This window comes from Cordyceps javanica, chromosome 2 (genome assembly GCF_051103115.1).
Source record: "Cordyceps javanica chromosome 2, complete sequence".
Classification (NCBI taxonomy): Eukaryota; Fungi; Ascomycota; class Sordariomycetes; order Hypocreales; family Cordycipitaceae; genus Cordyceps; species Cordyceps javanica.
In genome coordinates, this window is record NC_139296.1 from 1,757,738 (window position 1) to 2,646,196 (window position 888,459).

At 53.5% G+C, this 888,459-nt stretch overlaps 267 protein-coding genes and 7 non-coding genes across 274 annotated transcripts; 143 read left to right on the plus strand and 131 right to left on the minus strand.

Moving 5' to 3' along the window:
- Positions 1 to 933: 933 nt before the first annotated feature.
- On the plus strand, positions 934 to 5,137 carry V2A60_003030 (mono-functional DNA-alkylating methyl methanesulfonate N-term-domain-containing protein; the record flags this gene model as incomplete). The annotated part of the gene is made up of 4 exons (XM_083254373.1): positions 934 to 1,164; positions 1,270 to 2,409; positions 2,472 to 2,968; positions 3,028 to 5,137. The coding sequence occupies 4 exons, from the start codon at positions 934 to 936 to the stop codon at positions 5,135 to 5,137; spliced, it is 3,978 nt and encodes a 1,325-aa protein (XP_083110499.1).
- Positions 5,138 to 6,238: 1,101 nt separating this feature from the next.
- V2A60_003031 (translation initiation factor eIF5B) lies at positions 6,239 to 9,430 on the plus strand (the record flags this gene model as incomplete). Its single annotated transcript, XM_083254374.1, has 1 exon — positions 6,239 to 9,430. The coding sequence occupies one exon, from the start codon at positions 6,239 to 6,241 to the stop codon at positions 9,428 to 9,430; it is 3,192 nt and encodes a 1,063-aa protein (XP_083110500.1).
- An 825-nt stretch (positions 9,431 to 10,255) lies between these two features.
- V2A60_003032 (heat shock protein 70 family) lies at positions 10,256 to 12,841 on the minus strand (the record flags this gene model as incomplete). The annotated part of the gene is made up of 6 exons (XM_083254375.1): positions 10,256 to 10,546; positions 10,605 to 10,910; positions 10,972 to 12,409; positions 12,480 to 12,511; positions 12,599 to 12,660; positions 12,829 to 12,841. The coding sequence occupies 6 exons, from the start codon at positions 12,839 to 12,841 to the stop codon at positions 10,256 to 10,258; spliced, it is 2,142 nt and encodes a 713-aa protein (XP_083110501.1).
- A 1,770-nt stretch (positions 12,842 to 14,611) lies between these two features.
- V2A60_003033 (chitin synthase D) lies at positions 14,612 to 16,878 on the minus strand (the record flags this gene model as incomplete). Its single annotated transcript, XM_083254376.1, has 3 exons — positions 14,612 to 16,508; positions 16,566 to 16,732; positions 16,843 to 16,878. 3 exons carry the CDS (start codon positions 16,876 to 16,878, stop codon positions 14,612 to 14,614), a joined length of 2,100 nt encoding a protein of 699 aa, XP_083110502.1.
- An 806-nt stretch (positions 16,879 to 17,684) lies between these two features.
- Positions 17,685 to 21,309, minus strand: V2A60_003034 (armadillo-type protein; the record flags this gene model as incomplete). Its single annotated transcript, XM_083254377.1, has 5 exons — positions 17,685 to 17,788; positions 17,851 to 17,989; positions 18,038 to 19,102; positions 19,156 to 21,227; positions 21,291 to 21,309. 5 exons carry the CDS (start codon positions 21,307 to 21,309, stop codon positions 17,685 to 17,687), a joined length of 3,399 nt encoding a protein of 1,132 aa, XP_083110503.1.
- Positions 21,310 to 27,280: 5,971 nt separating this feature from the next.
- On the plus strand, positions 27,281 to 30,023 carry V2A60_003035 (uncharacterized protein; the record flags this gene model as incomplete). The annotated part of the gene is made up of 2 exons (XM_083254378.1): positions 27,281 to 29,057; positions 29,116 to 30,023. 2 exons carry the CDS (start codon positions 27,281 to 27,283, stop codon positions 30,021 to 30,023), a joined length of 2,685 nt encoding a protein of 894 aa, XP_083110504.1.
- A 1,228-nt stretch (positions 30,024 to 31,251) lies between these two features.
- On the plus strand, positions 31,252 to 32,740 carry V2A60_003036 (Sodium/calcium exchanger protein-domain-containing protein; the record flags this gene model as incomplete). Its single annotated transcript, XM_083254379.1, has 3 exons — positions 31,252 to 31,501; positions 31,577 to 31,931; positions 31,984 to 32,740. The coding sequence occupies 3 exons, from the start codon at positions 31,252 to 31,254 to the stop codon at positions 32,738 to 32,740; spliced, it is 1,362 nt and encodes a 453-aa protein (XP_083110505.1).
- Positions 32,741 to 36,052: 3,312 nt separating this feature from the next.
- On the plus strand, positions 36,053 to 39,358 carry V2A60_003037 (uncharacterized protein; the record flags this gene model as incomplete). Its single annotated transcript, XM_083254380.1, has 4 exons — positions 36,053 to 36,251; positions 36,296 to 37,127; positions 37,177 to 37,388; positions 38,100 to 39,358. The coding sequence occupies 4 exons, from the start codon at positions 36,053 to 36,055 to the stop codon at positions 39,356 to 39,358; spliced, it is 2,502 nt and encodes an 833-aa protein (XP_083110506.1).
- A 940-nt stretch (positions 39,359 to 40,298) lies between these two features.
- V2A60_003038 (adenylate cyclase-binding protein) lies at positions 40,299 to 42,111 on the minus strand (the record flags this gene model as incomplete). Its single annotated transcript, XM_083254381.1, has 4 exons — positions 40,299 to 40,742; positions 40,797 to 41,310; positions 41,367 to 41,951; positions 42,065 to 42,111. 4 exons carry the CDS (start codon positions 42,109 to 42,111, stop codon positions 40,299 to 40,301), a joined length of 1,590 nt encoding a protein of 529 aa, XP_083110507.1.
- A 1,602-nt stretch (positions 42,112 to 43,713) lies between these two features.
- Positions 43,714 to 45,061, plus strand: V2A60_003039 (Ribokinase-like protein; the record flags this gene model as incomplete). Its single annotated transcript, XM_083254382.1, has 2 exons — positions 43,714 to 43,804; positions 43,923 to 45,061. 2 exons carry the CDS (start codon positions 43,714 to 43,716, stop codon positions 45,059 to 45,061), a joined length of 1,230 nt encoding a protein of 409 aa, XP_083110508.1.
- A 1,058-nt stretch (positions 45,062 to 46,119) lies between these two features.
- Positions 46,120 to 48,937, plus strand: V2A60_003040 (uncharacterized protein; the record flags this gene model as incomplete). The annotated part of the gene is made up of 4 exons (XM_083254383.1): positions 46,120 to 46,238; positions 46,294 to 46,321; positions 46,392 to 48,591; positions 48,723 to 48,937. 4 exons carry the CDS (start codon positions 46,120 to 46,122, stop codon positions 48,935 to 48,937), a joined length of 2,562 nt encoding a protein of 853 aa, XP_083110509.1.
- Positions 48,938 to 49,657: 720 nt separating this feature from the next.
- V2A60_003041 (uncharacterized protein) lies at positions 49,658 to 50,650 on the plus strand (the record flags this gene model as incomplete). Its single annotated transcript, XM_083254384.1, has 1 exon — positions 49,658 to 50,650. One exon carries the CDS (start codon positions 49,658 to 49,660, stop codon positions 50,648 to 50,650), a length of 993 nt encoding a protein of 330 aa, XP_083110510.1.
- A 2,616-nt stretch (positions 50,651 to 53,266) lies between these two features.
- On the plus strand, positions 53,267 to 56,340 carry V2A60_003042 (BRO1-like domain-containing protein; the record flags this gene model as incomplete). Its single annotated transcript, XM_083254385.1, has 3 exons — positions 53,267 to 53,544; positions 53,605 to 55,186; positions 55,240 to 56,340. 3 exons carry the CDS (start codon positions 53,267 to 53,269, stop codon positions 56,338 to 56,340), a joined length of 2,961 nt encoding a protein of 986 aa, XP_083110511.1.
- A 908-nt stretch (positions 56,341 to 57,248) lies between these two features.
- On the plus strand, positions 57,249 to 59,046 carry V2A60_003043 (L-lactate dehydrogenase (cytochrome); the record flags this gene model as incomplete). The annotated part of the gene is made up of 5 exons (XM_083254386.1): positions 57,249 to 57,314; positions 57,393 to 57,426; positions 57,492 to 57,529; positions 57,599 to 57,877; positions 57,979 to 59,046. 5 exons carry the CDS (start codon positions 57,249 to 57,251, stop codon positions 59,044 to 59,046), a joined length of 1,485 nt encoding a protein of 494 aa, XP_083110512.1.
- A 393-nt stretch (positions 59,047 to 59,439) lies between these two features.
- Positions 59,440 to 62,469, minus strand: V2A60_003044 (uncharacterized protein; the record flags this gene model as incomplete). Its single annotated transcript, XM_083254387.1, has 2 exons — positions 59,440 to 59,908; positions 59,975 to 62,469. The coding sequence occupies 2 exons, from the start codon at positions 62,467 to 62,469 to the stop codon at positions 59,440 to 59,442; spliced, it is 2,964 nt and encodes a 987-aa protein (XP_083110513.1).
- A 901-nt stretch (positions 62,470 to 63,370) lies between these two features.
- V2A60_003045 (uncharacterized protein) lies at positions 63,371 to 69,081 on the plus strand (the record flags this gene model as incomplete). The annotated part of the gene is made up of 6 exons (XM_083254388.1): positions 63,371 to 63,409; positions 63,513 to 64,028; positions 64,083 to 65,029; positions 66,147 to 66,856; positions 67,223 to 67,901; positions 67,959 to 69,081. The coding sequence occupies 6 exons, from the start codon at positions 63,371 to 63,373 to the stop codon at positions 69,079 to 69,081; spliced, it is 4,014 nt and encodes a 1,337-aa protein (XP_083110514.1).
- A 1,864-nt stretch (positions 69,082 to 70,945) lies between these two features.
- Positions 70,946 to 72,583, plus strand: V2A60_003046 (uncharacterized protein; the record flags this gene model as incomplete). Its single annotated transcript, XM_083254389.1, has 1 exon — positions 70,946 to 72,583. The coding sequence occupies one exon, from the start codon at positions 70,946 to 70,948 to the stop codon at positions 72,581 to 72,583; it is 1,638 nt and encodes a 545-aa protein (XP_083110515.1).
- A 793-nt stretch (positions 72,584 to 73,376) lies between these two features.
- V2A60_003047 (guanine deaminase) lies at positions 73,377 to 74,953 on the minus strand (the record flags this gene model as incomplete). The annotated part of the gene is made up of 2 exons (XM_083254390.1): positions 73,377 to 74,620; positions 74,701 to 74,953. 2 exons carry the CDS (start codon positions 74,951 to 74,953, stop codon positions 73,377 to 73,379), a joined length of 1,497 nt encoding a protein of 498 aa, XP_083110516.1.
- Positions 74,954 to 76,822: 1,869 nt separating this feature from the next.
- Positions 76,823 to 83,134, minus strand: V2A60_003048 (acyl transferase domain-containing protein; the record flags this gene model as incomplete). The annotated part of the gene is made up of 1 exon (XM_083254391.1): positions 76,823 to 83,134. One exon carries the CDS (start codon positions 83,132 to 83,134, stop codon positions 76,823 to 76,825), a length of 6,312 nt encoding a protein of 2,103 aa, XP_083110517.1.
- Positions 83,135 to 85,898: 2,764 nt separating this feature from the next.
- On the plus strand, positions 85,899 to 91,587 carry V2A60_003049 (trifunctional fatty acid synthase subunit FAS2; the record flags this gene model as incomplete). The annotated part of the gene is made up of 3 exons (XM_083254392.1): positions 85,899 to 86,415; positions 86,468 to 91,416; positions 91,477 to 91,587. 3 exons carry the CDS (start codon positions 85,899 to 85,901, stop codon positions 91,585 to 91,587), a joined length of 5,577 nt encoding a protein of 1,858 aa, XP_083110518.1.
- A 575-nt stretch (positions 91,588 to 92,162) lies between these two features.
- V2A60_003050 (U6 snRNA-associated Sm-like protein LSm4) lies at positions 92,163 to 92,823 on the minus strand (the record flags this gene model as incomplete). Its single annotated transcript, XM_083254393.1, has 3 exons — positions 92,163 to 92,354; positions 92,443 to 92,493; positions 92,614 to 92,823. The coding sequence occupies 3 exons, from the start codon at positions 92,821 to 92,823 to the stop codon at positions 92,163 to 92,165; spliced, it is 453 nt and encodes a 150-aa protein (XP_083110519.1).
- A 414-nt stretch (positions 92,824 to 93,237) lies between these two features.
- On the plus strand, positions 93,238 to 94,821 carry V2A60_003051 (uncharacterized protein; the record flags this gene model as incomplete). Its single annotated transcript, XM_083254394.1, has 1 exon — positions 93,238 to 94,821. The coding sequence occupies one exon, from the start codon at positions 93,238 to 93,240 to the stop codon at positions 94,819 to 94,821; it is 1,584 nt and encodes a 527-aa protein (XP_083110520.1).
- Positions 94,822 to 96,899: 2,078 nt separating this feature from the next.
- Positions 96,900 to 98,809, plus strand: V2A60_003052 (major facilitator superfamily domain-containing protein; the record flags this gene model as incomplete). Its single annotated transcript, XM_083254395.1, has 3 exons — positions 96,900 to 97,752; positions 97,829 to 98,170; positions 98,235 to 98,809. The coding sequence occupies 3 exons, from the start codon at positions 96,900 to 96,902 to the stop codon at positions 98,807 to 98,809; spliced, it is 1,770 nt and encodes a 589-aa protein (XP_083110521.1).
- A 387-nt stretch (positions 98,810 to 99,196) lies between these two features.
- V2A60_003053 (Zn(II)2Cys6 transcription factor domain-containing protein) lies at positions 99,197 to 101,911 on the minus strand (the record flags this gene model as incomplete). The annotated part of the gene is made up of 3 exons (XM_083254396.1): positions 99,197 to 100,417; positions 100,468 to 101,369; positions 101,419 to 101,911. The coding sequence occupies 3 exons, from the start codon at positions 101,909 to 101,911 to the stop codon at positions 99,197 to 99,199; spliced, it is 2,616 nt and encodes an 871-aa protein (XP_083110522.1).
- A 662-nt stretch (positions 101,912 to 102,573) lies between these two features.
- V2A60_003054 (KU70 family ATP-dependent DNA helicase II subunit) lies at positions 102,574 to 104,618 on the minus strand (the record flags this gene model as incomplete). The annotated part of the gene is made up of 3 exons (XM_083254397.1): positions 102,574 to 103,830; positions 103,884 to 104,492; positions 104,553 to 104,618. The coding sequence occupies 3 exons, from the start codon at positions 104,616 to 104,618 to the stop codon at positions 102,574 to 102,576; spliced, it is 1,932 nt and encodes a 643-aa protein (XP_083110523.1).
- A 462-nt stretch (positions 104,619 to 105,080) lies between these two features.
- On the plus strand, positions 105,081 to 106,442 carry V2A60_003055 (ferrochelatase HEM15; the record flags this gene model as incomplete). Its single annotated transcript, XM_083254398.1, has 3 exons — positions 105,081 to 105,302; positions 105,359 to 105,932; positions 105,988 to 106,442. 3 exons carry the CDS (start codon positions 105,081 to 105,083, stop codon positions 106,440 to 106,442), a joined length of 1,251 nt encoding a protein of 416 aa, XP_083110524.1.
- A 3,115-nt stretch (positions 106,443 to 109,557) lies between these two features.
- On the plus strand, positions 109,558 to 111,254 carry V2A60_003056 (Septin-domain-containing protein; the record flags this gene model as incomplete). Its single annotated transcript, XM_083254399.1, has 4 exons — positions 109,558 to 109,729; positions 109,781 to 110,041; positions 110,093 to 110,559; positions 110,619 to 111,254. 4 exons carry the CDS (start codon positions 109,558 to 109,560, stop codon positions 111,252 to 111,254), a joined length of 1,536 nt encoding a protein of 511 aa, XP_083110525.1.
- Positions 111,255 to 112,402: 1,148 nt separating this feature from the next.
- Positions 112,403 to 113,189, minus strand: V2A60_003057 (mitochondria fission 1 protein; the record flags this gene model as incomplete). The annotated part of the gene is made up of 4 exons (XM_083254400.1): positions 112,403 to 112,732; positions 112,908 to 112,968; positions 113,072 to 113,090; positions 113,171 to 113,189. 4 exons carry the CDS (start codon positions 113,187 to 113,189, stop codon positions 112,403 to 112,405), a joined length of 429 nt encoding a protein of 142 aa, XP_083110526.1.
- An 839-nt stretch (positions 113,190 to 114,028) lies between these two features.
- V2A60_003058 (kinetochore-associated Ndc80 complex subunit SPC24) lies at positions 114,029 to 114,794 on the plus strand (the record flags this gene model as incomplete). Its single annotated transcript, XM_083254401.1, has 2 exons — positions 114,029 to 114,055; positions 114,210 to 114,794. 2 exons carry the CDS (start codon positions 114,029 to 114,031, stop codon positions 114,792 to 114,794), a joined length of 612 nt encoding a protein of 203 aa, XP_083110527.1.
- A 401-nt stretch (positions 114,795 to 115,195) lies between these two features.
- On the minus strand, positions 115,196 to 115,933 carry V2A60_003059 (uncharacterized protein; the record flags this gene model as incomplete). Its single annotated transcript, XM_083254402.1, has 1 exon — positions 115,196 to 115,933. The coding sequence occupies one exon, from the start codon at positions 115,931 to 115,933 to the stop codon at positions 115,196 to 115,198; it is 738 nt and encodes a 245-aa protein (XP_083110528.1).
- A 1,944-nt stretch (positions 115,934 to 117,877) lies between these two features.
- Positions 117,878 to 120,423, plus strand: V2A60_003060 (TatD family; the record flags this gene model as incomplete). The annotated part of the gene is made up of 2 exons (XM_083254403.1): positions 117,878 to 118,035; positions 119,127 to 120,423. The coding sequence occupies 2 exons, from the start codon at positions 117,878 to 117,880 to the stop codon at positions 120,421 to 120,423; spliced, it is 1,455 nt and encodes a 484-aa protein (XP_083110529.1).
- A 178-nt stretch (positions 120,424 to 120,601) lies between these two features.
- V2A60_003061 (uncharacterized protein) lies at positions 120,602 to 122,385 on the minus strand (the record flags this gene model as incomplete). Its single annotated transcript, XM_083254404.1, has 4 exons — positions 120,602 to 121,099; positions 121,234 to 122,058; positions 122,136 to 122,200; positions 122,292 to 122,385. 4 exons carry the CDS (start codon positions 122,383 to 122,385, stop codon positions 120,602 to 120,604), a joined length of 1,482 nt encoding a protein of 493 aa, XP_083110530.1.
- Positions 122,386 to 125,864: 3,479 nt separating this feature from the next.
- V2A60_003062 (Zn(II)2Cys6 transcription factor) lies at positions 125,865 to 128,187 on the minus strand (the record flags this gene model as incomplete). Its single annotated transcript, XM_083254405.1, has 6 exons — positions 125,865 to 125,959; positions 126,013 to 126,714; positions 126,774 to 127,486; positions 127,541 to 127,592; positions 127,652 to 127,682; positions 127,738 to 128,187. The coding sequence occupies 6 exons, from the start codon at positions 128,185 to 128,187 to the stop codon at positions 125,865 to 125,867; spliced, it is 2,043 nt and encodes a 680-aa protein (XP_083110531.1).
- A 3,311-nt stretch (positions 128,188 to 131,498) lies between these two features.
- On the plus strand, positions 131,499 to 132,356 carry V2A60_003063 (uncharacterized protein; the record flags this gene model as incomplete). Its single annotated transcript, XM_083254406.1, has 1 exon — positions 131,499 to 132,356. The coding sequence occupies one exon, from the start codon at positions 131,499 to 131,501 to the stop codon at positions 132,354 to 132,356; it is 858 nt and encodes a 285-aa protein (XP_083110532.1).
- A 3,192-nt stretch (positions 132,357 to 135,548) lies between these two features.
- V2A60_003064 (uncharacterized protein) lies at positions 135,549 to 136,529 on the plus strand (the record flags this gene model as incomplete). Its single annotated transcript, XM_083254407.1, has 1 exon — positions 135,549 to 136,529. One exon carries the CDS (start codon positions 135,549 to 135,551, stop codon positions 136,527 to 136,529), a length of 981 nt encoding a protein of 326 aa, XP_083110533.1.
- Positions 136,530 to 137,161: 632 nt separating this feature from the next.
- On the plus strand, positions 137,162 to 141,810 carry V2A60_003065 (ubiquitin-binding serine/threonine protein kinase VPS15; the record flags this gene model as incomplete). The annotated part of the gene is made up of 3 exons (XM_083254408.1): positions 137,162 to 137,375; positions 137,438 to 140,683; positions 140,759 to 141,810. The coding sequence occupies 3 exons, from the start codon at positions 137,162 to 137,164 to the stop codon at positions 141,808 to 141,810; spliced, it is 4,512 nt and encodes a 1,503-aa protein (XP_083110534.1).
- Positions 141,811 to 142,300: 490 nt separating this feature from the next.
- Positions 142,301 to 143,167, plus strand: V2A60_003066 (uncharacterized protein; the record flags this gene model as incomplete). The annotated part of the gene is made up of 1 exon (XM_083254409.1): positions 142,301 to 143,167. The coding sequence occupies one exon, from the start codon at positions 142,301 to 142,303 to the stop codon at positions 143,165 to 143,167; it is 867 nt and encodes a 288-aa protein (XP_083110535.1).
- An 80-nt stretch (positions 143,168 to 143,247) lies between these two features.
- Positions 143,248 to 148,117, minus strand: V2A60_003067 (amino acid permease; the record flags this gene model as incomplete). The annotated part of the gene is made up of 6 exons (XM_083254410.1): positions 143,248 to 144,316; positions 144,391 to 144,600; positions 144,667 to 144,874; positions 144,950 to 145,411; positions 147,015 to 147,733; positions 147,786 to 148,117. 6 exons carry the CDS (start codon positions 148,115 to 148,117, stop codon positions 143,248 to 143,250), a joined length of 3,000 nt encoding a protein of 999 aa, XP_083110536.1.
- Positions 148,118 to 151,534: 3,417 nt separating this feature from the next.
- Positions 151,535 to 156,412, minus strand: V2A60_003068 (inositol polyphosphate kinase domain-containing protein; the record flags this gene model as incomplete). Its single annotated transcript, XM_083254411.1, has 5 exons — positions 151,535 to 151,760; positions 151,814 to 155,119; positions 155,224 to 155,245; positions 155,302 to 155,448; positions 155,500 to 156,412. 5 exons carry the CDS (start codon positions 156,410 to 156,412, stop codon positions 151,535 to 151,537), a joined length of 4,614 nt encoding a protein of 1,537 aa, XP_083110537.1.
- Positions 156,413 to 157,458: 1,046 nt separating this feature from the next.
- Positions 157,459 to 160,701, plus strand: V2A60_003069 (rRNA-processing protein UTP21; the record flags this gene model as incomplete). Its single annotated transcript, XM_083254412.1, has 3 exons — positions 157,459 to 157,569; positions 157,633 to 160,306; positions 160,361 to 160,701. 3 exons carry the CDS (start codon positions 157,459 to 157,461, stop codon positions 160,699 to 160,701), a joined length of 3,126 nt encoding a protein of 1,041 aa, XP_083110538.1.
- Positions 160,702 to 161,028: 327 nt separating this feature from the next.
- Positions 161,029 to 163,701, plus strand: V2A60_003070 (tRNA (cytosine-C5-)-methyltransferase; the record flags this gene model as incomplete). The annotated part of the gene is made up of 3 exons (XM_083254413.1): positions 161,029 to 161,043; positions 161,108 to 161,319; positions 161,409 to 163,701. 3 exons carry the CDS (start codon positions 161,029 to 161,031, stop codon positions 163,699 to 163,701), a joined length of 2,520 nt encoding a protein of 839 aa, XP_083110539.1.
- Positions 163,702 to 164,158: 457 nt separating this feature from the next.
- Positions 164,159 to 166,219, minus strand: V2A60_003071 (protein MTG2; the record flags this gene model as incomplete). Its single annotated transcript, XM_083254414.1, has 1 exon — positions 164,159 to 166,219. The coding sequence occupies one exon, from the start codon at positions 166,217 to 166,219 to the stop codon at positions 164,159 to 164,161; it is 2,061 nt and encodes a 686-aa protein (XP_083110540.1).
- A 247-nt stretch (positions 166,220 to 166,466) lies between these two features.
- V2A60_003072 (uncharacterized protein) lies at positions 166,467 to 166,826 on the plus strand (the record flags this gene model as incomplete). Its single annotated transcript, XM_083254415.1, has 1 exon — positions 166,467 to 166,826. The coding sequence occupies one exon, from the start codon at positions 166,467 to 166,469 to the stop codon at positions 166,824 to 166,826; it is 360 nt and encodes a 119-aa protein (XP_083110541.1).
- Positions 166,827 to 171,510: 4,684 nt separating this feature from the next.
- Positions 171,511 to 172,278, plus strand: V2A60_003073 (uncharacterized protein; the record flags this gene model as incomplete). The annotated part of the gene is made up of 2 exons (XM_083254416.1): positions 171,511 to 171,580; positions 171,764 to 172,278. 2 exons carry the CDS (start codon positions 171,511 to 171,513, stop codon positions 172,276 to 172,278), a joined length of 585 nt encoding a protein of 194 aa, XP_083110542.1.
- Positions 172,279 to 173,020: 742 nt separating this feature from the next.
- V2A60_003074 (uncharacterized protein) lies at positions 173,021 to 174,644 on the minus strand (the record flags this gene model as incomplete). The annotated part of the gene is made up of 3 exons (XM_083254417.1): positions 173,021 to 173,149; positions 173,206 to 174,363; positions 174,507 to 174,644. The coding sequence occupies 3 exons, from the start codon at positions 174,642 to 174,644 to the stop codon at positions 173,021 to 173,023; spliced, it is 1,425 nt and encodes a 474-aa protein (XP_083110543.1).
- Positions 174,645 to 175,850: 1,206 nt separating this feature from the next.
- V2A60_003075 (DNA-directed RNA polymerase core subunit RPB5) lies at positions 175,851 to 176,731 on the plus strand (the record flags this gene model as incomplete). The annotated part of the gene is made up of 3 exons (XM_083254418.1): positions 175,851 to 175,940; positions 176,042 to 176,124; positions 176,206 to 176,731. 3 exons carry the CDS (start codon positions 175,851 to 175,853, stop codon positions 176,729 to 176,731), a joined length of 699 nt encoding a protein of 232 aa, XP_083110544.1.
- A 761-nt stretch (positions 176,732 to 177,492) lies between these two features.
- V2A60_003076 (uncharacterized protein) lies at positions 177,493 to 179,050 on the minus strand (the record flags this gene model as incomplete). The annotated part of the gene is made up of 2 exons (XM_083254419.1): positions 177,493 to 178,627; positions 178,716 to 179,050. 2 exons carry the CDS (start codon positions 179,048 to 179,050, stop codon positions 177,493 to 177,495), a joined length of 1,470 nt encoding a protein of 489 aa, XP_083110545.1.
- Positions 179,051 to 184,161: 5,111 nt separating this feature from the next.
- On the minus strand, positions 184,162 to 188,034 carry V2A60_003077 (tubulin folding cofactor D C terminal-domain-containing protein; the record flags this gene model as incomplete). Its single annotated transcript, XM_083254420.1, has 3 exons — positions 184,162 to 184,852; positions 184,914 to 187,774; positions 187,864 to 188,034. The coding sequence occupies 3 exons, from the start codon at positions 188,032 to 188,034 to the stop codon at positions 184,162 to 184,164; spliced, it is 3,723 nt and encodes a 1,240-aa protein (XP_083110546.1).
- Positions 188,035 to 188,690: 656 nt separating this feature from the next.
- V2A60_003078 (glycoside hydrolase) lies at positions 188,691 to 189,836 on the minus strand (the record flags this gene model as incomplete). Its single annotated transcript, XM_083254421.1, has 1 exon — positions 188,691 to 189,836. The coding sequence occupies one exon, from the start codon at positions 189,834 to 189,836 to the stop codon at positions 188,691 to 188,693; it is 1,146 nt and encodes a 381-aa protein (XP_083110547.1).
- Positions 189,837 to 193,186: 3,350 nt separating this feature from the next.
- On the plus strand, positions 193,187 to 194,266 carry V2A60_003079 (uncharacterized protein; the record flags this gene model as incomplete). Its single annotated transcript, XM_083254422.1, has 1 exon — positions 193,187 to 194,266. One exon carries the CDS (start codon positions 193,187 to 193,189, stop codon positions 194,264 to 194,266), a length of 1,080 nt encoding a protein of 359 aa, XP_083110548.1.
- Positions 194,267 to 194,890: 624 nt separating this feature from the next.
- On the minus strand, positions 194,891 to 197,535 carry V2A60_003080 (uncharacterized protein; the record flags this gene model as incomplete). The annotated part of the gene is made up of 4 exons (XM_083254423.1): positions 194,891 to 195,117; positions 195,191 to 196,930; positions 196,979 to 197,248; positions 197,316 to 197,535. The coding sequence occupies 4 exons, from the start codon at positions 197,533 to 197,535 to the stop codon at positions 194,891 to 194,893; spliced, it is 2,457 nt and encodes an 818-aa protein (XP_083110549.1).
- Positions 197,536 to 199,472: 1,937 nt separating this feature from the next.
- Positions 199,473 to 201,957, minus strand: V2A60_003081 (calcium-activated chloride channel-domain-containing protein; the record flags this gene model as incomplete). Its single annotated transcript, XM_083254424.1, has 6 exons — positions 199,473 to 199,526; positions 199,580 to 199,646; positions 199,699 to 200,242; positions 200,296 to 201,741; positions 201,806 to 201,843; positions 201,914 to 201,957. 6 exons carry the CDS (start codon positions 201,955 to 201,957, stop codon positions 199,473 to 199,475), a joined length of 2,193 nt encoding a protein of 730 aa, XP_083110550.1.
- Positions 201,958 to 204,322: 2,365 nt separating this feature from the next.
- Positions 204,323 to 206,154, plus strand: V2A60_003082 (S53 family peptidase; the record flags this gene model as incomplete). The annotated part of the gene is made up of 3 exons (XM_083254425.1): positions 204,323 to 205,167; positions 205,225 to 205,583; positions 205,643 to 206,154. 3 exons carry the CDS (start codon positions 204,323 to 204,325, stop codon positions 206,152 to 206,154), a joined length of 1,716 nt encoding a protein of 571 aa, XP_083110551.1.
- Positions 206,155 to 207,417: 1,263 nt separating this feature from the next.
- On the plus strand, positions 207,418 to 208,500 carry V2A60_003083 (Metallo-dependent phosphatase-like protein; the record flags this gene model as incomplete). Its single annotated transcript, XM_083254426.1, has 3 exons — positions 207,418 to 207,938; positions 208,000 to 208,081; positions 208,132 to 208,500. The coding sequence occupies 3 exons, from the start codon at positions 207,418 to 207,420 to the stop codon at positions 208,498 to 208,500; spliced, it is 972 nt and encodes a 323-aa protein (XP_083110552.1).
- Positions 208,501 to 208,556: 56 nt separating this feature from the next.
- On the minus strand, positions 208,557 to 209,225 carry V2A60_003084 (YhhN-like protein; the record flags this gene model as incomplete). Its single annotated transcript, XM_083254427.1, has 1 exon — positions 208,557 to 209,225. The coding sequence occupies one exon, from the start codon at positions 209,223 to 209,225 to the stop codon at positions 208,557 to 208,559; it is 669 nt and encodes a 222-aa protein (XP_083110553.1).
- A 644-nt stretch (positions 209,226 to 209,869) lies between these two features.
- Positions 209,870 to 213,452, minus strand: V2A60_003085 (uncharacterized protein; the record flags this gene model as incomplete). Its single annotated transcript, XM_083254428.1, has 2 exons — positions 209,870 to 213,069; positions 213,143 to 213,452. The coding sequence occupies 2 exons, from the start codon at positions 213,450 to 213,452 to the stop codon at positions 209,870 to 209,872; spliced, it is 3,510 nt and encodes a 1,169-aa protein (XP_083110554.1).
- Positions 213,453 to 214,730: 1,278 nt separating this feature from the next.
- Positions 214,731 to 216,032, minus strand: V2A60_003086 (pex2/pex10/pex12 family protein; the record flags this gene model as incomplete). The annotated part of the gene is made up of 1 exon (XM_083254429.1): positions 214,731 to 216,032. One exon carries the CDS (start codon positions 216,030 to 216,032, stop codon positions 214,731 to 214,733), a length of 1,302 nt encoding a protein of 433 aa, XP_083110555.1.
- A 961-nt stretch (positions 216,033 to 216,993) lies between these two features.
- V2A60_003087 (HotDog domain-containing protein) lies at positions 216,994 to 217,577 on the plus strand (the record flags this gene model as incomplete). The annotated part of the gene is made up of 2 exons (XM_083254430.1): positions 216,994 to 217,062; positions 217,176 to 217,577. 2 exons carry the CDS (start codon positions 216,994 to 216,996, stop codon positions 217,575 to 217,577), a joined length of 471 nt encoding a protein of 156 aa, XP_083110556.1.
- A 194-nt stretch (positions 217,578 to 217,771) lies between these two features.
- Positions 217,772 to 219,680, minus strand: V2A60_003088 (F-box protein; the record flags this gene model as incomplete). Its single annotated transcript, XM_083254431.1, has 5 exons — positions 217,772 to 218,211; positions 218,287 to 218,539; positions 218,601 to 219,263; positions 219,355 to 219,453; positions 219,522 to 219,680. The coding sequence occupies 5 exons, from the start codon at positions 219,678 to 219,680 to the stop codon at positions 217,772 to 217,774; spliced, it is 1,614 nt and encodes a 537-aa protein (XP_083110557.1).
- Positions 219,681 to 220,458: 778 nt separating this feature from the next.
- Positions 220,459 to 223,257, minus strand: V2A60_003089 (transcription factor domain-containing protein; the record flags this gene model as incomplete). Its single annotated transcript, XM_083254432.1, has 3 exons — positions 220,459 to 222,334; positions 222,389 to 223,042; positions 223,103 to 223,257. The coding sequence occupies 3 exons, from the start codon at positions 223,255 to 223,257 to the stop codon at positions 220,459 to 220,461; spliced, it is 2,685 nt and encodes an 894-aa protein (XP_083110558.1).
- Positions 223,258 to 225,341: 2,084 nt separating this feature from the next.
- On the plus strand, positions 225,342 to 225,985 carry V2A60_003090 (uncharacterized protein; the record flags this gene model as incomplete). Its single annotated transcript, XM_083254433.1, has 2 exons — positions 225,342 to 225,533; positions 225,659 to 225,985. 2 exons carry the CDS (start codon positions 225,342 to 225,344, stop codon positions 225,983 to 225,985), a joined length of 519 nt encoding a protein of 172 aa, XP_083110559.1.
- A 649-nt stretch (positions 225,986 to 226,634) lies between these two features.
- V2A60_003091 (uncharacterized protein) lies at positions 226,635 to 228,371 on the plus strand (the record flags this gene model as incomplete). The annotated part of the gene is made up of 3 exons (XM_083254434.1): positions 226,635 to 226,826; positions 226,889 to 228,123; positions 228,182 to 228,371. The coding sequence occupies 3 exons, from the start codon at positions 226,635 to 226,637 to the stop codon at positions 228,369 to 228,371; spliced, it is 1,617 nt and encodes a 538-aa protein (XP_083110560.1).
- Positions 228,372 to 228,955: 584 nt separating this feature from the next.
- On the minus strand, positions 228,956 to 229,839 carry V2A60_003092 (uncharacterized protein; the record flags this gene model as incomplete). Its single annotated transcript, XM_083254435.1, has 3 exons — positions 228,956 to 229,532; positions 229,648 to 229,691; positions 229,765 to 229,839. The coding sequence occupies 3 exons, from the start codon at positions 229,837 to 229,839 to the stop codon at positions 228,956 to 228,958; spliced, it is 696 nt and encodes a 231-aa protein (XP_083110561.1).
- Positions 229,840 to 231,979: 2,140 nt separating this feature from the next.
- Positions 231,980 to 235,555, minus strand: V2A60_003093 (folliculin-interacting protein N-terminus-domain-containing protein; the record flags this gene model as incomplete). Its single annotated transcript, XM_083254436.1, has 1 exon — positions 231,980 to 235,555. One exon carries the CDS (start codon positions 235,553 to 235,555, stop codon positions 231,980 to 231,982), a length of 3,576 nt encoding a protein of 1,191 aa, XP_083110562.1.
- Positions 235,556 to 241,610: 6,055 nt separating this feature from the next.
- Positions 241,611 to 248,044, plus strand: V2A60_003094 (GTPase-activating protein IML1; the record flags this gene model as incomplete). Its single annotated transcript, XM_083254437.1, has 2 exons — positions 241,611 to 241,694; positions 242,270 to 248,044. The coding sequence occupies 2 exons, from the start codon at positions 241,611 to 241,613 to the stop codon at positions 248,042 to 248,044; spliced, it is 5,859 nt and encodes a 1,952-aa protein (XP_083110563.1).
- Positions 248,045 to 248,824: 780 nt separating this feature from the next.
- On the minus strand, positions 248,825 to 250,619 carry V2A60_003095 (Sodium/calcium exchanger protein-domain-containing protein; the record flags this gene model as incomplete). The annotated part of the gene is made up of 2 exons (XM_083254438.1): positions 248,825 to 248,862; positions 248,921 to 250,619. The coding sequence occupies 2 exons, from the start codon at positions 250,617 to 250,619 to the stop codon at positions 248,825 to 248,827; spliced, it is 1,737 nt and encodes a 578-aa protein (XP_083110564.1).
- Positions 250,620 to 253,214: 2,595 nt separating this feature from the next.
- V2A60_003096 (cohesin-loading factor complex subunit SCC2 domain-containing protein) lies at positions 253,215 to 258,865 on the minus strand (the record flags this gene model as incomplete). Its single annotated transcript, XM_083254439.1, has 3 exons — positions 253,215 to 258,426; positions 258,502 to 258,667; positions 258,721 to 258,865. The coding sequence occupies 3 exons, from the start codon at positions 258,863 to 258,865 to the stop codon at positions 253,215 to 253,217; spliced, it is 5,523 nt and encodes a 1,840-aa protein (XP_083110565.1).
- Positions 258,866 to 259,988: 1,123 nt separating this feature from the next.
- On the minus strand, positions 259,989 to 261,016 carry V2A60_003097 (deoxyhypusine monooxygenase; the record flags this gene model as incomplete). The annotated part of the gene is made up of 2 exons (XM_083254440.1): positions 259,989 to 260,499; positions 260,562 to 261,016. The coding sequence occupies 2 exons, from the start codon at positions 261,014 to 261,016 to the stop codon at positions 259,989 to 259,991; spliced, it is 966 nt and encodes a 321-aa protein (XP_083110566.1).
- A 214-nt stretch (positions 261,017 to 261,230) lies between these two features.
- On the plus strand, positions 261,231 to 261,302 carry V2A60_003098. Its single transcript has one exon. It is a non-coding gene; the product is annotated as a tRNA-Gln (tRNA).
- Positions 261,303 to 261,851: 549 nt separating this feature from the next.
- V2A60_003099 (Fe-S cluster-binding ATPase) lies at positions 261,852 to 262,877 on the plus strand (the record flags this gene model as incomplete). Its single annotated transcript, XM_083254441.1, has 1 exon — positions 261,852 to 262,877. One exon carries the CDS (start codon positions 261,852 to 261,854, stop codon positions 262,875 to 262,877), a length of 1,026 nt encoding a protein of 341 aa, XP_083110567.1.
- A 100-nt stretch (positions 262,878 to 262,977) lies between these two features.
- V2A60_003100 (glia maturation factor) lies at positions 262,978 to 263,589 on the minus strand (the record flags this gene model as incomplete). The annotated part of the gene is made up of 4 exons (XM_083254442.1): positions 262,978 to 263,166; positions 263,230 to 263,363; positions 263,427 to 263,529; positions 263,587 to 263,589. The coding sequence occupies 4 exons, from the start codon at positions 263,587 to 263,589 to the stop codon at positions 262,978 to 262,980; spliced, it is 429 nt and encodes a 142-aa protein (XP_083110568.1).
- A 487-nt stretch (positions 263,590 to 264,076) lies between these two features.
- Positions 264,077 to 266,414, minus strand: V2A60_003101 (uncharacterized protein; the record flags this gene model as incomplete). The annotated part of the gene is made up of 2 exons (XM_083254443.1): positions 264,077 to 266,152; positions 266,340 to 266,414. 2 exons carry the CDS (start codon positions 266,412 to 266,414, stop codon positions 264,077 to 264,079), a joined length of 2,151 nt encoding a protein of 716 aa, XP_083110569.1.
- Positions 266,415 to 269,580: 3,166 nt separating this feature from the next.
- V2A60_003102 (uncharacterized protein) lies at positions 269,581 to 271,398 on the minus strand (the record flags this gene model as incomplete). The annotated part of the gene is made up of 1 exon (XM_083254444.1): positions 269,581 to 271,398. The coding sequence occupies one exon, from the start codon at positions 271,396 to 271,398 to the stop codon at positions 269,581 to 269,583; it is 1,818 nt and encodes a 605-aa protein (XP_083110570.1).
- Positions 271,399 to 272,993: 1,595 nt separating this feature from the next.
- On the minus strand, positions 272,994 to 273,091 carry V2A60_003103. Its single transcript has one exon. It is a non-coding gene; the product is annotated as a tRNA-Leu (tRNA).
- A 723-nt stretch (positions 273,092 to 273,814) lies between these two features.
- Positions 273,815 to 276,551, minus strand: V2A60_003104 (ATP-dependent RNA helicase DBP10; the record flags this gene model as incomplete). The annotated part of the gene is made up of 2 exons (XM_083254445.1): positions 273,815 to 276,225; positions 276,281 to 276,551. 2 exons carry the CDS (start codon positions 276,549 to 276,551, stop codon positions 273,815 to 273,817), a joined length of 2,682 nt encoding a protein of 893 aa, XP_083110571.1.
- A 751-nt stretch (positions 276,552 to 277,302) lies between these two features.
- On the plus strand, positions 277,303 to 278,199 carry V2A60_003105 (SDR family NAD(P)-dependent oxidoreductase; the record flags this gene model as incomplete). The annotated part of the gene is made up of 2 exons (XM_083254446.1): positions 277,303 to 277,927; positions 277,976 to 278,199. 2 exons carry the CDS (start codon positions 277,303 to 277,305, stop codon positions 278,197 to 278,199), a joined length of 849 nt encoding a protein of 282 aa, XP_083110572.1.
- Positions 278,200 to 278,635: 436 nt separating this feature from the next.
- V2A60_003106 (transcription factor domain-containing protein) lies at positions 278,636 to 280,141 on the plus strand (the record flags this gene model as incomplete). The annotated part of the gene is made up of 2 exons (XM_083254447.1): positions 278,636 to 278,669; positions 278,724 to 280,141. The coding sequence occupies 2 exons, from the start codon at positions 278,636 to 278,638 to the stop codon at positions 280,139 to 280,141; spliced, it is 1,452 nt and encodes a 483-aa protein (XP_083110573.1).
- Positions 280,142 to 280,194: 53 nt separating this feature from the next.
- On the minus strand, positions 280,195 to 281,173 carry V2A60_003107 (phytanoyl-CoA dioxygenase family protein; the record flags this gene model as incomplete). Its single annotated transcript, XM_083254448.1, has 2 exons — positions 280,195 to 280,602; positions 280,655 to 281,173. 2 exons carry the CDS (start codon positions 281,171 to 281,173, stop codon positions 280,195 to 280,197), a joined length of 927 nt encoding a protein of 308 aa, XP_083110574.1.
- Positions 281,174 to 283,114: 1,941 nt separating this feature from the next.
- On the plus strand, positions 283,115 to 284,725 carry V2A60_003108 (uncharacterized protein; the record flags this gene model as incomplete). Its single annotated transcript, XM_083254449.1, has 3 exons — positions 283,115 to 283,717; positions 283,770 to 284,102; positions 284,156 to 284,725. The coding sequence occupies 3 exons, from the start codon at positions 283,115 to 283,117 to the stop codon at positions 284,723 to 284,725; spliced, it is 1,506 nt and encodes a 501-aa protein (XP_083110575.1).
- A 2,009-nt stretch (positions 284,726 to 286,734) lies between these two features.
- On the plus strand, positions 286,735 to 287,400 carry V2A60_003109 (uncharacterized protein; the record flags this gene model as incomplete). The annotated part of the gene is made up of 2 exons (XM_083254450.1): positions 286,735 to 286,990; positions 287,090 to 287,400. The coding sequence occupies 2 exons, from the start codon at positions 286,735 to 286,737 to the stop codon at positions 287,398 to 287,400; spliced, it is 567 nt and encodes a 188-aa protein (XP_083110576.1).
- Positions 287,401 to 287,719: 319 nt separating this feature from the next.
- Positions 287,720 to 288,429, minus strand: V2A60_003110 (NUDIX hydrolase domain-like protein; the record flags this gene model as incomplete). Its single annotated transcript, XM_083254451.1, has 3 exons — positions 287,720 to 287,920; positions 287,997 to 288,202; positions 288,270 to 288,429. The coding sequence occupies 3 exons, from the start codon at positions 288,427 to 288,429 to the stop codon at positions 287,720 to 287,722; spliced, it is 567 nt and encodes a 188-aa protein (XP_083110577.1).
- Positions 288,430 to 292,743: 4,314 nt separating this feature from the next.
- V2A60_003111 (uncharacterized protein) lies at positions 292,744 to 294,610 on the plus strand (the record flags this gene model as incomplete). Its single annotated transcript, XM_083254452.1, has 4 exons — positions 292,744 to 293,253; positions 293,306 to 293,473; positions 293,524 to 293,609; positions 293,659 to 294,610. The coding sequence occupies 4 exons, from the start codon at positions 292,744 to 292,746 to the stop codon at positions 294,608 to 294,610; spliced, it is 1,716 nt and encodes a 571-aa protein (XP_083110578.1).
- Positions 294,611 to 295,041: 431 nt separating this feature from the next.
- On the plus strand, positions 295,042 to 295,417 carry V2A60_003112 (40S ribosomal protein eS30; the record flags this gene model as incomplete). The annotated part of the gene is made up of 4 exons (XM_083254453.1): positions 295,042 to 295,075; positions 295,133 to 295,158; positions 295,220 to 295,324; positions 295,394 to 295,417. 4 exons carry the CDS (start codon positions 295,042 to 295,044, stop codon positions 295,415 to 295,417), a joined length of 189 nt encoding a protein of 62 aa, XP_083110579.1.
- Positions 295,418 to 296,111: 694 nt separating this feature from the next.
- Positions 296,112 to 296,642, plus strand: V2A60_003113 (uncharacterized protein; the record flags this gene model as incomplete). Its single annotated transcript, XM_083254454.1, has 2 exons — positions 296,112 to 296,297; positions 296,406 to 296,642. The coding sequence occupies 2 exons, from the start codon at positions 296,112 to 296,114 to the stop codon at positions 296,640 to 296,642; spliced, it is 423 nt and encodes a 140-aa protein (XP_083110580.1).
- A 1,580-nt stretch (positions 296,643 to 298,222) lies between these two features.
- Positions 298,223 to 301,273, plus strand: V2A60_003114 (uncharacterized protein; the record flags this gene model as incomplete). Its single annotated transcript, XM_083254455.1, has 2 exons — positions 298,223 to 298,940; positions 299,643 to 301,273. The coding sequence occupies 2 exons, from the start codon at positions 298,223 to 298,225 to the stop codon at positions 301,271 to 301,273; spliced, it is 2,349 nt and encodes a 782-aa protein (XP_083110581.1).
- Positions 301,274 to 301,589: 316 nt separating this feature from the next.
- V2A60_003115 (uncharacterized protein) lies at positions 301,590 to 303,889 on the minus strand (the record flags this gene model as incomplete). The annotated part of the gene is made up of 2 exons (XM_083254456.1): positions 301,590 to 303,209; positions 303,326 to 303,889. The coding sequence occupies 2 exons, from the start codon at positions 303,887 to 303,889 to the stop codon at positions 301,590 to 301,592; spliced, it is 2,184 nt and encodes a 727-aa protein (XP_083110582.1).
- A 1,338-nt stretch (positions 303,890 to 305,227) lies between these two features.
- On the minus strand, positions 305,228 to 307,175 carry V2A60_003116 (ER oxidoreductin; the record flags this gene model as incomplete). The annotated part of the gene is made up of 3 exons (XM_083254457.1): positions 305,228 to 305,342; positions 305,400 to 306,994; positions 307,083 to 307,175. The coding sequence occupies 3 exons, from the start codon at positions 307,173 to 307,175 to the stop codon at positions 305,228 to 305,230; spliced, it is 1,803 nt and encodes a 600-aa protein (XP_083110583.1).
- A 2,160-nt stretch (positions 307,176 to 309,335) lies between these two features.
- Positions 309,336 to 309,875, minus strand: V2A60_003117 (cyclin-dependent protein kinase regulatory subunit CKS1; the record flags this gene model as incomplete). Its single annotated transcript, XM_083254458.1, has 4 exons — positions 309,336 to 309,366; positions 309,430 to 309,488; positions 309,560 to 309,704; positions 309,772 to 309,875. The coding sequence occupies 4 exons, from the start codon at positions 309,873 to 309,875 to the stop codon at positions 309,336 to 309,338; spliced, it is 339 nt and encodes a 112-aa protein (XP_083110584.1).
- Positions 309,876 to 311,875: 2,000 nt separating this feature from the next.
- V2A60_003118 (phosphoric diester hydrolase) lies at positions 311,876 to 312,972 on the minus strand (the record flags this gene model as incomplete). Its single annotated transcript, XM_083254459.1, has 2 exons — positions 311,876 to 312,561; positions 312,645 to 312,972. 2 exons carry the CDS (start codon positions 312,970 to 312,972, stop codon positions 311,876 to 311,878), a joined length of 1,014 nt encoding a protein of 337 aa, XP_083110585.1.
- Positions 312,973 to 313,445: 473 nt separating this feature from the next.
- On the minus strand, positions 313,446 to 314,188 carry V2A60_003119 (GNAT family N-acetyltransferase; the record flags this gene model as incomplete). The annotated part of the gene is made up of 2 exons (XM_083254460.1): positions 313,446 to 313,904; positions 313,979 to 314,188. The coding sequence occupies 2 exons, from the start codon at positions 314,186 to 314,188 to the stop codon at positions 313,446 to 313,448; spliced, it is 669 nt and encodes a 222-aa protein (XP_083110586.1).
- A 2,607-nt stretch (positions 314,189 to 316,795) lies between these two features.
- On the plus strand, positions 316,796 to 319,019 carry V2A60_003120 (uncharacterized protein; the record flags this gene model as incomplete). The annotated part of the gene is made up of 2 exons (XM_083254461.1): positions 316,796 to 316,828; positions 317,613 to 319,019. The coding sequence occupies 2 exons, from the start codon at positions 316,796 to 316,798 to the stop codon at positions 319,017 to 319,019; spliced, it is 1,440 nt and encodes a 479-aa protein (XP_083110587.1).
- A 583-nt stretch (positions 319,020 to 319,602) lies between these two features.
- On the minus strand, positions 319,603 to 323,995 carry V2A60_003121 (cleavage/polyadenylation factor CFT1; the record flags this gene model as incomplete). Its single annotated transcript, XM_083254462.1, has 2 exons — positions 319,603 to 320,117; positions 320,176 to 323,995. The coding sequence occupies 2 exons, from the start codon at positions 323,993 to 323,995 to the stop codon at positions 319,603 to 319,605; spliced, it is 4,335 nt and encodes a 1,444-aa protein (XP_083110588.1).
- A 629-nt stretch (positions 323,996 to 324,624) lies between these two features.
- V2A60_003122 (uncharacterized protein) lies at positions 324,625 to 326,412 on the plus strand (the record flags this gene model as incomplete). Its single annotated transcript, XM_083254463.1, has 1 exon — positions 324,625 to 326,412. One exon carries the CDS (start codon positions 324,625 to 324,627, stop codon positions 326,410 to 326,412), a length of 1,788 nt encoding a protein of 595 aa, XP_083110589.1.
- Positions 326,413 to 327,433: 1,021 nt separating this feature from the next.
- On the minus strand, positions 327,434 to 329,477 carry V2A60_003123 (MEF2 family transcription factor; the record flags this gene model as incomplete). The annotated part of the gene is made up of 3 exons (XM_083254464.1): positions 327,434 to 329,116; positions 329,182 to 329,338; positions 329,422 to 329,477. The coding sequence occupies 3 exons, from the start codon at positions 329,475 to 329,477 to the stop codon at positions 327,434 to 327,436; spliced, it is 1,896 nt and encodes a 631-aa protein (XP_083110590.1).
- A 7,307-nt stretch (positions 329,478 to 336,784) lies between these two features.
- On the minus strand, positions 336,785 to 340,336 carry V2A60_003124 (histone acetyltransferase; the record flags this gene model as incomplete). Its single annotated transcript, XM_083254465.1, has 3 exons — positions 336,785 to 337,019; positions 337,075 to 337,131; positions 337,344 to 340,336. 3 exons carry the CDS (start codon positions 340,334 to 340,336, stop codon positions 336,785 to 336,787), a joined length of 3,285 nt encoding a protein of 1,094 aa, XP_083110591.1.
- A 995-nt stretch (positions 340,337 to 341,331) lies between these two features.
- Positions 341,332 to 342,318, minus strand: V2A60_003125 (uncharacterized protein; the record flags this gene model as incomplete). The annotated part of the gene is made up of 1 exon (XM_083254466.1): positions 341,332 to 342,318. The coding sequence occupies one exon, from the start codon at positions 342,316 to 342,318 to the stop codon at positions 341,332 to 341,334; it is 987 nt and encodes a 328-aa protein (XP_083110592.1).
- A 2,583-nt stretch (positions 342,319 to 344,901) lies between these two features.
- On the plus strand, positions 344,902 to 347,032 carry V2A60_003126 (fungal specific transcription factor domain-containing protein; the record flags this gene model as incomplete). The annotated part of the gene is made up of 3 exons (XM_083254467.1): positions 344,902 to 344,961; positions 345,069 to 345,900; positions 345,978 to 347,032. The coding sequence occupies 3 exons, from the start codon at positions 344,902 to 344,904 to the stop codon at positions 347,030 to 347,032; spliced, it is 1,947 nt and encodes a 648-aa protein (XP_083110593.1).
- Positions 347,033 to 347,376: 344 nt separating this feature from the next.
- Positions 347,377 to 348,581, plus strand: V2A60_003127 (B-box zinc finger protein; the record flags this gene model as incomplete). The annotated part of the gene is made up of 2 exons (XM_083254468.1): positions 347,377 to 347,468; positions 347,534 to 348,581. The coding sequence occupies 2 exons, from the start codon at positions 347,377 to 347,379 to the stop codon at positions 348,579 to 348,581; spliced, it is 1,140 nt and encodes a 379-aa protein (XP_083110594.1).
- Positions 348,582 to 348,735: 154 nt separating this feature from the next.
- V2A60_003128 (uncharacterized protein) lies at positions 348,736 to 349,450 on the minus strand (the record flags this gene model as incomplete). The annotated part of the gene is made up of 2 exons (XM_083254469.1): positions 348,736 to 348,768; positions 348,836 to 349,450. The coding sequence occupies 2 exons, from the start codon at positions 349,448 to 349,450 to the stop codon at positions 348,736 to 348,738; spliced, it is 648 nt and encodes a 215-aa protein (XP_083110595.1).
- A 2,393-nt stretch (positions 349,451 to 351,843) lies between these two features.
- Positions 351,844 to 354,011, plus strand: V2A60_003129 (FAD binding domain-containing protein; the record flags this gene model as incomplete). The annotated part of the gene is made up of 4 exons (XM_083254470.1): positions 351,844 to 351,877; positions 352,008 to 352,076; positions 352,143 to 352,380; positions 352,463 to 354,011. The coding sequence occupies 4 exons, from the start codon at positions 351,844 to 351,846 to the stop codon at positions 354,009 to 354,011; spliced, it is 1,890 nt and encodes a 629-aa protein (XP_083110596.1).
- Positions 354,012 to 358,569: 4,558 nt separating this feature from the next.
- V2A60_003130 (and other transporter-domain-containing protein) lies at positions 358,570 to 360,563 on the plus strand (the record flags this gene model as incomplete). The annotated part of the gene is made up of 3 exons (XM_083254471.1): positions 358,570 to 358,685; positions 358,919 to 359,191; positions 359,243 to 360,563. 3 exons carry the CDS (start codon positions 358,570 to 358,572, stop codon positions 360,561 to 360,563), a joined length of 1,710 nt encoding a protein of 569 aa, XP_083110597.1.
- Positions 360,564 to 361,221: 658 nt separating this feature from the next.
- On the minus strand, positions 361,222 to 361,309 carry V2A60_003131. The gene has a single exon. It is a non-coding gene; the product is annotated as a tRNA-Tyr (tRNA).
- Positions 361,310 to 362,405: 1,096 nt separating this feature from the next.
- Positions 362,406 to 364,430, plus strand: V2A60_003132 (MBOAT, membrane-bound O-acyltransferase family-domain-containing protein; the record flags this gene model as incomplete). The annotated part of the gene is made up of 4 exons (XM_083254472.1): positions 362,406 to 362,661; positions 362,721 to 363,352; positions 363,409 to 364,270; positions 364,324 to 364,430. The coding sequence occupies 4 exons, from the start codon at positions 362,406 to 362,408 to the stop codon at positions 364,428 to 364,430; spliced, it is 1,857 nt and encodes a 618-aa protein (XP_083110598.1).
- A 180-nt stretch (positions 364,431 to 364,610) lies between these two features.
- V2A60_003133 (uncharacterized protein) lies at positions 364,611 to 365,649 on the minus strand (the record flags this gene model as incomplete). Its single annotated transcript, XM_083254473.1, has 2 exons — positions 364,611 to 365,351; positions 365,536 to 365,649. The coding sequence occupies 2 exons, from the start codon at positions 365,647 to 365,649 to the stop codon at positions 364,611 to 364,613; spliced, it is 855 nt and encodes a 284-aa protein (XP_083110599.1).
- A 5,743-nt stretch (positions 365,650 to 371,392) lies between these two features.
- V2A60_003134 (uncharacterized protein) lies at positions 371,393 to 373,870 on the plus strand (the record flags this gene model as incomplete). Its single annotated transcript, XM_083254474.1, has 2 exons — positions 371,393 to 372,679; positions 372,740 to 373,870. The coding sequence occupies 2 exons, from the start codon at positions 371,393 to 371,395 to the stop codon at positions 373,868 to 373,870; spliced, it is 2,418 nt and encodes an 805-aa protein (XP_083110600.1).
- Positions 373,871 to 374,541: 671 nt separating this feature from the next.
- On the minus strand, positions 374,542 to 376,425 carry V2A60_003135 (SCF ubiquitin ligase complex subunit HRT3; the record flags this gene model as incomplete). The annotated part of the gene is made up of 2 exons (XM_083254475.1): positions 374,542 to 375,873; positions 375,931 to 376,425. 2 exons carry the CDS (start codon positions 376,423 to 376,425, stop codon positions 374,542 to 374,544), a joined length of 1,827 nt encoding a protein of 608 aa, XP_083110601.1.
- A 1,142-nt stretch (positions 376,426 to 377,567) lies between these two features.
- Positions 377,568 to 378,948, plus strand: V2A60_003136 (mitochondrial carrier domain-containing protein; the record flags this gene model as incomplete). Its single annotated transcript, XM_083254476.1, has 2 exons — positions 377,568 to 377,724; positions 377,789 to 378,948. The coding sequence occupies 2 exons, from the start codon at positions 377,568 to 377,570 to the stop codon at positions 378,946 to 378,948; spliced, it is 1,317 nt and encodes a 438-aa protein (XP_083110602.1).
- Positions 378,949 to 380,158: 1,210 nt separating this feature from the next.
- On the plus strand, positions 380,159 to 381,616 carry V2A60_003137 (uncharacterized protein; the record flags this gene model as incomplete). Its single annotated transcript, XM_083254477.1, has 1 exon — positions 380,159 to 381,616. The coding sequence occupies one exon, from the start codon at positions 380,159 to 380,161 to the stop codon at positions 381,614 to 381,616; it is 1,458 nt and encodes a 485-aa protein (XP_083110603.1).
- Positions 381,617 to 382,248: 632 nt separating this feature from the next.
- On the plus strand, positions 382,249 to 383,547 carry V2A60_003138 (WD40-repeat-containing domain protein; the record flags this gene model as incomplete). The annotated part of the gene is made up of 4 exons (XM_083254478.1): positions 382,249 to 382,546; positions 382,612 to 382,711; positions 382,836 to 383,246; positions 383,355 to 383,547. The coding sequence occupies 4 exons, from the start codon at positions 382,249 to 382,251 to the stop codon at positions 383,545 to 383,547; spliced, it is 1,002 nt and encodes a 333-aa protein (XP_083110604.1).
- A 253-nt stretch (positions 383,548 to 383,800) lies between these two features.
- On the minus strand, positions 383,801 to 384,727 carry V2A60_003139 (FRG1-like family-domain-containing protein; the record flags this gene model as incomplete). Its single annotated transcript, XM_083254479.1, has 2 exons — positions 383,801 to 384,245; positions 384,330 to 384,727. 2 exons carry the CDS (start codon positions 384,725 to 384,727, stop codon positions 383,801 to 383,803), a joined length of 843 nt encoding a protein of 280 aa, XP_083110605.1.
- A 659-nt stretch (positions 384,728 to 385,386) lies between these two features.
- On the plus strand, positions 385,387 to 386,683 carry V2A60_003140 (uncharacterized protein; the record flags this gene model as incomplete). The annotated part of the gene is made up of 3 exons (XM_083254480.1): positions 385,387 to 385,438; positions 385,570 to 385,722; positions 385,803 to 386,683. 3 exons carry the CDS (start codon positions 385,387 to 385,389, stop codon positions 386,681 to 386,683), a joined length of 1,086 nt encoding a protein of 361 aa, XP_083110606.1.
- A 414-nt stretch (positions 386,684 to 387,097) lies between these two features.
- V2A60_003141 (ZIP zinc transporter-domain-containing protein) lies at positions 387,098 to 389,036 on the minus strand (the record flags this gene model as incomplete). The annotated part of the gene is made up of 4 exons (XM_083254481.1): positions 387,098 to 387,356; positions 387,415 to 387,514; positions 387,567 to 388,670; positions 388,769 to 389,036. 4 exons carry the CDS (start codon positions 389,034 to 389,036, stop codon positions 387,098 to 387,100), a joined length of 1,731 nt encoding a protein of 576 aa, XP_083110607.1.
- A 1,173-nt stretch (positions 389,037 to 390,209) lies between these two features.
- On the plus strand, positions 390,210 to 391,004 carry V2A60_003142 (thioredoxin-like protein; the record flags this gene model as incomplete). The annotated part of the gene is made up of 1 exon (XM_083254482.1): positions 390,210 to 391,004. One exon carries the CDS (start codon positions 390,210 to 390,212, stop codon positions 391,002 to 391,004), a length of 795 nt encoding a protein of 264 aa, XP_083110608.1.
- A 253-nt stretch (positions 391,005 to 391,257) lies between these two features.
- On the plus strand, positions 391,258 to 392,377 carry V2A60_003143 (uncharacterized protein; the record flags this gene model as incomplete). Its single annotated transcript, XM_083254483.1, has 3 exons — positions 391,258 to 391,513; positions 391,626 to 391,784; positions 391,884 to 392,377. 3 exons carry the CDS (start codon positions 391,258 to 391,260, stop codon positions 392,375 to 392,377), a joined length of 909 nt encoding a protein of 302 aa, XP_083110609.1.
- A 2,030-nt stretch (positions 392,378 to 394,407) lies between these two features.
- Positions 394,408 to 397,260, minus strand: V2A60_003144 (uncharacterized protein; the record flags this gene model as incomplete). The annotated part of the gene is made up of 6 exons (XM_083254484.1): positions 394,408 to 394,666; positions 394,719 to 395,206; positions 395,255 to 396,435; positions 396,495 to 397,001; positions 397,058 to 397,123; positions 397,191 to 397,260. 6 exons carry the CDS (start codon positions 397,258 to 397,260, stop codon positions 394,408 to 394,410), a joined length of 2,571 nt encoding a protein of 856 aa, XP_083110610.1.
- An 8,933-nt stretch (positions 397,261 to 406,193) lies between these two features.
- Positions 406,194 to 406,933, plus strand: V2A60_003145 (iron-sulfur cluster assembly protein CIA2; the record flags this gene model as incomplete). The annotated part of the gene is made up of 2 exons (XM_083254485.1): positions 406,194 to 406,449; positions 406,548 to 406,933. The coding sequence occupies 2 exons, from the start codon at positions 406,194 to 406,196 to the stop codon at positions 406,931 to 406,933; spliced, it is 642 nt and encodes a 213-aa protein (XP_083110611.1).
- Positions 406,934 to 407,584: 651 nt separating this feature from the next.
- Positions 407,585 to 410,658, minus strand: V2A60_003146 (P-loop containing nucleoside triphosphate hydrolase protein; the record flags this gene model as incomplete). Its single annotated transcript, XM_083254486.1, has 3 exons — positions 407,585 to 410,379; positions 410,451 to 410,581; positions 410,639 to 410,658. The coding sequence occupies 3 exons, from the start codon at positions 410,656 to 410,658 to the stop codon at positions 407,585 to 407,587; spliced, it is 2,946 nt and encodes a 981-aa protein (XP_083110612.1).
- A 905-nt stretch (positions 410,659 to 411,563) lies between these two features.
- On the plus strand, positions 411,564 to 412,969 carry V2A60_003147 (acetyl-CoA C-acetyltransferase; the record flags this gene model as incomplete). Its single annotated transcript, XM_083254487.1, has 4 exons — positions 411,564 to 411,628; positions 411,721 to 411,770; positions 411,838 to 411,910; positions 411,967 to 412,969. 4 exons carry the CDS (start codon positions 411,564 to 411,566, stop codon positions 412,967 to 412,969), a joined length of 1,191 nt encoding a protein of 396 aa, XP_083110613.1.
- A 740-nt stretch (positions 412,970 to 413,709) lies between these two features.
- On the minus strand, positions 413,710 to 418,245 carry V2A60_003148 (transcriptional regulator SIN3; the record flags this gene model as incomplete). Its single annotated transcript, XM_083254488.1, has 4 exons — positions 413,710 to 414,249; positions 414,299 to 417,332; positions 417,386 to 417,486; positions 417,616 to 418,245. The coding sequence occupies 4 exons, from the start codon at positions 418,243 to 418,245 to the stop codon at positions 413,710 to 413,712; spliced, it is 4,305 nt and encodes a 1,434-aa protein (XP_083110614.1).
- Positions 418,246 to 419,121: 876 nt separating this feature from the next.
- V2A60_003149 (transcription initiation factor TFIID subunit TAF2) lies at positions 419,122 to 423,495 on the minus strand (the record flags this gene model as incomplete). Its single annotated transcript, XM_083254489.1, has 1 exon — positions 419,122 to 423,495. The coding sequence occupies one exon, from the start codon at positions 423,493 to 423,495 to the stop codon at positions 419,122 to 419,124; it is 4,374 nt and encodes a 1,457-aa protein (XP_083110615.1).
- An 841-nt stretch (positions 423,496 to 424,336) lies between these two features.
- V2A60_003150 (something about silencing, SAS, complex subunit 4-domain-containing protein) lies at positions 424,337 to 426,021 on the minus strand (the record flags this gene model as incomplete). Its single annotated transcript, XM_083254490.1, has 2 exons — positions 424,337 to 425,352; positions 425,427 to 426,021. 2 exons carry the CDS (start codon positions 426,019 to 426,021, stop codon positions 424,337 to 424,339), a joined length of 1,611 nt encoding a protein of 536 aa, XP_083110616.1.
- Positions 426,022 to 426,667: 646 nt separating this feature from the next.
- V2A60_003151 (IQ calmodulin-binding motif-containing protein) lies at positions 426,668 to 428,203 on the minus strand (the record flags this gene model as incomplete). The annotated part of the gene is made up of 1 exon (XM_083254491.1): positions 426,668 to 428,203. The coding sequence occupies one exon, from the start codon at positions 428,201 to 428,203 to the stop codon at positions 426,668 to 426,670; it is 1,536 nt and encodes a 511-aa protein (XP_083110617.1).
- A 1,004-nt stretch (positions 428,204 to 429,207) lies between these two features.
- V2A60_003152 (Phox homologous domain-containing protein) lies at positions 429,208 to 429,976 on the minus strand (the record flags this gene model as incomplete). The annotated part of the gene is made up of 2 exons (XM_083254492.1): positions 429,208 to 429,390; positions 429,479 to 429,976. The coding sequence occupies 2 exons, from the start codon at positions 429,974 to 429,976 to the stop codon at positions 429,208 to 429,210; spliced, it is 681 nt and encodes a 226-aa protein (XP_083110618.1).
- A 2,677-nt stretch (positions 429,977 to 432,653) lies between these two features.
- On the plus strand, positions 432,654 to 433,367 carry V2A60_003153 (uncharacterized protein; the record flags this gene model as incomplete). The annotated part of the gene is made up of 3 exons (XM_083254493.1): positions 432,654 to 432,759; positions 432,817 to 432,905; positions 432,978 to 433,367. 3 exons carry the CDS (start codon positions 432,654 to 432,656, stop codon positions 433,365 to 433,367), a joined length of 585 nt encoding a protein of 194 aa, XP_083110619.1.
- Positions 433,368 to 435,989: 2,622 nt separating this feature from the next.
- On the plus strand, positions 435,990 to 437,713 carry V2A60_003154 (CDP-alcohol phosphatidyltransferase-domain-containing protein; the record flags this gene model as incomplete). The annotated part of the gene is made up of 4 exons (XM_083254494.1): positions 435,990 to 436,071; positions 436,241 to 436,350; positions 436,530 to 436,655; positions 436,721 to 437,713. The coding sequence occupies 4 exons, from the start codon at positions 435,990 to 435,992 to the stop codon at positions 437,711 to 437,713; spliced, it is 1,311 nt and encodes a 436-aa protein (XP_083110620.1).
- Positions 437,714 to 438,488: 775 nt separating this feature from the next.
- On the plus strand, positions 438,489 to 439,652 carry V2A60_003155 (glutaminyl-peptide cyclotransferase family protein; the record flags this gene model as incomplete). Its single annotated transcript, XM_083254495.1, has 1 exon — positions 438,489 to 439,652. The coding sequence occupies one exon, from the start codon at positions 438,489 to 438,491 to the stop codon at positions 439,650 to 439,652; it is 1,164 nt and encodes a 387-aa protein (XP_083110621.1).
- Positions 439,653 to 440,111: 459 nt separating this feature from the next.
- Positions 440,112 to 441,263, plus strand: V2A60_003156 (Oligosaccharyltransferase subunit Ribophorin II-domain-containing protein; the record flags this gene model as incomplete). Its single annotated transcript, XM_083254496.1, has 4 exons — positions 440,112 to 440,236; positions 440,364 to 440,562; positions 440,661 to 440,945; positions 441,024 to 441,263. 4 exons carry the CDS (start codon positions 440,112 to 440,114, stop codon positions 441,261 to 441,263), a joined length of 849 nt encoding a protein of 282 aa, XP_083110622.1.
- A 1,708-nt stretch (positions 441,264 to 442,971) lies between these two features.
- On the plus strand, positions 442,972 to 444,833 carry V2A60_003157 (Alpha/Beta hydrolase protein; the record flags this gene model as incomplete). The annotated part of the gene is made up of 3 exons (XM_083254497.1): positions 442,972 to 442,982; positions 443,326 to 443,494; positions 443,772 to 444,833. The coding sequence occupies 3 exons, from the start codon at positions 442,972 to 442,974 to the stop codon at positions 444,831 to 444,833; spliced, it is 1,242 nt and encodes a 413-aa protein (XP_083110623.1).
- A 504-nt stretch (positions 444,834 to 445,337) lies between these two features.
- V2A60_003158 (glycylpeptide N-tetradecanoyltransferase NMT1) lies at positions 445,338 to 446,906 on the minus strand (the record flags this gene model as incomplete). Its single annotated transcript, XM_083254498.1, has 2 exons — positions 445,338 to 446,322; positions 446,371 to 446,906. The coding sequence occupies 2 exons, from the start codon at positions 446,904 to 446,906 to the stop codon at positions 445,338 to 445,340; spliced, it is 1,521 nt and encodes a 506-aa protein (XP_083110624.1).
- Positions 446,907 to 447,620: 714 nt separating this feature from the next.
- Positions 447,621 to 449,053, minus strand: V2A60_003159 (Alpha/Beta hydrolase protein; the record flags this gene model as incomplete). The annotated part of the gene is made up of 6 exons (XM_083254499.1): positions 447,621 to 447,685; positions 447,732 to 448,431; positions 448,494 to 448,501; positions 448,555 to 448,752; positions 448,809 to 448,882; positions 448,950 to 449,053. 6 exons carry the CDS (start codon positions 449,051 to 449,053, stop codon positions 447,621 to 447,623), a joined length of 1,149 nt encoding a protein of 382 aa, XP_083110625.1.
- A 1,190-nt stretch (positions 449,054 to 450,243) lies between these two features.
- On the plus strand, positions 450,244 to 452,498 carry V2A60_003160 (uncharacterized protein; the record flags this gene model as incomplete). The annotated part of the gene is made up of 2 exons (XM_083254500.1): positions 450,244 to 450,509; positions 450,587 to 452,498. 2 exons carry the CDS (start codon positions 450,244 to 450,246, stop codon positions 452,496 to 452,498), a joined length of 2,178 nt encoding a protein of 725 aa, XP_083110626.1.
- Positions 452,499 to 453,204: 706 nt separating this feature from the next.
- V2A60_003161 (TLD-domain-containing protein) lies at positions 453,205 to 455,070 on the plus strand (the record flags this gene model as incomplete). The annotated part of the gene is made up of 2 exons (XM_083254501.1): positions 453,205 to 453,258; positions 453,322 to 455,070. 2 exons carry the CDS (start codon positions 453,205 to 453,207, stop codon positions 455,068 to 455,070), a joined length of 1,803 nt encoding a protein of 600 aa, XP_083110627.1.
- Positions 455,071 to 455,281: 211 nt separating this feature from the next.
- V2A60_003162 (respiratory supercomplex assembly factor RCF1) lies at positions 455,282 to 456,074 on the minus strand (the record flags this gene model as incomplete). The annotated part of the gene is made up of 3 exons (XM_083254502.1): positions 455,282 to 455,820; positions 455,886 to 455,956; positions 456,016 to 456,074. 3 exons carry the CDS (start codon positions 456,072 to 456,074, stop codon positions 455,282 to 455,284), a joined length of 669 nt encoding a protein of 222 aa, XP_083110628.1.
- A 407-nt stretch (positions 456,075 to 456,481) lies between these two features.
- V2A60_003163 (uncharacterized protein) lies at positions 456,482 to 459,139 on the plus strand (the record flags this gene model as incomplete). The annotated part of the gene is made up of 1 exon (XM_083254503.1): positions 456,482 to 459,139. The coding sequence occupies one exon, from the start codon at positions 456,482 to 456,484 to the stop codon at positions 459,137 to 459,139; it is 2,658 nt and encodes an 885-aa protein (XP_083110629.1).
- A 1,543-nt stretch (positions 459,140 to 460,682) lies between these two features.
- On the plus strand, positions 460,683 to 461,953 carry V2A60_003164 (uncharacterized protein; the record flags this gene model as incomplete). The annotated part of the gene is made up of 3 exons (XM_083254504.1): positions 460,683 to 461,024; positions 461,108 to 461,245; positions 461,300 to 461,953. 3 exons carry the CDS (start codon positions 460,683 to 460,685, stop codon positions 461,951 to 461,953), a joined length of 1,134 nt encoding a protein of 377 aa, XP_083110630.1.
- A 388-nt stretch (positions 461,954 to 462,341) lies between these two features.
- On the minus strand, positions 462,342 to 463,127 carry V2A60_003165 (VIT family-domain-containing protein; the record flags this gene model as incomplete). The annotated part of the gene is made up of 1 exon (XM_083254505.1): positions 462,342 to 463,127. The coding sequence occupies one exon, from the start codon at positions 463,125 to 463,127 to the stop codon at positions 462,342 to 462,344; it is 786 nt and encodes a 261-aa protein (XP_083110631.1).
- A 666-nt stretch (positions 463,128 to 463,793) lies between these two features.
- On the minus strand, positions 463,794 to 464,588 carry V2A60_003166 (metal binding domain of Ada-domain-containing protein; the record flags this gene model as incomplete). Its single annotated transcript, XM_083254506.1, has 1 exon — positions 463,794 to 464,588. One exon carries the CDS (start codon positions 464,586 to 464,588, stop codon positions 463,794 to 463,796), a length of 795 nt encoding a protein of 264 aa, XP_083110632.1.
- A 660-nt stretch (positions 464,589 to 465,248) lies between these two features.
- Positions 465,249 to 466,782, plus strand: V2A60_003167 (uncharacterized protein; the record flags this gene model as incomplete). The annotated part of the gene is made up of 5 exons (XM_083254507.1): positions 465,249 to 465,347; positions 465,424 to 465,513; positions 465,599 to 465,884; positions 465,918 to 466,002; positions 466,077 to 466,782. 5 exons carry the CDS (start codon positions 465,249 to 465,251, stop codon positions 466,780 to 466,782), a joined length of 1,266 nt encoding a protein of 421 aa, XP_083110633.1.
- A 359-nt stretch (positions 466,783 to 467,141) lies between these two features.
- V2A60_003168 (alpha/beta hydrolase) lies at positions 467,142 to 469,784 on the minus strand (the record flags this gene model as incomplete). Its single annotated transcript, XM_083254508.1, has 3 exons — positions 467,142 to 469,202; positions 469,260 to 469,511; positions 469,566 to 469,784. 3 exons carry the CDS (start codon positions 469,782 to 469,784, stop codon positions 467,142 to 467,144), a joined length of 2,532 nt encoding a protein of 843 aa, XP_083110634.1.
- A 376-nt stretch (positions 469,785 to 470,160) lies between these two features.
- On the minus strand, positions 470,161 to 471,102 carry V2A60_003169 (Translin; the record flags this gene model as incomplete). The annotated part of the gene is made up of 3 exons (XM_083254509.1): positions 470,161 to 470,758; positions 470,835 to 470,852; positions 470,891 to 471,102. The coding sequence occupies 3 exons, from the start codon at positions 471,100 to 471,102 to the stop codon at positions 470,161 to 470,163; spliced, it is 828 nt and encodes a 275-aa protein (XP_083110635.1).
- A 550-nt stretch (positions 471,103 to 471,652) lies between these two features.
- Positions 471,653 to 473,194, plus strand: V2A60_003170 (glycosylphosphatidylinositol-alpha 1,4 mannosyltransferase I; the record flags this gene model as incomplete). Its single annotated transcript, XM_083254510.1, has 3 exons — positions 471,653 to 472,446; positions 472,522 to 472,804; positions 472,913 to 473,194. The coding sequence occupies 3 exons, from the start codon at positions 471,653 to 471,655 to the stop codon at positions 473,192 to 473,194; spliced, it is 1,359 nt and encodes a 452-aa protein (XP_083110636.1).
- A 409-nt stretch (positions 473,195 to 473,603) lies between these two features.
- On the minus strand, positions 473,604 to 475,459 carry V2A60_003171 (uncharacterized protein; the record flags this gene model as incomplete). The annotated part of the gene is made up of 2 exons (XM_083254511.1): positions 473,604 to 473,863; positions 473,914 to 475,459. 2 exons carry the CDS (start codon positions 475,457 to 475,459, stop codon positions 473,604 to 473,606), a joined length of 1,806 nt encoding a protein of 601 aa, XP_083110637.1.
- A 5,495-nt stretch (positions 475,460 to 480,954) lies between these two features.
- Positions 480,955 to 482,457, plus strand: V2A60_003172 (peptidase S8/S53 domain-containing protein; the record flags this gene model as incomplete). The annotated part of the gene is made up of 4 exons (XM_083254512.1): positions 480,955 to 481,560; positions 481,620 to 481,922; positions 481,989 to 482,184; positions 482,246 to 482,457. 4 exons carry the CDS (start codon positions 480,955 to 480,957, stop codon positions 482,455 to 482,457), a joined length of 1,317 nt encoding a protein of 438 aa, XP_083110638.1.
- Positions 482,458 to 483,178: 721 nt separating this feature from the next.
- V2A60_003173 (bifunctional farnesyl-diphosphate farnesyltransferase/squalene synthase) lies at positions 483,179 to 484,758 on the minus strand (the record flags this gene model as incomplete). Its single annotated transcript, XM_083254513.1, has 4 exons — positions 483,179 to 483,307; positions 483,364 to 483,525; positions 483,587 to 484,640; positions 484,703 to 484,758. 4 exons carry the CDS (start codon positions 484,756 to 484,758, stop codon positions 483,179 to 483,181), a joined length of 1,401 nt encoding a protein of 466 aa, XP_083110639.1.
- Positions 484,759 to 486,237: 1,479 nt separating this feature from the next.
- V2A60_003174 (X-domain of DnaJ-containing-domain-containing protein) lies at positions 486,238 to 487,981 on the plus strand (the record flags this gene model as incomplete). The annotated part of the gene is made up of 3 exons (XM_083254514.1): positions 486,238 to 486,343; positions 486,447 to 487,729; positions 487,811 to 487,981. The coding sequence occupies 3 exons, from the start codon at positions 486,238 to 486,240 to the stop codon at positions 487,979 to 487,981; spliced, it is 1,560 nt and encodes a 519-aa protein (XP_083110640.1).
- A 398-nt stretch (positions 487,982 to 488,379) lies between these two features.
- On the minus strand, positions 488,380 to 489,498 carry V2A60_003175 (uncharacterized protein; the record flags this gene model as incomplete). The annotated part of the gene is made up of 3 exons (XM_083254515.1): positions 488,380 to 489,067; positions 489,151 to 489,281; positions 489,364 to 489,498. The coding sequence occupies 3 exons, from the start codon at positions 489,496 to 489,498 to the stop codon at positions 488,380 to 488,382; spliced, it is 954 nt and encodes a 317-aa protein (XP_083110641.1).
- Positions 489,499 to 491,275: 1,777 nt separating this feature from the next.
- On the minus strand, positions 491,276 to 493,570 carry V2A60_003176 (uncharacterized protein; the record flags this gene model as incomplete). Its single annotated transcript, XM_083254516.1, has 1 exon — positions 491,276 to 493,570. One exon carries the CDS (start codon positions 493,568 to 493,570, stop codon positions 491,276 to 491,278), a length of 2,295 nt encoding a protein of 764 aa, XP_083110642.1.
- A 1,789-nt stretch (positions 493,571 to 495,359) lies between these two features.
- Positions 495,360 to 498,502, plus strand: V2A60_003177 (Fusaric acid resistance protein-like-domain-containing protein; the record flags this gene model as incomplete). The annotated part of the gene is made up of 2 exons (XM_083254517.1): positions 495,360 to 497,208; positions 497,262 to 498,502. The coding sequence occupies 2 exons, from the start codon at positions 495,360 to 495,362 to the stop codon at positions 498,500 to 498,502; spliced, it is 3,090 nt and encodes a 1,029-aa protein (XP_083110643.1).
- Positions 498,503 to 498,671: 169 nt separating this feature from the next.
- Positions 498,672 to 500,795, minus strand: V2A60_003178 (uncharacterized protein; the record flags this gene model as incomplete). Its single annotated transcript, XM_083254518.1, has 3 exons — positions 498,672 to 499,820; positions 499,900 to 500,657; positions 500,789 to 500,795. 3 exons carry the CDS (start codon positions 500,793 to 500,795, stop codon positions 498,672 to 498,674), a joined length of 1,914 nt encoding a protein of 637 aa, XP_083110644.1.
- Positions 500,796 to 503,745: 2,950 nt separating this feature from the next.
- On the plus strand, positions 503,746 to 504,816 carry V2A60_003179 (cytochrome b5-like heme/steroid binding domain-containing protein; the record flags this gene model as incomplete). Its single annotated transcript, XM_083254519.1, has 1 exon — positions 503,746 to 504,816. The coding sequence occupies one exon, from the start codon at positions 503,746 to 503,748 to the stop codon at positions 504,814 to 504,816; it is 1,071 nt and encodes a 356-aa protein (XP_083110645.1).
- Positions 504,817 to 505,031: 215 nt separating this feature from the next.
- Positions 505,032 to 507,525, minus strand: V2A60_003180 (uncharacterized protein; the record flags this gene model as incomplete). Its single annotated transcript, XM_083254520.1, has 4 exons — positions 505,032 to 507,018; positions 507,070 to 507,307; positions 507,364 to 507,423; positions 507,492 to 507,525. 4 exons carry the CDS (start codon positions 507,523 to 507,525, stop codon positions 505,032 to 505,034), a joined length of 2,319 nt encoding a protein of 772 aa, XP_083110646.1.
- Positions 507,526 to 508,642: 1,117 nt separating this feature from the next.
- Positions 508,643 to 509,723, minus strand: V2A60_003181 (EGFR-like transmembrane domain-containing protein; the record flags this gene model as incomplete). The annotated part of the gene is made up of 3 exons (XM_083254521.1): positions 508,643 to 509,065; positions 509,126 to 509,318; positions 509,377 to 509,723. 3 exons carry the CDS (start codon positions 509,721 to 509,723, stop codon positions 508,643 to 508,645), a joined length of 963 nt encoding a protein of 320 aa, XP_083110647.1.
- A 1,483-nt stretch (positions 509,724 to 511,206) lies between these two features.
- Positions 511,207 to 511,713, minus strand: V2A60_003182 (uncharacterized protein; the record flags this gene model as incomplete). The annotated part of the gene is made up of 1 exon (XM_083254522.1): positions 511,207 to 511,713. The coding sequence occupies one exon, from the start codon at positions 511,711 to 511,713 to the stop codon at positions 511,207 to 511,209; it is 507 nt and encodes a 168-aa protein (XP_083110648.1).
- Positions 511,714 to 513,471: 1,758 nt separating this feature from the next.
- V2A60_003183 (gamma-glutamylcyclotransferase family protein) lies at positions 513,472 to 514,467 on the plus strand (the record flags this gene model as incomplete). The annotated part of the gene is made up of 1 exon (XM_083254523.1): positions 513,472 to 514,467. One exon carries the CDS (start codon positions 513,472 to 513,474, stop codon positions 514,465 to 514,467), a length of 996 nt encoding a protein of 331 aa, XP_083110649.1.
- A 446-nt stretch (positions 514,468 to 514,913) lies between these two features.
- V2A60_003184 (GPR1/FUN34/yaaH family-domain-containing protein) lies at positions 514,914 to 515,895 on the minus strand (the record flags this gene model as incomplete). The annotated part of the gene is made up of 3 exons (XM_083254524.1): positions 514,914 to 515,007; positions 515,067 to 515,456; positions 515,558 to 515,895. 3 exons carry the CDS (start codon positions 515,893 to 515,895, stop codon positions 514,914 to 514,916), a joined length of 822 nt encoding a protein of 273 aa, XP_083110650.1.
- An 8,441-nt stretch (positions 515,896 to 524,336) lies between these two features.
- Positions 524,337 to 525,845, minus strand: V2A60_003185 (nicotinate phosphoribosyltransferase; the record flags this gene model as incomplete). Its single annotated transcript, XM_083254525.1, has 3 exons — positions 524,337 to 524,469; positions 524,538 to 525,597; positions 525,650 to 525,845. 3 exons carry the CDS (start codon positions 525,843 to 525,845, stop codon positions 524,337 to 524,339), a joined length of 1,389 nt encoding a protein of 462 aa, XP_083110651.1.
- An 894-nt stretch (positions 525,846 to 526,739) lies between these two features.
- V2A60_003186 (small subunit rRNA maturation protein UTP4) lies at positions 526,740 to 529,370 on the plus strand (the record flags this gene model as incomplete). The annotated part of the gene is made up of 1 exon (XM_083254526.1): positions 526,740 to 529,370. One exon carries the CDS (start codon positions 526,740 to 526,742, stop codon positions 529,368 to 529,370), a length of 2,631 nt encoding a protein of 876 aa, XP_083110652.1.
- Positions 529,371 to 533,985: 4,615 nt separating this feature from the next.
- Positions 533,986 to 535,368, plus strand: V2A60_003187 (peptide-N4-(N-acetyl-beta-glucosaminyl)asparagine amidase; the record flags this gene model as incomplete). The annotated part of the gene is made up of 1 exon (XM_083254527.1): positions 533,986 to 535,368. The coding sequence occupies one exon, from the start codon at positions 533,986 to 533,988 to the stop codon at positions 535,366 to 535,368; it is 1,383 nt and encodes a 460-aa protein (XP_083110653.1).
- Positions 535,369 to 536,565: 1,197 nt separating this feature from the next.
- V2A60_003188 (uncharacterized protein) lies at positions 536,566 to 537,159 on the minus strand (the record flags this gene model as incomplete). The annotated part of the gene is made up of 2 exons (XM_083254528.1): positions 536,566 to 536,892; positions 536,956 to 537,159. 2 exons carry the CDS (start codon positions 537,157 to 537,159, stop codon positions 536,566 to 536,568), a joined length of 531 nt encoding a protein of 176 aa, XP_083110654.1.
- Positions 537,160 to 537,332: 173 nt separating this feature from the next.
- V2A60_003189 (uncharacterized protein) lies at positions 537,333 to 538,320 on the minus strand (the record flags this gene model as incomplete). The annotated part of the gene is made up of 3 exons (XM_083254529.1): positions 537,333 to 537,629; positions 537,727 to 537,943; positions 538,085 to 538,320. 3 exons carry the CDS (start codon positions 538,318 to 538,320, stop codon positions 537,333 to 537,335), a joined length of 750 nt encoding a protein of 249 aa, XP_083110655.1.
- A 578-nt stretch (positions 538,321 to 538,898) lies between these two features.
- Positions 538,899 to 540,826, minus strand: V2A60_003190 (protein-arginine deiminase domain-containing protein; the record flags this gene model as incomplete). Its single annotated transcript, XM_083254530.1, has 2 exons — positions 538,899 to 540,730; positions 540,787 to 540,826. 2 exons carry the CDS (start codon positions 540,824 to 540,826, stop codon positions 538,899 to 538,901), a joined length of 1,872 nt encoding a protein of 623 aa, XP_083110656.1.
- Positions 540,827 to 543,821: 2,995 nt separating this feature from the next.
- On the plus strand, positions 543,822 to 544,338 carry V2A60_003191 (uncharacterized protein; the record flags this gene model as incomplete). Its single annotated transcript, XM_083254531.1, has 2 exons — positions 543,822 to 544,023; positions 544,121 to 544,338. The coding sequence occupies 2 exons, from the start codon at positions 543,822 to 543,824 to the stop codon at positions 544,336 to 544,338; spliced, it is 420 nt and encodes a 139-aa protein (XP_083110657.1).
- A 1,327-nt stretch (positions 544,339 to 545,665) lies between these two features.
- Positions 545,666 to 546,599, minus strand: V2A60_003192 (PQ loop repeat-domain-containing protein; the record flags this gene model as incomplete). Its single annotated transcript, XM_083254532.1, has 2 exons — positions 545,666 to 545,926; positions 546,003 to 546,599. The coding sequence occupies 2 exons, from the start codon at positions 546,597 to 546,599 to the stop codon at positions 545,666 to 545,668; spliced, it is 858 nt and encodes a 285-aa protein (XP_083110658.1).
- A 2,361-nt stretch (positions 546,600 to 548,960) lies between these two features.
- On the plus strand, positions 548,961 to 550,881 carry V2A60_003193 (uncharacterized protein; the record flags this gene model as incomplete). The annotated part of the gene is made up of 3 exons (XM_083254533.1): positions 548,961 to 549,086; positions 549,239 to 549,326; positions 549,398 to 550,881. 3 exons carry the CDS (start codon positions 548,961 to 548,963, stop codon positions 550,879 to 550,881), a joined length of 1,698 nt encoding a protein of 565 aa, XP_083110659.1.
- Positions 550,882 to 556,422: 5,541 nt separating this feature from the next.
- Positions 556,423 to 557,499, plus strand: V2A60_003194 (uncharacterized protein; the record flags this gene model as incomplete). Its single annotated transcript, XM_083254534.1, has 1 exon — positions 556,423 to 557,499. One exon carries the CDS (start codon positions 556,423 to 556,425, stop codon positions 557,497 to 557,499), a length of 1,077 nt encoding a protein of 358 aa, XP_083110660.1.
- Positions 557,500 to 558,602: 1,103 nt separating this feature from the next.
- Positions 558,603 to 560,168, minus strand: V2A60_003195 (Bromodomain-containing protein; the record flags this gene model as incomplete). Its single annotated transcript, XM_083254535.1, has 3 exons — positions 558,603 to 559,655; positions 559,721 to 560,091; positions 560,147 to 560,168. The coding sequence occupies 3 exons, from the start codon at positions 560,166 to 560,168 to the stop codon at positions 558,603 to 558,605; spliced, it is 1,446 nt and encodes a 481-aa protein (XP_083110661.1).
- An 892-nt stretch (positions 560,169 to 561,060) lies between these two features.
- Positions 561,061 to 562,084, plus strand: V2A60_003196 (repair protein Rad1/Rec1/Rad17-domain-containing protein; the record flags this gene model as incomplete). Its single annotated transcript, XM_083254536.1, has 2 exons — positions 561,061 to 561,214; positions 561,264 to 562,084. The coding sequence occupies 2 exons, from the start codon at positions 561,061 to 561,063 to the stop codon at positions 562,082 to 562,084; spliced, it is 975 nt and encodes a 324-aa protein (XP_083110662.1).
- Positions 562,085 to 563,471: 1,387 nt separating this feature from the next.
- Positions 563,472 to 564,608, minus strand: V2A60_003197 (uncharacterized protein; the record flags this gene model as incomplete). Its single annotated transcript, XM_083254537.1, has 5 exons — positions 563,472 to 563,639; positions 563,711 to 563,886; positions 563,952 to 564,077; positions 564,143 to 564,333; positions 564,433 to 564,608. 5 exons carry the CDS (start codon positions 564,606 to 564,608, stop codon positions 563,472 to 563,474), a joined length of 837 nt encoding a protein of 278 aa, XP_083110663.1.
- Positions 564,609 to 572,252: 7,644 nt separating this feature from the next.
- On the plus strand, positions 572,253 to 574,451 carry V2A60_003198 (uncharacterized protein; the record flags this gene model as incomplete). The annotated part of the gene is made up of 1 exon (XM_083254538.1): positions 572,253 to 574,451. The coding sequence occupies one exon, from the start codon at positions 572,253 to 572,255 to the stop codon at positions 574,449 to 574,451; it is 2,199 nt and encodes a 732-aa protein (XP_083110664.1).
- Positions 574,452 to 575,104: 653 nt separating this feature from the next.
- On the plus strand, positions 575,105 to 575,416 carry V2A60_003199 (CDC26 family anaphase-promoting complex subunit; the record flags this gene model as incomplete). The annotated part of the gene is made up of 1 exon (XM_083254539.1): positions 575,105 to 575,416. One exon carries the CDS (start codon positions 575,105 to 575,107, stop codon positions 575,414 to 575,416), a length of 312 nt encoding a protein of 103 aa, XP_083110665.1.
- Positions 575,417 to 577,736: 2,320 nt separating this feature from the next.
- V2A60_003200 (uncharacterized protein) lies at positions 577,737 to 585,199 on the minus strand (the record flags this gene model as incomplete). The annotated part of the gene is made up of 3 exons (XM_083254540.1): positions 577,737 to 579,506; positions 579,578 to 579,721; positions 580,505 to 585,199. 3 exons carry the CDS (start codon positions 585,197 to 585,199, stop codon positions 577,737 to 577,739), a joined length of 6,609 nt encoding a protein of 2,202 aa, XP_083110666.1.
- A 1,273-nt stretch (positions 585,200 to 586,472) lies between these two features.
- V2A60_003201 lies at positions 586,473 to 586,573 on the plus strand. The gene has a single exon. It is a non-coding gene; the product is annotated as a tRNA-Ile (tRNA).
- Positions 586,574 to 587,611: 1,038 nt separating this feature from the next.
- Positions 587,612 to 588,495, plus strand: V2A60_003202 (translation initiation factor eIF 4e-like domain-containing protein; the record flags this gene model as incomplete). Its single annotated transcript, XM_083254541.1, has 3 exons — positions 587,612 to 587,818; positions 587,884 to 587,955; positions 588,007 to 588,495. 3 exons carry the CDS (start codon positions 587,612 to 587,614, stop codon positions 588,493 to 588,495), a joined length of 768 nt encoding a protein of 255 aa, XP_083110667.1.
- A 534-nt stretch (positions 588,496 to 589,029) lies between these two features.
- Positions 589,030 to 591,247, minus strand: V2A60_003203 (acyl-CoA synthetase; the record flags this gene model as incomplete). Its single annotated transcript, XM_083254542.1, has 3 exons — positions 589,030 to 590,268; positions 590,336 to 590,634; positions 590,821 to 591,247. The coding sequence occupies 3 exons, from the start codon at positions 591,245 to 591,247 to the stop codon at positions 589,030 to 589,032; spliced, it is 1,965 nt and encodes a 654-aa protein (XP_083110668.1).
- A 4,017-nt stretch (positions 591,248 to 595,264) lies between these two features.
- V2A60_003204 (bola protein) lies at positions 595,265 to 595,955 on the plus strand (the record flags this gene model as incomplete). The annotated part of the gene is made up of 3 exons (XM_083254543.1): positions 595,265 to 595,306; positions 595,429 to 595,535; positions 595,721 to 595,955. The coding sequence occupies 3 exons, from the start codon at positions 595,265 to 595,267 to the stop codon at positions 595,953 to 595,955; spliced, it is 384 nt and encodes a 127-aa protein (XP_083110669.1).
- Positions 595,956 to 596,558: 603 nt separating this feature from the next.
- On the minus strand, positions 596,559 to 597,982 carry V2A60_003205 (uncharacterized protein; the record flags this gene model as incomplete). Its single annotated transcript, XM_083254544.1, has 2 exons — positions 596,559 to 596,824; positions 596,875 to 597,982. 2 exons carry the CDS (start codon positions 597,980 to 597,982, stop codon positions 596,559 to 596,561), a joined length of 1,374 nt encoding a protein of 457 aa, XP_083110670.1.
- Positions 597,983 to 599,097: 1,115 nt separating this feature from the next.
- On the plus strand, positions 599,098 to 606,496 carry V2A60_003206 (1-phosphatidylinositol-3-phosphate 5-kinase; the record flags this gene model as incomplete). Its single annotated transcript, XM_083254545.1, has 4 exons — positions 599,098 to 600,340; positions 601,010 to 605,673; positions 605,733 to 606,337; positions 606,391 to 606,496. The coding sequence occupies 4 exons, from the start codon at positions 599,098 to 599,100 to the stop codon at positions 606,494 to 606,496; spliced, it is 6,618 nt and encodes a 2,205-aa protein (XP_083110671.1).
- A 427-nt stretch (positions 606,497 to 606,923) lies between these two features.
- On the plus strand, positions 606,924 to 608,486 carry V2A60_003207 (ERMES complex subunit MDM12; the record flags this gene model as incomplete). The annotated part of the gene is made up of 1 exon (XM_083254546.1): positions 606,924 to 608,486. The coding sequence occupies one exon, from the start codon at positions 606,924 to 606,926 to the stop codon at positions 608,484 to 608,486; it is 1,563 nt and encodes a 520-aa protein (XP_083110672.1).
- A 163-nt stretch (positions 608,487 to 608,649) lies between these two features.
- On the minus strand, positions 608,650 to 609,518 carry V2A60_003208 (ESCRT-I subunit protein VPS28; the record flags this gene model as incomplete). Its single annotated transcript, XM_083254547.1, has 3 exons — positions 608,650 to 609,039; positions 609,130 to 609,366; positions 609,435 to 609,518. The coding sequence occupies 3 exons, from the start codon at positions 609,516 to 609,518 to the stop codon at positions 608,650 to 608,652; spliced, it is 711 nt and encodes a 236-aa protein (XP_083110673.1).
- A 380-nt stretch (positions 609,519 to 609,898) lies between these two features.
- Positions 609,899 to 612,268, plus strand: V2A60_003209 (mRNA-binding ribosome synthesis protein NOC2; the record flags this gene model as incomplete). The annotated part of the gene is made up of 1 exon (XM_083254548.1): positions 609,899 to 612,268. One exon carries the CDS (start codon positions 609,899 to 609,901, stop codon positions 612,266 to 612,268), a length of 2,370 nt encoding a protein of 789 aa, XP_083110674.1.
- A 625-nt stretch (positions 612,269 to 612,893) lies between these two features.
- V2A60_003210 (uncharacterized protein) lies at positions 612,894 to 615,911 on the minus strand (the record flags this gene model as incomplete). Its single annotated transcript, XM_083254549.1, has 2 exons — positions 612,894 to 614,749; positions 614,801 to 615,911. The coding sequence occupies 2 exons, from the start codon at positions 615,909 to 615,911 to the stop codon at positions 612,894 to 612,896; spliced, it is 2,967 nt and encodes a 988-aa protein (XP_083110675.1).
- Positions 615,912 to 617,921: 2,010 nt separating this feature from the next.
- On the plus strand, positions 617,922 to 619,769 carry V2A60_003211 (glycosyl hydrolase family 76-domain-containing protein; the record flags this gene model as incomplete). The annotated part of the gene is made up of 2 exons (XM_083254550.1): positions 617,922 to 618,395; positions 618,504 to 619,769. 2 exons carry the CDS (start codon positions 617,922 to 617,924, stop codon positions 619,767 to 619,769), a joined length of 1,740 nt encoding a protein of 579 aa, XP_083110676.1.
- A 799-nt stretch (positions 619,770 to 620,568) lies between these two features.
- On the plus strand, positions 620,569 to 621,024 carry V2A60_003212 (uncharacterized protein; the record flags this gene model as incomplete). Its single annotated transcript, XM_083254551.1, has 1 exon — positions 620,569 to 621,024. One exon carries the CDS (start codon positions 620,569 to 620,571, stop codon positions 621,022 to 621,024), a length of 456 nt encoding a protein of 151 aa, XP_083110677.1.
- A 1,930-nt stretch (positions 621,025 to 622,954) lies between these two features.
- On the plus strand, positions 622,955 to 625,161 carry V2A60_003213 (tryptophan synthase beta subunit-like PLP-dependent enzyme; the record flags this gene model as incomplete). The annotated part of the gene is made up of 2 exons (XM_083254552.1): positions 622,955 to 623,536; positions 623,629 to 625,161. The coding sequence occupies 2 exons, from the start codon at positions 622,955 to 622,957 to the stop codon at positions 625,159 to 625,161; spliced, it is 2,115 nt and encodes a 704-aa protein (XP_083110678.1).
- A 4,833-nt stretch (positions 625,162 to 629,994) lies between these two features.
- On the plus strand, positions 629,995 to 632,937 carry V2A60_003214 (uncharacterized protein; the record flags this gene model as incomplete). The annotated part of the gene is made up of 1 exon (XM_083254553.1): positions 629,995 to 632,937. One exon carries the CDS (start codon positions 629,995 to 629,997, stop codon positions 632,935 to 632,937), a length of 2,943 nt encoding a protein of 980 aa, XP_083110679.1.
- Positions 632,938 to 635,834: 2,897 nt separating this feature from the next.
- V2A60_003215 (uncharacterized protein) lies at positions 635,835 to 636,969 on the plus strand (the record flags this gene model as incomplete). Its single annotated transcript, XM_083254554.1, has 2 exons — positions 635,835 to 636,415; positions 636,486 to 636,969. 2 exons carry the CDS (start codon positions 635,835 to 635,837, stop codon positions 636,967 to 636,969), a joined length of 1,065 nt encoding a protein of 354 aa, XP_083110680.1.
- A 647-nt stretch (positions 636,970 to 637,616) lies between these two features.
- On the minus strand, positions 637,617 to 638,399 carry V2A60_003216 (peptide-methionine-S-sulfoxide reductase; the record flags this gene model as incomplete). Its single annotated transcript, XM_083254555.1, has 2 exons — positions 637,617 to 637,966; positions 638,111 to 638,399. The coding sequence occupies 2 exons, from the start codon at positions 638,397 to 638,399 to the stop codon at positions 637,617 to 637,619; spliced, it is 639 nt and encodes a 212-aa protein (XP_083110681.1).
- A 1,304-nt stretch (positions 638,400 to 639,703) lies between these two features.
- V2A60_003217 (chloride channel) lies at positions 639,704 to 642,112 on the plus strand (the record flags this gene model as incomplete). Its single annotated transcript, XM_083254556.1, has 2 exons — positions 639,704 to 639,760; positions 639,881 to 642,112. 2 exons carry the CDS (start codon positions 639,704 to 639,706, stop codon positions 642,110 to 642,112), a joined length of 2,289 nt encoding a protein of 762 aa, XP_083110682.1.
- A 724-nt stretch (positions 642,113 to 642,836) lies between these two features.
- Positions 642,837 to 643,636, plus strand: V2A60_003218 (EXPERA domain-containing protein; the record flags this gene model as incomplete). Its single annotated transcript, XM_083254557.1, has 2 exons — positions 642,837 to 643,065; positions 643,182 to 643,636. 2 exons carry the CDS (start codon positions 642,837 to 642,839, stop codon positions 643,634 to 643,636), a joined length of 684 nt encoding a protein of 227 aa, XP_083110683.1.
- Positions 643,637 to 644,315: 679 nt separating this feature from the next.
- On the plus strand, positions 644,316 to 646,554 carry V2A60_003219 (M3 family metallopeptidase; the record flags this gene model as incomplete). Its single annotated transcript, XM_083254558.1, has 4 exons — positions 644,316 to 644,701; positions 644,777 to 645,563; positions 645,648 to 646,297; positions 646,365 to 646,554. The coding sequence occupies 4 exons, from the start codon at positions 644,316 to 644,318 to the stop codon at positions 646,552 to 646,554; spliced, it is 2,013 nt and encodes a 670-aa protein (XP_083110684.1).
- A 3,749-nt stretch (positions 646,555 to 650,303) lies between these two features.
- Positions 650,304 to 651,956, plus strand: V2A60_003220 (general substrate transporter; the record flags this gene model as incomplete). Its single annotated transcript, XM_083254559.1, has 2 exons — positions 650,304 to 650,488; positions 650,582 to 651,956. The coding sequence occupies 2 exons, from the start codon at positions 650,304 to 650,306 to the stop codon at positions 651,954 to 651,956; spliced, it is 1,560 nt and encodes a 519-aa protein (XP_083110685.1).
- A 2,988-nt stretch (positions 651,957 to 654,944) lies between these two features.
- Positions 654,945 to 657,342, minus strand: V2A60_003221 (transcription factor domain-containing protein; the record flags this gene model as incomplete). The annotated part of the gene is made up of 7 exons (XM_083254560.1): positions 654,945 to 655,246; positions 655,305 to 655,624; positions 655,723 to 656,038; positions 656,102 to 656,578; positions 656,645 to 656,726; positions 656,788 to 657,172; positions 657,296 to 657,342. The coding sequence occupies 7 exons, from the start codon at positions 657,340 to 657,342 to the stop codon at positions 654,945 to 654,947; spliced, it is 1,929 nt and encodes a 642-aa protein (XP_083110686.1).
- Positions 657,343 to 660,331: 2,989 nt separating this feature from the next.
- On the minus strand, positions 660,332 to 660,618 carry V2A60_003222 (uncharacterized protein; the record flags this gene model as incomplete). The annotated part of the gene is made up of 2 exons (XM_083254561.1): positions 660,332 to 660,378; positions 660,456 to 660,618. 2 exons carry the CDS (start codon positions 660,616 to 660,618, stop codon positions 660,332 to 660,334), a joined length of 210 nt encoding a protein of 69 aa, XP_083110687.1.
- Positions 660,619 to 660,692: 74 nt separating this feature from the next.
- Positions 660,693 to 661,079, plus strand: V2A60_003223 (uncharacterized protein; the record flags this gene model as incomplete). The annotated part of the gene is made up of 2 exons (XM_083254562.1): positions 660,693 to 660,868; positions 660,923 to 661,079. 2 exons carry the CDS (start codon positions 660,693 to 660,695, stop codon positions 661,077 to 661,079), a joined length of 333 nt encoding a protein of 110 aa, XP_083110688.1.
- A 710-nt stretch (positions 661,080 to 661,789) lies between these two features.
- V2A60_003224 (uncharacterized protein) lies at positions 661,790 to 663,384 on the minus strand (the record flags this gene model as incomplete). The annotated part of the gene is made up of 6 exons (XM_083254563.1): positions 661,790 to 662,117; positions 662,185 to 662,237; positions 662,346 to 662,494; positions 662,911 to 663,097; positions 663,153 to 663,218; positions 663,379 to 663,384. 6 exons carry the CDS (start codon positions 663,382 to 663,384, stop codon positions 661,790 to 661,792), a joined length of 789 nt encoding a protein of 262 aa, XP_083110689.1.
- A 922-nt stretch (positions 663,385 to 664,306) lies between these two features.
- On the minus strand, positions 664,307 to 665,492 carry V2A60_003225 (uncharacterized protein; the record flags this gene model as incomplete). The annotated part of the gene is made up of 4 exons (XM_083254564.1): positions 664,307 to 664,449; positions 664,517 to 664,630; positions 664,723 to 664,897; positions 664,953 to 665,492. 4 exons carry the CDS (start codon positions 665,490 to 665,492, stop codon positions 664,307 to 664,309), a joined length of 972 nt encoding a protein of 323 aa, XP_083110690.1.
- Positions 665,493 to 665,962: 470 nt separating this feature from the next.
- On the plus strand, positions 665,963 to 666,250 carry V2A60_003226 (uncharacterized protein; the record flags this gene model as incomplete). The annotated part of the gene is made up of 1 exon (XM_083254565.1): positions 665,963 to 666,250. The coding sequence occupies one exon, from the start codon at positions 665,963 to 665,965 to the stop codon at positions 666,248 to 666,250; it is 288 nt and encodes a 95-aa protein (XP_083110691.1).
- Positions 666,251 to 666,460: 210 nt separating this feature from the next.
- On the minus strand, positions 666,461 to 670,547 carry V2A60_003227 (uncharacterized protein; the record flags this gene model as incomplete). Its single annotated transcript, XM_083254566.1, has 5 exons — positions 666,461 to 666,587; positions 668,888 to 669,042; positions 669,119 to 669,767; positions 669,856 to 670,088; positions 670,146 to 670,547. 5 exons carry the CDS (start codon positions 670,545 to 670,547, stop codon positions 666,461 to 666,463), a joined length of 1,566 nt encoding a protein of 521 aa, XP_083110692.1.
- Positions 670,548 to 673,112: 2,565 nt separating this feature from the next.
- Positions 673,113 to 680,769, plus strand: V2A60_003228 (uncharacterized protein; the record flags this gene model as incomplete). Its single annotated transcript, XM_083254567.1, has 9 exons — positions 673,113 to 673,185; positions 673,313 to 673,618; positions 673,679 to 673,790; positions 673,884 to 674,192; positions 674,246 to 674,468; positions 675,312 to 676,862; positions 677,184 to 679,080; positions 679,675 to 679,829; positions 679,888 to 680,769. The coding sequence occupies 9 exons, from the start codon at positions 673,113 to 673,115 to the stop codon at positions 680,767 to 680,769; spliced, it is 5,508 nt and encodes a 1,835-aa protein (XP_083110693.1).
- A 539-nt stretch (positions 680,770 to 681,308) lies between these two features.
- On the minus strand, positions 681,309 to 682,533 carry V2A60_003229 (uncharacterized protein; the record flags this gene model as incomplete). The annotated part of the gene is made up of 4 exons (XM_083254568.1): positions 681,309 to 681,424; positions 681,491 to 681,566; positions 681,643 to 681,883; positions 682,076 to 682,533. The coding sequence occupies 4 exons, from the start codon at positions 682,531 to 682,533 to the stop codon at positions 681,309 to 681,311; spliced, it is 891 nt and encodes a 296-aa protein (XP_083110694.1).
- Positions 682,534 to 683,354: 821 nt separating this feature from the next.
- Positions 683,355 to 684,745, minus strand: V2A60_003230 (Zinc/iron permease; the record flags this gene model as incomplete). Its single annotated transcript, XM_083254569.1, has 5 exons — positions 683,355 to 683,389; positions 683,457 to 684,348; positions 684,401 to 684,516; positions 684,578 to 684,604; positions 684,664 to 684,745. 5 exons carry the CDS (start codon positions 684,743 to 684,745, stop codon positions 683,355 to 683,357), a joined length of 1,152 nt encoding a protein of 383 aa, XP_083110695.1.
- A 2,313-nt stretch (positions 684,746 to 687,058) lies between these two features.
- Positions 687,059 to 688,279, minus strand: V2A60_003231 (D-2-hydroxyacid dehydrogenase family protein; the record flags this gene model as incomplete). The annotated part of the gene is made up of 2 exons (XM_083254570.1): positions 687,059 to 687,948; positions 688,096 to 688,279. The coding sequence occupies 2 exons, from the start codon at positions 688,277 to 688,279 to the stop codon at positions 687,059 to 687,061; spliced, it is 1,074 nt and encodes a 357-aa protein (XP_083110696.1).
- A 427-nt stretch (positions 688,280 to 688,706) lies between these two features.
- On the minus strand, positions 688,707 to 689,688 carry V2A60_003232 (uncharacterized protein; the record flags this gene model as incomplete). The annotated part of the gene is made up of 3 exons (XM_083254571.1): positions 688,707 to 689,198; positions 689,326 to 689,581; positions 689,651 to 689,688. 3 exons carry the CDS (start codon positions 689,686 to 689,688, stop codon positions 688,707 to 688,709), a joined length of 786 nt encoding a protein of 261 aa, XP_083110697.1.
- A 768-nt stretch (positions 689,689 to 690,456) lies between these two features.
- V2A60_003233 (P-loop containing nucleoside triphosphate hydrolase protein) lies at positions 690,457 to 691,684 on the plus strand (the record flags this gene model as incomplete). The annotated part of the gene is made up of 4 exons (XM_083254572.1): positions 690,457 to 690,519; positions 690,584 to 690,648; positions 690,711 to 690,840; positions 690,905 to 691,684. The coding sequence occupies 4 exons, from the start codon at positions 690,457 to 690,459 to the stop codon at positions 691,682 to 691,684; spliced, it is 1,038 nt and encodes a 345-aa protein (XP_083110698.1).
- A 1,041-nt stretch (positions 691,685 to 692,725) lies between these two features.
- Positions 692,726 to 695,352, plus strand: V2A60_003234 (glycoside hydrolase superfamily; the record flags this gene model as incomplete). Its single annotated transcript, XM_083254573.1, has 2 exons — positions 692,726 to 693,238; positions 693,301 to 695,352. 2 exons carry the CDS (start codon positions 692,726 to 692,728, stop codon positions 695,350 to 695,352), a joined length of 2,565 nt encoding a protein of 854 aa, XP_083110699.1.
- Positions 695,353 to 695,608: 256 nt separating this feature from the next.
- On the minus strand, positions 695,609 to 697,494 carry V2A60_003235 (general substrate transporter; the record flags this gene model as incomplete). Its single annotated transcript, XM_083254574.1, has 3 exons — positions 695,609 to 695,722; positions 695,784 to 697,280; positions 697,417 to 697,494. The coding sequence occupies 3 exons, from the start codon at positions 697,492 to 697,494 to the stop codon at positions 695,609 to 695,611; spliced, it is 1,689 nt and encodes a 562-aa protein (XP_083110700.1).
- Positions 697,495 to 700,230: 2,736 nt separating this feature from the next.
- On the minus strand, positions 700,231 to 701,803 carry V2A60_003236 (protein MTC1; the record flags this gene model as incomplete). The annotated part of the gene is made up of 2 exons (XM_083254575.1): positions 700,231 to 701,183; positions 701,248 to 701,803. 2 exons carry the CDS (start codon positions 701,801 to 701,803, stop codon positions 700,231 to 700,233), a joined length of 1,509 nt encoding a protein of 502 aa, XP_083110701.1.
- Positions 701,804 to 704,128: 2,325 nt separating this feature from the next.
- On the plus strand, positions 704,129 to 707,598 carry V2A60_003237 (uncharacterized protein; the record flags this gene model as incomplete). The annotated part of the gene is made up of 2 exons (XM_083254576.1): positions 704,129 to 707,297; positions 707,381 to 707,598. 2 exons carry the CDS (start codon positions 704,129 to 704,131, stop codon positions 707,596 to 707,598), a joined length of 3,387 nt encoding a protein of 1,128 aa, XP_083110702.1.
- Positions 707,599 to 709,143: 1,545 nt separating this feature from the next.
- On the minus strand, positions 709,144 to 710,109 carry V2A60_003238 (60S ribosomal protein uL14; the record flags this gene model as incomplete). Its single annotated transcript, XM_083254577.1, has 3 exons — positions 709,144 to 709,501; positions 709,616 to 709,663; positions 710,096 to 710,109. The coding sequence occupies 3 exons, from the start codon at positions 710,107 to 710,109 to the stop codon at positions 709,144 to 709,146; spliced, it is 420 nt and encodes a 139-aa protein (XP_083110703.1).
- A 1,008-nt stretch (positions 710,110 to 711,117) lies between these two features.
- On the plus strand, positions 711,118 to 711,203 carry V2A60_003239. Its single transcript has one exon. It is a non-coding gene; the product is annotated as a tRNA-Lys (tRNA).
- A 934-nt stretch (positions 711,204 to 712,137) lies between these two features.
- V2A60_003240 (GDP-mannose transporter) lies at positions 712,138 to 713,470 on the plus strand (the record flags this gene model as incomplete). Its single annotated transcript, XM_083254578.1, has 4 exons — positions 712,138 to 712,392; positions 712,458 to 712,548; positions 712,611 to 712,973; positions 713,028 to 713,470. 4 exons carry the CDS (start codon positions 712,138 to 712,140, stop codon positions 713,468 to 713,470), a joined length of 1,152 nt encoding a protein of 383 aa, XP_083110704.1.
- A 1,348-nt stretch (positions 713,471 to 714,818) lies between these two features.
- V2A60_003241 (transcription factor domain-containing protein) lies at positions 714,819 to 717,626 on the plus strand (the record flags this gene model as incomplete). Its single annotated transcript, XM_083254579.1, has 1 exon — positions 714,819 to 717,626. One exon carries the CDS (start codon positions 714,819 to 714,821, stop codon positions 717,624 to 717,626), a length of 2,808 nt encoding a protein of 935 aa, XP_083110705.1.
- Positions 717,627 to 718,042: 416 nt separating this feature from the next.
- Positions 718,043 to 719,697, plus strand: V2A60_003242 (mid region of cactin-domain-containing protein; the record flags this gene model as incomplete). Its single annotated transcript, XM_083254580.1, has 3 exons — positions 718,043 to 719,413; positions 719,570 to 719,602; positions 719,680 to 719,697. The coding sequence occupies 3 exons, from the start codon at positions 718,043 to 718,045 to the stop codon at positions 719,695 to 719,697; spliced, it is 1,422 nt and encodes a 473-aa protein (XP_083110706.1).
- A 2,772-nt stretch (positions 719,698 to 722,469) lies between these two features.
- V2A60_003243 (uncharacterized protein) lies at positions 722,470 to 724,156 on the plus strand (the record flags this gene model as incomplete). The annotated part of the gene is made up of 2 exons (XM_083254581.1): positions 722,470 to 723,393; positions 723,464 to 724,156. The coding sequence occupies 2 exons, from the start codon at positions 722,470 to 722,472 to the stop codon at positions 724,154 to 724,156; spliced, it is 1,617 nt and encodes a 538-aa protein (XP_083110707.1).
- Positions 724,157 to 729,408: 5,252 nt separating this feature from the next.
- V2A60_003244 (XRCC4-like factor-domain-containing protein) lies at positions 729,409 to 731,061 on the minus strand (the record flags this gene model as incomplete). Its single annotated transcript, XM_083254582.1, has 1 exon — positions 729,409 to 731,061. One exon carries the CDS (start codon positions 731,059 to 731,061, stop codon positions 729,409 to 729,411), a length of 1,653 nt encoding a protein of 550 aa, XP_083110708.1.
- A 583-nt stretch (positions 731,062 to 731,644) lies between these two features.
- On the minus strand, positions 731,645 to 732,190 carry V2A60_003245 (GNAT family N-acetyltransferase; the record flags this gene model as incomplete). The annotated part of the gene is made up of 1 exon (XM_083254583.1): positions 731,645 to 732,190. One exon carries the CDS (start codon positions 732,188 to 732,190, stop codon positions 731,645 to 731,647), a length of 546 nt encoding a protein of 181 aa, XP_083110709.1.
- Positions 732,191 to 732,905: 715 nt separating this feature from the next.
- Positions 732,906 to 733,044, plus strand: V2A60_003246. The gene has a single exon. It is a non-coding gene; the product is annotated as a tRNA-Arg (tRNA).
- Positions 733,045 to 733,583: 539 nt separating this feature from the next.
- Positions 733,584 to 735,401, plus strand: V2A60_003247 (deoxyribodipyrimidine photo-lyase PHR1; the record flags this gene model as incomplete). Its single annotated transcript, XM_083254584.1, has 2 exons — positions 733,584 to 734,809; positions 734,864 to 735,401. 2 exons carry the CDS (start codon positions 733,584 to 733,586, stop codon positions 735,399 to 735,401), a joined length of 1,764 nt encoding a protein of 587 aa, XP_083110710.1.
- A 558-nt stretch (positions 735,402 to 735,959) lies between these two features.
- On the minus strand, positions 735,960 to 736,328 carry V2A60_003248 (40S ribosomal protein eS21; the record flags this gene model as incomplete). The annotated part of the gene is made up of 2 exons (XM_083254585.1): positions 735,960 to 736,191; positions 736,297 to 736,328. 2 exons carry the CDS (start codon positions 736,326 to 736,328, stop codon positions 735,960 to 735,962), a joined length of 264 nt encoding a protein of 87 aa, XP_083110711.1.
- Positions 736,329 to 739,861: 3,533 nt separating this feature from the next.
- On the plus strand, positions 739,862 to 740,973 carry V2A60_003249 (NUDIX hydrolase; the record flags this gene model as incomplete). Its single annotated transcript, XM_083254586.1, has 2 exons — positions 739,862 to 740,249; positions 740,336 to 740,973. The coding sequence occupies 2 exons, from the start codon at positions 739,862 to 739,864 to the stop codon at positions 740,971 to 740,973; spliced, it is 1,026 nt and encodes a 341-aa protein (XP_083110712.1).
- Positions 740,974 to 742,520: 1,547 nt separating this feature from the next.
- Positions 742,521 to 743,262, plus strand: V2A60_003250 (copper acquisition factor BIM1-like domain-containing protein; the record flags this gene model as incomplete). Its single annotated transcript, XM_083254587.1, has 2 exons — positions 742,521 to 742,656; positions 742,721 to 743,262. 2 exons carry the CDS (start codon positions 742,521 to 742,523, stop codon positions 743,260 to 743,262), a joined length of 678 nt encoding a protein of 225 aa, XP_083110713.1.
- A 570-nt stretch (positions 743,263 to 743,832) lies between these two features.
- Positions 743,833 to 745,728, minus strand: V2A60_003251 (kinase-like domain-containing protein; the record flags this gene model as incomplete). Its single annotated transcript, XM_083254588.1, has 1 exon — positions 743,833 to 745,728. One exon carries the CDS (start codon positions 745,726 to 745,728, stop codon positions 743,833 to 743,835), a length of 1,896 nt encoding a protein of 631 aa, XP_083110714.1.
- Positions 745,729 to 748,734: 3,006 nt separating this feature from the next.
- Positions 748,735 to 749,913, plus strand: V2A60_003252 (uncharacterized protein; the record flags this gene model as incomplete). The annotated part of the gene is made up of 1 exon (XM_083254589.1): positions 748,735 to 749,913. The coding sequence occupies one exon, from the start codon at positions 748,735 to 748,737 to the stop codon at positions 749,911 to 749,913; it is 1,179 nt and encodes a 392-aa protein (XP_083110715.1).
- Positions 749,914 to 753,034: 3,121 nt separating this feature from the next.
- Positions 753,035 to 753,958, plus strand: V2A60_003253 (DUF3129 domain-containing protein; the record flags this gene model as incomplete). The annotated part of the gene is made up of 1 exon (XM_083254590.1): positions 753,035 to 753,958. The coding sequence occupies one exon, from the start codon at positions 753,035 to 753,037 to the stop codon at positions 753,956 to 753,958; it is 924 nt and encodes a 307-aa protein (XP_083110716.1).
- Positions 753,959 to 754,924: 966 nt separating this feature from the next.
- V2A60_003254 lies at positions 754,925 to 755,025 on the plus strand. The gene has a single exon. It is a non-coding gene; the product is annotated as a tRNA-Ile (tRNA).
- A 689-nt stretch (positions 755,026 to 755,714) lies between these two features.
- V2A60_003255 (Alpha/Beta hydrolase protein) lies at positions 755,715 to 757,568 on the plus strand (the record flags this gene model as incomplete). Its single annotated transcript, XM_083254591.1, has 2 exons — positions 755,715 to 756,403; positions 756,461 to 757,568. 2 exons carry the CDS (start codon positions 755,715 to 755,717, stop codon positions 757,566 to 757,568), a joined length of 1,797 nt encoding a protein of 598 aa, XP_083110717.1.
- Positions 757,569 to 758,403: 835 nt separating this feature from the next.
- V2A60_003256 (flavin monoamine oxidase family protein) lies at positions 758,404 to 759,853 on the plus strand (the record flags this gene model as incomplete). Its single annotated transcript, XM_083254592.1, has 2 exons — positions 758,404 to 758,709; positions 758,786 to 759,853. 2 exons carry the CDS (start codon positions 758,404 to 758,406, stop codon positions 759,851 to 759,853), a joined length of 1,374 nt encoding a protein of 457 aa, XP_083110718.1.
- A 776-nt stretch (positions 759,854 to 760,629) lies between these two features.
- Positions 760,630 to 762,405, plus strand: V2A60_003257 (major facilitator superfamily domain-containing protein; the record flags this gene model as incomplete). The annotated part of the gene is made up of 4 exons (XM_083254593.1): positions 760,630 to 760,898; positions 760,971 to 761,347; positions 761,426 to 761,969; positions 762,024 to 762,405. 4 exons carry the CDS (start codon positions 760,630 to 760,632, stop codon positions 762,403 to 762,405), a joined length of 1,572 nt encoding a protein of 523 aa, XP_083110719.1.
- A 95-nt stretch (positions 762,406 to 762,500) lies between these two features.
- On the minus strand, positions 762,501 to 763,625 carry V2A60_003258 (class II aldolase/adducin N-terminal; the record flags this gene model as incomplete). Its single annotated transcript, XM_083254594.1, has 3 exons — positions 762,501 to 762,596; positions 762,646 to 763,162; positions 763,219 to 763,625. 3 exons carry the CDS (start codon positions 763,623 to 763,625, stop codon positions 762,501 to 762,503), a joined length of 1,020 nt encoding a protein of 339 aa, XP_083110720.1.
- A 1,130-nt stretch (positions 763,626 to 764,755) lies between these two features.
- On the minus strand, positions 764,756 to 766,899 carry V2A60_003259 (sulfate transporter family-domain-containing protein; the record flags this gene model as incomplete). Its single annotated transcript, XM_083254595.1, has 3 exons — positions 764,756 to 765,559; positions 765,607 to 766,502; positions 766,566 to 766,899. 3 exons carry the CDS (start codon positions 766,897 to 766,899, stop codon positions 764,756 to 764,758), a joined length of 2,034 nt encoding a protein of 677 aa, XP_083110721.1.
- Positions 766,900 to 771,389: 4,490 nt separating this feature from the next.
- V2A60_003260 (RmlC-like cupin domain-containing protein) lies at positions 771,390 to 773,062 on the minus strand (the record flags this gene model as incomplete). The annotated part of the gene is made up of 3 exons (XM_083254596.1): positions 771,390 to 772,093; positions 772,241 to 772,580; positions 772,694 to 773,062. 3 exons carry the CDS (start codon positions 773,060 to 773,062, stop codon positions 771,390 to 771,392), a joined length of 1,413 nt encoding a protein of 470 aa, XP_083110722.1.
- A 2,116-nt stretch (positions 773,063 to 775,178) lies between these two features.
- Positions 775,179 to 776,285, plus strand: V2A60_003261 (YoaK family protein; the record flags this gene model as incomplete). The annotated part of the gene is made up of 2 exons (XM_083254597.1): positions 775,179 to 775,464; positions 775,651 to 776,285. 2 exons carry the CDS (start codon positions 775,179 to 775,181, stop codon positions 776,283 to 776,285), a joined length of 921 nt encoding a protein of 306 aa, XP_083110723.1.
- Positions 776,286 to 777,269: 984 nt separating this feature from the next.
- On the plus strand, positions 777,270 to 779,173 carry V2A60_003262 (major facilitator superfamily domain-containing protein; the record flags this gene model as incomplete). Its single annotated transcript, XM_083254598.1, has 5 exons — positions 777,270 to 777,338; positions 777,534 to 778,018; positions 778,101 to 778,140; positions 778,216 to 778,630; positions 778,701 to 779,173. 5 exons carry the CDS (start codon positions 777,270 to 777,272, stop codon positions 779,171 to 779,173), a joined length of 1,482 nt encoding a protein of 493 aa, XP_083110724.1.
- Positions 779,174 to 783,127: 3,954 nt separating this feature from the next.
- On the plus strand, positions 783,128 to 785,545 carry V2A60_003263 (kinase-like domain-containing protein; the record flags this gene model as incomplete). The annotated part of the gene is made up of 4 exons (XM_083254599.1): positions 783,128 to 783,167; positions 783,425 to 783,831; positions 784,223 to 784,467; positions 784,522 to 785,545. 4 exons carry the CDS (start codon positions 783,128 to 783,130, stop codon positions 785,543 to 785,545), a joined length of 1,716 nt encoding a protein of 571 aa, XP_083110725.1.
- Positions 785,546 to 787,194: 1,649 nt separating this feature from the next.
- Positions 787,195 to 788,106, minus strand: V2A60_003264 (uncharacterized protein; the record flags this gene model as incomplete). The annotated part of the gene is made up of 1 exon (XM_083254600.1): positions 787,195 to 788,106. The coding sequence occupies one exon, from the start codon at positions 788,104 to 788,106 to the stop codon at positions 787,195 to 787,197; it is 912 nt and encodes a 303-aa protein (XP_083110726.1).
- A 707-nt stretch (positions 788,107 to 788,813) lies between these two features.
- On the minus strand, positions 788,814 to 789,961 carry V2A60_003265 (proteasome regulatory particle lid subunit RPN11; the record flags this gene model as incomplete). Its single annotated transcript, XM_083254601.1, has 3 exons — positions 788,814 to 789,516; positions 789,575 to 789,828; positions 789,896 to 789,961. The coding sequence occupies 3 exons, from the start codon at positions 789,959 to 789,961 to the stop codon at positions 788,814 to 788,816; spliced, it is 1,023 nt and encodes a 340-aa protein (XP_083110727.1).
- A 608-nt stretch (positions 789,962 to 790,569) lies between these two features.
- Positions 790,570 to 792,645, plus strand: V2A60_003266 (histone deacetylase RPD3; the record flags this gene model as incomplete). The annotated part of the gene is made up of 4 exons (XM_083254602.1): positions 790,570 to 790,770; positions 790,824 to 791,124; positions 791,178 to 791,719; positions 791,770 to 792,645. The coding sequence occupies 4 exons, from the start codon at positions 790,570 to 790,572 to the stop codon at positions 792,643 to 792,645; spliced, it is 1,920 nt and encodes a 639-aa protein (XP_083110728.1).
- A 621-nt stretch (positions 792,646 to 793,266) lies between these two features.
- On the plus strand, positions 793,267 to 794,491 carry V2A60_003267 (DNA-directed RNA polymerase III subunit C34; the record flags this gene model as incomplete). The annotated part of the gene is made up of 2 exons (XM_083254603.1): positions 793,267 to 793,532; positions 793,606 to 794,491. 2 exons carry the CDS (start codon positions 793,267 to 793,269, stop codon positions 794,489 to 794,491), a joined length of 1,152 nt encoding a protein of 383 aa, XP_083110729.1.
- Positions 794,492 to 795,842: 1,351 nt separating this feature from the next.
- V2A60_003268 (peptidylprolyl isomerase) lies at positions 795,843 to 796,750 on the minus strand (the record flags this gene model as incomplete). The annotated part of the gene is made up of 5 exons (XM_083254604.1): positions 795,843 to 796,044; positions 796,102 to 796,208; positions 796,270 to 796,439; positions 796,598 to 796,662; positions 796,734 to 796,750. 5 exons carry the CDS (start codon positions 796,748 to 796,750, stop codon positions 795,843 to 795,845), a joined length of 561 nt encoding a protein of 186 aa, XP_083110730.1.
- Positions 796,751 to 798,281: 1,531 nt separating this feature from the next.
- Positions 798,282 to 799,988, plus strand: V2A60_003269 (ENTH domain-containing protein; the record flags this gene model as incomplete). Its single annotated transcript, XM_083254605.1, has 4 exons — positions 798,282 to 798,363; positions 798,417 to 798,448; positions 798,496 to 798,575; positions 798,626 to 799,988. The coding sequence occupies 4 exons, from the start codon at positions 798,282 to 798,284 to the stop codon at positions 799,986 to 799,988; spliced, it is 1,557 nt and encodes a 518-aa protein (XP_083110731.1).
- A 1,533-nt stretch (positions 799,989 to 801,521) lies between these two features.
- Positions 801,522 to 802,210, plus strand: V2A60_003270 (uncharacterized protein; the record flags this gene model as incomplete). The annotated part of the gene is made up of 2 exons (XM_083254606.1): positions 801,522 to 801,689; positions 801,809 to 802,210. 2 exons carry the CDS (start codon positions 801,522 to 801,524, stop codon positions 802,208 to 802,210), a joined length of 570 nt encoding a protein of 189 aa, XP_083110732.1.
- Positions 802,211 to 802,438: 228 nt separating this feature from the next.
- On the plus strand, positions 802,439 to 802,951 carry V2A60_003271 (uncharacterized protein; the record flags this gene model as incomplete). Its single annotated transcript, XM_083254607.1, has 1 exon — positions 802,439 to 802,951. The coding sequence occupies one exon, from the start codon at positions 802,439 to 802,441 to the stop codon at positions 802,949 to 802,951; it is 513 nt and encodes a 170-aa protein (XP_083110733.1).
- Positions 802,952 to 804,675: 1,724 nt separating this feature from the next.
- On the plus strand, positions 804,676 to 806,757 carry V2A60_003272 (transcription factor domain-containing protein; the record flags this gene model as incomplete). Its single annotated transcript, XM_083254608.1, has 1 exon — positions 804,676 to 806,757. One exon carries the CDS (start codon positions 804,676 to 804,678, stop codon positions 806,755 to 806,757), a length of 2,082 nt encoding a protein of 693 aa, XP_083110734.1.
- A 2,212-nt stretch (positions 806,758 to 808,969) lies between these two features.
- Positions 808,970 to 809,904, plus strand: V2A60_003273 (Ctr copper transporter family-domain-containing protein; the record flags this gene model as incomplete). The annotated part of the gene is made up of 4 exons (XM_083254609.1): positions 808,970 to 809,062; positions 809,238 to 809,581; positions 809,692 to 809,787; positions 809,859 to 809,904. The coding sequence occupies 4 exons, from the start codon at positions 808,970 to 808,972 to the stop codon at positions 809,902 to 809,904; spliced, it is 579 nt and encodes a 192-aa protein (XP_083110735.1).
- A 176-nt stretch (positions 809,905 to 810,080) lies between these two features.
- V2A60_003274 (hemerythrin domain-containing protein) lies at positions 810,081 to 811,177 on the minus strand (the record flags this gene model as incomplete). The annotated part of the gene is made up of 2 exons (XM_083254610.1): positions 810,081 to 810,908; positions 811,019 to 811,177. 2 exons carry the CDS (start codon positions 811,175 to 811,177, stop codon positions 810,081 to 810,083), a joined length of 987 nt encoding a protein of 328 aa, XP_083110736.1.
- An 883-nt stretch (positions 811,178 to 812,060) lies between these two features.
- V2A60_003275 (uncharacterized protein) lies at positions 812,061 to 813,373 on the minus strand (the record flags this gene model as incomplete). Its single annotated transcript, XM_083254611.1, has 4 exons — positions 812,061 to 812,172; positions 812,293 to 812,981; positions 813,065 to 813,183; positions 813,253 to 813,373. The coding sequence occupies 4 exons, from the start codon at positions 813,371 to 813,373 to the stop codon at positions 812,061 to 812,063; spliced, it is 1,041 nt and encodes a 346-aa protein (XP_083110737.1).
- Positions 813,374 to 813,986: 613 nt separating this feature from the next.
- V2A60_003276 (P-loop containing nucleoside triphosphate hydrolase protein) lies at positions 813,987 to 816,621 on the minus strand (the record flags this gene model as incomplete). Its single annotated transcript, XM_083254612.1, has 6 exons — positions 813,987 to 814,241; positions 814,321 to 815,493; positions 815,543 to 815,669; positions 815,721 to 815,944; positions 815,995 to 816,273; positions 816,325 to 816,621. 6 exons carry the CDS (start codon positions 816,619 to 816,621, stop codon positions 813,987 to 813,989), a joined length of 2,355 nt encoding a protein of 784 aa, XP_083110738.1.
- Positions 816,622 to 818,105: 1,484 nt separating this feature from the next.
- Positions 818,106 to 819,576, minus strand: V2A60_003277 (WD40 repeat domain-containing protein; the record flags this gene model as incomplete). The annotated part of the gene is made up of 3 exons (XM_083254613.1): positions 818,106 to 819,257; positions 819,320 to 819,488; positions 819,539 to 819,576. 3 exons carry the CDS (start codon positions 819,574 to 819,576, stop codon positions 818,106 to 818,108), a joined length of 1,359 nt encoding a protein of 452 aa, XP_083110739.1.
- Positions 819,577 to 819,978: 402 nt separating this feature from the next.
- On the minus strand, positions 819,979 to 820,653 carry V2A60_003278 (uncharacterized protein; the record flags this gene model as incomplete). The annotated part of the gene is made up of 1 exon (XM_083254614.1): positions 819,979 to 820,653. The coding sequence occupies one exon, from the start codon at positions 820,651 to 820,653 to the stop codon at positions 819,979 to 819,981; it is 675 nt and encodes a 224-aa protein (XP_083110740.1).
- Positions 820,654 to 821,697: 1,044 nt separating this feature from the next.
- On the plus strand, positions 821,698 to 823,883 carry V2A60_003279 (uncharacterized protein; the record flags this gene model as incomplete). Its single annotated transcript, XM_083254615.1, has 12 exons — positions 821,698 to 821,827; positions 821,902 to 821,908; positions 821,971 to 822,054; positions 822,121 to 822,344; positions 822,405 to 822,546; positions 822,595 to 822,786; positions 822,851 to 823,041; positions 823,092 to 823,154; positions 823,208 to 823,355; positions 823,412 to 823,527; positions 823,583 to 823,673; positions 823,739 to 823,883. The coding sequence occupies 12 exons, from the start codon at positions 821,698 to 821,700 to the stop codon at positions 823,881 to 823,883; spliced, it is 1,533 nt and encodes a 510-aa protein (XP_083110741.1).
- A 139-nt stretch (positions 823,884 to 824,022) lies between these two features.
- Positions 824,023 to 825,557, minus strand: V2A60_003280 (Zinc/iron permease; the record flags this gene model as incomplete). Its single annotated transcript, XM_083254616.1, has 3 exons — positions 824,023 to 825,179; positions 825,266 to 825,421; positions 825,530 to 825,557. The coding sequence occupies 3 exons, from the start codon at positions 825,555 to 825,557 to the stop codon at positions 824,023 to 824,025; spliced, it is 1,341 nt and encodes a 446-aa protein (XP_083110742.1).
- Positions 825,558 to 826,217: 660 nt separating this feature from the next.
- V2A60_003281 (Hsp90 cochaperone STI1) lies at positions 826,218 to 828,097 on the minus strand (the record flags this gene model as incomplete). The annotated part of the gene is made up of 3 exons (XM_083254617.1): positions 826,218 to 826,370; positions 826,429 to 827,956; positions 828,027 to 828,097. The coding sequence occupies 3 exons, from the start codon at positions 828,095 to 828,097 to the stop codon at positions 826,218 to 826,220; spliced, it is 1,752 nt and encodes a 583-aa protein (XP_083110743.1).
- Positions 828,098 to 832,242: 4,145 nt separating this feature from the next.
- V2A60_003282 (cytochrome P450) lies at positions 832,243 to 833,723 on the plus strand (the record flags this gene model as incomplete). Its single annotated transcript, XM_083254618.1, has 6 exons — positions 832,243 to 832,377; positions 832,428 to 832,792; positions 832,847 to 832,972; positions 833,047 to 833,533; positions 833,587 to 833,655; positions 833,721 to 833,723. The coding sequence occupies 6 exons, from the start codon at positions 832,243 to 832,245 to the stop codon at positions 833,721 to 833,723; spliced, it is 1,185 nt and encodes a 394-aa protein (XP_083110744.1).
- Positions 833,724 to 834,059: 336 nt separating this feature from the next.
- Positions 834,060 to 835,490, minus strand: V2A60_003283 (nineteen complex-related protein 2-domain-containing protein; the record flags this gene model as incomplete). The annotated part of the gene is made up of 2 exons (XM_083254619.1): positions 834,060 to 835,312; positions 835,382 to 835,490. The coding sequence occupies 2 exons, from the start codon at positions 835,488 to 835,490 to the stop codon at positions 834,060 to 834,062; spliced, it is 1,362 nt and encodes a 453-aa protein (XP_083110745.1).
- A 193-nt stretch (positions 835,491 to 835,683) lies between these two features.
- Positions 835,684 to 836,173, plus strand: V2A60_003284 (uncharacterized protein; the record flags this gene model as incomplete). The annotated part of the gene is made up of 4 exons (XM_083254620.1): positions 835,684 to 835,713; positions 835,824 to 835,895; positions 835,956 to 836,030; positions 836,099 to 836,173. 4 exons carry the CDS (start codon positions 835,684 to 835,686, stop codon positions 836,171 to 836,173), a joined length of 252 nt encoding a protein of 83 aa, XP_083110746.1.
- A 165-nt stretch (positions 836,174 to 836,338) lies between these two features.
- On the minus strand, positions 836,339 to 836,870 carry V2A60_003285 (uncharacterized protein; the record flags this gene model as incomplete). The annotated part of the gene is made up of 2 exons (XM_083254621.1): positions 836,339 to 836,517; positions 836,564 to 836,870. The coding sequence occupies 2 exons, from the start codon at positions 836,868 to 836,870 to the stop codon at positions 836,339 to 836,341; spliced, it is 486 nt and encodes a 161-aa protein (XP_083110747.1).
- Positions 836,871 to 837,644: 774 nt separating this feature from the next.
- On the plus strand, positions 837,645 to 839,669 carry V2A60_003286 (uncharacterized protein; the record flags this gene model as incomplete). The annotated part of the gene is made up of 1 exon (XM_083254622.1): positions 837,645 to 839,669. One exon carries the CDS (start codon positions 837,645 to 837,647, stop codon positions 839,667 to 839,669), a length of 2,025 nt encoding a protein of 674 aa, XP_083110748.1.
- Positions 839,670 to 840,058: 389 nt separating this feature from the next.
- On the minus strand, positions 840,059 to 842,260 carry V2A60_003287 (uncharacterized protein; the record flags this gene model as incomplete). Its single annotated transcript, XM_083254623.1, has 3 exons — positions 840,059 to 841,041; positions 841,098 to 841,384; positions 841,440 to 842,260. The coding sequence occupies 3 exons, from the start codon at positions 842,258 to 842,260 to the stop codon at positions 840,059 to 840,061; spliced, it is 2,091 nt and encodes a 696-aa protein (XP_083110749.1).
- Positions 842,261 to 843,354: 1,094 nt separating this feature from the next.
- Positions 843,355 to 844,542, minus strand: V2A60_003288 (DUF3844 domain-containing protein; the record flags this gene model as incomplete). Its single annotated transcript, XM_083254624.1, has 2 exons — positions 843,355 to 843,957; positions 844,009 to 844,542. 2 exons carry the CDS (start codon positions 844,540 to 844,542, stop codon positions 843,355 to 843,357), a joined length of 1,137 nt encoding a protein of 378 aa, XP_083110750.1.
- Positions 844,543 to 844,873: 331 nt separating this feature from the next.
- On the plus strand, positions 844,874 to 846,268 carry V2A60_003289 (uncharacterized protein; the record flags this gene model as incomplete). Its single annotated transcript, XM_083254625.1, has 4 exons — positions 844,874 to 845,085; positions 845,149 to 845,435; positions 845,496 to 845,640; positions 845,707 to 846,268. 4 exons carry the CDS (start codon positions 844,874 to 844,876, stop codon positions 846,266 to 846,268), a joined length of 1,206 nt encoding a protein of 401 aa, XP_083110751.1.
- Positions 846,269 to 846,827: 559 nt separating this feature from the next.
- V2A60_003290 (Bromodomain-containing protein) lies at positions 846,828 to 849,086 on the minus strand (the record flags this gene model as incomplete). The annotated part of the gene is made up of 5 exons (XM_083254626.1): positions 846,828 to 847,243; positions 847,297 to 847,690; positions 847,741 to 848,725; positions 848,777 to 848,868; positions 849,009 to 849,086. The coding sequence occupies 5 exons, from the start codon at positions 849,084 to 849,086 to the stop codon at positions 846,828 to 846,830; spliced, it is 1,965 nt and encodes a 654-aa protein (XP_083110752.1).
- Positions 849,087 to 850,020: 934 nt separating this feature from the next.
- V2A60_003291 (nucleotide diphosphatase) lies at positions 850,021 to 850,907 on the plus strand (the record flags this gene model as incomplete). The annotated part of the gene is made up of 2 exons (XM_083254627.1): positions 850,021 to 850,224; positions 850,278 to 850,907. 2 exons carry the CDS (start codon positions 850,021 to 850,023, stop codon positions 850,905 to 850,907), a joined length of 834 nt encoding a protein of 277 aa, XP_083110753.1.
- A 733-nt stretch (positions 850,908 to 851,640) lies between these two features.
- Positions 851,641 to 852,162, plus strand: V2A60_003292 (uncharacterized protein; the record flags this gene model as incomplete). The annotated part of the gene is made up of 3 exons (XM_083254628.1): positions 851,641 to 851,746; positions 851,861 to 852,059; positions 852,117 to 852,162. The coding sequence occupies 3 exons, from the start codon at positions 851,641 to 851,643 to the stop codon at positions 852,160 to 852,162; spliced, it is 351 nt and encodes a 116-aa protein (XP_083110754.1).
- A 303-nt stretch (positions 852,163 to 852,465) lies between these two features.
- On the minus strand, positions 852,466 to 853,968 carry V2A60_003293 (threonine--tRNA ligase MST1; the record flags this gene model as incomplete). The annotated part of the gene is made up of 1 exon (XM_083254629.1): positions 852,466 to 853,968. One exon carries the CDS (start codon positions 853,966 to 853,968, stop codon positions 852,466 to 852,468), a length of 1,503 nt encoding a protein of 500 aa, XP_083110755.1.
- Positions 853,969 to 854,525: 557 nt separating this feature from the next.
- Positions 854,526 to 857,707, plus strand: V2A60_003294 (karyopherin KAP120; the record flags this gene model as incomplete). The annotated part of the gene is made up of 2 exons (XM_083254630.1): positions 854,526 to 854,696; positions 854,765 to 857,707. The coding sequence occupies 2 exons, from the start codon at positions 854,526 to 854,528 to the stop codon at positions 857,705 to 857,707; spliced, it is 3,114 nt and encodes a 1,037-aa protein (XP_083110756.1).
- A 194-nt stretch (positions 857,708 to 857,901) lies between these two features.
- V2A60_003295 (NADPH:quinone oxidoreductase family protein) lies at positions 857,902 to 859,224 on the minus strand (the record flags this gene model as incomplete). The annotated part of the gene is made up of 4 exons (XM_083254631.1): positions 857,902 to 858,431; positions 858,524 to 858,838; positions 858,916 to 859,051; positions 859,162 to 859,224. The coding sequence occupies 4 exons, from the start codon at positions 859,222 to 859,224 to the stop codon at positions 857,902 to 857,904; spliced, it is 1,044 nt and encodes a 347-aa protein (XP_083110757.1).
- An 878-nt stretch (positions 859,225 to 860,102) lies between these two features.
- Positions 860,103 to 861,487, minus strand: V2A60_003296 (ubiquitin domain-containing protein DSK2; the record flags this gene model as incomplete). The annotated part of the gene is made up of 2 exons (XM_083254632.1): positions 860,103 to 860,966; positions 861,053 to 861,487. 2 exons carry the CDS (start codon positions 861,485 to 861,487, stop codon positions 860,103 to 860,105), a joined length of 1,299 nt encoding a protein of 432 aa, XP_083110758.1.
- Positions 861,488 to 863,294: 1,807 nt separating this feature from the next.
- On the plus strand, positions 863,295 to 864,743 carry V2A60_003297 (nitrogen permease regulating protein NPR2; the record flags this gene model as incomplete). Its single annotated transcript, XM_083254633.1, has 3 exons — positions 863,295 to 863,337; positions 863,408 to 863,917; positions 863,983 to 864,743. The coding sequence occupies 3 exons, from the start codon at positions 863,295 to 863,297 to the stop codon at positions 864,741 to 864,743; spliced, it is 1,314 nt and encodes a 437-aa protein (XP_083110759.1).
- A 230-nt stretch (positions 864,744 to 864,973) lies between these two features.
- Positions 864,974 to 866,948, minus strand: V2A60_003298 (tyrosine--tRNA ligase MSY1; the record flags this gene model as incomplete). Its single annotated transcript, XM_083254634.1, has 2 exons — positions 864,974 to 866,621; positions 866,698 to 866,948. 2 exons carry the CDS (start codon positions 866,946 to 866,948, stop codon positions 864,974 to 864,976), a joined length of 1,899 nt encoding a protein of 632 aa, XP_083110760.1.
- A 616-nt stretch (positions 866,949 to 867,564) lies between these two features.
- Positions 867,565 to 868,268, plus strand: V2A60_003299 (CybS-domain-containing protein; the record flags this gene model as incomplete). Its single annotated transcript, XM_083254635.1, has 3 exons — positions 867,565 to 867,712; positions 867,785 to 867,802; positions 867,901 to 868,268. The coding sequence occupies 3 exons, from the start codon at positions 867,565 to 867,567 to the stop codon at positions 868,266 to 868,268; spliced, it is 534 nt and encodes a 177-aa protein (XP_083110761.1).
- A 588-nt stretch (positions 868,269 to 868,856) lies between these two features.
- V2A60_003300 (class I SAM-dependent methyltransferase) lies at positions 868,857 to 871,606 on the minus strand (the record flags this gene model as incomplete). Its single annotated transcript, XM_083254636.1, has 4 exons — positions 868,857 to 870,671; positions 870,734 to 871,051; positions 871,112 to 871,516; positions 871,595 to 871,606. 4 exons carry the CDS (start codon positions 871,604 to 871,606, stop codon positions 868,857 to 868,859), a joined length of 2,550 nt encoding a protein of 849 aa, XP_083110762.1.
- A 2,185-nt stretch (positions 871,607 to 873,791) lies between these two features.
- V2A60_003301 (histone acetyltransferase NGG1) lies at positions 873,792 to 875,767 on the plus strand (the record flags this gene model as incomplete). The annotated part of the gene is made up of 2 exons (XM_083254637.1): positions 873,792 to 874,212; positions 874,299 to 875,767. The coding sequence occupies 2 exons, from the start codon at positions 873,792 to 873,794 to the stop codon at positions 875,765 to 875,767; spliced, it is 1,890 nt and encodes a 629-aa protein (XP_083110763.1).
- Positions 875,768 to 877,941: 2,174 nt separating this feature from the next.
- On the plus strand, positions 877,942 to 881,139 carry V2A60_003302 (uncharacterized protein; the record flags this gene model as incomplete). Its single annotated transcript, XM_083254638.1, has 5 exons — positions 877,942 to 877,962; positions 878,046 to 878,132; positions 878,355 to 879,616; positions 879,768 to 880,659; positions 880,819 to 881,139. The coding sequence occupies 5 exons, from the start codon at positions 877,942 to 877,944 to the stop codon at positions 881,137 to 881,139; spliced, it is 2,583 nt and encodes an 860-aa protein (XP_083110764.1).
- Positions 881,140 to 882,144: 1,005 nt separating this feature from the next.
- Positions 882,145 to 883,810, minus strand: V2A60_003303 (uncharacterized protein; the record flags this gene model as incomplete). The annotated part of the gene is made up of 2 exons (XM_083254639.1): positions 882,145 to 882,912; positions 883,649 to 883,810. The coding sequence occupies 2 exons, from the start codon at positions 883,808 to 883,810 to the stop codon at positions 882,145 to 882,147; spliced, it is 930 nt and encodes a 309-aa protein (XP_083110765.1).
- Between the last annotated feature and the right edge of the window lie 4,649 nt (positions 883,811 to 888,459).

The following is an 888,459-nucleotide window of genomic DNA, read 5'->3' on the forward strand; positions in this document are numbered from 1 at the left end:
CTGTACCTGAGAAAATGCTGGTTGCGCCACGCACAGTACTTAGAGGTAGGCATTGGCAGGTTAGTACTGGGTAGGCTAACGGTACCTCTACCTTAGTATGCAGTACATTTTATTCAGCACCCAAGCACCCAGGTACCTATCAGGTGCCTAGGAACTAAACTTAGTGTAGCGTTCAACGTAGCACCTTCGGCACCCTCGGCCAGGCAGTAAGTAGGTAGAAAACTACCTACCTACCGCATTGGCACGTAATCCGCGGTACTAAGGTAGCCAAGCAGGCAGGCAAGGCTTGCCTTTCGCTGCCGCCCTACCACCACCTACCTACCTTCTCACCTCTTCCACTCTTACCTACCTGCCTGCCCTACTTCCTCTTCTCTCCGACATCTTTTTCAGACTTTTTGTCTGGTGTGACGTTGGCCAGCCACTTATTAGAGTCCGGCTTTTGTTGTCCTACTCTTTTCATACTTGCTTTGCTCCCACCAGCTAATCTGCCTGTCGGCCGCGGTTTCATACACAACAGAGCCCTCGTCTGGGACTGCGTCAACCTCCCAGGCCGTGCTTGGTACCTGGTTACCCAGGTACCTTGCCTACCTACCTACCTACCTGCCTGTCTACCTGTCTACGTACGAACTTTGTCTTGCTCACCAATTGCTTACCACCACCGCCGCCTTATTTCCTATACTGCCTGCTTCTCTTTCCCCTTCCTCTTTTAGCATCCATTGTTCCATTTCAGTCTCTCATACCTACTCTAGCTGGAAGATGCAGCTGCTTCTTGTTCTGCCACTCTCCTTTTGGTTGGCGGCCGTATAACGTTTACTTCACACAGTACCTCTTCCACAGCAAACACGTCTGCTGCACAAAACCACCAGCTTCGCTCGCTCCTTGTTAGCCACTTGTCGAGACGCTTGCTTGCCAACCGGCAATGACGTCAAGGTCATGGCCTTTCAAACCAACGTGCTCCGTGACGGCCAGTGGGTAACCCAGACGGTCAATTTGCAAGATGCCCTTGACGCCTCTGCTACCGAAAAGCCACGTTCTGACCCCAGGCTCCCAGAGCCCCCAACACTCGGTGTTCTCACAAGAACCGTGGTCGAGAGCCCGGTAACTAGATGGATCCTTCCATTGTCAATCCGCTCTAGCAAGCAGCAGGACATTGCTTTCATCGGGGTACGTCGCCGCAACTTGCGCTTTATACCCGTCTAGCCCTTCAAACCTGCCCCAAAGCTTGAATGCTGATTGTTCCTTGTCTCTTTTTTCTAAATCGTGCAACAGGATCACTTTGTCCAAATCAGTGAGCTCGGAAAAGATGGCCAAATTCACGAAGTCGTCAGGAAGAGCGGCTTCGGCCCTAGAATTCGCAATGCCGTCGTTCTCGGCGTGGGTCCAGACTCTGGCATGATCAATGGAGCTTTGGCAGTCCAAATCAAATCAGAGAATGGCAGTCCCCAATCACACCAGTCCACTGGCGAGCCTCACGACTCTTCACGGCCTCATCGTGGCATCCCTCCCCAAGTGCTAGTTCTCATGCTCGAGAATGGCGACGCAGTCTTCCTATTTATTCGGGAGCGTCCTGACTCGACGGTAGAATTCGTTGTCAGCAAGCACCAGCTACCAAGATTAATTCCATACATCGGCTATCATTTAGCCGTAGACCCGTCCTCTCGATACATGGCTGCTTCCACTCCTGAGGGCATATTGGTTGTCTACGAGTTGCAGTCCTGGACGGACCTCAATGCGCGCTACATTAAAGACGGCAGTTTTTCTCCCATCCGCCGTATTCATTTCCGCACAGTTCAAGGTCTCATACACAACATGGATTTTCTCTTTCCGCGCCCAGAGGACGACTATCACATAATACTATTGCTCATCGTCATTCGCAGGGAAAGACAGAACGCAGAGCCCATTTCCAGAATGGTAACATACGACTGGGAGCTAAGTGATAATCTCAAGACCGTCTTCGAAGAAGAGAAAATCGGAAATCGTCTGCCAGCGGAGCATAAAATGCCGATACTATTAATACCGCTCAAATTCAAGACAGCCTTCTTCGCCGTGTCAAAAAACAGTATCGGCGTCGTTAAGCATGCCCTATCTGGCTCTCCAGAATACGAACGGCTGAGGACCGATATGCCGAAGCAAACAAAATTTCATAATGGTAGGGGTGAACCTCTATGGACTGCGTGGACGCGCCCAGCCCGACTGCGGACATATTTTCAGCGGACAGACATAATTTTTCTGGCCCGCGAGGACGGTGCTTTCATCTTTGTGGATATCGACCAGAAAGAAATGGTACCATCCGTCATCAATGTCGGCTGCTTGGAAACTAACATCAACACCGCCTTTGCAACATCATACGACCTCTTCTCGGACGTCTTGATTGTTGGTGGAGACTCGGGCCCAGGCGGAGTATGGAAGGTACACACCCGCTCGTTACAAGCCGTCGATTACCTATGCTGACAATAGTACTTCCCGGATAGCTGGCACCTCGAACTGATCTTGATCAAGTGAACATCACACCAAACTGGTCACCCGTTGTCGATGTTGCAACGACTTACGAGCCGCTGGCAGCCAAAAATACTGCGACACGACAGAGAAGCGGTCACAACGTGACTGGTCGAAAGCCTGACAGCATCTTCACAGCTTCAGGAAGAGGCTGCAAAGGAAGCGTGACGCAATGGCGGTCTGGTATTCAAGCGAAAATTGGATTAGATATCGAATCAGGCGAACCAAACAAGCAAGCCTGGGTCTTTCCCGTCAATGAGCAGGGGAGCTTCTCTCTTTTTGGAATCCTCACATTGCCGCACTCATCTAGGGTTTTGCAATTTGCAAAAGATTTCAGCCAGGTTCAGGAAATAGAATCAGAGGATACTTCGCTGGACCTCTCGAGCCGGACGCTGTTTGCCACACAACAACCCGACAACAGTATTATGCAGATTACCGAGGCGTTCATCTGCATCGCTGGCTCTGCTACAAAGTATGGTTTCCGTGTAAATACAAGAATCTTCTTAGCGAGAATGTTAACACTTGTGCTAGATCACGGACACTGCTCGAAGAGGTACTCGGCATACCAGATATCCGAATCGATAAGGCTCACGGTTTGGCGACCGCCATTCTTCTATCTGTGCAAAAACGAGACGGAGCTGAGGTATTTGTGGTGAAGCAACAAGACACCAGTTTTGACCTCGTCAAAAGCTGGAGAGTCGAGGGTGAAGTAACGGCCTTGACCATTTTTCGTGTTCTAGGAGAGCCGCTGGCAGGTATCGCGTCTATCAATGAAGGGCGACCAAGTTTTTCTCTCTACACATTGGATGGTCTGCCTACCGCCGAAACGCTCCTCAGTGTGGACGGAAACGCGGCGAGTTCTATCGGTCTTGAGGCTGTAACGAGCATCTGCGCCGTGGACAATGAGTCAAACGCACCGATACTCGTACTTGGCACCAGATGTGGCCACCTGATAACGATGCCTGTCTGCATAGACGAGCTGGGGCAACTCAACTGGACGACCGAGACTGTGGGAATCTCTCCGGTGGAAATATTTCCTGCGCCGCGGTCACCACAATCTAGGCATTTGGCTTTTGCGAGTTGCGATGGCAATTTGATGATGCTGTCCAATTACTCGACTCGAAAACGATGCTTTTCTACTAAAAGTGTCGTCGTGCCAACTGATTCGAACGACTTGGCAATGCCCTCACCACCAATACATTCCATATACAGCCTCGATGAAAACCTGTCAGAGCACGCTGGCCACATGTCATTGCTTATGCTGGCGGGGTCTAGAATCTTGATGACAGACATCTGGCCGCAGGCTGGACTTGTTCCGCGCTCGATGACTCTGAACGGGTCGCCCTCGCGGGTCATTCACTCGCGAACATGGAAGTGTCTCATCGTTGCTTTACTCAAGAATGACCGACCAACACTGGAATTCTTAGATGCCGAAACAGGTACCATCATATCCGACCCGTCAGACAAGGAGAAGAACTCGTCAGAATTCATTTCGGGATTGGGCCATGAAGGAGACCGAATTTATGGCTTACACGAGTGGTTCTATGTCAAAGATGGGCGAACGTTTTCCTTTATTCTCGTGACGACCAAGGATGGCCGTCTGTTAATCGTGTCATTAAAAGAGACTGAAGTGATGACTGAGGAGGGGCCAATGCGTCGTCTCAAATATTGGACACGATACAAGAAGTGGCTTCCTGGGCCTATTAGCTCCGTCATTGGCGACGCTGATGGGCTGATATTTTGTGTAGACCGTACATTGCACTGGGAGGTTCTGGATCTCGCCGATAAGAAGCTGAAGCCAATGAAGGAGTATCAACTGGACTCGCCGGCGGTGCAGCTGAGAATTGTGGATGGCAAGATCCATGCCTTGACTTTGACCAACTCGCTGGAAATAATCGACCATCGCGCAGGCACTGGCAGTTCCATGGCCCTGCTTCACACGGATCAGGTGGCGAGGCGAACAATCCACATGCTAGATATTGGATGCAACGTTGAGAGCTCAGAGGCAGGCCCCATCACGCTGCTCGCAGATTACAAAAATGGCTTTGCGGGTGTATGGGTTCCCAAGGGGCGGGAGAACCAGGAGCTGCAAGCGGTCTTTGAAGGTCTCCTCCCCAGCTCCGTGCGTCGTTTTGTCAGAACATGGAGTCGGCCGCCGTGGGTGGCTGCGAACCGAAGCCTTCGCTATGGTGCACTCCGCAGCAGTAATGATGGGGCAGAGATATTGGGTGTGGGATTGGACGGGGCATTGTATCAGTTCACGTTGATCGAGGTCGAACTTTGGCGGCTTCTGTGTCTGATCCAGACGCTGGCACATCGCAGCCCTCTATTGTATCCACTGTACAACCCAGCGATATGTAGCGACGGCGGTGACGACGACGCGGAGCTAGAGCCTCAGTTGCACCCTAGGCTGATGCATATCGACGGAGACATTCTGGCGAAATGCAAAGATGACCGAATACTGGAGAGGATAGTAGGGGACGGTGACGGGCTCGACTTGTTTTGCGAATACCTTGATGGTATCGAGGGTGGGCTATGCACGAGCAGCTTCCGGGACAGCATGGAAGAGGAGGCACGTTACAACAAGTACTTTGAAGTGGCGTATGAAATCTTGGAATATCTCATGACGCCAGCTATATGATGTCATGTTGGGCAAGGCAATACGGTCGACTGCTTGGTGCTGTCTTGAAATGCATCAAGGCGTGGGATGGCCTGTGGAAGAGTAGAAGGAATGATTTAGAATTTGCATAGAGACACGCTATATACTGCTACTCTAACGAGTCTCGGTTGGAAGCAATCGGTCGAGTTGTCCGATCCGACGTATCGATTACTAGACGAGTTGACGAGGTCATGTGTGTGCCGAGTGATGCCTGCTCATGTCGGGGCCACTGGTGAGTCGAGCGATATGACTCAGAGCATGTATGCATGCTTGCATCAACACCGAAAACGGGTGTGAAATCTTCGTGACAGGAGAATAGAAGTGATAAAATAGGATCCAACAATGTAAAAAATATGAGTCAGAGGTTCGGGCGAGGCAGCTTCTGGACATGTTTTGTAAGTAGTGGCAGACCATGGAACCTGACGACTGGTTGATTCGAGTAGAGTTAGCTACCAGGTAGGCTTATACCTGCCTAAGCTAATGAGAGAAAGGTACCTCCTCAACCCCCTTAACAGGTAGTAATAGTAGGCACCTCGCGGAGGTTGGTGGTGATCCTTGATGGCTGAGGGTAAGTAGTGCGGTAGTGACGACGGCGGGGCAGCAAAGCCCCGCCATCCATTGCCCCTCCACAGGTTGCGATAGACCGATGAGCAACAGCAGGCTGGAAGAATCAGGTAGACTCGCGGAGCGTAAATATTAAGAGGGGCACTCGCACCCTTGGTCCTTTTGCCACGGGAAGGTTGGCCAAATCTGGGTGACATCTCGGCTGCTGTTCGCTCCTGAATAGGCACACTTGCAGTGGTCTCTGTAACAGTACGTTCCGCCAGCCTCAGCCAGTGGTTTCAACCCCACATCGGCACGCCCTTTTGGCCAGACAATTCGGAGGCGAAAAGAAAAAAAAAAAAGACAGGCCATTATCATCCGCCGGCACTCACTACAACCCCCCCCGTTGCTTTCTTCCCCCCTCCATCCTCTATAGCCCCCGCAACATCGCCGAACCGCGGGAGGAACCAAATTTCGGAAAGGCCAGACAGAGCCTGCAGCATCGATAACGGCACCTTTTCTTTCAACCATCGATCAAACATGGCGCCCAAGAAGAAGGGAAACAAGAAGGGTCAGGACGACTGGGAAGCCGACCTGGGCGAGAGCATCGCCACGCGGGATGCTAACGGCCAACCCAACGCCGACGACGCCAATGCCAACGGCGATGACGAAGCCGCCTCGGGAGGTGGTGGAGGTCTCATGGCTCAGCTCCGCAAGAATAAGGAAAAACGCAAGAAGAAGGGTGGCCAGGATAATGACTTTGTCGACGGCGAAGATGCCCCCGGTGCCGCCCCTACGGCCGACGATGCCGACAAAGCCCCCGAGGAGGCTGCCATGGACGACGAGTTTGCCCTGCCCACCAAGAAGGGCAAGGGTGGCAAATCCAAGCCTGAGCCTGCCAAGCCCGCCGGTGCCGGTGCCAGTGCTAATGATGATGTCGACGACGGCGGCCGTATGCTGACAAAGGCCGAGAAGGAGAAACTCAAGAAGGAGCGTGAGAAGCAAAGAAAGAAGGAGCAAGCTGCCAAGAAGAAGACGACGGCACCCGCAAAGGCCGAGCCAGCGAAGCCCGCGGCCAAGGAGACAGCTGCTACCGCTCCCCAGGCTCCCACGCCTGCTCCAGCTGCTGATGCGGGAGGCAAGAAGAAGAAGCTTCCTGCTCACATTGCCAAGATCCAACAGCAACAGGAAGAGCTTCGACGCAGGCAGGAGGAAGAAGAGCGCATCAAAAATGAGCTCGCAGCCAAGGAGGCCGAAGCTGATCGTCTCGCCGAAGAGGAAGAGAAGCGCAGAGAAGAGGCCAAGGCTGCGAAGAAGCAAAAAGAAAAGGAGCGCATTGAGCAGCTCAAGAAGGAAGGAAAGTTCCTGACCAAAGCCCAAAAGGAAGAGAAGGCCCGCAATGAGCGCAAGCTCCAGCAAATGTTGGCCGCCGGAATCAAGGTTGGTCCCGCGGAAGAGGAAGCCGCTCCTAGGAAGAAGGCTGCCCCTGAGAAGAAGCGCAAGGGAAAAATGGAGCAAAAAGCTGAGGAAGAGGCTGCCCTTGCTGCCGCTGCTGAGAGGGCTAGGATACAGGCTGAGGAGGCTTTGAAGAAGGCCGAAGAGGAGAAGAAGGCCAAGGAGAAGGAAGAGGCCGCCAAAAAGGCGGCCGAGGGGAGCGATATCGATGAGGACTGGGAGATGGCTGCCGCCGATGAAGATGACGTCAAAGACAGCTGGGATGCGGACAGCGACGAGGAGGCCGAGAAGAAGGCCGCAGCTAAAAAGAAGGCCGCAGAAGAGGAGGAATCCGACGAGGAGTCCGAAGAAGACTCTGACGATGACAGCGAAGATGACGAGGAAGTCTCTAGAGCTCAAGCTGCCGAGGCCCAGCGCAAGAAGGAGGCCGCCGCGCGCCGTGCCGCCGCGCACAAGGCTGCCATGGACGCACGCTCCAAAGACAACCTGCGTTCCCCGATTTGCTGCATTTTAGGCCACGTCGATACTGGCAAGACTAAGCTTCTAGACAAGGTCAGACAAACTAACGTCCAAGAAGGCGAAGCTGGTGGTATTACCCAGCAAATTGGCGCTACGTACTTCCCCGTGGAGGCTATCAAACAGAAGACCCATGTCATCAACAAGGACGGCTCTTTCGAGTTCAAGGTTCCTGGTCTCCTCGTCATCGACACGCCTGGTCACGAGTCTTTCTCAAACCTCCGATCTCGTGGCTCATCACTCTGTAACATTGCCATTCTGGTCGTCGATATCATGCACGGTCTTGAGCCCCAGACCCTCGAGTCGATGCGTCTGCTTCGTGAACGCAAGACTCCTTTTATTGTTGCACTGAACAAAATTGACAGATTGTTTGGCTGGAAAAAAATTGACAACAACGGCTTCCAGGAAAGTTTGGCGCTTCAAAATAAGGCTGTCCACAATGAGTTTGACAAGCGTCTGGCCGAGACTAAGCTCGCTTTCAACGAGCAAGGGTTCAACGCCGAGCTCTACTACGAGAATCCCTCCATGTCTAAGAACGTCTCGCTGGTGCCCACTTCCGCTCACACCGGAGAGGGTATTCCTGATATGCTGAAGCTAATTATCCAGCTTACACAAGAGCGCATGACCAACGCTCTCATGTACTTGTCAGAGGTGCAAGCCACTGTTCTTGAAGTCAAGGCTATCGAAGGTTTCGGCATGACCATTGATGTCATTCTCTCCAACGGTATTCTCAAGGAGGGCGACCGCATCGTGGTATGTGGCACAGAGGGTGCGATCAAGACAAATATCAGAGCGTTGCTCACACCAGCTCCTCTGAAGGAGCTGCGTCTCAAGTCTCAATATGTACACAATAAAGAAGTCAAAGCTGCTCTTGGTATCAAGATCAGCGCACCCGGACTGGAGGGTGCCATTGCTGGTTCCCGCCTGATGGTTGTCGGCCCTGACGATGACGAAGATGACATCGAGGACGAGGTTCTGTCTGATCTGGATAACCTCCTGAGCCGAGTCGAAAAGTCAGGCCGCGGTGTGAGCGTTCAAGCCTCCACCCTTGGTTCCCTGGAGGCGCTCTTGGACTTCCTCAAGGACTGCAAGATTCCCGTCGCCAACGTTGGCATTGGCCCCGTGTACAAGCGCGACGTAATGCAATGCGGAATCATGCTGGAGAAGGCCCCCGACCTGGCTATCATGATGTGTTTCGATGTTAAAGTCGACAAGGAGGCGCAGCAGTACGCCGACGAGCAGGGCATCCGTATCTTTACTGCCGATATCATCTACCATCTGTTTGATGCCTTCAACGCACACATGAAAGAGATGCTGGAGAAGAAACGTGAGGAGTCGAAGCTGCTCGCCGTTTTCCCCTGCGTGCTTAAGCCGGTGGCCATTTTCAATAAGACCGGCCCTATTGTCATTGGTGTCGATGTCATTGACGGTCAACTCAAGATTAACACGCCGATTGCTGCCGTCAAGACAAATCCTATCACCAACGTCAAAGAGATCATCAAGCTTGGCCGAGTCACGTCCATTGAACGCGAGCACAAGCAGATCCCTGTCTGCAAGAAAGGCCAGCCATCTGTCGCCATCAAAATTGAGATGGGCGGCACCCAGCCTACCTACGGCCGCCAGCTCGAAGAGTCAGACCAGCTCTACAGTCACATTTCTCGCGCCAGTATCAATTGCCTCAAGGAGTTTTACCGTGAAGAGGTCACGAATCCCGAGTGGAACCTTATTGTCAAGCTCAAACCACTTCTGGATATCCAGTGAAAGAAAAAGGTGGATGCGTTACAGAGCAATTGAAGAGAGGCCTTGCGGAGGCGAAATTGCACGAGTATGAATGTAATAACGGGAGGGAGTAAACAAAAAGAACAACATCATTTGTTTGTGCAGATGGGACGTGATTTTGAATGCGTTTGATGTTTGTCCAGCCCTGCCTGTCTGAAAGGTCTCCAAAATCAAAATGATGACTGGTGGTATTTTTTGTTAAAAAAAAAACATGCGGTGCCAGGAAAGCCAAAAAAACCAAAAACGAGACAAGTACTGATTTACTCGCTTATTTCTTCATACTTCTCCATTCCCTCCTCCATCTCTTTTACAATCAAATATCAAGACATTTCAAAAGAAGAAAAGTAAAGACAAATTTTTCAAATCTTTTAAAACAGTACAATTTTTCATTATGGTTGACTATAACATGAAGTCATTTTGTTTTACCCAGTTTGCAGCGAATATACAACGAAAGAAATAAGGCGACTTGGTGAATTTTCTTGTTTGCGATAGCATTGCAAGTATTCTATAGACCATTGTTGCCATATCTAGGCTCACTATCATTCGCATATTCCGAGCACATCGTCTTTCGCGCACAAGACGCTTCTATATAGCATTTTATTGTGTCATTTCTAAAACATTAAGAAAAAAAGAAACAAAAAAAAATAACCCATTTCCTCATGCCTTCTTTTGTTTATATTGCGTCCCAATAAAAAAGAGATTGTTCCTAAATCAAAGTCTCTGTTTGCTTTTCTCTTTCTTTCTTTAGACCTTCATAAAACATATCATTTCAAAAAAACATCAACGTGCCCCGTCATTTTTGGGAATTTATTTTGGGTCGGCGGCGGCATCATCAACCTGGGTGCCATCGGCATCCTTCATCTCGGCGTCAGCGCTGCCCTCGGCTGCTTTCTCGGCCTCAGCAGCCTTGCGAGCCTCTTCCTCAGCGGCTCTTTTGGCAGCCTGCTCGGCATCGATGCGCTCTTGGACGGCCTGACGTTCAGCTTCGACCTTCTCGAAATGGCGCTGGACGACGGGACCGGCCATGGCGCGGATCTCGTCAATCTTGGCGACGTAGACGCCCTTTGAGGCGTCCTCGCCCTCGTCGTAGAGCCAGTCCTGCAACATGGGTTAGCTTGAGAGACTCTATGTTTAATGGAGCATAGGATCGACATACCTCAGAAGCCTCGAGCTTGGCGCGGATCTTCTCCTTCTCTTCATCGCTTGCAAGGTCAGCATATTGCTCCTCAAGCTTGGCGCGAAGGTCATAGATGTAAGCCTCGAGCTCGTTCTTCTTCTCGTCAGTGTCGGCGACGAGCTTGTCCTCCATAACCATGGCGGCTTCCTTCTCGGCCAGAGCGATGCGGGTGGCATCATCAAGAGACGAAGTGCCGCTAGAAATTGGGAGGTCACCAGCGCGAATCTGCTTCTTGACCTTGCGAGTCTTCTTGGGAGCGTCGTCCTTCTTGTCAGTGTCCATAGCCTGAGAGAATGTTAGCACACTTCTCAACTGTATAATGAAGGGAGAGAGAGACGGGGCTTACTTCGGAATCACCTTCCTCCTTAATCTCCTCCTCAACCTCCTGCTCGACAACGTGGTAGCCAGTCTCGACGTTCAGGATACCGTGGATGTTAACACGGGCCTTGAGGCGGCAGACCATAAAGTCGTCAGCTTCGGTGGGCTTGACGCCCTTGACGGAAAAGCGACCGATCCAGGGGTTCTGCTTGCCGGGAAGATCCTCGGGCTTGGCGTACCGAGCCTCGAGGTCATAGGGCTGCTTGCGGTAAAAGGTAAGAATCTTGGTCGAAGGCAGAACGCCACCCTTGTTGAAGACGGTGAGGCTTGTGTCCTCGTCGGGGATATCAGCAGCCTTCTCCCAGGTGAACTCGATGGGATAGCTGACAATGTCTTGGACGGCAAAGTCGCGGACACGGAAGACGGGGGACAGAATGGCGCAGCTGAAAGCACAGCCACGAGCAATGGCCTCATCAGCGTTCATGGTGAAGGAAAGGGGCTTCCCGAAGAAGGACTGGAGGCGCTCCTTGAGGGCAGGGACTCGGGAACCACCACCGACAACTTCGATGATGTCAATGTCGTCCTTGGTGAGCTTAGCCTGTGCCAGAGCAGACTCAAGGGGCTCAAAGGTGCGGTTGAGCAGGGGCTGAATCATCTCCTCAAACTCCTGGCGGGTGACCATGGCGGAGACGTCGATGTCGTTCATGAGAGACTCGATATTGACGACGGACTGCTGGTTGGCGGAAAGGACCTTCTTGCACTTCTCAGCAGCGGCAATGGTTCGGGCCATGGCACGACCGTGAGTGTAGATGTCGGCGTTGTACTTGGTCTTGAATTCCTTGGCGAGGTAGTCAACGAGAGCCTTGTCAAAGTCACGGCCACCAAAGTTGCGGTCCCACGCAGTAGCCTTGACGGCGAGCTCGCCCTTGCGGAACTCAACGATGGAGCAGGTATAATTCGAGTGGCCAATGTCGACAAAGAAGACACGCTTGGGGGGCTCTTCGGGGCCGGGGAGGTCAAGCTTGGTGATGCCCCAGCCGAGAGCAGCGGCCGTGTTGTCATTGATGAGGCGGAGGAGCTTGAGGCCGGCGAGCTCGGAAGCGTCGAGGAGGGCGCGGCGCTGGGCGTCGGTGAACCATGGGGGCACGCTCATGCAGAGGTCGGAGACGGGGAGCTTAAGCTCGGCGGCAGCGGTCTGCTTGATCTTGCTCAGATACATACCGACGAGCTGAGTAGCAGTAAACTTTTCTTTGTTGCCCAGGTAGCTGACCTCGGCGCCGACCTGGCCATTGACGTCGACGAGGGGAGCAGTAATAAACTGCTGCTCAATCTGGACATCGGGGTCGTTGAAGGCACGGCCGGCAAGGCGCTTGAGACAGTTGACAGTGTTCTTGAGGTTGGAAATTTCCTGAGTCTTGGCCGTCTCACCAAGGTAGCGAGACTTGGGACCGAATCCGACGAGAGAGCTGAAGAGCGCCGGCTAGTTAGCGAGGGACGAGCTGACAGAGGGGTTTGTAAGAACCCGGGGATACGTACGGAGTAGAACGGTTGGACACCTCGTTAGTCACCTATTGAGTAATCTGTGGTTAGCAAGAGGGCATGTCACGAAAAGTGGCCAAGGTAGGAAGAAGCTGGTCCAGGTTGGGCAAACGTACGACATCGACACCGCGGTTTCTGGCGACGGCAATGACCGTCTTGAGGGTACCGAAATCGACACCTGTAGAGAGAAGAGGGAATAGGGTTAGCTAGCTGCAAGCGACAGAAATCGATAAAAACAGAAAGAAATAAGAGTCCCCGAGGCCCCGACCGCGCTTTCCCAATGATTGTTGGCATTTGTGCGCGCCGGGGCACAGAGGTGGGTGAGGCTCGGCGAAAAACGACTTACCGACGACACTCATGGCTGCTGGATGGATGCGAATGTGTAAAGGACGGGATTTTTTTTTTCGAAAGAAAAAAAGAAGGATGTCAAAAAGGATCTTCCCCAATCAGCCGCGATTTGATGCACAAAATCAGGACGCAGAAGTCTATTCAGAGGGTGGTTTCTGGGTGTTGTTTGGAGGTTCGAGGTGAGAGGAGGGGGACTGATGGCGGGAGAGAAAGGTTTGGTTCGCAAGGCGGGGCAGCCGGACGGTTGGTGGATGGGTGGTGGCGTTTGGCGGGTGAGGTAGGAAGAAAAACGTCTTCAGAGCAGGACGTTGAATAGCGTAGCCTTTTTATCTTTATTAATTTTGGCCAGAAAGGGCTGTTTTGTATGACGATGCCGAGTATTTGGAGGTGATTTCTATTTTCTTTTTCACAAGGAAGCAAACGCAGAGTGGCACAGATTTGACGGGAGATATATAGAAAACACAGGTGAGCAACCTTTTTTTTTTTTTTTTTTGCCTCGTTTTGCCCTCAGGTACCTCCAGCCAGGTACCGGCTTTCCACCTACGTACTTATGCGGTTGCTAATTACAGTGGTGCAGCCACCAGCGGCTGTGCAGACAGACAGGCGTCCCTGCCCAGTCCATGCCCGGCCGATACTTAATTCTTCAGTCTTTAGTGGTTGCTGGGCGGTGAGTCGCAGTCGCTGTTCGTGATTAGCAAAAAAAAAAATAAGTACTGTACGACACACGCACAAAAAAAAAGGTACTTGATGTGCTAGCGCGGGGCTGTTATGTGCTGGGTAGCTCTGACACTTTATTTCGCCTACGCCGGTACAAGCTTTCGGCTGCCCCGCCATCCTCAGAGCATGTACACGTCCTCGGGCTTCCGCCAAGACGGGAGCAGCATCTTGTAGAAACGCGAAGAATTTTCCCGAGCAGTCGCTGCGTTTCCAGCATCGACAACCATTAAGCAGCCAGGCAAGCAGGGCAGCACTACTTACATGGTCAGCTCAACATAGATACCTAGGTAGCTAGTACTTGGGTGGCTACCTAGGTAGAGGTACACACGTACTTGGACAACGAAACATGCATCTATGCAAGCACCTACTTACCTCTGCCTGCCGGCTTGATCACTGAGCTACTTACAGCACTCACCCTCACTCCTTAGGTAGGTGCTTTAAGTAGTACCTAAGTATGTGCTTCTTGCTTCTACTTACTTAGGTACTTACCTACTAAAGTACCTACCTAGATCTCCCCACTGTACGGAGTACGGAGCACTTACTTGAGGTACTACTGTACCTAGGTAGGTATTGGGTGCCTGTCTTCTATAGGTAGATTTTCCCTTGCCGCCCAACAATATCCGTATGACCAATTCCTCCCTGTAGCCACAATGACGCCTAATTCGCAACAACTCCAACGTCCAACATTGCATTCCCATTATACCACCCAGTCTCAATTCTCAATCTCATTATTATCTCTTCTCGATCCCTCAACACCTCAACACCATCCTAAATCACCCCTTCCTCCTCCGCCCTGACCCGTTGCCCCGCCACCCACTCATCCACCCATTCATCCACCGAGCTGTTCTTCACTTATACCCGGCTGACCTATAAACTGCCTGCCAAGACAACGCCTTCCAATATCATCAAACATCCATCCCAACACATGACTTAAAGAAATTTATTATCAAAACATCTTCACAAGCAAATTATTCTTCCAAATGCCCCAGCAAGTTTGTCTCACCTTCTCTTCCATGGCCGGCACCATGCCAATTAGCGCTACCATTGCGGCCACCACCACAGCCCTAGCCACCACGCTCGCCTCCTCCAGCACCAAGCCTCGCTCCTTTTACCCGTTGTGCAGCCATGTATTTTCTTTTGTCCTCTTCACCCATAAAGCTCTCCATGAACCGACTCTGTAACACATTGCTCCCACCTTGCAACGCCTCGCCTTGCAGAAAGACGCTTTCCACCGAATCATGAGGGCTGTGCCTTGTCCACTGCGGTAGCACTGATCCACCTCCAGCTACCATGGAATCGTCGACGTGCTCATAAGTACCTTCTTTCGTCCGCTGCCTAGCTGAGAAGATCCCATCTACCTTGTCCGGTGGCCGCACAGTGCTCTTTGTCCTTCCAAGCCCCTGCTGTTGGCCCACCGAAGCTCCAGGAGATTGCAGCAGCCTCGCTTCTCGAGCTGGGATGAATGTTTCTGGAACAACGTTCAGCTCGTCCCCCTGCTCCTCTGCCTTCTCCACAGCTTCTCGTGCTGTCGTCGTCGTGTCTGCTGCTGCCGCATCTGCTCTCGGTCCGCCCCACGTCCTCTGTCCAGCCGTAAAGATCCCATACACAATGTAATACCAGTTGAAGAATGGATTCAATATGAACATGAGAGGGTACAGCCAAGCCTTGAACCGTCGAAGCTTGAGCCCAAAATATAGCATCAGTGCCCAGTTCAGGCCCAGCGACACCGCAATAAAGCCCACGGGGAGGTCGTGAATCGTTGCCGTAGTAGATAGCAGCGCAATTACCATGATGAAAAATAGCAGTGACGTCGTTCGAATCGTATTCTGCATGAACCGAACCAGCACCAGGATAGGGTACCGCTGCCACAATCTCCAGTCTGTCAGCATGCACACCTCGTTCGTCATGAACCCCAAAAACCATCGACGCCGCTGCTTAACTAGTGATCGATATGTCTGTACGGCTTCCGTTTTGCAAAAAGCAGACGTGCACATTTGAATTTGGTACTTTTTCTTGGCTCCAATCATGAATAAATGCGTCAGCCAGCGATCTTCTCCCAAGTGACACTTGGCAAAGTCAAACAAGTCCTCGCATTGCTCTGCTTTATCTGCAAAGTAGTATTTTGCCATCCGCCGGAAAGCTGATAGCCGAAGCATTGTTAAAGCACCAGGAAGGCACGTCACTGAGCCACATCCAGATTCTACCGTCCGCTCAAACAATTGGCCATGAATATACTCGATATCCTGCAATAGCGTGATTATGCTGTGTTTTTTTGTCGTCGATGTGATCACACCAGTCATGGCCAGCATGTCCTTGGTATTGCCCGGGCTGAGCTCCATGTCGTAGACAAAATTCTGTAGGCAGACTCGATCCAAGATGCAGTCGGAGTCGATAAACAGAATGAACAAGTTGTCGTTACGCTTCAAGTAGCGCTCATAGACCTTGTTGATTAACCGAAATGTCATCTTTTGACAGTGTCGCTTGCCGCCATGAGGAAAACGTGAAACTGTTACCCTCGAAGACTTGTACATGACATCGATGCTGCGCGGATACGACTCCATTTCCTCCGGTACACCAAGCTTTGCAATCGTGTTGAGATATAACTCGTCTTGCTGATCACCGTCAAATGACAGGAATACGTGGATGCATGCCGGCGGATAATCACAGTCTACCACCGAGTTGATCGCGGTGACGAGAACGTCTGGCTCTTCTCGATAGCAAGGCATGACGATTACCACCTTGGGCGCCGTCACATCGTCTAGCACCAATTTTATTCGCTTCGTTCGGCCGAGTTGATTCGTCACAAGTTGGTAGATGCAGAAAAGCCATGGCACAGTCAGCAGCACAGAGAAACTCCAAAATGCAAACGATTGCAGTGCGCCAACCACTCCCTCCGGCCAGTAGTGGGTGACTTGGTGCGGTAGTGGAAGTGTCACGACCATGATGGGCAAGAAGATCAGTCTGCAAGGCTGTTAGCAAACGCGCGTGGCATGCAGGACTCACAAGGGCCATACATACCTCATCAACACAAAGCCGACTCCTACAATGACGCAGAGCACATTGATCGACCAATGCTCCGCCTTTTTGAACGCCTTGAAGATGCAATAGAGAAATGCCGCCAACCAAAGAAACCACTCCAAGAACGCCATCAACATAATCACGCCGACCACTGACGTATAAACAATCTAAAGCACGTCAATCAGTCCTTATTCCAGCCCAAATTCCATATTGTGTTTTCTTCTTCATTCTTTCGTTCCATATTTTTGGCAAAACAAAGGCTGGTCAGTCTACTTACATCTTTGATGGGCCATGATGCAGATATTGAGGCCATGGCCAAAGTCGAGTGCAAACGGCGAAGGAGTTTCCAAGTCGTCTGTTTGTCTTGGCTAACTTCGCCAGCGTGCTTGCCATCGCCATGTTAGACGCCGGCTGGCAGAAGCAACGATTCAGGGCATTATCGAAACGAAAATTTGTCGTGACACCGCCTCATGCAGTCAGCCGTGTGCAACTTCTACCTGAGCGCACCTCTCTGCGCGGTTACAACTGGCAGGGACCGCCGCCACCAAGCCATGTTTGCTATTGCTATTTCAGCCATCTCACGTTTCACAGCCTCGGAAAGAACGCAGCCATTTCTTTGTTTCACACGTGTCAAGAACACGGGATTGACGTGTTTTGTCATTTGGAGTACGTGATTCGGCTCTCGAATATGGCTTTTAGAGACATATGACCTGAGATTTATGCTAGTCTCAGAATGACTGTACAACACGACAAAGAAGTATGATGGGGGCTAGGTTTGGCAGAGAGAAACATTTAATATTTAGCGGATATGCGCTTTGTGAGCTGGTTACACGTGCTCTAAGCCTGCTCTTTCGGCACGGCCAAAGAACTTGGCCCGGCTTCGTTTAGGCAAGCAATTGCGACCGCCCGGTTAATAACAGCCATGATGCACATGAAAATTCAATTACCGGCAAGAATGTAAATTCAGCTACAGGAAAGACGTTTAGATCTAGCTTCAATTGCAAGCGCTCAACGTATCTATGGCGAGTCTTGCGGATTTGGCATCGTTGCCCGTGATTTGACCCTCTGCAGCTTTTTGGGACGGCGCAATTTTGATTTTCCTCGCGATCGTCCTTTGTTCTACCAGTCCACATCGCTGAGCTGCAATTTTCGTACTCTCTGGCCTCGGTCCTTGCCAGAGCGCTCGACCCGATTGTGGTAGAATGTTGTTTGCTTCTCGCCACCTAGAAATTCATAAGTTTCTATTGTTGTCAAGTACTTGTACGTCGCATTGGTGTATGCTTACTGTCTTGGTCATCGCTTTGCTGCAGGTCGTAGTTTAAAACTAAATTCTTGATGCGTTGCTGTTCTTCCCGCTCGGCTTGCTGCGACGATTTCATGGCAAGAGCAAACGCAGAATTGGACGGCAACTCGACCGTACGCGTCTATAAGTCATTAGTAAATGCGCACATATAGGGCTACCTATAACTTGCCTGTTGCCGGTTGCCCTTCTTCGTTAGGAGGGAAAATGCCATCTTGTTCGCCGGAACAGCTGAGCTTTCCGGCAAGATTTGTCCTTCCCCAGCACTAGGCTCTCGGGCCTTGGGGCGAACTGGTAGAGGAACATCGAATTGTTGCTTGCGCTCGAATTTACGCGATTCAAGGCTCTCTGCCATCATCTTGGCATACTCTCGCTCAAAATCGGCTTCGTCTTCCGGGTCAATTGCTTCTTCTTGCCTCGTCACAACAATTGCCTCATCATAATCTTCACTATCAGCATCCGAATCTTCAGCAGGATCGTTCATTTCCTCTTCGTCTTCAGAAAGACTGTCGTCGTCTTCATCCACATCGGCATCACCCTCGATCTCGTCCAGATCACCATGCTCGTCGTCAGACGAAGCGCCACTAGTCGCATCGTCAGCGTCAGCGTCAGCATCGTTTGCCTTATCTGCGCCGCTGGACTTCTGATCTAGGGCCACAGCTTCTTGGAAGGCCTTCGTTGCTTCCTCCAAATTGGAGGCGAACTTCCATTGCGGGCGGGTCAGACCAAACGTGTCTTGCACGATGAAATCAATGTCCATTGGCAGCGCAACCTTTGTATGAACATAATACTGGAAGAAGGAAAGAAAGTAGTCTAGCTTCTTGCCTGCAGCCCCACGATTGAAGAAGACGCCACATGTTTCCAGCATAGTTGAGACGAGTCGTATACGAAAGAAGTCATCCGGCGGATCAAAGGGATTGAGTCGGCCAGGTACAGGAGCGCCACCATAGCCAAATGTGAGAATTTTGTACATGGTATCGAAAATGACGGGGTGCTCCAACATGCGGTAGTTGTAGAGCTCGCTTAGGTACTTCACTTCAGCCACTCTGCGCTGAAATGTTCTGAAGTCATTTTGCTCGAGGCCGAACGTAATGGACTCGATGACATTGTCAATCGACTTGACAACAAAGGCAGGGTGATAGCGATAGAGCGCACTGAGCAGAATGGCGAGCAAATGCACGTTGCCGTACTTAACTTTGCCAGGCTTGGAAAAGACTTTTTCAAGCATGGCGACAACCTATGAAATATCGGTTAGCATGTTGATGAAGTAATCGACGCCATGCAGCTTACATCGCTTTCCTCCCAATGCAGCCGCCTGATCTGCTTCAAAATTTTACTGTAATTTCGCTTTGTCATATCGTTATACACTAGCTTTCGAATAAAGAGATCCATTGGTGTTCGCTCTTTCTGTTCAATAGCAGGGCGTTCAGGTGGATCGACATAGTATACGGCATTATCAATCAGCATTCGTTCCGGCTGGCCGATATGTTGAACGGACTTTTTGCGCTGAAGGGTTTCCAAAAAGGTAACCATCCTAGGTGCAGTGTCCGGCGTCTTAAGCAGGTATCGACCACAGTTTTCCAAGAGATTGCAAAGGATCTCAATGTTCATCCGAGAGAAGTCATCTAGGCTGACTTTGAGGCAGTGGAAGACGACATGCTCCGGCACCACGCCGAATTTGGTGAGTTCAGCAAGATAGCGGATATTGGCAAGCCGAACCTGACCCAGAAAGTCCTTCTCCTTCCTGCGCTGCAAACTGCGGAATTCCGCATCCAAGTAGTCGACGAGGCCTTTGGGGACATCCGACATGTAGCGACCCAGTGTGGCGACAAGGCGGGACCAGGATGGAAGAAGGTCTCCTCTACCCTTTGGGACTTCGGTGAGCGCCTTGACGAGTCGATTGCGGGAAGCTTTGGAGTTGAGATAGCAAAAGTCGATCGCCATCTGATCAATGGTCTCTTTACTAGTGAGATCTGGCAGCCGTGCGAGCAGCGCGTCGACTTGGGCACCGATCGTCTTGTTCGCAATAGCCATGGATTGATCTTCGGCCGGATCTACCGGGGCTGTAGCTTCAGCGTCATCGACCTTTTTGCCGACTTGATCTTCCCCATCTGCCTTCTTCTTCTTGCCGTCTTCCAATAGCATAGACGGAACTTTACCCTTCAGGTCGACCAAGTTTTCGTAGAAGCGTCTTTCTTCATCATCGTCCCAGATGCCGGATCCATCAGCAGATGAACGCAGGTATTCCCCTGTCTTGACAAGGCCAATTCCAGCACCGGAGGCGTTCAGTGGGTCATCCGAGTCTTTCAGATCAGGCATTTCGGCACCGATGGCATCGGCAATGACCTGGGCGTTTGAGACAAGACGGTCTTGGGCCTTGACCTGTTTTTCGTAGTTTGCTTGCCGGTCTTCAAAGACCTCGCCACTCTTGACATATGCCTCGGCGTTTCGGCGAGCCTGTGAGTGGATAGACTTTTGGTCGCGAGCAATGTGACTTTTGACATCTTCGAAATATTTTTTGAGAACATTTTTGAACTTTTCGGATAGCTCTGGCGGCGTAAATGGCTGGTCGAATCCGTCATCTTCCGTATCTCCAGCAGTGGATTGTGCAACATCTGCTGCTGCAGCCCCGTCCTCCTCAATGGTTTTCCTGCCGTCGGCGTTTGTAGGTTTGACACCTAGAATATCCCAGCTAAAGGCCTTGACGAAGATGACGAGCAGAGGAAGGTTGATGTGCTCGCGGTCGTAGCCAAGGAGATCCTTCAAAACCTCGAGTGGAAATGGCTCGGCAGATGTACCATTCTTTGCGCTCGCACGTGGTTTGGCTTCCACGGCTTTTGAAGCCACAGCCTTAGTCGCGTCGTCGGGCTTGACAGCATCATCCAGAGTTCGCAGGACGCCGAGCAGCCAAAGTTCAGTGACGACCCGGAGCAGTGCTCTTTGCCTGATCAGACGTTCCTTTTCCTCCTTTTCACGGAGCTCTTGGGAGAGAGCCTTGAGTGCACTCTTTTCGGGCGTGGCCATACCGCGGCCAAGAAGCCAGCTAAGGTGCTCGGTAAACTCGGCAGGACCAAAACGCTGGTGTAGAGCGCTGGCAATTTCAGCGCCGGCATCGACCTCGCCGGGGGTTTTGAGCTTGCAGAGGCCCTCGTAGAAAGCAGATATGATCTCGGAGAGGTACTTGTGAAGGCTGAGAGTGCGGATTTCTTGAAGAAAGGTGCTCAGGGTAGCAGAGGTGATTGCAGTACGGAGTCGCTTGATGAAAGCGGTGTTTTTCTTGAGAGACGAGTCGAGGGAGCTGTTGACCTGGAAGAGGTTGGTTTCGCCGGCCCATGCTTGCTCGTTTGCAGCGCGCAGTTCGCCTGCATGAGAGATTTAGCCACCATAGACGTCTGGGATGAGGAACTTCCGGGGACGGGACGAACGCTTCTTTGCGCGATCCATTTCGAACCGCGGCTTGAATCAGTGATATTAAAGCAACAAGGTAGTGAGTGGCTACATCCGGGCGCCGGGTGCGCTAAGGAATAAGCTGCGCCGACAAAGGGTGCAGCAACCGGGCAAGAATCGTCGGCATCGGTGCGTGCAAAAGGGCGAGGCTGGACAGCAGCCAGCAGAAGCGCAGTAACGGGGCGAAATGCTTGCGATGTCTAGATATCAATGTCAAGATGGCGGTTACGTTTACGTGCGGCGAGATTGTGACTACGATGGATAGGTAAATTTGGAGTGGGTTTTTTTTCTGGAGGGGAGGTGCCCGTGTTGGTTTAGCGTGGTTTGCGAAGATGGGCGGAGGGGCGGCGAGCAGGCGGACAAGTATAGCAAGCCGGCAAGCAGGTAAGTAGACTATTTCTATCACACCGCTAGCCCATAGGGTTTTGGTTATTGCTAGGTAACGTCGGCCACCCACTTCTCGGCACCACCCACATCTCGGCAGGTAAATCCACCCTCAACTAGCACCACAGGCATCTCACAAAATCCACGTTTTCTCGTATAAATATTATTATTTTAGCGTTAATTTTTTTATAGTATATATATTATGCCTAGATATACTGAATAAGACCTTTAAAATACCCTCTAGGACGTTATTAGTAGCATAAGCTAGGCACGCATATCGTAGTAATAGGGTATACGAAGATTAACCTTATAGGAAAGAATTAGAGGTAGAGCATTACGTAGAGTAGCTTTTAAGTAGCTTTAAAGGCTAGCTCTAGCTTAGGAATGTTAGAGGTTAACGAGCGATAGGCTTGGTAAATGGAAGTGGAAGGATCGGAAACACGGGTTATCGTTCGGTAAGAAGGATGGTCGAAGCAAAATCGATAAAATCGTTCTTCTATTCATACGTGCGTCGTAAAGAAGCTTACTTGTTTCTATGGCAAAAGGTATAGGGAATTACTGGATCTATATAGACGAAAAATGTGGGTCTATTCCAGTCTATGACTCGAACGAATTCAAGTGGTTCGTCATGACCTTATATAAGGTTTAAAGTGGCTGGGGTGGCTGGTAAGGTACCAGGTATAGCTAGTGTAATTCTGTATAACTTTAATTCTGAGCCTAGGTTAAAATAGGTAAGAGTATATGCGTTATAACGAGAAAAATTAGCTTATTTTTATTATAATTATTACATAATATAATATTCAGTTTATACCCCTATAAGGAATTATAGCTTATTTCTTAGATCCTAATTTAGGATTCCCTTAGTAACCCTCTAACCTATATATAGGTTAGGAAAATCGTATCTTCGATAGCTATCTAAAACGGTAATTAATAGCCTATTAGTAGGAACTAGCTATATAGTTTTTTATATAGAAATCTAGAGGTTAGGACCTTAAGAGGTAGGAGACTTAATTTTTAAAGGATAAATAGCGCTTTAACTTATATTATCTAGGCCTTCTTTAAACTTCTAATAATCTAAGCTATTAAAGAGATACCCCCTAAGAATTAATATAATATAGACGAAATAGGCCTAGTAATAGGACTTTACGAGAATAGCCTAGTACTAGGATTATCCTAGAAGTAAATTACCTTAAAGAAGTAGTCTAGTTAATACTTTTAGACTATAATTTTCGAGTATATCTTAGTAAATAGGAAGAGCCTTCTATTATTAGTTATTTTTAATAGAAAGAGTATATAATAGTAGTAGTTTCCTAATAAACTAGCCTCCTTTAAAGGCTAGTTTTTCTAGGTAACCTCTTAAGGCTAGACTAATAATTAAATTACTATATACTAGCTATAAGCTATCTTTATTCCTTAAATTAAGGCTTAATCTAACTAGTAATTCCTTCTAATTCTAGATAGTTATAGAAGTTATTATATAGCTAAATTCCTATATAAATACTATTTAAATAATATATACTTACTTTTTCTTCTATCTTATAGCTCCTATATTCTTTAGCCTCTTAATATAGCTATCTTTAGCTTAGTTAAGGCTAGCTATCGTAAGGAGCTTAGAAAATAGTTATAGGATATAGATTCCTTACCTATTAGTAAGAGAATTTTTCTTAAATATTATACTATTATAAGAGAAGTAGGATTATCATAAAAAAATATACTTTCTAGCTAGTAGAAGGCTAGCCTTTAGCTAGTTAATATAGTAAAGCTATTAATAAGTAATCTATTACTTAACCCTATTAAAATAATACTAAAAACGCTATCTTTAGGTACTAAAAGGATTCCTATAGAAGGTCTATAGGGGTATAAACTGAATATTATATTATATAATAATTATAATAAAAATAAGCTAATTTTTCTCGTTATAACACATATACTCTTACCTATTTTAACCTAGGTTCAGAATTAAAGTTATACAGAATTACACTAGCTATACCAGGTACCTGTGACAAACGAACAAAGGATAGCAAGGCGGCCTGTTATGCAGCCACGGGGGAGGACCAGTGGCGCAGGAAGAGGCTGAGAAAGCACCTAGGGTACGAAGGTACAAGCAGACATAGTCACGTGATGGATCAGGAAGGATCGAACTGATCCAAACAGACTCATCGGACGAGCTCAGTCTGATCCAGTGCGACAGGATCAGAAGGGATCAGTATGATCCAAGTCTACAATAGAGAGATAGACGAGTACTTAAGAAGGAAGTATTCCCATAGCCAAGTAGTCTAGATCTCTATTGATCAATCTAAGCAATAGTTCTACTATTGAGAGTTAATCTCTTAACGACCGTTTAACGATACTGCTCAACGTGCTACCCTATAGCTTCAGCCTGACTCACTTCCTAAGAAACAGACTTACTGTGACTTAGATTTAAGCCATCGTTACAGTACCTTACCAGCCACCCCAGCCACTTTAAACCTTATATAAGGTCATGACGAACCACTTGAATTCGTTCGAGTCATAGACTGGAATAGACCCACATTTTTCGTCTATATAGATCCAGTAATTCCCTATACCTTTTGCTATAGAAATAAGCAAGCTTCTTTACGACGCACGCATGAATAGAAGAACGATTTTATCGATTTTGCTTCGACCATCCTTCTTACCGAACGATAACCCGTGTTTCCGATCCTTCCACTTCCATTTACCAAGCCTATCGCTCGTTAACCTCTAACAAGGTCTACTAGAGGTTAATATATTAGCTAGTAAATTATAACTTCGCTACCTTTTTCTTAATAGTATATAATAGTTAGGTAATATACGTACTATTAGGTAAATATAAGGAAAAATAGAGAAGTAATTTAATATATAATAAGCCTAAATTACTCTCTTAAAGTAGAAGATCTTAGAACTTAAAGTAAAAATAACTCTTATATAACCTAAAAAATGCTAAATAGTTACTACTAATCCTAACTAGTTATTCGTTAAAGTAATAGACGTTAAAAATACCTACTAATAGCTTAAAGCGTAATTAAACGGGACTAACTACGAATTTCCTATTAATCTATCTTAATTCTTATTCTCTATCTAATTCTCTATTAATTAGTATATATATTATGTTATTTGGATTTTTTTTGGCTTTATTATGCTATATTAAAATTCGTGCTGTTATTCTGCTTAACCTGCCGAGAAGTGGGTGGTGCCGAGAAGTGGGTGGCCGACGTTAGTCGTTGTAGCCCGCTTCGATGCCACTATAGACTTGGCAGGGCCAGGGCTATCAAACGGCAGCCTGCAGGTCAAAGCAGCTGTATGGGGGCCAAGCAAGGTGACTAACTACCTGTAATCTGTGCTAGGAGGAGAGGGGGCAGAGAACATGACGAAACCTTCCTCTTCATTATAATTATACTATTTCATTCTTTCAACTGAAATACCGGATGGAACATGCTTGAAATTTGTTCGTAGTTTAACGAGAAGTCGGTTGAAAGAATATCTGATTTCACTACTCCCTATTTCGATTCCTCCACTATGTTATCAGCTCGTTTTTATCCTGATTTCAAAAATATGCCAAGTCAACGTTGTTATCGATAAAAACGATGCGAATATCTTGACCATCCAGTCAGTTAGAAAACGTTGCTCCTCCATTCGAAGAATCTATTCTCAAAAAGATCCCCCGCAACCTATGTCAGCCAAAATACCAACATAGCGATTGAGCAGCCGTGAACACATGAATTTTGCCACGACTTTGGGTGAGGGTACTATTAAGTTGCATACTGCCTATACTTCTGTTCTACATTCCAAAAGTTACACTTGATCTCTCGCTGCCATTGTCCCGGGCTCACGGATTCGTTCCCATTCTGGACGCGCCATTTGGTAGCTACCTAGTGTGTACTGCGTTATTAGTCTGTGGTGCTACTCCGTGCAGTGGACGAAATCTGGAGATGGGGCCAAGTTGTATTTTGCGGCGTGCAGAAAAGAAACTTATAAAAACCGCATTAGCAGATTTTCTCACATTGTTTTTCGTTCTAGTATTCTCTTGCATGGTTTCCCCTTTACTTGGTTCATCTTTCGCAGCCACTCAAAACCTTCGACGGCCCGGCACGCTACTGCAAACTGCTTACCCACCACTCGTCATGGATCGCTGGTGCATACAAATTCCATTCCTCTCCATCAATCACTTCCTGTTATTAACCACCAGTTGCCCAGCTTGCCAATTGCCAGCCTACCAGCCCAGGCTTCGAACCAATGCCATTAGCGCGGCTCTCACCCGAATCCACTGAACATTTCCCTCCAAAGAGACTTCCCTTCCACGACGCTGCAGAGTCCCAGCTATCGGCACTACTGTGCCGGCTACTACCTTGCCATTAGTTAGCTCAGCCCAGAAAGCAGAGTGTCAAAATCCCCCAAATCAGCTAGAGCACTTGTACCGTGACGCAAAGACTTTATTTCAAATTCTCGGTGCTCCATACGGAAGCCCTCTAACTAATTCGTAGATTTGCCACCTTTCGGTTGGTCGCACGGCCTCCCACTCCGGAGATGCATCCCGGAGATGCTCAATCCACACCACACGACCGCGATAAGGGAGAGACTCAAACGCTCCGAGGCAACCCTAGCCCAGTCAATATCTGACCAGCCTGACTTGGGCCGGTTTTTCGCTGCAGCCGCGCCACCAACAGCTGTGAGTGAGAACTTTCCCAATCCTCACCGGTACAATAAGCTTTGCCTCGTGCCGGCCACACCATGCCCACGTCCCAGACCTCTGTTGCTGCCTCAATGCCATATTTCTGGAGTGTGAACATCCATAGCTCTATTATGCGACTTCATTCTTGCGCAGTGACATATCAATAGCTTAGATACCGCCTGTATCACTTGCCTCTAGTTGTTGCGGCAACCCACCTTGACCATTTGCTCAAACTAGGGCTACCTGTCACGGTTTCAGCGAGATAACTCCGCGCACTATAATAGGGGGCTCCAAAGATGATAGCATGATCGCCCTGTGCCAATCTACCCTATGCCAGATAAAAGGTGCGGTTATCTGTTGTGGTGCGGGTTGATAACCAAGGTTATCGCAGATAGGCTTGAGAGAGAGTCTATGGGGTGAGCGCCACAAAGATGCCGCCAACAGCGGCACTTCCCACCAACCACCAATCGTTGACTTGATAAAAGTAAATAAAAAGTTCTCCGCGGAAATCCTCCCGACTTTACGCTTTATCATTGCATACACTAGACATGACCACTGTGTATGCCGTCTCGCTCAACGCTTTCAAGGCATGGCCCGCTCGCGGCAGAGACGTGCCGTAGTGAGTTGCACTGTGCCTTGGATTTATATGCCCTAGGTTGCCGCTACTGGAATCCCATACGTCGTGTGAGACCTACTGCAAGTCAAGGCTACTAGTTTCGGATATTCGGCCATATTGGCGTCTGGAGAATAGTGTTCCCACGCTGGCATAGAGTGTACTTGAGCACTACGACTATCTACGACACGAGAGTCTGGAGGATATCATTCAATTCACCACAAATTCGAGCTGCCAGCCATATTGTCCCTTTTATCATATCATTTGGTGTTTACTGGAGTTTCCTCTCTACTACTGTCAAAATGGGAGTCAAAAGCCACATCGATGCAACCCACGCCGCCAACAGCTTTCCTCCTAGCCCGCCATTGACTGTCGGCAATTCTCATGCTGGCAGTGATGATGAACGAGACGCAGCTGACAACAAACCGCAAAATCGGACGGCAGAGGACCTAGGTCAAAACCTCAAAACATATACCCTCCCGCCCCAGAATACCCCTACGCAAGTGCTCTCGGACGACTTGAGAACTCCAGACAGCCGCGTCAATCGCGATGCCAGGCTAATACGGCTTACGGGAGTCCATCCCTTCAACGTCGAGCCGCCCCTGACCGATCTTTATGACGAGGGATTCTTAACCAGTGAGAACTTGCACTACGTTCGCAATCATGGCCCAGTACCACACTGCCCGGATGATGAATCCCTGGATTGGACCTTCACTGTCGATGGACTGGTGGAAAAGCCCTTCACAATTACTGTCCGGGATCTGATCAAGACATACGACCAGCTAACATATCCTGTCACGCTGGTGTGCGCTGGTAATCGTCGCAAGGAACAAAATGTTGTTCGCAAGTCCAAGGGCTTCTCTTGGGGAGCAGCGGGTCTTTCAACAGCTCTATGGACTGGTGTGCCTATTGGAGCTCTACTGAGGATGGCCAAGCCAAAGAGATTGGCCAAATATGTCTGCTTCGAAGGAGCCGACAAGCTACCTAACGGATACTACGGCACGTCTGTCAAGCTCAACTGGTGCATGGACGAGAACCGAGGCATCATGGTAGCCCACAAGATGAACGGCCAGTCCTTGCATCCAGACCATGGCAAGCCCGTTCGTATCATCATACCGGGACAGATTGGCGGGCGTAGTGTCAAGTGGCTCAAGAAGATCACAATCACGTCGGGGCCTAGCGACAATTGGTACCACATATACGATAACCGAGTGCTCCCCACTACAATATCGCCAGATGAGAGCGCAAACTTGCCAGATATTTGGAAAGACGAAAAGTACGCCATATACGACCTCAATGTCAACAGCGCCATATGTTATCCCCGACACGACGAGAGGCTCACATTGGACACGGCACCAGAAACGTACAAGGTCAGAGGATATGCATATGGCGGTGGCGGGAAGAGAATAACTCGACTGGAAGTCACGTTGAACAAAGGCCAGTCATGGAAGCTAGCAGGCATCCACTATCCTGAAGACGACTATCGTCATGCACCTGATGGCGACACGCTATACGGCGGCAGCACCGACATGTGGTGGCGCGAGACTTGTTTCTGCTGGTGCTTCTGGGAAATCGACATACCCGTCACCGACCTCGGCGCCGCCGACGACATCATGATCCGCGCCATGGACGAGGGCATGATGGTTCAACCACGCGATATGTACTGGAGCGTGCTCGGCATGATGAACAATCCCTGGTTCCGCGTCGTGATCCACAGAGAGAACGGCACCCTGCGTTTCGAGCATCCCACACAGCCGGCGCTAATGCCCGGCGGGTGGATGGAGCGCGTCAAGGCCGCCGGCGGCAACCTCACTAACGGCTTCTGGGGCGAGAGGACATCAGACGAGGAGGTACAGTCACCCAGGGAACCGGAGAAGGAGATTTGCATGACGAATCCCAAGGTGAACCGCACCATCTCGCTGGATGAATTGAAGGCACACGAGGGGGAGGCCAAACCTTGGTTTGTCGTCAATGGGCAAGTATATGATGGCACACCGTATCTGGAGGACCACCCAGGCGGAGCGACGTCCATAATAAACGCAGCCGCCCAAGATGCAACCGAAGAATTCATGACAATCCGTAAGTACTCCAACTATTTGACTGTTAACCAAGGCGGATAGCACTGACGCGCAGACAGACAGCGAGAATGCCAAGGCAATGATGCCGCAGTATCACATCGGCACCCTCGACGATGCTGCACGGAAAGCTCTTGAGGGGGGCACTGGCGAGGACTTGGCCAGCGATCCAGCACGCGCCATATTTCTTCAACCCAAGACTTGGAGCAAAGCTATTCTCGAAGCGAAAATGGACGTGTCCTCCGACAGCAAGATCTTCTCATTCTGCCTCGACCATGCTGGCCAGTCCATCGGCTTACCGACGGGGCAGCACCTACTCATACGACTTCGAGACCCGGCCACTCGCGAAGCCATCATCCGGGCTTACACGCCGTTGTCAGAAACCCGCAGTAAGGGCCGGCTCGATATCCTGATCAAGATTTACCGAGACGCGCCCGGCCAGCCGGGTGGTAGGATGACGCAGGCGCTCGACTCCCTCCCGCTCGGCCATTTCGTTGACTTCAAAGGGCCGGTGGGCAAGTTTGAGTACCTCGGCAAGGGACAGTGCACTGTGTCAGGCGCGGCGAGGCATGTGCGCCGCTTCGTGATGATATGCGCCGGCTCGGGCGTGACGCCTATTTTTCAAGTGCTGCGGGCCGTGACTGGTGACGCCGAAGACGAGACGACGTGCCTGGTCCTGGACGGCAACCGGTGCGAGGAGGACATTCTCTGCAGGGCCGAGCTGGACAGGATGGTGGCCATGGCCCCGGGGAGGACGACGCTGGTGCACAAACTATCCAGGCCAGGTGCGTCATGGCAAGGCCTGCGAGGACGCATGGACAAAGCGTTCTTACAGGATAGCCTGAGAAGCTTTAGAAAGTTGGATGGACGGGAAATGGTGCTGGTGTGCGGGCCGGAAGCGCTCGAAGAGGCTGTGCGGTGTGTCTTGGGTGACCTGGGATGGAAGCCTGAAGACTCGGTCTTTTTTTAGCAGAATGCGTTACGAAGGATAGCAAACATGTGTGTAGACTTTGGATAGACAAGCTGTCCCATTATGATGCATACATGAATGTTTATGATATTGGATTGAAGGAGAACAAAAAAAAAGCTGGGTGTAATGACAAGGGATTGGGAAATGAAGCATACATAAGATAAGATGCGGAAGACACATATGCAGAAATTCGAAACAGAATTAGATCAACGTTTTTATGCGCCTCCGTTTTTTTCTTTTTTTTTCAGCCAGCTCAAAGTGATTAGAGTTGATCGGAAAATAAAGCGCGCAGAGAAGGGGTACCCTGTGGCTTGCCATGATGGGCTGGCTTTGCTGATCGGTGATGAGACACTAAGCACGGCACAGTAACTATCCAATAACAAACAAAGGATGATTAGCATCTTGCCAGCCTTGCCATATTCGTACGAGGCATAGGGCAGCACTTCTCAGAGTCATAGGCTAGTCACGCAAGGCTTGTAGCCGCCCATTTTGTCAACCAGATTGGAAGCTGGTCTGTCACTGATACAGGGCGTTGAGCCTATTTTCCATACCAGAAACTGATCTCTGAAACGTGAAGCAGAAAGACTGGATTTTTTACCACTTGCTATATTGAATGATAAAAGTTGTCTTTACTCTTGTTCTGCTCCCGCTTTGAGTTGGTGTTCAGCTGCCTGGGCACTTCCGGGCTTCAGGCAAGGACCCTTGCTGATTTGACCAGTCGCGATCTGGCCGGTGTGGCAGTAAGCATGCGCAGAAGTCTGGATTGGGCATCTGTTGTTGTTGTTGTTTTTTTGTGACCCTGTCAGCATAGGTCTTTAAATAGATATGGCTGCCCAGAGATTTAGATATGAGCCATTGATCCCCAGTACCATCGCCTCATCGCTTCTCCAAGGTCCCTGCCAGAGACTGCTGACAGCTGCCGTGCACGTTTTGGGCAGTCGGAAGGCTGGCAAACAACCTGCTACGGAGCTCTCCATTCTTCATTTCTGGCATGTGGCCTGCATTTCATCAAATTTTTCCAAGAGCGATAGTGTCTGCATTTCCTCCGATTTGATCAGCTTCCGGAACCGCCTGTCACCTCGACCGAGCTCTACACTTGCTTCTTCACACTTCCACTAGCATACGAGAACCACTGCGTGGTGCTGGCCTGACTCGTCCACGAAACAAGTACTTCAAACCGGTTCAGTACACTCGAGTATACCATTAAACGAACCGAAAAAAATCCATCATGAGCAACGAGATGGCCGAGAAAACGAATGCGTCTGGATTACCCACGCCGTCCACCCACATCGACGATAAACGCGGCAACCCGCATTGCAAGAAGAGTCGGATGCTCAAAATCAGGCCCCAGGGCGAAAGCGGCCGCAGCGGCGTGCACCCTTGGCATTTCTTTCGCATTTCCTTCAAGTCTGCCTGCAGAGCTAGTACCCTGTGCAGCATGCTCTGGCCAGTCGTCCCTGCGGCGCTTGCTGTACGATGTAAGTCAGCAGAGCCGGCCGGCGGCCGATCTGCCCGGCACCGACACTATATCGCTGATGCGTAGTATACGACAGATGCCCTGAGAGAGCGCCACACATTAGTATTCATCCTTTCCTACATCGCCATGGTGCCATGCGCTAGTCTTGTCGGCTTCGCTGGCCAGGAGCTCGCCCGCAAGCTGCCCCATGTCGCCGGTGTCTTGGTAGAGACGACATGCGAGTCCGTTGTTGAAATCGTCTTGTTTCTGGTTTTTCTGAAGAGCGACAACCCGAACAACTTTTACATTATCAAAGCTGCCATTCTAGGCTCCATACTAGCAACTATGCTGCTATGTCTCGGCGTCGTCTTCTTCGTCGGTGGCCTCATACGCGAGGAACAGACGTTTAGTGATGCCATCAGCGAGGCAGGGAGTGGTCTCCTGCTAATGGCGTAAGCTAACTCGTACAAACTCATCGCTCAAAAGATATTCTGACATGGTTAGTGGCGTGGTGCTCGCGGTTCCAACCGTGTTTCGGCAAGGTTTGCTCAGCCTGGGCATCCCAGACCAAGAACTCCGGTCGGGCACTCTCCACATCTCACGCATCATCTCTGTACTTCTCGTTGTCGCTTACCTCGTCTACACTTACTTCCAAGCGCGAACGCATCACGGCATCTACGACGCTGTGTTCGAAGGGGACGAGCACCGTGTGGGCAACAAACGCAAAACGGACACCAAGGATATGCTCACCATGACGGAATGTGTCATTGCGCTGGCCGTCTCCATCTCCCTGGTCACGCTCCTAGCCATCGGCCTCGTGGACCAGATCGAGCACGTGATTGAGAACTCGCACGTATCGGACGCATTCATGGGCCTGATCCTCGTTCCGCTCGTGGAGAAGTTTGCGGAGCACCTCACGGCGATAGATGAAGCCTGGGACAACCAGATGAACTTTGCCCTCTCCCATGTCCTTGGCGCCACGCTGCAAACGGCGCTCCTCACGGCACCACTGACGGTCCTTGTCGGATGGGGTCTACGAAAACCCATGGATCTTGATTTTGAAATCTTCAACATTGTCATGCTCATCCTGTCCATCTTGACGGTGGGCAAGGTTCTCCAGGACCAGAAAAGCAACTATCTGGAGGGCACACTCCTACTCACTTTGTACCTCTCAATCGCTGTTTCGGCATTCTATTACCCTTTTACTGGTGTTGCCGGTGGGGAAACTGGCAGCGCGGCGCATACATCGGTTCCTGAATGACACCAAACTAAAGAAAAGTTTCTAAAAATATTCGCATCATACCCCGGGCTGACGAGCCTCTGCAACAACTTCTGCCCATATCATTATTATCTCCGGTAGAAAAATGACCAGAGAGACTAATTAGTTGGCATTTTGAAGACAAGTTTGTACCTGTCTTGGTGTTGAGCCAAATAGATTGGTAAAACACATGAGATACCCTTCCCTCATTGCATCTTGTTTTTATTGATAGACTCTAAATCTATGTGTCCAGACATAACTCGTAGATAAGCCGACGAATATGTGGCCTAGATGGACGTGGCACGCAAGTTTTTGTGATAACCAGTGGCAGTAGTTGGCTTCTAGGACATATAAGTACATTGTGTCACCAAGGCTCTTCTTCGTTCGGATTCCTCCAAGTGGCTATTATTATAACCGTACGATCCGGCTAGACCCCCTCCGGTGTCGATTATGACTGACTCCGCGGCCACGAGTGGCTTGCCTTAGACCTTGCCGGCTGAAACCAGCAATGACTGGGACCTTGCTCTTTGCTGCGTCGTGAAATGCACTCAATTTTAGCTCATCCAGGCTGAATAAATCAAACAGGATGAATCCACAGCTGTCGCATTTCGACGAGGCAACCCCTTATCAGGCTCTATAGACTGTTTCTTTATGCTCGTTGACTCAACTGGTGGCTAAGCTATAAAAGCTACTCAGCGTGGCATTCATGGACTAGTTATCTCTAGGTTCTCTAGGCCGGGGTACGATTTCCCAGCATACACACAAGTTCCCGCCAGGTGCTTAAGAAGCTGGCTTACGAACTCATCGATTGACGCACCTCATTCTTCCGGGACAAAAGATCCGTATACCTTGACTTCAAGACCGAATCCATGAGTGGTCAGTTATCATTGTCGACACCTCTCTAGCTGCAGGAGATAGTCCCGCATATTTTCCAGCTAGCTGTGTTGAGTGAAAAGGCAACGTAGTGCGACAAAGGCAGAAATGGGAAGCCGAATATCGTGGTGGAGACTGGAGACCCTTGACCCTCCCTATTTCATGACCGTCGTGAGACTTTATTAGTATAATCGATCCTCAACCGGCCTAGTCGTCCGTCCTTACACGGCTGCAAGAACGCGAAATACGTGAAAAGGGGGGTGGGGGGTTCATGCAATAGCGGTTTGTATCTGTCTATATTCGTAAATAGAAAATTTATAATCAAAGAGCGCTTGCGGCCAAGAATGGCACGGCCCGGTCTCGAATATACTTGGTGTCTGAATAGGCCATTGCCCTGTCCAGAGACGCCATTGATACCCAAAGTATCTGCCGGCATTTGAGGCAGACCACCCGCGAGCCTGAATGGAAGCCTTTTGTCTCATTTCTTTTGTCAATGCTAATTAATACCTTGCTTGGGCTAGTAGCTTGCGTCGGGCATCCCTCGCTATAGTACATTAGTTCAAGCATTTGGCTGCACATCATGCCGTTATGTTACATTCAGATGCATATGCAGGCGACTCGAGGCAGTGCATCGTGGCACATGACTATTGGAAGATGAAAAGCTCGGCTGCGACCCCGTCATCAACTGGTGGTAACTAGATTGCGGACATTTCAGCCGGGGTTGGACCGGGCCGAACCGCTGCAACCTGCATAATAAAAGCAGCCACTAACACGGCATTAATCGTATTTTGGGACTTCTGTGAGCTCGAGGCCTGCCAAGGAGGGCTCAAGCTGCGCATTGCAGCGGCAGGAGTTGTAGTCTCTCGCTCATTTAGGAAAAGATCATGCATGGCCACGTAGCACGTGGCCCTCGGCGCAGCATTGGACGAGACACGACCGAGAGTCTTGAACGCGAATCGATTCCGCATTGTGCTTCGAAGAGATGAGAAGAAGGCAGAAAAGGCATGACTACGCGATGAGCGGCTGGCTGCATGCATGCAAAAAAAGCTCAACATGACGGGTACATGTGACCTTGTCCAGGATTCTACTACTATGCATTTACAGCCATAGTCATTCAGAGCTCGAGGATGGCTGATTTTGGGCCATGTACTTTAGATGTCTGAGACTAGAGTATTTGGTTGATCTGAAGCACGCAATATGCACATCAAGCACTTCGGACTGGCGGTGCGTGCTGTGTTCAGGCAAGTTATAGGGTCTGTATATAAGGCGTGATTTTGCCCAGTATTCCTTGCACGATGTCAGTACATATTTGGGAATTGTTTCATTTCCAAGCTAAACCTCACGAAAATCGTTGCAATTTACTTGCCGTTCTTTCAGTAAAGCGTTGTTAAAGATAAACACGGCATCCAAAGCCCAGACAGATACCTAATAAGGTGGATGGACTTTCTAAACATACTGCCTCTGCTCTAATCATTTCAATACTAAGAAAGAGTGTTTGTGTCCTTTTTGTCTTACTTCTTCGACTTCATTAAATTGCCACTGACCAAAGGTACCGTTACATCCACAGTTCATTTCCCCTTGCCATTCTGCTACTACGATTTCCCCGCGAATATGGACCGTAACCATTATACAATTGGGTTTATATGTGCACTGCCGTTAGAAATGCATGCAGCTACTATGATGCTGGACAATAGGCATTCTAAATTGGAAATCAATGACGGCAACGCATATCGGTTTGGATCCATAGGCAAGCACAACATTGTTATTGCATGCCTACCAATCGGCCAGACTGGCACTATTCCGGCAGCGATCGTGGCGGAGAAGACGGCCAGAGCTTTTCCAAATCTTCGATTTTGTCTCATGGTAGGAATTGGTGGCGGTGTATCGCGCGAGGTACGGCTCGGCGACGTCGTGGTCGGGATACCAAAGGACGGGTTTCCTGGCGTCGTTCAGTGGGACATGGGCAAAATGTTGTCCGACCACACATTTATCAGAACAGGCTCACTCGACAATCCCCCCCGGGTAGTACTGACCGCTATGAGCAACCTCGTTGCAGAACGCATGACGCCGTCTGCGGATAAATTAGGCCAAAATATCCGCAACTTGACTGCCAGGGGTCAGGAGGTGTCTCCAGACTTCCTCTGGTCGGATACGCGACAAGATATTCTATTCAAAGCTGATTATGAGCATTGCGAAAAACCGAAGTCGGCCAAACATTCTGGACTCGGCTGTCCTGGCGAGTGGCCTAACCAGTATTCATACACAATCGGGGATAATGCTTGTCAGTTTTGCGACCCCAACCAAGCGGTTTGGAGAGCTCCGAGGCCTCCTGGTAAGGTAGAATTACACTGCGGTCTCATTGCTTCTGGGAACAAACTCGTCAAAGACAGCAAAGTGCGTGATCTACTTAGTAGGTCATTTGATAATTTGTTATGTGTAGAAATGGAGGCTGCAGGGGTGGCTCAAGCATTTCCATGTCTCGTTATTCGTGGTATTTCTGACTATTGTGACTCTCACAAGAACGATAGTTGGCAAAAGTATGCGGCGACAGTGGCGGCCGCTTTTGCAAAAGAGCTATTGGACTACATTGACCCGGCGCATGTGGAGAAGCTCGGAGGAATTATGGACGTACTCAAGAATGGTCAGTGAGTCCCGATTGGAATGGGTAGATTCTAACTCAGATAGTTGGTGAAAATGTCATCGAAATACGAGACGAAGTTCAAAACATGAGCTCCCAGAGGGTCGAAGAAAAAAACGAAGAGCAGAAAAAGAAGCTTCTAGATTGGTTAACCAGTGACGAATACAGATCGAAGCAGATTCAAGTGTTTGAAAAGGCATCTGAATACACAGGACGTTGGTTTCTGGAGTCGCCTGAATTTCAGTATTGGCTGAAAACGGCTGGAACAGCACTTTTCTGTCACGGTATCCCCGGTGCAGGAAAGACGGTCATGACTTCGATCGTGGTTGAACATCTCAGAGCCTGGAAGCGGGAAACCCCGGGAATCTGCATCGCCTACATCTATTTTGATTGTAATTCGCGTGACAATCAGACACTCAGGCAGCTCATGGAAAGCCTACTCCACCAAATCTTATCCCAGTCGACTGGGCTGCCTACTGAGAGTGATCAATTCTTGGATGGGCACATGCGTCAAGATTCGCGCCCCTCCAGTGGCGAAATCCGAAACCACATTGGGCTACTGATAAGGAAATTTTCCCGGACCTTCGTGGTTGTTGACGCACTCGACGAGTGCTCCGATGTTTTATGCCGCGATAGCTTCTTAGAAATACTACTGTCAGGCTTTCAAAACGGGCTTATGGTAAATATCTTGGCGACATCGCTGTGGATGCCCGAGATTAAAAGTCACTTCAACGGACAACCGACAATTGAAATACGTGCTCTCAAGGATGATGTGGAGCAATTCGTGTCTGAAAAAATCATGGCCTCGAGGTTCATCAAGGAGAACGAAGCCCTTCGGAGTGAGATTGCCAAAGAAATTGTTACAGCTGTCGACGGAGTGTAAGTTGTTGACAATTCCAAAGTCAAAATAACTGCTGACGGCATCCAGTTTTCTGTTGGCACATCTTTATATCGGTCTCCTGGTTGGTCAAACAACAGAGAATGAAATTCGAAACACAATGAAGAGCTTTCATACAGTTTCTCCAGGCACGCAATCAAATGAGATTGATGATCAATCAAATGAGATTGATGATCAATCAATTGAGATTGATGATCAATCAAATGAGATTGATGACCCTCTCGACAAAGTGTACGAGAAATGTAGGAAGAGGATCGTCGCATATTCAGGGCCACAAAACCGGCTGGTCATGAAGGTTCTAAGATGGGTCATGTGCGCGAAGAGAACCCTGACTGCACAAGAGTTGATCCATGCTCTCGCAACCAGAGATCGGCGGCCTTATATACATCCCGGTGATCAGACAACTACGGAAGTCATACTGTCTACTTGCGTCGGGCTAGTGACGATAGATACACTTGGCTACGTTCACTTAGCCCATCGCTCAACGCAAAAGTACCTAGAACGAACAAGGAAACGGTGGTGGGACCAAGACGCAGATGCAGATGCAGCAATAACGACAACTTGCATCACCTATCTTTCCTTCCTTGCCTTCAAAAGCGGTATTTCGCAAACAGAAGGAGACTTTTCGAAACGGCTGAGTTTATATCCGTTTTATGACTATGCTGCACTCAATTGGGGATTCCATGCCTGCACTTCAGCCTCGCTTGAGGTAGTGAGGAACTTTCTCAAAGAAGAAGAAGCAAAATTTGAAGCGGCAAGCCAGCCCTTGATCTGGCAATGGGAAGAAAATTACAAATGGGTCTTGCCGCTACAAGCAGAAAAATGGACATGGCGGTATTCAGCAGTCTTTTTTGATCTTTACCTAGCAATAACTTCGATTCGTGATGCCGCACTACTCCCAAGCACAGAGCCTGAAGAGAATTGGACGCTATTTTTGATGGCGAGTTTCCTAGGTCGCGAGGCGACTGTCGAACTATTGCTGAAAACGGATGCCTCGGTGAATCGCAGGTATGATGTCGCAGGGACACCGCTGCTGCTGGCTGTTCACAACGGTCACCTAGCCATAGTCGACCTATTGCTGAAGAAAAATGGTTCTCACGTCGACTACCAGTCTGATAATACCGGGTGGACGCCGTTGCGGCTGGCTGCCGACAAGGGCCATACAGCCATAGTCGACCTCTTGCTGGAAAAAGGTGCTCATGTCAATCGCAAGTTTAACGGAATGTTTCCGTTGCTGCATGCTGCCAAAAATGGTCATGTAGCCATAGTCAAACTATTGCTGAGAAAAGGTGCTCTTGTCAACGTCGGCGATGATGACGGATGGACGCCGCTGAATTGGGCTGCCACAGTAGGCAGTCTTGAAGTGATGCGGCAACTATTGTCGGCGCCGGATGTCAACGTTGACCACAGAGATACGGATGGCCGCACTGCTTTGTCAGTGTTGGTTGAAGAGTGTAATATTGCCAAGGTGAAGCTGCTGCTAGAACATCACGCCAATCCTAATATCTGCAGCTATCTACCGCACGAATTGGATGCTGATTCAGACATCATGATGTATAGAGATGAAGAGCACACGTGGGGTCGGTCACCGTTATCGTACGCCGCTGAGTTTTTCGACTCGGGTATTGTCGAGCTCTTGTTGGATTACGGCGCAGAAGTTGATTCTACTGATGAGCACGGTCGTACGCCGCTGATTTGGGCCGCCGAGCTGGGCCATAGTGCCTCTGTCCGGCTCTTGTTGGACAACGGCGCTCAAGTTTCCTCGAAGGACGTTGAAGGAGTCACAGCGTTGTCATTTGCGGCTCAGCATGGCAATGCAGATGTGATAGAGATGCTGCTAGAAAAGGGCGCCGAAGTTAATTCCAGAGATAACAAAGGCCGAACAGCGCTGTCCTGGGCTGCTAAAGGTGAACAACAACGATCTCGGAGCGACACCAGGAAGTCATTCGAGTTACTTTTCAACAATGGCGCGAAGGTGGATATTTGGGATTACGATGGCCTTACGCCCCTTTCATACGCTGTCAAAAGCGGCGACCTTGAGATTGCGGAACTACTACTTAGATGGGGCGCTGATCCCCACAGGAGCGATAAATTTGGAAAGTCGCCATATAGGTACGCTGGCGAGTATAGGGACGAGGACTTTCTCGAGCTTTTTCGTGCACGGGATGCTTGTTTCGCCGCATGCTTTACACAGCCGATGGTATTGGACTGAACACTTCAAGTACCGCCGCCTTTTCTCCACAAGGGCTTGTCTTCGTGAGCCTGCCAAGGTTATGGAAGGATCTTCTCGAGTGGTCGTGGAGAAGACTAAATGTACAACGGCGATGTTGTTCCAAAGGGCTAGGCTCCAAGCCCGACTGAGCTAAAGAAGAACAAAAAAGAAGAAAAAGAAAAGGGGAAAAAAAAAGATTACATTGCCGTTCCTCACTGCGTCAAGCCGCCCGCGACCTTTGCTGCTTGCCGGGCAGAGGCTATAGGCATGGGATACCGAGAAAGAGGTCCTAATGCGTCTACTAGGAGGGGCTGGCTCGCATGTCCGCCAGCACTACGACGCATTCTCAAACATTAGTCAATGTTGTGTTTTTATCAATGTTCAAGTCATGCGCTGAATCGAAAGTTTGTCACGAGCAGGCTTTCTCGGTCTTGGGGACTGCCAAATGAGAGAGTACCTACCGCAAGACTCTAACACAGGTCGGGCGAAAGGTGCGTGCGCTGCAGAGGTGAGCCGCCAGGGCTGCAGGACGATGGAGCAGTACAAAGAGAGGACGATGGAATAGTGAAATTGATACAAGTCTGCGGGTGTCGCAAGGTGGTCTCGCTGCAGTTTGCAGGTCCGCAAGATGTGCGTGCTGCACACTTGGGGGGGTTACTGGAGGCGCACCGGCCCGCGATCAAGTCCCGGGGCATTCTGATATGACGCACAGAGATTGCAAATGCTTTATTCCTATTGTCTATAGCGTTTAGTACGTATTGGCTTTTGTAAAAGAAAAGATTGTTTCCGAGTAATGCATATCGTGGCCAAAGATGTTGAAATTTGTATCTTGTAAGATTCATCGCATGCTTCTCATCCTCTCTGTCTACCTACATACTCTTACACGGCTCGTTCCGCCCTTCCGGCACAGACAAGTCCTACGCATCTGTCGCTCAAAGCATTAGCCGGCATGGGCCACAATCTCATTGACCAAGTCACCCTTTTTCGCGTCATAGTAAGTGCACATTTGCGACGGCAACGGCACCTCCTTGTAGTCGTCATCGGGCCCTGCAATGACGTTTAGATTAATGCCGTCCGACTTGCTGTGGAATATCTGCGTGCCGGTGCTCTCCTTGCTAAAGTAAATCTGAGCGCTGTCGACCTGGTCCATCATGACCGTCGGAATCGTGCCCAGAACCTGGAGAGCAAAATTCTGCGCCTTGACGACGTCGACTGTCGACACGAGGGTTTCGACAACGAGCGACAGGCGGCTCGAGTTTTCCACCGTCACCTGGTTGGCTTTGCCGCGAACAATCACGGTTGTATTGTTGCAGCGGCTAATGAGGATGGAGTGATTCAGCTCGGCCTGAATCTCAATGGGTTGGGGTTCCTTATCGTAGTTTTCCTGCGGCGACTGGTGTTAGTGTGGAGTGAATTTCTGCAGAGGCAAAGCACATACGATAGTCCACTTATTGCCTTCGAGCTCCTTCTTAGGGGGCTTTTTCATGCGCATGCTCTCGGGTTTGGGCTTCTTGCCCGGGGCAGGGCTCCTCGGGCGATCGTTGCCACTGGGTACCGTGGTATTGGTACGCAATGAGGGGTTCTTGTGTGTCATCTGAGACTTGTCGACCTTGCGCAGACCCTTGGTGACGGCATCGCCCTTGTTGAGCTCTGAAAAGACAGCTCCGAGACCGCCGGTCGCAGAAGGTGCGGCTGGTGCAGCATCCTCAGTCTTGATATCAAGGACTGGAGCAGGGCCTGGCGGAGGGGGAGGGGGAGGGGGAGGACCGCCGGCGGACGGCGCTGCAGGGGTGCCGTTACTGGGAGCCGATTCAAGGGCCTTGACCACCGCAGCGGCTGGTTCGCCCTTGGGGTTCCACGGAATACCATTGGCGAAGTACTGCTTGACGTAGTCGCGGAGTTGTTTGAATATCAGGTAAAAGGACTGAATCCATTCAACCTGCTTGGAATCCCTAGGCGCATTTGTTAGCATCTTCGCCGCAAGTGGCAAGACGGCAAAACCACATACTTGTCCTTGTATTCTTTGATAACACGGTTGCCAAAGAATTGAGCGGATCCAAGAAACTCTTCGACGTGGGTAAAGGGCTTGTGGCTGACAGTGACCCAAGCGAGAACCATGATACCGTCGGCGACGGCACTTAATTGCGTGTACATGGGATCGGAACGGTTGCCTTCCTTGAGCTCGGTAACGGCCATGAGTGAGTCATTGATAGGCTTGAGGAGGTCCTGGTAGAGGGCCATGTCAGCGCCCTGGAGGTCGGGCTTCACGGACTTTGTGGTGATGAGCAGGAATTTGCGCTGGGCCTTGAAGCCAGCCAGGACGTCAGCGGCCTGCTTGGCGACGAGGCCACCAATATCGTTGCTCCGCTTGACGTAGTCGGCGACGGTGGAGTCGACAAAGGCGTCGAAGTCTTCGATGGACTCGGGCAGCTCCTCGGGGGCGGGCTGGGGAGCGGACCGGGGGATGGCGGCGGCCGAAGCATCGGGGGTCAGCGCCGTGGAGGAGGACGGTGGCCCAGCGAGGGGCCCTACATCTTTGGGGAGCTCGGTCGATGTGGCAATGTCTTCGAGGCGCGAGGTGGCGGCTTCGAGTCTGTGGAGGGGCTGTTGGTGGACGAACTAGATTGGCGATCGTGCAGCTGGCAGGGAGAGACGTCTACCCGCGATCGTGCTGCAATCCAGCCTTGAAAGGGAGTGCGTGCTTACCGCTTGATCAGCGTCGTGAGGTTATGCATATGATTTGCGGCGGCCATGATTGCGCGGGTGCCGTGGTCGTCACCGCAGTTGGTCAACGGAATGTGAGATCCAGGGGCCGAGGGATCGGGTGCAAAAGTGCGACTTTGTCGGGCGGGCTAGAGGGGTGGGAAGAAGCTAGAAAAGTCCCAATGCTGAGATGGTGGCGGAACCCGAGGAAAACAAGATATAATCGCAAGCGCGAGGAAAAGGCTAGTTTGCTAGAGGTGGAAAAGCAATGGGCAGGTGAGTATTTAGACAAGCTCCTTGGGATGACGACAGGTCAGCAACCAGCAGGTCGCCATCAGCTTTGGAGCAGTAGCTGCGACAGGAAGGATGGGCCCCCGCAGTTTGGTGTGGCGTGCCAACCAATGATCGAAAATGCTGGTGCCTGGCTCTTGCTAGGGTCAACAAGGAGCTGTCTGAAAAATGTCAACTCCAGCGCGCACGCAACAACGGCCAAGATGCCTGAGTACTAACCTAGGTAGGTATTACTTTAGTAGTTAGGTAACTAGAAAGTAGTAAGTAGGTAGCCTGCGACTTATAGGGCAGTCTCTACGACAAACGTGGGTTATCAAGGCGTTCAGCACGCAAGTGGTAGCATGGCAGTTTTCATTGTGGCCAGGCAGTCATTTACAAAAAAAACGGGGGAACAGAAGCTCAGAATTTATCAGTGCAAGGTTATCTAGGACGCCGTTTGTTTGTTTTTTTTTTTCCCTGCTCTCAATCGAGACGGAGCGCAATATTCGATCCTTGTCCACCGCATCCAGAACAAAAACCTTGGAAACAACAACATCCCTGACTTTGAACAATTCTCGCTCGTATCGCGCCCATACCATTCCAAAACTTATACGTACTGTGTCACAGGCGTAATCCTTGATATTGTTGGTGCAACATTGATTTCACGGAAACCGACCAACTCGCCTTACTGCTCATCCGCAGCCCTTCAGAAACACTATACCTACCCTAAAGGCAGACCTCGAGTCCTTGTCAACATTTTGTAGCTCTGTGCCTGTGATGCTTACTACTGACATGGCCATTTTCATCGACAAAGCATAGCTGGTGGCCGTTATCTACTAAACACCATAGCATGAGGTACGTAGTGGGCAATATTCTGCCCGACCTGGCATGACCTAACCTGTCCCGACCCATAGGTTGATGCCAATCGCATGATCAGGCAGCCATGAGAGTTTCCAAATAATGTGAAACAAGGAAAAGTAGTCCTATCGAGCGGATGGGCATCAAATTCGAAATCAACTAAAATCAAGAAACATGTGTTGAATAGAAGCATGAACAAGCAAAAAAAGCCTCCCTGCGGAAGCCCCTCGTCTTGTAGCTTGCCGTATTGCACCAGTTAGGCGGCTATTTTCTGCGGTCCTCCCTTCTGGCTGCCACGCACGCCAGTCTTTCACCGCCGCTCCCAGGCATTCAAACTTTCACGCATCCATAAAAGCCCCAACCGAGCTCATCTGAGACCACACGTCAATCGTGCATGCAGGATACCCTCTCCTCTGTAACCTTGGCTCGAACCTGGCGGCGACGTTGCACCGCCAGAGCCACATAGCATCGCGCGCCGCCGCTTCAGACGACGTGAAGTGACGGTACTATCCCACAAGCCCAACATGGCGCCTCACGCGGATGCCACCGATGGCGGCGACACCGACCTCAAATCAGCACCCATAGATTTTGTCACTTTGGGCATGTTTATTATAGGTGAGATACCTTACGCTTCCTGCCATACATTGCCCAACCCAGCCTACGCCCCCCCCTTCTGCGGTGTAACAAGCTTCCCTGTCGAAATGGCAAAACCCCGCTGACCAGTCTCTCACAGATGACATCGACTTCCTCCCGCCAACGCCTCCGGTCAAGGACATTCTCGGCGGCGCGGGAACATACTCGGCGCTGGGCGCCCGCCTGTTGTCGCCGCCGCCGCTGTCTACCACCGTAGGCTGGGTCGTTGACCAGGGTTCCGACTTCCCGCAGGCACTCGGCGAGCTCATTGATTCGTGGGACACGCACGCCGTGCGCCGCCTCGATGTCGAGCGTCTGACCACGCGCGGCTGGAACGGCTACGAGGCTGGCGCGGACCAGAAGCGCGCCTTCCGGTACACGACCCCCAAGCGTCGCCTCACCGCTGCCGACCTGGACCCTGCCCTGCTGCAATCCAAGTCGTTTCATCTCATATGTTCTCCTCTGCGCTGCCAAGAGCTCGTCCGTGAAATCACTGCGCGCCGGCGCGCTGTCATGCCAGCTGCCGTCTACACAAAACCCATCTTCGTCTGGGAACCAGTCCCGGACCTCTGCCACCCCAATGAGCTGCTCAACTGCACGAATTGCCTGCCCCTCGTCGATGTCTGCAGCCCCAACCACGCCGAGCTTGCCGCTTTCCTCGGTGGGGACGGTCTGGACCCGGATACAGGCGCGATATCCCCGGAGGCTGTCGAACAGGCCTGTGAGCAGCTTCTCGCCAGCATGCCCCTCCAGTCTTACACGTTCGTCGTCCGTGCCGGCGAGAGGGGCTGCTACGTCGCCCGCAACGGTGGCCGAAAGCGCAAGCGACCCCAAGGCGCAAAAACTGCCCGGCGCAAGGCTCTTATTCATGGCTCCCTGCAGCCCGACACCGACATGGAGTCGCTACTTGCCGGCTTGCTGCAGGGCGATGACGGCGTCATCGACGCTGAAGAGATCGAGGTCGACCCCGGCGTTCAGAAATGGATCCCGGCATATCACCAGGACGCTTCCAGCGTAGTTGATCCGACAGGCGGTGGTAACACCTTCCTCGGGGGCCTCTCTGTAGCCCTGGCTCGTGATGAAGACATAGAAACGGCGGCTGTATGGGGCACCGTCGCTGCAAGTTTTGCCATTGAGCAGGTCGGTCCTCCAAGTTTAGGCAAGGATGATAGTGGCGAGGAGACTTGGAATGGTGTGCGCCCACTTGCGCGATTGCAGGAATTTCAAGAGCGCTTATAGAGGTTGCATATAATAGGAACTAGGTTTTCGGGCTTCATGTTTGTCTCCCGCGTTGGAAACGCAGTCGTGTTGGGAAACGAAAAGGGTCATAAAAAGCATTCGATATATCACAGTCGGCATCTAATTGGAAAGCTTTGATTATACAATTGATCAGCCCAACACGAGTTTTTGTCACCTTTCTCTTAACCATGTTATATCAATAAGCCGTAGCCTTAAGGTGGCGAAGTTTCGGAAATCGATACGCTTTCACACGCTTTTGAGTTATACAACGCTTGCTGACTTAATGAGATTGTGATCTTCTATCTATGTGACCTCCCCTTGCCTCCAGGACAGAGGGAGACTTTTTGCAGGCATCCATTTACACATCCCGGGAAAAGACCAAGGCAAGGATCTTTATCCCTCAAAGCTAGCAGGCGACTTTGCTAGCTCGTAAATCTGGTCCTGAGTTAACGACCTGTTGGATCGGTACATCAAGCGCTGCTGGCCGCGCATTCATAGTGCGACCGATGAGGCAGGAGTTGGGCGGGGGTATACATGTTGGGCTGTGACGTCAGCGCAAGGAGTGTCTCGCAGAATGGAATATTTGGACTCTATATCAGCCCGTGGGTGGCTGGGCATGGCTTGACACCACTTATAGCCCGACCTAGCTATAAAATCCTTCTCAGCCATCGCCTCGTATTGTTATTGGTCTGCTAAAAGTATTGCAGCTGAAAATGATGCCATTGCTGGTACATTTCGGTGTCGATCGCGCTGAGCTACTTTCCACCTTGGCTCCGCCCTGGATTTTCTGTGACGTCTAAGCATACCCAGGTGTGATGAACCCCGCTGTCTAGGACGAAAATAAAGTTTCATGCAGCTGGACCTTGTCAAACTTTCCCGGCTACATCTCAATCATTGCGACCAGGCACCACAGCGTTGGATTTCTCTATTCTGCGTGCCACCAGGCCCTTCGCGCAGTAACATTACCCCGCCATTTGCTCCTCTTCGTCGCCGACTTCAACCTCTCCCAGTGCGCAGAGCAGAGGCATCTTGTCGCGTTATAACCACCCGCCGCCGCCATGACGGACTCTGGCGAAAAGTCTGGAGGGAATGCCTTCACTAGTTTTGTGGGCGACATGAGGGAGAAGCTTCATGATTCGAAGCTCCACGATGTCAAGGTGGCACTCCACCACAAGAGGTACGCGCGGACAGCGCCGGCAGGCTGCGCACTGCTCAACTAACTGCTTCTTTAGGAATCAGATCGGAAAAATTGGCAATATCGTACGGTTCTTCATCATTAATTGGCCGCCGAGGCTCAGACACACAGGGACGCTGACTAGCTCCAACATAGTTCAACTCAAACCATCGCCATGACGAGGCTCACGAACAGGCCTGCGACGACAAACGAACCGCCGCTTGCGAATCTCACCGCTTCCAATCATACTTTCCTGAACGAGATGGAAACCTCATCAAGTGGTATGTCGACGGACGTGACTACTTCTGGGCCGTCTCCGTCGCCCTGGAACAGGCCACAGAGTCCATCTACATCGCCGACTGGTGGCTGTCGCCGGAGCTGTTTCTGCGCCGACCCCCGCACTACAAGCAAGAGTACCGCCTGGACCAGATTCTGAAGCGCAAGGCCGAATCCGGCGTCAAAATCTTCGTCATGGTATACAAGGAGGTTGAGGCCGCCTTGACTTGCAACTCCATACATACCAAGCATGCCCTGCAAGCGCTGTGTCCTGAAGGCAGCCCTGGTCACGGTAATATCCGCATCTTGCGCCATCCTGACCACAACCCATTCGAGAATGTCGCAGATACCACCATGTACTGGGCGCATCACGAGAAATTCATCGTCATTGACTACGCAATCGCCTTCATCGGAGGCCTTGATCTCTGCTTCGGTCGTTGGGACGCCCGCCACCACCCGCTCGCTGATGTCCACCCAGAAGGTGTCACCGAGGAAATCTGGCCGGGGCAAGACTTCAATAACAACCGCGTCAAGGACTTCCAGAATGTTCAGGACTGGCAGCAAAATGAACTGAGCAAAGCAGAATACGGTCGTATGCCGTGGCATGACGTCGCTATGGGCGTCATCGGGCCATGCGTGTATGACATTGCTGAGCATTTCGTCCTGCGGTGGAACTTCACCAAGCGTGACAAGTACAAACGCGATGAGCGCTACGACTGGATCGTTCTGGAAGGTCGTGAAGGTGACGACGAAGACCTGGTTGGCGTGCAGCGGCCCAAGCATTCCTGCGGTGATCATGTTACACATCCTCTGACACCCCTTGCTACCAAAAATCTAGATAATAGAGGCACAGTTCATGCCCAAATCGTTCGTTCCAGCGCGGATTGGTCGAGCGGCATTCTGACTGAGCACTCTATCCAGAATGCGTACAGCGAGATTATTCGCAAGGCTGAGCATTATGTATACCTAGAGAACCAATTCTTCATCACTGCTACTGGTGAACACCAGAGCCCAATACACAATACGATTGGTCGGGCAATGGTCGATGCTGTGCTCAGGGCCGCCAAAGAGGAACGCAAGTTTCGCATCATCATCATCATCCCGGCCATACCCGGGTTTGCCGGCGATCTTCGCGAAAATGCTGCGTCCGGAACTCGGGCCATTATGGACTATCAATACAAGTCCATCTGCCGCGGTGAGCACTCAATCTTCGAACAGATCAAGGCGCAGGGCGTCGACCCGAAACAGTACATCTTCTTTTTCAACCTGCGATCCTACGATCGCCTTAATAGAACCAAGGCACTAGTGGAAGCCGAGAAAAAGTCTGGTGTCAAGTATCAGGACGTGCAGCGAGCCGAGGCTGAGGAGATTATGAAAGAGGGCATCCACGGCACCAACGATCCCGGGCACAACGAGAGAGACGAACACATGGGCACTCTTGAACAACAGAAGTCCAAGGAGAAGGCCGCTGTGGTCGAAAATGCCATGGAGGCAAAACGCAGATTTGAAGCTGCGATGCCAGAAGAAAGAGACACGAAGTTGCCTTCACTGGCACATCATGCCATGGCCGGCCAGACTCCTCTGACCGACGAACCATGGGATGAGGAAGGTGGTTCGGAGCTGGAGATTCAAAACTGGATCCAGGAGGAATTGTACATCCACTCGAAACTCCTCATTGCCGATGATCAAATTGTCCTTTGCGGCTCCAGTAACCTGAACGACCGCAGCCAACTCGGCTACCACGACAGCGAGCTGAGCATCGTCATGGAGGACACGCGCAAGATCCCGAGCACCATGGATGGCAAGACATTCGAGGCTGGCTATCATGCCGCCACCCTACGCCGTTACCTGTGGCGCGAACACCTGGGCCTGCTGCCTCCTCAAAACTTTGATGCGGGCGACGACATCAACGCTCAGCCTCCCAGCGTCAACCCCGAAAACGACATTTATGACAAGGATGAGAGCTACAAGTTTGTCGAGGATCCGCTGAGCGATGAGCTTTGGGACCTATGGACCGGCCGCGCGGACAGAAACACAGAACTCTTCCGTCATTTGTTTCATTGCGACCCAGACGACCACAGTAAGTTGTAACTCCGCCCCACCACTGTCCACGGAGCACCCGTCTCTGGAACGAGACATTTCGGGTCGGGACCTGTGAACGCGGGGCGCTGTCCTGTTTGCGTGACCGCTGGACTAATCTTTGCCGTGCAGTCAAAACATTTGAGGATTATGACCGCTACCTACCGCCGCGGGGTGTCAAGGCCGGCCACATCTTTGACCAGTTTATGCCTGCCGCAGACGCACGAGCCAAGCTGAACGAGATCAAAGGGCACCTGGTGTGGATGCCTATGGACTTTTTGCAAGATGCCGAAATGGCTGAGAGGGGTCTGCAAGTCAATTCATGGACCGAGAGCGTGTACACGTAGGCAAGAGAGGAGGGCTACAGCCTGGCGTTACATAATTAGCGGCCAGTGTGAATCAAGAATGGAACACGGAAAATACTACGGCAGCAGGGAGAGTGCAGATCCTTTCCATAGCCCAACGAACCGTTGATTTATTTTTTGCTTTTGCCATCGAAACTTTGTGAAAAGAAGGCTGTCAGCTGTCAACTATGTGGGAGTGAAACCGTCAGATGATGGTGGGTGGGTGAGTTAGTTTCCTGCCCATAATAATAGTGTACACATGCTGTGCGACACTTGGCTGAGCGGGCAAATTCACTTCGTTCGGGATATATACCCAAGTACGGACTCGGTATAGTGCGGGCGTTGTCATCCACCATTGCCAGCTTGCTAGGGGACTTATAATGAGACGCCGCAACCAGGGCTGCTGCAGTGACACCGTTTCGCTCGCCCTCGTTGATGTCTCTTTTGCTCTGCTGGTCGTGGCTTGTCTTGGCCCTAGACCGTCTTAGACCATGTTTGAGTGGGCGATTGGTTTGGTGGTGGTGGTGGTGGTGGTGGTGGTAATGTATAAGCTTTGAGCGCTATTACAGAGAGAAAGAGAGGGAGGGGGGCCTGCCACATGCGTAATTTAAGAGACCCTCGGACTCTTTCTTGTTTCCGTTGGAATTTCCATTGACAAAAGGCCGTAAATCTCCCTTGATCAACTTGCTCCCTCTATAGATTGAGTGACCGAATTTGCTTGTCATGCCTCGCTCATCGCCCCTCGCGCCGCTGCGATGCATCGGGGACGACGTCTACCTCTACGAGCCGTCAGGCCCGCCAGACCCGAGCTACCGCGGCCCTTCGCTGATAGTCTTGTCGACGTGGCTCGGAGGGGCTACGGCCAAGAACGTCGGGCATTACGTTGCCGGACACCGGGCGCTGTTCCGCGACGCGGCCGTGCTGCTCATCACGGCGCGCCTGTCCGAGATTACCGTAACGCCCTTTACGCGGATGCACGCACGACTGCAACCCGCGCGCGATGTCATCGTACGACATGTCCTGGCGGGTAGCGCGTCCTCGCCGTCGCCGCCGTCCATAATGTGGCACATTTTCTCGAACGGCGGGCTCAACATGGCGATCCAGCTAGCGCGCATCACGCGCAGCGCACTCGAGGCGACGGGCCGCGCCGCCGACCTCGACAGGGCCACGCGCGCCGTCGTCATGGACTGCTGTCCGGGCGACGGCTCGCTGGGGCGGACCTTTCGGGCGGCGGCGTACTCGCTGCCCAACACGTGGGTGGCGCAGACGGTCGGCCGGCTGCTGCTCTTCCCAACAATTGCGGTGCTGCTGGGCGTGCAGAACTCGGGCGTGCTGGGCCGCGGCGGCTCGCTCGCCGACCTCTACCGCGGGGCGCACGACCCGGCTGTCTTTGGCCGCGGCGCCCGCCGCATGTACCTGTACTCGGTCTCCGACAGGCTGGTGCCGTGGCGGGTCGTCCACCGGCACATGGCCGAGGCGCGGGACAAGGGCTTCGTCGTGGACGGCGAGGCGATCCCCGGTGGGAGCCACTGCGCGCTGCTGCGGGCCGACGCGGCCAGGTACTGGCGCGCCGTGGAGAGGTGCTGGGACGAGCTGGAAGAGCGACGCGGCGCGGCGCGGCCGAGTGACGCTGCTGGTGCAAGAGGACGAAGGAAGGGGGATGAGGAGGTAGAAGGAAGATCTCCGGTTAGTCTGATGCTGCGCAGCCATCTGTAGTAGTCGATTGCTCGATCGCTCGAATGATTGATCGTTTCATGATCTAAGAGGCGTTCTGGGGCAGATACATTTGTGTGCACATGTGTTGTTGATGAAGCGGTCCATCACGGTGTTAATACGATTGCAGAAGGTCACGGGAACCTTTGTGTAAGCCGCAAGTGCCGTGGTCTCGGCAGCTGAGGTCCGCTCCTTTTCTCTTGGGGAACCGATTGAATGCGGCGCTAATGCGTAGTTTATGAGAAAACGGTTGGAGATCACTCCCCGGGCCGAATCTAACTAAACAGGGGATCCCAGCCGAGCGACGATGAGTGGTCTTGGGTGGGAGTTAATAACTGGTAGGTTAATAAGGGTGGTGGTAGTGGTGGAGAGCGGCTTCACGCTAAGCAGCTGGCGCTTGCAGCGTGATGAGCCACCAGGCCGATGAGTCGTCTCATTCGCTGGAGGTTTTGTCAGGTGAAATGAGGACAAAAGTTTTGGCCATGGTCGGCACCGACAGACAGGCCTCATGGTAATCTTTGAGTAGAGTATTGTGCCCGAGAGGGGTTGTTGAGGGGCAGGGGCCAGTCTGAACCTCAAGAGGATAGGACAATGCGGCGCGTGCAGATCTAGTTTGTGGCACTTGATGTCATGGCTGTACTACCAACGAGCTTGGAGCAGAGTACGTGTAAAGGATGAATCTATATATCCGGCATGCACATCAAGCCAACTGCCGAACTGTTGAACGTTGCGTCTGTTTACGGTGCCAGAGAACCACACTCAGAACCTGTGGTCTTGCCGGCCGAAAAAAAAGACAAGGGTGAGCTTGCATGGAAACCCCCACTCAAAAACACCGAGAGCACTCTTCATCCACCTGGACAAGAGTTGATACGAGAAGAGCAATGGAAGCCGACTGTGAGAGGCGGCAACCTAGCAAGACACTAGCGCCGGCGGCTACAGCAAAAGGGCTGTGAGGGGCGGCGGCGGGCGCGTAGAGGTGAAAATAGTATGGAGGGGTGTCGAGGATTTTCGATGCAGACAGAGACGAGAGACATGGAGTTTTTGATTCGTCTTGATTGATGCTGATTACGCAGAATGGTGAGACAAGAGAGGCGTGGTAAGCGCTGGTGAGGGAGGAAAGAAAAAGGCGACTGGGGATATCTAGGTACCGACCTTTTCGAGGCAACGGGGCGATGGAAGCTGACTCGGCGATAAGGCGTACACTTGAATACACTTTAATTTCTTACATTTTATTTCATCTTTGAAATAAATGAAGAAGAAGGGGGATCAATGATGGGCTACTCAAACTTTTCTCTCCTTTTCCAAGCAAACAAATTTCCATACATCTTTATGATGGAGCCTGTCGAAACAAGTACTTAGTTGGCTGCCGCGTGGTGGTTTGGTTCTCAGTAAGTAGATTCGCTAAGTAAGTAAGTAATAAGCAAGACTTACCTACTTACCAGTAAGTTAAGTAGTAGCTTGTACTTACTCCGTACTCCGTAGTGGGACGCCGGCAAGTACATGGCACCTACCTTAACAAGGCTAGTGACGGAGGGCATTTGCACATATAGACTTAGAACTTCTGTTATAAGCCAGGAGAACGAAGTCGAGTACACACAGTCAGTACCACCAGAAACCTGGCCAAGAAGAAGAAAGAAATGCCGCATTTCTGCGTGTCATGTTCTCTGCAAGAAATGACTCACAAATTGTATTTCCTGCCCACCAGAAAAAGCACCATTCTGTCGTATCTGTGATAAGTAAGTTGGGCTACGGTATAACAGGGAGGTCGGTGCCTGTGGACCTATTGGGTATAGTGCCACCCAAAGCTGCGTCATTACCCGCTGCCTCCCACCAGTCCCGGGAGCTAGGTAAGTACTCCGTACCTGCCACTGACCAGAGGTACCTGTAATGCGTACCTCTAGGTGCCCATCTACTTGACCTTGCCGGGCAGCCCTAGAAGCGCGGGGACTCGTAAGTAGTACTGACTACCAGGAGGCTCGCGGCCTGGCGGCCAGCAATGAATGGCATCCCACCCCGCTTCTGCCCTGCTCACAAGTCGTTCCATGAGAGATACATCTACCCTGAAATCCGAGGCGTCTCTCGCACAACGCGCTGTTCTCTCCCTCCTGTCTCATTCGGCCTCTCATTCTCCCCTTTACCACTCACTCGACACTTTGCCACCGAGGTTCCGTTGTCCCAGCACTTGTCAAGAACCGTCCGCTACCGACCGACCTGCTTGGCCATCTCCGAATCCCCAACCGCCCACTCAAAGCTTCGTCACCGAACTACCTGACCGGCCGCAGGTCCTCCACCACCACACCACCACCGCCACCAGCAGGAGCCGCATCGAGACCAGGCCGCATCATATGCGACCGCCTGTGCGCTACCCATCCCTCGTCACAATACTGCAGGAACCCGGAATTTAAATCTCTCTGCCCTGTCCCCCGATCGCCGTCGCGCCGTCGCGCCGTCTCGCTGACGAAGCCTCAAGTCCCTCCCCGGGCGGCTTCGTCTCCCTTGGTGCCAAATCCCCCGACGACGGCCGTGATCCCCTGACTTGCCTGCGGTTTCTCGACAATTCTCAAGCAAGCAATCAAGCACGCATCCTTCGTGCCGCGGCTCGGCGATTCACTCTACAAAATGTCACAGTCACCCATGATCTCGGTCCCTGTAAAGGCCACCAACGAAATTGACTGGGTCACGCCCCTCAAGAGCTACATTCGCAACACCTACGGTGACGATCCGGAGCGCTATGTCGAAGAGTGCGAGACCCTCAACCGCCTCCGCCAAGACATGCGCGGCGCTGGCAAGGAAAGCACGTCAGGTCGGGACATGCTCTACCGCTACTATGGCCAGCTCGAGCTGCTTGACTTGCGCTTTCCCATTGACGAGCAGCACATCAAGATCTCCTTCACATGGTACCTTGACCCAAGCTTATGAAAAGCGCCGCTGGGCATACATACTGACACAGCCCACAGGTTTGACGCATTCACCCATAAGCCCACGACGCAGTACTCGCTCGCCTTCGAAAAGGCCTCCGTCATTTTCAACATTTCTGCTATTCTCTCCGCCCACGCCGCCCTCCAGAACCGCGCCGATGACTCGACCCTCAAGGTCGCATACCACTCCTTCCAAGCCTCTGCCGGCATGTTCACATACATCAACGAAAACTTTCTTCACGCGCCCTCCTTCGATTTGAGCAGGGACACTGTCAAGGCATTGATCAACGTCATGCTCGCCCAGGCGCAGGAGATTTTTATCGAGAAGCAGTCCAAAGACAACACCAAGATCGCCCTCCGCGCCAAGCTAGCCGCGCAGGCAGCGTACCTCTACAGCCAAGCTCTGGAAGGGGTCCAGGAGAATGTCACAAAGGCCCTTTTTGAAAAGGTGTGGCTTACAATGGTCACTATCAAGACTAGTCACTTTGCATCCATGGCACAGTACTACCAAGGCTTAGCAGACGAGTTAGCCGGGCATCACGGAGTGGCCGTGGCGCGCTTCGTGGCTGCAGAGGCTCTTGCCAAGGAGGCCGACCGACTCGCCAGAAACTTCCCCAGCAATGTGCCTTCAAGCTCCAACCTCGGCGCAGAAACTGGCGCGCAACTCCAAGAGCTTTGCAAGCGCCATTATTCTACAGTTCAAGATAAACAAAAAGAAGCACTCAAAGACAACGATTACATCTATCATCAAACTGTTCCAGCCGAGGCGAGCCTCTCGACGATCGCCAAGCTTCCCGCCGCGAAGCCGATCCCTGTCAGTGAGCTCTATGCTGGTCAAGATATTCAGCGCATAACCGGGCCGGACTTGTTCGCCAAAATTGTACCCATGGCAGTAACAGAGTCGGCTAGCCTGTACGATGAGGAAAAGGCCAAACTTGTTCGGGCTGAAACCGAAAAGGTCGATACTGCGAACGGCGAGATGGCGGCCAGCCTGGATTATCTGCGGCTTCCCGGCGCACTGCAGGTGCTAAAGGGCGGCTTTGATCGAGACATTCCACCAGACGAGAATTTCCGCCAGTGGTGTGAAGACATCGCCACGCACGACGACCCAACCTCGATATTTGAATTTTTGGGCTCTGAAAAGCGGGCCATTATTAAGAAACTGGAGGAATGCTCAACCTCCTTAGATAGGGAGGAAGGCGTATGCGAAAAGATGCGGTCCAAGTATAATGCCGAGTGGTCTCAACAGCCCAGCGCCCGCCTCACAACAACTCTGCGAAGCGATATCCGAGGATACCGTGAGGCGCTCGACGAGGCCTCGCGAAGCGACGGCCAGCTCGCAAGTAAGCTGCAGCAAAACGAGGCCGATTTCAATGAAATGCGTGATGCTGTCAATGCCGGCCAAGTTGACCAAATGTTCCAAGAGGCCATCTCGCGGGCACGAGGTCGCAGCAGTCAGGCCAATAGCCCAGCAGGGATCGAACCAAACCTGCTGGACACCGACTTTGGCGAGAGTGGACCAAGTGTAATGGATCAAATAGCCATCATTGAAGATATTCTGAAGAAGCTCAACTTGATCAAGCGCGAGCGAAATCAGGTGCTCAAGGACTTGAAAGACAAGGTAAGCGGCGCAGTGCGAGCAATGCAGAAGTTTGGTACTAATTGCTCCGCTAGGCTCACAAAGACGATATTTCTCAAGTCCTGATTCTCAACAAGAAGTCGATCTCTAATTACGAGAACCAGCTCTTCCAGCAGGAGTTGGAAAAGTTTCGCCCTCATCAGAACCGCCTGTTGCAAGCCAATCACAAGCAATCAACTCTCATGAAGGAGCTGACTTCGGCATTCAATATCCTCCTGCAAGACAAGAGGGTACGCTCAGAGCAGAGCAAGTATGAGACTGTCCAACGTCAACGCTCGTCTGTCATCAACCGATACAAGCGTACATACCAGGAATTTCTCGACCTTTATGCTGGCCTACAAAGTGCCAAAAACTGGTATGGGGAAATGAGAGACACGATCCAGAGCCTAGAGAAGAACGTCGAGACTTTTGTCAACAATCGCAGAGCAGAGGGCGCGCAGCTTCTGGATCAAATTGAGAGAGAAAAATCGTCAAGTCGCAGCAACCAAGCCGCGCTTGAACAAGAGCGTCTTCGCGGGCTTATGGAGCGCATGACAGTGGAGGGCACAAAATCGCCACCACAAAAGTCAAGGCCAACTCCTGCTCCTCTCTTTCAGTCTGGACAGGCGCCGCGTTTCCAGCAGCCCAGCAATTTCCAGGGACAATACAATATGCCAAACTCGCCGCCAGCTCACCAGCAGACGTATGGAGGCTACTCAAGCCCGGCCCCGCCAGCCAGCACATTCTCGCAGCCGACTTACAATCCCAGCCAGTACGGAGTGACCCCGGGGCCGACCTCGCCTCCTCCAAACCAGACTTCATTCGGGATGAACGCTATGCGTCAAGGCCCCCAGTCGCCGCCGGCGACGCAAACGTCGTTTGGACACACGCAGCAGCAGCCGTACCAGAGCTACCACCAACGGTCGTACTCATCGCAGTCACAACAACCCATATCGCAACACTCACAACCGGGCTACGTGCCACCCGGATTTGTCCCGCCGCCACCGCCGCCCGGGCCTCCGCCACTGGGACCGCAGCAGACTGTGCACTACGGAAATCAGGATTATGACCCTACCGGTGGCCGTCCGCCGAGCTCGCAGGCTAGGCATGGCCAACAGCCACACGATCCATGGGCAGGTCTTAGTGCGTGGAAGTAGGGGGGATCTGACTGAGACTAGAGAGCAGTTTATGCGTACATGTTGAGATGTTGGATACATCGTTTCTTCCCCATCTTTTACCTTGTGTCATTGCCTTGATCTTCTTCTTTGCTGTGGTTTGGTAGTTCTATGCGGCTTTGCATATGCATGGGGGTAATTAGTTGCATGGATTAGAAAAAGTCAAATCAACACATTTTATCGTTGTATTGGCTAGTTTTGTGATGTAGACGACTTACGTCATGAGATATCAAGTGCCAGTCTAGCCTGCCGATGGTCTGGAGCGATTCATTCAATGTAGACGATGAGCGACGGCCGGGAGAACGGAAGACTAAGGTGCCGTCGGGTCGCTGATGTTTATCCAGGTCGTGATTGGCAAAGGACCGGGCAATAGCGGTAATAGCGGGACGCTTTATCCGACAGCGGGGGAGCCACTAGCTGGGAGACTGCTGATAGGTGCCTAGTCCGCCCGTCCATGCAACTCAATGCCTACCTACCGCCCAGAACCAGCCTTCAAGTACCAGTAGAGGGCTGGTTGGGGGCAAATAATCTGTTCTTCTCCTCATCTGGCTAATTAGCTTGGGTGTAATCTGTAGTAATGCTGCCGTCTGTCTACCCCACACCAGCCCGCTGCCCCGGCTTTCCCCCCTCCCATCTCTCAGGCTTCCCCAAGGTCTGCTCGGACGCTTGCGATTGCGAAGTCCCCCCTCAACTCTTTTTTTTTTCCACGTCCAACCCATGATATTCTCTTTTTCTCCTTGAATGCTGTCGAAACCTCTTTCTCCAAGTCTTTGAGTCTACTTATATATATTTGTCTATCTTCGCCTTTAGCAGCAACAACTTTGATCTACATTGGCATTACCATACGGCCTTGATTCACGGACGACGTTACACCGAGCTCTCCCGCCACTATGTCGCTGAAAGGTGGTGACGTCGCGCAGCACAACAGTGCCGACTCGTGCTGGGTCATTGTTCATGTACAGTTCCCCGATCCGCATTCTGCTCATGATTGAATGCATTCCCGAGTGACCAATAGTCTAATTCGTCATCTACAGGGCAAAGCCTACGATGTGACAGAATTCTTACCTGGTTTGCCTTACCCACCGCCCTCCAATTGCCGAGGAACAGGGCATCTAACACCTGCTCATCAACAGAACATCCCGGCGGCTCAAAAATCATTCTCAAATACGCTGTATGATATGCTAAACAGGGCGTCTCAAGCCACTGGGAACATGCTGCTGACGTTTTATCTCGTATCCAGGGCAAAGATGCGACGGAGGAATTCGAGCCCATCCACCCCCCCGACACCCTCGACAAGTATCTCGACCACTCCAAGCACCTCGGCCCCGTCGACATGAGCACCGTCGAAAAGGCAGCCGACAAGGCCGACGACCCGGAGGAGGTTGAGCGCAAGGAGCGCGAGAACCTCAAGCCCCTGCTGTCGCAATGCTACAACCTGCTCGACTTTGAAGCCGTCGCCCGTCGCGTCATGAAGAAGACGGCCTGGGGCTACTACTCGAGCGCTTCCGACGACGAAATCGTAAGCCAAACCCTCCGCCTCCCATCCAATCACACCACAATTTACAGCTGCAACAAACACACGCTTACCCTTCTTTCTTCTCTAATTCACCGCCTCCGTAGACACTCCGAGAAAACCACAGCGCGTTCCACCGCATCTGGTTCCGCCCGCAGGTCCTCGTCGACGTCGAGCACATTGACTTCTCCACCACGATGCTGGGCGACAAGACGTCGGTGCCCTTTTACATCTCGGCGACGGCGCTGGGCAAGCTGGGCCACCCCGAGGGCGAGGTGGTGCTGACGCGCGCGGCCAAGACGCACGACGTGATCCAGATGATCCCGACGCTGGCGTCGTGCTCGTTTGACGAGATTGTCGACGCCCGCCGCGGCGACCAGGTGCAGTGGCTGCAGCTCTACGTCAACAAGGACCGCGAGATCACGCGCAGGATCGTGCAGCACGCCGAGGCGCGCGGCTGCCGGGGCCTCTTCATCACCGTCGACGCGCCCATGCTCGGCCGCCGCGAAAAGGACATGCGCAGCAAGTTTGAGGAGCAAGGGTCCAGCGTGCAGTCGGGCACCAAGACGGACACGAGCCAGGGCGCCGCCCGCGCCATCTCGTCCTTCATCGACCCCTCGCTCAGCTGGAAGGACATTCCCTGGTTCCAGGGCATCACCAAGATGCCCATCATCCTCAAGGGCGTGCAGCGCGTCGAGGACGTGCTGCGCGCCGCGCAGCTCGGCGTCGCCGGCGTCGTCCTCTCCAACCACGGCGGCCGCCAGCTCGACTTTGCGCCCTCGGGCGTCGAGGTCCTCGCCGAGGCCATGCCCCTGCTGCGCCGCCACGGCCTCGCCGACAAGCTCGAGGTCTTTGTCGACGGCGGCGTCCGCCGCGCCAGCGACATCCTCAAGTGCCTCTGCCTCGGCGCCGCCGGCGTCGGCATCGGCCGCCCCTTTCTCTACGCCATGAGCGGCTACGGCCAGGACGGCGTCGAGCGCGCCATGGATCTGCTCAAGGACGAGCTCGAGATGAACATGCGCCTCATCGGCGCCGCCTCCATCAAGGACCTCAACCCCAGCATGGTCGACACCCGCAGCCTGTTCGTCCACACGGCCACCCCGGTTGACAACCTGTCACATACGGTGTACGACCCGCTCATCTCGCCGCCGCAGCGGCCAAAGTCGAAGCTGTAGGGTCCTGGGGCGGTGCGGTGCGGTGCGGCTCGCTTTGCGGGAAAATGGTAACGGTTCTACCCGTTTTTTAACTCTGCTGGGACGTCATTCTTTGTCATTTCTGCCATCTACATTATTTGCGTTGTGCAATTTTTATTCAGGCGCGAGCCGTTACAAGTTGTCATATATAGGAACGATGTATATCTATTATGTGTGTACATATAGCCGGTTTTGGAAATAGAGCTTGGTCGAAAAAAAACATGCCAATCCCAGACTATGCCACATCTCCGCCTCCATGAAAAGCGTACGCAGCTTACCAAATAATGTGCATTCTAGACGCCTATCTAACAGCACGCGATAGTACTGAAACAAAAACAAAACCCGTCATCATGTGCACGTAAAGCGCGCTCTCATTCATAGCGGCTTCAGGAACTCGGCCAAGGAGATGGGCTTGCGCACCGCGTTGTTCAGGCCTTCATGGTACGTCACCCAGACCTTTCGCTTCTTCCTGCCCGCTGGTTCTTCACCGTTCTGTGAGCTCAGCGCCGCCAGCGGCCGCACTTCGACAACGCGCCCGAAAAAGTCCCTCCGCACGAGCGCCTCTGGCTTCCCGCCGCCATTCTCCTTGTCGTCGTGCGGGTGCAGACGAGCTGCCACATCCGCTGCCGTCTTCGCCGCTGCGGCGGCGGCGGCTGCCGCCGAGGATGGCGCGCCAGTCGAGTCGGCGCCGGCCTGGAAGCGCGCCTGCCGGGCGTGGCTCTCGCGCAGGGCCACGGTGCGGCGCAGTTCTTGGTCAAGGACCTGACGGACGGCGTAGCGTGTGGGTGCCTGCGCAGAAAGAAGTGTCGCGCCCGTCTCAAAGCTGGAGAGAGCGTCAATGTCACTGTGGGAAGAATCCAGGTCAGCAGTTTAATCTTTGACTATTGATGTGAGGATTCCGGAAACGTACGGCTCCATGCGGTAGACCCATTGCGGCGCGCGGCTTGACATGGTATCACCTTCAATTTTGCCCTTGAGCAGCTCGATGCCGACCTCCGCCAGGATCTCGGAAGCGCGCTTTACCATGAGCCGTTCGCTCTCCTTGCGCACACTCGCGGTGGTGCCCTCGCTGCCGCCGACCAGTACAGGCTTGACGTCCGGCGAGATCATGCGCACCAAATACGGCAGAAAATCTGTGGCCATGTCCTCGGCGCAGCGGAACGAGCGCATCAGCGACGGCGGCAGCTGGCTCTGCATGCTCTGCAGCGCGGCACGGTTGTGCTTCTCGGCCTCGTTGGCTTGATAATCGGCGCGGGGTCCCGAGAACGGCACTGGGGGACCACCATCCTCGTTGGTCGCGTCAGCACCCCAGCGGCCACCGCTGGCGTTATTGTTGTAGTGGCGTTTAGGAGACGCAAATAGGTGGTGGCATGCGAGGACTGGCTGAGACAGGTAAGGCGACAGCTCCCACTCCTGACTGGCGAAGAGCCGCGACTGGCAAGCATCATGAAAAAACATCCAGTCGTACGCCGCGTTTGGTTTGCTGAGGTACAGGTCATCGTTGTACTCGCGGTTAGGATACTCTGCCATGACTTCTGTCATAATGTAGCTGATCTCGCCGCTGGTCTCGACCATCTGCCTAAGACGATCCATAGCGTACTTCTTGACCTGCTCATTGAATCCCAGCTCTGTTTTCGGCTGTTCGTGCTGTGTCGTTTTGGATATTGACAAGTCCATGGCCTGCTTAGGAAACCCGCCGCCTTCTTGAAACAAGCGGCTCACAATATCCTTGACGTTTCCACGCCCAAGTCCTCTTGCTCCGGCTGCACCGCTAGAAAGATCACTGAGGATATGTGATTCGATCCATTGTTTCGTCAAGCGCTGAGTCGACGTTAGCAGAGCGGTAGATCGGAACCTCGCTGCCACCCATTCGCCTACTACCATGACACCACGAAGGTCCCCCTCAACAGTACTTTCCGCGCCGCGTTTTGCATCAATGCCACTTGTCATACCCCACGCTGCTTCACAGAGCTTCCTAGAAGCGTCTTTGTCGCAGGGGATACCCTCCTTTTCAAAGACAGCCTTGAGTCTTCCCACAACAGCGTCAATCGACGGACGCCCCACGTGGATAATTTCCGCGAGGTTGGACTGCCGAAGTGGTCGCAGCGAGGGATGGTATACATCGTTGCAGATGAGAACCAATGGCCGCATCAGGCGGAAATCATCCCCCTTTTTCTTCTTCCGTGAATTGTCGTGTGAGGTGCCCCCTGGTGCGCTGTTCTTTTGGTCTATTAGTACAAGGTCAATCAATGCCTTGATAAAACCACCCTCGCCAGAACTCCCAGAGCCCGACACGACGCCGTCCACTTCGTCCACTATGACACAGACCGGCTTGGCCACCTTTGTGTTGCCCTCGCCGTCCTTTCGATTTGCAACATTCTTGACGTTTTCGGTGCCCAAACTTGTACGAATTCGGTTCTTTACCACATCCCGACTGCGATCATCGCTCGCATTGACCTCAAGGACTTCGTAGCCGGCCTGCCTTGCACATACGTGAGCGAGTGTGGTCTTGCCCAAACCAGGTGGCCCGGTGAGAAGAAGGATTTTTCGATGAGGTTTCTCCTCTTCCGCTTGTAATCTAGAACCTGGCCGTTTTGCCATGCCTGTACTCGACCTTGTCGCGCCAGGGAACACGACAGGGTCCCAACGCTTCAGCCAGCGGAGTACGACACGATTGGTACCGTCGTCTCCGCAAAGATCCATGAAGCTTCTCGCGCGATACTTTTCAGTCCACAGAAGGGTCTTTTTGATCTTCTTCCCGGCTCGTGCGGGTTCGGGTTGTTCGATAGTCCGCCGCGGCACATCCGACGTAGCTTGTGTCTCGACTTTGCGTTCAGCAAGCTCTTTCTGAGCATTATTCATGAGTTCGTGGATGTCGATACCGTAATAGCTTCGCTTTGCGCGCCCTTCCTTTGTTTTAGATCGTGCAGCGACTATCTGATCGTAGGAGACGGCAGTATCGACTTGGCGTTGCTTGATCGAATACGCCCTGCCATCGCACGTCTTGATATCGTAGTTGGTTGGCCGCAGGTTGGCCAAAAGAGATCCTGAAAATACAGGCAATGGCGCTCTGTTCAAATGTGTATTATTGGGGGTAGGATCCGCGGACGCTCCTGTCTCGGCAGTCTCGGTCGTCTCGATTACTTGAGAAGTCAATTCAGTCGGCGCCTTAAACTGAGGCTCACTGTCGTCATTGGACTGCTCCAACATGGGCCGCTTTGCAGGAGATTCTGATGCCGGGTTGTCTCCATTCTCGGAAGAATCCTCATCATCATCCACAAAAGGGCCTTGCATGCGCGTTTTCGAACTGCGGATAGGTTCCGGTTCCGCATCATGAGGCTGACCGCGTTTTAATGAAGGGTGCACCACGCTTTGGAGAACGGGCGCCGAAGATGTTGAAATCATGGTTGAGGGCAAGGAGGTTCATTTGACCAGGTTTGGATGTATACAATGTGCCTTTGACTCTAGTCCAGTCAAACACCAAAATATGGTGTGTCAAGCTTGCAGTGCTGAGCTCCAAGGTTGGGGGACCCGTGGACCGCGTCGGTGGGACGCGTCGTTTCGGCAGACTCGCGTTTAGTGGTGGCGCCCCACCACTCACAGAGCAAGGGATCAAGATAGAAACAGGCTACTCCGTACTTGCTCCGTATCCGTACAAATTACCTATATCCATATCTTTGCCAGAATGGCTTACATAACTTCATTTCTAATTTCTTCCTCCTATTTTTTTGATGTTATCTATTTCTCGGAGGGGCTGACCTCCTCATTTCGACTGTAGGAATTGTCTCTTTAATGTTACAGCCATAAGTACACTTTGTAAAATTAATTAAATGAAAAGCCGAGGAGGATCGTTTCTCCTGGATCACTCTTACCTCTCCGCAGAGTGGCCAATTGGCTGTCTACTTTTCTTGCTTCCTTGCTTTCTGACTTCCTGGATAATAAGTCAGTTATTCTTACTTAGACGCAGTGCAACTGTACAAAAGTGGGGACATCGCCATCTACATAGCAAACTTGGTGACGGAACGATTTATCAGGCCGACAATGGCTTTGGACAGTTTTTTTTCAACAACAATTTGCATGAATGATTGCGTTCTTTGATTGATAATTCCTTTTCTATTCACAAATTTCTTAGCCTAAGTAGCGTATTGCCGGCCATATTCTCCAAAGTCTGATTGCGCCAAATCGGAAAAACTACGGCTGAATGCCGTAACTGTCTAAAAATTGGCCATGCCGGGCTCCTGAACACACGACACACAGCTTCAACAAGTAGCCAAACAAGACGCCGCGCAGGGCACTCACAAGCAAAATGCGCAAACCGGCCAGGTTCTTCAGCCTGGCGAAGCCTGTGAGTATTCTTGTAGCACACGCTGGCGTCCTACGTGACGCCGCACGCTCCAATTGACGCGGCGCTGCCTGCGAGACCTCGCTGACCTACTTTTGCCTGTCAGAAACTGCGACAGTCATGGAACAAGTATAACATGTACAACATCTACCGCAACGCTGCCAGAGAGCCGATCATCAGGGGCACACCAACATTTTTCCAGCAGAAATGGGGCGCGAAATCGAGAGCTCGTGCGTATCATGGCGAGCACATCCCCGAGAAGAAATGGGTACGCCTGTTTTCGCCGCGCCTTATGTCGGCAGTCGACATGCCCCCCGAATACCTAGCCGCACACGATGGCTCTGAGCAGGCAGCCGGACGTGGCTCAGGCTTAAGCACTTCAAATGTCAACGCACAGAGCTATTCAAGGGTGCCGGTACCTGTTGTCAGACAAGACAAGGCGGCCTCGCCAAATGAACTCATCTCCAGGCAGTATCAGGAAATGACTCCCTACATGCAAATGACGTTCGCCCCTCTTGAGAGAAGACTGGACACAGCCATCTTCCGCGCCATGTTTGCAACTAGCGTGCGGCAAGCACGCCAGTTCGTACTGCACGGCGCAGTCAAAGTCAATGGCAAAAAGGTAGAGTTCTCCGGTCTGAGATCCGATTGCGAAGTGTGTTGACGCAATTATTAGCTTCTGCATCCTTCATACCAGTTGAATCCCGGCGATATGTTTCAGGTCGACATCGAAAAGGTCATGTACGCCACAGGTGTGCAGAAGTCCAGCAAGAATAGTTTGCCTGGACTGGAACAAAAGCTCGCGTCCAGGAAGAAAATTTCAGACCGCGATCACATTTCCAGTGCAGAAAAGTATGCAGCTCCTGCAGAAGGCCAAGGCGAAGGCGAGGCGGCTGCCAACGCAAGCGTTGAAGCTGTTTCTGAGGGATCAGAAGCAGCTCAAGGCGACGCCGCGCTGCCAGAATTGTCTGAGGAAGCTCAACAGAGATGGCAACGAAACGAATTGAAGGCATTCTTGCGACGCTGCAAGGCTCTGTTAGCGTTGGAGGCGAAACATCTTACGGCCAAAGAAAAGCAAAGCCTACGCCTGCTTCGGTCGGATGCGAAGAGACTCCTATCGCGCCCCCAGGATAGCGAGCTGGATGTCTCTGAGCTCATGCAGGAGCTCCAACTTGTCATAAAAAACCAGGAAGTTCTGGCTAAGCTAAACGCCGAGCACACCCCTGGAGACCAAGCGACGGCCATGGAAGGCGGTGAGACGGCCGGCGAGCAACAGTTCAGTCGGGAAAAGCAGTATCGCCAGACTCTGGATGGTTTGTCGGAGGAGCAAAAGGAGCGAGCAAAAGAGATTGTGGGCAGCGCGCGGCTATCTAACGAGGACATGCGCAGACTCAAAGCGCTGTTGCTAGCCGATGAGGAAAATCCCGTGGATGAGACGAAGCCGTACGCGACGCCGTGGGCACCCCGGCCATTTATGGCGGCCTTCGCATTCATCCCTAGATACCTCGAGGTCAACCACGATATTTGCGCGGCCGTCTACCTTCGCCATCCTGTAGCGAGAAAGGGACGAGCTGAGGTGCCGACACCGTTCAGCTACCTAACGAATCAGCTGGCTCACAACTGGTATCTGCAACGTGGATAAGCGGGAGCGCTGGAGGTGAGCCGACGCTCAGAGGACGATCTTCATGTAGACTAGATTGGCCGATCTATGGCGGTAGCCTTGTATTAGATTGGCGATTGTACTATATACACATACAGCACTGTAATTCAATCACCTGAATATGCTAAATTTGGTGTTTCATATATGCATACCCTTTGTGAACAAGTCGTAGGACGGCTAACAGTGAGACAAATCCATACAACGTTTGCTCGCACATTAGTACCTTTACTGTTCAGCGAGGAAGAAATTTTTTCTGTCGGCAGATACTCGCATTTTCGGCATCTGGCCGGAACTGGGACGGCGAGTTTGCATTAATGACTAGCGCAGATGGAAAAGAGGAGAATGAGTCCCTGGCTTAGTAGCATCGCGATCACCGCCGCGCCGAATCAGACCCGGCCGCAATGAATAGCTAGACAACAACTCCTCTTGGTACGCAGGGTCGAATACGGCGTGAACGGTGGCTGAACAGACGGAATGGGTCGCCGCGAAACCAAGTGACAAGGTGTCTTGACGACTCGTACAAATTTTTAGCTTTTGCAATACTCAACCCCGTCCGTACCCCTCCAAGACGGTGGCGGTCATGCCCGCTCGCTCCACATGTGCCAGTCCTCTCTCTCTTGCATACATCGCCGCCCTGAATCCTTTCCACACTCTGCGCGGGGCTCGTCCACCCGCCTCGCCTTATACATTGCTTGGCGCTTTTCTCTCTTCCTTCTCCCTTTTCTCTCCCGTTCTCACCAACACTTAAGTACTTACTGGTACCCCTGGGAGTCCTGCACACCGTATGGCGTGTGGCGCATACTTGGACGAGTCCGAGTCAGTGACATAGTTGAGTGCCTTTCTGCACCCTTTCCACGCCACCCGACTGTCCCGTGGGCGAGACACCACTCTACTCAGCAGCCTCGTCGTTGTACTGCTGTTCGGAAGCAATTCATGCTCTCCCAGTCTCCCGCAACGAGACAGCGCCGAGCCCGTGCTTGACCCTCGTTCGACTATCGTCCCCCACATTGGCGAGTCCGTGGTATAGAGTGGGCCCCCGCCGTTCGCCCTCACGACCAATTATAGTATTGATCACACCAGCGAGGCTTTTCGCAGCAACTCTGCTGCCATCGAGCCAGGCTGCGGAAAGTCTGACGATTGCTATAACAATATCAACCTTGGACCGCCGACGCACGCCTCGAGGCGCCTCAACGTTGCCCCATCGCTGCCGCCACATCCCACTATCCGGCCCCCGCCGACGCTCTCTCCCCCGAACCAGGCCGATCGGTTGCATGCCGCGATCATGCACAAGACTCCAGGCCCCTACACCGAGCGGCGCGACAGTTCCATTGCAGACGATCCTGGCCCTGCTCTTAAGAAGAAGAAATCACGCCGCGGGGCCGAATCCTCCAACCAGAAGCGGAAATGCATCAGCACCGCTTGTATAGCCTGTCGGAAGCGCAAGTCCAAGTGCGACGGCGCCGTTCCCAGCTGTGCGGCTTGTGCCAGTGTCTACGGAACCGAATGCATATATGACCCCAACTCCGATCATCGCCGGAAAGGCGTCTACCGTGAAAAGACGGACGGCATGAAGGCCGACGACGCCACCCTCAAGATCCTTGTTGAGGCCATTCTGAATGCCGATGAAGATGACGTCGACGACGTGGTGCGCCGGATACGCAACTGCGACAGCCTCGACAACCTAGCGCAGCAATTACTCAAAGATGGCCCCGGTGGTCCCGGCTCAAGTGCTGAGCACAGTAGCGACGAACACTGGCCCGCGCAGATGGACGGAGAACGGGAGCTCGCTGGTAAGATGGGCGAGCTGCGAGTGGAAAACGGTACAATACGTTTCATCGGCGGCACATCCCATCTCATCTACCTAAGTAGTTATTCTCCTGGGCATGACGCTGGCCCCATCGCAGAAAGCTTCCCCCCTTCCGTGAACCCCGTCACCAGTTGGACAGATGTCACCAGTGATGTCGGGTTGATCACACACCTCCTCAACATGTATTTTACCTACCATTACCCATACTTTACTACTCTCTCTCGCAAGTTGTTCTGGCGCGATTTCTCCAAAGGTCGAGGCGCGATTGGCCAAAGCTCCTCCCATTGTTCGTCGTTGCTTGTCAACGCCATGTTAGCTCTGGGGTGTCACTTTTCTGACGTCGCCGGAGCTTACAGTGACGCCAGTGATACAAGAACAAAGGGTGATCATTTTTTTGCGGAAGCCAAACGCCTCATCATGGAAGGTGACGAATTTGAGCGACCTCGCCTCGTCACTGTTCAAGCGCTAGCCCTCATGTCTGTGCGTGAGGCAGGCTGTGCGCGGGAAGCCACGGGGTGGGTTTACAGCGGCATGAGCTTTAGAATGGCTCAGGATATCGGCCTTAATCTCGAGATCAGCCCCAACGACAAAAAGGTCATGACCGATGAAGAGATTGACGCCCGCCGAATCACCTTTTGGGGCTGCTTCAACTTTGACAAGTGCTGGTCAAATTACCTCGGCCGTCTGCCTCAACTACCGAAGTCCACGTTCACCGTTGCCAAATTTGACGTATTCCCCGACGAAGACGCCTCGCCATGGGTACCACTTACCGACAAGGGTTTCGACGAATCAGCCAAACAACCCTCGCGGACTCGTGCTGCTGCCCTCCTTCTGTCGAGCCTCTGCGAAATCAGCAGTGATCTGTTACTATTCTTCTATCATCCGAACCACATCCATCGGTCATCAGGCAAGACCATCGAATTAAAGAAACTAAGTGAGCTTCATAAGCGACTAGAAGAGTGGCGGAAGAATTTGCCGAAAGAATTTGAGGCTGGGGATGGACAGCTTCCCAACGTCATCCTCATGCAGTACGTATTAACGTGTGCCCACCCTGATTCAGACCTTGATTACTGACAATGTACTAGTATGTTCTTCCATCTGCAATTTATCCATCTTTTCCGACCATTTTTAAAGTACTCCCCTAGCTCGTCACCCTTGCCGTCACATATATCCCCTAGAAGAATATGTACGTCCAACGCTGGTGCCATCTCCAAACTGATGCGACTTTATAAGAAGCACTGGAATTTGCGGCAAATATGTAATATTGCCGTATACATGACACACAGTGCCTGTACAATACACCTGCTCAACCTCCCCGAGAAAACCGCAAAGCGGGACTTTACTCATGGCATAAAGCACCTCGAGGAGATTTCTGAGGACTGGCTGTGTGCCCGACGCACCCTCAGCATACTGAGTGTGCTTGCTAGGAAGTGGAACTGTGTTATACCTGAGGATGCGGCACAAATCCTGCAGCGAACCGACGAGCTATATGGGCACTACAGTACCTCTGAAGTCCCGTCGCCCAAGTCGAGCACCGGGCTGTCGCCACAGGCCCCTACCGAGGAAACTACTGCTGCGCAAGCGCATATGCAAGCGTCACACTTCAAGCAGCACCCCAGCCCCGGACGAGTGCAATTTGCTCAGTCTGCCATGGCACAAGCCGCTGCACCGCAGGCCTCTATCAGTGCGAGGCTCGATATGAACAACACACCTGTCACGCCTCAACAACAACCGAGCCAGCCTCAACAAGATTTGGGAGTGACCTCACAGCATATCGCCTACGCGCCGGAGACGTTGGACAGCTGGGGCCAGGCCATTATGACAACCTCTCCCGCAGCGAGCGGGTACCCGACCACCTCCGCTGCTGGCTTGAGCTCGAATGCGGAAGCGATTCGGGGATTCACTGGATCCCGGATCGCACCTAGTGGAGTTCTCACCGGACAGGGTGCTGGCCTGGACAACAACCAGTGGATCCTGAACGACAGTGCCAAATGGCAGCACAACTTCAATGGTTGGGATCTGGGCCAGTCTCTTCCCGGCGCTATGCAGTTTGCGTTCCCGCCGCAGGGCTCCCTCCCACTGAACACAAACCCTGCTGTCACCGCAGCGGCGGCTGCCAACATGCAAACTATGGGTCACCCGCCTTCCAATCTGGAGGCATTTGATGCATCCATGCACGATACGAGATGGCTGCCGGACCTCGAATAACGGCTGGCCGTTTTAAGGAGCGAGGGGGAGGGCCCGAACGTAGAACAAGGTTGGGTGGAAAAGCGGCAATCTTTGTGCAGTTCTTTCGATCTGTCCTTTGTTTCTGTCCTTTGCTTCTTTCAGGAAGCGGGGGGCATGTATATTGTATGTAATAGAAGCGTTTATAACACAACGTAGCTTTGGCCCCCACGGACCTCTGATACCATCATGATAGAATTATAATCCTCGCTAAACTAGCGTTGAGATGCGATCTCGGGTGTCATGCGGCTGCATCTGTTTTTTTCCTTCTTTCCTATACTCTGCCGCTGGGCTACATGAGGCAGTACAAATCCGCAGCCGTCCGGGAGCTTTGTCGTTTTACAACGTTCTTCCCGTAGTTGCACCTGACGTCCGGTGACAGGTATCACAATGGAGTCTCAGAAAGCAAAGGTCTTTGCGAGCTGTTCTTTTTGCCTTCCCTGCCCATCTTTTTGTTTTTGTTTCGAAGTTTTCCATCTTCTTTCTATCCTTGTGCCCCCGGTGTTGTCGGACGTTATGACTCCTGTTGACGATAGGAATCGAGAACGCGGTTGGGGCGGGGGGGGGTAAGGGGGGCGGAGGAAGGGAGGGCGGTTTCTTCCTCGTCACGGTACCACATCATTTTGCCCGACTTTTTCTTTTTTTTTTTTTTTTGTTTCTTGTGCTTCCTCCCCAAGCTTCTGATATGAGGTAGGGATTAGGTGGGTTGTCAGTGTCGTGTCGCCTTTGCGCGACCTGGACTATATGAGAGGGGACGAGGAATAAAAAACAATGGCGCGGTAACCCTTGGTATGGGCACAACTATCAAGTTTTGGCTTGGGCACTCGTCCCCCTCCTTCCACATGGAGACTACACTTGAAACTCTTTTGCATGTTTGTTTTTCTTCTGCTTACTTTTCTTTCTTCGAAATAGACCTGGCCGTGACGATGTGTGTGTGTGTGTGTATGAGCATGTTTGCGTCATGATAGGTGAAAGGAAGAGTGGCCTATAGTTTTGAAAGTCTCTTTTTCAATCATTATTTCTCTATCAAGCCTTGAAGAGAGGTCCACTTGTCACTTGTAGCATAAAGGCAAATGCGTACGTGTGTCTGTGTGTCTGTGTGTTTCGACAGATCCCCCAGTCTTGTCGACGCACATGCTGCTTCGAAATGCAATTCAGGGATACGCTCAACAATACCGCTTCATGTAGAGAAACGTACGTAGGAAACACTACATCTCACACTCCCTTGCTCTTCTAATTCTGATTCCGGACGACGTCATGTTGTGTCCCTGCATCCACACATCTCCACGCCTCCTTCGCGTTTCTCTGAATCACCAACACTTTTTTTAGCTGAGCACACGCGCACCAAGATGCACACCGGTCTTTGCATAGGCCAGCTCTGTGTTTCCCCATCACCGGACCAAATATTGGGCTCCTCTGTCGGTGAAAGCCGTCGTTGTTGTTGCTTTTCTCCGTTTTCTCCTTATTACTATTTTTCTCATTCGCCAATCCCAGAGCTCGGCCCATGACCGGAGAGACGTGTCGTGAATCATAAAATCGCATCGTTGCACCAACCTGTCCAGGAGGCTGGGTATATATTCAGCGACAAGGGCGGCGTCTTGACGAACTTTCTGATTCAAGGCTACCTCGATCTCAAGCGAACAAAGAAACCCTTCATCCTTGACAGCGAGATACACACACTGGTCTCCACGCCACTCCTATAAGCTTCGAAAGCGTATCACGCTGTGCTTCACTTGTGGCCGAATAGTTTGTGTGATTCTTTGCTACACATTGCTTTCTTCTTGACGTTTGTCTCTTCTCTTCCATCATCTGCTTTTCCAGTACGTCCCTTGAATCATAAATAAGAATGGCTCCCCGGTCGCAGTCTTCCACCGACCACATCACGACTCCCATCTACACTCCCGTCTACACTCCCGTCTACACTCCCATCACGCCAGTGCAAACCAACGACACGAGTGTGCACACCAATACCCAGAAGCCATACCTCATCGATAACGACACTGATTACCTCGAGATTATACAGCAAACACCGCCGTATGAGGCTAGTTTCGGCACTGAGACGCAGATAGAATACAGCGTGGGAGAGCAACGGCCAGACTGGGAGCAGCTGCAGTCCCAGCTACAGCTACAACAATTCCAACAACAGTTTCAGCAGCCTCAACAGTTCAAGCAGTACGAAGAAGGCTTTCCAGCCGGAGAAACGTTTACACACCAGTTTCTCGAGGACCTGCCGCAGGAAGGAGAACAGTTCACGTCTCCCTTTGTCACCAACCACCAGCTCTACTTCCAGCAGCCGGAACACGCGTCAGTCAGTCAAACGCCGCCATCCAACGTTAGTCCTGTCGACTTTAACGAGATACCTTATACTCCACTCGCCATCTCGAATCCTCAACCTTTCTTGAACTATCCTATTTCGATGTCATTCCCCCCACCGCGGACACCCTTACCATCCTCGGCAAGCTCTCCCGAGCTGTACCAGCAACCGGCAATCCAACAGTCCGTCTGCACCCACAGAACCGCTCCCCGACCCGCCATGACAAGTACCACGGCCACGGCAGCAGCCGTCTTCTCCAAGTCGTCCTCGGCTGCCGCCGCGGCCTTTGCCTCGGGGGGTTCCTTGGAGCTGTCGCTCGGCATGCTCCGGATCGGGGGCTACACGCTCGAGGAGGCGGGCGTCAAGCTGCCGGAACACATTGACAGCGAGGAGCGGCAGCGGCGCCTGCTGCTGCTGGCGCAAGAGCTGCACTACGAGGCGACGCACCCGCCCGTGCTCCCGCCGTCGCAGGTGCCAGACCTGCCCGACAAGCCGCCGCCTCTGGTGATGCCGCGCGTGCAGCCCGGCATGAGCCCCGCGCAGCGTGACGCGGTCGCCGCCGAGGTCGCGGTGCGGGCGAAGGAGCAGCGCAAGAACGACCAGGTGCGCAACAACCTGGCGGCCAAGAAGTCGCGCCTGCTGCGCATCGAGTGCCTCAAGAACACGCGCCTGCAGCTCAACGCCAAGGCGGCCGAGTGCGCCTGGCTGCGCCTGCAGATCGTGGCCCTGTCGGGCGAGGCGCTGCCGCACCGCCCCAGCGAGGCCTGGGGCGGCTCGGGCTTCGTCTACCGCAACAAGAGGAAGCGGGCGCCGTTGGAAGACGCCGCGGCAGAGCTGGAGGCGGTGGCGGCGGAGCTGGAGGCGGAGTGGGGGACGGGGGCCGGGCCGGATGACGAGGAGGAGGAGGAGCAAGCGCCGGATGTCGAGGGCGTCGTGCCGAAAAGGATCAAGCTGGCCATCACGGAAGAGGTGCGCGCGCGCGTCATGGCGCACAAGGGGGTGCTCACCGAGCAGAAGAAGGGCAAGACGCGCAGCCCGGTGCGCCGATCCCAGGGGCCAGCCAAGGCTGCCGAAGAGCGAGCCAGTGTTGACGAGGCGCTGGCCGGCACCGGTTCACGTGTGAGGGGCCAGCGTCAGCGTCGCCGCTCGCACAACGGTAATAAGCCGTGATTTGCTTGCCTGGAATCGCCCGGTGTGATGTCTGTTACTTCCTCCTCTTTCCCCCAAATCTCCCGGCTACTCCCTTCCTTTGGGTTTTCTCCTTGTTTGCTTATAATACTGTCCTGTACAATGGTGGAGAGAGATTGTTTCATTAGTTGTCATTGTTTCGGCAGTCTTTGCCGTATGGGCAGCATGGCGTTTAAGACGGCGTGGGAAGGCCGCGTTCCGAACCGTTCCTGGTCCACAACGTGGTGAACATGTTGGGAGACTTGATTGGAAAGGTTTTCTCTGTCATGTTCTATTATTTTGGTTTTTTCCTTTTCTGGAATTCTTTTCCATCATTGTTTTTTTTTGTATTGGATCTAATTTGGCAGCATTTCTTTTTCTTTCATTGGAGCCGCACTTTATTTATATTTTTTCTTCTTCTACCGTGTTTGTCTCTCACGAGGGCATGATTGTTCTGTTGCTTCTCTAATCGCCCTTGTCTGATCGTAGTAGAACTTCGATTGTCTCTGATTTCTTTTCGCATCTTTTAGCTCTCTATCAATATGAATCGTACTTGTCACCAGATAGCACCCGTGTCAATTATAGTGATGGTTCATGTGTGAGAAATACACTGCTCAAGCTGCTATGCAAATGATAGGTTATTGTAGAACGAAATATCATAGAAATTTCATTTCAGTTCGCTCAACTCCTCTCTCGCCGAGCTCGTGGTCATCTCAGGCTATGCTTTTTATGCTACATACAAAATTGAGGTCTGATCGCACGCCAACGCACACACATGACGTGATGGGTGGCTCGCTCACCGTCTCGCGTGGACGAGACGGCCCTTAACCCAGACCTTCTTCGTGTTGCGGTCGTCGCCGTTGTACAGCCACTTGGCTATGATTTCGTCCCACGACTCCCAGCCAAAGATGTCGACGTTGCCCTCGTCGGAGCCATTAAGCGCAGGGACCGCGCCGGCGGCCGGAACGGCGGCGCCGGAGCCGTGGCCATTAGCCGTGTACTCCTCGCCGTCGCGCAGGCCCGAATCGGCGACGCGGCCGAGGCCGACGAGCTGAGCGTCCCAGTCCTTGCCGACCTCGAAGCCGCCGACGCGGTCCTCTAGGCCGAGGCAGAGGGCGCCGCCGCGGGTAGCCAGGTGCAAGACCTCTTCGACGGTCAGCTTGAGGCGCTCACGCTCATTTTCATCGTCACCAGTGTAGGCAGCGGCGACGTGGCGGCTGACGAGCGCGGCCTGGCGGGCGGCCTCGAGAATGGACGGCGAATAGCCGCCCGAGACGTCGGTGCCGAGGCCAACCTCAATACCCTTTCGCCACATCCAGCGTACGCGGGCGGCGCCGCTGGTCAGCGACGAGTTGCTGCACGGGCAGTGCGAGATCTTGCTTCCGCGGGTGGCGATGAGGCTGCCCTCCTCCTCGGTCAGGTGGACGGCATGCGCGAGCACCATGCGAGGCGTAAGCAGCCCATGGTCGTCGTAGACCTGGGCGTATGAGCGCGCCTCTGGGAACAGCTCACGGACGAGCTTAATTTCGTTGGTGTTCTCGGAGATGTGCGTCTGGGCAAGGTAGCCGCCTTCCGCTTGTAGGCGGGAGAGGGCCTTCATACCCTCGGACGTGCAGGACGGGGCAAAGCGCGGAGTAAGGATGGGTGCGACGAGGTCAAACTTGGGGTCGACAGCACGAATGTGGTCAATAGTCTGCTGAGTGGCGCCAAGAGCAGCTGCGGTGGACGCATCGCGGTAGTAGTCAGGGTTGATGCCCGGGCGGTCCATGCAGACGCGGCCAATAAAGGCGCGCTGACCGATAGCACGGCACAGGTCGGTCAGCAGGTTGGTGGCGGCGACGTCAATGGTGGCGTAGTAGGCGGCTGTGGTGGTGCCGTGGGAGAGGGTGCGGCGAACGACGGCGGTGTAAACCTTGTGTGCCTTGGCAAGGTCCTTGAGACTGGCTTCCATGGGGAAGGTGTGCTTCTCGAGCCAGTCGAGGAGCGTCGTTTTGCCAAAGATGCCGGCATTGGGATATTGAGGTGCATGGATGTGGGTGTCTTGGGGGTCAAGGTGAGTAAAGAGACTGTGTGTAGGTCAAAGTTCGGAAGGAGGGGTGGGACGTGGGCTGTTTTCTTACCAATGAAACCGGGAAAGAAAAATTGGGATTCTTTGGTGGTGTAAATGTCAATGTCGTCAACATGCCAGCCCAACGTAGCCAGAGTCTGTGTCTTGGCGACGTCCAGGCTGGCACAGTCACGTTGCACGGCGGCGATTTTGCCGTTGGCATCGACGGCAACGGCAGCATTGTGAAAGATCTCAAGCTCCTTCTGGGACTTACTGTGGACAAATGTGCCGAGCAGCAGCTGATTGCGTCGCTTGTCAAGATGCATGTTGTAGTAAATTGTGTGTGGGTGTGTGTGTTGGTTCTCAAGCCCGAGACGCAGAGAGTCGGTTCTTGGTCTGGATCTGGCGATGGAAAGATAGTTGCAGCGTTGTGGCAAGCCTAGAAGTAGCGGGGAAATTTCCAGATAGATAAAGACGGGTTCTCAAAAAATGCAGGCTGATTTCGTGTCACCAAAGACTGCGTTTGTTGTTCGCAGTATCGTCGGTGACTGTGAGAGGGGTTATGGAGGATGATGTATTATAAACCATGCATTCACTTGGTGAGGGCCGACGACGGAGAAGCAACTGGCAAACGCCAACAAGATGGATGATAGAAGACCAAAAATTGAGGCGATTGGCAAGGCGTTGGTGAGACGCCGCGAATCGATGCAGAAAAACAAAAGACGGACGAGGAGGTGGATGAAGGCGCGTGAGGTGGACAAGAGGAAGGAAAATAAGACAAAAAGTCACAAGGTGGTCTTGTCCGACGCTGTGTCGCCGCCGCCCAAGTTACAGGTCGAGAGGGGAGGAGGGGCGGAGCAGCGCTGACGGCTGGCAAACGGAGGATTGAGGGTTGACAGCTGCAAACAAGACGCCCACGTAATGACCATGGAAATAGATGAGATGGTAAGACGATGTATGCAGCATGCAGGTGGCCAGGCAAAGACCAACAAGAGAGGGTGACAAGTGCAGGGGTTTCAAAGCAGAGGGGCGGGGGCGATACCAGTATGTAGCAGTAGCCTGCCTGGGTACAAGACGGTCGGTGGTCGGTCGAGAGGGCCGAAACTTCAAATCTCCGTTCGAACCGGACTGGCCGGACGGGGAGGCGGCCACGTTTTTATAGACCGGTCATCTCGGCCGGACGAGGCGCAGCTCCTCTCCCAGCAGCTGGAGAGCCGGCTGGCCAACCTGTGAAAAAGTTGGGTTCGGCATAAGTAGCCTGCGGCCTGCCAACGATAAAGTTCCTGGATGAGCGGGCCTCGGACGGGGGCCAGAGATAGGTAACCGACTAACTAGTTGGCAGCAGTATAGTACTATCGCAAGAGCCACATAATCAATTGCCTAGGTAGGTATAAACTTGCATACAGGCGCCGGCATGCACGTCAATTTCAACCTTAGTTTTTTTTTTTTTTTTTTTCCTTTTTTTTTGAAAAGAAAAATAAGGCAACCCCACCCCCCCTCCGCCCCCCGTTAGTGACCCAGCCAGCCAGCTCCCAAAAACACCGCCATCGCCCGGAGCCGTCCGTGCCGCACTCGCCGCACCCGCCGCCGCCATGGCCCGAATGACGACGAATCCCAAAAGGCACCCGTCATCAAATCACTTCCACTCTCCGTCCTTGCGCCAGCCTCACCAGCCCGCCACTGCCGCCAGCCACTTTCAATCTGCATCTTGGTCATACATCGGATTTCTCCCTCATCCATTCCCCGCCCCTCTTACTGTCCTCCATCGTCCTACCCCGCGTTACCTCTCAGCAACACTTTAATCTCCACCCCTGGCCATGTGAACAACTTGATGCACACTCACGTCACCGTTGCTTATGCTCCCCAGATAACATATCACATTCTACTATTGCAGTTACACGACATAAACAATCATGAAATCTATAGACTATATACCGATACTAAAAATAATTATGTGCCAGACACAACCCTCAACGTGCTGCCTTGGCTTCCTCCTCCCATCGTCATTCCTGCTACTGTACCGCCAGCCAGGCGCTTCCCGCGTTACAGCTTTTCAAACAATTCAATTAAACAAACAATCGGCTCGGGCCATCACAAGTTTGCTCTCCGTCGCCAGAATCAACACAATCGGCCGACAGGGCAAATTGTCCTTGTCCCAAATCGCCAATCCGCTCCCTACTATTCACTCATCTCGCCTAAGCAGCTGCTCCCGGTCCCTCGTACTCGGCGCTCGTGCCGCTGTCGCTCCCAGGCTTGCCCTCGCCTCCGTCTTGCGTGATCTTGTCCCAGTTGGCCAGCACTGCTCCGATCTTGGGCGAGTTGGTCAGCTTGTACACGTCTTCAAAATACTCCTTGGTCAACGCGAAAGGCTTGGCCGTCACGTTGGGAATGTATTTTCCAACCAGCTTCGAAGGATCAATCGTCGTCTTGTTGATCTTCTTCAGCAGGAACGATCGGAATGGCTTCACACCCGACCGCAGGAAAGTCGAGTGGAAAGGCACGTCAATCCCCCGCAGAGGAATCGTCGCGAATCCTCGCTCCAGCTCCAGCGGGACTGGCTTCTTCAGCGTCGCCTCCGCGCAGCCCCGGATAATCTCCCGCAGCGCTCCCTTGGCTTCTTCAATGTTGCTGCGCATCTCCTCAATGTCAATCTTCTGCATCTTTAGGAAGTTGGTCACTCCCGCCAGCGTGTCCAGCGCCCGCAGGTCACCAGCGCACACATACTGCATATTGGCGATGTTGTAGTTGACAATCTCCAGCAGCCAGCCCGTCTCCTCCGCGATGTTATTTACCACAAACTGCAGAGCCTCTTCGTTGAAAGTCTTGGAGATGCGACTAGGGTTGACAGCGCACATGGAGTAGTTGGATCGGCCCGCAGCGTCGCGTTCCACCGCAACCTGCATCGTGAGGCCACGGTAGAAGACAACCGATACCAAACTCTCGATAGGCATCACGTCTGCCAGGGCTGCCAGGGCAGAGTATTCACCCAGAGAGTGGCCAGCAAACGTGCTGTCGCGGGGGACAAGGCCCTTCGATTTCATATCCTCAAAACTCGCCTTCTCCATAAGAGTCAGCGCAGGCTGCGTGAACTGCGTCGCCGACAAAAGGCCGGTGGGCGAGCGGTACGTGTATGACGTCGTCTTCTCATCGACATCTTTGAAGATTCTCTCCGACTTGATCGAGCCATCCGCAGCCACAGTCTCGAAAGTCATCGCCATGTAGTTTTGACGGATAGCCTTGCCTCGAGGACCACCAAAGTGGATCGTAAGCTCCTTGGGGTTGTTTCGGACAATGTTGGTAATCGAGAAGCCGTAGTTGTCCAGCAAGTACTTGTCCGCACGATCCCAGACTTCCTTGGCTACGGGGCTACTGTCGTACAATTCCATACCCATGCCCTGCTCCTGTGATCCCTGACCGGTAAAAACGTAAGCCGTCACGGGCTGCTCAACCTCTGCCTCACCCAGAAGAACCTTCTCTTCAGTCTCCTTGTTGCTGACCTCGACCTTGATGATCTTGCGGCCAGCAACCATGCCAACGTGCTGCAGCTGGACCTGAATGTCGTCATTGGGAAGAACCATGCCAACGAGAGAGGCGTGGAAGCTGCGGACGCGACCAACGTTGTTCTCAGCAGCCCACGTCTCGACCAGGCTGCGGACAGCGGCGCTCGAGTACATGCCATGTGTGATAGTACCGGGAAGGCTTGCATACGACGAAAAGACACGAGAAACGTGGATAGGGTTGTAGTCACCAGAAACGCGAGCATATGTTTCGTTCGACGCAGGAGCACGCAACTGCAGAGGAGTGCGGCCGCTGAGGGGAATTGGGTTCTCGAAATTGATGGGCTGGTCAAGAGGAGAACCGTTGCGCTCCAGGTAGTCAATGACAGGGTTACCATGAGACTCACCAGCGTCGTAGTCAACGCTGGCCACCTGGATAATCTCCTTGGTGGGCAGTTCAAGAAGAACCTGGCCACGCGTCTCGACGCTGCTGAAAATGTCCTTGTTCTTGTAGCGCATCAGACTCTGCAGACGAAATGTGAGTGTCTTGCCTAGCAGGTCGAAGTCGTTGGGCATCTCATCCGTAGAGAACCACTCCTTTGAGCGAAGGACAGCAACATCCTTGCTGGTGGCGAGGTGAACCTCAACAGGAGTTTCGACCTTGCGCTGGAATGTGTTCTCGAAATCGGTGTAAGTACCGCGATAGAGGAATTGAGAAGTAACCTCCATGACGGGCTGACCATCACGGGTAATAGTACCACAGACCTCAACCATCTTGCCAGAATCCTGGTTAATGACAGCATTGATCTGGGCTGTGGTGGAGATTTCGTCTCCTTTCTTCAGAGGCTCAGCGCCAGGAAGCATGCGGAAGCCGTTGGAAAGGTGTACAAGCTTCAGCAGGTCACCGTCAATCTTGCGAGGAAAGATGGGTTTGGTGATGGCCTTCCAACCGACAACGATGGCGAAGTCCATGGGAGCATAGACAACCTTGCCAGGGCGGTCAACGAATGCCTCACCAGTGTTGCCAACAGCATGCACAAAGTCGTTGATGGCCTCTGCAGTAATGGTAGCCTTGCCGCCATCAAACTTGCCAGTAACCAAAGCATCGAGATCCATCGGATCCTCGCCGAACCACGCCTTCCAGTAAAACTCCTTGATGCGGTCATTTCGGTCTCCCATGACCTCACGAATGGGGGCATAACCAGCCTCAGGATGGTATGTAAAGCGTAGGGGAAGGCCAAGAGGGCGTCCAAGAGCAGTAGTGTCCTTGATCATGTTGACGAGAATCTCATTCTTACCAGCTAGCTTGACTTCAATAACGGTAACGTACTGGTTGTAGCGGGGCTGCTCTTTGACGATAATCTCAGTCTTGGAAGGATCGTTAGGGTAGTTGATCTCAACGAACAAGCCACGCGAAGGGGCAAAGATGCGACGTAGAGGATTTGTTTGGAACTTCTGGCCTTGAACGACAACGTCGGACATAAGCAGGGCATGGCGCCAGTTTCGGTTGGGGCCTGCGAGCAGTGACAGCCAAGCATCAAGCGGGGGAAGGGTAGCACTCGCGCCGGAGGCGAGGCGGTAGGTATTCTTATGCTCATCATAGCTAACGGTAAGACCTTCGATATCCAGAGGAATTTCGGTCTCGACCAGCTCTCCACCGAAATACTCAATAGTAGGGACAGAGCTCTCCTTGCCGTTGTAGTAGTCGCGGATAAGATACTCAATGTGAGAGTTGTGAATGCCGTCCAGGATAGACTTGATAGGCTCATCCAAAACGGTAGAAAATTTGACGGCCGTAGGACCTTGAAGAATGCAAGTGCGACCAACATCTTGGCCAATGACAGCATCAAGGTCCTCGGACTGCCAAAGTGAGTCCTTCTTGAAGAAGAACTCGAAGTTATCGTCAAGGGCAGGTATGAAAGTAACAGGCTTTTGACCAGGACGCATGCAGAGAAGCAGGAAATGCTGGACGTCCTGAGCGTTTACAATCTGCTTGTCAGCCTCGGGGTAGAAGGACAGAATACGTTTAACAGTGGTGTAGGGTTCATCGAGCTCGGCATAACTCTGCAGAAGAGAGGGTTTCCCGGGGGACGTGGTAAAACGCTCCTCAACACGGTGAATAAAGTCGCCAGTGAGCCTGGCAAAGGAGGCGTCGATCCAGCGCTCCTGGTGCCTGACGTAGAGCAGATCGACAAGTCGGCGGACAATTTCGGCATAAGTCATGTCTTCCAGGTCTACAGCTTTGCCGTACTTGTTGCATCCGAACCAGACCTTCTGGAAGTCATCGTTGAGCTTCTTGATGATATATTCACGGTTCTTCTTGAGCTCGGCAACACGCTTTTCCTTGGGCAGGGCGAAGATCTTCTGATCCATTTCGGCCCAGAAGCGAACACCACGGGTAGCGAGCTTGTGGATAGGCTCACCCATCTCAGATCGAACCGTGATGACACCACCGGCCGGTCCCTTGTAGGTCTGCTCCCACTGACCATCTTCCAGACCAGGGGCGTCAATGATGGCCTGTTTCGCGTTCTTGCTGGTATGTGCCTCCTTCGCAACCATCATGCGGCTACCGAAAAGACAGCCGTCGAAGGGCATGGGGGGATAGCCGTATTTCTTGGACCAATCACCTGTGACATAGGGGTAGGTATCATCGGCGCCACCAAAACCACTACCCGCCACAAGAATAATATTCTCCTGGCGACGGATCCGGCCGTACATTTGGAGAATAGGCTGGTGGAAGTCCTCGAACGAGTGGTGGCCGCCGCCGCGGCCGCCAGTCCACTGAAGAAGCACCGGAAAGGTCGGGTTGGCCTTGGCAATGTTGATGACAGCCTGGACAGCCTCAACCGAGCCAGGCTTGAAAGCAATGTGCTTGAGGCCTAGGGTTTCAATGTATTCTTGTGCTACTTCAATGGATGGAACACCAGCACCGATAGTAAGACCTTCGATAGGAACACCTTCAGCGCGCAGACGACCCAGGAGGGGAATTTGCCATGCCATGGCGCGAGGATTGACATAAATCAGGTTGACGGTTATACCACGACCAGCGGGGATCGCCTTTTCAATCTTCTCGAGGGCCTGTGTCATTGTCTTGGCGTTGAAATAGCCGCCACCAGCAAGCTCAATGTGGTAGCCAGAGTTCATGGTGGCAGCGACGAAGTCCCAGGGAACGGTTGCGGGAGTCATACCGGCAACCATGACAGGCGGCAGACCAAGAAGACGAGACATCTTGGTATCGACATACTTCTCGCCCTTAGAATTTTTGACCACCTTGGGGCCAAATTCCTTGACCCAATCAATGGCATATCTGATGGCATTCTCTTCGTCCCTATCGAAGAGCTCAGGCTTGTATCCGACGGCTTCGAGCGAACCTTCAACAGCACCGGCGATAATGACGCGAACACCAGTGCCCTCCTTGTTGCGGCTAGTCAAGTTACCCAGACCAGAAGCACCACCGGGGCCAAAGTCAAGGACATGGCTGGCGTTGGGGAAAACGGTGGCAGACTCCCAGTTGACAGGATCGCGGGTAATGAGGCGAACAAGAGTCGGGATAATGTTACCGCTGACCTCAGTTCGCAGATCTTTGCCAGTATTCGTGTCGAAAACAGGAATTCCCAGAGCGCTGCTGTCGATGGAAATGTTCTTGAGGTCCTCGTCGATCAAGGCGGCGGCCTCAGTGAGGTATTGACTGTGGAAAGGAGCGGTAATGGGCAGGAATCGGTTGACGAAGCGCACCTTTCGCTCAGTGTAGGGAACACGAGTCTGGTCGAGACCAGTGGGGGCCTTGACCTTGCGCAGCTGCGAGTTTAGACCATAGAGCGAGGTAGGAGGACCAGTAACAACCAAATTTCTGGGGCTATTGATGAGAGAAATGTTGATGTGGCGGTTGGCCGGGAGGTACTGATTGGTGGCATCGATATGTTTCTGAACCTCTTGCTGGGAGAGATCACGGATGCTAAGCATGGGCGTGGGCGTGCCTTCGCCGTGGTCCATAGACTCTCTCAACATGGTGGGAGTCATGGAGGTAACCGGAAAAGCTTGCTGGCTTCTGGTACCAATCCAGAAGAGAATGGTGAGAGTAGAAGCGGTGATTTCGCGCCAGGACTCCCACGAGTCGGCGGCAGCAGTGGCGGCAGCCATGACAATGCCCTGCGAGTGACCGGTAGAGCCGCGAAGACGCTCGCGAAGGTGGCCAGGACTAATTCCGAGCACTTTGCAGGTGACCTCGTAGTGTGCAAGCTGGACAAGGCCAATGAGAGGGAAACTGACAGGTGCCGAAATGAGATAGTCGATGTCGGGAGTCGCTTCAGGGTGCTGCAGCCAGTTCATAATATCCAGACCCTTGGCAAAAGACTTTTCGGCGCTGGGGTCATTGGAAAGTGTCTGTAGCAGCTCAGCAGCGCTTGTAATGAGCTCGGAAACGAAGCCGGAATATGTGGTGAAGACCTGGCGAAGTTCCTCGAAGTACTCTTCTATGTTGCCCTGGCCGCCGAAAATGGTGTAAATGTCGGCCGCGTTGTCGTCAGCAGCGCGCAGGAGAGCAGATTCGTGCGGCTTGATAGTTCTGTTGGAAACGCTGCGGGCAGCATAGTAACTCTTGATAACCTCGAGCTTTTTGGACTCGATGCCGGGGAGTGTGGCAGCGAGGGCGTGGACCTCGTTGCCGTGAAGAAATGCGCGCTCGAATTCGTTGAGAACAAGCCTCAGTACCTCCTCGTAAGAGCCCTGAGCGTCGTCTTCGCCGTTTTCGAGCTGGTCGGCAACATACCCAAGGTATCTGGCAACAAGCTCGGCGACTGACGAAGGCTCGTCATCCTGAGCGAGCTCATCGGTGGGGGGTGGAAGATTCGCAGTGAAGCGCTCTTTCAACTGTGATGCGTGGAAGTGAAGGCTTGTAGGTACAAGGAAAGATGTTTCGAGAACGCCGTGAGAGAGCGTCAATGGTCGTAGAGAGGAGCTGGATCGTGGGGTGTTGATGCCCGTTTGGGGCCCGGTTCCTGCTCCGTACATGGTGATGAATCGTAGGTGACGGAATTAAAGGGTATCGTGTAAAAATCTGGAAGGCAAGGGAGGTTAGTTCGGTGAGGCTGCGCAAATTGAGTTCAATGGTGCAAACCTATTAAGGAACCCGTTTGCTGAAGTCGTGATGGGAGTCGTGATGCCTCCTTGCCAGACGGTTGGTGTCGGGGCTGTTGGAATACACAGGGTTGAGAAACGAAGGAGCTTGGTCGCCAGTTAGAAGTATTACGGCGATCGAAGCTGTGAGCTCGACAGCAAACGAGCTTGGCACGAAATTGAAGATATGGAGGGTAAGGATTCAGGTAGAAATGGAAGAGGAGGATTGGAGAGAGACGATGGGTGGGACAGAAATGGTACTCGAGGAGGAGTCTCTCAACGTCCAGTCAATGTCGGACAGGTCGGGAAAAAAATCAGGGCCACCATGGAAGCTAAGCTGGACTTTTTGGCTGGAGAGGCGAGATGTAGCAAAGGCGCCCCAGAGGTGGGCTAACTAACTTACAGGTAGGTACTAAGCTGAGGTACTCACCCGCCTATGTTACAGACGACAGCGACTGGTTACAGCATTATTAGCAAGCCTGTTACGGGGAAGCGCGTGTGGCCTCACTCAAGAAAAAATTAGTTCTGTTGGGGATGGCCCAGGCCTTGGTCCCTTTTTTCGGGGGAGCTTTGGAGACGGAGGGGCAGATTTAGGTACCGGTACTTGGTACTTGCGCCACAAGCTGCAGTTGGGGGCAGATTGGAGCAGCCACCATAAGTAAGTAGGGGCAGGGGCCGAGTCAGCCTATTGGTAGGTGTTGGGCCAATGGGCCATGCAACGTTCTACTGGAGACGCAGCCTCTCGTCGCCCTATCAGATACATTCGATTTGGCCAGACTCCAAAACCAGTGGCCAGAGAATGTTGAAGAGGGTGCGGGTGAAAGCCGCCCCAATGGTGCTGATGAAGCGTTTACTGATAACTTGTGGCTTGCTCGCTGGCTACGCTGGCTGGCTTCTCATTGTTGGCTGCGGCCAGCAGCCTGCCCAAGACGGCAGGCGGTGAGGCATCCAGAAGAAGCTCCGACAGCCTTGATAATGGTCTGATTGGGGCGGGATAAGTAATACGGACAAATGGAAGAATGAGTTATTTATCACTTGTCATTGATGTGTTGTTATCTTGGCTATCGTTTGCGGAATCTGGGGAGGGGGGTTGAGATACGGGGTGAAAGCGGGTGGGATAGTGCAGGGTATGGCCCATGGGTTGGGCGGCGTTGATGAGGAAAGTTGGCCATAACCGGTCAATCTTGTAGGAATTTATCTTGTCCCTGAGTCGAAGACTGGCATGCAGCTATTTGTATTTGAAGGAACAAGCATGAGATTCTCGTGATATTGAAGAACAAAGCGAAACAATGGCCACCCGAGTCACTTTTAAGATCCCACCATTTACAACTTGTTGGCCGTCGTAAATAGCGTATTAGTTGTGAAACTTAACGGACCGGCATCTCGCCTCGTCTGCCCTGCAATCAACTGCAAATATGCCCTGCATCAAACAAGAGCCGTCCGGCAGTGATCGCGTAAACCCGCCCGTTAATAAAAGCTCAGAGCCTGTCTGGACACTGCCATGTACCTAACTTGAGTATGACGCTGTTGCCTGAGCTGCCCACCCCTTTCGCGATACCGTGTACCAGTACATCCCAGCGAAATTACGTAGCCCGCCCTCCATCAATCGCCCTGTCAGTGCTTGCAGGGGCCAACGGGGGGTTACCTTGGTGGGGCAGTACTCCGTTGTGCCGGGCAGAAAAATTGAAGCCAATTTTTTTTTTCTTGAAAACTTCGCCCAGGAACGAGCGTTTTGCGTTAACTGACCAGGGGTCATGATTGAAGAAGGCAAATGCAGTCATGTGTACGGATACGGAGTAGAGAGGTAGTACATTGGCCTGCAATCCTCCATCATCTATATGTGACCTCACATATTTGCACTAGTACGGATTATAAACTGTTGAATGGCAGGTCGTCCTACCTACTCAGTAACCAGTTTGGCAGTTGTTTACTACGACGGGACCACCGCTTGCAAACTCCCCTTTCCCACAACTAACAAAGTGAGTGGCCCGACTTTTGACATTAGTGTCTCCAATGGGGAATTGGCTGTCTGCTCCCGAAAGAGCGCGCCTTGCCTCATCGGGATTAGCCTGATATTCTGGTTGAGGCGCCTTGCTGCAGGTGCGCTGCGCCAGTTGCTGCAGCATTCCCCAATTCTTTTTACAGCAGAGCTCTCCTTTGGGGACTTTAATGTGGGCCTCGCAGTTCAACAATCCAAGCCCGCTGCAATCCGCACCGCCACCAGCCAGCCAGCTACGGTAGCCGGACAACCCAGGCCTGCCTCTGCTGCACTCAAACTCCGTTTGGTCCCATCTCGTCCCTCCCAAATTTCTGCCCATCGCGTCGTATCCTGACTGGGAGACTCGGACACCTTCTTGCTCTCTTGTGATTCTCTCGTCCTACATCCTAATACTTGCATCTAAATTCCTCTTCGTTTTCCTCCCTCTTTGTCCATATCTCAGTCTCCCACCAGCCTTGGAATCGCCTCTCCAAAGCTGCCGCTCCAAGCTGGGTTGCGCGGGACCCTTAATTTCTACTCCTCGAAAAGCTCTACATTATCGCAGCATTGGCGCGTGCTGCTCTCTGCGATTGATAACAGTATCCCACTGTCTTTGCAAAGCATCTCTATATACATTCTTGATTCCGCGTTCGACTCCTTCTTTTCAGCTCTCTCCTCAACATGCGTCCCGAAGTCGAACAAGAACTCTCCCACACCCTGCTCATCGAGCTTCTGGCCTACCAGTTTGCCTCACCTGTCAGATGGATTGAAACACAGGACGTGTTCCTCGCCGAGAGGACGGCTGAGCGTGTCGTCGAGGTCGGTCCTGCCGACACTCTCGGTGTCATGGCCAAGCGTACCCTCGCCTCCAAGTACGAAGCCTACGATGCCGCCAAATCCGTTCAGAGACAGATTCTTTGCTACAACAAGGACGCAAAGGAAATTTACTACGACGTTGATCCGGTAGAGGACGAGCCGGAACCCGCCACCCCGGCTGCCGGAGCGTCTGAGAGCGCTGCGCCGGCCGCTGCTGCTCCCGCCGTCGCGGCGCCTCCACCCCCCGGCGCTGGCCCGGCAGCACAGATTCCCGATCAGCCCGTCCAGGCCGTGGATATCGTTCGCGCTCTCATTGCGCAAAAACTCAAGAAGCCTCTGCTTGATGTTCCCTTGAGCAAGGCAATCAAAGATTTGGTTGGCGGTAGGTTTCCCTGCTCTGCGCGGCTCACTCGCATATTGACAGTTCCATCTAGGCAAATCGACGCTACAAAACGAGATTCTTGGTGATCTTGGAAAAGAATTTGGCTCTACCCCCGAAAAGCCTGAAGACACTCCCTTGGATGAGCTCGGCGCATCCATTCAGCCCACTTTCGACGGGAACCTGGGCAAGGTGTCGCAGTCCCTTATCGCTCGTCTCATTTCCTCCAAGATGCCTGGTGGCTTCAACATCACAGCTGCTCGGAAGTATCTTGAGACAAGATGGGGTTTAGGCCCCGGTCGCCAGGATGGTGCTCTGCTCCTAGCTCTCACCATGGAACCCCCTGCCCGCCTCGGTGCGGAAGGCGATGCCAAGGCTTTTCTCGACGATGTTACCCAGAAATACGCTGCTAATGCCGGCGTCAGTCTTACCAGTACTGCCGCTGCCGATGCGGGCGGCGGTGGTGGCGGCGGTATGATGATGGACCCTGCCGCTATCGATGCCCTCACCAAAGATCAGCGCGCTCTCTTCAAGCAGCAGCTCGAACTCTTCGCTCGTTACCTCAAGATGGATCTCCGTTCTGGTGATAAGGCTTTCATCGACTCACAAAAATCCGAAAAGGTCCTACAGGCACAGCTTGATCTTTGGACTGCTGAGCACGGCGACTTTTACGCCTCGGGCATCGAACCTGTTTTCAGCCCCCTCAAGGCCCGCACGTATGACTCGTCGTGGAACTGGGCTCGCCAGGATGGCCTCAGCATGTACTTTGAGATCATTTTCGGTAGACTCCAGACTGTTGACCGTGAAATCGTCAGCCAGTGCATCCGCATCATGAACAAGTCCAACCCCAAGCTGCTCGACTTCATGCAGTACCACATCGACAACTGTCCAGCTGAGCGAGGCGAAACATATCAGCTTGCGAAAGAGCTTGGGTTGCAGCTCATTGACAACTGCAAGGATGTTTTGAACGTCGCGCCTCATTACAAGGATGTCGCTGTTCCTACTGGTCCTCGCACTACCGTTGATGCTCGCGGTAATCTCAACTACGAGGAAGTCCCCCGCGCCAGCTGCAGAAAGCTTGAGCACTATGTCCAACAAATGGCGGAGGGCGGCAAGATTTCCGAGTATGGCAACCGTACCAAAGTTCAGAGCGATCTCCAGCGCATCTACAAGCTCATCAAGCAGCAGCACAAGATGTCCAAGACATCGCAGCTTGAAATCAAGAGCCTGTACGGCGATGTGCTCCGTTCTCTTGGCATGAACGAAAGTCAAATTATCCCCAAGGAGTACGGCAAGGGTCGAAAGGCTACCACCCTCAAAGGCAGTAGCAACAACAAGGGCCGCGTAGAGACGATCCCTTTCCTGCATCTCAAGAAGAAGTCTCTTCATGGCTGGGACTACAGCAAAAAGCTTACTTCTGTCTACCTGGACTGCCTCGAGGAGGCTGCCCGTGCTGGTGTCACCTACACTGGCAAGCACGTTCTCATGACTGGCGCTGGCGCTGGCTCCATTGGCGCTGAAGTCCTTCAGGGTCTCATTAGCGGTGGTGCTCGTGTGGTTGTGACCACCAGCCGCTTTTCCAAAGAAGTCACCGAGTACTACCAATCAATGTACACTCGCTATGGCTCTCGAGGATCGCAGGTTGTCGTTGTTCCCTTCAACCAGGGCAGCAAGCAAGATGTCGAAGCTCTTATTGATTACATCTACGACCCCAAAAATGGCCTAGGCTGGGATTTGGACTATATTGTGCCATTTGCCGCCATATCCGAGAATGGCCGCCAAATCGACAGCATTGACTCGCGCTCGGAGCTCGCTCACCGTATCATGCTCACCAACCTTGTCCGTCTACTTGGATGCGTCAAGGCTCAGAAGGCTGAGCGCGGTTTCGAGACCCGTCCTGCTCAGGTTGTTCTTCCCCTGTCACCCAACCACGGCACCTTTGGCAATGACGGTCTCTACTCCGAGTCCAAGCTTGCTCTTGAGACCCTGTTCAACAGATGGTACTCTGAAAGCTGGGCCAACTATCTCACCATTTGCGGTGCTGTCATCGGTTGGACTCGTGGCACGGGCCTCATGTCCGGCAACAACATTGTTGCTGAGGGCGTTGAGGCATTCGGTGTCCGCACCTTTTCGCAGCAGGAGATGGCTTTCAACCTTCTTGGACTCATGTCTCCTACCATCGTGGACCTTTGCCAATCCGAGCCCGTCTTTGCTGATCTCAACGGTGGCTTGCAGTTCATCCCTAACCTGAACGAAGCCATGACCAAGCTGCGCAAGGACATTATGGAGACTAGCGAGATTCGCAAGGCTGTTACCAAGGAGAGTGCCATTGAAAACACAATTGTCAATGGAGCTGACTCGGAGGTTCTGTACAAGAAGAAGACCATCGAACCGCGTGCCAACATCAAGTTTGACTTCCCCACCTTGCCTGACTGGGACGAAGAGGTTGCCCCCCTCAACAATAAGCTCAAGGGTATGGTGGATCTCGAAAAAGTCGTCGTTGTCACCGGTTTCGCTGAAGTTGGACCATGGGGTAACTCTCGTACTCGATGGGAGATGGAAGCTTTCGGCGAATTCTCACTCGAGGGCTGTGTCGAAATGGCTTGGATCATGGGTATTATCAAGAACCATAATGGCCCTATCAAGGGTAAACCTTACGCTGGCTGGGTCGATGCCAAGACTGGTGATCCAGTTGACGACAAAGATATCAAGGCCAAGTATGAGAAGTTCATCTTGGAACACTCTGGTATCCGTTTAATCGAACCTGAGCTTTTCGCTGGCTACGACCCCAACAAGAAGCAGCTTCTCCACGAGGTTGTTATTGAGGAGGACCTTGAGCCGTTTGAGTCCTCCAAGGAGACTGCGGAGGAGTTTAAGCGTGAGCATGGCGACAAGGTTGAGGTGTTCGAGATTCCCGAGAGCGGCGAGTATCTCATTCGTCTAAAGAAGGGAGCTTCTCTCTGGATCCCGAAGGCACTTCGTTTTGATCGCCTTGTTGCTGGGCAGATCCCTACTGGCTGGGATGCCAAACGATATGGCATTCCTGACGACATCATCGATCAGGTTGACCCTGTCACCCTCTTCCTACTTGTCTCTACTGCTGAGGCTCTACTGTCCAGCGGTATCACTGATCCATACGAGTTCTACAAGTATGTCCACGTCTCCGAGGTTGGTAACTGTGTTGGCTCCGGCATGGGTGGTGCTACTGCACTTCGTGGTATGCACAAGGACCGCTACCTTGACCAGCCCCTGCAGAATGACATTCTCCAAGAATCTTTCATCAACACCATGGCCGCTTGGGTTAACATGTTGCTCATCTCCTCGTCTGGTCCCATCAAGACCCCCGTCGGTGCTTGCGCTACCTCTGTTGAGTCTGTCGACATTGGTTATGAGACTATCATGGAAGGAAAGGCTCGTGTCTGCTTCGTTGGTGGTTTTGATGACTTTGGTGAGGAGGGCTCGTATGAGTTTGCCAATATGAAGGCCACCAGCAATACGGTGGATGAGATGGCCCATGGCCGCACACCAAAGGAGATGTCCCGTCCCACCACTACTACCAGAAACGGGTTCATGGAGTCTCAGGGCTGTGGTGTCCAAGTCATTATGACTGCCAAGCTTGCCCTTGATATGGGTGTTCCCATCCATGGTATCCTCGCACTTACTACTACTGCCTCTGACAAGATTGGCCGCTCTGTTCCTGCTCCTGGTCAAGGTGTTCTTACGACCGCTCGTGAGAACGCCGGCAAGTTCCCCTCACCTCTTCTGGACATTGACTACCGCCGTCGCCAGATCGAACGCCGCAAGAAGCAGATCAAGCAGTGGCAGGAATCCGAGCTTGAGTTTATTCATGATGAGATCAGCGCCATGAAGGCTCAGCAAGGTGACTTTGACGAAAAGGAGTATGCCTACGAACGTGTTCAGCATATCGAGAAGGAGGCGGCTCGCCAGGAAAAGGAGCTTTTGCGCAGTATGGGCAACAATTTCTGGAAGAGCGACCCAAGCATTGCCCCTCTCCGTGGTGCCCTCGCTACCTGGGGCCTCACCATCGATGATCTCGGTGTTGCTTCTTTCCACGGTACCTCCACCAAGGCCAATGATAAAAATGAGTCTTCTGTCATTTGCCAGCAGTTGCGTCATCTCGGCCGTTCCGAGGGCAACGCGGTCTTGGGTATTTTCCAGAAGTATCTCACCGGTCACCCCAAGGGTGCTGCTGGTGCCTGGATGATGAATGGCTGCTTGCAGGTCCTCAACACTGGCCTGGTACCTGGTAACCGCAATGCTGACAATGTTGACCCCATTATGGAAGACTTCGACATGATTCTTTACCCCAGCCGAAGTATTCAGACTGACGGCATTAAGGCATTCTCTGTCACCTCGTTTGGTTTCGGTCAGAAGGGTGCTCAGGCTATTGGTGTCCATCCTAAGTACCTTTTTGCCACTCTTGACGAACGCACGTATGACGACTACTGTGCCAAGGTGGAGGCTCGTCAGAAGAAGGCATACCGCTTCTTCCATAACGGCCTCATCAACAATAGCCTATTTGTTGCCAAGTCCAAAGCTCCCTATACCGACGAGCAGCTTAGCTCTGTTCTCCTCAACCCTGATGCTCGTGTCTCGACTGAGAAGAAGACTTCAGACCTCACTTTTGCTGCCAACTTTATGAAGCAATCTGAGAAAGTAGTCTCCTCTACTCAGGCCAAGGAGACGCAACAGGTCATGGAGACACTTGCGCGCAAGGTCGCAAGCCAGAATAGCAAGGTTGGCGTTGACGTTGAGGATATCACTGCCATCAACATTGAGAATGATACTTTTATCGAGCGTAACTTCACTGCTGGTGAAATTGCATATTGCAGCAAGGCCCCGAGCCCTCAGAGCTCCTTCGCTGGCCGCTGGAGCGCTAAAGAGGCTGTTTTCAAATCTCTTGGTGTCACTAGCAAGGGCGCCGGTGCCGCCATGAAGGAGATTGAAATCTCTCGGGACGAGACTGGCGCACCCAAGGTCTCGGTATGCTTACCAAAATCTCAAAGCCCCGTTTCAAGAATAGCCGGCTAACATATGTCACAGCTTCATGGCGACGCCGCTTCCGCTGCCAAACAGGCTGGCGTTAAGGATATCTCCTTGTCCATCTCGCACTCGGACAACCAGGCTATTGCTGTTGCCGTCGCAAGTTTTTAAAGGGAGATTGTAAATGGATGTCTTGAGGACTTTTTTTTTTTTGCATGATGAAAAGAGCGGTCTGCATGTCCCCCGGGCTAGAAGTTTGAGAGTGGCAAAGAACTTATGAGCAAATTGATTTTAATAGAACTTGTTAATACATACATACTTTCAACTGTTCATTTCTGACTATTGGGCATGTGGCTCGAATCTTATTGCTCCGCGAACCACCTACGAGAATCCTATCTGCAGTCCAAGCGTAGCAGCACTATCATGGTGACTTTGGCACTATTTTAAAATTTGAAGCATTAGTTGTTTTTGTTGCTTTGCCTCGGCTGCCCAAGGCTGTGCCACGCAATCCTGCACGGGTCTGGCCAGGAAAATGGCACCCCCAAATATCTTTCACAACTCTTGCCTGGCTATTCATTTTCTCTTTTCTAGAGGAGGGTATAAACGCGGGCGGCATGTTCATCATAACATAAGCGTCGGACAATTTATCCGTCGAGATATCCCAGAAACGCAGCCTCGCGAGGCTTTTCTTGTTAGATTCGTTGACGGAGCGACTTGTGTTGCAGAAAACAATCTTCCGGTCACGTTCACTGTCCGCGACCGCGACCTCTCCCACCACGGCCACCGCCTCGGCCTCCACGTCCTCTGTCACCGCCTCCCCGACCACCATGGTCTCCTCTTGACTGGCCGCCGCGGCCGCCGCGGAAGTTGCCCTGCTGGCTCTTTTGTGCCTCGGTGGCGAGCTCGATAATTTCTTCAGGAACTCGTAGGTACTTGATCTGCAACGAAGAGAAGGGAAATTGTCAGTACTGTGAGTTTAAAAAGCGTAGAGCAGAATTGGGCAGGAATAGATAGAATGTGCCGTACATTATTGCCCTTCACGTAGACCTCTGGTAGACGCACAAACTTGTCTCCCTCCTGCAACTAAAGTCAGCAACCAACTCTTCAGGACGGCAGGGCATGCTCTCGCGCTGTGAATTCGAGCGTATGTGCATCGCCTCTCTATGCTCGCGCCGCGCTGTGGAGAGTGAATCGTACAGGACTTGTTTGGACAACTTCTTTCAGAGTCAGATTCATCCACGTATCGCAATTGACAAGGTGTCCGTTGAGGGTCTCGCCGTTCTTGAGCTCGACAAGCATCGGGTGGCCCTGGGCGGCATTGAGAAGGCCGAGGGGAAGCTTCAGGGTAACGAAAAGGTCAGCAAAGGTCAGGATTATTCGAGGGAGAGCAAGAGGCGGCCACAGCATGCGCGCGGCGATCGCGTGCGCCGGCCCGCCGTCCTATCAAGTCCGTACCATTGTGTTATTATTTCTGTATACAGCCGCGACAAATATTACAACAGTAAAATGCAGGGTCAATGGCTTGCGGGCGGGCGCAGTTGGACGTTGGGATGGGGAGCTTTCCAGTGTTGAGGTCACTCTTGAACGGAACCTTGGAGATGGTGGTGGACTGGCTAGTCCAGGACAGAACCTCGCCAGTTGCATTGCCCCGGTTGTTAATTGCGGAACCCTTCTGGTGTACAACCGTCTCTCCAAGTACACCCTCACATTTTTTGACAGCTTCGGAAGCCGGATAGGAGCAGGGAAAAGGGAGGAATAAAAATGCAGCGCAGCTCGATAATTTACGATGGCCTTTGGCGCTGTCTTTGCCCCTCGTTCGACATGACATTTGTACGGCATGCGGCACGACTTTCTGCTGGTACGCCTGCACACACGCTGCGCCGCGAGCTTGTACGAGGAGCTTCGAATACGACGAGGATACAGCGTAAGGCGTACAGCGCCGAAGCATCAACCTCGATCGACGCGTATATACGGGACATGCTGAGGGCGGGGCCAGTACCGACGACGCCAGCGCCGAGGCAGATCAGTATTCTTACGAGCAAAGCGCCGCCGAGCGATGCATCACTGTTTGCGGCGTCGATTGACGAGCTGATCGGCCATCTGCATACACTGCGCGGCCGCGAAACGCCATGGATATCTACAACGTCTTCCGTGGATAGGCATAAACGAATCATGCATCTCGTCAGGCACCTGGTTGTGCAGCGCAAGCACCGCCTGACGGCGTTTCTGTACGAATGCATCGCGGACACTATGGGAAACCCGGAGAGCAGCGGCGTTACGCTCGTCGCCCTCATGAAGGATATGGCACAACAGGGTATCGAGCCGACGCAGAGATTCTATGCCGGGGCTCTCGAGTCTCTCATGGTACACCCCAACTACGCCGTCATGCTTGAGATCCTGGAGCACTCACGCGCCAATGACTGGCCAGAGAACAAACCAACTCTGGCTGTCGCCTTGCTCCGGGACGAGCAATACGAGCTGGCCTACGATACACTCATGGAGCTGCATGCGAGTAACAAACTTGTCGAGCCATGGATCTATGACGTCTTTGTATTTGTTTTTGGTAGGATGGGGTTTGTCGATGAAATGATGGAGATTCTGGTGGCCCGTCTGTCTCTTGCATCGACCCAAGGCCTGGATACGCTACAATATTTTGCCCTAGACATATGCAGCGCCTCCTTCCACTACCCAGGCACTCTCGCCGGATGGAACACCATGGTGCGTAGCGGCAAGGTTAACCCGCCCGACGGCCTTGTGGAAAATGTGCTTAACACGGCTGCGCGACAAGCGGACACGGTGCTGGCCAGTGAAGCGCTGGACATGCTAGCGCAGCGGACCAAACTTCAGGACTACCATTACGATAGCCTCATAGACGCCTTCATCCTGGACGGCGACCTGGCGTCTGCGGCGCGACTGCACTGCATCATGTACACCAACGGTATTCCTGTCAGCAAGGCCGCGGCGAAGCGGTTCGTCACCAGCGCCGTGCGGAGGGGGCCAGAGGTCAATGAGTGGCTGCACAGCGCCTCCCGGGAGAACCTACTGGCGCCGCCGCGCCTCGTCAACGCCGCCATCACCAGCCACTTGCTAGCCGCTGACGCGACGCTGGCCATCGACCTGTACACTTGCTACGAACAGCTGTGCGGCGACAAATGGCCGCCACTCGAAGTCATGCTACAGCTCCTTCCCCACTGCAGCGACGAGGCCACAGCGGCCGAGCTGTGCGATCGGCTCCTGGAGGAGCTGCGCGCACAGAAGAGCGAGGAGCCGCGCCAGATGATTGTGCAGAAGCTCAACGCCGCGATTGAAAAACTTGTCCAGAATGGCAGGGCAGCGGAAGGTCGTCTCTTTGCAGAAAAGCTTGGCAAGCTGCTGCAGCGTCCTCAACTAGAAACATCATCCTAGTCGTTGCACATGTACCCGATCAGCTCGGGATATCAATGTGCGAAAGACAGGCCGAGGGTCATCGGCATACCGAACTTCATGGCCCCAGCTATCGGCTCACTGCAGAGATGACTACGATCAACAGCGAGCTTCTCAAGGCGACAGAAAGCATAAGCACCGCAGCAACGCGGTTCATATATTCTCCCCCCACATAATTACTTAAATATAATATTCTCCAATACCTCTCCTATATCCGTCCTGCTCGGATATTGTGCTGGGAGTCAACGGCGACTGCCTACCATGCGTCGGCGCTTTGTGGTACCGACTTGTCCGATTCTTCCGACTATGTCCGCGCTTTTGGACTTGGTATGGAAGAAGCGATTGCAGGACCGGCAGAGCGCACACGAGCTGGGCATTGTTCGATCCTTTCATCCCGGACATCTACCATTTTCCTTCAGTAGGTGCTCTAAGTTGAAACGGAGCGCCTGACGGTGGTGGTACGATGTGTGGCTGGCTATTGTGTGTAAGTCGCAGTTCAGTGGATGCCACTCTGGCAACTCAGTTCTGACGAGAGCATGACTATGCCACAATTGCACCCTTCTGGTAGCATTCTGGGCCAAGCCCCGCAATATATATACTGAGACTGCCACTGGCTCGATCAAAGTACGCATACAGTCGCTGCATTTCTGAGCATAATCTCTCCCCTTCCTGGGCCAGCCGGTTCACAACACTAGATTGCCCCGTTGAACATGGTTGCGTGTGCGGGCGCGTGAATCGCGATCAGTCAGTGTGTCGAGGTTCTTCCATTTGTTCGCACGCCATCATCACCGGCGTACTGTGACACATGGACTATTACGGATTACTACTAATAGGCTTCGCCGCAGCCTCGTTCATTGTTCGTTCTGGGTTTGTAATCCATGCTCTGCGTGGCTTGCGCTAGCCGCTGTGATTGGACCGCGGTTTTTGTGAGTTTCTGAGCTAGGCTGAACTTGGGGGCCTGAACAAGGCTTGTTACCAGTAACTCGATAAAATCATGGGAGTCTGAAGTGTAATTAACAGACATCTGCATGAATGACGATTAGGTCAGTTGTTTTGCTGTATGAATCCGAGACAGTTTCAGTCTTTCGTTTACATCGATCGAACAAACAATACCATACAACAACAACAACAACCCAAACACCACTGCAAAGTGGAAGGACTACAAGAAATAACCCGTATCGAGACTCGCCAGAAACTCAGACTGGGGAGCTAATTACCAAACATTTGAGATGGGCGACCAGTAAGTACGGGCTGACGCCATACGCAGGGTCCCACATCAACCTTAATACTTTGACTCAACCTGCTCTCTCCACCGCTTGGTTGGTAATCCGAAACCCGATGGTGACGAGCTTTTCTTAGCACCGACTTGCCGCGACTTTGAGCTTTGCCCCATCATAGCCCACAGTTTCTCCTTCTATGGACGGCGTCGTTGGTCCGTCCCAGTTCCGGGGTTGCACCTTTGGCAGGCAGGCCGGCGGCCACACAACGCTGCTCACGCTAGCGAAGCATCGCTGGCTTTGCTTTCATATGTCTTTTTTTCCCCATGGTTGGATTAATAAGGTGTAAAACAAGTGAGATTTTCACGCCTAACACCGCCAGTCACTTTAACGCCGTTGCAGCTCGGATCTTAGTTTCCATGGCTCCGACACCCTTCTGGCCTGCCCTTCCATTTTAGGCGACGAGTTTCGGCTCTTGATTAATCAGGCTGGAGTGACATACCAGAACCTAGATTTTTAATACCTGGTTCTTTGGGGAGCTCCATACTCAGGAGTTTGGTTTCCACTGCCGAAGCAAGATGAGGTCCCGGGATGTATAAGTATGTCGGTTTCCCCTCCTGTCGATAGATCCTGACAGAAGTTCATCCCAGGAATCATATCTGCTCTGGATAAAACAGATACCCCGCTTCAGCAGCCTTCTAATTTCATACCCTTGAATAACAGTCAATAGTGCGCTGCAGTTAATCTTCAGCTCGGAAGTACCCCAGCCATTTGGATTTGTTCCTATACCGAGACCAACGGTTCACCCTGGCAAAAGAGTTCTTTCGCTTTCGAAACTAAAGAATGGCGGACATTATCCGCGATGCCGCCATCGGCCAGATCATCCGATGGGTCACGGGCAACCGCTACCTCCAGTTCCCTGAAGAGAAGCCCGACTTTAAGCTGCCAGAAGCCTATGCCAACATACTCAACGGAGGCGGTGCGGAACATAGACCGGCCACGGCCTGGTCCGCCAAGAGCCTCGAGGATGACGGCAGCGCGACTGACAGCGACGACGCGACGACGTTGCCGGCACCGCTGGCCCACGTCCAGTCTCACCGCTCAGGCATCAACAACATCACCGAGGCAGCTCTCGAGGCCGACGAGATTCACAACGTCGAGAAGACGCAGTCCATAGCCATTGCACCGCAACAGACTAAAGACGGCGCTATTCTCGTCGACTGGTACTACACCGACGACCAGGAGGACCCTCACAACTGGTCCAACAACAAGCGCAACGCCATTGCCTTGGTCATCTGCCTGTACACCTTTGTCGTCTACACCACCTCGGCCATCTACACGGCCTCGACCCAGGGCGTCATGGAGGAGTTCAGCGTCAGCACCCTCGAGGCGTCGCTCGGCCTGTCCCTCTACGTCCTGGGCTACGGAGTCGGGCCCCTGATCTTCTCGCCCCTCAGCGAGATCCCACGCATCGGCCGCAACCCAGTCTACATTGCCACCATGTTCCTCTTCGTCATCATCTCCATCCCCACGGCGCTCGTGCACAGCTTTGCGGGCCTCATGGTCCTGCGCTTCCTCCAGGGCTTCTTCGGCTCCCCTTGCCTGGCGTCCGGCGGCGCCTCGATGGGCGACATGTACAGCTTGATGGCGATTCCCTACGCCATGATGGCATGGGTTTCCGCCGCCTACTGCGGACGTGAGTCTTCCCAAGAAAATCCCCCCCCCCCTCCACCGAAGTTACACGTTTCCATGCTAACACTATTACGCCGCAGCGGCTCTTGGTCCTCTCCTCAGTGGCTATGCCGTGCCTGTCATGGGATGGCGTTGGTCCCTGTACGAGTCCATTTGGGCCTCGTCTCCCATCTTCATTATCATGCTCCTGTTTCTCCCTGAGACAAGCAGCGCAACGATCCTACTGCATCGCGCACAGCGCCTTCGCAAGGTTACCGGGGACGCCCGCTTCATGTCCCAGAGCGAGATCGACCAGCGCAGCCAAAAAATGTCCACCATTTTCGTCGAAGCGCTCATCAAGCCCCTCGAAATCACCCTCAAAGACCCTGCCGTCTTATTTGTCCAAATCTATAGTGCAATCATATACGGCATCTACTACTCTTGTAAGTCGAGAATCTCTGCGGAGATCTTGTTCGTTGACCGCCATGAAACTAACTATTTGGGTAGTCTTTGAAGTATTCCCTCTCGTGTATCCCGTCGATTACCACATGAACCTCGGTCAGATCGGTCTCGTCTTCTTGTGTATCTTGATCGCATGCCTCATCGGTGTCGCGGCTTACTTCTGCTACCTGTACTTTTACATGAATCCCCGCATCGTCAAATTCGGATTCGGCGCTCAGGAAGAGCGTCTGGTTCCTGCACTTGGCGCTGCCTTTGGCCCGACCATTGGCCTGTTCCTGTTTGCCTGGACGGCGCGCGCCTCGGTCCACTGGATCGTGCCCACCATCGGCATCACCATCTACGGGTCCACCGTCTTCGTGGTCATGCAATGCATCTTCGTTTACATTCCCCTCAGCTACCCCATGTACGCGGCCAGCCTGTTTGCCGCCAATGATTTCTTCCGCAGCGCTCTCGCCTGTGGCAGTGTCCTGTTTGCGCACCCTCTCTTTGGCAACCTGGGAGTCGCCCGGGGCACGAGCCTTCTTGGCGGTCTCAGTGTCATTGGTATTATTGGCATCTGGCTTCTGTACTTTTACGGTGCCAGACTGCGCGCCATGAGCAAGTTTGCGCTCGCGGATTAAATAATGAATTTGGGAGAGGCCGTACTCGACGGGACAGACTTTTGGTTATATCATAATTGGCTACTCGCATACTCGATAGACAGCGTTGCATTTCATGAATTTCTCAAAAATAAAATTCGTTTATTCTTTTGAGCTATCCTCACTAGAGTCAAGTGTTTCGTCGTCATATTTGAAAAATAAAAAACAGTACTACAGGTCTTAAGCGAAGAAAGAATAAAGTAATGGGTATCCCTTGTGTCACAACACCTTGCAAGTCAAACGCCAGACCAGGATTGTGCGCACCAAATACCCGATATCGCCATTCCTGCCATGAACATTTCGCTCATAGTTTTTTTTACATAAATTGCACAGGGGATGAGCTCGGCAAATCCAATCCAACTACCAATATCAGTTCCAAGCACCGCCGCCAGATCCCCCCCAGCTGTAGTTCGGATGTGTACTGGTCGTTGAGCTGCCATGAACACCATTAAATCCATACCAAGATGAATGACCGTTCTGGGGTTGGTTTGGTGCACCAGACGCATGCTGCTGCGTAGGTTGCGACGAATACGGCTTTCGTGAGGCGCTACGCTCAGATACGCCCATCAGGGTATGCGCTCCGTCGCCACGCTCGCCACTGCTGCGGCGCTGATCTGGCGGGTGCACAGGCAGCATCGCAGTACCCAGGGTTCTGTCACCTCTGTAGCCGTGAGTGTTCTGAGTAGTGTCCACCGCCGCAGCGTCTGATCTCCGATTTGGCCACGTAGTCTTAGCAGCAGTAGTACGTACAGTGCTAGCGGGTTCTTGTTGGTTGAACATTCGAGAGGGGGCATGATCACGGTACGCGTTAGGGTCATACGCAACCCTATCAGATGTAGTGTCATGCAGCTGTGGATAGGCTCCCTGACTTTGACCATAGCCGGAGTCTTGTTGATACGGGTCACTTGCGTACTGCGACCGAGTTGCTGATTGGCCGTACGGGTCGTGCGGCAACCGGTCGAAAGCAAGCGGGTTACGTGGTGGTGCTTCATGCCTTCTCGGATTGTGACGCTCGAGCGGGCTCTCATGTCTTTGGCGAGGTGGTGAAGTGATGAGAGCTTGAACTGGTGTCGGCACACGACCCTTAACCTTTGCTGTGGGTTTCGGGGCTCGCTGTGATTTCCTCGTAGCAGTAGAATCCACAACGGTGCTGGCATTAGCAGGCAGGGGTTCACTCGTTGTAGCACTCGTGTCCACAGGATAATAGACCCGTCCTTGTGGTAGCGCCAGGCCACCAGAACTCCAGTTCAGCGAGCTTGTCGAAGCACGATTTTCATGTGAAGATTGAAGGCTAGCTTCTCCGATCGGGTGAGAGCCATTGCCCTGATCATCCGGGGCGATTTGCATCATGTTTGCGATAGGAGCTTGGCCGTGGATTGGCGGTTGGCGTTGGACCTCAGATTGTGCGACAACAACCTCTTCTGTTCTATCCTCCTCAATCTCGCCCTCAGCATCTACATTCTCTGACATGGCGGTATCATCCTCTATAATGATGGCAGCAGACTTTCTGTGCCTAGGTTTAGGCGCTGGATACTCGCAAGTCAATCCAGAGTCTCGACAAACGGAGCAAGTAGGCTTCTCTTTCGAGCACTAAACAGAGAGTCAGCAACGCATCTGACATATGAATCTATGTGACTGACCTTGGATTTGGAAAGCTTGCAGTTGAAGCAAAAGACTCGCGATGTCGTTCCGGCTTTAGACTTCTTCGGTGTCTTTGACGTTCCATTTGTTTCTACGGCAGAGACATTTGCTACAGCATTGTCCTTCGCAGAATTATTCGCGCCAACATCGGCATCGACTGAGCTGGCCGCCATTGATTCCGTAGCCGGCTGGCTCGGCGCTGGCCGTGGGCTATCTTTCTTCGCTGGGTGAACGATATGTAGCCTCTCTGCGCCGTACTGAACAAGCATATTAAGTGACTCAGTCTGTACTTCTGGTGATTGATTAGAGAAAATGCTGAACTGATCCGCATTGAGCGTGGCTGGATCGATACCAGCTTCGGTAAGCTTCTTGGTAGCGGTTTCGCGCCGTCGCGCAGCCTCTGCGGGCGACACGTTCAGCGACGCTGTATTATTCAACGTTGTTTCCGCTGAGCTATTGTTTGATATTGATTCTGTGGCTGTCGCTGCCGAAAGAGCTGCAAGAGCAACATGATCTGCAGCATCCATTGCAGTCACCGTCGTACCATTAGCATGAGTCGTCGCAAATCCCTCTGTCATTGGCAGCAACTCGGCCCGTGAAAGTTGATTTTTGGCACCTTTCTTTGGCCGTGATCTCGGTTTCTTGGGAGCCAATTCTCCGTCTGCCCCAGTCACAGCCCGTTTTCTGCGCGGTGTATCGCGTGGTGTGTCACCCCTCTTGGCCGAGCCAAGCGCCTTCTTCTTAGTAACGGCTCTCGGCGGTGGAGGTGGTGGTTTGAACGAGTCATAGAGTTCGCCAACTGTTCGATGAAATGGAATGTGTGAATAGTTGACTGTTATGGCACTATTGCCCTTGGAAAAGGTAATCGTCACGGTTCCTCGACAGTCGAATGCAGGACGCGCTACGCAGGTCAGAGGATACTCCATCGTTGGATTTCAGGGGTAAATTACCTCGAGATGCGAAATCCAGCTCCTTTTTGCTATAGTCGAGAATCGCATGCGTCTGCGCTGCCTTGCCGTGCCGAGCCCACTGCTGCCATGAGTGGTTGCAGGCAAACGTCAAGATCCAGCCCTGAGTTTTGCGCAATTCATCGGTCATCGACCATGTGTTTCCATCGATGTTTCCGAGCGCATTGAGTATTTCCTGCGATACAGCACGTTGCGTAATCGGGCTCTGCTGCGGCTGCGACACAAGAGCCTCGCGAGCGGAAACTCTGCTGAGGCTGGGGTCAACATTGTCGCCCTGGCCGCCGAAGATAGTAAACTGTGTCGAGGGACCGATGTCGACGCTTGCTTTTATTCGTTCCGCGCGCGTGTCGGTCACTTTTCCCTCGAATACATCGCGGAAGCGTGATTGCAGCTCGTCGAGGCTAGAGCAAGCTTCATCTCGCACCGGCTCGTCCTCGGCTGCACCAAAGTTAAACGAAGCGAGAAAGTCCGCCATTGAGAACCGACTTGGAGCGGGTCAGACTCGCCAGCGGGCTCTCGAAAATGGATTGAGTCTCTTCGGCGGCGAAGAAGGCCCGCGGTGTTGTCCGGCGCAATAATGTTGACGCCGTCGTTGGCGCTCCGAGACTTATGGGGCGCGTTGTTTCTCTACGGGCACAGTGGCGATCAGGATCCACGTAGACGGCCTACGTGCATAACTCCTTGCCCAACTAATCAGATGAGTAATGGAATACGTTGATTTGGAGGGCTATGTATAAATGAGTCCTCTGCTGAATACCTTTGATGAAAGTTGATTTCTGCTGTATTAATTTTGTTCACTCCTAGCAAACGTATTCCTTGCATACTACAAATTACTAATAGCGCAAGTCGAGTGATGCGTTTCCTTGTAGTGGGGCAGAGCTAAGTAGTGAGTGAATGAAGGCAGACATCAATTACGCGGGCAATTAGAGAGACGAAAGTGCACAACAAGCTGATAACTGTTTTATATTCTTGGAATGGGAAAAATCAACAAAATCAATTGTGATCTATTTATTCATGTGTTTCCAGCCACATTGACATCTCATTTCCCGACAGCGTCATTATAGGGACAATACTTGTAGCCTTGCTTGTGAGGTTGCTGGCAGCGAAGCAAGCTATATAATGGCCCTCCTCCGCCTATCAGTTCTCTTCCACCCATTGCTCTATTCTCTCTATTATATCGGCCTTTCTTCCGCTAGTGCTGAGACCCTTAGCTCCTGCAATATCTTTAAGTTGGGTGACTGTCATTTTCGAAATTGATCCGTCGTCTACGATAACTTTCAGTTGTGCAGATGTCAGGCCGGACACAGCCGTTTGCGCAGCAGTCGTCCTTCCACGCTTTGCAGGCCGTTCAGGCAGCTCATCATCAATTTCTCTCTTGACCGCTCTTGTATCAGTGGCTAATTTCGCCTCATTTGACAGAGTCTCTGACCAGTCTTCAAGATAACCACCAGCGCGTTTACTAATGGCTTTAAACTTGGGCAGGGTAGCATCCTCGGCTGTTTCTGGCACTTCTTCTTCAAGGGCAAGCGCTTGTAGAATTGTGTAATGCCATTGCAGCGATGGGTTGGGGTACTTGGTTGGGTTATACATAGCCTTTGGCAGCTGTAGCTGCTGAATGATGGTACGCATCTGCGTTTTAAGATCATCTGACGCCTGTGCCAGCTTGCCGGGAGCTTTAATATCTCTGAGGTCATCTGCAAAGGGAAGGGGGTATAACCAGAGCCCGGCGGGTAGAAATGGTGTTCCGGAGTCTTCATCGGATTGGGGTCTTGAGGGCATTATGGCGGCCAGCATCGGGTTCGCGTTGGTCCGCACAATACACCATGCAATTGCCACCTTATCCTTTTTCAATAGTGTTTCCCAGAGAGCCGTGAAAACGCGTGTAGAGCCAACATAGTCCTCTTCGCTCGGATAGATAAATGTCGATTTCTTGACGCTGCTCCACACCGGAATCGAGTGGCGCGCTTTAAAGCCAATAATGCGGATGACAGGACTGCCAAAATCCTTGAGACTTTTCTGCTCCTCGGGGGAAAAGTACACATACTCGCCACCAAACTTGTAGGCTTTCTTGATCTCACCCTTCTCGACGGTGCGCGTGCTGTCTTCCGCGATTCGTGTTGTCTCACCCACTGCCAGCTGCGGCTTTTCGCCATCTAGCCATATGTAGCAGGTTCTTGCGGGGACTTGTCTGTGAGTAATATTGTAACCTTTGACAGAGATTCGTAGGCTGGGTGCAATCTCAAATGGTAGGTTAGAGAATAGCGCTCGTTTGGGGGCTTGTTTTGAATTGATGTTTGAGATTAGCGACGCAAGCAGGCTCAGTCCATCCCCTGACTTTGAAACTGCGATATCCTCTGAGTTTGCTTCTGCCGACGGGTCTCGATATAGAATATCCTAAGCCAACGTTAGTGCAACGAAATTGTCTGGGAACAGACATAAGGGCATACATCGTAGAACTTGGCGAGGTCAAATTTTGTGCCGCAATGCGAAATAGGAAAGAGATCTATTGACACACCCAAATCATACAAGTCTTTGGCGCGCACGGCGGCAGCTGATCTGGCGGCTTTGTCTGCAGAGTGCGGGTTATCATTATCTGTGACCAGAAACAGACGTCGACTCCCAAAGTTGGCGGCACGTGTTGTGAAGATCTGGTTGGCACAGAATAATACGTTTGACATTGAAACAGTTTCAGAAGTCGGTTTGAGGATGTCATCTTCGATCTCTTCGTCTTCGACAAGAGACTTAAGGGCTTTGACATCGTCGGCAGACGGCACGTCCAGATCGGTAAACAGGTAACAATGAGGGTATCCCAGGCCGCTTCTCCCATTCTCGTCAAGCTGGAACCTCGTCTTCTCGGTACCAAACAGCAAAATCCCAATCATGTCCTTGGGGTTAGATATGATGCGCTGCTCCATGAAGTTATATGCGCACTTTAGAGCAGCTTGGATGGGACTATCTCGGTCCGCTTTCTTAGAATCAGAGGGTGGAGGCGCTTTCAACATTGACTCGCTGACCTCAATCGCAAGTAATACGGCATCTTTTTGCGTTTTGAATGACTGTGCTTGTTAGCATGTTGCCCGGTTGGCAGTAGTGAATAGATAGTGAAAGGTACCCACGGTGTCGTCGATCTCCTGATCACCTTCGTCTTCCTCGTCTCGTCGCCAGTCTTTATTGTCAGCCATTCTTTGCGATTATTTTGGGCCCAGAGGAGGTCAAACTTGAAAGCACTACGGCATGGACTTGTGGCGAAGGATCGGTTGTCTTTATAAGAAGCTCAACATGCAGCAGCTTGCCAGGTAGCGAGTGGGTCCCTCGATGCTGCCTGGAGGTCGCTCTCGGCACGGACGCGCTGGTGCAGGCTCAGATATCATCGCGATTTACACGAAGTCACGTGGTTTTGATTATTAGCTGTTCAGTGATTGGCTGTCTTGCGCGTTAGCAGCTACCTCGACTTGCAGTTATATAGCCGCTTTGGAGGAAGTACTTGGTAACAGCCCGACAAGCTCGGCACTAGGCATCGGCGTGTTTGATCTCCGGACCACCAGCGCAAGCTCTGAATCGACAGACGGGCTCTACACACCTTGTTTCGCAGCTCACATTCGGAATTGCAACTTGCCTCTCTCTACAGTTGCAGTTGCGACAAAATGGCGCTCCGCACAACGACGAGGCAGCTGTGCCAGACCCTCCCCAGGAGCAGCACAGGCTTGCGACAGATCGCCGTCCAGAGACGGCACCTGGCGACTACGTCGGGGCATCCAGTCACGCAAAATGCGGCCGGCTCCAAAGGCCCAACGGCCATGGTCTTTCTCAACATGGGCGGCCCATCCACCACGGCTGAAGTTGGCGACTTCTTGAGCCGTCTATTCGTAAGCATCTGTTTATATAGCTACTACCACCATATTCTAATCCGATGTGTCCGCAGTCCGACGGTGATCTCATCCCGCTTGGGCGGCTACAAAGCTACATAGGTCCACTGCTTTCCGCGCGCCGTACACCCAAGATTCAGAAGCAATATGATGCCATTGGAGGAGGCTCACCCATCCGAGAATGGTCCGAACATCAATGTGCCGAGATGTGCAAAATTCTTGACAAGACTTCCCCCGAAACGGCCCCTCACAAGCCATACGTGGCTTTCCGATATGCGAACCCTCTCACCGAAGATATGTATAAACAGATGCTCAAAGATGGTTTTGGCGGCGGAAAGGGCGGTCGAGCCGTGGCATTCACTCAGTATCCCCAGTATTCTTGCTCGACAACCGGCAGTAGCATTAACGAGCTATGGAAGTGGCGCCATAGGTTGGAAGGCAACACAAGGGCAGAGACTGAGGGTGCGATTAGTTGGAGTGTCATAGACCGCTGGCCGGTACATCCCGGTCTTGCCAAGGCCTTTGCGCTAAACATCCAGGCGAAGCTTGCTGAATATCCCGAAGAACGCAGGAAGGACGTAGTTCTGCTTTTCTCAGCCCACAGTCTGCCTATGTCTGTTGTCAACCGAGGTTTGTGTACACCAGCGACGGTGCAATGGCGGCCCTGTTCTAATAATGTTGATAGGTGACCCATACCCTGGTGAAGTTGCTGCCACGGTCTATGCCGTGATGCAACAGCTAAACTTTTCCAACCCCTACCGCATTTGCTGGCAGTCGCAGGTGGGCCCCAGTGCTTGGCTGGGCCCTCAGACTTCGGATACCGTGTCGAACTACATTGCCCGTGGCCAGACGGACATGATACTTGTGCCGATCGCATTTACGTCGGACCACATTGAGACTTTATATGAGCTTGATGAGGAAGTCATTGGCGAGAGCGGGCATAAGGATACTGTTAAACGAGCAGAGAGTTTGAATGGCAGCCGAGTATTTATCGAGGCCCTCGCCGATATCGCGAAGCAGCATCTTCACAGCGGTGACGCCTGCTCGAAGCAAATGCTACTGCGCTGCCCCGGATGTAAGAGCGAGCGGTGTGGGGAGTCAAAGAGATTCTTCTCTCAAGGCCAAGGCCCTGTACTCTAGGGCAATTGTAAAATTCAGTGTATTATCTAGCCACTTCATGTACAGCATTTAGCTTCACTCAAAAATTACTTGGTAATGAACTCTCCGCCTAAGTAATGTTACGGCGGCTCGAGCTTCTATGATGTTTTGTAGACGAATGTATACAAGCCCAGCCTCTCTGGATGTCTCTCCTGGCTCTGCACGCAAGACATTACGAATCACGTCAGACCGCTTGGCACATGTTGACTTCTTCCACGGAAGCGCAGAGCAAGGAGTGGCGTCCGAATTATCACACCAGCCAGCTACTCGGAACAGAACAAATGGGCGAGTCGACAACCACGACCCTACCCTGTATTTTTAGTGGTTCCCTTTTCACTTCTTCCGGTGCCGTGTCCAGCTTTTGTCGATGTTGTGCCATTGTTGATTGGGTTCTGAGTAATTCGCCTGCTTGTTTACGGGGTTCTTCGTCGTGGTGATGGGATTGCAGTTGGACTATGTCAGGCTCTGTGATGAGACTTTGGACCAGCAGCTCGCATGATGCAGGTTGTGGAAACAGTCCAGCGCCCAAAGGTCATTGGCCATTGGTCAGGTGCCCCCAGCAAAGGCGTCCCAAATACGAAGCCGCTTCGCATTAATATGCACGGCTCTATCAGTTCCGACTTATTATTACAATAGTTGCAGCTCCTGGATGCGGGACGATGACGGTTCGCATGCTGCCTCGCTACCGTATTAAGAAAGCACTGGATAATGGTGGTACGGCGCTGGTGGTGAGTAATACTCAAGTACAGCGGCCAAAACGGACATGTCATACATTAGTACCTAGGTACCTACTCAGTAGGTAGGTAGCCAGGCAAATGTAACCAGAGCGCCAGCACGAGAGCCCGCCAACCCACCCAACTACTTAATTCCTTACTAGGTACTAAGGTAGCTAGGTCGGATACCTTAGTAGGCACCTAGGTAGGTATATTGGGTAAGTACGGAGTAGAAGGCACTGCTTAATTAAGCAGCACGCCTACTTACTTATCGGTATGTAGCAGTCCGGGGCAGGCCGTTGGCAAAGAACTTGAACTACTCCGTACTCAGTAGGTCTTTGATCAGAAATGGAACTGTAGGTGTCGGATCCGCGGACTGAGAATATGAGATGGAGTAGCAAAAAAAAGATTCCAGTGCGTTACTCAGTATTTTTGCTTTTGCATGTCCCAGTAGGGTACTGTGCTTGCCCCTTTCCCTCGAAAAGGTGCATGCTTTGTCCCACTGTGCAAATCCGTACCGGTAAAACATCAAAAGAAAACCAAAGACACCAACACATCACCGCCTTTGATATTTTTTTGTGCTCTTCAGAGCGAATGAGTAGCCACGACCGAGGGGGCTGGGGAAAAATGCGTAATAGAGATGGCGAGCTGTCAGAGACAGTCAAATACCCAAGGTAGGTAGGTATCCGCAAGAGATTACCTATCAGTAAGTGTGAACTGGCACTGGCATGTATTGAGCCGTCTCAATTGCAGTTACCCGGACCAAGATAGTGGGTCACATTTTGACCTCGCACGTCAGATTACAGCGAGGCGCCACAGACATGAACTTGAGCCAAAGCCACAAAGAACACTCTGTACTGAGTAAGTAGGGCCAAGAAAGAAAGGAGCCGGCACAGTGATTGAGATGGCAACGTTTCCAACAGAGCAGCACCAGAGCTCCAGCTACGAAGCTACTCAGCAAATATTACTGATATATACGGATACTAGCATCGACCAACCATGTCAAGTACAGTGTACCTTCATTCCCCATATGATCACGCGCAACTTAGCAGGAATTCAGTACCTGTCCAGGTACTTGGTACCTGGGATTGCCGTTGAGCTTGCAAAGAGCATGTCGCCCCCTGAGAACACTAAGCCAATCAGGGCTAGCGCCGCACAAACCCCTTTTGCCAGGTGCCACTCAACCACTCTAGCCGGGCCCCCAATGGGCATTGGCCCCAGCGGGACAGCACCAGCATCCAGCACAAGCCTAGAAGTTGCAGGGCCAAGGCCAGCAAGGCGCAAATTCCACCTCCTTTCCCCCCAAACTCATCACTAAAGGCCCCCCCTCAAAAAAAGTCCCCCTTCTCCTCCTGTGCACAGGCCGAACTTGCGATCCTCACGTCAGTCAGCTCCTTTCGTCGTTCTTCCGCCATCATCGCTACTGCCCTCTCTCGTTACTCAGTTGCGTGTTTACCAGTTCTCTTGACGCCTCGCATCTTGGAGTCTGTCGATCCGGGTCTTCTTCACTTCGCTTTTGCCTTCATTTAGGGTTCCTCCCTCATCCTTTGATAGGTAGGTAGCTTGCCCCCCCAAAACGATCCGTCTCATCATGCCCCTTCTACCGGAGCCATCGCGCTCCAGAATCTGGTCCCATGTTTCGGGTTGAAGTCTGGCTGCTATCCAGATGGAAACACGTTTGGAGAACCAAGTCTGGCGGATTATGCACGCGGTGACCTCGTCCCTGAAGCACCCAGATGACGCATGTGCACTCGTGATCCAGGAGCACTGCTAACCACTTCACTAGAAGCCGTACTTTCCCACCATTCATTAAGCACCGGTCGACCGTTCCTTATACATAATTATGGGTAAGATTACTCTTTCTTCACTTGATTCCCTGCTTCGCGCCGAATGGCAGTCGCAAAGGCAAAAGGGGCTGTTCCTGGTTCATACCCGCCAACCTGTCGTCCGACCTGCACAACATCGGCAACTTGCCTGGTATTTCTCTCATCACTCGTTTTCACTCGTCTGCATTCTGCCCCACGAACCCTTGGTCCGGCATCAATTTTCGCAATATACGCTTTCTTGGCTTCGAATTTTTGGACGTCCGCCCCATCACACCACCGCGGATTAGCAGTACTTTCCCTATCATGCCATTTGATTTTGTCCAACAAGTCAGGCATCGCGCTCGAAGCGTTCAACTGGACCAGGCATCCCTTCCGGCGGCCAAACTCGACTATCGGAGCCCCAGAACTCAGCAGTCGCAAACTAAGCGAATCTCAAGCCTCTCAGTCGCCGCTCCGCGTTCTAGCTCTAGCCCCCCAGTCGCACAACCAGCAAACGCTACCGATTCCTACCGGAGCATGCTTGACGTGGATGACCCACCAAAGCTACCTTGCAGTTCAATGTCCCTCGACGAGCTACATCCTGGGTCAATGGCTTCGACCAAGTCCGATTCCGACGGAGGCAGATCAGACCTCACCGCAGTAGCCACTTCAGCCTCAATAAACCAGGACCAAATCAGCACCCAGATCTGTCAGGAACTCCCGATTGCCAATGCACACACCCTTTCCTACTGTAGATATTTTTGCAACTTGGCTGCAACCCCTCGCTAACACCTCCTTGCAGCTACCAACGGCAGCGGCTCCCCGCCCTCGATGGCGCCCGCTTCTCCCGCTAACGGCAAGCTTGATCTTCCGGCAGACTTCGGCAAAGGGGACAACCGTTCTAACCCTGTATCCGTAGATGTGCCCATCTCTGCTCCTGTACAGGATACCAGGAACATTGTCAGACGCAAGTTGACCGGCTACGTTGGATTTGCCAACCTTCCTAATCAGTGGCACCGTAAGAGTGTCCGCAAGGGGTTCAACTTCAACGTTATGGTTGTTGGTAAGTTTCTTGGTCTATTGTCTTCGTTTACCAGCCCTAAGTAGTATACAGGTGAATCCGGTCTCGGCAAGTCGACCCTGGTCAACACGCTCTTCAATACCTCTCTCTACCCTCCCAAGGAGCGCAAGGGACCTAGCCTCGACATCATCCCCAAGACTGTCACCATCCAGTCCATCAGCGCTGATATCGAGGAAGCTGGTGTCCGCCTTCGCTTAACTGTCGTTGACACTCCTGGATTCGGTGACTTTGTCAACAACGACGAGTCTTGGCGTCCCATTACCGACAACATTGACCAGCGCTACGATGCCTATCTCGATGCTGAGAACAAGGTCAACCGTATGAACATCGTTGACAACAGAATCCATGCTTGCGTCTTCTTCATTCAGCCGACCGGCCACTCCCTCAAGCCTCTCGACATTGAAGTCATGCGCCGCCTTCACACCAAAGTGAACCTGATTCCTGTCATTGCCAAGTCTGACACCCTTACCGACGAGGAAATCGCCAGCTTCAAGGCCAGAGTAAGTCCCCGCCCGACTATATTGTTTCGGCAGGCATACTCAATGCTCACACCTCTTAGATCCTATCCGACATCAAGCATCATGGTATCCAGATCTTTGAGGGTCCCCGCTACGAGCTTGATGACGAGGAGACCATTGCCGAGAACAATGAGATCATGTCCAAGGTCCCCTTCGCCGTTGTTGGTGCCACTAACGAAATCAAGACCCCTGATGGACGTGCCGTCCGTGGTCGTCAGTACCCTTGGGGCATTATTGAGGTCGACAACGAGGAGCACTGCGACTTTGTTAAGCTCCGCCAGATGCTCATCCGCACCCACATGGAGGAACTCAAGGAGCACACCAACAACACCCTCTACGAAAACTACCGTACCGACAAGCTTATCGCTATGGGTGTTTCCCAAGATCCCAGCGTTTTCAAAGAGGTCAACCCCGCCGTCAAGCAAGAAGAAGAACGCGCTCTGCACGAGCAGAAGCTCGCCAAGATGGAGGCCGAGATGAAGATGGTCTTCCAGCAAAAGGTACAAGAAAAAGAGAGCAAGCTCAAGCAATCAGAGGAGGAGCTTTACGCCCGTCACCGCGAGATGAAGGAGCAGCTCGACCGCCAACGTCTGGAGCTCGAGGACAAGAAGCAGCGCATCGAGAGTGGTCGTCCTCTCGAGAAGGAGGGCAAGCGCAAGGGCTTCTCTCTGCGATAAACTGGTGGTACTCGAACACTGCTTCAGCGATGCCTTGCTCTCTGTACGACCAATGTCTAAGTACCATGATGCGTTTTACAGCACAGGCTCTACGCCATACACTTTCTTATCTGCTTAGTCTTTTCATTACCTCTTCGGACCCGCTTCCATTTTAATCACGACTCCGTATCTAATTTGTCAGCCAAAATACCATTTTTGCGGGAATGGCTAGAAGGGGAAAAAGTGTTTATACAGAATAGTCATGCAATGCCAAACATGCGCAGGCAGACCAGGACAACAATGGTGGAAAGCCATGAGATGTTGGGCAATATTTGCCTGGGGAGGGCAATCGGCTGTCCTCTGCTGCATCTTTTGCGCGGGAAATCTGTTGCTTTGAGCTGTTGCCAAAGGTTCACTAAATCTTGGAGGACAGGTTTGCTTTCATTCGAGGGTTGTCTTCTTGGCGAATTGGTTTTGTCCCCAACGTTGCGCACTTACGGTTTCCTTTTTTATAATCTAGTACAACGAAATTGACTGTTTTATCAACACGGCCTGACGCATCAGCCGGAAGCTTGTGCTAGAGAAGATGGGAGTCGAGTCAATGTATTTTTTTTTAGTTTGCCTTTTCTTTTTGTTTCTTTTTGTGGCAGGATCGGATACAGTATTGCTTTCTGCGAACACTCGTTTGTTATTCAGCCTTTTTCATTGTCTTGAATTCTTTTTTGCCATTGAGAAGTGAGGTGAACCTGTGTTGTACCAAGGCTGAAAAAAGTAGCCAACCTTCTTATAAGCTTGAACATTCGGAGAAGTGCAAGGCATTGCGTGTACGATGCAATCTTTGTTTCAATTTTCTACGGCAGACAGTAGATTCCACCAGATTACTGGCTACAACATTTGCTAGTATATGTTGAAAGAGAATTGAAAAAAAAGAAAGCAACCGACAACAAGGAGAGGAGGTAGTCTGTTTCCCATGTAGCGCCTGCACTGCTTGTAGATATCTATAAAGACTAGTATTCGCCGAAATGATGTGAAATAGGAAAGAAAATAACAATGTACAAAATGAACATTTTGCCGTTGATGGGCGATGCATCCCACCCCGGCTACCCCTTTTGCGGGTAGCTCATAACAATATCCTGCCCGTCCTGCTTCTCTCAAACCTTGCGCCTCTGTTACCTTTTGCGAGCGTTCTTCATAATGAAGGCGCCCACGACGCCGGCGGCAAGGCCGACGCCGCTGAGGATGGCGACGCCGAGAAGCCCCTCCTTGGCAACCCTGTCGTCGATGAGCTGGCGCAGGTTGGAGGCCTGAAGGTTGGCGGGCTCCTTGTCGAGGAGCAGGTCGTTATAGCGGCGGGCCTCGCCGTAGTTGCCGAGCTTGTAGTTGCCGAGGGCGAGGTAGTAGAGGCACTCGCGGCGGCGCTCGGGGGCGATGCGGAAAATCTCCGACAGCAGCCGGACGCCAAGCTGCTGGTCGCCGCGGTTGGTGGACTTGACGAGACCCTGCAGGTGAGGAGTAAGTTTAGCTCTCTAGAGAACAAATGCTGGTGGAGTGTGTGTGTTTGTATTTGTGTTTGCGTGTGCGTGCTGGCTCTTCGCCAGCACGAGAGTACAAAAGCTAGGGGGCGGGGATGCAGAAACCTACCCAGGCATAGTTGAATTTTGTTTGTACGCCTACCATATCACCCTCCTTTTCATACTGCGCGCGCAGAACCTTGAGCTCCGCAGCGTTGAGCGGTCTGTAGAGGACATCGCAATTTATAGTCAGCGGACTGATGCTATATCGGGATCGGCCGGGTCCTGGGAGGGGAGTTGCGGGAAGTGCTGGCTAGTCAGACTCACGTTTCTGCGTCCAGAGCATCTGCCAGATGTTGTTAGCAAAGAAGGTTCGAATAGCGGTCGAGGTCTGGGAGCGCCCTCTCCGGGGATAAACAAACTCACAAGGAAGCTCGGTAACCATAGTGGCGGCGGTGGCGGGGAGAAGCGACTATCTCTCTTGAGGGTTGAAAGGGGACACTGGAAGGGTCGACGGGGTCGTTGTTGAAAGGAGTCGTATAGCTTGGCTGAATGAGGTCACAGTATATGTATCGGGAAGGCGGAGGAAAAGCTATAGAGTTGCGCAAACAGATAGATGGTTCGTGGACAAGACAAGCTGCGGGAGAACGGGACAGCATTTGGACGAGGCACAGGCCTGCCTGGGGAAGAAGTGTGGCGGATGCTGGACCTGGCTGTGGCGCAAATGACGTTGGCTCTGATCCACAAGCTAACTACCTACTTGCTGGTAGGCTACTGGCAGGCTACTGGCCTGAACAGTAAAGGGATCTAGGCAACGATGCATACAGTTGACGGTGGGATGTATTCTATGTACAGAAAGAAACAAAAATTTAAAAAGGCTCGTCCCGTGTTTTTCGATGATTTTCGCCTTAATGTCTCCCACCTACCAGTTTCTTTCTTCTCCTGAGCTACAGGCCTTCACAGTGCTCAATATATGTACATATCAGTAGGCGATGTGCCAAAGTTGGTGGGGCAGCGCCATAATGTCGCCTGGCCGACGCGACCTACCTATGTTTAGTTTACAGCTGCACGCAATAAAGTCCCCACACTGTAGACGGCCTTCTCGAACTCGACCTAGCGAGAACCAAAAGCCCTTGCTTCATTGACAAAAAGAGAAACAAGAACGATACCAAAGCAGCCGACGCGACTGTCACCGATCGGGTCGACATTTCTATCCGCGATATCATACATAATAACCATACGACCAGCGTGCGCGACCGTTTCGTCGCGCGACAACAACACAATATGCTTCTCGCAGAGGATCCCGCAACTGTACGCAAGCCTCCCCGCCTCTCCCCCCTTGGCCTCTCAAGGTTGGATGCGAGCACTCTCTACCCAGACCTTGTTGCGCTCAAGGTTATTATTGTTTTTTCTTCTTCTTTCCGCTAACACAGTTCTCTGATCGTCTCGCTCTCTCTCTCCGCAGCTCATCCGACACACGATTGACAACTTCAACATCCAGCCCGACAAGCTCGCCGTCTCGCGCGTCGGGGAGTCGCTCTCGACGCTGAGCCAGGCGCGGGAGCTGCGGCTCCGCGAGGCCTCGTCGTCGCTGTCCCGCCTGGCGCGGCAGCTGGGCACGCTGTCGCAGCGGCACGCCGAGATGGTGGCGGCGCGCGCGTCGGCCGACCACGCCGGCGCCATCACGACGCTCGACAGCGAAAAGTTCCGCACGGCCAAGGCCGCGAGCGACGCCGAGGCCGAGGCCGAGCGCGTCGCCCTCCAGGCCGCCGACCTCGCCGCCCGCCTGCAGGAGCTGGACCTGCAAGGCGTCGAGGGGGACGGCGGCAGCGCGGGCGGGCGGCGCGGGCGGGATCCGGTCGACGACGAGGTGCTGCTGAGGCTCAAGGTGTACCGCAGCCTGGGCATCGACATTGAGCGCGACGACAAGGACGGCGAGTGGGCGCGCGCGGTCATCAGAAACGACCGCAAGGGCGATGTGCATGTGGTGAATATGGAAAAAAAGTTTTCGCGTTATTTTTATGCCAATTACTTTTGGAAGACGTTGTGAAGGGGATGGAGGAGATGGGAGGCGGAGTGTAGAAGAATGTCTACAGGAGGCGCATCTGGTTCTTTTACTTTTGGCTTTGAAGCGTTGGACACTGTTTTCTTTATATCAAGGTTCTGAAATACCCCCAAATGAATGATGAAACATCCACTCTCTACAACATCTTGCATTGTTGAAACTGGCCAGTGAATAATGTGTACAGTTGTGTAAGACTATTGAAAAAGACAAAAACTTCGACCTGTTCCTTTCCGTTCGACCCGCTAATAATGTACAAATAGACAAAAATATATTCATAAGAAACGTGAAGCGGTCATCAGCGTTTTTGCATTTTTCCTTTTCTCTCTCTCAAAAGGCAGAGACTCGTTTCATTCAAGTCATGGCGTCATTATAATTCATGGCGTTCATCAATAGTACTGTGTCGCAGGTTTCTTGGACGCCATCTTGGAAGCCATTTTGGGCGACATGACGAGCGAGAAATAACCCTCCTGCGTGAGGGACGGACCAAAGCCAACACGAGAGGTAGACTGGGTTCTGATTCTCGAGCTGTTGGGGGAGGCCGGCCCTGCGGACACGGGCATCTTGCTGGTCTTTGTCTCCGGGCTGCGGGTACGGCGCTTCATCATGAGGAAGCCGCCTTCGCCGGGCGTCGAGGCACCGCCACCAGAAGGAGAGCGGTGGTGGTGGCGGCAGTGCTGCCTGTCGGGCAGCTCAAGCCTGGAGTTGATGGTGGTCCAGATCTCGTCGTCGCCGACGCGCCAGCCGCCGAGGCCCTCGTAGTCGCGCTCAGCGCCAATGCTGGGCGTCAGGCCGAGGCCGACGTCGTTGACGGGCGTGACGGTGCCGCCAGAGAGTATGCTCGTGGAGCTGGGCCGGCGGCGACGACGACGAAGGGCCAGGTACGAGGGCGTGGGCGAGGGCGGATCGCTGCGGGCGGCAGCCTGGTGCAGGCGAGAGGGTACCTTGAGGCCGTGGATGGAGCGGTTGACATAGGACAAGGCTAGGTCGAGGTAAACGAGGATGCCTCGGCAGATGAGCACAGAAAAGGCGAGCGTGGTGGTGATGCCGGCAAAGAGGGCCATGGGGACGGTGACGAGAAACAGAAAGGGTACGAAGAGAGCGTAGATGGGATTGAGGAGCGCCATGACGGAGAGCAAAGGCTGGAGGGGGACCAGGCGATGAGAAGAGGATCGAGGCATGGACGGCGCGATCAAGATCAACGTTTGGTGACGGTATAAGCGAGCTCCTATCCGGTCGGGGAGCTGCTTGCCCGATGAAGCTGCTTGCCCGATACAGCGCTGCGTCACACGACTCTGAGACAATGGAGATGCACGAGCAAGGGTATATCGAGGGAGCTGCGGGGTGCGACCCTAGAAAGTGAAGTTGCCTATCTGCCGGAGATTGGGGGGCAAAAGGGTGGTAGTAGTATGTAGACGAGCACTGAGTAGGAAAAAGGATGAAGCTGACTCGGGTGAGTGTTGAAGCTATGCGCCCAGAACACGCACAGACAGACAGACAGACAGACAGAGAGACAGGCAGAGAGAGTGCGGAATTATGGAAAAGAGAAACAAAAGAGGAAGAGGGTGGTGGTGAGAGGGCAGGATAACACAGCCGCGGCAGCTTTTGCTTTTTCTACCACCTCGGACTGCTTGTTATCAGCGGGAGCGTTTCGATCCCCCGCTTCGGTCGATTGGCAGGAGGCTTGCTGTATTAGTGCTGGTTGGTGTCGTGGAGGAGGAGGTGGTGGTGGTGTGTTGTGCTGCGAATGTGGCGTGCACGGGCTGTGGAGGATGAACTGGCGAGGGCTTCAAACGGAGGGCAGGATCGGCAAGAGATTGGATGGTATGAGACGGGAGATCGCGGAATCGTCTGCAGCCGTTTGACGTGCGTAAGTAGCGAATAATTTTTTTTGGACATGATTTTTCAAGGGTCTGGTCCAAGATGTGGCGAGATATGGGCATGAAAGGGTAGGAGACAATCACATGCTTCCAAGTTGACCAGAAACAGGGAAAACCAGCCTGCAAGGCAAGCAAGGCAAGCAAGGTCGCAAGGTCGCAGCGACGCAGCGACCAACGCTAGCATATCACCCCAAATTAGTGGCTGGTGGCTGATGATGGGCCTGAATCAAAAGCTGGCAGATCCCAGCCTCGTGTTTTATTAGGTGCGCTTGGTAGTTGTGCTTCTTTATTAAAACTATTATAGCACAGTTCAATCGCCAAACAAGGCGACGGCGGGGTTTGTTGGCGGGCGGCGCGGCGGGCAGCCGGGGTTTACTTGATACCTTGCCTGTTACCTGCCTACTGGGTAGGTATGCAGGCCGGCGGATCACTCGGCCTGTCAGTGACATACCTCGGGCATATTAGGAGAATTTTGCGTTGCATCACGGAGTCTTGTTCATGTTGCGCTCTGAAATTGCCTGCCAGTTTTATTCACGTCGTCTAAAGTCATGGTATGCACGATCTCTTGCCAGCATCATGTACTTGTGCAGTGGTGGCGGAATGAGGCATCGTTACCTCCAACTAGAACAACAACGACAATAATAATGAATAAATTAAACCTAAAAAATAAATGATAATAACCAAACATTGATTCAGAAAATCGGAGCATTGAGGCTTTTTTTTTATTTCCATCTACAAGAAACTCTCTTAAATATACACCACAAGATTTTGCCCATAGACTACTATCATTACCTTCAGAAGAGACACAGATCTGTCTAATCTGCCGCGGCCGAGGTTTCGCGGGCATCAGGCATTGGCATCTCTTCACCAGTCAATTGCATGTAACAGTCCAAATGTAGAGCGCTTATGTGCAGCGCAACTGCTTTGTGTCGCGATAATTTGTGTGTCATATCTCTCACAACGGCTTATGTTCTTTTCAATTGCTCACCGACACCTCTTACACGCACCATTTACATCAAGCACCAACAAACGCCGGCTGTGTGCGATATGCACCTCTGTTTGCTCAGACGTCAACAAGGTAGTAGCCATGCAAATAAAGTTGTGTGAGATATCTAAAGCAATCTATTGGTATAAATACTCTCTCATCAAAAGCAGAGCTTGCCTCTTTTCTCGTCAACACCAACAATTGCCATGCCTCCTGCTCCCGTCTTCAGCGAGGAGCTCATCAGCAAGCTCACCGTCGAGGTACCAGACCATGTTCACCGTATAGCCTCATTCGTGCCCAGAATTGGTACACAGATTGGTCTCACGGGAAAGCTGCCCGGAGAAATTCTCCTACAAGTTCTGGAGTACCTCGACTTGCAATCACTCTGCCATCTCTCCCAAACCTGCTTACTGGCCAGGCTCTTGGTCCTAGACTTTCGACCTTATAGAGAGATACTCAAGCATGCCCCGACCCTTTCATACATTCTCGCAAGGACAAAACTCCTCCAGACACACTCTGCTCAGCACATATTTCGCCAAGTTTTCCTCTTCGACAGGTGCTCATCGTGCTCCGGCTTTGGTGCATACGTTTTTCTCCTCACATGCGAACGGGTATGCAGGCCTTGCCTTGACTCCAAGCCCAATTTTCGTGCTGTCGAAACATCCCTTGCAAAGTCTATATTTCAATTAAATGACGAGCAGCTTGTTGGAGTCCCCTCGTACTACTGCTCGCGGCGGAAAATGACCTTTGTCCGCACCTGCCAAGTCGAAGAAATCGCTACGGCTGCAAATGCTCCCAGTTCGCTCTTTGTGGCCCTGGGACTAGACAAACTCTTTATTGCTCACTGTTCATACATCATCATGTCTATGGCTGTGTTCGTCCCGTTCCCGTCAGAAGCAGGGCCAGACAGTGGCCGCCACTGCCTTGGCTGCTGCAGAGACATTCAAGCCGGTTTGATCCAAGCTTACCAAGCCAATTCTGACCACTCAGCCTTCCAGAAATTTGTTTTAGAGGCTAAAATCAAGATTTACTCTAGAACTGAGTTTCTGGGCCACGTTAAGCATTGTCCGGGAGTCCGCAAATTGCTCCAGGAATGGGAATGAGAGTTATATTCGCACCCTTCATACCACCAGCATGATGGCTGGGTTTGCTCGGGAAGAAATCTATAGCCCTGAGCTTTGCTATTATAAATTTATGACTCTAGAAACATGAATCATGACATTGCTTCCATTGTACAGACCGCCCGACTTAGACAGCTAAATACAGGTATCCAGGCAGGGGTAGGTGCGTTGGTGCGCCCACTAGAACGGCAGGTCAACTGCACCCCGACTTCAGCCTTGCACGCATCTGGAAGCTTCCTGGCTTGCTTCAAAGGACTGACATAAACCTCACCAAATTAGCCGCCGCAACATCCGAATCACAATTGAGAATTCCCTGGACTGACTGCATAGACAGAATGTGCCAGGGTCACCATGAAAACGATGCAGGCAACCGCTTCTCCGCACAGCCCTCGGACAGCTTTCCCTGGCATCTCGGTGCGTATGACGCACACTGCCACCCAACGGACACTATGGCCTCGATAGACAATCTCGCCGGCATGCGTGCATCCGTATTGACAATCATGGCCACAAGATCGCAAGACCAAGATCTGGTTGCCCAGGTTGCCGCCTCGCATGGCCTCGAGGGAAACGTAGACCGCCTCGATGCTCGCGGCTCGTGTAAAGTCGTCCCGGCCTTTGGCTGGCATCCTTGGTTCTCGCACCAGCTCTACGACGACACCGTCGCGGAGCCGACATACAACACAGCCGGAGGCGTACTCCCCTCTGAAGCCAAAAGAGCGCACTACCACGCGGTGCTGCAGCCATCGCCTGGGGACGCCTTCATCGACGGCCTGCCGGACCCGGTACCTATCTCGTCCTTCATCAACACCACCAGCGCACGGCTCGAGGCGCACCCCTTGGCCCTTGTCGGGGAAATGGGCCTCGACAAAGCATTTCGTCTACCTGAGCAGTGGGCAGCGGCGGCGGCGGAAATTTTCGACGCCCGGGACGATGCCGTCACGCCTGGCGGCCGCGAGGGCCGTCGTCTCAGCCCGCATCGCGTGCGCATGCCGCACCAGCAGGCTGTCCTCGCCGCGCAGCTCGCGCTGGCTGGCCACCTCGGACGCGCGGTCAGCCTCCACGGCGTGCAGGCGCACGGCGTTCTGTACGATACGGTGTCGCGGTGCTGGGCCGGCCACGAGCTGCCGTCGCGGCGGGAGCAGAAGCTGGTCGCCCCTGGCGCCGAGGACTTTTCCAGCAGCAGTGGTGGCAGCAGCGACGAGGAGACCGATGTTCAGGGGCAAGAGTCGCTGCCACAGAAGATGAGGGCACTGCACCTGAAAAGAAATCAGGCGAAGAAGAAGCAGCAGGCTGGTAAGCCGTATCCGCCGCGCATCTGTCTGCACTCCTTCTCCGGCAGCGCCGCCACGCTGAAGCAGTGGCTGCGGCCCAACATCCCGGCCAAGGTCTACGTGTCGTTCTCCACAGCTGTCAATATGTCGACGGAAGCGAGCAGAGCCAAGATTGATGAGGTTATCAGAGCGGTGCCCGATGATCGTGTGCTTGTCGAGAGTGACCTGCCCGCAGCCGGGACGGATATGGACGGCCTGCTCGAGGCCATGTATCGGCACGTGTGCAAAGTTAAAGGTTGGGAGCTGGAAGAAGGCGTAGATAGGATACGGAGAAACTACCAAACTTTTATATTTGGTTGATGGATGGGGTTCATATGCCATGGCCAAACTCATACATGGTATATAGTTGTATATATTGATACATTCATGCATTATGACCAGTTGATGCTACACTGTATGAAACGAATGAAAAAAAGACTGTGGCAAGACAAAAGAAGAAAATGCAACGGAATAAAGTGAATGATCAAGGCTTCCTCATTTATAACGAGTGCTCCCTCTCGTCGACGCGCTCATACGCCGGCGGCGCCTCGTCGTCGTAGTCGCCGCCGGTCCTGCGCTGGGCCGCATCCACGGCCACCAGGTCGCTCACGACGGCCGCGGCGGCGCGCAGCTCGGCAAAGTCGTCGGCCACGGTGCTGGTCTCCCTCGCCGCCGCCGCCGCCTTTTCGTCCGCGGCGCGCAGGATGGCCTTTTCGTCGTCGTCGCCTTGGCGGTGCTGGCGGCCGGCCTTGCGCGGCCCCCCATCGCGCTCGTCGTGGTCGTTGTCGCCGACGAAGCCGAGCGAGATGAGCGTCTTGGGCTCGTCAAAGTAGCGGGCGTCGTCCCGGTAGATGGGAAGCTCGCTGGGGCCGCGCCGCCGGCGGAGGCGCAGGCGGCGGCCGGTGGTGAGGCGTCGGAGGAAGGCCGTGATGAGAAAGACGGCGGAGCCAAAGATGATGGCGGACTCGGCGACGAGCAATAGCATGCGGGTGCGGGTCTGTGGTTGTTTTTTCTTGGTTAGTCGCGAGAAGATCTTCTTTTCTCATCTCCAGGGATTCTCGGCGCGTGTTGCCAACATCGAAATGAAGGAAAGGGGGGAGGGGTTTCTCGAAAAAGAGGACAGAAACTTACAGATTCGTACTGTGCCGCCATCATCTCCTCCTCATAGGAGATGTACTCGCTCTCCCAGCTACCGTCGTCGTCATCCAGCCACTCTAGATCGTCGGCGTATCCCATACCGGCGACATCATCCTCTTCCTCTTCCCACAACGGTTCCCGGGGCGCACAGCCAAAGGCGGCGCGCCAGCCGCTCGCGCTCTCGCAGACCTCCTCGTGGCTGTGGCGGAAGCGGTACGCCAGCGCCTTGAACGCGCAGCGCACGTCGCGGCACTCGGCGAGCGGCGTGGGGACGGGCTCGCGCGCGAGCTGGGCGCGCAGCTTGCGGTCCAGCCGGTCCATGACGGCGGCCTCTTGGTCGCGGATGCGCGCCGCCAGCTCGCGGGCCTGGGTGCGGAGCTCCCTGAGGCGCGACACCTCGTCCTTGAAGCTGCCGCTGGTGAGCGAGGCGATGCCGCCGTCATCACCGCCGACGTCCGAGTGCTCCTCGCCGCTGTCGGCCAGGGACTCGGTGACGGTGGTGTGCAGGTGCAGGTACCGCACGGTGGCGGCGTCGTCGACGCTGGCAATCTGCACGGGGGTGGTCTGGTAAAAGTTGGCGGTAAAGGACGCGGGCCCGGCGACCGAGCTGCCGTTGACGGTGTGCACATGGACGGTGAGGGCCTGCTTAAGTGATGACTGGCAGGCAAAGGTCCAGTTGGATGTGATGGTGATGCCCTCGTCGAGGGTCAGGCTCCCCTGGCCGAAGCCGTGCGCGTCCTGCGCCAGGCGCTGGCCGTTGACGCTGAACTGGGCCGGCGAGCAGGGCTCTTCGGCTTCGACAAGATCAAGACGAAGGGGCTGGCAGAGACGGTGTTAGTTTGGTCCAAGACGAAAACACCCGAGCGAGCGAGCGTTGTCGGGTTTCTTTGACTCACGACAACTTGTGTCTCGGCGCCGTCCACCGCAACGTCCAAGGTGATGTATGCAGTAGGGATAGTTTCTACCCATGATTAGGAACATGTTTGATGGCTTGGGGTTTTTTTTCCCGCCTCTTGCTTGGGTTTTATTTCCGAGCCGGAAGATGCACCTACCAGTCGCAGACACCCTACGGACGGGTGCAGGCATGGACTCGCCCACGACGGACTGCACGAGCAGCAAAGCTGCTGCCTGGGTAAAGGCCCGCATTTTCCGATTTGATTTAAAGGGGCGCTCTAGAAAACGAAAAGAAAGAAAACTCGTCGACGAAGACTCGCAGGATATTCGCTGCGTTGAACGGAGTTAGTCGCCGGCAGGAACACGTTGACTCCAGGCAGCTGCCAAATAACCGCCCCCCCGGTGCCACCGACGGATGGGCTGTGATGATCGTAATAGGTAAGCAACAAGGAGGAAGGGGGTCGGGTGCGAAAGCCGAGCTTGATAGTTCAACAACCCGAAAGAACAAACATGCAGATAAGCGGTTGATTTGGGAAAAGGAAGAAAGAAAAAAAAGAAATATAACACAGTGCCTGCCACTTGTCTGGTACAAGGGGAGTATTGTAAAAAGAGCTGGGGGGAACAGAGAGAGTGGACGAGACGGCACCTATACGGCAAAGCAAGTCAGCACCATACACACAGCCCGCGCGGCGCGGGCGACCACGTTGCAGGGCGGGAGGGCCCAGATCCATCAAGCCGTACTCAAAAGCGGTCTCTCGCTCTCGCCCTCTCACTTACACATTGGCCCTTTTGACCAGTTAGGGTCTGGTCTGGAACTGGCTGGGGCGGGCAGCGACAAGGCTGTGCCGGGGCCGAAACCACATCGGCCTATTGAGTTGCCGCTTCAGTCCCGCGAAGGCCTGCACTGGCAGGGGTTTGCTTATAGGGCGCCGCAGCGCATGAGCTACAAAAATTTGCCGTTGAGTAATGTACACTTGCCCCTCGTCGTCGCTTCAATCTACTTGGCCATGAGCTGCTCAATCCGAGGCAGTCGCTTGTGGTCATTATTCATTTATCAAAGCAAGAGAAGAAGAATAGACGGAAAAGAAAGACGAGAAGGGGGAAGAGAGAGGGGTGGAGGAGATGCAGCCATTGAATGAAGCTCGATCGGCCTCCCACTCCTCCTTGGAAGCCATCGCCATTGTGTAGCTCGGCCAACTGGGAAAGAAGGAAGCAAAGCTGTGGCGGTGGGCGATGAGCAGAAACGAGCCCGATAGCACGTAAATTCACTAGTTCGATTTACAACTAAAAAAAAGCCCACTCTAGGTGTTATAACTGTGCAGAGGCTGACGCAAGTCTCTGTGCCCAATACGGATTGGGATCGTCCCACTCTCGCTCAGCCTACCAGAAGGAGACGTATCAGACAAGGGGAGGGGGAGGAGGAAGAGGAGGAAGAGGAGGAAGAGGAGGAAGAGGAGGAAGAGGAGGAAGAGGAGACAAGTACCAGGGGCGATCTCGCTCTCTTTTTTTTTCCGTCTATCTTGTGCTTGAAGTCATGATGGCCTGATGGCCGGGGCAGTCAACAAGCGAGAAAACCACAGACCTCGAGTGGACGGCGTTCCTCGGGTGCCGGGAACGCGCCTCGTAAGGCGGCGCAGCAACAGCAGGAAGCAACAAGAGAAATTATTCCCACTCCGGCCCCTCCGCCGCTTGTACCAGTAAGTTGTTACGGCCAAAGCAGAACAAGCAAAATGGGGGGTCCCGCCGAGTTCCTACACACCCCTGTCAGCTGCGTTTTGTCATGATTCTCGTTTCCTCTTTTTTTTTTCCCCTTTCCCTTTCGTATTCGTCCGGCCGCCCCCCCTCCTCCCCCCAAGAGAAATAAAAAAGCTTGTCTTGCATCCCTGTCGCCGATTTTCGAGCTGCACTGCAGACAGAAGTGGAGGGTAAAGGCAAGTTATGTACTGGTGCTGTTAGATCGCCCAGGGTTTTTTCAACATACGCGTGGCCATTCTCTTGGCATTGATTATCGCCATGATCTCCCCCCTCCCCTCCACCCCTTTTGCCCCCGTCCCCTTTCAATTTTCATCTTCTTGGCTGTCCGTCATGTCAGGCTGCTCGGTTCGGAAGCGAACCGACATGTGCCAAGAACTGGCGAGGCCCTCATTCGAAATGAGCATAACAAGATTGGAGGGAATGAAAGAAGGAATGAATGAATGAACGAAGAAAAGAATTTTTTTTTTTGAAGAATTCAATAAAAGCTGCCGCGCCGTCCCTCGCTTCCTCCCGGGCGTTTCGAGATTTAACTGCGGCTACCTCGTTTCTATACCCCCCACGGCCACTATCAGTAGACACACTTGGTTGCTGGTGCTGGCTAGGCTGGCTTCGGCTTATTGACAGAGTTGAATATTCCCGCGATAACCGTTTTGGCCTTGTGAATTATAGGGCCCTGACTTGGCTCCGCGTAGCATACGCCGCACCTGGTAGTTAGTTATTGCAATCCCACCCCCTTGCTTCCGCTGGAAATCCCGCAAGCGGCGCCGGCCCCCCGGTCGACCTCGTACCGGCGTACGTACGTGGTAATATATTTCGGATGTGGTCAAAGCCGCTAGCGAAACAATCATCGTGCTTGGGACGTGAGCTCCCCCCCCCTCCAGCATCATTCATGTTACACCCGCTCTCCATACATCGTACTGGTACGTCACCGGGAGCTTTTGTCGTGTGTCGTGTGCTTTGCTTCTTAAATTAGATGCGACAAGAGCATCCAGCATCCCCGCACAAGAAGCTCGTTCCTTCTCTTCTTTTCGAGGACACGGTGTGCCGTACTCACGTATGGTGTTATGTGTGAACCAGCCGGTTTCACTCCCCCATCGTTAGCTCACACATGCCCAATTTCGCTTCAGAAACAAGCCTCGGCGGCCTCTTCACCACGCCAAAACCCCCCCTTTCTTGGTCATCGGTGATTCCATTGTCGCCTTGACTGGTTTGGATGGCTGTAGCCGTGCGCAGGAGGCGCTTCGATGATTGAGGCGTTGGATATGTGTAAATTATTGATAGTATCCGACAGGACAACTCGGTGGCGGATTAAGCTCCCTTACAGCCTCTGAGATTACCTCTTCTGCCGGCTCTAACTGGAAAGAGCCCGGCGGGGTTCGAGGCGCTCAGCTGAAGACTTCCTACTCAGTACTGCCAATAATGAAGACGGAGTCGAAAGGCAAAAAAAAAAAAAAAAAAAAGGCCTAGCTGCATGGCCGGGGTACGCCGTTGTGGCCAGAACTATCGTGCCTATATCGTTTTTTTGGTGTTGCATGCAGCGCCTCCGGCCGTTCTAGACTCTTAGAAAGACAGGCCCAGGTTTACATGCCCACCCACGTGTTCCTTTTTCTTGCCGTTGAACGCGTGATGGTTGGCGAGCCAAATTCCGTGTCTATGGGGGGAAAAGGCATTAAGATAAGACTCTTCCCATAAGAGGAAATAATATTCCGATAAAAAAAATGCTTCCATTTCAAGTGAGGAAAGTAATATTGGCCAGAATATGCGGTTGCCCAATGGCTTACACGAAATGGCAGGCTGCAAAAGCGTCGGCTACACCCAGCCCGCCAACAAACCACCCACCAAGTAGAGCGCCAACGCTGAAAGATGCAGAAATCGTGATGCAAAACCAGAAACATCGCAAGGTTATGAACAAAAACAAATTTATAACACAATAATCATGTAATTCAAACGTTGGGGTTTGTACAAAGTACAGGCGTTTACTCAAGCGTCAAGTAGCTGCTGAGAACCTCTATGCGGGTGTGAGCCACTTCAGAGTCCTCAATCATGAGCTGCAGGATCTCAATCATGCGAGCTGAGATATTGTTAGTACGCGTTTTGACTCTGAATGTATGACGTGATACATACTGATGTCGGCTCTGGCTCGTACAAAGAGCGGGTCCCTTGCGAGTGTCTCTTTGCCGCCCGGTTCACGGAGCGCCTCACGTAGCACATTGCCAATGCATACAGCTTCGAGGAAGGCCCTGTGGTTGAAGACCCACCAGACACGAGCTTCAGCTTCGAGGAGTGAAAAGAGCATGAAGAATGCGCTGATGGCGTCGTGCGCTGCTTCAAGTGTGCCGCGGATGTTGACCGGGACATCGGGACTCTCGGATGCATGCACCAGCATGAGGTTATGGAAGTAGTTGCTGGTGAGGAAGAGCGTTTGGCGCACAACGCGCTTGTTCGTCTGCGCCATAGCCGTCAGGCTGTCAGCGTCCCAAGATCGGAATACGTCGGGAAAGGAACGGTACACGGCACGAAAGTCGGCAACCAATTTGGACTTGTGGCGGCCAGTGCTGCAAATCGGGAGGTCGAGAGAGCGTGGTGAGCAAATTGTTTCCTGAACAAGATTCGCCAACGTCCACGAGCCCCTAATGTAGGCAGTATCGGTTGGATCGCTGCTCGCGATAGAGCTACCATGGTCGTTCAGATCGTCCACTGATACATCCGTGTGTGTGGCCGAAGGCGGCAGGGAAAGGAGCACAGTTAAGAAGGTATCTTGAAGCAACACGGCTTGCCATACTTTGCGCCGTTGCTGTTTTTCGAAAGGGCTTGCATCAGGCGTAACTAGCGAAATTGATTAGAGATAGCACGGCTACAACTGAAGAAGAACTGTTGCGTCTTACCGATGTTAGGGTCGCGGTGCAGCCCCATGGCGTAAGCTTGGCGGATGAGAATGCCGGCAAAAGCCCAACCATCAGATGCATGGTTGTCATTGATGAGAAAATACGTCATCAGGACCATGGCCTGGATAGAGCGCAGGGACGCAATGCTGAGATATGAGGACATGCGCAACGCCTGATTGCTGGCCGAGGCGTAAAATTCGGCCTGCTGTTTGCGCTCTTTGGGAGTGGTCGAGGTGACGAACTGCGTTCCTAGTGCAATCATGACGAAGATCTGCGCAATATATGCGGCATCCATGTCCTGTTTTTGCTGCTCACTCATGCGCCAGAATTCCTCGTAGTCGGCGTAGAACGTAAGGCGATGAATCATTGGATACACGGGATCGACACATTCGAAATACCGGTTGATGAGGAGGTCGGCTTGCTGCTTTTCGGGAAGCACCGAAATCACCTCCTTAAGACCACCTTCGCAAGTCCAGTAATTGGCGAATGGGTGTTCGGAACCAATGCCGAAAACATTGCTAGAGGATGACTTGGAATAAGGGACGTTCGACATGAGTCCTGTGGAGAGAGCCAGAGCGCCGCGCGAAGTGCTGTCGCCAGTGGCGGCGTATCGGTCTGCAATATTAGGAATATTGGTTCTGCCCTCGGCACCCGGCTTCTTTTTGGGTGCCTTGGTCATGCGCCGGCCAGTAGAAGCGGATCGAGTAGTCTCTCTGCGTCTGAGTTAGAAACAATCGCCAGATGATTTGCGAAGATATCAGGCGTACTCTAGCAAGTTGGCAACATGTGCATATCTGCATTCAGTTTGTCTCTTGATGCCTACGGTGTGGGTTAGCACTTGTTGCAAAGGCAAGCGTGTCTTTTCGTGTGCCACCTACAAGCTAGGCAGTGAGGACGACCACGGTCACACTGGTAACATGATTAGCTCTTGATTGAATCAAGAATTGGCCGTCGGAGAACATACTTTGGTCTTTCGTTCAACGCATTCGTGACACGAAAGTGTAGGCTTGTTGCGCTTCTGTTTCTTCTTGGGAGGACCATCGCCGGTGAAGTTTTCAGTCTCGTCATGAAACTCTCTTCTGTCATCATGATAGTCTCTCCTCTCGTCGGAGTAGTCTCGCATGTCGTGCGGGGACTGCATTGGAGGCGGCGCATGGCCATGGTAGGATGCCGCGTGGTGATGCAGCGAAGAATGGTGACGAGTGGGTGGTGACGCTGTGGATTGGGTCTGATTACCGCTGCTGAGCCTGTCATGGCCAGGACTGCGCATAATCGGCGCAGGTGGCGGGGGAGGAGGAGGGTGCTGGGTGCGCGCACGATGATCCGCGGAGCCGAGGAAGGATAGCGGTGCCAGACGACCTGCCTGCTGCGCAATGGCAATGGGCGGTGGCAGATGACGCGGGGGAGCATTCATTGCGGGCGTGCGAAGATGTGGTAAAGCTGTGCGACGGGAAGTTGAATAAAAGGGCACTGAACCCAGTTGCACGGTCGCGAGACAGTCCACCTATTGGGGGCCGAAGATGGATGAGAGTCGAGCTGCCTGTGAAGCTGGGTTGAAAGGTTCGCCAGATGAGGCGGGTGTTGGAGGGCAATTCGGCCAAGGCACCGATGATCAAGGAGATATCAGGAACGGCGCAGACAATGGCCGAAAGGCACGGCTGGACGTGCAGAGCGTCGCAGCAGACGAGGGATCTGTGGGTGGTGACCGCGTGTGAAGCCGTTGAGGATGCTGGAGCCGTTTGCTATCTCGCCACGTCTGTGCCGCCACCCCGGCTGCTGTATATTTGGGGGCCGCGAGACGAAGACGGGTAGGAAAATATTATGAAGCAGAGGAAGGGCTGACGGAGAAGGAGAAAAGGAAATAGGAGTCAGCGCCGAGGAAAAAAAAAACAAGCCGGGAATAAAAAGGGCTTGGAAGGTAACGCGCGATGGGCAGAAACGGGCGAGTAATATTAGCATCGAGAGGAGCTGGAAATAAATAAGATGGGTGACGAGGCGGGTGGGAATAAGCAGAGAGACGTAAGGTGTGGGAAGAGGAAGGGGGGGGGCGTGGAGGGTTGGCAGAAGGGTCCTTTAGTGGCCTAGCGGGTGGCGTACAGTGGATTTTTTGGAGGCTGAGGCGCTGGAACGAGGCCCGGTAATGGGCTGCTGCAACTGTAAATTGGGGTGTGATGGCTTGCAGGCAGTGCTCCGTGCTCCGGGGCTGGCTTGGAGGTTGCAGGTAGAAATGAACTCGGCTTGTCGGGGGGGGGGGGGGGGGGGGGGGGGGGGGGGGGCAAGGTTGTTGTCTGGTCTACACCGATCTAGGAAGAGTGAAAGGGAAATACGGACAGGCATACTGGGTGATATTTTGTTGATGTGGAAAGGAGAAATAAAATCGTTGAAGAAGAAAATAAAGTTAAAAAAAGAAAGGAAAGGTACTTGCTTTACTTGCCTACTGGTAGGTACTCATCCTAATCCGTAACTACCTACCTCACCTACTTAGGAACCTACCTATTAGTAAGTAGCTACCTTCACCTAGGTAGGTCGCTCTGCACTGGAACAGATTGCATATACACTGAATACCTACTACTTGGCACAGACTTACTGTTGGTGTCCATCGTATGGGGTACTGCGGTTGGGTGTCTCGGTACCTGCTCTCTGGAAACAAATCATCACGGTTTGATGGGTTAGAGGTCCCTGCAGTGCTGGCACCCCCCTGCTGGACACGACGATGGAACCCCAAGAGGGAGCCCAAAAAAAGCTTGGCAATGTTCTTGTCTTGTTTGGCGGCCACCTAGCCGCTTGATAGGCTGGAGGATGCCGTTCCATGCAGGCCAGTTGCAGGCAGATTGCATCCAAAAGCCAGGCTAGACAAGGGTCTGGGAAATGGCGCGAGGCCTTTTTTGTCGTCCTGTCCGTGCCTAGCGTTGCTCGCATCTGATGACGCCTTGGTGCCGGAGCTGTCGACGGGGCTAGGCCTGCCTGGTACTGAGTACTGGTAGCCTGGGCTGGGTCGTCTTGGGCGGGGCATGTCTGGCAGGTAGGTAATATCTGTAGACTGCACCTCTCTCTTGTCGCGCTAACAAAAGACGCCTTGGTATTTTAGCTCGATGATATTAGGTACTGGATATTCAACGCAGGTGTTTAAAAGCCTCTTCATCATGATGAGAGTATGAAATATGCTCGGTAGTACCTACTTCCCCATCACACGTCGCTTCTAATGCCTGGACATGCCTAGGTAGGTGCCCAGACCCTACCTTATCAGCCGTTCATCCATCCATCCATCCATCCATCCACCCACCTAGGTATGCACCAGGCAGGTAAAGAAGCCCCATTCTCCCCCAGCTCCTAGCCCTCAACTACCGCCCACTCCACAGCCTCCACAGCCCATGCCGCCCTCGCCAGCGGCTGCTTTTTTTTTTCCCCTCTCCCTCTCGTTTGCATACACCATCAATCGGCCCTTTCATCTCTCACTTCATCTCATCGACCTTCAACGATCCCAGTCCCATCCAACTTATGCCTGTTCGTTATCGTCTCCTCTTTCGATCCCGCTTTACTCCTTTTCTCGTGCCTTTCTCACCCTCCTTACCCCCGGCATCACTTACCCGTCGCCACGACTCGCCTCAGCTGCTTTGGGTTAAGATGGGCAACGATAATAAACACGGTCTAGAACCTCAGCCCAAAAAAAAAAGTCCAATACTTGGAACCGTTTCGCCAGCCCCCTGCGCCTCCGTCGGTCATGTACCGCATCGTCCCGACTTGTAATCTGTGCTCCATACAGATTACAGCACAATGACAGACACGGACATGGCGATGCTCGTCGCCGCCCACTCCAGATGGACTCTCGCGATCCGTCCACGCTCACCCACCCCGTCTCTTCTTCCACAGCCCAGCCCGTCCGCCTCGTAGCAGTCATAACGGCGCCCACCCATAATTTGGTCATCCCGCGATAGCCGAGACCAGGCGTTGCGACACCACTTATTACTATTTTCTTGCGTCACATTTCAGCTGACCCAGGCACGCCGTAAAGCAGTTCTGCACCCCTCTGTCGCATCGTCCATGCGACCTTCAACAACCCATTCGTTTACTACAGTCTACCTTGACCTATTCAGCACCGCACCACACAAATGGGACGTCTTTCATTACTCTCTCTCTCTCTCGCATGTCGATCCATCGCTTCCCAGGCTTCCCAGGTTGCCAGGTTGCCAAGATACCAGGCTATCCCTCCCTCCCTCCTCGTCAGCCAGATGCTCCCCAAGTTTGCCACATTTTATAACTCTGAATCCCGCCCGCCCACACGCGGAACCTCCCCGATCCGTGCCCTGCCCTATCAAATTGCTCGCGACAACCGACTCGTGCCCAGGTCTGTACCCTGTAGTCGGTACAGCTCCGACACGTACCCGGCCTAGGCCCGCAAGCCTGGCATAATAATTCTTGACAGGCGACCGAAGCCAGCCTAGAAAGGAAAAAAAAAATTAACTATGTGTTGGGTGGAAGCGTCATGTACTGGTAGCCTGTCACTGTGCGTAGTTGGCCTGGCCAAAGAATACCTTCGTAGTTGCACGCGATGCATTCTCCATGACGCCATCACCCAAGCTCCGCCATCTCTCCTCTTTCGCTGCTGCTCCAGTGTGCCCATGCATTTCGTATTTCGACTCACAGCGTTCGCTCATCACCATTTCACTCATGCCAACCCCTGCGCGACGCACCCAACAGATTGTGCGCCATCTCACAGCCTCTAGAATGAGCCGATTACCCGTTCCGCTCGCGCCATGGCGCGCCGCGCTCGTCTCTCACCTAGAAGCTATGGACTCTCCTACGTTTGTCCTCAGCTCACTTCATCACGAACTCGACGACGCCGCCACGGCCTCGACGGCGCAATGGAAAGGAGAGACAGCTGCCTATTCTCCGAGAGCCCGCACTGTTGTGTACCGTGGCATGTGGGCAGGCCTAACCTCAAATCCGCGCAACCCTGCCCCGCGAAACCCTAATACCTACCAGACAGATCTACTGACCATCACCACGGACGTGCGCATGGAGAAGGTGTCGGAAATGTTCACTGGGCCTCGCGCATTCGCCAGCCCGCCCGAAACACTGGCATCTTGCGCCGGAGGACCCGTCGAGGGTGTCATCTGGGCAGCGCATGCAACAACTCAGTGGCGCATCCGCGGCCGCGTGTACATGGTTGGACCGGATATCAACTCAGACGCTGCGCAGCCTGTGCGACAGGCTCTGGAGCCGTACATGCGTCGGCAACATGCCGGAAATATACAGGCAGGTGCCGAGGCAAATACATGGGAATGGGCCAGGGAACTCACAGCGCATTTTGGCAATCTCAGTCCCGTCATGCGAGGAAGCTTTCGCAACCCGCCGCCCGGCACCCCCATCTCGCAGCCGCCAGGTCCTGGGCTCGGCCTTGGTCAGAAGGTGGAGAATTTGCACGACGAGGTTGCGCGGAGAAATTTTAGGGTTCTCGTAATCGTCCCCGAGCAAGTAGACCAGGTTGACCTATCCGACCCGGACCGTGGCAGGCGGTGGAGGTATGACCTGGTCACCACCGGGAACGAGGCAACCTGGACGATAACAGAGCTCTGGCCGTAGACGATAGAACCACGTCGCACCATTACGTACACGTATCGGCATTTGGACATGCCATTGAGTCGGTCGTGTAACCCTGGCTATACAATATTGTATATAGCGAGCAGCTAGAACTGAAAATGTACGGCTATCTGACATCCAGCTCGACCTAGCCTTATTGAACCAAGCCACCAGCTCCGGGCGCGCCAAGAACATTGCTTGCATGCCCTCGTGGCGTCTGATGAGTGACTTGGCACACCTGTGCAAGCCACAAAGCTGGACATGAGCGGACGATTTGGCTAGAACCCGGCCTTGCATATCCGCGTTCAGAAGGTGCATCCAAAGCGTTGCAACCGGAGCCTAATCTCCATAGCCCACCATTGCAGCCATGCAGAGGATCATTCTGCCTGGCCCATGTCAGGTTACACATCGATCCGGAGCGTGCAAGGATTGCGCTCCAATTGTTTCAACAGTCGCCGAGTAATGCCGGCTCGTAATTCAATCCTTTGAGAGGGATATATTACGTACACTTAGCTGAGATAACGGCCGGGTATCAACATTAGCATACGAGCCGGAGAAACGGTAAAGTATACTCAGTAGTTGTCTAGGTAGCTGCGATGATGGTGGTCTACCAACCCGGACATCCCGTCCCGTGTTATATATTAGTTATACCGCAACGATATTAATTTTGGAGTCAGCCCTGATAGCTGTGACGATGCCCAGGCCGCATGATCAGCGACTAACCAAATAATCAGCTCAGGCGACGGAGGGAGGTGGAGGCTCATGCGCAACGGCCAGCTTCAACAAAATGCATGTACATACATTTGATCTTTAATCAAATTGGAAATGGGCGCACCTCTCGGCACAGCCGAGTCGGAAGACGGGGCTCAGCTCAACTCGGTCATTAGTTGCGGTTTGATATTAACAAGTTGACGCCTCGCCCCGTTGAAGAAGCTTTTCCCTCATCCCTTATTCACCGGGGCAGAACTATTACGAGATACCGGCGTGGAGAATTTTTAAGATGAAGAAGATAGAGAACATTATGGCGTGAGGCGACATGCCAAACACGAGGAGAAAGGGAACCCCTTGGCTTGGCGATCGCCACCGTTGCCTTTTACTACTGAGATCTGTCGTGGCAGGATGCCATTTCCTGGTGCCCTAACAAGTTGGGGGCAGTTTCGACATTCAGAACGCTGAACGCCAAGCCTCCAAGTGGCGGCGGCAAGGTGGGCGTTCAGCTCCAGCTTGCAACGCGGCCTTGTGCGTTTATTATGGATCTAGTCATGACAAGAGGAAGACGAGGCAGCCTAGCCAGGCTGTTGAAAAGCGTTCGATCGGGCGGGTATCGAGGTCGAGGAAGGAGAGTTGTTCGGGAGAGCAAAAGAGCTAGCGTGGGCGAATTGGAGGGCTAATTTGTGGCTATCGCCGCTGTTCTTTGCTTCTGAGTGGCGGATATACGGTAGACCCGAAAGACGTCGGAAGAGCTACAGAGTACAGATGGCCGTCAGCCGCCTACAGGCAGGCCCTTGCCTCCACGCGGTCTCGATAAAAACACATGGTGGGTTGGCTGAAATAGGATTCATTTCCAAGGACCAACCATCGAGTGGGAGGCGCTAATAAGTTGGGTGGGATTGTCTGATTCCATTCCAGCCGTGAGGAGACTTAGATTGACAGGTGGGCGTATCATCGCATACTCGGCCACGCCTGTCTTGGGGACCTTTATTCACCTTGAACAACATATGACGGCAAGTACCGCGAATTAATAATGGCCCGCTTGGCAATTGGTTTGGCAGTATCCGTAACTACCCACTACCTACCGAGTACATGGGACAGCTTACAAGTGGGCATGGGACAGGATCGGCATAGGGCAGACGCCAACCGGCGTGGTGGATCGCCCGGTAGTATCAGTAGCGAGAGGTTGGGGAATGACATTGCAAGCCCACCATTGGAGCTTGAGGGTAGTAGGGTGGCAGCGAGCTATTAACACGTCACTTCACATATGGGAGTTTCCTAGCGGCTCGTGGGTTGAGTGCTGAATTTTCAGAAACCCAGGCAAGATGTCATGCCGGGTTGGAGGCTATCGATCCGTACACACCGCAAGTTTGATGGACGTGCTTCTGGTGGCAAGCATAGTATATAGGTGGCCGATGAAACGGGTCAAGTGTCACGTTCATTCGTCTCTATGAATTCCCGATGAGCGTGAGAAGACTTCTTGGAGCGTGACAAATTCTGGCCGCGCGAAACTGGCGAGTTGTTGTATTATTATGAGTTGGCACCGGGGAGCCAAAAAGCAAAGATGAGTGTTTTGGCGTGACGCTAAAATATTCTAGGTACCTGCTGGCAGCCTGTAGGTACTTAGGTGGTAGGTTGGTACCAGGTAGCTTGATCCGTTGGTGCTTGGCACGTCCATGCCCACTTGATGTCTAGTGAAACCCGCTGCAGGCCGGCCGGCCACTGCCCGGGAGCAGCCACCCAAACAAGCGCTAAGTACCTACGACTAGTAAAGCTGGAGGGGGGATGAAGCACCAGATGCAACATCACGCACTGTGCAGCTGAAGCAGACGCCGAAGGAACTGCTCCTAATATTTTTATATCTATTTTTTTATTCTGAAATCCGTATCGCTTTGCTTCACCAAATTGTAACCTATCTTGTTTGCACGAAACCGAGTGGCCTTGGCGCGTTGGTATGTCCGGTCGCCTCGCCTATCACACACACATACACAGGCACTCAGTGCACACGCAACGCAAGCGTACATACCTTGTCCGTCGACCCCCCCCAAAAAAATCTCTGTGCCTCCTCCTGAGGAAACAACCCTTCAACGGGGTCGGGCTGCTGACTCCATCTTCATCGACTGCCTCTTTCAGAAATAACAGCACGAGTGTTAAATCCTTGCCTTGCTCGAACTGCCATAGTTCCCCCCCTCCGACTCTACCTACCTGTACCTGTCGACGACGCGTTGGTTCTGCCCACGCCTCCACTTCCCATACACTACAGCGCCGTCATCGGCTACCACCACATGTTGCCTACAGCCTCCTGATACTGCACAAGGAAGCGGCAACAACGATTCTTGCACCACATCTGTCAAAATCTCCCATCATAGATTTGCCATACATAATTTTGTGTGCCCTTGGCTTGCAACACGTAGGTGCTTGACCTACTGCCCGATCTGAAGCTCCTTGGGCAGCTTCTCTAGCCACCAGCCAAACCCGCAGATCATGGCCATCGCTTCATTGCGAACGCTGGTCGCTCAAGTCCCCAGCTGGCAGGACCGCCTCGATGAGCTGGTGGCCGACATCAACGCACGACAGACCGAATTATCCAAAGTCGAAGATCGTGCCGCCCAAGAGTCCATCGCCCCGACATCAGAACACGATGCAAAGCCCCCGGCTACCAACTCGATGTCCAGATTGCAGCCCGCCGATACCATGAACATTGACCCTGCACCTTCGGCTGTCAGCAACCAGCAAACGACACATTCTATCGGTAATGGCCTGGCAGCCAAGAAGAGACGGCTCGAGCCCGTCTACTTTGACGGCAGCATGCAAAAGTTCTTCGAGGAGCTGGTCCACTTCATCGCCGTCAGCAGGAATATGATGCGCAAGGCCAAGATGGCTGCTCGTGTGGCCCAGATTAAGAAAATGGCAGAGGTTGAAGTTGGTGATGATTTCAGCGATGACATAGCTGAACGACCCACGTTACGCTACGTCAGTGCTCGAAGACTGGACTCACTCGGCCCTGCAAGCCCCAACAGTGCGCGACCGGGACGCGAACCAGACGTTTTTGACGCCCTCGATAAAAATCTCGACACTCTTCAGTCCACCAGCGAGCTGGCCGCTTTTCAATTCCTGCGGGAAGCATCCAACAGCAAGCATATGAAGAGTATTAGGAAGATTCTAGGCGACGTCTTCGATGCTGCTACGACTGAGTTGGCTCGCCTCGCGCGAGACGAGCCCGATATGGTCCGAGATGCTGACGCTGCGGCTGCTCGCACCAAGCGACCGTTGAGCGTGCGTAAGGAGCTATCAGCCGGCACCAAGCCTGCTGATTCACCCAATAAGCGACAGAACACAGGCCATATCAGCCCGTCTGCGAGTTTGCCCTCAATTGGGCATATGGAGGTAGACCTTGCCGCTTTGCAGAGCGACGAGACTATTGCACCGCGAGTAACTCACCTGCCCACAAACGTGCGTGCCTAGTGTTGCGCCTGTGTGTAGGGCTCCTATGTGTCTTGTCTCTTGATGAGAAATATGTGTACAAAACCAAAAGATATACCACGGTGGCGTTTTTCCATTTCGCCCAACGAAAGAGGCAGAACAAGGTCCTGTCCTTGTGACCATTTTTTGTATGACTTGACGACAGTTATGACTATTGCTACGCTGCGAAGCACTAGAATCTACATGAAATAAATCGACCTATTGGACATGAACGTGATAGGATACATTTGGGAATCAACAGACTACTTCCTTTGCTATCGATATATTCAAGTATTGTTCTTGTATGTAGTTTGTGGGGTCTTGAGTTGCAGCTTGATCCCATTGTAGGTTTTTTGGCCAATGGGCTCACACTACCACAGGGCCTTCTCCACACAAGCAAGTGGCGCGTGAACCAGTAGTCTTCCAAATGACATCGCACAGCTTCCACATCTGAGCTGTAGTCCTACGACACCGTTGATGCGGCGATTTTGTTCTGCCGAAATCGATCGACTCCAGGTTTCAACTTGGCCACGTCGGAAAAATGACGTGATCGATCTTTCTCGCGCCCACAACTAGAAGCTACCTGTCTGCTCTTTCTTCTTCCCTGACAGCCCCTCCATTCGTCACTCGCTGCCATGGGCCAGGGCTTCTCGCTGGCAACGCCCTCGGCGGGTTCGGCCGGTATCGACATACCACAGCTGCAGGACATCCAGTATGAAAGAAGCATAGGCGATGCACGATTCATGAAAAGCATCCGGGCCCGTGACGAGAATACCGTCGTCCTCGTCAAGGTGCTCGTCAAGCCTTTCCCGGATGTTAAGCTGGACAAGTACAAGAAGCAAATCATAGGTATGCTCGTGTCGACGTCGCGAATGGATACAGGAAATAGAGCTGACACTTTTACGTTACAGAACAGCGAAAAGCGCTTGCCGCCATCCCCAACGCCCTCGGCTTCCAGCGCGTCATCGAAACAGAGACCAACGGGTACCTCGTCCGCCAGTTCATGTACAGCTCGCTCTACGACCGCCTCAGCAACAGACCCTTCCTAGAAGATATCGAAAAGAAGTGGCTGGCTTTCCAGCTGCTCTGTGCCCTGAGGGACTGCCATGCGCGCGACATCTACCACGGCGACATCAAGGCCCAGAATGTGCTCGTGACCTCGTGGAACTGGCTATACCTAACAGACTTCTCTTCTGCCTTCAAGCCCGTCATGCTGCCCGATGATAACCCCGGCGACTTCTCCTACTTTTTCGACACATCGGGCCGGCGAACCTGCTACATAGCCCCCGAGCGGTTCTATGCGGCGGGCGCTGCCCCGCCCGAGACTCCCAAGATGACTTGGGCCATGGACATATTCAGTGCTGGCTGTGTCATTGCTCAAATGTTTCTTGAGTCAGAGATCTTCAGCCTGGCTCAGCTATACAAGTATAGAAGAGGAGAGTACGATCCCGTCATCACCCATCTCAGCGTCATCTCCGACAAAGATGTACGCGAAATGATCGCAAACATGATCCACCTAGACCCCGAGAAGCGATATTCAGCAGACCAGTGTCTGGATTTCTGGAAAGGGAAGGTCTTTCCGCACTACTTTTACAACTTCCTGCACCAATACATGGAGCTTGTCACGGACCCATCTTCAGGCAACAGCCCCATGTCTGGAGCCCAAAAAAATGAAGGCGAATCTGATTACCGCATTGACCGCGTCTACTACGATTTCGATAAGATTTCATACTTTCTAGGCTACCACCAGTCTGATAAGAGGACACAACCAAACGAGCCTCGTCTCCAGTCTAAGCTAGGATTATCGCATTTTCCTGTCCAGCTTAGCATCCCGAATAATGAACATACTGTCTCGGCCGACCTGGAACCGCCGGAAGATGACGGTACTCTCATATTCCTGACCTTGGTCGTTTCTGCTATGAGAACTACTGCAAGAGCCTCATCGAGAATACGAGCCTGCGACATTCTTCTAGCTTTTGCTGAGAGATTGACAGATGAAGCAAAGCTAGACCGTGTGTTGCCATATTTGATGACGTTGCTAAGAAGAGATGAGACAGAGCTGGTGGTGGTGTCCGTCATCCGAACTATTACCCAGCTTCTGCAGATGGTGCACATGGTCACACCGATTAATTCGCATGTCATTGGTGACTATGTGCTTCCTCGCATGGAAATCGCGCTCGGATCAAAGACTCATACTGTGAGCCCCCTCGTGCGTGCTACATTTGCGTCGTGCGTAGGTAGCCTGGCCTCCAGTGCTCAAAGATATCTCGAGCTGGCTTCCAGCATACGGCCTGATGGTTCCATGTCTATTGCAGACCCGGAAATTGAGCCGGGCGCAGAGGCAGATACCAATTTCGAAAGCATATTCGACAACGCTGGAAGGCAACTTTTCGAAAAGATTGAAGGTTTTACAAAACAGCTCGTTGAAGACCCTGATGTATACGTGAGACGAGCATTTCTATCGTCAGTACCAGAGCTGTGCATGTTTTTCAAAGAGCAGTCCAATGATGTATTACTGGCGCACTTGAATACGTATCTCAATGACCGAGACTGGACCTTGAAGTGCGCGTTCTTCGATACGGTCGTCGGTATCGCCGCTTTTATTGGAAGCGTGAGCCTTGAAGAGTTTATGCTACCTCTCATGCTTCAAGCACTGACCGACCCCGAAGAATTCGTCGTGCAGGCTGCTATACATTCGCTGGCACAACTTGCCGGTCTTGGCCTACTGTCGAAGGCAAAGCTCTGGGAGTTGTTGGATCTTATTGGGCGCTTCACCATGCATCCGAATATTTGGATTCGGGAGTCGGCTGCTGAATTCATCTCCATGTCGGCGAGCTTTCTCGAGCCTGCTGACATACGCTGCTTCTTGCTGCCATTGATCAAGCCATACCTGAAGATTACCCATCTTCCCGACTATAACGAACTGAGTGTTCTTGATGCTTTAAAAACATCGCTTACCCGACCCGTATTTGATCAAGCAATTACCTGGGCTACTCAGACCGATCGTGGTCTGTTCTGGAAGTCTTTGCAACATGTTCGCTCTTTGGCGTTTGGGTCCTCATCAACCTTAACGGCTCGATCCAAAGATTTGATCTCGAGCCCACTGAGCAAATCAGACCGCAATGACGAAGACAACCAGTGGTTAGATAAATTACGAAATTTAGGGCTTAAACCAGACGACGAGATTAAATTACTGGCTTTGCGAGAATTTATCTGGCGACTCAGCACCATGCGAAGCCGAGACTCTTCCCCGGCAGAACCTAGTGTTTCAGTTGGGCTGATTTCGCTGAAGGATCTGGGCGTCACCCCACAAACGGTATTCTTCAATGATGCGCCGCTGAAGGATCCTTCGTTAACGCCAGATCTCGAGCTGCCGTCAGCGCAATACACAATCGCAGACGCATTGTTGGATGCCTCCATGACTATTGATGACTCTGTTAGCAAGAGGAGAAAGGCCACAAATTTGCACAAGAATAGAGTTCAAAGTGTTGGACCTCGGGATGGCCGAATTCTCTCTCCCAATGGAAGTGGTCGCGCCAGCTCTCGCGACTCCCGTGTACCATCAACAGGTTCCCGAGACGACGCCTCTGTCAACGAAGGACCCTATGCACTAAGACGTGCCATGCGTCACCAGACTAGTGCTTTGAGCCTTCTTGACCGGAAAGATGGCGGAAAGTCAATACCAGAAACTGGGACCAGTGACGCCAATGCCTTTGGTGAGATGGAGGGCCCATTTACACAAATGGCTGTTACGCAACCGCCGCCCTCCACGAAGAACACATTGCAGCCGGTAAAGCAACCGAAGCACAGTTATGCGGGCAATGACCCGAGCATCCAATTCATGCTTGATAACATGTATGTCGACAATTTTCCTCGCGATGTACTTGAATTCGGCCCAATGGTCGAGCCAATATCCAGAAGAAAGAATAGAGCCGTTCGCACGCCGACTACCGAGGAGCGCTGGAAACCACAGGGCCACCTAGTGGCCACTTTTGGCGAACATAGGGGAGCAATTAATCGCGTTGTTGTCTCTCCAGACCACATGTTCTTTGTAACCGGTGGTGATGACGGGGCCGTCAAGGTCTGGGACACGGCCCGGCTGGAACGAAACATTACTCACCGATCACGACAGACACACAGGCATGCTGACGGGGCACGTGTGATGGCGTTATGCTTCATTGAAAACTCACACTGCTTTGTTAGCTGTGCTAATGATGGCATTGTCCATGTAGTCAAAGTCGACACTGCATTAACCAGTGGAGTCATTAGATATGGCAAACTGAGAGTTCTACGTGAATATCGTTTACCAGAAGGAGAATATGCTGTCTGGTGCGAGCATTTCAGGCAAGAGACCAACTCTGTTCTTATTTTGGCAACAAATAAGTCAAGAGTGCTAGGTATTGAGTTGCGCACCATGACGCTGCTCTATGTGTTGGAAAACCCAGTCCACCATGGCGCACCGACCTGCTTTTGTGTTGATAAGAAGCGATACTGGCTATGTCTTGGAACGTCACATGGAATAATAGACCTTTGGGACTTGCGTTTCAAGACCCGACTGAAGGCTATGGGCGTTCCCGGGAAGAGTGCCATCTATCGCATCTGCATACATCCGTCAAAGGGCCGTGGCAAATGGGTGTGCGTCTCCGGTGGCGCCGAACATGGCGAGATCACGACTTGGGACCTAGAGAAGACAACTTGCCGCGAAATTTATAGAACCGGCGCCGTTAAGGACGGCCCTAAAGGATACGCGGCGTGGGACGTGGACAAAGAAAAGCCCGAGGGAGTTCTATCGCGCTTTGCCGCTAACCTCGACCTGGCCGATTCCGCCAATGTCGACCGTGGAGTCCGCGCCATTGCAACAGGCATCTCCACCGGAGAGGATTCGCGTGATATTCGCCATGCTTTCTTCGTGAGTGGTGGCTCTGATAGAAAGATGCGTTTCTGGGACATCTCTCGCGTCGAGAACTCGAGCGTCTTTAGCGGACTGCAGCCTGATGAGGCACAGCCGACTTACTCTGCCGCGCACCCGACAACATCAACAACGCTCAACACAGAGCGCTTTGCAAGACAGAGCAGCACGATGGCGGCGGGAACAGGAGGAGCCAGCGGCCGGCCAAAGACAACCGCAAATGGCCGTCCGGCGAGGTCTACGGTGATTTCTCTGCAGCAGCAGCAACTCTTGCAGTCGCACTTGGACTCGATTCAGGATGTGGCGTTGCTCGAGTACCCATATACGATGAGCATATCTGTTGATAGATCGGGAATGGTCCTCGTGTTTCATTAGTATCGAGAGCTACATACAGATAAGAGGTCGCTACATGAATAATAGAATATAGAATCAACAATGTTAAATCTGATACGATCGGGGTCTCCTCAGCGAGGTGTTTGGTTGCGAGCTTGCTGAGTAGCCAAGACCGCCGCGACGCCATGATGCAGCTTTCGCGTTCTCTTCAAACAGGTCTAGGGCCAGTAAGCATCCAGATGTATAAACCAGGACTAGCGGGAACAAGAAAATCGCTCCTTGCAATAGTTCCAACGAACACCAGTGTCAATCCCTTTCAGCTGAAAGAGTTGGCGCAGTTCGCTGCCCCACTGCCAACGCGAATCGTATTTCGCAATGCTATCCAATCTCAGAATGCCTCCCTCTCCCTTCTTCTTATATCTAGAGCTTTTTGAGATTTCCCAAGCGAGAGAATTGGCAGTTAATCGGTATCCAAAAGGTTTGGCGCCAAAAAAAAAAAAGAAAAGGTCGTTGAGCGGCCGCCGTCCGTGCCATGGACCGTATGAGCTTCATCCCCGGCCCCAAGGCCAAGGCTGAGATTCACGAGGCTGAGGGCCGTGTCTTCTTCAACCGCGCGGCGGCGCTCGACTACGCCGACGAGTTCATCTGGAACGCGGCCGGCAGCGCGGGGCTCGCGCACAACCCGCACACGAGGCTGCTGTACGCGCTCGTCGGCGCGTGCCTGAGTGAGGGCGACCTGGTGGACGTGTACTTCGGCCTTCGAGGGCCCGATGCAGCAGCCGGGGAGAAGACGGTGGAGTCGGAGGAAGAGGAGGAGCGCGCGCGCCGCGGCGGCGAGGATATCGGACACACTTGGGCGGTGCTCACGCACGCAGACGGGCGCACGCAGACCGTATGGGAGGTAGGTCGGGATACACCGTATCCGCGCGAGGTGTTCGCGCGGAGAGCGTTCAACGGCTACCGGCAGGCCCTGGCCGAGTACAAGCAGACGGCCGCGCCGCAGGCGGTTCCGGTGGTGGCAGAGGAGGCGGGGAACGAAAGGGCCGGAGAGGGAGGCGAAGCCTGGCCGAGAGTGTTTCGAGACAAGCCGGTGGCTTCGCGCGCACTGGCACCGGCGAACCTGTACCGCGCGAGCGCGCGGATGTGGTACTTTGTGGACTTTGCGCCGCCGGGGCAGGTTGACGAGGCGGCCGTGCTGTCGCGACCCGTTCGGGCGTTTGACGCACTCATCTTGTCGACGCTCGTGACGCTGGCTTACGGGGCCCCCGCGCAGGTCTTTGGCGTGCGCTACAGGCTCGAGAACATTGGCCAGATGCCGTCGGCGTATCTGCGGACGCAGTACGAAGCGAATGAGGACCTGAGGGAGCAGACGGACGAGGAGATACTGCTGGTCATGTAATGGTGCGATGCAGGTAGTAGAATTGTCACATCGATGGTTCTCAAATGGGGTCGACGATGATTTACTGATAACGTTGCGGCCTAGCATAATGTTCTATAAATCTTTTTCCACAGCGGCCACTGGCGGTAGCTGTCTTTGCTGTGAACGCTCATGGCTTCGTGCCGCGAGAAGCTGCGGCCTGTGTCGATATCCATGCCCAAAATTGTAATGATTCTGGTCCTGAACCACAACTTGTGGCCAACGTAAAAGATAAAGATGACCGGCACTGTCAATACCTTTTGGAAGAAGTTGTTGGTCATCTGCGTTGCGCTCATGGGCACCGTGGAAACGCGCACCGGTGACACGGCCATCCAGAACTGGGCGGCGAGGACAAACGCATTGGCAATGATGGCGACCCAGGAGCCAATTACACCAACTTGTGATCTGTACGGCAGTTGATTCAGGGTATTGCCCGCGGCGGCCCACGCCTTGCGGAAGCGGATATGGCTTAGACAGATGCTTGTCCAGGTGAATAAGCTAGAGAGCCCACATATGCTGAGGAGCCAATCGAAAATGGCGGCGTGTACTTTGATGTTGACCAAATAAGCGAGAAGTCCAAGGCTTAAAGCAAAAACAATCGACACAAGCGGCCTGCCTTTGCGATCGACATAGCTGAATATTCTCGGCGCGTGCGACTGCTCGGCTAGCGCTGCCAGAACGCGCGACGAGCCAAACACGGCCGAGTTGCCAACGCTCAGAACGGCGAGGAGGATAACAGCGTTCATGACGCTCGGGAGAATGGTGGAACCGAGGCTCTCGACGGCGATGACAAAAGGGCTCGCCGTGGCATCGACGGAGCTGGTACCACCGAGCAAACGCGGATCGTCGTACGGCACGAGAAGGCTGACAAGGAAGAGGGCGACAATGTAGAAGACTGCGATGCGCCAAAAGACCTGTTTGATGGCGCTGGGGAGGGTCTTGCGGGGATTGGCAGCCTCGGCAGCGGCGAGGCCGACGAGCTCGGTGCCGACAAACGAAAAGGACGACGTGACGAGTACGCTGCAGAAGCCCTTGAAGCCGTGATTAGTCGGACCGGGATTGACCCAGTACTGACCGCCTATGTAGCCGGACTGCGGGGTGCCGCCGATGTTGATGACGATGCCTAACAGACTGTGAAGGATAGGTGCGTTGGCGACGAGTACTTGAGATAAAAAGGCAAGTGGAGAGGCGGACAGGCGACTTACATGAAACCAACAATGGCAGTCACCTTGACGATAGAAAGTATGAATTCAGTCTCGCCATACCCCTTGATCCCGAGGAGGTTAATGACGGCGATGAGGACGAGAAAGATGGTCACAAATACGGCTTTGCTCAGTTGATCATTCCAGTACTGAATTGTCAGTGCACCGGCAATAATTTCTAGCGGGAGGCCGAACAGCCATTGAAAGGCGTAACTAGTTTCACAAGGCGTCAGATTGCCCTGCTTGTCAAGTAATAAGGAAAGGGAAGAGGAGACGTACTTCCAGCCCATGGCAAACCCCCATGACGGGTCCAAGAAACGCGTGGAGAAGACAGAGAAGGACCCAGCGACGGGAAAAGCAACGGCCAATTCACCGAGACTTTGCATGATGCAGAACTGTATCATGCCGACAAAGAAGTAGGCGAGAATCATGGACGCAGGGCCGCTTTGGAAGAGGGCGATGCCAGAAGCCACAAAGAGACCAGTACCTAACAAGTATTAGACGAGTCAATAACCAAGACACGAGACGAATACAGAACGTGTCGAGGAAAGCAGAAAGTTACCTATAGAGCCTCCAATGGCAATCATCTGCAAGTGTCGCCCTTTGAGCTCCTTTGACAGGCCCGTTGAGACAGTCCTGGCGTTGGCCGCCCGCACGTCGTAGTAGCGCTCGCGCTCGTGATGCGCGCTGGGCATGGCATCGTGGACATGGTATCCCTTTTGGCTGGCCAGCTTCGCACCGGGCGCACGCTTGAAGCTGTCGACCATTCTCTGGGGGATGTTGTCTTCGCCTTGGGCGGCCTGCGGCGGGTTGGCCGAGACCGCAAACGCCGTCGTCATGGCGAGAGGACCTGCACCAGCACGCCGGCTCGACTCGGTCATGTCGCTCATCTCGAGGATTTCAAAGTCTCTCGTCATGGTGATGCCATTTTTGAGAGACTTTGATTCGTCCGAGTCGGTGCTTGGCATGATGTCGGTCGAGATGTTGACGGAGACCAAACGGCGGAAAGCAAGGTTGATGTGTCCTGCCACACCATATAAGAGAAGAAAACAATCTAATAAGAGACCAACTAGCCAAAGAAAAGAAAAAAAGACAGAAAGTAGATCCGAGAATACTACCACATGAGTACGACGCAGTATCAGTCGGCCGATTCTAGTGCTAACCCTGTGACAGACGAGGTCGTTGGACAAGAAACAATCACCAACAATGGGCGGAGGAGCAGGAAGAAAAAGAAAAGACTGGGTACTTGCAAGAGTGCATTAAGTCTGGCAAATTCAAGAGAAGAAGCCAGCTTTTCTTCAACCTACCAGCAAGTCCGAGTCAGCTTTCCGGCCTGGCTTTCCGGCCTGGTTGCGCATTTGTTCGACGTGTTTGAGGATTCAAAAGCCCATAGCGCAATTTCCACTAACAAGACAATGCACAGAAGAAGACCCCGAAACCGGGCGACTCAGGCCAGGATCATACTCCGCTTCCACCCACCCCCAAGTTTATGGGGATGGGCCATTTTTTCCCTGATAATCCTTCCTCGTTACGTGAACAGGCTATGATCTTCGCCTCGCAGCTGAAGAAGCGCACGGGGCAAGGGACAGCATTTGCCGGGTCGCCGACATATGGCTACGTAAGTATCGTTAGGCTGCCACTTTCGTAGATACTTGCTTAGTTAAGCGCTTCGTGACTAGCTTCACGCCGATTAAACAATTGCTGGCTGTAATAAACCAGACGAAATTTGGTAATTGGTAGTGTGAAGAGAGTTGCAATGTGTGGAGATGGCGGCGCGGGCGGGAACCTGCCCACCTGTTCCGCCACACTCGAGAAAAGAAAGGCCGGTGCTCTCTGATCCCGAGAGGGTAGCAAAGAAGGACCGTGTGTACTGAGTATTTCTGGAAGGTCTTTTTGGCTGGCGCGGTGGCTTGCTGATATGAACAAGACCCAGGAGGCTGCTGGGCTGTTGCCGGCGGAGTCGTCGTCGCTCTTGTTCCCCCAATTCCCCACAGAGGCGATTTGTGGATTCGATAATCATCAGGTTTGGTTGGTGGCTTTCGTCTCCTTGCTCTTGTTGTCTGCAAGTGGCTTGTGCACTAATAATCTACGGGTAGCGACACTGGACGCGACGCCTCGGTCGTGGTTGGTCCGGAGTAGGCATTCACAAGGTGCGCCACCTTGCCGTTCCGTAACATGAGACATGCCCAGGTGGAACATGGCGTCCAACCAGGATGCCCGTGTCGCCATGCCAGGTGCTCTCAAATCTGTGTAAGAGAATTGTGTAACGCAAGAGCGCTGAACTATATACAGTGTATCATGGAGATGTGTGCTAAAAGAGAACGCGAGTTCAACCTCGGCTTGGAATACCACGGCTTTGAGTCTATTCATGAAACGAATCAAATGGTATATTCTTGAGTAGCAATAAAAGGTGGTAAAAAGACAAGGGCTACAGAATTATCATTTTTAGAATCTGCGGGAGCCAGCCACGATTGCTGCAGGAGGTTGCTTTGGAGCAGGTGCGTCCAATGCAGCTATAGTACCCCGGGAATATGACCTCTCTTGCCTAATGAGAGAGTCATGACTCGCCGTGGGGCTGGGTCCCCGGATATTCCCAGAGGAATGTGATGAATGTCGGTTCATCTTACGCATGGATTCTCGCCGCGGACGCGGGCCGAGGTCATCGAGCCACTCGTCGCTCTCCGTTCCACGCGGTTGCTGCTGCTGCTGCTGCTGCCGCTGCTGCTGTTGCGATTTTCCGTGCTCCTGGTCATCCCAAGTAGCGCCCGTGGTCACGCCGTGGCCGCCACGAGACGTGGTACCGCTGCTGTGATAGCCTGGCCGGAACTTGGTCTTTTTGACGCCGCTATCGCGGAGGAACGACCCCAAGGCAACAATGTTGGCCACGACTGTGGCTGCCAGTATTTCGATGGAAGCCCACATGGAGCGGAACGTCTGGTCGCCCCGAAGCTGGATGATCTTGGGGACCCGGTACAGCGTGATGCCGACCGTCAAGAAGCCGAAGCAAAAGAGCATGACCAGAAGCACCTTGCGCTTGGTCGGAATGCGCGTAGATAGAATAATGGGCACCGGAAAGACGATTAGAATGACATCAATTGCGGCACTGGCTGTTCCCATGGCGATGAGCTGTACAAAGCCTTGTCGACATTGGCCGCCTGGGTCAGGCGTTACTTGCCAAGCTTTGGCAACGGGTTGGCACACGGCGAGATCGGTAATTAAGACAACAATAAAAGATACGCCCAAAGCATATCGAAGGAACATGGTGAGGCGTAAATAGATCTTTTTCATGGAAGCACCGGCTAGGCGAGTGAGGAATTCCAGCGTCGTGAGCTTAAGCGTCCATAATCTAGACCGTGTTAGTCGGAGAACAGGTAGCGATCTCGTTCAGAGATACTCACGTGGCCGCATAAAACACTCTGCCAGCAAGAACAATTCGACTGCCTGTTTCTCGATGCGAGAGCTCTGCGTCTGAAAGTGTGGTGCCGCTGAGATCGACATTGTTGGTCCCCCATAGTAACACAATGTGTGCGCAGGCGATGCGCAAGAACAGCGGCAGCAGGGCCAGAGCGACAATTTTGTCTTCACGAAAGAGTTTCTCGACCCGAATATATCGACCAGCCAAGCGCAACAGAATGATGCATGTGCAGAACAGCGTAATCCACCATGAAACCAGCAAAGTTGGCTTTGCCTCGCTAAAGGGCCGCAGAGGCGGCGGGTCGGAGTATAACATTACTGTGGTGAGAATAGCGAACCCGGAAGAGAGAAGATGGAAAGGAAGAAGAAAATAATCAAGACATTATTCGGACGCCAGGAGCCGGTGCATATGACAAGGGGAGCTCATCCCATGCGGTGAAAGTGAAGGAAATAACCTCGAGGACGTCGAGCACACTGATTAGTGAGGGCAAGTATGTATTTGTTGGAAAAGGACAACATGAGCGCCACAAGAACTTCTTCCAGGAATACATGTGTCCCCATGGAGCCATTGATACACCAGCGCCGCAAAGTACCGAACCATGCAGCCCCATTACTTACCCAACTGCAACGCCGCTTGGCAGAGTCAGTAACCAGGAATTCCGACTTGCGCGCTGCAGGGGAGGCGGTGGTCGTCAGGCAGTTAGCCACACACATACATCCATCATCCGTCTACGGGTAGGGTGTGGTCCTTCGTCCTCTTCAGCACACCGGCTGGGGCAACGTGGTTTGACAGGGATCATGACAGAGCATCCTCTCACGGCCATGTCTTGTGATGGCATGTGTGAATGGGGAACTCGTTAGTTACTGGTAGCACGCAAGCTCGGTTCAGCAGTGGCGTCCTTGGCCACCCCTTGTCGGTTATTAGGCTGCGTCAGGACGCCACCCTCCTCTCTATACAAAAGAGCGACCCCTCTCGCCTCGCCCCTCTTCCCTTCAAGGCAAGGCTTCGGTGGCTTGCATGCGCGGAAATTTGGTCCAGACGGAATGGCCCAACAAGTTACTGGTACTGATTAGCCAGACGATTTTCCTGGTTGTAGTAGAAGCTGGAATCCCTCGATGGCCTGTTTGGGTGCGACAGCGATGGGAAGGAGGGCAAACGGAGGTACAGGTTTGCCTAGCATATCTCTCAGCTTCGTAGGAAGGGACTTGTTCATGTCGCACCCCGAAACAACCACCCCTCCTCCCTTGCTCTCTGCGGCTTCTTTCTCAGTCCAGTCGAATCGCTGCACGGCTCGAAGTAGTGAGCGTAGTATCAATGCCGAAAACCTCGAACATGGCCTGGGTTTTCAACTCCGGGCCCGGTAGGGGAGCAAAGCGGCAACAGAAATCCGTACAAGATCAAAGAACAAGCAACCTAGCTGCTAGACATGTTGAAGGAATATACAATCGATCTGCGGAGGCGGGGCGAGTGGTGCGCAAATGGCCAGGTACGCCGCAGGGCTAAGTACTGGAGAAAACAGGTACTAACACTCAGTACGGATAAGTACTGGTAAGTAGGAAACACTGAGTGGACAAGAGGCTAGAGCTGCTGCCTAGTGGGCCTGCTGATCCCTTCAGTCTCTACTTACGGACTGCGGAGTACGGAGTACTTACTTTATTTGAATTGGGGGGCTGTGGTTCTCTTATCTCTGTACGGAGCCAAGAAGTACGGATACTTCGTACGGATACTTCGTACGAATTATCTTACTGGGGCATCAACAAAGTAGGTGGAATCGCCCGCTGCTCTGCTCCGCTGCTCCGCTGTTCACTCATTCATCCATGCAAAGGCTGGCGGATTGACTGGTTTCTCTATAAGAGAAATTGTCAATTTCCGTGTGCTCTCAGGATTATCCGAATTTGACTTTGAAAACCTTTGAAACGTACTGGGAACCACTCTCGGCCGCGGAATAGCACGTACAGCAACCACGATGTTGATTATTACTTCCAGCCTTCTCAAACCCTTTGACCCCTGAACTGCAGGCGATAGATTTTGGTATGATAGGCATCGATTGCCCCCCCAGCTCAGTGTGGTGGAGAACAATGGCGATAAATGAACATGGCCGAGACTAGAATGACTCGAAGGAACAAAGGAAGAAAACGGCGGCGGGATCTCCCTCCCTGGTCTGGTCTAATTGCTTTTTTAGTTTTGCAAAGCCTCTTGATGGGAGGAGAGCTAGCATTCTGCGAACCAGCTGGGGTGCGCCACGGTTCAGGTGAGGGCGAGCCCGCATATTTGAGTCAGTCTGCAAGCTTTATCAGTACTCCCTGTTAGCCTGGATGACGCAAAACTAGCCTTCTTACTCCCTGTTCTGGTCGAGAAAACTAAACAAAACGTGATACGACTCTGATGAGAGACTTTCTGTACAGAGTTGCTGTGGCAGCCCTGGATTGTTTCGCAATGACTTGAAGTAGCCATAACTACTGCCTCCGGCGATGAGAGGAGCTGGACACTGACTCTTGCGGAACTGCGGAGTAGCACCACCAGCAATCAGGATATGACGTTCGAACCAGCAATGGAAACCCCATTGCGTATCCAGCAATACAGCCTTCTATTATTTGAGAGAATCGACAGCCCAAGACTTGAACCCGATCGTATAGGGCAGACGCTCGGAATTCTGAAACTGACAAGAGACGCGGCTGAAGCCGACTTCGAGCATCTCCCCGCCACCTGCAACAGAACCATCCGCCTTCCTCAGCAGACGTGGTTTGAAGCATCCCCTCGGCAGCGCTGGCTCTTGGCAACCTGCATTTGCATGGGATCAACTGCTAAAGTACCGAGTACCACTGGCGCCGATGTTGCATTTCACAAGCATCGGGAAACCTCGAGAAAAAATGGTTGTAGACCTATCATCGTAGCCAAATGACAAGCAACCCCTGCGCTCATGAAACCGTCAACTTCTTTGCGGCGGCGCCGATTTCGCAGCCTTGGCGGGCCAGTGTTCCAAATTCTTCAAGGCATTGTTTTATGGTTCGTCATCGCATTGAGGCTGGTAGGGGCGTGCTGGTATACACGTATGCCTTCTTTACTTCCATCTGTGTGATGCTGATGTGGTTGCTGATGTGGTTAGACTGGCAAGCTGCCGTGGTTTCCCTCCCCAAGTCAGGCCATGCGAATCTTCTGCCATTTCGAGGCACGTTATCCCGGACCACTCCGTATTGCTACCAGTATTATCGCACGATTTTCGCAGTGCATAACTTACTTTCACAATGCCCCTGATTCGAACGCTGTCCTCGTGTACAGGGGCACTTGTCAGCATAAAACCGCATGAAACTCGTCGACGCTAATCATGATTGGATACAAGCACATGAGCTAGTTTCGATTCTCAGACCCGTTTTCTCTATACAGGTGTATCTGGTAAGCTCTTTGCATTCAACCGTATTCGTTACCTTGCTGCGGTTGCTCTTGAATCTACAAACAAACAAAGACCTGCATAACAGCAACGATAGCCCTTTCTAACCATGTCAATTGTATTTCTCCCTGTTCAGTTAAGCAGACACTGCGTCTCCCTGTATCTCGCTGCTTGCGTGCCAGCCCCTTTTCTATAGCCTCTTCTATCCAAGCAAGCACAAATAATCAAACAGAAAAAAAAATACAGAAAAAAGTGCGTGATACACATGATTTTGCGACAATTGGACTTAGGTGTAAGCTACGCTGCAAGACTTGCCAGGTAGCTGTTGAAGAACCTTGTCACAGTTACTGCGAGGCTTCTGGTCTTGGTGTAGGTGTTTCGTCGCCATCTCCAACTTCGGTTTGGCTAGAGATGTGAGGAGCCACGTCCGTCATTTCGAGGACGATGGGTTCCTTGGGAGCTGGAGCTTTCATTTCGAGTGGAGCATCATCAGCAAAGAGCTTGTCATTCTCTTCAAAGTCGAACGCCTCTGACAGATTTACAGCCAGGAATGTCTTTGGCAGTTTGACCCTGCAGAACATGGTTAGTAGATAGCATTTGCACTGTTTTCATTATGCACTTACTGAGTAAACTTGGCTCGCAAAGTCTTAATTACTTGCAACCAGTCTTGATGCGCAGTCAAGCTACGTCTTGGGGCACATCCAATGCAGTGTCGGCTGTCAAGCTGCACGTGCAGAGGGTCAAAGACATGGCATCCGGGACTAATGGTAATTCGAATGCTGTAAGTGAATGCGGGCTCGTCGTTCGGCGCACTCCCAACAGGTGGTGCTACTTCCGACTCGTACAGCTCAAAGCAAATCTGCGAGAGATAGTCTAGCTCTGGAATCGTGCTGCGCTCGATCTTCGTCTCAATACCACCTTCAATGATGCAATTGAGAAGTGTATATATGTGCGATTCTTTTGTGAAATAGAAAAAAGATTTGGCGTCGTTAGAGGCTTGCATCTCTTCCAGATCGTGAACAATCTCCTTTAAGAGTGGCAGCGAGGTCAAAAGGCCAATCTCAAGCTTCTCGCTGTCTGAAATCCCGTATTCTTGAGGGCAAATGAAATCGAAAAGAATCTTTGCCAGCCTGTAAAGCTCCTGGAGAGGTTCGTGGCGAGGATCAGGTTTTGCTGCCGTTTGGTTGGTCCCCTTGTACAAACGGAAGTACTGCTCGGGCTGCAATTCATCATTGGATCCGCGAATATTATTGATGAAGGAGCGTCTTCTGAAAAGCTTTCGAACGGAGCGATTGTTCTGATCCGACTTATCGGAATTATCAGAGTTGGCACCCTTGGCGTCCTCAGAAACTTTGTTTTCTTTGCCTTCCTTGCCATTTTCGCCCTCCTTTGATCGCTCTTTGGTGCCATATTCTTCTTCCAGCATACCCTTAGGAGGTGTAAAAACCCATTCAAGAAATTGCCTGTTGTGCAAGGCATCAAACTTCATAGTGTCGTAGAGCTCAGAGATTTTGCTGGGGTCTACTTTTTCTCCGTCACAGAATTCGGAGAACAGTTTCTCCCAGCGCTCCCGGAAAAGCTCGGCATCTTCACCCGAACACCACCTGGACTGGATGCTGGTCACAGCATTTGCATGCGAAAGGGCGGAAGAAATGGAAGTGCTGGAGCTTTCGCCGTTGAGTTTCTCGGTGCTGGGATTCGAAATAGCACCGAGAGAGCTGGCTGCACCACTGTAGATCTTGCCATAGTTGTATTGCATAACACGGCGATGGAAGTTCATTAGCTGCACCACCCTTGTTTGAACTTCAGAGGGCTCGGGCATGTTCTCAGGCCAAGCGAACTGCTCGGGTCGTTCATTGCCCTTTCGTAACAGCCCTTTGAGTTTCTTCTTCACCTTGTCGGTTTCGTCCTTGGCGGCATTAGAGTCATCCAACAAGTCTTTACGAACAGTGATAAAATCCTCGGGTATTTCCTTTTGGCCAAGGAAGGACGCTGCCCAGATCTGGGCACTCGCGGTTACACGTCTTTCCGAGCTGCTGAAAACGTGTACCTCATCCAATATATCCCTGTTCATAAGCATAAGGTCATTACGCATGTTTTCTCCCAGCTCCTGGGCCTGATATCGAGCCGAATGGGTAGGCTCACCGCCCCATTTGATGATAAGTTGAAGTTTGTCAAGCACCAAGCTCTCCTCAGCAGCTGTAAATTTGGACATGGTAACCCCGGAGAGGGAATCGTGTCTTCGAGGTGATACACGGTGGGCTCTATCGTCAGCCACATTATCAGAGTCACCTTGGACTGTACCCTCTTCTTCTTCCTTGACATTCGGAAGTCCTTTGACAGATTGATCCGTCTTCTTTTTACGGAACATGGGCTTGATCTGGACCTTCGTTCCGGCCCAACTGCCTTTCTTGACGAGGACGTTTCGCAGAGATTTGAGTTTTCCGCGATCTTCAACACCTTGTTCAAATGCTAGATCGACCGCTTGCATGACACTCGCCAATGCAGCCTCACCGATGAGTAAAACCTCTTCTTGGTGACCTTTCAAGAGAGCAATAAATGGCTCGGTGTGAAATGTGAACTTGTATTTTTGTTTAGGAGTTCTGTCAGCATGTCGAATGACAGAAACCATTCCCTTGAGCTTCCACGAGTGTTTTGGTGGAGGCACAGAATGGGGACTCTCGTCATTGGGAGCCTGGTGGCTAGGAGTCGCGGTAGTCGCTGTGGATTTGATGGATCCTGGCGCCGAGGAGGCAGCGGCCGGGAGGGCCAGATCTGGCGCAGGTGGAGGAAGATACAGACTTGCTGCAGTGCTATGTAATGCCGAAACTAACGCACTGTCGGATATTGGAAGTGTGTTAGAGGGTGTCGAATGTGATGCAGTGGTATCCGAGGGATCTGGCTCGCCGGTCGGAGTCGGAGAAGCAGTTGTGACTTGCGATGTGTCGACAGTCTGAAACTCTTTTTCCTTAGGCGACGCTGCTGTCCTTGACATGGGATCAAAATCGGAAGCGGCAGGTGACGGTAAAGGAGGTGTGAGAGATACTCGTCGGAGCTTTTCCTTGATGAACATCTCCTTCAAAATGCTGGCACAATGCTCATAGTAGTCTTCATTGTCTTTTACAAAACTCCAACCATTGACATCTATGACATAGCTTTTGCCTGCGGCGCGAAGGAGATCGAATCCGCAAACACGCTGGCCGAAAGCAGTTGAGATTTTGCCTGCCATGTCTCTTTCTTCGGTGCTCAATGCAGTGACATATCTCAATTCCTTTCCGTGGGTGTTGCGTCGAACAATGCCGTCCACAACAGGCGACTTGCGCGTCTCAGCGTGGCAGAAATTCGGGCCCACTGTGTATGCTTTCACGTCTTCAGCGTTGTCAACTTGCATAAAGCTTTCATAAACGTAACTGTTGTCCGGTTCGCTGATACAACGAGGCGTAGTCAGATCAGCCACAAAATCAGAGCTCTTGTTGCCAATTTTGCGAAACAATTTTCTTGCACCGCCACCTGCGCTCTTTGGGAAGTAGATGATTACGTTGTGGTCTTCTGCACTTGTCGGTTTTTCAACAAATGGCTTCCGAAGCAGGATACCATCAACACTAAGGGCGTCGCCGTCCTCGACTAGCTCAACCTTTCTTGGAATCTGTGCCTTTGCCGAATCAACAGGATCAAGAGTGACCCCGGACACTTCCTTGATGTATTTCGCCACGTCCGATGTAAGCAGGCTAGGACCACCGTCGCGGCTAACCTCTAGGCGTTTGGGTGTGCGGACATTGATTTTATCGAGCAGGCGCAGGCAAATGCGCCTGTCCCACAGAATCTGCTGCATTGGAACATCGTTGACGCAGAATGGCTTTCTAGCCTTGACATAGGCAATTGCCTTTTCGAGTGGGAATCCATCGGAATAAAACGAGATCAAATAGTCGCTAACTGTTGTTAGCAATCATTGTCTTAGGTTGGTGGGTGCGAGACGAGTAGCTAGGCCAGATAGGCTGACCGAGGTGAGCGGCGCCGCATCGCGTAGACTTACCAAATCGGCCAGTTTTCAACCTCTGTCTTGTATGTTAATATAAAAGCCCCAATGCACCCTGATGTGGTTTACACTGACCTTCATCAAGTATGACCTTGTCACCAAATACCACGACATCGAATTCTCGGTTGGCAATGATACGATTTAAAATATTGCGGCTCGGCTTGCTGCGGGCCTTAATGTCCAGGGCGCAGATACCAATGACACCCCACTGCGCGGGTTTGGCTAAATTTCGAGTTGGCAAAGGCTGATTGGCAGTTTTTGCGGTGTACTGACCTTCTTCTCTGTAGTGATGGTTACCCCTGTCACTACTAGGACTGTGGCTACTGTTGGCAGTGCTGCCGCTGAAGCGTCGCTTCACTCTGCTGCGGGACCGGTCTGGCTGCGACCGCATTGTCTCGGTTCGCTGATTGCGCCGCATGAGGTCCAGCGGCTGCGAGTGAGGGTCGCGAGGTGTCAGCTGAGGACCGGAAGGACCAGTGGCTTGCGTGTTGGAGGTTGTTGTGACGGTGACATTGGAGACACCGCTTTCTGACTGGCCGGAGCCGGAGGCCTTGGCGGTCGACATCAGACTTGTGGCAACGGAGCGTGTAGTGACTCCCTTGTCAGGGCAGTGCGGAGCAGAGTTTATGATGCCTCGGGCAGAAGCAAGCGAGTATATCGAGCTGTTGGAAAGTCGACGTGAATCCGATTCAGACCAAGAAGACCTGAGAGCGGAAGCCAAAGCAGTGGCGAGGGTAGTGTTGGGGCTACCTGGGCTGTCGACGGTGGCGAGTCGGTTTCGCTGGGCATCCGAGTCGTGGTCGGATCCGGGCACAGGACTCTCTTCTGTGGAAGTGCTAGAAGTAGTAGATTGGCGGCGAGAATGTGCCAGAAGCGCTCGTGTGCTCCTTAGCTGAATTGAGCCGTGAGTGTTTGTGGGCAGGCTGGCTCTGGCAGGATGGATGTCGGAAGTGCCTGGCTCTGCATGCCGGCTTCTGGTATTAGTGACTGAGCCAATGACAGCCGGGATGGAGATGCTGCGTGTGTGGCCGCGCTTGGAAGGTTTCTTGTAGTCAAGTGAAGCCACCGATGCGGACGAGTCAGAGCTGTTCTTGTTGACAGAGGCGGACGAAGGAAGTGTCGTCGAGGATGGTAGAGGCTTGGACCCGTTTACGGATCCCGTGGTGGTAAAATTCAGAGGCTCCATGGTGAAGCGGTCCGGTTTGGGAGGTCACGCTAACAAGGCCAAATCTGGAGCCACCACTGGTTACTGGCCAGGCCGGCCGCAGCAGAAAAAAAAACAACCTAAAGTAGGTACCTACCTGCTCGCCTCGGACCAGCGCTGTACTTAGAGGAGTAGTCGGCGACCGTGCTCGTGGCCTCGTGGCATGTGCAGATTGCAAGGGCAGAAAACCGACACCCAAGTAGTCTGGTTTGCTACCACGTTGTTGGCGTCGGGAAGCAGGCCCGGTTCGTCCTGCTGCAGTAGTCAGAGTCTGGTTCTCGAGGTATTTCTAGGCTGGGCAGAATGGTCAGGCATCGGAAAGTGCCACCTGCAGCATCAGATGGACCCCCGGTACAGTGCCATTCAGCCCTTTAAGATCGACTCGGCGTGATGCGCGATGGGCTCTCGAATGCAGCACACCTGCGGGGAAGCTTGGGCAGAAACGGGGACGACGGCGCTATTATAGGTTCATAGCGGTGTGGTGTTGAGCAAGCGCCTGCCAAGGCAGTATTGGATCGATGAAGCCTGAGGCCGTCTGCTATGCGCACTGGCATCACCATTGGCACGCATCAGGGCCACGGCGTCGCTTACATTTCTGTTGATGTCGCAGGATCACAAGTAGAACTGCAAACGGGGAAAAGGCATTGCACCTGGCGGACGGCGGCCGAGGCCGGCATGAGTAATTGTTGGCAAACTGGCAGCACACTCTCCAGGAACTGTGTTGTATTTTGAAGTACAACATCAGGTCGTGATGCTATTTTTAACACAATACCTGATCTCATTTTAATATCTACTTACATTGTGCCACGAAATTGATCTGTCACCGCGTCCAGCCATGCTTCACTAGTTAGCCTTCAGCTCGAACCCCTGTCATCATACCAGTGGAACCAAGGCGGTCTAGGTGGGGCAGGACCGGCAGAAAATGGCAATTCTCAACACCGCCAAAATTTTCTAGACGATGCTCCGGCGCCAGCAAAAATCGGATCGACGAGGGACGACATTTCAGCGACACAGAATTCCATAGCACCATGGCGCAGTCCAACGCAGATGGGCCGCTGGCAAAACGACAAAAAGTCGCTGCCTCTGCTTCGGCCGTCAAGGCGCAAACAAACGCTTCGCGCATATTTGCCCCATTCAGAGTACGCGCCTTTCTCTGCGACTGGACTGCCTGAGTACAATACTAATTGATCCATTGTGTCTAGACTGTCGGCTTGGTTTCCCCAACTCGTGTGCCATTCACCTCGATTCCGCTCGGGAAAACGACTTTCCAGATTACAACCTCGGTCGGCAAAGCTCTGCAAACCTATGACTTGAAGCGTGGACTCAACCTCGTCTTCGTCACCCGACCCGAAACTCCCGCCATTATTACCGCTACCTTCGCCTGGAAAGAGAAAGTTTTTGCCGCATGGGGTGGAAGAGGCAATGAAGAATCCCGGGGCATCTGGGTCTTCCAAAGAGGCAAAAAGATCAATGAACTTGACCTCCCGGACGACCTCGACGAGCCGATTCAGCAGATCCTGATCTTTGGAACATGGATCGTCGCTTGTGCCTCAACAAGAATCGAAATTTTCAAGTCAGCAACCCTTGAGCATTATACTACCATCCACACTATGGCGGCTTCCAACGACGATAACGAAATCACTGGTGGGGTGACCATGATGCCAACTCTCCTGAACAAGATTTTTGTTGGTCGCAAGGATGGCTGGGTTGAAATCTGGAACGTTAGCACGGGCAAGCTCATTTACACTATTTTGCCGCGAGTCCCAGAAGCCGGCTCTGTTACTTGCCTCGAGCCCAGTCCGGCGCTTTCTCTTCTTGCCATTGCTTACTCGTCGGGCGCTTTAGTGGTTACCAATGTACTGACTGATAAGGCGCTTCTACAAATTGAAGCCGGGAATTCTGATGCGCCTATCACTTGTATCTCTTTTCGTACCGATGGTATCGGTGCTGGAACCGATGGGCGCAAGGACGGTGTCATGGCAACCGCAACCACAGCTACGGGTGATGTCACATTTTGGGATCTTAATGGAGGCGGCCGCGTTATGAGTGTCCTACGAAGTGCGCACAACCCTCCCACAGATAACGGATCAGCTGTTAGGGGAGGTATCAGCAAAGTCGAATTTCTCTCTGGTCAGCCAGTCATTATCACGAGTGGCCTGGACAACTCCTTGAAATCATGGATTTTTGACGCCAGCCCATTCTCAGCTGTCCCTAGAGTCTTGCACTCTCGCAGTGGGCATTCCGGGCCTGTGAACTGTCTCACCTTCCTGCCATCAGATTTCGACGGTGCTGAAGCTGGCAACAAATGGTTGCTCAGCGGTGGTCGTGATAGAAGCCTTTGGGGCTGGAGTCTGCGTCGTGACGGTCAGAGTGCAGAGCTCAGTCAAGGCAACATCCGCAAGAAGGCCAAAAAGGTTGGTATTCTTGCCACAAATGCTACCGCACACGGCATGAACACGACACTTGAAGACCTCAAGGCACCTGAGATTACGTGCATCGCGACTTCTATAAATCGTGACGGCGGAATTGGGGCTTTGCCTGGCAAGCAGCCGATTTGGCAGAAAGGCGCCCAGAGAAAGAATCTTGACGCTGAAATTAGTGGCATGACTGGCTGGGAAAGTGTCGTCACAGCCCACAAGGGAGACGCATACGCCAGGACCTGGTTCTGGGGCCGGCGTCGGGCCGGAAGATGGGCTCTTCCCACTGGGGACGGGTCAAATGTCTCGACCGTTACTATTAGCCCTTGTGGCACATTTGCCGTCGTTGGGTCGGAGGAGGGTGGTCTGGACATGTATAATCTCCAGTCCGGTACTCACCGCCAGCGTTATCCCTCCAAATTAACACCCGCACAAGCTCGTCAAATGAAGGCCCAACAATTACGACAAGGCGATGAATCTGTATTATCACACACGGACGGTGGCAATCGATTTTTGCCAGGCACCGGAAAACACACAAAGCGCATCACCGGCCTGGTTGTCGATTCAATGAACAAATTTGTGATATCCTGTGGAATGGACGGCAAAATCAAATTTTGGGACTTTCTCACTGGAACGCTCCTAGACCAGCTGGACTGGGCACCCATGACTTTCCCCACGCGTTGCCGCTACCACACAGGTAGTAACCTACTGGCATTCTCCTGCGACGACAACTCCGTCCGCGTGGTAGATATTGAGACAAAGCGGACCATCAGAGAGTTCTGGGGCCCCCAAGATACGATTAACGATATATGTTTCTCGACTGATGGGAGATGGGTTATTGCTGCCTCTAAGGATTGCCTCATTCGAATCTGGGATCTTCCAACAAGCCATCTGATTGATGCCATACGACTAATTAAGCCATGCAACGCTATTGCCATGTCAGTCACGGGTGAATATTTGGCAGCAAGTGTCGATGAAGAACCAGGTGTCGCACTATGGACCAACAAGGCACTGTTCAAACATGTCCCGACACGGCAAATATCGGAAACGGAAATTAGTGTTCTGCGTGGACCTACCGTGTCTGGTGAGGGTAACGAAGGGATTTTGGAAGGTGCTTTCGAAGACGAAGAGGAGGATGTCGACGCGGACCTAGTGGCCCCTACGATTGACCAGCTAAGCTCAGAAATGACAACGCTGAGTCTGGTACCCAAAAGCAGATGGCAGACACTCCTACATTTGGATCTCATAAAAGAGCGAAATAAGCCGAAGGAGGCGCCAAAGGCGCCGGAAAAGGCACCTTTCTTCTTGCCGTCTGCTGGCAGTAACCAAGTGCTTACTGAAAAAGCTTCACAACCTGAGAATGATGACGGGTCACGGTCTCGGATCACCAAACTCGAACAGGCTCGGCTGGAGGAAGCATTTAGCTCGAAGCTTCAAGTAGGAGCAGAGAGCGGCAATTGTGAGTTTTTCACTTGGCAAGCCGTCATAAGACCTAGTCCTAACACGTTTGCAGATGAAGAGTTTATTGAATACTTGAAAGGACTGTCGCCGTCGAGCGCCGACCTGGAACTGCGATCACTGTCCATTGGACGTGGCAGCGATGACACTAATGAGCTTTTGCACTTCATCCGCGCCTTGACCTGTAGACTCAAGGCACGACGCGATTATGAGCTAAACCAAGCCTGGATGACTGTATTTTTACGACTTCATTTCGATCTTGTCCTGGGCAGCGCATCTTTGCTCTCTGCCCTTCAGGAGTGGAAGACACAGCAAGAACTTGAGGGTACTCGTTTGAATGAGTTGGTTGGATATTGCGGTGGCGTTGTGACTTTCCTGCGAAGTCCAAGAACATGAGATGGGCAATACATAAGCATTTTACTCCTCCTGCATATACAAGATATCTTTAAAGACAAAGGGCATTCAGAAACTGTTTCTTCCGTGGTCGGAATGCCGAGGTGTATAAGTGAAGAGTACCTAGGTACCTACCAGGCTACCACCTACCTTACCTGTGGGGCATCAGGTTTGCCATCTGGCAGCGCTAAGCCCCTCCCAGACGGCCGCTAAAACGGACATGTTGCAGGGCACCCTTCGCGGGGCAGGACCTTTTTTTCTCTGGTCTGGAAATTTTCTTAGCGTAGCCGGACTGTCGTTCTTAAAACACAACAACAACAAACAAGAAAAATGGGCAAGTTTAGAGTACGAAACATCACCATAACTCATTTCAATTGGTATCATACTGACTAAGTTTCTTCAAATATAGGGCAAGAACCGTCGCGGCGGCGGTGGTGGCCGCGGTGGTGGCCAAGGCGGCGGCAACACCTGGCGTGACTATCCTCCTCTGAAGAAGGAGAACGAAAAGCTCGAGAACTTTTATAACACGTTGTTGCAGCTCCCTGATGAGGAAAAACAGAAATTTTGGGATGCTCTCAAGCGCGAGCTTCCCAATAGTTTCCGCTTCTGCGGCTCCAAGGGGTATGTAGTCGCAAGCAATCGCAGTGACTTTTGCGCCGTATCGTAGAGCCTGTCGCATATTATTTGGTGGCTGACAAGCGACTCAACAGACATGCCCTCGCCGTCAAAAGACTTCTTCGAACGAGATATATTCCTGAAATTACCAAGATCGAGCACCAAGATGGCCGACCCGTCGAACCGCCTATGCCTGTTCCTTGGTACCCCGACGAGCTCGCCTGGTGGATGACGACGCCCAAGAATGTCGTGCGCAAGTTTCCCCCCTTTGCTGCTTTCCAGAAATTCCTCGTATCTGAGACCAGTGTCGGAAACATTAGCCGTCAGGAGGTTGTTTCCATGATCCCCCCAATGCTCATGGATCTGAAGCCTGGCATGACTGTTCTCGACATGTGTGCTGCGCCCGGAAGCAAGTCAGCTCAACTGCTTGAGATGATCCATGTTGGCGAAGAATCACGTGTGCGCAAAGTTCTGCGCCAGTTCGCGCAGGAAGATGGACTTGTTCTTGGTGACGAAACCAAAGAGGAGATTGAGGCTAACCTCGAGGCCGACCCTTCTGATCAAGGCCGCGCCACCGGTCTGCTGATTGCCAACGATGCCGACTACAAGCGTGGTCACATGCTTGTGCACCAGCTGAAGCGCTTGTCTTCGCCTAATCTCTTAGTGACGAATCACGATGCCACGCAGTTCCCATCTATCAAGCTCCCTCCTTCACCGAACACACCGAACAAGCCCAACTACCTGAAGTTTGATCGCATCCTAGCCGACGTGCCCTGCTCTGGCGACGGAACGCTCCGCAAAAACGCAAACTTATGGAAGGATTGGCAGCCAGGCAGTGCTCTCGGTCTGCACGCCACGCAAATTCGCATCCTTGTCCGCGCTCTTCAGCTCCTCAAGGTCGGCGGCCGCGTGGTCTACTCTACGTGCAGCATGAACCCTGTCGAGAACGAATCCGTTATTGCGTCTGCTATTGAGCGATGTGGTGGGCCTGATAGCGTCGAAATTGTTGACTGCAGCAGCCAGCTTCCGGGTCTTAAGCGCGTTCCCGGTATGAAGGAGTGGAAGATTATGGACAAGGGTAACCGAATCTGGAGCACATGGGAGGAAGTCGAGCAGTTTGCCAAGGAGAGCAACGACGGCGTTATTCCAGGCCGCGTCTCCCAGACCATGTTTCCCAAGGGTGAAGGCTCTGATGTCCACGGGCTTCCTCTGGAGCGTTGCATGAGAGTTTATTCTCACTTGCAAGATACAGGTGGCTTCTTCATCACAGTGCTCGAGAAGAAGACTGACTTCAAGGCCAAGAATGAGAACGAGCGCAAGGCCCCCGTGACGGCCGCCAATGGTAGCGACAAGGCCCCTGCTGATGAGGCTGAGAAGCCTACAGAGCCCGAGCAGCACACTGAGGTTGAGAAGCCTGCTGAACCGGCTGCTGAACCGGCCACAGAGGATGTCAAGATGGAAGACGCTAATGGAACCTCCAACAAGCGTTCTCTCGAGGAGGAGCCTACTGATGCCGAAGCTGCTAATAAGAAGGTCAAGACCGAGGCCGACTCATCTGCAGCTGCCACACCTATTGCTCTCAAACCGGACGCTACGCACAAGCAGAAGAAGCACGGGCCCGTTGAGGAGCCTTTCAAATACCTGGATCCCTCTCACCCAACTATTCAAAACATCATCGACTTTTACAAGCTATCGCCTCGTTTTCCGACCAACCGGTACATGGTGCGCAACGAGATGGGCGAGCCGGCTAAGGCCATCTACTACACCACGGAGCTCACGCGCGACATCCTGACAGAGAACGAGGGCCGCGGCATCAAGGTGATCCACGGCGGCGTACGCATGTTCATGAAGCAGGACGCGCCGTCGGCCGAGGTGTGCCGCTGGCGCATCCAGTCGGAGGGCATGCCGATCCTGCAGGGCTACGTGGGCGAGCCGCGCGTGATCCGCCTGCGCAACAAGGAGACGTTGCGCAAGCTGCTCATCGAGATGTTCCCCAAGATCAACGAGGACGCCTGGCAAGCCTTTGATGAGATTGGCCCGCGCGTCCGCGACGTTGGCATGGGCTGCTGCGTGCTCCGTGTCGAGCCCGACGGTACCGACCCGGACTTTGCCGAGGCCATGGCCCTACCTCTCTGGAAGAGCATCCACTCCCTTAACCTCATGCTGCCCAAGGAAGACCGCGCCGCCATGCTCCTCCGCATCTTCAACGACACCACCCCGCTCATCAACGTCGCCCAGCAGCTGCAGCAGAAGAGTGAGGCCACCAAGGAAGAGGGCGGCGAGAAGGAGCAGCAGAAGCAGGACGAGGGGGCCAACAAAGACGGCGGCGATGATGTCCAGCAGGTGCTGGATAATGCCGACGTGGAAGACCTGCCTAGCCCGGAATAGAAGTCGAAGGAGGGTTTTCCAGTTAGCCCTCGGATCACTGACCGTGTGGTTTGGGGGAGACAAAAACGAGGAAAGAGACGAAAGGAGGGAAAACAAATTCAGGTGAAAGGGATCGTGAGCTCTTTCCTCTAGTGTGCATGTTATGATTTAAATGGGATCTTGCTGCAATTTTTTGGAAACTTGGGTTTCCGCGCAGACGGCTAAACAGACGGCTGATTTGTTGTATAAAAAAAGTATTATCGACCATCACTACCTAAATAAAAGATTGGCCTTTCTACAATGACAGAAGAAAAAGAAAATTCAACTTTTGCGCGAGAAAGAGAGCATTAAATAGCTTTTGGTAATATGGCAATTGTTGTACATGAATGTTACAAAGAGTTCTATACAAGGATCCGGAGGCAGGCACTACCCCCGGGTTTATCCAATACAGTGACAGCAGGCCAAGGGAATGTTCCCTCTATTGGTCGTCGCTGAGGAGACCGACCATCCAGTGGACGACGCGATCCACGCCTTGGCCGTTGATGGCGCTGACAGGAACGGCGGCGCAGCGCTTTGTCCAAGCGGCCTCGACACCGCTGGGGTGTGGCTCAGAGCCAGCGGTGATGGCGTCGAGGTAGGCCTTGAGTGCCTTGAAGTTGTCGTGTGTGGCGGGCCTGTCGGCCTTGGTCGCGACGACGAACCACGGCTTGCCGGCGGTGTGCATGGTGGGCGTGGCCGCCGCGGCGTCGCTACTACCGTGGCCATCGTTATGCTCGGCGTTGTGAAGGAAGGTGGCGGTGAGGTTGACGGGGCCAGCAAAGGGGTCCGGGGTGCTCTCGTCCCAGTTGATGGCGGCGCGCGCGCGCTCCTCCTCGTCACGCATGGCGGCGTAGAGGGCGACCTCGCGCCAGAGAGCCTGGAGGGCAGCAACGGCGTCGCCGGCGGAGAGGTCGACAACGAAGGCGAGGACGCCGGCACGCTCGACGTGGCGCAAAAAGGCGATACCGAGACCGCGATCGAGGTGCGCGCCCTCGATGAGACCCGGGATGTCGGCGACGGTGAAGCGCGTGCGCGGGTCTGCGGGGCCGTCCTCGGGGTCTGGGACGCCGCCACTGTGACCCGGGGTGACGGCCGGTAAGGGCCGGGCGGCTACGGCGGGGCGGCCCGAGTACTTGTCGAGGACGACGGTGCCAATGTTGGGCTGGAGGGTGGTAAAGGCCCAGCTGCCAACGCGGGTGCGGCTGTTGGTGATGGCGCGCAGCAGCGTGCTCTTACCGGCGTTGGGGAGGCCAACAAGACCGACGTCAGCGAGGAGCTTGAGCTCGAGGGCGATGCGCATGGTGACGGCCTCGTCGCCCTTGGTGGCGAAGACGGGCCGTGGGTGCTCGCGCGAGCTAAAGTGCGTGTTGCCCAGGCCGCCAACGCCGCCGGTGGCCAGCAGGATGGGCTGCGGCGTGGGCCGCGTGAGGTCGAGATAGACGGGGGCCGGGGGCTGCTGCAGGAGGCGCGTGCGGCGCGGCAGGCTGGGGAACTCTGCAGACCTCATATCGTTCTTGGTCATGCCGGGGTAGAGGAGCCACTTGTGACGCTGAGGGTCCTCGATCTCGTCTTGTTCTAATTCTTCCTGTTCCATGCGCTGGTCGTGCTTGGCCATTCGGGCGTGCGCGCGACGGCTCATGTCCTCTTCCCACTCGTCGGTCTCGGTAAGGCGGCCGTTGTCAGCCTCCTCGGCCTCTCGGGCGGCGTCGCTGCGGCCGCCTTCCTGCTCCAGCTTCTCTTGGCGTTGCCTCTCGAGTTTCCTCTGACGGCGCTCCTCCTCCTCAATCTCTAGTTCGCGGCGACGTCTGGCCTTCATCTCGGCTCGGTACAGCTTGATGCTGAGGGCCTCCTCGGCGGTAGGATCCTGGCGCTCGAGCTCTCGCACGATGGTGCCGACGGGCACGGTGATGATGACGTCCTCGCCGCGCGTGCCGCTCTTTGCGCTGCCCTGGCCGTGCTTGCCACGACCGGCGCGGACGAAGCGCCGGCGGGAAATCTTGTGCAGCGACGTCTCGCCATGAGCAGCCTGGATATAGATGTTGCCGCCAGCGCCGCCGTCGCCACCGTTGGGGGGGCCGTCTGGCAGGTAGGCCTCGCGCAGGAAGGAGACGCAGCCGTTGCCTCCGCGGCCGGCGTAAAGGGTGAGCTCGGCGCTGTCGGCGAAGCTGGGGGCGGCGTAGTCATCGGGGGCGGGATTGAGACGTGATTCGGGGAGGTTGTTGACGGTCGATACTGTATCACCGGGGGTTCCGGCAGTGGTTGTAGTGGTGGTGGTGCTTGCCCAACGGCGCCGTGAATGGCTGCCACTGGCAGCTGCGGCGGGACATGAGGGTGGTGACACTGCCGACACTGCTGCCTGCGCCAGATTCAGCAAGGCAGCGGGACGGGCAGGGCTGTTCAGAAGGAGGGAGGGATAGAGAAACGGCGCGAGAGTCGCAGTGGCAGTCACCAAGGCAGCACCAGCAGGCATGCGATGGCGAGCAGCAACAACGGCGGCCATCCGGGCCGGGAAGGGAAGGTGGGAGAGGGCTGGATAAGCAGTGAGTACGGTGAAGAAATGAATGTGCTTGCGGGCCGATCAAAGCATGATATTGATCCGAGAGTGAAATTATGTCTGGGGGAGGCGGGCCAGGCTGGGTGAGGCAGTGATGTGTCTTTGTGATGCAATGAAGACGCTTTTTTTTTAACCCCCACCGTCAGGCAACCGCTCCGATCTCCACCGATTCCTGCAACAGATTCACGCAAAAATGAACGCTAACGCCGACCGATTCCCCACTGCTACCAGTCGACTTACCTATGTCGCTGGACGGCTGGCCGGGAAAGCTTACGAACTGATACTGCCTCGAACTGTTTTCGGTGTTCCCCAGTTCGACGATTACCCGAAACTGCTAGCCTATCTGGAAGACGCCTTCGGCGATCCTGACCGTGTCCAAAACGCCCAAAACGATCTCTATCGACTCCGCCAAAAGAACCAGGACTTCAGCGCCTACTTCTCCGAGTTTCAACGCCTTGCCCTGGAAGGAGAAATGCCTAACGGCGCCTTAACGCCCCTACTATTTCAAGGAATCTCTCGGGAACTACAGGATATACTATTATACAACCACTAGACAACCGCTACCGCCAGCACCAGCAGCAGATCCAACGCCACCGAGCCCCTACGCGAGCCACCTATGCGAACGATAGGAGGCCGTCCCCTCGTAGAGGGAGGAGTCCTCCACGTCAAAGCCCCCAGCGCCGTCCCGCCGCGGTCCCAGACCCTATGGACCTTAGCAACCAGCGCCGCTTCAGAGGACCGAACAGGCGAGAGAACAACCTGTGCTACCAGTGCGGCTCTAGTAACCACCTTGTGCGTGACTGCTCTAGACCCGATACCCGAGGTACCCAATTCCGCTCTGCTGTTGTCAACCGCCCTGACTCGCCTGCCACCACGACATCCCTCCCAAATAGCCGCCGATCGACCCCCTCGCCTGCCCAGATGGAAAACGGGGTAAGCCTGGCCTAAGTCACCGTCAGGTGTCACCCCAACGTGCAACCACTGCCCCCAAGAAAACCGCCTTGAGAACCCTACGACTTTCCTCCGCCGCCGGGCATGGTGTACCGGTGGAGGAGGAATACAACCAACGATCGATAAATTTTAGTGATAATGATACCACGCTTTCTCTAATTTACCACTCTGGGCATCCATTGCCTAAGAGCAGAGAGTTAGTTATTAGTAAAAGCTAGCCTCCAAGTCAGGCGGAAAGTCGCAAACATTGACATACTAATACTTTCGCAAAAGATACCATTTCTTCTGCTTCATCTTCGAATTCGGATTCCCATCTCTCCCGTTTATCAGGTTTTTCTATATCCACTACCTCTGAATTATCAAAGTCTAGCCAGAAAACTCTATCTTTAGGCGTTTCCTGAACGACCATCATATTTCTCGGGTATGGGTCGCCATGAAGGAGGCCAACCTCATGAAACTTGGCAAGTATTGTAGATAGCCTATCAATATTGTCTTGTGAAAAGTTATCGAGGCTGATCATTTTAGCATTAGGTATATATTCGATCAAAATAGCGCTAGGCGGCCGCTTATGATGTTGAAATTCGTATAACTCTGGCCAGAGCCCTACATTTATTTTCTGAATAGTTCCGTAGAAGTCTGGCACAAAACGTTGCCTGCAAAAGCCCTTTTCTTTGAGTAGTCGATATGCGCTAGATTCCAACTTATAATGCGGCAGGTATTCATCGCGCTTGAACTAAGCAAGTGTTAGCGTGCTGTGAACAGGTGCTTCGTATGGTAGTCTTCCTGACCACTTTCATGACGCAAGGCTTTCCACGAAATTCAACTTGAAACGTAATCACAAGGTTATTGCCGTTTTTTTTGTTTATTTTTGTCGACAGAGTCTTGAGAAACTTGACTTCGGAAGGCTGCACGTTGACTAATTCATATTTCGAATCGTCGTCGGGCGACACAGAAGATAATGGAGAGGACGGCGGAATGGACGGCGCAGACGCCGTAGGTGAAGACAACATCCTGGAGTCAGATGCTGTAGCCTGTTATTGCGCAATAGGGCAATAATATTGGGATGCGTGGCGATGGTGAAGGAAGGAAGCTTGGTGGAGATCGAGCGAAGCATTTGCCCGCCACACCAGCCGGTGGGTACTTCCCTGATATAGCAGCCATCACATCCCGCTTGGCTAGCGTTGACGATATACATGTCTTCCACCACCACTATATAAAAATTACTACTGTGCACGTATTATTAAAGCTATCGCCAACGCCGACGAGGCCGTGGCTTGATTGACATCACTACTGATGACCTAGATGACCTGTACGAAAGATACGGGGCTTGAGGTCATCGAGGAAGCCGCTGAGCCATGCCTCTTCTGACGCCTCTGGCGGCAGCAGCTCTGGCGGCAGCAGCTCTGCTGGCGCCACCTCTGACGGCACCTCTGCTGGCGATGCCTCTGCTGGCTGCGCTCTGGAGGAGGGCTCGAGAGAAGATCCTGATAGTGTTTATTTTATTATTATTTAGCACCAACGGGGGCTTCCTCGTCGGCTCAATCGCTGGGAGGCTGGCTTGTTTATGGGCTTGTTTATGGGCTTGTTGATGAAGATGGGATAACTGTCGTGTGCCGAATCAAAGAGGCGAGGGCATCATGAGCCGGGCATTTCTTCCCAACGTACGGCCTCGCTGGGGCTGCCCTATGGGTGGTTGGCTGAACCATACCTGCGCACCACCCAACCCCTGTTCACAGCTGACAGCCTTCCCCTTACTGAGTACTCTACACTGGTACCCACCTTTGTAGAGTAAAATTTCGCCACGCAGACGCACGCCCTACTTGGCACGCCCAGTAGAAAGCAGCACATAGCGAACCGTACAGCGCTCTTGCGCCGCCGTAGGCAACGGCGATTGGGTGAGGCAGTGATGTGTCTTTGTGATGCGATGATGAAGACGCTTTTTTTTTAACCCCCACCGTCTCCCGTTATGGTCCTTACGGATAGGTACCTCGTAAGCTACAGATCTATCTACCAGTAACTAACTTAAGTACCTTGGCTTAATGCATTGGTGCCCGATAAGATTAGCGGGACAATCAGCAAAGGTCGCGGCGGGGCTGTACAGGGCAGGTTCTCAGTAACTACTCGTACTGAGCTGTGCCCGGCATTTACTTGTAGCAGAGTCCCGGCTGGTTTGGTTAATAGTATCAGAACATCAAAGTAATCAGCTAGTTGACTGCTGAAAACCTGCGGTAAAACCATTGTGGCGTGCTTCTGTCATTGATCATCACGCTTTCCACGGCTCGTCACTACCTACCAAGTACCCGTCACTGCCTGTCCAGCATCAGACGGCCCTCTCTTTTTGGCTCAAGCTGGCAGCCTTCACTGTCTGCCTGCGTTACACAGCAGCTGAGCAAGACGACGCAAACCAGCCATACATTCTACATCTCAGGCACCAGTCGCATAAAAGGCCGACTTGCTGCTATTTATATAGCTGCAGAGGCGATCAAGGTAAAGAGACCTGGGTAGGAAAGTTTATAGTCTGGAAGAACTCTTATTCTGCAAGACATGCTCATCTATAGATTGGTTCACCCTGACGCCTACCTAGTAATTAATTACCAGTTGACAACCTACCTACTAACCTATTGAGTAGGTACCTCATAATGACTACCACTCCCTTGCCTTTCATCATTACCTAGTTATAGCTCTGGCATGGCCATATTCACACACGCACACAGTCTCACTCATACACACAACACACGTTCTCTCCTTTTCGTATTTCACGAAACTGGAGACCGTGCACCCATATTCCCATTCAGCATCACATCACCCAGCACAACTTGCATCACCACACGCCTGTACAGACACACACCCTCGCATACAACCGCCGCCCAAGATTGGGAGGGAGGGAAAAAACCCCCCTCCCCCATCGTGGAATAAACACCAGATGAATCGTAGAGCATCACCCCGCCACCCACCACTACCAGCCATCTGGGCATCGTTGGTGGGCCGTCCTGGTGCGTTGGCAAGTCAGCTGCCCTGAAGCCCATTCGTCCGTTCCCTTCTCCTGCATGGGCGAAAGCACCGTCCGTTCATTCTCCGGCCCGCCTTCGTTATAAGGGCACGTCGTGACGACGGCTTTTGCCTATCCAGCCGGAATGGCGTGAGCTCGTTCGTCTCGGCACCTTTGACCACTTATCCAGCAGACACCATACTTTCCCCCCGATACTGAGCATCTGCCCGCTGCCTGCTGCCCACTCACCACTGCCTGCTTAGACTTGTCTACACCGAGCTTCCACTCGCCGCAATAACATGCCTTGACCACCTTGATGGAGGGAAGAAAAGAGACAAGAACACATGTCATTCTCGCGCCCTCTCACTCAGGCACTGGCTCTCTCACTCGCTCATTCACTCACTCACCCACCCTTCCCTCCTACTCCCCCTCTCCTGTATCGTCCTGTCTGTCGAGCCAGCCGTTTGTGTCAGGGTTTCTTCCCAGCATCTGTCCTGTCCCTTCTTCCCCGTCGTCGTACTACACCCGCCGAGCCCGGCCATTGTAGCCACACCTTCACCACCCACCACTTGCTACCTTGGTTAATAAGCTCTGCACGTAGTGATTCAGTCTATAGACCCCAACACGTCTGTCCATTCACAGTCTCCCCAGCCCTCCACCCGCGCTGCTGCAAGCCATGCCTCTTCACTGATAGATCAGCTTTCTTCCCGTCTGTCTGCCTTTTTTCACCACACTTATGGACCTTGACATGCGCTCTGTGCATGGCTCGCCATATATATTCCCAGATTTCCCCACCACCTTGCTACCTCTCACCCCCTTCTTCATCCTCCTCGTTTTTTGGCCTTCTTTCCCATTCTAGTCGACTATATTCCTTAGTCTCGGATCACTTCTCTCTGCCTCTTTTGTACAGCACCACTCTTGCAGCTTTTTTGTCCAGGCTGGGCGCACTGCCGCTTCGGCTTGCCTTGCTGTTGCACAAGACGTCAAAAAGCTACGACCCCAATAAACCTCCGACACGCGGTGTTAACAGGTCAACTTGGAAAGAACTTTATCTGTTCCAGACTGCTTCATCTCTGCCTGTGTCTTTTGTGATTTGATTTGTTCCAGTTTTTTTTCCCCAAGGAAGAACAAAAATTCTGCCCACCCCTCCTGCAGACTGGCTGGTAATATTGAGTTGTCGTTTGACCACTTATACCTGGTTCTACGCTTCTGAGGGTGATACCCTTCCATACGCAGGGCAAACAAAAAAAAAACGAGAAAGAAGAAGGAAAAGCAAAGGAGTATACGGGTAGACGTCATGGTGATTCCGGGCAGCGCCAAAGTTGATCCGGCATGTGCCATCTGCTCGGCGCCAGCGGTTCAACGGTGTGGGTGTGAGGCTCATGCTCTCGAAATAGCCGTTGCTCAGGCCGAGGAGAGATATTTTAAACCAACATACATGGACGTCCGGTAGGTTTTCCTCCGGGACCCCAGACACCAAGACTCCTCCAGGCGCTCTCTGCATGTCCCCTTCTCTCTCTATATCCTTTCCCCCTCTCCCCACCCCCCAGCATGCCACTCCCAGATTCAGACGGCTGACCTGACCCCCGTCCTCTCGCTCTACAGCTCCTGGGTACGCCGCCGCGCCCGAGACTACATCCTCGCCTACTTCCATCTCATATCGGAACCTTGCAAGGATGCCTATTCGATGCACCTCGACACCATCAAGGCGACCTGCTTCGCGCACTACAACGCTCCGCCCACGGCCGCCCACTACGCCAGTGCCGAGCGGGACTACCGCACCAGCATCGATCTCGCGTGGACCCTCGCCGTCAAGCGCTATCCAGAGGTCCTCAACTACTTCTATTCCCTCGTCCAGGTTTCACTCCCCGACGACGACGACCCGGCCGTCAAATGTCCTCCCATGGACCGCCTCGGCGACCTCCGCCACTCCCGGCGCCGCGTCGTCGGCCCCAGAAACGAGGCTCCCACCCCGAACTTCCCCTTCCCCCCACTGCCGCCGCACGCAGGTCACTGGCAGACGCCGCCGTCATCACCCCGCACGTATGGCCCGGGGCACATGTAGGTTAATCTGTCTCTCCGTCTCCGTCTCCGTCCCGGCCTCTGCTTCCCCTGCTGGGACTTTGATACGGAGAAAAGACGAGAACGGACGGCAAGGTCAAGTATATACACTATCGCAACGAACGCACGCATCGCGAGGGAGAACATCCTGAGAGCATGAAACGGAGTTATTTTTGATGTCCAGCCGGAAAGGCAGATTCGGGTGCACACATTTATATTTATATAATTACATATACATAAAGGCGTTATGCTTCGGAGAGCCTGGTAGGCCAGATTGGATCTCGGCGTGTATGTCACACATGTTTTCTACTCGCACCTCCATGCCGTTTTCATGATTGATAGCCGATTGTATTGTTTTTGTAAGTTCACTTTCTTTATCTTCTTTTTAACATTAATAATCACCTTTCTTATCTTTTCCATTTGTTCGTTCTCTGTGGAATTTGTAACTCGGAACCCAAATCAAAACGCTCCCCATGACAATTTAGTTTTCGCCTTCGTATTCGTACACAACTAAGCTTCAGCTTTGGTATATCCCAAGCATGCGCCAAAAGAGTATATCGGAGAAGGAGAAACGATGAAATTCTTTGATACTGAAAAAAAAAAGGGTGAATAGAGGGAAACCAGGTCTCCAGGGCGATGAACGGAGTGTTTATGCTGTGTTGTCGAACATGTATCAAGGACGCCATGCGAGTGAGCGAAACCCCACTCCGGTAAAGGGGTTTCTATTCGACTTATACTCGAGCGGTTTAAGCATCTTGCTTCTCGGAAATCGAGGCCTTGCTGAGATCTTCGGCAACCTTGTCAGTCTTGTCGCCGTTGGTGTCCTCGTCAGCCTTGTCAAGCTCCTCGATTCTCTTCTTGGCAGCATCGACGTTCTGAAACTTGTTAGAATCCTAATTCGCAACGTGAAACTATGCCATGTTCTTCTTACCTTTTGGGTCTGGGCCGCCTGGTCAGCCTTCCAGCTGTTGAGCTTGGCCTGGACCTTCTCAACGACGGTAGGGACGTCGTCAGCGCTCATCGGGGGGTCAATACCCATAAAGGCGCAGTCCTCAACGACAGAGGGGGGGCAGTTGTAGCCCTTGGTGGTAGCGCTGGCACCACCCTTCTTGCCCTTCTTGCCCTTCTTAGCGGCGGGGAGATAGTCCTCCTCACGGTCCTCCTTCTTCTTAAGGGCGGTGCCCTTGAGGCCGGAAGCATCGACGGTGCGCTGGGCCTGGGCAGTCATGCCGCTGGCAGCGAGAAGAGGGGTCTTTTCAGCCGTCTTCTGGCTGGGATCGAGGAAAACGAGTAGGTTGTTTGCACGACGAATCTCCTCGAGGTAAGCAGGGTCGCTGGCCTCGGAGAGCAGGCGCTCAGCCTCGGCCTTCTTGCGCTCAAGGTGATAGCGCTTGTTCTCAGCCTCGCGACGCTCGCGGGCCTTTTCACGGGCCTCGCGCTCGTAAGCCATGGCGGCCTTCTTCTGCGAGTAGTAGTCATCCTTCAGCTTACGAATGGCGGTAAAGGTCTCCTGCTGCTCGGCGTGGAGCTTGGTGCGCTCATCACGCAGGCTGGACAGGCCCTTGTAGGCGGTATCCTGCTCGGCCTTGATTTGGTCGAGCTCGGCCTGAATCTTGTTGTACTGCTCGGACATGGCCTTTTGCTCGGGGTCCTCCATGCTGTCTTTGATCTCCTTGATCTTGGCGCGGAGCTCGTCAATCTGTTTTTGAGAATCATCGAATTGGCCAAAGTTTTTGCGAATCTTGCGCAGAGACGAGATGTCAGCGAGGGCCTTGCGCTCGTCGACGAGCTTCATGGTGCCAGAGTTGACCTGGGCATCGAGGTTGGCGATCTGGCGATCAACATCCTCAACGCCCTTGTAGGGAATCTTGGCCTTGGCATTCTTCTGTTCGGAAATGCGGCTGCGGACCTGCTCGTCAAGACGTTTGATCTGGTCGAGCTTGGAGGTGCGGGCGTTCTTGCCACCGGCCTGCTTCTGGCGGATTTCGTTGGCCTGAGCAATAAGTTCCTGGCGACGCTTCTGGGTGGGGCTGGGCTGGTCCTTGTTCTTGTTGGGCATGGCAACATCGATCTTGGCCTTGACAGCGTTCTAGATGAGAGTCAGCAGGTAGTAAAGTGGAAAAGCAACGGCGCACACGGTCTGGCATTCAGGCTACCATGCATCTACCAGTAGTTTCCGCATTGTGGTGTCCTGGAATGCTCTCCGGGTCTTGTATCGAGCGCGGCACATACCAAACGGTCCATAGCAGCCTTGTGTGCCTTCTCAGCTTTTTCGAGCTCAGCCTTGAAGACATTCTCGTCAGGCTTCTGCGGACGACCGCCAGCAGGGGTAGGAGCGGGAGCGGAAGCAATAGCAGTCTCGGCGGCCATTGTGTCGGCAGGGGGCAAGTTCAGAAAGATCCCAAAGCAAGCAGGGTCCAATCCGAGGTTACAGGAGAGTCCTCTTGCACAAGAAGACAAGAACAAGGGGAAAGTGGCTGGAGAAATCGTCGGGTGGAGGAAGATTGACAATGGTGGTGGACAGAATGGGGGAAAAAAAGTGCCAGCTGGGCTTGAAAAAAGTGGTGGTGGATGTGCAACGCTGTCTGGTCTCGGCCCTTCCCCCACCAGTAGTGGCGCGCGAACAAGCACTCGGTCCCCGTTCTCAATCGGGGCGAACAAAGGGTCTTTTTGGGGCCAGGTTGATTCACATGGAAGTTTGCGTTGAAAGTTTTCAACTGCTCTCTACTTGCAGGTTAATTCCTCATGGCGGCGAGTCCTTGAGGTGGTTGGTGGCAACTGTGAATCGTGGCCGAATTATGGTTTCAATTTGCGCTTTTGTGCGTGGGTGCACAGCGTCGATGGCGTCGCAACAGGCGAGGGGAGCCTGGAATGGTTGTTCTGTCAATGAGAGAAGCCTTCCACTTATACCGAGTAGCAGGGTGCCGAAACCCCGGGGTTACCTGGGTATTTGTTCCTCGATTTGACCTTATTTTGGCGTGGTAACTAATACGAGGAAAGGTACCCAGTACCAGTAGTCACGGAGTACTCAGTACGTGACTGACAGGCAGCCCATCCTGCTCATCCTACATGGGTATCCAGTCACTAATTCTGCCGATAAGAAGAAACTAGAAAGTACAAGATGGAAACCATTAACAAGTATTATATTGGCCTATTCTATTATGATTCTTCTCTCCATGTAAACTTTCATCGAGGAGAACCTCGCTCCTCATATAAGAACGCCCAGCCCAGGCCCTCCACGGACCACGGCCCAACCGCTACTTAAACCTGGTGGGGACGTTCCGAAGGTAGGAGCAAACCAGCCAGCGAATCACATGACCCGGGTGGCCAGGAAATTCTCAGCGTTGCGCGAACCTCGACGACTTTGGCGATAATGTGATAGCAACTTTTTTTTTCCCTTGCCCGCGTTTTCGAAGGACGTCTGTATAACAAACCTGCAGCATTCTCACTGGCCCATTCTGTCGCCGCTACTGCACAGGATCTCATTACCCCTCGCCTGGATTTGTTCTTCTTTTCTTAATTCTTGGCTCTGGGTTCTTCTGCCAATTCCATTTTTTTTCCTATACGTTAGCCACGATGGATGACCTCCCCAACGACGCGCGTTCCAAGGAAGTTGTGAGGCTCTGGAGAGCATGGAGGACAGTGCATGAGATGGTTGCCGACCGAGTACGACCCCGTTTTGACCCTGCCCGGCGCAAGCAAGCAGCTCGATTGCGGCCGTCAGGCTGAGAGCGCGCGATTGGGCTAACACTCTGCTTCTGCAATAGGAATACGAGCTGGCCGAGGACGAAATCAGCATCTCCCTCGACCGTTTCCGCAACGAATTCTGCAATCCCGACGGCACCGTCAAGTACGTCCTCCCCCAACATCATACTACACCCAACGCTTGTTACGAGTCTCGTTCCGTCTAACATTGCGTTCCTTTTTCCAGCCGTGGCAAGCTTCAGTTCTCGGCGCGTCCCTCGGACGCGATGCTGCGCAAGCATACCCCTCCTGCGACCGACGCAAACCCAGATCCGGTCCCCGATTGCGGTCCCATCTGGGTCGAGTTCCTGGCCGACAAGCAGTTCGGCGTCGCCCAGATCCGCCAGTTCGCAAAGTACACCATCACCAACAATTACAAGACCGGCATCATGGTCACCCACGTGGCCCTGTCGCCTGCTGCCCGCAAGTCCCTCGCCTCGGTCGAGAACCTCGCCAAGATTGAGTGCTTTCTCGAGGACGACCTGCTCGTCAACATCACCCACCACGAGCTCGTGCCCCGTCACGTCCTCCTCTCCCGCGAAGAGAAGATTGCCCTGCTCAAGCGCTACCGCCTAAAGGAGACGCAGCTACCGCGCATCCTCGCCAAGGACCCCGTGGCGCGTTATCTGGGTCTGAAGCGCGGGCAAGTGGTCAAGATTATCCGCGTGAGTGAGACGGCGGGTCGCTATGCCAGTTACAGACTCTGCGTCTAGAACTGAGAAGCCTTGACTGGCCGTGATGATGCGGCAGCAGTGGAGAGGCAAAAGACGAAAAAAAAAATAGCGGTAGAGACAGGGACCAAAGCTGGAGGCGACTCAATGTACAGTTTGAGAAGGGTGAATTTTGCGATATTACGTTCGGGTCGGCGTTCTAACGGGGAAACACATCATTGACTTTTTTTTTCTTTTTCTCGACATTTAATTCCCAAGCGCAAATGTCTAGGTACCTAGCATGAACAGATAGAAAAGAAAACCTTCACCAAGAACATGAGAGCCATCACACGTAAAAGAATATTAGCTAAACGAGCATGGCACAAGAATGGCCAAAGTCAGCCGTAGTGTATAATATCAACAAGTGCAACTTGGCATGTGAGCGAAAACGTAATGATGAATCGAGTCGCGCCCCATGCGAATAAAGGGCTATGTGTATGTGCGTGTATGTATGTATAGAAAAAATCGTCCATCATAACAGACCCCGTATCCGAGGAGAAAACAGGGAGAAAGGGGATCATGTCCCCAGGGTATATATGCGCCAGAATATCACCAAACCGCTGTATCCAAACCCAATGTAAGCGCCAATCACTAACCATTCATAGTAATAACCCCCGTTCACCGTCCACCGTCATAGTATACAAGAATAAAAAGGAAATTCGTTGCGAGGCATGCTGTTGGTTGATTGCCGGCCAGTCTGTTAGCTGGTTCAGTCACGGTGGGCATGCATATACGCTGCTCTTTGTTGCAGCTGCTTTTTGCCTTTATAAAGCCCCGGATGGCTTCCCGGAGCGGTCTTGCAGCTCAAAGGTTGACTGTGGAATGGGGTGCAGCTCGGTGACGGCGCTCGATTTGGAGTGGCCGGTGCGGGCAGACCGGTTGTTCAACGGGCCGAGCAGTACGCCGAGGTCTTGCAATAGCGCCGAAGATCCGCGCCGTAAACCAGTCGAGCTAGCAGGGACAGCGTTGACCGGGACGCCGTGCGAGGAGCCGGGCCCAATGGTCGACGAAGTGTGACTATCGCGCCGGTAGCTGCCGCTGCTTGTTCCCACAGAGCTGTCGAGTAAGCCTCCGACATCAAAAAAGGTCATCTTCTTCCCCCCTTGGTGGGAGTCTGTTTTCGAAAGACGGTCATCGGGCAGGATGGCGTCGTCGCTGGCAGCCTCGCCGCTCGGAGCGACATTTTGGCGGGGCCAGTCGCCTTTCATGTCAGCCGGCTTAGCCACGATGGCGTGGGTACGAATCTCTCGCAACTCTGGGTCGACAGCCAGGCCGACGTCTCGAACCAAATCCTCGTCGCTGCCCCAGTGGTGGTGCAGGGCGGGCCGTCTCGGGGCGCTGCCGCGGTCAAACGAGTCGGCGGCCGAGTTGCGGCGAAACTTTTGCTTCTTCAAACCGCGGTCGCGGACGAAGGAGCCGAGGACGAGGGCGTTGGCCGAGGCGGTAGCAAACAAGATTTCGACCGAGGCGAGGAGCGATCGATACTGCTGGCGACCATCGCTCCATATAATGTGGGGGACTCGATATAGTGTAACGCAAACAATGGAGAGACTCAGAGAGAAGAGTAGGACAAGCTGGATCTTGCGCTTGACCTGCATGTGGCTGTGCAGGATGATGGGGATGGGAAAGATGACGAGCAGGAGGTCGGTCAAGACGTTGCAGGTGGCCATGGTGAGGAGCTGGACGTAGCCCTGGCGACATTGACCACCCGGGTCGGGCAGAACTTGCCAGTAATGGCTGAAAGGGCGGCATTCGACCAGGTCGCTAACGATTACGGCGATAAAGGTTACGAGTAGAGTCCATCGCAGGGCAACCATGGTGGTTTGGTAGGATCGCTGCCAGGTGATGCCGGTGATTCGACGGAGAAATTCGAGAATGGCGCATTTCAGAATCCATAACCTGTATGCATGCACATCGTGGTCAGCACGGGGAGGTAAGAAGCGCCAGGTGGCGGGAGAGAGGAAGCAGGCTGGCTGCGAGAGCTTACGTGGCGGCATAGAAGAATCGGCTGAGCAGGACGAGGCCGCTGGCTATCGTTTTCTTGCGCAACTGGTCCGTGGACAAGACGACGCCGGTGAAGTCTGCATTATTGGTGCCGTGCAGCAGGATGTAGTGGACGCAAGCCATACGCAAGGCGAGTGGAATGACGGCCAGAGCGGCAATCTTGTCTTCGAGGAAGAGGCGTTCGGTGCGAATGAAGCGGCCGGCGACGCGCAGGCAGATCATGACGGCGCAAAAAGACGTCATCCACCAGCAGACGAGCAGCGTAGGCTTGTCATGCCGAAAAGGCAGCAGGCTGGGCGGGTCCGAGTAGAGCGTCATCGCGTCGGGGAGGGAGCCGCGCCCGGCGTCCCTCCGGGGAGGACGGGACGAGCGAGGTAGAAGGGCGAAGGGGCGGGCGGAAATAGAACAGAGCAGAGTCGCGGCACGGAGCAATCAAGCCTCAGGATATCGTCGTCGCGCGTTGTGTTGCGAAGCGGGATTGATGGTGGCGTAGTGGCCGGGGTGTCATGGGCATGCAGGCGGAGAACGGGCATTCAGATGGCGGCGGGATGGCGATGGTATAAGAGAGGCGGGCGGTGCAGGTTGGAATCTTGACAATCTGAGCCGAAAAGAGACCATGTACGTTGGTGGTGGAGAGTGTGAGAAAAACGAGAGAGCTGGAGCAGGGCGGCGGAGGGTATATTTGCGGTTGAGTGTGGGTGTGGCGAGGTCTGGGTGATGCAGTGCAGGTCAGGTTGACTCGTACAGCGAAGAGGCAGTAAGTACTCCGTAGGTAGGTAGGTCAGGTTGGGTGCATATAGGTGAGAACGTGGCCGGCGGGTGGGCGGCGACGGGGTTTGAGCGTCGTTGTGTTCTGTTGCGGCTGAGGCCGGGCGGGTTGGCGGCGGAGAGGTAAGAATAAAAGAAGGAAAAAGCAAAAGAAGAGAACAACCGACGGGTGCTACATCCGGCAGTGTACACGGGACAGGTGGAGGAGGAGGAGGAACAGTGGGAGCAGAGGAGACCAGAGGCGAGGGTAGGGGGATTTTGGAGATATGACGTTGGTCGGATGCTTTTGCAAGGTGCAGATGCAGAAAAACAAAGGGAGAGATTGAGAAGGTGCTCTTTTTGCGGAGGCGGAGTCGTTGTCGAGTTGAGTGGATAACTACGAGTGACAATGGACGACGAGGCCCTGCACAATCGACGTGGGGAGTGAAGAATGACGGCGGACGGGCTGCGTGGGCTGGGCTTGGGTTTGGGCTTGGGCTTGGCTTGCAAGTTTTGGTATCAAGGAGACGCTAAGAAGAATGGAAGAGAAGTGGGAAAAAACGAAAAGCGAGAAAACGAAAAGCGAGAAAACGAAAAGGCGGCTGCAGCCTATGACAGGGTTGGTTTTTACAAAGGGAATTAAAACCGTATGTAGGCAAGTTACCTAGGTACCTAGGTAAGCAGGCTGGCTGCAGGTTACCTATGGCAGCCTACCTATGCAGGCTTGCAGCAGGCTACGCAGGCTGAATGAGTGTGCCTCTGAGAGGCGCAAAAGCGCTGGCTGGGGTGTTTTAGGAAAGAGGGAGGTGGGGGATGGTTGGTGTGGTACGGAGTACTCGGTAAGGACGTGGTAATGCAAGCCTGTGATGTGTGACCGTTTGAATGCCCGTTCGTTCGGTGGGCGTGTGTGTACGGAGTTGTAGTAAAAGGCTACCCAGGTGGGTATGCAGGATGTTGGTCATGGTTGAGAAAAGGTTGAGAGTTGAGGTTTGAGAATGAGCGCCGCGCCGTTCCGTGCACTGAAAAAGGCAGCTGATGGACGTTTATGTTAATTAGCCACATATTTACTGGTACCGTTGTCGGTTGTAGTGCAGGCCAAGACTAGTAGGTACCTAAGTACCTACCTTAGTAGACAGGTACGGAGTACGTACCTAGGTAGTAGGTAAGATACCTTGGCTAGGTACCTAAGTAAACGGCGTTTGTTTGTAGTACTGGGGTGGGTGCCCATTTTTGCATTACAAAAGGCGTCGTGGCGAGCCAACTCGACCAGACCAGGGCGGCTGGTTCTGCGGTTGATGCTGGAAGAGGCTGGTCATTGTTTGTAAAATGTTTTTCTTCTTTCTCTCCCTCCGATAAGTACTTAACATGGAAACCGGCAAGGTCGGCTGGCAGGTTTTGGTTGGCAAGTTTGGAGGTACCCATAAGTGGGTGGACACTGGATGGTGGATGGTGGATGGTGGGGAAAGATTGGCATTGCTTTGGTGCCTCTTGTCCGCGAGGAACATGTCCACCGGAGCTTTTCCACTTACTGCCACAAGTACCTAAGTATTTACTTAACTATCTACTCCGTAATTAGGCCCCTAAATAACTTACCCACCGAACGGCGAAGATAAGTATGTAAGTACAGCGGCTCTCCACCAACTGCAGCCCAGCCCGCCCGATTGACATGTCAGCATGCTTGCAGTGTTGCAATGCTTAGATCACAGGTACCTACTTACTCAAGTACCTCAGGTACGTAATTAGGCAATATAAGTACTCCCAATTACCTCCCAATTACCTGCCTACTCAGTACTCTGTACGTCCTGTTATGTCGTTGTGATTGCTTCATTTACAATTCCCGTCTTGCCCGAGTCATCCATCCACTAAGTAACCATGGCCCATGAGCACCGGCCATCTCCAGCACTAGAAAGTAAGTAGCCTCGGGCCTCCCTCCCTCCCTCCCCCTCTCTCTCTCAAAACACTGACCAAAAGCTTAAAAAAAAAAAGAAAAAAACTTTGCATCCCCATTAGCCCAACAACACGTTTCCTCGCTACCACGCAAACCACGTTTTCTAACCTGTTAGCTCTGGCTAGCTGCCAACGTCCAGGGTGGGAACCCCGTTGGCGCTACTTTTAGACTTCTTTCGTCCTTTTTTTATGTGCATAATGATTTGCCTTTCAACTCTCTAACAAGCCCACTTCCACTCACACACAGTTGTCCCGCATCTATCCTTGGAGCGCAACCTTGTGCCCTGTCGGACCAAAACCCTGACTGCTTATCAGTCACTGGAGAGTACTGCGGTACGGAGTATAGATGGACTTTCCATAGTATGGACAACCCAGTAATGCCTAGCGGCGACCTCTCTTTTCCCGCGTTATCCAGCCAAATAAGCCACGGCATAACAAGAACATTTTTTGACAAAATACAACACAACACAACACAACACAACACAACACAACCCAGTAAAATTAGGTTTCTCTCATCATCTACACGAGTGCAAAAGTGTTACCTCCATTTAACTTTTGCCGCACTGATACTTACTGAGTTACTCTGTACTTGATCTGTACTTCCATGTCACGACATGATGCAGACCAGACTAAATACATTATGACTCGGCTTCAGCATCACGCTTATCCTCATCCTCATCCTCCTCACTCCTTTGTGGTGCCACCAATTTCCCGACCCTGAAAAGCCCCCTTCCCTTTTCCTGTGCCACTCCCGTTCTCTCCATTTCTTCACTCTCACTCACGCTCACCCAACTTCCCTTGCCTTGAAAAATGAGATACGCCCGTCCCCGCCCAACATCGCTTGTTCGCGAGTCAGCTGCAACTCGCCCATCCCATCATCTCACCTCACTCAACATGCACATTAACACACATGTACTTGGTAAATCCCTCTCTGACCCCTCCTCCTCCTCCTCCACTCTCTTTTCTCGCCATCCCGCTCTTTTCCAGTCCATCTCAAGCCTAGCCCAGCCAAATGTGGCGGCGCACCATTCTCCCCGTGCACCATGCGCAGGAAAAACTTGATGCGCCACTTTCTTCGTCGTTATCCGCCCCCCCGAGTGGCTTGGCCTACTTACATACAAACCACTTTCAACTGATAGCATGGACCATTCAATGACCAACTAGCACTAATTCGACGCCGAGCGCTGGGGTGCATGACACTAGCTGGTTTAGCAGCTTCCCCTTCTCCAAACTCATCAGGCCATGGCCACCAGGGCCCAAATTTCCCTCTTCCCCAGAGTCCAGACAATCACCCAGTCTGCGGCATTGCTCCTGTGACACGCATTGTGTAGATTACACAGGGGATTACCCGTCCGAATCCCATGTTCATGCCCCCAAAACTTGTAATACCCCGCGCCCGTATCACACTATCGTCCATGCCATCAGCGAGCGCCTGCCACGTTGCCTCTCCATCTCTCTGCACTGCCTCGGCTGCAATGGCTGGCCATCGTGTCAGTGAACTGTTCTGTGGAATCGGCTTGATATCAAAAGCTCCATCGGGGTTGGCCAAAAGTGTGGATGAGCGCCTGTCCGGTCACACAGCCTTCTCAATGTTCATTGGTACGCTTGCGCTTCTCTCGAGCTCTCTTACCGCCTCGTTTTTTTTTCCCCATCTCTCACATGTCCCTTTCTTCTCCCTTCGCTCCATTAATTATACAATGCAGAGCCTCCTGTCGGTGTGGGCATGCGTGTCTTGGACTGCAGCCCAGCCTCTGATTCAGACTTCACTCTCAAAATAGATTTCCGAGCATAAACAAGGTCATTCCGAGAGGCCCAGAGGCCCTTCCACCCTCCCTTGTTCGTAAGGTGAGACACCATGTCATTACCCATCATCTGTGTTCATCAGCGCCACTCGGCACTACAAGCTAGCGACAGGTACTCCCAATCAAACCGCTCGCCCTTCATGCGGTTGCAGACCAGGTCAAGAAATGCATTCGTCCTTGAACCCTGGCATTTGCGTACTTGTAAACATTCCCTTGCTGGACAGTTTCCTGTCCCTTCTGCTAAAAATTCCAGCTAGATCCTGCAGCGTTTCCGCTTTTTGCCCACTTTGACTGCCCACCTGATCTGTAATGCGAATCGCTTCGCAACTGGGCCGCAAAGCGAGGCGGTCAACATGTACTGGTAAAGAACTTCCAACAAACAAGACAAAAAAACGACTATTAAATACATGTGCAACAAGATAAACCTTAAAAATTGAACAATTTATCTTTATGACGGAAACGCAAAGCCGCCGTTTCCGTACCCTAGTCCGGCATATTAATGGTTCAAGCAAGATACGGCTGACGTTACAACGCTAACAAGCAAGGCTGTAGCAACTTACCTGCCGAATGTACCAGTACTAGCCCTGAAAATGGATGGCGGGTGTCGTTTCGCAAGCGGTTTTCAACGAGCATACAAGTGACGGGGAGTGATGAAAAGGAAATGATAATAAAAACGAGCCAGGCTGTCATTTGCCAAGCCGAGAATAAGCATGGTCGCCTCGCCTCGCCTCTAGGCAAGCATTTCTAGGCGTCCAAGACCAAGCGTCTATAGCTGGGGGCAGTAAGAAATCGCGCCGCACCTTCCAGACGCAACATCAACGGTACCGATATTGTGTTTGGATGCGTTGTACAGTTCTTGTCACATCGGTATTTAAAGCATAAGAAAGCATTAGTGAAAGCCTCCAATCACCAATTTCATCGCTTTGTATTCCACTATCCCAACTGCAGTCTCTCCACCATAGCCTTGACGCTGCCCTTGTCCGCCTTGCCCCAATCCACGCCCAGCAACACGTCCGCGACGCCATCCTCGCTGCCGCCCATCAGTCCCCAGAGTTCATCGACCACAGCCATACGCACTCTTGGCCACGGATGGAACATGAGCGCGCCCAATCTCTTCCTCGCCTCGGGCGGACCCTGCTCATCGCCCTTCACCGCCGCCACGCAGCCGTATACCTTGATGCAGGCGATGATCTTGCGCACGTTGCCTGTCTTGTACCCAGCCTTTTGCGTCTGTAGGCACAGCCCGCGCAAGCTGGTCGTATTTGGTAGCAGTAGCCCCGTGTGAAAGAGGTACGCAATCACTTCGAGTGTCGGAACTACGACGCGGTCCTCGGCCCGGTAAGCCGCGAGGTTGTGGACGAGCGCGCCGCAAACCTGCTGCAAGTTGGCGGGATTCGACTGGCAGAAGGCAGTGATGGCGGCGCGGCTCGTGATGACGAGCTCTTCCTGGCCCGTGTCGGCTGAGGTGACGAGCCCAGCCATCAGCTGCGAGGTCCACGACACAGGGTCCGATGTGGCGGCTGCGGCGACAGACTTGAGCAGTTTTCCGTACGATAGTAGCTCGAGAAGCGTCTTAAAGTACTGCTTTGAGGATGTTGACAACTGACCAAAGTTATACGTCTCGCTGTGGCAGCCGTGGTCAGCAGATTAGTAGCTGTGATGGGTAGCATACAGAGCTAACATACCTCTTTTGTATAATCAAAGACAATGCCGACTGCGCTTCCGGCCGGACCTTGTCTAACTTCTCCACCGATAAGCGTAGAGTGCTATAGAATAGCTTTTGCACTGATTGCACCAGCCACTCCTCCTCTCCGGTTGCATCGCCAATCTCAGCCCACAGCACCTGGACGGCCTTGAGCGCTTGCACACGGACATGCGAGCCTATGTCGCCGCGCGCATTTGTTGTGTAATCATTCAGTCCATCAGCCAGGAGCGGAAGGAAAGCGTGCGGTTTACTACGCAGCACATGCGTGCGCGTCAGGCTCTGCAGCAGAGACACGCGCGTTTCAATCTGTCGGTCGGCAATCCAGCGCGCGACAAAAGCCTCGCTCACCACGTCGTCCCACTCGGCGTGATGGAAAGTCGCCTCCGCCAGCGGCTGGGCCATGGCCAGCACGTGAAAGTAGCCCTGGCCGATTACGGTTGCGCGGCTCGCCGGTCGGTATTGCACGAACTTGGCCCATTCGAGCAGGAGCTTGGTGCGGTCCTCGTCAGTCGAGATCACCAAGAGAAGCAAGGCCGCTGTGGATGCCACCTCTACGGTTTCCGCATCAGGAAATTCAAGCCAAGTAGCAATGAGATTCGCAAGCTTTTCTGCAAATTGTACGAAATGGGGGCCCCGCGCCTCGTGCCCGCGGACTGCTCTGAGAAAGTCAACGATGTATATGCCAGGGCGCTTAGCAGACAGGAACTTTGCCCCGGGTTCGAGTTTATTATCAAATCCTTTGTAGCCCATTGATATCTGCAAGAGAGGGGTAGTAGACACAGCAACTTGGCTTCCCGCCTCGGCGATGAGCTCTGGCCGTCTATAAGCTGTATCGTGACAATCTTGTAGAACATGACAGATCGATGCGATGGCGTCTGTCGTCGTTTTTATATCTGCTGCACCAGAGCTTTCAAATTCTGGAAATTGGTCTAGAACTGAGGAGAGACACAGCAGCAGACCATGACGCTCTTCGACTCTTCGTATGGCCAGTCCCTGAAGTCTGTCTAGTACCATGTTGAAAGACGTCTCGAAGCGGCTAATACCTAGCGTCGAGTGTTGTCGCATTACTGAAGTTAAAACACCAAAGGCAGAACCAGAGTCTCGTCGAGACGGAGCATCCATGTCACCAACGCCACGCCAGCCTAGGATCCCGTGGAAGAGAGAATCTCCATACTGGCTTGCAAGTCGCGTTGCATTAGGCGCTACCTGTTGGATAGCTCTAGAGCGTCTCGCTACAGCGTGGTAGTCTACGCTCTGCACAACCGATATGCCTTGCTCGACAGTGTCTGGATGGCGGCCAATGAGTTCTTGCAGAGCGGCTGAGGAGCCGCGGCGGATGTTTCCAAAGGGGTCGAGGCAGGCTGCGGTAACGAGTTCTGTAGCGAGGACTTGTATGATGGAACTATCTGGCGGGTGCGCCTTGGCTGCAAATACAGATTGGGTAGAGACGGCCAGCAATTCGGCAGTCGTATAGCGACGAGCAATGGCCCAAACGCCAAAGCATGCAGCGTCACGGACGTTGGCACCAACGCTAGTGCCAGCCAAAGATCGCTGCTCAAAAGAAAGTCCAAGTAGTAAGGCATGTATAATGTCGGACAGCTGCTTCGCCGGTGGTGATCGCCGGTACAGAAGGTGGGAGAGCGTCAGGACGAGGCCATGCCACTCTAGGTGGTTGACAGCCGATAAGTCACGGATCGGTCGTTCGCCTTTCTTGATTTCTTCTTTGTTCCAAAGCACATTGCGGTTGAGCGACTCAAGCACAGCCTCGACAACCTGCGAGGCCATGTCAGGGTCAAGTTTGAGAGTGATGACACTGAGCGACTTGCTAGCCGACATGCGCACGGGGGTGTCATTATCAGACAGGTTTTCCAACAGATACCCGATCGCGGTTTCGGTGATTTCCATGCTCTGCATATCCTGACTACCTCTGCGCAGGCATGTAACCACCACCGAGCGGATGACCTTGATAATCATTTTTCGCGCCAAGGCCAGGCCATTGACGGCCTTGGATACATCATTATCGCTGAGAGTCAGGGCATGCACGGTATTGAAGATGGAAGAAAGATGCGCGTCCAAGTCCGATGTTTCAGATGATGATCGCAGAACGCCAGCGAGAAAGGAGAGGACGCCGAGGTAAAAGTAGGCCGCATGCGGCTCAACGCCCTTTTGCGGATGGAGCGAGGTCATGGCCCAACCAATGAGGCTATTCAGTACCCCGAGTGCCTGCATGTCCTTGCGCATCGCCATTCTCACAAGCAGTGCTTTGGCGGCATCGCGTTCTTTGCTCGCAGTGGCCAGGTACTTGATGGCTAACGGCAAGATCCGCAGTGTGATACCAGGCAGGTTCTCCTGCAGCTGCAGTCCGTCGATCCGCGGCACCGCGTCCTCTTCAAGCTCGACCGAAGAAATGGTCGCCAAGTCAAACGGTGCAAAAAGCAGGTGCGACAACCAAAGCAACACGATGTACCTCTGCTCCCAAGCCCATCCCCTGGCGGGTGTGGACAACACATCGTTTGGATCTGCGTCAGGCGAGCTGGCTGCCGCCGCCGCTCGAGCTTCTGCCTCTTCGATGGACGAGAGCAGAAGCTCGAGATACTTGGCCTCTGCATTCAAGAAGCGCACAATGACCTTTTCACCACGCACCTTGCAAAAGGTGTACAGGATCTTGGCAATGGCGAAGGAGACTGGGACCAGAGCCTTGGACTTTGTGCTGTTCTCGCGCTTTGCGACGGTGCGGCGCGGGGTGATCAGGTCCTCCAGGTAAGACTGTGCCAGAAACGGGATCCATTTGGGCAGATGCGGGTCGAGCAGCTGAGGGAGCTCCTGGAAGTTGTCGATGACCTGGTGGGAGGAGAGTCAGCGTGACGGGGGCGGCTGAAAGTTTTCACCCCGGAGATGCAAGGTGACCGGGTCGGGTTGGTACAACTCACATCACAAGTCGCCGCAAATGCCTCTCTTGCACGGACGAGGGACCTCACTCTGCTGCCACCGCGGCCATCAGGCCTATGCAGATGTGTAACGAGCGCCTTGTCGAGATCAGCAAGAAGATCGGTAGAGATCTTCTGGAGCTTGTTGTCCAGCTCCTCATCGGCGGCGTTCATTTTGCGTCTTGGCCTGGATTATATGGGAAATGAAAATAATATCGACTTTGGCCTTGATAGCCAAGGTCTTTTGGAGGCGAATCTTGCGTGCTAACGAGCTAGAGCAACGAACGCGGTGAGGAACAGGCAGCAGAATTAATAGCGACCCTTGGTCCAAAATGCGGCCCCAATGCCCATCTATGGCAGCCTATTGTCGAGCAGGCCTCCAACGCCTAGAGTTGTTCGACACCGAAGAATAGCCACAGTTTTACGCCTTGTCCTCGATAGATGGGTGCTTGAGTGACGACTTGCTGTAGAGTTGAGGCGCGGCATGGTTGTGATCCACTTTACCTGTGATGCAGGGTAGCCGTAACGACTGGTATGAGAATCGCGCAATGGACGCCGTCCTGCTGCAAAGTCAAGTATTCTCGGTCTTGATCTTGTGAATTCTGAAGTTTCTTTCTATTGGTATTGCACTCTGTCTCCAGGGTACAGTATATGAACCCTTTTATTGGTTTGCTCCGTGTTACCAATGCCGGGATGATAATTCAGGCATACACAAGGGGCATAGCGAGCAGTGGAGGTTGTCATTTAGCTGCGTATCATTTTTGTAAATAGACATTATAACTTGACATAAGACATTATAACCTGATATAGCATCATCCTTTCTCCCAACTTTATGCTACAGTAATCGCCGCAACCAACGCATCCAAGGCGCTGCTCTGTGACGGACTCGTAGCATCAAAATACGGACCAGCCCAGGCAACGCCAAGCTTAGTGGATCTGACCTCGCGATCATTCCTCCAAATAGACCTTGCGTTTGTGAGAATAAAAGACCGAAATTGGGCATCGGGAGCGACCTTCTGCAAGTAACCCAAGTTGCGAATGAAGACTCCCTTGAATTGCTGACCGTCTTGGCCACACCGACCCGGTTGGTATTCACAAGCTCCATACTCCTCAAGAACGCCGTCCTTGTTGGAAAGTTTGCCAATAGCTGCCTTGGCAATTTTGGAGGCTTCGTCAAGCAAAGTTTTGTCGCCAGTGGCTTGGAACAGCTCGACGAGGCCACCGAGGATGACGCCCTGATTATAACTCCAAGTCGCCTGGCCGTTGTTCTTGCAACTGCCGTCCAATCCATCATTAATGAGATTGTCCGAATTAATCATGCCGCTATTTGAGAACCATTCCCACTGGTCCGTGGCCGTCTGAAGATACGTCGAGTCGTTTGGAATGCGGTTTGCGAGCGATGCGGCGACTGAGAGATAGAGTTCGTTTGCAATCGCGTTGACGTAATTTCGTTCTTTGCTCCAGTAGATTCCACCATTGCAAGGGCCGCCCTGACCGGTCTGCATATCCTCAAATACAGTCACGGCAGCCTCCAAGTACTTATTGTCGTGGGTGACGTCGTAGGCACGGATAAGGCCAAGAGCCCACCAGCCTTCGTCATCGTAAAATGTGTTGAGGAAATCCGAGAATCCTCGCTTTGTGAGGGAGCCGCCTCGCTTTGTGGGAGAGCCGTCTCGCTTTAGAGCACATATGCCGGTGCCGTTGATGCAGTAGTGAGACTCCATGATGCCGCCTCTGTCAAAATTCATAAACTTTTCAGTCTGGACGTCGACATGCTGAGCTTCATTGAAAGTGTTTTCAATGATATAGTAGGGGTTGGTTGGCAGTGCGAAGATGGGGCTAACTTTGACAAAGTCGCCAATGGTGGTGAGGGCATTGCCACTGTTCCACCAGAGTTCGCCCCATAGACCACTCTTCTGATTGTACCAGTTCTTGTTCAAACTGTTTACACCTGTTGTTGTATGGGGGCCAAACATGATTGAGCCAGGAATTGAATTAGCGGAGGCTGGAGCACCGTCAGCAGAAGCGTGCGTTGCAAGAGCCAAGTAGAGGCTTGCGGCCCATAATGATGAGGACGGCATCGTGAGTTTGGTTGTGACGGAGAAAAGCGACACAGGAGTTCTGGGCGGCGAAGAGCTATTCAGATAAATAAATAATACACACACTGACACACACACGCATTCACATATATATAGAGTTGACCTGGTATGGGTTAGGGAGGCATAAGTGGGTGTGTGAGACACGAGGGAGATCTTAATCGAACTTGGGAACATGGCCGTATACTGAGTACTTGTACAGAGTACATTTTGACAGCTGCATGAGTACATAAAGCTATGGGTGGAGTAGTAGTCATGCTATTGATGGAGCGACGATGAATATCGGTGACGGACGAGAGTAATCAGTCTGCTGACCCTAAGACGTGGCCAATGGTGCCAAGCTCTCGGTCTTGAGGAGCATCGCAAAATGGGCGCAGAGCATGGAGTGCATGATCAAGTGCCCTTTGCATGCAGGTCGAAAAAGAGCCGGTGCAACGCTACAATTGCACAAACCGTGCTAGAAAGGGTTTGGGAGATAAGCCTTGGGGAATGGCGAGAAAAACAGGGAGGTTGTGGTGGGTGGGCGAGGCTCTGAGACCATTTCGAAGCAAGCCTGGGCGAGTGAGTGAGTACATACATTGATAGGTTAGGAATGTTCCTAGACAAACCTGACGTGTTGACATTAAATTTGGCAGATGTCAACACACTACCATTATGGTATTGTCGTTTTGACTTGCAGGAGGGCTAACCGTTGCCTGCCACCTGCTTGGCAAGAGGAATGAATGTCTGGGGTGCTGGATGCGTTGTCACTTCATGCCCGGTACAATAATAAGGCTCACATAAATACAGGGATAAATACGGAGTACTCCGGATAGTTAAACAGGGTGGTGACCATGCATTGCAAGCCAGCGGCGCATTGTATTGGTGGTGTGCAAGCTGCAGTTACGGCCGGACCCAACGCGGGGACCCAACGCGGGGACCCAACGCGGGCGTCGTTTAACTTGAGCTAACGGTGGGAGGGACATACGCTCCAGTCCAAGAGGAGCGGGCGCCATCCTGAAGAGCTGGAGGGCCGAGCGGGACGCATCACGGTCGTCTTGGTGGCCTTGCGAGGCGCAAGAGTTGGATGGCCTGCGTGGGGGTGGAGGTGAGGAGCAAGGTTCCATCGGCGATGCGGTGCGGAGGTTGTTGAGCTAGAGACTGTGAGGATGGGAGTCATGTGCTGGTCTAGCGGGCAGGCAAGCGAGCAAGCAAGCAAGCAAGCAATCAGACCCCTCACAGCTGCTCACGACTGGCCCGTCGTGTACCGGAAAACTTCCAAGAAACCAAAAACGGCTGCCATCAACAGAAAGAAACACTTCCTACAGTGACTGTCTTCGCTCCTTTCTTTTTCCCTATCCCTCTTGTCTCGCACTAATCACGGCATCGTTTTTGTTTACACCCATGCCATCGCACCCGCACCAACGTCTTCTACGTATGTGCCCCATTACGGATGGCACTTATTTTGCATCAATTTTCCCTGATTAGGGCCGTGGTACGCCTTAGTCCATCCAAAGCAACTTGAGTCATGTCTCTGTCGACTTGCTAAAAATCGCAACACAGCAATTTGGGAGAATAAAAAGAAAACACGCCCGGCGACGTGAAATCCTCGCGCGCGTTCTACCACCAAGATGCTCCCGCCCCAATCGCTGCAAGTCTGTATGTAGCATGGTGCATCGGGGCTATGTATGTGTTGATTAATCTAGCTGCGGATACCAAGTGCAATGCGCCTATTCGTACATGTCGAGAAAGAAATCAGATGATCATAGCCTCGTCTGTTTGATCGACGCTGTCTGAGTTGCGAGCAACCGTGATCGGCAGAGGAAACATGGCCGGCCATATGGCATTACCAGTATAATCACAAAGGCAGCAAAACGCTTGGTCGAACTTCGCATCCCATCTGCCCACTCAATCATGCCACTGCTTAATTCCGCTATATGCCCGACGGCTGCGCTTGGGGCTGGCTGCCTGCACCGGCCGTGCGGCCAGCAGAAGCCAGGCACAGCCTATTCGCAACCCTCTCTTCGCAGGCCTAGCCCCCGGGCCTCAGATCAAGGGTCCTCACAAAACAATCGCTCTCGAATTTTGCGCTAGCCTCGCAAGGCTGAAAGGAAAGCAGTCGAACGATAACTATTCAGATCCCCCGACCCGTGACTCTAATGCATCTAGGCCTTCTTCCAGTGCTTGGTAGTAGTGCATTGAGGCACTGGCATCGTCATTTGGCCTCGGCGAAGCAGTATAGCGCTTTATTAGGCTCACTTTACAAGCCACAAGGCTATGACGCGTCCCCTGAGATGGAAAAGCGCCTTACTCCGTCCACTCCACTTGGCTTGGGCTAGTAGATCAAGAAGTGGCTTGTTGGCGCTCTGCCTTTGTTTCGATTGCATTCAATTTCTAGGGCGAGATGGAAATTCACCACCAAATCACGAAGCCAGCCGAGACTTATCGACTACCAAGACCTGTCTTTAAATACGTTCCTTGTATAGTGTGGACTGATAGTCTTCGATACGACTACTTCAAGTGGCCTCCGCCATCACGATAGCGAGGCTGCGCTACCGGATAATGCGGATGCAGTTGATCGATTTAGGATACCCACTACTCCGTACAGCTCAACTAATTCTGGCCGGGCACAGTTGCTTCCCCTGAAGAGTAGCCGTGCTTATTATTCGCTATATCAGCTGCACACGCTTTGTGTTGCTCTCGGTTGGTCTCGCAGAAAGCGGGCTCCAAATCACAAGTACTGTATTACCAGTTTACCGACGCACGTCTCGACCTTTCCCATACAAACCTGCATGGTATGGTTGTAGGCTTGGTCTACTTTCAGGCCCAAACAGCCACACGCGCAGGCAGTGCAATTCGTCTACCAGCCTCGCTCCGTGAAATCCGCAAAGCTGCTCCGGCCGGCCCTTATTAGCTGTACTATTTTCGCCTCGGCTGCTGGACGCGAGAGTCTCTCACGTAACTAGCTTTCATTTGGGCCCAGGTAGCCGCCAACACGCACGTGGACACAACGGTGACATTGGCTGGCCCGAAATTACCCTTCGGAGCCTTGCGCCCGCCAGGCCAACTGGCAATATTTCCACCAAAAGGGGGAAATGGCTGCATGACCAGGCACCACTTCACAGCCTAACCTCGCAGCTTGGAAAAGTCTTAATTTTCCCAACCGCCTGTCATACTGTCTCGCCTTTTCCCCATTGCTTCTCGACACGCGCCACGTGAATTCGACTACGGCAGCGGAAAACCTTTACATCATGACCATATCGCTGCGGGCGCTGCCCTCCAAGCAGCCTTACAGATCATTGCTCTACCTCATCGCTTTCGTAAGCGTTGCTTTCGTCTTGTCGAGGCTGTATTTCGGCTCCGACGAGGACTTGCTTGCACTCGGCACAATCCAAGACTCACCAGAGATACACGAGCTCTGCGCCGCCCATGGCTTCACTGCCTATCCCGCGACTGCCTCTGGCTCCCGCCGAAAGATTTACGATCTCACCATGATCAACACCGAACTTGATTGGCTGGAGATTCGCCTCAATGCTCTCTACGACGAAGTGGATCTCTTCATCGTGGTAGAATCGCCAAAGACATTCCACGGCCACTCGAAACCAATGCTAGCCAAGGAGAACTGGGACCGCTTCAGCAAGTACCACGCAAAGATGCTCTACCACGAGCTGGAATTCCCGAGCAGCTTCCATCCCCATCGGACGTGGGACTTCGAATATCTACAACGCGACGCTAGCTACGAGCAAGTCTTTCCCAAACTGACTGGCGACCGCGCCCCGCGCCTCGGCGATGTGCTCGTTGTTGCCGATGTGGATGAGATTCCGCGTCCCGATACGTTACGTACACTACGCGCCTGCAACTTTCCCCGACGCCTCACGCTCTACTCGCGCTTCTACTACTACTCGTTCCAGTTCCAGAGCATTGGACCTGAATGGCATCACCCGCAGGCCACGTTTTATGACGGCCAGCGCACGCTCACGCCCAACAACCTGCGTGCCGGCAGGGGCGGCAACTTCATCTCGCGGTGGCGCGAGTCTGGCAAGTACACAAACTCCAGCTGGCACTGCAGCAGCTGTTTCGACTCGATGGAGATGTTTTTGAACAAAATGGCCAGCTTCTCCCACAAATGGATGAACGGCGCCGAGTACCGCGACCCCGACCGCATCGCAAACGCCGTTCGCGACGGCGTCGACATCTGGGGCCGCAAGTCGTCGACGTTTGAGAGGCTCGACAATAACCAGGACTTGCCACCGCTGGTGAGAGACGACCCGAGGTATGGCTACCTGAAGGACCGCAGCGGCAAGTCGGCCGGTATGAAGGACTATCCATGACGAACACCCTGGTCGCCGACAGAAAAAATGTAATGATAGGAAAGGGGGAAGAGGAGGAGAGGAGGAGGGGGGGCGCACGACCGGAACCTGGGCGTTATCTGCTTTTTGAAAGGGGAGCATGCATGAGAAGACTGATTCGGCGCGAGCGACTGGAATTGGAAATAAGGCGTACAAGGATAAAAAGCTCCGAATATTACAGTGTCATACCCTAATTTGAATAATTTCAAAAGCCATAGTTGGTTAGTTAAGTTTCACAGCTGTAACGCATGCCTAAATCGAATGATACGGCCATTGAAAGGCAGTCACTGCCAAGTGAAAGAAAGCGTGATTCAAGAATATGTGTTTTCATTGTAACAGGGCAAATGGGAAAAGGTATCGAACAAGTCAAAACGAGTTTGCACGTTTCTAAAAACTGACAAAAGAAACATCCGGTCTAGGTGTTGCGTTCATATGTGGGCTTGCCATTATCCCCAACTATGGGATCACGCCCATGGCCACGAAAATAATATACAGTAGAAAACAAGGAAACAAGTTCGAAGATTTTGTTTAGAAGAATCGATGAAACTTCAAAGGCTATACCCGCTTTTCCGGGTAGGCTAACTCGTGTCCCGCCGCGATCGATGATCAGGATCGGCTGGAAGCAATGCTCGGCGGGCCTTGTGCTTTGCGGACAGAAAATCGGGGTAGAATGGATGACGACTTGTTCTTCTCGCTGCTCAAACTGCTCGCTCTCTGTGAGCCGACGGCCGACAACTCCTGGACTGTGTTGGTGTCCAGAAATGCCTGGGGGAAGATGCCCCATTTGCCTTTGGAGTTGGTACCTGACCAGCACCAATGTTCAGGATACACCCCTTTTGTCTGCGTGTTAGTGTGTATTCTCTCCCTATTTATTTTTTTCTCGGTCAAGTACATAGATCCACTTACAACTGATGTTGGTAATGATTTCGTCCTTGTCAAACTTGAGCCAGTCTGTCTTGTCCTTGTCCTTGTGTGCAAACTTCCATTTCGCCTTGGCGCGGACGTGGCTCGTGCCATCCATTCGAATATCGCGTGACGGCGGAGGATCCAGTCTCAGTGTCTCCAAGGGAACCGAGGCGTGTACGCCGTCATACCAGCCCATACACCACTCTCCATTGTACTTTGATGGCCACGATAGCCCAGTAACTTTAGAGCCAACCACAAGTTCGAGAGCAGGTGTACGATCTGCTAGTAGTCTCTGACCGTACATTCTGCGTGCGGGTTCTTTGGCAACGCCTGTAGGCATCATGGCGGTTTCTTGTTCATGTTCCAGTGCGGGATGCGGCACTGGTGGCTTCGTGAAATGCAAGTCGTAATCGTTATGATACTGTTCAGGTACTTCTGGTTGATCAATGACGACGATGCCGGGGACGTCAGGCAGAGGTCTAGAGTGGCGGGCAAGATGGTTGAATAGTGACTTGACATTGAAGAAAACGGTGGCATCGCTAGGGTCAATAGTGCGTCCAAGGCGGATGCAAAATACACAGCCGTATAGGATGTCGTCCGGGCGTTTGGTGTGAATATGGCTCTTCTGAAGGAATCGCAAACGATATCCGACATTACTGTGCCGTAGATTGCCACAGTTCTGTTTCCCCAAGTCGTTCTCAATGTCTTGAAAAGACAACTCAAAGACACAGCCGGTGCAGCGCGCCACAGTCGCTGTTCCAGTAAACCCAACTGGCTTTCGTGTCTTTTTGACGCCTAGACCGCCGACCACAACCTCTTCAGCTCCACTGCAAAAGCCTTTACATAGGTAGAAGGATGAGTTGCCTCCGATTGAGCAATCTTTTTGAGACACCATCCGCACCGGCTCCGAGGGTCGACGGTCAGATTCTACCACGATGAGGCCATCGTCCACGCTCTGAGTGGGTATGATCGGTGGGCGGCCAGGCGCGCCAGAAGATTCTTGCGAATGATCTGATATGCGCACGTTGTTCAAGTACGGATCTAGGATACTCTCTGCCACGGATTCTGTTCTCGAGCGACGCTGCGGAAGGCCTCCAAACGTATCGCGCTGCGGGTCGTGGTCACGACTGACGGAGCCAGATTCTAGTGACACCTGATGTGTATGATACGCCTGACCAGCTCCTCGGATAGGTTGATCAGCGTCGGCTCCATTGTGGTAACTAGGTTCCTCCGGGAAGGGCTCTAGTTTTGTGTTAAGTTGCAGTGGACTCGGCATCGGACTGTGCGTTCGGTAGCCATGGTGCTGACTGGTGAGACGACCCCACTCTGCTTCATCATAAGGATATGTATCGGGATGCCCTTGTTGTAGTCCGGAAGATGACCCCATTGCACGGCGCTGAATCGTAGGGCTGAGCCGGTACTGGCCAGGGCTGACTGGCGATGCCGCCGAGTGGGAAGGAGCGCGAGGTGAGGGGGGTGCCACGAGCGGTCGCCTTGGAAGTGGCTCACCTCCTATTGCAACTGCGATCTCGTCACTTGGTTCAACCACGGTAGTATCCCATGGGTTGGCCGAAGGGGGCCGAGGTGGCAATGGCGTCTGTTGAGGAGGTGGAACCAGCTGGGACGGGCTGAGGACTGGCTCATCTTCTGAAGCTAACACGCTGCTGGGGTGTCTGTTGCGATAATTTTCAAGCTCTTCGTTGGCGTAGTGAACACTCTGAAATGTGCGAAATGGTGCGCCTGGTGGTGTATTAGATGGCCCGCCCGTCGCGCTTTGCACCGACGAACGAGGTGGTGTCGGTGGTATAGGAAAGTTTGGCGGAGGTAAAGGCGACGAAGGTGGCGAGAACTCGCTGAGAAATGATTGTGGCGGGTTGTCCTTGGGTGGCATTGCCTCGACTTTCATGCTGATTAAAACTTCGTAGATTTTCAAGGCGACCTCTCTTGTTAAGGCTTGGAGTTCGGTATATTTGTCGGCCTCGAATTCGTCCTCCTCAACATATTCGTCAAAGCCGTATACTAAGCGTCCTAGTTTGGTTCGTGGCTCTTTAATTTCTTCTGGGAGAAGCATTAGCGACCCAATTTTCGATCTAATATACTGCCGAGAGCCCGGGAAGCCACGTACCGTTCTCGCGAAGGGCATTTAAGAAGCTATCTCCATATTCGGCGTGCCGCTTGATGCACTGTGGCTCGATGAGCTTTACTGCCTTTTCGCCTTCTCTGAGAAGTTTCTTTGCAGCTTTTCGCATGACCTCATTCTCGCCAGCATTTTCCAACGCCGTATTGGCTTCTTGAACGACATCACGAAAGGGTTTGAGGGTGAGGACGTTCACTTCGTCATCCATATTGGCAGCGACGGCAGCAAGAGCGGGCTGCAGAGCGCACAATGAGAGGGGTGCGCTCCTTTTGTGCAATCTTAAAGTTGAATGCAGATGTGTAGTCAGGGCGAAAAGGGGAACGGTTCTTCGGTGACGCTGAGTCAAGGTCGCGGGGTCACAATTGCCTGGATGTTTAGCCGTTCGTTATGCTGCGAGTCTGAGACAACGACTGCACGACATGCGGCATGCTAGTATAAGGCAAAAGAAACCAGTCGCCTAGCGTTGAGTGTGTATAGTCTAGAAAAGCAGACTTGGGTTCTGCAAGAGAAAGGTACAAGACAAGAAGGGCGGCATGTGCGAGCTTGTGGTCCTCGGCCGCCGCCCAGTATTTGGGGCAGGGCGAACCTGGCACAGGTTATCATTAGGCAGTGAGCGGCATGATGCAGTGTCTGTCCATGGTGCCCGCCCCGGGCGACGCCTCGTGGACACGCTAACCCAGCCGCACCCAAGAAAGCATCCCCGGATAGGACACTGGTTGACTGGCAAACTGGTTGGGGCCAGTGGGCTGAAAGATACCTGCCATCCACGAAGAAAATTGCGGAGCAGCGAGCAAGGGTCTGGCTTCCTGGGCGGAAACGCAGAACACGGCGCCCACCATCACGCGCAGATCCATTGGTGGTGAGCCGCTGACGGGCTCCCGACGGTGCATTGTGAGGCAGACCGAAGGAGTGAAGGAAGCAGCTACCACTACCTTTTTCAACAAGCCACCAGTTAGGGAGCCATGCCCAAGGCCTGCAGCTGATGTAGCAACCAACGCCATCTCAGTCTATCTGAATCCCGACACCGTGACGTATATAGTGCCGCTGAGACAATAACGGGCGATCGGAAAGCGAGCAGGTTGCTACCAGTACGGCCCGCCGTGTCGCGTGTGCATTGTGCGCACCCTGCCCGGCCGGGACTGAGAACAGACAGTGGCACGTAGCTCGCGCTAACGAACGGTGGATTCGTCCATCTGTTGTTTTTTTTTGGTCTACTCCGTACGCTATTGCCAAATACGTCCTGTCAATGTTGGAAAGAGGCCGCAGCTCGCTTTGAGACTATTAGAACGTGCCTGTAGGGATTCTTTGGGGACGGGGCGCCGCGACGGGAAGCAGCAAAGAGGACAGAACAGAAAAATCGGGGAATGGAGGAAGGGTCGCTGTTCGGTATCTGAATCAATGCTAGTCTGGTGGCAGAGTAATGCAACGGCCAACCTGAAGCAGCTGGCCACCTTGTGAAGGTCGAGTGTTTGTAGTCTCTCAAACGAAGCGGCACAAAGTGCGGCGGGGTGTGACAACGTTGGGGCATGGCTAGCGGGCTCTGGCCCGCCAGAACTGGTACCGACCTGCCCCTCCTGGCACACTCTGTCCATCACTTACAGCTTCATGCTTCGCCACGTGCGTCTTTCGTCTTGAGCTTTCTCCCAATTGCGACCGACCAAGATGGCGCGACGCTTTGCGCATTCCATTGACGATTCATCAAGTCCACTGCCATTGTTCCCTTGCAGGGGTCCCTGCCCCTTGCCTACCCCCCTGGCAGCTTGCAGATTGTGCAAGCCACCCATGCCCTTCCGTATACGAGTCGCCACACTACTCCCTAACTTAGAGATGCATTTCATTTCATCGACTCGATAGTGTTTTTTGAGCATGCGACCCGGATCCTCGATTCCTGTGCCTTCCCGTTTTCAGAACCGGCAGCCTGGTCCTCGGTCGTTGTCCTACATTTTATGAGGGGCACCACGAGCGACACGTTTTCTGCAAGGGTTTATTCTCGGTTTTCGCGGAGCACATGTTAATGCAAGTAAATTGTAGTAGTCATTGGCAATTTCCCCCTATTCAACTCAAATACGCAACACTCATCACCGCGTAGCTAGGTCAACAGCCCTTCCCAGAACCATAGCTTGTTTCATGGCCCCCAATCGACCTTCAAGCCCTGGGACTTGGCTGCGCAGTATTGTCTGGCTTGCCATTTTTGACATCCTGGTTTCGTCAGTCTATACAATGTTTCCTCGTGCTCGCTACTTTCTACTTACCATTTGTGTAATGAACATGCGGCCAACATCAATAGTCTCTTGCATACCATGCTGGCGCTGCCAAAAGCTGATCTTCACATTAGCCATGCTGTGCATCGTCTGTAGGAACGATGACTCACATCTCTGATGGCAGACCCTTGCCCCGAATTGAAGTACGCCGCGCCTCTTCCTCGAGAGCAGCTCGAGTGATCTTTTCCGAATTTTCAATGCCAGGAGCAGCGGCTCGGTCAGCCACGTCTTGTCCGAGGTGGTCTTGAAGCAGACGACGCTTCATTTGGAAGCGCTCTTTGCGTTCCTTTTGCAGACCAGGGCTTTCCAACTTATCCAAAACAGTGCGTACAACAATCTGCGCTAAAAAGTAAAAGTGCTCTACGAGCAAAATGCTGAGTAGCAGCCCCCATGCCGTAAAGTTGGAGGCGCCGCCACGCTCGCCGTCCCTGTCTCGGCTACACAAGAAGACAATTGCGGAGCTGGTTACACTACCAAGCCACGATAGGACACCGAGAGTCTGCAACCACGGCCCAATAGAATCTGCTCTCCATGGAACGGGCCGGCGGCAACTCATAGCGATTTTGAGAGCATCAGAGCGAAGTTCAACCCAGTTATTAACCAGAAAGCAGCATGGCGCAAGTGGCCAAGCAACAGAGAACAGATTTAGGTAGCCTCCGTATCGTTAGCTTTCAGTGCATGAGACTTGGGCGCTGGCGGTCACTCACCAAACTGCATTACCATCTCGCGATAGTCTTCAGTGACATCATAGACGTCCATTTCATATTCGTTGCGAACTCGTTTCATGAACTCGGCCTCTTCTGGGTTGTCTTGGACAGTCTCCTCGCTGCGCTTTGCTTGAATCTCCTTCGCCTTGGCAAACGCTCTCTGCTTGATATATGGAACTACTAGCTCGGTGGCAAAGTTGACAATTTGTGCCGTGACTGTGAAGTAGAACATTTGAGCCGAAATGCGCTGAGGGTTGATTTGAAATTCACGCGTTGCGAGTGGCGCTTTGCTAAAGGTGATTGCTTGTGCAGTTCTTCTCCAAAAGTCCAGCGCGGGAATAAGAACATGACCAAAAGGCAGGTAGACGAAGGTGGTGAAGAGTAGAGGCATGTAAGACGTCATGAAGTTCAGGACAAACTGCTTTTGAATGAGGGCCGCATGATAGGCGTCGACCGTAGCGTAGTTTTCGCGATCTGTCAGAGCTTTCGCGGCAGTCATCAAGATGCTGGAGATGATGGGCGTGCAAACGACGAGAATCACGGTAGGGACAAAGGTGAGGTACTGTTTCCCGGGGCCATTGTAAACTTCGTTGATGAAAATCTCGAGGGAGATAGCCGTAAGGGAGAGACTGCCGAGGGCAATAACACAAGCCAAAGCAAAGGGTACTTGGAGGATCTGGGTCTGGAGCCGCTTCATGGGAGGATAGACGCGGAGAGCTTCGCCAGTGACGGGGTCTTCTTGTTCATATTCCCATTGATATTCGGGACGCGGCTGTTGGATTTCTGAAACGCGTCGTACACCCCATTGAACAGCAAGATCGAGCTCCTTCTTCTTCCAATACTCGAAGAAAACGACGGACCAGAGACAGGTAGCAACGGCATAAATCATGGAAAATTGACCCAGACACAGCCAAGCGCTGAAGCCAATCGCCGATGGAATGACCAGGAAGCGTAGGTATGACCGCAAGAAGACAAAGTACATGGTGATGTTCTCACCAAATCTTTCGCGAATGTTGTGGATCTCTGCCTCTTCAAGTAGATATTTGCCGCTCCAGGTGGAAATCCACTCCTTGTTGAAGGCGCGATTCTGGAGTGGGAAGATGGCGTCAACATGCTTCCATTTTCCCACTTTTTCAGTGATACCAGCGCCACCCTCGTTTTCCGGCTTAATTATCATAAGGTATACGAGTCGGAGACGCTCAGCCTCTGTCACGGGTTCGTTCTCGAGGGTCTTGGCCACGTCTTGGTTGGGGCCCGCGGATCGCACGCCATGCAGCCAATCTTGCAGCCTAGATCTATAAACCTGTTTCTGGAGCAATTCATTCGAGGCGATCTTGACGAAGACGTAGAGCGAATCTTTGCTGGCGCGCCGAACCTCGCTGGCGAGCCCGACGGTGGTCAGGGCCTTGATGAGCTCGATGTAGCCAGCTTCAGCCTGCGCCTTCTCTACGAGATTGTTAGCGACCCTGCTCTTTTTCAGGGACTTGGCTAGAATGTATGGAGACGACACCTTTGACGGGAATTTTATAATGGACGACATAGTCGACACTGGTGTACAGAAGCAATAGTTAGCGCAGCTGCCAGCGAGTGGCTGAGCGGTGTTTGACCGGTACGATACCCGTTATTATCGTCGACACTGCCGTCATTCTTTGGTGAGGCCATTGTATTCGTGTTGATTTCCATCATGAGCCACCATGCATGTGCATAGTAGAGGAGTGGTGATGAGGGGGGGAGAAAGTTAATTATCTACGGAGTAGACTCCAAGCGAAATGACGTGGTGGAGGGGAGCTGGGAACGGGGGGGGGGGGGGGGGGGGGGGGGGCGGTAACAGGAGCTATGGTGGAGCTTTGGTTCCAGCTGAACGGATCGATCAGTCGCGTAGGTACTTACTGGTAGGTAGAGATTTGTAGAGTATCTAACGGCTGATGTGCAATTTAGGAAGAAAAGGGTCGAGACAGTAGCACAGATCAATTATGAGCGTGTGCAAGTGATTTTACCCCCGCCCCCATAAAGCGGATTTGAGAAATGATGGACGCCTTCTACGATCTTTCGCTGGTACAATATTTCGGCAGCAGAGGATGGCTGACTGGCAGCACTGGCTCTACTCAAACAGGGAAATGGTGCTCGTGTGGGGCGCCAATACAGCTGAGATGGGAGGTACGAGATGGGCAGGCTACAACCCAGCGCGACAGGGTATGTGGCCATGTCGCTGTTGAAGCTCACTTTCATATGATTGGTGGTTGAAAAGAATTTGTTAAAATGAGTGAGATGTTTTCACAAAACGAAACAAAACAAAAATCCCTGACCTGGGCGTAAGAAAATGGTACCTCTTAGACCGCAGATGTGGCGGTGCTAGACTGTCGAGTTTCTCATGTAGGATCACCACACCAGGGCAGCCGCCACACTTGCCAGACAGTGCGCCACACTTCGTCATTGAAATAAGTCGTACTCAGCAGGGCTGGGCATCACGGTGATTTAAATCGAGACAGAAGCTAGCAGTTATTGAGAAAGAGACGGCAACGTGGTGGTCATCTATGTGTGTCATAGATATGTAAACCTGTGATGAGTAAATAGCTCGGACGATCACCTCGCTCAAAGAAGAAGCTGCCTCGGCACTTGGACTCACTGGCCTCCTGATGAGTAGAGAGCCCATAATACTGGGGGCCATGTGCGAAACCATAGCCATCGCTACAGTTTTGCGATCACGAGATGTTAGAGTCACAAGTGACTTGCTGCAAACCTTTACTTATTGGGTGGAGGATCCGGGGTTAACATCCAAGTATCTGGTGCCTGCAGCACACGTAGGATCATCTCTCTTTGGCATACCACTGAGCGATCGGTGTTACCCGCCACTTAAATTACATAGCATCCGTGATCCCCCTTTAGGAAATGGGAACTAGTTGCTGGTGATACCCCGCTTCAAGGCGGCCCTAGACCTAGTCTGTGAATCGAACCTTTTTGATGATTAAGGAAGTCATAGATCTATACGGACGGTAATTTGACGGGAGTGCCAGTCTACCAAAAGTTCCTGTTCTAAACGAAAGAACCTCCAGCGACGTGTCATAGAACTCGCGCTATATGGCAAGAGCTATGCATTTGCTCACAAGCATTCGTCCTCGCAGTATAGTCTGAACCTATGCTAGAGACAAATTTGGTATCTTGTACTGCTAGAGTCCCGCAAATCATCCATACCTTATCTTTTAGGAAGGAGCTCGTCGTTCTTAAAGTAAAGGATACCACATAAAAATAGTACCAAGGTCGTATCAGCCAATGACAGGCCGGCGCATGATATGGGTGCCAATGTTGGCGTCAAAAAGTCCCTCGGGATAGAAATAGTATTATGGCCATTTTAAACTGATGAGATTTCGAGGATACGGCTCGTCCGGGCTACATATCTGCGACTAGCCATCCGTAGTACCACCTTCCTATCTGATGTAAAGCCAGTACGGCTTCCCTACCGAGCCACGCTACTTGGACAAGCACAATTCTTTCAATTAATAATTTCAACTTGTCACTTGATTACTATAGCCAGCTAACAATGCCGCATCCCTCTCGATCCCGCCAATTGCCACCATCGTCCCGGAGCTGTTTATCCTAGTAGGCAAGCGCCCATCTGTGTTGTTTTCACCGATGCCAAGTCCTCTATCGACGGTGCCGCCTTGGCGTGGGGTAACAAAAACTGGACCATTCGTGCCGGTAGCCGTTCCCTCTGCCACCTTCTTGTTAGAGATGCTAGAATACATGTTGTGGGCATGGTATTGGCTCCCTTGTGATCTTCCTCCACCCCTACCCGGTTACATTACACTACAACCCACCATGTCGAGCTCCTCCATTACACGTAAACGGCATCTCTTCAGTTCTCGTCATAGCGGTGGGCGGGTCATTCATTCATATTATGAGATCATTCACACTATGAGATTAGAAGTCGCTCAACTATAAAAGCCCTTCATGCCCTGCCTCCGCTTCGTCTGTAGATTTGCCCACAATATTGTCACTCTCACCAGTACGTTTTCTGACAGCCGTGGCAATGTATGCTACTCTTCTGCCTCTTCTTGCCGCTCTTGCGGCCGCTTCTCCGGCCAACCTTCAGATGACTCTCAAGCAGTCGCTTCAAATGGTCCCTCAAGGCTGGCAAGTCCATTCTGATGCTCCAGGCGATCAAAAGATCAACATGCACATTGGTCTCAAGGAGCAGAACCTGGACCAACTTCAGAAGCGCCTTTTGGAAATGAGCACCCCCGATCATGCCGACTACGGCAAGCACATGACCAAGAAGGAGATTGATGCCTTAACCGCCCCCACCAAGGAGACCGTCGAGTCCATTTCCTCGTGGCTTTCTTCCCACGGAATCGAGGCTGGCGAAATTTCCAACGGCCTAATGCCCATCACCGTCACCATCTCTCAGGCGGAGAAGATGCTTGGCACCAAGTACAAGGTCTACCATCACGCTGCCGACGACAAGTACACCATCCGTACTACTGAGTATAGTCTGCCTCAGTCTGTGCATTCTGATGTGACCATGATCCAGCCCACTACCATGTTCAGTGATATGGGTATGATCAACCGTCAACTCACCGCTTCGAAGACTCCTGGTGCCAAGTCCGACAAGGCTACAATCTCCAAGAGAGCTGGTTGCGGTAGCACCGTCAACCCTGCCTGTCTCCGCAGCTTGTATAACATCAACTATACTCCCAGCAGCAGCCAGTCTCTTCTTGGTGTTTGCGGATACCTTGGCGAAGTGGCCAGTCAGGACGACTTGAGCAGTTTTCTCCAAGAGCAAAACATTTCCAACGCCGGTGATCTCTCGGTTGAGCTCGTTAATGGCGGTACGAACAATGGCGCCGGCACTGTCGAAGCTGGTCTTGATATTGAGTATGTAAAGATGCCCTGATTCATTCGGAGGAGCCCCTTTCTAATGGCGATTAAAAGGTACACTGTTGGTCTGAGCGCTGGCATCAATAATGTCTTCTATTCGACTGGTGGCAGCCCCCCTTGGAAGCCGGACTCTGGCAGCAACCCCAACAACAACACCAACGAACCCTACCTCGACTGGCTCAAGTATATGCTAGACAAATCGGACCTTCCCCAAACCATCACTTCTTCCTACGGAGATGACGAACAGACCGTACCCAAGGACTATGCTGACAACGTCTGCAACTTGTTCATGAAACTGGGCGCTCGTGGTGTCAGCTTCCTGTGCAGCTCCGGCGACGGTGGTGTTTCCGGTGGTCAGCCTACTAACTGTCAGGCCAACGATGGATCTGGCAAGACAAAGTTCCTTCCCACATGTACGAAAACACTGATGTATCGTTCCATTATCCATGCTTTATTAACATGCTTGCAATAGTCCCTGCCAGTTGCCCTTGGGTCACCGCGGTCGGTGGAACCCACAACACTCCCGAAACAGCCGCCAGCCTTTCCTCGGGCGGCTTCTCCGAGTACTACCCTGCTCCTGACTACCAATCCTCTGCCACCTCCGGCTACGTCTCTCACATTGGCAACCAGTACGCTGGACTATACAACCCCAAGGGGCGTGGTATCCCTGACGTTGCCGCGCAAGCTATCGACTTCGAAACTGTCATCAGCGGCTACGACCAATACGTTAGCGGTACCAGCGCATCTTCTCCCACCTTTGCCGCTATTATCTCGCTGCTTAATGACTACCGCCTATCTCAAGGCAAGGCTCCTCTTGGTTTCCTCAACCCTTGGCTGTACAGCAAGGCTGCTTCCGGCCTCAACGACATTACCTCTGGAAGCAACCCTGGCTGCAACACCAACGGATTTTCTGCTGCCCGTGGCTGGGACCCTGTCACTGGTCTCGGAACCCCTAACTTGGGCAAACTTCAACAGACTGTTTAAGATAATCAGTCGCCTTTCTTGCATATATATGCCTTCTTCAAAATTCTGTGTAATGCATAGAAGAGTGCCCGGATAGCAACTATAGTACATACTCCAACACATTTATATATTCAGATGTATTTTGACATATCATCACTATGACAGCTTACCATCCCATTCCTCAGTCATGTCATCAATTTAAGTACACAAGTCTAATAAACTAAATGTTTCTCTATATCCATAGGATTCGACTATTCGACATATCCACCGCAGCGGCTGGGGCTTCTAACTTTGGGCAAACTTGGACTTCCGTCTCTCGAATGAGGTCGAGCATTGCGAGGTGACAACTTTCCAAGGCAATAATAATGCATTGAGACGTTGAGGCTCTTATCCCAATCGGGGGTTTGAATCCCTGCTAGTATGCTGTAAAGCGATGTAGCACAGTGATTGATGATGGTCCAAGTCTGACATGAACGATGGCGATTCAACCGCTTAAAATAGTCAAAAAATCATTTGGATGTTTTCACGCCGCTGTATTCCGCTAAATTATCAATATCCAGATCTAGACAAATCAACCACTCTTCGACAACGGATCTGGTGCCAGATCTAGAGCAGACACATCGCTGCCCCACCCCCCATTACCAAGGCGCTGGTAGACAGCCAAGACAAATTGTCAGGCTACAGTAAACAGCCCGGCAAGCTCAGAGGGCATACTATTAAAGCGTGAAACGGGACCCAACTCATGACTATCAATCAATGGACTTTGTCTTGTGAGAGATCGGAGATGGCAAGATTCCCCGATGTGCATCTCAATGGGCTTCAGTCAGCAGTTGTAAGCGCGACAATCTTCTGCTGGGGTACTCAAGTTCAATGACGAGCTGCAAATTTCTTAAAGAATAGGTATATCGCGAATCAAGATTTCGTATAATTATTGGTCAGCTAGTTACCAAGTATGATGTCGACAAATGAATTGGTGCTATAGCTGTGACAGGGAGTGGCCAACGTGGGTGACGCCACTGGATGACCATCTCCGATCTACAGGGCGCGGTACGCTTTTGGACCACTGTAATGACTGCTGAAGAAGGTACATTTGTTCACACAGCAATTCTGTGTCAAACTATGTACCGCCATTCCAATCTGCCCCCTTCCCACCAGAAAGCTCAGCATCTATCAACAATACTTGACCATTTTACACTGCCAATACACCAACAGTCTCAGAGAGCTCTTTGCTCCTTTTATTTGCGCCCGAGCTTCTCGGAGGACGAGAGAATCAACCGCCCCCAGATGGGTCTGCTACAGGCCCTCGGCCTGCGACGCGCATCGCAGTGGCAGCGCCTTACCTTGCTCGACCACCTCCTCCTCTCGCCGCTGACCTTTCTCACCATCCAGCTCTACCACGTCCTCGTCTGGCTGCGCGGCCGGCCCTTTCGCCCGCCGCGCGACAAGGAGCCCGTCCGTGTGGTGTGCATCTCCGACACGCACGACCTCACCGTCGAGGTACCCGACGGCGACATCCTCGTCCACGCAGGCGATCTCACAAATGAGGGCACCGCCGCCGACATCCAGAAGCAGCTCGACTGGCTCGGCAGCTTCGCCCACCCCGTCAAGATTGTGGTCTCCGGCAACCACGACAGCTACTTTGATCGCCGGTCGCGCCGGGACGAGGACGTGCGCAGCAAGGCCAAGCTGCAGCTGGGGGACATCTTGTTCCTCCAGGGCGACATGACGGTGCAGGAGGTCAATGGCCGAAAGATTAGCATCTTTGGTGCCGGCGATGTGCCCGAATGCGGGCCAAAAGAGTTTGCGTATGTTCAGTCGAATTAGCATGCTGGTACGCTCCATTGTTCTGACCTGAACTCCGTATAGCTTCCAATATACCCCCATCACGCAGCCTTGGTATAATAGGGTACCACCCCAAACAGATATCTTGGTCACCCATACTCCGCCTGTAAGTGTCGTCATCTAACACAGCTTGGCGCATTTTCTCACAAACCACAGAAACACCACCTTGACCTTGGCCTTGGATGCCCGCATCTGCTACGTGAAGTATGGCGCGTAAAGCCACGACTGCACATCTTTGGTCATTGTCACTGGGCCTACGGACAGGAATCCGCTTACTTCGACGAAATGCAGGTTGCGTACGAGACTCTTCTCTCGCGCCCTCGTCGTGGCCCGCTACTAGATTTCATCCCCAACCGATCTTGGATCTACATGTGGAAGGTCATCTACTACGGCCTACAAGGCGTGGCTTGGACATGGTTCATGGGCGGTCCACGCGGCAACCAGGGCAGCATCATGGTCAACGCCGCCCAGATGTACGGTGATACTGGCCGGATCAAGTCGCGTGCGTTTGTGGTGGACATTTAACGCACGCACCTGTACCATGCACACATTGACTTTCGACAAGTAAATTTAGCTATCTGTTAGAAGCCAGCTGCAATCAGAAACTGGCCTGAATAATATAAGATCCAAACCGCGTGTTGCATCCACGGCCGGTGGCCCGACTCCCGCGCCACCACAAACTCCTCAGTCGCCAAAATCGAGTCCGACAGCGCAAAGAGCACGCCGCCAAGCACGATCGTCTCACTCCGCACCGTCAGCACTGCCAGCACCATGGTCAGAATGGTCGCGGTATAAACAAGGATCGGGACCCGCAGCGCTCCCGCCACACGCGGCATCAGGACGGCCGCCATGCCCGGTGCCAGCAGCATCATGATGCCAGCCACGGCCTTGCGCCACGCCTCGACCCCGAGCTGCGCGCGACCGGCACCCACGCCGGCAAAGAGCGCCACGTAGAACAGGTGCGCGACCAGGAAGCTGCCCAGGCCACACAGGAAGTTGGCTTCGCCGGGCCACGCCAGAAATGCGTCGCCCAGGGAACCAAGTGCCAGCGCGGGCACGAGCAGCGACCCGCTGCCGGCGCGCAGCGCGGCGAAGCACGCCAGCAGTGCCGTCGAGAGCGTCTTGTACGCCATGCGCGTCCGGCTCGGCGCGGCGCGGACGTGGGCCAGATACAGCACGGACGAGGCGAGGGAGGCGGCGACCACGGCCGTCTCCGTTGCGTCGTTGCCCTGCAAGCGTTTCCAGTCCATGATTGCTCGGCAATGCTTGTCGAAGAGGTGGCGCTAGATCGGTGTCAGCTCTTGCTACGGAGTACACAGCAGCGATGTGGTGCAGTGTAGGTGGGTAGCAGTACTTGCCAGCTGAGTCAAGAATTAGGGCCCAACGGGACGTCGGATTTCAAGCGAGGACAAGTGGTTTGCTAGAGTGGTCCAGGAAGATGACAGACTTCAGACGACAGCTATATAATTAGAAACGGGTGCCGGGCCATTTCGCACTCCGCACTCTCCAGGGGCTGAGGTTCAAAAAGTGGTGCCTCGGTATAAGTCGAAGTGGAGGTCTATGTAAGGTATATAGTTAGGGCACATGCCAGGATATGATGAGGAAAACTGCACATATTTTTAATGAGTTCTATATCTAGTTTAAAGCTAGCAGTGTTATTCTATCTACGATCTAGTCTAAATAAAGGTAGCAAATTAACAAATTCCCGTACGCTGTCGTACCACTATTCTCGACTTATTTAAAAGTCTCCCAAAAGACAAAGAATAATAATAAATCGCTGATGCTGTGGCTTTGCAGTGTTTCTGTAGACTTCTCTAGCCGGTAAATATATCAATCTGTTTTGTTTCTCCCCGATAAGAATACCTCAAAAATTTTTCTTGCTTTTGTGTCAACTTCACAGAAGAAGAACCATGGCCAGCATGGTAGTAATAAACAGCGAAGTCACCCTCGATCCCGAGGCACCAGAAACGGTGATAGGGCTCGATGGGGGGTCAAAAGACACATTGCTGGAAGAAGGGGGAGGGACGCGGACGCTGGAGGCAGCGGGCTTATCGTCGTTCGGCACTGGAGGTGCATTGCTATTGGGCGCGGGAGGGACGCCACTGTTGGTCGCGGGCGGTGTTTTGTTGCTTGGGGAAGGAGGCGGCATCTCGTTGTTGGGAGCTGGGGGCTCATTGCCACCGTTCGTGGGAGGGACGCTGTTGTCGGACTTGGGAGGCGCATTATAACTAGGCGGAGGAGGCACATTCTCATCGGATGCGGGAGGGATGCTGCTGCCGGGGGTCGGAGGCTCATCATGGCCAGATGTCGGCGGTACACTCTGATCAGATGCCGGGGGTACGCTGCTGCCGGGGGTCGGAGGCTCATAATGGCCAGACGTCGGCGGTACATTCTTGTTAGATGCAGGGGGGACGCTGCTGCCGGGTGTCGGAGGCTCATCAGAGCTAGGAGGAGGTGCATTTCCGTTGGGCGCAGGGGGTTCATTGCTGCCGGGCACAGTGTGCACGTACTTGCTAGGTGGCTGAGGTATGATGGTAGGAGGAGAACTACCGTTGGGCGTGGGGGTAGGCGTGGCAATTGGGTCCTCGCAAGGCACGACGATGGTCACGGTGCTCTCACCATGACGGCCGCAAGCTGAGCAAGAAACAACCTTTGTCGACATGGATACAGTCATGACGGGGGGAGGGGTCTCAGTGCAGCCGCAGTGAGCCTTGACGATGGTCGTGACATAAAATGCGGTGACAATCTCGGTGGGATTCGAGGGGTATACAGTCTGGTACGTGACTGTGGTCACGACGGTGCTGGTGGTACTGGTAATAAGGGTGGGGGTCTCGATGCCCGTAGCAGAAGCCACGTTGGCGGGAGCACTGGATGTCTGGCTGACCACCGCGGGAGGCTGCTGGCCAGGATGGCTAGGGACAGCAGGATATTTCTGGCCAGGGGCGTAAGATGTCTGAGCATTAATGACGGAAGACTCTTGGCCAGGAGCGTTGGGTGTCTGACTATTTGTGGCGGAGGGTTCCTGAACAAGTGTGTTGAGTGTCTGACTATTTGTGGCGGAAGGTTCCTGGACAGGTTTGTTGGGTGTCTGTTTACCCATTCCAGGAACCGGCTTGGGTGGCTCTTCCTGAGCAACCGCGGCGTAAACTGTGAGCAGGAAATCGGCGGCCTCGCGGCGATCAAGCATGCCAGAGCGGGTGGTCTTTGACTTTCTAGCCAGGGGAACGGCCTTGCGGCGACCAAGAAAGTTCGAGCGGCGGGCCATCCGAAGGGCAGTACCACCTGCAGCAGTCGGACCTGCAGGCACAGTTTCATTCATCTTGGGAATGGGGTAAACGGGGATGACGACCTCGGGAACATCGTCAAGGCTGGCCGCGGAGTCGCTAGCAGAGGTAGCCGTAACCTTGGGGATAGTCGCGGCAGTGCTGCGAGAGGCACTTGTGCTGGAGACAGGAACTTTGGCCGTGGCATCGCTTGCCGTGGTGGCAGAGGATGCTGTGGTATTGAGATTAATGCTGAGCGAGCTAGACAAGCTGGAAATACTCGAAGGGACCTCGAGGCTAGTGGAGCTGTTCAACTTCCCTGTCGGAGTGGCAGAGCTGTGTGCAGAGTTTAGAATCATGCTGCGAGAGGCAGACAAGCTGGAACCATCGGAAGGAATCTCGGGGCTGGTGGAGTTCACAAACTTGGCTGCAGCAATGCTTGTCGGGGTAGCAGAGGCGGGTGCAGAGCTGAGAATCATGCTGCTATAGCCAGACAAGGTGGAAACAGAGCTTCTGGAGCTATTGAAGGGGCCCTCAGGGTCGACTGAGCTGAACTTGGCAGCAGGCCTGAACGAATTTGCGATGGAGCTTCCGGTGCCAACAGGGCTACCAGCGCCTCCTGATGCGAAGCTGGTAGTCTGCGGTACAGTAACATTGGCCGTGGCGCCGATAGTGTCCTTGTCCACAACGCCGCCGTTCTTGACGCGACCGCCGCAGAACTGGCTGCTGTCACCAGGACAGGCGGTGTCGCAGGCGTCAACGCTGACGCGGGTATCGGCATCGAGCTCCGAGGCGCAGTAGCAGGTGGTGTCGTAGACGCCGGCGTACTTTTTCCCCTTGCAGAGCTCCGTGCATTTGCGAAGGTTCATGTCGGCGCTGTCAGCCACCTTTTCAAACGACGCGAAGTCACTGCTGGAACCGAAGCAGCCGAGGTAAGAAAAGTCGTTCAAGCTGGCCGGGTTGAGGTGCGCCACACCGTTGGGTGATGGCAGGCTGGTGGTGGGAATGGAACTCTGGCTTTCGGGAGCGATGGGTGTGTTGACGACGGAAGAGGAGGTGGTGGTGGCCGGGTCGGTAAAATTGAGCGCAGAGGAGCTGCCAGCCACGGGGGGGCGCGTGTTGGTCTCATTGTTGACGCCTGTGATGCTAACGGCGCTGCTAGACGGCCCGCTGGGGAGGCTGCTTGTCTCGGCGCTGCGACTGGCGATGGCGCTGCTGGACAAGCTGCCGTTGGACGCTTCCTGGACGTAAGCGTCGATGTAGTTGACGTCCCAGTAGGCGCTGGCAAAGGCGGTCGGGTTCTTGGCCACCCACTCGGAGCAGGTCGGCGCGTAGGCGGTGCAGCCGTCGCTCGCCCACACAGCGTTGCCGTAGTCGCCGCAGAAGTTGATGTTGAGCACGATGCTCATGTCGCGGAAGTGCGACTTGACGTCACACTTGCTGCCGCCGTACACGGCCTGCGGCTTGCCCCAACCCTCGGGACGGGGCTGCTTGGCCGTGATATCGGCCGGCACGGATGCACGGTTGAAGTGCCAGACCTTGATGTACTCGTCGTCCCATTGCATGGCGTAGATGCCGCCGCCCAGGGCGTTGAAGGTATCGCCGTACGACGACACGTCGTCGGCCGCCGCCGCGTAGCCGCATCCAATGTTCTGCTGGCCGACGTCGCAGTTCTTAGTCTGCGCCTCGCCCGTGGCCATGCTCAAGACGTCCTCGCCGAGCTCGCAGCCTGGGCTGGTGTGCGCCGAGATGATGTTGCGGTGGGCCGTGTTGGCGCCCTCGATGATGTCAATTTCGCCGCCGGCAGGCCAGTTGGGCCCATAAGCCCAAACTACAAACTGCGTGTTAGTCAAAAAGAAAAGGGCTGTTCGCCAACATCGCGACGGGCGTGTTTTTCCACTTACAAGCTGGCCACACACCGCACTGAGACGGGGGCATATGGAGAAAGTCGCCGATGAAGAGGCCCTTATTATAGGCCTCCTTGCTTTCGATGCGGATACTTGGGCGGCCCTGCGTGATATCGTATGGGTTGGTGTGGTCGACGCCGATGCGCACGACGCCTGTTTGCTGGTCGACGGCGAAGAGGCCCTGGGCAGCGGCGTTGACTTGGCTCTGGTACCTGACATAGCCGTTGGAATAGTCGCGCGTGTCCACCCAGTTGAAGCCGTTGACGAGGGCGTTGCCGGCATACGAAGTGGCCAGGGAGTAAGCCATGCTGGGCGGTGTCGCGAAAAGACAAGTGCAACAGCACGAGTTTGTCCGTGAGGTATCTCCGCAGATACTAGAGACCTATTCTGAGAAGATTCCAGGAATCAAGAAAAATCTCTTCAAAGCTCCTATAATGATAGATGGTGCTTCGAGTCTAGTGATGGAGGGAGCAATTTCGAAAAGATGAGAGTCGCGGATTGTCAAGACATGCGTGGGACTATATACGCAAGCTCGAGGACCATCACCACGTCACAAGCCGGGCAAGGTTGGCCTCCAGCATCGTACTGGAATGAGGCTCTTAGCCAGGTGCAGCATGGTCGGTGCTGGAAGAATTGCTATATTTGAAGATCAATAGGGTCCAAAGGGAGACAGGCTCCGTAAACGAAGCGGCGAGCCACGCCACTGTCGAGGTTGGAGCGACAAGGGAGCATTCCAGTGCGAGGCTATTCGCACTCTGTAAAGTGTGCCTGGGCAACGCTACGGTCGCCGGACAATAGGCCATCTGGCTCAGGAACAATGACCCGGCGGCACTTTGTTAGGTGATTAGGGCCCTTCCCAGTCAAGTGTCTCGCCCGGAAGGGGGGATATTGGGTTCCTAGCTCCCTCGCCCCTCATTGTCCGCGAGGGATGACGTGGGTAGTGGGCTCACGTCGAGGAGCCGCAGGGCGACCCTGCACGAATGCGGCCATGTCAGGACACGTTGAAGAATTTTCCGAGACAACTAACTAAGTAGGGTGGTGTTCGCTAGCCGGGCAGGCGGCTCTGCGGCGGTCGTAGCAGCGCAGCAGTGGTCGTGTCGGCGACCAACGGTCGTGGGCTGGGGCGGCAACCGGCCCCTCATGCCCGTGACTGGCCGGGATACCATCACCAGCATTCCAGACAACTCGTAGCGATTCCTCACTCGTGCCACCTGATTGGCTCGCGACGCCTTTTGCATGCCTCAGCCAGGTTGACGTAGCAGCACACTATGGAATTCTGTGCCGATTCTTTTATTGTACATACTATGGGTATAGAGCTCAAAACGCCGCGTCATATGCAATCGTCCTCCAACAAAGAAACCGCCAAACGTAACGTACATTGTGTCTTCCCTTCCCATGTTCCTTAGCTCGGTGAAACAGCACCATAAAAAGAAAGAAAACGAGTTCAATATGACCTGCGCCCGGATTTGAAGCGAGGGACATAATAAGGCTGACATTCCTCCCTTTTTGTCAGCCCACGTGTTGTCTGCTGGTCACTATTCTTGGAACACCACGGCTTCCAATCTTCCCCTTTTGTGCAACACATTTAGACCATGATGCGTCGCAGACCCTCTGTGCCTCCCAAGACACGCCTGCCGGTAACTGCGCAGCGACCCTGTCCACTCTCCCATTCGCCATCTTTGCCCTCCATAAATGTCTCCTGCCTAGGATGCATGCCCTCGATCCATCTGTGGATGCATGTGTAGCAGTAAACTACGCCGGTCTGGCAAGCTGTCGGTGTCACAATGTCCTCAAGGCAAATGGGGCAGCGGGAGGAGTCTTTGGGGAATGAGACAACATGGATTGGAAGCCGTGACAGTTTGGCGAGGGGGGCGTCTTTGGCACTAATCTCCGTCTCGAGCGGGTCTGCGGCTTCGCTGTCCGCCTCGGCAAGTTTCTTTTCGTCTGCCGTCGTCGCATTTGGTTTTTTCAGGTGCTTGGCGAGGAGGCCGGAAATTATGGGAGGTGGCAGTTCGATGTTTTCGGTGGCCTTCCGCGAGAGCTGCTTGGCAAAGTCGGACTGGTACCACCACTCGAGGAATTTGAGGGCAAATATGCTCATGGGTAGTGCAATGGACAGGCTCGAGAGCACCGTGGATCCTAGGTAGCGGGGCGAGAAGAAAGACTGCCCGGGTCGACCGTCCGCCTTGGACTTGGCCGACAAGGCATCGATGGCCTGGTAGTCGGCGGCCGTCATGCGGCGTACGCGGGTGCCAATGAGCCACATGAGCGGGTTGTGGTACTTTGTGCGGTCAAAGAGATAGCCGAGATTAAAGGCCAGCATGGCAAAGTAGTAGGCCGCATTGACGGAGGGGTATATGTTGGTGAGGAACCATCGGTAGTAGTGGACGACTCGGTCGCGCAGAGTCGGGTTGTCAGGCATGCGGGTGTAGGCGGCGCCGAGGAGGGCGCGGGGCGCGTTGACCTCGTAGCCCTCGTCGAGCTTACGGCGGAGATACGGGACGCCGACGAGCACCGCGAGGTTCATCCAGACGTCCCTGGTGGTCAGGCGGAGCGTGTCGCGGACAAGGTGCGGCGCGGCCATGCTGGCGCGGGGCACCTCGCCGCGGAGCGCCTTTTCGCGCTTGAGGCCGTAAAAGTGTTCGGTGAAGGAGCCGCCGCGGGTGCGCAGGTAGTGCCGCTCGACGAGCAGCATGAGCAAGGCGTAGAGCTCGTCGAACGAGTTGCAGACGCGCAGCAGGTACCGCGGGTAGCGGTGCGTGGCGACGGTCAGCATGTAGCGCAGCGTGGGCGGCAGCAGGCTGCTGAGCTGCTGCTCGGACAGCACCTCGAAGAGCGAGGGCTTCTGGTCGTCAAAGGTGCCCCGGAGGGCCGTGACGAACTCCATGGCAGCGTCGTCGGGAGCGAGAGGAGGAGCTCGGTGCGATGGCGGCGGTTATGACCGGACGTTGACGCTTGTGTCGGCGTGGGCCGATGCGCAGCCGGCAAAAAGGGCGCTGGGGAAACCGCGACGAGAGCGGCGCAGCAAGGCAGAGTCGTGAGAGGAAGCTGTAAAAGGAGGTAGACAGTTTGTAGTCAATTGGTATCAAGACATGGTGGCTGAGGAAGCTTCCAGGGATGGTGATGAGGACAGAGTTGATCAAATGTGGTGTGGTTCTCCATGTGAAGATTGCCTCGGCAGTCCTAGGCGGCCGAAGAAAAGCAGCCTACCCTAGAGGCCGGATAGCGCCGGAAATCAGTGACAGTCCGGGGTAGCCACTGCATATCGCTAGAGTGAAAACTCGAGTGATTTTAGCACTTCCTTTTACAATTGATCTTCTTCGACTCTTGATACTCTCGTAGGTAGGCACCAAGACATTGAAATATCTATCGAAACCGACGGCCCTGGCAGCTCGTCCTGGAGCTTGATTTTGATTCATCTCCACCAAAACGGCCGTAACAGGGCGCCATTCTCTCCCCGCAAAAGCCAGCGCCGCTCCCGCTTGACAGGCTGCGCACGGAGCTTTGCCTAATAAAGAGGCGCCGCCGTGGAAAGACGCCGGAAACTCCGCGTCCCGAGGTCATCGAGGCCAGTCCGGCTCAAGGCTCATGCACTCCCTCATTGAGCCGCACATCTTTATCGCCAATCGATCTAGATTACGCCGTAGCGTCATCAGCACGAAGCAACCATATTTTTTTCTTCTAAATCATTGCTCTCCTCTCGAGTCTTTTATCTGAAGCCAACTATCTACCTCGGCTGTCACCATTGAGAGAGCTCGGCTATATACCCTCACCCATCCCACCACCACGACCCTTCCATTCAACCAGCAGCTTTGTCTCACCACCTATACATTAAATCAATAGCCAAGATGGATGTCACCGGTACTCCAGAGGAGCGCATCCAGATGTTCCTCGACTTTACATCCAAGAGCGATACAGTAAGAATAAAATCATCCGGAGCCAGCTAGCCCTAGCTCGTCGTCCCTTCACCACGCCACGATGCAGTATAGACTGACCCGCGTCCCCCCCCCCTCCCCTGCAGAATTGGCAGAGCCGCATCGGGCCGTACGTCAAGCTCGAGTCCGTTCGAGCCGACGGGCCGCACCCGGGCGTGACCTTTTCCTTCACCGTGGACGAGTGCCACAACAACTCGAGCAACAACATGCACGGCGGCGCCATCGCCACCCTCTTCGACTGGGCCACCTCGATGCCCCTGGCCCTCGTCTGCAAGCCGGGCTTCTGGAGCTTCATGGGTGTCAGCCGCAACCTCGACGTCTCCTACCTGCGGCCCGCCCCCGTCGGCACCGAGTGCCTGGTCGAGGCCGAGATCGTCTCCGTCGGCCGGAACATGGCCATGCTGCGCGGCATCCTGCGCCGCAAGTCGGACGGCGCCATCCTCGCCACCTGCAACCACGACAAAGTCCAGACCGATCCGCCAGCCTCGAAAATCTAGAGAGGAAACTTTTTTCGCAAGAATAGTTACGCGAAATCCAATTCGGCCCGTTTTTTTCCCCTTGTCGCTTGGCACAACATGGCGTTTAATAGATATGTGTACACTCCACCTTACATAGTGGCATATTACCGACTCATTATAGAAGCTGTTGATACATGGCTCCCGCTCATTCCAACTGACCTGCATACCGAACCTCATGACTCGTCCTCTCCAGGAGGCGCGGTCAGTATTTCCATATTCGCGTCCAACAACAGTGCAGGCAGCTCGCCCCGCAGCGTTTCGTAGTCAATTTCCAGCTCTTCCTCCTCCTCGTCGTCTTCCTCCGCCGTGTAGTCCATCTCGCTCTCGGGGTCCGAGTCGTCAACTGACACCAGAGCGCTGTAGGCCAAGAACCCCGTCGGCAGGATATCCGCAATCTTGCCATACGGCGCCTCGGAGTCGCTGGCCTTCCAGATGGCCGTGGGGCCCACGGGACCATGCGCATCGTACTCGCTGTCGAACCAGAAGCCCAGGACGCCGCGCGCGGACCGCACGCCGCCGACCTGAATTCCCTCGCTCTTCCACCGCTCCTGGCCGTTGTAGACGGACGACGACGTCCAGCGCACCTCGCCCTCTCTTGTCAGCCGCACGGTGCCTGTGGCTATTGTCAGTCACTAACGTGTTCTTGTAATCTGGCCAGTCAAGGACTGGCGCGGCGAATGGCTCTCACCCCGTAATTCGGACGACGCGTTGGCATCCCAACCATCGTCCAGCAACCTGGAGTCGCCCGTGAAATGTACGACGGGAAGCTCTTGTCCATCATCAGGGCCGGGTGGCTCTATATGCGTGACGCGCAGTTTTAGAATAATGAGGCGTGTGGCCTCGCCTACGCTGATGCCTGGTCGTGGCATATTGGCGGGAAACGGATCTCCCATGGGAAAATTATATGTAAAGAAGTCATTATAGTCGAGGAAGCAAACCACCTAAGACTCATTAGCACGGACCACCCAGTTCGAACCAGAACACTGTTGGACAGTCACCTACTCGGTACCACGTGCCCGTGACGCCGTACGGATCACTGAGCTCGAGCGATGACAGGTCCTGTGCCGGCGACAGAGGCGGGGTCTGCAGGTAACTCTGGGACCACGAGCCCGAAAAGGGCGTGCTCCAGACATCGCTGAACAGCTTGGAGACGAATCGTTTCGACTGGATATTGTAGCCCAGCACCACCATGACGGCCTCGACCTTTTCCCAGTCTACGCGGTCGGAGCCGTCGTCACGGAAGGGCCCCCATCGGGTGCGCGTCGTGTGGCCCCGCATGTCGTAGACGGTCGAGCAGGCAAAGGGGTAGGTACGGGTGGACCGGAGACGGCCGACGTTGAGGATGGGCGTCCCATAGAGGCAGTGTAGGCGCGCGCTGCGTTGGTGCGTCTCAGCCCGCGCGGCGGCGGCGGCGGCGGCGTCTTGGCCGTCGTCGCCGTCGGTCGACGGGAACGGGAGCGGCCGCTCGCACCGCACGCGCTCGAACAGGAAGGACCGCTCGAGAAAGGCGGCGCGCGTCGAGTCGCTGCCGGCAAAGAGCTGCCGCAGGAAGTCGGCGTTGCGCGAGGCGCTGTGCGTGTTGGAGTTGTCGTTGGTGTAGCCGCGAGACGAGGCGCGGTCGAGGAGGTCCGTCACCGTCCGGTGGACGAATGCCAGCTCCGGCTCCTGCGCGGGCGTTCCCAGTTAGCGAAATTATACAATGACAAGGACAATCTCGTTTCAGGAGGGGAGGGGAAAGGTGGAAGCGGCAGCGTACTTTGTCCGATGCCACCGGGCGTTCACATATAAGCCTGAGCCGTACAAAGTCATGCAAGGCCTGCTCCCAGTCTATATTCGTGTTATTTGGGGGGTTGTCCTCAACAGCAGTTAGCTTCCCATCTGATGAAGTTTCGGGATCGAGCTCCGGTTGTCACAGTAACTTACTAAATGATTAAGGTACACATCCTGGCACAGCTTCCAGTTGCCCTTGACATAATCGTTGAGTGCCGGGCAGACGCGGGGTAGGGCTCCTAGATCTCTGGGTTCGAGCCAGCTGAAGATGTGATGCAATAGCTCTGCGGGCAGCGCAGTGAGCTGCGGCATCGTGTCTTGAAGTCTTGTACTTCCAAACTTCCAGGCAGATCCTATTCAAGACGAAAGGCAAGAAGCAGGCGTGAATGCGAATCGAGGCAGCTTTTGGATGGGGCCGCCCGTGTCATGACGATGGTTTTGGGGGTACAAGCTTCGGACTTAATGCTGCCCCACCCAACTTCAACGGATCGAGGCGAATGGCGCAATGGATTTAAGCCTTGGAAAATGCCGTCACGCTTCGATGTCCATATCACCGGGAAAAGTATCGAGAGTGATATTTTTCGATTTCAGCGCAATTGCCTGCGCACCGTGACTGCTGCTCGCCGTTCTGCACAGTTCGTTTCAGCCGGTACTCCGTACCTCTACCAGATCCGGCTCCACCCCCACGACGCTCTACTTCACTAGTACGATGTTGCTGGAGGTTGATCTTCTTATGCAGTTAGCACATTTATTTGTCTTGGTGAACAGGAAAATCGATGCATGCTCCTGAATAGATCGAATGAGGTCACGAGCACTAATTAATTTGTATAGACTAGAAATATGAATTCTTTAGACAAGAAGGATACGTAGAAAAAAATTGAAACATATATGGATTAACACATCTTTGATTACCAACTTTGTAAACGTTGTATACGATCCTCCAATACCAAAATGTGGCAACAGAGTGTCTTGTGATGGGGCGATTCTTCTGTCCGCCTCATGTCTTTGTGAGTATATATACAGGATTTATCCAGAAACCGCGTATCGAGACCTCGAATGGAGATCCCTCCACGTCGCTACGCTATTGCACTTAAGCTACTGCATGGCCCTGACCCCTCCATATGCAGTTCTGGATGAGTTTACCCGCCTCATGCAGCAGCTCCCACCGCGACTGTCCCAACGAGTCTCGCAGCACCATGAGCAGCGAGACATTCCCGTTGAAGCCCCTCATGTCTTGCAGCTCGCTCGGCTCGCTCAGTCCGGCATGCACAGACAGGTACCCGCGCATCTGCGCCCACCGATCACGGGGCGTCGTCGGCTCCACGTAGCGCGAGCACGGTCCTTCCAGGGCGTACCCGTAAGACCAGATGATGAGCGCCGCAAAGTAGAGCACCCATGGTCGGTTGAGCAGAATGTCGTTTCGGACCTCGTATGGCCGGCCCGGCTGCGGTCGCACCGGCACGTCTTCCTTGTTCCCGATCTGATCCGGTGCGAGCACGAAGCGGAGGAGCTTCAGCGCATAAAAGGTAGCGTCGCGGGCCCTCGCCGAGGGCGCCCAATCTTCCTTTATGCGTCGCTGTGCCGCTGTAGATTCGTTTGCGCTGACTGGCCGGCCTAAAAGTCGCTTAGCTCCTGCAAAGATTTGGCAGTCGACAATATCGGCGTGCATGGCCATGTGGGCAAGGTGATGCAGCACAGTGCGGCTCTCAAACAAGGTATAGGTCTCGATATCGACATCATCAGTGCCGTATGGATCCTGCTGTGGCTGCTTTTCCCTCAGGAAGTCGTCAAAATCAGACTTCCAGAAGTCATATGCTCGTGTCAACGCAACTCGCCACTTGTCTCGGCCACCACCAGGTGCATGCGCCATACCGCTTCCAAGTACATTGGCTTGTAGGTCGCGCTGGTTCAAATGATACGTGACGTTAAGTAGCCCTGCCATGAGCACAGCTCGCACAAAACAGGTTGTGTATACTGGCTGCTTGTTGAGCGTTCTCTTGAGCCCTTCAAGAAATGAGACAGGTGTCGCGCCCTGTACCATGAGTTTGCTTTGCGCCCTGCTGAACTCGGAGCTGCTCGTGGCTGTCCATAGCGACTCATCACAGGGCAGGGGGAGGCGCATTTCATGAGCAGCCATAACAATCGAGTGGCCAAACATTGTTGCATGGAGCGAGTCAACAATGAAAGCTGCGCTGGCAACTCGCCTCGTTGACTCGTTAATTATCCATTGCTCCCACTGCTCATCTGCAGTCTTCCCAGCTGTAGTTGTGCCTGCATTCGTTGGTGAATCAAGGGATGGCTTTCCTATCAGGCTGCGACCGCGTCTCATGAGGGTGATGGTGGTTGCATGGTGGATATGCGCTCGTTCGTGCAATTCTCTCGTCGAGCACATCTTCTCATACAGTTCTAGAAAGATGAGCGTTTGAAATACCCACAACTTCGCCGGTGGGCGAAAACCCGGGTCCATGAATACTTCCCACCGCAGATGCGTGACGAGGAAGTTTGAAAGACGCACTCCTGCCATTGTCACTTCAGTTCCGCGCTTCTTATCCAGACATGCAGCTCCGGTGGCCATGATTGCTAATAGAAGGATCGTCGGTGTCTTGTCAGCGACAAAGGTTGGCTGGTGCAGGATTGGCATTTGCGCATTAAAGTGCTTCCAAAAAGACCCGATATAAGCTTGCATCATTCGCTTGCTCAGCATGTGGTCGCTTGAGGTCCTGTCACCGGAAAGAATAGACTCTCTCGCATATCGCAAGTCTTCACTTTCATTGCCATGAAACCGATCTCTGATGTAATCGAACAACTCTTGGCTCTTGGCATCAGACATACTGGCTTCTGGCATATGTGGCTCCAGCAGATTGTATACGGACATAATTTGCTGCGGCCCTATTTGCTGGATCGGGCCGGGTCTGTTTGCAAGATAGGCGTTATTCGGGTACTGAGTGTGATTGAGATCCCCATAGCTACATCACTGGTCAGCTCCAATCATAGCAATGGCAAAAGGGCGGACTCTTTACTTCATTGATGTGTGCGGTAGCATGCCGTTTTCGTGTGCAAGATTATTTGACGCCGAATCAAACAAGTAGACCATGAAGTCTTCAGGCATCCCGCCGGTGGGGGATTTGTGAAGGCCAGCATCGGCACTAAACACTGGGCCGGCGTCTCCCATGGGCATTGGATCATAGATGGCCATCTGCTGTGTTGCCGGCAAGGTTTCGAGAGATAAGCCATGCGCGCCTGGCGCCTGGGTATATTTTGTTGGTGATATGTCGTAGCCGAGGTCAACTTGGGGTGGGTTGTGATTGGCAAGATCTTGGTGTGGGACTTGCCCTCCGGATACTCTGGCGGCGGTACTGACGGGGGGCACGCTGGAGTTTGTGATGCTGCTGATAATTCGACTCGGGTTATCGGCGCTCGCTCCATATGTACCATTGATGGGAAGCGCATGAGGCTGATGGGCGTACCCCTGCCGGTGCATGCCTGTTTCTGGTGTCTGTGGCGAGAGTGAGCGAGCTGCAGGGCCGCTCATGTCACCCTGCGGATGAGTGTCCTTGGCGACATGTCTGTCTAGATGGCGCTTGAGCAAGTCAGGGCGGACAAAGGTACGGCTACAGTCACGGTACTCGCAACGGAATGTCTGAGGTGAGTTGTGGTTGAGCTGATGTCGCTGGCTGTGAGACGATGGTTAACTAGTGGGAGAGGAAGACGAGCGAGACGATTGACAGACTTACAGGTGTTCTGCACGTGAATACACCTTGCCACATGCATCGATTTCGCATGTAAATTTCTTCTCCAGACCTTTGCGGCTCTTTCTCTTGCGTTTCTTCGTAGGAGTAGGGCTGGCTACGCCATTGTGGGGGCTTACTGAGGCAGCAGGGTCAGACATGGTCGGCAACAGCGATGCCAGATTTGCGCATCATCATCTGCAGTGTCTCATTGCGCATCATTTGATGGCGACGGATCAATTGCTAGCAGGACGGAACGGCACCGGGCAGGACGGTTCAGCAATGGCTTGGCCAGACGCGGTCAAATGAGGTGGGAACAGCGAATCCACCCTGCGCCAATGTTATCGCAGGAGATGTAAGATTTGCTCCGAAGCCTCGCGGCGCTGTTGAGCAATGCGAATTGCCCCAAAACAGGGCTGCGTGCAGGTTTGGCAATGGCGGCGGCTGGTTGGTCGTAGCTGGTTGGTGTTGAGGAGGGGGAGGGGGGGTTGCCCGAGGAGCATGGGAAGGTTCGATTGCGAGGCAGGCGAGGCGGTCTTGTGCCGTGAAAATGAATATATGCTTTCGGAGAATTGGACCCAAAGCTGTTTGCCCACGCATCTATGTCGACTACAGAGTAGAGAGGTAAGAGCAAGGAAAAGGCCAAGACCACATCCGGCCGGGCTTGAAAAGTCACGGATGGGGGGCGCACACACGCTAAGTAGTTAGGTGGTTAGTGAGTGTGGAGACGGCGAATGGACTTGGTCGGTGTTGAGGGTAGCCCAGGCCGCGCCACGAGGGTCCCGATAGCACCTGGTTATCGGGGAAGAGCGAGGCAAGATCCGTAAGCCTTTCATCTGTACGGAGTACGGAGTATTGAGGCAAGATTGCGCCATTGGCAGCGTGCATCCGCTGGGTACTGATAACAAGTGAAATATTTTAAGGAACTCGGGACCACCAAATCTTGCGGTCCCACTTTACCTAGGACCACAAAGATGGTGAAGACTTGAAGCAACTGAGCGGCTTGGCGAATTAAAGGTACCTAGGCCAGGTAACTGTAGGTAGTTTGCGGGCTGCTGTTTGGAGAAGAGTAGGTACCTTTTGTTGGAGAAGGCTGATGACAGGTGCGGGGTAGTTATAAATACCTAGGTAAGTAGTCATGGCTCTACTTACTCATCTAACCATTGACAGCCAGCCATTGTCTTGGGAGTTTTTATTTTAGAAAGGGCTACGTATAGCCGTCCTGATACCCCCATGACCCCTCTTTTACTTCTTTCCTTACCAAAAGAAAGAAAGAAGAAGAAGAAAACCCCAGCAAACCTAGTTGCGTTTTTGCAAATACCATTGCTCAGTATACAATGAATGGACAGGCGTCATTGCGTCCAGTCGATCACGGCTTGTCTCAACAGCAAAGTCTCCCCATACATCACTACCAGGCAAGTATATGTTTTATTGGACACATGCTATTCAGCTTTTTGACCGTTGATATTTTCTGTCTCTTTTTCCTAGATTGAATACCAATGTACAGCTCTTCTCTCCACCCGCCCTCAATATATTTGTATATCTGCATGCGCCAAATCCAGGCACGCTACGGCTACCTTTCCAAGCTACAGTACACACGAGTCTAGCTCACAACAAATTCATTCATTTCGAGTTAAATTCGAGACATCTTAGAAAATCGTATCCTCTGAAAAGCTGTCTTGGTAGCAGCCGGCCGTCACCAACAAGACCAGGAGCAAGTGACATGTGTGCCCACACGATGCGGGGCAACAGCTGATGCACTTGTGAATAAATCACCAAGACGTGTGGACAAGCAGCTGTCACAAATGTGTCGCCAACAGCTATTACAAGCCATCTGCAATGTTAAAAACTCCATGGGTATCGTGACTTTGCTTTCTTTTCTCGACCCCTCCTCCGTGGAGATCAACGGCTTACACCACCGCCCCCACCACTAGGTACAAACTACTAGTAGTACCCATGCCATGCCATGGTGACGCCCCCAAGTCCCCGAGCGCCCCCCCACAGCGAGTCACAAGCCCACATAAAAATGCATACAGCAAGCCGGTCCTCGTTAATTTCAGTCATTTATTAGCGTGCAATTTTTGGCCGTCTGTCCTACCAGTCCAGCCCAGCCCAGCCAGTCCCTGCAGCCTGCCCGCGTCACAAGCGCACAAGCCGTTCTCGTCTTCCTCCTCCTCTTCTTCTTCTCTGCTCTTCCGCCTCCTCCTCAACACCTCCACCACCACCTAACATTACCGCTCCAATCATGCCTCCCAAAACGTCTGCCCGAGCGCAGGATGACAAGCCCGATGGCCCTGCCACCAAAGAACGTCCTTCGGCATCCTCCGCAAAGATGCGCCGCAACGCCAGCCAGACGAGCAACAACCAAACTCGCGAGCTGCCAACTGTACCAACCTCTGCTCCCGCACCAAGCCTCTCCGAGCCCGCGCCTCCTACCGTAAGCTCTTTCGATTTCCCCTTGAGCCCGAATCCTCTGTATCCTACCATCGACCGCTATCCTCCCCAAGTCCTCTCTCACCGTCACCGTCACCGATGCTGACCATGCCTCCCCCGCGTCCACAGATCCCCTGGGCCTCTTTCGAGCGAGACGCCCTGCACGCTTACCGACGAGAACACACCCTCCCTTCCTCGACATCTTTTGTGAGCACGTTTCACCAATACATTCTCTCAGAGAAAGCCGGCGTTGGTCTGTACTCGCCAACCATGGCGCGAAAGCGCAAGGCCCGCCGTCAGAACAAGGAACAGCTGGCCCTTGCTGTGCGCAAACACTTCAATGGCGTCGGCATCCAAGAAAACGACGTCATTGTCGACTTCATAAGTAAAATTCGCCACAGCAAGTCTGTCAAGGTAGTCGGGCCAAGCAAGAACGAGACTCTGTTTGCCGACTAGCCGCCCGAGCCCAGCTTAGCTGCGAAACGATTCATGACAACGGCGTTAAACAATCCTTTTCTTTTCTGTTCTTTTTTGATACCTGGCATTGGGAATGGCAACAACTTTACTCGGAAATATGGCAGCAATGATACTGATTTTTTTCTCTGGTGGCTGTATTACCATTTGTTTGGCCAGAGGCGTCGTCGCTTCTGTTGCGCAAAGCCTCTGTTACGCAAACCACTTATTTTGGCGCCTGGATATTTTATTTTCTTGCATTAGATTATTAGCGTGGACGCGCCAACTTGGTTGCACGTCACTACTGCATATTTCACCTCGGCGTAATAAACTGGCTGAGATGGCCAGCTGCTGTATTCTTCAGCGAACGCTGGCTTGACTCTTTTTTTATTTTATTGATCTTTAATCATCCCGCTTCGTCTTCATCCCGACCAATAGCATGCATGCCAATTCAGGGCGGTATCGGTCGGCTTATGACGGCATTTCCGCCTGAGGCAGCTTGACCCGGTTTAAGACCGGCTAAAAAAGTTGAGTCCCTCCAACCAGCGAGAACCTCCTAGAACCACATCCAGGTCGCTATCCTCAACCTCACGCCTTCAAACACTCTTTCGATCCGGAAGTTGGTAAATTCAATGAATCGCGACTCTTCGATATGAACTCAAGCGTTTTGCTGAAATCTGCAGCGCCTGCGCGCGCCCTCGCGCACAACCACGCGGCGTCCACCCGCAAGATTGCTTTCCCCTTGACGAAATGCGCCCGAATTCACACCGCGCCGTCTCGCACCACCTCGCCAATAGCCAGGTCACCTAGCGCCAAGAATTCCAAGATACCTTCCTTTTCGCGCGTATGTACTCGCCAGCAAAGTACTTGAATTGAGCAGGGTCGGGTACTAATTTATGTCTGTAGAGCTTCCACACGACGAACAAGCTCTCCTCCAAGGACCCATACAAGGCCCTTGGCGTCGACAAGAGCGCATCCGCTTCTGAAATAAAAAAAGCATATTACGGCCTCGCTAAAAAGTTTCATCCTGATACCAACAAAGACGCTTCTGCCAAGGACCGATTCGCCGACATCCAATCCGCCTACGAAATTCTATCCGACCCCAAGAAGAAGGAGCAATTCGACCAGTTCGGCGCCGCCGGCTTCGACCCCAACGGCAATCCTGCTGGCGGCGATCCGTTTGGCGGAGCAGGCAACCCCTTCCATGGTTTCGGTGGCGGCGGCCAGGGCGGCTTCGGCGGCGGCTTCAACTTTGACGACATTTTCTCCGCCTTCACGGGTGGTCAAGGCGGCCCGTTTGGCGGCGGTCGACGTGGGGGGCGCGCAAACCCTTTTCAGCAGGAGATTCTTGTCGGAGAAAATATTGAAGTACAGGCCAGCATCACATTCATGGAAGCCGCCAAAGGCACAAGCAAATCCATCTCGATAACGCCAACCGTCGAGTGCGGCACCTGCACGGGAAGCGGCCTCAAAACCGGATCCCAGCGCGCACCGTGCAAGGCTTGCAATGGCACAGGGACTCGTCTCCATTTTATGCAAGGTGGTTTCCAGATGGCTTCCACGTGCGGGACTTGTGAAGGCTCCGGGTCGACAATTCCCAAGGGCTCCGAATGCAAGAGCTGCTCTGGACATGGCGTGGTCCGCGAGCGCAAGACGATCACCGTCGATATACCCGCTGGTATCGAGGATGGCATGCGACTTCGCGTGGACGGCGCGGGTGATGCGCCTGCGACCGGCAGATCTGCCGAACCCAACGCTAGGACACAGCGCGGCGATCTCTACGTCTTTGTTCGTGTTGCTAAGGACCCCAAGTTCACAAGAGAAGGCTCCAATATCCTTCACACTGCTAGCATACCCTTGACGACGGCCCTTTTGGGTGGCCAGGTTTCCATTCCTACACTGGACGGCACCGTCAATGTGAAGGTAGCTACAGGCACCAACACTGGCGACAAGATTACGCTCTCCGGAATGGGAATGAAACGTCTCGGCTCCCGACGGGGCGGCTCTGGCGATCTGCGTGTCGAGTTTAGAGTAAACATGCCCAAATATCTGAGTGCCAACCAACGCACCATCGTTGAGATGCTTGCCGACGAAATGGATGACAAGACCGCGCGACGAGTCATGAATGTTTCGCCGTCCCGGTAAGCTTCGCCTACCTCGCAATAGTTCAAAATGGGATCCTCTTCTAACGGCAAATAGAAATGCCACAGCTAGTGACGATCCCGCCTCCCACGAAAACGAAGGCTTCTTAAAGTCGGTATGGCACAAGATGACGCACCACCCGGCCCATCAAAAGAAGCCTGATGGCGAGACGACCACGTCTACCGAAGAGTCGTCAACGAAAAAGAGTGACGGGGCGGAGACAAATAAAAAGCCCGACTCTGCCTGATCCCAAAATGACGGCGACGAGCCTTGTACCATATTTGAGCAGACTGATGCTCGTGCAGATTCTATACCTCGGTCACCGGACCTGCAGTCTTTCTTGCATTCACAAAGGTGTTTTTCTACAAAATCGGCATTTATTTCTATACAAAGAGGGGCAAAGGACAGGGGCAGCCCAGGAGATGTATAAAAAGGCGTTTTGTTTCCACTGGCGGGCATACAACATGTCAGCCTCGTAACGCAAAACGCTACGAGGCAGGGCTGTCGGATGTGTTCAAGGGGGGGCCCGCGCAGGAGTTCGTGCCGTGTATGCTAATAGAGCAAATTTTCAATTGTATATGGAGAGACCATTCTATCTAGTCGGAGACAAATCCCCCCCTTTTATGATAAAAAAAAAGCTTGTCTAGTATTTCACATTCTTGCCTCGGGCCATCAGTCGTTTCCTGTCGCATCCCAGCGAGGATACTACGAGCCTCTGGTTCTGTAATTGGGTATCTCACGTCATAATTTTAGCTGTATCCATGCCGCTTGCCTCTAGCACTATGCTAGTTCCTGTCCGGAGCGCATCAGGCGTCGCCCGACAAATGCTTCCTAACCGATCGGCTTCAACTTCTTCTTCTTCTTCTTCTTGTCCGGCTCCCCACCGCCGCCGCCGCCACCGCTGGCGCTGGCGCTGGCGCTTCCCGCCTTGCCCTTGTGGAACTGGCGCCAGTTGGTGATGCGCTCCTCGCGGGTGGCCTCCCAGTCCTGGTCGTGCTGGCGCTTGCGCTTGCGCTCCTCGGCCTCCTCGTCGGCGCGGCGCTGCTCGCGGCCCTCCTCCTGCATCTGCGCGCGGGCCTGGCGCTGGCGGCGGCGCTCGTTGTCGACGAGCACCTCGACGGCCTTGTCGCGCCAGCGCCGCGCAAAGTCGTCCGTCTTGAGCTCCTCGCTGTCGACCGTCAGCTTGAGCTCGCGGAGGAGCAGCATGCGCGCGTCGGCAATGGCCTCGTCCAGCCGCGCCCGGTGCTTCTCGTCCATGAGCTCCACCTGCGCCTTCTTCAGCCGGTCAAAGGCCTCGGGCGCCTGCGGGTTCTTGCACTTGTCCGGGTGGATCAGCAGCGACTTCTTGCGGTACGTGATTTTGATGTCGGATTCCGGGACGCCGGGCTGGAGGTCGAGGACCGCGTACCTGTAGCGTCACCTGGGCGGTTAGAATGCTTTGCTGTATGCTCTGTAGAGGAAGGAAGGGGGGAAAGGGGGTAAGAAGAGCAAGAAAAGGGTCGGAACGTGGGAGGAGGTCTTACGCATTGAGCTTGAACGCCTTCAAGATCCTGTCGATTTCCGCATCCTGGACATCGCCTGGTTAGTGACTCTGGAGACAGCGCGAGACTGGCGGATGGCAAGCCGGCCAGGAATCTTACCTTGTCCCATTCCTTGGCCTCCGACTCGAGCGCATCAAGCGCGGCCTTGTCTTCTTTGTCCTGATCGGTCGACATGGTCTACTTTCCTGCGACAGACTGTCAAAGCGCACGGCCCAGCCGAGTTGTCAACGTTGGTTGAGTTTAGCAAACAACGAGACGGCGGGTCTGTGACAGCGGGTCAAGTTCCGGTAGCGGTTTTTATGCTTAGCGTCTCCAAGATGTACACCAAAGCAAAAACTGATTCGAGACCATTACATACTTAACGGGGGTATCCAAAGGAGAAAAAAACCTTTGTTTATTTGATCTTGACCAAAGATGAACATAACAGTTATATGGTATAGGAACAGTTTGAGAAATCTTTTCTTTTGCAGCCGTTAGCCAAGCCTAGGGCGGCGGAGTTGCGCCTCTATCAAAGTCTATATGGGTAGGCAATCGTCGACTTGTAATTTTGTCCCAATCTCGGGCAAATCAGTGACACCTAAAGGCTTGGCCTGGGAACACAGTGGCCTTCCCGCTCGTTTCTTGGGTATTGATTCATCGAGAAGATAACAAATTGCACGTCTCGATGACGAGCTGTAGCCCATGCTAACCGTACTAGTGTCCCAGCTCTTGCCTCTCTGAAGGTTCCGCGCACATGACATTGCATTTCAGCTCACGACGACAACTTCAAGCTGGCGGTGGTATTGCTCCTTCAAACTACGGAAGATCAAAAGAAATTAGGAGTATTTTTCCACATACAGACCCCAATGAGGAAGCAAAGCATCTTAAAGCTGCCCAGTTCCAACTATTAGATGGGCGCTTGCCTATAGTTGTTAGACATATCCTGCTTCTGATGAACAATGTGAGGCAAATACTACTGCCCGATATCGGGCTATAAGATGGAACCACAAGCTGGCTTGCCGTGGCTTGTGATATCAGCCAGCATGGGGTCGGCGATGTCATGCAATGCGGTGCGCCATGCCTATACTGCAGAATCCAAGGCGGGCTCGTTGTTTTGTCGGCACTACGCAACGGGACGTGCCTCAATGGGGTGGCCAAGTCCACCTGCCATCTGACTATGACGCAGGTACAGCAATGTGCCCGCGCCTGAACTCAATCATCGCCTGGACGGTCAAGCTGATGTGGCCTCCAACACTCCATGTCTCGGCCCCGGGCTTGACGAGGCTGGGACTGTGGCGGTACTCGAGGCTTCTAGGATGTCACCGCAGGTGCACCCCAGCAGACGCCATGGCCATGCTTCGAACCACCCATTTAAATTCCTGTAGTATACTGTCAATCGCTGCCAGATGCTCGCCCGAGCCTTGCGACGTTATCTCACTCTTTCTTGACTCTCTACTGTTCGCTGACTTTCCAACGAGACGCATCCCGCCTCTCGTGGGTGTCTCGTAAACTTGCTCAAACCACAAGCTAAACCCATTACTCATGGCTGCAATGGGTTGAAGTAGTGGAAGGATGGTGACGACGTAAGAAGGAAGAGGTTACAAATGTGAGAAGGCTGCGAGCTCGGTTTGATGGTCTAGTTTGAGGGAGAAATGCAAAGGGCAGAAGTACAGTGACTATGGCGAGCCGCCAGTTGATGAGTCCGACGCGTGCCCACTATCAGACGTCAGTTATCACTTAATTCACTGCATGACATGTCAGTCAGGCGAATTGGGTTAAATTGATTCCTGACAATGCTTTAAATCGCTTCTGTCTCATAATTCTGGCCAAAAGCGGCCACCGCGGCATAGTGCTCTGAGAAGCTCATACCCGCTCTATAACACGTGAAGAACATGCAGAACAGCAGACAAGATGAGGCAGATATAGAATAGGGAATAAAAAACCTTGTTAAACTCGGGGTCATCAGAAGGAGATACTTTGAGGCCTCAGCCGTGAAAAAAAAAATCCAAACGGGTTTCCCCAAGCAAACACCAGGCACCCGTGAAAAGATGCACCCGAAACGTGTAGGTTCATCGAACCAAATTGCTAGAACAAGGAAATAACTGCAAATGCTCTGACGAAATGTGGCGTACAGCCAAAGCGTCTGTGGAAGCCGATAGCGTCTCACCTATGACGCCTAGACGGTACCCGTTGAAGAGGAGCGCGAGTGATGATATGGGTATCAATGATATTATAGTGATGTAAGAAATATATGCGCGGAACATAGGCGTAAGATGCTAAGAAATAATGTTGTGAATCGAGTGGAAGGGGGAAAGGATGTGATAAGTGGAAATAGTTACTCCATTTCGAGTCTCGACACCCACGATCTCACTGCATCGCGCAGCAGGTTGGGTCGTCTTTTCGGGCCGGTGCCAACTGGCACACCGCTATCATCGTCTCGCTGGTCAATGACATCTCGAATGATATCTTCCAGCGCAGACAGCATGACGGTCTTGCATTGCACACGAGGTACCTCGAAAGAAGGGTTCGCCGTTTCTGTTGTCTCTGAGAGCGAATCTGGAGTAATGTCAGAGCTGTCGCCGAAATCACTGGCCCCTCGCATAAGCGCAGCCGAAGCTATGTCTTTGACGACTTCGGGGTTGGCGCTGACGACCCTTTCAACAGCCTCAACTAGAGACTTGTCGGCATCCAGAATCACTTCCTCGACCCATTCTTCGTCCAGTTGGGTTTCGTAGGGCAAAACAGACGGTGTATGAGCGCTGATTGGCTGTGAAGCAGGTAGATCAAGTCCTGCTCTAATCCTCACTAGCCTGCGATACACGAGGCGAGAGACGGTGTTCGTCGTAGTGTCGGCCATGATTGTGGAGCTTATGTCTACCCAACGCTCATCCGTCTCTCCATCTTGTGATGAAAGTGGTGCCGGGGTGGGCTCAGCTCGCATTGCAGCCTTGACCTTGTCAACGAGATTATCTTGTGGGGGGATGGCTTGTAGTGAAAAATCAGGATGAAAGCGACTCAGCCAACCTGCAGCGTTCAATGGCGTGTCCCCATCGATGGTGATTCGCGCGGATTGCTCAAAAAAGTCCAAGTTGCTAGGCAGTCCCGGTGTGGATAGATAACCGCTACTTGATGGCGAACTGATCGCAGATTCGAATGACGCAATATAATCTGGAAAGGGAACATCAACGTCGATAATCCCGTCCTCAGGGTTGATTGAGGTCTTCACTGGGGAGTCAAAGACTCCGGTAGGGTCAGGAGTACGATCCACCAGCGAAAAAGATGCGCGTTGTTTGACGTTGGCGGCGGTGTTTTGTCTTGGCATTGGGGGTGGCGCATCTACAGCCGCCCGCGGAGATGGCGCGCTTCGTAAATCGCTAGTCTCCTCGAGCACCACGGCCTCTTGTACCATTTCAGCTAGTCTATCGGTCTTTGAGAAGGCAGACTTGACGGGTGACCGAAGCTCGCTAGTCTGGCTGGCAGTATTACTGTCGGAGGAGTCCCTTCGTCGTGCTGTCCAGAAGCCACTCATAAGGTTTCCCCATTTCAGCCCGGAGCTAGGAGGGCGGGAACTTGTCGTGCTCACGCTTGCGTTGCTCTCGCCCCGTTTGAGTGATCGTTTCAAGTCGTCAGCTGCGAAGCTGCTACTGCTTCCCGGTCGATGGCGTAGGTGGGTTTCACTTCGCTGAAGGCTTGTGAAATGTGGCATGGTCGGCTCTTGCGTAATGGTTGCGGTCGTGGCAGCGCTGCTCTTCCTACTAACTAGGTCACTACCAGCCATGGGCAGATTCGTGGTGCGTATTGACGCTGCATCGGATGCACGTCTCTGGTGATTCCTATCCGGACCAAATTGGGCAAGCTGGGGAATGGCGGTCGAGTTCCTGGCGCTCTGGCTTCCAACACGCGAATGCGATGCTCGTCTAAGTCCGGTTCGACGGTTGATTTTCCGTCGAAGAGACTCTTCTCTCAGAACCGGAACAACAAACGTTGGCGGGGAGTTTGAGAGAGGGCCAAAAGAGGTCGATGTGCTTGCGCGGTGTACCCGAGGAGGATTCATCTGCTGGTTAGCAGGCAGAAAACCCGCAAGAAGAAATATCAGTCTTCGGGCCGCCATCTTATCATCGGAGATGATGATTGTTCTTGCCGGTAGAGACATATCCTCCTCATGTTTATGCCGCGCTTGTAGGGCCGCCTTTCTGCGGTAAGAAGGGCTGGATAGAGCAGAGAGCCAGTCCACATGAGTAGCGAGGAATCCCGTGAGAACATTGTAGAGAAATGGTCCCTTGTTGAGCGACGACGCCCATTTTGCGGTCCAGATGGCCTCATCGCGCCAGATGCCCCATCGGCCCTGTCCGGTGAAGACGCGAGCAGCACCTATGCCCATTACAATCCTGCTCCTTGCAAGTCCAACTTCCAAAGCAATGTCGATATCACCTGCGAGGCTGTTGGGCATAAGAGAAACCAACTTTGTAGTGCTTTTAGCAGGCTTGATTCTCGGGGGCTGTTTGTCAGTCATGTTTACATTTCTAGAAGCATGGCTCTGGTGTGCTACCATGGGCGCTTGCTGACCGGGAGACGCTGAATCAGCGTGCTTCAGTAATTGATGTATCCTTGTAGCTGAGAGGGACTGGAGGTGCGTCAATGTTCGCATGATGATGTCCCAGTGTTGGGTCAAGGAGTCAATTCTGTCTTCGACATCCAGCGCAAAAGGTGATTCGTTTGGGTCCGTAGGCATACCGGAGCCAAACATATTCCAACCGCCGCCACCAGCACGTACGGAGTTATAGGAAGACGAGTAGACCTCCTGATCATTATACGAGCCAGGCTCGCGGAACGCTGATTTAGTAGGCACGGCAGAAGAAAGTCGTGACGTCGCAGGTGGAAGCTGAACAACGAGGACAACTGCATACATAGGAGTACGCCTTTGCTTCGGCTGCTTCTTCTTTTTCCGTGTAGCCGCCTCGTCCACAGTCGCTGGAAAAGGGAAGCCAGCATTCTCATCTGCAAAACGAGGCTGAGGTGTGACACAGGGCTCGGCTTCTTCGGTGGCCAAGTTGACAGGAAAGAGGCGGGTGATCAAGACTTTCTTGCGATCATTTTGACGGGGTGTAGCGCTCGCCGTGGGAGGCATTGAGCCAAAGGTTGGAGACATGGCTTGCGAAGAGAATGATTGCGAAAGCTTGCTTGAGCGCATGCTAGAACGACCGATGGAACTGCGACCATCTCCCATACCGGTGGCAGTTTCACTCGTGCGGGTATCGCTAGGGACAACATGTACTTTAGTCGATGTCCCTTTATAGGCCATGAGTTCAGAGCTGCCGAAAATGCAACTCGAAAAGGTGGCCAGCTCTTCCCGATATTCGCGGTAGGCTCTCTGGGTATCGGTCTCGGCCTGGCTTTGGTTGCGGCTGTGTATAGAGCCACGACGGTCAAACGCGCCTTGGCGGAAAGGGGTTTGAGTGCTCTCCGTGTGGATCGAGACTGGGCGCGAATGGCTCATGCTGCCCTTGCGAGGGGACAATGGGTTCCTTCGGCCATCGTTGTTGGGCGCTGTGCGGTCGGCCTCAGCAACAGGATGGCTGTCAAATAAAAGAGACGCAGATGTCGCCCCGAGATTATCTTGCATGATCAGGATACGGACATCGCGAACATCGATATCAATCTCTTCGTTGAAGTCATATGTGCTGGCTGGGGCGGCGGATGGCGTGGGAGGGGCTGTTGAAAACGGGAATACTTGGTCATTGCGATGTTGATAAAGAGTATGAGCATCAGGGAAGAGAAGATTTCGCGTGTGTATGTCTTCCTGCACCGAGTCCAGCGAGAGCAGAGGACGAGGGCCGCCATTCGAAGCTTGCTCGTGGGTATTGGCTGCGCCGCTATTGCCAGTGCCGAGATTTAGTAGCCGGCCGATCATGGTTATATTGAAGTGCGACGACCGGTCGCTTCAGAAGGTCTCTCCTTTTAATTTAGGTCAATGAACTGCCGTCCATTACCGAGCAACGCGATGAAGTTTTGCCGGAGTGGACGCATAGTCGGAAGACGGCGGGTGTCTGCTCTCGAGTTGTGCAGCTTCAATACAGCACGCCAGATATCCTGGTATTCTTGAAAGGAATCGCAGCTGAGGAGTGGCGGCCGACTTTGATTGCGCGGCCTCGGCCTGAGCAAGAGCAAGCGCGTTGTCACAAAATCGGGATATAGCGGCCTTCGGTGGTGTGCGCTCTGCCGTCGACGAACTTGTTATATTGAAGAGAGTGCGACTGAAAAAGAAGAGTGTGAAAATGCGAGACAAAGTCGTACAGAGGTCAGGTGAGGTGGGAGCGAAGAAGCGAGTCGGTCAGAGACGTCGTGGTTGTCGAGGGATGCACATGCCCGGGCGGCCGGCCGGGAATGGGGTCGCAAGAGCCAGCGTTCGGCTCTTTGTTTGGTGGCAGGATGATTCGGCTCGTCGGGATGGCGTGCGAGTCGCAGGCAATATGGCGCACCGCAGGCGGAGGGAGGGCTGCGACAAGAGAAGGTGCTGACCGGAGAGGCGGTGATGGAGGCAAAAGACGAGAGAGTTGAGCGGAGGCGATTCAAACCAGTGGCCCGATATGGCGGTGGTGTGGGCGGCCGAGCCTTCACGACCGACCCAGAAAGCTGGGACGAGAGACTGATTCCACAGCGAGTGAGGGTGATTCGGAGCGAATTCACAAGCCCACCTTCAGGGCGCGGGCCTAGCACAAGCTATCCTAGCACTCTGGTGGCGTTGTAATTAGCTTAAGGGCTGGTACTGGTAGGGATTAGCGCCCTGTGTACTTTGATCCCTAGTCTCGCTGTCGAAAGGTCTCGCCCACAAAACTTGGCTGGATGTGGTGCTAAGTAGCCTGGGCTGGCGGTCGCGGCCCTCTCTTGGGATACTGCAGAAGACGTCGACGGAACAACAGGGCTCACAAGCTCGGCGAGGAATGTCGAGTGCTACTAGTGACGACTGGCGTTGCCAACTAACACAAAGCCTAGAAGGCTGGCTAGCGTGCGAATCTGGTGATGAGAAAAAGTCGGCAAGGCATCCGGAGCCCTGATTTCTCTCGATGTCGTTGCGTGACCAGGCAACAATGGGCTGGCAAGCTGGCAAGAAAAGCTGGCAAGGATGACGATACTGATACTGCGGGTAAAGGATCCTGTCAACCTGACTTTGCGGTCTTTGGTGCTGCTGATCATCCGCATTGTTGGCAGGAGGCAGTCCGATCTACACAAAACGGGGGCCGCGGAGACTAGAATGAGTTGAAGCATCACCGCGACTCGCCACCAGTAGAACGGGTACTGTACAAGCGGGCAGAGGAGATGGTTGAGGGGCTGCCAGCTGGCAAGCTTCTTTTGCGTCTTTTGCCTGCCAGCCGCCAGCTGTCAGCTGTCCCTACTGCATATCTGGAACAGTCGTCTGTGTGCGTACTTTAATTGCCACTCGCTACTTAGTAGCTAGTAACTATCTACGTTGCCTACCTAAGTACTGGTAGTCTTCCACTACTAAAGTAAGTACTTACTTACACAGTTGTCTGCAAGCCGTACTCGTCCATGTCTCTTCTCCGCACATGCATAATGGCTGGCTGCATCTTCCAACGTCCGGAAGTCAAGGGGGCAAGGAAGGATCTTCGTCTCTAATTCGTAAGTACGGATACCAGCTCGTTCATTATGCTCATCAATCCTTACCCCATGCCAATGACGCATCGCAGGCCTGCCGACGCCCAGGCATGCCCGTCCAGTCGTCACAAGCTGTTCCGTGCGCCTGCCATTTCCAAGGTTGTCCAGGCTCGCGCACCAGGAACCCCCACGGGAACCTAATAAATGGCGCCATGTCTGGGGAAGAAAAGGGACGTGTGATGGTGACTTCTGTCGCCCTCCATTTCGCTCGCTTCATTGGCCAAGGCATCCCCATCCGACATGGCCAAAGTCGAAATTGCGGTGAATGACGCATGTTCCCCAGACAAGCACAATCCCAGCATCAGCAGGGCACGCCCGCAATAACCGACACACGACACGGCATGGCTCAGCGACATCCAACCAACCCATGTAGGTACTCATTTATTAGTACCAACTCTGGAGCGTCCGTCAGCACTTCCAGTTGGTGCCCAATCGAAAGGTACGCATTAATGACAGCCCCGCTGTCTGTTGCCTGTGGATCATGAGACTCCCGGTACTGTCCCACCTGAGTATGCCGCACAGGCTTGACAAGCATTGCATTTCTGTCTTGTTAGATTACCACTGGCGCCACTGATGCGGCGAAATATTGCCTACTGGTACGGATACATGGACTGGGTTGAAGATGCACAGTTTTCGTTGACTGGCCGATAATCGCAAAGTTACTCAGTACTTAGGACTTTCTGCCCTTCCGTTGAACACGAGGCCAGCCTCGCCTTTACTCACCCGTCTCAGTGCCTGGATATCACACCAGTGGCTTGAACCTGCCTTTGATTGACCGCTCAGATTGATTCAACGCATCGGTGTGCGTCTTTCAACTTTGCATGGCGGCTGCCGCTCAGCTTTCGGCAACTAGGGGCAGTAGCGCCGGGCCATGTATGCAAATGCAACAGTACGTGTGTACAGCGCTCGTGTTCTTATTAGCGTCCTCACCAGATTTAACCCAATTCTTCCGCAAAGCTCAGCTTGTTCAGCGTGCTTGAACAAGACAGCGGTAAAATTTATCATTCAACTAGGTGAGCATGATGCAACCGCATGCAACCGTCAGATCTATATGAGATGAAAGCAGGTGCTTGGCACGGCGTCATCATAATGCTCAAACGGACTGCAATAAGAGCAGCACTATAGCCACTGTCAGGGTACTGAGTACTACTGACTCGGCCAATGCCGAGGAGTACTCCGTACTCAGTACACGCCCGTTATACACAAACACCAGAGGTAGTATGGACTTTAGATCTAAGTACAAAAGATTAAGGCGCAAAAGGTGAAGAATTGCTAGGGAATTATGAGAGGGCAAAATAACGGGAAAACGAAGTAAAGATCAGTAGCTTTTCACACTGCGCAGTATAGTGGTTGTTGTTATACCTACTCTGAGGCTACACTGCTACAGTATGTATGACCCATTTGTTTACGTCGCTGCGCCATCAGAACATCATCCGTCATCCACATTTAATAAAATCTCAGCGAGCACTTGCCGACAATTGGCGTCCTTGATGATTTCCCGCCTGGTTATGGCCCTTCTCACCTCGATGGGACCGAGAGCCCGAGCGCGCCACCGGCCGGGCTTGTTGAATCCACAGCTCGGCAACAGCACGGGACTTTCGGCCTACGTAACCTGGCCGCTGCAGACCGAGTATTTCGTCTTCCTTTGTCCATCGCCTGGCGACTGTCCTATCCTGTTCTATGCACGAGTCTGTCGGTAAGTACCTTACCGACCAAATTACGGAGATTCTCCCACTATCTAAATGCTTCGAAAAATAGGGCTGCCCCGCAGAGACCCTGATCACCTTCGCCACGTACTCCGTGCTCCGTACGGATACATCCTTGAGCGCTATCACATCCTGCCCCACCCTATTCATACGGGACGTTTGCCCTGCTGTCTTGGACAGGGCTCTTAGATGACACCAAATGGTCTCATGACGCCCATTCCATGCCTGCGCCTGGCTTTTGTTCTTGGGCTCAGCACATTTTCAACACCAATTTCATCAAGCCATATTCAATATATTGATCTGTGCTCGAATTGCCGGCCTATAAGGCTTCAACTCTCGACTTACACGAGAGTCACGCCAGCTCTCGAGCATTTTATATTTGACCGACTCTCCGCGTCTTTGCAGACACGTAGCCCTCATCTATATGAGTTCCCTTTTGTAAAACTTCCTATATCTTGACTTCGTCGTACATGACCGTTCTTCTGGCAAGCGCCACGTACCCACGTCCGTTCTCAGCCCCCAGCAGCGTTCAAGGCATGCTCATCAACAACATCGCTTTTCTCTGCAGGAACTATTGCACAAGAGCTGGCAGCCTCGACTTTCTTTATCTTCAACTGGAGGCCTCTCTGGATTGACTGTAGTACTGTCCACCGGTGGCTGAGCTTCTGGTGCGGTCTCTGGCTGCAGTGTAACCGAATGGATGCCATAAGCGTGGAAGCACTCTAAAATAATCTTGGCGGTTGCAGCCCAGTTTCCACTAGAACCGTCGTCCACCACGATATGTGCCGATGCAATCGACTTCTTCTGATCCAACTTCCAGATATGCAGCTCATGGACAGAGTCGACGCCGGGTATCTGAGTTCATGACACGTTATTAACACTCTCTGTCGTTTCTGCGGCTGGAGCCTTACCATTTCGATGTCTTCTTTGACGTCTCTAATATCGATCTCCTCGGGTGCGGTTTGCATCAAAATACGCCCAGCTTTCTTCGTCAATGGTATGGCAGTGAAGAATATCATAATGGCAATGAAAACTCCGATGGCAGGATCGACGTAGTATTTCTTTTCTCCTTCCACTCTCCAAATTACCAGTGCCGAAACTATAACGCCAACATTATTGATCGCATCGCCGACAACGTGAAGGAATGCACCCATCATGCCGAGGTCTTTGTGGCTGTGAGATGAAACGGCAACTCTGTGTTTGTGCTCCATATGGCTCGTGATTGACTAATACGATAGATTAGTATGCTGCTTCTAACTGATATAATTGTGGCACTTGCTCTAAGTTCTGAGCTCTCCTTGTCGCTATCGGCGGTAGCGGTATTGGACTCGATGGTTTCTTCGGAAATTTGAGTCTGGTTTTGTTTGATATCATGATTATCGCTGTGGCTGTGACTGTGGCTGTGACTGTGATCATGTGCGTTTCCATGATCATGCCCATGGTCATGGTCGTGCTCTATTTTATGTTAGGAAGTGTCTTGCTAAGGCAAAGTCTGTCACTGACCGTGCAAAAATGACATTACTAGCACATTTAAGGTGAGTCCAACGCATCCAATGATCAGGACGAGCTTTGGGTTTTCAATCGCTATGAATCAATCAGCATATAACGGTAAGGTGGGCAGGAAGATGCTGACGGGAGACGTTGATGAAGCGCTCAATGGCTTGAAACAGAATACTAATGCCGAGCGCTAGAAGGAAAATACCGTTGAAGAAGGCACCCAATAGGGTAGCCCGCTGCCATCCAAAAGTATAACCTGGTGGTGCCGGAGTTGAGCCTTCGGAAACCTGGGCGAATGTAAGAATGGTCGCTTCGAGTGGGCTTGCTCTACACCTACCTGGAGTGCCGTCAGAGCAACAACAAAACCCAAGAGGTCACTCAACTGTCCTCATGTCAGCAAGGGTTGCAATGATTGTGTATGAGACACGTACATAATGAAAGGCATCAGCAACCAGAGCAAGGGAATGCGTATAGAATCCAGCTAGGCGAGGTCAGCTATCAGGCCGCTGATACATTGGTTTCGTAACTAACCTGAAATTTCGGCCGCAAAGAATAGCAAGGAAATTGCAATTGTTGCAATGAGTCGATTGCGGCGATCGAAACGAAACTTGCCCATGATCCCGAGGTGGAAACGAACGATGTGTCGACTTTATAAAGCTGAGCTTCAATTTACTGAATTGGCTTCAGAGCATGCAGCCGAGATATAAACAGAATGCGGGAGATTGGCAAGAATTTATGACTGGATTGTCTCAGAGAGTTGGGGAGGACGTGAGAATATATGGCCATTGGGACTCAATGCGCTCATTGATCATCTTGTGGAACAGAGCTTTGGATACTACGTCTCCTTCCCGAGTGAGACGTCAATCTTTCACAGGTTCCAGCCTTGAAAGGTAAGTGGCACTTCGCCTAGGAAGCACCAAACTCCGATGAATGGAACGCAAAAAGGTCGCTAGCTCTGACAGCGAACGGCCCGCCACCCGTGGCACTGGAGTCGCGAGCTGCCCCGGCATTCTTTTCGCAGCGTTGGTAGTGGAAGCAAGACAATTGTGTCACACATGATATGGTCATTTTAATTAGTCTCTTGATAGTATGGCTGCAAAGTTCGGTCAACTTCAAGTCTTCCGTGAGCTGGCGATGATGCCTGGAGGCGCAAACGAGATCATCATCATCACGGTGCGTGTTTGCGCTGTCACTTGGGTTGTGGAACACACAGCAGGTAGCGTGGTTTGTCACGGAATATCAAATTCTGCAGTGTTACCCTCAAATAATTTGGCGTTGCTTGGCTTTGGGACGGTGAATCCGGAAGCGCGAGGTGACATCGCCAACTTTTTACCTTTGACGCTATGCTAAAGGCGAAGCAGAGACACAAAGTCGTGATATGTCGGCTGAAACAGTTTGCAATGACTGCTATTGAGACTCGTCGCCGTTCTGGAATCCGGTATGTCCGATGTTCCACACGCGCTTTGGACGACGCTTGGAGGTTGGTGTTTGTGACGCTAAACTGCATCACTCGATGTAATGGATGCGCGCAAGAGCATTTTATGTGATGGCGGGTTGGGCAGCCTTGTGAGACCTGAAACGGAAGGCGGTGTGGTCGTCTATCCACTGTAGCTCTGGTTTCTGCCAGGACAGTCAATCCGATCCATCAACCAAACATTCGTCGGTCGCCGCTGTACGCAAAGCGCTTTATTGTTGGAATCATGCTCCAGTCATCGCCCCCATATGACATTGATCTCACAAAGCGCTAGCCGGTCCTCATGTCCCGCAATGTCGGTGCCGCGCCCTCGGGCTCGCGCAAAGGACCGCCATGGTCTCACTTGCGCGAACCTGTGACGCATGGCATTGATCGCAAAGCCACGGCATCTCCTAGCTCCATCACCAGCACTTCGACTCGGTCCACTCTACGAGAGGACAGGTCACGCCGACTCGAGCGCATCTGCACGGTCGTGGTTGCGGATGGCTATTTGCGTGACGAGGTCCTCCTCAATCTGGACGTGGTGGGGCCGGAGGTCCGGCCCGGGATGCTGATGGCCATATCAGCGATCAAATCCGAGTCTGCAAAAGCTTCCGGCGGTCACGGCAGCTTGAATCGACAGCCCCTCGATGGAATTGAGGCGGCAAAAGCGGCTGCGGTACTGGCTAAGGATCGGGCCGCGCTTGGCCATCGTTACATTTTCATTGTTAAGGATATGCCTAGGGAAATGAAAGCTCGCAACCAAGATGCGGAAGTCTGCATCGCTCGACATATCTCAGACGCCTTTAGCATGAAAAGAGGCACTCAAGTCCTTCTCACGCCTGTTGACGAAGATCATCGTGCCATGGAAGCATCACATGTTGAGCTTTGTTTTAGAGACGAATATCTATCTCGATCAGACATGTGGCGCTTAGCTGTTGACGAGCTCACGGAGCGCACAGTATATAAAGGCCAATCTGTGTTGTTTATGGGTACCATCAAAGCTCAAGTCACTGCCGTGTTTGTTGAGGGCGAGAGTGTGCACTCCGGTCTATTCGTTCGCGATACGAGACCTATCTTCCGAAGCGAATCCGCCAGATATGTCTTATTCATCCAAATGGCAAGGGAGATGTGGGACTTTGACACCGAGACATCTGGGGAGATTATGTTCAATCGCGTCGTAAACGGCTTCCTGCCTGCTTTATTCAAGCGCTGGGCTTCACTAAAGGTGAAGCATTTAGTCAGCATTGTGTTATTTGCACGCGTGGAATACGATACTGGACTTGCATCTGACCTAGCAAGCAATAGTCTTCTGGATGACTATTTCACCGGAGTACAGCCTTTCGGCAACAAGCGGCCATACAAAGATTTTTACCGTGTCGTTGTAAGCGACATGTCTAGTGGGGAATGGACCAAGATTTTATACCAGCTCAAGAGAGAATTTAATTTCTTCCGCAGAGACATTAGCCTTCACCACCAGAGTGTCCCCCTTGGTCGGGAAACCAAGACTAGCCTTACGGAGAATGAAGAGGCTTTGACGGCCTTGACACGCATCAAAGCTGACCCCTCTCTGGCCATTCATGGCAATGTTTTGGAAGCCATCCATCTTGCCTCATCCCAGTATGCCCATGATTACATCGATCGAGATCTCAATAGAACCGGCATCTCGATTGCTGTTATCACGCCGGGCCCCGGCATCTTTGAAGTTGAATATGAGACGTTGCGACGCACAACGGAGGCACTCGTTGGTAATGGCATAGGTATCGACTTGATTTGTTTGCCAGGGATGCCTCTTCACTCCGTTCCTCTCTTTAAATACCGAAACCCTCACTTCTCGGATGAGAACACCAAGCATCGACAGGCTCTGTCTAGGTCATTTCACAGCCACCACAGCACAGGCTGTCAGCCAACACCCATCATTGGCAGCTATCAGTCTCATTCCGAATCGTTTTCTCCCAGCAAAATACCACAGAATATGATGAAGCACGTTGAGTCACTGTCGTCATTGCGAAACCCAGAAGAATGGAGTTGTGCTCTGCCTCAGTGGCTTCATGTTTCGTTCTGGACGGGCTCCGACGAGTCTTTAGCTTATGAAGGCATAGCTCTGTCCGTATCAACTGCCAAAGACAAGAACGAGGACGATTTTGAGATGCGCTGCCGCATGTATGGGCTTCAGATGCGAAGTGCGTTGGATACAAATGAGATTGAAACAGCGGCCTTGAGCTCGGATCCTACCTTTCCCTTAAACACATCGCTCTCATCCAAGAAACAGCGAGACGATGCGTCAGAAACCCTATACGTGCCCTGCCGCCGGGCCCAGGAAACCCTTGGCGACACTATACATGGCTTTCAAAAGTTCGTGCCAGAGAAGTTAGCACGTACCGGGGATTTAACACTTTGGAAGAAGCTACAGGCGTTTGATGATTCTCGGGCCAAGCTCTCGTCGGCCCCCAAACGTCGCCCACAGCATCACAGACCAACCAATGACAGCGACGAGGTGCCCCGGAAATACCAGGCTGATGACAGTACTGTGCTTGGCACATCTGTCCCAGACCGAATGACGCTTCAACCTCCGCAGCATTCGACTGCGCGCAAATTTTCTATGGCTGAACCTGAACGCCCTCCGACTGCATCCGTTCAAAAGTCTCCCGAGCCGCCCAAGAACGGTCTTCCCAAGGCTCCTTCAACATCTTCGTTCACTGCCAGGCAGCCCAAACTGATGCGGCACATTAGCCTTGGGCAGCGCGGCTTCGGCATTGCTGCACCAAAAGCAGCCATAGCAGAGCTCAAAGTCGAGACCGTCAATGCATCTCCGGCATTTTCCTCCGATCCACGACCCGCTTCTAATTCCCGATCTCTTTCAGACATCAGACCGTCAACACCACATAGCATACGAAGCCAGTCGTCAACACTCACTGCCAAGAAAGTCAAGTCATCAAAGTCAGAGCTAAGTGAGCTCGCGTCGGAGACAGCTCCTTCGCCAAGCATTCCGATTGCTCATAAAGAGGGGTCTTCCCAAGATGGTCAAGCCAACAACACTTTGAAGCCCCCAGCACCCACTTTGATGCCGTCTAAATCACGCGACAGACTACGGGAAGATCCAGAGCTACGTTATTCAAATTTTATTCGCGCGGAAGATGTACAAAAAATGTACAACAGCAAATTGAGAGCCGGTGTGGCTCCTGGGCTACAATTACAACCTGAACTACCAGTGACACTGTCTCCAACAGCAGCAATCACTCCGTGGCTTACATTGCTGAACCCCTCTCACCCAGAGAAATATCGCATTGACGATGCGATTTTATATAGCCGATGGCAGCATGTGTTCCCAAAACCCTCCGAAATGAGAACGCAAAAGTGGAAAACTCTTTGCTGCCCTGCCTCGGTACCGTTAACAACGGAGTACTTTCCTTCCAAGGCACAATTTGATGCCGAGTACCAACGGCATCCTTATATTGTGGATCAAAATACCGACGATGACGACGAGCCCATGTCCCGAAAAGACTTCATGAAGGAATTGATTGGTCTCCGCTTCTCACAAGGCTTTCAGGTTGTCGTAGGCTCTGCTGTTGCCAAAGCTTTTGGGCAGAAAACAATCAAAATCGCAGACATCTTCTCACGGGATCAAACATATGAAGACGGAAATAGCGTCTTCATGTCAGTCGGCAACACCATCCATCAGCTTTCTTGTGTCAGTAGCAGCGAGATCGAGGTCAACATCTTCCTGCGAAAGCCTGCGCGGACAGCGTCCTCTGAGTTTTCGACCATGTACAAGCCTGCCATTCAAACGCTACTGGATTCCGGTTATGAAACAAGACCAATTGAGATCCTCAGCCCCAAACCAGAAAGAAACTGGAACACTATAGATTCATACTTGGCCGGCCACCACGAAGAACTTATGGAAAGCTTGCGGTTCTGGCGAACTAGATATGTTCTTATACCTCTGAGCATGAGATACTCTGCTTCAACTAAGAGCCATCTCGAAGACAATCCCGAAGAGATTCGCATTGAAGGAATTCAGAGACTGGCTCAATTGTGGAAGAAGCATCGATACGTTTCACCATCGGAACGGAAATTCCAAGGGCAAGATCGGAGCCGTATATTGGATCGTAGCCCCCTCAATATTATCTACAAAACTGACGATCCTTCATTGGTCGTTGCAGCGGAACTTGGAAACCTGCCGACGCTCGAGAGCGCCGAGTATTCTTCAAGCAAGGGAAATCTGATTGTTCGCAAAGAATTGTTTCGACGAGCAAATTTGAATCTGACAGCCTTGGCCGACGCTCTGCAGCAGCCAATCGAGAATGGCGGTGTCCCTTTGCGAAATAGACGTTGGCATCTCCGAACGCACAACAATGCCTTCATTGGATCGGACATGACGACCTGGCTATTGAAAAATTTTCAGGATCTTGACAGCCGCGAAGAGGCGGAAGACTTGGGCAACGCATTGATGGTCAAAGAGAAAGAGAAGAGCAAAGAAGAGGACGCTGAGAAAGGCAGCGATGGCAAGAACGAGAAACCTCGCGGTCTCTTCATCCACGTTGAAAAGAGACACCAATTCCGTGATGGAAACTACTATTACCAGATCGCGCCAGAATTTGCCAAGCCTCAGCCTGGCTGGTTCGGTAGTAGAAAGAAGGATGCTCTGTCGTCACTATCCGATAACAACAGTCGTGACTCGCCACGAGCCTCCGTTCCTCGCTCTATTCCCACTACCGACGAGCCCTCTTCCGGGGCGCCTTCTCCGGGCGGCGGGATCCCGCTGCTTGGCGCCGCCAATAAGGCTGCAGCTCTCAACCTACCAATCGTCCAGCTCAGCAAGGTCCTGAAGTACGACGTGGATCATCGGAAAAGATCATATCGTCCTGAGCGGATTGATCTACATTACGATCGCCTACACAATCCGGACAATTGTTTTCATGTCCGCATCGATTGGATGAACACAACTGCAAAGCTGGTGTCAGACTGCGTGGAGGGATGGGAGCGTGAGGCAAGCCAGTATGGCCTGCGTCTTGTGGAAGTGCCCATCAACGAAGCGTGTCGAATCACGGAGGCTAATCCCTTCCGCAAACCACACGAAATCGAACTTGTCGTGCCACCGCCAGATCAGATGCCAGAGACGTACCTGGATCCCAATGCTCTCGGTCCGGTAAGAGTGCATAGTAAGCACTTTTACCAGACCGCTATCCTCAAGCATTTCGACTTTGTGCTGGACATGGAGGCAGCCTCGAGCTTCCCCAGCAACGTGGACATTCGCTACTCGTGGGGCAAGCCGGACTTCAAATACACGCAGTATATTCACCGGTCCGGTCTGTTGCTGGCGCAAATCACCGACGAGGGTCACTTCATTGTCCTGGCCAACAGGCTTTACAGTAAACGGGTGTCTCTGGCCAGGGAGAAGGAGCTTCGGGTGCAGTCAAATGTGGAGATTGCACCTTCAAACGCAGACAGGAGTGCTCGTCTCTTGTCGTTGGGCGGCTTCGCGTCGTCAATGGCAATGGCCATGGCTGACCCGACGCCCATCTCCTCTCCGGTGGCGCGTCCAACGTTCGGCCATCTTTCTCCGGCCCTGGGGCCCAGCGATAGCCATTCTTTAGGTACCTCACAGCCAAGACCATCGTATCCACACCGTGAAATCAGCAGCCAACAGCAGCAACCGCTTCACCACTACCACCGTTACCTTCATCCTCTGCAGCAGCTCATGGAACCGGAGGCCATCAAAGACATGCTGGAAGCATTCTGCAAGGACCCGGAGGCTCTTGAGTCATTCTATCGCGACATTTTGGAGCGTGGGCAGCGCGTCCCCGGCACACCCATGACGGTGTCCACCGTGTTGTCGGTCCCGACTCTGGACCCCGTGCCAGAGTCCAGCATTCCTTCGCTGGGCCTGCCACCGGGCGTGCTCGCTGCCCACCACCAAGATCACCTGCACGGCGCGGACGGCAACGGGGGTGCCGGCGGTGGGCTGCCGGCCAACATGCGCAACAGCATCGGTAGCCCAATGTCAAACTTGCGTCGAGGGAGTGTTCAGTATGACGGGATGGGGCTCGGCTCAAAGAGTACCAAGTAATCAGTGCATAGTGGAAGTGGCCTGGGAATCTCGTAGCCAGCTAGTTCTCCTTGACCCCTAGCAAGTTCAGCGTCCGCAAAGGATTTAGCGGGAAAAACTAATATAGCTCTAATAATATACTCGTGTTCCATCGCGACGTCCGACATGACTGCAGTAAGTCGTTCAAACAGAAAATCAGCTTCGAGGCACGTTTGACTTGACCTCTCCGTTCCTCTTTCCTCGGGCCTATTCACACTTGGCGGAGCGGGCGCGGCAGATAACATTGGTATCTGTGTCGGACGGCAGCCGCTTCTCATCGCCATCACGAAACCGCCTGCGTTACAGCGCATGGTCCTCGGCGGCGCCGGCCTCTGCAGAGGTCTTGATACACATTCGGCAGCATTCACTCAATATGGAGAGAACACTTGGCTTTGGAATTCGAAATTCGAGGCTAAAGTTGGTGGCAACGGGAAATTACGTACCTTCCAACAGGCCAGCCAGCAGCAAGGCTGGCGCAAGGCAAATTCGGGTTGGGCACGTCAAGGATATTTAAAAGCAAGAGATTTCGAACAATGAGCTTTTTTTCATGAAGTAAATAGATACAGGTATATGCGAAGGTATTGTTTGTATTACACAAAAAAATTTCAGTTTGCGCCCTGCCAGCGTAAGCCAATGTGAGCAGCTGCAGCAAGAATGGTACTGTGCTCTAGGAATATGATAACGGTTCGCCAGACGTTGCCTGGGGCAAAAGAGAGTGAGCGATTCGTAAATTTGCGGTCAAATACAGTAGCTTGAAGCATCTTAACCAGCACGGCCATCGCTATTGTCGTCAGGATAAACTGCGCAGATATGTTAGTTTCGAAAGACTTGGACCGTTTAAGCCGAGGCAGAACATACAGAATGAGCAAGTGGCGATAATGGCGTAGAGGCATATCAGGAGAAAGCCTTCCAACCAGTGACTCTTGCCATCGCCAATGAGGTAATTTGTGAGGAGGACGGCAACAAACATGACGGCCACCTGAAACTCGTCCAAGCTCAGGTCCATGTATTCGTTGCCAAGACCCCAACCGATGATCACGAGAAGAGGGATGAGGAAGAGAGCGACTTGCATGCTAGAGCCAACGGCGACACCAATTGCAAGATCCATCTTATCCTTGACAGCGACTGTTACCGCAGTGGCGTGCTCGGCAGCATTGCCAACAATAGGTAGCAGAATGAGGCCGACAAACTCTTTGCGCAAAGCCGTGGTTTTTGTCAGACTATCAATGGAGTCGACCATGAATTCAGCGCAAAGGGCAATAATGACAGTGGAAATGAGAAGAGTGCCGATGGCAACAAAGAAGTGCAGTTGAGGATCATCTTCGCCATCCTCCTCATCTTCCTCGAAGGGTTTCTGGTCTTCAGTCGCTACCGGGCCGAGGTTCTGTTCTTGGCTGGAACTGCCAGGACTGTGACGCATGAGGGCACTGGCACCAGGCATGTGAGAAAATCCCTCTTTAAGGCTGTGTCCATGAGTCCACGGTCTAGCAGCAACCTTTTGGCTTTCTTCGTTGAACACGTCGAGATGGGTGTGAAGCTGGAAGAAGAGATAGGCGAAGTAGACCAGAAGTAGAATGACAGCGGTGCCGCGAGAAAGCTTGGCGATCTCCTTTTGATCCGCCTGAGTCTTGAGCTCAAATACCGTGGGCACAATGACCGAGGCGACAGCAAGGGCGAGGAGTGATGCCGCGGTTTGCGCGACTGTGGTGTTGAAATGCTGCTCTCTACGACGCAGACCACCAAAAAAGAAGCAAAAGCCCATGACTAGCAAAAGATTGGAAAGGATGGAACCGATGAGCGATGTCTGCACGACGACAATCTCGCCCTTGATAAGAGCAATAATGGCGACAATGAGCTCGACAGCGTTGCCAAAGGTGGCGTTGATGAGACCACCCAGTGTTTCACCGGTGCGTAGGGCGATTTCCTCGGTAGCAAAGCTCAACATGGCAGCGAGAGGAATGATGGCGATGAAATTGACGACGAAGACGACGGTTGGGCTAACGCTATGGACGTAGTTGAGGGCAATGCCGACAGGAGCGGCAAAGAGCAACACGTTGATCCATGAGCTGAGGAATGTGCGCTGTAGCTGATTGGCCACCGTGAATGGATGTTTGGGATGGACAGGACGGTATAGTGCATTCGACTTGACCTTCTTCGACTTGTCGTCGTCTTCTTTATCCTGGTTGTTGCTTGCGACTTTGGAGGCTTCGTCCTCGGGTTTGCGGTTTCTGATGCCGGCGGTATTGGCGGTGGCCAGGCCGTTCGAGGAGGTATGATCATCGCCAACAGACCTCTCCTCGGCAAGTTGAGTGAGCTCGGGATCGCGGTTCGTGCCGGTCGTAGACGAATGTGTTTTTTGCTGAGGCGCAGTCGCGGCGTGGCTGAGACGAGATCCTTCACCATCTGCTTCTAGATCGCGCTCGTTGCGATCGGGCGCCCAAGTGCCCCGTCGGTTCTGGTTCCAGGCGACATGGCGAAACGGATTCCAGGTCTGATCGGTACTGGAGCGACTGAGGTTGTGCGCTAGGCGCTTGATGTTGTAGGTGTTGACTGGCATTTGGCGTGAGCAGGGTCAGCGTCCGGGATAATGATGATAATATGCGTAGACGGTGTGGAAGACCATGAGGACGCCGAGGTTGAAGAGAGACTGTCTCTGCTATGAGGGCATTGGAAAGGGCATATGAACGTATAATATGTGTCGTTTCTAGTGTGGTTATGCCCCGGAAGGTATGGGACGGTGAGAGGTGATGTGAGGATGACGGCGCGAAGCAAGCAAGTGTCAAGCAAGGGCGAGTCGCTCTGGCTAGTTGGCTAGCCAAGCCTCGTTGCGTTGCGTATGTAGCGTCAGCTCCCCAAGAAGTGTTGGGTGAGACGAAGAATAGAGGAGATGCAGGCGCAGGGCTAGCAGAGCGGCATCAAAGGAATTGGCATGGGGCAGATGATGGGAGGACGGATGGCGATGCAACCTGTTTGTGTGGCATTGCTGGCTGGCTTGCTGGCATAGCGGCTTTCTGGAACCGGGCGGGTGTAGTGTAGGTGGATCAGGTAGGGAAGGAAAGGTAGTTCGTGATTAGTTGGCAGACTAGATCCTCACCTCACAGGATCCTCACTCATATAGCCCAAGGTACCTACTTTGGTACTAGGATATGTACAGTACTGAGTAGTGAGTGAGTGTGTGGGCCACTAAAGATAAAAGCCGGACAACCATCAATGCCGCACTTGCGTTTGCACTGCCATGGGGAATTCGACGCAGAGAACATTGTGCAACGCCCAGGGAAACAGGCTAACAGGGAGCTCGGGCAAAATGTTTGTGCATGGTGTGGTGTGCAGAAGCAGTTCATGAGGCAATGGTGGGACAACATTGATGAAACATTCAACTCACAGCTCATGGTTTGGCTCGCTGGGGTGCTCCACAATAACTGCAGAGCAGGCAGGGGTGGATGAGTGAGTTTGGTTTGGCACTTGAGCCCTCTGCGCCTCTGCGTGAGTGCTGGGCCGCGAAAGGGGTATGTAGCCAAGAAATTTCCAAGAGATCGATCACCGGTAGCTGAGACCGGCAGCTTGGCGCAGCAGACGACTCGAATGGAGAATCCGAAAAAGAACTGCCTCGCAAAATCTCGTCAGCAATGAGAATACCGTTCCGTGTAAATACGACACAGCCAGCTGGCGGCCTCACAGCCCGTTCCGTCCCTCACGTCCCTCACGCTCCCCCAGATTGAGTTTGTTATGATGGCGCCGTGTCGTTTTGCGGAGGCGCAGCACCAGCACCAGCACCAGCATCGCTGGCTGGCACAGGACAAAAACAAAAGATCGTAACCGGCTGACTCTAGCCCACGGAGCGTGACATTTGGCATATGCGGACTGGCTTGGCGAAAGACTTACTCTTTTCAGCAAAATGTTGCCTGGCCGTTTGAAAGACTGTCAGCTTAGCACAGCACACAGCCGGGGCTGGAAGAAAGATGGATTGCGAGAGTGAGAGCAAGATAACCGGAGATGTTGATGATGAAGATGCTTCAAGCGTCACTACCCAAACTTTTCAATCGCTGCTCCTTCGGGACGGCGAAGGGGGGATGGGGCGGTCTCTGCTTCTTCTTATTGTTTTTATTCTGTGTCGCGTAGCTGTGGCCGTTCTGCGCCCATGCGAGAAGAGTAGCGCGTGAAAGAAAGTTTATTAGTAGTCCGGCTGAATCCTCCCGTCGAGGGCGAGCAACGTCAAGGTTGAGCAGTCAACGAAATCAGCAAAGAATGGCGAGACGGCAGGAATATGAAGGGAGGGCAGCCTCTGACATTTGAGAGGTTTGCGCACACAAACTCAGCCAGGTAACATCACACAAATTCCTGGTTTCTCCCTGTCTCTCATTCACATCTCATTTATTTTAGCTATGACTAGCCTGGCGCCAGTCAACACCGGGGCGGTCCAAGCCCGAGGTTACGTGAAACCGACGGCTCTGTCAAATTAGGTCTCTCCACGCGTTGGGCACCAGGCGGCCTCCTTGGTGCCTCTAATTTCACTTCACCGACTCCCCGTTGTGCAATCCTGGAAATCGTCCGGTCTGCGGGTGCCCATTCCACTAGCGAGCACATACTTAACCAACAATCTTCATATGGCAGTTGTGTAAACGATCTCGGTGGCTGAGACCTTCGCTGGTTAAGCTTTCCCTGTTACAGTGACACCAACGTGGCTTCTGCATGGACAGCTGTGTGGCGCTTCACATTCCCTGTTCCAGCTGTGCACGACGAATCCTGTCGTCATAGCCATCCATCTTCTGCCAACACCACGCAAGCATACTATAAGGCTGCTGCTCTTCTCTATTAGTTAGCTACCCAAATCAGCCACGTAACTGCATCACTACAAGTCATTGCGGAAAGAAAAGAAAGTAAACTGCTGTATTACTCATAGCCATCATAGATATCTTGTCTCGTTTCAGCCAGATGCGTCTTAAATCAACTCGTGGGTATGTATCCGCCAGAATGTAAACGCCATTTTTCCCCAGCTTTGTTTCCACACCAGTCTCCTCCCACTGCACCAAAAAGCTTGCATTTGTTCTGCATTGGCCCAGGAAAGATCCTCCGGAAAAATATTTCTTGAAAAGAAAAAAAAAGAAAGGCGCCGATCCCGTATAAATAACACAAGAATACATCACCCATAACATTACAGCCACGATGCATCACCTTCCTCCTCATCTGGTTCCATGCTTGACAGGCGTGGCCGCCCGCGCTTTCGCGGCTGAGAGTCTGACCGAGGACGCTTCTTTCGCCCGCCAGGTGTAGATCCTCCTTTCCTCTTCCGACCTCTCTCACCACCTTCTCCGTCGTCATCTCCTTCGCTCGCACTGCCCGCCGCATCCATTTCCGCCTGGTCGTCGTCTTCCGCAACCTTGAATTCCTTATCCACGTTCATCAGCTCAATCAAGGCCTTGCACTTCACGCCCATGCCTTGCAGTGTATCATAGCCTGTTTCGTGTGTGGCCAACTCTTCCCAAACCTTGTCCCCGTGTACACCCTGGACTTTCGTCGGCGTCTTGTTAAGATCCTTTGCCAGAAGCTTTGCTTTGCTGTCGTGTCGGCTGGTTCCCATGTTGTAAAGCTTTCGCAAATATGTTCGTGCCTCCCAGAGCATGAGCAGTATTACCGATGCTGATGCCAGTTGGCGGAAACGCGCTGGATCTACATCTGCACCGGCCACCGGGGCTTCCGCAATATCGGCGGGCTCACCTTCAGCATCGCCTGAAGCTTCTTCCGCTGCATTCGGCGCATCCAAGTCCATGCGCATGTTGAATATTTCTGACTCGATTGCCTGAGCAACCGTAGCTCCTGTTGTAGTCACAATCTTCTCAAGGCTTTTAACCGTCGTGTGCACTTCACCCATAGTCTGATAATCGAAAAAAGCAAGGTTGTCCACCACAAATCGAGCAAAGCCTACGTGTTGCGGGACGCCGCTCCTGGCATTTAGTTTGTTGAGATCGAAGTCGACCTGATAACAAAGCTTCTCCAGGAACCTTTGCTTGTTCTTCATTTTGCTGATTTTCAAGACCTCCATCAGCAAATGCAGCTTGGCTTGGAAAGGATCTGTCGTGGCGCCATGAGCGTCTTTCACAATGTCTCGCTGATAGTAAAAGGCCGACTGTACCGCTTTAACGTATTCTCGCTCCAGCACAGTCTCATGCTTCTCATGCAGCGATCTGTGCTCCATAAATGCCAGTTCTGCGATCTTTTTATTGGCAGAGGTCTCCAATGTAATCAAAGTGACTCCAGTCTCTTTGGGATGTGTCAAGCCTTGGCGATTGATGCTACCCAAGACCTCCATGGCCAGAAATGCGTACTCATCCTGGCTGGAAAGCGCAATGCGGGTAAAATCCTTCAAAAATCGTTGCGTCGTAGCGCTGGCAACATCATCGAAACTCGTCCCGCCCATTACCGTGAGATCTCCATTGCCACCAGCGGCAGCGGCTTGAGAAGAAGCCTCGGAGCGTCGTTCTTCCCCCATGAGAAATTCTTTGAAGGATCTGAGAATCATAGTCTCCAGCATAGGTATTTGGTCCTGGAATACTTGCTGGAATGCTGTATAGACCTTGGCAAGTACATAGTTTCGTGGCCACGACTGGCAAACCAACCCAATGGCCTCAAGTGCTGCCTTCCTGGCCTCAAGTGGCTGCGCGGGATTGGTGAAAGGGGACATGATATCCACAATCAATCGCGGCACTGAATCACCCTGCCACCTCTGGAATTTTGCTTTGAAGATTTCGATTTGCTGGTCCAAATCGCAGTGCTTCGCCACGTTGCCAACGATGATCGCGTACGCGCAGAGAATATTAAGCCGTTTGGTATCTAGGGGTGCAGCTGCAATTTTCTGGATGCCGACGAGGCTGGAAGCAACCAAATTAGCCATCGGGCTGAAGTCGTTGAGCAAGTCACAAACGACCTTAGCACAGCCAATCAAGTCATCAAGAGCACCTCTGGACGAGATTTTTCCAACTCCTTGAAGCAGTTGTTTGCGAACCTCTCCCAGAAATTGTGAGTGTACAGTAGAGAGCTGCGGAAGCACCCTTCTATAGATAACTGTGACTGCACGAAACGCAGCTAGCTCTTCTTGTCCAGAAAAACTCGCCAGCTGCGGCTTTAAGAGACGGATCTGCTCGAAATTAAAGAGTTTCGGGTCCGCATTTGCAAAAATTGTAAGAACCTGAAGCGCATCTCTACCAGAGGGTCCTGAGGAGTCTTCAGAATCCGGGTTGTCGAGAAGCCCAAACATGTCGCTGACCAATTTTGAGCAGACTTGAAATGGTCCCTCCAGCGACTTGTTATTAGGTCGAAGAATAGTCTGGAAAACTTTGTCAAGGACTTCTGTAGCCGTTCCTGTTTTGACAGTTTGGATTATCAGAGCCACATGCTCCGTAATCGCGGTCTGGTACGCAGTAGTTCCATCGTTAGAGTAGAAGGGAGCGAACCATACCTCCTCGATCATTTGACGAGCAAGATCTCGCACACCTTCATCTGGGTCTTGGACACGTCGAAGCAAGCCATTCGCAATGGCGCAGCGTATGCCCTTGTATCTGTTTCGCAAATAAATATCTCGGGCTAGCTTCATAGCACGTTTTCGTACACCAACTCCAGCATCCTGAAAGCGGTCAATGATTTTCGGTGTCAATGATGGTTCGAGAGCGGGACGCATGGTGATACAACTGCCAAGCAATCCCAGAGCAGAGTCTCTGACTTGAGTCGAAGAGTCGCTAGAGCATTCCAGAATTAGTTGAATTACGCTGGAATCTCCGTCCAAGATGGATGGATCTGTTTCCAGGACTTGGTTGATGCTTTTGAGACTCTTGCTTCGGACAGTCGCTTGATCGCTTGCCATGGAGCCCAACAAAATATTAAGGATTTTGCCAAAGGACTCGCAGAGCGGCGACCGTAGTAAAATAATGGTGAAAGCGAGTTTTGCTTGGTTAGCGCTTATTGCTTTGAAAGTATACTCGCTAGCAAGCCATTTGCGATCCGAAATCATCTTTCGAAGTCGGTACGCCAGTCGGCCAAGCTCACTGTCGCGCTCGATCTCTTCATCTTTTATCGAATCATATGCCATATGTGTTCTGTTTGCCCAGCCCGTTATAACAAAGGCTACAGCACTAGCCAGATGCCGATCTTCTGTACTGCGACTTTGCAAGTACTCGAGGACGGCACGAAATGGCCCTGCCCAAGCAACTAAATGCTCTGGCTGGCTCTTCTGCTCCAAAATATGGATGGCAAGATCAGCGAGGTAGCGTGACATTTCGTCAGCATCGGCACCTTCAAAATTGGTGGCAGTACGTTTGACGTGTGACCGCAGACGCGAGATGGCTGCACTCATAGATCCTAACAGCTCCAGCGCCATATTCTTGGCAGGCACAGCTGTCTTTTGACCTTCAAACAACTGCACCATCCGAAGCATGAGGAGACGCAGAAGCAGCTCGGCACAAGGCCAATCAGGTGAGTCCAGGCATACAGTGAAATCATCAACGAACAGATCCAACAGGTTGCGATACGGCGTGTCTCCCGATTTCGTAGATCCAATAGCCCGCTTCACAATGAAGTTAATCACGTAGGAAGCGTTCCGCGTGGCCGTGTCGTACAGAGGACTGGATATTGTGTCCAACTCTTGAATAGCAATTGCGTGCTGTTGCGAAGCATGGTCATCGCTGGTTAACGACGATACCGCCTGTCCCTGCCTGGATACTACTTCGGTGCTAGCGGGTTCGTCGTCCGCATCTCCGCCCAGGTCCTTCAGAAGCGCGGCTCGGCGGCCTTCGCCACTTTGGTCGACTTTCCCAGAACTGGACTGGACTAGCCTCATGATCAGGGCAGATACAGGCTGAATACTGCCACCATCGGCCAGTTTGAACTGCCTTGAACTCTGTTTACCAACAGGAAGCTTCTCTAACGATGTGAGAATATCGTCAATGATACCCTGACGTTGTTCAGGCTTATTAACGAATATCTGGCAGAGAATGTCCATTGCGACTGATCGAATGCCATCGAATTTCTGAACCCCCACGACAGACTCGCGCTCAACGTGTGCATTCTCGACAAAGATGAGCTTCGAGGCTGTATACTCTAGCGTATTGATTGCAGTTTCCGAAAGCTCAATCTTGGCAATTAATTCGGCCATCAATGCGAAAAGCTTTTGGCACGTAACAAACACTGTTGAGAGTGTCTTTTTATGCTTGAACATGAGCTTGAAGATAGTTGCACCGGTACCGCCGCTTCCCAGTTCCACAAGGGGCATGATAATATCTTCGGTGACAGACTTGCAGAGGTTGACGCATCTTAGTATCATAGCTTCTGCGTATAATTGTTTGTCCTCTCGGCCACCGGACAAAATTCGAAGACATGTTCTCGCGGCCTTCATGGCCGTTTCGACTTCTGAGAGTTGTGTGACCCAAGAATCAGCAGCTTCCTCGCTCCAATTTTCGTCAATGTGAATATCAATGGTATCCATATATTTGAGACTGGGTACGCTAAGTTTGATGATTTGAAGGAGGATTTCAACAGCAACTTTGTCGAATGTTCGCAAGTCAATGACCTTCTGTAGTGCGCCTTGCAATTTTTGATGGGTTCCTGCCGTCATGGCTACTTCTTGGTCAGGCAAGAGCCTCACGATATGATCGTAGCCTGGTTCCATCACGAGAGCAAGTCCAGCAGCTGAGTTAATGGTGCGAAACTGAGACTCCAGAGCGTCGAGCGCGGCTTCTCCACGTTGGCGCTGGTCGAGACTAGAACCGATAAGGTCTTGTCCCTCTTGCGTATTGCCATATTTACGCGCTGATAGATTACTGGGTGCATCGGGGGCAATTGCCAGATCGGCATACTCATCTCTCCCACTCACAGTAGTAGGAAACTCTATGCGCAGACCCCCAGCCGGCTCCAACGCAGCAACGATTATTTCATCCGCTTCTGTGGCAGGTGGCGATGGGACGTCCTTCGCTGGTATTGAGCCCGTATCTACGGGTTGCATGAAAGAGTCGCCATCTTCGTAGGCAGACGGGTCAAATCCCTTCGAGGCTGTAATCGCTATCTCAACTTTAGCGGAGTTTGGCTGAGTTGCTTCCACATTGTTCGTGTTCGCATTGTGCGTCGTGCTTGGTTGTTTTTTCTCGGAAGTGATCCTGAAAGCATTCTCGGGTGTCTTTTCGAGGGGCTGGTTCGCATCGTGAGACGCCTTGCGGGCGTGTGAGCCATTGACAGCTTTGTCAGCCTTGACAGTGTTCTTGCTGGCCTTGAACCATGTATCGACTCGATCATGTATAGCCTGTGTTACGGGAGTGAGGCCACCAGTTGGCGATTTCTTCGACGCAGGTCTCATGCGGCCTTGTGGGACAGATCGAAAGTTGCTGTTGGGAGCAGTTAGACGCAAGCTCGGTCACACGACTGACTACAAAACATACTATTGGGTGCGTTGTGCGGGCTTCATATCGTGCAGCACAAAGTCAACCGCTTGCTTAATGCTCTTTGATTGTTGGTCTTTGCCGGCTGTAGCCTCGTTGTTCAGACTGTCAAACTCGTGTCGGGGAAACAGGCCAGAGATGGGTTCAGCTGGCGAGCCTGAGCCGATGGAAGGGTCGGGGATGATATCTGCCAGCATGTTAGTTAAGCACGAGTTCAGGTGTAGCATTTCAGCTTCTTACACGGAATGAAGGGGACCGTCGAGGTCTGCGGAGAATATGGGAGGGCTTGTTGCAGAGTTAACGGTCGGGAGATTGTAGCAGCTATGTTAGCCTCCTCGCGTCGGCCACCTAGGCCGTTCTGAGGGCCATTCTGAGGGCCATTCATTGTGCAGAAGTAACTCTCTGCTGTTGATCGACGTCTTTACAACTGTTTTCCAGCTGACATTGCGCGCCGGAGGAGCTAGCAGGCAACGGCGCATCGAAGTTGCAAACGCAGGGGCGGCCTCGGAAAGCGAACGAGGCTCGGAAAACGCCGCGGCCAGGAGAATACAGCCAGTAATAATTGGTCGGCCGTCCTTCTAGTTGTATGTGTAGATGTTGTATGGCGTCGGCTGATGCGACGAGAGCTAGCAATGGGATCGCATCGCCGCGAGATGTTCTTGGGTTATTCTGAGCAGCCAAGCAACAGTTGAAGCCGCCTAGCGACGTGCTACTCAGTAGCCATGGAACAAGCCACAGGCAGGACCCCCGATCCGTTTTGGTTAGCGGCCTGCCCCTTGCCAAGCCAATCAGTCTGCATCTCCTACCACCAGTCCACAGTTCTACTCCACCAATCAAAGACCGTGACAGAGCCACATTCTCCATAAATATTTTTCCTTTGGTTCAAGTACGCCGAGCTTCCTGAGCCAAAGAGAAAAAAAGCCTTGCACGACAGAGAGCACTTTCCGCAACGACACTTCCAAAAGACGAAACGCGTTCATAATGGCAGCGATTGGCTCCCTTGTTTTTTGCACTGACTGTGGTAACCTTCTGCCCTCTACTAAAGGCACAGATCGAAACGTCTTGAAATGCGAGTGCTGTGGTGCCGAAAACCAAGGTTCGTTCTCGTTCAGTATTGAGTAGAAGCAAAGATCTGACAATTCGACCTTGGAATAGATACTGGAGCAAAGGCGACTCTGACTCAATCGAAACCCTCTGATTTTCCCTCATTTCTCAGACAAAAGCTACAATCTAGCGTCCAGGCCGTCGAACGACACAATATCCAGACTGATAGCACTACTCATGAGACTTGCTCCAAGTGCGGTCGTGAAGAAGTTCGATATACAAACGTGCAGCTACGCGGTGCAGACGAGGGCTCAACCATTTTCTACATGTGCGACTGTGGCTACTCGTAAGTTGCAGTCCTTGGCCACGCAAGCACAACAGTACACTGATATCCGTTACAGGTGGCAGCAAGACAATTAAAGCATTACTCGAACAAACTTTTTATTCTATATGTCATCTTCATCTTAAGCCGAAGCGCCAACAACTTCTGGAATCAGCGCATATTCAGCCTCGCCACTCTGCTCATAGTCGACCATGTCGAGCGCGACAATTATACTTTCGCGCACCACCTTTTCTTTATCATGGAGGAAAGGTCGCAGAATATCCTCAACACCCTCCTCTTCTCCAAGGCTACCAAGGGCCTCTGCGGCCTCGTGGCGTACCATGCTTGCTTCATTCACGTTGCTGAGCGCCTCTGTCAGGGCTGGGATGGAGGCAGGGTGCGAGAGCTGACCAAAGACAAAGGCAATCTCGTGTCGGAAGAGAGCAGATGGGTCAGCGAACCCCTTGGCAAGCGCAAGGACGGCGGGGACGGCGGTGGGCAGGTCGGGCGGTGACGCCAGATCACGGAGTGAAAACATGGCGCGATAACGCAGGAAGAGCGGTAGCTTCTCATCCATGAGTTGCTTGCCAAGTTCTTCGACATTTTGTTCAGTCTCGTCTGCCGGAGGCGCAGGATCGATCGACGCAAAGTCACTATGTAGGCGTTAGTTAGGGAACCAAACATCACGATTTCTTCACCTCCAGATTAGACACACCTTTGTTTGAGTTTTTCTTGTTGCCTATCTTGGGAGTTGGACCATGCAATACGATCGATCGCGATTTCACAGGTCTCCACGACGGAGATATCCTCGCCCTCACGATCGCGGAACTGCTTGAGCAGCTCCAGGCTCTCAGCATGGCCCAGAGCGCCCAGGGCTTCGGCAGCCTCGTGACGCACCATGGGATCCTCGTCTAGGTTACACAAAACTCCGCGCAGAGGCTGAACGGCGGCATCGTTGGCGGTCTGTCCCAGGCAGTAGGCGAGCTCGTGCTTCAGAAGAGCAGAGGGCGACGCAAAAGCCGCCGCGATGCTCTCGATGGCGGGGCCCGCCGCGCTCTTGTCCGTGACGGCCAGGTGCTTCAGGGAGAAGAGGGCGCGGAAGCGCACAGGCAGGGGTGTGGCCTCGGATACCAGGCTCTCACGGAGCTTTTCCACAGTGACTGTAGCCATGGCTTATATGTATTGTCTCGATCACACAACAAAAATTCGCATAAACGCGACGAGCCCGCACCTGAAGGATCTGATTAAAGAAAAATTTAGGTGGGGTGGTGCGCCGATAACACCGACCCCACCATGTGCTTGAGCCGAGGATTGGCTATCCTTTATAGTTTAAAGTAAGAGCCAAAATGACATCCAACCATGGGAAGTGGCTAACCACTTTAACGGTTCCATGGTCTAACGGTTATGACTGCGGATTCTGATTCCGCCAGCGAGGGTTCGACTCCCTCTGGAACCTTTCTTTTTGCTTTGCATCCGATTTTCGCTTGCGCCTTTTTGCATACTGTGCAGGTCTGTTGCATACTACGCAAGTTTCAATGATCATATTCTGTCTCTTTTTTTTGCTCGATTGATATTCTTTGTTAATGCGGTTGCATATTTTTCGCGCGTTGCCCATCTGCTCCATAGGCGATTGCGCGTAAAGTGCTAGCACCACCATGTGCAGCTACCCTGCACCAGCACGATGACATGGACTTATTGCGTTTGACACGAATGTTGGCAGTATAGGTAGTAAAATTGTAAAGGTACGGTTTGGGGAAGGAAGGCCGCGCCGATTTTCGATTTCGCATTATCTTTTTTTGCCCTGTGCATTGTTTTTGTTATCGGGGCTCGCCGTTGTCGGCTTACATATCGAGCAATCACAAATGGGCATTATTAAGCTGGCGCTAACCACATGCCTGATTGCCACTTTCGACATCGACGAGTGACCTCGATTACTACTTTCGCGAACAACTCAGTACCAACGCGAAGCACACACCGAAAAAAAAAATCGCGCAACCCGCCGAGCATGGCGCCGTCCCTCGAACAGACCGAGTCGGTAGACGACGTGCTCGCCAACCCCCTCAAGCAGAAGCCGCAGCTCGTGGCCCCGGAGCCGGCGCACTGCCCCGGCCCGGAGTCTGAGCAGGCCGGTGCGGCGGACTCGTGCGCGGGGTGCCCGAACCAGGCCATCTGCGCGTCGGCGCCCAAGGGTCCGGACCCAGACATCCCCGTCATCTCGTCGCGGCTCGCCAACGTACGGCATAAGATCCTCGTGCTCAGCGGCAAGGGCGGCGTCGGCAAGAGCACCTTCACGTCGCTGCTGGCGCACGCGTTCGCGACCAATCCGGACAGCAACGTTGGCATCATGGACACGGATATCTGCGGCCCGAGCATCCCCAAAATGATGGGCGTCGAGGACGAGACGATCCACGTCAGCGGCTCTGGCTGGACACCCGTCTGGGTCATGGACAACTTGGCTGTCATGAGCATCCAGTTCATGCTGCCCAGTCGCGACGAGGCCGTCATCTGGCGCGGGCCCAAGAAGAACGGCCTCATTAAACAGTTTCTCAAGGACGTCGAGTGGGGCGACCTCGACTTTCTGCTCGTTGACACGCCCCCGGGTACCTCTGACGAGCATCTCAGTGTCAACTCGTTTCTCAAGGAGAGCGGCATCGACGGCGCTGTCGTCGTCACGACGCCGCAGGAGGTCTCTCTACTCGACGTACGCAAGGAGCTTGACTTTTGCCGCAAGGCTGGCATCCGCATCCTCGGCTTGGCTGAGAACATGAGTGGCTTTGTCTGCCCCAACTGCAAGAATGAAAGCCAAATATTCAAGGCCAGTACTGGCGGTGGGCGCGCCCTCGCTGATGAGATGGGCATCCCGTTCCTTGGTGCTGTCCCGTTGGATCCTCGCATTCGAATGGCATGCGACTATGGGGAGAGCTACTTTGATTCGTTCCCAGATAGCCCGGCGTGCAGAGCATTCCAAGGGGTGGTGCGCAATTTATCAGAGCAATTAGGGCTGGATACGCAGGACATACTACCGGAATGATCACCATCGAAACAACATAGTAAAAATAATATTGATACAGCGGCATTGCCATGCTACCATGCTAGCCAACCTGTGTCTTTTCTTCCGCCTGTCCGCAAAGTCAATCAGACACTAGTCTCTTGGGTATGTCTTCGAGATCTTCGATGGATTCGAGGTCAATAACGCGACCCGCCTCGCTAGTACTTCGCATAAGCTCCTTAGCGCCAGCATATATCATTCGCATTTCGGCATTGCAGGTATCAGGGAGGTAGTACAGCAGAACGTAGGGCACCGAGGCTCGGCCGTCGCTCTGAACGAAAATCGATCAGTTTCGCCGCCATCTCGCAAGAACGGGCAGGTTATATGGACTCACAAGTGTCAACGGGTAGCTTAGGAGCACAAAGCGAGGCGAGTGGTCCGGAAGATCATCACCGACTTCTTCTAGTGTACTGTATACGGTCTTGTCGTCGTCCTGCCGAATTTCGTGCGTGTTCTTGTCGACCAAATCTGATCGATGAGAGCTATTAGAAAGTGCATGGCTGCAGCTGAAGCGACAGTGCCGAGACATACATATGACGGCCTGAGGGTCCTTGGCGCGGGAAGTTGACAGGCGGAATTTGCGCAGGTGCTCCTTGGTCTCACCGGAGAATGTATATAGTCTAGATTCGGACGCCTTAAAAGCTTCAAGTTAGTAGATGTATACTTTCAGATATAGCTTCAAGCCGCGTACCATCTTGCGACTTGTTCGACGAGCACGGTGATTTAGGGATCAGCAGTGGTAGCTGGAGGTGAGCAGGGACTAGTAGGTAGGTTCGCTGGTGTCGTCATGCCCCGCGTGGCTGAGTTGGGTGGGAGCAGAGTGGCTGATGGAGGGGAAGTAGTGGCTTATGGTCACTACCTATCCAAGGAAGGTACGGATACAGGCGGCAAAATGGACATTTAAATGATAAATTGATTTGCAGTGTATAATAATACTCGGGATCATGGCCCTGATTAGTTCACTTGCTAATTTGTGAAAATACGGTAAGGGTACTTGTATGCGAGCCATCTTGTCCGAATTTTCCCACATATTTGTGCGCTTCTCGTTACTGTGGTTCGAGTTGCAGAAAACGTTGAATTTGAAATCAGATAAGAAATTTAAATCTCCTTAGAATGACAAAGAAAACTCGTCTCATAGGTCGTTATATATGCGTTGTGCTGTTGTTGTGTATATTCAAATATTAGTGCAGTCGTTCCTTGACGTAGACCATGGCGGCCAATCCAGCACAACAGCTTGTGCTCATTGCGTGTTTGCACCATGGGCATTTCACCGTCATCGAGATGGCGCCACCAAAGTCGGATCTGTCTTTGGGGCTCAAAACGATGTTGGGATTCACCATTGCGTCGTATAATTTGCTGGGCATATCGTGATAATACTTGCAGCCGCAGCATTCGACAAAGACCTTGGCGATGGTGTCGGCGTTGCTACGCTTGGCAGGTTGAACTTTATGGTTCCTGAGAGCAAGCTTCGGTACATCCCTCAATGATATATCGGAGACGCTGGAAGTATCAGCAAACTTTGAACATATATTCAAAGGCTCATGCTCGGTGGCAGGGTTTGAAGATGGCATTGGAGGCAAAGCAGCCATGACCTTTCTTGCCGCCGCCTGGATAGGATCGACTTCGCGATTACTATCATAGGCGCCGGTAAATGAGCTGACGGAAACAAAGGAGCAAGCCTCGCTTGGGTAAGCGTTATCGTGCAATTGAATCCTGGGTAATGTAAAACGCTCTGACTCTCCTGAGATACGCGGGAGTCCCTTCTCTGACTGGGGCCTCGATGTGTTCGGTGTGCTCGGCATTGAGACAGTGTTGAAGCAATCGGAGGCAGAGTCTTCCGAGGAGCTGGATGTCATCTGAGGGAGGTCAGAGCGCTGAACAGTCCACTCTTGGCTGTTCCAGAATGCCTTTTCGCTCTCTTCCTTCTCAACGTCGGCCATTGGCTTGATGGTATGTTCGATCGTGTTCATAACGGAGGATTTAAGATTCTCCCAGGAGGGGCTCGCGCTGGGTAGTTTCGTATCGCCATCGACAGCTGTGGATGGCAAATCGTAGAGTGAAGAAGCAGCTGTTTCGAGGGGCACACGCCGAAGAGCAGCATGAAGAAGCGGCATTGACGGACTTCCGCTCAGAATGGAGTTGCGTTTCGAACTTCGACGCGGAGGCTCTGGAGGAGGCGACATCTTTCGCACTGGTTCCTGACTGGGTGTTGTCGTTTCCGTTGCCTGCTTGGCGCTGGTTTCTTGGCTTTTATCGGTTTCTTCGCCCGAGCTGACATCTGCATTGTCTGAGCCCTGAGTTCCCGCGGATGGGGCGGCCTCTTGTGTGATAGGGCTCCGCGATGAGGAAGACCTGCTTGAAGACCTGAGACCAACACGCGCACGCCATTTCTCAATGGTACTAAGGTCCGGAACTGGCGGGGCAGTAGGGGAAACCAAGAACATCGACTTTGACTTTGCTGTCTTGAAGGTATTGGGGGGATAAGCCCGTGAGTTCGTATTCTTCGTGCCTGTGGCGCGAGGGGGCGGAGGCGGAGATTTGAGAGCTGTCTTGCTCATTCGCAGGGCAGGATGAACTTCGGTGGGTTCGATTACACTCTGCTGCTCCATATTCCTTTCGTTGGCAAGATGTTGCTCGTATTCAAGTTTAATGCCCCCAATAAATGGGCGCTCTTGAGACTGATCAATCGAAGAACGTCGGAAGTCGAAAGTGGATTTGATAAGAGAAGAAAATGACCCAGCGCGGGAACGGGGCTGCTTATAGAATGGCGCATCCTTAGAAGGACTATCGGAAATCACCATACTTGCGGGACGAGATTTTCTGCCATTGTCCATTTTCACAGGCTCGGATTGGTTCGGGTTGGTTTGGATAATCGCCTGGGGAGACGACGCTGGCGGGGGCTTGCTCAGGCGGCGAGGCTTTCTCGCACCTTTTGCTTCATCCTTGGATTTCTTCTCCTCTTTCTTCTCTTGCTTTCGCCGATCGTAAGCTTCCCAGCTGGGAGACTGGCAGACGGAGTTGTCGGTGCCAGAGGACGGTGTTGGGGAAGCTTCAACAGTGGAGCTGTATGGTATGGACAGAGGCTCTGCAGACACATTTTTGCTACTTCGACGAATCTTCATGTTGCTGGCGGGTGCGTGAAAGGCGGAGGCAGAGGGCTTAGGCGAAGCGGTGTTGACATCTATTACCAGCTGGGGCTTCGGTGGTTGAGTCTGCAAGGGAAAACTTCTCTGGCGTTGCTCGCTTCTGCGACGGTCCTGGACTGTTTGCGGTTCAGTTTGGCGACCTCGCGTTATAGGGCGTTGCCCTGATAATGATGGGAGGCTGTTGAGTGTGGTAGAAGAAAAGCTGCACTGGTTTGAGCTGACTCGCAGTCTCTCATTCTGAACACTAGTTTTAGCGAAAGAGCAGGAAGTGGTGTTGGTAAGAGGCAGCGTGGCTTACCATGTACTGCTTTTCAAGATCCAGCATGCGCTGCAAGCTGTTTGAGCGAGTTTGGCGGGACGTTATTTCGGCCATGATGCAGGTGACTGATATAAAAGATAAAAAGAAGAAGAAAGATTTCACGCTTCGAGATGAAGGTCGTGCAACGTGAATTGAGCAGGCGCAGTGGACCAGCCCAGTCACACACGGCAGTGGTTCTGACACAACAAAGAACGGTCAACGGGACGCACTGCAGGTCGTATGCGAGAAAGCGAGATTGCACCAGAAAGACCGTGAATGTGTAAATCTCAATGCGCTGCGATAGGAAGAATCGAGGGGGACGCAGCCAGCCGGTGCCAAATGCAATGTAGCGAGACCACGCGCGTGTAAGTGAGCCCCACGGCAGGGAACTTGGTAGGTTAGGTAGTCAAGAAATCAGGTAGAAAGCTACCCAACTACTTTAATCGTAGAAGCAAGGTTCGAAGTAAAACAAAGCTCTATTGTAGCACAGCAAATGCTCAGCTGGAAGAAAAAAAGGCAGGGGTTGACGAGTATATAGCTCTACCAAGCTACCAGTACAGCTCGGCCGGGGAGCCGAGTACGGGATTTGAAAAAAAAAAAGAAAAAAAAAAGAAACGAAATGTGTGGTGTGGTCGGACACTGTAGGTCCAAGGCTGGACGGCGATCTAGTAGACTGAAAATACGAGGAGGCTTGGGATGTGTGGTTGGTTGTGGAGCTGGGCTGATGGCGGGGGTTTCCCTGCTGAGCGCTATCGCCGCAGCGCCGTTATGCGAGACGCTGAGACAGCTGGGATACTGAGTACCTATCAGTACCAGTAGTCGATGTTGCAGGGCTTGCTTGGGAGCGTGGCCCGCAACTGGTGCAGGACGCAGGGCAGGAGGGGTAGGTCGTGTTGCTGGCCAGCCCCGCGACGTGCCCGGAGCCAGTTTTTTCGCATGTGGCGCAAATGGTGACGATATTGAAGAAGAGAAAGCGGAGGATGAGAGCGGCTGATTGCGGCGAGATTATGTATCTATTTTGCAGCACAAAGGCGATTTGTTTGTACCTGAGGCATGTATTTACACTCAACGAGCTTGCAACTGGCAGAACGTTTGGCAGCTGGCAAGCATATTTAGCTGACTGGACCCGTACATGTCAGAGGTTTGAGGCACCTGTAAGCGCCTTTGCCTCCTTTATCCCCTCCCACCTGCGACTGCAACATCGGGAACACAAGCAAATACTGCATAGCACGCTACGGCTCTCTCGATGGACGGCGCGGCGCCGCAGCGCAATGACATGCTCCTGTGTAATCTGTACAGATGACGGAGCACTCAGTACGGAGCACCCACACCCACATTGCCACAGTTGCAGGGATCTTCGCTGCCCACACCTCGTGTCTTTCAGCACACGCCGCACTTTCAGCACCCAGCACCTGCAGCCAAGACGTCAAAGAATACGAAGTACAAAGCCGGTGCCCGCCAATACATGACGGGGGCAGCCCGATCTATCACGACAGCGCCCCCCCGGCCAGCCGCCGTAAAAATAGACACATGTTGGAGCCACTGCTCTAAGTACTCACGACTCGACTGCCCGGTCGCGTGTTTTATTCAGTAGGCTCGGGTTTCAACCCTTGCATTCATCGCGCGACAAGCAACCTTTGCTGGCGCATCCGGGTGGCCCACGTCGCCTAATAGTAATAACAGGGCAGCCCTACCTGCCCAGCTTCAATCATCATGGACGGCTTAAAGGCCTGAAACTTACTCTTCTCTATTCATTAGAATTGATACACAGAAGAATTAGTGAAAGACATTGGCCTGTCTCTCTTTCCCCCATGCCGTCTTCTCCGGCGTGTATAACCCGTTGAGGCCGAGACAGAGGGTTGGACTATGCATGCGTTAATCACTCTAATACGACCTACTTTGCAGGGCTGGACCGGTAATAATAAAAAGAAAGGCGGGCGGGAACGGCTGCCCAAAAAACCCAAAAATACGAAGATGCACCGTTGATCCACATAGCCAGCTCGTAACCTTGATCAGGCCCTTTGCCTGAATGGGCTCAGTACGGAGTACTCAGTATTCGTTTTAACTCGTACAAATTATACAATATTTACCCGAAGGGTTCTACGTGGACAACGAACCCAAAAACGCGCCATTCCATCTTCTTTTTATGTACTCCGTATGACAACCGGCTTTGACGATGCTGTTCCTTGAAAGGCCGGTAGTTTCAGACAAGCTTGGGAGAGATCCGGGGCGGTTGGTCGCATACTTCTCATACTCTAAAGTAGACGCGCTGAATATGCTCTTTTTTCTTGTCATGCACGGCGTAAGCTCAAAGGAAAGAAAAGAGTTGCTCAGCGCACCTAGATAAGCCTTCCTTCCTGCCTGGTGACATTCATTAGTGACATTCATTGATGACATGAATGGCATCGTACAAAGTGTTAGGTGAACGAAGCATTTTACAGGACGCCTGTGGCATGATAAATGATAAATCTGGACATGAGTTTCCGCAGCAGTTTTCCTTTGACTTCATTTAAGTTTTCATTTTTATTTTTCACTAGCTTTGTGCTTGGAGAGTTTTTGCCAGTTCACTCTGTCTACCAGCCACCAGTGCAGCCACGTACATTTCCCAGCCCCGTACCGGCAGTAACTGGCGGTAAGCTGCTGTTTTGACACCAGCCACGCCGTGCCTGATCTCGACGTGCACTAAGCCAGGATTGGCGGCACATATACAAGAAAACAATTTATCTTGGTTCGATAAAAAATTGGCTCGAGTCTTTCTGTATTTGCAGTATTGTATTTTTCAACATGGTAGTATAGAAAACCTCTCTGAAAGCCTACTATTCTTGCGCAAGAACGTGTCCGAATAATGGAGATGCTACAGAGGATGGCGAACCTACTGGCCTACTTTTCCAACCTTTGGGCTCCTTATAGATATTCACTAATGCTCGCAAGGTGGAACTCGGACAAAGAAAAACCTTTTCGAAGAGGGAACAAAAAAGAAGAATAGAAATAATGTGGCCCAAGAACATGAGCCCTGCTTGCTAAATATTCTTACAGCGCTCAAGACTCCGCGCTACTGCTAAATGCATATGACTCTAAACAAAGACAATAACTGGTTGACTGGTTGACGGTAAAGATTGCAAAAAGTAGGATGCCGGGGAAAGTGTGCAAAAAAAGAAAAAAGACCCAATGCTGTAAAAGTAGACATTTTAGGAAAATCAAACAACAGGACACAGGCAACAAGACCCAAATATGACCTCAACTAGGCTTTGAGGAATCGCCGGCGGTGCGCTTGGACATCAGACTCTGCCGGGCTAAAGTGCATCCAGATTTCTGGGCTCGCAGCAAGATTGCCAATGCCCCTTTCCGTCTCCGACAGGTCGTCTCGGACCATGCACAAGATGGCCCTCCGGATCTTGCGCCATAGGCTCTTCATCCTCGTCGAAAATTCGTTGGGAATCTTGAGCCGTACCGCCACCCACTTGTCGTCGGGGGCGTGGTCCGTCTTGAGCGCCTCGTCCGGGTCGCTGACGGGCTCTTGCGTGCAGAGAAGGCGCTCGTTGCTCCACGTGCGGAACTTGGTCTGCTCCGGTGGCAGCGTCGCCTCCAGGAACTCGAGCGACGCGACAATGGTGAGGTAGAATGCTCGACTGGGGCTCACGAGAGACTTCATGAAGAGACTCATCCAGACAGGGTACAGGACCGCAAAGTCTGTCATTGCGAGGTGTGTTGAGCCCGCAATTGTGAGCATCCAACAGAGAGCGCCAGAATCACGCGCCTCGTTGCAGAACGACACGACGCGGTCGTAGTTCTCTTTCCAGTGCATGAAAGCCTCGGATGAGATTGCAATGATGGGCTTGCCAACGCTATTCGACGGTTTGTCGCCACCGGGAGGCGTGGCCTGACCCCAAGCATCCAGAATCAACCCCGAGGCAAGCCAAGTAAGCGAGTCATCCCGACATAGCTGCACCGTCGTCGCTCCGCCGAATGAATGCCCCATCATGGAGACAGTATTGAGAAACATGCTGTCCTTCCAGTCCTCCCACTGAATCCCAGTGAGGCCCATAGAGCTGGACCCAATGTTTCCCTTTTTACGCAGGTTCATCTTGGCAACCAGTTCTCCCTTTCCGTCATTGATGAGACTGATAATGTGGTACGCTTCCTTGATCTCTTCTTGGCGAAGCTCAATCTGGGCGGATCTCAAGACATGATCCACGCCCTGCGGGTTGTGCGGCGACGTATCCTGGGCGTTGTCTTTGGGTAGGATGTAATCGACGACGTAGTATGGGTTCACGCCTTTTTTGCCGCGGCCACGCACCTTTTTGCCGCCAGTGTCTTTATCCGTATCATCATTGCTATAGATTTTGGCTGTCGACGACTCGATCTCCGCAGGGTCGATATCTTCTGGCAAGCTGACATGAGTTCTGGCACCGCTTCCATCTCTGTGTTCTAGAGCGACAACGATGAATCCAAAGCTTGCAAGCTCTCCGCAGATGGCGCTGTAGCAAAGACGAGAACCGCCCAAGCCATGGCTGAAGATGATGACTGGAAATTTAGGCCGCTTGTGGCCACCCTGATCTTGTCTTGCTCGCTCTCCATCGGGCCCGGGCTCTTGAAGGACTGTGTCAGGCCAAAAAGATGCCAGCTTGGCGTTTCGAAAGGCTGGCAGCTTGGTGAAGAGGGTTGTGCAAGCCAGGTAGCCAGTGACGGGCATCTCGGGTATGTTTAGGAACTTGGCGTATCCCTTGGCGGTGGCCAGTCTGGGCCGCGGCATCCAGTCTACGCGGTGCATGCCCTTGAGACCATCTTTGCTTTGAGCCTCCTTTCGTAAATCACCCGGGTAGTAAACACCCATGAGGACTGTGTCCATGCGTAAAACGGGCTTTCCATTTCTTTTTAAGCTAGATATTGGCCGCGGATTCCGAGCAGGTACTTCGATATCCATGTATCCGACGCTATAAGGGCCTGTATAGTGTGGTAGACGGTGTAAGAATCGTTCTCGCAACGTCTTGTTTGGCTTCACGGCAGAATCGCGGAGTTCTTGCGTGTCGCCTCTCGGTTTCGGGGTTTCGGGTGCCATTTTCCCAGAGTTTGGATCTATTTCCTATACAGAGAGTCGGTCACGCGACTGCGCGAAGCAGCCGGCGGCGGATGTCGCCAACTTAATAGTCGCGATGGGTTGCGTGGTGTCGTCACCGAAATTTTCGTCTTACAAGTGTAATGGTGACGTCACTGGGTCGTGCGGCCGTTTACTTGCATGTGAAGTAGAAAGGGTCCACCAGTGAACAACTCCGCGGATGCTGAAAGTGACGCTGAGAGTAGAGGAGATGATGCCAATGAGCTATGTTATGCATACTGATACTTTGCTGTGCTGTGTTTTATCAGAGGAGGTTGTTGGAGGATTTTTTGGACACTGGCGATGCCATGTGTATCTGGCCACATCATTGACAATGGACTGAGACTGTCCGGGACAACGCGCCCCACTGGCGACAGAAATACTCTTCAGCATCGAACCATGGCGCGGCGTGGCCGAACTCACTGGCAGAAATCACTTGCAGCACAATGTTTCGTAATCTGTACTGAGTAGGATGTGCACAGGAAAAATCTGCTACGAGTCGTTGGTCGGCCCGGGTGGATTAGCTCGTACATTGACGACGGACCGACCTACCCTTGACGAGGGACCGGTTACTGTGGAGTATCAATTTGTCTGTATGCGGTTGCATAGTATTCAATAAGTAAGTAGAAACATGTGCCGCAACTGCCGCCAAGGGCTATTGAACTCATTGATGTCCATGCAAGTTGAGGCGTTTGTTTCACAGAAGCACGTGGGTTGGAGCAGAACCTGCCCCCCGACTGGTTGTAAGAAAGGTGGGTTGAACGCCGCGCATCTCGTTGAGAAGCTGAAGTAGGTTTCGCTTCTCATGAGGTTAGCCCTCACCATGATCTATTTAACTATGTGTTGTGCTGCCGGCACGTCTAGCTCCGAACCGAACGTCGGCAACGACAGGGTATCTATCGGCCGCTGAAAAGTGGTGGGCAGAGACGGTACTTGACGTTGCCATCTCCTTGGTCTATACTGTGTTAAAGCAAGCGGGAATTATCGAGAGAAAAAGAAGTTTACCTCTACCCAGCATGATGCCTTTGCTGCCTTCCTACCAAACAATGTCAAGGACCTTATCATTCTCAGGCGCCTGTATTATGGTGTGCACGGCACATCGAGACCACGGTCGTCGGTAAATTGGTAATGTACCCTTGAAACGCACTAGAAAGTTATATATAGAATGAAGGGGCGAATAATGTACGGATAAAGAATCCTCAAACAGGAATGCGAGACTGCTCTGTAATTTGGGGCACGGGTGTTAAACATCTTGGGACCGGGTCTTTAAGAACGTTTGCACATTGAAATCGAGTGCTCATGGAAGACGAACAAAAAGAGATGGTCCTGGACATGGAAATTCTAAGGAATTCAGCGAAAGGGAAAAGGTAGCAATTTTCGATGAATGATATAGATGGACAATAATTGGATGATCAAAATAAGAACGAAAAGATATCTGAGAAAAGAGGGAATGCGGAGGCTTACTTGCAATAATTGCAACATTTGCTTGAACCACTCTTTATTATAAGCTAGCCTTCTCGCACCCACAATGACGGGCAAAAAAGAAAACAGGCAAAAAATGACACCTGTGGGACTCGAACCCACGCGGATTGCTCCACTGCGAAACGTTGAACAGGTCTTCCTGAACGCAGCGCCATAACCACTCGGCCAAAGTGCCTTTGATTGATGAAAGTGGTGGAGATATTGTAAACTATATCTTGAACACCAGGTCAGTGATGATCTTCAGCCCCCGCTATCAGTCACTAGAACCCCCCCATGCTGCCGTCTCCATCCGTGGCGGTAACAATAACATCGATGGCGACAATGGCGACAATCTAGACGAACACATTTTCTTTCCTTTGGAAATAGTACTACGTAATGCTACAGTAACTCCTCGGGTCGACTAGCCTTGTAGAACGAGGATGCCATGTTCACACGCCAATGTTGCGCTTTAGTTGTTGTCGATAATCTCGGCAGCACCAACAACGTCAGAAAAAAACTGACTACCTTCAACGCCGTATACACACGCCTATGGTTACCAGTAGACATTCTCTCTCATTGCAGACCGTCGTTTCGCTACTGGTTTCGAGTTTTTCTCTAATTCTATTGATCAATCTTTTGTCTTCTTTTTTTTTTTCAATATCTTGATTTCTCATGATTCTCATAATTGTCATTATTCTTGTATTTCTCGGTCCTCGGTTTTGTGACCAGTACCCATGATTATTCCACGGCGAAAGTGGTACAATATTCGTAGCTTGACCCGTTTCAGCTCATAATAGTTCCTGAGCGTACACTTCGGACATGGGATGAAGTAAATTTGAGCAGAGCTGGTGGTATTCAAAATAATGGGACATATGCTTTTATTAACGCCAGTCTTTTATGAAGGGATGGAATATTACACCTAAGATCGCTTTCGCATCGGCCGGGCATTCTTCTCCTTTCGCTTCTGCTTCTCCTCGCGGGCCTTGCGGATGTCGTGCACGCCCTTGAGCTCCTTCTTGCTCCCGGCGCCGTCCCGGAAGCGGCCAACCCGCTTCTCGCGGGCCTCGTCGACGCGCTTCTTGCGAACCTTGAAGTCGTCGCGGTACTTGTCGGCGGCCTTGGGTGCCTTCTCCTGCTTGTGCTTGTAGCGCACGCCCTGGGGCAGCAGGGACGCGGCGCTAGCCTTCTCATCCTCGCCGACGCGCTGCGTGCGGCCCATGCGGTGCGCTTTGCGCCACCTATCGTAGCGGCCGCTCTGGAACGACGCCGCGATCTTGACGCCGCTCTCGCCCGTCACCATCTTGGCGCCCTTGGAGCCGTCCTCATCGTTCTGCCGCGCCACGTACTTCTTAGACTTCTTGTCCCACCGTAGACGCTGCTTGTTGGCCTCGCCAAACGACTTGGCCGACTCGTCATTGCCAAGATCCATGGTCACGTCACGGGCGGCCTCGACGAAGCTGGATCCGGCACCCCCAGAGTGGACGCCGTACCCGCGCTCCTCGGCCACGTTTGTCGTACGTGGCGTGTAAGACATGAATATGTCAGAGTCGCGCCAGTCATCCCTGTCCTTTTTGGATTTGCCGGCATTCGAAACGGTGACCTCCAGACCGTCATCTGAGTCGGACTCTGGAACATCGAGGCCAGCGTCGTCGTCGTCCATGACATCGTCAGAGTCATCCATTGCTGGTGCGCCCAATTCATCGTCATCAACTTCTTCCTCGGTCTCGGCTTCTTGTCTCCTACGGGGGGTAATCCTCTTGCGTAATTGTTTCATTACATCTGCAGCTTCGTTGGAAGCCTTGTCGCTGCGGCTAATTTCGAAAATAGTTTCGTTAGGTCTGAAGCCGCTAATTTTTGCCATCATTTCTGCTCGTGCCTTTTCGTCATGATCAATGTCATTGCCGAATAATGGATGCAGCTGGACCCAAGCCCCAGAAGCAACAACCTCACGGGCTCTCTTGGCGCTTTGGCTAGATGCAGAGTTTCTTGTCTTCAAGTACAGTCTCTCTGCCTTGACAGAGACCTTCTGAAGGGCACTGATATCGTCGTTGTCGTGTATTACTCGATTGAACCATTCGACATGCTCTTCCAGCGTGTTTCTTTCCAAGGAGCCGACGACCACATCGTCGGCGTAAGACGGCTTCTCCTTCTCCTGTCCAATTACAAGCTGCTTGCCGAGAAATAGTTGTAGGTCGAGCAAGTAAGGGGCGTCCGTATCACGAACCAGACTATAACTCCAACCACGTTGACCTGCGCGAGCAGTACGGCCGACGCGGTGAACAAAGACCTTGGGTTGTGAGGGGAAGTCGTAGTTGATGACGTTGGCCAGGACGGGAATATCGATACCTCTGGCAGCAACATCGGTGACTACTAGAATATTAGTCTTGCCATGACGAAAGTCCTCAACTTGAATGCGCCTGGCGGTTTGATCGAGAGATCCGTAGACGTGAGAGACGGCAAAACCGGCCCATTGCAGCAGATTGGCCAGATATTCGACGTGATGTTTTGTGGCTGTAAAGACAATGGTAGAGTGTTCGGTTGGTCGAGCGGGACCATCAGGTCCTCTCTTGCGCTTTTTTGAACCCTGTTCAGAGCCGTCAGGGCCTTCCGGTTTGCCAACAGGTACTTTGATGACATCATGCAAGATGTGTAGCAGCGAACCCTCCTTTTCGTCTCCTTTGATACTGAAGTATGCGCTCTCCAGATCTGGTGAGACCTTGGTGTCGGCATCGAGACGCACAAGGCTCGGGTCCTGAAGACCAGCTCGAGCAAATTCGACGAGGGACGTTGGTAGCGTGGCGGAGAAGAGTAGTGTTTGTCTTGAGAGCGGGAGGGCGTGAAGAATTTCGGTGAGCTGGGCAGCGAAGCCCATTTCGAAGAGGCGATCGGCTTCATCGAAGACGACGTACTTGATAGAAGATAGATCAAGATTCATCTCGACCTTCAAGTGCAAGAACCGACCGGGCGTAGCAATGACAATATCGGGGTTTGCCGCCATGAAGCCAAATTGCTCTTCCAGGCTGTCACCACCAACAAGAAGGACGGCCTTTAGGTCGGTGCCTTTGGAGAGTTCCTTGACGACTTTGAGTGTCTGGATGGCCAGCTCACGCGAAGGTGACATGATGAGGGCGCGCGATCCAAACTTTGCGCTGTGCGCGCGCAGACGCTCAATCATGGGAATGACGAAGGCGGCCGTCTTTCCAGAACCCGTTCTGGCCATGCCAACGACATCTTTTCTGTCGAGGACTAGCGGGATTGTTTTTCGCTGAATAGGCGTCGGGACCGAGAAACCTTTTCTAGCAATCGCTTTAAGAAGATTCGCGTTCAGTCCTGCAAGGCGGTCTGGTCAGTTGAGAGTTCAGAGGAAGACGGTACGGCGTCTTACCCATGGCTTGGAAACCACCACCCTTCTTGACGGTGCGACCCTTTAGATTCGAAGCTTTTCTAAAGGAAGCAGCTTGCTTCAGCGCGATAAATGCTTCGTCGTCGTCATCACCGTCTTGGTCATGGCCGTTCATCAGACCGTCAAAGTCGAAGTCGGCGTCGGCATCGGCAGCTCCATTTTGCTTGCCGTTGGTTTCATCACCTGGGTAAATGGACCCAAAAATGTCCAACTCAGGCTCAGAGGCCGCTGGAGATACTGCACGTCTAGACATGACGGCCAATCTTGCATATAAACGACGACGTATAGAAGAGATGACCGTCGCTGTCTGATGGACTTTTTCCAACTTTGGCGCAACCGATTTTTTTATGGGGCCACTGCGTTATCTTATCGCCCCGCGCCGCTGGTCGTGCGTGGTCGATATGTACCTTGGGTATTTTACTGCTGTACCACGTTTTTATGTAGAATTGACACTACATAATGCTTGAATGGTGCTCGGGATGCAAAAAAGAACCTCAATCTTATTTTGCGAATAATACCCTGTTTAATCCTTTTGGTCACGCAACCCCGTAAGATTCCAAAGATTGCGCGATTGAGCTCACGCTAGTAGTGGAAAGTGAGCTAACATAAGACTGCTAAAAGCAGCTCGAAGCCTGCTAAAGCTTTGGGCTAGGTCATGTAAGTCGGGACGCTGTTCAATAACTTGCAACACCTGATCTTAGTCTTTCCCCGTGGCCGATCATCTTGAAGATAGCAGATTCTAATATCCGTCGCTCGGCTATTCCTCATTAGGAATCTGGGCGATGGAATTGGGAACCACGAGTTGCTGCCAACGTCAGAGAGTCCGGCTCGCACCATTGGTTTGGAATGAAAAATGTCGGTCGTTGGAGTGCCCGGCGGCACCCCCGCCGAACTGAGACACCCCGCATGCTTGCACCAAGCAACTTCATACAGTGCTCATCAAGCTCATAAGTATACATCAGCTTTACATCCGTCTGTTTCACGCACACACAATACCCTTTGAGATGTCGCTCTCAAACTTGCCACCTAGACCGGTTCGAACTCTTGCCGGGAAAGTCGCCATAGTCACCGGTGCCGGAGCCGCGGGCGATGATCTAGGCAACGGCAGAGCGATTGCCTTGCTCCTCGCCGAGGACGGAGCCTCTGTAATATGTGTCGAACGTGATGTAAGTCTGGCTCAAAAAACCGTTGAGATGATACAGGAGCAAGGAGGCGGCTCCGCAATCGCTTTCCGGGCAGATGTCGCTTTGGATGCAGACTGCTCCCAGTGTGTCTCCAAGGCCGTTGCAGAATACGGCCGTCTTGACATTTTGGTGAACAATGTTGGAATACTGGGACCGTCCGGGACCGCGGAGATTGTCGACGTATCAGCATGGTCTGAAGGTCTAGAAGTCAATGTGACGAGCATGATGCTAATGGCCAAGCATGCGATTCCTGTCATGCTGAAGAATGCGCCCGGCGACGGCAGCATCAGAGGAAGCATCGTCAACATGGGCTCTGTTGCTGGCCTACAGGGTGGAACACCGAGTTTACTGTATCCCACAAGCAAGGGCGCTGTAGTCAATATGACGCGGGCGATGGCAGCCCATCATGGCCAAGATGGCATAAGAGTCAACTGTGTATGCCCAGGTAAGTCGTCCTCCACGCACGCCGCTACATTCACTTATCAAGTTTCAGGAATGGTATACACTCCCATGGTGTACAATGCAGGCAGCGGCATGTCGCAAGAAATGCGAGAGGCACGACGTAACCGCAGCATACTGCGGACCGAAGGCAACGCTTGGGATGTTGCCAGTGCTGTTCGATTTCTTGCCGGAAACGAAGCGCGGTGGATCACTGGCACCATTCTTACAGTTGATGCCGGAGCAACATGTGCAGGGTTTGTTCCAATGAACACTTAGGTAGTTTGTAAACTCCAATTACCGCTTGCAGCGGCTAAGAGGCACTGAGGATGGCTCATGACTCGTCGATTACAGGGGAACTGCTGGCACGAAACCCCGGTCAGTCATCGAATCAGGCGTGATGACCTTCTGCACATGGTAGAAGATTGAAACTAATTCAATGCAAGAATCGAAGACCATGAAATCACTTTCCGAACCCGCTTCACTTCAACCAATCGGCTTGATAACCTGACTGTATTGGGGCCTCATAGTGTGGTGGTGGTAACGGTGGGTGGCCAAGAAGCAACGGCGCTAACGATGGCGCATGCGAGTTTCAACCTTTCATCAGGGTCTGAACTCTAACACGGCTATGCAACAAATATCTCTACGTTGATCTCCCAGCTGCAATATCGCCGCGACGTGCAAGCCGGTTCTTTCCTTCTGGCATCTATGAAGCATGGATAAGAACGATGCCCTAGCGCCAGTCAAGAGTATGATGCCCTCAACTCCCACTTCCTCTGACACCCCGCTAACAGCCGTCCCAGGTTGCAGCACATGCACCAAACGGCGCATCCGCTGTGATGGTAGCCGCCCAACTTGCTTCAAGTGTGAGAAAAAGGGTCTTGAGTGCCCAGGCTATGGACCACGACTGCGATGGGCTGATGGCGCGGCGTTTCGAGGCAAGCTCAAAGGCCGATCGCCGTTCGCCAAGCAAAAGTCGAACACGGCGCAAGCAGGCTCGGCTACAGTACCACCGGAGAGGGTGCAGTTGCTGCCTGTTTCTGCGCCTGATATGCTCCAGACGACTCTGAGAAATTCGCTGCCTCAGTTGATCGAATACTACGACAAGAACCTGGCTGGTCTGATGGTTTGGGTTGACTCTGCAGAAAACGCCTACAGGCGGACAGTGCTGCCGCGAGTGAAGAACACACCTGGCCTCAGGCTTGCGGTGGCTGCATTTGCCTCGCACCACGGGTCTTCTCGCTTCCAGCATACCATGGAGCTGTTTCCCGAAGCAGCGCGTGATGCCTGCCTCGGCATGATCTATGCTCGCGTGCAAGACATGACGAGTAGGCTGACTAACGGAGCTGAGCTTGACAGCCAAGCAGACATTGCAGACGCAGAGTGGATGCTGACATGCATCCTCATGATAGCCTGCTATGAAATGTCCAACTCTCAGGCGTCTGCAGCCGAAGGACACAGACTGGCAGCCAGAACCTTGGTCAACGTGTTTGGCGCGAAAAAAGGCTACAATGATGGACTCTTTGCTTTTCTTCGAAATCAGCTCGCTATTTACGATGTCTTGGTATCAACAACCTCCTTCAATTTGGAGGATATCCGGAATACTATCGTGCCAACCCCAGGGTCCAAAAATGTCTTGTTCGCCGACTATCTCACGTATCTACACCAAGTTACTCTCGCCTCAAGATTTCCATTACCAATGCCAGAGGAGGTGAGTGTCCTGCTTAATGGCGTTGACCTTTCACCTGATTCTATTCGGTTAAAGTTCACGCAAGCTAGAGGCGCCTCTCTACTTGCAGCTGGACGCCTTGGAATCGAGAAAGCCGCGATGCGCCAAGACTTTATTCGTCTGGTAGATGTTTACCATTATGCTGCCGTGTTGTATTCCTACCGCTGCCTCGGCTATGCTACCACCGATAACTCGGACTGGAAACCTACTGTGACCAAGCTTTTCGAGCAACTCCTCTGCTTTCAGTATCCTGGCATTTGCATTCAGAACCTGCCTTGGCCCATTTTCGTTGCCGGGACGGAGTGCTGGGGGGATGCCCGGCGGCAACAAACAGTTCGTGAACTTCTTGGAAACGTTCTTGCTGCCACCAACTTTCGTCATTATGAAGGAGTCTTGGGATTTCTGAATGCATTCTGGTCCGGAAACCAGGCAGACTGGAGATTCCTAGCCCAGGACTTGCAATTGAAAGGGTTCCGGATCCTGGTCATATAATCGATCACGAACGATTCAAACGCTACTTGATCTCCTAATTTAGGACAATCTTTTTATTTATTCACCGTTTCGGCATCATTGACGCCGAAAATGACCTTCATTGGGTCCTGATACTGATACAAACCTAATGCTGGCGGGAGGATCCCATATCCTAGAAGCCGCAACAACTGCGGCGAGAAATTACGTTCTTTTGCTACCTCGGGAGGTAACTCCAGGTATTGGTTCTCCTCCTGCCGAAGCGTGCCCTTGCACATGAACAGACCAATCGTCTCGCGGGCCTCATTGGTTGTGATATTGGCGCCTCCGGCATGGTAGACATTGCCCAAGAAGATGGCGGCGTCGCCAATTTCCAACTCGGCTGGAATTGCCTCCTCATCCAGGGGGCAACGATCAGGGCCCCATAGATGGCTTTTGGGGATAATGATCGTGGCGCCATTCTCCCGTGTTGTCTTCGTCAATGCCTGTGGCCACCTGTCAGAATCATCTGAGGGCGCTCAGAACGATGCTACTTACCGTAACACAGCCCATCATGACTGGCATGTCGCAGTTGCGGGTATGGTAATCAGCGTCGTCTCTATGCATCGACTGCTGTGAGCCGCCGGGCTCGACGCGAAAGCCAACCAAGGTTGTGATTTGCGGCTTGCCGACTACATGGAGCTGCTTCTGGCCCTCCCAGTATGTGTAGCGGCTCGTGAGCATCTGGTTCGCTACCCCGAGAAAAAGCGGATTGACGGCGAGCTCAGCGCAAGCGTCAGACTTGGCCAGGATGCTGTATGCCCGCTTTGTCGTCGTGGGGAAGAAGCCGGACGGGTCCATCCGATCAGTATCGAATGATGACTTGAGGTCGGCCCGGATTTGGTGGCAAAGCTCCTTGGGCACAAGGTTCTTCACAATCACGGCACCGTCTCTTTCCAGAATGGCCTCGAGAGCTTCTGGGGTGATGCTGGGATCGTTCGCGTAGACTGTGGTGAGTTCTTTGCCAGCCTCAGTGGGGAAAGGCTCGCCCGCGTGGTGCTCTGCAAAGCATGTCATTTTGGATATCACGATGCTTTTGCGTAGAATTGATAGGTAAAATTATTGTCTATTGATCCCGCCGTAAGAGACGAGCACTGACCGTCTTTATATAGTGCTAATGTTTCAATCTCTATATTCTTATGACGACTTCAGAAAGTTCTGTTTTTTTACCAAAAATGGGCATAATGGTGAGAAGCGTGACCATCAGCCAACTGGTAGCGATGGCGGTCTTGGCAAAGTGACGACTGGAGATTGTTCTTTGTGTCGCGTGTGGGGAAAGGTTGTTGGTGCTATCAGTACAGGCACGCCGATTCTCGGCAACTAATTTCTCAGTCCAATTACCGAAAAAGGCAAAGTCTCAAGTCTTTCTCATCAGAACTGCTACTTTGGGAACCACGCTTCGACGCACAATAGAAGCGGTGGGTCATTCGAAACGCAGCGACAATGGTAGCCGAGATAGCTCTCTTCTAACAGCCATTTCTAGGCATAGAAAATAGAAAAAGGGCAGGGGGGGGGGGTGGGGGGGGTTGAGAAGTGATATCCCTTTACGCCTCCGACCACACCCAACTTGCAAGACAAACTGCTATTCTCGGCGTTTTGACTAGCAAGCTTGATACCAGCGAGTAGTTCCTTGACGCGGCAGAATCTACAACGTAATCACTGGGGAACATGTACTTGCAAGGTTCCTTCGCTCGCTTCGGCTGGACTCCCAAACACTGACTCTTAGGCTCAGTTGCTGCGTGTGAGCCGACCTCGATGCCGTGCGCATGGTAGTACGAAACCAGCTTCTCGATGAATCGCGGAAATAGGCTCGCGTTCAGGCCGGAGGGGTCTGCAAACGGAATTGGATGCCGACTTCGTAGCCGGAGAAGCAGGTGCGTGCAGCCACATTGTTGGCAGCAGTAGAGGCAGAGGGCTGTACTACCCGACATTATGTCGTTGAGTGAAGAACAAAAGCACTACCCTATGTATTTCATCACAGACCGGTTGCCCTGATCTATTTGTGCTTGAGGTATAACGGCGGCGGTTCCTCATTCACTATTTTATATTTCCTATATGAGAGGGGCAACAGAATCCCGGTGGCCTCTGCCTTCTGTCCGTTTACATACTCACACCACTGCTATAGTTTTTCCCCTTTACATTTTATAAATTCTTGTCTCTGTGTAAGATGTGTCTTGGCACTGTACATTTGGTTCGGGCTTCTATTGAATGTACACAGACGCCTCTTCTCATCCACCAAGACCCGGCGCAAAACCACTACTGCACAGTTTCTACATATCACGTCGGCCACCCGCTTGCAAGCTGCCTTTTGCAATCTGATGAGGCGTTAAGAAAGCTTCTGGTACTTGTGACGGGGTAATGCTACTACAAGTTGTTTGTGGCATGGTTCTATATAGAACGCCGTCAGCCGGTAACTAGTTAGTCGAAGGGCACACAGGCATTACGAGGGTCAAACAACAGCTTCGTCGTTACAAAAGCCGAAATACATATCCGGATATCTTAAATAATCTTGGTAGTTTTAAGTATTTAGATAAGTTTCTTCTCTGTTGACCTAGGTTTCTTTCTTTCGTTCTGTTCTATTGCACTTACTCTCTTGGCTTCCTGATTTTCGTCTCTTATTCGTGCCGCAGAAGCTTTTGTTGCATGCCAACATAGTAGAGATCTAGTCATCTCGATGAGACATCTATCCTTTCACTCAGCTTGGCCGCGCCTTCTACATATTGTTGTACCAAGGCGGCGCGGCAGCTAGATTCATGCTCATTGGTGGCAAATGAACGACTAGATTTCCGGATGCTACAGTGACTTACAGTGTGCCCGGTAACGCTGTGCTTACGGCCGAGAATTCCATAAGGCCGGAGCGTAAGCTAAAGGTTTATCAGCCTGCAAATAGAGCTCGTAAAGACATTTGTTATCTTTGTTATTCTCCTAAATTCGTTTCTTCTAGAGAGTCATAGCACAATGGTGAAAATCACAGCTTTTATCGGGGTCTTGCCCGCGGTCGCGTCGGCCGGCTGCATTTCCTCCGGTGACCATAGTACCATCAACAATGCGCTGCGGGCCGGCGGCGAGGGTGCCGTGGTGCAGCTGTGCGAGAATTCTTTGATCAAGATTAGCGATCAGATCGCGTTCACGGCGGATAACCAAGAGATCTCGACGCAAAATTACCCGACCGGTAGCACGCGGGCGACGATCCAGATCGACCCGGGCAGTGCCGCCAGCACGCTGATCGCGGGTCGCTTCAACAGGATCAAGATCAAGAACGTCCAGCTGGACGGCAATCGTGGAGGGGCAGGCTTTAACCAGACGGGTGGCGCTAACATTGAGATTGGTGGCCAATCGACAGGACAGATTGTATCCAATGTGGCGTCCAGGAATCCCCGCGGCTGGAGCTGCCTGCACGTTATCGGTTCGGGCAATGACGATAGTCCGTGTAAGCAGGCCACTATCGTGAACAATGACATCGGCCCCTGTGGTCAATCAGGTTACAATGACCAGGGTCAAGGTCTGTGGGCGGACGGCATCTCACTCGACTGCACCGATTCTCTGATACAGGGCAACACGGTGCGAAGCTCTCGTCAGGATAATAATTCAACAGGGTACTGATGGCTTACAGATCAACGGCCCTACAGATGGCGGCATTGTGATTTTCGGCTCGCCAGGAAGTACGATCAACAATAACACCATCATCTCATCCCCCGAATACCTTGGCTTCGGTGCTATCAACATGGTTGACGGCCAGTATCAGGGCAGCTACTCTGGCGTCAAGGTGATGAACAACAAAATTCAAGGCAAAAAGATTTTCAACCTTGGCATCGGCATCGGGGCAAACGTGTGGTCCTTCAACGACCCGTCTGCTCTGCATGGACCGGCAGAGATTACCGGCAACAGCATCATTGGACATGTTGTGTTCCCGATTGCGGCCAATGGATGGACTGGTGGTATCACGGTGTGTTCTTTTAGGGTTCGAGAACAGTGTCACTGGGACTAACTCGTAGACAGGTTACCGGAAACGATGCGTCAGGCGTCACTCAGCCCAAGTCGAGTTTCTCTGACGCATCACACTGTGTAAACACAATCCAGCAAGTGTTTGAGCAGAATGCAAACTTTGTCTACTTTCCAGCGGGAGTGACTGGATACAAGAATCTGCAACCCGAGTTTGTAGGGTCCAGCGGTAACATGACCAATTTTCTGTGCAGCAGCCTTCCTCTTTCCGACACCAAGACTTTTCAAAAGGGCCAGCTTGACATAGTGTCAGATTCCGGCCCGTTTGCAGACCTGCATGGAGTGACTGCGCAGTATCAGGGTGACAACAACGTCGTGGTCCTGAAGGGCGGGCAGCCGGTGTGGGCGAGCGGACATACGCTCAGCCAAGGCTGCGGCAAGCCGAGTGGATGCCGGCTGCGATTCGGCGCTGACGGGAGCCTGGGCACGTATTACAACAATGCACTGCAATGGAGCTCGAATACGGGAGGTCGCGGGAGCACGATGGTGGTGCTGAACAAGGCGCCGTGGATCCAGATCAAGGATGGATCTGGCAATGTGATCTGGGATACAACCCAGAGCAGCTAAAAAAAAAAAAAAAGAGACAAGGAGAGAGAGAGAGAAGGCTGTCTCGGCTGAGACAGAGGCTGAGGGGCAGTTAGGTAGCCTTAAAAATGAGAGACTGTGGAATTCCGAATACATTGTCTATCGAGCGACATGTCTCGGTATCCTTTGTGCTGACAATGGAGCCTGACTGGTGAGAGGCTTGAGCAGAGGGCAGGCAATACGGAGTAGGCATCCGGTATACCAGCAACAGTAAGCAGGTGAGACAAGCCTGCTTGCCAATCCGTAGTTATACGAAACGGTGGGGAAAATCGCTGCCCTATTCCGACGTGCGAATCCTTTAGGAGCGCCAGGTTGCAGTTGTTACGTTGACAAGCAGACAAGGCAGTATTCGGGGTGTTGGCCCGGATTGGCAAGCGGACTACAGCCGGTGGTGCGGTGACAGGCACTGAGTACTGATAGTTAAGAAGTGAAATATCTAGGCTCCCACGAAGCGCAAAGGGAGCGGCGGGTAATGCATACGAGATGGCAAGGGTATGGAACTATCGGCAGCAGGCTGCATCATGGATTGCTACCCGGGCATATGGGCGAGTAGGTGTTCTTTTTCTTCTTTTTGTTGACAAGCGGGAGTGCTCCAGGACAAAATAGTAATAATGCCGGGAACTGCCATATGCCAAGACACCATGACGGCAATGGAGATGAATTTCAGCGGTCCTAGTGCGGTTCGGTTGCATCATTAGCGTCGTGTGATGGAGATGATGGAAGTAGGATATGGCATTGTTGAGCTGGTTGCTGGGCCGAGATAGTTGAAGGTTGCGGCAAGAAATGATGATGGTGCAGTGACTAGGGCTGGGGCTCCGCACCAACTCCAGCGGGCACCTGGCCAGCGGTGGTCATTAAAATGGGGTGCTGAGCGGGTGTGGCCAGTGGCCTCAGCGGTTCAATGGCATAGGCAGATAGTGGCTCGGTGGTTTTCCCGGGAGGCATTTAGTGGAAACCCGCCCCAGCGCGGGTACCCCGATCGCCCGCTACGGGTATTGCTACGGTGCTCAGTGCACTTCGTATGACGCCTTATAGCGCTCTACTGGCAACTGGGTAGGGCTCTTGACAGGTGGGTGAGGTGGGTGAATACGAGAAACCCCACGGCTGAGCCGAACCTTATAAAAGCGACTGGAAGGGGCTCGCATTTCAGCGCCATGCTCGCTGTGGCTTCCCCTAACTAGTCTAGCGCATCGCCTTGGCCCTCGCGCCTGTGGCGATCCCAGACTGCTGACCTCATATTATTACCTTACTCAGTGGGCGACCAAAACAATACGTAGATGCAAAGAAGGAAAGAAGAATCAAAAAAGGGAGTCGAGACCGGAATAAAATGGAATGAGATTGTGTGTCTGTTTAAGAGATGGTTCATGGTCATGGATACTCTAATACTCTGGTGACGCCGTAGCCCCGGTGCCTCGTGCGATATAGAGAGCAAAGGCGAGAAGAGACCCTGCGAAGCCCGATCGCCGCGCCGACGCTACGAAAGCGATCTACAGTGGGGGAGGCAAACCTCCCGTACGGTTTCCCACCACACAAAGTACCCAGTAGTGCACTAGCCTGGACGTCATCAGGCCATAGAGCTAGTTGCCCCCCAACCCAACCCGGCCTTCTTTCTCGTATTGGCATCTCTGCAGGGCTGCCCGGAAAAGCATGGCGCAGAAACCCTTGCGATATTTACGTCACATCTCCAAAGCCGTGGTGTACTTGTGGCCGCCAAGCTGGGGCCGATTGAGGCGGAGGGGCAACAAACGCGGTGCACCCTGCTCATGGTTCCTTGCCTTGTCCAACTAACAGACAAACTTTGCATTCACAAGTACTTATAGACCGAGGCTCGCCCTTGATTGTCGACCGCCAACCATCATCGTCTCCCTCGTCTTGACCATTAATCAAATCCTCTTGCAACTCCTTCTACCTTGAACTACTTGGCATTACTCCAACTCGATCCCTCTAAGAACCCATCGCCGCCACCACCACCACACCCACACATGCTCAACATGAAGACTGCTGCGGTCGCCACCTCCATCCTGGCCTCTGCCATGGCCGTCGCCGCCCAGGATATCCAGTCCAAGCCCTTCAACATCCAGCTCACGTCCGACGACGCCACTGTCAACGGCCAGTACATTGGCGCCTGCCACTCCGGCGCCGCCATCGAGAGCCTCTGTCTCACCACCCGTCCCGTCACCATGCATCTCAACTCCACCAGCGAGCAGGATCCCAACAACGGCCTCCTGACCTGGCTACTGCCTTCCAGTACGTATACTTTTATAAGAATCAGCCAGCCCGGCACCGGAATCAGCAAAAAAAGAAGAAAAAAAAGCTAACGAGCTCGCCAACTCTTCTTCTCAACAGACCTCCCTGTCGACTCGGCCATGCACCTGGTCAACGATCCTTCCTCCAACGTGGCCCAGGCTGTCTTCTATCCCGGCCCCAATGGCGGCCAGTACGTCCAGTTCACCGACGACAAGCTCGCCCTCTTATCCGGCGTCGACGACACCAAGGTCCCCATTGAGGCCGGGGAGCCGAAACCCATTGAGAATTGGTACATTTGCGACTCCTACTATACCTCCTACCGCTACAAGACCCTCAGCTGGGTCTACGGAAAGGCCCCGCCCCAGAACCCTACATGCGTCAAAGTCTCCGTCAAGCGCAATTACGAGTAAAGAGGCTCGTTCGTTGCACGCGAAACTCTCCCTATATCATGACAGACGGTGGATGGATGCCTCGGCCAGGCTGAGGTGTAATGGCAGCACGTGTAACAATTAGATCATAATGAGCGATACTGAGTCATTCTGTAATAAAAGCCATCTAAACATAAATCATCGATGCTTGTGCATGCTAATGGAGCGCTCCATTCAGGTCAGTGACACTGACAATCACCTTGTTGAAAGGTTCTTGATGTTCCGTCCCTTTACTGAAGCCCCTCCTTCAGCTTCTCGAGACTCCCGACCTGGTTGAAAAGATTGTTCAGGGGGAGGAAGATTACTTTAGCTGAAGCATCTCCTTCAGCTCCTCGAGACTCCCGACCTGGTTGAAAAGATTAAACAGGGGGAGGAAGAGCTCCCCGTCGCGCTTATCCGTGGGGTCATTGGAGTTTCGAACTCTGGTGCCCTTGACGCGGCCTGCCCACAAGTCCTCTAACTTCCACCATGCCCAATCCTCGGCCTTCTCCGGCTCCATGACCTGAACGGAAAGAAGAAGAAGAAGAAGAAATTAGCAACAGCCTTTGGAAAATGTCTGCAAGCGATCCCAGACTTACCTTGGGCACCGCGTGGGGGTCCTCCATCTTGCACAGAGCAAAGCAAGTGAGAAAGTGCTTCTTGTCGTCCAAAAAGATGTCATTCGTATATGCAAAGGTCTTGACGTGGTGGCAAGTCAGGTTCGTCTCTTCCTTTGGCTCTCGCTCAGCGCATGTAGACAGCTCCTCAGCCAGTTCCGTCTTGCCGCTGGGAATCTGCCATGTGCCTTGTCGCAACATTCATGTTAGCTTCTTGTGGCCCACCGAATGATGCCGCACTGTACTATTACTTACCCGCTCCATGGCTTCCTTTGCGTCTGCCAGCCAGGATCAAGCCGTCTGCATTCGGAATGAAGGTAGAGACGCCGAATTGTGGCCACAGTTGCTCCCACTTCGTGGTATCGATCTTGCCGCTGGCTTTAGGTTTAGCAGTATGGTGTGATTCTTGAGCCATTTTTGCAAAAAGGTGGTTTGATGAAAAGACACAAGTGTTTGAATCGATGTTGGAGTGGTAGATGTGCTGTTCTGAGGTCAACACCGCGGGGATTTGTTGGTCTTTATATGAGTCTTTCAAAAGTGGGGGTGCATCAGGCTTCGCCATGTAATGTCGCCGTCGTGCGCAGTGAATCGTAACACGAAATGATGCTAAACAAGAAAATGACGTTGAAAATTATGTGTGCTCACCAAATTCTGCCTGACAGTCGAGATTCCTTTCATGATACTGTGTCATTGGTGTTCAACGTCGACGCGTGATTCGGTCAGCACATAAAACGTTGCTTGTCATACACAAATGGCTTAGACGGAGGAGGATTCTGTATAAATGCACTGCCACCATGTTTGCCTTTGATATTTACACTTACTTCCCCGCACCCGCCCATGCTTGGCTCGTGTGCCAGTGTAATAGACGTGCACGCACCTGCTGCACCACCAGAAAAGTCAGAGTGCCTGATAATGCTTGAGTGGCACAGCGAGGCACCAGCTGTCTGGCGCTCCGCATGATGTTACGCAGAGCGCACCTTGGAATGTGCCCTGGGGCGATTCGGAGACTTTACCTAGCTGACTACTAAGGTAACAAGAGGGACGTCATTGACGTCGCTTTGAGGGCGGTGATGCTCGCCAGGCATCAAAAGCCATCACAACAATATCAAGCTTGTGCTACACGCAAGTCGACTCAATACGCCAACTCATTCCTTTACTTTAACTGGCTACTAACATCTTAAAGGAAGCATTGACCCGGTTTTGCTGTACCATTACTGAGTATATATTGGCCGCGCCCTCATGAACTCGTGTGGTACCCACCTTCCGCAGGGCGCAGCAAGGCGACCGGCTCAGCAATGATATACATAACAGGATATCTTTGAGCCGGGACTTTGGTGCCCAAAGAACGGCTGTAGCCGTTGAATTTTGTCAGCGGAACGTAAGTAGTGCAGAAATTATATCACTACATGACAGTACGAAATACGTCTTAGCGTCGCCTTCACCTCGGATATCTGCAATTCAGCCTGGCCAGTTGCAAAGGTCGCCTGCCGCTCGACCAAAAAGTGCGCCGAGTTTACCCAGTCGTACTCTCCTTTGCCAGTCTCCATGGCGCTGGGGGTCGCGCCATCTCAGCAACATAACTGTTGTCTATTTACACATGGCACTTGCGCGGTACCGAATGCGCGAAGAGTGTTATTGGCATACATTGTAATGCCTTTGGGAGAGACAGTATTTTTGTCTTGTTCTCGTTTCATGAATCCACGAACTGTCAGTGAGCCGCGGAGCTGTGTCGTGGACATGTTGTGGTTCGTTACAGTATCGCGACCGTTGGACCGAGGCAGCAGGGGTTCCGTCTCGGCCGAGATGTTGGGCGGCAGCTGGCCGTTGAACTTACCCTTTGACCTGGGCTCTGGATATGGGAGCGACCCCAACCGCGCCGTCGTGAAGGGGTGGCGTTGGTGGAGTAGCTGGTGTAGATGTTGACAGTGATGAAAGGCTCATCAACCTTGGGAGCCTTGTACAACGCCTCGTTGCTATCAGTAGTGTGCGGCCAAAGCGGCCGATCTAGATAATATTATGGTGAAAAAAAGGACAAGTGGCACTCTTGTTCGATGTATGTGTTAATGCTGACTCTCTCCATTTGCCTTTACAGTGAGCACCATGAAGCCTTTAAATCCACTCTTCCGCTACTGTACAAGACTTTGGCCGCAACTCGAGCAAGTAGCGAAATTAGCGAAATAATGCACCACATCTTCCTAGAGCTACCGACACTATATTTTCTCGTACAGCACAAGACAAACTCGGCGACTTTTCAATAAGAAGGGGCATCGAAAATGGAGCAGACTTCGAATAAGCTGCCTAAATGTTTACTCACAAGACAGAACCTTGATGTGATAATTGATCACAGACTGTGTTTCCTGAAAACTACCATTATGTAAGGAAGGTATCAGGATAGTTTCTAGAAAGAAAGAAAAAAAAAACCTACCAACCGGCCACTGTTGCCGAAAGCATATGAAGAGGTTGCACGAGTGCCGAACAACTGTGGCCCAAATAGCTAGCATATATATCACCTACATTCTACACAACACAGGCGAGGTTTCTGTTTGGCCCATCCACTGTAAACTCTCCGGGTGACTGTGGCGGTGCTCACGCCTCACGATTGGCAAAACCGAAAGACGAGAAAGCGAGCAAAAGGTTTAATCAGACGAACGACGGTGTGGCAAATCGATGTTTTCGAGGTTTATGCCAGCGGCCTTCTCCCCATCAGCGTGAGACATTGAATGAACACTTTGAGGTAATAGCACAGCGTATCATGACAGAATGGGCCCGTCGAATAAGTAATTCAGATGCAGGGCCCGAGCCACCCGCAGGACTTGCTTCTTTCTGGTCAGTTGTATGATGTATCCCACTCTCGTGTGTCCGCTGGTTCGTTGATGTGCTTAGTTGTGCAGCCAGTGCAGTAGCGTGATATGAGATGCACTGTCTGATGGGCGATTGGCCAAACGAACTGCATGCGATGAAACGGCCATGGCCACCTACGGCTTTCAGCTGGCACCGTAGCCAGAGCAATAAATATCCCCAGGCACGCACTTTTTCTATACACCGTGGCGATTCAGTCGACACTGCCAAAAGAAATAAGGCCCTTAGCCGCAACCTCTGTTGCCCCGGAACACTTCAGGTCCGGGAGGATCGTCGACCTCCATTCGCCGACTAGATTCAGTTTGAGCCGCATGCTTGACTGGAGGGGGAAAAAAAAAAAATTCTCGGCCACTGAGAGGGTCTTAGACACAAAGGAGGTCATTGATGTACGTGACTCGCAGGATCTATATCATCGTGACAGTGAGCGAGACATCCCGTCATAAATCGGAGATGCTTGGACAGTGAACCAAGCTGCCAATCCGTTCAATGAAACAAGCTCTGAAAAGAGGACGCCAAGACGCTGAATGGAAGTGAGAAATAGACAATCGCAATTTGAGGAAACTTGAGAGGGGCAAAGAGCAACGCAGACTTGACTGGCAGACCAAGAAAACTTAGTTGGAAGCTGGCTGGTGACGCCCCCGGTATTGCTTTTTTTCTCAATCGTCGGAGGGGTCTGGATAAACAATTTAATACAATGGGAAGCACTCCCGGTTACCAGGATCAGCAGCCGCTGTAGTGAGACATTTTGCGTTCAGACACCCCGAAAGGGAGCGGATTGTTTATTCGGAACACACTCTATCCGGCTCATTTTAGTTCATCGCTCGGCCATTGGGCTCATTCACATCTACGACATTCCCAATTTTGAGTAATCCTGGGTTCCGAGACTGCTTGATAGCATGCACGTTTTTTGCCCACCATCTTCCAACACCACCAACACGAGAGCCGACAAAGGACCAACTCCAAGTAACAAGATTCCTTACCCTTATGACGCCTAGTTAATACAGGCTTTCGTGCTAACTTTTGTTAGCGTTCGTTGGGACGGTTGGTGCCACGATGCGTTGCCACGCCGTTTCGCCACGCGCGGTCGAATAGCACTTTTTTTTTCTTGGTAAAACTCGGCCTGTTTTCCCAAGTCTGTGCGGGCTTGCATTGCAATCCAACCACAATCAAGACTCTGCAACCTTCTCCGGAAACGCAACGTGCATCCGCAGAAAAAAGCATGAAATGCCTGGCTCCAGTGGTGGCGAGAGATGTGTCTTTACGCACGCGGGCTAGGCTAGGCGACAGTTGCTTTTTCCTGATCATCCAAGTAACGGTATATAGTACTTCCTTTGCGGCTTGCGAACAACATTGCTTTGTACAGCCATCATCCTCAATGTCAATCATTTTCCGGTATAATAACTAGTCGCTAGGCGTGGAGCTCATCTGATGTACTCCTTGCCTTGAGCGTGTAAGTGAGCACAGGCCAAGATGTGTACTACAGGTGACAGTGGCAAACCAAGCAACAAGTGATGCTGTCTTACTTGTTAGCGCTCTTGGACCGTCCAGTTTTTGGGGTCGGAGAAGCAAATTGTCTTAGCCGTCAAGAATCCGAGCAGTCCACCGTCCACTCCTTCACAGTACTCCGTCAATCCGTATCCGTACACTACCTGCATATACTAGCCTGCCCATAGATTGGGAACACTGCTGCACCCGAGATGAAAAAACAAATAATGAGGCTAGGGCCAGAACGAGAAGGAAGGTTACTCAACCCATCTATGCCTCTTGGATATATATTGTGGCTGGTTTCCAGGTCTTGTGCAGACTCTGATGCCCGTTTCCCACGTTGTCTTCCATCTGCCGCCCTACAGCCTTCTACAATAACGTCAACATGGATCAGCTTCCACCCGGTATCACGGTTTACAACTTGCCAACCTCCCCTCCCATCTGGGACAGTTTGGGCATCTTTTACATCACATGGGCTGCAGCATGGACAACACTGGTATTCAGCGGCATGATCTTCTGCTGGATCAACCGCAAGAGCCCTATTCTCAAGATTCGCGGCCTGCCTCTTTCCTTTGGTGCTATTATTCTCCTTCATTCTTACTGGATCCTCGCTCAGATTACCTATCCCATAGCGCACACCATGCCCCTTGTACTGGCCTACGATATTCAATTCTTCTTCATGGGCATCTACTTCCCTTTGGGAATCGCTCTTTTCCACGCCTCCAACCTACGATTCCTGCACATCGCCAAACTTCAGAAGCAGTTCACTCACCCAGCTCTGCGTTTGAAAGGCCGTGGGTGCAACGGGGCTAGCACTTCGTGGCTGTGCCGCTTGAGAAACATGGGCTACACGAAGCGTGTCATGTCCCTTATCAGTGTTGGCATGGTCATTCAGGTATCATCCACTCATACAATTCCAACATCGTATAGTGTTAACAGTTTGATAGGTTCTCCTGACAGTGGCTTGCTGGTTTGCTGTCAAGAAATATCATCCTACGTACGGTTTATCTGGCACTGAAATGAAGAGCACTACACTACCTGCGCAGGTCGCTGAGCTAGGCCGCGGCTGGGAGTGGTGGCCTTCTCTAGTTTGGCAATTCATCTGGACATGGATTGTAAGTAAAGCTTAACTGAAGCATAATTACACTATGCTGACACTGCGCAGGTTGCACCTGTCCTTATCTACAGAGCCTGGGGTATCCGTGATACGCTGGGCTGGCGTACTCAAACCATAGGTTGTTGTCTTTCCAGGTGAGCATCAAGAAAACCTCTTTGAATGTTCCCGGCTAATGTCCCCCAGTCTTCACGCCACGCCCATGTTTCTGATTGCATCTTATGTTCCTGCCTTTGACAAAGTCAACATGTACTTTTCTCAAAGCCAGTGGATCCATCTGTCCATCATGATGTTTGAGATTTTCACTGTTTTCGTTCCCGCAGCACAGGTCATCCGACTGTGGATGCTGAACAAATGGGCGGCCGATACAAACTCGAAGTGGGAGACTCAATCCCAAACTTCGACGCTGAAGTCGTCCGCCACTGCCGAGTGGAAACTCTCCTCCCTCAGCGTGGCCGAGAAGGGCAAGGTCATGGACTTCACCGATAGTGAAAATGGCGACCGCGTCATCACTATGAAGGCGCTTGAGCATGTCCTGACAGAAAACCCTGCACCCCTTCTGGAGTTTTCCGCACTCAATGACTTTTCCGGCGAGAATGTTGCATTCCTCACTCGCGCTGATCGCTGGAAGAGGTCATGGCCGGCTGGCAAGCCAACCGATGAACAGAACATTGAGGTTTACAATGCTGCTCTGGAGATTTATACTGACTTCATCAGCCCGCTAGACGCTGAGTTCCCCTTGAACCTAGCCTCAGCGGACTTGAAGAAGATGGAAAGTATCTTCGAGAAGCCTGCTCGCATTCTACGTGGCGCGGCCAAAGTCAACCCGGCCACACCATTCGACTTCGAAGGTCCTATGCATCTTGGTCGTAGTGGCTCCGAAACAGACGACACCTCGGCCTATGCGCAGTATACGGGTGATATCCCGGCTTTATTTGACGCGGCCGTTTTCGACACAGTTCAGAAGCACATCAAGTACCTGGTTCTCACCAACACATGGCCCAAGTTCGTTTCGGAGATGCAGGCCCGCAGAAAATCCGAAGAGACAAGTCGCAGTATTTTTACTGCCGCATCCAAGACGACCATTGGCAGTCGTGTCTCGAGCAAGATCTCTAGCATCATATCATCCATCTTTTAAAAGCCCCTCCAGAAGTCATACCTCTTTCGTTATACCACGTCGCTCATTGAATGAGTGGCAAGTTTCTCATGTATTTATATATTGGCAGATTACATAGAAGAAAGATGCAGGTGCAGAAATCATAGCATCGTAATCCAAGATCTAATTCATCATTTTTCTGGTAGCGACGTTTGCCCAGTCACCGAGTATCGTAGGTGAAATCAAATGGTCTTGCAACCGGTCTGGCGGAAAATCGAAGTGGACCCAAGACCACAGGCTAGTACTGATGACTAAGCAGACAAAAAGCGGAGCCCAGCTTTTTCGGCAGGGCAGTGGCGGGACTGTGACTCACGTGAGTGTCGCCTCCCACCCACAACCATTTACCAAAATCCAGAAAAACCCAGTGTGCCTAGTCTCATCAACCACAGGTATCGCCAAACTAATCAATCACCATGGGTAAAGTTCACGGATCGCTCGCCCGTGCCGGTACGTCGCAGAAATCATCATTGTGCCAATTTTTCACATTTTCTAACTCATTTCTAGGCAAGGTCAAGTCTCAGACCCCCAAAGTACGATGCATCGCTCCGACCGAACCACCACGATCGATTGCTGACCAAAATTCCATCACAGGTTGAGCCTCAGGAGAAGGCCAAGACCCCCAAGGGTCGTGCCCTCAAGCGCCTCAAGTACACCCGCCGTTTCGTCAACGTCACCCTGACTGGCGGCAAGCGCAAGGTTAGCACGACCGGACATCTCGATGAATCAAGGATTCTTTGTCGCTACGAATACTGACTCGGAGATTAGATGAACCCCAACCCCGGCTCTTAAACATATTACGAATTGATGGGAGTTGAGAAAATGAAGTTTGGCATGGCGGAACCGTCTTCTGAAAAAGATGCTACGATAGCAGAGAAGACGTTGGATTTTGTCGGGTCGGCCGCATAGCTGAGCAGTCTGCATAATGACTAGACATGCAACGAGGCGCAACGACTTCACACGGCGTCCGGTGTCCTTTGTCAATACAAACAAAATCACATCTGCAACACTGATGGCAAAATATTGAACGTGATACTCGGAATTGGTCAACAGTGCCAAGACCGGCTGATGAGTGCCATCAGCCGACGGATTGGACGCAAGCGACCTATGCAATGGAGAAGCAGACTAGGACTGTCGTAATCTCAGTGACGGTTCAGGACCGCATATCGACAACAGCTGCGTTTTCAACCAGCAGATACCAAATTCACGTAGTGCTACATCCAAACACTTGCCTCCTTGTGACACGTTCCAACTTGCACGCGCAGCTGTAGGAGTACTGATTCAGATACCGCATTTTCACAGATACTTAGTTATGCCCTGACATTTTAGAGTAGCCAGGTACTTACCAATATTAGCTGCCACGCTGTTTGCTAATGTCCTCGCGCAACTTACAGATCACGTGACGCATTTGTGCTGGAGCTTAGCTTCAAGAACATTTCTAGCGAAAGAATCACTTCGCCAGTTGCAGTACCAAACGGCAAACAGAATGGCCAGCACGGATATGGATATCGATGCCGCAGGTACTGCTCCTGCACAGGATGAGTCGCTGATGCAAACACACGAAAAAGCGACCGCGGTACGGTCCATTGAGGGCTGGATTATCATCGTCACAAACGTTCACGAGGAAGCAGATGAGGAAACGATTCAGGACACTTTTGGCGAATTCGGAGAGGTGAAAAATTTGCACTTAAATCTGGATCGTCGAAGCGGCTATGTCAAGGCAAGCCCCCCTCTGCTCGCAGAGTGTATCAGAACAGGATGACATGCTAACTCAAGGTAGGGTTATGCTCTGATCGAGTACGCAACTTTGGAGGAGGCCAGAGCCGCCATAGACGGCGCAAACGATACCAAAATGCTTGATCAGACAATACAGGTAGACTTTGCCTTTGTACGGCCGCCGCCTGGCAAGGGAGGGCGCGGAGGAAGGGGTGCTGGGCGACGGTCGGGACGCAGCCGAAGCAGGAGCAGGAGCCCCGAGCACAAAGATGCTGACGGCGATGTGGACATCGAGAAATGAAACTCTGGCGCTGTCCAATACCCCCAAATATCTACAAGCCGATATGCAGGCACTTCGAGCCAAGTACCAAGAGACATATCGGCGCGCATATCGCGACTTAATAGGTACGATTACGGATGAGCGATGGTCACAATAATTATGCTGACGTTCACTAGAAACCGAAGATGAATGATATCGCCTCTGCTCACCAATATATCACGATGCATCGCCCAAAACCTTCGGCTAAGCATGTGCGGCATTCTACACCACGGCACGCCGCCGCTATTGAACGGAGCATAACCGTGATGACCCTTGTAAGCTTGGAACTAAATAATATGACAATCCGCCATGATCGAATGAGTTTCACTATGAACACTATCGGACTGGATTTTGGTCCCTCGGGGAGTTACTGGCTCTACTTTAGGTACAACCGGTCCGCCGGGAACACAAATGAGAGCAGAACTAAACGCCCATGAAGTGTGGCAATTCTGGACAATTAATAATCATTGATCTAATAAGAGAATGTCGAAACAAGGAGGGTCGGAAACAACTAGAGAGGCTGCTGTACTGAGTATTGAGTAGTGCTGATAATTCGCAAATTCGACCAATGCCGGTGTTCCTGAATGATCCCCACAGGAGCTCACCGGCGAGATCCCCACCTCAACTTTCCAGGGTTGGGCAACCTTCATCATCTCCACGTAACTTGACGCGATTTCATCGATTCCGACCCGAAAACACGAGGAGTAATGGACAACTTTAGTCGCTGAACAGCCCTTGATGGTGTGCCAAATGTCGTGGCTAGAGCAATGTATAATCGCGAGTCTCGAATCATGCGCAAGCTGCTGGGGAAGCCCGCGAACGATGCTTCCGTTGGCGATGTGACTGCCCCCAGCACCAGTTCTGCCACACCCACAAGCTATCGGCCGATAAAATCGCAAAACGCTGTGCACCCAGTAGCTGCACCAATATCCTGCCTCGATGTTTCTGCTGACGGGCGCGCCGCCGTCCTGGGCGGACCGCACATACTCAAGACCTTGGTACTTGACAGCGTGGGGAAACATAGCTTCAGTTTTAGCGACGGGGTTGACATTAGGGCTTCGATTACATCGCAGAAGACTTCCGGAAGCAGAGCGAATGTTGTGGCTGATCAGCTCAATATCCGTGACGTCAAATGGCACGAAAATGGCACAGTCTTCACGGCTTGCGCCACTGGGCGGATATTCGGCTATGATTTGTCTCGGATCGATGCTGGAGGCTCTGACCCTCTCGAATACATACAAATTCAGGAGGATAGCCGCCAAATAAATTCGTTGGATGTCAATCCACATTTGAAGAGCTGGCTGTTAGCAGGCAGTCAAGACGGGATAGCACGCGTCTTTGATGTTTCCGCGGCAACTGCTACACGATCGGGTATTCTGACATTTCGACAACGATTTTCTCCCTTGAAAAACAATGAGTCAATTAGGAAAGTAATGTGGTCGCCCCGAGTCGGACATGAGATGGCCTGCTGCACGGAGGGAGGTGTTGTTCTGAAATGGGATGTCCGCCAATCGTCACGACCAGTGCTGAGAATTAATGCCCATGAAAAGTCATGCTCTACAATGGCGTGGCATCCTGATGGGATCCACCTCATCAGTGCAGGATGGGACTCAAAACTTCATGTGTGGGACTTGGGCGCTTCAGGCGACAAGCGACAAAAGCCAAAGTGGACTATCACAACCCCGGCGCCGGTGTCATGTCTCGCTTGGCGACCTGGCCTATGGTCTGCTACGGCGCAAACCCGTCGTGTAGCCCAGGTTGCAGTAAGCTACGATGAAAGCAGCAACAAACGTTATGGTGCATCGGTCGTCCACATTTGGGATCTGGCCCGGCCGACTATGCCATACAAAGAAATCGAACGCTTTGATTCCTCGCCATCTGCCCTTCTTTGGCGAGATCAGGATATGCTCTGGACTGTCGGTCAAGATGGGTTTTTCAACCAGTGTGACGTGGCATATGCACCCAAGTCCATTGACAGACTGTCCACGTCGGCCATGGCATTTTCACCGCGAGGCGATGTTGTCATGTTCTTAGATGAACGCGCGCAGCAAAGCCGTCCCCGTCCCATTATGCATCACAGCGAGACTCCTTCTCGCCCGACCTATAGCTCCAGTCCCAACGCATATATGCTCAGCGGGAGCAAAAGCGATTCCGAAGAAGATGTCTTGGGCACCTTTATTGGCCCCCGGCGCAAGTTGGCCCATCGACGTCGACTTAGTGGCCGGTCTGGACAGTTACTGAGCACTACACCGCCGTCGAGTAATAGCTTTTCAGATGAGGGTAAGAATGTATTGGGGCTTGATTTGTCGATTGGTGTTACTGGCATGTTTAAATCACCGCAAGTAATGTCTTCGGGTAAATTGCCAGCGTCAACCAAAGTTCCGGTTTATCAGTATCTCACAGCAAGCTATCTTGAGATACTGGAACGCGTCTTACCAAACAGAGACGATAAAGCCACTCTTGCTCAACGAGTAGGGACAGCTTTGGAGGAATTCTCGAGAGCTTCAGAAAATGTACGTCTGTACAGACTATCTCAGTCATGGCGCGTAATTGCGTTTGCCATGGATCTTCTGCTGAAGAAGAGGGCAAGTTACCACTGTGAGGCAAGATCATCGCGGTTCCAAAAGATACAAGTGGATGGGACAAAATCCGCAAACGCTTTCAAGCCACCTGAAATTTATGGAACTAGTCACAATGGCGAAGAGACGCCACGCAGACCATCTGCTCATGCAGGCAGTATAGATAGTAGACTGCATGCAGTGCGGTCGCTTCTATCAGAGGAGATAGAGAGTACATCGAATGTACCCACCCCTATCGCGCGGCCAGCCGATGCGATGCTCAACAATACATGGGAAACTGGCCACTACCAGCACGGGAAGAAATTAACACCCATTATTGAACCAGAGAGCTTCGACCTAGGGCCCTCCGTACACACTTATAAGGATGCGGCGTTTTCACAAGGAAGCTCTCATGCAATTTCAGACAACAGCCGAGAAAGTGAGGTTTCCGAAGTATCCATAACCGAAGGCTATGACTTTTACGATACTGAAGCACTCTCAAAGGCTATTGACGTCCCAGAGCCAAAAACGAAGGAAGCAGCTGATCGGCGCCAATCACGAATCAAGCCTTCTCGCCACGATTCAGAGGATAGCATGGCCGAAATGTTTTCTGTATCGTCTGGAGCGAAGCAGCGGAGTCTACAGTCCTCATCTGTAGAAATTGCAGGCACCGAGAATCATGCTGCTGCCTACTCTTTGAAAAACAGCAGTGGCAGCGCTGAAACGCAGTTCGAGCCTAGGATCCATGGTGATACACAGGTGCTCAAGTCAAAGCCGACTGACTCACCAGAGGATGTTTTCATGATTTCGCAAACAACTGCCTCTACAGACGACGCATATCCATCTCAACTCTCCTTTGCTTCGCAGTCTGACTCTGATCAAAACGCCTCCTTCCAGCAGTCTACAGCGCCCGCCGACCCTGTTGCCAGCCCCGTTAATAGCGTGAGCAGCCCGGTTGCATCATACTACAACGACCCCAGGTCTTATATTATCGAGGCCGACTATCTACCATGGCCTGATGACCCTACTTTTCTAAACATGAAGGGAGACCACACAGTGCCAGCTGCTCTTGACCCCTATCTTTCACTTAAAAGGGCTTTTGACTTTGAATGTCGCTCCTCAGCCGTCAATGCGGCCGCCATGGTACTGCTTCTCCGGCCGCTACTTCCAGATGACATCATTGACACACACCTGGCACGAGGCATATTGCGGCAGCATCACCAGCGACTGATGCGCATGAGCTTATTTGTAGAAGCATCTTCCTTACGCAAGCTGTGCATTCAAGGGTGGCCAGAAGGCATGCCTGACTGGGGCGAGAATTACACTGCCATCTTTGGTCCTGCGCAGCAAGGTGTCAAGACTGGCTTGCTCTGCTCCTCATGTCGAAAGCCACGCGAAGTTGACCCCAGCAGCGGTCGCGACTCTGTCTGGACCTGCGAGCGCTGTCGCGCCGTCATGGCGCCCTGTGCGATATGCAACCACCGCGACGCAGAGGTCCCCTCACACATCCCTGGCGACGACCTCGATTCGGAAGACACGGACTCGGGCCAGTGGGTGTCTAACTGGTGGTGGTTCTGCCCAGGATGCGCGCACGGCGGACACGCCTCCTGCCTGCAGATTTGGCACGGCGCCATGGAGGCTGACGATCCCAACTCTCAGCCGACCAAGTTTAGCGGCGGCTGCTGTCCGCTCGACGGCTGCGGACACGCGTGCCTGCCGGGCAAGTACCGCGGAGAGCTGGTTACGGCGCGTGCGGACGAGCTTGGCCGTGTCGCTCTTGATAGCACCCGCGCCCGGGACGAGCTGCGCGGTGGCGTTGGTGGTAGCGGCGCCGCGGGTAGTCGGCGGTCCAGCCCCGGCGGGCGCGACCGCAGCGTGCGCAGTGACAGCTATGACATACCGCAGAGCAAAGCCGTTGGTATGGCGCGCGAAGCGCTCAATAAAGGCGGCTCGCCGAGCTCCGGGGGCATACTGAGCTCAAGCCCGGGCCGGGTCCCAGGGACGGGCGAGCGTGAGCGGCGCAAGAGCGTCAAGTTTGTCAAGACGGACAGGTAGAAACACGCCATGTATCGTTTTGGCATCCCTATACATGAAGCAGGCGTACATTGGCGTTTTGATTTTATTCTAAATTTTTTTGCGGGGGCGGGAGTTAAGGACTTGGAAAGTCATTCATTGTAAGATTAACGTATTATATGTATAACAGAGAGACCAGAATCAGGCGATTGAGAGATTCTTGCTCTACACGACCGCTTTTTTTCCTCATGTTCTCCCTGAGTTGTGTCGCTTGTAGTGCTATGTACATCTACTTTCTTTCGTTTTTCTTAAAGCTCGCTTATCTAAGTTTCTTCTGGTATGTGGCTGGGTGTTGTTATTAACCCGCGACGTTTTCCCGCAGGCCTTTGGTGCGGAGCGTGAACTTGGTCTCGGGACTTTGGAACGGCAGCGCAAAGTCCGGGTTCATGCCTCCGGCACCGGATATGCCCCATCCCATAGCCAGCGGGGTCTGCTGCTGCTGCTGCTGCTGCTGCTGCTGCTGCTGCTGCTGCGGCTCGTCCGCCAGAGCCGCCGAGCGTAGAACGTCGCCGCGCCGCGCGTGGGCCTCGCTGTCTGCACTCCCAGGGCGGCTCCCTCCGGTGCTGCTCACGTCGTCGCTACGGGGCAGCAGCGGCGAGAGCGACGAGGCCGAGGGCGCGCGACCACCACCAGTGGCGGCGGCGGCGGCGGCGGCAAGCCGTCCGGCCCAGAGCCCGCGCACGCCGCCCCTTTTGCGCTCCGGCACCTCGTCGCTGCCGGCGCTGCCGACGTACAGCAGGTACTTGAGGTTGGGCAGCGTGTGGCGGATGTCGACGACGCGCAGACCCTGGGCGGCGCACAGGGCCTCGAGATTCTTGTTCAGCAGGAACCAGGCGTACTCGAAGCGCCACTGACCGGTGGTGGAGCCGCCGCGCGGCAGAAACAGCGGGAACTCGCGGCGGGCCGCCTCGGCTGATGCCGTCATGGTCGTTGGTGTCGTCTTGCCGCCGCCGCCACCGCCGCTCTCGACGAGGTGCGAGATGTCGTCGCGGAGGTAGGACCGCGAGCCGACGACGGGCGCCACCGCGTAGGGCAGCGGGTGGGCGAGGTAGAACTGCAGATGGCGCGCGAGCAGCGCGACGAGGCCGAGGGCCGCGGAGAGGGCGTCCTCGCCGACGGTGCGGGCGACAGCGGCGTCGTAGACCGAGTTGGGCAGCGGGATGCCGCAGATGCAAAACGACAGCGGCGGTGCGCGCGGGACGGGCGTGATGGGGAAGATGGCGGCGAGGTCGGCGCATATGCGCCGGCGCTGGCCACGGATCTGCTGCTCCGTGTCCTCGAGCAGCCGCCGCGATGCCAGCAGGCGCTCCTTGTTGCCGACCATGTCCTCGGCGCGGGCGCGCTGCAGGGCCCGGCCCTCGGCGATGGCATCCCTACGCGCGCGCAGTGACGCGCGTAGCTCGTCGCGACGCTTCTCCGACTGCCGGTTCAGGCGGCGCTGCGTTGTCAGGTACTTGTTGGCGAGCACCACGCCTTCTTCCGCTGCGTCGGCGCAATCGCCGTCGCCGTCGGCGCCGGGCTCGTCGGCCGTGATCAGCCCGTTCATCTGCTGCGCTACGGCGCGCTGCGTCTCCTCGGCGTCGCGCAGGGAACTCTCGAGATTGGCCAGCTTCATGAGCGCATTGTACGACGACGTCGTCGCGGGTCGCGGGTTCGGGCGGCGCGGTTCGGAGATGCGCTCCGGGAAGTCGAGCGAGTACACGCCATCCTCGAGGTGGAAGACGAGCGCGTTGGGGCGATACTCGCGATTGAGTGTGGTGGATATAAAGTGTAGCCTGCGGAGGTCGATGAGCTCCTCGAGGAGGAAGCTCCAGGTACTGTGTTTGGGACGGCGTGTCCATACTCGGACCAGCACTCGGCAGGCGCGTGCGACGGCGGATTGGCACGCTGATAGGTTAAAGAATCGAAAGTCAAAGTTCTATGCCGCAAAAGCGAAACATCGTGTTAGCCAATAAAAGCTGCTTCCAACAGCAACATCCCCTCCCCCGCTTCCCTTTCCTCTGCCTCTCCGGTGAAACTTGAAATCAATCATACCGCTGATCGCTCCCCTGTTTCGCTAATGTATATTGGCTCTTCCGGGCTCGCCGGGTCGTGCAGGGAGAAGAAAACGTCGCCGACCGCCTCGTCCGCCAGGTCCTCGAGTCTCTTTTGCCGGCTGGCCGGGCTCGAGTGGGCATTGCTCAGGCTCGCACGCCGCTGGATTGGCGGCGCCCCGACGCGATAACCTCCGCCTCCGCCTCCGCCTCCACCACTCCGCCGTCTGGCAGGGCTCATGCCGGTCAGGTTTTCCGAGGAACGCGACGGATGGAGCGACGGCGAGCCGCCGCCTCCGCCGCCGCCGCCCGTCATGTCGCTTTGCGACTCCTGCAGGACAGCAAACTGTGACTGCTGCTGCTGCTTCTGCTTTCCTTTTTTCGCGTGAGGGCCAAGACTGCTAGAGAGGAATATGTCGGCGTCGTCGGCGGAGCGCAGGATGTGGGCGGGTGGCGCAAAGGACAGGTTGCGCAGAGACAGGCCGCGGAGGTGCCGCAGCTTGCGGTTCTGGGCGAGCAGCCGCGGCCGTCCGGGCGGCGGCGCGGGCAGCGTAGACGACGGCATGACAATGACGACGGCGGCGGTGGTGGTAGTGGTGGTGACGGTGGTATTGCGCGGCAGGCATGGGCAGCGTGCCGGGCGGAGGGTCGCTGATTCATAGCACGGGCGCGGCCATTGGGATGCGTGCGCCCGTGTCTTGCAATGTCCAGCCGTCAGCAGCAGCAGAGGAAGGCGGCGGGGGAGTCGAGCGAGCTGCGCAGTTGCTGTGGCTCTGGTGATGCGTGATGGGCCTCTGCTGTTGTTGCGAAGTTGACGCTTGACTTTTGGGTAAACATGGGCTGAGAGTGAGAGCTCCCTCCCGCCGCCGCCAGTGGGCCCGATTACGTCGACGGAAGCCAGCCCGTTGCGGCCAATTATCGCGTGCACAACCGTCCAAAAGTTTGCCCTCGCAATATTTTCCTTTACGAAAAAAAAGACAGGGACTTTGATTGAGAAAGTAAGCAATGTAGTCGTATGAAAAAAATGAAAATATGAAATCAATTTGCTACAGCGCTTTGAAATACTCATAAAGAATAATTATGCTGGCAAAGTCTAGAGTTTCGCCATCAAGACTCCCATGGTCAACGCCGAAATAACGCCCACGATGCAAATGCCAATGAGAAATAAACAGGTACGAGAGAAAAACAGAAAACGCCACAGCTCTGCAGTCACTAGCGTTTGAAAGATGCTTCGGCGCTGTAATCTATATGCAAGTACGAAATCGTAGCTAGAAGGAGGCCTCCATGCCAAACGTAATCCAACAAGTCACGACAAGGCTCTTCCTAGCCGAGTGGAGTGGAGTGAGTATGCGTTGTCATTGCCATTGCTGCTGTTGTCGCTTTTGCCGCTATGTTCGGCAGACTTCCTCGCTCATCTGTGTGTAGCACAGGCTCGGCAAGTGCGTCTAGTAATTGACAGGGACGACGAAATACGAGCCTGATACTTCTCATCAAAGATTCCATGTAGCCATGAGCGTTTACCGTCGATATTCGATACTCGATCGATTACGGCATGTGCGGCCCGCCGGAAACCCCAGGAACAGGACCGGTGTGGTGGAATCTTCTATCGGCGAGTCGGGTGCAACTTAGTGCCTCGACGATTATGCCAGTCGCAAAGCTCTCATTGGCTGGTGCACGATCAAACATGCGATGCCGGTAACTGTTTTCGATAGTGGTAGCGACCCGATGAGTAGGAAAAGTGGTCATGCCATCAGTTTATCCACCCGCAAACGCAAATGGATGCAGAGGCTCGGGCCATCACCGAAGCTTTATGTCACCGGTTGGTCAAGAGAGTATTCAACGGCCAATTTGTCCTAGGCTGGCAGCAAATACGATTGAGTCTCGGTGACTCTTTGCTACTGCTTTACAGCTCGGGGCGATCCACGTTAGGGATGCGCAAGTTGTAAGGTCGCTCGGCAGTGCCCAAACCCATCCACGACCGCAGGAATCTCAGGACCTCAAAGGCAGCCACCTTGACACTAGTTGCTGTTAGTAAAGCGTGCGTTTCCGAGTACTCCCGCAGCGGGTAGACATACAAGTAATAGGGGGCGCGGATCCAGCCAGTAAAGACGACACGGGCAGCCAGTTTGAAGAGAGCCAGCTCATGGTCGAATTGCGACTTCCAGTCGTCGCCCGCCGAACCACGATTCTGCTTGCGAATAAGATCCACCAGCTCATCCGAGAGATCCTCGTCCGGATTGTCAGTCAGCGGGTGATTCAGCGGCTCGCGAATATCGCTGGCCGTCTCGGCGAGCAGTTTCGCCGCCAACCTCTGGTCCTCGGCCTCGGCGGCCATCTTTTGAAACTGGCCAATGGCCATGAGCGACTGGGTGAGACGGCCGTAGGTGTTGAAGAGGGCGACGAGCTCGGTGCGCTTAAGTACGGGCGCGTCCTCGCTGGTGCCAATGTCCTTGCCAAACTCGAAGAGGACCTTGAGCGCGGTGCCGTAGCCGTTGGTCTGGACCTTGCCCCAGAGGCGGCACTTGTCGCAGCCGACGCAGTCCATGAGGCGGCTAATGTTGCGGAAGCGGTTGCGAAAGTCTTCCTTGAGGGAGGGGCCCTCGCCGTTGACGAACATGACGCTCTCGTCAAAGATGTTGGGGACCAAGGCCGCGCGCTGCGTCACTTTGAGGACCTTGCTGCGGGTGGATGCATCTTCGCGCGCGTCGTCGGTGCAGAAGGTGTAGGCAGGCTTTTGCAGGTACGGCCCGAGCTTGGCGACGGCCCGCGTCACCAGGGCGTAGTTGAAGTAGAGGTTGCTGATGCGGTCGGCGTGGCCGTGGAGGCGCTCCATGTAGCACTCGAGGTTGGGGCCCCAGAGACCGGTCGTCTTGTTGAGATAGTCCCAGCAGAGATGGGTGCTGATGCTGGCGTGCATTCCGGACACGACGCGGTAGAAGACGCGCTTCTCGAGGCACTCGTCGTCAGACTCGAGCCCGGTGCTGGCGACAAAGGGGGTCTCGGGTTCCCGGAGGCGCTCGCGGTCCAGCTGGGCCTGGCGGCCGGCAGCTTCCATGACCTGCTTGAAGTCCATGGCGGCGGGGCCTCGTGGCCACTGGGAGATGCCGACGTCGGCGGAGCGCGGAAAGGAGCTGCGCTGGAAGCAGTTCTCGCGGTATATGGCATCCCAGACCATGTGGGCGCCGACGCCCGAGTATCCGGTGAAGCGCTCGGGGTTCTTGGTGAGGCTGACGTAGTCGCCCTTGGAGAAGGCGCTCTCGTCCTCGGGGACGCAGTAGTCTCGCTCGTCGCACTCGTCTTCGTGGTCGTAGACGCAGCTCTCGCCGACGCTCTCACCGAGCTCGCCGTGCAGGGGGCGGTGCTCCTCCTTGGGGGCGCGGCCGGGGTGCTTGGCGAGGGGCCCCTCGAGCTTGCTCAGCTCCTTGACCTTCCAGACGTCGGGTATGTCCTCCTCGTTGTCGAGGGTCTCGACGGCACACCCTATATTGCCGCAGAGACCGTTCTGGTCATCCCAAAAGGGACAGGACTTGTGGAAGAGGTTGAGGCGGTAGTGGGAGAAGAAGTCGGTGGTCTTGGTGAGGTCGTCGACGGCGGGCTTGACGCGGGCGTTGAGCTTGTCGAGGGTGGCGTAGGACACGCAGGCGTCGTCGACAATGGCCTTGGGCGAGATCTGTTTGGCGGCAGTGGTCAGCGGGAAGGAAACGGGAGAAAAGAGAAGCGCGGCTGGTTGCCATGACGTAGTGGGCGCGTGCACATACCGGACAGCCGTCTTTGGAGGTGCCGGCGCAGGTCCCCGGCGTCGCCCAGAGGGCAAAGACGGAGAGGAAGAAGAGCTTGCCAGCAGGCTTCATTGGAGAATGCGATGCCGATGAGCAGAGTGCGGGGGAATGAGAGGGAGAAAGGTTGAAGAGAGTGGTTCAAGAGGTGGGAGGAAGGGAGGGAGTTTGTAATGTATGCTCTAAATTAATAAGCTGTTGGCTTTGAACGAGGCTGACATTCCGAGCAATAAGGCTTTGAGAAGTCGTGGTTGTAGTGGTGCGACAGATGGGGTTTTGACAGTTGCGCGCGGCAGGGTATTCGAGGAGAAGACGACGGGAGAAGGGAGATGGGGAGAAGGAAAGGATCGTGGATGTGTCTAGGAAGAAGAGGCCAGGGGATTTGTCTTTCTTTTTTTCTTAGCTTTTTTTTTTCCCCCAACTCAAGTTGATGCCACGCTGGCTGGCTCGAGACTTGGGATGTCGGGATGTCAGAAGAATGGGGCCGTGGATCGGGTGGCTAGCCCAAGAACATGGCCCTAGTCCAACTATGGAAGGCCCCAGTGCCGGGTACTTTGAGAGTGCTGCTGCAAGGAATGAACTGCCTTGCAAGTAAGTACGGATTACCCCGTACTTACCGGTAATCTGGAGTTGGTTAATAATAAAGTACCAAGGTCGGTACTGAGTAGGCAGGTGGCCTTTTGGTCAATGGCAACCAGAGTCGAGAACCGCAGTCGTCTATCTTGTGCCCCGCGCGGCGTGGTAACAATCTGGCATCACAATAGTCTTTGTCATTGTCCCTTTTATAAGCAAAGTAACCTTCGGCTCGTCGGCCACCACTCAATTTCTCCCCCGACTTTATTAAACTACACGCCAAGTTAACCTACTGAGTAGGTACTTGTTCCATGCCAACTTGCTGCTTACATGGCCTCTTCCTTCGGCCCACTTCCAAATGGGCACCCTCCGGCCATGTAATAGGTAAATTGTGGTCATGTCCCTGAATAATAAACGCCCACTTCCGTGTTGCTCCTCCGGTCTTCCGCTTCCTCCCTCTCTCTCCCTCCCTCGCTCTCAAAAGGCCAGCGAGTCCGGATGACCTGCAGAGGCCCATGACCCTGCAGAATCATGCCACGCCTCCCACAGCCTCTTCGGCTTGTTTCTCGTCATGCCGTCTGTTAACCCGTCAAGCCCCAGGCGATGTGCCTGCTCGCTGCCAAAAGTGGCGTGGTTTTACACACGATTGACTGCGACCTGGCCGGGCTCTAGCCGCCGAGAACAGGGACTCGTCTCCGTCGTACTGAGTAACAGCTGACGTTGCTGTCAAACCATGCGCGGCACTATACTTCTCGACCAGGCCTCCATGCACATGGCGAGATGCTGCTGACCCTTGCTGTTTGAATCGCACCACGCAACAAACCGAACCAGCTCAGCAACTCTACTTGCATGCACAGAGCACAGAGTTCGTGGGTGGTGCGCCCAAAGTCGAGTACCAGTGGGGCGTAAACAAGCCATCGCAAAAAAAAAAAAAAAAAAAAAGCCCTGCAAGCGCCGCGCGCAGAAATTCCGCCCAGCTACTCAGTACTTGTCCCCGGGCATGTCAAACGTTTTTCATGCATCGTCAATTCACCATAAATAACGCTATATAGTCTTCTCCTTGTCCCATGCCTCTTCCCATTCTGTAAGATAATGTCTGCTCGTCCTTGTCCAAGCTCCCAGACGAGCCCCATCGCACAATGCAAACAGCCCAGCAATCTTAGGCCGGGATAGCATCACCAGCAATTGCCTTTTTTTAGTTTCAAATCCACTGCTATCCTTGTACAAAACGGTATGCAAGCTGTCAACGGCAGAGATTGGACAACCCAAAAGAAAAAAAAAGGTTCTTTTTTTTTCTCACTTCTTCAATCTTGCTTCGAGCGCGCGCGCGTACAAGCAAGCGGTCTTGAGACCAAGAAGAAAAACATCAGACAGGCTCGTCAAGCTTTTTGCCATGGCACGTCCCGCCGGCTCCCATGCCAGTGACAGGTGCGCGCCTCCCACAGACCAAAAAGAAATCATCACAACATGCAAGTCCATAACATCGTGACGGGGGCATAAATGGCAAAGACAAATCGGAAAGGAGAGAGAGAGAGAGAGAGAGAGAGTCTCGGCCCCGGCTGGAGCTTGCTTCATATTTCCCACAAGCTAGCCAAGCAACAGGCTCGATCGAGACTGTTCGTACAAGAGTCGATGCGGTTGTTGTGGGTTGTTTTTCTCGGTTCACTGCGGGGGTTGGTAGTTGATTGGGCGCCTACAAGAGGTTTGTTAGTTGGCATGGGTGGTTTCGTAGGGCGTCGCATTGTTGCTGACTTACTTGAAGAGAAGAATGTGCGGCTCGGGTTCGTGGACCTCGTAGTGTTCCCATCCCAGGCTCTGGTGTTTTGGTTAGCCAACAATCTCGGACGCCGAACTTGGCCAGCAAACCGCCAGCTGGTGGCACAAACCTGTGTGATGCCCAGAGCGCGCCATTCCTCTTCCCATAGCAGCTTGAGCGTTCCTTTTGAGGCATCTTGGTAGTCCTCTGGGATGGCCTTGAGCATGGCTTTGGGAAGCTGCACGTGACGGTATTCATATTCGCTGTCGCTGTATCTGCAAGCGTTGGGTCAGCGTGCGCGCGGGTTGCCGGTACAGCCGCGCAAGGGTGGGCAGTGCGTACCTGTTGGAGTAGTGGATCGATTCGACGAATTCTTCGAGACGCGATCGTTCCTCGTTGGAGAGAGGACGCGGCCTCTTGTTCCGGCGGCTCATGTCAATGTCCATCTTGGGCGTACGTTGTGCAGCAGCAATTGGGGAACCCCCGCGTAGAATTGGTGAAAGGGATGGATGGGGCGGGGCGAGCGTCGTTGTCGTCGTCGGTAACAAAAGACAAGGGAAAAGAAGAAGAAGAAAAAAAAAGACAAGACAAGAAGAAAAGAAAACGAAGGTAGAGGCCAAGCTCGTTCAAAGACTCGACAAGGCAGTCCGATGACGCACTCGAGGCCGTAGGATGCGTGTTTTTGCTGTGCACAGTCCGTCCCGCTGCACAGAGTAGAAGGAGGACTTTTTGCGGTGGTCGGTGGTCGGTGGTCGATGGTCGATGGTGGTGGTCGTGCAGCAAAGGTGGTCGTGCGCGCGGAGACAGGACAGCCCAGGCAGGCAAAATAGGGTGGCGGGCGGTAAAGGCAGAAAGAAAGCACGGCGAGCTATTCGTGGGTTTTAGGAGAGGAGAGGAGAGGGGTGGTCGTGGTGGGCGTTGAAGCGAGAGGACAAACAAGGTGCTCCTTTTTTGCTGGGAGAAGAACAAAATCGTTTCGTTCCGGTAAATAGGAAAAGGTGCGTTCTTGTTTAAAAAAGCAAAGAAGAAAAAAAAATCAAAAGGTTGATGAGTGCAACTTTATATATTCTGTTGAAAAAAAGAGTTGCACAAAAGCTGAGAAAGTCCAGGAAGCCGCTGTCAAGAGAGTGCAGGTCCCTCCGCCCATGCATGTTCTTTTTTTTTCTTGTTTTTATTTTAAATTGCAGCAACCTGTAATCCGCAACTACAGATTAACAACTACCTACCTACCTAGTTACCTCTTTTCAGACGCGTACAGAGTGGAGGCGGCCCGAGAGCGGCAGAAATATCCCGTCGTAACTTAGTAGCAGCACGCACAGGAACACACGAGGTTGCAACAAATATCGACAAAGAAAAGAAAGGTGGCAGAGGGGTAGTGCAAGTTCAAACTCTGAAATCTAGTTCCATCCGTGTCGCTGCACAGCTCGTACCAGACAACTCATCAGAATTCGTTCGCCTGTGTAATCACCAAAGTTTGTGCCAGTATCATCAGTATGCAGGTATTACAGGTAAACATCTTGGCCCTGTAAAACGGCAAGACGACAGACGGACGGACGGCAAGCCAACGGCAAGACCCAGGGGAACCCCGCTGGTTTAAGCCCCGCCAACTGTATCCGTATCCGGACTCCCTCGACTTGTGTCCGTAATAAACAACTGTAAACAACTCCACCACCACCAACACGCGCGCCACCTCTCTGACTCGACTCGACTCACCCAGTCTTGTTTATCCTCTATTTTTTTTTCATAACCATTGTGTCACACCCAACCGCAAACACGCTTCGCAACATCATCTGTTATTCTCCCCTTTCCCCATTTAGCTCTAGTCAGCTGCCCCTTCATTCCCTCCGACTCGTCATCTCACTACTCAGTAGGTAGGTAGGCAGGTAGCCCACACACAGACTGGGGCGGCACCACTGGTTCCCAACACCAAGCGGCCATCATGGATGGTCCTTGATGCACCTGGCCGGGCACTCTTCACCCCGCAGCATTTCACACCCTCTCTTGTCCCCAGCACCCGTCATGCATCTACCGGCCGTCTTCATTCATGCATGCACTGGTAGTATAAATTGCGCACAACTTCCGCCATGCACCGACAGCGCAAAATAGCTGCCGTTACAGGCTGCCTGCCACAGCAGAACGAGGGGTGGGAACAAGCTCCCCCCGGCCATCAAACAACAATCCCTGTATATGTACTTGCCTCAGCGCTCACCGACTCGACAAAAACCCGCGCGCGAGGTTTCGTGGCGTGCTCGACGAGACGAAAGCCCCATAAGACTTCCGATTATCCCCTCATTCGATAGTGCATGCAGACCAGGGCAAACGCCTTGCCAGCCATGCGCCATGCAAGAGAAACAGTCTCCACATTTCCAAGCATGGGGTTGTCAAGTTCCCGTGAGAGGCAGAGCAAGAATCAACAAAAGGCGACAGGCAACTCTCATTCTCGCTCTCAGGCCTCGTCAAACAGAAAACGCGTCTTGTCGTGGCCCGGCACCTGACCCGACAGCGCAACGCTCGTCACCACGTTACCAATCTTAACCTTGACGCTGTCCACGACGATCCTCCATCCCATCACCTCGTCGAGCGCGCTTCTTCCGACCATGTCGTCGTTTGCCAGCGTCGTCGCCCGGTGCAGGTCCTGACCCGGTCGCGCAAAAGTCCACGCGATAGACACATGAAAGGCCGTCGGCGCCACCGTCGCCATGGTGCCATCTTGGTATAGCAGCGGCTGGTCGTACCGCGCCGCCACCTCGTTGCTCTTACGCAGCAGTTCCATCAGTGGCGCGTTGCTAATGTCGTCGTCACTGTCGCCGCGATCGCTGTCCCCCGTCGCGGCCACGCCGAGCACGAGGAAGCTGCGGTTCGAGTCGGGCGACGTGAACCACGCGAGTCTACGTGGCCGCACGGCAAACGGTCGGACGGCGCCCGAACCCAGCGACGCGGAGATGCGCCGTAGATAGTCATCCTTTTCGGCGGTGGGCAGGGACAAGGGCCGTGAGAGGCTGACGTGGAGAGGCAGCGGCGCGCCGAGGTCGCTTGTCATGAACTGGTGCAGCTCGACCTCGCTGTGCAGACCGTCCTGCACCTTGGCGAGAAGCCGCGTCAGAGTCGCATGCTGTTCATGATTGGGACGCCCTGTAAAAAGCATGAGTCGTTGTCTTTTTTTGTCTTTTTCTTCAATTGCCGTTGGGGGGAAGAGGGCAAGTTTTAGCACGTACACTCAATGTAGACATGGCTGGGCCACTGGCCCACGATGTGCGGCACCTGTCTCTTACGTCCTTGGTGCAGTGACGGGTCGTCGACGGTGCTCTGACGCACAGTCGCGGCGTAGAGATCATGAAATTCGGATGGAAGCGGCGGCATAGACGACGACGACTGCTGCTGCTGCTGCTGCACGGCCTCGCCATCCGTAGAGGAAAAGGTTGCCGACGCCGGTGCTCCTCCTTTCTTCCCTGGTTTGGCCGCTAGCCTGCCGCCCCGGGTGACGAGGGCACCGTCTCCCTCCTCACCATCGGACGACGACGAGTACTCGACAAGAGGAGCCATTGTAGTTTTCACCCTACCCTCACCTGTCCTTCTTGTTCGTCCGTCCGGCTCATCAAACGGACCCAGCTGGCTTTCGCGGGGGAAAGAATCAAGCAAATAAGGGTTCAAAAATAAAAAGTCCACCAGGGAAATGAATGTTGGTTGGTGCTTGGATCTTAGCCACTTGTCGCCTGCGACTTGACGCAAAACTGCATGATGGTGCGATTTGTTTTTTTTTTTTTTTTTTTTGTCTTTTTACTAATGGTATAGCATGATGTTGTAATGGGAAAGGGTGTGAGGTGTGTGACATCATTTTTTTTTTTGACAACGGGAAAAAAAAGCCCCCCCCGGTGAGCCTATGATTGACCTTGGACTTTTGGTCCTACCGGGAGCACTGTCGCACAATGCAACACAGCAATGGACATTACTTTGATCGAGCACAAGCAATTCATGTTTCTTGTTGATTATTTTTTTTTGTAACTATTATCAGTCTTTCAATCAAGGCTTGGTTTTGGACATGATGAATCCGTCAGCCTAGTGTTACCCTCTGTCAGGTGTACGTTGTGGCGTAGCACGGCATACACCTGCAAGTCCTGCAGCACGCCGCCCTTCTCCGCCGCCTCCCGCTGGACGCCCTCCAGGACGAAGCCGCACCTGAGCAGCACCTTTGCGCTGCGCGGGTTGGCGGCCAGCGTCATGGCCTGGACGCGGTGCACGCCGGGCCAGGTGCGCAGCAGCCAGCGCAGCAGGGCGCCGACGGCCTCGGTCGCGTAGCCGCGGCCCCAGGCGTCGGGCGTGAGCCAGTAGCCCAGCTCCCAGGTGCGGTAGAGGACGTCCTGGCCCGGGTCGGCGCCGAGGCAGCCTACGAGCTGCTCACCGGCTGGCTCCCGCCCCCCTTCCTTCTCCTCCTCCTCCTCCTCCTTCTCCTTCTCCCCCTTGACGCACACGGCAACCTTTGTGGGATACAGGAGCTTGGCTGCTGCTGCTGCTGCTGCGGAGTGTCGGCCGAAAGGGCTCGCGGGGTCACAAAGGCCTGAGCGTCGGCCAGCGTGTAGGGGTGCGGGAAGCTGTCGCGGACGCCGTCCCACACGGCGCGGTGGTTGGCGGCGCGGGCGAGGGCGGGGGCGTCATCGGGCTTGAAGCGGCGCAGGACGAGGCGCGGCGTCTCGACGAGAACAGCTCCCGGCGCGCAGCTCGGCGGCGAGGGGCACTCGAGGGCCTTGGTCGGTCGCGGCATTGGTGGTAGATAGGTGGTATTTATTGGGGGTTTGGAGTGGTGCGGGTGGGTGTTATTGATACATGGCGTATGTGGTTTCGCGATGCGTTGCAGGAAGCTTCAAAGTGGACGTGGTCAGTTGGTTCATGGGCATGGTTTTCTTGATTTTTTTTTCTTTTCAGTCTCGGGCACTTATAAGCCAGAATGCGGCTGAACGTCATATGCCGAGTACATGACAATTGAGTCACTGAGGGTGTTGGGGAGTCTGCTAGGCACCGTGGTTAGCCGCCTACAAGGCTGCGTAGATCCAAAGTAGGCCCCAGCTGGGTGGCTGCGAGGTAGCGTGGCAGAATAGGGATTAGTACAGCGAGGCTGAGATGGAAGCATGACTCTTTTCTTGCAAAGTTGTCCTGACCCCCCTTCCGAAAGCCGGGGAGCCTAGTAGTTTGGTTCGAGATGACGGGACGACGAGCCTAGGTTTTACTAAGTAGAGCATGGAGCGGGAGATGTACTTTTTTTAAGTTTTGAGTTTTGAGTTGAGCATGAAGCTGAGCGGCTTTTCCGTTTCTTCCGCTCTTTGTGAAGGCTTGCGACCGGATATCGACAAGCTGCTCCTAAAAGTGTAAGCTAGATCAACAGTGGCCCAAAGTAGAGAGTTTCGTGAGGGTCGAACGGGTTGCCGGGGGGTCGCGTTGATAAGATGTCCCTTTGCATCGCGAGCAAGGATTTGTGGATTTTTTTTTTCAGAGTCGCCAGCATGTTGGAAATGTCACTGGGATGACCGTCATTGATTACCGAGTCTGAATCCGTATTTGCACGTTACTTACTTATCAGCAAGCAAATAAGTAGTCATGGCAAGGGTACGGGGGCAGTGCGATGGGCCTCGAAGTCTTGGCCGATTCGTCAGCTCGCAGAAGAATGGGCAGCAACAAGACGCAATTAAAAAAAGGAAGAAAAAAGGCACACATCTCTAGCTCAGCCGTGTTGTTGCCGGCTCGGTATTTGGAGGACAGGGCACGCATCTAGTTTGTTTTCTAGCCCGAGGGCTGCAGGCTGCATGTTGACAAGGTTGCAGTTTGCTGCGAGTGAGGCTGGCAGACCCCGCAGCGAGTCGCTCACCTGACGCAGCGAGAGAGAGTCAGAAGAGAGTAGGTCAGTTACATACTACCTCATTAGGTACTTGACTAAACATGTTCGCTGCCAGGCAAGGCCAGAAGAAGCAGGTGATGGTTGGAGTAGGTAAGTAGGTAAGGGTCCAGGCCCAGCAACGCTGCCCGACTCATGCGCGCGTGGGCATGCAAGCGTCGACTGGAAGGCGTAGTTGCAGGAGGAGGAGGGACGCGCAAGCCATGGCGAGGGGTGTGGGGGTTTTTTTTTCTTGCCTCGTCAGTGTATGATGACTTTTCTCTTGGCTTAGTTAATAGAAGCTGTTTCTTTGTCAAGGTCAAAGTTGGGGCAGGTTAAAGTGTCTCGGCCGTTGTCAGACGTGTTTGTCAAATTGTCAGACGGTGTTGGTGGGCAAGTGAGTTGGAAGTGCGGTCAGGTAAAGACATGCAGCGACGGATGCTGAGAGTACTACTTGAGTAATAATGGTGGCATCTACACGTCAAGTCTGTACCTACATGCCTACATACTTGGGCAACTATCAGTACAACTACAAGCCCGTGTGATGACTATATTGAGTTAAACAGTAAAAAAAAAAGACAGTGGATTCACGGTGATCCCTCATCTCTGGCGGCTTGCGTGGCTTTTGGTTGGATTTTTGCGTTTTGGTCACTTTTTATAGCGTACTGGTGCTAGGTTAGTACTGGTATACTAGGTAATAAGTACTCCGTCGTCAGTCTTTTGACCCCCAGCAGGCGCATCCCCACTGTCGACACTGTCCGCCTCCACACGCCCGCCCACCCACCTTGCTTTGGCTAGCATTATTAGATCCATCTCCGTCATCGCCGTGGCCGACCAGACAGATTCATGAGAAAAGAAAAAGGAAAAAAGGATGCAGCTGCAACGTGGCTCGGGTTTATAAATTCAAAGACGAAAAGAAGAAAAGAAAAGAGCTAATCTATACTTGTTAGCAATCCGAGAGTCCCATGTGTTATAAGCATCAACCAAGGGTCCCCCTCTCCCTCCCCCCCCCCCCGCCTTACTGGCACCTTGAGTATCGTATAGTTATAGACTCATAAGTAGTTACTTTCAGTAGCAGGTGGGAGGCTTGCAAGTGGCACCCACTCCCCCTCTTCGTCTTCTGCTTCTGCTTCTTCTTCTATTTCTTCTTCCGCCCTCCGCCGCCTCATCCTCGTCAGTGCTTTTGCCGAGCTCGGGAGGCTGCGCCAGACTCTACTGAGTATATTATTCGCCCTTCCCTCCATCTTCGTTTCACCCGTATCCACGATCTTTTCCCTCTTGTTTCGTTTCATGGCCACATCCCTATAAACATTGTCAACCTCTCGCAACTCACCTAGATAATACACGGACCCTCTTATCCCGTCACTTATAACTTGTTATACACAAACAACGGCAACAGCATCATCATCGTCATCATCATCATCGTCAGCACCATCATCATCACCACCACCACCTTCCACTTACTCACTCACCCGGCGACATCCCCAATCATACCCAACCAAAATGGCCGACTATGAATCGTCTGACAAGCTCTGGGTAAGTCTTCAACACACACACACACACACACACACACACACACAACGACACCTCTTCTTCCTCGTTCCCTTGCCTCCATAGGCCGGCATCGACTATCCTATGCATCCGCGTTTGGCACCCCGACAACGGCTCGTCCTCGTCCTCCTCCCACTTCCTTCTTCTCTTCCCCGATCGACAAGTCTCAGATGGCTCCTCGATCGCGCTCATTGCCAATCCTTGCCGCAAGCGTTGCGCCTAGCACTGTTCTTTCTCCACTATTCCGTCCCACCCCGTTGCATCATCGCTGCATCACTCCCATCAATTTATTTCGGCGCGCTGTCCAAAGTTGGACCCTGCTCTACTGCCGTGTTGCGAAGCCACTGATCTACTACTCCCCTGCTCCTGCTGCTACCAGTACTATCAGTACTACCGCTGCTTCGGTCCTTGTCTTGTTCCCGCAATCACATGGTGGACCCTGATCCCCTGTTTTCTTTTGGGCCACGACGTCACCAGTTGCTTCCTCGCGGCGTCCGCGGCGGTCTCGCCGTTGAAAGCCCGGCTTTTTTTTGGTCTCTTGCTTGTTATATTACATCCCAAGCATTCCCCATTCAATTGCCCGTTTTTTAATTATTCCTCTTCCCCCCAAATACCTTTTTTTTTCTACCTTCTACCCGCACCCAACACCTTCTTCCCACATTTGCCAAGACGCATACGCAGCATCTCCACCCCGAAACCTTGTCGCTCGTATTGCTTCTTACTTAGTGCTGCAATCGCTGACGCGCGTCTCTCTGGTCTTCGAAAACAGGCCAAGAGATACATTCTGGATCCTCTGACCGCTCCGGAGCCCTCGCAAGAGACCGGCCCAGGCTCCTCGCACTTCAACGTTCACCTCCGCACCTCCCGGCCCATCTCCGTCGCATCCCCACCCTCGACGCCCCGCCGCCGCGCCGACTCCAAGAAAACCAGCAGCCACCGCCGCGCTTTCGCAAAGTACTCGCCCAGCGCCAGCAGTGACGACGACGACGACGACACCACCAAAAACAACTTGGCCGATCAACGTACCTCGGCCAACTTCTTCAACAACCCCACGCCCCCCGAGTCTGCCGGCTTCCACAAGTCCCCTGGCCAGTACCACACCTCCAACCCGTACTCGGCCTGCCGCTCACGCTCCCGCCGCACCTCCAACCTTGACACCCACCACGAGGAAGCCCGCTCACACCGCAGCGGCCTCGTCTCACCACCCCAGTCCCCCGATTCCGTCGCGTCCGACAGCGTCGTCGCCGCGCAGCCCTCCGCTCTCCCCGCCACCGCGGCCTACCACAGCGGCCGACTCCCCATCCGTTCCGCTAGCGCCCGTGCACCCGGCCCAGCGTCCCGCCCGCGCCGCCGTAACCCCGACCAGCACGGCCGGAGCCGCAGTGACGACCCCTTCCACAATCACCACCAGCAAACCCCCCGCCCACCCGGCTCCCTCGGCCAGCGCTACCCCGGCGACATGTCGCACCGCCCACTCGACATGATCCGGCGCGAGACGCGCGCCGCCGACCGTCGCCACCGCAGGCACTGTTCTGAAGCCGACACCATCGACCTGCTCGACACCGTCGGTCCCACCTACCACCATGACGGACCCTACGACGCCACCCTCGCCAGCCGTAACATGAACAAGCTGTACTCGCCCGTCGAGGCTGTCCGCGACTCCAATCTGGCCGCCCTGGCCGCCACCCCGCAACACTTCATCCGCGACGCCCTCACCCATCACCGCCCGCTCCAGGGCACAGCCACCATCCCCAGCGGCGGCGTCGATGCCCGCGGCAACCGCATGTCCTACGAGGAAGGCGCTGACCTCATGCGCGAGCCCGACGCCCCCGGTGGCGCCTACCGCCGCTACGACTTCATCGACTACCTCCCCGACGACCTCAAAGGCAAGGGCGAGCCCTCGTACACCATCGAGCGCGACATCAAGAGGGGCAACGGCGGCCGTGAAGACGCCATCGAGATGGAGAGCAACCCGCTCATGGCCAAGAGCTTGCGCCACCGCAAGAGCGCCTCCGTCGGCGAATCCTCGTCCTCCAACGTTAGCCACACCGTCAACGGTGCCGACGAGCACGGCCTCGGCCGTCACAACTCGACGGGCCGCCGCATCAGCGAAGGCCTCAAGCGTCGCTTCGGCAGCCTCCGCCGCAAGAAGAGCCCCAGTCCCGACCGTCACTGAAAAACGGGTGAAAAATAAAATAATTCTGGGTCTTTTAGACTGTGTACGATGAAAATCTTTTTGGCGGGATGTTCTTTCTGTTTCTTTCTCCGTCTCTCTCTCTTTCTCTTTCTCTTTCTCTTTTTCTTGTGTCTAGCCAGGCAATCAGCTTTCTTTTCCCTTTTCTTTTTCTGGGTTCATGGGCAACAAGGTCAGATATAAAACGCTTTGCAACAGGATTTGGATGGTATACAGAGACACATGGCGTTTTACTTGACGGGCTACGCGACTTGAAGCATCAAAGTCGCAGGGGCGGATCACTTTTCTGTTACAATCAAATATATAGAAACAAAATATAAAAAAATGGCTCCCTCTCACACACAAGTCGCGAGTTATATTGTCTTTACTGCATCATAGATTACTTTCGTTCACCACGAAAAGAAGAGCGAATGCTGGCCAAATACTCTACAATGCAGAGAGAGCATCACTTTTCTTGTCCATCAAGTACATGCCTGCCTCGGTTTCACCAAGAAAAGGCTTTTCGTACTAATCTACAGCTTTTTCTCCTCTTCTTTTTTTTATACAATGCAAATTCCTCTTCCCTTTAAAAGTATGCCATGCCCGACCACCCAAGCACGCCTTCCAGCTCGTCCCTCATCTCGTCCATGTCGTCGTAGCCGCTCTTTGCCGCCATCTCCGCCCTCTTGGCGGCGCCCATCTCGGTCCAGCGCGCCAGCACCGCGCCGTCCACAATCATGCGGCCCGACGCCGCCGTCTCCACGCCCACGGCGCGCGAGTGGCTCTGCGCGCCGCGGCCCTCGGGGAGGCGGTGCGCCTTGGGGTGCAGCCCGCCGTGCGGCACCACCGCGGGCATCAGCTGGTTCGTCAGCGACAGCAGCCGCCGGTACGCCGACTCGCTCAGCGGCGTGAGCGCCGCCAGCTGGCCCGTCGGGCAGCTCAGCAGCAGCGTGTGCGGCGTCTCCGCGCCCGTGGTGCCCTGCGGCTGCGGCTGCGACGCGGGAACGGTGCGCTCCAGGAGCACCGTCGTCGTCGGCTCGTTGGGTGACAGCGAGAATGTCGTCCGGTGCAGCAGGAGGTGGCCCTGAAGAGACTTGGGATCTGAAGCACGCATTGTTAGTAAACAAACGGTTGGTCGAGTACAACGGGCAGTACACACGATCAGGGTTAAACTCAAAGACATGCAAGTCACCATCTGCATCCACTCCAATCATGGACAGATCCTCGCCATCCGGCAAAAAGTCGGCCACCAACATGGGGATTTGCCCGCCGCTCTTTCCGAGCACCTTGAAAGTGTACGGCTCCTCGGTGTAGCCCGCAAACCACATGCCCTTGAAGGCGTCGGCCATGAGGCACAAGCCAGTACCGCGCAACTCACGAACACCAAGAATGTGGCAGTTCATATCCAAGAAAGCGACCGGCAAAAGTCCGCCGTCCTCGCGCAGGCCACGAACCATGCATTTTTGGCCCTGCGCAATGAGCAGCAATCCAGAGGTGCCGATTTCGGACAGCGATGTAACGCCGCCGCGTGGTAATTCTTCCTTTGCTTGGAGCTTCAGCCTCTTGTTCGTCTCCGGCCGGCCGGGTTCGGGAATGACGGTCACAATATCAAACACTTGGACCCGGCCCCGCGTCGGCAAATCTTCTCCCTTGCATATCGCACTGCCAACGGCGACAACCATACGTCGCTCCTTGGTTTCCTCGGATATCTCAAGATGAAGTGCCATCATGCTCTCAATGGTTTCGCATGATTCAAGATCTAGGCTATGAATGACTGTCCACGCTGCAGGGCTGATGAGCTTCAGAATACCTCGCGGCATCGTCGGCGCAAAAGAGACGGTCTCTTTAGCCCATTCCTTGTGGTAGTCATCGTCCTTGGGCAGCTCAAAGGGCTCCCGCGTTGAGCAGGCTGCGATATATGTTGCCGTGTGCGAGTGGAATGACACTCTGTTGACGTCGCAACCCAGCGGAATCTTCTTGACTGAGATGCCCAGCTCAGCATAATTTGTATCCGTTGGCAGCTGACTGACTCTGGCAATACCCTTGGTGTCGGCGTAAATGAAACCCCGGTCGCAGCCCTCTGTGTGGAAAGTGCTCATGCCTTGGACTCCTTGGCCTTGCAGGCCAACGATACGAGGGATACTCTTCGCCGATTTGAGAATAAAACTGGGCGAGTCACCAGATAGGAACACTGTGCTATAGCCGCCGACATTGCCGCAGGGCTGCAGCGGAACGAAGCGTCTATGTTGTGTATCATCCTCTTCCTTGTCTGATATAGGTGCGCTTTTTGCTATAGTGGAGTTTGCCGATTTCTTGAAGAATAGTGTGTCCGACAGCGGTGCCAAGCTGCTAGCTGATTCGTGATAGCGCACAGGCTCGTATAAAGTGAGGTCGTTGGTGCTGTGGCGAAGGATGAGATATGGGGTTTTAGCGACTACATCGCCGAGATCAGCGACGAGGATTTCAGTTAGTGTTTCTTTTGCGGCTGCCTTGCGGCCAGTGAAATTCGCCGAAAGAAAAGGTGGTATCGAGGTTAAGCCTTCTGCAACATAGACTGGCTCTGAGAGTTTGTCCAAATCATATATGTGCAAAGCACCGCCTGTATTCATCAGAAACATCATGGTTTTGGGGCTATTATTTCCCTCCTCGAGCTGTTTCGGTTGAAATATTCCCTCATGATCAGCGTACAGGCAACCTGTTTGCCATTTTATCGAGGAAAGGGGGCCCTTGTCCCTCTCAACTTCTTCCAGCTCGTCATTGCTGCCAATCTTGGCAATAAATACGCTGTTGTCGTCTCGGATAATCATCAAATATGGGTCGACGATGCTTGCACTAACCACTCGTGGCTCAGCTCCTGTTTCCTCATCCATCATCGGCAGAATCTGGCTCAGCCCAAGATCCCCGTCATAGCATCGGACTTCGGATTTTAATACTTGAACAATTCTCATTTGCTTCCCCATGGTACCCGCCATGACGGTAAAGCCTGCCGCAGGTTCGAATTCCGTATCCTTTAAGCTTTCAAAGCCAGCTTCCGTCAGAGCATAAACGTCTGACGTTTCGTAGCCATCTAGATCAACCTTGGCAACGATCATGAACCGGTCGTACAGCTCAATGTTGTCATATTCGCTGCTTATGACGGCATTAGAGCCGAGTGCTTTTGGTACTGGTTTCTTGACACACATGGTCCAGAAGCCTCGAGCTTCCGGAAACTCGAACCGTCCAATGACCTTGGGCTGTATCTCACGGTTTAGAATAGCGATTGCGCCAGCCTTTCCTCGGCCGACGGCGCAAGCAAGCTGCAGTTCTGACGTGACGCCGTCTCGCAAAACTGCCTCTTCGCTGTCTGGAGGGAAAACTGCTTTGCCTGGGGCAACATCGTGGATCGGCGCCAGACATAGCAGAGAATCTTGTAAACGAAAGAATAGCTCACCGCCCTTTGTCGCTCCGTTGGCAGCTTGGGATGGCTTCGCGGCCGCAGATTCTGTGCCGTACAGATCATCATCTTCGTCAAAATCATCGTCAAGATCAATGTCTTCCACATCAAGGGCCAAGTCGGCGTCCAGGGCTCTCGACTTCTTACGCTTCTCTTGACTTTGCTTCCTCGACCAGCCGATAACAACAGAATCACCGCTCTCGCTTCCGATAAACATGGATGACTTTCCAATCCGAGAAATGCAAGATACTCGACTCTTGAGGATGCTACCACCGTTTTCAGGTGAAATAGGGGCTAGACTAATCCCAGACACTGTACGTCCGTCAATTTTGAATGAAATAATTGCCAACGAGGCATCATTGAGGACTATCAGGAGCTCGCCTGTCTCCATAGATATAGGTTCGATTGCGCATCCTTCCAGGCGATAGTTGAGCTCAGATTGGTCGCTCAGACTGAAAGACGTCATTTGTCGTGCCATGGGGTTCACCGCAACGCCATTGGCTTTACCAGATTGGTCGATGTGAATGAGTTCATTTTCGCCGACGAGAAGAGCGCCACCAACAGGGTCAGGTAGTGGAATGACGCGGTTCAGGTCTTGGGGTAGACCTGTGACGGAGAGAATCGTAGTGGACGCACGCTGTTTTAGATCCAAGGTGAATACTTTGTATGTCATGTGGTCTTTAAACCCGAGAGCAATGGAAGTAGACTGTGCAGAAGAGAGAATACCAAACGTCGGCTCTCGGTACTGATGGAGGAACGCGAGATGGACCGGATGCAGAAGCGTAGGGTCGAGCAGAGGGAGTCGCAATACAAAAGAGGGCGAGTGTTGTGACTCGGTTCCATGACCGTCGCCGTTGGTCGCGAGAGAAGCTTCCTTGGCAGGCTTGGGTCCGTCCAGCGCTTCATCCCAGTCTTCCATCTCGAGATCTTCCTCTGCTTGACGAAATGGCAGGATGGCCAAGTTGCGACTGCCAAATTTGAAGGCCGCACAACGACTAGCGGGGTCGGCTTCCAGGTAATTGACATACTCGCCAAAGGGAAGCTCCCAGGGCGCGCCCTGAAGCTCGTCTTTTTCGTAATAGTGTATCGAGACGGTGTCGAGGGCTGCTTTTTGCGGGTTCCACTCAGTCAAGCACATCTTGGCGCCGCGGTAAGCGAGCAGGAGGGCTTCGCCGCCCGAGGCGGTGTTTGGCAGCTTGATTCGGGCGAGGCCGATGACAGTACCGGCGACGGTAATCTCAGCGACGAGGACGAGCTTGGTGTGCTGAGCGCGGTCGCGCAGCAGTAGCGTCTCGCCGCCGCCAAAAAGAGACGCCTCGAGGCCGTCTTCGTCGTGGCCGCGGACGTCATAGTCGGCCTCGCTCTTGGTGGGTGGTTGCTCGGGCTGCTGTTGCGGGTCGAGCTCGGCGGCGATGGTGCGCGTCTCGAAGATTTGAAGGAGAGATCCCTTTGCGACAACGAGGTTGTTCGCCGAAGACGATGTCAAGGGCAGGCTCAGGGAATGGGTGACGGCCGAGGGCGCCACAAGCTCCGTATAGACCTGCATTGCGGCAAGGTCATTCTCGCTCGCCGACCTGCGAGTCGAATTGGGGTGTGTGGTAACGGCCTTGTCGCTGGTTTGCGAGTTTGCGATGGATGTTCGTAGTAAAAGCACAAAAGAGTACCTAGTCACGTACCGGTCTGCAGCTAACGGTGGTGTGTGGCTGGAATATGGCTGAACTGAGGCTGAAGCTTTTCGGGACGGCAGTGGGTTGATCCGCCCAGCGACTTGAGACAGCTGAATTACAGGGCATCAAGTCGCTGGCACTGGCACTCGACTAGCGTTGCTGTGGCACTCTGGGGTAGCCTAAGACAGTGCCACGAATGTTTCTACTTACCAGTAGGTGCCTACCTGTATCCCAAGCAGGCGAGCACCAATTGGCGTGCAGTTGCACAACAGCTGCCTTATGCACTTATGCAAGCTTCAATCTTCGACCGTTCGTTTAATTGCGTCACGAAACATCCGCGACTTTTTATCGCCATCATCACCACTACCCAACTCGCCGACAGACACTCACCCTGTCCAGCATCGACAGGCCTTGAGCAGTATACAGCGTCCGTCAAACTCAATCACTGAATCAAAGACACACACACCCCCATACATAAACCCCAGCTTCCAACAGCGTCGACGTCATCATGCTGGCGGACGCAGGTCTGATTCAGACCAGCCTGATCTGGGTTGCCTACGCCTGCGCTATAGCCTTCTGCCTCATCGCCGCCGTCATCACTACCTTTACCTGGCAGACACCGCGCGAGCGCTCCGCCGTCGTCAGCTTCGTCGCCATTGTCAGCCTGACGGCGCTGCTCGCCACGGTGCTTCTGCTCCCCGTCGATATCGCTCTCGTGTCCGCCACGGGATCCGTCAGTCTCGGCGTCAAGAAGCACTGGGCCACGCCTGAGCGCATTGCCGACATTCTTCTGTCGCTCAAGGTCATCTACTACACTCTCTACAGCTTCGATGCGCTCCTGTGCCTGCTCCTCATCCCGTTCGCTTACTTCTGGTATGAGGAGTACGATGAGATTGAGTTCGAGGAAGAGGGCCGCACATGGCGCTCACGCCTCTGGGCTGCGGCCAAGTATACACTCTTCTTCGTCGCTCTCGTCATTGCCCTCTTTTTGATCGGCTTCTTCGTGCCCGCGGCCGGCCGCGGTGACCAAGGCGATGGTTGGAGCAGTCTCGGGTCCTACTACAGGCAGCTCGTTGCGCAGAGCAACGGCGAAAAGGCCCTGACCTTTGCCCTGGGCCTGCTCGTCACCCTTGGCACGCTTCTCTATGTCGTCTACACCAGCACCGGCCTCGCCCTCATGCCAATCTCCTTCATCAAGTCAGCGCCCAGTATCTCCGCGCCTCAGCTCTCCGCCACGACCGCCTCGCAGCTCGAGCAGAACCGTGAGCGCCGGCGTCAGCTGGAGATGCGCTACGCCGGCCGCGAGGACGGCAGCATGACACGCAAGGACCGTCGTGAGCTGGACGCCCTCGTCCGTGAGGAGCAGACCCTCGTCCGCCGCGAGCGCCTCGCCGCCGAGGCTCAAGGTGAAGGTCACAGCCGTCTCTACCACGCCTGGCTCCAGGTCTGCGCTTTTTTCCGCCCTGTCAAAATGATTGGCGGCATTGTGCTCCTTATCCTCTCCATCCTCGTCGCCGTCTCAATGCTCATCACCGGCATCGACAAAGCTACCCACTCGGTGTGTAAGCAACGCTGCGGCTACATTCTCGGCCACATTCGCGTCTTCCAGCCCATCAACTGGATCTTTGTCCAGACGGCGCGCGTATTCCCCATCGACTATGTTCTCATGGCCCTGCTTGTTCTGCACCTCTTCAGCAGCTCCATCTCGGGCATCGCCACTGTCGGCATCCGCTTCCTTTGGATCCGCATCTTCCAGATCCGGCGTGGCCGCACCGCGCCGCAGGCTCTCCTCATCGCCACTGTCATGCTCGGGCTCATCACCCTGGCCGTCAACTACGCCGTCGCCATGTTCATCGCCCCCCAGTATGCTACGTTCGGCACCCAAACTTTCTGCAGCCTCGAGCCTGCTCGCCCCGGTCAGGCGCCCGACTGCCGCGCCAACCCGGATAAGGTGCTCCCTTGCGCCCAGTCGCGCGAGTTCCCCTTTGCCGCTCGCGCCTGCACGCCGTCAGTCATGTCAACTTTTCTCAACCGCATCACCATCACCTGGCCGTTCTTCGGCATCATCGCTTTCTGGGGCCAGTTTGCCTTCCTCGCCATCTTCTTGGTCGTGCTCGTCACCGCCATCTTCCGCACGCCCCGCGTCAACCTCGCCGAGCTGGACGAGGACGCCGAGGAAGATGAGGAGGAGAGCCTGCTGGCGGCCACGGGCCGACGCTTTGCCGCGAGCTGGGAGGACGCCCGCAACACTGCCAGCAGCAGCAATAATCGTAACTATGGCACGGGCAATGCTTGAACGAGGCGCGCTTTCCCTGTCTTGTTTCTCATTGACCCTTTGACTCGTACATTAGCATATATCAAGGTTGAACAATATTTGCATTTTTTTCGGATTGGAAAAGGAAGGGTAAAGGGCGGTCAACAAGCGCCGAGTTGGGTATACGAGGACAACGGAGCATGTGCATTTTTTCTCTCTATCAATTATCGAAGGCGTTGGCTGGGTTCACTTTATTCGTCTTTTACTTTCGCTTTTCAAAGACTCTAGGTCTTCGCATACAGGATTTTTCTCTTTATTGAATTCAAACTTTCTGGAATATTGCTCTCTGCTGCCCCAAAGCGTCTGCACAACTGTAGACACGGTGATACGATATGAAATGCCTCTTCTGTTCATTATACAGTTCCGGGATAATCCCCATCTAGCTATACAACACAGCGTTTTTATCTTCTCCTACATTGGCGTATACCAAGTCGCCTGCACCCCTCTCTGCCCGCTTACCCATCTATTTCTGCCACATACATGCAATAGAGCCCTCCAAGGAGCAAAATCGAAGAAAAGAGAAACTAGCGTCGGGCCAAAAAAAAAAGGGAAGGGGTGGGGGGGGAAACGATAGACGGAAGAAGAAAGACAGGAGCATTTTTAATGGAAAATGGTAAGCAGGGCAGGACAGTAAAAAAAATCGACGACTTTTCCAATGACATAAACCAAAAGAAGATAAACAAGAAAAGTATCAAAGGAGGATTGCAAAATAAACCAATCCGTATGATATGATAGCATACCAAGATGTATATGAACATGGAGAAGGAGATCGTCAGCATTTCTCGAGCGGACTTCGTCCACAGCACGTACATAAGCGTCATCCAAACGGTGCGGGTATCAGTAAAAATGCTGCAATTAAAACACGAAGAAAAGCAAAGGATTCAGAAAGCAAATGATCTCTGTTTCGAGCAGAACAACCAGACCAAGTGCGACTTCCCAGCGAACGCGCTTCGGTCACATCAAAGCAAGGAATATGCGATGAAAGTGACTCCATCATCGGCCTTTATTCGACCTTGACTCGTTTGAGTTCTGTTGTGGGCCCCTGACTGCTCGTGCTCGATGTTGCAGAGCCTTCACTTTTTCGCTTCATTGCTTCCCGAGACTTGAGGCTGTCAGGCGCGCCAGCTGTCGCGGGAAGGGAAGACGATGCTGCCGTCGACGCCGAAGACACTGCCGTTTGGCTCTGATCCTGAGTCAAGAAGCTAGGACCGGAACCCACCACAGGCGTCGAAAAATTGAGCGGGCTGGGTAGCGTGTTGCTGTCGCTCGCCTTGTAATTCCACTCTGGATAGAAGCTGCTTGGGCTGGGCAGGAATTCACCGTTGAGGTACCTCGATGGCAGCGCAGACTGTGGTGTCTCATTCTTGTTGGGAGCGCTGTTGCCTATTCCTTGGGGGTTGACCGGTGGTCTCGCAAACGGATTCGGCGGCCCGGTGGCCCCTGCGGACAATAAGGCAGAAGCGGATGGAGATGGCGGCGGTAAGACAATAGATCCGTGGCGCCTTTGCGTGTGCGTTGGGGTGTCTGTGGGATTGCGCGGCGAGCTAGACTCTGCAGTAACGGCACTTCCACTCTGCTCAGACCCTCCATCCGGGATCTGCACAGTGAGCTTGGGGCCGCGGGGTCTGGCAGACAACGGGCCTCCCGTCAGGCTATTCGTGCGGGATGGCGGCGCAAAGGCCACGTCCGGTAGGGAAATATTCCGCGACTTGTCCATGGAGCTATGCGAGCGTGGCAGTGGGGGTGACGCCCGTATGGAAGCGCCACCATCAACCGATTGAGAGCGACTAGCAGGTTCTTCCTTGATGGTGGATTCTTCAGTGCTGAACAATTTGGAGTGCTGGCCCAAGATTGATCGGTTCTCTTCTACAGGCGTAAAGATGCTGTGCGATCTCCGTTGAGGAAGCTTTTTAATGGCAGAATCCGTGTTGAGCAAAGGCGGGTGTCGGGCGTCCACTTCGGGGGCCGTCTCTCTCGGAGGTGGTGGTTGAGGATCGATGGGGCGACGATCTGGCGGTGGAGGATGCGGCATGGCTGAAGGCTGTTGGAGATCTGGACGTGGAGGCATAGGCATGGATTGAGGTGGCGGCGGCTGAGATGGGTATGTCGGTTGCGTCTGCTGAGGCTGTTGAGGCTGTTGAGGCGTGAATCCAGTTTGAGGCTGCTGGGGGTGTTGTTGAGGCGGGCGACGATCGTCAGCGAAGGCTTGAGGCGGCGGTGGTTGATGTGGATGCTGCGGCTGTGGAGGATAGTACTGGGCACCGTGCGGGTGCATCATGGGTTGTGAAGGAGCGGTAGGACCGTTGTAAATGGGAGGCGCAGGCATGTATGTAATGCCAGGATGCGTGCCAGGCGGCGGTGGGGGGACCATGCCCGAGGCCATACGGCGGCCATCATTTCTAGAATCAGGGCGTCCCATAGGCGGGTGCGGTGAGTGGCCGCGGGGAGGCAGATGGTGAGCGTGATGACCGGGAAAATGAGCGCCATTGGGAACAGGCGGAGACGCTGTAGGAGTGTGGTGACGGATTTGCGGCGGGAAGTGGCCATGCTGAGGGTGATACTGTGGAGGCATCATCTGTGCCTCTTCGTGGCCTCGCGGAGGAGTCGCATCGCCGTCTTCGTCGTCGTCTCCGTCGTCTCCGCCGGCAAAATCGTTCGGGCCTTTATGTTCGTTGGCACCACCATGCTGAAAAGTGGTCAGTGGTATGCGCAAGGGTGAAGAAAAGAAGACGGGTAGGGAGGCGAACTCACATATTGGTGGCGGGTAATTAGATCATGCATGTCGGCAGAAGAGTACTCGTAGAGCTTCTTATTATTGCCGAAGATGAAGACGGCGACGTCGACAGAGCAAAGGACAGAGAGCTCGTGAGCCTTTTTGAAGAGGCCGCCTTTGCGCTTCAGAAATGTACTAGAGGTAAAGCATGTTGGTCAGAGAACGGGGTTGAGGGGGATTTGGACAGGTGGAGGTAAGATGCTGGCAGCAATACATACACTGAGCGGTTGCGATCATCCTTGATGGCCTTGATTTCGATTTTTCTGCGACCCATGATGACGGAAGCTTATGTAAAGCAGCAGTTGGGAGTGTGAAGGCGGTAGAGACTCGGAGAGAGCAGGGCCAGGCGCCGAGTATATGTGTATTGTCGGCCGTGTCGCAACGGAGATGGGGGTTGGCGCGGAGCAGGTCGATTGCAGGCGAGGTCAAGGCGCGAAAAGCCCGGGTGCAGCAGTTGGCGGATTGTGTGCGGCGCAGGCGCAGCAATGACGAATCGAACAAGTCGCAGCAGAGCGGTGGGCGGGTTGAGGAGGAGGGCGGTTTGTATCTGGCCGACCGAGGGAGGCAAACGGGTGCACAAGGAGTGGGCCTACGGGCAGTCGCAAGGCTGGCGGCGAAGCCCTGGGGTTTTGGAGGTGAGGCCAGCGGTGATGTGAGGGCAGCGGGAGCGAGCGCTGTCGTGGAGGAGTGGCAGCGGCAAGAGACGCGGTAGAGGTGCGATGAAGACGGAGGAGGAGAAGGACATGTAACGGCGAAAGGAGGGGGGCGGGCCTCGTCGGCGGGCGCGCGGCGCGGCGCAAACAAGCAAAGGCGACGGCGCAAAGGCGAGGACGCTGCGAAGGGCGAGAAAAGACGGGACGACGGCAGGCAAAGCGAGCAAGCGAGCAAACGGACGAAGCTATCGCAGTTGGCCGAATAGGAAGCTTGCTGTGGTCGTGCAGGATGATGGGGCTGGATCTGGCGTTGGAGGGTTCTAATAATAGACCTTGATCGTGTTCAGTTCATGGGAGGAGGTTAAAAAAAAAAGAACAAGCAGGATGGGGGTGGTGGGTGGGAAATGGGGGGGGTTTACTACTAGTACTTGGGTTAGCAGTTGGCAGGATGGCAGGGCAAAGCAGATAGCAGGCAGGTTGGCAGGCAAGCAGGCTGGCAGGCAAGGTTTAGTAGTGAGTAGGAGGCAAGAGGGTAACAAGCCGTGACAAGGTGCTGCAGCACTCCGTACTCTCCGCACTGGTACGGAGTAGTCTTGGAGAAGGCTGCTAGTCGCCTAGTAAACCGGGGGGGTGGCACCTGGCTTTTTCAGTCTTGTGTCTTGTTAGTTATGGGATTATGGGATTATGGGACTATGGGATTATGGGAAGGGGGTCCCCTTGCAGGGGTATAAGTGTGCTAAGTACCAACGATCAGTGTACTGAGTACGTAGCACCGAGTACCTAGGTTAAGTAGGTAAGTACTTACATAGTAGAGCAATGGACGGTTTTGTTGACAAGCGAACAGGCTGGCCAGACGAATTAGACGGGTAAGTTAGTAGAACTTAGATGGAACTGGCAGTGATGCCATTGCGTTTCTTATACTACGTAAGTACTGGTACCGAAAGAGGCACTGAGTTTTACTTAGCAGGGTGCTACGCAAGAAGGTAGAGTACCTGCCTAAGTATAAGTTCCTGACATCAGCAGTGCAGTGCACCAGTGCTTATTACAGGTATTTACCTTGGTACCCCCTAGGTATTTACCACCTACCTAAGTAACAATTGGCTCCAACGCTGGTACCATCTCTCAATGCGTAATAAACCTCAACACGGCATAATCGTCTCAGTAGAAAATAAAAATCAAATAGAAACAATTCGGAGAAATTTTCGGAGGGATGTCCATTGAAATAGAGACATGCTCTCCTCCGTACTAACGAAAACAAGAATAAAATGGGATAAAATAAAAAGAAGAGAAAAATAAAAAGGGGGGCCAACTATATGTCATGCCATGTTGGCTGCTACTTACAGTTTCCCCTACCGACCAAAATTAATTTGTCCATACATGACTTGCACCGTGACGCGCGCCGCCGAGTATTCACCCAACATTTTCCCACAGATACCAGTAACTACCTCGAATACTTGCGCGGTTATTACCTCCTTTCTCTTCTTCTTTTTTTTTTCTTCTTCTTTCTTCTTTCTTCTTCTTCTTCTTCTTCTTCTTCTTCTTGTCCCTCGCATCGTCACCAATCCTTTTCATCCCCCCCCCCCCCCCCCCCCCCCAAAAAAAAAGACGCCACCAACAGTGGGTGGCATTGCAGTGGGCTTCTTACAAGGGTTCTTCCCCGCTACAAGGCCCAGCGGACCAACTGGACGGCCCCAGCAAGCGCCGTGGCCAGCGAGCCGCAGTTCCCTTCAGCCACAACGCGCGAGAAGAGGGGGGAGAACAACAGGGCGGAAGATAAGAGAGAGGGAGGAGAGAGAGAAAAAGAGAGAAAAAGAGACCCTTGCATGTTTCAAACACGGTAACTCAGGTCAATCTGGCTGTGTAGAAACAACTCCTCATGCACTCGCTTTGCTGCATGGCCGCATCGCCTTGCGTTACATTACACATACTTACCAGACTACGCTCGTGTCGCCCAGCATACCACCAAACCATTCTTTGTAAAATAAAATAATAATAAAGACGGACACAGAAATGAAGCTTTTCTTCTCTTTCTTTTTCACCCCATCATCATCACAGTCCGTCTTTTCCTCGCTGGCATGCAACTCTTGTTGCTCGCGTCAGGCCGTCCCGCTCCTCCCTCCCTCCCTTCCTCTCTCCCGGTAGCGACTCCCCACACCCTCCTTTGTCGTCTGAGACATGCGCAAGCCTAGCAAGGCCAAACGCTCTCGTCGCATGCAGGCAGCCAGCCCTTGTTTGGCCGAAGATGCTGCAACGGAGAACTCAGCAGCTGATGGATGGGGCTATAGCGTGATCCCCGCCCAACCGCTTTTCCTACTTACCAGGCTTTCCCACAAGGGAACGGGCGAGGGCGAGCGATGGAAAACGTTGGCCTGCCTGTTTGGGCTCTCCCGGGCCCTGTTTGTAATCTCCAGTATCAATACGCTCACGCGACGGGGCCATTCACAGCTTCCCGTATGCGCCCAAGACGGTGGCCACCTGAAAAGGAGCATAATTTCTTGAATAAAGTGGAGGATCAATCATCAAATTACTGGTCAAGTGTCAGGTCAAAGCCCGTTGATCACAAAGTACGTAGCCATCGCTCTCGCCTTCATCTGCTGACCTTTGCTCTTTGACAGCCCCCCAAATCATTTCCGTCTCTCTCTCTCTCTCTCTCTCTCTCTCTCCCTCTCCCTTTTGCTCAACCTGATCTCGACGCATTTTCACGAAACGTTCTCGCGCGGCATCATGCCATCGTGACACAATCCTCGTTGCAAAAGGGCTCGTTCCCCGCCGGCCGGCCCCCTACGACTCTCTGCCTCTCAGCCACCTCACGCTGGGTTCATGACGCGCGGTCCTGCAGACCAGGCCAATAGCTTAATTACCAAGGGCCAATACTCCGTATCGCTAGGGTACGATCCCCAAAAAAAATTAATGAAAAAAAAAAAGAAAGGTAGAGCCAGCCTTGTCTGGTTCCCGAAGTGGCTCAGCTGCGGATGATAATAATAATAAGCCACTTGCTAGCCCCAAGCACAGAGCCTACCTAACCCACGTCTGCCCGTGAAGTAATGTCGCCGTGGAGAGAGAGACTGACGCGAGCGAAAGGAAACCCAAGCGCCTCTCACGGGGCTTTTAACTCGGACGAAATAGTCATGTAAACTGACTAGTCCGTTGCTAGCTTTATTGATCTACGGCCAGTCGCTGACCTAGCAAGTAAGTAGGGAAAAAAGAGGTGGAGAGAAAGAAACAAAGAAAACTCTCGCGTTCTGTTTTGTGGATGAATTACCGCTCACCAATTAATAAGGGCACGGTGTAAGTAGGGCATGCATTCTCTTGTGCGCTTCACAACAACGCCGTCCGTCTTGTTCCACGACGACACCATCTCCTCGATACTAGGCCATCGCCATCCTACCAGTAGCACCCACCGAATAAGTGTATTATTACTCCGTACGGAGTAGACTCTCGTGAACCCTCCCTCCCCAATGGAACTAGAAACAAAAGGATGATGGAGCTCAAACTATGCCTTTGCGAGTCAACCTAGACAAAAATATTGTTTCAAAAAGCTTACTACCTCACCACAAGCAGCGACGGCGAGTCACCTTGTTGGTGTGAATTTCTTGACATTTCGAGGCCTCATGTCCAGCCAGCAAGCACCTCAGTCCTCAGCCGAGGCCATCCGAATCACTGGCCGACGATGTGAATAACCCCGGGGGTTGCCCTCAGACCCCTGCTCTTTTGTTTCTCATACGCAACCTTGTTGTTGTTGCATGGTTCGAGCTTTTTTTTTTTTTTCCTTACTTTGCTTTGCTTTGCTTTGCTTTTTTCTTCTTCTTTTTGGCATCTTTTCTGTCCAACACGCAGTTATCCGAGACACAATGCGCCCCCCTCTCTCTGTCCGGCTGCCCGCATCTTGTCATCTCTCCTTCACTTATTAGGACGAGGTAGGTGCCCCAATTACGGAGTACAGTCCAAGTATAGATGAGCAGAGTTCCAATTGGCATGTCGCACTAGCCGTGCGGCACGAGGCAAGATTAAGAACCACATGGGGGGGTAAACGGGCAGCAAATGCAAGGGAGGGAGGGGAGGGCTTTGATTTCGGTCCCAGGTTTCTTGAACGTTGCTTGCTCTCCCGCGCCCATCCTTTCTTATCATTGGTCCCGCCGACAGAGGGACAGAGAGAAGAGAGAGAGAGCGAGAGTGACTTGCCAAGGGGGTTTCATCTCAAAGTTTCGGAGAAAGCAATAATTCCTCTGCCTCGCCGACACACTCCATGCCTCTTTTGCATTCCCTTGCCCACGATTGCCGCCCGATATCACATTCCAGCTCCGCCATTGTTAGCCCGGAGCAGCGCCCGCGTTAAAGATCACGGCTGGGGGTGGTGGGTACAATGCAATGGATGAGGCGAAGCAGAGATGCAAGAAATACACGCCATTCTATATTTATTACGCATAGTAGACCATGCAAGGGAATCAAGGCATGATAAACATCAAGGGCTAGAATGAGGTACTATCGGGTCATCATACTGCAGATAGCCGTTCGTTAATTCCGCCTGTCTGCGAGTAATCTTGGGCTGTCTTGCATCAGTCAGTTCGGTACTGTCTTGCCTTCTTCCCTGCGACTACTCAGTACTTTTCCGTCGCAGACACTCGAAAGCCCTTTTCGCATCAGTGACTAGTCGTACCAAGCGGAGCAGGTTCGTCGCCCCCCCGATGTGTGAGCCCTGACAGCGTCACATGTTGCTTGCTTTGTTGGCTTCCCCTCTCCCTCTCCCTTCCGTCTGTGAACAGATGGAGCAACCATCGGTCGACTTGACTTGTTGGTGCCGTCTTGCTCTTCTCTCTTGGCTTTTCTAACAATAGAAACACGCCTTGCCCAGGGGACGGGGGAGGGGCTTGTTAGCACTGAGCAGGGACGTCCGCCCCGCACCAGGGGTCGCCGATTCGTTTTGTCGTCGCAGCAAACTCCAGGCGACAGGAGAAGCAACACATTCGACGGAAAAGAGACCGCTTCGTGCCTTGTAGTTGCTACGTTGTGCGTAGAGGAGACGCAGGCAACGTCTCATATCACGAGCACAGGGCATGCAGGAGAACGAGAGGGAGTCGAGAAGCAGAAAGAGACAGAGATTGGTCTCGCCTCGAGACGACGCGTACGGATTACCCTATATCCAAAATACTATCCTCTCGTTTGGCCCAAGAAACAAGACACCAGTGATAGTGACACATTGAAACCTTCTGCATAATGTTTAGACATCTGTCACGCCCTGGCTTCTTGATTTGTTCTCGAAGCGCCGGTGCTGGTAACCCTGTCCAGTCATCCCATCCTATTTCATTTCTCATCACGTACCATCACCATCACAATCCATTCCTTCATTGTCATCCCAAAAGAGCAAGCCTGACCTCACATGCAGCAGCAACAGTCTGCGAATCCCTATTATTGTCCCTTTGCAATGTGCCCCCAGGGCGTGTATGAACTGACCAAACCCCCCCAGCTTTTTTAGAGTTCCCGGGGCACGATACCCGGCGCGCATGCATGCGACGAGCGAGTGGCGGCGCAGGGTTCTAAAAATAGAGACACGACACACAAAACAACCACCGCGGGTCGGGGCGGAGCATCATCATCCACGAGCCCACAACCACGAAAAGCTCTTCTCACCTCGACCTAAACCTCATGGTCTCTACGTGTTGGATCGACCTCTTGGCATCCCGCTGGACGCGTGGCTCTCATACTACTAGAAGATACTGCATAGCCCCTGTAGACCCCTCACTGTCAGCATCGCCTTCAAACGTTAAAACAAGAGATGAATAATTCCTCAAGACCGCATCATGTCAAGCCCCCGCTAAAACGATGCATAATATATTCGCGCTAGTCGCTCGCATCAAACATGGCAAGGCATAAATGCAGTCCGCGTTCTATTCTTGTCTTCTGTTTCTTCATCTCATTTGCTACGCCGAGACCCTGGCCACCCTAAGACGTCAAGATTGTTTGTTCTAAGTAGATGCTCCCTCTCCTCTCGATGCAAGGTCAATACTATTAGCTTTCCACTCCGCTTTTTGCATCAATGCCCAATCCACCTGGCTATTTTTGTGGCATTCATTCGAAACTGCCCAAAGTAAAATCCATTCTCGCTGAGCAAAGAAACTAACAAAAACATACTGGTAGCTAAGCTTGTCGCAGCTTAATCAGTACTCTCCTTGTAAACGCCAGACACCATACCTCCCAACTCGACTGACGACATAAAAATGAAAATAAAAAATTATACACCGGTTCAAACATTTCACATACGCGCTACTCCTCCGCACGTATTGTGCCTTCAAGCCTCATCGGGTTTTCAGGATGGCGAACCTGCGCTGCCAGCATTGTAACTACCGAAACCGCCGTGCTCCGCCGCAGCATCGGCCTTCATCGTACCGTTGAGCAAGGGACATAACCTTGGAGAGGTATATGTTAGCAAATATTCTTCATGAGCCAACTAGCTTGACAAAATCATGGGCAAAAGCAGATTGCTGGAGTCAGTAATGAGCTTGAGCTAGCAGTGACTCCCAAAGCAGCAAGCGTCACGTAAACTGTAGGCGCGGCGCGTCAAGACACAAATCTCGCTCGGAACTTGGCTTCGAGTCGCTGCAGAGAGAGAAAAGCTTTGGCCTTGTCTCGCTCCCGTGCTAGCTTGGCAGCCTCTTTCTCTGCTTGGGCCGCCTTACGAGCTCGGGCTGCTTGCTCCCGTAGCTGTTCTCTTTGCGCCTCTTTCTCGGCTTTGCGCGCCTCGCGCGCCTGGTCTCTCTCTTCTCTTTGCCTTTTCTTCTCCTCATTTACCAACTGCTTTGCGCGTTGTTTGCGTCGGCCCCACGCCTGCAAGTTAGACTTTTGGAGCTGCTTTGGGAGACTGAGTTTCCTGTCGGTCGTTTGACCCTTATCTCCTGCTATTTTTGGTGGCTTTTTGGCAGCCGCCCACCAATCAAAAGACGGGCGTGGGGGTGGGGAAATAGGGTTCATACTTTTTGTTGGTTTTGATGTGTCCAACCTGGCCACAATTGGCACACTTTCGAGAAGTGCCGGTAGGAATCTTATCTCCACCGGTTGAAGGTGACCCTGCGTCGCCAGCAGCTGCTTTCTGGTGCAGCTCTTTTTGCTGCTCTCGAGCTTGTCGTCGAGCCTTGTTCTTCTCCAGTCGTTCGAGCTCCTTCTTGATTCTACACCGATCAGTGTTAGTCACAGCCCCCTTCCTTGATACCACAAACAACATACCTAATGCCTGCAAGACGGTCATGGTCGGCATTGCCCGTTGGACGCACGCTGTAGATGCTATACGTAGATATGTGTAAGCAGGGGCTCTAAACTCGAGGCCTATTAAGTCTTTCTTATTTGCCATAGCACCGGGTCCATAATCGGACCTTGCCAAGCTTGTGAGACGTTTGAGATATATGGTGTTGCGAAGCAATAGTTGGGCCGTTGGCGTCAGCCGCCGCCATTGTCGCCGGCTGAGCCCAAGACTCCGTAGTCGGGGGTTCACGTACTCTTTCATCTCCAACTCCGCCTCTGTACGTCGTTTCATGTACTGAGAGATGACGACCGGGTCGTGCACCACTTCTGATCGTGTCTGGATGGACCCGTCCGGTAATCGGTAGTCGCGCTTGATTCGAATCGCCCGCTTTTGGTGACGACTGGATGAAGTCAAACCACTAATCTGGCTAGTTCCGTCGTCGAAGTGCGCCGGTGTCGCTGCCGCTTGAACATTAAATCGATCGTCTTCGTCTTCCTGCGGTTGAACGTCATTGTCGTCGTGTGCGGTTCCATCTGTCAATGTTGCCTTTTGCTTCTCCCAGATTTCACGAATACCTTCCTCGTACATGGCTTGCTGCTTCTTCACGTTGTATGCATGCCCACCATTGGCTCGCTTTTCGCGTTCAATAGCGTCTGCGGAGGTAGCGAGAGGTCCCTGAACAGCTTCGATATAGCCACCCTTCATAGACGTGCGGATGAAACTGAACCCCAACCCATGACCAGTTGGGTCGCCCTCGCCATGAAGCTGGAGCATTGCTTTCTGGGCGCAAGCATCAATAAATGCTTTAGTCGTCTTCCACGGGGCCATCTTGTCGGCGAGGGTTTCCTCTTGCTTCTCTTGTGCTTTTTTAGCAGCGCCTTTAGTAATCTTGCTATTGTCGTCCTCCCCATCATCTTCCTCGCCGTCCTCAGCGGCCTGAGTTTCGTCTTCAATAGTGGCATTTCGAGGGTCGTAGCCAGCATCCTCCAGTTCCTTGATACCGAGCTGCATGGCATCGAGTAGGCTGACGTCTTCTGGCTTGATCATGGCACGGACAGCATTTTCGTCTGGAAGCACCTCACCTGGCCGTAGGCGCCACATGCCCTTCTCTCCACTTTCTCTGTCATACTGGAGAAACTCTTTGAGCTTTTGTCGGTTCTGCGTATCAGTCGAATCTGCAATGTGCCGAGTCATTTCGGACAATTGGCAATTATCCGTTCGACTGTGCCGTATCATGCGAAAAGCAAGCATCTTCATACGGTTCTTGGAAGCATTCGTGACCTTTCTACTATGGGGTCCGGGAACTTCAACCGACGGGAACGCCTGTCCCACCACATGAATATGGTCAATCTTGTGCAGATACCACCGTGAGCCCTCGACACCTGTTGTGTTGCGGACAACCAAAAAGTCGTTTGCTCTTGGTGTGTGTTTGAAGACTGGAGCGCGGTACATTTCGTTGTGTAGTGTAGGCACGGTCTCGCCCGCATCCACGGTGCCGAAAAGCGAGAATGGGGAACGATCCTCCGGTAGTAGCGTACGATATTCACCGAGCTCCAATTTGGGTAGCTGTTCTTCATCTTTTTCATCCTTGCGACGGTAATAGTTGATAAGTTTGGTGCCCATTCCAAAGTTGTTCAAAACGCGTGGCCTCGGCTCGCAGTATTCGAAAAGAACGGCAGTAGAGTTGTCACCCAGAGTCAAATCCTTTGACTTGAGGAAGACTTCATGAGCCTTGCCCTTCATCATCTTACGCTTCTGGTGTTGGGGTTTGTCAAATTTGATGCTATGATGCGAGAATTTCTTGTAACGGAAACGAGGACGGTGGTACTCGTCAGTTGTACCCGGTAGCCGAACCTTGTAGTAAGGCCAGGTCAACTTGATCGCTGGCATACTGTGTTCCACCGAGATGTTGCCGAGAGTAGCACGGACTTTACTCTGGTGGTTCTCCTTGAGCAAGTCATACGCCTCGTCGTTGGATAAGTTAAATCGCTGCGCCATGGTGCGCCCCAAACGGCCCGCGCCAGTCTGTTTGTTTTTATCATCTTGACGAGAACGCTTAGCGTTGGTTTGCGAATCTGATTCAATCAAGAGGTGGGGATCGCTTATATCCAAGTGAACTCGCTTCGCACCGCGTTTTGTTGCTTCTTCAAAGTTGTCAAAGGATGGTGCAGTGTATCGAGGTATCTCGGGAAGGCCAGACGCAACGAATTTACGTTTCTTTGGTCGGCTCTTTGTGTCTTCTCCGAAATCTTGTAAGAATTCAGCGTCCCATTCGTCGTCTTGATCTGCATTCGTGAACTTTGACTGATTGCTTTCCTTTAATTCGGCGGCCAGGCGCGTTTGAAATTGTTCTTGAAAGGTCTCGATATCATTGCCCCAATCTTGACAAGCAAGTTCAATGTCGCGCATAGTGTAGCCCATCACAGGCTCACCGTCGGATTCTCGATCGATATCAAACTGAACTATCTCATCTTCGTTTTCTGCAGAATCATTATCGCAGAGTACTAGACGCCTAGAATTGAATGCGATAAGCCGCTGCTTGAGAGAGCCTGTTGCTGCTGGTCCTGGGATACGAAACTGCTTCTCTTCATCTGGAGCAAGGTCGAGGCTCAGCTTGCTCGTAACAAGGTGCTTCGGCTTCTTAACCGGCTTCTTCCCCTTCCATGTGGCTCTTTTGGGCGGCAATAGTTCGCTCCAGATAAGAATGCGCCCCTTCTTATATGCCGGCCACATCTCCTTTAGCAAATCCTCGACGGTTTCGGCTGGCGCAGGAATATCCGGATCTTGATTGGCAGCGCCATACATATGCGGATCAGGGTCGAAGTTCATTCCAGAAAAGCTCAATCCGGTGTCGGTTTGTTGGGTTTCTTCACCAATCTCGGCATCGCGCACGCGTGGTGCAGGGGACGGATGGTCTCCAATAGGATCGGTAGGTGATGATGGCCCTTCGCCAAACAGGTCATCGGCATCGTTGCTAGTGCCGCCATCATCGGTAAGTGATGGAATCTCGAGCGATCCACCGGCTGCAGGCTCTTCATCAGGCAGATCGTCGTCACTGATGTCTTCGTAGTCCTCTGCGTCGTCGGCCTTGTTCGTTTGGTCAAAGGGGTTATCGTCGAGCTTCAAGCCGCCACTAGAGCCATCCTGACTCTGCTCCAGAAGGCGCGCAATCTCGCGCTGATCCGCAGATTCTTGCGCCTTCCACTTGTCCTCGTCGAACGAGGAGAAATCCTGATCTTCGGGCATCGTGAAAGCGGCGTCCCCTAGCGCGAGCCCGGATATTGATTGCGTGAGATTTGTCTAAACCATTATTCGGGTAGTGAAGATGTTGCACTTTGCGCTGCACGAGCCTAGCGATTGATGTGAGTACCTCTGCGCGCAAAGCTTGGGCGTGAATGCGCGTGCCTAACGAGGTTGCACGCCAGTGGAAGTGAAGTTGTAGGGAAAGTGCCCGATGAATAAGCAAGGAAAAAGTGGATCATACGCCGATTTGCTCTACTATTAACAACAACTTATCAGTACTTCCGCTTTGGAGTGCGGAGTATTTAGATTTCACTACCATCAATCACGGATCGTTTCGTGGCTAGTGTGTACAGGCCGCTCTGTAATTTCGAAGATTTGTTAACTTGTCGTGAGGCAGCGAGACCAATTGCGGCCCCTTATGGACGTTCACGTCCTAGCTCGAAGACGGTCGCTGGAGGGGTGTAGAATCACAGTGCTACGACAATTTGAGATAATCAAAAATCACTTTGCGGATTCTATACCTTTTTCTTCTTCTTCTTCTTTTTTTGAGGGAGGGGGGAGGATAGCTTGAGTACGGAGCGGCCTTGTGCAGTGGGCTCTCATCACAGAAAGAGATGCATGATGCATAAACCGTACTGAAACCAACTAGCAACGGAATTACATTTCTAAAATCCTGGGGTGTTTCACTGTCACGGAGAGTCTGAAGAGTTGTCTGTGATGGTCTATTCTTTTAATTCTATTTAATAGTCATAACTCAGTCATCGACGTCAAGTTGATGATAACGTCGAAGGATATCATTTTCTCTAAAAACAAACATTACGAAGTCATGAACAGGCCCAAAATAGCCCAACGCTGATAGCCGCCCAACCCAAGTTGCTTCCCAGGCATGTGCTTGGTACTTGTATCTCCGCTGTAAAACAATGAAACAAGAAACAGAGTGTTATATGATACACATTAATGTTGGAATAATAAGAGAGCAGATCTGGACGTGGCATCTCTTAAGCGGCGAAGACGATGGCGACAACAGTGGCCACGACCGGCCAGAGGCCTAATGTCTCGAGAGTCGTCTTGACAGCCGCGGAAGATTCCGCGTTAGAGGTAGACTTGCCATCGGCATCTTTGTCTTCGTCGCCCTTGGCGGTGGTGCCGTTGGGCAAGGTGCCATTGATGAGGAGAACCTTTTGGCCGTCCTTGGTTCCGACGGTGACGACACTCTTGTTGAGGTCGGCATAGCTCCCGTTGCCAACAAGATCGTTGAGGTGAGCAGTAGTGTTGCCGCTGTCATCGCAGCCACATGCGGCATCTTGGGCGCAGCCGCAGATGACAGGCAGTTCTTCGTCCTTGTTGCTAGAGTCGTTGTGGAAGCGGTAGGGGTTGTGGTAGTTATACATGTAGGCACTGCTGAGCCATAGACCGGGCCAGAAGGCAAGCGCAGAGCCGACCAGGAGACCAGGAACGATGCCGTTCCTGGTGCTGCCAGCTCTGTAAGGAACGCGAGAGCCTCCACCGTAGTACTGCCCGCCGCCGTACTGGGGCTGAGGGCCGCTGCCAGATTTTGTGGTACCGCCAGTATTGACACCAGGACCAGTGTTGGAAGGTGAGCCGCGGTTACCTGTAGAGCCTGATGAGCCACGATTGCCAGAAGAACTTGACGAGCTGGAGCCGCCGCGATTGCCCGAGGAACCGGACGAGCTGGAACTACTCGAGGTACCGGAGCCGCCACGATTGCCCGAGGAGCTTGACGAACCAGATGAACCGGAGCCGGAGCCGCCGCGGCTACCGCCCGAGCTGCTTGAACCGCCCGAGCTGCTCGAGCTTCCTCCACGACTGCCTCCGCTGCTGCTGCCTCCTCCGCGGCCACCGCCGCCGCCGCCACCCTTGCGCTTTTCGAGATCGACTGGTGCGATGTTGAGCGGCTCAGAGATGGCCGCGGCCGAGGCGCTCGTCAAGAGCGTCAGGGCCAGTACTGCGAATTCGAGTTTCATGGTGGGTGACTCAAGTTGCGGGCCCGAGACTCAGGCGTGCGTACGGAGCCGTAAAAAACAATTGACCAAGACTTTTGCTGGTGTTCTGGTTCAAGATTCGCAAGGCAAGCAAAAACTGTCCAGATGCCTAAGAGATGAAAATCAGGAGTTCTGTCGCGTTGTATTGGATGAATTTTACTCCCTAGAATGCCAAGACATCAGTAGCACGGGGGGCGTTGCGAAATTATATATGTATCATGGAATGGAGAGTGGGAGAGGCCCAAAGAGCCTAATAGAGTGCCTCGAGCACGCTAGACAGGGGTTAGGTCTGGGGTGCTGGGTGGCTGCAAACTGCTGCAGCCTGCCTTGGCTGCTTGGAGCCTCGCCACAGGGTCACAGAGGAAGTCACTGTGGGACAGTCATGACCTCATCCAGCATCCGGCAGGAGTGCCCTGGAGGGGCTCCCAGCTGAGCTTATTTCCAGGGCAGGCGCAGGGCACCAGGGCACCAGGGCTTCCGGGGCTCCAGTACGTTGTCCCACCACCACTGGAGCGATGGCTGGAGCAACTAAACCAGTGCCACCTCACGGTAATCAGTGTGACCACTGACATTTACCTTTAGCGGACGCCCGGGCAGGTGGCAGAGTTGCAGACGGGCACAAAGGTAGTGGGGGCAAGTATTATAGCGCATTTATTAGGCTGCTTCGGGCGCCTGGTTGAGCCTTGCCACTGACTGTTGTCAGTGGGGACAGGCCATCAGCTATAAGGTAGGTTGCAGTCCATGCGTGCGAGGTATCTCCGAACCGTTTCTTTGAATTTGCCTTCTGCGAGGTACATATTTATAATATCATACCAAAATAGGGTAAGTACTATACAGGTCAGTAACTGGCTACACGTACAACCTATCTAGTCAACACGGTGACGAGATACGTTGGCAATGTTGTGGCTTAGAGATGATGAGACTGAGCGAGGTCGCTCACTACCTACAAGAGCAACGCTTGAGGCCAAGGACGGTTTGCGTGCCTATTGAAGTATCAAAACCATGTTGAATTAATAGGCAAACAAGTGGCCTTTTGCAGGCGTCGCACAACCGCCAACGCCATCACTGTCGCAGTCACCTTCACAGACAATACCTTACTTGTCAACCGTGCAACATGGCTAGCCGCTTCCTGTCACAACCCTTTTATACGAGGAACCCGAAGCTAGCTACTGACAAATAGGTCACTGCGCTAGCTTTGTGACTAACAGCCCAGCATCTCCCAAGGTTGCGAGCTACTTACGGCTCCAGCCTCGCCAGGTCATTGCCGAGAACAGAACAGTGGCGACGACTGCCAAGCACCTGATATCTTGCCCCTTGGGAAACGCCAGCATTTCCGTGGCCAAGGTGGCATCTTCATGATGAATAGCGCCGTCAAAGACTTCCAGATTAGATGCAAGGCTGGAGACAGAGCTTTGCCCGTCGATGAGCGATTGTAGTCTGATGAGTGTTGGGCCAGTGACGTCTTTCTGCATGTGGTACTTAACGTTAGTTACCTACCTAGGTATTCAGGGCATACAGGTATGAGTACTGAGTAAGCACCACCGCCACTACTGGGGTGGCAAGCTAACGAGTAGAGCAACAAGTACTACATGGAAAACAAAGAGAATGAACAAATGAAGCAACAGCAGAAGAAGACGAAGAAAGTACATAACTTGGAAAAAAAAAACAACGCACACGGGACTGCTAAATCAAACGGGATTCTGCCTTGGCGTCTTTCACCTACCTCTCCGGTGTCCGGGTCTATGCTTCCCTCACGTGTCGGTGTGTATCTACAGCATGTAGATAGCGACGGACATGTCGCCCTGTCAGACCGGAGATATAAACTCAAATCTAACCTCCAGCAGCGATCAGCCACTTTACTGCCCCATCCGAAACGTCCAATGGAATTGTAGTTTTCCGAAACGCCCAATTGGAGCTGTAGTTTCTTAGTGCCCTTGGGCTGCGCCTCGTTTCCAGCTGAGGCTGAGTAAGTAGGTACTTAGGTAGTTTGAGTGGCGCTGTCAGCACGCGCATGGCGACATGAACAACATGTGCTTCTCTATACGGAGTATTAGATTCTGATTTTTACAAGAATATCAGATATACCTAACTAGATGCCTCGGGACATCAATCCTTAGTCTCAGTGTCGTAAACACATTCCTTGATAATTTTTGCGCATGACTCACATGTATGATTCGCGGGAAGCACCAGTTAGTCGACAGTATCACACAAACCGCCCAAAACAGGGACTTCAATTTGATCTGGAGGCTCTTTTCATTGATAGCGCTAGAGCTCAAGAAGATCACACATACATATTTATGGTGTAGTGGCAATTATGTGCCTCGAAACATCGTACGGCAGCTGCCTACTGGGCGAAAATGGAGTTTGTAAGCCAGCTCCTCCTCCAACCTACTAGGCCCAGGCTGGTTGGTGCCGGATGCACATGTCGCCACAGCCGTACCGCTTTCATCAGCGAACTCTTCACGTTTCGGCCATCTCAAAAACGCCGTGTCTTGTGTAGCCACATAAGCGCTGCAGCCGCCCAAGTCTGAGGCCATTCTTAAAGCATGTTGTCACCGCGTTCCCATGCGCGATCCCAGCATGCAACAACCGTCCCTCGGCGACGGAATGGACGCCCACAAGCCTGTGAACCATGTCGCAGCCGCAAGGTCGGCTGTGACCACCAGCTGCCGATCTGCTCGCGCTGCAGGAAGGGTCGGATAGAAAACAAATGCATATACCTTGTTGCAAAGTATCCCCTATCTCCCACACCGCCTCGCAGCCGTGAACAGACGTATAATCTGCCGTCTCCGGACCAGCCCTCTAGGGCGAGCGTCGCCAGCCCCAAGATCATACACCAGGAACATGCTTCCAAGGATGCTCGTCCTTCAGAAAGTGTCAGGTACGAGGCGCTAGGATACATGGGTGCGACGAGCTTCTCTACAGATCTGGAAGAAGCGCAGCGCCGGCTCATGTCCATGCCAGGTGCGGAGGGTCATGCCAGTTCAGTGCCGACGCCAGACGCGCCCTCGCTTTCACCGCAGGACTTTAATCCGCCAGCCGCAGCTATAAATGTTCTTCGCAACATTCCTGACCGCGCGTCAAGCTATTATCTGTTCGAGACGTATCGAAACATTCATGATGCTTGGTGTCGACTCGCCGCAAGATGGTTGCTGCACTCGTTATGGGATACCTTTGGGGATATTCTCGACGGAGATAGAAGTGACAAGTCCCTCTCCGCCATGGCGAAAAGACTTTGCCTCAACACTGCGTCTGTCCCACGAGAGGACCACACAGACCCTAAAGAGTGGTTCAAGGAGTTTTCTGGTAAAAACATGCGATGGGAATGTATCGGCATCCTCTTCGCCTACTGGAGTTCTGGGCTACTCAGCTTGCCACGAGAGACGTTCAAGGGTAGCTGCAAAGCATTGAATGATATGGATAGGAGAACTGCTCTCGAATTTTACAAGGAGTTGGTCGCTGATTGTGCCAATCTTTGCTGGAACGCGGGCACCGGAAACACCCTGCTCTGCTTTCTATTATTCAAAAGGAGCCTGTTACAGTCCAATATTAGCGGTGACGGCGGTAAGTCTACTATCGTCTTTGACAAAAGGGAAATTAGCAATGGAAAAGCAGCCAGCCTGCTAACACTCTCGGCCTAGATCTTCGTCATTTCAGGCTACATGGAGATCTCATCGCTTTGACAACCTATCTAGGCCTCCACACCTCGACCGCTGCATTTGGCGACCGCTCAATATGTGTACAAATCAGAAGGCGACTTTTCGCCGGCGTTTTCAACATCGATAAACTCATAGCCATATTCACCGGCCGTCCGCCACTGCTCAGTCGTCGATTCATTTCACAATCAGAGCCGCTCGACATTTGTGACGAAGAGCTGCTGCAAGTACCGCCTCGCCAGGGCATGCCATACACTGAAATTGACAGTGAAGGTTGGAGCTTGGGGAATAAGATTCTTCCGGTATCACCACTCCGTGCCCGACTGATGATGGCGTATACTCGCGACTCGATTCTTGAGATTGCGCTTCGAAATACGCTCATTGCCTGCGAGGATCCGCTTCTTGAGCTCAAGCAGCAGGCCACCAAAATGTACGACGGGTTCCCATTCGTTCTAAAGCACGCCGCAGATGACTTGCAGAATTCTGCATTGGACCATGTGCAGGTGTACACAAGATTGCACATCACGTTGGAGCATCTGCACAATGTGTTCTTTATCGAGCGCTTACTTTCCAAGCTAAAAGAGGAAGTCACTGCTGAACTCGTAAAAATCAGCCTTGAAATCATCGAACTATCGCTGATTCCCTTTACCAACCGCCAGCTGACTACGGGCGTCATGTGCGATATTGACTGGCTGCTCATGGCATACGGAGCGCCGGCTGGTGGAGTCTTGTGCATGGAGCTGCTTCGACCAGCGGCAGCGTCATCCGGAGCTTCTGGCGTCAAGAAGTCGACCATGATACAGTCTTTGAGCATGCTTGTAGGGTGCCTCAACGCCGTCCCCCCGGATGCTCCAAACTATGGTGTTAGCGCGACGCTGAAGAGGATCATAGAGCAAGTGTTGGACCGCGTGCTAGACCCGCCGGCAGAGACGACCGGCCAGGAGTTTTCCGTGCAGGGCTGGGAGACTGACTTTCTTGTTGACGCGGCAGATCTGTTCAACTCGGATCTTCTAGATACATTTGACTGGTTTCGGCCATAGACTTTCTAAAGTAGATACCCAGAGATAGTGCTCGACGAGCTCGCTATATGCTGTGCATTGCTGGCCATTATCTACAATAAGCTCTACAATTAATTGACGATACAGTCCTTTCAAATTAAACCTAATTCAACGGCACAAGACTCTCAGTGAAGCAACCATGTAACAACTGTATATGCGCGCGTGATACTGAGCCAAGATGCTGCCCCACCACAGGCTCAACTGCCTCGCCACTGCAGAGGTGCGCAAACCCAAAACCTCACCTGTCCACTGCTGCGCCCCGAGCTTTTGCGTCTTCTTGGGGGTCTCCTTTGTAGGCCCACGTATTTAGAAAATTGCGCATCGGCATGGCCAACGACGTCGACAAGAACTTGCTAGATCGCTTACAGGCACTGCGGGGTGGTGGCCCAGCTGGCGGTCTATCCGCGCACGCGCCTCAGTGAGTACCAACAGCATCTGGGAACCGCCAGCCCGAGAGTAGTTCTAGCTGACACAGCCGCGCAGGACAATTAAAATTGATGTTATTGAGAGGGCAAAAACGCCATCGAGGGAAGATGCGCTGACCGCGCGGCTCAGATCGCTGCGCGAAGGCTCCGCGACGCCTGAGCCACCGAGCCGAGGAGCGTCACCGAAGCCTGCGACCCAGCCTGTACGCAAACTCTCTGAGCATTCAGTCTCACTAGCGCTAGATGCGTCCCTTCAAAGCGATAGCAAGGTTGGGAATATCGAGGACATCTTTGTTACCGACGATGATACCCTTCAAGAGCTCTTGGCCGACGTCACGCCCGACGAGGACCCGAGCGCTCAAGGTACGCATGAGCCAAGCGACGACCAGGTCAGGGCGCTCTTGGAGCAGCTTGCCGACGACATACCCAAGGATTCGGATCCGTCGCCCAAGCGCCGAGGCAACGACAGTGAGCCTGATTCCGACGACTCGGACAGCGAGGCCATGAGGCGCAAGGTCGAGGATGTGGTGGAGAGGTACCAAGCTGAAGCGGAGCTGGAAGCGTCGCATGATAGCAAGGACACAGAAGAAGACGACGACTTCCAAGACCCCCACGACGAAGGGACGCACGAGTCCGGCGCCGCGGACCTGGCAATGCCGTCGGTTCCCTCCGACCTGCAGAATCTTGCAGCCTCGCCGCAGAGGGATGGGCTGCGGGACACGCCCGACCTAGACGACATCACCGCACGCCTGGCTGCGCTGCGTGCTCCGAGCCACAACACAGACGGGGGCGGCGATGACGGTGACGAGGGCTCGCTCAGCTTGCCGTCGGTGCCGACATCGCGCCCCTCCGCCAAACCCGTGTCGCGGCTGCAGTCGCGGACCAAGTACACCGACGACGACGTGGATAGTTGGTGTACCGTTTGCCTCGAGGATGCCACGCTGCGGTGTCTGGGCTGCGACGGCGACGTCTACTGCGCGCGGTGCTGGCGGGAGATGCACGTCGGCCCGGCCGCGGCCTTTGACGACCGCAGCCATCGCGCCGTACAATTTACGAGGGACGGCAAGAAGAAGGAAGCACCTCGAAGGGTAGCGCTCGGGGCATAGCGTGTATACAACGGCATATCATTAGACTGGAGACGGCATCGGCCATTCCTCCTCTTCTTTGTGTATGAATACCTTTACTAATATGTTTGCTCGTTTGTATCATTATCCCTAGGTAGCTCAACAGTCTGCCCCTTTCTACACTGGCCTTATGAGGCTACTCAAACTTTAACACGCCTTTGAGAATCCACTGCGGTAATGTCAGCAAAACACGTAGCAAGGTGCTCGGCCATGGCTGCACTGCCGGAAACGCTTACAATCTGACCGTTGGCGACCTCGATCGCCACCTTGTCCACCTCGACCTTGCCGGGCATCACCACGCGCGTGCCGTCGTCCCGCTCCTCCCACCAGACCTCCGTTCCGGCCATGGTCTTGGCCTTGGTGCCCGCGGGCCAGGGGCTACGCGTGACGAGATGGGCCTCAACGAAGCGGCCGAGGTTTGCGTCGGCGCGGCCCTTGCCCTCCTCGCCCTCGTACGCCTGAGCGCCGAGCTCGCCGAGCTCGCGCTCGTCCTCCCAGGGCTTGCGCGGCAGGGCCTCGACGGCCGAGTTGAGCGGCGCGAGGACGGTCGTGCCATCGCCGTCGCCGTCGCCGTCGCTCAGGCGCGCCGCGGCGGCTGCGTGCTCTCGCGCAAACGATGAGAAGGTGGACAGCGCGCGGTTGGAGCCCAGCGTGTCGCTGAGGCGCACGGCGGGCTGCACTGGGTGATCGTCGGCGGCGCCGGCCATGGCGGCGAGGTGCTTCGGCGGGCGGCTTCGCAGGTGGGCGGGAGTGGTGACGTCGCTGTCGGGTTGTGGGCTGCTGCGCAGGGCGGCGGCAACGGTGGGCAGAAGAACGAGACAACCAGACAGCGCAATGACGGAGCGGCGCATAACAGGCCTGCGCTGAGATGCTTCACTAAAGAGGAACAGAAAAGAATTATAGAAGTCGGGCGCAAATATAGATGAATAACCAGTCTATTGCAGTCTGTCTATGCTGGCTAATCTTGGGCAAGAGCACCTGGGGTCGCGCAATGGCAAAAGACGTCACTGGTGACGAATCGGGTATGGGCCGCCGAGGCTTCCCGTGTGAGCACTGCTGGCTGGTTGTCCGGTTATCTGCCCTGGGTGGCAGTGGCCACGAGATGTTGCGTCGGTCGGCGGTATCGGACAGTAGGTATGAATATTACCCTTTAGCAATAGCGGTAAAATTTCCCTGCGATTTAGCATGATCATGTTCAACTGGCATCTCGCCGACCGTGAGGTCTGAAGCACATGGGCGATGGCTGCGCTGACTAGCAACCGGGTTCGGCGTTTTGCGAGGTGGATGAGAAGCCGAGCTACGTGCTCCCCGGGAGCACTGCCCATCGTACTATGGCCATAGTGAAAGAAGAACTACGAGAGCCCAGAGCCGCATCAGGGCTCGGTGAGTATATATGCACCCACGGAGTCTAGAGCCTCTCTGTGGGAATTAAAATAAAACATGGGCGGTGCCCGGGGACCAACTCTTTCTTGGTCGGCAACATCAATCGCAAATCGGCCTCTCCAATATTTTTTCTTGGGTTACCCCAAAGGCCGTGCCCAGACTTTCACGTGCGAAAGCGGCACTCGCCAATCATGCTCCAGGTATTTGTTGGACTTGCAGCGCGCCACTGAGAGAATGCCCGTCATCTGACAGTGACTGGGCACGGAGAAACTGCCCCTCCAAGACATATCCATCCTCCCCAGCGTCGCAGAGTGTGGGGAATCTTATTGTTGCTGGACCGTGGGGCAACAATTGGAGGAATTCACATGTGAATCGTGAGCGTCACCAGACTCGTTTGCATCGTGGTTGGGGTCGTGCTAATCCACACAGGCGAGCTTTTGGCATGTGGGAATTGGCAGACTTGAGAATGAACATTATGAGAGTGACGCTGTCGAGACTGGGAGACGTCTGTTGAAATTGTTTGAATCTTGCGCGCGTTGTGGGTTGAGATGGCAGTGAGCAGCTTGTATTGGCGCATGCGGAAAGGCCGAGGCTCCGGTGTCGCTCATAGTGTCCACATATGGCAGTTTTGAATCGGTTGTTGGCACAGCGTGCGCTCCGAGCATCCATCCATACATTCTATTGTCGGCCTTCGCGAGCCTTCAAACCATCGTACTATGTCCTACCGGCAGGGCTTCCTGGATCGGCCCGTTGTCTCGCCCAAGTCCCCTTACCCCAGGCCGGCGCCGAAGAACCGTCGTATCCCCAGCGTGTAGACTCATTTCACGGTAGCGACGTCGCGACACCACATGCCTGCAACAGTGGGCGCGAGACGGTGCGGAATGGTGAGACGGAGTTGGCTGGCACTACGCTGAGAGCAGCCAGCAGCCCGTGGTAGTCTCCGAGGATGCGCTGTAATTCTCGGGTGCTTGGGCCTTTGAGGGTCGGGCGAGGCTAATAAGCGGCGCCGGCTACTCGGTCGGGGGCATGTGGGTTGGCACGGGAAGAGGGTGTGAAGTCGTGTCGGCACAATTTAGGTCATGAGGAGAGGATAGCAGGTGAAGTTAGAAAAAGATTACTTCTATTGATGGTGATTATGGCAATGACGATGATTATGACGGCTCAGTCAAATCCCGTTTGTCGCTCTTCCCGTTGTATCGTCTATTGGATACAAACGCCGTGCCAGTGGCTGACAAAGGCGGGTGGCAACTGGCAGAGGCGGGCAGCGAGCAGCAAACAAACTGTAACTGCGTAGGTAGTAGATAGGTAGGTAGGTACCTACCTGTAGGTAGTGGGGCTTCTCTGGGCTGGGATTTTGAGGTAAGTACCGGCAAGTGGCAAGCAAACACTGGCTGCTCACGGTGGCAACTGGGGTAACTGGCGGCGCCGAACACCTGGTTTCGTTGGCCTTTCTTTAGCACCTAGGCAGGCCTCTCCGGAAAACGAGTCCCCCAAATTCCTCCCCCTCCTAGCCTCTAGGTAGGTACCTGGTCGGCATCCCCCTCCTCCCCCCAAGTGAGGGATGTCCCCAGTCAAATGCTCTGGCTAAGTCCCCCCAAACTTGACCTCGGCTGTCCCATCGCCCTCGGCGTCCTGGCTCCACCATTCCACTCATTGCCTCATAAACTCCCAGGTCCGGAAGCCATTTTAACCTTTGTTCCTCTTCTCATTCTTCCATCTCTTCTCCATCCTCTTTCTTCCCTTAATCCTCTCCAATCTCATCTGTGTGCGCAGGCTTCATCTACTCTTCTGCCTGTTCTTCCTCCTTGCGCTTCTCTCCTCATTCTCCCTTCCCACCTCACATCTAAACACACACAGCACAATGGCTCCCAGAGTAATTGTCGTCGGTGGTGGTCGTAAGTAGCTCTCTTTGCCTCGGTTCGCTGGTGTGCGCATATGCGCGCGTTTGGCCGTTGCGCGCTCCCTGCCTGCGCGCCGCCCACGACCTCTTCCCGCCAATCGCATTGCTAACGTCAAACTCTCCAGTTTCCGGCCTGAGTGCTGCTCACACCATCTACCTGGCTGGCGGCAACGTCGTCGTCCTCGACAAGCAGGGTGAGTAAACTTGCTTCTAGAATCCCTCGGTGTCTCGGCCGATGCGCTGACTATCCTTGATGGCAGGTTTCTTCGGTGGTAACTCGACCAAGGCCACCTCTGGTATCAACGGTGCCCTGACCCGCACCCAGGTTGAACACGGCGTTGGCGACAGCGTCAAGCAGTTCTACGATGATACCCTCAAGTCTGCCCGTGACAAGGCTCGCCCTGATCTCATCAAGGTTCTGACCTACAAGTCCGCTGCTGCCGTCGAGTGGCTTCAGGACGTCTTCAACCTCGACCTCACCCTCGTCTCTCGTCTCGGGTAAGTACAGTTTGAAAATTAGCAGTCGCTGCTGGTCGCAGATGTTGTAAACGCAAGTTTCTGACCCAAATCTGTTGTGTAGTGGTCACTCTCAGCCCCGAACCCACCGTGGCCACGATGCCAAGTTCCCCGGCATGGCCATCACCTACGCCCTGATGCAGCGCCTTGAGGAGCTTTCCGAGACCGAGCCCCACCGCGTGCAGATCATCAAGAAGGCCCGCGTCACTGGCCTCAACAAGGAGGGTAACTCCATTCTCGGTGTTTCCTACGAGTTTGATGGCCAGACCCAGACTCTTGAGGGTCCCGTCGTCCTGGCCACTGGTGGCTACGCCGCCGATTTCGGTGACGGGTCTCTGCTCAAGAAGCACCGTCCTGATACCTACGGTCTCGCCACCACCAACGGTACCCACGCCACCGGTGACGGTCAGAAGATGGTTATGGAGATTGGCGGTAACGCTATTGACATGGACAAGGTTCAAGTCCATCCTACGGGTCTCGTTGACCCCAAGGATCCTGGCTCCAAGTGGAAGTTCCTCGCTGCTGAGGCTCTCCGTGGTGAGGGTGGTCTTCTCCTCAACGCCGACGGTGATCGCTTCTGCGACGAGCTCGGCCACCGTGATTACGTCTCCGGCATGATGTGGAAGGAGAAGGATAAGGGCAAGTTCCCCATCCGCCTCGTCCTCAACTCCAAGGCCTCCACTGTCCTTGACTTCCACACCCGCCACTACTCTGGCCGTGGTCTCATGAAGAAGATGTCCGGCGAGGAGCTGGCCAAGGAGATTGGCTGCACTCCCGACCATCTGCAGAGCACCTTCAAGACCTACAACGCCATTGCCGATGGCAAGCAGAAGGACCCATGGGGCAAGAAGTTCTTCCACAACATGCCCTTGGACATCAACGACACCTTCCACGTCGCTCTGATGGAGCCTGTCCTTCACTTCACCATGGGTGGTATCGAGATCAACGACAAGGCTCAGGTCCTCAACCAGGACAAGAAGCCATTCGATGGCCTCTTCGCCTGCGGTGAGCTGGCTGGTGGTGTCCACGGTGCTAACCGTCTTGGTGGCTCTTCCCTCCTTGGCTGTGTTGTCTACGGTCGTGTTGCTGGTGACACTGCCAGCAACTACCTCTTCCAGAAGGCTCTCAGCGGCGCCGGCTCTGGCGCGGCCCGTATCGGCCAGATCTCTCTGCACCTCGACCCCTCTGCTCCTGGCAGACTGACTGTCCAGTGGGCCAACGGTGGTGCTGCCGCCGCCCCCGCCCAGATCGCTGATGCGCCTGCCGCCGCTGCTGCTCCCGCCGCTGCGTCCGCTCCGGCTGCCGCCGCCCCCGCTGGTGCCACCAAGGCTGAGGCAAAGCCTTTTGCCATTCCCGAGCAGGAGTACAGCATGGAGGAGGTTGCCAAGCACAACACCAAGGAGGACCTCTGGGTCGTCGTCAAGGGTGTTGTCATGGATCTCTCCAACTGGCTGGACGACCACCCCGGCGGTCCCCAGGCTATCATGAACTTCATGGGCCGTGATGCCACCGAAGAGTTCGAGATGCTGCACGATGACGAGGTCATCCCCAAGTACGCCCCTAACCAGGTCATTGGCCGCGTCAAGGGCCAGGAGCCCAGCCTCGAGCTGTAAGCGGCTGTTTCATACCCCCGAAAAAAAAGATGAACCGGAAACGGTCGTATAGTATTATTTCATGGATTGATGGGACATAGATTTTGACATGGCTTAAAAGAATCCCCAACATGTATCAGCCCGAACGGAGGTGACCTGAGGGGCAATTTGGCGCTTGGGACTTTTTGATTATTTAGCTTTATTATGTTTGTGTATTTGGATTATTCCCTATGTATTCTCGACGTTGTACAGATAGCAATGCATGCATACGAAGAAGCCATTCAAGGACAAGCAGTGAATTCGAATGCGATGGACTCACAACAGGCCTACACTTTTGTGATTAGAATTAGAAACTGTATTGCAGCGCATAAATACTTGCGTATACAATAGGTCCTAACCCAACAGCAATAGCTAACTTGTAGACATGTGCCCGCAGTCCCCGTTCGGGGCCCAGGCGAGATGAGATAGATCCCGAGGTCCCCTGGCAGATGCGTTATAATTTCGAAAATCATGTTTTGGTCTTACACTTGTTACCCAGCATCACATTTTGCACTTCCATAACCCCAAATTTTACATGGAATTTGCTCTTTGTTTTCCCTACGCCGTTCTACGCTGATCCTTGGCGAGAGATTGAACTTGGGCAACTCGAACCTTTCACAAGGTGTGTGAAAAATGCAATTTGGTGGACTCGGCGTGCTCGCTCAGGTACAGGGAGGGGCGGGGGTTGGGGTCTCATATATTCGCCTTATGGAAAGAGCAAAATCGGATGAGAAAGGAACAGTCAATGACAGAGAAAATCTTCATAGTAGAGGAACCCACCGATACGGCGGATGCTACTACAGGCTGAATGATTAAGATTGGGCACGGAGGTATTTTGGGTAAGAACCTCCTACTTACTAGTCAAGAGAACGAAGTCGGTGTGGCGGCTGACTTGCCGAGGGGGACGATAGAGGAAATGGACATTGCCGGTGCGATTTCAGGATGTAGGCAGCTTTCAGAAATTTCCTAGTCTAGTTTGCATGCAACTGAACAGCGAGAATCCTCAAACGAGGGCATTCAACGAATTCGCCTTCATCAAGGCAAGAGGTCCTCCAACACCTCAAAGTCTGCTCTCCCTTCAGGCGCTTATTCTCCATTGCAGCATCTACTAAGCTGGCGAATATTGCTTGCATTAGCTCGAACCACTCCGAATCCTTTCAAAAAGATCAAGTTTATCGAATTTCTCACGAGGCCATCTTCACGGCAAAGGTTCATCGAGATTCCTTTGATTAGAACATTGTAAACTAGCCTCGGCAAGAAACTCTGTGAGGGAGCAACTCTCTGATGACGAAGCAAAATTAAGCATCTCAAACGGTGATATCGCACAGAAGGATTTTCACCTGGAGGGCATGACACTGTTGTCAGGTGGAGGACTGGCCCGACATGCCGACATGCATCCTGCAGACCTCGTCGCCACCTAGCAGAATCTAGCCGAGGAGATTGGGTTTGCAAGCTCCGCCAACGCCTCAAAAGCCACTCTCACAATCGACTTGGAAGGAGCGGGACATGGCCGAGGAGGGTTGGGGCTGGGGTAGGATGAACATAAGCATGAGCATGAGCATGAGCATGAGCATGAGGCTAGGTATGTTGCAGTAATGGTGTTACAGTGATATCGGTCTGGGTCGTTTAAGATTTATGTGGTCGAGAAGTTCTCTGACGGAAGTAAAGAACCTGGTCATAGCAACCCGAAAATCATACACCGCATTCCCAGTAATGGCATTTCAAGCCCATTTCATCGCGGCACCAGAAACTTGAGGTAAATTAAGCATACAGGATGCGAAGAACTGTGAATGAAGAGCAGGAGAGGGGGCCCGGCGAAACAGAGACAAGACACCCGACAAGTGCAATGGTACGAAAATAGGACAGCAGCGCTATTTGCGTGCTACTGAGTTAGCCATATGTATGCCTGCGTGGAATGCTGGGCTGCCAGGGCTGGAGTGTTGCAGGTCAAGTGGCTCGTTAGATTTGAGACATTTCGATGGAGCTGGCACCAGAGAGTCAAGGGTAGCGGCTCTCTCGAATGACGATAAGAATCTTGTCGGTGTGATGGAAAAGCTACCAGTATCTTGTGCTTGCCTACGTCCTAGTCTCATACTGGTGCAACTAGAAAAATATGCTCTCGACGTCTCGAGTTGACAAATTGCTTCAAGGCTGGCGATGGACATGCGGAGCAGATGGATGCTGGACAGCCAAAAACGGCCTGGCCTGGCACTACGCAGTAAGCGGCTCGATACTGTGCTGATTTTGCTCCAGCTCATTTACGGGGTGGAACTGATGTGCCGGACGCCAATGTGCTGCACCGTCAAATGATTTCAAACCCGCTAAAGCGTCGTTGGGGCCTGGGCTTTGCGGAAGTGTCAAGTGAGGCGTCGCCGCGCTGCCACAATTCGCTGGCCTGCGCGGGCTAACGCACGACCCCTCCGCCACGAAGCGTCGGCCGCTTTGTTCGGCATGAAACTTGGTTGCTGTCGAGAGGCACCAGTAACTGTAGGGCGCGGCAGGGGCCATGACACAGGACCATGGCCAAAAGGGAGGGGGGAGACAGCATGCGTAGTGGTGAGGTAATGACCGGATAGAGCAGGGCGGAGGTTGTCGCCTGTCAAGCGAAACATGGACTGGTTGCCGGGTGTGTTATTGGCAGATGCAATGGATGAATGAGGCGAGGAAACCATGTGGCCAGGGAGCGCATTGCTGGTATTCTCCTTGGGAAGCTTGTATATTGCCTCTGACTATTTGCGTGGTCGTGGTGGTGGTGACAAAGTGTTCGTTTGAGGCTCCTCAACAGCCAGCTGCGACGATGTGTCCGCCAATAATGTTTGCCTTGGAAAAGAGTACCATCGTATCGAGTGATTTTTGGGCGCGAAAACGATCGATCTCCCGGCGCGCATCAGAAGGGAGTAGAGGTGCAACTTGGATCTGCAACTAGAATGATACGGCGCAGCGAACAGATAGGGTTGAGAAGTTTATTAAGTAGTAGGTACTCAGTATTGGTAAACGAGGATCGAGGATGTGTGCCTGGAGGGTAGACAAGTGGGGAAAGTCGGCTACCGGTCGCCCGCGGGCTCCCAGTCTTGCCAGTTTCCTGACCAGGAACTGTTACAACGGTGGGCGGGTAGGGATGGTTTGTTGTAGACGACCGACCAGGGGGGGTGCGACGAGCAGACAGCAGATTATGCCGACTTCTGTCGCGTTTCCAAGTTCATTATGCCGGCATGGCCAGCTAATTACTTGACACTGTTGCAGTACACAGTCTGGGGAAGCGGGGGCATGGCGCGCCTGAGCACCTGAGTAGACACATATCCTGGTGAGCGCCAGTGCCCAACCAGGCAAGGCGCCAGCTGGGCGGCGGTGTGTGGGGCGTCACCGCCAGCGAGAGACATGGCGCTGCAGTGGTCGCTGGAAGAGGGCAGGAGGGCAGGCCCCCTGTAAGACGCTGCAGCGCGAGGTCCCTTGGGCGAGGAGGTACCCGTGCTCGGTTAGGGCAGAGCACCTATGTAGGTACATAGGTAGGTACTTATCTCTGCCCACTGTAAGTAATATTTCATGTCGCGCAAGTTGGGTCACGCATTGTACTCAGTACATAAGCTTGTCTCCGCCTAGACTGTGGCTGCATCACTGTTCAGCCAATAAGGCTGCCTTTTTTCCAAGATATGCCAATGGCCTTTCGCCAATGCTCGTGACTCTAACCCCCCTTCCGCCACCCTTTTCGTAGTCTCTACCTACTCAGCATAAGAGCCCGTTTCCAAATAGCATTGCTCACACCACCACAATAAGACCGCCCGCCTATTTGGCTGACTGACTGGCTGACTGACTTTTACATGGCCAGACCTTCCCTGTCTGGCCCGCCTGCGTGTCAACTAGCCTGATCTTCCGCTCCCATGGGTGCCCTAGTTGCCTAGTCATTCCCTCCTTCAGGCGTACTGGTAGTCACAGGCTCTCTTTCCCTCGTTGCCCCCCCTGTCCGGGCCAGGGCATTGTGCAGCCCAGCGGTCGGCTTTGACACCCCAGGAAACCCCTACCAGGTACTTCTAATGAATGTTCCGCTGTAACGGCACCCTGTGCATCTGCGCTGTAAATGGTTAGCGGTAGCGTCGCCTTCGCCGCCCACTCCCTCCAACTTACCACTTCTCTCGCCCGCTCGCCACGACTTCTTCCCTCTCACCATCCATCTTCACTCCACATTTCAATCACCATCCTTACCCAAGACTACGATTCTCATCCCTCCCTTTCTTGCCCAACCGTCGTGCGGCTGTCCGTCAATTTCTTTCGCCGTATCGCCAACTGATCTTATATCGCCATTTGTCCCGTTTCTTTATCAAGTCGCTACCTGCACGCGACTCCCCCGCTCGCTGAAGAAATCGCCCCATACCGACGATCCAACCGTTGACACGACGCAACCCTCCGTTTGATCCTCCAACGACACCCTACGATTCTTACTTCGACGACGGCCACATTTGGCAATACCTCTTTTACCCCCGGAAAAAGCGCGAACGGTCGCCGCCAACAGCTACCGTGGATTGACTCGTCATACTCCGACGCCATGGCGATTGCCATGCGCTGGCAAAAGCCTGACAATGTCGCTGGCTCGTCAGCCCCGGCCATCATGGTTGGCCTCTTTGTTGCTTCTGGTGGACTTTTGTTTGGATACGACACTGGGTAAGCCTTGAGACCAGTTCCCATGAGCTCGGCCATTCTCGACCTCTTGCATGCCCGCCAATTGCCAGGGCCCCAGCATCGACTGCTGGCCTACTGCCACTGTTACCTTCAAGTCAAATTTCCGACAGTTTCGCAAAAAGTAACGTCGGGAGTGCTTTCTCTCTACTGTTTTGCAACTTTGTCGAGGCCACCACCTATCACTCTAGCGCCAAGTGCTGACTCTGTGCCTATAGTGCAATAAACGGCATCCTCGCTATGGACGAGTTCAAAAAGCAATTTGCTACCAATTGCAGCGATGCTGGCGCCAACACGAATCTTTGCCCAAAAGACTCTTCTATCATTGTCGCCATTCTCAGCGCTGGAACTGTCCTCGGTGCACTGATCGCCGCTCCATTTGGCGACTTTCTGGGCCGTCGGATCTCTCTCCTGCTCGGCGTTGCGCTCTTCTGCATTGGTGCTATTTGCCAAGTCTGCGCCGAATCAATCCCTCTGCTTCTTGTTGGCCGGTAAGTCGCCTTGTCTTTTTGTATGCCTGGCATGCTTTAATGCCTTCTTAGACTTCTTGCTGGTGTCGGTGTCGGTGCCGTATCTGTGCTTGTCCCAATGTACCAATCCGAAATGGCTCCAAAATGGATTCGCGGTACGCTCGTATGTGCATACCAGCTCTCCATCACCGTTGGCTTATTAGCGGCTTCAATCGTCAACATCATAACCTCAAGGATCTCCAATTCATCGTCATATCGCATCCCGCTCGGGTTACAGCTCGTACCCGCCCTCATCATCACCATGGGCCTTCTTGTCCTTCCCGAAACTCCGCGATTTCTCGTCAAAAAAGGTCGAAATGAGGAAGCCGGCATATCCCTAAGTCGCTTGCGTCGGCTCGACATAACTCACCCTGCTCTCATTGAAGAGTTGCACGAAATCATTGCCAATCATCAGTACGAGCTGACACTAGGTGACGACTCGTGGAAGGAGATCTTTGTTGGCACGCCTCATCTGGCCCGTCGCACTTTCACTGGTTGTGGCTTGCAAATGCTTCAACAACTTACCGGTATCAACTTCATCATGTACTACAGTACGACATTTTTTGGGGGTGCAGGAATCGACAGCCCATACACCAAATCCCTCATCATTCAGGTCATCAATGTCGTCTCCACCTTCCCCGGCCTCCTTGTCATCGAGTCATGGGGCCGACGAAGGTTGCTGATGGCTGGTGCTATTGGCATGGCTGCTTGCCAGCTTTTCATTGCATCGTTCACCACAGCGGCTGGTCAGGACCTTAAAAGTGCACAGCAGACTATCCTAATGGTATTCTGCTCCCTCAATATTTTCTTCTTTGCTTCTTCGTGGGGGCCCGTAGCTTGGGTCGTTACGTCTGAAATCTACCCTCTCAAAGTTCGAGCCAAGGCCATGGCCATTTCCACCGCTTCAAATTGGCTGCTGAACTTTGGTATTGCCTATAGCACCCCGTTCATGGTTGACGTTGGTCCAGGGAATGCTGGTTTCGGTCCCAAAATCTTCTTCATCTGGGGTGCTTTTTGCGTTCTTGCTGTCTTCTTCGTTTGGTCCATGGTATATGAGACCAGTAAGATAAGCCTCGAGCAGATTGATGAAATGTACGAGCGCGTCAACCATGCTTGGAACAGCAAGAACTTCGAGCCGAGCTGGAGCTTCCAGCAGATTGTGGATGAAGGCTGGTCTCCCAGTGCCATTCCGCCTCCGGGGCATGAGCTTCACGCGACTACTTCGCAATCAAGCGCCGAGACTACACTCAATGACTCAAGTTCGTCCACAACTGCCCGCGACGCCAGTAATTCTTCATCGGAAGAGAGCAAGGCCGTGGTACCAACCATGGCCAATGTTGATTTCAGCTACTAAACATTTATACCCCATTTCTCGGTCGGCGCTCTTGACTTGGCTATTTGAGCTCCGCTTCTTTTCTCTTGTCTTTTGTCATTTTTATCGCCACTTATTCATCATCTATTTTACGTCCTAATGCGACATGGGTTAATAGCGTGGAGTTTTGATACGGAATTTGCTGGAATTTGGTTCGATGTCTTCACGCGCTCTCACGGGGGAAAGGCTCAAAGTTCTGCTTTTCTCTGTCTTGGCCGAGTCACTGAAATATACGACTAATTAAAGTCCCGCTGCGTGCGGCAGTTGCGCGCTTTTCTCATCACATTATTACATTGGTTACATTGAACAATGGGCACGATAATTTATTTTGCCCTTTGCGAAATTCAAAAGACCTGTTTGATTATTGCATTTCCCACTTAAGCTTTGTCTGACCCTTCTTTGTTAAATGGCACATGCATGCCACGTCAGGTCTTGATAGGTGGTGTGGCTCGGAATTGTCTCGTGATCACCATATTGCTCAGCAGTGGTATGCCCAGAAGGAAGTGATATAGAATGAGCGAAAATACTATACAGCGAGATGAATAGAGGGGGGGGTGTTTAAAGTAACAGGGTGAAGTGGGAAAAAAAAGTTATTTATCGCGTTCTATGTCCTAATATGGGGGGAGAGCAAAAAAAGAAATCTCCGAGGACGGAGTCGAACCGCCGACTTTTCGATGACAATTATTCAATTACAGTCGAACGCCATGAACCAACTAGACCACTCAGAGTTACTCCACGGTGGATTATTTTGTGATATAAGGAGCTCTCCACTCTTGATCTTCGCTACCCTATCGTAACTGCCATCATAAAATTGTTCAATCTATCGACCTACTCTGGGGCGCTCTAGTAGCAAGTAAGCTGGATATGTTTTTCTTTTTCGGAGTAAATAATCATGGTTGGATCTCTTTGATTCATCACCTTGTGTTATGGTTGGTGGCTAAAATGCTGGGTTCATGAGAACCAGAAGTTGTCGCCACTCGACTTCAATCTACTCAAAGCCAAAAACACAGAACGTGCTCAGGTTTTTCTGCACCTCGCAATCCTCGACCACACTCAGTAACAAAGTGATAGGCACTGTGCGTTTGCGCAATACGAGAAGTTGAATAATATCGCAAAAGGCGACCATGACTATTGTTAGAACTAGCCCCCGTAGAGATTTGCTGCGTTCACGCTCGTCGATCAGTCAGCGCGGGGCTGCCCAGCACAACACTGAAGATAGCTGCAAGTAAAAGTACTAAACTCTTGAGCCTATTCGAAATTGGGTCAAGCTAGAAGACTCATCACCAAGTTAGAACTGAACGACACGGGGCCGCATATGTGGTGCAAATTTGGAGAACTTTGTACTCTGGGCAGCGATTATCGGGTCAATCGAATACGGCTTATTGCACTCACGGCTGCCGCGTAGCGATAGCATAATGTACTGAGTATGAGATAGCAAGGGTTTCTCAATGGAAAATTTGTTCGAACTGCCGACAATACGCACATATGCTTTTCAATACACGTCGTGTAATACGTACGACAGCCTGATTCGAGGCTGGCATCTGGGACCACCATAGCACAGTGCGCATAAGTGCACAGCCCGCACCGTCAGGTACACAGTATAGGCCAACCGAGGCGTCACCAAATCAGGGGCCCTGCAATTCCAAGCCCAGACGACTTGTCGGCCCCGCTGACCCGTGAGCTTCAGACACGTAAGATCAACTGCCTCCCGTCACTCGTTTTCTGTCGTCGCTCGTTGCCTTTCTCTCCCATCAGTACTGTCTTTACCAGAATGCGATAGGGAGACGTCATTTTGAGCAAGGACAGTACGCCCAGCTGCCCACAATGGGTGTCCTCTCATTCCTCAAAAAGGTCTATACACCCGACACCCTCGACACGCGGTTCACCTCGTCCTCGTCGGTGCCGTACAACACGGTCATTGAGGCGCGCAGCGACCCGGTCGCGCAGCGAGAAGCCGCCACCAAGGCGCAGAGCCGCGCGGCCCCCTCGAAGTGGAATACGCCCGAGTTTTACTTTTACTATGTTGTGTTTGTCGTCACCGTTCCGTACATGTTCTGGATCGCCTATGACGTCTCGAAGCGTGAGTGACCGCAGTCGCGTGCTTGGCTTCTGCTCCGTGGCTTACCTTTGTGTCAATAGCTTCCGACCCCAGATACCACAAGTTCGAGCGATACCTGTCCGATGGCTGGATCCCCGGCCGAAAAATTGACATTTCCGATGCGCAATACCGCTTGTTCCGAGGCACCCTGCTGCACATGGCGGCACTGCTGACCTTCCATCCGCTGCTACGCCGGGCCTGGAACGCCGTCAAGCCCATCAACACCAAGAAGCCCAGTGGTGCGGTGCGTCTGGAGCAGCGGGCGTCGTTTGACTACGCCTTTGCCTTTGTGTTTTTGTTTGCGCTGCACGGCGTGTCCGCGCTCAAGGTCCTGGGCATCCTCTACACCAACCATCAACTGGCAACCAGGCTGCCCCGCCGCTACGTTCCCGCCGCGACGTGGATCTTCAACATTTGCACGCTCTTTGCCAACGAAATATATGACGGCTACCCGCTGCGAAAGGTGGCGGCCCTGCTGTCGCCGCCGGTGCTGATGAGCGGTAGCCCCTCCCCGGTGGACTCATCGTTGATGGAATGGGGTCAATGGCTGGACGGATTTGGTGGCGTCGTTGCGCGATGGGAGGTGCTCTTCAACATTACAGTGCTGCGCCTGATCAGCTTCAACCTGGATTATTACTGGAGTCGCGATAAGAACCAAGCAGGCATTTTCGAGGTACGTTAGCCAACACACGGCATGCTTTCCCGGAACCGGCCGCTAATATGCCCAAGAAGAAGCAACTCGACCCCGCAAATTTGTCTGAAAAGGACAGAATTTCGATCCCTGCTGACGTGAACGACTATTCCTTCCGAAACTACATGGCCTATGCCATTTACGCGCCACTCTACCTCACAGGCCCGATCATGACGTTCAACGATTACATTTCACAGGCAAAGTACAGCCCCTCCAGTATCGAGAGGCCCCGAACGATCCGCTATGCTGTACGCTTCCTGCTAGTCCTGCTGGCCATGGAGCTCGTCTTGCATTACAACTATGTGGGCGCCATCAGCAAGGCCAGCCCGGTCTGGAGTGATTATACCGCCGGACAGCTTAGTTTGCTGTCATTCTTCAACCTCCATCTCATCTGGCTCAAACTTTTGTTGCCGTGGCGACTCTCGCGCCTATGGGCGCTTGTTGACGGCATCGACCCTCCAGAGAACATGGTACGCTGCGTCAGCAACAACTACAGCACGCAGCAGTTTTGGCGCGCCTGGCATCGCTCGTACAGCCGGTGGCTCGTCCGCTACCTCTTCGTGCCGCTTGGCGGGTCGTCCTTTCGCAACTGGCGGTCCACTGGGAGGTCCCTCGTTACATATGTCTGCGTTTTCACTTTTGTCGCACTTTGGCACGACATCCAGCTGCGGCTGCTGATCTGGGGCTGGCTCATTGTCCTGTTCATGCTGCCAGAGTTCATAGCAACGGCGCTGTTCCCCAAGAGGAAGTGGGAGGCCCGCCCAACCGAGTTCCGCATGCTCTGCTGCTTCGGTGCAGTCTTCAATGTGCTGATGATGATTACGGCCAATATGGTTGGCTTTGCTGTAGGTCTGGACGGGGTGGAGAGCATTGCCAAGGCAATATTGCGTGACTGGTCAGGTAAGCTTCAAGGCCCCCTCCCCTTTCGGCTGAATCGCATCTGACATGAACAGGCCTCTTTTTCTTGGTGGCGGTATGTTCTGCATTTTTTGTTGGCATTCAAATCATGTTTGAGATTCGCGAATCTGAAAAGCGCCACGGGGTAACGCTGAGATGTTGACGTTGCTCAAGTTAACAGCCAGCGACATTGTTTGTTGATTTTAAAAAATTGTATATTAAAATTGGCATGATATTGACAAATCATTGTTACATTGTAATACAAGCAGAGTTCATTGAAATCAGCACTGCGTGCCAGTGCGGTGGCGGGAATAAAAAACGCATCGACATGGAAGCAGAGCTGCTAGACAAAAGAATGGGTTGCCTGCTCTTTTGAGCTCTGCGCCGTAGCATCCTCGACGTGATTGCGCGCGCTGCCGGCAAACTTGCCCTCCATGCTGAGCTTCCTTTCCGTGATCCAGACGCGGAGGTGAATGAGAGCCCACACCACCACAAAGATGACGAGGATGCCGGCCGCGATGCCGAAAATGTAGGCGGCGACGTAGCCGCGGCCGCCGACCTTGTCGTGGTCGAGAAAGTTGTACGTGTACCAGCCCTGGTCGGCGACGGTGATGTAGGCGACGCCGAGGTAGCCCAGCAGGATCATGATGAGCCAGAAGGCGTGGATCCAGGGCGGCGGCGCGGTGCGAGGTAGCGCGAGCTCGAACAGGGCAAAGACACTGTTGAGGGCGTGCTGGCTGACGTTGCCCCAGGCGCTGTACGTGTCGGGGAACCAGGGCCCGGCGTAGAGGACGGCCCAGAAGACAATGGTGACGAGGAAGGGCAGGGTGACGACCGAGGTGTAGAAGAGGGCGTGCAGGGCCTGGAGGGGGCGCGGGAGACGCGCCAGCAGCGAGTCGCGGCCGCCGCTGCGGATGTAGCTCAGCGTGTGCACCGCCGCGACGGCCAGGTAGAAGGCGATCCCCCAGTAGGTGAGCACGGTGAAGAAGGAAAAGGAGCGTCGCGCGGCCTGGCAGCCGCCGGCGGCATCGTGGGTGCAGGACCAGCCAATGACGAAGAAGAGGTCTGTAAAGGCGTATACGGACTATAAAGGCGGGGGAGATTTGGTTGGGTCAGCATATGATGATCAAAAAGGAATGGATTGCACCATGTGAAACAGCACTTTAGCAGGCGGTCTGTTGGTGGGTAGACGAGGGACAAGGAAAGAGAGGGGGGTTTGGCTGGCGAGTTGGTTGGTTGGTTGGTTGGTTGTCTGGTTTTCCACGTACAAAGAGGGCGCGGCATGCAAAGAGTAGCCACGGCGGCAACAGCCAGGACGTCTCATATCGATGAGATGGATCCCAAAGGCCATTGCCAAACTTGAAGGCATTGAGAAACGCCATTGCTGCCCGCTCAGACGACTGTTGCCGATGGGTGCCAAGAGAGGCGTTTTGCTGCGGCAGGATGGTAAAAAGCCAGGGGAATAACGGGGAAGGAATCCAGGGTTTGTGATCCGATTGTGTTTGCCCCCCTGGTCGTGCGTCCTAGTCTTGACTGCGTGACCTGTTTTTTTCCCTTCTTCTTCTTCTTTTCCTTTTCCCCCCTAAGTAAGTACCGTGATGACTTTTGCGGAGCGCTTATCGCGCGCGCGATAGGCTTGCCGAGAAACCGAGACTGGAGCTAGCTATCGGTGGCTAGGAGCGAATGGCTAGGATAGAATGGGCAAGGAAAAAAAAAAAAGGACGGAGCGAAATGGGAAAGAAAAATCACGATGACGCAGATTAAACTTCTTGCCTCTCTCGGGTGGAGTGCTGTGCCTTGCAGGTACCAAGTCCGTGCGATTGGGTTGTTAATGCTGATTTTTCCTTTTCCCCTCCCATTAGCAGAGCTGTTATACATGACTAGTTGACTAGGATCAACCTTCCACAGCAAAATGTCTGTTGACGAGTAAGAAACATTCCTCTTCTAATTCCATGACATGTGTTTTCTTGAGTTACGACGTCGCGCGAACGAGAGAATGACGATATCACAAGGAGTGGCAGCAATTGAGCCGCAAACGCTGTAACACCATTACCTTTCAAAGGGACCTGCGCACTCGCCTTGACAATTTGACCAGAGACAGGAAAACCTTAAAAGCACTCGTCGCCAGGTTTTGGACCGACATTGGCCCGAGTCTCTTCTCAGTAGGTTCTGACAGTGTGTCCCATGCCGCGAAGACGTGCTGCTCGCCTTCGTCTTGGAAAGGTGGCGTGCATTTCGAAGTCTGTTTTTTTTATTCTTCTAATTTGAGAACGTAGCCATGTAGTTACGGCCATCGTTCCCGATGATCAGTAGTGAGGCTGCTACTGCAAGTGACTAGTTTCATGATATGCAGTGCTACTTGACTTAGAGTCAAGCAGGCTACGAGTCGGGCAAAGTCCGACTGGCTGATGCAAAAGCACCAATGATTCCATGACGATTTTTGGCGAGGCAGCAGCAGAATTTTTCCTTGTTTAAATGCTGTCATGTATATGAGCAGCTGGGATGTGCCTTGTGTACAAACAAGGACGACTGGCGCGTTTTGGACCTGAGCAGAAGCGGGACGAACCGACGCATGAGGCTCGGTTGCGGGCGACGTTTCAGAAATCAGTATCCATGCGAGGGCTTTCTCGGCTTGACGAGTGGAAAACTGCGGCATGTCCCGTTGTAATGAAGGAGTCTAAACACGAATCTGAAAGGGAGCACTATGGTGTGGACGTGCTTGGCAGGGCTGGTCGCAGGGTTCTGGACTGCCTCTTGGACGCTGATCCTTTTATTATTGCTTGAACGATATGCCGGGCCTATTATTCGAGGCGATCTCGCTGTTGTGGCGTGATGCAGGCACCCTATTTTGCATTGTCTGTCATCGTTGGGGGCGGTAAATGTTTTGTGAGGGGCGGTACGTGACAGGAAAAAAAAAATTACAAAATCATTTTTTAAAATAAAAATAAAAATAATAATAAAAAAATTACAACTTCGAGCGTGAGCTGTTCAACCACACCCATGACGGCGGGAGAGAAGTTGATATATCTGATACAAGGAACACAGGAGTGGAAAATCATTGCATCGGTAAACGGGCTTCGGCGGCCCGGCAAGGTGGTGACCGAGTTTCATGTGGTGATGCGGGACGAGATTACGACGGCGGCAGGGTTACGTAGAGGCTGGAAGGTGGTACTGAGAAGAGGAAAAAGAAGAGACAGAAAAAAGAGAGAGGGAGAGAAAAGAGATAAAGAAAACAAGGAACAATACTAAGTAGACGACGAATAGAGGAGTGGCATATGCAAAATATGCAAGATATAGGGATACGTGCCCCTGAAGGATCTTGGTATCATGTTTCGAGGGGCTCTGGGGCCGTTCATCTCCCGCGGTGTGGCTGCATATTGAGTCGTGTTATAACTCATGAAGCTGCAAGGTACCAAGTGGTACGTCGAATGGGTACCGGGATGACTGCAGGCTCATTTGCACTGCTCTTACTGGTACTTACTGGTAGGTAGAGGTTGAGAGAGACTTGTTGGGTGGTGCATGGATGGCGAGGCCCGAGGGATCAGGGCTACAAGGGCACCAGTACTTAGGTAGTAATCTGTAGGTACGGAGTCAGGAGTATAGGAGTACTACTTCATAATACAAGCAATCAGGAGAGGTGGGTAAGTAGACATTGGAGCGGGTAAATAATAAGTCAGTACCAAGGTGTTCAGTACTTAGTACGAGAACTTGACACACGAGCGCTATGACGGGAGAATAAGAAATTGGAGTGGTGTCATTTTTGGCGTGCCTGTGAGCAGTGAGCAGTGAGTAGTGAGCAGTGAGTAGTGAGCAGTGAGTAGTGAGCAGTGAGTAGTGAGCAGTGAGTAGTGAGCAGTGAGTAGTGAGCAGTGAGTAGTGAGCAGTGAGTAGTGAGCTACTCACTGAGCAGAGAGCAGTGGGTAGTGAGTCGCGAGCAGGTGATGAGTTGTGAGTCGTGATTAAGCACAAATCCGCTGGGGCCGGAGGCGGGAACAAGGTTCACCGAGTACAGCTTTTGAGTTGTTTCGTTTCTTATAATGTTTATGCGGTGGACTCGAGGGCAAGAGAGAGAACCAAAAAATGCTCATGGTGGTGGGTGGGCCTTTCAGGGGATGACAACAGCCGATGGAGGGGATTCGCATAAAGGATGGCTTGATGGGCTGGATGGCACGGATGGGATGTGGGTTGGGGATTGGGCGGCGAGGAGAAAAGCAAGGACTCAGTAGGAGACTCCGTGGCAGTACTGGTAATAAGCGAAAGGGGGGGGGGGTGTCAAAGGGAAGGGCCGGGAGGTGAAGCAGATTCATGAATATAGCACGAGGAACGAGGCAGAATGTACGGATTACTGAGTACTCAGTAGCAAGACACGGAAGCTTTTTATTCGGGGCACATGTTTACAATTGTGTTCACTTGTATACCAAAGATAGAGTTCTGTTGTGAGGCTAGAATGAGGCTGTCTCAACCGGGGGCGGGAATGCCGCGAAACGTTGTTGATAAACGGGTGGTGAGCCAGGGCGTGGAGGGGGGAAGGAGAGCTATGAGGTTGATGACTGGAGCGGACTGAAACCAAGCTAAGATGGAAAGGTATGTAGGCCAAGTATTTGCAGATTACCTGGTTGCCTGGGTTGGTAAGTACTCGATAGTAGAGGCATTCGTCAAAAGCAAGGCAGGAAACGTGAACCATCTTGTACTTGGGTAGGTAGCTGGGTAGATAGTCTACACCGTACTGAGCCACGTAATAACCCGTACTTACGGCACTGCACAAGGCATCTTGATCGGCTTGTTCCCCCCCCACCATTCCGCAAGTGTTCCAGCACGTACAAAGAAGCAAGGCGAAAGTGAAGAATCAATCGGCGACAAACCCTTGCTGGCGAGGACAATAAAAAACAAAAGAAAAAAAGAAGAAGGGTAAATTAGAATAAAATAAATGAGCAAGTACTGGTACAATACATAATAAGTGATTCAATATCGAGGCATGAGGCTTGCAGGTAGAAGACTACTCTGCATCGTGGCAGGTACATCCCCACCCAGCCATTGTACCTCCCACCTACTTACCTTACCTACTGAGTACTACGGAGTATACATGGCCACGTACTGAGCAGTAGCCAGCACGCCAAGTAGTAACCACCCAGGTACTGGTAGTTGGTGGCTTGCCCCCTGCGGAGGGGAGAGGAAAAAGGCGTTTGTGCCAATGTCCACAAGTGCCCACAGGAGCTGGCTTTGGGGCCGCCGTGGCCGCTAACAGGGCAGCAGGCCACCAGGGCCGCTAAACGTGAACGCTAATGTTGGACGCTAACATGGGATGCCGGACCACAGGTACTTAGGGGCAGGTACTGACTGATCAGTGGTTAGTACCTACCTACCTAGGTAGGTACGGAGTACTGGGAGTGAGTCCACTACTGCCAACTGGTAAGTAGCCGCTGAGCCACTGAACCACCAAACAAGGCCAATCTTGGAGATACAGGGAGTCTGTACTCCGTATCCGTACTGATACTGGTAATCCGTAATCTGCACAAGAGGACGCCGGGGAGCCACCAGCAAGACACACCCCCAGGGGGTCAACCACTACCATTATTTACGTACCCTTGACCACCACCAACCACCGACCACCAACCACAACCACCAGGTCCACCACCACCACCATCCCACGCCCCGTGTGTGCGCCGTGCTGAAGATTCCCAATTTAGTTCTCTTTGCTTCTTCTTGTTCCGTTTCGTTTTTGCCCGTTGTTTTCTTCCATGTCGTGGTCGTAATATTTTACCCTCTTCACCTTCATCTTCCTCTTCTTCCTCATACCCGTAGATTCTCGCGTACATAGGTACACAAGTGCTCAAAACAGCTAGGTAACCGCCCGACCTGTCACCAGCTCCCCTCCCCGCCCTTTCATCAATAAAGAACACCTTTGGGCGCAGTGCGTCTGCTGAATGGCTTCCCTGGATGGCTTCCCTGGATGGCTTCCCTGCTTCACTCGGCTTGCCGCCAAATGAATAATAAGCCCGCCAAGCAGCCACCCACCAGTGACCACCACCACCACCACACATCAGCCCATATTACTTGCAGCACGTCGGCCGACAGCACCGCACCACGACGAGGGTCGTCTGCAATATCCAACCGAGCAAGGCGGCGAATGCAGCTTGGGACGGAAACTATTGCATGCAGCCCCTCCCGTAGCACTCGCGGTATTATTGGTAACACTACCGAGTACTCCGTACTGAGTACTTGCTTGCGTACCAGTATTCAGAAATCCCTTGTCGTTGCCCATGGCTGGGACGAAATATTTCTACGACTTTATTACCAGTACCGAGACCTCTGTATATGCGCAACTTGCTTCTCTCTCTCCCTGTCTCTCTTTCTCCCTCCCTCCCTCTCTCCTTCTTTCTCGCGGCGCGCGCACGCTCTCTCCACACACCACATACATACATACTGGTACTACTTACTTGCCCCCCCCCTCTTCTTCTTGGGCTCACACCTCGACAAACCCACACTCCCCCGGGTCCCAGTCAAACCTTGCCAGGCCCGCCAAGCCCTTGCTCTATCGTCCGTCCCTGTCCGCGTCTTGTCTTGTCTGGGTACCTGACCGTTGTTAGAAAACCTCATCTTCTTCTTCCTCTTCAGTCTCCCTTTCAGATACCTGTTTTGTCATCGTCAGTCCAAACCTCTTCCTCCTCGATACCAATCTCCTTCCACCTGCTACCAACCTCGCCTCGGGACCTGTGCTTTTGCCCTGTCCTTTGTCTCCCACCCGCGGTTGCGTCCGATTAAACCGCCCACATACCGCAAAGCCGCGCTTCTCAACACCAATCCAACAACAATTGCCCGTCTTTCGCTTTTCCACCCACGTCAAAGCCTACGCCCTCTGTTGCCCTCATTCTCCCACCTTGCCCTCTGCGACACTGTTCGTGGCGCCGCGTTCCATAACAGCCCCGGTTTCCGCCTCGCACAACCCCCAGCGTTCACCATAACCTGAGACTGTCCGTATCGATGCCTGTACGCCTGTAACCTCGCCAGAACATCCTCCGCCGCACTCGGCCTCGGCTCTGCTCCGCGCACAACTCCCATTAGACGGGGCTGATGATCGTCTCCGATACCCCCGGCAGCCCCTCCCCGTCTTGACGCCATTCAAACATGACCGCCGCTCAGCTCCCCCCTCTCCAGTTTGAGGAGGGTGGCCTCCAGATTGTTCTCCTACCCTCGCTTGATCATGGAGATGCTGGATCTTTTGACGATCCCTTTGCCGACTACTTTAGCCGTGATGTAGAAAACGACAACGACAAAGAAATCCAGGACAAGGACCAAGACGAGCACCAGGGCGAGAACAGCAGCAAGGCAGAGCTGCGTCCCTCGACTCCCGAGTCCGCTCATCCACCACTAACAGACACGCTGCCATCGACAGCCTACCAACCCGAGCCACATACATCCCACCAACCCCGCCGAGACAGTCCGCCAGCGCAACAGCACACACAGAGACAGATGCCCCGGCAAGACGAACAACTTCAGCAGCCCCTCGACGAACAACAGCTTCAACCAGAGGCCCTTAATCACCACCGCCGTCAGCCCTCTCTTCAAGAGTCTGAACGAGACGTCGAGACCCCGCATCACTGGCAGGAGCCGTCCTCGGCTGTCGAGGACTCTGCACCCGAGCATCCTATCCCAGCATTCCAGGATGCCTTTGCCGAATCTCTGCGGGAAGCCACCGAGGGCACAGCTGTGCAGAAGCCTCGATTACAGGAGATTGACGCCAAGTCTCGCCGTGAACTTCTTCTCAGTCAAGACAAAGATGCAGAGCCCTTTGACATCAAGTGGCGTTATCGGCCGGGCCAGACCCAGCACGAGGTCATGAAGCTAGTCGCCCAAATATCCTTTGGCGTTTACCTCATGTTTAATGGCATGGCCAATAGCAACTCTCAGGTCATTGGTATCCTCCAAGGCCACATTGACGAAATCGACGAGTTCCTCGAAGTCGCCCTCGAAGATCTGAAGCAGGCCGTAGATGACTTGACAAAACGAATTCAGCATCTCAAACTTCCTATGGAGAACATTACAGTCTTTGAGCAACTGCTCGAGGATCGCAAATTTCGAGCCGAGATCCTCGACGGCAACGAAAGGATAGACGGCATCCTCACCCGAACCAATGCCGCCATGCGGCAATGGGACGATGACATTGAAGCTGGTCTTCGAAGCAGCACTGTCTTTGCCAGCTGGCTCACCGACCAAGCCGGCGGTGACTGGCGCCATGAGCAACCTGACCTCGTCGACGTTTATGACGCCATGAAGGGCAACACCGAGGGCTGGCTAAATGCCTTTGAAGATATGAACAATCGCGCCCAGGAGATCAACGGTCTCATCATGACACTCATGACCATTATTACCGAGATGGAGAGCAAAGCCGGCGAAGTGAGCCGGAGAACCTGGGTAAGCCGCCCCTGTCGTATGTGTTTCCCGAACGACCTTGCTGATCCATTTCCTCTGTAGACCTCTGTAGCTCCGTTTTCCACGCCGAGTGGTACAATCCAGTCAACTTCCACGCGCAATACGGTCAAAGGCGCGTCCCCGTCTCCTCCGCCATCCCGCAATTCGCACGCCAAATCGTCCAATCATTCTGTCAACCAAACATACGGCCCCAACCATTTGTCGCTGACCCCAAATGAATCCAACCAGGGAGATGACGAAGAGGATGACGATGATGACACCTTCTTCCCTCTCCCAGGAGGCTTACCCTTGCTGCCTCCGACCATGAAAGGCCACCGTGATAATCTCTCCATCTCATCGAAACCGCGCTCGGAGGGCTTCACGGACTCGCCGACGATACACCAGCAGGATGCATTACCGGACCGGACGCGCAGCACTGCCCTTTCGGAGGATACGTCGCTGTATATTCTGCAGCCACGAACCTACACTCCACAGCCTCCCGCCCCTGTTCCTTCTCCTATACTGGTAGCGACGCCATCTTCGGCAGAGCCCCCGCCTCTTCGTAAGCGACATTCTCTTCGCAATCGTGTCATGAACCCGCCCACCTCTCTTCAAATCCAACCGACATCCCACCCCGAGTCTCCAATGTATGTGCCCTCATCATACTTTGGTACTCCCCGGACGACCAGCTCTATGCATGACCTGCGCAGCCCGGACACTGGCTACAGCCGTCCTCCGCCCCGGGCTCGCGTCACTTCGCCCTTGGAATCGCCATCGCCTGACCTGCGTACCTTTACGCCGTCGCCGTTTTCTGAGCACCATTCCTTCCACCCTGTCCGAGCCTCGCCGCACTCGCCCCTGCAGCAGCGGCCACACACCGCCGCAGGACCCCAACGACCCGGTACAGGACAAACGACACATAAGCCTACACCGCTGGGTGCAATGACAAGCATGAGCAATATTTCGACTGCACGACCGCCGATGGACCGATTCAATACCACAAGCGGCTCGTCGCATAACGCGGAACGGCAGCTGAAGAAGAAGAAGAGCGCCTTTGGCTGGATCAAAAAGGCATTCACCATGGACGAAGAAGAGCGCGCAGCGTTTGAGTCACGCAAGGCGGCGGGTGCCCCGCAGCCAAACTATTACGATCCCAATACGCCTCGATTCCTTGATGGCAGGAGAATACGCTAGAAGCTACAGATTCTCTTGTACTGTTTTCTTTTTCGAAAAAGGTGTCTATTTGGCGACATTTTGTACATATTACACTACGTCCTTTTCTGGACCTCAATCTGGGCCGGGGTCCGGTACAACCAAGCAGCCGGATACCTCGGGCTCGCACGTTCCTTGTAAAAACAGAGACCACAAGTCTGCACAAAGACGTCTCAAACTGGCATTGGAAGAAAAAGCGTTGGACATGCCATTTGGCATCTGGTTCTTTCTTCTACGATATCGTTTCTTTCCCAATCCTGGGCACTGCGTTTTTCTGTTCTATACCAAGTCACATACATGTCTTTACTATCTCTCTCATGTTGGAATATGCACTGTTACGCATAGTACTATATAAATATACCTAATACGTATATACTCGATTCCAATCTCCGTTAAATTCGTCCGATTATGTGGAAATTGGCTTGACAGGGTGTCATGATGGAAGAATATATAGTCCTATGGAATTCTAAGTGATGCTCGATGGCTGGTCTATATTCCATCATTTAACAACGATTGTAATCTATAGATTCATGTACGCTTATCTATCAAAAGACGACGTTGGAAAATTGGTTCCAGGCTTTGACATGTCTACTTTTCTTTTCTTTTCTCTTTCTTCCTTTCGTTGACGGCCCGCTCGTCACGTCTCTCGCAGGCTACTCGCCCAGCCCGTAGCTTCGCACGCGGCTGAAGAAGAAGGGCTTGTTGTTCTTGAGCAGGAACTCGGCCCAGTCCTCGGTCAGCTTGTTATAGCTGTAGAAGCCGCAGAGCACGAGCTTGTTGTTGCGGGCGGCGGTGGGCTTGCCGGCGCTGCGGACCTGGAGGTCCATCTTGAAGACGTACTTTGAGCCGACGCCTTCGGTCTCGACCGAGAGCTCGTCGTCGCCGCTGGGCGCCGCGCCGGCGCGGGAGCTGGTGCCGGTACCTGTGACAGCACTGCCACTGTCGCGGCTGGCTGCGCCGGCGCCGGTGCCGGCGACGACGGGCGGGGAGAGCCGCCAGCGGCCGCGGTGGGCGAGGCGCATGGCGGCGCTGGGGAGGTGGTTCTGGGCGGCGTCGCGGTGCAGGCGCAAGGCGTCGCGCGTCATGTAGTGGACGACCTCGGCGGGCGGGTTCGACGCCAGCAGGCTGATGAGCGTGCCGTCGCGGAAGAAGCGCAGGTATCGGTAGTAGGTGACGATGTGGATGGGCGCGCCGCCCCACGTGAGCTGGTTGGTCGACGCCTGCCCAGACCGGACGTAGTTGACCGTCGAGATGTAGCATCCGTCGAAGCGTATCCGCGGCCGGCTGCGGAACATGGACCTCCACGTCGGGTAGACGGACGGCGTCATGGACAGCGTCGCGGCCTGCTCGCGGGCCTGCCGGCGCTGCGCGCGCTCGTGCGGGCTGCGTAGAACCTGACGGCGAGGTGCCGTCGTCGTCGTCGTCGTCGTCGTCGAGGGTCGAGAGCCATCCAAGTTGGAAACGGCGTCATCGTCATCGTCGCCGCTGTCCTCCTGCTCGTCCTCAGACTCGGACGACAGCGGCCCCCATTCGATGGCGCAGTTCCAGCGATAGTGCATACCCGCGAAGCCAAACTCGGGACCGAGGCAGAGCCGCCGCCAGATGCGCTGCTCGCGAGCGACAAGGTAGGCCAGACGCCGGCACACGAGTGAGAGCCGCACGTACTCGGCCACGTCGGCCACGGCCACGTCGTGCATGATGTGTGTGAGCAGCTCGTCGGGGAGGCCGGCGATGGGACACGGGAGCGTTGGCGCACCCTCGACCTCGGGCACCGCGGGCTCGATCTGAAGCGCGGCGAAGCTGGATAGTAGCTCAGCAAAGGTCTTGGGCGGCACGACGGCCTCGGGCGCGGGTGCTGCAGCCGGGTTGGCCGAGGAGGGGGCCGATGCGGCTGTGCTGCTGGCGGGCGCTTGGGCTGTTGGCGCTTTTGATGAGGCTGCTGGAAAGTGCTTTTCGCGATACCTACGCTCCACGCCATGGTCCATCTGCGGCGGTTAGTATGGAACGTGAGAGTGACAGCGAGTGAGCAGGCGTCGTCTTACCTTGTAAGCCTTGCGGTATAGCTGCAGGCTCTCACCCATGTTGCCCTGGGCCTCGTGCTCCATTGCCTCCTCGTAATGATCAAGAGCCGAAACAAGGTCCCGTCGCGGGGGCTTTGCCGCAGCATCGACGTCGCTGGCAATCGCCTTGGCCGCGGACGACGTGGAGAGCGGCGGCGCGGGCTCGTCAAACGAACGGCCGCCGAGATAGTCGGAGCCTTCGTCCAGGATGAGAGCCCGCCGAGCGGCCGTGGGGCTGGGCGGCCCGTTGGCCTGCTTGGGTGGCAGCGGTCCCCCCGGCCGCGCCAACGAGGAGGAAAACGACTGGCGTGATGTGTCGTGCCGTCGACTGTGGCTCTGGCGGCGACGATGGCCGGCGGCAGACAACGGCGGTGCTGCCGCGTCAGTGGAGTGAGGCCCCCGCTGGGATTGGAGATCAGACAGCCATTGATTTCTAAACGACTCAAGTTCTGAGTCGAGAGCGTCACCAGAGGACATGGTGGGAATGTGATGGCATGTATTGCGCAATGATATAGGAAGTGAATGAGTCGTCTTGCTCTATTACCAACCCACTACCGCTGGAGTCCAAAGTAGTGACAAATGATGAGTGGATATGAGAGCAGCTATCGCCTTATAAGGGATACATTGTTGTTCAAGAGCGACGTGGTAGATCTTGGAACCGCGCGGTGAGATGAAGAAAGTGTAGATGGTGAGCGCGGCGTGACAAGCAATGCGGAATGATGCCAAAAAAACCGGGACAGGGATCTCGGTAAGTGGGTTCTGTCGATGAAGGGAATGAGAGGCTTGTCTGAGGCTGGATGTAATGCGTCACCGGCGTAGAGGTTGACGGGATAAATGGCTGGGAGGCTGACTGGGTTGCGTGGGTATGTTGATAGTGGTAACATAAGGGACTAATAGCGCATTTTGTCCTCTGTAGGCTAGTGCTAGAAGCGCCCTGGAGAAGCACCAGATGGCAGGCAAAGGCCCTGTAAGTAAGGGTATTTGGTGCTGAGATGGGCTGCTGATTTGTCCTGTCGTACGGTGCTCTTGGTCGTGGTCGGCAGTTGATTAGTCAAGCGGTAGTGCTCGAACCTTGAACCAGCTGCCACAGTCAAACAGCCACCGAGGATCCGACTCTGTAGGGCGCCACCAACGGGTAGGCCAGCTTGTTAGTGAAACGCGCTTCTGCACACCTCTAGCCTTAACACACACTCCTGCTGCCCCGGCGCTTTCGGAGCTTTGCAACTGTGCTGTACTAAGCTTCTGCCGAGTTCCTTGCAGAGTTACGCTAACGTAACGCATTCTCACCTCCGGCCACGGGGGGGCGAAATCCACCAAAATTTTGGCACGCTAGCCTTGTCAACCCCAATCTCGGCGCCTTTGCCTCAACACCTCTTTTACTCCTCCCCGTTTTGCTCATCCTATCAATCGTGCTCTCGCTGCTTTTCGACACATCTTGCATCTCCCACAACTTCCCTCCCGCATCGCTTCCGCCCCAGTCCTCGCGCGATTCAACGTCTACTGCTGGGCTGCCAACAACTTCGTCGCAAACGCCGTCTCGCTTCGGCCGAGCTCCCGTCCACCTTGACGGCCCGCATCACCACCATTCACGGTTGGCGCGGATACGGATATCGCACACCATGAGCCGTCATCCCACCAGCGCGCAGCTGGCTGTCAATGACACAACGCCCCAGAACCATGACAGAATAGAGCCGGTTCTGCCGCCTGTGCCCCAAGTCACGGCCGCGCAGACCATGGTCTCTGCTATGACGGGCAGTTTGCTCACCTCTCTCCTCGGTGCGTCGGACCTGCACGATCGTGATTTATTATCAAAGGCACGACCTGCTAACAAATTTGTCAGTAACACCACTCGATGTCGTCCGAGTCCGACTTCAGTCCCAAAAGCCTCCCGTCTCTGCCGTTGACTTCTCGAAACTCGCCCTCACGCCCCACAACCTTACCCCGATCCAGACCGCCAACCTTGGAGTCACGGCATGCTGCCGCGAAGTCTTCTTTGCCGGAAACAACGCCGAAATTTGCCTCGCCGCGCCCCAGATTGAAGGCATCACTGTTGGTGTGGCCGGGGCTCGCGCCCACGACTGTGCTGTCCAGGAAGTCGAGAAGAAGACGTACAAGTCGACCATGGACGGTCTGCGTAAGATTGCCCGTAACGAGGGCGTCACAACGCTGTGGCGTGGGCTGTCCCCAACTCTGGTTATGACGATCCCCGCCAACATCATTTACTTTACTGGCTACGATTATCTGCGATACAACTCCCAAAGCCCGCTGTCTAGCCTGTCGCCCGACTATGCCCCACTCGCCGCAGGTTCCATTGCGCGAGTGATTGCTGTCGCTGCAGTCAACCCGATCGAGCTGTTCCGCACCCGCATACAGGCATCCTCGGGCACTACGTCCGGACACTTCATGGAGACTCTTGGTGGTATCAGAACCATGGTAGCCACCCAAGGGTTCACCTCGCTCTGGAGAGGATTTAACTTGACACTTTGGAGAGACGTACCGTTCTCCGGTCTCTACTGGTGGGGATACGAGACGCTGCGTGCCAAATTCACGGACATGCGTGAAGAACGGCGTGGGCGATCGCTGTCGCGCGACGAGGACCTGTTCCCCTCCCGACGCCGTTCGCAAAGCAACGAGAAACAGTCCGACACCTTTGTCGACAGTTTCGCGGCTGGCGCCCTGTCCGGCGCATTTGCATCCATTGTCACCATGCCCTTTGATGTTGGCAAGACGAGAACACAAATATACAACGATGGTACCGTGCGAAAAACCATTGGCGCAGCAGCAGGAACTGCACCAGAAGAGCAAAATATGATTCGACTGCTGTGGCACATCTTCAAGACCGAAGGCGCTGCCGGACTTTGGCGCGGGTGGATTCCTCGAACGCTGAAGGTTGCACCAGCCTGCGCCATCATGATCAGCAGTTACGAAGTGGGAAAGCGAGCTTTCCGGTCCATCAACGAGCATTCGGCGCACAAGACGCATCAAGACCTCGAGAGATAGGGCCCGACTTATCCCGATGCATTTCAACACACACACGGAAAAAGGAACATAGACTTTGAATCAGCGAGAGATACCTGATAGTTGCACTCATTTTTGGCGTTTTCTTGGAACATTTTACAGGCAAAATTTTCTCTTTGGCTATGATGCTGAATTGATCCGCGAGGACTGTTACATAATAATTAAAAGTAGGGAGAAGCGAAAACTGGAGTGCAGATGTACGATAGTAACCTACATGAATTACAATCTACTCCCCATTACATGGACGTCGTACGTGGGCACGTTGATTCTTATAGACAGAACTTCGCAGCGGATCACGCGGCCCTACTGACAGCGTCTTGTTGCAGACGCGAATCACAAAATGATGTTGCATGCAGCTAAAGTTATGGAAAGGACCAAAATCTAAGCTGATTGACGAAATCAACTCTTACGTCGATAGATGGAAAAAGGTTGCCACCGCAAGATCTGATAACTCAGAGCTCAGAGCGTTACCCGTCGGCCACGCCCCATGGGGGTGGAGCTGGAGTCTCGGGAACGGACTTTACATTCTGGCGGCGGAAGAAGGGCAGAACTCGGACACGGATCATCTCAAATGTCCATCACATTATGCACAGACTAGCTTTTGAACGGTCTTTTCTGATGCTTGCTGCGCCATGCCTTGTTTCGCCCGCATCACGCAGCAGGGGCTAGCAGTACTTACTACTACACAGTCGGTGGCCAGATGCAACTTGCCGCTTACATGATTGGAAAGCTCGGGCTCGGCCGCATAATCAAGGCACCGCCCGAGCCACAAATATGCCGTTCCTGGTATGCAGACACATACGATTTCTTTGGGATCCTCATCTGTGGTCCCTTGCTGGGAGTCCTCGGGCCCGCAACCAAATGAGAGAAATGAATGCCTAGGGTGTCGACTAGTCGCGGCTCGCAGGCAAGCCGGACTCTTCGGACGATTGCACAGAAGTTTGGTCACGGAAACCGAGTACATGGCCGCTTCTATTTGAAGTGACCCGTAAGACAAGTATAAGAGGCTTTCCTTTGTTTGCCTAGCCCGGTGTCCATCATTCCTTTTATCCATCCTATATGCTTTTATATAGACTTTCCAGATACCTCTTTCGACAACCGACAACCGGGGCGCTTCTTCGCACCTCCTTTACTACTTTGACGATTTCTCTCTGCTCTGCTCCATCTTTCATAGCCCAGTATATGTGAAAGTATGGCCGAAATCATCGACGTCGACTATCTCATTATTGGCGCTGGCGCCATGGGCCTCGCCTTTGCCGACACTATGCTCAGCGACAGCAAAGCCACCATGGCCATTGTCGACCGTTACCACACCCCCGGCGGGCACTGGACTGTTGCATATCCCTTTGTCCGCCTTCACCAGCCCTCTGCCTTTTACGGTGTCAATTCCAAGGTGCTCGGCAGTGACCAAGTCGACAACTATGGCACGAACAAGGGACTTTATGAGCTTGCCACCTCCCAAGAGGTCCTCGCCTACTACAGCCAGCTCATGTATCAGAACTTCCTGCCCAGCGGTAGGGTCAGCTACTACTCCAAGTGCGAGTATACGGGTGACGGCACGTTCCATTCCGTCATCACAGGCAAGGTATACCAGGCCGGGAAGCAGACCAAGATTGTTGACGCTACCTATATGAAAGTAACTGTGCCCTCACTGGCGCCGCCAAAGTACGAGGTGGCCCCCGGAGTCGACCTGGTCACGCCAAATGAGCTAGTCAACCTCAAAGAAGGACGCAGAAGCTTCACCGTCGTGGGGTCGGGCAAAACGGGCATTGATACATGCTTGTGGCTTCTGACAAACGGCGTGTCCCAAGACAAAATCACATGGATCATGCCCCGCGATGCGTGGTTGCGTGACCGCGAAAGCCTCCAGCCCGGCGACTTGTTCCTCGCGAGGCGTGCCGAGACCCTACAAACTATGCAGCGGGCTGCATCAACATGCCAATCGGCCGAAGACTACCTGGACCAGATGGAACAGGGGGGAGAAGCAATCCGCCTGTCTAGCGACATTAGGCCAGAGATGTACCGGTGTGCCACGGTGTCGCGGGCCGAGCTGGACGAGATCCGCAAGATTGAGAATATTGTCCGCAAGGGCCGCGTCGTCTCCATCACGTCGGACCGAGTCACACTGCAAAATGGCTCGTACCAGCCCCTGGCCGGCGCGCTCTATATTGACTGCTCCACGGACGGCCTGGCAAAGCTGGATCCTGTGCCCGTCTTCCAGGGCCGGACGTTGCGCCTCCAGCCTGTGCGGCCCTGCCAGCAAGTCTTTAGCGCCGCCTTCATCGCACACGTCGAGGCTACGTACGAGGATGAGGTGCTGAAGAATGAGTTATGCCGCCCTGTTCCGCACCCCAACGTGCCCGGGGACTGGCTCGTCACGTCCATTCTGTATCTCCGGGCCAGGGCGCTGTGGAACGCGCACCCGGAGACGAGAACATGGCTGGCCGGTTCTCGGCTCAACTTTGAAACTGCGTTTATGCCCACGGACAAGACTTTGCGCGATGCTCTCGTGACCAGTGCCTCTTCTCCCGAGAAACTCGCGCAGGCAAAACAGGTGCTGCATCGGCTCTATGGCGTTCTGGACACGCTGCCGGAGCAGGACCAGGCAGCAGCAAAGGCATTGATCGGTGATCTGCCGAAGATTGACTAAGTGCTCGATCTGATCCTAGACGGCTGGTGAGTGAGGATAGACGCTGACCGATCGCAAGTGCTTCTGGTTTTTGGTCCTTTATTTCCGTCTCGTAAGAGCCCGTGTTAGTCCATTTGCCAGTGCAGACTGCAGAAGCACAGTTGCGCGAAGAGATGTAGACAATAAAAGCGCAAAAATATGCTTGAGTTAACTGCATCTAATTAAGTACGAATATATAGAGCAGTCAATGTAGAGAATTCCCGATTTCACACAGAATGAAGTGTCGACTTGGTGGTAGGTAGTTGTAGCTCCACCAGGACAGAAATCTTGATTGAAGCGGGCCCATCACCCAGGCCATTTCAAATGGTCAACTCAAGAGTGCCTGTACAGCCTTGCAACATTCGACAGAACTTGATACTTTTATCGGTAGACCCAGTTGGCGGACGGAATAGATTCTGGCCATCACGTATCTCGGGCGTGTTTGCAGACTGCGGACCTACACATCAGACGCAAGTGCGGGAAAACTGCGTCTGGCTTTTTCCTTCAACACGACACGCCCAAGTACAAGCGGCGGGCATAAAAAAAAAAAAAGGAAAACGCACAGCGCGGGCTCTTTCCCCATCTCTTGACCAATTTTCTTGAGCGTTCAGGGAATGTATACCCTCGCCAACCTCGAGAGCCACCGCTTCGGGCGCGGCGGCGAAGCACCCGTCTACGTCACCGAGATTGCGCGCACCGCCGTCGGCCTGGCCGCCATCTCGACGGACGGCGCGCTGTCGCTTTTTGATCCCGCACGGCTGGCAGCCGGACCTATAGCGGCCTGGAAGACCGGCGCGACGGCGCTGCGGGTGCTGGACGGCGGGGTGGCTTGCACGGCAGGCGAGGACGGCACGGTCGCGGTGTGGGATCTGCGAATGAGGGACGCCAACGCCAGGGTCGCCCAGTTCCAGGGTGAGTTCCTCTTCTTTCTTCCCCTCGCTCGACCTCTATGATACTAAACTGGAGGCCTGCTGCAGCGAGCCAAGCGCCGATTCTGTCCATGGCATGCAACAAGGACACCAACACGATAGCGGTGGGCACGGAGCTGCAAGACCACATGGCTTCTATATATCTCTGGTAGGCTTGCCAGCGTCTTTTTCTTTTTTTGAGAAGGCTTGGCATAGACTTTGAGGTTTCTCCCGTGTTGCGTCATAATTCAGGCGAAATGAGAATCATTTACTAATTGCAAGTGCGAGGACAGGGACGTCAGCGGCGCGCCTACGGCCAAGGCACACTACCAAGACGTCCATAGCGACGACGTGACCGAGCTGGCCTTTCACGGCACGCAGCCGGCGCTCCTGCTCTCGGGGTCGACCGACGGCCTTGTCAGCATCTACGACACGCGCATCGCCGACGAGGACGAGGTGACGGTGCAGACGTTCAACCATGGCGCCTCGGTCCACCACGCCGCGTTTCTCTCCCCGTCGAGCGAGGTGCTCGCCATCTCGCACGACGAACGCTTCGCCCTATATGACGCCGGCGAGGAGACGCCCAGCGGCGACGCCACGCACGACTTTGGCGACGTGCGGCCCCTGCTGGGCTGCCAGTACGTGGCCAACGTGACGCCCAAGGTGGACGGCGTGGGTGCCATCATGGGCGCTGGGTCTCAAGAGTATGTTGCTGGCCTATTTCCTTTTTGTGCCCTCGTGTTTGCTTTTGTATAATCTTTTCTTCACACCCGGAGATGGTCATGGCTAACTGGAATGTGCCCCTCGAATAGCAAACAGCTCTTCCAGCTCTACTTTCTGGCCAAAGATGCTGAGAAGAAATGGGCCATTGATACGGAGAACAGTGTTGGTATGCCGGGGGGCCACGGGGAAGAGATTGTACGATCCTTTTGCTTCTATGATCAGGAGCAGGTCGTTTTCACCGCAGGAGAGGATAGCTGCGTCAGAGGATGGCGAGCAGGGTAGTGGAGATAATAAAATGAAGCATACATGCCAGATCATTTTGCATTGGAGACCTGTGGGGGGTATATCTCTAGTAATACATTCGTTGCTGCCCTTTTTCATGATTTCCTTTATCAAGTACCCAAAAACCAACAATGCGGAGGAGGAGGAGGAGGAAGAAGAAGAAGAAGAAGAAGAAGAAGAAGAAGAAGAAGAAGAAGAAGAAGAAGAAGAAGAAGAAGAAGAAGAAGCCACATGACTTTCTATTCTTGTTGCTTCAGCTAAATTTGTCATGCTTGCTCTTGACCTTCACGTCGAGCAGCGTTTCGTGGTAGTTGCCTTCGCGGCGCGCCCGCTTGAGTTTCTTGACCTCATCCTCGTCGAGGCGTCGGCCGGCGGCCTCCTCGAGCTCGCGGCGGCTAATCTTGGCGAGGGCCTTTTCCTCCTTGGACGCCTTGATCCGGGGCTTGAAGCGAGCCTGCATGCGGATGCGCAGCGTCGTGGCAAAGGAGATGGTGTCGGCGTCGCCGCGGACCTCGTCGCGCGCCGACGCGCCGCTAGAGGACGACGCGGACGGCTTCACCGAGAGAAGTGTGTCGCGCAGCGTCTGCACCTGGAACGTGCCGGGCGTGTCGGCGGTGGCGACGAGGTTGAATGTTTCGAGGGGCGAGACGGCCTCGGAGTGCGCAGAGAGCAGGCCAATCTTGTCGCACGCGAGATATCTGGGGGGGAGGGGGAGACAGGGCCAAGTCAGCAAGATGGAGCAATGGGCTAGTGAGCGCTGACGAGGGCGGCGGTGTACGAACCTCCCGTGGTGACCCTTGAAGCGGAAATGTTCCGTGCCCGCGATGCGGTTCGCAATCCATACCTGCCGGACGTCATGCGGCTCCGCGGTCGTCGGGTTCGCGTCGACAATGTTTTCAATGGGAATGGTGAAGACCTTGCCGCTCGCGTCGCAGGCCAGCGCCGACGGCGTCTCGGTCGGCAGGACGAACATGACGGGCCCGGAGACGTCGGACGGGGCATCGGCCGAGACCCAGGTGTCATCGTCGGGAGGCGCGTCGTCGGGCGCGGGTTGCTTGGACAGCTGGTTACTCGCCGCCGCCGCCGCCGACGAGCCCGTGCCCGCGTCTTCGTCGGCGTCGACGCGCGTGCGCTTGCGCTTCTTGGGCTTGTCGCCCTTGAAGGTCAGTGGCTTGACCATGATGTGCCGTGGTGAGGAGGGGGAGCCGGGTTCCGGGAGCCGGAGCCGAAGGAAAGCGAAGGAGGGTCGTCGAGAAGGACCAATCTGGATGCGCCTGCGGGCCGGTCGATGGGCAGTTCGTCTTATCTCGGGTCGAGGGTGGCGCGCCTCGCAACGGCAAGCATAGGGTCAAATTCTACGTGGGCGTGTTCGGAGGACGGCGAGCTCCAAAGTGATGAGCAGGAGCTGAGCCAGGCAGCGAAGGCGCTGCTTTAGCAGAGTAAGGCACCATAGCGTGTTGGGGTGGTGCCTGGAATGCTGTACCCTCTCTAAAGCGGCATTAAGCTTGACCTAAAAAACTTCAACGGCGGCGCTGGAGGGGACAATAGAGAGGGTCACTCCAATAGCGTGGCCCCTAATAAAGTTCCCTTCACAAAAGGCCCTAAAATGCCCTGACTGACAGCCCCTCCCCCGCTATCAGCCACATGCCTGCCCGCCAACCCGCCAAACGGCTGGGGTCACCGTTTGTAAACCAAATCTCTTCTCCCACCAAGCATAGACATAAGCATCCTTACTCCGTCTTGCCCATTTTGTGCCATTTCTGTCTCATACTAATTCGAAACGGACACCGTCATCTTTCTTCGAGCCATCAAAAGAAGCCTTCATTCACCTTCGTCACAATGGCTGCTCAGGCACAGGCCGTCACAGTCTCTCTCCAAGATCTCCAGTCCGGTAGGTTCATCTGGTGTGGCCCGCTGTCACAACTCAAGCCTTCGGTCCTCGGCAAAGCATTGATTAATTGCACACCCCCGTCGTTGTTGTGCTTGATCTGCGCTAGTGCAGCCGACTTACACCTGTCCCAGGTAATATTTCCTTTGAAACTCTGCAGCAGGCTTTTGGCCCAGACTCGCTCGGCATCCTTGTCGTCAAGGATGTACCCGAGCAGTTCCCCAAGCTGAGACACTCCGCGCTTTCTTATGCTTCCTATCTCGGTAACCTTCCTCAAACGGAACTTGGTATGCGAATCCGGATCTCACGGACCTCGTCCGCTCTTTTCCATCTTTTGCATCTGCGCTAACTTGTTGGTTAACTCTAGAAAAACTCGAGAATGCCCACGCCAAGTACCTCACTGGCTGGTCCCTGGGAAAGGAAACACTCAAGAACGGCAAGGCGGATACATTCAAGGGGTCGTACTATGCCAACTGCGCCTTTTACGTTGACGCCTCTCTCGAGTGCGCCAAACCCACCACAGAGTTCTCCGAGGAGACGTTCCCCGAGTATCTGTCACCCAACCTCTGGCCTGCACAAAATGTGCTTCCTGGTTTCAAACCCGCTGTGAAGGACCTCTGCAGTCTCATCATTGATGTGGCTGTTCTGGTTGCCCGCGCCTGCGACCGTTTCGCCGAAAAGGAGATCCAAGGATATCCCAAGGGTTACCTCGAGCATGTCGTCAGCACTTCCAACACGACCAAGGCGCGACTTCTTCACTACTACCCACAAGGCAGAGAAGATGCCGCTGACGGCGACGAGGACGATTGGTGTGCTACGCACCTTGACCACGGCTGTCTCACGGGGTTGACATCGGCCATGTTCATTGACGAAAAGGAAACTGATCCCACCGTTCCCGCCACGGCCGACTCATCACTGCCCACGCTGACTGAGCTGCCCGCATCGCCTGATCCCGGCGCTGGTTTGTATATCAAATCTCGTACCGGCGAGACGTTTCAGGTCAAGATCCCGCGCGACTGCATCGCCTTCCAGACGGGCGAGGCCCTCGAACGCATCACCGCCGGCAAGTTCAAGGCTGTGCCGCATTTTGTGCGCGGTGTCAAAGCCAGCGTTAGCGACGGCCGCATTGCACGTAATACGCTCGCCGTTTTCACGCAACCCAATCTGGGCGAGGAGGTGGACATTGCGCAGCATCTCACATTCGGAGAGTTTGCGCGTGGTGTGGTGACCAAGAATACTGTATCATAGCTCAGGTAGGTAGAATGAGAGACAAAGAATAAAAAATGAATGTACATGATCGAGTCAAGCTGCCGAAGAATGCACCTTTTAAACAAGATCAATTTTTATATCTAAAAATCTAACAGTGGATAGAGCATGTCGCTCTGCTACCAGCTGACAGTGTATATCGGAATAATTTATTTTTAGCCAAAATTTAGCCAAAATCAGATAAGAATGTAAATAGTTTTTGGTAGTCGGATGTTGAATCCTCTGTACTGGATATACTTTGCAAAATCAGCCCAAAGGCCGAAACGAAAGTATACCATGCGGCACAAGACGTGGTTGGAATAGTCAAGGCGCAACTCGTCAATGGCCAATCAGCCGTCTCAGTTTTCCACCCAACCTAGAAAAGATTCCAGGACAAAGAAAACGCAAAAAAAGGACCTATGCCCAAGCGCCCACGAGACTCATGCCGAATGCACCCAAGAAGACCAAGACGCAGGCACTGATCCGTGACTTGCCACGCAGGTAGCGCCAGCTAGCGTCACTCAGGAAGTCTTCGGAGAGAAGCTCGACCAGAGACGCAAAGGTGAGCAAACCGGCGGAGATGGCATTCATGACACCTACGAGAATGAGACCAACCTCGGAGTCTGGGCTGTAGAGCGTATGCGTGGCGAGTCCGATCGCTTGCCCGAGAGGTGTCCTAAAATCCACGAGTTAGCGTCCCAGTGCGCACCGGGTCAGAGAAAGTCTTCACGTACGTGCAGCCATAGGCAAGAGCCATGAGCCATGGCTGAATCGTCTGTCTTTCCCACTTGACAGCGGCGATACGCGAGCCCAGAGCCAGTCCTTCAAACGTTTCTAGCACCCACTAGTCAGTAACCAGCCTCATGATATGTCGAATGCGACTTACGATGGAATGTGATGGCAATGAGCAGCACGATGAATTCGTTTCCGACAGACACGCTCAGAGCCATGCCAATAAAGACGCTGTGGAACAGAATACCCAGTTCCAGGAGGATGCACTGAAGACGGTCCCTGCGCAGCTGCTGCTGCGAGGAGAGTGTAGGTGGGCGGAAAGAGTCTTCGTCAGACGACAGCACCGCCTCATTCTTGTTGGCAGCCGCGATTTTAGCCTGCTCATGCGAAGCCTCAACCGAAGTCGACAGGGACCGGCTGAGCTGGGACAAGTTCTGGCCGACGCTGGACTTCCTACCATTAATAGGGCCCATGTCTCGAATCGGCTGTTGCGGGTGGCAGCTGCCGTTGCCGTCGTCCCCGCGCTCGGCGGCGAGAAACGTCACGTTGGCCATGCAGCCCTGGTGGCCGCCCGCGCCGCCCGCTCCGCCTGCACCCCCAGAGAGACTGATGTCCTCGGGGGGGACCTGCCGCGCCGGGTGGAAGATCATTTCGACAACGGTGACGAGGAAGACGGCGGCGAGGGCGATGGCGCCGGGCATGGCCTGGTAGTCCTGGGTCCAGAAGCTCGAGAGGCAGGGGTTGTTGAGCGAGACAAAGGCCGTGGGCAGCAGGTGGACAAAGGCCGTGGCGATGAGCACGCCGGTGCCAAAGTGGCGCACGACGAAGAAGAAGCGCGCGGGGATGCGCAGGCTGGGGAACTTGGTGGCGAGCAAGGGGAACGCGCAGCCGGTGAAGGACACGAAGAGGATGATGAAGAGGGCACCGACGTGCAGTGGCAGGTTGTAGTCGGCGCCGCCGACGCCGCCGCTCGCGCAGGTCGAGCGCTTGCGGAGCGGAGCGGTGGCGGCGGCGGTGGAGCTGCCGTTGAAGAGGAGGAGAGCCGGCTCGCCGAGAGGCGAGGGAGACGATGCCGGGACGACCGCGGTCCGGGCCGAGGGTCCCCGGAGGAACGAGAGTACAGAGGAAGCAACAAGAACGGAAGAGGTCCAGGCTACCCACCCCCAGGCGTATTTCATACGCTGAGAAAGAGACGCTGGAGCAGAGGGGCCATGGCCGTCACCGCCAAGGGCCGCCGCGCGGGAAGACAAGGATGGTCCTATGGTGACAAGTTAGCGTTTAGGGGTTCTCCTTTATTTCTTGCCACGATCGCCTATTCGAGTCAATGAATTGGGGGCTTCTTTCAGAGCATCATACCGTTCAACCATCGCGTTGCCTCTACCGCCTTGGGCAGGGGCCCGGGCGACCGCGAGTCGTGCCGAAGCCGTTCGTCCTGCGCGTCGGCGCCGAGGAGGCCGGCGTTGCCACCACCGCCGTCGTCCTGATCGGCCGCCACATGCTCTCGCAGGTTGGTCATGCCGTTGAGGTCCTCGCAGGTGGTCTGGCTGGGACAGAGAGCGGGCGGGCTCTGGTTAAAAGAAAGGTGACGCAGCGAGTGCTCGTCGGCCTTGGAAAGGCAAATCATTTTTTTTTGTTCTTATGTAGGCGAATGCACGTCGGGCCCAAGTTGGATGATGCTTATTTTGACCTGCAAAGGGAAGAGAGGAAGGGGAGAGGGGGGGGGAGGGGAAACCTGCAGCTTCGGTTGTCTTGTCAGCAGCAGTCTGGGAGAAGAAGAAGAAGAGGAAGAAGGGTCAAGGAACAAGAGTTGTGTCGCCTTGGGACGGATGGCAACCTCTTTGGATGCCAAGGCTGCGCCACTGTGGAGAGATTTGGCTCAGCGCCGTTATGTCCCGACACTAGTGGTGACGACTCTGGGATTGTCTACAGGGATATACGGTTGGAGCTGAAACCGAGCCTGGGAGGGAGTTCGTGTGAGGACCTGGGATGGATGGGATGAACTCTTCTCGAAACGGACGAGAGCCGAGCAGTCGTTGCAGCTCGGCCATGGCTTACCTGGCCATTGGTCACTTGCATTCGCGATGGTGTTGGTGGCGTTGCAGCGCAAGGACCGGATAAGCTTAATTAGTAGCTTTTGGCCGGCCGCTGGACACGCAGACACGCGACAGCTGCTGACCCAGGGCTGCAGCGGCATGCAATGTTTTATTTTTATTTTTCCTCTCGGTGCGAGAGTAAGCTTCTGGAAGGCCACCTGTTAGATCGGGCAGTTTTGTTTAGATGAGATTATTGCCAATATTTGCCAAGTACGGAGTACATGATGACTGCGTTGGGCGTCACCTCCAGGCTGATGCATATCCGACGGCAGCATCCGAGTAGATAATACGCCGTCGGAGGCTGGGACGCTAGAGATGGAGAAGGGGAGAGAGGAAGAGAGGAAGAGTGACGGAGCGTAGCCTCCAATCTTGAAACAGAAAACATGGCGATTTTATACATGCTACGACATGATCTACAAATTGACATATTATTGTCAAATGCGGCTGCTCATTTATTAAGATGCGCATCTCGAGCTAATACTAGCCTCCCCCTCCCCTCCGGCTCATGTCTTGACGGCTAACCTTCCGAGAACCCCGCTGTAGCCGCGCCACCAGCCAACCAACCACTCACTTGCTGCGATGGTGGTAAAAATAAAGTACCAAGCAAGGTGTAGTACTGGTACTAAGTATGTTCATAGGTAAGTAGCTTTTAGCAGGTAGGTAGGTGGCTAGGTACCAACTTGGGCAGCTTGCAGCAAATCACCATGACGCCATCGGCCATCTACATCTCGCGCGCCGCCCGCACTTTTGCCATCTTCAACTTCCTGCCTTGGTCTCGGCGGCACATCGCGCATACACACACATCCCCTACATACGACCAACTCAGACACGTACAAAAAATGGCGCTCCCTCCCAAGTTCGCCGGGCACAAGCTGCTCTTCGCGCCGCCGCCCGTCGAGCCGTCCTCCTCGGTGCCGCACACGACGCACACGCTCGAGCTCTACCTCGACTACTGCTGCCCCTTCTCGGCCAAGCTGTTCCGCGCGCTGCGCGACGTCGTGACGCCGCTCGTCGAGGCGGACCCCTCGCGGGCGCGCGGCCTCGCCGTCGTCTTCCGCCAGCAGGTGCAGCCCTGGCACCCGTCGTCGACGCTGATGCACGAGGCCGCCCTCGCCGTCCTGCGCCTCGCGCCGGACCGCTTCTGGGACTTTAGCGCCGCCCTCTTCGCCGCCCAGAGGTCCTTCTTCGACGTCAGCGTCGTCGCCGAGACGCGCAACGACACCTACCGCCGCCTGGCCGCCATTGCCGGCTCCGCCTCCGTCGGCCTCGACCCCGCCGCCGTCTACGAGCTGCTCGCCATCCCGGACCGCGCCGAGAGCGACGACGCCCTCAACGTCGGCAACGCCGTCACCAACGACCTCAAGCTGGTCACCAAGATGAACAGGCTCGTCGGCGTCCACGTCACGCCCACCGGTGTCTTTGACGGCGTTGTGCAGGACATTGGCTCCGCATGGGGTGAGGAGGAGTGGAAGGAGTGGCTCACCAAGAATGTTGTTTAATAAAATGGTGGGAATACGTGGCCATGATTTAATGAAGATAGAATGAATATATATAAGTTCCCATTTTCGTTGCCACGAGTCTTGTTTTCGTCTAAAAATAATAATAATATAGTAATCAACCGAAAAGCCGACATGGACCCTTTGCCTGGCTAGCAACGACAGCTTCAAATTGGTGGGCTCCACCAAAAATCAGCCTTCGACCTCGAAATCTCCATAAACACAACTCATCACAGCTCACGTAAACAGCATCGTTATGATGCGCCAATTCACAGCAGTCGGCCCCAGGCTGCTCGCCCGCATCACAAGACAGCATACCGCAAGAGTCCCAGGACCCGGAACGCAATGCGCTCGGCTCCTGCTCCCGCCGTCGTGGCCGCAGTCCAGGGGCCACGCCCTCTTGGTCCGTCTGTATTCCAACAAGGCTCCCGCGCCGTCACACCCGTCCAAGGTTGCTGAGGCGGTATCCAGGCGACAGGCCGGCGCGGCCGCCAAAACAAAAGTCAGCCCTGGTATGTGATGCGTCGGATGGGTTGAGAACGCCTCCCCTCCCCCCCCCGTCAAACCCAATCTGGGCCATCACGCCGCGCGGCAGGATTGCTGACGGAGGGATGAATTCCTCAGAAATTCCGGAGCGCGTGCTCATATACCACGCCGGCACGGGGAGAACAACCTTCCTGGCCATGCTCAAGGTGACGACGCTCTTCATCGGCGCATTCTTCTGCTGCGTCGCCGTCCCAAGCTACATCCAAGCCGACAAGCCCATCGAAGAGACTGCCAAAAGTAAGCAGACCTCTTCATTCCGCCATCCTGTCATTCTTGGAAAAAGAGAGATGGTTCTCCACATTGATCCTCTCCCACTAACCCTTCCCCCCCGGCCAGTTGCGCTCTGCGGCGTCGTGCCATTTCTCTTCGTCACGTACACCACCGCGCCGTTCGTGACGCACCTCTACATCCACCTGCCCCTCGCCGCGCGCGCCTCGCGCGCCGCGCTGGAGCGCTTCGTCCTCGGCGGCGCCGACCTGGGGCCCGGTACGCGCCTCACCGCCACCACCATGAGCGTCATCGGCAAGCCGCGGTACAGCGCCCTGCGCGCCGGCGATCTGGTCCCCGCGCCGCAACGGGGCCACCGGCTCGGCCTCGTCAACTACACGCGCGACGCCGCCGCCGAGAACGCCGGCCGCCGCTGGTACGAGCTGCGCGCCGTCACCCGCTTTCACATCCCGGACGTGGCCAGCGGCGGCCGCAAGGCGAGCAGCAGCAAGGCGAGCAAGGGCGGCAGGAACCTGGTCGAGCCCTGGATCTGGGATGCCATCAAGGAAAGGATTGCGAGGCGAAGTGCCCGGCCAGCGACGGGCGGCGCCACGACCAAGTAAAAGTGCTCTCTCTCTTCAGGCATGGCAGCGAGGAAAGCGGCGCGCTGATCCAAGATTGTAACACTATGTGTAAATAACATTTCATTGAAAGCAGGTGATTTCTCTCTGAATCGACATGACCTCCTTCTTCCGTTATGTAGCTCTCTTGTGTCTCAATTGTGAGTGTCGGTCATTCATCAGCGACGTAGCCGGCCACGATTTGAACCCACCAAACCCGCAAGCTATAGAAACGAGATCAAGATGGCTGCGCTCTCTTGTCTCCCCGCAAACAACTTCAAGGTACAACAAGCCTGGCGCTCACAAGGCTGGACTCTCTCGCTCCGATATCCTGGCAAAAACTCGCCGTTCATCTCGAGCACATTTAGCCAGCTTCCGGTCCGCCAACGCGCACCTTCCTGATCGACACGCAACCGACCAGCACCAGCTGCCCAAGTTCCGCGGTGATCATCACTGATAGGCAATCAGACCACTCCGTATACTTAATTACAATAGATCCTCTCCCATACGGCCAAAAAGGTGAAAGCGCTGCTTGCATTGCGCAAACTACCGGACAAGGCAGGCCACCCACCCGGGTGTGTGCCGTTTCATTATCGTCCCAACGCACTGGTTAGATGCCGAGTCCTTACCTTTCCCAATAGTTGCATCGCAACTCTTGAATAGACCACTTCCCCCGCCAGGAAATAAATGAAGTGGGAAAGAAAAAGGCGCAAAAGGGGGGCAGGGGTGTATCTAGAACTAGCCTGGACAGCAGCCCCCCCCCCCCTCCCAAAAGCACTTTTCTCTTTCCAAGGACCGCAATGTACTCAGTGGAAAGCTTCCCTTTACCAGTAAGCTGCCTGCCGGCCTGCCGGCCTGCTGGCCTTCTCCCCACGCCGACACCCATGCATGTCCATTACTTATGAGAGAGACCAAGAAAGGGGACACGCCCCCAGAATGCGAATGCCAATCGATGATTGCTACTGGTCGAGAAGCCACTCTTGTAGCGGTGGAGAAGTATATAATATTATTGCGAGCTCCGCATCTCTTCGTTTGTCGGTTCCCGGGAGAGTCGCGAAAGAAGAGGGTGGAAAAACGCAAAAGACATGGGCAGAGAGAAACACCCCCCTCAATATCGCACAGACTTGTCTTGGCAAAACCTTGGGAGCAGGAGAGTCTACTGGTATCAGCTATGTAATAGTAGGTACTCCGTACGGGGTATGGAATGTCAGACTCTGCAGAGCCCTGCTTCTATACTCCCATAGTACTCAGTACTCCGTACTGTCGTCCTAATAATACCCCGGGGACATGCTGGATGCCGTCGCATCTGCGTCAACAGGCCAGATGCCAACTACGAGGATTCAACGAACGCACGGTGAGAACCACATGTCGCATCTCGCTTTGGAGATTAACAATGCCCACCTACAAGGGACACAGGAGGGTTCCCTGTGGTGAAGCACAGCCCTTGCACCACGGCGAATATGCGACGACATATATAGAGCGGCCTTGCTTGCACACTGCCTTGACCAGGCAACTTTTAATCGTACTTGAACAAATCATGTTGTGTATCCAAGAAAACAGTGCTTATATTGCGCAAATCCCATCCAATACTCCGCAACGCCTTGGATATTCCCCCATCATTATTTCATCGTGATCCATCATATATATTTTTTTTTCGTAATGCAGCCCCTGCAACGGTATCCCACATGCCTCTTTGTGCTCCACCAACCAGCCACACAATTTAGCTATATCTATCCATGTACATAAAAAGAAAGAAAAACTGGAAGATGGGAATACGACGCTATTCAAGGAAGTTTTGCACCTCACTCCAGTTTCGACCAAAATCGTCAGAATAGAAACCTTGGCCACAAAATGTAGCCGATAAAGAAACAACACAGTCCTGATAGATAATTATACAATGAGTATTCCTTTTGTGGGCACACTCCACGTAGCTGGGAAAAAAATCAAGAGGGAGAAGAAAATCGTCAAGATCATTATATCGAGCCCAAGGTCGAAAACGCCGGCTGAATCGCAAGGCTGTGGGAGTTGACGGCTTATTGGTGGTCCCAGGCACGTTTGAGGCCACCCTCGTACACACTGGCGACAGACTCCTGCCACATGGCGGGTGTTATGAAGCTGGCCATGTTTGGCACAAAAGGTGGAGGTGAGGTATTTTGGGCGCTCGTAGCCATGCCCGAGGTCGCGGTATGCGCATCAGACATTCCAGTGACATCTGAGCCGCCAGGCGACAAACCGATCGTCGTATTGTTGTTGGCCTGAGGTGGTTCCACTGCAAACGTATTGTTCCATTGCCTGAATACTGTTAGCACATCAGTATACTCATTGATGCCATCATATAACATACTCAAATATACGCGACGGGTTCCATGTAACCTGGTCAGCGAGTCCCATAGCGGGTGGCATCGCAGCCACTGAAGTCACCGCTTGGGGAATTAGCTCAAGAGCTTGGATAGGGGGTGACTCGTTCTTGCTGCCGATGCGATCGGTAGAAACTGGTGGTGTGATCGGGTTGTTAACATAGCGAAGGCTACTGTGCGCATCCAGATGTTGATCCAAAGAGCCACTGCGCCCAGTGTTACCTTGGTATGCACCACTGGGCATGTGTGGGGGACTCGACTTGTTGGATGGATGTGGGCTTCCGTAGGGGAAGGATGGCTTTAGGACAAACGCCCTGCGGGTATCTGCCGAGAAGGCCTCGCGGACAGTGTCAATTTGGGTTTGAAGCTCGGGCATGGGCCACACCTCCATGACTTGCTCCATAATGCGCATGTGCCTGGTGAAAAATTCTCTGGCATCTGAATTCAGTTCTGGGTCAGGGGAAACAATGGCGACCTGCAAATGTTAGCAGAGGGTTGAGCGTATATAAGCCGGGTCACCTACCAAGTGAATGACGATGCACGACAGGCCGGCGTAGACGGTGAACGAGAAGCCACGTTGCATGCACTGGAGGCCAGACAGACCAAAGTTGCTGATTATGGCCTCTTGTAGTCTGCAAATAGCCTTGGCAGCATTATAGCTCTGCAGCATGTGCTGCTTCCATGCAACTCGGTTGGCAGTAGGGTCCAGAAACGAAAGCTGAGGTCGGTTGTAGAGAATAATGACGAGGTAGTGGTAGCTATGCAGGTTGCCAAGAAAGCTGTTGGGAAGCCAGGGAGGAGAGTTGTCGGCTGGGAAAGCGACAGCTAGGTCGGCCGGAAGATCGCTGACATACGCAGTGATGGTCTTGTCGAGCTCTTGAAATTCGGGATCGATTCCCCAATCTTTCCGCTTTCGCAGCCTGGCATACGTGGTACTCATAGTTCGGATATTACGAACGATGCGTACAAAGTAGACAAAATTTCTCGAAACTTGATACTCCGACTCGTCAGCACTGGGCATGCGCTTCGGAATAGTAAAATCAACAGTATCCATATTCACGGAGAGGTCGTGGCGGCCTTGGGGTGTTCCCACCATGACCTCGCAAGCAAAAACTGTCAACCAAATGCGAGTGCGCAAATGGCAGTCGGTGGGGTTATGCTCGCAGTCAATGCCGTCCTCGTGGTCCTCGTAGTGCTCGTCAAGACCAAGATCCTTGGCCATCTGAACACATTGCACAACAGTCATCCAAGATCGGAAGTAATAACCGCGTTTGGGGGCGCCCTCGCGGGCCTTGAGAATCATCAACAGGGCCTGGAGCGTGCTGAGCCGTGGTGTGTCCATGAATGCGTCGGCGTGACGAGAGGCGAGGCCGAGCCACTGCTGACCCATGGCGGGCTCCTCGGCGAGTCGGCCGCCAATGGCAAAGATGGCCTCAAGAATGAGGGGCGAAATGGTTTCACGGGCATGGCGCCATTGATGATAGATATGCGGCTTGTATAAGACGGGAACATAAGGATGCACGTGGGTAAAGTAGAGGTCGAAGTAGTGCAAGGCTGTCTCTTCATCGGGCATGAGCTCCGGAGGTATGCGAATTTTGGAGCCGGAGCCGGAGAGCATGGGCGGAAGACCACCGTAATCTTCGTCGTCCTCGACGACAGGCTCATCGCCGCGTCGAAATGAAGCCTTATTTCGCAAATATGGAGCTGCAATTCACGTTAGTCAAGAGGAAGTGGGCAACAGACTATGAAAACCTCGATCATACCAGTACCAAGTTCATTTAGCTTGAGGGTCCCAAGAAGATCAGCCAAATCTGGCTGCTGATAAGCATCGGTGGTGTAAGACTCAGGGGATGCGCCAGGATGACCAGGCTGGTTCATGGAAGGTGCGGGCAAGTGATTTTGCTGTACATATGAGGCCGGGTCGAGCATGGCAGGAGGCGGGACAGTGGTATAATTTATATCATGCTGGGCTTGCGAGGGGTCGTACGGTATGGTGTAGAAGCCCGCAGGATTTTCGGTGTAGTTGGGCATCTGAGGATACATTTCGGGAGGTTTTTGGTGATGTTGGGAAGGCATCTGCATGGTCATTTGGTGAAACTGGTCTGGGGTGACGAAGGCCTCGTATGTTGTTGGATCGCCAGCGCTGTCGAAGCCATTTGGCCGCACACAGTGGAGTTTCAAACGGATACATGCGGAGCAGGGCCATGAGTTTGTTGTGGCGGCATCGCACTTGATCTTGCGTCGTCGACATCCTTCGCAGGCTCGCATCACTGATAGTGGCAGGTTAGCGGAGGGCTCTATAGGCGGCGCTGTGGAAAGTTGCGACTATGCGGAAAGTTGGACATGCCTTTGAGGCGCTTGTGGCGGTTATGTTCGTCAACAAAGACATAGTCTGGACAAAGGAGGATGGTTAGTCGGGGGCGACGAGGGGAGCATGCTGGCGCAGAGTCGAGACATACTTTTTTGCATCTCGCGCTGCTGTTGATGCTGTTGGGGGTATTGGTTCGGTGCGAACGTGAAGGACGACATTCTGGCGAGAGAGAAGCAAGCTTCAATAGTTGACAGGAATCGAGGCGAGTCGCCAGATCAATCGACGAGTAGAGCAGCGGCATCCGCGGAGGAGACGAGCAGAAGTGTGAAATGGCAACGGCCATATATCAAGCCGGTGGGGGTGGCCGCCTTGGAGGTGAGGGCGGTCGATGTGGCGCAGGTACGTCAATGGAGCAAGCACAAGACGGGTTGGGAGGGACTCGAGGGTGACAGAGGCAACCGAGGAACGATGACGAGTTGGAAACAAAAAAAGCAGGAAAGGCAACAAGTAAAACTAGGTTTTAAAAAAAATGCGACAGAAAGATGACAAGAGGTAATACTGGGTAGTTAGTTGCAGGAGGGAGCAGGAGCCGAGTCGCGCGAGTCGGCGGAAAGCAAAAGTACCACCAGCGTGTGGGTAATAAGCGTGTACATGCGGCCTTCCTGGGGTACCTGTTGTTATAGGTAGGTAGGTACGGTAGGCACTGACTGGTTCGTGTGGCTCGTGTGGCGGTAGCGAGGAGCGCAGAACTATTTAAAGGAAAAAGGAAAAAAGAAAAAGAAGAAAGGCAAACTGGTTCAAGGACAAAAATGACAATCGAGTAAAAAGAATACAAAATGCATAAGAATATTGATAAATTAAGAAAATAGGTGCGACAAGCGCAGGCCGATCAGTGTCGGGGTGGAAGGAACATTAGCGGAGAGCGCGAGAATAGGAAGAGATTGTGTGAGAGTCGAGGGCGGAATTAGAGGCACAAGCCAAGTAACTTAGGTGCTGGTACGGAGGTAGGTAGGGAGGGGTTGAAGTATTACAGGAGGGTACCAGGGAGCAAAGATGATAATGGAACAAGGCGGGTGGAATTTGAGTGGCGTGGCTGGATGAAATGGATCACTGGTAGGTAGGTACACCGTAGATGGCGGCTGATGATGGAAGATGGGATGGGATAGGATGATGACGGCGACGGTGTGATGCGGGTGATGGTGGGACAGGAGGGTACCAGTAAGGAGTTGCGAGGACGTTTTTTTTTTCAGTGGACACTGGTCTGTAACTTAGCAGTAATTGATGGTGGGTAAGGCACAGTAAGTAAGAGAGGTGCCTGACGGCCTACCTGAGTAAGTAGTACCTTGGCCTACCTATACCTACTGGTAATAAGTAGAGAAGGGGCTGAGCCTCGGTAGGGCGACTTGGGTGTGTATTGTACTTATGTCTTTGAATAACAAAGTGTTCGTTATATTTATTGGCGTTGGACACCTTGCGGCAAATCACCATTGTGCTTGCAGGCGGTTTTCGCCCTACTTAGGATCTTGCAGGTAGGCATGTAGGAATGCCCCCATCAGCATACATCATCTCAGCTGCACAGTGAAGCCTACAGGTACCGACGCCCGCCGGAGATGCAGAATGCAGAATGCAGAAATGTCCATCTTGGAACAGGGACAGAGGGGGTGCATAGAAGGAGGGGTGTCTCTGCAGGGCAGGGGACGAAGACCTCGGGGAATAGGTAGGTGAGTAGGTACTATAGGTACTAAGGTAAGGCGGCCAACAATTCAATTCAGCGAGCCAGTCAAGTCTACCAGTCTCCCGCTATGTACTACGTTGCTGGTACCTAGGTACCTACCTACGAATAGGCAAGTACTGGAGGTAAGTAGCATGAACAAAGCCAAAACTCACTCACAAACTTACTCACTTACTTACTATTTACTCACGTGAATAGAAAAGAAAAGAAATGGAAAGAAAAAAGAGAAGCTCAACCTGTTGAACAGAGAGCGGAAGTCAGTGGTTGGTAGATGCTTAAATGCCGTACGAGATGACCGACTGGACAGGGCTGGGTCCCAGGGTCACCACTACTTACTTATGGGGGCGATGGAACAAGGTCTGAAGGCATGTGTGGCGCTGTGGGCTTTTCCAGTTCCCCAAGGCTGTCAGTGACTGACTTGCTGCTTGCTAACCCACTCGCCACTTGCTTGGCTTGCCTTGCTTGGGTAATCTGTGCTCTAACCAGGTTGAGGTTTAGCTGCGCAAACCTAAAAAGAATTGAAAAAAAAAAAAAAAAAAAAAAGGGCAGGGCGAGACACCAGGCTGGGCGGGTTGACGAGTTGACGGGTTTGAGGGGAGATAGCAGGGGTCAGGGGCATGCTCTCAGGTACTAACGGAGTTACTACTTACCTACCTAAGCAACTACTCAGTAAGTTACCTGCCAGCCTACCTTGCCTGCTTGCCAATTGCTTGCTACTTACCTGATGCTTGATACCCATCTAAATACCTATCCAGTGATGCGGGCTGCAGATTAGCTTGCTTTTTTTTTAGGGCCTGGTTAGACGAGTGCTCCAACCTTGCCGATGGAGCCAGGCCAGGCTCCAGACCTGAGTCGCTTAATGATAGCGATATCAAGGGTTAATATCACCACAAGTATAGCACCCAAGTCGTGATACATAACCATTGCGGTTATCATCTCAATCCCACATGTTGCGGGTGGTTGGTCCTTGTTGGCCGTTTGATTATTTACTCTCCCTTTTGACCCGTCCATTATGGTCAAAGTCTGGACATCCAAGTCTTGCGACACACGGGTGTACCGTGAGCATCTTGGTAGATCTTTGGGTTATCCCATACGCACATCCACCCCAGCGCACTGAGTATATTTTCCGCCTACCGAGTGCTCACACTGCCCGAGACGCAATTCATGGCATGGTCCAGGCGTCATTGCAAAGCCGCAATGTTGACTGCGTGCAGACGGCGGTCCCATCCGGTGGCGGCGGACTTGGGGCCGCACAGCGGCCCAAGCATGCATAACCTGAGCCAGGGCAAACCAACCAACCAACCAACTACTGACACATTGATCTTGACGACTGTACAGCGAATTCCCCAGCACTTGAGAGCATGCGCGGGGCCGACGTGGGTGGCTGCTCTACGTGTAAAACAGCTGCTCTTGGTGTCACACTTGAAAAAAGGCGGCCGCGAAGCAGACATGCCGTCGTGGCCGTGGCTGTGGCCGTGGCCGTGGGCTTCGGCGATTCGGCGTGGCAGCTTTTTGCTTCGGAGGGCAATGGCGAAGACGGACTGGTCAACGACTCAGATAGACGTACTCCGTATGGAGTAGACGATGGCAGATTGAATCGATACTCATCTACCTTGGCCACATCGACCGATACAGTTGGCTCCCTCACTGCCGCCTCCCCGCCGCCCCCAGACCGGACACCAGAGCCCTCCTCGGGGTATTTTCATAGCGAGCATGCCCTCGATCAACTATACCAGAGAACCGTATGAAATAAACGAGTAGCGCTTCTGATACCCGTCTTCAGCTAGTTACGACAAGTGGGTTCACAGGGTGGCCGCCGCTCCATGTTAGTGATGGAGTCGGTGTTGTCAGGTCTGCAGGACCCGTCAGGTCCCCGCGTGCCAGGTATGTGAGATGAATGGATTATGCTCTCGGGCCTGTGGAGCAGCTACAGCCACAGGGGAGCTTTCCAAGGCTAATAGTAACTTTTTTTTTAAAAAAAAAAAGAGGAAGTACTTACCTGTAACTGGGTTACTTGAGTACAAAACACCTTGGCAACTCTTGGTACCTATCTTGCCAACTGTTCAACAAGTAAGTTGCCTGGGACTTGGCATATGTGATTCTATTATTCTTCATATAATTATTTATTGTTATTCTTGTTATTTTCATCATCATGATTTTGCCCTCTGTCTGGTTTTGCTCGACTGGCAAACCTTGGAATCGTTTTCCTTTTCTTTACTCTTGGCCCTGCTACTTGGTTTTTTCCTTTTCAAGTTTTCTCTAATTGGCTACCGCTTACCGTCCGTCGTGTTAATATAGCTTGATTAGACTTCATTATACATCAATGTAACCCACTCAACCATTCATCCCTAGAGAGTACCCAGTCTCTTCCAAATGCTAATTGATTAAGACTTGCCTCCCGATATGATTGCGTAACCGCTGTCGTGATACCTGCACACGCATAATGCGGAAAAAAAAAGGCCATGTACCAGCAACAAATGCAAAACGCGCCCATCTCGGTGCTCTCTGCATCGGTCTATTCTGTTGCCACAGGGGGATCTCGGTCAGAGGCTAGAGCCTTCCTGCCATGATCCCCTTTGTTGGAGTTAATGCCGCCAATCTCTTGCTGCGTCCCCCTGCCCTTCTCCCGTCCCTTGACATCCCGGTCACACATGCTACATCCACTTGCGACGTTGACGACTCGCTGCAAAGCCGCAGACGACACCGTAGTTGTGGCGTCTATTGATGCCCACGCGGCGGGGCTACCACGACCCGGACGTGCGGGGAAGGCTTGCAAGCTTGGTCGCCAGCGCTGAAATCTTGGACGCCCGGCCACCATCTTATTGCCGCCATGCAGCTGCATTGTGCATGGCCAAGGGTCAAATGACACGATGATAGGCACACCGTCGCTCGTGGTATACGAGAGGGCTATAGCGCCAGTCTGATAATACCAGGCACCAATTTAATTCATTTCGCCCTGCCATAGATTTTGATTGCCATCTCGGTGTCCACTCATCAATAACTCAGTAGTTATCCGTAGAACTTGTACTGATAAGTAGGTAGGTGCTGTACGGAGTACGGAGTACTCAAGAAGCCTGTAGATACTACCTAGGCAGGCAGGTACCTAGGTAGCTACTCCGTAGGTGCTGTAGGTGTGCAAACGCTGGCCCCTGTACTCCGCATGGTGCCCTGTACTAGGTAGTATTGTGCTGTATTGTGCCCCGTAGGGTGCCCTGTATGGTGCCAGGCAAACCAAGGGTCCTTCCTCGTCGGCGCAACTGCCAGCTTCCAGCCCACACGCCACACCTTGGGGCACAAGGCCAAAACACCACGCTCCAGCATCACCATGCAAACAATTAAGTAGAGCTTTTCATCTATTTTCTCCTGTCGCTCGGTTGCCTTCGCTTCCTCTCACGCTCTGGCTTTGACTTCTCGCAGATATCCTATTCACAATTTTCCATGCGCACAAATCTACGATCCCGACATGCTCGCCAGCTCTGCTCGCGCCTTGCCAAAGGGATTCCTCGCTAGCCTTCGTAATCCGCAACAGACCAACCTGTCAACTGGCGGCGGCATCGCCCGTCATCTCCGCATCATGTCGTAATCTCACGAGCATTGAATCTCGAGTCAGGATCTTCCGGCTCGGCTCTCAGCATCGCCAAGTCAAAAATCATCAGAGTGCGCCATGCAACTCGTCAAAAAGCAAACGAGTTTGTGTTCCTGGTGGCGGTCGGCGCAGGCGTGTGGCTCTGTGCTGGCTCCCCGCCATACTTAACCTCCACTTGCTTGGCTGCTCGACAGGCAATGGCTAACGAACCTGCTTCTGTTCTGGAAGGATGAAGCCGCTAGGGTGCCGCCTCATCTCATGACGCACCCAAAACACAAAGGGGCAGGGAGCGCGCCACAACCTTGTTGCATCCACGCCACGCATCACCAACTCCTCATTCGCATCGGCGCGCATTGGAAATCGCCATGGTGCGACCGACTTGCGCATCCAACAACCCACAATCCTCTACGGATACCTCATTGGTCCCTGCAACTTGGCCGCAAAAAACCGCACATAGTCCCAGAACGTCATCTTCCTGCTCTGCCCTTGGTCAGACCCAAAACACACCAACGTAACTTCGTCGCCCATACCCACCATCCCGCCTGCCTAGGGTTGCTTACACGCTGAACGAACGTGGCGCATGCGCCAATGCTTGCCACCGCCTCTTTCAACCCCGGCAATTTTCAACCTTGACAAGATTGGTCGCAATGCGAATGCTCCTAGGGGAGCCCTACGTCGATCCATCTTCATCTCCATGTGGTCGGCATAATAATGCACACGCGTGGTAATTACCATGATTAGTGTAGGAGTCCAGTCTTGTTTCAGCCTCGAACCTAAGTCCAATATGGATCTCGGTAGCCTCGAGGCTTGTTGAATGTGACTGGCAATCCAACCACTGCGCGTTGCTAGCATATGGATACCGGGCAGTTCAGGACAATTTTCGCCTTGACAAGCACCTACCGGCATTGCAAGCGTTGCAACGCCCATAACAAAGACCTACCGTCTACTGGTGGCTCTCCGCAGCTGAGAACTTTGTCTCTGCTTGCTTCGTAACCTCCACCGGCCCGCCTACCAACTACAACGTAACTTTCGCCCATAATAGCTGAGACATCCGCAAAACGCCACTGCCAAAATGTGCTTGCTAAAAGGGACGAGATTCCCGCTTGTACTCAGTACACCGCGTATGAAAATAGTCAAATTACTTTGCGGTCCTTGTTACGAGGTACCCGAGCCTGATGAGTCTGACAAAGCCCGATGGCAGATACGAGTCAAGAGGTATTGAATCAGCGATGCGTCGGTCCGGGCAGCGTCTGTGGCCTGACATGTCGGCAGCGGCGGCGACTGTCATATCCAGTCTTGAACATCTAGGCTGCGCCGCGGATGTAACGGCTCCTCCATGCAGCCCAAAGGAATGTCAAGCAATCATGGCCGGATCGATAATGATCCATCTGAGCAGAATTATGGTTCTGGTTGCAGGCGCTTCCCACTTTCACATCACCAGGGATGGCTTGGCCCATCCGGCCTTCCGCTAACTTTCTGGCCAAGTGGGCAGCTTGAACAAGATCCCACCCAACACTGTACACTGTGGAGCTTACAAGGCTCGACTTCGGCCTTTTTATTTCTGACATTTGGATCAAAGCCTTCGGCACGACGGCGGGCATGACGAACGGTCCAATCTGCGATCACCGTACCCAACCATGACCAACTCTCCCTGCATCACAACCCAGGTCTGGAGTCCGGGCGCCCGTGTTGTCCAAGGGAGAGCTGAGGGAGTTGTTCATGATAACTTGTTCCGCTCCGATGGCTGAAAACTCGCCGCGGAGCCAGGTCAAGTAAAGTTTCCCTGTTACCTAAAATTCGAGCAGTCATGTTCGAGATTCTCTGCCTCCACAACCCTGGCCCAATTGCAGTCGAATGACAGGTCCAAGCTCGGCTCTGGGCCCCAGCCTACATAGATCATGAGTATGGGGCCGCTCATTTTCATCTCTGAATGGCTGAGCTAGCGATGAAAGTCATCCCAACTCGAGCGAATCGTTTTATTATTGACCTTTGAAGGCCTGCTGGGGTGCTGGGGAAGGACTAACCACCCACACATCGTTTGGTTCCCACCCATAATAGTACAATATCAAAGAGAGTTTACGCCCCTCAAATTTCTATTTAAAGTGCCAGGTGAAGCAAATGGCTTGGTGGCGCACCAGGCGGCACTGGCCGCTCCGTCACATGTCTGCTATGTACAAGGCAAAAAGGTTTTACTGACCCGGACCTGCATTCGCATCCAGGCTGCCGAGGCTTGCGCGGTAACGGATGCTGCATGTCGGATGCTGCACAGCATTGTGGCTGATCGCCCTTCCAAGTGACATCGAAACAAGGCACTAGCCAGAGACAGTGCTGGTAAATCAAGTCACAGGTGGACGAGCAACGGCGATCAAATGAACCACACGGTGGGCAACCCGCCCAGCCAAAAGAGGAAGCTGCTGAGAAAGCTGTGTCACGCTCGATGCACCATGACGATCCCGTTGCAGTCCGCAGATTTCCATATGATGCAAGGTTCATGGCAAGAACTAGGTGGCCAGCTCTGAAGTCCACTGGGCTTGCTAGGCTGGTAACTTTCAAAATGGCCAAGTTAGAAAGTATATTGCCATGTATCGAAACATCTTCTCGCAGCCTCCAATGAGCATCCCCAGCAGGGATACAAAGCTTTCTGTCTCCAGAAAAAGTGACAGGAATGAAAAAGCTTGTGGCTTTTCAGCCGACTGGCAGCCGACTGGCAGCCGCCTATTGAGAAGAGGAGCCGGGTGAAGCAGAGACGTCACGGTATCCGCCGTGCAGCAGCCAAAGAACTCGATGTCTCGGGAACCAGGATTTCCTCTATTCCAGACGATGTCTTATTTTACCCACCAGTCATTGACCGGGCATTGGCCAGAAGAAGAAAAGAGAAAATGGGCCACTGAAACGGGCCTTCCTTGCGCGCACAGGATAGGCAAGGTCTCGCCCCGGCCGGGATCCGATCTGACCAGTGAAGACTTTTCATCTTTTTTTTATTGCTTATGCCGCTTTCCACATCACCAGCAGCTTTGCATCACCAGAGCATACCTTATCGGCCATGCCGTGTCGGTAATCTTGCTGCCTTGCGGGAAGCGCGGGTCTTTTGTGCTTACAAGTGGGCATACTTTTCCCTAACCACGCCTGCCATCTTCTGTTGGCCACAAGTAGATAGAATGTTTGCCGTAGGAAGCCGGGCCGATTTTATGACCGGACAGCAATGGTGATGCTGAACAAGAGCAAGCGTGGTGCAATGCACGAGCCTGACAGGGTTGTGGACCGCCGTCGACGGGCCACCACAGCGCATGACACATTCTTGCTTGCCAATCCAAATGGAGTGCAGGCAAACTGGTCAGGATCAGCCGAAGTCAAGGGGTCTCTTCTGCTGCCTGTGGCTAAGATTTTGAGAGACACAGGCAGGGTTTTATAGCTGCAGTCTAGCTTGTATTATGAGGCGGCCAATGAATGAGGCCAATGACGAGTCAGCCAAACCCTCCTCATGAAGTACGCTACATTGGTGATGATTGTTTATTCGTCCATGGGCAACGCAAGTATCATTGTTTCGACAGAGTGGCTTGATAATCTAGCATTACTTATCACGGCGCAGTCACTGGCTAGAGCTGGTGCAAAATAGCGGGGCGTCGGAACGGCTCAACACACGACATTGCATCACCAGATTTTCCAAATGGATCTTTGGACATCTTAGACCAATTTACATTCGAACAAGCCCAGGAAGCATTACAAACTCTCTCTCCAGGAAAGGATATAACCCTGGGTCACTGATATCACGGTCGCACTTCCATCCCCGCGCAAACAAACCGAGAGGGGCTACCCCTCCATCACACACAGTCATGTCCCCCGCAGCCCTCGACAATGCCAACCCGACCGTCCTCAACGCCTCAGAGCTGCCCACGCGCAAGCACAAGGTCGTTCCCCGTCGGGGACCTGACTCTAAATATACCGACGTCATATTTGCGCGGCCCTCGTACCTCTCCAGCCCGTTTTGCGGCGACGACTACGGCGCGGCCATTGCCTGGCCCCGCGGCGCCGATGACGGCCTCTTTGACGATGCCGTGCCGGAGCCGATTGACGAGCAGGAAATCTACGGTACAGTAAACCCGCTTACCAATTCTTTCGAACATCTTGCTCGATCAAAGCAGCTAACCTGGGCAAATTGATTTTTTTTTTCCGGCCCATCTCCATAGACCTCATTTCCACCATCACCGATCCCGAACACCCCGTCTCCCTCGGCCAGCTCTCCGTCATCAACCTCGCCGACATTCGCCTGACGCCGCCGCCCACGCGCGCCGACCCGCCCCCCGACCGCGATACTCTCGTCGACGTCTTCGTCGAGATCACGCCCACCATCACGCACTGCTCGCTGGCGACGATCCTAGGGCTCGCCGTCCGGGTGCGCCTCGAGCAGGCGCTGCCGCCCAACTACCGCGTCGACGTCCGCTGCAAGGAGAGCACGCACGTCCAGGACGATCAGGTCAACAAGCAGCTCGCGGACAAGGAGCGCGTGGCGGCGGCGCTCGAGAACGACTCCCTCAAGAGCGTGCTGGACAAGATGCTCGAGACGTGCCACTGAATAGTCTATCCCTCCCAGTTGGCAGGGGTGCAGACACCCCTCCGCCCTTCCATATCCGTCAGCCCTTCCATGGCGGGGCTAGATGAGAATCCCAGGGCCATTTGAACATGTACATGTTGTTCTGCAACGGCTCGGTGGGAACTTGAATACGCCGGGGCTTTGGAGAAAGGGCCACGAGAGACGCAAAGAAAGGTTCAGAGATTCTCCCGCCTCAGATGTCTGGAGCAAAAGAGCAAATTCGACCGCGCGCCCAGCCCGAGGGCCCACGCTGCAGTCTGCGTGTACGAACCAGCAGCCTCGGGCATCCATGGCAGCTGGATATCAAGCTGTTCTCGTATTGCGGCGCAAGCGTCGGAGCTCAGAACTGTATTTATATATACCGAATCGCGCCCAGAACGGCGCAATATACAATGGAAATAGTGTCAAAATCACATGGTCGAACCGGAAGTCTTAATTCCTATGGTGTCAGTTGTGCTATACCTGTATGTAGCAGCTATAAAAAAATGCAACTCCCAAGACCGTACGCCAAGGCCTAAACTAGATTTCTTCCACACAATCACATGTTTCCCCTTCTTCTTTCTTTTTTTGCATCAGAATACATACATATAACACTCCTTCTGCTTCTACATCCTACAAATAGACGGACTCCATCTACAGCTCGCCCAACATGCCGCTCTCCATCAGACTCTGGTAGAATTCGGGCTCGAGGAACGTCTTGACGCTGACGTCCTCGCTGAGACCCTTGCGTCGGCGTGTCTTCAGGACAAAGTCGCGAGCGGTGGCCTGGGCTGTGGCAGGCTGCAGGGGGCGGATGACCTGCTCGCGGTCGAGCGGGTCGCCAGGGACGACGTTCCAGCTGTCGAAGACGAGAGAGACCATGGAACTACCCTGGGTGCGGATGCGCAGATCTGTCTCGAAGCCAAACGAGTCGACGACGGGTAGCAAGCCATTGACACGGTACAGGGGCGTGCCCGCAACAGGACCGTCCGAGAGCACGTGGCCGCGGCGTCGCGCAAGCACGTTGTACACTTCCATATATGAGTCCTCGGGGCCCGTCACAGACACGGCGTACACGGGCTCCATGAGCCGCGGCGAAGCCATGAGGAACGACGAGTAGCACGCGCGGCGCGACGTCGGAATGATCTGGCCGCCGCCACGGAATATTGCCTCATTGGCGAGCACAATGTCCGTCAACTTGAATTTGGTGTTGCGGATCGGCTCCTCGCAAAGGGGGCCCTCGCGCGTCGCCCAGCTGAAGCCCTGGCGTATCGACTCCCGCACCGTGTTGAGCAGCTTCTTGTCCACTTCCGTCGGCAGCGTGTCGTCTTGGAGAATGTTGGGGCCGGCATCGTCGGGACCAAAGGCCCAGATGCTGCGTGCCGCTAGCTTGTCCCACCCGTGATTCTCCTCGAAGAACTTGGCCGTCTTTTTGATGGGGTCTCGGATCTTGACGGCCCCTGTCTCGATCTCTGTCGAGATACCCTTTTCTAGTTGCTCTGCAACCATGGTAATCTTGTTCTTTTTATTCGGTGTAATGGCGTAGCACTTTGTGGCTGACGTTTCCACAACAGTCTCGCAGAATCTTGTGACGGGATCGGAGACCTTGATATCCATGTCTGCGTAGAGGCGACGCAAGTCGTGTAGAACGCAGTCCATATACAGCTCTCCGGTACCGATAACAATGTGCTCGCCGGACTCCTCAACCTTGGTATCAAGCAAAGGATATGACTTTTGAACCTTTCGTAAACCATCAAGCATCTTCGGTAGCTCCGAAGGGTTGATAGGCTCAACAGCGACCTTGAGAACTGATTCTGTAAAGTGGCTAACAGGTTTGAAAATGTAGGCATCCTCGTCGTCTTCCAGCGTAGGTGGAACAATCGTAGCGGTCTTCACTATTGAGTTGTCGACTCCATCCAGCAGCACGAGGTTGCCAGCTGGGACACCATCTGTGGGAATATTATATCTCGTCTCTCCGATTAACACTCGGTCGATCGTTGCCATTGCCATATCTTCCTCGTCATCGAGCGAATATCCTTCTCCCAACACCCGAACCTGCATGCCAGGGCGCGCAGTTCCGCTTAAAACTCGGCCGAAAGAGTAGAAACTTTTGGCATCGGGCTTGTTAAAAAGTTTAGCAATGTGTACAACCAGGGGCCCGTCTTGATTACAGTCCATCATAGACCGTGCCACCTTGCTGTCTAACGGTCCAGTGTAATGACGGTCCAGTAATCGTTGGGCCGACTCGGTTGGCGAAGGCACGTGCTGGGCAAGCATATCGACGAAGCCGGTTGAAGGTCCGAAGAATTGCTCGCAGACAAGTTTCAGAATAACCTTGGCATCTGCTTTGTATTGCGCAGGTTTCAGTTGGATGCCGAGAGACTCCAAGACAGGACGCAAGTCCTCTGGACTGTCGCTGATGGAATGTGTAAAGATTTTGTAGATGGGTTCCAGCACGAAGTGAACGAATGATCTCGCGGCTCTATCCTCGAGTGGTTTCCGTGAAAATGTTCGTTTCTTGGGGTTGAAGTAGACATCTCCCCATAGACGCTTGGCCAAGTCCTCGGCACTGACGTCGCCGTAACTATCCGCATACATCTTGGCGAATGATTGTAGTGTAAAGCACCATCCCAAATCGGTGCAGGCAAAAAGCACATTTCCCTTTTCAGGGCTGATGCGCTTCGCTGCAGCGGTGGTAGGGGTCGTATTTGTGATTATGGTGTTGACCTCCTCAACAACGTGTTTCAGCTTGAAGTATGCATCCTTGGGAGGCAGTCTCAGCTCAACAATGAGACGATCCATTTTGTTGATAATGAGCGTTAACGGTAGGTCCTGCAGAACGGCATGTTTGATAATTTGCTCCGCGTTCACCTGCACACCCTCCACCACATCGACTACGAGACAGACACCGTCTACAAGACGGAAGGCAGCAGCGACTTCGTCGACAAAATTGACGTGGCCGGGCGTGTCGATGACGTTGACGAGATGCGACTTGCCCTTGGAATTGGGCAGCACAAAGCTCATAGGAGACGATTTGAGGGAGACGCCGCGTTCGCGCTCGAGGATATGAATGTCTGTATATCGTAGCGCCTCGTCGCGCTTTCGGCCGACTCGCTTGTCCAACTTATCCAGAATATCGTGCGTTTCCAGGACAAGCATATCGGTAAAGGCCGTCTTTCCGTGGTGCAAATGACCAGCGAGCGCTACGTTTCGTATTTGCTCCGGAAAGTTCATCAAGTCCGTCATAAACTCGCGGCTGTAGTGCACCGGCGGGAGGTCCTCCTCTTCGATTGTAAACTTCTTCGTCTCAATCGGGGCGATGATGGGCTGTGTGAGGGGCTGCGCATCCTCCTCTTCGACACGGGTTTCGACATCTTGGCCATATACCTGCTCGGCGGTCGGGTAGTATTGCTTGTCTTCGTGGAGGATTACTGCGTTTGAAGGGCCATCTGCAGGCGGTCACGTTGATTCGTTAGCTTGGCCATTGTCAAGCCAGGGCGCAACACAAGGCGCAACTCACCATCCACTTCCATGAGCTCTTCATCATCCTGGGCGTCACCGGCTGTATCATCATAGACATAATCCCCCGCGTCCACACCCGCGTCGGAGCCCGCCTCCGACTCGACTTCCTCGCCTATGAAGTTACCGAACCTAGTCGCGACACGGTCAGCACAGAGTTTATGGGTGGGAATCAAGTACAATGCTCACTCGTCGTATAAATCATCCATCTTGCCTTTGGGTGCGTACAACTGCAGGGGTCAATGGCAGCTGCAAAATGGACAGGCGCGGTTACTGTCTGGAGCCTGCGCCGCGCATAGGTAACTTTTTCGAGCTCTGCCAGCAGTCGCAGGGCGTCACGTGGAGATTAGAGGCAGCTTATCGCCTTGGGCGAGACGAGATGGAAGGCGGTCCACTGTGGTGCCTACCTCAAGTTTGCTGTTGACCTGCTGAGGCCTGCTGTAGCACTGAAGAGGAGCCACCCAAGCCCACTATAAGTCACCTACTCGGGGCGCAGCTTGCGCCAAAAATGTTGCCCTGCGAGGGTCGGCTCTCAGGGCTCTTCAGCTTCAGAGCTCTCTAGAGCTCTTCAGGGCTCTCCAGGGCTGTACCTGCCTTACCAAGACTGGCGCCCGCAGCTACCTTGACACCTGGATGGGGCCGATCTTGGGCCAACCTGCAAGTCAAGAGAAATAATTCAACGGCAACAGCCAATTTGCGCACAAGGCGGAGGTCAATACCCGTAAAAGATCCGCTGGGGACAGTATAAGCTTATCAATCTTGGATGTGCCAAGTCCAGGCATTTTTCTTGTCCCATTTTCCAATTATATCGCTCAAGTCCCGTCCCGCCATCGCATATACGACAAGCCACCCACTACCAGTCGGCAGATGGTCCGAATACGGCGCCAAACTGCCCCTCCTTCGCGAGCCCGCTGGTTGATTCAGCAAAAAAACACCGAGTGATAAGGCGGTCGGGTCGGTACATGGCCTGCTCGGTTTTAGACAGACTTGGCCCTCACCTCCAGTGGCTTTCCCCTTTTTATATTTGAACCATCTCTTCGCGACAGTTTTCCCCCCTTTCACAATCTTCGTTCTTCATATACATCTCTGTAACATCATCCCACAGACCACCAAAATGTCCAACCTTCCTCCTGTTTACATCGTCTCGGCCGCCCGAACCCCCATCGGTTCGTTTCTCGGGTTCGTAGCTCTGCCTCCAGCTGCTCAACACTACTCAGCTGTGCACAAATCTTGTCGAAAGCTGTCAGACAGCCTGCTGACAAGAAGAATAGCTCCCTCTCCAGCTTGAGCGCCACTCAGCTCGGCTCCGTCGCCATCAAGGGTACGGCAATGCCCCTCATTCGCAGCGACTGGTGTTGAACCTGTGCCAGAGAGCTAACCCATCGCAGGCGCCGTTGAGCGTGCCGGTATCAAGCCCGAGGAGGTCGAGGAGGTTTATTTCGGCAATGTCCTCTCCGCTGGGTACGCCGTCTTCCCACGTCCAATTGTTTGCCGACTAACACAGCTTCCCTAAATAGCCTTGGCCAGGGTCCTGCCCGCCAATGCGCCATCGGCGCTGGTCTGCCCCAGTCGACTATCTGCACCACCGTCAACAAGGTCTGCGCCTCGTCCCTCAAGGCCGTCGTTCTGGGCGCCCAGAACATCATGCTCGGCACCTCGTCCGTCGTGGTCGCCGGCGGCACCGAATCCATGTCCAACGCCCCCCACTATCTGCCCAACCTCCGCACCGGCGCCAAGTACGGCGACCAGACCCTCGTCGACGCTGTCCTTAAGGATGGTCTGACCGATGCCTACAAGAAGGAGCACATGGGTCTCGCCGGCGAGCTCTGCGCCTCCGACAACGATCTGTCCCGCGAGGCCCAGGACGAGTACGCCATCAACTCGTATAAGAAGGCCCAGGCCGCCACCGCTGCCGGTCTTTTCAAGGAGATCGTCCCCGTCGAGGTCCCCGGCGGCCGTGGCAAGCCCAACGTCACCGTCGACAAGGACGACGAGGTTAAGAACCTCAACGAGGACAAGCTCAAGGCCATGCGCCCTGCCTTCAAGTCCGACGGCACCATCACCGCCCCCAACGCCGCTCCCATCAACGACGGCGCCGCCGCCGTTGTCCTCATGTCCGAGGCCAAGGTCAAGGAGCTCGGTGTCAAGCCCATCGCCAAGATTCTCGGCTGGGGTGACGCCGAACGTGAGCCCGAGCGCTTCACTGTCGCCCCGGCTCTCGCCATCCCCAAGGCCATCAAGCACGCCGGCCTCACCGAGAACGACATTGACTTTTACGAGATCAACGAGGCCTTCTCCGTCGTTGCCCTCGCCAACATGAAGCAGCTTAACCTGTCGGCCGACAAGGTCAACGTCTATGGAGGCTCTGTCGCCATCGGTCACCCTCTGGGATGCTCCGGAGCCCGCGTCCTCACCACGCTCACCTCCGTCCTCAAGGAGAAGAACGCCAAGGTTGGCTGCGTCGGTATCTGCAACGGCGGCGGCGGTGCCTCTGCTCTTGTCATCGAGAACCTACAGTAAATGCATAGCGCATCAGCCCCCCACACCAAAACATGGTGAATGAGTGAATGAAGGAACATGTGCGGCTGGTTCTACAGAGCAAGGCTCCTAGACCATTCCACACTAACAAGAAAAGTTATGCATACAGGCAGGACATGCCACGGCAGTCTCTGGTTAATTTTATAGATATTTAATGAAAACAAAATCGAATCAATGGGTCTACATCTTATCAACATTGACGCAAAGCATGAATGATGGACTCTATCAAGGATAAAGGAAGATCGGCGCAGATAGAGGAGGTTGTAGCATGTACAGTCAAAGTGGACCAACACATTGCCAAGCATACATATAAGGAAAAGAAAAAAGCACGCCAACCGCACCTCTGTATTCGAGTCCGCCTTGCTTCGCCACGAGGATGTGAAAAAAAAATTCAATGTCTTGAGGCTAATAAAGAGTAAAAACTGATGATTCCAGGGTCCCCATTCAATTTTTCTCTTGCTAATAAGAAAAACGATAAACAAACGCATACGCACGATGTAATAAGTAAAGAACTGAAGCAGCGTAATCGAATACCCCTCCCCGTAAACAAGAAAATTCCAAAAAGAGAATACACGCAGAAAATGATCAGTCTTGATCCCGGCTTTCCCTACCCTCCTCTCCTCATACAAAAAAACAATACACATGCTGGAGGCGGCGGCCTACTCCCCTCTCTCGCTTTCTCGCTCTCTCCGCGGAGCGAAGTATGCCTATCAGGTTGTGGGCTATTGCATCTCGATGTCTCCGTTTGCAGGGGGAGGCGCGATGCCCTCGTCCATCCACTTGCGGAAGTTCTTGTTCTGCTCCTGGACCTCCTCGGGGCTCATGTCCTTGGTCCACGACGGGTTGTGCACCATTTTCTCTAATAATTTGCTCTCGCGGTGGCTGCTTAGGGCCGCGGTAAACTTGTCGCGGCGCTCACGCTCCTCTTTGGTCTTGGGCGCGTTGTCGTAGATGAAGTACTCCGAGGTGCCCGGCGCCCAGATCATTTTGGAACTTGTCAGGCAGATGGATATCGTCAGGTTTTCATCATAGGATAGAGGCTTCGGAATACTCTCTCCGTCCGATTCAGCATCGCTCGAGGGCAAGTTTCTTGTCAGCACGACTTTTTGTAGCCTAGAGCGGCGGATGCCCTCCGTAGGCTCGACACGAATAAAGGACGAGATATAGTATTGCCATCTCTCGCGAAGTTTCATCTCGTCCATGTAAAAGGTCGTCTCGTCGCGCTGCAACCAGCGGACGGTGGCCTCTGACTTCTGGGGGAACTAGAGCGTGTCAGCGTTGGCATTCGGGACCGGCAACCAAGTAACTTACCCAACAGATAACGAAAATATCGCCATCCTTGACACACTTTTCCGCAAACTTCCTGGCACTTATCTCAGTCTGGTAGCTCGTCTCCTCCTTCTCGCGGCTGTTGAGATATTGCTGGATGAGGTCAGGGGTCTTTTCCTTAACGTCAGTGCTGCTACAAGTGAGAGCAAGTCTGCATAGAGTCTTGAGAAGATCTTGAATGGTGTACAGTTTCCAGCCGTTGCGGAGGTAATAGTGTCTCATGACATCCTGATACCGGTTTTCGTCAACGTCGCCAGTGATATACTCCTCAATGAGCTCCATAGTCTTCGGCCAGAATGCGGCGGGGTCCTCGTTGGCCTCGAAGAAGGTCATGTGGTTCTCGGTAAAACCGATATCCCTAGCAGGCTTGTCGCGGCTCAGTCGCTCAATTTCCTTGGAGACCCTCTCGGGACTGCCCTTGATATCTTGGAGGCGCTCGTATAGTTGGTGGAAAATGCTGAAAAATACAAATAACGTCTGGTTACAGAAAAAGTTGTACCAGGGTCGGGTAAAAAACCCATCAGCCTTAAGCTCGCCGTCGCCATCCAACAGCCCGCTATCGGAACCAGTCACGACAGGCTTTGGCATGCTTGGCATCCATCGCTCATTTGACAAGTCAGGAGCAGGCGCCTCATCAGGCGCGTCGGCCATTTCTTCGTCGTTAGTAGAGTTAACATCCGGCGTAGTTTCCTTGCTACCCGAAGTGCTATCCTCCTTCTGGGTCCGGGGCCTGCTGCCGATGCGGCCCGGATCGAGAACCCCTCTAAGCAGATCGCCCTTCTTTCCGTTCCTGCGGCTACGGCCATTTGTTAACTCAGGAGGCGTATTATCTTCAATTTCTTCCTCGCCAGAGTCAGGCTGCATCCTTGGCACTCGCTCCTGGACAACTTCTTCAGGTAGATCAAAGAAGGCAGGAATGAACATCTCAAAAAACTCCAAGATCCTTTCCTTCTCTTGAGTGCTGTGCTGGCCATTGTGCATGCTGTAGAGCATCATCAGGCGAAGCAGGTCCATGATAACCTCCTTGTCAGTAAAGCTCCAACCAAATTGGTGACGGGGAGCTTTGCCCTTAAGCACTCTTTCGCGACGCTGCTCCTCGTGCTTTGTCTTGATGACATCAACCAAATGCTTGGCAGTCAGATTGCGCTTATCTGTGGACTTGACCAGAATGCCCATGTGATCGAGGCTCTTGAGGTGCATGTTCTCCGTCTGCGCATGCCAAACCTTCTCCCACTCTCGCTGTGAGAAGCGCCACTCCTCATCTTTTTGCTTCATTCTGGCCAGCAATACGGGAACAACATCAAAAGGATGACTGTACATATCGTTTACGACGTCAATGCCACGCTCACCGTAAATCTTCTTGCAAATACGCTTGAAAATAGATGTACTTTGCCCAGCAAGGGCACCAGGCATGTGGAAAGACTCTCGTTCAGATGCCGTCATGGCCAGCATCTGTTGACCAATGGGTTCCAGGAGTTGGATGCACTTGAGGTTGGCCTCGATGTAGAAATCATAGTCGTGGCGCTCTTCCTCAATGCGATGGAGACCTTCTTCAAACTGGTTCTTGCGATGGGCGACAAATCCAGAGTCTTCGCTGGCCCAGGTAGGGTGCGATGCCCACTGGTCATTCAGAACTGAGTTGCAGAGTTCATCACGACCGCTGCAAGGCTTGAGGCGCTCCCTCTTTGGCAGGAGCCTGTAGCTGGGACCATATCCTCGGCAGTTACTGAGGGAAAGCTTATCGCTAGGAGGGGCAGGTCGGTTATCGATCATTACGTCTTGGGTATCAACACCCACAAACGATTTCCAGAAAGTCATTAGGTCAGGGTTGGAGTTGATGAAGACTGCGCCCTTGTGAAAGAGCGTATTCCTGTCAATGATATTTTGACTGAAAAGGTTGCAAAGTTTCAGGAACTCGTTCATAGAGGAGCGGTTGCTGAGAAACTTCTTCACCTTTTCAAAGAAGGCAATCTCCTCCATGTTGGATGTACCTGAAGCTCGGGGAGGGTAAGGCTCCGGCATCACCGGCGTCAAGGTAGGCTCGATTGAGGAGCCCTCCGCAGTGCCACGAGCGTGGCTCAGTCTTGGTCGCTTGCCATTGACAACGGCAGCTTGCAGACGAGGCTGCGCCGTAACCTCAGCGAGCAACGGGACTCCTCCGGCAGCTTGCTTATCGTTTCTGGCCCGTTTCTTGTCCTTACTAGCGCTGGCTGGAGGAGCAAAACTGCCCAGTGGGGGCATCTTCTGTCCGTCTCTGGCACCAGGCTGCTGACCAGCGCCGCTAGCCATGCCATCCTCAGCTCGGCTGCCGGCTGCCTTTGCCTGCCCAGCAGTCTCTGGGAGGAATTGCTTGAAATCCTCCAGCAGGTCAGGGGCAGCATTGAAGAGTGTGGTAACCTGAGCATACACGTCCTGGATAGGTTTTTGTTCCCGCTGGTACGTCTGCAAGATCTCCAGGAACTGTTTATATATCTCTGGTTTGTCCTGAAATCGGTTTTTGATCTTGTTGACATAGCTAATGGCATGGTTGAATTCGACTGGGCCGCGTCGCTCCATGCCTGCTTGGGCCGCTGCAGCACCATTAACACCAGCTGGGCCAGGCGTGCTACGTCCAGCAGCGGCATTGGCACCTGCAGGTCCAGGGGCTTGGGAACCAGCGCGGTGTCCCGTAGCCTCATATCCACCAGTCTGAGCGGCTGCTTGCACAAAGAGGCTGCCGCCATTCTGGGTAGGGGCGCTGAAGTTGGCTTCCGGGGACCTCTGAGGCGGCCACTGACCTCCACGTTCCGGGAAGATTGATTGGGTAGGGCCGTGACCATCGGGGGGACCACCTCGTCCAGCGATACTTTGGACTGTAGTACCCATGGGGGTGGTGACCCGAATAGTATTGGGGTCGTTACCAGCGCCGCACTCGATCCTGTATCCCGGCGGTAAGAATGTGTTGAAACCTTGAATGAGGTTCGGGTGGCCAGCGAAAAGCTCCGAGACTCGGTTGATAACACCTGGTGTATCAATGCTGTTGTATCATGTTAGCTGCGGTACCCCTTGCGGATCAGAATCTGCACTCACGCCTGGGATTTGAAATCTTTCATTATATCAAGAAATCGGTTATACACATCAGGCTGATCGTGAAATTGAACTTTGACCTGGTCTAGATAGGTCAAGGCATCCTGCGGTGTGGTGTTAGCGCTCTACATTTTACAGTAAACAATCTCCGGGGAAAGGTTTTTCGGGCATGCATCACAATGGCATGTATGCCAGATCGTTGCGACGGGCTATTATGAGTTCAGTTTTCTTACGTTGAGAATGGGCTGCTGGCCCTGGGCAATGCCGCCTGGAATCTGAGGGCCACCTGCTGGTACATTGACCATAGGCGCGCCCTGTTGGCCGGGCCGCTGGGCGTCCTGCGGCGGCTGCGGCGGCTGCTGTTGCTGCAAGGGTCCGCCAAATACTGAGCCAGCGCCAGGCGGAGGTGGCGGGCCACCCTGGGCGGGCTGTCCATGAGGCATGGACCCGTATCCTTGATGCTGACCACCTGCACCTTGCCCGCCGTGCTGAAGGGGGCGCGCGTGGTCATTTGGCGGCGGCGGGGGGCCGCCGTAGTTTTGCATCGGGCCGGGGGGGCCGCCAATGGGCATTGCCGACGTACTGCCATTATGATTCGCCAGCAAGCCGCCAGGGCTATGTATCGCGCCGGGAATGCGCGACGCAACGGGCTGGTGTATGGGTATCGATCCGGCACTGCTCTGGTGTGTGGACTGGAATCGGTCGGCGGCTTCGCGGTCCCGCTCGCGCTCTCTCTCGCGCTCCTGGTCGCGTCTCGCCATCTCTTCGTGCTGCTGGAGAGCACGGTGTCGGTCGTCCATCTCGCGATCGCGGTCGTACGGCGCGCCGCCAGCCTGGCCGTGATGGCTCTGGTTGCTATTCATGCTTTGGTCTGTGGCCGCGAAACAAAGGCGAGAGGGCAAAAAATCAGTCAAGTCTCTCTCGTTCAACCGAAATCGTATATTTGGATGCAATTCGCTGCCACCTAGTGGGGTGCATGCGCTGAGTGCGAGCCGAAGCCCGTCTGCTGCGTTTTTCGACCTCGATCGGCCGACAACGCAAAGCTCAGGAGGGTCTGTTGCGCGATCGCAATAGAGAGAGAACAGACTTACAGCTCGAGGGGCACAGCTAGGCCAGCGAAAATCTACATGGAGATCAGGATGCCGGTGCGGAGAAGAAAGATCCAGGGTAAAAAGCTGTTGTAAAGAAAACAGGATGCGTGGTGGAGGGGGGAAACAAAACGCCAGCCCTGGGTGCAGAACCTGGGAAGCTCACCAGGATGGAGGGCGACCAGATCTGTCGGGGCCATTACACAAGCCTAGCGCGGACTGCTCCCGCATCACGTGTTGATAAGCGTTTGTTATCACGTAGATGCGGAAAGTGCGACAATAGCCGTCGCTTGGTGCGTTGTCCGACATCGTGTTGCGTGGCGCTAAGCCTAGGTAGGTGGGAGTTTTACCCCAATCGCGACGCCTCACTCGGGGGTGGGTCAACAAGAAACAAGAAACAGTGCAACAACAACATTCGCCGCACTCATAAGTACGATCTATCATGCAGGGCCATAAACATAAAGTTAGAAAATTGCCGTCAACCTGAAGTCCCTATCTTAGTGTAGTCCCCGAAACGCCAGTTAATTGTACACGGAATTAATATATCAAGTCTTCTGTCGAGCACTCTTGACTTCAATTGCTCCTCTTCTTCCGCATTTCCGTCCTTTGACTCAGCTTTTACTGCATCCTACGCTAGTGCAGGTAAATTTCCTACGCCGCTGGCGGGGGTTGTGGCTTCCGGATAATTTTGATCTTTGGTCGCGAGGCCGCGCTCGATGGCGTCTCAGGCGCAGGGCTTCTAGCAGCCCCCGTGGCGACGCTCGGTGTAGAAACTGCCCTCAGTGGGCCCGGTGTGGACGACGTGTTGACGCTGATCTTGGGCTTTGGAGCAGGTGTGTGCTGCGACGAAGACGCACCGTCACCCGTCGGCAATGGTCGTCGGATACCACCGCCTGAAGGGAGCGGCTTACGAATCTTGAGAGGAGTCTCGGCGGGTGATTCTGGCCGCGAACTTCCTGGTAATGCTTTTCTGACGGGTGCTGGGCTCGAGGGCAGTGACTTGCCAAGGATGACGGCCAGCCGCTTGGGGTTGCTAGTCTTGAGAGTAACGATACGTCTCTTCTTCCACTGGCCCTTGGCCTCCATAGGCGTGTCCGTCTTGGGACGCTTCGGCGCGGGCGGCGCATGCTCTTCCTTCTCCGGCCGGGGCCGTTTAGCTACCGGGATAGGTGTAGATGCCGGTGACCCATTTGCTGGGGTTTGACTCTGAGCAACTATAGAATCCAGCACACTGGGTGGCTTGGACGATTGTCGCGGCGTGTTCGAGCTAGGCGGCTTGGTGCTGATCTTGATGGACGGTGTTCTACCGATGGTAGGCAATTTCTTCACATCGCCCCCATTTGTAGTTGACACCGCCGGTGTGGGAGCTGCGACCTCTGCCGATAGCGGAACCTTTGGTCTGATCTTATAGTAAGACTTAAAGTTGACAACCAGGCGGTTAGCAAGTTGTTGTACGGGTCGCTCTGCCTTCCAGCGCTTAGGCAGAGTGAGGGTTAAGAGCCAGCTCTGTGCCTCATCAAACATCATGGAAGCCAGGTCCAGAAGATTCTCCACCTCCATGCGTCCCAGGTCGGGATGATCAAGGGCTCTGCGCATGGCTGTACTGTAGTGCCTCTCATCGGCCACATAAGTCTCTTCCATTTCTTTCTTCAAAGCTTTCAGCGCAGAATCCAAATTCTCCTTGCGAGCAAACATTTCTTTCCTTGCCTCGATTTCTTGAGCACTATCTTGCACGAGCAGGAGGCCGTCGCCGTCGTCAGCAGAAGGCTCAATCTTAGCAACCTTTGCGTGCTCTCCGAAGGCAATAGCAGCGAGTCCTCGAGCAACAGCAGCAATCAATTTCGAGCGAACATAGGGAGACCGATCCGTCATGAAAGAGTACATCAAGAAGCTAAAGAACGTAGGGTCCATCATGGCGCCAAGATCAATCAAGGCCTCAAAGCATTTGATTCGAATCAAATCTCTTGTACCGTCCAAGAGGTACTGTCCAAAGTCTGTAAAGTTTTTTGGGATAACGTCCGCCTTCATCAAGCGCTGCTTCGCATCTAACCCAGCCAGTGTCCAGGTATTTTGGTACGAGTTGGTCCATTCATCACGGCGCAGGACTCGCTCAATTTGTTCCAAGGCTTCTTCCAAGAACGCATTTTCCTCCTCGTTGGGGATCCTATTCTGCCTCGTGAGCCAATCGTCTTGCTTGGACGGAATGAGCGAAACAGAAAGCGATTTCACAAGGAAAGCAATGTAGAAGTGGTCCGAGTATGGGTTGCCTTCATTGTTATTTAGGCGCAGCTGGTCGAGAATGAAGCGGCGTGCTTCCATTGGACACTTGTTGGTGTGGTCGCGAACCTCGGAGATGGCCTTGATGATCGCACACCGAACATTATATTGCTTCTTATCGGTAAAGTCATTTGGCCGAGGCTGATTCGCTTGGTCGTAGCAATACATCTCCCGAAAGGCTCGCATGAGTTGTCGCATTCCTAGTAGTGGGATATCCTTAATGTTGGATTGCCGAGTTAACGCAGCTGCCGCCATTGTGCGAATTCCATGAAAGTATCGTCGGTCGATGAGGGTTCGCACTAGAAAACCGGAGGCAATTGGGTGCAGCGGGCCTTGAGCCAGGTAAAGCATGGCATCTTGCTGTGCAACAACATCTCGGTCTTGTTGCAGCTGCGACACATACATGTATGGCTCCAAAGTCCTCGTCATATCCGATGCCCACTCGAAATCGGCGTCGAGGCGAATCCACTCGTAGGATTCCTGGTCCATCTTTCGTTCCGTCTCTGGGTCCCAGTCAATCAACTCCCAGTCGCGCTGGTCCTCGGGGCTTTGCAGAACATCTCCAAGACAATAAAGCAGAGCATCATCATTGTTGTCAGTGATTTCCATACTTTGACCTGTGCTGTGCTTCTCCTTCATTCGCCGCGTTCGCTTGAGTCGCTTGTATTTCGTATTATAAGGGATCTCGAACTTTGTGGCTCTTGTAGCATCTTCGCGGATTTCAAGAATATGTTCATAGGGCGTTCCGTCGGCCTCGTGAATTCGTACAGTCATAGGACCCGTAAATAGTGGCTGGGTTTCTCCAAGCGGTACTTCAGCTCTTCGCTCCTTGATCTCTCGCAGAAAGTCGTCTTTGCCAAGTTGAGGTTTCTTTGCCTTTTGAAATTGAACTTGATTCAGCGTCAATTCGACACATAACCTCTTTTTGTTAAATCGAGCCTTGACATCGAACCTCGGACAGCCAGATCCGTATACCCATTGATTCCAGAAGGTCTCTAGGCGATATCGAGACCCCTTTTCACACAACGTTTTGAACTTCTCGGTATCCAGAATCGTAGATTTGTCGCTTCCTTCGATCTGTGCACGGGTCAAGAGTTTTTGCAATACTCTCGTCAGCCCATGCCCACCAGAGGCCTTGTTCATACGCTTGTCCAATATGAAAAATACAAGAGGCGCCTTGAGTGTCATCAAGTCCATTTCTGCATCATCGAGATGTAGGTTGCCGCCTAGATCAAAGATGGCAGGGCGACCAACATCAAGCTCGGCAAGCTTGTCTGACATGGTCTTCATGCGGAAGCGGTATTCATTGTTTCCGCAGATACGCTTCATGAACAAATCGGTCATGTAGTGAGCCATGCCTACCACAAGCCACATGTCATTGCGTGTATTGGGTATCATGTTGATGCCAATCCATTGTGACGTCAAGGTGAGAACAAGCTGCCTTGTTACCTCGATTTCAGTGTCAATAATATCTTCTGGATACAACAGACGATTGCTGGCAAATCCTAGCGAATGCAACGATACTGTATCGTCGACTAGGTCGTCGACAAAGCAAAGTTTGAAGTTTGAAAACGGGTAGCGCGCAAACGTATATGTCAAGAAATCTGCGGCCATGGTGAGTGCGGCGCAGGTATGTCTCACCCAGTCTCCCCTACCGGGCAAGCAATATGCATGGACTTTCAGAGCACTCATGCCGAGCTTGACTTCATCTTCTTCGGTTCGAAACTCGGAAGACAAGTCGATATGTTCGAATGGTCCTACCGCAAATCCCAATTTCTGGACAGATACTTTCTTCTCGGGCTCAAAGGTCATGATTTTCTTGGACTCATCATCTGGATCCGTGGTCTCCTCCATAAGGAAGCCTGAACAAACCACTGACATTTCACGAAGCTTGTCTTCTTCAGCGAGCTTGAACGAGCGATCGAGAGAGCCCGACTCCTTCTTTGTTGCCAAAGCTTGTTGCAAGGCATCTCCAAGGGTCCTTGGATGCTTGATTGAGACGCGCCAATCACAGCGTGAGCCATGATCGTCCATGCAGGGAAAGATGCAACTCGCAGTGCCCGGCTGGATCGAGTGACGCGTGTACATGTGCGTGAAGCGGCTATCTAGGGAGTCCACTCCGACGAAATGCAACCCATCGCGGGGGTTCTTGTTGACAAACGGGATGGTGATTTTGTATTGCTTGTGCGACTTGTCGGGGGTGTCCAGATTCAAGGTTGACTTCCTAACGATCAACCTCGGGCGGTCTCTGTCGTCCCTGCCGCGTAGCTTTACTTTCAACGACCCGTAGGCCGGCGTACACCCCTCAAATTCTCTATTTTCAGCGGGAACGTCGGACTTCCGGCTGTGAAAGACACCTCGCGCGCGAATGCGTCGCAGATCGTAATGCTCGGCCCTCCAATTCCATCCTTCGGGTTGCGAGAGCTTCTTGTACGGGTCCTTGTATTCTGCGCTAGCTTTTCGCTTGTGTCCCTCGATCACCTCGCCGTTTATTTCACGCATCTCGGCGATGGTGATTCGGGTCGTGTCGATGTCGCATTGTGCCGCGTCGAGGAAGACCTCGTCGACCTTATCCGTAAAAGTGACAAGGAAAACGTCTGTGGCACCGTGGATGGACTTGTCGCGGAAGTCAACTTCGAGGTTGACTTCTTGTTTAAGGACAAAGTACTCCATTACTGGGAGGTCTTCGAGGGGCGGCAAGTCGTCATCGCCGTTGTGCGTGAACAGGCGCTCGGGTTCTACCTCCATCTTTGACAGTGTGTAGAAAGACGTGCGCGAGCGTTCGACGTATCACTGGTCGAGATCCAGATTCCTTTATATACTGAAGACTGGCGCGACACAGAGTTTGGGCCGGTGCCACCTAGAGTGAGCGGTGGCTGCAAGCTTCTTCGTCTTGGGGGGTTGGCGCATGTAGTGAGGTTAGGCAAGCATCGCAAACTGTGGTCTGGTGGAGTGCGCAGCGCAGCTATGCACAGAGAAACTGCGGCCGTCTCCTTCTCCGCAATTTTCGCGCGGAACAGGAAACTAGCTGCCTCCACGGTGTTGCACTGCCTGTCGCGATGTGGTCTTGCTGGTGGTGATGCAGTAGGGAAGGCGCCAGCCGCGTTTCGATCATGAAGCTTGACGCACGGGCCAACTGCAGTTCTCCAAGTGCCTCCACACTCCTTCTGCTGCCACCACCTGTTGAACTCTCCCAACATTCGTCGATTTTGTTTGTTTTTTCCTTGTCCTACCGCTATCCTTCAATATTCTTCTAAGAATTATAAGCTTCACAAATTCATTGAGCTTAATTTCTATCGGAAAACGCGCGGCGAGAGTCAGGAAGAGATATGCTCGATGCATACAATGACCAGATTATTGGTTGACAAGTGATTTTACACGACTAGAGTATGGCTTCGCCTATCTATCTATGACTCATTTCCACGGTAGAAATCAATAAAACCGATGCGCCACCATGACCTCTTTGCATCCTACCAAAATTGCATGTACAGACCGAACGCCTCCCTGAACAGATCGCCAAATATGTTGTTAAACAAACGACGCCACGAGAGTAGAAATCCCAAAGAGAAGAAATATGAAATGAGGCCAATCACGGTTTTGACCGCTTGTCTCGCCTTCTTTTCCTTGCTCTGGCCTTGAGAAGTTCGTCATCGCGATATTCCTCAGGTAAATCAAAGTCAATCTCTGAAATGTCTGGTATCGGATGCCCCCAAGCCATAATGTTTCTCCCAGCTCGCCGGTGCTTATTGAGCGCGCCATCGCGTTCATATTTCTTACTGAAGAAGGACTTGAACTCCTTTGGTGTCTCAGATTGCCTTGGGGTAGTGGCTGCCGAATCGGATCGGGGACGCTTCGACGCAGCTATTCTTGAGCGAGCCATGGCTTCCTGCCGCAACTGCTTTGCCGGTGACGATGAAGAGGCTTCACTACTATTATCTTGTGAGGTCATTAGAGCGTCTTCATCTTCTTCGACGACGACGCCTCCGTCTTCACTTCTGCTCGGGTGTGTCGGTGTGCTCTCATCGACATCGGCCATATCCTCATCCGCCCCCTCCTCCTCGGCTTGTTCCATGCCCTTCAATTCTTCCTGCGCTTGCTCGGCTAGTGTCCGCTCTCTTTCCAGTTTTCGGCGCTTCTCTTCCAAGCTCCAGTTCTTGAACTTGTCAAGAATACCTTGGCAACCTCTTATGAAATGAGCACGCGCAGGCTCAAACATCTTTTTCTTAGTCTCGGTGATTCCACTGACACCCATGACTCTAAGCCAGTCGTGGCCTTGCAGACCCTCCAGCAGTCGAATAATCTGGTCTTTTTCGTGTTGGGCGCGACCTTTTTCCGTGTTCCGTATTGATCTCTCGACCCTCTCAGCCCGTCGGTGGATTGGCTCAAAGGTGCTATCTGGTAGGGGATCCTCCAGGGCTCTGTTCTTGTACTGTGCTTCCAAAAACCCAAAATCTATTTGCTGCGCATCGAAAACATCGGTATACAGTGCATCGCCGTATCCTCGCACAGGAAACACTTCCGATTGCGCTTGTGAGGACCCAGCTTGAGGAGGGCGTCGATTACTAGAGTCGACAATTATGATGGGGGTATCTATGTTTAACAAGTCTACGCGAAGGGCCGTCAGTACAGGAAGGCGCGTCTCGGCGTTGACGTAGGGGTGGGAGATAAGCATCACGTACGTTGTTCCTTGGGCTCGTTGCCAATAACCTCGTCGTAGTCCGGAAAGTAGGCAGAGAGGTCGCTCTTGAATCGAGTAGCTTCCTGTGATCGGAGCTTGCGGCCAGGCTCTCGACCAGGCTCTCGGCCAGGCTCTCGGCCAGGTTCCTTTGTACCGGCCATGTCGGGCTGGAGCCTATCCAACTCGTGCTTGATGCCATTGATAACCTTTGCCTTGTGCTTTGTGACGTCGGGGTCTGCTTCGGGGGGGTGCAGACCGGGCGTGCTGCTCGGCGCAGCAGGGGCAGCCGCCACCGCTAGGGGTCGAGGTTGTTGTGGTGGTGGTGTTGGGAGGGGGGGTGGCACCTTCTGCGGTGGTACGGCGGCGGGCCGGGCTCGAATTTCGACCGCGATCCTCGTCTTCTTCGTGTTGGTCGTGGCAAAGTCGTGTCCGGTGGCCTCGATGCCTCGTTTGGTGCGACGTGCTGCTTGCGGTTGTTGCTGCGGCGGAGCGTGGTGGAAGAGGGCCGGCGTCGCGCGTGCCATGGGGACGTGCCCGTTGATGTGAGCAGGTGGAAAGCCTTCAGGTCGTCGGGTCGAGCGGGTGACGGAAGCCATTGACAATACGGCAGCGGCCTAGCATTGTCTTTGACGATGGTCGTGCTGTCGCTCGCGCGACGGATAGCTGATGCTCTTTGCTGCAGTCGAGATGACCTTTTTCCCGTTGAAAGATTGCACGTAAAACCGTGAAGTGAGCGGGCGATGCGGATCCGTCAAAACAAATAGCGTACTTGACGTAGGCAGGTCAGTGCCTACACTGAGCGGCTAGCAGCTTGTGTTGAGCGCTGGCCATGGCATTTACAGGCGGCTTGCAGTGCCTCGTGCCCAAAATTGCAGTGAAGCTTCAGTGAGGGTCCGTGCCTGTAACCAGTAGCTTTAGGCAGTCTCGCCTGGCTGCCATCCTTGCGCCAAGCATTCCAGGCTTCGTTTGCGCTACCCTAGAAGATGGGTTCACTTGTGAAAACAAGTGTTACAGCTTTATACGGGGATGCAAACAGGCATCGCAAGTCTCACCCTGTGAAGAAGAGCATTATCCAGTGCCGCATAATCTTTGGTGATTATTTCCTGCCATCAAGGTCATACAGGGACAGATCTGTAACGTGACTCGGCCACCAGTAACACGGCCACCAAATCGAAACAAGCTGACAAGTTAATGACGAATAAGAAGAAAAAGTGTTATTGGTTCACAAACAATATTAACTATTCATGCGGCTTCGTTGATGCTGAGCTTGTCCATCGCCTTTTGTTCCGGCCTGGTATCTGCCGGCTTCACTTTGGTTCGCAACATCTTGTCCACAAAGCTCCTACCCTTCTTCGTCGTCTTGATGTACGTCTCCAGTCCGACGAGAACTGCGTAAGACTTGGAGACTGCCAAGTGGCCCGTGTCAACGCCTTCGGCTTTCAAGCTGTGCAGGAATGCTCTGAAGTTGGACGACGGCGGCCGGTAGTGCCCGCTTAGAGGAGACAGCGACTTGAGGCGCCCGTTCTTGATTTTGATAAGGCCCGCAGCAGATATGCGGCCACCCTGCAAAAAGGATGAATGCTGAAAGGCACCAGAGTCTTTGATGCCAACGTAAAGTCGAAAATTAGTATCGGCGACGAATATCCAGCAATTCTTGCTGACAGTCTTGCGCAGCAGCTTGTTGATGATTGTTGATGTGGACAGGTGGTGGATTTTCTTGACGCCAGAAGCATCATCAAACTCGGGGGTGGCATATTTGGCTGCGCGATCGGCCGCGCGATTCGAGTCAGCCGAGGAATCCGAATCCGAACTCGTGCCATCTTTGAGGGGGTTGGCAGACGGCCTGAACACCGGTGTAGTGTCGCCAGCGGGAACAATGCCATGGATGCTGTCCCTGAATTGCTCCGTCGTATCGATCCTGGCGCCGTTTTTCGCCCAACACAGCCTTCCGTCGCCATCAATCTTGACCAAGTAGTACTGCCTCTCCTCTCGCGATAAGTAGCGCACCTGTTCTCGCTCTAGTTGCTCGCGGGGGCAGGCGTCTAGCTCAATGTTGCGACCGGCGCCGTGGTCGAGCCAGTACAAGAAATTTTCCTTGGCATCCGATTTCTTCCACTCCTCGTGATACACCTGTAAATTGGTTCCGTAGCGGTGCTTCGAATCAATCATCTCCAGGAAGTACTGAAGACCCATTGTGCGAGCTTCCGCCCGGCGCTTTGCATTCTCAACCTCGCGCTTCTGTCTTCGGAGCGCCCTGTCTTCTGAACTGGCCCCATCCGTATTATCTGTCTCTGAAGCTAGGTCGCTATCCGAAGCGTTACGGCCGGCTCGAAAAGCCACCATTCCCGCTCTTTTCCAGTTGCGGCGAGCACCGGCCGATGCGGGCCGCATTCCCCCATTGACATTTGCAACTTGCGAGGGCGGAAGTGGCTGTGGACGCTGTGTCTCGCGGAACTGAGCTTCGCGCACAGCGGTAACCCAGCGCATACTGGGATTGATGCTGTAGCCATCCAATTCTCTGCGAGCTCGGTAGCCGCGGAACGTCTTTTGGATCATCCTGGCTGCTGCATCTTGGTCCTGCTCGGACAGCGGCTGGGCTGGATTGGTGGAAAGTGTCGTCTGCCCCTTCATCTTCTTGCGATTTTCAACTTCCTTTTCCTCTTGTATCTGAGCAATCTCACGGAACCGCTCATTGGTCGGAGGCACGAGAGAGGCCAGGTATGTGTCGTGTATTGAATTTATTGATGCCGACGAAGGAGCTGATTCAGAGGCCGCCATGATGCTTTTATAACTCGTTGACGGCGGGGCCGTGGCTTTGGCACCGCCAGGAGAGACAGCTTATGATCTGGTGGTCCCTACTATGCAGCGGCGATCCAACCGCCAAGTTCGAGAAGCTTCAATTTCCTTGATGGTGCTCTTTGATAGCCTCTTTGACAGTACTCTTTTGGCAGTATTCTTTGGCCGGAGTGTGGGCAGTGCGATGGCTGATCCTGTGCTGAGGGTCGACGGCAAGCTTCCAGATTTAGACACTTTGGCGACGGAACGTGGACTGTCAAGAGACTTGCTGCGGTGGTTTGCAACTATGCGTTTAGGTATAGGCCGGCGGGTAAAGATATAGTTGGCTCTGCTGAAGTTTATGGCTGGTTTCCAGGTTTGTGTATCCGATGTAATAGTCGTGATCGGCGGCTCGGGTGGCAAGTGCATGCTCGGAGGAAGTTCTGCCTAGGTAGTCGCTGAGCCACGGCATGCGCGTATCTCTGTGGAGTGTGCGAGCCCGACTGCTCTCCCAAGAGATGACAGCCTCCGGCTAACGACCGACAAATCATGGCGGTGGAGACACCGAGGAAAGAAGCTTATATGCCAACGTTGGGAAAAAGGATGGGCCAACGAGTCGTGTCTGAATCCGAATCTGGCATGGTGGTACGTCTGTGGCAGGGCACAAGGCTGACCTCGACCACAGCCACCGAGCATCAGTACCTAGGTAGTTGCTTTCCCATTTCGTCCCTCATTACATATAATGATACGCAGCGTGATAAAATTAGTATGTAAGATTTTGCTGCGCGCTAAATGTATAGACAGAGAAGGTGAGAATAAAAGTTTCGCACGTGGCAGCACTAGTTTGGTGCTGTGTGGCATGTCGCTACGAAAATAAAAAGTCCTTTAGAACTGGCGAACCTGAGAATTCCGGATTCAAAATGATACAGCTAGTTGTGGCATGGTCAGCCCACCACATACGTTATCTTGAAAGAAGAAGGAAAAAAGAAAAAGAAAAAAAAGACAACTCACTTGAGAAAATATTGTAAGCCCGCTCGTCGTTTTTCCAAAAATTTCGGCCGAAATTTTGATATCACGCTCTTGGGCGGCAGGCTTGGCACCGCGGCGGCAAAGTTGGGAAACGACTTCATCAGCCTGTAGCGCAAGGTGTCAAACTCGGAATACCGCTTTCGAATGTCCATGTAGCTCCCCTGCAATCGTCTGTCAGCATTCCAGAGAATCCCAGCGTTGGTTGCCGTCTACCCTCGGAGCTTGGGCGCGTGGTGCCTGGGGGCCTACCTGGAGAGTCTCTACCCGCACGTTCCACACTACAAAGGCCCCGATGCTCGTCGCGCCGCCGTTGACGATGGTGTGGTCGATGATTTGGACGCTCCTGGCCCAGCACGCATCATTGCGACCTTGGTCGTCGTCGGCCTCGTGGTCAAGCAGCAGGATGGCCCCTGCTGCCCGGTCCGAGTCTGACGAATGCGTAGACGCCGCGCGCTGCCGCGCGGGCATGTTTTGCCAGTACGGCGGCATCGTCGCCGGCAGGCCACAGTGTATTGATGACTCCTCCTCCTCAATCATCGCGCTTCTTGTTTCGTCCCCGGCGCCGCTCACAGCGACACGCTGTAGGCCCGCAAGCCGCGCCGTGCTCGGCGTCGCGATGCCGTTGCCGTTGCCGCCGCCGTCGCCGCCGCCACATCCTGCCGTCCCAGCTCCGCTTGGGCCTTGTGCTTGAACAGTTGTGGCCTCTCCATCCTCCCCATCCCGCCTGTGACGCAGAGCCGCCTCCATCCAGGCATGTATGCACGGTGTGCGGGCGCAGTCGAAGCACGCGGTGCTGCGGATGCGCAAGCGGCGAGCGGCGGTTCAAGGGGTAAGAGCGCTGTCGCAGATCGTCCAGGAGAGGAGGGGTCGAACGAAACCAGCTATCGCTTGCGGTGATGTGATGGCGCACGGCTGCGCAGTGGTTCAGATTTCTGAGAGAGAGGGACAGGGAGTGTAAATGGTGCAATTCAGACGTTGCGGTGACGCCCAAAAACTAAACAAGTGAATGAGGAAGTAATAGCGTCATGTCACGCCAAGAAAAACAGCATCGCTGATGCGCGAATCCAAAGCCGGCGCTACTCTCCAGACTCTTGGGTTGTGGGGCCGGCTCCGAGTTCCCTCGCGGCATGTTCTGCGTCCGATATAATACCTACATTCTGAGATGCCCTGGAGGTTGACATGCGCTGGGTGTGTTTTGGGTCATCCTGGGATATATATACGGGTCTTGCGTCCGAGGCATGGGATTGGCCCGTGATGTGATTGTCACACTCTAATTGGGGTTGTAAAGCAGTCTCATTTTTGGCACGCCATGACTCCCATGCATCTCGCCCACGTACGCCCAAAAGAACGCAGAGACAATTGAATACCGGAAATAAATAACGTTTCGCCGGAAGAGGGCTCTTCGGAGAATAGCTTCGCCACCAGCTGTTGCGCTTGTCCCAGACGTCGACGCTACCAGCACAAGTAGTAGACAGCGGACAGTGACCGCACAAACGGGGCTTGGGGATCCACGTAGAAAAGGAACATGCGATTGCGGTAAAACATGTCTGATGAGAGTGCCGCAAGTGGCGGAGGCTGTGTACAGTACTACCAGCGCGTGGATCGACTCACGATCAGAATAGACCCTGAATCTGAGCCGCTTGATTCCGCGATGCTTCTGCAGCTGTCGCTTTTACTTTACGCAGATGTCGGAGCGAGTGGATGCTTTTATTGCAAAAAAATAAAAATAGAAAAAAAAAATCATCCGAAAGTACAGCATCGTGTTTGGCAGCGGCGTCGTAGGATTCGTGTTCCGCATTCCAATCGACAAGAAGCCTCATACCAGTTGGCTACCGTATTTCTGCAGGCAAACGCCACAATGACAGCGCTTGCAGTGACACATCATGCACATCTCGGCGCTGATGCACGTAGAGGGATTCTTTCCCTCGTACGCCGCCGCTGCCTGCAAAGCACAAATCCACCTGCTGCGCATTTTGGCTGTCCGTCTTAGCCCGGAATGCTGAGACTAGCATGACTTATTTGCTTCGTATCGAGCGCCTCTAATTCATACTCGTATTTGTCGTACGCAGCCAAGATTCCTTGAAAAATTTCCTTTTGTCCTCATGACCTCTTCTTTTCTCTTTCTCGCCACCCCTCCCCTCTTCCGCCCCTCGAGTCGCAGTCTTCATGATGCCAATTGTGCGAGGTGGTGCCGCTCTGCCACCGTCGGGCGTGAGGCAAGGAGACCCCTGCTAATTTCGCAAAGCCAGGACCCCTTGGCAGCTTTTTTCCTTTCTCCTCGAGGTTCCCTGTTGTTTTGTGTTTGTTTCCGACGGGACAAGGCCTTGTTTTTTCCCCCTCCCGACAGAGTTTCACGGCGCTTCGTCGTGAAAGGGGAAAGACAAGAAAAGGCAGCGCATTGCGACGACGTGGAGCTAAAATATCCAGTGGGAGAAAAAAAGGCGACTCACGTTAAGTACGTCCTGGCAATGGACGATGGCGTGTACCAGTAAGATGAGCCCTCATCTCTTAGTGGCTGCTCACGGGCAAAAGCAAGCAACGCTGTGCCCCTGGTGGATATTGGCAGTGAGTAGCTTGCCCCTCGGGGCGGGGGCCAAGATAGTAGCGGTAGTTTAATATTAAAAAGGAACGCTATCGGGACAAGCTCTCGTCTTGATTTGCATCTGGAAGTGCGGGCTCTGCTGATAGGTCATAGTTACTGCACAACGTACTCAGTAGTGCCGGGAGCGGCCTTTGCCCACCCACCCCATACTTACACCAACCCCCCAGAATAGGTTTTACGGGCTGGGCGGCCCATTGCGGCCCTACCGGCGTACAAAGCACCCTTGGCCCATTATGGGCTAGAGAGTAATAACCTGGGCACGGTGGCAGCGGACCATGGAGCCCGGCCGCGTGCGCCGGGGGGTGGTTTGGGTGGATGGGCGCTGGGTTGGCACGTTGGTTATAATCTGGCTGTCTCTCCTGCGGCAGTCTGAGTCTCACATTTTTTTGCTTTGCTGGTTGTGCCATCTTCGAGTTGTCGCCGCCGCTCAAGTGTTCCTTTCTTTTCACTCGCTCCTGAATCGTATCTTCTTCTCTATATCGTCTCTCTCGTTGGCGAATTCCCCTTGTCTTTCTTGCGTGCATACTATACCTCCCGACTAGCAACACTCGCTTTCCATTTACCGACACTCGACGGTTGCATTCCAGGAGTTCCCTTTTTTTCGGGTAGGTCTTGATCTGCACGGCCAGAGACAAATACATATACGTTTTCGGGCTATGCTGTCACGTCGACAGATGTTGTATGAGTTAGCTCTGATCAAATTTTCTCTTCCAGATTACTTGCTCGCTCACATCACTTTCGACACGCCTACTCCAACCGACCAATTCCTCTAACCACAGCCTGTTCTACGTGTGCCTTTGAAGAAAAGAAAGAATCACAGCCATGGTCTCGTTCAAGACGACGGGCTTTGTCGCCGCTGCGGCCCTCGCCACTCTCGCCCAGGCCGATTACGAGATTGACCCGACCACGGTGCCCTTTGCCACCCGAGGCAAGTCGTCATGTAACCCGTTGGTGCCGACGGGCATTACTAACTGATTGCTGCCAGAGCGGTGGTGCCGTGACGAGAAGCTCACATGCCCCCTGATCTGCCAACAAACCGAGCCACGCACCACACTCGTAAACGACTGCGACCCTGTACGTATGCGGCGGGCTGGCCAGTGAAGCTCGACCCCGAACGGCATCAAGATGGATACTAATATGCCCCAGGAAACCCTGAAATACGGTTGCCTCTGCGGAAACAACAAGCAGCCCAACGTCTCCGAGTACAGCCTCAGCATACCTTACTACGTCTGCACCGAATGGGGCCGGCAGTGCGTCAACGGTTGCGGCAGCAACAACGTGTGCGCGTCCGACTGCCTCCAAAATCATCCGTGCGGCGCGACAAACCCCGAGCGCCGCAACGCCTCGGCAACATCGTCACAAGGGGCCACGGCCTCCAAGACTGGAAGTGATGGCATCTACACCGGACCCGCCGGCTCGGCAAACGACGGTAGCGCGGGCAAGAAGACGGGTGCCGGCTCGGCCCTCGAGGTTGGCCGCTCGTACGGATTCGCTGTGGTGTTTGTCGGCATGTTTGCCGGCTTTGCCATGCTGTGAAGGCGAGTGAGAAGGACGGAAGGGGATTGGGGGCTGAAAGCCCAGAAGATGTCGTTTTCGAAGGCAAGGGCTGGGCTGCGTGAAGGGTTGTGTTTTACTGGATGCCTCTATAGTATTAATCTTTTTGACCCAAAGTGTCTGCAAGCGAAGCGATACTTTACTACTAATAATAAGACTTTGCGCAGTGCGAGACTATGGAAACAAGATTGACAATGCATCATGTGTGTGAGTGGATGGGAAAAGGCTGAACGACGCTCGCAGATGCAATTTGACGTGCCGTCGTCGGACATAACTTATAAGTCTGCAAGCGGGTTGAAAGCATGAAGATGGGGTCCACGAGATTGGGTCCACGAGAAACGAACCATATATTGACGGTAGTATATGGAGTAGCCTTTGAACGTTTGAGAAGATGCCGCGGTTGAACTTGGAGCCTCATCATCCAATCATCTCGTCTACGGTGGAGTGGACGGTCTAGGTGGTTCATGGCGGCCATTCTGCACATGAGGTTCCTTGGAAATGATGAATGGGCATTACATAATTGATTAGGCCTTTTTTGTTGTTGCAAGGTTGCACATTGCATTGGAGGAAAACCCTCAACGGATCGGCGAGCCTCACCTATTCGCCGAGGCAGGGCTGGCTGGCATCGGCTGAAGAATAGCGGTGCATTTTGCATAGGCCAGTGACCTTTATTCTTCGGGCTTGATGCAACATCAACCGGGGCCAGGCCATGCATATCAGCGAGCTAACTTAGCGAATGGAGCTGCTTCTGGTGCCAGGTAGAGTGGCGTTTTGTCACACGACACGATTGGGTTCCTGAGGGCGGGGAGGGGGGAGGAGGAGGAACGATCTCAGTACCGTGACACGGTGAGCAGGCAGGCGGGAGAGGGAGAGCTGTGCATTTAGGCGGGGAGAGAAGTATTGTTGGAGTCGGGCCTGCAAAGATGGTCAACAGAGAGAGGGTTGGTTGGTTTGGAGTGCGTTGGAGACGAGTTTGCATCAGACTGTGGAGGATTTGGCATGATTTGCGGTGCCGGCGCCATCTAAGGGAGCTGTTGCAGATGCCGGTGACGTACATGTGTGGGAGGTGTGGCGGCGTGGAGATGCGGTGTGTGCGTGATGCCATGGTGCACAAAAGTTATAGGATAAGTCGATTCGGAGCTTGATGAGTGAGATGCATGGGATTCGTATGATTCCCATCTAGGCTTTTTGTTGTCCGGGTTCATGAAGAATAAACAAGACAAGCCAACTGTACAATGCGACCGGACCCAAGCTTTGACATGGCAGGCAAAAGGAAAAAAAAAAGAACAAGTAGAAAAAAGATCCAACATCAAAATCAAGATGCCACAGGGAGCCATCTCATGCTCCACTGTCACGCGCTGTTCCTCGGTTCCTGACCAGCGGTCTGTTGTTTCGTTAGCGGCTTGAGGCTTGCGCTGGTAAGTAGCAACGTCTCAACGAGTGCGGTAACCGAGGGGTACCAAGTGAGGGGAACGACGACGTGGCGCGAAGCAAATGTAAATGCAGATTAAAGACAAAAGAAAGCAAGAGAAATATGAAACGAAACGGGGACAACGAGAAACGAAACAAGGCATCCTTATTCTTCCCTCGCCGGGGTTCCCATTACTGCCATTTGCTCGCCACCGTTGTTGGTGGCAGCTCAGAGCTTCACGTGCCTCTTGCAGGTAGGAGGGGGCGCTGTAGGGAACGGCCCAACGCCAAGCTAGCGTGCCGTCAGCTGCTAAGTACTACTTACAGCGTACCTTGCTTTGTGTTGGGTTCCTAAAAGTACTAAAGCACTTGTGTGAGCACAAAGCGCAAGTACCTGTGCCAGGCCGCCAAAAGTACCTATAAGTAAGTACTACCTACTCACTTACCTTCGGCACGCCACAAGCTGCCACACGCCCGCAACCGGCGTCATTCCCGAGGCTTGCTTGCAGGTGGCGCCAGCTCTACTTACTTGCTTTAGGTACGCAAGTTAACTTAGTAGGTGCCTCACCGGGGTACCTAGTTACCTTAGTACCTGGTGGCACGTACCTTGTACCACCGTACAGCGATGCCACCGCCCCTAAATCCACATGAGTAAATCTCTTGACGGCCCCGAAGGTGCCTGCGTACTTGCTGTAGATGGGCATTCGAAGGCAAGTTCAATTATTACCTTAGGTAGTTTCCAGTCCCTATTTACCAAGGCTTCAGCTTGTTTTCAGGAACTTATTATTACTGTTTATTTTTGTCTGGATTCATCAGCAAGTTCATTTTTTTCTCTGACCAAAGTCGAGCTAGCGTGCATGCTTGGATGGGCCTCATGCACCCGCCAAAATCTCTCGCAGCGAATCGACTCGCTCTCCTTGCGCATGTTGGTTTCCTCAACAATCTGCACGGCTCCCCGACTTCTGCAACCTGTCTTGCCCAAGCAGCCAAGCAAGTAACCGACTGACACCTCGCACCCGCTAATTTTTCTTCCCGCCCTTGCAGTTCAGTGGGAACACACACACACACACAGGCACACGCAGGCACAGTCACGCACGCCAGCCGGCTCTCTCTCTCTCTCGTCCACCGTTTGGAACTTTATATCTTCCTCCTCGCCCACCCACCCCCCGCTTTGCCTTCCCATAGCTATCCATCATGTCATCCGCCGACGAGTCGCTACCGTTATTCCACGAGAACACTGCTGGCCAAGGCCAAGACAACATGGTTCCCAACACCAGTATGTTCTTCTTTTCCCTTTGCCCTTTCCCCCTGATTCCGATGGCACCCTCCTGTCAAACCAGCCTAGCTACCTACCTGCCAGCCTCTCATCCAGAGCTGGGAGCGAACACCCTCCCTCCGCCTACCTCCTATGCGCACGTGGGACACGTTGCTGACCTGTCCCCCAGAAAAAGCCCAGATCGAATGCATTTCGGACGATGCGCTCATTCATCTCAAGTCCTACAAGTACTCCAGCGTCGACAAGTCGCCTGTTTCCAAGTACATCCTCGGTCCTTGGGTACGATATCCCGCCTCCCCGGCCGCCGCCCGGCTCCCGCCCCCGATCACGTCCGCGCTTGTCCCAATCTCTTCGCCGCTCAGCTCGCCGCTTTCCGTGCATTTCTGTTTCACAATTCAATACCAAACACAACCAATTCACAACAAGTCAACTCTTGTGCTAACATGTTGCCGCCGTAGTGGAACTTTTTCGTGACCCTACTGCCGCTATGGATGGCTCCCAACATGGTGACCCTTGTCGGGTTCTTCTTCATCTTGGCCAACGTCGCGCTGCTCGTCATCTATATCCCTGACCTGATCGGACCCGTAAGTTGAAAGGAATCAATGCGCACTGTCCCGACCTTTCGGCCGGATCTCTAACACCGCTCTAGGGCCCTTCGTGGGTATACTTTAGTCTGGCCGTTGGCCTTTTCATGTATCAGACCATGGACAACGTCGACGGCAAGCAAGCCCGCAGAACCGGCACATCGAGCGGCCTCGGCGAACTCTTCGACCACGGTATTGATTCGCTCAACTGCACGCTCGCCAGTCTTTTCCAGGTCGCCGCCATGGGCCTGGGCACCTCTCCCGCCGGTGTTTTCACTGCTCTCTGTCCTTGTGTCGCCATGTTCTTCTCGACCTGGGAGACCTACCACACCCACACTCTCTTTCTCGGTTTTATCAATGGCCCTACCGAGGGCTTGCTCATTGCTTGCGGCATCATGATAACCTCTGGCATTTGGGGCCCCGAGATTTGGAGTCTGCCCATGGCTGGTATCCTCGGCGACAGTCTGCCTGGTCTTGCCGACATGCTTGGCGACACATCTGTCCGTGATATTTGGGTTCCTCTCGTTGCTGTTTCGCTCTTAGGCACTCACGTTCCCTTTTGCATCTTCAACGTTATTGATGCGCGCCGAAAACAGGGACTGCCTGTCGCCCCTGTCTTCCTCGAGCTGGCGCCCATGACCGCCTTCACCGTCACAATCGTCGCCTGGCTCGCATCGCCATACAGCACACTCATGAAGGAAAACCATTTAATTCTGTTCTGCTGTACCATGTCCTTTGTCTTTGGCCGCCTGACTACTAAGATGATTCTGGCCCACTTGACACGCCAGCCCTTTCCCTACTGGACTGCCATGCTCTGGCCCTTGGTCGGCGGTGCGGTTCTGACCAACCTGCCCCGAATCGGATTTCCTCAGCTTAGCGCCACTCTCGAGGCCTACTACCTTTGGGCCTACTTTGTCTTTGCCACTGTCCTGTACTTCCGTTGGGCTTTTGTCGTTGTCAACGCTATTTGCAACTTCCTGGGCATCAATGCCCTCACCATCCCCAAGGACAAGCAGATCGCCAACAAGCGCGCGCACGATGCTGCAAAGCTACACTAAATCATCACTTGTGGAATTGCCAAAGACAGTTTTTTTCCTTCGTACTTGCCTTCTCGGGCTTTCTGTCTAGCATTCAACAAGGATGCCCGCCAGTCACACAAGACTTGCGAGTCTCCTGCGTGATGCTGCCACTCACCCTGCTACGTCACTTTCAGTACCCATTCTTTGTGATTCACGGCTCGGGCTTTAGACGGCCCTAGAGCGTTGCATTTTTTCCGGCGCATGGGAATTGTTGACACCGATTTTTTTGTTTTTGCCGTTGTATACATAGAAAACATATACCTATGCCTCATTGTAATTACCGTTGGTGCCGCGAGCACTGCTATGATTTTAGAACTTGAAATCAATCTCGACGAAGACGAGCACAGCGCATTTGTCTCTCAACGAGACTTACAATTAAATGTTTAGCATAAAAATGTCCAACGTTGGATTTGTGGTGCAATGGTGAGACGGTTCTGGCGACGGTTCTGGCTTTGCCGTGGCAGATCCACAGCCAGGTCCCAGGCCAAGCAACCAGGTGTGTGTTAGCGCAGCTCGTACCCGACGACGACACTACGACTTGTTCTCTCGCATCTAACAATCCAATACCTGACAAATCTACCAATCTGCTTTTGCATTTCATAGGAACATCAGACCGACTACCATTTTCCCGAAGGCCATCGTCGCAGAAGCCGTCCTGGACACGAGCACCCCAAAGAATGCGTGGCCATTAGGCTCGGACTCTACACCCAATTGAAACAGGACACACACAAACGACACTCCCCGAAAGCGGACGATGCGCGCATCCGGGGCGCTCTTCTGGATATTTGGGGCGCTATCGTCCTTTGCCAGCGCAATCGCGGGCACGCCGCTCACCGATGATGACCTGCGCAACATCCCCTCACCGGGAACCGACTTTGACATCGAGGATGGCAAGCTGCTGGCGCCCATCCTGATTCCCCGCGTTCCCGGCACGCCGGGCCAGGTCAAGGCGCAGGCGCACCTGGTGGACTTTTTCAAGACGAACCTACCCGAATGGCAGCAGATCTGGCACAACTCGACGTCCAAGACGCCGGCAACGGGCGACCGGGACGTGCCCTTCAACAACCTCATCTTCCGGCGCGACCCGCCGTGGGCCAAGGTCGGCGACGTCGGGCGGCTGACGCTGGTGGCGCACTACGACAGCAAGCTGACGCCGGAGGGCTTCATCGGGGCGACGGACAGCGCGGCGCCGTGCGCAATGCTCCTACACGCGGCGCGCAGCCTCGACGAGGCGATCCAGGCCAAGTGGAAAGCCATGGAAGCCGACGGCGAGGCCGACACGTCGCTCGAGCCGGCGACGGGCCTGCAGATCGTCTTCCTCGACGGCGAGGAGGCCTTTGTGCAGTGGACCGACGACGACTCCCTCTACGGCGCGCGCGCCCTCGCCGCGGACTGGGAGCAGGACTTTCACGCCGGCCTGCCGACGTACCGCACGGCGCTGAGCTCCATCAGCCTGTTCGTGCTGCTCGACCTGCTCGGCGCCGAGGCGCCGTCCATCCCCTCGTACTTTATGACGACGCACTGGGCTTACCGCAAGATGGCGCTTCTGGAGAAGCGCCTGCGGGACCTGGACCTGCTCGAGGCCGAGGCCCGCCGCCCCTTCCTGCCCGACGCGGATAAGGCCGCCGACAGGTTCCGCGGCTTCGGCGGCGCGGTGCAGGACGACCACGTCCCCTTCATGCAGCGCGGCGTCGACATCCTCCACCTCATCCCGTCGCCGTTCCCGCATGTATGGCACACCCTCGACGACGACGGCGCACACCTTCACATGCCCACCACACGCGACTGGGCCAAGATTGTGACTGCGTTTGCGGCCGAATGGCTCGACCTGACGGGCAAGCTGCCCTCGCTGGCATCGGCTCGGAATAAGAGGTCGGAAACGAGAGCGGTGCCCGCGACAGAACGTACAGATCTGTGATTGATATATGTGTGTACTCATTCTACGTTTTTCTATTCCTTTCTGAGAAATTTAGCTTTATGAGGTTTACCTTGTTTGTGATGCATTTGGCTGGCGTTTGATAGCGGGCTTCCCATGCAGCCATGGACTATTGATGAAAAGTCTTTTATTGTTCAAGACAGTACTAAAGAAAGCGTCGATGCTAAAGACATTTTGAATATATATCACTTTTTCTCGTATTTTTCTTCCGTCACCATACTCAGTAATCTAAGTCATGTCCTGATGTTGTCCTACTGGTAATACTGTCCCCAAAGCTGGTGGGGGCGAATAGCCAATCAGACGCTGCCAACTGCAACCACATAACCCAGTTGGGGGAGCTCCCCTGGTGCTCCGGTGGGAAAGCTGTTGTGGCCTCTTCGAACTGCCAACAGACTACGCAACCGCGCATTCCTACGAAACATAACCACAGAGAACTCCGCAATGCGCCTCTCACTCGCCACGACGCTGCTGGCGCTTTCCAGCGCTGCCTCTGCCGCTACACAATGGGGCTTCACGGACGGTTCCGTTACGGTCGCCGCCAAGGGCGGCGAGGGGGTTACCGAAAAGTACGAGATTTGAACCACGAACAACCCGGCCATCACCAAAAGAGGGCCTCCGGGTGCCATCAATTGGCCGTCAAAAGCGCCCTAAAGATGTACAGAGGCTAACATTTTACTTTCTCCCTGGTCTTAGGTTTACCGCTGCCGTCCGAGCAAAGACCCAGGTCGATCTGGGCCACACGAGCACGCTGAAGCTGTCCCTTACGGCTGAGGAGGGAGGCAAGGCCAAGCGCCCGCACCAGGCGTTTCTCGTCCTCCGCGAAACGGCATCCGGCCTCGAGGCGCCGTTTCCCCTGACGGTGAAGGAGTCGGGCAAGGGAACCGTTAAGCTGGTAGGTCTACACGTTCTTGCGACGAGAGCATGGGGGAAGAGGGGGAGACGACGAACACACAAAGACGGACACACAGTCGGATGCTGACCAGACGCCAGACACAAAAGGATCTCCCGGTGCAGCTCCTCAAGTCGGCCACTCCTCTGGAGGCCAAGATTGTCCTGGGCTCCTTTGGCTCCTCCAAGGCGATTGTGGCCTCGATCTTTGACATTCAGGTTGTGCGCGATGCCAACAGTGCCAGCACCTACGAGGCGCCTCTGCGATACGGCAAGCGTCCCGAGATCCACCACATTTTCCGCGCGGACCCCAAGAACCCGCCCAAGATTATCTCGCTCGCCTTTGCGGCCGCCGTCCTGGCTGCCATCCCGGTCTTGTTCATCAGCGTAAGTGTAGACCCTTTTTTATATACAGTGCACAGTATCTTATGGCGCCCACTGGTGTGCTAACAAAAAGCTGATTAGTGGCTTGTTCTTGGTGCCAACCTCAGCCACGCCGGCAAGGCTCTCAGTGCGGCCCCCGTTTCGCACGCCGTCTTCTACGGCTCCATTGTGGCGATGGAGGGTGTCTTCTTCCTGTACTACAGCAGCTGGAACCTTTTCCAGACCCTCCCAGCCATTGCTGTCGTGGGCGTGGTTGCGTTCCTGAGCGGAAACAGCGCCCTGGGCGAGGTGCAGCGCCGCCGTCTCGCGGGCGAGAGATAGAAGCGGCAGGGGAAAAAAAATCAGCCGGGCATGCACTCGCGTACGTGCGTTGGAGGTAATGGCAAGAACAAGGTGGTTCACGTTGCAATAGAGGCTTTCTTTTCGTCACCTGACTACCGAGGCAAAAACATAACCGCCGGGGGCCAGAAGAGATAAAGCGGTAACCGAAGTAAAACGGGGACGGGTTAGGTGATCTCAGGTGAGGGGCCGTTCGCACCCGCGATGCGGAGAAGATGAGGTAGAGTCAGGGAGGGCGGGGGCAGGGGCTGGTGACATTGCCAAGATGGAATCAATATAAAAGCAAAGGTCTATTGCAAACACAATGCAGAGCACTATATATCCGTACTTGTGGGAAGTAAAGTCGTTGAAAGGAAATGTTAAAGCAGGAATAGATTGACAAGTGTGCCAAACGCCACGTTTATCCCAAAAATAAACACCCCACGCATTCCAGATGATAAGCCAGGGTTGGCAGAGGCGGCGAAAAAGAAAATGAAAAAAGAGCAAATCAAGAAGGGCAAAAGTTTAATAGCCGAGGAAGCGTTTTGTTGGAGAGCTACCGGAGCCGAAAATCCAAGTCCGGACGCCGTTCCCGTAGTTTGGGTGCCGAGCTGGGCCGAACCACGGCGAGTCGTGTGCGGGGGAAGGAAAGATGGGGCCAAATGAAATGGGGGGTTTTTTTTTTAGAAAAAAAAAGAACAATATCATTGGTGTAGAATTTCATTTATTGATCAAAGAAGAAGGAGTAGTGCTCTTTTTTTTTTTTTAGTTTAGAAATTGTAAGAGCTAGAGCAGCTGAAATCTGGCTCGGCAACAGTTGTAGCCGGGGGTGGTGGCCTCCTCAGACAAGGCCGTGTGCCGCGGGACGAACCCCAGTTTATTATGCTCAACCCCAGACTTTTGTTTTATTTTACGTTGGCCTATCTGCGTTTTTATTTATTTATTTTTTTTGGCGTGTCTTGAACCTTGGCTTCACGAACTGTAAAGTAGAATGTGATCAAGGGGGAGGGAGGGGGAGTGTTTGTTGCGGACAAGAACAGAACAACACAAGAGCGAAAGAAAGTCTACAATCATGAAGATGGACACAAAGGCCAACGGTTGCCAATAGAATGGCAGAAAGACAGCTTCACTCTTTTTTTTTTTTTTTTGGAGTAACATCCGTCGCCACCTGCGCGCGGACAGGTGTGGTCGAGTCATCGCCCAACAGGCCGAGTCTCCGCACACCGATCTCCTCCGCTTGTATCTACCAATCTGCTCACAGGCACACGGTTAGGAAACTTGGGTGGTGGTTGGCAGTTGAGGGAGAAGACGGCCCTGTCATATTTTTTCCCTCTTTTGCGGGGGTCATGTCCCTGGCCAGAGAGAGACACAGCGAAAGAAAAGAGAGACAACAAGTGGCGGCGGGGAACGCATACTCTAGTCTCCGTTGCCTTGCATTTACCCCAAAAACACGGCCTCTCTTCTGTAATGTATCTTGCCTTGTCTCTCTCCCTCTCTCCCTCTCTCCTTTCTTTAATTCTGTCATCAAATATACCTCATTCATTCATAAATCACCGTGTATTCGGCATTTTACGGCACACGGGTACTGAAGTAGTCTTGACGTACAATTTATCCCTGCACCCCCGCTCGATTATACGTTGCCGTCGCCTCGGCCGACGCCCGCCACTCGACCCTTGCCAACAAAAGACAAGAGGAAGGACCCTGAACAGCCATGGCTTCGGAGTAAGTTGACAAAATCTCCTTAAATGACACACCCCTTGCTACTTGTCACACGAGTTCCTATTTCGTCACATTTCTTTTCATACTCTGTATTTTTTTTCCGGCTTTTCCCATTTACTTGCTCTCTTGTTTCTTCGTCAATCTCGCCTGGTTGCCTTGCGCCGCACACACCTCATACGCGTTGCCGCGCCGCTCCGTGTTAGCCTCGGCAACCAAAATAAGAGAGAGAGAGCGAGAGATTGAGACAAGAACTGGCCACGACAACCTCACGGCAACCAGAAACAAGACAAAAAAAGAAAAAGGACAACAGCACGCAGCCGCTAATGACTTGTCAACCTTCATTTAGTGCGTTTCGGTTCCCGTCGCTGGAAGAGACGCTCAACCACCCAGCCTATCCCGGCGCCAAATGGGACCTTATACCGGACAGCCAGGGCAAAGCCACCGTCGCCAAGGACCGCTCAGGACCGATTGATATCGCCTGGCAGATTCACGGCCATGGGCCTATAAAGATTGTGGTATGTCGGCATTCCCAAAGAACCTTGCTACTGTTTATGCGCTCGTCCAATTATGAGAGAAAGAGAGAGAGTAATGGTGTCGGCGGATGAAGAGGAAACCGGAGACGGGAAACCGGAGACGCAGACCCCGGCGCTCAACGGCGTACCGAAGCAACAATGGAGGGAGAAACAGGGCGCAACCCCCCCCCCTATAAAACGACAATACATACACACGAGAAAGAAGTAAAAAATATTGGCTAACTCTTGTCTCTCTTCTTTCCTTTTTTTCCTACCACAGCTCATCATGGGACTGGCCGCGACCATGAACGCGTGGCAGCGGCAGACATGCTACTTTGGGCACGACCACGCGGACCGGTACACGATGCTGCTCCTCGACAACCGCGGGGTGGGCACGAGCGACAAGCCGCTGGCGCGGTACACGACGACGGAGATGGCGGCCGACGTGGCCGAGGTGCTGGACCAGATCGGGTGGACGGCGCCGCGGTCGCTGCACGTCGTCGGCATGTCGCTCGGCGGCATGATCGCGCAGGAGCTGGCCTGCGCGCACCCGCGCCGCCTGCGCAGCCTGACGCTGCTCTGCACCACGGCCGCCCTCGAGAGCGACCGGCCCGTGCTCGAGACCCTCTGCGACCGCTTCCACCTGCTCCGCCCCAAGGGCCTCGAGCGCATCATCCACGACACCGCCGTCCGCCTCTTCCCCCGCGCCTGGCTCGTCGCCCCGGACGAGGCCGCCGGCGTGCCCTCGCCGCACACCACCCACCGCTGCGGGCCCGCGCCCTCGTCCCGGCCCTCGCCCGCCGGCGCGCCGGAGACGGTCGTCACCGCGACCATGCTCCGCCCCAACGATAGCGGCGTCGACCTCTCCCCCGCGTCTTCGGGGTCCATGGTCGAAGCTCTGGAAAAGGGCCTCGATCTCGACTCCAGCAGCCCCGCGCCGACCGGAACAGGGACCGGGACCGGCGGCGGCGGCGGCGCCTACCGCCGCTTCGGCAGCAACTACCAGCGCTACCAGGCCGAGGAGATGACAAAGTACTACCCGCCCAACGTCTTCTCCCGCCAGGGCCTCCTGTGCCAGCTCGCCGCCGTCGTCGGCCACCGCAAGTCGGCCTCGCAGCTGCGCGACATGGCCGACGCCGTCGGCCGCGACCGCATCCTCGTCCTCCACGGCACCGACGACCGCATGATTGGCGCCAACAACGGCGAGAAGCTCGTCCGCATGATCAAGCCCGCCGTAGGCCTCATCGTCGACGGCATGGGCCACGCTCCCATCATGGAGCGCGCCGCCTGGTTCAACGAGCTGATGGAGACGCGACTGGCCGCCTGGTCACAGATGGACTGATTTTTCCATTACTGTTGTTGTTATTGTTGTTGTTGTTGGTTGTCATTATTTTCTCCTCTTTTCTCGGCCCGGCCTGCGTATGTTTTGATCTCTTCCCACCTTCTTCACCCCTTCTTCTGTCATTTATTACCCCCTTCCTCCTCACCTCCCTACCTCCCTACCTCCCTCAACATTAAATGATGAAATGTACTTTGTTTTGGGCCTGCTCTCCCCGGTTGCGTATATACTCAAGTGGAACGGATTCAATGTGTCGAGGATCTGGCCGCTGGCGCTCATGGTTGTTCTGGAAGGAACTCGTTACAATTATACAGGCACATATTTCTGCAGCTTTTTTTTTTTAAGAATTGACACCTTGTTGTTATGTGGCTTATTTTTCACCTTGTTCCCTGTCTAGCTCGTATTTCTTGCTTTATTCTAAATACATGTCCCGGTGTAACGACTGAATCGGATCCCTTTGTTTTTTTTTCCAAATCTCGTGCCTCAGGGATACAAAATGCCTTTTTTTTACGGAAGGACAAGGCCGACACCGCTCAGGTTCTTCTCGTCCAGTCGACCATTGGCATCCAAACCGCTGGCGATGGCCTTTGTGCGGTAGTTGAAGAGGTAGTAGTGCAGCTGACCGTCGCCGCGGGCAAACTTTTGCTGCTCTAGGAAGAGGCCATTGTCCATCAGCGTCAGCGCATTGAACACGTCAAATTTTTCCTTCTTGGCCATGATGAGAGCATCGCCCACAATCGAGTTCAGCCGCGTCTTGAGCGCCTCGCGGTCCTCAGGCTCCTTGAGGCCGGTCTCGGTCGCGTAGTAAAAGAGGTATGCCACGCGCAGCACATTGTGCCGCGAGTTCTTGATCACCGACGACTCGACGCAGTAAAACGAGATAAAATCGGTAATCTTCTTGTCAGCATCCTCGACGACGTAGGTCCAGACGACCTGCTCGCCGCTGGGCTCGACCTTGGGCACAAGCCAATGGGCGACCTCGTCCTCGGACAGCTCGGGCGCGATGTCGTAGCGCTTCGAGTAGCGCTTCTGGAGGTCGACGACGGCGGCGACATCCTTGGCCTGCATCGTGCGCCAGCCCTTGGTACTCGTCGACTCGGGCACGGCGTACTTGCGCACCTGATATTGTGGCTTGCTGCCGTGAGGCAGGAAGCTGAAGCCCACCTCGTACAGCTTCTGCCAGTTGAGCGGCCGGTGGTAGTACTGGCAGGTGCTGACGGGCCGCGGCAGCACGATGCCCGCCGTGTAGAGGCCCTGCCACACGCCCTCGAGGTTGCTGATGCGCGTCACCTCCTTGATGAGCACGGGCGCCAGGCGCTTGCCGCGCAGCTTCTTATGGACGCACAGGAAGTTGACCTCTGAGCAGGTGATGACCTGATCGCGCACGCGGAGGTGGACGGGTATAGCGGAGATGAAGGCGACGAGCTTGCGGGACTGCGAGGCCCGGACGCCCACGTGGTATCGCTTGTCCCAGCCGGGAGCCATCATGGCCCTGGTCGGTGTTAAAATTGCATCCAGAGTCGAGCGTTGCTGCACTTACCATCGGAGGATAGAAGGCGAGTAGTTGAAGCGGAAGGTTGAGTCGTCGTCCTCGACGTAGTGACCGTTGAGAAGCTCGTAGACCTCTTTAATCTCCTCCTCGCTACTCAGGTCCATTGTGACCCATTCGAAGCCGCTTACGAGGCTTGCGGGCTCCTTGGAGATCTCCTCGACCGTCTGGATCTTGAGCGGACCGTCCGGCACGGTCTGGTCCTCGTCGAAGCGCGGGACGGGCTGGGTGCCCCAGAATTTGTACGAGGCCATGTCCTTGACGTTCTTGCCGCTCGCCGCGAAGCCCGACATGATGTCCTCGAGCTTCATCTTCTTGAGCATCTCGGCTGCCTGATCTGGAGTCGGCTTCGTCGACCCCGTGGCCTGCGCGACCTCTTGCGCCAGAGCAGGGTTCAGCGCAATGAGCTCGGAGAGCTGTTGCGGGGAGAGTGTGTCGAGCAGCCGCTGCACGTCCTTGGTGGTTTGCTGCTCGCCGGCACCGCTGCCGCTCGGCGCATCCGCAGGTTTCTTGCCGTCCGATGCCATCGTATATGTCTTTGTTCGCGGGAAAGGTTGTTGGGGGAATGGAGTTGAATGGCCAGGTAGCTTGATGATCGTGGTGGGGTTGGGGTTTTCTGCCCCGCGCTGTAGCCTAGGTTTGGTATCTGTATCGCGTGTCCGGCTTACACGATGTCTAGCAAATTTCAGTGTTGTCAATGCTCGAAAATATTTCTAGATAAAGTAAGAAAACGCTCTTCTTGGGTAATTATATATAGCTATCTTGAAGTTGAAAAAAAAATCAGACAAGAAAGTGATGAAGTGTATACCGAGGCGGCAAATGATCCCTGGTGGTATGGCGACGATGAAGGCTAAGTAGAGGCCATGCTGTCTTCATCTTGGAGCATAACGTCGACTAAATCTGCCGCTAACAAGCATGTCAAGGTAGTCCTTGACCAATTCCATTACGTGTCAGGCTAGCAGTCTAAGTGCACTATGTTCTTGAACAAAATCATACATCACTGTATTCCATAGAACCCGACTTGATGACTTTGACGTAAATCCCGACCTACCGTCAGTCTGGGATAGATCGGCGACAGATCAATAGCGTTGTTTGTCGCATCCTGTGTATGATCCAACAACTCGTGATATTTCTCATTCACGATACAGGCCTTGTCTTGATACGTAGCAAACAAGCAACTCTACGAGGAAGGGAACACACTGTTCGAAAAACTCCTCTATTGTTCTCTCACCTGCTTGAATTTACTCGTCAAAACAACGCAGGATGGCCATTACCATGTTGGAAGATCCCATTATGTAATTGTGTCCTATCATGTGTTAGATTGCGGTTGTTATTCGTAGGTGCCTACATACCACCGTAAGGAATCAACTCTTGTCGAATGATAATATTGGGCTCCGCTTTCCATGTCGTCACGGTTGAATCCTCCCCCTTACGAATCGTCCTTTGCTCCTTCATGGCGCGGAATTCAGCCTCGTCAATGTCACCGACAAGCTCGCCCGCGGCTGCTTTGAAGAGTTTGTTGTCTTCAGTGTGCGGAATGTCAGAGTCATCCTTAGCATGTAGCAATACTAGACGAAGGCGCGATTTCGTTCGACGGACAATATTGACCAAACGATCTGCCGAATGCCACTTGTCAACGACGAATCGATCCAATAGCCTGACAAAAGCAGGCCAGTAGCTGAAAGGGCCGAGCAACGGAACGAGGCCGCCCATGCGGTAGCCGCCAATCATGGTGGCGAGATCGCTGAAGCCAGCCACGAGAACAATCCCTGCGAATTCGACGCCCTGTGCAGAATACTTTTCAGCAACACCGCTTGCGACGGCTGTCCCCAAGCTCTGGCCGAGAATGACGATGCGATTAGGAGCAACGCCTGCAACATTGATAGCCCAGTCGACTAAAGTATACGCATCTTGAATTAGCCCGGCCTCGCTGGGCACGCCACTTGAGTAACCAAATCCGCGGTAGTCGATGGATAAGACATGATAAGAGCTCGTATCAGTCAGTGCGTGGAAGGTTTCGGGCCGCATGCCCTGAGCAATGTGTCCAGCATTCTGTACAGCATGTCAGCGATGAGAATTAGAGTGAGAGATGTAGTGGTGCAGAGAATTCGTACGCCATGAACTACACAGTACATGTTAGTCACAGTCTAAATCGGTGAGTGAACGAGCACTTGCAAGACAGGATTAGTTTTGCATCGGGGTCGCTTTTTAATAGCCAGAAGGCCTCGGACTTGGTAATATCTGCGGCTAAGCCGGATGGTTGAGCGGCCAGCCTATCTTCATTTTTGTAATACAGTGGAAGTGGAAGAATGTGCCAGGCATATATTGACTCTTGATCCGTTGTTTTGAGAGCAAACGGTGTTACTTGGTTCTCTGTGGTATAGGTTAGTAACGGCGAGGAGACATAACGCGACAGGATGAAGGCGCACTGGCGAAGCCCCAGTATGTAGGCTCATTCACGTCATAGAGGAACAGAGTGTTTATTTTGTGAGCGTACAATGCACTGCTCAGATTAGCGGACAAGCCCTTTGGCTACCCAGGCACCCAAGTAGGAGCCGCTGCTGACTTACTGGCGTTGGACAAAAGGGATCGTCGCGACACCGAGGAATACTGCGTAGAGGAGAAATGGGGCGGCAGAAACCGACAGTGATGTGGTGAGAAGCGATGGTGCCATAATGATATGATGTTTGGACCCTCGTCCGAGCTTTTGGTCACGAGATTGTCACAATTGCGGCGGTGATCGCGGGAAAGACCTCGTCAACACAGACACGGTGGAGTGATTAGGTAGCTTATCAGGTAGGTGGTACTTTATTAGTTGGTGTTGGTGGTTGAGTGCGGCGCGCCAGGCCACGCGTGCCACGCCAACAGCACTCACACCAGTTAGGTTACCTTAGCAGTACTAAGGTACCTGTCACTGAGGACACTACAGTGGATGACCAGCCTGTGGCGAAGTGTGCAGGGACCGGGTTGCCTGGATAGGAGCTCTCGGCGTGTGCAGGAACGAGAGTTCTGGGCACAGGGATAGCATGCATAGGCTATCGTGAATTTTCCAACCATCCTCCCACTTTTCGGGTTCCTTTCTACCGAAGATTAATTTGCAGGCAATTGATTGTGGCTCGGCATCTGCCTTGAATTTACAGGGACGGCACACAACCCATGGTGGGTGTTCTTGTCGCGTTTCACTGTGGGTCGGGAGTTGCTATAGCCGCCGAGTTGGTGTGGGTTTTGTTTAGTGCCCTTGTGCTCGCCTGGACCATTCTAGCACGGTTGTAGTGGCTGCATAAACCGCAAAGCTCGCTGGAAAAGGACCCAAACAAGGCCAATGGACAAGGCTAGCACCACCTCCTCCTCGCCCCCCCAAAAGCCCAAGGCTCCCCCCCGAGCTTGCCCTCCCAGCGTCTCTCTAGCGGCGGAACCAGGCTTTCGCGACGGCCAATCGCAGCGTTGCGCTGGCCGACCTGGCTGGGGGCCGCCTACTCCGCCTTGCGCGTGGGCCAATCAGGCCGCGCGCCCAAGACAGTGCCTTCGCTGCCGCTGGCTCGCACGCGGACCTCAACGGGCACTGAGCTGTGGCGCTGTACTACTTACTGCTGGTGCTGGCGCTGGTGCTGGTGCTACTTACAGGCAGGTAGGTACTCTTCCTCTGACCTGCCGCTCCGTTTCCCGCCCTTCCACTTCGCTTCACGATCCAGCTCATCCCACCCTCCCCCAAAGGCAGACCTTTTTGCTTGCTTCCCGACTCGAGAGACCGCGGCTGCTTTTCCTTGCCTGACAAGGCAGCTCGCTCTGCGTCGTCCGTCAGTATCATGGTTTGCTAGCCTCTCGCCGCGTTCTAGGCCTGCCACCTCACCACCCTTTGCCGCCATGGAGAGGAAGAGAAAGCTCCCGGCCCGGGCTGCGGCCCGCGCAGAGCAGCTCGCCAAGCGCCGCAATGCCTCGACTCGCGATCGTACAAAGACTCCCACTCCTCCGACGCCGCCGCCTCCAGAGCCTATCGTCGAGCCATCTCCGCCTCCGCCGCCGCCGCCGCCGTTGCCGACCTCTGTCGAGCCTGGCAAACCGCTTCCAACCATCGAAGTTGCGCAATCCCACAACCTCTCCCCACAGGAATACCAATCCATCTCAGAAAGGTTCGTAACTTCAATGGCTGCAAACAATGCCTCTAACTTATTTCGTATCCCTCTGCTGACCTGACCTGCTTCTACAGTGGCGTGCTAGCCGAGTCGCTGGCGCGGTCGAGACAGCGATGGATTAGCGAAGGCCTCTTCGAAAAATACTGGACAAAACCGCACAAGAAAAAGGGTGTGCTTATCGAGGATCCCAAGAACCCCCCCAAAGACTCCATGACCAAGATTGGCAATGTCACAATCACCATCGAACCGCACATTGTCGAGGCCACCATGTACGCGGTCAAAGGCCCCAAGCAAAAACCTGCACCTCAAGTGCTTCAGAAACCGCCCCAACAAGCCGCTCGACCTGTAATTCAGTATGGCCCTGCCAATGGTACCATGCCACCGCCTGCACAACCGCACAGCGCACATAGCCCGATCAACAAGCCGGCGTCGACGCATTCTCCTTCACCACACCCTCCGACCCCCCAGTCTGTTGCACAGCCAACCAGCCAACAGGCTACTGCGTCGCCCGCACCAAAAAGCGCCACACCCAACGCAGCCAGTGCGCAGCGCCTCCCAACACCAGGAAGCCATCCAAAAGGAGTCGCGCCGAGTTCAACAGGAGCGGCCTCGGCCCCGGCACGTTCCTCGGCTTCTTCCGCCACGCCACAGCCGCGGGCAACACATACTGCCTCTCCGGGGCCTTCTCAGCAAGCAGCTCCCCAGCAAGCAGCTCCCCAGCAAGCAGCTCCCCAGAGGACTTCTGCGACCCCGGGACCCAGCCCTGCGCCCGCAACCGCAAAACCCGCAACAACAGACCCTGTTATTGCGCTGCTTGCTCAGAAAGCCTCTACCGACCCAGAGCTCCGAGACCTCATGAAGCGTGTTGCAGTCGGTCAAGCAAAACCGGGAGAACTAGCACATTTTCAAAAGATTATCGACCAGTTGAATGCCGAGTATAAAAGCAAAGGTGGCCAACAAGGACCATCAGCGGATAGGTTGCTGGTGGATGGGAGAACCGTCAAGTACTTTGCAGATGAGGTCCACACGATTCTGGATATCGTGCTGGCTTCGAATCCTCACCAGAAGTCGAGCGAGCTGCGCCCACCCCCTGGGAGTGACCCTCTCGTCGTTCTCTTGGTTAAAACTGCACTTGAAGACATGCGTACAAAAGACATGATTCGCAGAATCGCCGAAGGCCGCCCTGGTAACACGGACGCGACTGACCTCAAAGATATCTTGGACCGTCTCAACAGAGACGCAAAGACTGCCCCTCAAGGCTTCCACGCTCCACCGCCCCCACGGCAACTTACTCCTAACGGAGTTCCCAACAACGGCATGAGGATGCAGCAGCCGCATATGAATACCATGAATTCCCAGCAACCCATGCGCACAAAAGCTCCAGCATCTGCTTCCAGACCGGATATTGCTGCAGTTGTTTTCGATTTTGGAGCAGGCGACCGATTTTTGTTTCCCAAATTCAGCATCTTGGAGTTTTTGCCAACGCCAGCCGGTCAACAAGTAGTCGCGTCTTTTCTCATAGTGCGTAAAGGAAGCACGTCGGAGTATGGAGGCGATCCTCAACTCGACTACTACCAGCCTGTTACTATCCGTCTTCAAACAACTACCGGCCGGCATCTGGAGAATCTTGCGAGGGTAGTGGCGCCTCAAGATGAAGTCAGAAGATACATGGATGATGTGATGGACAACATGACACGTGCCGAATATGTCCTTCTCGCCATGCAGCTACCTCGTCATGCTCAAGATCCCGACGAGGAGATCGAGACAACCGAGGGGGTCGGAAACAACAGCCCCATCTCCAGTTCAGACCAGGACAAGGCCGAGCTCATTAAGCCTGGCGTGCTGTGGACCGTGAGTGCCGGATCCAACAGATCGTCGATGACCCCATCACGCCAGATACCTCGCATCGATGCCGAGGAAGAGTCACAACAAAAATACCAGCGGCTTATCAAATCTATCGAGGAAAAGGAATATGAGTACGTGTAATAGACGACAGGATGCTTTTGAAGCAAACATAAACACTGTTAGAGTAGATGGATAGCGTCTCGAACTTGGGCGGCACTAGTAAACCTTTTGCTTGGTTGGGTTACTGGTCATGAATGGCGTTTTGGGAGTGAGTTTTCTGTATGAGATATATGACACACTGTATATAGCCAAGATAACGGCCGTGAAAGCTTTTTCTATGCAACTGATCGGAACAGCTGTGCCGTGGCGTGCAACCTTTGCGCCTCCGGCGAGACGAGGAGGAGCATGTGGCGCTTTAGCACATCTGGTATTTTATTTATTTACTTATTGTTTAATAAAAGAAAAATGTATTAACAATACGTATTTCATTTTCTAACATTTTTCTAACATGCCAGAAGAAAATATAGAACCGAACCAGTGCCCAGAGGGCTGAGCTACTCATAAACGGGCTTTTACTTATCACGTCGGCGCCCTCGGATTGCATCGCCGCAAGCTACCTAGGTAAGAAGCCCCACCAGTGACGTCCCGTATTACAGCTGTTTTACCTAGCTTCTGTTAACAGAGTAGCCCTGTTGCCTGTTACAACATTGAATAAACTGAATGCAGTAGGACTACGAGTGAAGCAATAGTTGTTCTTCTATTGCGATACCTCATCACACATTCGATCTATTGCAGTTTCCATCGAGCTACACATTCATACACATTGTCAGAAAAGATGGGGCAGGCAATGTCTGATGAGCAACCAATGCACCGCTCCAAGGAAGAGCTGCTCCAGAACCTGGTGAGTAGCGCACCGCACCGTCGATCCATGTCTTTCACGACTGACTGTACCAAAACGCAATAGGCAGTGCGGTTCAAGGAGAAGTGCTTTACTTCGCTGGAGTTTTACTCGCTCAAGGATGTCTTCAAGACGTTGGCCGATCACCAGGGCGACATCTCGTATCTGAAAGAGGATACCGTTGCTCGCTATCTGGAGATACCTGACATCCTCGGGGCATCGCCAGTTTTGTTCCAGATGGTGTCGTATTTAGGTGCATTCCCATTTCTGGCCGATGCGCCAGTAATTCTCGAGCTGCCGCATTTAATAATGGTGGTGGTCATCATGACCGAACGGTACAAGCGGGTTCTGGCTCGCGGTTCGACAGACCGTACGAAGCTGCTATTCAAAAGCATGGCAGTATATGACCGCAAAGTGTCCACGACGAGTCCACCCTCGTCACTTGCAAAGCATGATGAGACAGAACAGTCTGGTCATAGGCCAGTAGGATTCGCCATCGATCAACCTGGACAAGACGATGATGACGAGTATGCTGACGATGACCTCGTTCTTACGGCATTTGAGTTATTGGACATTGGCGATGCTGTTAAAAGAGGAGATGTGCCCGAGGTACATGATGCAATCATACCGACAGATAACTTCCGCAAACTCGTGATGCTACTTCTGCTTGTTGCTCCTTTAGGTGAGCAAGACAGTCTCTCACATTACTCCAATAGGGTCATAGGTACCGAGCTGGAGCACCTACGAGATTCAGCAGAGAGCATCATATCATCTTTTGTTGATGCGGAAACATCCCCTGGCATTCGATACAACGACTTCAAGCGGCTGATTCCAATCATTGCCCCGAATCTTTTTAGCGGATTCAACAACCTTTTTGGACACTTTCTCTTTTCAAAAAATCTTGACTTTACGAAACACAAAGGCGACGAAGCCAAATTGAAGGACAAGCCCGCAAAGCTTGCTCAGCCGCTGGTTCTCAACAATGGCGAGATCTTGAATGGCCATCTCTTGGCTCAGATATCCACATTCTTACCCGCATCTGACTTATTTCACCGTGTTCGCCTATTATATTCCGGAAACGAGTCGGGGTTCTCAATTGGTAGCTTTGAGTCAAAAGTCTTTAATTGGGTTGCACCTACGATACTGCTAGTGAGCGGAAGTCGAATCGCAGACAAGCCAGAGAGTGGGCAAGAGACCAATTTTGCCGAATCTCTACCTTTGAAGCGATATCCGAATGGCAGCAAAGGCGAGCGTGTCACATTTGGTGTGTATGTTCGTGCGCCGTGGAAGCATACCCATAAAGACTGTTTTGGCGACTCTGAGACCGTTCTCTTCCAACTGGAGCCGGTGCATGACGTCTTCCGCGCGTCCACCATCAACACCGACTACGTCACATTTACCAAAGCACCAGCAAACCAACCCTGCATGGCCTTTGGGTGCCCCCATCCCAAACCAACAAAATCAGGGCGGACCAATGGCACGTTTTCGCTGGGCGCGGTGTCGCTGTTGCTGGACGACTCGTTTGAATATGGCGTCTTCAACCACGATTATTCATCCCGTGGCGGCGCATTCGGCACGAGCGCCGTCCGAAAGTCAAACTTCCAAGATCGGTTCCAGATCGAGAAGCTAGAGGTATGGGGCTGCGGCGGCGATAAAGAAGCCGCAGCGCAGGCGGAGAGGTGGGCGTGGGAGGAGCGGGAAGCTGAAGCGCGTCGCAAGATCAATCTGGGCTCTGGAAGTCAAGAGCAAGACCGAGCGCTACTGGAGATGGCTGGCTTGATTGGGAGTAACCGGAGCGGCGGTTCGATGGCCTAGCTGGGCGCCAATATAAACTATAAATGTATACTCGCTCTTTCATAGGGACACAACGGTACCAGTCGTCATCTCCTGTTCATATGGCAACATCATATCTACCAATTGCTGAGATAGTAGGAGAACACCAAAGCTATTACGTATCGTACAAGAGAGGCGTTTTCTTTTTCAAGAATGCTATATACATGCCACTAGCCCTTCAACTCGCAAAGTATTACTTCTTAGAGTCACCGTCATCCTTCTTCTTTGAGCTGTACACCTCTCCCAGAGCTCCCAGTGAGCTTCGAGGGTTCTCCCTTCTCTTTTCATTCGATTCATCGAAAGCAGACGCAGCGGCAGCAGCTTGCTCCTCGGCGGCCTTTGTCTCCGCCGGGCCCCAGAGACCCATGCGGCCAAGGATGCCGCCGGTGCCACCCGGCGCGTCCTTGTCGGCGTCCTCCCCGACCGCCGCAGACCGACTGAGCGCCTGCTTCTCGAGCATGGCGCGCATGGCCTTGTCCTCTTCGTCGCGGGCCTCCAATTCGCGGATCCACTTCTGGCGCTTCTCCTCGGCATCTGTCTCGCCCTTGATCTTGCGCAGCTCCTTGCTCTTCTCGCGGTCCTGGTTGTAGTACATGCTGCCGGCGACCATGGCGATGACGGTGAAGCCCTGCGCGGCGACGCGGGCGCGGAACATTTTGTTGGCCTGCTTCGAGTCGCCTCGACGGAGGGCGCGGTAGGCGTTGATGAAGGCAAAGACGGTAAGACCGATGCCTAGATTCACGATTCTTAGCATCTTCGAGCTCGAAAATCGGTGCAGAGATGGTGGGAGAAATTACCTAGCGGCACGAGCGGCTCCTCCTTGATTTTACGAAAGACCTTGTGCAGTGTCTTCTCGTTGCGAAGCTCGCTATGAATTGTCGCGTGAGCAGTGGCGGCGATGGGAGTAGCATCAACTGGAGCACGTACTTGTCATCGTCAAAGGACGAGGGCATACCGCCCGAGCTGGGTGGCGGTAATTGTGCCATGGCGGATGATTACAATTTCAACGCCGTGATTTGTGAAGGGGAGAAGAGACGTCACAGGCTGTCGACTGGTCGGATCATAGGCAGTGCAAATCGCAAGCTAATTATGCGCAGTGGCTTTTGGCGGCAGCGCAAGACCCACTAGCCATCCGAACCACGAGCTGGACCAAAGCTTCCTCTTGCTGCGAAATAACAACAACAACAACATCTCCCAACATCGGCTACGCATGTGCTTCGAGTATTGCTATTCGTCATAGTGATATAGACACGAGTGCCACTAAACATACACCATCACTATACAGAAATTTCTGAACGAATCGTTACGACATCGATCCCTCCCGACACAGGCTGCCAGGGGCAGTACGCTGAACATTGACTAGTACAACGAAGAACATGACGCAAAGGTAGCGATGTGGTTTCTGACACCGTCTGCCGAGAGCCTCACGAGGCCGCGGGTGGCTGTCGCTGTTGTATCGGCGTTGGCGGCCATCTCGGCAGGCTACTATGCCTACAGCAGCAGTTCGCCGCATCTCGTCGCTGAGCTGCCCGATGGGACGCTGCGCCGAAGCAACGCCGTGCGTCGCAATCACCGCCGCTCCAGACGGTCGGGTACCGCCTCCAGCTCCTCTTCGGATGTCGCTGGTGATGAGAATGCAGAGAATGCCGAACTGCCGCCGCCGCCGCCGCCGCCGCCGCCACCGGTGGAAGGCGAGGCTGCCATGGAGGATAACAACGACGAGGAATGGTGGAACGATCCGAACCAGCTACCTCCCCAGAGAGCAGGCCATAATATTGTGAGCTTATTGTTCCGTGTCTCGGAAGACAATGCGCGACGCAATGGGTGCGTTCATCGAGGATGCCAATGTAATGCGTGCGGCATGGTTCCCATTCGTGGTATCCGCTATCGTTGTGCAAACTGTGCCGACTTTGATCTCTGTGAAACCTGCGAATCGCAAGGTAGCCACATAAAGACACACATCTTTTACAAAATCCGGATCCCGGTCCCTCCATTTGGCCATAGACAGATGCAACCAGTCTGGTACACCGGTGACCCCGAGTCTTGCCGTCGTGCCGTGCCCAGAGGGATAATGGCGAGGCTATCCAAGGAGACTGGTTTTGAGAGACCGGAACTCGAGGCTTTCTGGGAGCAGTGGACCTTCATGGCCAACACGGAATGGAGAGACGACCCGGATCAGTTCTGCATTGCCATGGATCGCAAGACATTCGAAAGATGTCTCGTACCGACAGGTGCTTCTGCATATGCGGAACCCAACCTGATACATGACCGAATGTTTGCGTTCTACGATTCAAACAATGACGACCTGATTGGCTTCTCTGAATTTTTACATGGTCTCTCCTACCGACGGAGGAAAGACAAGCTGCAGACTGTATTTGACGGATACGACATTGATGGCGACGGATACGTCAACCGTCGCGACTTTCTGCGTATGTTCAAAGCCTACTATGTTCTATACAAGCAAATGCATCGAGATATTCTGGACGGCCTTGAAAACCAATTGCTGTCGACAACAGAAGCGCAGCAGCTCGTCAGTGGCCGGCAACCGCTCAGTAGTCTCTTTGGACGTGAAGAGAGAGTACCGCAGGCTGATTCGAATATGCGATTTGAGGGCAAGACATATCACCCTGACGGCCACGTCCGAGTCGAAAAGGACAAAGAAGCTGCCTTTGTCGAGAACGAAACAGATACTGCTACGCGGAGAGATATCCTGACGAGTCTTTTTGCGTGTGAAACAGACCGAAGAGCAAGACGCCGGCTGGTGATCGGTAATGACGGCGATGGCAATTGGAGAACAGCTCGACGAGTCAGCGGCGCTGATGCCGATGGCACTTACTGGCTCACTATGCTCGATCCACCCAACAATTTGGAACAGTTATCAGATGTTTTGCTCGGCAACAACAACGGCGCTGATGAAGACAACGTGCAGCGGGACTCTGCTGATGAAGACGAAGGCAATGCCGTGGACGAGCAAGGACGCGAGTCAAATGATTCTGAAGCTAGGCCGCCAACAGAAAGCGAAGCCCGCGCAAGAGCTATCGAACGTAGTCGAAGACAAGGCCCTAAGTTGGAGAAGAAGAGACGCGATATGGCCAGACGCAAGATTCATGACCGATGGAGACGCCGGCAGTTTTATCTGGATGAAGAAGAGGGCGGTGCCGCCCCGGACGACTGGAGCGATGGTGAAGACATTCTTGCCAAAGCGGAAGAAGCCGAGAGACAAGAGAAGAGGCGCAAGGAAAGGCGGAAAGACGGCGCACACGCATCGGTCATGTCCGATACAGAATCTGATGACTTTCCATTCCGTATCAGGCGTGATGACCCTTCGTATCGACATGGTTTTGCAGAGAATGACGCCGGAAAAGAGATTTTGTACCAAGTCACGCAACAGGCGTTCAATGAGCTACTGGACGTCATTTTCAAACCGGCAGAGGATCTTGCTGTCAAGGCTGCAGAAACTAGGCTTGAGCGTGCAGCGTACGCGGAGCTTCTTGACGACGTAGACCCCTCCGAGCCAGACACGGAGGCAGAGGGTGACGATGTTGCAGAGAAAACCAACGGTGACAAGGCGTCCAGTGACAAGCCCATCGGTGAGAAGGGCCTAGAAGAGTTGCTCGTTGATAGCGGGTATTCGCTGGAACCTTCAGAGCCTCGCAATGCGGTTGAGCTGGAGACGGGAACCAGCTTTGCTGAAACATTGCATGGGCAGGAGGATGCCGGGAACTCAACCACGACGGCGGGTGCGACAGCGGAGTACCGTGACCCTACGCTGCCTCAAAACAGACCAAACAGCGCCGTCGAGGCAGAGACAGCACCTCCATCTGCTGCGGCATCCGAGGCTCCGGATCATAAGCAAGGCCAATCGTCGAAGCCGTCGCGAAAGACGCTCAGGGATTGGAAGCGATTGAATCTGGCCGAGACTCAGGCCGAAGCCAGGGGAGGCTGGGGCAAGCTGAATTTCGAAGAGTTTGAGGAAATCTACAAGTCGCAAGAGACACAGGGGAACAGACTGGACTACCTAGGCAGTTGGATCGACTTTTGCATCCCTTAGGAGAGAGAGCGGAGATGGTTTATGTAGCATACGAGCGGGGTCGCTGTATAGGAGTCAAGAATAGAAGAGGAGACCGAAAATAGCATCGGGTACGAGGGCGACTTTTGATAGTGGGATGGGCCTGGTGCTAAAGTCTGCCCAGGGCTTGTACTATAGAGTAAAAGTCTCAGTGTAGTGTAGTATACAAAGCGAACCGGCCAATGTACGCCGATGTGCGCCGATGAGAAGTCACACGTCATACCAAGGGGTGGGCGAATCGATAGTTTCCAGAGCGTCCCTGTTTGCTGTACCAAGTGATGCTACTAAGTGGATTGGTGAAGGCCCGCCAGTCGGTGGTGGATGGATCGACGGCCCACTGCACTGTGCACTCGGGAAGGATTGACAACAAGGCTTGCTCACAGAGATGACCTCTCATCAATATGTATTGCTACAGACAGAGAATTGGTGCCAAGTTACTACTTACTCTGTGTCCCCTGGACACCTGTTTTATGCAGCGGCCTTGTGCGCTGCTGCTACATTTCTCCGTGCTATTCGGCCGAGCCCCCCACCATTAGGGCTGACATTCTCCAGTCCCGCTTCACCCGAGCAACCACCGCTGACGAGGGTACTGGGGCCTGCTCCCCTATGAGATGCCGTATTGGTGAGAGAGAGAGAGGCCTTGAACAAACTGGGCATCCATCGAGAGCGGGGGGAAGCCATATCTAGAAATTTCCTGCGACCAGGAGCTGAGAGGCAGGGCTTGTCTGTATCCCATCACGCTAGCCTCGCCCCCCCGATTTCTCCGGTCCGGGTTTGCGGATGTTCTGGTCCTGACAGCCGCAGCCCTGCGCCTTAGGCTGTAGTGAGATGCTCGTATGACGGCGGGCTACTGTTGTTTCGTTCCACCTAGACCGGCGCGGCGCGAAAGTGAAAAGGTCGCTGGCCCCCAAAACCTTCCCTCGCCTTACAGAAGGCCCTCATGTGATTCCTCTCCGGCTGCAAGATTTGCAAAGTTTTCTCCCATTGAACAATTGTGACGTCAAGATAGCCAACACCAAGAAGAGAGCGGGAGTTGCGTATCTGCGCCGTCATGTTTAGCAAAACGCAGCCGCGCCCATCCCGTTGCCCGCGTTGCAAGCGATGCCGGCAAAAAAAGGTCAAGGTGAGTGGCACCCCAGATTTGATCGGCGCGGCTTTCAGAAAAATTGACGCCCCTACCCTCTCGCGGGGGGGGGGGAGACAGTGCGATTATGTCCAACCGAGTTGTGGCCCTTGTGCCAAGGCCGGAGTGACGTGTGAGCCGTACAAGCAGCAGTTTCATTTCATCCACGCTCAGACACAGCGGCACGACGCCGGCGGCCGCACTGCAGCAGCAGAGTCCCCGCGGGGAGAAAGTACCTGCACAGTATCGCTACAGCACCAGTCTTGGCCCGAGGCGGGCAGTAGGGAGTCCCCGGCAGAGGAAGACGCGAGACGGCAACGGCATGCTACCTTCTTGCCGGGGCGGTCCGGCGACGGGCCGGCGTGGTGGCTGCCAAACGCCGGGGAGCTCTCGAAGAGCCCCATGCTCATGACGGGGTCGCTCGCGCGGGCGGGCGCGTTCGACCAGTTCCTGCGGTACTATCTCCCGGACGGGCCGCGCCTCTACGCGCACCACTCGTCCGGGTCGTGGCTGGCCGCGGCGCGCAGCCACCGCCAGGACTTCCCGCCGCTCGAGGCCGCCGCCTGCGCGCTGGGCGTCCTGACGCTCGGCCGCGGCATCAAGGACCCGGACCTTCAAAGGCACAGCCTGAGCCTGTACGGCGACGCGCTGGGCTTTGCTAGGAGGCTGGTTGCGCAGACGACGATCAGTGACGGCAATTGGCTTCGTGTGCTGGAGATGATCAATCTGCTATCTCTGTTCGAGGTAAGGCTCTTGCTGTGTCCTAAATTGGTGTTGATGAAAAAGAGAGAGACAAGAAAGCTAAAAAAAGAATTTTCCTATTTCAGACACTTGCACCTCCTTCCAAGCAGCAAAAGTCTCTGCGCCATGTTGCTGGGCTTGCTGCGTTGATTCAACTGGCTGGCCCCTCGGCGTTTCAGAAACCCGAAGCGCACAACATATTTCTACATGCAAGAAGCGCTATAGTACGTCCTTCCTCTAAATGCCTGGTGGGTGTGAGTCTGACCCTTTGCTACCAGGTATACACCGCTGTGCTCCAAGAGAGACGTACATTTCTCGCGGATCCAGCATGGCTGTCGGAGCCTTGGGCTTACCTCCCCAAGTCCAATATCAGTATATGCCTGGACATGATCGTTTTGATTCCTACACTTCTGGAACTGACGAATATGATTGACGATGCCGATCAGATTGGCCACGACTGCACTCGGTTGCTTCACGACTTTGACACACTAAGCACACAGCTGCGTGGCATGTTCGAAGAGACGTCTGCGCTGTTTACGCGCACACCGCCAGACGAAGCCAGCGGCAACGTGCACGACTTTGCAGCTGTGCAGCTCCATCGCTGCTGCGAGCTCCTCCGCCACGAGGCTGTCCGGCGTCTGGCGTGCCATGCCAGCCACTCCCCGATGACGTTTCTGCGTTACGCAGATGAGGCCACTTGGTCGCTGCTGGAAATGGAACTATGGGCCCGGGTCATCATTGCGGACATTAATGAGTTCAACACTGCAAACTGCGGCTTCTTGACGGCGAATTTGCTGTCCGTGCCGACGCTCGTGGCGAGCCAGTTTTTGAAACGCAATAAAGGTGACGATGAAAATGCCATGGCGGCGTGCAGGCAGACGGCAAATACCTTTGTGGAGGGAGGCTTCCACTTTTTCCAAAATTTTCTGTGAGGCACAGGCGGCATGCCACCAACTGGCTTCGTATATATATAGATACAAATATATTTACGCTATACACTACACCAAGTCCCTAATCACACGACGTAGTATATTTCGTACCGCGCGTGTCCGTACGACTACAACCAAATCAGTTCACAGCGAGAAGAGAATGAGTTCCATGTGCGCATCCATTATGAAACAAAGTGACATTCATTCCCCCAGTCTGCAGAGAGGAGTAATATAAGCAACGCTAAAAGCTTCAAGAAACCCAAACGCCAATCTATGCATGCAGCGCCCCAGCTGTTTGCTTTTTGTTGCTCGACTAGGTCATATCAGTCGAACCATTTCTGTAATACCCTGAAATCAACACAAGACACAAACTGCCCGCACCCTGCCTCGCTTAGGAGTCCAAGGTCTTGATGATGATGTAACTTGTGCCCGCGGCCAAGACACCAATGATGAGCGTCTGGATGGCGCCCCACAGACCAGCGCGGTGGTTGCGGATGGCAACGTAGTTCTTGACGTAGCCAAAGATGAGTAGGATGACGGCCGTGACGCAGATGGAGACCATGAAGGCCTGTCCGACGTGGGGCATGACAAAGTAGGGAATCATGGGAATCAGGCCGCCGACGAGGTAGCTCAGGCCCATGGTGACGCCCGAGATCCACGCGCGGTGGATGTTGGGGCGCTCGAGGCGCAGGGAGAAGTCGACCATGAAGCGGGCCCAGTGGGCGCGGTTGCGGCAGAGCTCGTCGACGAGCGGCTGGGCGGCGCCGCGGGAGACGGCGTACTTTTCCAGAATGGCGTAGACCTCGGCGCGCTGCGCCTCGGGCATCTTGTCGACCTGGCAGCGCTCGCGCTCCTCCTGCGAGGCGTAGTGGTCGCGCTCCGTCACGGCCGCGAGGTACGCGCCCAGGCCCATGGAGATCATGCCCGAGAAGAGCTCGGCCAGGCCGCCCATGATGACAATCTTGCTGCTGCCCAGGCTCGACAGGCCCGCCGTCAGCGCAAAGGGCACCGTCAGCCCGTCGGCGAAGCCAATGATGACGTCGCGGAGAATGTCCGTGGTGTCAAAGAGAGCACCCTCTTCCTCGGGCATGGTTTTGGTCTCATCGTAGAGGGGCGAGTACCGCTCAATGGCAGGCTCCCGAGGTAACAGAGGGGAAGTCTCGTTGTTAGGTGCCATGGTGACTGTGATAGGACGGATAAAGGTGAAAAAGGTGGGAAGTTTAAGCATGGAAGACTGTTTTGAAGATGTCAGGGTTCGATTGGAACCAGGATTTGAACAATTATTTGAGGAGACACTTTGGATTGAGGTATCAGGAACAAGGGATAGGTGAAGACTGCTGAGCTCCAAAGGCATCTGCTTCGCAACCAGGGAGCCAGCTCTTCATATATTGTTCACACATAGCTCGCCCCAAGATCCACAGGACCAATCATCTGAATGGCATTGCTGACCCTGCAAGGTCATCCAAAAGCAAACGATTCGGTTGGCTGGAAGTAATCTTGTAAGTCGCCGCCATTTTCGGATCGATCTGGCCTGGCCAATCAGAGAGCGTCTTTTAGTCAGCGCACGGTCACGTCAAAATGCACGACCACACCAAATTTGGCCGCCCGGACTCCGAGCTGACGTGAAAAGCGGCGGGCGTCACCAATTTTTTTTTTGTTTAATCAATGTTGGAGGATTGACCCGTGGTTCTTTTGCGTAAGCCACTGCCGATTGAGCCGATAACTTGTGAGCGGTGGAATGGAGGCGCACGGGTTTGGCACTGGCCGGTGCTCTTTCTTCGTAGTTGGTGAGCCAGGAGCGGAAAGGAAAAGATGTGGCATTCAAACGCCAGATTCATCCATCTCATTCTATTTTGCAAGGATCCTCTGGCCAAAGCAGAAAGTCGTCGAACGAGAGGTTGGCATCATCCCAGCTGAGACCGCTCCCGCCAAATGGCATCAGTGCAGCAGACTCCACATCAAACAAGGCAAAGTCAATGTCGTGAAAGCCACCGACATCTTCCGTCGGTGCAGGCCACCCCAGAGCGCTGTCCAAATCCAAGTCTGTCCACGGCGATAGGGTTCCGCTCGTGGGCGGCGACGTGGACGTGGATGAGGCGGCGGCGGCGGCGAGCTCATCTCCGCGCAAAAACTCGGTCGGCGTAGTGCCCACGCACCGCTTAAACACCCTGTGAAAGTGCCACTTGGAGAGGCCCGTCTGCCGTGCCATCTGGCTCAGGCTCAGTCGCGTGTCCGCCGCCGCCGAGCTATTTCCGGTGCTGACCCTCGGGGTGCCGCGGCGGTCGGCGGCGGCGGGTCGTCGTCGTCGTCGCTGCCTCTGCTCCTCGACAAAGGCGCGGATCTTGCGCACGGCCAGCTCCTCGGGCATGGCCCCGGCCAGCTCCGGCTTGCACCGCTTGCACGCGCGGAAGCCGGCCTCGTGCGCCTCGCGTCCGGTGTCGTAAAAGGAAACGTTGGCCCGGCGCGCCAGGCGCGCCTTGCAGATGGGGCGGCAGAAGATCTTGGTCGTCTTGACGGCGTAGACGAACAGCCCGTCGGCGGCGCCGTCTCGATCCTGCACGGCCTGCCAGCGCCGCGCATCGTCGCGAAAGAGCGCGGCCGACGGCTCCGAAGATGGTGTGTCTTGTTTAACGTCCATTCTTGATCCTTGATGATGCGTTCATGGCGATAGATTCACCACTGTGCGGGCGACAGGCCATCTTTATGGCAGTTCAGAGTTCACGTTGACAAAGCGGGTCTTGCTCTTGAAGTGGCCAATCGCATCGTATATGTGCATCATGACTTACACCAGAGGACTCGATTTACTTCCTAGGCAATTCGATGCGAATTTGCCCCTGTCTGAATGCGGCTCTAAATTCAGTATTCGAAATCATCTCATTTACTATTCATCATTGTTTTGCAGATCGCCAGTTAACCCCAGTCAGGCTCGCACCTCGGTAGCTCACTCCGCCCCCGACCTTGACGTTCTGGAGAGGTTGGGAGAGTAAGCCAGTCCATCACGCCTGCAGACATAGCCTAAAAAGGCTGATTAATGGGCTGTGGCCCAGGATCGGCTGTGATGCCAAATCCCGGTGGAAGCTCTCTCTACCCTACCTCGAAATAAGTAACCGTATCGAGCGTTGCTGACTTTTCCCCGCTTTCGCCTCATTCTTAAGAAGTAGATCCTGCAATCTTGACATTACATGCCACCGTCTTTCTCCTTTGTATCCTGGAGCTTGCAAAGCGAGGTAGGCGAAATGGCAGACCAGCCCCCAAATAATACAAGAAGGAAAAGATGGGCCCCAAGGGTCCGTACAGGATGTCAGGCTTGCAGGTTGGTGCAAAATGTGTCGACACCGCTGTAATTACACCTTTTAACCTAGACTCGCTACCTCCACCGCAGGGTCCGTCGCATCAAGTGCGACGAAAACTACCCAGTGTGCACAAAATGCAGAACCAGAGGCCTGTCTTGTTACTATACGCTTCGTTGGCAGCCCTCCTCTGATACCCCGGTCGGAGGATCGTCGCACTACCTTGTTCCAACGCGCGAGGTCGAGCCCCCCGACTGGGACTTTATGCAATCCGTGAGATACTGCAAGTCCATAGCATCCGTGGTCGAGGCCGCCACTGACCTTTTGGTTCGCATATATAGTCTTTTCGGTTGTTCAGCCAGCGGGGACCAGCTCGCCCGGGCCTCCGCAGCTCCCACGGATCGTCAATCACACCCCATTCATCTTTAGGATTCTGGACCATGCGGTCAACACAGCCTCCAAATCCCGTGGTCGGCTGCTCAAGTTGGAAGAAGAACCGGCCTTTGCAGGGTTGTGGAAAAATTTCTTGCGTTATCTTATCCTGCATATTCAGAGTGTCAACCAACTCATCAACCAAGGACACCCTGACAAGGGCAAAGTCGTACGCGACATCCACCTTCTGGTGGTTTCCGATTTGACGGCCGGTGCGTCAATTTGGCAAGCTCATTTTAACGCAGGTTTTGCGTACATTGAGCGCCTAGGGGGCGTGCAAGTGCTCTTGTGTCTGCCGCAGCCGCCGATGTCGCTTATGCACATGACTGAGTGAGTATATCTCGCAGTGTACACTATACATCATGTTGTTGTAATGCGACAAACAGGAGACTGACTGGTCTCAGTCTAGCAATTCAATGCAACACAACTAGCCCCGCGCGCAAGCAAGTAACCGGCTATTACCAATACACAGAAGATGAAATCCGACACATATTGAGCCTACCAGGTCTCAGTCAGGATACGCACTTCCCCATTGAGTTGAAGCTTGCTATCGTTCAAATCACGCGACTACGGGTCGAGGCTTCTACAGGACCCAGCCTGACTGCCACATTCGAGGTCCGTGTGCAAGATGTATTTCGGCGTATTGCCGCTATAAATGTCGATGATTGGCCTGGTAACAGTAAATATGACCCGGGATTTATTTCACCATCCAACGCTCTGATTTTCCAGCTTGCTGCGAGGCTTTATGGAATCATGGCTCTCCCACGCCGAGCAGTCTGGGAAGTGCTGCGGGAAACCACCGGCGTCGGCACATGGAGTGAAATGCTGGCCTCGAGACGACGCGAGTTGATGAAGATTTTAAAGCGCGTCTATCCTACGATCAAGTACTATCCGTCCTTGAAATGGCCCCTCATTGTGGCTGGCGTGGCTGCCACTGGAGGCGACGACGCTGTCGACGATCAAACGTTCATCGATCAGAGTCTATATAGAATATGGCAGAACCCTCTGTCAGACAATGACGTTTTCCTGTGTTTAGATAAGCTCCGAAAATTCTGGTCGTCTGGGAAATGCGCGTGGGAGGATTGCTTCGACGAAGCGACTCCGTCTTGAAGCGACGCAGGCAAGCGATTTGTAGTATTTTGAGGCAATCTTGTATCAGACAAGCAATTGGAAAGACATCGCATATTTGATATCTAACTATTCATTTTGATGCACTTCGTCTGTAGATAATTTTCTAATAAAATGGCTGATATTCCCCCTCCTGAACCCCCATAGATAAGTAGACAGCGTTACCCACGAAACTCCGCAGCTCAGCCCCGAGCCAACGACCAAGCAAGATTCTCCAAACTTGAAGCAAAATAACTATAGAGTTCTCCATGTAATCTATCCGTGGCACCATTCTGTTGGCAGACGGACTCTGCCGGCGCGTTGACTGGTACAGTCACTATTCTCCATTACAGGTACTTGCATCAAAATGTGTACCGATATATATCAAAATCGTCATCGTTGTGAGCTTGAGAGTGGGAGCCAGAATCAATCGGCAGGGCTGATAGACTCTCACAAACGGTTTCAGAGGGCTCCCAGAACTGCTCAACCACATTCGTTACATCATCGCTTGGTCGAAGATCCGGCATGAAGCGAGGGGCATGTGTACGGGCGGACGAGGGTTGTTCGCTTTGAGTTGGCCAAAAAGAGGCATTTTCCTGCCAATTAAAAATGTCTAGACCAGCAGATAGCGGGAACGGAATCGTTTGCTGCGAAAGAGGAGCTGCCTGTTGCGAGGTCATGTGGGTAAAGTCATACACATGCTGGGAAGAGGAAGCCGTGGCTTGGTCTCCTGCTCGGCTGATATTCTGCGGCGCAGAAATGTCAAATCTGTAATTTGTATAGAAACTGTCATGCCAGCTTTGAAGGCCTTCTGACTCTTGGTTGCCAGCGGGGCTCAGTTGGTTTCGTCTTGGGCCCATCTGTTCTGGAATTGCCTGAGAACTTGTCACTTCTGATAGGGCAGCTCTAACAGACCGCCGAGGAGAATATTCTGGCCCCATGGCAAACCTGCCATGATTGATGTGCGGCCTCTTTGAACCCAGACCGGCAGCACTGCTGATCTTGTCTTGGGATGGGACGACATACTGCGGATTTGGTTGAGCGGACTCTTTTGGGTGAACAAAGGGAGCATTGCATTGCATAGCATACACCGAGGGCATGACGAACTTGTTCTCCCGCGGAGAGGGCTCGGGTACTTCTATCTTGGCATCAGCGCACATGAGTTCTCCCTGTCCCGACATTGAGGCAGGTCGCCAGTTTCTCTGGGGCAGGGGAGGCGGCGACCGTTCAACCGGATTCGATAGACCCGCGCTAGATACGTCAGGTAAGGTACATCCCTGATCAAGGGAAGTGTTCTGGGTAGTCTGTGTCGTTTTAGACACAGAAGGCGAGGGATAACCAGCAGCAGAAGCAGCGGGTGGGGTGTCATTGGCGCAATAGCTGATTGCATTATACGGATTGTCGGTTAAATCGATAAACTGAGGACTGCTTGTTGAAGGCATCGCCAACTCTGGGCCATCAATGACCGCCCATTTACCTCTCTTCGGAGATCTGAAAGGCTGACGCTCCACACCATAATTCTGGGAAGGTGACAAGTTAAGTGGCGGAGTGACGGTAGTCACCTCCTCCAAGTCAACCACATTGGTTGGCTCGTCCACTTTGCCTGCCCTGGTTTGTATCCAGCGCATGATATGGCTGGCAACTTCGTCGCTATTGGTTTCTCGAAACATAAGATGTCCATTGCCGCGTGTCTGATACCTCTCTAGGAACCCACAATCGACACTGAGACCGGCCTGTTTCATGAAGTGCATTGTGGAAGTGTCATACTCGGAGTGGGAGCTCGCTTCGCCAGTGATTACTACATGGCGCATCTTTGACAAGTTTGTGAGCTTTCGGATGCACATCGTGCCATCCCCGCTTGTCATCTTTTCGCTAAACACAAACCCGTTCGGAATATTCTCTGGGCTGTACTGAAGCACTACTCTCTTTCCACTGCCCACCTCGACGAACAGAGCCAAGTCCAGGGGATGCAGTCTTTGTGGTGTTGCGTTGGAGCTCGTGTCTGGCTGGGTCAGGGCCACAGGAAGCAATCCCGCCGTCTCTTCATCCAGATCCGGCTCCGGGTGGGGGGAAGGATCAAACGTGAGCGGAATGCTGGCCAGGCCGTATTTGAGACGATCCGGATTGAAGGAGGTGAAGGAGTCAAATTTTCGCTTGCCATTTCGCTCCACTGTCCCTTCGCAAAAGGGCGGACCGGGCGGTTCAACAGCAACCACGCCGGCCACCTGCTGTGGCGCGACATCGGCTGCCAGCCAAGATGCCGTTGCTCCCGTGCCCTCGCCGACGAGGACAGCTTGCCCAGTAATCTTGAGCAAACTTTTGAGCGCGTTTTGCGCGAGAGTCTGTCTCTCTTCGATGGTAAAAAGCAGTGATGTCAAAGAGGCGCAGTACCTGTCGAAAATGCGGTCTCCTCTTCTTCCGGTCTAGGATGGAGTTAGAGGGATTGAGCAAGGAGCTCACAGATTTGTAAATGTACTTACGCCTCGCCATTTGTCATGCTTCAAGGCCGTCGGCCACCGGGGGTCAGAGATATGGTTAAATACCTCGGGAGCCGTGATTTCTCTCTCAATCTGGGAGGCCTTTATACTGTTGATCTCTGTATTGGCTATCGCTTCCTTGGTGAGCGTGTTCGACTTTCCGCTACCTGGCAAGTCGACCAGATAGACATGGAAGCCCTTTCCCACGAAAAATGATGCCCAGCCCGGATCCCCGTCAGGTTTCGTAAGCCAGATCTGTCATTTTCGTTAGCTCATGGCAATGCTTGAGTGGACGTCGGAGGAACAAACTTGGCTCGAATGAAAGTCGCCATGAATGAAGACGATGGGCCATTTTTGGGTCTTTTTCTGGGGCTCGAGGCTCTCTACATACATCTGCCCTCGGATGAAGGTACATTGGTCAGGTTTGCAACCTGGCTGCCACTCGACGTTGGTGTAAAATGACGTTCTTTTCACATAACTCTCGCCTTTTTGCTTATTGGTGGCCGCTGAATTCTTCTTCGGTGGCATTTTGGGAGACTCTATGACCCTCGATGCTTTGGTGTATGAGGGAGTTGGCCACCGGAGCTAGAGACTGCCGTTGCGGGTGTATGGTGGTTGATTGGAACGCGAGAACCAGGATGGAGGCCTGCTCGAAGTTATCATTGCAGGAGGCTCATGTCATAAAAAGTGAAACTAGGCAGGATAAGTCAACGTGATCAGAAGTGCATTGAATGGAGGGAAAAGAAATCTGTTCGTCCGTTTGTGGCGAGAGAATGCCAGCCGCCTACCTAGGTACTAACACGCAGCCAGCAAAGTGAATTCAACAAGTGTATGCAAACAGTGTCTATTGTACATGCATGACATTTATTTTCTTTTATATATCAAACAAAGTTCTATACATGCTTTATGGCGAGCCGTGATCGGCCACATCTTCCTTCATGTCGGGAACCCATCCCTTTGGCCGCTCGCTGCCGCGAACGACGAGGCCGTAGCCCAGCTTCTCGACCTTGCGGACGCTCTGGCGCATGGCCTCGACCTTGTTGCGGTAGTCGCGCGTGGGCACGTCGCGCATCATCTCAAAGGCGCAGCCCAGGTCCTGCATGTCGCTGAGCAGCGTGCGGCTGTGGTGGTGGTCATGGTCGCCGTCGGCGCGGCCGCCGAGCAGCCGCCCCGTCTGCGCCGTGGTGACGGTGGTGAAGCGCATCAGCTCGCCAAACAGGTCAAAGACACCGTACATGTAGTCGTACTCGGTGAGGCTGACGTCGGCCGGCACGGCGGCCTGCGCCTGCGCCGGCGTGATGAGCGTCTGGTGGCGCAGGTAGTGCGCAAAGGAGAGCGCCTCGACGAGCTCCTCGAGGCACCGCATCGACGACTGGTAGCGGTAGCGGTTGATGGACTGCAGGTCCGGCGCGATGGACCCCAGCAATGTGGCGATTTCGGCTATTCTAGTGTCCATGTCTTTTTGAATGTTGGGCGGGAGCTCCTTGTTCAGCTCCTTTACTCTGTTTGTCGCACCCTGGTTAGTTTATAGTGTAGTGCAATGTTTTATTGGGTTGACTGCTTTGAGTAGAATGGTACCTTTGTAGAGCAAAGATGCTAGAATGAAAGCGTTAGCAGACAAGGACCTCGCCAACATCGAAAAGGCAATGGGAAGAGCAGTGACTTGCATCTTTTTACTCTGCGCTGTGACGTCTCTAGAGACCTTGACGAGGCGCTCCCGTCTGTCGTGATGCTGGTCCAGTTCGTCGCGAAAGCCCTCAAACATGTCGTGAAAACGGCCTCGTGGGGCGTCTGGCACGACCTTGACACGGCCATTGTGATCCCTCTTAACGCCAGTCGCCGACATTACGCAGGCTGATAATGTGCGAGTATAAGAATGAATAAAATGTTTGAAGCGCTTCACGCAGATGACGTGATGAGTGCGAATGCAGCAGAAGCAGCTCGTCTATCAATACATGCAACTTAGAAAACCAAGTCTTGGTGGAGAGTGGCTGCAAGCTAGGAAAAGTCATGGTATGTGCGCTGCAGGCTATTTGCTTGGGGCTGCTGGCTGGTTGTGGATCTGGCTGCATCTCACCAGGTCGAGCGAGAGCTCCAACAAAAGGGGAGCTTTCGTGGCAGTTTTGATACACGGGCACATCCGCCGCATCTCATCTTCTCTGTCCGAGGCCCTCCCAAAATTTACTCGGCAGCCCCAATCCTCAAATCAGTACACCAGATATCATTCTACTGCGACCAGGACGTATAGCTTCCGTTCTGGGCCGGCCGAAAAAAAAAAACCATGTCTTACTTGCGTCACCAGTGAACAACCCATCTTATCACCAACTACACGCCGACGGGCAAACTCACACGCACACATCTGCACATTGACACACGCAACGCCCCAAACGGACAGAATGGCCAAGCCAACAGCCGTCTCCGCCGCGGGTGGTGACGCCCGGGGGAAGGGCGTCAGAGGCAGCCGTCTCGGCTCTCTGCACGCGCTGTTCGACCCCCTGCCGCTCCTGTCCGTCGCCGCCGCCCTGCGCGCCGCCCTCGTCGTGTACGGCGCGTGGCAGGACGCCCACTCGGCGGTCAAGTACACCGACATTGACTACCTCGTCTTCACCGACGCCGCGCGCCTCGTCGCCGCCGGGGCCAGCCCCTACGCGCGCGACACGTACCGCTACACGCCGCTGCTGGCCTGGCTGCTGGCGCCGACGGCGGCGCCGCACCACCGCCTCTTCGCCCTCGGCAAGGTCGTCTTCGCCGCCGCCGACCTCGTCGCCGGCTGGCTGGCCCTGCGCCTCCTCCGGCTCCGCGGCCTGCCGCCCCGCCGCGCCGGCGCCTTCGCCGCCCTCTGGCTCTGGAACCCCATGGTCGCCGCCATCAGCACCCGCGGCAGCTCCGAGGGCCTGCTCGGCGTGCTGACCACCGCGCTGCTCTGGGCCGTCGAGCGCCGCCGCGTCGCCCCCGCGGGGCTGCTCCTCGGCCTGGCCGTCCACTTCAAGATTTACCCCTTCATCTACGCGCCGGCCATTGTGTGGTGGATGGACGACGAGAGGATGCGCGGTGTCGCCGCGCGTGAGACCGGCAAGAAAAGCGCCACGCTCGCGGAGGCGGTGACGAGCTTTGTCACGGCAGCCCGTGTAAAGCTGGCTGTCGTCAGTCTTGCGACATTCATGCTGCTCAACATGCTCATGTACTCCATGTGTGTATCCCTTCACCCCCTCTTTCTTCCCGCTTTCTCTCTCACCTGTCGACTGGCCTAACTGTTGAACGTAAGCTATGGCACGCCATTCCTCGTGCACACCTTCTTCCATCACGTCACGCGCATTGACCACAGACACAACTTTTCGCCCTACAACGTGCTGCTGTACATCAACTCGGCGACGCCGGCCGGCGCCGCCTCGGCTTCGTCGATGCGCACCGAGTCGCTGGCGTTCCTGCCGCAGCTTCTCTTGTCATGCGTGCTGATCCCGCTCACGCTGGCCAAGAAGGACCTCGCCACGTCCATGATGGCGCAGACGTTTGCCTTTGTAACGTTTAACAAGGTCTGCACATCTCAGGTACGCCATTGCAATGTCTTTTTTTCTTTTCGCTTTTTCCCCGGTCCCCGATGGATATGTGTGTGTGTATGTGTGTATGCGTGAGTGCTAATGGTTACGGGGGCTTAGTATTTTCTCTGGTACATGGTCTTTCTGCCGCTTTATCTCCCGGGCTCGTCAATGCTACGGAACCCCAAGTTGGGAATCTCGGCCCTGGTGCTGTGGGTGGCTGCGCAGGGAGCGTGGCTGCAGCAGGGCTACGAGCTCGAGTTCCTCGGAAGGAGCACGTTTGTGCCGGGGCTTTGGCTGGCGTCGCTGGGGTTTTTCCTAGTCAACTGCTGGATACTAGGTATCATCATCAGCGATGGCGCAAGAGTACCCCTGGTTCAGCGGAAGATTCATGTAGAATAAAACTTCATGAGGTTGGCACAGAATGAAATAGACACACCGTGCAGAAAAATCAGTGGGCGAGGTCATTGCACCAAAATCAATCCATTACTACAAAGGTATAACTTGCTATATAAAGCCTAGCCTAGCTGTTCCTTGCTCGTATACTTGGTTACCTGTGATGTGGCATCATTCAAGCAACCCGCGGGCTGGCGTTGTAAAGCGCCCAAACTCCAGTGTAAACAAAAACAAATACCTGGAAGGGTGTATAGTTCTAGGCAAAATTCATAAAGATCCAGTCTGTTCGCCACAAATAACGCTATGCCGAGTTTTTAAGAAGAAATAAAGCAAAAACCAACGCCGATGTAATGCAACTGTAATGATCTGAATTGGTCCTTTTGGTGCTTGAGCCAAGTATCGCAGTGGTGGCAGCTCAAACCACCACTGCACGGTTCGAGAATATTTGATAATTGCCAAGCTTGAGGGAGGTGATGCGCGTGCGCGGATATTCAGGTGAAATGACAATTCGTCCATCTTTTGTGTACGAGATGTTGCCAAAAGTCTCGCTCAAGTCGTTGAATTTTGTGCCTGGGCGAGCTCTAGCCATTTCGTTGATGATGTTGTCACTCCAGACTCCGCTGCATTCGCCACGCTGGTAGAGAAAGTAGGGGTTCAAGGCTGGTAGGATAGAGTCTGAGCAGAGTTAGTGCAGTGGACAGGAAAATGACGGCGTAAATACGAACCTAGGTCAACAAATCGGATCCTCAGATACTCGACACGTTTAAAGTGAGCCAGAGACTTGATGCCTGAGATGACTAGCTTTTCAAAGGCGTCGATGAAGCCCATATCTTGGATGCCAGAGCCAGAGTCGGAGAAGATGTTGGACTGACGACAACAATTTTTCAGGGTCACATCGATGGATCGGAGTCGACTTGATGATGCGACAGCGCTTTGAGTGGCTATTTGGAAGAAGTGATGGCAGATACGACCAGTGTAAGAAAATTGCTCCAGTGTTGGCATAATCCTTCCGAGAACTGCGCAAATGTGTGTTTGGTGGGCTGCTTTGGCATAAAAGGCAGGCACAACAGCTTCTCGCCTGTAATCGTTTTCGAGGCACAGGCTGAGATGCTTAATGTTTGCGGGAATGTAGGGCATGAACTGTGAAATGGTGATGTAGCTCTTGGATTTGGGCTTGCTGTAGGCGCCCTGCCATTCCTCTATATTGGGAAGAGCGCCAAGTATAGACACAAAATCATGGTGGTCTCGCATCAAGTTCCACTGGCCTTTTGTAATGAGGGTTGTGATGGAGGGCAGCACAGGTAATGTCGGCCCAGAGTCGAGACCATGACGGTTGTTATTGCGAAAATGGATGACCTTGGGCGCTTTTCGACGTTCACCTCCCTCGAGCGTCAGGATCTTGGTACGAGGCAGGACGATCGAGACGAATCGAAAGACATCTTGCAGGGTGCAATTGTTGCCTGGCAAAACATAGGTGGCAGTTGACAAGCCATCGCTTCGGAGCACGGGTAGCATGGATGTATTGGAGAAAGCCAGGAGTCCGTTGCGTGGTTGAAAGACTGGGAACCAAATCTCGATGTGCCTCACATGGGCGGCGAGGTGCTGTCCGCGACCAGCAAAGTGGAGGATGGCCTGATCGATGGAACGAACAGTGCCCTTCAACTTGATATGGCGGTATAGCCTCTGCTGAACCAAGGTTCTCCAAGTGGAGTTGACCAGGGCCAGTTGTGTCATTTCTCGTCTTCTTGAGTGACGAAGCGCGGTGCCTAGGCCTCTGGCTGCGTTGGGCGACCACAGGCCAGATCTTGGTGAGACGGGGGCGCAGGTGCCAAAGAGTTGGTCGAGGATGGCTTCATGGACCTCAATCGGAGCATCTGTGAAGTGCGTCGCTGGTCGTCTCTGGTCATGAGGCTCACGAGCCTTTGTCGACGGGGAAACATTGATGGAGGCGATGGCGAGCGCGAAGTCCAATGTGTCGGAGCATGTCGGTTCCTCGCTGCCGGCGAAGGGATAAGGCGTGCTGCTCGGTCGCGCGGGGGGCACAAAAGGAGAGTCGGACTCCGGGAATAGCTTTGCATCGGAACTCGTACGGGCAGCCTGGACAGGCGAGGATTCCAATATACTCGAGGGAACTGGTGCAAATCTGTATGGTAGACGAATAGCAGTATGATCGGGTGAGTGCGTCGCGAGGCGGTCCGTTTGGCGTATGTCTACAAGTGGCGCACTGTTGCTTTCGTTGGGATCGCGATCGAGAGGATATAGGTCGGCCATGACTAGCACTGGAGGACAGAGGACAAGGGCATGTCAGTCACGAGCGTGAGACGGGGACGACACGAGAAAGACGACAAGACAGGCGCAGCGGGCTCCGAGCGCTGAATGACCAGGTAAGGGTGAGAGCCCACGATTCGGGTCGAGTTGAGGAGCAAGTTTCGTCGGAACAGTTGATTTAGTGGAGGAGCAAGGGCGAAGAGGACAAAGAAAAAGAGGAGAAGGAGAATGGGGAGCGAAAAAGAAAGCAAGATCAAGGATGCGGATAGCGGCAAAGCCTATCAGGCACCTAGGACAATCTTAGGTGGCGCGATCGAATAGCTGCGAGCGTGGTGGTGAGCAAAGGGAACTCTGGTGGCGGCGGCGACGTGGTGGGCGGAGGGCGAGTGTGATTACGACCAGGACGACAGGCGTGTCTTGGAATTTTTCTGCACAGCAGAGCGCATCGATGGAACGCAGGGCGCGGAAGTGCCGCAAGGGCGGCGCGGTTTCAGTGAGTAGCAGGGCGGCGGGGTGGGTTTCTATGTCGACTCGTTTAAGATGAAGGTCTCTTAATATGGCGAGACAGGGCGAGCAGGCAGGCAGACTGGCTGCGATGCTGCAACGGGCGGGCGGCAGCGGCGGCGGCGGCAACGGCGACGGCGGCGGCCAAAAGGGTCAGAATGGATGACGGATCGAGGAGGGCGAGCGAGAAGGAGATGGAAGCGGGAGGGTTTCCGAGGCAAACGGTGAGGGTGAGCGGAAGCGATGGCAGCAACACGGAAGGGTAAATGACAAGGAACGAAAGGATCGGGTGAAGGGAAACGAAGAAGAGGAAGAAGAAAGGCTCGGACGCAAGCGCAGCAAAGGGAGGGGAAATGATGAGCAGATGACAGGCGATGGACAGACGATGGACAGACGATTCGTAGCTTAATAAAATTGAAGGGAAAGATGGCGAATCTGCCAAGTAAGTACTTGGACATTTGCGGCCAAGTAGGTATAGAGAGGTACCAAACAGGTACTTACTGATCATGCCTGCTGGGTACTTGCTTGTGGGCAAGAAAGCAACACAAGGCAAGCAAGCAGGTATGCACCTACATAGATAGGTACCTAGCTAAAACTGATCAGTTACTTGGGTAACTTTCCACTGATCGGGCAAGTAGCACGCAGGTATCGTTTTACTCGATACCTGCGTGCGTGTCAAGGCATGTCGCTATGCATTCTAGAGTAGGTAGGTGGCAGGCACTGTATGTACATGCCTTCTACTTACATCTCGCGCCCCCATCTACTTGAGCGGTCCAAGTAAGTACTTACTTACAAGCAGGCCGGACGGGAAGGGGCGGGGGTTTAGCGGGCTCTGGGGTGGATTCGGGCGGGAGACTGTGCTAAGTATGTATTAGGTACCTACCTAGGTGCCTAGGTAGTAAGTACGGAGTAGGTTATTTATCTTGGGTAGCAGAGATCAATTGCAGTAACTACTACTTAACATACTTACTTACTAGGTACTAAGCTACTACTTAAGTAAGGTAACCAACCTGGTTAGGTACCCAAGTAAGTACCAGTAAACGGTGGCATGTAATAAGAAGGGGTAGCACCAGCCAAAGGTAGCAGCAGTACGAGGTAGCAGCAGCAGCAGCAGCAAGGTGGTAGTTGGGTACGTAGTTGGGTACCTTTTGAACAGCGTGTCAAGGGAAGCAAGCAGCTGATAAAAGATTGGGCATGTATTTGGCATTCAAAAGCTGCATTGATCTGCTTGACACGTATTGCGAGGCTTACTCAACAAGGTTGCGTAGAGACTCTGGTGCTTTAGTAGGTTTTATCCGCAAAGTCGGCGTGCCCAAATAGCCAGGCTCAACCGCCCAGAATCATCACCCCGCATGAATACTTTCTATAAGCAAATATGGACATGGTCTCGGGAGGGTTGCATTATCCCCAAATCGTGGATTGGTATATACTTGCTACGGAGTATATTGGTTTTTTGCTGGGTTACCTAGTAATGCCCGGCTCCCGGATGCTCCCTCCTTGTCGCTGCGCCTCATCGGAAAAGATCTGGCCAGGTAGTTGATAATAGTACTTGATGAACTACCTACCTAGGCAACTAGGTAAGTTTATCAGTAGGTATTGGGCAACTACTTAGTCAATGGCCCTGTAAGTACGGAGTACCTAGTTATGCATCTCGTAGGGTACATGGTTATTGATTCAGTCCAGTGTTTCCTTTGTAGCCCAGCAATCCCTACCTAAGTAATACCTCCCCTTCTCTTTTACTCAGTATGTCCTCCAATTTCTCCACTTTTGTCTCTTCCTCATCCTCCTCTTCTTCTCCTTCTTCTTCTTCTTCTTCTTCTTCCTCTTCTTCTTCTTCTTCCTCTTCTTCCTCTTCTTCTTCTTCTTCCTCTTCTTCCTCCTCCTCTTGCCTTGCTTCTCCTCTCGTCCGCTTCGGCCACAGGCCTCTCTTCCGGCTCCGTGTCGCGTTCGCAAGGTCGCTGTTAGCAATGACTGAGTAGTCGCCGCCTGCCCTAACCTACGGGTACTGACCATGCCGGCTCGGCTTTTCCAGGGCATGGTCATGTCCATGACTTATACCAAAATAAAGAAGAAAAAACCTTACCTTTGCTGCAGCGTCGTTTGCAGGATTCCCCGCATGCATCGCTTCCACCTGACACCACATGAATGCTCCCCGTCGACGTCGCTATACGACTCTTCCCTTGCTCACGCCGTAGCTTGTAGAAGCACAACGGTGCAGACAGAGGAGGGCCATGCCTGGCTCTGGCCTTTCCGACGCTTCCCGTCTTCTGCCCATACATCCGTTGGCTCTTCTTTGGTGCCGGGCTATACTTTAAAATATCTGCATTTGAATCAAGCGCGCGGTGTCCGGCTATTAATCGCTACCTCGTCGCTGTTTGTAAGGGGCAACGATATGATGCACCTGCTCTTCCGTCGATCATGGCGCTTGAGGGGCGATTCTTTTTTTTTATCAGATGCCTTACTGTAATGATGGTGCGCGGAATAATGGCCTGCGGAATATCATCGCTGATCGTGTTGCGATGCAACGCATTGCGTGTTTTCTGCACAGCGTCGAAACAGGAGGTATACTATTTACCAGTAATAATAAGCCGCGTCGGCCTCTGAGCCCTTCCCGCCACGGATCCGTACATTCGGTATGCTGCTTTTGCGCGGAAGACGGGGGGGCCAAGCAAACCTGCGACGCTGTTGGTCATGGTCACTGTCTTGCGTCAACTGCCAGTAGCAGCCACGCAACATGGTTTTTTTAGTATAGACCGGGACCACCAGCTGCATCCCAATATTATAGGGGACCTCGTCTCAAAACGCTATTTGTAGCTATAAGAGGCGATGTTGCGGTGGCTTGCAAGGGGCATCCCGACCGTTTCGCATCAGGTGAGGGGGCCCGGCGCGATTTCCCAAGTCGGCCATCGGCGAATAGTTGAGACCCGAGCAAGCAAATTATTAGCCACCGAGCCAGGGCGAAAAACTTTGTACGATGTGAGGGAGTGTGGGAGCCTTTTATTTAAATATACGTGTTCAGAGTGCTTTCTGCGTGCGATGTGAGCCCGGTGGCGAATGTAGTAGAAGAAAGGCAAGAAGAAAAGTGTCGAGTCAATAGATGCGTACTGAGTATCAACCAACTACCATTTGTCAGAGACTCGAAACACTGCAACGTCAATCCATGACTTGGCCGCCCAAAGCTCTTATTTCATCTCAAGTCGAGCATGTGAGCAACACGCCACCCCACGGATCCTCCATTGTTGCCATTACAGATAAAAAGAAATCGAGGCGTGGAACGGCGGTGCCATGGGATAGCCATGCATGATGCAGCTTTTGCCGATTGGGTGCACCTCGCACGGCTATTTACATGCCTATTCTGTTTCTCAAATCGCATGTACAGTTTCAATCTTTCTCAGGCGAGCGACGTGCCAGAATAGACCCGCGCCAATGCGTGAAAGCCAGCCACACCAACAAGGCCGCCCAAGTCTATCTACTGCGGTGCTTATAGTTCAAATAGCCGGCGTTGATTGATAATACAGCCAAAGAAAAAAAAAAGAAAAGAAACTGTTTAGGCAAATATGGAGTACAAACTCCACATTTGCCCTGCATCACCAACGTCTCTCGAGAGCCAATCAACTGGTCAAAATCTCCCCGGCGTCCAAACCCGCTGGAGCCCAATCTCGGCGCAAGGCACCGTCAGCGTACTGATAAGTTGATAATGACCAATCAATCGCTAGGCTCGATCGGCGCCGCCAAGCCTGCATCAACCTCGTTGTTCACCCTCAACATGGGGGATGAAAAAGCAATGGCGATGGGCCCATGGACGAGCAACCGCCGGCAATGAATTTGGGTGAGTTGAGCCATGCAAGTATAATAATAATTCTGATTGTTGTATTTGATTAGCGGTCCGTCGGTGAAATCGCATCCTTCTTCCCTCTTCCACCAATGGGCCCCCCAGCTCTGCTGAACCGCCGCCCCCTTTTGGTGGCCAAGCCGTTTGAGATGGGCATCCGCGTCCTACATTCGAAACCGTACATCCCGCAGCCTCCGACAGCCACACAACCCCCTCTTCTCTTTCCTATTGCCCAACGATTTTGTTACTGGTACTCTTGGCGACCATCTCACCCGAACCTCGCTCATTTGCCCTCTCTCCGCCCGCCTGTCGTGCTGCCTTGTTGTTCCCCCGTCCCCAAAGGGCGGCGCCAGGCGCCACGACGCAGGAGTTGAGGAGGGCTCTGCAAAGCCTGTCGGGCTTGGCTTGGCAGCGCTGGTGAATAATAAACCTGTACTAGTAGAGCCAAGCCACGCATATAGGCTTTTTTACATGTCGCACCACCACGCACACAAGCGGCTAATGATACTGCTCTCTCTGCAAACAACGTACGAGGGATGATAAACTCGCCATCGTGCTTTGTTATTATTGACCAGCATGTGTACGAATGAGCCCCTCTGCACGCCCCTCTCGCGCCGAAGCGCCCGCGGCGCTGTCGTCTGCCGAAAGCCCTCCCCCCCCCCCCCTCCTCTTCTTATCCAAAGATGGTTTCCAGCAGACGGGGCACCTTGCTTCAGAACTTCAGATGCTTGGTATCCCCCTCCGGCCTTGGCCTCTTCTTTGGGGTAGGAAAGGAGGGACCATCTCCACCTTGATTTGTTTTCCCTTTATTCCCGTTTCTTCTTCTCTATTTCTACGCCGCCTACCCTCTTACAGATGGTCTCCTCCTCGCTGAGCCCTTCTTTGTCTCCTTGTCCCCGTGTATAGAGGCTTTGGCAGGCAGGCCCTTTCTTCCATTCTCTCGTCTGTTGTGTTTGGCTGGGCCAACAACTTTTTTTGTTCTTAATCTTTTCGTATTTTTTTCTTGTTCTCTTCTTTGTTGCCCATTCTTTTAATCTTTCTTTGACGTCTCCGACTTGCGCTTTCATTGCCTTGCAAGGGTTTCCTCTTATACGGCGCGAGTGATTCTCCCTTGTCCATCGGTTACCCCCAAAGTGCCGCCGGTGCCTCTGCCGTCTTCATCATGGCTCAACTACACCTGGTCTTCGCTTCTGTTCTCCTGTTCCTCGGTCTTGCCGCCGGTGCACCTGCGGCTGCCGCTCCCTCGCCCGACTCGACGGCCTTTAGGCTCCCCATCAACAACGCCGGTGCCAGCATCGATAGCATAATCCCCAACCGCTACATCGTCGTGTACAGCAGTGATTTCAACTCCACGGCCATCGATGTCAAGGAGGCCTCGTTTGCTGCGACCCTGAAAAAGCGCAACATCGGCAAGCGCGGCCTCGATGGCAAGATTCTGTCGACCAATGTCAACTCCATCACCATGAACAAGTGGCGCGCCAGCGTCCTCGAGGCCGACGACGACATGTTTATGCAAATATACAACTCGGATGAGGTCGACTACATCGAGGCCGACACCAAAGTCCAGACGCAGGCTTTTATTTCGCAGATCAACGCCACGCCTGGCCTCGCTCGTCTCTCCCACAACAAGACTGGCACTGGAAACTACGTCTACGACGAGTCTGCCGGTGAAGGCATCACTGCCTACATTGTCGATACTGGCATTCGCGCCTCCCACGTTGAGTTTGAAGGGCGTGCTGTCTTTGCTGCCAACTTTGCCGACAACGTGGTAAGGGATCATAAAACCCTTGCGTGTTTCGTATGCAGTTGTGCTGACCCATGATCTAGAACACGGATGAGAACGGCCACGGATCACACGTCGCCGGTACCATTGGCAGTGCTACCTATGGTGTAGCCAAGAAGGTCCAGCTCCGTGGTGTCAAGGTACTAGGCAAGAATGGTGGCGGGCAAAACTCTGATGTCATCGATGGCCTGCGCTTTGTCCTCCAAGATGTTACAAAAAGAAATCTTCAGGGCAAGGCAGTCATGAACATGTCGCTCGGCGGTCCCTACTCTGATGCCATCAACGATGCCATTCGAGTGCTTGCCAGCAACGGCATCGTCCCCGTTGTCGCCGCCGGCAACGACGATGTATGTTTCCCCTCTACCTTGTTCGAGTCGAACCCGTCCCGCTAATAACGTATGAACGGTTTACAGAAAGACGCAGGCAACACATCCCCCGCCTCTGCCGACGACGCCATCACCGTCGGTGCCATCAACCCCATGAATGACCAAAAAGCCGTGTTTTCCAACTTCGGTCGGGACGTCAGCATCTTTGCCCCTGGCGTCGACGTGCTCAGCGTCGGCATCGCAAATGACAGGGACAGCAAGGTCCTCAGCGGAACCAGCATGGGTACTGTATACTCCCAATCTTGACGTATTCGTGAGGTCTGGCTTGCTAACATCGCGACTAGCCTCGCCTCACGTGGCCGGCCTTGCCGCTTACCTACTGGCGCTCGACGCCAAGCAGCAGAATACCATTCCTGGACGAAACTCGCCGGCAGATGAAAACGTCTTTGTCGGAGTCAAGAACGTGATTAGGAAGCTTGCGGGCGAAACCGGCGCCAGAGTTCGCGGCAATGAAGGGCAAACCACCAACCGCATTGCCAACAATGGCAAAGAATAGTCAGGGCAGGTAGTTCAAGGTCAAAAAGAAAAAAAAAAAAGCACAAACTGCTGTGCCGGGGCTTCTTCAGTTTTAGCGTAGCCTAGTTCGCATGATACCCGACATTTCAACTGTCGCAGATCTTTTTTGTTGCGTACTGATACAGACTCGAGGCCGTGGTATAGACTGTTATTCAACGCTCACCCAGGCTGATTGCATGATGGCCTGTCCCAGGCCTGACATCACAAATCCTACCGCAATGACAACACGAGTCATTCTGCTAACCAGCTAATAATGATTCTCTCTTTCTATATAATGTACGTGTAGTTAGATATGTATTACGAAAGAAATCTGCGACTACGACATGAGATGTGTCTGCTTTCCAACGAGATGCCGCCCCTTGACCAATGCAAAAGAGCAACGCCCAGCTGTGCCCACTCGGAAGAGCAAAGGCTAAGAGCAAGGTCGATATAAGCACTTCTTCGGCACAACCACAGTCATGAAAGGACTGAATTGCAATTTGACATCCGTGCTAACTTATTTAAACGTCCCACCAATGATAATCAATAACAACTCGCAAGGAGTCATGCTCGTCAAAGACGGGTATCGAAATGGCATTAGTAGTATAATTAGTCTCGTGAAAAATCGTGTGGTATGTGGTGCGTATATGACGTCCCGGACGGCATAAATAATGGGTCCCGAAGAAGAAAAGAGTTCGACATGCGTATAGTATACAAATAGCTTACAACTCGTCGCGTCCAGCACCGGCGAGAGGTTGGGGAGGTTTGGTGCCGTCGAGGCTGGTCCATAGCTTCTTCACGTCGGTAAACGTAGAGGAGAAATCGGCACCAAAGAACCATGCGATACCAATCTAGGCTTTCGTTAGCTTTTGCAACAATAGTGCGTCCGTTCTCAGGAAAAAAATACCATAACAAGAGCCATAAAGACAAGCGACAGAATGACAACCATCCACATGACGAAGCCTTCGCCAGGATCGGCAGTAGGCTCGTCCATTTGCCTCTTCTTGTTAGTGGCGCTTAGCTTGGCAGGATCCTGCTTGGGGTACAGAGTCTCAATGAACTGCTCAATCTGCGAAGGTGTCAGCATGCAATTGATTGTGAACAAATCGCGTGGGGTCCTGCCGACTTACCTTGGCGCATCGGGCACTAATGGCCAAGAAGTTGGGGTCGCGAGGGTCATTCTTCTTGTGAATGCGGCGAACGTATCTGCGGAAGACTTCACACACGGTAAAGAGGTTCTGTGTGGACTCGAGCATGACCTGGCAGGCATCGCCCTTTGTTATCTTAACGTTGCGCTCGACGATGGCAGGGTTACGGAAGATGAGCTCCAGGGTGGCAATGGCCATCGTCTGTGGGATAGCAACAAAGTTGAAGCAACTCTGGTCACGCATGCCGGCCATGTAGAATAGACACTCTTCAACGTGTTTGAGGGCGTCAAGCACCATTTCGGATATGCAGTTGAGGGCTTGCTCTCGCTTGGAAAGCTCGAAGAGGTCCTCCCACTTATCGACATGCTTGCTCCAGATCTCCTTGGGGTACCAACGGCGGCCATCGACCCAGTCCTCGTGGATATCTCTAATAATGTTGGTCTTTTGCAGGAACTGACCCATAGATTCCGTTAGTGTGGGTCTCTCGGCGAGCTTGGGATTAGCCAGCTCGGAGCTGACAAAGAGTCTCGTCAGTCCCTCTCCAACTAGCCCGGCGACGTAGTGGCAGTATAGCTCATAGTCCTCGACGGTTTGCAGGCCATTCTCAATCTTTTCTGTGTCGGCAGCGTAGTCAGCCATGCCGTTGCCCATCTTCAGAGTGAGATCCTTGATGATTTCGTAATATTGAGGCTTGAGCTTCTTCAGCTCAGTAATGACAACGTCAAAGTGCTCGAGAAGCTCGGCATCTTTTTCCTTGCTATCGTGGAATTGCCACCCGTCTACCTCCATGGTCTCGTGGAAGTTACGTAGCATGGGGGTTTTCTTGTCGAGAGGGATCGTCATGTCATCTTCTATAGTGTCCAGTCCTCGGAGGACGAGATAGAAGAGAGCGACAGGGACGAGGAGCTCAGGGTTTAGCTCCTGAATGACCATGGAGAAACTGCGGCTGGTCATGTTGAGGAAGCGGAAGCACTCCTTGAGCGTTTCGCACTCTTTTGTGGTGTCGCGTCTGTGAACGGGATCATGCCAGAGCTTCCTGCAAGAGGTTAGCCATATTAGGATATGATGATTGAGACTCTTCAAGCCATCTGGTCCTACCATTGAATTATGGAACGCAACTGATTCGGGTGCATCAGATAGTAGAGAGCACCCATTGTAACGGCTTCAGAGATGTTGATGCCACTAGTGGAGGGAATGTATGGGGGGACACTGCAATTGAGGAAGAATTGGTGTGAACCAGGGCAAGCAACTCAATGTACTAGCTGCATGAAGCGCAAGGCTGGACGGAGATGAATTGGCTGCGATGAATACGCCTCAGGATCTAGAAGGAGGGGAGAAAGGAAGGTATGAAGAAGACAGTGTTAAAGGAAAAATGAAGCGCAGAAAAAAAATTAGGGGCTTAGAACGACTTTTAGGTATTCTGATTAATGTGGGGGGGGGGGGGTTTCTGGGCTAGGTGCAAAAGCCCAGGGGAGCTGCAGTGGACTTTTGCGTGCCTGGTAATCTGCACTAAGGTACGGAGAACCTTCGTAGGTACCTCCGCTGGCTACTAGGTACCTTACCCTACTTAAGTACCTTGCTTGCCTGGCTACGTGTCTGGGTAGGCATTGGTAGTTCCGCGCATCAACGTATGATGATTGTGTCTTTGTTGCTCGGAACAAAGCGCCTACGTACCTATCTACCATCTACCTACCTGGATAGAGCCTGAGGCTCACTGACGCACAACTGGCGCAGAGAATTGCGAAATCTGAAAGTATTTCGTAAGTAGCAGGGCTCCAATAGGGGATTGCCTATTAGAGGTTAAGTTAATTATGCCTGCCCAAGTGGCACCCCGCAAGAGCCGAGATTGCGGCCGGAGTGCAGATTATACGAGAACGAGAACGAGGGGATCTTGGATATGATTTCGGCCAATAAATAGATTACGATAGACGAGGTCATCGACGGGCATATAGGCCGGTCCAGATTCACTTGACCGAGTCCGGCAAAGGCTTTTGAGTACTTATCACCACGAATGGGTAATTTTTCCGCGACATGAAGCATGTTCCCAAGCAAGTAGGCAGTCAGTACGGAGTACTGGCTGTTTTTCACCCGTAGTAAGGTACCTAGGTACCTGTGTTACAGGCAGCTACCTACCTATCAGTGAGTTGACTAACTTCTGAAGGGGCGCGTACTGAGGGCGCTCGCGGCGTGACTGTTTGAACGGGCCAGAGCATGGATTACCTGGCTGCACACTGGAAAATATCTGAACGCATGCGCGCATTCATTACCGCGACCGATTTCATTCATTTTTTAATTCGAATAGCTTTCCTGTGCTGCACCGCCACTGCATACCCTGTAGCCACTTCTACCTGCACAGCCATCATTCACGTGCGTGCGCAAGCCGCCACAAGTGACGCTGAAGAGAGCTTGGCCCTTCGCCCCTCCATTACGTATGTAGCAGTCGGTGTCGGTCATCCTTGGGATAAAATTTCCTGACCAGGCACCATAACACTTTCGGCTCGTCAACCCCCCTCGATAGCCGTTCGCTGCGGTCTGTCACTGTCCGTATTCTACATTCGCGGATTCTTTTCGTATTCCGCACCCTCTCTTCCCCATACACATAGTTTGCCGTCCCCTCCCGAACACGCCCAAAAATGGTTGTCGACACGGTCTACTACGATGCGCTGGGCGTCCAGCCCACCGCGACCGAGCTCGAGATCAAAAAGGCCTACCGCAAGATGGCCATTCTCCATCACCCTGGTATACCCAGCCCATCTGGATAGTGATGCCGAGCACGCCTTGCTCGCCGTCGCATGTCCTCCGGCTCTCCGGTCAAAGATAGCTAACCCGTGCCCGCATACAGACAAGAACCCCAATGACCCTACTGCGCACGAAAAGTTCCAGGCTATCGGTGAAGCGTACCAGGTGCTCTCCGACAAAGACCTCCGCGCCGCCTACGATAAGTTTGGTAAAGACCATGCCAAGCCACAAGAGGGATTTGCCGACCCCGCTGAGTTCTTCTCGTCCATCTTCGGTGGCGAGGCCTTTGTCGATTGGATCGGTGAAATTAGCCTCATGAAGGACCTCACCGCCACCATGGACATCACTATGCAAGAGGAGCAGGCTGCCGCCGAGGCTGCCGAAGCAGAGCAGGCAGCTGCTGAAGCTGCTGAAGCAAAACAGGCCTCGCCCGAAGGCCCTGGCAAGGACGAGTCCGACTTCCCCGGCACTGCGGAAGCTATGAAGGAATCGTTGAAAGACCAGACGCCGGCCGCCGCCGCTACCGCTCCACCTCCTACCGTTATCGTTGATGATGAAAAGACCCCTGCGCACGCCGCTCCTAGTGCCACCGCCCACACGACCCCTCCCCCGAGATCTGAAGCGACGTCGCCGGCGCCGTCGTCCGGCTCTTACAGCCGCACACAAATCCCCCTACGCCCTGCGTTGGCCGACAAAGCACATGATGACAATGCCGCAGCTGCTTCACTCTCCGCCGAGGATGCCAAAAAGGACAAGAAGAAGGCTGGCCTGTCCAAGGAGCAGCGTGAGCAGCTCGCCGCGTTCGAAAAGGAGCGTGCGCGAGTCCGCCAGGAGCGTGTCGACAACCTAGTAGCGAAGCTGCAAGACCGCGTCAGTGTGTGGACAGAGACGGACAAGGGCGCCGATGTCACCAGAGCCTTTCAAGAAAAGATGCGCCTCGAGGTAGAAAACCTCAAGATGGAGTCATTCGGTATTGATATTCTGCATGCCATCGGCCAGACGTACGTCTCCAAAGCCTCCGCCCTGCTACGCAGTCAAAAACTCCTCGGCTTCGGCGGCTTCTTCAGCCGCCTCCGTGACAAGGGCACTCTGGTCAAGGAGACCTGGAACACCATCAGCAGCGCCATTGACGCCCAGCAAACCATGGAGGACATGGCTCGCATGGAAGAGAAAGGCGGCGAGGACTGGACCGACGAGAAGCGTAGCGAGTATGAGCGTCGCGTGACGGGCAAGATTCTGGCCGCCGCCTGGCGCGGCAGCAAGTGGGAGATTCAGAGCGTCCTGCGCGAGGTCTGCGATAGTCTCCTGAACGATAAGAAGGTTCCCTTGTCCAAGCGTCTCGAGCGTGCCCAAGCCCTGGTTCTCATTGGTGACATTTTCAACAAGGTAAGAAAAAAAAAAGCATCATCACCCAACACGTAGATATGCATTAACTAACATAAACCTTCTTTTTTTTTTCAAATTTAGGCTCAACGCTCTCCTGAGGAGGAAGGTGACTATCTCGTGTTCGAGCAGCTCGTCGCCGAAGCCGCCAAGAAGAAAGAAGACGAACATAAGCACAAGAAAGAAAAGAAGACAAAGGAAAAGTCTGCGGCCGCGGCTGCCGCTGAGGACCTTCCTAACGTCCCCAAGCCATAAGGAACCTGAGTGAAAGAAAAACATGAACCCCTCCTGCGCGAGGGATGAGGGTAGAGTGAAGGTGAACGTTGAGCGGTTGACTAGAATCATTTGTTTATATTCCCCGAAAGCGACTGTGTGGAAGGTTATCCTGGACAAAGCAGATAGCGGCGAGGGAAGTCCACAAGGAGAAAATGGCAAAGTTGCTCAAGAACACACGCCACACGACTTGTGAACTCCTATCCCTCCCCTCCTTGTGGTATGATCGTTTTGGTATTATGTTTTAGATGGGACGGGTATTTAGACAGACACGGACAGTGCGGAGGAAGAATTCAATCTCTCCACCTCTCTCGAATACATAATTAGCTTTTCAATAGGCACTGCTGGGCGGCAGACGTCCCCGCCTTCCCCCGAGCCTTTCACGGCACCGTGGCCTGCCAGGTAGTGAAGCACTCATCCCACTCTGTTTTGCCCGACTTCCAAAACCGCCTCAAGCACTCCAGACCCAGATACACGCCCACGGAGGGGCACGGACCGCGGCTGATGCCGAGCAGCAGGCCGTCCACGACGGCCTGCTTGCTGCGGGCTGCGCGGCCGAGCGACGCCCCTGCCACCATCAGCGGCCACACCATGGCGAGCTCGTCGTAACCAAGCACCTGCATGATCGAAAGCACGAGTTCCACGATGACGTCGGCGGTCGCGAAGCGCTGGTGGGCGGGGAACGGCATGCCCGCGTGCGCGGCCAGCGTCATCATGCCGTAGAGCATCGTCGCCGACTTGAACACGAGCGCCAGCTGGAGGCGGACGAGGGCCCGCTCCGGGAGCGCGTAGCGCTCCGTCCACGCTTCCGGCGCGAAGCTCGCGACGTCACGGATGATGGCCAGCGCGGCACCCTGGAGGGCAGGGGAATTGGCGGTGCGCCGGCCGCCCGCAATCTCCCGGCGCAGGCGATTGATGTCGCGGAGGCAGAGGAAGAGCTGCGTCGGGCAGGGAAACGCGGTGTTGAAATCGCCGGTAATGTACGCGTACAGGTCCTCGTTGGTGAAGTAATCCTCTTCGGCCATCTGCCCAGATGATGGGGACGTCGTGTTGGTGACGATAATGGTCCTGGTGTTGCGGGAAGCGTCACATCAGCTGCTGGGTTCGCACGGCGCATTGTCGAAGAGACACGAGCGGGCGACGGGACTTACATCATGGCCAGCCACACCCAATTTCGTCGGATCTCGTTGCTTTCCAACACTGCTTGTATTCCACCCCTGGCCTTGACAACCGCAACAAACCCCCGCAAGTGATGGTGCAGGGTGGGGGAGCTCAGTGAGATCTATATCCATTGTCAGCAGGGCCGCCGAATTCGGGATCGCGGATTTGGACCAGTGGGTGGTGACAGCGGTGAAGTAGCATACCTCGCTAGATAGGAATATTGAGAGCCGTGTGAGGACCTGCTTCTCGCGGTATCTATCGGGATCACCAATGTCTGCGCTTAGATCGGCCAATACCTGGAGAGTGTAGTGGTCAAACTTGCGCTTGATTGTCGCCATATCACCTAGCCGGTTAACTTGATTCGGCACCGGCGTCCAAATCGTGTGTTGAGTAAAGCAATGCGCCAAGACGAATCGTATGCGACTCGCCATAGTATAGTCGGGTGTCCAAGGCTTCCTGACTGCCTTCGCCGCGTTGGCATTTGGATCCAAAGCGCTTGGGGGAAGTCCGTCCCACATGAGCGCAACTAGAACAGTCCCTGGTGTCAGTGTCGATGTACCTCTTGCTGAGCGGCCCTGCTCATCCACGCCATACAAGGCTACGGGTAGCTTACCTTGCTGGAAACATTTGATCCAATCGATTTGCAAGGTCGTGAGTCCCGCGGCTGCAACCGGTATTGGCACAACCAGCCTCTCTGCGCCGCAGTCGACCAGCCCCTCGAGAGCTACCTTCACGACGGCTGGGTGCCGGTCAAAGTGGCAATTGATGTTTCGTTTTGTACAGCGCCCGCACTGCGGTCGGACTTCATCGCATTTGACATGCTTAAGCCTGCACGGGAGACACAACAGTAAGAGCATGTATTCCAATGATGGAAGCTGGAGTAGGCAGCGGCGGAGGATGGACCCAGCAAACCCCGTTCATCACGACACACGTGCCAGCCAACACAACCAATTCCATAGCAGGGGAGACTTACCGGCAAGTGACGCATCCCGTAGTAGTTCTCGGCGCCCATTTTTTCGTCTTGACCAGGCCCTCAGCTCGTGGCGCGGGCTCGACGCTGTTCGCTACCATAGCGGAACCGTCACCGCTAGGTGGCGCCTTGCTGAGCAAAACTATACGTTTCGTCCCTTCCATAGTCGTAGGATCCTGCATCTAGTGTATATCAGTAGCGCCCCGACCCTTGCCCCCCCGCGATCAGCATGATTGCACGCTGGCGTCGATTGGGCGCTTTGGGCGAGTGTTGAAATGGACGAGCGGGGTTGCGCTGCCCGAGGCTGCCTGTCACTGTACAGCCTTAAGGGACTGGTGTGAGTTTTCCGCATTTGGCCCCATGTTGATATGTCTCATGTTTACCACACAGATTTCATTAGTGACCATGATTTCGATATTTTTCCCAATATCCGGTCTATGTACACATGCTATAGAAACATCCCAGCCGGCGCCTTGTTTACAAGAGCCATGTTGTCCCAGCTGTCAAATGGTAAGAGTAGTGTACAAAGAAAAATGAAAGCAACTACTAGTCAAGAGAGCGCAGCCAAGCGAATGCTTCTTTTTTCGCTAGGCAGGAATACAGGGTTGTTCTCAAGCGCATATGTGTGCGTGTGTGCGTGTGTGTGTGTGCGTGCTAAAGCAGAGGGTATCTGGTGTATATGGAAGACAAAAAAAAATCCAGTGTACGGTAGAGTGTGTAATGAACAAGAGAAAGGTGTGGTGCATCCAGCAGTGGTGACAAAAGAAATGAAAAAAAAAATCAGACCCGACCAAGTAAAAAACAGAGAATTATGTCTGAAAGCAGAAAAGGAGCCAACACTCAGTTGGCTGTCGAAGAAAGTAGCGCTATGCTCGGAAGCCGGATTCCCCGTCCAACGTCTTACTATCCACGTAAATAGAAGGAATATAAAATGTAATAAAACAGAGGCGTCGAAAGAATGTGTCGGCATCGTCGGAAAGGGGTGGAGGGATGAGACAGGGCGGGGTAGACACGAGGAAAGGCTGTTCTCGTCGGGGATTGAATGATGAATGAGAGTAGAGTGGTGTGGTGCCATGTATGACTACCAGGTCACTTATGGGCTATTAATATAAAGCAGGCAGGAAGGTGGTGGTCCGTTGTGATTGTTATGAGCCGTCCTCGCCTGGTGGTAACTCGATGCCACTGTCGCGGTCTGGTTGGGCTCTTGCAGGCGATGATGATACCGAATCCTTAACGGTTATGTCGTGATCATCAATATCATGGAAAGATAGCTCATAGTCGTCTTCATCGACGGGGGAAAGCACATGGCCGCCAAGCTGAACATCGGACACACGAACGTGGTACTCGAGAGCCTTTTGTCCCTCCTTAATAAGTGCCTCGGTCCAGCTTAGGCAACGCTTGATGCTCTGGTTCATCTTTTGGCTATCAATAAGCAGCTCTTGGTGTTTTGTGAGGTCAAGCTGCAGGCGCTTCTCGTCACGCTTACGACGCATGGCACCGATGGAGATGGCTGACATGGATGCAGTATCCGTCATGGAAACGTCAGATTCTTCGATGGAGTCATCAAACTCCTCCTCTTCCTCATCGGTTTGGTCGTTTTCGCTGAGATCTGAAAGATCCACGGGCGGGTCCGTCAGTGCTGCTGAAACCACGCGACTATTTGGCGCGGATGTAAGCGATAGTCGACCGGAGCGAGAAAGACGGCGATAGCGGCGTAGCTCAGCAGTCTGTTTTCGAAGTTGCCTCTCCAGCGTTCTGTTGATAGCCTCGAGTGATGCATTCGTGATTTCAAGATCCTGGACCTTGCGTTCTCTGCGAGCGTTGGCGACGAGTTCGCTCACGCTATCGGAAAATTGAGACTTGCTCGGACTCTGCGGTTCCGATAGGACGCCGGCGTCGTCATCAGATCCCTGCAATTCCTCTGCAGCATGCAGAAGAGAAGCCATAGTCATAGACGCCTGCAGCGGCCCAGGGCTGGCTGGTGGTGACGCAGTTTCGGAAGGGTTAGGCGATGTTGTCAGCTTTGGAGGCAATTGCAGCTCTGGGCAAGGGCTGCCAGTGACCCGAGACTGACTTCTAAAAGATCTCGGCGGTGCGTCAATGCTGACTCGTCTCATCCCACGCTGGCCGTCGGGGTTTTGGGCAATGGCAGAAGGCGGGCTCGTTTGCGATGTGCTTGCCGATGGAGGGGACATTGCAGTTCGTAGGATGGGGCTAAGAACTGGCGCAGGCGTTGAATTGTGTTTCAGAGGTGACGTAGGTCGTTGGATCACGCCAACAACAGTGGCAGAGGAACCCAAGGGAGCACGGGCTCCGGGCGGCAGACGAGGTCCCGAGGGCAAGCCAGGGTTGGCGTTAGTGTTCGACAAGGTCGGCTTGGGTTCCATTTCAGGCGTGCCGTTCGCGTAAAAGAACTTGGTAGATGAAGGGTCCTGTCCATTCGGATTCGGAGGGGAGAGCATAGGTGCAGACTGGGGTGTGCCAGTGGCTGAGCGATCGAGGCCGTTGTTGGAGGCGGCATTGGCGTAGAAGAAGGTAGGACCCTTTTGTATGGCGGGTGCTTGTTGGCGCTGCTGGCCAGGGGTGTGTGTATTCTTTGCTTCACTCGCATAAAAGAACTTGTTGGCATCGTTTGCATCGACGGGCATATCGGATAGTTTGAGACCACAATCTGGAGAGGCGGTTTGGCCGATGCCAACAGGGCGCGGGCTATCTCGATCCCAGCCATTGACGCGGTTGTCCGGGTTCGGCGTGGTGTTGGGAGTGCTGTTTGTGCTGTCGACACGGGTCTGCCTATGGCCGGTGCGCGGGGTCACATTTGTAGCGAAATATGAAGAGACGGGAGAGGCCACATCGTGGGCGAGCGTTGTGGCAGTCGGTTGAGGCCTCCTGGCGAGCGAACCGAGTACAGGAGGAGCTTTGGCGGCAACTTTGGGGGTGAGAGGGGCAGCACGATTTGCGGCGGCTCGAACGACGGAGGGCGGCTGCCTTGGTCTATCTCCAGGCGGCATGGTGAGGCGCGCGGAGGCAGTGTTGTGGTTGAGGCCAGGCGTCACCAAGCGGTCATGGCTACCGCGAGGCCGAAGAGGGAACGCGGCAGCGGCTAGCACGGGATGAAGGGCAGCAGTCGATGGATATAAATGGAGGCCGTGTCGTTGTTGAGTCGAATACGGAGATGCAGCAGAGGGGGCGAGAGTAGGATGATGAGGTGAGACGGTCTGCCGGCGGTGCTGAGCGCGGTTGGTCTTGTCTGTCTTGGACGTTGACGGGCAGCGTTCCAGAGTCGGTGTTGAAGGCAGTAGAGGGGCTTGGCGAGGGTGGCCGCAACGGAGCGGCGGCAGAGGGGTGCGAGGATGTTGGCGTCGTTCGTTGATGTTGTTAGTGGCTGGAGCAGGTCGTGTAGAGAGCGAAGCGGCGAGGATGTAAGCTGGCAGGTGCATGAAAGCCGAAGGGGTTTTTTTTTTGGTGTTAGGCCAAAACCAGAATATCACGGACCGCGACCAAGTTTAGTATGGCGATGGAGGATGTGTCAAAGGTGTGCACACCATCTCAGGACAGGTGTGGAGCGAGACGAGAAATGGCAGTGGGCGACAAAGTGACCTGCGACACAGCGGCAGTTTGCTGGCAACGGCAAGTATCTGGAAATTACGGAGTACAGTGGTCTCTATAGGGGGTTTAACTGAGGGGCTACCCAGTTCTGGGCGGGCGCCTCCACTATCGACGCGGTGAGCTGCAGGGGCGCATGTGCTGGTTCGTGTTGATGTCGGCAGTAATTGGTGCTTGGGTATTACCTAGGTACCTGAGTACGGATAGCAATATAACTTGGTTGGTTAATACGTTGGCGGTTGGGAAGAAGGCATTGCATGTCTTGGTCCAAGTAACGTCGGGATATTTTGGCGCGTCCTTTTGTTATAGCTTTGTGGTCCAAATGCACAACAGTTCCCACTTACCTACACCTCTTGTGACGTTGCAGACCCATGCCTAGGTGCCACGGTACCTGTGTCAGTGATTAAGGAGACAGGCAACTGTACAGCTCGAGGCAAAAGAGAACAAGGAGAACAAAGAGAGGAAGAAAGGAAACAAACCAAACCAAAAAGGACTGCATACACCTAGCTACCTAGGTAGGTAACGAGACAGTTGTCAAAGGAACCACGTTGAGCCTCAAACGCAAACTGTAGTTGTGTTTGTTTACCTATGGCTATCTATCTGCGGCGCTTTGTTTACTTTGGTCATGCAGCTTTCCCGGAGCTCCCTGTAGCGCCCACTAACTGCCTACAGTAGTGTATGGAGGTAGGCTACAACCTAAGTACCTAGCAGCCTAGGTAGGTACTAAGGCTACTATCAGTACTTAGTGCTTGCTGTACAACCCCGCTAATCGTCTTGGGACGAACGCTGGAGAGCCTTGCTTTTACCAGTAACTCTTTTGAGCGGTTACTTTTGGGTCCTTCGCCCCTAATTAGGTATTGAACGCATAAATTATAAACGCCCGCCGTCATAGCTGGGGCGTGATATACCCCTTGTTTACTCTTGCATAAACTACCCTTATTGCATGTGCATTGACGTAATGACAAAGTAATAATCACTTTGCTAAATCTTGATGCCGTGCTCCCACATGCTTGCTTCATCAGCTGCAGCCAAACATTTCGAAAACTTCCTTCAGTATCTCTCTCCCTTTCCAAACCTTCAAACTCAAACCATGACTCCGTACTCGGTCACTCATTACTCGTTCCACCATGCTTCACATACACGTTTCACACACATACACACATACGTTTCACACGGCCCTACCGCAACATGTCTCTCTCAGACGCTACGTTCTGCAGCCCGGTACCCCGGAAATTTAGACGCAAGTAAGTAGCCGTTATCCGGTTTGAAATAATGGCTACCGCGCGTCGCCAGAATATCCCAGATCGCGCCTCTTAGCCTCGTAAAATCTCGCGTTCCAGTCCCGCCCAAAAAAGGAAGAGCCAACACATAACCCCGGACCTATAACCAGCCACGGTTATGCGCCTCACAGACGACTGCCCCGCTAGCGACGCCACACCTGACCGCATCACGCTTTACCATGCATACATCATCCATCATTATCATCACTTCCTAGAACGATACAGCCTCATTACCCCATCTCCATCTACTAAAAACCTCTAAGTTTAAGAGAATCAACGTCTTGATCTTATCTTGACTCTCTTCGACTCCTCATCCTCTGCCTATGCCGCGCTTCTCTCCCACATGGCCGCCCCTGTAAGGCCAAGCGACGACGGAACCTTAGACGCCGACGTTACGTCACCTGCTGTTGGCCATGTCGGGGCTTTTCTCGACGGCTCTCGGAGCGCAAATGATGCCTTGCCGGGAGGCTCCCCTGCTACACGCCGGCGATGGTCGATGACCCAGCTGATTGACTCCACGGTACAGGGTACCTTCAGCAAAGCCTCGCACTTCTTCCAGTGGCTTGACACCACTCCTGGTCGCGGTGTCTTGAAATGCGCAATTGCCTACACGCTGGCTAGTATGGCCACATTTGTCCCGTTCCTATCCGACTTTCTCGGCAAGCCAGATGGTAAGCACGTTGTTGCCACCATAACCGTGTACTTCCATGCTGCTCGCTCCACCGGCTCCATGATTGAGGCTATCCTCATTGCTATCGTTGCTGTTGCATATGCCGAGCTCGTCTCTCTCCTCTCCATGGCTACCTCGGTGCTTGTCGGCTCCGTTTTTGGCTTGGTCAGGCTGGCTCATGCACTCGTCGTCATTGTCTTTATTGGCGGCGGCTTTGGTTTCATGGGTTGGACCAAACAGCGCATGAACAATCCACTCGTCAATGTCGCCAGTACCCTCGCTTCTCTCGCCATCATATCCGTTGTCACCAAAGAGACCGCAGTGATTGACAACGTGTTTTCCAATCAGAAGATTGTGCAGGTATTCAAGATGCTCATCATGGGAATCACTTGCACCGCCGTTGTCAATTTGCTCCTGTGGCGTGTATCCGCGCGCCAACTTCTGCGAGCCTCCGTCACCCAGTCATCAGTCTCACTAGGAAGTATGCTTTCCGACGCAACTGCCAGTTTTCTTGCCTGCGCCGACCAGGATGCCACGCCACCTAATTTTCCAGACTCCGACGCTTATTCCAAAGCGCACTCTCTTATGCTGAAGCACCTCCGCGAGGCCAAGTTTGAGCATTATCTGCTTGGTCATGCCCGGGTATATAGCCTTGAAAGAGCGACAGTCATGTCTATCGAGACTTTGGCTCAGTCTATAGGCGCTCTGCGCAGTGCCGCCAAGGCTCAGTTTGCACTCTTGAATGGCGATGGTCGCGATGCCATTCTCTTTCAGATTCACAGCACTTCAGCAACACCTTATGTTGCCAGAGATATTGATCCGTTCTCGTTCCTTGGTACTGAGAGTTCTCAAACGACAGAGGCAGGCTCAAGGGACGCCCCGGACCTTCGCGCGGCGGGGCGGCTGTTTGCAGATTTTGCTCACGCTCTAAGGCATCCAATGCAGAATCTGTCCGGCATCTTGTGCCAGGTGCTGACGCAAATGCCATTTGCTGGGGCTCCCGACTATTCCATCCAGACAAATGATGCTCTGCGAGAGGAGTTGACGAAGCGACTGGAAATATTCGGCAACGCACGTACAGATGCTTTGCAAGGCTTGTATTGCCGCATTCGTCAAGAAAACGACAGTGGTCGCCCCCAAATCGTACTTGAAGAGGTTGCTGCTGCTTGCGGACACTTTTCGTTCACTCTGCAGAGCTTTGGTGAGGAGATGAAGACATATCTCGACGTTCTGGAGGATCTCAAGCACAGTTATGATCGTAAAGAATGTAGCTGGCGCTGGCTCTTATGGTGGCGGAGGAACAAGCCTGACCACGGTCTCGCAGCACTGCCCTTTGACGTACCGGAATCAGAAGTTCTAGTGAAGCCTATTAGAAAGTCGGCTGTACCGACGGGTATTCCCCGTTCCATGCGAGACCGACGGGACACGTACGGGTGGGACGCGGCGCCTAATGCGAGCAGAATTCTATCGAAACTGTCACAGGCCTTACTCCATTTCCTGCGGAGGATGGCGAGTGACGATGGTAAGCCAGAACAAAAAATGATCGATCCGGGCATCCAGACTGACCGCCCACAGTGCTGTTCGGTCTGAAAGTTGGAATTGGTGCAGCGCTTTGGGGCATGCTCGCATTTATTGAAGCGACACGCGACATGTACAACCATTATCGTGGCGAATGGGGACTCTTGTCCTTCATGATTGTCTGCTCCATGACAGTAGGTGCCTCCAACACCACGGGGTGGGCCCGATTCATGGGAACATTCGCAGGTGCTTTCTTCTCGCTGTTCAACTGGACGGTGAGTCAGGGTAATGGTGTTGTGCTTGCGATTTTGGGAAGCTTTGTCGCTTTCTTTAATTTTTACCTGATTGTCGCTTGCGGTCGTGCGCCACTAGGCCGCATGACAATTCTGGCATACAACGTGTCGACTCTCTACGCTTATTCGCTCAGCCAAAAGGTCGATGACAATGATGAAGACGAAGGTGGTATCCATCCCATCATGAGAGATATCGTTATGCATCGTGTCATTTCTGTTTGCACAGGTATCCTATGGGGCCTTGCAGTATGTCGATTTGTCTGGCCGATCTCTGCGCGCCTAAAATTCCGAGAGGGAATCTCGGTGCTGTTCCTACAGATGGGCCTCATCTGGCGCCGCGGACCGCTTGCCATTCTTTTGCGCTCCGACTGCTCTCGGAGCTATCTCAAGTCCGGTGAACAAGTTGCACTGCAGCGCTATGCCGATCGTCTCGAGTCCCTCCGGCACAGCGCCGCGTCAGAATTTGAGCTGCGCGGGCCATTTCCATTTGAAGCTAATGGACGCATCTTGCGCAGTATAAACCGCATCTTGGACGGATTCTACTCCATGAGTCTAGTTGCGCAGCGCAAGGCAGGCCTCTCCGTTGGCGAGCGTGCGTTGCTCGAATTCACAGCACCAGAGCGCGCTGTGCTGTGCGACCGTATATGCCACATATTTCAAGTACTTGCAAGCTCCACGATGCTAGAGTATCCACTGACGGATGCCATTCCGAGCATTGCACGCGCGCGTGACCGGCTTTTGAGCAAGATTTTCGAGTTTCGAGAAGTCCACGCGGCACGTCGACAGGCAGCCCTGGGTATCGGTTCGCCGTCCGGTCAGCAGCAAGGACCGGAATGGTCAGGACCCGGGGTTGGACTGGATGTTGCGGTCAATGAGAGGGACTATGCGCTTCTGTATGCCTATGCACTTGTGACGGGCCAGGTGGAAGACGAGCTGAAGATTACGAGGCAAGAGATTGAAGGGCTATTGGGGGTCCTGAAAGACGACCCGCTTCTTACTGAGTGAGAAGGAACGCCAACTTGACTTGATCCGTACACGATTCACCATGATGCAGCAGTATGCACATTATCATGCACAAAGTTGAAACATTAACTATCGTAGCCTATTGCTGTCTATCTAACAATGCTAAAGATGTGTAAAAATCCGCGAATATTTCCGATGCTTCCGCACGTATTTACAGCTTGAGGCGGCCAGCCTCGATTTTCTTCCAGTCTTTGTCGCCAAACGGCACGTACGTGTCGCCCTTGAGCCAGAACAAGTCGGCATCACCTTGGCGGGCGTCGTTGGAGGGCTTGACGCCGAGTTTGCGCAGGGCGTACTTTTGCTGCTTGTTGGTGCCGGTGGTGTCGGCGCCGAGGTCGGGGACGACGCGCAGGAAGAGCGGCACGGCGTACGAGGGCAGCGTGGAGCGCAGGTGGGCGGCGAGGCTGCGGAGGGTGTCGTCGGCGGGGCGCGGGGCGTCGAAGCAGACGGTGACGCAGCCGGCGCGGCCGTCGTGGTGCGGCAGCTCGACGCCGTAGACGTTGGCCTCGCGGACGGCGGGGTGCAGGCCCATGACCTGGCTGACCTCGGCGGTGGACACGTTCTCCGACTTCCAGCGGAAGGTGTCGCCGATGCGGTCCATGAAGAAGAGCAGGCCGTCGCCGTTTTGCTGGAGCACGTCGCCGGTGCGGAACCAGGCGTCGCCCTTGCGGAAGACGTCGCGCATGATCTTGGCGCGCGTGGCCTGCTGGTCGTTGAAGTAGCCCTGGAAGCGCGACTCGAGGTCGTCGGGCCCGTCGGGGAGGCGGAAGAGCATCTCGCCCGACGTGTGCGGGCCGGCCAGGCGGCACAGGCCCGTGACGGGGTCCCGCGCCGGCGCGTCGGCCGCCCAGTCCATCTCGGCGAGGGCCGTGTCGCGACCGACGAGGGTGCGCAGGAGCCAGCCCGCGCGGCCGATGGCGCCGACGCCGTAGTCGTTGCTCGACAGGTTCCAGGTGGCGAGGGTGCCCTCGGTGGCGCCGTAAAACTCGGCAATCGTGCCGACGCCGAAGCGGTCCTGGAAGCGCTTCCACACGTCCGGGCGGAGCCCGTTGCCAAAGGCGATGCGCACCGCGTGCGCCTTGTCGAGGTCGGCGCCCGTGACGGGGTCCGTCTGGGGCGGCGCGGCGAGGAGGTACCGCAGCGTCTCGCCGACGTACTGGATCACGGTGGCGTTGGAGGCGCGCACCTCGGGCCAGAACGTCTTGGTCGAGAACTTGCGGCCCAGCGCGAGGGTGCTTCCGCCAATGACGGTGGCGCAGAAGCCAAGCATGGACGCAGAGGCGTGGTATAGTGGCATGCACTTATCGAAACATTGTCAGCATTGCAGGTAAGCACGGGCGGTGTACCGGAGACGGGGAGAGGGGGGAGGGGGGTCTTACAGTATACATGACATCGTCGCCCCGGCCCAGAAAGTTGACGCTAAACTTGGAGCTGACAATGAGCTTGGCCCAGGAGACGATGGCAGGCTTGGGAAGGCCGGTGGTGCCTGACGTGTAAATGAGGATGCCCATGCTGCCGGCGGCCTTGTCGGAGCGGTCGCTGTCCGGCTGGCGCAGCGCCTCGGACGTGCGCGCCGCCCCCTGGCGCGCCTCGTCAAAGACGACGATCTGGATGCCGGCCGTCTCGCGGCGGACGAGGTCGTCGTCAAAGTGGCCGGCGACGGCGGGGTCGACGAGGCAGACCTTTGCGGTGGACGAGGCGACGCAGTGGGCGAGCGGCGCGCTGGTGAGGTTGAAGTTGATGAAGGCGGGCTTGGCGCCGATGCTCCAGAGCCCCCACCAGAGGAGGAGGAAGGTGTCCGAGTTCTGGAAGTCGAGGGCGACGACGTCGCCGGGCCGGACGCCGAGGCGGGCGCGCAGGTAGGCGCCGTGGCGCAGGACGCCGTCGTAGAGCTGGCGGTAGGTGTAGGCGGCCCCGTCAAAGAGGAGGAGCGTCTTGTCGGCGTGGCTGGCGCTGGCCGCGCGGGCCTCGAGGGCGTAGAAGAGGTTGAGGCGGTCGGCCCAGGCGCCGTACGTGATGCCCGCGACGCCCCGGAGGATGCCGCCCAGCATCAGCGCGTCGTACCAGAACGACGTCCGCGCGTTCAGGTAGGCGGCGGCGCCGACGGCCGCGGGGACGGCCAGGGCGAGGGGAATGGCTGGTGTGGCATGGAGGTGTTAGGACGAAGTGTTGGATGAGTTAATGGTGTGGAAATGTGGAAGAGAAGAAGGAGAACTAGAACATGAAGACGGCTTGTTGTGTGTAAGTACTTCGAGGGACGGTACGTACAGGACATGATGCCCGAATAGGAAGTTGAAGGAAGAAAAAAAATAAAGACACCTTTTCCCCCTTGTAAAGGTCCAAAGTGAGACAGGCAGGTGAGATGTGTGTGAGGCTTGAGCAGGGGCAGCTGATGATTCAGTTGACAATCCAATCAGCTCTCAGAGAACAAAGGACTTGAAAAGAGGAGCAATAAAATATACAACCTGCCCGGGAGAATAAAAGCAGATTGGTTGTCAATGAAAGTAGCGTGAGATTCGGAGATTGCTACTTGTCTGCCGGCCCTGCTCTTTGTTGGTTGTCCAACGAGTATTATATGAATTCACATAGACTTATAGACTGGCGCAGCGGCTGTCCCGGTGGAGCACTTTGAGCTCTCCGCAACTCCAAAAAGGAAATCGAGTAAATAAATAAAAAATCGCTTTTTGGCCTGATCTGGCGTAGAAGCCGAGGCAGATGCTTGCCGAAAGCTAATTATTCTTAGCGACCCCTCAGTTCCCCTCATTCACTACTAACCTAGGCGCCCAGCTCGCCCCCGCTGGCTGCAGGTAGCGGAGCATCAAGGGGGCCGATTATTCCATCATCATCTCATCGTTCTCTCCGAGAGAGACGAGACTTTGCCTTTGCCATGTTCCTTGTACAGGCTACGTGTTCGAATCCCTTTGCCCAATCTCCTTCTCCGCGCGGGACATGCTGTGTCTGCGGCTAGAATTATGTATATACATATACGAATGGGCTTCGTGAGCGCAGTGTAGCACAGACCGCCGCCTTGCTCTTACACGGGGAGTGTTTGGAATGAGACGTGTCGTAAAAAAAAAGTCGAATCCGCAAACTTTCCCCCCCTCTTTGATTCCCGTTAAACAGCTGCACTCTCCGCCGCCGTAGGTCGATCACCACCACCCCGGTCGTGTGGCAGGGTTCGGCACCCAGCCCACAGTCCGTCCGCAGTTCGCAGTCCGCTCCCGCTCCCTTTCCGCTATAGGCATTCCGCTATAGGCAGAGCCATACGACAGAGCCTCTGATAGATCAAAGCTTGGAAGGGTTGTCTTTAGTTTCAAGTGAGGAAAAAAAAAAAGCCAAACGTTAAGAGGGGCGTTCTCGGGTGGAAAGAAGAGGCCGTTGCACCGGCCGCGCACGTCGGCTGCTTCATATATTCTGTGGCACATAACCGACGGGTCGCTGCAGCTGCTCAAGTGCCCGGCCTGCGCTTGACCGAGATATGTAAGGTCACTTTGGCCACTCAAATGTGGCCTCTGTTTGTCCTGCTCATCATCACTGTCCCAAGTCATCGCTTGCAAGTTATCGCTATGGACTCTGCGGACTGTGTCAGTGTGAGACGTCATGATACTAGATGAAGCCACATGATGACAGCAAAATTTGCTTCAATAATCATCCCTTGCGGTGCACAACAGAGATGAAACCTGCCAACACTTAGCCTACAAAAATTTAAATTAGTCCATGTGGTGTAAACTACTAGTTGTCAACACGCAGATATCGATAAAATGCCACCTGGCAGGTGTCTCCCAAGTTTCAATCACATGGAAGCCGAGACAATATGGTTTCGCTCGTTGCTTACAATATTCGACGGAAGCATATGCTGTAGACTGCCATCCCCCGGCCAAGACATACATAATATCACGCTTCGTTACGGGCGCAAATTTAAAGTCTATGCATCGCTGCCCCGATTGTGGTGGGTATACTTTTGGGTATATCGCAAAGGAGGGTCGGGTTCAATGGGAACGAAAGGAGTATTCCAAAAGGTGTCGATATTGTGATAATACATGGCCTGCCTATGCCTCCAAGCTTTACATCTCAAAATTTTGAGCTGGGACCATCCCTGCAAGCTCGACCTGATTGGGGAACGTGACAAAAGCGGCAGCGAGCTACAACGTCTTGGATGCTCAAAGCCTTGGGAGGCAATCGCGAGGGCTCGTCCGAAGATACACTGTCTCGGACACATATACGAAGGATAATGGCGCCCAAAAAGCGGCAGATTAATCAAAATGACAAGTATCACCGACATGGAGGCTACGGGAAAAGACGGCCTGTCCTACTCCGTACATCTGCACGACATCAACGGCTGCGGCTGACGGATCAAGAGTGGACTGTGATACATCAAGGTAGCTATCGTGTCCCACGGAGAGAAGGAAAACCACAAGCCCTTGGATGGTGGGTATGATGCTTTGAGATAAGCAACCGTTGGGGGCGCATGAGAACCAATAAAGCAACAAGAGCGAACCCAACGCTGGCGATGAGGCGCTGCAGTGACCGGCTGTTTGCATACCAGGCTGTTTGCCTCTTATTAAAGCACATTTCCTAAAACGCAATGCATTGCAAAAGGCAACGTTCTAGTCAGCGTGAGTCCATACTAGCTGGGTCATAAACCAGGCGATCAGAGAATAGTTGCTTGAACCAGATATTGTTTTCTCGCACAACAATCTTGTTCATTCGCTTTTCGTGATGATATGTATGGGCTTTTTTCAATTATTCAAAACGACTTGATGACTGTCCAACCGCAGTTCTGCCATGGCCCATCTCCATCTATTCCACTGTGGCCTTGGTCGCTTTCATCTTTACTCTACGAGTAGTGTCGTTGTCAAATGAGACTTATCATCTGAATTAAAAAAGAAAAAAAGAAATGCACTGTCTAAGAGCCAATACGGCAAGTTATATAAGTACTGATGGTTCTCTATTCTTTGTCTTGCTACCGCGCCCCACCGCTGCCGCCGCCGCCGCCGTTGTGCCAGCCAAGTCGTCGCGAATTGTCAGCTCCCACTAAAATCGTCCGTCCATCACCAACAAGAACCCTTTCTTTCTTTCTTTCTACAAGCGCAGCTCCCATCGACGCGCCTCGGTGCCGTTTGCCTCTCCCTTCCTTTTCTATTCCCTCTTCTTTCTTTCTCTTCTCTTAGACTTCTTCTTCTTCTTTCATCAAGCGCGCACTCTCTCTTTTTTCTTTTTTTGCCATGGGCCTCATCGGTTTCTCCCTCATCGTCGCCTCCGTTGTCTACGTCCTCATTCGCCCGCCGTCATGGCTCCCGCCCACGCTCCTCGCTTGGCTGCAGCGCAGTTCGACCACGCCCGCGATCGCTGATGGGCCGCCCCGGCGCGACCACGCAAAGGACGATACGAAGCAGACGCCGTCGTCCCCCGTGCGCCCGGCTCCGACGACAGAAGAGGCCCGCGACGCGGACCGTGCCGCTATGCCGCCGCCGCCGCCGCCGCCGCCTCCGTCACTGGTGGTAACGACGACCCCAGTGCAGCCGCCTTCCATCGCCGTCGAGCCGGACGAGCCGGGCGAGTCGCCGACAACCCCAAAGGCCACCGCCATGCAGCTTCCGAGTAGCATGCCGCCCCCGCCGACCTTTTCTCTCTCGACCGAGTCCATGCCACCCCCGCCCCGACCAACCGTATCCTCGTCACCTTCAGCCTCGTCCATGATGCCACCGCCGCCTTTGCCGCCGCCGCCTCCTCCTTCTCATCGCCCGCCTACACTCGGCCAATTCCCCGCTGTCAACTCTGCGCAGCGCGCGCGGGGCCCGGTCCCGAACCGCGGGCCGCCGTCCATGGCTGGCGGCGGCGGCGGCGGTGGGCTCGCGCCCCCGCCCACGCACACGTCGATCCCGACAAAGCCCAGCAGGCAGGTCACGCTCGAGCCGGGCCACTCGCCGCTGGACTGGGCGCGGATATCGGGCGGTCCCGGCGCGGACCTGCGCGGCGTCCCCGCGTCGACGCCGTACCTGCGCGTCACCCCGTCCATGCTCCGGCGCCAGACCGGCCGCAGGGGCACGGACGCCTGGATGGCCCTCAACGGCAAGGTCTACAACGTCACCCCCTACGCCAAGTTCCACCCGGGCGGCGTCCCGGAGCTCATGCGCGGCGCGGCGCGCGACGGCACCCGCCTCTTTGGCGAGGTCCATCCCTGGGTCAACTACGAGAATATGCTGACGGCGTGCCTGGTCGGCATCATGGTCGACGAGCCCGAATCCACCACCACCACAGGTCCGCCGCAGAGCGAGATGGAAGCGATGGATTGACGGACGACTCTGGCGCTACTACTTTACATACAAAATTCGGCGTTTCGGGATAGACAACGAGCCTTTTGGTGTGTCGCTATGCATCGAACGGACATGGATATTTACTACAATAGAAGAGATACCCCCCGGTAATAGAACCATATTTCTTTTCATCATTACAGCAGCGTGTAGTCCTTCGCGGCTGATTATAGTACATATTGCTTCGCACCACAGACCTAACGTCTCCTGCCGAATTTAAACTTCAGTTCATCATCGCTGTCGTCGTCGCTGTCGGCCACCTGGATTGGCTGTGGCGGCGGTCGTTGTCGTTTTGATGACTGCCCAGACAGTGTGCTGGGTGCCGCTCGCTTACCCAAGCTCTGTGATGTTTGTGCTGACGACTGGCTGCGGCTGCCCCTGGAGCTGGCGGTAGCTTGAATACCAGTCCTCCGGCCATATGACCCCCGTGGTGGCTGGGAGTCTTCGTCCTCCTCTGGGTCTGCGGAGTCGCCGTCGTCGTCACGGGTCGCAGGCGTTTCGCCAACCTTTTGCGCGTTGCGGTTCACGCCACTCGATATCTGCGAAATGGGCTGCGGCGACTCACCTCGTGGCGCCGGCTGGAATCTGGCGCCCGAACTTGCCCGCGGCAGAGTTTCATCTTCAAGCCAGTAGTTATCTCCCACTCCAAACTTCTTGCTCTGCACCTCATCAACAGTAATGATGGTTCGCGCAGGCTGTCTACCGGCTGCCTCACCGCGGCGCCTAAACTTTTTAAAGTTCTTGACCCCGTTCCATTTCGGATCCCATCGGCCGTCAGCAATGTCCTGGTCTCTGCTGCGCGTGGTGTTGTCGGGTTTGCGAAGCTCAATCTCCTCGACAATATTCAGTCGACGAATCTCCGCTAGGTCGATGTCTGCAGGAAGCTGCGCGAGATCTTCTTGCTCAGCTCTTGCGCGAGCCTCTTGCTCCTGCCGATGCCTCGCAGCTTCGGCAAGGATGTTGATCTCTTTCTTCTCCTTCTTGATTGGCTTTGGCGGTTGCGTCGGGGGCGGTTCTGGAGCTTCAGATGCAAAGTCGCTACCCATAGCTATTCGTTGTCGTTTGAATCTGGCAGCGGCTGGTGCCATTCCTTCCATGAGGTCGTCTTCTACAGGTGCAGACCTCTTTTGAGTTGTGTGCGAGTGCTCTTCGTGAATGGGATCGGGCTCTTGAGACACAAACAAGCCACCTTCTTCGATAACCTCGTTTGCTGAAACTGCTTCTGGAACTGGCGGTTTTGCCTCATCCATATCAATGTCCGAGCCATCATCGAAGCCCATGAAGCGCCTCTTTACTGGTTTCCTCACCCGAGAACGTCTTGTGGTCGGCTCTGGTTCTACTGCGGCAGTGGAAGATTCTCCTGATGGGTGGGGAGCTTGTGACGCAATCATTGATGTACCTGATTGATCCTCTACCTCAAGTGGTCGGCGCAGCATGCTGGCATCTTTGATCAAGATAGCTTCGAGGAATTCATTTTGTTCGATAGGTCGATGGTCTAGCTGCAGAGAGACTGTCGTAATGAAACTCGTGTACCATTGTACGTGATCACCTTTTGTTGGCAGATATCGCACAACCACAACACCTTTACCTTCACTGCCATCATCAAAACTGCCAAGACCTTTTTCTCCGGCTACACTTTTGACGTATCGCACAAAGTCATCTGACAAAGTCTCGCCAGGTCTGACAGTTTCAGCCAAAGCTTTGCCTCCACCGTTCGTAATCGGAGCGAGCAGGTTGTTATACTGCGTCGAATCATAAAATATAAACGTGTATCCATCGAAAATGTTGATTCGGCCCGAGTCTGGCGTGTAGATTTCGTCAGGGTGCTCAAAGGGCTCTCCACCACGAGGTGGCAGGTGTTTCATAGGATCCGGCCACGATTCGTCAAAATTTTGCTCTAGCGCACATGTTTGCGACCCATTCCCGTCGTCTACTGGGTCAGCAGCCTTGGTAATTGCGTCGAGGAAAGACTCTGTGACAATAAACTGGCCATTGATCAACGCCTGGAGTCCCTTGGCAGTATTGCGCTTCTTGGCCACGACATGCGTGGTGAAGTCTATGTTATAATCAACTAGCAGTTTGATATCCAGCTGCTCGAATCGCGATTGAAGAGCGCTTATCGGTTTCGCTAGCAGTTCCTTGCTAGAGAAGGAAAACGTGAATGCGACAGGTCTCCAGGTCAAGCTGTCGGAATCATGTTAGCAGGGTCACGCCAGCGCAGCGTGGAATCAGTACCGGAACTTGTTGGGACATTTCCCCATTGTCATCTCGACATCCTGACCATTTTCCACGGCGTATTTTGTGCCTTTCAGCTTCTTGCCATTAACCACAGTGCCAATTTTCGTCGCCAGGTCTTCGATTGTGATTTTAGAGCGTCTAGATGGATGTAGCGCATCCCCATCGCCAACAGGGTCGATTGTTATCGTTAAATGTTTGCGAGATATCGTATTGTGTGAAATCGCAAGCTGGCCGGCTGTTTATGCATTACGGTTAGCCATTCGTCCACCAGATCAAACCATCACCACTCACCCTCAGCCACTGTGCGCCCAAACAGGTATGTCTTTCCTGGTCGTAGCCATAGCCGGCGGCCTGGTGATTGCGGTTAGCAACCAGAACTAGCATACTCTGTTTTGGTTTTGGTTTCGGTATTGTTATACACTCAAAAGCCTCTTCATTCTCCAGCAGCCACATTTCAAGGGCTCAATGATCGCGGGCGCAACACTTCAATGGGCTGCCATGACGTTGTGTCCTGGTGCGTGAACCTTTTTGCGGGGACGCGACGGCGCGTGCTGAGTTACTTCAGCGCACGACGCCAATTCACGTGTCTTGGTGCCTGGCAACTTAAACCTCCCACTACAAATAGGGCAACCATCCACCTCGCTGCTTTCTTATTACTGATAGTACGGAGTAGCTTGCTCCTCTTTGACCAGGCCTTGGCCATGGGGTTTAAGGGCTCAGCAGGTGTGGATTTGTGCAGGCGCTCACGATTAACCTACGCCCCCCTTGTTCTACTATCGTCTAGGATGAAGCTCATCCACTTGCCCCGTCGCACTTTGAATCGCAGCTGCAAATTTTTCTCAATTCTACTTGGTGGATGAGACATTGAGATGTGCGATTACAGACCCTCACTGTGACCTCAACATTAAAATGTTCAATTAATGGCCCCAGTAGTGGAACCTGACCAGGAGAGGGTCACGAGGGTGTGCATTGGGATGGAGTCTGGCCGCGGACGCGGTGGGGGAGGTCCATATCTAACTCGAGCGGTGTTGCATTCTTGCAATCAAGTAAAAAGAAGAAACAAGCGGCCCGTTCCCTAATAATGGACCCAAGAGGCTGGTATGGAGGCATGGACGGTTAATTGGCCCCTAGAGACTCTGGTTAGTACCAAAAGCAGACAGCCAAGATGGCTTTTGAACTTCCCCAGTTGCGAAGCTGGCTATTCTGAAAGGCAGTGTCTGACGTGGAGCTACTTTCAGTTGATTATGCTCAGGGAGTCATTGCGTGCTAGGCCTTTTGTGTTTCTCTCATGATGGGCTTCACGGGGTTGAGGTCCGCTGTATATAGTCTAAATGACAGGAAATAAAAGTATTACACTGAGATGATTGGATATTTAGCCAAGTTTAAGAGAAACAAGGAGATGCCAGTTTGAACAACCATAAATTACTTGCACATATCGAAAAAATAAGCCGCCCAACGCCATTCTAATTCAAATGCACGCTTTGTTGTCGTCTGTGGCCCTGGATTCCTAATTGAACGCACCAAAACCTCAAATTGCAAGAAGAAAGTTGCACTATGCGATAAGGGGCTTTCAGGCAAGTTCGACTGGCTCTTGCTGGACTTGACGCGGCTGAGCATGAGTCGGGTTGGGCGATGCCGCCTCCATCTCGCTAGGTTGATAGCTCGAACCCATCTGTCCTGGCGCGGGTGAAGGAGATCCCACCGCGCTCGGCTGGTACATTGAATCGTTTGTCGGTTGGTTTGGGTATTTGCCGGGTGCGGGAGCATGGTACTGCGGGCCGGGATTCGACTTTTTTCTGCGGTGCAGGAGGAAAGCACCGACTGCTAGGAGTGCAATGCCAGCAATGCTCCCAACGACGATGCCGGCGATTGCGCCTCCCGATAGACCTCCGTGGTCCGACGAGCTCTCGGGAGCTTGTGTGCCTTGGTTGTCGGTATCACTCGCGTTCTGACTTGGAGTGGGAATGCTTGTCGCAGTTGACCCGGGTGCAACCTAAGAGATGCGTCAGTATATTTCTGAACTGGTGAGAACCCGAGACCTCATGCTACATACCGAGAGAAACTTGATTCCCCAAGCCTCGATGCCTTCCTTGGTAGAAGGCGTGCGTGTTACTGGCGCTTCCGTGGCAGGCGTAACACCTAAATCTGTAATGACGCCGGTCCACACGATGCCGCCTGATGCCGCGGTGGCGTGGCAACCATATTCGTTATCTTTGCACATGAAGGAGAAGGCATCACCAGTGACACTGATGGAAATTAGTACACCAAGTCGATGCTCAGCATCAGGCGACATCAAATACTGACCTGGGACAACATGTTATCGTGCTGATTGCTGCCGACTTTCCGGATGTGGCAGAACCAGCCGTCGCACAGGCTCGAGTGTAGCCGGCCGGACAGGCGCTCCCGTCCGTGAGATACGGCACGTTGATTGTGAATGAAGGAGGAAAGCATTCACCCGATGGGGTATTTCCGGTGAAAACGGGCGTAGGCGTGCCGTACATGTTGCTGAAGAAGCTTTTACCGCCGTCGGCGTAGAGGACCCGATAATAGTTGGTACTCGCAAAGCACGATGTCGGTGCCGTCCATGATGATGGGAAGCTGTGCAGAGGGGGGAGCGTGGACTTGGTGGTTGTGGTAGATTTGGACGACATCGTTGCTGGTCTCGCGGGAAGCTATCAAGCTTCAACACCTCGCTTTTCGTTTCTGCCGCCTCGGTTTGAAGCTGTTGGAAGTTCGAAACTGATGTGGAAATGTTGTGACAGCTAGGATCAGGACAAAGCAGGAAAATGTTTGTCACATGTACTCCACGGAGACTTCTTATTAACTATGAGATGGACGTTTTAGCCCTGGCAGGGCTGGGTCAACTAATTATGTCTGTCGTGTCATGCGCGCTACCAACATGATCGTCTCCAGTTCAACCAACCAGACTAGGTAGCATCCTGGTTAGCCAGGGATGTTGAGCCTCCTCTACTCAGTGGTTGGATAAAGCTATCAGGAAGCAATTCCCGGGGAACCTGGAGCGAATCGCATCCCCAAACATTGTTCTCTACATAGTGATTCATACGACATGGCATGATCTGCTCTGTCTGAGCTGATATCCCTTGTGAGGTGTCATGACTTCTACTGGTATAAGTCACCCACCTACTGAGTAGTACTGGGAGAAACAATCTGTCGGACATAAGAGTGCCTTGTCGTCAGCACGGAGAGCGCCAATTCCACTTTTTATAGCCCCAAGCCTGCGAGGATGGGTTCTTCTCCAGAAAATTGCAGCGCAATGAAGAGCTCATTGGCGAGAGAGCCAACGCCAAAGTCTCACCATAACTGGGGCGCTGTACGTGCGAAGCACTTGGCTCTGCCTTGTAATTTCAAGGACTAATTTAGAAAAATTTACGCCACTTTTTGGGCGGACCTTGGCTTTCCGGTTGTGACGGTGGCAAAGGCAAGCATTTCCTATCTACAGCCTTGTAGACAGAGCTGAGTTGCGAGGCGAAGATTTCCGCGAAGTGGCAGCAGCTGTGCCTGTCTCTGCTTGATCGGGATAGCCAGCGTAGAATGCAAGCGCTTGATGATTGATGAATGCTAGGTTGTTTATTGATGCTGAATATTTTCTGTAATCGTTTAATTTGCTTTCTCTAGCGTACACTTTTAAAGTAGCGAGAACGCGCCGGCTAGATCACTAAAAGCACTTGGCCATTACTTTCCGAGCTTTTGGAATATTCTTCTGTATAATTGTCCTGCTATTCTTTTGAATACAATCATTCGTCTCATCACATTCTTTTCTCCTCTCTTCCCCTGCCCTAGTCCCGCCCCATTCCTGTTCCCAAGAACAGACGGATAGCAACTGCTTTTGGTCCACCTAGCAGAAACTAGCCCTTCTAGTCATTGCACTCATATATATCTGACCGCAATTGATTAATGTGGACGCCACAGCGGTAATAAGCTGCAGGTCACCTGCAGCAAAGTTAAGACGGATCAAATACTGTTTTATAGAATTGAATGTGTACCAGATGAATGCACCTGCATCGGATCCTATATGCACTGCCCTGGCTTAAACGGGCAGCCAGCAAAATATATACATTGTAGACATTCGACATCTTTGGCAGACCTCGCAGTCTTGTCAAAATCCGGGCATCATTAGGTATCAAAGTGATACAGGGTCTCATCCACAATCTCATACTCAATGTCGATGTGGCCGTTCTGGCAAGCCAGTGGGGACAACTGGCTGAGGGCAGAGTAGGAAAAGTCAAGGCCAGCAGCGCCGTTGGCGTTCCACTGCGAGTCGGTGCCGTGGGCGCAGCGCTCGCAGCCGTCGCCGATGAAGAAAGGGATGCTAGACTTGACGCCGTTGACAGTGACGACGACTCGCTTGCCGCAGTATTTGGCACGACCCTCGGCGGTCTTGAGGGGCAGATTGCTCATGGCGACGAGGTTGTTGGAGTTTACATCGTTGAGAGACTTGGCAGTGTACCAATTGCACATTACCGAACCGAGGTTTTGATTGTTGAAGTCAGTACCACAGGCCTGGCGCTGCTCGATGTCGTAGTAGTAGGTGCCAAAGCCCTTGCCTTTGAAGATGGTAGACTGGGCTGAGGCGCCGGCTGCGAGAGCCAAAGTTCCAAGAATACCGATGGCGAGCTGCATTGTGGTACAGTGTAAGTAAGAAGAAGAATGATGATTCTGTATTCTGATTGTCGAGGCCAGTCAAGAGACTGTGAGTGTGATGGCTATTCCAACCCAAAGAACGAGGAAAGCACCGGCCTTTTATATCTGACGGTTTGCCAACCACGGGACGTAGAGCAAGACAGAAGGAGTCGGTATTCCTGCACTTCGAAATACTACCGTTTGGCCTGGTCCTCGCTGATCCGGAAATATCCGGCCATGCAATGTGTTGACGTCCATGTTGTGCAATACACGTTGGCCGCATGACTGCCAGGCGAGGTGCATTCACTCAAGCAAGGTGCCATCAAAGGATTGCTCCTCATTTTAACAAAGCTGGATTCGGAATCTAGTCAGGAACAGGGAGCGAGGTTCTCCGTTCTTGACTTGATTGGGCATAACCCGCAACTCAATTTGTCCTGCAGGATCAGCACCAATGCCTATTTGGGTAGGTCGGAAATGGCTATTGAATCTTAATTGGAGAAGCACACAAGATTTCCCCGGTCAGCAGCAACGTTACGGCATGATCAATCATTGCAGACTTACCAGCTTGTAGGAACTACATCAGTAGCGCCAGAAATGTTCTTTCTCATTGTGTGTTGTAGCATTTCATGTTGTTTCACTATGGACCAGGTGTGGCAGACATTGCAGATGGTCGGCGACGGGAAAGTTGAAGGAACTCACTGGCGTGATGCCAATCCAGCAGTAAGTCCCGAGAGCCATAAACGCAAAGAAATTTGAAGTTGGAAATGCACTAGCTAGGTCGATCCGATCTGATAGAGCAGTTCTTGCCCGGGTCGACAATGGATTGATGACCGTGAGTTGCAGCTCACCTGGCAAGTCACACAACGTTACAGACTGGCAGCCGCCCAGCAGTGACTACAATCGATATGAACCTCTTTTCACGAAAGACGAATAGCGAGAGCAACAGATACTATGCCCAGCTTTTTGTTGAAAACTCGCAAAGATCAGGCAGTTGGGCTCAAGCAAATCTGCTCTGGTTCATCATTGCCCATTGTTATGCGCGACTTTTGAGCATGGAAAAATATCTTCTTGACCTTGAACGACATTTATTTATAGTACTTGACCGGCGAAAAAAAAAAGTTTTTAGCGTCGGGTGAATAATCGTGACTTTCTTGGCCATCCGAATAGTGTCTTTCCGAAATCTACCAGACGAGGTGTAAAATTTCTCCGAACAAGGCCACACGACGCCGCAAAGCATGTCCAAGGAGAGGCAAGGTTTCTGGCCGGTGAGTCAAAACGTGATCACGTTTACATGGATTAAATTAATGAGGAAAGAAAAGGCTTTGGCAGAATCTGCTGACCATCTAGAACAGTACTGCCGCTAACGAGGACAGTTCACAATACGCATCATAGCTTACAACCGGCGGTGTATCTAAGTTTATTAGTGTTTTCTCTTCAAAATTGAATACTCTTAAAAAGTGGGACGTTTCAAATTTCTCATCTCTATTATTTCTCTACTTCCTTTGTGTTTCTTCGCAGCCCGTCTGCGCCTTCTCTATCGTCAATATCATCGTGCTCCTATCAGGTTTGAAGGAACCAGAGCAAAAAAGGCTTTTTGGTTCCAACCACGAAAGGTTACAACAGTTTGCTACTATCAGGCACCTGCAACTTCTATTTTGATTGACCCAAATTGCTTATCTCCCATTCGTTTGCTCCAGTTCTCTCGGCGACTTCAACACACCTATTGTCCTCGCATCTGTCGTTACCTATCAAATAGGCATGGATCTTCTAAGTGCTTGCGAAAGCCTGGCTGCCAATGTCATGGAGTACAAAGCTACCGATGCATCTGATCTTCACATACCCGAGTCCGATATCGAGCGCTGGCGATTCCTGTTTGAAATGACCCGCGCTGAAGCTATCGAAGAAATCACCAACTGGCGCTTGGATTTCGGGCGTGAGTCACTGTCGCAAGATGCTTGGGAAGCACTCAAAGGATCGAAATCCGCAGCCGGGTTCAACAAGGAATCCTACGAATACAACCTAGCTCGTGGGCGAAAGCTCAAGCAAGACACTGTGACCAGTTCAGGCGACACTGGCATGTACCTGCTTCGAATTCAGGAACCATTTCCGAGCGTGCAGACCATTCAACATCTGCTCAACACGAACAAGGTTGAAATAGTCACTGGACTGGACGACGAAGGCAGATCTGTGCAGTTTTGCTACATGACTGCGCAGATGAAGAGCCTTCTCGAACACAATCTTGCTACGTCCGGCAACAACCACTTGCGCCCATCCTTTCTCCGGGTCTCAATCGCCCGCAAGAATTTATCTGATAGCTCCAGATACCCGACACTCGGAATTGACTCAACTTTCCCCCAATACCGAGCGCAGGCGATGACCGAAAGCTTTCGACCAGCACAGAATGAGTATCCTGTGCGATATTTTTTCTACGGTACGCTGGCGGACCGAGCCGTTCTCGCCCGTATTCTTGGAATTGAGAACGCGGGTATAATCTCCTACGAGCATGCAACTGTCCGCAGAGGCGCTCTTACGTCCTGGGCGAACAGATACAAGGGCCTGGTAGACGGTGATGAAGACGATGAAGTGGAAGGCAAGGTTTACTGGGTCAAATGTCGAGAAGACGAAGAGGCACTGCGGATTTACGAGACAGCCAAGTATGAGGTTGTGAGGTGCATTGTTCACCTTCAAAGTGAGGCTAAGACATGCATGGGCCTTACTTTCCGGCTGCTTCAAGATATCAAACCGCAGAACTAGAGAGTGAATGAATATATCATGAGCATTCTGCAAACAATACCGGCCTATAAGCAGGCTAATAAGGGGACTAGAACGACACAACAGATTGCAAAGGTAATTGAGGTCATAAATCAACAAGCTTCAGGCTTGACGTGTGCATTGAGAAATTAGCTGAGCCTGGGTATATAGATCAGGAAACCTCTAGGGTATGGCACCCAGCGGTTAAGCTCATAACCTGCCTCGCCCAAGGTAATATTAAAGTAGTAAACCTTACAAAATGACGTTGCAATACACCGTTTGCAAACAGTTTAGGTATCATTGGTATCATGCGCCCCCCCTGAGCAATCGCAAAAACCAGACTGCAAACAAAGACAAATATACTGGGTGCCGCCTACGCTTGGGCTTAGGTTCCCCAGGGCGTATAGGCGCGCGCGCACCCGCGTATGGTATATCCATTATTAGCCCGTCTAGGCTTGGTGCTCGGCACTCTTCTGCTTGCGCATCTCATGGGCGTGCTCGGACCAGGGGAAATGGATGACGGGAACCTGGAAAAAGGAGTTGCTATAAACCCGATTAGCGTCTAGTTCGTCTTGGGAGATGGGAAACAGTGCATGACTTACGAGCTGTCCTGGATACCAGCGAGAGCATTGTACCAGGCGAGGAAGGCAGCGAGGAAACCGAACAGACCACCGGTCTTCTGAAGGGCAAGGGCAGCGGTGGCGTTGCCCAGGTTGCTGGCCATCTGCTCGCAGGCGAGGAACAGGAAAGCCAGATCAAGGGTGAAGAACAGCAGGAAGAGCGCCAGAGTGGAACGGAGGGTGCAAAGGACCAGAAGGGTGGTGAAGATGAACCAGCCAAAGAGGTAAAAGCCCAACACGTTGGCGACCTGAGGCTTGCTGTACTCGTCTAGGACATGGAAACCGGGGGTTAGGATAATGGCGTAGGAGAGCCAGAAGCCACCGTACGATGACAGGGCCGTGGCACCGAATGTGTTGCCAGTAGCCATTTCCCTGCAAATCGTTGTTAGTCTGGTGAATCAAGCGCCAATTGCTTCTTGCGCAAGCTGATGAAGAAGCTCCGGCGAAGAAGTGCTCTCTGTCGCAAAACGTACCACATGCCAGCGAGAAGCTGGACAAGACCACCGTAGCCAAAGGCCAGGGAGAGGACAATGTTGGGAGCCGCGGTATCGCGAGTGTGCATGTTGAGGGCAGAGAGGACAAAGGTTGTCAGGGCGAAAGCAGAGAGACCCAGAGGAGCAGGGTTGGCCAGCTTGCGGTGCTCGTACGGCTGCCAGTTTCCGACCTGCAGAGCACCGCCAAAGGCCTGGGTATCCTGACCCTCGATCATGGCCCGGTAGGTGGGGTGCTGGAAGCGCGAATGCTGGGTGGCGCCATTGGGGGCGATGTCCTTTTCAGCAGCGCTGGTGACGGCGGCGTCGGGAGCAGACATGATGTGTATATGTGTTGTCAGGAGGACGGAGTTGGGGGAGTTGGGGGAGCTTGGAGTTGCAAGTACTCTGGTAACAAAGGCGAGCAAGAAAGGATGGCAGATCGAGCCTTCTAAGGGTACCCTTGGAAACACCAACACAGTAAATGGAGTCTGAACGAGAAGGAAACGAGAGGCGCGAGTCGAAGAGGGTGGGGGAGTGCCTTGCTTCTTATAAGCTGCCCTTTTCTCTTATGAGGGGGAAAACCCCAGACGCTAGCTGTCTATCTGAATTGTCCCTTGGCCCATGGACCCCAACGGCAGAGAACCGGAAGGAGGAGCACGTCGACATGCAGCAGTAGTTACTAAGAACGTTCACGGCAACAGGAGCCCTTGTCACAATATGGGGCCGACACAAGCTATGTGGAATGGCGCTGGAGCTAAAAGGGGGGGTGTGTGGTGGTGATGCGGAAGCCGGGGTGGTGGGGGGTGTCCTACTTATGTTGAGTCCACAGTTGTCAGTGATACAATAACAAAATACAGAGAGAGCTTATGGGCCAGGGAGGCAGCTACCTTCGTTCTGGAGTTTTTGTTCAAGTAAAATTGGCTGCGGAGGCTTGACTCTGTGCCAAGGGCCAAGGTTATAAGTAGGGGAGGAGTTGGCCTCGTACGGAGTACTGAACTGTGTTACAGACTGCGAACACCATGGCTGATTGCAAACAAATGTACCGAGTAATCTGTACGGACGTCTAGATGAACCGGTGTCGCCAGTCTTTCTCCCAACCGGTACGCCGTCACTGGCTTGTGACGTTGTGACGCCAACGACCTACTCAGTAGACAACTCTGTGGCGATCGTTTTCCCAGCTTGGTTCGGCAGCAGGATGACAACAGGGCTCCTCGTTCCGTCTTTTTTCTGAAGATAAAAATGCAGCCGCCCAGTGCTCCATACTGAGTAGGCGGAACCCCAACTAAGATTTTGACAAGTCGAAAAAAAATTTCGTCCGGGGGTGGCAATGGGCTCGCTCCCCCGGGCCGGCTGCCAGGGTCCCTCTCAATAAAGACCCAACGATCGTCGGTTTCTGGAGCAGAAGTGCGGCGTTACTACCTGTATCCGTACAGAGGGCTGTACTAGTAATTGAGCAACCCCAGTCCCTCCCGTGGACGTGGACGGCGAGCGAATTGCGTTGTCCAGACTTGCCAGAGTGGACGATCCCAGTGTCTCAACAGAGTGCGACGCTCTTGTGGACGATTGTGGACGATTGTGGACGACGCCACGCAGCAAAGTGTCCTCAGCCGTGCGGAAGCCCAATCTTGTTGCCGAGACGCGAGCCGGGGAAACGGAATGGTTTTGAATGGTTTTCATACTGGGTAGACTGACGACAGGCGAACCAGTCGCCCACTCAACCCAACAAGTAACCATTTCACGTTCTCAAGGTTACGACTCCCGACTGACTGACTCTTGTATTGCCTTGAGCGGCACACCACCACCACAGGCAGTCTGGCGCCGTCTTGTATGGGCCAGGCGTGACGACCAGGTTCACGACGCAAGTACCGAGCTTGGCAAACAAATATATTGCCCAGGCCCTGCAGCGACTGAGTCGAGACTCGAGAGAGACAGAAAGCCAAATCCTCAGGATCCGAACGAACGGGCCATTGCCCGTCATCAACTGCGTTTTCGTCCCCTGTCGACTCGGCATGGCGTCTGGATGTATGGAGGGTTGGGGGTGTTTTGGCTTGCGCCAAAATAGCTAGGGGCGTCATGGGAATGACTTTTTTTTTTTCCAACGACGCCACCGCCCGCCGCCATCCCGCGGACGGGGGACAGCAGAGAAAAGCTGCGTATCACCGCAAAAATGTCTTGGCCCGGCGCTTTCTCACGATCGCGGCTTGCCAAGCAAGCTCACATAGTTCAGCCTCTCTCGCAAGGCTCAGCCGACGACATTTTTTTCTCGGCTCAGGCACACCCCCGAGAAACATCAAACAAGCAAGCAAAAGCTGGCCCTATGGCTGCGGACTCGACTGACTCAAAAAAAAAAAATCAAAAATCGCCCGCTAACCAGGATTATAATTTCTAGGAATAATGACTTTGGGACCATTCAAAACCTCGCCCGGTGGCTTCCGCGGAACTTCGTGTTCGATTGCGCGATTACGGCGTGGCGTTGACGGGCGGTCCCCCTATGTACCACTTCTCTCCATGCTATCGTATACTGTACTCAGGAAAAAGTGTTGCGGCAGTTTTGGCGTTCGAACGGTTGCCAAGCGAAACGGTTGTTGTGACCTGGGGTTTCCCCAGCAAGTCTGGGGAACAAAGGGAGGGCAAAGAAGAAACCTCAACGGAAACAAGAAATGCGATCGCCTCGGTGACTCGGCTCCCTTGACATTGTCTGACTGATGGAACATGGGCGAGGACCCTCAAATTGTAAAATGCGTGTCTCTCATTTTGCATCACCACGTTGTCACTATACACGCATACTGAGTACGCACAAAAGACCGCGGGGCCTCTGCAACATTGTAATTTTGTGACCGACGACAGAGGCAAGACAGCCTAGCCTTGTCCGCGACAGGCAGTAGCCTTCTTTCTTTGCAGGGCTGTCACCTTTTTGTGCTTTGGGCCTCGGAAGGTTAACACGGTCGTACGGATGATTCAATTCCCCCAACACGGGTTTGCGATCCTGTCCTGTCGCAAGCTCAAGCCCCCGAGCCTCCGACCGCCACATCGTCTCTCTCTCTCTCTCTTACCAGTAAAGACTCTGCGGGGAAATGCACTTGGCGAGATGGCTAGCCTGCATCCGTCATCATGCACTCGCAAGATCGTCCAGCCCGAATATCTGTGCCGTGGGGCATTGCTACTCTGGCGTCACACTCTTGGCTGCTTGGCTGCCAACCACTGCGCTCTAAAAGGGGAGCTAATAAACTAGAATTCTTCTCTCTTGCACGGATTTGTAGCCGCCATGGTGCTCCGTGGGCTTTGTCAAACTAGTTGGTTTCCTTACCCCTCTGGCACTACTTACATCACACGCGATCTATTAGTAGGAAAATATCAAATCATTGTGCAGGGGGGAAACGTGGCCACCTTGAGCGGGCGCAGTTCAGAGCCCGGGACTGAAACCATTGGAAAAGCTCTGGCCATGAGAGCTGCGTTTCTGTACCTATAACCAGTTCATTGGAGCAAGGGGTTTGGCCGACTTTGTGCGTTGCCGAGCTGCACGAGATAACAGCCGGAGGGGGCGGCCAGGGCCTGGCTCATGCAGTGCACCAGCCAGTCAATCCAGGGTGGCTGGTTTGATCAGAGTCAGTGTCCTACTGGTACATACATACTGGTCTTAGGCGGGAAGAAAACAACAGAATGTATCCATGAGTGGAGTGTCTTTCCCTCGAGCGGAAAGGACGCGAGAGGCCAGGCCACAAAGTCCTCCAGTGTAAGAAAAGCACCGAGTAAGGTTTCAGCCCTCGGCATGGGACTATCCATCTCCACCAGGTTTCTTGTGCTCCATCCTGGCCGGGCGAGCGGCGGAGCTGGCTACTGATATACCCAGTCACTGAGATGCGAAAGAAGTAAGTAGGTCCCTCCTTTTGGTCGGGCTGGCTGGCGACACTGACTGGACAATTATCCCACGGGACCGGGGCAGGGGCGTACCAGTAGGATTCCGTCCATCTGCTCCTTACTGGTATACTCGGTAGCGCATGGATTGTCCCAGCAGAGCGGCTGATGGCTAGCTGAGGTTTGGCCACCGTTAGAGTAGCTTTCTGCAGGAAGGCAGCAGATACTTAGATCTGCGGACGGCGGCGGTCTGGTGCAGACCTGGCTGCATCACTAACCTGTCACCATAGAAGCCAGGTTTCCACGGCGCCAATAAAAGCAACATGAATCTTCCGTCACTGCCGCCTCCGCCTCCGCCCCCCTTCTTTGACTGGCGACCACCTCCTTTCCCTGCCTGCCTGGCATCTGGGCAAACCTGGGTGCGCCCTCACACGTGGCTGAGGCAGAGGGTCACCGGCAGATCTGAAATCCATTGTGCGTACGGAGTCCCCCCCCGGTATCGCCATGGGGAATGCGCACATCAGTGGTTCCATTTCGAAGACGCAGTGGGCAACGAATGAGCCGCTGGGAGATTATCAGAATCTTGGCACTTTCGCTACTTGTCCCAGAGCTGGGGGAGCTGTCAGGCTGGTCTGTTGCGGAGTATAGATTAGCTCGAGTTAATTCCGCAGCTCCCAGCTCCCAGCGTGGGGAAGGGGCGCTTTTATTCCGACTCACCCTGTATTCCGTTTTATTAGTGCTCAGTAGTAAGTAACTCCGTACGCAGGAAGCGACTTACTTGGCTTCCAGCCAGGGTATCTGGCACATCAGCCAATGTTGCTTCTGTGCTGAATGTCTTGTCTTTGCCACTTTGACAGCCAAGGATTGATTCAAATCCAATACTTTACAAGCATGGTTGCGATTCTGGCAACCCCTCGGTGCAAAGACGCCATTGTTCTCGCTGGAGATGACCATGTCGGGACGTGCTTCATGTAGTAGTAGGCTGGAGGGTTGTACTTTGGACCGAGTCTGCACTAGAAACGAACCAACCCTACCCATGATGCCATCTTGCCGGGACTAATACGTGGACACCAGATGCTTGCCGTCATTGCTGGAAGAACGGACGCACGCCGATTAAGCCGCGATATCCTGGAGCAGCCTCGCGGCATGAGCCCATTCCATCCATGGCCCAGGTGACCTCTTTCTCCCACACTAATACCCTCCCTTGTTTACACAGCCCAAGTAGTTTTAAAATTACAGGTGCCGTCTTTTTTGCAATGACCAGTTGACTCTTAGGCCACGGCCCAGCGGCGCCAAGTGTCGACGCGACACACGACAGAATGCCATCATATCCCTCTTGGTCGGGCAAGATGGAAGGGAAGGGGGGGGGCGTGTCTGTAGAATCAGCCAACGAGTTGGTGGACTGTGAGGCATTGGTGTGTCGCGGCCGTCGTGTCTCTCTGCCTCGTCGGATTAGTTTGGCCTGGGATGGTGCTAGCATCACACGCCTACCAGTACTTCACTTTCCATTCATCCGAACACTTGTCTGTGCACCACAACGCCACTGAAGCCCCCCGCCAGGCCACCACATAGACGACGTGCCACACGCCCATCAACTTTGAGGAAAACTTTAACAGTCGCGCTGGGTAGAATCTGGCTAGTCCTTGTGCGTTGCCGCATAGACCGACCCTGCCGGAGCTACCAAAGTTGGCGGCCCCTGGGCAGTTGTCTGTCTCAAAGATACAAAGCCGCGGAAATGAATGGTGCCTGACTTCCCTATCCTCTCTACCACCGCAGAGTCATATATACATCAAGCTTCCATCTCATATTTGGGATAGAATTGTTCCGAAATTCGAGCAATCGCGTCCATGAGGCTCTGGATTTCTGCCTTGAATGTCCATATTCAGACAGATCTAGGCAGATCTTTGGCAACACACCCACGGTGTACACCATGTTTCATCATGGTACACACAAAGCCTGTACGGATATGTCTCAATGATTGCAGCACATCTATCCGTATTGGAGTCTGATTTCATTTTGTATTGTGTCAACCTCCGAGGCATACTTTCTCCCTTTGCCTTCGGTTACCTATCATCTATCAGTGCTGAGTATGCACCTCAGTTGAAATTGAAAGTAAACAAAAGTACTTCATTAATCTAAGTATTCGATTCTTGGTAGTATGAGTATACAATCTCTTCCGTTACCTGTGAGTTTTCGAGTATATGTAGGCCTCTGGTGGAGAGGGGGCTGGTTCAAGTTAGAAAAAGTCTGGTGAACATGCTATAATAAGATTCTGCCGATGGTTCCTCTGTAACATTATCTATCCGCTGTAACAATTAAATCTGAAATCGTGTCGAGGGCGAATGGTCGCCTCTGCCACCTTGCTGTTGGCAATGTTGCACACTACACCACTCCCCCACGACCGATGCAGTTGAGAGGCATTGCAACCTGGACCTGGGCTAGTTCAGAGCCAGTATTTCAGCCAAAGTTCTCTATTTTGGACTGGCCTGTTTTCGATCTCGATAAGTATAAATCGATACTGCCCAATCACCACCACAATAGTCTGAGGCATCCCCTTGGCAGGGCCTGGAGCAGGCCGTCGCTGGAAGTAGCTGGACGCTTTCTGCCATTGAGTGCACACCAGCACTCTTTTCCATCTTCAGTACCTGCAATAGTGAACCCATTCAGTTTGCAATGATTCATGCAGTTCTTGTTGGAGATTTCACCGCCAGAAATGTCCCTCGGTGCGCCTCCCCGAATAATTCTCTGTGGCGTGTCACGGAAGCAGCCCAAGTATCTCCATCTTGAGTGAATCGAATGGTATGAAACACTTTCCGGTAATTGATGTTTTGTGTTACAGGAATCAGGATTCTGGTTGAGCTCCTCATTCGGCTTCGAGTACTTGGGCATCGCGTCGATAGTTGGCGGGGGCTCAGTCGACTGACTTGACTGCCCTGTAGCACATTCCGTCGTATGCGACAGATCATTGGCAGAATTTCGTTCTCCGCAGCCATACATTGGCGGGACGTCTTCTAATCTTTCTGTAGTGTCAGCGTTCCCTAACCCTGGGTATTGTGGTGGTGCTACGCCGGGGCATGAGCAAACTAGGGACGCTGCATTCTGGGGGACAGCAGTTGACTCAGGGTATCCTTGTATAGAAGTTGACACTGATGTCTGTGAGCAACAGAAATGAAATGTTTGGGGTGAATCTTACTCGATGGACTTGAATAAGTGAGGGGTGTAGTTGAGGTACAGCTTGCCTTGGGTTGAACATCGGGCAGATTTGATTGCTTAGGCGCATCAAGCTCAGGTGTATTTGCAATGGCGTCTAATGGGCCTTTTGCAGATTCTCCAGGTATACCAGAAGGCGAAATCGAGGTGAAAATATACCCAGCTGTCGGTGGCATGGTTATGGCGCTCCAGCCTCCTGGTCTGTTTGTTCTTTCTGTTATATAGCTTCGCGGCGGCTGTGATGTCACTGGTGGTAATTCTGAGCCGGTACAAGCACATGGAATGATAAGTTCGTAGGTCGTTCCCAAAACTTGTTTTGAAACGGTACAAATTGGAAGCGCGAGATGATACGCAGCGGCGCACATTGATCCAGCAACCTGATTCAAGACTCCGTAGAGTTCCATGCTGGTTATGTATGTCTCGGAGTTGATTACTTCGGCCACAAAAACTCCGCCATGCCAAATGATATTTGACATAATACCATCAATGTTCCTGACGTCGGCAATGCGGGACTGTTGAAGCTGCTTTCCTATTGCGGCGGCAACAGCTGGTAGGACCAGCGGTAGAACATCTGTGACAGAGATAGAAACAGAATCCGCGATGCTGGATATTATGGACGTGAAACGCATTTGATCGACTCCAAGTGCGCCTAGTATTGTATCAATCAGTCTTGCAGCGGCTTCGGAGTCAATGATGCAGACTTGATCTACAATGTCGGAGAGCATACTGAGCATAGACGGCTGTCCTACCCATATGATAGAGTCTTCAACATATAGCTTGTTCTCCCGCGCCTGGATGTCCGGCTTACTGATATTGAATTCATTGTGTAATACGCCATCGATAGCTATGGCCTTTTCAAATGCCGCGGACAAGGCTGCCAATGGGTCGACAGCGGGCACTGTGGTTGGAAAAGCCACACTCTTTGTCTGCACAATGTAGAAATTTGACATTACTCCGTCAAGGTCACCGAGTAAACCAATCCGATATCCGAGTGCACTAACGCTTGACGTAGTTGCTGCAATCATCGGCTGGTCTTGGTCCACTAACGGCACGGGATTCGATTTCTATGGCTATTAGTGACCGCAATGCCATGATTTACTGTCACGTCCGTACCTCTCTCGCGCCTAAAGACGCATCTTCGTTCTCTATTCCACGTTTTGTCAGGGGTGCCTCCTGAATTCTAGTCCATATGGTTACGAGCAGTGTGGTGCTCAGCACGCCAATCACCAGGATGGCCAAGCTACCAAACACCATGCCGCGGCGACGAAGTGCGCGTGAAGAAACTCGTGCAGGCCACCTCTGCCCTCTCTCGTAATGAAGTGGAAGCGTCATGGTGAGATTTGTGCGTCTATTGTATAAGATACGATCCAAGAGGAGCTCCAAAATCGATCCCAAAAAGTGCAATGTGCTTCAAGTGAGGTGGAAGTTGAGTACGATTGGAAGTGTCAGATTGGAGGCTATATGTGTTACTAAAGTGTGCAACACATCTTTCGCTCCTGCCCTCTACTATGGTTGCATGACTTGGCCCGTCGACACCACCTTCGCTTTCATCCATAGGCGAAGCAACTACAAGATGCTGAAAGAGCACTTCCGGCACTTCCTTAGGTAGACTTGGATTTACATCAATTCAACTATATCCAATATGTTCTTCTGTAGTTCTATTGTGCAAGACTGCAGTTGTCTAATTATAGTATTGCCATTGCCTCATTTGCTACTATTTGCTCGACTCCTCTTTGCCCCATCTGGCATCTTCTTTACCCCCTTCCCATGTATTTTCAACGTAGGCAATTTGTTCCTTGACCTTTTTGATAAGCTCTTTGTCCCCAGTATTCTTCTCAATGTTGTCACTACAAGGTATGTTAGCGATGCAAATGCTTGGTGTTCTGTCTGTCCAATGTTGGGCTAATCAATGTACCTTATTTTGATCGCAGGTCGTCCAGCAGCCGAACTGAGCTTTATGACAATGTTCAGAGGTAAAGACTTTGTCCCGGTCTTGCGGTGCGTGAAATCGTTGGTCAAGAAAGTTCCAACACCAAATCTGGGCAGGAATCCGTTGTCTTCCGCAGCCTTCTTGTACTCAAGGCATTTTTCTACATCAAGCGAGTCCGAAAATACTATGACCTTCTCTTTGATGCCTTGCGAGTCGTAGTATCTGCGCAGAAGCTTCACGTACTCTTGAGGATCGCCGGAATCTTGTCTAATTCCAGTAAAGAGCTCGGCGTACGTCTTGCGGGATCCATCGTCTCTGCAAAGAACAGCCTCGGATACGCCACCTTCGGTAGTCCGCGCGGGAAGACTGAAGGCGTTCAAGAATTCGGGTGTTCCAAAAGTGTCAGTCAGAGCTATGGAAAGGTTTGAACCAAAACAGCCAACCCAGTGTCGCAAGGCTTCCTCGGTGGCATTTTTGTAGTCGTTGAAAATGGCCGCTGTTCCCATAAACCATTCGTGTGCCACTGTCCCGACCGGGGGAATGTTGAAGCGCATGGCAAGATGCACGTTACTCGTACCGGAAAGTTCGCCAGGGAAACCTTTTAGTGCCGCTTCCTTGGATGCCTTTACCAGGCCGCGGAAAACTAGGGCTTGGGTGTGGTAATCACGGCGACGTCGTGTACCAAACTCTGACAGGATGCAACCCGATTCGAGAAGTTTCATACCTTTCTCAAAGGCTTTTTGCTCTTGGCCTTCGTAGTCCCAGTCGGTATCCATGAAACGAAAGTAGGCCTCGGATGTCAGGGCCAGCAATGGAATTTCGTAGAGTATCGTGTCCGACCACGTACCCGAAATGCTCACTTGCACATCGCCGAAATCGTTTTCGCCGCCCGTGTCTGTTCCAATAGCTTGGAATGTGATGGAGACCTGCTCCCTCGGTCGGAGCCTGAATTCCTTGAGGAAAGCCAGGTAGTCGGCACTTAGGTACTTGCAATGCTGCTCAAGAAACTTGTGCTCTTCGTCCGACAGTGAAATATTGCCGAGTTCTGGCCACAGTAAGTAAATTATGCATTGAGAAGTATATAGGCCTCAATTTACTCGTGATTTGCTCTTGTAGCCACCTGTAGCCAGCTCTAGACAGCCTCTTATCAGGTGTGCGATTGGTAAAGGCGTAGGTAACGGGAACGTCCTTGAAGTACTTGAATACGGCGCATTGCATGGTAAGCTTGTATAGGTCGGTATCCAGAAAAGAGATGACGCCTTCCGGAAAAGGCGAGGAGCTGTTGAAGTCCATATCGGCCGGGTTTGATGTTAATAGCTCGCTCGGTCTCCGATACAGGCGTTGCGTCGACGGTGGGGGGAGCGCAGATTGTTGGTGTCGCGCAGTGTCACTAGTCTGAGGAAAGATACGCAAAGAAGTTGTAGAATTCAAGAATTGGGTCCTGAAGAGCGTGAGGTCCTGAAGAGCATGAGCATTTAGAGAAAGCAGGGCTGGTAGAGCCTTGTAGAGACTCGGAAAGAAGATGCAGCGGGGCACTGACGCATTGAGGGACCTACAAATAGTCTGTCACGAAAATGAGCCCCGCCAACTGGCCATCTATTACTCCGTGTCGGGCGCGGCTCGATTCGCCCAGCAAAACTGAGTGAAGAGACAGGTGGAGCTGATTTGTATCATTCATGGCTCGTAGCTAGAACCCATTCGACTTTTCGAAACTCTATCAGTGTTGCTTGGAGGGCCTGTCTAGTCAACACCCTTTGAGAAGCCGCTGCGCCAACGCCTAGTAAAAGGGACAATGCACGCCATAGTGTCTGTCGGCGATTGCGGGTTGCTGGGCCTGAATTTTATGTTAATTTTTTCTTTCAGACTTTTCACTCACTTAGAAAAGAAGAGAGAGGAGAAAAGGAACATCAAATACACTCAGCCATTTGCTACCACAGCATACACAATATGTAACCAGTAGATACGCCTACGGTACCGACAAACGCAGTGGGGTTTTCTAAGTACAGGGTACACGAGCGCTAGGCCAGCGGACCCCAGAAAAATTTGGAGGCTACCTGTAGATTAGATAAGGTAGGCAGGATATTTTTTTTTTCCTCTTCAACCAGCTCCAGCGTCTTGTCGCGATACCTCTCTGCATATCGTTGCCTGCGCTGCTGCGAACCAGTGACAGTGACAGTGACAGCGACCATGGCGACCATGGACATCCACCGCTGTCGGTTCGTGCCTTATCGGCCATCCGCGATCAATGCTGTCGCCTTTTCACACCCAAGAACTAGAGACAGCAAGCATGCTGCCGTCGCCCGACTCGCAGTTGGCCGAGCCAATGGCGATATTGAAATCTGGAATGCTGCCGCCGGTATCTGGCACCAGGAACTCGTCATTCGAGGCGGCAAGGATCGCAGCATCGACGGCCTTGTCTGGGTCAATGAGCCGGACCAGGACCTCGGCGAAGGACGCACCTTGATTGGCAAATCCAGGCTGTTCAGCATCGGCTACACTTCGACCGTCACCGAATGGGATCTCGAAACAGGAAAGCCCAAGCGACATGCCAGCGGCCAGCATGGCGATCTATGGTGCATTGCTGCCCAACCTTCACTGCTCGACGATCGAACATCTTCCGTCCTCGATGCGCAGGGCTCCAACAAACTTGTTGCTGGTACAATTGATGGCGAGCTGGTAATGTACTCTGTCGAGGATGATGATCTTCGGTTCCAAAGAATCCTCGTCAAGTCGCCTACAAAAAAGGCACAGATGGTCAGCATCATCTTCCAGTCTCGCAAAGTCGTTGTTGTCGGCTGCTCCGACAGCACCATACGAGCCTACGATATCACCAAAGGACATATGCTCCGTCGGATGACCCTCGGATCTGACCTCGTTGGTGGCTCCAAGGATATCATTATATGGTCTGTCAAGTGCCTGCCCAACGGCAACATTGTCTCTGGCGACTCCACCGGCCAAGTTTGTATATGGGACGGCAAAACATACACCCAAATGCAAAGGCTCCAGAGTCACAAGCAAGACGTCCTCAGTCTCGCCATAAGCTCCGACGGCGCCACAATCATGAGCGGCGGCATGGATAGAAGAACCGTACTCTACAAACAAAACTCTGGGGCCGGCCAGCGCTGGGGCAAGGTCTGGGGCCGCAGGTATCACGAGCACGACGTGAAGGCCATGGCTACATTTGAGCACGCCCGCACCAGTGTTGTCGTATCTGGAGGTCCCGACTCGAACCTTGTTGTTGTTCCGCTCAAGGAAATGGGCCGTGAACATCACAGGATGGTCAGCGGTCTTCCGCAACAGCCGCCGCTCATCAGTGCCAGCAAAGCTCGGTTCATGGTGAGTTGGTGGGATCGCGAGATTCACTTGTGGCTGCTGCAGCAACCTGCCTCGGAGCTCACCAAGCCCAATGGTGATGGGCACTTGGACGTTCATCAGAACCGGAAACTACTCAAAACAATCGTCGTCAAGGGAGACTCCAACATTTCATCGGCCAGTATCAACGCCAATGGCACCCTTCTCGTTGCTTCAACATCCACAGACGTCAAAGCCTTTGCGCTGGAACACTCCAACCCCCAAAAACCTGCCGATGTTACGCTTTCTTCTATTCAGGTGCCGGAGCACATTGCCAAACTGGGCGCCAGCCAGGTGCAAATATCACCGGACAGTTCCTGGCTATGTCTCGTGCAGAACGGTTCTCGCGTCGTCATCGCTAACATTACATCTGATTCAAACCACCACACAATTACAGCGTCGCGCCATCTTCGCCGACTACACCGCTCCATCCCTAAATACATCCTGAATGGTGGTCTGGGCTCTTATGAGAGAAATGTTACCCACATTGCTTTCAGCCCAGACTCCAAGCTGCTTGCAGCAGCTGATCTAGCCGGATACATTGACACATGGGTACTGCGTGTTGCAGGACAGGATCCAGTCGATGGTCATGCAAATGGAGGTGAGAATGAGGACGCGTCAGCCGCTGACTCTGATTCATCAGACGATGAATCCGAAAGCACGGGTAGAAGTGAAGTGGGACGATGGGCTCGCAGTCCTAACGGCAAGCTAATGCCCAAACTTCCTGCGGCCCCGTCTGTCCTCGCATTCTCGGATAGCATTCCTGGACAGGAAGAGGCAGAGGACTATACCCTAGCAGCGGTTACATCGTCGTGGAATATCGTCGCATTCAACGTCTTGCAAGGATCGTTGACCCCATGGTCCCGCCGCCATCCCCGTAAGGCTCTTCCTGGGCCCATTCAAGATTTACTAGACTTGGCCAAGGGGGCTTTCTGGCAAGGGAGTAGACTATGGGTTTACGGTGTCTCTTTTCTATTCATGGTTGACATGAGCCAGGATTTGCCGGCTCCAGACAAGGAGACGGGTGACCAGCTCGTCCAACAAGGAACGAAGCGCAAGAGGACTAACATGACCAGCGGCGCCGGTGGTCGCATGGAAAGAGAGGGTCTGAAGCCGCACCAAATACGCAAATATGCGGCAAATAAGTGGGAGGATGTTGATGTCGACGGCCCTAGCCCTAGCGGCGACCCGGACAACGACAGCGACGACGACATGATGGATGCGGCAGACAGCGAGCTTACGCAACTTCGCAGCGCCATGGCTGGCAGCGAAACCCAATCAGGAGGGGCGGAGGATGAAAGCGGACGGAAGAAGTGGTGGATTACATACAAATATCGGCCTGTGCTGGGCGTCGTTTCTTTCAGCGGGCAAGCGGACTCGCTGGAGGTGGCGCTGGTTGAGCGCCCAACCTGGGACGTTGAAATGCAGGATACCTACTATGCCGGCGAAGAGTGGGAACGACGATAGGGCGGTGGTGCTATCTCGGTTAAAAGATGTGAAAGCTGACGACTAGATGACGGCCCCCGGTGGTGGAATGTTGGGATACATGTATCATGCGTCGTTGCAGGGCAAGACTGGGCTGATGCCAGTGTGTGTGTCTGTGGTGAGCTATCGCATCACAAATTCAAGAACTGTACAATGAACTACATATTTTGGAATACAATACTTGCCATCTCAAGGGACACTATCAATCGTTGAAACATATGTCGGGTCGCAATTGTATGTTCCACAATCCCTTCTCGGACAGTGTCAACAGCGTCGGCGTTTTTTTTTCCCGCAGTGTGCAATTTGCAGTTTACATTTAGCAGTGCAAGTCTTGCATTCGGAACTGCCTAGTCGGTCTTGCTTCATGAGATTGAGTCAAGTCAATGGAATCCTTATTGTCGGAGGCTTGTGCACGACAGGGCCAACTCAAAAGATGGTCTCGTGAGCCAAAGTCTTGGTTCGCATTTCAAAGGCTATGTCCGGTCTTTACACGTAATGAGTCGAGCAATTATCCCATATATGTTGTGCATGTGCGCACGGGTCAAGCCCGTCAAACAAGACAAGAAATATTCCCGAAGAAAAAAAAGAAAGAAAAAACGTTGGGTATACACTACGGCTTCCGAGGGAAGGACCAAAACGCGCGTCCCAAGGCTCGACCCGCTATGCATCACGAGCAGCGCTGCATTATGTTTTTTTGGGCCCTTGTTTTCCCGCATGTCCCGCAGAAAGACGGCGAGTAGATGGATTATGCAGGAAACGTCTCCCTACATTACGGGATTCTACCAAGTACGTGTGGTTGCGGAAACTCGGGCATCCGTGGCGTGATGCGAGCCCAAACAAAGGGGTTCACGAATCGTGAAGAGCGGCTACGGGTGGTGGAACGGGTGCGCTGCTGGTAGGGGGGGAGAAGAAGAAGAAAGAATCATGCACCCGGGCCTATTGGGTAACGGTATTGTACCTGGAGGGGAGAGGGCAAACAACGGTCAGTGATTATAGCCTGGTTCACCTGTGATAAGCATATACTGGATTATGGGCAAAAAGGACGCATCAGCTTCATAGCAGCTGCACCACTCAATAAGCAAAAAAAGGCTCCAATGGGACATTCCCGCACCTCAGGGTCGCCGCGGTCGAGTCACCGTGGTCGCCGCGGCCGGCACTCAATAGGGGGCTAGCAAACCGCCACCTGCCTCGCTACGACCAAGTCGCGTCACTGTCATCATCATTGATGGCCGAGAATTCGGGGTGACCAACAACGGCCACACCAAGCAAAGTTTGTGTACGGAGAAGGGAGTTGGGTGTTGGGGAGTCTACCAGTAGGAAGAGCAAACGAGGCCGCGAGAAAAAGCACCATTTGCACCAAGGCGGCGCCGCGTGGGCTGACCTGTGGAAACAAAAAGGTTTGTGTGGCTGCTCCTGCGCAGGGCAAGCAAAAGAGAGGAGGATGCGAAGAAGCTCCAAACCGTTCAGTCGGATTATTTTACTTACTGAGTGCTATTGGGATGACGCGGCCCTGTTCGAGCTTATGGGGAGGGGTTCGCCGAACGCACGGGTCCGAAACGGCAAGCTGGGCCGGTCGGTGACTGAACGCGCGCGCGGGAAGCCCAAAGCCTTGTGAGCCGCAAAGAAAAAATGGAATTGGAGAGAAAAGCAAAAAGGTGAGATAGAGTTGGGATCCGCACAGATGTGCCAACTTTGTCACCCCCTCCTCAGTCCTCCGTCCCCCCCCCCCCCCCCCCAACTCCAACGGATTTTGCGTCTCAGTCGCGCAGAGATGACACGGAGATGAAGCGACCTAGCGCGAGGAGAGTTCGGTGTTGGGAGGATTTTTTTGGTTGTCGAGGACGCAGATCTGTCAATGGGGCTGGTGGGCCCGTCTGCAACCTGGCAAAAAATTGAATTGCCCATGGACTTTGCGCATCCATGTTGGATGGAGGAGTGCGTCGTATTGCGTTGTTGTTTGGTTATCCGTACACGGACCAGGCGTTGGGAGGCGCGAGGTGCGAGCTGTTCGGTTGACGAGGCTGGCCGGGGTTGCAAAGCCAAACGTTGGCAGGATAAGGCGTGCAACAAGAGGGCATGGCAGGTAAGTAGGTACATGGAAGACACTGGAAATCACATATCAAGATTGGAAACTTGGGCAGCATTGGTTGTAATCTGTAAGTACTCCGTACTGGGTAGAGTGATGCGAATCATCTTGATGACCAAGTCTCATTCGTCCTGGAAGCCACGTTAGAGGCCTGCTATGCCCCCCCTGCGATTTTTGATGACAAAGCCGACGGGTTTTCGAGTGCCTGAGACGAGTGCTATTGGTGGGCTGTGGGCAGTGGTGAGCGACGATTCAAGGTGGAGGAACCATGCGCCAGATGCTACCTTGTTGCCCTCTGGGATGGTAATGGCCGGCAAGTCTCGATTTTTGACGGGTACCTGGTTGTAGTGCTCGTGGCAAGCATTTCGGCTGCATGAGATTTACAGTGGCGAGGGGCTGTCGTCAAGTGCGTGCGTCGTCGCCACCCGCCACAGAGGCGATCGACGGGACGGTGCGAGAAGACGGTGCGAGATACGACTCGCACTGTAATTTTACGGAGGGCTCGGGCCAATGTGAGGAGGCAAAGGTACAAGGGCAAAAGGGCCGTAATAGTGGTACGGAGTAAGTACTTAAGTTATTGAGTGAGAGTATCATGGCAATGGGTCTGTAACTCAGCTGGTGGAAAGTGGCTGATGCCGATCCAGCCAGAGAGGGACCCCTAGAGAAGCGCCAGGCACCGCCACAACTTGCACAGGGCGGCAAGAATCGAAAGAAGAAGAGAAAGACCAATAAGGAAGGAAAAGAAAAAGAAAGAAGAAAAAAGAGGGAGAGTGATAAGATATTAAAAGGGTCAGCTCGTGAACAAAGGGTCTGGGCAAGACTTGGCATCGCGGTATGCTTCTCAGCCGGGCCACTTATGTTGTACTCAGTAAGTATTGCGAGGGCCACCGGCTGAGGGAGCGTCATTGGCTTGGTGTGGCCGAGAGCGACAAATGGGTGATGGCAGGGTTGCAGGCACTGAAAGACAGAACAGGCACGCTGAAAAAAAAAAAAGAAAAAGAAAAAGAAAAAAGCAGGAAAGAATATTCAAGGGGGTCACAATAAGGCTGGAAGGGGGACGACGGTCTTTCGGGATGGGTGCATTTGGCTTGGGTACGGAGCACTGATAGTGAGCGAGTGGTCAGTCGTATGTATCCGTTACTGGGTAATCAATTGCCTCGTCATCGTCCGGGACCTACGAGTCGACGACGCCACCAGCGGCGACAAGGTACCGGTACCCGCTGAAAGGGGGGCGGTGCTAAATCTGGAAAAAATACCTTGAGGGTGGGTGCTCTTTATGTGGGATACGGGGGAAGTAATACCTGAACTTAAGGTACCACCAGTTTGGTGACGACGGAGAGGGCTGCCTCGAGGCACACGCTGAAAGCTCGCAAAACCCGTAGGGCATTTACGGGATCCTGTTTTTTAACTGGCTGCGCCAAAGGAAAGGCGCACTTGCTGGTTTAAAAAAATGGGAAAATCAAAGGAGGGAAAGGGGAGGAAAGGAAGATGCACAAAATACATGCACAAAATTACGTCGCTATACTCAGTAGAGTACGTATGTACATTTCATGCCTTCGTACGGAGAATTACTCTACAGATTACTTGTCTAGTCATTCACTTGATTTGTCGTCGTCGTCGTCGTCAAATCCGTCCTGTACTCAAAGCAACTTGTACTGGTACTTTGAGGCTGCGTAGGCCAGGCCCAGTTCGGCCCACCTTGCAGGATTCAAAGGCCGCTCATTGGTCCACCACCAACAGCTGACGCGTAAACTCGCAGAAACGATGGCAAGCAGAAGACGCACACACCCTCGTCCCGAGACACACTCTCTCCTCTGCCTCCCCAAAGTCCAGTCCAGTCTCCCAGTCTTCCAGTCCCCCCCCCGGTCATCCACACTTCCACATCCATCCAATCCATCCAATCCATTTCAATCCACTTCATGTTCCCCTTCCTTCCCAGCACCGCCTGCGCCCAAGCCCACCTCCAGCCCGGCTGCTCTTCAATCCGCATCTTCCTAGTCACCACCCGCCGACCTGACCCAATCCGCAATCCTCCTCTCCTCATCCAACACCCCATCGCCGGGAGGACAATTCCAGCTTCTGCGAAAGAGCGCCTGCCCGCACTCCTTTCTCGACAACCAAAAAGAAAAACGACTTGACTGTCGTCTTCCTGGATTTTCTCCATCGACAACCACGCTCAAGAGTGTGGCGTTGCACCCGCTCGACTCGTCCTGTCCCTCGACCACCGCCCACGTCCCTTGCGAGATTCCAGCCCGGTCCGTGGCAAACTCGCAGGCGTACGTAGTGCCAGGCTGACGTTGACCTGTTACGCCTATCGGATTCCACTGGCCAACCCCGACGTCCACGACCAACCGCCCCTCATAATAACATCGTCAACCTTCCGACGCCGACGCTCGCTCCCTTGATTTGTTCACCTTGATATTATCCCCCTCACCTCGACCCTCCGATACATATATTCGCCTTCCTTCCCCGTCTTCGCCCAACACTCACACTCCTCGTTCACCCTCCACCATGTCGGGCAGAGGTGCTCCCTTCAGCCCGGCCCCGGCTGATGGCTCGTACGGCGAGGAATGGGCCCACGACTTGCGCATCCGATTCGAGAGTCTCCTCCGCGACAAGCGCATGAACGACTTGCGCTCCAGCTCCCGACACGCCACCCCCAGCGCCTTTGAGCGAGCGTCAAGCGCCGACATTCACGGTCCTGCCTCGCCCATGACTGACCGTCCAATGACTTCTCACACACCCGTCACGCCGCCTTCGTACTCTTCAATCAGACACCTGCCTATCATTCCCTCAGCGCCGACTGCTGGTGACCGCGAGTCCCAGAAATTTCGCAACCTTCTCATCAGCCTATCGCTTACTCCCACAAAATACGAGAACCCAGGTCTCCTCGACGAGGCTCTCCAGATCATCCCTCTCGATCGCATCTATGGTGAGGCTGAAGAGGAAACACAGGTCCTCCAGGCCGAGGCTGAGAGCATGGGTGATGGTCGCAAACCCGAATGGGGTTATCAGGACTGCGTCATCCGCGCTCTTCTGCGATGGTTCAAGCGTTCCTTCTTCACCTGGGTCAATAACCCTCCATGCCCCGTCTGTCTGTCTCCGACCATCGCCCAGGGCATGACTGCACCTACCCCCGAAGAGAGTGCTTGCGGTGCTCTCAGAGTCGAACTCTACCGATGCTCCGCTCAAAACTGCGGCGCCTACGAACGATTTCCACGATACGGCGATGTCTGGCGACTGCTCCAAACTCGACGCGGCCGTGTTGGCGAGTGGGCCAACTGCTTCAGCATGCTGTGCCGCGCTGTCGGTGGCCGTGTTCGCTGGGTCTGGAACGCCGAAGACCACGTCTGGACTGAGGTGTACTCGGAGCACCAGCGCAGATGGGTCCACGTCGATGCCTGCGAGGAGGCATGGGACAATCCGCGCCTCTATGCCGAAGGCTGGGGCAAGAAGATGTCCTACTGTGTCGCCTTCTCAACCGACGGTGCCACCGATGTCACGAGACGATATGTCCGCAAGAACGAAAATGCCAGCGAGCGCAACCGATGCCCCGAAGAGGTCATGCTCTACATTATGCAAGAAATCAAGACGATTCGCCGGCAAAACATGAACAAGGATCAGCGTTTCCGTCTTGAAAAAGAGGACCAGATGGAAGGCGAGGAGCTACGCGGTTTCGTCGTTGCCTCCATCGCCCAGGCCGTCACTGACCTTGTTCCTGGTGCCAGCTCCTCGTCTGGTGTCAGGACCCATGCCACCCATGGCCAGGACACGAAGCTGCCTGCAGAGCAGCCCAGTCACCAATCCGGCCCATCGGACTGGGTCATGACTCAACCGGACGCCGGCCCGCGATACCAACCACGCGATCCCAGCCATCGACGTCACCTACCATGAGCTTGGCGCCAGTGTACACCATCACCGGCGACGCTCTTCTGTAGTGAGTTGTGGCGGGTCCAAACATAATATTCTTGCACATATACAAACACACCAACCGGATTCGCGGCACGAGATGCCCTTAATGATGATAATCTCCGGTCATTTTATATCACAGCGACCATGATCTACGCGGTCTCACCACACGTCACGTTGAACACAACGGGCTTTCCACACTATTTCCTTTCATGTCACTTCCAAGCCATACAAAAGCCGTCTTTGCATAGATTCGGACGTCTTTCCTGACCCGCAAACTTGGTCAGATGTTTGTACTTTACTCATTTTTCATTTTTCTCGGTTTGGGTTACTCGGAAGGAGGTCGGGCTTGGTCTGTGATGATGATGTTGCAGATGCCATTGGGTTACTCCGTCTCTGATTCCTGTCTTGGTCACTTTTCCTTTTGTTCTTGCTTTTCTTGGCACCTCGGGGTCCTGGGCTGAGCTACAAAACAAGCTCTTTGGCGTTTCGGTTTCCTTTTTTTTGGTTGCATTGGTAGGATCAGCGAAACAGCATTACGCTGAGGATTTGTGGCACCAGTAGTTGACTAGGTGGGCCTTTTGAAGATAGTTGAAGACAATAATAGACTCGCCGAGTGCGCTTGTCCATCAAAAGTCGTTTCATGTCACTGCTGTGCAAGACGTTTGAATCAGCTAAAGAGGCAAAGGACGTACAGCTACAATTCTCGGGCTTTGGACAGGATATGTGCTCGTGTAGATGATGCAGCTACAAGTTCCGGCAGCTATACGCGCGTCTAAAAACACTATTCGATACGTGAGACGGTTCAGTTTTTGCGACAACAGCTAGTATATATATATATATATATATACGATGGAGCCTATACCACCGACTCTGCGTGCACTCATGTTGCACCGTACGAGTGCCACCCCCAGACCATGTCATCCGCGAGATTCCGACGCCGACGATTACGCGCCCTACGCAGGTCATGCTGCGCGTGCACGCCTTGATCTTTACGCCGGCCGGGTTTCCAGCTGTCGCCGGCGAGATGAGGCTCTTTATAAAACTGGCATGAGTATCCGTCCCGTCCCGTGCCGCCGCTCGGCTGTTGCGTTCATCTCGGAGGATATTCATTTATCCCTTTATTTGCCTAAATCCTCCCTTTGTTTTCTCTCTATCTCTCTCCTCTCCAATTCCAAATACTCATGCCAGCTCGTCATGGAGGGCGCCGGCGAGGTCATCGCCGTCGGCGCCGAGGTCCGGCTGGCTCTCTTCAAAGTGGGCGACGGGGCGTAGGGCGCCCGCCTTTTGAGAAGCCCCGTGTCTCGCGACGCGCCGGCCGACGTGGCGGTGACGGCGGTGCAGGCGTTCCGGCGCGGGGATGCGGCTGGCGGACCTGCCGGCGCTGCGGGGCCGGACCGTCTTCGTCGTCGGCGGGCTCAGCGCAACGGGTCTCCGCGGGCGCGCGCAGTACGCCAAGATGGCGCTCGTCGACGAGCCGCTGCCGGGCGTGGTGGACGCCAAGGCTGACTACACACACGTACACGGCCGAGCGATGCCGTGTTGCCACGCCGGAGCGTCGACTTGGCGTACCACACGTGGCCCGGCGCGCCGCTCGCCGAGACCATCGCCGTCACGAGGTCCGTGGCCGGGGCCGGGGCGAGGCCCATTGCGCGCGGCCACGTCTGCGCGGTCGCGAACACGGTCGACTTTGACGACCTCGACGCCGCCGTGAGGCGCGTGTGCTGCACGGCGTATTCTGGAAGGGTCAGGCGTGGGCCAGATTGTGGTGCGCATCGGTGAAGCCCCGACATCATCAACGACAACAACAATGACTGATCACTAGCATGGTGTTTTATAGAAGGTGTGCAAGAATAAGAGGATGCTACAAGATTCATGGCGGTACATTGCATTACAATATCTCTTTAGATAAAGACGGGCTAAACCCAGCCCAATTGCTTTCTCCTTCTTCACGAGCTAGGTTCCTCGCCAATCTCGTGGAGCTCTTTACGGCCCATGGCAATGAGGTCGTCATTGTCCAGCGTGTCCTTGTCGAAGCCGTGCACGGCGGCGCTGACGGCGGCGGCGCCAATCTCACGAATGTCAATGAGCGGGAGGCTAATCACGCTGGCGGCGGCGCTGGCCAGCATGCCCGTGACGAGGCCCATCCTCTCTGGCGACTTGACGAGGCCGAGGCGGAGGAGGCACGTCTCTATGATGCCGCCAGACTGCTTGGTGGCTTCTAGTAGCTGCGTTTCAATGCGTCCCTTTTTTTTAATCAGTGTCAATGTGCTGCAAAATCAATAGTTTTTTTTTAAAAAAAAAAAGAGAGTGAAGAAACCCCACGCAGAAAGGTCAACATACTCGCATCAGAGTATAGTCGCCGAGAATCCAAGGCTTCTTGGTCTGGTCCCGTTCCGCCTTGGCGCCGCTGGCATAGACGAAGCGCAACGGCTTGCCGCCCTCGGGTCGGGGCAGCTGCTTCAGCACGCTGAAGCCCTCCATGACGTAGTCGACGCAGACCTTCTTGACGGTTTCAAAGTCCATCGTCTTGGACGCGGTTGGCGTAATGGCCAGGAGCCTGAACAAACGGGGGAAAGTTCCCTTGTTGTCAGCGTTTGCTCCATCAGGATGAAGGCATGGGAAAGAGGGAGAGCCCGCGCGGCGGGACGAGGGCGAGAGCCAAAGGAAAAAAAAAAGGAAAAAAAACAATCCCACGTACCAGATGCAGGCATCGGCGCCGGCGAGTTGGCTCTTGACGTCATCCGGGTAGCTCGTGAAATCGTCCAGCGTCACCGACTGAAACTTTTCGAGCGCCGGCCCGGCGGTGACGCTCTTGGGCGGCGGCGTGGGACGGCGGCCGAGAGCGACGACGGAGGTGACAGACTTGTGCGAGAGGGCTTGGCGGATGACTTCGGTGCCGATGAGGCCAGTGGCGCCGACGACGATGAGCTTCATGATGCCTTGGGGTCTTGTGGATCTTTCTTCCTCCGCTGTCTGTATTTGGAAATCCAGGAGCGGTATACACACATACGCATACACACACGATGAGAAAATAGTCGAAAATGGCAAGTAGAAGGAGGGGCATAAAGGGAGCATCGGAAGGTTTTATCCTGTAGCGCAGTTGGGACACGGCCCGGATTTAAGGGCCAGAGTTCCGGCCGGCATGGAGATGATCGCCCGGAGGGGGACGCAAGCGCTACCTCCTCACCAACTTACCTAGCTGAGAGACAAGGCTGGCACTATTATAGGCGATGGGAGGATGCTAATCCAGGCCAATCGCCGTCGATCAGACATTTCTCGGAGCCGCTTTTGCGTCTCGAACAATTCGCCTTTTATCTGCCTCTTGGGCAAACTCTATGTGGCTATCCTACATCACCGAACCCAATATTGACTCTTTCTTAGCGTGGTCTGTCTTCACCTTGTATTTCATATCAATCTAAGAGGCGTGATTCGGGTGCGACTTTAGTCTTTCTATTTTATACATATACTATGTCGTCACCATAAGTTTTCCCTACACAGTCTGGGACCAGAATTTACCACCATCGCGGCGTGGGTTCGCGGAAGACGTTTGATCCGCAGTGAATATCACCCACGCCGACATGGTGAGAGTACCAGTCGTCCATGAAACTAACGGTCAAGTTTGTCGCGGCGTACGCGGCCAGCACGGCCTCCTGGAGGATATCCTTGCCATCGACGACGGGCCCCCACGGGTTGGGGGCCAGATAATGCGTGGCGCTGAAGAGCAGGCCGTTGACCGAGGACGGGTAGAGCGACTCCATCGCACACGCTGTCTCGTAGGACTTGAGCGACTCTTCCTCGTCTTCGGGGTCGGGGAGGACCTTGATCCGCTGATACGTACGCTTGCCCTCAAAGGTCTCGTTGTAGAAGAACCCGGGGACGCGGATGATCTCCTGGTCGGTGACGCCAGTCTCGCGCTTGACAATGTCGACATTCTTCTGGATGTGTCGGGCCGCGTAGTCCACGATGCGCTCGAGAACGGGCAGGTTGAGGACGTCGCTGACCGTCTTGTTGGTCAGCGGCGGGATGCCGTACGCGCCGTTCTTGTCGTAGGGCATGTGCGGGCGCGAGACGGCCTTGACGTTGCCGTGGCCGTCGGCCTTGAGCTTCTGGAACAGCTCGAGGGCCAGGGAGGGGTCTTGGATCGCCATCACCCAGCCTCGCTCAGACTGCACGGGCAGGAACTGCATGAACTCGTCCACGTGGCCGACTCCCAGCCAGGACGTCTCGAGCTCGACCATGGGCTGCGACTCCTGCGCGGCCAGAAGCGCGCTCATCTTCGGCTTGCTGCCGTATCGCGAACCCATAAACGTGCGGCCGGCGGGGTACACGCGGCCCTGGTACTCGTAAGGCGGGATCGTTTCGAGGTTTCCTCCCGCCTCTTTGCTGGTATCGTCGGCGTTTGAATCATCACTCTCGTGGATTGGCCAGATTTGCACAGCGCCGACCGTGTCTGATCTAAGCTGCGTAAACGCAACCTGTCCGTCTGGTTCCCGAGTGGCAACTCGGATCACCACCCGGAGGGTGACTGGTCCCGATGGTCCAGGCATGCTCATGTATCCAGTCTCGATTCTGTCCTGTGCCCAGTCGCTGATACCATCCAGAAGACGAAGAGGCTTTTCGACGCCCGCCTTCCTGGTGTTGTCGCCCAGTTGGGTGATGAAGTTTTGGAATGGGTCGTGTTTGCCGGGGATATTAGCAATGACTTCGGTCACTTTCTGGAGGTGATGATGGGTCAGGATGGGTGCGACGCGCAGGACGACCGAGTCCTGGCCGACACTGGCGCCGTCGCGGACGGAGAATTGCAGCGTCACCCGACCATCCCAGGCATCCGGACGGCGCACGTCCCGGGCATCGATGCCGAGGCTCAGGCCGCTCCTGAGCTCTCCGGCGGAGAAGGTATGGTTGGCGCTGATGAAGCGCCAGTCGGAGCCGTCCCGCTGGAAGACTCGTACTTGCTTGCTGGCAGCCTCGCCCACGATAGTGACGGTACCGGAAGCGGAGTCGCCCACGTCTGCCAGCGGCAAGGTGGCAACGGGCGCGAGGTATTTCGGGTTGCGCTGCACATTGTCCGAGGCGTCGTGGCACTTGTCCAAGAGGTCGTCTGCGGGGCGTTGCCGCTCTTGCTCCGGAGGCTCCCCCGGGGTTGGCCGTGTGATGTTCAAGTTGAGCTGACGGGAGCAACGCTGGCCGGAGTCTCCAATGTTGGCAAGGAAAAGGGCACCACGCTGTTCGGTCCAGGTCTCCTTGTCAACCGAATCAGAGTCGCCGATGAGGTCGATGTGGCCGTCTCGGTTGGTGTCAGCCAGTATGACTGGCTGCAAAGCTTGAGCTGCTCCTGCGAAGCCTGGCGTTTTGTGTGAGTTGATAGGAATGTGAGCCAAGGGGGGAGTCTCAACGTACCTAGAAGCAACACACTGGTTACGCGTACTGCTTTCATCATGTTGGGCGAGGTCAGAGAGGATAAATGCAACTATAGCCGTGACCAGTGATGGGTTGAGCCTTTTGGAGCAGAGTGGTGACAGCACTCGATATCCTACTGTCCTTATATACTATTTTGTGCGTACCCCTTGTTAGTCCTCGTCGAGAGACTGGCGGTCAGACCCAGTGAGCCTCAATACTTGAACCCTCCCACATTCGAAGCTGGGTTAGACCCAAATCTCCTCTCGGTTGGCCAAGCAAGGACAACTATTGACCTATCCATGTCGCGAAGTCGCTCATTTCACGCCGTTCCATGCTAGGCCTGATCCAATTTTTACCTTGTTGCTGGCTAGTAAAGAGGCCGATGTAGGGATATGAGTGGGCATTACTATATCGTTAAGTTGATTTCCTATATTTGGGTTCGTAGCTTGATCATGATGCAACGCTACGGACAGGATCCTCCGCTTTTCCTCCTACGCCGCAACGTAATGAGGATCCGTCGAACCGCCTTGGTTTGTGTTGTCATATTATGTGCGAGACAGGACCTTCTTTCTGTAATGAAGCACAAAGGAGTTGCCTTGGCGTCTACCGGTTGTGGTTAAACAAGCCGCGCTGCCTTACTCTTGCCCAGCACACAGTCCTATACTATACAAAATCACAATAACTGTACCATGCTCACAGCCCATAGTAAAGTGACATGCTTCAATATCATGGGCGCTTGGTGCATAACTTCGGAACGGCTGCCAAGACACCGTCCAGTCCACTGTCTCACGAATATCCTTCAAAGACTATGCAAGGATCGGTTGTGAGCGATTTGCCGTCGATCCAGCTGGGTGTGGGCTCGGCGACAACACGCGGCCGCGCGGCCAAACCCACTCACTGCAGGTACAAATCAGAAAGACGCGGCACATAACTTTATTATTAAGGACCACTTCTGAAACAAGATACACTTTTGTCGACGGCATAAAAATCATGGCCCACCGACTCGGAGTCCACGTCCCCAAACCTATAAGACGGTAGAGACTCTGGTTTGCGCACGGCCTCGTAGCCAAGTAATCTGGGGTATCCGCCTAGCTGACTACCGCCGTCTTGCTAGACAACAGGTGTCGATTTATGAAGAGATCAATCCGATAAGATTTCAATCCAGAATTCAGGGCCATCACATAAGTAGAGTGAGGTGGTGTTGAGCTGCGGAGAGGCCAATGATGGCCCTCTGCACCTCCGAAGTATTCGGCAATATGTCGGGATATGTAAAATGCCATGGAAACAAGGAGGATATATAACTCTGATTTAAAGCTTTGTGCAACTCTATTTTAAGGACTTTTCCATGTTAAAATAGACTCTGCTTTCTAGTTTGCCTGCTTAGTCTTGAATAGGCAGGAGGCGAGAGAAAGGATTACGCGTCTTGGACAAGACTGTGCTATTACGACCTACAGTGTTCCCTTTGCGGATCAATAAAAATACGAGGTTTCCACTTGGCCGATAGATTGAGGGTTATACTCCGTATACACTGGCCAGAAGCCCCAATCGGACGTAGTGGCTAATAAATCACGGCCGATCATCCCAGCACAGGTGTTAGTTATCGACTTGTTACATTTTTCATCCAGAACTCGCCTCGTTCCGAGCAAAGCTGCGTCAAGTCAACAATGATTAGATGAGAAAGAGTCTTCGGTCATCCCCGCTGAAGCTTCCGAAGGTGGACTTGAAGCTGGCAGCGTCGCTCGAACCTCCAAGCTCTACGAGGCACCCCTGTAGCGGAGCTTCTCCCCCCTCAGGGGAGCGTGCCGCAATGTCACAGCTTGTACCCTGCCTGTATGCTGCCGATACGAGAAGGCAGTGGACTCGGTCCTGCGCTGCACGATGGACCTCCGGCAATGTAACGGAGAATATGGGGGTCCGTGGAGGGGATATGATGCATGCGACTAGGTGGACGCTGGAGGCTACCTATTCTACGTGTAATGCTGGCGGGGAATCATCTTCGAGGTGGCGATGGTACGACAGAGCATCCTTACTCCATATTTATACATTTCCAGTGATTCGATGACACACGCTCATGCATATGGAAAACATTGTGAGGTCGGGGCCGACCGAGTCCCCTCATCAGTTCGTACACTTGCTAATGGAAGTCCAACCCGCGCCATCATTTATTCTAAGCTGTACCGGAGAAATAAGGGCCCAAGGACAGTCATGCCAATCTTGGAAAAGAAGCGGTGGCTATTTCGCCACAGGACGGCGCCAATTATACTTGTTGTTACGTCCAGCTGTACGGAGTGATGGTGGTCACTCTAGGAGAACGCCTGCGGATTAAGACTGGAATTTCCGTCTAGGTTCCGCCCTCTCTGCACGTAGTCACTCTGCGGGCCTTGTAGCCTAGAGACACCCATAACTATTGGTCATGTCTGGGATCGATAGAATGTGCTCATGAGCTATCAATTGCTCTATCAAGTGCAATTGGAGCATGCATCATTATCACTAATAAGCACTGGTCGAGTGGCGGAGGCGTGGTATATGTAAAGAGCGTCTTAGGTCAAGCAGAGGTTTGAGGGCGGAGGAAAGAAAGACTCAGAGCCAAATTAGAAATGAAAACAGAAATAAAAATAAAAATAAAAATAAAGATAAAAATAAAAATACTCGAACAAAGTGTCTATCTGCGTACTTATCAATTCGATCTAAGCTCATGGCCTGCCGTGCCTCACGCTATTACTGAGTAGTATATGCTCACGCGTTTGGTGGGGCCTCTTTACGCGGGTGGCCGCTCGACCGGCGCGACCGAGTCCAGCCTCCTCGTTCGTGCGAGTCCAAGACGTGGCACTTGCATACAGTTTACGCCGCGACACACCCTCGACGTTTTCTACAATCTCTATCATCAACATTTTATTTGATTACTTTTTTACTCCCTTTCTGGATACTGAGCTGCTATTATTTGCCTTCTCCAGTCGTTCCATCTGGCCCTAATCCCCCATCTACACACCATATTCAGCCTCGCCATCAGCTACCACGACAACCCACATTACAAAATGACGCTGAAGCGCAAGAGATCGTCCCCCGAGCTCCCATCGTCGCCGCTCTCTTTTGCTTCCGCTTTCAGCTCGCCGCCCAGCAATGGCCCCTCTGCACCTGCGTTCACACCTCGCATGGGCCTCGTCAACCCGTGCCATCTCAACAGCCGCACGCTGAAGCGTTTCCGCAACGGCAGGCCCTCCCAGGAAGAAATTCATCGTGAGTACCCGACGACGGCAGCCTGGCATCTGCGCTATAACTGCCCCCCTCCGTCTGCATCCTCTCTCTTTCACGTCCGCTAAAGCATTGGGCCCAGAGCGCACGCTGGAATTATTATATACCGCACAGCACCAACAGCAATGCCAAGACCCGTCCTCGCCGTGCCCCAACGTTGAAGCCCCTCCCGAGTCGGAGCAGCCGCAGCCGAACCACGACGACCATCAGCAGTCGTTGCATAGATTCTGGAATATAAGGTCCCAACCGACAGCGGCCCCGGACACCAGCATTGGACCGATGCACATGGACGAGTCTTGAGGTACTCGACGGTGCAGCCATCTACCGTGCATCTCGCTGTGCAAGGACTGCCGCAACTGCGAAAGCCATGGCTTACCTAAATAAAGGTTACTCGCGGCACGCAAGCGAGATGGGACCTCGGCCAAGCACAACCCGCTGGCGGGTGTGCAGGAGGATTCCAACGACCAAATATGAGAACAGACATCGATATCAGACGCAGGCTGATGCTGTAATGGATATCCAGTGAGCAGGCCAACTGAATCTCTTCCATAAAGAGCTGGTCAATCTGCCGTGGGTCCATCGCCATGACTGTCCACTACATTTAATCATGATAAACCCCGACATCATATAAACAGGCTCATAGTGAGCAAGTAATGTATACTATAACTCACTCACTTAATACGCTCCATAATGCTACTTTTTGATATGTGCCCATCATTTTGGCTGTACGATGCTACCTTTATACACCTTTGTAAATCAAGGGCCAGTACTCGCGTAGAGCATCATGGCGGGACCTCGTCTGGGCGGCTAGCAAGAGATATTCAACTGCCTCGAAGCATCAGCGTTTGGAGATTGTCTGGGCTGACAACGCACAGACATGGGTGGCTTTGGTTTGGCGTCAAATAGTGGCGTTGGTTTCCGCGTTGATGCCATTCATAGCGTTGTATTGTCAATAGAAGACGTGGTAGGCTGGTCGATGTGTTCATGTATGTGTGTGTGTGTGCTTATGTGTGTGTATATGCGCGCGCGCGTACCTTGACTCTGGGAACACCAGGTAAAGATCCTGATTTCGAGACGCTCCCATGTGCTCTTACGGTCACACTCAAGACCCGTCTGGCCTGGGGCATTTTCATACATGGTACGGTCTTACAATCATGCTGCTCAACGTCACGTCTTGTTTGCCACTTGACATACTGTTCCCTGCGATTGCATATGGGTTCGTATGCTGGTGTCAAACGACACACGCCCACGTCTCTGCTGCGCCGTGACGGCCGCCGAAGCGGCCGCATATGCCGGCTCCGGCCAACACGACTAAGCGCCGAAGCTACTCTAGCACCTGACGAGGTCTCTGGGCAAATCATTCTAGCCAGACTCCTCGGGACTCAAAAGCAGGGGTATACAAACCTTGCGCCCGAAAGATGAGGACGACCCTAGATGGATTAGAACTATCAGACCTGCGGCCGCTTCCTGTGCGAGTTGAGTTGGCCCAGTCAAGTCGAGAGGTGTTCCGATTCAATGAGTTTTTACTCAACATCACAGGAAAATATTTTGGGGTTGCAGTTGAGACATTAATAATTAAGTATGTTAAGCTCTAGCTAGATATGGCATGTTGAAGAGGCTCATGGCTCTATCCGCGGCGGCGAGTGGTAGGGCTCTTCTTAGTGGGGGTAGCCGAGGACGTGGCCTGAGCGGGAGCGGCCTTGACTGGGGCAGCTTTGCGCTTGCCCTTGGCCTTTTCCGAAGGGGCGTTCCAGTAGTAGATCATCTGGAGGGCGAGGACGGCGTTGAGGACGAATCCGGAGATGAAGCCGTAGAGGATGAGCTTGTCGTCGACCTCTTGGAGGGTGGTGAAAATTCGGGAGAGTGAGCCGGCGAGGTAGTTGAAGACCTAGTAAAAAGCAGCACCATTGTTAGCAGCGCAACTGGGGCAAGGGGAATGAGTATGCGAAGCGCGGGGCACGTACGGTAAATGCGCTGAGCTGACCGGTGCCGCCTTGCTGGGCAATGGCCAGGATCTGGGGGAGTTTGCTGGCGACGCCGAGGACGCCGGCGCCGGCCTGGAGGTAGCTGAGGAGCTTGAGGTCGAGGACACCGTCGGTGAAGAGGGCACCGCCGGCGGCGGCGAGGACGGCGACGAGGACGGCGGCGAGGGCGGCGCGGTTGCTGTAGTTGAGGATGAGGACGGAGATGACGACGTTTTGGCCGAGGATGAGGGCCGTCTCGCCGTATGTGCTAAAGGGGAAGCCGTTGCGGACGTTGTATGCGAGGGTGATGAGGTAGGCGGCGGTCTCGAGGACGTAGGAGAGGAAAGAGACGCCGTCTGCGGAGCGGGAGGCGACGAGCTTGAGGATCTGGGGCACCTTGACGATGGAGGAGGCGCCGATGATGCCGATGCCGAGGCCCTTGGAGACGGCGAACTTGATGCAGTCGGTGTTTTCGACGTCAATGTCGAGGAGGAGGGCCTTGTAGCACTCGTCACCGATGATGGAGACGCCGAGGTCGCGGATGGGGCCGGGGAGGTTGTGGGTGATGGGCTGGAGGGCTGAGCGAAGCGCGTCCATGGTTGCTAGATGCCGTCGCGTGGCGATAATTACCAAAGGATCGATGGTAAATGGGAACGGGAACGGAAATGGAGTGGAAGCGAAATTGGTTCTGATGAAAGGAGTGACGTGCTTGGCGATGGAAGCGAATGAGTTGTGAGGAAGGCGAACAGTAGAGGGTTCTTTGTGTCCCTTTTTTTTTTTCTCCTCGGCGGATAGTGGTGGTGGTGGTGGTGCTGTAGAAAATGATATGTGTCGCTTATTGTTGGCTTACGGTAGCACCTAATCTGTCGGGAGCTATTGGTGGCCAGTTCGAGCAAGTTGCTACCCTAGATACCAGGTGGGGGGAAAGCTGGTATAACGACGATGCGCTCAGGCATTTGTTGACGCGATTTATTAGGCTATGCCTGTAAGTAATCATTCATGAGTAAGCCAGAGAGCCAAAGAGTTAGATAGCTACCCTGGAGCTGAAAAAGACTCATGGTGAGTTGTCCGTATCCTCCCGGTGGCTTCGGCTCGTCGTCGCAAGGCTGCAGAGAAGGATTGCATGGAAGGACGGTGACGCATCGCGGTGGTTCCATCGGACCACTTTGCGCCGTCTACAAGGTGACCGCCATCCAACTCTCAGCGCCGCGGCGAGGGAGGTGAGCCACACAGTCATGCTGTCTGGTGACTTGGACGATATGCCCAAGTCGCTCACCGGGTCCCCTGCTAACAGTTGCCTGATGCAGAACCAGGTGGACCCTACCAGTTACGTGGTGTGTGGCTGGCGACTACTAAGTAGTAACGGGCTAGGTAGGTAGCCCACGTCGAAGACTGCGGCCACTGTTTATGCCTACGGTGCCTTGTGTAATGGAGAAGAAGAAGAGGTGGAAGAGGAAGAAGCGAGGACCCAGGTTGGGCCGTCACTCGGAGGCGAGGCGGACAAGGTCAATCACTCAGTTAGTCAGTCATCTGCTGGCGGGCTCCCTCCGACCGCAGCGTGTGGCGTGACGAAACAGAAATGTTCCAAAAGGGAGGGGGTTCTGGAGGGGGATTGACAAATTACCTGCTTGGTACCGATTAACCTTTGCATTTATCGTTGGGAAGTGACGGGCCGGGACGGGCGGGTGGGTGGCTGCATCGGACCGGAGAGGGATGCGGTGTTTCTTGACATGACAAGTGAATACAAATTTGGGATGGGATGACTTTGGGCAACGTCCCGATATATTGATTAGGGTGGTTATAGTGCAAGGAAGCAACCGGAGCAGGCTTTTTGGAAATGATATGGCGTATCCGTACAGTACGGAGTACAGAGTACCAGTAAGTAGTCTCCGTGGAGGTGCTGGCTGTGGGCTACAACAGGTCGCGACGGCCTGTAACAGGCTCCGTGGTGAACTTTAATAGGGAGAGAGTTTGGAGGGGCTACGGGGGGGCCTTCGGAGGGCCTTGGGGCGGGAAGGAGGGGTTAGCTTTGGCCGTTAGTTATAGCAAGGGGGCCTCGGGAGCGCCTTTGTACTAGTAGAGTCTGCCCATTGGAGGGGCCTCTTATTTTTTTCATTTGTGTCTTTTTCATCGGTTTAATTTTCTTCTAACTTTGGAGCGACCCGGTCGCGGGAACAACCGCTGAAGCGGCCCGGGTCCCCTGGTACCTTAGTACTGAGTACTAACCTGCCTGGCCCTCTTATCATTGCCCTGCCACTGTCAGCTGGTCCAGGCTTAGCGACTTTGCAGGAGGCAGCAGGGCAGGTTTTGGCAGGTTTTCACAGGCAGGCGCCAGGCCCACTAGCTTGGCTTTGGCTGGCTGGCTGGCCGGCCTGCTGGCTCATGCTCCATGATGCGCTGGCAGCCTGGTAATGGTTAATAATAATGATGATGATGATGAAATATCACCGCTGCATGCAATTCGAAACAAAAAGGACCGCCCAACCCAGTCTGCCCAGCCAGGCTGTCCATCCCATCATCCCACCAACTCTTTATTTTTCTCTTCCTCTCTTTGATCTGCGTGTTTCCTCTAATTTTATATATCCCTGCCAAGCTCCTGTTTGCAGTCTCCTAGCCATATAAGCGCATCACCACATCACCACTTCAACCTCTTCACCACACCACCACACCACCACACCACAAGTCTCACCTCGCCAGTCACAGTCACACATCACAATACCATACCTACCCCCACCACAACCTTTTCAAAAAGCCTCATCCCTGCCTTTTTCTCTACGACTTGCCTACGACTTACCTAGTGCCTCCCGGTACTGCTAGTACACTAATAGGCGCCAATCCCCCACCACCCACTACCCGCTGCCACCTCCTCCACCCTCTCCGCACTCCATCCTATCCGCCTCGAATCCGCCTCTTCTCCCACCATACATACAAGCGACCGCATCGCCATACCGACCAACCATGGCCACGCCCCCGAGCGGCGGCACCACCCCGGGCTCTGCAGTCCAGTACTGCTACATGTTCGAGGGTGATAAGCGCCCGACCAAGCAGCTCGACGCTCTCCTCCGAGCCATTGCCAGGCACATTGTAAGCCCCCAAACTCTCCACTCACCGCCTGTCTGCGACTGTGTCGTCAACGCAACGCTGCGCGCAAACGGTGCAAACATGGCTGTTGCTACCGCCGCCGCTGCCACCGCAGCATATCCATGCGCCCGAAATGCTAACATCATCTGTCGCAGGTGCTCAACGTTGGCGATCGAACCGAACTGCAGCTCACCCCGAAGAAGCTCGCCGCCTTTTACAAGACTGTCGGCGGCGACTACGACTGTTAGTGTTTCCCGGCCATGCCCCCTCCCCCTCTCTATACATTCAGCCACCAACATGACTCTCTCTCTTAGCCATATTCATCGAGATGCCCGACTCCTCCGTATCATACATTTGGCAAGTCACCGGATGCCAGCACACCCTGCAACCCACCGACAACGACTTTGCGCCCCCCTCCATACCCGCCCTCACCCCCCGCGGCTTCTCCCGGTGGGAGTCTGTCGAGATCCTACTCGGCCCGGAGGAACACGTCCCCTTTCTACAATTTGCCGTCAAAAACTGGAATTTACGACACCCAGAGACGGGCGAATGCTTTCCCGCTAATCTGCCCTCTGACGTTTTCCCCTCTGAGGCTGACGAAGAGGTCGATCTGTGGCACAAGGCCTGCGGCGAGAGGTTGACGCGCGAGGCCGCTGGACGGCCGGCTCGACAACAAACCAGGCCTCCCAATCGCGCGCAAGACTCTCAGCCCGCCGACGCCAACTTCGCGCAAAACCACCCCGGAAACCCGTCACAATCCGGCACTCCGCGCCCCCGTCAGAACGATAGCGATTACTTTGGAAGACCGTTCAGCTATGTCAATGCGCCTCCCAATGCCCGCCCGCCCAAGCATGGCCATTCCAGCCGCTCACCCGAGAAACCCTCCAAAAACAACCGCAGCTTCAACGACAGAGTCCGACGGCGAAGTTTCCCCGATATCGCCGTGTCACCAAAAGACGCTGAGCCAGAAGATCGTTACCCTTATGACGACGCCTATCTGGATCCGAAGGAGGCCCGCCGCCCGACGGCGAGCAGAAGACATAGCCACCCTCGCCACTATTCCTCCGATGAGGATATGGACCCCGAGCCAGTTGCCCCAAGAAGCAAGCGCCGACATGGCGCTTCACCCACACCGGGGATACGTCGCTTCAGTCCACCCGATTCCGGCCACAGTAATGGATCAGGCTCATCGCGACCTCACCGGACCGAGAGTGATCTGAGAAGGCGGGCAGGACCCAGCCCTCTCGGGTCTCTGCGAAGCAAACTGAGCGAAACCGTATCCAGCATATTGCCCAATGGACTCACCTCGCGACCTAGTTCCCGGAACCAATCCAGTAGTGAGCATCTTCGTCCGCGAAGGAGCCGCGAACAAGTTCGGCCCAGTCGCCTTAATCGAAGCCTCTCAGACCTGGACTCGGACAATGATTCAGACCTCGGACCTTTGGATGACGTGCCGAGGCGGCGCAGGCGCCCCGAAGAGCGGGACCGCGACAGATATCGCGACCGCGGCCGGTTTCAGGAGGAACCCGACAGGGACGATGAAAGGGACTCGGGCATGTATCGTGACCGCCAGCATAACCGTCGACCGGATGTCTACCGGCGCACCAGCAGCCACGCGGACGTGGACAGACGAAGGGACCAGGATAACTGGGATCTCCGCGATAGAGAACGTCTCAAGGAAGAGCGCAAAAAATGGGACAGAGAAAGGGAAAGGAGATCACCGCCCGAAGAGACCCTCCCGACACCTCTGAATGGAGCCTCCTTTTCGAGACGGTATCCCGAGCCAGCGTACAGCTGAAGAGCACATGATATGACGACAGTAACACACAATGATATACGATGTAATGGCTACAGTAGTTTGTCTTGCGCAAGAGCAGCGAGCAGCGAGACCCGAAATTAATGAATGCATTTCTCCGCTTAAAGTCAATAACCTCTAGCCGCACGCTCCATTGTATACGGCCCCAGGGCAAGGCGGACACGGATACTACAGAGAGATGTGTAGACAGTCAAGTCAAAGGTGTAGCGGAACGGTAAACGGTCAATATCGGACAACAGAGAGACTGCAGTCCACGGCGCAGTCGCATTGCATAAATCAGCTTGGCAATGCAGGCCAACGCAGATATTGCCCAAGCTGAAAGCTGGTACGCTGTGTTACCGAGACACTGGGCTGGAAAGGGCTCATGCATTCGTCACGAGAGAAATAGATGAAAGAGCCGGAGGACATTACTCCCGGCAAGAGGGAGAATATGCACGCTGTCCTAGCCAGCCACGTTCTTGCTTCCCTTATGCACACACCCTCCTCCCTCCTAATGGCCGAATTTTGATGATCGGAAAATTTTATGCATGGAAGGCCAAAAAGAACTTGAGAAAGAAGAGAGCAAAAGAACTATTTTCTGACTACAGCGCTAGCAGCTATTAGTTCCAGATTGAGACCCATCGGGGTGGTGACAGGGCTCACGGAGGTTCACACCTCGACAACCCTTTTCTGGCCCTGTCAATCCCGGTCTCCGGCGGCCGGGTTAGCAGGTGTCCGCTCCTATTTGCCGGGATGGTGAGATGACATTGGGATCTTCATGATTCCAAGCTGAAAGATGCGGGAAAATCAAATTTGTCATCTGATTTATGGGATTTCGTAGCGATGCATTACCTACACCACCACCAGCACGGCGGGATTTCGACCAACACGCTGCGGCACCTTGACTCGCAACGACAACTTTGCACAGTAATTACTCATTGTAGCTGTTTTTACATGGTACATGATGGATAGAACATTTCAAAATGAGAGTATACGAGTTTCAACCACAAAACCGCAGAATCAACGTCAGCGTGCCGTAGTGACTAGAATGACCTGGAAGGTTGAGGCTGTCTCACGGTCCAGACAGTGTCCACCTCTTGGTCAAGAAGATGCGACGGAGCCACCCAACCACCCACGCCCACACAAGCTTACCGGCTAGCTTTTTCGAAAGACCATGATCGAACCCTATCCTTCTATTGTTATCCAAAATTAGTCGCATGGGGGACAGCTTCGGGGCGGGGGAAGGGGGAGCCTCACACCTGTTTTGACAGCCCCAGGTCCACGGGAACCGTTGCAACGATTGGTGGCCGTTTTTCGGGGTCACCGTCCATGGATTGGGCAGCGCCAGTCAGCAGAGGAGGGCGAACAGACCAGGTTTGGGGCGCTCTCGTGATTCGTGCACAAGCGTTGCTTCCTGTATCCATCCATACTCTCTCCGTGTCTCTGCATAGGTTAGGTGCGCTCTGGCGACGGTGGCGCACAATCGGTAATCGGCAATGATGGGGAACAAGTTGGTCCAATAGGAGAGAGAGAGCAGACGCGCCTATGCTTATTCGGGTGAAGAGTACGCAGAAAGAGGGAGAGGGAGAGAGAGAAGACAACGACTTTGTGCAATTGTACTCTGTAAGTAGGGTTGTAGTTGAAAGACGGGACAAGGAATGTTTGGGAAACGCCTGGTGTTGGTTTAATTCTGGAACTTTGTCCGGCCACGACAGGTGACGAAGAAGAAAATTTTGACTATAGACTCGATCAAATTTGCTAAAAAAAAAACAAGTCGACTTCACCATGGGAAAAGTAAGCCACATTCATCGCCAAGAATCGACCGATTTGCAGGAGGGTTTCCCGCGCCGGAGTGCGGGCGGCGGCGATTTGGTAACCTATTTAGGAAAAGGAAGCGGTTCCCCCCCCCCAAATTCGCCTTGCCGGGACCCGCTGCCAAACTCGGCCGGGGCCTTTGTTAGCCTTTCGGCCTCTGTGTATATTCTCTCTCTGCTGGAAAGTAACTAGCTGCTGCCGTATAGAGAAAAGGGTTTGGCGTTTTGTGCAGGAAGAAAAGAAGGAAAAAAAAAAAAGAAAAAAAACGGGACAACGATGCAATGAGGTTAAACGTGGGCTGTTAGTGTGAACCCCAGCAACGTGGGCAAACCTCGACAGGCACCGACGCACCCCCTCTCTCAAGGTAACCCTTTTTCTTTTTTTGTCAAGGCCGGCGTCCTCGTAGGGCCGTGCATGTGTTGCCGAAGAACTTGCCAGGGGGGGGGGGAGAGGGAAACGTGCTCGCTCACATGGTGCGTGCCGAGGGAGCAATCAAGATGGAACGTGTTTGCGGCGGGCACCTGCAGCTCTTGATCAACTTCTACGTTCTGATATGGGTCTTTATGTTTCTCCCCCCGGCTGCTGGTTGCAGAGGTGGAGGGAGATCTTTCTTCCTCTCTCTCCCAAAGGAAAAAAAAAAACGACGTTGATACATGACAGTCACCCGAGTTGAACGATCACGGCCCTTTTCTTGAGCCAGACCAAGTTTTGATGCCTGTTGGCTAACTAACCATAGAGAAAAAATTGACCCCCTCCCTCTGGTTCCCGGCAACGGTTTACCGAACAGTGCTTACTTGGTAACTCGAGAACCGCGTTTCCGCTTACATTGTTCCCGCCCATCCCCCCCTGTCGCCGCCCGGGTCTTGAGCCAAGCACACTGGCTACGGTCTTTCCATATTACATCTGCTTTTCTCTCTCTTTTTTTTTTCTCCGACTAGGCAACAATCGAAGAAACCGTCTGGACTTTTTTTTTTGGAGCTCGTGGGGTCTTGCGTGATGGAGGCTTACTACGGAGCCATCGTAGCATCGCTTTCTCGCCTCCCCGTTATCGTATTGGTCACGAATGGAAGGAGGAAGTGAAATAAAAAAAAGATTTTGGTGGATAGTTGGATACATCCCTGCGCCGAACGGGTAATGGAGCAACACAGACCAAAAAATAAATAAATAAAAAATGACAGATGGGTAATGAGAGGGAGGAGGCGAGATTGGTGCCTTGGACGGCACATGGAGGCCATGAGGACAGACAGCCCCAGCTGCTGCTACTCGTACTGCACGGGCGCATCCTGGCCAAAGCTGCGATGGGGTTCACCAACGGCCACTTGCCCCCCCTTCCCGGCCTCAGGTCGACGGAGACGGTGGTGGCGACGGCGGCGGCGGCAACAGGCCCCGGCGGCGGGTGTCAAGTTTGTCCAGCATTCTCATCTAAGTAGTGGCAAAAGAACAAATTCGGCGAGCGCGTTCCTGTTTGACGGTTTTGCAAGGGAAAAGGGAGGAGGGAGACGCGAGCTCATCTTATTGATCCAGAAACTCTTGACCACAACCAGCGACAACAATGGGCGTCTGCATTCCAGCTGCGCAACCAAAAAACCAAAATTCGAACGGCGCGCCGCCGCCGCCGCCGCCACACGGCGCCCCGAGATCTGATCCTGGTGTTTGCCCATTGGGAATTTTTCCCCCTCCTATTCTTTTCTCTTTTTGTTGGTCGCCGATCTGTGCTCCAATGTTGAGTACTCAGTAAGTATGCGAGGCTTTGCATTTCGGGCAATTTTGCCACAAACGACCCCTCCCTCAAGACAAACAAAATACTTAGAGTACCAGTAGGCAACGACAAACAAGGGTACTGGACTCGCGAGTCGCAGCACGCCCCCCCCCCGGGCCCTCTCCGTAAACAGGTAACCTGCCATCCTGCCCATGTCGTGCCATTCTCCCTTCAGACTGGTGCTCTCACGCATGTCAGCTTATTCTTTTGCTTTGGGCTGGTCGGGTGCGGGACACTCTCACATGGGTTGTGTGTGTGAGAGAGAGAGAGCCGCACGTACCCTCGCGAGATACTTGCTACAAGCCTACTATTACAACCACGGCGCCGCCTACTCTGAAGTTTTATTAGCACAGACGCACAGCTCTCTTTTCTCGTACTCCCCTTTTGTTGCTCTTTGCTGTTGGGATCTTTCTTTCTTTTCTTTTTGTTTCCCTTTCTTTTCTTGGTTGACGCTGGCGGCTACCGAGTTCCCTCGTCAGCTACAGCGCCTTGAGGCACGGCAGAGGCACCTGTCGTCACCTCATACAGTTTCCGCTAACAAAGCACCATCATTCATTATTAGTAAAGACTGCAGCGGCGCAAAATCGCAGCAGTCCAATGGGTGTCACTCGTGTTGCTCTACCATGAGCAAACCCGCATTGGGTCGCCTGGCGCTAAAAGCAATTATCCACCGAAAAGGGGGGTGGCGTGGATATGCCGGGTGTCGTAGTAGCACGGTACGTGGGCACAAACCAACTTATTAGCTACCTTATTCATGTCTGTCTGCCAACTGCTTCCTCTTCGTCTTCTCCTCCACCCTGTTCTCTGCTGTTGGGTCCAATGCAAGTGACTGGCGGTGCTCGGTTTGCACAAAGAGAGTCTGTCCGAGGGACACGGCCCGCAAGGGCGTGCAACGTGAAGAGAATGAAGAGAAAAGTCCCTAGTTTATCTCCAACTAGTTTAATTCACGAGCCAAAATGTGTAGTGATCCGTGAAAGATCGTCAAAACTTAGAACCAGGTTCTCGGCCTTCGGGGGGGGGTGGAAAGGCAATCGAAGATTTCGAAGCCAATTCTCTCAAAGTCTCCTTTGTTGTTGCTACCCTTGTGGTCCCCTCCCCTCCCCAAATGTACTTGTAGAAAGCTCGCAGCATGCTCTAGCCCATCAGCTTCCGGCACGGTCACTCCGGCAGAGGAGAAGGGAGGGGAGAAGAGGGGGGGGGGGGGGGGCAGTAGAAGCGAGAGGATGAGAATGGGCGAGGAAGAGAACAGGAGCCATTGGTCCACCTAGATCAAACCCATGTCCATCCGTAATACTGAGTATCCGTTCGGATAGAGAGGCAGAAGTACTGTACTGGGCCCCAACTCTTCACGGTTGCCTGTCCCTGCTTGCCTGCCTAAAAATACTGGTAATAAACACTGGTAAGTAACCAGTACTCCGTACTCCGTACCAGTAGACGACTGATGGTCCAGTCATGTCCGCACACCCCCCTTCCCCTCCCCTCTCATACGCCCCAGTCAGCCAGCCAGTCCATCCCACGTCTTCATAATAAGCCCCGGAATTGCCCGCCAAGCTATTTCACACTCCCCATATCCTCCATGTACTCCATGTACTCCGTAGACTGCTATAATACTTTTTTTGTGTGTGTGCGCGTATATTACATCTGCCTCCTCTTCCTCTCTCTCTCTCGCCATCGTCTGTTTTCTCCTCTGCCCTTTGGTTCTTGTCCATTTTTATTTACCGTGTCTCACTCCCTCATCTGTCTCACACGCTTTCATCCACTCCACAACAACAACAACAACAGCACAACTCATTCAACTCTATCTATACATCGCGCCGTCCCGAACAGCTCTCCTCGCCCCCCCTTTTTTTCCCTCTCACAAAAGTATACAACCAACCCACCCATCTGCCTACTACCGAAAAGGAAGAAATCTCCTCTCCAGGCGAGACGACCACGATAAGAGGAAAAGAAGAAGAAAAAATACCGCCAAGATGATGGGCCGTCCGACCGAAGAGATCGTCTACGATCAGCTCTTCCCCCGGCCCAAGGTCTCCGACCCCCAAAACTTCCAGTCCTTCCTGCAGCGCTCCCTCATCCCCGAGGTCCGCCAGGAGACGCACTCCTTCTACGGCCACATCGACACGCAGGAGGCCAAGTACCCGGGCCTCGACTACGCCCATCCCACACACCGCATGCGTCTGAGCCGCTGGCCCTGGCACCGCCGCCTCTTCCGCGCCTTTGACGCGCTCGGCCTGACCAGGTTCGAGATTGCCGGCCTCACCAAGTGGGAGGGTACCAAGTGGGCCAAGGAGAAGTACGAGAAGGAGCAGGGCGTCGCCATCCGCGACACCACCGCCGACGGCTTCCCGACCTGGGAGGAACCCGCCCTCTGGGTGCGTCCGGCCGCCGCCGTCGCCGTCGACGTCCTGCCCAGCCCGAGCCTCAGCTCCAGCCTCAGCTCCAGCCCCATCAGCAGCGGCATGTCCACGCCGCCCTACCAGCCCGCCGACGAGGACGAGGACGAGGATGACGAGAGCGAGGACGAGCTCGAGAGCGTCGGCGTCGAGCTCAACGCCCGCCTCCGCACGCAGGCCGCCCGCCGCGACGCCGGCGACAGCGACGCCGTCCTCGACGAGGCCTGGGAAGAGTGGCTCAAGACGGCTCTCGAGTCGGGCGAGCTGGCTGTCGTCACTGAGCAAATGACCGAGTCATCGTCGTCGGCGGCGGCGGCATCGCGTCGCTCCGGCGGCCGCGCCTCCTCGCCCTCGGCTCTCCCCGCCGCTCTCATCCCCACTGGCATGCTCGATCTCGCCCGCGGCGGTCAGTGGTCCGACATCCCCGAGTTCCTCCAGCCCATGCTCCGCGAGGTCGTCCGCGGCGAGACCGCTACGCCCTCGGCACGCAACGACCCTGCCCGCCCCGAGCTGGCCGCCACCCCTCGCGCCCTCAGCCGTCAACTGACGGCCGCCACCCCGCGCTCCGCCATGGGCTGGAACTTTGGCGGCCAGGTCTCTACCGCCGCCGCCACCGCAGCCGCCGCAGCGCGCACAGCCAACCCCAGTGCTTGAAGCGGCCAAGAAACAAGGGAAAGAAAGAAAGGAAAAAAACGGAAATTTATACAAAACATGTCAAAGAACATTACAATAAGGACACACACACACACACACAAGCAACGCAAAGACTATAGATTCTGCGCTAGCCATGATGGAGTGAGATATGGAGTTGCGTGCTCGCAATGAGTTGCATTCACTTGGAGATCTTTTGTTTATTATTGGGGGGTTTTTTTATATCTTTTTGGAGTTTTCAGGATACATTGCCACAGCCTTGGGTTAATTTCTATTTTTTGTTTTTAGCGATTTTTTTGGGTGGTTTCTGCTCGGATCTTTGGAATAACCAATAGCAAAAAACGACGGTCACACTTTCTCCTTTTATTTCTGGTCTATATTTATTCTGCTCCTTCTTTTTCACTTCTTTGCGGTTCATCTGGGATGAATAAAACCTGTTAAAAAAACAAATACAAAGAATGCTTGCCTCTTACAAGATATAAGCTTACGAACCGCGCATCCGTCTCCGTTTTCGCCCCATCTTGCACCTCAACTTTTGTGCTTCATCAGCACGTTGACGACACTAAAAGTGCGGGCCTGATTACCAACTCTGAAATGGTCGCAAAAGCCAGACAATAATAAAGTCCATCGTTATTCATCGTCTAGAGTACCCGTAGAAATTCGAGATCCCACCGTCCGTCCCCACCCTTCCCGAGAAAACGCCCGCTAATAATATCAATACAAAAGCAGAAACCGTGCGTTGCACATTCCCAGTTCCTTGAAACCATAGTAAGAGACCATAAGAATACCAAAAAAAAAAGTTGGTGGCAAGGCGGTGTCACAGCTTACAACCAACAGAGATGCCTTTTCCAAAGCAGCAACCCAGTGGTGACCTCCGGCAGTGGGAGCTTCCTTCTCCAAACATTGCGAAACTGGACCTGCCAGGTGAAAGCCTATACAGAAATGCAAGACAGCTTGGATGTTATAACAGTGTTGAACATGGCTGACAAGTGATGAGCAGTAAAAGGTCGCCGAGGAGAAAATCCCGAGACGAAGGAATCGTCGTTTGTCGTTTGAGCGACCTTACCATGGCAGCCTCGACTATAATGTCATGCCCGGGTTTGGCTCTACTTCTCTGGCTCGAGATGTGACCATTCTGGTACCGCCTTGAGCTGTTGCCACATGAACTTTTCCAGCTTGGTGGCCGATTTGGCATAGGGTGTGCTCTCATTGTTGTATTTCCGGCAGTTGTCAAAGACGAGCGTCGCATCCTTGATGAATTCCTCCGGCGTCGGATACTGATCGGCCTCCAGCTTGTTCTCCATGGTGCTCAAATCCATGGGCTCTTTGATCACGTCGTAGTAATCTGCCACATCGTCACGGTTAACCGGCACCAAAAAGGGCCATGCAGAATTGTGGTTCTGCAGGTCGTTGAGCAGGTGCAGCAGCTGGTTGTAGTTGGGGCCGTGCCGCGGCTGGCGCGAGAGCTCGTCCATGTCCGGTGACCAACCCGACGCGCGGATGGCGGGGACATCTAGTGGGTTGATTTCCTTGACGCCATTCTTCCACTCCTTTGGAGGCGGGTGCACGTTATGCGACTTGGAATAGGCTCGAATCTTGGCCTGGACGCACTCCTTTTGCTTAAGAAGCAGGCGTCCGACCTCCAAGTAGCGGATCCGTGGCAGCATTGAGCACTGCATGATGGTGCCCCCCTCATAATCTTTGATGTAGCCCATCCAGACGCTGCGATCGAGCGTGATTTCCTTGGTGAAGCCCTGCTTTTTGAAGTAGCCAATGGCGTAGTTATCGGCATAAGTGAGGAAGTACATGACATCGCTGGTTGCCTTGACATAGTCCTTCAAGTGACACATGAGATGTGCACCATAACCCTTGACCTGCTGATCTGTACTGATGGCGAAGAATACAATCTCGGCAAAACGACGGCCCTTGAACGGACGAAACGTGACACCACCCACCACCTCGAGTGGCTTCTTGACAATTGCTATCGACAAGTGCGTTCGATCGTAGACTAGTCGCGCGATATAATCTTTCGGCATCTTCGGTAGCTGCTTTTGAAACAAGCACTTGAGACCTGTTAGAACTATAAGCGATTCGCGCCCTCCGTCATTGTTGACTACTCGAAATTCGATCTCGCCATTCCGCTCTTCGATAACGCCCGGCTGTGTGTGAAACAATCTGTTAGCGAGAGGAACGGCGTAGGGGAGAGCTGTTGCTCGAGGCTCACCTTGTCGGGGAACGGAATGCGCTTCAGCGCAGGAGCTGACTGATCTGTTCTGTCGACATTATCCTCAGGCTTGACAGGATCTTCATCTTTCTCCTCATCCTTGTCCTCCTCGTCATTGTCCCCATCCCTGCCATCTTCTTTTCCTTCCTTTTCGTCGTCTTTATCATCGTCCGCGCCGTCGTCGGCTCCGACATCGTCACCATCGCCCTCATCGATTCCCGCATCGCCGCCAGCAGTGCCTCTTTTTAGCGTGTCAACTTTATCTTCGTCCCTGTCCCCGAGCAAATCGTCCTGGGGTTCTTCGGAATCGCTATGCTTTACGCGCTTGGGTGCTGCAGGGGACGGGAGATCCTCCTCCGCCTTGCGCTTCACTGCGAGATGATGCATGTTAGTGCTGCGCATCAGCGCAGGAATGGTACGACATACTCTCTTCCTTGAGGTCCGACATGTTACAAACAACCGAGGCCTTGATACAATAGGAATAAAATATTTGACGCCCCAGTCGCGAAAGCTGGACTCGATCACTGTCGCATTGCGGAGCTCCATGATCCATCCACGAAGCTGGTGGGTCGACATGCTTACGTTATGAGGTGCGCCAATAGCTAATACCAGCTAGTCCAAATTGGTGCAAACGGGACACGCATTCACATCGTACATCGCGAGCTCCTACGTTAGGACCAAGCCTTCTTCCCGCGACAACTGGACGAATCGAAGCTTTGAACCCTTTCATAACACAACGGCGAAGCGCGACGGCACCACCTCACCAGCCCTCGCTCAGAAACCGAGCTCGAATACTACACACATATATACTACATGGATTCATCGCTGCATGAGGTCTGGCTAGCTGCTGCTGGCAGTCCATTCCTACCCACCGTCGGCAAAGGCAGCCAATTTCTGGTCGGCTTTGTTCTGCTTCTTTTGGGAGTATCCGCTACGGGCGTCTTTGCATTGAGTAAGTCTAACTATTCGAGATGCCATTATCAAACCCTCGCTGACAATTCTAGACCGTTCACTTGTCAACGTTTTCGCAGTAGGCATCCCAGCATCTCTAGCTTTGGCGTAAGTCGCAAAACGTCTCATTCCTCTCCAGGCAACCCGCAATTGACACTCTTTAGATACGGCATTGTATACATGTTCTGTGCGGTCGGAGTCTACGTCTGAGATACCCCATCACCATTATAAAGGTCGAAGCGAAAGATACTGTATATTAGCTGCAACACGTGAACAAAAGGCCACTGCGCGCCCCTTATCTTTGATTTTATGTTTTAATTTCTGCCTCGTTTTCTCCCAACAATCCCTGAATCCAACACTTGGACAGAATTCAAGAGCTCGCCAGCATCATGGCGGATAAGCAACCGATCCTTCGTGCCGTGGCGACGTCAACGCGGCCTCTTTACCAACTGCTGCGGTGCATCAACTTTTCTCCAAAAGTTCATGTTCAAATAACCGAGGAAGGAATTCGATTCGCGGCTGACCATGCGAAAGTATTGCAGGGTAAGAGCCGCGATGGATGTCTCATGACCGTTTACTGATAGGTTTCCAGGAGTCGCATTTCTCAACAAATCACTATTTTCATCTTACTCTGTCAATCTGCCACCTACGGAAGACGGTGAAGCACCGGAACTTCCAAACTTTCAAATACCTCTCTCATCTTTTCTTGAGATTCTCCAGATTTTTGGTGCTGTCGATGTTGCCACACGAGCTCAAAAGGCTGAACAAGACCCATACCGAAGCAATTTGAGGAATTATCGCCCAGACGCGTTCAGCAACCAGACACTGGGCATATCTGGAACCTGTACTTTGCTCTACGGGGAAGAAGGCGACCCTTTTAAAGTGATGATTGAGGAATCGGGTGTTCAGACTACAGCTGGCCTAACAACATACATGCCTGAAATAACAGACGACATACCTCTGGATCGAGACGATATTTGCTTCAAAATTATCATGCAGTCACGGTCATTGCTAGATTCCCTAGCAGAGATTTCGCCTACTGCGCCCATGAAGCTCTCGATTACAACGTCGAAAACGTCTCCGTACCTGTCACTTAGCGGCAAGGGTGACTTGGGGAGCTCGGATGTTGATTTTGCCCGAGGCAGGGAGCTACTGGAGACGTTCAGCATCAGAGACAAGTGGACGCAATCATACAAATTCGACTTTATCAAGAACTCTACGGAGGCGATGCGCATTGCGAACAAGGTCAGTTTACGAGGCGACGGGCAAGGTGTTCTTAGTCTGCAATTTCTTGTCGACATTGAAGGAGGTAAGAGAAGCTTTCTAGATTTTAGATTTGTTCCCTTTGCCACGCATGATGACGAGGAAGAGGAAGAGGAAGGTGACGCCATGGGCGATGAGCAAGAGCTGTAGAGAGATGGACTGCTCGAAAGAGGAATATGTGGATTGACTTAAGACAAGGGTACGTGTCAGAAAATATACTATTAGAAAGTCTTGTATGAATTTTGCGAGCTTTGTTATGCATGTCTTCGTCTTCGGGTAAATGCCGCGTACCATCCACTGACTCGGTCCAAATTTGGGCATAAACACATTGGCTGGAATGGCGGCGTCGACTACGAATCATTACTAGGTATAGTGTAGGAGGGAGGAGGACGTGGTGGCGCAATACTATTGATATTATTTATCCACCTCAAGGGAGACGGGACCACTGCCGGAAAGTCTAAAATTGCAGCACCGCGCGGTCCGAATCAGTTATATTCCATATCGTCAGGTAATTTAAGCTGTGACTTGTCCTTCTTGGTTGTTGTATTTTTTTTTTTTCAATTCGAGCATTTATTTGGTCGTCTTGTTCGCATGCTATCGTTGCTCTACACTGGCGACTCTTGGACCGTCCCGACGATCGCAACTGTGGCTTTTCAGCGCCAGCCAAAAATATTGATTTGCAAGCCAAGAAATCAAGCCATCGCGCAAGCCCCAGAAGAAGAAGCGGAAACAGCAAGGGTGGTGGCAGGCCTCGTGTTATTCTCCGTTTCCCGCTGCAAAGGAAAACTGGCAAATATGGACTCTTCCCTCAGCGTTGTGCTACAAAGAGCCACGACCGAGTTGACACAACATCAGCCGTCTGGACTCGGTACGTGGTCGGAATACTTCATTTCTGGCGCATCCATGTGGTTTACAACGTGCATCGGAAGCCGGAAGCCGGCGCGGCATCACACCAAGTCCACCTCGTCTACACCGGCAAGCCCAGCCGGGCCGCCGTTGCAGGAGAAAGCCGGCGCGGCAACCATGAAACCGAAGCCGAGAATGCCTCAGCATGCAGCGTCTTCCTTTCTGAAGACCGGAACCTCTCGCGCCATTCGAGAGGCCAACGAGATTATGTGAAGGATCCGTTCATAGCCGCCGTTGCGAACAAGACGGCCTTCTACCACATGGTACCTTTCGCCCTTGGTGCGCCCACCTTTTCGGATTCTTTACGACAACATTCATCAATACACAATCCCACAACTTCGCATGATCCGCCTTTCCTAAGCAGCGTCAATGATTGCACACAACGAACCAAATCCCGACTTGAGCGGGTGGAGATGGTAGAGCCACAGGCAGCGTGTACAGCCACGGGAATGGAGAATCACAATTGCGCCGTGGAATGTTTGGTATTTTCATTCAAAACATAGATTGAAAGAACTTGTCTGAAAGCCAAATGGAGCTGCTGAGAGTGGTAATCCTCGGGGATTATACCGGGCGTCCTGCTCGGCATCACCGCGCAAGCTCTCACGATGGCGGCCTCACTCTTCTAGCAGAGTTACGCAGTGTGCTCCTTGTCTTTGGGTACCCTTTCTCGACTGACGAACAAGCGGCCGGAGAGATCGCCGACCGGAAGGTCGAGAGGGAAGTTAACCGAGCGAAGGAGCTGGACAAACAACAGGTACCACCCAAAGAGGCAGAATACGAAGATGAATGCCCCAGTTGCCTAGATACACAATACATTAGCATTTATTTTTCCACACAGGTGACCGGTCAAGAGACACTTGAGAGACTTACGACTTCAAGTTTGTGAAATGCTTGCATGTCGCCTTCGGCTGCCTTCCAGTACGCACCCGCCAATAGGAAGAAGGCAATGTCGAGGAAGAGGAAGATGCAAAAGAAGACAATGTTTGTTCGAAGAGAGCAAATCAGGTACATGAAAACGACAAGCCCCATGAAAACCAAGAAGAAAGCTAAAGAATGGTGAGCATCCATCGTCGCCGTTCAAGCCGCAGCCGCAGCCGCAGCAATAACGCACCTAGGCTGGCCTGGAAACTGGCTACTCCAGCAGCCTTTTCCGCAGCGGTCGTGGCATTGGCGGTGAATGCGGCTTCGGCATTGTAGAAGGGCGTGAGCGTAATCGCAAAGGCGAGCCAGAAGGCACCTGAAGATACGTGTAAGCCAGCAGTCTCCGTCTTCCTATCTTGCCCCCCCCCCCCCCCGACTCACCGAATGATCCAAAAACGATGTAGACAAAAGTGTTGCCGATGATCCATTCCAGAATGGAGCCGAGAATCTGAAGCATGCCGCCAAAAAAGTAAAAGGTGCCAATGGTGGCGGCGCCGCCACCGCCAGCACCTCGCCAGCCCATCAGCGCGCACCCAAGTGGTGTCGACGCCATGAGAAAACCGAGAAGTGGACTTTTTTTTTCAGCTCATGTTGGTTAGCGTACGGGCACGCCGGCAAGCCCGATCTGAATTGTTTATGGCTGCATCGCCCACGGGTGCATTGTCTCTTACAGGGGAGTCGGGTTCGCAAACGTCTGTCGGAGGTCGCCCTTGACTCGGTTTGCGGGGTTGAGATAGAGCTTCTCAAACATTTCGTTTGTAATGGTAACGCTCTGAACCTGGTGCAGAGAAGGCATGTTCTGCCGTATCGAACCGGAGTCGGATTCCTTCATGTCGCTGTGAACCATTTTCGCACTTCGAATGAGGGAATGTACCGATATGAAATCTTTAAGAGAGAAACGTTTGTGTAAAGAAACTTGCAAGAAGTTCTTTTTTTTTATTTCCTGTCGCACAAGAACAAAGCTGCATCTACTGCATCTGCGGGCGGGGGAGGCGGCTACTTATCGTGCAAGCCACGATCTCGGAAACAGGCCATTCATGCATCTCGTTCCGCCCCTACCCAAGACATGACATTGACTGCGATTCCGGTCGAGCGGCGTCTGATCTGGTGCTTGGCGATCTACGGCAGTGCAAATGACCGCCTCATTCCCGCTGGACCGACAGCGACTTTACCCAGTGCGCTCTCGTTCCAACGAGAGAGTTTGCCCAAGCTCCAGATTACCCCGCAAAGTAGCTGCAGATCTAGGACGCTAGGCCCTAACAGGAGAATTCGGAACATGTCATCAAGGGCAGCTTTTCGGAATAGAAACGGGCAAGGAGACACTCTGCAAATGACGCACTACCTGGCCAGATTAAGGACGGCAGGTAATTCGGCAAAATCTGTAAATATGGGGCGTATACTCTGGAAACACTTGGCCCTCTCGGCCATCATCACTTTGGCAATTTGGGTCGTTGGGGCTTTGTGAACTTGATGCCCTAGTTTTGACACTCATCCTGAACACAATTACATTCAACCAACGATCTGCCTCAATGTTGACTCTCTTTAGCCTATAGTGAGCTTTCAATTTGTCTGCTCAAGGGTTACTCCATGTAGCCTCACTATGGCGGGCAGGGTTCCAGGATCGCAGACTGGGCTTGGGCAGCGTGGCGCACCAGTCTATGCCTCAGGTCTTCTGGCATGAATTCCAGCTTGTTTCCAAAAAATGATTCAATGAATTCCTGTTATAGAGGGACTATCTTGATGCTAGCTGTTTTTTCTGCTATTGATGGGGTTGTCAATGGCTCTCAGGGTGTGGAATACTTGGCGTACGCGAATTATGACGAGGCTTAGCCGACATTCATAAAGTCAACAGTTCTCTTAACTTGCTCGAAAACTTGGGACTGTTCTTTCGTGATTAGACTCTGTCATTTGAAGTTGATGTGCTGCTGCTATCTGGTCGAGGCATTGGTATCGCAAAAATCACGATCGATGTGATTGTCAAGACAAAGATGATGCGACTCATCACTGCAAAAAGACTATCTACAGGTACACTCTCAACACTTGAGCAATACATGAGTGCTTTAAGCGTGACACACACGAAGATAGTATATCTCGGACTACTTGCAAACGTCACAAACAGAGTCAACGGCAAACGAGCTCGGGGGTCTATCGACACCCTCACTGACATGATATGCGACTGATGTCGGCGAATATATCACCAGTTATTACATAATAGCTAGAAAAGCCGATCGTTTTATACTAATGGTGTAAAGCGTATGAGGATTCAATCGAGTGCCATCTCAAGAGCGTGTTTGCAGCCCTCGTTTGCTGTCTCAGTTGACGCTCCCCGCGTCGCCATGCACAGTCAAGACATGCTGTACGGTGTGTGGGTTACCGCAGCGACAATTGTCGTCCGCCATTGCGACTGAAAGACAGGCGGTACTGTTGGTCCAAGTTGGGCGTAACAATGAGCGTAAGAGACTCCCAGTATTGGAGCGGCGGACTTGCTTCCAAGTTGGACAAGACAACATGGCAGAGAGGCGGTATGTGTATTCGAGTCTCAAGCCTGATCCTATAAGTACGCCTCTTTTGAATCTAGCATTGGTTCTCTTCATTCTTCATTATTTCAAGCCTCTATCGTCATCTCTCTGCAAAGGAATCTACAAGCCTATCTACAGGCCTATATGCAAGCCTATCGCAATGACTACCCTTCTCAAAGCCATCGTTGTCCTCGGCGCTGCCATCGCCGGCGTTCAAGCTGTTCCTCGGCGATGTACCCCGGGCTTCTACTTTTGCTTCAACGGATCCATTTGGGTCTGCGACACAAGCCCGAAAACGCTTTCGTTGAGCGCCAACTGCGGAGCGGAATCATGCTGCACTGAATCCCCAGACGGCAAGGCCTGGTGCATGTGTTGATCACGGACTTTGTCAATTCGACGCTTGCTTTCTTTGCCTTGAGCCGTATTTAGAAAGATGGGAGAGTGTTTTCGGGAATTCCATGCTGGAGGATCTGGATCTTGTGCGTTGGAAGAGCTGAATGAGTCAGATTTTAAACGCTCAGTCCGCTCAGTCCGCCCTCTCACAACGCGAGTTATCGAGAGTGAGCTATTCGAAGCGTTTTACATAGTCAAGCAGCCCATAAAATACACTACTGAATGATATAGAGGATATATGATAGCTTATTGTGAAGACGCACGAGATAATAGTCTTGGGTGGCCGCCGTCGCCGCCGCCGCCAGTGTCGTCGACGTCCTGCCCAGCTACTTTGCTTGTGAGAGTCGTATGTGCATTCATCCTGGGCAGGCCTGTTCTGGGGCATTAAAGTGGCAGCCATCTTGTCCATCTTTCAAAAAGCCAAGGTGCATTGATAACTAGATTCAACTGACTTATGTCGGTCGTCATAATGGTACGAGCACCCATATCTCAACTGGGGTCGTATGAGCACATATGTACTCTGTTCAATAAAAGTCCCGACTTTGGACTGACTCGTACTGAGCGACCCCGCACCTCGCAGTGTGCTCCTGTTCAAGGTCCTACTTATTTGCTTTCGCTGCTATTAATTTATCACCGACAAACCCTTGTTGCTGCCCACACTCTCTGGTATCCCTGCGTCCGTACAAAGCATCATGTGTGCAGGTATCGATCTACCCTCCCGGGGGCTGTGCGACCTGAGAATCTATCCAACCTCGGTATCAAGAAAAACGTCAACGGCAATCTATTCGTCCATTCTTCTATTGAAAGTTGGTATGTATTTAAGAGGCTTGTCGTCTGCTGAACACCAAGGTGCAGATTGCACAGTTAGGACAAAGACTTGGGACATAACAACAGATACCCTGATTTCCTTTCATTATGCTTGTCTCTGTTGTTTTATTGGTTGTCTTCGCCTCATCGTCGATCGCCGCACCGGCAGCCCCGGAACCCAATTCCGGCTCCGTGTGCTTTGATGATTTTGACTGTTTATTTTCCGTGCGTGACAAGGCAAAGAAGCTTACCCTGCACACCGGCACATAAATCTATAAACCGTCAATTGTAGAAGACAACCATTCGCTAATGAGACTCACAGGCGGCAGGTAAAAAATGCGTGAGAGACAAGGCGAAACCAGTGCTTGGAGGTATTCTAGGGTACGTAAGCATCAAACTCGAGGACCAGGACGTGGAGGTTTAGTAGCTAATCAGCGGAGTAGCACCTGCGCAAAAGATTGAGAGCGATTCTGCTGCTTGCCAAGAGCGTATCCGCGGACAGGGCGAAAATGAATCTTCCAAGGCCAAAATTAAGTTGATAGTTTTATAAGACCTAGTCTCTGTTATGCTATTGCTGGACGGCGGCAAATGGCAACTCAATGGAAGGCTCAAAAGAAGATAAAGCTCCAAAATACACAGTATTCAGTAGTAACAGACGAGTAGTAGAATCACAGTTTCGACTGACATTAAAATAAATATCAACCAAGAAAGTGACTCGCCAGAGGACATCAAACCTACCCAAGCATATGTGGCGTTCACAGATGTGGATATAATTGTGAAATTCATCGGCTACACACACTCAGATCATCGATACGAAGTGAGACCATCATCACCCAGCCCTTCTCAGAGCGTCATAACGTCTCTTTGCCAAACTTTGGACGCCAGTGAGAGCATGATTGGTTCGTAGTGGCTGGAACCGAGACTGGTTGTCTTTGCGCGTGTCAAAATCTACGCATACGTATTGTTATCATAACTACCTAGACCCATTATCCAGTTTCCACGCCGAAATTCTTTCAGATTTATTCATCTTTGTCCTTCTCTCAGGTGTAACGTTGTGCTATAAGTAGTGACCTGAAAGCTGGTTCTGGACAATTGTGGCGGGGCACTAATAATTATAATGAACAAAGCCCAGCGTCCACGGGTCGAGTAGCTCCGGTTTGGCCCAAAATAATCAATAAAACACCATCCAGATCTGGCGTTGGGCCTTTCACGTCTATATCGGGCCGCGGGCTTGAGCAAACAAATCCGAGTACACGCTCCGCTTGAATGGATTATCTTTGATCAGCATAGATGAGAGCTACTCGATGATCCAACACAATGCCATTGTACCTTGGGAATCGACAGTCACGCGCAAATGCGGCAAATTGTTGCGAACCTTTCAGACGCCCACCCGGGTGGAATGGCGGGTGTCACCATGTTAGTCGCCTGGAGCTACATTCAATATTATCAGAAAGGGGGATATATTTTTTTTTTAAATTGCAATCCGCGATCTGAACTCTGTTAGCAGACACAAGCTCGAGTCTTGTTCATCTCGGTAGTCCACGCGAGCCGCGCAATTTCCGACCTCTGGATGTACTAAGCAAACATACGATGCTGCTTATAGGGCAATTCGGGTTGCAGCCTACGATCCTTGCAATCTCGATAGACGGTAGTCTGCCGACGTCGGGATTATGAAAGTTGTAGGGGACTTGAACACAGCCAGCAGGCCGTTATATGCCTTCTGATGAGGGGCTGTGACAGGCGGAAACGTCATCATGAACTGAATGGCCCAGAAAGCGGGCCAGACGCCGCCGATGCTATGCAAATTTGGTGCCTACTGGCAATGCCAATTTCAAAATCCACTGAGCATGACAAGTAAAGCATGGCAGAGAGCCTGAGCCGAGAGTCTCTGGTGGTGAATGTCGCATGACGTTGAGAGGCAGTGTAATTAAGAGCAGGCAACAGTAAGCCAGGAAGTTGCCTCTATGGGTATTGCTCCGGCAATCTGCGACGATACAGCGTAAGCGACGGTGAATTGATTAGGAGCATTCTTTGGCAGGATCCATAGGATCTTTGGTGGATCGCCGCCCTCCACTTTGGTGAGGAATCGTGGATGATTTGAATCAGGCTCATGCAAAGTTCAGGGTGGCAAAGCCAATCGTGGTCAAGAGCGCGGCAAATCCATTCGAGGGCAGAACGAGTACTGCACATCATCCGCAAGGCTTCTGGTAATGATGTAGCAAGCTGATCAGGGCTGTCTCGCGGCTGGGACATTTCTTACCACACCAGCCGTGGTTGAAATTCAGCCTGAGTCAGCTTCGAGCACACCCCGGCTAGAGAGTAGCGAGGCGTGTGACCGCTGCCGTCAGCCTTGATGATTATCTCGCCCAAATTTTCCATCATGGAAGAGGTGAGTAAGATGACGCCAAGGCCGAGTCACAATGGAGCCAGAGTTGGAGTTTGGATTCATTCTAGGTACAATGGAGAAAGACGAGTGCCGGATTTCCAAGGAAGAGGGATCGATCCCTTTCGGAGTCTAGCTGATCCTTTGATACTCAAATTCGACCTGATGGGGAATGCGACCGATGAAGATGGTGTTACGTAGCCTCACTCACACACACATAGAGCAGCAGTCCTTGAGAATGTCGCTGCAGTTGACTGTATTGCTACGGTACCGGCTGGTTACCTGATGAAAATGATGAGCACCATCTCCGCCATTCAACTGCACTGGCCACGTTGCGTCTGGTCTCGCAAGTGAAGAGTGCTACTTTTAACTACTGAGTAATAAGTATAGCCGTGGCTTAATTGGGAAGGTCAGGTTGAAACTACCAGTTTAGTTGCGTGGAGCTTCTAAGTTCTCAGCACCTATGTGGCGGCCAGGTTGTTGCTTGTTAATTGATTGGGTACCACAACTTTCTGAAGCAGAACGAGTCAACAGCCTGGGCTTTTTTGAGACACATCCGCCTGGCTGCCCTGGCTGCGTTCACGAACTCGACGACGCACTGGCGTTGTCGAGGGATCCTACAAGACATGGAAACTGGTGGGCAGACTGACTGCCATGAGCAACTGTAACACGATCCGCCGCTACCTCGGCTTCATGCTTGCGCGTGTTACTCAATGACTAGTCGAGGGAAGGGAAGGGGAAAAAAAAGGGTAGGAGGGGATGCGGGCGGTAGAGGTCTCACATGTGCTCGAGCCAACCAAGCCGGCACCAGGGTGAACGCACTTTGGTCCAAGCACAGGCAAACATTTTAGTCATTTACGCAGAACTATTGTTGGACGAGGTTCTTTCTTTCCGCACAACGAGAGAGTTTGAGCTGTTGCGATTTGTTCGTCGGCCCGCGACGGGCCCAGGTTGGCAGTCACACACCTAATAGTCGCCGGATGGCTGGAGGGGGGGCGGGATACGTGTCTCGCGAGCACGCAGAACTAACTGCTGGGTAATTGACAATCGTTCATTGACAAATGGTCCCCGTTTATCAGTAGATGGTAACCGCCCGTTGTGCGTGCAAAGAGGACAGCGTTGCCCTCGTCTCTGTGCTGATACTGAGTAGTAGTACTGAGTACTCCGTGGGCTCTCTGGCATGCGACGCGGCGGGCGATCATCAATTAGAGGCCGAGAAGGGATGGAGGCTGCGTCGCGAGAGCGCCGGCCCGCACTCTAGAAGCGGAAAGTGTCCTTCTAGTACACTGCATGGCGGGAAACAGAAGCTCGTGATGACCTGGCGGTGGACTTGGCTGCCGATCCCCCCAGCAGCGCTACAACGTTGGCAGGTTTGGGTAATGGCCAGCTTGCCAGCGTCTTACGATGGCGGGCAGTCCCAGACAACTGGGGCGGGGGCCTTTTGGTATCAGCGCACCGGGCATATGCATGATGGTGGCGTTCGCCCACCCTCCCATCCTCCTCCCAGCGCTTTTGTTGGCGACGACAAAGTGGCCGAGTCGCTGCGACATGCCATACTGGGCATCGCTCAAGTCCTTGGCTCACACCATCTTGTAGTGACAGCCCCCCCCCCCCCTCCCCCGGCCCTATACCGAGAATCTATTCTTCCTCGAGTTGGTAGTTACTAGTTGGTGGCATCCCCGGTGCCAGTTGCCTAATTCTCGCTCGGAAAGGTTTTCCCATGAGTCGCGCGCTAGCCCGCCCGCCCGTCCATCATCCAGGACTGCCGGCAAGAGCAAGTCTCAACCCCGACGTACGTAGCCCGCACCATAGGTAGGATGCCATGGGGATTCCGGATGCGCAACTTTGTGGGATGGGCGCAGCCAGCCGACGACTAAGGTGTGGATGACGGCGTGGGTAAGATAAAAGAGCCGTATTATTGTTGTCCTTGCCCACCCCCTTCCCGCGCCACCTGGACAGAGAATCCCGCCTCTCATGAAAAAAAGCGACGCACAAAAATAACAAACTCCTCTCACCCAAGCCTCTGTGCCATGTCTCATGCTGCTGACCCCGGCAAACCCGATATCAACTCCCTTGCCCCCCTCCCCACCACGGGTTCAGCAGCCTTGTCTCTTCACTGACGACGTTGCCCACATTTACGCAACCGAGCACCGCCGTTGACGAATTCCTCTGTGCGCGAAGTTGTACTGAGTAGACGGTTTTATAGCGCTAGAGAGGCTCCGGCATATAAGACACCAGCGGTGTGGCCTCCACCGTCACACGTCAGAACCACCCACGGCTGGCATACTTATATACCTTTGGGGCTTTCGACATTGAAATTTCTAAATGGAAAAAGTAGACATGGTCTACCGGAACTAAATCACCTCGCAACCGACGACAACACAACGAGATGGACAGCGCAGCGCTCGGGATCGCCTGGGGCCGCCGCCTCTCCTCCCACCGCCGAACGCGCTCCGGCGAACCAAGCAACACAGCACCGCCCATCGAGTTTACGAGCGACGGCACCAGGTATACACTAGCCTCCGAGGCATCATTGTCAGACATTTCGACCTCCCAGCATGTCCGCTCCAAATCCTGGAGCACGTCAAAGGAGAAAAACCAAACCCCGAAGCCACCCATCTTCCACCCTGCCGACCTTCCCAACTATAAGCTTACCTTGGGCTCGCCAAGTCCGCTGCATCTACATCGCGCTGCCACCAGCTCGAAGCGTAGCCACAGATCCAACAATAGCATTTCATCCATCTCTACAAGATATACCTCGTCACATGGCTCAAGCAGTTCCGCAGAGTTGCTTCGGGGACAATTCCCTACCATCCCTCCCCAGCGGCCGCCGAGACCTCCTCGTGGGCTCTTTGAAGATGAGTCGGATGAAGAGCCCGCCGATTTTATGCTCGTGGATCACGCGTCCGAGGACAGCATCCAAGGTCTGATCCTCGAGTCGGATCAGGCCTTTGTTGATGTCGACATGGCCTTGGCCGATGCGGCATATAGTACACAAGTCACACAAACAAGCACGGGCGTGAATCGCAAGCACTCGGTGCGACGCTCGAGACTCGCAGCGCCTACCACGGCGCGAAGAAGCTCAATACATAGCAACAGGTCCGCCAGGAGAAACTCGATCCAGTCAACACCCAGCAACTCAACCAAGGGACACAACCCACGCCCGCCCACGACCAAGAAGATGGGAAAGCGCAACGTTCTACTACCACGCAAGCTGCGGCTGACTCTCTCGCAAGGCGTGAGCGAGCTGCTTGCCAGCCGCGCACCCAAGCGTGAGTCCGCCGCCAGCAGCCTCTCCTCGGTCTACTCGGACTACCTGGAAGACCAGCCTTCCATCAAGCGCAACAGCTCCATCACCGCCGCCAAGAGACAGTCGGCTCTGCAGGCAAAGCGGCACTCTGCAGACTCCAAGTTTGCCCTGTGTGCTACTGACGGAGAGCATCTTACTGCCTCTCAAATGTACCACCGGGAGATGCTCCCCAACTCGGTCATGGCTTGGATGGGCACCGACTCCGTCTTTGCGGAGCCAGACGAGGTCGACGAGGCCGACGAGGCCGACGATGAAGAGCTGAGCCACGAATTCGAAAACAAGTGCAAGCTAGTCGCTGAGCCTGATTTTACCCAGCCACCTGCAACTGTGGCCTCGCCAGGCGATGCTGCTGAGGCGTGCCCGCCTCCTGTCGAGGGCTCTTCGCCGCCTCCTCCTCCACCCAAGAACCCTGCCAGGTTTGGGGCCCGCGCGCGCACGTCCCAGCTGGCCCCCATCCCAGAAATGCTTGCCGCGTCCGCCGCCGAGGGTGGTGAGCGTCGCCGACGCGGGAGCAGTCTAACCAACATCTCTCCCAAATCGAAGCGTGCCGGCAGCAAGCCAAGGACCGCAGCAGCCCACGACTCCCTGTACCTCGTCGGCACCGCCTACTCCAAGGCCAGCCCCCTGTTCCGGCACGGACACATCGAGTTCCAGCACAAGAGCCCCAAGGCCAGGGCAGACGACGACGGCGAGGAAGAAGAGTGCGCGGCGGACGATCATGTGGACTGGGCCGCGTTCCACTCGTCCATCCTGTTCGACGCCGGCGACCTCGACTCGGGCATGGCCCAGGACGAAGCCAACGCCATGGCGGACGAGCTGGGCGACTGGTTCGAGGAGTTTGGCTTCGAGTCCCACGGCGCGCTCATCAACTCGGGTCGGTCCCGCGAGGACGGCAGCTCGTCGTCGCGCAGCATGGCGTCGTCGCGCAGCAGCGCTGCCTCGAGCACCTCCACCATCTCGGACGCTGACCTGCCCATGCCCGCCAGTCCGGAGCAAGCCCCGTTCGCCAAGATGCAGGCCTGGTCCTTTGGTCAGGCCGAGCGCGGCGCCGCCTCCGTCGTCGTCGGCCGCGACGAGCACTCTTCGGATCCCATCCCTGTGGTGACGGAGATGGAGCTCGGCCTGGACACCTACAGCCTCCCTCCCGGAGAGGAACCGCTCAGGAAACAGGGTCCGAGCCGCGGCCCGAGAATGAGCTGCAATCTAAGCGAGGATCTGGGCCAGTTCCTGGCCTGGAACCCGACACACTTTGACGACATGACTGAGGAGGCCGAATGATGGCGGAGTGTTTTTTTTTTTTTTGCTTTTCCTTTATTACTTGAAATTTGATACCCCCGCAGTCCTTCTTTTGAGTAAATCTTTACAACAATTTCTATACTCTATTTCTATTACTTGACAATGTCAACTTGATGAGAATTGCCCAGCGAGCGAACTGATTCATTCCTTACCAGAGAGGCGGTTTTCCTTTTTTTTTCTTGCATTTTTATATAGTATACACTGCTTAGAGATATCAATCTTGATCCATCTACAATTTCGCTTTGTTTAGATTTTTTTCCCTCCCTATCGCCTTAATACTTGTGCGAGTTTGATGCTGCCCAGGCCAAGTCCACCACGGGCACGACTGAGCCATAAGTCGGTGCTGAAGGGTGCCTCACTGACCCCACCATGACAACAAACGGCACGACCTCGCTCGAATCCCTCCCTTTCACCACCCAACCTTGTATATCGTCGGAAAGCCTTTTGACATTTCTCCGTGCGCATCATTCCTGTGCAAACTCTTATGCTTGATTGGGTCGAATCTGCTTGCAGGTACAATAAAAATTGCAATTTCCTCAGCCGGCAGCACTAGGCCAAAGACCACAGGAAATTTCCACCACAGGCAGCAAGAGACCGATTTCCCCCCCCCTCCCCCCCCAGGACAAACCGCTAGAATGCTTCGCCGACCCCCTACCACGCTCTCCATCACTGCCGAGGACGTGGCAGCATACGAGGATCGCCGGGCCGGCGAGGCCCTCCTCGCCGCGCAGCAAGCCAGGGCGGAGGCGGAGGCGCAGGCAGCGGAGGCGCGTGCTCAGGCGCGTGCACAGGCTGCTGCTGCTGCTGCCGCCAACGGCCAGGCAGGAAACGGAGGAGCGTCGTCCTCGGCCAGCATGGGGGGCGCTGTGCCAGGCGCAAGCCCGTCGGCGGGGAGGAGAGCGCGCGATGAGCGCATCGGACTGGGACGGCGGCCGGGTGGGCGATGAAGGGGCTGAAAGACAAACGACGCGGACAACGTCAACTTGGCCAGTAGTCTCGGAGAAATTCCATGCTTTCCTCTTATTATTATTATTTTTTTTCTTTCTTCATGTCCCTTTATCAAAGCGCAATCAAAGTCTAATCTGGCTCTTTCAGCCCTGCAAGGGTCCCTGTTTTCTATTTTTGCATCGTCCTGCAGCTGTCAGCCTCGCCATCGGAGGCTGTGTGCGTCCAACTGCAGACGCATCCAGAATTTCGGATCGTTCTCCTCGGTGACGCATGAGCAGTACATTACCTGGAGCGTTTATGCCTTGGCAGACTTTTTTTCTGAATGGGGAAAAACGTATCAGTTGACTTTCTCTCCGCCAGACAGCATCATGGCAGAGAGATGGATGACGCTATATGATACCTGCATACGAGCAAACAGGAAATTTCAAGGCAAGAAAATGGCAGTCTCATCTAGGTCGGACACAATGAAACCATCCGGACAAAGAAACAGCCATTGTTTCAACCATTACAGAAAAAGCTTGTTCAATGGGCGGCGCATCGCACGGTCACCTCGCGGACAAATCGCCCGGCAAGCGAGAAAATGATCTGTGGGTCGTGGGCCGGGGAGAACAGACGGCACGCGCGATGGTTGCAAAGGCCGGCAAGGCGCTCAGCCCTCTCCGTCTCAGGTTCAGCGGGGATTCTTGCGAGGAGCAGAGGGCTATTTCTCGGAGGGGGCGGGCGGGCGGCTGACGCACATTAGCATGTATGCATAAAGGTAGTTTAATTCCCCATGACGTTGACATTCAGCGCATCGTGCAAGCCCTCTCTTTGCTGCCCCGTTCTGGTGCACAAGCTTTCAGCTCGTGCTGCATTGTCTTCTCTTCTCCAATTCGCCAGCTTCAGCAACTCATACGAGCACGAGCACAGCCTTTCATCATAGGACGCGATGGAGTTGGCACCGAGCCGAGAAGCAGTGACGTCGAATCCGAAATGTACAGCATGTATCTTTTTTCATGATCTCGGTGATGCCGGCAACAACAGTATGCAGAATCGCTAGGCATAATTTCGGTAATCAGATGGCTCCGGAAGTTGAGGGTTTAGGCCAGCTGCGACCAAGAGACCATTCATTCTACCGTCTATAATACTTGCACCACGGATGATGCCGCCTACCAGCACTAACAGAAGACGGTTACGAGGTCACGGGCATGCGTTGCCATACCTTTCTATAAGCAGGGCGCGGTGGCTTTCATATTATGAGAGACAAACTCATTAGTCTCTTTGTTACCTCGAGCTCACCGATATACAAAGACGGCCAGTCCATTGTTCATCGTCGCACGGGATGACGGGTAATACCAAAACACACAAGCCTCGACCACCTCGATGAAGGGCATATCATCTCAGCCTTGGCTCCATCTTCAGTACGATGAACCTCTCGGAGAGAAGAGCCGCAACGTGGCGACACGATTAGGAAGTCACCGGATCGCTAGACGACTGCATCTTTTTAGTACTTTTCAAGGCGGTGATTAGCCAGTTTGCTGCAGGATCGTTTCACTTGCGCCGTCGTGATCAGGGCTGCCGGGGTCAACGGCCATGTAGATCTGGTCAAGGACTGTAGAGGTGACGTGAATTCCCATCTTTGCTCGAGCAATTCTTGCCAAGAAATGAGTAGGGGGGCACATGTTTGCGACGCATTACAAGCAAAACACCAAGGCTACAAACAGACAACTTTGCCATCACAGGCCAACTAGGCCGCTGACTACAGAGTAGCCATCGAGGACGTCAAGTAGTAGGCATCGGCGGATCACTACTAACCGGAGATTGGCAACTTCCTCATATGCACTCTCTCTTCCAAAATATAGAGTAATAGGTTCGTGGCCTGTACAGAGTACTGACAGCACAAACTTCAACAGACAGTTAGGTGAATCCATGCACCGGGCGCACGATGCAGCCACAACGAGCGTCCATACTACTGTAGCTAAAATATCGCCATATTAATATAAAAAAAGGGTTAAAAGCTTCGTCTAAGCCTGTGTGCTGAGCCTTGAGCCCTGGCTTAAAGAACCAGGCTCCCCCCCTTTGAGCATCCAATATCCCGCTAGTGTATTATGCTTTGTGTTTTTCGTGCTCCCATGCATCTTTTCTGCTCTCTTCCTTGCATTGTTTCCCTTCCATACCTATTCGCGAATCCAGTACTCCGGAAAAAAAAGCTATTCAAATCCAACTATAAAATGCAAGTAGAATACACGCGTTGTGCTGTTTCTACGCGGAAACAAAGGAAATTCATGCCCAAGTAAAAAATACAACTTGTAGAAAAGCAGCTAATTTGATAGTTGCGACTCATCCTCGCCTAGTGAGGTGCGCCCATATCAGCGCCGTCATCCACACCAAACGCCAAGCAGTCGTCCAAAACTCTCTCGTAATGATCTTGACCACTTGCTTGCTGCGGCCTGCCTTCCACTGCTTGCCGTCGTCGTAAAAGTCCGTGTCAAGATTGATACGCGGGCCGCGACCTTTGGCGCTATAATCGTCACCCCAGCCCCAGCGGCTACCGCCGCGGGTGCCAGCGCCCTTGCTGGGGCTCTTCTTCGCCGGCCAGCGCGCCGAGGAGCCATTAGATGTGCCGCGCGAGACAGTAGACGCTCCGGCCAACAGCCTACTCGTGGACGACATGCCATGGGAAGAGCCGGGCGTGCGCGAGTCTGGAGGTTCCGCCTTGTCTTTAAACACAGGCAGAAGCGTGGTACCGCCGTGCTCGGGCTCCAACGCAAACGGTGTCAGGTTGAGCGTTGGCACGAGGAAGGCGCGGATGGCGAGCACACCGAGAGATAGAAAGCCGAAGAGTATATATTGCATATACGTGTGCAACTGGTTCGGCAGCAGACACGAATGCGTCTGTAGCGTGGGTTTTACTACACCAGGCATGGGCCTGCCGTCGGCGTCGACAGGGTTGTACATGCTTAGCATGAGAAAACCTGGATTGGAGACTCCCATAGCCATGCTCATGCTCTTGACAGTGATTTCCCTCACCCCGCCCTTGGCTTCAGAATGGACGAGCTCGCAGTAGTCGTGGTCGTCCCCAGAAAACACATGCACCACGTTTCCGATGCTGTTGATCAATTTGACAGAGTCTGCCTCGCTGAGGACGTTCTGGTACTGGTAGCCGGCCGTGACAGAAATGGCGTTGCGCTCGTCCGGGTTGACTGGTTCGGTTTGGCCCTTCGGCCGCTTCGCCGGCGGCCAGTGTTCCCGCATAGGACCACACGGTGTTCCAGGAGCGCGATAGAGTGGAACGTGTGTGAGCAGAATTGTAGGCAGCTCCGCGTGACCAGCGCCAGGGTCTCTAGGCGAATGAGTCGTCTCCGATGCTTCAAGATCCGCGACCTGGTGTTTGAAACGGGTATCGCGGTCAATCTTATGCCATACTTCGAGCTCTTCCATGGCAAGTTTGCGCTTAATTGACTGCACTTCCTCCAAAAACTCATTGACGGGTCCGTAGATGGGTTCCAGATCGTGCGATTGCCTGTACTCCGACGTGTCGGCGCTCAGCGACACCGTGTCAACTGAGACAATACTGTGGTTTCCCACAACATCTACGCGGTTGACGTCACCGAAATAGGCGCCGAATCGATTGCGCACCGGGATTTGTACCTGTGCGCCGAAGCCGAGGTCATGGTTTCCAGGCAAGCTGGCAACTAGACGACGTCCTCTCTGGTATGGGCCTGGTACAGTGCCTCCCAGATTAAAGTTGTCGAAGAAAATTTCGCCGAAGCGCTGATACTCTCGTATCCAAAAGTCCTCGCCGTACTTGCGATGCCATGTACTGACCCATTTCTTTTCGTCTTTGGATCGTTCTCTTCCCCATTTCGGGTCGACAAACCCTTCCTCTCGCGTCTTCCATTCGCGGCCGCCATCGAACAAATCTCCAAGGAAGAACACACTATCGGGTCTGAGGTGGCTCTGGAGCGCCTTGTAGCCTCGTCGGAGATAATTATCGGTGATTGTCACGGTCAGCGGATTGAGCGGCCACGGACGACCTGGGTATGAGTGCGGATCGGTGATTTGGGGGTCAGCGATGAGAATCAGGCGGTGTGGATGTGCTCCTGTGGGCTATTGATCATGTATCCTGTCAGTGTCTCGACTTCGATGCACGCCGTGTTGCCATGCAGCGGGCCACTTACCCAGTCTTCCCAACGGTCCCAATTGCAATTCTTCACTTTGCTGTCAAATACCCACCGCTCACCCCATAACAAAATGATCATCCAAATAGCAACCAGCGCATGTGGGAAGCTGAGGAGTCTTCTGGCGACCAAATTTCTGCGCACCTGGTGCGCAACGGTTAGGGTCACGACTGTCGCGGCCCTCAATCCAGGCCCTTGCAGCCAGGACAACGCTCTCCGCGCTCTGAGTTTTGCAGCATCGGAGGCGCTGTCAGGGTCAAATCCTCTTGCCATACCGTATGAAGTGGTGTATCTCGTGTCGCCACCAGGATTCTTGCGTTGCTTCGCCCTTCGCCGCTGTCCAGAATTCAGGACTGCGGCCCTGTCGGCTCGTCCTTGAAGGGGGAGTTGGCGTCGCGTCCGGAGATGAGGCACGTTAGGCCATTACTTGCGTGGAGGGGAGTATCTGATCAATGTTGGCTGTTCTCTCCTTCTCAAACCAAACAGAAAAAGTTACCCAGCCAAGCTGCGGATGCAAATTATTGACAGGGAAAGGGGTAGTTGGTAGGCATGTCTTTAATAGTAGACAGCTTGCCACGAGCGACGAGGAGGCTTGGATGAAGCGTCCCCACCTCAGATGCCCACCTTCCAGCCTAAACAGACCCGGCTTCACCCCTTGCGCTTGCGGGAGCGCCACTCTTAACAATCGGCTTAGATCAGGGGTGCGGCAGGGTTTTCACAAATAGAAACAAACATTCCTGTAAAATACTCCAGAGTAATATTTATGTACTACATTGCTGTGTTATGAATGCTCCATAGGTAGTAATTGACCAGAGTCTGCTTCTTTCCGATGTTCATCCCTTTACTATCAAATTCATGTACGCTTATAATCCAAAACGCCACGCTTCCAGTAGTACGTCCTCGACCTTTTCAGTATCGGCGCCTGACCGTTCCTGTTTCGGTTGAATCGTCCTCATCGTCTTGCTCGGGTTCGTCCAATGGATCACGTTCCTCGTATCTTGAAACGGACGGGTCCGGTTTCTTGCGGAAGCTGAGCAGTCGCTTGAACCCAGTAGGCTGTGCCTGCGGCTGGCGTTGAACATGGGCCTCCGCCAGCGAGTCCTCTTCCGCTACATATTCATAGTGCAGCCGGGGTATCAGGATTCTATATGGTACTGTGATTCCTGTCGGGTCCTTTGGGTTCACCTCGACATTCAAGCAGACATCCAATCCGCCCTCAAGATCCACCGCAAAATTTTGCGCCTTCTTCATTTGCTTAGTAGTCAGGCCGGTAGGAGTCCTGTGAAATGCTCTGATTCTCGGGTCATCATACGGCTCGCCTGTCGGCTGACTGCCCCCAGTCTTCGCGCGCTGTGGAGGACGCGGAGTAAAGTATGCATCGTCTCCATCTGAGTATTCGTCGTTTGTGACAGCACCACCTCGGAGGCTGAGAGGTTCCTCTTGAGCCTGACCATAAGGACTGGGGTAGCGACCCTGCGCTGGTGCATCCCAGCGGCGCATCGAACCTTCATCCTCATCAAACTCTATCGCTCTGCTCTGGCTGCCTCTGCGCATGAAGCCGAAGAGTCCCGTTTTGGGCCGATCGGTACTACCAAGAGACATGCTTCTTACGAGCTTCGTCGGCGGCGGAGCGCCCTGTTCAGAGTTCCTCCTTGTCAGGCTTCTAAGTAAGCCCCCAGAGATTGGAGGCCGTGATCCGCGAACGGACTCGCGAGACCCGTCAAACTGCTTGGGTCCCGAGCGCTTGCTGAGCGAGAATCGCCTTAGCAGCCCGCTACCTGTCGCTGGCCGTGGAGGGCTTGAACTGCGCTCGTCATCAGAGGCCGGCGGCGTCGGTGGCGGCGTCGTGCCAGGAGACCATTGGCGAATGTAGCACCAGTTTCTGCGTGGCAAAAGACGCTTATTGTTTCGGGACTTGCCATCCGTGCCATGCTGGAATATTGGGATCATGCACTCGTCAGTATTCTTGTCAAAATGATGAACCTTGTTGCGCTTATTCAGGACATCAGCAAACATGTCGGGGGGTGGCGTGTTCACAATTGCCGAAGAAATGATATTCGGCATGTATCGTGGATCTTTGTGCTTTGCCAGCCCGAGTTGAGGATTGGAGTAGAATTGGCCCACAGCGGCAAGATTTACATCGCCACTTAGAATTGTGACTCGGACTGACTTGTCCATGGCGAGATCTTGTAAGTCTTCGACGACAATGCTTCGCTCTTGTTTGTGATTCTTCGCGGTCCAGTGCTCGTTGAGGTCGTCCAATACATCCACGCCACCATCAATATTGTTGAGCTTCTTTCCAAAAACTCCAGCTCTGCCTAAGGCTTTGACAGGATCCATCAACCTTGATGTCAGGATGTTTTCGAGCCAAAGCATTCTTGGGTACGCAATTGGCACGCTAAGAAGAACCAAGAGATGCTCGACCTGTCCCTTGCGAACTTCGAGATACAGCCTGCTTGTAATCTTCTCCCACGTTTTCTCGTCCAGAACTTCCTGTTCCGTTCGCTCTGTACGAGTATCCACAGCCAGTAGGGCAGTTTTACCTCCCAGAGAGACGTACACACTGCGGCTAAGCTCACGGATGTACGGACCCGGATTGATACCGAGTATCCAACTGGGCTCTGATGTCTCAGTTTCCGGAATTATACTCTGGTGCTGGAATAGCATGTAGTATTTGAATGCAACAGCTCCTAGGCCCGAAAACACTGGCGACCTCATATCGTGGTCAGGGTAAGAACCGTACCCGTCAAAGACGTCATGATCGTCGTAAATGTTAACCATAGGGATCTGGGATGTAGCCAATCCAAAGAGACCTTGTGAGAACCACGTGCAGTAGCGTTCAAGAAAATACTCTTCCAGCTGCTTCTGCATTTCCGGGCCGAACTGCGTATGGTGCTTGTTGAAGGGGTTTCTCGTATCAAGCCATTCTCCAAAAAGCTCACATTCATCAGCTACGCTGTCGTTATAAATTTGGTTACCACCGCCAATCATAACGTGAAACGGCTTCGCTTGGTGGGTGTTGAGGACATCACGCCACATGGGATCCGGTCCACTGAAGTCGTCTGGCTTGACGCTCTCGCTAAAGCCATTGCAGCTGTAGAACATGATGTTCATGGTCTGGCCCCTCGGCGGTACCCAAAATGCCATGCATGGTCCTCGATTGATGCGATAGGCGATGCGCTGCTGCTTTTCTCGAAGCTCAATCTCAACATTGAAACGCCAGAAGGTATAACCTCTCTCATTATGGAGTCGGAAACCACGCACATCCTTATACTTTTGTGCTTTTTCACCGTCCATACCTGCTCGGCTTTTGCGAGTAGTAAAGGATCCTGGAAAATCAGGAGCACCATCTGGGGGCTGAATATCTGGAGGGCTTCGTGTCATCTCAAATATCCCATTTTCTGTTTCGTCAATTGAAAGGTCTTTGCCTTCTTCCAGATGCTCGACAGGTCGAACGTAAAGCGTTTCTCCACGGCGGCCGAGTTTCGGGTGGCCAGCAATGGGATCAACATATTCTGGTGAAAGATCTCCTTTGACATGATGCGGAGCTGGTGGCAAAACGCTAATATCCTGAACAAAAAGACGAAGCATTGGTGCGATTTCATAGGATGAGGCGGAATCCTCTGTCACAATCATGATGCTCCCACGCCACATTTCTCTCTCTAACACGGTATGACCTCTCTGTGGCCTAGAAGGAATCGCTTCCTTGCGGATGCCACAGTATCTCAGAAGGGGACCACACTTCAAGAATAGTTGGGGTTTGAAGCGTGTAGGTTCAATTGTGTCATCATATTCTCCATCGAATGCTTCCGCCTTTCTAAGCCGGGCTGTCACGTTGGCGCCGCGGCCCTTCTCTTCCTCCCACCACGCCTTGTAGGTATCTTGTGGGTTTTCGGCATGGACATCCAGTAATGGCCCAGACAATGTTCCGACCGCTGCCTTTTCCCACTCATCCAGCCATTCCGGCGGCTGATACAGGCCCTCTCCGGGGCGCAGAGTATCTGGGTTGGAATAAAGTATATTGCCTAGGCGCTGCTGGTTCTCTTTCAAGGATCCATCGTCGCTGTTGCCTCTCTCAAGACGCCTCCTTGCGAGCGCGATACCATCCTCTGGTTGTGAATGCTGTGGAGCTGGCTCTGCGAGCACCTGGCGAGGCGGGGCAGCTCCGTAACTCCCATCCGTCCCAGCTTGACGGCGATAAGTCGGTTCTGTAGCTCGACGTTGAATGCCCTGAGGGGTGACGCCGTTCGTTGCATACTGTTGCTGTTGTACGTCCCTCGGATGATGGCCAGCGTTGCTATCATCAGCCGGGGGAACTGGGGGTAGTTCCTTGTTCTTAAGGGAGCGAGGAAGGCCAGTGCCAGGCACAGGTACTAGTGGGGAGTAGTTGCGAGGGACTGCTTCAGAGCCAATGCGGCGATTCTGTAGGTATCGCTCTGATGGCTCTGGCCAAGCACGGTTGCTCCATGTGCGATGGACAGGATTGGGGGCTGCGAGAGGCGAAGCCCTTTGCTTGATGGGCTCCAGAATCTCATTGTCAAGTGGAGCGACCGGGGACCTGGCAGCGCGGTCCTTGAAGCTTAGATTGCGTTGGGGAATATTCGAGGAAGGCTGGCTCCGAGCTTGATCATCATCATCTGCTGGTTGCTGTCCAGTGGAGATAGGATGCAGAGTATCTGACTGTATTTCCGATGCCCAGTCATTATGAGCGGACGGCCGCGGCCTGGAACCAGCGGTATGTGCGGCAGGTTGTTGTCTAGGCATTGAATGTTGCTCTGGTTGTCTAATGCCGACATCATGAGACGTAATTGGGCCACTGTTGGGGGTAGAGTCGGCCAAAGCCGATGTATTCTTGGCCGCTCGCTGCCTAGCCCGTTGTTCCGCAGCTTCCACTCGGGCTCGTTTTTCTTCTTTGGTCATGCTGTCCAGTGTCAGCTCCAGGTTTTGCAGTGGCGATCGATTGGTGGCCAACTTTTTGCGTCGATCTGACGTAGCGTTTGTGGAAGTCCTTCGAGGTTGTCCAGCGACTTCAGCCGCATGGGTACGACCATTGCCAGCGGATGTTGGGGCAGCCATTGGCATACGAACTGTTGCCGGAGGCATATCACGATGCGGAGAATATGAGTGATCGTCCGAAATACCTTTTTGAGGTTCAGGGCGGGCTGCTATCTCGCGCGCCGTTGCCGGAGCCTGGGGCAGATGTGCAGCTGCCGTGTATGGTTGTCGATAGCTCACTGGCGGGCCTCGAGGAGCATCAGGTGCTTCCGATAGAGATGGAGAGGCGTGCAAGAAATATTCGTCCTCGTCATACGGCATCCGACGTGGCTTACGATCAAGGCTGTCTGGAGCGAAATCTGTGAAGCCAGCGTTTTGGTACGATGGAGGTCGTGGAGCCAAGCCGTGGGGAGTTTCACTCGAAGCCGTTGGCGAACCGGGCGCAAAGATTGATTCGGAGGGGGCTTCGGTATAGGCGGTTTGTGTGGATGTACGGTTCATCCGTCGTGGAGGCTGACTGTCTAAGGATTGTCTGTGATCAGTCGGGGCGAGTTCGAGCTCGCTAGACTGGCGCTGGTGACCGCCTCTCTTGTGCTTGGGCAGATCGCCCCAGTTTTGGGCCGACATGTCGGTCGCGTCAGACGAAAGTCAATGGCTGGCGAGGATCCCGTGAAAATAATGCAATGCAGAAAATTATGTACAAACGAGGTGGGTTGAGTATCCGCACATCAAGCTCCGGCTGGTCAATCTGCTTGCTACTTGCACCCCCGGTCCGAGCCTGAGAAGGCACGAGCACAATGTTGCTCGGGTACCTGAGATGGACGAGGTGGAGCTTCGGCAAAGGTGGAGGGCCCAGATTAGCACAGGAGTCAAGTTAGTGAAAGGCAAAAGGATAATTGAGAAGCTGAAGTCATGAGGCCTAGACAATGAGCAAAGGTAGTGGAAGGCACTGATGAGGCTTGGTTGGTTAAGTTAGCTGCGAGTGGTCCACTTGGGGCATACAGGAGGATCAGACTGACGACTGAACAAGCCCATCAGTTGCTTGCACCACCAGCAAGCAGAGGAGCGATATGGTTGGTCAAGGCGGTCACTATTTGTCAATGGCTCGCAGAAGAAGTAGGCATCGAACGCAGATGAAAGAAGCGGTCGGGCATCAGCATGAGGTGCGGGCTCGGGGTGAGAGGCGTTAGGCCGGTTAGTGGTCGAGGCGTACAGGCGTACAGCAAAAAGAGGTGGCTGGAGAGCAAGGATCAGGTTGTGCAATAAGAAGCTGCAGCACGGCCTGCGCCTGCGCCACCCTCGAGCCGGGTGTGTAAAATCATGTACAGCGATGTGATCAATGACGTTTCCGATGATCGATGCTCCTGAGAAGAGTGCGAGCGTGAAGACAGCATTCGCTGGTGTTGCCCGCCCCCCCCCCTCTCCCCTCCCTCCTCTTTCCCGCGAGACCGCGCGGTTTCAAGTGCCCAGCGTGGCTGAGCGGTGGCTAAGATTGGCAACAAGATCGCAGGGTGATTTGCAGCGACGGGCCGCAGCACGCTGATGATGATGTCCAGCAGGCTCTTGGAAATAGGTGCGTGCATGTTGAACTGCTCCAAGAGATAATTGTTAGATGAGAGGAGCGATAACTAAGGGCAGACCCAATAGTTGTAAGAATATGTCAACTGAGAGAAACAAGAGAAATCTTAAGATCAAAAAAAGAACGTATTCATTGTTTGACTGCGACCCAAGCTAGACAAATACAATGTTATGGGTACCTACTTCGAACATATGCAGCTGACGCTTCACAACATGTGTGTCGCCAGCTGCAGCCCGCCCGACAACAGGCAATGCTAGTTTTTCGGGAGGAGATAGTTATATATATTCAAATATCGCACGACGTAGACATCAAAATCACGTGGGTCTACTAGCTCAGTCGGTTAGAGCGTCGTACTAATATCGGTGTTAAACCACCAATATATGGTAATGCGAAGGTCACAGGTTCAATCCCTGTGTGGACCAGCGTTTTCTTTTTTTGTCAATTCCACCTTCCCATTCTGTGCGTTGGTGGGGGTTTTTTTTTCGGGGGTTTGAATGGCTGTTGGCGAAATTGACTCGAGCTAGCTGCATCACGCAAACCGGTGAATGCAACTGAGTCTGTTTCATTGCCATTTACTGTTTTTTTTTTTCTTTGTCTGCAACGCGTGTCGTGTCCTTTCTGGTACGTTTGTAGTGACATATGTATTTATCTGACGGGAACGAGGGGTAGAAACCTATTCATTATGTTCAAGCTTAATTTGCATGCTAATGACAATGACACAACTCTGACCAAAGTTTCAGGTGAACCCACGTTTATGTATTCCACCCGCACGTATAGCAAAGAAAAGTGCACCCAGAAAACTAGTAAGTCAAGCCCCAAGCTGAAAAAAAGTTCATCGAAATTTAGTATAGAACTGCAACTCAACACTGGCCACCTACGTTGTACCATCAAGACGGCAGGATTGTGTTTAGGGTAGGGAAGTAATACAATGACAGTCAGTTGACCATTAGCAACATCAATCGGTCTAACATATTCATTTAGTATCATAGATAGTCTTTTAATCTACCTACAGGTCGACTCTGTAGGAACCCACCCTGCCGGATCGTCTTGCTTTGCCTCGCAATCTTCCGATGATGCTCGTGAAAGCGCCGTTGCCCGAGTCTCTCTAGTTCGAGTGGCGTAACGGCGTCACCAGCCACAACGGTGTGGCGCAACGGCTGGCATTTTTTTCTCTGCGACTCGTCCTGACTCCTACCTACTTAGTCAACGTGAGCAGGACCTAGCCTCATGCACACCTTCTCTAAATTCACATCACTTCAACCCCACCAGACCCCCCTCCAACTGACTGCTTTGCCTGGTGCAGAGCCGCGATAGATCCAGCGTCGAAGAAAAGAAGCAGAGCCACTTCCTCCGTTCCAATTACTGGCCGACCATTGCACACTACTGCATCCGCATCTTGCGACCCGACTCTCGCCTGGCAAATCCCTTTTCCTCCGTCCACACATAACTGCACCGCAAAAATGGCTGCCGCCGCAGCAGAAAACGCCAACATGGACAAGCAGGTAGACCTGTCCACGATCCCCATCTCCCCGAATGGAAAGGAAGAGTCTGATGCCGTAGACTCGGGCAAGCCTGTCACCGTGTTCCACGACAAGGACAACTTCAACGTCAAGCACCCGCTCCAGAACAAATGGACCCTGTGGTTCACGAAGCCCCCAAGCGGAAAGGTACATACTGACGTGATAGTGGTGGCGCGCTTCACTAGTACCAAATTGCTAACCTTGCGCGACAGGGCGACAACTGGAATGACCTGCTCAAGGAGGTGATCACATTTGACTCCGTCGAGGAGTTTTGGGGCGTCTACGTATGTGCACTTCCTGCATTCATGTTGACTCTTCATCTGACCACTTTACAGAACAATGTCGCTGCTGTTTCGGAGCTCGCCCTCAAGTCCGACTATCACCTTTTCAAGGCCGGCGTGCGACCCGAGTGGGAAGACCCCCAGAACAAGCATGGTGGCAAGTGGTCCTACCAGTACAAGGACAAGCGCAACATTGACGTCGACCGTCTCTGGCTGCAAGTTGTCATGTCCGCCATCGGCGAGACCCTCGAGGAGGAGGAAGACGGCGAGGTAATGGGCGTTGTTGTCAATGTCCGAAAGGCCTTTTATCGTATCGGTGTCTGGACTCGTACCACTGGCAAGAGCATTCCCGGTCGCGGAGATGCCGATGTTGCCGGTGGAAAGGGCCGCTCTAACGAGAAGGGCAAAGACATCCTCATCAGCATTGGTCGCCGCTTCAAGGAGGTCCTGGAGCTGCCCAGCAGCGAGCAGGTCGAATTCTCCGGACATACAGATAGCGCTCATGCTGGTAGCACAAGAGCCAAGGCTAAGCACATTGTCTGATGAACTGCACCAGCTCCTCTGCGAGCTCAGGATCTGCAGTGCCCAGTTTGTACCGACTCCGACTATTCGATTTGGAAGACAGCGAGAGAATGGCTGCGCAACGCCCTGCAGAAGTCGAGACTCTGCCACGTTGGTGAACTTGTGATGACTAGCTTAGGCTACACGAGTGTTGGGGAAAACGGAAAAGAGACTGCCTTTCCTATGTAATTAGTATCATGGCGGCGTTGCTAGGAAGGTTACTTATGATCGCTTTAGGAGCCATCTGAAGTTGAGGATCGCCATGCGTGGCTACCAAAATAGATTTCTAATGTTATGGCTGCCGTTTCTGGTTGGGAGTAATGTCGTAGATTACAATAAGTACATTTGAGGGGGTGGTTGTACATGCCGTCTCGTTGGAGATGGGGGGGTTTATTGTTGAAGGGTTTTTGTGTGTGTATGTGTATGTGTGTGTGTATGTTCTATTTGATCCTATATATATACATTGTCCGGTCATGCCGTGCATGCATGCATGCACGGATGGATGCTGGCCGCGCTCTACATTTCGTCGCCGCTCGTTTCGTCGACAAAGATGGCCTTGACGAGCTGCTTCTTGTTGATCTTGCCCATGGCGTTGCGGGGGATGTGGTCGACGACCTTCATGACCTGGGGGATCTTGTAGGCGGCGAGCCGGCCGCGAAGGGCGCGGCGCATCTCGAGCGGGGTCCAGCCGGCGGGGGCGTGCTCGCGGTCGAGGATGACGACGGCGCCGACCTTTTGGCCCCAGCTGCCGCTGGGGACGGCGACGACGGCGGCCTCGGCGACCTCGGGCAGCGACAGCAGCTCGCGCTCGACCTCGAGCGCGCTGACCTTCTCACCGCCCGTCTTGATGATGTCGGCCGTCTTGCGGCCCTGGATAAAGTACATGGGGCCCTGGGCCCAGGGTTGGCGCGCCCCGTTGCGGCCGGGGGCGTTGTCGCCGTCGGCGGCGATGACGCGGCGTACGGCGACGTCGCCCGTCTTGAACCAGCGACCGCCGCCGCCGCCGCCGTCGTCGTCGACAAACTCCTTGGCGGTGGCGTCGGGGTTGCGCCAGTACTCGCGGAAGACGGTGGGGCCGCGGAGCTGGATCTCGCCGGCGCGCTCGCGGCCGCTGGCGTCGACCTCGCTGCCGGGCTCGATGACATCGCCCGTGTCCGTGTCGACGAGGCGGGCCTCGACCGATGGCAGGGGCCAGCCGACGCTAGCGTCGACGCGGTCGGCAAAGGCCAGGCCGCAGCTCAGGGCCATGCCGACCTCGGTCATGCCGTAGCGCTCGAGCAGCACGTTGCCGCCGCTGAGGGCGGCCCACGCGGCCTTGACGGGCGTCGGCAGCGCGGCCGAACCGGAAATGTTGACGCGCAGGTGCCGCGGCGAGGTGGCCTCGCGGGTGGCGGCCTGCACGTCCGGGGCGAGGGCCTTGTGGCTGGCGAGGAGACGGCTGTAGACGGTGGGCACGACGGTGAAGAAGGTGATGGGAGGAGGGGTCGCCGGGGCGGCGGCGGCGGCGGCGGCGGCGCCATTGGTGGCAGCGAGAAAGGGCGCAGCGAGGCGTTTCCAGACGGCATCGGCGTTGAAGGGAAACATGAACTCGACGGAGGAGCCGGCAAAGAGAGGCGTAAGGACGGCATTGACGGTGCCGTGGATGTGGTGGAGGGGCAGGACGTGGAGGAGGCGGTCAGCGGGTGAGTACTCCCATGCTTGGTGGAGAGAGCGACACTGTGCCGTGATGACCTGCTCGGGCAGCAATACGCCTTTCTGTATCACATATTAGTAGATGCTTTCCCCCCCTCCCCCACAGTTTGTTGGTCCGTTAATATCTTACTGGTCGGTTGGTCGTGCCCGAAGTATACAACATCAGGCCAGCACCGGAAAAGTCCTCGTCAACCAGCGACACGGCTTCGTTGGCGCCGCCGCCGCCGGTGTGCTTGGGGAGCTCAAGGAAGACCGGCTTTTGCTGCAGGTCCGTGGCGAGTACCTCCCTGGCCTTGGAGGCAAACCTGGGCGAGGCGACGAGAACGGAGGCGGCGCTCTGGTCGAGAATGTACTGCAGTTCCGGGGCAGGAAATGGCGGGGAGAGGGGCACAGCAATGGCGCGGGCGGCCATGATGGCCAGGAACATGACTACACATTTCACATCTGTTTAGTGACGGTGAAGACTTTGGTCCTTTTTTTTTTGGTTTTTGTTTTATTGACAGGGGAAGGGGAGGAGATTCCTCAATAATAAATTGTTGCCGTGGGTGGAACTAGCTGGCAACTGACCGGGGGCCAGAGAGAGAGAGAGATAAAGAGAGCGAAAGAGAGACGTACCGACATAGTCGTAGCTATTTTCTATCAAAAAGGCCACGCGCTCGCCAATGAGAGGCTTGCCGTCGACCGCGTCCCGCAGGCGCTGGCGTGCGCGGGCGACATGGCCGAGAAGCTCACCGTAGGTGAAGCGGCGGCCAGACAGGGAGTGGACGACGACGGTGGATTTGGGGTCATGTGCGGCGACAGCCTCGAGGATGGGGAGACGCGGGAGCGTAGTGGAGGAGGTAGTGGTGGTGGAGAGCATCCTTATGGGCAGAGGCGACCGCGGCGGCGGCATACACGGGACGAGAAACCCGACGCGTGTGTTGTTCCTGGCGACGGCAGCGGCGGCGGTGACGGCGACGACAGAGGAAGCAGAAGCAACAATGGCGCCGGGGAACGCGGTGAGTCGCCGGTTGGCCAGCGACAGGGCTGATGTCGTAATCATGGGTGAGGCATAAGACGGACGGACGGACGGACGGGCGGGCGGGCTGGCTGGCTGGCGGCGCGACGCACGACTGTGAGAGGAGGAGGAGGGGCGAGCGAGCGAGTGAGAGAGCGGCGAGCCTGGTGTGAGAGACGCAAATCGGGTCTTATCGAGTAGGAGAAGCTAGTCCAAAGAGGAGGAGGAGGCGGAGGGGAAAAAAGAGTGCATACGGGTTGCAGGTTGGGAGGGATTGGAGGTGGAGTCTTGGCTGAGGGTGATGGATGGATGGTGGGTGCGTGGTTGTACCAGTAAGCAGAGATGCAAAGGCAGAGCGAGAGTGAAGGGGAGAGAGAGGCTGTCCGAGGGCTGGTGGTGATGTGGATATTTTGTTTTTGGTGCTACATGCTAAGTATAACAACGCGAACTAGTAATTTCATCGACAGACAGGTAGAGAGATTGAGTAGGTCGGGAACCTTTTTTTTTTACCCCTTCTGAATACGCCACCTCCCAGATGGATGAGATTCGATAGCCGGGCAAGATTGATTACTTTGCTACCTTGGGGATTTCATCAGTCAGTACGGAGTATCAAGTACCAACTATGTATGCTCTGTTAACAGAGTCAACATAACATACACCAAAAGTGGGGGACTCATCACCTTGGGGCAGGACGAGGTTCTAGAAGCCGTGGTATATACAATTGGGGCATATTTGTGTTTCATTCTTCGTCGACGCGAGAACGGGACTATACTCGGTACTGGTCTTTTCTCTCTCTTCTCCTGTCCAAGGTACACTTTTTTTTTCTTCCTTTTTTTCCTTTTTTCCCTTTTTTCCTTTTTCTTCTCTCTTTTTCTTCTTTTTTCTTTTGCTTTTCCCCCTTCCTTCTTCTTTCCTTCTTCTTTCCTCGCTCCGTGGCTCCAGTAGTCGTGAGTCCCACGGCTCACCACTGCCTTCTCCAGTCTCAGATTGGGTTGCACTCTGCGCGTGAACAATCTGCGCTTGCCCATGTGTCATCTGTTCACACCAGGCGTGCTTTGCTCATAGAGAGTGGTATTGGGGGATGCCGCATCCGATTTCATGTGCAGGGGGGGGGCATGGGAGAAACCATTTGCAGGTCCCACCATGTCGCGTGGCACGGCAAGCCTTCTTTCTTCCCTCCCAGAGAGGTGAGGACGGAGCAGAGACAGGCATCGCCGAGGGGTGAGTGAATGAGTATACATTAACTCGTATGTAATGTTAAGTAGTGGGTGAACTTGGCATCGAATCAAGTGGGCAATGATTTTCACTACAAGGGTGCGCGGGTGGGAGCAGAAGAGTGGAAGTGTAACTAAAAAAAGAAGTAGTACGGATAGAGAAAGAAAAGTTGACGAAAAAGAAAAAAAAGGAAAAAAAAAAAAGTAAGAATCAATAATAGACTGCTCATGTCTCGCAAAATTACTCTTTACTAGGTGGTGCGTGTCGGCAGTCTTCTTTTTTCTTTTTTCTTTCCTCTTTGGTAGGCCAAACCTGACACACCGCCACTGTGCTTGTTTCCTTGTAGGCAAAAATCTGGGCATCACCAAAGAGCAGAAAGGCGGGCTGCGCGTGAGTTTGTCTCTCTCTCTCTCTTTTTTTTTGTTGCCCTTTTTTCCTTTTCTTTGCTCTTCTTTTGCTAACGATGCTGGCATGTTTTGGGGGAATCTATCCCGCCGCGGCCGTCGCCACCGGAACCACGGACTCGCAAGGATAACTGGAGTTGTATCCATGTACTCAGTGATGCCGCACCCTCGGGTTTACATGACACAGGGACGGGTTGCTGCACCATCGTGCGGGCCTGGAAAGGGATGCCGTGGTAGGCAACCAGTATGACGGGGGCATGCGGTGCGCTCCGAAAACGATGACAGCCGGGGACGAGAGGGGACGGGCTGAAAAGTGAAGATGGATTTTTTTTGGACATCATCTTGGTTCCTTCATCCTCTTTTACCAAACCAGTCACTGCGCCGAAAAGCAATAAAACACGCAACGGGTGAATACGGCCGCATCTGTGTCTCTGATACGTTGGTACTGGGATCATGGCCAAGTGCCAGAGTTCCAATCATAAGCAGCCTCGCCATGGACTGGTATATGACTCTCCGGCTGTAGACATACGTGCTTCGATGCTTACTCTGCACCTTTCCTTGATGATGTATACATGCATGTATGTGACGCACAAAAGACAGTCAACGATTACTGCCAGCCGATGACGGGCAGTTGCCTCATCTACAGACTCGTATGAACAGTTGGCGCGAGTAGTTGCAGGAACACACGGACCAATCGAGAACCACCTGATATGCCTCCTAGGTACTTAGGCTCCTACTACTTACCAGCAGTATCAGTACGGATAGTTACCGCCAACCAAGCAAGGTAGTTACTTTACAGCAGAGCAGAACCAAAATTTGCTTTTTACATGCAGCGGCCGCAGGCCCAAGCTGGGAATGTATTACCGGGAGAGCTGATCGAGTGGCTTTTCTTCAGTGGGTGGTGGTGGTGATGCCTTGTCAAGCCGAAAGCTGATCTGGTCACCGCCTTGAAGAGCGAGCCGCTTTCCTTGTCGTCGACCCCCCCCTTTCCCTTCCTTCACCCCTGCTAGCCTGCTGGATCATGGCGGCGGCGGCGGCGGCGGCGACGGCGGCGACGACCGCATCGCCTCAACCGCGTCCCCCCCCCTCCCTTCTTCCCTGGGGCCCTCCCCCCCCCGTCCGGGTGGCTGCCCGTTGCATCGGCCCAGCGACGCGGTTCCGCCAGAAAAGGAGGGAGATGGAATGTGAAGAGAAGAAAACAAAAAAAAAAAAATTGGATAAAAAAAGAAACCAGATTGAATTTCTCTTGGGCATCTAATTCTTTTTGTACATTTTTTTTTCTTTTTACAGTGTATACTTGTTACGCGATGACTGTGTTGAAGAAGAGAGAGGGAGAGAGAGAACGAGTTCTCACCGACTTGTACTGTCGCAGCTGGGGTGGCGTTAATAAGCTCACCAACTACCTAAGCAAGTAAGTACCTTGAGCCTGATACCTACTAACCCAGTACTAACTTTACTCAGTACTCAGTACTAAGTTAACCTGGGCCTACCTGAACCTGGGATTTACCGGTACTGCAGCACCTACCTAAGAATACCACCACAATCGGTTGGGATGGGGTGACCAGGTGCAAGGTTATCGACCACTGACAACAACCAACCTATACTATAATGAAGGTACCTTAAGTAGTTATCAGTGACCACTGACCACTCAGCCAGACAGCCCAGTAGCCAGGCCACCGTAAAAAGAAGAAAACAAGGAGAATAAAAAAGAAATAAAAAAGAAATACGGCATTATACCCCGCGTGTCTTGAATATATTTCTTTTTTTCGACTCTTCTTCTTCTTGTCCTTGTACTTCTTCTTCTTCTTTTTTTTCTTCTTCTCCGTCTTCTTCTCGTCCGTCTTGTTCCATCTTCACTCTCGCACAAGCAAAAGTCCATATTGTCTCAATCAACAGACCCAAGTAGACCTCTCTCTCACCTTGTTCCCCCACGCAGCCTGGCCTGGCTTGAACCTTGTCTACCGCTGCCGACCGCCGCCGCCGTCCGCGCGCCGCACCCTCTTTTTTTTTTTTTTTTCTTGTTTCGGGGGCCTGCTTCTGCCTTTTCTGTCTCTCGAAATATCTGTCTCTCTCTCTCTCTCCCATCTATCAAAACATATCAATTCTCAACTCCCATCTTCTCGCATCCTTCTCTCATCCTTTTCGTGTTTTGCTTTGCCATCAATTGGCGACGACGAACCAAGTTCTCCCCTTCGATCCTAGCTCTCTCTCTCTCTCTCTCTCTCTCTCTCTCTCTCTCTCGCCTTACTAGTCACTACCGCTACTTGGGCACACTGGTTTCATTTCTCTCGGGGTCGCAGCATCTAAAAAACTTTCATCCAACACGCCAACAAAACCCCGGCAGAAAAGACAAGAGCAAAATCGCCCAGGAAGCCCCGTCCCGCCCCGAATGTTGCGCAGATACGCACTCGGCTTCTCCTCTGTCGGAAGGCAATTCTCTACCATGGGATCCGCGACACCCGTTGAGGACGCCATCCGCGCCAAGGTACGAACCCAAGACGACATCTTTTCGTTTTTCTTTAGGAAGGAAAAAAAAAGCTCGCAAAGATTCTCCTTAAACTCGAGTCAACTGTCCATGACCCTCCTGTACTGACCTTCAATGGATAGATTACCGCCGCGCTCAATCCTTTGACACTGGAAATCTACAACGACTCTCACCTCCATTCTCACCACAAGGCCATGCAAGGCAGCACCTCCAAGGAGACTCACTTTCGGTATGCTCTTTTTCTTTCCTTTTTTTGTTTTTCATCTTCTCTTCCTTTTCATCTTTTCTTTTCTTTCTTTTTCTTTTTTTTTTTCACATCCATTTTGCGAAAAAAAAAAAAACAACAAGAAAAAGAACCACAAAAAAGAACCCAACAGTAAACTGACCGCTGCTCCTCTCAACCAACCCACACAGCCTCGTCATCACATCAGACGCCTTCAAGTCCAAGATGCAGCCCGCCCGTCACAGGATGATTTACGCCCTGCTCAGCGACGAGATGACCCAGGAGGGCGGCATCCACGCTCTCCAGCTGCGCACCCTGACCCCCGACGAGGAGGCCCGGCAGCAGCAAAAGAAGCAGCAGGACGAAGAGGCCAAAGCCGCCGCCGCCGCCAAGGGAGCAGAGCCCGCTGCCAATGAGACTTTGTAAAAAAAAAAAAAAAGTTCTCGCACTCTTACCGCCCGCATCCTGGCTCTTCACCGCCTATACGTTTCTTGAACCTCTCGAAAACCGCTTCATTGCCTGATTTTTTTTCCCGGGGGGTTTTATTCCCCCTTTTTTCATTTTTCTTTTCTTCTTGGCTCAATCAAGCCTTCCCGTGAACGGATGAGATGGGCAGCCGGCCAAGATTGCTTTTTTTTTAGACGACCATGATACTCCTCAAGGAGACCAAAAAAACAAGGGATACCAGCCTCCCCAGGATTTTTTCTTCTTTTTCTTCTTCTATCTATTTCCTTCATTCTTCTCACTTTTTTCTTCTTTCAACATTATACTGTCTAGACTACCGCCCCGTTTGACACGGCATCTTCTAGATAACTTTGCACACGCCAATCACGATATAAGGAAATCAATTCACGAATTCAATGCAATCATCTTGGAAAACCCAGCTCGTCTCAAGTCATGCCATTGTTAAATCTGCTACTCGAATATTCCTCATTTGGGTCCTCGGATGTTGTATCATGTTACTGTTACAGCGCCCGCCTTCGAGATGCCACTGTAGGCTAGACGACAGAACCTGCTTTGCTGCTCGCACTACGAGCGCTGGCCGAGGCCCTCTTCCGCATCGCCGCACGCACCTTCTCCCTCCTCTTCTGTGCCGCGTCCTCGCCCGTCGACGACTGCCTCGTCGAGAGCTGCTGCATATATTGTGTGCCCACAGGCGCGTTGGATCTCATCGAGGACGGCGGAATAGCCGCTCGCAACGTCGTCCTGCGACCCATTTCGGGCGATTCTGCTCGCCGAATTGGGGCAGAGCGTGCCACGGAAACAGCTTGTCTTGATACTGGCCTGCTTTCGCTCTCACAAACAGACTTACTTGGTGAGACAGCTTGTGAAATGGGCCGCTCACTCTGTATTCTGTCGCGTTTCGGTGTTGACTTATCCGTCGCAGCACCCTCTGCCATTTTCATTTCCCGCACATCAACCTCCATAATTTGCTGCATCTTCTGTGGTAGACGCGCGGGGGACGCCGATCCCAGTTCTGTAGCTCCTGGCGCAACTCCAGCCCCTGTCGATCCATCTTGTTTCTGCTGCTCATAGACGCTGCGAATCGAGACAGCCTCTTCCTCATAAAATGTCAAAACGCGGTCAAGATTATCGTTTTTGACAATGTGCCGAGTATACAGTGGCTCGCCACTTTGCATGTTGAACCACTCAATGGCTGAAAGTGGTTCTTGGTCTGGTCCCGCGCCATTAACGTAGTCCAGATATTCGAATGAAAATAGACGGATGAATTCGTCGTACAAGTAGTCTCGCAGTGCACGCTCCCGCCGTAGGTAGTCAAGACACAGGCAGGCTTTGACAAAACTGAGTCGAGTCCCACTATGGGATTTGCAGTACTCCGGATAGGCGCCGCAAAATTCTGCGAGAGGTGTCGATACACAATCCTCGTCATCTTCCAAGTCCTCGTCATCAGACATCCTCTCTCTTGCACTCAACACCTCCGGCGATAATGACTCTGCTTCCTCAGCCGATGATCCAGTATCAATCTCCGCCGATACATCTTGATGGGTCTCCTTGGGCATGTTTGTGGCGTTTTGAGTTTGCGTCTGTGTGAGAGTTGCGGGCACAATAGAGCTCGACACAGCCGTCTCTTGTGTCTCTGTAACCTCCAGATGCTTCAACGACGGCATGCGACTGTCTCTCACCGCCATGATGCTTCCCTTGGAATTGATTGGGCTATCCATATGATACGGCTTGAACCTTTTGACTCGTCGTTGACCCCCATCATCTCTGGTACGCTTCGATATCTCCGCCCCAACGGTAGCCGGAATGACCTCATGATCTGGTTGTGCGCATGGTGGCGTGTTCGTCATTTGCGCGGGGGTGTCTTGTATGCGCCGGCCGGTGTATCGGCCAAGGTCCTTGTAGTGACCCTCAGCAACAGCCTCGTGTTGAACATTTTCTGCCAATGGTAGCTGGACGTCCAATTCCTCCTCTTCCTCCAGGCTTGACATTGGCGCCTTATCGAGGGGTGCCTTCCAATCCAAAGGTGCTTTTCTATATGGTGCTCGAGCGTGCTGTGGATGAGGCGTCTCTTCGACGAATGATGATTCAGGCATATCTTCGCGGCGTGGCCGACGAGCGTCTGGTGATACCGACCAATCAGGAATGAAACGTTCCGGGGAAGATCTTGGTTTCGCGCATGGTTGTGAAGACACTGCCACATTCGGGCTTGCAGCTTTGGCGGGCTGTTTTTCGCTGCTGGTCCTCTGCCTGACCGCTGCTTCATGTGCTGCCGTTACTGTCTCGAGTACATGATTAGGTACATTGGCCACGCCGTGAGGCTTCTTTCTTAATTGATGTATCCATGAGTCCTCCTTAGCCAATAGTCCTGCCTGATCCTTTGTGATCCTCTTGCCATTGTTGCGATGTATTTCATCAAGTATGTCCTCGAGTTCTGATGCGCTGTAGGACATTTGTGCACCGTTACTGGGTGTGGCGTAGAGGCACCACCGTACAGAGTCCGTCTCAAGCTCAGGTGTCTTCAACACATCATAGTAGTACAGTCAAACTTGTTGCAATGACCTTATGCGAAAGGAACAACCTCTGTCGTCGGTTTGTCAAGATGGTCGCTGATAGGCGATGGCTAGCGCAACGCGACCGTCTGTGTTTAACGCGTGGAGGAGTGGCGTCACCTGGTGGAGCCGCTTGCAGGCGAGCTGGAGCTATCTGCACAAGTAGCTCCGGCCTGCCAACCAAACGGATGCAAGCTGCTGCATTTCAAGGCAGCCACGCAACCTATTCCTTGAAACATCTCCGCAGTAGCAAGCATCATCGCCAAGGATCCTCGACTGCAGCGCAGAACGCAGCGCTTGTTCCTGACCTGGTCGTTTGCCCGGTCACGCCTGGATTGTGCCTGCGCAACCCAGACCTGGGACTCTCGCCAACGTCTCTGCTAGCGCATCTCTACATGCAATCAGGATTGGTACCAAGTCGAACGTAAGACCGCACTGCTCGAACGCCGCACAACAGGACCATGACAGCTGCATACGACGCCGGGATAGACGTACATGCCAGCTGATAATAGAGTGTCTACCACCGACTCCCTGGCGCTCAAGCTGTGTACGCTATGGGGAGCAGCACAACGGCCAAGCCGCCTGGCTCTCCGGCGTCCACCCGTGGCTCACCGTTTAGTCGGAGAGCTCGACGCGACTCTGTGAATTCCGTCTCCGTCAGCTCCGTGATCGATAAGGAGCAAATGTCGAATACTCTCGACAAGATACACAACTCAGCAAGCCAGTCCGATGCTCTCACGACCTTTAACGACTTTGCCCCTCCACCTCGAGCCTCGCCCGCCGCCGAAGGCAAACCTTCAACGGGAGATCTTGTCCATCACGGCCTCAGTGGATTGTACACCAGATTTCGAGAGGCTGTGGGTGCCGTCAGCCCAACTAAAGCGACGAGTCGAGATGACGACACAACGATAGAGACAGCCTCGAAACGGACATCGCTCTCTGGCAGCCACATTTCCAAGAATTCCGTCTCGTCCTTGAACCGAAGCGATAGTGCCATCACCACCGTGCCGGAATCCTCAAAAACTGTCCATGTTACAGAAGCACCATCCAGCAACGCCAGCATCTCCGGAGAGAGCCGCAGCGTTCAGCTGCCGTCATCCAGAGGCAGTGCGGGGCTCACCGCCGGGCCGAAACCAGCTTCGTCATCCGGGCGCCCGAGTCTTGCAACCAAACCAAAGACCTCCTCTACGCTCGACCCTATCGCTAGCCCTCTTACAAGTCATAAAAGTTCTCAGAGGGATGCCAGCCGGAGCACGGTTCGAACAGAAGACTCCGGTGGCCAAGACTCTCGTCGCAGTCTCGGGCGAAGTGAAACCCACCACAGCCTTCCGACACTAGACCTTGCCAACTACGACGCTACCGAGGGCAGACTACCACCCCCTGCGAACACAGATGATGCTTCTAGCTACGATGGAAGCATGGATGCTCCCGTCATGTCGCCTCGATTACAAATGACGTCTACTTCGGGTAGCCACGCGCGAACGCCCTCTGCAAGTTCCTCCTTGCTTAGCCCGGATCACCTGAGACGAAAGCCGGCCGTCATTGACCGAATAAGTCGCCCTAGATCAACGGTGTATTCTGTCTCTCGCGATTCTTCCCTGGACCGCGCGGGAGCCCAGCACAGCCCGGTTGAAATGACGACTTCTGATATAAGCTACCGTGAAGTGCTTTCCAAACATAGTGGGCACGCACGGTTCATCTCTGGAGATGCACGCGATCCTCGATCAACAAGTACTCATGAAGGTGCCTCTGACCACATGAGCGCCCAACTGGACAAGATGGGTCGTCATGTGCTGAGTAAGGAGTTTTGGATGAAAGACGACACTTGCAAAGAGTGCTTCCTCTGCCAAGCGCCCTTTTCTGCGTTCAGGAGAAAGCATCACTGCAGGACGTGTGGTTGCATTTTCGACTCCAAGTGTACAAAACTAGTATCAGGAGATAAATTTGGCGTGCAAGGCACTCTACGTGTCTGCAAGCGTTGTTTAGAGGCGATGAATCGCCGTCACGAAGGCAGTGCATCGGATGATTCTGGTGATGAACAGTCATTCATGCCGAAGATCTTTGGCCCGAGCCAATTAAAGCATGGCCAAGGGTCACCATCACAGCCAAGACCGGACAGTGAACAGGTATCAGCCGCCCCAGAAGCTTCGAGCGGACATCGTCCCAGTGTCACTCCAATGATGGCAATTCCCGCCACCCGTCGGGTGCATGAATCAAACCGTAACTCTGCCGTGTTGGAGATAGGATTGCCGCAACTCAGCCGACCTGGATCATCTCGGTCGTTGAAATCTCTGGCAAATGCACGACCGCAATCATCAGCAGGGCACAAGCGGCATCACTCAAAACATGGCTTTCTTGGGCGCCTCAAAGGAGCCACTGAGGAGCGAGCCCCATTCAGAAGGGGCATTGACGATGATACATCTAAAAATCCCAAGTTTCCTGCTTTTCATGATGACAACATAATAGACCCTGAGCTCGCAGATTTCATGTCAGACGACTCGAGCGGAGACGAACAAGTCAGCATTTTTGCGACTATGAATACAGCGGATATGCACTCTGCGGGTTTCGAGCAAGAAAAGTCTAATTTGTCCCCATTCATGAATGCAAGCAGAAAACATCGCCATCGGCCGGGAGAAAAGAGCATTAGTGGCATGAGCCACTACAGTCGCGGCGGTGCAGATGACACAAGTGCACCGACGAGCATCTTAAACCATCGCCGAAGCAACAGAAGACGCAATATGAGTAACGTCAGTGGTGCCGCGTACCACTTGGCATCTCCCAGGCCAAAGTCGGCAATATACAAAGCTCCGACCGGCTCGACGGAAGCTCTTGTCCCGACCGACAACGGCGATCACCTTGGGATGAGACCTTCTCGCCGAGACTCCGTACCATTCAACATACCATCGAACACAGACCTAAATAACTCGAGCTTGAAGCATATTGACAAACTGCTGCACCAACTTCTAGAGGATGCAGAAGTACCCGAGCCGGAAGCTTGGATACGGTCTCTGGTGCCAATTTTGCTTCGGTGCACCGACGACGTCTCTCCGAATGTTATCAAAGGAGAGGATATGGATATTCGCCACTACGTGAAGCTTAAGAAAATCCCTGGTGGCAGGCCACGAGACACCTCCTATGTCTCGGGGGTTGTTTTCACGAAAAACTTGGCCTTGAAAAGCATGCCACGCAGAATCGGAAACCCGCGCATTTTGTTGGTCACTTTCCCCATCGAATATCAACGTCACCAGCAGCACTTTATGAGTCTGCAGCCGGTCATTGAAGGTGAGAGGGAATACCTGCGCATCGTGGTGCAACGACTAGCAAAGCTTTCACCACATCTGGTCCTCGTGGAAAAGGGTGTCTCTGGAATCGCATTGCAGTATTTTGCAGAGCTCAACATTTCCGTCGCATACAACGTCAAACACACTGTGATCGAAGCGGTTGCTCGCTGTGCTGAGGCAGACATCCTGAGCTCCTTGGACAGGCTAGCATTACCAGTCTCCACAGGTCGCTGCTCAAGCTTCGAGGTCAAGACGTATGTTAACAACAACTTTGTGCGGGGCAAGAAGTCATACATTTTTCTTGGTGGCTGTCGTCCGGATCTGGGTTGTACGATCTCGCTGAGAGGCGCTGATAGCACCACTCTGTCAAAAGTCAAGTATATCGTGGAGTTCATGTCCTATGTTGTATACAATCTTCGGCTGGAATCCAGTCTCCTACGAGATGAGTCCATTGAGCCAGAGGAAGGCGAGAACTCGCTTTCCAACTCACATGTCATGAATGAAAGCTTCAAGACTTCTAGCTCTGCAGAGGATGCAAAACAAGCGACTCGCATCCCATCGCAGCAAAATTCAACCGAGAATGAAGCACAAGCGCAGACGACGGAAAAATGTGATCTGGATGGGGCGACCGACGTTGGAAAGCCGAACGAAGAACGACCAAAGCTTCCGTCTTTGCACGATTCGCATGACAGTGGCGTGGGGGACCCGCCAGTGCCAGATGATGTACCCATGCCTACGTTCTACAGCGATATGGTGGCCAAGTATGAGACCAAGATTTTGTCGGCTTCACCATACGTCAAGTTTACCCAGCCTCATGTTTTGATGAGGGCTCGAGAACAAGAACGTCGACTTCTCTACCTCCGGCGCCTACGAGATCAAACAGTTATCGATGAGCAGGACGAATCCAACACTGGCCGCGCAAAATTTCAACTCATCAAACCTGAGATGATCGAGAAGATTGGTCAAAAGGCGCCGAAGCAGATCCTAGAAATCTTACATGCCATGCATGACGCTGAATACGACAAGGCGCTATTCAACTACCAAACGGGTACTCGACAATGGGAGGCATATATTCAAGGTAATTTGGATCTATTCGATCCTTACTCGCATCAGAATATTGTCGTCTTGTATTCCGAAATCTGTACCGAAACCAAGATTCCATGCACGGAGCCCAGTCTCGTGGCAATTAATTTTTACGACGAGCAACACGTGTATACGGGCATGGATCCTGACTGCACACTGGGACAATACATCCAGGATCTGGCAGAGACCAAAGATGGGATTTGCGACTCGAACGGCTGTGACCGGAAGCTCATTGAACATCATCGCACATATGTTCATGACCAATATCGAATCACGGTGTTCGTGGAAGACACGCCGCTGGGAGCGACTGGACACCCAAGTCTTGGGGACGGTATCAGTATGTGGACCTATTGCAAGATCTGCAAGAAAGATTCAGCGGCAGTTCCAATGTCCGATGCTACTTACAAATATTCCTTTGGAAAATATCTGGAGCTACTATACTGGGGCCGCGGCCTTCGCATAAAACACGGCATCGATTGTCCTCATGACCACTCCCGAGATCACGTTCGCTATTTCAGCTTCAACGACGCTCGAGTTCGCATTCATTGGGATCCTATCGACCTTCTAGAGATCGTGGTTCCCAGAGCTAGAATAACTTGGAAAGTTCAAAATGACCTGAAGCTGAAAAACGAGATCTTCACTAGAATGGAAGAGCGCTGGCGCAAGTTCATGGCATCTGTCAAAGCAAGACTGCAGAGCATTCGTATTGACAGCGTCCTGCCAGAGAAGGCAGAGAGTTGCAAAGCAGAAGTGGAGGTTCTTATGAAGAAGATGCAAGGGGAATTTCCAGTTATGCAACGCAAGCTGGAGGACGTTTATGTTAACTCCAAGTATTACGAGATTGTTCCCTTCAACGGATTGGTGCGCGAAATGCTTGAGGTTGCAGGCGAATGGGATCAAGCTTTTGCCAAGTTCGAAGCAGATTTCTTGGGAGATAAAGATATGCGGCAGCTGACAATGATGCAATTGAAGAAGATGTTCACCGACGAGTCGAAGGAGTCTATGACCAATCCAGAAGAGACGATGGTTTCAGCCACTGATAGCGACAGCCGACCATCGCAAGGCTTCTCTGAGATTGATGAGAAGAGCACGCAGCCGACAGAATATACCGATATGGATGGAAGTCTTTTACGAACTTCAGATGGAAAAGAAACTGGCGAGGATAACTCAAAAGCCGAGCCACCAGTTGAAGGCACTACTGAGCGTGTCGAAGCGCTTGATTTGGCAGGGCCCGCCCCTGATGAATCTGGGTCTAGCGAACAACTGGAAAAAGAACGCGTTCAGAGTTCTCAGACCGAAAGCGCTGATTCAATTGGTTCGTCCAAAACGGTGTTGCCACCTGCTACGAAGGACACCGCACCGGCTATGCTCAGCGATGGGCAATCGCTTACGGAAAAGGTTGACCGCATGCGACGCGAACAAGCACAAAAGGCTAACGAGGACTCTACCAACAATAAACAAGACGAAAGTGGTATACCACGCTCCTCACCTCCCATGGTACGGGCCATATCACACCCTCAGCGTATTCCACGGGCGATGACGATGCCAGGCAACTCCTCGAACCCCGGAGACCAAGTCGAGACTGTTGCAGAGCCGCAAGGCGATGGGTCCATTAAAGTTGACAAACGCTTATCGGAACGACTTGGATTGTCAGCTTTGAAGCAGCGCGGGAAGTCTGCTACATCCGGTATTCCTCGGCTGGTTACAAAGAAGAAGGAATCCAAGGTTTCGACTTTGACGAGGCACTTTGAGCAGATTAGCCGAGAATTTGAAAAGGAGCGCATACGTGACAAGAAGAAGCGCGCTGCCAGTCTCCGATACCCCCGCGCGTTGCTCCCAAGAACTTCCACAAAAGTCACCATTCAGGTCTACGACGACTTCAATGCAGCTGTCGAAGAACCTGCCCTGACAGCTGATGCAAACAGCGAGCGAAAACCGGGGCCTGCTACCAGTCCGGCTCCCCCAACAGATAATGCAGACACTGCCAAGGTTGGGCAAGTGATAGAGTCGGTGCCCCCGACAGACCCAATACCAAAGGCTCCAGACCAGATTTCTGTGGCTGAAACAGACGATACCGCAACTGGGAGAGAAAATCAACAAGATTCGGATGATGAGGAGCGTGCAAGTGACACAGAGCCCGGTGTGTCTGACGATTTTCTTCCGGATATCAAAGAGATTGCCGATTCTACGCAAGAGATTCCACTAGAGCTTCCAAAACACCAGAAGAATACGCTTATGAAATATCTTACGAAGTTCTGGGCAGAAAGATCGGCCAGCGGTTGGTCTGCACTGGACTACCCCATCAACCCGACGGATCACATTTTTGTTGACTCCAACGTCATTGTGCGCGAAGACGAACCGAGTTCTGTTATTGCCCTGGCGCTGAGTAGCGAAGACTACAAGAACAAACTCGAGTTTATCCGTCGCGAGCCACCCGAGGTGTCCTCAGATGAAGTATCCGACGTTGCTGCGTCATCGAAACCAACGCCCGCATCGGAGCACCTTGGGCGTCATTCAGACGCGAGCGATCTTGAAAAGAGCCTGTTGCGGCCCACTGGAACGCATTTGAAGTATCAGTTCAAAGAAGGCGCAGCTATCATGACGTGTAAGATTTTCTATGCTGAACAGTTTGACGCTCTGAGAAGGAAATGTGGTATCGCTGGGCGCATCGTTGAGTCTCTTTCTCGCTGTATGAAGTGGGATTCACGTGGTGGAAAAACCAGATCCGTCTTTTTAAAGACATTGGATGACAGATTAGTGTTGAAAGTGAGTCATGCGGAAATTGACGGAACATAAGAGTATGTTAAAGGCTAACCCGCTACTAGTCATTGTCTCCCATTGAGACATCAGCCTTCTTGAACTTTGCCCCAGGCTATTTTGGGATCATGGCGGAGGCACTGTTCCACGACTTGCCATCCGTCATCGCCAAGATGTTGGGCTTCTTCCAGGTCATCATCAAGAACCCGATCACTGGTACAGACGTGAAGCTTGATCTCGTCCTGATGGAAAACTTGTTCTACGATAGATCGCCTACCAGAATTTTCGACTTGAAGGGCTCTATGAGAAACCGTAAGATCCAGTCAACTGGCGAACAAAATGAAGTTTTGTTGGATGAGAATATGGTTGAGTACATTTACGAATCTCCACTGTTCGCTCGTGAGCACTCAAAGAAGCTACTGAGGGCATCGGTGTGGAATGATACCCTGTTCCTTGCTCGCCAGGATGTCATGGACTACTCTCTCATGATTGCTGTTGATGAAGCTCGAAAGGAGCTTGTAGTGGGAATCATCGATTGCATCAGAACGTACACTTGGGACAAAAAGCTGGAAAGTTGGATCAAGGATCGAGGGTTTGCAGGTGGTGGTCGTAACCGACCGACTGTCACGAGTCCCAAGGAGTACAAATCTCGCTTTCGAGAGGCGATGGCAAGGTATGAAGCTCAATATTTCAAGGCGCAGGAGGGTCACTAATATAAATTTCCAGATATATCCTGCAGGCTCCAAATTGCTGGCACCTGTTCAATAATACACAGTATCCAGTGTATTACGGACGTGCCAGATTTGAAGACCAGCCCGAATTACAAAAGTAAATGATGTGACGAAAATTGACCTAGGTTTTGGGATATTCTATTTTTACTTTATTTGAGAGAATGTTTGGCGTTTCAAGGATTTGGGACTTATTAGTCTACGAAATGGGCATATTGTTATTCATCCTGCATGCATAGCGAGAGTTAATGAGGACATGTTTTTTTTTCAACGCTGACGATTATGTAACCTCATGGTGGATTGGTTTGAATACTTTCTCAAGAACGATTACAGGAAAATTTCACTGAAGGAAAGCACGAAACTTTGAAGCGTCTGCCGTGCAGATTCATACTCGACAGCGTCGTCTATTACCGTAGAAGGCCAGGCGGCTGGTACACTCATAAAGCGGGTCTAGACAAACCGCGACCATACACTCAAACGTCACTCGTTCAACTTACCATGATAAACTATATTTAGCGACGGCCACCTCCCATGTCCATCGATCTCAATTGGGAGACGCTCACAAGCGGCCCAGACGGCGAGGCGCTGGCGGAGCGCATCCGGGGCTTCATCCACGACAAGTTCCAGAGTGTGCCCCTCCCGCGCTTTATCAAGTCGGTGACGGTGCACGGCTTCGACTTTGGCAGTATCGCGCCAGAGCTGGAGCTCAAGGACATTGCGAACCCTTTGCCGGATTTCTACGAGCAGGAGCTAGATGATGACGAGAGCGATGAGGAGACGGATGACGAAGACGATGCTCCTGGCCACCAACCCCACCATCGCCACAATCAGCACAACCACAGACCGCACAACAACGGCCACCAGGCGTCGTCGTCGCGGCGGCAGCAGCAGCAGCAGCAGCAACAACAGCGGATGGGAAGGCGCAGACCATCAGACCTCAAGACGGCAATCAGAAAAGAGTTCTCACATCACCACCATGACCTGGCAAGCCCATTTATGGGCACCTCCACGCCGGGCCTCATGGGCGGCCCGGGACTGAGCTACCACTTGCACGGTCACCTAGGCACAGGCACGCACACGCCGCTGGCCGCCGTCGCCGGCGCGCATCTTGGGAACAGCTGGCTAGGGCACGGCTACGACAGCCCGTCAGCGGCCGAAGCAGCGGCAGCGGCTGCCGCCACCGCCGCTGCCTCCGAGGCGGCGCGTCTGGGCCCGAGCCACAGCCGCAACCCGTCGCAGAGCAGCGTCTTCTCGGAGGATAACATTCTACCAAACTTCTTGCCGCCACGCGTGCCGCCGGTTGCGGTAGCCTCGTCACATTCCAACGGCGGACTGCTCCGCGAAAAGTCGAGCGTGTCGACGCTGGCGCCGACGTCGATTGGCACCTCACGCCCGCCGACGGGGGACGCGCACGCCTCCGACTCGGCCATTGTCGACTCGGACTACGACGACAACGGCGACGAGAGGGGCGGCGTGGACGGTGGCCGGACGACGGCGCCGCTGCTGCCCGCCGACGGTGCTGACCCGCTGTCGCCGCCACCGCCACCGCGGCGACGCGAGCCGCGCGTCGAGGACGTGCAGGCTGTCTTCCGCATCCAGTACGCGGGCGACATCCGGCTCAACCTGACGGCCGAGATCCTGCTCGACTATCCGATGCCGAGCTTCGTGGGCATCCCGCTCAAGCTCAACATCACCGGCCTGTCGTTTGACGGCGTGGGGGTGCTTGCGCACATCCGGAAGCGCGTGCACTTTTGCTTCCTGAGCCCCGAAGACGCGATGACGGCAGTGGGAGTACCAGAGGACGGTGGTGATGGTGGCGGTGGCGATAGCCGGCCGGGCTCCAAGGGGGCCGGCGTGAGCCAAGGCGCGGGCAACACCGCGGGTGAGGCGAACGGCGGACGGGCGGCGGGCAGGAATGCGCGCTTCGCGGGCTTGCTGCAGGAGATCAAGGTCGAGAGCGAGATTGGGGGGCGCGAGGGCGGCAAGCAGAGCCTCAAGAATGTGGGCAAGGTGGAAAAGTTTGTCCTGGAGCAGGTGCGCAGGATATTCGAGGAGGAGTTTGTGTATCCGAGCTTCTGGACATTTTTGGTTTAATGATACAGATCAGTATGGTAATGTGCATGAATGGAACAAGGGTAGATGGAGGATATCATGATTTGTGTATAGTCTATATGCGGCCAATGGGAAGCCGGCCACGTTGAGCAAGATTCGAAAGGAGCCTTGTTCTCAGTGACCCCCTTATCACAACAAAGCTACATCACGTCAAGGTTCGCCTGAACCCTTGGTACGCCTGTTGAATGTCCATATCTAGCTCTCTGGCCTGCTGCTCACTGAGCTCCTCGCTCGCCTTCATCTGGTTGAGCGTGATGAGCCACTGCACAATCTTTCCTCGGTTCTCAAAGTCCTTGTCTGTCACCTTGTTGACGGACTGGATGACGTCGGACAGGAGAGGGTGAAGCTGGTCCTTGGATAGCAGGCCGAGCTTCACAGCGTCGAGAAAGGTGATGAAGTCCTGCGTCGCCTCGAGGATCAGGACGCCGCTGGTGTTGTTCCGGTCGGACGGGCCGGCGGCGGCCGACGAAGCGGGTGTCGTGATGGTGGAGGGCATGCCGGCCTGGAGTCGTTTCGTTGCGCGAGGAGCTTCAATCTGCATTCCCGGGAGAGAAGGGAAAAAAAATCTCTTAGTTAGCGCGCGCGCCACCGGAGCATGTCTGCTTGAGCGGCATGGTCTGCTCACATCCCACTTGGCCTGGAACTCTTCGAGGCCGCCAAACTCCCTGGCAATCGTTTCATCCGCCAGCAGCGCATTGTACTGCCGCAGCGAGCGCTCGCATATCTCTGTATATTCCGCTTCGGACACGGCGTCCTTGATGAATGCCTTTTCCAGCTCATCGAGAGTCACTATGATGCTGAACAGTTCGGCGAGGGAATCCTGCAGGTCGCGCTCCGCTCGTGTGCTCGTCAAGGTGACTTCCTGGACGATGACGTATCTGGTTAGCAGGACGTTCCGTAGTGATCAATGGCAGGGCCCCGCAAGCACACTTCGTCCAGATTTATTGATGCGGAAAGCGCCGTGTTGGGAACATAGCTGTGCGGTGTAGGCGCATAACCCTGCCGGGGAAGCATTGTGTGATGTGTGGCGGATCGGTATGTCAAGGCATATCGGAGAGTGAAGCTGCAGGTGGGTGCTGCCTATAACTGCCACTGATGAGCCAAGCTCCCTACCTAGCGACAATGAATAGAGCCTGGTGGGTGGGCAGCATCTTGGTGGGGGTGCGGAATCCCAGTTGCTCAATTGGGGTCGTTGGCAGAACGCTCTTCACCGCCTTGGACAGACCCATGAAGGCACCAGCTATCGATAAGGCGAACGCTCGAAAATTTTTGGACGCCTATTGTCTTGGCTGGAAAGCTTGCAGGCGGCCAATTGCAAATTCCACCCACGCCTCTTCCACCACCGGAGGTCAGTTCAGTTCGCCCGCTCGCGAATTGAAAACACACTGCCCGCCATGGCACCTTCCAAGAAGAACCTCAAGGCCACCAAAAAGTTTGAAAAGAACCACTTGCAGGGCGTACTGGACCGGAGAAAGGTGACGGCCAAGATCAAGCAAAAGCAGCAGATCAAGGACAAGCAAAAGCAGCGCAAGGCCAAGGATGCTGAATTCTTCGGCAAGGATGGCAAGCCGCGGTCGCGCGGTCCCAAGGACAGACAGGTCAATGACATGAGCGTCGACGACTTCTTCCAGGGCGGCTTCGAGGATATCATTGACAACGACAAGTCCAGCAAAGCCAAGCTGGGCAAGAGAAAGCGTGACGAGCCCGAGGCAGTAGATGCTGAGGAGGATGGGAGCGACTCGGACGCTGCCCCGGAGGCGCAGCCCGTTGCCAGCGACAGCGAAGATGGCGACGACGGTGACGAAGACGACGCCGGCATGAACCAGGAGACCATGGATGCGCTCGCCGAAAAAGATCCCGAATTTTACAAATTCCTAAAAGAAAACGACCCGGATGCGCTCGACTTTGACGACAACGCCGACCTGGCCGAGGTTGATGAGCTGAGTGCCGGTGAAGATTCCGAGGAGGAAGAGGAGCAGCCAAAGAAGAAGCAAAAAAAGGCCAAGAACGATGCCAAAGAAGACGAGGACGAGGCGGCTGCCGAGGGCGACGGCAAGGAGCTCACCACGGCCATTGTGGCCGGCTGGCGCAAGTCCATGAAGGAGAGGCAGTCCCTGCGCGCGACGAGACAAGTCGTTCTCGCATTCCGCTGCGCAGCCCACCTCAACGAGGACGACATTGACGAGGACTCGCAGCAAAAATGGACCATCAACAGCCCCGAAGTGTTCAACGACATCCTCGTGCTCGCCCTGCGCGAGATACCCGTCGTCATCAACCACCACCTGCCCGTCAAGGAGTCGGCCTCGGGCCGCGTCTACGTCCAGACGGAGGGCAAGAAGTTTAGCAACCTGTCGCTGCTGCTCAAGACGTACACGTCGGCCATCATGCATCTCTTGGGCACGCTGTCCGATGACCGCACCCTCAAGCTGACGCTGTCCGCCATCACCCCCATCCTGCCGTACCTGCTGTCGTTCAAGAAGCTCGTCAAGGCGCTGGCCAAGGCCGTCGTCAACTTTTGGGCGCAGCCCGCCAGCTCCGAGTCGACGCGCATCACCGCCTTCCTGGTGCTGCGCCGGCTCGTCGCCATCGGCGACAAGGGCATCCGCGAGACGGTCCTCAAGTCGGTGTACCAGGGCCTCGTGCAGGGCTGCCGCATCACCAACCACAACACGATCCAGGGCATCAACCTGATGAAGAACTCGGCCGCCGAGCTCTGGGGCATTGACCCGGCCGTGGGCTACACCACCGCCTTTAGCTTCATCCGCCAGCTGGCCATCCACCTGCGCAACAGCATCGTGCACAACAAGAACGACGCCTTCCGCATGGTCTACAACTGGCAGTTTACGCACTCGCTCGACTTTTGGTCCTGCGTGCTCGCCTACCACTGCACGCCCGAGAAGGAGGCCGAGGCCGGCAAGGAGAGTCAGCTTAAGCTCCTCGTCTACCCGCTTGTCCAGGTCACCCTCGGCGCCATGCGCCTCATCCCCACGGCGCTGTACTTCCCGCTCCGCTTCCACCTCGTCCGCGCCCTCCTGCGCACGTCTCGCGCCACCGACACGTACATCCCGCTCGCCGCGCCGCTGCTCGAGGTCCTCGCCTCGGCCGAGATGAAGAAGCCGCCGCGCAACGCGACCCTCAAGGCCTTTGACTTTGCCGTCGCCTACAAGGCGTCCAAGTCGTACCTGCGCACGCGCGTCTTCCAGGACGGCGTCGGCGAGCAGGTCGTCGAACTCCTCGGCGAGTTCATGTACCTGTGGAGCCGGTCCATCGCCTTCCCCGAGCTGAGCCTGCCCGTCGTCATCCAGCTCAAGCGCTGGCTCAAGCAGTCGCGCTCCCGCTCCCAGGGCAACAAGAACGCCAAGCTCGCCGCGCAGCTCGTCCTCCTCGTGCAGAAGCTCGAGGCCAACGCCAAGTTTGTCGAGGAGCGCCGCGCCAAGGTCGACTTTGCGCCCAAGGACCGCGCCCAGGTCGACGCCTTCCTCCGCGACCTCGACGCCGCCAAGACGCCGCTCGGCGCCTACGTCGTCGGCCAGCGCAAGGCCCGCGCCGAGCGGGCCAAGCTCCTCGAGCAGGCCCGCAAGGACGACGACAAGAAGCGCCGCGAGGACGAGAGGGCGGCGCTCGAGGACGATGATGTAATGGATTCGGACGAGGACATGGAGCTTGGCTCGGACGACGATGAGGAGGACGAGTTTGATCTAGAAGATGACGAGGAGGAGGAGGAGGAGGAGGAGGAGGAGGAGGAGGAGGAAGGTGAAGAGTAGCGACGTGCGGTGCAATATAGCAACGAAAAACATGTAAACCGGAGTTTGGCTGTACATACATTAAAAAGGATACCTCGATTTTTTCTCATCATTACCACAATCTCTCTATTTGCATTGCGCAGACGTGATAGCAGAAGCGAGCAAGGTCACTCGAAACGTGAAACAGGAATTCAACCCGAATTGTTATCCTGTCATTCACCGTAGGTGGAGGTTTTCTAGTCAGGCAGTTGCAATGAAGCGGAATGAGAAGATTAAGTATATACAGCAAATGCATACCGCACGCAGCAGTCCTTCTGCTACCAATCAGTCCAAAGGAAACCAAGAGAGAGAAAAAAACGCCAGCTTCCCGCAAATGTATGTCCCTGTGAGAAGCAATTTTCCAACAAAAAAGTCATCAGCCTCCCAAAAATCCAAAGATGCATATTTCAAAACAAGACAAAAATCAAACGCCATGTTAGTCCTCCCAAACTCCAAGCCAATTTGAAAAAAAAAACCCCAATCCTTCCTATCCTACCCACCTAGCTTTCCACATGCAATCGTCAAAATATACAACCATAATGTTCGCTATTCATTGTGTCACAGGAAAAGCAACCCCTCTTTCCTCTTGCTGATACACTGGGTAGCACTAATGAAGGCCTTCCCAGGTCAGCTGGTCGGTGACGTCGCGGACAGACAGACCGGTAATGTTGAGGACCGTCATCTCAAGCTCCTCCTCCGACATGGCCTGACCGGCAGCCTTTTGGCCCTCGAGAACATCGTACAGGCTATAGATTTGGTCATTCTTGACCTCGAGGCTCTTGAGGAGACTTCGAATATCCTCGGCAAGAGCCACGCGGTCCTTTTTGCCAATCGCCTTGTCATGGTTGCTGTACTTGGTCTGCAACCACGAGAGCTCAAACTGCAGATGACGCGACTCATCCTCTAGGCCCTTGATGACAAGAGCCAGAGCGTGGCCCGGATTTTGCGCGGGACGCATCGTCGGATCTTCAGCGGAGAGATCGCGGTCCGTCACAGGGACCGGACGAGGCACAGTAACGCGCTTCTTACCGGCAGCGAGTTCGCTCGATGTACTGCGGTGCGAGGTGATGCGGGTGCAAACGATACAGTTGCTGCAGCTGTGCTCGCAGAGGCCATCAAGTACACGCCTTGCATCCTTGGATAGGGCACAGCCGGTACTTCGGTGGATGCTCCTGGTTGTACCGGTCGTGATGTCTGTCTCCATGGTGTGCTGAACATTCTTCGTTTTGCGAGGATGAGGCGTCTGCTCGCGATTGCCGAGAGGCTTGAAGTTTCCTGGCATAGGAACGCTCAGTTCGACAACCTGGTCCTGAGTAGCGCCGAGGTCCAAAGATAGAAGCCCCGTAGTCTCATCGTAGTCACTGTAGTTCTCGAAGTGGGCCTTGGGTACCTGACGCGAGGCAGATCTACGCTTGCTGCCTTGGTTGGCAGTTGTTTTCAGAACCCCAGGTTTGGCAGGGATGGAAAAGGCTACTTTCTGGGCCTGCTCAGTGACGGCTTCGCCTTTCTTCTGAGATGCGTCGACATTCCGATTCGTGATCATCACGGACCCACTGTCATCAGCGTCCATGGGGCTTTGGCTTTGGCCAGTCATCTGCACCGGATCAGGCAGGTCCTTGGTCTCAGTCGGTCCTTCATGGCCAGAAATGTTTGTGTCCATCGTCATGTCAGGCATGAACAGGCCAGCGGTCGTGTTTTCGGTCTCGATATTTGCCTTGGGAGCCGGGCGGTAGTGATCAATCTGCTCTTTGAGAAAAGCAACTTCCTCCTTGAGTTTCAGATTCTCTTCATGTAGATCATGGACGCTTCGCTCAAATCCAGAGTTTTCGCGTCTGAGCATCTTATTGTCGCTGAAGTACTTTTCATTGTGTCGCACAAGGCTCTGATTGTCCTCTCGAAGGGAGACGAGCTCTTCATTTTGCTGGCGAAGGGCTTCAAGCTCCTCGCGAGCAGCATCGAGCTCGTGCTGCACCTCGTCGAGATCCTCATTGAGAACATCATTTTGCTCGAGCTGTGTCTTGCTGGCACGGAGCGTCTTGTTCTCAGCGAGCAGAGACTCTTGTTGCTGGCGCAGGCGATCATTTTCAGAGCGCATACTGTCCATTTCCGCATGGAGTGACTGCAGCTCACTTTCGAGCTTGTCATTATCGTCGCGCAGAGACGAGTTCTCCAGCTCAAGAGCATCGCGGCTGTGGGTGATGGCGACAATATCACGGCGCAGAGAGTCGTTGTCATGACGAACTTGCTCGGACGAGTCTAATTGCTTCTGAGAGGTCTCGAGGGCCTTTTCCTTGACCGTCAGTTTCCGAGTCAGCTTATTGATATCATCGCAAGCCTCCTGCAACCTGGTGAGCACACGATCCTTCTCATGGGAGATGGAGTCGGCTGCGATTTCGCTCGTGCTGAGCTTCCTCGTGGCTTGGTCTAGACGCGCCTGCAGGCTAGCAACCTCGGAACGAAGTCCTGTAGTATGTTAGAGCGAGAAGACGGAACAATTGGCTGTTGGCTACGTACGAGCATTGGACTCATTCACGTAGTCCGTGTGGTGACCTTTGTCCAGGTTCTGGGCCTTTCCCTTTGCTTGGGCCTCGAGCCTCTCCACTTGCTGCTGCAAGTCCATGGCATATTCTTGCACCTTTTCGTGGTGCTCCTGGAGAGAAACAATTTCGTTACGGATCATATCCATGGATACGAAGATTCTTTCTTCGTCCTGGGGGACCTTGACGGAGTCGACAGCAGCATGGGCAGCAGCGGCAGGGCTTGCCTGCTTATCGTGGACCCTGCCCTGCTTGACGAATATGGGCACGCCATTCTTCATGGAGCCACTGAACCGGAGGGTACCAGTGACGAAGTCGCCAAGATGAGAGACGTCGGGCATAAAGAAGGAGCGGGCGTTGGCGCCATTATCAGGGCTGGCCATGGAGTTGGGCGAGGGAGGCACGGCGGTAAAGCTGGACTTGGCAGAGGAGCCGTTGGGGGACGAGCCGTTTGCTCCTGACATGTGCCTTTGGTCGGTGTGCTTGGGACTGCCGGAGGCTCTGCGCAAGCGTTCCAGGGCTTCCGAGATGGAGGGCTGTCTTTGGAGGAGCGGCGCAGGCTCTGAAGGGGCGCGGGCATGAGCTCGCGAGATGGGGCTGAGGTGACGGTTGTTTTTTAGAGAGAGCGCGGCGGCGGGAGATTTGGAGAGCAGGACGGAGAGGTCGGATTCGTCGTCGGCGCGAGGCTGCATGTCGGCGCGCTTGCGCTTGGAGCCGTCCCAGATGTCGCGCGTGGAGTCTTCGTGAAGGAACTTGAAAGGGGCTGCGCTGTTGTGGTTTTCCTTGAGCGGCTTCGTGTCGTTGTCGACAAGAGCGGATTTGGGCTTGGAGAAGTACTCGGGCCACTTGCGATGGGCAGCGTCCCAGTTGACAGGCAGCTTCCTGCCGCCGCCAGTGACGCGGGCAATATCCTCGTTTAGGCGGCGAGTGGACTCGCCTTCGGGGTCGGAGAAGACGGACGTCATGGTCGGACTGACGGTACCATGGGAGCCGGTGGAGGAAGGGGGCGAGTTGAATGGATTCTCGCGGTTTGCGTGCATCTCGCGCAGGATGCGAGAGCGGAACCGCTGAGCAACGTCCGTCTCCATGGCTTCTGCGACGCGTACGGCGCGGTGCCGGGGGAGGAGGGAGGAGGCGAACGGGGGAACTATGAAATCGAGGTGGTGCGAGTGCGAGTGAGAGCGCGGGTGTGATGGCAACTATTGCATGAAAGCTGGTCAATGCAGACGAGATACTGGTAAAGACTTGGAAGAAGAGGCGAAAAGTAGACAAGAAACGCGTATGAGATAAGAAGATGGAGATTGAAGATGGAGAAGCCGGCGGTGCGTCCAAGGGTAGAGCGGGTGGGGCCGTCCTTGTTAGTGCTTCTGTTTTGGGCAGAAAGTAAACAAACCAAAGTTACGCGGTTTTTTTCTCTCTTTTTTTTTGGCCCTTTTTTTGGGGGTGGGCGCGTGGTAATTAGTAAGTAGCCGACTTTGTAGGCGGCCCCGACAGTGTAGCCCAGCAAACACTCTGTGCTGATAACACTGCATACATTCAAGCTTGAAAATATCATCAAGTTTGTCTACAGGCTGGATTTTTTTTTATTCGTTTATTTTTTTTTCCGACCCAGATTCTATTTGCAAACTACGGGCCCGGCACTGGGACGCTTTCTTTCCATCAAGCACATACACACCCCTTTAAAACAAGAAAGAAAATAAGTGTAAAATAACAAGAAAATTTTCCAGATTTATTCCTCCATCTAATATATTTTATTTCCGCATCTTCATCCTCTCCCTGGTGGCTGCGCCGTCTTCTAGAGCATCCCCCCCCCCGCTGGTGACACGCCAAAGCCTTATTACTGGTAAGTAAGCCGGTTCGCCAGGTCCGAATCCGAGACTCTGCCTCTCACATCACTCTTTCGTGAGCCACACAAATATTCTCTGTAAAGACTTATACATATATGTGCAACCCATGCCCATCCCATAACTCCCGAGTCAACTTCTCAACGTGCCTGTGCCAGCTACCCTCCCGGCTCTGCCATGAGATTGACCCCGGCCTCGGCCAATCTTGGACAGAACAACACGGCCGAGATGGAAACTAACAACTTCGGCTAGTTTCAGCAACCAAACCACTTACATACCAGACTGCCGTAATGGATTCCTTCCACACGCTGTCTCGGCCCCGGCTGCGCCCGCTGACAAGGCCATCGCCTGACATGCTGCAGTGAGATTGGCTTGGCAAAGACATGTACCGATGGCTAGTTAGTTCAACGCTTGGAGGCCTCGATTTAGACGCATGATTCAAAACTCCTACTGCTTCCCACACCACCTCGCCCTGTTACATATTACCCCTCCTGGTAGTTAATGCCCTTACCGACACAACCCCCTCTTCCCCCCCACGCTAATCTGCATCATCAACCAACTAGCCGTGGCGTCGACTAAGAACAATGGGAATAGGCCCGAGTTCCTGCCACTAACCGGCGCATTGCAGCCAATCTGAACGACTCTATCCGTACCACAACGAGGTAGAGACGCAATGGAACCTTGGCTCTTTCTTAGCCCTCCATCATCGAAACTAGCATCATGTTGTGAAGCTCAACCTTCCAATTTCGGCCGTCCCCGGCAGAGCTCCTGCACACCTTCTTCAAGTTTCCTCCCCCCCGCAAAGTAACCCACCTGCACCGGCGTGCTGAGCCGTCTTTTATTAAGTGCATACTTATCAGTAGTGTATAGGTCGTTGCTGCCTCAAAACTTGTCCGTGACCCTCCTTACCACCCGCCGCCGCTGCTGACACTGTGAATGCTGCCCTGTTCGGCGGACCATCTGACCCGGCCTGCATCAAGTAATCGGCCGAGATTGCTCAACGCCATGTTACGCGCGCAGCTGCACGCGCAAATTCGTTAGAGTGTCTTGATCCTACGGGTGGTCTTGCACTGGTACGCAGCTGCCGGCACGCTACCTCGCCGCAGGGGTACGGCATGCAGAGACATCATGTTGTTCAGCTATATTAATTATGTGACCGCTTGCTCTCTCCTCGCTCCTAACGGGACTGCTCTTCAGACTCTCGGTGACCGTGATATCGCGTTCGGATGCCGTCTTTTCGCTCACATAAACATCATGGCCGCTTCGTTCCTTGCAGTTAGTCTTTACGCCCTCGCAGCCTTGCCGAGTGTCTCAGCCGGCACCAACACGCGCTACTGCTCTGTTCTCAAAAACACAACTTCGGCGCTGCAGTGTCGCTCCCTGCCGAATGATTTTCTTCTAAGCCCTTCCGTTGTGGCTTCCCGTACGGCGTCCGCATCTTCTCGGTCAACTCCGGACACTGCCATTTTGCAAAATACTTTCAAGGCCCTTGCCGGCTTGCAAAATGACTATTTCAAGCAGACGAAGAATACCTGGCCCGACGCCAATGACTGGACTGCCGCCGTCATCCAGACGATTGTCTCGGGTACCATGTCGACGCTGACCCAGTCCCTGGATGTAGCCGTACCAGGCCAGGACTGGAAGCAAAAGGAAAACCTGCTTTCGTTCCTGCATGACCAAATTGTTAGCGCATTTTTTGGTCAAGAGGCAGAGAGAATTCTTACCGAAGTATGTGCCTTTTGCCGAAAAAAAAGGGAAAAAAAGGGGAAAAGAGAAAAAGGAGAGAGAAAAGGGAACGCGGCCGCGGTGCGCAACCAGCTAACGGGATTCTTGTAGGCGTACGATGATGTTCTCTGGGTCGTGCTGGGTTGGATCGAGGCTATCAAGTTCCGTCGTCTTCACCAAGACTTGCACTATCCCGACGGGGGATTCAGCGACAAGGCTATCCCGGAAGACATATCACAGGCAGTAAAGACTATGCCCTGGCACGGTCAGTTCTGGGTTGATGCCTTTGCGAACCGGGCCAACGACTTTTGGGACTATTCAACTCAGGGCTGGGACACAGTCTTGTGCAACGGTGGGATGACTTGGAACCCGCGCCTGGAGACTTACAAAAATGCCATTACCAATGAACTGTACATTGCTGGCTCCATTTCCATGTATCAGCACTTTCCCGGCGATCGTCTCAATGGTACTGGCTCGCGTGACCCTCGCCACCTACAGGCAGCCAAAGATGGCTATACGTGGCTGATGAATGTCAATATGACGAATAGCCAGGGTCTATTCGTCGACGGCTTCCACATCAATCGCAACATTCCAGGCAACACAAAGTGCGACCAGCGCGATGAAATGGTTTATACATACAATCAGGGCGTTGTCTTGACAGGAAGCCGTGGTCTTTTCAGCGTGACCGGGGACCCTTCCTACGTTGAGGATGGTCACAGATTGATCAGGTCTGTCATTAATGCGACGGGCTGGGACCTGCAGCGCGGGAAGCCGACTGATAGCCTGAGCGGCGGGCAGCTACCGCCCTGGCGCGGTATTGGCCGCTACGGATTCTTGGAGGATCAATGTGACGCCTCGGCGACGTGCTCACAAGATTCACAGACCTTCAAGGCCATCTACTTTCACCACTTGACGGCGTTCTGCAGACCGCTCGAGCTGACACATGATGACGCCGAGGTTGACAAAGAGGCCCTTGTGCAGGTTCGACAAGCACATGGTGCTTCGTGCCGCACCTACGTCGACTGGATCAAGCACAATGTCGGTGCAGCACTGATGACGCGAGACAGTCATGGCCACTTTGGCATGTGGTGGGGAGCCAACGTGTTTAACGTCAACGCGGTGCGCTCTGCCGACGGCATTGACCACTTTGCGGCCAACAAGACAGATTACCGTAACGAAGGCACTCCGCGGAACCAGCTCTGGGGTATCCAAGATGTGTTTGTACCTGGTGGTGGCAACGCAACCGCGAATATCGGCGCGCAGCTGTACTCGGCTGGCTCGGGTGACCCAAACAGTCGCGGCCGCGGTCGCACAGCCGAGACTCAGGCTGGCGGTCTAGCTCTGCTGCGAGCTTATTGGGAAATCTCTCAATCTTGATAGAAAGTGCGCGGTGACGACTCACCTCGAGCTATTTGGAATGGCCTGGGGCTATGCTTTGGTGGGGGCGTACATGATTTGTATTTTTACAGTAAATAGATGGTTATCGAACATGTCAGCAAATACCTTGTTATGCTAGTTTACTCAACTATTTGCATCATGTGAACTTGCCATGTTGTCACTTTGAATAAGAATGTGTTTCTCGGCCTCGGGTCCGAGACAGTTGCACGATGCCGAGGGCGACGCACTAACATGGGAACGGCAGAGGGCGAGAAGGGGACGAGAATCACGCGAAGACGAGCCTTGTAAGGCTGTTAGCGGGCCATTTTCGGAGGGCGAAATATTAGGCAACAAGCTACCGTCATTGGCTTACTTGGGTTCTGATTCTAGTCTTGCTTTTAATTAAGTGGCACTGTTGGAGGCCAGATTGCGTGGCTGAAGACTTGACCAGCCGCGTCATCACTGCGTACGACGAGGCGTAGGCGTAGCGTAATCATGTAAGTCGATTCGCCGATGAGCATACAGGAGAGTTGCTCCTCCAAAACTGAGTATTACCCAATTTTAGATATAAAATAATGAAATACCTTGCCCTTCATTCTACCTAATTTCCATCATCACTCGCGATTCATCTCGATTGGCTTTCAAGAACTGCTTTTACCCTGCACCGCTCAGAAATCCTCTGTAGCGAAACTCTTTTCCATCACTGCAATCCTTCTTTTTACTTTTTTTTTTTTTTCCTTTGAAGAATTTTGAGTATATATAATATCCAGCAAGAAAGAAAAAAGAAAGCATCACCAACATGGTTGTCGGAATCCTCGTTGCTCTGTGCGCCGGCGTGGCCATCTGCCACAGCTGCCACAAGAAGCAGCGCATCAACGCCTTCAAGCGCGACTACGAGGCGCACAACGGCGGCGCGCTGACCAAGGAGGAGTGGAAGCAGCTGTGCCGCGACCACAAGCAGGCCGTCAAGGCCGAGAAGCACGCCCGCAAGGCGGAAAAGCACATGCGACGCGCGGAGCGCCGCGGCTGCTGCTGGCAGACGTCGCTGCCGTCGTCCCAGGCTGCGGCCATGTCGCCGGCGGCGGCGCCGGAAAAGGACGTCAAGCACGCCGACGGTGACTTGATGCTTGCGACAACGTACGGCGGCGCCGCACCGCCGAGCCAGCGGCAAATTCAGATTCCGGTGCAGCAAGGGCCGGACGAGCCCCCCGCGTATATACGCGGATCCATGACGGCGCCGCCGGAGAAGATGTGAGCGGGCGCGCGGGGGGGGGGGGGGGGGGGGGACAAGGAGACACCATACCCCGAGGAGGGGGAAAGAGACCGGGACGGTACGAGCTTTGCATGTATACTATTGCTGCATTTTCCCTTTTTTTTCTGTCATGGAGGACTTGTTGGATATACGACTGAGGCAATACCTTGACTTTCTACTCTTAAATAATCAATATATTCAACAATGGCAAACCTGCAGCGCGACCCCCGTGTAGGCCCTTTGTTCGGGCCTCTCCATGCAGTGAGACAGTTCGATGCTCTCACGAAACTGGAAAGAAAGCGAAGGAGGACCGACTGAGGGAAACAATACGTTAGAGCTGCTGACCAAGATTCTGGGCAAAGGGCCGTGCCGAGCGTCCCCGTTTCCTTCCAGGGGATCAAGGTAGCCGAGAGCTTCAAGACAAAAGCATGGCATGAGAGCGACCAAGAACCTCGCAGTGAATGCTCTGCTCGAGAAATCGAGAGCGGTGTGCGTTGGTGGCGGGCTGTAAGTTACCTACTTGGCAGACACGACGCCGGAAGGCCCGCAGGCTAGGTAGGGAGGTATACCAGTTGCACATGAGGATGTAATATGTGATATCCTTGATTCTTGTACGAGTCTCCGGCCGCGACTCGTGAAGATGAGATGGAAAAAAAATACATAAAAAGTAACATGGAAAATAGAGTAGCTGCATCACATGCTGCAGGAGGGGTCAGGATGGGGGGCGGTGGGTGGTTGAGGCAGGATCCGATCCTTGGCCGATGCGGGTGGACTGCGGGAAGATTAGGAAGCTTACGAGATATGCATATCTTGATGAGCTATTATACATGAGGTAAGAGAATGCAGAGTTTGTACGTTTGGGTACTGGGGGAAGCATCCGCGAGGGGGGGGGGCAGATGCCGTGGGGTAATTTGGTGGTGCGGATGGGATCGGGTGGCTGACGGGCGTCTAGGTTCGGAGCGGGGTTGTTTGTGCGAGAGCTTGTGTTTGCATTGGGGAAATAAGACGTGAGCGGCAGACTGACTAACACGCATTGCATGGGAGATGAGTTGGGCAATGAGAGAGAGACTTGCCGGTGAGATTGCGACACGTGGGATCACGACACGTCAAGCAGGGCCATGTATTGAGCACATTGCGTTATCGAAACTTGGCTGCAGAACCAACTGCACTTGGCTGCAGAACCAACTGCAGAAATTGGCTTGTCTTGGGAGGAAAGAAGGGGCAAAAGAGCAGTTTCATGTCGGCCACTGATAAGCCGCCCGTTGCTTGGAATTTGGCTGTTGATGACTGGGCAAAACGGGGAGAGGCCGGGGGAGGGAGGAGTTTGTCGACAAGGCCCCCTCCCCCCACTGAAAGGGGTGAATTATTATTGAACTGGTAATCTGTGGTTGGTCCAGACAGGTAAACTTTTTTTTTTCTTCTCGTGTTGATTTTTCTTGCATTTTTTCACTCCTTTTTTTTTCTTCGCTTGTCTCGGCGCGCCGCCCCCTCCTCCGCCGGCACCGGAACCCCCCGTCTTCTGTCACAAGCTCCAGCCAGCCCCCCCTAACCTACTTACTTGGCCGAAGGAGCTGCGACACACCTCATCTGACTTGCTTTAAGAAATAAAACGCCATCTGCGTTGAAGAATGACGGAACGGATGTGGCAAGGGGAGACGCTCGAAAAGAGAAAAACAAAAAAAGGAAAAAGAAAAGGAGGAGGGCGCACGCCAAGGTTTACATTGAATTGAGCACACTCATTATGCAGCGCAGATGAATTGGTTGTTGGGGGAAGAGGCAAGAGAGAAGGCGGGGGATTATTTATATATACACATGACACGACTAAAAAAAAGTACAAACGAGACTGAAAAAGAAAGAAAGAAAGCAGGAAAGAAGAAAGATAAGGAGAAAAAAAAATCAAGATAACAGCCCGTGACTCAGTGGAGAGCCCGGCATGGGTCTATGGAGCGACACCGCTGCGATTGTTCCCGGCTGCGGCCACACAAAAGTCGAGCCGACCAAGGACCAGCCGGCCGCTGATGCTCGTCGTCACTATTCCAACAACAAGTTTACAAAGACTCTTGCCGCATCGTCCGCCGCCGCCGCCGCCGCTGCTGTCGCCGCCGGTGAGTCGGAACCGCCGTCCCAGCTCGTCTTGCGCCGCCCCAGCGATTGGCTTTCCCAACTCTTTCTGACCAACGACTGGCCGCCGTCGCCGTCGCCATCGACACCGACCTGCCACTACTACTACTACCACAACCACCACAACCACCACAACCACCACCACCGCCCACCGTCCGTCGACGTCGACATGCCTTCGCTCAATGGCTTCGTCGCCGCCGCCGCCGACGATCCCGAACAGCTAAACGGCCGGCCCAAGACGCCCACCATGCCGCCGCCGTCGTTATCATCGTCGGCCATGGCCCTGACCGAGTACAGCGTCTGCCCCTCGCCGCCATCGGAGGCTGCGCAAGCGCAGGCGCGCATCAAGCAAATTGTTCCCGATGAGTTTCTGCAGCCCGACGGCTACCCAGATGTATGTTTTTTTTTCTTCAATTTTTTTTTTTTAGAAAAGAAGGACTTTTTTTTCCATTGACAAAATTACTGACCTTTTCCCCCCTCTCACAGTACCTTCGCATGATCCTCTCCGCCACCTCGCGCATCTACGAGGCCTGCAAGGCCACCCCCCTCACCCACGCCGTCAACCTCAGCAACCGGCTCGAGTGCAACGTGCTGCTCAAGCGCGAGGACGAGCAGCCCGTCTTCAGCTTCAAGCTGCGCGGGGCGTACAACAAGATGGCGCACCTCGACCCGGCGCGGTCCTGGAAGGGCGTCGTGTGCTGCTCGGCCGGCAACCACGCGCAGGGCGTCGCCTACTCGGCGCGCAAGCTCAAGATACCCGCCACCATTGTCATGCCCGAGGGCACGCCCAGCATCAAGCACACCAACGTCGCCCGCCTCGGCGGCCACGTCGTCCTGCACGGGCCCGACTTTGACGCCGCCAAGGAGGAGTGCGCCCGCCGCGCCGCCTGCGACGGCCTCATCAACATCCCGCCCTTTGACGACCCCTACGTCATCGCCGGCCAGGGCACCATCGGCAACGAGCTCTTTGCCCAGGTCAACATGGCCAAGGTCGAGGCCATCTTTTGCGGCGTCGGCGGCGGCGGCCTCATCGCCGGCATCGGCGTCTACGTCAAGCGCATGGCGCCCCACGTCAAGATCATCGGCGTCGAGGCCGCCGACGCAAACGCCATGGCCCAGTCGCTCCGGAAGGGCGAGCGCGTCGTCCTCGGCGAGGTCGGCCTCTTTGCCGACGGCGCCGCCGTCAAGTCGGTCGGCGAGGAGCCCTTCCGCCTCGCCCGCGACGTCGTCGACGACGTCATCGAGGTCAGCACCGACGAGATCTGCGCCGCCATCAAGGACATGTACGACGACACCCGCTCCGGCCTCGAGCCCGCCGGCGCGCTGCCCATTGCCGGCCTGAAAAAGTACGCCGCCCGCCACCCCTCCCACGACCCCAAGCGCAGCCTCATCGCCGTCACCTCGGGCGCCAACATGAACTTTGACCGCCTGCGCTTCGTCGCCGAGCGCGCCACCCTCGGCGAGGGCAAGGAGGTGCTGCTCGCCTGCGCCATCCCCGAGCGGCCCGGCGCCTTTGCCCGCCTCATCGAGGCCGTCATGCCGCGGCCCGTCACCGAGTTCTCCTACCGCCACGCCGGCGGCGACGTCGCCAACGTCCTGCTCGGCCTCTCCCTCACCGCCCCCGTCGCCCAGCGCCCCGACGAGCTGCGCCGCCTGCTCGAGCGCGTCCGCGACGACGGCTCCATGACCGTCACCGACCTCTCCGCCGACGAGCTCGCCAAGAGCCACGTCCGCTACCTCGTCGGCGGCCGCGCCGCCGTCCCCGACGAGAAGCTCTTCATGTTCACCTTTCCCGAGCGGCCCGGCGCCCTCGAGCGCTTCCTCCTCGCCGTCCGCCCCAAGTTCAACATCAGCCTCTTCCAGTACCGCAACTACGGCGGCGACGTCGCAAAGATCCTCGCCGGCATCGCCTGCCCCGACGACGAGCTGCCGGAGCTGCTCGCCTTTCTGCGCGAGCTCGGCTACCCCTTTCAGGACTGCACCGAATCCGAGGTGTACAAGACGTTTCTGCGGACCTGATAAACCTTATTTTGTCTCTCTCTCCCTATCCTTCTCCTTCTTCTGCTTTCTTCTTCATCTGGGTTCTCTTTTTCAACTCTTTCTTATATACCTTTGATACGATATAAAGGACTGGACATGGGGATTTTTTTTGTGTCTTTGCGCTGATATCTAGACAACGATTGCTGCTGCCGAGGAACAGGGTACGAGAAAAGTTTTTGGCTTTACACTGTGGGAGCTCATTTTCCTTTTAATTCATCCATTTTTTCATGACAAAATGTGATTTTTCTTTCCCATCACCCCAAGGATTCGAGTTCCTCAGGGATTCGAGGTGACTTGTGACAAGGCTACTCTACTTCCTTTCTTCCCATCAAAACCCGGCGAACAAAAAACCAATCTGTACTTTGGTGGCAGCCACGGGGCAAGGTCGAACCGGTCTGGCTGACTTGGACGGCTCAACTGACTCAAACCCGCAAGCCTTGCAGGGGAAAAAAAATAGAAGAAGGGAAAAAAAAAGAGCAAATCTCCCTTGCCAATCAATAAAGTTACTGCCGTGTCCGACATGACTCTTTTTTTATGGCAGTTCCGATAGTTGGCAACGGCCAAGCCGGATCATATCAATACGGGCTTTTGCCTGATTCAAGCTCCGGTGAGAGGGAGAGAGAAAGGGAGAAAGGAGAGAGATTGGAGACAGAGACGCCCACAGCTGCTTTATTATTGCATGCAAAGCATGGAGCGTTACTTGCCTTGGGAGGCCGCCGTGTTGGGGCTGGTTTGCTAGACGAAATTGCGTAGTAGATTACACCTTGGTAAGAAAAATAGAAAATTACACGGCAAATGCAGTCATTGTCTCGTACGACTGGCAAGCCCCAATGATATGCATAAGTTGATTGCCCGTCTAGGACTGATAAGTTTGCCCACTGGGGAGGAGGTGTGCCAAGCTGGGGTGGGACCGACGGATTTTTGTCTGTTTGGACGACGCGGTGCCCCAGGACGAGTCAGTGAGTGCGCAGATTCTCTGTTTTGGCTGGTGGACGTTTCAAACAAAAGACATCTACCAGTAAAAGGGAGAATTCGGGGACCATATGGCAGAATATGAACGGCATTGCATGCTCGGTAATGAACGAGGAGAAAAAGAAAAGGGCCACACTGCTATCGAGACCCCATATAGGAAATGCCGTCGGTGGCCGTGGCTGGGTTCCAAAGAAGCGATGCACAAAGCACGGCGTACAGAGTAGACTGATGGCATACAGATTACATGTTTTTGCTGTCCTTTTGAACATCTTGTCTCTCGTTGGAGAGATGCGACACATCGGGTTTGTTGGTCGGGGCAAGTTGGTAGCCAAAAGCCAGCTCTCCCCCCCGGCACCCTGTCCGGCACCCAGGTCTTGTCCCCGGAGGGGGGTGCGGGACGGGATTTCCAGGTGTGTTCCATGAGGCTTCTCCCGCAGGGGTCCAGGGCAAGGAGACAGGGGCCAAGGGCAGCCTTGGTCGGAACCAGAATAGGGCCCGTGCTTGATCTGTTGGGTACCCAGTACGAAGTAGCCTGTAGGATCATGGGTTCAGCAGTACGCGGGGCTTTGACCTGGTCGTAACTCGACATGCCTCTCGGTACCTAGTCGACAAGTTGTTGGGAGACTGTAGGGATCAGTCCACATAGCAAAACCCGAGGTGATCGATTGGGTGCTGGATGCGATTTCTGCAACGGAGAAGGAGGTGGGGGGGGGGGATGCACCGTGGTACATGGGTCGGGATGCTGAAGCACAGCTGCGAAGCATCCGAGGAGAGGGAGGGGGGTGTGGTGTGTCTTTTGCTTGTTTTGCTTGGCCAATCTCGTGTTTCGTTGCCGTGCAGGACGAGCAAAAGCCAAGTTACCGACTACCGGCACTTACTTGGGTGACTTGGGTAGGTTCATGGACGGGGGCTGTCAAGTCACTTGCATCGTCAATAACCATAAGAAATGTTTGCGCCGATGTTGATTCCCACTGACAAGGTAGAGAGGTAGATGACGTGGCTATTCATGAAAAAAATGCCGACAAGCTTTTGGTGGCCATTCCCCCCCCAAATGGGTGTCCATGCAGGCAAGCTCTCCTTGTTGACCTAGTCTTAGCTAGACATCTCTCTGGTCAGCCAAGTATCAGATCAGAGCCTGTTCGAGTTTCGGCCTGTACGCAAAATCGCGAGCAGAACTTTGAGTGCCGTAGCGATTACAACGGTCTCATGTCTTGCTCGCCGAGTCGTTTTTTTTTGGTACGGGATAGTCAGCAGAGAGGGTAGATGTGTATTTGGTCTGTACTCCGTAGAGAGGTGAGGAAATGTGTAGGTGTCAGGTTGGCGGAGGAGGGCCATGAGGCTCGCAAGCCCCCCTCCGCCCGGTTCTTTTTGCTCTCTCACGTTTTTGAATGAGCTCGTGGATCCAGTACTCAGTAAATTATAAACGCAGGAAAAAACATGGAATCAGTTGTTCAAGGTATGCATGCATGACTGTTACTCGCTGTTTGTCGTTTGCAGCAAGACCCTTCCCCTCCCTCCAGCCTCCAGGTACCTTGTATTGGGTAAGGTGCAACGGCCCTGAGCAATACTTAAACGATGGAGTCGACTGCGGATTAATCCGTACAGGTACCTAACCTACTTCAATAGGACATACCGGCCTATTTACCGGCCTACTTGCCTATCAGTAAATACCTACCTTCATACCTACCTACCAAGGCAGCCAATTTGTTTGCCTCGCCGACATGCCATCATCTCGCTGCATCTGGATGGATAGCTGGATCAATCGTGACGATTTGCTAGCATGAGCGTGGGCGGGCATTGCCATTGGCAAGTGGGAAACCGCCTGCATAGACATACAAGATGAGCGCATCTCTACTTTTACACTCCGTGTCCCGAATGAAACAATCGCGTAATAATCATCTCGACCTGCGTGCGCATCAATTTCATTTTCTTCTTCCCCAGTTCCCAGTCCCCAGCTCCCAGCTGCGACCTGCGACCTGCGACCTGCAACCTGCGACATGCGACCAGTGCCGATGGCGCTTCTTCCCCCCCCCTTCCCCGCCAAAGTTAGACTTTCTACCGAGTTATCTAAATTCAGTATAGATTGCACACTCAACTCTTCGGCTCTCTCTACTGGTACACCTTCTCGATGCGGACAACCGTCTCCTCTAGTTACGGATTATGCATCAGCCCTTTGCCGCTGTTGACACTGCCACACCTCGCAAGTACCAAGTAGGGCCATATTGCCTTGTTGCCATCCATCATTCGCACCACTACCACCACTACCACCACCACCACCACCACCATCATCATTACCATCACCTCCATCGTCATCTTCATCATCATTCCCGCCATCATCACCTTGCCGACTCCCTTGGTCGACAGCCTTGCCACACCAGCTACCCCCCCTGGTCCGACAAACGACATCAAACGACATCGTCGACGCCAACGTCGACACCCACGGCCACCGGCCACGCCTTGCCGCCGCCACTGATCCCCCCCCTGCCCCACGCTGCGACACTGCACTGCGGACACTCGACAAGTGCAACACTACCAGTACCTTGATACTGCAACACCAACCATACCTAGTTAAGGTACCTACATGCCTTGATGCCTACATACCTACCAAGTAGCCTACCTACCTAGGTTGCTAGGTATCTACCACTCAACCTGCCTATTCCCCTTCAAGTATCCGCACTCAGTACAGATTACTCCGTACACTCGTCACTTGCCACCACCATCATCGACATCTACCCGAGTTGGCAAGGTAGCTACTTGGCCTCCTCCGTACTCCCTGTGCAAATCTCACGCACCGGCCCAAATCACCCCGACTCGCGTCACAGTCACCCTAAACCCGGCCCTAGGTAAGTAATCTGTACCTACTACTCCGTAGTTAGCTTAGTAGCTAGCTCCAGCATTGCCTTGTCGATCCTGCTCACCTGCCACTGCTCTTTTCTTTCGGCCGCTGCATTGCCCGCCCTTGCCCATTCTTGTCGCTGACGCAAAAGAGACCCCTCCTCCAGCTCCGCGACTCCGACAAAACTGCATCTTCTCATTCCGCGCGACTCTTTGCTTTCCCGCTCGCCCTCATCCTGCCTTCTCGTCCACGTCTACGGTGCCCCGTCTGCCAACCCGCCGCCGCCCACCACCATTGCCTTCCCGTGGTCCTGCTCCCTCCCCAAGCCACACGACCTGTCAGTGCTACCCTCTAGCAATCGCACCTCTGCCTGCCCTTATGCACCCGCAGCTAACCCCGGCTTACCAACAGTCGACAGCCTTGCCTTGCATTGCACGCGACACTCACATTACCTTGCTGCGTTCGACGGTTCCCCCCCGCGACTCCCACCAACCGCCCTCTCGCTCCGACCCTCTCGCTCCTTACCCTGCCGCCTGGCAGAGCTATGAGCTCCAGCGAACCCGTGTCTTCGCTACGATACCTCCGAATCGTCTTGCCTCACCCGCCAGCTGGTCCAAGCCGCACGCGCTCCGTCCATCACCCCAGATCCGCGAGTATATTCTGCCTCAGGTAGACTTCGCCCGCCCATTCCCTCCCGACCCCGACTGCGCCGCCCTTCGTCGCCCACCCTCGAATCTACAACTGCACTCCGCAAAAATCGCACTCCGACATAGCATGCGCGTCTCGGCACCACCGGACTCTTATTAGTTGCTATAGCCCCTCCGAAATATACCCTGCAGCTACCCACGGTGCCACCAGCATCCGCCAAAGCCTTGGTTGCATACGAGTCCTTGCCGAACAAGCAAACGGCCCGCAGGCGCGCCACAGTGCGCACCCGAGCCCTCCAGCTCTAGCGCCGGAAACCGGTCGCCAGCTCTTGGTCGCATCGCATCCCAACAGTCACAATGCGACGAAATCGCTCGTCGGCTTCATCCTCGCCGTTTCGAGCCTTGGCTCACCATCAACCGCCCAACAACCCACGAGATTCCGTCTCTCTCATCCGCTCCTTCAATGTCGAGACAAACCCCGCCCGGCCCATACGGCCTTCACCCCTCACAGCATCTACCATTCGCGATATGCCTCTCGACTTGGTTGATCGCCTTCGCTCATTTCCACTCTTTCAATCCGCACCAGAGGACTTCCTTGTCGAAATCGGTAATCACCTGAAACCCCAGGTTCAGGCCGCAAATGACCATGTCGTCACCGAGGGTCACGACGCAAAGGCCATGTACTGGCTCGTCCGCGGCGTTGTCGCCGTTACCTCTCGCGACGGCGAGGCAGTCTATGCCGAACTCAAACCTGGCGCCTTCTTTGGCGAGATTGGCGTCTTGATGGACATGCCCCGAACAGCCACCATCATCGCCAGGACTAAGTGTCTGCTCTTGATCTTGAAGAAGGAGGACCTGCAAACAATCATGCCCAAGTTTCCCCAGATGGAGCAGGCCATTCGCGAGGAAGCCCAGGAACGCCTGACTCTCCTCAAGAAGAAGCGTCAAGAAGGCGTCTCTCTATTAAAATCGCCCTCCGGTGACATCGGCACGCGGACCGCTGCCCCCGGCGAAGTATCGCGGGGCGACACCGGCGCGCTCAGGGATGGCGCCGTGGTCAACTCCAAGAAACGCAAGTCTCCCAGCCCAGGTATCATCGAAAACCCGGCTGTTGGGAGCGCCATTGGTAGTGGATACGTCAATATTCGACATACGCTCCGCGAACTACCACTCTTCTCCAAACTTCCCACCGAGATCCTGCATTTCCTTGGCCTCAGCGCCCAGCCTAAAATGTACCCGCCCTTCAAAGATATTGTCAGGCAAGGGACTTCTGGTAGCGAAATCTTCTTCATTGTTCAAGGGGAAGCCGAGGTCATTCACCATGCTGCCAAGAGCTCATCGAATAAGGACCTGCGCATCCCCAAGAGACCCCGCCTCAAAGCAGGCCAATACTTTGGCGAGGTATCTAGCCTGGGCCTCTCGCGAGAACGAACCGCCACTGTAAGATCCATCACGACTGTCGAATGCCTGATGATTCCTGGCGACACACTCGATGAACTGTGGCGCCGATGTCCGGCAGATGTCAAGGCACAGGTCGAGGAAACGGCTCGAACTCGGCTGAATCAGAAGGATGATGATGTTGAAATGGTGGATGCTGATGGCAAGCTTCGTTCATCATACTCTGACCCCCCAACCCCGTCCACGCCTTCAAACCAACCGTCGTCACACCTCGTGCTCACAAACTCACCCAAACCAGCCTCGCCGAGCCAAGACGACATGGATCACATGGAGCCCAAGGATCCTGATCCTTTTCTGAGTGTCAACATGGAAAACCTGCGCAATAGGAGGCGGCATTCTCTGGCACCACCTATCCAGACCTCCGATCACTCCAGCAGAGTCAACGGTGGTTTGCCTTCACCAGACGGAACGACGCTCAAGTTTGCCTTTTCTCAAACATCTCTCGACTCGGATGTGCCTGCGAAGCGAATGAAAAGGAGTTCCCACCCGACCCCTGGATCAACAGGCCCTGTACTCTCTGACGCCATCCTTGTCCGCATATTTGAATATTTTGACGTCGTGGAGCTCCTCAGGCTTCGCATTGTGAACAGCCATTGGCGGCGCATCATTACGACGCATCAGGACGTATGCAGGAACGTCGATCTATCCAGATATAACCGGCACGTCACGGATCAAGTTCTCACCCAAGTCTTGGCACCGTTCATCGGTACCAGGGCCAGAATGATTGACCTTAACAACTGCTTTCACATCAGCGATGATGGTTTCTCGGCTCTGTGGAAGCACTGCGGTAAGAATGTGCGCTCATGGAAAATGCGATCAGTGTGGGATGTATCGGCCAGTCAGATCCTAGACATGAGCGAGAATGCCAAAGAGCTGCAGGAAGTTGACTGGAGCAACTGCCGCAAAGTAGGGGACAACCTCTTGGGGCGTGTAGTTGGCTGGGTCGTTCCGGAGCACTCGCCGGCGATGCAAAAGAAGGTGGTGGCGCAATTGCACAAAAAGTCAAAATCACGGCACCACGTCGAAACGGCAAACGAGCCTCCTCCGCCACCAGGTACCGTGATTGGATGCCCCAAGCTCAATACGCTGAACCTTTCCTATTGCAAACACATCACGGACCGATCGATGGCACACCTGGCTGCACACGCCTCGGACCGGATACGTTCGCTTTCACTTACCCGATGCACATCCATTACCGATGCAGGATTTCAGGCCTGGGCTCAATACAAATTCGAAAAGCTGACGCACCTGTGCCTTGCCGATTGCACATATTTGTCCGATCATGCAATTGTTGCGCTGGTCAACGCCGCCAAGAGCCTGACGCACCTTGATCTCTCATTCTGCTGCGCCTTGTCGGACACGGCCACCGAAGTGGTCGCACTGGGGCTACCGAAACTCCGAGAACTGCGTCTCGCATTCTGCGGCAGCGCGGTCAGTGATGCCAGTCTGCAGACGATTGCTTTGCATCTACCAGAACTAGAAGGACTGAGTGTTCGTGGATGTGTACGTGTTACTGGGAAAGGCGTGGAAAGCTTGGTCAAGGAATGTACCTGGCTGAGCTGGCTCGATGTCAGTCAGTGTCGAAATCTGGAAGGTTGGCTGCGGAGCGGCGGCCCTATGAAATGGGGTTCAGCGACCGAGATACAGAGCGGATGGTCTTCAGACGAAGAGGACGATGGCCTGAGCTTCAGCCCCCCACGGTTTGGGCCGACAGTGATGAGCGTTGATAAGCTGACCAGCACGTCGAGCTTTGCGCGTCGCGCAGGGCTAGGAGGGATGTCGAGAAGAAGACAACAAGCTGTGAATTTTATCGTGGAAAAGGGTCCAATTGGACTTAGATAGAGGGTGAAGGGGAAAACAGGTGTATATACGAGGCTACAGGGGCGGAACTGGAGATGATACCCAAATCGGTTGTACTTTTTTGTAGACGACGGGAAGCAATTGGATATAATGCTGATGATGTTGCGGATCTGGTTTGGATCCTGGATCTCGTCGCATATTTGTGCTTGATTGTAGAATAGCAATAGTATTGAGCGAGCGGACGAACCGCTTGATTGTGGCATAAACTCAGAGTCAAACGGCATTGTAAATTTCGCTAATTGCATCTTTGTCCATGCAAAGGTGCCTTGTTCCGTGGCCAGCATGTAGCAAAGCTTTGTCGACACCATTTGAGCGATTCATCGTGCAGCTTTTGCAACTCGATGTTTCTCAGGCGAAGCTAGCATTCAGCAGTTCTCTGTCATCTCTAGAACAGAAAGTCTGTTCCCATGCACAACGGCGGATCACTTCTCGCCATCTTTGAATTTGTATCAACTAATCAAACAGATGTTCTACTGATGGTCCGAAATTGTTGATTTCTAGTGCACGTGTGGACCTGTCGAGCACCCACTACTTACGAATAAGCCTTTGTAAGTCCATCACTCACTGCCCTTGCCCCTCACTCAACGGCCCCGCCCCACGCTTCCCCCTTCACGCCCCGCAACTCTAAAACCCCCAAGATTGCCCAAGTTCATCTACCAAGTTGGCCATTGCGTCCGGCAAAAGACATTTGCCGGGCGCCGGGCGCCGTCCATCTCTGTTGGGGTCATGCACCACGGACTGGTCATGTTGGAAAAAGGATCGGCCTTGAGAGACGTTGGAACAAATCTCTTGGCGCGGATAGTGACACCTCGTATCTCATTGGGTCGTGCTGAAAGATGTCCACCTGCTCAACAACAGAGTTTCTCGTCATTGACGAGCTGGCGTGGGACGATGGCATGTCCAAATACCTCACAGACTGTGATACTCTCACAAATCCAAAGATCGGAGAACGGGCTACCATAACTGATGCTTGCCGACACTCCAGGTGCTTGGCGCAAGCCAGTGCCGTGTTTTGTGGACCAGCCCATCTATTGAGCATCAAAGGCGAGGATCACCTTGCACTTACTTGTCAATACGCTACCTACTACTTCTCGTGAATCTGGATAACAATTCGTCTCCAGAAAGAATGATGGCAATACTGCTTTTGTATTGTTCGCGGATATTTGTCGCGACTTCCGCACAGACCTCTTTTTCTACCCTCTTGCGAGGCCAGTTGTGTGTCCTCCTGACCAAACGCAAACACTGCTCTCAGAGTCAGACGTGCACGGTAACACAAATGTCGCTCCTCCGTCGGTCCAACTAGATGAGGAAGGCCGAAGTCGCATCAACCATTGCTGTACTGCTGAAAAGTACCGAGGCGCGCTCGCGAAAATAGACCTGTCCAATTCCGTAAATGATGTGCTTACCTTCTTAGCCGCCGTCATGAGCCGTCCTGACGAGTACACAACCGTATAACCTTCCATAAACCTCCCTTTGCAGTCAAAATGTAACCTACTGAAGATGTTTCATCCATTCCAAATTGCAACGGCGGCTTCTAAAACAAGACGGCTTACATGCTTGGTTTGTCCGTACGGCAATGCCAACCCGTGCCCCGCGGGGCAACTTTCGTACAACACTGTGCGAAGAGAGGAAGATGTGAAGGGGAGAGCAAGTAGTTTCCGTGCCATCTGTGGACATGATGGCATCGCGAACGTGTCCACTTCCACAGCCTATGTTTTTCCATAGTCTCATTGAGCGGTCGCGGCATTCAGTAATACCGCAGATGCTGGGGACGCCTCCGAAGCCGCTTCAAAAATATTGCTTCAAACTCTCTTCGAGCTAAAACAGGACCTGTGGCACTCTTTTTAAAGGTGTCCATCGCAGAGCTTCGGAAATGTTTGATCACATGCTCAACGATTGACGAGATCACAGGAATGCTGCTTTGAACGTGCTGGCGGAAGTCAAGGGAAGCCGGCTTCAACCATCATCGGGCTGAGATGGAAGTTTGAGGAAAGCAATGGACCAGCTTTCTGGAAGGAGCTTCCTAACGAAGTGCTTAATGCCTAGCATCCACTCAAACTTGAAAGTTGATTCAATTATAAGCTTCGAGTAACTCTCAGCCTATGCAGTTGAACGTCCGCTTGCTACCCACGTAGTAGCCAGATTGGACCCAAATGTGTGTTTGGCGCGCCGCCAGCACCGGTTGGCTAGCTAGCAGGCACTCGTGCGTTCTAGCAATCGTTATCCCTCTTTGCAAGAGCTATACTGCTATAGTTGTGAAGAAAAAAAAATGAAGAGGAAGAGAGTTAGTAAAACAGCAAAGAAATCATAGCCTGACATTAGTAAACAATTCTTATCGCAAAGTACGCTCACCCATATTACATTTTGATTAGGGCTTCAACAGAGAAGTCTAGCAGACCTGAGCCTCTGGACGACGAACGTCATTGTCCTGGTTTGCCCCACAGACACTGGCAAGCCTGTTCAGGCTAATTCAGAAGAAACAGAAGAGAAAAAAGAAAAAAGAATAAAAAAAAACAAGAATAAATAAGTATGATTCATGAACAAGGTTTCACATTTTTTCTCTCCCAACTAAAACAGGTTTTTATATTCTTAGTTTATTAAGCTGTTGATATAACAAGCTTTGGATAATGTAGGTTACGAGACGGTTCTACTACACGTGACATGGAGTTAGGCCGTTTGCCTTGGTCCGCCAACTCCGATCGCTTTCCTCATTACTATTAGCAAGCCAGCCATAACTAGGTAAGCAGAAGCGCCCGTTGGCCTGAGGCAAAACGATATTTATTCCCACCTCGCCCACCTTCGTCATCCTACCACTGTGCGCATCGCCATCAACGAACAACCACCCGATTCGACCCACGCACAACACACACGCACACATCATGTCCTTTACGCTGAGTCTTCGGCAAGGACCTGCGCGCCTCGCGCAGCGTCTGCCCGAGCTCACCAAGAGCAGCCCGGTCCTGCGCGCTGTCGCTGCCGCCCCCGCCCGGAGCTTCCACCAGGCGGCCAGAAAGCCCATGGCGGCGTCCCGCATCGCGACGACGGCGACGAGGACGACGTTTCAAAGTGGCGCCGCCCCCCTGCGCCAGAACGGCATCCGATTTTACAGCCAATACGGCGGCCGGTATCAGCAGGCGGCCTCGTCGACGGCCAGCAGCGGCACCCGCAGGCTGCTCATCGGCGGCGCCATCTTTGGCGGCACCCTCATGGCCATCAACGTCGTCTTCAACCGCGAGACGCGAGACGACGGCGGCATGCCCGTCTACGAGCGCGAGTACCTCAACAACACCTTCCTGCACACCGGCCTCGGCGTCGGCATCATTGCCCTGACGGCCCGCCAGATGGTCCAGACGGGCTTCGTGTACCGCATCATGACGACGAACCCGTGGGTGGTCGGACTCGGTGGTCTGGCCCTGAGCTTTGCCACCATGATTGGCACCCGTTCCATCAGCCCCGATAAGTATGATTCACGAAACCACTTGTCACCAATTCTTTCTTGTGACTTGCAATGCTGACCTATTTCCCCACAGCTACCTCCCCAAGTACGCACTCTGGACCGCCTTCAACGCCACGCAGGCCGCCTTTGTCGCCCCGATGCTCGCTTTCGTCCCCGGCGCCCTCCTCGCCCGCGCCGGCCTTTACACTGTTGCCATGATGGGCTCGCTGGCCGTGGTCGGAGCCACCGCCAAGCAGGAGAAGTACCTGTACATTGGCGGTCCTCTGCTGGCTGGCGCCGCCATCGTCGCCGCGTCGGGCTTCGCCCCGCTGCTCCTGCCCGTCACCGCCGTGCGCACCCTCGCCTTCACCGAGAACATTTGGCTGTACGGTGGCCTCGCCGTCTTTGGCGGCTTCACGCTGTACGACGTGCAAAAGGTGCTGCACCACGCCCGCCTGGCCCAGGCCGGCTACATCAAGCGCGACCCGGTCAATGAGAGCATCTCCCTGGAACTTGACTTTCTCAACATCTTTATCCGCATGGTCCAGATCCTTTCGATGAACCAGCGCCGCAAGTAAAGAAACAGTAAAAAAAACAAAAAGATAGAAAGAAACAAGAGAAAGGCTTACTCCGGTGTCTATAAAGAAGGACCGATTGGAAGAAGAGAATCGCAAAAGAGGCAGAAATTGAGAAGCGAGCCGCCGCAATGAAGACGACTTCTCCACTCATTCTTTGCAAATTGCTGCGACGTTTTGTTTTAATTTTTCTTTTAAATTAGAGCCCGGGAAAGGGTTTGTATTCCTTTGTTGTACAAATAGACACAAATACATCAATTACATGAAAGAGAACCCTCCCAAAAATTAGAGACAGATGGACTGTCGAGCAAGCTCAAAAATCTTTCTGGAATGTGCGTGAGTGTAGTGTCGTGGACCGAGCGAGACCAGTTTGTATGGTCAAGTCCTCTGAAAGAGATGACAAGTCGAGCCGCAGAATCAAGTTGAGAACGTGGCAAAATTGATGAGTTGGAGATGAATTGATTTTCGATTCGTCATTAAAAATGGGATATACAATATTTCATTACTAGATTTGATCGGGTTTGTGGGATATGCAGGACCGCGCGCGCCAAACGGTGTTTGCTGCCTATGGTCAAGGCGCACCTACACGGGGAGGGGCCGGCGAATCATAGCTTACTACTCGCCTCCTCGCCACCGCCCTTGGCCGGCAGTCACTCGAGCGGCTTGAAGGGGCGCAGAAAGTGGCTGGGACACTCGTAGCCGGAGGGGTTGTTGTCCAGGTAGAGCTGGTGGTACTCCTCGGCGGTCCACCAGCGACCGGCGGGGGCGATTTCGGTGACGACCTTGCCGTGCCACCACTGGTCGTTGGCGCGGGCCGTGACGTCGCGGGCGACCTTTTCCTGCTCGGCGTCGTGGTAGTAGATGGCGGAGCGGTACTGAGGCCCCGTGTCGGGCCCCTGGGCGTTGAGCGTGGTGGGGTCGTGGAAGCGGTAGAAGAACTCGAGAAGTTGACGGTACGAGACCTGCTTGGGGTCAAAGATGATTTGCGCGGCTTCGGCATCTATGATTTGATCTCATTGTTAGCATCAAGACTTGGAAAAGGGGAAAAGGGCAGATGAATGTGCAAATCAAGATGAAAAAGTATGAACCAAGAAGTAACAAACAATAGAAAAAGAGAAGGCACAGAAAGCAGAGAGAAACGTACGGCCGGTTTTGCCGCCACAGACGGCGCGGTAGGTCGGATCATTAAGGTCGCCGCCGATGTAGCCGACCTTGGCGTCGAGGAGGCCCTTGCCGGCAAAGTGACGACGGTAGAGGTGCTCAGTGCCCCAGAAGCAACCGGCCGCGACGGTGCAGAGCTGGGCGCCGTCGGGGAGGGCCGTGGTGGTGGTGGCGGCGGCGGCGGCGTTGCCTTCGGGAACGACGGACATTTTGGGCGACGACAGACCAAAGGAGCGGGTGAAGAAGCGATTGATGAAGGAGGTAAAGGGCATGTTTGTGAGAAGAAGAAGAAGAAGAAGCAGTGCGAGAGAAGTGAGAGAAGGAGGAAAAAGATGCAAGTGCCGCAGCTAAATGGTGGATAATTCCGCAGCGAGCTTGGTGGGGGAGGAGAGAAGCTATTCCAGGCAAATGGGCCCGCTCGGCAATGGCGTGATATATATCTATATTTTTTATGTGTTGATGGATAAATGGCTGAGTCTTGTGTCGATTGCAGGATAATGAAAAGGCCCAAGAGAACTAGGATGATGAGAGAAGAAGACTGCTCTGATATAGGCGGATTGGGGAGGAATGGTGAATGGAATCAAAGCGGTTGATGATGATGACTGGGAACGATTTGCCTCATGACAACAGTGCTTCCAAATAGCTTCTTTTGGGCGCCGCAAAGTTTCTAGCGGGAAAACGGGGCCTTTTTACACCCACTTACGCCACTGTAAGTAGGTCCCTTATGGTAGGTACCTCCTGACCTGCCTACCTCGTACCAGTAACGGCCTGCTTAGGTACTTACTGAGTACTTGTAGGCACGTAGGTAGGCAGGAGGGTACTCGTACCTACTAAAGTACCTAGGTAGGCACCTAACCATGTATAGGTAGCTAGTGGAGCTGCCGCGGGGTTGACAAATCTTGGCTGCTATCCATGAATCTCGTAAAGATTAGATGGATGACTCTTCCTTTCAAAGAGAGTGAATTGAGTAATGATGCAAGCTGTGAAGAATAACGGGATCCAAACAATTTTTTTTAATAAGAAACGAAGACAAAAAATCCAAAATCGGTAGCTGGGTAGCTACCAAGCACCGGTAGCCTGACACTCTGGCCCTGTAATGACTCCCCAGCAGATATAGATCCTCCCCAACACGCCCTGGAACCACCAGCTCCTATAATGCAGAACCTCCCTCCTCAAATATCGTGTAAATCATCAAAGCTCCCGTAGCCTTCAGCCTCTGACCTCCCTTCTCTCCCTTCACCATATGACGACATATCACAAATTACCCTGCGATGCCCTGCCAGGTTACCACCGCCATCTTTGGCGATCCTGTTCTTGTCTTACAGGCACCCAGTAGCCAGGAATCAGATGACAATGGCGCACAGCTTCGCACCTGACTGTCTTGTTTGAACGTCTCCGCGGTGGCATGTTGCAAGCGACAACAGAATATAGATCTATATAAATATATATGCGAATACAACCCATGTATGTCCCTACAAGTATCTCCTCCAATCATTGACCTAAAAAACCCCTACATTCCTGCATTTCTGTCTTATTTATTTTTTTCATTTTTGGCTGCCTTCTCCTCCAGTTGCATATGGCGGCGACAAACGAGGACCTCCGCCGTCGCGTGTCCGAGGGCACCCCTCTCCTGGTATGACCTCATTACCAACTATGCCTTCCCTTCCATGAAACAAACATGACCGGGACAAGATTCCCCTCGCCATTGCGGGTGGCACCATGGTTCTGACCGTTTGCCCTTTCCGAGCCCTAGGATACGGAAACAACACTGCCGTCATTCTCCTCGCGACGAAACCAACACCTACCCGCAACACCCGTCACCCTCGCCCCGTACAGCGGCTATGGGACAGTAGACTGGCTCCGCGCCCTCGTCCAGGATAGTCGCGCCGAGGCGTCGTCATCGTCATCGTCGTCATCATCATCATCGTCCTACCGCCGCTGGTGGCGCCCGGCGCGGAGCTGGCTAGCCGCGTGTGCCATCGGCGTGGCCACGGCGCTCGTCGCCTTTGCCGTCGACGTCAGCGTCGAGACCGTGTCGGACTGGAAGGCCGGCCGCTGCGCCGGCGGCTTCTGGCTGAACAAGCGCTCGTGCTGCGCGCTCGACGCGGGCGAGTGCCGCCACTGGAGGCCCTGGGCCGACAGCTTCCCGTACGCGTATTTGATCTATGTCGCGACCGCGGTCGCGTTTGGCGCCGTTGCCTCGGCGCTGTCCATGACGACACGGCACGACCTGATGGTTGACGGGGTGGACCGGGGCGGCGCGGATGAGCAAGAGACACCGGCGGTCGTGGTCAAGACCATGTACATGGCCACGGGCAGCGGTATCCCCGAAATCAAGTCGGTGCTCTCCGGCTTTGAGATCCCGCACCTGCTCGACTTCAAGGTCATGGTCGTCAAGTCCGTCGGCGCCGTCTTCGCCGTCGCCACGGCCATGTGCCTCGGCAAGGAGGGCCCCTTTGTGCACATCTCCACCTGCATCGGCCACCTGGTGGCCCGGTGCCTGCCCGAGTGCGCCGGCAACGCGATGCGCCTGCGTGAGATGCTCAGCGTCGCCTGCTCTGCCGGCCTCTCCGTCGCCTTTGGCGCCCCGATCGGCGGCGTCCTCTTCAGCTACGAGGAGATCAGCACCTACTTTCCGCGGCGGGTGCTCTGGCGCGCCTTTCTCTGCTCGCTCGTGGCCGCCGCCGTGCTCCGCGAGCTCAACCCTACCGGCACCGGCAAGCTCGTCCTCTTCGAGACGCGCTACGCCGACGTCGCCTACGACGCCGCCCACTACGCCGTCTTTGTCCTGCTCGGCGTCTGCGGCGGCGTCTTTGGCGGCGTCTTTTGCGCCGCCAACTCGGCCTGGTCCCGCACGTTTCGCCGCCTCGCCCTCATCCGCGCGAGCCCCGTGCTCGAGGTCTGCGTCGTCGCCCTCGCCACCGCGCTGCTGCAGTACCCCAACCCGCTCCTGCGCGAGACGGGAGACAAGGTCATGGAGCGGCTGCTCGTCGACTGCAGCGCGGACCAAGAGGACTGGATCTGCGCTGCCGAGGCCGGCGCGCGAGATGGCAAGGGCGGAGGCGGTGCCTTTTACGCCTGGCTGGCGTCGGGCACGCTCGTCAAGCTGGTCCTGACCGTCGTCACCTTTGGCTGCAAGCTGCCGTCGGGCGTCATCATCCCGGCCCTGGACGCCGGAGCACTCTTTGGCCGCATGGTCGGTCAGCTCGTTCCCGGCGTCTCGTCCCCGGGCGTCTTCGCCATGGTCGGGTCCGCCGCCTTTCTCGCCGGCGTGTGCCGCATGACGGTCAGCCTCGCCGTCATCATGTTCGAGCTGACGGGCGAGGTCAACTACATACCGCCCTTCATGGTCGCCATCTTGACGGCCAAATGGGTCGCCGACTACATCAGCGCCGACGGCGTCTACGACGTCGCGCAGAACCTGGTCGGCCACCCGTTCCTCGACGCCGAGCAGGCTCTTGAGAAGCTCCAAAATCAGCAGAAGCAGCAGCAGCAGCAGCATCGCAATCGCAAAGAGGCAACGCTGCCAATTCGCGTCGAGGCCCTTCTGCCGCCGCACGAGCTGGATGGGCCGATGACGCTGCGGGTCACACCCGAGCGACAGGCAGACGTGTCTCATCTGCGCAGCAAGCTTGCGGAGGCCGCCCGCCGTGGCATCCCGGAGCCTGGATTCGCCATGGTAAATGACGGCGGCATCTGCTGCGGTTATGTCTCGGGGCAGGATCTGCGCGCAATTGTCGACGCCGTCGATAAGGACGCCATGGCGGAACGCGGCGGCGTCGTCGACTTGGCCGCCGAAGAGCTCGCCTTGTGGGTCGATGCGAGTCCGATCTGCCTCTCCGGCAAGGCGCCCGTCGAGCACGCCGTGGAGTTGTTTAGCAAGCTGGGCGTGGCCTACGTCGCGGTTGTCGCCGAGGGCTCGTCCAGATTTGTCGGGCTGGTGACCAGGAAAGACTTGTTACGGTTTCTGGATTCTTTAGAGTGAAACGGTCAGCATGAGCGCGGCTGCACCATGGAATGTGTGGATTGTGTGTGGGAAGTTGACACATGCATTGTTCTTGTTGCATTGTTGCATGTACAAGGGGGGAGGGGGGGGGGGGTGTTCTGAGCCGCTCTCCTCGGCCCCGAGAGGAAATTCCCCGATTCACGGTGTGGGGTTCGCGGCCTCGGACTCGGTCCCGTCGTAAACTACTTGTACCCCCTTGTTGCAGCCTCAGCCTTGTTCCTATCGATATTGACCAATTACTACGCTGTAGAATAATAGACTACTCGTTCAAAGACGTCCAAACGGACATTTACGCGTATTGGACAGATGCACCTGCCCCACAGTCTTATTTTCTGGTCACTCACAAGCCGTAATGCAAGATCCCGGCTCGGATCCGGGCCTCTGGACATCAGCCCATTCAATTTTTCTCCACTCGCTAACCGGAGCGAATACGATCTCCAGTTCGGGATCTATCAAGGGAAAAAAGCTCCCGACTGGGTCAAGGATGAGATGTGGGGTCACGATGCGAACAACTCGGAATGCTCTGCATATATGATGGGCCAGGTGTTTCTTTTTCCCATTCGGCCATTCTTTGCCATTGTATTTTTGTTTACTCTTCTCGACTCAGTAACAATACAATACCAATTTTGGCCCCCCCTCTTTTTTCTTCTGCCTCACCATTCAACCCCACCGCTCGCCAACTTACACCATCAGACAGCAAGTCATGGCGGCGGCCAACCACTCGTACTACCCGCCCAAGGTCGTGATTGACGGCTACGTCGCCAACACGCTGTCGACGGTGCAGATCCTGGGCATCTTCACTTCGACCCTCGCGTCCATCCTGGTGCCGTGCTTCTTTCTGATCCGCCGCGTGCGCCCGTCCCTCCCCGCGGGGGAGATGGCCACGGCGCTGTGGTTTGTCCTCTGCGGCGTCATCCACCTCGGTTTGGAAGGTGCGTCTTTTGTAATTTTTACTTGTGCCAAAAGATGAAGAAGCAAAAAAAAAAAAAAAGAAAGAAAAAAAGAAGAAAGAAAACAGACGCTAACAACATTCCTTCTCCTTGCCTAGGCCACTATGCCCGCCACGAGCATCACATTGGCGCCTCCTCCCACGTCCTCTCCCAGCTGTGGAAGGAGTACTCCCTCTCCGACTCGCGCTACCTCACCCGCGACAGCTTCCTGGCCTGCATGGAGAGCATCACCGCCTTCCTCTGGGGCCCGCTCGCCTTCCTGTGCGCGTACGGCGTCGTCCGCGGCAGCGCCTGGCGGCACCCGGCCCAGTCCGTCCTCTCCCTCGGCCAGCTCTACGGCGACCTCTTGTACTACGGCACCTGCACCTACGAGTTTTTCGTCCGCGGCCTCGAGTTCTCCCGCCCGGAGCCCTACTACTTTGTCGGCTACTACGTCCTCCTCAACGCCTTCTGGATCGTCATCCCGTCCGTCCTGCTGCTCTCGAGCGTCAGGGCCACCACGGGCGCGTTTGCCGAGCTCGAGAGGCTGAATGCGAAGGCCAAAAAGCGATAGGTTATGCATGATACATATAGCTAGTGAAGTGGAAACATTTTTTCCTTTTGCAAAAAAAAAAAGAATAATAATTATAGAATTTGCCATCGATACAAAAATCATCATGCCGACATCGCGCGGGCGTGACTCCCCAGCCAACCTTGACCAATCACTAGCATAACTGCTCATTCTCACAAGAATTCGCATTAGATGTGCAGGGTGGCTACTTTGCCATATACCAGTAGAAAAGTCACCTATTCTACTTACCACTTTGAATGGCCGGGAGCAGGCACTAGACCTACCTACTATGATCAGTAAGCCTACCTACTTGAATCTAAATTTCCACCCCTCGATCGCCTCCGCAGCTACCCTTGAGCTGGTCCACCGATGTAACGGTTCCTGTACCGCTACGCCAAAACTGGCAAAAGGTTAGGCAATAATCTCACTACGAGCATTATTCAGGAATCCAACACTATGGCTTATATAGTCATAACGGGTATGCCTGTTACAACCGACCAGGCTCCGGCTCCCCACCTCTCGCTGCTTATTGGGCAGCGGTTTCTCGACCCCTGCGGGGATACCAGCAATCCGATCGCTGAAGCCAATTCCCATGTCATTATTACAAAGCGGGATAAATTAAGCTGTTTAGATCCCTACTTCATCACTGCACGATCGGTCAATTGCATCTTAGCATGACAACATGATCCAGCCCTGCATTGACTTCTCCGTCACACCGGCTTCCGTCACAGCCAGTGCGGAGCGGCTGGTGAGGGTATCAAGGTGCCAACGAGATGAGTTGGTTCAAAACGTCGCACCTGAGCAAGCAACTTTCGCCAACGTCATGGTCCCCCTTGCGCACATGCAGAACGATTTCACCATCGAGTCCAATGTTCTTAGCTTCTATCGGCATGTTTCCGATGACGTTGACGTTCGTGCCGCTTCGGCGGGCGCGCAAACTCTCTTTGATGACTTCCATGCCGAGTGTTGGATGAGAGAGGATATTTTCAAGCTCGTAGACGCCGTACGCCGCAAGGCTGAGGAACTCATCGAGGAGTCTGCCCTGTTTTTGGACACTTTTTATCACAGGTTTGCCCGGTCTGGCTTTGCAATACGAGACACCGCCTCTAGGGAGCGGTTCAAGGAGATTTAACGCCGTCTCAGCAAGATTCATGCAGAGTTCCGCAAGAACCTGGGATCTTATACCGATGAAGCATTCTTTACCTTGGCGGAGCTGGAAGGGGTCCCTCAGTCCAGCATCGAGAAGCTTGAGCACGAACCCAGCACCGGCAAGCTACGGCTCGATCTGTCGAATCCGACGCACAGGAACTTTCTGCAGTCGGCCGACGAGGGCGACACGCGGAAGCGGCTGTACCTTGCCAGCGATGGCAGATGCGCAGTCAATGTACCCCTCGTCAAGGAAGCCGTACGACTGCGGTACGAGATGGCAAAGCTGCTAGGTTTTCAGAGCTATGCCGCTTTCCAGCTGCAGTCAAGGATGGCCAAGACAACGGAGCGTGTCAGCGACTTTTTATTGGATTTGCAATCCAAGATGATGCCCTATGGGCGATCAGCGCTGCAGGAGTTGCAAGATCTCAAGAAGAACGACGAGAGCAAAGACGATGATAGCGGCGAATTCTTTTATTGGGACTATGATTACTACCACGGACGGTTGCTCAAGTCCCGCCTGTCCGTCGACAGGCCACAAACTCGGGAGTATTTTCCCTTGCAAACCACTATAGCAGCCGTCCTGGACCTTTTCGGCCAACTGTTTGGAATACTGTTCGATGACGTCAAGGCAACTGACAACAATGTCTGGCACCCAGACGTACAGATGTTTGCCGTTCATGATAATGCAACCCGCGGCGGTGGATTCCTCGGCTACCTGTATCTTGACCTCCTTAGTCGTGAGAGCAAGTATCCTCATGAGTCGTGTTTCAGTTTACAGCCGGTGTGTAAACTCTACCCGCGGCGGCGGCGGCGGCAAGCCACTGCAAATCGCAAGTCGTTTTCCCGTCATCTGACTGTCCGCTAGGGATTTACCCGCAAGGATGGAACACGCCATTATCCTTCGACCGCGCTCCTTTGCAGCTTCGCCAAGCCGACGCCGCGCAAACCAAGCCTACTCAGCCACTTCGAGGTCACAATGCTGCTTCACGAGTTGGGGCATGGCATCCATGACTTGGTGTCCCAGACGCAGTACTCCCAGTTCCACGGACCAGAAGGCGTCCCCGTCGACTTTGGCGAGCTTCCCAGCCAGATGCTCGAGTACTGGTGCTGGACGCCGTCGCAGCTCAAGTCCCTCAGCTGCCACTACTCGCACCTCGGCCCGGAGATGCTCGCCCTGTGGAGGGAGAAGAATGAAGGCAAAACGCAGCCGAGCCCACAGATCCCAGATGACCTCATCGAAGCGCTGACAAGAGACGGCCGATTGACCTTCGGGCCGCTGTTTCATCTCGATCAAATTCACCGGGCCACTTTTGATCTTGCCATCCATCAGCTCTGCAGCGACGACGAGGTGGCATCTGTCGACATCACGGTTCTGTGGAACAAGTTGCGGAAAGATATCGGTCTTCTCCACGGACAAGAGGTGTTTGACGGAAAGTACACGCACGGCAACGGCTACGCCACAACTACACACCTGATGATGACCGATTATGCTGCTGGCTACTACGGCTATCTTTAGTGAGTCAAACTGGGTGCTGTTGATTGCTGATCGACGAGTGAGCATTGGCTAACTTGCAATTTTCAGCTCCAAGGTGTACGCCGCAGACCTATACTACAGCGAATTCCAAGACAATCCTCAAGACACTGAGCGCTTTCAGCGTTACCGCCACTGTGTACTCGAGGGTGGCGGTAGCAAAGATGGCTATCAAAGCTTAATTGATTTCCTGGGGCGCGAGCCGTCGAGCGATGCATTCTACAACAGCTTACTGGGCTAGTTCCGTGTAGAGTCGAGTCAGACCAGTAATTGATATCACCCTTTGCCTTTTAAAATCGCGACCGGGTGATATTGGCCGTTACTTATGGTGCTCGGTCTCAAGCTGTGACTTGGCTGTTCTTAGCCTGCCGCTCCTTGAGACTCCGCGATCAAACATTCGACCAACCCCAACGCATTGGATCAACAGACCATCAACGAACAGAGATCTATTCACAACCATGAAGTGGAATTTCAAAAGCCTGCGCATGATATTTACAGACCAAGTGGCTGTCTACCCGAGGCCATGCGCCTCTCAGTTACTTGCGCGAAAGAATCGCATCAGCGGCCCAAAATTGAAACCATTTCATTTTCCAAAGTGATTCTCCATTGTACCAAGTCGCGATCTTCATCTTCCCAATATGCAAGCATCCCCACCACTTTGTATACAGACAGCTGCCAGTTGGCAGGCATTGGTATTCCGGATTTTGCTGCGGCAACAAGTATCAACGCACTTCTAGTGCATGCTCTAATCATGAACATAGATCCGTGATGTCGGTGGAAGAATCCTGGCTCGTTCACATGTACTTGATGAACATGCATCTCCAAGCCGGTGCGCAAGAAACTAGATACTGAGCCGTTCACAGGAACATGGGCTGCTGCGGCGCTCAGACTGGCCATAACGAAAGGCCAATAGAACGTTTCATACAGATTGATCAATCTTCCCCGAAGAACCGACCGGGAGATGCCGTCGTCTGCCACCGGCTTTTGTATAGAGAGCTCTGCAGGAAGACTATCAGACCATTCTCGCGCTTGACCCTCATATTCGGTGATCATATCGCCTAACAACTCCAAAAATTCCGAGTTGGATGATGTTTCTCGGCGCAATTTGGCAAATTCGCTGCAGAGACGACTGGCCAGTCTTCGTAGTGAAATATCTGCTAAATAGAACAGCCAAGCGTCCTTGGCTCGCTGCGTTTCTGGATCAGGCCCCTCGGGAGAGTCCGGTGGCGGGACTGGTGGTGCCGGGAAAAAAGGAGGGTAGAGAGTGCTTCCGGAGTGAACGATATCAAAGTCTGGTAAGCTTAATTCGTTTCGAAGCTCCCGCTCCGACTTCCACGCCGACCAGTATACGGCCTGTTCCTGGGTATCCTGATGGCCCATCTCCATCGATTTTGGAGAAAAAGCCGGATCTCCAGACATGTATTGCGCTCTAGTAAGAAATGGAAAGTGTTGGCAGGCCGCCAGTGCTTGTGAAAAATTCCTCCAACCGTAAATTGGCTGAAACACCATCATCATGTAGACGCCGGACAGAAAAAGGCATTGTGGCCCAATAACATCGGAGCTCACGAGCAATATACCAATTCTTTTCTGCGCGGCGTGGAAAAAGACTTGCGAGTCTTGATATGCTTGTGAGCCAGGCTTAGTTTCATGACTGTTGCCAAATGGCGTGGCAACACTACCGAGAGCGCATATGATCAGGGCAAGGCACGAAGCGGATGACCAATCAATGCCATTCAGAAAAGCGTTACGAACCAGTCGGCGCGTAGAAGCTTCGTCGAGAATGGGATTCTTGCAGTGAATGTGAATGAAGAAATTGTCCAAAAGTCGATACAGTCGGTGAGATTCCATATCAACCAGCCCTGCCAGAGCAGACGGTGCTGCGGACGGTGTAGAGATGGCATCGGGAGGAAGGCGGCAGAAAGGCTCACTTCGTCCGCGCTTATTGAACAGGGGCCATTGAAGAATGTGATCCACACGAAGTGGCACAATGCTACCCAGCTCTGGTCCATCTTCTTCAATGACATTCCCAGTTTCCTCTGGTCGATTGTGGATTTTAGGGCTCCCGCGTCCACTAATGTTTGGAGACTGCAACGCATTGGGGGCTCGATCGTCACAGGTGGTGTAAACCGACCGGCTTGATCCATGCTTGATGCCGACGGACGATGGCTTGCTGGCTGTAGAGGTAGGCGATGTTTGGCGCAAAAGTCTTTCTAGATCGTCTAGTCGATCCAAAATCTTGAGGCTCGCCGGGTCAAAGCTCGACAAATCCACAGGCGACTGTATGCATGTTGCACCGACATTCAGACAATAAGAGCAACTCGGCTTAAGGTTGTCACACTTGGTTTTTCGTGCGCGACAGACTTGACAGGCCGTATTTGCCCTTTTCCGAGGATAAAAGGCGGTCCCACGCGCGGCAGGTCGCTTGCCGGGTCTTCTGCCTAAAGCCTTATCATCTGTCGGCGACAACGGGGCAGTATCTGCATCAGCTGGCAGAGTTCCAATCTGTGGGGAGGAGACAGAAGCTGGGAGATTATTGGCCTGATGTAGGGCTGTTCCAGATGAGGCTGCAGCGGGTAGGACAGGCGCTGTTGCATGCGAAGCCATATCGGACTAGGATACGCATTGCCAATCCCTTTGTCAGTCCCCAACTAGGCAGTAGAGTGTGATGAACAAGCAAGACGGGATCCGAGTCTCGTTCCGGGGAGTCTCGGTGTTGAAGTAAGGACTCTCAGACGAGCTGGTGTACTGATAATTTGGAACAAATTAGTTGTGGCGTCAAGCTGTGGGGGAGCTGGAATGGACGGTTCTCTTGGCCCCGATTTGCAGCCAAGTTACCCCAGGTTTGGCCACTAACTAAGGCCTCTGCAGGTACGCGTGGCGGCGCCGGAGCGTAAGCCCACGCATCTTGTGACAGCAAAAAAAAGCCACACAGAGTAGTCTGGCCGATTCGAACGAGGTGTTTCGGGGGGGCGCGAGACGCCTCAAAGGGTTATCAATCGGGTGTGCGGGCAGTGGGCTCGAGCATCGTCGGTCGGCCATTTCACAAAGAGTCTTATGGTGGCAAGTCAGAGCAACTGGTCGAGAGGTGCAGTCGAGAGAGACGGAAAGAGTTAATATTCGGTAGCAAAGTGGGTTGGTTTGGCAAGGTTCAACAATGTAGAATTGGACAAAAGCTGGCTCAAACGGCGGGGTTCGGATGAGGCCTATTACAAGCCTGACAGTTGGCAGGTTTCACTACCAAGCAGACACACCGCAGCCCACCGCACTGCCAGCAAACGGCGACAACAACCATCTTTCCCCGTTACATCATATCCTTTGATTTCCTGGCATCTCACTTCATTCTAGGTTCCCGACCGCGCCTAGATAGCTTCATCGCCATGTGCATTTGAGCTCACGCCCCCATCGTCGCATCTCTCCATACTCCACTGAAAATGCCAGTCAGGGTCCCTGGGCACAAGCGAAATAGTCAGTGCGCTGTCGGGGAAACTCGCCCTAATGCCGCCGTTACTTAGGTACCTACCCCCGGAATTGAGAAAGGGCCTTTTATTGCTTGAACAAGTCAGCGCTTTTCGCAAGTTATGGCCTGTTCAAGTCGCAGCTGATGTGCCTTTCCGCAAATGACTGGTCCGAAGCAGCCTTCTCTTTACGCCCTGTCTTGAGGCCCAGGTTCGTTTTGAATAGCTCGGCTGAACAGGCCCAGCCTACTCGCCTGGCCCAATAACTGCCGGGATGGAGGCCGCTATCCCCAAATGGATTCGAGACCTTTCACGTAGTGGCTAGAGAAGAGCTTTCGGTATGGCAATCATAAATAGGCGTCGACGTCCAGCCTGCTTTGGTGACCTTGCAATGAATCCATAACTCGCCTATCGCTGACACCCGTACTTTTACAGGCGGCTGCTGGCCTTTCTACGGCCTTGCCCCCCTGGCGCTCACACTGCGCACGTCACCACATCCCACCGCCAAAACGTTGGACCGTTTGTTCGGGCGGAGATGGATGACAAGCTTCATGCCACGCTCGAGGCGCACGCCACAGGCGTCGAAGATGTGTTGCAGATGAAAGATGCCCTTCGCGAAGACAACAAGGCTGAGCATGAACTTACCGTGAAGCAAGTTTTGAAAGCTCACCCCATCCTTGTCTGGTGGATATTTTACTGGGCCATGGCCGGCGTGGGCTGGTACGTGATGTTGTTCTTCCTGGACATTCTTCTTCGCCGCCTGCACTGCGATGTAGAGGCTGCTTGATAGCGTGTTAGTCTAACATGTTGCAGGGGCTTTGATGCTCAGGTCAACGGCGCCATGATTGGTGTCGAATCTTTTCGCCGCGATTTCGGCTATTACAGAGCTAGCGACCAGAAACACATTCTCCCTGCCGACTGGCAGAGCGCATTTAACACAATCAGCAGCGTCGGCCAATTCTTTGGCGGTTTCATTTGCGCTTGGGCAGCCGACCGCATCGGCCGTCGACCCTCCCTATTCATCGGCCTTGTCATTGCCACTGGTGGCATTCTCGGCCAGATTTTCTCCGCCACCAGGGCTGCGTTCCTCATTTCCAAGCTGATTCTCGGTGTTGGTCTTGGATTCTATCTGACGCTCGCGCCGCTGGTGTCCTCAGAACTGAGTCCTGTAGTTTTCCGCGGCATTGCTTCGGCCGGCGTTCAATTTGGTCTTGGGTCCGGCCAGCTGATTGCGAACGGAGCGGTGGCCGGCTTTGGGGAGTGGACCTCGCGCTGGGCGTATCGCGCACCCTTTGCGATTCAACTTTTCTTCCCAGCATTCTTCATCGCCTTCTTGCCGTTCGCTCCCGAGTCTCCTTGGTACCTCGCCCGTCGGGGGAAGCGGGAAGAGGCCAAGAAGGCTCTATGTCGCCTCTTTGGATCGGCGGTTGATGTAGACGCCAAGTTGCTAACATTGGAGGCGACAATCGCGGAAGAGGAAGCCGCTAGGTCCAGGTCTGGCACACTTGTCGACTGTTTCAAAGGAACCAACTTGATCCGCTCCGTTATCAGCATGTACATATTCTGCTGTCAGCATTTTGTTGGTATCATTTTTGTTCTCGGGTTCTCCAGCTACTTCTTCCAGCTCGCCGGTCTGCCGACAGCCTCTAGCTTCAATATGGGTGTTGGAGTGACTGCATGTGGCCTAGCAGGCAACATTGTCAGCTGGTTCACGGTCAACAGCCTTGGCCGTCGCAAGATTTTCTTGGGTGGCATTGGAATCCTTACCACGATCCTGCTCCTGATTGGAATTCTGGACCTGATTCCCACAGGAGGAGCAAAGTGGGCACAGGCGGCACTCACTGTCATTTACGCCTTTTTCTACTTCCTGTCTCTCGGCGCCATGGCTTTCACTATTCTCTCGGAGACGAGTAGTACCACACTTCGCGCCCAATCAATCGCCCTCGCAACGGCGACCCAGGCTGTGATGGGGACCGCGTTCAACTTTGCCATCCCTTACATGATTAACCCTGACGAGGGCAATCTCAAGGGCAAGGTGGGCTTCGTATTTGGAGGATTAGGTCTTTTCGCTTTTATCGGCAGTTACTTTCTCATTCCCGAGCTCAAAGATCGCACCTTTGACGAGATTGATGCCATGTTCCAGAGACATGTCCCGCCTCGCAAAATGGGCTCTTATAAGTTTGAATAGTGCCAACTTATTGATCATTTTTCATGACTTGTTTCCAGCACCGCAGTACCCTTCGAAGGGATAGTGATCATGCCGACCCAGGGAGCATATTAATCGTGAGATCTCAACCCCCCCTAGAGTTTTCAGGCGTTTCTTGGGGGTTTTGCTGTTCTTCTTTTCCCCCCTTTTTTTTCAGCAATGCGCCCTTGCTTGCCCTCTCGCTGAATAAGAGAGAGGCATCCTACTGAAGTACCCACGGCACGGGCTCCTACTTTGCACTATCTGAGGAAAACGAAGCGTGTTTGTACATGAACATTTCCGTTTTTACACATCAAGCCCGGCGCGAACTGGAATTTCATGAATCCCGGAGTATCTCTCTAGAAAGCACGTCTTGGGCATCTTCTAGTGTTACTTGGGCAGTTTTCTAAGACAGCTTCGCACCTATTGCGATGCTAAGGAGAGATCACGTCCGTTGTGCATCGCTGCTCTACTAGATGCGCAATTCTGTGACGACTTTTCTTTCTCAAGCCAAATAAGACCCTGGATTGGTGCAGGGGTTTCTGGCCGTTCCCGTTCCAGGTTCTGTCATTGCCAGATGCCGCTCAGGTGGTTACCAGGAGTAGCGCTGATCTGTCGTTGACGGTTGGAATAACGTGCGTATGAATCAGGGCAGCAAGCCCGTAGAGTAAGTCTCAGAAGGTATATATTCTTATTGAGGACAGGTATCCAATTTTCTCGAATACACAGTTGACAGATCACATCATGTTCCATGATCTTTCTCCACGAGGCCTTGGTTTCTCTCTCTCTTGTGCTCCGCTGCCTTGACGAATAATCCTGACCAGTCAACTACCACGCTCCCCCGATTCATATGCGGAACAAGTAAAAAAGAAAAAACGAAGAAAAAAAAGGATCTCCTACAACAGGCGAGATGCTGCGAGCAAGTCTACGGGGTATTGTGCCGTCGATGCATCTCGGCTGGAGCGGCGCTGCTGCGGCACGTTTACCCTCCGGCGCTTTTGCCAAGGTCGCCAGCGACTTTTGCTAAGCTGTGGCATCGAAACTAGCATTTTGCTGATTTGTTAGAGCGGTCATCTACCCGTATTCGAATAAAATAAAATAAATCAAAACTCAATTTCCTGTTTTTTTTAATTACCAGAGCGTATTACGTTCGGTTTTCTTTGCCCCTGCCCAAGAAGCTGGTGTAGGTAGTAGCTTTGGGCTTTGCCAGCCTCTGGTTTCCAGCATCGGCCATTTATATACGGGCTGACTCGTACGATTTGCGATTCCGAGGCCATTTCTTTATTTTCTTTTCTTTATTTCTCTTCTTTGTTTGTTTGTTTGTTTGTTTGTTTTGACTTTTTCTTTCTTTCTTTTTTCTTGGCTTTGCTTGCGGCTCGGTCGGGTGCCGTTGCTCAGTTGCCTACCCCGATGTAATGCTGCTACAAAGTCATTGCTGTGCACCGGAAAGGTCAATGCGATGCTTTGGCTGTCCGACGGAGGCGAGAGGTGGGGGGTGGGGGGAATCTGATACTTATTACGTCCAAGACTTCCAGGGAGAGAAGAATGACACAGACGTGGAGAGACGGCATACCTTCGAAAATTATCGTGCTGCCTTGAGGTAAGTAGACGGTGTCCTGTCCTCTGTGCTCCCCAGCGGCGGTCGTTTTCCCGGTCCGGTTCACTGCACAGGTGGGGAGGGCTGCTTGTATCTGTCCGACACTTGGCGACGGGCGCTTCGGAATAGCTCAAATAGGATCGACGTGTACTCCGTAGTAGATTCACAGGCATACATAGGAATAAAACAGGCGTGGATTAATAATACTGAGTAGATCGTCTCCATGTCATACCCCCCTGCATTGCTTGGAAGGGTTATCCCGCCAACTCCACAGCCTGGCGACATGGTACGAGGAGCGTGTGTGACATTGTGCCAAGACTGTTGGAGATTGGTCAAAGTGTACAAGCATCACCGTAATGCGACTGTTTCTGGTACTCATATCTCCAAGTATTCTTCTTGTTGAAAAAGGAAAAGGCAACGCTAATGTGTATTCACTGTAGTGTTTGATCCGTGATTCGTCTGAAAGACATCTATAAAATGCCAATATCTTGCCTCTTACCCAACTCCCCGCCTTCAAACATGTTGCGGGCGAAGAAGAAAAAAGATGTAAAGACTTTCAGCCAAAAGCATGCCATATCACAGCGGATTTTCGCCGAGTCGCTTGGGTTTTTCATGTATTGTAGAATCATCGCTGTAAAAGCAGGTGCCTCATATCCGGTCACAGAGAGGTGCCGAGGGATGAGGGGTGTGGGAAAAGCGGCTGATCAGGCTGCGTGGCTTCAGGTGTACGGACTTTTGTATCGGCCGAGAAGAGGCAAAAGACGGCCGCAACATCTTGTGCGACATTCCAAAATGCCAGTGGTCGTGCTGGGCTGGCTGGCTTGCGCGCCACCGTGTCGATGCTTAGTTTCCGCTCTATCTATCAGATGTACGGATGCTGTCTGATAGTCTCCGACGAGGGCATGCAGTGTCACCTCAACGGTGACAAAGTCGTGCTTTGGCGTCAACTGGACGTCTTTTCGAGACAGCCTTGCCGTCGTAAACCCCATCAATTTATTTTTATTTCCATACACGAGCGGGCAACTTCCGTGTCGATGCAGGATGGGGACGTGGTTGTGCATCCACGGTTTCGGATGTTGGCCGAGCTAGGGTCCCCGCCTGCCCTGTTTTCGGCCTATTTTGGAGCCCACCTTTATCCGCGGGCCGGGGGAGCCCACTCTGCTCGTTCGGGCATTATAAACAGGACCTCCCTCGTCCAAATGGTAGAGGGCTCAATTGGCATTTTCGTGTTTGGAGCATCTTATTTCTGCCCGTTTGACTGCCCGAGAGCGTTTCAAACCGCCAAAATGCACGCCTGGGCTTCGAGGCGCGGGGACTGAGGCTACTACGCCGTCGCAAGGTTACCGGACCTACCTATTGATTGCGATTTCATCATCTAGCACGTCGAACCATGCTCAGTCGTCCAGCGTGCAGAATCGAACAGTGACAGGCTCGAGACCGATCATCGCGTGGCATACGTCTGGATGGACGGCCCCCGTTCCGAAATCCTCCCCGATCGTCGAGTAGAACAACGCGTGACTGGACGACTGCGCAGCCAGCTCCGTCGTCGACTCGAGCGGTCGTTGATAAAGCTGTGTGTTTTGGGGGGCAAGCGGACGACGCGATGCGGTTTCTACGAGGCAGCCAGCTCTCCTGTCAAACGAGATGCCAATGGCAACAAGCTCCTTCAAGATGAAATCCGTGGAGCGACCGATGACTACACAAGCAACTGTTAGCACACTGCACTTTCAAGTATGTGGTCTACCACCACGCACTTGGATTGAACACCATGACTCTGTGCAGCATATGAAGGCAATAGTCCAGACGTCTGATGGCTTGAAAGTCGGTAGGCATAGCCTGGACTTGCAGCAAGAAGACTGATGCAGCAATGTACATGCTATAGGATATCGACAAAGCACAGTATTTTATGCTGTAAGTCCTGGCAAAGAGGTCGAAAATGGCAATGGTGGCAGTTGCTGATGTTACGCAGTTGATGAGGTACGTGTTCCACGGCAGCTGACCGTCAATACTCGTGTCGTAGTGGCGCGTGAGCATCGGCCTGTACAAAAGAATCTTGTATGTGTGAAAAATGCAGCTTTGCTAAATGTCAGCATAATTCTCTTCTTTCTTTCTGTCTTGCTCCATGGTTTTTGACTTGCACAATCTCGTGCTTGACGTCAGGCCGTGACTTACTTGGAAGTGAAGAGGTGCGTTGGGGGCCCGATGGCTGGGAGGTTGGCGGCGTCCATTCTGAGATTTGGAGGGAAATCATCCCACCACTTGTCCAGCGCCGGGCCCTGGGTCGCCACGCACTCGACCATTTCGCTCTCCGTGTTGGGGATAACGGGGTCGTACATGTGAAGCAGAATTTCGTTGAAGATGAGCGACAGCCGGATCATGGCGATGAAACAGGTGGCAGAGTGCGCAGTGGAAGCTGGATAGTTCCATGTTCTGCCATCGGGTGGCATGCCAAAGGGCTCCCAAAGTTCGTTCTCGGCCGAATCATCGTCTGCACGACCGTGTTAGTGCCTGCGAGTAGGACAAGAATTGGGTACTGCTCCAAGGGACGTACACATTACCAGTGGTGGTGAGGCAGGGGTGAGATGGAGGGTCGGCATGCGACCCATATACAGACTCAGCATCTTGTCCCAGTAAAAGCTGCTCCAGAATATTCGGCGACGAATTTCAATATCTTCCTCGTTGAGCGGAACGCAGCCTGGATACCGCTGGCCATCAAAGCATACCCCCATTTGGTCCATCAAACGAAAAGCGAGACCGCTATACGTCCACGCTTGGACTGTGTTGCCAAAGGCGCATTCCTCGGCGCTGAGGAGCAGGAGAGTTTGCACCATTGGGATGGTACAAGCGCCGCGCTTCATATCTTCGAAAAGCATGCTGCGGGCGTGCTTGCCGAAGATGTCTCCACCACCATAGTGATCGTCTAGTAAGCGGCGTGTAGTCGGATCGTTTCTGCCCCAGTTCACGGAATGCGACATGAGTGCGTTGAGGAGCATATGCGAGTAGTATTGACCCATATTCTGCATATCACCTACATTACAGGGTGATTAGCATTCAAATTGCGCGACATGATATAAGGGAGGGAAGATGGACGGACGAGTAAACGCTGGTCTATAAATGAACATGAAGAGTGGTTGAATCCAGCACCAATGAACGTTGAGTAAATATTGAAAGGGCTCCTGAAAACGGCAGCATTAGCAAGGGCACGACAGGCAGGGCACACAACGGGGTGCCACGTACGGGGGTTCCTGAGAAGGTTTCGAGTGCGCGCTGCTGCATGGCGTTGGCAACTAGCCTTTCTCGTATTGACTGGTCGAGCTCGGCGGAGGCGTAGACGCCGGTCGCGTTGGGGTTTGCAGGTCGGTCGTTGGCGCAGGTGCCGTTGACATAGGTAATGCGGCCTTTGTCATCGACCTTGAGGCCGCTGAAGCTACGGGTAAAGGACTGCTCGTCGGGGTGGGATTTGGGAGGCGAGCGGCCATCCTGCAGGCCGGAAGTGGAAGTGGAAGGGCTCGAATGCGCGGATGCGGTGATGGAAGGGGGCGAACGAGATGCGGAGGCAAGCTGATCTTCGAGTTCTTTGATACGCTTCTCGAGGCGTTGGGTATACGACAGCGTGGGGTTGCTAGCGGGGTGGTGGTATTTGGTGTCAGCAATCTGTCTGTGTAGTGGGCGGACGGTGGGCGGACGGTGGGCGGACGGGGGGCGTCACCGGTAGACGGGGCAGGGTAAGACCGGGTGCACTTACAGCTTGTAGACGCATTCGTCGTTGCGCGAGGCGCATCGCTGGCACATGGGCTGCTCACCACCACATTTTACCTGTTGCGCGAGAAAAAAAAAAAGAAAAGCCTCGGTCAGCTAGGCGGCGATTTTTTGGGGGCGGGCGCAGCGGGCGGTGGATTCGGAGGTTGACCCGGGTTGTTGGTAGAAGCGGGAGAGGGGCATCGAATCAGGGCAAACAGGCTGACTGACCTTGCGGCGGCGACAGGGCTCGCAGGAAAAGGCGCTCTTCTTGGTGGCTTTGGCGCTTGACATTGTGTGCGGCGACGGGCTCAACAGCCAAAGCCAGATTATCGCGTTGCTGGCCCGTCGAAGGTGAAGAGTCGGGAGGCGAGAGGGCGAGGGAGCTGCGCGCGGGGGAGGGAGCGACAAGCAGGCGCGGGAGCGGGAGGGTTGTTTGGGGAGAAGGCGACGCGAGCGACGATGGTGTTGGGGATTTTGACTTATGAGGATCAGGGAGGGGCCGGCGCCAAGGAGAGAATAATGGTAAGTCGCCCCGCCGAACGATGGGCGAGGAGGAGGAGACGAAGAAGAGGAAGATTGTGGGTGGATGGATGGAGACGATGGAGAGCGATGGAGAGCGATGGATGGCTGGTTGGACGATGGTTGGACGATGGTTGAGAGGGCAAAGAAAAGGCCAAAGAAAAAAAAAAGGTCAATGAGGTTTTGGCTGGCGTCTGGATCGGCCGAGCTAATAAGACAACTAGGACGATGATAAGCGGCCCGAGAGGCGTCGACAACGGAGGGGGGGCTGTTTGTCTCAAATCGTTGAGAATTGTGTTGGATGCCTCGCCTCTATTGCTCGATGTTGGCTTCGACGTTCTTGTCTGGGTGGTCGTCGTTGCAACTCGGCCGTGACTCTCCTTGTGGCAGGAGCAAAAATGCTTGCTGGTTGAGCTGGCTGAGCTGGTGGGTGATGGGGACGATGGTACGATGTGTAGGATATTAGTTGTGATGGACGAGCGACAAGAACGAATGGCGAGCGAGAGGCACTCGAGAGAGACTTTGGAACGAGGGTCTCGGTAGTGGGGCGTCTCGGTGGCGGCAATATAGTGATTTTTAGCTGGAGAATGAGGGACGGCAAATGCAGATGCAATGGTCAAGAGGGGAGGGGGTGATTCCAAAAAAAGGAGCAAGACATTAGAAAGAGAGCAAAAACAGACGAGAATCGAATGAAATCAACCAACCCTCCTCCCCTTTGACTCGGTAGATGAGGAATACCACAAGGGGCAATCAAAGAGCGCCTCCAAACCCGGCTTGCTGGGCAACACGAGATTGATGGGCGGCAATGCGGCGATGGGCAGCGCACAGGGCAGGGTGGGCGGGCGGGCGGCGTAGGTGCAGGTGCAGGTGCAGGTGCAGGCGCAGGCAAGCGGGCGACGATTTGCTGTTGCCCGCCGATCTCTCAACGCAGGCCAGCGAATAAGTACCTGTGACTTGCCAGTAGGTATGGGGTCATCTCGCTTGCTTGGTGCTGGTCAGTGGTACGTGCCGCTGCTTGGTGCCGCTGCAGGTGCCGCAGTTGCCAGAAAAAGGAAAGAAAAAGAAAAGAAATTCAACAAAACCCTAAATTTGAGAGGAAGAAAAAAAGAAATCAAAGGCAAAGTCAAAATCTCATCGTCATGGAGCTTTGGTACCAAAGTTAGAACAAGAATGGAAATTTGTCTTTTTGCACCAGCAGAATTCGAAAAGAAAACAGATTCAACGCCTCTCACCCCATTCTCGTCAACCCTGGTGCCCTGATGAGCCGGCTTGTCTGCCAATCTGCCAGTCAGTGCCACACCGTGGGGCCTCGCCTGTCGGTGCCACTGGATGGATCATGGCAGGCAACAGGCAGGCCCTCCCTCCTCCCCTGTTCCCCTCCTCTGCCCGTTATGATCTAGGTAGTTGGCATTATTAGTACTTACAAAGTATGGATACGTGGCTTATTATTACTTTTATCTTAATAATGCCTCCTCGAGAATACCGACGCTAACCTTTATTTCTCACATCCTGGCCAACACCACACCGGGTTCTCGAAGCAAATAAAGCATGCAAGCGTGACTCCGTGATCCCTGTTTGCATAATTCTTTTCTTCTTCTTTCTTTCTCTCGACGCAATATTGCCGACGTGTACAAGTCTTTCGTGCCTCATACCCAAGTACCTACTTACTGCTCACCTAATCTACTAGGTACCTAAGCAGCTAAGTAAGTAATCTGTTCCTACTAGTAGGTTGACTTGTAGGAACCCAGTACTCTGTACCGAGTACCTTAGCAGCCCGCTCAACATCTCCATCTCACCAGCATCCACCACAGTCTATCCGTCCATGATCCAAAAGCCCCACCACACACACACACACATCATCACATCACCATAACACCCTGCTACAACGATCCTCACTCGTCGCCAAGTAATCTGTACGGAGTACAGTAAGACGAATGGAGACCCTTTGCCTGTCTACTTCACTTCCTAGCTCATGTTTTATTCCTTTTTGTTTCTGATCCTTAATTTTGTTTTCTTTATCTCCCTCCCTTTCCCCCGCCCAACATGTATCATCGTTTGTCCCACACAGGCAACAGGGTAAGTACCTACTAAGTTATGCATCAAAATCTGCGTACCTCCTTGCCTCCTCGTCTCCCTACCTCCCTACTTAAGGTAAAGCATCCAACGGCGTAAGAAAACCCCTCCAATCAAGTACTGCCAAGCTTACCCTGGGGCCTTGGTGCGTCAGCCAGCAGGAAAGTACTTAGTACTACGTGCAGGTACCTACCCAGCTCCCGCAACTCCCGCAACTCCCCAGCTTACCCAGTACAGCCCACCACCATCAACCATGATCCTTGATGTACCTGCAGCGGAGAACCACATGGACATAAGTAGATATTAGCTGATGTTAACTTTTTTTTTCAATCAGCTTCTCTCGCTGCATTCGCTATCGAGGCTTGGCCAACGCCACATTGCCAAACCCTACGCCTTACCGTTCATTCCCAAGCCAACATCAACCGCCAGACGGGCTACTCTCTCCTGTCTACGAATTGTTCAGGATGGCATCGGCAATCTTCTCCGCAAACATGTCTGTGCATCAAATGTCAGCTCAAGGTGACAGAAAGAGGAGGACCAAAGAAAAAAGGAGAAAAGCTGTAGGCACGTACATGTCATCGACATGTATCCAGGCGGCAACAACGCAAACGCACTCGCATCGCCAACCCGCAACCCCCGGACGCCACGCACCCTCCCCCGCGTGTCAAGCACGGCCGTCGCGCAATCGTCGGCGCCCATCCTGTTGGTGCAGCCCGCGTGGTACGACAGACTCATGTTGTCCCTGAGCCACGCCTTGATCTGCACCCGCGTCCGCACGTCGGGTCCAGGCTGCCAAGCCTCCTCGACAAATGGTGCTGTTCAGTGCAATCTCTCGGATACGCAAGAACGCCGCCAACGCCATCTCCGCGTCCCGCCCGTCGCCTAACCAGCTGGGATTTATGACGGGGGCGTCAAACATGTCGCCGCTCCGGATCGTCATGTTGCCCCGCGCTGCTGTCGAGTACAGCGTCGACCCCAGCAGCAGGTAGTTGTCGTCGGGCCCGATACCCGCCGGCACTGCCGAGCTCTCCAGTCCCAGAAAGTTTATATCTGGCCAGTCGGTTGGGAAGCTGTCCAGAAGCTTCCGCGTCGCCCTGCCTCAATATGCTGCGACGGAGGCCCGGCGTAAACTTTTCGTATCCTTTCACCCGTCGGTTAGCCTCACCGTTTTCCGGCCCGTCTTTGCCCGCGCCTAGGCTTCCAGATGCAAGGAAGCAGGTGTCCGGCTTGAAAAGGCGGGTCAGAGACTCACCGACTGCTTGGCATACGCCAATCGACGACAAGATTTCAGATTGCCTCGTCAGATAGTCACTAGTGGCCTTGGCGAGCACTTTCGGGTTTGCGCAACCAGTTCAGAGTTTGTCTTCACATTGACCTGGAATATATGCGACTGGAATGCTTGACCCTGCTCTCTGCGTTAGTATCCTGCAAGCCTTGTGCATTTGCATCATCTCACGCGAGTTGTGTACCCATTGGTTTTGACCCACGCCAGGGACGTCGGCGACAACCTTGATGCCATGCTGAGTGAGTGTCCCAGCAGAGCCAACTCCAGACACTATGAGAAGCTGGAGTGAAAACCACTGTTGCATCCTAGCGTTAGAGCTACGGGTATCATCCCCCTTTTCGCCTCTTTTTGATTAAACATACAATAACAGGCAGTACGTACCACGCCAGCCGCCACAATAACTTCCTTCCGGGCTCAAAGGGTTCATTGTGAATCCTGCATCCTAGAATTGCTTTGCACCACGACACCAGTGGCTCTTTTGTTGCGATCAAATAGGATACGCTTCTCTATCGTGTTGGGATAAATCCTGAGCCTTGCGCTCCTGGTTCCGGCTTGCAGGAGCGACGTCTCCGACGAGCTCCGCGTGCCGTCCTGGGGTCCACGTTGGAGATGATGGGCGTCTTAACCGATGAGCTTACCGTTGTTGAATCCGGGCATGTGCTTCAGGCCCTTTTGCGCCATGGCCTTGCCAATGCCCATCATGGACTCGCCGACGTAGTTGCCAAAACGACACGTGCAGAGGGCCGCCAGCAACATTAATGCTGCCCCGTTGTAACTGAGGTTGAACCTGTGATCAATTTTGATGTAGTCGGTAGGGTGGAACTTGCAGCTCTTCTTATAAAAGGAGTACCCATTCTCCCAAGACCAAAGGTCATCCTTGACCATCTCGGCCCAACGGTCGTGAGCACTCGCATTCGCTCTCGAGTAGCCGCCGTAGTTGGCAGCGGAGCTGATGAATGGCGATTAGCATGATGCGTACCTGGTCATGAGCACCCTGTGTGTGCCACAAGACTCACCCGCCGCCAAACGTCATGACCTGCGTATAACCAATTCTGCGTTCATCGTATCCCTATAAATCGCCCAGTGACGTCAGCATGTGTTGAGGCAAGTTTCCTCTGCGGGAGCTCGGTCAGCGCTCACAGCGATGGGTTCCCTTCTGGATCTGCACGGCCATCACGGAGCCCAGGGTCCCCACGTTGGTCGGGTTCGCGGCCGCCCAGTTGTACCCGGGAGCCTGCGTCGTGTTGCTGCTCGCAATCTCGTAAAACGTGCCCGCCGCGACGAGGCTGACGGTGTAGTTGGCCGTGTCGAGGGTCAGCAATAAGACTAACCAGTGTGTCGGTCCTGGGCGTCACCTTCCAAAGACATGATTTTCTACACTATACGTCCGAAAAGTGGTCATAGCATGGCATGTGGCTGTCAAGGTGGTACTCGCAAGCCCATGCAACGAAGACTATCTTGGTCAAGCTGCCCGGGTGGCTTGGCCCAGACTGGAAGGTATACGAGCCCGCAGGCTGCTCGGGCGAGTTTCTTCTTATTTCTCTCTGACCTCATCCCACAGGGACCCTCTCCATAGCTAAGCCGGCCACCTTCCAGTTCCATCAATGAGGGGGAGTCCGTCTCGCCCTCGAATGCTTACTCCGACACCTCAATATCTAGGACTCAACTCCCTCTTTCAGCCTTTTTGAGGGAGCAGAAAAAAAAAAAAAAGAACTCGGCCCAGCAGAAGCAATGACCCATACCAACACCACCCGTGCTCTCCTTTGCCTCTTGGGTCTGCTGGGGACCGTCCGGCTCTGGGGCCGCAGCGTCGTCGACGGCACGCTTGCCAGCATCCTGTCCGCCGTCATGCGCGGACGGGACCCCTACCGGCTCCCGGGCACCGACATCCCTCTCCGAGAGTCCTTCACCGACGTGGGCTCCGGTGGACTACCTGCTCCGGCTGCTTGTTGTCTTCTTCTGGGAAGTCGCGGACGGTTCCCACCCAGCCTCCTCGGCGATTGCGATCTACTTTCTGGGGCAGCTGCTCCCTATCCTGCTCCTCTTTGACCTGAGAATGGCCATCGCAACGCGGATTGGTTCCGGCTACCTCATGTTTGTCCCCCCCCCCCTCTCGACTCATCCGCGCCCGCCGCCTCCCTCCATTCTTGTGTGACTTACACGGGCACCCTCACAGCTCGACGGCATGGCTGATGATGTTTGCAGCTGACGGGCATCGGCTGCGCTGCACCTGCCTGGGCGCTCTGGCATCTCTCAGGCTCTGATGATGATCCTGGCAACGGACCCGCGACGTCCCGTCTCCAGAGAGCCTCTTGACTGTCCTCGCACGGACCATTCTTCGTGTTGTTTGCCCTCTGCGTCAGGTATCTCGGTAGCGCACTTCTCGTGGGGCTCCCATCCCCAGAAGTCCTGTCTTACAATCAAACGCAAGTGGCGCTCGTTTTGTGGAACGTATTCCCGATACCCTCGCTCGTCCTCCTCGTCGGACTTCGTGCTGCCCGCGGCTTGTTTCCCCCTCCATGTTGGGCCGCGTCTCGTCGCGCCGGCGGAAGTCAGGCACCACGGACAAGAATGCTACCATTGCTGCCAGGGAGCAGCACAGTCACGTAGTCGCCTTTAGTTTGGCCTATACTGTAGTCTTCGTCGTTGGATTCTTTTCGCACGCCGCTGTTGTTGGCGTTGCTCTGTCGACTAAGCTTTTCCCCGCCCCGTTCAAACCGGAGTACCTGTTGAACCTCAGTCTCTCGGCGATACTCTTGCCGCCACTAGCAGTGATCACTGTTGAGACAGTTGGTGATGGCACGGGGAGCTTTATGTTATGGGATCAAGTGCTTGGATATCTTACAATGACCTATATTTCCCTCTTCAGCCTCTCTACTGTGCAGCAGAAGCAGCCTCAACACGTCTAAGCTGGACCGTGATACTTCCGGTAACGCTTTTATCTTCCGTAGTTTTGGGACCTGGAAGCACTTACCTCATCATCAGTTGGGCCAAGGATATAGTACTTTTTGGGAATGGAGTTTTGGCTAGAACCAGCTTTGCCCACGTGCATTTTGTCTTGCTAGTCAAATGTTCACTATTGACTCTCATTACTCAAGTGATGTCCCAAAAAAAAACCATGACAATACTGCGCACAACTTAGTATTGGAATTCTTGTCCAACAAGCTTCTCAGTCAACTTCCACAATCTTTCAGCCTCGATAGAACTAGTGGCCCATGGCTTGACTGTTTCTACGCAAGGATCGGCAATGCGTGAGTTTTCGAGATAGCCGCCGTTGTGATCTGCAATCTTGTGTCAGAGCATTGAATCAAACTTGTTGTAATTTCTTCATTGTCTAGAAAGACGAACCATTTAAGTTTGGGGCGAAGGCGGCATATACGTGGGTCGCGGCGCCCTGGTCGGCCGTCTTCCACTTGAAGTCGGCCCAACCCTCCTTGTTTCCTAGGGCTCGGTCGGCGTCCCCTGCAATACATTGTTAGCGATATGCTGGACATTGTTTCCTTACTTTCGCTCTTGGGGTCGTGTGGGAGCAACACAGGGCGGGATGAGCTTACGTAGACTGTCAAACTCCTCAACATGGTTGCCGAGATTAGTGTTGATTACACCTGGGTGGAGGCTGTATGATTGCAGGCCACGGCTCCCGAGTTTCGATGCCAGAGCGATGGAGAAAAGCATGTTGGCAGTTTTGGATTGTCCGTAAGCAACCCACTTGTTGTATGTTTTGCCGTTCTGATAGGATAACATTAGTAAGTGGATTGATATGCGCTGGCCAAGGTGCCCTTACATCAAAGTTGTAGTCATCCCAGCGAATGTGGCTGAGACGGTGGCCATCGCTGCTAACGTTGACAATGCGTGGCAAGCTTGAGGCTAGAATCTTGTTCATGATCAAATTGGTGAAGAGGAAGGGGCCGAGGTGGTTGGTCGCAAACTGGCTCTCGACGCCGTCGGGGGACAGCTGGTACTCGACGGCCATGATGCCAGCATTGTTGACGAGCACATCGATGGCGGGTACGTCGTCCCAGGACAAGATCGTCTTGGCCGCCTTTTTGACAGAATCAGACCGGTCGAGCGCAAGCTCGAGGCTCTTGGTTTTGACGCCAGGGCTGGCCGCTTCGATGTCCTTGGCCGTTTGCTCGAGCTTGGCCGGGTTGCGCGCAGCTAGAATCAGCAAAGCAGGTTGACCCTGTGCGATAGCCTGGACGAACGTGGCGCCGAGTCCCTTGGGAGAGACGCCCGTGGTAAGCACCACCTTTCCCTTGATGTGTTCAGCTAAATCGCTGGTGAGGCCACTGGCCGTTGCAGTGGCGTCGTACGTTTTTGACATGTTTTGCTTTTCCGTCGTCTTGACTCTTTGGGAGTGTGAGGTTGTCAATGGAAAGAGGAGCAGTAGGCTCAGGCAATATTCAAGAAGAATTCAACAAGCTTGTCCGCCAGCACGGTCCCGTGATAAAGTGCTTGTCTTGGTTGCGGTCTTTATTGTTCAGCCAGGTGCAAGTTCATCTGATGATGGAACCCGGATTTAACCCCCGACCCCGGGAAGAGCAGTTGACAAACCCGCTATTATATGTTAGCCTGATCGCTAATCTATGGGGCATGGCGTAAGTACAAACGGGCCGTAAAAACGCATGGCCTATATGCCTGTCAACCGTGTGCCGCAACATCTCACGCGGTTCCTGTGCGGCCGGAATTCTTGTCGTGGTTAGGGGGCCTGCATTGATCTGCAATGTCTCACTGAGCATGGTGCTGTCAACTTTGAACTGACTGTCATGGAGCTGCGCCAAGCCAATAACAGCCATGTGCGACTGGGATCCTTACTTCTCCGATCTACGGCCCGCGGTGTTGAAAAACACAAAGAGTCACCAGGTCTCAAAAGTATACAAGCATCTTCAGCTTTGGGGGACACGACAGCCTGAACCTGAGCCCGAGCCCGAGTCCGAAGCATGCTTTCAGCTGACAAGGAAATATGTCAACGTTGACGTCTATGGATGGGACAACAGTGAAGGAACAACGGAGGATCCGGCTTGGAAACTCCACAACCTCCGCCGCGACGACGGACTTAAGCACGGCGGCCTTGTCTTCTAGTCCATAACGGCGGCGGCGATAACCAGCGACCGCCTGGTCCCCACCCCCAATCCATTCTCGCCGACAAGGATTTGCCCGGTGCTGACAAACGTGCTGTTCTCCAACGCCTTCGGAGATGGATATGCAACCAGAATCCGGTGCTGCCCGGCTGGAAGAGGCGGGCGGTGGTCAGAGTAATCTTCATGCTTTGGCCAGCCGAGACTATGGGCTTTACTCACTGGCAAACCCGAAGGGCACGGTGACGGCGTCAAGCTCCATGTTGAAAATTTTCTGAACCTCTGGGGCTAGACGGATAAGCCCCTGGTAGCGAAAGTCGATTGAACGGCCCTGCTCAGCTCTGTTTTGCAGCAGTCAGCAGTCAGCAGTCAGTATGCGACGTTGGATGTATTTGCATGCCCAGCCGAACTGCGGGGGTTAACAATTCTTCTCGCTCAACTGGTAATCTACTTGGCGATGCCTCGAAGATTGATCCGAGCGTGGGCGCCGTCGGCGTCGAAGGAGAGCCAGTCGGCTCCAAAATTCACTCTTGCCTTGAAAGCGGGCTCGAATCCAGACACGGATTCAATGGTGCCAGTCAGAGTTGCCCATGGCAAGAAGTTACAGAGCAAAGAGGGAAACCTATGTCATTGAGATCGCCAATATCGACCTTCGTGATGTTCGCGGGCTGGAGGGTAGCGAATCCAGAAAGGGACTGAGCCATGATGGTAATCGCTTACAGGTATTATGGGTTATCTGGGGCTCTTGACCTGTACTTCTCCCATGTATATCTATTTGCTCGTCTGCATCTCGCAACGCCCCAGAAATTCACTCATGCATCACTCGGGCACATAATCTGGACAGGTTCCCGAGTCCAGTACTCTTTTACAGGGTCACGACCAGCGTGTATGTGCATCTGCGCTTTCATAAGACGTGCTTTTCGAGCAACAGATGCTATGGGAAGCTCTGATGTGCTGTGTTAGACTATGTTTGGAGGTGTAGCTAGTATCAGCAAAAAAAGCCTCATGGTGCCGAAGTAGTTGGGACGCACATTCCCCGTGAGACTTGCAGATGGCTCACTCCATTTCGTACTACTTCATTGAAATTCAGCAATGATGAATAAATACCAAATACCAGCGGCAACCACTACCACTGCCAAGCTCAGTCCGGATGCCATTCCCCGGAATGGACCATTCGCCTCCTTAGGAGCGGAACTTTTCCACTCCCCTACCCCGTAGAGGAATCCATCTGCAGAGATATATTCTAATTTTGGTGCGTCTCGTGAAATTATACTCACAAACTGAGCCAAAGCCTTATCTGGGAGGGTAGGCAGAGCCCATTCGCCAAGTAATTTGGTCATGGCCGAATGCCAGGCTTGAATACGAGTGATGATGCGTGAGAGCTGAAACCCTTCCAGATCCTTGTGCGCTGCTCGGTCCGATGATTGCGAAAGCAGCCGTTCAGTGCGGCCCGGCTCGGTTTACCGATACCAGACATCGGTCCGCTACCCGCAGCAATAGTCCGAACGAGATGGTTGCACAACGCAGCGACGGACTCAATCGCGATGCTGCCGCCGAGGTCACTACTCTTCCAGGTCTGAGCCGCGGGTCGATAGAGCTGCTTTAAATTCTGATGACACGCATTAAAGAGATAAGACAATATATAGATATTAGAGTCTGTAACTCTTATAGGCGTCTATGCTCCTCTATAAGGCGACCGTGCGTGGTATAGGCCATTAGCTGATCTGGAGCGGGACGTGAAAAAGCTCAAGGCACAAACGAATACGTTCTTTGACGTATATCACGATATATTTTTTACCCTTTTCAGCAGAGGAAGGCGACTTTGGTAATTCTAAACTAGACTCAGCATAACGACGATGGTCAAAATATCTCCATAGCAGCCTAGACAGGAGTGATCTTTGGGGTGGTACAGTTTCTCAATGGAAAATTGACAACTTTAGCTATATCGTGCGATCCCAGATCAACTGGTGCGGATTATGACACCAAGGTTGGGTCCAACATCCCAAATGCGACGTATTTACAAACACATTCAACAGCAAAAGAAGATGCTTCAGTGATAGACAAAAAAAACAATAGCAAAAAATGTACAACACCCGGTGTTCGCTGGTCGTCAGCCGACCCAACTACTAATCTGGCGCTCAAGTGGTTATCGATCGGAGATCAGACGGGATCCAGATTTTTCACTCGGCTATGGTCGTACATACCTGTGAGTGGGCATTTTTACCTTATATCCTGTACAGTTGATGTAGGTGCGATTTAGACGGGCTATATTCGAGATAAGATCAGGAATTTACTGACCGCAACAGGGGCCTCTCCGAGGTCCGCGTAATTTGGTCAATATAGTAATGAGTAGTCCATCGGGGCCATGCCCGGATAGGAAGGTCTTGGAAAAGAGAGAAACTTGCATGGGAGACGTTTGGTTCGGTTTCGTATACTGCATATACGGTGAGTTCGGTGCATTGATGACCAAGTAAGGAGTACCCGAGTAGCTAAGGCAAAGAAAGGATGATTGAAACGAGAAGCCAGGACAGGTCTAAACAATGTCATGGCCACTTCACATCTCTTATTTAAACTATCCATGTTTTCGCCTAGCGAACAACTGCATGATGCTCATGCGCCACTGTGTGTCATGGACATTTACGTTGCGGCGCTCCGGCTAGTTTCTGGTCGTCGAGCGAGGTACTCATCCACGAAACCAGCGAAATCTGCAGGGGAATATGGGGTGAAAAAGTCCGACAGTGGGTTGGACTTTCGACGACTTTGCAACTTCATGTCTTTGAAGAGCACATCAATGTACTACTCATCCTTAATGTCAGCGGTCCAAGTGGTACGCCAGAACGAAAATTTGAGACCAACTGGGATAGAGACTCACAGGCAGAAAGTCGTATAATGAGTATGGAATCTTTTGACCTTGGCCAAGATAGCGTTTTCTAGTCCAAGCGTTCCAGAGTGAGACCTCTTTTGCCATCTCTTCGGGACTAGGCAGGGCAATCTCTCCTTCGAGGTAGAGAATCGCCCAAAGCGACTGAATTTCTGCGACAAGGGGCGTTTGGACTGTGTGGATTTGCCCAAGAATAGCAAGCGACCTGGTAGTGAGCGCATCTAGACCGATTGGTACTACGCGCCGGTAGAGGCGCCACTTGCATTGGTACTCTGAAGAAAGCGGCACCTCAAATGCCAGTGCAGGCGGTTTTGCGAGAAATGGCAGCTTTTTGTCGACTTCATCGTTAGCCGTAGCATCATATATGTCCCAGTCTATGCCGCTTTCATCGGTCACTGATCGTGAGTGCGGAAGGCCGATCTTGGACTTGTCATGTTGACTGAACATGCTAAAGTGATCACCCCATCCGGTACACATCACTATATAGTCCGTCGCCACAGCTTGTCCAGACTTAAGGAGCATACTCTTGTCTTTGACTTCAATGACCTCATCTCGAATGATTGAGATCCTGCCTTTGTGAAGAGTTTTCCAGAAATCGGGCGATGTAACAACGCCCAGGCCCGAATGCGACCAGAATATACTAATGTACCAGTCAGCACCTCGAGAAATTAAATGGCGAATCAATGCCAAATACGGCTACTTCATCTACGGGAACGTTTGGGACGTACGCTTGTCGTTCGATTCCTGGCTTGAGCCTTTGGATGTGGTCGCTGGAACTGTAGCCAGCGTGCTTCTGGCTCACGAAGTCCAGAAACTCCCACAACCGTCCGACGCACCAGCGTCCAAGAGATGTCCTATGAAACATCCAAGATAAGGTACCCTCGCAGTTGAGAATTGAGGGGCTGAGAAAGCTCGTGAGTCTCGTGGAGGCGAAGGAGATAGAGTTCACCAGGCCTAAGATCTTGAAAGGTATAATAGCGAGTGGCCCTGTTCCTTCTTCACGAATCAGCCAGTTTACCTTCTTTCCCATTTTCAGTAGCAAGTACACAGCGTCATTCGCTGACTTGCCAGCTCCTACTACAGTTACTGTCTGTACCGTCTCGTTTTGAAGTTCGAGAAACGATTCGCCAAGGTCGCGCGAGTGTATCAGAGGAATTCGATCCCCAGTTTGCCGTAGATCTGGCATGGATGGTATCGAAGTAACGCCGGATGCAACCATGAGCTTGTTGGTCTCAACAGTGTCCTTGGAATCTTTGAAACGGAGACGCCATCCCGTTGATGTCTTCGTAGCGTCAATGACGAAAGTATTGAACGCAATGCGCCGGAGGAGATCGTGTGTCTCCGCGTAAGTATGTAAGTAGCTGTGGAGCATTTCTCCCGTCACTCTGGGATCCTTTTTGTCGCCTCCGTAGGGAGCCATTGGGGTATCAGAGTAGTTGAACAACTTAATGATGCGTTAGAATCATCAAAGGTCGGAAGGAAGATCTTAAGTAGAATTACTGACCCCCAAGTTCACCTGGGCCACTAAATTCGGATAAAGCCTTTTCTTGCTCCAAACCCCCCCGACAGTCTCGTTTGAGTCGATGATGAGCAAACGAACTTCAGGTCGCAGGCGTAGGTACGTTCTTGCCGCTACAAGACCATACCAGCCTTCCCCTTGTCATTAGCTTTCAATCCTGTCCCTGATTCTCTCAGAGTGTACTTTTGCTCACCTGCGCCGATAATCGCGACGTCTATGCTTTGAACTGTTTCGTCCATCGATGCTTGGTCGAAAGCGACAGTAGATAAGAATTTGCCACGGTCTAGAAATCAAATATGTAATCAGCACTGTAGCGCGGTAGAAAATATTAGGAGGATTTATTCATTGACATTCAGTCGGTGCTGGTGCTCTTAAGCGGCTTGCGAGGACTACCCCTCCTTAGTTTTGCAGCAACGACATCGGAACTGGCAACAGGAGATGGACAGGGTAACATTGCGGTGCTCTTCTTCCTAATATCGGAGCAGTTTGCCGAGATTGGCCGCATGCATGATGCCACTGGATACAGGATCCCTGATTGACGGTGGCCGTACCCGACGTCGCGGCGGGTCTTACATAGTAACAAGCGAGTACAAATGCGCACCCAAGGCTCTTTCCGCAGCAGAAAAATGCCGGAAGATTGGTAATAATTGAAAAAGCATACTTTAAATGTGCAGCAGTGACTTCAATCACATCCTGTGCATCAATATTACAGGAGCGTAGAGTGCCTGTAGAGGACGAATACGTACGGTTGCTGTCACCCCTCACGCATGACCACCTCCAACCAGTATGCTTTCCCGATACCACAGTGCTACAGACACCGTCGCTCCCGGCCCAAAAATAATAGATCCAAGAAACAGGCAGACAATAAGTATGCGGGCCGAGACGCCTCTAGCGTTTCTGGGCCTAGGTGTAGTAAGGAGAAAATACACCCAAGACAAGCTGGATAGAGATATCACAATAAAGTCATACTGCAGAAATAGCCACGGCCCGTAAACAAAAACATCCCCACCAACACCTGCAGGGCCTCTGAATGGGAATGGTACGTACATGCGCACAAATCCTACCGAGTCTTTGTCCGCGCTCGTGATAACACGGATCATCACGTAAAGGTGTCCGAGCCCAGACGCTGTAGCAGCGAGTAGGTACGACGAACGGACCCAGAAGTAAGCATTACCGGAATATTTTCTCCTCTTCCCACCGAATTTTGCGTCAGAATCGGGCCAAATAACTGCCATGAGCATTGGTACGCCGGCCTGCAGCACCGAGACCCAAACGGGGTCTAGCTGAAAGAGACCGAGGAGGAGCTGATGAGTATCACTGTCCCGGCTTTGCGAGCCGAGCCAGGTTGTACCCATCGCTATTGTTGCTGGCATCAAGGCACCCAGGCAATAACTCCACGGAATTGCCGATGCCTCAGCAGAGCTGCGCACTCGGCTGATGTCCCCGGATCTAGCCCACTGCAAATGCATCATGTAGTACAGTGGCAGCGAAATCGCTGCCCCCAAGCATTGCCACAACAAACCGAATGCGACTGGTCTTGATGATCTATTATCAGGTCATTGGCCTATTCGCGTGAATACGGCGGAGACTGAGCTCGATATCCAATACGGCTTGTCGCCCGGACGAGCAGCCTCGACGTACAGCCAGAGAAAGGCTGACTGAAGAGTAGAATATGCATCGACTAAGAATAGCTGGTATCCTTCGTCATGGCTATTTGTCCCATAGAAGAAGAATGCAACCAACAAAGAAATTGGCAGATCCAGTAAGGAGAGTCCTAGGTAGGACTTCCTAAGCGGGATGCCATGACTGAGCTCCCCATGCCAAACTGCTAGCAATAAGGCTTTGACTGTACCATTTGCCAGCGAAACGCCCCATAGAAGCATCACGGCGATGACGCAAAGAAGTTTAAAATAGTTGATAACGCGATTCGAGATCATTCCGGTAGACACTAGTTCCTAGTTCAGTACTAGAATAGTAAGCAGATCCCTTCAACTTGCCTAGGAAACTTGAGCTATTTATTTCGAATAATGTAAGGCGACAATACCAAAGTGGAGTAATAATTGCAGGAATGAGTCGAAATTCTGCAGTGAAGCGAAAATCTTGTTATTCCAGCCCCACGGGCAGTTTGTCCGGCTGTCAGGTGGCGGTGGTACAGAGTTCGAGCGCGCTGCCGGCATGATCAGGCCACTTTGGTGGGAGCGCAATGGAGGATCTTTCACGGAAATGCTATTTCCATCCTGACTTCCCTTCAGCCGGACTTGGGTGTGTGCACTGCAACCCAAACCGGCAGATGCTGTGGTCGTAGCTATAGGAACGACACAGCTTACAGCTTACAGCTTACAGCTTACACGCCGTCTTCCAATACTGGCAATTTCTTAAAAACAGACATTTTCCACTGAAGTTCTTAATTGGAAGCATCAATAGTTGCACACACTTCAGTCTCAATCCATCAGATATTCCACCATCATGTCACCTAGAACTGTCCCGCCAGAAGCCTTTGACGGGGGATTGCTAGAGCCTATTGCGATCTGTGGCATGGGTAAGTCGGACTGTGTTTTTAACAGCACGGTTCAAACTCCATTTCTAAATTGAAGTCGCTCTACTGTTAGCTTGCCGTCTACCTGGCGGAGTGAACTCAGAATCATCGTTCTGGCAAATGCTGTTAGAGAAACGTACTGGGCAGACGGCCAAGGTACCGGAGTCTCGCTTCAGCATCGACGCGCATTTGCACGAGAACCTCGACCGCCCGGGCTCTTTCAACATCTCAGGTGGCTATTTCCTCGATGACCGCCCGGAGGACTTTGATCCTACTTTCTTCAACATAACCCCGGTAGAGGCACAATGGCTCGACCCTCAACAGAGACGGATGCTGGAGATTGGCTACGAGTGCATAACCTCCGCAGGGTGCACTCTTGATGATATCTCTGGTTCCAATACAGCTGTATTTGTGGGGTCTTTTACCTCGGATTATCGTGAGTCTCGGTGTCGTTACTTGCAACATTTGGCTGTCGCATTCAAACTGATCATACCAGAGCAAATTTCGACGAGGGAGCCGGACTTCCGACACAACTACGCGGCTACCGGTGTTGACACGGGTATCATCAGTAGTCGTATCAGTAACACCTTCAATTTAAAGGGGCCAAGGTATGCAGAGAGTCAAAGATTTGTGAAATAGGGCGCCAGCGGTTGCTCTATGGGCTCTAGTATCGCAACCCTAGAGGCTAATCCGGAGCATAGCTTCACGATAAATACGGCTTGCTCTTCATCCATCTATGCCTTGCATAATGCTTGCCTGTCTCTCCGCGCTCGAGACTGCGATGCCGCGATTGTGGGGGGTGTCAACTTGATTATCACAGTCGACCAGCATATGAATACAGCCAAACTAGGCATTCTATCCCCAACATCAACATGCCATACTTTTGATGAAGCTGCAGATGGTTATGGCCGCGGTGAGGCTGCGGGTGCACTATACATCAAACGCATGTCTGATGCTATTCGCTGCGGCGACCCAATCAGGGGTGTAATCCGTGCCACCGCAGTCAACACGTGCGTTCTTTCACAGTGATTGAATTCGGTCATAGTTATTAACATTGCTTCAGAAATGGCAAGGTTCCGGGGATGGGAATTACTCATCCTAGCTTAGAAGGCCAAGAGAGAGTCGTCCGCACAGCGTATCAAATGTCTGGGCTCGATCCGAATGTGACGGCTTACGCAGAGCTGCATGGCACTGGTACGCCAGTTGGAGATCCTATTGAAGTCCGTGCCATATCAAATGCCATGAATGATACTCGAGAAAAGCAGAAGCCCCTGATCATTGGAGCAGTAAGTATTCCGACACTGTGGTCCCCAGTGAACCGAAGCATTCCGATAACTGGTGATGCAACTTCAGGCCAAACCAAACATTGGTCACAGTGAGGCTGCAAGTGGCATTTTTGCCGTCATGAAAGGAGCATTAATGACGGAATCAGCTGTCATTCCCGGTGTCGCACTACTGAACAAAATTAATCCAGCGAGTTCGTTCTCTCCTACCGCACCAAAGTTGCGTTCTTGATCATACGTACATACTAAGTTTGATAGTCCTTGAAAGTGAATGGAACGTCAAAATAAATAAGAATACATCACCTTGGCCAAAAGAGTTTCCCATTCGCCGAGCTAGCATCTCCTCGTTTGGCTATGGCGGCACAAACGGCCACGTGGTTGTCGAGGCAATCGAGACTCTTTATCCCTCTGTGAGTATCATGATCTATCTGCAGGCCTTCTTAAAGAAGCTTGCCGTTAATCATCATTGGTATTTACAACAGTATCGACATGCCAAGCCCAAAAAGGATGCCCTATATGACCATTCTACGGAGCGGGCCGTTTTACTTTGCCTGTCAGGTCATGATAACCTGACACTAAGTAGGCTCACGAAAGATATTGCTGCCCTCAGTTCAAGGTACTATACAATAGATCTGGCTCATACACTTAATATTCACCGCACTGCATTTTCTCAGCGAGCCTTTACAGTTCTTCGCGCCGGCCAAGAAGAAGAAGCGTTCGAAGCTCCGGCCCTGCGCACAGGCAGCGCATCGTCCAAGACATCGCCTGGCCTAGCTTTTATATTTACTGGTCAAGGAGTATGTATTTTTTCTGTCTCACATAGCGTTCCCTGGCTAACACTGCTAGGCTCAATGGGTTGGCATGGGTCGAGTAGCAATGGCGGAGTTCCCTGTCTTTGCTGGTGTAATTCGCAGCTTGGATCTCGTTCTCGCCAAATTTGACCTTGACCGGTCCTCGAGCCTCGAAGACTTTCTTGTTTCAGACCCAGGAGAAACAGCATCTGTTCTTGCCGACCCCATTATCGCACAACCGCTTTGTACTGCCATACAGATCGCCCTGGTAGATGTGTTTTCACAGTGGGACATTGATCCTACTGTCAGCATTGGCCATTCATCTGGCGAAATCGCAGCAGCATATGCATCGGGTCTTATCAGCGCCCCAGAGGCTATTATAGCCGCCTATTGCCGCGGCATGGCTGTTCAGCTGCATTCAGAGACGGGATCCATGCTTGCGGTAGGTCTCGGTGCCGCTGAAGTGCAGTCATTTCTGCCCAAGAACACTATTGAAGCCTGCATCGCATGTGAAAACTCTCCTGAAAGTGTAACAATTAGTGGTCAGTATGAAGCTATGATTCAGTTGAAAGAGTCCCTTTCTGCGAAGGGGATATTCACACGCGAGCTGAGGACTGATCGGGCTTATCATTCACCACATATGGATGATGTTGCTACTGCTTACGAATCCTGTCTCACAACTTTCATCGACAGACTCGATCAGGGTGACCTTAGATGGCGGCGCGCTAGATCTGAGATGGTCTCGTCGGTGACAGGGGAGCGCGTGGTTGGCGCAACGCTGCCGGACAACTATTTTAGCCTCAACCTGCGTCAACGAGTCCGATTCAACGCAGCAGTGCAAAAACTTGCAAGCGATGAGGCCTTTGCCAAAGTAAATGTGGCAATCGAGATCGGACCACATTCAGCCCTCAGTGGACCGTTCAAGCAAATCTGCAAAGCAGCCCGTCTCGAAAACTTCACTTATATTCCGTCAATGGTTCGCGCCAAAAGCGACGCCGATCAACTTCTGTCGGTCGCTGGGTCTTTGTTCCTCACCAACTACCCCGTCAACTTGGAAGAGGTCAATTCTGCCGCGTATGAAAGCCGAGAAAGAGGCGTTCTCCGCAAATCAAGGACTCAATACCTCCTTGTGGACTTGCCTCCCTTCCCGTGGAATTACGGAAAGACACATTGGTATGAGCCCCGTGGGAGCGCTGAGCAGCGTGCTAGAGCCTACCCGCGGCACGATTTACTTGGACGCCGTGTATCGGGCCTTTCCACCAGTAGCCGAGCGTGGCGAAACATTCTTCGAGCCAGAGACGTGCCTTGGCTCCTCGACCATAGCCTCGGTGGCAGTGCCATCTTTCCGGCCGCCGGCTACTTGGCTATGGCGATTGAAGCCGCTCGTCAAGTATACGAGACAGAGATCTCAAGCTCGAAATTGCCTCTTCAGCAGGTAACTCTTCGAGATATTTCCATCAAAACAGCCTTGACTATTCCGGACAAGGAGAATGGAGGAGTTGAAACGTTATTGACTCTGAGCTCCAAGGAGACATCTGCATGGCATACTTTCATCATCGAATCTTTTGGCGATGATGGACTGTGGACGACGCATTGCAATGGTCGCGTAAGATTGTCCACCGACGTGGCAAGTCGCGATCCGTCTTTGCGTCAACCCACACTGCCAGCTAACGAGAAGATGCTTACCCAACGCGTACCGGCAACGCGTTGCTATAGAGCGTTTAGGAGTGTAGGATTCCATTATGGTCGCGCATTCCAACAGCTACAGTATGCTCAAATAAACCGGAAAATACATCAGGCTGATGGTGGTGTGATGGTACGCGAATACTCCGGGCTGATCCAGGGCGAATCGCGGGCTGTCATCCACCCAGTAACAATCGATTCCTGCATACAACTCATCATTATTTCAATTCACGCGGACAAACAGATGGAGATGCCCTGGGGCGTAGTCCCTACGCACATTGAGGAGGTATCAATGGCATTTCCGGATGTCCGCGATATTGGCCCTACTATTGGTTATGCGAAAGCTTCATCCGATGCATGGGGAAAGCGGCGCTTCAACGCCAATGTCCAACTCATCGGAAATAGTGGTAAAACCATTCTCGATATCAAAAATCTGACGTGTATTCCATATGAAGCTGCGTTACCGTTATCAGCATCCACGCCACCTTCCCTGACGCCATTCTCCACCTCCGTCTGGAAGCCAGATCTATCCAAAATGGACGCCCGGCAACTAACACAATTTCTCTCATCTGAGGAGGGGATGGATCCGCTTGGCAAGTTGGTTGAGCTGGCGGCACACCGTCAGCCTATCAGAAAAGTCTTGGTGCTGCAAACGCCGACCGAGGGTAACATCAATGCTGTTCTGAGTCAAGTTCCCAGTACTACAGTTGTCACTATTGGATACTATAGTGATACGAATGCAGTGCCTTCGCTTGCGGAAGATGTCACTGCCCGAATTTCTCTTCTCCCTCTTGCAGCCGATCCAGAGACTTGGGATCCCTCTTTAAAGGACGCTTTCGATATAGTAGTCATTGATGATGCCAGTCCTAAAAAGATAATGCCACTTGTCAGTGAGCATGGCTGGATATTCGGGCGCGTCAAAAAGACGTGTTTCAGCCATGCGTCTTCTCTAGACATCGAAGAACACTACGCCTTGCAAAGGTCTGCCCGTGCAATTGCAGCTATCCCAGCGCATTTGCAGTTACTGTCATTCTCGGACTCTATAGACGACTCAGATGACTTGGTGGCAGTATTGAAAGCTAAGCACATTCGGGTCAGTCGAACGAAACTTGCTGATTACCAGCCCGTTTCAGATGCATTCATTATCATTGACGATAGAAAAGACCAGTTCTTCTCATGTCTAAACAATGCCTCATTTGATGCGCTGAAAAACGTCTTTAAGACGTCCATTCCAATTTTGTGGCTCACCAAAGGTGTTCAGCATGGGCATTCCATGGTTGGTGGTATGGCGTCTGGCTTCCTGCGCGTCGTATGTTCAGAGTTGTCTGCAGTCAGCGTTACTCTGCTCGATTACAATGATGAAGAGGATTTCGATATCTTGACAGATACTATCACTCAACTTCTTCTACATAATAGCCCGAAGGCTGCGGGTCGCGAAAACGAGTTTTGGCTAAAGAAAGGAGTTTTACACGTGTCTCGTCTAGTTCCAGATACTCTCCTGAATCGCGACATGAACACCGAGTCCGAATTGAATAATGTACAATCATGCAAAGCTTCATCGAACCAGCCGATGAAGATCCGTACGATGGATGGCAAAGTTGTCTTGAAGCCTGTGGCTCAGGATACAGCTTTGGGACCAGCAGAGGTCGAGATTCGGCTTTCTAGTGCCGAAGAACACTTTGAAGATGTGACTCAGACACTAGTCATTGGTACCGTCACAAGGACTGGAGATCTTTTGCCATCAGATCTTACTGGCAAGCGTGTCGTCGGCCATGTCACAGGCGAGCTCACTACATTCGCCCGCACTGAGGTTTTCGTCACTCTAGACAACGAAGAGAGTATTGCGCACGTGAATGATCAAACTTTGATCGAGGCTGTAATACATCTCTCAAGTATCCTGGATCTTTTACTTGACAGGATTCACATGCAACGAGGCGACACTCTTCTGATACTGTCTGGCCCTCAGGCTACTGTGACTGCCCTTGCCCGACTGTCCAAAGCGCGCGGGTGGGTTTTGGTCATCGCAGTTGCCTCAGAAGCGGACAAAACTAGATATGAAGCGTCTGCTCTGTTTGAAGACGCCAAAATCTTGGCCGAAGATGATATTGAAGGACTGATCTGCTATGTGGAAACGCATGCTGGTACCGGCCACAAGGCGAGTATCCTTGCCCACAATTTCACAGAGCTGAGCCGCGAAATTTGGAGGCATGTTCCAAGCTTTGCTAATTTTGTTCTGTTAAATGGGGACTTCTTAGGTACCCTGGTGCCAGACGCGACGCCGTTCACGAGAGGCGCTTGCTTCATAACCGCACCTCAAAATCGGGCATTGCCGTTGACAAGCTTGGCACGCTGCCTGGGCGAAATACAACGGAACCCTGACATTACATATTCATTCTCTGGCTCTGAAAATGACATTTCCACTGACAAAGAGGTCAGACGGCGAACAATAGACCTGCGACATGCAGAATCCCGCTTCGGAGTGCGTATGATGACTTTAAACTGTCATTAAAGACATTCTCGTGCATTTCCCTGCCCTTAAGAGCGCTGACAGTTTTCTTCCTCTCCCGGAGTATAGGTACTTCCACAAACGGCTTCTCGTCGTCTGTCAAGTGATGCGACATATCTTCTTGTTGGCTGCCTTGGCGGGGTGGGACGTAGCCTGACAAGACGAATGATGGAGCTCGGGGCCCGAAACTTTGCCTTTGTATCGAGATCAGGTGCTGATAGATCTGGAGCCGCTGCTCTCTTTGAGGCCATCAGAAACTTGGGTGGAACCGTGACTGTCTTTCGCGCAGATGTATCTGATGAGGTAGCCATCAGAAACATTGTCAAAAAGGTATCTGCTCGGCAGACAATCAAAGGTGTCGTACATGCCGCAATGGTTTTGAAGGTGAGTTTGCTTTCTCGGAAGTATCGAGAAATATATGCAAATGATGAAATATATATAGGATGGTCTATTTGAAGAGATGGACTTTGACTCCTTCGAAGCCGCTATTACTCCCAAGGCACGAGGAGCTGTCGCGCTGCACAACGCACTTCAGGAGGTGCAAAATCTCAGTCTCGACTTTTTCGTGCTTACAAGCTCCATCTCAACTTTGTTAGGTAATACAGGGCAGAGCAACTATAGTGCAGCCAACGGCGTCCTGGAGTCTTTGGCACGATTCCGCAGTACTCACGGGTTACCTACGAGCTCTCTCGCGCTGCCCATGGTACTGGATGTTGGTGTGGTAGCAGAGACTGACGGACTAGAAGACCTTCTTTCCAGGAAAGGGCTGTACGGTATCTATGAAGAGGAAATGCTTCGTGGTTTTGAAGTAGCCATGACACATACACATGCTCAGCCCATCTCTATGGGAATGGAGGTCACCCGTCTATCTACAGCGATTGCAGCCGCACCTACTGATAGTCTGGAACTATATTGGCAGTCTGATGCACGATTCTGCCATATTCACGCTGCAATGAAGGCAATGGGCACGCAGAAGGTGATTCTTGAAGGTAGTGCGGCGCAAAACTTCCCGGAGACTTTGGCGAGCACGATGAAGAGGGACGGTTGCGCTGCTGCAGTGCAAATGGCCGCGGCTTACATAGCGAAGCGGGTTTCCATAATTCTCATGCTTTCCGTTGACGATATTGATTTGGATGGACCATCAGTCGCCAGCTATGGCCTAGACAGCATGGTGGGATCCGAGATGAGAAACTGGCTTTTCAAAAACTTCGGCCTTGACTATCCATTCCAGCAACTTCTTGCGCCAACTTTGACATTTACCAAGCTGGCGAGACAAGTTATGGAGAGCATCGGTATTATTGAGACATCACTAGCACAAGATTGATGAGACACGGTAGCTTGATCAAAAGTTGTGTTTACATGGGACGAGAAAGCAGTTTCCTTTGCAATGGGCAAGTGCTGCTTGAAATATCCTCGAAATGGTATTTTGGCATGACTTTAAAAATTAGCATTCCCATATTAAAGACTGCCCAGCTATTAGTTTCTAGAAAAAGAAATCTGGAAGCGGTCTGAGACAATGATTAGGCCGGAAAGACATTTTGGGGAAAGCTTGCATTTAGTTTGGTCAAAGGCTCATATTTTTCTTTCCATTTGTCTAAAAGATAGCTGATTTTGTCATTCAGATGACTGCAGACTACGATGGAAAGTATGCCACCGGTAGGTAGCACATATAACTCAGCATTAGAAGAGATTCGATAAACCAACAGCGGCTAGTTGCAAGTTTACATAGTAAACAGGCGTGGTAGTTTCGTTCCTGGATAGCTCTTCATTGCTACTAGCAAATACCACCAGAAGTTCTGGTATCAATAGGAACTTTAGTTCGGTCCGTCGCAGGGTTTACAACTTCGCGTAGTCATTGCCGGATCAAGCCTGGCAGAGGCCGTCGTGGACACTCGCCGGGTTAGAGCTGGCGTCACCCCAGTCCATGCCCCTCATCAGTCGGCCAATCTCTGTGCCTCCGTCGGCACGAATATAGTCACCTGCAAGAAACAAGATTGTCAGTAAAATTGGATACACTTGGACCAAATGCCAACAGTTGATCCTACCTCTCTGTGGCAGGTACCACCAGTCTTGCGAGCGGAAGGCATTGTTGGTCAGCTGCGACAGGACGTCGTTGAAGCCCTATAACTGACAGTTAGCATGGCGTGTTTGCTATCCGGGGTTTGCCTGCCCGGGGCAGTTCTCCTCTGATTCCTACCGTGTTGCGCTCATTGTGGTGATCGTGCTTGGCCCATGCGACATAGACCTTGGCGTGGTTGAGGTTCTTCTGTCCGTTGGGTCCGCCAAGCTTCTGACCAGCAGTGTCGTCATTGAACGTGTTCTGGATCTGATCCCACTCCAAAGTCTGATATCCGCTGTGCTGGGACAGCTTGATTTCTGCCGGGCGCCACAGGCCGTCATCAGACTTCTTCCAAATCACCAAAACGCGCTCCCAGTCACTACAAAGATGTTCGAGGCTGTATTAGTCCGGCGTCGCTTCATCGATTCTCGGAGTGAGTGTTTCAAGACTTACTAGTGGTGACCGAAAACTTTGGCGGGATTGAAACTAAGCGAAGCACACCGTTAGCTCATCAAAGCCCAGCATGACTGCTGATTGATCTATTTGAAGCCAATGGCTATATTTTGCTTACCCATCTTTTTGGTAAAACAGCGAGTACTGGATCCGGATACTTGTATCGGTACATTTCTGGTACGAGTAGTATACAGGAAAAGATGGAGCTGGGTTGCCGATAGGCACACCGGGGGTGCGACAGTTGCAACCAGCATCTGGCCAGTCACACAAATCTGCAGGCGGCGTCTGCTTATTGCTCTTGTCGGTGGCGAAGGTAGGGATGCATGGTGGGTGGTTCATCGCTTGCCCAAAGAAGAACATGGGCGCCGCCTTCATCGCCAGAGAAACACCGCCCTCGTTGAGCAAGTCATTCATATCCTTATCGGAGACGGGTGTGGTGTTGGCGTCAGCCAACGATAACAGGCAGGCCGCAGCGGCAATGGTCGAAGAAACAGAGACACGCATCCTGTCCAACGTCTTGAAACTGTGAATATGCTTAGATGCGGACGACTGGGCCCAATACAGGAGTCCAAGCATGGTCACCCTGTGCCGGTGCCCGGCCTCTTTTAATAATGAGAATTGTAGTTACCTTGGACATGCCGGCTAGTTACTCGCTTGCAAATCAGTTGCCCGATGTGGAGGTAGAGCCGAGATCATGTCCGGCAAATCTTCAACGCACACTAATTTTCCACCTCTTGAGCGACGCGCCGGCGCCATCCCCGTTCCATAGTGCTGACAGGTTTGCATTCAAATGGTCCGGTCCTGTTGGCACTAGCACAGCCAGTGAGTGCCGGTACCCGCGCCTCGAGGTGTGATTACTTTATAATTGGCTTGGCAATTGTAAGCCGATGTAGCACCCAGGAATACACACAACTAGCCGTTCGTAGTAATAAGGCATCGTGCCAGAGTCTACATGTGCAAAACAAAACGCTAGACTAATCAATACCCGTTTCAAGTAGCCTGCCTGATGGTAGCGTGAGCAAACGGTCTGTAGTTCAGCATAGACCTACATGAATGGTACATCATCGCTCCAATGTCTCCGAGTCAGGCGTGAGTGTGATATCGTTTCAAGCCCGGGCCATTGGGCACATCTTACGAGCAGCAGTACGGTCCACAACGAAATTCACTTCTTGGTCCAAAGGAACGATTTATTTTAATTTCTTTATTCATCAAAACAACGCTGGGTGCCATGCACTCGTGAAATCGTGCCATATCGCGGGAAAATGTGCCAGGTTGGCAATTTTTTGTTCTTGAAGTACTAGCCTAGCCGCCCTGCGACTATCAATCATAAAACGTCGTCATCACATTAAAATACCCCCGAAAAAAATGCAGGTTTGTATGCCGGTACGGGATGCCGCTTATGCGAATGCGCCGACAATGGACATGGCAGCAGCTGTAGCAACGAATATTAGCAAGGCTGTCACTTCATCTCACCAGTGTGAAAGGGGGGGGCGTCTTACCTCCAAGCAGGACAAATCCGAATGCTGCGCCCTTCTTCTTGGCGTTCATAAGTCTATCAGCCTCCTCTGAGAGGAAATCCTGGGCCAATAGATCTACCAGAGCAGCGTAGATGAGAAGGCCGGAGGAGATGGCGTTGAAGACACCAACGATGATGAGACCGAACGCACTGTTTGGGTCGTACGAGTTGCGAGCACCGAGGCCAATGGCCTGGCCGAGGGGCGCTGTGACTCCGAAAGCGATGACAAGGAGCCATGGGCGCACGCTGCCTTGGGGGTATGGGACAGCGGCGATACGGGATCCGAGGCCGAGACCTTCAAAGGCTTGATGGAAGACAAAGGCGATGAGAAGAACGACGAAGCCCTCGACGGTGATGGAGAGTGTCATGCCGACGAAAACGGAGTGGAAGAGAATACCGCCTTCAAGCAGAGTAATATTGGCAGACATCTTGCGGTAAACTTGAGGGTCAACCTCCATGCCAGCCTCATCGAAATAGCGCACCTCGGTAGCGGCATCCTTCTTGCTGCGACCCAAGTTCATGCCGGAATCCACGTCAAAGGCCGAAGACGAATGTCCGAGTCTATATTCCGTAGGGCTGCTGCAGTTGCTCTCTGTAATTCCACCGACAGTCACCGTGGTGTCGCCCTTCTTCTCGGCATCGCTGCTCGAGTCCGGACGCTCGTGGTGGTGGTGGTGGTGGTTCGAGACTGCGAGGCCCTCGCCGGTGGGACCACCATGGGAGTGACCGCCGGTCTTGGCATTGAGGTACATCTCAATGAGGAACAGAACGAACATTGACCCCATCATGATGACACCGGGCATGGGTGGGTACTTGTCAGTAAAGAGATCGGGGAGGCATGGGTTCATCAGATTGCCAAAGGCAGTTGGCAGCAGCTATTGGCGTGTAAGCAAATTGCATCATCTTCAGCCAAGGGTATATACGTACATGAACGAAGGCGGTGGCAATCAGGACACCAGTTCCAAAATGCTTGCAGGCGAAGAAGATCGAGGGTGGGATCTTTAGAGACTTGAACCGCTTGGCCACGACGGGAAACCCAGCTCCTGGAAGGGCAGTCAGCACCAACTACACGTTTTCCTTAACTATGTCTGCAGATGTTCGTACCCAGAATCGAGGATCCCAAAATGAGGACTGATTATCATGGTTAGTCTCGGTCATTTCTTGTATTCTGAGGTCGGTTCCAAGCCTACACAAGCCAACCACATGAAGTGGCAGGTCGTACTCGACCCCGGCAGCCGCATCACTGCCACACTGAGGCTTATCGTTGGCCATTTTGAGATGTGATGGTTCAGAGGTTGTGGAAAGGAAAGACTCGATGCGAGGTGAAATTCAGACGTGTTGTCCAGTCAATGGAACAGTAGAAAGGGATTCGGCAGAGGTCGGACGGAATAATTGAAAAAGAGGTTTCCGAGAAGAGGTTTCGAATTCTTTGATCTGTAACCAGACTAGATCATGGAGTGCTCGGATTCCTCTCGTGCCGTGGGTGAGAAAGATAGGATGATATGGCACAGGTCATGGGTATTGCACGTCTTTTGTATACCTCCGGCGGCCGCCAAGCACCATTCAAGGGTCTGATATCCGGGGGTTCCAGCCTTCTCCCAAGGCTCTTACCCAATTTTTTTCAATTTATTGACGTGGCAATACCCATAGGAGGTGCAGCTGGAACCTTTCTTCTGGAGGTGCATAAACAAACGCAGACATTTGCCAACTGTGGAGGGTCTGGGAATGCCGTTTTCCGGTGAGGGTCTCGTGTACTTCACGCACGGTTGTGGACACTTTGGGGGGGCGTTTCGGCGGCGACATCGTCTCATAACATGGATTTGAAATCTCACGACCTACCGAGATATTCTACTAATAGAATGAAAAAATGCACATGTCGTGGTGGGTTCGCCGGAATCCTGTGACACGGACTGTAGCGGCGGGGGTTTAGTTTTCCTACACGGCCGCTGCAACGGTGGTCTAAGCGGCATGCGTGGGTTGACAGATACCCCGAAAACTTGGCAGGATCTGGGCGCACGGGATATGTATGGGTCGAAATGGCGCAAAAAATAGTCTTGTGGACTGCATTATACCCTACCTACGGCTCGATCTATTTGCCCATCGTGGGGGCCGATGCCAGGACACACAGCTCTGACCACGAGGGCTGAGCGAAGCATTGCCACTACGTCAGTGCAGACTGCACATTGATTCAGCATCAAGTCTACTTATCTACTTGGCCTCTGCTTCTTCTCTCGTTTCTGATATCCTTTGTAGGACTCTCCTTCCAGCGCAATGGCAAGTGTCTGGAAGAGTCAGGCGTTCATGGCATATCGTTCTTCTTGTCACACCCCATGTCTTATGAAAAGCTTGGCCACATACATGGTGGAGTGCATACGGCGGGTCATTTCAAAGGAGTGCATTTGAAATCTTGGTATTTCTAGTCTCTAGAATAATAGTTGCTGCGTGTACAGGGATTTCATGTGCCCCTCCAAAAGACTCGTGTTTTTTCTAAATCAACTCATCGCGGGACTCGCCGGTGGACTTATAACGGGCTAGCTCTGCGTATCAGGCCGCGGGCGTCGCTGACGGTGGCGCCGGCAGTGGCTTCAAGCCCCGTGCCAACCTTATCGCGAGGAGAACCTATTTTAGATAGGCTCAGTTCCCATTTTTTACGGTGTTCTGTGCAGATACGTTGCATACGTGTATGGGAAGCACGCCAACCTGCCAGCCAAGCCAGCCAGCCAAGCCAGGCGGGAGGTCAACTGAGCAAGTCGATTGGCAGCAATTCGGCTTGTCAACTGATACGTTTTACAATTATCTACTCGTAATAGTTTCCGGTTCAAACTCCAATGTCAGTGAGAGCATTAAATTATCAGTGGCCGAGTTGTCGACTGGGACGGTGGCAATATTATATGCCGGCACTATGCACCCCAGACTGCCGCCCTTGACAATTATTGGTGATGAATTCGTAATAAGATGATGAAAACACAACCCTGCTTCAGGCCAAAAATACATTCATCTATGTTGCTTTTTATCGCCTAGTATCTTGCCGTCGCAGTGGAGATGAGGAGGAATTGGTGATGTTTGGCTTGTGTCGCAGCTCACTCAACTAGCGTTTTAAAAGTTTGCCGGCCTTCTCAGGGATCTTACTCAAGCTGGTTTCACATACTTGCCATAAACCAATTTCACCCTTCGATCCCCAGGTTTCTGATCTTTGTTAAACCTTCATTTTTAGCTTCCAGGGAATAACGGGCTTATATTTGTGGCGGTCTCAACACCCAGACACGATGTTATTCCCAATGGCCTTGATCCATCACGAATCTAGGGTCCGATACAACCACGCGAAACTAGCGATCGGCGGGCAGCTAACAGATTTAGTAGTCTCGTGCTACTCAGTAGGAGAAACCAGCGGACCGGCAAGGGTTTTCCTTCTTTTTTCCTTTCTGTTTTGCCATTTCACATTACAGTGCACATTGGCAGGCTCCAACGTTACAGAAAAAACGTGCCGGACTTCGGATGAATAGCTAATTCGACAAAACATGAGCGGTTGGCAGCAGGTGCCGCGCTGATTCATGTTACGCAATGCCGCTACAAGATTGCTTCCTCTTACACGAGGCGCATGCCAAGCTCCTCGCCGTTCTTCCAGCGCAGGACTTGCTCGGCCTGTAGCCTGTACCAGCCATGAATCACTGCCTCGTCTACATAGCCGGTATGCGGCGTCATGATGACTCGGCTGCGGCCATCCCTACCCCAAGCGATGGTCCTCCACTCGCTGTCCGCGGGCAAGGGTTCGACGTCAAACACGTCGAGGGCGGCGCCGCGAATTCTTCCCTGCTTCAGCGTGTCGAGCAAATCTTTTTCCACTACGAGCGGGCCCCGTGATGTGTTGATGAAGAATGACTCGGGCTTCATCCTCTGCAGATCCTCAGCCGTGATGAGGCCTTTGGAGCGGGATGACAGCACGAGATGCAGGCTGACTACGTCGGCTCTTGTGAAGAGCGCCTCCCGCGAGACGCTCGCAAACGTCGGCCGTCCGTCTGCCTGCGTGGCCGCAAACCCTGCCGCTCGGGCCTGCTCATCGGCCTTTTCTTGAGTCAGATTGGGGCTCCACGCAATGACCTGCATGCCTAGGGCCGCGTGAAGCATCCTGCCTGTCACCGCTCCCAGGCGCCCCAGGCCGACCAATCCCAGCGTCTTTCCGGAGAGGCTCGTGCTGAATCCCGTCTGCCAGCCCCCGGTCTTGACAGAGGCATCGTCTGCGGCAATATTCTTGGACAGGGCCATGATCATGGTCAGAATATGCTCCGATGTTGGCTCCACAATCGGTGCGTGGTCGACGGGTCGTATACCCATGACGCTGGCCACGACGATGCCCTTTTCCTTGAAGGCGTCAAGGTCCAGTGCTAGATTGCGAGCGCCATTTGTGAGCAAAAGCTTCAACTTGGGCAGACGCCTGACTAGCTCCGCGGGGAACGGGGTCCGTTCTCGAGTAGTGCCTATTTTTTGCGATACGTAAGAATCCGTCAACTCGTCCCCGAATTGACCCGAGCCCAGAGAGCCCAGAGCAAAGCCGTTCGTGTGCAAAATGAAGAAGGAGGGGAGAAGCGCAGGCAAGCAAAAGTCCCCCAGGTTTCTTTACGTACTGATGATTTGAAATGGCTCCAGCCGCCGCACCAGTTCGTCTTGGCTGCTGGGCAAGGTCGCGGGATGGTTATATGGTGGCAGGGTATCCTTAAAATAGCTGATTTCAAATTCGCTGCCAAGGCTTCCGAAATATCGGTTCGCTACACCTTGGTAGTCATCTAGAACGGCGATTTTCAGAGCCATGGTGAGCCAGGCCTTTGAGAGTTGTTTACAGGGTCGAAGTTCCACCCCCGCAGCCAAGGCCAAGAGGGGGCTGAGAAGTCGTCATTTCTTGTAACGCTAACTTTAGCTGCTTTGTAACGTTTCAGTATCGATTTCTATTCTAGTTCTGTTGATTTCATTTATCTCATCTATTTAGGTTCGTTCATCTCATTCACGTATCTCGGCAGTTCACTCATCTTGGTCTTTGATTGTCTCATTCTTCTAATCGTCATACCCATGCTCGAGGTTGATCTTCTCAAGCCGGCAATGACCATAGTATTGTCATTCTATCAGCTGCGCAGTATATCAGCTCTGCACTACCATGCTATGATACAGGGGCCAACTGTGTGCGTCTTTCGGCGAGCAGCGTCCTGGTCGCCACTCTCTCGCGATTTCTCCTTCTCCTCGCTTAGATCTTGGGCATACGCGAAGCACCGTCCAACCGGATAACCTCGCCATTGAGCATTTCATTCTCAATAATCTGACGGACGAGTGAGGCGAACTCGGGGGCGCGACCCGACCTCGTGGGAAAAACAAATGTGTTCTCGAGGTTCTTGCGGACCTTGTCCGGCATTGCGCTCGTCATTCCCGTCTCGAAGAGACTCGGGGCGATGGTCATGGCACGGATTCCATAACGCCCAAGATCTCTGGCCATAGGAAGAGTAAGAGATCGAATCGCGCCCTTGGAGGCAGAATACGACACTTGCCCGTTCTGGCCATCAAAAGCAGCAGAGGATGCTACCATGATAATGACACCATGATCGCTGTCAGGGGATTGGCGCTTAGTCTTGACCATGGCTTCGCACGTCTGGCGAGCAAGATCAATGGTGCCACGCAAGTTGACGCCAACGACGAAGTCGAAATCGTCGATGCTAAAGGGCGTGCCGTGGCGGTTGACAATCTCGTTGATGTTAGCTTTTTTTTCCTCTTCTTTTTCGTTTTCTTTTTCCTTTTCTTCTTCCTTTTCTTCTTCCTTTTCTTCTTCCCCTGCCACTACGTGAACATAAAGTGAAGCGCAAAAAACATACCGGGGCAGGAAGAGCAACACCAGCAGCAGTGATGGCACCACCAATGGTCTTGCCAGACTCCTTGGCCCATTCCACGGTTCCCTGGACGGCCTTTGCGATGCTCTCGCTCTCCAAGACATCGCAGACAAAGAATCGAGCGGCCGAGCCCAGCGTCTTGGCAAACTCCTGACCGTTCTCCTCATTTTGGTCGAGGACGGCGACATGGCCACCCTGGGCGACAATGTCCTCACAGCAAGCACGTCCCAATCCCGAGGCGCTATGGTAATGATGATTAGCACGTGGTGAGGGGACAAGGTGAAGCGTAGAACCGAGCGCGAGGACTTACCCGCCAGAGACCAGGAATGTGTGATTAGAGATCTTCATGATGATCTAATGAATGAATACGGCAGTATACGCAGCAAAAATGTAGATGAAGCCGTTGCAAGGTATGATGTGCAGAAGATCGCGTTTCGCCTGTGAAGCCGCCACGGAATGTCGCATATGGCTGAAGCTGCCTCGGCCCGCGGGGACGCTAGCGGGGGCCCCGGGGGGTGGCTGATGGACCTGAAATGCATCTGTTATAACGGCTCATGTCGAAAGGATCAACAAGGTAGCCAGGGAACATTGCCTTCAGAAATTGACATCAAATTTTCAGAGCCAGGGACAGTACTACATACTGGGCGCCATTTATTTTCATGGCACCAATATTGCCGCTCGAAATACTTGAGAAGCAAAAATCCTCTATATCTGTATGGGCCCAACCACAGGGAAGGTACAGCAAGATCGGCATAGCTCAGAGATCGAGGTCCTGGCTTATAGTATAATTTCAATCTCTAATTCTTTTTTTTTCTTCGCGAATCAGAAATGACTTGCACATGAATTATGCCTTGGTTTCAGACTTGTTCCAGAACAGCTGGCCATATAATGCAAAAAGCAGCGCGTATATGTGATGCTTGTATTGCGCTTATGTAAGGTTCCTTATCGATGAAGTCACCTGCCCAACGCCAAGCCACGAGTCGCTACAACGCTGCCCGCTGGCGCGCCTGGGTTCACGCCATCGACTCCCCATTGTACACCGCCGCCTCGCGCTGGCTACTCGTGGTATGCCTCGAACATATCTTGATACGGCATAATCACTAGACTTCTACCATCATGACTCGTCCAAGAGGCTCCTCGGCGGGCAGCGAGGAGAGTGCCGCGACGGCCAGAGAGCAGGTAAGGGGTCATTTGGCAGCACAGCTTGCTAGCTAGGTAGTAGGCGGCTGACACGGCAGCGTAGGAGTTGGGGAGCATGTACGATTACCTGGCCAAGATTATCCTCCTGGGGCCAAGCGGGTCGGGAAAGTATGACGCTGCGACGGAAAACCCTGTCACGACGTAGCTACGGAATGCTGACAGCTCCCTAGGTCTTGTCTACTACATCGCTTCGTGAAAAACGAATGGCGGGTGCTATCTTCGCAGACTATTGGCGTGGAATTCGCAAGCAAAATCATCAAAGTCGGCACCGGCGCCAGGCGCAAAAGAATAAAGCTACAGGTAAAGAAAGGATGAACAAGACGACCGCAGCGCGGGCCACTTTGTTAACACACGCTCTGTACAGCTTTGGGATACCGCAGGCACAGAACGATTCCGATCCGTTTCCCGTTCTTACTATCGAGGTGCTGCGGGCGCCATCCTCGTTTACGACATTACATCGCATGGTTCTTTTCGTGGACTGCAACCTTTTCTCAACGATGCGCGAGCTTTGGCGTCACCCAACCTCAGCCTGCTCCTTGTTGGCAACAAGCTCGATCTTGCCAGCGAATCCCTCATCGACACGTCTATGCCGCCGCCCACGCCGAGTAGTGTCAGCTCTAATTCGACGATTACTGCCGGTGGCTTCGCAAGCTCATACTCGACGACAAACACGCAGACCACAACGAGAGGCAGAGACTATGCCGGGTCTATTAGCGCCGGCTCCGTGCAAAAAGCGACATACGCCCCGGACGGGCGTGAAATTTCGAGTTCGGAGGCGACGAGGTGGGCCAGCACACAGGGTATCTCAGTCGTCACCGAGGCCAGCGCTCTGAACGGAGACGGCGTCGACGAGATATTCGCCAGATTGGCGCGCATCATCCTAACAAAGATCGAGTTGGGCGATATCGATCCGGACGATCCGATGAGCGGCATCCAATACGGTGACAGCAGCTCTTGGAACAATGCAAGCGACGGCGGCAGCATCAAGAGCTCCATGACAGGTGCCACTGTCGACGACGGCGGGATTCCCGGGCTTCGTAGGCGACGCAAGGGCAAGCATCGCACCCAGAACTGGGGTGGCCTGCGTGAGTGGGAGGAGGTTTTCACCTTGAGCAGCAGACGAAGAGGGGGCAACTGTTGTTGAAGCGGCAGTGTCTTGAGAGGGAAGTGCCATATGGGGTGTGCAGGGGCAGAGTCGATGATGTGAGGTTGGAATTTTGCTATTTGAACTACAGCCTGGGCTTCTTGTCAGTGGAGGTTCTTCTTGATGATATGCGCATTCGCTCATGGACAGCATGGAGTTTTTTGGAGTACACTCGTTTCACATATTACCTCTGTTTTCAAAGGGGAATGGCTGCGGAGAGGGGGGAAGGGGGGTTCTCTTGACGTTGTTATATCGGCATCCTATGTAGTGGTTTGCCCTATCAATAATCGACATGTCCTTAATCTTGGATGATATCTTCTCTGGAGACGTTCCCTGGAGATCCCACCTTGAATAACACTATCGACAACGTTACCCTACCCTCCTTGTATAGACGGAAGCAGCCTGTCGTCTGAATACTGGAGCCAGACCAGTAGCTCATTTTTCGGCAGGCTTTCCGACAGATTTAAATTGAGGAACCGGTGAGCACAGTTCACGCCAGGAGTCGGTGGACTCGTCTCTTATTACTGGGGATGAGGTGGGCTGGCAATAATAGTGCGGGGAGAGATGAAAGACAGCCCGGCGTGATGTATTGCCGCCAGCACCTTGGGTCGGATGCCGCGCAATGAGGCTGGCCCCGGCTATGCATGGTAAACAGATCATTCTTGTTCAATATATTAGTACAAGACCCAGTTGCCAATCTTGTTATGCATGTCGCAATTTTCTTGCTCCAATAGCAGCACGGTTCTGTCGTAGCAGCTGCCCGTACAACTAACTACCTACCTAGTTCGTAGGTACGTTGTATGCTTGTCCGACCTCCTGCCCCTCTAAGCCGAGCCGACTGTCCGCGCCCCGCCAATCCCCAGGACTATTGAAGACAACTTATCCCCAACAAGTTAACGCCGCCTATCATCTTCTTCGCCTTGTCGTCTCCTATGGGCCATTGAGCTGCCGCAGCTACTCCTCTTGCCAGTATCGCCACCTCTTCAGCGTCATCAAGCCTGGATTCCTGCTTCGTCGCCGTTTGCTGACCGACCCGTTACCATGGTTCCCCGTACCGTCATTCCCATTGACAGGAACTGGCTGTTCAAACAGGCTGACAAGCAGGATGGCGACGAGTTTCGCCCTGTATCCCAATTTCCTACCAATATTCATCTAGATCTCATGCACCACAACATCATCTCAGACCCCTTCATTGGAAAGAACGAAAATGACGTGCAGTGGGTTGGCGAGGCGCAATGGACTTACAAGACGACCTTTGCGAGCCCAGAGGTCGGCAACGGCGCCAAGGCCGTTTTGGCATTCGAGGGGCTCGACACGTTTGCTACTGTAATTCTGAATGGCAATACTATTCTTCAAACTGATAGCATGTTCATTCCTGAGCGTGTCGATGTCACGGACAACCTGTCGCGAAACGGCGAAAACGAGCTGGTTATCACCTTTGACAGTGCCTACCTGCGCGGCTGGAAACGAGTCGAGCAGTACCCTGAGCATGTCTGGAGCTGCTGGAATGGAGATGCCTCGCGCTTGGCGGTTAGGAAAGCACAATACCATTGGGTATGTTCTTGTTGTTTCGAATTTACGAGTCATTACGATTCTTTGCTGACCTACCTGACAAGGGCTGGGATTGGGGCCCTTCTCTGCTCACTTGTGGCCCCTGGAGACCGATCAATCTGGAAATCTACAAGTCGCGACTGACTGATTTACATACAACCATCGACATTGATGAATCTCTGAAGCGTGCCACAGTCATTGCGCACGCAACAACAGAGGGGTCCGACGCGACACATGTCCGCGTTGGTGTGTCGCTCAACGGCAAAGAGGTGGCTTCGGAAACAGTTCCTGCCAGCAACACTGCTTCGGTGAATTTCCATATTAGTAACCCTGAGTTGTGGTATCCCATCAGATATGGAAAGCAGCCGCTCTACACTATTAAAGCCACACTGATTGCCAACGGCACCCCGGTCGATGCCATGGTGAAAAAGATTGGTCTACGCCGCCTCCGCCTTGTCGAGCATGCGCTCAAAGACCAATCCGGTACTAGCTTCTTCTTTGAGGTCAACAATATTCCAATTTTCTGTGGAGGCAGCAACTGGATCCCTGCCGACAACTTCATCCCTCGGATTTCACCCAAAAGATATCGCGACTGGGTCAAGCTGGTCGCCGATGGAAATCAGTTCATGATTCGAGTTTGGGGCGGCGGTCTCTATGAGGAGACAGCATTCTATGAAGCATGTGATGAGATGGGCATTCTGGTTTGGCACGACTTTATGTTTGGCTGCGGCAACTACCCTGTCTGGCCAGAGCTGCTGAAGTCCATTGAACGTGAAGCCAGAGTCAACGTCACGAGGCTACGCCACCACCCGTCCATTGTCATTTGGGCCGGGAACAATGAAGACTATCAGCTTGCCGAGCAGGAACGACTTGGTTACGATCCCAAAGATATGAACCAAGACAATTGGCTCAAGTCAAAATTTCCAGCCCGCTACATCTACGAAAAAGTGCTTGCAGATGTATGCAGGGACCTCATTCCAGATGTGCCATATCACTACGGTAGCCCCTGGGGTGGCAAGGATACCACTGACCCTACAGCAGGAGACATTCACCAGTGGAACGTATGGCACGGCTCGCAAGAGAAATACCAAAACTTTGACAAGTTGGTCGGTCGCTTTGTTTCCGAATTCGGCATGGAGGCATTTCCCTCCGTCAAAACGATTGATGCCTATCTACCACAGGGCAAAGCTGATCCTGATCGCTATCCACAGTCATCGACCATTGATTTCCACAACAAGGCTGCTGGACATGAACGCAGGCTGGCTCTCTATCTAGTAGAAAATATGCGATATGGCCCAGATCCGCTCGAGCAATACGTCTACTCTACACAGTTGATGCAGGCGGAATGCCTTGCGTCGGCTTATCGCTTGTGGAAGCGTGAGTGGAAGGGTCCTGGGCGAGAATATTGTGGCGGCGCATTAGTTTGGCAGATAAACGACTGCTGGCCCGTCACTTCGTGGGCTATCTGCGATTATTACCTGCGCCCCAAGCATGCCTACTACACGGTCAAAAGAGAAATGGCGCCAATATCAATTGGTATGACAAGGCGTGAACATCAGTATCCCAAGGACAAGTATACGCGAGTTTATATAGACACCAAGATCGAGATTGAAATCTGGGGCTCCAATCTGATGCTGGAAGATTTGACTGTCGATTGTCTGGTCAAAGCCTGGGATGTTGAAACTGGCAAGGAGACGTTTTCTGAGACTGTCGCCTCTTCCATAGTGCTTTCTTCAAATCGCTCGACGGAGATCCACGCCATGGATGTTCCTGTCAGAACGCGAAAGGCTGGCCTTGAGAGTCGCACCGTTGTGGCGTCATATCTCTTCCAGGATGGTAAGCAGATTGCGCGGTATGTCAATTGGCCTGAGCCCCTCAAGTACTTGCACCTGCAAAAGCCGAAACACATCACGGCAGAGCTCTCTTCGGATGGCAAGTCTGTCGCAGTCAGGGCTGAAGTTCCGGTCAAGGGCGTCGCGGTTGAATGCGAGGAGGAGAACGTCACGTTTGACGACAACTTGGTAGACATTGTACCTGGTGAGGTCGTCTATATTGGAGTCAAGGGCGCGTCGCAAAGCACAGTCATTACCACGCGCTACCTAAACATGCTGAGCTAGATAATTGAATAGATGATCAGATTCATCGGATGCACTGAAGAGACAACGAATGTTTGCTGCATTTATTGAGGCATGATGAACCTGGTGCGTAGTGGGACACACTGTCCGGGATAATATGTTCTTTATTTTGCCAATTACTGTACACAATGTCACATCCTTGTGAGTTTTCTACATTCAATGAAGCAATTCATATATTCGCGACTCATATACTCGCGCGACGCAACTCTTGACATGTAAATACATGAGTTTCGCGCCATCAGGCTTCGGCAATATTTACAACTTGACCTTGTTGGGTGATGGCTAATTTCTTTTTGGCGACAGAGGCCTTCACTGGGTTTTTGGCTGCAAATATTTCATCCAATTCTTCGAGCTGTTAAACAGTCAGGGCCATCCGTTCTTGAAGAGAATGCGAGTTTGAAGTGTGGGCTCACCGTTCGACCCTTGGTTTCGGGGAGAATAAAATACATATAGACTGTCATGATGGCATCCCAGATGATGAAAATGATGTATGTGCGCCAGCCAATCTTGGCCATGCTCACGGGCCAGGCAAACTGATTGAGCAGGCCGGCTGCGTTGACGGCAAGGTTGCCAAAGGCCATGCCTTTGGCGCGTTGCTCAAAAGACAGCACCTCGACTATATAGAGGCCTTGGAGGGGCGTGATGCCGATGGAGAAGACGGCACCGAAGAGGAAGATCATGGCGAGGGACGCGCGGGACGCGTTTGCGTTTGTGTAGATGGGCACGTGGTCAGCCGACTCGCCGGCGTAAGAGGCGGCAAACTGCGACGAGGCGATGGTCATGCCGAGCCAGACGACGGTGCAGGCAGCAAAGGAGAAGATGAGGAGCGGGCGGCGGCCGACGCGGTCCACGAGCACGGCACCGCAGCAGGCGCACACAAACTGGATCACGTTGTTGGCGAGGGTGATGTTGCTCTGCTGGATGGGCTCGGTGAAGCCGGCGTTGTAGAGGACGGAGCCGAGAAAGTAGCTGAGGACGGCGTTGCCGAGCCACTGGGAGAGGGCGGCGACGGAGACGCTGCAGACGAGGCGGTAGGCGGAGGCGCGGTCGCGGAAGAGGGCGCCGTAGTCGTACCAGCGCTTGTCGGCGCCGTCGAGGTCGAGGGCCTCCTCGTACTCGCGCATCTGCAGGGCCGGCCAGACGGAGTCGGGGTCGCCGGCGCCGTGGTAGCGGACGAGAAAGGCGCGGGCGCGGGCGCGGCCTCGCCTGCCGTTGACGTAGAGCCAGCGCGGGGACTCGGGGACGAAGGGGCAGAGCAGCACGACGACGCCGCTGAAGAGGCACTGCAGCCAGGTGATGAGGCGCCAGGAGAAGGCGGCGGAGACGGCGAGGCTGCCGCGGGCGGCGCCGGCGGCGAGGATGGCGCCGGCGAGCCAGAGGCAGTTGTAGACGGCGCCGACGACGCCGCGGTACGCCGGGTGGTTGATCTCGACGACGTACATGGGGCCGGCCGAGGCGGCGAGGCCGACGCCGAAGCCGAGCAGGAAGCGCCCGCCCATGAAGGCGCGCGCGCCGCCGCCGCCGCCGCTGCCGGCCGCGGTGCCCTGCACGATGGTGCCGACAATGACGAGCGCGGCGCCGGCACCCATGCCGGCGCGGCGGCCGAAGCGGTCAATGACAGGGCCCACAAACGGCAGCACGGCGACGCCGCCAATCTGGTACATGGCGGCGACGAGGCCCGCGCCGAGGCCGTCGGCCCCCACGTCGTACGTGTCCCGGAAGTCGCGGTTCTGCAGCAGGTTGTTGATGAGCGACGCGTCGTAGCCGTTCATCGTGGAGCACAGGAAGCCGACGACGGAGAAGAGGTACACCATGACCATGGACGGCGCCCACGCGCGCGGCGGCTCCCGCAGGAGCGCCTCGTTGAAGGCCTCGTTGCCGTGGACGACTCTTTCCTGGACGGGGGTCGTCTGAGAAACAAGGTCAGCGAAAAAAGGTTCAACATAGTTGGTGAGAGAGGGACGGGATGATCCAGGCCGAGTTGTACAAAAGAAAACAAAAGAGTGAGAGAAAAAAAGAAGGCAAAAAAAAAAAAGTTGGCGCAACCTTTTCGGCAACTTGGCCTGTTGATTCTTGCGAGGTCGACCTCGCGGCCGCCTCTTGCACTTGGCCGATGCCACCCATGCGCAGCGGAAGGGGGGGGCGGCGGCGGTGTTGGCGTCTTTTTCTAACCAGACGAGTAAAACCAGAAAAGAGCCCGGTCTTCCCGAGGTGAGGCCATCACCAGGTCTTTTGAATCGGAGGGAACGGCGGCCGTGCCGTGGAGGAGGAGGAGGAGGAGGAGGAGGCGGCGCTTACATTAAATAGTACTGGGGGAGCAAATGAGTCGATCAACAGCGGTGCGGCAAGCCACTCTCGTATGGCCAGTATTGGAAAAGCGTGGTCGAGAACCGGCAATCCCACTCTTTAAGCCGAGCCAAAAAAAAAATAGTTCATGGTCGTATGCCATGGTGGTATTTTCCTCGGCCGCGTAGGCCGGGCCGGCCCCAACTATGTAGGCTACCTACTGTTATTGATTAAGGTATAAGTAGGCGGCGTTGCAGTTTGGCGCACCTCTCGGCTGATGGACCACGCCATCCACCGCATGTCTATCCCTCTGCGACATTCCGTTGCTGGTGGCGCTGCCTAGCAGGATTCCCTACAAATGTGCCATTTCTTTCACGACGAGAAGTACTGATGCCCTTGCCAAGACCTTTTTCCATGGCGTGGTCCAGCAGGGGCACGAAATGGACGAGTTGGGGTATGGACAATTACGGTTCTTGATAGAACGCAGGGCTGTTGTAGACCGGTCTGAATCAGTAGACGGGCTTGATGAATTTGAACAAAGGCTCGTCTTCCCTCTGCGATGCCGTTATTCTGTTAGACTATTATGCCGTTCATAAGCCCGCAGTTCCTCTTCAATGGCGCTTGGCATCGCACCGTCACCAGTCAGGTCGCAGAACTGGCTAGTCGAGCTCTGATTACAGCAAGGGGATCCGCCTCGTAGAAGCCAAGAGGTAGATGGCTTATACCCGGTAGGATCGTTACGCTCAAAGTGGCTCTTGTACGTGAGGTTTGTACACGATTCGAGAGAAAGAAACTTTAACGAGAGGGTCGCGAGTGTGTCAACTACGTAAACCGCCCCCCCCTCCCCTCCCATTCTTGTGCTTGTGCGGAGAAGTACAACTACTCACCGAAAATGGTCGGGTGGTCTGTTGGTGATGGTTGTCTGTTCTGAGCCTATGGAGAAACAAGCCACGAGCGTCAATTGAGTTCAAGACTGGCGATCACGACCGCCGGGGGAAAATACGACCGGAAAAGCCAGCCACCAACCTGCGACAACGGACATGGCTGCCAATAATACCGAATACCATGCACCAGAATTTCGAGGCGTCCTCGAACGTGGGACGTGGTAGTTTCGGCAGATCCCGTCAACCCCAAAACTTGGCGACGCCTCCGGAAAGATATATCACCGAGGCGAGGCGTCGTCCGGCGCGGGCATGCAGAAGACCGGACGTTAGAAGACCGGACGTTTAGACACTATTGGAACAGGCATGAGCTTACGGCAGAGTATTGGGTGGCTTGGATAGTCATGCGGCGGTATATGCCCGTCATCATGAGTTGCTAGTAGCCCTGCAGGAAAGCGGCACGCCAGTGTCGGCAACTGATGGTACGCCTGGGTGGCTTGCATCGTAGGGCCAGCCAGAAAGGGCTGTACTATCGGATACGGGCAAAGACTGTCGCTTCATCAAAGAAAAAAAAAGGTTCTTGTCCGCCGCACGTCCAGGGGGCGGTCAAGGCCATCCATCACCCCCATGGCGCATGGTCGCGCGTGGCAGTGACACATGCGATCACGGCAGAGTATCACACAGTAAAATACATATATATATATATATATACATGTCGGAGCTCCTGGAGCCACGCCCGTGTAGGTGAAAAAGAGTCGCGAACCCGCCCCCAAAAAAAAAGAACGAGTAACGCGGACAGGCGTGGACTATGATGGCCCTTTCAATCTTGCAGCACATGTTTCAATCACCGGCGAGCCAGAAGACAAGCCCCAAAAAAAGATGGGACTTGGCCTTTCCAGTTTCCCGCCGCCCTGCATCGCCAGCCTGCTCCCGCCTGCAGATGCAAAACGCATCGCTGATGGGAGACTCCGTTCTTCGCGAGCCGCTCCCTCTCCCTCTTTAAAAAAAGAGGAAGGGGGGGTTGCGGGCTGCGCGTCGTCGAGAGACTCGTGAGGGTGTTCGAGTGGCCGTACAGAGATTCGCTGCGTTTGTTTGTTTTCGTACGTATTCGGAAGGGTGAAGAGGAAGAAGAATGAAGAAGAGGGGGGGGGAGAGGTTGGCATGTCACGAGAGCGCACAAACACCAAAAAAAGAATGCAACAAGAAATGCCACAATCCACCAGCAGACCTACCATTGTCAGGTTCAGAGCCTTTATGAATCACGTCTCATTGGCTTCTTGAACGGCTTCGCAGACTGCGCAGCCCATCCCATCTCAGCTACACGATGCTGGGTCGATGGATGATGAAGGCGGGAAAATTCTTTTGGTGCGGCGACGTGCAGCAACCACCCCAGGTAGCTCCCGTGCTGGTGGCCCACTACCCGGTTCAGGGCAGCTCGAAACCCGCATCATCCATCAACACCCAATCAATGCTAAGTAAGCCTCGTGGTCTTGATCAGATGTATGCAATGTTGACTCGAAGTATTGAACGTGTTATTCTTACGTTGTATTGTTCAGTCGTAGTGTCCAGAATAAAAATATGGCTCAGTCACATTTGCATGACTCAGTTTCGAGGATATGACAGACTGAAATTGAGTACAAATGCAAGACGCCCAGTCAGGTATTACACAGAAATCATCGCCTTCTTACACAATTTAAATGGCTCCTGCACGCGCAGCCTCTCCTGCATTTTCATACACCAGCTCTTCCATCTTTCTCTTGGCCTTGCCCAGGCTATCCTGACCAACACCCATCCGGCGAGCAACGTATCTCTGGGCCACGATGCCAATGGATAGAGAAAGCGTTTCTTCGATCCATTCCGCCACCCACTCTCTGGGGTCAACAGCCCCACTATCGATAATGTCCCGAATTTCCGCTGGGATAGTCAAGTCGCCATCAGCCTGCTCCTCGTCTCCAGACTTGGGCGTGAGAGGACTGTAGGTGTCCAGCCAGCGCGCCCACTTTGCGGGAATGCTCTGGCTGACGGTGGCGTACTCAATTTGATGGATCGGGTCGAGGATAAAGACGGCAAAAGAAACGTGGCTGTCGTCTTCCTCCTCGTTGGCTTCGGCTTCCTTGTCCTTTTCGGCCGAAGCAGTGCGAGCAAACAGGGTGCCGTCTTCGTCCGTCTCGATGGCTTGGATAGCCAGAAACAGGTCCGAAGTTCGCACGGGGTTGCTTTCGCTCAAGTCTTCCGTGGCTCTAGCCTTGGCTTGCTCTACGCCTCCATTGGCAGAGAAGTACTCGTCAGCGTAGCCCTCGGCATTGGCGCGACAGAGCTTTGTGCCTTCGGTCAACCCCTTGATGAGCCCCAGTTCTCGAACAGAGTCGGATTGGCGCCACCAAGGGCCATCACGCCAGCCAGCGTTGCTCTCGCGAGGCCGCCGAGAGCCGCTTTCTTGGCCACGCTGGACGACAAGCAGATCGCCGCCCTCGACTTGCGACATGACACGGGAGAAGACGCCATGAATGAGAGGGTCCATGGACGGGTATCCGACGAGGTCGTGTGTAATATGAATGAGGAGACGTTCGTGGGAACTGATGGGCGGCGCGATGGTGTTGAGGATGTTGGTAAAGGTCGGTAGTGCGCGATGGCGCAAATCATCACCTTGCACACAGCATTAGCAATATGTTTGGTCTGAATAGAAGCATCATTCCGGTATGTAGCTTACCATAATGGCGAAGAGCCCCAATATCTAGGCCCTTGAATCCCCGCACCTGCTCAGCCCATTTCTTTGCGTCCTCGTTCTGCTGGACTTCCTTGTAAGCGGCCTCTGCCTGCTTCATGGCAGCACTGGCCGTGGACAGGATACCACCCCACCAGCCACCGCCAGCACTGCTACTAGTACTTGTTGCCGGTTGCTGCTCCGCGGGGGTTTTTTTTTCGGCATCCTGGAGCTCAGAGCTCGTGGCACTGGGCGTGAAGCTAGCACGAGCGCTCCGGGCGCTGTCGGTCGACTTGCGCTTGTCCTCGGCCGCTGGGGCTCCAGGAGTCGGTCGCTTGCCGGCTCCTGCAAGACGGGGCGTATGCGGACGAGAGGTTGGGGGCGCGGAAGCGAGCTGCGACTCGAGATCGGCCAGAATGTCCGTATCGCCGCCTCCCTTGGCAGCACCTGCCTTGGAGCTCTTGGGGGCGGCCTTTCCGGCCTTGGCGTCACCCCCGATTCCGGAAAGGAGCTCTTCTAGGTTATCGTCGGCGGCGGGAGCCTTGGTTTTTTTCGAGGCCATGGTGATGCGAGAGGTGATGAGGTTGAAGCGGCCTTTGCTATGACGTTGGAAGTCGACTGGAAGATGGGGGGGTGGCCTCGGCGGATTGGTTACAGTTGGTGGGGTGACGACGACTGGAGCTAACAGGGCACCTAGGCACCTTGGGTAGCAGATAATACTTCAGTCGCGGGCCACTGGAGCATTGAGCGGTCGATCGTCTATCTGTCTGTTAGTAGGTACCTTTCGGTGAGTAGCACGACAGCGGCAGGCTAGCGGTACCTACATACCTCCAACCTCTATAAAGGTACCTCAGTACCTAAGTGCCTACTTACTTACCTAGGTACTTAGTAGGACCAGTACTTAGGTCGTACGCACCTCAACTGGGTATAGACGGTGTCATGCATGGTGCAGTGGTCCTTTTTTTTTTCCTCTACAGGATGTACCGGTAGTAAGGTATATATAAGAATTGTCAACATGCAATTCCAACATGCACTCGGAAATCGCACCGGAAAAGGTATTGGCCAAAGATATTGCTCGGATACATGTCCAGACACTTCCCTTGATGGTACCCACCTAAGTACCTTAGTAGGTAGGTATAGTAGGCACCGAAGTAGGTGCATGCGGGAGTGCTGTAAGTCGGATCTAAAGGCGTTCTATGCACGGAGTACAGCGTCTGGGGCTCGAAGCGCCACAAGCCCGTGAGGGCAATATAAGTGCGTGTCACAGAGATGTACAAGGCAGAAAAAAAGAAACGCGCAGGTGATTGGCCTTTGTGTTGTGGGTTGCTCGGTGCATCGAATTTTGCATCCGCTTCGACTTATAAGTAAGTACAAGGCCACCATAATCTGAGGCAGCTTACGCCATGCATAAGGTACCTAGGTACCTAGTAGGAGGTAAGTAGCAAGCGCGTCAATGACTAGCGGACGATTCAACCCGGCGACACGCAGCGAGAGCGCGCCTCGATGATACGGCATCAGCGAGCAGATTAATTAGAGGCAGGATACGGATACCGGTCGGGTAAGTAGCTTGAGCCACATGCACCCAAGACAAAGAATTAGAATGATTAGCTGATGTACAAGGGCGGCCATAACAAAGGGGGCCGGCAAGAATGGCGAGGACTTGGTTATTAGTTAGACAAACCGCCCTACTAAAAAAAATCTCAACAAGGAGTTCGGCCTGGAGGAGACTAGCGTAGTTTCGATGAAAGCGGCAGTCTGATTGGCCGGGTAATCTGCTGCGCCTGGTGCGTCGGCGGGAGCGTGAAAGCCTGGGGGATGAGGCGACGAATGTGTAGAGGTTACTTACTTACCCAGTCTAATACTGCTGAGCCAGGTAAGTAAGTAAGTGCCTAAGTAAGTACAACAGGCAAGTTGGGTCAGGCAAACTTACTTACTTAGGTACCTTAGTACTTAGAGGTAAACGTACCGTACCTACTTACAGCGTCACTCTCTGACCAGTCGCACAGGATGCAATAGGCCGCGGCAAGGTCGCTCCAATCCTTCCTTTCCCTTTACTCTATTTTTTTTTCGCCAGGCAGTGCAACAAGAGTGTTTGGTACAGGCCTCAAGTCATAAATACAGCCTGGAAGCTACCCAACTTACCCAAGTACTGCATCCCGTAGGCAGGTTGAGTCCTACTTTCTGCTTGTCAATACTTGAGTTAGTAGGTCCAACTATACCAAGGTACTTACTTGGGTACCCAGGTTAGCGTGTGAAGCAAGTACTACTTATACCTGGGTATGGGGCAACGACCGACCCAGCTTGCCAGTTGCCAGTTGCCAGTCCAGTCAACCAGTGCCAGCCCAGCCAGCCCAGCCAGCGGTACGTACCAAATTCCCACCACCCAAAACAAGTGGGCCCCGGGAACCTTGGCTTATTCCAACCACGACACCTCGAGCAAAACCGAATGCCAGGAGAACGAGTACAGAGCGCGCAGAGACACATCCTCAAGTCTTTGCCATCCGCCTCTTGCATCTTCCTCGCCGCCGTCGAGCGCTTCTTCTGCCCCTTCTCTTTCTTCTCTTCCTCTTTTTTTTATTCCGCCCACTCTTGTTTTGCCCTCGTCCTTGACTGACAACCTCGTCACGTTCTCACTTGCTGGCTCATACAAGCAAAAAGCCCACACACACACACACACACACACACACTCAACCCGGGCCACCATCAGTCGTCACGTCTTGTGGCCGCCCCCAACTCTTTTCACCTTTGCTTCGGCTCCCTAGACGTCGCTCTCTCGTCCTCCTTCCTTTTTCCCCTTCTTTTCCCTTGTTGAATAATTCCCCGCGCCGCGCCGTCTGCGTTCCGCCTGCGCGTGCCGCTCACCCCAGATCCAGCCATCTGGCTGACTATGGAACGTGCCCGCAGGACGGTATCCATGGCCTCATCCCGTCGCAGGACGAATCCCTCTTCTGCCTCCCCTCAATCCACTCCAGAGTCCGTCTCTGAGCCTCTGCCGTCTGTCAGTCCTGCTTTGTCGAATGACATAAAGAGCCCGCAGTCGGCGCCGCCCGCTCGACGCTCCAGCAAGACTCTGCAGCACAGCTCCAGCTTTTCCGCCCCCGGCTCATCCCGTTCTGTCCATCTCAGAAAGCGCTCAAAAACAATGGATGAGTACGGTTTTGAGTACGGCCCCGATGAGAATGACAGCCCCAGAAAAGGTGGTCACACTCTTCGTCGGCGTGCCCGTGTCGACTACACCTTTGAGCAGATCGACGACGAGGTTGTCGTCCCCAGCTCAACCTCGTCGGCCCGCACAAAAAAGCGCAAATCTGACAACAGCTACGACTCAGAAGAAGTAAATGGTCACGATTCTGGCCGGAGACGCGCCTCCCTTGACGCCGACATGTCTTCTTCTCGCCGTCGTAACCCTGCACGTAAGTCTTCGGCCGAGGTGGCCACCTACATTGAAGAGCCAGACGACGACGAGCATGACGTCCAAGACACCATTGAGGTCGGTGGCTCTTTATCTGACGATGAGAATTCCACCTCTGCCGCCCTCTCGGGCTCAACCACTACTGGCCAAGATCCTTCGCCACCAACAGCTGGCAAGGCTGCTTCTGCAGAGCCTGAGACATCTGCCGCCCATCAGCCCACAGACAAGGCTGAGGTCACTACAACTGTTCCTGAAGCCTCCGATTCCAAGTCTCAGGAAGAAGATGTCGAAAGACCGGATAGGCAGCTATTGCAGGAAGCCGGCGCTTCGATGCCTAATGGCGCCGATTCCAAAACTGTCGAGGCTAGCCAAGCACAAGTCACAACCAACACTGCCAACTCTGGACGTCTGTCCCCAGAGCAAGCAGTTGAAGCAAAAGCCTCTCTGGAGACTTCAAACACGCCGTCGACAAAGGAAGAGCTTATTGGTAAACCGGATGTCATGAACAGCGATCGTGTCGCCTTAACAGCGAATGCATCTCCCAAGGCCGATGCTGCTAAAAAGTCTGAGGATCAAGACAAGTGTATCACCTCTAATTCTGCCAGTCAACTGTCCGGGAAGGACGTACAACAGCCCTCCTCTCCATCCACGCAAATTCAGAAGCAACTTAACGGATCTCCTACTGAGGCATTGGCTGACGTCAAGGTGGATCCCAATGTTGAAGAAGATACCAAGATGGAAGATGCTGGTAATGAAGACCTGCAGGATGAGCCCGTGAAAGACAATTCACCGGCAAAATACACACAGAAGGTCATTATACCTGCTCCAGCATCAGAGGTAAAAGAGGCCCCGACTGTCTCCCAGACTGGCTCTGAAACCGCAATGGAAGGTGTTGTCGTCACCAAGACCGAGACAAAGCCCTCCTCATCACAGAGCCTCGTACCCTCCTCTGCGGCTGTATCGAGACCTCAGCCGACTCCTGTCGGTCGCTGGGCTCATCTAACACCGTATATAGATGGTGAATATACCACCTACCCCGAAAAGAAGGAGGCGTCGCCTGAAGATGACACGCCGGCTGAAGAGCCAGCGGCTGAGGAGAAGGACGCGGAAAAAGATTCCAATGGCATGGAGCCCATGGTTGAGGATAATGAAGACGCGCCGGAGGGTTCGCAAGTCGAAGCGCCAACCCCAGCTTTGAACACGCCCACCCGAGGCTCGCCCGTTCCCGAGTCCATGGAACCCACTGCATCGAACTCGCCTGCTCCAGCTGCAGATGAAGCAGATGATGGTGACGTGTCTGATTCGGAAGACCTCGAATTTCGACGCTATTTCCGCTATAGGAAACTACGCGACGCGGAACAGTATACGACGACCCTGGAAAACTTTGAGGACATGACAACAGCAGAGCTGTACGAGCTTATTGGGGCTGTGAATCTGTCCATGGTACAGTGGCAGACTGAGTGGAATCAGCTCGGAAAGATTGTTGACGACTATGAGAATTCCCTTCGACGCAGAGTCGCTGATTCCAAATACGAAGCCAGGACTCGCAATCTTCACCAACACGGCATTAACTACGAAGAGCCAGAATTCGTTGTCAAGGGGTACAAGGCCAAGGAAAGGGAGATTATGAGTGAGACTCGTTACCTCCAAGGCCAGGATCGCATCATGGCGGCCGCATATGGCTTCGAATACGACCCTCATCCCTCCAAGATTGGTCGTCAAAACCCCGAGACTCAGCAAGTCGGTATCATGACACGAGGCCGCTCACTCCGAAACCAACCTAGGCAGACGGCAAAGGCGACTGAGGCCGATGAAGTGACCGGCAAGCGAACTCGTAAACCCGTGCAGCTGTTCGATCCCGCTGCGCAAGATGTCAGCCGCAGCTCGACCCCTGTTCCCACAAGGACCAGGCGGCGGAGAACCGGGAACGGCGACGACGACCTGCTTACTTCTAGCTTCAACGGCGACGCCAATTCGGATGTGGATGAACCTCCGTCAAGAACGAAGCGCCGTCGCGCTGGCCGTCCACAGACTTCTGCACCGAACATGGGTGATGATTATGGTGCTTCCCAGGACGCTGCGCATGATGCAGCTGCGGACGATACGGGCCGTCCAAGCCGTCGCGGTCGCCACCGGGCTGCCATTCGATATGACGATGGCTTTGCTGAGCAAGAACTGGACGAGGAACAGCAGCAAAAGCAGCCTAGACGGCATCTTCTCACGCTCAAGATTCCACGCGGCAAGAATTTCAGCGAACCTTCGTCGGCCATCACTGACAATGGCGATTCGCGTCCGTCCACCGCATCCTCTGATTCGAGCTCTCACACTGCCGAGTCGTCGTACTCTTTCCGGCCCAAGCGCCAAAAACGATTTCGTGATGAGCAAGAGGAAGCAGAGGCAGCCAGTCAAGGCCCTCCCAAGAAGCGAGGTCGCCGAGTCGCCGACGAGGCAGCGTCGACAGCCAGCATCCCTACCGGGGACACCACGCCAGCCCCAGTTCGCAAGACTCCGAAAATCAAGGTTGTTCGCGTCGCTCAGGCGAGTCGTACCGGGACGCCTTCGTCCGTTGGTGGCGACGCCGAGGAGCCACGCAAGGATTACAAGCTGATGACCAAGTCGGAGAAGATGTCTGCGTCGATGAAAAGTAAGCACTTTTGCCATCAGCGAATTTATCATTATATTCTTAGTTTCTTTGCGGATTTTTCTTTTCTAACATGTTTGATACAGGTCGCTGGGCGAATGGAAACATGGCCGGGGCCGTGGAGAAGCGAAAGGCGACGCTGGCGGCCAAGAAGGCAGCACAAGCGGCCGCCGACCAGAAGTCCGGCACAACGACTCCAAAGGGGAACAAGGCCAAGCCAAAGAAGGACGGGCCGCCCCGTCAAGACTCTCAGCCCTTGCCCCCAGGTACTCCCAGTGTGGGATATCCTTTCACGCCCGCCTAGCTTGAGGTGTAAAGAGTATCCCTCGTGTTCCTTTGTGCCGGATGCTCTGGAATCTACAGGTCTGGTGACACATACACACACACGGCCTCATCCAGCAAACCCGTTGTATACAAACTCAAAGGTCTTTATTATTATGGCTTCCTTGGTCTGCTTTTTCTGTGGTTTCGTGCTGCGTTGGTCTTTTATTTTATTCTATTTTTTTGTCATCTTGTTCGACCGGTCACTTGGGGCGCTCTGCGTGTTTGCGAGTACCGGATCCTGTGTTATTTGTGTCTGCTGTTTATTTCATATTTATTCGTTATTCTCCTTGTGTCTGGTTTATCTGTCCCCACGTTTAGCATACGAGCGGCGTTGGCATTCATCGTGCCACGCACCAATGGCTCATGGACTGGCGTTGTTTCCTTTTATTCCTTCTTCTATCTGTACGCGTTTTGATCTTTTTTTTGTTTTTACTTGCGGTCGCAGTTTCAATGTCTTTTCCTGGTGTGCAAAAAGAGAAGAAAAACTACCTTGGTCGTTTTGCGTCTCCACCCACGCGCGCAAGCCAACAAAAAAAACACCTGCCCCGTGGTGCGAGAGAATGTTTGACGCGTTCTACTTTATTTTGGAATCGGGCAATGGATGGAATAATGTCTTTAAGGGTCGATTGCATAGTCTTGAATCCAGCGGCGATATTACTTTAATTTTATTTGCGGATCGTAGTTTGCAAGTGATTGCGCCCATCGTAGACAGAGGGTGAGCTGTGCCGTGTTAGTCGAGTGTTTATTCGTTTGAGACGGTATTGATTACAGCCAACTTTTGCACGACAGGACTCTCGCACTATACAGAGAAAAAGAAAAAAAATACCGACATAGGATTCCAAACCAACTTCCGCACGCACTCGTGGAGTAAAATACACAAAGGTTAACCAAAGCAATGTTGTACTGCGGTGATTTTTCAAAGCTGCATTATCCAGGGTAGCCGGCCCTCGCCCCGGGCCGGCCTGGGTGCCATGGACCACACCGATGCACTTCACACTGATTTGGCGTGGAGTTGGTTCAATAGTCCAATGGGTGTCTATTTGCCCACAGCGACATATATTCCGACGCTGCGTCAAGTTTTACACTGGAGACCATGGGGAAATGTTTTTGTTACTTTGTTTTTGTGCTCGTCATTGATGCGATATATGGTATGGATCCGTCCTTACACGCCGCAACCGAAATGCAGAGCCGGCAAAGAAGCCCCATAAACCAGCGGCCCTCTCCTCACTCTCTCCCAACTCTATAGAATAATGATAAAAAAAAAAGAGTAGAGGTCCGGAGGAAACATGGAATATCCCCCATGCGCAAAACAAAGGCGCACCGAGGACTAAAACATAGTTTTTGCCAATGTTTCTCAATTTTTTTTGGTTCATGAATAGTGTAAAAAAACATTTCGCCATTTGCCCCCTTCATTTAGTGTGCCCGTTTTTGGCAAAAAAGAACAACCGCCATTGTCTTTTTTTTTGTTTTGCTTCGTCTTCTTCTCATTCGTCCCAGAAAAACCCGAAAAAACAAGACTCTCCGTTTACATGACGACACCAGAGTTGGAGGCGATACGGGGCCACAGCTCAGCGGCCTCCTTGCCGACGGGGCCGGTGATGGCGGAGCCCTTCATCTCACCCTTGGGGTTGACGATGACGCCGGCATTGTCCTCAAAGTACAGGAAGACGCCGTCGAAGCGCTTCCAAGGCTTGGCCTGGCGGACGATGACGGCGGGGTGGACCTTCTTGCGGAGCTCGGGCTTGCCCTTCTTGACGGTCGCGACGACCATGTCGCCGACGCCGCCGGCGGGCAGGCGGTTCAGGCGGGCGCCGATACCCTTGACGGCGATGATGTAGAGGTTACGGGCACCCGAGTTGTCGGCGCAGTTCATGACGGCACCGCTGTAGAATGCAAAGAAAAAAACGGCAAGGGTTAGCTTCTCTTGTTGGAAAGAATGGTGCGTCTCGGAGAGGAGAAGGGGGGGGAGGAGTCGTCGGGATTCTGCGGCCACGTACACAGGGAGACCGAGGGTCATCTTGAGCTTGCCACCGGGGGCACCACGGCTGTAAGGATTCTGTCAGTACTTTCCGAATCGTAGGCACACGGTGCTTGTTGCGGCTGGCAACGTTGCTGCTCTCTCTGCCCGCAATCCTGCTGCTTCGATCCGACGTTTTTTGCGATACCATTCCGGATCGACGACGATACAATATCCGAAAGGAGGGGTGTTAATTGACAGTCCGGAATTCAATGACAGAGACAGGCTGCATCGGTATTCGCGTGCTTGACCGTGGCTGTGGCCATCTCCGACTCAAGCTGAGTTTCTATCCAATTGTCGTCGTGTCCGGCTATAGTCCAAAAAAAAAAAGAAGGTCGCCCGCCAAATTGTCTCGCGACTTTCCACCTCTTGCACGTCGTTGTGATACTTTGTTTCTTGCGGGTTTGTTCTTTCGCAGAGATTGTCGAGGCAGAGAGCATCGCGGTCGAGAAGGACTTACGAAATCTTGGCCATTGTGAAGAGGTTGTGTGTGGCGTTACTTCGTGATTGAGAAAAATGGCCGTGTTTGGGATTGCGGTCGTGATCGAGAGCTTCACAGGCACATTCGGGGCGAAAATTTCCTGTGGGGTGAGAAACCCTATGGGAAGCGAGTGTCTTCTCACGTGACGATAAGCCATTTTGCTCAACCCTTCGTGGGGCTGGATGGGCGACTTGGACTGGACTTGGTGACAGGGCCGGGGGCCCACTAAAAACGGTGATTGCACTACTGAATATACTGACATGTACCAGTATGTGCGGCCAGCATATTCATGGTGGTGCCGGGCAGCGAGCTTGGAAGATGCTTGGGATGCTCCGGGCTGGCTCGAATAATTGGGCGATAGAGACTCGAGCGCCGAACATTTGTTGAAAAATTTATCGTAGGAGAGTGAACAATAACTTGTACTTGAAACTTGGAGCGAATGAGTCTTCATGCTATACTACGATGGGGATGGCTCCCCGTGTGTACAGGCGCAGCTCTCATAAAATACATCGCACTTGCGACGTGAACACTTGCACGCTCGAATACAGCTTTTTGTCTCCCTTGATAAAAGCAAAGAATAGAAGTTTACCCATTGAGAACGTATTCTCACCCTGCATGGCATATTTGAAAAGCAATTCGTTTCTCTTGACTATCAGTACTTCGCATACCAGGTAGTTTCTCAACTACTTTGTGGTGGGTATGGCTGGTCTTGGTTGACTTTGTCGCTGCCATGCACAACCTTGTTGTTGGGGGAGAGAGCTGGAACGTCTCTTGCGCGATACCATAGCTTCGTGTAGGAAAAATGCTTGTTAGCAGTAGCAATCCCGGCAGATTATTGCCAGTCTTTACATATATCAGCGCGTTTGTTTGAGATGCGCCATTGAGGACCTGGGTAGGATACATGAAAGTGATCTCGACATTTCAACCTTCTTGGATTTCTCAATACCATACATTGATAATTTTCAATAAGGACGAGTGTTTTCAACGATCGCATCTAACCTGCCCGGTTAGCTCAATCGGTAGAGCGTGAGACTCTTAATACGAGTTCACCATCTCAAGGTTGCGGGTTCGACCCCCGCATCGGGCTATTCCTATAAAAACGATTGGCGATTCTTTTTTTGCACTTCTATGCGCGTGCGGATATGATTTGGAACTCTTCCTTCCTGTCAACTTTTTTTTCCCTTTCTCTTTATGACAGGATGCTGTCACGTAGGTGATCTAGATTATTTGTACGTGTTTATTCTCTTTCTACAGCAAGCAGTTGTCAATGTGGCTCTGACAGCAACATCTATGCATGCATTCGAGTACGCTGCTCAAAAGGCAGCTAGGCGTGAAAGGGTACAGATCAGAAGAATCCGGGTAAAGAAGTCGTCGCAATTTTATTGCAACCGTAATAGAAAAAAGTAACAAAATTAAATCTCCTTCATCTGGTCGATTTCAACTGGCGCGAGCCTGTGATTGGTAGGTGGCGAGGAAATCGGGGGCGCCGCCGGTAAGAAAATCTAGGGGGCTTCATTTTTTTTCTTCTTTTAATCCGGGGCAGGCAGTCAAAGCAGTGGGCAGTTGGCAGGCAATAGGAACACGGGAAGGGATGGATGGATGGTTGGCTTTGCTTTCTGGCTAATAAACTAGCGCTCCAGGCCCCCCGTTCGCTGCCGGACCCAGCGCGCCAATCAGGAGGCGCCTGAAATTTCCTGCACCTCCCTCCCCTTTAATGGCCGAAGGCTTAGTTTACGTGTCGCGTCCGCCAGAGTTTACAGGTCGGAGCTGCCAAACAATCCATCTCACCCAACCGACAACGTCTTCACTCATTCCAGCATCCATCGAGGCACTCGGAGCCATTTGGACTAACCGCTCGTTTATCCTACTATCCTAGTCTCGCCATCGCTGATAGTCTGCTTGACTGTTCTCAGGGGGACACTGTGTAGTATCCCTCTCATTTTCTTCGCCGTTGCTCCTATAAACTGCGCCAGCGCACACAAACCACCTCTCTTCACTCACCTGTTCACACCGCCTTGATCATGTCCGACAAGAAGAGTGACGACTACTACCCAGGCCGTGATAATGGCGAGAAGGAGCGCTTTATCCCCGCGGCGCCCGCGTTTGCTGCCCGTGAGGCCCCGGCTGCCGTCTCCGACTCACTCAACAAGATTAGCCAAAGTCCTGGTCTCTCTGTCCTGGCCTACTGCCTGTCTTCTATCAGTATGACCGTTGTCAACAAATATGTCGTCTCCGGCTCCAAATTCAACATGCCCCTCATGTACCTGGGCATCCAGGTAAGATTGCTTCCACGTCCTCCTAGCTTGTCTACTCAACGACCTCTGACCTTGTCTATTTTCAGAACGGTGTTGGCGTCGCTGCCATCATGGCCTGCAAGCAGCTGGGCCTCATCACCACTCTTGCGCCCTTTGATACGGAAAAGGCCAAGAAATGTAAGCAAACAGACGGATTGCTCGTTCACATAGTACAGTGTGGAGCGCTAACACTTTTGCAGGGATGCCTATTTCTTTTCTTCTCCTTGGCATGATCTTTACCGGCACCAAGGCCCTCCAGTTCCTCTCTGTTCCTGTCTATACCATCTTCAAGAACCTGACAATCATTGTCATTGCCTATGGCGAGGTCCTATGGTTCGGTGGCCAGGTTACTTCGATGATCCTGCTGTCTTTTGGTATGATGGTCGTCAGTTCCATCATTGCTGCTTGGTCGGACGTTCAGTCGGCTGCCACCGCCTCTGCCGACGCCATGTCCACTCTCAACGCTGGCTATGCTTGGATGTTCCTCAACGTCATCTGCTCGTCCACCTTTGTTCTTGGCATGCGCAAGGTGATTCGCAAGATGAACTTTAGCGACTGGGACAGTAAGTAACAGTTAGAGGAAGAGCCTTGTATTGTCCTTGCTAACAGCAAACTAGCCATGTTCTACAACAACTTCCTCACCATTCCCATTATTATCGTCTTGACCTTCCTTGTCGAGGACTGGTCCAGCGAGAACCTGGCCCGCAATTTCCCTGTGGAGAGCCGCAACAACCTCTTGCTCGGCATGGTGTACTCGGGTCTTTGCGCCATCTTCATCTCGTACTGTTCAGCTTGGTGCATTCGTGTTACTTCTTCCACCACGTACTCCATGGTTGGAGCCCTCAACAAGCTGCCAATCGCCGTCAGTGGTCTCGTCTTCTTCGATGCTCCGGTTACCTTTGGCAGCGTCTCTGCCATCATGCTTGGTTTTGTCAGTGGTATCGTCTATACTTGGGGCAAGGTGCAGATGAAGGAGCAATCCAAGATGAGCCTCCCGACCACCAACCGACCGGTCATGAGCGCCAGCTCCAAGAGCAATAACGATGCTTCCAACTCATAGAGCGTTTCCAGAAAACGATGTCACGAGTGATGGAGGGTGCGGTACCTGGGAGTATGATGGGGCTGCAAAACACACGATTCATATTTTCTTCTTCATTTCGCGACCTGCCGCGATTATCATAAAAATCATAGGGAACGGCGTCAGCTCTCGAGCGTCCAAGGTGAGAAAACCATGCATGCTCGTGGCTTGGGGACATTTGGCATTGGAATCTACCATTCCATCAGGGTTGAGGCGGGAGACGGAGATTTTCTTGTTTCATTACGGCGTTTGCTTATTACATGCCAGAGCGCTGGACGGCATTTTGGCATACACGAAAATTTGTATTAGTTATAGGTTGAAGGACGGTTAATTCGGCAATAGAATCGATAATTCATGTGCTTGTGCAATTGCTCAAGGTAAACAACGCGACCCGTCAGTACACAAACACAATCAGGAGAGCTTGTGCTCGTTCATGAGTTCAACACACATCTGACCATGACGGGACCGGCGTAGCTGCAGCCAACGGAGCAGATATATATGTAGACTACGGCCCTAACGACTTGACCCGAAGCAATTTACCGTCGATACCTGTTTTCTCGCTCGGCTCGGCGTCGGTGACAGAGTGGCTTAGTTTAGCTCACTCTCTGCACCCCTCCATTCGCCCAGTCTTGCTGATTGTGGATTGTGGTGCCCGCTTGCCGTGCTGCCGTCTCTTTACTCAGTAATCCCAAGAATACCTGCCTATATTGCTCGCTCGCTGGCGTGCCCACCCACAGCCCTGCTGGCTAGCTACTTGGCAGAAACAGAACCTCGTACTGGTAAAGATCGGCCGAAAGCCGTTATCGTTGATGCCTTGGCCGAGAAAACGGGAGGGGCAACAAAACCTGACAGCCTGGTTAGCGCCGCCAGAACCAGAGTCTACTAACTGATTTCAGCTTTTTGTAGGCATCTACGGAGTAGAGCGAGGTAGTAAGGTGGTCGCCGCCAACCGGTAACCCACCACCCCCAGCTACAGTCAGGCAGCCCACCAACTACTACCCACGTATTACCACCACTGCTCTGACAAATATCCAAGCAACGTCGTTTGCGACTGCAAAACCCTTTCCTGCCACATCGTGGGCCGTCTTTATCTTCCAGGCACCCTGGACCAATGTTGGATCGCTGGCTCATATACCCCGACCAATTGTCCATTGTTAGCGATCGCGACCGTCTCCGTTAACGATTCGTGCCGCTTCCCCTCATCTTCCCGCTCGTGAAACCCGGGTCGCGGCGTTAGCCTCGACAAATCCGACCAAGAACATACGGCATTGGCTCATGTCGCACTAGCAAGCGAGGCTCTCCTGCAAGCGCCCGTGGCCATCCGGCGACTATGAACTATTTTGAGGACTATGATGAGCCCGCCGCCGACGGTGGCGGGACAGCGAGCCACGAGCCGCCTGCGGGCATGGCATCGCCGCCGTCGCCCGCCCAGCCCAGCCAGGACGCCGGTGCCGCAGCTGCGGGCATGGCCGGTCAGCGTCGATCGTCTGGCAACGTCACCGTCTACCAAACTATAGGCCCCGATGCCCACACCTCCGCCATCATGTCACCTGGCGGCTCAGGCCCCGCGCTGAACCCGCGCTCCTGTGTGACCTGCCGGCGTCGCAAGGTGCGTTGCGACAAGCAGATGCCCTGCTCCAACTGTCGCCGCGCCCAGATTCCCTGCATATTCCCTGCGCCCGGCCGCGCCCCGCGCCAGCAGAAGCCCAAGGACCCCAACGCGCCGCCAAAGACCTCGAGCCAGCGTGAGGTCGAGCTGATCAAGCGCCTGCGCAAGCTTGAGGGCATCGTCGAGGAGCTGAGCGGCCAGATCGAGGTGGAATCCGGCAGCGGCCGCCAGGCGCACTCGGAGTCTCCGCGCGTCGGCACAAGCGGCGAGACCTCGCACAGCCACTACTCTTCCAGTCTGGATTTATTTGGCGGTCGCCCGTCCAGCGAGAGCGGCCATGATACAAACCCGGACAATTTGCGAAAACGAGAGATTGGCCAGCAGTTCGGCCGAATGGTTCTTGGCGATCACAAGGGCACAACGAGATATGTCAGCAGTGGGTTCTGGTCCAAAATGAACGACGAGATTGATGCTATTCGCACCGAAACGCAGAGGCTTACCGATGACGACGACGAGTCTGAATACGACGAGTCGCCCACGCAAACGCCGGATCCGTTGGGCAACCTCACTGACCACCACTCCTTCATCTTCGGTTATCGGTCCGCCGATGTTGATCTGAGCAAATTACATCCGATGCCCTCGCATGCAACTTTCCTTTGGTCTGTATTTCAAGAAAATGTTGAGCCTCTGCTAAAAGTTCTTCATGTACCAACCATTGACGCTTTGCTGCGAGAAGCAAGGCAAAACGTTGCTACACTTTCGCCTGCAGATGAGGCTCTCATCTTTGTGATATACTTTTCCGCCATCACTGCCCTCGAGCCAGAAGAGGTCCAGACAAACTTCGGAGCCGACAAGTCTGCGCTCCTGGCTCAATACCGTTTCGCGGTGGAGCAAGCGCTGGCCAAGGCCAATTTCCTCAATACGTCCGATATTACCGTCTTACAAGCCTTCACGCTGTTTCTACTTGTCGGTAGGCGGCATGATGACAGCCGGTTTTGCTGGTCTCTGACCAGTCTGATTGTTCGCCTCGCGCAAGGCATGGGGCTGCATAGGGATGGCACACACTTCAACCTGCCGCCCTTTGAGACGGAAATGCGAAGGAGACTGTGGTGGGCGCTTATAACACTCGACCTACGATCCGGAGAGGAGCTGGGTACCGACATGGTAATACCTGATGGAGGATATGACACCCAGTTGCCCCTGAACATCAATGACGTCGACATCAGCAAAGATGCCAAAGAGTTTCCCGAACCACGCGAAGGCCGATCAGACTGTGCTGTCGCCGTGGTTAGATATGAGATTTGTGCCATGGCTCGCCGAATCCACTGTGCATCCTCTGCCATGGCGTTGAGACCAGAAACGAGCAGTATTGCTGAAAAGGAGCAGATGCTCATCGAGGTATATCAGCGGATCGAAGACAAGTTTCTTCGACATGTTGTGGATGAAATGGACCCCTTGTACTGGGTCGTTGCGATGATTACCCGCGTCATCATGGCCAAGACGTGTTTGGTGATATACCACCCCCTTCTTTTCCCCGGTGCTGAGGAGCAGCTTTCCAACGAGGTCCGTCAGAGGCTGTACGTGGCCGCCATCGAGATTATTGAGTGCAACCATAAATTGGGCACCGACCCCCGCTGCAAGCAGTATCGCTGGCTATTCAAGACTTACACGACCTGGCACGCCATCTCCTACGTCCTCGTAGAAACTTGCCGCAGACCTTGGACGCCGCTGGTAGAGCGTGCGTGGCATGCCGTGACAGGATACGAAGGCGACCCGGTTGAGCTGGCCAAGAAGGCTGACCATGCCGCCGTCTTCATCCCACTGCGCAAGCTCTTTGCACGGGCGCGACGGCATCGTGTAGCCGAGATTAGCAAGTTACGCGCCAACCCAGAGGAAGCAAGACGTTTAGACTTTGCGGAGCGAATGGATCCCGAACCTGCTCGTTTCGGACCAGTCCCCGGTGCAGAGCACATAATGGACCAAGCTAGGGATCGTTGGCGGTTACTCATAAAGCCGGAAGGCATCAGCCCATCACCTTGGCTAGGTTCGAAAGCAGCGGGTGCCAGCGGAATGGTGCCGCCAGGGGAAAACCCAGCACCAATGTCTGCCCCTACTGGTGCAAGCAACGTCCCCGGCCAACAGGTGCAGGCAGACCCAATGCCGTCAGTTAATGATGTCAATTATGCTATGAACTTTGTGGATGTACTCATGTCTCAACACAACGTCCCGATGGCTGACTTTTGGGATATGAGCAACTTGGATCAAGCTGCTGCCAATGCGAATCTATCTACTCAGCAAACCCTGCAGAATCCAGTCTTGGGAATGCAGACTCCCAAGGACGCCAGCGGCCAGCCTCTTCTCTGGGCCGACCCATTCTCTACTGCGGGCATCAAGCTTGATGACGTCCTGGCCGATGACGCGGAAATGGGAGAGGATTTCAACTGGCAGGATTGGAGCCAGAGCATTCGAGGTTTGGAACTTGGGGCCGCGCAACCACAACCTTCAAATTCAAATCAGCGTTGGCCATGAACGCAGCTTGTTCATTCCATGAGACTAAAAAAGTAGATCGTGAGGGATGAATATGTTAGCATGGCCCCTCTTGCGCTTGGAGTTGCAAAACGTTGGTTGCGACACACTATGATACCCTACTGAGGCTACCAGGTACATACATGCTTATGGATCGTGGGCGATACTCTACGGAGTATGTAACCCGTAACGTAGATACTCTTTCAATAACGAGAACATTTCCTGCATTTCTTGCAGGAGCCAGTTTATGATTGATGCATTTTTCTTGTGCTGTACTAATCTCGACATCTCTGATGTGCCGTCACTGTCTGGTGGGGCTAAAGCTTGATCGCATCTGCCTAAAAATTTGAGTCTCGAAAGCGCGGCGAAACCTCTGACGGAACAACGAAAGCAACCAACCCAACAACGAATCGCGCAGGATGGATCCCGGTCGCCAAAATATGATCAACGGCTCTGGGCCGTCGAGGGTGCGCGATGGCACCTCGCCGAAGAACGACTCACACAATCGCATATCGAAATCCTCTCGACGCGGACCACGCCAGTCGGCAAACAAGGCCGCGGCAAGCTATGTCTCGAACGAGGAGCAGGCGCGCCAGTTTGTCGCCGACGAGGATAAATTCGTCCTGCGTCAGTCGAAAAAAAAGGCCGATATTCGTGTTCGTGAGAACAGGGCGAAGCCCATCGACTACCTGGCCTTCAGCCTCCGATACATTGACGACGAGCGCGACGCTTTCGACGATGAAGCTGGCGACGATGACATAGACGTGCCCGAACCGGCGGATATTGTGCAGAATCTTTCTTTGGAAGGACTGAAGGAGTTGGAGGCCGACATCAAACACTATCACGTGCTGGAGACAGAACCTCGGAACAGGGAATACTGGGAGGCGCTGCGTTCGCTGTGCAAGTCCCAGAAGGCAAAGCTCGACCCATCCAAGTACGATAGACGGGTCGTCAGCAGCGTGGACGACGACATCAACAAAATTCTCGCGCCCAAAACGTACGAGCAGCTGGGCGCGCTGGAAAAGCAGATACAAACGAAGCTACGATCCGACGAAGACATTGACATGGACTACTGGGAGCAGCTGCTGCAGAGCTTGCTCGTTTGGAAGGCGAAAGCCGTCCTGGCACGAACGGTTGATAAAATTACCAAGAGGAAGCTCGAGCGAAGGGGCCCGTCCCTCGGCAAGGAGGGCAGCGATACGGGATCGGCACCAGCACAGACACAAGCACAGCCCAGCAGCAGCAGCAGCAGCGCGCCGAACGCGCCACCCGCAGAACCGAGCGGCGGCAACAACGCAGATGCCTCCAAGGCGACACAGACGCTCTACGACAGGGAGGCTGCCCGGGGCGTCTCGGAAAACGAGGAGGTCTTCGCGGCGGAGGAGGAGCTGCCGGGCACGTCGTCGTCGTCGTCGAAGCCCCAGTGGGCGGGCGAGCACCGGGTTCGCAAACCGAGATACTTCAACCGGGTCCAGATGGGCTACGAGTGGAACAAGTACAACCAGACGCACTATGACCACGACAACCCGCCGCCCAAGGTCGTGCAGGGCTACAAGTTCAACATCTTCTACCCCGAACTCGTCGACAAGACCAAGGCGCCGACGTTTAAGATTATTCGCGAGCACGGGAGGCGGCGGGGAGAGTCGTTTGCGGCCGCAGGCGAGGAAGACACCTGCTTGATTCGCTTCATCGCGGGACCCCCATACGAAGACATTGCCTTTCGCATTGTGGACCGCGAGTGGGATTATAGCGCCAAGAGGGACCGTGGATTCAGAAGCTCCTTCGATAAGGTAAGTTTGATTAAGAGCAAAAACTCGGCCGAACGAGATTGCGGCCCTCTCTCTCTCTCTCCCTGCCTGCCTGTCTGTCTGTCTGTCTGTAACATGGCGGAAGCAACGCCGCGAGGAGCCGGAGCAGTCACAGCTAACGTGTCTTGACCTCACTAGGGCATTCTGCAGCTGCATTTTCAGTTCAAAAAGGTAAGACCTGCATATCTTTGCCGGGACCGGCGTCCCATTTCACCGGAAATTATTGGGGCTGACATGTTTGCTCGTAGATCTTCTACCGAAAATAAGGACAGTAGGTTAAAATGGCAGCCCGCCACTGGAGTGGCTGTTTATATTTTTGGAGGCTCAAAATACCGGATGAAGATCATGTCAACCTTTTTTGAGGTTTTTGGTAGAACTTTTGGGAATTGCCATGACGGACACGGCGGGCGGAGGGGACGAGATGCTACAAGCACAAACCCGAAACTGGACGCAACAGCTACACCGGTTCTCCAAACCGCATCATGTGCCAACCAAAGGAAAACAAAAGCAAGGAGAGTGAGGATGCCGGCCCGCTCAACCGTGGTTCTATTGTTTCGAACCTTCGTCAACTATAGCATGGGAGGGTAACCTAGGTTGCATGTAACACCTCATTCTTTCTAGAAAGTAGGACAATAGCCATGGCAGCAACGACGATGAGTCCAAGTGCCACGAGAGCAGCCTGAAGCCTGCACATCATCAAGCAGTAATGAGACTTTGAAAGAGACTGGCTCGCAGAGAGGGCAGCGTCTGCGCCTGATTTGGCCAATGTGTGGCCTCCCCTGGAGGCTTACACGGCGTCTCCGGGTCTGCCTGCAAACGACCCATCCCTACAGAGCGGCTGCGGTCTCCAAAAAAGTCTGTATCAGCCTTTGGGGGCCTTGTTTCAAAACACCCAAAAGAACTTTTGGGCTGATTGGCCCACTTGTGTGGATGTTTACGGAACCTGCGGCCTGCCGTTGAACGCCCCATCCCAACTTGATGCTGTTCTGGGTGATGTGTAAGGCGTCAGGTGGCTGCCCGCGTTCGTTGCCGTAGTGTAGTGGGAATGGGAGGGAGAGAGGAAGAGAGGGAGAGAAAAGTAAACGGCAGCTCAAGTGAATGAGACAAGGAGCCGAGATGAGATGTCATTTTTTTGTTTGCTTGTCAGTAACAAGAAACAGGAGGTCCAGTTGGAGTAGCCAATCGCCTCAGTATCAAAGGGCTCTTACACTGTCCTCCCGGAGAACCAATCATCGCCAGACACCAAACTTGCTGTTTACGTTGAAGTGTTTAAAGGACAAGAAAAAAAAAAGAAACCAAAACGAGCATCAGAAGGGATGGTAATCGGACCATTTCGGGAATACGACATTCTTTTTTGGCGAGAATGAGCGGGTGCCGTGCGTCGTGATGGCACTACATGCCAATGAGAAGACTGCCCGCGGGAACACAAGTTAGCAGTGGTGTGGCGACTCGTCAGTGATACACAACCACTAGTTAGTGATTGGGACGACGAGAGAGGGAGAGGGAGAGAAGAGGGGGGGGGGGGGGGGGGGGGGGGAGGTAGGGAGCGCAATTACAAGCCGGTCGCCATCGCTCTACTTTTGGACGAAGCCAGAAGGAGAACGTGGTTCGATCAGATGTTGGTCCGTGATGTCGTCAAAATGGCACGTTCGCACCGTCTCCCGCTGGACCAGTCTTGCCTCATGTCCCCTTTCCTTGGCCCTCTCTTGGACATAACGCCGCTGCCTGCAGACGCCGGCCAGCGCGAATGGGAGGACAGCGAGACACACGTCGGCACAGCTGCAACAGCTGCAACAGGCGCACACACCACCAAGAGAGAAGCGCACAGGGTCGCAGTTGCAGGGATGCGGGTGGTAGTGAGTGGTAGCCAGGCCCCGGTCTCATTCGGGTATACCAGAGGGGCGAAGGGGTTCTTCACGGCTTCTTGCCTTTCCTCATCCTCTTCCCCCTGGCGCACCGGCCAGTCCGATGTCCAGGGCATGACGCCGAACAAGAAGCTAAGGCCAAGGATGGGGCAAAGACGGGATGGGAATCGTGAGAGAGGAAGAGTGAATGAGTGGGAGAGAAAGAGAGAGATGGAGAGACAGAGATCGGGGGAGAGGGGGAGGGACTGTGAGAGAGAGAGAGCCGCTGTCTCCTCCTTCCCCTCCTCCTCCTCCTCCTCCGCTTCTTCGTCTTCTCCATGCAACAGCATGTTGGACAGCCAGCGAACAAGATGGGTGACCTGACCTTGATAGATGCACGCCCCAAACGCCAAAGGGACAAGGCTCCCATGCCCAGCCCTGGCTAAAGCCTAAGAGCAACTAGCTAGCTCTACGCCAGACCAGGCCAAGCGTACTGAGTGAGTACCAACCCACCCGCCCGCTGCCCGCCTACCAGCATTGTCTCGATCTGGGCCTGTACACTCCCTGGGCCCTGCAGCCGTTGTGGAGGGACCACCTCCCACAGCAAGGTTCATGGGGCGACTGTCTAAAGCTGCTCTTGACTGTCAACAATAGAATCAGTTAGTTCCATTTGAAGCCGTCCGGCCTTGTAGAACAGACGGGCTCACGCGGGGTCCACACATCTCCAGACCCTCTCCCATTCTGCTTCTTGTCCCTCGAGCTGCAGCACTCTACGGGCGCGCGCCGCTACTCCGTACTTTTCCCTCACTTATAGATAGATGTTGCCCATCTCTCCTCCTACTTCTCTGCCGGAACCCCCCCCCCCTCCTCCCCTCTGTTCTTTATATTCTTTCAGACTTCCATCGAAACAATCTCCCTCATTTGCTGATACATTTTCCCTTTTAGATCCATCTCCATGTTTCTTGTCTTTCATACTGTCATCCTGTGAAACGGCCTTGTCCGATCCCATCGCCTGCCATATCCTTGAGCGACTGCCTACAGGCAAACTTTGGGGATACTGCCGGCTAAGAACTCGTGCTCGCCACACCAGGTCCGTCTGGTTCTGGAAGAAAGCGGACACACGCCTTTTTTTCCCGAGCAAATAGAAAACCGACAACGGCCAAACTACACGGCGATATCGCGGCAGACGTGGCCATGAATGCTCTTGCACCAACCAGTGGCCAAGGCGAAAGCCATATTAAGCTGGCCTCCCCCTCCGCATCTCCCAATCTCATTCAAAATCCGCCTGATATCATCAGATCTGAGCGCATCACAGACATCCACCTGGCAAAGTGGAAGGCCGAAGACGATCTGATGGTCAAGACGAACAGACAGACTCCCGAATCTCCCTCCTCAGCACCCTATTATTGCCCGCTGCCACCCGATATCGACTCAAGGAAACGTGAGCCCATGTCTCCCCCGGACAATTATTCTGTCATTTCCTCCCCACAGACGTTTGGCTGGCCGCCGTCATCCGACTCGGGAGAGAGCGAGCCCTGGACGTTGCATCATCACGAGCTGCTGCCGGATCATTCTGCCTACGCCAATTCGCCGTCATCAACAGCGAGCGGCTGGGATTGCTCAGTTCCCTATCAATTCCAAAGTGCCCCTACGTCAGCGGGTTATTTCCCGGACTGCGGTGGTGCCCCGTTTTCCGCCTCCACCCCTCCCCCAATGCAGGCCAACTACTCGCCCGTGTTTGAGATGGCATCAAACTACGGTAGCCCGCACTATCCCCCCAGCCACTTTGGCGAGGGCTCGCCTACCCAACAGCGCTCCATGGTGTCTGGGATTCCTGAAATGGGCTCCCTGGCGAGCGAGTCCACTTCGCACCACGACTACCCCGGCGTCATCCCAACACCACCGAGTGACTACCCTTGCACCTCGGACGCCAGCAAAGGCAAAAATGACATCAACAGCCTGCCCTACTCTCAGCTGCTCTACCGAGCTTTCATGAGCTCAAATACGAGAAAGCTGTCGCTGCGTCAAATCTACCAGTGGTTCGAAGACAACACCAACAAGGCGGTCAACAACAAGGGTTGGCAGAACAGCATCCGCCACAACCTCAGCATGAACCGAGTACGTCGCAGCGCATTGCGTAGCTCAGATTCCACCCCCAAAGTCATATACTAACATGAACCCTCGTTAGGCCTTTGAAAAAGCCCCGCTAAAGGAAGACGGATCAGAATCAAGACGAGCAACAGAGTGGGTGTTGGCAGACTGGGCGCTCCAAGAAGGCGTTCAGAGCACGACAAGGTATCGCAAGGGTAATATTCGCTCAAAATCGCACGGCTCGGAGCGCGACCGCATGGCCAACAGCTCCTACTCTGGCGGCCGCAGAGGCGTGATTGGGTATAATTCTCGTGGGCGCGAGAGGCTCTTTAGCCACCGACTGCCGATGTCGTTCCCGCAGGAGTCGCACCTTGTCTACAGCCCTCCTGCACCGTCTGGCCATCAGTCGGTGTCGAATACTTTTTCCGACGTCGAAGGATACATGCCTCCTGCAGGAGGCGTATGCTACTCAGCCATGGAGGCCCACGAAGGCTACAACGGGTTTAGCCAGGAAGACCCCACCGGCTACAACAACTACGCGATGTACAATCTTGGTGAAGGGAACGTGGGGGAGTATGCCATTGTGGGCGGTGTTCCCGATAGCACCCTGACGGGAACCCATGTCGGTGGCGTCGTGCCGCCACCAACAACTGTGGTTCCATATGCGCCTCAGTTGTCGTCTGGTCTTGCCGGGCAGATGCCAAATGGCCAGCACCAGAGTCATTACACGCATGCCGACTACGACTCAAGACAAGGAATCAGCATTGAGCCTGAAGGGGTGCACGAATAGAACGACGGGCTATTCGTATCATGGAGGAATGGAGAATGAGGTGTGATGGACCAGCATTCGCTGCAGTACAACCTGTCACACGATCCACACGCACCAACCAGCCACTACATTGTAGGACGGGCGCAAGATGAGGAGGTTGAAATTCTCTTTTTTAAATTTTTTTTTCCTTGTTGACGAGACAATGTTACAAAAGACGTCAAGTGCAGATGAAAAAGTACGATGCTCATGAGAGGAGACGGAGACGATATTTCACTAGTTGTCGGGACGAAAGAATCTAATTTTTTTTGTGTTTCTTTTTTGTCATTCTGTTTTTCTGTCATCTTGTTAGAGATTCTGTTTTTTTTCTTCTTGATTCTTCTTGATACTCTTTATCTCTATCATGTACTATTATTCATAGACGCGTGGACAATACTACGGCTTAATTTCTTGCCTACACACACTCTCTCTCTCAACTATAATTTAATATATTCACAACTCGGAAGGAATGTCGGTGAATAGATGCTTGCAGTATAAGGACGAGAAGAAGAGGAGAGGAGCACGTTAGTTCCAGGTACCTTTGGTGGCTGGTGGTATACTGAGTACTTTCCTACGTGCCCTACGCATGAGCGACGCACATCATTTCTTGTGCAAGGGGGAAACCCCGGTGATGCTCTATTAGCAGGCGAAATCGTAAAACCCCGGCCGCGTGCGTGCGTGCGTGTTCTGTGTCATTTTCCCTCGCTCCACAGGTTGCACATCACGCTACGGGGCGAGCGAGATGCAGCCGACAACAAGCCCTCTTCTTGTTGTTGAGCAACGACCAACCTGTGGCCAGTAGCCGTGCCCACCATCAGCGCAGAGGCCCAGGGGCAGCTGCGCGGAAATCAGAGCCTCGTATGCAAGAGGACAAAGAAGAGCTTTAGGAACCCGAAAAAAAAAAAAAACTTATTTTTGGTCGAGAGAGCGAGAGAGAGAGCTCGTTTGGGTTTCTCTAGGAGGGGACGAGGCTTGGCATAAAGTAAGCGGGATTCAAAACTTTTGACAACACGTGTGGCTTTTTGAAACAAATGATGGGAAACGAAAACGAGAGAGAAAAAAAAAAGTGCTCGCTTAATAAATTAAACAATTCTTCAACAATTTCTCGAAATACTGCGAAAAGGGCTACACCTCTTCCCTCCTCCCCTCCTCCCAAGACACATGCACAGCGCACATCCGGTCACTCCCACCAACGCGGCCCCGAATTCTGGGCAAGGAACAAGCAAGTTGACAAGGTTTTTTCTAGAGGTTGTCGAGTGTGGGAATGGAGCTGCAGAAATGTCCAGGGCGGAAGCCAACACTCCAGGAGGAGGAGGGGGCGGGCGCCGCCTTGGCCACGGCTGATCCAACAACAGCAACTCGAGAGAAGGAAAATAGAAGCTCCAAAGAAGGATCTGCCGGCATGGATGTTGGGATGTGGACAAGGTCGTTGCCCTACTTTTTTCAAGTCCAGCTCCTCGAATAACCTTGTTGTTTTCGTCAGAAAAAGAAAGGGTGGTGGGGGGAGTATAATGCAGCCGGGGTGTGTGTATGTGTATGTGTATGTGTATGTGTATGTGTATGTGTATGTGTATGTGTATGTGTATGTGTATGTGTATGTGTATGTGTATGTGTATGTGTATGTGTATGTGTGTGTGAGTGTGGTGTGCGTGTGCGTGTGCGTGCGTCGGTATGTGGGAAACCATGGTTGGGTTTCTACTATGTAGCAACGTCATCATGGGCTTGCTTCTTAACTAGATGCAGACAAGGGCAGCCAAGTTGGAGCGTACGGAGTCGGACATCATTTTGCTGGGGGGGTTTGGGCCGGAGTAGGCAATGCCGACCTCGTTCGTCTCTCTTCATCCCCAAGAGATCCAGGCGAGAAGAAGAAAGCGGCCACGGGGCGGCCTGTGCTTGAAGACATTTTTTGCTGATACAAGAGGCGAAGAAGAATGAGAAACAGCGCCCGCACTAAAACAAGCCACCATCTTTGACTCAAGGACCGGGGGGGAGGGTGAGAAGAGGAAAGGTGGAGGAGGGGAGGGGGGTTCGTTCGTTCTGTCAGTTAGTTGTTTTAGTGGCCGCATGTTGTAGTTCCCGGGGATCTTCACGTCGGTTGTCAATGGCACCAACGCCCGCAAACCCGTTTTCTGCCTCACTTTGAGGAAAAAGGTGTGACACCCACCCAACACAACACAAAGTTGTAGCTAGCGCTCTTGCTTATTTTAAGTTGTTCGATTATCCACTGCATGTGAGAGCACATGCCCTCTGGGGCCGATCCTCTCTGGAGTCTTGTCTCTGTCAAATCTCTCTCTCTCTCTCTCTCTCTCTCTCTCTCTCTCTCTACAGATTAGAAAGCCGAAACATGACAGGGGGGAAGAAACTTCTTTTGGCCACACTTTGAGCTGTAAAAGCCGGGCGGCCCTTGTCCACTGCCCTTTCCGGGTCAACTCTTTTGGGGTCATCCTTTAAAGTTCCCGTAGATAGATGGCCTTCCCCCCCTCACCTCCCCCTCCCCCTCTTCCCACCCATTCCCGGCCAATTGGGTGGCATATCGACGCCCAAAGGTAGGGCTGCGTGGAGCGGCTGTCTCTGCCAGGGCGAGGAGAGGGGGGGGGGGCGTGTGTGTTCGAGTTGCTTTCTGCCAACTAGTTACTAGTTAGCGGACCCCGTCCCTTTCACTAACTAGTTTAGGATCTGAATAGAAAGAACAATATCAGTGATGCGGGGTCCTCGTGGTTTTTCCACGACGAAAGAAAAAAAAAAAAAAAGTTGGCCGTTGATCGCCACTAATAACATAAGGGCCAGTGCTAAAAATACTCGACGACGCCGCGCGCGCTGCAGGTGTCTCGACCAAAAGAAGCCGCAACTGGACCAAAGGAGAACCGTCGTTTGCCTCCTACGCATCGCCCCCAACAGATGTTGGGAAGAAGAGAGAGTGCCACCTGTTTCAGGATGAGAACCTGGCAGCTGTCCAGTGTCCACCAGGGTGGTTGTGACCACTGCCACCAACCACCACCATCCACCACACAACAACCAGCTCGTCAGTCAGCCTCTCTCGATTCAAACGGGCAAGGAAGGGGGGGGGAGGGGTCTCCCCAAGCTTTGTCTGCAACGATAAAGGCGGAGAAGGACAGACTTGCATCTGCATCTGCCACCAACCTGCATCTGTCTGCCCCTCCCCTCCCTCCCAAGTCCCTCCCCCCCCTAAAGGTTGCCAGGTTGGGATAAGATGCCCGCAGTCCGTACGCCAAAAAAAACCTCCTCGACGCCTGAGACCTGATGTACCCGGCCGCTGGAACTCGGGATGCAAGATGGATACAACGCTGACTAGTGGGTTTAGTTTGGGCGGCGCCCGCTTTGGGGCCGGCTTGACGAAATGGAAAATGGAGCGACGACCGGGGAGGAGGAGGAGGAGGAGGAAGAAGAAAAGAGTCTATCATCGGAACAGCCGCCATCCCAACCTTTTGGGGCGATGACGAGCCCACCCCACGCAACGCAACGCTTCTACCGGTATAGTCGATGGCCAATTTAGTTGACGGCTGGCGTAAACGGGCGCGCTGCGTACTCAGCAAGTCGTCGCCTGACCCGTCGTCCAAGACACACGCCCTGCCTGCCTGCCTGCCTGCCTGCCTACCTGCCCGTCCCCGTCCCCATCCCCAACCTCCATCTCTACCCGTTGAGGTAGGTGGGTGCTGTAGACGGCTGGCCGGTGGATGCTGTAGACGGCTGGCCGGTGGATGCTGTAGACGGCTGGCCCTGCGGGCTGAGCGACCCCGACGCCCGTAGACGACTGCCCCGGAGCGTCTTTGATACTGATACTTTCTTCAGAGGGTCGATGGGGGGAGAAAAAGTACGGGCGATAGATAACCCCCCCTCCCCCCCTCCCCATGTATGGCGCAATCTTGTCTTGTCCTGGACGACATCGTGATGGAGAGGGAGTGCCCGGGACACACACACACACACACACACACCTACTGCGGGGACTACATCCGCTGCGGAATTACTGACGACCGAATAGTGCCCAATGCGACCACGCACTGGCGGTAGTGCGCCGCACGTGCGGCCTTGTGTGTCTGTTTCGATCATTTGGCAAGTTCAGTCATCTCCATGGGCGCGCCGCCGCGCGTGGTGTGGCCCCTGCGCTCTGGCAACCCTGTGCAAGAGTTGTTGTTGTCAAATTTGAAGGGGCGACGTGTAGAGATGGAGGTACATGGTAAGTAGGCAGTCGACTCAAAAAGATGTAAAATCATAATAATAAAATTAATAATGATAAAGAATACATGGTCGAGGCATGAACTATTACAGACAAAGTCGATTGTGGAGTGAGACAGCCGTTGCTGTTGGGCGGCACTCCATGGCCGTCGACTGTGATGCGAACATTGTGAGGAACAACAACGCTTCTGTAAGGAAATGAAGATCGTCATTTCAAGTTCTACAACAATGTTGTCTCCCAACGTGACGCTGATCTGCATCTACAAACTATAATCCCCCAACGCCCTCCCTCCCTCCCTCTGAAACAAACAAGATGGTACCGTGCCTTTTGGAAATTTAGACCATTCGTCGAAATGTACCACATTGCTGCCACGTGGAGTGTAGACATGGTCTCAAACAGGTCCAGGTGCGGGTTCAACAAGAGGCTTGTATGCAGGATATGCTCTCAGTCGACTGGCTTCTTTGTGCTGCGCTCCGCAATCACCGCATGAGCAAAGGTCGTTGAGAGAGCGTCACGGTTACGCAACGCTGTCGTGGTTGCTAGGGGGAAATCACTATGCACTCGGCGTTTCTCTTTCGCGTCGGCGTGTGCGATTTTCCCTTTGCACTGATGGACTACTCGTGGAGCCTCCCCCCCCAGGTGGCCCAGTTTCACTAGACGAAAAAGAAACCACTGCAGTTCGTAGTCGGCCCGCGAAATTCGTGGATGGGCTTGTGCCAGGTGAAGAAGTTGAGGGGGCGTATACGTATGATTGGAGCGTTGCACGCACTGCACGGTAGTAGAGGACTGGTGTATCACATCGGCAGGAAAGCCAGCAGCGTTGGAGAGTGACGACGCAGTGTAAATATTGCCTTGTTGTACCATGCCACGGGTTCGTCAGGGAATGGCCCGACTGTCAGCGCGAGGTCTTTTCTGGAGCCGAATCAGTGTCATGTTGCCCACAGAAAAATTGACAGCATGCTTAGCCATGTGCCGGGCATGTAAAAAAAATGAGGCAGCCAAAATATATCCAAATGATGCCAGACAACATGACCCGGGGAGCTCAGAATCGCCTCTTCTTCTTTGCTGGCCCAGCCGCCGCCTTCTTCTCCAGTTCCCTCTTCAGCTCCTCTCGTTTCCGATCCGCGCGTTCCTGCGACGTCTCCCTTTCCCCAGCCTCTGCCGATGCATTGCGGGAGGTGGTACGGCCGCGCTGCACGTCATCCTTGATCGCATCTCCTGGCGCCTCTGTGCTGCCACCAGTCCGCTTGCCGATGACGCCTAGCCTCTTGGGGGCAGTCGAGCCACCCTCGCCGCCCCTCGCTACTGTAGAAGCGTGCGCAGGAGCAGCGGCATCATCAGGTGTCTCTGAATCATGCACCGGTGGTTTCGGCTTTCCACCGATGCGACCCAGACCGCTCTTCTTCGCTGGTACTTTGGCCGGCGGCGGAGACGGCGCAGGCTGCGGTGACGGGGCTTCATCGGGAAGCGATGCAGTCTCGTCTACGTCACTAGCCGTTTCCGATGCGGTCTCGTCATCGTCTGCCTTTGCTGTCTTGGTGGTAGGGCGTGTTGGGCTGACTTTCTTGGGTGCCGATGGAGGTGATGCTTGCCTCTTGCCTCCTATCGCTCCAATACGGCCGGCTCTGTTCGGCTCCTGAGAAGACCTGTGCTCTTCCTTGATGGCTGTCGCAGGCGATTGCGATTTCGACGATGCTCCTACAGCGTCTTTCGGCTGGTTCTCCTTCTTGGGCTTGAGCCGTGGCGGAGTGGATTGAATCTGGAATTCGTCGTCGTCGTCATCATCGCCCATGGTCACATCGTTAGTATCTGGGGGTGAGGAGGGTATTGCCTCCTGTAGAGGTGCTGCCTGCTTTTCGAGAGCAGTCGCAGTACGATGTGGTAAACTCGACGTGCTACTGAAGCTGCGCCACCAACCTTCCAGTCTGCCCGGTGTAAGCTGAATCGCAGTATCAGAGAATATAGCTCTGTCGCCAAAGACTTTTTGTACTAGGTCCATCACGTCGTAGGGCTGATCAGCGTTGTCCCGGAGATCATTCATCATCTTGCGCTCATTGAACGGCGCTAGGCCTCTAATCTTGTCATCTGCAGCCTCTCGCGTCACCTTTTTGCGGCCTGAAAGTGCGGTAAACACATGCTCCAGGCCAGTACCCGTGGCTTCGAGCTTGTCGGAGAGCTTTGAGATCACGGCGTCTTTGTGTTTCAACGCCTGTACCAACATGTCGACTTGGAGACTCTTTGAATACAGAGTCTCGATTAGAGGTACTGCAAAGTCATTCGCGACAGAAGTTGGCGATGACTTCTTCAGATGAAACGGCCATTTGAGAGGCTCAAAGCCCAGGAGTTCACAGGTGGCCACTAGCTGTAAGCCATCTTCCCCTGCGTGAGTTGATGAGCCTGGAGAAAGCGTAACTGTATGTTCAGGTTTGGCGGCTGTCGTCTCATCCAGGGCACTCTGGATAGTCTGGAGGAACTTGCCCATGTTCTCCGGCGTGTCGCTCGGGTCGATGCTCGTGTTTTCGCCCCATGCTCTTATGCAGATGGCTTTCCTCTCCAGCGACTCGGTCCATACATGGGCCATGTCTGTGATTCGAATAGAATACTCAGACGCCTTTGTCTCAAAGGCAACCAGTAATGGTGGCAACCCGCCCTGCTCCGAAAGCCTCAGGGGTCGCCATGGCTTAGCGCCAGCCATGGTGAGCCTTGGTCCCCCCCGATGAGTCCAAGCTCACAATACTGAGAGACTTATCAGATGGAGCTTCTTGCGCCTTGGCGAGAGAAATGAACGCACGCCGTGGTTGGGAGCTGCTCAAACTTTTGCGGTTTTTTAAGAGCAGTCGGCAGCCAACCATGCACTGTTTGCGCTGAAATTTTCTGGGCGAAGCGTCGCTGGTTGAGAAGCGGTCTGAGAAATGCTGAGCCACATGGACGTGCCTCTGGAGGATGCTAGCTGTATGGAGAGACTTGGCGTTCACTTTTCGCCTGCCGGAGAGTGCTATGTCTTGCACAAGTGATGTCGTTGGTGAGAAGCAGGCATCAGCGCGACTTTCGCCCCAACGACTTGATGGGGCTCCAGGGATGCTTTCGGTGCTTGGCGCCTACTGGCTATGCTTGACGGTAGCCAGGCACTGCAGACAGCTGCAATAGTTGGGCCGGCATGGATATAATCCATTTTCGAAACAATCATCATTCAACTCAACAATGAGCAACATTCGAAAAACTCTGCAGATTTAGTTACATGTTCCCTCTTGTCCTTGGCAGATGTGGGCGGCTACAAACTAGTCTAGCAGCGCGTAGAAAAAGACGGCGGTCTCGCCTCTGCTCTCGGGAATCGCGCTGTAGAGATGCTCGTCGTAGCCTGCAAAGATCATGCCTGCCTTTTTGTAAAAGCGGCAAGCAGCAACATTGTTCGATTGACCCTCGATCCGAATGGCACCGAGTCCAATCTCACGCGTCCAGGCCTTGACAGCCTCTAGAAGCCGAAGCGCGTTGCCGTAGCCTCGCACACTGACATCGAGCCCAATAAAATCGAGCGACACCATGTTATTCCAGTTCCTAGACGCAACAGAGTACCCGCGTATGCGGCCATCCTCGGCCCTGAGAACAAAAATAACCTTATTCAAGCCATCGGCCCCCTCTAATTCCTCCTCGTCGAAGCCGAAATTTTTGACCCTTTCGGGCAGCGACGACGTTTGAAAAGGCAGCTCATTCTCCAGTTGACTGATTGGCTTGGCAACTTCAGCCTGAATGGTGAAGCTGAGGTCTAGTCCCGCGATGTCTTCTCGCGTCAGCTGGCTGACCCTTTCGAGTTCCAATTCGCTCATGCTGCTGCCGTTCCAGGGAGCACAGCACCCAAAACAGTGCGAGTAGATATGTACGGCAACAAAGCTCTAAAGACAGCTTCGCTTATATAGTTGAATAACTCGCAGCCTTTTCGTTTTTAGAATGCTGTCGAGTGATGCTGTATGACTGACAAAGTGTTTGCAAATTGAACTAGCCCTCGTCGACCTAGGAAAATCGTCACTTTTAACTAATCAAGCCAAAGGTTCAGACGTATGGCCTTGCCTAATGAAGGGCGCGCTGACGTTTCCAGCGCATTCGAACAAACGTGGCACTGATCTCGGCGAGCCAAATTTGGAAACTGCCACCGCCTCGCAGGTACTGAGCGGCTCAAGCATCTCACAAACGTCTCCCCATGAACTTCTCTCATATGTCTTTAGAACTCGCACTGCACGATGTTTCCTGACTATAATTCCAGTATTAATTGCACTGCTGTCAAGTGGGTTGGCGAGATGGTACTAACCCCCCCGGTCACCAGTAACCGCAGAACTGGGCGGATGGACGTCAGGACCCAAGCAGAGAGCTCAGCACCGCAAGAAGGAAAAGAATCGTATAACACTCTATACTTATAGTGTTGATGCCGGTCTCACATGATTTTATGGTCAAAACCCCAGTAAACAAACATGGTGGTCGATTTGAACATTGAGCAACGCTGCAATGGGCTCATAGTAGAAAATTAGTCGTCGTCGGGTAACAACGGCCCCCTTGGCCTAATGGCTAAGGCGCAAGAGTGCGTACCCCGCTTAGATCTTGTCGTTGTACATTCAGCAAGCTAACCCTACAATAGCTTCTATTCCTCGGAATCTTGAGATTGCCGGTTCGAGTCCGGCAGGGGGTGCATACCTTCGTTCCTTTTTTTCTTCTTTTTTGCATATTCTTTCGATTTCTTAAAATCGCTGGGCTTTTTTTCCCCTGATTGCTTCTAGGTTTTTTTTCCTCTGCTCTAATAAAAGATCCTTACCTGTTTGTTGTGTCGGTTCGCGCAGTCCATTTAGCTTTTTTATGGCCCAGTAAAGTAGCAGATCGCTCCCGATCCGCAGCCATGCAATGACGCGTAGGAAATCGGGGCCCTTGGCAACCAGATCTCTCCTCGGTGAAAGGGGTGAAAACCATTGCGCTCATACCATTTCCCTACAAGAGCTTCGCAATGTGACATTATATATGCTGACCTCTCTTCCCTACTTCTTCTTTTGGTTGAGTCGTAATTGTGTCTACCATCGAGCAACCCTTACTTACTACGTCTGCTCTGCCAGTACTTACATGTATCTCTGCTCTAGAGCACCAGTGGCGCGGCGAGACATTTTCACGTCCCGATTCATCACCATCTTCTCGGCGTCTTTCCGACCTCGAGTGTTATATACTGTCAACTTCAACACAATGGCGCCTCGATCGACCAAGCGCAAAGCTAGCACTACGCCTGCTGCTGGTACAAATGGAAGCAAAAAGGCCAAGACGGCGAGCTACGATGATGAGATTCGCGAACCGCACCATGCGGCTGATATTGCCGAAAAACATGGGATAGTGCTCCGGGATTACTATCCACCGGAGATGAGCAACACGAGAGCGCGCGCCTACGCTGAAGAGGGACTTCACCGCCCAATGGAGAACTTGGTGACAGCCCAGCGCGAGACAGCCGAGGCCATGAAGGAAGCCGTCAAAGGTGAAGCTGTGGCTCATTGGTTCAAGACTGATCTGCGCTGTGCCGACAATACTTCACTAGCCTTGGCAGCCCAGAAAGCAAAAGAGATGAACGTTCCTCTTGTCTGCTTCTACCTGGTCAGCCCCCAAGACTTCGAGGCGCATCTCAGAGCCCCAGTAAGGGTGGATTTCATTATTCGCACGCTGCAAGTGCTCAAGGATGACCTGGCCAAACTGGATATTCCGCTCTACATTGAGACCGTGGAAGAGCGCGCCAAAATACCCGCTCGTGTGCTCGAGCTGCTCGATTCATGGGGCTGCAATCATTTGTGTGCAAACTTGGAGTACGAGGTTGATGAGCTTCGTCGAGAGACCAAACTATTACGACTAATGGCCGAGAGCAAAAAGTCGTTCGAAGTTGTCCATGATACGTGCGTGGTACCACCGGGTCAGCTTCGCAGCGGCTCGGGCAACCAGTACGCCGTGTACACACCATGGTATCGTTCTTGGATGGCTCATATTCACTCCAACCTTGACCTACTAGAGCTTCATGATACCCCGTCAAAGAATCCCGAACCGGCACGACAAAGGTTCAAGAAACTCTTTGAGTGCAATGTTCCTGCTGCACCCAAGGGAAAGGAACTGTCGGCAGAGGAGACGAAGCGATTCCGCGCACTTTGGCCGTGCGGTGAGCATGAGGCTAAAGCGCGCTTGGACAAATTTTGTGAAGAACGCATCGGCGAGTATAGCCAACAGAGGAACCTGCCGAGCCATAACGGCACGTCCAGCCTCTCTGTGCACCTGGCGAGCGGCACAATCAGTGCTCGAACCTGTGTGCGCACTGCAAGGGACAGAAACAAGTCAAAGAAGCTGGACGGAGGCCTTGATGGGATCAAGGTTTGGATCAGCGAAGTAGCGTGGAGGGATTTCTATCGCCATGTCTTGGTCAGATGGCCACACGTTTGGTGAGTACGTAACCTATGGCATCTAGCCCATTTTTCTAACTGATTATTCTACAGCATGAACAAGCCATACAAGCCGGATTATGCGGATATAGAATGGTCATACGATACCACCCATTTCAAGGCCTGGTGTGAAGGCAAAACCGGATTTCCCATTGTAGACGCCGCTATGCGGCAGCTCAATCACATGGGTTACATGCACAATCGCCCCCGCATGGTGGTGGCGTCGTTCCTCTCCAAGGATCTTCTTATTGATTGGCGTATGGGCGAGAAGTACTTCATGGAGCATCTGGTAGACGGCGACTTTGCCAGCAACAACGGCGGCTGGGGCTTTAGCGCCAGCGTGGGAGTCGATCCCCAGCCCTACTTTCGCATTTTCAATCCACTTCGACAGAGTGAGCGATTCGATCCCGATGGGGAATATATTCGCCAGTGGATTCCAGAGTTGAAAGACTTGGACAACAAGCAAATTCATGATCCGTACAACCGTGGCGCGGGAGACAAGGCGAAAAAGGCCGGATATCCACAGCCGATCATCGAACACAGTGAGTGTCGGCAACGGGCCCTGGCTGCGTACAAAGCGGCGGTGGCGTGAGGTCGTCGAATGAATGTCTAGTATTTGGCGTTTGTATTAGTAGTATATAAAATTAGCTGTGAAAACGAAATACTCTTGCACTGGGTTAAATAACAGTTGGCTGGCATGTCCGACCCGTATCTGTACCATGACAAGCAATCTCAACTGCCACGGCTTTTTGCAAGGCCAAGAATAATCTGCGGCTTGGAGACCATCGGAGTAGCCTCAGACTCCTCAGCAATGGCGAGACGGCGTCACAAGGTATCCTGTGAGCCAGCCGGTGCGAGAAGACTTTTCCAGCCGGGAACACAGTCACACATCCACATTTCACTTCCCGGACGTCGCATAGATTTGGTCAAATTCGTAATTTTTTTTTGTGTCTTCGAAATCGAGCCAAGACGCCTCGAATTGGATTGTGCTAAATGCAGGCCAACTCTAAGTTCCACAAATGCACACTTGCCGAAACCAATCCCAATCTATTCGGATTGTTAGCATCACTGTGCTGTATGCTGGTTCTGGTTCCCACCACCCGGGTATTATGCACCTCATTTTTCTTCCCTTTCGTCATATGCAACACGTTTATCGCTGGGCGCTCCAGACGTTCTTGAGGAGGCCATCACGCTGGGCCAGACGGTTCATAGCGTCGTCGGACTCGCCCATGGCGCGGACGAAACCGCAGAGGGCATAGACGTGGTTCTCGCCGGGGACGGCACGGCCGTTCTCGTCAACCTTGGCGATAGAGATCTGGACAGAGCCGTGATCCTTGGCCTTGATGATGCGGTTGGTAGCGCTGCACTTGCGGGGGACGTAGCTATGAATCGGAAGCGCAGCATTAGTATACGGTATGGTATCTTCGCCAATCGTCCATTTGAATATCGAATTGGTATTTCTTCGGGAGTTTTCGGTGTTGTCTTACAGATCGACGATCTCGCCACGGTCGTTCTCCATCTTGACGGTGTTGTGAGGGTGTTTCGGGTTGTAAAGGTTGTCGTGATGCACTGGTGGGATGGCCTCGCAAATTCCTGACCTCGAATTTGCCCTGGCGCCGAATAATTTCGTGGGGCGGGGAGGGCTTTCTGTGCGTCACATGACCGATCATGTGAGAGCGTGGGTGTGTCGCGACCGATTCAGACCAATCAAAGCTTTCGATGACGCGCCATCACGCGCCAGCACTAAATCGGGCAGACTAGGACTTCTGGCATCCTCGTATCCACTTTGACAGATCTGAACGTCTCAGTGAACCTACGACGACCGTGACGAGACGCAGCCTCCTCCGCCTCAAGTGCGCTCATAGAGGTGGTTCTTGGAGGCAAAGATACAGACCATTCTGCTGCGCCTTTCTGGTTCGAGATGCGCTCTGCGCACTCGACCATACGTCTCCGGCGCAATGGCTTCTCCTGAAATGTTTCTGTCGTCGCCATCACGTCCAAAGCGCCAAGTCGCAACTTCCCCGCTCGTGATATCGTCCTCGCCAGATCTTCCCTCGCTTCAAGATTTGGGCTCGCGACTTTCAAGGCCTCCTTTATTCAAGTCGACTGCTCCCACCACACCAAGCCACCTTCGCTCACAAGCCCGCCTGACTTCAGCTCCGGATCCCTTGCCAATGACCGTGAACCTGTCGCCAACCCCTGAAGCTACTGTTCATGAGTCACACCACAGAACGCCCAGCAAAGAGCGGTCTCGTCAATTCCCTGCAAATAATGCTATGGCACAAAGACACGCCAATCATGATGCGGGCCGTTTTCCTCTGTTGGTTTCGTCATCCCCCGCAACACCAGCTAAAGCAGCTACGACGGAGATTCAATACTTCAATCATGTCCGTCTCGACTCTTTCAAAGAGAAAAACGATATCACAGAGACAGAGATAGTGTCTCGAGATACGTCCCTAAATCTAGAACGAGCTCCCGCGAGACGCCTAGATTGGACCCCGCCAAAACAGAAGTACCCGAAAGATACCGAGCCAGAAGATGTTGATTCAGTAGCGACTGAAACAGTCATCGGGGAGACCGAGAGGAACGGCACACTTTCTAGAGTTCTAGAGGCTTTTATATGCGATGACGTATCGAACTCATCTACAGCAAGCCGATCCGACGAAGACGGAAGCCTTTTTCGCAAACGCAAGCTGATCGACGCAGTGTCAACGAGACCTGAGCAACGGCCCTTGGTAGCTCCCGAGCCTGCCAATGTGAAGAAGAAGCCGGCGTTGAAAAAGAAACCGCGGACTATCACGGGGCTCGCTACTGCGGCATACAAACTTGCCAGTCAGCCTGAGCCCAGCGCAGGCCAGGATACGCAGACCAGCCTCTCAAAAGAAGAGGCTCAAGCTGCAGCAACAAGCACGAAAGAAGGCGTACCCACGAAGAGAACGAGAAAGCGAACCACGAAAGCTTCAAAAAAGACGAAGAAGAAAGAAGTACCGCCTAAGCCAATACTGTTGTCACCCAGCGCGGCACTACGTCAAGTTGCAAATCAAGACTTTCTGTTTGGAACATCAAGCCAGCTAGCCCAAGAGCACTCCCCGAGATTCCTACGAGATCTGGCTGCGGCTATGAAAAACTCAAACGAAATTGATCATGTATCACTTTCGACACCAATAAATAGCGATGCCATTGAGCCCCCCGAGGCAAGGCGCTCACTCTGGACTGCGGCGGCTCGCGATGAAGATGGAGATTTGTTCGATCTAGGGATTCAAGAATTGGTCCAGAACCAGCAAGATGTACCCGTTGGTGAAGCACAAGCTGATCCTTTTGGATACGTTAAAGAAGCAAGCCCCGCCAGGGACGACTCCTCGTTCCTTAACCTTTCGGATGCATTGCACCCGCAGCAGTCACGCAGCGCAAGAGAATCAACTGCAGAGCTTCCAAATGCCACTGCTACGTGCCAGGATACAGGACTTGCGCAGTCAGCGCCCAAGTCACCGGATCTACCCTCTCGTCCCGAATTTGAGCTCTACACTGATGCACAACTGGCGAGTGCTGTCTCATCATTCGGTTTCAAGAATATACGCCAACGAGCGGCACGGATCGCGCTCCTGGACAAATGTTGGCAAGGCAAGAACCAAATCTGTGCTATTCCACGGACAAGATCTGCCTCAACAATCACCAGTGCAAGGGCACGGTCACCCATCAAGGTGGGACGGGCCACATCGCCAGTAAAGACACCCGCCCGGCCAGAGTCATCTTTAGCTAGTGCCTCACAGCCGCAAGAACCACCACCATCGGCACAGCAACCCGTGAGCCCACCAAAGCGGCCCCGAGGTAGACCACGAAAAGTGCCAATATCAACGCCATCCTTGTCAGAATCTGTTTCAGCTTGTGCTACAGCCGTGCTACAATCAGTTTCTACAGCAATACCACCTAGTACGCCAAAGCGTAGCAAGACCAAGAGTTCCAAACTTGTCGTCGAGATACCAGACTCTGAGTCAGATGCTGGGGAATTTGAGGCTGCCTCCGCTTCTCCATCTTCGGTGCCGGACGAGACTTTTTCTCCCTCGCAAGGCGTGGATCTTTCCCTTTCTATGGACGAGGATGCTGAGCTGTCTATGGCAGTTTCACCTTCTGAGAAGCCATCTTCCTTTGAGTATATCGGCAAAGCAATTACTAGTGCACCAAGATGCAAAGATGTCAACAATCCATCTTGGCATGAGAAGATACTCATGTATGACCCAATCATCCTTGAAGATCTTACTGCGTGGTTGAATTGTGGACCGCTTACCAAGGCAGGCTTCGATGATGAAGTCAGCTCAGGGGAGGTGAAGAAGTGGTGCGAATCGAAAAGCATATGTTGTCTCTGGAAGGTCAACTTGCGAGGCAAAGAGAGGAAACGATATTGACGAAGCATTATTCCCATATTTCTTGTACATTGGTCTATTTATAGCATGACAGCGCGGCGTTGGTCTGGATCTGGGATTAGAAAACTCGCTAATACCCGGCCGTTGGGAATAGAGGCGGCATCTTTTTGTAGTACTATCGCAGCACGACAGAACACAATTGTACTGATTAGGTGCACCTGAAGACAGACGCTCGCTTTAAAAACACTATGTTAAACAAACAACAGTAGCAAAATGTTGGCAACGGTGATGTTGGCAGGAGCTAGTGTGGGGCCGCCACTCTAGGAATGAAGTATCCGGCGGAAGCCCGGCGTACCTCGGTAGCATCTCCCATTCCCCGCAAACCAGTGTTGAGCATACATCGGAGTACGGCTATACACTAGGATAGCCGGTCCAGTGACGTTTACTTTTCATGAATTCTCATCTATTGTTCGTCGCAAGACGAATACCACCAATCAGCACCCCCAAAGTTGCTGCTACTAGATTTCCTACCACAGCCACTTCGCACTCTAGCCTGTGCCTCCCAGCCATCTCCGTCCACAACGCCTGCCGAGACTCGCGACGCCTTGGTCAGCAAGAGCGGCAATTCTCAAGTGCCGCCGTCCACCCTCCAGACGCTACAGCGTCACCCGCATCCGCAAGGCCTCGCAAGATGACCAAAGACGGCGAGCCGCCGGTGACGCGGCCGAGCGCGTCGGTGGTGCTGCTGTCGCCCTCCAACGAGATCCTGCTGCTGCACCGCGTCAAGACGTCGACGTCGTTTGCGTCGGCGCACGTCTTCCCCGGCGGCAACGTGGACCCGTACCACGACGGCGACGTGCCGCCGGAGGGCGACCCCGACAAGCACCGCGACGGCCCGGCGTACCGTCTGTGCGCCATACGCGAAACGTTTGAGGAGTCGGGCATCCTGCTGGCCAAGAAGGACGGCAAGCTGGTCCAGCTCCCGGAGAAGGAGAGAGAGGAGGCGCGCAAGCAGATCCATGCGCGCAAGATCAAGTTTGGTGACTGGCTGCAGTCCATCGGTGCCATCGCAGACACAGGTATGTCGAAAACGGTCCCTTCGGAGAGAATAGTGTCGGGGACCCCGATGCTAATCATTTTTATTTTTTTTTCTCGCTCGGCACAGAGTCTCTCATCCCATACACGCGCTGGCTGACGCCAATCACGGTGCCGAAACGCTTCACCACGCAAATGTACCTCTACCTGCTCCCGCTGACGCGCCACGACGTGCCCTCCAAGATGGTGATCCCGACGCCGGACGGCGGCATCGAGCACACGGCGGCGCTCTTTGCGGCGCCGCAGGCGTGGATTAAGCAGGCGCGCCAGGGCGAGGTGATTCTGTTCCCGCCGCAGTTCTTCATCCTCGACACGGTCGGGCGGCACGTCGGCGGGGGCAAGCCCGGCTCGCTCGAGGAGGAGTCGAGGCGCTTCATGCAGCAGCGGCGGAGGCTGCTCCGGTTCGTCAAGGAGGTGCCCACGGCGACGACGGCGCTGGGGCGGGCGCACCCGTCGTCGCAGGTCGCCTGGGCGGACAAGGTCATCAGCCCGCTGCCCATGTACATGCGCGAGAGCGACGGCCGCGCCGTGCTGTCGCTCAACTACCCGGGCCCGGAGCTCGAGGGCACGGACCGCGTCGGCGACTTTGAGCACGTCGTGCTGACCAAGTTTGGCAAGAAGGGGCCGACGGGCGTCGAGGTGCGGCTGCGCGAGGAAATTCTCGACGAGGACGCGCAGCCCAAGGAGGGTCGCTTAGAGAAGCTTTGAGGCAAATTTTTTTTTCTTTTCTTGTACAAAAAGATGTTATTTTTTTGTGACATGGCGGCCATGTTGTATATAGATATTTGAAAGACGAATCTATAGACGCTCGAATACATGTGGATGGACAGATGAGAGTGGTATCCATCATAGCATGTGTTTTTTTCTGGTGGTGGCAGTAACCCGCGAGAAGAAGAGGAAACAGAGCATAGGTGGTGTCTATTTCACCTGGAATCTTGCGGGTAAAAGTGCTGTACAATTGCCGGTTTATTAGAGTGCTCTGTAGGGTAGTTGAGATGCATGCATGGTTATCTGTGTCAAGTTTCAAGTCACTTGCGTATGACGCACAATATCTTGAGATGGTTGGCATTGTAAATTGGCCATTGAGTGATTACTCTGCATCGGTATTCTCCCGAAGAGATATATCACGAATCGTGCATGTCTATTAAATACCGAGAGCATTATAAGCAACGGCTAACTTATCATTTCGTCTAGGACAAAACAATTGGGGCCCTGCCCAAGAGGGAAAAAGAAACCAAAAGGTACCCAGTACGAAACTTTGACACTACCAAAGTCAATGCAATATCGAAATGTATTGAAACAGCGCCATCCACGCCCCATTTCAGAAAGACAGCTTTCGAATGAAGCTTTGCGTGCATTTGAGCAAGTTTTTTTCCCGACGCCGCAAGCCCCGCCCCACGGCCAACTGCGTCTAGACTCACACAAAATATACTCAGTACCCTGTCCCTTCTCAGCCCTGCAAGTGTAGCATAAAAATGATGGATCAGCATGACAAAGTATGGAAAAAAAAAAGTTGGGCGCGGGAGGACGGATGAGCGACTGAAAGCCAAGACACAAGTTCCTGAAACAAAATGGAGGAACATGCAGATGATGGGGTTTGTTTTCTTCTTTACTGGCAATGTTTTCTTTTCTGCGGGTATTGATGTAGAGGACGGCCCCCGGGTTTGGGATCGGCCCCACCACCTCCGGAAAACGGGCTTTTCTTTTGCTTTCCAAAAGGAAAACGCAGCGGGGGGGAGGGTAAAAAAAAAAGAAGGGAAAATAAAAGAAAAATCCCCACAATGTTTATCCTTCTTTCAAGCATACATACCGGCCCTGCAGAAACGCAAAGATGCTCAACCATTGAAAAGAAGGAGCTAGACCTAGGCCTGCTCCCCGCTGACTAGTGGACGCCGCGGCGCACATACCCCCGGCACCGCTGCACGAGGCGGCAACGGCGCTGCCATGTGTGCGTGATGATGGGAGGTGGGTTGAGAGGAAACTCGCCTTTCGGGAGGGGACCGGGAAAAAAAATGGTGACATGATTGAGCTGGAGCCAGACGGCAAGCGGGCAGCGAGAGCTGTGCGTCGTATGAGCTAGTTTTCCAACGTATTGTATATAGTATACTCGCCTCGTCGCTACCCGTCGCCATCGCAATCACTCTCTCACCTTCTCGTCCTCTCTTTCCCCCTCTCCCCCTTCACATTTTTGCACGATTTATACAGCTTCTTTCTTCTTCCATTGACGCCGTTGACACGTACCAATTCTCATCACCATGCTGACCAAGATTGCCCTGCTGCTGGCCGGTTCTCAGGCTGTCACTGCGCATTTCGGCCTCACGCAGCCTCAATGGCGCGCCGACACGCTCGCCGCCGAGAATGAGGCCAAGTACAGCCAGTGGACGTATCCATGTGAGCTCACACCACTCGCTCAGCCCCCCCCGCGCCGGCTAACATGATTATTTTTTCCCCCAAGGCGCCGGTGTCCCGTACGGCGCGGGCAACACCACCGAGTGGCCGCTCGACGGCGGCCCTCTGGAGCTGGACCTGCACCACCCGTGGACGTACGTCTTTGTCAACCTCGGCCTCGGCGGCAACACGACCAACTTCAACGTGACGCTGACGCCGGACCTGTGGAACACGACCGGCCGCGGCACCCTGTGCGTCGAGAAGCTCGCCGTCCCCGCCGGCATCGCCGACGGCACCCGCGGCACCGTCCAGGTCGTCACCTCGGGCGCCAGCGGCTCCGCCCTCTACAACTGCGCCGACATCCGCTTCTCCAAGGACGCGCCCCGCAACGCCACCTGCGCCGGCAAGGGCGTCACCCTGACTGAAGTCAAGCCCCAGGGCGCCGCCAACGCGACGAGCAGCTCCGCCGGCCCCGCGCAGACGACCACGGCCGGCAGCGGCGGCGGCGGCAAGTCGGGGGCCGGTCAGGCGGCGGCGCTGAACGGCGGCCTGCTCGTGACGCTCGTCGGCGGCGCCGCGGCGCTCTTGGCCCTGGGCTCGAGCCTCTAAAAAGAAGAGGGAAAGAAGAAGAAGAAGGAGACGAAGAGAGACACTGTTGGCAGAGTGAAGATAATGATTTCATGTACAAGCAAGAGCGTATATGTAATTTTGTAAATAAGAGGAAATGTATTTCAAAGTACAGCTCTCAACTTTATGAGTGGATTGTGTAAACGATATATGCATAAAAGTGAACAAAGACTCCATCCAAACACGCCCGAGAGCCAATTGCGCCTTGTAGAGAGTATATGTACAGCGACCTCTACAGGTCACAACACAACGAGGGGTATCGACAATATAATATTAACAGAAGAACAACATGGAATCATATGTACTGCGTGATGCTTTAGTTCGATTAGTTCTCCGCGTATTGGCGCAAGAGTCAAGGGAGACGTACCGCATTGTCCATGTCAAACGTGCAAAGTAGATCATGCAATCATGCGAAATGCGATTTGCCCGACAATGTAAGATGAGAAAGAAAATGCAACCATATCGAGACGGAGAGGAACCCATGCAAACATGCAAAAATAGGTAGCCGGGAAAGCGTCAAAAGATAGTGTAGTAAATGCAAACGTAAAGTCACTAAGCCGTAGCAGCCACGGGCTCGGAAGTGAGTTGCTCCAGGATGGACGCCATTGTGATGCGCTGAGCGGGGTTGGGTGTGAGCATGTCCTTGACAATGCGCTCCAAGCGGTTCTCCTTGTCGAGTCGCTGCGCGGCGTCATGAACCTCACTCAGCCAGGCGCGCATCTGCAAAATGGCAGGCTGGCCGTTGCCGTATTTTTGAGTCACCTGCGGATTATTGACACCGGCAATCAGCCAGTAGAGCTGCTTGTTGCCGGGCTGCGGCTTGGCGCGGCTCTCAGGCAGAGGAAGCTTGCGCAACAGGTACAGCATCGTGACACCCATGGCCCAGACGTCAGCAGCCGGCCCGCGAACCTTTCGTCCTATAAACTCGGGAGGTATGTAATATGGCGTGCCGCCGCCGCCGGGCGGGCTCGAGGTAACAGTTGACATGCCAAAGTCACAAAGAACGGCACCGCGCTCCATCGAGTAGAGAATGTTGGCGGGCTTGATGTCGTTGTGCACCAGCTCGCGGCTGTGAATGTAGCTCAAGGCACCAGAGATGTCACGCAGGATGCGCGTGGCGTCTTCTATGGATCCGGTGAAGTGGTCGTCCTGCTTGCTCCTCCAGCGATTCTGAACAGTCAAGTCCTTGGCATCCACGTGTTCCATGTATAGCGAGAGAAAGCGGGCGTCGCCACCATAGTAGCGTACGATGGAGTGGTGCTCCAAGTTTTCTTGCGTTTGGTACTCGCGTTGCCACATGTCGGCTTGGCGGATAACATTGCGCTCATGTACGTTTGGCTTGTCCGAGTTGCTCCCTACAGTCTTGAGCACCTTGACGGTGACAATGTTGTCGGGGATCTTGGAATGGCGGCCTACGTATACTGCAGACTGGGCGGTGGAGGCGATTGGCTCCTGCTTTATGAGCTGGTACTCATCCAGCTCACATAGACCGGTCATGTATACTGTGTCGCCCTGTTCAGCGTCAAGAAGGGCGTTGGTGTTGCCGGTGGAGAGCTCCTTGCCCGACTTCTTGGTACCGTTTGGTAGCGAAAAAACAAGAGGATCGGCAGAGGGGTTGAGGAACATGACGACTCCGTCTGCCGGGCGACCCTCGACTTGGGATACGCGACGCTTGACACGCTTGTCCCCTTCATCTTCATCGTCGTCAGGCGTGAGGGCTCTCTTGCCACTAGTGGAGACTAGCGCAGAGCTGCCGCGGGAGGAGGTACTGTGGCTGTGAGTCAGACCCAGAGAGGGCTGTTCGTAGAGAATGACGGGGCGCTTCTCCAGGATTCGAAAATCCAAGACGGCAGTGTCGTGAACCTTGATGCGCCATGTACCAGGTTCCAGCGATTTTGTGACGTGGGGGTAGACGATGCGGTAGTCGCTCAAGGACGGGCTAGCGGGAGCTAGCTGGGAGATGCGGACGAGGGCAATGGGGACCTCGGAGCGGTTGACGAAGATGAGCTTGTCGCTGGCGGGATCAAAGTACAGCTCGCACCAGAGCGAGGGACGGGCGAGGCCATCGGCGTCGGCGACGTCGGCAGGTATGCGCACGGAGAATTTGATGTCGCGGGCGGTCTGGGTGACGGCCAAGACCTTGTGGGAGGGCTGCTCCGAGGAGGCGACCTCGGCGCGGAGAGCGAGCCAGCGACAGTTGTCGCTCGAGGGGGCGACGGGGATGGTGCTGGGCAGGTCCGCGAGGGGGCGGACCAAGAGGCGGATGTTTTGCCTGTGGTGATGGTCCTCCAGCAAGAGGACGTCGAGCGGGACGTGCTCGTCGTCGGGACCCGGGGTGGGCGTGCCGACGTCGACGGTGCGGACGCGGGCGTCGAGCTCAGACTGGGAAAACGGCTCAGTCCTCTCCTCCGTCGCCTCTTCCCGAGGCGCGGGTTTAGGATCGGCCATTGTGATGGTTCTGAATATTTTTTGAAGCGAGAGTGATGCCTGACGCAGGTGCATGGTGTGGCGCCTCAGGCTGGTAGAGACAGACGGGGTGGTGGTGGTGGTGGTAGTGGTGGTGACCGGCTCTGCCTAGCTCTACCTACCTACCGAGTACCAACCTACCCAAAGTGCCTAGCAGGAGGCAGCTGGTGGTGGTAAGCCTGCTGTTAGGCCCAGCGGTAAATAACTACCTAGTTAAGTGGTACCGAAAAGTAGGCAGCGCAAGCCGAGTCTGGATGACTACTCAGTAAGTAGACTCACTGACAGGACTGACCAGGCTGGACGAGCTGAGGTGAGGGGAGCGAGCGCGCCAGGCTTTGTGGCTTGTTAGGTAGACTGTGGCTGTGGTCGTGTGAAAGTTGCAGAAGTGAGATTCCACCGATGGCTGCTCTGTCAAAGAGAAGGAGTGGTTGTGTTGGCAATGTACAATTCGGTCGATAAATGTCCAAAAGAAGAAGAAGAATACAAAAAAAAAGACGATGTAAAATGCAACGGCTGAGGGCACAATAAATGCAGGAACAGCTCAGTGGTCACGGCGAGGGCGCCAGCGTCAGATGCGCAGCGCGAGACGGTATTCTGGCCTGCTGATGAGCTCTCAGCCTCCCGCTGGGTCGAGTCACCAGTGATGAGTTAGCAGCCTGTGAACGGGGTAAGTAGGTAGCTTACCTCTGGCTACTAATAATAATCTCTACCTACTTTGTAGCGCCTTGCGGCAGCCGGGCGGGAGTCATTTAGCGGCCGAGGTTCAGCTGGCTGAAGATTGTAGCTCGTCACTGGTGGATTCTCCCACTGAGTACGGATCAAGTTGAATCTTGATTTATAGATGCTGCAAACAGGAACAAAGCGCCCTTTCTCTTTCTTGGAAGGCAATGCTTTATCAGTAAATTTATCCAGAATGTATTACACTCTGTAACCTCAAAGTCCTCTTCCTACGGCGATACCACGTAATACTCTTTCATGGAACTTTTTGGAAGTCTTCTATGAATTAGCGTCCGGCCACAATTGTGCCAGAATAGACGATACAGTGTCAGCTTGCTTCGTAATACTGTGCATTTCGCTGTTACTCGCAGTTATCCGAGGCCCTCCGTGCCCTACGCAGGCATCTAAAAAAATGCCATTTAGGGCCCTTTCTACACGACCGCTACCAGACGGCCAACACACCTTGCGCCATCATAGTAGATATGACCAAGACAACACAGTGATTATTGGTAGTAAGTATATAATTTGTTAATTTCAGATCTTTTCATGTATTTTCTAGAGCTCACGTCGGCTTTTTCTTATCTGTTGGGAGAGGCTATTGAGGCCAACAGTGGCCTTTTCTTGGTAGGTGCCGACCTGGGCACTGTCCTCCAAAAATGCATCAGTCAGCCTTGCTTACCCGATTACCTCCCATATATATACACTGTACATTTCACTGTGCCATTATTCGATGCCACCTCGTGCCCTTGCCTCCACGTCTGCCTGCAAGGCACACTGTCCAGTGTGGCGATGTATCGTCTCATTCAATTCTTCACAACTCGCAGTCCTGTCATTCATTCTCTTCGTCCCTTCTCTCACTTCCCCAAACCTCGTGGAATCGGCGTTGCATCGCAAATCGAACCATGACGCGCATCGTGCGGTGACATCAATACATCGTCGTCATGGCAGTTGCAGCTGATAATGCTGCGACGGATCGTGAGCCGACAAACCAGTCGAGTGACTGAGCCCTGAGCGCCACTCACGTGGTTGCAGCAGAACCGGCGACCTGTTCGACTATATCATCAATGTCTCCTTCCATGCCTGCGCGGATACAACCTCGATCTGTCAGCGATGCCTTGCGCAACCGTTCGTGACGTGCTACTGCGGACGGCGGACGGGCTCGAAAGTTGTTAGTGTAGAGCATACATGCCAGTTGACCCGTTGGTCTCGATTCCTACGGAAAGCAATCTTTCCCTCGACATACTTTTGGGGCTCAGAGAGCCAGTTGCTGTCAGCCCGACAGAGGGTGGTGCTGCCTACTCTGGTCTTGTCTCGTGACTATACTTTACTAATCACCACGAGCCCGGGCAATGTCATCGTTGTCACCAAACTACTTCTCGACGTGAATAACTTGCGCTTCTCAAAGCACCAAATATGAACCTTCTACCTGGAAACAATCCGTACTCAGTCAGACCGCGCGCTTCCAACACTGGTAGAAGAGCTACCAGCCTCGGCTGCGAAATTCAGCTGCGGCGATTGGCTGCCCTCAATCGACTCATGCGCCCCGAATGCGTCAGCCACATTTCTCTTCACCAGCCTCACTTGCCTCTCAACCTCTATCGATGCTGATAGATGCGATGAGCCCCACTCGAATGCTGAGGCACTGGATGTTGCAGTCTTTATTCTGTGAGAAACCGCCACCAAAACGCCTCCCTGCCCTCTCGTTGGCTGTTTCAGCGCCTAGCATCCATCCGCATCATAGCTGAGCCCGCTCGCTGCTGCTCTTAGCCTTATCCGGATTAGCGTCATGCGTTCGCTGTGTACACCGACCGAGTGAACGACGCCGAAAAGAGACTAGCTCAAAGCAAAGTCTCCATAGCATATGCACTCTACGCCACTTGTCAGACATGACACCCAATCAAAGCATTCCTTGCTTTTTGCCTCAGGCAACAGTGCAGTCCCTGTCTGGCCTCCCTCAACCTCCCCGTCCAGAGGGTAGTCAACGCGCCCCCCACAACCTTTGGCCTTTGTTTTCGTCCAGGAATCTTGAGTCTGTCAACCCGTGAGAACTGTGAACTGATCGAAATTCGAGCCCGCGATTTCCACGCTTTTCGCTACTCTCCGACTCAGAATACCACCGCAATGCATTTCAGTACTACAACCACGATCTAGATGTGCCAAGTCCACCAAATGATCCTGGGCTTGCGCATCTAGACACGTTTTCACTCCTTCCACCATTCGCATCATAACACGTCCACGTTCTGCGGGCAACATAATACCGTCCTATCAAAAATGGACGAACCAGGTTGGGCATGGCCCGCCTGGAAATTTAACATGAAGAGGGATGACCTCTTCACTTCCCTCCACGCCAAATACAATACCGTCACCTTCTCCCTCCAAGACCCCGAGGCCTTTCACCACGATGTATTCGAGCTGTCAACCCGGGCCGATACCGCTGATGAGTTCCACCAACTCATGACTGAGCGCAAGGGTCAGCGTGCCAAGGAGATGAATGACTGCCTCGAGTCTCTCGCCGTTGAAATCATTGCAAATCCCATGTTGATGGGTACCGATCAGTGGCAACACGCCGTTCAACTTTTCCGAACAAAGTCCTACGACTCCATTGTTCGCTACTTTGCGAGCTACATTCCTGAGGAGTGCATCGATGAACAACAGTGCCCGTCACCGGCTCCGGAAATGGTCGTCCCAGAACTTCCCTCTACTTTAACTACTGGCTCCAAGGTTATCGAAGTCGAAGACATGTCACAGTTTCTCGATGAAGACGACTTCTTCCCCAACGGCCCGGCCATGGCCGTCGAACCGTCTTCTATTGATGCGCATTACCCTCCATCTCCGCCGCACTCAGAGGCTACGCCGTCGGAACATTCTGATGACGCTAGCTACCCCCCAACTGGCCGGTCGTCTCGATCTGCATCCTTCTCTTCTTCCGAGGCCGGAGGGCTTGTCAGATTTCTTAGAGATTTGTCCAAAGACGATGACGAAACCACATCCCAATCCGATAGCGGTGAAACTGTACTCACGTCGGTTTGCGATTCTGTCGAGACCATGTCGTCTATTGATTCGTCGGAACACTACCACGAGAAGACCATGCCCATGACGCCTCAAGATGAGGAAGATTGGGACATCAACAATTTACCCATCCAATACTCAGAAGATGAACTCGAGGATACCCTTACCTATGATACCCTGGATTCCGAGACGGCGACACCCAAACCGCTACCGGAATCCACCAACTATCTCGAGCAGCACCCTTACAGTGCAACCACCACCATCAGAGCTTTATCCACAAGGCGATCGCAATCGCCCAAAACATATATCAGAAACCGAACCTCTGCAACCGTGTCGCGTACCCATAGTCGGAGGAGCCCTGAAGAGGTCTTTTCCAAGATACAAAAGGCCCCAGCCGAGGCCGCCAGAAGGCGACCAGGAGGCAGAACGGGGCTTGACTAGCATGAGGGGATAATGGTGCTGTATATATGTGACTATACCTGTACATACTTGTATCTTATGATGAATGATTCTCAAACGATACCATTTAATTCTTCTTTTCTCTGCTTGACTGCTTGACTGCGTCGATATGGTTGACGTCATGCACAGTAACGATGGGTATACGAAGCTAACCAGTAAGCATACTTAGGTGTACTTGTGATGGATGCACAACGCTCACATTACTTGGTAAGTGGCAGGTCTTGGCGCCTTTTTCTTTTCTTCTTCTCTGTGCAGTGGACAATGTGACCTGCGGAATTGAACGTGAACCATGTGTGTGGTGACCTGTCATGTGCGCCACACTGCTTGCTCTGCCTATCACGCGAGCTGGCAACCCTTGTACTATGGCTAAGTATAGTTTACGAGTGTATCGCACTTGTGATGTTTTTTTTTGTTCCCGCACGGTGAATTTTTTTTCTTCTACTAATTTTGACTTTTTCAACCAAGTTTGTTCTCAAGGTAAGAAAGATGCTTTACCTTGCCTCCTGCAGCCATCTCCCTTGTCACGTCGCCCAGCATGGTAGACCGAGGCAAGCATCGTTATGCCTTTACAACAATAAAGCGCGATAGATTGACATATGTGCGACTTCTCTGGCTGCCGAGCCCGGGGACGGGCTGTGCGGGTCGTTTGAGCCTGGTTTGCCAAAAGGGGGGGAAAAAGGAGAAGAGAGCGAGAGAGCGAGAGAGACTGAGAAGGAGACTGAAGAGGATGAAACCAGCCTGAGAACAAAAGGGCATCTTCAATAAACATCGGTGGCACATCAACCGTTCGTGATGGAAACCGCAAAGGAACGAGGCCAAGCTCGGATGTCGACATTCCGAGAAAATCGCACGCTTCTGTTTCTTGCCGAATGATTCTTCTGTCTCTTATTTCTTGCAAACCCGCAAATCCGATTTCCCGACTCCCACATGACAAGACGATCCGAAACACCATCCGTAGATCAGCAAATTCTTTTGCTGCCTCTCCGACACAGCCTCCCTCTCTCCTCCCTCCCTCCTCTTGGCGACGTCGCATGAATCTCAGCCCACGTTTCTTCATGCTTCACCCGGGGGGCTTGGAGTCGTCGCATATGAAACGACGCTGTAAAGTGGTAGTGTTTACCGTGGCGACCGCAGGCAGCCCTCGCCCGTCGTCTGTCTTTGTTTGGAAGTCGCTACCGCTTCATCACGAACAAGGCATTCCCTGTTACCATCGCCTGACCCCCCTGGCGTCTTGTTCTTCCGCTCTCATGTACCTATGCTGGTCTGCATCAACGAGGATCGCGATGAAATTTCTGCCACGGCTGGGGCGCGCCAGCCCACAGAATCTCCGATAATGAGCGGAGGTTTTTTTTTTCTTTAAAGAAATTTGTTACAGGGGGTCGCCAAATCTAGTTTTCTCTCAGTAGAAAAAGCAGGGGCGTTGTGATCCTACAAAGTTTGGGCTTTTATACCGCGTGGGTGCGAGCGCTTGTATAAAACGGTAGGTAATAGTAGCACGAGCCAGGTAAAAGCAGTGTGAGTTGCACCTTTGGGATATGCATACCGTGCGGCTTTTTCTCAGGTCCCTACTGGTAAGATGATGCTCGTATCCTGGCCTTATTGAACATTTCCTTGTGATATGATGGACTATAGCGAGGAACTCGGCCGTAACCATCCATTTCGGGCGGGCTGCGACCTGGGGTCGCGGTATTACTTAGTAGGCGCCGCCCCCCTCCTTGGGAAAATTTGGTGCGTGTCAGACATGATACGGATAGCACGGCCCTGAGCATGGGGTGCAGGTGCCAAGGGTGCTCCAGGTTTCTTGTTCAAAACACCGTCCCTCTTATAGCCCCGGCCGAGAAAAAAGAAGAAAAAAAAAAGAAAAAAAAAAAAAAACAGAGATGGACTCGAAAAATTGGCTGACATTGAATGAGTGAAAGACGATAAAAATATGTGGGCATGCCTCGCATTGTGTGCGCGGGCAGTAGCACTCATTGGCTGCTCATAGCAAGCAAGGTCTGGCTAGTCATTACCAACTACTAGTACACGGGTAGGGCTGGACTGGGATGACGGCTTGGCTACCATGCTTGCTTTTCTTTGACGACATCAATAAATTCTACCGTGATTCATTCTTTTCATGTAGCCCGTATAATATTTTTTTTCTTTCTTTTTGTCGACCTGAAGCTGCTAGTACCGGTGGACTGTGGGCAAAAGACACAGAGAGAGAGAGACAGAAGCGCCTGGGTTGGGGTCCCTTGAAACCGTCGCCGTCGCCAATGCCATCGTCGTCCATCGTGAGGCAGTCCACTGTCCCTTTTTCAGCTCCGCCGACGTCCGATTCGACGGAGAAAAATGCAGTCGCCCAGCCCTAGCCAATGGGGCCTCCCGCACCTCTGTAGCAGATGACCGAGGGCGAACCACCCAGCACCCTTGCCCGGTCTCCCAACCCGAGTCCTCCATCCTTGCCGCTGCTCAGATTCACAACTTTTTTCTGCATGAAGAAACAGGTGACACATCCCTTCGCATCGTCCTTGGGCCTTCTGACCAACCCCAAGACAGACCCTCCTCCCCCTTCTTGCTCTCTCTGGTATCGGTGTACTTTGCCCTTTGCAAGGCCCCCCCCCCCTCTCCCGGCGGCCGTCGCCGTACGTCTTGGCATGACCTGCGTCCTGAGGTCCAAGGCATGCCGCTCTTGGTGGACTACTTGGTTTCCGACACGTTCAGAAATCTGCCGTAGGGACATGCTTGGCAGATCCGGAAAGCTCCTGAACCCGTCCATGTTTTGACCTGTTTCGTGCTTCATGGGTTTCTGCTGCTGCGGCCTCACGGCCCACAATCATGGCTGCCGCCAGCTCGAGAAGACATATGCCGACCTGGAAATAGTCGTCCATCATCTATAAATCCGGCATTATCCTCTCCATTAACCTGCTCGAATCTTCTCCATCATCATCACCACTTCCACATCTTCACCAACCAGCAGCTCCACTTCTCTTCACATCCCTCTCTCCTGCCGGTCAGGTCTTTTAATACTTACGCCACTTTTTATAACCTAAAGACAATCTTTACCATTTCCCTTGTTTTTTTGTAACTTTTTTTTCTTTTCCGAAAAAACCAAATTCACACAATGGCTCCCGTCAAGTCCATCATTGCTGCTTCTATGCTGCTCGCTGCCCAGCTCGTCTCGGGTCACAGTGTCATCACCAACGCCGTTGGTGATGCCGGTGGCAGTGGCTCGGCTCTTGGCGTCGTCTCCTCCACTCCCCGTGATGGAACCAGACGCAACCCCTTCCAGCAGGACGCGACCCGCTTCCGCGGTGCTTCCGCCAAGACCTTTGGTGAGACCGTCGGCCAGGGTGCCAACGATGTCGAGTCTGGCACCTCCAAGATCATGGCCGAGTCCGGCGACTCCCTTCCCCAGGTTACCGCTGGCGGCCAGGTCACCATGACCCTCCACCAGGTCAACGGCGACGGCGCCGGCCCCTACACGTGCATGATCAACGCCGACGGCACTGGCGGCAACTGGGACAACATCCAGGTCACCCAGAACGTCGACGGCAGACGCGGCCGCAACAATGCCGGCAGCAAGACTGACCACCCTCTCGTGGCCTCTATCCCTGCCAACCAGCAGTGCAGCGGTGACGTTGCCGGCCAGTCCAACGTCTGCCTCGTTCGCTGCCAGAACCAGGCCGGTGCTGGTCCCTTTGGTGGTGTCGTTCCCGTCCAGATGGCCAGCGCTGCCAACAACAACGGTGCTGCTGCCAACAACAACGGTGCTGCTGCCAACAACAACGGTGCTGCTGCCAACAACAACAACGGTGCTGCTGCCAACAACAACAACGGTGCTGCCAACAACAACGGTGCCGCCAACAACAACAACGGTGCTTCCAACAACAACAACAACAACGGCGCTGCTAACGGCGCTGCTAAGGGTGCTGGCAACAACGGTGCTGCTGGCAACGCCGGTAACGCTCAGACTCAGAACGGCAACACCCGCGGCAACGGACGCAATGGACGCAACGGCCAGAACAACCAGAACAACAACAACTAGTAGAACAACCGCCGTGCTGGTGCGTTTTGCGCATAAACAATTCGAGCCTAGGTCGTTTGATATTGCGTGATGAAACCATTGGCACCCCCCTCTAGCAGTTGGACTTGTATGCAAAAGAGGAGTCGGGGCAAAAAAGATGTGCACCGGGAACTTTCAAGTGATGATGATCAGTTCAAGGGCAGGAGGGGGGGCCAAGGGCATTGCAACGGAAAACATGTATTGCTAGCGCAATTTTAACATTGCTCTGTGTATTTTGCTAGTATTTTGAGTTCTATAGTTTGTTTAGTGTCGATAATGAAGAATACATAAAAAATGTTTGGAAAATACTTTTTTTGTGCCTTCTCTACGCGTGGGTGAAACTCGATGCTGACTGTGAAACCGCCTGTTGTCGGATTCGACCGTGTTGGAAGGCTGCTATAAATAAGCTCGACCTACCTGACTGACTAGCATCAGGATTCGGAAAAAATTGCCCTTGGTTGTATGGCTTTCAATGCGACATCATCCAGCATTACCGCCAGTCTGGCACGTGCCTAGTAGGTAGGCTAGTACGCGCGCCTGGTATGCACTAACAGGCTTGGCACAACTGCGGCTCGTCTCACACTCCTCGTCAAGGGTCACACTCTCAAACTACGTATTTCCGGCCGATGGGGCCGGTGTAGGTCAAAAGGATCGACGTGAGAACTGCGAGAGTGCCTCTGATGCACAAGCATGGAGCACACGGCAGTAACTACCGCGACTGGTATCAGAGTGTCCGACGGAAATTACGGTCGGTCGACGAGTGCGAATGGCGCCCCTTTGGTTCCGGCTTATTGATGATGCGTCTTGTTTTGGGCGTCGCCGGCAGGCTTCAAATGCGTCGGATCCGTGAAGGAGAGGGAGAGCGCGAAGCCGTGAACGAGGACGTTTCTACCGGTACACACGCAAGCCTATAATATCTATCCTGATAAACCATCCGGACATCACGTGGGTCTACTAGCTCAGTCGGTTAGAGCGTCGTACTAATATCGGTGTTAAACCACCAATATATGGTAATGCGAAGGTCACAGGTTCAATCCCTGTGTGGACCAGCGTTTTCTTTTTTTGGTCCTGGTAGCGGAGTGGTCACCGCTACAGGCGCTACAGGGAGCTTTCTCTGCGAGATCGAGATTCAAGGCTCTCTTGCCGGCAGCATCAAAGGTCCGCCAGATATTTAGTTTTTATTACTTTGTTTTAGAGCTTTTCATATGCTCGTAGGCTGTCAACTTTAAAAGTACACGATGATCCAAGTAGTTGATAGGAGTGACATAATAATCAAGAAAAAAAATAATGTTCGGATAAGACGAGGCTACGGTGGCGCAGATGCTAAGCCACGGTAGGCAGCTTGATTCGGAACAACACTTTTAGGCCTTTACCTGCCGCCTGTAACATAGAGCGAGACGCCCGCTAATACCCAGTAAAAGTTACTTGAGTACGGATACATCCCCCGCATCAGCGCCTTCTAGAAACAGGCCTGGCCAAGGCATCTTAATCGTCCATCAGAGAACTTGCCGCAGAATGACTATAAAAAGAGTTGCACCACACGGGGAATGGGTGTCTCCCATTTCTCTCGAGTCGGTCGCCTCGGGCGCGCGAAGCCTCAGCGCCCCTCGTGTTTGTGTAAGCTCCCAGGGAATGCATGCATGATGGTTTGGACCTGTGGCATACATCTAACATGTCGTAGAGCAAGACTGGTCGGGTTTTTTGGCTCGAGGGCGATGGGACTGGGAGGACCGCCATCATGGAAATGACTGACCATGGTGATGTCGACATCTTGCCAGAGGAATGCAGCGTGGGCAACATCGTCTACGAGTACGGCGTCCAGGCACTTCAAATGTTACCCGACGGCCGTCTCATTTTCTCCAACAAAGACAACACTGTCAGGATTCTGGATCCAGATACCTCCGAAGTTATCATCATCGCCGATAAATCTCCCGTATTGCGGTACGGTTCATTCACGGCGGACGTGAATTCGCCTTGGGTGCTGGCTATCCAGGAAGACCACACCCACAACACCCCATATGGCATCGAAAATCACATCGCCGCCATCAATGTTGAGACGGGAAATGTCAAGCGTGTCATCTCTGGCGCGGACTTTTACTTCCAACCTCGGTTCAACGACCACGGCACCCGCCTTATTTGGCTGGAGTGGAATCACCCTGAGATGCTCTTCGACATGGCCAAGTTGTATCGCGCCGATTGGGACGGCGAAAGTGCCACAATAAAAAACAAGACCCTTATTGCAGGAGGAAACTCTGAAGGCGTGTGCGAGCCTCATTGGGGCCCCGATGGCGCTCTGTACTTTTCGCAAGAGACTGGTGGTCACAGGCAACTCTTCAGAATTGGCCCAGAGGGCGGCGAGCCTGTCCATATCGACTTTCCGGGGTTGGATATATTTGACTTGGGCGAATCGTCTCTATTTGAATCAAGGTTTGACCTCTACCCAAGCTTTTCCGAACCCTGAGCGGTGGTTGCTAACGGTTCAAGCCGGACCTATGTTGCACTGTCGAGTCGACATCTGGTCGTGACGGCAGTTGCCGATGGCACGTGTTGCCTGATAGGTATCGACCTCGTCCAAGAGAGCTGGAAGCACATTGCACAAGATCTCGATATATCGACACTCGGCGCAGATTGCATGTCGAAGTACGACGACTCATCTGTTCTCGTAGTGGGAAAGGGACCGACAACATCCAACTCGCTCTTCAGAATTGACATTGACAATCCTAAAAAGAACATATTGCTTCGAACCGCAGGACTTTCTGGATCCGACTTTCCATCCGGTTTATTGTCCACCCCGGAGCATATTACAATTCATTCACGTAGCGAGCCCCGACAAACCCACGGATTTCTGTACATGCCGCGCAACAACAAGTTTACAGCCAGAGAAGAAGCACTGCCTCCGCTCATAATCTTCTCCCACGGCGGGCCTACTGGTATGGCTGGCAGCGGTCTTAATCTGCGGGCTCAATATTTCACCTCGCGTGGATACGCCTTTCTGACCGTAAATTACGTCGGCTCAACTGGATATGGCAGTATATACCGTCGATACCTCTATGGACGGTGGGGTGTGTCGGACACACATGACGTTGCGGATTTTGCGGTGCACTTGGTTGAGACAGGTCGCGTTCGGCCGGGGGCTGTCGGCATCACGGGTGGCAGCGCCGGTGGTTACAACACCTTGCAGGCCTTGACTCAGTATCCCACCACATTTGCCGGCGGTGTGTGCGCGTGCGGCATCAGTGACCTCATCCAGTTTGATGACCACACCCACAAGCTAGAATCGGATTACGCGACCGCGCTGCTGCTTCCCGAGGGAACTCCGGAGGAAGACAGGATCCGCATCTACAAGGAGCGCAGTGCGCGGTACCACGCGGACAAGATCCAGTCACCTCTGCTCCTCGTCCACGGGGTTGCGGATACTGTGGTGCCGGTTGTGCAGGCGCGAATCATTCATGATATTGTCAAGAACAAGGGTGGCGATGTCAAACTCGTAGAGATCCCGGACGAGGGCCACATGCTCAGCAAGCCAGACACCGTCAGAAAACACCTCGCCGAGGAAGAAGCTTGGTGGCGGAAGACGTTGCTCAAGAGCTAGAAGAGTGGCTGGTCATGGGATACTTTCGTGTTAGTCAAGAAATCTTTGCAGTATTGACTAATTCAGATTGCAAATGATTCCTCTTGAGCACAGCTTTTGACAGTGAAGGTGATGAGAATGACAGATTACTATTGCTAACATAATAACCGCAGGGATTGGTGGACCAAAGTGGAGGTTTAGATTCGTGAGGCTCCGAGGTGCGGTGTGCGCCGGCTTCCCTGACATGCAGTCGCGTCATGGGCGGCCAATGGTTTGCTCGCTCGCCTTCGCTACGAAGCCTATTCCGGACAGGTCGACCGACCCTCCGTTGAACGGAGCACGAGTCAGCCAGGGTAAATTAGGGCTGCAAAAAGGATTTCCTACACGCAGCGGGAACCTACCTGCTGTGATGTGCGCCGGTACCTGGAGCCCGGCTGGCGCCGCTAATAAGGGTCGGGTAAGAACTAACACGGGCTGCTTACGAGGACCGCCCAAATCTGACCGAATGTTGAAGGCAGCCCGGCATTGGCTTCCGGATCAAACACACGTGGGACGAAAGCGAAGCACAAGGAATCCAAGGTCGACATGGCCACTGCGCCAGCTGGAATCTGGCACGTATAAAACAGCAGGTCGCCGAACTCCTAGTGTCGGCAGCCCGTCATTGACTGTTGGTAAAATTTGGCTGCAAACTGCCGTGTCCCACAAGAATAGATGTTAGGCACAGCCAGCCCAGGCCAAATGAACTTGAATTGACAACCTTCTTTTGCATCTTTGAACCCTGTTTCGTCTTATGCCCCTTTTTTGCCGGACTATAAGTTGTAAAGACATCAAACAGGCTACTACTACTACTACTACCATGGCACGATTGGCGCAACAAGATCCGACCCAGTCTCGCACTGCGGATGTGATTGTCGTTGGCGCTGGTGTAAGTGGTCTGCAGAGTGCCCGCAGGCTCCAACAAGCCGGCCTCTCGTGCCTCGTCCTCGAAGCGTCCGGGCATGTCGGCGGCCGGCCGCGCTTCAACAACTGTTTCGACAGCGAGAGCCATCCGCGCACACACGCCATTGCCACCGAGTTTGGCTTGCTCGATGAGCCGCGCGCGGCGCAGGGCAAAGCCGTGCTGGAGGGTTTCGCACCTTTTGATCGCCACGAACAGCCGGCTGTAAGTAGACGAATGACCCGACAGAAGCGATGACCCCGACTCCTGCAAGGATACTGACGTCTCACTTTCTTTCAAGTTTTCCGGCGAAGACGCGGCCTCGCTCTTGCAACTCACAGCGATCCTGGACACGATTTCACTGCGGCAAGATGCTGCCAAGCCAGACATGACCGTTGAACAACTCGTTTCTTCCTATGGAGCAACACGGACTGTTCAAAAGTTGGCGAACCTGTGGACTCGCACAATCTTTGGCCTTTCCTCCAATAACGTCAGCGCTTCTCAATTTCTATCACATTGTGCTTCGTGCGGCGGACTCGCGGCAGTTCTCGACAACATCAGTGGCTTGTCCGACGACTTTTCAATTCCAGAGCCCGAACATCAAATAGGAAATGCCATTGCCCAGTGCCTCCACGCCGGCACTATCCGACTGCACCAAAAGGCCACTCGTGTCGAACACGGGAGCGGAGACTTGTGCACGGTACACACAGAGTCTGGAGACATCTTCCACGGCAGGAAGGTTGTGCTTGCCGGTTCACTGTCCATGTGCGGAGCTCTTGAAATAACTCCCAGTATTGCAGCTGCGGCCCGTTGGGAGGCCATGCGGGAGGAACAGGGGTTCAGCACCACTGTGGATATTCTCTTCGACCATCCCTGGTGGCAACAGCGGGACTTGTCCGGACGTGCCCAGGGCCTGGCGGGGCCGATTGCCCAGGTCCGCCCGTCCGATAGTCGGGTCGACGGCCTGTACGCCCTCTCCTGCCAGGTCTCCGGAGAGCAGTCCAGGGGCATGTGGCTGTGGCTCATGTCGGAGGAGGAGCGCGAGACGCTCATCATGCAGCATCTCGGCAGCATCTTTGGCGGCGACAGTATCCCCCGCGCCGTGCAAGTGATGGAGCAGGACGACGACCCCCTGGTCGACGGCCAACAGTCCTTGAGCATTGCCGGGGGGGATGCCGGCGCCGCCGCCGCCACTGCGCAAGGCATCATGTGGGCTCCTCAGGGTGGCGTTTACTTTGCCGGCGCAGAAACGAGCAATGTCTGGAGAGGACACACGGAGGGCGCGCTGGCGGCCGGGGAAAGAACTGCAGCTGAGCTTTTGGCCGTTCTCGGCGCGGCAAAGGCCGTCGAGTTGGCCCCGCGCCTGTAAAGCCACGCAACCAAGTTGAAAACGTGCCTGAAAGCGATTTCGATAGATTGCGAAAGATCTAAAACTAGTTGCTTACTAGTGGTGTTGGAGCTATAATAGAATTACTAGAATATACGAGAGCACAGGGCTGGGCTATTCGGGTTGTGGTCCTGCAGTGTTGTTGGTGGACCGCAGTTATAGGTGTACTATTTTGCAGCCGTGATCGTGCAGCTTTATCCACTCAAAAGGTTGAAATTGAACTATCGCTCGAGGAGCTACTCTTTTATAATATAGATCCACTTTACTCGGGAGGACAAGCACCATGTTCGTTATCTATAATAAGAGCCGTGCGAGCCTCGCCAAAGCGCCTCTCCAACCTGACGCCATGGATGCGGATGCTGTCGCAGGAAGCAAGACACGGATGACTTGAGAGTTGCTTGAAGCCTCCAGTCGAGACCCTCATTTTCGTGGCACACGCCTCTCCCTACGACCCCAAAAAGTCGAACAGCAGTTCGGGTAAATACGACTCAGTAACCGGAATACCCGTCGGTTCCCCCACGTTTTCGTCTCCCCCGCAATCGACTAGCATCACGGCCATACCAATTTGAGCAGAGATCTTCTCCATAAGAGAGCTACCGGCTATTGATGCTACGTGACTGCTGCCTTCCGAAGACGGTCGAGCAGAGCCGCTTTCTTCCCCTTCGATCAGTTTCTTTGATTCTGTCGCCTCATCTCCCAGACCAACCTCACCTCTGGACTCTTATCCTCGGAGCCGCCCTCGGCAGAAAAACGCCAATATGAATACGACGGACGCTGCAGGACAGCCGGACCACGACGTTTCTTATCTTGAGAGACGGGGATCCGACGACACGAAAGGGCTGCCTGTGACCAAACGGCAAATTAATCAAGACCAACCCGACATCTATATCGAAGCGCTCGCGCGCTACCCCACCGATGAATCGATTGATGCTGCAGATGAGAGGCGCTTGGTACGCAAGCTGGACATGCGCATCCTGCCGCTCCTCGGCATCTGCTACTTTTTCTACTACGTTGACAAGACAACATTGTACGCGGCCGTCGACCCCCCCCCCTTTGGACCAACTAGAAAAAATGGCCTAGCGCTCACATTGCTTGACAGATCGTACGCCGCCATTTTCGGCATCAAGGAGTCCCTGGGATTGGGCAAGACGGAGTATTCGTGGCTGTCGAGCAGCTTCTACTTTGGCTGGCTGGTCTGGGCGATTCCCTCGAACCTCGTCATGCAGCGGAGCCCGGTGGCCGCCTACCTGTCCCTCAACATCTTCATGTGGGGGGTGCTGCTGATGGCGCAGGCGGCGACGCACAACTTTGCCGGCCTGGTCTCGCTGCGCATCCTGTCCGGCGCGTTCGAGGCCATCGCGGACCCGGCATTCATGCTCATCACGTCCATGTACTACACGCGAGAGGAGCAGCCGTGGAGGATCTCGGCCTGGTACATGTGGAACGGCATCGGCGTCGCGGGCGGTGGCCTCATCGGCAAGTTTTTGGCCCCCTCCCTCTAAACGTGGTAGAATCGGCGAGCGTCTCTTTTGCAGACTAACATGGGCGTGTTAGGCTACGGGATCGGCCAAATCAAAGGCGCCCTCGCTTCGTGGCGCTACGAGTTCATCATTGTCGGCGCATTTTGCGCGTTCTGGGCCGTCATCCTGCTCGTCGCCTTGCCGAGCTCGCCGCGGACCATCTGGGGGTTCACGCGCGACGAGAAGCTCATCATGATTGCGCGCGTGCGTCGCAACCAGACCGGGATCGAGCAGCGCCGCATCAACTGGCGCCAGATCAGAGAAGCCTACCTCGACTACAAGACCTGGCTGTTTACTCTGCTGGGATTCGTGGCCAACATTCCCAATGGCGGAATCTCCAACTTTTCGACGCTCGTCATCAAGGGCCTCGGCTTCAACACCGAGGAGACGGCGCTTCTCGGCATCCCGCAGGGTGTGCTCGTCGTCATCTGGATCGGGCTCGGCGCTGTGGCCAACAAGTATATGCCGCCCAACAGCCGGACGATCGTGTGCATCATGTTCATGGTGCCCACCATCGCCGGCGCGTTGGGGTTCCTCCTTGCACCCCATGACGCGTACGTCGGGCGCTTGATCTGCTTGTAAGTACTTCTTCGCTCGGACAGTTGGCAGTCGCTGGCTAACCATGGAGGAAGCTACCTCACCGGCTCATACCAGGCTGCGTTTGTCATTTCATTGTCCCTCATTACTTCAAACACAGGAGGGCAGTCGAAAAAGATGGTTGTATCGGGCATGATTTGGTTTGGAGCCTGCATCGGCAACATTATCAGTCCCTTCTTCTACAAAGACGACCAGGCACCATCGTATCAACTGGGCATCGGCTCTCTTTTGACGGCAAACTGCGTCGAAGTTTTGTTATTCTTTATTCTCCGCTATGCATTCAAATGGGAGAATAAGAAGAAAGAAAAACTCCGCGCTGCGATGCAAGAAACCACCGAAGGTGTAGCAGCGCTGAACGAGACGGCCTTTACTGACATGACGGACAAGGAAAACCCAAATTTTGTCTATGTCTATTAGAGCATGGCAATTAATGGCATTTTTGAGTCGTGTAGTACTGTCTTCGTTTAAACCCCCACGCCTGTATCTCCTGTAATACCTGTGAAGCTGCGAGGTTATTTCTTGCCAAAAGTTGTGCCGCCATGCAGCTCTCCGTTCGACATGGCAACTTCATATTGAAAGTCGGGCTGGAATTCCGTGTACAGTGTTTCCTACATCATGTGAGCAAAGTTCAGTGGTGGAGACGATGAGAAGGCTTACCGCATCGCCTTCGTACTTGTAAGTGTACGCTGCCTCCTCCTCGCTCACATGCTTTTTCTCAAGACCGGTAGCTTCCACCATCAACTGGATCTCGCAAGATCTCTCCATGACAGTATACAGGTAGGCAGCCTCGTCCACTGTACCGCCGGCAGTCAGGAGGCCATGATTCTGCAGAATGACGGCACGGTGCTTGGGCCCCAAGGACTCGGCGATGCGCGCGCCCTCTTCGTCTTGCAGCGCGACGCCGCCATAGCTGGAATACACGCTGTGGTTGTTCCAGAAGCGGCAAGCATCTTGGTTGATGATGTCGAGAGGCCGCCCAAAGGCGGACCATGCCTTGCCGTACTTGGAATGCGCATGGCAAGCGGCGTCCACGTCCGGTCGGGCCTTGTGGACGGCGGAGTGAATCATGAAACCAGCAGCGTTGACCGCGGCCCGGTTCCCGCCAATGACCTGGCCATTTTCATCAATATGTACCATGTCACTCGCTTTCAACAGACCAAAGTGAATGCCCATTCTAATAAAACGAGTATTAACATCTTTGCCCGGGCTCCATGTCAGTGCATCACGTACGGGTTGATCCAAAACGTCTCGGGGTTGACCGGGTCTCTCACGCTGATGTGCCCGCTAGCACCCTCGGTGAAGCCCATCCGTGCAAAGACGCGGAATGCGCCGGCCATGTGCTCGAGCTGCCATTGTCTTTTGGCGTACGGATCCTCAAACTGAGGGATGCCAGGGTACTCGTAGCCTCCCGTAGCCACGGCCGCAAGAGTTCTGTCGGGCTGGCCACCACCACCACCACCACCATTGTCGGGAACCACCTTCGCCGTGGAGAAGGGTACTGTAAATGGTGCCCGGAAGACCACGCTACAAGAACGGTGCGGGCGGCTTTGGCAGGCCACATTATCCCTGGAGATGTTGCGTGCCAAGCACAAGCGGTGAGGTGCGGACCAGCCGTGCTGCATCATTCGAGTTGCCATTTTCCTATTGCCGTCGCCGTAGATGCTTCTTTCTTCCTTGTCCGCTGATGGCACCCAAATTTGTATGGTATATACAAGGGACCCCGTCGTGGCGCGCCTTCCAACACATCAGCGACTAACAAGCAGACAGCCCCGTCTCCCCGCACGCCTCCGCGTTGTGGTCTCCATCGGGCGTTGAGTTGGGGGGAATGGGGGGGCACTTGTTTAGGAGGGCTGGCCTTGACTCGTCTATTTTACACTGTTACGCAGGCTAATTCAAAGCCGTGGCGTTTATGCTATCGCTAAAATAACCAGGGCGCAATTCGGTGATAGATCTGATCCCGAGTTCACTGTATGCGACGCGTTCAATGTAGTCATTTCCGCAGACTGTCATCGTATAGGTGAGGAAATGGCAAGGCCGACATTGCGGTTTTATAAATAGTGCATTTCCCGACTGAAGAAAATATGATGTGACGACTTTGCTTGTGAGAGGTAAAGTGCAAGAATTCGGAGGGTAGAAGTGGTCACCGGTGGCTACGCCACTAGAATTGTGGCTTTCCAGTACTCGACTAATAAACCAACGTCCTTTGTAGAAAAGGCAATTATGACGGAGACATTTCATTGCTGAACAACTGCCGATATATACGCGTGGCTCAATTGTATCAAATAAGAATTGCAGGTGCGGACCAAGTTCGGGATTGGCTCCAAATGTTGATGCGCGGCACCAAGGTTTGTGTCTCGACCGCTCCAACAGTGAAAGAATATTTATTAGCGATGGTTGGCCAATGCAGACAAAGCGTTGTAGTTGCGCCCGTTGTAGACTCATCCACATGACCACTACCCTGTGCTTTAATGATTCGAGTATTGCAGTAAACTGCCGTTGCATGGCTGAGACCCACGTTGCCAAGACGTCCCAACTAGTTGCCCGGTCCGGTATCTGCTCTCCGTACCCAGACGTTGCCAAGGGGTCCTAGTGTGCTAGCATAGCCTTATTTGATAAAAGCACACCCAAAAGTGAGAAGAGTAGAGTATGATGATCAAACTTGAACCTGAAATGCATATCGTATCTGTCATAAGTCATAATCAACCCACATTGTAGCAGTCCATGCAGCCACACCTAGACCTTAATAAACCACCCCGACAAAACCCACTCACACATCCAATGCCTTCTCCGATACGCCGTCCGACCTTTCATCGCCATCATGGTGGAACAGCGCCGCCTGTAGCGAGCTGTAGATGGTGTCAGCCTCGCCAGTCCTCTGCTCCCCCTGCAGAGAGAATTCCCATTCGGATCTTTTGAATCGCTCATGCACCTCATCGACCATGTTGATGAATCTGAATTGCAAGCCAGCACCGATGTATCGCCTGAGCTCCATCTTCAACTCGATCAAGGAGAGCAGCCCGGTAACGTCAATGAATCCCACCATGGTAAAATCGAGTACCACGTGATGCAATGGTGATATGTCGCATCTGAGTGGCATGATATTCTTCCTGCGACGGATTTTTTCGATTCGTTTGGTACTAGCCACGTTCCAAGTCCGGTTCGTAGAAGCAATATCACGGGCGGCAGAGGTGGCCGGCTCGAACTGTATCTTGATGGCCTCAACGATTGCGTTCTTGACGCGTTCTGCGTTGGGAAACAGCAAGTCTTCGGTAAACCTGACCAGATATGCTTCAGCCGGAACGTCGATGCCTTCACTCAGCTGATGGTGCTTTGGTGGAGACCAGTGAATAGTCTCAGTGTTCTTGTGGGATAGACCAGTCCACTTGGGGAAAGCGAGGCGAATCAAAGTATACACGAGGCTGAATGCAACAGCAACGGCAAGACCAATCTCAGTGGTGGTAAACAGAGTAACCCAAAACCCAAGCATTGATGCGATGAAATCAATAAACGACATTCTCCAGTACCGGTAGAACAGCCGAGGTGGAGAAACGAGATGGGCAACCGCCATGATCTGAGCCAATCAGCAATTTATCTCTGAGGAAATGAATAAACACGTACGATAATAGCGGAGAGAGTCGCTTTGGGGATCCAGTACAAAGCAGGCGCAAGCTCATATAGCGTAAGTATAATGAAGCCGGCGGTAAACAAGAAATTGACCGGGCTTTTCACGCCGCATTCAGAATTCACGGCAGTTCGCGACATGGCACCACCACAGGTCTGGGCACCAAAAAAGCTGTTGGCAATGTTAGCAGCCCCAAGAAAGACCAGTTCCTGGCTCTTGTCGATACTGTAGTTGTTGCGTAGACCAAAAGCCTTGCCCACACCGAGATGCTCAACAGACATTGCAATGAGCGGAGCGATGGATCGAGATGCAAGCTTCTGGATGAGCGAGCCATCATGGGAATGGGGTGTGAGCAGCCCGTGTGTATCGACCTGCGTGACCTTCCACTTGTACTGCTTGGGAGTTCGATCCTTGTTGACCAAGAACGAGATGATGGTGTAGATGACGAGTACAACGACGGCACGGCTGGTGCTCAGGAACTTGAGCCACTTGTTCTTTTTGCCCCAAGTTTTGCCTACCCATTCGAGAGCATAGAGCATTGCGATTCCCGTCAGGCCAATGCACAAGGTGAGTGGCTTGATCTTGTTCAGGTGGCAGAGTATATCACGGAAAATGGTAATCGTGCCGGATCCCGTGTCAATGCCGATCAGGGAGCCTACCTGACCCAGACCAATGACGAATGCCACGGCAGAGATCCAGCCAGTCAGGACCGGACCAGACACAAAGTCAAGCAAGAATCCAAGTTTGAGCAGGCCAATGGCCAGTGCGTAAACGCCAACCAGGAAGGCCATTGCCGATGCTATGTTGGCTGGATCATAACCCTGCTTGGAGAGGTCCGCGACGGCTTCGGCCGTGAAGAGACCGAGAATCGACGTCGGACCAGACGATACCTCTACATGACTCATTACTAACACGAGCTTTGGACGGCAGGCCTGTGGGGTATGATTCCGCTTACCTTTGGATGTGCCGAGGAAGAAGTAGAGAGCAGAGGGCAACCAACTGGAGTAGAGCCCGTGTTCGACGGGGATGTTGGCAATTTTGGCGTACGCGAGGCCCTGCGGAATGAGCATGACACCAATAGTAATACCGCCAATGACATCCTGAAGAAGCCATTTATAATCGTAATGAGGAAGCCATTGAGCTGCAGGAAGCTTTTCAGCGATATATTCCGCAGTGGCTGAAGGGAGGCGGCCACGGATAGGGTCAACCCAGCTCTTGACCCTGTTAATATTCGGATCGGTCCGGAATGACTCCACGATGTTGTTGCGGAGCTTTGATACGAATTTCATGATCAAAGTTCCACTCTGCTCCTATTTCAATCGTTATAGTATGTAAAGAGGTAGGAGAATGACACGAGCAAGAGCAAAGAGGCGGCCGTGTTGTAGAAGTTGCAGGCAGCTCTGAACACGGACATGAGCATCACAGAACGGGAAAAGGAAACCGGGCTATTGAAGGATGGCAGCCAGCTGTTATAGGGAGAATTCTATGGATACGGACAATAGAGTGAGGGGAAGCAGCCGTACAAGCCGTCCGGCCGGTCGACACGGGTTGAGCCAGCCAACCACTACCGCCAGATCACCACTCCCAAACTTGCGTAGCATTTACCGTGGGACACGGCAGAGCAGAAACAAAGGTCAAGCCAACAAAAATTGCCCACGTTCAAGGCTCAGCCATCTTTTTTTTTTTTTTTTTGGCCACGCGCACACCACTAACACAAAAGGGCAGGCAGGACGGCGTCGAGGATCCAGGGACGGTACACACACACACACGCGGACAAGGCGGCGCGAGGCGTTTCCCTCTAGGCTGGGACGAGGGTGCATTGGGGTGTCCAGATACACGGGAGTGGGAGGGGGGGGGGGGGAGAAAAATGACGTTCCGCAGTATGTTGATCTTGTTGAAAATAAAGTCTTTGGATTCGACGTAGAACGGCCTGCTCCTGACTCGGACGTTTTGTCTACTAGTGACGACCGAGACATTGCACTGCGCCAAACTCATGACGCGATGAATGCCCTGATATCGCTAAAAATAAAGCACGTTGCGGAACCTGTCCTGGCTGTTGGGCAGACTCGAACTACAATGGCGACGAGGTTGCGTCAGCTTTCTCTCCCAGAGCTAGGTCGTGGTCCGTCTACAGGTATAGCCCTGGTCAATGGCGACTATCAATACTCGCAAGAAGTGTCGTCGCATTAACGCATCGAGCACGGCTTTCCCCCATCCCAGGAGGCGCTCGGCGACAGATAGCTCCGGTCTACAAGCTTGCGGTGTCAATGGAGATGGTCGCCACAGACACACACACCTTCACACACACACACACACGCCGTACCACACGCCACCGCCACTATTTCAACAATATGGCTGGCCGGGGTGGGAGAGTAATGTAACCACTTGCCCAATCAAGTTCGGCGGCGCCTTTAAACACCACACCCCTCCTCATTTCCGCGGAGCCCAAATACAGACCTCCTCTGAGCCTCATTGCCATGAATGAAACGAAACATGGATACTATATATATATATATATATGGGGGCTCTGGGATAGTATCGCGGCGATCCACGGTCGAGACGGCAAGTTCGGATCGCCCTTGTCCTGCATCGGAATTCCTGTTCTAGGCTTAAGCTCATCCGGCAGGGACGGCACCACCCCAGATGTGTATAATTGACGGGCCAAGGGCGGCATCAAGCGCTGCGGCAGCGCGGAAGAAGAGGGACGAAAGCGAAAGGGGGGAAAGAAAGGGAAAAAAAGCAACTTGGCAGCACACCCACAACAGTAGGGCTACATTATCGGCTGGCTTGGGACGTGCATTGGAACGGCTCCTCTAGGCAGGCCGGTGCCGTGCTAGCCGACCTCTGGAGCCGGCGTTGTCTTGGGGGAGGGGGAAAAGCAACATTGCCAAGCAGCAACTGACAAACTGACATGCCCTTCTTTGCTTTTCTTGGGGATCCCGATTCTGTAGAAGAAATGAGGGGGTAGAGGGGGTGTAAGGAGTATAGATGGGCAGGGGAGGGTGGTTTAGCTGGAACTGTGACCAGCTGTGATCAATCATGCCGCATACACCAAGGACGGGAGAGAGAGAAAGAGAGAGTACTCGGTACATACGAGTTTAAGTTGAGAGTGGCAAGAGAAAAGTAAAAAAGAAAAAACACTAACGATGCCGAGAGTTTTCCGGTGTTGACACCACAAAGAAAAATAAAGAGGCTTTAGATCACGAGTCTCATCAGCTGTGTATTGATTCGATACTCGTTTCCAAGAAGAGCAAGTCAAGGGAACAGAGTTCCTCCAACTAAAAAGCATCAGTCATGGATTTCATTTGCCAGAAACATGGGATTCTTTTTTAGTTTGTTCACTAAAAAAAAGCCACCAAAGCCTCAAAGGCGCCGCCGTTGCTCCTCCCCCGCACTTTGTCTTTTTTCTTTGTCTTTTTTCTTTTTTCTTTTTTTTTCTTTTTTTTTCGAGGCTGTTGTTATTGAGAGGATTATATTCGCCGAAAATCAAAACAATACACTAAAAACGACAATCACTTGGTTGCGGCACCTGTTTGTCGGACGCCCCCGTCTTCTCGACAAGTCTTGAACAACAAGGCTTTGTAGCAAAGACAGCCTTTCTATAAAGACACTAGTGAAAAAAAAAGTAGCCTCGGTTACATTTCACATCTTTATATGATATGATGCAATGGTCGGTCTGTCTTTACTGGCGGTGCGCAATGTTACAACGTACCTTTGCTGTATGTGGAAATACCAGCATAGAGTTGCTACCTGCTGATACAATTCAGGCAAATTAAAAAGCGTGCTAAATTAAGAAATAGAGTTATCTAGAATCCCCGTCCAGTGGTCCGTTGGAGCCTTGTGGCTTTCCAAAAAAAAAACAGGGGGGCGCAGAGCTCGTCTGCTCATGCGTCCCGCTGATTACCTTGATGATGAACCATCATTGGGAGGGAGTCTCTTTATTTTACTTTTTCATTCTCCCATCACTGACTTTGTTGGCGGCATGCTACCCACTCAGGCAAGTCCTGTTTCGAGTTACCAACAGGGTGGCAAGCAGGGAACAACCCCCCTGCCGATGATTGTTGTATCAACAATGCAACACTGAACAGTGGCGCGTATAGTAGGCACGTCTCAGTCACGCAGCCGCTCCCCTCCCCCCTCCTCTCTTTTCCCTCTTCGAGGCTGCTTCTCTTTTCGGTGCTTCTTTATATCCCGGAAAGCCTTGCATGGGGAAAGGAGGCTCCGGCACCTTGTTCTGATGCCCACACACACCTTGCACCCCTCGCAGGCTGGCAGGGTCGCAACGCCGCTCTCTGAAGGCGCCCGAGCTAATGCAAGCCGGGGCTTGCGTCCAGAGCATCGTCGTTGTCAATTGTCCTGAGCAGTTGGCGCCGCTCGCCCTGGTCCTGGGTGTCCCTCTGCATTAGCGGTGCCGAAGCAGACCTTTTTTGTCTAGGTTTATTTATATCGTCGGGCTTAGATAAAAAATCGCCAGACAGTCTTGTTTCAGTTCTCGCCATTGAATGCTGGTTCTCGCACCATTTCTTTTCTAAACTCTGGAACGGTCGACCGCAGATCGAGCAGGCATGTTGTCCAGACATTTGGGACGGCAAAAAAGACGGTCAACGCTTGCAGCTGCCGGTTCCAATTTGCATCCAGAGGCTAATAAGTAGGTACGTATGCTTGGTGCTGGGGGGGTTTGTTAGTTTGATGCCACAGATGCACCCAATCCAAATCCTCCCCCGCCCCTGGTCTCTACGGAACAAGCAAGCTCTGCAGCATGCAATGCTCTCTGCGAAGCGGGCTCTCAGCCAGCCCGTCAACCAGTCCCCAATGCTGCACTATCTGAGCCTTGGCGGCGTTATTGGTCATATGTGAGCAGATAACCCCGCCGTCGCTCTTCCTCACGTCTATGCCTGGCAGAGGCGGTCTCGCGATTCGAGCCCCTTCCAACCGTGTACCAAGCAATACTTATACCAGTGTGCAAAATCAAGGTGGACGGTGAGCGAGACCAACAAGACACTTCCTACTCGCCCGCGGTGTTGGCGTCGCCTGGTCATCGCACGGAACACCAAAGGTCGGGGTCCGCTCCGTGTGCCTCGGGGACGTCGATTGTTGCGTGAGGACAGTAGACCTATCAGTATGCGTGTCGATTGCTGTGCCCGATGCTGTGCGACGTCGGAGCCGAAATTCCCTCTGCAATTGCTTTCTCCCCCCCCCCCCCTCCCCCCGGCTCCCCGTCCAGCATATGGGCTGCCCAATGTATTGACGCATCATGACGTGGTGGGTGGACATGAAAGCGAGTCATCATCCCCGAGGGCCTGCTTTCTGCCTTGCCAACGCGACGTTACCAACAATAGGCATTTTGCAACACCAAAGGCTTCAAATCCTGACCAGCAAGGCCTAGCAGTTTTTTTTTTCTGGTTTCCTATCCCGCATGACACACCGACCACGTTTCTAAACAAGCAAGGCCCGCAATGCGACATGGGACCCGCGGCGACATGAAGAGGAGGCCAGGCAAGCTCCACAAGGGTCGATTGGCGATAGTAATACTGCGTTGAGTGAGATCTACTTTACGATTGGCGCCTTGGCATGCATTGTCAGAATGTTATTTTGAGTGGAAAAGATACACATTGACGTGGCAAAATGAGTAGAGGGGAAAAAAAAAAGAGCAATCTATTCTGATGAAGACACTAGTAAGAACATGGCAGGTAGTAGCTAGTAGAGAGAGAAGACAGGATGAACAAGAACAAGAAAGAAAGAAGAAAGGAAGCATGGTAGAGAGGGGAGTCCTCTTCTTTCACAGCTCCTCGCCGTTGTTGTTGTTGTTGTCGTCGTCATGGGACAGGTTCTTTTCCGGGTCGGTAATCTCGTCCTTGCTGGGATCGCGGACGGCGTCCCAAAACTTGGCGCCGGCCTCCTTGTCGTCGGCGAAGAGGTGGTCGAGGACCATGCGCTGCGGGGTCTCGCCCATCCACTGGAAGAGGGAGAAGTCGCGGAAGCGGTCGGCGCGGAAGATTTCGAGCATCTCGAGGGGCTCGTCGCCAATGTTCTCGACAAAGTGGCCCATGTTCTTGGGCACGATGCCGACGTCGCCGGCGACGTAGTTGAAGGTGCGCGCGTTGCCCTCGGCGGCGAAGATTGTGACGCGCGCCTTGCCGCGGATGAAGTAGGACCACTCGTCGGCGACGGGGTGCCAGTGCATCTCGCGCAGCGCGCCGGGCTCGATGACGGCGTGCGCCGCCGACACGGTCCGCGAGATGGGGAAGTTGGTGCTGTCCGTGACGCGCACGTGGCCGCCCGACGTCTCCTTGGGCGTCTGCGCCAGCATCCGGTGCGTAAACTGGTACTTTGACTTCTTCACGTTGCGCCCCCGCGGCCGCTCCTCGTCGATGGAGCTCGGCTGCGAGCCCTGGAAGATGTACTTTTCGCTCTTGGGCAGGTGCTCAAAGACTTCGGGCGCGAGGTGGAAGTTTTCGGCAATGACGCTCTTGGGCGTGTGGGCTTGCGAGCGAGAAAGAGACGAGTGTTAGTCAAGATGGCAACGAGGAGGGTATATGGAGGTGGGTAGATGGGTAGGTAGGTAGGTAAGTAGGTTGATAGGGTTGTTCGTAATGCGTCGTGCGAATCGAAGCGGGACAAGAAACATACCAAGCCAATCCGTCAGGATAAAGGTAGACTCTTCAGAAAAGCTGCCGTCGTCAAAGATGAGTAGAAACTCGGTGCCGTTCTCGCCCAGGCCTTGGAGGGAGTGGGGGACGCCGCTGGGAAAGTACCAGAGGTCGCCCTTGTTGAGGTCGTCGATGAAGTTGCCGCCCTCGTAGTCGAGGGCCGTGACGCGGACGCTGCCCTCGAGGACGTAGGCCCATTCGGCCTCCTTGTGCCAGTGAAGCTCGCGGATGACGCCCGAGTCGAGTCTCATGTTGACGCCGGCCAGCTCGACGCTGGTGGGGAGCTCGCGGACCGTCGTCTGTCTCGTCCATCCGCCTTCCTGTGAGTAGCAAAACGAAAAACAGTCAGTATTTCCTTCATCTATTCGTTTTCCATTTCTTTTTCAAACGTTGGGCTTGAAAACCCCCAGTTTCGTCGGGCGCGCGCGCTTACCTCGATGCGCGTGTGAGAGTCGGTAAAGCTCCATCGCATGTTGGCGACGTTGCCGTGGTCGGTGCTGGGCGGGCGGACCAGGTCCGGGCTCTGGCGGGCGCGGTCGCCGTTGACGGGCCCGAGCACGGTCGCGCCCTGGCCGTTGCGCCAGGGCAGGGGGGTCAGGTCGTCCTGCTCCGGATCGACGTAGCGGTCGAGCTTGTCGCGGTGGCCCGGGGTGTAGGGCCGGTGCTGGCGGGGGGTCGCGAATCGGTCGGGCAGCGCGAGGCCGTTGAGGAAGCGCTGCTGGGGGCTGTCCCGGTGCGGCAGCGCGGCGGCCAGGCCGGAGAGGCCGGCGGCGAGGAGCAGCTGGGACGTGGTGAGCTTCATTTTTTTTTTTTCCCTTTTCTACTTGGCTTGAATTGGCCGTGTGCTTGTTTTGCAAGGACGGTTGATCAAGCTGTTTGGGAACAAGGATTTTTCCGAGTCTGGGAACAAGACGGACGTCTCTTGTGTGCAAGTCAGAATGATGTAAGTGGGTTGCGGGAGTGATTGGCGCAGGACGAGTCACAGGAGAAGAACCAACAAGACGGGATGGAAAGGGGGGAGGGGGAAGAATGGGAGGGGAAGAGAAAAAGGGAAAAGTATCAATTACGAGGCATGAAGCTTTTTATCTACGGGCGGGCATGTCGAGAAAGCCAATTGCAGCAGGTTTGCGGGCTCGGCTGGGGAGGTGGGAGGGCACCCGGGTTTGGTTACTGGCTTGACGTAGCACGGGTAACTATGCGGCTATGCCATGCCATGCCATAGTTGACTTGACTAGTTAGTTACCATGTATGGATGGATGTACAGATTATGGGTGCGTCCGGCGAGGTCTAGGTTCCGGATGGGCGGGTTGAAGTTTGTGGTTGTTGTTGGGGCCGGAGGACAGAAGAAGCTCCGGGCGCGGAACAGACGAGCAACGTTGGAGAGACAGCGGCAAGGGGGGTGGGCAGAAGGGAAAAAAAACAATAGGGATCACACCTCGCGCCCAAAGCGTATTGGATAGCGTTGGAAGAAAAATAAAATAAATGCCGCGGCATGAATCAAGGGAAACAGGGCCCAAATCCAAGCGAGCCAGCCAGCCCAACCTCGCCAGTGAGTGGCGTGTAGGAATATAGCGGGCGTTGGCGCCGACGGCGGCGGTGGTGGTGGTCCAACTCACCAAGGTTGGTTAGTTTGGACATGTGGATGGATAAAGCGGCAGAGACATGTTGCAACGGGCCGGTCACTGTGGGAGAGAGCAGCTTGGCAAAGTGAATTAGGGGCAAGCAGGCAAGCAAGGCCAGGACGGGAATTCTTTGTACCAGACTTGCTGCAGAAGAATAACATTGTTGCTGCATTTCTTTTCTCATTCTTTGCTGCCTCGCTCCATGTGGCGATGGGTGAGTTTTGAACAAATGTCAATCAGCGATTGTAGAAAAAAACAGAAAAAAAGAAACTGTTTGCATCGATTCTACCGACGATAGCTGTCTCTCGTGCTCGGCATGTGTCATGATATCATTACCTCTCCTCTACATAGTACCTATTTCTCGTACACACACACACACCATAGTCCTGCCCACTCCCCCGAACCAAGTCCGCAACACGCCCGGAAACTCCCTACACGCCCTATAATTTTAGTGGGGGAGGCAGCCCGGAGGGGCCCCCTGCAGCCGGTACAGGCAAGCTGGGGTTACAGTGTGGGGTGGGGGGTCAAAGTCGGCTTCTTGGGTGATTTTGTTGTACCTGTAGATTATTCTTTTTTTTTTTTTGGTTTGGATTTCGATTTTCGATTTGATTTTTTGGAACCTGTTGCAAAAAATTTCCAACATTGAACCTCGCTGCTTTTCGAGTCATGGTCTTGAGTGTGCATGACAAGGCCATCATCACCACTACTTGCAGCTCTACACCAACTCCAGGTTTACAGCGGCCGCTACTTGGACAAGTAGGTACCTACACCACTGTAAGTACTCGCCGCGACTACCTGGAAAGTGCCTGGCACCTAACCTCGGACACACCAAAGACAGACGCTCTTATAAAGCCGGTGACGGCCTCTTTATTCCCAACCCAACACAACAACACACACACACAGCACAGTTTAATCACCATCCTCCCCCTTCACCTAACTCGCACCACTATACGCCCTCAAAATCGAACCATTTCCTGCACCACCTCGACTAACCCCCAATTTTGAGACGGGGGTTCCATCCAAGTTATTCCCATTTTAACCGATTTGCTCTACTATACCTTTGCTATACCTTGGCTATACTACTCTTCCCCTCCAGTTTCCCACGCAGGAGTTGCCCAGGTACCATTAGTGCCTAGCAGGCTCATCATCTACTGAGTACTGATAGTTACAGCATCACCCTGCTTCAGCTTTGGTGATTTATTTATTTGCCTCGGACCACGCGCACACGACCACAAGCAGGCCCTTTGCTTTCCGGTTGTTGGTCATCACATAGCAAAAGACAACAAAAAGAAAAACATGGCAGGCTACGGCACCACAGCCTCACGGCCCTCCGCCGCAGCCAACGGCCACGACACCACCACCGTCACTACCGACCCGGAGCAGCAGCCGCTCCTTGGCAAGCCGTCGTCACCATCCAAGGCCGGTCGCGGCTGCGGCGGCGTCACCAAGGTCCGAAAGACGCTCGGCGCCAACGTCTCGCGCTCATGGGCCGACCTCGTGCTGCTCTTTTGCTACGTCGTCACCGGCCTGCTTGACAGCGCCTCGACCCAAGTTTGGGGGGCCTTTGTTTCCATGCAGACAGGTAAGAAAAAAGCCGTCATTATACTCCTTTTCTCTCTCTCTCTCTCTCTCTCTCTCTCTCTCTCTCTCTCTCTCTCTCTCTCTCTCTCGCTCGCTTTTTTTTTTTTTCCTTTCATTTCATAATTCCAACACACCTTGTTGCACATCTCTCTACAACCTCCCAAAAGCTAACGCTTTGACCGCAAAGGCAACACCGTCTACGTCGCCCTCGGCATCGCCTCCCTCATCTACCCGCCCGTCAGCCCGCGCCTGTACCGTTCCGGCGTCTCCCTGCTCGCCTTTTGCGCCGGCTCCTGGCTCTTTGCGCGCTTCCACCGCGTCGTCGCCGGCGCGCCCACCCGCCGCTGGGTCCTCTGCGCCTCCTTTCTCGCCCAGGCGCTGCTCACCGTCGCCGCCGCCCTCGTCGTGGGTCGCACAACCCCACCGCCCGGCGATTCCGGCCCCGGCCCCGGCCCCGACGACGACGCCGTCGACTGGACCGTCCTGCTGCCCCTCGCCCTCGTCGCCCTGCAGAGCTGCGGCCAGGCCGTCGCCAGCCGAGCCCTCCGCCACAACGCCCTCACCAGCGTCGTCCTCACCAGCATCTACTGCGACCTCTTCTCCGACCAGCACCTCCTCCGCCCCCACAACCCCGACCGCAACCGCCGCGCCGCCGCGCCCCTGCTGCTGCTGCTCGGCGCCGTCCTCGGCGGCGTCTTTGCCCACTCTCCCTTTGGCATCCAGGGCGCCCTCTGGACCGCCGCCGCCTTGAAGCTCCTCATGGTCGTCATCTGGTTCTTCTGGCCCGAGGAGCCCGCAGCAGACGACGACGATGATGAGTAACGACAGAGGCTGGGATGTATATATGATGTAGACTTTATGAGTAATAGAGAGGAGAATTGTATAGCGTTCGTTTTAGAGACAAAGGTCAGCTCCATATTCTTGCCTGTTTTGGCTCGAGTGTACTCGTGCCACGTTGTGCAATACCAACACTAGAGCGACAACTCCTATCGTTGTGACAAGCGCATCTTCTACGTTGATCGAGTTGTAGTTGACTTCTTGGTAGGTGCTCACACGCAATACCAATGTCAAGGTATCTGCTGCTCAAGTAGGAGATGGTACGTGCAGGGACGGGTTGAAAGGGAACATGTTGCCGCGGCCATTGGTGTGTAGGGTAGGCGAATAAGTTGGCCATGATCGGCTGGGGCAATTTGTTCGTCACCCATGTAGAGCACTACATATGAAATATGTGACCGATATCATAGGGAAGCGCATCCCAAGTCCTATCATTCATAGTAGTGGGCAAAACGGCCATGCATGCACGCATATATGCAGCACTCGTGGTGGCCAACTGATACATCCACGTAGATAAGCTTTCAGCCACCAGCCACCACATCTTGGCTCGCCACGGTTCATGCCGAACTTCTTCAGACCTCCATGCTCCGCCCCAGCAGCGTCCTTGCTTCCTTGACTTTCATATTCCGAACCTGTCTGAAACGCCTTCAGCCTCCGTCTCACCGACCCGGGCCGCATCTCCGAGTCACGGAGCGGCCATGTCCGCCAGACACCCGGCCTTAGCTCCGTTCCCCGCATTCTCCATCTGTGGCGGGCTACGGACAAGGATCCCCCCTCGCCCCAACGGTTCATTTTTTTCTCTTTCCCTTTTTCTCGAGCGGGACGGACAAGGGAAAGGAATAAAAAAAAAAAACCTAGCTCTGCTCCTCACCGCAAATTTTCCAACTCCGTGGCACGACAAAAGGAAAACAAATAAAGACGCTGCCAACGTCGTCGTATTCGTTCCACTTGAAGGCCCTTTCCCCCCCAGCCATGTCGTCCAAGATTGAGGATGCAGTCTTGTCGCCCCAGGCGGACCCCGAAAAGGTAGTCGTCAACGAGGTATGTGAAGCGCCTTGACGCTCGGACATGAACAAAAGGCTCCGAGCTCGCCAGGTGGTTTCTAATCCTGTCCCCCCCCCCCCAAATCTCCATTTTCCGTTTTGCTATTCGATTCTTTTACTTTGCCAATGCAATCGTCTTGATTTCCCCCGACAACAACACTGACCATCTGGGACCGCGAACCCCCCTCAATAGGACGTCCAGGATGACGGCTCCTCCTCCTCCGCCGCGGACAAGCCGCCCAGTGCCGAGGAGCGGCGGCTTATCCGGCGGCAGGACGCGCGCATCGTGCCGCTCTCGGCCGGCATCTACTTCTTGTGCTTCCTGGACCGCGCCAACATTGGCAACGCCAAGGTGCTCAACTCGTCGACGGGCGACGACATGCAGCGCACGACGGGCATGTCCGACTATCAGTTCGTCATCGCCCTCATGGTCTTCCTCGTCGCCTACGCCGTCTTCGAGGTGCCCAGCAACATCCTGCTCAAGAAGCTACGGCCCAGCCGCTGGCTCGCCTTCCTCATGTTCTGCTGGGGCGTCATGACCATGTGCCTCGGCGCGTCCCGCAGCTTTGGCAGCGTCACGGCCGTCCGCTTCCTGCTCGGCATGTTCGAGGCTGGCCTGTTCCCGGGTCTCATCTACTACCTGACGTTTTGGTACAAGCATAACGAGCGAAGTGTTCGGTGAGTGGGACTGCAGGACCGACAAAAAAAGAAGACAATTCAAAGAGTGGTGGGGACGTAGTTGGCTGACTATGCTGTACAGAGTGGCATTCATTCTGGCGTCGGCCACACTGGCAGGTGCTGTAAGTAGACTTTCAACACGTCGATGCAAAGGGGCTGGAGGGAAGTCAAGAGTTGTTTCTAACAATCACCGATAGTTTGGTGGCGCCATTGCATACGGCATCGGGCACATGAACCAGACAGCTGGCATAGCGGGCTGGCGCTGGCTCTTCATCATCGAGGGCATCCCCTCGGTGCTCTCCTCGTTCCTGGTGCTATTTTTCCTGCCCGACTACCCGGAGACGGCAGGCTGGCTGACCGAGGAGGAGCGCGCACTGGCCGTTGGGCGCCTGCGGCACGAGGGCAGCAAGGGCCACGACCGCAGCATGACCTGGCAGGACGCCAAAGCGACACTGACGGACTGGCGGCTGTACGCGCACTATGCCATCTACTTTGCCATCAGCCCGCCGTTTGCGAGTCTCAGCCTGTTTACGCCGTCAATCACGCTCGGTCTTGGCTATCGTGATTTGACGGCGCAGCTGATGACTGTGCCGCCGTGGGCTGTCGCGTATGGTATGTACACTGAGCAACAATTACGGTTGCAGCTGTCCGAGGAGAACAAACAGCTTACGTGACTATCAAGTTTGCCAAATTGTGGTTGCGCTGTCAGCCGACAGATTCAACGCGCGAGGTTATCATGCCGCGGGCGCTGCCCTCGTCGGGGCCATCGGCTTCATCGTCTCGGCGGCGCTACCGCCCGACGCATACAAGGCGCGCTATGGCGGGTTAATCATGGCCACGGCGGGCGCGTTTGCATGCATCCCGCCGCTGCTGGGTTGGTTGACGTCTAACGTGGTAAGCACGGCGGCGGTTGGGCTGGCCATCGCTCTCAACGTAAGCATTGGCGGCGGGCTGGGCCAGATCCCAGGCGTGTGGATCTACAAGGCGAGCGAAAAGGCCAAGGGCTACCCGACGGGCCATTGGACCAATGCGGGCTTCCTGCTCTTCGTCACGGCGGTGTCGCTGGGGCTGCGCGTGTTTTACGCGCGCAAGAATAGGCAGCTTGCGGCCGAGGCCGAGCGCCGCGGCGTGCAGGCGCGACTCTACAAACTGTGAGAGGTTGTTGTTGTGGAGGCTCAGCCGAGATGGCCAGCGCTACAAATATAATGATGTAACCAAGGTTGAAGGATGAGACTTATGAGACTTGGGTAAAGCCCGACCGGTTGACAAGTGACAACCAGGTTCTGCCTTCAAGCCAACTCCAGGCACAAGTCTGTGCTTCTGTTGAAGAGTGGAGAAGTATACGTAATTGAAATCAAAGATTTTGAACCAGAGGCTAGTTGTGAATGTGAAACCGGTAACTACAGGCTGAAGGGGAGCGAGATGGGGTTGGTTTGAGTGACATCACTATCGGTATCGGCAGGGCAGCTCGCGTGTGGGAGGTGGATGACCTGCGCACTATGACATCCTGGTAGGGAAATTAGCGAAGGGAAAAAAAAAAGAAAACAGGGCTAAGTGCGATGAGAAAAGTGCAAAGGAGAAGACAGGCGGGACAAATGAGACGCAATATTCGTTCACGGCTGGGGCCGTTTGCAGATTGCCCAGCTTTCCAAGTTGCTAGTGACGTATAGTATCGGCGATGACCAGGCGTGCAAGACAAGCTTTTGGAAGTCTTGGCCGGACCCGACTCTACGGCGGAATGCCGCGCCAAGTTTCCTGATTTGCTGTCTGGCAGTGAAACTTGGCTTCCGCTCATGCGGGGTGCGTAAGGAGTCGTGAAGCGGCCAAGGAAGGCGGCCAGACGGTTCGATTGCGTAGGTTAAAGTGAGTTAGTGTCAACGGGCGAGAAGGGTCTGGGCTGCCGGAAGGGTCTCTTGTTTACTGACAAGTCACAATCACACTGGTAATGCTGTAGGTGAAACAAAGACGGCACTAAATGGTTGACGATAGACGGGTAGGCGTCCAAGAACTGGGAAGAGCCGCAGATCGCGGCAGGGGTTGAGGGCAGAAAGGACTGGCCAGATGACGGCGTGAGTCGTTTGAGGGCCGGGGAAATTGGTTGGTGCTGCCTGGCGTCGGCGGAGTTGAGGAGACGGATATGGCGTGATGGTGGGTTTGACCGGGCGGGATAGATGAAGGCGGTCTTGACTGCTGGATTAGTTATCAAGCAGAGAGGCTGTCGTGATGGATGAAGCAATGTGCATGACGGTGGTTGATTGCAGTGGGCGAGGACGAGGACGATGATGATTATGGCAGGCAGCTGGACAAATGAGGCTAGCGTGTTTGAGCAGAGCAGAGCGGGTTCGGGAGTGCAGGCTTAATTTTGGTCATCTGTATCAGGAGAGATTAATGAGGGCTTGTATAGGTAGGTCATGGGCGTCGGGGAGCTGTGCAACCAGCAGCGATGGCTAATTTATTTCTCCTTTTTTCCTTTTCTTCTTTTCTCTCCTCTGTTTCTCTCTTTTCATAGTACTGTTGATCAAATGTCACGTAAGCTGTCACCAGGAAACATGCTTAGGTAGGTATAGGTAGGTAGGCAGGTAGGTTGGCTACTACCTAGGTAAGGTATTGAGCGTGCATTCGGCTGGTCCTAGGCAGGTAATAGCGGCAGTGCCTGGAAACTAGGCATGTCAATAGCGACAGTCTCATCCCACTTTAAATGAGGTGCAGGCCAGAGCTTCTCTCTTTTTTTTCTCTCTAGGCGGGGCACTATGACGTCGTTGGTAGCGTCATAAAGGAGCTTACCAACACGTCTGGCGTGCCCTAGGCCGATTCCAGTTGCAACAGTAATAGCAGCTGTAACAGTCGCAGTAGAGTAGGTAGGTAGCAACCACAACAGCACCAGCAGCACCAGCAGCAGGTTTGAAATTGGTCTGATGAACGCACACACGCCAAGTCGTTTTGCGTCTCTTTCTGGAAGAGAGACTCTAAGCCTCTGATTCACATCCGGCTATAGTAAAAGTAACACTTTGTTTGCCAAGGCTGCTCCCCCACCCAGCATGATATGCGAATGTTGGGCTTGTGTGGTGCCGATGCCCGCCCACAGTTGGTTGTTGAGTGGTCACGGGCTGGATTTGCCAGACCCTACTTTGCTCCTTTTGATCGTTTTGTCGAAACTCGACGGGAAGAGAGGGGAAAAGAGGCGCGAAAGGTGAAGAAGGAAAATACAAAGAAAAGGCTACCTACCTACCGACCTATCTACCATGCGACTAGGCCAGCCCCTCACCTCCCTGCTGGACCCCTAATCTCAACGTGCGAGTTTTTGTGACCAGCCATGGTGGGTTTGGTTTCCGTCTGTGTACTTATTTATTTAGCAGACTTTGCTGGCCAGAGGTGGAGTGGACCAGGTAACAGCCCACGAGAGCATCACGACCAGCACGTTGATGACGGGGGGTGAGGAGGGGGGAAAAGAGGACTGGCGCCAACAGAAGGATGCATACGAGGCCGATCATAGCACTCTTGCTCTTCTCTTCGCCCCAAAAAGCAATAAAGGCAAGGTACGGATTCTTTGGATCAAGTTCACTGCGCAAGTTTGCCGTTCGTTATTATTAGGGCACGGCGCACCGTCAGCCGCAGACATGAACGGCAACCATGACGACCGCCTCGCATCATGCATGGCATGGCTGGAGCAAGCCGCTTGGCAAAATGGAACTGGAAGAGGCTTGCTCTCCCAGATGGCAGACACGAAGAGAAATGAGAGTTGCGGCAGGCTCTGGGCCGCCAGCCGCAGATCTGTAGAGCCTGCCTGCTTCCAAGCTGCAGTGGTCCATCCTGTCGTTTCCTCATGCATGCCTTGTTGAATGCTGGCAAACCACGCCTAGGCAACGACTGAGTAGGGGTGCCAATGGCAAGATCTCGGCTCGTCTTGGATAGACTCCCTTGTCGAATCTGTAGACTCTGTACCGAGTACCGTTAGTGGCAACATCATCATCATCGTCATGACCATCATGTTGACTTCATAGGTGACAACTACGCCCCCTGCCGGTGGGTGGGGGGTTGGGGTTTACTGGTACAGGGGGGCACAGGGGGGCAAAGATATTGAACAGAACCTGTCTGCTGGGTAACTTAGGCGCGTGCCTCGGGTACCTCGAGCACCTCTAGCACGAGCACCTCTGAATAGCAGCACGTCCGGGGACCAAGTTGCCCGGCAGGTGCATAGCATCACCTTGCGGCGTTCATTGACTTTGGACTGAATGTCCTAGTTGCAAACTAGCTTCACTTTATCAAGCCACCTAGGCAGGCAGGTTGGCAGGTAAATAGAGAGTTATCCAATTTTGAGGTGTTTCTCTCTCAACATGATAGTCCAGAGGCCCACTGCAGGCAGGTACTAAAGGTACCAGCTGCTGTCGGTCAGCCCAGTTACTTACCTACCTACTGGTACTACCTACCTCTACCAACTACCTTAGTAGGTAGGTAGGTACCTACTCGCTCTCCCTCCACCCAACTACCTGGCCTTTGGCGCTTCACGCTGACCTCGTCTCCTCGCTTTCTAATCAAACCCAAACCACCCACCTGGCCAGGGAAGGAAAGAAAAAAAGGAACCCCCCCCTTCACGTCTGTTTTCCATACTTCATCATCATCTCCTTTGACCGTCTCTGTTCCGTTTCCAATCTTTCTTCATCTCTCTACTTCCTTTGCGTATAATCGCGTCAAGTCTACTGCTTTCCCCACGTCCGTCTAAAACTCGCCTCGCAACCCCTCCATCAGCAGCGTCCCTCCCAGCCCGTTTGCTGTACGTCATCCCGCTCTCTCCGGCCTGCGCCCATCAGCCTCCGCTCTCTCTCCCTCTCCCAAAAAGCCACCCCGCCACAAATCAGTCCAGGCCCAGGCCCCCAGCCAGGCATTCTGCTCCAAAACCACGCAAAAAAGCCTGACCCAAACAACACCTCTTCTCCTTGGATTGTATTCCCCCTCCCATTGCTATCCTCGTATTTCGTCCGACATTTGTACTTGCGCATCGCCGAGCCATTTCGTCTAAACGTCAACCGACGAGGTAACGCCTCGAAAAACGACTTGCCAGATACTTAGCGTGTGTGTGTACTACCAGACGTCTGTGTCTGTGATGCCGGCATGTCGACAATTCAGCAGTTAAAGAACTTTATTCGGCACGGTAAGAGGCTTCTTTTTTCCTCTTTTTCTTTATTTCTCTCTTTCTTCTCCTTCTTCTTCTCCTTCTTCCTCTCCTTTATCCCTGCCTCTCCCCCCTTCCTTCTTCTTCTCCTTCTTTTTCTTTGCTTCTCCTTCTTCTTTTCGGGTTACCACTTTAACCCCGACAACCTCGTCCCATGATACATTCGGTCGCCCAAACGGGCTTGTCATCTTGCGCACACATAAACTTGAGCTAATCAGAGACTGTTGCTACTCCAGGCAAGCAAGCCCGCGCTGCCAACGACGAGCCTGTTAGAAAGGTCGATTCCCCGCCCAAGCAGCCCGACACACACGACAAGAGAAAATCGGCTTCTGACCCTCTTGTCCCTCATTCTGCCGCCGCCGCCGACCTGCACTCCGAACCCGCCGAAAAGGTGGCACGCAAAGACGATTCCGGCAACCGCGCCAGTCGACGTGTCGACGACGCCAACCTTGCCAAACTCGTCGCCGAAGAAAACGCCTCCAAGACAAAGTTTCCCCAGTATCCTGGCCTCGAGCGATGGGTCCTCCTCGAGAAGATGGGCGACGGCGCCTTCAGCAACGTCTATCGTGCCCGCGACACCCAAGGACAATATGGCGAAGTTGCCATCAAAGTTGTCCGCAAGTATGAGATGAACAATATGCAGGTAAGTTACTTTTTCTCTTTGACGTGATTTATGAATGATGCTTCGAGTTTGCTTTCAATTCTGCTTTTTGAATTCTTCTTCTTTTTGCATCCATCTCTGTATTAGCTTTTGGCGCATCCCACTCTACCTGTCCCCCCCCTACTATTTCATGAACTTTACCAACCGGACGGTCTCGCGTCCTTGATAGGGAAACGATCGTATGCACCCAGAATTCAAGAGGGCGCCCAAGGCTGCCGAGGTGCGACAACATCCATATCTATTGACCATGTTTTCCATTTTACCACTTTGCTTTCGTCCCGCCCGTATCCCGACCAGTCATTGCTGCTTCACATGGCAACTCACGCACATTGACAAACCATCGAACTCCTGCTAACAAGTGGTTTTCTTCTAGCGCGCCAACATCTTGAAAGAAGTACAAATTATGCGCCAGCTTGACCACCCCAACGTCATAAAACTCATCGACTTTTCCGAATCAAAGCCTTACTATTACATTGTTCTCGAGCTTGCTCCTGGTGGGGAGCTGTTCCACCAGATTGTCCGCCTCACATACTTTAGCGAAGAGCTTTCAAGACATGTCATTGTCAAAGTCGCCAAGGCTCTCGAATATCTGCATGAGGACAAGGGCGTTGTTCATCGGTAAGCCGTCCAGTACCCACGCTTCAGCCGCAGACGGACGCTGACTGTCACCAGTGATATCAAACCCGAAAACATTCTGTTCAACCCCATAGATTTCGTTCCCTCCAAAGTTCCCAAGCCTAGACAACCCGGTGACGAGGACAAGGTCGACGAAGGTGAATTTCTTCCCGGCATCGGCGCTGGCGGTATTGGCGAAATTAAAATTGCCGATTTTGGTCTGTCCAAGATTGTGTGGGACAAGCAAACCATGACACCCTGCGGCACCGTCGGCTACACTGCCCCCGAAATCGTCAAGGACGAGCGCTATTCCAAGTCTGTTGACATGTGGGCGCTTGGCTGTGTCTTGTATACCCTGCTCTGCGGTTTTCCTCCTTTCTACGACGAGAGTATCGAGGTCCTCACCGAAAAAGTCGCCAAGGGTCAATATACATACCTCTCTCCATGGTGGGACGACATTTCCAAGTCCGCCAAGGATCTCATCTCACATCTCTTGACTGTCGACCCCGAGAAACGTTACACCATTACCGAATTCCTCGCACACCCTTGGGTTCGTGCGAGCGGGCCTACCCCACGAGAGGAGCGCAAACCTGATGCCCCTCTTCGCGCCTTTGACCCCTCAAAACTCGACGACAGGCGCCTTGATTTCCGCTCGCCCGGTGCCGTCAACCTACGAGAAGTGTTTGATGTCGGTTACGCCGTCCACCGCCAGGAAGAGGAGGCTAAGCGACGTGCGCAGATTGGCGCGCGTGCCGGTCCGGGACGCGCCTTGGGTGGCTTGAACGAAGAGGATGAGGAGGGAGAAATGGAAGTCGACAGGCAACCCCAGGGTGGCGCCCGTGTCCTGGAGCAGGGTATGCGCAAGGCCAGCATCCAGGACCAAGACAACCACACCCGCGGCAGAGAGCGGGAACGCGCAACCAATGATAAGGGCTACGGCCAGCACTCGTCAGCAGTCACAGCTGCCGCCAGACAACAAGTCCGCGACCGGAACCGTAACAAGGGACCGTTTGAGCTGAATCTGGACAATGCGACCCTGCTCGGCAAGAGAGGAAAGAAGATGCCCATTGTCGGCGCGTGAAGCAGTGATGAATATAGGCGACAACAGTTGCCAAGCCAATATGACGCGAACTAAGCACTGTTTTACGACACATGTTGCTTTTTTTTTTTCGATACACGCATACTCAATCACAGCGACATGATTGAGGAAGTACTGTTGATATTCTGCCGAGGCATGTAACCACTGCCGCCTCGCCCAGAACACGCCCAACGCGATGAAATACTCGTTTGGGGCTCGACAAGCGGCGGTGGCCTGCACTACACCCGTGGCCAGGCGTGATGGAGTATTTGATTTGTCCAAGTTGGTCTTTTATTTTATTGTTTACTAGACGAAGCTCAGAAGCCGGCCCACTCACTCCCAAATTTTTTGTTTGCCTTGTGTGTTTTCTCTATTTGTTCTTGGGCTGGTCCTATTCCTCTTCTTTTTCATCACTACGCCTGTGTTACGATTGAATGAGTGGGAGAAACGGCAAGATTAGGCCAGCTACGTCAAATATGGACTGCTTTAGACAGTTGTACTGCAGAAATACATGGAAACTCTACTGCATGCTTCGTCGTTTACGTCTCTTTGAGCTCATAATCAAGCTTGGCATGACAGTGAGCTCTCGAGCATGGACCAATGTCAATCGTCTAGACCTTTTATTGCAAAGGGTCAGCCCTTGTAGGGCTGAACTCGAGGATGAAGGAGAGGGCAAAGGAGGAGAAGGCCGGCGTGGCAGTTTTCGTGATGGGAGACGTGTGTGTGCGTGTTTGTGTGCGTGTGTAGAGGTAAGAGGGTTGGTAAAGCTTAGCGAATTTGTTGACCCCCTGATGCCCGGATGCTAAGGTTACTAATTGTATTTACATAACTTCGTGATAACAGCATACATGGCAATACGGTACAGCAATACGGTACAGCAAAGATGAATGGAACCGTATGTGCTGCAGAGCTGCTTGTCCATGCTGCGTTTGCTGAGCGGGTGGGAGCACTTTCGATTAGCAATTTGTTACCCGGAAAGACCTCGGTAAATAAAGCAAGTCATGATTGATATTGCAACAGTCTGTACTGCCGTCAACCATACAGAAGAATCCTGTCGTAGCATCCGAGCCTCTCCGCCCCCCGTTCAGAACTTATTGGCAGGTCGCGGGTACATCGCCAGCTCGCCATCCTCGGAACACGCGAAACTTGGCGTTGACCCTCACCTTTTGGCTTGGCTTCCGGCTCCGTTATCACAGGCAACCATTTTTCATTGTTTGTACCGCCATCTTCCACGAAGAACCAAGAACGCGACCAATCGCCAATCAGTTCAAGAACTGTGTGGGAAGCATGATGGTGCGGGCGCTTTTCAGTACTCCCAAAGGCATCATCCTGTACGTTTTATATTTACTCTTTTTTTTTTCTCCTTGGTTCTACATGAATGTACTTGGCTTACAAGCGAGACTTGCCTCCACCACATTGTGCAGTAACAATGATGCTACGTCTACGTGTACATGTTTGAGCCGCGGTGAAATAAAAACTGGTGTTTGCTAATTTTGTCCGTTACTTGTCAATAATCATGGTAAATCTACTCTGCTTCTATGGAAATTTGACCCCTTTACCCGCTCCCTCCACCGAGAATCTTTTACTAATCCGTGTATTTCGCACGTCGGTCTTCCTTTTCCCCCGTCTGGACAGGGGGGGGGGGGGGGTTCTCACTGCCCCCCATCATCCGCTTCATCAGAGAGAATGACCAGATCGAGTGAAGCGACCCTGGACATGGCAGTCCAGCCACATTCATGAATGGACACTTCGCGCTCTCTCGAGTCCTGAAAAGGAGGACAATACTCCTGCAACTTTAGCAAGTTGTGCCGCAGGCGCTCCAGGTCAATGGCAGCCTCTGAATCGACGCAGCGAAAGACGATGGCATCGTACCAGTGGAAGAACTCGGGGTACATGCTGACAAACGGCCCCAAGAAGTCTTGGTGCCCGATCGACTGGAGATCGTCGCTGGTGAACGCCTGCCCGTCTCCTTCGTCGTCGTCACCGCCGCCCGACGTTTGGGAGAATTTGGCCAGCATCCACAGGATGTCGTAGGCAATGAGGCTCTGCTCACGTTCGTGGCGGCGGCTACGCACGCCGTTGGTGTACAGCCTCGCGTATTCGCTGATCATGTTGGGCAACGTCATGACCTTGGACCTGTTGCCGGTCTGGGTCCGGGCTTGATTGCACGGCGTGCATTCAAGGGAGTACACGCGCACGCGGCACAGCGATCCGTCAGTCATTCGGTACCCAAACCAGCCGGAGACGTCATCGCCGTCGAGTATGGGCATGCCTTTGGACTGCGCCCAGCTGCGGACGGCTTGCAAACTCCCCTTCATGCATGCCATGGCGATGTGCGAGACGCGTCGGTGGTGGCCGTGGTAGACGAGTGCGGCGCGGCCGATGATGTTGAAAGGGACGTGGGCCAGTTCGTGTCCAAGTTTCTCGATAATCTCAAGGGTCTGTTTAGGCTGGATTGTGTCCTTCACGCGGTTCCCCCCGTCCGAAATGTTCTCGATTCTGCGGGTTGACCTTCGCAGTCTCCTGTTCGGCCCGCCCCGTGTCTGCTCCTCTTGACTGCTCATGTCCAATAAGTCACGGGAAGTCTCTGGCTGGTCGCGGGATCCGGCGGCTCAGTTAGCACTCCTCTGTTCCGAGTAGAGGACAGATTCGATGTGTGAGATGATGGATGGCAAGGAATGCTCGCTGTCCGAACTGAGGGCAATTTGAGGCTGAATCGGGCCAGATCGTGCAAGTTATCTACTGAGCGGCGCTGTGCAGTTGAATTCGCTGTTTAATCTCGAACCCCGGGTGCTTCTTGGTGGACAAGGTGAGCAAAGCCCGGAACAGCTCTGGCTTTATATGCTGCCGACCTGGAGTCGCATAGGACAGAGCTCCATGAATGCGAGACTCTGAAAACAATTGTGTAATATCATATGAGAAACACAAGCCATTCGTACATGGTACTGGTGATGAGCTCAACGGTGGCTGTGACCAAGACAAAACATGTAAGAGCGAATTGGCGGCGGCTGTCGTTGGGCGAAACTGGTATATTGAAAGAATCGCCAACAAAGAGAGTCCATGTCACAAAGTACAATATGGAGTGAATGATGGGTAATAGAACAAGTGATAAACAGCAAGCACCATTTTCTCATCAAAGCATGCCACCAGAAAAATAGTCTGTCGGCATCGATGTTTCAATTCCTCGGTTAGCCCCAGCGCCGTAAAGGTATCGTACATTATCTGAGGTTCTTTGACCCATCATGTCCTTGGCTAATGATAAAAAATCAGTCTATAACTCCTCTTCATCTTCATCAGTGGCCATTTTGTTAGCCTCCGCGGCGCACCGACCACCAGCTTCGCCCTCTTTCTTGGGCATCGTGGCCTCCTTGTCAATCATCTGTCTCGATACCGAAACAATGTTATCCTCAATCAGTTCTTGACCGACATCTTCCAAGTGCTTTTTCGGGTCGACCTTGCCCACATAACGGGTCTTGAGTTGCTCCTTGGTCAGTTCTGTCTCTTCCTTGACACGTTTCTCGTAGCCATCCGCCAGAGATACGAGGCGCTCGAGACGATCCTTGTTCTTCTCCCCTTCGACTTTGAAGTCGTCCATCTCTAGAGCCTCCGTCCACACGTGCTTGTGCAGGTTCATCAGCATATTCTCCTCCAGAGCCGTCTTGCGGTAGTTGATGCCGATCGAATAGTAGTGTCGGTTTAGACCGTGAATGAGCGCTTGGATCGAGGGCTTGTTGAGGTGACCAAGGTTGCTCGTGCTTTGGCGCGGTTCTTGGCCCATCATCAACAGCTGTGGGTTGATCAGTCGGAAAGCATCGATGACGACTTTGCCCTTGACGGACTGGATGGGGTCAACGACAACGGCCACAGCGCGCGGGTTCAGCTGCTCAAAAGACTGCTGAGTATTGATATCTACAGACGACAGCCAGCAGCCGAAACCAGGATGCGAGTGGTACCAGCCCACGACGGACTCGGGGCTGTATAGTGAGAGTCAGCGTACGGCAGCTAGATGTGTAGAGTTGGAGCGGCGCTTACCGTCCTGTTTGGCGCAGCATATCCATCATCTTTGTTTGGAATACGGGATCAACAGCTTCAACACTGACCCCAGTTCCAGATTGGGGCATGGCGAAGACGTCCATGACCTTGACTGTGAAATCATCGACAAACTCGCCCAGCATCAGGCCCATGACCTCCATGGGCACACCAGCGCGACCATGTCGCAGCATCTTGAGAAGTGCTAGTGATGAGATGTAAACGGTCTCGGAGTTGTCGATGAGGTTCGTGTTGTCCTGCTCGCAACATCAGTTAGCGACTGGAAGACTGGCGCATTTGATTGGGAGCTGCCGTTCTGCTTACCGATCCGTGAGCTGGGCCGCCCAGACCGATTCCGCCGCCTCCCAGCAGGTTTCTGAAGCGCTCCATGGCGATTGAAATTCGAATGGTACCTTGTGGCGAATTATTTGTATAAAAACGTTACAAGGGAACAAAGATCTTGGAATTGTGGCGTTGATGCAAAAACGGTGATATCTGAGAAGCTTCTTTGTGGCGCCTACTTGACTGACGCCAGCCTGGTAGCCTGGTACTGTAGAGAGAGCGCGGCCGGCAGAGCTTCGTAGGAGAGTCACGTGTAGCTACCTAGGTACCTAGAGGAAGGGAGCCATGCTTGCGCTGACCCAGCCAGCCTGCCAGCCAGCCCGGTCACCCGGCTGGTAACCCCACAAATGAGATTGGAGTGGTACTTCCGTGCAACAGGCCACAAGGTCCGCAACAACCTTTGTCCGGCACGATGATCGGGAAGGTAGCGTGGTCCCACCACTCCCACCACGCGCCGCCAGAGGTTCGCCATCGCATTCTTGGCTCCTAACCTTTTCCCTGCTTCAGCACTCCAGGCTTCCCCGCGACCTGCCCGATCGGAGCTGAAGCGAAGCGGCACGACCATAATTTTGAATCGCTCCATCTTCGTCTATTTTAAACAGAGAATCTCACTACGCTCAACGCCAGCTCACAGTTCTCCCAGCAAGCGCATCGCGATGGGTGAAGAAGAGTCCAACATGGCCCAGCTGGGGTCAGTGGCCCTCAACGGCTCAACTCCCAAGAAAGTCGCATACTTTTACGACTCTGACATCGGAAACTATGCATACGTTACCGGTCATCCTATGAAGCCTCACCGTATTCGTCTGGCTCACAGTCTTATCATGCAGTACAATCTGTACCAAAAAATGGAGATTTACGTGCGTTTGCTCTGCCTCGTACGCCTCTCGAAGACACTAACGCGTAGGTTTAGCGAGCCAAACCAGCAACTCGAGGCGAAATGACACAATTCCATACCGATGATTATATCGATTTTTTACAAAAGGTCACCCCTGATAATATGGACAGCTACATGCGCGAACAAGGCAAATATAACGTCGGAGATGACTGTCCTGTATTCGACGGTCTTTTTGAGTTTTGCGGCATCAGTGCAGGCGGCAGTATGGAAGGAGCTGCCAGACTTAACCGCCAGAAGTGCGACATTGCTGTCAACTGGGCCGGAGGTCTTCATCACGCCAAGAAGTGCGAAGCCAGTGGCTTCTGCTACGTAAACGGTATGCCGTCATCGCTTCAAGCATCTTTTGCCCTCTTTCTAACTGGTGAACAGATATTGTACTAGGCATCCTCGAGCTCCTGCGATTCATGAAGCGCGTTCTCTACATTGATATCGATGTTCACCATGGCGATGGTGTTGAAGAGGCTTTCTACACTACCGACCGAGTCATGACCGTCTCTTTCCACAAGTACGGAGAGTACTTCCCTGGAACCGGTGAGCTTCGCGATATTGGTATCGGCCAAGGAAAACACTACTCCGTCAATTACCCACTCCGTGATGGCATCACGGACGAATCCTACAAGTCTATCTTCGAGCCGGTTATCGAGAACGTCATGAAATACTACCAGCCTGAGGCTGTAGTTCTACAATGTGGTGGAGACAGTCTCTCTGGCGACCGACTTGGCTGCTTCAACCTCAGCATGGACGGCCACGCTAACTGCGTCAGCTACGTGAAGAGCTTCGGGCTTCCTACTCTTGTACTCGGCGGTGGTGGTTACACCATGCGAAACGTCGCTCGAACTTGGGCCTACGAGACGGGTGTACTTGTTGGACAGGACATGGAGCGAACGCTACCCTACAACGAATACTACGAAGTGCGTCAACATGTGCCCTGAGTTTTGGAAAAAATGCTAACTAGTCACAGTACTACGCTCCCGACTTTGAGCTGAACGTCAGATCGTCTAACATGGAAAATTCAAATAGTCGTGAATACCTAGAGAAGATCACCGCTGCGGTAATCGACAATCTCCGGAACACGGGTCCGGCGCCGTCAGTACAGTTGCAGGATGTCCCTCGAAAGCCGTTTGGTGGCATGACTGACGAAGAGGAGGCCGAGTTGGATGACCTTGATGAGGATGAGAACAAAGACGTGCGCATGAACGAACATCGCTGGGACAAGCATGTTGAGAATGGCGCCGAGTTCGATCCAAGTGATGACGATGAGCTGGCGCGAGCAAACGGCGCTACTCGTCAATCTAGCAACAAGCGCACTTTCACCGACTTCAGAAAAGACAGTGAAGACGAGGACACTAGACGTTCTACCGAAGCTGCTGACGGCAAGGTAGTGGAGGCCCACGCTGAGGATGGCCATGATGTAAACGACGATACTATCGAAGACATCGGCAGTACGGAGCAAGACAGGGAACCAGCTGGGGATGCCACTGAGGAACAAGCCGACAAGGAAAAAACCGATGGTGACGGTGATGTCGGCATGGCCGACTCTGCTCCGGCCGAGGAAGAGGCAAAGATCAAGGAAGAGGAGCCAGAAACGGAGAACGCGACTGCTCCTGTAGCAGCAGCAGCGACTGCTGAAGACAGTGAGAAGCCAGCTGACGATCAAGCCGCAAAAAAGACCCAAACCGATGCCCCCAACGATACGGAGAAGCCGGCAAGTGAAGCGGAGAAGAAATCCGAAAAGGCTGAGACTAAGGATAAAGAAGAGCAGTCGGCGGATGCGATGGATCTTGACGGAGATAAGGACAAGGAAGACGAGGCGAAAGACGCCAAGCCTTCCTCTTAAACCGGCCTTCAAAGCATAGACATGGCAGCACTGTTTTCTATATCTTTGGATTCGAACATTTTCCAGGCCTTGGGGTGGCTACATGAGCCAGTTGCGGTAGACTGGGGCCAACCAATGGCGGCGTTAGGGCGTATGGTACAGTAGCGTGAGGGACCGATGCACAAGTTGGTGTCATGTAAAACACAGTTTGTCGCGATGGAAAGGATTTGATCATTTTATTAGTATCTCTCATTTGAATTTTTAAGCATGTTCATTACCCCCATCCGGGTAATCAGTGTGCTGGTTAGCAACTCGGCGCCGGTGACTGGTGAGGTGGCGTGGTGCTAAATAGCAGGTAGCTCCAAGTGGGGTTCGTCAAAGAAAAAAGGTTGCCTTTCTCCATCGAATAAATCGTCCCCAAACTTTTTTTTTTCTCTGCCACGACAACCGCAATTGTGCGCCTTTCAATCAACGGGCAATTCCTTATTTCTCCTACAAATCTGAAGGAAATGTCGAGGTAGCATCTGGGATATACAGAGAGTCCCCTGCACCAGCTGTGCGGACTTTGCGCTCACCAGCAACACCCGACGTTGAGTCACCCACTACGACATACGCCGCCCACCATCCCACCAACCCTCAATCATGTCGCGTGCGGCGGGAGGCGACGCCGACGCGGCGAAGCTGGCCGTATGGAAGGAGGCGCTCTACGAGAAATGCAGAGAGGCTGCGCCCGAAAATGACATGTTTTCGCAAGACGACCTTTTGCGGCTCGACGTCATCCCGAACAAGGACCTCATGCTACTAGCGCGTGTCGTGCAGTCTCTTAGCGATGACAAGCTGTTCATTACTATGCGTGAGGCCTCTGGTCAAGTGTTGTGGAAGTGGCGCGATGCTCAGGAAGCACACAAGTACGTCGGTGCCGGTCGGCTTCCGCTTCTAGGAGCGGGGTTGGAAACCCTGAAGCTGACTGAATTCGCATAGATATAAACAATGCACGACCGACGAACAAGTACTGGTTTACTCCCTCGTCGACGATGCTGGTGGCGATGGAATATGGTCGCAGACGCTGCAAAAGCGTCTCAACATGCACGACTCGGTCCTCAAGAATGCGTTGAAGCAGTTGCAGACTAAGGGCCTGATTGCGCCTTTCAAGAATGTCGAGCACCCCAATAAGAAGATGTACATCAAGGCCTCCATCCGACCCAGCGACCGCGCGACTGGTGGACCGTGGTATACCGACCAGAACTTCGATGACGCTTTCATCGAGGAGCTGCAGCGCGTCGTCTTTGATTTCATAAAGCGCCAAAGCAGCTACCACAGCACACATTCCGGGTCCGGCACGGCAAGGTCGCAAGCACCAAAGAAGGGCGTGATCCAGGGTGGTCTGGAGAGGGGCAAGAAGCGTGATGCAAGAGAGATGAGCAAACCGCCGTCCAAAGTGTCCAAGATTGCATCCAACTCGACGCCCAGGAAGGAAGCGGCGCTACTCCCGCTGCCAGCGGGCTACACCGGCTACCCTTCTGTACGAGATATAGCACGGCTGCTTTCAAGTAGCGGCATTACCAACAACACTATCCTGTCGGAAGACGATGTCCGGAAGCTGATCGACGTTCTGGTATGGGATAACCTCATTGAGCCGGTGCGCGTTGCGGGGAAAGTAGGCTACCGAGTAGCTAGAGTCGCCAAGCAGTCGACTGAACCCTGGGCAGGCCGTGAGGAGCCTGGGGGGCCGGAGCCATACACGAGCCCCTACACGGAGGCGCCTTGCGGCCGGTGCCCGGTATTTGACCTCTGCGAGGATGGTGGCCCAGTCGGGCCCAGCAACTGCGAGTACTTCAAGACCTGGCTTGGCCTTGACCATCCTTGAGTGCAAGTCAGATATTTCGTTAGTATTCCAAAACTCATACCCTGAATCAAATCGTATAACTCGGCCTGTTCTCCCCGAGCGATGCAGACGCCATCGATATGGTGCAAAGAGGGGGGGATAGCGCTCCACTGGTAAGGGCGGAGGCGCGCCGCTGGTGTGACCCAAGTGCTGGGAAAGCGAGTGCTCGCATAGCGGCGGGGATCATGATTCTTTGCCTGCTTGACACCGAACAGTGGTGGCGCGGCCGGCCAGACTCTGCGCCTTACGAGTGGGCAGTGTCTTGTACGCTGGTTGGCTAATGTCTTTCTCAGCGCACTGGGCTGACGACTCAAAATCCCTCTCCCGGTGCTGTAGCGGTACTTGATGTGTACAGAAATGCCAGGCACAGACCAGCGCCAAAGCATTCGACTCTACTTTGGGCGCCTCCTCTGTAGTCGTGGGATCAGTGAATTGGAGATCTCCATCTCAGAAAAGAACAGTGATGGCACGACAAACGAGGTTGAATAGTGGCGGCGGTGCAGGACCCTGGGAATCACTGCCTACAAAGCCTTCAAACAGCCTCCGCCCCTACTACATAAAAATGTTCACCATGAAGCAAGTCATGAGTCTCGAACCAGCCAAGATAGAAATAAAAATGAAAATAGAATAAAACAACAAGATATCCACGATGGTTGGAATTCCATTTTCTGGCGTTTTCAGCGTAACTGATTGCTTAGGACCTTCCTAAACGTTGATATCAGTGCATCGAGCCCCGACCCCGCACCTCCCTACTAATAATACGGCAGGACAATAAGGCTTAGCCTGGTGCGGGAGCAACAAAACAACCTACAGTAACTACTAAGGTACTGAGTACTGTTGACGATAGTAGTCAAATACAACTTGCCCAACTGGAATCACGGCAACTATCACCGGCAACGTCTCATCACTTCCTTTTGACTAGGAAGGCTTGAAAGTCAGCACCACTGAAACCCTTGTAATGCAGGATGCAGTGTTGTGCAGGTTCAGACCGCACGTTAATGGCGGCGCATTCGTAAATGCAATGCATGTCTGGCAGTGCAAAACGGGCCTGCATCTGTGCCTAGGCACCTACCTGGCGATCATCGTGGACAAAGGCTTTTTGGCGGGACCTGGGCGCAAGAAAAATACATATAACCGAGGGAGAAAAAAACAGTATTCGTCTATTTAAGATGGCCTGTCGATCATGGTGATATTTCAAAAGTTGGCATATATTATCGGGTAGCTAAATTTGTCGAGCCAATTCACGGCACAATGCACAAATTGTCAACACGTCTCTTTCTTACGTCTCAATTTCATCGGTTTTTGTTCGTCCAGATCCAATACGCGAGTGATTTTAAGATTGTGTAGCACCTTCTACACCAGAGTTGGTAATGGTAGGGCGCGTTTTGTACTGGATGGCGCCGGACCGGGAGCCAGTGGCCTCGAGAGCCTTGACAATGTCGAGGGACTGCTGGTCAGCGACCTCGCCGAAGACGACGTGGCGGCCATTTAGCCACGAGGTGACGACGGTGGTGACGAAAAACTGGGAACCGTTGCTGCATCATCGGGTTAGCTATGCTCTCAACTTTCGAAAGAGCGACGGAGAAGCTTACGTGTTAGGGCCGGCGTTGGCCATGGACAGCAGACCAGGCTTGTCGTGCTTCAGGCGGAAGTTCTCATCGGCGAACTTGTCACCATAGATGGACTTGCCACCAGTGCCCTGTGACAGAATCGGATAAGTATTGCGAAGATGTGAATTATAGATCGGGGGTAGATCGTACGTTTCCACGGGTGAAGTCACCACCCTGGAGCATGAATTCGGGGATGATGCGGTGGAAGGAAGAGCCCTTGTAGCCGAAGCCCTTCTCGCCAGTGCAGAGCGCACGGAAGTTCGCAGCAGTCTTGGGGACAACATCATCAAAGAGGTTGAACGTGATGCGGCCCTCTTGAACTGTAATGGAAAATTTGATCAGCGGGGGCTGTGCAATTGAATGCGCGGTAGTAAGCAAGTGGTATCCTGCAGTTTAGCATCCATTGCGCCGCGAGATAATTACGGTTGCCGAGTGCATGCTAGATCTGGACCGATTTAGATAATAGAAATATAGTCACCTTTAACAGTCTGCGTGGGCTTGCCGTTTTCGAAGACGGGACCCTCCCACTGAACGTCGAAGAAACTACAAGAGCAGTTTTAGTCCAACGAGCTCGTCAAGCAAGAAAAAAGAGGCGCGACTTGGCCATGACTTACACCTTGGAGTTGCCCATTGCTGTGGTTGCCGAAAAGAAGCGAGCTTTGTGGAAACTTTGCGAAGAAGAGACAAGCTGTGGAAGAGAGAAACGTCTAGGAGCAGCAGAGCAAAAGGTCCGGCGGGGTAGTAGGAGGGGTTGGAAAAGAGCTGATCTCATTTTGGCTATTCTGGAGGGGTCAGACAGTTAGCGGGATATACCGGCCAATTGGCGCAACTTGCTGGGCGAATATGGTGGGACCCGTTCGGAGCAGCGCCAGTCACGTGCAGCCGTGTCGCCCTGGAACCCGCCCTGTGCCCCTGGAAGCTCCCCACGCTTGTCCGAGCTTGAGACAGCACAAGCTCCAGTAATAGAGTAGCGCTAGTCTCGTTGCCCGGCTCTCCCGTGTCTGGTGCCAACGCTCAAGCCCAGCTTGACAGGCTAAAAGCCGACCAGCCAGCCAACCAGCCAGTCAGTCGGTCGCCGTGAGTTTTCGCCCCTTGGTTGGATCATAGAACAATGGTGCTGGGTGCTGGATGCTTGGTGCTTGTGCTGGGCAAGCCACTGGGCCGCCACGCGCACTCTGCAGCATAGCCCACGCGACGCCGCCATCGTCGTCACCTCTGCCGCAGCTTGTTCGCTGCTCGTCTTGCCAGACTTTGCGCATTGGTGAGACTTGGGCCTGAGTCCACTGGCCTGCAGGAGGCGGAGGCAGCGACACACGCTCATTGGAGGGCTCCAGAGCCGCTGCGCAAACTAACTGGTGGTTGCCATGACATGCTCAGCCTATCAAGCAGGACTGTCGTCTTGCATGGCAACTGAGCCAGCTTTGCTTGGTGCAGCCTGTACTGCTGTAGCCCATGCCGATTGCTTCCGAGGCGATGCAGTTTCCGGCCAGGTCTCTGATGGGAGCATATAGCCTTGGATGGCAACGGCAGGAGATGTGACGGGCGCAGTCCTTGGCCGGTCATCCTCGGATCTGTCTTTTTGCCGAAAATCGACAAACGCAATATCAATAATGACGAAAGAAAACGCCACGTACCTGTGAAACTCGATTGGGGATATAATGTACAAGATGTGGTGGTGATAACAAAAGGCAAAGGTCAGGGGCAAGCTAGATTCTTCGGAGAAGAAAAGTTTTGGTGAGGCTGGCCCAGCAGCGCCAGAGCCAGTCCGGCCTAAGGTATCAGGTACCCTCCGCCAGCGAAACCTGGATTGCGAAAAGCCATGACGACCAGCTTCGTCTACAACGTTGTCAAATATTGGGCTTATCATACAAGGCTTGACTAAATATACGATGAAAATTATTTTCCAGCCATGATCGCGCCTCCTAGGCCTACCAAACCTCCTCAATCGCAATGTATGTTTTCACAATCTTGTTGTATATCACGTGATCTTCCAACCATGGTGAGGCACGTCACCGTGTCCGAACCATGGAGACCCTGGCCTCCTGGACACAAAGCCTAGGAACGCATCCGGGCCGAAATCGCTGGCCATTGGGGAGCCCTGAAGCGCTCGCCGACTGAAAAGATTCTTTGAGTCACAAGATTCCTGTTTCAACTGCTTCAAGATGGATTTCAACGATCTCAAGAGCACTGTGTCGAACCTGACCTTGTATGATCTCAAGGCCGGGTTCCGCAAGGCACAGAATGGTATGTGAACGGAACCAAGTGCTTATTGAGAACCGCTCCTAATGTCGCAATAGCTGTCATGAATTATACGGAGATGGAGTCCAAGGTTTGCAGTGCGACTCTCTTGACAGGCCATGGCTAATACCCCTCAAGGTCCGGGAGGCAACTAATAACGAGCCGTGGGGCGCCTCATCGACAACGATGCAAGAGATCGCCAATGGCACGTTCAGCTAGTAAGTGGCGCGGACAATACTAGCTGCGACAATCGTCTGACTGTGCATAGCCAAACGCTGAACGAGATCATGCCCATGATATACCGCCGCTTCACCGAAAAGTCTGCCGAGGAGTGGCGTCAGATCTACAAGGCTCTGCAGCTGCTAGAATTTTTGATCAAGCATGGGTCGGAGCGAGTTATAGATGATGCCCGGGGACACATTACATTGCTCAAGATGCTGCGTCAGTTCCATTTCATCGACCAGAACGGCAAGGATCAGGGTATCAATGTTCGAAACCGAGCCAAAGAACTAGCCGAACTTCTGGGGGATGTTGAACGTATCAGATCGGAGCGTAAGAAGGCTCGTGCGACCAAGAACAAATATACTGGTGTAGAGGGCGGCTCATCGTTTGGCGGCGGCTTCTCGGGTGCCAGCCGCTACGGCGGTTTCGGTCCCGAATCTTCGGGAAGCGGCCCTACATCGTATGGTGGATACTCCGGGGGCGTCTATGGTGATGGCGGTGGTTTTGGTGGTCAATCCAGCGACTACCAAGAAGGCGGCAGTGCCGGCCGATCAGACCGATTCGAGGAATACGACGAGTTCGATGAGGCTGACAGACCGACGGCCAGCTCAACCAGACGAGCCAGAACAGAGCGCGCCGGAACCAAGAAGACGACGCCCGAGGTTGCGAAGCCCAAGGAGCCAGAAGTCGATCTGTTCTCCTTTGACGAGCCCTCAACTACGTCAAGCGCACCAGCCCCGACGACCGGTTCGGGACTGGCTGATCTTGCTGGTCCCAGCAGTGCTCCGGCTGCCACAAATGACGACGACGACGACGAGTTTGACGACTTCCAATCTGCCGCACCCTCAGCACAGCCGTCCGCTGCACCGGCCGCTCTGAGCCAGCCATTAACCGCTCCGGCAGCGCCAACGCCGGCTCCTGCTTCGCAGGCATTCGCTGCCCTGTCGCCATCGGCGAGCACATCAGCGACGCCTGGGGTGAACTACAATGCATTTGCTGCGCCTGCGCAGACTACGAAACCTGCCGCACCTGCTGGCTTTCAACAGCAAGGACCCAACTACTTTGGCGGTGTCCAGTCCCTCAGCAGCTCCCAAGTCAGCACACCCACTATTCCCAGCACGACAAGCTCTGGACCTACGACCATGGCCAACACGCGACCCGTACAGGGCAGCAGCAAGCCAGCGACGCCTGCGGCAGGTGGCGATGCCTTTGGCGCTCTATGGGGCAAGGCCAGCGCTGGTATCAAGAAGACGAACACATCGACGTCTGGGCCAGCTCTGGGTCAGTTGGCCAAGGAGAAGAGCAGTGCCAATATCTGGGGCTCCTCTGGGTCCAACTCTCAAACGCTGGGTGGCTCTGGAGCCACTGGAACTGGTGGTGGCTCAGCTTCCGGCGACCTGCTCGGCTAGGCAATGACTCTGCAATCTCTTCTATCCCGTATTATACACAAGCAAACGGAACAGTTATGAACCAATGGAATGAGTGGAGACGACGGTTTCATTCGATTTCATTGGGAATGAGGTAGAGTCAGATATTTTTGGTTCAATATGCCGATCACGGAGAGTTTAGGCAAGCATGATTTCTTTTTAATTTCAAAAAATAGGCTGTTTTTTTTCTTCTTAGATTGGCGTACCTGGTGCTACTTTGAATTGACATGTCATTTGGCGCGAGCCTTTTCCATCTCCCGTGGCGTTGTGCCCGGGCCAGGTCAAAGAAGAGATGGATGCTTGTCGCCATTGGAGTCTAGACTCGTCGATCCGGACGCGAGCAGATCCAGATCCGGACACGCAGGACGCTCCTATTTTCTTTTCCCCATCTCGCCCACCACGCCGGCCCGGCAGTCCCCATCCACGACGAAACACGGTGTGGCGTGCATGCCGCATCGCCATGGCCATGCATGGGCTTGCTTCCTCCATTCGTCTCTCCAACTCATTCGTTTTTAAAAATAGCCCCATGCCCGCCGGGGGTGCGGTGGTCCCACCCAAAGGCCAGTGCCGGCGGAATCAAGGCTCTGGCTGCCACCACCGCCGCGGCGTGCGGCATCCCGGGCGGCGGGGGGCGGGGGACCCAAGTGCTGGGTTCGCGGCGCTTACCAGATGGTGGGCCGTCATTGGCTGGCGTCGGCGCCTGGCGATACTCGGCCGTCGTCTCACGTTGCGAGCAACGACGACCACTCGGCGCGCGCGCGCAGTCTATTGCGGCGGACCGACAGGGAAGGGAATTTTTTTTTTAAACAAAAAAAATTATCCTTGTATTATTGTTGTCGTTTTTCTTTTTTCTTTTATTGATTTCTTTTATTGATTTCTTTTTCTGCGTGTGTTTGTCTATGAGCATCATTTGAGGTGTGCAGGTACGTGACCCTGGTGGGCTGTGCTTCCGGGTTGTCAAGCCGTTCACGCCGTATAAAGATTGGCAAGCTTCCCTCCTCTGAAGACTGACTTGCTTAGACAGACAACCTTCAAGACAACAAAACACTACAGTTTTTATTTTCCTTTCCTTTTCTCACATTTCCTTGTGTCTTTTTCCTTTATTTCCTTTGTTCTTGTTCTGCATCACCCTGTTCTTTCACTACACTTGCACCACCCATCACACGAACTCGACAACAACCAAAAAGCCCTTTTGCCGCCACTGCACACTTTCTTCCCTCCCAAAGAGACGGTACTTTCTCTTCGTTGATTTGCCCAGCTTGTTTTTTTTTCTTTTCTTTTTTTCTCCGACTCTCATCTCTTCTTACCAGCAATCTTCTGTCACCATTCTGATTTCTCAGCCCGTCCATTGGGTCGAGAAAGCCGCTTACACTTCTCAAAATTCCCTCGACGAGCTGCCTCCTACCGGCTCGAATCCCGTTCTACGCCAAGCACCTCCCGCTTCGCACCGCCAACCGCCGCAGCGCGCGACCCCGGCTCACGCTCCGCACGCCGACACCCTCTTCCAGCATCATCATGGCGGCGCCTCCAGCTCTCGGGGCCCTGGGCCTCACCTTTACCGTCATGCGGGTCATGCAGTTCATCGGGCTCGTCATCATCATCGGTCTGAGCTCCAGCTTCGTGGCGGACATTGTGGCGTCCTCTTACGCGGCGCCGCCGGCTCTCATCGGCACTCTTGTCATTGTAAGTTGAAGATGCGACGCGCACACACACACATGCACATGGCCACCCCGGAACCACACCATGAAATAGAAGAATTCAAAGACTAATGACATGTTTCTTTTCGAAACCCTCTTTTACAGGCCTGTCTCGCTGAAGTCTACGTCATCATCAGCTACATCCTCTACTGGGACTCTCTTCTGCCGCTGCTCATCGCGACGGCGGCCGACTTTCTCTGCCTCGTCGCCGGCATCGTCGTCGCCTGCGTCGTGGGCAAGCCCGTCAGCTACCTCGACTGCGAGGCGTTCCCCGCCAAGGGCAACACGGCCGTCTTCCTCAACTCGCTCTTCGCCAACGTCAAGCGGGTCGAGGGCAACACGTTCGAGTGGGTGGCCGCCAGCAAGCCGTCGTGCCTGCAGCTCAAGGCCATCTGGGGCATCAGCATCGCCATGTGCGCCCTCTTTACCCTGTCCACGGCCACCGCCGCCTGCCTGTGGCGCCGTCTCAAGTGCGGCGGGCCTCGCCCGCCCAAGGACCTCGAGTGAAGGTGCGGCCGCGGGAGGGAGGCGGCCGCCGCGGCGAGGGCGAGGACGAGGACGAGGGCGGTCGGGGGGGAGGTTGATCAGGGAAGAGGAACGGCGAGGGCGAGGACGAGGGCGAGGACGGCGGCAGCAGCAGCACCACTACCACCACCACCAGTACCGCCGCTGCCGCCGCCGCCACCTGCTGCTGCCGCTGCGCGACCGCGGGCCCGGAGCCTGGGGACGACGGCTATGGCGCAGGCTGGCAAGTTTGACGACAGCGACTCGGCAGACGACCTGGGCATCATGAACGTGCCCGTGCCGCTGGCGGCCCGCCTCCGCGACCGCGAGCCTCTCCTTCCCTCCCACCACCACCACCACCACCGCCTCGACCGTCCCGCCGTCCCGCCGCCCCCTTACGCGGCTGCTGCAGCGGTGAGGCGAGGAGGCAAGTCATGGACGACCACCGGCAAGCGTTTCGCTCGGCCAAAGCCCGAGCCACTCGTCTCCTCCTCCTCCTCCTCCTCCTCGCTCCCACCGGTGGTGCCTCCCGGGCCAGTCTTGGCGACGCCCACTCCTCGCGCTGCCGCCGCCCCCGACACGCCGCCGCCGCCGAACCACCAGGGCGCCGCGGCCGTGACGGCGGCCGTCCGACGCAAGACGCTGCTGCAACGCATCGAGGGGTGGTGGGACCTGGGGCTCCTGGACAGGAGGCAGACGCTGTTTGGGGGCCAGAAGAAGACAATGTCAAACGAGAAATGCTAATAAGGGAAGAAAAAGGGGACCGTTGCGGTTGTGCGAGTCATGGAAGGTGTGCTGCGTCAACGACAAGGGGGGTTCTTGTTGGTCCGGACTGCTTTCTACAGCACTACGGCAGGTGAAGTAGCAATTGCAGATGAAGCTATGAGGGGAGGTTTTGCGGGGGTGTTGCATGTGGATTAATTTGTCGGAAAACCTGTTGCTTTCACTCCAAGGTACGGCTTTGTTGGGAGTTTTTACATGTACTTTTTGCTATCCGAAGGGCTAGATCCTAATGACAGCCTTGCCTGGGATAGCCTGGCAGGCTACTACTGATCTACAGCCCGATCAAATTAAACTGACTCGGAATGTTTACGTACTTTATCGTCAACCTCTGCGTGCTATTCAGGTGCTTTCAAAACAAAAAGGGCTCTTGTGTGGGAGTCAGAGAAGAGAGGTGTTGTTGGGAAGAATCATGTATCAGTATCCGTACATCAATTGGTCTTGGAGAGATCGGCCCGTTTTCAGTCAAGCTGGGTGCTGCCGTCGCTTGATTCATCAAGGCTGCCTAGTCTCCCCGCGACCGTTGGAACAGTCATCTTGCCGAGTTGGTCAGCTATAATAAGAGGGTGTCGAGGATCCAACCAACCTAAGCTCTACCTGGCTGTCGCCGCGATTCGGCCGCCCGTGATCGACTGCGCCGCACAGGGTTGTGAAACAGGCTCCTGCGCCCGACACTACGCTGTTCTGAGTCGGGACGCAGCACAGGGATCGGTCTTGTACTAGGAATCGGGGCAAGGCAGAGCATGGAGGCGTCTGCAGGCGGGTTGATATATATCTAAAAAAAAAAAAAAAAAAAAAAATAAAGGTGCGACTGCGCCATCGAGAGCCCAACTAACAAGTAGTGAGTAGTGCTGTGTGCCTTTTTTTTTTTTCTTTTCTTTTCTTTTTGCCTCACACCCACTCAACTTTGGGGGCCGTCAGCACCAGCGGCGATACCCTGCGGAGTGCGGAGTGTTTGCCGAGCTGACTAACGTGCTGATAAACTCTTGGGTAGAAAATAGAACCAAAAAGTACTGTTGACTGGGTACCGATTATACTTGTGGCAGTTCAACTTGGGTCGCTTGCTTATTAGCCGTCTTCTGGAAATCGGGGAATCGACGAGGTGCCTCGCCACCCCCACCGCCGCCGCCGCCGCCCACCTGCAAGCCCTGCTACATGTAGATTGCTTGATTTGCATCTCACCAAGCCCTCCAGCAAAACAGAAACTCCACACTGATTGAGGCGTTCCGCGGCCTGGATGTGGATTCTCGAGACCCTGCCAGCCTGCTGCGTGGCCCGGCCGCCCCTCCCTTCCCGGATTTTGTCCCTTTTTGCGAATCTCTTTTTGTGAGCAGGTCGCCGGCACGGCGCAATAAAACCGACGCCTTCTGCCCTCCTGACTTGCCGCAGGCGGAGCGCTGTACCAGGGAGCCATCTCATCATCTGTCATCTTACTCGTTGACATCTCAGCCGTTGAAATCTCACGCAAGGCCTTGGCTAATAAAAGGGGGGGAAGACGGCTGGTGGCCACCGTGTGAATACGTCCTACGTTACCCTCGAGACAGGAACCTGCCTTGCCGCGACTCGGTCTCCATCCGACCAATTTTTTTTTCTTCTCTTCTTTTATTTTTCCCTTCTCTTCTTCCTTGCTATCCATCTACGCCCTTTAACAGAAAAGACAAATCTGAATAAAAAAAAATTGAAAGACAATGTCCGCCATCAGGAGCCTGCTCTCGGGCAAGGTGCGCTCCCAGTCGGGCTGCTACACGTGCCGGCTGCGGCGCAAAAAGTGCGACGAGAAGCACCCCATCTGCGACGGGTGCGCGGCGCTCGAAATCACCTGCTTCTACGGCGAGCAGAAACCCGACTGGATGGACGGTGGGCCCAGGCAGCGCGCCATGGCCGAGACGATCAAGTCGCAGGTCAAGAAGCAGGCCGGCCAACGCCGCGACCGCAAGTACCTCGAAATGCTCGAGCACGGCACCCGCATGGTCAATCTGAATGATGAGAAGCAGCAACCTGCCGCCGCCAACGGCCATGGCCACGGCAACGGCAACGGCAACGGCCACTCGAGCGACACGGCGGGCCTCTTGTCATCGGAGAGCGACCGTGCCTTTGATACGTCGCCGAGCGCCTTTAGCGCCACGACGGGCCCGTCACCCGACATGCCCTGGCACAAGCTCATGGGCCCGGGCGGCGGCGGCGGCGGCGGCTCGCAGAAGAGCGACTACGATTCGGCGCAGGACACGCACCTCATCATGAACTACGTCGACTTTGTGTTCCCCTACCTGTTTCCGCACTACCAGCCGCCGATCCTGGTCGGAGGCCGCGGGTGGGTGCTGGACGCGTTCCTGCACGGCAGCCGGTCCATCTACTACACGGCCATTGCGCTGTCGTCGTGGTTCTTTGGCGTGCTGCTGGCGGGCGGGGAGGAGAAGCACGCGGCGTGCACGGAGCGGATGGCGCGGCAGCTGCACCACCAGATGGGCATCAGCCTGCAGGAGCTGCAGAAGAACGTGAGCGCCATCAGCGCGCAGAGGGACAACTTTGACGTGCGCGAGGGGCTCGGGGTGATGCAGAGCGTGATCCAGATGCTCATCTTCGAGGTGACGGCGGCCAACCGGGACAACTGGAAGCTGCACCTGGACGCGGCGACGGCGCTCTTCGTCAAGATGCTCCCGCGACCGGAGCGGTGGACCGAGACGCTGCACGGGCTGTGGACGCCGCGGTGGCCGCCGGCCGAGATGGGGGTGCGGCGGCCGTGGAGCACGGACCAGGCGGCGCTGCGCTTCTTTGGCGCCAACCTGCTCTACATTGACGTCATGTCGAGCATCACCATGGCGCGGCGGCCGCGACTGGCGGCGTACCATGAGCCCGTGATCCCGAGCTGCCTCGGGAACGCGACGGAGTCGAACGGGATGAGCGGGGTGAACGGGGCGACCGGGGCGGCCGGGGCGGCCGGGGCGACGGCGCTCTCAACGGAGCCGCAGCCGGCGGGCCCGCTACGGATGGAAGAGTTTTTCGGGCTGCAGAACTGGGTGGTGCAGACGCTGGGGGAGGTGGCGACGCTGGACGCGTACAAGAAGGAGCGGCAGAGGGCTGGGGCGGCGCTGCTGCCGGCCGAAGCGGCGGCGGAGGTGGCGTCGCGGGGGGAGGCGCTGTCGCGAGCGATCCGGGCAGGGATCCGGCACCTGGACGAGCAGGACTACTCGCAGACGCCGGTGGAGCGGGCGCTGTCGGTGATCCGGGACCCGCTGTCGAGCCTGAACCCGGCGGCGGCGCGGGCGGGAGCGGGGGCGGGGGCCAAGGCCGGGTTCGTCATCCAGAACCTCATCTGGCTGCACGCGGCGTCGCTGTACCTGGGCACGGTGGTGGGCGGGTGGCGGCCGGGGGACGGCGAGGTGCGGCGGTCGGTGGGCCGGGTGACGGAGCTGCTCGAGGGCCTGCCCGACGGCCGGACGATGCAGTCGATGGCGTTTCCCTTTTGCGTGGCGGGCTGCCTGGCGCCGCCGGAGCACCGCGACCGGTACCGGGCCATGGTTGCGCGGCTCGGCCCGCTCCAGGTCTTTGGCACCATCCAGGAGGCCAGGAACATTATGGAGAGGACCTGGGCCGGAAGCAGCAGCGGCGGTGGTGGTGGTGGCAGTGGCAGTGGCAGTGTCGGCTGCGGCGTGTTGTCGGGTCAGGAGGACGCGGCGGCGGCGGCGGCGGCGGCAGTGGTGGTGGTGGACGAGAATTGGGACGTCGCCAAGTGCCTCAACAGCCTGGGCCACGGCTCGCTGCTGATTTGAGGAGGCGTGAGGCGGTTTTGGGGAGGAGTGGGGGAGGGGGGAGGGCTTTTTTTTGTATAAAACTCCCTCAACCTACTCAACACGCAAGTATCCTGCTCGTCCGGTGAGGGGGTGGGAGGGGTGCTTCGAATGTTTGCTGGTTGTGTTTTTTCTTCTCTTCTCTTTGTGTGTGTTGTTACAGGCTACAGTACCAGCATATTCATGGAAAAGAACCCCTGTGGGTTAAGATGTTGAGTATATAAGGTAGCGAGGCCGAGGTGTGGATAAGCAAGCGTCTACTGTATGTACGGGTTCCAGATTGAAATCTCCCGCCCTTTTTTTCTTTTTTTTTTGTTCTTTTTTTATATCTTTGTGTTTTTCTATTTCTTCTTCTTCTTCTTCTTCTTCTTCTTCTTCTTCTTCTTCTTCTTCTTCTTCTTCTTCTTCTTCTTCTTCTTCTTCTTCTCATCCGAGATATTCTCAAACTTGGCGCAATGTATACAAAAAAACATCGGCTAGTACGACCCTAAATATGAAAAAAGAATGCCATGTTTTGTGGCTTGGAGCTGCAACTCATCAAGGTTGCCCGATGTACCCGAGATTAGGTTGCCACAAGTTCCGTCTACTGGTACAGATGGCCATGCTTGGTATTCAGTAGTGGGTGCGTGGCTGGCTTGCGGGTGATGTGGATGGCTCCCAAATCGCCCGACTTTGAGCTTGTTATTGTTTTTTTTTTAAAGTTTGGCCGGGGCAGAAAACCAAAGGGGGCACATGAACCTGCAGGTGAGATTTGACGTGTTGTCCCGGCCATTGATGATGCGACGATGCCAAGATGGCAGACGTCAATGAGACACGAGGCAAAGACTAGAAATAACAGTATAAAAAAGAAAAAGATAAAGAAGAAGAAGAAGAAGAAGAAGAAGAAGAAGAAAACATGTGCTTTGCTCGTTTTCGCCAAGCTAATATTCTTGTCCTGCATCTGCATATCCGTCATAATAATACCAACCTACCTATCCTCTTTGCATTCGCTCCCGTCCATCACCTTTACTTACTTATGTACTCCGTTAGCGGGTACTTACCTAAGTGGCAGCCTAGGCAGATAGGTAGGTACCTTGATAGTTACTTGTAAGTTGTGACCCAGAAAAAACAAGCCACATCCGCACCCGGCTTGCCGAGCTCCAGCTTTAACGTATTAGGCTAAAGATTTACTTAATAGTACTCCGTACTTGGCGTAGGAAAAACCACATCCCCCCCCAAAAAAAAAAATAAAACAAAAATAATAAAACAAAAAACTTGCTCAATCTTGCGCGGTCATGGTGTCACACCTGTGACTTTGTTGGACCATCCCCCTCAGGCCTCGTTCCTTTCCTTTTAGTTCTTTACTTAGTCTTGTCCAACTAAGAATCCACCTGCGCAAGTTTAATCACGGGCTACGATAGCCTACTCGTATGAGGCCCGACCGAGTATGGCGGGCGCGCCGTACCCGACAGAGACCCGACGGGCTTGCACGACGTGGCCTTTTTTTTTAATTTTTCTGTTTTTTTTTTTCTTTTATCTTCATTACTTTTTTCTTCTCACGTTTCTGGTCACATGTATACATGTATAGTTGTTATTCTTGTAATTCTATTCCGTACATCACAATGGTACTAGACAGCTCTACTGGTAGTCGCGCGACCCCATCCAAATAGAAACCGGAAACGCATTGACTTGTCAGGGTTTTGTTAATTTGTTCAAGAAAGAAAAGAGCAAAAAAAAAAAAAAAAGACTACTCCCGATCAACTTGCGCAAGCGTGGAATTGAGGGGCTCTGAGCAGGTTTCCAAAGTAGTCATAACTCTAACAAGGGTCTCCCCCCCGCCATTGTCCGTCCCCGGCGACTCAGGAATGCCAAGTACCAGACAGATAAAGCTTGTCGTCTGCCCACCTCGAAGAACCGTTTCCAGAAAGTCTGTGCGTATTCCTTTTTTTTTTTCTTTTTTCTTTCTTTTTTTCTTTCTGAAATCCTTCATCACTTTCATCATACAAGTATTCTTGCTGAGAAAAAGACTTCTTACGACTACTGTGTGCACTCTCGTCATCTCAACTCGCTGCACCCCTTTGCTCTTTCTGATTGAAGCAACTCCAAAGGGCCTCCCATAATAAACAGTGACGGAAACCGCAAAACCGCAATTCCCCACGAGGCCAGCCTTTGCGATCAACGACTCCAAAAACACTACATACACCAAACAACAAAGATGGACATGAACCACGGTGGCATGGATCACGGCGGCATGGATCACGGTGGCATGGACATGGGCGGCAGCGGCGGCCGACAGTGCAAGATTGATGTAAGTCTTTTCACCTACACGTCTCACGAGTCTTGTCTTCTTGCCTTCTTTCTTTCTTTACCTCTCTTTTCTTCTTCTTTTTTCAATTCCTGTCAAAAGCGACCCCTCCCGTCTTGACCAGGCAAAAAGTGGCTAACCAGTGGCCCGTCATCGTCCCTGCCCTCTCTCTCTCTAGATGCTCTTCAACGTCAACACCATTGGCAGCTGCTTCTTCTCCAGCAAGTTTTACATTGAGACCAACGGCCAGTTCGCCGGCGCCTGCATCCTCGCCCTCATCCTCGTCGTCGCCCTCGAGGGCCTCCGCCGCGGCGCCCGCGAGTACGACCGCCTCATCGCCAACCAGCACCTGGCCCGCCACCGGCCCGCCGCCCTCGCCTCCCCGCGCAAGGACAGCTCCGACGCCGCCATCCCCGTCGCTCCGTGTGCCCCGATCCCGCCCCTGCGCCCGACCCTCGTCCAGCAGGCCATTCGCGCCTCTCTCCACATGCTTCAGTTTGGAACCGCCTACATTGTCATGCTGTGAGTGTTTTCCCACGCTCTTTTGCTCCCTCTCTCTCTCTCTCTCTTTTCCCAAATGCGCCGTCCGAGTAGAAACGTCGGGTTGCTAACCATGCCGTGTCGTACCGCAGCTTCGCCATGTACTACAATGGCTATATTCTCCTGTGCATCGTGCTCGGCGCCTTTATTGGCTACATGGCCTTTAACTGGGAACCCATTGCTGTTGCGTAAGTCGCCTTGTTCTCCCCCCCTCTCTCTCATGTACTCTGTGGCTCTCCCGTACTAACACGGTGAACAGGGAAGAGCCCAACGGCACCAAGGAGGCTACTGTTTGCTGCGGTTAATCAGACATGGAGGCGGCAACGCCTTGTATCCGCTGTATTTGATTTATGCGATAAAGACTCATCTAGCGAGCCCTGTTTGGCATTGCAGTTTGGCTATAATACACTTTTTTTTTTCTTCTCCAACCTATAGTCCGGGGACCAGCCCTATTCACACGCAAGTAGAGTCTTTTCCGCCCTTACAGCTCGTCGGCGCGGCCAGTAGGATTCTCGCCCGCCGACGTCGTAGCACTCTGGTGGTGGTGGGCAGGAGCCTGCGTCGCGTCCGTGCTCGTAGCCGCCGCCGCCGCCGCCGCCCGTTGCAGCGCCAGCAGCTGCCTCGGGCTGCCGTCGGAGCCGCAGCTGGCGAAGCGCCACCAGGTCCCGTGGTACGTGCCGACGACGTTGGCCAGGACCCAGCGGACGGGCGCGGGCATGGGCGGCCAGTGCGCCCACCGGCCGCCCTCAAAGGTGCGGTCGAGGTTGAGCAGGAAAAAGGGCACCACGTCCAGCAGCCCGGCCCGCGTCACCGTCTTCTTGCCCCACGTCTTGAACACGAGCGCGGCGGCGGCGGCGGCGTCGCTGCCCTCGGCCGGCGCGCCCGGGTGCCCCGCGAGGGCCGCAATCGTCTGCACCTCGCTGTGGAGGTGGTGGCCCAGCGGCGCGCGCAGGCCGTCCAGGAGGCGGAGCAGCTCGCCGGCCGAGAGCTCGCTCGCCGGGCGGGAGAGGCCGCCGAGGTAGGTCTGCAGCTGCGCGACGCCGTCGATGAAGGACTCGTGCTCCTCGCGCGTTTCCGCCCAGACGGTCTCGTCGCCGCCGAGCAGGGCCGCCACCTTGCCAAAGAGGTTGTCCTCCTCGTCGTGGTGGTGCGAGGTGACAAACGAGGTCCACGTGAGCGCGTACCGGACAAAGTCGGGCGCGAGCTGCTCGTCAATGTACGGCGCCTGCTGGTAGATGGAGTTGAAGCCGCGGATCATGGCATTGTGGACGAGCGCCATGTGAGTGGCCCCAGCCGTGAAGAGATCAGTCTAACAGAAAACAGGTGTCCACCCCTCCCAAGAGAGGAAAAGACGAGCAAAATTAGCAGGTTCATTCATGATAAGATAGACTTGGAAGCCTGACCCCCCTTCCCCCGTACCTTGCCTGTGAGGTGCTGCGGCGTGGCCACGAGCGGGATTGGCGCGTCTGCCCACGGCGCCGTCGGGGCCGAGATCTGGGCCATGTACGGCGAGTAATTGAAGAAGCTCGTCGTTAGTAGACATGCTGTTCCAAATACAAAAGTCCCAATCAGGGACATGATGGGCCAACTATATAGACAGATAAGCAGACGGCGCGGCTGAGGTGGCAGGCGATGAATGATGCGAGTGGCCTGTTTGTGCAAGTCTGTCACCCCATGAGGGAGGTAGTTTGTCAGTTCAGCCGCGGCGGGATGCTGAGATTACAGTGGCCCTGATTGGTTGGTGATGGCAGCTCGGAGCCTTGTAGTCTCGGAGCCACAGTCTGACGGGGCGATCCGTCTGTAAGTAGGTCCAACGTCAAAGATAGCTTGCAGATAATAAAATCAAATACAAAACGGCTGGATTCTTGCTTATTAGCTGCCGGAAACCTGTGATAAGGATGTAGAAGGATCTTCCTCTGCCGCTAAAAATCCTGCATGAGCAGGCCGGCCTGCATCACCATCATGGCCTCAACTTCAACAACTGAACAAGGCATATTTTCAACGCATCGGCCCCAAATCATGTCACAAAATCGGACAAGTCAGTGCTGCTCAAATGTACTCCGCAGCAGAATTCGACCAGCTTCAAGTTGCCTACGTTGTTGCAAACCATGGCAGGCTCAGCCGCGCGCAGCTACACGTGGCCGGGCTACAATTTGTGAAAATACAATACTGTCACAATACTAGAAGGCAGTTGCTCAATATCGGTAGTATTGTGGATATATGGCAGTCCCGCAACAGGAAAGTCGGTGCTCTCGACCTAGTTACATTATCAAGGCATGATTCCTACCATGGCCATGGCTGTCAGCACTTTGACTTTACATTTGGCCATCAGTCGAAACGGAGTACGGACAACGTTTCTGCCATCTTGCGCACATCTCGGGCAAAAAGAACTGCCGAAAAGACGAAATACTAGCCATGCCCACTTATCAACTCGGATTTAATAAAAAAACTCCCAACGTACTCAGACGTCCACTGCAGAGTCGACCTCGATGAGCTTCTCCACCAGATCAGGATCATACTCGCCCAATGCGGCACCATACTTTTCGCAGAGAAACAACATCTCATTGTATGCTCTGCTATTCGGTTAGCACCTCGGTATGGCCCCCCAATGTAATGCCGCTTCAACTCAAAAGAGGCGGGCTGAGCTGCCCCTGCGGCCCGCCGAAGCCGCGAGGTAGGCGTGAATGCTGTACAGACGATTCCGGTCGTCCCATTCCTCCACTGGCTCGGAAATTTTGACATGCTTCTGATACAGGGACAGGTAGGGCCCGTCTTTGAAGTGCGTGGCCCATCTGCACCTCCACGCGCCAAACTCCATCTCGTTGTGGGCGAAGAGGCATCCGGGGTCGAAGATCACGGCCCTGCCAGTCGCCCCGTCCACCCCTACGTTCCTCTCCCGCAGGTCGCCGTGTATGAGCGCCGGCACGATGCGGCGCCCGCCCGACTGCAAGACGCCCAGCAGCCTCGGAACCACCGCCCGGATGAGCTCGCCGCAGGCCGCGTGCAGCTCCGGCCGCCCGTCGCGGTCGTGGCCGAGGACGTCCTCGAGCTGGTGCGTAAAGGCGGCGGCCCAGCTGAACTCCCATTTGGCGGTCCACTCGAGTCTCCCGATCGCGGTCGGCCGGAAGTAGCCAAACTTGCCGTTGTGGGACGTTGTGCCGTGCATCCGACGCATCACGCCCACCAGTTCGGCGGGGTCCGGCGGCCAGCCCGCCCTGATATCCATGTAGTCCTGGAGGTAGAAGGAATAGAGGACGTCTTCCTGAAGGTACTGGCCCCAGTGGTGCGGGCGCGGAATGTGGCCCGGAGCAGCCCGGGAAAGTATGGTCGCGGAGTGCCATTCGCCAGAGGCTGAGGCCTTGGATCCGTGCCCGCTCATGACCTATGCCGAGGCGCAGCGTTAGAAGCTCTTCTCGTCGCCAAATACGCAACACCGATTCAATCATCATCTCACCAAAAGCGTACCTTGCAGAAGTAGCTCTTCCTGCCGCCGTGCGGCTGGATAGTATCTACCTTGAAAGTATCTGCCCAGCTCGATTTTCCATGCCGCTCTAGGCCTACCACCTTTGTTCCATCAGAGAAACCTGCCGTTGATCAGCCAGATGTACTGCATCAAACCAGCGTCTTCTTGGAATCCGCGCGTATCGGCATACCTCGGCAGATGGCTCCGATCAACGGCCGGCAAAGGTCACTAAGCTGGTCCAAGCGGCGGCTGCTCGGCGTAGATTGGCGAGAGCTGGAAGCTTCGTCATGAGGGTAGCTTTCCGATGCCATGATTTCGATTGAATGAGACCTTCTCTCAGGGAGGTTCAGTACACTCTACACAAGATCCTGATTCCCTTTTGTACGCCAAATATGCAACTGCTGACAAAGACCATGACCGAAGGTTGGGTAACACCGATCACGGCGGCTGGTCAGGCGCATCACACGAAACGTCAGCGCCTACACAGACAGATTGATTGGCAGCACTTTTCAGAATGAAAATACCGTCATCAATCGCTTTCTGTTTCGCTGAACCTCATGGGAGCTTGTAATCAAAGCAGAAGGGTTTCGGCCTAAATCTGACTTGCAGGGCACCGTGAAGCAATGTCCATCTTCAGCCCCATCAATTGCTCAGGCAGTCTAGATCTTCTGGCCTGTTCTACTTGAAGTGGGTGAAACGCTCACAATATCTGTTCTCACTTGGTTTGCTACTAAACTAGCCGTCCTTACAGTGGCAATAACTTGACTCCTGATTTCACGGGAATCCTTGCATATCAAATAGACTGACCCGTGCTGCGAGTTTATAGAGAAAAAAGTCAAGAGTCAACGACTATTGTATTTACGCAAAACAAATAAAATCCAAAAGGCGAAAGAGGAAAGAGGAAATCTTTTTTACAAAACTTGGCTATGCCTGCTGACTCGCTGTGGCCATGGCAGTGCGCGCCGTCTTCTCTACACTACGCAAAGTCGCGATGCGGGAGCTCAGCCTCTCTCTTTCTTCAACAAGCTCACGATTTTCGCCGCCCAGGCGGTTCACCTCGGCTTCGTCGAGGCTATACATGTAGTTTGGTGACAAGCCGAAAAGTGCCCCGTCCTTGTCAATCACAAAACCGTCCACGATGGTTTTTGTAACGTGGCGAATAAAGGATTGCAACGAAGACTGTCCAAATAATTTTGTGATTAGTCTCCGGGGGGGGGGGGGGGGGGGGGCAGGTGCCAACATGCTGCTAGTCACATACCTGATAATACACTTTCAAAGTGTCATGGACGTCATTTACTATGTTGTCAACCGCGGAGTGGTGGCAATGTTCAGACAGGAGATGTCCCAACGGTTCCGCGGTGTGCGTGTCCTCGTTCGCGGTGACAATGGCATTCGCCAGCTGTATGGTTCTCACCATTCGCATACATCTCAGTAGTTGGAGATGACGAATAAAGTTGGGATCTGTAGTCTGGAGGAGGTTGTGATAGTCGGCATCGCAGTACTCCTCTAGCTTACCTAGCACCTTCTCCAAACTTTCGTCATGGAACTGCCGGATAACTAGTGAAAGCTCTCCGTGTAAGAAGGACGTGCTGCCAGAAGAGGGACAGACTTCATTCAAGAGTTCTTTAGCAGTCGCAATCACAGTTCCAGCGACGTCGCGAACATGTTCAGAAGCCATCGCGTGCCACAGAAGAGTTTGCTTCTGGTACAACCGCTGGATCACGTCAGGATGAACCATGCCGGGCAGTTGGGTGCTACTGCAAATTGCCACCTCCTTCTTAATGATGTCAAGAATTATTGCGTCAGCTTCTTCTTCCTCATCTCCTTCAGGCACGCTGAATATTGACTTGGACTTCTCCCGCTCCCTTTTTGGATGCAGCATAGGATCCAGCCGCTTTGTTAAGCCCTCAATATCCAAGTGGTGGTTCTGAAAGGCGAAAGTGTGGCCAGATTTTCTCATGAGCTCCGAAAAGGAGTCGTTTGACTCTCGAGAAATCTGACCAACCCGAGCGCTTTCCGAATGCAACAGCCATGGACGCTCCACAGCCTTTTCAGCAAGGACTTGATATTCTTGAGCGAGTTCAGTGAGATATGCGCGTCTTTGGTGGCTGGAAGCTCTAGCAGGCCCAAGTTCTTCCTCTTTCGCCTGGGCCTCCTTTAATTGCCGTCGCAGGTTGTCCAGGAGGCCTGGAAAAGCCGCTTGAATCTTTTCGCAGAGCAGTGTACCGAGGTACTTTTTGAGCATACCAGAGCCCCTGCGGGTTTCACGGATATTGACCCAAGGCTGTTTGCTAAATAAAGCTGATTCAGCGCTTTGAAGATCAAAATCAGGGTTGGATTCGTCAGCCTTTGTCTTGTTCCGAACGACAAACCAGCCATGGTGAAGCAGGCGACCAACGTCATCCACATTTCTATTGGCAACATCGACGACCTTGTAATCATGAGTCTACGGCCTTGTTTCAGATCTGTATCATACATACCGAGGTCATATTATTCGTTCGGTCGCATTTGGTAAATACACCAATCAGTCGAGTCTTGTCGACATACTCGTTGGCTAATTTGAAGATTTCTTGGTTGGAGAGATCAACAAATGCGTCAGCGACGCAGCTATTCACAGAGTCAGTAGGCAGGTCACCACAAATAACGAAGGGCACATACATCACAATACTCTCTGGCTGCTTCATGTATTCAATCACCATGTTCCTGACGCCATCCATCTCTCCGTCGCATACGTTGTAATCATAGGCGAAAATACCTGGAATGTCCAGAATGCTAAAGTGGGAGCGGCTGGGTCCCGAGACTTCGATCTTCAGGACCTCAGCAGCGAAATTCTTGCGACCTCGACCTTTGCCAGGGCATATCCCCAAGTAGTTTGCAGACGCCTGAAATTGTTAACCAACGAGGTTTCTGTAGGATGTAGTAAGGCATGTACCTCGTCAATAATGTCGGCAAACTCGGAGGCGGTAAGAGACTGCTTCTCCTTACGGAATTTCATGTAGGCATTATTCTTTGGGTAGTCAAATTGAGTGGCCTTGAAGTTTGGGGGTTCGATAGATATGCTGATCTGATTCGGGGTGTTGGGGGCGGTTCGGCGAGAGACGATTCGGGTGGCGAAACGGGTGCAACAGTTTTCTCCAACAGGAAAGGGAATGTCTGTTAGACTCTGAAGGAGGGAAGACTTCCCAACAGACTGCGCACCGACAATGACCAGCTGTGCTCACTCATTAGCATCAGAATATGGCCTTTGATGTCCCAGCCTTACTTGAGGAATTTCACCGAATTCTCCCGCCCCGCAGGATTGGAATTGATCAATGGCGTTGAACAGAGTTCGACTAGCGGCACTATCAAATGGGTCTTCTGGGAGGCTTTCCTCGTCACCAGTTTTGTTTCTATCAACCGACTTGGCTGGGGAGTTGTTGGGGTCCGTGGCAGGGGTTGTGGTGGGATCAGTGTTGTTCTCAGAGTGGACGCTCTCACTGGACACACTCGCATCATCGTGCCCGTCCTCTGCCGCTGAACGATTAGGCAGGGTCGACTGAGAAGGGAAAAGGCTTGCCATTTTTTCTGTATTTTTAGGAATTCAAGTATCACAGAAACTCTTGATAAAAAGAGCGAATTTGAGGATCAGGCGAGTGGGGGTGAAGGGCAATGCCTGTTATATACTTGACGAGGTTAGCAACCCTCAACGCCATGCAGCTACCAAATGTTTCTAGACTTTAATATCCTATTTTAGGAAATCAGTTGGTCTACATGGTTGTTTCCGCGCTGGATGTAACGATCTAATCAAAGGCCTGTCTCCATGCATGGATACCTGCTGCAGCCACAATAGAGGCAGGAAGCTAAAAGCGAATAATTTACGCCTCTCCAGTCTCTCGGGAGATTTCAAAAGGGCTCAAATATGGGGCGCGAGAAGCGAAGGGAAAGGCCATGGGCCCTCTGGCCCAACGAGGCTGAGTAGTCCTGCATGCAGCCACAGAATAGCGCGGCGTGCGTCCGCGGAATCCTACACATGAGCAGCTCCGTTTCGAGTGCATCTCAGGGTGTGGTGGTGAGCGATGGAGTCGCTGTTGCTCGCTGGTAGGCCAGATGGGTTGGCCGAAGCGCCGGGGGTGGCGCAGGGGGGTTCCCCGGCCGCATTTCCAGCTGCAGATCGCAACACAACTGGAAGAGATATCTTCCGGATACATGTCTTCAAGACTTGACGAGTCAATAGTCGTGGGCGGCCAAGGTCCGGGGTTCCACCACATGCTGCTCCCCGGTCGGTGGTGCCCCTGTGACGGTACGCAAAGGGAAAGATGTTGGGACTTTACAAAGTAGGAGACATGCACCGTGCTAGCCTTGATGAGAGAGAAAAACCGATTGGTATCGTAATCATCAGTCTACGGCCTTGTTCCAGATTTCTATCATACATACCTAATGCGGGTCAAGGAGAGCGTGAAGGCATCACCAGGTCACGGCACGAGCGGAAGCGTCGATAAAGAAACCTTGATTATTATGATGATGTAGGAAGGAAGAATAAGCCGAGTCAAACTGGCTGTAGGGCACTACTCGGAGCCGAGCTCAAACCCGCTGCTGCACGCACCTTTGCACGGGAAGCGAAGATACAACGCCAGCGACTCAGGCCGTCATCACCGCCCAGCTAGTAGACCGCCACGCTCATTGAGACGGTGTTGAGAGGGATGCATAACCCCCTGCCACATGGCAAATTCGGGGTGCACTGTATCCGCATGGCTTGCATAGCTTGCAGGACTTCTCCTCTGACAGAACTCGCAATTATAACGGCAGCCCTGGTGGCTTCGCCAGGCCCTTATACCACAGGCCAGGGCGATATGGGGGACCGGAAGCTCAAAAAGCACCAGGAAATTCTTCTTCAGTCAAGGTTACATCCCCTCCTCACTTTGCTAGGCACATTCCCTCTCACCGGTGTGAATGTTACACACTATTTGCCCGGCTTGTGTGTACGTGTAAAATGTTATTCAGCTCTGAATCTTGACCATAGTATGCTGCAAGTCTTCTTATGCACCGCATACTATCGATGCAAGACTATTTTAGGAAAACCTTTACCTTCTTATCCATACTCCCTGTGGCAATAACACAGCGGAAGTGCGCGTTGGTGACATTACTCTTCAAAGCTACTGCGGAGCGTGCACCATCTCCATCCTGGCCATGGACGGTCTTGATGACTGGGATCCATCTTAGACATGTGATGAATCCCTCATGCACACCACGAATGACTCTCATGCACTGTCCTTTCTGATTCAGATCCCAGAAACGTAACGTCTTGTCGTCAGCAGCCGAGAAAATATACTTGCCGCCCGGGTGAAACACCAGGGCGCTCACCCAACTGTCATGGCCAACCAAGGTTGCAAGGCATTTCCCATTCGCATTCCACAGCTTGATGCCCTTGTCTCGTGAGCCCGTAGCGAAAAACTCGGCAGCATTTGACGAAGGCACAGCCATACTCAATCCAGCCAGAGACGAGAGGTACTGATAAGAACTTGGAGGGGCAAAAGCACAACAGTTAATCGCCTTGTCGTGGCCAATCAATGTCAGGGTCGCTCCTGGACCGCGTGAACGAATATCCCATAAACAGGCTGTGTTGTCTGAGCTTGAGGATAATATGAATTGGCCATCGTCAGAGGGGCATACAGATCGCACCCAGTCGTTGTGTCCCCGCAAAACTTTGACACAAAATCCGGTGGTAGCGTCCCATAGTCGTATCGTTTGATCTGCACTAGCGCTTACCAACAAGTTCTTGCCGGAGGCATTGCAAGGCAGAAATCGAACGGATGTTATAGCATGCTCGTGGCCATTCAGCGTCCTGATGTTGTTGTAGTTATTGGACGGATCCCAAATCTTGATGACCAGGTCAGAGCTACAAGACGCAAGCAAAATCGCGCCCTTGGGGCCGCCAAAGTCCAGGTCGCGCACAGCCTGCGTATGGGCCTTGATTGTTCTTTCCAGCTCACCCAATTCCCAGTCCCAAATCTTGATAGTGCAGTCGTCTGAGCCGGAGGCAAGAGAGGAGAAGACAGGGTGAAAAGCAACACAGTTTACGCTGTCAGTGTGTGACTCCAAGTGGAACCTGGGCTGCGATGCAGGAATCCAAGAGGCTGGATCTTCACGTTTCGAGGCAGGCACTACGCAGGTGAGCTGTGATTCCAGCTCTGCGATGCTGGCCTCCAGTCGTGCGGCCTACAAGCGAGCAGATTATTAGCAAACCGCAGTATAGTAAGAAGTTATCGCATTGTCCTTGCCTTGGCCTCCAATCTTGAAACCGTGGTCCATTTCTTTTCTAGCAGCTGCCCGTATTGGTGAGCCTTGGCTGCGCTAAACACGTCAACCCCTAAATTAAGCTCCGCCCTGAGCGCCGAGGCAGTCGTCGCGTTGCCTTGCGCTTCTGCGTAGCCAAGTATGGATTTGTGTCTGCCACGAATATCTTAAAACGGCTCAAAGGCGATATAATTAAAACATACAGTTCTTCTGCCTGTACAGCACTTAGCGACCGGCTCATGATAGAACGTCGGGGCCAGTGCTATTTGGCCCTCAATAGTGGCAGATGTTTCAACGGCAGAAAAATGGACGAGACTCCGGTTGAGAAGTGGTGGACAGAAGTGATTATTTTTGTCCTGCTGCGCGCCCAGACTCTCCTGCGACGCTCTATAATAAGCCTTTGTGATGTTCTTGAACAGTTGCAGACAGCAACAGGAAGCGAGCAGCCGTTCAGATTGGTGTAGGTTGGCCTGTCCGAGCTGGGTTTTACCGGTACTCTACCGATTGGTGGGGCCTCTACTCAGGACATCGAGTACGGAGTACGGATACTCATAGAGGATAAACTACGAAGACTAACTCTAACAAATTTAATGAAATTTATATAATTCTAAAGAAATTCGTAAAAAATATAAAAAAGGCTCAACTAGGCGGAGAAGACGTTCAAGTCAAACTTTTTGCTAGCGGACTGGTCCGTGTACTGCTTCGCGTCGGCCTTTGTCCAGCCGCCAAAGGGCGTCTTGAGCTCGAGCGTCTCGACATTGTCAAACTTTGCGAACCAGAGCGGCACGTCCTTGGCCAGCTCGACCGCGCGGGAGCCGAAGATGGCCTCCCACTGCGTCGGCGACGTGTAGATGCCCCAGTCGACCTTGGCGGCGCGAAAGGCCGCCACGATCTTGCGGGCCTCGGCCAGGTTGCCCTGCGGGCCGTAGTCAAAGGGGTTGCAGACGCTGTCCGTCTCAATGTCGAGCCAGACGCGGCGCACGGGGACTTTTTCGGCCTTGACGGCGTCGAGGAGCTCGCCGAGCTGCTTGTCGTACGGCTTGCACCGGTTGCCCGAGCCGGTGCACGGGAAGAAGTAGGCGTCAAAGTCCCTGTAGCCGGCCGCCGCGGCGTTGCGGTAGCTCGGCGCAAAGGTCGGGTCGACGCGGCCGCCCTGCGAGCACGCCTCCTGGTAGCCGCGGAAGATGGCGCGCGTGAAGCCCTGGCCGAGGGCCCTTTTGTAGATGTCGACGCTCACCTCGGAGGAGCTGTCGACGGCGTGGGTCAGGGCACTGGCTACGCCAGCAAAGACGATAAAGAGGGTAGTAAAGTGGCGCATGATCAAGGAAGGTGTGGATGGGCTTATTCTTGCCTGTCTGGGTCAATGTCAGTTCTGAGTACTAGTAATTGCCGGGTAGAGAGCGAGCTGGAATTCAACAATTCGATGCGGCAGAGGAAACTGGTCTATTTAACCGCGTCGGATTCAAAACAGCTGAGGCTCAGCCAACTTTTCAGCTCATGGAAATTGTTTCGTTAATTTCGTGTAAGCAGGAGACCATTGCGAGAGCTGTAAAAACGTATGGGGCAATGAGCGTCATGATCGACGTTGTCTAAGACTTGTTGGACGATATGCTCAGGTCCGAGCCCCATTGTATGCCATGGTGCAGCCTCTGCTGAATGGGCGAAGAATGTCCATCTCACTCAAAGCTGGATGCGCTGCCTCGAAATGAGGCAAAAGACGGTTCAACTTCCACCCGTGATGACCCAACAGCAATGTATACGGGTAGCCTAGACTCACTAGGCGACCAAGAGCCGTCGATCTCGGCTCGTACCCGTTTCGCCCGCATCCCCGTCCTTGGCCGGCCTTGGCTGGCTCGGTTTCTTCATTCGGCTCTAGTCTAGTACGCTTACGCTGGGTGGTGTTATTCAGCGACATCGGCGATGACCCGTCAAAAACTTTGGTTCAGCATCATCCTTGTAGCATCTGAAAAAAAAAACCAGCATATTATGACAGCAATCAGGGTAGTCGTTGGAATGGAGGGTCCATGGCCCTGCACCGCAAATCGTCCCATGTTCGTTGCTTGCTTGGCTGCATCTCCAATCCCATAATGTGACCTCCGCCCCCCCCCCCCCATCTCAGATTATGGCTGCAACCAGCCCGCGACCGCGGGCGGAGATGATGGTGCCCAAGGATAACAAAAGCGGCCGGCACTAGCAGGAGAAAATCAACCCCCCACGTAACAAGTAGTCACGGCCGATTAGAGAGTCTCTGCCCCCGTACCCGGAGGGCGCGCCGGAGTCGTTGCTCTGATTTACCTCTCTCCAGCCTGGAAAACCGCAAGCCTGCGGGGTTTGATACATACACAAGGCCTCGCTTGCAGCAATGGCGAACCTGAACGAGCTGCTGGCCGCCCCGGACGAGCCTCAGAATGCGGAGAAGCAGTCCAAGGCGGAGCGAGCCTTTGTCGCGCGACTCGACGTCTTCCTGCTCACGTTTGGGTGCATCTCTCAAGGTATTTGTTCTTCTTTCATCACACGAGCGATTTTCTCCTTCTTTTACATCAATTCTAACATATCAACGTCCCAGTCATCAAGTATGCCTCCTGCTGGGCCGTCCAACATGAGCCACGACGCCTTACTAACTTGGCTCCGATAGGTACCTTGATCAGTCCAACATCAACAACGCCTATGTGTCTGGCATGAAAGAGGACCTTGACTTGCGGGGAAACGAGTTGAATCTGTGCGTTGTTTCCTTTTCTCGAGCGCCCGTCGTATAGTTCGCTGCACGACGCTGACCCCCTACAAGCTTCACCACCTACTTCAACGTCGCGTACTGCATCATGCTGATCCCATCGCAAATTATCATGACATATGTCCGGCCCAGCTGGTGGCTACCTTCAGTCGAGATTGTCTGGGGCATCATCACGGGTCTGTTTGCCATCACTCGCAGCGCGAAGCAGGTCTATGTGTTGCGCGCGTTTCTTGGTCTCTGCGAAAGCGCTGCCTACCCCGGCATGATTACCCTTTTTAGTAAGTTGAATCTGCAATCATGTGTAAACGGTTTCGACAGTTTATTCAACGTCCAAATAGTGTCGTGGTATACGCCGACGGAAATGGCCAAGCGAATCGGCTTCTATCACTCCTGTCAGTCCGTGGGGCAGATGCTCTCCGGCGCGCTGCAAGCCGCCATCATCAACAGCCTCGGCGGCAGGTCTGGGCTCGCAGGCTGGCGGTACGTCCCTCTTATTATCTGCTTGATTTGTTCCTTACTAGTTTGTAGGTGGCTCTTCGTCATCAACGCAATCATCACCGTCTTCTGGGGCCTTGCAGGATACTTTATGATTCCCGATATGCCCAACAAGCCGAATCCATGGTCGTTTTGGTTTAAAAGAAATCATTCAGAACTGGCTCTCAGTCGTCTGGCTCGCACAAATCGCGTAGATGCGAAGCCCATATCCTGGTCTGGCGCCAGGTTCGTTCCTCATCCACATTCTCGTTCATACTAAACATGTCTAACACGGCTCATCTCTCCTCAGGCGCACATTCACAAACGGGCTGGTATATGTCATTGCCGTACTGTATATTGCAATGGTTCTCGGCACGTCTGGTGCGGACTACTTTGGCTTGTTCCTCAAATCTGTGCGCAGAAATGATGGCAGCCTCCGTTGGACGACCACGGACGTCAACGTGATCCCTATCGGTGGCTCTGCTATAACAGTCATATTCGGCAAGTTTTTTCGTTGAAACTGTGACTTGATTGGTCCTAACAGTACTCAGTTTGGGTTTGGGCATTCATGTCCGATTTCTTCCGCACGCGATGGCTCCTGATTATTCTGCAAGGTAACTTCCCCCCCACGATGCAGCTAGATGCCCCAATCTTACAACACCTTTAGCCGTCATTGCCGTCATGGTAGGTATAATTATGAGCATTTGGACTACGAACCCCCAGGATACGCCTCTCTCTGCAGCATACGCGGCCTATTTTATTCAGCGCATCGCCCTCGGAACGGCGCCTCTGATTTGGGCTTGGCTGTCTGATTTGTAAGTATCTTGTGATTGTTTTTCACCACTTCCAATCTACTTACATGACAATCAAGATCACCAACGGATCCAGAAGGTCGCACCCTGATTGTTGGCGCGTCGATTGCCGGATATTACTCCATTTCAGCTTGGAGCCAAGTACTGCTGTGGCCCGCCAGCCAGGCACCGTACTGCAAGTCACCAGCGGCCATCTGTGGAACTGATCAGAATTCTAACGCTATCATTAGACAAATATGGCTGGCAATCTGCCTCCGCACTCTGTGCGCTCGTTGTGATTCTATGCGTTGTTCTGCGCATCGTAGATGTCCGTTACCTTGCGTAAGTCGTCGCCTTCAGCATCAAGTGGCCAGGATTAAGCGCTGACAAATTTGGCCGTTTTGCAGTCCAAAGAGAAAACGCGATGCGGAGATTGCGGCAGTCGATGCTGAAGATGTAGACGGCCTAAAGGATCGTGAACGGAAGTTGGAAACGGAATCTCGCGTGAGCCGTGTCCAGAGTAACACCGCACAAGATGTTTTCCGGGTGTAGTCATGAGAATGAGCGTTTCTTGGTTTGCCACGAAGGATGAAATGAATTATGAGATTTCAGTGAGAGCAACTTTTGAAATCAAGTTTTACCCCAACGCCGTGCCAGCTTAGAATATCTATGTACTATCAATCTGAGGCTCCTATGCAAAAGCACCAACAAGAGCCATCAATGTAGCCCCGGCAACTACGCAGAGATAGGCATGCAATCTCTTTCGGCCCTTGAGAACTTTGAAGCTCTTCTCCGAAAGAAAATCTTCAGCGAGCAGCTGTACCAGGCCGGCATAAAGCAGGAGGCCGGCAGAAATGGCGTTCATGACGCCCACGGTAATCAGGCCGCCCATCGAGGCGGGGTCGTATATACGGTGCACAAACAACCCGATAGCCTGGCCGATTGGGGTCGTGACGCCATAGGCTAGGACCATAAGCCATGGGCGCGGCGAGCTGCGCGGGAACTGGATCGCGGCGATACGGCTACCAAGCGCCAGACCCTCAAAGGACTGGTGGAAGCTGATGGCAACAAGAAAGACGACAAAGGCGGGACCAGTGGCGACCGACAGCGCCATTCCGATAAAAACGCTGTGGAACAGAATACCAGCCTCCAGTAGCAAGCACTGTAGCATTTGACGCTTCTGCTGTTCGGGTGTCTGGGGAGGGAGACCGCTAGAGTCCGCTCGCTCTCGCTTGTGGCCGCCGCCACGCTGAAGAGTGGCGTAGCGGTCACTTCTGTGGCCATTGGAGCCGTTTGGTACGGGATCCAGCTCATCTAGGTCGAGTTCGAGGTCCGAATCCCCATCAGCAAAGGCGTTATCGAGCGAAGGCTTCCTCTCCCGTGTCGTCGTCGGCGTTGATCCAGGCAGCGGCGAGGCCCCAGCGACCAGGCCTTCGGCAGCTTCGGCATCTGGGTCGCTGACAGTGAGATTGTCAGGACGGTGGCTGCGTCGGTCGGCAAGGCCGTTCATGCGGTGGGCATCATGGTCGTGGTCTTCGCCATCCAACTCTTCCCAAGCGCCGTGGCTGTGCGAGTGCGAGTGTCCGGCGCCGCGGGCCGTCAGGTACGACTCAACGCCAACGACAACGATGGCGGAGACCATACCGATCAGGCCCGGAAGGGGTGTGTATCCCTTGTTGAAGAACTCGGGGAGGCATGGGTCGGTCAGCGACTCAAAGGCCGTGGGAAGGAGATGGACGAAGGCTGTCGCGAGCAAGACGCCGGTGCCTATGTGCTGGCAGTAGAAGATGAGGCGGCCCTGGGATCGTCCGGTTGTCGCGCGTCGTCCGATGAGGGGGAATCCGCAGGCTGAGATACGGTTCGGCGTCAGCAAAAGACGGGGCTGCGATGCGAGGGCTGGCTGCGTCGCATCAGAGAGATTGGCCAAGACGTACCCAGTGTGCTCAGAGCTAGAATCAGGAACAGGGCAAAGACGTGCGCGGCCATGTCATACCATCCCTGACCCTTTCCGCCGCACTTTGGTCGGCCGGTTGCATTTTGTCGGCGTTGGAGCTCGGCCAACAATTGTCTGGTTGACCATTGCGTAGCATCTGTATGGAGAGGGCGTCCCATGTCAGTACAGTTATGGTCGCGCCATCTCCGGATCGACCAGCGGGAGGAACAGCGGGCGTAGCCACCAAGGGGAATCCGAAACGTACCTTGTGCCAGGCTAGTGAGGTCGCTCATGGCGAGGGATGTAGCTGAGAACTCCTCCACGTCTGGGGGTGAGAAAGGACAGCGGATCACCTTTTTATCTATGCCGGCCTGCTGCCGTGATACTGTGTAGATGTAATGGGAGGAGGGGGCATTGCTGTCATGGACATGGCAGATGGCTAGGTAAGTAATGGACATTGAGCAAATAAACGAATCAGGGGCGCCACATTTTCGGGCTCTAGGAGGGTCCTTGACTGGTGTAGCTGCGCTGCCGGTGTTCATGTGGACTTTTGTTGGCACAGCCATCAACATTCCGACCCGACCACGCACTTTTATTAATTTAGCCTTGGCGAAATCCATCATCACATCTGCCCTACTCCATTAGTCTCTTTTATACATCTGGATCCTAAATATCCATACTTGCCCACTACACGCAAGAGAGCACCCAAGGCGAAATGGCCGCAAGTGCTCATTTACAGGCAGAAACATACCTACGTAGGTACTTAGGTACTGTACTGGCACCAACCTTGTACTGCGGGGCGTCCACTCCAGACCCCAGCTTTGTCCATGGTAGGCACGGATTCATCTGTACTGTCTGATACAACCAACGTCGCAGAGGAAAAATCTATAAATAGAGTGCGCGAATCATTTTCTCATTATCAAACCGCAAGCCTATATTACATGTACTCTCCTTTACCGTCCAACACGAATGACGCCGGCGGCAATCAGCTTCTGAATCTTGGTCCGCACACTCGGGTTCCGCATGTGCTCCTGCAGAGCCATGGGGTCCGACTGAGCCTGCTGCAGAATCGACTGCATCACAGGGTCTTGCATAAGGCCCATCACCTGTACTGTATGTTAGCAAAGCTTCTCTCACTACAACGCCGTCAGGGATTCATCGTACCTCGGGATCCTTCTGCAGTCTCTCGCGTGTCTGCTCCTCCGTCTCATTGTCGCGAGCCGAATACATGGCGGCAAACGCCTTTTGTTGCTGTTGGTCGATTTCGCGGGCATTGGCGCCGTTGTGGTGCTCAGTATCAACGGCAAGCGCTTCCGTGCAGGCATCAACGCAGTCCGAGTACTTGCGCATGCCAAAGTAGGCCTGTGCCTTGCGAATGTAGGCGCGAATAAAGGCCACATCCTTCTTGATCGCCATATCACAGTCGTCCAGGGCACTGGGGAACTCAAACAGCTTGATAAAGGCGGCAGCACGGTTGCTATAACCGCGTGGGTCCTCGGGAGCACGCTTGATCATTTCCGTGTAAGAAGCAACAGCACCAGGGAAATCGCTCTCCTTGAACTTCTTGTTGCCAGCCTCGCGAGCTTCATCGGCCTTAACAGGGTCAATATACGCCGTCTTGGCGGCGTCGGCCTTGGACTTCTCAGCCACGCGGAGCTTGTTGAGGACGTCCGGTGTGCGGTGCTCGGTCAGGGACTTCTTGTAGTTCTCAATCGACTTGGCCAGGTCGCCCTTGCGCTCGTACGCCGTTCCGATACGGGCATAGCTCTTCGCAATGACTTTGAAATCCGCGTAAATCTCGCGACCCTCTTGGATGGCCTTGTCGCACGCCTCGATACACGCATCGTAGTCGCCCTTCTCGAACTGAGCAGCACCCAGGTTGTTGAGGTAAGTGATGTCCTTGAATGTCTCCCAGGCCTTCGTGTAGTGCTTGATCGCCTCGTCAAAGTTGCGCTTCTTGTAATTCTCGGTGCCTAGAGCCTTCTCCTTGTCCGCCTCCTCCTTGGCCTTCTTCTTCTCAAGAGCCTCCTCATCCAGTACTTCGGGTTCGGGCTCCGGCTCCGGAGCCTTCTGGGCAGGCTTTGGTTTGGTCTCCTGAGCGGCAGCATCGGGCATATCCACGTCGGCCTGTTGGCGAGGGTCGCTGTCCCTCATTTCCATATCGACGCCCATCATGACGCCGAGAACTTGAATCATTCTGGGGTCGCTAAACATGTCTGGCGTCATCTGCGGGTTCTTTTGCAGTTGCTGCAGCTTCGCCATGAAAGAAGGGTCAGAGAGGTAGCTGCTGGTCTTGGGGTTGGAGGCCAGCTTTTGGAGAAGCTGAGGATCGTTGAACATGCGTGAGAGTCCGGCAGCGGGATCATCGCCACCAGCACCAGGGTTCCCACCACCAGATTCCTGCATCATGGACTTCTCTACGGCCGCCAGACCGCTCTTCAGCTGGGCATTGCCAGAATCGTGCTTGAGGCCCTCCTCGTAGGCATCGTTGGCACCAAGCAAATCTCCTTTACCGTGGAGGGCAGCACCCTTGCGGCCCCAGCCCTTGGGCCAATCTGGCTTGATCTCTGTCGTCTTTTCCGCATCCTTCAGGGCAGCGTCCCAATCCCTCTTGGAAGCGTAGGCAGCAGATCGGTTCGAGTACAAAATATGGTTTTCGGGTTGGATGGCGATGGCTTGAGTAAATTTGTCACTAAAGGGCCGCATCAGTGTCTATCGAACATTTTCCGCCTAGTTGTGGCAATCCTGTAAGCTAAACTTACATGGCATCATCAAAGTTCTTCTCGGCAATGGCCTTGTTACCCAGAGCTTTGAGCTCGTCTGCGGTGGCCATGGTGGACAGGTTTGGAGGTTGCCAGGCGAAAGAAAAAAGGCGTTGGTGATTGAAAATAGGTTTCTGTCTGTTGTTTTCTGACGTTGCAGATCAATACGCCCAAGTGGCAAACGCAAACGTTGAAACGGTTGGACAACAGGAAAGGCTGTGACGATAAATGGATGGTGGGGAGAAAAGTGCCCAAGAAGCTCCATCTTGAAGTGCCTTCTAGCTCCTTCGATGGCCGTCCCCGCATTGGCCACCTTATTGGCCTGAGCTACTGTGGGGCGTCAACTATAGCAACCAGCCGGATCATGGCCTCCTCCTCCCGGCCTTTGCAGCATAGCTTCTTCATGATGCGTCCACCGTCCACCACGGCACTTGGCTAGATTCCGGATCAAGCGTACGAGCGATTCTTATATCATGCCTTGAGGTTTGTGGAGAGCATCTGCCATCTGAGACCCGCAATGGTCAATGTCCGAAGTAGAGCCCAACAATCCACCTCGAATAGCTTACCCTAGACGATATCCTCGAGGTCAATAACGATGGCCAAACAAGTTGAAACTGTTGATGATGATAGAAATCGTCCCGACAGTAGCCAGAACCGGGTAAAAAGACCATCAGTATGATTTTTATGCAGGGTTGTCCACACTCGGATAAGCGGCTTTGTGGTCAGAGCTCGCCCATCTTTTCAGTCGCGTGTGCGACAACAAATCCGAGGAAAGACATAGAATCCCACCGGTCCAGAACCCAGTCTCGGCTACCACAGTCGCAGAGCGTATAGAGTAACTTGCGAGCCATCCTAAAGCACAATGCAAAACCAGCCTCGACTGCCTGCATACCAGAAACAGGCTCTTACTTCAAGCAAGCCCCTCTCCCCCCCAAACTAGCACAGCTTAGATCAAGAGGACTCACCGTAAACTTACACAGAGCCAAACGGATCCGAGGTGCTTTTTTTGCGCATATCGAGATACACAGTGGTTGTCGAAGATCCGCAAAGTGGTATCGAGAGCTTGAACTTTGCTATAGGGATGAACTACATTGCGTTCGATACATTGTCCCATAGTTAAAAGGTCAATGGTCAATCATTGCACTGAATGGAGCCGAAGAAATCCATGATGAAAGGGGCGTTGTCAAAAAGCTCAACGTTTGATGCCTTGATGCTATGCTATACGGTTGACTCGGGAAATGGTCCGCACCAAGCATTTATATACGCATTTTCTGCAATCGGCGGATGGCCCCCAACCTTAATCACCCTACGATAGACTAGAAACCATTCAAATACTTTGATGGGAGTATACAACCATCTTGCTGTAAGAGGAGTAGTTCTCTAGCGGCCCGAGACTGTCTCACAACTACCTTCAGCGGCTATGGGAGGGTAAATGGCTAATTTGCAGCAAATAGATAGAATGGCTAGAATGCTTGGGTTTTGCTATGTCTCTTGTGGACAAAGGAGCCTTGGAGCCATGAAGTTGAAGAGTCTCTCGCCAGGCAGTCGCGGATAAGCATCAAAAGTACCATATTTCCTCGCTTCCCACACTGGCTGAGATCTACCTACACAGATACGGAGTTGGGACCAGGATTACACTTCAAAAACTGCATATTGCTTACGAGCACAGTGATGTGACAAGGTGAAAATGGTTGCGAGCCCACGGCCTCACAGCTAGTCCTTGCTTCCCATCTTTTATTATTAACAATATTAACGAGACGCCACTGTGGAGAGGGTTTCAGTTGCTTTAACCATACCATTGGGATTACGGGGGGCGCCAGAGCGGGAGAATGCCGCAATATAATTAGTGCCGACCACTTTAATAATTAATGCTACTGGTATACCTGGTTAATAAGGTGGCATGTTCTCCCGCCATTCTTTAACATCCCACTGGCTGATTTACATCCGGCACTCCGGACGCACCACCAACCAAAAGTCTTCTACTCTACCTACCGCATTAATCAATATCAAATCAGCTTTGATTTCCTCGCGAAGCCGAGATTGAAGCTGCGGAAATCGCGCCACCAAAGTAACCCACGCATGCAGCCGCGGAGCTCCATGCCGGGCCGGGGCTGCCGTTGAGAGTCTTGACAACAAATAGTTCCATACCCAGCCAGGCCCATCAGTGCATGCGAGGTGGCGGCGCCCATGAGCGCGGAAAGCCGGCTGACCCATAAATTATTGAATTTCAATTTTGTCCAAGTTGGGACTGCGCCATCTTCAACAGCTGACATGTGACGAGAAGAATTCCATCCGATCTACAGAGGCTTGAGACGGACACTTGGACGTGAACATGGGCAAAGTACCCAATGATTCAGCTGACCGTCAGTCTAGCTTGGTTCTGTAGGCTTTCAAGCATACTGAGATGAGTCGTTAATCAGGGTGTGCGGCAGCCCACTGCCTCTATTTTGCAGGCCTGGCACTAATCAATCCGCCGTACGTTTGGAGCGGCGCCAGGAGCGGGGGGCAAGTCAACGTATTTGTTAGCGAGCTAGGATCTGAGGTCATGTTTCCACTCGAATCCTGGCATGTGCGGCGCGTGCGTAGATGTCTGGCCAGCGAGCTAGAAATCCGCCTCAAGTCCCCTCTATCCAGAAGAGGACAGGAGAGACAGTAGCAGAGCATTAAATCCAACCAAAAAATGGGCTGAAGGGGGAGTCGCCCGAACTAACGAGAAGATACCGAGACATCCACCGCATGGTGACGCCACGGCTTTCCTTTTCCTTCATCTCCAAGCCTTGTCCCTCACCACCTTGCCTGCATAGCATCCGTCATGCCTTCTGCTTGCCAGTTCCACCTCTAACGGGAGCACCCGACATTGCGGTGGAGATGCCAGGGGGGGATCCGCGGCCGAAGACCGAGGCAGTTATCCGTACTCATTTGTACTGATAGTTGATAGCAACACTGTGTTTGCGCTTCTCTTTCATCGCCATGTCTCCCAAGGAGTGACAGCGATCCAAAACAGGCTGTACGGCCATCGTGAACGATGATGGAACATGGCGTGCTAGTGGAAGGGGGAGCTGACTTGTCATTTAAGTTGTCCACGGTACTTTGCAGCCTCATTCGTGCAGTCCGGCAAGAGCATGTATTAGTTATGTGCTGAAGTAGGGCCGCCCCGCCGCCCAAGCTCGGCCTTGTCTGATGGCTTCGGTGCGACGCCAAAAATTGATATCCCGGCACTTGACCTAAGCCATCTATAGTGTAACTGTAACCACCGTCTTCTGTTTAGTCCGAGCCACCCATGTTAATAGTACCGATTGACTGGTCCCATGCCGAGAGAAGAGTCCTGGTAGTAGCATGCGTGTCCTCCGCCGGCATGTCGTGCCCCCCATAACTCCGGACAATGAGAGCGTAGACTGGAGCTGTGGAAACAGTCGATACGGAAGACTCCATGTTGTATCCGCTTATGCTGCTGCTCACAGAAGCCAGATGCATTCGTTTTCTTCCTCTTGCACCGCCAGCAGCTGTATTGGATCTCCGGGTGCAAAGAGTACGGCAAAGCGGAGCTACTCATAAAGTGCAGACAAATACCAGAGATATACACATTTTTTTTCTGGTATAAATTGCATCATATCATCTTTAAAATCAATTTTGGCCGCAGACAGGCCTGCGATCCTGCCAAGAATACTCAGCTCTGGACCAGCCCGAATCGCAGCGGCCGTACGACGTCCATTACACGACAATCCTCTTCGCCTAGTCAAACCGTACACTCCCATGATATTCTTCGTAACATAGACATCTCTGGCACTTGATCACTGCTCATCATCGCATTGATAACGATCACTAGATTCAAACCTTGGACCTGCTGGTCGCTTTGACCATGGGAGGATTTCCCGCGCTGCCAATCAGCTTCGTGGCAATACTTGCCTCTTACGCACTTGCTGCATCAGTCATAATATTTATTGTCCACCGAGTTCATGTTTGGTATCGGTTACGACATATTCCGGGCCCTCTGTCGGCATCGTGGTCCTTATGGTGGCAACTGCGCGGGGCCATGGGTGGTGATTTCCCACAGGTCTTGAAAGATGTGACAGATAAGTATGGTGGGTTTCTTCACATTTCTCGAGATTGAAAACATTTCATGTGGCATTTGTACTTAGACAACAATCTTGTAGGCTCACTTGTCCGAATCGGGCCAAACCAATTGGTATCCTCGGATCCAAACGTCCTGCGCCGAATGTCCGCTGTGCGGGGCAATTTCACCAAAGGGAGGTTCTACAAAGCTGGGAGAATTGTACCTGGTGTTGATAATGTCGTGTCTGCGATCAACGAGGACAAGCACAAGATGATGCGAGCTCAAATGAACTCTACGGTATGGTGGCTGTGCCAGTAGCACCGGCGCTTTATCGCTAACAACTCTAGATGGCCGGAAAAAGTGACGAGGAATATGGCTTCGAGGCTGCCATGGACAGACAAATAAAAAGTTTCGTTTCCATGCTGGAAACCAATTATACATCTACAGACTCGGAAACCCGACCAGTTGACATGGCCGAAAAGACTCAATTCCTGGCCCTGGATATCATTGGTGATATCTCTATCGGAGAACCTTTCGGGTATCTGGAGCAAGATCGAGACTTGTACAACTACAATGAAATCAACATGTCGTCCTTGCCGATAATGACATTCGTTTCTGTCTTGCCGGGCATTACAGATGTCTTGCACAAGTGGCCCTTTCGATTGGCTTTGCCGAAGGAAGGTGACCAGGTCGGATTCGGGCGCCTGATGAAGTAAGAAGACAAAAAAAAACCTTTGAAAGTTCTATTCTAAAATTTAATTCCAAGGTTCGTGACCAAGTCTGTCGAGTCTGGAATACACAACAACGACGCGAAAAAAGGCGGCCTGACGCAGAACCATGCCCACAATGGTCTCACAAAGGATGACCTAGTTCAACAGGGATTTGTCACCATGTGCGTGCATTACCGACTTTTCTTTCTTCTTCTTTTCTTTTGCGCGTTTTCCGAAGCTCACCATGATTCTGCAGTATTGCGGGTTCGAATTCGACTGCGCACACAGTGCGCTTGACTCTCTTGTCAATAATTGCAGCGCCATGGGCCTACAACGCCCTCCGAAGCGAGATCGACGAAGCACGCCCAAGTGTGAGTGACCCAATCTCTTGGGGAGACGTACAGCGGCTTCCTTATCTGCAAGCGGTGGTGAAGGAGGGCCTTCGTATGTGGCCTCCCGTGAGTGGCCTTGGTTTTAAGCGTGTGCCACCTGGAGGAGAACTGATCAACGGATACTTTGTCCCCGGCGGTACCGAGATTGGCCAGGCATTCTTTGCTGTTGGAAGATCGAAAGAAATCTGGGGGGCCGACGCGGACATCTTTCGGCCGGAGAGATGGCTGAGCGCCAGCTCTAGCGACTTGAGAGCGATGAACTGTGCGCTGGACACACACTTTGGGGGAGGCAAATTTTCCTGTCTAGGAAAACCGATTGCAATGATGGAGCTGAATAAGACCGTATTTGAGGTATGTTTAACCCGTCCTCTGAGATTCACGGAATTCCCTCTAACTTGGTCCAGCTCCTGAAACGATTCGACATCTCCATCATCAACCCGGACAGGCCCATGAAAACGAAGGCGTCGATTTTTGTATGCGACACAGATTTCTGGGTCACATTGAGGAAACGTCCGAATTATGACAATCGTCTTGAAAGTAGAGATTCAGGTACTCGCAGACAAGGGCAATGATGTTTTAACTTCTCCGCTAGCTGCTCAAGGGGTTGGCTGGTAAGGATGCCCCGGCGGTGATGTTGCTGTTATATTCTGACTTGAAAGATGGGAGATGCCGAAAATGGTGGCGATAAACATTGGAATAAAAATTCATTCCAGAAACCCTAGAGGCTTCTCAAACTCACATCATGGTCAGGAGCAGCAGAGGCAAGGCGGTAACCGAGTCACGGTGTTGCCAATCCATGTACGGTTCTAATTGAAAAGGGTATCTTAAAAGTACATAAGCAGCTATCAAACTGTCGACAGTTCATCGTCTCCCATATCTACTGTAGCCTGATTGGAGTTGATCCCAAACTCTCTGTGCCATAGTCACCAGTAGAGGCTCCCTCTACCATAGTTGCCGTCCCAGGTACAGCGTCATTGGAAAGTTCTTTATTCTTTCCCATAGCTTCCTGATACTTCTTACCCGTCTCATCCAACAGGCTCTGCACCTCCTTCTCACGAGCTTCGATACTCTGTTTCTCGTTGCGCATCTGCTCGACTGCTGCGCTTTTTTGTTGGATTTGCGCCTCCATCCCGCTGAGAGTCGCTTGTAGGCGGGCGATGCATTCTGCCAGGCTCGGCAGCGGCGTGATCTTGGACGGAATCTCCAGCAGCTCTTTAGCCGGGTCTCTGCGTGGACGTTTGAGACCGTCCATTCCTGAGCGAGTCTGTGATGTTTCGTACGCGATGCGACGCTCCGCTTCGCTGTCTGAAGATGAGTCGGAAGAGTGACCCTCGGCTGCGTTGATGAGCTCGGCCATCTTTTCTCGGTCCTGTTTGCGCCGTTGTTTCTCGGCACGTTTCCCGAGAGATACTCCACCATCCTCGACGTAGTCATCAAATCCTTCCCCCATCTGGTCCTCATCCGTTGCTAATCTCGTGTCCCCCTTCTTTTTAGCTCTTCCGCCATCATCATCATCCTCGACGGATAGGAAATCTTGTTCCTGTGCCAGCCTTGACCGTCGTTCTTTTCGTTCTCGAATCTCGGCATCTGTGAGCACTTGAATTTTGCTCGCAGGAGGTGCAGGCGCCGGTGAGTCTACAACCATAGCCCCCTCTAGCTCAGAAGCATCCAGTTCCATTTCATCACCATCCGTCGGTATGGATGTAGAGTCAATGGGAGTAGTCGGCGTGGAAGACTGCAGTTCGTCGAGATATTCTTTGCTATAACGCGGCCTGTCGTCATCATCTGCGAAGGTCCGCGTCGGAAATCCTCTCATAGCTATGCCTCGTTTCATAGCGTTGTTTTCAATAACCCGCTGACTCAGTGATGATTTCTTCATCGAATTTTCCAGTGTTGCGGTGTCCCCTTCGTCCTCAGCAGCTCCCAAGCCAAAGGACAGCCTTGACTTGGGTTTCTTCTTTTGCTTTTGGGCGCCGACTTTCGCCTTGACGACCACAGGCCCGTCCTCATCCTCCTCATGGTTTGGAGATACATGGTCGTTGACGCCATCAGCCGTGTGTGTTTTGCGGAGACCAGATTGCCTAATCCCCCTTTTCGTCGATTTAATTTTGAAGGACGGCTGTGAGGATTCTGCAACAAACTCACATTTAGTCTCATCCGATGGCTCCAAACGGCACCATGTTTGCTTGGGGATCATACCTGTGGCTGACGCGCCACCAATCTCAGAGATATTACTCTCCGCGCCCGCTACATCTTCATCATCAATACTTATGACTCGGGCCTTGCGACGTGACCCAAATGAACTCATAATGATTTGTGCTGTCTTTTTCAGGATAAATTGTTGCTGGTTGCTGCCTGTTGAACCGCTGTTGTGACAATCTTATCTGCACGTGACCCATTTTTCTGAGTGGCAGCGCGACAGTTCTTCGCGGGCGGGTGACAGGTCGGTCTGCTTTCGTGCAATTGATCAATCTCATCATTCCAAATAAATACAGCTTAAAATGGCACCCGCCCAGCCTGAGCTCAAGAAGGTTTGTCATAGCCCGCTTAATGTGGTTTTGGTCCCTTCTGCCCTCTGCAACAATTTCGGGAATCAAGACGCAGCTTTGAGCTCGAGCTTTTACTAACTTTGCGATCACAGTACCTCGACAAGCGTCTGTTTGTCCAACTGAATGGCAGCCGCAAAGTGATCGGTGTCCTGCGCGGATATGATGTACGAGAAGAAAATAGTTTTGCGCAGCTTCTACATGACTTTGCTAACCCTGGCGCGCAGGTCTTTCTGAATATTGTTCTCGACGATGCGTTTGAGGAGACGGAGGGTGGGAACAAGACTAGACTAGGCATGGTGGTATGTGACATTTGATTTTCTTCTGAGAGATGGTTGGTTCTCTGCGCATCTGCTAACCAAATCTCAAGGTCATCCGTGGCAACTCGGTTGTCATGCTGGAAGCTATGGAGCGTATCGGCGGCGACGACCGACAACACCGATAGACACTACGATGAAGATGAGGCTGTGGGAAACAAAATCTGATTTCAATCTCGCTCGGCGTTACGGTATGAATGGAAGCACGATATATCAAGAAATATAGGATCAGAAACCGAGATAAGCCAGGGAAACCGGCTATCCTGTGTAAAATTCTGAAAGGCCAATCTTAATTAGGCTTTGGTTGCCCAAAACTTTTCGTCATAATTCTCCATCATCTTGCCACCAAATTTCCTATGCCAGCCTTTGATACCACCCGTCATGATGATTGCCTTGACACCAGTTTCACCAACCTCGTTCAAGTAGTCTTGCATCCACCGAGCAGATCTGGTTCCCCGACCTCCTGAGCTCCCTGCAAGATCTTAGTGAAAGCCCAATGCTGTGCCCAGACGCCTTACCGCAATAGAAGATGATCATTTCGATGCCAGCTTGCTTGCAGAGCTGATATACAACAGGCCTCGTTTGAAATAAGGACTGGGCAGGGAGGTTGATGGAGGTTGCAACAGTGCCTCCATCCCAGTCGGTTCGTCGAACGTCGACAAGCAGGAACTTCCTTGGTGCGTGCTTGGATTCGTCAAGTGTCTTTTCCAAGAGGGCCATGACCTCTGAGTTCTCAATCGTTTCACAGGCTGCCTGCGGCTCAGGCAGGCCTGCCCACCATGGAGGGGCCTCACCAGAAGGCGGGGCATTCACATCTGTTGACATGGTCGCGCTGAGTCCTTCACCACAGAGCTTCTGGGTGAACTCGGACAAAATGTAGCAGCTTTGCACGTTCAGAACCAAATTTAGGGTAAGGTGAGTCCTACGGCGCCTGAGGTGGCTAATTAGATACGGCTACTGAATTGCTCCTCCCCCAGGCTCCACGTGATGCCCTCAATTTATATAGGTAGCTGACGTGCCATCACTTATGATAGGCTAGTTCTGTGAGCAAGGGCAAATCAAGACCAAACTCTGGAGTGCAGTATGCAAAGAAAGCCGAAACTTTCATACAGGATAGCAGCAGCAACACCGAGCCTATCTATCTGGGGTATCCGAAAAGAGAGCTTCCATTTAGGAATTGAGCTTCCGCTGACCCAACCCATATCAGGCTACTCAATTTGCGAGTAAAACTTATGCAACATCACCAGACTTGCGGGCAGTATTCCCGCAATGTTGAGTTGGAAAATGGGGGGCCTGCAGATTGACTTCTGTGTCGCTATTCCCAATTCAGCAGGTCGCATCTGGACAGCCAAACAGCATCCGCTTTCCAGCTGCATCACTAATAGACACCAAGGAAGATCGTTCTGTTCAAATTGATAGGTTTTCTTGGCAGAGGCTACAGCACCCGACTGCAGATCTTATTAAGCTTGTATTTTGCCTGTCGTGCCACGCACGGCCACGTCGATATACTTAATCAAGGCCATCCCCGTCGTTCCCACGATATTGTTAGCGCCCTCAGCGCCAGCATCGATAGTTTCATCCTTAGGCGTTTACTTCATTATGAGATGCGCTTCGCGATTCGTGTTTGCCGCATTCAGCGGAACCACGGCACTGGCTCTCGCACGCCCTCAGCATGAACCTTTTCAACCCATTGATCCTCAAAACTGGGTTAACCCTGACGATATGACGTGGGCAGACTACAGAGCACCCCCTGGCACGAATTGGAGTGATCCCGGCCGCATTGGTTCTGACAGAAACTTCAATATTGCGTTGGTAGTAGTTGACTATGACAACTTGCCATTTACCATTACCGGCCCCCCCAACTCGACAGTCTTTGGAAATCCGCTTCCAGGCCATGGCAATGTTGCAAGGGAAAGCGTGCCGTCTTACTACCGTGATCTATTGAACAAGCCAACGGAATTGAATGGCGGTCACACGCTTCATGAGTATTGGATGGAAGACTCGGGCGGGCGATTTGGCGTTGACTTGACAGCTTTCGGCCCATACCGAATGCCCGCGCACCACTACCGTTATGGTGTGGATGAGCGATTCAACCCAGGTGCTTGCCCTGCAAATGAAACTTGCTCACTCAGTCTGCGCGATGCCGCATTCGCGGCGTGGCGTCGGGATGTGGGAAATGATACGGCCAACGCATTTGAGCTCGTCTTCGTTCTGTCCGCTGGGCAGGATGAGTCGTCGACCTGGCAAGAGTTTGGTGAGATGAAGTTTGCTCATGAAAATGATGTCCCGGATGACTTTGGGCCTCCGGAAGGGGCCCAGATTCCCAACTTTGCCGCAACACGATACGTAAGCTGGACTTCTTGGGCTTCCGCCTCCGCGGTCTGGCCTAATGCTGGCGGGGGCTCTTCCCTTCAATGCGAAAGCTCTGGGATGGCCACATATGCACACGAACTCAGTCATCTGCTCAACATCCCAGACAACTATAACAATCCTTATGGAATACCACCGAGACGGGCGTTTACAGGGCCCTGGTCTATGTTGTCTCGTGGAACCTTTAATGGCCCTGGCGGCCCCCATAGCCGCTGGCAAATTCCTGCTCTCCAGGGCGGTGCCTTGGGTTCTCAACATACCGTCAGAGATAAACTGTACATCGGCCTCATCTCCGAGAAGAGGCTTCTCAACGTCTCCAAATCCAGTTTGCAGACCCGAGGTCCCGTGGTTACAAAAGTCAGAGCCAGAAATTCGCAGTGTGGCGTTATTGCGCTCCGCGTGGCCATGGGCAAGGATCTATCCCCAGCATGCAATATCACAACAGACCCCATGTGCGATGGGGGTGAGTATAATGCATACGATCTCGAGGTCATTGATCGAAGCGGTACCGACTCGTTCCAGGCAGACTCTGGTGTCATGATCAGCAAAATAAAATATGAAGCTACGACTCCCTTTCAATGGACTATAGATGCAAACCCGCAGAATATTGGGCTGGTGGACTTTGTTCGTCCCAACGGCACCAAGGCGATGGTTACCATAGGGGACTATCGTCAACTCCTGGACGCGCTATTCCACGCCGGCTCTAATTCAGGAAGTGAATTTGAGTACATTGACGAGCCTAATGGTCTTCACCTCTACGTCCTGAACCAGCACCGCTCCAGCAATGGCACACTCTCCTACGCGGTGGCTGCTCGCGCCATCAATGATACAAGTGCCAACGAGTACGCGGTTAAGGTATCTTCTGGAACTGTTCTCCCAGTAGCTGTCAATGCAGACACTACATCTGCATTCTATTGTTCTTTCAACATCAAGAATAATGGCACACAAGGGCACAAGGCTTCAGATACCAAGGCAGAAGTGGCCCAGCACAATTCCGACATTTATAGATTAAGCGCTACAGTTGCTGGATCGGGTTGGCAAGTCCAGTTGCCTAACGAGGTTGCAACGGCGCAATTTGGCCAGGATGTCGATGTACTAGTCGCCGTCAAGGCTGCAGAGCAATCAGATGAGGAGAGCATCGTGACTTTGAAAGTGACATCAGAATCAAGCAGCAGTGTCGTTGGTGTTGCCGAATGCAAAGTCGGCGCGAAAGAAACCAGGCCGGTCAGCGGGTTTCAGCACCAGTTGCCATGAGTTTTCTTGTCAAAGAGAAAGCCATTTAGCTTTTAGACATGATTACTCGCGGCTGAAGATATTCATCCTGCTGTGCTCGATGTCGGGGAAAGAGATAATCTGAATGGGCCGAGTCTGAGCTCAAGACTTCCAACAATATAATCTACTTTCCTGGAGAATCTCTTTTTTGCATGAGATTCGTGTCATTTGTGTAAATGTCCTGCCACCCGGATCTTTCGGTTTTTATGAATACGTAACCCATGAAGAACGAAATTGAATCTCGAAAACTGACAGCCAAAACCAACATGGCAGTAGAGAAAAGCAATCAAAAGATCATTCACTATCGTGTGCTACCGCCGCTTAATTAATGTCCCCGTACTAGTGGCCCATCACCCTTTCAATCGAAACAATTATTGCTCAACGGTGCCCATTGAGTTCATTATAACAGCACCCCAATCAAGATATCCATCGAACCAAACTGCGGGGTCAACTCCAGTCAGTAAGTCACTTCGCCACGGCGTGCTGCCATACACGTTTTGCATTTGCTCTGCTGGCATATTGGGATCCATCCCTTGCCAAGCACCACCGTCGTTTTGCATCATGTTGGTGGGTGCGGACTCCGGCCCTGCTGTCCAGCCAGACATACTCGTATCCATGTCTGCTTTGAGTTGTTGCCCGGGTGAGTGATTCTCACCCTCCTTGGAGACGAGTTCGGCCCATCTTTCCAGCTTTGCCTTCGTGATGCGAACCTTGATCGCGGTCATGCTCCAAACATTGGCTTCATCGTTTCTCGTGTCTGTCGACGAGATCTGGAAAGTCGCATTGGCTTGCTCGAATCGATTGCAGATAGCAAGCAAGATGTCGCCGACATTGACCATGAGACCCGGGTGCGTCTTGAGCTGCGCACGCAGATGGGCGACGGCAGCAGGCAGATCTGGGTCAAACACCCCTTCAGCCGGCGTCATTGGGCCAGGTATTCGGGGCGTTATCACACAGTTCTCCACATTTGAAGGCGGCACAGCTGTTCCTCGGGCACTTTGTGTTTTGGGCTCAAACGATGGTAAGCCCGTTGTGCCACGCTGAGTGTCCTCGGGCTCTCCAACCGGTTTAGGGGCCACAAGCTGAGCCCACCTCCCGAGCATAGTTAATGCATACACAAGCTGAGCTGCTACAGCTGTAGTCTGGCAAGCGTATTGGTGGACAGGCACAGTGAACCAGTTCTCGAACCAGCCTGTGAGAGCCGCGCTGATATTGTAGAGACGATCGAGAGGTGTTCCGCCGCCTGTATTGTTCAGGGTGAAAGCATCTGCCAATGATGAGATGAGATCTTTGTCGACAATTGGGGGCTCATATAATCTGAGGCGAGCGGTATTGAAGTACATTGTGATGATAGCTAATGAACAAAAGTCAGTGAATATGGCCAATGATGTCGTGGCGTTAATTGCATACTATCGTTCTTAAGATGTTCCGGCAACTTGGCCCGCAGCTCATCCAGCTCATTCTGAAAAGCGGATATATACACTGCGGCGGGTGCTTTTGGAATGCTGGAGAATTCTTCTATGGTATTGTCTCGCGGATTCAGCTCGGATATGCGCTGCGTCAAATGCTGAATTCGTAACAAGAATACGAGATTAACGTCTGTCTCATATTCCCTCTGCTTTTCAAGTACTGTGACGCATTCTCTGACATATGAAGTATAGCGCATAGGGTCAATTCGCCCAAAAACCGTTGACATTCTACCTACAAGTTAGTACCAGTGGGCGCAAAAGGATGACATGATTGCTAGCTTACGAAGAGGCGAGAAACCAGACGCCGATAAACGCACGCCTTTCCTCGTTGTTTCGCGCACAAGGCGCTGGCGGTTGAGCGGCCATCACCCTAGTGCCTTCGTGAATTATAGGATGTCGATTAAGGCCCATCTCTCCGACCAGAGAAATCACCAAGGATAGCAGGTTATGTAGCTGGGCATGGGCGAAGCAGTGGTACTGGTACCAACCAAGAATCACAATAATGCCCAAAAGAAGATCCATGGACCGCTCGGAGCGAATTAACATGTAATCGGATATATGTTTCTTCAGGGCGTACATTTGCGCTCTCATAGAGCGCAGACTGCGGAAGGAAGTGACCATGCGAATCGCCGACATGAGGAATGGGCGAGTTGCCCCAAGCTGCGCAGCTGTTACACTTGCTGGGATGATGACGAATGGATAGAGGTGTTGCAGCTGAGACTTGTATGTCTCTAGGGCGACATCATCGGTCTCTGGGGGTGGAGGGGCATCACCCGGTTCTGGGCGGCAGATGCAGTTTGCGGCGCCAAACGAATTGTATGTTGACGGGATATGCCATTCTTTCGGCGACTGCAGCTTCTGCGTTTGAGTTGTATTGTTGGCTATGGGGGACTCGGTCATCTGTGATGATGTAAGGTTGGAATCATCATACTCATCAGGAGTGCTGCCTTCCTGCTGCCCTGGGGTTTGGTGTGGCAGCTCTCCTGATGCTTGCAGCAAGCTCACCAAGCCATTCAGGCGCTCTTCAATTTGTGCAGTGCGTCTGGGGTCCAGTATTAGTTTGTTTGGATTCACGAATGTCATGATGACTAGAGTCGCGGACATGACGGGAGTGAAGAGCGACTCACGAGGGCTTGGGCTGCCTTTTCTTTCTCGGCTTGTGCACCTGATCCGTACAATCTTTGAGCAATCGTTCGCATCTGAGACCATGTTCGGCGTCAGCGATTCCATGTTTTGCTGAATCCGCCGCTGCCGGTATGATGGTTGAGAACCCATGCGTCTGGGAGGCGGAGCTGAGGGCTGCCAAAGGGCGAGGGCGACGATATATTCCACGGCGGAAAGATGAAATTGTCCTTACTTACCGGTCGCATTTCGATCCTGGCGTCTCATTCGAGCGGATACACTTTGCTTTCGCCGTTGCACAAGCAGCGCAAGCCGCACCCCATTTCGCCGTCGGCAATTTCGGGCGCTCGTCGTTGGGCATGGTTGGTCTGACAGCAAGACGAGCACGATCAGGCAGCCCCTGGCTGACCAGATATTATTCAATAACAGCTTTCCAAACAAGCGGATGTTGTATGCGACTTTCTGGATCACTAACAGGGGACTAGGCGATGAAAACAGGCACCTAAACAGCTTCCTAGGTTTACAAGAGCAAGATCGTAAGAGAGAAACGGCATTTTTCCCAAATCTCCGCCCACGACAGGCAAAAGTGGGTCAGTCGCCGGGCCTCGGCAGCTCTATCCGTACTTATCGAAGCTTTGCTGTTTTCAGTGGTGGATAAGCTTGCATCAACACTTGACCAAGTACCTAGGTATCTATTGATAGATGCAACAATTCTGTGGTGGCCGTGGACTTCTAGAAGGGGTGAAGGGGCCAGGGTGCTCAAGTTTAGTAGTATCTGCTCTGCTGGTGAGGTCTAACTTCCATGTCAAAGAAAAGATGTGGTAATCGCAAAATTACGGCTTGATTCAGTCCTAGTTCTACTAAACAAGTCAGATAAGGGTGGAAATGGCTTGATGCTGCTATTTCGAACCACAAAATCACTCCCTTGATCGACTTCTCGGGATTGCTGCCCGCTCCATCGCCTATAATACACAATTGAGCCTACCCTTTATTTCTGGCCGACGGCTTAACGTTGATGGCCTTGTTGGCCTAGGCTCTTAGCAAAGCATGATCGAATAATTCATGTTGCCCAAGCCTTATTTGGAGCGGGATACGCCAGCGCCAATGACGCCCGGAAGCTTCTCCTCACCGACGCTGAAGAGAAGACTGATGGACATCCAAACGGTGCCGACGATAACAATGGTGAATCCGAAGAAGAGCCAGAATGGCACGCTAACATCTTGCTTGGCGCATGTTGCTCCACCCCAGTACGTCGGCCCGCTGTTTTCGTTCGCCGTACGTCCGCAACGGCATACGAAGCAAACATCGCCTTCCTCGGCGTCTTTTGGGACCGCGCCGTATTTATTGACACAAGTTCCATGCCCCCCTGAGCAATTGTTCGTGCCGGCCATGCAGGTCTCATTTGAGCTGAAGCAGGCGGGAATGGGCTTCTTAGGTGGAAGCGGTGTCGAGGAGGCTGCAGCGGGATGAGTAACGCCCACAGAAGCTGCTTTATGATTGGAAGAGATGACCTGCTCGGCTTGTCGACGACGGAGCTCCTGAGGTTTGTCAGACCACGAAGGCTTCGCATTGTCGCCTGTCTCAGGCAAGAGCACAACCGTAGCCTCGAATTTCCCGGCCTTAGCAAGGCGGGGGATAGTTCGCAGAGCATCGAGGATACTCTTGATCGACTCCGGCTTCTGTGGAAACATTAATTTTGAGCAATAGCTGGCATGCGTATTTCAGCATACCTCTGCGATGTTGTATCTGGCAGCAGTGGATGACTTGCCCCAGCACTTGCCATCTGTCAACTTCATAATCTCGTCCAAGGTACAGCTATGTTGTTTCGTCGCGCCCGCATTGTATGCGTCAATGTCGACTAAATCGCGATTGGCCGCAGATGAGGGCAAATCATCTATCGTAAAAGCCGCGTCTTGGCCTAACGCTTTCGTAGCGTCCTCGACTTGTGACGCAGTCATGCCATCAACCATGACAAATAGCCGCTTGGTCGTCGACTTGGGAGCAAATAATACATCTTTAGATGAGGAGAATCTGTTCAATGTAGCAACAGCATCGGCGGCACTGATGTCTTCGGGAATATCTCCGATGGTTGGCCCTTCGCCGGGGCTGGCCAGGCGCTGAAGGAATACGAGCCTAGCGAGGCTACGACCGAGCGAAGCTGTCGAGGCAGACTCGTCGCGAGGAAATGTGAAGGCGTGTCCCGTAGTCGTAGCTGCCGCAGCGCAGCTTGCAAGAGCTGCAACGATCCCTGCAGTGAATTTCATGATGGTTGTGGGGTCATAAAAGCTATGGCTGTCGAGCAGAGGAACACCGAAACGTCACCACGGAGATGGTCTGAGGTGCAGTAGCTGCATGTCGCTCGTTTCGCTACGCGGAACCCGGCGTTTGGTTACTCCGGCGGCTAGCGACTGGTGGTGGTGGCGGTCCTCCCACTACCAGCAAGTCAATATTGGTTGCCTAACGGCGAGCTGGACCATTACCACCTGTGCAATTTTAAACACGGCGTTGTCTTTTCAGCAGTATGCATTTTATTCTTTTACGAACATTTGTTGACATATCCACCTGCCGATAGATTGTATCGCCTTCTGCTAGATTATGGCGATGCGACGGCTTGCGCCAGCGGCGAGATTGGCGTCCTTCAACGCTCCTCGATTAAGGCCACTCCCCAACCAGCGAATTCTCTTGAAACCCCGGCAGATATCTCTGCTACCATGGCGTAAAAGCGACTTCGCAGCTCAGCCTCTACCCGTTTACTTTCCCAAACCAGTTGTTCGCTCACGACTTCGGCCGGTGCGCCGATTTGTTGGGTATGGGTTCTTGCTGCCGATTTTCGGGCTCGCATTGCTAACACCATCGTTCTCTGTCTACAGGCGCGTTCTTTTCACGACAGCCGCAGTGTTTGCGTGCTGGACCGTTTTCTACGTCATCGTTCTTGAGCCCTTGTTCGACTGGGCAGAAGACGAATGGGATGCCCTATCGGAGAAGGAGAAGCAAGAAATAGCGGAAGAAGCGGAGGATGGCCCGGATTCGATACTATTTCTGCCCATGCCATTCGGTACAATCGAGGTCAAGCAACCACCGTACCGAAGCAGCGACCCGGAGTGGCAAGAATTCGTTGTCTTCAGCAGAAATAAGCAGGCACGCGAGGATATCAAACGTGTGTGAAGAACTGCTAAAAAATGTATGCTTTATGGTTTTGCTAACTTGGATCTTCTAGACAAGCTTGCCGACCTCATCTGCAAAGCAATCCAGAAGAGTGACCAGTATGTCAGGATTCTCGGCGGCAAAGATATCCGCGTATCCCAGTTCTGGTTAGACACCATCTTTCCTGCCCGACCGCCTCCTAAACACTATGTAGCGGGGTAGGTTTTATTTCCCCCCCAATCTGCAGAGTTCCCCCTCTCACTCAATACTGAACGTCACTACAGAATTAGCATCGAGGATGATGGAATATATTGGGCACATCGCCCCATCGATTCGCTCGCAGCGAAACATTTATCTCTTGCCATCTATCCCGCGGCAGTGGCCAAGGCGGCATGGAGTTTCCTCAGTGTTCTTGGCAAGGGCCTAGCTTCAGATACCGCCGTATTTTTGGGCATCGCTGAACCTACCAAACGACCACCAACGTGGGAATCTGTCGTCCTGAATCGTATGCAGCAACAGGAAACCGTTGGCCCTGGCGCAAATCGAGAGTTGCAAGATTTGAAAAAGACGCTTCAGTCAGCCGTGTCAGTGGGGAATGTGATGCCATCTAATCTGGAGCACGCTAGCTCGGCTGCGATGGTTACACTGGCCAAGACCTGGAAGCCTGCACGTCAAGGCCCTGGCCCCGGCTGCATCAAAGTTGATGGTTTGATTCAAGTGTCCGGAAAGAAGGCATACATGGCTGTGTATGTTGTCGCATGGTTTGACCCGAAGCAGAAGAAGTTTGTCGACATCCAGACGCAGCTGAAACATCTCTTACCGTTCCAGCAATACCCGGCCAAATGAGGGCTGGGTATGTGCGAGCCCGGTCAAGTAATGGACGTAAATATTATGCCTGGCGGAGCGATCAATCGCCTAACTGTATTTTTTGTATCTTATTTAGGTAGCATGGCACTGGCGCTCACAGTTTCTTCTCACTTTCGAGGCAGCCAATACTCTTGATGGCTCTACATTTGGAATAAACCCCTGACAAGCTGATTTTCGTGGCAACCCGAAGCAATGACATGATGTAAGATGTTCTTTCTTGTTACATTTTAGGCCGAAACGAAGATACATCCATCAATCACAGACAAATTATCACCTATGCCCAAGAAAACGTAGCACCATCTGGACAGCCTCGATCCCGTGCCGTCCCCTACTTGATGAGCTATCATCCAAAGAAAAACAAATCGTAAATAGTTCCATCATTGTCCCAGAAACTCCCACAGAAGACAGAAAGGAACTTTAAAAGAATACATACCACTGACATCGCCTATCGTTCGCTTAATGGTGATCCCAGTTTTTCTGCTCTTCTCTTCTTCTCTCTTCTCTTCTTTTCTGTTCCTTTCTTTCCTTTTCTTTTCTTTCAATTTTTCATCACGTTGACGTATGCCGTAAATATTTCCAATTCAGTCTCGGGGCCACCTGGTTCTCGCTGCTCGCCTGGGATGGCAGCGATTAGGTGAGTCTCAACAACGTTGACCCCAGGGTGCAGGCCGACTTCGAAGGCAAGCTCCTGTGATTGCTGGCCGGGAATCATCTGCGGGTACGGCTTCACCGGCTGCCTGTTGATGAGTGTCCAGAGACTATAGTGCCGCTCGTGCAAGAACTCGGGCAGCATCGTGATAACGAAGATGCGGTTGCAGTGCTGCGGCACGTTGATGACGCCAGACTGCTGCAGGTATTTCGGGTCAGGATAGATGGAGCCCATGTTCGGTTGCGCGAGCTGCAGCATCGGATGGGCCTGGATGGAAAGGCGAGAAAGGAGTGCATCGTTGACGCCTGTAGTCCGGATTAGCCTCCATTACTTAGATGCCTACAAAAAAGGGGCTCACCTTTACCAACGCCGCGTGGTCGTCTCGTCTCATTGTTTTGGGCCGGGTTGGGGGCTGGAGGGGGAACAGGAACAGGAGTCTCTGATAGTCCTGGCGGTCGTGGAGCACCCACCGGGAGCTGGCCCGGCGTAGGTGCATTAGCAGGTGTTGCATCCTCGCCTTGTGCGCCGGGGGTTTCGACGCCATTGGCAGTCTCGACGGTCGTGGTAGGCGTCTGAGTGCCTGGGGCTGGGGCTGGCGACTCTTCATTGCCGCGGCCACCAACATGAATTGTGATTTTCTTATTTGAGGGAGTGTCACTGCCGCCATGGCCGCCTACCCGAAGCTTGATTTTCGATGGCGCGGGCTCTGGAACAGCGGCCTTGGCCTTCTTTAGCTGTGCATTAAACATTTTCTACTGTTTGTCAGCGGAGAAGTTTCGGTTTGGCATATAGCGTAACAAACCTCTAGTTCTTGTGCAAGAGAATAGATCTCGCTGCCTTCTTCATTGTAGAAGTACGCGTTTGTCCAAAGCAATTTCGATTTTTCCTCAAAGGCGGCCCACGACTTGAACTCGCTGACCCCCGTCAGTTCACCACGACCCTGAATGCCCTTGACAATTTTCTGAAGCTTCTTTAGCGACAAAGGGTCAGTGACTATCCTGTAGTAGTCTTTCAAGGCCCGAGGAGGTAAGTTGATGAAGGGCTCAAAGTAGGCATCCTCGTATTCAGGGTCATGATGCCTAAGCAGCTCTTCCACAATTTTCTCTTGTGCTTCCTGGAATGTGAGACCCTTGTAGGGAACGCCCTCATACTGGTGACCGTCAGGCTTTGCTGGCGCAGCAGGCTTAGGGCTTGCTTGATAGGCCGAGGATCGTCGCGGTCGTGAGCGAGAGGAGGCAGGCTCTTCTTTTCTCTTGAGAATGATGGATTTGCGCCGCGGGCCTTCCTCCTCTTCCTCCTCCTCCTCTTCCTCTTCTTCTTCCTCTTCCCCGTCCTCCTCCTCTTCTGCCTCGTCTGCCTCTTCTGCCTCTTCTGCCTCCCCTTCCTCTTCTTCTGCCGCTTCCTCTTCACCTACATTCTCACCACCCTCTTCCTCTTGGCCATCATCATCGTCTTCACCCTCGGCATCTCCGTCGGGTAATGGTGTAGGGAAGGCTTGATAACCCCTCTTTGCGTATGCAGGATTATTTTTCGTCATGTAATTACTAAGTGCCTTGCGAAAACGCTCTGCATCATCGAAAACGGATGACGATCGCGGGTAGAACTCTTTGGCGTTGGCAATCATGCGCTTAAAATAGCTTTCGAGGTCAGCCAGGGTCTTAAATTCGCCCTTATCGAGTTTTTCTTCGACGATCTCGAGTGAAATAGGCATTCGGGTCCTCTTGTAGTACTCGGAATTTCCTTGTCGAGGGATCAACTTTTCGAAGTAGGTTGCGATTAAGCGACCGCTGCGACACAAGTCAGCAAATACGTCACAGGTCGTGAGCCATCACTACTACCTTTTATCAGAGGTACGGCGAATCTGCTCGAGGAATGCAAGTCCATATGCGGTAGTCGACTCCTTGGTCTCTCCCTTGGTGAGGTCAAAGTCCTAAACAGCCAATTAGCACACTCCGCGCAGCAGTGATGGCGCATCGCGCGCAGCTAGGAACAGGGGCGTGACAGGAGTCATCCATCCGAAGAAGATGACCTACATCTATCTTAACGCCAGAAATGCAGGATGAGTCGTACCGAAACCTTGCGACGCTTCGAAGAGCGGTCGCCAGAGTCCCCGCCACTGCCAGCGTCGGCCTTGCGCTTGCTATCCATTGCAGAAGCGCCTTAGCGTCAAGACAGCGGAAGTCGTATATGATGCGCGAAATTGCGACTTGATCTAGCTCTATAGTGTGCCAATTGAGGTTGACAGCACTCGGCGCACAATGCAAAGCCGCAGCCTTATACCGCCGACTACTAGACGCGTGTTTAGGTCGCAGAAATCGCGATTCGAGATATGTGGCAGCAGCGACCGCTTGGAAAGACTGTGTGCGCGTCGTTTTGTGCTGTAAATGTGCGCGATCGTGTAATTTTGCCGCGGCTCAATTTTAGAAATGGGCGCTTGATGCCGCGTGCGAGCGCTGCCAGTAACGAGTATCGCGAGCTAGGTATGGATGGCGTGGATGAGCGTGGTCTTTGTCCTGAGAAAAGCGGGAAAAAGCAGGGAGCCAACAAAATACCGTGGAGTCCCAGTTGGGACTAGCGTCGCCACCACTCTTCGGATGATCCAAGTCTGCTGCATTCAGCCCATGAACTCGAGATTTGTCTGGTTTCACTGAATGTTGTGTCAAAAAATCTTTGAAGACTTTAATATAATAAAGAAAAAACCCGGAAGTTTAAACCGATGGATTGCTTCTTTTATAGTAGTTATTCATCATCTATGATGTTGCAGTGATTTGACAGCACAACTTTCCACTCATCCATAATGCTGCCGACACTTTACGTAGGTATTCGATGCAAAGAGTGTAGAAAGGAAACAACAGTTACTGCCAGATATTCTCCATAGGCCATATAAAAAAAGTCCTGACTTACATTACCCATTTCTTCATGATCAACAACTCGGAGCTGTTGTCTTGCAGGCAATGGTGAGGGCGCTGGAGTGCCCCGCTGCGGAAGCTCTGGTCGCGATCGGACCTTGCTTGGCCAGGGAAGTCACCAAAACTTCTTCACCTGCATCTGCTCGCCATTTAATTGCATGCCACCAGACAACATGTCAGACTCCGAGACACCGAAAGGCCCGCCTCCCGGTTATGACGAAGCTGCCACAGAGCACACTGCCGGTGCGCGACAAGCCCCTCCGTCAGGACTGCGCCGAGGCCCAGCGCCTCTAGACATCCCCATCATCAAACACCTCAATTCGAAGCGAGTTATCCTGGCTTCCGCGTCACCTCGCAGAAGGGCGCTTCTACAACAGGTAAATACACAGTAGCCGCTGCCATGACGCGCCCATCTAACAGCACATGACAGATTGGCTTGAGGAATCTAGAGATAACGCCGTCGACTATACCGGAAGACCTAGACAAGTCGATCTATGGCCCATGGGAGTATGTTTCCGAAACTGGCCGTCGCAAAGGCCTTGATATCTACCGCAAGTCTCTAGAGACACATCTCAACTCCATACCCGATCCGGATCTTGTCATCTCCGCCGACACCGTCATCGTCACCCGCGAAGGCCGGATCCTGGAGAAGCCTCGAAGCGAAGCCGACCATATTGCCATGCTGAAGCTTTTGCGTGACTCTCGGATGCATCGCGTCCTGACCTCGGTGACTGCAATTGCCCCCCGAGAAGATGCGCGCCATCCGGGCTATGACTTGGCGACGCAAACGGTGGAGACCAAGGTCTATTTTTACAGCGAGGAGGATGGTCTGCCGGATGATGTAATTGAGGCATATGTCAGGACGCGCGAAGGTGTCGACAAGGCGGGGGGGTACGGCATCCAAGGTGTCGCTGGTCTTCTCTTGATTGAAAAGATTGAGGGCAGCATGGACAATGTCATCGGGCTGCCTGTACAGAAGACGTTGCAGCTGGCGGAGAAGGTCATCTTCCGCCAAGACGAAGTGGATTTTGAGGGTGAAGAGGCAGAATCGGATGGGTAAAGCTAATAAACGATGTACCTTGCAAGTTCAAGCATTGATAACGCGCCGCCCCGGCTGGCATGGATGTATCACTTGCGAACAGTTAGATCACGAATGCAACTAATAATATTACGATGCAAGAATTGGCACATCTTCTGGGTCAGTGTGTTCATTACGAATCGTGCTACCTAGACCTGATACAACGACTGTCTCGACTCATTCACTGGCGTTAGCAACGGCTCTTTGCGAAAGCCATTACGGGCATTGACAGGCCAATTTTGTCCGCCAATTTCGTCGACCTGAATTTTCGTCTTACTAACGTCTCATCAATACATGTGTGATTGGCCTATTGCGATGTCATGCACGACGTGATCCTCGGCTTGCCCATCCTGCCACTAAGCTACGACCGGCTTACCGCAACGCAGCCCACCACCGACACCGTCATGCCACCTGAGAGGAATCTGGGGCAAGACCCCTGCCAGAAATGCTTCAGGCAAATAAAATAGTGGAATTCACTTCCTTCCCCCCCTCCCCCTGCGGCCGCTGCAAGCCTACAGCGCCGACGGTGCGGGTACATACCTACATAGTATGAAGCCGCTTTGCATGCGGCGGCCTGCGCATGTGATCCCCCACCAGAGGCGGCCAGCCGATTTAACATGCCTGCCCGTCCCATCGACACCTCTAAACACCTCTAAATCATCTTTCCCACAAGTTTAGCCTGGAAACCCGTCGTGAAGTACTACCTCTTTTGATCATGTCGTCGTCGCCAAATAATACTGCCGGGGATGCTGCCAACGCTAATGGCGACGAGAAGCCCCGTCTTACCGAGGAAGAGAAGAAACAGAACCACATTGCCTCTGGTGAGTTGTCAGCATGCGCGGCCCGGCATTTCTTCTCCCGCAACATGCCGGATCGTCGCGCAGGGCGTGCGATTGTTCCAATGATCGTCGCTGGTTGCTAACCTCACGGAAAAGAACAAAAACGCAGACAGGCCATCCGCGAGGGCTTCGACCGACTGACCGAACTGGTGCCCGGCCTCGAGGGGCAGGGCCGATCCGAGGGCCTTGTGCTCAAGAAGACAGTCGAGTATATGCGCCAGCAGCTCGATGAGCGCCAGTCTATGATTGAGCGCGTCGAGCAGACAGGTGGCGCCGTGGACCCCGAACTCAAGTCGTAAGTCACGCCATGGCGACCGACGCGCTCTCGCATGGTTAACAGTCCTCGTCCCAGGCCGGCCTTTGCCCACCCACACAACCGCGGTCGAGGCGATAGATGAAGAGGTCCACGCTGCCAAATGACAAGGAAACGACGAGACCCCTTTCCGCATGCAGAAACCTACGCGATCCCGGCATCGTATGCCACGAGGGCGGATTGCAGCTCAGCAGCCTCGAGGGGCTTTACGGCCACCACCAAAAAGCCATCGTGGCGCCGCGGCGAGCGCGCCGCCTACGCAAAACACCAGTATTTGTTCCGCAATGCTGAGTAAAACATGGATAACCCCAAGAGAACAGCATCATCAAAACCCTTTGCTGTCAGGGAGAGAATTTCCATGACATGATTATACATAGACTAGATTACATCATTCAAAACGAGCCACCATCTGCATCATTCTGTCTCGCATGTCGCCCGGTGACATGCGCTCCTTGCCTAGGCTGACTTGACTATTTTGCACATCTGCATCGCCCACAACAAGAATTTGGCTGTATCCATTATTGCGCGCTTCTCTAATCTTGGCGCCGAGTGACCTGGCAGTCGTGTCCAGGTCCACCGCAAGACCTGTCTGGCCAGACAAGGCGACACCAGTATCCTGCACTGGAGGCTCGTTGCTAGTGTATGATGCTGGAAGATTGCCAAGCAAAACGTCGCGGACTTTTTCTGCCCAGTTTACAACAGGATCAGTTGTGTTGACAGTGAGAATGATGGCCTGCCTGGGATTCAACCAGAACGGCCACTTGCCATTGTAGTTTTCAATAAGAAGCGCCATGAGACGCTCCACGGAACCGAGCACGGCGCGGTGGATCATGACAGGCCGCACCGGGCCATACTCCGCCAGCAGCGCCGGGTCCTCCGTGGTCTCGCCGCGAGCCTCGTACTCGGGAGCTGGTGCTTGGTATTCCAGCTCGAAACGCTTCGGCAGCTGAAAGTCGAGCTGAACTGTTGCAGTCTGGTGTTCTTTGCCGTCTGAGTCTCTGAGCACAATATCAATCTTTGGTCCATAAAAGGCGCCGTCTCCTTCGTTGACGCTCCAGGGCATGCCTGAAGCGTCCAGCGCGCGACGAAGACGATCCTCTGCTCTGTCCCATTCGTCTTCGGTGCCTATATAGTGGTCCTTGGGTCGCGTAGACAGGGCCAATCGATAGCTCACGCCAAATTTCAAAGTTGTGTAAACCACTTTGACAAAGTCGAGAGTCTTCTTGATCTCCTCCTCGACTTGGCTGGGACGGCAAAAGATGTGGCCGTCATCTTGGTGGAAGCGGCGAACTCTTGTCAGCCCAGAGAGTGCACCTGATATTTCGTTTCGATGGAGTGGACTGAAATCGGCATACCGTACTGGCAGATCTCGATAGCTGTGCAGTTTCGACGCAAAAATGAGGCAATGACCAGGACAATTCATGGGCTTGAGACCGTATTCACTATCGTCCTCGTCTTCAGCCATGGCTGTTTCGCTCACTTCACGGCTACAGCATCCACCGGATTCCTCGATTGCCGCCGTTCTCTTGTTTCCGGTCACCGTATACATGTCGTCGGCGTAGTTGTCGAGGTGGCCGGACTTGGCCCACAGCGACTTTTTGTATATCGTCGGGGTGATGACTTCCTCAAAGCCATACCGCACATATTGCTTTCGCAGAAAATCCACAAGTCGATTGAATATGCGCGCTCCGCTTGGGAGAAATATTGGCGATCCAGGGCTGAAGGCCGACGTGATGAACAGCTCTTGCTGGTGGCCCAGCTTCCGATGGTCAGGAGGTTCGCGTTTCTCCGGTTTTTGCGAGTAGAATCGGTGCAGCAGACAATTCGGACACGTCCATTGGTGTTTGAAAGCAAGCAAGGCGGTTCGCCTTGTAGCCTGTAAGCGCAACATGCGAGTGTTGACGAGCAATTGTTTCGTTCAGCGGAAGGTAGTTTTAGCCTGCGACGAGAATCCAGCGTGACCGTCTGTACCCAAGAACTACCTTACCTATTTGCTTACCTAGCCTAGGTAGTTGAGAATTTGCAGCAGCTAGGTACCTAGTTACTTGCTGACCCACTGTGGTCAAGACTGCTGTAGGGGTCCCGCGAATCTGAGCTTGCCGACATCGAATACCCAAGATAAGCATGAAAGTTAACACGGGGAAAGGAATTTAAGGAGGCAAAGTAGACAGGTCTGGCGAGAGTGAGAGCTTCATGTTGGATCATCATTGTTGTGACTTCCCGGCTTCAACTCTGTATCGGGTAACTCAGATGTGCATGCGGTTCTGGGTTCTGCCACCAAGGCACTGACAGCCAAGGCGGGGTCATTCATTGCCTACAGGAGCCCAACTAAAAAGAAACCCCCACCAGAGAAACTTCATCCATGTTCACCAGCACAATTACACCTCTGAAAGCTTTTGCGGTGGCCTTGACGAGTGTTGTACATCCTCTAGGTGCAGGCTTTCCGCCATGAGCTTCTCTATTGAAGTACCCGGCGAGGCCAATCCGCTAAGCTTGGAAACACTCTGTCGCGCTCTCCTGGGAACATCTTCGACCGACTTTGCACAACGGCAAGCAGCTGGACAGCAACTCCTGTCTTGGGGGGAGCAGGGACAACCAGGCTACTACTATGGACTTCAGGTACAGTTGACAAATCATACGCTCATATGACGTGCCTTCAAACCTTCACGCCACTGACAAGCCGGCAGACTGCTTTCCTTGATCGAACGCTCCCAGTCGATGCTCGCTTCCTCGCCATCATCCAGCTAAAGAATGGCATTGACCGATTTTGGAGACACACCGTGACAAAAAACGGCATCAAAGCAGATGAGAAGGCTGACATTCGCCTTCGCTTATTTCGAGGCACGGTTGATGAGCCAGACCGCAGGTTGGCCCTTCACAATGCTCTGGTCATTGCTAAAATTGTTCGCATCGACTACCCGACCGACTGGCCAGATGCTTTCGCTCGCATAATCTCCTTGCTGCGCTCCTCCAAGGATGGCAATCAATATCACCTGCACGGCGCGCTAGAAATTCTATTACGAGTCGTAAAAGAGCTTGGCACCGCTCGCCTACGGAAATCTCAGACCGCTCTTCAGTCCGTCACTCCTGAAATCGTTTATGTCTTGTCTGAAATTTATGCCGAAAAGTCCAATATATGGGTCTCATATCTCTCTTCTGGACAAGGGAACCAAGAAGAAGCAGAAATGGCTATGCAAAACAGTCTTTCTGCGGTTCGAACTCTTCGCCGCCTCGTAGTCGTTGGATATGACAGGCCTCATACTGATTCTACCGTCGAGCAGTTCTGGATGCTCTCTCAGAACCAGTTTGGCCAGCTTCTCACTTTTGTAAACGACAACGATGCGCCGAATGAAATGGTCGGCAAGCACCTTCTTCAATTTACCAAACTGCATATCGACATGGCGGAGCAATATGCTGCCAGCTTTACGATCTTACCCAATTCTCTGCCCCTAGTCCGTGCATACTGGGATCTGATTGCCAAGTTTGCAGAGGTATTCGACACATCTGGCGGCATTCGTCAGAGTCAAAATGATGTAAAGGCAAAGGCGGAAGGTCCTCTTTTGGAACGGCTTGCGCTCAAGGGACTATTGTTGTTGCGCGCATGCGTCAGGGTTGCCTTCCAGCCCTTGCAAACATTCAAATTCCGCACACCCGAAGTCAAACAAGAGCAAGACCACGCGCGCAATGTTATCAAGACCGAGTTGTTGAAGGATGAGCTCGTTGTCCAGATCGTCAACGCTCTCATCAGCCATCTGTTTGTGTTTCGCAAATCTGACCTTGAAGCCTGGGATGATGATCCCGAGGAATGGGAGCAGCAGGAACAGAGCGAGGGTAACGCCTATGAATGGGAGGTGCGCCCGTGTGCTGAGAAGCTCTTCCTGGATCTCCTTACAAATTACAAGCAGCTCATCATTCCTCCTCTGTTGCAGTATTTCCAGAGTGCGCAAAATCCGCAGGCGGATATCGCCACTAAAGAGGCTGTTTATACTGCGATGGGACTCTCTGCTGCTCACGTCGTCAACTCCTTTGATTTTGAAGCCGTCTTATCTTCGACTCTCATAACTGATGCACAACAATCAGGCGGTCTGTTCAGGGTTCTAAGACGTCGAATCGCCATCCTGGTGAGCCAATGGGCACCCATTAAACTCTCTAACCAGAGCAGACCAATCGTCTACCAAATGTTCCGTCATTTCTTGAACCCTGAAGACGAGACAAATGACATAGTTGTGCGAATTACTGCTGCTCGTCAGCTGCGGTGGATTGCTGATGAGCTAGAATTCAATGTAGAGGCTTTCCTACCGTACGCTGCCGACGTTCTGAGCCAGCTTGTTGATCTTCTTCAGAATGTGGTGGTGGACGAAACAAAGCTTGCCATTCTAGAATCTATTCGAATCCTAGTTATGCGCATGGAGGAACAGGTGGTACAGTTTGGTGATCAGCTGATGACTGCACTTCCCAAGGTGTGGGAGAATTCTGACGCAGAAGAGTACATGATCAAGCAGCATATCATTGCCATTTTCGCTGCACTTGTCATGAGCATGGGCAATGAATCACAGCGTTATCATAACTTCATGATGCCGCTCCTCGGAGAGGCGGCGAGAGTAGGCTCTGACCTACACGTCCACCTTATTGACGAATCCCTAGAACTTTGGAATGCCATCCTGGAACAAAGTAAACCTCCGCTTACCAAGGAGGTTTTGGATCTTGCAGATGCAGCTCTTCCTCTTCTAGGGTATTCGCAAGAAACGGCTTCAGAAGCCATGTCAACAGTGGAGTCGTATATTTTGCTCGCTCCTTCAACCATGCTCGACGGCGATATGCGCACAGCCACTTTGACTGCATTGACCAACTCTTTAAGCTCCACGAGCAGAGCTCAAGTTCGTGCTGCTACTGTGTGCATCGAATACTTGATTCGCGCCGCTGCTGACCTAGGAGGGTCCGACGGTATCTCTGTTATCATTCGAGATATGGTTGACATCGGATTCATGCGTGTAATCATGGGAAATCTCCGCGATGCTTGGGAGGCCCACCAGACCACAGGGCCAAACAGGAGAGTGAGCAAGCTGAACACTGTAACCCAAGGAGATTATTTTGCCATCCTCGCGCGCCTGGCGTTGGCCGAGCCGGCCTTGTTTGTGCAGCTGTTGGCATCTTTGGGAGCTTTAGACGAAGTGTGGAACTGGTTGTCTGCTGAGTGGTTCTCATACATCCAAGGCATGGACAATCTTGCACGTCAGAAGCTATATCTACTAGGGCTCACTCGCCTACTAGAGCTGCCATCCCCGATGCAAGGGCTGACTCTCAGTAAACTACAAGACTACTTCGACATGTGGACGGTAGTACTGGCGGAGCTGCAGGAAGGTGTCCCCAACGGGCGCGACATGCTGATTGGAGACCTAGGAGAACTGGGTGAAGCAACAGAGTACGATACCCCGAAGCGCATCACAGAGCGTCAGATGGTGGGCAGTGATCCTGTCCACACCATCCAGGCTTCTGCATTTGTTCGAGAGAGGCTGCAGGACATTGTTGGCCGTGTGGGCGGCGAATCGGCATTCCAGGAGCAGTGGGCTGCCAATGTCGACCGGGACGTGATCTCCAAGTTCCAGACGATGGCGGGCCTGGGTCAATGAAACGGGACGCGTCCATTTTTCAACGACTGCATGAGCCCTCATTTCTTAATAAACGCGATGGACTCACGGCTAGATGGATCATATTAGAATCAGCATAAAAACGTTTGATGATATGCAAAACACATTCCCCCAGATTTGTTTTATATACTGTTTTTATTCTCCAGATATTTAGGTCTAGCAGACCATGAAGTCCATTACAGCTTGCTTTCAGCATCAGGAGCAAGCTTAATGATGACCTTGCCCCATGTGTCACGTCCGCCGAGCGCCTTGAGACCATCCTTTACGCGGTCAAGGCCGACAAAGGCCTCGTCGGTGTACTGAGTGCCCTTGAGCTTGCCTTGGCGAACGAGGTCGAGGACGCCGCGCCAGACGATGGGCACCATCTCGGGTTGGTGCAGCGAGTGGGCGCCCCATGCGAGGCCGACGAGAGAAATGTTCTTGAGCAGGGCCTTGTTCATGGCGACCTTTTCAATCTTTCCGCCGGCGAAGCCGATGATGAGGATTCGGCCATTCCAGGCGATGCACTTGGTGGACTTGTCGACGAGGCCGACGGGGTCGTAGACAATGTCGACGCCCTTCTCGTCGGGTGTCAGCTCCTTGACCTGCGCGGGCCAATTGGGGTCGTTGTAGGAGAGGACGTGATCTGCGCCAAACTTTTTGGCGATTTCGAGTTTGCGCGGCGTGGAGGCGGTGGCAATGACGGTTGCGCCAAACGCTTTAGCGACTGCAGGTTTTCGAGGGTTGTTAGCCGAGCGGCGCGAGTCTTGCCTAGTCTCATCCTTTCCTTGGGGTTTCGGGGCGGGGGCCATGACGAACTCTGAACGGCGGCGATGCCGACACCGCCGGCGGCGGCGTGGACGAGCACCCAGTCGCCCTTCTTGATGCCGGCGCGCTGGACGAGGCCGCTGTAGCTGGTCGGCGCGGTGACGAAGAGGCCAGCGGCGTCCTCAAAGGACCAGCCTTCCGGGACGGGAAGGATCGTCTGCTCGGCGGCGTGGACGTACTCGGCGTAAGCGCCCTGCGATGCGCCAAAGACGCGGGTGCCGACGGGGTAGAGCGGCTTGGTCTCGGGGTTCTTGGGGACGGCGACGACGACGCCGGAGAATTCGACACCGGCAGTCCAGGGAAAGGCTGTCGCGACAAGTGTCAGAAGAGCGCGGACCAGAAAAGGGGACAAGGACAAATATAGGAGAAGGGTGTGTGCGCACGAGGTTGGTGCTGATATTTGCCCTGGATCTGGAGAATGTCGAAAAAGTTGGCGGCCGCGGCGTGGACCTTGATCGTGTACTCGGCGTCCTCGTTCTCGAGGTCAGGCAGGTCGACGACCTTGAGCTCCTCGGGGCCCTGGTGAGACCAATTGCCGAGACGTTGTTAGCGAAAAGAGGGAGGAAATCAATATAGGGGGGGGGGGGGGGATATCCAGCATATACTACGGCGCGCATTGATCAATGGACCTGGGCGCCGCTGGAATTTCGAAGCCGCACCTTGACGTATTCCGTAATCTGGATGCCCTTCATAATGTCCGATCGTGTGTGCGTGTGTGGTGACAGGACTGGGCTTTTGTGGCGGAACTGGGAAGTGAAGCAGCAGACGATTTATATAATAATATGGAGAGAAGAAGAATTCGACCGCCCGATAAGAATCCAAAAAAAAAGAAGAAAGAAATACTGAAATTATAATGGCAGGTTTCTCGAAGTAACAAGATGAGAAAGCTCCCCGGAGCGGAGTTTATACTTTACGCGGGGGAGGAAAGAGGCCGAGGCCCATGGCATCTCCACAGCGCCCCGGGGAGACTAACTGGTTACAGACCATCAAGCCCGCGGTTATCATTTCAAGTGTGCAAATCTAGGTAGTCATGGCATCTTCCCCCACACACTTAGAAAGCGGACCATCCACTTGTCCACGGCACAAGTAGAGAGAGATGGTCGATAGTTTTGTGCCTCGTCACTCAACGACGAGACCCGACAATACCCAACAAACGTTGTGCGACTGACAGAGTACGCAGTCGCCACAGGCCTACCCCCGGGCAAGCTCTTTCTCATACTCGAGGAGATGCAGAGCAATCACGAAAGCCCCAAGTCCTTGACACCCAACACCCACCCTGTTGGGTCTGCTGCTGAGTGGCCAGTTTGAAAGGGCATAATCACTATGCATGGTTCTTGGTGCCTCTCCAATATCAACGGCTAGCACCGTGACGAGCTAATCAAGTGGTATACATGCTGTTTTGTGCCTAGGTAGAGGATAATACACGACCTTTTCCATCTCTGCCGTAGGTATCTGCATTCATCGTCCTTGCTGCATCCATGACTGATATTCCATCTTCTGGTATATGTATAAGAATAGAAAGCTATGCTGCCATTCGCACGCCCCTGTCCAGGCTTGCCATCGTGTGGGCTCAGCCGGAGAGCAGATATTCTATAGCACCCTGCACGCTTCCTCCGCTTCTTCGCAACGCGGCCACGTTGCGATCGAAATCAAAAAAGCCCATGTCGTTGAGCTGCCGGAGCTGCTCCTCGTATCGTTCCTCTGGTGGCCGGTTGTCGGGGGGTGCAGCAGCTGCCGCTCCAGAGTCGCCGCCAGTCATGGAGCGCATGATTTGTGACATGTGCTGGAGTTGCTCTGGGGTCATACCCAAAGCGTTTACCCCGCCGCTTCCTGCTCCGGCGCCGGCTCCGGGGAATAGGGCGGCAAAAGGGTTCTGCGCATTGGCGCCGGCACCCGTCGTGCCAGTTCCGGCACCCGCATCAGCCCCGCCTTGACCTGCGGTTTGTGTGCCGCTACCAGTACCTGCACCAGTACCTGCACCAGCACCAGGTCCAAGCCCAGCAGCATTCATGGTTTGCATCATGTCAGCAAAACTCATGCCAGGAATAGCGCCAGACCCGAACGGGTTCAAAAAAGGGTTCACGATTGGGGGTTGCTGCCCTTGTCCCTGCGCCTGGGCGCCGGTGCTGCTGGTATCGGTTGGGTTCTGAGGTGTTGTGTCTGTTGCGCCTGGCGCAGGGAAGGCCGATTCGCCTCCACGTAGACCACGCTGCATACGCATGGCATTGGTGAGCATGGCGGGGTTGCTCATCATCTCTCTCATGAAAGGCGATGTAATGAGCTCGCGAGCGTTGGGCATGTTGCGAAGCATGGGGTTCGAGTCGATGAGCATGTTGACAAAATCGGGGTTGTTGAGCGCCTCGTTCATGGTTTGTTGAACGTTAGGGTCAGACATCATGCGAGCCATTCGCTCCTCGTCCATGGGAGGGCCCATCTGTTTCGACATGTAAGCTGGGAACCGGGAGTGTGAGGACAGGGATTGGGCAGGGATTCGGTGCTGCACAAGGGGGCCAAACTTACGCCACCATCGGGACCAAACATGTCCATGCCAGGAAGGTTCACCTGATGCCCGGCATAACGGGCGCCGGTCAGGCCGGCGAGAGGGTTATTGGCAGTCCCGGAAGCCATGTTGGCGGGCAGCGCCTGGGGCGCGGGAGCACTGGCCGACGAGGTTGATTGGGACTGGTTGCTGGCGGCGCTCTTGACCATGTGGATGATGTTATTTGGCTTGATCTTGTATGTGCTGAGGTTATCGTCATTCTTCATGACCCGGCCAGAGTAGATGAGCCGTTGGCGTTCGACGGGGATGTTCTCGAATTCCTCGCCAGCAAGCTTAGTCTTGAGGTCCAGGACGGATGCGCTGTCGGCCATTGTGATGACGTGTGTGCTTTCGGACGCGGTCTTGACCTTGAAGGTGATCTGGGCATCGCCGCCCGCTTCGGCGTTGTCGGCCATGGCGCGCTGCGACGACAAGGGCGGTTGGAGAAGGGGAGGAGGGGGGAGGGAGGAGGGAAGAGAGGATGGATTGGGCGAGTTGTTGGCTGGCGCAAGACGAGGCGGGGTGAAAACGGGTGGAAGGCGGGTGGAAGGCGAGAGAGACTGGGATGGCGAGCGAGTGGGCGGGGCAGAGCCAGAGTCGGGCGGCTGGTTACCACTTTTTGACGGCTGCTGGTAGAGAGAGCTTGACAGTGGACGGTGTCGGCGGTCAGGCAAAGAAAGACCAGACGGCGTTGCGGTGGACGGAGGGGAAAGCACGAAACCGAAATTTTTACAAAGGTAAAAAGGTAAGTAAGGTACCGTAGGTAGGTAGGTAAATTCGCAAGGTAGCGATTAAAAGATGAGAAAAGACGAGAGCTGGTTGGAGGCGAAGAGGAGCCAGGTTCTTGGTGCAGGAGAGGAGGGAAGGTAATAAACGGAAAATAAAGGCAGCTAACAACGAACGGATGTGGGCCCGCTCTAGCGAGTGTCGCCGCTGTAATCTGTATTCCATGTAGGTACCTTGGCAGGTAACAAACGGACCAACGTGCCTAGCTATAGCGGATAACACTGTAGGTAAGGTACCTAAATATTGCCCAACTACCTGGTAGGTACCTACTACTCCGTCCTCTTCATTGTTCAGCCTTTGTGCTCCATCCAAATTTACACAAACAAGCTGAAATCCCAACGTTGGCAAGTACTATTACGGTTGGAGTGACTGCACCCTTGTCAAGGACTTCTTTATTATGCGGACAAACTTATCGACACTGGGGGTATTTATCTGCCCCAGCATGTCCTACACACCGAAGTAGGTGCTAACCTGCCCACTTGGTCGGTACAGGGCATCATGCCGCGAGCGCCTGCAAAGGTACTAGGTAGGTAAGGTAGGTAGGCAGGCAGGTAGGTACCTAGGTAGAAACCTAGGTAGGTAGGTAGGTTAGTAATTATTACGGGGTCCATTTCGCAGGTGCTCTGCCCGCCATACAGCCCCTGTATCCCCTGTATCCCCTGTATCCCGCCCCTGGGCAATCCACTCTCCACGCCTCATCATGACGCTGACTTTCCATCAACGTCCACAGCCTTCTCAGGCCAGCATTTACAAGCCAACCTGCCACAAGTAACAACTTACGCCTACCTGGGCCGACCAGAAATGTACGCCACATTAGACTTCATCCCAATATTACCCTTACCCTTACCACGGAAGCGATCTACACTAATCCGTACTCTCGTTATCAAATAATCAATTCCCCAGAATTCATCATCCTTGATAGTTCATCACTCCGCCAGCCGCGGCTGCTCCTGTCTCGTTCCCGAGCAGCCCGGCTCCGTTCACGGACGATGCTTCTCAAACTGATGCCGAGTCGCTTTCGTAGGATATTTTTGAGCTTGATATCTTAGTCACACAGAAACCGTCCTCACAAACGTCATTCCAAATACCTACCTACCTACCTGGTCCCAACTACTTACACCACTATAGCTGGTACCACTAGGATACTGGTAGGCGTTGTAGCCGCAGTATTAGTACCCCCCATTACAGACCACGCAGTGACCGTACGCCTCCTAGACCCACCTCTGCCAACTACAGTCCAGCCTCAACACCAAGCCAAGCACATCACGACAACAGCTCACCACACTCGACTCATCGAACCAGTCCTTCTAGTCCATTGCTTCATCGCACACAAAAGGAGCGCTCGTGCAAGCCTCTGTGTATGACCTTTGATTCTCTCAAAAACTCTCCATAGAAGATAGTCAGCGTTCCGCTCCCTACAACAATGCAGCCTGCATCATGATTCAAGGCATCTTCTACGCAAGATTCTTCCCCAAAGAGGGTACGTTGTCATCCGTCTCACGCTCTGCTCCCCGCCAGTATTCTGATCAGCCAAACACCAAACGCACCAGGCCCCACAATCGTAGCGCAGTCACCCCCAGGATGCATCACCGCCGCCGAAAATTCGACGCGCCCTCCGCTCGTCGACTTTGACGTTCTGCAAGAGTACATCATCCCCCGCCAGGCCTTTTGCAACCGTTATGTCACCATCAACTCGCCCGACGGCAAATACACCATCCTCTGCCACCCCGTCGTCATTGCGCACACTAAGTATCTGCGCAATGAGTTCATCTTCAACTTTGGCCTCCTCGTCGAGGCCGACGTCGACCACGCCGCCTACGAGCGCGTCGTCCGCTGCCTCGCCGCCACCTTTTCCGAGATGGAAAAGCAAAATGAGTACCTGAGTCTCGGCCAGGACACCCGACCCGCCGCCACCGCCGCTGCCGCTGCCGCCGCAGCAGCGATAACCACAGGCCATGATGACAATGGCGATGCGGCGACCGCCCGCCGCCCCATTGAGAGCCTGCTCGAGATTATCAAGGAGGATCTTAATAACTATGGCGAGTGCATGATTCCTGTTGGTGCGTTCTCTTCCACCATGCAAATCTCCAATCTATGAGCAGTATCTCACTCACAGCTCACACAGATGAGGCCAACACCATCAACATGAAGCTGTTCCCCCACCACGCCACCCCGCCCCCTGTCAAGGGATGGCACGTCCCCGTCGCCAAGACCAAGTTTGCCGACATTGTCGACCCGACCTGGGATTTGACTTTGCAGCGCGTCATCGAAAAGATTGACGGTGTCTCCGACGTCCGGCGCATCGCCCACGAGGCATCCGTCTCCCTCGAGCTCGCCAAGACGGCCCTCCGCCACCTCCTCTACTACGACACCATCTTGCTCCTCGACATCTTCTTCTTCGGCTCCTGCTACGCGCCTCGTCCCGGCATTCATGACTTCGTCGAAAACGTCGACGGCATGGTTGACGAGTGCGCCGGCTACGTCTCCCACGGCGCCGCCCGCGTCAGCAACTTTATGCTCGTCAAGCTCATGATGTCCTTTGGTCCCGGCAAGAGCGTCAAGGAGTGGCTCATGAGCCATCAGGATGCCGGCTTTGACGTCATCAACTACGTGGACATCCGCCGCTTCGTTCAGTTCGGCGTCATCAAAGGCTGCCTCTACCGCGTTCACAAATACGTCGTCTCCAAGCAGTACATTGCCGCGCTCGCCACGGGGCAGACCCGACCCGTCAATGATGCCGCCGCCGATCCCCTGCAGAAATACACAGACGGGTGCCACCACTTTGACCAGATCATAACGGAGCGCAACTTGACCAACGATGAAGTGATTGATAAGCTGAAACAGCTTCCCGTCCCCAAGGGCGACCTCGCCGTCTTCTATAGATGATATCGGCCAGGTATACACACACCCATACATGATTGACTATTTACATGACCAGAGATAATATGGAGAATCATGAAATTTGGGAACAAACGTCGAATCATGTCTAGATTTGAATATTCGTCATTTGCTGACGCCAATTAATGTACACTATATAGTTTTACAAAAAGGTCGTTTTGATGTTGTACAAGTGAGCTTGGGCCACACGGGAGACAAAGACTTCTTGTCCATTTGTCTCACCATTCATGCTCGTTTCCACCTTTGCGGCTCTCCTCGTTCTTGTGCATTCGCGTCAGCTTGGCGCGCTCGCGCACTTCAGCCTTGCTGGGCAGCTCAATGTTGGGGTTGTTGGCCAGCTTGAGGCCCTCACGGCGGCCCATCATCTTGAGCTTTTTGTTGACCTGCGTCATGGTCAGGGTCTGGCCACGCTCGGCCGCCTGGTCAATCATCTCCTGCTTCCTGCGGCGCACCTCGCCCGTGTACGGCTCGCCGGGGTAGATCTTCCCGCTGGCCTTCCATTCCTCGTCTTCGACGAGCTCCACGATGCGCACGTTGTGCTTGCCCTTTCGCAAGATGAGCATGCGGTCGTCGAGCAGGAACTTGGCCGTCTCCTCCGGGAACCACATTTTGATCGGCGTCCAGTTCAGGTTGCCCGGCACGAGGCCGCGCTTCTGCCCGGGCTGCGCGGCGACGTACGCGCCCTGCATCTTGACCAGCCGCTGGCCCTCGGCGGCGCTGCTCGCAAGGCCCGTCGCGAACAGCAGCTTGGCGGGCGAGAGATTCATGACGGAGCGAGGCAGCGTGATGTCGCTGCGCGGGGCCGTGTTGGCGTTGATGATGCCGGAGCTTTGCGCCGGCTCCTTGACGATTTGGGGCAGCTCGCCGCCGAAGCGGAACGAATGCTGCTGAGCCTCTTCCAGCGCTTTTTGCGACCCATGAATCAAAGACACAAACTCAAAGGCCAGGTTGTGCTGTGCGACGCGCTTCGACGGGTCCGCCTTGTGCTCCTCCATGATGGATTGAATCTTGGGCATGGGCAAAAATGTAAAGAGCTTCAGCAGCTTCTCTACCTCGTCGTCGTTTCGGCACATAAAGTATCCGTAAAGGTCAAAGGCCGACGTCTTGAACTCGTCCAGCCAGATCGCGTTGCCCGCGCTCTTTCCAAACTTGACGCCAGCGGAGTCTGTCAGCAGGGGTACCGTGAAGCCGATGGGATCGTGCTGCCACCCCGTCTCCATGCGCGCATACGGCGCTTCCTCTGTTGATCGAATCGTCTTGAGCGACTCGATTCCTGACACAATGTTGCCGTACTGGTCGGAGCCACCAATCTGCATTTGCACACCGATTTTGTTGTACATGTGCCAAAAGTCCCACCCCTGCAGCATGGGATAGATGAATTCGCCAAGGGACATGCCATCACCTTCGGTCAGCTTGCGCTTGGCTGTATCTCGGCTCAGCATGGGGCCGATTCGGGTGTCCCTGGCGAGTCTTTTGATAAAGTCGTACAGCGTTAAGCCTTGCAGCCACATGTTGTTGTTGAGCAGGCTCCTCTTCGCCGCCCAGTCGTCTTCGTAGCCGTATTTGATTCGCATCTGGACGACGTTGTGCCAGAGCTTCGTCAATTGGTAGTGGATTTTGGTGATATTCTTGGAAATGTCAGAGTTGGAGATGTGCTCGCGGCTTTGTAGGCGGCCAGTAGGGTCGCCGATTCTTGCTGTTGAGCCACCGATAAGCGTCACGGCAGGGTATCCATGAAACCATAGCCAAAATAGTGGCATCAGAGGTAGCATGTGGCCTACATGCAAAGAGTCTGCCGTGGGATCGATTCCGACGTATGCGCCGATTCGTTTAATTCGCATAATTTCCTTGATCCTGTCGGTGTTTCTGTTATACATGATTAGCCTTTCCTTTGTTCTGCCACTACGATATAGAAAATGTTGCCAGAAGCGCGTGCACATACCCTGCCACATCCTTAATGTATCCTCGCTCGTCCAAAATGTCCCACACGTGCCGCAGCTCTCCATTTTGTATCTTTTCCGCTCTGGCCTTCCATCGCTCTTCTCCCTCTGCAACTTTCTTTAAATGTGTCTGCGCAACGCCTCGGACTTGCTGATTTAGCGACAAAGACTGACGAAGTTGGCGGGTAGCGCAAAGCGAAGTCGAGCTCGTTCGCAAGGGGCCAAGCACAGAGGCCGACAATCGGACGGCCATGGCGCCGAGGTTGGCGTGATCTAGCTCTATTGAGGGAGCTCCTCTTCGCCTTTCCGTCCAAGACCCCAATCAGCAGCTAAAACAAAAATAGAATGTGGACAGCAACCCCGTGGCGCAAAGAACATGCAATCGCGATTGAAGTCTTTAGCTGAACAACTCCAGCCTTTGCACGCAGCTGGGGCCAGAAAAAAGTCTAGCCAGTGGAGCACCTCTCTAGCGCACAGCTGCCGCCCAGCAGAAAGGCTTCACATGCTGCGAAAAAGCGCCTGTAAGCTGCAGTGGCGGAAAAACATTTTTCAGCCGCCGTCTTGCTCGGGAGCAAGCCAGCCAATAGCAGAGCTCCTAATTAGAGATCCTCGGCAATACCAGAGTCCATCACGTAGCGGAAACCACACCCTCCAAACCAACCCGACCTTTTGCCCTCCGAGAACACAACCCGCGTCGTGTCCGAATTGCGCATCAATTGAGACTCAGTGACCGACCGACTTTCAGTCCGACTTGCACGTCAAAGACTCTCTTTTTTTTGCGGCCGCCTCCGTCGTCCATCGTGTTCCTCTCTCGGCAAGAATCGGGTTGAGGTCATCGCGGCATTTCAGCACCATCACCTCTCGTCGCAATGGCTTCCATCATGCGTCCCTCCATCCTGCGCCAGGCGGCTCTAAGCCGCAGCGCCTTTGCTCAGCCTGCCATGCGCAACCCCGTCCTCCGCGCCGCCGCACTGCACACCACTAGCAAGCGACCTGCTTTCCTTCCTCCTGGACCTCGTAAGCAGTTACTCCCGGACGAGCCAGCGTCATGTGTTTAGGATGAGAATGCTAACATGTGTGTCATTTCAGAGGTCATCCACGGAACAGGTACCAACTGCCCTTTTACGGAGTCAAATGCGCTCAACTGCACCCTTGCAGCCCGCAAGAGACGCCATCAGACTATTCTGCTGACACCTCATCTCTAGTCAACGACCCGGCGCCGGTCCCCCACGCCAACGCTGCCCACGGCTCCTACCACTGGGCTTTCGAGCGCCTCCTCGCCGCCTCACTCGTCCCTCTTTCCATCGCTCCCTTCGCCTCCGGCTCTCTTAACCCCACCCTCGATGCCGTTCTGTGCTCGGCCCTGCTGCTGCACTCCCACATCGGCTTCCAGTCCGTCATCATCGACTACATTCCCAAGCGCACGTACGCCGGCCTCCACAAGTTCTTCATGTGGGCTCTGAACTTCGCCACTGTCGCTGTTGGCGTTTCCCTATACGAGTTTGAGACGAATGATGTCGGTGTCACCGAGGCTGTCAAGCGTGTCTGGAAGGCTAGCTCCGACTCCAAGTAGAGTGCCATTGGATGCGACTCAGCCATACAGGGGTTAAAGGAGTTCAAGTATGAATGAGAGGCAAAAGAATCGCTCTGGTTTCTCTTCTTTTTTTTTGTCAAGGCGGCTTCATGTGACTCGGGTCACAGTGTATAGAATGGTCTGCGTCGCGGGCTGCACATGTATTTCGGTCCGTAAAGATATAACGGTCCTGTTACCGTGGAATGCATCATTTTCTTTTGTTGGATTAAATCTTCAATGTCCATCCTATAACAGTGCTCTTGCGGCATGGCTACCTAAACTACAAGGGCGTTGCGCCGGCCGTATCAACCCGCCATTTAGAGCACTTGGTGAACTCTGACCGTCAAGCACCTTACGATAATGTCACATATTTTTCAGCTCAATTTTTTTTTTTTTGCTCCTGTTGGCTATTTTGACTATCTTGTGGCCGATGTACATCATCGTCTTTCCAATTTGGTATCTTTTTAATATTTGCTGCATCTAGACACACCCTTCTTCCGTTTACCGTTTGACCACATCAAAACCGATACGATACAGTGTTGAACGATATCCAGCTTGAGATTAATCTTCGTGCAGTGTTGGACCACATTAGATCTCGAGGCTCGTAATCTCGTGGCTGCTGACGCGCTCCAGCTCGGGCGTAGGAGGGCGAAGGTGGTCCACCTTGGTGCAAATCCAGCAACTAGCATACATGTTGACGCGGTCGATGCAGGCACCGTCACGGCGGCCACCGTGGCACTTGGGGGTGAAGCCGTTGGCTTCGAAGACCTTGAGGTACCAGGGCTCGAGGGCAGAAGAGCGCAGCATGACGCGACCGCCAATAGCGAGAGCGCGGTTAAGCTTCGTGACCTGCTTCGTGGCAGCCTCGGAGCCAGGGTCAAACCAATCCATGCTGTCCATGACAACCGCAACGGTGAGGGTGCCGGGCATGATGCGAGCGATGACCTCCTCGAGCTCATCCGTGTGGATGCGAAGGCCGTCAAGAGCGCCAGGGCGGGAGAGCTTTGCGTGGACCTCTTGGTCGAGGTAGCGGAGGTGGCATTTGGGGGTGAACTGGCCGGCGAGACAGACATAGTAGTACGGGTTATCCGCGCCGATATGAGTCTCCTCGGCGACCGGATCAAGGGTGTTGACCATGTAGTGCCAGATGGCGTGGGAGCGGCTGTTCTTGGCCTTGGGGTTCGGGCCCTTGACCAGGTCAGACTCGGCATGATCATTCTCAATCATGGCAAGCTGGTTCTTGGGAACACCCAGCGCGGTCCAGAGAAAGCTTTCCTGGGCAACGACGAGGTTGGACACGAGCTTCGATAAGAGAGCAGGGCGGATCTTGTTTCTCCAAATCTCACGCTGCTCATTCAGCGTTTTGGCGGCCAAAACTTGCTTAACAGCCCTTTGGATACCGAAGAGACGAGAGACCCAGCGCATGGCGCGGATGGCGTGGCGGGAGCCGCCAGTGTCGTAGAGGCCATAGGTGCTTTGGAACACATGGACATTCTTGAGCCAGTACTGGAACGCGCGGCTAGACAGGTGGGGAGAAAGCTTGGTGATGAGAAGTGTGCGAAATTCAGAGTGCTTGCCTTCGCCGAAAATCTTCCAGAAGTCCTCGTAGGGGAGTGCAGTATAAGCGGCGGCCTTGAGCTCGAGAAGATGGTTTTGGGTAGGGTTGAGATCGACGGCATGAACACGTGCCGGGCCTTGAGCCAAGTAAGACAGGATATTGTCGCCAGCGGAAGTAATGGCAAGAACCTTGTCATCGGGTCCAAGCTTGAGAATGCGCTCATCGACGCGTGCGTCTTCCCAGGTGAAGGCATAAATGTATTCATCGTTGAACTGCTTGTGCTTCTGGAGCTGGTCGTCATAGTAGATGCGCCAGTGATGGTTCTGGTAGAAGAATGCGGGCAGAGGCAGGTTGGCGGAGAGGTTCTGGACGGCAGTGAGGAAAGCCTTGGAGCGGATCTCGGGGGCCGATCTCTCGATGGCGCGGGTCAGGGCGTCGCCTTGGTTGACAGGGTACAGGTACGGCGACTCGGTAGCGTAGGCGTCAATACGCTCAAGAATCTCGTGAGGCAGAGCGGTCTTGGAGAAGGGTTTCTTCTGGCATCCAACCCAAACGTAATAAGGGATGTAGCCGAGGCTGCGGTTGCGAGCGTTAAGGTTGAGAATGGTGCCGTACTTGTATTCGAGGTAGTCACGGCGTCCAGATTCGAGTGCAACACGGTCGAAGTCGAACCAGGTACGCCAGAACATGCGCGAGAGAGCATTGACGTGACGGTCAATGTATCCAGCAGTGTAGTTTCGGAAAGAAAAGTCGAACTGGTTTTGAACGTAAAAATCAACGACACCGAAAACACCTGAGGGGGAAAGAAGAGAGCCAATTGAATCTACAACAGAGTAGTAGTCCGGCTGTTTGAGACATGTTAGTTTATACTTGTTTCGGTTCCTCGCAGTACGCCGGTGGAACTCACGATCATAGACAGGCTATAAGACATGGTAACCAAGTCAGCACCACCGTGCTCAGGGCGCTGCTGCTTGAAGTAGCTGAGCGCAGGGGAGCGAAGCAGATTTTGAGCGGCGGGCATGCCGTCCTCGTAGTCTTCCAGACGGAACTTGCGAGCATCCTGGCAGACAACAGTGACGTTCTTCCAGCCGAGACGTTCAAAACGCTTGCGGGCGACTTCGCAGAGGGAGGGGGAGAAGTCGACCAAGTAGACGCTAGAGAAGAATTCAGGGACATTGACGTGCTCGCCCATTGCTTCAATGTTCCAGCCAGTGCCGCCGCCAATCTGCGAGAGAAGTGTCAGTGATTGTTCATGGGCCAGGTACAGTGGTCAAGTAAAACGCACATCAACCCAGATTCTCTTTTCGGTTTTATCCTTTCCAGCATCTTTGGGGGATTTGGGGGCTTGGAATTTGGCCTTGAGCTGAGCGACGACCAGGGCGAGCATGTCCTCGCGACCGCGGAGAAGGATTCCGCGGGTGGTGTCATAAGCTCCGGCTTGTCTTTTGTAAAAGCTCTCGAGGGCATCTTGCTGGGAAGCCTTAGATCCACCCTGGTGAGGCTTGAGAAAAGACGAGTAGAAGAAGAGGAAGAAGGACTTGAGGAGTCCGGGAGAGGATCCGTCCTTTTCGTCGAGGGTGGGCTTGCCGAGAGAAAAGAGACAAGCTCCGCCGAGAAGAGCAACAGCTATGCCAGCATAATGCATAGTCTGCAATCCAAAGTCAGTGCCAAAAGGCAGAATGTTACCACCCTGTTGAAGCGTGGTTCAGTGGTTAGCATGCAGGACCGAGAGGGGGGTGGGGAGAAGGAGTGGGTGAATGTAGATTACAGGAAAAGCCATGGTATTCTCTCATTGTCTTGCGAGAGAATACTATGTGAAGGGGGTTTACAGCTCGGAGCTTGTTGAAGTGCTCAGAACTGAGGCAGAAAGAATACGTTGAGTACGAAAACAGAGAAAGGTGAAAGAGAGAGGCGGGCCAGAAAGCTGCCCCTCGTCCAAGGTGGCGTATATATACGGAACAGGGTCTCGCGTGCCTAGAGTTTCCACTCCAGACAAGGGGACACATGCTTCCTCTTGGAGCAAGCCGGGTATGATGGGCCTCTCCAAGTCCCAGCAAGGCAGAGCAGACCCGCAGCGACGCGATACTGTTACATGAAGAGTATGTGTTAGTCGGACACGAGTGGCAAGTTTGGCTGTCTTCTGCCGTGTAACGCCCGTTCAGAGCAGTGAAAGACACCCCGCCTCCGGAGCCTATACCCTGCAACATTTATTACGGTGCTGCTGGGGAGGGAGGCGATTTACTCAGTAGGCATTCCGTGGACCAATGGCTGGGCCACATGCTGGGCAACGTGCGGCATGGATGCACAGTGATGGGGTCAAGGCGAAGGAGCACAACCGTGACTGGACTGCGGTCTTTGTTGAGCCTAATCAAGTCGGCAGTGGTACCAGTCACTGAGTAAGTTAGAAAAGTACTACTTAATAGGCAGGACAGAGGAAGACAGATTGCAGTGTGGGTGGGCCAGAGGCGGAGGAGGCTGTTGGATGTGCAGATGTGGTAGGCTAGTAGTGTCGTTGTACGGCGATCGCAAGCAGCTCGTTACCCAGGATGCTACTAATAGAGCTTTACTTAGTACTGGTAGCAATTCCAATAGGAACGTTTCTCCACAAAGCGGGCTTCCGCGGCTCAAGGACTGGGCAGCCAGGTGCCGGAAGAGATCGCGACCGGTGGGTAAGAGCATGGACTTGATTGAGCTGCCGGGCAGTTGCGGAGGCGGAGGGAACTAGAGCTGCAGCTGTCTTGGGCCCTTTTTTAAACATTCCAAGAGAGACACTGGCCGAAGCTCAAGTTGAACCCGGTTGGAGAGACGAGAGGCCTCTCAAAGGCCTTTCCGGCGGAGTACTTAGCCCATGCCACGAAGCTGTACAGCAGCAATCACCGGTTGCATCAATGCTTCCTTGTTCCTCGTCCAACTCAACAAAAACCCCCAATTACCTTTTTGCATTGCTCCCACTCGATTGCCAAACCTCACCCGCTAGACCCTCCACTAAGCCGGCCCCATCCGCCCAATAAGATGCATCGACCCACGCACATGCGGCTACGCTGTGGATGATAGACGCCAGCAAATGGCACCAGTAGTAAGGTTTCTGGTCATTTCCCTACGCCAGTCAATTGCTCTGCAACAAGACCCTCATGTCGATTGGGTTGTAAAATCAGACCAGTACAAGGAGGCAACAGTGTTTCTGTGCACAGGCATCCGGAGGATGGCTTTCTGGCCTGTGACAGCCCCGCCGTCGTCTATAAAATATATCCCGCATGGATGCACTCCAGGCCAAAGCAGCCAATGAGGCAGTGCCTTTATAGCGGCCAAATTGTGGCTGGTGGTTACTGCATTGTTGAGAACCTGTTAGTACCAGTATACACCAGCCAGCTTCCTGCAAGTTCTCGCGTGTCCTGGGGTCCCCGGCAGATACAGGGTTGGGCTCGACTGCACCATCGCATGAGCAGTTTCCGTAATGAATCCAAGTTGTACACCAGTGAATTTTTTTGATCGGCATGACTGAAATTTGATGCTGTTGAATCACGCGCAGCATATACTGGCTGCCAAGACTGTCCACCATCGTGTACGCGCCCAGTAGCAATGACGTAGGGCAGCTAGCCCGTGACAGTGGCCGTGAGGCGAGCGCGACCTCTCAAGCTTTTCATGAATATTTGGAGGATTCCGTATCCCTTTGAAGTGTTGATTCTAGGTTTTTCTTCTTTCTTCTTCTTCACTACAACACCAAACGTTGCTTGCAACAGCCTGAGACGAGGTGTGGCAAGCACCAGTAACGTCTCTAGCCTCCGGTTTATCAATAATCCGTCTCCGGCCTAGCTCGGCTCTGGTGGTGTTCGTCGCCAATCAACACGCCTCGGGGCGCGACTCCCATGAGCGGACCAAGCTAACCACCACTTCATCGATTCTCGCATCATTTCTATCAGTAGTGTATCCATGAATCTCTGGCGCTGAGCCAGCCTTGCGCCATAATGGCCCCCGGATCCAGTCAGAAGGGAACAAGCAAGAAGAACGCCGCAATGCAGAAACAAAGCCGAAATTCAACCCCCGCGCCGGCGGCAACCTCGTCACTTCCGCCACCCGAGTTTTACGACCCAGACTACCTCAATACCCGTGTCATATTGTTCGCAAACCTCAACTACGATGACCTGGTCGATCACGGAGCTTCAAATGCTACCGTCCCCGACTCCAAGACTGTGGATGCGATGCTCGAGAAGCTGAAGAGTCTCACTAATATCATGGAGAAGCGGTCCACTTTTTACGATCGCGGCATGCGACATCTAGCAGACGAGCGCAAAAACCGCCCGGATGACTTTGATCGTATGCATGTTGATGGGGAGAACGAAGGGAAAAAGTCAAAGCACAAGCGCAAGAAGGGCGAGGGTCATGACGGTAAGCCTGTCCGGTCCAGGGGATTCACGCGTCGCAAAGCGACCATGCCCGACGCGCATATACTCACGCTAAATCCTGTGCAATAGATCAATCCTCTCCTGTGCGAGACCCGAAGGCTAAACATACTCGAGGCGCGTCCGGCAGCTCGTCTCTGTCTCCCAATGCCGCTGGCTCCCCGTCTACCATGGACGTGGACAAGAAAGCCAAAAACGAAAAGGACGGGGAAGAGGCGGATGAGGACGAATCTAGCTCCGAAGACGAGGGTGCGCCACCAAAGCGAGAAATGCCCGCCGCACAAACTTTCGGTGAAGATCCATCGACTTTCCCAGACCCGACTATATACGAGATCCGTGACGTCTACCCTGGCATGCCAGAGACGCTACGGAAGGAAATTTACTCGGTTGCCGTCTACCCGCCGAGCGATCTTGCAGACCTGATCGCAGGTGATCCTCCCGACAAGGATTTCAGCAACGCAAAGCCCAGCAGTCAAATCAACTTCACAACTTTCAACGCCTATGTCGAGCCTTTCTTCAGACCGTTCTCTGAGGAAGATCTCGCCTTCTTGCGAGAGCGCGGCGACCGAGCCTCGCCTTTCGTTATGCCGAAACGAGGCAAGAGACACTATACAGAAATCTGGGCAGAGGAAGACGGGGCCATGCCTGTGGATTCGCCTCAGCAAGGACGTGACAGGCTGTCGCCAAACATTCCCCGCGGTACCATTGAGAATATGAATGATGCCGTAGCCGAGACTGATGGGCTCTCCATTGGGCCGCTCGCATCGCGCTTATTACAGGCTCTGCGTCCTGAAAATCGCCAACAGGTGACTGAAGAAAAAGCGGCCACTAACGGAGTGAATGGTGATGTGAGCATGAACGGCGATGGTGACGATCACGCACCAGTCAGCGACGACAAGGCATTGCCTCCAGCGACGTTCATGACCGAATCTTCTACAGACGCGTGGAAAAAGGCAACACATCCAAAGATGGAATATGCGCAAGTTGACGAACGGCTTAAGCAGGAGCTAAGACACATCGGTTTTCTGCCTCCAGAAGGAGATGCCGACTACGATGGTCACTTTGACGACGAGGTTGCTGCCCGACTGCGAGTGCTGCAAACCCGTTTGAAGGAGCAGATGCTTATCAACGGTGCTCGCAAAGCTCGACTTACCGATCTTGTGCGCGAGCGCATGGCCCACCAGGAATACCAGACGATTCTGGAGGATTTGGACTCTCAAGTACAGGCCGCCTACGTGAAAAGAACTCGTACTATGGGCAAGAGCAAGAAAGCAAAGCGACCTGGCGGTGCGGGCGGTGGCAGTCATGCTGCCAACAGTGCTGCAGGCATGGCACGCCCAGGGATTGGCGATCTCACCAAGACCTTGATGGAACGGCGACGACGCTGGATAGACACAATAGGCTCTGTATTTGAAGATGAGAGCCTGCGAAAGGTACCCCGCAGTGAGGACGAGGGCAGTTCCATCTTCAAGTCAGCTCAGATGGCAGACCTCATGAAGAAGGAAAAAGAGCAGTGGGATGAAGATGCCGATGAGGAATAGATGCGGCAGTAGGCCAAGTATTGGCTGAGAGCGATACAATAAGGGTATAGGGAGGGGCGTTGCTTTTTAGGTACAAAAAGGGCAGCCATGCAGCGGCCTTGGCGTTATGGAGGATACAATGATGATGGTTATATTATTGATCTGGCTCTCAGACATGTTGCAATGGAGTTTGGTAGGTGCCCCTGGCCCGGGCGTTTGTTATTTCTAGCTTATCTTAGCACAGGCAACCGTAGCTTAGCGAATACCAAGTCGGCTGCACAAAGAATATGATGAACTGCCTGAGCCCTCCGGGTGACTGTCGAGTAACCAACGCAGCAAACTCGGCACCTACAGACCTTGATCGCACACGCAGGCTTGCATTGTCATCACAGCATTAGTGACCACGCTCTAGCTTGAAGCTAGCAAATTGAAGGGCCAAGTGTAAACTATGGCGGTGTGCTGAGACTCTGTGGCTTGCTGAAGGATCGTTGTTGGAGAGAAGCAGCAAATCACACCAGGGCAGCTCGACAAGCGCATGTTGCACTGCAGAGTGGCTAACTCATACAGTAGTATTGGACAGCTTACATGCAACTACGAGCTGAGTAGAAGGCTTGTGGCAACACACGTCGTTTGTGTTGTCTCCAGGCTTGCTCATCGTCACGGCGAGGCGGAAGGAGGCGTGCGGCGACCCAGGAGGTTAAAAAGCAAATGGCAAATGGGGTCGATCTACGGTTTGGGTGACATGGCGGACGCGACCGTCCCTACATTGAAGTCGGTGGATCAGAGAGAAGAAACTTTGACCGCCGGTTGACTTATAACCGTTTCCCTCGTCCACCCCAGCCGGGTCCTCGTCCTTGCTCTTCCTCTCCGAGGAGACCTCTTTCTTCTTGTGTGTCCTGTGTCGAGCATGGAGTCTCGACCCTGCAGAACGAGCAAGGTAATCATTACAGAACATCCGCCGAAAGAAGAAGAAAAAAAAACTAGGGTCCGGGTCTTTGGGCGCAGGAAGGGTGAGCACATTCCGCAGCTGGGGGTTATTCGGCGATGAGAGAGAGGTGACAAGTCCATCATGGAGGTCTGGACAGCCGCAGGTCTCACCGGGCAAGACAGGGCAGTGAGACTAGCCAATTCATACATACATGACGGGCGTCGGTTATCAGGTAAAGGTCAGTTGGCGAGTTGTGTGTTGAAAAGGGAAGGTGACTTGTAATTTGAGCAGACGATGAATGAAAAAGGAGCGCCGCCAGCGAAGCGTCACACCAGTAAACACGACGTCGGACGGAGGCAGAGTCCCATTTACAACAAGGGCCATCCCGCTCGGGGGGGGGTGGCGGCACCTTTGGAGAGGAAATGTGCGGGGGGTTCAGGAACGACCGGCACGAAAGGAAACCAATTGTCGGCGCGGGAATTTGTGCCAAAAGCTGTGATCGTCGCCCTGCAAAAGGGCCATCCTGCTATGCGTCACACCCCCGGCCTCGTATCAGTCGACGCATCGACGTATCAGTTGTTCCTCTCTATCTCTTTCCCCCCCCCCCCCTCACGCCGCCTTCCTGGTGCCGGGGAATCATGACGTCTCAACCCCAACAACATCGAGGTCATTAGAGCCTAATAATAACAGATGACGGGCATGGAGCGCGCCGGCCACCATGTTTCTTTAGGGGCCCTTTCAAAGGGGATGGACGGGCAGTCTGTGGATTTAGCGCCAGGTCTAGCTCAGAGAGTTAAACCGGTTCTGGGACTCGCGGGACCGTCTTTGTTTCTTATCTCTGGGGAGGCCTTTTTTTTTTTCCCCTTGAGTGCCAGAGCCAACGCTGCAGCGCCCCAGAAAATGGGACGGGTTCCGCAGGGACGGCTACATTCTCGGCTGGGGTTCTAGATTGCTCTCTTAGAGTGTTATCTCCAAGGGACGGCACTACGGCCCTTGGTGGCTGTCTGGTGCCGAGTTTCCCAGGCCTCGCTGTCTAGCTTTATCTTTTCTAGACAGACTTCCCCTTCGTCTCTTGTCGTCCTTCAATCCTTCTTTCTATCAGTAATCTCTTCCCCAGACTTTTAACCTACCGAACGTTTCACTCCCATCCCGATCGTTTGGTACCGATTCGGAGGCAGGCATGCACACCCTGGCCAACGTCTTCCTAATCCGGAATACTCGACACTAATAAGGCAGGCGGCCCAGCCCACTAATAATACCGAGAACGATGCACCTTGTACCCAAGGAGGTAGGTAGCCCGTTCTCCTTGTCTTCAGCCGGCCGTCTGGGAAGAGAGAGCAGCTCGCTGACAAGATTGACCGACAAAAACAGCTCGACAAACTCGTGATTTCACAACTTGGTCTTCTCGCACAGCGACGGTTGGCCCGAGGAGTCAAACTCAACCATGCCGAAGCCACCGTAAGTTTGCGCTGTCTCTTATCTTTTGGCACCCACCCACCCCCCTTTGGCGCTCTCCGAATGTCGGGGCCGCAATGCGCCGGCGGGCGGCGGGCGACTTACACCAAAGGGATATCCTATCTATATCCACATTTTGGCAGGAAGCAATCGGAACACCCCCAAAAAAAAAAGAGAGAGAGAGAGACTAACATGTGAACCTTGCCATTGGGGGCATGAATGTAGGCCCTGATTGCCAACAACATTCACGAGCTCATACGCGATGGCAATCACACCGTCGCCGACCTCATGGCGCTGGGCGCGACCATGCTCGGCCGCCGGCATGTGATGCCCTCTGTATGCCACACGCTCCGCGAGATCCAGGTCGAGGGCACCTTCCCCACGGGGACGTACCTGGTCACCGTGCACAACCCCATCAGCACCGACGATGGCGACCTCGCGCGCGCGCTGTACGGCAGCTTCCTGCCCGTGCCCCGCGACGCCGACAGCCTGTTCCCGGCGGCGCTGGATCCGGTCGACTTTGCGCCCGCGCGACAGCCCGGCGCCGTCGTCGCCGTCAAGGGCGAAAAGATTACGCTCAACGCGGACCGGCGGCGCGTGTCGCTGCGCGTCACCAGCAAGGGCGACCGCCCGATCCAGGTGGGCTCGCACTACCACTTCATCGAGACGAACCCGCAGCTCGAGTTTGACCGGGCGCGCGCGTACGGCTTCCGGCTCGACATCCCCGCCGGCACCTCGTACCGTTTCGAGCCCGGCGACGCCAAGACGGTGACGCTCGTCGAGATTGGCGGCCACCAGGTCATCCGCGGCGGCAACGGGCTCGCCACCGGCGGCGTGGAGCGGTGGCGCGTCGACGCCATCGTCGAGCGCCTGCAAAAGGCGGGCTACGCGCACGCCGTCGAGCCCGAAACCAGCACCAGCACCAGCACCAGCACCGGCACCGGCACCGGCACCGGCACCGGCCGGCGTCGCGCCGCGCCGCGCGTGCCCCGGCCGTACCGCATGGACCGCACCGCCTACACCGTCATGTTCGGCCCGACGACGGGCGACCGCGTGCGCCTCAGCAACACCAACCTGTGGGTGCGCGTCGAGCGCGACTACACGACGTACGGCGAGGAGTGCAAGTTTGGCGGCGGCAAGACGCTCCGCGAGGGCATGGGCCAGGCGACGGGCCGGCCCGACGCCGACTCGCTCGACCTGGTCATCACCAACGCACTCATCATCGACTACACGGGCATCGTCAAGGCGGACATTGGCGTCAAGGGCGGCATGATTGTAGGCATCGGCAAAGCGGGCAACCCGGATGTCATGGAGGGCGTCTCGCCCAACATGGTGGTCGGCAGCTGCACGGACGTGATTGCGGGCGAGAATAAGATCATCACCGCCGGCGCCATCGATACACACATTCACCTGATCTGTCCGCAGCAGGCGCAGGAGGCGCTGGCTTCTGGTGTGACGACGTTTCTGGGCGGAGGGACTGGTCCAAGGTACGATGGCCACGCGCGCGCGCCCCCTTTTCTCCAGCTGCATCTCACAGTTCCCTCATCAACTCTCCTCTCCATTCTTCACTCTCACCTGTAGCCCCATCTCACAACTGCTGTCGCTAACTCGTATCTTTTTTTTTCTCTCTCACACAAGTGCCGGTTCCAATGCCACCACCTGCACGCCAGGCAAGCACCTCATGAAGCAGATGCTGCAGGCGTGCGACAACCTACCGGTCAACGTGGGTATCACGGCCAAGGGCAACGACTCGGCGCCCGAGGCACTGCGGGAGCAGGTGGCCGCGGGAGCGTGCGGTCTCAAGATCCACGAGGACTGGGGCGCGACGCCGTCGGCCATCGACACGTGCCTGACGGTGTGCGACGAGATGGACGTGCAGTGCCTGATCCACACCGACACACTCAACGAGTCGGGCTTTGTCGAGTCGACCATTGCCAGCTTCAAGGGCCGCACCATCCACACGTACCACACCGAGGGCGCGGGCGGCGGCCACGCGCCCGACATCATCTCCGTCGTGGAGCGCGCCAACGTGCTGCCGTCGTCGACGAACCCGACGCGGCCCTTTACGCGCAACACGCTCGACGAGCACCTCGACATGCTCATGGTCTGCCACCACCTCTCCAAGGACATACCCGAGGACGTGGCCTTTGCCGAGAGCCGCATCCGCGCCGAGACGATTGCCGCCGAGGACGTGCTGCACGACGCCGGCGCCATCAGCATGATGAGCTCCGACTCGCAGGCCATGGGCCGCTGCGGCGAGGTCGTCCTCCGCACCTGGAACACGGCCCACAAGAACAAGCAGCAGCGCGGGCCGCTGCCCGAGGACGAGGGGTCCGGCGCCGACAACTTTCGCGTCAAGCGCTACGTCAGCAAGTACACCATCAACCCGGCCCTCGCCCAGGGCTTCTCCCACCTCGTCGGCAGCGTCGAGGTCGGCAAGCTGGCCGACCTGGTGGTCTGGGACCCGGCCTGGTTCGGCACCAAGCCGCACCAGGTGATAAAGAGCGGCCTGATAGCATGGTCGCAGATGGTATGTTTTTTTCTTTCCTAATCTCGTCTAGTATCAGCCCGCCAGAAGAAGATGATGAAGATGATGGTGATGATGAAACGGTTGAAAAAAAAAAAAAAGAGACAGAGGCGGTGAGATGGAGAGAGCGAAAAAAAAATGTGCTGACAAAAGACCTCCCAGGGCGATCCCAACGCCTCCATCCCCACGGTGCAGCCCGTCATCGGGCGGCCCATGTTCGCGCCGCTCGTGCCCGCGACGAGCGTGCTCTTCGTCTCGCAGGCGTCGGTCGACTCGGGCGCCGTCGCCTCGTACGGGCTGCGCAAGCGCGTCGAGGCCGTCCGCGGATGCCGCAGCGTCGGCAAGGCCGACATGCGCTTCAACGACGCCATGCCCAGGATGCGCGTCGACCCGGAGAGCTACACGGTCGAGGCCGACGGCGAGGTCTGCGCCGCCGAGCCCGCCGAGACACTGCCGCTGACGCAGTCGTGGTACGTGTACTGAGCGGCCGGGCAGGTGTACGACTGGAGGAGAGGGGGGGGGTGTTGAGGAGGACGGTACGAGGTTTTTGTACGTTTTTGAATGCGGGCTTTCATGATGACAGCACAGTGGATAGGCAATGTCTTCATAATTCGGGAGGGAGGCTTTATTTATTTCATGACACGGCATAGTCAGCGATTTTTACTCTTTTCATGTCTATTTCTTTTAGAATCGGAGGAAATACCTACTTGATTTTATTATTACATGCTTATACTGTGTAGACATTGTAATCAGGGAAACCAATCAATAAATCTGGCACTCAACTTGTCAAACGTGAGACCTACTTACTTGAATGAGCCATTCTCACTTTTCAAGTTACGCCAGCGGCACGTGAGGTAAAATCAGAAAATAACTTTTGATATAAAAAAAATTCATTGCTTTCATTACAGGGCATTCTCAGCAACCAGGATGCTCCCGCCTAAGTACAGTCGTCAAAGAGGCTCACGGCGAAACCTCGCCGTAGTAGTAACCCTAACCAGATATATCCTTCCCCATCCCACCAGACTTCGCGCCCAAAGATCGAAAAAGGAAACAAAGAATAAGTGACAAAACAGTATAACCTCAAGGTTTGGCTTCGCGCACCGGCGTCGTCCAGAACCAAACCGAAAGGCATCTCCCAAGACAGATAGACATCAAATAAAAAATAAAAAGGAGGACACAAAAGGGCGGGCAGCACCCTGCCACCCGCTTTGCAAGGCCACGCAAGGCAGGAGAAGAGGAGGAATCAAGATGGCGCAGACACATACAAGTCGACATGGGGCCAGCATGAGTCTCCCTCAAAGTCATGAAATGGCATGCTAAACTTGGTACGTGCTGGTTCCTCGACCATGCAAACAAGGGCTCGCCTCGACAAGCAGCTCGTGGCAGGGACGGGCTGTTGACAAGAACCGCAGAAGAAAGAGGTAAACGCTTCACACAAAACAGATGCGTCGTGGCGAGGGACATTGCACATGGAGCATGTGCAGCAACTTATTTCTTGCCCTTGCGCGCCGACTTCTTGCTGTCGTCCTTATCATCAGCAGCCTTGGTAGAAGTGCGTCTGCGCTTCTTGTCGGGACTGGCAGGGCCGCCCTTGGGGGTCTCAACCTCGGTGACGGGAGCATCGCTCTTGCGCTTGCGACCGCCTCCGCTCTTCTTGGGAGTTTTGGCCGAGTCGTCCTGCAGCTGCTCAGCAATGGCGGCCTGGACATTTTCCGTCTTGGAAGCATCCTTGAGGTCGGGCATGGGGATGCTAAAGTCCTCTGCGTACTTGAGAGCCTCCTCGTCCGTCATGTTCTTGGCGTTGGGGTTGCCAGCCTTGTATGAGTGAACACGGGCATTGTAGAGGCGCAGGTTGTACTGGTAGGCGTTGTTCCAGCCCTGCTTCTCATGGGGGGTCATGTTGGCCCAGCGGCGCTGACCCTCCTCCTGAACAGCACCCTTGGGAGCTTCAGTGCCGAGATCGTTGGCAATGATGGAGCGGGCATGCTGCATGTAGAGGAAGTAGGGGGTGAGGGGACGCTTGGGAGCATTGGGATCGTGAGTGCGCTTCTTGCGCTCCTTCTTCTCCTCTGCAGCGGGCGCAGCCAGGTCACCAACAGGGAGCATGAGCTGAGCGGCGGCGGCGGCGGGATCAAAGCTATTGATCAGCTCGTTGACATCGCCCTGCTGCTCGCCAAGGAGCAGGCTGGTTTGGCGGATGTAGTCATTGGTGAAGGAGCGGAGCAGCTCCAGAATGGTGGAGAGACGGTTGACAGCCTGGGGAGTGTAAGCCATTGTTTAATTAATTATACTGGAGAATATAGAGAATCCAAGGTGAAAGAGGCATAGTTCTAGTGAGGGGAGAGGGGGTAAAAGGGAGAAATCAGACAAGCCAGCGAGAGAACAGGCGCCGGCGGTCGTGGTAGGTGGTGGGTGATTCTAGGTGGTGAGGTTGGGTGTACAAGCTCCGAGAGCTACCCTGGCTGGGCAGTCTGGAGCTGTAGGCGGTTGGTGGGGGCGCGTGCTGGGGTTCGCGGGAAGGGGGGGGGCACACATGTAAACAATACAGTGGCCAGTCGCGTCTCGTGGTAGCTATGCAGCTCCGGCGAGAAAACGGGGTAAAATCGGTGTGAAAAATTGATTTGTGTGCATGGAAAAGAGAACGGTGAAACAGGTGCGACATTGATTGCAATTTTGGGGGGAAATGGAGTTGCAGGTAAATTGCCACGACTGGTAGCTGTGCAGCTCAAGTAGCTGGCTCGCTCGGTAGCAATACCAATGGCAGCGGGAGCGGGAGCTGTAGTTGTTGTAGCTGTGGCTACAGCTACAGCCAGAGCTGCTGAAGCTCCAGCGCGTCCAAGTTGTTTATACACACAGCTGAATCCGTCCAAGCCAAGACAAGCGCGTACCAAGCAAGCCAAGCGAGACGGGGATGAGAGGGCATTCAAAAACAAAAAAAAAAATACACAAAGCTTGCAAGTGAGAGTGAGAGAGAAAACATGAGGTTACTCACAGAGTCGCGGACACGCATGAAGCTTTCGTTATCGACGACACGAGGACCACTGGTAGGGTTGACGGGAGGAATAATACCAGTAATGACAGGCGGGATCACCATGGTGGGAGCTGGTACGACACCCTTGGGCTTGTCGTCGGCCTTCTTAGCAGGGCGAGGCATCGTGATGCGCGGTTTTCCGGTGAGGTTTAGGAAAAAGTGGTTGAGAAAATACAAGCCAGGCTTGGAGGTTCTCGGGAGCGTGTGAGTTTGGTGAAGCCGGGCGTAGCGGTTGAGGCACGATATGGGGTTCTGTATCCGACGAGAATAGAGAAGCCCGTTGTAAAGGAATTGGAGAGGCCTAAAAAAAACAGTCCACTGACGATATAGCGGGAAGGACGCTGTTGACAGTGCGGTGGTGATGGTGGAGCTGGAAGGTTTTGGGGGGAGGTGCTGGAGGAGAGAAAGAAAGAGAAAACTTTCAGCGAAGGGGGGGAGGGGATCAGAGGGGTGCTGGAAAATCAGAAGACAGTGAGTGATCTGAGAGGGAGAGCGAGTGGGAAGAGAAAAAAAAGAGGCCGGGGCTGGGGGGGAGCCCAGCTAGCAGGTGGGTGGCGTGTCAATTATGTACTTTGGTGCCTGGAACGACAGGCGGTGCACAATCAGCACGACAAGTGCCAGCTCAACAGCGGGTCGAAACAGGCTGTTTTCTCTTTTGGGGGGAGAAGAAGGCTCAAACGGAGAGGTACCTACTAGAGGTATCTACCGACCTACTTACGTGCCTACCTTTACTTACCTACTTTGTAGCAGAATACTAACTCACTAGCCGGCCAGACCATCAGACCACACCATCAGGCAGTTGTGAAGAGGTGAGGAGTAGGGAACTGCTAAGAGGCCCGGGGCGTGGGGGGGTGCCTACAGGCAGCTAACTACCTTGGTCTTTCACTTGAGGGGGGAGGGGGAGTTGGGTTGCGCAGGAAAATTTTGCACAGGCTAGGTGCTGGTCGTGTTGGCGCGCCACGAGGGCTGCTGGAGTTGTTATTGCAGCTCCTGCTCCTGCTGCTGTGCCAGGCTGATGAATGGTTGGCCTTTTCGGACGGTTGGTTGGTTGGCTGGCTGGTTGGCTGGCTGACTGCCTGTCTGGCCATACAGGTACCTGCTAACCACCCATCACCACAACCGCCGCCGCCGCCATTTATTCCCCCTCCTGGTTCTCGTCATCCTGTGCACCCGTGTGTGCGGCATAAGTTGGGTACTTTACCCTCGTTAGCTCGCACAGCGCCATTCGGCTGCCAATAGCGTTATTTCAAGTCGTTTCCTACCGGCCTCTGCGCTTCTCTGAGCCTCCTGGCTGGCTCGCTGTCCCTTAGAACTCTGTCTCTCTGTCTTCTCTTACATCGGTAGTAGGTATCTAACTCCGTAGTGTCTCGCTACTTGACTCTGGCCCCTGGTGCCGCTTCTACAAGGTAAAAAAGGTCGAACAAGCGGCCACTTTGGCATAGGCGCGTACTGAGAGCTACCTACATACTACCTCCCTTGGTAGGTACCTAGGTAGCTCCTCAACAGAGGTCGTCCTCTCAGTTCCCAATCCCGTTTTCCTCCCCCTCCTCCGCCGCTACCGGCCGTCCTCCTTTACTGTATCACAGAGCCGCCCCGAGCCACCCCGAGCCACCCCCCTATGCTGCAGCTAGTCCAGCCGCAAACAGCAGGTGGCACTGCAAAAGCCCTCTCTCTCTTCCTGATGTTGCCTCTGATTCTTCTTCTACTTCGTCTTCTCCTCACTACCACTCGCTAACTCGCTTACCGGCCCTACCCTACGCTTGCTTGCAGGCCCCACTACGCGCTGCAGCAGTGAGGCGCAAGTAAACTACTTGTTTTGGAATCGCAAGCCAAGCCCGAAGCCTTGCAGCGGCCGCGGGACCTGGCTCGCCAGAGGCTCGCTGCCAGTCTTGGGCCGTGTAACCTGTCCCCGGCCGTTGCCCTCGACCGACCACGCCCCGAGAGCCTCTGGGTTTCTATAGATTGCTCTGAAACCATCGTCTTGCCGAGCTTCCCAGGCCGGCGTCCCTCCTCTCCCCTCCCCTCCAGGCAGTCTTCGGGGCAGCAAAAAGGCAACCAGCAAGGCCTGTGCTGTGGTGACTCGACGTGCGCGAGAAAGTCAGCCCCAGCCAGCCCTCTGCCATTTGCCATGGCCTGATTCCATGACGGCTCCCGCCACCCCTGTAACTGCCTCTACCCAGACTTGTCGCTCTCTGCTCTGCCATTCTTTGTTGGGTACCGTTACGTGGCGGCCAACCCCCCAAAGAGTTATATGCCTACTGTAATTAATAAGTACAGCACCGCTCTTGGCCTGCCCTTACTTATCACCTACCTAGTACAAGAAATGGCAAATGTAGAGATGGAGTACTTCGCTAACAGCGATTCCATCTTTCAAGTACATCATTAACCACTTAATTACTCGGCATGGCTCCTTTCATTGTTCACATTAATCATAGGCTCGCGTTGCAGCAATTTGCAGCCGCTGTGGTGCCTCTTGAGTGCGGGCACGAGTCCCGCTGGCTGGTTTACCTGCTGGGCAGGACGCGTTATTGGTCCGGAAAGACCTCGCAGCGACTTTGGCGATGCCCAGTAAGTTTGGCGCGTCAGTGTCGACGCCAACGTGCGTAGTAGGTGCTTATAATAAGTAAGGGAGGCCGTATGAAACTGTGGCTTCGGGGAGGCGACCGAGACTGGTCGTGTTAGGCGGATGCCTCAAGCTCGGAGCGCGTTCCCTGATCAGCTTGTAGCTGAGCACCTAAAGGTAGTTGCAACCAATCCATCAGTAGCATCGGTAACGCATCATTGTGTCGTCCTCGGTTGGGCCGACGAGTTCGGCGAGGACCTCCTGTCGTTCCAGCGGCTTCGGGGCTTTCAGTGCCCCAGGTGTACATCTCAGCACGGTTACCCCTCACTTGCAGCACTTTGAGTGTGTCAGCAGCATCACATCACGGCTTGCTTGACTTTGCTTTGGGCACCTACGGGACCTCCATGGCCTCCCACCAGCCCGAGCCAAGGGACAGCGCTACCATGAGCTGATTCTCAACCTACTGGGTCTTCCCTGACACCCCGCAACTCAGCAGCCCGCGCCTTGTCTCTCCTAGAGGCCCCCAAGCAGCCCGTGGTTTCTGGTCCTTCATTGAGTAGGGAGGCGCTGAAGGTCTATAGGACATGTTTTCAAGAATAGGGCACAATGACTTTACTGGGGAGCTGAGCTGCATCCCAGTTCCACAGAGGCCATCAAGGAGCCACTCACTGTATGCCGCCCAGGAAGATTAGCAACCCGTTGGTTCCAGCTGTCTCAACTCCTACCATGTACCCTCAAGCCAAGTCAACGTCTGCGACCTACGCACGCTGCCTTGCTCAGGCTTGTGCGGAGTACACGCCTGGATATAGCGGCCATGCTGCCGATCGCCTCGACTTGAGCCTGTTCGGGTAGATGCTCGGGGATAGCATCTTGCCATCAGCACGGAGGCCATGCCCGGGACGACCACCACTGGCGAGCCACTGAAGTTGTCAAGGCTCTCCAATAGTGTGGCCAGACCTCGCGCCGGCTTCCCACCTATATCGCGACGACTCGTTGCCCTGCCATTCAAACACTCTGTTACTGTGATGTTGCTCATTGTCCGTGATCAAATTCCCGGTTCCTCTCAAGCACCCTCTAGGCGGTAGTCCGATGCGTGTGTGCATTGCGCATTTTACTACACGCCAATAGGGTAGCCAGCGGCCAATCGCCGATTGCTTCAGTCAGTCCGTCATCACGTTACGCGAATCAACCTGCAAGGACCATTACAAGGTAGAAGATAAGCGGCAAGCAGGCAGTCTTGTTGCTACATGTCTATTCTCGGTCCACAAGTCGTGGCTACTATCGCGAATTCACCATGCTGTGTGTGCGTGTGCATTGAGGACAATACTGCCCCAGGTGCTCACTGGCTTGTAGTACGCGGGGTAAGTAACGAATACTTAGAGAAACTGTCTACAAGGTGCACGCGGCAGAAACAGGCATGCACTTGTCACGTTGCCGAGGTTTACATACTTCTTCCGCGTATGAAAAAAAGATATGTCTACTATTTTTTTTTCCCGCTTGCCTCGAATATATGAATATATATGAAGAAAAACAAAACATACTGCAATGACACCGAGGATGAGGCGCAAAACAAAACACGTCAGTTGTCTGGCCTGTACGCGTCGTAGCGTCAACACTCAGTGTGTCGGCCTGAGGCTGCACTTTTATCAGCCCCTTGACGGCTCTTTCCAGTGTTCCAGCAAGCGCCCCACTATACAGGTATTAATTAACCGGACTTGCCTGACAGTTTCAGGGTCTCAGCTTGCATGTGCAATGGATGGGCCAGTGGCCCCAGTTGCCCAGGTCCTGCTGTGCCCACTGACCATGCGATGCTCAAGCATACCTTAGGTAGGTTAAGTAGTCCACCAATCTCGCGGAATTTCTATGTAAAGCTCTTCTTTTTAAACCATCAAATATGTATATATATATATTAAAGATGTTCTCTTACTTTCTCTTCTTCTATTCCAATAGTCTTTCATTTTCGTCTCGAGGCCTCGATCTCTGCCATGGCGGCAGCAGGTTCATCTCATGGCTCCGTGCCTCCAACGCGCGTAATCACCGGCGCGCCACCACCATCCTCCCCCACCCTACAACTACCAGCGCACCTAAGTACAGTACCAACTCAGTACTACCATCGACAACTGTACATCTCCATCTATCGCAGGCACCGCCTCCATTTATTTTTATGCTACTCAAACAGCTAAAATTATAAGCTTCGACGCTCTAGCGT